This window comes from Microcaecilia unicolor, chromosome 1, assembly GCF_901765095.1.
Source record: "Microcaecilia unicolor chromosome 1, aMicUni1.1, whole genome shotgun sequence".
NCBI lineage: Eukaryota > Metazoa > Chordata > Amphibia > Gymnophiona > Siphonopidae > Microcaecilia > Microcaecilia unicolor.
Window position 1 is genome coordinate 66,479,215 of NC_044031.1, and position 1,153,433 is coordinate 67,632,647.

The 1,153,433-nt window shown below is 42.6% G+C and overlaps 1 protein-coding gene across 3 annotated transcripts; it reads left to right on the top strand.

The window, feature by feature from the left end:
* Positions 1-18,228: 18,228 nt before the first annotated feature.
* On the top strand, positions 18,229-876,718 carry LOC115466700 (sodium channel protein type 5 subunit alpha-like). Of its 3 annotated transcripts, XM_030198143.1 has the most exons (27): positions 18,229-18,526; positions 155,627-155,945; positions 163,260-163,378; positions 203,928-204,017; positions 206,873-207,001; positions 228,543-228,634; positions 240,107-240,340; positions 307,729-307,792; positions 339,540-339,681; positions 343,150-343,347; positions 350,320-350,502; positions 355,870-356,259; positions 466,384-466,519; positions 501,182-501,420; positions 548,383-548,556; positions 550,692-551,048; positions 592,562-593,008; positions 629,553-629,676; positions 685,982-686,136; positions 691,824-691,997; positions 746,082-746,204; positions 810,678-810,953; positions 818,486-818,539; positions 833,674-833,811; positions 845,026-845,130; positions 851,458-851,728; positions 875,066-876,718. In XM_030198143.1, exons 2-27 carry the CDS (start codon positions 155,679-155,681, stop codon positions 876,298-876,300), a joined length of 5,916 nt encoding a protein of 1,971 aa, XP_030054003.1. In that variant the 5' UTR covers positions 18,229-18,526; positions 155,627-155,678; the 3' UTR covers positions 876,301-876,718. The 3 variants fall into 3 exon arrangements, with proteins under 3 accessions (XP_030054003.1, XP_030053988.1, XP_030053995.1); XM_030198128.1 differs by lacking the exons at positions 18,229-18,526; positions 155,627-155,945; positions 163,260-163,378; positions 746,082-746,204 and having other exon boundaries at positions 203,956-204,017; XM_030198135.1 differs by lacking the exons at positions 18,229-18,526; positions 155,627-155,945; positions 163,260-163,378; positions 851,458-851,728 and having other exon boundaries at positions 203,956-204,017; positions 875,066-875,282.
* The last annotated feature ends 276,715 nt before the right edge of the window (positions 876,719-1,153,433 follow it).

Sequence of the window (1,153,433 nt, forward strand, 5' to 3'; positions counted from 1 at the left end):
CTCTGTTTCCTCCTCCCCTCCTGCTGCTTGCCAGTCCATATGCTCGTTCACTCACTCCCCCGGCAGGTGTACCTCATTCCCCTCATCAGACTTCATTTCCCAATCAGCCTCCTCCTCCCCCTTTCTCTGGGAAGGAAAGTCCTCCCCCTCCTGCTTTCTACTCAACTCAGGCTTCTGGGACTTGTAGTCTCTGTAGTCCCCCTCGCTCCTCTTGAGCTTCCTATATGGAAGAAGGGCCCCCCTTCTCCCTTTCCCCTTCTGTTTATCTACCCATTCCTCACATACCCCCCCCTTTAAGTGATTGCTAGCCCGCTGCCTCCTCCTACTTTCTCCGTCAGGGCTAGCAATCCTACTCAGAACATCTACATGGGGCAGCAACTTCCCTGCCCTGTGCTCAATGCGATACTGAAAGGGCTGTAATGCTAGATACCACCTCGTCAGTCTCGCATTGCTATCCTTCATTTGTGCTAACCACTTTAAAGGAGCATGATCAGTAAACAATTTGAATGGCCTCCCATCCAGGTAGAATTGACATTTCTGTATGGCCCATTTTACTGCCAGACATTCCCTCTCAATGGTTGCATACTTTGTTTCATGGGGGAGCAATTTTCTGCTTAAATATAACACCGGGTGTTCCTCCTCCCCATAAGCTTGCGAAAGCACCGCCCCCAACCCGGTACCCGAAGCATCAGTGTGCAGGATAAATTCCCTATCGAAATCCACTGCCCTAAGCACTGGTTCCTCACATAACGCTTGCCGAAGGGCCACAAATGCTCCCTGCTCTGCTTCTCCCCACCTTAACCGATGGGGCCTGTCTTTTTTTAACATTTCCGTCAAGGGAGCGGCCAAGGAAGCGAAGTGAGGAATGAATCTTCGATAATACCCCACTAGCCCCAAAAATCCCCTCAACAACTTCTTGGACTCGGGTCGCGGAAACAGTTGAATACTTTCCACTTTCCCCTGTAACGGCCTTATCTGTCCGTTCCCTACTTTATAGCCCAAATACTTCACCTCCCTCTGAGCAAAATGACATTTCTGGGGATTAAGAGTAAGCCCGGCTTCCCTGAAAGCCTTCAATACCTCCCCCACCTGAAACAGATGCGACTCCCAGTCCTGACTATGAATGATGACATCATCTAGATAGGCTGCTGCATAAGCTTGGTGCGGTCTCAACACCTGATCTAACAGGCGTTGGCAGGACGCTGCAGCCGAATTCAAACCAAATGGCATCCGTTTGAACTGAAACAGGCCGCGAGGAGTACAAAATGCTGTTTTCGGCCTGGCTTCAGCAGAGAGCGGAATTTGCCAATAGCCTTTTGTCATGTCAAGTGTTGACAAATACTGGGCTGACCCTAGTCTATCCAGCAATTCCTCTATTCTCGGCATCGGATACGCATCTGGCGCCGAGAGGGCATTAATTTGCCGGAAATCCATACAAAGGCGCCATGTTCCGTCAGTTTTGGGCACGAGCACGACCGGGCTTGCCCAGGGGCTATGTGACTCCTCAATCACTCCCAACTTCAACATCTCTCTGACTTGCCTATTCACCTCCTGCTGCTTTCTGGGAGACAACCTATGTGGCCTCTGCCTTATCACCTTCCCTTCCCCGGTAATGATATCATGTACAATCAAATGCGTTTCCCCTGGGCAAGGAGTCAGCACATCTGTAAATTCCCCCAAAAGAGCCTTTATTTGCTCCTTTTGGTGTCCGTCTAACTCCTCTCCTACTCGCACCTCCCCCTTGAAATTCATCTCAGATATCTGGGGACCTAGATCCTCCTCCACTAAGTCCTCTGCAGTGGCCCAACATACTTCTCTGGCATGCCAGGGTTTGATTAAATGGACATGATAAGTCTGTTTCCTACCCTGCTCATTCCTCACCTCATAAGTAACCGGCCCCAACCGTCTGATTACCGTCATCGGTCCTCTCCAGTTACCACTAAATTTGTGAGGATTATCCGAGACCATAATCAGCACTTTATCCCCTATTCCAACCTCCCTTTCTTGAGTTTTTTTGTCATATGAAGCTTTCTGATATTGCTGGGCCTCCTGCAATTTCTCTCTAGAGTAGGCCCACAACCGCCTCAGGCGCTCCTTTAGATCGTGTAGGTAAGCTACCACGGTGCTATCTTCTAGCTCCGGGGGTACCCACCTCTCCTTCACTATGTCTAAGACTCCCCGGGGAGCTCGCCCAAAGAACAACTCGAATGGGGACACCCCTAGAGAGGCCTGGACACACTCCCTCGTTACATAAAGGACAAACGGTAGTAACTGATCCCATTTCTCTAAGCTAGGGCCCAATCCCTTCCTAAGCAATGTCTTCAAGGTCTTATTAAATCTTTCTACCAGTCCATTTGTTTGAGGGTGATATGCAGAAGTGCAAATGTGGACAATGCCGAAGGCCTCCCATACCTGGGCTAGTGCCCGTGATCTAAAATTGGACCCCCTATCAGTAAGCACCTCCCGAGGAAACCCCACTTCACAAAAAATGTGAATCAGTTCTGCAGCAATAACTTTGGCTGATATGCTGCGTAAAGGAACCGCCCACGGGAATCGCGTAGCCATATCCATAATCACTAAAATGTAAGCAAAACCCCGGGTAGATTTTTGAATAGGTCCAATTATATCCATTGCAATCCGCCCCAGCGGAGTCCCTATCCGGGGCAATGGATGTAAAGGGACCCTCCCCGGCCCCTGTTCGGATACCTTCTGGCATAAAGGACATGACTCACAATAATTTCCCACTTCTTTATATATACCGGGCCAATAAAAGCGTCTTAACAACTGGGAGACAGTATTCTGGGCTCCCTTATGTCCCCCCAAAGGGTGATCATGAGCCAGCCGTAACAGTAGATCCCGAAACCCCCGGGGCACCACTAACTGTCTCCTTCCGTCCTCCCTTCCCTGCCCCGCATTTTCCCGGAAAAGAAGTCCCTTATCAATCACAAAACCCGGGCCCTGAGCTCCTCTGGCCCCCTCCCTTGCTCGCTCCCAGGCATACTGCAGAGTGGGGTCTGCCTGCTGCTCCCTCTCAAAAGAAGGGAATTGTTCCTTTAACTCCCCCGCCTCATCTGGGAAGTTAGTCTCCTGCTCCAGCTCCTTCATAGCCAGAGCTCTCTGCCGCTGAACTGCCTTCTTATGCCCCCCGGTATCTCTGGTTTTCCCTGGGTCCCCCAATACCTCCATCTGGAAAGGGAATATACCCGATAAAGTCTGCTCCTGCCCCTCCTCCCCCTTCTGCTGCGACCGAGTAACTACTAAACCTTCTCTCTCCCTTAAATATTGGGAGAATGGGGGCCAGTCCCTGCCCAAGATAAGGGTTTGAGGCAGCCTGGGCAGCACCGCCACCCAGACCCAATGAGCTCCCAACGGTCCTACTATCCTCACCTGCCGCAGCGGGTATCTACTCGAAGCCCCATGTACACACTGTATAGTGACCTCCTGTTGCCTCCTCCCCACCCTTCCCGCTCCTTTCACCCTGATCTGTTCCCACAAGGACTGGGCCATCATGGTTTGATCCGCGCCGGAGTCCAACAGGCCTACCACCTCCACCCCCATCACCTCCACTTGTTGGCAGAACTCCTGCCTGACCCCCCTCCTCCCTCCGGCCACCAATTGCAATTTAACCACACAGTCCCTCCGCACATGGCCCTTCCTCCCACACCGATAACACATTCTCTCATCCCCCTTACCCCCCTCCCAACTCCTCATAGCCTTTCCTTCCGGAGCCTTGCTCCCCTTAGGACTACCCAGACCACCCCCCGGCTGGGTCCCTTTGCGAGCACAATGCTGCGATTCTAGGAAGCACTCCATGCTCTGAATTGCTTCCTCCAGGGTTCCGCAGCCCCGTTTAATCAAATCTACTTGCAGCCCCCTTGGCAAGGACTCCAAGAACTGTTCCAGAACTAGATCTTCCATTATTTGTTGTATTGCCCTTCGTTCTGGCTCTAGCCATTTCCCAGCCAAATCACTTAATTTCTGAGCCAGCACCCTAGGCGTTTCCCCTTCTACCCACTTGAACTCCCGAAACCTCCTCCTGTATGCATGTTTACTTAGTCCAAACCTGTCCAAAATAGCTGCTTTCAGCCTGGTATAGTCGGTTATGTGTCCCGTAGGTAGGGCTCGAAAGGCCGCTAAAGCCTCCCCAGACAGAGCAGGAGCTAGTCTTATCGTCCATTGCTCCTGTGGCCACCCCGCTGCTACCGCCACCCTCTCAAAGGCTCCCAGATAATCTTCAATGTTATCTGCTTCAGTCAACTTTCCCCACGGAAGCCAGTTCACCCCCACATGCCCTACCAGTCCAGGAGGTCCCTCGACCCGTCCAGTAGCAGCGCCCTCGCCCGGCACCTGCCCTCTGCCGCCGCCTCGTAGGAGTTCCTGAAATAGGTCCAACAGGGGTTGTTGCTGAGCTCTGGAAGACGCCAACGACTCCTCCATAAGCTTATGTGCCATTTCTTGCTGCTTTTGGAATTGATGTGTCATAAAGGCGAACATCTCCTTCGGATCCATCCCGACTACCTGGACCATCCACCTACAAGAAAAAAGGAGAGAAAAACACCAAGTGTGGCCTTTTCACAACACTCTTACTTCTCCCTCCAACCCCTCCCAGCTCCCGATATGCTCACCAGAAGCTGGAGGGTTTTCCGCCTGCGGGTTTCAGCTCCCCAGCTTTCCGGCTTGGATCTCTCCTCCACGTCCGCCTTCGGCTCACTGGAACATGGGGCTCGATTCAAAATCCCACCACTGCCACCATTTGTCAGCTTGCACCTCTCCGTGCTGTCCGCTCTCCTTTAGACACCCCTCCGTGCTGTCCTTCTTCGCCCGCCCAATTGGGGCTAATCCTCCTACTTCTATTATTGCTGCAAGCTCCTTCTTGTCAGTACTCCACCACAACTCCTGCTTCCTCGAGTAAGTTCACTCTAGTCGACAGTTAGCCAATTAGTTCCAGGCCCACCGGCCTACCAAACAGGATATTTCTCTTTGTGCAGCCCAGATTACTCCCTTCTGTCCCTGGGGCTTTCCCTTAGGGGTAGTCCTGCATCTACTTAGAGCAGACCCCGTACCCAGCCCAGGTGAGGAGGCCAAATGCTTCTCTACTCGTACTGTCCTGAGCCCAGGCCCCTTCAGTCTCTTTCCCTTCCCCCCCTCCTGTAGAATTCTAATACAAAGTTCCACTTGCCAGTTCAAATGTTCTTCAGATCAAAGCTTTTTCTCTACTATATGAATCCACTCCTTGGGCTAGCAATTCCTACTTGCTACCCTAGGGACCCACCTCCCTCATTTGTCAGCACTGCTTCCTGACAACCACCCACCAGGTCTGGAATTCATACAGTTTTCCCCAGGACTTACTTTTCCTTAGCCCCTTTCCTCTTACGAGCAAAAGCTGTCAAGTCCATCTCCTCTGTTTCCTCCTCCCCTCCTGCTGCTTGCCAGTCCATATGCTCGTTCACTCCCTCCCCCGGCAGGTGTACCTCATTCCCCTCATCAGACTTCATTTCCCAATCAGCCTCCTCCTCCCCCTTTCTCTGGGAAGGAAAGTCCTCCCCCTCCTGCTTTCTACTCAACTCAGGCTTCTGGGACTTGTAGTCTCTGTAGTCCCCCTCGCTCCTCTTGAGCTTCCTATATGGAAGAAGGGCCCCCCTTCTCCCTTTCCCCTTCTGTTTATCTACCCATTCCTCACAATATATATATATATATATATATATATATATATATATATATATATATATAGTGCATGATTGTTAGTTTGGGTATCTCTCCCTCTGATAGTATTATCTAGTTGACCCTAGCTGTTGACCAAGGTTGAAAGATTTATGTCCTCATGGCTATAAAATAGCCAATTTACCTATATCTCAAAAACATGGAGGGGATTATTAATTACATATAAGGCTTTCTTTGACCTTATGATCCAGGATGCAATAAGTTCTCCTGAGTTAGAAATTTTGGCATGCGAAATTAAGGATGATGTTTTAAAGAATAAATTGTGATGTATTTTAGTATATTGCCCCCTGGGAAATGGTTATCCTCAAGGGACAATTTTATAGATTTTATATCTAGAAATATGGTGAATTATGATTCAGTTTTAATGTTAAGGGATATAAACTTATATTTGGATTTAATTAATGATTCAAAAACTGAAGATTTTTTCAATATTTTAGATTGGTATGGTTTTGAATTATCAGATATGATCAAATCTCCTGAGAAGAGGCATTTGTAGGATTTTTTTGGATTTTTTTTAAATTCTCAGGATTGCAATTTTCAGTTTAACTCATGTAACCCTGTCCCATGGTCAGATCATTACTTAACAGAGCTTACTGTGAGATGGAAGGAGGTTGGGGAGATAAAAGGCAGTAATCTTCCTAACTGTATAAGTTTGACTGGGGAAAGATGGATCACTCAGGAAAAGTTTTGGAGTAGAATAGATACATTGATTCTTTCAGGGGAACTAGAGGATAATTTCATTTATGTATGGGATACTCTGAGTAAATCTTTGTTAGATGAGATTGCCCCTTGAAAAATCAGAAAAGGGGAATCAAATGGTTTGATGATGAGTTGAGGTTGTTAAAACGGGTTGCTAGAAAACAGGAGTGAAGTTGGAGGAAAAATCAAACAGATGAAAATTAGAGAATTTGGAGACAGGCGATAGTAAAAGGAAGGAGTATTATTCAAAGGTAAGGACAGAGCAGACCCTAAACAAATCTTTAAGATTGTATATGATATATTGGATTTAGATCCAGTGATCAGATTAGAAGATTCTTGTTTACCCTCCTCCAATATATTAGCTTGTTTTTTTTTTAGGGATAAAGTGTTATTATTGAGATCACAGCTTACAGCTTACTTTTACAGACCTCCCCAATTTGAATCAAGAGATAGAAATCGTGGGGGATAGAATCTGGAGTACATTCAGTTGCATAGATGTTAATATAGCTAAACATATGTTGAAAGATTATGAGAAGTCTACTTGTTGTTTGGATGTTTGCCCATCCAACTGGATAAAAAATTGCTTCCCCAAGTTTTTTTTGTTTTGTTATCAGACTGGATAAATTTTTGTTTAGTTAAGGGGGATTTTCCAAAAGTGTGTGTGTGGGGGGGGGGGGGGGGGGGGGGGGGGCTTGACGTGGTGTTCACTCCTATACCATAGGATCCAAAGGGGAGTCTACAAGAAGTAACAAACTTTAGACCAGTAGCATCAATACCGCTGTTTATTAAGGTAATGGAGGGTTGGGTTGTGGTACAGTTAGAGGGATATTTGACTAATTTAACTTATTGCATTATTCACAATCAGGGTTTCGTAAGACATATAGTACTGAAACTATTTTAGGGGCATTGTTATGCCAAGGAAGGCAATTGTTAAGTCATGATCAGAATTCAATAATTATTCAATTTGATTTATTGAGTGCCTTTGATCTGGTGGACCATGCAGTTGTAATGTATCTGTTGGATAGTATTGGACTTACAAGTGGTTTAGAGATTTTTTATCAGATGCTTGGGCTCTGGAGTGTGGGGTGCCGCAGGGGTCCCCTCTCTTGTCGCTATTATTTAATGTTTTGTTACAGCCCTTATATTTCTGCAGATGACATTATTATTTTATTGCCAGCTCCCACAGATTATAAAGATATTTTTAAAAGGATTCAAGAATGTTTCAGTGTTGGTCAACAGCTTTCCAATTAAAACTTAGTCAGGAAAAAACTAAATTTTTACGGCTGGGTTCTCTTAGAGATATTTGGGGAAAGGAAAATGTTTTCTATTGGTAACACACAGTTTAAATTTGATTTTTCAGCTCGAGTTTTAGGAATAGAGGTAGATAGTCAATTGACTATGATTAATCAGCTAAATAAGGTGATGAAACATTCTTTTTTATTGAAAAAGTTAAGATCTGTACAAAAGTTTTTTGAACTGTCTGTTTTTCTCGATTGATAGTGCAGTCATTGTTGCTTTCAAAGATGGATTATTGTAACATCCTGTATGTGGGCAGCATCAGATCAATACAGAAAAGGTTACAAACAGTACAAAATTTGGCTATTAGAATTATTTATGCTCTGAGTAAGGATGAATCTGTTATACCTTATTTTTATAAGTTGCATTGGTTGCCAGTGATTCCATGATCTCATTTTAAATCAAGTATATTGGTCTTCAGGTCTATGCAGGAGAATGTACCATCTTAATTGATAGGTTTCTTTCCTTTATTGGGCAGACAGTTGTTGAAAGCGCAAGTTTCTTTACAATTTTCATCAATTAAGCTGCTTAAGTATTTTAAACAGCTTTCTGCTTTGATTCCTTATCAGGCTGCTTCATTCTGGAATTCTATTCCAGTAAATGTTTGTTCGATATCTATTTGCTGTTTCGTAAGCAACTTAAGGCAAAGCTTTTTAAGAAAACTGTGGGTTGGCGGCAGCACCAGCAGTACGCGTCAGCAACTAGTCCAACGCTGCTAGAACGTTACGATTTTTCTTAGTGATTTCTTCTTGGAAAACTTACCTCAAACCTTCTGGAAATGCCACATACTAAGAGAAAAGGGACCGTTAGGGTGCGTGCCCAGTCGTCCCTAACTTCAACGCCCGACCAGCAGACGATGGAACGGTTTCTCACGCGACATTCCACTATGCAAGCTTCGGGAGGTCCCGCTGATCTATCGGCGCTGGGAGACGCCGATAGCCAGGGAATTGACATATCGTTGTCTCCCCCGATACTCTTCCCACCTTTGCAGCCAGCAGTACTCGATTTTGAGGGTGGAATGCTGACCCCGGAAGTCGGGGAAACAGATCAACCACTGGGCCAGAAAATCGGGATTTCTGCTGGAGCTCCCCGGACAACGGAGTTGAAAAGCATTGTAGCCCAGCAAGAGAGGCCTATGATATCTAAGGCCCCAACTGCGAAGGTGACACTGGAGGCGATATGGGAAGCACTCCAGCGTTTGGACAACACTGTGAAAACTTCATCAGGCAAGATTGACACACTTTCAGAAAATGTTCAGAACTTAAATGTTGCATTTACTACTATGTGTACTGAGACAAATGAAAAAATAAATCTTCTAAATGATGATTCTAGGAAAATGAAAGAAATAACTACAAAATTGATTCAGGATAATCTTCAGATTCATAATAGACTTGAATATTTTGAAAATTACAATCGAAGATTAAACCTTCGATTGTTAAATTTTCCTCGTACTCCAGTATACTCTCCTTTGGATATATTTAAAAGGTATCTGATGGAAAATTTAAAATTTACCTCTGACAATATTCCACCTCTGAATAAAGTCTATTATTTACCTGTAAAAAAAGTAAGTGAAGATTTACCGCTTGCTCAACAACCTCAAAGAGATATGAATGTTTCAGAACTCTTAGAAACTTCTTTATCTTCAACAATGGATAGACAAACACTTCTGGTCTCATTCGTATTTCAGCAAGATCTGGATTTGGTCAGAAAATTGGCTCTGAGAAACTTACAAGTTCCTTTCTATGGAGAGAAAATCTGGGTATTCCCAGATGTTACTAAATCTACACAGACTAGAAGAAAGGACTTTTTAGCATTAAGATCAGCTACTTTGGCGTTGGGAGCCACATTTAACTTAAACTATCCATGCAAATGCAACATAAAATATTTGGATGTTAAATATGTTTTCCTTAATCCTGTTCACTTGAAACAATTTATAGATCAGAAGAAATTGTCATGATGTAGATTGAATTCTAACAGTGTTGTTTTTAGGACGAGGATTTATTAATAATACAGTGGATAATCTGCTAAGTCTTTCTTTAATGTTTTCCTATTTTTCTTTCTCCTGAGTATATATCGGCTCCTGCCCCTCCTAAATGGTGGACTAAATAAGAGAAATTATTTTTGCTTCATGTTTATGCTTATGCTTATGAAGTAACTTTTTTTTTTTTCCTTTTTCTCTTATATCTGAATTTCCTATTCAAGTATGAAAATGGCTTGTAAATTTATTTAAAATGATAAATAAAGAAAAAAAAAAAAAAAAAAAAGAAAACTGTGGGTTAACGTACAGATTAATGTGCTATGTAAACTTACCAACCACTTTATTATAGCACAAACAGTAAAGACCCGACATGGGTCTGTGTTTCGTCAGGCAAGCCATCTGCTTCAGGGGTCACGTACAAACATTGTATGTAAAACAAACATTAAAAATATAAATATGGATTTGCGGACAGAGGGGCGTTTCCAAGATGGCGGATTTGACTTGATGGTGGTCGGAGCGTGTTTGAAATCCTTTCGCTTTTCCTGTATTTTAGAACGGTGATTTTATTTGATAAAATGCCACATACTAAAAGAAAGGGCGTTGTGAAAAGCTTACCGCCAGCAGCTCCAGGTACAACGCAGATTCAAACAACGCTGGACCGATACGCCACAAGCACCCCACGTTTGACCGGCGAAAGTGTACCCGCAGTATGGGCAGGTGAAGGAGCATCTAGCCCACTGGGTTTGGAAACATCGTTGTCCTCGCCGGAAGTGAATCCTCCGCCGTGCCCCGCTGTAGCCTGGGCGTGTTCGGAGACCCAGGAGCACTCGGAAGTCGTTGTTCCAGGTTCTCCGGTCGGCGGGGACACCCCCAGAGAAGCGGGAAGTAACAACAAGGGAGAAGCTGTAACTCCACCGGCGTCAACACTAGAATCTATTAGCTTCGCGATTCAGTCTTTAACATCTATGGTCTCACAAACTGCCCAGGAGACAACGCTAATAGTGAGTAAACTGGATTTGCTAACAAACGCGTTTGAATCATTGAAACAGGAGTTTGCATTAAATAAAGTACAGGTTCAACAGGATATTTCTTCTTTGTCTAAAAAAACAGACTCATTGATTAAAGATAAAATGATAATTCATCAAAAATTGGAAAATTTCGAAAATTATAATAGACGTTTGAACCTACGGATTCTTAATTTTCCCCATTCTTCGGAAATAAATGCAACTGAGATGTTCAAAAAATACCTAATTGAAAACCTATCTGTTTCTTCAAATTTAATACCTCCGATCAACAAAATATTCTATATACCTATTCCTAAAAAGAAAACAGATGGGAATCAGCAATTCCAGGATTTAACTGATTTTTTGGAAAATTCTAATGATGGGATATTTGAGAGACGAACTCTCCTGGTCTCAATGGTTTTCGAACAAGATGTGAATATGATTAAAAAACTTTACTTTCGTAATTTTGCAAAACCATTTTATGGTGAAAAACTTTGGATTTTTTCAGACGTTGCAAAGATCACCCAGGAGAGACGTCGGTCTTTTCTGGCAATGAGAGATGAAGTTAAAGCCTTAGGAGCCAGTTTCATACTGTCTTATCCTTGTAAATGTCAGTTAAAATATTTGGACAACAAATATCACTTTTTTGATCCTGGACAATTGAGAAGTTTTATAGACATGAAAAAAGTGAACAGATAGATCTGGTGTTAGTTGAAGATCAGTAATTCACAATGTGTATGTTTGATGAGGTGATCCAGGCCATATTCTTTGTTAAAAATTTATTTTGATGTAACTCCTTTTAAAATTTTAGCCCCCTTGTCTCAATTTAGTGGTCTAAGAAAGAAGTTTAATTGAAATGGGGGACTATATATATTGAAGTAGAACTTTTTCCGTTTCTGTTTTTCCTAAACAAGATGTAATGCTTGTGTTTTGTTTAAAAAACTTACAAATAAATAAAATAAAAAAAAAATATATATAAATATGTAATAGAAACAAATTTAAAGCCATCTATATATATAAATATATAAATAATGTATAACATAGTAAAGATTACATATATGATGATATATCAGCATGAAGTTTTAATTATGCCATCCTCCACAGCAATGGTAATATGCAATTTATGCAGAATTATCATTAATTAATGTTGGCAGTCCTCCCATGTATTTTGCAAAATCATATATGGAATCTTTAATATGTTATACATTATTTATATAATTTATATATAGATAGATGGTTTTACTACAATTCCTAGCCTGTGAGTCGTGTATCATCCTCTGCTCTTTGGCTAACCATCTTGTCCTCATCTATATATCTGCACTTGGCCCCTCAGCTACTTAGAAAAACATTAGCATCATATCTATATTATTTGAGTGTTCTGTTGCATTGCTTATTAGGTGTTTCATTGGTATTATGCTGACATGATATAATATCTATGTTGTTTGAATATTCTTACATGCTGTCTATTATGGTATTGTTTGGCACCATATTTCCAAGTTTACCTCATTTATTGTATTTATGTTTATATTTAGTCATTTTATATTGTTATATTGGTTTTTTTTTTCTAGTTTATAAAGCTTTGCTTTTAAAGAAAATTCATACTATCAGTAGAAATACACTCTGGCTCCCCCCCCTCTGGGTACGTGTCAAAGGTCAAACTCGGTCTGATCTTGAGCGCCAGCACAGTTTCAGCAGAACCATAAACTGTTGTTCCTCGACTTTTTTTTTTAACCCTTTTGCTATGACTCCTGAGCCAGTGAGGGTCCCGTGCACTACCTAGAAACTTTGATCACTGGGTTGTGTTTGCCTTGCTGTCCGCTGCTCTCAGTCAGTGGCTTCCCCTGTATCAATTCAAGCTTCTGCTACTAACCTACAAATGTACTCGATCTGCAGCCCCTCCTTACCTCTCAACCCTCATCTCCCCTTACGTTCCTACCCGTAACCTCCGCTCTCAAGACAAATCCCTCCTTTCAGTACCCTTCTCCACCACCGCCAACTCCAGGCTCCGCCCTTTCTGCCTCGCCTCACCCCACGCGTGGAACAAACTCCCCGAGCCCATAAGCCAGGCCCCCTCCCTGCCAATCTTCAAATTTCTGCTTAAAGCCCACCTGTTCAATGTCGCCTTCGACACCTAACCTCTACACCTCTACCCAGGAAATCTAGACTGCCCCAACTTGACATTTCGTTCTTTGGATTGTAAGCTCCTTTGAGCAGGGACCGTCCTTCCTTATTTATTTTGTACAGCGCTGCGTAACCCTAGTAGCGCTCTAGAAATGTTAAGTAGTAGTAGTATCTCTGTTGTCATTCCTCCTCTGGCTCTCACTCAGGTTCACCACTGTCCTGCCTCTCTATCTGGTCCCTCACTGTCCCACACCTCCCCTTCAGTAGGGTTACCATATGGCTCCAGAAAAAGGAGGACACATTGATTCAGTCTGGGTTTTGCTTCCATTGAAAGCAATGGAAGTAAAACCCAGACTGGCTCAATCTGTCTTCCTTTCTCTGGAGCCATATGGTAACCCTACTCTTCAGGTCTCTCATTCTCTGGTCCTTCCCGGTCCCTCTTTTTTCTTGAAGCAATCTCTGCAGTCTCTACCAAGCCCAATTTATGCTGCTTTATATTTGCTGAACTGTAAAATGAACAGCTCTCCTTGCCTCACCTGATCAGAACTGAGAGGCATAATTTCCTCCAGATCTCAGTGTTCCTGTTCGATCCTTGTTCATCTGAGTAATTCCTGTGTGGCCTGCACACTAATTTGGAGTCCTTTTTCAAAGGGCTTTATATGTTTATAGAAATTACTTTCTACTGGCAATTTTACATATTTATTAATTGGGATTAACTATCTTTATGAAGAGATTCACCCAGGGAGGTGTACAGCAGATACAACTTCACATAAAGCTTACAATTTTTTTAAACAGCACAACAATAGTAAAATGATGAAATATTAGCATAAATATGGTCAATGATGTAAACTTGGAGATGGTAACTTGAAACCTAGTGATAGAACTAACATGAAACAGTCTCAGAAATCTACACATTTAATAGCACTGTAGGACAATCCTATAGCACTGATATTCATCCATTAATCTCTCTAATTCTATAATCTTACGTACACATTTTCGTGTTTAGCACAAAAAATTTTGTGCACGCAGGTTATGGAATAATACCAGTTACGTGTGTAACTTAATTGCTAAATTAGGCACTGATTGGCATTAACTACCAATAATGGGGTATAATCAGAAGTAACAGGTGCATTACTGCCCTTAGTCATAATTTTCTAACCTTTATGATGTAATTCCTTTAGCATGCAACTACTAGCATGCACTTAGTTATGGAATTGCCCTTATAGGACTAGATTCTATATATCACGCCTAAAAAATCACGCCGAAATGAAATATGTCTAGGCGCATTCTATAAAGTATGCCTAAATTTCTGTGCCATTTATAGAATTCACTGAGCGCCCTTTCACGTAACTAAATTTAGTCGCAGGCAGTTACGCCAAGTAAAACTAAATTACGCATGGACCGGGTGTGTTCTATAACAGTGCGCATAGATTTTAGAAACTCCCGCTCAGAAGGCCCGACCATGGGCGGTATATCAAGATGTAAATAAACTTGAAACTTGACCTGCCCATGGCCATGCCCCCTTTTCAACTATGTAACTTAGAATTTACGCACATCACGTTATAGCATATGCTTAGACTGTTCTACATGTAAATTCTAATTAATACTAATTACTGTCAATAATTGCTTGTTAAGCGACAATTATCGGTGCTTCATTGCAAGTTAACTAATTAAGTTGTGCATGCAAATCCAGAATCCAACTGGATTTGCGGGCACAACTTAAGTAGTGCTATATAGAATCTGGGGATAATGCCCAAATATCACAGCTTTATGTACAGTTGTCAGCAACAAGCAATTTTTAAGAATATTCAGTACCACGTATCTGTATAGCAGCACTGAGGGATCCTTTTACTCAGGTGTGCTGAAAAATGAGGTAGACGCGTGTGTTGGATATGCATAGGTCCATTTTTCAGCACACCTGCAAAAAGGCTTTTTTTTTTTGGCCAAAAATGGACGTGTGGCAAAATAAAAATTGGCATGCGTCCATTTTGGGCCGGAGACCTTACCGCCACCCATTGACTTAGCAATAAAGTCTCACGTGTTAACTGGGTGGTAATTGTCAGCGCACGTACACTGCCGATTACCGTCCGGTTAGCGCCACATGCTGGAAATGTTCTGGCGTGCATAGTGGATGCGCATAAAAAATGAAATTACTGCCCCGGCCACACAGTAGCCGGGTGGTAGTTCCCAAATTGGTGCATGTTGGGTGCGCATAGGCGCCTATGCGGCTTAGTAAGGGGACGTTTGAATATATACACTGCTGAGCAGGGTTTAATTTTGTAGAAAAAATGGAATGGGAACTGTGGGCCATGAGGGGTGTAGGCTGCCCAGGGGCAGAAATAGCAAAGGCATTGCTTTCTTCTGCTCTGGACTCATCCCCCTTCTGTTCCCTGCAGGCTTCCTGAAAGGGAGATACTGGAGCAGAGCACTCCTGCTGCTCTGAAATGTGAAAACTACTATTGCTACTACTTACATATAGAGTAACATAGTAAATGACGGCAGATAAAGACCTGAACGGTCCATCCAGTCTGCCCAACAAGATAAACTCATTTTACATGGTATGTGATACTTTATATGTATACCCTAGTTTGATTTGTCCCTACATTTCTCAGGGCACAGACCGTAGAAGTCTGCCCTGCACCGTTTTTATTCTCCAAATACCGGCGTCGCCACCCAATCTCTGCTAAGATTCCATGGAACCATTCCTTCTAAACAGTGTTTATCCCACGCATGTTTGAATTCCATTACCGTTTTCATCTCCACTACCTCCCACGGGATACTTATCCTGTCTGTAGTGCTACTACCCGTACACAGCGCTGTACACGGAACATGTAAGAGACAGTCCCTGCTCGACAGAGCTTACAATCTAATCAAGATGTGACAGAACTGTTCCAGGCTATTCCCCCTGCTGGGTCTGATTATCAGTGCTGTACCAAACGCTGTGTGAGTATAGTCCTGCTGAACATTGAGCTGTTAATGTTTTTCCTTTATTAGACTATTAATCGTATCAGAAACCATCCCTTCAGTTCTTCCAGGTTGTTGCAGTTTTAATATTGCCTCAGAGACCTCTGGGATCCTTCTAGTCACATCTGGATGAGATGGGAGGTGGGGGATCGCTTTCTATTGAAGCCCTTTCTGTTCTGTGCTGCAGGAAAATTAAAAAAATAATTTTTGTCTCAGTATATCATCCATGTAATTGATATTAGTCATTAATGGGGGGGGGGGGGAATTATTAATGTGGACTACTGTTAACATAGGTTATGTTACCACAAGTCGTGTTAAAATAGCACCATGTGTGGTTAAAAAAAACCCTGTTTTTTAATGGTAACCCAGGTTGATAACTTCCTCCCTTAAAATGTTATTATTTTCCTCCTGAGAAAGGATGAGCTAAAAACTGAATTGTGATGGCAAACTGATATTCAGAAAATCAAAATAGGAAAGAGCAACCCAATTGCTTTTGACGTTACACTGGCTCCCAGTCAAGGCCAGACTGTTCTTCAAAACTAGCACTCCCATTTCCAAGATACTATTAGGCATGTCCCCTGACTACATGCTAGACTTTATTGAACTATCGCGGAGGAACACAAGCAGAGAGACTAGAAGCTATCTACTATTCCATCTGCCTAACTGTAGAAACATAATCTATAAATCCATCTACATGGCTGGATTCAGCTACCTGGGCTCTACATGGTGGAACTCGATCCCCAAGACGCTAAGAAGCATCACTGAGTACCTTCAGTTCAGAAAAGGCCTGAAAACCTACCTCTTCAAGAAATATTAAGATTAACAACTCACCACCCATGACACATTTCGTCCCACACTGAATGTAATGTACAGAAGAAAACACAACGACTGTAATGCAGGGTTGTAGCTATTGGGGGGGGGCATGGGGGCCTGAGCCCCTGCAAATGTCATCTGGGCCCCTGTTTTGGCTGGCGGGGGGTCCCCAACCCCCGCCAGCCGAAGCCTTCTTCAGTGCGGTCTCCCACGTAGCCGCGTTTGCTGCCTGCCCCTGCTCTTCTTTCTTCTTGCTCCTCTTGTGCACGCTGACGCTTGTGAGGGGGCGAGGCGAGGCAGTGTGTGTGTGAGGGGGCAGTGCAGCACTCAAAATGTGCCCCCAACCTTGGGCTCTGGCCCCCTCCCACCGTGAGGTCTGGCTACACCCCTGCTGTAATGTAATACTAAATAGAAAAGAATGTAACATCTACTACAAGAAAAAACTGTAAGCCACATTTATTTATTTATATTTTTGCTCACACCTTTTTCAGTAGTAGCTCAAGGTGACATTCAGGTACTCTGGATATTTCTCTGTCCCAGGAGGGCTCACAATCTAAGTTTGTACCTGAGGCAATGGAGGGTTAAGTGACTTGCCCAAGATCACAAGGAACAGCAGTGGGATTTGAACTGGCCACCTCTGGATTGCAAGACCAGTGTGCTAACCACACTAGGCCACTCCTCCACTGAAACCTGTTTTTGGATAATTGTGGGATATAAGAACGAACAACTAAATAAAAAGTTGAATCCAGTCCACTTACAGTAAATGAGCTGAGCGAGGCTAATTCCCCACTAGAGGGTGCAAGAGCTTAAGGATTGAGTGCAAGGCATCTGAGTTGGAGGGAGGTCCTGAAAAGGGAGGGACTGGCTGGAGAATTTTCTAGTTTGCCAGCGGCTCTCCTCTCCCGTGTAGCTCTGCTAATAACAGATCCGCCCCTCTCTCCAAGCTCACACCTGACGTCGGTGCTTCTCTGACAGGTGGAGAAAACAGTCAGACTCACTGCAGCTGCCGGACTAAAACTCTGCTGCTCTTTGTGCCCGGCCACACTGGGACTTGTCAGGAGCTCTGAAACTACAGGCTGAGCTTAGGGGTCAACGCTTTACCGGGATAACCCAGTACCAAACCGTGACACTTGGAAAGTTAAAGTTAACACGATGCCCCATTCATTGGCAAGTTGGGTTGGAAGAGATCTCTGGAAATGGGATCCGGAGATGGACTCCGAGGAATTGGAGAAGATGGTGTTCTGATTTCTCTTTTTTTGATTGTGGGGACTGTGTTACTCCCTGTGATTTTATTTAGATGTAAAGCATCAAAGCTTTCAGCCTGAAGGACTCTTTTTTTTTTGTTTTTGTTTTTTTTTAATGCTATTAACCCAAAAATTTAGGAAGACAGCCTTTGCTTTTTTTTGTTTCTTCTTCGAAGTAGGCGTTTACTGACATAAACACTTGATCCCCCAGAAGTCACCTTTCTGGGAAAAAGGTACCGAAGTGTCCCAACCTCAGGTCTCAAGAACCCCCCCCCCCCCCCAAGACAGCCTTGCCAGGTTTTCTTTCATTTCTTTTTCTTTTGAACACAATCTGTTAAATACATTTTGTTTGTGCTGCCTTAGCGCTTTACCGTGGCAGTGATTGCCACGCCGGGATCGGCTTAGAAATCACCCCAACCCCATCACTTTTTTTTTTTAGGGGAGGGGGCAGTCATTTCTCTACTTTATAAGACTGTATTCCAGCACCTAAAAATGAAAGTGCCCGTGCCGGGCCCGACCAATTGCTCTCCTCTCTGCTATCAGTTCTGAGCGCTGCCAGGGTGGGAGATTTCCAGGGCAGCTGTTCCGGGCTTCATTTGCTGGGAGTGGTTTACCTTGCGAGCAGATCTGTGCACTGAAGCGGACAGAAGAGCCTCTCTTAGCAGTTGTACGCATACAGTCGCCAGGTAATTACTGCAACTTCTTTGGTGCTTCCTCCCTACGCCACCCTACATGACTTCAGGTATTTTTTTTTTAAATTATTATTTCATCCATGCAGGAATGAAGGAGCTACATAGAGGGTTTTTTTCTGATCGGTGTCAGTTCTAAAAAAGTAGCCTTTCCCTTCCCTGCCTTAGAGGATTGAGCCCCCGGTGGCATTAAATCCTTCCCATTGCCTGGGCTTCACTTCCGAGCTCGCATTCTGTCCGTGTGATGCAGGGCAGAATCTGTCAGCGTGACTTCCGCGCACAGCTGAGCTTGGCATGGAGGGTGCAGTGAACTCCTTTCCAAGTAGTTTTTACTTCCAAACCGAATCCTAAAGCGGGGACACTGGTAATTGTTTGCTAAAAAAAATTAGGAGGTTTTATTTTTCCTTTCAAGGAGGAGTCTTGTTTTGATAAAAAAAAACAAAACAAATGCATAAAGAATTTTATGGGGGAGGGGGGCATTATTATAAGATCCCAAATCTAAAAAAAAAAAAAATCCAGACAATGGTTGGCAGATATGAGCTTTTTCTCAATATCCATTTTTCCCTTTCTGTTGTATGTGGCACGAATCCGATCTGGAGTTCACCTTCATTTCCCCATCCCATCCTCCCTTAAATCCTGATTCTTCTGCCTCCACTGACAGGCTTTTCCATGCATTCACTTGGAATAAATATTTCTCAGTGTTCCGCTTTATAGCTCGATATCTGGTTTTACAACTTCTTTTCTGCTGAAAACTGTTTGCATGCTTTATACCTCTGAAGTATATAAAAATGTCTGTATGATGTCTTCCCCCCCCCCTCGCTATTTGTATGATATAATGGGATATGCTACATTTTAATGCTATTTTTTTTACATGTGACCAAAATCAGCTGATTGGAGATAATTTAGGAATTTAAAACAAACCTTTAGAAATGTCTTTTTTTGTTTTTTTTTTTTAGAGTTCTCTGAAACACTATGCATTTCTTTTCTTCTGTACTAAGCCACGCTCAGAAGTGGCCAGCGCTATTTGTAGCGTGTGGGGTTTTCTGTGCGCTGCGGCCTCTTTTGGCATGGCAGTAAAATGGCTGCATTTGTCTAATTTCCTGTAATGGCCATGTGCTAATTTCCCAATTAGCACGTGGCCATTACCGCTGGAGCCTTTACTGATATCTGTCTACTAGCTGGTAAGGGCTCTCTTGCTACACTCGTGCTATTCGGGCAGCACACGGCACTGTACCCGCATTACCCGAATAGCACTGGGCATGCCTACTCTCCACCCCCAGACAAGCCTGCTGCACCTAGGTCCGCCTCACACACCAAAAACCCCCTATTTTTTATTGCAGGAATAGCACTCACTGATCGGCGCACTACCATGGGATGCTTCAGCGCATCCCAGGGCAGTGCTTTCTGGTGTGTGGTCAGCACAACGCTAGTACCTACCTACTGTGACTTAGCAAAAGGACCCCTAAGTCTTTGAATCATGTAAAGAAAAATGTGATTTTAATAGTCTTTAGGAAGAAATCAGTGCAATCATAGGAGGCAGGTAGGTGTTTGGGTGCTGAGCACCCTTAGTATTCGGTCTGTTTCTTCATTGTATCCAGGGAGGGTAATTGTGCTGGGCACCCCAATCATTTTGAAATGTGAGTGAGAACAGATGCAATTTTACAGTAGCCGCCTTGAGTTGAAATTAGTGATTCATATACCGGAAAGTGGTCCAGAATGCACACATACCTAGAAGCTTTTGATTTTCTGTCAGGTCTTATAAATGATATATTGTAAGCGTAATTGATCATTTAATTCTATTGTGGTGAGATAAGGAATTTAGACAGGTCTCCCTGTAGTGGAAAACTGCCATGCAAGGAGTCTCTCACATACTGGAGATGTGGTAAGGGGTGGCACTAGAAGAAGGACGTTAGCATTTTATGTTGTGCTAGAATTTGGTTCAGGCCGAGTTGAAACACTTTGGTGATGAATTAGAGGTCGGATGGTATAGAGTAATTTGTTAATCCAGAATGTGACTTTTTTTTTTTTTTAAGTTTGATGAAGTTACATTGCACCCTCTGAATTGCAGCCAGCCTTATTATTTGTGCTTTCAGCAACTGTCCTGTCCCAGCAGATTTCCTTAAAATCTTAAGTCTGAGCACAGGGAGGTTTAAGTGACAAACTGAAGGTCGCAGAACAAATGAGAGACAGTCATCAAGGCTTGGTCTCCAAGGTGCAGAGTTGTAACCATCTCGCTGCTTGCCACAGGCACGACTGCAGCTGGCGTGATTTCATGACATTGGGAATCCCCAACTTTACAGGCGACAGAAAGTTGTTTTCATGACAAAACTCTATACCACCACCTTCTACCTGGTTTGTAGAAAATAGAGTTCGTTTTGTTTCACTGTTTTATCTGAATTTTTTTCCTACTTGTATTTCTACAAGCAGGAATTTTAGCAGGAATTGTTTTTCTACAAGGATGCATGAGAATGAGATAAAATGCATTATTGCCCACCAGGAAAGAGACTAGCAAGAGGACAACTGTGCTTATAGCAAAAGCAACGTTGATTTCACAGGAAATAGTGAGAATAGTGGGAAATGTACCCATAACCCACGTTCTAGCTTGTGACCTGGATTGGCCACTGTTGGAAGCGGGATACTGGGCTAGTTGGACCATTGGTCTGACCCGGTATGGCTAGTCTTATGTTCTAAAAACATTCACTGCACTGAACCACAGGAGGGTTTAATGGTTATTTGGAATCCCGAAAGGGAAAAGTAGGAATATGGTTGGCCATTGAAGTACTCTGAGCAGTGGAAGCAGGTGGTAGAGTAAAAGAATGTGTTTTTCTCTGTCCAGTGATACTTTTGCAGGTGACACGTGGGGCAGTGGAAATAAATTCAGCAACACAATGAACCTGTAGTAGTTGGGGGAGGGGGGTGAGCAGACACACTTTATGGAGACTGTGTTGTACTCCCCCCCCCCCCCCCCCCCTCACCGAGCAAGCCGCGACCCAAGAAAAAACAAACGCTAATATATTGGATCTTTGGGCAGAGGCAGTGTTTGAGCAGTAACTAAGGAACACATTGTTACTGGTAGTTTTCTCTTTCTAGACCACATTTCCAGTTTTCACTTAAGGCAATTTTTATTTATTATTTATTTATTAGGATTTATTTACCGCCTTTTTGAAGGAATTCACTCAAGGCGGTGTACAGGAAGAATAGATCAAACATGAGCAATAGGCAATTACAGCAGTACAAATATTCAAATAATACAAAGTATGGCATGGTATACTACTTACAATGTCAACACAATACGTAATAGAACATTTTAATTGATAGTGAAGGGTATAAGCAAAGATAGAACATATAGATAGGTGGGAGAGTAAGAAGAGTTAGAAAGTAAGGTGACTGATTTAAAGAAAGTTGTACATGAGGTCAGAGAGATGGTTACAAATGATCTCAGCTAGGGTAGGAGTGGATAAACATTTGCAGCACCTTTCAGGTCTCATAGGTCTATATCTCAAAGAGGTTTATATTCTAAGGGGTTCGTGGACCAACCAATAATGTGCGATTAATAGGGGGTCGATATTTGAAGCAATTTAACCGACAAGGAGAGGCTCCTCCTGGCTGGTTAAATTGCTTGTTCTGGACTGTTTGCTGATATTCAGAGGCACTTAACCAATTAGTGCTGAAATTTAGCAGCACTGACTGCTAGAGCTGTAGCTGGCTATTTTGTGGGTAGTCTGGAGGTGGAGTTGCCACTTATGCAGTTAAGACAAATTGGACCACATAAAACTCAAGTCCTGTCTTTATCTGGTTTTACTTAGGTAGTTACGTGCCGAATATCACACTTAAGCGGATATGGATAGCCAGCCGCATAAACCCTAATATCCAAAGCCAGTGCCCGGACCTGACCCAGCACTGGATATTGGGGCATAAAGCTGGCGCCGGCCAAAAAAGACGCTGACTGCCTCCAGCTCAGTATTTACCCCAGTGATGTTAGCCATTAGGAAATGATCTGGTGTAGGTAGGCCCCTGGGGTACTGGGCGATAAACTGCTACTACTGCTTATCATTTCTATTTTGCTACTAGACATACGCAGCGCAAGTGATCTGCCCACGGTCACAAGCAATGTCAGTAAGAGAGCGGGACCAGAACGCATTTGCAGCCCATTGTTCTAACTACCAGGACACAGGTGTTGAATAGGAAAGGAAAGGTACTTTAAAGGGAGAGGGTCCTGAGAGACACAGGCAAGCATCCTGCTGCTAATTGCAATGACTGGTATCCATCTTGTAGAAGATATGAAGTTATGGTAGGTCAGTATCTCGGTACACATTTCCCCAGTTTCAAGAATTTTATTTATAAACTATATATTGTTATGTTTTTTCTTTTTTTAAAGAAAAGCAACAGAAATATTGAAAGTGTGAGCCGAAAGCTGCATGCTTACGTAGAAGTACATTAAACATGGCAGAATGTGTAATCACAGTAGCTGAGCATGTTGTTTTGAATCACTTTTTTTTCCAGATTATTATTTTTTTTAAAGAATAAATGTCTGCTTATATTCACTGTAAAATATCTAAGCTAGATTCACTTTCAGGTTGCCTAGAATGATTCTTTTTGTGTGTTTTTTTTTTTTAACCATAGTATATTTTCACACCATGTATAGAGAAGTACTGCTTTAAATCGATTTTCTGCATTTAAGGGTAGGCGTTTCAACAATGTAAAAGGTCTGTGATGTCTCTTTGGTTGTTTATTGATTCTTTAATGCACTGGATCCTCCTCATTGCAGGCTTAAGTTTTTTTTTTTTTTTCTTCAAAGTCAGCTAAAGTTACACACACAGGAGGTGGGAAACTAGTTCCCCTGGGTGAATCAGCTGTCACTCAGGCCGGCAGAAAAATCTGGCAGATGCACTTTCTGTGGAGTAAGATGCAGGCATTTCTAAATCTGTGTTTCTCTGCCCTTGCAAACTGCACTACATTCTTTACATATAAGTACATAAGTAATGCCATACTGGGAAAGGACCAAGGGTCCATCGAGCCCAGCATCCTGTCCACGACAGCGGCCAATCCAGGCCAAGGGCACCTGGCAAGCTTCCCAAACGTACAAATATATCATTAGAGTGGTGAAAATTTTGCCATTAAAACGATCCATGCTAGAATGCTGTGCTTTTAGATAGTAACGTAGTAAATGACGGCAGATAAAGACCCGTACGGTCCATCCAGTCTGCCCAACAAGATAAACTCATTTTACATGGTATGTGATACTCTATATGTATACCAGAGTTTGATTTGTCCTTGCCTTTCTCAGGGCACAGACCACAGAAGTCTGCCCAGCACAGTTCTTGTACTAAGTTCTGAAGCTAACCTTGAAGCTCCTTAGAATTTACACTCCAGCCCATCCCAGCCTATTCAGTCACGATCAGGGCGTAGACCATAGAAGTCTGCCCAGCACCGGTTTTGTTTCTCAATTACCGGCGGCGTCCCCTAATCTCCACTAAGATTCCGCAGATCCATTCCTTTAAAACAGGATTCCTTTGTGTTTATCCCGTGCATGTTTGAGTTCCATTACCGATTTACTACTACTACTACTTAGCACCGATTTGCCGAATGCGTTGTCTCAGGACTTACAGTTTGTACTGCCACACATGCAAAGCTGTAGGAAAGCGGGTGCAAGACACATTTACCCAAGCCACAGTCTAGATTAGTAAAAATGAAAAATTAAAAAAATAAAATTAGTAAGCTTTTAGGTTGGCAGTAGCTGAGTGAGAGAGAGGCATATTTTCAAAGCACTTAGCCTTCCAAAGTTCCATAGAAACCTATGGAACTTTGGAAGGCTGAGTGCTTTGAAAATATGCCTCATAGTGAAATACCTGACACAGCTTAATCTTTTTTTTTTTTTCATCTCTAATATTTTAAACCTTTTATTATCATACAGCAGTTATAGTACATTATTACTGCATGCAAATTTCTATGCATACAGAGAAATGAAAGAAGCCCCTTTCCGATACAACATTCTCCTTAGTTGTTGGAGCTGGTGAGGATTTATCAATTATCATATTAGATTTTAATTATAATGTTGGCAACTGCAAGCAACTTTATGGCTGTACAAACAAGGATATTCATAGAGAAGAAAATAAGATGATACCTTTTTTATTGGCCATAACTTAATACATTTCTTGATTAGCTTTCGAAGGTTGCCCTTCTTCGTCAGATCGGAAATAAGCAAGTGTTGGTAGATGACAGTATATATAAGTGCAACATCAAAGCAGACCAATCATATCGGGTATTGGCACACTCACGGAAGAAATATCTGGGCTCATAGAGGGAATTCTGAAACCTCTTGTGCACAAAACAAACAGCTTCATGCAAGACACCACAGACTTTCTGAATAAATTGAAAAATATCAAGCAATTACCACCAAGCACCCTTCTGGTCACGATGGATGTAGAATCACTATACAGCAACATTCCCCATGCGGATGGCATAGCTGCATGTGGGAGGCTCCTAAATACATCCACACTGGACCATCAATACTCACCAGAAACTATTACAAAATCAAATTTATTTTAACTCACAACTACTTCCGCTTTAACAATGATATCTATCTACAAATGATGGGCACCAGGACAGCACCCCAATATGCCAACCTTTTTATGGCTGAGCTGGAAGAGACATTTCTGAATACATACCAGACCAAACCCCTAAAATACTACCGGTTCATTGATTACATTTTTATGATTTGGACTGAGGGGGAAGAAACTCTGAAACAATTTTACAATTCGTTCAATACATACCACCCTACAATCAGATTCAAAATTGACTACTCCCTAGAAAAAGTCAATTTTTTGCACACCACGGTCTCAATCAGCGATGCCTATATACAAACATCTATATACAAAAAACCCACAGACAGATGCAGCTACCTCCACAACTCCAGCTTCCACCCTTCACATACAAACCAGCTTATAATCGAAAGAGAAAAACGCCTATATTGCGACCCAAATCGGGAGATGGGCATCTTTCTCCCGTGGGCGCCCAAATCGGTATAATCGAAAGCCAATTATGGGCGTTTCCAACTGCAGTCCGTTGCGGAAACGGGTAAAGTTGACGGGGGCGTGTTGGAGGTGTGGTGAAGGCGGAACTGGGGCGTGGTTATCGGCCGAGGAGAGATGGGCGTCTTTCGAAAAAAAAGGCGTTTTTACCGCGATTTTGGGTCACTTTTTGTGGACCCTTTTTTTTTCACGAACAGATCCCCAAAAAGTGCCCCAACTGACTGGATGACCACTGGAGGGAATCGGGGATGACCTCCCCGGACTCCCCCAGTGGTCACTAACCCCCTCCCACCAAAAAAAAAACACTTTAAAAACTTTTTTTCCAGCCTGTGTGCCAGCCTCAAATGCCATACCCACCTCCATGACAGCAGAATGTGTTCTATCCTGTGACAGCCTTTCCCTGGTTCTGATGTGGCTCTCGGGTGAGTGTGACACCTTTTCTGTTATGCGCACTGCAGAGTCACATCAGCAATGCATTGTGGTGGGTGTAGGGTATTGGGTTCCGTGATTCCAGTAGCTTGTGGCAAATGCTCACGATCTTGGTAGTTGGTAGGCTCTACTCCCATGATGCTTTCCCCCTGCTTACTGGTCAGAGTGTGCTCTGTTTTGTTTCCGGTAGTCCATGAGGTAGTGGCCATTTTTGTAAGCCAGTTTTAGATCCCTTTCACATGTTAGCCACGCTACAGAACTTAGTTCTTACCTTGAATGTGGCTGAAAGAGGGCATTGTACAGCATTCTGCCAGCTCTGACCTACTGCTCATCTCAGTACCAGGGAGACTCGTTGCCAGTGGGGCACAACCTCTGCAGTTAACTGTGAGTAAGCGTGCTTATTCCAATAAAGGACGTTTTCGGAGAGATAGTCTTCAGGTGTCAACTGGTGTGCCAATGTTATATAGCAGCAACAAGTCCTAGAGGCCTGCGTGTATGCAGGTCCCTGGAGCACTTTTAGTGGGTACCGCAGTGCACTTCCAGGTGGACCCAGGCCCATCCCCCCCTACCTGTAACACTTGTGCTGGTAAATGGGAGGTCTCCAAAACCCACTGTATCCACATGTAGGTGCCCCCTTCATCCCTAAGAGCTATGGTAGTGTTGTACATTTGTGGGTAGTGGGTTTTGGGGAGGGGGCTTGGGGGCTCAGCACCCGTGGTAAGGGAGCTATGCATGTGGGAGCGTTGTCTGAAGTCCACCGCACTGACCTCTAGGGTGCCCAGTTGGTGTCCTGGCATGTCAGGGGGGCGAGTGTACTACGAATCGTGGCCCCTCCCATGACCAAATGGCTCGGATTAGGACGTTTTTGAGCTGGGTGTTTTTAGTTTCCATTATCGCTTAAAAAAACCAAACGCCCAGCTGAAAAACGTCCATTTTTTCAAAAATACGGTCTGTCCTGCCTCTTCATGTACCCGTTTTCGGACATAGACGCCCATGGAGATAGGCGTTCGATTATGCCCCTCAAAGAGATCCATTATTTACAGCCAAGCCACAAGATACCACTGTATCTGCTCTGACCCAAGGGACAGAGACAGACACCTTGAAATCCTGACTGCATCCTTCGAACAGAAAGGCTACAACCCCAAAATAATCTCCAAGAATATTGTCTCCTCCCTCAAAACACCCAGGGAAAATCTGCTACAGTACAAAGAAAAAAAATCCACAGACAGAATCCCCCTTATAGTGACATACAACCCAGAGCTGGAAAAATTAAGAAAAATCATGAAAGATCTGCAGCCTCTAATCCAGGAGGATGAATTACTGAAAGAGATATTCCCATCCTCACGAGTGCTGGCTTTCCGACAGCCACCCAACTTAAAACACAAGCTAGTGAGAAGCAAGCTCCAGATAGAGACTCAAAAAGAAGAGAGTGGCACACATCCTTGCAAAATATATCCAGCTGCAAACTATGCCAAAACATTTCACAGGACCCCACAGTCATTCATGAAGGAAAAATATTAAAAATAAAGGAATCATTTACATGCTCATCTTCCAATGTGGTATACATCATTCAGTGTAAAAAATGTGACGAAGGATGCTATATTGGAGAAACAAGCCAGATGCTAAAGACAAGATTTAATTTACATAGACATCATGAAAAATGACAGTGCCAGCCAGGATGCCAAGCTTGTGGGCCAGCACTTTACAAACCCAGAACACTGTACCAGTGATTTCATAGTAAGCATCCTGAAAGGTAACTTTGAAACAATACAGGAACGTAAGACTTTTGAAGTCAGAATGATTAAATATTTTGACACTCAACAGAAAGGACTTAACAAAGATCTGGATTTTCTAGCCCATTATAAACCATAAAGTTGTATTGCTCTGTGTGTCACCCTTCTCTCCATGCATATCTCACCTATCCACCCCCATCCTGTTAGACTGTCACTGAAATGCTTTGATGTTTCACTGTTATCTACCAACACTTGCTTATTTCTGATCTGACGAAGAAAGGCAACCTTTGAAAGCTAATCAAGAAATGTATTAAGTTATGTCCAGTAAAAAAGGTATCATCTTATTTTCTTTTCCATGTTTTATTTCTATTGATTACCTTTAAAAGTGAACTAACACGGCTACCACACCTCTCTACTCAAGGATATTCACGAGATTTAAAAAAAAAAAAAAATGAGAATTAAAGCTAACACATTTATTTATCCCAATTTGATGGCTTTTGTCTCTCCATCAACACATCAAAGTCAAGTACGATGTTACTTAAAGCAAAACCATTCACATCCCTAATACATGAAAGAACCTGAAAAAATTCTCTGTAGCAGTTCCTCCCACACAAGCAATTAAACACTATGCTTCCCTCCTAAAGCTGACTAAAAACCAAACCTTTAAATTGCTGAGAGAGCCATGCTTTGGCTTTGTTTTTCTAAATGTCCAGTAATTTGGCTCCGTCCACAAATGAAGTGAGAGAGAATTCCAGAGTCTGAGTGTGTGTGAACCATGAGACATCTCTGTTGCAAGTCACTGAGGATGCCCTATTCCGAATGGTAGGTAATTTTTCTTTATACCACAGTAATTATAAGAGTAAAAGGGGGTTTCTTTTTACAATACAGAAACCAACTTTTTAAAAGCATTTTACCACTGTGTAGAGAGAGAGTGGTGATTGTGAACCCCATAGCTTTGCATTTTGGCTTTAAGTGTGTTCTGATGTACCTTGTGGAAATGAAATGTATTTTGTTCTCATTCAACTTCGAGCTGCATTATTATGGGAAATCTAGAGTGAAACATCAAGTGTGCATAAGCCTAGCTCTTTTGACTTTGCAGGGCACTTTACCCCCAGCTGCTGTACGATAACATTGCAGAGTGTAGGATAGAAGAAACTGTTTTGTATTGGATTCCTACCATTCAGCTTTCCTGGTAGAAGCTTGCATGTTTTATAAAAGCTTTCCATTTCTCCTCTGGTCCTGGAGGAAGATTACATTTGTAGTGCCAGGCACAGCCTGAGCAGGGAGCAGGTCACTGCTTGCAGAAGGGGGCTGACAGCAGGGCCCCCAAAGGAAAATCTGTCAATTTGCAATTTCTAGTGCTATAATAATAGCAATTTTATATTGCATTTGGAAATGGCACTATACTTTTTAACTGGGTTAATTTACGGTGGTCAGTGCAGCATGTTGCTATGTCTGGAATCTTTTTTTTTCCCCAACATGGGACCTCCTTCAACACATTGATGCACTATTACAGCAGCCGGGAATGAGTATCCTGAACCAGTCCCTCATGACAAGAGCTTAGTTCACCAGCTAACCTGGACTACATAGTAGGGTACCACAATAATCTAATAGGTGGGGGGTCCAGCCAGGCACTTACCATTTCTCTTTCAAAGACCTGTTTGAGAACCGAGCCTGTTCAGACATGCGCCGTTCAGTGAAAGTGAACGAGACGTCCATCAGATGCAAAGGATAAGCCATGGGCTCGGGAGGAAGAAGAGCAAATGTACAACAGGTACAGATTATAACTTACATGGAAACAAAGTGGAGAGAACTGAGGAATACGCTGTCGAAGGGGGATGAGCTGTTGAGCGTTTTAGATTATAGCTATTCACCTCTGTTAGCAAACAGTATTCCAAATATAGGAAAATACAAGCAAGATCAATGGTGAATTGATTTCAGGTTGTCACACAGTGTTGAAGTGTGTGTGACTAATGTTCCTTGGAAGGGTGCAGTACTGTAATATGGAAAGATTAGTTTTTTAAAAAGTGATGGCAGAAGTACTGGAAAATGGTCTTTGGCTGGAATAAATGAGGCCATGTCTGTAGGTACATATTAAGGCTGCAGCCATGCCTGACAGAGACCAGACAGTGAGATTTAGGAATGAAAGTGCAATTGTCCAGTGGAGCTCAAAGGAACAGTAGTCGGGTCGTGAAATAGCTTTTTTTTTTTTTTTTCCTGATTAGATTTTTCCTTCATAGGTGGTATTGAACCACAAATGTGCCTCATTTAGCATTAGGAGACGCTTTGCTGACAAGTGCTGTTGTTCAAATGAGATTTTAAACTGAACTCCTCTTTGCCCTTTGGACCTAGCATTTTCACGAGAATATGTCTCTAAGCTTCCTGAATAAATCCTATTTTCCAAAGGGTTTGGGGATGGCCATAGGCTAGGGGAAACTTGTTGAAAATTAGAGGCAGTTACATGGTATAGTCATAATTTTCTCACCATTATTGAAGTTTGATGTACCTGTACCTTTCGTAGAGTTGGGTATACTCCAGCCCTCCATGCAGGCATGGTTTAAGGATAGTTATTATTTGCATTTAGCTTGTCCAGTTTGAGCTGGTTTACTTACCTGGGTTATCCCAAAAAAAACCAGGCTTCGCGGTGGCACTCAAAGGCTAGACTTTGCTGTCTCTGTTGAACCGACTTCCAAATTCTCATATATCTGTAACTGTGGACCCACAGAACTGGCAAATGAATCATGCTAATACAATCAGCAAAGGCTTTTTGAAACAGGTATGTTTTAAAAGTGAGTTTGAACCTTTGATGGGTTGTTTCCAAACATAATGAAAGAGGAAGACTGTTTTCACAGAATGGGACCAGGAATACTAAAACAGAGTCCCAAAAAATGTCTAGAAAGACATCGGAAAGAAGGGATAACTGGAGCAGAATGGAGGGAGTGTGAGGCAGAGTGTGGGATCAGATAATGCGACAAGATGAGTGTTAGTCCAGAATGAGTTTATATAGTAGTCGATGTTCAATGGGCAACCAGTGCACTACATTTAAAAGTGGAGTCGTGTTCACAGTTTTAGGCATCTGAAACTAACTTGACTGAAATATTTTGCAAAAGCATTAGACTAGTTCCAAATTTGTAACATGGATTGTGGACTTATTTTTATTTTTTGTTACATTTGTACCCCGCGCTTTCCCACTCATGGCAGGCTCAATGCAGCTTGCATGGGGCAATGGAGGGTTAAGTGACTTGCCCAGAGTCACAAGGAGCTGCCTGTGCCTGAAGTGGGAATCAAACTCAGTTCCTCAGTTCCCCAGGACCAAAGTCCACCACCCTAACCACTAGGCCACAAGTTACAGGTATTGTGCGGCTTTTTAGAAAGGACATACACATCGGTATGGGACATTTCAAGTTCCACTAATGTTTTAGAACAGGGTCTTCTGACAAAGAGCCAGTTCATTAATACATAGAGAAATGGACATATATGTACCGGTTACATGCGGCAGGAGCATCGGTTTTAGAAACAGAAATATCTGAAACAACAATTGAGCCGCAACAGACACACAAACATATATCTTCTGAAGTTTCAGCATGACACGTTTATGTGGTAGTATATAAATGTTTATGGAGGGAAGTTATTAAGTTGGGCTACCAATAAGACGGGTTATTTTACCACAAGGGAATTTAAAGGGGGTTTGGACAGATTCCTGAGGGAAAAGTCCATTGAACATTATTAATTTTTTTTTTTTGGGGGGGGGGGGGGGGGGGGGGTTGCCGGGTTCTTGAAGCCTGGGTTGGCTGCTGTCAGAGACAGGATGCTGGGCTTGATGGACCCTTGGTCTTTTCCCAGTATGGCGGTGCTTATGTACTTATGTAAGTTGTGCTATTTTAGCACAGGGTCTCATTGCATAAAATGGGACCCTGTGCTAAAATAGCACAACTTGTAGTAAAATAACCCGTCTTAATGGTAGCCCACCTTGATAACTCCCCCCCCCCCCCCATGTTAGCCATTTTAGAAATATAAATGTTTACTGTAAGCTGTCATGGTATGATTGCTCTTGCCAGAGTCACATTTAGAGAGACAACATACCCTGGGGGATTAAAGGGGGAACTTTCCCTAATCCCTCCAGTGGAGTGCTGCTCAGAAGAAACACATTCATCAATCATTTTGGACATAGTCTTGCATTCTGTTTCTGAAATGTGGAATACTGTAGTTGTGTGTGTTCATTTTTTTTTTTAGCCCTAATCCCGTCCTGACCATGTCCCCTTGCTGTATACACATTTTTCAGTTTTAGGGGTAAGGGAAAGGGGACAGGATATCTGTAGTTACAGTTTAGGTATTATATACAGGTACTTATTTTGCACCTGGGGCAATGGAGGGTTAAGTGACTTGCCCATAATCACAAGGAGCTGCAGCGGGAATCAAATTTGGTTCCACTGGTTTTTAGTTTGCTGCAGTAAGCAAAAGGCTATTCCTTCACTCCGATATGTATATTCCAGCTTTGGAAAAGGTAACAATATGGGCTACCTTTAAAACATTTTATTTCGTAAAATAGCTCATCTTAACAGTAGCTTACATTGATAACTACACCCCTAAATACTGGTTTATGAATGTCTAAAAGTGAATAGTGCTTTTAAAATAATCACCAATACCTGTGCTTTTCTGTTGAAAATGCAAACTTTATTAGACAAGCATCAGGAAAGGACCTGACACGGGACCATGTTTCAGCACATAAGACTGCCTGGCTCAGGGGTCACAAACACTTTAGATTGTAAAACATATGGTGCATACTAGAGAAGTTGTACTGTCAAACATGCAATGGTCAACTCACATGCAATATGAGTTCAGAGTGAGTTCAGAAAAAGGCGCTTTTTGAACGCCCTCTGTATGCAGCAGCTGTTTTGCTCACATGTTGGATGCGTTTGACCAGTGGTGTTCCTTGGCCGACTGGCACCCAGGTTGGACCGCTGCGGTGCCCTCCCCCCTTCAAGGGTGCAATGTCATTCCCCCCCCCTCCCGGGTGGATTGCCTTTTCCCTTCTGGGGTGCAGGGAGCAGCCGCATGACTGTCGGCTCTATTGGTTCCCAGCTCTCTGCCCCTGAACAGGAAGTAGCAGGGATCTGGCGGAGCTGAAATCTCTGCGGCTGCTCCCTGCACCCCCCCCCCTACAGTGTGCACCTGGGGCGTTTGACAGTACATCTTCTCTAGTATGCACCACATGTTTTACACTCTAAAGCATTTGTGAACTTTGAGGCAGGCGGTCTTATCCGCTGAAACACGGTCCTGTGTCGGGTCCTTTCCTGGTACTTGTCTAATAAAGTTTGCATTTTCATCTACCCGCTGACTGGAAGTCTTTGAGGCATCCTGTAGTCCTCCTTGTGCATCTGGGCTTTTTCGTAGGGGTTCTTTTCCTGCATTTGGTTTTTGTTTCGGTTGGGTCAGCATCCTTTTGTTACATACATTTTTCCTATTTACCGGCATGTCGTGCTCTTAGTATCGAAAGGGTTCATATGTTTGTGACTGGCAGTCTAGAGTTGCACTCTCTTGGGCAAGTCAGCATAAAATGAAGGAAGCATGAAGTTGTCTGAATTTGCAGGAAAATGATAGGTTGTATTACAATGCTAGTAAAGTGGTGTTTGATTTGGAAACGGAAAGGGTTTTCCAAAGAATGAAGGTAGAGCGGGTGTTGGTTATAAGGACAGAGAAATGGGCATTTATGAACCAGACCGAGCAGACTGCCATCATTTACTGTTACTATGGGGCTCATTTTCAAAGCACTAAGACTTACAAAATTCCATACGTCGTTACTGTGTAACCTTGTAAGTCTAATTGCTTTGAAAATACGATGAAAAAAAGAAGGGACGCAAATAGCTAAATTTCTAATGAGGTGGGCACAGTGATTTCCTGTAATTGTTGTCTCTCTGCTGTTGCTGGCTTTAGCAGTGTTAAAGCTTATGGCAGAAATAAAATTCTGCCACCCTGCACCCCCATTTAAAAAAATGGGCAGATGAGCAGAATTATTTTTCTTGCTACGGTAGTGGGTGAAGAAACTACACATAATCTTCCCGTAGCGGGAAATCCCGTTGATTTGCATTAAATGAGTCCAGTGAACAAAGACTGCCCATCAATGGCTTGTTTAGTCTTTTGTATTCACATAAACACATCAATCATACTTGTGTTCTAACTTTGATAATTTGGCCTAAGAAGTGTTGCAGTTCAAGGGCAGGAGCACAGGTCAAGGATGGAGTTCTCCTTTTAATAGTATCTGCAGAGGGAGCCCCTGCGGCAGCACTTAAAAGCCACGGGCATGTGATTAACCTAGGGCAGAGGACGGAGCTGAGAAGATGTGAAAGGAATTGACAGGAGAGATGGAGAGTAGTTGTGGCAGTACAGTAGGGGTCAGGTGGGTGGTCAGTGGATTTGTTCAGGGAGGGTCAAAAGCTGGTTTCATACCTCTACACATTAAGGATCAAATTCAGTAAATGGTGCCCAGATTTAGATGTTGGAATGATCCACATAAACTCATTGTATAGAGGGTGTTCCGTTCCAAGTACTCCTGAATAGAATAGTGCTTAGCGTTGATTCCTGTGCCCAGTGAACTATACTGGTGTAAATCCTGGCTTGCAAGTTGAGCGCAAACCAAGAATTCTATAACGTGCGTAAATATTTGGAATGCCCCTCCCATGATGCCGCACCTCCTTTTGGGTTGCACACAAGACACTTTAAGCATGCATCGTTCTAGAATAGCATGTGGGAAGATGTACATGCAAGTCCCAGTTGGTCTCGATTAATTACCAATAATGGATTGTTAACAGGTTAATTAATTTGCCTGCGCATCAGCCCTGCCCAAATTTGGGTGACCCTTATAGAATCTGGAGGTAATTTGTGAAAGACTTAACCCCCCCCCCCACCCAATTTACTGTGTCGGCATTGCCGCGCAGCAGCCGCTAGCATGATTTAGTAAACAGGGGGGTTAATCTTGGCGGTCCTGGCCTATGGATTGTATGTGAACACAGGGCTGAACATAAGTGAAAATGAGTTTATTTATTTATTTATTGCACTTGTATCCCACATTTTCCCACCTATTTGCAGGCTCAATGTGACTTACAAAAACCTGTAATGGCATCGCCATTTCAGGGAGCATAAATACATTTGGTACTACAAAGATATAGTAATAACAAGGCTAGCATTTCCGTAACCCAAACTGCACCTTAAGTTAGTTTTGTGGAACAAGGGAAGAGAGAGAGTCTTTGCAATCCAGACACTGTTTGAATATAGACACACATTGGTATTATCTAATTTCTCCTAATCTAGCATGTTATGGAATGAGTTATTAGTATTTTACTTAATAGCGCTTCACCACGATTTATTTTTGTTTTGCTGCATTTTCCTAGTTGTATGACTTTTACAGCAGGTTTTGGTTACCAGGGATCAAAATGATGGAATTATAGCCCTAAAAATATCAAGCATAGTAGCAACTACTTGCCATTTCATAAAGGATTAAAAAAAAACCTTTCTTTTTAGAAAATGTTTTAATAACTGAGGATTTTTAAAAACTTTATCTTTATTGAATTTTTACAACAATATATCCCAAAAATTCGAGAGAAATAAGAAATCGTGAAATAAATCAGGTTAAGCGCCCTGTTTACTAAGCAGCATTATAGGTGTGTTAAAGTTTTTAACACGCGTTAACCACCTATGCGCATTAACCATGTACGTGCCTACAATACCCCTATAGGTGCCTACATGGTTAGCATGCACGCTAAGTGTAGGTTTCGCTAAAAACACTAACGCAGCTTGGTAAACAGGGCCCATAAGAAAATGTGACTATACATTCGTCCACTAACAAAATGCAAACAAGATCTAAGGAATAAGAAATGGGTAAGTACATATATATTGCCATACAGGGACAGACCAAAGGTCCATCAAGCCCAGCATCCTGTTTATAACAGTGGCCAATTCAGGTCAGAAATACCTAGCAAGATCCCCCCAAAAAGTACAAAACGTTTTATGTTGACAGAGAAATTACAGAAATAGAACCCATAAGCTGTCATCTACCCATAAAGCCCCCACCCCAGCTTGCCTCAGTGTGCTAATGAAACTATACAACAACATTTATTTCCTCTTTATCCATAAGAAATTCTTCTAGCTGCTTGGGGGTCAAAAATTGAAATTATTTACCCTGAAAAATCACAAAACATAGTCAAGGAAATTTAAGCACAAAATTGACCCACAAAGCCTATATCCTAGGCCTCATCTGTGTCTCTTGAAAGATCAGGAAAAACTCAAACTTTAGGACCCAAAAACTGCATCTCTGTATGTCTAAAAGAAAGCGCTTAGGTATCTTTTATGTAGAGGCAGGCTCTTTTTAATGTAACTAAACTGTGATATCATCTATAAGTCCCATTGAATTATAAAATGTAATGAAATTGTGCTGTTATCTGTAAGCCACATTGAACTGGAAATATTTTTCAGATAATGTGGGATATAAGTATGAATAAATGTAAATAAAAAAAACACCTTTTTTATATTTCAAGTGTTGGTACCTATATGGTGCCCTAACAGTGCAGAACGCATTGGGCATTAACAGACCAGGCGTTATTCTTAATAATATGTGGCAACTGCCATAAATTGGGCCCTCTCTTTTTCTTTTTTTTCCCCCCCTACTGAAAGATTTGGAAGGACAAAAAATAAAGGTCAACAAACTGTAGGTGGCTCCTTTCATGGAGATCTGTGCCTCCTTGACGAGGTCAATGCAGAATGTGCTCTGGATGAAGTCATCTGATCATGTAAGTCAGTTAGAGGATGCATTCCAGCACGGGAATGATGCTGCTTATCAAGACAGATGCGATCTTTTATAGGGTAATATTACCCTATAAAATGAAATATGAATGCCCGGTTTAGATGTTCTAACAATCAGTCTCAACAATTGGCAAGTTCAAACTTAGGGTATGTTTTCTAAGGTGCGTTAGCGTTTCAAACACGCCTATACATTTCCATGGGTGCGTTAGCGTTTAACGTGCGTAAGCCATTTATGTTCGCTAAAAAATGCTAACGTGCCTGTAGCGCTCCTTAGTAAACATAGGCGTTAATACAATAACGTAACATATTTACCACATTCAAGAAGACCAGTCTTAAAGTTCAATAAAGGAAACCTGGATAAAATTCACAGCATTTGAGTGGTTAAAAACCGCGCTGCTGTTTCTGTCACTAGTTCAGTCACAGAAACCCCCTTTTTTTTTTTTTTACATTTGTGTAAACTGTGTACTTAAAATTTTTAGCAGTTCCGAAATAATAATCAAAATACTCCCTTGGTTTAGCTGCAGTGCTGCCTGCAAAATCAGGGGACTATTTTGCTTATTTTGGAACTACTAAAGGTTTTAGATGTACAGCTAAAACAATATGTAGAAAGTATTTCTATAAAGCTTTTTGGACTGAACCAGTGACAAAACCAGCACCACAGAACTTGCTCTCTTGCCTTCTATGTCACATGTCATAATATCACACACTCCAAACAGTTAATTGGTACAAAAAAAACCAAAAGAAAACCCTTCAAATGAGAAGGGGCCACAAAAGGAGAACTATGTGATGCCATTAATATTGAAGATAAATAACACAGTTTTGGTGTTTTTTTATTTGCATTCAAAAATAGAAAAAAATGCATTTTTGACTTTGTGGGGCCCTTTAAGCTGTGCTACTGATTAGTGGCGTACTAATGCGAAGAAACCCATTCAGTTCCCATGGGCTGCTTCGCATTCAGCGCACACTAATTGGTAACGTCACTTTGTAAAAGGAGCCTTGTATGAGGATCAATGATTGTACGGGAATTTGAAGTACTAATGGTTAAGGTGACCTGTGACATGCACCTCTCATTACTGCAATTGTCCTTCTGTTCTGATGTTCTTTTATATAGAAATGTGATTGCAGTTTTTTTTTTTATTGCAAACTCTCAGTGCTGTGCTTTTGCTAAATTCCATTGCCTGTTCAGTAAGAAAATCATTTGCTACAATTTTTTTGGGTATCACATGTCATAGTATAGCGTAACACTTTTTTAAATTTTCTAATGGGCTCTGACTTCCCTCCTCGATGCAGAGCATGGGCCACTCAACCCTTCTCCTGAATTTGCATATTGCTCTTTTAGGACACATACAGGCCGAAGCACCAGAGACCACAGATCCTCATAAGTACAGACGTATTGCCACAGCATCCTGTTTCCAACAGTGGCCAATCCAGATCACAAAATCCTGGCAAGATCCTGAAAAAGTACAAAACATTTTATGCTGCTTATCCCTGAAATAAGCAGTGGATTTCTCCCAAGCCAATTTAATAATGGTCTATGGGCTTTTCCTTTAGGAAGCTGTCCAGACCTTTTCTAAACCCTGCTAAGCTAACCGCTTTTACCACATTCTCTGGCAACGAATTCCAGAGTTCAATTACATGTTGAGTGAAGAAACATTTTCTCCGATTTGTATTAAATTTACTACTTTGTAGCTTCATCGCATGCCCCCTAGTCCTGGTATTTTTTTGAAAGAGTAAACAAACTATTCATGTCTACCCGTTCCACTCCTTTCATTATTTTATAGACCTCTATCATATCTCCCCTTAGCCGTCTTTTCTCCAAGCTGAAAAGCCCTAGCCGCTTCAGCCTTTCCTCATAGGGAAGTCATCCTATTCCCTTTATCATTTTCCTCGCCCTTTTTTGAACCGTTTCTCATTCCACTATATCTTTTTTGAGATACAGTGATCAGAATTGAACACAGTATCCTCGGAACCCCAGCATGTTCACATGCTGAGTTCCTACAGATCCTTCTTGGAAACCCAGCATTCGCACATCTTGAATCCCTACAAGAACCCCCCTCAGAAACCTAGCATGTGCACATTGTGAATCCCTACAAGAACCCCCCTCAGAAACCTAGCATGTGCACATTCTGAATCCCTACAGAACCCCCCTCGGAAACCTAGCATGTGCACATTCTGAATCCCTACAGAACCCCCCTCGGAAACCTAGCATGTGAACATCCTCAATCCCCACAGATCCCCTTTGGAAACCCAGCTTATGTACATCCTGAATCTCCTCCACAGATTCCCCCCCCCCCCCTTGTAAACCCAGCATGTGTTTATCCTGAATCCCTCAGGCAGGGGGCATTGTATCCAGTTACTTGAATTTCCTTCTTCTCTCCTTGCCTCCATTCAGGTATTGAGGACACTGCTTGTTCCGGGCCAGCAGCCCATCCTGGGCTGAGTCCAAGGACTGAGCCACTAATTCAGTGGTTTCTCAGACTGACCCAGAAGCATCACACCGTTTCTGTCTCTCACTTCTTGTTCAATACTGATGAGCAGCATAAATTTTTTTATTGTTACATTTGTAGCCCGCGCTTTCCCACTCATGGCAGGCTCAATGCGGCTTACATGGAGCAATGGAGGGTTAAGTGACTTGCCCAGAGTCACACGGAGCTGCCTGTGCCTGAGGTGGGAATTGAACTCAGTTCCTCAGTTCCCCAGGACCAAAGTCCACCACCCTAACCACTAGGCCATTCACTGTCCCCACACAAGTCATAACAAGAATGACCAGAACAAGTTAGTAAGCACTTTTCACAAGGCCTCTCCAAACTGCAGACATGCTAGGTATGCAGAGATGGTTATGATTGTGGAACCATGACACAAAACAGCCATAACAATGTTTTTCTTGTATTTTTGTTCTAACTTGGTTATTTTAACAGAAAAAGAAAACCCAAGTTGTTTTCCCTGCTCTGAATCACTTTTGTAAGGGTTTTAGAACACATGATCTTGCCATTTACATATTTCCATTTTTTATTCTGTACTATGTTCCTGGTTTTTAGTTTGAGGTGGGTAGAAACAGAATGGAGGCAGCAGTAGTTTACTACTACTACTATTTAACATTTCTAGAGCGCTACAAAGTGTACGCAGCGCTGTACAAACACAGAAGAAAGACAGTCCCTGCTCAAAGAGCTTACAATCTAAATAGACAAAAAGTAAAGCATTTAATATTTAAGCAGTCAAGTACAAGAGAACAGTCACAGAAGGACTGAAGATGTTGAAGGGTGGTCAGTGTGATTAGGTGTAACTCTGGTTGGAGTAGTGGGAGACAGGGTTGCCAGGTGGAAAATTTTTTTTCCACCCAATCGAGGCCAAATCCAGCCCAAAAGCCGCTCAAAGTCAAACCCCGCCCCTGCCGTCATCGGCCCCGCCTCCCCATCATAGGCCCCGCCTAAAATGTCACTAACCCCGCCCCCGTGGCCGAAAAAACCGCTTTTAAAACCGCCCAAAAGACCCAAAAAGAGCCCAAAAAACCGCAACCCGCCGCGGGCAAAAATTTCCTGCGGCGGGTCGCGGAAAACCGCCCAATTGGGCGGTAAAACCGCCCACCTGGCAACACTGGTGGGAGAAGGTGATAGCAGAATAGAAATGGGTGAGGTAAAAGTAATGAGTGGGTTGATAGGGAGGTTATATAAGACATGTCACTCTAGGGGTGGGTGGGTAGAGGGGTAGGGTGGGCGGGACTAAGTCTAAAGCAGGAGAAGGTATTCTCTGCAGCCTATCTGTGAGATGGAAAATGCTCTCTGAAGCTGCTGCTGCTATAAGTTGTTAGTTTTCTCTCCCTGAAAGAGATCCAAGCCACACCCACGAAGTTCAAACTGTCAGTGGGGAGGGGGAGGGGAGGAAATGGCAGTGCTTGATGAAAAAGAGAGCTCAGTTTGATAGGAGATATACTATAGGATGTCATTCTGAGGCCAGGCTAAGTCTAAAGCAGGAGAAGGTATTCTCTGCAGCCTATCTGTGAGATGGAAAATGCTCTCTGAAGCTGCTGCTGCTATAAGTTGTTAGTTTTCTCTCCCTGAAAGAGATCCAAGCCACACCTACAAGAGCTGCTTCATGCTGTTGGTGGACGTAGCCTTGGTCTCATCAGCTTTGCACCCCCCCCACCCCCATGTTAGGCGTGTCCAGGAAGATGTATAGAATGCTTTTTCTTATTTTCATAGTTTTGATAACTTCATCTTGTGCTGTTGTAGTCCAACAGAGTTGTGTTGGTTAATAACATTTAAATGCAAATTTTAGATAGAACATACAAATCAGAATGGAGATGTGCAGGTTGGGACATGTCAGATGTCAGTAATATTTTAAATTAGAATCTGGTGATGTAGAGCCTTTTATATTTAAATGCTGTTTATTAAAAAAAAAAAAAAAAGCAGAAAACAACATGCCAAACAGTACCACTTTATAAAATACAGTTCTCGGTGTCTAAAACTGCATATGTGTTGCAGTGCAGCAACATACACATCAAAGTGGTGACACGTGGGTATTTCAGAACATACTACTACTACTACTTAACATTTCTAGAGTGCTACTAGGGTTACGCAGCGCTGTACAGTTTAACAAAGAAGTACAGTCCCTGCTCAAAGGAGCTTACAATCTAAAGGACGAAATGTCAAGTTGGGGCAGTCTAGATTTCCTGAATAGAGGTATAGTGGTTATTTCAGAACATACATTTGTGTGTACTGATACTTAGACATAAATGTCTGCCATTTCGGATTTCTCAGTGGGTTTATTTATTTTATTTTAGTTACATTTGTACCCCGCGCTTTCCCACTCGTGGCGGGCAATGGAGGGTTAAGTGACTTGCCCAGACTCACAAGGAGCTGCCTGTGCCGGGAATCGAACTCAGTTCCTCAGTTCCCCAGGACCAAAGTCCACCACCCTAACCACTAGGCCACCCCTCCACTCCAGAATCAGCAATTGTTTGTCACTATCAGTTCGAAGAGGAACAACAAAAAGAAAAAAACACTGGGGGGGGGGGGGGGGGATCCCTGTTTTGGAGTGCTGCCCCAAACAAGGACCTATAGAAAATCTAGCTGTCCCTGAGAGCAAGTGGAAATCACAGACATGCATTCCCCTAAGAAATGAGGAATGCATGTGTATATTTCAGCCCCACTCTAGTCCCAACAACAGCATGTCCAGACCATCCCTTGAAAATGTTCTTGAGTAATTACCTTCTTTATGTGCTTTAACTGTCTCAGCTTGACAAAAACCCTTTTAGCGAGTTGCTTAATTTGATTCTTCATAGTCTGTTGATTATGTAAAATAATCCCCAGTACCCTCAAAGAAGATTCCAATTCAATATGGGAGTCCAAAATTGTTAATGATGTAATGTCTGGTTCTATCGAGGTGGGGGGAGAAAAGCATTGAATGTTTGTCTTATTGGTGTTTAATTTCAATTTATACCAAGTGGCCCACTTGCAATCTCTTTAATATCTGCATCAACAGAGCTCGGTAACTGAAAAAAATATTGTAATATCATCCACATAAAAGTACAGATTGTCCTTACCCAAATCAAAAAATGTCCCAAGAGTTGTCGTTAAAACATTAAAAAGTATGGGGGATAAAGGGGACCCCTGAGGCACTCCAACTGGAGACGTCCCGGGGACAGATTCTTTCCCTCCCATATCAACCTGATGAACCCTCCTTCTAAGAAAACCATCAAACCACTGAAAGACCAGACCCGTTACTCCAAAGCTATCCAGAACGTTTATCAGGATAGAATGGTCCACCAGGTCAAATGCTGCAGATAGATCAAACTGTAGTAAAATGACCCAGTGGCCACCAGACATTACTGACCTACTTTGAGCCATATCGAAGGGTTACTAAGAGAAGAAGCTGTTACTGCTTCTGGGTAACAGCTATTGTTAGTTTTCCTTTTGGGAAATTCTGGTTTGAAACCTGCATAGAGAGAAATAGTGTGGATTGAACTGTTAAATGCCAGTGTGTTTGAATACTTAAAAGCCGGATTCCTGTGTATTTGTCAAGTAAAAGACTGGTAAAGTGTGACAGAAATGATACTCAATTCAATATGTGTTAATGACAGGATTGTTAGGAATGGACAATAGCCAAGAGGGTCAATGTCAAACTAATTGAAGTGTAAATCTTCATAAGGAGTTTGCTAGAAGTAAGTTGCCTTTGAAGCACAGATATATAGCAAAGCAGGAGCTGGGTTACCTCCATCCTGTGTGAGTGACTGAGCAGATGCTGCCTCTGCTGCAGAATGAACACAGATAGGAACTTTCTGTTTAGGAACTTGAGACTAAAGCCTGTGTGGTGACAGAGACTGTTGAACTATTAAATGTATGTGTGTGTGTGTGTGAATATTTAAGCTATACCCCTGATATTTAAAAGCGTTTAACTGGCCAGGATAGACATCTGGCCAGTTAAGTGCCCCATTATTGGCTATCTGTGAATTTTCAGAGGGACATGGCTGGTCATGACCCGCTGAAAATTAGTGGATAGTCAGTTATATTGCACAATATAACGGGCTATCTGCCGATTTTCAGTGGTTCGCCGGCTAATATTTGGCCATGTGAACAACAGGCCTCGTTTTGGCCGGTTCCAAATTAACTGGCTAGTGCTTAATATTGGCTTGGAAGGTTAAATTTGAACTGGCCAAAAATAAACCGGATATTCAGTGCCGGTCATCGGAAACAGCCCGGCATTGAATACCCAGGCTCAGCGCCAACTGCGGGAGTTAGCTGGGCTAACTCCCGCGGTCTGAATATTGGGCCCATGGAGTTATTACTCCTTTGTGTTTGTTCCAGGGGCGTATCTGGAATCCGGCGGTAGGGGGGGCCAGAGCCAGAGAGGGGGGCACATTTTTGCCTCCCTTCCCCCCCCCCCCGCCGCCGCCACCTCTCTCCACCCCCTCCCCGCCGTCAACCCTCCCCCGCTGCTTACTTTTGCTGGCGGGGGGCCCCAACCCCCACCAGCCGAGGTCCGACCCGAAGTCTTCACATTTCGTCTTCCTCCGTGGCCATGCTGCAAGGAAGTAACGCTGCAGTGCTGATTCGTTGAATCCAGTTCGGAGTCTGACGTCGCAGCACGTTGTACGTGCGTACAACGTGCTGCGACGTCAGACTCTGAACTGGATTCAACGAATCAGCACTGCAGCGTTACTTCCTTGCAGCATGGCCACGGAGGAAGACGAAATGTGAAGACTTCGGGTCGGACCTCGGCTGGCGGAGGTTGGGGCCCCCCGCCAGCAAAAGTAAGCAGTGGGGGAGGGTTGACGGCGGGGAGGGGGCAAGGGCGAAATCTGCGGGGGCCCAGGCCCCTGTGGCCCCACGCAGATACGCCCCTGGTTTGTTCCCTCCCTCCTTTCCCGACTCCTCACCCATCCCAAGCAAATCCTTGGATGTATAAACTACCCCTGATAAAACAATGAGAAGTAAAACGTTTTCACAAGAGTGAGTTAGGGATTAGTTAAAGAAGGAAACAATTCTGGCCTAATAATTAGGGGGCCCTTTTACACGCATGCTATTTTATTTTTTTTTGGGGAGGGGGGCATCATGAGAGGGGAATGGGTGTGGAAGAATTATCCTGCTAGTATATTTGTATTAGCATGCACTAACTGGTTAACATAGAGTTAATGCAGACAGTAGGCGCTCCTGCGGTAACATTTCTGCAGGTCTCATGCACTAATGGAACTAAGAGTAGGTTTTATCATTTGTAAAACTTTACCCACTACCCTCTCAATTACAACAGAGAAATAATCCAAAAGAAACAGACTGTGAGCAACCAGAATGTAACTTGCCTAGAACTACAACTCAAAACCAGCCACCTCACTAGAAGGAGAATTCTTCTGCATTTCTGAATCCACAAATGAAAGTGGAGCTTGAATGAGCTCAGTCTTCCAAGAAAAAGAATTGCTAAGGCTGAGCATGGTTAACCTTGACTTGGTGCTAAAATCATAAAAAACAAAATCATTGGAAATCTTGCCAGGTGTTTGTGACTGAAATGGGCTGTTGTTGGAAACGGGACATTGGGTTTGATGGACTGTTGACCTGACATAATTTGCCAGGTTTTTTTTTTCTTTACAGATTTTGTGCGCGCGCGCGCGCACACACACAAATATGAAAAGAGTTGTCATGGAACAGTGCAGAAAGAGACTGATTAGAAGCCCCCAAAATAGGCCTTGGCCAGAATGAAAAAATCCCCAAACTTTAGTATGCTGTGGGATGCGTGTAAGTTCCAATCATTGTCAGCACCGAATTATTGGTGCTAATTGCCTTGTTAAGCAATTAAATTGTGCACCCAATTTTATGTGCACAATTTTGAGTAGTATATATAGAATTAGGGAGTTGGTGAATGCAGCATAAACATTCATTTTAGAAAAATAAATATATATATATAATATTGACAGGTTTAAAGCCAGCACAAAACCAATTATCTTTGCGACCTTAGGAACATAACTGTGTATTATCTTGACACTGTTACAATGACCAGTTTCCTTTGCCAGTTTGGCATTGATCCCAGGATTCTATATATCATGCTGAGATTTCTGCGTGGAAATTGATGCGTAGTCCATAACGTGTATAACTTTATTAGTTAACAAGCTAATCAGCGCTGATAATTGGATGTTAATTATCAGCACTAATTGGCATGAATTAGAATTTAAGTGCACTACTTGCTAAGCGTGTTCCATAACGTATAGTTGAAAAGTGGGCAAAGTTGTGGGCGTGGAAAGGGTGAGTCACGGGCTTTTTTAATATCTATGCGCATTGTTTTAGAATACACCTGTTGGCATTGGGATTTACACCTGGTTTTAGTTGGCGTTATTGAATGTGACTAAATTTAGTTGCAGAGACCACTGCTTGGCGTATTCTAAATTAAAGTGTACATTACAGAATATGCTTTGATTTCCGCACAGAAATCTTGGCACAATATATATTGAATCTAGCCTTGTGGGGACAAAACCTATTGGGGAATTAAGGAGACAACTCCTCCTAATCACAAAGTAGTAAATTTAAAATGAATCAGAGAAAATATTTCTTCATTCAACATGTAATTAAACTCTAGAATTTATTGCCAGAGAATGTGGTACAGGCAGTTAGCAGGGTTTAAAAAAAACGGGAGGGATCTCAAGAGATATCTTTATTCCCATTCTTGTAACGTTTGGAGATCATCTTTATTCCCGACGTGGAGCCACGTTTCACCATGTTGGCATTCTCAAGGGAATATATCTCTCAGCTGTAAACAAAACGGGAGGGTTCTCTCCCTCCCGTTTTGTTTACAGCTGAGAGATATATTCCCTTGAGAATGCCAACATGGTGAAACGTGGCTCCATGTCAGGAATAAAGATGATCTTTTAATTTTAAGTCACTACAGCACTAGGGTGACGGCCCGGCAACAACCGCATGAGTTACCACGGTGGCATCCACTGACCGCTTACAGATAAGTGTTCCAGATTATATTTAAGTAACACTGTATCTAGATCTTTCATATAACTTTGGAGATGCTGGGTTGTTGCGGGCCGACTCCATTTTTATGGTATAAAGGCACCTGAAGCAAAATTCTGAGCACTGCATTATAAAAAAACAAACAAAAAATTATAATATTACAACACATTGTACAATATATGTAGTATACTGGTGGAAAAGTTATTTATTACCCACACCAGTTTGAATTGTATAGAACCCTAAGTTTAGCATTAAATTTTAACTGCCAGACCCTCGACCATTCTTCTAACGTTCGGAGATCCCTTCTCGTCATTTCTACGCCCTCTATGGTATCCACTCTATTGGCTATTTTCGTGTCATCGGCAAAAAGGCAAACCTTTCCTTCCAACCCTTCAGCAAAACAGAATAGGCCCCAGCACCGACCCCCGAGGAACTCCACCGCTCAACTTCCTTTCCTCCAAGCGCCTGGGCCATGCAGTAGCCGGGAGGTAGTTCAAAACTGACTAATCAACTAGATTTATTTCTTTTGGCAAGATCAGATCAGCTGTTTGAATCTAGGACAGAGGTGGGCAAATGCGCCACTTAATTCACTGCCAGCAAAACTCAACGGGCTCTTTTTATTAAGCTGCAGGAAGCACTTAGCACATGCTTACTGCAGCTTAAAAGGGTTTACTGTGGGATGTGCCGAGGCGTTTTGCAATGTGTGAGCGCAAACCACGCTCTAAAAAATCATTAAAATTTTTCCGCATGTCTGGGGGCGGAGAGTGGGCGTTTTTTTTCACTAATTGGTTAGCACGTTGGCAAATTGATTAGTGCAGTATTAGTGCGTGAGCCCTTACTGCCTGCTAAATAGGTGTTGGTTAGTGTTCACATGCTAATTTTTGTTAGTGGCCGTGCACGAATGGCCATTAATTCGGAAAGTGGAAAAGCAGCCATTTTCTGGCTGTGCTAAAAATTGCCTTAGCACGCGGGAAAGAACTGTGTAAGGGTGCACTAAGGGCCTCTTTTACCAAACTGTGCTAGCAATTCTTGACATAGTAATGCCGACAAAGCCCATTCACTTCAAATGAGCTTTGTCGGCATTGCCGAGCAGGAATCGCTAGCTTGATTTGTTAAGAGGCCCCAAGGCCACTTTTTTGGTGCAGCTTTGTAAAAGAAGCCCAATGTGATGACTGAGTGAAAATAAATTATTACCTGAATGGTCTGTTACCGTATACTTCTGTCATTACTTTTCAAGTTTAATGAGATCTCTGCCGCTACTCTAAAAATATTTTCAAAATACAATACTAAAAATCTCCAAAATCTCTGGTTAATAACATTTATGCAGGCTATTTTCTATGTATACGTTCCACATAAAATTTGGTGGTAGGCTGCTTGTGGCCTGTGGGCCACAGGTTATCCACCCCCCTGTGGCCTGTGGGCCACAGGTTGCCCACACCCTGATCTAGGATTTTGTTTTCCTTTTCCAATGAATTTCCTCAGCAAGAGTGGTGGGAGGCGGGGCTGGTGGTTGGGAGGTGGGGATAGTGCTGGGCAGACTTATACGGTCTGTGCCAGAGCCGGTGGGAGGCGGGGCTAGTGGTTGGGAGGCGGGGATAGTGCTGGGCAGACTTATATGGTCTGTGCCCTGAAGAACACAGGTACAAATCAAAGTAGGGTATACACAAAATTTAGCACATAAGAGTTACCTTGTTGGGCAGACTGGATGGACCGTGCAGGTCTTTTTCTGCCGTCATCTACTGTGTTACTATGTTACTTTTAACAGGATAATGGCTTATAGGGCACATTATCACTGGAATGTGCTTTCGGCTGTTATAAAAACTATTGATAATTATCCTGTGTTTGGTAGAGCTTTAAAAACATGGCTATTCAAGTTTCTTCAGTTATCTAGTTCAATCTTGCAATATTATACTTTATTAAGGAGTGATTGCGTTGCTAAGAAAGTTGATTCTTTTGTTCTTTATACATTTTAATGCGCATTTTTGTTTTATTTTAAAAATTATTTGTAAGATGAAATGTGCTAAGATTGGATTTGCTTTTATTGTGTTAAACCCACCTTGAACTCAAATTAAATCTATACCAGATACCAAATAGGGAAATGCTCCTATAGAAAAGGAACCCCTGGCTATGCTTTTTGGTGCAATTACTATCTGTTCACTTTTGCATAAGTGGTGAAGTTCAGTTTTATTGCAGGCCATTAGAAAGTATCAGGGAGAAACCACTTTTAAATGCTTTGAAGAGATTGCAGTGCTCGCCCTGAGGTCCCAGAGTTAGGAGTATTAAGAATTATTATTTATGCAAGAGAGATTTAATATATGTGTGTATTAGGGAAAAGCAATAACCTTCATTGAAAACCTGCCCTGTAAAATATTTACGTAAAATACACTCAGAAAGTTAAGAAAGGGCTAGATTTTTATTCTTTATTTGCAGGGCAGTTTATTTATAGATACTTACAAGCTAGTCATTCATTACAGCACTCATCTTTGGGTTCTTATACAAGGAGAATATGCATCAAGAAAAATATTGATCTCAACCCTGAATTATTAATTAACTCTGGCTCAGTGTGAACTCAATGTGATTGGTAAGTGTGGCCAGACTCTGGGTCCAGTTGTCTTTTTTTTTTTTTTCTGCTGTTTAGTGTGGTTTATATGTCTGGAATTTCTGACCATGGTTCTGCGGTGAACCTCTCTTGTTTGCAGAGGTAACGTCGTCGATGGTGATTCTGGAAGCTTGTAGAGGAGGGTTTTGTATTTGCAGCATGGATGGAAGTGAAGATGGAGAAGTCTGGCCCTCTTGGTGGGTGGAAAGAGGGAAGAGAGTGAGATAAAGTGAAGTCTTCCAAATGCTGGGGATGAATCCTTGTAATTGTGAACTCAGTTCCTAAAGGTTAACAAGACATGTGTGGTAATCTAATCACACGGCAGGAAAAGTTGAGACCAGTTCATTGAGGCTCTTGAGATAAAAAGTTAATCTGTTCTGGTTCGGCTGTTCACTTGTTTCCTGACCAGCCAGTACTCAGATACAATTTCAGGAATTTTCAGATCCTTCACATAAAAAACTAATGATGCTTGATAAGATTCTGCCCTGTACTTGAGGGCTGTTACTTAGGACCCTCAGAATAGACTGTCTGTCCTTGGGAGCACCCAGGCTTTTTGGTTTACTGTTAATATGCAGAGAGCTGGGAATGGTTGTAATTTTGTCATAAGCAAAAAACAGATAGTCTGAACCAGCATAGTGTTTAAAAACTTTTATTCATATAAAGAGACACAAAATTCTTCACAGTATCCAAATGGCACACTGACAGTAGCTTGTCACAGGTCCAGTCCTATAGTCACCAGCCCAGTTTGTCAAAAAAAAAAGTTCAGTGTGAGAGCCAAGACCATCACTGGACAAAATGGAAGAGACCATGTTAACCTCCACCATCCTGTCTCAATTCTCATTCTCTCATGCTGGCTCCCCCCTCCCATAAGAACATAAGAGTAGCCATACTGGGTCAGACCAATGGTCCATCTAGCCTAGTATCCTATTTTCCAAACAGTGGCCAAGTCAGGTCACAAGTACCTGGCAGAAACCCAGTGTTTAATCTGCCGCCCCTCCCCCCATAGCTTGGTCCAGACGTTTATCTGAAGCATTCGCTTTACCTTGGTTAGTTGCTTGAATAATGGTCACATTCGTTCGACTCTCTCTTTTTCTATGTACTATTTCGATTTCTGCCAGGTACTTGTTAACTTGCTTGGCCACTGTTGGAAACAGGATACTGGGCTAGATGGACCATTGTTCTGACCCAGTATGGCTATTCTTATGTTCTTATGGTTGGTGTAAATGTTAGTGCTGTACAGGGGCATAGCCGGACCTCACGGTGGGGAGGGGGGGCACATTTTGGACTGCCCTCGCCGCTCCACCAATTGGTAACTGAAGCCTTCTCTAGTGCCGGTCTCCTTTTAGTGAAACTGAGCATGCTCAATTTCACGAAAAGGAGCATGTAGGATGTGAGGGGGAAGAAGAGAGCAGGGCAGGCAACTCGGCGGTGCTGGAGATTGGCACTGGGCAAGGCTTCAGCTGGCAGGGGTTGGGGACCCCTGCCAGTAAAACCAGGGGCCTGGTGGATATTTTTTGGGGGGGCCAGGCCCCCGTGGCCCCACATAGCTATGCCATTGGTGCTGAAATGTTAAGTGTGTAAATAACTGGTTAGGCTAGTATTCTATAAAGCAAAGTAGGTGCCTATGTTCCTTAGTAGAATAGGCTCCTACCAAGCTCCCTGTTAGAGTTGTTCTCGAAACGCATGAAGTGGCTGTTTAAGTTTGTATCATTGTATCAGGTATCCAAGAAAGAACTGCGCTAAATCTTCATGAAGTAGTAGTCACAATTTTAAACAGAAGATTGGGCAATTTGCATGGAGGATTATGGGGATTTCCACGAGATTTGGTAATTGGAAGGCAGCCATGGTGTTGACTTAGGTATTGGTTTTGTGGGAAGAAAAAGTTGAAAATAGCAGGGCTTGAAATGGTGGACTAGTTGAAGAGGTGATCATCATGTTGGCAAATTTTGGTCATGCGTAAAGATAGATGTAAAAGATTAGAGAAGGGGGACCGGATTTTGGGTTGCTTAAAGGATTTGGTGTATATATATATATATATATATATACAGTATATATATATATATTTGCTCGCACCTTTTTCAGTAGTAGCTCAAGGTGAGTTACATTCAGGTTCTCTGGATATTTCTCTGTCCCAGGAGGGCTCACAATCTAAGGTTGTACCTGAGGCAATGGAGGGTTAAGTGACTTGCCCAAGATCACAAGGAGCAGCAGCAGGATTTGAACCGGCTACCTCTGGATTGCAAGACCGGAGCTCTAACCACTAGGCCACTCCTCCACTCATATGCCTGAATAGAATGAATCTTGATCTCATAGTAGACTGGATGATTCATTCTGGTCTTCATCTATCACAATTTACTGTGTTTCTCTGTTTCTCTCCCATTTTGTGATATAGAGATAACAACCACTTCGTAAATAGGTTCTACCTGGAGACTGTTGCATTAATACTCTCTCCAGATAGAAAAGGCAACACTTCATTTAATCAGTTCAAAATTTGTTTAGTGCTGCATAACTGGAATTTGCATCTAGTGAAATACTGAAAATTCTTTGGTATACCATAGTGGCAGTGGAGACAAGTGTAACCACCTAGTCACTTCACAGGGGATTCACAAATGCTGTTCCTGAGGAGTCATCAGGAGGTCATTGGGATGGAATTACCAACATGCTTTTGAACATACCTCCCTACTAGCAGAATGGCTTTCTGATTCCAAAGCCTTGATAGATTATGGATCATCCAATCAAATGCTGTGCCACTTCCCCTATGATTAAACCCAGCGCCAGAAAAGAGATGCCATTCATCAAAACTTCTCCTTGCAAAAACGATGCTGTGAAAGACTGTCAGTAGTTTTAGTCATTCGGAAAATAAGAACTGGATAGAATGTCAAGGCTCATAAAGAATATTTAAATAGATTTCATGTTGAGAGTTTGAAATGTTACAACACTGAAACAAAATTGAAATTAAACAAGCTGCTGGTTTTGGATTGCGTGTTTCCGTCAGTGTGTTTCATAATGCTTTTCACTACTGTACGTCTAGTAGCGCTCTAGAAATTAGTAGTAGTAGTAAAAGCAGCTGACTTTGTGACATTACAGTTACAGAGTTGGATTGGGTTGGACGAGTGACTAGAAGTGCATTGAATCTACCCTTTTTCCTGTTTGCTTATGAGTTCTCTTGTAACCCAAGGAAACACTAAAAATACTGGGCAATTCTGCTACAAAGAAAAAATTGTTTTCCAACTTGCACATATGGTGATCTTCCCAGAATTATTGATGAACACAAAAACCTTATTTGTTCAGTAAATAGCAACTGATCAATGAGAATCCCAAGGTATTTAAAATAATCTGAAACCTGCATTGATTCACCCAATAACTTAAGTTGTAAAGTGAGATGAGCCAAATGCCCCGAGAGCCAACATACTTCCATCTTGGCAGTTTTCAGTACCAGTCTGTTATCAAATGACCCATCTTGACACCGCTTTTAAGCACTTCTGCAAGTCAGATAGATCAGGGTTTGTAGCTGAAGTTTCCTCTAGCAGAAGTAAATCATCTGCATAGCATAAACAGTAATGCCAAAATCCTGACTGACATCTAATAAAGGACTCAAAAAGATGTTAAAAAGAGAAGGAGACAACACCGAGCCCTGAGGCACCCCACATTTCGAAGAAAACGCCTTTCACATTACTAAAGAGGCTATTACCATACAGGAATGATGAGATAAGAAGGAAGCAAACCACCTTAATATTGAACCACCAACACCTAGAGATTCCAAATGTCCAAGAAGCAGCCCTTGATTAAAACAAGTTAAAGGCCGAAGCCAAATCCAGCAAAACAGCCAAGATGATTCTGCCTCTCTCCAATGTCCTACATACATTGTTCAGTAAGGATGTTATGACTGTATCCATACTATGATTCGTTCGAAAGCCAGATTGCTAGCAATGTAACATGTTATGGTAATCAGTGAAAGTAATCAATTGTTTGGACACAACTTTTTCCAATACCTTCGACACAAAACACACATTTGAGACGGGCCTGTAATTTGATGGAATAAGTGGATCAAGGCAGGTAGATTTCAAAACTGGTCAAATGACTGCATGCTTCCAGCAAAAGGGTACCAAACCTCCAGGGGTACCAAACTGCCGTTATTAATATTAATAATAATAAATAATAATGGCAGTAGGCCATGCTGGGAAATAACACAACTCGGGCATTCGGCACACACTCAGACGTATCAACCCCCGCCCCCTTCAATACCACACTACAAGCCGTATCTTCGATAGAATTGGATTTATTTTGGCCGCAGCCAGGAACATCAAAATTGTTACAACTTAAACAAATTACATTACATCTTCTACTAATCATTATGCCAGCATGCGTTTCTACCCGGGTACACAGCTTCTACACGTAGTTGCATATTCTGGGCCACAGGCCAAGCCGTACCAAGCCCCTGTGGCCCCCTGTGCTGTTTTCCAAGCACCCGATGTCACTTGGTGTCTCCCGTTGAAGGAGGCACCTACCACATTTACAAAATGACGTTCTAGGCCTCCCGGCCGCCCAAGCCAGGAGACAAGCTGTATACACGTTGTTTCCCGTTGAAGGAGGCACCTACCACATTTACAAAATGACGTTCTAGGCCTCCCGGCCGCCCAAGCCAGGAGACAAGCTGTATACACGTTGTTTCCTTATAACAAGGCTGCTCACATGCAAGCCTACCATTTGCATCAACTTGATAATTTTCCACACAACTCTTTCTGCAGCAGTAGTTACCCCAAACTTGTAACTGTTATGTGTCAAGCTGCTGTGTACCCATTGCTGGCTATGCGTAAACATTGTAGTCTAACGCCTCGCTGCGACAAATCTTGCCTCTCAAGTGGGTGGGCGGGTGGGCGTTGCTCTTCTCCTGCTTCCAAATTCAAAAGGACTTCCTGTGCAGTTCAAATTCCTCTCTCCTCCTCCCTTGCTCCTCCCCTTTTTTCCTGCCCCCTCCCCTTGCTACCCCTTGTTTCCCTCCCACTACTACCTCTGCTCTCTAGCTAGGCCCTCCCTGTACCCTCCCCCACACTTCTGTCTTTGCTGGCCTTCAGCCCGGTTGTGGTCGGCCCCCCTTTAATGGGTGTGCCTGGTTCTATCCTTCTAAAAGGAAGGGGATGAAGCAAGCAGTAAGTCAAATTCATAGACGTCAAGATTTTAGATAAAGATGTTAAAGAGTAGGGTTGAAACAAATGGTATAACACCATGGGTGCTTTCTGACCAGATACGCTTTCACCAATACTGTGGTCCACCAAACCCTTTTGGATGGCACAAGATGCCAAACAAGGCAGCGAAGAATTGCCATCACATAGGGATGATCTAAGAGAAGAAACCTTAGAAACAAAATAATCCCCAGATCATCAGCAGAGGGCATAGCCGATGATTTTTTGTCTATAACTATCAAATCTGAAACAGCAGAAAGAATTTCCGCACTGGGGGCCCTTTTACTAAGGTGCAGTAGGGCTAACATGGGTAGCGCATGCTAAATCGACACTACTGCCAGGGTAGCATGGGAGCCATGCAGTAGTTTTGAAGTTTAGCATGTGCTATTTACTACTACTACTACTTATCATTTCTATAGCGCTACTAGATGTAAGCAGCACTGTACACTTGAATATAAATTTCATACGAATTGGAGAAAAAGTTTCTTCACGCAACGTAGAGGAGTGTGGTAGCCGTGTTAGGCCACTCTTAAGGTTATCAATAGAAATCAAACAAAATAAAACATGGAAAAGAAAATAAGATGATACCTTTTTTATTGGACATAACTTAATACATTTCTTGATTAGCTTTCGAAGGTTGCCCTTCTTCGTCAGATCGGAAATAAGCAAGCTTATTTCCGATCTGACGAAGAAGGGCAACCTTCGAAAGCTAATCAAGAAATGTATTAAGTTATGTCCAATAAAAAAGGTATCATCTTATTTTCTTTTCCATGTTTTATTTTGTTTGATTTCTATTGATAACCTTCACGCAACGTGTAATTCTGGAATTCGTTGCCAGAGAATGTGGTAAAGGTGGTTTACGGGGTTTAAAAAATGTCTGGACGGCTTCCTAAAGGAAAAGCCCATAAACCATTATTAAAATTGACTTGGGGGAAATCCACTGCTGTTTCTGGGATAAGCAGCATAAAATGTATTGAACTTTTTCAGGATCTTGCCAGGTATTTGTGAAATGGATTGGCCACTGTTGGAAACAGGATTCTGAGCTTGATGGACCTTTGGTCTATCCCAGTATGGCAATACTTATGTAAGTGCTTGTTGTAGAGCTTACAATCTAATTAGGACAGACAACAGGACAAATAAGGGATAAAGGAATTACTAAGGAGGGAATGATAAAACATAGGTAATGAACAAGTGAGCATTTACTACCATTTGGGTCAGGGTAATGGGATTTGGTATACTGTCTTTCTGTGGTACAATCAAAAGTGTCTTGCATTTTGTTATATGCAGGTACATTCTCTGTCTCTAGTGGGCTCACAATCTAAGTTTTTGTACCTGGAGCAATGGAGGATTAAGTGACTTGGCCAGAGTCGCAAGGAGCTGCAGTGTGAATCAAACCCAGTTCCCCAGGTTCTCAGACCACTGTATTAATCACTAGGCTACTCCTCCACTCTGACACATATAACTATTAGTAAATAATCCCTATAATTTAACAAGGACCTTCTTAGAATCTCTTATAGCCCAATCCAAAATATATCATTAGCTATAGAGCTTGAAATTCTTAATAATGAATACTAAAATCCATGCAGTATGCTTACTATTACTACTACTATAAATCATTTCTATAGCGCTACCAGTCGTACACAGCGCTTCACAATTGAACATGAAGAAAAGACAGTCCCTGCTCAAAAGAGCTTACAATCTAAATCAGGACAGACAGGACCAATAAGGATAAGGGTCAGACAGACAGAAGGACACATAGGGAAAGGGACTATAGAAGAGAGGAAGACAAGATAAAGGTTACAAGCAAGTGACAAGTTAGGAGTCAAAAGCAGCATCAAACAGGTAGGCCTTTAGCCCGGATTTGAAGGCGGCCAGAGATGGAGCTAGTCGTAAAGGCCCAGGAAGCCCATTCCAGGCATAAGGTGCGGCGAGACAAAAGGAATGGAGTCTGGAGTTAGCGATGGAGGAGTGGGGGGAAATTAGGAGAGATTTGCCTAGTGAACGGAGTTCCTGGGAGGGAGTGTAGGGAGAGATGAGGGTGGAGAGGTAGTGAGGGGCTGCAGAGTGAATGCACTTATAAGTCAATAAGAGGAGCTTGAATTTTATATGAAAACGGATAGGGAGCCAGTGAAGTGACTTCAGGAGAGGACTGATATGGGCATAACGACTTTGGCGAAATATTAGTCGTGCAGCAGAATTTTGAACAGATTGAAGAGGAGAGAGGTGGGTGAGTGGAAGACCTGTGAGAAGCAAGTTTCAGTAATCTAAGCGAGACGTGATGAGAGTGTGGATGAGGGTTCTGATAGCGTGTTCAGAAAGGAAAGGGCGAATTTTGGTGATATTATAAAGGAAGAAACTTCAGATATATTTAAGACAGGTACTTCCTGGTACTTGCATACACCATGTGACAGCTATTAAGTTGACATAAATATTTCAGAGGCAACAGAAACTGTGTTGGTTGTAAGCCTTATATTTAACAATACAATTATCTTTTCATTTCACCTGTCTCAGATATTTACACATCACTGTAGGGGAGGTCAATGAGCGATGCTCAGGAGTTGTTAGAAGTCTGGCTTAATCAGAATGCCTGAGAGGCATTTGATGGGATAGGCAAGAAAAGGAAGCCTTAATGACTGCTGAATTAGCTGGCTCCTCTCTGATGCTGTTTCCAGACCAGAGCAATTTTCAGATCGTCTTATTGACAGCCATGAATCAAAGTGCCTTTTGCTTTTCATAAATTATGCTGTTTTGTGTTAATAGAGAAACAGAAGCAGATAAGTATGAGCAAAATTCTAACAAGTATTGACATAACTCTCAAGAACAAGTGACGAGAGGAACAGGGAATGTTATTAAACTCCAATTTCCTAAACTGTGTGAGATCTTGGGAAATCTGCAAAGCTTTCCAACACATTATTAAAAAAAAAAAAAAATCACATTTCAGCTTATCAGGACAGAAGGATATAAATATTGAAAATTGGAGTTATGAAATTCTTTCCACTTCAGGACAGTCCATTTATTTTAATTTAGGTTATTATCTAAAGAGTGGAGGGCCTATAAGAACAAATACTCTGTAAACAGCCATAAACACAAACACTACCTCACAAAATCTTCAAATTTAGCCACAAAGAAATTTAATCATAGAATCAGAAATATCTCTACCCTCCCCCCCCTCCCTGTTGAAGAGTCCAATGATAACCACCTCACCCTCATCCTGCTTCCTTTTGAGCTTTCAACAAAAATCAGTACTATGGTCAGATTCAAAAAATATTCTGTGAATAATTTCTTTTGTGGTGGATATTTTAAAGTAAAAACAGTCCCCAGATAAATAAATACCTGAAAAATGGTCAAACCCCATTTCTCCTGGACTTACCTGGCTTGAGATTTTGATATAAGAATACGAAACCCCTTCCTGCCTGGATCAGGTTTAGATGAATTATTGTACTTGAAATATATTAATGTTCTTGGTGGGTCCAGGTCGGGACCAGTAATCACTGGAGGGGCAAATGGAAAAAACGATTTACACGCTCCACTAGCACTCAATTTTGGGCCCAAATTGGGGTTCTGAACCAAAAGGGTTTACTCAAGCAAAATGGACAAAATTCTCAGCAATACGAATAATACAGGCATAGGCAGAAAGCAAAAACAGCATTTATTTCTTACAGCCACTTATTTGTTTCTGCTGGGCTTCCAACTCCAGTGAAACTCCTTTTTATTTCATTTACTGCTGTACACCTTCAGGATTGGCTTACCCCAGATAGGAAGTCCAGTGTTTATTTTTTCTCTTTGCAGATCCCAGGGACATCCTCTGAATCACATAGTGCTTCTCAGGACCAAGATCCTGGTTTCTACTGTATTTGAAACTGCTGAACCCTTTTCTTCTAATTGGTGATGGCAATGGGCTGGTTCCCCATTCCAATTTACACCTCTGAGTAAGTGCAGAAGCCTTAGCAACCCTGCTGCTACTAGGAGTAGCCTAGTGGTTAGTGCAGTGGACTTTGATCCTGGGGAACTGAGTTCGATTCCCACTGCAGCTCCTTGTGACTCTGGGCAAGTCACTTAACCCTCTGTTGCCCCTGGTACAAAATAAGTACCTGAATATATGTAAACCGCTTTGAATGTAGTTGCAAAAACCTCAGAAAGGTGGTATATCAAGTCCCATTTCCCTTTCTCTCCCCCCCCCCCCCCCTTTACTCCTTCTGGTACTATGACTAGACTAGCCAAAGTCTTGATCACCTTGGTACAGTGGCTGAGGTGTTGGAGCTGAACACCATTCCCTTAGCCCATTAATGCCCAACATTCCCATATGGGATTTTATTATGGGAACATTGGGCACTAATGGGTTAACTCTGCTGTATGATGACCAGGGAAGCAGAAACCAAAGACAAAATTCAAACAGGGCTGAAGTTTTATACCATTCACAGTTTCCCTCTTACCATTACTATTGCAAGTATTTGGGTTTCTGCTGGATTGGCCACTGTTGGAAACAGTATACTGGGCTATATGAACCATTGGTCTGACCCAGTATGGCTATTCTTATGTTCTTATCTCACCGTGTTCTGGAAGCTTCAGGGGTATTTACAAGTCAAAGTGCAGTATTTTACTAGAGTTGCTAGCAATTTCTGCTGTACACCAGAGCCCTAGAGATCTCTACAACTACTAGCCATTGAGCCTGTAAAAACGGGCTTGTATAGGACGGGGGGGGGGGGGGGTTGAAAGGCCCCTTCTCGCCGCTGCAAGGCCCCCCCCCGGAGTCGCCGGCACCCCTCCACCTGGGCCGGGCCCTCGCTTCGCTATAGAAACAGCGCGGGAACGCAGCACACAGCTCAGATGAGCTGTGTGCTGTGTTGACGCTGTTTCTATAGCAAAGCGAGAGCCCGGCCCGGGTGGAGGGTGGGTGGCGGCGGCGACTCCGGGTGGGGAGAGTGGTGGCGGCGACCTTGGGGGGGGGGGGGGAAGCGGTAGCGGCCGCGGTTTTGTCCCTCCCCTTGCGCAGTAGAGGCTCTCTCTGTCCCGCCCCTGTCATCACGTATTGACGCGGGGGCGGGACAGAGAGGGTCTTTACTGCGCATTTGCGAGTGAGTTCGGTCACTAGCCGTTTATATGTTTGATATCTGCATTTTGCTCATGGCTTATTTAAACATGATGATATACTTCACTTCCTGGACAAGCAGAGCAGTGTATAATAAAATTAATATTAAAATTATTTATTAAAGGAATGAACTCTATTAAAAATATAGAACAGGAGAAGAAAGAAAAGGGAAAAAGAAAACAGGAGGGTTGCAGAAGTTACTTCATCCCCTGCCATCCATTAATCTCCTAGATACCGTAGAAGTTCTCGAACATGTAGGTTGTTAATGCTGAGTGAAATTTTATGAAAAATTGTACCATATATAAAATTTATGGAATGGAATTCCAAAGAAATGTAGCTGTACTTGACAGGTGGATTCAAGATGTGTCTGACAGGGTGAAGGAATATGTAAGCAACTATCATGTAGGGAACAGAAAGCCCTGCGAGGTGTGTAGGATTATTGCTGAGGAAAGATAAGAGGATTGGTCAGAATAAGAACTTTGTGAGTTAAAGTTAAAATATTAAACTGGATATGAAACTGAACTGGAAGCCTGTGGTATAATTCGAGCAATGGGATAATAGGGTCCTGATGCCAGCAGAACCTAAAATTCTAACTGCCAGTTTCTGAATTGTTTGTAAACATTTTATAAGGTACTGGGGGAGACCCGAATAAACAGTATTACAGTAATCTGTAAGGGAATTACTTAAAGTATAAAGAACAGTTTTCTAGGATGGCTTGTCAAGGTAGAAACAAATGACAAGATTGTCTTAATGCCCAGAAAGATTTCTTACAGAGCGGAAGTTTGTGCTTCAAAAGAGAGATAACTCCCAAGTTCTTTAATTGTGAAACTATTGTAATACGGACCGAATCTAGCCATGGGGCAAGTAAAGAGGCGACTTAGCCATTTATGATCCAGATCACAACTGTTTTCTGCGGATTCAGAATTAAACAGTTTTCAGATAGCCAACGAGTTTCGGAATCCAGACATGTTTGTGCTTTATTTTAATTTTGGATATAGTGGATCAAAAGAGTCAAGAAGGAGGATGTCATTTAAAATGCTTAAATTCTGTGTTCTTGAACCAGCAAAGCTGGAGGGTTCAAAGATGTTAAACGAGGGATGCTAGTACTGACCCCTGTGGAACTCCAAAGGGGAGAGGGTACTGGGCTGAAACAGAGGTTGAACAGGTATCCGTAAATGTTCTTCCAGAGAGAAAGGAGTGAAACCATTGTAGTACAGTTCCTTCGATACATTGGACAAAAGAGTAAGATTATATGATCCACCAGGTCAAAGGCGGTTGTTAGATCCAAGAAACGGCCAATATAATCTCACCTTTTTCAAAAGTTGTATGAACTGCATTCAGTAGTGCTGCCTAAACAGTTTCGGTACTGTGATGGGGCAGAAAAATGAACTGTAAAGATTGTAGAACATTGAGCTTCTTGACATGATGCAAAAGCTGTTGAAAGATTATTCTTTCCAACAATTTGGACATATAACACAAATTGGAAATAGGGCGATAATTAACAACATATAGAGGGTCAGCTTTGATTTTAATATCGGTCTAGTAAGTGCCTGCTTCCAGTGAGAAGTGACTTGTCTGGAAACCAAACTGTTATGAAGAAGAATTGGAGAAAGAGGGATTAAGCAAAGCAGATGGAATAGGATTCAGGGTACAGGTAGTAGATCAAGTTGACCGTAGGTGTGTAAGGGCCAAGGATGCACTATTAGAGTTGAAATGAAAAGAGACTGGTCAAATGATCTGGATCAAAATGTGACAGTGATTGTTTGAGACGGGGCAATGTTAATTGCAGTTGGGAAAATTTGGGTCCTTTTTACCAAACTGCAATAAAAAGAGGCCTTAGAGCGCCCTTACACAGGTCATTCCCGTGTGCTATTGCAGAGATAAAATGGCCAATTTTTTTCTATTTCCCTTATTAATGACCATATACTAATTTTCCTATTAGCGCATGCCTGTGAGATCCTACCACCATCCATTATGTAGGGCATAAGGGCTCACACACTAAGCATATGTTAATTGGGTTAGCGTGTGGCAGTGTAGCTGTGCTAACCGATTCGCATAGAACACACTCATACTCTGTCTGCCTCCAGACTCGCCCCCAGTGCTAAAAAATTTATTTTTTAGCGCATGGGTAGCATACACCAGTCTCAAAATTACCATGGGACGCCCATGGTAAGGCTTTTTTTTTTTTTTTTTTTTTTTTTTGCTGCAGTAAGCACAGCTTGGTAAAAGGGCTCCTGTATCAAGGAAAAAATGTGCAAGATCTTCAGCACGAGTGTCCGGATTTAGGGATGGGATGGCAGTGGTTGTCTGTTTCAGATATGACTGGACAAAGCTTCAAGTTGGATAATGCATGGGTACAACTTCAGAGGTAGATAGGAATACCTTGAGACTTTCTTCAGAAATTCATTTGCCTCAACACAGGTTCCTGCCTGCTTTAAATTGCATGGAGTTGGCTTACTAGCCAATACTCAGCTGCACTTAACCAGTCAGTGTCATCGAATATTGTTGCTAACCGGCCATTTTGGAGCTGAGCTCTAGAGGGGCATTATGGTGCAGAGTTGGGGAGGAGCCAGGAGTTATGTGGTTGCCAGCAATATTCAGTGCCAGCAACTGCATACCTAACCGGGCATGTAGGACAGCATAATACGCAGTCCTAAATTTGCCCAGTTAACTATGTGGCTGCTGGCACTGAATATCAGCTGGCATGCACATAACTTCCAGTACTGGCCAGCACGTTTTCAAAGTCCTTCCCTTTCTCCTGTCCCTGGCAAGGTCCAGACTCCCTCTCCCACACTTCTGACAAGGCAAGACCCCTTCCGTCCCTCCGTCCATCAAAATAAACCCCACTTGCTGCTGCCCCTAGTGGCTCCATGTTGAAAATTACTGCTGTGACTTCTGGTGGTAGTGGGGTTTACTCCTGCCCCCACTGCCCTGCTAGACCACCAGGGAGTTCAGGTAGGTCCAGGGGACCCTATTCTGAATGGAGGTGGTGGCCTTGGACCTGTGCCGGGGGCTGGGAGAGGGTCAGGAGGGGGACACAGGATTTATACGGGTTACAGACAATATTCAGCCGGGACCCACATAAGGACCTGCAGCCTGTCACACACTGGTCAGTTGCTGTTGTTCAGTGCTGGTGCCTGGACATGGTCTAGCATGGGGCCTAATTTATCAGGTAACAGAGGTTAAAGAAAGACTGACCACTGCCAGCTGAATATTGACAAATAAGTAGTTTTGTATTAAGAAATGATTCAAGTGTGTTCTGGTAAATGAAAATCATTGTAGAAGCCATACCCTATTCTTGTTGAGTCCCTGAAGGTGCTCCTGCAAAGAGGGAAGTATCAGATACCCTCAAGGTCTTAGCCAGGTAAGATGAAGCTCCTTTCTGTGAAGTTTAAAAGACAGCAGGTTAACAGCCTGGGATGGAGAGTCTAGCTGTTTGGTATAGATCTGCTTTTAATAGCCACAGGAGAGAAAAACTCCTTTGCCCTGGGCTTCATAGAAAGCAGGAGGATGGTTGGAAGATGAACTGAGGAAACTGACAGCAAGTGCTGATAAAAGCTAAGCAATCTCTCACAGCTTGTTTCCAGACTGCTAACAGAAATGAACCGCTGTATGTGCAGACTATGAAGGTGGTGAATGGATCGTCTGCAAAGAGAGGAACTGAAATAGTTCAAATCCAATGCTGGCTTGAAGGGCAGCGGCCTGCTGTACACAGAAATGGGTCAGGAGAGAAGCGGTCCGTTATTCTATGAACTTTCTTATAAATGTGCTAGGAAGAGATTTAAAATGCAGTACTACAGCTGGTCTCCTGTTTAAGAACCTTCATTTTCAAGGTCGTTACACATTTAATAGATTCCTTTAAATCTTCATCATTTCTGTGGGTTTTCAAAACTCTTACTAATTTAATCTAATCTATGTACTTTTATTTCAACTGCCCAATGTGGATCACAGAAAAAGAAAAGCAGCACAGTATCAACCCATTTAAAAAAGTTACTCAAACTAAGAGGCAGATGCAGCAACCAAACGTAAAAAAATCTAAATCGTTAAAGTCCCTAACGATTTTAAAATAACGAAAAATGCACCAAAAAAAAAAGTCACACATGCTGAGATCGGTAGTGAAACGTACAATGTATCAAAGAATCACAATACACATCGTTAATCGGCCCCCAAATCATGCGCAGAGCAGCCAAGCGTTATGTTAGCTGCTCTGCGCATGCCACAAACAGTCACAACACAGTCAAATCGCAAGCACATGGCTCCCAAATAAAAACAAAAATAAAAAAAAAGGGTCGGGAGGGGGCAAGGGCGCTCATCAGGAGCGTCCTGTACAGACGGCCTTGCCCCCCCCCCCGCTGCTCCCCACTTTCCGCCGCTCCCCCCACCCCGAAAAAGCAAAATTCTAGAAGCCCCTGCCCCCCTCCCTTTCTCAGTACTCTGTCACCTGTGCTCCGCCTCCCGACATCCTCCGTCCGTGCCCCGCCCCCTTTTGGGGTCGTCGCCGCCATTCCCCTCCTCCATCGGGCCCCCCTTCCTCTTACCGGGCCCGTGCAGCGCCTCTCTCCTCTGTCCGAAGGCGCTGCACGGGCAAGAAGAACGCTGAATCAGCTGATGCCTGCCTTCGCGATGGCGTGTCTTTCTCCGGGGCGGGCCCAGGAGGAGAAAGACGCGCCATTGCGAAGGCAGGCATCAGCTGATTCAGCGTTCTTCTTGCCCATGCAGCGCCTTCGGACAGAGGAGAGAGGCGCTGCACGGGCCCGGTAAGAGGAAGGGGGGCCCGATGGAGGAGGGGAATGGCGGCGACGACCCCAAAAGGGGGCGGGGCACGGACGGAGGATGTCGGGAGGCGGAGCACAGGTGACAGAGTACTGAGGAAGGGAGGGGGGCAGGGGCTTCTAGAAGTTTGCTTTTTCGGGGTGGGGGGAGCGGCGGAAAGTGGGGAGCAGCGGGGGGGGGCAAGGCCGTCCGTACAGGACGCTCCTGATGAGCGCCCTTGCCCCCTCCCGATCCTTTTTTTATTTTTATTTTTTTATGTGTTTTCTGAGGTCCTTTGGACCAATCACAGCGCTTTTAGCTCTGCTAATGCGCTGGGATTGGCTCAAAGTTTGTTTATTTTTTCAATTAACACTTTTTCCTGGCACAGAGCTGTCCTAACGAGAGGTCCAGACCTCTCGTTAGTTTTCCTGCCTTTTTCCTGCGTAAAGGCAATCGGAAAAGGTTAGTGCATGTCGTTTCAATGGGGTTTTCACACTAATTGCTCATCTCCATTCCGTTTTCGTTAGCTGCTACTGTCGTCGGAAAATAGGCTTAAGTGCATGGAAAGGATAGGAAATTCTTCCCTGAGGGCTCATTTAACGATGAAAAACGTTTAGTGCATCTGCCTCTTAAATGGCATCACAAACTGAAAGGTGCTAACTTAATTTTCACATATTTAAACAAATAACAAGGTTTTCAAATGTTGATGAAAATCAAAATAAGAAGCCCGTATTCTAATAAAAGGTGGGAGACTGTTGCTTTCCAGTTGCTTGAAAACTAAATGAGCTATTCTGGGTTCAATGTAGAAAGGCACATACCCTGTTTCCCCGAAAGTAAGACCTAGTAGAGGTTTTCCTGAATTGGTAGATATAAGGCCTCCCCCGAAAGTAAGACCTAGCAAATTTTAGTTTGAAAGCAGGGCCGCCGAGAGCCGGACAAGGCCGCCCCCGGGCCACCCCCTCACCCGAGGTCGCCGGGCCCCCCCCTCCACCCTTCCTCCGTCACTCCCGGAACTAACCTTAAACGCCTCCTTTCACCTTCGCAGCAAGCAGCAGCAGGGCAGACCTCTCCTTCCTTCTGTGCCACGCCCTTGCGGACGTTACGTCAGGCGAGGGCGAGACACGGAAGGAAGGAGTGGCCTGCCCTGCTGCTGCTTGCTGCGAAGGTGAAAGGAGGCGCTTAAGGTTAGTTCCGGGAGCGAAGGAGGGCGGGCAGGCCAACCCCGATGTTTCCCTGAAAATTAAGACAGTCTCTGAAAATAAGACCTAGCGCATTTTGGGGGCAAAAATTAATATAAGACAGTGTCTTATTTTCGGGGAAACACGGTATTAGAACCACAGACTACAACAGCTTTTAACTGGAGGTTCCAGCATGCAAATTATTGCGTGATAACATTGCAGCAGTAATCTGCAGCTCATTGCCAAATGTCCCCCCTTTGTTTCAGTGTATGAATGTTGATTGGCTCATGCACTGACAGGAAGGAGGGATGGTTAAACAATGAAAAAAAGCTGCGGGTGGTCTGCATGGACCCGGGAACATCCCTGGTAGTCTAGTAGCCCCCACACCCCCACTTGAACTGACTGGACCTGACGACATGAGCTCCCCCTACCCCCAACTCAAACATAAAATTCCCTGTTGTCTAGCACACCCACCCAACTAATCTCCTGTAACCAAATTTGAAATAAAAGCCTTGGTATTCTAGTGGCCCCCTTTCTCCCCTAACCCTCCTCTAGAGTGTACCTTAAAAGAGGCAGGAGTGTTGCCCAATTATACTTGCCTGTGACGCCCATCCAATGCATCCTGGGATGCACTGAGAGTGGTTAGTCTGCCAAATAAGGGAATCTTTCCCTTAGTTGGTATTCACGGACCCCGTCTTACATCCCAGGATGCTGCACAGGATCAGGTGCCACTAGTTTCCAAGACTGCAGCACTAGATGCAGGAGCAAGTGGGCATCACGCCTACCTCTTTTAAGGTATGCCCTAAAAGGGCTTCTGAGGGAGGTGAGGCCGCTAGACACCAGGGAAAATGTTTTTTTTTTTTTTTTACATTCAGGGGTGGAGGAGTTCAGGTTGATGGACAGAATACCAGGTCTTTAATTTCAGTGTTTGAAGGTGGTGGTGGGGGTTGTTGGTTTAGGTCAGGAGGAAGGTGGAGAATCACTAGACAACCAGAGCTTTCTATTTTTGAGTTGGGGGAGGGGATGCCACTGCCACTGGATATGGACCACTGCAGAAAGCTTGTTCTAAAAAGTTAAAACAGTTGTTTTTAAGACTGACATCCTCTCAACCAACCCTTCTATGCTGCCCTGGACCTGGTGAAGAATTTCTCACATTTTGTTTGCATTAGAAGCCACTGTTTCTGTCCCTGCCTTGCAGAAGAATTCATAATGACCTCATTATCATTTATTTTAATGCAGTTTATGGCCATGTGTTACCATGCAAGTTAACTCCCGCGCTCAACCGCTTTCTGCAATGTGTGACCATTTACATGTGCAACAACCTCACGGTAATTCTGCATTAGCCCCTCTCTTATAGTGAATACCCTTTACAGAAGGGGAACAATGATTATCCATATGATGAGATAGTTTCTTGGATACCAAAACAGAAATTAAGTGTGACATATAGTCTGGATCAACACCTGATAACATTTTGAAAACCATACAGGAAATCTTGAATGGAATACATTCTTGAATAGGCATCCAATGGAGTTGAACCCATAAAGTGTAATACTGTCACATTACTGAGCCTTAAATATTAACCTTGCCATAGTATTCTGTAGCAACTCTAATTTCTTAAGAGATTTTACAGAAATTCCAGTCAGATGGCCTGTTGGTCTGTGTAAGTCTGTAGCTTAGAAATGGATCATGGCTTTCTCTATAATCTTCAGTTGGCAGTTGACAATTTTCTACTTTGCTCCAGCTAAATGATATCTGCTGGGCCTGATTCCTGTAAACTGGACATTTGATCTATACCTATTACTAGTTATATGACTCTGACAGATCCTATGGTCTTTAGTGGTACTACAATTGATCTTGATACCAATCCAACATTAATAACAGACATAAATGGAAGCAGCAGCAGTCTATCTCCACTTTGAGCCAGTGAACCAGCTGCTGTTACTGGGGCAGTATCTTTTGCAATTACTTTTCAACTGAGAAAAGAAGTGTAATTTTGTAGATAGTTATGTAACCGTTGGGGACCCTTATGTACCCTGCTGCTGCTTCTGCCCTACAGAAGGAAGCCCCGGTATACTTTCAGGTTTCTAGAGTTTGGCTTTTGGGAATGAGCTCCCAAGTATGTGGAATAAAGGGTTCTGGGACTTGTGCTTGCTTAGTTGTGGATGGCTGGTATCAAAAGAGATAGTAGCTCCATGAGCTTTGTGACAAGTCTCCTTGCGCCCCAGAATTTACCAAAGAACAGATAGTGTTCAGCAACAAACTGAGGAACAGAAGGAATTCTCGGTGAACCTGGACGACTAGCTAAGTGATTCAAATCGATAAATTTAAAGACTAGTAAATCACCTGGACCAGATCATATGCACCCAAGGGTACTGAGAAAGCTCAAACATGAAATTGCTGATCTGCTGTTAGTCAGCTGTAGTCTATCGTTAAAATCGTCTATAGTACGTAAAGATTGGAGGCTGGCCAATGTAATGCCGATTTTTAAAAAGGGTTCCAGGAATGATCCGGAAAATTATAGACTGGTAAGTCTGACTTCTGTGCTGGGCAAAGTAGTGGAAACTATTTATAAAGAATAAAATTACAGAACACAAGGGAAATCTTGCCTCAGCAATTTGCCTCATTTCTTTGAAGGCTTGAACAGTGGTGTTCCTAGGGGGGCTGACACCGGGGGCAGATCGCCGATGTGCCCCGCCCCCCCGGGTGCAGCGCCCCCCCCCCCGGCGAAAGGACACACACCCCCATCCCGGCGAAAGAACCCCTCCTGGGTGCACACCGCTGGGGGGGGGGGGGGGATGCCGTGCGCCGCTCAGCTTCGTTCGTTTCCATGCTCCCTCTGCCCCGGAACAGGTTACTTCCTGTTCCGGGGCAGAGGGAGCATGGAAACGAACGAAGCTGACCGACGCGCGGCACCCCCCCAGCGGCGTGCACCCGGGGCGGACCGCCCCCCCCCCCCTTGGTACGCCACTGAGCTTGAATTAACATGTTGATAAAGGTGAACTAGTTGAAGTAGTGTATCTAGATTTTCAGAATGCTTTTAACAAAATTACTCAGGAGAGACTCCTGAAAAAATTAAAGAGTCATAGAATAGGAGGCAATGTTCTGTTGTGGATTAGGAATTGTTTATTGGACAGAAAACAGAGGGTAGGATTAAATGGCAATTTCTCTCAATGGCGTGCTGCAGAGATCTGTACTGGGACTGGTGCTATTTAACATATTTATAAAAGATCTGGAAATTGGAACGACGAGGTGATTAAATTTGCAGATGACACAAAACTATACAAAGCTGTCAAAATACAAGCGGATTGTGAAAAATTGCAGGAAGACCTTAGGAAACTGGAAGATTGGGCAGATGAAATTTAAGGTAGAGAAATGCAAAGTGATGCACATTGGGAAGAATAATCCAAATCATAGTTATCTGATGCTAGAGTCCATCTTGGGGGTCAGCACCCAAGAAAAAGATCTAGATGTCATTGTATACAATACACTGAACTCTTTTGTCCAGTGTGTGACGGCAGCCAAAGAACCATGCAGGATTCTAGAAATCATTAGGAAAGGGATGTTAAGTAAGACAGAGAATACTATAGTGCCTCTGTATCACTCCATAGTGCAACTTTACCTTGAGTATTGCATTCAGTTCTGATCACGATATCACAAAAAATATATAGCGGAATTAGAAAAGGTTCAAAGAGAGCAACCAAGATGATAAAGAAGATGGAACTCCTCTCATATGAGGAAAGGTTAAAGAGGCTAGGGCTCTTTAACTTGGAAAAGAGTCGGCTGAGGGGAGATATGATTGAGGTCTAAAAAATCCTGAGTGGTGTTGAACGAGTAGAAGTGAATCAACATTTTTTTTTTTACTCTTTCAAAAAAGAAATGCAAAGACTGGGGGACACTCAATGAAGTTTCATGGAAATAATTTTAAGATTTAACAATTTTTTATTGATGAATGCACATATTAAACATTTCCATATCTAGCAATATAACTGTGTATAATCAAGGTAAATCTCTACTAATACAGCTGAACATCTATCATCAACATTTTCCTTATCGTTTATTCCTCCCCCCCTTCCTTCCTTAGTAATGGGTATATGAGCAGTGCCCCTTGTATGAAAAGGTTATATGCATAATCAGTACCCAGAAAATAGCCTGTGTATTGCTCAACAAAAGTTATAATAAAAGTTAAGCCACTGGCCATGGAAATAATTTTAAAACAAATAGGAAAATATTTTTTCACTCAATGAATAGTTAAGCTCCGGAACTCGTTGCCAGAGGGTATGGTAACAGCAGTTAGCATATCTGGATTAAAAAAAAAAGGTTTGGACAAGTTCTTGGAGGAAAGGGCCATAGTCTGCTGTTGAGAAAGACATGGGGAAGCCGCTGCTTGCCCTGGGATTGATAGCACGGATTGTTGCTACTATTTGGATTTCTACTAGGTACTTGTGACCAGGATTGGCCACTGTTGGAAGCAGGATACTGGGAGAGATGGACCATTGCTCTGACCCAGTATGGCTACTCTTACGTTCAGATGTTTTACTGGCATACACTTAGTAACTGCACTGTAGCATACAAAGGTGTTTACAAGAATATAAGCAACATGAAATATTAATGCTAGTTTCAACAAAAGGGAACACTGACCTTGCAGCACTAGTAAAGGACTGCAGTGTTGCCCTAGACCAGACACACAGTTGCAAGAGCAGGTAGCCAAAATCACAGGATTGGAAAAAACAAACCAGAAAATGAATAAACACTCTGCAGGGTGTGCACACAGTATAGATGCGTTCATTGTGATATGGTGGAGATGTTAGTCTTCTAGGCACATCTCAAGAACTCTAATATTGAGTAAACCTTTACTTGAGGTGAGAACTTCTCAACATAGTAACGTACATAGTAACATAGTAGATGACGGCAGAAAAAGACCTGCACGGTCCATCCAGTCTGCCCAACAAGATAAACTCACATGTGCTACTTTTTGTGTATACCTTACCTTGATTTGTATCTGCCATTTTCAGGGCACAGACCGTATAAGTCTGCCCAGCACTAGCCCTGCCTCCCAACTACCAGCCCCGCCTCCTACCACCAGTTCTGGCACAGACCGTATAAGTCTGCCCAGCACTAGCCCTGCCTCCCAACTACCAGCCCCGCCTCCTACCACCAGTTCTGGCACAGACCGTATAAGTCTGCCCAGCACTAGCCCCGCCTCCCAACCACCAGCCCCGCCTCCTACCACCGGTTCTGGCACAGATATAATATAAGTCTGCCCAGCACTATCCCCGCCTCCCAACCACCAGCCCCACCTTGTGGTCACTGTACAACATATATTGAAACAAAAAAAAACAACAACCCTTTTTATAGTCTCATCCTGGGCTGAATGGCTTCAGGTGAATTTCCTTCTTACTCTCAATTCTGGGTGAGATGTGTACAGTTACCTTCTATTATTGGAGGAGGGGGGGATTCTATGGAAGTCTCTCTATGTTCTGGCTTCAAGCTGAGGGAGGGACTCAACTGTTTCCAGAGGAGCCTTTCTATTGCAAAGCAGGCAAATACCTTTCTATTTTGATGGACAAAATGAACATAGGAATTGAATGGGCTTCCTCTTATTTGCCATGCTGGGAATCACTAGCGTGGCTTAGTAAAAAAAAAAAAAAAAGGCCCTTAAATAGAGAAGGAGTGAGAAGCAGGGGTTTAGCTATGGGGGGCCATGGGGGCCTGGGCCCCCGCAAATTTTATCCGGGCCCCTGGTTAGGTTGGCGGGAGTCCCCAACCCTTGCCAGCCAAGCCTTCTTCAGCACCGGTCTTCTGTGCAGCCGTGTTCACTGCCCTACTTGTCTTTCTTCTTGCTCTTCCTGTGCATGCTGATGCTGGGCGTCAGCGTACACAGGAGGAGCAAGAAGAAAGACTAGCAGGGCAGCGAATGCGGCTGCGCTGGAGACCGGCGCTGAAGAAGGCTTCGGTTGACGAGGGTTGGGGACCCCCGCCAGCAAAGGTACTTGTTTGTGAGGTGGTGGTGGGGTGGCGCGGCGAGGCATGGCAGTGGGGGGGGGGCAGCGGAGTGTCACTCAAATTGTGCCCCCAACCTCGGGCTCTGGCCCTCTCCCACTGTGAGGTCTGTCTACACCCCTGGTGAGAAGCAGTGATTATTCAAAGGGAATAGAAGTGCTGTCTGGTATGGGTAGGGGATAAGGGTGTATATAAGAAAAAAAAAAAGTTTGGTTAATTCTCATTTTAAGTTTTCACCCCAAGTTTTGAGCATTTTTTTCCCCTGTTCATTCCACCTATTTGTTCTTTGTGTGCACTTTGTATGAGCCCTGGATCTTTCTTCAGCACACACCTTAATTGTGGGTTAATTTGTAGGTATGTGTGTGTATAAGTGATTTGCACACACTTGAAATATTTAGGCACCCCCAACAAACCAAATGCATGCTCATGAATGTACACTCCTAGTAAGGGAGACGGTTGTTGTTGGAGGTTTTTGAATGGTTTTGGATAATGAGAAATACTTCCCATATGAGATCAACCACTGACACTTTGCTATTCTGATGTGTAGAGAGTATAATATGATAGCGTGCTCTCCTTTTGCTTCCGCTGGGGCTTCCTAAAATTAGCTTCTTTGGCTCACTTTTCCCTTGTAGTTTCCACTCAATTGCATCCTGAAAGCAGACTGTCATTTTCAGATCTGTCCTAGCTGTCTGGTCTTTGCAATGTAATTCTCTAGTACAGTTGACGTGCTGGCGATGTACTAGTCACCCGTTAATACAGCAGCAAAACTGCAGTTCATAAGCCATTTATTTTCTTTTGAGGCTGCTAGTAGCAGCCCATATTCCTCCTGTGCTTTGAGCCCTCATTCCTTTTAACACATACAAAGGCTTGGATGTGATATCAAGCAATAGCATTGTTTGGCAGGGGCTGTAGTTCACATGTCAGTTGGAAACTGGAGCTTTGAAAGCCGGACAAGATCATCTGCCCTTTTAAGCATTAACACTTGGGATTGTTTTTGGAAAAGCATTTGGCCCGGTGGGACTTCGGTTTATCAGAGTCAGGCAGGGAATCACAATTTTTATTTCATTATGCTATTTACACGTACACAAAAGAACAGTATATGCACGGAGCTGATTTGAGAATGTAATTGCATGGGATTTGTGCTTTCACAGCAGCAGAACGTGGGAGATGTTTAGGTGGTGAAAGTAGAACCTTGAATAATTAGAAGGAGACTTTTTTGGGGGGAGGGGGAAACAAAGGTTTGATTTCTTCTGCACAACTGGAAATCGTGTTTGATTTACTGTCTCTAGAAGGTGGTTGGTTTTTTTTTTTCGTTTTTTTTTTTTCCTCTCCCAGTAGCAGCTCAAGTGCTTTTATTCACAGATGGGATTTAGAATATCAGCTATTCCCCAGTTCTGTCATCTACATTGCCAAATATCCACTGCCTCTCCCTTCACATGCAAATGCTGGGTTGATTTGTAGACCACAATGAAAGCAGAGAGGAGGTTCGAAATTATATTCCATTGTGTTGCCACTTGTTTATTGTTCCCAACTTGAGCACTTGTGTGGAAAGGTAGGCTACCAATTCAAATTAATTAATTAAAATGTATTGCATTGTACAGCTTGTCAGCAAAATGTTTTCTGGTTTTAAGAGAATAATGTGTGGAGTTTTTGTCGATATTCAGCTATGTGTGTGTGTGTTTTTTTTTTTTTTTTTTTTTTAGCCACCACAGGCATTATTCCCCGTGTATTCAATGCAGGGTCATGTCCAGGCGCCAGCATTGAATAACCAGGTTTATGCGGCCGGCTATTGCTTATGTGGTCAAGTGATATTCAGCACTTAAGTGATTCCTTATAATGATAGGCTGAACTTTTATGCAGTCCGATTTAACCGCTACCCTTAGGTGGTTAAGTGCCGACTCCACTCCAGACTGTTTAAAAAGTAGCTGGCTCTGAGTTTAGCGCTCTGTGGTGATCTTTAGCGGCACTAACCAATTAAAAGTTGCTGAATAACAGCGGATAGGTCATCAATAGAAATAAAATTAAATAAAACATGGAAAAGAAAGTAAGGTGATACCTATTGGACTAACTTAATGCATTTTTTGATTAGTGTTCAAAGGTAGCCCTTCTTCATCAGATCAGAAGTGATAGGCCAGAACAATTTAACAGACCAAGTACCATTTCTGGCCGATTAAATCAGTTTGAATATCAACTCCGTTAATTTTAACATTGTCGGCAGAGATACAGCAGAATAACGACTCGTTTTTTAAAAAAACCAAAACAGAATCCTGAGGAACTGAGAGCTATGAGCCATACCCAGAAGGCCTACGCCCATCACTTCCACTAATGACGCATCTAGGCCTCAGTGGCTAAACCTGAGCTCAGTTCTCCTACTCAGTAGAATGTGCACAGCAGGCTCGCCAAGCAGCAAGGACTCTAGATAGAATTTCACTTCCTCCAACTATTAGAAAGGGAAAATGTTCTTCCATGATATTTCATTGGATTTAATCTGCAAAAAGCATTGTGGAACTTTAGCCTTTAAATGCTACATTTTAACTGTGCACAAGTAGTATTATTGCTAAAGGAAAGCCCACCAATAAATGATGTGAAAACTTAAGTTAGTACACCCAGTCTACTGTTCATTCCCCTCCCCCAGAATCTCTCTATGGAAGCCCCTATGCACTGCATAGCACTACCTTTAATGACAGAGGCTTTCTTCATTCCCACCTGGAACTTAGAGGCTGGTAGGACTGAATTGGTGGATGGTGTTTGTGGGTATGTGAATGGAAAGGTAATTCCCCTCCTCCCCCTTTTTTGCACTTTCCTACCTGTAACCTGGGTCTCACCTGGTTCTATCTCCGGACCCGGGCCAGAAAAGAATTTCGCTATCTCTCTCACTTCAAATCTCACAGTCTTCATTTACATGTGGGCCACTCTTACCCCGCACCTCATTTCAGTCCACTTACAGTCGAACTGGGGTGGGTCAAAGGTCCAGAATAGCGATCCGGGGGTTCGGGAGACACTTTACCATTCAGCTCTTGAGTCCAGGAACCACTGTGCACTCCGAAGCTTAACAGCAGCTCAACCTTTATTGAACCTCTGGTAACGCAATTGACTGAAGTATCAAACATATAAATGGCGAGTGTCGTACTCACTCGCAAATGCGCAGTAGATACCCTCTCTGCCCCGCCCCCGCGTCAATACGTGATGATGGGGGCGGAACAGAGAGGGTCTCTATTGCGCATTTGCGAGGGACGAAACCACTGTCGCTAACGCTCCCCCCACCCTCCACCCGGCCGGGCCCTCGCTCCGCTATTGAAACAGCGAGGGAACGCAGCACACAACTCTGCTGAGCTGCCGTTCTTCCTTCTTCTTCTCTGCCTGTGTCCTGCCCTTGACGACGTTACATCACACGAGGGCGGGACACAGGCAGAGAAGAAGAAGGAAGGCCGACGGCAGCTCAGCAGAGCAGAGCTGTGTGCTGCGTTCCCTCGCTGTTTCAATAGTGGAGCGAGGGCCCGGGCCGCATGGAGGGGTGGCGGCGGTGGGGGGGAGGGGGGGCCTTGCAGCGGTGACTGGAAGGGGCTTTCAACCCCCCCTTTCCTATACTAGCCCGTTTTTTTTTTTTTTTTATTTATAGTTTTAAATTACATTATTCAAGGATAACCTTGTGCAGAAATACAGGAAGAAATAAAATAATATCCAGTCATTCATATTTCTCAAGCATTATAATAACTAGCCCGTTTTTATGGGCTCAATGGCTAGTTCTTGAATAACTTAGTCAACTTTTTTGTTCCATGGGGAACACCAATACCACTTAACTTCACAGGTATATTTACAGGGATATACCACAACTATTTACATATACAGGGATATGCCAGAACTATTTACATAGAGACAATTGGTCCTGCCCAGGCCTATCCTGGGAGGCAGTGCTAAATCCCAAATGCTGTTTTCTCCTCTCTCAATCAGTTTCTCCAGCAGGCTCAGACCCCTCAGTGTCTGACCCTTCTCCAGCGGTGATCCCTGTCTAGATCCACCCTGGACTGGGACTGAGCTCTCCCTGGCCTCAATCCTACTGCTCCTGGGCTTCTCTGCCCACCTGTAGCACTTGTAATTCACTGGTTGCCACTTTGTGGAGTAGCCCCTTCCTTGTCATCCAAAGGTTGCACTCCTTCCAACGGAACTCCCCTCTGTCCTCCAGATCTATTGGCAGGGGATTTTCAGGCAGCAAAAAAACGTTTGCGGGTAACCAAAAGACCATGTGCTTTCACATGCAACTACTTTCATTAACTCCTAACTCCTCCCAAATCTGTCACTCACCTAAACATGGGCACTATCTTTCTGCTCCGCCGGTTCCTGGATTTGTCAGCGGATATGACGTACTTACTTAAAAAAGGCCCATTCAACCTTCTTATTAAGTCCCCACAGTTCTGTACTGTTCCATTTAAAGATAAATCTCTGTTCCCTTCTTGTCAATATAGATGATGTATCCCTGCCTTGTTTAAATTTAATTTGCTGCAACACCACAAATTGAAAGTCTTTAATATCATGATGTGCCTGACGCCAATGGCTAGCAAGGGGAGCTTCCTCTCTGTCTACCCTAAGATTATTTAAATGTTTTCCTCTGTTTTGTGGTCCTTTTTTTCTGAACCAAATCCAATTTTTGGCATGGGCATTTGATACCATATATAACTTGCTTAGATGTATAATGAGTATAATTCAACAATTTAAATACCTTGCTAGTACTGGGAATAATGACAGAACTCTGTGACTATTGCAAATTTGCAATATTCACAGTCCCCCAAATTCTATGTATCGTGCCTTAATTTCTGCGTGGAAATCAAAGCGCATTCTATAACAATGCATATGCCTTAATTTCTGCGTGGAAATCAAAGCGCATTCTATAACAATGCATATACCTTAATTGGTTAGCTAGTTAATCAGCTCTGTTATTTGGATGTTAACAAGCAATTATCAGCACTAATTGGCATTAATTAAGATTTTTTTCACACAACTCGCTAAGTGTCTTCTGTAACATGGTGTGCGTAAATTCTCAGTCGCATAGTTGAAAGGGGACATGGGCATTTCTAAAACCTATTGATTGTTACAGAATACACCTGCTCTGCACCTAATTTAGGCAGTGGGATTTACGCTAAGTAAAACATGGTCTAAATGGACATGACTAAATTTGGTCATGTAGAGAGGCGCTCAGTGTATTCTATATACCAGGAGTGTAGGCAGACTTCGGCAGGAGGGGGGTCCAGAGCCCGAGGTGAGGGGACACGTTTTAGCCCCCCCTGGTGCTGCCGCCGCCCCCTCCGTTGTACGTGCAGGACGTCAGACTCATAGAAACAGAGCGACGCCTTGCAGATCAGCCAGCAACGCGACCGCTGGCTGATCTGCAAGGCTTCATTCTGTTTCTGTGAGTCTGACGTCCTGCACATTGTACGTGCAGGACGTCAGACTCAGAGAAACAGAATGAAGCCTTGCACCAGAAGAAGAGGACCTCGGCTGGCGGGGGTTGGGGTCCCCCACCAGCAAAGGTAGCGGACGGCAGCGGGGGAGGGTTGGCGGCGGGAGGGGGGTTGAGAGGATCATCAGCAGGGGGGGTCTAGAGCCAAATCTATGGGGGCCCAGGCCCCCGTGGCCCACATAGCTACATCACTGCTATATACTACATGGAAATGTAAGCCTATTCTATAAAATGTAGGCGCACTGTAGAGAATACGACTAGGCATATCGTGTGGCTTTTTCTGGAGCCATATATAGAATCTAGCCATGTGGCCACATATGAAGTGACCCTGTGTGCCTTGACATTCAATCTCCTTATTGTAAACTTTCATCAACTCACCCAAATTCTTTCCCCTGGTATATGCAATCTAGGAACCTTATCAAAACCTGGATGTAAAGACAGTATAGCCCAGTGTTTGTATATCATCTATATTGACAAGCAGGGAACAGAGATTTATCTTTAAATTGAACAGTATAGAAAGAACCATGGGGACTTAAATGGGCTTTCACATGTGTGCCCATTCAACCTCCTTTTTAAGTAAGTGCATCATATCCACTCACAAATTCAGGAACTGGCAGAGAAGGTTCAGTGGTTTGAATGTTCTGTGGATTAGATAACCACCCTAGGGGTGTCTGGGCAGGAATTTTCTTGAGCTGTGTATGGTAAGTGGTTTAGAAATTATATTATTGTACGGTGATGTATGGGATGCAAACGTAATTTGTTAGTTGTCTGTAGTTTAGTCTCATGAAGACAGATGCTAGAGCAGTGGAACATGATTTAGAGTCTAAGTCCAGCGAATAATGTAAAGGAGCACTGGAAGGTTCATCTGTTTCATCGAGGAAGTCCCGATTCTTGATCAAGGGTTAGAGATTGTATTTGCTTGGAGACATCATTGTGGAAGCATTTTGAAGGACAATATCTAATAAAGACAATGTGCCTGCAGCAACCTTATATAAAGCCCTAAGCAAGTGTGTATCTGGGTTCTGCACGTTCTGAAGCTGAATTGTTAGTATTGAGGATTTTGTTCTGTAACGAGTTTTGTTGGACATTAGGGAAGGTTTTTTCATCCAATGGTGAGGAACAGATCATGTTGATCGCTTTTAGCTCTATAGACCGGTTGGTCTGGAGCTCTTTGAGGTTTTTTCCTTCCCTTTAATATAATGTGCTTTACCTTCACATGTTTTTTGCCTTTTGAGTGGGTCAAATTTGGTTATTTGTATTCAATATTTGTGATTTGATGGATTCCACATCCACCTGAGTTGTTTTGTAGTGGATTCTAACAACCTTATATTATTCATAGATTGTGAGCATTATAAGAATTATACATTTGAAGTGACTGTCAGGAATGGCAGGCAGCAGGACACTAATTAGTCTTTGAAACAATTTTTAGAAAAGAAGTTATAAGTTGGGACAAGTATACAGCATATTTCATCAGTAGTATTGATATTAGGACAAACAGATGATCACAGGTGACTGTATGTTTAGAGGTTTTAGTAAATTTGTATAAGCAATAAATAATTTATTACTTAAATTGTATAAATGAAAACTAATCTTTTTGGAAGAACTATTGTTTTGAAGGTCATTTTTCATAGATCGATTAGCTCATGTTTCATATTTATTGAATGCCTTTTCATTGTAGATATCCGGAAAGGGGATGGGATTTGCTATACTGTCTTTCTGTGGCTACAATCTAAGCATAGGAGCCAACTTTTCAGAATTATTGGGGGTGCTAAGGCCAGTGGAAATAACCCCTCCCTGGACACATGCAAGGAAGTTTCTCAATATTGGGGGTGCTGAAGCACCCACAGAGTCGGCTCCTATGAAACTAAGCAGTTTACATATTATAAAAGGGTGCTTATTTTGTACCTGGGGCAATGGAGGGTTAAGCAATTTGTATAGGGTCACAATGAGCTGCAGTGGGAACTAATCCCGGTTCCGCTGGTTCTTATACCAATGTAGTAACCATTAGGCTACTCCTCCAGTCCTGACTGGCTGGTTATGTTCTGACAACTGGGTTGAGAACCTCAGGTTTTGGGTAATGATAACTTATGTGAAAATTAATTGATAGGACCCAAACTTGAGGGGAAAGGGGAACTTTTCCTAACACCTTTCCTACTGGAAACAATTTTAGCTAATATGTATGAGATCATTTCTAATAGGGCCATAACTGGAAATTGCTAGCAAATGCATGCATAAAACTGGTTTTATTTTGTTTTTTTGTTCTACTCTTGCCTATAAACTAAAGTAATCGTTTAGAGGGTAATTTTAGTGCATTGCCACATTTTGCTGCCACACATCTTCTTTATAACATGTTTGCTAGCTCCCAAGCCTGTTTGTTATAAGTAGAGACTGTGGTTGGAAAGACTTGCCTTTATTCACACTTTACAGATACAATGAAATTTTATGTTGAAAACCTAAATACATGGCAGCCTTATAAAAGCAGCTGCACAAAACAGTCAGTGAGTCAGACAGTTTTAGTGAGTACCTGCAGAGCAGGAAAATATATGATTCTGTCTGAAAAAGCGAGTGGATGTGTTTTGGAAGTTGTAAAGTAAAAGCAGAATTGGAATGAACTCGAGCATTTGAATTTTAATAAGTAACTCCCAGCAGTGTAAAGCTGCTTTAATGCCTACAAAGAAAGTTCTGGAAATAACATTGACATTAAGCAGAAATTCCTGACATACATTTGTGAGCGTTTAAGAAAAATGTTCTGAAAAGCAGCATTTGCATTTAGGTAGGTGGAGCCTGCATGTCTTCGTTCTGATTCTTGTTGTAGTCATCGGAGGCTAGGAGTAGGAAAGGATTTGTGATTTGGTGGAAATCATTAAACCCGTCCCCCCCCCCCCCCCACATACACACTGACTTGAAAACTAGAAATGTCTGCAGTTTATAAACCACTGACCACTGTGGGCAAAACTGAGCCCGTATATTCAATGCCAGGCCACAGCCCTCTATAATTACCTCATTCAAGCTCTACGCATCCATGCATTTGTTATCAACCGACCTGGCGACTGCCTTGACAGCACTATGTAAGCCTCATTGAGCCTGCAAATAGGTGGGAAAATGTGGGGTACAAATGCAATAAATAAATAAATAAATCCGAGCTCCAGCATTGTGTATCCGGGTATGTGTGGTCATCTGGAAGTTAACTTGGCACCAGCCAATATTTAGACCGGTGCCTGGCTAGCTCATTGGATAAAATTAGGACAGCCAACTTTGAGGCCCTTTTACCAACCGGCAGTAGGGCTACTGCCGGGGTAGCATACAACAAATCAGCCTTACCGCCGGGCTCTCCCAAGAGCCCAGCAGTAGTTCCGGTTCTGCCGTGCGCTGTTTCCGGTGCTAGAAAATAGCTTTTAGGTTCTAGCGCCGGTGGGCAGGGAGTAGGCATGTCTGGCAGTAATCAGGCAGATTACCGCTGGAGCCCTCACTTCCTCCTAAATAGGAGGTGGTAAGGGCTCCGGCAGTAAATGGCTATGTGCCAGTATTGCATGGCCATGTGGTAAAAGGTGGCCTCAGCGCACGGCAATCCCACGCACTGATTCCACTGCGGGCCATCTTTTACTGCCACTTAGTAAAAGGGCTCCTTTATCTCCTTACTTAGCTGGTTAGCAGACTGAATATTGTTGCTAGCTGGTTAAGTACCAGCTCCTCCCAATCTTTGCCCACAGATCACTCCAGCACAAACTGCATAGTGCAGGGTTAGTTAATGCTGATAGTCAGTGGCACTGTACAGTTAAGTATCATTGAATATCAGTAGGTAGGCAGGCAGAAGTTCTCCTGCCCAGTAAAATTGCTTTGAATATTGATCCCAGTATTCCTGCAAGCTTCCACAAAAACCCAGCCTCTATAGCAAACCTTCTAGTAGCAATATCTTGACTGGTACTTCCTTGTGCCTGGAGTCAATATGCAACACCAAACAAACATCCAGTAAAGAAATTGTATGTTCCTGCTGAAAATGCTGGGTCAGACCATGAGTGGGCATAGTTGGCAGACAAAACACAGATCCGAAATAATGAAGAAGCAACATTGCAAATCTTGTCTTTGTTCTTCCAAAGATCTGCATCAGGGGTGGGCAAACATTTTGGCTAGAGGGCCACATTTGGAGCCATGAATAGATTGGGGGGGCCATCAATATCTGGTGGCTAAAGTGGACTTTGTGTGCTGTATGAATAAGTTGACGGTGCTTCGAAGGAACAGACTGCATTCTTTTGTTCGTGCTTGGGATCCCTTTATACAGTGGCGGGGTGGGGTGGCAGTCTAGTAGCCTGGTGACTGAGACTCTCCAAGGAGCACCCAACTGTCCTCTGGGGGGGCGTTGGGGGTGGGGGGGATTAGTCGTTAGGGTGGGTATTAGGGTTTTGCCTCAAGATTTAAGTTGGCATAGTACCGAAGAATCATGGTATGACTATTGTAATTGTAGACAATTTGGTTTGTATGATGTTATCTTGTTCTTTGGCTGTATTTCATAAAACCGTAATAACCAACCCCCCAAATAAATAATTAAATAGGAGGAAATATTTTTTAACTCAACGAATAGTTAAGCTCTGGAACTCGTTGTCGGAAGATGTGATAACGGCAGTTAGCATATTTGGGTTTAAAAAAGGTTTGGACAAGTTCCTGGAGGAATGGTCCATAGTCTGCTATTGAGACTATTGTTACTGGGAGGCAACCAGTGGGAAAGTGCCTGCCCTTTATTACCAGATCTTCATTGGCTGTCCATTCATGAAAGGTGCTTATATATGGTAGTTTTAGTCTTCAAGTCAATTAACACTAGTAAACCAGAGTATTAAAAAATTGGCTTGTATTTTATATCCCTAGTTAGCCATTACAGTCGTTGCATGGAACATTGCTTGTGGTCCCAAGCTGTAATGCAATTAAGAAAGTCTCTTGGCATTCAATGAAATGTAATGAATTACTGTTAAGTTTGAGAAATAAGGTAAATCTATTATCGTTTCAAAAGAGCCTGAAGACGTTTTCTCAGCTCTATTTAATCACTGATTGAAAGCTGAGAGATAAGAGTGGGGTAGCCTAACTGATGGGGTGGTGATGCCAACTATTGTAAGATCTTGTTGAAAATTTGACACCACTGTGGAAGATAAGGACATGATTTTCTGTGTGCTGGGAAATTTGGGTTTTGTATCTTTGTTCTTTAATTCTGTGCTTATATCTGTTCAAATTAATGAAATGAAACTAGCGCTATCTTTCACGATTTTACGGGTCAGGTGCAACAATGTATTGTTAAGGCCAAATAATTTTTCCCACGACCGGCAATGTAAAAGTCAAGCGGCATGGTTTCTGATAAGGCTGATAAAGTTGGTATTTCCACATAAATGCTTTTTTCGATACTGGATTGAATGGGTAACAATTGAAAGTGGACCAAGTGTAATTTAGTGCATTCTTCTGAACCACCATGCACAGAGCTTACATTCTAATCAAGATAGACAAACAGGACAAATAAAGGATTAGGGAATTATTTATAGTGGGAGTGATTAAAACAGACATGGGTACTGAGCAAATGAGTAGGAGTTAAAAGCAGCCTCAAAAAGGTGGGCTTTTAGCCCAGATTTGAATATGGCTAGAGATAGAGCTTGATATATGAACTTAGGAAGTCTATTCCAGGCATACAGTGCAGCAAGATAAAAGGAATGGAATTTTGAGTTGGCAGTGGAGGAGAAGGGTACAGATATGAGAGATTTACCTGATGAATGGAGTTTCCAGGGAGGAGTAGGCAGAGATAGGAGTGGAGAGGTACTGAGGAGCTGCAGAGTGAATGCACTTGTAAGTCAATAAGAGGAATGTGAATTGTATGTGGAAATGGATAGGGAGCCAATGAAGTGGCTAATGTGGGCATAGTGACACTGGCAGAATATAAGTTGTGCAGCAGAATTTTGAACAGATTGAAAGGGAGAGAGATGATTTAGTGGAAGTTGCAGTAATCTAAGTGTGAGGTGACAAGTGGCTTTTGGCAGTATGCTCAGAAAGGAAGGGACGGATTTTGGTGACATTATAGAGAAAGAACTGACAGGTTTTAGCAGTCTGTTGGCTTTGTGCAGAGAAAGAGAGCAGAGTTTTCTTATAGTGAACTGACTTAAATGGCGGAAAGACCAACAAATAACAGCCTCTTGACCTCGAAGGACACCTACTAGAATGGAAAGCCACTAATACATTTTCAGGAACCATACCATTTAAAATTAAAAAAAACAAAACAATCCAGTTTAAAATGACCCACGTTTAAAAGGGGAGCCAATGAAACTCAATCAACAGGGGGATAGACATGATCAAACATTTTTTTTCTTTTTGAAGATTAATCTAGCTGCAGTGTTTTGTAGAAGTTGAAGTCTTTTTCAAAAGGGAATCTGTAATTCTGATATATAAAGAGTTACAGTAGTCTGGTATGCTTATGTAAACTATTTTGAATGACTATTATTATTATTCCGTATGATGGTATATAAAACCTGTTAAATATTGGCATCATGTAATATTAATAATTTTTCCCCGATATAAAGCTATCCCTGCTGTTTCAGTGTTCGGACTTGAATGCATAAGTTATGAATTTTGCCATTCTACATCTTGGCACTCTTGATCTCGTCACACTTTGAATGGATACATTTTGGCTGTAATTTATAGAACCCAAATTTATCTGTTTTCCATGCAGGCAGTTTTTAAAAACCGTTACACAGTCAGCTGCTGATGCCGGTCTTGCTTTACCCAGTCTCTCTTTCCATTTGTCTATCAGGCTATGACCTTAGCTATCTGGGCTGCATTTTGCCACCTCCTTTGATGCAGTGCCCCATATGGCATTGCCGTTCATTACTTCTCTATGGTCCCGCGTTTGTCTGGTCATAGCTTCAGCTGCACTACGCTCTCATGCATCAACACACTGGAGTTGGATTTGAGAATGAAGCTTTTTTTTTTTTTTCATTTGCACAAAGAATGCATAAAACATGAAATAAAAATTAAAGCATGAATTAACAAAAAATAAAAAGGAAGTGAAACAAATTGAAAAGGTATTTGTATCCTGTTACTCAGAAAAATTCTTGTTGTTTCTGTTCTCTAAGCTGTACTCCACCTCTCTTTCCTATCATCAACACAGATCATTCCATTAAATGTAACTCTGTTTGGTTTGTTAGCCACATTGAAACGTCAATTGGAAAATGTGGGCCATAAATGCAGAAATAGATAAATATTAGGCAACCATCAGAACTGACTGACTAGTTTCTGGGGAGTTATGCCTGTTGGTTGCAATATCTCCTGGCCTACTGTGTCACTACTGTGACACATCTCTTCCAAAAGGCCTCCAAAGAAAATACATAGCCTACAAAACTACCTCAACAATCCACACAGTTATCACAGTTCACCTCTATCCTACCTAACACCTTCCGTCTATCTTCCCTTACCTAATTTTCAAACATTAATAATTGTACCTGTTATCATGAAATGATTATGTCATAACCACACTCTGTAAGCCACATTGAGCCTGCAAATAGGTGGGAAAATGTGGGATACAAATGCAATAAATAAATAAATACTAGTCTATAAATAATGTAGTGTCAAGTCATATGTTTTTAGGAGGACAAGCCTCAAACCTAGGCACTTACTCCTTTTGTTGAATCCAACTATAGGGAGCACTGCCTGATCATCACTGGCTGAAAAACCTCCTCTGTCAGTGTAGTCCTCAAATACCTTTTGCTGTAGGTTTTGTAATACATTTTTAAAATAATTTTTATGAGGGTTACTTATCTTGCTGCCGTCTATCTTTCTGAAATTTGATTTCAGAGAGATCAAATCTGGGTTTGATTTGAGTTATTTTGCAACTGTAGACTCTCTACGAGCTCCTGTCTATATCTAGAGGGTTATCTACTGTGTCACTAGGTCATGCTTCCTTTATTTGCCCCTTGTTCTCTCCTTTTCACCTGTCCTCTTGACTCTGCTATCAATGGAATGAAGGGTGAGTTGCTTGCAATACTGCAGTCTCCCAACCTTGTTCCTACCACTGGCCTCCATATTAGTGCTAGGCATCTTCAATCTCTGTCAAAGTACTGGTTCCTACTACCTGTTCTGGATAGCTGAATATTTCAATCACACCCATTTCCCTTCTTTCTTCCTGCATGCACATTTTGCGTACAACCTGTTTCTTCAAATATAGTCAAATTTCAAACAGAACGTGTTTCCTATGATCATGAAACCTGCTCTAGCTAATGGGGAAATCAGCACATGGCCATTAAAAGAAAAAATTGAATATGGGGCCATTTTACTGCTATGCTAAGTGGCTGAGGAAGCATTGGCCACTTTTTAGTGCTGCATAGTAAAGGGGCTCCTCAGGGCCTTGATTGTAAGGTTTTGAAAGGAGCCCTGGTGCGCTGGCCTTGACTAAGAAATTGTGCTTTAATAATAGGCTAAGTATATACTACTACTACGTATCATTTCTATAGCGCTACAAGGCATACACAGCGCTGTACATCATACATAAAAAGACAGTCCCTGCTCAAAGAGCTCACAATCTAAGTAGGACAGACAAACAGATAGACAGAACAGCTAAGAGGTAAGGGAATTAAAGAGGGGATAAAAGGGGTACAGGGCAAGTGAGTAGTGGTTAGGAGTCAAAAGCAGCGTTAAAGTGGAGTGGAGGAGTGGCCCTGTGGTTAGGGTGGTGGACTTTGGTCCTGGGGAACTGAGGAACTGAGTTCGATTCCCAGCACAGGCAGCTCCTTGTGACTCTAGGCAAGTCACTTAACCCTCCATTGCCCCATGTAAGCCGCATTGAGCCTGCCATGAGTGGGAAAGCGCGGGGTACAAATGTAACAAAATAAATAAAGAGGTGGGCTTTTAGCCTGGATTTGAAAACGGCCAAGGACGGAGCTAGACGTACAAGGTCGGGAGGCTATTCCAGGTAAAATTATTGGATACCTGTCAATGAAGACCTCATACGGGTTACATCTCATTGATCTGAGCATGCAAAGAAGCTAATGGGCAAAAATAAGTAGGGATGTTTAGCTGTAGGAAGTACTTGGTATTTTTTAAAAAACCTAGTAGCTTCCTGCAGCTGAATCAGAACTACAGCTGAGATCCTTATGCCATAAGCCTTTATTTCCTTCCTATTTTATGTTACTACTACTACTATTTAGCATTTCTATAGCGCTACAAGGCATACGCAGCGCTGCACAAACATAGAAGAAAGACAGTCTCTGCTCAAAGAGCTTACAATCTAATAGACAAAAAATAAAAAATAAGCAAATTAAATCAATTAATTAAGAGAGGAGGGTAGGTGGAGGTGAGTGGTTACGAGTCAAAAGCAATGTTAAAGAGGTGGGCTTTCAGTCTAGATTTAAAGGTGGCCAAGGATGGGGCAAGACGTAGGGGCTCAGGAAGTTTATTCCAGGCGTAGGGTGCAGCGAGACAGAAGGCGCGAAGTCTGGAGTTGGCAGTAGTGGAGAAGGGAACAGATAAGAAGGATTTATCCATGGAGCGGCGTGCACGGGAAGGGGTGTAGGGAAGGACGAGTGTGGAGAGATACTGGGGAGCAGCAGAGTGAATACATTTATAGGTTAGTAGAAGAAGTTTGAACAGGATGCGAAAACGGATAGGGAGCCAGTGAAGGGTCTTGAGGAGAGGGGTAGTATGAGTAAAGCGACCCTGGCAGAAGATGAGACGGGCAGCAGAGTTTTGAACCGACTGGAGAGGGGAGAGGTGACTAAGTGGGAGGCCAGCAAGAAGCAGATTGCAGTAGTCTAAACGAGAGGTGACAAGGGTGTGGATGAGGGTTTTGGTAGAGTGCTCGGAAAGAAAGGGGCGGATTTTACGGATGTTGTAAAGAAAGAAACGACAGGTCTTGGCGGTCTGCTGGATATGAGCAGAGAAGGAGAGAGAAGAGTCAAAGATGACCCCAAGGTTTCGAGCTGAGGAGACAGGGAGAATGAGAGAACCATCAACAGAAATAGAAAACGGGGGGAGCGGGGAGGTGGGTTTGGGGGGGAAAATGAGAAGCTCGGTTTTGGTCATATTTAATTTCAGGTGGCGTTGAGACATCCAGGCAGCAATGTCAGACAAGCACGCTGAAACTTTGGTTTTGATGCAAGGTGAGATATCAGGGGTAGAAAGGTAGATTTGGGAGTCACCAGCATAGAGATGGTAGGAAAAGCCATGGGATGAGATTAATGAACCAAGGGAAGAAGTGTAGATAGAAAAGAGGAGGGGACCAAGAACAGAACCCTGATGTTCCCCGCTCTCTCGCCCCCAGCACAGCAATGTACCCTAACCTGCCATTATAGTGATGGTCCAGGATCCACACACCAAAGTTTCTTCTGAAACCCTGCAATCCTGAGCCTTAACTCTAGCTGCTGGATGTTACCCATAAACAATAACTATGACTTCTTCCCTTTCTTGGCCCTGTGAATGCTACTTACTACTACTACTACTACTATTTAGCATTTCTATAGCGCTACAAGGCGTACGCAGCGCTGCACAAACATAGAAGAAAGACAGTCCCTGCTCAAAGAGCTTACAATCTAATAGACAAAAAGTAAGCAAATCAAATCAATTAATGTGAACGGGAAAGAAGAAAGGAGGGTAGGTGGAGGCGAGTGGTTACGAGTCAAAAGCAATGTTAAAGAGGTGGGCTTTCAGTCTAGATTTAAAGGTGGCCAAGGATGGGGCAAGACGTAGGGGCTCAGGAAGTTTATTCCAGGCGTAGGGTGCAGCGAGACAGAAGGCGCGAAGTCTGGAGTTAGCAGTAGTGGAGAAGGGAACAGATAAGAAGGATTTATCCATGGAGCGGAGTGCACGGGAAGGGGTTTAGGGAAGGACGAGTGTGGAGAGATACTGGGGAGCAGCAGAGTGAGTACATTTATAGGTTAGTAGAAGAAGTTTGAACAGGATGCGAAAACTTCTGCAACATTGCTAGTCCCTACTTACCCAGAGAGAAGAAGACCTGAGTTGGACATAAAAATGAAGACTTCCTTCATGGTGGTTCACAGCAGTTCCACTGAGACAATGGATTAGCCCAGGACGGACCTATTCAGGTGTGATGGATTTTTCCAGTTACTCCACTGTACAGTTACTCCCTTTCAGTGTGCAGAAGGATAGTCATCATTTGTTAGCTTTGCTTCCACAAACCTATCACATTTGGCAGTTCTGTATTTTCAGCTCTGCCATTGCCTCTGTTTTGTGAATGACCCTACCCATCATCAGAGATTTAGCTTAGAGAAAAACTACGATTCTTTTGGAAACAGCTGTCTGAATTATGATTATGTTTAGTGAAGAGGGCATGTTTTGAAATCTGTTGTCGTGTGGTGGTTTCAATTTGACTCAAGTAGGTAAATTAATTATTGTGTCTTGTCATATTTTAAACTGATATTTGGCAGCTGTTTAAAATCATAAGTTCATATTCTGTAATTGCATCACCAGAGCTCCTTGATGGAATTAGAAGATTGTACTAGTCAGCTGCCCTTCTGGTTTTCAGTTTCTTTGTCCTGTGTTTCGGCTGATGAAAAACAGGAGCCTCAACAGTTACCGCGTCATTTAATTACAGTTTCCTTCTCTTATTTAGATTCTCAAGAACTTGAGAAAATATCCAAAACTGCATATATGTGGCTTTATGTTGTAGTATCATTTCAGGGCAGTTCTATAACTTGATGCCTGCACTTATGTACAGCAGCTATGCATTATTCTATAAGGTAGCATGTAAGTGCCGTAGAGTAACTGCAAAGGGGTACACACATGGGTGGAGCATGGGAGGGGCATGGGTGTGGCTCCAATTTACATGTGTAATTTATAGAATACTATTATGGGCAGAATTGAAAGAGAAGGGCGCCCATCTTTCGACACAAATCGGGAGATGGGCATCCTTCTCTCAGGGGCGCCCAAATTGGCATAATCGTAAGCCGATTTTGGGTGTCCTCAACTGCTTTCCAACACGGGGACGACCAAAGTTCCCGGGGGTGTGTTGGCAGCGTACCAAAGGCGGGGCGGGGGCATGCTTAAGAGATGGGCATCCTCGGCCGATAATGGAGAAAAGAAGGGCGTCCCCGACGAGCATTTGGCCGACTTTGTCCATTTTTTTCACTACCAAGCCTTGAAAAGGTGCCCGAACTGACCAGATGACCACTAGAGGGAATTGGGGATGACATCCCCTTACCTCCCCTTACCTCCCCCAGTGGTCACCAACCCCCTCCCACCCAAAAAAATTAAAAAATATTTTTTCCAGCCTCTATGCCAGCTTCAAATGTCATACCCAGCTCCATCACAGCAGTATGCAGGTCCCTGAAGCAGTTTTAGTGGGTACTGCAGTGCACTTCAGGCAGGCAGACCCAGGCCCATCCCATCCTACCTGTTAAACTTGTGGTGGTAAATGTGAGCCCTCCAAAACCCACTACAAACCCACTGTACCCACATCTAGGTGCCCCCCTTCATCCCTAAGGGCTATGGTAGTGGTGTACAGTTGTGGGGAGTGGGTTTTGGGCGGGGGGGTTGGGGGGATCAGCACCCAAGGTAAGGGAGCTATGCACCTGGGAGCAATTTCTGAAGTCCACTGCAGTGCCCCCTAGGGTGCCCGGTTGGTGTCCTGGCATATGAGGGGGACCAGTGCACTATGAATGCTGGCTCCTCCCATGACCAAATGCCTTGGATTTGGTCTTTTTTGAGATGGGTGTCCTCGGTTTCCATTATCGGTGAAAACCAAGGTCACCCATCTCTAAGGTCGACGATCTCAACATTTAGGTCTACCATCTCTTAGGTTGACCTAAATGTTGAGATTTGGGCGTCCATGACCATATTATCGAAACGAAAGATAGATGCCCATCTTGTTTCGATAATACGGGATGCCTGCTCCTTCGCGACGATGTCCTTGGAGATGGGCGCCCTTAGAGATGGTCATCCTCGTTCGATTATACCCCTCCACGGGTTACTCATGGCATACAGTGCAGCTAGATGCACCCGTTTATACCTGCCGTTGAACTGGTATAAATGTTTACACCAGAATTTAGGAGATGAATTGAGGTTGAAGGGGGGCAGTAGTGTCAGGAAGTATTTTTTCACAGAAAGGGTGGTGGATACATGGAATGCCTTCCAGTAGGAGGTGTTGGAGATGAAAATGGTAATGGAATTCAAACATGCGTAGGATAAACACAAAGGAATCCTGTTTAGAAGGAATTGATGAATGGAATCTTAGCGGAGATTGGGTGGCAACGCCGGTAATTGGGAAGCAAAACCAGTGCTGGGCAGACTTCTACGGTCTGTGCCCTGATTGTGACTGAGTAGATATGGATGGGCTGGAGTGTAAATTTTAAGGGGCTTCGACGTTAACTTCAGAAATTTTAGCACAAGAACAGTGCTGGGCAGACTTCTATGGTCTGTGCCCTGAAAATGGCAAGGACAAATCAAACTCGGGTATGCATATAAAGTATCACATACCATGTAAAATGAGTTTATCTTGTTGGGCAGACTGACTGGACCATACAGGTCTTTATCTGCTGTCATTTACTATGTTACTATATTACTCTAGGGCCTGATATTCAGCCAGTGACGCTCAGGGGCCGATGATCAAAAGTAAACGTGGGAGCTAGAGGCCATTAGTGCCATACTTGTGCCCGCTTTTACCAGCGCTGAATGATCAGAGGGGTCTAGCACAGCAAACAATGAGCACATCAGGCCTTAGCATAGAAAGCATGCAAATGCAATCAAGCCCATTTAAATGGAGTATTTCGTATCGCTCCCCAATAATCAGAAAAGAGTGCCCCAAACAAAGGTGTCATACTGCTGTAAAAAATAATGCCATATCCAAGCAGGCATTACAGTGTTGGAAGAGAGGATTTCCCATGATTCTCATGCCTCTCTCATGCTTCTTTCTGCAAATTCTACCGGTTTTGATTGCTTTTGAAAGCAGAGGAAGTCCATGCAAGCCCCTGAGCGCTGGTTGTGAGAAACATCAGACCTGAACATGAAGCACACATTGGCATTCTTCTTCTGTGTCTAAATTTAAAGTGGCCATGCTTAAAAAAAAAAAAAAATCCAACCCAAAGCAGTCATTGACGTCTTTTACTTGCATCAAAATTTTTGTACCCAGACTAGAGAGCAGGGGTAGAACATGCAAATTTCTGACTTTTCCTGCTGTGAGGAAAATCACATACCACTATTATTTATACACATATAAATATAAGCATCCAGAAAAAAAAATTAAAAACGCTTATATTTAGGCTGCAGAAAAAAAGACGCCGATGTGTGCTTCACGTTCAGGTTTTACCAGGCGCATGTGCACAGGAGCTGAGCTTACCACTGAACTGTCTGCATTTGTGCCAAACACAATCCTCCCACTGAATTCCCTAATGCTGAAAGCTATGAGAGCGCCTATATTTGCATTGCATTAGCTTTGAGCATTAGGGCGTTATTTACCTGAACTGTTCCGGTGGTATTTTTATGCGCCAGAGTTTTGATCATCGGCTCATCAGTTTTGCGGACTGCTGCTGCTGTTATGCTGTAAATTCAGTGCTGGGCCATATCCGGGCTTTGGTATTGAATTTCTGAGTTTCCAGAGCCAGCTAAACCATAGACGGTTAAGTGCAATATTCAGCACTTACCTGGCTAGAGGTTACTGCATAAAGGTAGGACTGACTTTTTCTGTGGCTTTATTTATGTGGTTAACCTGGTTAGTTCTAAATATTGGCACTTAATTGGCCAAGTGCCGACTCTGCCCCCAGAACGCCCCTAAAATAGCCAGGTTTTCTTTTGGCACTAACTGGATATTTTCAGCAGCACTAACCGGTTAAGGGCTGCTGAAAATTAGTAGTTCGCCCCAAACAGGTGATTTAATCGGCCAGGAGCCGTTTCTGGCCTGTTAAATCGCTTTGATTATTGACCCGTTGTATTTTATAATAACATCTCGGTGCACAGTTGCCATTATAGAATTGAAACACATAGAAAAGGAGAAAAATGTAAGCAGATGAAGACTATATGACTTAACCAGTCTGCCCATCCCTGCCATCTACTCTCCCTATCACTCCCTTAGAGATCCTATGTACTTGTCCCAAGCTCTCCATCGCTTCCACTGGAAGGTAATTTACTACTACTACTTAACATTTCTAGAGCGCTACTAGGGTTACGCAGCGCTGTACAGTTTAACAAAGAAGGACAGTCTCTGCTCGAAGGAGCTTACAATCTAAAGGACGAAATGTCAAGTTGGGGCAGTCAAGGTTTCCTGAATAGAGGTGTAGTGGTTAGGTGCCGAAGGCGACATTGAAAAGGTGGGCTTTGAGCAAGGATTTGAAGATGGGCAGGGAGGGGGCCCGGCGTATGGGCTCAGGGAGTTTATTCTTTCCGTGAAGAAGTATTTCCTCAGGTTAATTCTGAGTCTTCCCCTTTCACCTTCATCCTATACCCCCTCATTCCAGAGCTTCTTTTCAGTTGAAAGAGACTCACCTCCTGTGCATTTATGCCGTATTGGTATTTAAATGTCTCGATCACATGTCCCCTCTCCTGCCTTTCTTCCAAAGTGTACGTATTGAGATCTTTAAGTCTGTCCCCATACGCTTTGTGAAGAAGACCACTGACCATTTTAGTAGCTGCCCTCTGGACCGACTGCATCCTGTTTATATCTTTTTGAAGGTGTGGTCTCTAGAATTGTACACAATATTCTAAATGAGGTCTCACCAGAGTCTTATGCAGGGACATCATCGCTTCCTTTATCCTACTGGCCATTCCTCTCCCTATGCACCTAAGCATCCTTTTAGCTTTTGCTGTCACCTTTTCTTCTACCTGTTTGGCTGCCTTAAGATCATCACATATGATCACACCCAAGTCACGCTTCTCTTTTGTACACAGTTCTTCACCCCCCTAAACTTTTACCATTCCATTGGGTTTTTGCAGCCAAAATGCATGACCCTGTATTTTTTAGCATTAAATCTTAGCTGCCAAATTCCAGACTGTTCCTCTAGCTTCGCTAAATCCTTCCTTGTGTTATCCACACCATCAGGGGTGTCTACCCTATTGCAGATTTCGGTATCATCCACAAAGAGGCAAATCTTACCAGACAGCTCTTCAACAATATAACTTACAAAAATGTTAAAAAGAATCGGCCCAAGAACCGAACCTTGCAGCACACCACTGATAACATCCTTTTCCTCAGAGTGAGATCCATTTTCCACTACTCTCTGTCATCCAGGGCTGCCGGGGGGGGGGGGATGGGGGAAAAATTCTCTATGCCCAAGGAGGGGCCCAGCGCCAGGGTCTGTCTGTCTCCTGCTCCTGTCAGGATCTGGGTGAATGTGTTAATTAGATAACCCGGTCCCGGCACACAGGAGCAGGAAAGAGACATATCTCGGCTTCTGGCCCCACCTTGGAAGATGGGGAGGAGCAGATGCACTGACGTAGGAAGGTAGGGGGCAGTGGCAGCCTCAGTGAGTTGGGGGTGATTGCGGCTGTGTCCCAAGTGGGAGGGGGGCAGTCCTGCCCCGGGCCCGGCTTTGTGTCTCGGCAGCCCTGCTGTCATCTTCCACTCAACCAGTTCCTAACCCAGTTGCTCACTTTAGGGCAGCCAGCATTGGTTCACCTAACTGGAGGTGCCAAATTATAAAACTGCCCCTATGTGTTTGCATTTTGTATTATGATAAAACTTGGGGAACTATTTGTTTCAAAGCACATAAAATTGATTAACTTCTTGTTAGTTGGCTAAGATTGAATTCTTTGGAAATGTTAGCACCATTGAGAGACGCGGAGCAGAATTTTAGAAAGGACGTTTAAATCAGAAATCAGATATCCAAGTCAGGACGTCTGAAGTTCCAGCAGTATTTTACAGGGCTATGGAGTCCGAGTCAAAAGCTGTAAAAAAATGTACCTACTCCAACTCCAGCTTCAAAATAAAAACGTATACGGTAAATTTAACAATTTATACTTGTATATCTTTGTCCTGGACCTATAGATCCAGAACAATAAATGTAAAGCCTAATATCAGTAGGAGTCGGAGTCAGAGTTGGACAGTAGAAAAATAGAGGAGTTGAAGTCAGAGTCAGAAGTCTGCTGTATTGACTCTACAGCCCTGGTATTTTAGAACAGGATCTGCTGATGTAGAGCCTGATCTAAAATTCAGTGTGAAATGGAGTCCATGACCAGCTACATGCAGCATGACAATCCATTTTAGGGGAAAAAAAAACACATCCAAAATGTAGCTGGCCAAAATGTAGGCACATAGATGTTCCTTTCACAGCGTATGGACATCTATGTGATAAAATAACAACATGGGTGACAGCTTGGGGCATTATGAACATCTAACTCTCCCCCACAACAGTGTCTGACCCTTCTTTGCTTCCGATCACCAATTTGATTCTAGAGCCATCCTATGCCACACAAGAGGAGGACTGCTGTGGCTAGGACCACTGAGATCCCTGACCTACATCTCCAGTAGGTCCCGAATGGGTAGGTGTTAGGTGAGGGTATGACTTGGGGATGCCAAGCTTTTTATTTTCTGGGGCTGTGTTTAGTGTTGGAGGATTGAGATTCAATTGAGGGGTCAAGAAGGGGCATCAGCACTGGGGTGGGGGAGGGTTCGGGGGGATCAGAACTTGGGAGGAGGCTGGAACACTGGAAAGATGGTTGGGAGAGGGTTCAGAAATTTTGATGTGGAGGTGGGACGAGACTTTGCAAACTCTGTGCAAGGCAAACGCTGGGCACATTCCTGCATGTACCACACAGGCTTTGCACTTAATCTGTGTTCTGTTTTACAGATAACACAGGGTAAATACAAACAGTTACTGACCTTTCCAACAAGGGTTCCCTGGATTTTCCAGGTGGCAAGTCGCAATCTAGATGTTCACCTTTGTAGACATGATCATTCCTTTTTGCAGTGGAGGATGAATGTCCATGTTTTAAGTCTAAAAACAAATGGGTAGGCAATCTACAAGGTCCAATGCAGGCAGCAAAACAAGCATCATTGCTAGTAAAAGGTTCACATTTATTCACCACATAAAAGCGTAAATACTTAAAAGCCCGACACAACCATGCTACACCCTCTCAAGGGCTGCGTCTGTGGCTGATAAGAACTGTTAATGGACACATAAAAAGCAAGTTAGTGTAAATCAGGAGTACAAATAATTACATAAATAATTAAAAAGCATAGACCACAGACTTTAGCAAAAGTTTATAAAACTTAAAAACATAACCTACTAAAAATATACAAATAGATAAAAAGAGGTGCTATAAAATACGGACCCATGAGTTGTAATCCAATTGTATCCCTTGACGGTTAAAATCTAAGGGCAAATAATAACTAATGTGTATAAAAATCATTCCACATTAAAAATCATTATGGCAACAAAACTAGCTAATACTTCATCTATTAGCTCAAAAAGAAAATAATACACACAAACCTCTCTACAATGCAGCAGCAGCAGCTCGTGGTGAATCTACCACAGCTGTGTGAGTGCTTACTCTTTGAGTACTTTGTGTGGGGGTCAAAGGTCACTGCTGTTCCTATTAATACCTACAAAAATTCTCTAAGAAGCCACAGAATAAGTAAATAAAATCAATTAGCGCATAATGCCTCACTTAAAAATTGTGGCTTAATATAAAATGAATTTTATTCTATAAGGTTGAGGCATGTTTTAAGCCTGCCTAAGTCCTGCCCCAAAAGGCTTCAACAAAAATCTAGACAAGAGATGGAGCAGATGTGACGTCATAAGAGCGACCTGGCGTTTTTTAGCCACATAAAAAAGCGCTTTGGAAGAGCTGTGCAAGTGCACCACAGAGCCTATGGTGACTTGGTCTCAGTTGACAGTAATCGACCATCCTGAAAGAAAGGTTGGCATGATGTTTAACCTGAGTCCCTGAAGAAATCATTGAAACCCGCGGTGTCGGGCGAGATTAAGGGAAGCGTGATGGATTTATGTTTGTGAGACCGGGAGTTGAATAAAATGAAGGTGCTCTATTTGCGTGAGTGAAGAAAGGAAAAAAAGAAAAAACAAGTAACTACAGAGAGACAAAGCAGCAAGGAATCGTCTTAAAGATAAGTTCACGTTTTGTATGAGCACTGTTTATAAGTATATGTTTAGCACTTGGGTATTGTGGCAATAGCACGTACACATACACACAAGAGGTGCTATCCCACCAGGCAAAAACAAATGATATTGCCTTAAAAGTGGTGGTTTATTCTGAGGGTCTTCTTCTAATTACATTTATAGTGAGTGGACCTTTATGGTATGCATTCAAATAAACAACTATTGTATTTTTATGTGTGTTTAGATTTCTGCGGTGCTATCGGCCCGTACCATTAGCACTAAGTTTTTGGTTTTGTATTTTTGATTTGAAGTCCTGCCACAAGCACGCACAGACCATGCCCTTTGCCATATGGATGTACAGAAGATTCAGATAGCCGTATCCTAGCTTTATAAAATCAGCATTTGGACGCCCATGCAATATGGATGTCTAAATGCCAATTTTCAGACATCCAAAACATGAATAGGGCTTCTAAAATGTGAACCTGTATCTTCTTGAAAGCAGTCATTCCCAGGGGCGTAAATGGAGTGGAAAAATACTGTAGCCAGCTATACTGTATTTTTATAGCCAGTTGGCCAAGTTTAATAATCATTCATATCTTTTTGGGGAAATAAAAGCTATAACTATAACCAAGTATCTTTAGGAAGCTAAAGGGATCATTTTAGAAAGCATATAGTGTTTGGATTACTTCACATCTTTCTCACTAGTTCAAGGGAAGTTACATTCAGGCAGAGTAGAAATTTTCCTATTCTTGGAGGGATTACAGTCTAAGTTTGTACCCAAGGCAGTGGAGGATTAAGAGACTTTTCCAAGGTCACCAGGAGTGACTGTGGGGTTTAAACTTGGCTTTGTGGTTCTCAGGCTACTCTACTGCTCTAACCATTAGGCCACTCCTCCACTTTGAGGCATCTATATGTGTAAGAAATGGCATTTACATGTGTAGATTTCATACACATGTAAATGGAAATTTCAGAAAGCTGCTGTTCATACTTGTAGATAGCTGAGACAAACATTTCAGGTGAGCACGGATTGACCCGGGTGCAAAAGTATGTTTATTTTCCATTGGTAATAGACATAGAGGGGCATTTTTGAAAGAAACGTCTAAGTCGGAATTTGGATCTCTTTGTAAAAGTCCAAATTCGGAGGCGGGAAAAAGGTAATTTTTGAAAAAAGATGGACGTCCATCTTTCATTTTGAAAATACCAAGGACGTCGTTGGATTTGGACGTCGTCAATTTTCAGCAATTTTCGAAACCAAAGACGTCCAAGTCCAAAACATCCAAATGCAAGTCATTTGGACGTGGGAAGAGCCAGCATTTGTGTAGTACACTGGTCCCCCTGACATGCCAGGACAGCATTCGGGCACCCTAGGGGGCACTGCAGTGGACTTCATAAAATGCTCCCAGGAACATAGCTCTCTTACCTTGTGTGCTGAGCCCCCACAAAACCCACTATCCCAACTGTACACCACTACCATAGCCCTTACAGGTGAATGGAGGCACCTCTATGTGGGTACAGAGGGTTTCTGGTGGCTTTTGGAGGGCTCGCTCTTTCCTCCACAAATGTAACAGGTGGGGGGGGGGGGGGGGTATGAGCCTGGGTCCACCTGTCTGATGTGCACTGCACCCACTAAAACTGCTCTAGGGACCTGCATGCGCTGTCATGGACCTGAGTATGACATCTGAGGCTGGCTTAGAGGCTGGCAATCAATATTTTTATAGATGTTTTTTGAGGGTAGGAGGGGGTTAGTGACCACTGGGGGAGTAAGGGGAGGTCATCTGGTCATTTTGGGCACCTTTTTGTGCCTTATTCGCAATAAAAACATGTCCGGGTGAAAAAGTACAACTTTTGGGACGTCTCTGCTTTTTTCCATTATGGCTCAAAGACTATTTCTAAGTCTTAGAAATGCCCCAAGTCTCGCCTTCACCATGCCTCCGATATGTCCCCCCCCTTAGATTTGGACGTCCTTGCGACAGACTTTCGCTAGAGACGTCCAAAATCGGGTTTTGATTATTATTTTTATTTATTTAGATTTGCTCACACCTTTTTCAGTAGTAGCTCAAGGTGAGTTACATTCAGGTACTCTGGATATTTCTCTGTCCCAGGAGGGCTCACAATCTAAGTTTGTACCTGAGGCAATGGAGGGTTAAGTGACTTGCCCAAGATCACAAGGAGCAGCAGTGGGATTTGAACCAGCCACCTCTGGATTGCAAGACCAGTGCTCTAACCACTAGGCCACTCCTCCACAATATTTAGCAGTGTTTCTCACCAGATTAGATCCATTTTTATCTTACTTTTTATTTAGAAAACAGCAGAATACTTTTCTATTTTCAGATATAGTTTCAGTTTAATTTTTAGACTGTATTACTTTTAATGGTGCTTTTTATAATTTCGTCTGATTGAGAGAGTTTTTTTCTTGGGCACTCCAACATAATAGCCTGGACAAAATAGTCTTGTAATAAAATAGCAAATGTCCCTTGACAAAATATCCCCTTGATAAAATAGCCCCTATAAAAAAAATAGCCAGTAGCCCTTCACAAAAATGAGAAGTATAGTAAAAACACTGTCTCCCTCCCTCTTGGGGTTCAGCCTCTCTTCTCCCCATCTCCCTCATCTGACCTCTCTCTCCCTTCAGTTCCCTCTCCAGTGCAGCATCTTTCTCTCCCCAACCCCGTGTACTGTTATCTCTGCCCTTCTACCCCCTTTCCTCATTCTGACATCTCTCTTCCGTCCTCCCCTTCCCATGGTCTGGAACTGCATCTCTAACCCTTCCTTCACACCTACCTCCCAACATAGTACAGCATGTCTCCCTCTTCCTCCTGCATGCCCTCTGTGGTCTGGTATCTCACTCTCTCCCCCCCCCCCCCCCCCCCGGGCAATCCTCCAATGTTCCTGTGGGCCACCGGCAGCATCAGCAAGCTGCTTCGGCTGGCCCCGGAAGTGTTCTCTCTGTTGTGTCCTGCCTACATGGACATAGGAGGTTGCATCAGATGAGGCGGGACACAACAGAGGGAACGCTTCCGAGGCCAGCCGAAGCAGCTTGTTTATCTTGTTGACGCTGCTGGTGGCCCACAGGAATGTTGGAGGATTGCTGAGGGGGGTGGGAGGGCAACAGAGATAATAGACCTTATAAGGCAGGCAGGAGGAAGAGGGAGACATTCCGGACAGTGAGCATTGAAACTGGGAAGGGGAGACATACCTTCACTCAAAGCAGCAGCGGGACTCAGAAAGACACACAATTGTAGCAGCAGGAGCAGAACAAGTAAAATACTCAGGGGGCAGGCCCTTTTGTTGGGGGGTGGGGGCTCATTTGTCAGCCCAACAAAAGGACCTGCCAATTTGTGGGCAGGCCCTTTTGTCAGGCTGATTTGCCAGAGGCTATTTTGTCGGGGGAGGGGGCTATTTTGTGTTTGGGCCTTTTTGTTAGGGCTATTTTGATCAGGTTCCCTTTTCTTGTAATCCGCAATGAATCCTTTGGAGATATAGCGGAATATAAGTTGGGTTTTTTTTTAAATTTGTACCCCGCGCTTTCCCACTCATGGCAGGCTCAATGCGGCTTAGGTACTTATTTGTACCTGGGGCAATGGAGGGTTAAGTGGCTTGCCCAGAGTCACAAGGAGCTGCCTGTGCCTGCAGTGGGAATCGAACCCAGACCCCCAGGACCAAAGTCCACCACTCTAACCACTAGGCCAAATGGAATAGTAAAACAAGTGTCCCATTGATGATTATCTTTCCTCTGGGTCTCTGAAATGGCTATATAATAGTCTCTCAATCAGTAGGAAAGATTGATATGGGGTTGACAAATCAACTTCACAAACAGGTGTAACCCCCAGTTCATTTCAAATGAAATGAGAGGGAAAGACATAACTTCCAGGGCCAAAATATCACACTTCTCCAGCAAGTAAAATCTTGACTTAATATTCAGCTTCTTCAGTGGCAAGGATCTGACATGTTGCACAGGAGATGCATCCATGGTAACAAACTGCTGTAATGCACGCATTGTCTTTCAGTGTCTTCAAGTGTGATTTTCTTAAGTTCTCTTAGGAATAACTGTGCAAGCTTCCTATCTCTTAGTACACCCCGGTACTAGAGAATGACAAGGGGACAATGTTTGTCCCCAACCCCGCGAGCTCTGTCTGGTCCATCTGCAGAAACCTCGAACAGTTAGGATTTTATATTTAAATAATTTTATTAAAGTATAAAAAGAAACCATATTCTGTACAACTGTAGAATATTTCTGACCCATTCTTTTAGCCAGAGAGACTAGAAGTCTCACTGGCTAAAAGCATGGGTCAGAAATATTGTGGAATGATGCATTAAAGAAGTTTTTCACGGGGAGGGGGGAGGGGGAAGGAGGATACTGAACGGGGGAGGATGTTTGTGCAGCGCTGCGTACGCCTTGTAGCGCTATAGAAATGCTAAGTAGTAGTAGTACCGTTATTAATGATATCAAACTGTTCATATTAAATTTTTATGTTTTATAGACAAAGGAACTTTAAAAGTATTAAATGGCATGATGTTTCTTAATAAAATGCGTTCAGGAAGAGAGGGGAACAGGTGGTGAATAAAAGCTCTATATTAAGTTGTAGATTTAATGGGATTTGTTTTTTTGGTTCCATGATGTTCACAACGAAAACAAATCCTTTATGAAAGTGATGCAGAAAATAGATTTCTACTTTAGTATTGATTATCATAATTTTACTGCTTGACCTCTACAACCGACATTATTTACACTTCTACATTGGGTGATATTACCCACAAGCCATGCCCTAAATGGTAGTCAGAAAGAATCTCACAATCGTTTGCCCTCACAGCTAAGCCTGTTATGCTCACCCAAACTCTGCTTCCGTTCTTCTAAAAGCATCTTCCATTGCAAAACAGAGTACTCTTGACTTTTGGAAAGAGAAAAAAGAGCCTATATTCTGTGCCTGCTCTTCCCTCCCTTCCCTTCCCTTCCTCCCCGTCAGGATGCTAAGGAGATTCCCCATAGACCTGCTCTGGGGCTTTCCCTCCTCTGGCTCCTGCCTTCTGCTGTAACTTCCTGTTTCTCAAGCGTCTCAGCGTTTAGTACCAGCTGATTTTTAGTGTGGGCTAAAAACATTACTGCACCTTAGTAAAAGACCCCCATAGAGTGCAATTCAAAAGGGGGTGTGGCCATGGGAGGAGCATGGACAGGATACGGGCATTCACTAAAGATGTGCACAGTATTACTGAATACCAGGGATCTGCGCCTAAATTACGTGCCAAGATTTACAGGGTTTCAGTTGATATAAATCCTCCCACCCAAATTTTGGCACGGAAATCAGTTCTAAACACCATTCTATAAACGGCAGACAACTTGGAGCGCTGTTTATAGAATAGCTTTCTGCATGGATTTTTTTTTTGGCACGGTTCACCAAATCTAGTGTAAAATGTGCATATTTATAAAATAAGCCCAGTAATGCAGATTGAATGCACACAAATTCACACTAGCTCTGAAGCTAGTGTAAACGTCTACAGCTTCAGTCTAGCTGCAGTTTCTGATGTTTTTACCTCTAGTAGAAACAGGGGTGACATGATACAGATGTTCAAATATTTGAAAGGTATTAATCCGCAAACAAACCTTTTCCGGGGACGGGAAGGTGGTAGAACTAGAGGACATGAATTGAGGTTGAAGGGGGGCAGACTCAGGAGTAATGTCAGGAAGTATTTTTTCACGGAAAAGGTGGTAGATAACATGAAATGCCCTCCCGTGGGAGGTGGTGGAGATGAAAACGGTAATGGAATTCAAGCATGCATGGGACAAACACAAAGGAATCCTGTTTAGAAGGAATGGATCTACAGAATCTTAGCGGAGATTGGGTGGCAATGCCGGTAATTGGGAAGCAAAACCGGTGCTGGGCAGACTTCTATGGTCTATGCCCTGATCGTAACTGAATGGATATGGAAAGTTCAAGAACAGTGCTGGGCAGACGTCTAGGGTCTGTACCCTGAGAAAAGCAAGGAAAAATCAAACTCGGGTATACATTTAAAGTATCAAACTCATTTTACACGGTATGTATCTTGTTGAGCAGACTTGATGGACCGTACAGGTCTTTATCTGTCGTCATTTACTATGTTACTATGCTAAAAAATAGGCATCTTTCTTACCTTTTTAAACTAGGTACCCTGTTATAAAATTACTCCCTTTATGGCACTTTAAAATCTGCAAACAACACAGGACTGTTTAGTAGCTGGGTCACACAAAACTGTCTTAGTCATGCCTTGGGAGGAGCCAGGTACCTTATAAAGCAGAATCCTCTGTTGATAGTACTCAATCAGCCTTCAGCAACTTTGGCTCAATTGTGATTAAACCAAAAAAAAAAAAGGCATTCACTTTAAAGGTGACCTTAACATACTGCCTTGTGTTAGAAATGCTGGCTTTATGACTTCAATGGAGGTCAAGATGCAATCCAAGTCGAAGTATCTTCCTTGTAGTAAAAACCTTCTATGACTATGCCAGTGTTCTTGCCACTTGTGGGGGCTCTTCAGCAATGAAGTGTGCTTGACATGCAAGCAATCTTCTCCATCTCCCAGCAATAGTGCAAGGCAATGAAAAGGAGAAGCACTTGAAGTGTATTCTGCAACTTATCTGTGGAAGCTAATGCACTTCCTGGGGGGAACCTAAATGGTGCTGTGCTATCGGGCTTTGTTAAACTATTACATTGATGGGAGCTGTCAGGAAACTGCCAGCCTGCTGCAGAACGCATACACACTGCAGCAGCAGTGCTGCTGATATACAGAGTGAATGTTTTTCTTCATATTTATTTATGTATTTAGATTTTGCTCACACCTTTTTCAGTAGTAGCTCAAGGTGAGTTACATTCAGGTACACTGGATATTTGTCTGTCCCAGGAGGGCTCACAATCTAAGTTTGTACCTGAGGCAACGGAGGGTTAAGTGACTTGCCCAAGATCACAAGGAGCAGCAGTGGGATTTGAACCAGCCACCTCTGGATGTCAAGCCTGGTGCTCTAACCACTCGGCCACTCCTCCACTAGTAGCAGCATTCCATGTAGAATCTCCAATAGTAGCAACATTCCATGTTCCACTGCACTAACCACTAGGCTACTCCTCCACTGGCAACATTCCATGTAGAAGTCTGCCCTTGCAGATGAGCAATTCTGTGAGTCTGACGTCCTGCACGTATGTGCAGGACGTCAGACTCACAGAAACAGAAGCCTGCGCAGCCGTGTTGCTGATCTGCAAGGACAGGCTTCTACATGGAATGTTGCTAGTGGAATAGCAACATTAACATTCCATCTAGAATCTCCAATAGTAGCAACATTCCATTTATTTTATTTATATTTTGCTCACACCTTTTTCAGTAGTAGCTCAAGGTGAGTTATAGTCAGGTACTCTGGATATTTCTCTGTCCCAGGAGGGCTCACAATCTAAGTTTGTACCTGAGGCAATGGAGGATATTGTAATGTGTTGACCACCATCTAGTCAGACTTGGGGAATCGTGGCGTATAAGCTACCATTATTCTAGAACTACATGTCATGATTTGAGTCTCTGAGGGGAAAGCTGAGGATCAATATCAGGAAATATGTTTTTAGAGGAAAAATGGGGTTGGTGCGTGAAACATTCTCCTAAAGAGAGTGATATAAGTTATGCAAGTAACAAACTTTGAGTCATGGGATGCGATTCCTGAGTAGGGGATATTTTGCTGCAAAAATAATGACCTAGTGGTATGCATCTGAGTGCTTTAAAGTAATATTTCTCAACTTCTTCATGCCAAGTACCTCCTAAATCAAATAAATTTCAAATGCTTACCGCAGAACTCTGATCAGCTCTGGGAAATGTACGTTCCAAAAATGGACATATCCTAATCACAAAATTAAATTACGTTACATTACATTTCTAGACCGCATAACCCATAAGTTATAGACAGTTTACAATAGATTAAAAACAATGTATCAAGATAAACCTCGGGAATTACAATTATACCATCTAGTTAAATAGAAACAAAGTTAACTGACAAATCTGTTAAAGAGAGTAGTCTTCAAATGTTTCTGAAAATGTTCATAGCTATTCAAGTCTTCTAATGTTAAGGCAAAACAAAATTACTTTTTCTACCTTTGTTGTCTGGTCATTTTATTTTTTCTAATTGTGTTGGTCCCAGCATCTGGTTTGTGTTTTCCCCTATGTTCTCTTGACATGGTCTCCTGTCCATTTGACATTTCTTTTCTCACCATGGCCATCTTCTTTTTCTGTGTCCCTATTCTCCCCACATTCAATATCATCCTGTCCAGGGCCGCCGAGAGCCGGGCCCGGGACAAAGCTGCCCCCAGGCCCCCCCCCACCCGAGGTTGCCGGGCCCTGCCCACCTTAGATCGCCGGGCCCCCCCGCCGCCCACCCACCCGAGGTCATCGGGCCCCCTCCACCCGCTATCGGGCTGGGCCCTCGGAACTAACCTTAAGCTTCCTTTCACTTCGCAGCAAGCAGCGGCAGGGCAGACCTCTTCTCCTTCCTTCCATGCCCTGCCCTCGCGGACGTTACGTCAGGCGAGGGCGGGACATGGAAGGAAAGAGTGGCCTGACCTGCTGCTGGTTGCTGCGAAGTGAAAGGAAGCTTAAGGTTAGTTCTGGGAGTGACGGAGGGTGGGCCAGGCGGCGGCAGCGCCGGGCCCCGGGACTTTTGTCCCCCCCCCCCGTCCCCCCCTCTCGGCGGCCCTGATCCTGTCTTTCCCCATGCCCAATATCTCCCCTCTTTCTATGTATTTCTCTCTTCCAGCTATACAGTATCTCCTCTGGGTGTGAGCTATCGAGTGAGTAGTTGGCAATTAGTGGGGTGCCCCAAGGGTCCCTGGGTCCCTGCTTTTGCCAATGTTATTTAATGTACTGATGTCTACGTTGGTTTTTTTTTAATGGAAGGGAAAGGTATCAATTGTCTGTCATACGCAGATGTTACATTGTACTTCCCTTTTGATAAGGATGATGCTAATTCATTTATTAGTCATAGTATCGCCCTAGCAAAAAGATGGGCAACTTGTTTACATCTTAAACAGAGATAAAGCAAACTTTTTATTTATTATATCACCTCACATTGATATCTCTGAATTACAGTTGAGGTTAAGTGGTATTCCTTTAAAAATAGAATCGGAATTGAAAATATTGGGCATTGTGATGGATAAACATCTACACTTGAAAAGGCATTCACAAATAGCGATTAACAGGATATTTGGTGTACTGAAAAAGTTGAGGCAAATTCATCATTGCTTTAATAAGGACAATTTTAGATTGTTGGTGCAATCTTTGGTTTAATCTCAGTTAGATTATTGTAATGTCTTGTATATAGGTTGCACAACTATGGTAAAGAAGAGGTTACAAACGGTTCAGAATGTAGCAGCTAGATTGATTTTATCTAGATCTAAGTATGAAAGAGGTAGCTCTCTGTATATTGAGTTAGATTGGCTTCTGGTTGAAGCAAGGGGAATTTTTGAGTTATGCACTTTGGCTTACTTGTTGTTGCATGGAATAGTACCTGAATATCTGATTAGCCGGGTTTTACTTCCTAATTTTAGGAATAGAAAGTTAGTAGGAAATTACTTGGATCTGACATTTCCTTCTTTAAGAGGGGTTAGATATAAGATGTTACATGTTGCTACTCTGTCATATAATGGCAAGAAATAGCATTTGTATCAATAGACTATTCTGTAGAGTGCATCGACTTTTAAGGGGGAAAAATTAAGGGAAAAAGCCTCTGAATCTAACCCAACCTCCAACCCAAGTAGTCATTTAGTAATAACAAGGGTTGGGGGAATTTTTGCTGGGAGTATTATCATCGGCAAAAAAAACCCTTTAATTCCAAATATATGTGAAAAAGATGCTAAAACTCTACAGAATCAGCTATGGATCCAAACGGCATGTGAAAGTCAAAATCATAACTTAGCTTTCAGGCGCAGATACAAAGCAACTTGTGAATAATCGGTCCAACACACCGACTTTGGCCAAGGTTTCGCTAATAACGCTGTGTCAAGGCGTGAGTAACCTTGAAAGAAAAAATATCATGTGGTTCAAAAAGTGAAAACCATGAAAACATAAACAAAAAAGTGTATAAGTAGGACCCATAAACATAAACTTTAAAGCTCATAATAATCATAGTTCAAATATGAATACTTGCCAAAAAAGTTCAAAACACCAGCTTGATTCCTCTTGCTGGTCCCTAACAAAATGGCTGCGGTATCTTCTCTTTGAGTGTGTTATCTAGGATGTATGATGTCATATCCTTAATCACCTCAGCTGTCATGTATTTGTGATCATCTAGAGAGAGCCCTACGGGTCCTAAAGGGGGAAGATCTTGTATGACCAGTAATTTAGTCTGTATTTTATGTTTATTTAACAGAACAGATCCTCAGAATTTTTCAGGAGGATTTCTCTTGAAAAGTTTATTTATTATTATTTGTCAAAGAAAACTTCTCCAATCCAATCTTAAATTTAGCCCCATAGGTTCCTCTGTTTTGAGTGTAAAAATCCAGAATTGTTCTCGTTGTAATTATCGTGTCAATCTGTCAGGAAATTTCATAGGAATGTGATCAATCGCACAAATGCTTAGTGAAGAAAATTCATGTCCTAGATTTAAACAATGGGATACAATCAGGGAGCTTCCTCCCTCCGTTGTTTTAAGCAGCTTTTATGTTCAGAAATATGCTTTTTTAAGGGGCGGGTGGTTTCACCCACATAAATCTTGGGGCATGGACAGATGATTAGATATACTATGTAATCCGATGTACAGGTTGTTGAGAAGTTTAAGAAGAACCCTTGTTATTACTAAATGACTACTTGGGTTGGAGGTTGGGTTATATTCAGAGGCTTTTTCCCTTAATTTTTCCCCCCTTAAAAGTCGATTAATAGTTTATTGATAAAAAAAATACTATTTCTTGCCATTATATGAGAGGTTTTTCTTTGTTTGAACTTTATATGCAATACTCTCTTCTTGCTTCATCTCCTCCCTCCCCCCAGCCATGCCGCATCTCCTCTCTCTCCCCCTCTCCCCTCCAGCCATGCCGCATCTCCTCTGTCCCCCCAGCCATGCCTTCTCCTTCATGCTTGTGTTTCTCGATCTCCATGCAACATCTCCTTTCTGTCTTCCCCCCCAAGACATCCAACATCGCTCAGTGTGTGTTTCACTCCCCCTCCAAGCCATCCAGGATGTCCTGACTCTCTCTTTCTCTGCCCCCTACCATGTTGGATTATGCTCTGTGGTGTATCCATATTTGACCCCTGATGCAGGCATCTGCCAAAACACGGGCCATGTCGGGTCCTTCAATAAAGTCGGCTTCCTTCTATTGTTTGGCCTTTTTGTCCCATTTGTGGCCTACTTGCTTATTAGAATAGCTGCAGCTGTACTAATCAGCAATGTAAATTACCACAGCAGGGTGCTGATTGATAAAAGCTCCCACCTCTCCCTTCAAACCCCCTTGACAAGCTGTACCAAATTTCCTATTCACTTTTAACTGCATTAAAAAGGACCATTCCAGGAGAGTATAACTTGGATAGAGGAAACAAATTCTTTGGGGTGAATTCTATATATGGCACCAAAAACAATTGGTGCTGAAAAACGCTTATTCTATAAGCCGCGCTTACAATTTGGTGCGGTTTATAGAACAGCGCTTAGGTACTGGGGCCACATGTAAATTTAGGCACCACCATTTGCGCTAACAAAAATGTGGTGCAAATACCTGTACCTAAGTTTACGCACGGTGCCCCACTTACAAAACCATGCCTATGCTCCATCCAGACACCCAGAGCTCTCCCATTTCTTTGCCCCCTTTTTTGGGCTGCTTTTAAAATGAAGGTGCGGATCCCGCACCTAACTTTACAAATCTAATTAGTGCCTATAATTCACCGGGTAAATCTCTCTTATCTGCACCCTTCTCCTCCACTGCTAACTCCAGACTCCGTTCCTTTTATCTTGCTGCACCATATGCCTGGGATAGACTTCCTGAGCCGGTACATCAAGCTCCATCTCTGGCTGTCTTCAAATCTAAGCTAAAAGCCCACCTTTTTGATGCTGCTTTTAACTCCTAACCCTTATTCACTTGTTCAGAACCCTTATTTTATCATCCTCACTTTAATAGTCCCTTATCTCTTATTTGTTCTGTATGTGTGTCCTAATTAGATTGTAAGCTCTGTCGAGCAGGGACTGTCTCTTCATGTTCAAGTGTACAGCGCTGCGTACGTCTAGTAGCGCTATAGAAATTATTAGTAGTAGTAGTCTTTGGGATTCCGGAATCTTGCTACCCTTTGTCCTTATCCCTTATTTGTCCTGTTTGTCTGTCCTAATTAGATTGTAAGCTCTGTGGAGCAGGGACGGTCTCTTCATATTCAAGTGAACAGCGCTGAGTATGTCTAGTAGCACTATAGAAATGATTAGTAGTAATTGTTTGTTAAAAAGCCAATTATTGGCACTAATTGGCCCGTTCAATTAAATTGCCCATGTAAATTGGGCCAATTAAATTACATGCACAACTTTTGGCAACTTTTATAGAATTAGGAGGCTTATGTACATTTAGGCAGCAAATTTATTTATGGTGCCTTTATGGGACTCAAGGGGTGGTACAATAAAAATCTTGAAAAACAATATAAACAGCACCAGCACAAACCCCATCCAATCTAATTCTTACAAAAAAAATGAGCACGACCCCCATCACCCCACAATTCCCAGCACAGACTTCAGAATGGTAAATGTCAAGCACCCCTAACACCTATTTAAAACGCTAAAATTTCACTCATTTCTGAAATTGATCATAGTGATACTCAGAGTGAATCCATAAAGTTCATTCCACAATTTAGGGTCCATATGTGTAAAAACTTGTAACCTAGAATATTGTAAATTTTGTGAAGAAAGTAAGCTCAACAATAATTGCTGAGAGGACTGAAGGGTTCTCAAAGGACTGTAGAGAGAGAGAACTAGGTCTGTCCAAATGAGTTACCTTAAACATAGGGGCCCTTTTACTAAGCTGCAGTAAAAAGTGACCTGCGGTAGTGTAGGTGCGTGTATTGGAGATGTGCCAGGCCAGTTTTTACTGCATCTAAAAAAATTGACTTTTTTTTTTTTAATGGGACGGAAAAAGTGCCTGAGGTAAAACTGAAACCAGTGCATACCCAAAACCAGCCTGAGCCCTTAACACCACTCATTGATTTACCAGTAAAGGCTCATGCACTACGTATGCGGTGACCAGTCGGCACATGCCAAGTGCCAATTACTGCCAGAACAAGCACATGTAGGAGAAAATAAATAAATCATCCATGATGGCGCACTGGCCTGGTGGTAGTCTCATTTGGTCATGCCTTGCATGTGCATAGAGCCTACCGTGACTTAGCAAAAGGGCCCCATACAGAGAATCTCAAACTTCAACGTAGCAGAAATAGGCAGCCAGTGTAGTGAGTACGGAATAGGAATAATGTGTTCGAGAACAATCTTATGGGCCTTATTCTGGATTAGTTATAAGCGATGGAGTTTGTTAGGCAAATACAAAACTTACTATGCATCCAACTTCTCCGTTATAGGCAGCCAACTTTGGAACGCCATACCAAGATTCATCTGAACAACAAACAAACATCTACGGTTCCGAAAGCTGCTGAAAACATACCTCCTCAAACAAACCTATCCAAATGACCCAACTTAATTTACGACCCTAATCCACACCACTAACATTAAACATGCCTCAACCCTCCCCACATCTCTTCCTCTTGTCCTTCTCTATACAATTGTACTATCTTTGTGATACTTTGTACCCATACATTGTGTTATTTCTGTGATACTTTGTACCCATACCTTGTAAGCCGCACTGAACCTGCTATTGAGCGGGAAAGAGCGGGGTATAAATGCTGTAAATAAATAAATCTAAGTATAAAAGTCATGGCTCATAGTATCCAGATCAAGCTGAGAAAAGAAAGGCATTGACTGCCATAATAAGCGTAAACTAGCCAGAGTGAACCGTTTTGGAAATTTATTTTCAGAATTTATAACGTTAGTTATGTATGTTTATTTGTTTATTAGGATTTATTTACTGCCTTTTTGAAGGAATTCACTCAAGGTGGTGTACAGCAAGAATAAGTCAAACATTAGCAATAGACAATTATAGCAGTAAAAATATTCAAACAACAATGCAAAGTATGGCATGGTATGCTACCTCAGAATGTCAAAACAGTTCACAAAAATCCCAGAGCTATTAAACTGCTTGTCAAAATTCCTATCAAAATTTTTATTAAATCAACCAGAGAAAAAAAAACTTTTTTTTTGACCAGTCAGAAGTGGGCACATTCCTTAAACTCGTATTGCAAACACCTTAAGTAGCCCAAGAAAATTGTTGTTGGTCCTTATTTTCTAATATTTTTAAACATGAAACTTCAAGCTTTGCTTAGTTCAATAGACATTCATTTAAACATGAAACTTCAGATGTTAATAATTAATTTCATTTCAATAATAAAGAGTAAATTCATTTATCTTGTTGTCAATTGGTCATATAACATAGGAAAGCCACAGCCGACATAGCTAAGTTTTGGTGCCTTCATCAGGGCATCAAGTCTCCTAAAAAAATATAAATGAAACAAAGCAGGTAATAACATCCACTATTTAAAAAAAACCCCAAAATGTCATACCTTCACAGCCAACTGTCCACTAAATGGTGGCCGTGTTTTTTTGTATATGTGTAGTATTTCTGGCTCAGCCTCCCAGTATCCCAGCCAATCAAATTAAGCTGCTACATGATCAACATCCACTCTACTTCAATATTTAACCCATACCACCATACCACTAGGTACCACTACAGTTAAATCAAAAATCCAGCGTTGTTCCTTGTAGGTTAATAGAGCTTCAGTGTCACCACCCTCTCTCCCCATCTCAATAGCATCCGATATACATCACTGAATATCCTGAATAGAATGCCCTTTAGCTAACCAATGTTGTGCAAAGGGTGCAGTTTGAATATGATTCAAAATTCTGGATTTATATTCAGTCAATTGTAATTTAATAGGTCTAGTCGTTCGACCAATATACACTAGCTGACATGGAAGGGGCATAATCAAATGGCGCCGGCGAAATCGATCGCCGGCAATCTATTTTGGCGGCGCCGCAACAGCTGGCTGGAACCGTATTATCGAAAAAGATGGCCGGCCAACTTTTGTTTCAGTAATACGGTTGGGGCCGGCCAAATGCCACAGATCGCCGGGTTTGAGATGGCCGACTTTGTTTTTCAGCGATAATGGAAACTGGAACCGGCCATCTCAAACCTGGCATTTGGCGGTGGGAGGGGCCAGCATTTGTAGTGCACTGGTACTTCTGGATGTTTAGATCTTGCTGATCAGTTATGTTATGACTTACTTGTTCAGGAGTGCTGTATTTTGTGATACTGTTTTGAGAAATGTTCAAGAAAGACTTCATACAAATGAAAAAAGTCCCTGCCGTGCATTTTCCCTTGATGGCTGTCCCTGACGTGCACTTCCCTTAATAGCCGTCTTTCTCTTGATGGCCGTCTTTCTCCCTGAACAGAGAAATCAAAAGTTTTTGCACACTGCTTTTTTTGTAGTAACAGTGGGATTTGAACCAGCCACCTCTGCATTACAAGACCAGTGATGTAACCACTTGGCCACAGCTCCACTTACTTGGGTGTCCCTCCCTTTTGATTATACCCCTCCAGGTCTCTCTCAGCCACTCACAGACAGCTTAACGCACTGTGATTGGCTGAGAGAGACCTGAAGGAGTATAATTAAAAGGGAGGGACAGCCAAGTAAGTGGAGCTGTGGCCAAGTGGTTACATCATGGCTCTTGTAATGTAGAGGTGGCTGGTTCAAATCCCACTGTTACTACTAAAAAAACTATGAGCAAAAACTGTGTTGATTTGCCTGTTTGGGGAGAAAGCCGGCCATTAAGAGAAGTGCACTTTCGGAGAGAAAGATGGTCATCAAGAGAAAGACGGCTATTAAGGGAAGTGCACATCAGGGACAGCCATCAAGGGAAAATGAACGGCAGGGACTTTTTTAATTTGTATGAAGTCTTTCTTGAACATTTCTCAAAACAGTATCACAAAATACAGCACTCCAGAACAAGTAAGTCATAACATAACTGATCAGCAAGATCCCTTTTTTTTTTTTTTAACGAGCTGGCCGACTGGCTTCCCCTCCTAGGAAGGAAATGTTTTAAAGTTGTTTTTTTTTGGGTGGGAGGGGGTTGGTGACCACTGGAGGAGTATGGGGAGGTCATCCCCGATTCCTTCCGGTGGTCATCTGGTCAGTTTGGGCATCTTTTTGAGACTTGGTCGTGAACATAAATAGACCAAGTAAAACCGGCCAAATGCTCGTCATCGCCGGTTTTCGTTTTTCCATTATCAGCTGAAGCCGGCCATCTCATAAGCAAGCCCACATCCCGCCTTCACTACCCTGCCAACACGCCCCCTTGAAGTTTAGCCGCCTCCGCGACGGAATGCCGGCGAGTGTGTCCAAAAATCGGCTTTCGATTATACCGATTTGGCCGGTTTTAGAAGATGGCCGGCCATCTCCCGATTTGTGTCGGAAGATCGCCGGCGATCTCTTTCGAAAATAAGCCTGATGGGCACATAATGCCGTAAATAAAATATTTAGAATTACAGTCTGTATGAGATTGAGAGTGTATGATATAAGACCTTTGAGGATCAGTCCAGTCAGTGCCATCAATGATTCTAGAACACCATTGGCAGGATCCACAGGAAACACATATAGAAATCACCATTTAAAACATTTCTATAATCAATCCCCTTGTAGGAAAGAATCTCCCTCAAATTATTGGCTCATCGAAAACAGATATTGGCAATTCTGAAAAAGATGAATATAAAGACAAATTTGACCAATGACTTGCAATAATAATCTGAAACAAGAAATCCACTCATGGAATGGAAAAATAGTGATTTAATTTAATTTCACCTTTTTTTCTCCAGATAAAGGAGAAATCATTTACTCTGGGTTTATTTAGCATGCAAGTAGGCCTTATGAATAACAGAGAATATTCTCTGTTCAAAAATGACTTGTCAATTGCGTAGATAGTTCTTTAAAGTCCTGTGGAAAAGAGCATAATCTTTCAATATGAAGAAACTGACTAACTGGAATACTAGATTTCAATTTATAAGGATGAAAACTTTAAGTGTAAAAATGCATTCCTTTCAACTGGTTTACAGTAGAGGGTAGTGTATAATTGCTATCCTCCCTCTATTATTGTTTAATGTGAACAAATGCAAAGTGATGCACATTGGGAAGAATAATCCGAATCATAGTTACCTGATGCTAGGGGACCACTTTAGGAGTCAGCACTCAAGAAAAAGATCTAGGTGTCATTATAGACAATACGCTGAAATCTTCCTCCCAGTGTGCGGCAGTGGCCAAAAAAAGCAAACAGGATTCTAGAAATTATTAGGAAAGGGATGCAAAATAAGACTAAGAGTATTATAATGCCTCTGTATTGCTCCATGGTGCTACCTCACCTAGAGTATTGTGTTCAATTTTGATTTCCGTATCTCAAAAGAGATATAGCAGAATTTAAAAAAAGTTCAAGGAAGAGCGACCAAAAATGATAAAGGGGATGGAATGCCTCTCATATGAGGAAAGGCTAAAGAGATTAGGGCTCTTCAGCTTGGAAAAGAGACGGCTGAGGGGAGATATGATTGAGGTCTATGAAATCCTGAGTGGTATAGAACAGGTAGAAGTGAATCGATTTTTCACTCTTTCAAAAAGTACAAAGACCAGGGGACACTAAATGAAATTACACGGAACTACTTTTAAAACAAATAAGAGGAAATGCTTTCACTCGAAGAATAGTTAAGTTCTGGAACTTGCTGCCGGAGAATGTAGTAACAACAGTTAACGTATCTGGGTTTAAAAAAAAGGTTTGGGCAAGTTCCTGGAGGAAAAGCCACAGTCTGTTATTGAGATGGACATAGGGGAAGCCACTACTTGCCGTGGGATTGGTAGCATGGAATGTTGCTATTAATTGGGTTTCTGCCAGGTACTTATAACCTGCATTGGCCACTGTTGGAAGCAGGATACTGGGGTAGATGGACCATTGGTCTGACCCAGTATGGCTATTATTGTTTTCTAATGGCACCCAGCACAGAGCACTGTTTTTAGAATAGTGCTCATTTTTTGGCACCCAAATTTGGGTGACATTTACTGGATCCAATTCATAATGTACCTTTATAATTGTTGACTTATGTTGGGTAAAGACATGTGTGGAGTGGAGGAATAGCCTAGTGGTTTGGGTAGCGGCCTTTGGAACTGGGTTCAATTCCCACTGCAGCTCCTTGTGACTCTGTCATTTAACCCCCCCATTGCCCCAGGTACAAATAAGTACCTTTATATATACTATGTAAACCGCTTTGAATGTAGTTGAAAAACCACAGAAAGGTGGTATATCAAGTCTCATTTCCCTTTCCCATATATGAACCCTCTGTTTGATTAGATTAGGCATGTGTCCTCCTCTTTATTTTTTCAATAGTTAAAAATGTTTTGTAGAAGTCCCCCTTATTTACTTAGGGCCTCTTTTACGAAACCGCACTAGCGATTCCCACGCAGCAAATACAATGTAGCCCATCGCTGGGAATCGCTAGTGCGGTTTCGTAAAAGAGGCTGTTAGCTAATTCTTGTTCCCTCTTTTTACTCGTGGACATGAGAAATAGCTTATCATTTCCTTTTTATTTTTATAGTGAATGAAAGTCATTACTTATTTGTGGGGGTCTACTACTAAGTGACGGTTAGTCCAATGCGGGCTGACCACTCACTAAACTGGAAGTCCCGCCCGGCTACTGCAGCACCCAGCGGTAGTTTCTACCCCCCAGCATTCACCATTTCCGGTGCTAGAAAAATATTTTAATTTTTGTGTTTACCCGGTGGTAATCGGGCAGTGCCATCTGCTGCCTGGTTACCACTAGGTTAGTGGTAACTGAGCAGCAGAAAAATTTTCATCAAAAACATACATAAATTATATACACTTGAATAGAAACAAGAAATACAGGGGTCCTTTTGCTAAACTGCGGCAAAAGGGGGCCTGTACTGGCATTAGTGCTTGTTTTTGACACATGCATTGAGGCCCCCTTTTACCACAGTGGGTAAAAGGAATTTTTTTTAAAGGTAATCAATAGAAATAAAACAAAATAAAACATGGAAAAGAAAATAAGATGATACCTTTATTATTGGATGTAACTTAATTCATTTCTTGATTAGCTTTCGAAGGTTGCCCTTCTTCGTCAGATCGGAAATAAGCAAATGTTGGTAGATGACAGTGAGGGGAATAATCGAACGTCGCCGGCGAAATAGGTCGCCGGCGATCTATTTTGGCGGCGGCGCAACAGCTGGCCGGAACCGTATTTTCAAAAAAGATGGCCGGCCATCTTTTTTTTCGATAATACGGTGTGGGCCGGCCAAATGCCTTGGATTTCGCCGGGTTTGAGATCGCCACTTTTGTTTTTCCGCAATAATGGAAAAAACTGCTGGCGATCTCAAACCCGGCGAAATCCAAGGCATTTGGCCGTGGGAGGAGCCAGCATTTGTAGTGCAATGGTCCCCCTCACATGCCAGGACACCAACCGGGCACCCTAGGGGGCACTTCAAACATCTTTTATAAACAACCAAATTAGCTTCCAGGTGCATAGCACCCTTCCCTTGTGTGCTGAGTCCCCCAGATCCCCCCCAAAACCCACTGCCCACAAGTGTGCACCATTACCCTAGCCCTAAGGGCTGAAGGGGGGCACCTACATGTGGGTACAGTGGGTTTTGGGGGGGTTTGGGAGGGCTCAACATTACCCACCACAAGTGGAACAGGTAGGGGGGGGGATGGGCCTGGCTCTGCCTTTCTGCAGTCCACTGCAACCAACAACAACTGTTCCAGGGACCTGCATACGGCTGTCAGGGTGCTGGGTATGACATTTGAGGCTGGCATACAGGCTGGCAAAAAAGGTTTGTATTTTAATAATTTTAGTGTGGGAGGGGGAGTAAGGGGAGGTCATCCCCCATTCCCTCCGGTGGTCATCTGGTCAGTTGGGGCACCTTTTTGAGGCTTGGTCGTGAAAGTAAAAGGACCAAGTAAACCCGGCGAAATACTGCTTATCGCCGGGTTTTATTTTTCCATTATCCGCGAAAGCCGGCCATCTGGTAGCCACGCCCAAGCCTGCCCATGTCCCGCCTTCGCTTCGCCGCCAACACGCCCCTTTGAACTTTCGCCGGCGAGGCGAAGGGAAAGCGGCGAATCTATCACAAATGTAGCTTTCGAATATATGCTTTTCGCCGCTTTTGCGAAATCGCCGGCCATATCCCGATTTGTGTCGGGAAATAGCCGGCGATTACTTTCGATTATAAGCTGGAGTATACATATAAGTGAAACATCAAAGCATTTCAGTGACAGTCTAACAGGATGGGGATGGATAGGTGAGAGACAGGAAGAGTCGGGTGGATGAGGGACAGGGAGATATGCATGGAGACAGGAGGGTGACAAAGCAGTACAATTTTATGGTTTATAATGGGCTAGAAAACCCAGATTTAAAAAAAAAAAGAAATGGCCATGTGGCAAGTGACGCCCTTTCCCAGTGCGTGTTTTTTAGCAAAACAGGTGCCGGTACTCAAATGCCAGACCACCCTTCAGGGGTGGGGTGATCACTGAGGGACCCACCCCACAATAGCCAGGCCCCCTGCAACCAGTCACAGAATCTATGAAAAGGCAGAATTGGTGCGTAGAGCCTGAGCTCTTTTATTATAACTTGGGGACCATGAGTCAATTTTAGCAGACAATGAAAAAGGTGCCGGTACTCAGTACCCCCAAGTACCCCGTCAAAAAAAGCCCTGCCCTTACCACCACCTCAGTGGGTGGCAATAAGTGCTCCCCGCCAAAAAGGCTCCGCGACAAGTGCTTCACGGCCATTTCTTAAAAACAAACGAGCATCCTTTTACCCAGTGTGGTAAAAGGCCTCAGTGCGTGTCAAAAACAAGCACTAATACTAGCGCAGGCCCCCTTGTGCCGCAGCTCAGTAAAAGGACACCTGTATTCCTTGTTTCTATTCACGTGTATATACTTGATGTATGTTTTTTGCTGAAAAAAATTTTGTAAAAAAATTTAAAAAGATTGGTTCTGCTGTTCATGCAGGCCACATATGTACTTCTTTGTGATTGGTCTTGCTGCAGATTTTCTAGGGAGTCTAGCCTGCAAAGATCTTTTAAGAAACCCCCTTGGCTTAGATATGTCAATTTAATGCAGAGATTTCATGAGCAGGTATCTATTTCTATCAGTCTTGCGTGCTGCCAGGAGATTAAAACACTGTGTGGGAGGCTGAATATTTCACTTGATGTGTGCAAAAAAGCAAGAAACCCACTTCGCTGTTATAAGTGAACAGCTGGATGCCTACAGGAGCAGCCGTTCTGGTGCGAGCGGCTATTGTGTTCCGGCACACTTCGGCACGTGAAACCATATGCTCAGGGCATTCTTTGAAGAAAATAGTGCCCACTACCCAGGCAATAATCACTCGTGCTGCTGAAGTCAATAATACAAATGTGCAATCAGCATTCAATTATTTCCCATTTTCCAAGTGTTACTTGCAATCCATAATTTGAAAGGTCTTATTTTCAAAGGTGCATTACCCAGATAAACACTTTACACTTGTAAAATATGTCCTATGATGGCGAGTCTGCGATCTGTTATATGTCCCTTCATTAGAAACCCAGGGAAATGACAGGACTTTATTCCTCCGTTTTTTGTGTTGCTTCTTTGGAGGGAATCAGCTAGGTACTGCAGCAAAGGCGACCAAAATGCTGCTGTTCTTTCAATAAGCTTGTCTTGAAATACATATTTTAGGTGCTTTAACTATTTATCATGGAATAATCTTTTTACACAGAGCGACGTTTTAGAAAGGAAGTACAAATCAGAATTAACAGGATGTCACAAGTTCTGCTAATATTAACGGAAAGAAACAGCAGATCAGACAGAGGATCTTTTCTCCAAGGTTTATTCGCTTAAACGGAAAAAAAAACCACACAGAAAAGCCCGACACTGGCCTTGTTTTGCCTACGCAAGGGTTGAGTCAGAGTCTCTAAAATAGCTAATAACAAAAACAATATAAACAAATGTTAGTTTAAGTAATAAAATTAATTAATAAAAAGGAGAAATAAACTTTGCAAAATTAAAATCAGAACATGTGCTTAAATATTCACTATTTATTTATTAGTATTTATTTACTGCCTTTTTGAAGGAAGTTGAGATGCTTATGATTGTTCTGTGTTCAAATTCTTGATTGGGCAGGTAGGGGCCTAGACATCAACTGAAGGGGGCACAAAGCTCAAAGTTCAGAGGGCAACTGATACCTTTGCACTGGCCTTACTTAAATGGATAATACCACAACAAAAAAATCTGGATTACTTCGACAGTGTGGTGTGCCCAGATAGCCCAAACAAGCCAGCCTGTTAAATATTCTTAAGATGAGCAGTAGTAAACTGCTTTAGAGAACATGGGCAGACAAAAATAATGCTTGTAGCTAAAAGCCAAACCAGGATATGCTTTGGCTTATACCTGGAGAGCAGACTTTTAAATTGCGTCACGATGACATTTCTAGGGATGTACCTAGCACAATGCTTCTGCTGAGCCCCTTGACGTTCTCTGCCGTCACTGTCTATTCGTATCACAGCTTGCACATGGACTAAGCGATCTGCCATTCTGAGCCTACCAACATTTCACAGATTATATCTGCAATTAGTGTCTTTGCATATAAATGCCATCTTCTTCTGCTTACTTCATACCTTTCCTGGTACACTGTGTCTCCTTTACCCCCATCTATGGTACATAGGAGAAATGCACCTGGGATCGAAACATAAACCACAAGTGAGATTGATCTGAAAGTGAACTGAATCCCTCCCCAAATTTGTATGGATATGAGTCAGTCCCATCTCTGAAGCTTTGGATAAGAGAATGGCTCTCCCTTTAAACAATACCTCCTTCATCTCCTCTTGCACCTTATTGAGTCCAAAAAGGAAGGCATTATTTTCGAAAAATTCATATAAGGCAGTTAGGACTTGAGCATAATTTAGATAGTTTATTGAGAGGTTTGGCCTTTTTTCTAAATTTTAGATTTTTTTTTTTCAGTTCATTGCACACATTCAGGGCCAATTTTCAGACCACAGGAGGGAGCCGGTTAACTCCCGCGGTTAGCGGTGAACCCGGAAATTCAATGCTGGGGCCGTATCCGGTGACTGGCTTTGAATTTCTTGTTTTTTGTGGGTATTTTTGCTACTAAAAACATAGTGGCCCTTTTACAAAGGCGCAGTAGGCTCTATGCACGTGGAGTGTGCGCCAAAATGAGATAATTAGATTGTAAGCTGTGTCGAGCAGGGACTGTTTCTTCATGTTCAAGTGTACAGCGCTGCGTACGTCTAGTAGCGCTTTAGAAATGATAAGTAGTAGTAGCACACCCTCTGGCAGTAATTTCAGATATGGCATGCGCCCATACTGCCGGGAAAAATGATTATGCGTGCAGCATTTCTGCTGTTAATCAGCAGTTGGTATGCGTCGCCTGGTCACTGCGCATGTAGTGTATTAACCAATGGGTGATGTTAAGGGTTCAGGCCGTAAATAGGCATGCGCTGGTTTCAGTTTTACTGCAGGCCCTTTTCCCGGCACATTGAAAAAAAGCCCTTTTTCACAGACGCAGTAAAAACTGGCCCGGCATGCCAAAAACACTTGCCCACACTCCCACGGGTCGCGGCTTAGTAAACGAACCCCATAGCCAATTAAGCGGATATTCATTGGCTGACAGGCTAAGATAGTGGCCAAAGATAGACCTGCGTAAACAGCAGGTCTATCTGGCCGTTATTAGCCATTCAGCCAATGAATATTGGCACTAACCAGCTATGTTGCGCAATACAGCCGGTGACTAGGCCAATATAGCTGACTATTGCACTAAATACTAGCACTTAGCTGGCTTAAGGCTATTTAACCGACTAGGAGCTGTTCCTGGCCAGTTAATTAGTTGAAAATATCGGGCATATTCATGTTTTGTTTATTTATTGTTAACATGTGCAAATTGACTTTACCTGTGTTAATTCAGAGGCTAACAGATTGTTGGACCGTTGAATATCATGAATTCCTTGATGAAAAGTATTGTTACTGTTACTTGGTTCACGCACATTAAAAACGCTAACGCTGCTTAGTAAACAGGGCCCTTAGATTATTGTAATGCTTTATATCTAGGGTTATCGTCCAAACTGATGAATACATTGCAACTTATTGAAAATACCGCTGCTTGGTTAATATTTAAGATTAAGAAGTGTCAGTGTTTCTACAAGCTTGATAGCATTACACTGGTTCCCATACTGGGACAGACCAAAGATCCATCAAGCCCAGCATCCTGTTGCCAAAAGTGGCCAATCCAGGTCACAAATACCTGGCAAGATCCCAAAAAAGTACAAAACATTTTCTACTACGTATCCCAGAAATAGTGGATTTTTCCCAAGTCCAATTTAATAATGGTCTATGGACTTTTCCTTTAGGAAGCCATCCAAACCTTTTTTAAACTCTGCTAAGCTAACCGCCTTTACCACATTCTCTGGCAATGAATTCCAGAGTTTAATTACACGTTGAGTGAAGAAACATTTTCTCTGATTCGTTTTAAATTTACTACGTTGTAACTTCATTGCATGCCCCCTAGTCCTAGTATTTTTGGAAAGCGTAAACAGACACTTCACATCTACCCATTCCACTCCACTTATTATTTTATAGACCTCTATCATATCTCCCCTCAGTTGCTTTTTCTCCAAGCTGAAGAGCACTAGCCGCTTTAGCTTTTTCTCATAGGGAAGTCGTCCCATCCCCTTTATCATTTTTGTCGCCCTTCTCTGCACCTTTTCTAATTCCACTATCTCTTTTTTGAGATGTGGCTACCAGAATTGAACACAATATTTGAGGTGTGGTCGCACCATGGAGCGATACAAAGGTTTACCATTCATTTCCTAATAATACCTAACATTCTATTTGCTTAGCCGCAGCAGCACACTGAGCAGAAGGTTTCAACGTATCATCAACAACGACACCTTTCTTGGTCTGTGACTCCTAACGTGGAACCTTGCATGACGTGGCTGCACTGCCTGCTTACCGCAGGGTTAGCACAGGAGCCCTTACCTCCACCTCAGTGGGTAGCAGTACATGTTCCTCCGTCTTGCATGGCCACACGGTAAGTACAGTCTTACCACATGGTACTACTACTACTACTATTTAGCATTTCTATAGCGCTACAAGGTGTACGCAGCGCTGCACAAACATAGAAGAAAGACAGTCCCTGCTCAAAGAGCTTACAATCTAATAGACAAGAAATAAAGTAAGCAAATCAAATCAATCAATGTGTACAGGAAGGAGGAGAGGAGGGTAGGTGGAGGCGAGTGGTTACAAGTGGTTACGAGTCAAAAGCAATATTAAAGAGGTGGGCTTTCAGTCTAGATTTAAAGGTGGCCAAGGATGGGGCAAGACGTAGGGGCTCAGGAAGTTTATTCCAGGCGTAGGGTGCAGCGAGACAGAAGGCGCGAAGTCTAGAGTTGGCAGTAGTGGAGAAGCGTCATTTCTTTTTCCTTGTGCGTTAAAAAGGGCCTCAGTGTGTGTGGCAAAAATGGCCACTGCCGCTAGTGCAGGGCCCGTTTACCACAGCTTAGTAAAAGGGCCTCCTAGTGAATTACAACTGATAGCAATTTGAAAAAAATATTTAAAAAAAACCATTTTGAAATACCCCAATTTATAGACAAATTTTTTTCATGTTGTGAATGGAGAGGGGAAAATGGGAAGAAGTTAGAAAATTGGGAAATAACTGTACTTGAGTGGCACTAAAAATCAGCACTTGCAGTCAGCAGGGTTCAGAAAAAGGCTCAGGGGCCCTTTTACTAAGCCACGTAGGCACATACCCACGCCCAACGCGCATCAGTTTTGAGTTACCACCCGGCTACTGCATGGCCCTTGCGGTAATTTCATTTTTGATGCGTGTCTGCTAGGCGCACCGGAAAATATTTTTATTTTCTGGCGCGCGGGCGGTAATCGGCATTTTATGTGCGTAGACCATTACCGGCCGGTTACCGCATGAGACATTACCGCTAGGTCAGTTGCTGGCGGTAAGATCTCGGACCCAAAATGGATGTACGGCAATTTTCATTTTGCCGCATGTCCATTTTTGGCAGAAGTTCAACAGTGGAATGACTACCCTCCAGTGAGTCCGAAACGAACTTGGCTAAGTGTGGTTTCCTGAAGAAGCTGATGCGAAACGGGTCCATAGGGACCGCAGAGTTCTAAGCCAGTCTGCTGGGGTGGAACCACTGATCACACAAACTGCACTACTCAGATAAGTTTCTAATTTTGATATTTTTTTTGTGCGCACATGAAATGAGATTGAAGGGGGGTAGACTCAAGAAAAATGTCAGGAAGTATTTTTTCACGGAGAGTGTGGTGGATTCTTGGAATGCCCTCCCGTGGGAGGTGTTGGAGATGAAAAAGGTAACGGAATTCAGACATGTGTGGGATAAACATAAAGGAATCCTGTTCAGAAGGAATGGATCCCCAGAAGCTTAGCCGAGATTGGGTGGCAGAGCTGGTGGTGGGGCGGGGCTAGTGGTTGGGAGGCGGAGCTAGTGCTGGGCAAGACTTCTACGGTCTGTGCCCTGAAAATGGCAGATACAAATTAAGGTCAGGTATACACAAGAAGTAGCACATATGAGTTTATCTTGTTGAGCAGACTGGATGGACGTTACAGGTCTTTTTCTGCCGTATCTACTATGTTACTATTGTTAGCACTGGAAGCAATGTGGCAGTGTTGAGTAGTGCTTGTTAGGTGCCATTGAAAAATACAACATAATATACAAATTCAAAAATTTAATTATATAAAAATTTTTTTTTGCTCTGATTACTTGTTGTACTGTGGACAGAAGAACCGCTAAAAAGAGCGTTTTTTTTCATTTGATTGCCACAGCTTTATGAGATCTTTTTTTCCTCCTTGAAACATTAGTTCTTCACTGTTTTTTTTTGGAAAAATTTTAAAAAGTCATTTTTTTACGGGTGTGCTGAAAAATGATTCTGCGCGCGCCCAAAACATGTGTCTACACTACCGCAGGCCATTTTTCAGTGTGCCTTTGTAAAAGGCGCCCTCAGAGAACAAGAGGATAGGTGCTCATGCAGAAGACCAAGGCCTGCAAGATAAGACTGCTGTTGCCACAGATGCCAGTTGCATGAGTACGTGAGCACCCCGAATATCAGACTGCTGTGATCAGACAAGAGGTTATGATCACCTGGTATACCCCCATCCCAAGCAACAAAAAGGTGCATGCAAGGAAACCAGACAAAGTGATAAAATAGAAACACACCAGAACAGCATGGATCATAGAGGTGTCGGTCCCAAGCTATTGTTTTGTGCATCATGTGGAGAGAAAAAAAGATCCACAAGGTACGAGAAATGCAGTCAATGGCCAAGAAAATGTGGCAGAAAGATATCGATATATTTCTCGATCATTTTGGGTGCCATAGTCTTGATTAAAAAGAATTTTTAAGCACACCCTGGATAAGCTGCCTATACATGTTACATTTTATGAACTCCAGAAGAAAGAGCTCACTCCAGCTGACATTAGACTAAATTAAGAGATTGAGAACATACTCCTCATACCCTGGCATAGGAGTAAGGTGCATTACTGTCATGTTATGCGCAATACTGACCCATTTGGAGATATTGCCCCTCTCCCTTAAATGTCTGTTGTAGCACCTTTAATCTCTCCTCTTCTCCAAGCTGTTGGGAGACAGATCTGATATGGGGTGGGAGGGGGGCACCAAAGCATTGCTGAAGCTGGTACATATAGCTGCTGCTGTAGTTGGATTGGAAAGAGAGGCCGTAAATCAGAACTGCTGGACCAAGTAGAAGCAAAGAGTGACTAGAGATGGGGGGAGGAGGTAGATGAGGGCAGGAAGCTGGTGGGGGAGGTGAAAGTAGAAGGGAAGGAAGAGAGTGTGATGAGGGGTAAGGAGAGAGCAGCTGGAGGAGCTAAAGGGAAAGAGGCTGACGGGAAAGAAGTAACTGGGGGAGGGAGAGCTGACTGACATGAAAAAGGAAGTTGGAAATAGAGGCTAAAGAGAGGGGGAAGAAGAAAGAAGGTGAAGGAAAGGAGAATCCCCCCTCCCCTCTCACCAAGAAGTAAAAAAATAGTAGGAGAAAAGCAAAATATCTGTTTTGGGGAAAATTCTGCACAAAATGTTTGAAAATTCTACACACAATATTTTTAAATTCTGCATTATTTCCTGTGTTTTTTTTACAGAATTCCCCCATCATATGACCTGAAATCCCCTCCTATGCTCCAGCCTCCTCAGATTCTCTCTCTCACACCAGCTGCAGTTCTCTCTCCCTCTAACTCGCAGCAAGACCCTAATTTTGTCTACCTGAAAAGTCTTCGCCCACATGCAGTACCCCTACCTCTCATGCTCCCTTCCCCCCAGCACACCCCCTCAGCTCTCATTCTTTGTCCTCCCCATCTATCATTGTGTCTCTCCCCACCCTCCCCCATGGCACACCCTCAAGCTTGATTTCCCCTCACACCACTAATACACTCTCAGCGTGTTTTGCTCCCACCCCCACGGCACACTTAGCTTTCTCTGCCCCCCCCCCCCATCTCCATGGCAAATACTCACCTTGGTGCTCCTCCAATCCCCGTGGCACACTCTCAGCCAGCATCGGATCTCTTTGCTATCTCTCCCCTTCCCCTGCAGAGATTGTGCAAGAGGAAGAGGAGGAGGAGGAAGCAGTGGCATAACTACGTGGAACCACGGGGTCCTGACCCCCCCCCCCCAAACTTCCTCTGGGCCCCTGGTTTTGTTTGGCAGGGGTCCCCAACCCCCACCAGCTGAAGCGTTGTCCAGCGACAGTCTCCGGCGCTGTACATTGCTTGCCCTGCTGTCTTCTCCTCACGTCCGGCACGCTCCTTTTAGTGAAACAGCAAAACCAGGGGCATAGAGGACATTTTTTTGGGGGGGCCAGGCCCCCGTGGCCCCACGTAGCTATGCCACTGCTTCCTCCTCCTCCTCCTCCTCTTGCATGATCTCTGCAGGGGAAGGGGAGAGAGAGTATTTATTTTTTTCAAACATGAATTGAAGAAATAATAATAGTTTAGGTCAAAAGAACCATTCATATGCAAACATACCAGTGGCGTAGCCACAGGTGGGCCTGGGTGGGCCAGGGCCCATCCACTTAGGGCTCAGGCCCACCCAACAGCAGCACATATTTAATGCTAGCTAGTGGGGATCCCAAGCTCCGCCAGCTGAAGACCTCCCCCCTGATGGTGCTGAAAACACTGCTCTCCACTTCAGCAGTCTAAGCTTCCTAAGCTGCTGATACTGGCCTCATCGCATTGGGGGGAGGGGGGAGGAGAACACTTAGTGCCCACCCACTTCTTGACTAGGCTCACCCAAAATCTGCTGTCTGGCTACGCCCCTGAAACATACTTGGCCTTTACTACAAACTGTTTCTAACAAATAGTTTTCAGTGGCTTTGCAGCTCATAAGAAACCTGAAAGTGTGTGTTCATCCAGTTCAGACATCATCATACAAGGTTTTCTGGAGACACTTTGCAAAATAGGTCACCCAGGTGGAAAGACTGCAGTCGGCTTTGTCCAGATTTTCAAAGTAAACGTCATGCATAGTTTTCCTTTGAAAACTGTCTAGACTAGAGGTACAACTGACCCATGGACCTTCCATCAGCTGCATTTAATGTATTTTTTTTTTGGGGGGGGGGGCTATATTTGACTGGGAAATAACATATATATGAAAAATCAAATGTATGCACACACTTTCCTAATCCTGCTAAGAACACATCCCTGGAAACCCCTTCCTTTAACTTGGCTAAAAGCGGAACCATACGTACAATTAACCTAGTTAAGGCACAGTTTTCAAAATAGTGCTTTTGCCTGGGTAAGTTTGTATTTACCTGGGTAAAGGGCTTTTCAAAATTGTCCTCTACATCATAGGATCCAACTTTTCAGAAAAACGGAGGATGCTAAACCCATCTCAAATCACCCCTTCTTCCACATAGTAAAGGCATTCGCTCAATATTGGGGGTGCTCAAAACCCCAAGCTGGCACCTATGCTCTATATCACTCTACTTTGACTTCCCCAAGTTGTTTCTTGCTTTCTAAGCCTCCCACACCTATGTTTTGTCCGACTGCAGCTCAATTTCTGTGATATCTGCTTAATGGTCACCTGTTTTGTGAAGAATCCTGCAATCTTACTTGTGTTTAATGTCAGGGCACTGTATATCCTTTTTTGGAAAACAAACCAGAGCAGTAAACGTGGTGATCTGAGCAAACTCATTCTTTTGATCTGAACGTTCTGACATAGATCAGGCAGGGGAATCTGGTTTATCAAAGGTTTTCTTTTCTCTCCTTCTGTACCCACAGAGCTGGTGCTGTACAATTGACAATGTACAGCGACCTCAGGGTGCCCCCGAGGCTCTTTACTTCAGTGAAGCTACAGCATTAGTCACTGGCAGTTTTAAACTGTTCAATTTTTGTAAACCCTTTTACAAAAGGCTTGTATTTTTTTTATGTTTGCTGGCTTCTCCGTCGTTCAACAGGACTTTATTTGTGTGTATTAAGTACAGAATCCACCGAATGACACATTTGGCATCCATAGAATCAGACATCTGTAAAACAGATCTTGTCTTTGCGGAATCTACATTCAGCTAACGTGAAGTTAACTGATGTGGTAGTCATGTTAACCCACTTTAAGGGTTAATAAAAACAACAAAAGAAATTGGAAAATAAGTTGGTACCTTTTATTAGACTAACATTAACATGTTTTTTTTGACTAGCTTTCGGAGGCCAAAACCTACTTTCAGGTCAGGACAGCTGCATTTTGGATACTGTAGCAAGGAAAGATGGTTCAGCTGCAAACAGGGCCGGTCAAACCCAGTAAGCGGGGTAAGCGCCGCAGGGGGGCGCCTGCCTTCAAGGGCACCGCCATACCGCAATGCCCTTGGTGCTTTAAATCTTTAATTTACCTCAGTTCCAGCAGCCGCATCATTTGAAAGCCCTGCCCCGTCTCTAGCCTTCCCTCCCTTCGTGAGTTTGTTACGCAGTCCCGCCTTCTGACGTCATTTCCTCGAGGGTGGGACTGCAGAACGAACTCACGAAGGGAGGGATGGCTAGAGACGGGGCAAGGCTTTCAAATGATGTGGCTGCTGGAACGGAGGTAAATTAAAGATTTAAAGCACCAAGGGCGGCGGGGGATGGGGCGAAGGAGAATCGCTGGACAGGGGCAGGGTGGGAGAAGAGAGAAAGGAGATGCTGGGGGGGGGGGCAGGGGCGCGCGGGTGCCGGAGGGGGGGGGGGGCGCGGGCACCAACTCATAGTCTGCAGGGGGGTGCCAGAGACCCTAGGACCGGCCCTGGCTGCAAACCTTGAGGAATAGATTGCAGTAGCACAAGTGAAAGGTGACAGGAGAGTGGATAAGGTCCTGGTGGTGTGCAGAAAGGAAATGTCAGCTTTTGATGATATATAAATGTATTTATTGTGTGAAGCAAAATGCCCTCAGTTGGACATCCATTGTTCTACAGAGAATAGGTTGTCTTACTAGTGAGGCCAAGCATGCTTCCAGAATTGCAGTTTTGAAGTTGAAGCACTGAACAAATTTTTGCCTGATTTCTAATATGAAAGGATATGCCCTGAAAATGGCAGATACAAATCAAGGTAAGGTATTCACAAAAAGTAGCACGTAGCAGATATGAGTTTATCTTGTTGGGCAGACTGGATGGGACCGTGCAGGTCTTTTTCTGCCATCATCTACTATGTTACTATCCAGCTTATTTTCAAAAGAGAAGGGCGCCCATCTTCCGACACAAATCGGGAGATGGGCGTCAGTGGCGTACCAAGGGGGGGGGGGCGGTGGGGGCGGTCCGCCCCAGGTGCACGCTGCTGGGGGGGGGGGGGTGTGCCGCGCGCCTGTTGGCTCAGAGTCCACTCGTTCCCTCCCTGCTGCTCCCTCTGCGCGGAACAGGTTATCTCCCCCAACTCCACCTTCATTATCTCCTCAGACCCTTGCTGAATTCTTTCACAACAAGGTTCAAAAGATAAACCTTGCTTTCTCTACCTCACCAGCTCTCCCTCCACTAGTCCGTTCCCCTCTCTCTCCTTCCCCTCATTCCCTTTCCTCCTTTCCTGAAGTTACTATTGAGGAAACTACACTTCTCCTTTCTTCCTCAAAATGTACCACCTGTTCCTCTGATCCCATTCCCACCCACCTTCTTAATGCCATCTCTCCTACTCTTATTCCTTTTATCTGTCACATTCTCAACCTCTCACTTTCCACTGAGACTGTCCCTGCTGCCTTTAAACATGCTGTGGTCACACCTCTCCTTAAGAAGCCTTCACTTGACCCTACTTGTCCCTCTAATTACCGACCCATCTCCCTCCTTCCTTTTCTCTCCAAATTACTTGAGCGTGCTGTTCACCGCCGCTGCCTTGATTTTCTCTCCTCACATGCTATTCTTGACCCATTACAATCTGGTTTTCGCCCTCTCCACTCAACCGAAACTGCGCTTACTAAAGTCTCCAATGACCTATTACTGGCTAAATCCAGAGGTCAATATTCCATCCTCATTCTTCTTGATCTTTCCGCTGCTTTTGACACTGTCGATCACAGCATACTTCTCGATACCCTGTCCTCACTTGGATTCCAGGGCTCTGTCCTTTCCTGGTTCTCTTCCTACCTCTCCCTCCGCACCTTTAGTGTTCACTCTGGTGGATCCTCTTCTACTTCTATCCCTCTGCCTGTCGGCGTACCTCAGGGTTCTGTTCTTGGTCCCCTCCTCTTTTCTATCTACACTTCTTCCCTTGGTTCATTAATCTCATCCCATGGCTTTTCCTACCATCTCTATGCTGGTGACTCCCAAATCTACCTTTCTACCCCTGATATCTCACCTTGCATCAAAACCAAAGTTTCAGCGTGCTTGTCTGACATTGCTGCCTGGATGTCTCAACGCCACCTGAAATTAAATATGACCAAAACCGAGCTTCTCATTTTCCCCCCCAAACCCACCTCCCCGCTCCCCCCGTTTTCTATTTCTGTTGATGGCTCTCTCATTCTCCCTGTCTCCTCAGCTCGAAACCTTGGGGTCATCTTTGACTCTTCTCTCTCCTTCTCTGCTCATATCCAGCAGACCGCCAAGACCTGTCGTTTCTTTCTTTACAACATCCGTAAAATCCGCCCCTTTCTTTCCGAGCACTCTACCAAAACCCTCATCCACACCCTTGTCACCTCTCGTTTAGACTACTGCAATCTGCTTCTTGCTGGCCTCCCACTTAGTCACCTCTCCCCTCTCCAGTCGGTTCAAAACTCTGCTGCCCGTCTCATCTTCCGCCAGGGTCGCTTTACTCATACTACCCCTCTCCTCAAGACCCTTCACTGGCTCCCTATCCGTTTTCGCATCCTGTTCAAACTTCTTCTACTAACCTATAAATGTATTCACTCTGCTGCTCCCCAGTATCTCTCCACACTCGTCCTTCCCTACACCCCTTCCCGTGCACTCCGCTCCATGGATAAATCCTTCTTATCTGTTCCCTTCTCCACTACTGCCAACTCCAGACTTCGCGCCTTCTGTCTCGCTGCACCCTACGCCTGGAATAAACTTCCTGAGCCCCTACGTCTTGCCCCATCCTTGGCCACCTTTAAATCTAGACTGAAAACCCACCTCTTTAACATTGCTTTTGACTCGTAACCACTCGCCTCCACCTACCCTCCTCTCTTCCTTCCCGTTCACATTAATTGATTTGATTTGCTTACTTTATTTATTTTTTGTCTATTAGATTGTAAGCTCTTTGAGCAGGGACTGTCTTTCTTCTATGTTTGTACAGCGCTGCGTATGCCTTGTAGCGCTATAGAAATGCTAAATAGTAGTAGTAGTAGTAGGCAGAGGGAGCAGCAGGGAGCGAGCGGACTCGGAGCCGACAGGCGTGCGGCACCCCCCCCCCCCAGCAGGTAAAAAGGCATGGGGGGGGGGAGTCGCGCTGCACCCTGGGGGGGGGGTGTAATTTCGCCGGGGGGGGGGGGGGCGCATCGGCGATCCGCCCCGGGTGTCAGCCAGCCTAGGAACGCCACTGATGGGCGTCATCCTAAGGGCGCCCAAATCGGCATAATCAAAAGCCGATTTTGGGCGTCCTCAACTGCTTTTCGTCGCAAGGACAATCAAAGTTCAAGGGGGCATGTCGGCAGTGTACCAAAGGCGGGATGAGGGCATGGTTAAGAGATGGGCGTCCTCGGCCGATAATGGAAAAAAGAAGGGCATCCCCGACGAGCATTTGGCCGACTTTACTTGGTCGTTTTATTTTCACATCCAAGCCTCAAAAAGGTGTCCGAACTAACCAGATGACCACTGGAGGGAATCGGGGATCATCTCCCCTTACTCCCCCAGTGGTTACTAACCCCCTCCCACCATTAAAAAAAAACTTTAAAACTACTTTTTTGCCAGCCTCAAATGCCATACTCTGGTCCATCTCAGCAGTATATACTTAAGCTTAGATCACAACTGACACATACAAAATGAAAAGAGTTGTACTAGCGTACACTGCCAAATGCCTGCATAAAAACAAAAATCCTTAAGGAGCAGTTGTGTCTAAAGTTTGGCGCCAATAATGCGCACATATGTGCAGAATAGTAGCAGTTATGCACGTGCTTTTTGCCAATAATTGGCAGTTACACTCATTGGAGGAGTAGCCTAGTGATTAGAGCGTCAAAATTGGTCTTATGCTCTTTTCTTTTTCCTGTTGTTTTTTTTCCTCCTACTTTCTTTTTCAATGTCTCCTTTCCATGCCTCAGAGAGAAAGGGGATGGGATATGAAATATTGCCTTTCTGAGGTTACGCTCAGAGCAGTTTACATATTATATACAGGTACTTATTTTGTACCTGGAGCAATGGAGGGTTAAGTGACTTGCCCAGAGTCACAAAGATCTCAAACCCAGTTCCCCTGGTTTTCAGGCCACTGCACTAGATTAGTCTGCTGTTCCATCTCTCTTTCTGACATGTAACTTTCCTTTTATCTTTTTTCTCAATATCTGTCTTCTCTACCTCTCTACCCACTCAGAGCTAAATTTTACTCTTGTTTCCTCCCTCTCAAAAGTCTTCAGGCTTCATCTTTTTCAGCTCAGACCTAACTACCAGGTTCCCATCTCCTACTAACTATCTCCCAAGCCCACTCCACTCTCTGCCATTCCTTTCCCACCCACACTCCTCTTCCTTCTGTTTTTCATCCTCACACTTCCACTTTCTGTACTCACCACCTAGCCCTCATCCCTTCGTCATTACTCTTTTGTAAACCATCTTGACCCAGACCAGGGAATGGTGTTATAGTAAGGAACTGAATTAAAACAGAACTATCAACCTTAGTTCTTTCCCTGTTACCCCATTCCCTCCCCTGCCTCTAGCCCCTTTCTTCTGCCTTTTACCCCTTATCCAGCCTCATATAATCCCTCTCATTTCCTCCTCAGGTTCCCATTTCCATCCTGTGTTACTCTTTCAGAATCTCATCTCTTTTCTCTGTCTCTCAGTGCTTCTCCATGTACCTCTCCATACCCTTCTGCACCCCACATAAATGCCCCAGTTAAATCTCCAGTCAATGTAATACACCTCAGTCATGCCCTCTCCACCCTATCCTCGAGTCCCTGCTCTGTTCCTTTTGGAGCCTAGACGATCTTCCTTACCTCTTCTCTCTCTAGTCCAGATTCATCTGATAGATGAATGGTGCTAGCAGCCCAACACTTTTAACCTAAGCTTCACCTGTGAGATTCAAACTACAGAAATCAGTGATATGAATTATGTGATGCTTTATAAATCTATGGAAAATGTGTGGTTCAGTTACATGATCTGTGAATCTCATGGAGGGAGAGACAATGGAAAAAGTTAGAACAAAGCAGAACCACCAAGTAGACCATATAACTAGGCAGGGGGAGGAAAAGGGGAAAGCCATATTTTTTGGTGGGGCCCATGGTGCTAGTGGAAGGGAGGCAGAGAGCTCTTAAGATAATTTTTTTATTAATGAATTTTTCAATTACTACATTCACCAACATGTTGAATGAATTAGGAATTAGATATTAGAACAAGGAAATTTAATCCACCAAATAAGGAAATACATCGTAACAATTTTGGGCCATAATTTTGGAGTCAAGATAAGGAAATTGAATCAGAAGGAAATACTTTATTATACTTTCTTTACCACTTGACTTACAAAAACAAGGTCACAGCGGTGTACATCATAAAATCATAACAAACTGGAAAAGATCGCCATTTCAAAGATAGGAAAGGCTCATCCACACAAGACCATCCAAAGCATAAAAATGAATTATAATCAGTTCAAATCAAAATAAAACAGATCAAACCAGATCATATCAGATCGCAGACTAAGAAACTCCCCCCTGGAGTACCAAAAGAAAGATAGACGGCATGCTTAGAACTGCTGGTTAAAGAGAACAATGTGCTAATGCTTATTTAAAGACAACAGGGTTTTCCCTATCATTCAAAAATCAACAAGCTGATTCAGTACAAAGAGCAAAAAAGTATTACCACCACAGGTCACAAAGCAACAACATGGAAATTTTAACATAGAAGTCTCTGCCAAGGTTGGAACTCTTGGTTTGAAAGCCAGAAAGCTCCTCCTCCTCCTGGCTTGAGTCAAATGAGATAAATCTGGAAATATATGTATTGTTGAGCTGAAAAACAACTCATTCATATGTCTAAAGTAATGCTTAAGAATCAAAATCATAGTCAGATTCCAACAGAAAGGTAACCCAAGAGTTGATTTTCCAGAAGTAAGTTCCACAGAAGTTTCAGGGAACTCAGTAAAATTACATAAGTATTGCCACACTGGGACAGACCAAAGGTCTATCGAGCCCAGCATCCTGTTTCCAACAGTGACCAATCCAGGTCACAAATACCTGGCAAGATCCCAGAAAACCTCAGTACATTTTACGCATTTTCCAGAAATAAGCAGTGGATTTTCCCAAGTCAATTTAATAATGGTCTGTGGACTTTTCCTTTAGGAATCGGTCCAGACCCTTTTAAAACCCCGCTAAGCTAACCGCCTTTACCACAATTTCTGTCAATGAATTCCATTTGTTGAGAACCAGCTTGATTATTTACTTATAGTAACATCTGTCCCATGGATGTTATTAAATAAACAGCTCTTGAAACGGGGGAGATTATCAGATGGCAAACCAAGCACTTCCCTCATATAACACTTAACCACTTCTGTTGCAGATATAATTGGCAATTTATAATGTTAACAAATCTAAGATTGTTACTCCTTGCTTGGTTATCTAAATATTTCAAATGACGCTTCAACAAATTCTTTTCTTTTATCTGGGCTACATCACAGTTTATTTTTTTTTAATTCACCCACTTGGTTCTTAAACTGTTCTAGTCTTGAAGAATTTTGACCCTGGGTTTGAGCCTGAAGCACAGATTGGAAGGAAACGTCCTCTCAGTTTTAAAAGTGCACTGATGATAATACCTGAAGAGATTCATCAAGTCCTTGCGAAGCTTCTCAGACTGTGTGTATATCTATGACGGCCAGTTTCAACAATCCCCAAGATATTCCAGAAGGTGTCTGTGATGTTCCTGCCTAAAAAAATCCTTGCAGGAAAAAAATTATGCTTAGGTGTATTCTGTAAAGTACGTCTAAATTTTATAGAATAGACTTAAATTTCCGTGAGTTATATAGAATTCGCCATGTGGCTTGCCACGCAATAGGCCACGTTTTACTTGGTGTAGATCCTGATGCCTAAATTAGGCAAAGATCGGGTGTATTTTATAATAATGCACGTAAATTTTAGAAAAGCTCATGCCCATGGCCATGCCCCCTTTTCAACTATGCAACTTAGAATTTAGGCACATCACATTACAGAATATACTTAGCAAGTTGCACACACAAATCTCAATGCCAATTAGTGCTAATTGCTTGTTAACATCTAATTAACAGCGCTAGGTAACCAATTAAGTTATGTGCATTGTTATAGAATATGCTTCGGTTTCCATGCGGATTTTTAGGCGCCATATATAGAATCCAAGGGATTTGAAAATGAGCCTCCACATGTACATAAGAGGTTGTACCATGGAATGATACAGAGGTGTTACAATATTCTTGGTTTTATTTACCACCCCTTTCCTCATAATTCCTAGAATCCTGTAATTCATAACATGCTTTTTTGGCCGCTGCTGCACATTGGGCAGAAGATTTCAGTGCATTGTCTACAATAATACCTAGTTCTTTTCTTGAGTGCTAACTCCTAAGGTGGACCCTAGCATGAGGTAACTATGATTTGGATTCTTCTTCCCAATGTGCATCACTTTGCATTTGTCCATGTTAAATTTCACCTGCCATTTTCCTAAGGTCATCCTACAATTTTTCACAGTCTGCATATGTTTTAATAACTTTGAATAGTTTTGTGTCATCTGCAAATTAATCACATCACTTGTTGTTCTAATTTCCAGATCATTTATAAATATATTAGTAGCACCTGTCCCAGTACAGATCTTTGTGGCACTCCACTATTCACCCTCCTCCATTGAGAAAAATGGTCATTTAACTCTAACCTCTGTTTTCTGTCCAATAACCAATTCCTAATCCACAACAGAATATTGCCTCCTATCCCATGACTTTTTAATTTTCTCAGGAGTCTCTCATGAGGAGTTTTGTCAAAAGCTTTCTGAAAATCTAGATATATTACATCAACTGGCTCACCTTTATCCACATGTTTATTCACGCTTTCAAATAAATGAATCAAATTGGTGAGGTAAGATTTCCCCTGGCTGAATCCATACTGTCTTTGTCCCATTAAACCATGTTTCTCTATGTGTTCCTTAATTTTGTTCTTTATAATAGTTTCCACTATTTTGCCCGGCACTGAAGTCAAGCTTACCAGTCTGTATTTTCCCAGATCACCCCTGGAACCTTTTAAAAAATGGTTCTACATCAGCCACCCTCCAGTCTTCGGGTACTACAGATGATTTTAACGACATGCTACACAATACTAACAGCAGATCAGCAATTTTATGTTTGAGTTCATTCAGTACCCTAGGGTGCAAGCCATCTGGTCCAGGTAATTAACTGCTCTTTAATTTCTCGATTTGGCTCAGTATGTCTTCCAGGTTCACCGAGATTTCTTTCAGTTCCTCTGTATTATCACCCTCTGATACAAGTAGATCTCATACATTTTCTTCCATAAAGACTGAAAGAAAGAACTCAGTCTCTCCACTATAACCTTGTCCTCACTGAGTGTCCCTTTTGCCCCTTGATGATCTAACGATACCACAGATTCCCTCACAGGCTTTCTGCTTCCGATGTATCTGAAAAAGTTATTACTATGAGTTTTTGCCTCTGTGGCAAATTTCTCACCATATTCTCATCTAGCCTTCTTTATCAATGCTTTCCATCTAACTTGCCAGTGCTTATGTTGCTTTTTATTTTCTTCATCATTTGGATCCTTTTTCCATTCTTTGAAGGATGTTCTTTTGCCTCTAATAGCCTCTTTCACTTCACCTTTTAACCATGCTGGCTGTTGTTTGTTCTTCTTTCCACCTTTGTTAATACGTGAAATATATCTGGTCTGGGCTTCCAAGATGCCATTTTTTAACATCTTCCATGCCTGATTTATCCCCTTGTTCACTAAGCCGCGTGGCAATGCCGACACAGACCATTGAAAGTGAATGGGCTGTGTTGGCATTAGTGCATGGCAGCCCTTTTCCTCATTTTATCATAGTCACCCTTTTGAAAATTAAATGCTTCTACAACAGATATCCTTAGTGATTTCACACCAGATATTAGCTCAGATTTAATCATGTTATGTGATCACTGTTTCCTGGTGAACCCAACACCATTATCTCTCATACTATGCCAGGTGTTCTAATAGATCTAAATTAGCTCCCCTCTTGTCAGTTCCTGGACCACTTGCTCCATGAAGCAGTCGTTTATTACATCTAGGAAATTTACCATTTTAGCACTCCATGATGTAACATTTATCCAGTCAATATTGAGGTAACTGAAATCACCCATTATTATACTGTTGTTCAGTTTGCCAACTTTCTTAATTTCTGCAAACATTCTTCATCTGTCTGTTCGTTCTACCCTGGAGGACGGTACGTGACAAAGCAACAGATTGATAATAATAAAAATCCAAAGCTGTTCCACATATAAAAGGTCTGACAAATCTCTGGGCTTAGCACTCCTCAGGCCTCCGGGTAGCGCCAGTACTCTCAGCTTAGCATATTTCATAACTCTATGTCATGGCCACAAACTGATCCAATCCGGGTTTTCTCTCTTATTTCAACCAACATGCTGCAATACTTTTAGGTAACAACACAAGAGACCAAACCAAAGGTGAATCTTCTCCACCAGCTGCTTTTCCAGGTACCTCATTGTTCTCCCATAGTAAGCTGTTTCTTTTCCTGGCCCAGCATCAAGTATGGGGACCTCATTTCCCCAGGTTGGGTAGCCCGCTTTCTCCAGCTGGCTAGCTCTGAGGGAGCTCCTTTGTCCTTCCTCCTCTTTTGGGCTTCTCTCTGCCCTTCTGAGGCTCTCCCTCGGTTGCTCAGCTCAGCATGCTTTCAGCTGGCTGGGAATGGCCACGCCCCACCCCTCTTCAGTGAGGTGGCCTTCAGTATGGTTTTCCTCCTATGGGAACTATGGGAACTAGCCTATGTCCCTAGGACTCGCCCTGGCTGCTAAAATGCGTAGCTTTCCCCTATCTACCTTCTCCTTGGTGGGCAGTCTTATTCCTAAGGGCTGTTCCACTGGATCCCTGCCCTCTAGAGGAACTCTTTGGAAGTGCAGGCTCCTATTCCATTAAGGTAGCACCACTTCGAGTTTAGAGCTGGTACTCGCAATGCCTTCTGGGATATCTAGTAGGCTTTTTTTCCCCACTCTTGTGACAAGCCCTGGCTACTACCTTGCCACAAAGTCCAAATTTATTCACACATAAGAATATATAATGCATAAATAATGAAAACCCGACACCCATTTTTTGTCCTCTCAAGGGCTGTCATGGTCTTACAAGACCTAACAAAAAATATGTTAGTATAAATCATAAATACATCCAAATAATAAAAAAATGTGGATAATATATAATTAATCAATAACCAAACCATAAACCACAAACGTCAGTCAGAAAATATGTATAAAACAAAGTAATCTCAGAGTCTTAATATCACGTACTAAAAAAACATGCATATAAGTAGAAAGAGGTGTAATAAAACACAGATACATAAATAATTAAATGCCAAACTGTAGTGCTAATGTATCACCTAATGGTCAAAAGCTATAAGTAAATGAAAAACACATTGTTAAAGATATCCCCCTTAAAAATCAATTGAACAGCAAAATAGGTTAAAAAGATTGAATCAACACACATACCTTCTCTTCATGCAGCAGAGAATCTACTATAGCTGTGATGAGGCTTGTTATTTGAGTTGGCTGTTTAGGTCATAGTACAGTAAAATGTTACAAAAAAAAAAACCCACATCATTGAGTTTAAAAATTAAAAAACAGAATGCCTCACTTAAGAAGATGCAGCATGGCTAAAAAAAAGTTAAAAATATCATTCTTGCAAGCTCTAAATACCTTGGATCATTCAAAATGGCAAAAATCTTAAACCTCTTCAAAATCAAAAAATGATTACATAATCTGAAAGAGCTTGTTAGATTTAGCAAAAATGTACAGTTTTATAACCTATGCACCTTAAAAACACTTAAAAAATAAAAAGCTTTCCACGAGAGTCATGGATTCCAGTTCATGCGTGCCAATGATGTCATCACATGGCAACGACATCACTGGACATGAAAACATCGAGGGATGATCAAAGGAAGCTTTAAGTTGCTTAATATTGCATAAAACCTCCTAATTAGAATAACTGACTATAAATTAAGACTGTAGATGAAGAGATGTACTAAGGGTGGGTGGGAGTTTGTGGGATGGACAGGAAATAAGACTGAACTAGGCCCAGACAGTTAAGTTTCTACCTCTGGAAGAAGTTTAAGTTTAAAACTAAGGGGAAAAAGGGCTATACAAGCTTGAAGTATATTTTAGCGTACACAGGGAGCCAATGTAGAGAGACTAGTGCAGGAGTCACTCTGTTGAACTTTTCATATGAAAAATGAGTTTAGCAGCTGTATTTTGAAGAATCTGAAGTCTGGAATGTAATTTAACTGTAATAGAATACAGACTATTACAGTAGTCTAGGGTAGTGTGAGCATTTGAATCAAAATAGAAAAATGTTTATTATCAAAATAATGACATACATTATGCAGTTGTTGAAGCTTACAAAACACTGTCTAAAAAATGTAATTAACTTGGGGTTCCAAAGATAGAGTAACAGTACACAATTTGAGCCGTATTAGCAGTAGATAACCCGAGAATCTCGTTAAGGTATTTCCTTAGGAGAATCTTGGGGGACAAAAGGTAAATACTAGGAAAATTTAAAAAAAATGGAGGTTGCTACTCCTACTGGCATTCTCCATCATTTCTAATTTTAAATGTAAATTTAAAGAATCTTTAATCGATGAAAGAGAGAGAGCCTGTAGAGTGGCAACCTGAGTCTCTACATTCACACATCGTCTATCCAAAGTTTGAATATTTGAATCCACATTAGTTAATTTTTCTACAACTTCTTGAGAAAAACTAACACGATGAGACATTACAGCTGTAAGCAGACCCTCCATCTGGCAATTAAGGCCCCATAAATCTTTCAAGGAAATAATCTGTTTAGCTCCCATTGGTTGTAAATCTTGGCACACCTCGATAGACTGAAATGTTATAGGTAACTTCAAATAGGTAAGTATAGGTTTAGCAGTAGGTAGATTTATAACTGGAGCAGGGGAACCCCTTGGGATGCCTCTTCTATACAGGATACAAGTGTGTTGGGGGGGGGGGGGTACATTCGTGAGAGCTCAAAAAGTCTCCTAGCGGAGACAGATTTGTAATAGTACCTGTTCAGATGATATCCCAGGAACTACATGCCTTTCCTTTGGGCCCACCAGTTAGGTGTGGAAATCTTCAGTTTGTCTTTTTTGGTATTTGCATTTTCTTTAAATGGGAAAGCGAAAAGTTAAACTCACAGAGTTCTCCGTGGTACTTGGTGCTTCCAAGGGGCACGCCCCTTTGGCCATGTCCTATGGCCGCACACCACAGACAGAGCTGGCTCTATGAAGACAAACTCAAGGCAATGATGTCAACAGGTGTTCCAAAGATACCTGATGGAAATGGCCAGAAGCACTCCTCACTGGGAGCCTCTTCTCTCCTGCTAGCTGGCAATGCAGGAGGATGTTTCTTACAAACTGTGTGCCAAGGAGACACTCACTCCCAAGGAAACTTCAGACTGAACCGGCTCTGAGAAGACAAACTCAAGGCTCCAATGACATCAACAAGTGTTCCGAAGATGCCTGATGGAAATGGCCACGAGTGCTTCTCACCGGGAGTCTCTTCTCTCCTGCTAGCTGGCAATGCAGGAGGATGCTTCTCACATGCCATGTGCCAGAGAGACATGTCCCGATTTTTGGTCTGTGTCGCCTCCAGATAGGTCTAGAGCAGGACACGTTCATTTATTGTTACATGGGGTTGCTCCATTTGCAAGCCTATATTAGTAGATACAGCCAGGAAAATTGCCCTACACTCCCTTCATACCACATGGAGGCCCAAACATACTCAATGCTGAAGGAGCACAGCCTGATAGCGGAATTTGGGGCGCTCTCCCATATTTCTGCTGTGGGCCCCAGCATATCTAACACTGGCACTGCTCTCACTGTTATCACCTCACTCTCTTTCCTTCGTAATCTGGCCACAGGTTGGTAAGGGGCCACATATCACAACTCCCTGGGAATATGTACCTTGAATCCCATCCCTCAGAGTTGCTATTGTACATATTTGGGATTCTCTACATTCCCCACAACCCAGCAGTCCCCTGCCCTTTCTCCTATTTTTGGGATAGGGATGAATGCATATTAGAGGAAGGGCAGTGATAGACTTGGACTACAAATTGACCTGGACATTTATAATACACTGGCCCAAATCCAGACTGTAAGCTTTATGAACAGACCTGTTTGGCCCATAAAACCCAAAATTGGACCAGCCCTACTGAAACTGGGCGAGGGAGGATTGCAAACCATGCTTCTGCAGCATTCCCAAATTATCTTTCGTAAATTAATTTAACAAGTTTGGCACCCTCAAGAAACTTGTGCTCTCTGCTTTTAGCTCTTGCCCCATGGTTTCTGACATATCTGTGCCCTAATCGGATCTGGGAAGAACCAGTAGCATTTTCTTTAAAGTAGGTTCTGATTTACATCAAAAAGAGAAATGTTGACCAACAACAACTAATACTTCTATATTTTCTCTTCAGTCCATACTTTTAGTCAGCTGTAGACTTTTGGTAGCAAATACAAAGGTAGAAAAGTTAATTAAAATGAAAGATGCACCGGGTTTTCTGAGCAAACCTGCATGCTGATTTCTAACAATCAAAATTAAGAGTCTGACACATTAAATTGCAGTTGTGGTATGTCTCTGAAGGTCACCTCTCCTTGTATGACTGGATTGCATAATAACCAGTGACTTGAGAGGTTAGATGTGGCACTCATTGATTGTGAACATAAGACCACAATAACAATTTACATTCACACAGTGCATATTACACGTTGGTGATGGTGCAATGCAATGTGTCCCAAATATCTGACAGTGTCTGGTTTACTTTGTAAGGAAAACACCTTTGAGACATTTTCCAAAGGGAGGTTTCATACATAGCCAGCAGTACATCTAGCAATTTGAGGACTGAGATGTCAGTGGATAGGCATCCATTGACTCTGCAGCTCTATGTGAAGCATGCACAAAAGCTGGCAGGGGGTTGTATAAAAGTCATCCAACAGGAAAGTGGTTTATTAGAGAGAAGGTGTCTCATAGCTTTTATGAAGTTCCTTGGATTTCAGAGAAACGGTAATGACAGTTGGGAGGAAGCCATTGCCGATGTATGGGGAACACAAGGGGCTCCTGTGGATACACAACATGCACAATTTTCAATAATGAGACATTTCTGTGTGCCTGTGCATGTCGAGGGCAGGATGACCCAAGCTCACCATATGCATGCGGCTAATCTTTTTTCCTGTGTTTATGCTTTGGTTATGTAAAAAAACAAAAATAAAAGATGTTCTTTCTAAGGTTTTTAAATCAAACTTTTCTTCCTCAACTTGAAAAGACGCGTCGAACACACAGCAGCCTATGGTGCTCGTTTTCAAAGCAAATAGACTTACAAAGTTGCATAGTAACCTGTGGAACTTCATACGTCTATGTGCTTTGAAAATGAAGGCGCTGTAAGTCTCCATAACGCTGTTAGAGGAGCTGTTTTATTACATTATCTTAAATGATTAAGAATCAGATCAGGAACTGATTAAAGCTGTGCCTTTAGGTGAACAGTATTCCATTTCCCCCCTTTCTTATTCTGAAGGAAGGGGAGAGAGGAAGACAGGTAAGTTTTGTGTTAGAAATTTGATACATGGAAGGGATTACAGGGCCGATATTTAAAACCATTTTGATTTTTCCGCACGTTCATTTTTGGCAAAAAAAGGCCTTTTTTTTTTACAGGCGTGCTAAAAAATGGATCAACGCATGCCCAAAACCCGCGCCTACACTACTGCAAGCCATTTTTTAGAGCGCCTTTGTAAAAGGACCTCACAGATTGGTAAGAGGAGTTAGAAAATAAGGTGACTAATTTAAAGAAAGGTGCACATGAGGTCAGAGAGATAGTTAAATATTATTTCCGCTAGGGTAGGAGCGGATAAACATGTCCTGCTACAGTATGTGCAGCCCATGTCACTCCTTGTGTGTGTGAGACTAAGAGGTTAGTTACTTTTTCCATTAAAGGCCTGGTTGAAGAGCCAAGTTTTCACGTGCGTAAAAGTATATATTAAAAAAAAGTCTTAAGATTTTTTTTCTGTGTTTTCAATGTCTTCTGCAGATTAATCACAGTAGCCGCACTGTCAATCAGATCATGTTTCGATATGATCTGCATCAGGGATTCAGCTGGAAAAGAATCAAAATCTCATAAACTTTCATATGTAGTCTGGTCCCATAAAATATAACATTTTCTCAGGGAGTCCCCTGGCAGTTGAGTGGAAATCCCTTGAAAAGGCACGAACAACCCACTATTGAAAACAAAAGGGGAAGCTGGTATGAATTTATGTAGAAATATCCATATACGGGGGAATTCTATATTCTAAAATCAGCACTAAGCACTATTCTGTTAAGGGTGCTGAATTTAATTGTGACAAAACTTTCCTGCTTCAAAAATTAAGCATCAGTATTTACGCCAGCTGAAAAGTGGTGTAAATGCTGACACCTAACTTGTGGCATTTTGGCATATAAATGGTGCTGTTTTATAATACTGTGCACAACTGTTTGGCATGCCTCTTCCATCAGGACTGAAATGTCCCACCCTCCCACATATAATACCCATACCTCTCAATCTTTCTTCCTCCTGGCACATACTCCCACCCTGCAGACCTTCTCCCTTTCTGGCACACACAAATCCCCACCTCTTCTTCTTTCTTCCTAGGCCCATATCCAGCCTTATCTTCCTTCTGTCTCTGACCTCCCAAAGGAACACCTTCAAGCAGGCTCCCAGCACCCCCCCCCCCCCCATAGCATACTGTGAGTCTTGCTACAACCCCACATCCCCGCCCTCACTTTCGCCTAACTCCCCGTACCCCAAGCTTTTTATGTCCCACACCAACATTATGTACCCTGTAAGCATGCTCGTCTCCATCCAGCCTTTTCCAGAACTCCTCTTCCCCCGGTATCTGCACCTTGACGCTTACTCAGCCTGATCTATCTTCCCTCCCTCCCTTGATCATGTGACAAGAGGTGGAGAAGGTGAACAGCTGCCCACTGGGCCGCTGTCTCCTCTACCATCGTAGACCAATTGCTTATTTGAATTGCAGGGCTGAACAGAGGCCCACATGGTTCAAATAATCTTTCAGGCCTAGAAGAGCAGAGGAGGACACGTTGCTCGATGTGCCATAAAATAGGAAGAGAGAGAGGGAAAAGAAATAGCTGCTAGTGCCAAAGCCTGCACAGAATTATGCATAGCAAGTGCAAAATTCTGAGGAGTAACATAAAGTTGTAAACCCTCTATGTCCTTTTAGAAGGAGGACAGTATAAAATACAAAATACCATGCAATTTAGTGCCATTTTTTTTGGTTCCATTTGACTGTATATGTTCACTTTTGTGTTAGAATGAGGTGTGATGATCCGGGTGTTCGTGTTAGTGGAAGCAGTAGAAGTGAGGAATTGAAACAATTGAGTCTTCTACCTTACCCCACTTTCTAGCTTTCTGGTTGTTGAAATTGCACAGGTCTTTGCATTTGCATGTATTGGTATGAAACACCACAGACGCCTCACCTGTCTGGAGGACACGCTCGCACTTTTCATTTCCTGCACAGGCCTGAAGACCTGCATTAAATTTATGATCTGATATTTTTGCTTTGACGCACTGTGGAGCAAATTAAAGTAGGTGTAGTGACAGAAAAGATCAGGTTTTGATCTTGCTACAGCCCATTAGCATTGTGAATCATAGTAATAAACTCAGTTCCTCTAAATCTGTGGAATGGAGGAGTAGCCTGGTGGTTAGTGCAGTGGACTTTGATCCTGGAGAACTGGGATCAATTCCCATTGCAGCTTCTTGTGACTCTGGGCAAGTCATTTAACCCTCCATTGCCCCTGGTACAAAATAAATACCTGAATATATGTAAACCACTTTGAATGTAGTTGCAAAAACCTCAGAAAGGCGGTATATCAAGTCCCATTTCCCTTTCCCTATTGGAGATTCTACATGGAATGTTGCTACTATTTGAGATTCTACATGGAATGTTGCTATTCCACTAGCAACATTCCATGTAGAAGCCTGCCCTTGCAGATCAGCAACACGGCTGCGCAGGCTTCTGTTTCTGTGAGTCTGCCGTCCTGCATGTACGTGCAGGACGTCAGACTCGCAGAAGCAGAAGCCTGCGCGGCCGCATTGCTGATCTGCAAGGGGAGGCTTCTACATGGAATGTTGCTAGTGGAGGAGTAGCCTAGTGGTTAGTGCAGCGGACTTTGATCTTGGGGAACTGGGTTCAATTCCCAGTGCAGCTCCTTGTGACTGTGGGCAAGTCACTTAACCCTCCATTGCCCCAGGTACAAAATAAGTACCTGTATATATGTAAACCACTTTGAATGTAGTTGCAAAAACCTCAGAAAGGCGGTATATGAAGTCCCATTTCCCTTTCCCTATTTGAGATTCTACATGGAATGTTGCTGCTATTGGAGATTCTACATGGAATGTTAAAATTCTGTGGCTACTATTGGAGATTCTACATGGAATGTTGCTATTCCACTAGCAACATTCCATGTAGAAGCCTGCCCTTGCAGATCAGCAACACGGCTGCGCAGGCTTCTGTTTCTGTGAGTCTGCCGTCCTGCACGTACGTGCAGGACGTCAGACTCATAGAAGCAGAAGCCAGCGTGGCCGCATTGCTGATCTGCAAGGGGAGGCTTCTACATGGAATGTTGCTAGTGGAGGAGTAGCCTAGTGATTAGTGCAGTGGTCTTTGATCCTGGGGAACTGGGATAAATTCCAACTGCAGCTTCTTGTGACTCTGGGCAAGTCACTTAACCCTTCATTACCGCAGGTACAAATAAGTACCTCTATATACTATGTAAACTGCTTTGAATGTAGTTGCAAAAACCACAGAAAGGTGGTATATCAATCCCCTTCCCTTTCCTTGTTTTGATCTCTGAGGAGGGAATAGAGAGAAAAACCTTAAAATCTTGCTATTTAGGAGACAATTTAGCAAGGAAAGATGTTATTTATCATAACCCATAAAGATTATTTGGAAAGTAACCTAATATTTATTTTGTTGCATTTGTATCCCACATTTTCCCACCTATTTGCAGGCTCAATGTGGCTTACATTATGCCATAATGGCGATCGCCATTTCCGGAATGAGAAACACAAAGTGGTATTGCATTAAAGTTCATTAGTGACAAAGTATATAAGCATTCAAGTATAGAGCGTTCGGTTTTGTTAAGTTCTGGTGTAAAATAATGTAGCATGTCGGGAGCAATTGGCCCTTTCAATCGATGCTGGCCATTTTCTCATTGCTGTTCTACTGAAGAATGTATACCAGTTGTTAGCCATACAGTTTGACCACCTACATGATAGAGCTCCTTTATTTAAGCCAGTTTTCCCATTTTTGTCCTCTACCTCAGTCCTCAGGGCCAGTGGCGTACCAAGGGGGGGTTGGGGCGGTCCGCCCCGGGTGCACGCCGCTGGGGGGTGCCGCGGCGCGCGCCTGTTGGCTCCGAGTTCGCTAACTTCGCTCCTTCGCTGCAGCTCCCTCTGCCCCGGAACAAGTTACTTCCTGTTCCGGGGCAGAGGGAGCTGCGACGAACGAGTGAAGTTAGCGAACTCGGAGCCGATAGGCGCGCGCCGCGGCACTCCCCTCCGGCAGCGTGCACCTGGGGGGGGTGTCATTTCATGGGGGGGGGGGAGGGGGCGGCGCGCATCGGCGATCCGCCCCGGGTGTCATCCAGGCTAGGAACGCCACTGCTCAGGGCACACCCAGCCTGTCAGATTTTCACGATTTTCACAATGAATACACATGAAATAGATCTACATGCTAAAGGAACAGTGCATGCTAATCTATTTCATACATATTCCTTGTGGATATCCTGAAAACCTGACTGGCTGGATGTGCCCCAAGAATTAGGTTGAGAACTCCTGCTCTCTACCTGCTCTGGGTAAATGAACATATGTGTTTCCATACTTAAGCCTGTACTGGTTTCCCCTACCATTGTCTCCTACCTGCATTCTTAATTCTGTTATTTCCATACCCCTGTAACTCTGTCCAACATACGCTTACAATCTACCATTATACTGGCCTTCACAACCCCTCTTGATAAGTTATTTTAGGCATTGATCACCCTCTCTGTCAAGGTTTGGGGCTATTATATCAGGACAGCACATCCATTTCTTATTGACTGCCTCCGGCTCTCTCACAGTCATTCAAAACGGCCACCCCTTTTCACAGGTGACATTAGGGTTACCATTTTGTGGCCTCTGAAAAAGAGGACACATGTCACGCCCCCCTGCCCCGCCCCACCATGCCCCTTTTGGGTCCTCGTTCCGCCCCCTATTCCCCTCCCCCATCACATAGTCCTCTCCCCCGCCCCTGTCACATACCCCCCCTCTTTCCTGCCCGGAGCGCTGCCTGCCCTTGCCTGCATCCGCCTCGGTCTTGGCTGGGGATTCAAAATGGCCGCCGAGAGTTGAAGCAGCCTCGCGAGACTTCAACTCTCGGCGGCCATGTTGAATCCCCAGCCGACCGAGAAGGATGATGGACAAAGGAGGCAGCGCTCCGGGCAGGAAAGAGGGGGCTCTTTCCTGCCCCGAAGAACATCACTAGACCACCAGGGAACATGGTAGGAAAGGGGAGGGGAGACGAGACCAGACCCATGGCGCCGATTGCCCGCCCGCATGCATGCATGCACGCACGCCTGCCCGCGCCCTCATTTGCCCAGAAATCTGGACAAATGTGCGTATGGGCAAAATCCGCCGGACGCCCCGGACATGCCCTCAAAAAGAGGACATGTCCAGGGAAATCCGGACGAATGGTAACCCTAGGTGACGTGATACACGTTTACTCAATTTCTCCAATCAGCAATTCAGGAAAAAATGACACCACTCTATACATGAATTCAAATCTGTAGGTTCCAAGGATTTCAATGCCAAAATCCACTTCTATTCCTGTTGAAGCAATATCCTATGTCTGCCTCCTCCTCTGCGTTTTTGTGTTGAGCTCTTTGAGGCTTTTTCCTTCCTTTTATGATATAAATCTCTAGTCTCTATTTTTGAGTGGATTATTTTGTTTAGAAGTCGTATTGAGTTTTGTGATTCCACACCCATGTTGGATTAAATTGATTTTGCATACACTAAAAGTTTTAAAAGACGTTAACAACCTCAGTGCATGTTAGTGAATTCAAAGTCCTTCCTACCAGCCATGAACACATGCCTACTAACGGAGAGCAAATAATTTCATTCATGCAACCAGATACACACACATGGCCCATCCCATGAGTGCCCAAGGGGTTAAGAAAAGTATCTGCTCAAAAAGTAGATGCAAATATGTGAGAGCACTGTTTGGTAGATAATAGGATATACATACTTCACCTTTGCTAATCACAGCAAACTCTGTCAGTGAAAAGGACACACTTGTGGATTTTTGCCAATCTGCTTCAATGAGCCTATGCTGCTCCCTGAAGAAAGGTACTGCCCTGCAGCCTTCAAACACACCCACTATCCCAGTGGTCCTAGGACCAGTATCTTGGAGACCAGGAGCCAAATGAGTCCCAGACTTGCCCTAGGATTGGTAGCATGGAATGTTGTTACTATTTGGGTTTTTGCCAGGTACTTGTGACCTGGATTGGCCACTGTTAGAAGCAGGATACTGGACTAGATGGACCATTGGTTTGACCCAGTAGGCTAGTCTTATGTACTCTCCATCATCATCTTAGAAATGTAGAGTAAGGAATTCTATGCCATACAACTTTATGTACATTGTATTAGTTTAACTGTAAGCCTCGGCTGTCAGACCAAACAGGAACAGGTCGGTCACCTTAATTATATGTACCAGGGGCGTATCTGAGGTTCGGCGGTAGGGGGGCAGGGGCTAGAGTGAGGGGGCACATTATAACACCCTCCCCCACCGCCGTTAACCCTCCCCCGCCTACCGCCAACCCTTTCCCCGCCTACCGCGGTCACCTACCCCCCGAGGTCCTCTCCTGCCGGTTTTTTAAAATATTACTTCAGCTGGCGGGGGACCCCAACCCCCGCCAGCCCAGCCGAGGTCTTCTTTAACTTCTTCATCCTCGTGCTGTTCCTGCAATGCATCCTTCCAGTTGGACGGAGTTTGACGTCGCAGCACGTTGATGTCCCGCACGTACAACGTGCTGCGACGTCAAACTCCATCCAACTGGAAGGATGCATTGCAGGAACAGCACGAGGATGAAGAAGTTAAAGACCTCGGCTGGGCTGGCGGGGGTTGGGGTCCCCCGCCCGCTGAAGTAATATTTTAAAAAACCGGCAGGAGCGGACCTCGGGGGTAGGTGACCGCGGTAGGCGGGGAAAGGGTTGGCGGTAGGCGGGGGAGGGTTAACGGCGGTAGGGGGGTCCAGGGCGAAATCTGCGGGGGCCCAGGCCCCTGTGGCCCCACGCAGATACGCCCCTGATATGTACCACACCTGCTATAAATAAATGTGATACAAGAGCTGGGAGAGAACCCTTTGAGATACTTTCTATGGATCAGCAGCTAAAGAAGGGGTTGGGGGTATTGACCCCTTGTTTATCAGCATAGCAGGTATTGTTGAAGTCGTGTTTATGAATGATGAAATGTAAGGGACAATGGCAGTGAAACAATGCTATTATTGTCACAAGGGTAGCACTGCATAGCAATTTAGAGGACCCATATAAGTTCATAGAGGATATACAGTTAGAATAAACAATTTCTATAAAGGATAAGAGAGGAAGGCGTGATCTGACATTCTGCCCTCATCTAGGGAAGATGAATTTATTTGATGTGTAGCTCTGTGAGTAATTCTTCTGTTTTATCACCATTGCAGGAGACTGGGAGCCTCAAGCTGTTGTTTTCTTGGTTCCAAACTAGTTCTAGAAAAATGTAATTAGACAGATTGCCAGTTCATTTTTCAGAGTCCAAGTTTTTTTCCTCTTATTCCAGTACAACCATAAATACCCAAGCCAAAATTTACCAGTTGTCAGTTTGCTAATGGCAACAGGAAATTGAAACTTGGTGATAGACTTGCCAGTGCTTTGGCAATGCTCCAGCACAAGTGGGACACGAGGGCGTACAGGAAGCTTCCCCTTTCAATTGCTAATGCTTCTGCCTCTTCTCTCAGGATTTCTCAAGCAATAGACTAGAAAATAAATGAAAGCATTAAGCACTTGAAGGAAGCATTTCCTGGTTACCCATTAATCACTCAGTCCCCTCACCAAAGTCCTTTTCACTACAGTGGTGATAGTGTGCTATTGAATGACACATGAGAGGGGGATAGAGCACAAGTAGATGTAGAAAGAGAGGTACAGAGGGGTGAGAGAGGGCAAATGGAGGAGAGATGATCAAAGGGGAGGAAGAGATAGAGCAAAGGGGGATAAAACAAATGAGAGAGAGAGAGAGGTGGAAGAGGAACCGAGAGGAGGACCTCGGATATAGAGCTTAACAGAGGAAAGAGGAACAGACTGACCCGAGGAAAGTAAGAAATGGCATAGAGTGGAAGGAGGTGGAGAGGGAAAGGAAATGGGATGGGGCTGGAGGGAGGGGAAAATATCTTTCTTAAAGCTTCGTTCACATGTCCTCTAAGCTAGGGGGATCTTTCTGGCTTAATTTCCCCTGTAAGTGTAGGAGTGTGGTAGCCGTGTTAGTCCACTCTTAAGGTTATCAATAGAAATCAAACAAAATAAAACATGGAAAAGAAAATAAGATGATACCTTTTTTATTGGACATAACTTAATACATTTCTTGATTAGCTTCGAAGGTTGCCCTTCTTCGTCAGATTGGAAATAAGCAAATGTGCTAGCTGACAGTATATATGCTTTGATGTCCCCATGCATACCTCCCACCCACCCCCATCCTCCCACCCTGTCAGACTGTCATAGTAATGCTTGAATGTTTTCACTTATGTACACTGTGTCAGCTAGCACATTTGCTTATTTCCGATCTGACAAAGAAGGGCAACCTTCGAAAGCTAATCAAGAAAAGGGCAACCTTCGAAAGCTAATCAAGAAATGTATTAAGTTATGTCCAATAAAAAAGGTATCATCTTATTTACTTTTCCATGTTTTATTTTGTTTTTCTATTGATAACCCTGTAAGTGTGATATTACAGTCAGTTAAATATGTTTTTTTTTTTAAAGTGATCATTTGTTGTCTTTTCTGGACTCTAAACAAAGCCCGGTCTTACCTCCTGTTATCGGCTCCTGTAATATCTACTCCGTAAAATGAATTATATAACCTGGGGGGGGGGGGGGGGTTCCTCCTACACTTCTCCTTACTTATATCATTTAGATATGACTCCTTGAATTGTGCCTTGCCTCCGTTAATTTGTGGACTCAAGAAACAATTGATACTTATGAGAAAATATTAACTATAATAATTTTCCTCTAAAGATTTGTAACATTGTTCTTTTTGTTCAAGAAATATTCTTTCTTGTGTAATGTATTGAAATTAGTAAAAAAAAGAAAGAAAATAGGCTCATACAGTGATCCTAGCAGAGCCTAAATCCTGCTGTACAAATTTACACTAGCTCCAGAAAATGTGAAGATATGTTCATGTATCCATGTGGGTATTTTATAAAATATGCATGTACGTTGCAACTGCATCCCATGTGCATATCATGTAAAATTAGGTGTCATCTTGTATGCATGTATGTTGCAAATGTATCCCATGTGCATATCATGTAAAATTAGTTGCCATCTTGTGATATGCATATTATTTACATATGTACACCCACCTAAAATTGTATAATAGCATGAAAGCAGTGCAGTACCCCATGGCAGCACGTACTGACATGAGTACATGTACACTTCCCCTCCCCTGACCACTTTTCCTCTAACTTGACTGGGAATCCTCCAACTGTATTGCTGCCAGGGGGGGGGGGGGGGGCTTCAATATTTTGTTTAAATTTCTAGTGTCAGGCAGACCGTGCCTGCCCTTCACTATTGAAAATGCAATAGTGAAACAGCGCCCCCCAACTGGCAGGACTATAGGTGGAGGACTCGCGCTTAGCTTAGAGGGAACAGTGCCCTTGATATAATCTCACTCCTTTTTTTCTGCAACAAAAAGTATGCCTGCTTTTTCCACAGTGCACAAACTTTTATCCACAGCTGGGTGGGGGGTGAGCCATTTTCAAACAATATTGCTGGACAGTTAAACACAATTGCTCACGTGAAGCCTTTTGAATATTGTCAGCAATTCATTAGAAAACTGAACTGCTAAATATATTTATGCCATTATCACTGTTAAAATAGTCATCCTTTTTCTTATTGGCTTCCAAACTTAAACACAAGATGACTTTCAAATAAGAGACAAAAGAGTCCCCTGTGAATAAGCATCATATAAGTATTTTCATTTGAGAAATCACTAAATTAACTTCCAGGAAACCTTATGGATAGTTATTTATTTGTTTATAGAAATGTAAGCACTGGATGGTATTGGAATACATTAATGCTAAAGCTTGACTGACCGATCATTTCTGTTCCATGTCGTAACAGCAGCAATTCAGAAGACCATAATCAATGACCTTAAAAAGGCCCTGTAAGAATTAACAGTTCCTGGAATGTTTGGCATGGCTACGTTAGCAGTTAGTTTACAGTCATTTTGAAAAACAAGAAAATGAAATGCTATTCATATATGTCACACAAAAAAAAAATGTATAGCAGTTGTCAGTAGGACTGGGTTGGCTGTTCTGTATAGAATTCCAAACCCATTAGACGGACAGGTTGAGTAAATTAGGACTTTTAACACCAAGAAGTCTGAATCTGCAACCTGTGCTTTAAAATAAATCATAAGAGAAAGACAAGTTAGTGTCAGAGTGTGCCTTTACTAAATAGAAAGGCTTTTCCAGCTACTTGTCTCCTTTTGTGTTATTCAATTTGAAGGTGAGAGTTCTAGAATACATGTAAAGTCAAGAGAACCTTCCATGTTATCTGCAGGTGCTCCTTTCATCATGATGGTACCGGGGAAAGAAAACAAATTGCATGTGCTTCCATTTCCTGGGAAAGAGGGATGAAAGGGCACAGCCTGTCAGGACAAGAAAGACACAACTGCAGTGGCAATCATTCTGTTTGAGAAAATAAATGTGCACAATACCAGTTACTCACCCATTTCCTCCTTGGCCAGAGGAGAGGAAAAATGACTTAGGGCCCAATGATCAAAATTCCAGCCCCGCCACAGCAGCACCCTGACCTAACTCCCTCATGATCGAAGCTAATAGTATGGAAATTATATGCATGCAAATAAAAAGAACCAACCTGGTGGGGGTGGGGATGGAGTGAGGACAGGGGTCCCACTGGACCACCAGGGTGGTGGTTTTTATTTGCATCCGGGGGTCCAGCACAACACCGATTGGGAGGTGGGAGGGTCCGGAAGTCCACTGTTGGGGCTGCCTTGCTAGAGCAGGGGGAGGCTTTTTTCCAGCTGGAGTAGGGTTAAGGCAGTAGGAGCATAGGAGGATCAGAACACAGTTCTCTGATCATGAGGGGGAAATATCAGTGATCTAATTTAAATGTAATTTAATTGAGCTCTGCAGTGTTCACTAACATGCTCGTTTGCTGTGCTAGAGCCCTCTGATCATTCTGCGCAGGTAAATGCGGGCGCTAGTTTGGTGCCAGTGGCCTCTAACATCCACATTAACCTTTGATCATCTGGCTGTTAGTGCTTTCCTGAAAAAAGAATAGGGAGTAATGCTGTCATGATGAAAGCTTGGGCAGATACCAGAGAGAGAACATCATGGGATAATAGGATGGGAAAAAGGTAGGGGAGTGGAATGAAAAATCCTGCTCAAACCCAGGGAGACAGAAAATCGAAGAGAACAAGAAAAAGAAAAGAGAGAGAACCCCAGGTTCTGGCGATCATCCAGGTAACTGCCTAGTGTGTGGCTTGAGTGGTGGGAACCAGGTACACCAGTGGAGTAGCTATGGGGGGCCTGAGCCCCCCCAAACTGGATCTGTGCCCCTGATTTGGCTGGGGGGGGGCCCCAACCCCAGCCAGCTGAAGTGTTTTTTCCAGCGCTGATCTCCGGCGCCGCCGCATTTCCTCCCCTGTGCTCTCTTCCCCCTCACATCCAGCACACTCATTTTAGTGAAATTGAGCATGCGTGCATGCACAATTTAATTAAAACGAGCAAGCTGGCGGGGGGGGGGGGGGTGGCGGAGTGGTGGCGGAGTGGTGGGAAGGTGGACCAAAATGTGCCCCCTCACTTTGGGCTCTGGCCCCCACCCAGCTTGAGGTCTGGCAACGCTCCTGGGGCACACAAACAAATTTCAGAGGTGGGACAAGACCAGGAGGTTGAATAACTCTCCTCAATAATTCAGTCGACTTCAAATATGTTGTTCTGAAACAACATAAGAACATAAGAGTAGCCATACTGGGTCACACCAATGTTCCATCTAGCCCAGTATCCTGTTTTCCAAACTTTAGCCAAGGCATGTCCTTCTTTGTTAAACTGTACAGCGCTGCGTAACCCTAGTAGCGCTCTAGAAAATTTAAGTAGTAGTATTAAGTAGTACCTGGCAGAAACCCAAATCGTGGCAAACCTCTATACTACAAATCCCAGGGCAAGCAGTTGTTTCCCATGTCTGTGTCAATAGCAGACTATGGACTTTTCTTCCAGGAATTTGTCCAAACGTTTTATAAACTCAGATACACTTATAAATGCATATAACAATGTCCAGTGTGGCAGAGGCAACAGAATAACTATAGCCAAAGGATTTACATTGTCTCTCCAGGATTTCATTCCTATTTAGCAGTAATGCTTCGCTTTCCATACCTCGTAATATGGAAGTGGCAGTGGTTAAACACAGTTTTCGGTATCTTCTTCTCCTGCTGTAGAAGCAGACAGGAGGATTATGTCTCTGATTAGAAAGTAATGCGAAGCTCCAGAGTGTCTGATGTTCTGGTGTTGTAGCACTGATTTAGTATCCTTTTAGTGGTGATAGGGATCCTCAGAATCTTACAGAGGTGACAAATCATGTTATCCTTCAGCCTTAAGATGTTCTTAGAGTTTGTGGCCAGGGTGCCTCTAAGAAATTCACAAATATTCCCCAGATTTCCCTTTCTTCTTTGTGTGATTAGAAGTAGGGTTACCATATGTCCGGATTTACCCGGACATGTCCTCGTTTTGAGGACATGTCCGGGTGTCCGGACGGGTTTTGCCAGTCCGCCCGTTTGTCCGGATTTCTGGACAAACAGGTGGGCGGGCGGCGGGCCTATCCTAGCCTCCCCTTTCCTTACTTACTATCTACTGCCCTGGTGGTCTAGTGACCTCTTCGGGGCAGGAAAGAGCCCCCTCTTTTCTGGCCGGAGCGCTGCCCTTGCCCTGCATCCTGTTGCTGTGATGGTCTCGGGATTCAAAATGGCCACCGAGAGTTGAAGCGGCCTCGCGAGACTTCAACTCTCGGCGGCCATTTTGAATCCCGAGACCGTCACAGCAACAGGATGCAGGGCAAGAACAGAGCTCCGGGCAGGAAAGGGCTCCAGGCTCTTTCCTGGCCCGAAGAGGTCACTAGACCTCCAGGGCAGTAGATAGTAAGTAAGGGGAGGGGAGGTGATGAGGGGACAGGGATGGGGAATATGTGACAGGGGGCGGGGCATATGTGACAGGGGGTGGGGCAAGGAGGGGCAGGGCAGTGGGCGGGACATGTGTCCTCTTTTTGAGAGGACAAAATATGGGTCACTAGACTATTAATATATAGATTTAACATGAGGTATTTTAGTTGCATTACAATGAACAGAGACACATTATATTATACAGCTGTTTGAAACCAAATAGAATTGTGGCTTGGATGGAAGTGCTGAATGAATGTGATTGAAGAAATGGTTATAAATTTGTCTTTGGCAACAGTTTGGCAGTTGTCCAGCTCCAGTCCTTTACCCGCATCAACATGTCAAGGGTGATGCCATGTATTCAGTTCTTCCATTTTCACAGTTTTGCATTTGTGTTTTAGGCCAGTGGTTCCCAAACCTTTTTGGTTCATGGCATCCTTATTGTCTGAGCAATTTTTGGTGACTCCACCCCCCCCCCCGCCCACACATCATGTCCAATATTTCTCCCTTTCTCCCCCATGCACCATCTCCCCCCTCCAACCTGTGCCCCCTTGTAATCCATTAGAATCCATTTTTTACCTTGTTTCTGGGGAAAGAAGGATGAAGATCCCAGACCTGAGCACAGGAGGGAGGCAACATAATGTCCCACAGCCCCAGCCTCCCTTCCTGACAGCTGAGTAGTGAGCAGCCAGGGTCCCCGGGCAGGAGCAGGCCTCCAAACTTCCAGGCTGCGGGCAGTGTTTATGTGCTGCCTTCATGCCCCGAAAGCCTTTGTACAACCACTTTCTGTTCCTGTGTAGGCGGGATGCTGTACAAGGAAGGCTTCAGGTTAGGCCAAAGGTAATGCTTAAATCGCTACCAGCAGCCCGCAGCAAGTAGGTGGGTGGGCAGTGGAGAGAGGAAGGTGAACGATGATGCCACACCAATTATTGTTCTGGCGCTCTGTGTGTGAACTCCCATTTGCCTTGCGGCACCCCTGTGAGTTCACCGCAGTGCACTAGGGCGCTGCGGCGCACAGTTTGGGAAACGCTGTTTTAGGCAATAGTGGATACCCAAATTTATTTCCTCTATCTGCATTTTGTAATTTATAGCAGTGGTTTTGCTAGAATCTTCCAACTGTCAACCATCTTGCTGACTGATCCTATTGCTTTTTGCCTTTAATCATGTACCTTGATCTTCCATTTACTTTCACCCATTTATAAAATTATAAGTAATAATGCACATGTTCTCTGTTGTGTTTTAATTACTTCTTCTGCCAAAGTTCACCTTTATGTTAATCCTATTTTATCAAAATGATCGCTGAGGTACCAATTTATTTAGGGTTTTAGTAGTAGATGTGGCTCAGTTGAAGGGGCCACCAAACACTGTGCGCAGTATTATAGTTTGACTTAAATTTGCCAAGATACCACACGATTAGTTTTTATTTAGCCTGAAGTGAATCTACACAATCTGCAGTGTGACTTCAGCCATTTTGTTACATTCTCTGCTTTTTCTCTCTCCTCTCCCAAGTTCTACTTCCACCTTTCCTGCCTTTTCTCACCCACCCTCCTTTTTCTCCCACTCTCAGCACGAGATCCCTGTGTTATTTGATTCCTGTAAACCGCCTAGTCGCCCATTTGGGCTCAATTCACGGTATATCAAGTTCTGAATAAATAAATAACTCCTATAGTTTGTGTTGCTTGGTGTTTTCACAGTCAGTCACGTGCACATGGAAACATGAATCCGAATTCTGAATCATATTTTTAAGTCAGACAGAAAAGCAGCTTACTTGAACCTTTTCTTTCTGAGCTATTGTACGGTTTGCAGGGTGTTTGCTCAGTGGTCTCTCTACCATTGTTCGATACTTCTGAGTCATGGAAAGCACCTACACTAGCTGAGCAGATAGGGAATGTAGACTAGAAGAACACTGCTGCATTCTCTATTGCTGTGCTTGCTTGTGTCACCCACATTTATCATTTCAACTTTTTTTTTTTCAGTTGTTTCCACTACTAGAAATAACAACTAGTACAGAAGAAGCAGGATGAGAAGATGGCAACCATTCTGTTACCACCGGGTCCTGACAGCTTCCGCCGGTTCACCCATGAATCTCTGGCTGCCATCGAGAAGCGTATCGAGGAGGAAGAGGCGAGAAATGCCAAGGAAGAAAATAAAGAGCAGGTGCCTGAAGAAGAGAAGCCTCGCCCTCACCCCGACCTGGAGGCTGGCAAACAGCTGCCCCGGATTTACGGAGAATTCCCATCACAGCTTGTCGGCCAGCCCTTGGAGGATATCGACCCTTTCTACAAAAATCATAAGGTTTGACGCCCCAAAAGCATGATACTTAACTTTTGTTTTTTGAATGTAGCGTTTGAAAGTAGCAGAAAAGGGTGCGACTGCAGTGGGGAAAAGAGAATGGCTCTTATGACAAGTGATATTATTGAATAAAGGGAAATTCAAGTTATGATTTGATGATGTCGTGTCAAATAAACCCATCCTAAATTTCATAATCTGTATTTAAAATGCAGTAATTGAACTGTTTTAATGACCTTTCTTTTAAAAATAAGCAAACTTTCAAGTTGAAAAATGGCCTGAAATGCAAGGACTTAATAAATACATGGAAATTGTTATCAACAGTAGGTCACTGTCTGATGCTTAAGCCTAATTATACATTGACAACATGCAGAAAGAACAGTAGGCATGAATCAGCACTAATGAGGACTAAATGGGCACATGCTGGTATTGTGCATATATGCTTATTAGGAAAGCAAAGTGGGTGACCACTTGGAGTACTTTATAAATAGGCTGTTAAACTGATCCTTAGGTGGTGGCACATGAACTTTCTTCTGGCTGCTGAAATACATTGTTTGCCAACTGGTTCCATGGTTTCAGGGCAGATTGGCACTATCTCTTTGCATAGTCCCAATTTCCTTAAAAAAAAAAAAAAAAAAAAAAGGATTACAAGTCCATGAACATGTTGGACCTGAAAGAGTGGGGCCAGTTGGCAATCCTAACACAGATTAGTGAGAAAATGAAGAGTCCAGAACAAGGTTTAAAATGGTAGGTATAATAATTTTATTAGCATATCTGTGAGCATAGTCCAAAATTAACCAGATAGGAAAAAATACCCCACATGTACTCTGCAAACCGAGATCACAAGAACCTTCCGTCACTGTAGGCAGTTGGAGTCAATCCTGGAGGGAACCTTAAGGACCTAATTTACTCAGGGCATGTTGACTAAAGGGTGCTAAGCAAGTAGCAGTTCTCTCAATGGAGAATTCTCTCAACAAAGGAAAGTGAATAGTGGAGTACTGGGGCCAGTGCATTTTAAAATAGTAGCATAGTAACATAGTAGATGACTGCAGAAAAAGACCTGCACGGTCCATCCAGTCTGCCCAACAAGATAACTCATATACGGTCTGTGCCCTGAAGAGCACAGGTACAAATCAAAGTAGGGTATACACAAAAAGTAGCACATAAGTCTGCCTACCACTATCCCCGCCTCCCAACCATTGGCTCTGCCACAGACCCTATAAGTCTGCCCAGCACTATCCCTGCCTCTCAACCACCAGCCCCGCCTCCCACCACCGGCTCTGCCACCCGATCTCGACTAATCTCCTGAGGATCCATTCCTTCTGTACAGGATTCCTTTATGCTTATCCCACGCATGTTTGAATTCCGTTACCGTTTTCATTTCCACCACCTCCCGCGGGCGGGCATTCCAAGCATCCACCACTCTCTCTGTGAAAAAATACTTCCTGACATTTTTCTTGCGTAAGCCCCCCTTCAATCTCATTTCATGTCCTCTCATTCTACCGCCTTCGCATCTCCGGAAAAGGTTCGTTTGCGGATTAATACCTTTCAAATATTTGAACGTCTGTATCATATCACCCCTGTTTCTCCTTTCCTCCAGAGTATACATGTTTAGTTCAGCAAGTCTCTCCTTATACGTCTTGTAACGCAAATCCCATACCATTTTTGTAGCTTTTCTTTGCACCGCTTCAATTCTTTTTACATCCTTAGCTAGATACGGCCTCCAAAACTGAACACAATACTCCAGGTGGGGCCTCACCAATGACTTATACAGGGGCATCAACACCCCCTTTCTTCTGCCGGTCACACCTCTCTCTATACAGCCTAACAACCTTCTAGCTACGGTTACCGCCTTGTCACACTGTTTCGTCGCCTTCAAATCTTCAGATACTATCACCCCAAGATCCCTCTCCTTGCCTAACACACACGTCTCCCGTGGATATCTATTCCCTAAGTGCATCACTTTGCATTTCTTCGCATTGAATTTTAATTGCCAAACTTTAGACCATTCTTCTAGCTTCCTCAGATCCTTCTTCATGTTTTCCACTCCCTCCCGGGTGTCCACTCTGTTACAGATCTTAGTATCATCCGCAAATAGGCAAACTTTACCTTATAACTCTTCGGCAATGTCACTCACAAATATATTGAACAGAATCGGCCCCAGCACCGATCCCTGAGGCACTCCACTACTCAGCTTTCCCTCGTCCGAGCGAATTCCATTCACCACCACCCTCTGGCTTCCGTCCGTCAACCAGTTCCTAATCCAGTTCACCAGTTCAGGTCCTATCTTCAGCCCATCCAGTTTATTTAAGAGCCTCTTGTGGGGAACCGTGTCAAAAGCTTTGCTGAAATCTAAGTAGATTACGTCCATAGCTCGTCCCTGATTCAATTCTCCTGTCACCCAATCAAAGAACTCAATGAGATTCGTTTGGTACGATTTCCCTTTGGTAAAACCATGTTGTCTCGGATCTTGCAACTTATTGGCTTCCAAGAAATTCATTATCCTTTCCTTCAGTGACATGATCATATTTGCAAATGGCACAAAACTATTTAAAGTTGTTCAATCGCATGTGGACTGTTAGAAATTGCAACAGGGAGACTGGACATCCAACTGGCAGATGAAATGTAAAGTAGATAAATGCAAAGTGATACACATTGTGAAGAATAAGTCAAATTGTAACCACAATGCCTGGTACCACATTAGGAAGACACCACTCAGGAAAAAGATTTTGGTGTTATAGTGGATAATACATTTGAAATCTTCTACTTAGTGTGTAGTGATGTCCAAAAAGGCAAATAGAATTTTATAAAAGCAATAGAGAATAAAGCAAAGAATATCACAGTGGCTTTGTATGCTCCATGGTGAGATCTTATCTTATAGTTGAATTAGAAATAGTAAAAAGAAAGGTGACCAAAATGATTAAGGGGATGGGACTCCCCTCATATGAGGAAAGGCTAAAGAAGTTAAAGATCTTCAGCTTCGAGAAAAACTGGCTGAGGGGCGCTAATGATAGAGGTCTATAGAATCCTGAGCGAAGTGGAACAGGTAAACGCAAATTGATTGTTTACTGTTTCAGAAAGTATAAAGACTAGATGACATGAAGTTACATAGTAGTAAACTTGAAAAAAATGATCAATATTTTTTTCACTCAACACATAAAACTCTGGAATTCATGGCTGGAACATGTGGTAAAAGCAGTATGGCTGCTCTTAAAAAAAGGTTTGAATAAATTCTTGGAGGAAATAAAATCCATAAACCATTATTGAGATAGACCTGAGGAAAGCCACTGCTGATCCCTAAGGTTTAGTAGTGTGGGATGTTGCTACTTTTTGGGTTTTTGCTAGGAACTTGTGACCTGGACAGGCAACTGTTGGAAATAAGATACTGGACTAGGTGAACCTTTGCTCTGATCCAGTAGGGCTACTCTTATGGCATAAGAACATAAGAATGGCCATACTGGGTCAGACCAATTGTCCATTCAGTCCAGTATCCTGTTTCCAACAATGGCCAATTCAGGTCACAAGTACCTGACAGAATACCAAAAAGTAGTAACATTCCATGCTACGAATCCCAGGGCAAGCAGTGGCTTCCTCATGTTTGTTTCAGTAGCAGACTTTTCCTGAAGGAACTTGTCCAAACCTTTTTTTAAACCCAGATACGCTAACTACGGTTACCACGTCCTCTGGCAACGAATTAAAGTTTTAACTATTCATTGAGTGAAAAGAATATTTCCTCCTATTTGTTTTAAGTGTTTCCATGTAATTTCATTGAGTGTCCCCTAGTCTTTGTACTTTTGGAAAGAGTGAAAAATTGATTCACTTTTTCCTGTTCTACTCAGGATTTTGTAGACTTCAATCATATCTCCCCTCAGCGTCTCTTTTCATAAGAACATAAGAATAGCCATTCTTGGTCAGACCAATGGTCAATCTAGTCCAGTATCCTGCCTCTAGCAGTGGCCAATCCAGGTTACAAGTACCTGGCAGAAACCCAATTAATAGCACCATGCCATGCTACCAATCCAAGGGCAAGCAGTGGCTTCTCCCATGTCCATCTCAATAACAGACTTTACTTCCAGGAACTTGTCCAAACCTTTTTGAAACCCAGATACGCTAATCACTATTACCACATACTTCAGTAATTAGTTCCAGAGCTTAACTATTCTTTGAATGAAAAAATATTTCCTCCTATTTGTATTAAAAATATTTCCATGCAATTTCATTGAGTATCCTATCCCCCTGGTCTTTGTACGTTTTGAATGCGGGAAAAATCGATTCACCTCCACCCATTTCACACCACTCAAGATTTTGTAGACCTTAATCATATCCTCCTTCAGCTGTCTCTTTTCCAAGCTAAAGAAGCCTAACCTGTTTAACCTTTACTCATATGGGAGCAGTTCAATCCCTTTTATCATTTTGGTCACTTTTCTTTGAACCTTTTCTAATTCCGCTATATCTTTTTTGAGACACGGCAAACAGAAATGAATACAATACTCAAGGTGAGGTCGCACCAAGGAGTGATACAGAGGCCTTATAATATTTTTGGTCTTGTTTTGCATTCCTTTCTTAATTATTCCTAGCATCCTGTTTGCATTTTTGGCTGCTGCCGCACACTAGGCAAAAGATTTCAGCCCATTGTGCCCTTAGATTATGGCTGGGGATTGGGCATAGACTGCACATTGCAGTTAGCATGTTACTTTATTACACACCATCAGTTGTGCATTTCTTTAAAAAGTTTTTTATATCCCACCTATCTACAAATCTAGGTAGCTCACAGAGTTGTGTGTACATAATAAAACAGGTCTATAATAATCGACAAAAAACACTTTACAAATTAAAATAACCATGATTCAAAACTATAAAGTCAGGAAAAAGCCTGTTGAAAGAGCAAAGTTTTCAGCTGTTTTTGAAAAATGAGCAAAAATTCACTAAAATTTAAATTTGATGGCTACAGTTGACTGCCTCCCAAGAGTAAATACATGTGGAGGGTTAATTTTATAACAGGGTACCATGGATAGGTGTCTATAGGTGAAGGAATAGCCCAAGAGTGGAGGTGTAGCCCAATGGCTAGTGCAATGGCCTGAGAACCTGGGGAACTGGGTTCAATCCCACTGCAGCTCCTTGTGACTCTGGGCAAGTCATCTAACCCTCCATTGCCCCACGTACAAAATAAGTACCTGAATATAATATGTAAACTGCCTCAGTAAGGGGATGCGATTTGATATACTGCCTTTCTGTGGTTACAATCAAAGCAATTATGTTGTCGCCATTGTATAAAGACATTAGCGTATGTGACACAGAATGTAATTGTGATCACTTATACCTGCTTGAGAGCTGATGTAAATGAAAGTGCATACCTTATGTACGCATGCATTTGAAGTATTTTATGATCTTTACAAGGACGTGCAAAATCTGCCCCTGTGCACACCCACTGGCAGTGTATGTGCTATTCTGACAAACCGTATACCTTTACACAGGTTGGTATTTTCTAATAAGTCATTTATGTACTTATGTGGCCACAACAGTGCAGGAATGATTTTATATACACAGTTACACAGTAAATGAAGGCAGATAAAGACCCTCATGGTCTATCAAGTCTGCCCAACAAAATGGCCAGAGCTATGCCCGCCACTCTGTGCAGGCCCCAGCCACCCATGCTTAAACATTGGTTGTCAAGTCTCCACCATGCCAACCATATAGGCAGCCAAACATGATGGGAGTCTTGGTTATAACCATATATCACCCCCAGGTATTGCTGATGGTATTCAACATACTAGCCAAGACGTCTTCCCCCCTCCTCTGAGCTGCACAGCACCCTCACTTGCACCACATGACAATAATGTGATCTACAGACCTGGAGTTGCCAAAGCTTCACCTGTCTTTTGCCATTTGTGGGGCACAGACAGTAGAAGTCTGCTCGTCATTGGCCTCGGTTCCCCAATGCTGGAGTTGCCAAACCTTCTTCAGTCTTTTGCCATTTGTGGGACACAGACCGTAGAAGTCTGTCCAGTATCGGCCTTGGTTCTCTTCGTTCCTTTAATGCACGGAAAAGTGCTTTTCTGTGTCATAATGGTATTGGAATATCCTGGGAGCATTCCGAAGAATTAGAGGGCAGCTGTAAAGCAGGATGCTTGGTAGGAGCCTTTGCGATAAAGCAATGTAGGATTTTATAACACCAGCCAACCAGACATACACTTAAATTAGATGTGAAACTTTATGCTAAAGATAAAGCTGGTGTAAGTGTTACAGATATACATGTAGTGTTCTTTAAGTTACACATATAAGTTTGAGTCTTGCCCAAGCTCAGGCCAGGTATACACCTAGTATGTACAGAAAAGTGCTTAGGCAAAATTTTGGCATTTATGTACATATATGCACACAATACCTTCCAGTGCCAAATACCCAGATCTTCAGCACCAGTATCTTGGTATGGGCCAGTGTTGAATATCCAGGTATTGAAAAACCCATGGTGGTCGGTATTTAAAAAAACAAACAAACAAAACAACCCAACAACATCGACTGTTGTGGGCTTAATATTACTCCCTCTACATAACACATATGCATCCCAGTGAAACAGACTGATTTATGCTCATGTTACATGTTTTGATCTCTTTGATAAATAATGATTTGCCTATTTAGAATCAGTCATTGCTTTGTTGTATTCATCCTGTAATAAACTGGAGCTGATCATGAATTTTAAAAGGAGTTAAGTATCTGAAAGGTGTGTGCTTATCAATTTTACCAACTTGTCAAGGGCCTCACAAAACATAGCTTAGTGTCATAGCCTTGGCCATGCTGAACACTTGAAAGTATATTTACACCCCTATTTATTAAGCTGTGTTTTTGCTGTTGAACACAGAAATTATTGCATGCCGTCACCATATGTGAACTGCTAATGTGTCAAATGCAGAGCACTTAATGCCACCTCAAGAAGTGTAGCTTACTGCGTCATGTGTAATTGGCTATGTCATTAGTGTTTTATACAGCATTTTTTCTTAGCATTAATTGCATGTTTGCCTTCCTGAAAGTGCTGGGAATACCCCAGTTAACTGTAAAACCTTGGCACAGCTTAATAAATAGAGGGGCCTTAATGAATGGGCAGCCCAGTTTCTGGCAGGTCTCTCATACTTTTAAATAATGCGGGTTAGAAAATTAAATGTGAGATTTCAGGAAAGGCTTTCAGTGTTGGTAGATATCATTTTGACTAGAAAGCGATGCCATCAATATCTCAGAAAATCTAATAAAAATGTTTTATTAATGCTTTTGAAAGAATAAAATGTTTTGCTAACTCGCTGTTATTTCTACTGTAATTGTTTTTCCTAGACATTTATAGTACTGAACAGAGGGAAGATGATCTTCCGATTTAGTGCCACACCTGCCTTGTACATATTTAGTCCTTTTCATCTTGTCAGAAGAATTGCAATCAAAATTTTGGTACATGCATATCCTTTCAAGTGATTTTTGTTTACCACATCAAATTTCTTTACACAGGATGCCGACCAACTGATAATGTTATTATGACCTTCCTCCTCCAGCAAGCTAGAGCATCGCCTTTCTAATGAGGGTGTCGGGGTGGCTTTTCAGTAAAGATACTATCATGGTTGTTCTCCCCAGATATATTACAATGTATGGAGAGAAAAAGCCTCCCTGCAATCCTACCCTCCTGCCACAAGGCAGTAGTGGGATGGAGACAAAACAAATTCAATTTTATTTGAAATGTCTTCAACCAGAATAGAAAAACGGATTGTGTTTAAATCAGCAATCTCAAATAGAAATTTTACATAAATGTCTTCACTAACTCTTGGTGCTGGAATAGCACAATAACATGTTTCTCATGCATAGTAGAAACTCATCCAGGTACTTTTGAATCAAAGAAACTGTGTTCAGTAAGGACAGAGTTACCCTTTGAACTACTATCTTTAACTCCCAAAACACTTTTCAAAATGTTGACTTTTCCAAGATTCCTTTTCACCTGTGTCCTCTCAGAAATATCAGGACCATTCTGATAGTGTAAGTGTGCCGAGTTGTCCTTGCCACCAGAGCTCTGGAATTTAATACCAAAAGAAGGCTAAATTGGGTACCCCACAGCGTATGTAATTGTGGGTCCAAATGGTGAGCTTAATAATGCATTGGCTCCTTCCAACTTGGTACTGCACCAAAGAGGATTCCTCTGAATGTGGAACCCACACAGCAGCCTTTCACAAGCCTCTTGATTCATGAAGGAGGAAAAATTTAACTACTTTCAATGTTACGGAATCTTTTGTTTAACCTTGTCAGTGTTCTTTCACTTGAACAGGAACCTGAGTGAACTGTGTGAGACTAACTATAAAAATAAATCAACATTAACTGGCGCTAACCCTTGAATTCTATATATGGCTCCCAAGTTAAGAAAACAAAATTTCTGCTTGGATTGAAGATGTGTATGCAAATAAATTAGCTAGCAAGCCATTAACTAGCAATAAATTGATGTTAATCAATTATTGCAGTTAATTGGCATAAAATAGATTTTGGACGCTCATCATCTTGCATGGTATTCTATAACTTCGCGTGCCTAAATCCCCTAGTGCACAAATCAAAGGGGGCATGGCCAGGGGTGTGGTTGGAGCATTCAAAAAACTTTTGCAGGTGGAGTTATAGAATACTGCCATTCCTGCATTAAAATGGCAAGAGGTGAGTGCTGGCATGTATATCAGGCTTCAGCCGACGTAAATATGGGCACCCAAATTTGGGCATGGGAATGAGCTCTAAGCACTATTCTGTGAAGAGCACTCAACTTAGAGAATACTGCTCCATGCTGATTTTTTTTTTTTCAGCAGCAAAATTTGGGCACCATTCACTGAATCCAGGCCTAAGTGTAATGAGAGGGTAGAAACTATAGCTCATAGTCACTCTTGCTTACTCACACAAAGGCAGCTCAGGGGTCTTGACATGTTCACTTCCTTCAGCTCTTGTGCATACCAGCTTCTCACTCAGGAGCTTTCCTATGTGTACAGCGGCTCTGACTGTAGCTGAACTCATTGAACATTTAGATAAACAAGGTTTAATGGGATAGAGTCAACATGGATTTAGCTAGGGGAAGTCTTGCCTCACAAGGTGTGAGTAAACATGTGTATAAAAGGTGAGTCAGTTGATGTAGTGTATTTAGATTTTCAGAAAGCTTTTGACAAAGTCCCTCATGAGAGACTCCTAGGGAAATTAAAAAGTCATAGGATAGGAGGCAAGTTCTATTGTAGCTTGAAAACTGGTTAAAAGATAGGAAACAGAGAGTAGAGTTAAATGGCCAATTCTCCCAGTGGTGGAAGGTAGATAGTAGAGTACTACAGGGATTTGTACTTGGCTGGTGCTTTATAACATATTTATAAATGAAATGGAAATGAGTGAGGTGATAGTTTTGCATCATCTGCAAATTCTATGCCAAAATGTTAAATAGTATGTGGACTGAGAGAAATTTCAGGAGGGTCTTAAATGCCGGAAGACAGGGCATCCAAATGGCAGATGGAATTTAATGTGGACTAGTGCAAAGTGATATATATTGGGAAGAATAACCCAAATTATAGCTATATAATGCTAGGAGTCACCACCCAGGAAAAAGATTTAGGAGTTATCATCGACAATATGTTCAGATCTTTTTACTGTGTGATGGCTGCCAAATAAAAGCTGTGGCTGTCTTCTTCTGCAGCACTCTTCTCTGCTACTGCTCACTTCTCTTGTATATGTGCAGATCTATTATGAGTGATCTGGTAGAAGAAGAAATACAATAAATATACACATCGGATATGAGTGGTTTACCAAGCAAAATACTCAATTCTCCACTCTCTTCCAATGTGATGCTGAGATTGCTGAACTTTCAAAAGTAGTGTAGACAAAAGGCCTTATTCAACAGGGAGCCATACCACAGCAACTTATAATAGTCCAAATAGGTATGCTCACCAATAATCATAGGTCAGAAAAAAAATCTCCACTTAAACAATTGAGAAGAAGCAATCATAGTAACATAGTAAATGACGGCAGATAAAGACCTGTATGGTCCATCCAGTCTGCCCAACAAGATGAACTCATTTACATGGTATGTGATTCTGTATATGTATACCAGAGTTTGATTTGTCCTTGCCTTTCTCAGGGCACAGACCGTAGAAGTCTACCCAGCACTGTTCTTGTACTAAGTTCTGGAGCTAACGTCGAAGCCCCTTAAAATTTACACTCCAGCCCATCCCTATCTATTCAGTCACAATCAGGGCATACACTGTAGAAGTCTGCCCAGTTCCCATTTTGTTTACAAATTACCGGCGTCGCCACCCAATCTCTGCTAAGATTCCACGGAACCATTCCTTCTAAATAGGATTCCTTTGTGTTTATCCCATGCATGTTTGAATTCCATTACTATTTTCATCTCCATCACCTCCCACGGGAGGGCATTCCACAATCCAACATCATATTGGATCAATGTTCATACCGCTTGAATAGATAGCAACGTAAACCATGTAGCTTATATAATAACATGAAGGAAAAGACCTCAAAGCAACCTGGAGAACTCAGTGATGGTATGGCAGAATTCTTAGGACTGACCAGAATAGTTGAATACTGGATTTAAAATATTTGCATGGAGGATTTTTGACAGTGATGATACAATGTTTTATTTTTTTATAATTATTCCTGTATTTCTTTCTTCCTTAAAGTCTAGTACTCAAAATGCATCTTGTGCCACTTTTGGCAAATATCAAAAAGGAAATTACAAATGGAAAAATATTCTTCTACTACAATTTGACACGTCAAGTGCTTTCGACATGGTTGACCACCAAATCCTCAAAAAAGTACTTGATAAAATCGGCATCGGTGGGAAAGTCCTTGACTGGTTCCTAGGCTTCCTGACTACCAGGTCCTATCAAGTGAAGACAAATTCCTCTCTCTCCCCACCATGAAAAGCAGAATGCGGGGTCCCCATGGCTTGCCACTTTCATCAACGCTATTCAACCTGATGATGGACCCTCTTGCCAGAATACTATCCAAACAAGGATTCATCCATCTCATATACGCTGATAATATATCAATCTACATCCCTTTCAAAAAAGTCTGCACGAAATAACGACCAGGATAATGGATGGCATAAACATAATGGAATCATGGGCAGTGACGTTCAAACTCAACCTGAACAAAGAAAAAAAAACATTGCCTGATACTCACATCACCACACAATACTGATCACTTCTAAAACGTTCAACATTGGGCACATCCTTTCCAATAACTGACAATCTAAAAATCTTAGGAGTAACCTTTGACCGCAACCTTTGCTTCCATAAACAAATCTCAAATACCACAAAGAAATTGTTCCAAACCATGTGGAAACTAAAATGCACTTCCCATGAAATATATTCCACTCACTCAATCCATGGTCCTTTCACATACCGATTATTGCAACAGAATTTATGCTGGCTGCAGGGAACAATTATTAAAGAAAATGCAAACAGCACAAAACACAACTGCAAGACTAACATTCAGAACAAATTGTTTTGAAAGCGCTAAACCAATTCTCCAAAACCTACACTGGCTACCCATTTAATCACATATAACCTTCAAGGAGTGCTCGTTGGCCTACAGAATAATTTCCAGCCTAACACCAGAATTCATGTCAAACGTAATAGAATTACCTATATGTAACACACTCAAGGGAGCAAGAACCTACCTTACTCTACATTTTCCTAAGTGCTAAGGATTAAAATACAAATCCTCATACTCAACCAGCTTCACATACATATGTCTCAAGATTTGGAATACAGTACCAAAAGTTCGAAAGAGCAAGAATGACTACATAACCTTCTGGAAACACCTGAAAGCTCACTTGTTCAGAAACTTTGTCTTCAACGAACCCACATAGTCAACCTGAACAACAACCAACACACCATGTTGCCAGACAATAACACTTTCTGATCAAAGCTCTTGTCTATTCCAAACAGCACTGTAACTGTCTACCCAAAGTAAAATGTAAGCCACATTGAACCAACAACTTGATTGGAAAATGTGGGGTACAAATGAAGAAATAAATCGAAAGAGAGAACTGATCCTGTAAAATTCTGGGCTGGAATCTTTGATAATCCACAACTTCCAGATGCAGACAGCAAGGATTTCTTGTGTAACTGGGATGAGTTATGTAGTTCTGCCCTTGATAGTATAGCTCCCATCGAAGTTTTGCCCAGCCTCACCCATAGAGTGTCTCCCTGGTGCAATCAGATTATTCTCCTCCTGAAGAGGCAGTGTAGAAAATTAGAGACAAAGTGGTCCAGACATAAATCTGATGACAATAAAATGCTTTGGAGGAAAGCTATCAGGGATTATAAGAAAAAGATTGAAGAAGCTAAAACACTATAGCAAATTGGTCACAACCACTTAAACACTCATAAGCTCTTTAACCTTATTAATAAACTTGTATAGACTGAAAATTTAACATCAGTAACTGTATCCATTCCCTCTGCTAATCCAATTAGCTACATATTTCAAACAAAAAGTAACTAACATTAGGGGGGCTGTGTTGCAGCTTAAGGTCATTAACGTTCAATCTTGCTTCAAGCAGCCTAGTCTGAATGCTGGTATTGCAGCTGACCAGTTGTTGTCCTCCTTTCTGTTACCTACTCATGAGACTGTCAAATCCTTTATCACAAAGTATTCTTCCTCACTTTCTCTTCTGGATGCTTGTACAAGTTATTTATTAAAATCTACACCAGCAGGATTAATTGACCTTCGTCAACCTCATATCTCATGTATGCTAACTCAAGGGGCTTTTCCTCAACGGAAAGGTTCCATAATACTTGCCCCAATCCCTAAGAGCACCTCGGCTTCATTGGGAGACATTACTAATTACAGGCCTTTCGCTTCTATCCCATTGTTGACTAAGGTAATGGAGGGAATAGTTGGAGTGGAGGAGTTGCCTAGTGGTTAGTGCAGTGGACTTTGATCCTGGGGAACTGAGTTTGATTCTTTGATCCAACAGGCCTAAAAGCAACTCATTATCTACAAGATCAGTTTGGATTGTATGGCAAGGTCCACCAATGATTCCTTGGTGTCCTAAAATCTAGATCGTATCAGTTGAAGTTGTCAGGTTCTCTCTCATCTTCCTGGTCTCCTGACTGGAGTGCCACAGGGCTCACCACTTTCTCCAGTCCTATTCAATGTTATGATGGCTCCATTAGGTGAAAGGCTAGAGGCAGTGGAGTTCTGCACTTACTTATGTGGTTGATGTCACAATCTATATCCCTTTCAAGACTGGTCTTCCAGACATTGGCCCTAAGATTAGGCTTGATCTGGATTTGTTGGAATCCTGGGCTTCTGAATTTCAGTTTAAGTTAAATAGAGATAAGACTAAATTTCTGGTAACCAACCCCTTTGACCGTACCACATATAACAATTTTACTATTGACAATATGTCATACCCCCCTAGATTCTATGCTTAGGGTACTGGGTGCATTAATTGACAGTCACCTCACGTTTGAGCCTCATGTTTCCATGGTAGTGAAAATAATCCTTCAGGTCTCTTTGGAAGCTGAGGAGAGTCAGATCATATTTCTCACCAGACATGTTTAGACTTGCTAGATTAATCCTTAGTTTTACCTCAGTTAAATTACTGCAATTCCATCTATGCTGGATAAAAGGAGGGTGTCCTAAGAAGGCTACAGATGGCCCACAATACTGCAGCTAGGCTTATCATCAAGGTGTCGCGTTTTGATAGTGCAGCTTGCATAATAATGGAGTGGCTCTGTTTGCCCATTAAAGCCAGGATTATTTTTAAATTATGCGTTTTTGTCTTTCAAATATTATATGGCATGACACTGGATTATATGCAACCCTTAATAACCTTCTACACAATATAACCTCTAGTTCGAGAGACTACCTTACATTTCATCTTCCAGATTGCAAGAGAGTGCTTTACAAGTCAGTTCACTCTGCTGACTTTAGATACCAAGGTGCTAAGTGGTGGAATTCTCTGCCAATAGCAATCAAGGGTCAGCCTGATTAGTTAGTATTTCTAAAAGTCTGAAAACTCTCCTCTTTGAGAGGTTTTATCTATTTATGGAGTGTCTTAGGGGTCCTTTTACTAAGGTGCACTGAAAAATGGCCTGCGGTAGTGTAGGTACGTGTTTTGGGCGCGCGCAGAATCATTTTTCAGCACACCTGTAAAAATTGCCTTTTAAAATTTTTGCCAAAAATGAACATGTGGCAAAATGAAAATTGCCGCGCATCCATTTTGGGTCTGAGACCTTACCGCCAGCTATTGACTTAGTGGTAAAGTCTCACATGATAACTGGGCAGTAATGACCTACATGCATCAAATGCCACTTGGCACATGTCCAATACTCGCGTCCAAAAATAAAATCACAAGAGCCACATGGTAGCTGGGCAGTAACTTCATTTTGGCGCGCATTGGGCGTGCGTAGACACTTATGCAGCTTAGTAAAAGGGCTCTTTAGATTGCAACTGGCCATCAATTGTCTATATTTGACATTTTGTTTATTTATTTAATTAATTTATTTTATTTATTTGTTACATTTGTATCCCACATTTTCCCACCTATTTGCAGGCTCAATGTGGCTTACATAGTGCTGGAGATGCGTTCGCAGACTACGGTGTGAACAAATACAAAGTGGTGTTATGGTAACAAAAGTTCGTGTGGAGCAGTCAACGGAAGAGTTGTGTTATGTCCATTACGTACTTTACTTTGTTGTGTGCAGAGATCAGGCTTTTAGGTTGGATCGGTAGGGTATGCCTTTTTAAACAGGTTGGTCTTTAGTGATTTCCGGAAATTTAGGTGGTCGTATGTTGTTTTCAAGGCTTTCGGTAGTGCGTTCCACAGTTGTGTACTTATGTAGGAAAAGCTGGATGTGTACGTTGATTTGTAATTGAGGCCTTTGCAGCTAGGGTAGTGCAGATTTAGATATGTTCATGATGATTTAGATGTGTTTCTGGTTGGTAGGTCGATGAGGTCTGTCATGTATCCTGGGGCTTCTCCATAGAGAATTTTGTGAACCATGGCACAGATTTTGAAGGCAATACGTTCTTTGATTGGGAGCCAGTGTAGTTTTTCACTGAGGAGTTTTGCGCTTTCAAATTGTATTTTGCCAAATATCAGCCTGGCTGCTGTGTTTTGGGCAGTCTGAAGCTTCTTTAGGATTGCTTCTTTGCATCCTGCATAAATCCTGTTGCAGTAGTCTACGTGACTTAGTACCATTAATTGTATCAGGTTGCGAAATATTTCCCTCGGGAAGAATGGTTTCACGTGTTTTGAGTTTCCACATTGCGTGGAACATTTTTTTGTTGTGGATTTCACTTGGCTCTCTAATGTTATGTTGCGGTCTAATGTAACGCCGAGGATTTTCAGGCTGTCTGAGATAGGGAGGGTGTGGTCTGGGGTGTTGAAACTTGTGGAGTTATCTGCGCTGTATTGGGAGGAGAGGATGAGACTGTGTGGTTTTTCTTTGTTGAGTTTTAGTTGAAATGCATTTGCCCATGAGTCCATGATGTTGAAGCTGAGCTTGATTTCGTTGGCGATTTCTGTCAGATCATGTTTGTAGGGAATGTATATTGTGACATCGTCTGCATAGATGAATGGGTTGAGGCTTTGTAAACCTTGTCTATTGCTTATTTACTGTTAGCCACATTGAACTCAAGTATGTTCGGGATAATATGGGGTATAAATGTCAAAAATAAATAAATTGGAAACTTTCTCGAAAATTGGGTCTTGAGGGTCCTAACCATAAAAATTTTGTTTCCTCACAGTTTAGTTTCAGGTGATTATTAGTAATCCAATGATTTATTAATCCAACACAACCAGTCAAGCTATCCAAAGTGGAAGACCAATCACTAAAGATCGGTAGTAACAAAGTAATGTCATATATATATAGATATATAGATAGATGACATTACTTTGGTATTTTCAAGTACCTGACCCAGAGGTTGAAGTAAAATATTAATCAAAGATGGAGATAATGCCAACCCCTTCGGAACCCCACAACCCGGCATCGATAATTACTAACAGCCTGTAGATTGCTTCTAGAGTTCTTAGGATTTGAAGTGAGGACAATTTCCCCCCCAAGATGCTGGAAAACGACCACTAGCTAATCTATTATTCAACAAGTAAAAGTGGAGATATATTCTTCATAACAAAAGTAGGACAGGAATCTAAACTGCAGTGAGATCTAACACATTTAGAGAGCAATGATTTTGTATCACAAAGTTTCATAGGGTTGAAAGCAGGGGCGTATCTGCGTGGGGCCACAGGGGCTGGGCCCCCGCAGATTTCGCCCTTGCCCCCTCCCCGCCGTCAACCCTCCCCCACTGCTTACTTTTGCTGGCGGGGGGCCCCAACCTCCGCCAGCCGAGGTCCGACCCGAAGTCTTCACATTTCGTCTTCCTCCGTGGCCATGCTGCAAGGAAGTAACGCTGCAGTGCTGATTCGTTGAATCCAGTTCAGAGTCTGACGTCGCAGCACGTTGTACGCACGTACAACGTGCTGCGACGTCAGACTCCGAACTGGATTCAACGAATCAGCACTGCAGCGTTACTTCCTTGCAGCATGGCCACGGAGGAAGACGAAATGTGAAGACTTCGGGTCGGACCTCGGCTGGTGGGGGTTGGGGCCCCCCGCCAGCAAAAGTAAGCAGCGGGGGAGGGTTGACGGCGGGGAGGGGGTGGAGAGAGGTGGTGGCGGCGGGGGGGGGGGGGGAAGGGAGGCAAAAATGTGCCCCCCCTCTCTGGCTCTGGCCCCCCCTACCGCCGGATTCCAGATACGCCCCTGGTTGAAAGTATTCCACAGGTGATCTCCAGGAATCCCAACAAACCGACCCAACTCCAACATATCTATATTAGCCTCAAAGTTACCAAATTTTTCATATTAGCCTCAAACATGCTAGTACATTTCAACTGTAACTGAGACCTTATGTTTACAACCTTATCTCTAAATAACAAAGCCAAATCTTTCACAGAGGGCATAATATCAGTGTGTTCTGACATGAGATCATCAATACATGTCAAATTCTCATCTAAATTGAACAGCTTATGCACATTCATGGTAGACTCATTCACCAATTTAGAATATAATTATTTTTTCTTTTTAGTTAAGGTAGATTTATATAGCAATATCATCGATCTCCCAAATTGCCTGGCTTCAGAAGAATGGACTTTCTCCAAATTCTTTCTCTCTTTCTACTTTCTTGTTCTTAGCTAATAATTCAGAATCAAACCACTTTTCAGATTTCCTAAAAATTTAGATTTTAACCTTGACCGGTGCTGTTTCAGCCAATATAGTTTTAACATAAATGTTCTAATTTGAAAATATTTCTTGTTTTGGACATGAATTACAAAAATTCCTCAATTTTTCCCAGAAAACCATTATCCTGCCATAAAATAGTAAAATCCAATAAAAAATGCACAGTCCACCGGATCCGTCTACTTGTATTAAAATTTAAATTAGAAAAAGAAACATTAGAGCTTGAGTTCAATTTCACTAGCAGTATCAATAACAAATGACCCTTATTGTGTGAGCATTGAATATTAGGCCACCTAAAGACTCCAAGAATTCCAAAAAAGTCATTTGAATTATTATCCTGTCTTTTCTCAAGATGTAAATTAAAATCTCCTACTAATAAATTATTTTGATGGTATATTTGGTAACAAATGCTGACTAACATTGATACCCCGGAATCTGGAAGCCTTGAGAAAAAGTATCTCACTGCTCTGCATCATAAACTCTACCCAGTATAGATCTCTGTAGAACCATTCAACCTGTCATATCACCACCGCCTCCTTTTAGCACAGCTTCCCATCATCCCAGTTAAGCCCTACTGTGGTTCACTGCTTGATAGGAGTCTCACCAGCTGTGATAGTAACTTACCTGTCTTGTTCCCCCATCTTTGCAGCTTATATTTGTACATATTTACACTCTTTGATTCAAAATTTCATCAATTCTTTTCTGGATCTCAGAGCAACGAATCCTAGCTGCCTCAGTCTGAATAATTATATGGATCTCCCCCTGCTTGTAATTCTCGAGTTTATTCTAATAATTCCCCAACACTCTTCTTTCTGTGTCCTATTACATATGCATTTATTTGGCCTTCAGGATGGCCTTTGCAGCCTCCCAGAAGATAACACCGTCTATTGTCCTGTGCATAGGCCTCCCAACTCTTCCATAAGTTAATTTTGAATTTCTTTTCCAAGTGCAGAGATGGGTTCAGAGCTGGGGTTTTTTCTCTTCCACCTTCTCTTGGCAGCACAAGTCAACCCATATAGACAAGTGAACTGAGATTAGGTCAGCTCCAATATGTGCTTTCTGCACCCTTCCAGAACTTCTCTGACACCGAGATATAGTGTAAACAAGAGTATGATGCATGTTTGGCTGAGTAACATGTGAAGTCTATGGCCCAATTCTCTTATCAAAAATGTATTCCCTTTCTGCCCCCCCCCCCCCTCTTTCAGGAATAGCTCTGGGCAGTTTGCAGTCTATAGAGGGTTCCAAAGTGATGTTACATTCCCCTCCCACTACTAATTAATACCCTTCAAACATCACTAGTTGGACCAGAAGGTTTAAAACAGAAGATTGTAGTTGTTAAGGGCATATACACTACAGATCAGCACCTTGGTCCCCTGAAGGTCATCTGCCATAAGAACATATCTCCCCTGCGTGTCCTGTGTAATTTTATGCATGTCAAATGATTTCCACCTATTGATCAATATGGTCATTCCTCATTTTTGACTATTGTAGACCGAGAAGGCTAGACTGGAGGAGTAGTCTAATGGTTAGTGCAGCAAGCTTTGAACCCTGGGAAGTCAGTTAACCCTCCATTACCTCAGATACAAAAAACATCTTAGATTGGGAACCCACTAGGGACAAAATACCTGCATATAATGTGTACAGTGCTGCATAGGTCTAGTAGTGCTGTAGAAACAAAAAGTAGTAGTAGGTCACCTACTCACCCCTTTGTGACTTCCTGTGTTCCCCTCCCCTCAAATAGGTCTCTTGCAGAAGTTCCAATCTGCCCCATCCTTCTGCAAGTTCCAAGCAGTTTCTTGTGATTAACTGGAGAGTGGATCCCTCCCATATATAAGGTGAACAGTTTGAAGGTAACCAGTCACCCGTTTCCTTAAATGTTACTGTCCTCAGTTACTTTCTGGGTTACCATGCCTCTTTGAGGCCTCCCAACCAAGCCTCTTGGGGATCCTTATTGCTTGAGATGAATCTAGCTTCTCTCTTGTCCCCCCTGGATCTTTTTTTCTGTCCTTCCAGCCCCTGCCCACTCCCATATTTTTCACTGTCTTACTGCTCCCCTATCCTGCCCTCTAACCTTTCTTGTTCCCACTCACTCCACTCACAGTTCCATATACCCACTCACACTTCCCAGCCAATCATTCTCTCTCGGTTCTCTCTTTCCAATCCCAATAACAAATCTTATCTCTAATAACCCAAAAAACCAAAAATCCAAAAAAGACCTACTCTGCTTCCAACCTCTGCTATTATTGACACACATGCATAAGTAACAATGATGAAACATCATCCATAGCAGACCCCACTATGAATTCCCTACCCCCTCCCCAGAACTATCAAAGCACGGAGGCACTTAACTATTGCATGCAGCTCTGATTCAATGCTGGCATCTCCACTTCCTCCCTTACATAACAACATAAGTACATAAATATTGCCATACTGGGACAGACCGGAGGTCAATCAAGCCCAGCATCCTGTTGAACAGTGGCCAATCCAGTTCACAAGTACCTGGCAAGATCCCAAAACAGTACTATACATTTTATGCTGCTTATCCTAGAAATAAGCAGTTTATTTTCCCCAAGTCATTTTAATAATGGCTTATGGACTTTTCTTTTAGGAAGCTATCCAAACCTTTTTTAAACCCTGCTAGGTTAACTGCTTTTTACTACTTTCTCTGGCAATGAAGTCGAGTTTAATTACATGTTGTATGCCCTCTAATCCTAGTATTTTTGGAAAGAGTAAACAAGGAAATCACGTCTACCCGTTCCATTCCACTCATGATTTTATAGACCTCTATCATTTCTCTCCTCAGCCCTCTCTTCTCCAAGCTGAAGAGCCCTAGCCAATTTAGCCTTCCCTCATAGGGAAGTCGTCCATCCCCTTTATCATAATTTTCATCGCCCTTCCACTATATCATTTTTGAGATGCGGTGACCAGAATTGCATACAATATTTGAGGTGCAGTCGCACCATGGAGCAATACAAAGGCATTATAGCATCCTCATTTTTGTTTTCCATTCCTTTCCTAATAACACCTAACATTCTATTTGCTTTCTTAGCTGCTTCTGCAACCTGAGCAGAGGGTTTCAGCCTATCATCAATGATGACACCTAAATCCCTTTCCTGGTTGGTGACTCCTAATGTGGAACTTTGTATTACGTAGCTATAGTTTGGGTTCCTCTTTCCCACATGCATCACTTTGCACTTGCTCACATTAAATGTCATCTGCCATTTGGATGCCCAATCTCCCAGTTTTCTGTCCTCTTGTGATTTAACTTTGAATAACTTTGTGTTATCAGCAAATTTAATTACCTCACTAATTACTCCCATCTCTAGCTCATTTATAAGTATGTTAAAAAGCAAATATCCCAGGACAGACCCCTGGGGAACCCCACTATCTACCATTCTCCATTGAGAATACTGACCATTTAACCCTACTCTCTGTTTTATATCTTTTAACCAGTTTTTAATCCACAATAGGACACTACCTCCTATCCCATGACTCTCCAAGTTCCTCTGGAATCTTTCAAGAGGCACTTTGTCAAATGCCTTTTAAAAATTCAGATACACAATATCAACCAGCTCACCTTTATCAACATGTTTGTTCACCCCTTCAAACAAATGTAATAGATTGGTGAGGCAACATTTACCTTCACTAAATCCTTTTTGACTTTGTCTCATTAATCCATGCATTTGAATATGCTCTGTAAATTTTGTTCTCTAGAAAAGTCTCTATCATTTTGCCTGGCGCAGACGTCAAGCTCACCGGTCTATAATTTTCTGGATCCCCTCTGGAACCTTTTAAAAAAATCGGCATTATTTTGGCCACCTTCCAATCTTCCGATACCATGCTCGATTTTAAAGATAAATTACATATTACTAACAATAGTTCCGCAAGTTCATTTTTCAATTATATCAGTACTCTGGGATGAATACCATCCGGTTCAGGTGATTTGTTTGTCTTCTCATTTTTTAAAATTGCGCCATTACACCCTCCAAGTTTATAGAGATTTCACTTAGTTTCTCTGACTCGTCAGCTTTTAAAATCTTTTCTGGCATTGGTATCTCTCCCAAATCTTCCTCGGTCAAGACCAAAGCAAAGAATTCATTTAATCTCTCTGCTATGGCTTTGTCTTCCCTGAGTGCCCCTTTTACCCCTCGATCATCTAGCCGTCTAGCCAGTTCTTTTGCCAGTTTCTTGCTTTTAATATACCTAAAAAAAATGTTTACTATGTATTTTTGCCTTCAATGCAATCTTTTTTTTCAAAGTTCCTCTTTGCCTTCCTTATCAGCGCTTTGCATTTGACTTTGCCATTCCTTATGCTGTTTCTTATTATTTTCAGTCAGATCCTTCTTCCATTTTCTGAAGGATTTTCGCTCTTAATAGCTTCCTTCACCTCACTTTTTAACCATTCCGGCTGTCATTTGGCCTTCCTTCTTCCTTTTTTTAATACACGGAATATATTTGGCCTGGGCTTCCAGGATGGTATTTTTGAACAGTTCTGTTACACTGCTGACTACCACATAACCAACTATCCCACCGTGAATCAGGGCCTTGCGTTGGAACAAGTTATAGCACTCAGTCACTGCAGCAGTTAACTCCTTGCCGTTGCAGCCACAATTCCAGTGTCATGAAAGCAGGACCCCACTGAGCCATTCATGAAACACTTAGACCACAGCAGCCCAGGAGCTACACTTCACACTACAATATAAAGAATCATGAACTGGAAGAAGCTAAAAACAAATTGGAAACTACGAAGTGAAGGCTTCGTCCATATATTGATCCCCTTAGGTTAGGTTAGTCAGAGGGCAATTCTCCACTATTCACTCTCTCACCTAACACAGTTTAAACCAGTGCTTCTCAAACCAGTCCCTGGGGCACACTCAGCCAGTCGGGTTTTTAGGATATCCACAATGAATATACGCGTGAGAGATTTGCATACTGATGAGGTAGTTCATGCAAATGTCTCTCATACATATTCATTGAGGATATCCTGAAAACCCAGCTGGCTAGGTGAGTCCTGAGGACTGGGTTGAGAAGCACTGGTTTAAACAACCTAAGTACTCCCCTGTCATTGTCTTGGAAATCTCTCTACAATTGCCATTATGTCGGCCAGCGTTTCATAAACAGTTACCTGGTTGTCATACAAAACATGTACGTTTGCTGGATACTGCACCTCAAACCGATTGCATTTACAGTATTTATTGGGATTTATTAACTGCCTTTTTGAAGAAGTTATGCAGATGCCAGCCAATATTCACTATCGGCACCTGCATAGGTAAGCGACCAAAGATACGACAGCTTTTTGTGTGGTCATATCTGGTCACCTAGCTATGTGGGACCAGCACTGAATATCTTCGGTACCCACATAACTCCTGGTTCCTTCCCCACTGCCTGGATTTTGAATGGGTGGTTAGAGCTAATATTCCATGATTAGCCCTAGTTGGAAAAACGAGATTAGAAAGCGCCAAACCCCTACGAGAAAAACTGCACTGGCTCCCAATCAAAGAACGAATTGCGTTCAAAATCTGCACTCTGGTTCATAAAATTATCTACGGCGAAGCCCCGGGATACATGATAAACCTCATAGACCTACCAACCAGAAACACAACAAGATCAACACGCTATTACCTAAACCTTCACCACCCAAGCTGCAAAAGACTCAAGTACAAATCAACCTATGCATCCAGCTTCTCCTATATAAGCATGCAACTATGAAACTCATTACCAAACGCCGTGAAAACAACGTATGACCTACCAAACTTCTGGAAATCACTAAAAACTAACTTGTTCAAAAAGGCATACCCTAATGATCCAACTTAAACGCCTGAATCCTGCAACACAACGAAACTAATACTTGAAATGGACATAACTTAACTCTTCCTCCTTTTGATTCCCTAATGTGTCTGTTTACACATGAACTTTACTATACTATAATATCACTCTGTATTTGTCATACCGGAATGGCGATCGCCTCATGGTACTATGTAAGCCACATTGAGCCTGCAAATAGGTGGGAAAATGTGGGATACAAATGCAATAAATAAATAAATAAACTTCACCCAAGGTGGTGTACAGTAGGTACAGTCTAACATCAAACTTACAATTTTGTTAACAGTATAACAATAGTGAAATAAACAAGTAATGACATAGAATAAAAGAGGAAAACTTGAAAGCAGCAAATTGAGACCTAATAATAGGACTGCCCTGAAACAGTATCAAAAATGCACACTTTTAAAAGCATTGAAATTCAAACAGAAATTTGATATGATGTAAGCATAATAGTGATGGAATATCATGTAAGCACACAATTAGAGCATTGTATTAAAAGATTGTAAGATTGTATATTGCAGAGCTATGTGGTGCTAATGCCCTCCACCACATATGTTGAAAAATCATTAACAAGCATCATCATTCACTCCCTTTGATACTCCAGTTACTCTTTCCCCTTCTAAAGGCTCCTCAGTTTATCCACGACTGTATACTTCAAAATGTGTGCTTAACACTGGGCTGGGCTTCCGATCTCTTCCTTTCCTCACACCTGTTCTGTGGATCTGATCGAGTTTTATAGGCATGTGATCTGCACTGAGGCCCATGGTCTCTGGGATCTGCTTTGCCACAAAGGACCTTTTTTTAAACCCTATTCCGTGATGCTTTCAGGTAGCCTCACTCTTTTCATATTGTTTTGGCATCCTCTTTTTTTTCTTGATCATCTTTGCAGTCTTCTAACTTCTTACAGTAGGCTTCCATGTCATGTATCCACCCTACTGTTGTCTCTTGTCTTGTCCTTTTGTTGAGCTCATTGCTGCCCTGCTTGCTGCAGTCTTGCCCCTAATGTCTTCAGTGGAGGCTTGCAGCTTAGCCTGCAATCCAAAACTGTGGATAAATTCCACACGAGTTTGTGTCATTCCTGGAATGTTCATTTTATTTGCGGGGGGTGGGGGGGGGGGGGGGGGGGGGGGGGGGTGGGGGGGGGTGGGGAGGGTTCATTATGTCATGGGAGCAATATCGTTAAGAGTGCCATACTGAGGAGTGGCCAAGATGGTGGTGGTGGCGTAAAGCTGTCTTGCGAGTTGGCCATCTGTTACCTGCTGCTTCTAAGTTTTTCCTCCAAGCTATGCTGCATAATAAGAGGAAGGAGGTCATTTGGGAAGTCTCCTCAGCCACCCAAACTTCCTCTCCTGTGCAGCAGTTGATTATGTGGTACGCAGCCAGGATTCCTGCCTCTTCTACCAGAGGAATGAGCCCGGTAATTGCGATGAACGAAGAACCCTCAGCTATTGGGCTGGATGTCACTTTATCCCCTCTGGAGCTTGCTCAGCCGCCACACCCTGCTGAACTGGCAGTGCAATGGAGGTTCCCCCCTACAGAAGTTGTTCGAGTGGGACCCCATGCTGGGGGGAATTCAACTACTGGAGTTGGCATGGAGGGAAGTAACATCAGTAACTGGCTGCCAGTGCAGGCAGTGTCTGAGTCAGTTGTGATGCCTTCGCAGGAGAACATATGGAAGGTTCTTTAGAAAATGGACATTACTGTGGAGAATCCTCAAAGGAAGTAACAACTCTAGTGAGTAAAATAGATGTTTTGACAAAAGAATTTAGAAGATGCAAGGAATGAGTTTTCTGAGCAGATATATACTATTAAGACTGATGTTAAATCATTGCAAGAGTTATCTTCAGCTTTAATTGAGGATGACTCTGATTCACAGAAAGACTGAGCAGATAGAAAATTTAATAGGAGGTTGAACTTAGGTCTCTTGAATTTTACCAAAGCCCTTGAGATTTCTCCCGCAGATTGCTTCAGAAAATATTTGGTGGAAGTTCTGAAATTTTCCTCTGATACTATACCTCATTTGAACAAAATATGCCATATTCCTGCTAACCCTCTGGGAGGCCCAAGTGAGGCCTTGGCACAAGATGCTTCACCAGAAGATTTGAATGAAAACTCAGATGACGATGATTACATCTTTTGTTTTTGAGAAAGCCTTGAATGCCATTGAGACTGTATTTTAGGAACTCTCAGACTCTCTTTTGTGGAAGGAAAGTCTGGATTTATCTGGATGTAACTAATGGATTGAGTGCATCAAAAATGTCAGTGAAAAACCGTATCTGAGAGTACATCAGAAAAACATACCAGAGGAAAGCCGTTTTTGTGTACCGAGTGTGATTTTAGGCAGCAAAGGATCTACACCAGACACTGATTGGGAGGGAGGGAGAGTAATATTTCTTTTGCCAAGTCTGTATTATATCAAGACAAAATCTCAACAAGGCAACCTGTTTATCCACTCCTACCTTATCTGAGATAACATTTAATCATCTCTCTGACCTCATGTGCAACTTTCTTTAGTCACCTTATTTTCTAACTCCTCTTACTCTCTTACCTATCTGTATGTTCCATCTTTACTTAAACCCTACGCTGTCTATTAAAATATTCTATTACATATTGTGCTGTAATTGTCTATTGCTTATGTTTGATTTATTTTTACTGAATACCGCCTTGAGTGAATTATTTCAAAAAGGCGGTAAATGAATCCTATTAAAAAAAAATAAACAGAATCAGAATGGAAGGAAGGCCCTTGTAAATGCTTGGTGAAGTTTATGGGTGTGACATACATTTTTTCAGCCTCAACAGTTAAAAACATTTCTGGACTTTAAGACGATGACAAACAGAATGTCCTATGCTTGTTAGGTTAAGGTTGTAAGGATGGGATTAATGTCATGTTAATGGCCTTTCTTTTCATATTTTTTTGCTTCTTTTAATTTCCTGGTCTTACTGCTACTCGCCCTACTTAATTGTGGTCTAAGAAGGAAGGTTTGTACTGCCTTGAAAAGTTGATTTCTTCTTTATTGTTCATTATTCCATTTTTCCTAAACTACTGGTTTAACTTGTTTTGTTATTTGGAAATGATAAATGAAACTGGCGCTAGCAAGGCTATCTTGTAATGGTGATTATGTTTTTAAGGCTCTCGTCGAAGCAATTTCTTTTCTTTCCCCTGCCCTCCCCTCCATGTCCAGTGATTCTTCTCTGCCCTCCCCTCAGTATCCCAGGATTCTGGCCTACCCTCCATGTCCAGCAATTCTCCTCTGCCCTGCCGTCTCGGTGTCCCGCGATTCTGCCCTCCCCTCGGTGTCCCACGATTCTCCTCTGCCCTGCCCCCTCAGTGTCCTGCGATTCTGCCCTCCCCTCCATGTCCAGCGATTCTCCTCTGCCCTACCCTCCCCTCCGTATCCTGCGATTCTGCCCTCCCCTCTGTCCTGCGATTCTGCCCTCCCCTCGGTGTCCCACGATTCTCCTCTGCCCTGCCCCCTCGGTGTCCTGCGATTCTCCTCTGCCCTGCCCCCTCAGTGTCCCGCGATTCTGCCCTCCCCTCCATGTCCAGCGATTCTCCTCTGCTCTGCCCACCCCTCCGTGTCCGATTCTCCTCTGCCCTCTCATCTGTGTCCCGCGATTCTCTCCTCTTCTCCCATCCCATGCATGTCCATTGATTCTCTTCTGCCTTGCCCTCCCATCTGTGTCCCATGATTCTCTCCTCTTCTCCCATCCCATCCATGTCCATCGATTCTCCTCTGCCCTGCCCTCCCATCCATGTCCATCGATTCTCTCTTCTCCTCCCATCCCATCCATGTCCATCGATTCTCTCCTCTCCTCCCATCCCATCCATGTCCATCGATTCTCCCCTGCCCTCTCCTTCCATCCCATCCATGTCCATCGATTCTCCCCTGCCCTCTCCTCCCCTTGATGTCCTGCAATTCTGTCCTCCCCTCCATGTCTAGCCATTGCCTTGTGCCCTGCCCTCCCATCTGTGTCCCGCAATTCTGCCCTCCCCAGTGATTCTCCTCTGCTCTGCCCTCCCCTCCCCCACAATTCTGTCTTCCCCTTCATGTCCTCTGCCCTGCCCTGCCATCCGTGTCCCATGATTTGCCCTCCCTGGCGATTCTCCTGTGTCCTGCCCTGCCATCCAGCATTCCTTACAGGCAGGTTGGGCTCACGTCCCCTCTCCTCCAGCGTTCTGTTGCTTTCACTTGCTTGCATTCGTAACATCCTGATGTCAGCTCGCCTCCAGCGTTCCCTTCCCTCTCACTGTTCCGCCCTCTTCTGACATCTTTTCGTCTTTACGCGAGGGCGGGACAGTGAGAGGGAAGGGTATGCTGGAGGCTTGCTGACGTCAGGATGTTATGAACCCAGCCAGTCATAGATAGAACGATGACGGTACAAATTATTATGTTATATAATTGCAAAAAAAGAATGCCCACTCTTTCAAAATAGTACACATTCTTTCCCGATACTGTGCACATGAATCATGGTTTGTATATGTATGCACTATCTGGAAAGTGTGCACACACTTCTGTGAACAGTGTGCACTATTTATAAATAGTGCACATTATTGAAGGTACATGAAAAAAATTAGCACTGCAAGCTAATCACAGTTAACTCTGAGATTAATGCATTAATTATGATTAAAAAAATAATAATCACATTGCAACATCTCCTGTCTCCTCCAAACATCTCTTTTGTTCTTTTTCACTCCCAATCCCGGTCCTCGCTGCAATCTGGCATCTTTATCCCACCTTCAATTCAACATCCCCACCAGCAAACCAGTCTACCATAAAGATGGTACATAAATATTGCCATACTGGGACAGACCCAAGGTCCATCAAGCCCAGCATCCTGTTTCCAACAGTGGCCAATCCAGGTCACAAATTCCTGGCAAGATCCCTAAAAGTACAAAACATTTTATGGTGCTTATCCCAGAAATAAGCAGTGGATTTTCCCCAAGTCTATTTTAATAATGGTCTATGGACTTTTCCTTTAGGAAGCCATCCAAACCTTGTTTTGAACCCTTCTGAGCAAACCGCCTTTACCACATTCTCTGGTAATAAATTCCAGAGTTCAATTACACATTGAGTGAAGAAACTTTTTCTCCGATTCATTTTAAATTTACTACTTTGTAGCTACATTGCATGCCCCCTAGTCCTAGTATTTTTGGAAAGAGTAAACAGATGCTTCACGTCTACCTGTTCTACTCCACTCATTATTTTATAGACCTCTATCATATCTCCCCTCAGCCGTCTTTTCTCCAAGCTGATGGTCTTTTGGTCTCTAGAAGTGGCAGCACTGCACATACACTGCCTACAGCCTGGTCTGAAATTTTCCCTCTGACCTGTGTTGCCTGTGAACAAACAGGAAGTGATATCAGAAGAGGCGCAACAGGCCAGATAGCAAGCTTTTGAACAGGCAGCATATGCAAAACTGTCAATGCAGGGGACCAACAGAAGACCACTTTTAAGGTAGACCAGCAGGGGAAAGGGGATGAGAGTGAGCCGCTGACCCATAAGCAGAACTAGAGGGGCCACCGTTGGAAGCTATGGCAGAGCTGGTAAGCTTCAGCAGCGACAGAAGAGCTTGTGTCACTCCTCATGGGGACGGAGGAGGGGGAAGGATAGGTGCTGGACAATGGAAAGGAGGAAGAAAGGGAAAAAGAGAGACAGAGAGAAAATGGACCTAAGGAAAAAAAGAAAGGTCATGGACCTGGATGGAAGAGGAAAGGAAGAGAAGGGAGATAGATCTGGTGGTAGGATGGAGGGAGATTATCAGTCTTTCAGGGCAGGGAAGGAAGAAGGGCTTTGATATATTGCCTTTCTGTGGTTACAATCAAAGTGGTTTACATATTATATACAGGTACTTATTTTGTACGTGGGGCAATGGAGGGTTAAGTGACTTGCCCACAGTCACAAGGAGCTGCAGTGGGAAATAAAATACCTTTAATTGTGCAATTAATCATTATTCAAAAACTTTAATTGAAATGCAGCCATACAAAAAGCACAAAATTACATGGGTTTTTTTCTGCTGCTTTTTATTTTCCAACTATTTGAAATGACGTTGGATATATCACTGACATTTCATTTCCCCTGTCATTTCAGACGAATGCACATGCCTAATCTCTTCTCTGTTGCTATATTTGCTAAATGAAAACTTGTTCAAACCTGGCTGTATGTTTGACAGAGAACAAGTATATTTTTTTTTGTTAAGAAAATCCATCCAGGCTGATCAGGATACATTTCTTCTGGAAGCCCAGAGCAGAGAATAATCCCAGTTGTATTCATTCTGATCCTCACGTAGCCTATTTATAGGCAGAGAATGTTTTCATGTGCATCTCAGTGAATGATATAATCATACCAGAGTGTGCTTATTAACATATCTCCTGTACCTGGGAGAGCAGGTCTTCATAAGTCAAAAATATTATTAGGAAATTGCTACTGTTAAAATGAAGATTAATAGTGTAAAACATTAATAATAATGATAATAACATGATTAGGACAGGAATACAATGAATAGGTAGTTCCTGCAAAAGATCTTCTCTGATTATATTTTTGGATTACCGTTATTTGGATGTCCTGAGAGCACTTTAGCTGCTATACTATAAATACATCAAAAAATATATATACCAAAGAGTCAAATATATATCACTTGCCTGCATGTTAGCATTACCATGAGGCTATGGCACTGTGCAAGAGGACTTGTCAGTAGGTCACTTGCATACTGCACTCATGACCTGTGTTCAAATCCAGTAAACTCCAAGATGACAAGCCATAGTCTGGTATGAGAATCAGTTCAGAAGTTGAGAGGAAACAGCTGGGATGGTACATTGCAGGGGGTTGGTTATCACTGAGGAGAGAATCCAGAAGGGGGGATTTTTAAAAACACATTGTCTCATCCTCTCGTCCACGCACGCTCACGTAACTGATACAATGCTTCCAGTCCTGGGCTCTGCCCTCCCGATTGCAAACAGCCTGAGCCTTTTAGGAGTGCATCTGGATTCACATCTCCAGCTGGTTGATCATGTACACTTGGTCTCCAAAAAAATGTTCCAGGCCATGTGGGGGATTCGACGCATCAGATACCTCCTTCCCAGAGACTTGTTTCGTACCCTTGTCCATTGGCTCGTCCTATCCCACCTGGATTATTGTAGTGGTATTTATGTGGGCTGCCAGGCCTCCTTATTGAAAACTTTCCAAACGGCTCAGAACACTGCGGCGAGGCTCATCCTAAACGAAAGGAGATTCGCACACGCCGACCCCCTGCGATTTAAACTTCATTGGCTGCCTGTACAGGAGCGCATTGCTTTTAAGATCTGCTCCCTAACACATAAAATCGTCTATGGGGCTGCTCCGGAATACATGCTTCCCTTGATCGATCTTCCGCCTAGAAATGCCAACCCTGCTGCTCGGTCCTATCTCCACCTCCATTTTCCGAATTGTAAGGGAGTTAAGTATAAGAAAATCTTCGCCTCGTCTTTCCGTTATTGGAGTCCCAAATACTGGAACACGTTACCTCGTCACCTTAAAACTCAAGTGGACCATGCCCTTTTTAAGAAGTTGTTAAAGACATTCCTCTTTGCTAAGACTTACCCCTCAATTTACCATGTTGATTAAAGCATCCCTTGTTCCTTACCCTATCTAGTTCACTTTGTTAGTTTCTTCCCTCCTACTCACTTCTTTATGCTTGCCTAAACTGTTAAGTTTGTACTCTTATTTAATTCTCTGTAAGCCACATTGCGCCTGCATGTGTGGGAAAATGTGGGATATAAGTCACAAATAAATAAATAAATAAATAAATAAGGGGGGATTTTTATGGGGAGTGGGAGAGTTATGGAGAACTCGGAATTACACAGTAAATGAAATGGTGGCAGATAAAGACCTGCACGGTCCATCCAGTCTGCCCAACAAGGTGGCCTGATCCACGCCCACCGCTCTGTGGGCTCCAGTCGCCCATGCTTAAATGCTGATTGTCAAGTCTCCACCATGCCAACCATATAGGCAGCCAAACATAATGGAGTCTTGGTTATAACCACATATCATTCCCAAGTATTGCTGACAGTATTCAACTTACCAATCAAAATATCTTCCCCTCCCCTCCTGAACTGCACAGCACCCTCAATGTTACATTGTTATGTCCACAATTGCATCAGTGTAGTCAATTTAGGTCCACTGTCATCTGTGTGTGTGATTAGCTTAGTCACGTCTGTAGCTAAAGCCTATTTTAATGTGCATATGTTAAATTTGGAAGACTGCATGCGCTCTCCTTTTAGTGCAGCATACTGGATAGGACCTTAAGCGAACCAGATGCACTAAGAAACTGTATGGTTGATATGGGCTCAAGGCATTTTACTTTGAAGAAAATTACCTTGATCAGCAAAATTCACTTTGGGCTATTAAGAAATCTTAATTGGATCTTTTCAGATAGGCAGATCAGCCTTGGATGATTTGAACGTGTACCTCAGTTATCAGATTTGTATTAGACTTTTTGTCTTAGCTTTTTTCTTTTCCTAGATTTATTGTGGTAAATCAAATGGATTTCCCTGGATGAATTTAGGGAGAAGCTCAAAACATTTCAGGAAAGGTGAGCCCTTGGGCTTCAGCCGAGTTGGTGCTTACCCGGTCAGCCCAAGGATTACCCGGGCCCCGACTGGTGGCAGGCAAGGCACCCACGCTAGGCATAGGACTAGGCAAAGTAGCAACCAGAGTCTGGGTTAACAGAAATCCAGGTTGGGACTGAAGACTCTGCAAGGTCTCAAGGCAAGGCAGGACTCGAGGCAAAAGCTGGAACCACAGCATTGTCTGAGGCAAGGCTGGAACCAAGGCAGGGTCTGAGGCTAGGTGAGGCAAGACAAGCAGGTCTGGAGTCAAGGCAAGGCAGACTCAAGAGACCCCTTATGACGGAAGTAAGAGGCAGGGCCTTTTCACCTTAAATGAGCCCGGGGGCAGGAGCGCCCGGCCTGTTGCCTCTCCGTGGGACCCTTAAAGGACGTTCTGGGGCACGCACACACCTAGAAACACTGTCGGCAAGAGAGGCCGGGCAGGAGCGGTGCTCTGGAGTGCCAAAGGCTGTGCCACTGGTGGCCCAACCAACCTTGGGAGCCCCTTTGCGAGGCTGTGGTCCTGACTCTGCTCCTTCCGCTAAGGCCTGCAGGTGAGGTGGGGCATGGCCCGGGGCCATGACACTGACCAGCTTGAAACAGTTGAAATCTATATGGTTCAGTTTCATCCTTTTCTTCATGTGCTGTAAGTTGAAATGCTGTGGAACCGTTGGCCTTAATCTTTCATCTATCAGTCACTGTATATGTGGAATACCCAATTTCCTCAGCAACTTGTATACAAAGAGGGCACACTTTATAAATTAATGTAGAAGGTCTTCTTGTTTCCGTAGCTGCTGTTGGAGTACACAATAGCTCTCAATTTATGCATGCTGTTTACAAAGTGCATGGAAGTTCCCAGAGATGGGATCATTATTTTTTTTTAAGTACTTAAGTTAAAAGAAAAAGTACTGTAAAAGTGTAAAGTCTTATAAAAAATACTCAAAAGTAATAAAGTACTTAAAACTACTTTTTTATTATAAAGTAAAAAGTATTCTTAACAAGTTGGACCACAGAATCTAGAATGTTTGCAAGCTAACTTTGTGTCCTTCCTAGAAAAAAACAACACCCTGGACATTGCAGTGAGTAGAAGAACATTAATATACCTATTGGAAAACAAAACAAGCTGGATTAGTTCAGATTACTCCTACAGATACAGTTGATGCTAACAGAATACCTGACCTTTTTCACGCATGAACAGAAGTAGCTCCTCATAAAGTACAGAATAAGTAACCATAAACTAAAAATAGCAATATAGTAGACAAAAATTAAACTGAACCCACAAGAAGCCATACTCTGCATACAGTGAAAAACCAGAGAAACATCCCTTTGTACTGTGCAAAATATAAAGAGAGCAGATTTAAATTTCAAAAACATAATATTCCAATTGCTACATTAAAAATTAACAAAACAAGAACAGAAAATAAGGTTAGTCCTTTTTATCGGACTAACTTATTGCATTTAACTAGTTTTTGGAGGCGAAAACATCCTTCCTTAAGTCAGGACACACATACTATTACAGCAGTATATTGTCCCTACCTGAAGAAGTAGGTTTTGGTCTCTGAAAGTTAGTCAAAAATGTATATAGTCCAATATAAATGTGTCACTTTATTTTCTGTTTTTTAATAGATATTTATTAACTTTTAAAGGACCCTGTTTACTAAGCCGCACTATAGGCGTGTTAATGTTTTAGCGTGTGCTAAAAATTAGCACACGCTAATGCTAAAGACACCCATAGGAATATATGAGTGTTTGTAGCAATATTGCACACTAAAAAGTTAGCATGCCTACAGCGCGGCTTAGTAAACAGGGCCCAAAGTGGACTAACATGGCTACTGACCATTTAATTTTTCTAATTGTGTTGGCCCCTCTTTCTGGTTACTGCTTTCCTGTCTTGGAAAATTGTAGAGGCCTAGAAAATACTTAAAAAAAAAAAAAAACCTTTCTAAACTTGTACTTCGCTAATAAGGGCCCCGTTTACTAAGCCGCGCTGTAGGCACGCTAACATTTTTCTGTGCACTAAAAATTAGCATGCGTTAATACTAGAGACACCCATAGGAATATATGGGTTTCTCTAGCATTAGTGCGCATTAACGCTAGCGTGCCTTATGGGCTGATTTTCAAAAGAGAAGGACGCCCATCTTTCGACATAAATCGGAAGATGGGCGTCCTTCTCACAGGGTCATCAAAATTGGTATAATCGAAAGCCGATTTTGGACGTCCCCAACTACACTCCATCGCAGGGACAGCTTAAAGGGGGTGTATCAGAGGCGTAGCGAAGGCGGGACTTGGGCGTGCCTAACACTAGGATGTCCTCGACCCATAATCTAAAGAAACAAGGACATCCCTGACGAACACTTGGACGACTTTACCTGGTCATGTTTTTCTTACGACCAAGGCACAAAAAGGTGCCCAAAATGACCAGATGACCACCGGAGAGAATCGAGGATGACCTCCCGTTACTCCCCCAGTGGTCACTAACCCCCTCCCACCCTCAAAAATATCTTTAAAAATATTTATTGCCAGCCTCAGATGTCATACTCAGGTCCATCACAGCAGTATGCAGGTATCTGGAGCAGTTTTAGTGGGTGCAGTGCACTTCAGGCAGGTGGACCCAGGCCCCCCCCCCCCTGTTTGTGTAGGAAACAGCGAGCCCTCCAAAACCCACCACAAACCTACTGTACCCACATTTAGATGCCCCCATTCACCCATAAGGGCTATTGTAGTGGTGTACAGTTGTGGGTCGTGGGTTTGGGGTGGGGGGCTTTGGGGGGCTCAGCAGACAAGGTAAGGGAGCTATGTACCTGGGAGCAATTTATGAAGTCCACTGCAGTGCCCCCTAGGGTGCCCGGTTGCTGTCCTGGCATGTCAGGGGGACCAGTGCACTACAAGTACTGGCTCCTCCCACGACCAAATGGTTTGCATTTGGTCATAACTGAGATGGACGTCCTTGGTTTCCATTATCGCCGAAAATCAGAAACGACCAAGTCTAGGGACGACCAAATTTCAGGATTTGGGCGTCCCTGGCCGTATTATCGAAACAAAAGATGGACTTCCATCTTGTTTTGAAAATACGGGTTTCCCTGCCCCTGGATGGGGGTCGTTTTGCGAGGACGTCCAAATCAAAACGAGGATGTCCCTTTCGATTATGCCTCTCTTAGTAAACAGGCCCTAAGTTCAAAAGTACAGCTTACTTGAAACGAGTTAGAGGTAAAAAGTATGACAAAAAAAGTAACTTTTACCTAAGTACTGTAATAAAGTACAAGTACTTCGTTACTATCCATATCTGCAAGTTCCCTCTCTGTGTACTGCAAAACATATGCATTTTTTTTCATTTGTATTTTACTAAAGGCCCTGCATTCAGCAATCTTTTTGCAAAGCACATTGTGAAAGTTGGCAAAGGGCAGTCATAATTGGCAATCTATGGAAAATTGGCTTTTTAAGCTGCTGGCAAATAAATGGAGAAGCTCTACAGCTTTATCAACAAGTAACTTTTTCGTATCTTCTAAATATGCTCACCATGGACACAACACAGAGTTAAAAGAAAGACTCAAAAGTCTGAAACTGAGCACTGTGAACATTTGTTTTTTCTGCAGAACTATGAACTTTTGTTTTTCTGTAGAAATAGCACTCCGTTTTCAGTACTTCACAATTAATGGGATTGCCTACTTGAGAGGACATTATCAAGCTTTTGTAAGGTAGTATTTCCACTAGAAAGATATCTCTCGATATTCAGCAGGAGGCGGGCAGCGCTTTGACTGCCCGCTGCTGATGTCTCATCCGGATATTCAAAGTTGGGCCGTATCAGGCAACCGACATTGAATATCCGGGGTTTTCAATGCCGGCTAGTGCATAACTGCATAAGTCAGTATTCAAACATAACTGGCCATGGCTTAGCTGGCAAAGATAGGCCTGCTTTTTATGTGGCCTTATCTGGCCGTTACGCCTGGCCATTTAAGTTCCAAATATCGGGACTTAACTGGTCATGCCCCCAACATTGCTGGCTTTATTATCAACACCAGGCATTTTCAGCAACAATAACTGGTTAAATGCTGCTGAAAATCACCCGTTATCTGCTGAGACGCAAGTTAACTGGTCAGCGGCCATTCCCAGCTGGTTAACATGCACTGAATATCAGGCCCATAGAGATTAGTCGTCCAAATGACAAGAAATTTAGGACCAGATTTTATGTATGGCGCCTAGAAAAATCCATGCGGAAATAATTTTTGACTAAGTGTATTCTATAAGTGGCGCCTCGATTTAGGTAGAGTATATAGAATACACTTAGTCGATATCCCAGCACTTAAAACTATGCATCTCCATTCACACCAACGAAAATGTGGCACTACACCTCAAATTCTGTGTGCAATTCTGATTCCCACATCTCAAAAAAAAGATAATAGCAGAATTAGAAAAGGAACAGAGAAGGGTGACGAAAAGGGGTTGGACACCTTCCCTATGAGGAAAGGCTAAAATGGCTAGGACTCTTCAGCGTGGAGAGGAGACAGCTGAGGGGAGATATGATAGAGGTCTATAAAATACTGAGTGGATTTTATAGACGTGAATTGCCTGTTCACTCTTTCTAAAAATACAAGGACTAGGGGACACACAATGAAGCTACTAAGTAGTAAATTTATAATGAATCAGTAAAGGTACCAAAAATGGGGTTACAAATAACAAAGATAAAAGCTATAAAAGTCTGGAGGATCAACTTTTATTTTTGAAAGTTTTGTTTACTATAGGGTCAGTAGAATTGGATTACAGAGAACGGCAATGAAAATAATAAAGGAGATGGGGACGACTTCCCTATGAGGAAGGGCTAAAGTGGCTAGGGCTGTTTAGCTTGGAGAAAAGACAGCTGAGGGGAGTTATGATAGAGGTCTATAAAATAATGAGTGGAGTGGAATGGGTCGAAGTGAATCGCTTGTTTACTCTTTCCAAAAATACCAAGACTAGGGGGCGTGCAATGAAGCTACAAAATAATAAATTTAAAACAAACCAGAGAAAATATTTCTTCGCTCAACGTGTAATTAAACTCTGGAATTCTTTGCCAGAGAACGTGGTAAAAGCAGTTAGCTTAGCAGAGTTTAAAAAAAGGTTTAGATAGCTTCCTAAAGGAAAAGTCCATAAGCCATTATTAAAATGGACTTGGGGAAAATCCACTGCTTATTTCTAGGATAAGGAGCATAAAATGTATTGTACTGTTTTGGGATCTTGCCAGATACTTGTAACCTGGATTGGCCATTGTTGGAAACAGGATGCTGGGCTTGATGGACCTTTGGTCTGTCCCGGTATGGCAATACGTATGTTCTGAGGGGTCCTTTTACTAAGCTTCATAAGCGTCTACGCATTCCCAACATGTGCCAAAATGGAGTTACCGCCCCACTACTGCATGGCTATTGCGGTAATTTCATTTTTGGCATGCGTCCGATACGTGCGTCTGAAATTTTTTTTTTCGGGTGCACGTAACAGACACGTGCCAAGTTGCATTTGGCGCGCGTAGGTTATTACCACCTGGTTACCACGTGAGTCTTGACCACCAGGTCAATGGCTGGCGGTAAGGTCTCTATCTGACATGGATATCTCCGTTTAAGCAGTGAATTTCTGAAATCAGTATTTACATTGTTATGCATTATACACACATAAATGACTATTTACACAGTGATGCATTTATTAAAAAAAATAAATGGCCTATGCACTTAGGAAAACATTTAGGTGCCCTTTTACTAAGCTGTGCTAAAAAGTGGCCAGTGTTATCCCCAGCGCAGGTCTTTTTCACTCGTATTCATCACCCCTTCTTAGTAAAGAATTCACCAGCAAAACTTTCTTTGTGGCAAAGCCGGTCGCAGCTTTATTGTTCAACTTATTCATTCAGCACTGAATAGTAATTGAACATTTTGCAATTCTCATTGTGTTAGACTGTATCGAACTAACAATGTTTCACTGACAAATCAAAACATCCCTCAATGAAAGGATCTGCGGTGAGACAAGACCCTTCCTTTCACCTTCTCCTCCTTCAGGCTCCATGATAGTGAAATACCTGCACCAAACCCTCGTCTCTTATCCTGTTCTGTCTCTTCACTCACATCATTTCTTTACTCAATTTTTCCTGCTGTGACAAACTAAACCCCAAACTGTAACCCATCACCTCTAACCCAAGGGTGGATGGGTGGAGGAATGACCCTCACCATCCTGCTTCCAATCTCCTCAATAACTTTGTGCCCAAATCCTCCTTTCCACACAGCAACCCCAAATCCCATTGGCTACCGCCCCCCCCCCCCCCAAAACCAATCATTTTCCATTCCTTCCTAACATTCCACTAACCTCTCACTCCCTTTAACCTCTTGGCTTACCCAATTACACCTTTCTCTTCCTTTCCTTTTCCACCCTCCCCCATTCCATCTCTCAGGAGTGAAAGCTTGGCCAGGTTATGGTACCACCTGCCATATTGGCAGGATGGCACAAACATTAGCATCTGAGCAGTTACTGACGCCTATTTTCTAGGTGGTATGAGCTGATACACAAACCACGTGCTAATCAACGTTCGATGATGCACCTGTGCTAACTGATTAAAGCAGTACATGCCTACTCTCCACTATCAAACATGCCCTCAGCACTGAAAAATAAAATCTATTTTTTAGTGCATGGGTAGCGTGCGCTGATCCCAAAACTGCTGGGGGAGTGCCTGAGTACACCCTGTGGTAGCGGTTTTTAACCTGCAGCAAGCATGCTTTAGTGCTTACTGCAGCTTAGTACAAGGGCCTCTTAGTTAGGAAAAGGGATTTTTTCCCATCAGAGAGGACAAGAAATTAGGAAATGTACCTTTGAAGTTTTGTGAGGTAAAGTGAGCCTGAAACTTTGGGGAGGAAAAAACATTATCCCCAAAATGAAGTTCTGCATGGGACATTCCAGTATTGCTTCTGGTTTTCATTATTTATTTTATTTGTATACCGCCTACAACTAAGCGGTATCCAGTAAAACATACACAGTAAAAATCGTCACTTAAAATATAACACAGTTAACATTTTAACTATGTATTAAAAAAACAAACAGAGAATGAAAGCACTATCAAGCCAGTCCACTACCTTAGAGAAAACATCTACAAATAACTGAATCATAAGGAGTTTTTTTTAATTGCGATGCTACATGACATAGATGCAACTGTCCCACTAGTGCATTCCACCTTTGGATTCCTGCTATCGAAAAAGCAGCAGCTTTTGTATCACAATAATGCACTTGCAGAATTGGATCCAAGGATAGCCTCATTGCAGATCTGTGTGAGACCCCGGCCCAGGGGTATGGGGTGGGCCCCAGAAATAACTCAGCCAGACAAGGTATATAAACATCAAATTAATGTTTTATTTACTTAAATCTGGGCTTGTTGCTTCACTGGCAGGATAAAAGGTGTATTTTCAAAGCACTTAGACTTACAAAGTTACACAGTAACCTATGCTTTGAAAATGAGCCCCGAAACATTCTTAGCGTGGGCCTGAGGCCAAAAGGACCCAAAGCACAGTCCATAGCCTGTGGCTGTCATGCCCCAAACACAGTTTATAACTTCTCTCTCTTTTTTTGGAATTCCAGGTCTGGTCCTAGCCAGATCTCAGAACATGACTCAAAATCCTCAAATAAAAGATTGACATACCTCAGCCAAGTCACAGCCGCTAGAAACATTCAGTAAAGGGTGTATGCTGGGGCTTCAGTTCATCCTTTCCTGGGCCTCTGTATCGGGGTCTGTCTCCTTCTGAGACCTCTGTATCTGGGCCTCCCTGTTCTGGAGGGCATTTACTTTTTGTTCCCTGTCAAGCCCCACCCTCCTGGCCAGCCAGCCCAACATCTCTCTGCACATTTGCCTCTGCAGTTCAGTTTCTGGCACGGCAGGTTTAGCGCCCCCTGCCGTGAAGCGGCTGAACTGCAGTCTCAGTGAGGGAGCGTTTCCAGTTATGCCTAGCCTTATGTGCCTTACTCTCTCACGCTCTGATCTTAACTTTCTTCCTGGGCGGTACATAGAAACCACGTCCTTCAAATATTTTGGTGTGCAATAATTTAAAGCCCGGTGCACAGAATACAGGACTTTAAATTTCACTCTGTATTTCGCTGGCAACCAATGGAAGCACTTCAAAATTGTCCCCATCCACGAGACACCCACCACAAGCCTTGCAGTAGCATGTTGTACTGTTTGCAATGCCTTAAACCTGGTCCCAGATAAGCCATGATACAAGGCATTACAATAGTCTAATCTAGACAAAAGTACACTACAAATTACCCCTCGAAAATCAGATAATATGAGCATAGACTTTAGTCTCTACAGCAAACGAAGATGTGAAAAACATGATTGAATCACCATAATAACTTGATCTTTGATAGGAATATTCTTTCATTTTTCCTGTCCATTTTAACTCCCTTTACTGCTGCCATCCCAAACTTTATATGATGCAGGACAAGGAATCACATCCTTCTCCCATTTTGTTTTTCCACAAAAAACAGCATTATTTCCTACTTTAACAGATTTAGTCCTGGATGATAGGTTAAAAAAAAAAAAGAGAGAAGTTAACAACAGCACCAAACTCGTAATACTAGTGCTGATCTTTGCTAAAGGTGTCTCTTCATGTTTTTTTTTTTCTTTGATTGTGTGCGGTGAGCAGCTGAGTGTGCACAACTTGAACACGTGGATCATCTCTCATTTCCCTAATTGCTCAATTTTCCTCAGATCACCCACTGGCTAAAAACAAGATTGACGATCATATTGTGTTTCCACTGCTTGCTTGCTTTCATTATAGAGTAATTCCTTTTATTCTCGCCTTCCTATGGCACCTAAATCATATCTATAACCCTAGCAAAAAAAACCTAGCGGTGGAGAATGTTTTTTTCTGTGGTCCCTGGGTAACAGGTCCCTTTGAGTACAATTATTTCTCAGTTTGTATAGCGGAATTACAATTTCTATGGACTGTTTAATACAAATGCAGTCTTTCATGTGTGTCATCCTCGGGCTGTCTTCTACCTTCATTTTAGGTGTAGCTTTTATGTACTGTTTTTTGAGATTAGAAAACATTAGTGTATAACTTAAATTAAAGACAATGAGGAATCTGACCCCAGCTGTACGTGGTATAGGATCTTTGGGTGCATCAGTCCCTAAGAAGACAAAATGTGAGGAAAGTGGGAGCAAAAGACAAAGAAACACACATTTTTCAAAAGAAGGTGGCAGATATAGCAAAATTTGTTCCCATGCAAAAATAAAAATGTTTTTGTCCCAGCATTTTTCCTTTCTGTAATTCAGTGTTGTTATCACTGATAAATCCTGAGCCATATTTTACACAGGAGCATAGGTCCTGTATTTAAATTTCCTTTAGACCAGTGTTCTTCGAGGCCTGTGAACCAGTGGAAGAGTAGCCTAATGGCTACTGCAGTGAGCATTGATCCTGGTGACCTAGGTTTAATTCCCATTACAGCTCCTTGTGACCTTGGGCAAGTCATCTAACCCTCTGTTGTAGCAGGTACAAAAACTTAGATTGTGAGCCTTCTAGGGATAGAGAAAGTACCTCCATATAATGTGTACAGCACTGCATACATCTAATAGTGTGGGACACTTGAGGAAGTACTTTTAAAACAAATAGGAAATATTTTTTCACTCAATGAATAGTTAAGCTCTGGAACTCTTTGCCGGAGGATTTGATAACAGTGGTCAACGTCTCTGGGTTTAAAAAAGGTTTGGACAAATTCCTGGAGGAAAAGTCCACAGTCTGCTATTGAGAAGCAACTTCTTGCCCTGGGATTTGTAATATGCAGTGTTGCCGCAATTTGGGTTTCTGCCAGGTACTTGTGACCTGGCTTGGCCACTGTTGGTAAAACAGGATACTGGGCTAGATGGACCACTGATCTGACCCAGTTTGGCTACTCTTGCTTCTTTTTCTTTCTCTCTGATGTTGCCATCCATGTCTGGAGGCACCAGAACTGTACACTATTCCTGTAACAAGAGCTCAGAACACAGAGGTAGCAGTGCTGGTAGGATTCTTCAAGCTTGAAGAACTGAAGATGAGACCGAGACACACGCAATAGATGATGGTGGTGGGGGGTAGTGGGGGGGGGGTTCTATGCAAGTGGGGCAGGAAAAAAAAGAGGGAGATATGGTGATAGGAGAAGGAGGGGGAAAGAAATGTGGGAGAGGAAGTAGAAGAGGGTAGGGATGGATTAGAGGTTTGTGGGAGAGAATATGGAGACGATGTGAGTGTGTTTACGGAGGGAGGAACAGAATGTGGGATATGATGTGAGAGGCTGAAAGTGTCCTCTCCACCTCAGCACATCTGCCACACATCTACCCCACTCTCACTCACAGACACACTTCTGGAGCAACTGGAATAAACACTTGTTAGAATTAATCCTTCCTCTCCAGAGCTAGACCGCATCAGTCTGGGCTCTCTTCTGTTCTATTGGATCCAAAATGGCCCCTGCTTAAAAAAATAAACTCCACTTTTTTGGGCAGTGAAGGTAGGGTCCTGGATGCAATCACTGTGATAATACTGGAGCTGTATTACAATAATGCAAAGGTGTTATTCTGTGTGAATGTTCAAGGCCTCATTACACAGGTCTCTGGAGGAGTTTCAAACATTGCCAAGCATTCAGTTTTCTCCAGGGTTAGGATTGCCACGTGAAGTAAATAATAGGCTGTCAGCACAACTACCTACCACATAAGTACTACTGAACATGGACCTCTCTGTATGTGGAAGCTTAAGGAGCTTTCGTTTTGAAAAATCTGTGGCACTCGGACAGATAATTTTTGATTCCGGTGGTGGGACCACTTAGATTTATAACTTGTGGTAATATTCATCTGCTAAGGGGATAATTCTGTAAACTGGATGTTAACATTTATGTGCCAGTTACGTATGGAAATGTTTAGAATGATGGCATATATACATGTATGTGTGTGTACATGCCAAAATGCCACCAAAGTTTTACTCTGTAAATACATGTATACCTTACACAGTGCAAAGTCTGCAGGAGGTAGTCGGGCTGCCTCCCGTAGTCGGTGCTGAGCCTGGATATTCAATGCTGAGCCATTTCCGGTCACCGACATTGAATATCCGGTTTATTTTTAGCCAGTTTCAGTTTAACTAGCCAAGCTGATATTCAGCACTAGCAAGTTAACTTGAAACCAGCCAAAGATAGCCCTGATAAGACACGGCCAGATTTGGCCACTAAACTTAGCCAGCAATGCGCTGAAAATCAGTAGATAGCTGGTTATATTGCGAAATATATCTATATCTATCCACTAAGCACTAACCTTCAATATTCAGTGAGACACAGCCAGCTATCTCGCACTGAATATCGCTGCATAGCCAGCTAAGTGCCATTTAAATGGTTTTGAATAATAAGGGGATAGAATCTGGGCCAGTAGCATAGACAGATCAGATTTTGTGTGAGTCTAAGGGGGAAATGAGTGGGTATTAACTGTACTCTCCTAGGGTTACTATATGTCCGGTTTTACCCAGACATGGCCGGGCAACCAGGCTGGTTTTGCCAGCCTGCCCGTTAGTCCGGATTTCTGGACAAACGGGATGGCGGGTGGGTGGGCCTAGTGGTGTCCTATCCTCCACTCCCCTTACTTTACTATACTTCCCTGGTGATTTAGTGACTTATTTGGGGCAGGAAAGAGCCCCCTCTTTCCTGCCCGGAGTGCCTGCATACTACTTTCTTGCTGACGGTCCCAGCGCCGTTTCAAAATGGCTGCTGAGAGTTGAAGTTTCACAAGGCCGCTTCAACTCTCGGCGGCCATTTTGGATCGTGCCGAGTCCAGAGTCAGCAAGGAGAAGTATGCAGGCGCACCAGGCAGGAAAGAGGGGGCTCTTTCCTGCCCCGAAGAGGTTACTAGACCACCAGGGCAGTATAATAAGGGGAGGGGAGGATAGGGTTGACGGGAGGCGGTGAAAGGGGTGGGGGTGGTATGTGACATGGGACGGGGTGGGGTGTGTGGCAGAGGGCATGGCCGGGTGGGGCATGTGTCCTCTTTTTGGGGGGAGCAAATATGGTAATCCTATCCTCTCAGCCCCCCTCCCCACACTCAATCTTTAAAAGAAAATATACGTACCTGAGCTGGCAGAGATTCCCAAGCCCCATCAACTAAAGATCTCCCTGAAGGCGCCCAAAAACTCCTGCGCACAGCTCAGCAGTCGGCAGCTGCTTCCTAACTACTGGTGCCTCTCTACGCATGCACAAAAACTGAGCATTTGCAGAGTACCTGCATTGACAGCTCTGGAAGCAGCTGCTGACTGCTGAGCTGTGCAAAGGAGTTTCTGGGCACCTATGGGGAGATTTGACTAGCCAAGTTAAAAAAAAAAATAGAATTTATTCTCTTGTGGTCAGTTCAATGTGGCTAAAAACCATACAATATGCATCAAGAGGCTTGCCAAAAAAGGCTCAACACAGGTCCATGTTGTAGCACTGGTGCCTGCGTCAGGAGTCACAACATCTAAAATCACAAAACAACACACACACACACAAAAGAATCAAAATTCCAAATACAAAACTTTAAAAAGTTTAAATATAAGGATTAAATATAAAATCATACTAACAGAAAATTAGGGAGTATCACCTCCATTTAAGTATCTAAACGTAAGAAATGTGTCCAAACTTAAATAAACATTTTAAAATGTAGAAATAAAACTATAGTGCTTCTCCTAAACACTTAGTGATATAATTCACATTGGGGCTCATTTTCAAAGCACTTAAACTTACAAAGTTATTTTATTTATTGAGATTTATTAACTGCCTTTATGAAGAGATTCATCCAAGGCAGTGTACAGCAGGTACAGTCTAACATAACACAATTTTAACAACATAAATACAATAAATGAGGTAAACTTGAAAACAGTATATTGAAACCTAGTAATATGTCTAAATGCTTTGAAAATATGCTTCACTATGTACAATGATATCTATATACTTCAAAATCTCAGGCTTAGTAATGAAATTAAAACTACGGATTTAGCAATAATATATTTTTTTAAATTAAGTATTTGCATATACCCCCAGATTCTGTATTGCACACCAAGCATTCCACGCTGAAATCCAAGCGTTATTCTGTAACAATGCATGTAACTTATTTGGCTTAACAAGCTAATCAGCATTGATAACAGCACTTAACAAGCAATAATGAGCACTAGTTTGCAATAATTAAAAGCATGTATAATTTACGCTAAACATATTCTGTAATGAAGTTTGTCTAAATTCTAATGCATGCAGTTCAAAAGGGCAGGGAAATGGACATTTTGAAGGTATTCCAAAATTTACATGCATAGTTACAGAATATGGCCCAGTGCATGTAAATCTATGTGCAGGGACTTATGCCATGTTTTCATTGGTGGAAATGGATGTGTGTAGTTTTAGGTACTGGGATATCAACTAAGTGTATTCTATATACTGCGCCTAAATCTAGGCGCCGCTTATAGAATATGCTTTGTCAGAAATGTTTACTGTGCAGATTTTTAGGCACCATATATAGAATATGGCCCATATTGTGCATATGGGGACCCTTTTTCAAATGCAAGATGGGCCTACTGCCGGATTGCCGCACAGTGATTTGGATCTTCCGTCGGGCTCCCATGGAAGCCTGGTGTAGTTCCAGCTCTCACTCTGCACCATTTCTGATGCTAGAAATTAGTTTTCTATTTTAGCGCTGGGCACGTGTCTGGTAGTAATCGGGCAGCTCTGCACACTGCCCAGTTACTGCCGGCACACCGCTGGAGTCCTTATCGCCTCCTAAAGAGAAGGCAATAAGGGCTTCCCCAGTAAGTGGCCGCATGCCAATGCCTTTGTGTAGTGCATGGTCATTTTCTTCACCCTTCTAAAAAAAAAAAAAAAAAGTTTTACCCCTGGCAGTAAAAGGTGGTGCCGATGCCACCAGAGGGGCCCCTTTTACTATCACTTGGTAAAAGGAGCTCATAATGAATGTGAAAACGTGTGTATACACAATAATAGTTAATTAATTATTATCTGACCAAATGGTTTGCATAAAATCTTAGCGGGAGGACAAGTAGCTAAGGGCTTCTTTTACAAAGCCGTGCAGTTGATGCCCACGCGGCAAGTGAGAAGAAGCCCATAGGAATTGAATGGGCTTCTTCTCATTTGCCGCACCAAGAATCGGTAGCGTAGCTTTGTAAAAGAGGCCCTAAATACATAATGGAGAACAATTCTGCACCTTAAGGTATAAGTTCTAGGAACTTTCAGTTGGAGAATTAAGAACCACCACCCCCAACCAGAAACATTTTGGGCTTAATTCTAAACATTCAAGAACAAATTAAAGAAAATGCTAATTAAGCAACATAGAGGGGCATAATCGAACGCGAACGCCTATGTGTAAGAACGTCCATCTCCGAGAACGGGTCCATGAAGGGGCGGGCCGAACCGTATTTTCGAAAAAAATGGACGTCTATCTTTTTTTGCGAAAATACAGTTTGTGCCAGGCAAATGCATTGGATTTGGTCGTTTTTTGAGCTGGGCGTTTTCGTTTTTTAGCGATAATCGAAACCGAAGCAGCCCAGCTCAAAAATGACCAAATCCAAGGCATTTGTTCGTGGGAGGGGCCAGGATTCATAGTGCACTAGTCCCCCTCACATGCCAGGACACCAACCGGGCACCCTAGGGGGCACTTTTACAAAAAAAAAAAAAAAAAAAAAAGTAAAAGAGCTCCCAGGTGCATAGCATCCTTCCCTTGTGTGTTGAGCCCCCCAAATCCCCCCAAAACCCACTGCCCACAAGTCTACACTATTACCATAGCCCTAAGGGGTGAAGGGGGTCACCTACATGTGGGTACAGTGGGTTTTGGGGGGGGGGGTGGAGGACTCAGCATTAAGCAGCACAAGTGTAACAGGTAGGGGGGGATGGGCCTGGGTCCACCTGCCTGAAGTCCACTGCACCCCCTAACAACTGCTCCAGTGACCTGCATACTGCTGTCAGGGAGCTGGGTATGACATTTGAGGGTGAAAATAAAAAGTTGTGAAACTTCATTTTTTGTGGTGGGAGAGGGTTAGTGACCACTGGGGGAGTCAGGGGAGGTCATCCCCGATTCCCTCCGGTGGTCACCTGGTCATTTAGGGCACTTTTTGGGGCCTTATTCGTGAAAAAACAGGGTCCAGGAAAAGTGTCCTAAATTCTAGCTAAAAACGCATACTTTTTTTCCATTATCGGTGAAATGCGCCCATCTCTGTTCGGCCGATAACCATGCCCCAGTTCCACCTTCACCACACCTCTGACACGCCCCCATCAACTTTGTCCGCATCCGCGACGGAGTGCAGGTGAAACTTCTAGCACACCTTAGTAAAAGACCTCCACAGTTTTGAAAGCCTTTTTGATGTTTTCAGCACGGCTTTTTTTGAGGGGGTACTTGGGGGTATTGAGTACCGGCACCTTTTTTATTGTCTGCTAAATTGACTCATGGTCCCCAAGTTTTAATGAAGGAACTCGGGTTCTACACAATAATTCTGCCTTGTCATAGATTCTTTGACTGTTTGCAGGGGGCCTGGCTATTGTGGGGTGGGTCCCTCAGTGAACACCCCACCCCTGAGGGTGGTCCAGTATTTGAGTACCGGCACCTTTTTCACTAGAAAAAATGTACTGGTTTTCAGACTTCTTAAGGATCTCGCAGGAGACTTCTAGAGTTTTGGTCCTGCTATGTGGAAAATAGAAGACTTGTATTCTTCCAAATGAACTAAATGGTAAGAGGGAACATCTATCTAATAAACTTACAGAACGTAATCCTCTTGATGGCTGATTCAAATGTACAAGGAGATCATCAATTAAATACTATTAGTCAACACCTTGAAAACGAACAATAAAATTTTATATCAAATTCTATATTCAATTGTCAGTCAGTATAATTGCATCAGAGTAGGAGAAATAAGGACAGATTTCAATAGACCACATAAAATCCACATTGTATCTTTTCATGCAAGTCATAATATTTTAACACAGGGTCTCATTGCATAACATGGAGCCCTGACTTGTGGTAAAATAACCTGTTTTAACAGTAGCCCATGTTGACAACTTCTTCCCTTAAATGCTCTATAATAAGATATACAATATATATTTATTCTATGCATGTGTATGCAGATTTTAGAGAGACTAGAATATGTCCTATCTTAGTACTAATAACATTAGAAGGTGATGTGTTTGTACCGTCCCAGCACCTTGTATGAAACATTGAATTATTTCTTTTTGTATATCTGCATAAAATGTGAAATAAGTATACATCACTACGGGAAATAAACCTTTAAGGGGAAATCTTTTACTGTCTAATTATTATCTTTTGACATTACATATCCTTTCCTTAACTCATTGTCATTACATTGTTCAGTATATTTATTATGTTCACTATTTTAACCAACTGCGTGTTCATGGCTATGTCTGACTCAGAAGTATGGTCCAAGTATGTAGAGTAAGTATCTAGCCACTACTTTTTTTATTGACTTGTTTCTTTATATGTTTTCTGTGTGTACTTTATTTCTGTTTGTTCTTTGTCGTTGCTTAATTTTCAATGGTATTGACTCTTGAATTGTGCACTGTCTGTCCCGATAAACTGCTTTGCCAGGTGTTTCTTGCCTTGTGAGCCACTCTTGGAATGTAAGTTAACACTTTTAAGTCTTCGCAGCTCATAACCTTATTTTTGCTAAATGCGCCTGCTCTGCATCATTGGAATGAAGTCATGGTATGATATGAATAATGTATCTTCATTTGAGACTCCTTGAGGTTTCATGGAAGGGATGCAAAGTTTATAGAAACCATAGGCTGGGCCATTGGCATCTGGTTGCTAGCTGATTTCATGAAGAAAGTCTGACATCATGTTGTACTATCCAAAATGAAAAGGGATGTATTCATGCTATATCCAACCCCTGCAATATGACCATTCTCTGTGGAGAAAGGGCATAATTTACAATCCTTATCGAGTTTATAAAATATTTTGTTCTGTAAACATTGGAAGCTAATGACTAGTTTACTGGAACAGGTATAATTAGCATTCCTTGTGGGAAAAAAAAGAGAGAGAATAGATATTAGAAACCAAAGATCTAGTCTGATAGCAGAGATTCAGTGCATCAAACACTGATATGGCGTACTGGCCTGATTTGGACTGGCTTCATTGGTACATACAGGATGTAGCATGGTGGCTGGTCTAGTCATAGTTTCTAGATAAGAAAAATTGTGCCCCAGGTTATTTCAATCTTCATGAAACACACAGAGCCCATCTGCTGTCAAAATCAACATCACAGTTAGACATAATCAACTGAAAGGCAGAAGGGCACCAATGTTTGATTTAACGTGAATGCTGTGACTTAATATTATCCTAAAGGGATCTCTTTTTACTCTGATGTTACCCTTTTCATATTGGAAATGGTTACAAGGTGCTCACTGTGTACCATGATGAAAGGTGTATCGCATGCTGGGGATCACTCTTCAGATCTTACATTTCTGTAGATAAATGTTTAGAGGAGATGCGCTAAAGTGTTCCTCTTTTTATTACCATAACAAAATGGTTATGAATAATGAACATTACATTCACTTAAGACATCTTCAAATAAAATGTTTTTTTGTAACATCAGGGTTCATGGCATGAAATTAATTCTGGTCTTCATTTGTCTTTCCTGTAAACCAAAAAGCATGCCTCTCATGTCCCTACCCTCAAGCAGACCAGAACACCAGCTACAGTTACTATTTGCTCTTCCTGTGCAGGCTCCACAAACTAAACGTGGCAAATTTATTTTAAAATTGAGTGACTGTAGCCAGATTACCAGCTTGGAAAGGGAACTGGTAGACATGTAAAATAATGCAGGTTGATCTATGCCAGGAAATTAGTACTGGGTATCTACATTGGTTCTTGGGTGTCAGTAGACTGGAGATCTGAGCCCAGAAGTTTGCTGTCAGTGTCCCTCTAGGAGACAATATTAGCCGTGTAACTAAAGACTGAAGGCAAAAAGATGATAACAGGAAGTTAATGGAAACCGCATGCATTCCAAAGAACTGAATTCTTGAAAGACTTATCCCTCGGGGAAACAAGAAAACACACATATACAGTAACATGTACAGGTTCTGGAAAACCTTTTAACGTTTCCTCAAAGCACTTGAGGACCTATGAGATATATATAAAGGGCCCATAACAATTCATTCATTTTGGCTATTTTTGATCAGTAGGGTCTGAGAAAAGAAAGAACCATAAAATATGAATAAATTCAGGTATAATTGCTATTCATGTTCATTGTGTACACAGGTTTCCAAATTTATTGCTATGGAACTGTTCTTTATTAATAACATTTCTCAAATCATTCAATATATATCTTAAAAATCTAGATACTATGTGCCTTGCTAGATAGGATGCATGTCTATGAGCTTTAGTTCAATAATAAAGCGTCTGTTTACGCTTTCCAAAAATACTAGGAGTAGGGGGCATGCGATGAAGCTACAATGTAGTAAATTTAAAACGAATCAGAGAAAATTTTTCTTCACTCAACATGTAATTAAACTCTGGAATTTGTTGCCAGGGAATGTGGTAAAGGCGGTTAGCATAGCGGAGTTTAAAAAAGGTTTGGACAGCTTCCTAAAGGAAAAGTCCATAGATCATTATTAAATGGACTTGGGCAAAAATCCACTATTTCTGGGATAAGCAGTATAAAATGTTTTGTACTTTTTTGGGATCTTGCCAGGTATTTGTGACCTGGATTGGCCACTGTTGGAAACAGGATGCTGGGCTTGATGGACCTTTGGTCTTTCCCAGTATGGCAATACTTATGTACTTATGTAAAACAAAAAAAACATTGCCCCACTGAAATCTACTTGACTAAAATGAGGAGAGAATTGGTACACACATTAAGCAGTGACTGCTTTGCCAAGGACTTGTTGTGAAAGGACAGTGGAAAAATCTGAATAATCATCTATAAACCATTAACTTGTTACATCAACATGGGTGGAAAGAATTGAGAGAGATGTTTAATCAACTACATCCATAATTCATTCTTTTTCTACTTATTTGTCTGGGATATGTTGTCAAGTTAAGGTTTAGATGATTTGCTAGGTTGTTTTTATGTATGGATGATTGCAAGGTCATCAAGAAATGCTTCCTTGAAGCTTGTACTCGCCGAAAAATGACAGCCATACATGATCCCTCATTTACTATATGTTGTCCCCTAGTCATCAAGAGGCTGCTCACATTGTGAGTGGGCTGAATGTGCCTCGACCCCTCCACCTTTCCATCCCCTCCATTAACTGCTAATGCTCTTTACTTTTCTTAAATGCTTTACTCAGGTACACTTTCACTGGCATTTATACTTTTGAATCCCTGATAAAAATACTGGCGAGAGGATTCTGCCTGAAACCGTTCACCTTCCTCCGAGATCCATGGAACTGGTTGGATTTCAGTGTTATTGTTATGGCGTAAGTACCATCTCAAGTTATCTGTACTGGAAATATTTCTCTCTTGAGATTGTGTCTTTTTTTTTTTTTGGAGTTTCATTGCTTTATTCATTTCAGGCAGGTTATGTCAGTTAACCCCTTTGGTGCCTCTGTAAGTAATTTATCCACAAGCTGATTGATTCATTTTTTTCATAAGCATTCTGGTTAAAGGATTAAAATACTCACCTTTTTAATTTCTTTCTTTAGTTTTCAGCATCAGGATATTTTATTGATTTTATAAATTAAAATATAAAGGAGCCCTTTTTACTAAGGTGTGCTAAAAAGGGACCAGCGCTATCCCCAGCATAAGTCTTTCCCGCAGCTGAGGCCACTTATAGCGTGGTAGTAAAATGGCCCCATTTTCCATTATTCCTATTAATGGCCACATGTTAATTTCCGCATTAGCATGTGAGCACTTACCGGCACCTATTTTCTAGGCAGTAAGGGCTCGCGTGCTAATCACATGCTAATCAGTTAACACACGGCGATGCAGCTGCACTAACTGATTAGCACAGAACACGCCTATTCTCTGTCCCTAGACCCGCCCCTAGCGCTAAAAAAGAAATTCTACTTTTTAGCGTGTGAGAAACGCACACCAGACTCAAAACTACCATGGCAAATCTGGGTGTGCCCTGCTGTAGTGCTTTTTAACCTGTAGTAACCATGTGCTAGTGCTTACCACAGGCTAGTAAAAGGACTTCAAAATCAGATGCCTTATTTGTAAAATTATGGCCATAGTATTCAGTATGTACATAGAACGCTAAAGCTACCAATTTAACAGATTGATTTACAATTTATACATTACTGTACCTCAAGTAAACCTGTAAAGTGGAGGAGTGGCCTAGTGGTTAGGGTGGTGGACTTTGGTCCTGGGGAACTGAGGAACTGAGTTCGATCCCCACTTCAGACACAGGCAGCTCCTTGTGATTCTGGGCAAGTCACTTAACCCTCCATTGCCCCATGTAAGCCGCATTGAGCCTGCCATGAGTGGGAAAGCGTGGGGTACAAATGAAACAAAAAAATAATAAATACGTTTTTTTTCTTCATTTCAAAGATTAAAATATGAGGTCAATATTCAAATGCATGACCACTGTAAAATTTTAAATACATAAGAAATACATTTAAAATTATATGTGGAGGAGTGGCCTAGTGGTTAGAGCACTGGTCTTGACATTCAGAGGGGGCTAGTTCAAATCCCACTGCTGCTCCTTGTGAGCTTGGGTAATTCACTTAACACTCCATTGCCTCAGGTACAAAATTAGATTGTGAGCCCTCTACAGACAGAGAAATACCCAGTATACCTGAACGTAGCTCACCTTGAGCTACTACTGAAAAAGGTGTGAGCAAATCCAAATAAATAAATGTATTTCAGGGAGTAAGAAACAGTGGGAAATAGACTCCAGAGACAGACAAAGCAACTTTGGAAGCTTTGAGTTTATTGCTAGAAGACTTGACACAACAAGTTGTTGGTTTTCACTTAAAGGTCTTTTTCAAGACCAGCAACTTGTTGTTTCAATCCCTTTTGGAATTATAATTGGATATTTTTAGATGCAAGATTGCTTAGTAAGACTCCTGAAGCAGACCTGCGGCTGAAACACAGTACTGTTTCGAATCTTCTAGCAATAAACTCTATTTAAGCTTCCAATGTTGCTTTGTCTATTCCTGGAGTACATGGTCTATTTCCTACGGTTTGTTCCTGTGTATCTGTCATGGGATTTCAGTGTTCCTCCACCTAGGTAGACTTCCAATGTTTTCACTGAGTAAAACATGTGTAGGACAATTCTATAAAGCGACACCTACATTTAGTGCCGAGAGGGTATCTATTTGGAGCTCATTCTATAAAGGCATGTAGACACCTACTATCCTTAGTAGAGGGGTATTTTCGAAAGGACAACCAAATCAGAATTGGGATGTCCTGTTCATAACGGTAGAATAAAACCATCCATCTCACAGCCATTTTTGAACAGGAAATACGTTGGGGTTTCCTGTTCAAAAATACGTGAGAAAGTCCAAAATGAACAGCCGTTTTACATACTGAAACGTCCAAATTAGGAATGCCAAAAATCCAGGGACAAGGATGTTTGGCAGCATTTTTACAGAAATGGCCACACAGACGTCCCTGCAGAGCAGAGGGGCAGCCTAGTGTTCAATGCAGGGGACTGTAATACAGGGCACCCAGGTTCATATCCCCCCTATAACTCTTATTTTAAATGGTGAACCCTCCAGGAACAGAGAAATACCTACTGTACTAAACTGTACACCACCTCAGTAGCCTTCAGGCTTGCAGATGTCAAAAATATTTAGGTACAGTAACTACATATCTGTCTCTGGAGGGCTAACAATTTAAAGGAAAAAAAAAAGGAGAGCTAAAGTGGGAATTGAACCTGGATCCCCCTGGTTTACAGTTCACTGCACTGACCACTAGGCGTCTCCTCAGACCTGCTTTCTGCTTTTATCAGAATACCCATAGTACCTGATTTTATTTTTGTTACATTTGTACCTCGGGCTTTCCCACTCATGGCAGGCTCAATGCGGCTTACATGGGGCAATGGAGGGTTAAGTGACTTGCCTTGTCATACAGCCTGGTATTCCTTTCAAGTTTCACTTTCAGGTGAGAGGGAGGGGGACAGCAAGCACAGGGGGGGGGGGGGGGGAGGGATTCATGCCTTAATCCCTCCAGTGGTCAGCTGCTCAATCAGAGCTCTTTTTTGTACCCTGGACATGACTGAAATAGGGTCTAAATAATAGTGTCCTCCTTTTTAGACTTGGACTTTTCTTCCCATTCTATTATTGCTGTAGGACATCCTCATTTTGGGCTCTCCTTGGTTCCACCCAAAATATGCCCACAACATACCTCCATGCTATTTGGACAAACTGCAGTGTAGGGGACATTTTTAGTTCATGGACTTTTTTCTGCCATTTTGAGATGTCCATGTGCTTTGAAAATGACCACCTGATGAATCAGTAACACCGGCTGGGATGTCAATAAGCTCTTCATCTGACACGTTTGCAACAGCTGCATCTGTTTCGTCCCTCTCCACATCCTTAACAAAGCTTGCCCGCTTGTAGCAGTTCACAATGGTTGCCTGCGTAACATGATTCCAGGCTTCTTCCTGCGTATGTAGGGAATCCAACAGTGATAGATTACGAGCCAGTTCAACAGCACATTTATCCTTGCCAGTCTGGTCATCCATAACGCTCATCAGACAACGCAGCACAAGAGCCCGATAATGTTGTTTGAAATTGGCTATTATGCCCTGATCCATAGGTTGGATCAGAGAGGTAGTGTTTGGTGGCAGGAAGACCACCTTGACGTTAGACAGCCTGACGTCATCCCTGTGTGCAGCACAATTATCACAAAGCAACAAAATCTGATGCTTTTGTGCCCGCATTCTAGTGTCTAACTTCTTTAGCCACTGCTTCCAAATTTCCCCAGTCATCCATGAATATGCATTAGCCTTGTATGACACAGGAAGTCGCTTAACTTTCTTGAAGCAACGGGGGGCTGTTTGCTCTTTCCAATGACGAGGGGTTCCAATTTCTCACTCCCATCCATATTGCAGCAAAGGAGGATCGTCAGTCGGTCCTTCGACGTTTTACCTCCAGTACTTTCATCATGTTTGAATGCAAGTGTTCCATCAGGAATCGCTCGCCAGTAGAGACCGTTTTCGTCAGCATTGAAAATGTCACGAGGTTGCAAACTCGTTCAAGATGGTAGGAAGAGCTGAAACAACCCAATTTTCAGCACCAAAGTCATCAGCGTCTTGTTTCTCACCATGCTGTTTCTTGAATTTTATGCTGTTCCTCTCCTTCCATCTTTCCAACCATCCAACAGTGGCTTTGAATTCAGTTAGTCCAAGACTTTCAGCTAGCTGGTTAGCTTTCTCCATAAGCAGTGGACCACTGACAGGAAACTATCTGCTCCTGACTCGAGAAAACCACCGAAGAAGAGCATCTTCTACCTCCCTAGCTTTTCCCGCCTGTTTTCGTTTCTGTTGTGGATTTGTATTGTTTTGCCAGTCTTCCAGAAGCTGGTCTTTCTGCTTCAAGACATGTGAAATTTGACTGGGATTGACACCATATTCTTTAGCAATAGATGCTTGACTGTTTGTTTTCTCATTTTTTAAGAACTTCTATTCGTTCAGCCGGTGTTAGTCTTACAGTTCCGCCGGGACGACGACAGCGATCCCGGAGTATGCTCTAACAACATTCTTTTGCTTATTCTGCCTGTGGCAGTTAAAGAGGCAGTAAATTTGAAATTTTGTTGGTTGTCATGCGCCAATTGGCTTCCATATTCCATGCGCGCTCTTATGCGGAGTCTTTCCTGCAGTGGAACGGTCTTGAACCATGCATATAAGCGAATCTTGCACTTATCAGTGGTGTGCTAAACCGAAGTTTGTCCCAACAGAAATTGATGGTGCCAAAAACGGGACCGAAGTATGGCATGCAGTTAAACAGAGCATGCACTTATCCGACGTGCACTTAAATGGAGTGCACTGTATGTGTATGTATATGTGTATATATATATATATATATATATATATATATAATATGTGTATATGTTTATGTGTATATATTTATATATAGATATATGTGTATATATATATAATATAATATTGGTGCGAGCAGAATGCCAGCCATAGAGCTGGTGTACATGTTTGAATTTAGATTCAGGAGATATGTGACTTAATTTGTTGCATTGCATAAGTGTGGGCTCAACTCGGATTCTGCCCAGTGTGAAGTGTTCAATGCAATGTATGTGCTATTAAAAATCTGTGCATTCTAACAGAATGCGCATAGCTGGATTATTGTCATTTACATGTGTATATATTCACATGCACAACGGGGTGAATTCTACATACGGCGCCAAAAAGATCAGCACCAAAAAAGCGCATTTCTGTGAATCGCACTTAAAGTATATAGAATAGCGTTTATGCCCGGGAATCACAGCTAACGTTAGGCGTGGCCATTTGCACCAACTGAAAAGTGGTACAAATGTACATGACTAAATTAGGCACGTATCCATCTCATTCTATAACAACATGCGTAAATGTTAGGAATGCCCCCATTCCGCCCATGACCACCCCCTTTTTCATCTCGCACGTAAAATTTAGGCAATGTAATTGCACTGACTGGTAGCGCAGAACACGCCTACTCTCTGCCCCCAGACACACCCCCAGCACTAAAAAATAAATTCTACTTGTACGGGGGCATCAACATCTCCTTTCTTCTGTCGGTTATACCCCTCTCTATGCAGTCTAACATCTTTCTGGCCGTGGCCACCGCCTTGTTGTATTGTTTTTTCACCTTGAGATCCTTAGACACCATCACCTAAATTACAGCGTACTTTATAGAATACGCTTAGGCGTATTTAATTTCAGTGCTGATTTTTTTTTTTATTTAGGCGTGATATATAGAATCTAGTCCTTAGGGCCTAAGCCGAAACCAGCTACTTTGTGGTCGTTCCAGGGACAGAGTCAGCACTTATCTGGTTAAGAGCTGAATATTGGCACTGGACTAGCTAAGATAATCACATAAATAGGTCCTATCTTTATGTTGTTCATAGTAGCCAGTTAAGTGCTGAATATTGCACTTAACCAACTATGTTTACCTGGTACCCATGTGTGCCTGGATATTCAATGCTGGTGCCCAGAGAGGACCCGGCATTGAAAATCCAAGAATAAATCCGGCAGCGGTCAGCCAAGTGCTGATTGTCGTCAGCTGAATACCGACCCCTTACTTTCCTTTATAGACTAGGCTCCTACCAGGTGCCTTGCAAAAAGCCTAATTATAAGAGCTCTGTTACAGAATTTCTCTTCAACTGTCTAAAAGCCACTTTTCCTAAAATTTGAGTTAAAACAGATCGAATAGAAAGAGGGTAGAATTCTGAGAACTGATTTCTGTGAGTATTTCGTTTTTCACGTTTGGGGTAATAACTGCTAGTTAGCATCAGGAATGACACCTTCCTGCAATTAAAAGAGCAGAAAATTTCAGCGGAGGCTTAAGACATGACACTGGTAACCCATCAAGCTGAATGGCTGAAGATTTAATTTCCATCATAGTTGATTCTATTTCATGATATCTCACAGGGTAAAAAGACTCCCTCTTTGGCCCAGCAGATTCCATAGCAATTGGACTTGACTGATCATCCATAGACAAACTCAAAGCCCCGTCTTTTTTTTTTTTTTGTCCTTGGCATGTACAGTTTGCTCTGCATTTTCCTCTTTTAGAGCACACTATCAACGCTAGGCACATCTATAGACAACTCATCCCTCTCAGAGGGCACATTGAAGATACCTGATGTTCAAAAAAACTCTACAAACTGATCACCATTAAGCAAGAAATCATTGAGAAGTTCTGCAGAAGAGCTGCCAGTCGATTCCTGCACCAGATGAAATACGCACTTTGGCTGATTCCAGACACAATCTTAATTTGTGGGTTTTTTTCTTTTTTTTTTTACATAGAGGGGCATAATAGAACGCGAACGCCCATCTCCATGGGCGTCTGTGTCTGAGAACGGGTAGGTGAAGGGGTGGGACAGACCGTATTTTTGAAAAAAATGGGCGTCCATCTTCCGCTTCGAAAATACGGTTTGTATGGACCAAAATGCCATGGATTTAGTTGTTTCCGAGCTGGGCGTTTGTTATTTTTTTTTGCGATAATGGAAACTAAAAACGCCCAGCTCAAAAACGTCCTAATCCGAGCCATTTGGTTGTGGGTGGGGCCAGGATTCGTAGTACACTCGCCCCCCTGACATGCCAGGACACCAACTGGACACCCTAGAGGTCAGTGCGGTGGATTTCAGACAACACTTCCACATGCATAGGTCCCTTACCACGGGTGCTGAGCCTCCAACCCCCTCCCCCAAAACCCACTACCCACAAATGTACAACACTACCATAGCTCTTAGGGGTAAAGGGGGCACCTACATGTGGGTACAGTGGGTTTTGGAGGCCTCCCATTTACCAGCACAAGTGTTACAGGTAGGGGGGATGGGCCTGGGTCCGCCTGCCTGAAGTGCACTGCGGTACCCACTAAAAGTGCACCAGGGACATGCATACATGCAGGCCTCTAGGACTTGTTGCTGCTGTATAATCTTGGCACACCAGTTGACACCTGAAGACTAATGTCTCTGAAAACGTCCTTTATTGGAATAAGCACGTTTACTCACAGTTAACTGCAGATCAGAGGTTGTTCCCCACTGGCAAAGAGTCTCCCTGGTACTGAGATTAGCAGTAGGTCAGAGCTGGCAGAATGGTGTACAGTGCCCTCTTTCAGCAACATTCAAGGTAAGAACTAAGTTCTGTAACGTGGCTAACACATGAAAAGGATCTAAAACTGTGTTACAGAAATGGCCACTACCTCATGGACTGCTGGAAACAAAACAGGGCACACTCTGACCCAGTAAGCATAGGGAAAAGCACCATGGGAATAGAGCCTACCAACTACCAACATTGTGAGCATGTAACACAAGCTAGTGGAATCACGGAGCCCAATACCCTACACCCACCACAATGCATTGCTGATGTGACTCTGCAGTGCCCTTAACAGAAAAGGTACCAAACAAACAAACGCATACAAAAGCAACCAAACAAACAAAGCATACAAAAGCAACCTTAACAGAAAAGGTGTCACACTCACCTGAGACCTGCATCAGAACCAGGGAAAGGCTGTCAGAGGATAGAACGCATTCTGCTGTCATGGAGGTGGGTACAGCATTTGAGGCTGGCATACAGGCTGGGAAAAAAGTTTTTAAAGTGGGTTTTTTTTGGTGGGAGGGGGTTAGTGACCACTGGGGGAGTCAGGGGAGGTGATTCGTGATTCCCTCCGGTGGTCATCTGGTCAGTTGGGGCACTTTTTTGGGACTTGGACCTGAAAAAAAAGGGTCCAAATAAAGCGGACCAAATTCTCGTTAAAAACGCCCTTCTTGTTTCGATTATCAGCTAAAGACGCCCATCTCTCCTCGGCCGATAACCACGCCCAGTCCCGCCTTCGCCACGCCTCCAACACGCCCCCATCAACTTCATTCCTGCGACGGAGTGCAGTTGAAGACAACCAAAATCGGCTTTCGATTATACCGATTTGTTCGCCCACGGGAGAAAGACGCCCATCTCCCGATTTGGGTCGAAATATGGGCGTCTTACTCTTTCGAAAATAAGCTGGATAGTATCACCTTTTGTTGATAGAAAGCTTGATGTTGTTTATGTAATATGTTAATCACTTGAAGGGCAGCTCTATAAAGGGCCTGTAAATGTATGCGCTGATTGCATGCACAAATTTAGAATAGGCACACTTGCATGTGTGAATGATGTCACACATTGGCATTTACACACGTATGTCCTAGGTGCTATTCTATGAGAAGAAACAAGAAAAAGCAAAACTTGGGCCTTCAGGTTGGAGTTAATTACAGTTCTTATTTGAGAAGTGACCCGACACAGGCCGTGTTTCTGCACAAAAGCTCCTGCCTCAGGGATCAAAGTGTTCTTATGGATATGATCAAAAAATGTTGGAATAAACCAGGAAATAAGGGTATTTTGTCCCGAGCGTGGCAACTGTCAGTGTAGTTTTTAAGCAAAAGCTGTCGGTGAAAAAAGTGCCAGTATAGTTTTTGTGTCATGGGTGTCCTGCCTAGCAATGCATGCCTCTTACAGAACAGTGTCAGATGCGTACATTGCAAGGTGCACTAAGGCGTGCTAGCCACTGCTCCCTATAAGCTGAGCAAGAGTCCTCCACCTAAAGCCCTGCCAGTGGGTGGTGCTGTTTTACTATCACACTTTCAATAGTGAGGGACAGGCAAGTTGTGCAGGGCTCCAGGAACCTACCTTTTCCTAATGATTGAAAATGCAGTTTGGGGTCGCCCACTCAGCTTAGAGGGAACAGTGGCACTAGTTTATGCCTGCTGCTTACTTGGAATAAGTGGCTTTGCTCCACTATTCTATAATGGTTTAGGCCAGAAGTGTAGCCAGGTTGGGGGGGGGGGGGGGGGGAGCAGAGAACGGACTGCCGACAGTGCCGGCGCCTATATTTCACACGATAGATGGCGTGAAAAATAGGCACCGGTGCCATTGGAAATCTGGGGGAGCTGTTGCTCCCCTAGCAACCCACCTAGCTAAGCCTCTGGTTTAGGCGTGCCTTGATGCCATTATACAATTGGTACTAAGATGGTACCTAAAGTTAGGTGCTACTCTGTAGAGTTGCCCCCTTTTAACTTTCACCGTTTATAGTCTAAGTGCAGTTGGCGGTGGAGCACTTGGAGCCCCTCATGAAATCACATGCAACCCTCACCTTCAGCTGCCATAACTACGTCTGAGATTTTATCAGCTATAGACTGTAGTAGAACCTGCCGGATAGCGACACTGACTATAATTGTTTGCTTAAAATGCTGTGGTTGAGGTTTTAAACATATGCTCACTACAGATTTTTATATATTGACCCAATAAGTTCCACCACTGAAAATATAAATGTGACTTTAACCAGATTTCATATCCATTTAAAGTTACAGTGCTTTGTAAGAGTCTCCAGACTCCACCTTTGTATGTTAATCAAATTTTATTGTCTGAAAAATACATTTCAGAAGTCCATTAAAATGCTCTACACTTTCAACATGAAAGAACAATTATTGAAATATTCAAAAATTAATTAAGAATGAAAAGAATGGTCTGAATTATATAAGTCTTTACTGTAGTTGTCATAGCAAACCCAAATTAATTCTGTTTCCAAACATTGCCTTAACAAGGCCCATAATAAGTTAAATAGAGCCCACCTGTTTCAAATCAGCATAGTTAAGCTGATTTAAATACTCTCAGATGAAAAATCAAACTGTTTCTGTTGTATGAAATACATTTGAAGTAATTGTCTAAACATGCCAAACATGGAGCAAACAACAGAAGTCTGTAGTAAAGTGGTACAAAGATACAAATGGTGGGAAGTTTATAGTGCAAATATGTTCAGATATTCGTGAGTATTTTCAGCTTCTTCATTTTAAACTGAATACAGTTTGGCACCATCGAAACACTGTCAGTCAGGCTGGCCATCCTTAGAAGCCATAGATTAAGGCATGGGTTTTCAATACTTCAAGGGGTACGTGATAACTCAGTAGAGGGTACATGACATCCAGTAAAAGATCTTCCTCACCTCCCTTCCACACATCCCTCCCCCCCCCCCCCACTCCAAAGCAGCAGCGGTGGCAAAACAACATAATCACATGGGTGCAGTCTTCATGCCATGTTGTCAGCTCTGCTGGTCCCTGCCCCCTCTGACATTTTTCTGTTCCAGGGCAGGGCCCAGGGGACCAGCAGAGCCGACAGTGTGTGCACAAAGACTGCAGCCCAGGGACTGTTCTGTATTTTGAGGCTGCTGCTACTATTTTAGAGAAGCAGCAGCAGCAACCCAGGGGAACAGAACATGTGAGGGAGAGAAGAGACACTGGATGGAGAATAGGGAGAGAAAGAGGGAAGATGCTGGATGGAAGAGGGAAGAGAAAGAGGGGAGACAATGGAAGAAAGATTGGGGAAAGAAAGAGGAGAAATGCTGGATGGAAAGGGAAAGAGGACAGAGTTAGTGAAAGACTGGGGATTAACAGGAAAGGGGGAAAAAAGAGCCAGGCTGAGGGAGATGGAAAGCTTTCGGTAAAGCTTTAGGTAGACACAGTAAAAAAAAGAGGAAAATTGAAGTCTAGGTAATAAGAATGAATTAAAATTTGGAGAGAGAGAAGTAGAAAAATAAATTGAAGAAATTCAAAATGAAAAGGAGGACAGAGAAAAATAACAAGAGTTAAGATGAGATGGAGGAAAGGGGTGGAATTTGATACACTTTCTTTCTGTGGTTACAGTCAAAGCAGTTTATTATTTATGGGTATTTAATTTTGTACCTGGGGCAATGGAGGGTTAAGTGACTTACCCAGAGTCACAAGGAGCTGCAGTGGGAATTGAACGCAGTTCCCTTGCAACTCAGGCCACTACACTAGCCATTAGGTTACTCCTCCACTAATTGTGTTGACTTGAGCAGAAACCAGAGCTCGAACTGAACCAAAAGTTAGACACCTGGTATTTACATCAGCTGAAACCTGGGGTAAATGCTGGTGTCCAACTCTGGACATTTTGCCATAGAAATGGGGCTATTCTATAACTGAATAACCCCAAAGGGATAGTAGAATATAATCAACACTTTATTCAACGTAAATTCTATAACCCCACATGCAACTTTTGGGAATGCCCCTTCCACTTCTTTGGCCTCATCCCCTTTTGAGTTGTGCACTAGGGAATTTAGGCATGAAGGGTTATAGAATAGGGCGCGGGGAGATGCACATGCATATTTCAATTATTGGCAATTAACAGCAATAATAGATCACATCAATTAGTTTCAATTAGTTGGCTCATAAGCTAGTTAATTTGTGTGTGAATCTTTCATCTGTGCGCAAATATATAGAATTCGGGGTATTAGTGTAAATAGACACTTATGCTACTATTCTATAATGGCAGTTTCGTGTATAATTGCCGTTATAGAGTTCATGCTTTCTGCTTCCACTGATGATCTTGAAACAGCATCATCTATTCTGCTAAGAGGAATGGGTAAAAACTGCAGCATCCCACTGTGAAAAGCTGGTAAATATTTCTACTCTATGACTTATGACTAATTGCTGTGCAAGGGGCTTTCACCAAGAAATGAGTCAAGGAGTATGAAAAATTATGCAAACAGGACTGAATCAAGACACAAGTGGGTGATATCAATTCATGGCACTAGGACAGAGCTGCTCTTCTTGAGCTCAGAGTGTAGTGTAACGTTCTGAGCATGTGTGCAGTGATCACCCCTTCTCATACGCAGTGGGTGTCCTCTGCGCCTCAGTTTTGTGTCTTCTGCTCTGCCGAACGTATGTGTGACAAAGCTCTTCCAATAACATGTATAATTTGTCAATGTTATCATATTTTCTCTGTTCAGCTTTGAAGATTTATGGTTTAAGCTCTTTCCTGTTTATCAGTACTTTGAGTATTGTGACCAAATGTGAGAGCTGAAAGATCTTAATGAGAGACTTCAGCATTGCTTAATCAAAGGATCTGTCCTGTGCTAGAGTTTGGTCCAAACAACAAAGTGCAGTGAAAGCATAAACAAGGAAATATGTAGTTGCACTGCAGATAGTATTCCCACTCCCGGAGAGCCACTACAGAAACAGCAGCTGCAATCTAATAGGACTTGGCCTTGGAGCTGGGAGAAATAGTGCCTTGGTCATAGCAGAACTGTATACAATAAATAGTTAAGTTCCTATTAAGCAGCAGAAAAGAGTCCATTTACAGTCTAGAGTATGAAGGGCTTTCCCAGGAATATCTGAATGGGGCTTCTGAAAGAAATCAAGAAATGTATTATGTCCAATAAAAAAAAGGTATCATCTTATTTTCTTTTCCATTTTATTTTGTTTGATTTCTATTGATTACCTTTGAAAGAAGGTAGAAAGCACTGTTTCTTCAAGTAGTTAAAGAATCTTTGAGAACATTTGACTGTGTGGGTTGATTAAAGGGCCTAAGAAAATTTAACACTGAGCAGCCCTAAGCTTGGAAGTTGCCCACTTGTGTGCTTGACTCATTCTTGCTTGTTAATAGAAAAAAAAAAAAAACCCCAATGTTACCTGTAACAGGTGTTTTCCATAGACAGCAGGACTGGTAAGGCTCACAGTTTCTCCCACCTTCCTGAGAGTTGCGTGAAGGCTGAGCTTTGGGAACTGAATAGCTGAATAGAGTGTTGTTTGTGCTCAGAACTTTACAATAAGCTCTAAGCTCTGGGAGATCATTGTTGGATGACATCACCCACTTGTATGCCTTATCAATCGTACTGTCTATAGAAAACACTTGTCACAGGTAAACAACATTTCTTCCCCCCCCCCCCCCTTTAATATTATTAATTTTTTTTTTTTTATATTTCTATAATTGTTTTACATAATATACTCTACTTTTTCAATGTGGAATAACAATTCTTCCGCATTGAAAGAGTATATTGTGTAAAACAGTGAAATAAACTCTGACTTTAGGTCATTTTGAGTTGTGGTTTTTTTTACAGCAGAATGTGAAAAATGTACAAGGATGCAAAGACCTTTAGAAGATGTATTTAGGGGCAGAGTTTAGGTGGAACATGGGTGGTCATGATTTATATGCATATTTTGTTAAAAAGAAATGCAATCTTAAGTATTTGAAAGTATGTACATTTACCCTTGCTTTTGAGCAGGCATAATGCCCGTGTCCACAGTCTAGGCGCAATTTCTTGCAGGATTTGTGCTAGTATTTTATAAAGACACATATAGGCATCTATACATCTTTATTAAATAGATTGTCTCTGGGAAAACACGACTAACGTCACAAGACTTTAGTTGTGTTTTCCCAGAGACAGTCACAAAGGGCTAGACTCTGTATATGGTGCCTGAAAAATGGAGAAAAAAATATGCCTAGGTGTAAGTACTCCTAAACGTTATAGAATAGGCTTAAAGTTCCACATGGTATATTGAATAATGACGATCGCCTCTCTAGGCGACCAAATTTGGTCACGTTCATTTAGGCCAGGTTTTACTTGGCATAAATACCAATGCCTAAGTTAGGTGCAGAGCGGGTGTATTCTATAATAATGCGCATAGATTTTTGAAATGCCCATGACATGCCCATAACCACACTCCCTTTTCAACTGTTCAAGTTGGAATTTACACGCAGCACGTTATGGTTAGCGGGTTGTGTGGATAAATTGTAATTAATGCCAATTAGTGCTGATAATTGCTTGTTAGCATCCAGTGAACAGCACTGATTAGCTAGTTAACCAGTTAAGTTAAGCGCATTGCTATAAAGTACGCTTGGCTTTCTGTGCAGAAATTAAGGCGCAATATATAGAATCTTGGGGGAAAAGGCTAAAAATTGTTGCCTTCCTGTCCTATTCATCTGGTCTTATGAAATTTCTTATGAAATTTCTTCCTAGAAAGTAATTTTATAACAGTTTACCCACAGTGATAGGCTTAAAATAGGCGCTTGCTTCTTATTTTATAAAGATGCATAGCCACCTATGTTTGCATTTATAAAATTGCTACACAAAAGCTACAAAACCCACAGTTATAATGAGGCCACATAAGTTTACACCTGCTGGGAAATTGTTGTAAGTGTATGTATGTGTAAAACACATGTGCTGATCTGTATTGTGTAAAGACCATGCATAAAATTGTGACTCTCCTCACACTCTGCCCAAAATCTACCCAAACACTACATGTCACTACATGTATTTATATATGAGGGGTCATTTTGTAAGTTGTATTTAACACATGCATACTTTGGAGGAAAGGCAAGAAAGGGAAGATATAATGGAGATATTTAAATATCTCCTTGGCATTAATGCACAGGAGGTGTCTCCTTTAATTGAAAGGAAGCTCTGGAATGAGGGGGCATAGGATGAAGGTGAAAAGGTACAGACTCAGGAGTAACTAGAGAAAATACTTTTTCACGGAAACTGTGTTGAACACGTGGAATGGGGGAGGTGGAGACGAAGGCTGTATCTGAACTCAAGAAATTATGGGACATTGGATCTGTAAGGAAGAGGAAGAGATAGTAGATGATAGTCGAGATCGGGAGGCGGGGCTGGTGGTTGGGAGGCGGGGATAGTGCTGGGCAAACTTATACGGTCTGTGCCAGAGCCGGTGGTGGGAGGCGGGGCTGGTGGTTGGGAGGCAGGGATAGTGCTGGGCAGACTTATACGGTCTGTGCCAGAGCCAGTGGTTGGGAGGCGGGGATAGTGCTGGGCAGACTCATATGGTCTGTGCCCTGAAGAGCACAGGTACAAATCAAAGTAGGGTATACACAAAAAGTAGCATATATGAGTTGTCTTGTTGGGCAGACTGGATGGACCGTGCAGGTCTTTCTCTGCCGTCATCTACTATGTTACTATGATATGGATGGGCAAACTGGATAGGCCTTATGGTCTTTATTTGCCATCATTTTCTATGTTTTTTTTAATATGCGCAAAAAAGCCATTACAGTATTATCCCTTAATAAATTATAAGGTTTTTGCCCTCCCTCACTCTTCCCTAAAACCACTGCCCTTTTATAGACATATAAAAGTTTAGCCATATTTTGAGTAAAATGTCAGTTATAATTAAAAGTGGCCGCATAAAAAAAGCAGCACTTATGTAGTCAGCAGTACTGTTGACTGCGTAATTGCTTTTGAATATTGGCCTGGTATATGCATCCATCTATATCTATCCATCTGTACCTAGCTATTGCTATATTTAGATATATAGAATCTCACTGAACAGTGCTGCCTTCTAGACATTCAAGAGAAGCTGTTGTATTATTGCATGTGTCAGACTGAATTGGGAGGCTTGCTTTGTTCAGCTTTTAATTTGTAATCTATGTATGTGTTTTCTTGATTGAAGATACATTCTGTGCCAAAAAAAAAAATCATGTTTGGTTTATAGTGCTTTGAAAGAGAATCATTTCCAAGCGTGCTTTATTCAAATGAAGCACTCACATTTTTCACAGGGCTATATTTTGGTTGCTGGAATTCAGACAGAAATACTTTTAATTTTTCCTGTCACAGCGTTAAAACCACAGTGCTTCCAAGAAATGCCACCCCCCCCCCCCCCCCCCAATACAAAGAAAAAATCAAATCTGTGTTTCACCAAAATTTCTTTTCATTTTTAAAGACTTTTTTTTATGGCCAGTTCTACTAAAGGCCCGTTTCTATTTTTTTTTCTGTTCTTGCCCTAGGAATCTGCTGTACCTGAGACCTCTCACTTTGATTTTTCTATTCAATCTCTCATAATTCAGAAGCAGAGAAAGGGCTATAAGGAGGGAATAAATCTAAGAAGGAAGCTGGCAGCCATGTTTGAATTAAGGACAATTTCCTGGTGTGTTAGCATTCACCAGTGCAGTTAATGTGCATTGTTAGTCATGTTAGTGCTTGGCAATATAGTGGCACCTCAAGGTCTAAATCTCCCAAAATAATTCCTATATATGTACATTTACAGATCCCTAAGAAACATGGAAACAAAAAGTTGGTTGAATTACTTGAGAGGTAGATGATCCATTGGTCAGTGACTTGTCATGTAAATTTGACTACAGTTAAAGAAATGAAGGGAAAAGAAGAATGCATATTATAGGCAACACCCTTTCCCCTTTGGCCCTACACATTTACATAACTTCACATCAGGGTGGCTAAAATATATAGGGATCGGTTTTCAGCTGGCGGCAGAAAGAGTTTTTGTTAGCCACTGCTGGCATTTATCCCCAGATGTTCAATGCTGGACCATGTCCAGGCACCGGCATTGCATATCCTCAGAAGCTTAGCGGTGATTGGGTGGCAACACCGGTGGTTGGGAGGCAGGGCAAGTACTGGGCAGACTTCTACGGTCTATGCCCCGAAAATGGCAATGATAATCAAGGTCAGGTATACTTATAAGTTTATCTTTTTGGGCAGCCTGGATGGACCGTACAGGTCTTTATCTGCCGTCATCTACTATGTTACTATCCAGCTTATAATCGAAAGACAAAAACGCCTATATTGCGACCTAAATCGGGAGATAGGCGTTTATCTCCCAAAAACGAATAACGCGGTATAATCGAAAGCCGAACTTGGACGTTTTCAACTGCACTCCATCGCGGAAGCGTACAAAGTTGACGGGGGCGTGTCGAAGGCATGGTGAAGGCGGAACTGGGGCGTGGTTATCGGCCGATCAGAGATGGGTGCCTTTTGCCGATAATGGAAAAAAAAATATGCGTTTTTAGCGAGAATTTAGGGCACTTTTTCTGGACCCTGTTTTTCCACGAATAAGGCCTCAAAAAGTGCCCTAAATGACCAGATAACCACTGGAGGGAATCGAGGATGACCTCCCCTGACTCCCCCAGTGGTCACAAACCCCCTCCCACCACAAAATATGCCGTTTCACAACTGTTTATTTTCACCCTCAAATGTCATACCCACCTCCCTGGCAGCAGTATGCAGGTCACTGGAGCAGTTATTAGGGGGTGCAGTGGACTTCAGGCAGGTGAACCCAGGCCCATCCCTCCCCTACCTGTTACAATTGTGCTGCTTAATGCTTATTAGTCGTCCAACCCCCCAAACCCACTGTACCCACATGTAGGTGCCCCTCTTCACCCCTTAGGGCTATAGTAATGTTGTAGACTTGTGGGCAGTGGGTTTTGAGGGGGATTTGGGGGGCTCAACACACAAGGGAAGGGTGCTATGCACCTGGGAGCTGTTTTACCTTTTTTTTTGTTTTTGTAAAAGTGCCCCCTAGGGTGCCCGGTTGATGTCCTGGCATGTGAGGGGGGACAGTGCACTACGAATCCTGGCCCCTCCCATGAACAAATGCCTTGGATTTATTCGTTTTTGAGCTGGGCGCTTTCATTTTCCATTATCGCTGAAAAACAAAAACGCCCAGCTCACAAATTGTCGAATAAAACACGGACGTCTATTTTTTTCGAAAATACGGTTCGGTCCGCCCCTTCACGGACCCGTTCTCGGAGATAAACGCCCATGGAGATAGACGTTGTCGTTCAATTATGCCCCTCCACGTATATGGCCAGCTATCTCTTATGCAGTTAAGGGCCCTGTTTACTAATCCACACTAGAGGCGCGCTAGTGTTTTTACCATGTGCTAAGCATTAGTGTGCACTAACTGTGTAGATGCTCATAAGTTTCCCAAAAACGCTAGCGCACCTTAGTAAACAGAGCCCTATGGGCCTCTTTTACAAAGCCGCGCTACCGATTCCCAGTGCAGCAAATGAGAGGAAACTCATTCAATTCCTATGGGCTTTCTCTCATTTGCTGCACGGGAATCAGTAGCGCGGCTTTGTAAAAGAAGCCCTGATATTCAGCACTTAATTGCCTAAGCGACATTGCATAAAGGTACAGCTGACTTCACTGCATAAATGCTGACTCATCCCTCAGACCGACCACAAAATAGCCAGCTTTGAGTTTAGTGATCAAGGATGATATTCAACAGCACTAACCAGTTAAGTGCCACTGAACATCCGTGGATAGCCCCCAAACAAGTGATTTAACCAGTCAGGAGCCGTTTCTGGCCAGTTAAACTGCTTTGAATATCGACCTCCTAACTTTTACTAAAGAGCAAAATGGGGCCCAATATTCAAAGGGAATTATTTGGATCACAGCGACGGTATCTGTGGTTTTCCAGTGGCATTGTATAAATAGTGTCACTGCCAATCCTTAAAGAGCACCTCTAGTGCAGGGATGGAGCAATGGTAGAGCTGATGATATTCGGTCTGCTCTCTATATAGTTAGCCAGATAAAATGCTACCCTAAATTTATCTGTTTAGTTTTGTCCAGAGAGTGGACTGAATATCGCCATTCTCCAGATGGCAGTAGTGCAGTCCACTCTTCCTGAATATTCAGCACTGCTCATTGAATATCCATGATTAATTTAAAAACTGTGACCAGTGTTTAAAAGAAACGCTGACAGTGATGTTTAAATATTAACCCGATGATGTTTTATTTATTTCTCTTAAACTGCATAATGGCTTTTAATTGAACATGCTTTTAGTAAAAGCAGCCAGAAAACAAAAATCTTGCCCACTGCAGGCATCTGACCAAACTTTGGATTATAGAACCCCCAGTAGTCCTAACAGTAGGGATGAAATGGCTTCCTTTTAACATTCAAACATGGACAGCCTTGCTGGGGAAAATACAGAATTCAAAATATGGACCTTTCTCTCCTTTAGAATCATTTTTCTTCATCTTTTCAGGGCCTGGGTCTTTCTCCAGAAGTCAGATAAATTTATGCTGACTACTTGTAGCAAAGCTTTTTGTCTTCACTATTGTAATTTGATGAATATTTGTCGATTTTTCCAGGGAAAATGTGGCCTGTATGAAAAATGATCAAAGCAAATGCACGTATGTTGTTTTTTTTAGAAAGCGCCGGTAAGAATGGGCCTTAGCACATCCTTACATGGGTCTTTCTCATGTGCTAAGGCCATTTTTACTATGGCCATAAAAAGCGCCTTTTTTTACTTTGTTTCATTTATGGCTGTGCACTAATTTTATAATAATTAGAGGGAAGAGATACCCAATCATCACATCATACAAAATACAGAGGGTTCTGTTCTAAATAGTAAGCAATCGTGGAGAGTGTTCAAGGAGGAAAAGCCTCGAGAAGCTCCTAGATGTACAATACAATTTTACAGGAGCCAGGACTTCATCATCATCAGCAAAAACCTCCTTAATTTACAAAAACAGCCCGCTAAATGAATACAACCCAAAATCAATTCACGGAGCTTAGCTTTGGCTGCCAGGTCTCTTCTCTTCCTTTTGACAATCTATTCAAACCGACCGTGATCAACGGTGGCAAGCGTTTCGAATGACTGCATCAGGATCACAGGTCAGAAGAATTTCAATTCCATTCAAACAAGTCGACGGAGGCCTGTGCTGTGATCCTTATGCAGTTATTTGAAACTCTGGCCACCGTTGATCACGGTCGGCTCGAACAGATTGTCTGAGGGAAGAGAAGAGACCTGGCAGCGAGAAGCTAAGTTCTGTGAATTGATTTTGGGTTGCGTTCATTTACCGGCTGTTTTTTGTAAATGAAGGAGGTTTTTGCCGATGATGAAGAAGTCTTGCTCCTGTAAGATTGTATTGTACATCTAGGAGCTTCTCGAGGCTTTTCCTCCTTGAACACTCTCCATGTTTGCTTACAATTTAGAAGAGAGCCCTCTGTATTTTGTATGATGTGCACCAATTTTACCATTATTAGTAGGTGAAGAAAAAAAAGGGGTGGGAATGACCATTGCAATGAGCCAGGATAAAATTCAAATCCTTTATTCATTCACATATATAGATATAGTTATATATCAGCATTTGCTTCAAGACACAACATTGGAGGAAAGCGTCAAACTGGACCTAGGGCTGGGCTCAGCATGGTTTGTGTTTCGGCCTATGCCTTTATCAGGAGTCCAAAACTAGCTGAAAAATGCTAAAATGATACAAGCAATGCTAGAGTCTATTTTCAAAATCCTAGGTTGTGCAGACAATCACAGTCACTTTCCTCCAATGTGCTGCCATCAAGCAAATTCTGATCGATATCTAGATCTATCTATCTATCTGTGAATAAAGGATTTGAACTTTTATCCATACTTATTGCATTGGTCATTCCCACCCCTTTTTTTCTTCATTCTGATATCTGTGGGATTGTTTGGTTTTCGGGTTTTTGTTGGACTTCTTTTTTTTTTTTTTTTTTGAAGACCATTAGTAGGTGGCCATTTAAAAAAATATTACCATAGTAGCACTTAACACCACCTATTTAGGAGGCATTAATCGTGCGCTAACCAGTTAGTGTACAGTAATGTAGATCTGCTAGCTGATTTGTGCAGGAGCGCCCACTGTCCACCCCCGACACGCCCCTCAAAAAATAATCACAAAAATGATTAAAGCGAGAGTATCGCATGCAGACATCAAAATTGCTGTAGGATGCTTTAGTGCATCCTGCATTCATTTCTTTTCTGTGCACTATACCCATGTTAGGGCTTAGCACACCTTAGTAAAAGGGCCCCTTAATTTGCAACTTTCCAATTGCTCAAGGTAGGATACCCACAGTTAAAACATAGTGTAAATGTAGATGAATAAATTAATCAAAAATAACCAAAGAACACTGCACTTAGTGTCAAAACAATGGAATCCACTGAATATAGCAATAAAACATTAAAAGCAATCCAATAAAAGGGAATAAAAATATTTTTGAACTAAAACCATAATAAATTCAGTTAATAAACAGGTAAAAGTCTTGTTCCTTTGCATATACCTTTCAGAAAGCGAAGGACATCAACCTAAAAAGGCCAAACTGGTCAATCGGATTAGCTAGCACTGTCCCTTCTGCACCCTTCTGCTCCCCTGCATGGGAAGTATACACCCCAGTGGCAAAATATGGATGACGTCCAAAGATGAATTTGGCACTGATCTCTTCCTGCCCAGCACACACTGAATGTTGGTTGTGTTATGCAAGTACAGTAATACTTGCTTTCTAACAGGCAGTAAAATTATTCAGGTAAGAACCAAAGGGAAGTAGAGGGTGACAGAAGACTCTCAAGCCGGGAGAATTCCAATGCAAACCTTTTATTAAACACCAAAAGATAAAAGACCCGACACTGTGATTTTCACTCCATTGCGCAGGTTCTTTTCAGGCATTCCTTTGAAGGTACCTGTATTGATTTTTTATCTCCAGAGGGTTTATTGCAGCTTACTGTTTGAACATTAGATAGATTCAAGGCTGCACACTCAGACTTGTGACCCCTGAGGCAGGCGGCCTTCCACTGAAACACAGGCCCGTATTGGGTCTTTTGGTGCCTAATAAAGTGTTTGCATTGGAATTCTCCCAGATTGAGAGTCTTGCGCTTTTTGTAGCGGGCATCCCTCTGTTTCTGTATGTGCCATGACTTGCTCCAGTAAAATTATTCAGACAGCCCTAATAGTTCTGTAAGAGAAACTTTGTTAACACTGTTCAGCCAATAGCAAGCTTTGTTTTATGATTCCAAATAACTGTGGTTTGATTCTACAGGTTTGTAACAGAATTTGTAAACCTAGGCAATGTTTCAGCTCTTCGAACTTTCAGAGTCCTGAGAGCTTTGAAAACTATTTCAGTAATACCAGGTAAGAAGCCCTGATTACTACCAGCTTTGTCTGTCAATTGCAAGTGACGCTTTCTCTTTCTCTCTCTCCCTCTGTTCTCTTGTTGTCGGATGGTGTTTTCGTCATTGTTCGTGTGCGACTTTCCCTTGTTACAGATATGCAACTGAATTTGTGGACCTGGGCAATGTCTCAGCCTTAAGAACGTTCAGAGTTCTTCGAGCATTGAAAACAATCTCAGTCATTCCAGGTGAGAATCAGGTTAAACACTAAGGCTGCTGCTAAAGCCTGCATACCATTTCCTAATAGATGGATGTAACAGTAGGTAATGTACGAACTGGGAATGGGCTAATGTAGGGAATAAGACCTGTCAACAGAATACATTTTTTTTTTAAATTTATGAAACGTCAAAATAATTACAAGATAACATATTGAAAAGAACTTGAGAATGAATAACAATACAATTAACCAAAATAGGTAACATACTTAATGGACAAGTACTAAAGGAAATTACATGACTTCATTACCCATCTTAAAGTCCACATATAGTAGTGGGAAGATGGGAAGAGAAGCATAATATTAAGCCTTATAATAAAGAAAAAGAAAAACTAGCCACTTTTCTTTCCTTCAATTACATAAACAGGGCTAACTAAAGCCAGAACTCCGAAGTGCAAAGTGATCCCCAGCTAGCCCACTATTGAAGTCTCAACAGGAAACTTATCAGCAAGAAAAAAAGCCAGTTGCGATGACTCAAAAAATACATATTTCATATCTTTAAACTTGACCACACATCTACAAGGGTACTTGAAGATAAATGTAGCTCCTATCTGAAGTACAGAATACATTTTTAATCATTTTTATACTGCTGTTGTATTTTGGCTAGAAATTCTTAGAACATTCATAAATTTGTGGATCAATCATGAATATATATAAATTCTTAAAACTTTAAGTACACATTTGAAACTCTGTTTTATGCACCTGTAAACCCCAAATCACTTTCCATGACTTGAGATGTCTATCTGGGCTGTTCCCTTAGGGCCATGTTCAAACCGTCCTTCACATTATTCCAGAGTAATTATTTCCTATGTGGGGAAAAAGATAATACTTTGATGAAATATATTATCTGGGAATGTAGGGAGCCCCGGGCAGGGAGGCAGACTTGCAATCACCAGCCTACAATATGCATGTGTATTTTTCCCCGTTTCACTTATTTTGTTGTGCCTTTTATTTATTTATTTATTTATTTTTTTGTTATTGTAGTTTTATCATTGATTATATATATTTAATTTTTACCTGGCTTGGGCCAGGCAGGTTATAAATAAACAAAAATTTAAGCCTGGTATACAGGGGCGTAGCCACGGGTGGGCCTGGACGGGCCCAGGCCCACCCCTTTTCCCTCCAGGCCCGCCCATCCGCATTGCTGTCTCTATCCCTTTTGTCCCACGGAGGCAGCGCTTCCTTCCTGCCCTGTCTTCTCCCGAAGCTCCACTGCATCGGTCTCTCCCTGCAAGTGGAATCCTCCTTCGCCGGTCGTGCTGCGCTGCCATGCACATGCAGCTTCGCTCCTCCCCCTGCTGCGTCTATCTGGCCCTCTGTGATGCACTTCCTGTTTAGGGCCGGATGAACGCGGCAGGGGGAGGAGCGAAGCTGCATGTGCATGGCAGCGCAGTGCGACCGGCGAAGGAGGATTCCACTTGCAGGGAGAGACCGATGCAGCGGAGTTTGGGGAGAAGACAGGGCAGGAAGGAAGCGCTGCCTCCGTGGGACAAAAGGGATAGAGACAGCGCGAAGGATGCAGACCTGGAGGAAAAATGGCTGAGCTGCTGGGACATGGGAGGGAGAGGAGGAAGGGGCTGGAGGGAAGGGAGAGAGTTGCTGGATATGGGAGGGAGAGGAAGAAGGGACTGGAGGGAAGGGAGTGAGCCGCTGGGACATGGGAGGGAGAGGAAGAAGGGACTGGAGGAAGGGAGAGAGCCGTTGGGACATGGGAGGGAGAAGAAGAAGGGACTGGAGGGAAGGGAGAGAGCCGTTGGGACATGGGAGGGAGAGGAAGAAGGGACTGGAGGGAAGGGAGAGAGCTGCTGGACATGGGGGGGAGAGGAAGAAGGGACTGGAGGGAAGGGAGAGAGCCGCTGGGACATGGGAGGGAGAGGAAGAAGGGACTGGAGGGAAGGGAGAGAGCCGTTGGGACATGGGAGGGAGAGGAAGAAGGGACTGGAGGGAAGGGAGAGAGCCGCTGGGACATGGGAGGCAGAGGAAGAAGGGACTGGAGAGAAGGGAGAGAGCCGTTGGGACATGGGAGGGAGAGGAGGAAGGGAGAGAGCCGCTGGACATGGGAGGATAGGGAGAGAAAGAGGGGTGATGGATGGAAGGATGCAGAGAGAAAGGGGAGAGACTGGAAGGATGTGGAGAGAGAGAGAGGGGAGACTGAACAGAAAAGGGTAGAGAGATAGAGACACTAGATGGAAGGATCAGGAGAGAGGGTAGATGGGTGGAAGGATGAGGAGAGAAAGAGGGAAGACACTGGATGGAAGGGTAGGGAGAAAAAGGAGACGCTGGATGCAAAAGAAAGAGGGGAGCTGCTGGATGGAAAGAGGGAGAGGACAGAGTAGGGAAAGACTGGAGAATAAGAGGAAGGGGCATGTGGAGAACAAGGGTGAGGAAAAGATGAAAAGCCATAGGTGGTGAATGGACAGGAAATCCTGGCAAGAGAAAGACGAAGGAAAGTAGAATCTAGAGACTGGGAGCAACACAATGAGAAAAAGTAAATGGCCATACAACAAAGGTAAAGAAAATTTTATTTTAATTTAGGATAAAGTAATATGGTACCTGTGTTAATAAAGTTTCAGAGACCAATACTTCCTTCCTTAGGTCAGGAGAGGATACCATAACAGCGTTATGCTGACCTGAGGCAGGAGGTTTTGGCCTCTGAAAGCTCATTGAAAAGGGTGTTAGGCTTTTAAATAAATTTTCTGAAACCTGATGCACTGAAAAGCAGCACTTTACCCCTATGTGACAAATGCATCTGATTAGTGTGACTAAATTTTGCTGGGGGAGGGGGATAGAGAGAAAATTTTGTGCCCACTCACTTTAGGTTCAGGCCCATCCAAAATTGGCAGTCTGGCTACGCCACTGCTGGTATATGGATTAGGCAGGGTAAGAGGAAGAGGAGTCGTATAAGAACCTTAAAAAAGCTATCTTGCCTGTGCATTGACTGTTGGATTTGCATGAAACTTAAGTTTCATTGAAACAGTACAGCAGTTTCCACAATTTTTAAGCCGTGCAAGCTTCACTTAAAGTGTAAGTTTGGTGCTAAGCAAAACTGTAGAGAAAAAAAATGTGTATTTTCGAGAGCATAATAGCATTATGATGACTGCAAAAAAAGATCAATTGACCCAGCTAGTCTTTCTGGTTATTCTTGTCTGCCCTGCAAGGGTGTATCTCAGCTGCCAGTCATATAGTGTGGTGGCCTTTAGGATACCAGTGTTTATTCCACTCAGTTCATGTTTTACCATCTTGGGTACATAAGTATTTAAGAATAGCCACACTGGGTCACAAGTACCTGGCAGAAACCCAAATAGTAGCAACATTCCATGCTACCAATCCCAGGGCAAACAGTGGCTTCCCATGTCTGTCTCAATAGCAGACTATGGACTTTTCCTCCAGGAACCTGTCCAAACCTTTTTAAAATCCAGAAACACTAACTGCTGTAACCTCAACCTCCGGCAGTGAGTTCCAGAGCTTAACTATTCATTAAGTGAAAAAAATATTTCTTCCTATTTATGTATACCCCTAGTCTTTGTACTTTTTGGAAGAGTAAGGGGGTCTTTTACTAAGGCACGCTCTAAAATTGGGCGTGTGCTAAACGTTAGCAATGCCCATAGGAATGCGACGTCTTAACGTTTAGCGCTCACCCAATTTTAGCGTGCGCTAAAAACGTGAGCGCGCCTTAATAAAAGGGGGTGTAAATGAGTATAGAAGATCAAGATCTCGTACATCATCCTACACCCAGCCGCCCTTCTCATATATTTTACTCAACAGCTCTATAAACAATTTAAAACAGCCACCAAAACTAGTAAGATTGTTAAGTGAACATCCAGCCTCGTCCCCGTGGACTTACTGGAGAGTGCTTGGTCGCCATTAAGCTACTGGCAGCAAACCAGTTGGTTTCTGGAAAATGATGGTTTTCTGGTAAATAACTGGTGTCCCCTTGTCATGCTGTATCACCAGGTCATATGTCCAATAAGCCTATTCCATGTGCTTAATTTGACCTTAAATCCAGCTCAATCTTTGGTTTTACCCTCACATTCCATCCAAAACAAATGTAAGAAGCAAACAGAATTTTATAATCTTTAAGTCTGGTTTTACGATCTTCAGTGATAAGAGCTCGATTTTGAATTTATTTCCAGTAGATCTAATGTCTATCCCGCAATTTTAAGCTTTTACAGGACATAGCTAGCACCAGGGCGGACTGACCATTAGAACAATAAGGGCAGTGCCTGAGGGCCCCACCCAGCCTCCATCTTGTTTAATCACTTATTATAGGTGGTTAGAGGTCCATGGTCCTTATTGCCCAGATCACTGTCAGTCCACCCCTGGCCAGTACATTTCTGTTGAGGCATCAAGATGAGCGGAACTTATACTCAGAAATTCCAATGAATTATTCTTTGAGTGCCCGTTTCTCCTTGACATCAAAATTGGATTTGCATAATCTAGCCAGGAGAGCTGGTGTTTTGATACAGTGACTGAAGGGAAAATGACCTACCTTTTGCATTCATGCTTTAGACTGTCAACCTACTGTTAGCTAGTGAGCAATTATATAATCACAATGATTGTTTCTTCGTAAGCACTTATGATGAGATAATGAGGATTACTGAACAGAATTATTCCAAACTGAACTCGGGTTGGAACCACCAATGGAAAATAAAAATATATTCTGACAAAACCGTGGTGCATATTCTGTGGACAGGTCTTGTTCAGCCTTAGTGTTTAACATATCTGACCTGCATGGCAAGGTAAAAGAATTGGGAAGCATTGCATGGTAAATATTGTAGATGATTATCTTGAACAGATGTTGGCAATTACATGTTAAATATGGTATAAACACTAAGCAGCTTGCTCAGAATGTCAACCATGACCATCTAGGGGCTAAAAGATTTTTCACTTACATTATAAACACTTGCATTATTGCATTTGATGCGGAACAAATGCCCTGTGGTGCATCAGGGGTGTTTGAAAATGAATAGCATAAAATCCCATTTAACAGTCACAGATGTGGTGCTCAGTTGATGTAGCTGGAGAGAAATCCTAGGGGTTCTTTAAAGATCCATATTTCATTCTTTTAGAGGTTTCGCTTTCCAAAGAAATTAAAAAAAAAACAGGTGCTGCATTTTCTTATAAAAATTACCTTGAAACATTATGGACAACGTATTGAGTAGGTCAGTTATCTGCAACGTAACAGACTTGTCAACGGCTTTGTCTTCTCCCCTCTGAAAATTAGAAAATAGTAACAACTTAAAAGTGTCATCTTGATCCAAACTTTCAGGTTTTCGCATATGATTGAAAAAATGGCTTTTCTCAGTCATTATGGGATAACCTCCCCCGCCCCTGGTTCTTTAGCAAATCTGGTTCTCATGGAATGCATATGGATCTAAAAGAAGCTGGTATGGTATGGCCCTAGAACCTTAAACAAGAGCTTCTAAACAAACTAAAGGCATTCATGAGTTCAGTGTTAATGACACCGAATGAAACTTGTCCATTTCTAAACCATGAGATGCTTTTGTTGTGTTTTTAGATCTAGTAGGGTGTGAAGTCCAAATCCGAAGCTTTCTTTTTTTATTTTGGGGGGGGGGGGGGGTCATTTACTAACAGCATGTGCTAATACCATTGGCATGTTCTGTACACTTCTTTGCTGACCAATGAAATAGCAGTCTATCAAATTCAGATAAATAAATTTATCGCAGAGTCTATTGCATAAAATGAGCCCAGGAACCTTCTTTAAATCAGTCACCTTAGTTTCCAACTCGTCTTACTCTTATTACCTATCTGTATGTTACATCTTTGCTTTACCCTCCACTATCAATTAAAAATGTTCTATCACGTATTGTGTTGACTTTGTAAGTACTATACTGTGCCATACTTTGTATTGTTGTTTGAATATTTTTACTGCTGTAATTGCCTATTGCTCATGATTGATCTATTCTTACTGTACACCGCCTTGAGCGAATTCCTTCAAAAAGGCGGTAAATAAATTGTAAAAAATAACATACTGATGGCATTAGCATGCGCTGTTGGTAAATGACTTAAAAGAAGAACTTCTGATTTGGACTTCACAACCTAATCTGAAACCTGGCTTGCCTGGTTGTTAGCCCACTGCTCTATCTACTAGAGTACTCCTCCATTTCTGGAGATCTTTATATGTCTAGAGCAGTTCTTCTCAACCCATTCCTTGAGGCACACCCAGCCAGTCAGGTTTTCAGGATGTCCACAGTGAATATGCATGAAAGAAAACTGTGCTGGGTAAGCCCTGAGGACATGGTTGAGAAGCACTGCTGGAGCACCTCCTCATTGATGATCTCCATGCTGGAGAGTATACCCAGCTTTCTCATTGGAGATTCCACTCAATACAAAAAGATCTCATTGTGCTGGAGACTGAAGAGCATATCCTCCATGCTGGAAACAGCATATTTCTGCTAAAGATCTCTTTCACACTATTCCACCCCCGTCCCCCACTCTGTAGAATCTCAGTGAAGACATTCTAGCCCTGAATCGCCAACAAAAGCAACCCCCGCCCCACCACAAATCTCTGACAAAGACAGACCCTTACTGTCCAACAATGAAGACAGATTCTCCTTCCGTTCACACTCCTAATAAAGTGGGGTCCCCATTAAATTCCTGATGAAGGTAAACCCTGTCATGAAATCGTATGAATGCATTTTTCCCTGAATCCCAAAGAAGACAGACCATTTCATCAAAAAACCCTGACAAAGGTAGGTCCTCTATTAATTCCTGTTTGACTTGGATGCTCCCCTTCTTGGGTCATTCCAAATATCATCTTACAATTCAAGAAGATCTCATCTTCACTGGCAGAAGGGACATGAGAGCTCCATGCCACCACCATAAAACTCACTGAATGGTACACGCCTCCTGTCATGCAGGGATACCCGAAGCTGATCAATTTTGCGCATTATGAAAATCCTTAGAAACAAGCCTTTCTTTTGAGAAGTATGATGTATGTGGCCTTATGGTCATCAAACAGACATTCCTAGGGAAAAGGAGTTAGAGTTTTAGCTCTTTAAGCCAATGCATTTCCATTGCTGACACACAAAACCCTCTGTATTCAAGATGCAGTTGTCAGCGGTGATTGATTGCCAACATCTGGTGAAGATGATCCATATCAAACTCTTAGCAGAGTTTGTAATGCAATAGCAATTAAAATCTATTAGAAGGAATGAAGACTGGTAATTGGGATTTTTCTTTTTCAGTGGGTGAGGTTGCATGCATTTTTATGTTCACTTGTTTGAAACAGAATAATCCTATTTTTCTCCACTACAGGTATGTCATACTAACCTTTGCTAAGATGAAACTAAGTACAATTAGTGTTGGATACATGTAATAAGTGAATTTTAATGTTAGGAAGAGGTAACCCAATAGTCATAACTTGTACATTTTATTATTCAAGCGAGTCTACCCTATATAAATAGATATATACCCCATATAAATATTATCTCTCTCTCTCTCTCTCTCTCTATCTCTAGATAGATAGGTAGATACCTTTACTGAGGCAGGAAGAAGAAGTGGGTTAAATGTTTCTGCTAGTACAGAAGAGTTAGAGAAGAATTTTTTCTGTGGAAGTTATCAATGCAAACTACCGTTAAGACATGTTATTTTACTGTTAACCTCAGTTATTAGTAACTAGATCTCATCGCATAAAATGGGACCTGTGCTAAAATATCACAAGTTGAAGGGAAGTTATCAATGTGGGTTACCATTAAAATAGGTTATTTTACATTTATCAATATGGGTGACTATTAAGATGGATTATTGTACTACTAACTCCTGGTATTTTAGCACAGGTCCCATTTTATGCGATGAGATCTTGTTACTAATAACTGGGGGTTAACAGTAAAATAACATACCTTAATGGTAGTGTACATTGATAACTTCCACAGAATAAATTCTTCTCTAACTCTTCTGTAGTAGCAGAAACATTTAACCCACTTTTCTTCCTGCTTCAGTAATGGTATATATATATATATATATATATATATATATATATATATATATATATATATATATATATATATATATATAGTTTCCCACATTGATAACTATGCACTACATTTTTTTTTTACCTTACTATTGCACTCTGTAATTATCAAAAGCATGTTTCAATTTTGTCACTGTCCAAGCTACTCCCTCCTCTGCTGGAATACGATTCCAGACCTTCATGGCTCCTTTCCTAATGTAGCATATTCTCTGAACTGCCTTCATATACCTCACTTTCTTACACTTAACAAGGCTTCCTAGGTATTTAACCGTTTCTTTTGTATGCCTCTTAAGCTTTTTTTTCCCCCTAGAGAGTATATTTTGAGTCTGTGAATGTCCCTAGGTGGTGATTGCATTGCAGACGCCTTCCTTTCTGGAGGTCAAATTTTTGGAAGGATATTAATAGAAAAGCTGACTCCATTTTATAATGGGTCCCTTTTACTAAGCCGCATCCTACTCGCGTCAATATTGAAATACTGCCTGGCTACCATGTGGCCTGGGCGGTAATTTCATTTTCATGCGTGTCCAGTAAGCACGCTGGAAATTTGCCGGTGCATGGCGCTAACCGGGCAATGATTGGCATTGTACGCGCGTAGACCATCACCGCCTAGTTAACGCGTGAGACTTTACCACTAGGTCTTGGGCCAAAAATGGATGCGTGTCAATTTTTATTTTGCCGCATGTACATTTTCGCCTAAAAAAAAAAGGCCTTTTATGTAGGTGCGCTGAAAAATGGACCTACGCGCATACAATACATGTGTCTACACAGTGCAGGCCATTTTTCAGGTCACCTTAGTAAAAGGACCCCAATGATGCCCTATTCAGCACTATTTAACCAGCCAGGAATGGGTCATAGCTGGTTAAATAACGCTTAACTGGCTATCTGTGAATATTCAGCAGGAGATAGCTGGTTACATCCCACTGAATATTCACGGTCAGCACTTAGCAAATAACTGACTATATCATGTGATAGAGTTGGCTATCCGCTAATATTCAGGGCATCGCCGGCTATGTTTGGTGGCCAAATTTGGCCATCAAAATAGTAGGCCTATCTTTGACCGGTTTCAGCTTAACTGGCCAGCGCTGAATATTGACTTGGCTGATTAAGTTGAAACTGACCAAAAAATAAACTGCTTATTCAGTGCCGGTGACCAGAAATGGCCCGGCATTGAATATCCAGGCTCAGCACCGACCACGGGAGTTAGCTCGGCTAACTCCTGCGGTCTGGATATCGAGCCCATTGTACACAGACCATACTAACCCACATATGACCTTGGATTATTATAAGATGTACAAATGCATTTTATTAGATGGAGACATTGGTTTCAGTATATACAATATTATAACGTATCAACTTTAATCTTAATTCTATTGCCCATGCAATAGCAATAAAAAAAATAATCTAGCCCATGAGCAAAATATTGAGGTATAATCCACCTGGGTCAGTGTCAGGTGATCAGTTAAATAAAATAATTATATACTAAGAAGATTCTACCATGAAGAAGAGAGAATCTATGAAAAACATAAGGCCATCACATCATGAAGTGCCCATAGAATATAGCACCAGAGGACTGTTATTCCCTCTCAAACTTAGATTGCTATGACAGAAATGCACAGATGCTCGAAGAACAATTTTTGGTGCCAGACATGGTAAAAATAGGATAGTCACAGACATCAATTCATACAAAAAAAAAGGGAATACCCAGATGGTGAAAGATATTTTCTACTACCTACGTTGCCTGTCTGAACCAATATCCTATGAAATTCAAAGGCATGCTAAAAACAAATCATACATTGGCGTTACTCTTCATTGGGCAAGTCTTCTGAGCTAGGCTGACTACTTTTCTTTGCAGTCCAAGAAACAAATCTGCTTTTAAATGGTAGCTGGAAGGAGTTGTTATATTTTTGTTTACATTTGATTGCTGGAAGGATGCTATCCCACTATGAGTGAACCATGTTGTAATATTGTGCTGATACAGTAGAACTTAAATGTTATAATCCAGTTTGAGCTTTGATGGTTTCAGTGGAATATAAAAACTGAAATTTTATTAAATTAGCTCCTATTTGTGGGACTCCAGAATTCTGGAAAACTGAGACCAAACAGAGCAGAAAATGGTGCTTAGCTTCATTTCATTATTTTCAAGTTGAAAACAAATTGAAAGGTTCTTATTTCTGGATTTTAAGACGCCCTTTTACTAAAAGGCCTTAGAATCTGGGCTTAGCACATCTTAACGTGGGACTTTCCCGCATGCTAAACCCAGATTCAATGTGGCACAGTTAAAGGCATTTAAAAATATTTTTTGTTAGATCATGCGCACACGTTAGCTGTAAAAAAAATTAGGGGGTCTTTTACAAAGGCGTGGTAGCTTTTTAGCACGCGCTAAACACTAGAGACGCCCATATGAATATATGGGCGTCTCTAGTGTTTAGTGCATGCTTATTTTTAGTGCATGCTAAACGCACTGGAGTGGAGGAGTAGCCAAGTGGTTAGTGCAGTGGAATTTGATCCTGGGGAACTGAGTTCGATTCCCACTGTAGCTCCTTGTGAATCTGGGCAAGTCACGTAACCCTCCATTGCCCCTGGTACAAAGTAAGTACCTGAATATATGTAAACCGCTTTGAATGTAGTTGCAAAAACCTCAGAAAGGCGGTATATCAAGTCCCATTTCCCTTCCCGTTGCCTTTGTAAAAGGCCCACTTAATGCGGGATCACTTACCGCTTCTTATTTTGGAAGCGCTAAGTGCTCCCACGTTAACTCTGTGTTAACCAATTAGCATGCGGCAATTTGAACACGCTAGCTAGGGTAACACTCCCAGTTCATTCTCCACCCATGACATGCCCCTCCAAAAATATTTTAAAAAGGGCGTTTTGCAGTAGCCTGTTCTTGCCTCATGAAATGCACTTTAGGGCTTAATGCCCTTTAGTGAAAGGACACCCTTAAAGCTGTGCAAAGCAAATAAAATTGAGTGAGGCATGCATAAATTATGAGCAAAACCATCTTTAAATTGAGTGGATAGCACCTTTCCAGTTAGAAAAAGCAGCTTTATTTGGAACTGCGTTCATAGTTAAATGCTACCTCTGCAATTGCTGAGCCCTTGGGCAAAGACTTAATTGGCAGTGCATAAAACCCCTATACTTTGGGAACTTATTTCTTGCTCTTTAGGGTAGATGAATAAATTGGAATTTAAGAGTATTGGCCTATAACCTCCTAACTTTTGTCTTCCCAGGACTGAAGACCATTGTAGGTGCACTTATCCAGTCTGTTAAGAAACTTGCTGATGTGATGATCCTGACCGTTTTCTGCTTGAGTGTCTTTGCCCTCATAGGCCTTCAGCTCTTCATGGGCCATTTGCGACAGAAATGTGTCAGGGATTTTGTCGCTCTGAACTTCACCAATGGTAGTGACTTCTACATGGACAATGATACCTCGAGTTACTACGAAACATTCATCAATAGAGAAGGTAGGTGCCTCGCCTGTTCTTCTGTACCTATGCTGAAAACAATTGTTAAAGGAATCTGGTAGAGTAAAAGACAAGGATTTACGTAGCTAGGCTGCTGTTCTTGAAAACTAATGCCATCAAGAGTGCATTCGTTTCCCAATGTGGATACGTTTTAGCCATATTGAGGGGAGACAGAGGAAAGGTGAGTGTGTAGGAAAATGTGTAGGTATGATTTTTACATCTGTATGTTTTCCAGCCAAAATTTGCAGGCAGAAAAAGCATGTACAAAAGGGCCTGGGTGCTTTGTGCTCAGACCTGGCCGGTTAGATGCTCCATAACTGACTATCCACGAATTTTCAGTGGGACATGGCCGGCCATGACCCACTGAAAATTTGTGGTTAGTGGCCAGCGGGTTATATCGAGCAATATAACCGACTATCCACCGATTGTCAGCACAAGCTTGGCAGCTGTATTTGGCTGCATGAATACCAGGCCTATCTTTTTGGCTGGTTCAAACTTAATTGGCCAGTGCTGAATATCAGCTTTGTGAGTCAAGTTTGAACTGGCCGAAAACAAACTGGATATTCAATGTCTGCCACAGAAAGGGCACACGCGAGGTAAATGGTTAGAGATGCTGTAAATCACATATCTGAAAGCAGCTGAATACTGAGGGATAACTGACACCACCAACATTCTATTCTGTACTCCTTTTAGTGATTAGCGTAAGAAACCTTCTTCTTACTAAGAACATCTTTTAAAGCATTATGAAGATAAGATGAAAGTAAATAAGTTTAGGATTCTTCGGCTTAGAAAAAGAGACATCTGAGAGGAGAGAGAGCAGAGTGAGACAAATAAATGATTATGGATAGTTACCCTTTCAAATAGTAGTAAGACTAAGGGACACTCCATGAAAATATTATGGAGCACATTTGAAACAAATAGGAGAGAGTATTTTTTCTCTAAATGCACAATTAAGCTGTGGAATTTGTTACTGGAGGATTTGATCAAGGTAGTTATGTAGAGCAGGGGATTATAACCTCAGCCTTCAAGGGCCATAATAAAGTCAGATTTTCAGGATTTCTAAAATACATATGCATGAGATCTATTTGCATACAATGGAGGCGGAGTGGAGGAGTGGTTAGGGTGGTGGACTTTGGTCCTGGAGAACTGAGGAACTGAGTTCAATTCCCGGCATAGGCAGCTCCTTCTGACTCTGGGCAAGTCACTTAACCCTCCATTGCCTTCCGCATTGAGCCTGCCATGAGTGGGAAAGCGCAGGGTACAAATGTAACAAAAATAAATAAATAAAATATATTCATTGGGGAAATCCTGAAAACCCGACTGGGTTGTGGCCTTCGAGGAGCAAGGTAGCCTACCCCTGATGTAGAAATTGGAACTGAGGTGTTTAGGTCAGGATCTGCACCTGCATTTCTCAGCACATACTGCAAGAGCAGCCATTTTAGATAAATGAATGGAATAGACCTGATGACTACATATGGAAGTGGCAATTTCACACCTTCACATATGTGTCCCATTTTACAAACATACACATATAAGTGTCACTAATTAAGTAGTGAGACTTTAATTTTATTTTGGTTTCGTTTTGGAGGTTTGATTTGATATACCACTTTTGATAATTAGTATTAAAGTGGATTACAACTAAATATAATACAGTTTAAATGTACAATACATCTTACATGTAGACATTTTTTTGATTGCTTTTTAGATTATATCTGAAAACTATAATAAAACACTTCCTAATCTAAATCCTCAAGATATTAAAATACTGAGAAATCTCTGAAGGCATTTTCAAAAATCCAAGGTGTCAATATTCAGCCATCGGGTAGTGAGCGTTTTGCTCACCGCCAATGGCATAACATTGACACTCACACATCATCCAGTCCTCACCTTACAATCTATTAATTTACAAATAATAATACCACAGCTCATCATCTCCCCAAACACTGAATAAATGCAGCAGAACCGCCCTCCTTAGCTGCATGAGAAGCTCGCACTATCACAGACAACTTTTTACCACAGCTTAGTAAAAAGACCGCATAGTGCCTAAATGCAAGGAGTACATATGCGTGGATGGGGCTCCCATCTCCCACATAGGTTATGCATGTCCCTGGATTGAATCGTTTTGAACATATCTCTCCAATATTGATGAAGCCGCATTGGTTGCCTATAGAATTTTGGATGTAACCTACTGTTACTAGTATTTAAATTTAGCATCTAATACTGTGCCGTCTGATATTTCTTCTGGTCTGCATCTGTATCAGCCAGTTAGATCTTTCAGAGCTGTTGCAGCAAATTTATTTGATGTGCTTACTTTATGGGTGGTGCGTTTGCAACAATATAGAGCCTCAAGTTTCTATATCTTGGGACCTTTTTTGCAAAATAAGTTACCTCCAACAATGTGAATGATTAAATCTTTGGACCAGTTTAGACGGATGTTAAAAAATATCTGTTTAATTTTGTGCGTTTTCAGGTTCTCTAAGTAATTAGGCTGTAGATTATGCCATTTTGTTGAAAGTCAGGTGGGTGATGCGAGATTTAGACCTATAATAAGAAGAGAGCAATTTTCTGTTTTATGTATGATTTTATGTGGCTTTGTTGTGTACAATGATTGTATGTTTTATTGTATACGCCAAGAATGGTAGATTGTGAGGTATAGAAATTTATCCAAAGATCACATGCACAGAAGAACAATCCTCCACAGATATGGTACAGCAAACACACAACAGTGGAGGAGACCAAACTAAAGGTCCTTACAGCAGTGATATTAAAAAAATTTGATATTTTATTGGAATCTTCCCAAATAACCCGACACGGCTCGTGTTTCAGCCATAAAGGCCTGCCTCAGGGTCTAAACGGTGAATTGTGCAGTGATGAAGCCTTGCCAAACCTACATCAGTAAAATCCTACGAAAAAGCTGCGTAAGCGATATTACTGCTCCACCAGCAGTGCAGCACAAGAAGAAAAAACTCCACTCCTCAGCGAAACAAGTCACTACCATCAGATAAAATATTTGTTTTTGAGCATCATTGCTGTAAGGAAATAACAGAATAAAAATTCAGTAGGAAACAGATAGTAATGTGGGTTCCTTATGGATAGAAATTCCATGCTTGAAGGGAAACAGAATACTGGTGGGACTATACTACCATCTGCCTGGCCAGAATGAATAAATGATGAAAAATTTACAAAATGTCCCCCTTCCTGTCAATGTGTCAGTGGTGAATGGGGACATTTAAAAAAAAAAAGTCATTGGTGGTGTGCATCAACCCAACATCCTTTGTAGTCTAGCAAACCCCTCCCTCCCTCCCCCAACCCAACCCCTAGCCCTGACAAAAAAAAATGTCTAGTGGCATCCCCCCCTCCAACATGGCCTTCCCAGCTTTTAAAAAACAATTCCCTGGTGTAGTGGCACTCCTCCCTCTCCCCAAACCAAACCCCCTTCTTCCCACTTTCCTGGTGTCTAACAGCAACCTCCACCCACTCTGCTGACTCCCTCCCCCCCCCCCCCCACAGTTTTAACATAAAAATTACCTGGTGTCTAGCAATAGTGCCACTCTCTGATCTTATCACTCTTGCCCTGGATTTTAAAATAAAAAGTCCCTGTTTTTTAATGGCACACCCCACCCACAGGTTCCCCAGACCTTCCTCAGGGTGTACAGGAAGAGGTAGGAATGATGCTCACTCGCTCCTGCCCCTGGTGCCGCCATCTTTGAAAATGGCGGTACCTGAGTATGCACCCAACCAGGTCAGTTTGCCAAATGGGAAAATTTTTCCTTATTTGGTAATGTCTGCCCAGACTACCAAATAAGGGAAAATGTTCTTATTTGGCAGATTGATCCTTTTTAATGCATTTTCCAAGATAGTGGTACCAGAAGCAGGAGCAAGTGGGCATTACTCCTACCTCTTCAAAGTGTCCCCAGGGGAGGGGGGAGTTGAAGGGCATGGAGGAATAGATTGGGGACTGACACTAGATACCAGAGAATTTTTATTTTAAATTGGAGGGAAGGGGGGAGAGGACAGGTGAGGTGTGTGTGTGGTGGGGGGGGGGGGGGGGGGGAATGTTGCTAGACACCACAGGATTTTTGCTTTTAAAATTAGGAGAAAGGGGAGTTTGGATCAAGGGTGTGAGGTGCCATTAGACACCAAGAAGTTTTTATTTTTAAATTGGGATTGGAAGGAAGGAGGGGGCCACTAGGCTACCAGGTATGCGGGACCAATGCAAAAAAACTATATGTTGGGGGTTTGGGTCAGGGGTCCCCTTAGTCTTCTGTGCCACCTCAGACCTGGTGGTACAATTTTTGCGTGGTAAACCTAGCACACTGCTTTAAAATAATATCTCTGCATTGCTGTGGATTAGCTAGTAGCTTCCTTGCCGTATATTTTTATATGCTGTACATTGATGTCTATCGCATGTGTTAACTCCAGTTTAGAAAAGAACTAAAAACATAAATTTTTAAGAAATTCTATGGTTAATCTAATGCGCACTAAATGTTTCTCTTAAGGAAGTGTATGGGAAACTCACACGCTCAAAAGTTCCATAATGCATGCAACTGAACACTAACACTGTAATCCTTCTAATCGACTGTTAGCCACATTGAACCGAAACTTGGTTTTGGATAATTGTGGGATATAAGAAAGAATAAATAAACTACAACATTGAAACCCTCTCAGCATCATGTGACCTGTAACAAGTGCATTGACCCCTTGTTAGCCTCACAGTGCTGCCCCTGGTAGCTTTTTGCATCAGTCCCTGAGACTTGGGTTCTATGCTGAAAGACATCATTTATATCAATATATTGAAAGAGATATATGAACAATTAGAGGCTGAAGTTCAATTGAATATTCAGATTATCCCTAGAGGCACTGGGAAAGGATTTTTCATAGCTGAATTAGGTCTGCATGACATAGTTCCCATCTTGGCTCTTCTATAGATGTTCTCTCCTGCCCACTGCACACTTATACTGCTGTATCCTATCCCACCAGCACACAAGAGAGAATGGGCTGGTCACCTCAGCAGGAGTAAGGGAGGAAGCCAAAATCTGCATATCAGCAGGGGGTGAAAGGAGGGAAGGGCATTAGCAAGGGTTGATGGCATCACAGGTATGGGAAGGACTGGGCAGCATTAGCAGGGGATGGAGCAGATATAGGAGGGTAGGACTGGGAGGAGTCCTGGGAGCTAGGAAGAAGCAGCTTAACAGGAATGAAGAAGGGTGGAAAAGATAGAGAACAGAGTTTGCTGGGAGGGTTGTTTTTTTTTAAAGTGCATTAAAACCATTTCAGAGAATCTTTTTAGTTTTTCTCAGGTTCATCAAAATATACATACATTGCTTCAAGAAGATTGTGCATCTCAGATTAATTATATCAACAGTGTGATTCTCTCTAACCGTCTTAGAGCCTTTTTTACTAAATCATGTTAGCGATTCCCGATGCGGCAAAGGCACCATTTTGAATGTGCTGCGTCGCATATGCTGCGCAGGAATTGCTGGTGCAGTTTAGTAAAAGTGGCCCTTAAAGTGATAATTAATTTTTGTAAATAGAAAAATGTTTGTGTTTTATAGCCACTGTACACATACATACAGTACACTCTGAATCAGGAGTGGATTTCCTTTAACCAAGTATTTTCAAATAGACAATGAGATGCCTTGAGTTCCTAATGCCATTACAAAAATGTAGGATCAGACTATTTAGTTACACAACTGGTCTGCACCACCTTGAAATAGGCAGTTATCAGTAATACCTTCACCTTAAAGTATCCAATAACTTAAACGAGAAACCTAATCTATACTAATATAATAACCAGGACGCATCAGTGAGAGGGGACCAATTTTAGCTCTAATTCTAATGTTTTTAAAAGCTCTATTGCATACAGCAAACAAAAGATTATGCAGTCTTATAACAACACACACACACACATTTCTAGTCTCTAGTCTCTTTTGACTATAAAATGTATCCCTTTTTCTTTTTTAGTTTCAAATAATTTATTAAACTTTTCTTTTTGAAATGTACAAAGAAAACCAACAAACAGCAGAACAGCAGGGGATAATATAATAAGGGGCCTGTTTACTATACCTCAGTGGGTGGCAGTAAGTTCTCCCCTCCAAAATGACAGTGCAGAAAGTGGGTTCACTTGCTGCACGGCTGTTTCTTTAAGAAAAAAAAGAGCCTTTTACCCGCTGCAGTAGAAGGTGGTTTCAGCGTGCATCAGAAACGTGCTGACGCTAGTGCAGGCCCCCTTTTACCACAGCTTAGTAAAAGGACCCCTTAGTGCCTCACTAAAAAGGGGTGTGGCCATGGGAGTGGCATGGGCAGATCAGAGGCGTTCACTAAAGATGCACAAGGATTTACAGCAGATTTCAGTTGGTGTAAATCCTTGTTCCAGAAGTTGGGCGTGGGCCCCACTGCTATGTACTGTTCTATAAACAGTGCCCAACTCGGAATGCTGTTTATGGAATAACGTTTAGTGCACATTTTTTTTTGGTGCTCAAATTTTGGTGCCATTTATTGAATCTAGTCCTATTTATTTATTAGGATTTAGTTACCACCTTTTTGAAGGAATTCACTCAAGGCAGTGTACAGGCAGAATAAGTCAAACATAAGCACTAGACAATTACAGCAGTAAAAATATTCAAATTATAATAAAAAATGTGACGTAGTATACTACATTACAACGTCAACACAATACACAATAAAACATTTTAGCAGCATAGAGTGTAAGAAAAAAGATGCAACACATAGATAAGATAGTGTAACAGGACTACAAAAATAAGGGACTAGTTTAAAGAAGGTTGCAAATGAGGTCAGAAAGGTGCTTGAACATTATGGGCCCTGTTTACTAAAGGTAGCTAGCATTTTTAGCGCACACTAATTGGGTATCTCTACCATTAGCGCTTGCTAATTTTTACCATGTACTAAAAACGCTATTGCACCTACAGCATGGCTTAGTAAACAGGACCCTATGGGGCCCTTTTACAAAGGCGCGTTAGATGCTACGTGTCTGCAGCATGCACCACAACGAGACTACCGTCAGGCTACCGAGGCCCCTCGTGGTAATTTCAGGTTTGGCACGCGCCCATGCCGCTTAGATGATTTATTTATTTATTTCCTCCCATGCACATCGTTTCCGGCGGTAATCTGCACTTCGTGCACGCTGACCAGTTACTGCGCATGTAGCGTGTGAACCCTTACCACTAGATCAATGGATAGCATTAAGGGCTCGGGCTGGTTTCAGTTTTATCGCATGCCCTTTTCCCGTCCCGTTCTGTCCCACCGCTCGCCCAATACACATGCCTACACTACCACAGGCCACTTTTTTCCGTGGCTTAGTAAAAAGGACCCTCTATGTTAGCTAAGGGGTCCTCTTACTAAGGTGCGCTGAAAAATGGCCTGTGCTGGTGTAGACGCATGTATTGGATGCACACAGGTCCGTTTTTCAGCGCACCTGCAAAAAAGGCCTTTTTTGGGGGCGCTGAAAATGGGCGTGTAGCAAAATAAAAATTGGAATGCATCCATTTTGGGCCTGAGGCCTTACTGCCACCCATTGATTTAGCGATAAGGTCTCACGCGTTAACTGGGAGGTAATCGTCAGTGTGTGCACACTGCCGATTACTGCCCTGGTTAGCGATGTGCACCAGAACTTTTCTGGCGAGCATACTGGACACGCATAAAAAATGAAATTACCGCCCAGGCCACGCGGTAGCCGGGTGGTAGTTCTGAATTAGTGTATATTGGACAGGCGTCGGCACCTACGCAGCTTAATAAAAGGACCCCTAAGGTACGAGTGGATAAACTATTTAAATATTGAAAGCACATACCGCGGCGTGATATTATTTTTTTTATTTTTATTTGTTGCATTTGTATCCCACATTTTCCCACCTCTTTGCAGGCTCAACGTGGCTTACAATACATCATGAATAACAGAAATATATGAAAAAGTATACATTTAGTGATAACGGAAGGATTTTGGGTAGCATGATAGTGATAAAACATGATAGTATTTTAACAAGCAAACATATTGAGAAATATTTAAGAAATATATAAGAATTATATAAGAAAATATACATTTAGTAGTATCTAAAGGATCTTGGGTACCATGATAGTGAAAAAACATGGTAGTGTTTTGGCAGGTTGACATAGTAGAGGCAGTTTTGGATATGCGTATAGGAGTTTATATTTGTTGATCATTGTTGTATGCCTTATTAAAGAGATGAGTCTTCAGTAGAACTCGGAAGTTAGCCAATTCATTTCATATTTCATATTGCCCTGTTTACTAAGTGTGCTAGAGGTTCGCTAGCATTTTTAGTGCACGCTAAGCATTAGCATGCACTAACTGTGTAGATGTACTATGGGCACGGTTAGTGCACGCTAAGTTTTAGCACGCACTTAAAATTCTAGCACACCATAGTAAACAGGGCCCCTTTTCTTGGGGTGCTCACTATCCCTATCATATATTTTTCTTTTCTGTACTCGGAGACATAGGTGCCGTTCGGATACTCTCCTTATTGTTGCTTTTATCCCTATCCAAAAAATATTCATTATAAATCTGTGTTTAATGGGCTCTTTTCCTATCAAGCTACAAAACGCTGGAGTGCTCTGCCAGTTAGTTTACGAAGAATGGATAACTACAGGGCTTTTAGGAAAGCTCTGTAAACCTACCTTTTCAAACAGTCGTATGATGCTTGAGCTATGTTTTTTATACTAATTATTTGTACATCTCTGGAAATTGTCCAGTCTTTTAACTTTGTAAACCGTATAGAACTCTAGTGGTTAACTGTGGGGTATAAGCCTTATTGTATCATTTTATTCTAAATTCTAAAATACACACTCTGTTGAAGTACAGCATAGTAAAGTGTGTTTACTGTGCATTTGGGAGACATTATTTTGATTTCATTTTAGATTACTCACTGCTGAGCAATGGGGTGAAAGATAGTGTGTCTTGCTCTCTGCATCTGTGATGAGTGATAGGGGCTCAAGCAGTTGAGTTTCATGGGAAGGGTAGAATTTTAATAAAGGTTTGGGAGTTTGAGGGGGAGGGGGATTTGTTCTATCATGGACTCATGACCTGCTATCTTTGTATTTCTACACCCAGAAATAATATTTTTAGCTGCAGCAATGCAAAAAAAGAGGAGATTTTATGAACTGTTTTTCACTTCTAATAAAATTACCTCATGTGAAAAAGTATGTGCAGGACAATTAGGTGTGTTCTTGTATGCGACGTTAAAGTTGGCATGTTCAGGAGGAGTTAGTGTGGCGTGTGAACGGAATTGCAGTGCACTAGCATTTAGTCTTGTTTCCAGGCAGGTATAAATGTTAGTGACATCAATCTAGGCCAGGGGGCCTCTCAACCCAGACCTCCTGACACACCTAGCCAGTCAGGTTTTTGGACTATCCACAATGAATATGTGTGAAGGAGATTTGAATACAATGAAGGTAGTCGATGCAAATCTGTCTTATTCATATTGGGTTAGATTCTGTACATGGCACCTTAAAAATCGTTGGCGGAATAAATTTCCTCCTAAGCGTATTCTGTAAGTGGTGCCTAGATTTAGGCACTGTATATAGAATTCGCTTAGCTGGCATCCATTTATACCAAGGGAAATGTGGCGTAAATTCCGGCGCATAGATTTAGGTGCAGAGGGACATATTCTATAGCAGTGCATGTAAATTTTGGAACACCCACAAAACGTCCATTTCGCTGCCCATAATCACATCCCTTTTTTGCTCCACACATTTGAATTTAGGCGCCTTGCGTTACAGAATATGCTTAGCGAGTTATGTGCGTAAATTCTAATTATTGTCAATTAGTGCTCATTATTGCTTAAGTGCCATTAAAAACGCTGTTTGGCTTGTTAAGCCAATTAAGTTACATGCGTTGTTATAGAATATGGTTGGATTTTGGAGTGGAATGCTAGGTGCGATGTATAGAATCTGACGGATTGCCTTGTTGTGGTCATATTAGTAGCAAGCCTGGACTACACTATCCCATCCTCTTGTGTGTTCCTCCCCCACTCTTTACTTTTAGGTATTGTTGGTCTACTCCCTTCCTTCTCTGTTGTATGATTTTGTATGATCAGCTTGGAAAAGAGAGGGCTGAGGAGGATATGATTGAGGTCTACAAAATTCCGAGTGGTATAGAACGGGTAAAAGTGAATCAATTTTTCACCCTTTCAAAAAGTACAAAGACCGGGGGACACGATGAAATTACATGGAAATACTTTAAAAACAAATAGGAGGAAATATTTTTTCACTCAAAGAATAGTTAAGCTCTGGAACTCGCTGCCAGAGGATGTGGTACCAGTGGTTAGCGTATCTAGGTTTTTAAGTCTGCTATTGAGATGGATATGTGGGAAGCCACTGCTTGCCCTGGGATTGGTAGCACGGAATGTTGCTAATATTTGGTTTCTGCCAGGTACTTGTGACTTGGATTGGCCACTGCTGGAAACAGGATACTGGGCTAGATGGACCATTAGTCTGACCTAATATGGCTATTTTTATGTTCTTATTGGTTGAGAAACCCTGGGTTAGAGAGTGCAACAACGTGCCATTGTACTGTGGCTTAGTAAACATGACTCTTAATTTGGACTCAGAATTTCAGAACCTGTGGCATATTAAAAAAAAAAAAATTAACTCCCCACACTCATACAGCTGCAACTCTCCCTAGGAAAACACAGCATTCAGACTGTAGGACATGAATACACTTACCGTTCGGAAAACAGAACAAGCCAAAATGTTATAAACACCTCCACAGAAACTTCACACAGCATCCCTCACCACAGTCACTCATAGAGAATATGGACAGACCCTTGTCAAATTCAGAATAAGTGACCACAAATTAGAAATAGAAACGTGCGGACAGAAATTGAAGTCAGAGATTGCTTGAAGTGCAACACTGGAAAAAGGGAAACAGAAATGCATTTCCTCCTGTACTGAGCATATTACAAAGACAAAACATAATGTTTCTGTTCATTTTACAATGCTCACACAAGAAGCCCCGATTTAAGGAAGCAAAATTGCTCTCCCCTTGCTGCCCATCAGCGCTGTTCCTTAAGACTCTAAATTGGGTTTCTTCACTTGCTTTTCATCTTCAGTGTGAGGCATGGATTACCATCATGAAATCTATCAGTACATAGAGCCCTCAAGCAATGGTAGCCATCCCAAGCAGCCCTTCATCATTATCGTACCCAGTGGCTCAGAATTGATTCTGCGATGGGAAGAACAACAAGGGTTTGCTAGGATTAATCTGGAGTTCCTGCAAACCTTGATGTTGCTCTGTGGAAATAAAAGTATTTACGGGAATAGAAACTGCTGTTGTGACTCAAGTGTTAGTTATTATTTATTTATTTGTTACATTTGTACCCTACGTCTTTCCTATAATTTCCTCAACTCACCCCTACCTGCAGTAAGAAGCTGGCACAAGTTTTTTTTTTATACCTCACCCTCGCCTCACCCTATGCTTGGAACAACCTTCCTGAACCCTTACGCCAAGCCCCCTCCCTGCCCGTCTTCAAGTCTTTGCTTAAAGCCCACCTCTTCAATGCTGCGTTCGGCACCTAACCCTTACCGTTCAGTGAATCCAGACTGCCCCAATTTGACTGCCCCTATCGGACCGACCGTTCACTTGTCTATTAGATTGTAAGCTCTTTGAGCAGGGACTGTCTCTCTTTGTTAAATTGTACAGCGCTGCGTAACCCTAGTAGCGCTCTAGAAATGTTAAGTAGTAGTAGTAGTATACTGCGCTGGCTGTTTTAACACATGGTAGCTGTTACTGCAGGTCTGCGCTGCTGGCTACTATATGGTAAAACCCATATTAGCTACATAATGCAACTCAATAAAAGGGCCCCGTAGTATGTTTTGAACTGATTATGCTTTGGATTGGGCAGTCACTAAAAAGTGATTAAAGTATATGACTGACTAAACCTCCCGCTGCATTCCATAGGTTATGCATCCTTGTAAGGAGGCAGATCAGCTGTCGGTGCTTGGCTGAAATTGTTCTGTGCTATGATTGTGGCTTGTAGACATCCTCCTGCCAATGGCTGACTCTACAGATACAGCAGGTAGAAACAGCTAGAAGCAGGGGCAGCAGAACTTTTTGGTTGGAGGGGCCAAACAAACCAATCTCCAGTCTCACCCCCAAGCTCACTAGTTGCTGATGTACAAAATATTGGTGGGGCTTGAGTTCAACACCGAAGTATAAGATTAAAATGAACATAGATGTGCACAGAAACAAATTGCTCCCTGATGAAGCCAGAGGGTGAAATGGTGGCCCTCGTTGGGATTGGGACTGTTTTCTATTTTGTTTTTTTTCACATGTTTGCATTTAGAGCCATTCACACAAATATAAAGAAAAATTTAAAGCAAAAAGAGTGATAGAAATAAAAGAAAGAAGGGTTGGGTTTTTTTTGACCTATGAAAGAAAATGGAGTCTGAAAAGTGGCAACAAGTTATTTTACTAAGGGCTTTTTTTTCAAGTCAAACCAAGGTTTTGCAGTGTATTATTTTCCATAAAAATTCTGTTGTAAAATTGTGTGCAAAAGTGCATGGGACTTTTGTACGTAGGACAATAGGTTAAAAAATTACCCCTGAACTTTTCACCAAATCAGACACTGAAAACTCTCCCCTTCGCTTGTGATTAGCTTAAACCAGTGGGTCCTAAACCGGATCCTGGAGGCACCCTGCCAGTCAGGTTTTTGGGATATCCACAGTGAATATTCATGAGAGAGATTTGCATGCAGTGGAGGCAGTGCATGCAAATATCTCTCATGAATATTCATTGTGGATATCCCAAAAGGCTGACCGGCTGGGGTGCCTCCAGAGCTAGGTTTGGGAACTACTGGCCTAAACCATTGTACATGCTGTTACTGTTAGCCTACTTTTTTTTCCTGATTAAAGGTTTCCAATGAGTACAATTCATTTGCTACTATATGCTACTATATATTCGTCCCAGAGTTGTATTCTCTTTTCCTGAACCTTATCAGCTTCCTTGCACCTACTTTTACTCTATATTTCACTCTGTATATATTCCCGTAGTTGGTACTTTCCTCTCCGGAACCTGTAAACCACATTGAGCCTACTGCTATGCGGGAAAATGTGTAATACAAATGTAATAAATAATTCACATTTAACATTTTTTGAGCCTAACTACCAATGAGGTTCTGGAACCTCTGCAGATTAATAGTGTGATTACTGGATACTATTTTAGCACTCTAGGAATTAGATAATGAAGCAGAACCACATTACTCTTTGGCACAATCTCAAACTCAAATAGGGAGAACCACAATTTCCTGGTGTTTGTGGCAAACTGATGGTATCTTGACCATTGATCACGCAGTAGATAATGATAATTTATTATCGTTTCAGAGGTTAGCACAGAAATATTTGCTTCCAACTAACTAATTTTATTGGTTACAGTTGGTTCATTGCATTATCAAAAGTTCTATCATACAGAGACCTGGTGGAAAAAATCAATATAAGAAAAGGCAAAACAAGCGGAAGAGTAGTGTTAAAGGAAATCAGTCAATTTAAAATTTTAGAGTAATTGTGTTTGACAGAAGGGAGAGTTGTGACTCTGTTCTTAAGATTCTGAGAAGTGCCACCCCAAGTGTTAAGATGGGATTAATGTGGGGTTGGGAAATGGATATTAAACAACAAACGTAGAGAGAGATTAGAAGCTCTTTTGGAAGAGTGCAAATTGGTCTACTCTAGTAGATTGATGCAATCTCTCTACTTCTTGGCACATCATGGCCTATGGATGCAATGGAGAAAATCAAAAGCCGTCTTGTCTATGACCAATACTTTGCCCCATATCTTATATGAATGTTCCGTGCTGCAACTATTTTGGCAGGATGTTTGGAAGTGCTTGCAAGATACTAATTTGTAAGGTAGATTTATCCATTGATGTTATATTTCTATGCTCATTACATTCAAACTTATTATTAAAAAGTGTACAGAGATCTCTTTGTGATATCAATCATAATTCAGTTAATATTGTTCAACTGGAAGCACATCTCCTATCTTGAGTAAGATTAACATAAGTATGAATTGAAAGCCCCGGAGACAATACATAGTTATAAGAAAATCTAGCAAATATGATAACTTATTGAAATTTGTCTGGCAAAGGATGTCAACTGTTGACCTTCTGGGACAGTACTACTATAACTGTACCTTTCCCTCTTAACAAAATGTAAGTCTTTCCAATAGACTATGGGGGGGGGGGGGGGGGGGGGGGGAAAGTAATCAGCATAGGCTATCCTTAAGATGAGTTTATTTTCCCACTAACTCATTCTGTTTTAGCACAGGGTCTTCATTGTAATGGTAGCCCATGTTGATAACTTCTCCCCCAAAGTATTTTGTTTAGCTGGTTTTGTTTATATTAATAAAAGTTTTGATACAGTTTGTTAACTAACACACACACACACACACACATACACACACAACACACGTATATTCATTTTGGAAGATGTTGAGAAAAATTGCATGATGCTACAGCTTCCTCCATTTCTGATACTTGTCAAATGTGTTATGACAACCCACGAATCCCTGGAAGGTCCTTCCTTACACAACAGGTTAATATCTGTCATCACTTGCCTGTCAAGCAGTTCTTTCTATATACATTAGGCCTCTCTTAGTTTTGTCTGATCTCGGTTGGGCTTATGGAATAACTAATGACTTCACCCTCCCTTTCTTGTCACCTACTAAAATAAACAAGGGGGGAAATTGTGACATGTTTTATCATGTTCTACTCAGTGTGACGTGCTGGTGGTCCCTGTTTAACCTTTGGAAGAGCAGGCTAGACACAGGCACATACCCCTATATTCCCTTATCTGGTCATTCCTACACACTTCAGCAACATTCCCCGTATTGGAAAAAGTTGGGAAATTGAAGGGTGCTGGCCACATGAGTCTTTTTATATTTATAGTAACATTCTGTTTCTTCTCACACATGCTCTTACAAGGCTTTCTCTGGATCATGGGTCCTATTGTAAGTTGGAACGTGCGTATCACTTTTGTCACGTTGCTAGCCTCTGAATTAACAGTTTGGGCTCTGTTTCTCCACACGAGGAACACACGTACTCCAGCTGTAGTTGGCTGATAATGAACTTGTCTCCATCATTGGTACATGTGATTTATTTCTTTTTGCTGGGTGTGTAATCTCACTAATGTGCCTACCTCGGCATTTGGGTAGCTCTTTCGAAAACAGAGGCCACCACAGAACACCTTTAACATACTAATAATATAAAACAAAATATGAAAAGGAGCGATTAAATTAACTGGAATTCCTGTAATACTAATTCACTACTTTACAATATCTGAGTACCGCAAAACGTCCTTTCATTGGTTTTTAAGCTGGGAAACATGCAGTATATGTGCAGGGTAATGGTATGTGTGGAGGTCATGCACGTGTCTATTTTTAGGCTATTTTATGTCCGTGTGTCTTTATAAAATACAAGGTGTGAACTGGCTGATGTTTACACCTGTTTGGGAGGTGTGTGTTTTATAAGTGATGCACATAAATTTTAACTCCTCCAATGCCCAGCCCCTGAACACACCTACACATGGGTCACCTAAAAGTAGGTGCCTTAGAGGCATATTTTCAAAGCACTTAGCCTTCCAAAGTTCCATAGAAACCTATGGAACTTTGGAACGCTAAGTGCTTTGAAAATATGCCTCTTATTGTCTTTGTTCATATTTTTATGCGCATAGAGCCAGATTCTATATATGTCACTTAAAATCGGCATGGAAAACATTTCCACTTAAACATATTCTATAAGCAGCACCTAGATTTAAGCATGCTATATAGAATTTGCTTAGTTGATAGCCCAGTGCCTAAAACTACGTGGCATAAATCCCTGCATTTAGATTTATGCATACTGGGCCATATTCTGTAACTACATGCATACATTTTGGAATGCCCACAAAATGCCCATTTCCCTGCCCATAACCATTGCCCCCTTTTGCCTGCGCACATTAAAATGTAAGCACAGTGCATTACAGAATATGCTGAGCAAGTTGTGTGCATAAATTCTAATTATTGCCAATTAATGCTCATTAATACGCTTGGATTTTGAGGTGGAATGCTAGGCGCTTGGATTTCAGTGCAGAATGCTAGGTGCGCTGTATAGAATCTGGGGAACAACTTCCAGGATAGCTTTTAGGGATGGGCATTCATTTGAAATGAATGCTATTCACCGTCAAGAACGCATACACCCTCTGGATTCAATATATGGCGTCCAAAGTTGCGTGGCCAATTTTGTCACACTTACAAGATGCGTGCACAAATCAATTAGATAGCTCTGAACCTTCAATAATTGGGTGCTACAACCAATTATTGATGTTAATTGGGACTCATAAAAATTTGCAAACGCGTTCTATTCTGTAAGGCACAGTGCCTTACTCCTGTGCATATTTGAAAAAGGGGCATAGCCGTGGGTATGTCAGGGGCATTCCAAAAAGTTGCACATGGAATTACAGAAGAATGCGTAAGCGTGCCTAAGTTGGGTCCCAGCACTTATACCAGATTTCAGCATGCGTAAAGTCCAGCGTCCAAAAGTTAGGCACAGGATCCGTGCTAAGCACTCTTCAATATAAGGCATATGCCCTTTATAGAATGAGTAGCACTGAATTTTTCTGTGCCCAAATTTGAGTGCCATTTATAGAATTCCCTCCACTCTGTGCATATATACCCTAATTCTATACAAGTCGCCAAAAACTGTGCACGCACCCGATTTGCGTGCACAGTTTAATTGAATAAACAGCCATTTAGTGCCCATAATTGGCATTGTAACAAGCAATTATTTTTATTTATTTATTTATATATTTATTTGTAGCATTTGTATCCCACATTTTCCCACCAATTTGCAGGCTCAATGTGGCTTACATTTGCCGTAGTGGCGATTGCCATTTCCGGTTAACAGAATTACAATTGATATTGCATTCAAGTGCGTATATACATGGTAAAAGAATACATTATGGTATTGCATATAGATTCCTGCGTGATGGATTGGACTGTAACTTATGTTATGTCATCAATTATAGAGAGATCTTATTCGACATAGGGTTAAAGTGGTACTGCATTAAGGTGCGTACATACATGGTAGAAAAAAATACGTTATGGTATTGCATATAAGTTCCTGAGTAATAGATTGGATTGTAACATATGTTGGGTTGTCATTTATAAATTATCAGCACAAATTAGATTTAATTGGAACTTATATGCATAAATGTATCCGCAGTATCTGCGCCTAAATTTTATATGCGAGTAAAAAAAAAAGGGGTGCAGAAATGAGGTCATGGGTGGAATGGGGGTGTTCCTAGCATTTATGCATGTTCTTATAGAATAATGGGGGATAGGCACCTAATTTAGGCACGTACGTTTGTGCCAAGTTTCAGTTGGTGCAAATGGCTACACCTAAAGTTATGCTTAAAGTTAGGTACAGTTTAAACAATAGAACTTATGCCTGGGACTCACGCCTAATTGCCCCCTATTTGCATATAGTGAGCTTTCTTTCCTGATAGCATATGCATGCATAATACTTTGTGCATGTGTACTGGTATATGCATGCACCAGGAAAGAGCGTGCACTTTGTGTAAATAGTGTGCACTTTTTAAGGAGAGCACATGCTATAGGTGCATAGTGCATGCTCTTGATGACTTTGAATAGTTTTTGAGTGCCTCTCCCTAGTAATTGTACAGAAGCCCTTTTACACAGGTAAAAAGACCCATACACATGATAACCTCTTTATACAATTACCCTATAATATGGACTATAAACTGAGCTGGAATTTGGTCTTGACAATCTGCTATTGATTCTTCTTTTCCTCTTTGGTCTTGCAGCCATCCCAGGCTTTTGCTAATAAAGCTTGGAGGGAGCTAAATTAGGGGCCTGAAAGTTAATTGAGAGGGCTAAGGCTGAAGGTTCGTCTAGGGTACCCAGTACTTTTGTACTGTCCCTGCTCCACAACACTATGCACAGATAGGCAAATTGCATGAGTACTTACTAACATAGTAGGTGACGGCAGAAAGACCTGTACGGTCCATCCAGTTTGCTCAACAAGATAAACTCTTATGTGCTACTTTATATGTACACCTGACCTTGATTTGTATCTTCCACTTTTTAGGGCACAGACCGTAAAAGTCTGCCCAGCACTAGCCCTGCCTCCTAACCACCGTGCTGCCACCCAATCTCTGCTAAGCTTCTGAGAATCTGAATAGGATTCCTTTGTTTATCCCATGCATTTTTGAATTCTGTTACCGTTTTCATCTCCACCACCTCCCTCGGGAGGGCATTCCAAGTATCCTCCACCATCTACTGTGTCATAAGAACATAAGCATTGCCATACTGGGGCAGACCAAAGGTCCATCAAGCCCAGTATCCTGTTTTCAACAGTGGCCAATCCAGGTCACAAGTACCTGGCAAAACTCCAAAACAGTAAAACAGATTTTATGCTGCTTATCCTAGAAATAAGCAGTGGATTTTCTCCAAGTCCATCTTAATAATGGCTTATGGACTTTTCTTTCAGGAAATTATCCAAACCTTTTTTTAAACCCTGCTAAGCTAATTACTTTTAACACATTTTCTAGCAATGAATTCCAGAGTTTAATTACACATTGAAGGAAGAAATATTTTCTCCAGTTTATTTTAAATGTACTACTTAGTAGCTTCATTGCATGCTCTCTAGTCCTAGTGTTTTTGGAAAGAGTAACAACCTGTTCCATTCCTCTCAGTATTTTATAGACCTTTATCATATCTTCCCTCAGCTATCTCTTCTCCAGCCTTTCCTCGTAGGGAAGTTGTCCTATCCACTGTACACAGTTGGCTTCTGGTATATTGTACAATATTGGTGGGAGGCGGGGCTAGTGCTGGGCAGACTTCTACGGTCTGTGCCCTGAAAATGGCAGATATACATCAAGGTAAGGTATACTCAAAAAGTAGCACATATGAGTTTATCTTGCTGGGCAGACTGGATGGACCGTGCAGGTCTTTTTCTGCCGTCATCTACTATGTTATGCTACTATGTTACATTCAAAGTAAAACACACAGTATTGGTTATGTAATACTGCATACATGAGTTAGCAGTTTATTTTAGGCAGGAAAAATCTGGTGCTATATATAAATCAAATCATTTGTCATTGTGATACATGTTGGTTCTACTTTCACTGTGATCCAGTCTTGAAGACTTCAGGTGTTATGAGCTACATGCATGCATTATCCGAAAGCCCCACAGTGTTGCTTGCACACTTTGTGGTGCATAAATTTCTTTTTACTTTTGCAAGACTTGCACTAATTCAGGATGCCACTAATGAAATAACTTGTGGCATATTTGAGAATGTATTAATGAATGCTTATTTTGGTGGGTATTTTTTGTGTGTTATAAATTGGCAGCAATACAAGATGAATTGTGAATGCAAAATGTTTGCAGCTCTGCTTTTTGGGGAGGGCAGTCCTTGTGTTTACACCATCCTTAACTCTCTTCCTAAGTAATATTAAAGCCTGTCATAAAGATAATCTCCTCATTCTTTCCTTCTGCACTGCACATGAATATAGCACAGATTGCAGACCATTAGATCTTCTGTGACAGGAAGGGAGAGCCTTAATGCAGTATAAGGTTGCATCATGGGATTGGGGTCCACTCCAGTTAGCATGAACTGCAGATATAATATATTATGTGATTACTGAGAACTTCTCCATGAGGTTTGTGTTGCTTTTCCAAACCTTTCTTGCCTTCTCTTTTCTTGAGTTTGCATATTATAGATGGGGCAAGATATGCACTTGGTTAACTGTCACTGGAAATAATATTCTCACCTAGTGTCTCTGGGAGATAAGCTGTTTTATTAAGAATGACGCAAACTCTACAGACAGTGTTTGTTGTCTCTCACTGGCCTGCACTTCCCAATATATTGCAGGAAATTAAGCCTTATGGCATAGTTTCAGGATTTAAAGTGAATGTCAATAACACAGAAGCCTTGAGTGTTAATCCGGACAATTAAAATCTTGAGAGGATGCACAGTTATTTTCCTTTAAAATGAGAGGAAAAACATCTTAAATATCTAGCTGTCATTCAGATTGGAAATCTAAAGGGACCTTTTACTAAATTGTATTAACTACTAACACGTGCTTAACACAGGAAAAATGACCTAACGTAGGACACGGTAAAGCATTTTGAGTTTGTTTTGTCATTTGTCTGTGTGCTAACCAAGCGGCATTTATTTTTTAAAATTTGTTTTGTAGGGGTTGAGTCAGGGTTTAGAAACATTATTTTGCTAGCCACTAACTGAACAATGTTGCCCTAACACAGCAGCTCTTAGTACCCCCTAAACAGGACACAGTAAGTGATCCTGTATTATTATTTTTTTCAGTGACCACTCTCATAAAGCCCCTAATCTTCAGTGCTTCTGGTAAGCAGTTTAAGTGCCTGCCTCCCTTGGCTTAGAGGACAGGTCTGATCACTGGCTTTTCAGTGCCAAGCATAGTCTACTTGTTCAGTGCCTAGCTCACTCAGGGCAACTTCCCAAGTTACTTCAACTTCACTTTTGTCATGTTGAATAGCCTACTTTCTGTGAGTCAGAACCAAAACCTACTACTCTATACTCAAGAGAAGGAGTAAGAAACAAATACTTAGAGTTCTGAGTATATGCAAATTAGACTCTCATGCTACCTTCAAGCTCTGGCACTCTCCTCTAACAAAGTCTGTAGGGGATTTTCTCTTCTTTTTCTTGTCTTCCAAACAAGTTGCAAAAACACACGAAATGGCCGTACTCCATTAAGAATATTGAGCCTTAGTCCAACAGCCTTCTCACTCTAGGTAGCATGAACTTCACCACGGCTTTACAGTGTCTCCACCCTGGGCAGCAGTGGCGTAGCCAAGGGTGGGACCGGGTGGGCCCAGGCCCACCCACTTTGGGCTCAGGCCCACCCAGTAGCAACACACCTATGATGTGGCTGGCAGGGATTCCCAAGCCCCACCAACCGAAAACTTCCAACAACTGCCCCTCCTGCATACCTTGTAAATAGCAGATCTTCACCTGCAGCGAGCAGCAACTGATACATACTGCTCGTACTGGCTCCACAGCCTTCTCTTTGATGTATTCCTGCCTATGCGGAAACAGGAAGTTGCATCAGAGGGAAGGCTTAAAAGGAATGTGGGGGAGGGGAGATGTTTGAGAGACCATATGGCATGCAGACGAGAGAGGGAGAAACCAAATCACTTGTGGGACAGAGTGGAGTTCTGCCCACCCATCTTGAGCCCAGGTCCATCCAAAATTGGGTGTCTGGCTATGCCCCTGCCTCGGCTATTATTTTCAGTCAAAAATAAAACTTCAAAAACTCCATGGTTCATTCAAGTAAAGGTAAATACCTTGCCTTTCTCAGTCTATCTTTAGCTGTCTTTGGCCAGTTTTTCTTTTCAGAGATTCATTGGTCAGGCTTTCTTCCAGCTACATGGCTGTGGGTGCTTGCTTTCCTCACCTTCCTAATGGTTTCTGGGAGACCTTTTTAAGGGACTTTGGGATCTAAACCCCTCCCTTCTTAGGAAGTCCTCCACCTACCCATGGACTTGTCTTGTCCTATAGTTAAGCAATGAAACTGCTCACAGATTCAGCAAACTCTGAGCTGTTTTTACCATAAGGTTTGCTGGAATAATTAAAGAGAATTACATGCATAGTTTTGCTACTATTTGTGCGCGAGTACATTTTGCTGGGGCAGTAATCAAATGTGTGTCCACTTTTGTGGAAGAGTTTTTTTTTAAGGTAAAAGTATATGGTGGTTTAAATCCAAATAAAGAGAAAGAGGATGGGATATTCCGCCTATCTGTGGTCACAATCAAAGTGGTTTACATATTATATACAAATACTTACTTTGTTCTAAGGCAATGGAGGCTTAAGTGACTTTCCTGAAGTCACAAGGGAATCGAAGCTGGTTTCCCTGGTTCTCAGGCCACTGCACTGGCCATTAGGCTACATCCCTGCTACCACTTATCATTTCTACAGTGCTACTAGACTTAACGTAGTGCTGTACACATTATGGACTAGATTCTATACACCATGCCTAAAAAAACAGCGCAAAAATGAAATACACCTAGGTGTATTCTATAAAGTACGCCTACATTTTGTTGTGGGCAATTGCGCAAAGTAAAACTTGGTGTAAATGCTGATGCCTACATTACATGTGGACTGGGTGTGTTCGATAACAGCGCACATAGATTTTAGAAACACCCATGACCTGCCCATTCCACACATATGGCCAAGCCCCCTTTTCAACTGTGCGACTTAGAATTTACGTATATCACATTATAGAATATGCTTAGACAGTTCTGCGTGTAAATTCTAATTAATACCAATTAGTGTCAGTGATTGCTCGCTAAGAGCTGACTGGCTTGTTAACTAATTCAGTTGATGAACAAAAAAAAAAGTGAGGACAGCCCAAGGAGGATGACAGGAAGTCTTTAATGTAACAGCTAAAAAACGACCCAACACGGCTATGTTTCGGCTCCAAGACCTGCATCAGGGGTCTGTTAAATCTCTTGTGTTTGGCTGATAGCTTAACAAAGAGGAGTGTAGCTGTTTTGCTTTCGTAAACTGAGAAAATACTGTACTGCTGTACACCGTGGTGGTAGAGCACGTCTATGACATCAACACCGTAAACGGAGTTTCCGCCTCCTTTTTGTTTTAACTAATTCCGTTGCACATGCAAATCCAGAATATGACTGAATTTGCATGGGCAACTTAAGTCACGCTATGTAGAATCCAGTGGTATATGCAGGTACGTTCTCTGTGCCTAGTGCCTCACAATCTAAGGTGTTTTTTGTACCTGGGTAATGAAGGATTAAGTGAAGCAGTGGGAATTGAACTTGGTTCCCCAGAATCCCAGCTCATTGCACTAACCATTAGGTTACTCCTCCAAATAAATATGAATGCCTGTGAAATTCAGTAGTAGCCCAAAGGAGGCACATGCAGATTGATCAAAGAGCCTACGGAAAAAGCTTTCATTCTTGCCCTCCTTATCTATTAAAACAGACCTTTCTTTTGGACCAGACGTAGTTCTGCACTAATTCCCAACAACCTCAGATGCCTATGCTATCTCTTGGAGGCTTGGCAGAATGGAGGTTTTTAACTTCATTCATATCACTGACCCCTGGTCATTCCCAGTGGAAAAAAACAAAACAGTGGTGTATCGAGGGCTGGTTGATAGGAGCAGTCTGCCCCGGGTGCATGCTGCGGGCGGGGAGGGGGGGGGGGGTTATGGGAGCAGCTGTCAGCTCTGCTGGTTCCCTGCTTCCTCTGATGTTACTTCCTGTTCCGGGGGCAGAGGGAGCAGGGAACTGGCGGAGCTGACAGCCCCATGGCTGCTACCAGCACTCCAGGAGGTAAGAGCAATGGGGGGGGGGCAGTGTTTGGAGGTGATGCACCGGGGAGGGGGTTCATGCTGCACCTTGGGGGGGGGGGTGCGCAGCGGCAATTCGCCCCGGGTGGCAGCTGACCAAGGAATACCACTGCAATAAAATATAGAAACAGACCATCAGGAACGGCTACATTAGTCTTAGCAAAGTAACAGTAGTGAAGGCACTGTCCTTCTCATTGTATAATCTTGCATTCACATTTCTATGTAGCGCACCTAGAGTTCTGCACGGTTCTACACGTAAATCTAGGCGTATTATATCACTACACGCATAGATTAATTGTTTTAACAAGTGTTAAGCATTGTTAACAGCTCTTAACAAGCAATAGCGAGCACTAATTCGCAAAAATTAGAATTTGTGTGTACATTGCTAAGTGTATTGTGTAACGTACTACACCTAAATTCTAACGCGTGCAGGCAAAAAGGGGCATGGAAATGGGCGTTTTGTGGGTTGTTATAAAATATGGGCAAGTGCGCACAAATCTACGTGCAGGGATTTTTGTTGGCATAAATGGACGCTTGTAGATTTAGTTGCATGAACTACACCTAAGCGTATTTACGTATGGTATTTAAAATACACGTAGGCGTGATTGCCTACTTCACGCTAAAGTTAGGCGCCATATGTAGAATCGGGCCCTTTAGTGCACAAAATTACATGCACAAATTATACCAAATTACCTACTAATTGACACAATTGATAAATCCTAATGATTGGATTTAATTGGTTCTGTTGCAGCCATACGCATGACTGCACTTAGTCACTATTCTAGGAACTTAGCACCAAATATCTATAGACCATACCTGCAAGGGGGCATGGATATGAGAGGGGGGGAATAGGTGTTTCAAAAGCATGCCCAGTACTTACATGCTAAGATTTTAGAATACGTTTAGCAGAAGTCCAAGAGGTAGGGGTGGACCAAAAAATCTTCACAGAGGAAGATAAAACAACTTTATTCAGCACCACAGAAATGTATGACGGGATCAACGGCGTCCGACTTGTTTCCGCTGCACTTTAGCAGTAGGTGTTACTTTCTGTTATAGTGGCTTATTGATCATCAGCTGTACTATTCTGCACTCCTGTTTTGTGATTTTCAACAGTAAGTATCAGACCCTTGAAGCGGACGGTTGTTCTGGCGAAACGCGGCCCCTTGTCGGGTCATGCAATTGTCTGGTGCTGAATAAAGTTGCTTTTGTCTACCTCTGGCTGTGATGAGTTTTTGGCCCACCCCTTCTTCTTGGACTTCCGTTTGGATTATACGTAGGGTTTCTTTTACCTTGATCTTTGGGTTTTGTTTAGAATACTGTTAGCTACATTATATTACATCTGAGTCTTCTAGCCTACATATGCCCATACAGTTCAGTGCAGGTAACAAAAGAGAACTAGACCACACTCTAGAAATCGCAGTGCAATAAAAGCCAAGAATATCCACCTAAGTCAGGTTACAAACCTCACAAATAATAACGTCTTAAGTTGTCTCCTAAACTGACAATAATTTCTAACTTTTTCATGCTTTCATGTTGGAGGCTTCTGTGCGCTGCAAAGTATGAAAAAGTTTTGATGAAGGATTGACTGTGTCTAGGGAAGGGTAATTTCCATTGAAATTAGCACCCCTAATCATTTTGAAAAGTTGGCTCCTATGAAACCTGGTGAGGGTGTGTGGAAATCAAACTCTAAACAGCCTTCTTTTACCTATTATACTGTGGTCTAACTGCTCTTTAATCAAACTCTAAACAGAGACTTTAAATATTAATCAATGCTATAAAGTACCTTTGTTCAATAAACAAAATAATATAGACACTGAAATTATCTATTGAACTCCAATTCTACCTTTCCCAAGTTTGAACATGATTTCCCAGCAGGGCAATAGCCCACCTTGAGAATTTGGCAATTAAACTGAATAATCATGATTGCCCCAATACCACTCCTCCGAGGACAGTTTTGTACAAATGGAAAATTGGCTATCTTTTAAATATTAAACTATCGCAGGGGTTTACTGAGCCACTTGCACGGCTGGCCATGCACTAGTGTCGACACAGCCCATTCACTTTGCCTTACACCCTATTCTATAGCATATGCACCTTTATTTCATAGTGCACAACTCCTAATTACAGGCCATTAATATATGAGTAATATTTATATACTGTTATAACCATAAAGTTCTAAGCGGGTCACACATTCATCAAGAGACCAGGACAACCTCCCAGGAATTACAATAGTAGAGTTAAATAACAATGCAATGACTCCACTTATTTAGCCAAAACTAATTTCTAAAAAAGGTAAACTTTGAGATTCCTCCTAAATGGAGCATAGTTATCATAGTTATCTGTTTAGGTATAGTAACATAGTAGATGATGGCAAAGAAAGACCTGTATGGTCCATCCAGTCTGCCCAACAAGATACTCATATGTGCTACTTTATGTGTATACCTGACCTTGATTTGCATCTGCCATTTTCAGGGCACAGACCGTAGAAGTCTGCCCAGCACTAGCCCCGCCTCCCAACCACCAGCCCCGCCTCCCACCACCGGCTCTGCCACCCAATCTCCGCTAAGCTTCTGAGGATCCATTCCTTCTGAACAGGATTCCTTTATGTTTCTCCCACGCATTTTTGAACTCAGTTACCTTTTCATCTCCACCACCTCCCGCGGGAGGGCATTCCAAGTATCCACCACTCTCTCCGTGAAAAAATACTTCCTGACATTTTTCTTGCGCCTGCCCCCCTTCAATCTCATTTCATGTCCTCTAGTTCTACCGCCTTCCCGTCTCCGGAAAAGGTTCTTTTGCGAATTAATATGTTTCAAATATTTGAACGTCTGTATCATATCACCCCTGTTAGTCCTTTCCTTCAGGGTATGCATGTTCCGGTCAGCAAGTCTCTCCTCATACGTCTTGTAACGCAAATCCAAGACCATTTTTGTAGCTTTTCTTTGCACTGCTTCAATTCTTTTTACATCCTTAGCAAGATACAACCTCCAAAACTGAACACAATACTCCAGGTGGGGCCTCACCAACGACTTATACTTTTTTCTGCTGGTCACACCTCTCTCTATACAGCCTAGCAACTTCTAGCTACGGCCACCGACTTGTCACACTGTTTCGTCGCCTTCAGATCCTCAGATACTATCACTCCAAGATCTCTCTCCCTGTTCGTACATATCAGACTCTCATCACCTAACACATACGTCTCCTGTGGATTTCTACTCCCTAAGTGCATCACTTTGCATTTCTTCGCATTGAATTTTAATTACCAAACCTTAGTCCATTCTTCTAGCTTCTGCGGATCCTTTTTCATGTTTTCCACTCCCTCCCGGGTGTCCACTCTGCTACAAATCTTAGTATCATCCGCAAAAAGGCAAACTTTACCTTCTAACCCTTCGGCAATGTCACTCACAAATATATTGAACAGAATCGACCCTAGCACCGATCCCTGAGGCACTCCACTACTCGCCTTGCCCTCATCCGAGCGAATTCCATTAACCACCACCCGCTGGTGTCTGTCAGTCAACCAGTTCCTAATCCAGTTCACCATGTATAGATTGAGTAAAATATATTGAAAATTATTGCCAAAATTTAGTGGCTTGATATGCTAATAGCATTTCATGAATTTTCAATCTCTTACAACCTTTAACAGAAGGTTAACACCAATAATTGATTATCACCTAATTAGCTAAAAGTTTATACCCGGAACTTTGATCCACGTCCAATGGTGACCTATACAGAATCTGGCAATTAATGTCTAAGATCAATATATGGAAGGGGGGAAGTTATAAATTAATATCTTCTAAACAGCAGCAGTAGTTTGAAGTTGCGTTCCAGTTACTGTAGGATGCAGGACGCAGCTTGCTTCATTCAATGAGTTCTTTTTAATTTTCCGCAAGAAAAAGAAAAAAAACCACTGAAAAGATTACTCAGTTCAGTAATATAAACCAACAAAGCGAAGTGTACCATGGCAAACTGCTTTGAAAATTGACTCTTTGTGGATTTTATTTTTCTGGTTTCCATATAGGGCTGCCAGTTATTACTCCCCATGGTCCTTTCTTTGTATATTCAATAGGCAGCAGCAGTAGCTGGGAATGGCAAACACAACATGCATTCAGCCCTGAATTCAAGAAGAAATCATCAGCTGAGATGTAATTATTTTTGTTATAATAACAGGGTAACCATGTCGCTCATAACAAGGATGTAGAAATAAAAATCAGCAAGTAGAGTATATGTGATACCCTTCTATCGGACTTGCCTCTGAGTATGCATTTCAGAAGAGTTTTCAGTGGCATGTCAGCAGGAAGTGAAAACTATTAATACAGAGTAGCTCAATTAAATTGGGCTCCCCCCCCCCCCCAGAACTTCAAGCATCCTAATTCTTTTTATACTGCTTTTTTAAAACTTTCTAGCTGACAGCATAGCTCCGTGTTCATAGAGGCATTCCATAGATTTTAGGAGCAGGTTTTGCTCATGGGCAAAAGTTTCCTTGATGAAAATCATTAATACTACCCCTTCTTTCCAGTACTTGGCATGAATCCGTTGGGTTGGGAGTGCGTGCAAGCTTTCTGTACTCTCCTCGTTCCCAGATTGGCATGGACTAAAGGGTCATGGACTTGCTCTCTTACCCTGTTTCACATGCTCACTCTCTCCTCCTTCCTCCCCAGCAATCTCTTTTGAGTCTGAATCTGCACGCTAGAGGCATACTATTGGTGAGAGAGGTATTTAGGAGACAAGCTAGGTATAAAAGGGAACAAGTCAAAGTAGCATTTCTAATTATCATGCCTACCCCAATAGCTTGGGGTCCACTGACAGTGATCTGGGCCCCTAACAACCTATCAAAGTGATTAAAGTAGATGGAAGCTAGGGGAGAGTGGCTACCCAACTGTTGTGGGCCTTTGGGCACTGCCCTGGTGTCCCAATGGTCGGTCTGCCTCTGCTCATAGCACAACTTTGTCATTGTCTTTCAAAATGATAGACAAGACATTGCAAGAAAAAGTTGAAAAGGGCTTGTATGCATAAACCCCTGACCAGTTTCAACCGCCTGGTAAAAGTACCATAAGAATTATTCTGATAGCATCATGTAACCATTTCTTCTATATGAGTTGAGTCTGGAATCTGTGCAGGATAGGGCAGAATGTCAGTATAAAACCTGCACTCCTCTCTGTAAAACATACACCACATTTAATTACCGTAGAACCAGGACATTTCACCTTACAACTCGCAATACAGAACAAGTCTAGAATTGCATGGCAACTCTAACAAGCACGTTTTATGATGACATGACCTGTATATTTGTCTTGCCGTTGCTTGTGCATGGGTTGCAGTGTATGCAAAGAGCAAGCTGTGGGTAGGTGAGGTGTGGGAGGGTGTATGGGCAGGTGTATTGTGCAGGGGAGTGGAGGGGATGTGGGTGTAGAGGAGTATGCTGAGGAATAAGCATTAAAAGGACATGCTTACTCTCTTGCACCTTTCCCACCCCACTCCACCTCACCCCATGATATGTCCCACGGTCCCACATATTCTCTTCTCTATCATTACCTTCCACACTTGCTGATCTTGTCTTTCAGCCACCTGCCTTCTACCTCCCACAATCTTCTACTCATTTCCTTGCATTCTTCCCTATCCAGTTTCACCTCCCCATTCTCCCTCCCACCTTATTTCTATCACTTACCTCCCCCCACCCCCACCCTGTGCTTGCTTCTTCCTATGTCTGCTGCTGACCAGATAATGCATTTAGCAGCTGTAGGGTGGTTTTAGAACAGACAAACATGTTCGCTAAGGTCCACATAGCATAGAAAGTTGCAGCTTCTCTGGGTTTTTTCCAGGAGAGCTATAGGGATCCCTGTAGACACTTTTCTTTTTTTTTTTGTCTAGGGCTTTCCTTCTTTGGCTGGTGACATTTATTCTCCCTGCCAGCATCACATTTTCTCTATCACCAGGTTCCTTCTTGGCCTTCAGGGCTCAGGCTTCTCACAGATTTTTCATTTTCTGTAGTGTCTCAGCTCAAGTGAATGGGATACTGCCTAGCATGCGCTACACAAAGGCTTGTACTGTTCAGGTAACACCTCTGTTCTCTGTAGTTTAGGAAGGCTATTGAAGTTAAATGACCCTTGTTTTGAAGGAAAATAAAAAAAAAAAAACCTACTTTGATCCAAGGAGGATACAATGTAAACGTTGCAAGTGAGGCAGAAGTGCAAACAGGGAATCGTAAGCATGGATATTTGTGGTTCTAAATGCTTATGACAGTGGGGCTTGGACTAGTTGTCAGGCCTTCCATTAGTCCTTAGGAATTTTAGGATGTCATAAATGAATAATCTTGAGATATATTTTGATATAACGTAGTAACATAGTAGATGACAGCAGAAAAAGACCTGCACGGTCCATCCAGTCTGCCCAACAAGGTCTTTTTCTGCCGTCGTCTTTTTCAGGGCACAGATCGTATAAGTCTGGCCAGCACTATCCCCTCCTCCCAACCACCAGCCCCGCCTCCCACCACCGGCTCTGGCACAGACCATATAAGTCTGCCCAGCACTATCCCCGCCCCCCAACCACCCGCCCGCCTCCCGCCACCGGCTCTGGCACAGACCGTATAAGTCTGCCCAGCACTATCCCCGCCTCCCAACCACCAGCCCCGCCTCCCACCACCGGCTCTGGCACAGACCGTATAAGTCTGGCCAGCACTATCCCCGCCTCCCAACCACCAGCCCCGCCTCCCACCACCGGCTCTGGCACAGACCATATAAGTCTGCCCAGCACTATCCCCGCCCCCCAAAAACCCACCCGCCTCCCGCCACCGGCTCTGGCACAGACCGTATAAGTCTGCCCAGCACTATCCCCGCCCTCCAACCACCTGCCCGCCTCCCACCACCGGCTCTGGCACAGACCATATAAGTCTGCCCAGCACTATCCCCGCCCCCCAACCACCCGCCCGCCTCCCGCCACCGGCTCTGGCACAGACCGTGTAAGTCTGCCCAGCACTATCCCCGCCTCCCAACCACCAGCCCCGCCTCCCACACCGGCTCTGGCACAGACCGTATAAGTCTGGCCAGCACTATCCCCGCCTCCCACCACCGGCTCTGGCACAGACCGTATAAGTCTGCCCAGCACTATCCCCGCCTCCCAACCACCAGCCCTGGCTTTATATAGATAGCTGTATCTCATATCCTGAAATCCTGATTTTCCCCATCAGTTATTAGACAAGAGCCACCAGCTCTACCCAGTCCACCACTACCAGGTATTTGCAGCAGTAGTTGCTGCTCAGAAGGAAGTAACCATTAGGCCTTAGTAGTTAGGTCTAACTGCCAGCCTGTACTACAGATCCAAAGCTATCAAGGGTGGACCATTCCAAAGACTTGAGACTAAAGGCAAAAGAGTAAGTTTTTCTTTTTTTTTTTCAGGTGGTATTTCCAGATTATAAATCTAGAAAGGTCTAAGTGTCATATTGCTTTGTAAATGTGTAAAAAAATAAAAAAAAGCAACATAAAATATTTGCTTCTCTTTGACGCCCATGAAAGCAGCTTGGCTAGCAAGAGACTAAGGAAACTGTGACACTGGACTTGGGGGAGGGGGCATCCTCAAAATTTACCCAGGGCCCTGTAGGTGGTTATAGCAGTTCTGCATTCATTTAAACGTGAGTGAAGAAATGGCAGAGATAACATTATATGCATAAGTTGTCTGTGTAAAGTTATGCAGCATTTTCATTGTTCAGGGCTAAACACATTACCTGGCTGAAAAATCCACATACATTGCGCGTTGAGCGGCCAGTTGTATATTGCGCTCCATTGTTTTTATTCTCTTTAGCACCGTGGGTAATTTTAAAATGAAGAGGTTACCAACAGGACGTGATACTTGTGAAAGACATTGTTTAGAGTCAGGCAGGGGATTTTCCTATTGCAGGACATCTTTGCCAATCTGAGTGGGTTGTTGTTCTCTGGCAGTAGTATAGTTATCATGCCTGGTTTGATCCTGAAGTGGAACTGAACTGCTGGTTTCCTAGCAATGCCTGAAGGGGAGGGGATTTTATAGTAGTTTTTATTTTATTTTTTTTGTTACATTTGTACCCCCCGCGCTTTCCCACTCATGGCAGGCTCAATGCGGCTTACATGGGGCAATGGAGGGTTAAGTGACTTGCCCAGAGTCACAAGGAGCTGCCTGTGTCTGAAGTGGGAATCAAACTCAGTTCCTCAGTTCCCCAGGACCAAAGTCCACCACCCTAACCACTAGGCTACTCCTCCACTAGCAACATTCCATGTAGAAGCCTGCCCTTGCAGCCGCGCAGGCTTCTGTACGTGCAGGACATCAGACTCACAGAAACAGAAGCCTGCGCGGCTGCAAGGGCAGGCTTCTACATGGAATGTTGCTAGTGGAATAGCAACATTAACATTCCATGTAGAATCTCAAATAATAGCAACAGAATCTCAATAGTAGCAACATTCCATCTAGAATCTCCAATAGGGAAAGGGAACTGGGACTTGATATGCTGCCTTTCTGTGGGGTTTACATAGTATATACAGGTACTTATTTGTACCTTCAATGGAGGGTTAAGTGACTTGCCCAGAGTCACAAGGAGCTGCCTGTGCCTGAAGTGGGAATCAAACTCAGTTCCTCAGTTCCCCAGGACCAAAGTCCACCACCCTAACCACTAGGCCACTCCTCCACTTCCCTGGTTTGATCCTGGAGTGGAACTGAACTGGGTCTTATTTTTGGTTGCTGCATGGAATCCTTCTCTTTGGTTTCCTATGTACCTACAACACACTATCCAGGGTCTCATTCACTTATCTTAATCTGCTCTAACAAAACAGACAAATGAATTCACTTCAGATAAAAGTTGGATTCTCTTCTGAGGGAGTCTTTGAGCAAGATTTATCCTCCTTGACAGTGGCTAACCCCAAGGACCTGGGGAGACAAACTAACTCACAAGAGTGGAACGTTTTTGACTTGTTCTCCTTTATTAGAAGCAACAAAAAGTTTACATGGGACTACAGTAAGCCAGCAACTGCAGCCTTTGTATGGGTAGCTCCCACCCTGCCTATAACAGTTTCTCTGCTCTCTCTGGTTTCTGCTGCTCAGTATGTGAGAGGGGGAGTTGTTCCCTATCCTCCCTCTAACCTCACTTTTCTAGGGGGTCTTTAAACCAGTGTTTACATCAATGCTTGCTGTCTTCTTCCAATACACACTCTCCCCTCACCTCCAGAAAAGTTATGGATTATTTGGACCCGGTCTTACATAATAAATCATGCTGTTGGCAACCTATGAGGGTACTGAGATTGCAGGTTACATGTTTAATTAGGACTCTGTTGCTCAAAAGAGGTTGTTCCTTCTTCAGCAGGCTCCCATGTATGGAATCAGCTCCCTCTTCAGATCAGGGGCCTTACAAAGATAAGCATTTCTGGCTGGATCCCATGTGGACCCCATTTGAAGCATTTTTTTCTGGAGCTACAGAGAAAATGTATTTGTTTTGATTAGTGCGTTTTTTCTAGCGAAAAAGGTGCCAGTACTCAAATGCTTGGCCACCCTTCAGGGGTGGGATGATCACAGAGGGGACCCACCCCATAATAGCCAGGCCCTCTGCAACCAGTCACAAAATCTATGACAAGGCAGAATTGGTGTGTAGAGCCTGAGCTCTTTCATTAAAACTTGGGGACCCTGGGTCAATTTTTGCAGACAATGGAAAAGTTGCTGGTACTCAGTACCCCCTCAAAAAAAGCCTTGGTTTTGATCCTGAAAAGCAGGGGAACTTTGGTCCTATGTGGAGCTATCACTCTATGCCTTCATCCTTTTACTTCCTGGATACAAATCCCATTTCTGCTCAGGGCCTCTATTTATATTTTCCACAGCTGTTCCACTCCCTCACACACTTCTACCTTTTAACTACACTTTAGAGGATGTTGTTTCAAATTTGCTGGATGAAACAAATCAATCTGTACAGTTCATTTGTTACTTCACAGCAAAAGGCCTCCTCAAAAATATGGTGGAAGGTGTTTTGATGAAGCTAGTAATATTGGTCTTCCTCAGGATTCTCTTCTCCTGCAATGTCTTCCCTTCCGAGGCTGGCTTTAGCTCTCGCCTCGTGCCTGGAACTTCTCTTCTGCTCCTCACTTGTCTGTTCTATTCATCTTCATGTGTTTCTATGGCACTTCTTGTTCACTTCCTTTACAAGGCTTTGGGTTCCGTTATTTGCTCTATCTTGTATGATATGGTGTTACTTTCACTCTGTTTTACTCTGTAAACCACTTTGCTGCGTCTTTTACAAAAGGTGATGTGGAGGGGCATAATCGAATGGGGCGCCCAAGTTTTCCTGAGGACATCCTCGCAGGACGTCCCGGTGAAGGGGCAGGGAAACCCGTATTATCGAAACAAGATGGGCGCCCATTTTTCGTTTTGATAATACAGTCGGGGACGCCCAAATCTCAACATTTAGGTCGACCTTAGAGATGGTCGTCCCTGGTTTTCGGCCATAATGGAAACCGAGGACGCCCATCTCAGAAACAACCAAATGCAAGCCCTTTGGTCATGGGAGGATCTAGCATTCATAGTGCACTGGTCCCCCTGACATGCCAGGATACCAACCGGGCACCCTAGGGGGCACTGCAGTGGACTTCAGAAATTGCTCCCAGGTGCATAGCTCCCTTTCCTTGTGTGCTGAGCCCCCCAAAACCCACAACTGTACAACACTACCATAACCCTAAGGGGTAAAGGGGGGCACCTACATGTGGGTACAGTGGGTTTTCGGGTGGGTTTTGAAGGGCTCACATTTACCAGGACAAGTGTAACAGGCAGGGGTGGTTGGGCCTGGGTCCGCCTGCCTGAAGTGCACTGCACCCACTAAAACTGCTCCAGGGACCTGCATACTGTTGTCAGGGAGCTGGGTATGACATTTGAAGCTGGCATAGAGGCTGACAAAAAATATTTTTAACGTTTTTTTTTTTAGGGCGGGAGGGGGTTAGTGACCAGGGGAGGTCATCCTCGATTCCCTCCAGTGGTCATCTGGTCAGTTCGGGCACCTTTTTGAGGCTTGATCACAAGAAAAAATGGACCAAGTAAAGTCGTCCAAGTGCTCGTCAGGGACACCCTTCTTTTTTCCATTATCGGCTGAGGACGCCCATGTGTTAAGCACGCCTCATTCCCGCCTTTGCTATGCTTCTGACACGCCCCCCCCTGTGAACTTTGGTCATCCCTGCGACAGAAAGCAATTGAGGGTGCCCAAAATCGACTTTCGATTATGCCGATTTGGGCGACCCTGGGAGAAGGACGTCCATCTCCCGATTTATGTCGAAAGATGGGCACCCTTCTCTTTCGAAAATAAGCCTGATAGTAAGTCTTAAGTAAACAGGCGCTCTAACTTGGGTTAAGGATAATTTCCTCTCGGGTTCTTTATCTCTGGTCTAATACCTCATGAAGCTGCACAAGGCACTCTCCTACATACACTCAAACACATCTCACAACTTTCTACCTCACACTTTAGATTAGGGTCGTGGTCCTTTCTGGATGATTCCTTCAATGAATAATTTAGGGCAGGCATGTCAAACATGCAACCCGTAGGTCACATGTAGCCCATGTGGCGGTTCTGTGCAACATATGTTGTAGTATCTAATGTTCATTGTAAATGTAAAATCTGGTTTACATATTGTAAATTTGGCTCCTAATGTAATGGGGAGAATAGGGAGGACAAATATTTTAGTGTGGCCCATCAATGAATGCACAGTAGTGGCCCATCATTAGTTGTGAGTTTGACATACAGTGGGGGAAATAAGTATTTGATCCCTTGCTGATTTTGTAAGTTTGCCCACTGACAAAGACATGAGCAGCCCATAATTGAAGGGTAGGTTATTGGTAACAGTGAGAGATAGCACATCACAAATTAAATCCGGAAAATCACATTGTGGAAAGTATATGAATTTATTTGCATTCTGCAGAGGGAAATAAGTATTTAATCCCTCTGGCAAACAAGACCTAATACTTGGTGGCAAAACCCTTGTTGGCAAGCACAGCGGTCAGACGTCTTCTGTAGTTGATGATGAGGTTTGCACACATGTCAGGAGGAATTTTGGTCCACTCCTCTTTGCAGATCATCTCTAAATCATTAAGAGTTCTGGGCTGTCGCTTGGCAACTCGCAGCTTCAGCTCCCTCCATAAGTTTTCAATGGGATTAAGGTCTGGTGACTGGCTAGGCCACTCCATGACCCTAATGTGCTTCTTCCTGAGCCACTCCTTTGTTGCCTTGGCTGTATGTTTTGGGTCATTGTCGTGCTGGAAGACCCAGCCACGACCCATTTTTAAGGCCCTGGTGGAGGGAAGGAGGTTGTCACTCAGAATTGTACGGTACATGGCCCCATCCATTCTCCCATTGATGCGGTGAAGTAGTCCTGTGCCCTTAGCAGAGAAACACCCCCAAAACATAACATTTCCACCTCCATGCTTGACAGTGGGGACGGTGTTCTTTGGGTCATAGGCAGCATTTCTCTTCCTCCAAACACGGCGAGTTGAGTTCATGCCAAAGAGCTCAATTTTTGTCTCATCTGACCACAGCACCTTCTCCCAATCACTCTCGGCATCATCTAGGTGTTCACTGGCAAACTTCAGACGGGCCGTCACATGTGCCTTCCGGAGCAGGGGGACCTTGCGGGCACTGCAGGATTGCAATCCGTTATGTCGTAATGTGTTACCAATGGTTTTCGTGGTGACAGTGGTCCCAGCTGCCTTGAGATCATTGACAAGTTCCCCCCTTGTAGTTGTAGGCTGATTTCTAACCTTCCTCATGATCAAGGATACCCCACGAGGTGAGATTTTGCGTGGAGCCCCAGATCTTTGTCGATTGACAGTCATTTTGTACTTCTTCCATTTTCTTACTATGGCACCAACAGTTGTCTCCTTCTCGCCCAGCGTCTTACTGATGGTTTTGTAGCCCATTCCAGCCTTGTGCAGGTGTATGATCTTGTCCCTGACATCCTTAGACAGCTCCTTGCTCTTGGCCATTTTGTAGAGGTTAGAGTCTGACTGATTCACTGAGTCTGTGGACAGGTGTCTTTCATACAGGTGACCATTGCCGACAGCTGTCTGTCATGCAGGTAACGAGTTGATTTGGAGCATCTACCTGGTCTGTAGGGGCCAGATCTCTTACTGGTTGGTGGGGGATCAAATACTTATTTCCCTCTGCAGAATGCAAATAAATTCATATACTTTCCACAATGTGATTTTCCGGATTTAATTTGTGATGTGCTATCTCTCACTGTTACCAATAACCTACCCTTCAATTATGGGCTGCTCATGTCTTTGTCAGTGGGCAAACTTACAAAATCAGCAAGGGATCAAATACTTATTTCCCCCACTGTACATGGTTTAGTTTCCTTAGTCTCTTCCCAGCAGTGATCTCCTTCCTCTTCTCTCTTGCCTCTTCCCAGGTCTTACTCCACCAGCCTTGACCTGATATCAAGAGCAGCTTGGGTTACCACTTCCTTTAGTACACTGAGGCTAGGCAGCACCCAATTCTCTGCTCTTTGTAGTGGTGTGGGTCTAATTCAGCACCCAACTCCGCTAACACTGGAGCTCTTCCTCCCAGTTCTTAGACTGCAAGAAAGGAAAGGGAAGAAAGACACTCTTCACTCCAAAACACTGTCCTATATACATTTAGGAACTCCTCTAGCTCCTCCTCCAGGCCCTACAATTATTTTTAGTTATATGAGATGCAGAGCCCTGCTGTTGTTGTAGTTATATCTTAATTTGTATTATATGTCATAATGAATGATTTTGTAATATTGCTTTTGTTATTTATTGTTATATTTTATTATGATTGTATTTTATACCCCGTTTAGACTGTCCTAGATACAGCGGGTTAGAAATAGTTTTATTATTATTATTATTATTACAGGGTATCCAGCTGAAAATTTATAGACTTGTATAGTTTGGAAACATACTTTTCTCAAAGACTATTGAGGGAAGGGCCTGTGTACAGCAGAGAACGGAGACTCGCCTTTAGTTTCTAATATTGATTTCTTTCTCTCCTACTGATTTAGTTTTATGTTTTTTAATGTGTAATATTTGTCATATTTTATAATTGTTCTTACTCCCTCCGATATTAGGCCCGCAACGGTCAGCGTATTTCTGAAAGCTGCCTAAGGCAAAAAAGTCCAGATATTCAACGGTAATATCTGCATAGTGGCTGTCATTGAATATCCAGATATTGTGGTGAGTGACTGTCATTACTATAGGGGCCCTTTTACTAAGCTGCATAAGCATATTGGCACACCCAGTGCGAGCCAAAATGGAGTTACCGCCCGGTTACCACTTGGCTCTTGCAGTAATTTCACTTTTGGTGCGTGTCTTATATGCGCAGCCGTAAAATAATTTTTATTTTCAGATTCGCGCAGGTCATTACCGCCTGGTTACTGTGTGAGATTTTACCGCTAGGTCAATGGCTGGCGGTAAGGTAGCAGACCCAAAATGGACATGCGGCAATTTTGATTTTGCCGCACGTCCATTTTTGACAAAAATGTTAAAAAAGGCTTAGTAAAAAGGACCCCATTGTGACAACACTTGGCCACTTTCTCGATATTATGTCCAGATGCACTTGAGACAACCTTTTTGCTCTGAAAATCATCACTACCCCGCCACTATCCAGATATTGCCTCTGAATATCTATCTTGGGGAGATGTATCTGGGTAGCGTTATTGTTATTGTACTGTAAACCATTTATACATTGTGAAGAATGGTATATAAAGTTTTTAGTAAAGGTAAACATATATCTTCATGGGAAGGCCAAGGTATTTATTTATTTACACCTTATTGATATACTGCAAAGGCTATTACTGCCTTCTATGCGGTTTAGAAAATAATTAGAGAAAAAGGATAGGAAAGTAGAGAGGCGGGAGGGTGGAGAGAGGGTTATGCTATAAGGAAAGCTTGAGTAAAAAGATGATCAATGAACGGAAAAAACTCCCACACCCTTTATCTGATAGTACTCATAGGGAGAGATTCTATATATGGTGCCTAAAGTATCAGCACAGAAAACATTTCCGCCTAAGGGTATTCTATAAGTGGCACCTAGATTTAGGCACGGTATATAGAATACACTTAGTTGATATTCCAGTGCCTAAAACTATGTGTGTCGATTTACACCAACAAAAACATGGCATAAATCCCGGCGTAGATTTAGGTGCACTGAGCCATATTCTATAACTACGTGCATAAATTTTAGAACACCCATGAAATGTCCATAACCACACCCCTTTTTGCCTGTGTGCATTAAAATTTAGGTCCTCCTCATTACAGAATATGCGTAGCGATTTATGTGCATAAATTCTAGTTATTGTCAAATAGTGCTCATTATTGCTCGTTAAATGCTGTTAATAATGCTGATTGGCTTGTTAAGCCGGTTGGGTTACATGCAATTTTATAGATTCTGCTTGGATTTGGGCACGGAACGCTAGGTGTGCTATATAGAATCTGGGGAATTGGGGGCAATTCTAAGGCTAAGTGTTTCCTTTTAGATGCCCTGATGCTGTGCAGTGAGAGCTTTTTCTACAGTGGAATAGGGGGCCCAGAATTTTGTTATAGAATAGTAATCTAAATGGCATCGGCACGGCTTCTATTTACACACCTGCAGTAACACCAACCACATAGCTGGGGTCACTATGGGCGCCTCAAACGGGAAATATGCCAGTTTCAAGTTTATTTAAAGTTTTGTTACACCACCGCATTGGGGAAACCATCTGAGTGGCATCCAATATGTTAAAATAAAGAGAAAAGAAAGGAGGAAATCAGGAGCAGAAAACAATTACTGACTGGAGAGGGAAGGAAAGAAGAACAAAGAATGTACAGACTGCGCGTTATGCTCTGCAAAAGAACACCAAGCGCAGAACCACATGAATAAGGGTTAAAACTCAGGCTCAATTAGCCAAAAACAACTGCAAAAGATGAGTCTCATTTCCCACCCATGTGCCAAAAGAAAACAGAGCACCTGATCCAGAGGTTGTGTATGCAGGAAGCTTCTAGAGATGGGGATGAGGAGGGGGAGTTGACTTGAAGGGAATGGTAGAGACTGATTGATGAGCAGGGCCGCCGAGAGAGGGGGCAAAATTCCCCAGGGCCCGGCATCCAAGGGGGGCCCGCCCGGCACTAGCATTACTTTCCTGTTCCTGTGCACGGCAGTGCCGCAGAGCAGAGTACTTCCTTCTGCGTCCAAACAGCCTCTTTGGTTGCAGCAGGAAGGAAATACTCTGCTCTGTGACCCTGCCACACAAAGGAACAGGAGAGCGATGCTAGCGTCGGGCCCTGGGTAAGTTTGCTGTGTACAGTGACAGGAGCAGGACAAGTAAGCGGGGCGGTGGTGGGGCGGGGGAGGCAGAGGGGGCGGGCCCGGGGAGGGGGGTGTTTGCCCTGGGCCCGGCTTTGTCTCTCGGCAGCCCTGTTGATGAGAGAGAGAGATGGGTGGGAAGTGAGGAATGGGATATATGGTGTATGGAGGAAGAGCTGGGGAGAGAATGTGAGGGATAGAAGTTGAGTAAGGGGGACAGAGAGAGAATAGAAGAGTGTGAGTGAGTTGAAGAATAGAGACAAATGACGTTTGCTCCTCCTATAGTCCCTCTCCTACTTTCTCCAAGTTACACATATTGGAAATTGAATGGCGGTATATCAAGATGAACAAACAGAAACATAAACATCACTCTTGAGTATGTCATTGGGGAGTGACCACTGATTCCCCAGGACACTGGTCACTTTGTCTAGTAACGGCTCTAGCTAAGTCATTGAAGTTTTTTTGGCCAGGATAGTCCTGCTTTAAAAATAGTGAAGCTCGCAGCTCTGCAAGGATCTCAGCGCAGTTAATTCTGGCATCTCTCCAGGGATTCTGTTCCAAACGAACATACCCCTCTATTATATGTCCTTGTTCAAATAAGGAAACTCAGGGATCCTTACATCAGTGTTACTAGACTTTTCTAATTTCAGTTATAAATCAAACACTGGTCAGTATAACAGTCCTTGGCAGTTTTAATTGAGACAGTGGCAGATTTCATGCAAGTGATAATTATAGCCTGTCATTTATTTCCATAACTGCTTTAGAGAAAGACAAGAATATGAGTCAGATATTGAAGCTCTGCATTTTGAAATCCACATGTAACCCTGCGTAGGGAGTGTTAGATCTGAATGTGGGTTTAGGAAACTTTAGGAGTGGAGGAATAGCCTAGTGTTTAGTGCAGTGGCCTGAAAAACAGGGGAACTGCAGTTCATTGTGATTCTTCTAACCCTTAATTGCTCCAGGTAGAAAATAAGTACCTATATATAATATGTAAACTGCTTTGATTGTAACCACAGAAAGGTGATATATAAATTCCCATTCCCTTTCTTTATACTTAGTGGTCAAAGTCAGTGCAATGGAACAGCAGGTTGCTTTACTCAATGAGTAAGGCTAATTGGGCCTCTCTCTGCGTGGATTTTCACCATGCTCTTGAACTGTGGCTAGAAACTGACCTTAGGGACATCAGACAGGATTTTTCAAGATGGTGCAACAAATTCCAGTCTGTGATCTCTCTCTCTCACAACCCCTACAGGTTAAGTTGCCAGAATTCTCTGCCTCCTCTCCAGTGTAGATACCCCCACAGTTTTCTTTCTCACACAACCCCCCCCCCTCCCCCAAGCAACCCTCCATTCCCCAGTTCTCTCCTTCCATCCCTCTGTTTATCAATTTGCTTCCCTGGGGAGTTTTGTGTCAGCCTCTCTTCCCTTTCTATAAAGATACTCATAGCTTCCTTTCTAAAATCCCTCTTTCCCCTCTCTCCAGCACAAATACCCCATAGCTCTCTTTTGAAACCATTCCTCCCCTCCAGCATACACACACATCCATAGCTCTCTTTTAAACCCTCTCCTCTCACTCACTCAATCAATCACACACACACACAGCTCTCCAATCCCTTAGGGCATACACTCCATCAAAGTTCTTTCTCAAACCCAGCATAGACCCTCCCATATCTGTGAGCTCTCTTTCTCTCCCATCCCTTGGTATTGATTGGCTCAAGTGGTGGAGGAGGAGGAGAGCAGTTGTGCATTGGGCCGCATCTTTCTCTTCACCTGCTGTCTGGTGCTCAATGCAGAATTTGGACTGTAGGGCTCCACAGTGTTTTGTGTGGTTCAGATTCTACATTCCGTGCCAAAGTGGCAGAGGAGAAGGGCGTGACCCAATGTACAACACCTGTCCTCTGCTTGTTCCAATCAGCATTGGGGGTGGGGCAAAATGTGAGCAAGCAGTGTGGTGTGGATGCCTGGAGTGCCATGAGGAGGAGGAGGGGGGGAGAGACTGCAGTTGCTGGGCAGGATAAGTGTGTGTGTTTCAGGGGTGCTATGGGTGGCGATGAGGGGATGAACAATGTGCAGCAATGCAAGTCATCAGAGCCACCTGGTTCCTGTGCAGAATTTTGTACAAAGTTTGCAACACTCAGCAGTAAACTATGAGTCAATCACACTGACACCTACAATGTAGGGTTTCACAAGCTGCTAAGCAGGGATATGTGGGAACATATACAGTATGGTCTTGATTATCTGACCTTTGCTAATCCAACCATCTGGCATAGCTGACAGACCCCCCCCCCCCCCCCCCATCCCAGTGCCATCATTGTGTCTCTTTCCGTTTTCTGGCATAGCACAGGGGGAAGTTTTGCATCTGAGACAATTTGTTTCAGACCCAGGACCCTGATTTTAGGGCAGAACAGCACCATTGTGACCTAGGTCCCTGCTTTTACAGCCTTTGTTTATGCATCGTTTGAGGGATTGCCATTGTTTTTTGTACTGTCTGACAATGGGTTGGTCCTGTGTGTATCAGATAATCTAGATTTTACTGTATATTGTTTCAAAGCATTTCAAGAACAAAATAGGAGAATCATGTCCCACTCTGCCTCACACACCCAGTAGTGAAAGGGTTGTCCGCCTTAAACTTCTTTACTGGGCTAATTTCTTGCCGTTGTTGACTTTCAGAGGAAGACACAAACTCAATTAATGTTTAATAACCAATTATAAATGAGACTTTTCTCTCACAAAAAAAGTGAGTCAGAGATTCAGAAGGTTGCACAGTTCATGGCTAACCATGTTTAGCTTGGGTGCGTTGCTGATTTTTCCACTGGTTCCACTAGATGCATGAAAGTAAATTAAGCTATTAACATATCAACCTTTGAAAACTGCATAGGGCTCCCACCTGGCTCCACTTCTGCTGGTCAGGAATGATTCTCAGTGCTAGTTTTATCCTATTGCATTAGTTCTGATTAGGTAAGGTTTGATACTCTTCCAGGCAAGGGGACATTGCTGTGTCTCTGCAGAGCACTATTTCACAGGGGTTGGGGGATGCCATGGTCTCGCAGTGTCTTCGGAGCCCCATCTCAAAACAGACCTCTCCCTAAATTCGGCAATAAAATAAATATATAGAAAAATTTAGCTGCGTATCAAATTTTTTTTTTTTTTTTGTTACATTTGTACCCCGTGCTTTCCCATTCATGGCAGACTCAATGCGGCTTACATGGGGCAATGGAGGGTTAAGTGACTTGCCCAGAGTCACAAGGAGCTGCCTGTGCCTGAAGTGGGAATTGAACTCTGTTCCTCAGTTCCCCAGGATCAAAGTCCACCACCCTAACCACTAGGCCACTCCTCCACTCCAAAAATATGTTTGTTTGTTACATTTGTACCCCGCGCTTTCCCACTCATGGCAGGCTCAATGCAGCTTACATGGGGCAATGGAGAGTTAAGTGACTTGCCCAGAGTCACAAGGAGCTGCCTGTGCCGGGAATCGAACTCAGTTCCTCAGGACCAAAGTCCACCACCCTAACCACTAGGCCACTCCTCCACCTCATCAAATCAGTACATAAGTGTTTATGGTAAAACCATCATATCAGGAATAAAAGGAATCTAAAAGCATTTAACATTCCCACAGTAAAATCCAGTTGCATATTAAATGTGCATTATTGTGTATACATATACTAGCCGCTGAGCCCGTTAAAACGGGCTACTATTGGAATGGGGGTTTTCCAAGGCCCCCCCCCACGAGGTCGGCGCTACCGGTACCCCTCCCCCGGATTCGCCGCCACCCCTCCACCCGGCCCGGGCCCTCTGTTCGCTATTAATTCAACTTACATCGCTGCAGCATGCAGATCAGCTGAGCTCCCGTTGGCCTGGCCTTCCTTCTCTGCCTGTGTCCCGCCCTCATGTGACGTACCGTCGGCGAGGGCGGGACACAGGCAGGGAAGGAAGGCCGACCGGAGCTCAGCTGATCTGCATGCTGTGGTAATGTAAGTGGAAATAATTGCGATCAGAGGGCCTGGGCCGGGTGGAGGGGTGGCGGCGGCGGCGACTCGGGGGGGTGGGGGTACTGGTAGCGGTGACCTCGGGGGGGGGGGGAGCGCAGTTTCCCTCTCTGTCCCACCCCCATCATCACGTATTGACGCGGGGGCGGGACAGAGAGGGAAGTCTCTACTGCGCATTTGCGAGTGAGTTCGGTCACTCACCGTTTATATGTTTGATGTTAACTTTTTTTTTTTAATGAATTTATGGTGAGTTCTGTTGCACTGAATGATGTGCTCTGTTCACCCCATAAGCACCGGTTTAAGGATTGTATTTAAACATCTACAGCAACCTGCTTCATGTTTGTTTCATGCATGAATTTGTACTTCAGAACTTGTGCTTTCTTTTTTTTCTGTAAAACTGCTATTTTCTTACGTCACTTCTGGCCAATATTTTTCAATAACCTGATTTAAATAGATACTCCATTCATTCATCCTTTAGCATTTTGTCTTTTCACATTAAAATCAGCAGCTTGCTGACATAGGTCTTGTCCCCACAGCTAGCCGTCTCTAACAGCCTGTAATGACAATTGTGACTCATTGTACAGTTTTTAGCTAATCCAAGCTCTGCTTTGTTGATTAGCCTCTCTAAAAGCTGCCAATCTTCAACTGATACAGAAACTAGATAGAGAGCATGTGCTAGACATACATAGGCTAAGCAGTTGTGCAAGCAACTCAAGGAGCCCCCAGACCCATTAGAAACTTATTATTCTCTGCATCACAGAGCTCTGCTCCTTCTTCTCCCTGACATGAAACGCCACTGACAAATTTCACAGTATGAAAGAAAGGAGTCTAACATCTACTGCACTAGGTTCATAATTTTATATATTTTTATCTCTTCATGTTGGTAAGCAACTCACCATTTGCCCTGTATGACAGATGTGGGAGAGGGGTCTAAAGAGGTGAAAAGAAGGGGCACCATTAAAGGGTAATGCTTAAAAAAATAACCTTGTATGCTTGTACTTAAGGTAAAGATGAAATAAGGAGGGCCATAAATAGCTTGGAATAGAAAAAATGATTGAAAAATGTTACTTTAGTAATGTTAAAATGACTGTGCATTTCAGCACTGTATGTGCCAAGCCTATGTACATGGAAAGAAAGAAATAGACAATGAGGGCAGACATATACCATATGGTCATCCAGTCTGCCCACCCATGCCACCTACTATCTTTTCCTCTCTCTTGGGGATCCTATGTGCTTGACCCAAGCTTGCTTGAATTCAGATACAGTCTCCGTCTCCTCCAGTACCTCCACTAGAAGGCTGGTCCGTGCATTTACCACCCTTTCTATAAGAACATAAGAATTGCTATACTGCGTGAGATCAATGGTCCATCTGCCCAGTATCCTGTTTCCAACAGTGGCCATTCCAGGTCACAAGTACCTGGCAGAAACCCAATTAGTAGTAAAATTCAATGATACCAATCCCAGGGTAAGCAGTGGCTTCCCCCATCTCAATAGCAGACAGTGGACTTTTCCTCCAAGACCTTGTCCAAATATTTTTAAATCCAGATATGCTAACCAAAGTTACCACATACTCTGGCAATGAATTCCAGAGCTTATCTATTTGCCGAATGAAAAAAACATTTCCTCCTATTTATTTCAAAAGTATTTCCATGTAACTTCAGTTGGTGGCAGTCAGTGTTTTTTAGGTGACCATAGCTGCCTAAATCAATCCAGAATATTCTGTGTTGGGCCATGAGGAGTGTAGTCGTACCCCCAAGTGGAGATTTCCTCTTGACCTATATACCAACAAACGTTTCTTGGCCTATATTAGGGAAAAATGGGCGGATTATAGACCTTTAATAATATTAATAGTACTGATGCAGTATTGTTCTGGGATATAGCCAAGGCTGTTTTACGAGGGGATATTATAGTGTATTATGCTGCTAGATGGAAAGCTAGGGATGGAGCCATACTTAGGCTCAAGAGGAAACTAATGAGCCTTTGTCGACTGGCAGAGCCTTCTTGCACTCCAGATTCTTAGACACAAATGTTGGCGGTTCAGGCAGCACTTAATGAGCTTCTTCATCAGAAGGCTAAGAAATCTGTGGTTTACTATATCAATTATACAAGCAAGGGGATAACAGTGGGAGGCTGTTAGCATAGTTAGCAATGCCCCTAGCAGCTTCGTCTAAAAATTTTAACTCTCAGTGGAAGTGGGGGATGTATGATCTATGATACTCTGAGTGTAGCTTATGTTTTTATTAGTTATCAGACCTTATATAGAGGAGATCTTGATCAGGGTTTAGACCTGGAAACTTATCTATCCAGTGTTGACCTACCAACTCTGATGCAATCTCAAATTACCCTCTTAATAGACCGGTTGGAGAGGATGAGGTATCCTGGGCCATAAACCATAGCTCTCGGTTTAAGACACCAGGCCCAGATGGCTATCGAGCTGAGTTTTACAAACTTTTATCTCCAGATATTGTTCCACCTCTTACAGTCATGTTTCATGAGTTTATCAACACTAAATGGTTATCTGGTTCTCTGACTTTGGCTCATATTATAGTTCTTCCTAAACCCCATAAGGACCCCACTCTGCCCACCTCATATAGGCCTATCTCTCTGTTATGTCTTGAGGCCAAAATTCTCATGCCCAGACACTAGGGTTACTTCAGCCTTTGCTTGTACCCTCATATCCATGGACCCGCATCACTATGGATTTTATCATTGTGTCAGGCTTTCAAGGCAGAAACTAGGTTCGTGAGCCCTTGGACCACTGCCGTGGAGCAGCAGTGGCAGGCAAAGCCACCCCACACCAAAGACAAGGCAGAACTCTGACAGAAACAGCTAGACTTCACCTGCGCTTGACTGCCCTTCCCCAGGAGTTGAGCCCCTGGGTGCAGGCGACTGGCAGGACTTACCGGACAAGGCAGGCACTGGATACCAACTAGGCTGAACAGGGACTGAGGGCCAGAGGGAAAAGGAATATACATGGGCAGCAAGGCAGGAAACTGGGCTAGGACTCACAGACAGACAATACTACACAAAGCAGGGAATGGACAAGCTAAAGGGCAGGAACTGAAAACTGCCACGCAGCCACTGAAACAGGGTACAAATACTGACAGACAAGAGACAGGACTGAAAGCTGCAGAGCAGCCACTAAAACAGGGTACAAATACTGACAGACAAGAGACAATATTTGTACCCTGTTTTAGTGGCTGCTTTGCAGCTTTCAGTCCTGTCTCTTGTCTGTCAGTATTTGTACCCTGTTTTAGTGGCTGCTTTGCAGCTTTCAGTCCTGACAGACAAGAGACAGGACTGAAAGCTGCAGTGCAGCCACTAAGCAAGAGACACAGACAAACAGAAACTAGACAAAGAATACAGACCAGAAACAAGACTAGGGAAGTATGCAAATAAATCTAAGCTAAACTTCACACAGATAACTAGAAACAGACAAGGAACTAAACAAGAAACCAGACTAGGCAGAAGAGCAACAAAGCACCAACAAACCAGGGACCTTAGATGATGCAAAGGCAAACTCAGAAGGTTCCAGGTGGTATTAAACCCAACAGCAGCTGAAACTCAGCTGCAGGAATCATGAGGCAGCTACGGGTGAGGCGATTCCCTCCGGTGGTCATCTGGTCAGTTTGGGCACCTTTTTGAGGCTTGGTCGTAAGAAAAAATGGACCAAGTCGCCAAAGTGCTCGTCAGGGACACCCTTCTTTTTTCCATTATCAGTCGAGGATGCCCATGTGTTAGGCATACCCCAGTTCAGCTTCACTACGCCTCCAACACGCCCCCCATGAACTTTGGTCATCCCCGCGACAGAAAGCAGTTGAGGGTGCCCAAAATCGGCTTTCGATTATGCCAATTTGGGTGACCCTGGGAGAAGGACACCCATCTCCCGATTTGTGTCAAAAGATGGGCACCCTTCTCTTTTGAAAATAAGCCTGATAATGTATTGTACTATGTGATAATGCTTATTATATGTAAATAGGTTTCATGGCATTGGCATAGGGAATTCTTCAAATAAACATAATCTTGAACCTTGAGCTGGCCTTGGTTTCCATACTCCTAATATTTTCTTTGCATTTTAAGGTGTTTCACAGGTCTCTGGTCAGATCTTTTCTTCCTAAAAATCATCTTAGCTGCGGTACTTCGTAAAACCTGCAATCTGAAGATTAATTGAGCTGATAGTAAACAATAAATGCCATTGCAATAATCTAAAGATGACAAAATAATTGATTGAACCAAAATGGGCAAAATGTTTCTCTGTCAGCAGTTCACTGATGTAATTTGAAAAACAACAGACTTCACCACCGAATTAACCTGAGGCTTCAGCAACAAAGCGGTATCCAAGGTGCTCGTTTTCAAAGCACATACACTTAGAAAGTTATATGGAGGGTCATTTTTAATAGTGCATCCAAGTCGTACTTTGGATGTTTTGGGCTAATATACCCATTTTCGAAAAAAAAAGAGAAATATATTTTTTTAAATACTGTTTCGAACAAGGTTTTGTACTTTACATTTATCTTTTTAGGCTGTTAAAAAAAAAACTTTACACAAGTTAAAAATACACAAGATTGAAGGAGGAAGTGACGTCACCAAACAGCATGGTTGCTTAAGAGCAGAGCTCCTGGTACCCCACAAGAATTAATAGTGATAATATCGAGCTGGAAGCATTTGGTGAAAAACAAAATGCAGGGTTGTGGCTTCCCATTCATCAGGAGCAGTGGTGAAAATGAGTCAAAAAGCGGCGGGGGTGGACCTCTCCCGCTTCGCCTTCCCGAGAGGAGAAGAAGCACAAGGGGGCAATATGGCGGAGGCCTGGAAAACATAGCTCACCCAAGCAGCACGACTTAGAGAGATCAGATGTGGAGTTCCCCTCAGTGCTCAAAAATTGGTTGCAAGAGATTAGCGGGGATTTGAAAGCTTTGCGAGCAGTTGTGGCGATGCTCGAAGCGGATCTGAGGGGAGAGATCCACGAACTGGGATCACGTCTGGAGGAAATAGAAATGCATGTGGAGGGCCACAGTGAAGCCATAGGAATGCTGGAACAGCAATTGATGGGACTACAAAAAGAACAGCAGCAACTGTTGGTCAAATTAGAAGACCTGGAAAATAGAGGCCGACGAAATAACCTAAGATTCTGAGGTCTGCCAGAGATGTCCCCATACCAGGATAGTGAAGTGGAGTGGAGGAGTGGCCTAGTGGTTAGGGTGGTGGACTTTGGTCCTGGGGAACTGAGGAACTGAGTTCGATTCCTGGCACAGGCAGCTCCCTGTGACTCTGGGCAAGTCACTTAACCCTCCATTGCCCCATGTAAGCCGCATTGAGCCTGCCATGAGTGGGAAAAGTGCGGGGTACAAATGTAACAAAAAAAAAAAAGGTGGTCCAAAAGTTGGTGGGAGAACTGTTGGCAGCGAGTGGTATAGCTATAGAGGCTGAAGCCATCCAGCTAGAAAGAGCCTATAGAGCACTTGGACCAGGACGGGTTCAGGAGTTCAAATGGGATTCCTATAGAATTGAAATATATCAGGACCTGGCAGCAGCGACCCTAAAGCGGAGAGGTGAATTGAAGCCGTTTACAAGGAGACTGTGGGACCTGAACATTCAGTATAGATGGAGATATCCTTTTGCCTTGGTCTTCTATAAAGACGGGAAGATGCACCAGGTGAAATCCCTGGAGGAGACCAGCGAGATATGTCCGGAAGCTGATGTGGAAATAGAATCAGCTGACCCAAGGGGGGAGAAAAGTTGTGCCTCACAAAATGCCCCGCCAAAATGGAGGAGAGTGGGCAAGGGCCCACGAAGACTGCAACGGCAGCTGTCCGCTGCGAAGATCACTTGATGGCCACACTCGTAGAGGCCAGGAATGAGTGGATAATCATGGCACTGAAGGCAAGCAAAATGACTAAAAGGGGACATGTTCTTGGGTCAAAAAGTAACAGTTTGGTTAAGACATGTTGGAAGTTTATCAGTGGGGTATGCGGTAAGTGATGGGTCACTGTATCTCTAACTAGATGCTTAGTGGTATATCATGAGGCGCCAAAATTTTGAAAAGGGGAATAGGGGAGGGGGGAGGAGGTCTACAGCAGAGGGAGTATGGGGTGGAGGAGGGGTTTTTTGAAAGGGGACGTTGGGAGAGAGGGAAATGGTGTGCTATAGAGATAAGAGGGTGCAGGGTAGGGGGAAACTATGATAAGATAAAATGGTTGATATTGAATGTAAAAGGGCTAAACATCCCTAGGAAGCGACAGTTGTTGTTTTGGGAGTTACGCCGCCTTCAGATAGATGTAGCCCTAATTCAAGAAACCCACCTAAAACCAAGATATGAAAGGCTATGCTCTCATAGACAGTAGTCTTTTCTATATATTTTGCCTCTAATTCTGATAACACAAAAAGTAAGGGGGTGTTAATAGCATTTAGAAACTCTAAGCCGTGGGAGGTACGAAAAGTAATAAGAGACAAGGGGGGAAGATACCTATTAAGTGATTATGGAGCTGGCTGGTAAAGTCTACACGTTAATAAATGTGTATGGGCCTAATATAAACCAGGGGCAATTCTTCCTTGAACTAGATTGCCAAATCACACAGCATGTCGAGGGATCTGTACTAATAGGGGTTGATTTTAATATCACCCTGCACCCATACTTAGATAATTCATCAGTTAAAGTAAATTATGCTAAGCAAAGTAGACGCCAGCTCCAGGAGTTCCTAATGCGCTGGCAGTTAATTGATTTGTGGAGAAGGGACAATCCCACCTTACGTAGCTACACATTTTTCTTGCCAGTTCATCAGACATTTTCTAGGATAGATATGTGGCTGGGAGATGCTACAGTGCTGGGACTGACTGCTACCCACCAGATCTTGCCTCGCACGTGGTCGGATCACTCCCCAGTGCTGCTACGTCTTAACAGTTTGAGGACAATAAAGAAGGAGCTTACTTGGCGTCTGGATGATGCACTATTAGCCGACCCAGACAATGTACTCCAGATAGAAAAGCATATTAAAGATTATATACACTTTAATGATAATGGGGAGGTGTCCCCGGTCAATCTCTGGGAGGGCTTCAAGGCAGTATTACGTGGCCAGCTAATAGCACTAAGATCACACTGCTGGAAAAAGAGATCTGCATAGGAGCATAGATTGAGGGAGGAGCTAGCAAAAATGGAGGAGCGACTATAGCGGGGGGGGGGGGGGGGGGCGCGCCCAGCCGCCCAGCCGCCCAGCCAGCATCAGATTTACTGACTTGGGCTCAGGGATTACATAACCAAATTCATGAACTTGAACTAGCAGACTTATCGGAACAACTACAGAGGGCACGGCAGACACATTTTGAATTTGACAATAAATCTAGTCGGCTCCTAGCATATAAACTTAAACAACAGGCCACTAGAAATGGGGTAGGGGGTCTTCTAGACGAAAGTGGAGAGCTATATTCAGACTCAGAGTTTTTGAAATCTGCCTTTAGAACCTTCTACAATAATCTATATACACCAGAGACTGCCCATAACCAGGAGACCATAATACGATATTTAGAGGAAATTGAGCTCCCACAATTATCTCATAGCGACAGACAGGCTTTATCAAGTCCTATCAATCTAGAAGAGATTGAACAATCAATCAAAGAATTGGCCCCAAATAAAGCGCCGGGTCCCGATGGATATATGAACAGGTTCTGTAAAGTTTTTGGAAAGTTGTTGGCCCCCTTATTGTTAAAGGTTTTTAACTCACTAGACAAGGAGACTAAACTCCTGCCGACCTGGGATATGGCTACTATAATAGTTATACCTAAACCAGGCAAAGACCTGCGGTGCTGTAGCTTATACAGACCTATCTCTCTACTGGAAGTGGACTATAAAATATTTACAAAGATCTTGGCGACTAGGCTGCAGAGGTATCTCCCAGGGTTAATCCATGAGGACCAAGCTGGTTTTGTGCAGGTTAGGCAGACCTTTGACAATTATCAGGAGAGCCCTCTATATGGTACAAAACATACACATTAGCAAGACACAACTATGTCTTTTATTGTTAGACGCGGAAAAGGCATTCGACCGGGTGAGCTGGCCCTTTCTTTTTGCAGTAACGGAGCAGGCTGGTATCACAGGGGCGGTTTGGGACATGGTTGCACCTGATTTATAAGTCGCCAAAAGCTGCAGTGCTTGTCAATGGCCACCTCTCTCAATCTTTTCAGCTGCATAGAGGCACTAGGCAGGGATGCGCACTATCCCCACTATTGTTTGCCCTAGTAATGGAACCCCTAGCTATACAAATAAGAGCACAGACAGAGATTAGAAGCTTGAGATGGGGGGGGGGGGGGGGTATAGAGACCAAGGTTCTCTTGTTCGCCGATGATATTCTACTTACGCTGAAGGAGCCTTTGGTCTCTTTCCCAAAAATTAATGAGGTGACCCAAAGGTATGGGGAGGTCTCTGGTTTTAAGATCAATTTTGATAAATCAGAAGCACTAGAGGTGAATATACCCAGCGAACAACTAGAGCAACTGCAAAGTCAATTCCCATACAGATGGGCAACAAAATACATTCGATACCTGGGAGTTAACATCCCGCCCAGACTAGATGAAATCTTTAAGTATAACTACCCAGATAAAGTACGTGACCTTTTTGTGGAGCTGGAAAGGTGGGAGGAATTGACCCTGTTGTGGATGAGTAGGATTAGCGCTGTGAAAATGATAATTCTTCCAAAGCTTTTGTACTTCTTCATGGCGCTACCTATTGCTCTGCCAGATGGATTCCTGAGAAATTTGCAGAGGAAAATATTTGTGTTTATATGGAAAAAAAAAGACCCCCTCGGGTGCGCAGAGAGGTGATGTACCAGTCAAGGGAGAGATGGGGGGATGGGGGTCCCTTCTTTTCAGGCATATTATCAGGCAGCCCATTTAAAGATCCTAGCAACATGGCTACAAAAGACAGAAAAGATTGGAGCAGAGATGGATGGAACCAATCCCACTGAAGGCGGTGCCATGGCTGCCGAAACATAGGCTGGGGTGAGATAATTAAGGAAAGTCCCCCATTACTGCAGTGGCCCCTTACGATTTGGAGCAAGGTGAGAGAACAATTTTTTCCAGGGAGAACATATTTCATTCATACGTTTCTTAGATTTGCTCCTCAGTTTGGGCCGGGCCAGATAGATTGCGCATATCATGAGTGGGGAAAAAATGGACCTCTGCGAGCTAGGCCAGATGTATGAACAAGGAGGAATGGCCACATATGCAGAATTATGCCAAGAACACGGGCTCTCCTCCCTTCAGGCCTTTCAGTACTACCAGATGCATGAATTTATTAAGCACCAGGCGGAGGAAGAACTCAGTCTAACTGAGACAGTACTGGAGCAGGGATTGATGGAGGGAGGAGGAAGAGGAGGGATAACTAGAATCTACAAGGCCTTGTTATCGTGTGACACTCCAGTGGAGTACTATACATCTAAGTGGGAGACAGTACTGGGATCAACGTATGAGTTCCCTCAGTGGGCTCAGGCCTTTAGGTCATTATTACGGGTATCAATTTTGAGTGGGATGATAGAAAATGGATATAAGATTCTATACTGTTGGTATTATACGCCTAGCCACTTGGTAAAAATGTATAAAACAGGGTTCGATCTGTGTTGGCGATAATGTGGGTTACAGGGGGATATGTTCCATATATGGTGGACTTGCAGTCATGCACAACAAGTTTGGACAGAAGTGGTGAAACTATTGAACGAAGTAGCAGAAACCGTGTATCCCATGAAAATGGACAGTTGTTTGCTGCATTTTAAACCAGTTGGAGTCAAACGATCCACTCACCAATTTGCTACTCAGCTATTTCTGGCGAGTAAGTTGGCTATAGCGTCTGCATGGAAAAAACCAAGCCTGCCAGGGATACAAACAGTCCTGGGAAAACTGGACAATAGTCTGCTGTTGTTAAAGCTTACAGCTAAAAGAAAAGGACAGATTGCTCAATATTATAGAATTTGGGATGTATATGATAAGTGGAAAGGGGCTAATAAAGTAAAGGTCTCCCAGCACACCTAGATCTGTTAGGGGGAGGGAGGGGTAAGACGGGAGGAGATAAAGATTAGAATGAGGCTGGAGTAGGATGTTTATATTTCAGTTCTCTGTTTCTGCATGTTGATTTATTGACATTATGCAGTACTTTATTAGGCAGAAATAATGCGCTGTTTTGTTGTTGTACTTAAGTGAAAATTTCATAAATAAACAATTGAAAAGAAAATACACAAGATCAAGCCATTGGGATGTAGGGGGGGAACAGCGTTTTTAGCAGACTGGTCCCCCAGACATCCCAGGAAAGCAATAGTGGTTTCACGGGGGGGAGGGGGGGGGGGGTTAAAAGGGGTCTTTTTTGGGGGGAGGGGTTAAAATTATAACTTCGACAGTACAGGTTCAGGATGGGTTAACTTAATTTTTAATATTTGTTTTAATTTAATTTAATTCAGGATTTTAAAAGGGGTTTTCTGGGAGATAAATGTGGGGCGGTCATTAAAAATAATTAAATTCAAAAAGTAAAGCCATAGCATGGCGGGTATGCCAGAGCAGATTTGATTTAGTGAATTTGGTATGTTTTAGTATAAATTTGGCTTTAAAAATTCAGTAAATAGTTTTTTTTTTTTCATTAATTCCTATGGGAAAGGAATAAATAAAATGGGAGTTTGTTGGGTAAGGTAAAATTCCATGATGAAGTGGAAGAAAAATAGGGATCTAAAGAAGCATTTTCATTGGATAAGAGAGGGTCAGGTGTCCAAGTGGAGGGACGGTTGGCTTGGCAACGGCTGGAAAGACAGTTGCTGAGAGGAGTTGAAGTTGCTGGGGTGAGCGAGTGAACAGGGCTGAATGGCAGTGATCAAATAGGGAGAAGTAAGATTAAAATCTATTGGATGAAAGTATTGGGGGTTGGAAGGAATGTGTGACTTTAATCTAAAGGTAGCATTCTGAAAAAAAAAAAGGGAAGAGTAACTTATTGCATGGTGTGAGGAAGTTAGTGTGTCTTGGTGGAACTTAACTGAAAGGGAAACAGTGACAAACATAGATTCAGACTTGTTACTGAAACAATTGTGAAAAAAAATAGATACTGTAATTTCAGTGTTAGAGAGGAAACTGTATGCCTGCTAATATTAAAGAGGATAGGGCATAGATCATATGGGGGTTCTGTGAGACGGAATGTTGGGTGAAGTGCTGTTTGTGAAAAACTGAGTGAGAAACAGTGCAGCAGAGTGATGTCCTGTTAACTCCTGTGAAGATAGGGAAACTAAAGTAAGTGCAGGCCTGGAAGATAAGAAAATTTTAATTAATTTTTTTTTTTAAATAGTTGACTCGCCCACAGTTTTTCTATTGATTAATTTTAAATGTCATATAGAATAATTTATTCTATACAAATAGGGAGATAGGGTGTTGCCTCCTGTTTTATTTTGTTAAGTGAGGTGTAGGGCGAAGACGAAAATCCTGAGGAGCAGGCTTCAGAGAAGTTTCCCGGGCTCCCACGCAAGAAAGGCTTTGTTCTTCGCTGTCTAAGGGACCGAATAAAATCTTCCACAGCTAAGTGATTTTTGATTAACAGGAAAGATACACTAATCTGATGAGTCAGATTAGTACAGTGTACAGATCCTGTACAGTGAAGATCCTGTAAGAACACGATTAACAAAGAGTCAGTTTTTTTAGAACATAAAGGTTAAAAGTTCGAGAATATAATTATAGGTTGTTGCTAAGGAGAAATATACTTATCTGATGCCAGTTACCCGTTATTGAAATTATCCTGTAAAAACATGGTATGAAAGTAATTCTGTTGATTCCAAGGTGGTATACTTATACACTGATTATTAGGAGAAAAGTGGTTAATGCATTAATATGCTAGCTGTTTAAAACATTTATCTTAATGAATAAAAATAATTTATGAACATTGGTGTCGGTGATGTAGGAAGGGCGGGACGGTGGGGGCGGTCCGCCCCGGGTGCATGCTGCTGGAGGGTGCAGAGAGCAGCCGTGTGCCTCTCGGCTCCACTGGTGCCCTGCTCCCTCTGCCCCAGAACAGGTTACTTCCTGTTCCGGGGCAAAGGGAGCATGGAGCCAGTGGAGCCGACAGATGCGAGGCTGCTCTCTGCAACTTCCAGCAGCCAAGAATGCACCCGGGGGGGTCATGTTGCACCCTGGGGGGATGGACGCCACTGCACCCGGGGGGGGGGGGGGGTGCGCAGTGGCGATCCGCTTCGGGTGGCAGCCGCCCTTCCTACGCCACTGATTGGTGTCTGATTTTACCAAGTAAAGAAAAATAAGCTAACTGAAATTGATTCAATTTTTCCCCTCGTACGTCATGTGTGGGGGTGGAATTTGAGTTTAAATGTGCACCGTCCCTCTGCTCTCGGCAGCATGGTCCTAAGCACTCGGTTTGACTACAACTTAACACCAGGCATTCTGGGATCCACTTCGTTATGCCGAGAGTCTCAGAGGGCGGGGGTTATAATATGAATGCTCCCAGGTACAAATCTCAATGTTGCTACCTTATCTTGTTTTCTGAGCACTCTAAAACCCACCCAAACCCGACTACCCCCAACTGTACACCACTACAATAACCCTTATGGGTGAAAGGGGCACCAATATGTGAGTACAGTGGGTTTCCGGTGAGTTTTGAAGGGCTCACAGTTTCCATCAGAAGTGCAACAGGTAGGGGGAGGTATGGGCCTGGGTCCACCTGTCTGCAGTTCACTGCACCCATCACTTCAGTGCTCCAGGCCTGCTGCTCTAATGCACCTGGTTATGACATCTGAGGCTGTCATAGAGGCTGGTGAGTGCTATTTTTATTCACATGTTTTGGTGGTGGGAGGGAGTCAGTGACCACTGTGGGGGGAGTAAGGGGGTCATCCCTGATTTCCTCCTGTGGTGATCTGCTCATTTAGGGCACCTTTTTGTGTCTTCTTCGTTCTGAAAACAGGTCTAGACCAAAACTTTGAAGTTTTTGCCCTAGACATTTTGGTAGTGTTCCATTATGGCTGTAAAATGTCCAAGTGTTAGGCATGCCTAATCCCACCTTCGAAACTCCCCCAGCACACTCCCTTGTGATTTGGATGCACTTCAGACAAAATGCATAGATGTCTGCAAAACCGGGTTAAAAAATACCGATTTGGACGTTTCGAGAAGAAATCAATCCAAATGGTGCTTTATGATACTTTTTGGATATTTTTCTCTTTCTAAAATGAGTCCAATAGTAACCTATGTAATTTTGTAAGTCTTTGTGTTTTGAAAATGATCCTTCAGGTATCTTAAGAGAGGTTTTCAATTTTCAAAGTCAACTCTGTGGGGATAATATTCTCCCTGTGGCTGAACCAAAGGAGCTTCATTTTATCTTTATTTAGTTTGAACTAATGTGAAACACTTGTTTTTCAATTCTATTTTTACACATTGAAACCTAAGATAAAGTAGAGGACAAATCCTCCTTAACCAGTATTAGTACAAACATGTTGTCTGCATAAGAAAAAAATTGAGACTTCAAGGAAGAGAAACCATGGCACAAAGGTCATTTAGATGTTAAATAATGTTGGAGATAGTGGAAAACCTTGAGGAACACTGCAAGGTGGTTTCCACTCTGCCGAGAGCTTGTTTGCCATTTTAACTCTATAAAATGTTTTGTCAGAAATTCTTGCATCCAATTTTGTGGTTAATGACTGTTCATCTGTAATAATAAGAAAGGCTTTGGGTGATTTAAATGCTCTTAAATGTGTCCTGAAAGTATTTTGTTTTGAGTTAATGATATGAGGATATGAATCCCACCTGCCATGCCAGATGTTTTTCTCTGTGAGAATATAGGTATATGACTGATCTGCCAAAGCTTCCAGATTTATTGATTTGGTGTAGCAGTAGAAGATGCCACTGGAAGGATGGATCATCATGAGACATTATGTTTGATGTCCCAATATGTTTTTCCAGTTGTTTCACATAGTCTTGTGTGGAAAGAAATGGTACGAAGCAACATTGTTGGGCTATTAGAAATGACCCATTGCAAATTTGGAAAACATTTGCAGGAAAATTGTGGCAATTTTTTTTAATGTCAGTTTACTGTGAAAATATGTTGAACTTCAATAAAACAGACAGCTGATATGTTTCTTGATTTTCTTCACTCTACCGTATTGATCATGTGAAAGATTAACATCACAGAACTGATCTTTTCAGAAATATATTAAACTCATTATACTGAACAAGAATAATGCTTGATATAGAAGGAATGATAATTTGATTCAGTGCTGACATTTTTTGCCTTAATGAGGTGATAATTTCCTCTCCATTCAATAGAAATTCTCTTTGCTCCCATGCCTCCATTAATTCCTAATGATCTTTTATTCCACAGTAAATATCCCTCTCCTGCTATTCTCTAATATGTTAACACCTCTTATTGAAGAAATATTTTTTCCTCCTTAAGAATACTTCTGAAACTTAGAAGAATTTTTTTAACTTAAAATTATTTTCCTGGGAATTTGGAGACAGAGAATTAGATAAACGTGAATTTGTTTATCCTGAAACATACTGTTACAAACCCCAGAATGTAGAAACTGAGAAAATGTGAGCCAGGAATTTACTACTACAGCATGAAATAAAATACAAACACAGATGGGAGAAATCACCAAGCCTTGACACATTCTGCCTTGAAGGTATCTCTCATTAAAGTGCACTTTTCTTATAAAGAATATATAGCAACCCCTTAGGAAAGTATTCCACTCTTCCGATTAGGAATATAGATTTGTAATACATAGTTGAGCCTGTCACAGATCAGGTGGAGGGGCATAATCGAACGGGGAGCCCAAGTTTTCCTGAGGGCGTCCTTGCAGGTCGTCCCGGCGAAGGAGCGGGGAAACCTGTATTATCGAAACAAGATGGGTGGCCATCTTTCATTTTGATAATACAGTCAGGGATGCCCAAATCTCAACATTTAGGTCGACCTTAGAGATGGTTGGCCTTAGAGATGGTCGTCCCTGGTTTTCGGCGATAATTGAAACCGAGGACTCCCATCTCAAGAACGACCAAATCCAACTCATTTGGTCGTGGGAGGAGCCATCATTCGTAGTGCACTGGTCCCCCTGACATGCCAGGATACCAACCGAACACCCTAGGGGGCATTGCAGTAACTTATGCACTAACCGAACGGAAAAAGCCCTTCCCTTACCGATCCCTTAGCGATTCGGAAAGGAACGGGCATGCATGAAGGAAATCGCATGCAAATGAGCTGCTCGCTGTTAGCTCATTTGCACATGATTTCCTTCCTAAGGTGGGGAAGCCAGTGCAGAGCAGCTAAGCATTATGTGTGGCTGCTCTGCGCATGCCAAACACTGCTTCATACAAGCAGACAAGCTGTGTGTATAATAGCCGTCTACAACCTTAAAAAAAACACAAGTCCAGGTGAAAACGTCCACGTGCTCATCAGAGACGTCTTTTTTTTTTTTTTTTTGAGTATGGGTGAAGGATGTCCACGTGCGATGGGCAGTAGAGCACGTCCAAAATGTGGATGTTTCTGTGAGAAGGATGTCCATGCCTTTGCTATGCCTCCGACACCCCCTTTATTTATTTGTTTGGATTTTGGATCACAAGTAGCAGCAGTGGGATTTGAACCACCTGTTGATTGCAAAACCAGTGCTCTAACCATTAGGCCACTCTTCCACTCCACTCCCTTGAAATTTGGCCGTTCCTGTGGGGGGGGGGGGCAGTTCAGGACGTCCAAAATGTTTGAAAGAAGGACGTCCATGCCTTCGCTATGCCTCTGCTGACACACACACCTTCCCCCCCCCCCCCCCCCCCCAGGGACCTGCATACTGCTGCCATGGGCCTGAGTCTGATATTTGAGGCTGGCAAAAAAAGTTTTTAAAGTTTTTTTCAGGGTGGGAGGGAGTTAGTCACCACTGGGGGAGTCAGGGGAGGTCATCCCTGATTCTCTCCAGTGGTCATCTGGTCAGTTCGGGCACCTTTTTGAGGCTTGGTCGTAAGAAGAAATGGACCAAGTAAAGTCAGCCAAGTGTTCGTCAGGGATGCCCTTCTTTTTTCCATTATCGCTCGAGGACGCCAATCTGTAGGCATGCCCCAGTCCTGCCTTCACTACACCTCCAACACGCCCCCGGGAACTTTGGTCATCCCCGCGACGGGAAGCAGTTGGGGACGCCCAAAATCGGCTTTCGATTATGCCGATTTGGACGACCCTGAGAGAAGGACGCCCATCTCCCGATTTGTGTGGAAAGATGGGCGCCCTTCTCTTTCGAAAATAAGCCTGTTAGGGAACTACCACTGCCTTTTTCACTCCACTCAACAAATGTAAGTAAGAATAAAACTTTTTTTAAAATGATCAGTCATTACCTTTTTTGTTTTGCCCTATGGTAAATGGAATTTTAAGTTGTACAGTTCGTATTTCAGCCCGTTTTGCTTAGAATAAGACTACTGGTATGTTCAAGGTTTATAGAGCACTATAAAGACTTTTGATTGGGCGAATGAGAAGTCAAGATTTGACTGGCCAGTGATGACTTGTTGCATCACTGCATTTTAAATCTAGAATGACACTTACAAAAGAATGAGAAGAGAGAGTGGAAAAAAAAAAGCAATTTATTCTGGAGTGTTGTGTAATGGCTGGATGTATTCTTAATGGTTGTTGAAATAAATGAGTAAGTAGTTGTTATTGATGCCAGATGTATAATACCTATTAAGGATGGGCAGCCAAATATTTTTCATTTAATGGTTTTCTATTTTGTTTCATTTCAAAACGATTGTCATTAATAGTGTACACTATTTGCATACAGGAATAGATTTAGTACACGACACTCAAATTTGGGGGCCAAAATAATGTGCACTGAGTGCTATTCTATAAATGGCTCTCTGAATTGGGCACTGTTTATAGGATAGCACGTAGTGCTCGGATCCACGCCCAATTTTGAAACCTGGTGTAAATCCCTATGTGTAAATTAGGTGCGGATCCCCTGAATTCTATAATAATGTGTGCATCTTTAATGAATGCTTTTGACCTGTCCATGGCCCTCCCATGACTGGATCATTATAGAATATCGGGGGAAACACGCCTAATTTAGGAGTGAGGATTTGCACCACATTTCAGTAGCTGCAGATGGCAGAACCTAGGCGTGAATCCCAGATGTAGGCGCTATTCTTTAACCCGCACTTTGTGTGGTTTATAGAATAATGTTTTTGTCGGTTCCGATGTTTTTAGGCACCATATATAGAATGTAGATCTTTAGCACCCAAATGTTTGGTGCCTACTTTTAGGTGACCTTGAATTTACTGTAATATAGGGTTAGGAAAGGAAAGAATAATAATAAATACTTACCTGGAATCATCTGGGTGCTTTCAGTGCCGTTTTTACCTGGAGGGGGCTCAGGGCCGATTTAGCTGGCCTGAGAGGGTCTGGGGAGCGCAGGGAGAAGTTTTAGCACTGCAGGAGCGAGCCGGCAGCGCTGTTTGGGGGGTCCGAGGCTCAGGTGTTGGGAGACTTCAGTCGTTTTGGGGCAGGAGGCGGCTGAGGGAAAGGTGGTGAAAAGCGGGGGTCCAGGGATGATTGGGCACATCCCTGGACATTGCGGGATGATTAGGGTTCATTTTAGGTCCAGTGGGGCGCGCTGATGGTCGCTGGGGTGAGGGGAAAAAGGTTCGGAGTCTGAGGGGAAGACGCTTAGGGAGCTCGGGTTGTTGTCGAGCCTAGTTTAGGGCCAGTTTTGAAGGGGGCTGGCGGTTCGAGTAGAGATGAGGCCAAAAGGAGGAGGAGAAATGGCGCTGAGGTTTTCGGGCGTCCAGGACAGGCCAGGAGAACATTGCTAAGTTCCGGGTCTCCGGTGGGGGCAGCGTCATGGGCGTCATCTGCGATAGAGCGGGGATGCCGAAGACGAGCTGGGCCCAGGGCTGAGAAGAGGGAGAAGAGCCGGCGAAGAAGAAAACGTGTGGGCGTGGTCCTGTGAGGCGCACGCCTCATGCACTAATCGGGAGCGTGGAAAAATCCATTTTACTGGAGCTCTGGTGAGGTCTAGAAGCCTGGGCCTCGATTTTGAACCCGGAGCTCCAGGAAAATGGCGATTTTCGGGGTGTTTTTTGTTTTTAATCCATTTTGGCGCCAGGACCAGCGGGACCGGAACGGATGTCAGTCTACACGTGAAGGAAAAATCAGGAACGAGGTAAGGGGTCATTTGGCTCAGAATTTTAATTAGTTTGTTTTTAAAATCTGAATTTTGGGTTTTTAATTTTTAAAAATGCAGGGATTTATCGGATTTGAATGGGGTTTTCAGATTTGTGTTCGAGGGATTTTATTTAATTTTTCTGGTAGGTTAGTTTTTGATTTTTAATATTTTTAGGGGGTCTTTTGGAGGGGGGTTGATTTGAAGGGGTTAATTAAGGGTTAAATTGTTTTATTCGACGGGGTAGGTTCATAGGGCGGTGTTTGAATTTTTGAGGTACTTTTAAAGTAAATTTGGAATTTTTAAAGGGAGTTTTTTGGAAGTTTATTGTGGGACGGACATAAAAAATAGGTAAATTTGAAAAATAAAATTATAGGTCAACGGGGAAAGTAGCGCTTAGGGGTTGGGGTGATTTTGGGACAATTTAGGTGAATTGTGTTTTTTTAAATTTGGTTTTTAGTAATTTTCCTATTATAGTCTATGGGAAAAATAAAAGTAAAATGGAGATTTCAGTTGGGCTGTACAGAATTCCATCACTTAGAAAAAAAAATTGGAATTTTGAGGGGGATCACCAATTGGCTGGGGGTCTCTGGAATTCCAGCCGAGGTTCCGTAGCGTAGGATACGGAGTGGCTTGGGTCTGGTCAGAGAGGTTATAGCACTGCAGGAGACAGGTTGTGTGCAAGGTTGCCAGATGGGCGGTTTTCCATGACCGCTGCGGGAAATTTCTGACCGCTGTGGGTTGCGGTTTTTTGGGCTGCTTTTTTTTTTGCCGAGCGGTTTTTTTCTCCACTGGCTGCGGTTTTTCGCCCCACGGGGGCGTGGTTAGTGACATTGGGGGCGGGGCTGGTGATGTCGGGGGCCGGGCTGGTGACGGCGGGGGTGGAGCTGATGACGGCGGGGCGGGGTGTGAAATTTTGGGCAGGTTTTGGAACTGGTTAATTGGCAACACTGGGTTGTGTGTCCTGTGGGCTCTGTGCAGGAGAGTGTGGAAAAAAGGTTAATGGTATTTTGAAAGGTTTGGGGTGAAAGTGGTTGAATGAGGATTACTTTAAGGGTGATTTGGGAGTGAGTATGATTAAGGGATGTCACTGTGAGGGAAGGGTTTGAAGAAAGAAAGGAGAGTGTCTGAGGTAAGAGGGAAATAGAATTGTGGATGATTTTGGGAAAAGGGTAATAGTGGGTTTAAATGGGAAAACGGCTACTAATCCTGGTGATGAGCTGAATGTGGGATATATAGCTGCTGAGTGAGTAACAGAGGGATAGAATGTGGTGAGAGACTGATTCAGACCGGATGATTGGTAAATTCAGCGCAGACACTCTCTCTCCTGCTCTCCAGAATAGGGACCCCTCAGTGAGAAGTAGGTTGGGAAGAATAGAAATATTCTAATTAATTTGGTTTTTACTAGCTAGCTGATCCCAGTATAATGTAACATTCCTAAAGTTTCCCAACCAGGACTGGAGAGAGATAGGAAGTTAGGATTTTTCCTCCCTATTTGGTTGATTATTAGGGAGGTTTAGGAGGAACAGAAGTTCTGAAATAAGGAACCTTAGAGGAATTGGTGAAAACTTCGGACCAGCAATCAAAGGGCCTCGACGCAAGAAAGACCAGTTGCCAAATCTGTTTCCAACGAGAGGAGAAGCTGAACTCAGCTGAGTGTGCGGAAAGCAAGTATATTCTGAAACAGAATGAGTAGAAAATAAACAAAGAGACAGAGAAAGGAAAATACTTACCTGAAAGTTGGTTGGTGGCTCCTGGAAAGGGGTAACCTGTAAGACAAGAAGTCGAAACAAAGAATCAAATCCTTTATAGAGGAGTTAAGTGTGAAACAAAACCTTAGTAAAAGTAAACAAATGACTCATTTAGTAAGACCATATGAAAACGTAAACCACAAATAGAATACTTATCTGACAGAGGTTCGGGGTGAAGTTTTGTCCTGTGGGGAGAAAAACAAACAAAAGTAAACATGGGTTTTTGCAATTTGAAATGTTTACGAAGTTATACTGTGTAGTGTTGTGCATGAATGTTTAGTTATTAGTACAGTTTAGAAAAAAACTATTATTACTTGTTGCATGAAGTAAATTACTTACAATTAAATGCTTTTTATTTAACTGGAAAGGAGTCTACTGAGTCTTCTCAAAATCAGGGGAAATCCCTACAATTAGTTTAGTTTCCTCTCATGTCCTTTGAGGGCATGAGACGTGGTTAGTATATTTGTTCTCCTTCCACTTCTGGGAGCTGGGTTCAGAGCCACGACTACATACAAAGGCAAGCAGAATCCAGCGTTTACCACACATTTCAACTAGAAGTGAGGGGGAGATACATTACTCCTATGTGCATATAGGGGGAAATTCTATATATGGTGCCTGGAAAATCTGAGTGGAAATCATTTTCGTCTAAGCATATTCTATAAGATTTAGGTGCGGTGTGTAGAATACACTTAGTTGATATCCCAGTGCCTAAAACTACGCGCATCCATTTACACCAACGAAAATTTGGCACAATCCATAGATTTATGCGGACTGGTCAATATTCTATAACAACATGTGTAAATTTGGGAATGCCAACAAAACAGCCATTTCCCCATCCGTAGCCACACCCCTTATGAACTGTGCGCTTTAGAATTTAGGCACAGTTCATTACAGCATACGCTTAGTGAGTTATGTGCATAAATTCTAATTATTGCCAATTAGTGCTCATTATTGCTTGTTAAGTGCTGTGAACGCTGATTGGCTTATTAAGCCAATTAAGTCACTTACATTGTTATGGAATACTCTTAGATTTAGGCACAGAATGCTAGGTGATATATAGAATCCAGCAGATAGTGCGTAGTCTTTAAGAAAAGTGTACACTGTGGGGGGTAATTCTGTACAGGTCACCTAAAGTTAGGCACCCAAAGTATGGGCCCCTTTTACCAAGCTGCGGCAAAAGGGGGCCTGTACTGGCATTGGCATGTTTTTGACGTGCGCCAAGGCCCTGTTTCACCGCAGTGGGTAAAATGTAGGTCTTTTTTTTTTCATGAAATGGCTGTGTAGCAAGTAAAGCACTGCTCGATTACTGCCAGGTACACACCGGTGCTACAAATAAAAGTATTTTTGTAGCGCTGGATTTGATGCACGCTGGGGGTGGGAACTAGCACCAGGCTGCTGCGGTAGCCCAGCAGTACTTCCTTTTTAGCAGACGGTAAGCCCATGTTGGGTTACCGTCGCTTTGTAAAAGGGGCCCTATGTGCGCTAAGCGTAAATTTTATAATGGCAATTATACACATAATTGTCCTTTATAGAATACTAGCGTAAGTTCACATTTATATGATTAACTTTAGGCGTGACCACTTACACCATGTCATAAACTGGTGTAAATGCAAATGAACGCCAATGTTTACTAAGGCGCTATAGGCACGTCAGCGTTTGTAACGCACGTAAATGGTTTACACGTGTTAAACTAACGCACCCATAGAAATGTGTAGGCACATTAGCTTTTAATGCGCCTTAACTTTAAAGGCGCATTAGAAACGCTAACACACTTTAGTAAACATACCCCGAAAAGCAGCATAAAATGATCTTTTCTTTGGTTCCTCTGAAAGGGTGTAGATGGAGTGGAGGTAATATGAGAATTTTCAGAGAAATTTGCCCAAGCAACTAAACAATTAGCAGGGTAAATTCTGAGAGCTGAAAACTACCGTCCAGTCTGGAGCTAAAAGTATATGTACAGATTCCACTGCACCTGTCCTTTTAGGTGCAAAGAAAAGGAAGTGGAAGGGTAGTGTGCTCAGATTTATTCCTACCGGACTGGGCGTTGTTTTCTGTTCCTAGGCTTGCTGCTCATGACAGGAGTGATTAGAATCGGTGCACTGGTGTTCAGTCTGTAATGAGTGAGGGAAGGGGTTCAAAAAATGCAGAATGAGAGACCCTTCAAATGAGTGTGGCACAATGCTAACGAAAGTGACTTGGCATAGTTTATGAACTAACTGGTCAATATTCAAAATGATTGAACCACTGACCGCTTAAGTTGCTTGTTCGGAGCTACTCGCTAATTTTCAATGGCACTTATCCGGTTACCTCTGTTGAAAATAAGAGGTTAGCATGTAAACGAAAGTCAGCTATTTTGGAGGTGGAGTCGGCACATGGCCGATTAAGATCTTTTATTAAGCGATGGTAAGCCCAACGCGGGCTTACCGCTCGCTATACAGGAAGTACCACTGGGTTACCACAGCAGCCTGGCAGTACTTCCCAACCTCCAGCTCGCCGTTATTTCTGGAACTACAAAAATGTATTTATTTTTGTAGAACCGGAGAGTATCTAGCAGTAATTGATAATTGCCGGTTACTGCCGGGCTAACACGGGAGCCCTTACCGCCACCTCAGTGGGTGGCGATAAGGGCTCCCCCACGAAATGGCCATGTGGCAAGTGCTTTATTTGCCACCTGGCCATTTCCTGCAGAAACAGAAACTTCCCTTTTAACAGCTGCGTTAAAAAGGGGCCTCGACATGCGTGTAAAACACGAGTTGACACCAGCAGCGGCCCCCTTTTGCCGCAGCTTGGAGAAAGGGGCCCTAAGTGCCTATATTCAGCACTTAACTTCCCAGGGTAATCACATAAATGGTACCGCATTAAACACAGTCCTCTGTGTTTTATACAGCAACCCATGGCTGTTTAAATTGTGAGTATCGACTTAACTGGCTGTTTGTTAGCCAGCACCACATGAACCGGATATTCAGTGCTGAAGTCCAGACATGGCCCAGCATTGGATATCCAGTAATAACATCAGCGGCGAACAGCAAAACACTCACCGCCGCTGTCTGAATATTTATATCTGAATATTTAAGGACTGAAACAGGAACATAGACCAAAAGTGAAGAGGCATGCCTTAAGTCTTTGGCTTTAGACATTGCAACCTTTCCATTGTTAGTTTTGTGTTATAGAAGGATATGAATTTGTAGCTCAGTCTATAAATACATATATTACAGAATCCCTACGCATAACCCTCCATGTACCATGATAAGCCTATATAAATTGGCAGTAAATTACAGTGTTCAGATGCTATAAATAGCTCTGTAGGTAAAGATGTCTTATTACCACACAGCAGAACTACAGACCAGGGCACACACTGTTGTCTTAAAATTACGCACCTCATGTGTCATAAGATGTAAGGATGAAGACTAAAGTGAGTCCAACCACCTGAGCAATGTAATTACATGCCACCAGTATATATGCTAAATTGGAAATTATTGGAGATATACAGCACAGCAGCCCAGTTTAAAATGATTTCGTGTCTCATTTTCTGTCTGTAGGCTGACATGTAGGTGAATTGAAAATGGGTGTACTGAATTGAAGAGTGCAATTATACACGGTGCTGTATATGCAGTCATAAAGCACTGTAAACCGGGCTTTTAACACCAATTAAAGCACAAACTGCAGAGCTTCCCGGTGTCCTGGGGCTTTGAAAATAATGCATGCTAGATGCCAGCAGAACTGATTGTAAATGCCTGCTGTTCCTTGTTTAGTGTGCATTATAATCATCTGGGTAGGCGGCGATTACACGGAAGATGCCGGTTGCAGAATATTTTTGCTTCCTCGTTTTTTATTATTATTATTATTTTTTTTTGCAGACAACCATTTCAAAGAACCAGGTACCAAGGTTGTTCGACTCTGTGGAAACAGTACGGATGCCAGGTAAGCATATTGCAAATCCATTTTGATGCCGCTTTTTTTTTTCTCCCCAGCTTTTTTCCGTTTTAGTGAGCATCAATGTTTGTTGCTAAGAACTTGTGAATAACTAGTTATGTGATTTACTAATAAGCTGTTGAATTGGAAATTGAATGGAAATCGGATTGGCCATAAAATAATAATCAGAACAGAGAGAGTTTATTTCATATAATACATATATGGTATAACACAAATTTCTCTCTATGATAAAGGCAAATTTTGTACTTAAAGAAGACTAAAGTTCTGTGAACTTTAGTCTTCTTTAAGTACAAAATTTGCCTTTATCATAGAGAGAAATTTTGTGTGATACCAATTTGTATACTCTCTCCTCCTTGTTGGGATATAATACATATATGCCACAATATCCAAATTGTCAGACTCGCTTCATACAAATTGAGACGGAAGCTGAGAATGAGAGGGTTATCGGCTCCTTGTGATCTTGGGCTATTTACTTTGAGGATAATTCTATAAAATAGTATTCTAAACATTTGCATGGATAATTGGTTCTAACACATGTATATGCCAGATATACACCTAAGTGTCATTCTATAACTACAGCTTTCCCTTCATAGCGGATCCAGTTTCTCCACTTTTGTGGCTGTCTTTTGTTTGGTTTCCGAAACGACAACATGACCTTCCAACCTTGGGACGATGTCTTAACTTACAGTTGTTTCTGCACATCTATAACTACACACATATCTCCAGTAGCGTGCAATATTTATTTATTTTAAATACTATTAAACGGTTTCCGTAAAAACATACATATTAAAATACAAAATAAAAACAACAAAGATATATCTTTATTAACATATATAACATAAAGTGCTACCATCACAAACTCTCCAACTCTACATTACCTATCAGAAAAACGCTTGAACAAAATGCTGTGGGGTCCTTTTCCTAAGTCACGCTAAGATTTTTAGCGCTCACTAAAAAATAAGCATGTGCTAAACATTAAAGACCCCCATATATTTTTATGGGTGTTTCTAGCATTTAGCATGCGCTAAAAGGCCCCCTGTGTATTTAATATTTTCTTAAATTGCTGAAAACTAGTAGTTATATGCAGCTGACCAGGCAAAGCATTCCACATAAGCGTTCCTTCAATTGAAAAGGCTGATGCTTGGGTAGTAGCATAATGCACAGAAGATACTAAATGCAGATTCAAACATTTAGGGACCCTTTTACAAAGGTGTGTCAAGTGCTATGTGCATACAGCATGCACCTAAACGAGACTACCACACCCCCTGGCAGTAATTTTAGATTTGTGGTATTCCCATAACACCTGGATGATTTATTTATTTCCTCCCATGTGGGTCTTTTCCGGTGGTAATCGACAGTTGACGTGCGCCGACTGGTCACCGCGCATATAGCACGTGAGCCCTTACTGCTAGATCAGTGGGTGGTGTTAAGGGCTCAGGCTGGTTTTGGACGTGCACCAGTTTCAGTTTTACCGCATGCCCTTTTCCCGTCCCATTAAAAAAAAAAAGTCCTTTTTTTTTGCAGACATGATAAAAACTGGCCCGGCATGCACCCAATACATACGCCTACACTACCGCAGGCCACTTTTTACTGCGGCTTAGTAAAAGGACTTCTTTGTGAAATCAGATCTTAAAGACTTTCTGGATGAGAATAGAGTGAAAACCTTACCAAAATACCATGGTATTTTATCATGAAGCACTTGGTAAATAAGAGTCAAAACTTCATACTGCACTTTATATTTCACAGGTGAGTTGGGTGTACACATGGGTAAAGTCTGGGTTGAGGGGATGGTGCAAAGTTACAAGTGAACTTACAGACCTCTACTCATGTATCTGTGCCCACAATTTTGCCAGCACTAAGTCTGGCATAAGTGCTTTCACCTAGGCGCACGTGCACATGTAGGGGTGAATTCTATATATGGTGCCGAAAAAAAATGGTGCCAGAAAAAGCGCTATTCTATAAGCTGAGCTTAAAGTTAGGTGCGATTTATAGAATAGTGCTTACACCCGGGAATCTTGCCTAACTTTAGGCATGGCCATTTGCACCAACTGAAATATGGTGCAAATGTAAACACCAAACTTAAGCACATATCTCCCCTTTTTTTTTACTCACATGTAAAATTTAGGCGAGGATCAGCAGCAGCAGCAGCTGACCAGCAGGCAGGCTGGCTGGCATACGTACAGATGCTGCAGCCTGCCTGCGTCGGCCCACGCCGCGTGCGTGCATACTATAGGTCAGGAGGAGTCTGGACAAATCCAGGAAATTCAGAAACCCGCCCGGACTCCCGATGGTGCCGTCAAAAAGAGGACATGTCCGGGGAAACACGGACATATGGTGCTAACTTTGGATATTAGCCGGCCAAACCTCTTGCTGTTTTAAATAAGCCCGCTAATTTTGGCCACATAGAGCTTAGAAAAAAAAAGGGGCATTATTATGAACAGCAGGTTAAAACTTGGTTGCCTAGTTAGTGTGTGTGTGTATAAAAAGACTGACTTGAGGGCCCATGTCTCTTCCTCCTTCCTGCCAGCTCAATGACTAAACTAAGAAGATTGTCGGACAGTGCTCCCTTCCTCCCTCCACCTCTCCCTCATGGCCAATTCTAAATTTCAAAGTTTGTCTGTGCTCCACCACTAATTTTTAAAGCCCTACAGAATGCCTACACTTTCTTTCAATTCCTCCTTATTATCTCTTTAAAAGGGGGGGGGGGGGGGGGGGGGGGGAAGTAACCGCAGCTGCTCTTCTTCCTGATGGCTGAAAATAGAGCGGTCTATGTTTAGCGTGGTTATAGTGGGCAAAAGTGGAGGAGTGGCCTAGTGGTTAGGGTGGTGGACTTTGGTCCTTGGGAACTGAGGAGCTGAGTTCGATTCCCACTTCAGGCACAGGCAGCTCCTTCTGGGCAAGTCACTTAACCCTCCTTTGCACCATGTAAGCCACATTGAGCCTGCCATGAGTGGGAAAGCGCGGGGTACAAATGTAACAAAAATAAAATAAATAAGAGGCTCCGGCTTGCTTAAACTATGCTGAGCTGGCTGGCCAGGCAGTACCACTGAATATTGGCTCTAACTACTTAGGTACGCCTCGTTAGTGCAGGGGTGGTCCAGAGGCAGAGTTGAGGAAGAGCTGGCACTTATGTGATCATGGGCCATACTCAGTGCAGGTGGTCACGTAGCTAAATGGCCAGATAGGATCATATAAAAGGCAGTCTTAGGCCATTTAACTGTGCAGGCGCTGGCACTGAATATTGACCGGTACCTACATAATTTCCAAGTAGCAGCCTGGGGTCTCGTTTTCTTCTCCCCTGCTCATCCCCACTCCCCTGAGAGGTTTTCTCCCTTCCCAATCTCCTGAAGAGCAGATCCCCATTCTGAAGATACCTCCTTTACCCACTTCACTTGTACACCTACTTTCATGTTCCTAGGTCTAGTGGGTCATCAGGGCAGAAGAGAACCACATCTACTCCTGTCTCTGCCAGCTTCGGAGGTGAAATTTCATCTGCAACCATATAAGAGTCTGGGAGGGGGGCCTTGAAGGGAACGTCCAGGGCTATTTTTTTTTTTAATTTAGCTATTTGGTGGGTGGGAGTATAGGCACCAACATTTCAAAATGATTTGGGGTGCCAAACACGATACAAATTACTTTTCCCCAGATGGAGCTTGCTCAATTTTGGGGTTTGCCATACCCACTGGTTCCTGCAGAGTTGCCTCCTAAGTGTTAGAGAGAGCAAAGGCGCATTGACATCTAGAAAAGCTTTTATGGAGTGGAGGAGTAGCCTAGTGGTTAGTGCAGTGGGCTTTGATCCTGGGGAACTGAGTTCCATTCCCACTGCAGCTCCTTGTGACTCTGGGCAAGTCACTTAACCCTCCATTGCCCCTGGTACAAAATAAGTACCTGAATATATGTAAACCGCTTTGAATGTAGTTGCAAAAACCTCAGAAAGGCGGTATATCAAGTCCCATTCTCATTTCACATATTTTGCTGCTGGGCAGCAGGGAGAGAGGGAGGGAGGAAACATTAGTCCAGACATTATTTTAAATTTGGTCATTAGCCGGATGAGTTGTTGGGAGAAAGGAAGGAACATAGCAAGTCATACTTTCTTTTTTTCTTTTTTAACTATCATTTTACTATCAGACACCAGTACTCATGGGGGTGAGTTTTTCAACTATTGCCATCGGGTGAAGGAGGGAGGGAAGGAGCTATCCTTAAGGGAGGGAGCCCTTGGATGGTGGACTTTTTTTAAAGGGAATTCTTAGCACATGACTGGCAAAGTTTAACTGAGAATTTCAGCCTCATTAATCAAGCTGGTCAAATATGGACTGGCTAGGGTTAGATGAATTTAGGTGAATGTTGACTCTGCAGTAGACTGGAAAGAAACCATGAGAAGGAAGGGAAGGGATTTTAAATTGAGTTTATACCTTTTTCAGTTGTAGTTGAAAGCGAGTTACATTCAGGTACAGTAGATATTTTCTTGTCCCCTGAATGTGAGGGCCAGCTGAAAAATTTCCTAAAATTAGCTGGCCAAAATTAACCGGTTATCTTGTTTGCACAGCAGGTCTGTGCAAATGAGCCTCCCCATTCCTTATAATTGTACTGTATATGCCACATGATGCTTTGAGCTGGAGGAAGAAGACACAGAAGGGTAGCAATGAAATAATTCACCAGAATTATCATCATCTTTCCTTCTACCCCTTCTCCTCCCCCCCCCCCCCCCCCCCACCAATTCTTAAGGGATTTCAGTGTTCCAGCTCAGAAACTGCTCCAGAAAATTGGAGAGTTGAGTTAAAATGCTGATTTTTCATAGACGTTTTCCCTTATGGCCTAACTGGAATCTTACAGTTCCAGGTGTTGTCAGTCAGAAGCATGGACCCATCTGGTATGAGCTGCTCTTCCCTTGATGAGTTGTGGCAAGCCAAAAGGGACATTTTGACTGGGCAGGTGCACATCCCCTGGGTTATGACATGTCATCCAGGCCAGTTTGAGCAAGTCCTGGTTTCATACTATCAGCTTTATTTATTAAGATTTATTTACCGCCTTTTTGAAGAAATTCACCCAAGACAGCAAGAATGATCTGGACGTAGGCAATAAGCAATTAGCATAGCAAAAAGCATTCAAATAACAGTATACATTGTAGTATAGTCTGTTACATGCCAGACAACACACACTCCTACAACTTAATGGCAGAGGAGGTAAGTGAAAGTGGAGTTTATATAGAAGATAAGTGACTAACAAGTTAATATTGCACGTGGAGTCAGAAAGACTCTGTCATAAGAAAGACTGCAGAAAACTTTGGAGCCTGTTTACTGAAGTGTGGTAAAGTTTAGCACTTGCTGCTGTTACCACAAGGTAAGTGCAAAGATTGTGTGCTCACTGCTGGTGCAGTTACTGCACAGAAAATGTCTTTACTTTGCCGCTAAGTACATTTTCAGTGGGTGCACTTATGTTTATTCCAGAGCTTGATATACCATCGCTACTTAAAACAAGGTAAAAGCAGTTTACATAAAGCAATATTTAAGAAGGAAAATCTGAAAAGAACTCCATTAAAACAGGAAATAACCCATTCACACAGACTATACAGCTAGAAAATCATCACTCCAAGGACAAATGGACTTACCATGTCTGATAGTACCGGGCAGTCCATACCTATTCTGTGCTCAGAATGTGGCACACAGTTATAAGTACATAAGTATTGCCATACTGGGACAGACCGAAGATCCATCAAGCCCAGAATCCTGTTTCCAACAGTGGCCAATCTAGGTCACAAGTTCCTGGCAAGATCCCAAAACAGTACAATACATTTTATGCTGCTCATCCTAGTTAGCGTGTCAATTAGCACATGGAAACTTAACACACCAAAATTTGCAGAAACAATACCGAGGCATGTTTGCCAAATGTGAAGTCCTGGCAAATGTGTCCCAGTGTTTTAGGCACTCGTTTATTCCTTAAATATTGTTTCTTTGAAGTACTTTCCCTGCAAACACTAAAAGGGATTAAAGAGTTGGTGACAAGATATGTAGTGTTTCAAAATTCTGCCAGAGATTTGATTTCTGGGCTTTGTTCTTTTTGCCCAAATTATTGCTCAGTTCTGAAATCTGGCCCTGGGCATCTCCATTGTGATAATCTCTGCAGCCAGACAAAACAATATCTTTATTCCTACTGAGGATAATTTTCCAAGCCATCCTATGAGTGGAAACAAGCTGTTTTAAAATTATCCTCCCAGGGTACGGATAAAAGTAATCAAATTTTTTCACAGTGTGCTTACCTTACTTGTAGTGAGTACAGGTATTCTTAGGGTGTGGCTTTTACATGCATACTTTTGGATTTTCAACTCAGAAAAAAAAATCTGCAGAAATCAGTGAGTAAATGTGTGAGGTTATTCTTCCTGAGAGAGTTTTCAAAGTGAGAGTGCGTGCACAATTTTACTCTGAAATATCAGCAAAGTCCACAGAGTATAAAGGGTGCCTGGATTTTTCACCTGTGTGGCCAGTTATAGAATGTCTTCCTCTTCAATAGAGGGCCTCCATCTCCTAAAATTGCTTACTGAATAGCTTTGGAACAAGCCAACCCAAGTAGACAATTGTACAGTATGGGTGTAGGTCCTGTGTGTCTCTAACTTTATAAAAACAAGACAGCAGTTATAGCTCAGAGTGGTATTAGACCATTCTAGTTTTGTAATGTGAAATGTCCTCTATGTTCTACTCTTTAGAAACAGAAGTCTAATGGCAGTTAAATAATGTCAATGCCTTTACTTTGCACTCTGTCGGCATTGAAGTTAATGGACAGACCAGGGAAACAGAAGGGAGGCAACATCTAAAGTACTCTAGAGATATGGCAGGAAGTCACCGTTGGTAACAGCATCCTAGTAACTGTTGTTATAGAAACTTTAGGCACCTTTATCGTCACTGTAGCCTTGGTTTCTCTGAGCAAGCAACACAAAAATAAGGTAACTTGCCCATACCAAATCAGAGTTTCCCGTGCAGGTACTTTATACATCGTGGATTGTATTTAGCTTTCCGTATCCACTACATGCAAAATGTAGGCTGCTTGTAAGTTTTGCCAGGCTTCTGAAACATCACGTGAAAATTTGGGAAGCAACTGGAAAGTGCAGTAAAGAAATGAAAAATTGTAAAACAAATCTGTAGTGTGTTCAGTCCTTCTACAGACAGTTCAATACTGTGGCCTGACTTCATATGGCCTTAGTTTTACCTGTAAGGCCTGTTTGTTAGTTCACTTGATTTTATAATTGGCATCACTGCAGAGATGGTGGTGTATTAAAGTGATGGCTTATTTGCATTGCTGTTGTATGGACATGACATAGGTAGGTAAATGCATAAAATTTAAAATGTACTGTCTGAGGGTGTTGCAGGCCACAGTGTCAGAAAGCAGTTTTCAAGATCTACAATACTATCTAGCACAACAGGAGAAGGTCAACAATCAGTACGTGTGTTTTACCGTTTTATCAATTAAAATAGCAAAGAAACTGCTGGTACCTTATAGACTAACAATTTATTGAGGCATGAGCTTTCAAGGCCAAGAGCCCACTTCATCAGATCGCCTTGAACGCTTTTGTCTCAAAAAATCAGTTAGTCTAGGAAATACCACCAGCCTCTTTGTCATTTGAGAACAACTACTCTGGAAGTTTAATTTACATTCTGTAAACTGATCTGACCTGCTCAAAATTGCTTTGAGGAAAACTAGGCAAATGAAGTGTCTACCCAAATCCATCATCACTTGGTTGAAAAATGGTAGCGTATAGAATAAAATCAACAAAGTCAGGGCCCTGTTTACTAAGCTGTGCTAGTTATTTATTTATTTATTGCATTTGTATCCCACATTTTCCCACCTATTTGCAAGCTCAATGCGGCTTACATAGTTTTATTAACCTTGTCATTCTAGGTTATCAGATACAGTTAGTATTGTTCCGAGATTAAGTAGGGAAGAGAGAAGAGGAAGGGAGTGATTAGGGTAGTTATAGAAGGTGGGTTTTCATAACTGAGTAGGTTGGTGAGGTGGATTAGTGAGGTTATTGGTTATCGGTTCTCGTTGTAGGCTTTGTTGAAGAAGTATGTCTTCAGGGCTTTGCAAAAGATGGTTATTTCGTTGATTGTTTTCAGGTCTGTAGGTAGTGCATTCCATAACTGCGTGCTCATGTAAGTAGTGGCATGCATCAGCTTGTATTTTAGTCCTTTACAGCTGGGGAAGTGCAGGTTGAGAAATTTGCGGGATGATCTTGTGGCGTTTCTGGGAGGTAGGTCCACGAGGTTTAGCATGTATATTGGGGCATCTGCATGAATGATTTTGTGTACAATCGTGCAGATCTTGAATGCAATTCGTTCCTTAAGTGGGAGCCAGTGAACATAGTAACATAGTAGATGACGGCAGAAAAAGACCTGCACGGTCCATCCAGTCTGCCCAACAAGATGAACACGTGTATACCTTACCTTGATTTGTACCTGTCTTTTTTAGGGCACACACCGTATAAGTCTGCCCAGCACTATCACTTCCTCCCAACCACCAGCCCCACCTCCCACCACTGGCTCTGGCACAGACCGTATAAGTCTGCCCAGCACTATTCCCCGCCTTCCAACCACCAGTCCCGCCTCCCACCACCGGATCTGGCACAGACCATATAAGTCTGCCCACCACTATCTTTGCTTCCCAACCACCAACCCCTCTTCCCCCCACCAGCTCCGTCACCCAATTTCGGCTAAAATTCTGAGGATCCATTCCTTCTGCACAGGATTCCTTTATGTATATCCCATGCATGTTTGAATTCCGTTACCGTTTTCATCTCCACCACCTCCCGCGGGAGGGCATTACAAGCATCCACCATTCTCTCTGTGAAAAAATACTTCCTGACGTCTTTTTTGAGTCAGCCCCCCTTCAATCTCATTTAATGTCCTCTCGTTCTACCGCCTTCCCATCTCCGGAAAAGATTTGTTTGCAGATTAATACTTTTCAAATATTTGAACGTCTGTATCATATCACCCCTGTTCCTCCTTTCCTCCAGGGTATACATGTTCAGGTCAGCAAGTCTCTCCTCATACGTCTTGGAATTCAAATCCCATACCATTCTCGTAGCTTTTCTTTGCACCGCTTCAATTTTTTTTACATCCTTAGCAAGGTACGGCCTCCAAAACTGAACACAATACTCCAGGTGGGGCCTCACCAACGACTTGTACAGGGGCATCAACACTTCCTTTCTTCTGCTGGTCACACCTCTCTCTATACAGCCTAGCAACCTTCTCGCTACGGCCACCGCCTTGTCACACTGTTTCGTCACCTTCAGATCCTCGGATACTATCACCCCAAGATCCCTCTCCCCCTCAGTACATATCAGACTCTCACCGCCTAACACATAAGTCTCTCGTGGGTTTCTACTCCGTAAGTACATCATTTTGCATTTCTTCGCATTGAATTTTAATTGCCAAACCTTAGTCCATTCTTTTAGCTTCTGCAGATCTTTTTTCATGTTTTCCACTCCCTCCTGGGTGTCCACTCTGTTACAAATCTTAGTATCATCTGCAAATAGGCAAACTTTACCTTCTAACCCTTCGGCAATGTCACTCATAAATATATTGAACAGAATCGGCCCCAGCACCGATCCCTGAGGCACTCCACTACTCACCTTTCCCTCCTCCGAGCGAACTCCATTTACCACCACTCTCTGTCGTCTGTCAGTCAACCAGTTCCAAATCCAGTTCACCACTTCGGGACCTATCTTCAGCCCATCGAGTTTATTTAAGAGCCTCCTGTGGGGAACTGTGTCAAAAGCTTTGCTGAAATCTAAGTCGATGATTCAATTCTGCAGTTACCCAATCAAAGAATTCAATGAGATTCGTTTGGCACGATTTCCCTCTGGTAAAACCATGTTGTCTTGGATCTTGCATCTTATTGGTTTCCAGGAAATTCACTATCCTTTCCTTCAGCATCGCTTCCATTACTTTTCCAATAACCGAGGTGAGGCTTACCGGCCTGTAGTTTCCAGCTTCTTCCCTATCGCCACTTTTGTGAAGAGGGACCACATCCGCCGTTCTCCAATCCCTCAGAACCTCTCCCGTCTCCAAGGATTCTCTCTTAAGGGTTTTGCACTTTCATATTTAGTTTTTCCAAACATGAGTCTGACGGCAGTATTCTGGGCATTTTGGAGTTTTTTGATAGTCTGTTCTTTACAGTCAGCGTACAGTGCGTTGCAGTAGTCCAGATGACTTATTACCATTGACTGTACCAGGGTGCGGAAGATGTGTCTCGGGAAGAACGGTTTTACTCTTTTGAGTTTCCACATGGAGTAGAACAACTTTTTCATCGTGTTTTTCACGTGGGCATCAAGAGTGAGGTTTCGATCAATGGTGACTCCAAGAATTTTCAAGTTTTGTGAGACAGGAAGAGAACAGTATGGTGTGATTATGGTGGAGAAATTTTTTGTGTTATATTGTGAGGTGAGCACAAGACATTGTGTTTTTTTCTGCGTTGAGTTTTAGTTGGAATGCATCTGCCCATGTGTGCATTGTTTGGAGGCTTTGGTTGATCTCGTTGGTAACATAGTAACATAGTAGATGACTGCAGAAAAAGACGTGCACGGTCCATCCAGTCTGCCCAACAAGACAACTCATGTGTGCTACTTTTTGTGTATACCGTACTTTGATTCGTACCTATGCTCTTCAGGGCACAGACCGTATAAGTCTGCCCAGCACTATCCCCGCCTCCCAACCACCAGCCCCGCCTCCCAACCACCGGCTCTGGCACAGACCGTATAAGTCTGCCCACCACTATCCCCGCCTCCCAACCTCCAGCCCCGCCTCCCACTACCGGATATAGATTGTGACGTCATTTGCATATATGTCAGGGTTGAGGTTTTGGTTGGCTAGAAGTTTGGCTAAAGGTATCATCATTAGGTTGAATAAGGTTGGTGAGAGGGGGGATCCTTGGGGAACTCCACATTCAGGTGTCCATGGGAGTGATCTGTCTGCGTTCGTTGTTACTTGGTATGATCTTGTGGTCAGGAATCCTTTGAACCATTTGAGAACTGTGCCTCCTACTCTGAAGTATTCTAGTATATGTAATAGTATTTCATGATTAACCATGTCAAAGGCACTGGACATGTCGAATTGTAGGAGGAGTATGTTGTTACCAGTTGCAGTTGCTTGTTTGAATTAGTTCATTGCGGTCACTAGAACATTTTCGGTGCTATGATTTGACCGAAATCCAGATTGAGATTCGTGCAGAATTGAGTGTTTATTTAGGTATTCAGTGAGTTGTTTCGTCACTATGCCTTCCATGAGTTTGGTTATAAGTGGAATAGATGCTACTGGGCGATAGTTGGTTAGGTCCATTGTGCTTTTCTTCGCATCTTTCAGTAGCGAAGTAGGATGTTTCCTTTATCCGTGGGAAAGAGCCCATTTTTGAAGCCTGTGATTTACGTGGTTCGTGAGGTCTGTTTTGACTTGTTTGGGTGCAGCTCTTATTAGATTATTAGAGCAAATGTCTAATTTGCATTGCGATTTGGCATATTTTCCGAGCCAATGTGAGATTTCATTTGATGAGAGCGTGTCGAAGTTAGTCCATGATCGATCTGCTGGGTCCCCAGGTTTTGGGTCTAGACATTCAAGTATGTTTGTGTAGTCCGTTATATTGGTAGTTATCATGAGTCTGAGCTTTATGATTTTTTCCTTGAAGTAATTAGCAAGATTGGTTGCTGATGGGGTATCTGTGTTGTTGGAGGTAGCCGTAGTAGTGTTTAGGAGACTGTTTATGAGTGAGAAGAGTTTGTGTGTATCCTTGTAGTTTGGTCCTATTTTGGTTTTGTAATATGCCCTTTTAGTTTGTCTGATATTGTATTTGTATTTTCTTTGTAATTGTTTCCAGTCTTTGAGTCTGTTTTCGTCTTTTTGCTTGTTCCATGCTCTTTCTAGTCTTCTTACCTGTGATTTTAGTTCTTTCAGTTCTTCGTTAAACCATGGTATTGAGTTTTTTCTATGTGAGGTTCTGATTTGAAGTGGTGCTATATTGTCTAGTATTGTTCTGCATCTGTTATCCCATTCTTGAAGAAATTGGGGTGAGTCTGTAGGTGTTGTCCATTCGTTGGTGTTTAAATGTTGCCAGAATATTAGTGGGTCAATTTTGCCTCTCATAGTATAGGTTGTTTGTTTTTGTTGCGTTAGCATTTTTAGCATGCGTGCACAATCCTACGGGTGTCTACATGGTTAGTATCTGCTAATTTTTAGCACACGCTAAAAATGCTAGTGCACCTTAGTAAACAGGGCCCTTAGATTTTATGATAGACTGTTTTTGTGGACTTATTAGGAGTTCATTTTTATTTTAATATATTGAGAAAATCAGTGGAAGACAAAATCAGAAAAGTATATTCTCATTTTGTAGACTGTACGTACTTGGTTGGAGGAATAGCCTAGTGGTTACAGAAAGGTTAAAACACAGGGAAACCAAGGTTTAAATCCTGCTGCCATTAGGAATGTACATCCTTTTAAAATAATAAGGGAAATGTCAATGATATGTTTCATAACTTTTTCAAACACAACCAACAAATCTCCTTCAGAAAATTCCAAGTTTTTGTCATAGTGCGCACACTTTGTGAAGAATCTTTCAAAAGAGGAGAAAGAAGTGACATTACCAGATGCATTGGCTGTGTGACTCGATAGCTCCAAGCAGCCCCCTCTTAGAGTAATATATCTGCACCATTTGGTGATCTGGTGATCTTTTTTTTATAAAATCTGGTGTATTGAACCTACCTTGTATCGTTGAAGTAGAAGAGATGAGTATTTACAACCTGGCAAGTCAAAAAGTACAAAGTCTAAGGGACACTCAATGAAGTTACGTGGAAAAAAAACTTTTAAAACAAATAGGAGGAAATATTTTTTTACTCAAGGAATAGTTAAGCTCTGGAACTCGTTGCCAGAGGATGTGGTAACAACAAAGCACTGGGTCACTGCTATGTCCTTTCAAAATTGGTCAGACATTAGCACATTTCCAAGCTGAGGGAAGTATTCAAATTGAAGACAATTCTGGATCATAAGAAATAATATAGCAGTAAGGCCATAAATAGAGACAGTGTTAGAACAAAATCTGCATTGCAATAGATATACTTATGTGAACAAGTAACTTTGCTAGTACATGAGAGAGAAGTTTGCGACCTGAACCTGTTTTCTACTATTCAGAATTCTTGGGAGACCAGTAACTACTACTACTACTTAGCATTTCTATAGCGCTGCCAGGGTTACGCAGCGCTGTACAAGTTTAGACAAGGGGAAGGACAGTCCCTGCTCAAGAGAGCTTACAATCTAAAGGTTATAAGCTATGTAGTCAGTGTAGGTATCAGGAATGGGGAAGGTGGTTAGGCGTCAAAAGCAAGGGAGAAGAGATGGGCCTTGAGTAAGGACTTGAAAATGGGCAGGGAGGGTGCACGGCGTATGGGCTCAGGAAGTCTGTTCCAGGCATAAGCTGAAGCCAGGCAGAAGGGGCGGAGTCTGGAGTTAGCGGTGGTGGAGAAGGGTACAGATAGGAGTGATTTGTCCTGAGAGCGGAGGTTACGAGTGGGAACATACGGGGAGAGGAGGGTAGCCAAATTTGGGGTAAATACTTAGCAGCATGAGCAGTAACTGTGGTGTATGGTCAAAGATTGTCACCACGACGGGGAAAGGGAAAATACCCAGGTAGTTGGAAATGATGGCTTGTAAAACCCCAGTAGGGCCAAAAGCCCAAAGGAGTAGCAGGAAATTGCCAGGTCATTCCAAATAGGTAGATGGAAACAAGATTTTACCATCTTAAATAAAGTACTTATGGCAGAATTTTGTGGAAAGGGTTTAAGTGTGGAAACACAGATTCTCCCTCATAATGCAGCCTAGTGTTGTGGGTCATGAAGAATCCCATCTCATAGTGCTGACGTACACATATAGGCTTGTTAGTGAAGATGTCTTTTGTACACGGCAGGCTTTTACCCTGTGATGCTGCAAGATTCTACAAATCACTCTTCTCTGTTTCTGAGTTCAGCCTTTAACCAAGGGTTTATTTTTGAACTTGTGTTTCTTTGACAAGTCACATGTCCAGACATACTGTACCTACACTTAGAGCTCTGAAATGAGGGGGCATACGACAAAGTTGAGAGGGGGGATAGGCTTAGGAGCAACCTGAGGAAGTATTATTTCACAGAAAGGGTGGTGGAGGTGTGGAATAGCCTCCCGGTGGAGGTGGTGGAGTCGAGGACTGTTCCAGAGTTTAAAAAGGCATGGGATAAGCATGAGGGATCGCTTAGGAACAGGAAGAATTAGTGGTTACAGAGGATGGGCAGACTGGATGGGTCATATGGCCTTTATCTGCCGTCATGTTTCTATGTTTCTAAGGCCGTGATGGGGCATTTTAAGCCATCGTGAAGGAAAAACCCAAGGGGCAAGTAGTAAAGTTCATAATGGAAAGAGTGGCAAAGTGAATTGAGACCATGAACCAGATTCAGGAAGAGTTAAGAGAGTTGATGATACTGTGGGAGAAGAAATAAAGGACAAAAGAAGGGGTTGTGAAGCCACTGTAAGGGCAGTGGTAGAAGAAGGGAGAAGTAGTTGTGAGGACACTGACATTATTGATTGCAAATATATGATTACATCACTTGCACAGCTCAAGGGGAACTAGGCCTCGAGGAGACACTGCTTAAGCGGGCACTGAGGGGTAGCGGCAGGGGCTATACTTCTCAAATTTATAATACATTATTATTGTACCACAGATGGATAGATTATTATATTTAGAGATTTAGAGGCAACATATGAGAGGAAATGAGTTTTAAATAGTTGTAGAAAATTTCTATGGCAAGTGACTTGGAAGAAAATGTGCATAACATTCTATATCAATGGTATTACACGCCATTGAGACTTTTAAAAATGTTTAAACATGGATCTGGACATTGTTGGAGGGACTGTGGTATGGTTGGAGATATACACCACATCTGGTAGGCATGTCCCAAAGTGCAATCATATTGGACTGATATACTGTCTGTACAACAAGTTACTGGGATGAAATATCTGCCTAAAGCTGAGCAGTGTTTGTTGCACTTCAAAACCTTTGGTATAAAGCCTGATCTGCACAAAATGGCATCTAACCTATTTACAGCGGCTAAAATAGCGCTAGTGGCAGTTTGGAAACAACCATTTATATCTCCTACTAGCCGTTAAGCCCGTAAAAACGGGCGAGATTTCCAGCAACCCTCCTCGCCGCCGCTGCTCCCTTCCCCCTCCGTGCCAGGCCCCCTGCAGTGACCTGACAGCGCCTCTCACCTCTGTGTGAAAGCGCTGCAGGCAGCAGCAGATCGCTCTGCTGCTGCCTGCAGCGCTTCCACACAGAGGTGAGAGGCGCTGTCAGGTCAGTGCAGGGGGCCCGATACGGAGGGGGGCGGGAGCGGGGATGGGGGGGAGGGTGGAGGTGTTTCATGCGATGTTCCTTTCCAGGCGGCAGCGTCAGCGTCTGACAATTCGACTCCGTTTCCCTCTCTGTTCCGCCCTCTGACGTCTTGATGCGAGGGCGGGACAGAGAGGGAAGTCTGTACTGCGCATTTGCAAGTGAGTACGGTCACTTGCCGTTTATATGTTTGATGACAGTGGTGCTTCATAAAACTGGATTATGTTTATTTGATGGCAAAATTGACCGCACTGTGGAATGGACAGTTAGTAGCGTTTCACAAAGTGTGGGATATCTATCAGAGGATGTGGTAACAGTGGTTAGCGTATCTGGGTTAAAAAAAGGTTTGGACAAATTCCTGGATGAAAAATCCATAATCTGCTATTGAGACAGACATGGGAAGCAAAGCCTTGGGATTTGTAGTATGGAGTGTTGCCACAATTTGGGTTTCTGCCAGGTACTTGTGACCTGGCTTGGCCACTGTTTGGAAAACAGGATACTGGGCTAGATGGACCATTGGTCTGACCCAGTATGGCTACTCTTATATTTTACATTTTAAGTAAGAATACCATTACTGTAGAAGTATAGGCGCACCACCATTGAAGGACTAACCTTAATAGCAGACTGCCTTGGGTGCGCAAAAGGATATATAATATTTGTACTCCATCACATATTAGGGCAGGTTGGGAGAGGAGAGGGGGTTGGGGTTTACTTGTGTCAAATGTGGAACTATGCTATGTTTGACTAGTTGCATGTTGATCACAGTTTTTCTATTTACATGTATTACAATAAAACTCTTAAAAAAAAAAAAAAAAAAAATCTTTTATTTATTTATTTATAATTTTAAGTTACAATAATCAAGGATTCCCCTTGTACAGAAATACAGGTAGAAATAATATAGTAACACTCCAAGCAACCATATTTAGACATTTAAGAAACTATATATAAAAAAATTCTGAAATTAGAGTGTATTTATACAAGCATTGTAAAACCTTTCTTAGACCCCCAATAAAAAGTAAGGGGGAAAAATGAATTAGAGAAGTAATACAAGTAGGTAATTAAGCTAAAGGTAAAGGCTGCATTCTCTCCAGGTTATACATTACTTCAGTTGTTTCAATTCTATAAACGATTTAAGTTGTTCCGGTGAAAAGAAAGTATATTTAGTTTGACCTAATTTAACTACACACTTACAAGGATATGCAAGAAAAAAGGAAGCACCTATATTTTGTTTTAAAGTAAGAAACGCCTTCCTTTTTTGTTGTGTTGATTTAGTGACATCCGGATATATCCAAACTTTGGAACCACAAAATTGAGCTTTGGAATTTCTAAAATAAAGTCTTAGAATAGTATTATAGTCTTGCTCAAACACCATAGATATAATCATTGTAGCTCTGTCCATTATTATATCAGAGGATTGCTCCAAAATGTCTGAAGTATTTTGTAAATCAGGAATATCTTTTTCAGGACCTCATGCTCCTCTAGGTTTAGGAATATAATATATCTTATTTAGCGGGGGTATTGCCTCAGAGGGGATATTCAAAATTTCTGTCAAATACCTTCGAAGAGTATCTATCGGCGTTACCCCCGCTATTATTGGAAAATTCGGAAGATGGAGGTTAAGGCACCTGTTGAAGTTTTCAATCTGCTCAATTTTCCGTCTAATATCCATGGAATCTTTGCTAACCACATTTTTAAAGTCATTTAATGTATCAACTTCTTTTTGTAAAGATTGCACTTGTGTTGTTAGTTCACCTTTAACAGAGTATACAGTTGTTTTCAAATCCTCAAATTTAGCGTTAAGATTAAGCACATCACCTAGAATCTTTCTGAAGAGTTCATGCTTTTTTAGAAGAGCATGCACTTTGTTGTTAGAAGTGTCTGCTCTTTCAAAAAGAATATGTGCTCTTTTAGAAATTGTTCCCAGACTGAATGAATCTGTTTTTGGAAACTGATGAGCAAGTATCTAGTAAGAGAACTATTCATTCAGGGGGTCTTTTACAAAAGGCACGCTAGCATTTTTAGCACACGCTAAACACTAGAGATGCCCATAGGAATATATGAATACTAACTAGAATCCCCATGGAGAGACAACTAAAAATGTCAAACAAAAAAGTCAATCTCGTGAAACAATATATCAGATATCTACCGAAAAACACATGTAATAATTAAGGTGCCTTCTAATAAACTGCCAAAAGAGAGTTCAGTATAGGCAGTAGCCACAGCCGAGCATGAATTTCAGTGAATCTTGCCGCAAGAGCGGCTCACTAAAAAGCTCTATACATCATATGGTACTCTCTATAAATACAATTGTATATGTGAAAAAATCACCAAATTAAGTGACGTGTAATCAAACATAGTAACATAGTAAATGACGGCAGAAAAAGACCTGCATGGTCCATCCAGTCTGCCCAACAAGACAAACTCATATGCGCTACTTTTTGTGTATACCCTACTTTGATTTGTACCTGTCCTCTTCAGGGCACAGACCGTATAAGTCTGTCCAGCACTATCCTCGCCTCCCACCACTGGCTGGCTCTGCCACCCAATCTCGGCTAAGCTCCTTAGGATCCATTCCTTCTGAATAGGATTCCTTTATGTTTATCCCACGCGTGTTTGAATTCTGTTACCGTTTTCATTTCCACCACCTCCCGCGGGAGGGCATTCCAAGCATCCACTACTCTCTCTGTGAAAAAATACTTCCTGACATTTTTCTTGAGTCTGCCCCCCTTCAATCTCATTTCATGTCCTCTCGTTCTACTGCCTTCGCACCTCCGGAAAAGGTTCGTTTGCGGATTAATACTTTTCAAATATTTGAACGTCTGTATCATATCACCCCTGTTTCTCCTTTCTTCCAGAGTATACATGTTCAGGTCATCAAGTCTCTCCTCATACGTCTTGTAACGCAAATCCCTTACCATTCTCGTAGCTTTTCTTTGCACCGCTTCAATTCTTTTTACATCCTTCGCAAGGTACGGCCTCCAAAACTGAACACAGTACTCTAGATGGGGCCTCACCAACGACTTATACAGGGGCATCAACACCTCCTTTCTTCAAATTCAGTGAAAATACATATATTATTCAATAGGTAACCATATACAACTAGGACCCCCTAATCCATAGGGTACAAACTTTTCCCCATGGTGGAATGTAAACCATCTGCTACTACCATACAAAATGGCAATAATAGCAAGTTCAAAGCACTGGAAAATATGAAGCTAACAGGAGCAGACTTATGTGGATTTTCAGCTTAGTCGCTAATTCACTGAAAGTTTTCAATGTCCTACAGAAATTTCTGTTTTATTTATTTATTTATTTATTGCATTTGCATCCCACATTTTCCCACCTATTTGCAGACTCAATGTGGCTTACAGAGTTTTGTTATGACATTGTCATTCTTCCTGAGGGACACCAGTGCTGTTTTCACAAAAGATCCTCCATTTTGGATACATGCAATGGGATTGAAGCATCTCTTGAAAGGGAACAAGCTGATGTTTGATATGTGCTGACATCACCAACATAATCCAACTACATGTAATCAAATGGTGGCATTCCATTCTATAAAGTCATTCAATCCCTGAGGGGCCACAGAACTTAATTAAAAAATCCTACATTGCTCACGTAAAGCTAAATAAGTATCCCGATCACCTTGAAAGTGTGAAGACGCTCAATTATCAACCACTGCATTACTGCGAAGTCATATTCTATGCAGTGGTTGACCATAGGAGCTGACACTACTCTATTTTTTACCATGTGTTTTTTGGTAGATATCTGATATATTCTTTCACGGGATTGACTTTTTTGTTTGACATAGGAGTATATGGGCATCTCTAAAGTTTAGCATATGCATATTTTTAGTGCACACTAAAAACGCTAGTGTGCCTTTATAAAAGGTGACCTCACTGAGCAAGTAACAGAACAATGGGATGCCCGCTGATTAGAAATGCGTAGATGTTGTCACTGAGGGTATTTAAGGTGTAGAATATGGTTTCAGGAGACCATCCCAGTTTCTTTAAGAGAACATTTTCTAAGTTCACAAATTTTTTTTTATCCTTTGGTTATCAATAGAAATCAAACAAAATAAAACATGGAAAAGAAAATAAGATGATACCTTTTTTATTGGACGTAACTTAATACATTTCTTGATTAGCTTTCGAAGGTTGCCCTTCTTCGTCAGATCGGAAATAAGCAAATGTGCTAGCTGACAGTGTATATAAGTGAAAACATTAAAGCATTACTATGACAGTCTGACAGGGTGGGAGGGTGGGGGTGGGTAGGAGGTATGCATGGGGACATCAAAGCATATCATTGATATTCTAACAGGATGGGTTTGGATAGGTGAGGGGAGGGGTTAAGGCTTTGGGTGGATAAGGCCTTGGCTAATGGGACCATCATGAAAAGGATCGGTGATAGTGGTGATCCTTGCCGTACTCCGCAATCTGGTTTCCAGGGTGGCGATATGTTTGTGCTTGATTTTACTTGGTATGTTCTGGTGATTAGAAAACCCTTGATCCAATTAAGAATGTTTCCACTGATTCCGAAGTAATCTAGAAGTCTTAGCAATATGTTATGGTTAACCATGTCGAACGCACTGGACATGTCAAATTGGAGGAAGAGAATGCTTTTTCCTATTGCTATCTCCCACTTGAATTTAGTTAGGATTCCAACCTAAACACAGCACCGAAACAGTACTACTCACTTTCCTGATTGTGACCCATGTAGTAAAGTGAATTTGTTTATGTAGTCATTGAGTTGTTTTGTCACCAGTCCTTCCATACGTTTGACTACTAATGGGATAGATGCTACTGGGTGGTAATTGGTGATATCGAACATTGACCTCTTTTCTAAGTATGTGCTGCAACTTCAATATAACTCAATTATGTGGCGTAAAAGAGGAATACATACCACTACACCTTCAGTTCGGGCTAAACAGGGTACCAATGGCTTAATCAAGTAAGAGAATTTTAAACAACTTAATATAACTTGTTTAAAAGATTATTCCAGCAATAGAAAAGAGGAACTTATCTCAGCAAAATTAGATTTTTTAGTGATGGGTCTTGAAGCCAGAGCTCAAATAAAATGGTACATCAAACTGTAAAGAATCAAAAGCAAAATTTTCAACTTAATTGGAAACCAGCGGTGGGGAACTCGTGTTCATAAGGGCCCCAATCCAGATGGGTTTTGAATGAGATTGATTTGCATGTACCTACCTCTTCCATTGTGTACCAAATAGATCTTATGCATATTCATTGTGGAAATCTTAAAAACCCAGGGGCCCTTTCACTAAACCACGTAAGCACCTAGGTGCACCCAACGCGTGCTAATTCTGAGTTACCACCTGGCTACCGTGTGCCCTGGGCGGTAAAAGGCATTTGACACATGTAGACCATTACCGCCTGGTTAATGCGTGAGACCTTACTGCTAAGTCAGCAGCTGGCGGTAAGGTCTCAGACCCAAAATGGACAGGCGTCAATTTTAATTTTGCTGCATGTCCATTTTCGGTCAAAAATTTAAAAAGGCATTTTTACAGGTGTGCTGAAAAATGGATCTACATGCGCAACTTAGTAAAAGGACCCCCCCCCCCCCCCCAACTGGGTTGTCAAGAACCATGGTTGCCCACTCCTGTTCTAAATGATACAGGCAGGGCTTTTTTTGAGGGGGTACTTGGGGGTGCTGAGTACCGGCACCTTTTCCATTGTGTGCTGAAATTGGCCCAGGGTCCTCAAGTTTTAATGAAAGAGCTCAGGCTCTACACACCAATTCTGCCTTGTCATATATTCTGTGACTGGTTGCAGGGGTCCTGGCTATTGTGGGGTGAGTCCCTCAGTGATCACCTCATCCCTGAAGGGTGGCCTGACATTTGAGTACCGGCACCTTTTTTGCTAGAAGAAACACACTGGATACAGGTAACCATTGTAAGGAAACATGTTGTGGAGAAATACAACTAAAATGAAACAAACCAGTCCATTCTTGATAAGCTGGAGGGCTTTAATGATCCCCTAAAGCAAATCAATACAATAATCAAGCTTCATAAAACTAAGCTCTGCAATATGGTCCTAAAGTCATCAGAAACTAAAAGAGGCTTCAGCCATCTAGGCAAACAGTTTTAAAAAGGCAATCTTTTAACAATCTCTTTCACACGAGGTACCATAGGTAAGGTGGAATCTAAGATGATGTCTAGACTCCAGACTTGCTGAGAAACCTGAATCTGGCAGTCATTGAAAACAAATAATATAGCCTACTAAAGACTAGAATTTCAGTCTTCTTGATGTTCAAAATGAGCTTATTAGAGAACAAAAGTCAAAAAATGCCAAAAATCATAAGTGCAGTGATATACATTTTTTAAAATAGGTAATTCCTTTAGGCCCCTCTTTACAAAGCCGAATTAGAGGCAACCGGTGCGGTAATGCCGTCACAGCCCATTCAGTTTGAATGGGCTGTGTTGGCATTGCTGCAAGGCAGCTGTTAGCTTGGCTTTGTAAACAGGGAGATTAGTATGCATTAAATGGGTATTTTTTATTTATTTATTGCATTTGTATCCCACATTCCCCCACCTATTTGCAGGCTCAATGTGGCTTATATAGATTTGATAACATTGTCATAACAGGATATCGGATACAATTAGTAATGTGTAGCGCTTAGGAAGGGGTGAGGGAAGAGAGTTGTTAGGGTAATTATAGGAGGTGTGCGCTCATAGTTGAGTGGACTTAGTGAGGTTATAAGTTCTCATTGTAGGCCTTGTTGAAGAAGAATGTTTTCAGAGATTTCCAAAAGATAGATGTTTCTTTTATTGCTTTCAGGTCTGTAGGTAATGCATTCCATATCTGCATGCTCTTGTAAGAGAAGGTAGTGGCATGCATCTTGTATTTAATTCCTTTGCAGGTGGGGTAGTGCAGGTTGAGAAATTTATGGGATGATCTTGTGGCGTTTCTGGGAGGTAGGTCTACGAGGTTTAGCATGTAGATTGGGGCGTCTGTATGAATAATTTTGCGTACCAACGTGCAGATCTTGAACGCAATGCGTTCCTTCAGTGGAAGCCAGTGAAGTTTCTCTCTTAGTGGTTTTGCGCTTTCATATTTGGCTTTTCCAAATATGAGTCTGGCGGCTGTATTCTAGGCAGTTTGAAGTTTTTTGATTGTCTGTTCTTTGCACCCGGCGTATAGTGCATTGCAGTAGTCCAGATGGCTTATTACCATTGACTGTAACCGGGTACGGAAGATGTATCTCGGGAAGAAAGGTTTTACTGTTTTAAGTTTCCACATGGTGTGGAACATCTTTTTCGTCGTGTTTTTCACATGGGTATCAAGAGTGAGGTTTCGGTCAATGGTGACTCCTAGAATTTTCAAGTTTTGTGAGACCAGAAGAGGAACAGTATGGTGTGGTTATGGCGTTGAAGTTTTTTCTGTTATGTTGTGAAGTGAGTACAAGACATTGTGTTTTTTCTACGTTAAGTTTTAGTTGGAATGCATCTGCCCAGGTGTGCATTATTTGGAGGCTTTGGTTGATCTCGTTGGTGATTTCAATTAGATCTTGTTTGAATGGGATGTAGATTGTGATGTCATCTGCTTAAATGTAGGGGTTGAGGTTTTGATTGACTAATAGTTAGTATTACTGTTGACATGCTTCTGTTAATGTTAACACAAATACCCTTAAAAACGAATATATAAATATCAAACTATAACACCAAACCCTCAATGAAATGTTTTTTTCTCTACATAAATAGTCATGTGAATAAAACTGGACATCAAACACAATGAGCCCCGATATTCAATACGAGTTAATCAGCTGGTGACCAGTTAACACATGTCTCAGCAGATAGCTGGTCATTTAAATGCCATTTTCAGTGGCATTTAACCAGTTATCACCACTGAAAATTCCCAGTTAGTAGTGAAAATAAATCCGGCGATGTTGGAGGAGTTCCAGGGGTATGACTATTCAGAACTTAATTGGCCAGGCTTAGCGGTCAAATAAGGCTGCATAAAAAGTAGGCCTATCTTTGCCTGCTAAGCTATGGCCAGTTCAGTCTGAACATTGACTTAACCCGTCTTGCACTAGCTGGCATTGAAAAACCCGGGTATTCAATGCTGGTCACTGGAAACGGTTATCCAGGTTGAACACTGACAGTGGGCAGTCAAAATGCTGCCCACTGCCGGCTGAATATTGGGGGGAATACACCCAGAAATGGCAAATTCAATGCTCTTTGGTTGCTAAGCTGGTGCTAAATTCATCACCTGTCCCATATTTTATAACAAAGCCTGTATAGTATTATCCCCCTCCCCACCAAATGTGTCCAAATCAAAACAATATCCGAAAACAATCATTATCTACAGTACTGAGCTTAGTTAAAGGTGCAACATTCAATGCCCTGACACTAGTATTTCAGTGAACTGTCTGTGTAGGGGTTTTGTGCTGCACAAATCTCCCAGCAGACTCTCAGATTTCAAAACAAACTGTCACAGAGAAAACATCTCTTTAGGATTGATCCTATGGGTTGTACAGTCCATGATAAAATATTGGACAAAAGATGAGACTAGCATCAGTTTGGCATTTGGGGGTGCATTGTGTTTGATGTCCCATTTTATTTACATAGTCAATATGGCATGTATATATGTAGATAAAAACATTTCTTTGAGGGGCTTGTGTTTAGTGTTTGGATTATATTAGGAATTCTGCCACTATTTTGATTTTTTGTTTAACACAAAAGCTCTTGGCATAATGCTGAGTATTTAAATGAGGTATCTATCATGTAAATACATACTGTACTTACAGCTGATGAATATTCATATGTAATTAGTGCAGATGGCATTGACAAATGTAATTTGCATTAACCCATTGGCCAAGACAAAATGAATTATACCTGTAGATGTGATTACATTTTGTTTGTCTCACCAGGTTAACATGTTTTCATGGTAGCTGCCTCCACCATCCTAAGGAAGCAGTGTGCTCCACTGGCCTGATTCCTGGTGTCTTTCCCACCTCCCAATTCAAAAGTTTAGTTAGGCTTATCAGTTATATCCCTATTCAGAAAATGTATATGTAAAAGCAAAAATGCCCACTCAAAAAATGTTTTTTTTTGTTGTTGCTAGAAACCGTTTGAGGAGATGTAGCAAGATTACTCCTCCTGACACAGCTTTGCAAAAGAAGGGGGCTCTAGTCCCTTGTCGCAGATGAACAATTGATTATTGGAAGAAATTTAGTTAAAATTTAAAACCATGGTTGTGAAGCAAATAATCAACCTGTCAGATAAGTGAAAAAAAATTATGCACAGTAGCATGGAATGGTTGTTCAGATTACAAATTCAACTTTAAAGAACCAGTTTGAGGATATGTTATATGTTTAAACACTGTTTATATTTAAAGACCATCTTTTTTCCCCCCATGGGGAATTGTTTCCCACTGCTGTTTTTCCGGCATATAAGAGAAGCCAGTGATAAATAGTTAACTATATGGTTTGTTGAAAAGTCTATGGCTTCTCCCTGGACAGTTGAGGCTTCATATTTTTTTACATTTGTAACATCTCCTCAAGTGGTTTCCAGCAAAAACAAAAATTGAGTGTGCATCAGCTATATCCCTGTCAGTCACAAACAAAAGGAAAAATACTCTACTGAAAAGAGGGCACAAAAAAATATAGAAGAGTAGAGCAACAAAACTTCTCACAGCTGATGTTCAAACCAAAAATTTATTTAGAGTTCTTCTAAAAACATGGAACACGACCCGACTCGTGTTTTGGCCCAATCGGCCTGCATCAGGGGTCGTCCCAACTGATTACTCAACAGATATAGTTCATCACCATACCCGTTTTGAGTAATCAGTTGGAACGACCCCTGATGCAGGCCGATTGGGCCGAAACACGAGTCGTGTCTGGTCGTGTTCCATGTTTTTGGCAGAATTCTGAATAAATTTTTGGTTTGAACATCAGCTGTGAGAAGTTTCGTTGCTCTACTCTTCTATATTTTTCAGTTGTATCCCTGCCATATTTGAAGTAATATACAACTATATCATTGCATATAGAACATATTCAATAAAAACCACCCCCACTATAAACATACAAATCCATTAAAAAAAATTCCCCACCTTCCCGAAACAATTTAATCAATCCACTTTTAGGTGCAACCCCATTTTCTGAAAACCAACTCTGTATCTACTTAAAGGATAGTTTTCTACACACCAAATTTTTACTTCTTTCCTTAAAGTTAAATAATCCATCTGAAGCCATATCTCCTGTGGTAAAGAGTGCCACAAAGAGAGGGCTGCAGCTGAGAAGGTGCTCATCCAAGCTTATTCAAATTGAACAACAACATGTTGGAATTACTAAAAGGCCCTTTTAAGTGGGCTGTACGGAGTAAACAGGCACATCCCAAATTCTGCTTAATTCGTCAGTCTGGTAGGCTATCTAGAAGTGAATTGCAGCAATCTAAGGGCCCTGTTTATTAAGGTGTGCTAACATTTTTAGCGCATGCTGTGTAGATTATGGGCATCTACACGATTAGCGTGTGCTAAAAATGCTAACGCGCTGCTAGCACAGCTTAGAAAATAGAGCCCTAATTTTTGTGACAAAATTTTCCATGCTACTTTCCTCAGATTAGAAAGTTGAATATGACAGGTATGAATATGTAGCATACTAGAAGCTGATCTGAGTGTAAATGAAACCTTTGATTTTAGTTCCAGCTTAAACTGTAGTAGGACACCCAATCCTGAATGTCTTGTTTTGTAGGAAGGATGATTCCAGCTATCTTAATGTAAAGTAACTCCAGAGGGTGTCGTATGTACCTGAAGAACCCCTCCGCCTGATATTGAAAAGGATTTAACTGAGTAAAAGAGGCTCCTGCTTAGTTAAATCCATTGTAGCTGCTTAAGCACTGATATTCAGTGGCACTTTAGTGGGAAGAGCTAGGATTTAGCCAGATAGCAGCCGTATTCAGACCACTAACCAGTTATGTAAACGGCTAAAATCAGGACAGCAAAAAAGTTGTCCTAACTTTAGCTGGCAAACTAACCGGGCACTGGTCTGAATATTGGCTGGTGTTTGGTTAACTAGCAATAGCGACACTATGACTTCCCGATCCCCCTCCTTCCCCTCCGAAGGAAAACAATTCCTGCTTTGAAGCCCCTACACCCCCACCCTACCACATAGACCTCACCAAACCTACTTAAAGTCTTCATAGGCCCCCCTCCAGGCCTACCTCAAAGTCCGTGGTGATCCAGTGGGGAAGCTACAGGCAGGAGCGATGACTACTCACATCTGCCCATTGCAGATCCGGCCACAAAATGGCTGCCACAAACCCTAGCAGCAATCTCACTGTACTCATTAGTACTGTGAAACTGTCGCTAGGTGTTGCGATGGACATTTTGTGGCCGGAACCACAATGGGCAGGAGTGTTTGGCATTGATCCTTCTCATAGGACCCCCCACTGGATCACTATGGACTAGTTAGCCTAGAGGGGGCCTATGAGGGTAGGGGGCTCGGATCAGGATTTTTTTCCATCAGGGAAAGGGGAGAATCAGGATAGGGAAGAAGCTCTTTAAAGATGCATGCAACCTCATGGTGAAAACAAAGCTGGTGTTAAGACAGACTGGCAGCATTGTTATAAAAGCTGTTGATAAAGTGGCAGCAAAACAGCAGCACACTGTTGAGCTCATAAGAAAATTGATGTGTCAGTTAAGTTTCTTCATTTCCAGTCCATGTGATATATTGCACAGAAAGAAGTATGAGTATCATTCAAAGTTTATATGCATGCTGAAATAGATTTGAAAAATAGAAATACTATAAAAATTAGTATTGATTAGGATAGGAAGGAGGTTTTTCTGACCAGTGGAGACTCAACTTGATACAAGGCAGTCATGACAGTGCTGCAAGCTAGTGATAACATATGTTGAGCATCAGAGGTCTTTTCCTCCTTCTAGTTAATTATTTTTTGACTAGATCAATAGATCCTCTTGTAGTGTGCTGTTAAGATTATTTGATTTCAACAAGAGGGATGCCTAATAATTTATTTGTTACATTTATATCTCACATTTTCCCACCTATTTGCAGGCTCAATGTGGCTTACAAAGTACCGTAAAGGCGTTGGCCATTTCAGTTGATAACAAATACAAGATTGTGTTGAGGTCAGATGAGGTAGAAGTGAATCAGGTGTCATGGGGTTGAGGGGAAAGAGGAAAGTAAATTGACCAGTACGAACATTGATTATGTTGTGTTGCTGGATGTGAGGATTTATGTTGCTAAGGATGTAAAAAGAATTGAAGCGGTGCAAAGAAAAGCTACGAGGATGGTATGGGATTTGCATTACAAGACGTATGAGGAGAGACTTGCGGACCTGAACATTTTCACCCTGGAGGAAAGAAGGAACGGGGGTGCTATGATACAGACGTTCAAATATTTGAAAGGTATTAATCCGCAAACAAACCTTTTCCGGAGATGGGAAGGCGGTAGAACGAGAGGGCATGAAATGAGATTGAAGGGGGGCAGACTCAAGAAGAATGTCAGGAAGTATTTTTTCATGGAGAGGGTGGTGGATGCTTGTAATGCCCTCCTGCGGGAGGTGGTGGAGATGAAAACGGTAACTGAATTCAAACATGCGTGGGATAAACATAAAGGAATCCTGTGCAGAAGGAAGGGATCTTCAGGAGCTTAGCCTAGAATGGGTGGCAGAGCTGGTGGTTGGGAGGCGGGGCTAGTGCTGGGCAGACTTATACGGTCTGTGCCGGGGCTGGTGGTTGGGAGGCGGGGCTAGTGCTGGGCAGACTTATACAGTCTGTGCCGGGGCTGGTGGTTGGGCGGCGGGGATAGTGCTGGGCAGACTGATACGGTCTGTGCTAGAGCCGGTGGTGGGAGGCGGGACTAGTGGTTGGGAGGCGGGAATAGGGCTGGCCAGACTTATACGGTCTGTGCCCTGAAGAGGACAGTACAAATAAAAAAAGTAGCGCATATGAATTTATCTTCTTGGGCAGACTGGATAGACCGTGCAGGTCTTTTTCTGCCGTCATCTACTATGTTACTATGTTGGATCGGTGGGATAAGCTTTTTTGAAGAGGTGGGTTTTTAATGATTTCCTGAAGTTTAGGTGGTCATTTATTGTTTTCACCGCATATGGGAGTCCATTCCATAGTTGTGCGCTTATGTAGGAGAAGCAAGATGCATAAGTTGTTTTGTATTTTAGCACTCTACAGTTTGGGTAATGTAGGTTTAGGTATGATCATGCTGATCCAAGTCTGTTTCTTGTTGGTAGATCTATAAGGTCTGTCATGTATCCTTGGACTATGCCGTAGATGATTTTGTGGACCAAAGTGCAGATTTTGAAGATGATCTGTTCTTTGACTGGGAGCCAGTGCAGCTTTTCTCAAAGGGATTTAGCGCTTTCCAATTACTACTACTACTACTACTATTTAGCATTTCTATAGCGCTACAAGGCATACGCAGCGCTGCACAAACATAGAAGAAAGACAGTCCCTGCTCAAAGAGCTTACAATCTAATAGACAAAAAATAAATAAAGTAAGCAAATCAAATCAATTAATGTGAACGGGAAGGAAGAGAGGAGGGTAGGTGGAGGCGAGTGGTTACAAGTGGTTACTAGTCAAAAGCAATGTTAAAGAGGTGGGCTTTCAGTCTAGATTTAAAGGTGGCCAAGGATGGGGCAAGACGTAGGGGCTCAGGAAGTTTATTCCAGGCGTAGGGTGCAGCGAGACAGAAGGCGCGAAGTCTGGAGTTGGCAGTAGTGGAGAAGGGAACAGATAAGAAGGATTTATCCATGGAGCGGAGTGCACGGGAAGGGGTGTAGGGAAGGACGAGTGTGGAGAGATACTGGGGAGCAGCAGAGTGAATACATTTATAGGTTAGTAGAAGAAGTTTGAACAGGATGCGAAAACGGATAGGGAGCCAGTGAAGGGTCTTGAGGAGAGGGGTAGTATGAGTAAAGCGACCCTGGCGGAAGATTGTGTTAGTTTACAAAAGGTATCTCTCGGTAACAAAGGTTTTATTCATTTGAGTTTCCACATTGAATGGAACATTTTCTTTATTATGGTTTTTACTTGGTTCTCGAGAGTGAGGTTGCGGTCGATTGTTTCTCCAAGTATTTTTAGGCTGTCTGAAATAGAGAGTGTGTGTCCTGGGGTGTTTATGGTTGCGGGTTTGTAGTTATGTTGAGATGAGAGGATAAGGCAGTGTGTTTTTTCAGTGAGCCAAATCTAAATGTCATTGTCAAGCATGCTGATCGAATGATCTGACACAATGACTGAATATACAGATAAAAATGGAGATAATACATAGCCCTGTGGGTATCCACATGTAAATACACAAGGGTCTGAATGGAAATCATCCAGTATCACTCTTCACAAAAGAAGTAAACCAGTTCAACACTGTCCCATGCATCCCTACCTTCTCCTTCCGCTGTAATAATTCACAATTTACCAAATGAAATGCAGATGAGAGATCCAGCAGCTCAATAAAACATTCTCCCTATGATCTAGATACAGAAAAATATAATCACACAAGGACCCCTGCCAATGGGGTTATGCACACAGCTGACATTATTCTATAACTTGCGCACATGACTTTGCATGCAAGGCATAAAATTGAGCGGGTAAGTGTATAGAATTAGGGACCAGTTCACAGTTTCACACCCTGGTTGCAATAATTCCTCAAGTTCACCCCACATTCCAGTTTTTCACACCTGTTTCTTCATCCCCCACTTGCCCATTCCCCAGTTTGTCTCCCTATCCATTCCCACCAAATGTCCCAGTCTCTTCCCCCCGCCACCACCAAATCTTTCAGTCCCTACTCATACCCTCCCACCTAATCTCTCAGACCTAACTCCCCCCCCCCCCCACTCATTGTTCCAGATGTTGTTTCCACCTAAATTCCTCATTCTCTGCTCAGCCTACTTACCCATGCCCAGTTTTCATTTTCTCCACTCATGATTTCCCCAGTCTCCAGTTACTGCATTCTCCACCCATTCCAATTTCAAGGTCATGCAAATCTATCTCATACATATACATTGTGGCTATCCTGAAAACCTGACTGGCTAGGTGTGTTCTGAGGACCAGGTTAAGATCCCCTCCTTTAAAATGAGGAGGACTTTGTGTTACTAGGTCTTTAATTAGATGAAATGTAAAAGTTTATTTTTGTTCCCAAATGATTGAAAAACAAAACCTATTTGCTAAACTTTGGAATATTCTACAATTTCTATACACTTTGGCTGCTATTTACTAATGAGTATTAAAGTTTTGCAGTCACCATGTATTAATTGCCAAAATTAGCATACATTAGCCACAAAGCCTCTGTGTTAACTGTTGGGAGTTGTGTGTAAAATTTTCTCATACAGGGAACCTGAGGAAACAGAACAAACCAACCTTCACCTCAGCTCCCTCAGTTCTAATTCTGTGAGGGGCAAAAGGTTGTTCGGATTGTGGCCTTCATGGCCTATGCTGTTCTGCCTAGCCAGTTAACACAAAGACAACATACTTAACCACTGGATGCAGTTAGCTCCACGTATTGAGGTGGCATTAACTGATCTGTATTATTTGGTGTGTTAACAGGTAACACACAGAAACTACCTCTGCGATTCAGGCCCACCCAAAATTGACCAGCTGAAGATCTCCTGGGGCAGCCAGTGCTCTTTCAAGCAGCAGCTGGCAGCATTTGCCTGAAGCTGATGCCTACTCCAGTTCCTCTGAGCATGTTCAGTTTTCACACATGCACAAGCACTGAGGATGTATAGCTTGCCGGCAGTGGCGACAGCCTGGTTACATTGCAGCCGACTGCTGCTTGGAAGTGCGCTGGTCGCTTGAGAAGGAAGAGGTCTTCAGCTGGCGGGGTTTATGGATCCCCGCCAGCTGAAGACCAATATTTAGGGTTTGTAGGGTGTGTGTGTGTGTGGTTAGGGGGAGGGGAAGCAGATAGCGGGGAAGGGACAGAGAGTGGGCCGGTGGAGAGGGAACAATTCGATGCCCATCCACTTTGGGCTGAAAACTGAAGTTTGGTTACACAACTGCTGTAAAGTTACAGTTTCTATCCATTCCCCACCCAGTTAAGGCTGGAATTGGCCCATGATAACTATCAAGCCACTGCTTTAACAGCACACACTTATTCCTTCTTAGCACAGCTTAGGAAATAGGCTCCTTGATTTCTCAGCATATTATGCAATGGAAACACAAAACTAAAGTAAGAGAAGGCAGCTTCATATATAGGAAATGCCAACAGAGCGAGCATGAGGGAAAGAGATGCACAGCCTACATTCCAGGCCAGTTTGTGCCATGAATATGTTTAGTCTCATTTTGAACTTTTAAACAACCTTAGCGAGATCACCAATGAATTTGCGTTATTAGAGCTTGCTTGTATTTCTTTTCTCAGCTCATGTCCGCCAGGATACGTTTGTCTGAAGGCTGGGGACAACCCCAATTACGGCTACACAAGTTTTGATACATTTGGCTGGGCCTTTCTCTCACTGTTTCGTCTGATGACGCAGGATTCCTGGGAAACTCTCTACCAACAGGTATCACGTGAACTGTGTTAAGATGCTGAAGAATAACCTTTTGGAACTGCTTTTCTGTTCAAGACTGGATGGCCAGATTGAATTTGGTTAGTGCACATACATTTAACAGGTCTAATCAGTTTCTTTAAAAATCCATCCAAAAAAACTGGAATTCTTTTAAATTCAGAACTGTTTCTAAGGGGCCTTTTTACTAAGCAGTGCTAAAAAGTGGCCTGCACGATTCTCAGCGTGGGTCTTTCCACACGCTAAGGCCACTTTTAGTACTGCCAGTAAATGGCCGAATTTTCTATTCTGCAGTAATCACCATATGCTAATTTTTCCACTAGCTTGTGCCCATTGCCACATGAGTCCTACCAACACCTCTTTTGTAGGTGATAAGGGCTCATGTGCTAAGACTGTGCTAATCAAGCACAGGCTTAGTTAATCATGCCAATCATGCACAGTTCACAGCAGTGCCCACGTGGTAACAGATTATCGTAGCTGTGCTCACTCTCCACCCCCCCCCCCCCACCCACCCCCCCCCCACCCCCATGTGGTTAAGGCGCACCTTCAAAAACTACTGCAGGATGCCTGAGCGCTGGTGATGGTACGGGGGCCTGGGCCCCCCAAATTGGATCCGAGGCCCCTGGTTTGAATGGCAGGATTTCCCAACTCCTGCCAGCTGAAGCCTTTCTCCGGTGCTGTTCTCTGCGCATTGTCTGCCCTTTCTCCCCACACATCGTGTGCATGCTCGGTTTTAGTGAAAGTGAGCATGCATGTGACGTGAGGGGAAGCAGGGCAGGCAATGCGCAGAGCACAGAACTGGAGAAAGGCTTCGGTATGTGGAGTTGGGGCAGGATTTGCAGTAGGGAGGTGGGCCAAACTGTGCCCTCCCCCCACAAACTTTGGGCTCTGGATCCCCCAGAGGTCTGGCTATGCCCCTGCTGAGTGCGCCCATGGTAGTGCATTTTAACCTGCAGTAGCACGCTTTAGTAAGCAGCTTAGTAAAAGGGTCCCTAAGTAACACAGAAATTAATAAAATTTATCTCTGAAAATTTGGTAGCAGTCGATTAAGTAGTAGCTTTCTATAATAGGCATGATTCTACACACAGGCCGCAGCTGATCAGTACAGATTGTTCTTCTGTTATATAGCACAATGAGCAAAAGAAACTATGTCAATGACTTTAACAAAAGCATTTAAATTGGTGGCATAGCTAGGACTCAGTGGGCCCCGAGTGGAAAAATTAAGATGGGTCCCTATAACACAGTCTCTTAGATTGGGGAAAGTTATAGTTCCAGTCAGGGAGTTGGAGACGTGAAAATTGAGGGGCATGATGGGTAGTGCATATTAGTGGATTCTATTCTATACATCTTATTTATAGCTGCTTAGGATATAAGCAGGGTATAATGTTTTAAAATAAATTAGTTGTTAATCTCTAAAATTAGGTTATAAATAATATACAATTTTTAAATAGATTAGCTAATAAGCTGTTCAAAATAATCTAAAACACAAATTACATTCATACCAACAGAATCATGTATCAAAAATATAATGCTTTGTAAATTAAAATGTTTTAAAAACTCGATAAAAATGTAAATAAGAGGTCTGGCAAATTTTCATTAGTAAATTATTCCAAAGCTTAACTGCTTGAAATAGGAAAGAAGATTCAAAGATTCAGGATTCCTGCTTGTAATGAACGCTTCTGATGGATGGAAATTCAAAAAGACAATGATGCCAGCCTCTAGAGGATTTTGGCCTAAGAATAACTAAGGAACGTAAAATGTTCTCCGTACTCATGTTATACAAGCCACCTAAAAATGAATCTATGCCTGGAAAGGAAACCGGTGTGGTTGCAACATCAAAGGAGAAACTCTATCATATTAATATGCTCCAGAAATCAAACATGCAGCCATATTCTGCAATAACTGAAGTTGATGAACCAGTCTAAGAGACATTCCCAAATACAGAGCATTACAAAAATGTTTGGTAAAACCATTAACTGAACCAGAAATTAAAAAAAAAATCAGCTGAAAAATAAGATCTGATTGCATGAAGCTGTCTTAATTTGAAGATTATAGTCCCAACTGATCTTTTAACCTGCAGTTCCCATAATAACTGTAGATTCCAATATTACCACCATGACCGTTGAAGTCTTATCCAGAGGAAGTGATGTTCCTGAGTAAAGGGCAATGCTGTATGCATTGAATCTAAAATGTTGCTAAGCCAAAGAATTTTAGTCTTCTGCTTGTTCAATTTAAAAAAAAATAGCTATACACCATAGTTCAGTAGTGAATATACAATCATTCACAAATTTCACTGTATTAGTCAAAATTTGCTGGACAAGACCTAAAAATAAATGTCATCTGCATGCATAAATATTTGACAACCAGGCACCTTAAATATTGTGCTTATAGTACTCGTACATTAAATTAAACAACATAGGAAACAATGAAGAGACCTGATTAACAGACTTCCAGTTATCAGATTGAATACCATTTTTATAGACACTGTAAGGAAGATGCTAAGAAGGGGATAGAGAAGGAGAAGTGCAATGCAGAAGAGTGTCCAGAAGGAAACCGACAAGGGGCGATGCTGGACATGGAAAGGGGGGGGGGGGGGAATTTTAGATCTTCAAGCCACCAATGGAGCATGGAAGGGTAGACCACTGAAGGGTAGTCAAAGGTGTCAGATACCCTTGGGCCAACTCCATCCTTTGAAATCTAGTGCAAAGTCATTTTCTAATATGTACCTGTGGGTTTGGTAGCAAAGATAACTCTGAATTCAATTAAAAGGATTTAAGAGGACAATTTTCATTCTGCAAAAAATAAAGTATTTGAAAGATAAGCCTAGATTTTGCTGTTAGTAGTCAGCTGTCTAAAATCTAGTTAGTGTGGTGTGTTAAGTTAGTGATGTTGACTTACAGTTAGAGTGCCTAGAGTGTGCTATCGTATTCACATGTACTAATGCAGTTAATGCATGTTATTTTACCACAGGTCCTATTTTATGCAATGGGACCTACTGCACATTAGTAATTCTAGCTGTTAATTGGATCTGAGTAGCTAGATATCTTATTCGGTTAACCTAGTTTAGCCATTTATGCATCTCAACTTAAGCAGTTATTTTAAATCATTGCAAGTTAACAATACCATGGGCTTAACGTGCCTCTTGCCCCTCCTGTATTAAACCAGTTAGTGGACCCTTCAGCTTTGAGGTAATTTGTGAAATTTCTGAATTTGGTAATCTTGTAGTCATACACATTAATTCTAGCAGTGGTGTCCTTCCTGTAATGTTGCACTAAAAGAGTGGTTTTATCCAGACGCAGTGTATACTTTTAATATTGTTGCTGTAATAGTGCACTCAGATGTCTTTTTAGATTGTCAGGTGGGGAGGACATATTCTGTAATTAAGGTTGTTTAAGCTGTTTCAGTATACTCACTGTTTGAAGTTTGGGGTAAACTGTTTCTTGGCACTGTTGGCCATGCTTGCAGACTCTTCGAACAGCGGGAAAGACCTACATGCTTTTTTTCGTGGTGGTCATCTTCTTGGGATCCTTTTACTTGGTGAACTTGATTCTGGCTGTCGTTGCAATGGCCTATGAAGAACAGAACCAAGCAACCATTGTAGAAGCTGAGACCAAGGAGAAGGAGTTTCAGCAAACCATGGAACAACTCAAAAAAGAACAAGAGGTTAGTTACTGCAATGAGTTTTGATGTGATGAGTGTGAACTGTTGGTTTTGAATAATTTTAAACATAGCATTCAATAGGGGAAAACCTTCAGAAGTTAAGTGGAGGAGTGGCCTAGTGGTTAGAGCACCGGTCTTGCAATCCAGAGGTGGCCGGTTCAAATCCCACTGCTGCTTCTTGTGATCTTGGGCAAGTCACTTAACCCTTCATTGCCTCAGGTACAAACTTAGATTGTGAGCCCTCCTGGGACAGAGAAATATCCAGTGTACCTGAATGTAACTCACCTTGAGCTACTACTGAAAAAGGTGTGAGCAAAATCTAAATAAATAAAATATTGAAAGACCCACCAAACAAAATTTGTGATCTACTAAGAGTAAATTATATAAAAAAAATCACCTATGTGTGAATGACAGAAAGGTTCCTGTTTGTAGCCTAATTTATAAAGACACTTAGGTGCTTATTGGGCTCATTTTTGAAACAGAAAAACGTCCAAAAAGTGTCATAAAGCACCATTTGGACGGATTTCTTCTCAAAACGTCCAAATCAGTGTTTTCAAAACCTATTTTGCAGACGTCTGTCTATGCATTTTGTCTGTGCAATGGGTCCAAATCACAAGGGGGCATGTCTGGGGCGATCCCGAAGGTGGGGTTAGGGTGGGTTTAGGGCGTACCTAACACTGATATTTTACAGCCATAATGGAACAAAACCAAAATGTCTAGGGTAAAAACTTCAATTTTTTGGTCTAGACCTGTTTTTCTAATGAATAAGAAACAAAAAGGTTACCTAAATGACCAGATGACCACTGGAGGGATTCAGGGATGACCCCCTTATTCCCCCAGTGGTCCCTTGTCCCTCCCCCCCCCCCAAAAAAAAAAGTGAATAAAAATAGTACTCACCAAGCTCTATGACAGCCTCAGATGTTAAAGCCAGGTCCATTAGAGCAGCATACAGCTCCCTAGAGTAGTGTAGTGGTGGGTGCAGTGCACTGTAGACAGGTGGACCCAGGCCCATACCTCCTCCTACCTGCTACACTTGTGGTGGAAACTATGAGCCCTCCAAAACTCAACAGAAACTTACTGTACCCATATATAGGTACCCCCTTCATCCATATGAAAGTGCGAAACCCTTAAGAGAGAAACTTCACTGGCTCCCACTCAAGGAACGTATTGAGTTCAAGATCTGCACGACCGTACACAAAATCATTCACACAGATGCCCCACTCTACATGCTAAACCTAGAGGACCTACCTCCCAGAAACGCCAAAAGATTAGCCCGCAAATTCCTCAACTTGCACTTCCCCAGCTGTAAAGGACTTAAATACAAGCAGGCATACGCCACTACCTTCTCGTACAGGAGTACACAGCTATGGAACGCACTACCCACAGCCCTGAAAACCATGAATGATCTAATTAACTTTCGCAAATCTTTGAAGACACATCTCTTCAACAAAGCCTACAAAGAGAACCCTTAACGACACAAAATCACCACACCAACCCCCCCAGATATCAAAATACACCTTTTACACTACCCTAACACCTTCTTCTCTAATTCCTCATCCAATCTCTGCTTATTACCGATGGTATCTAAGATCCTGTCATGACTATGTCATAACAACACTCTGTAAGCCACATTGAGCCTGCAAATAGGTGGGAAAATGTGGGGTACAAATGCAATAAATAATAATAATAATAATGGCTATTGTAGTGGTATACATTTGGGGGCAGTGAGTTTTGGGTGGGTTTTGGAGAGCTCAGCAGAAAAGATAAAGGAGCAATGGTGAGATGTGTACTTGAGAGCATTTATATGAAGTTCACAGCAGTGCTCCTTAGGTTGCCTCATTGCCCTCTTGGGATGTCTGGGGAACCAGTCGGCTAAAAATGCTGACCCCTCCTACATCCCAATGGCTTGAGTTTGTGTATTTTTAACTTATGCATTTTTTTTGAAAATGGCCTAAAAAAGATAAATGCAGAAAGCACAAAACCTTGTTCAAAACCGTATTTTTGAAAAAAAAAAGGTTTTCTTTTTTCGGAAATGTGTATATTTCCATTTAGCGCAAAATGTTTGAAGTCTGACGTAGACAACACTGTTGAAAATGCACCTCCACGTAACTGGGCGTAGACTGGGGGGGCATTGCCCCCCAAATGACGATGACTTAATGTTCTTGCCCGTAGCGGCGAACTGGCGAGCGGGGCGCCACTCCAGTAGTAAAAGCACCAAGCAGCCAGGCTCAACTCCGTCTTTCACTTCCTGCCCTCTCAGCGTCCCGCCCACCCAAAAGGAAATGACATCAGAGGAAAGCGGGATGCAGAGAGGGCAGGAAGCGAAGGACTGAGTCGAGCCTGGCTGCTTGGTGCTTTTACGTCCGCCTGCCCGTTCGCCGCTGCAACTTCGGGAATGGAGTGGAAGTGAGCCAGCCTGTCTAGTCCACTGTAAGGCAGAAAGCCATTTGGTAAATCTGTTTCCACTCCCCCGCGCAGCTGTCACCGTTCACTCAAAACATAGCAAGCAAACCTGTGAGCTGCTGCATCCACGTTGTCATTCTTTATTGAGAGAGAGAGAGAGGGGAGATGCTGCAGAGGGGGGGGGGGGGGGAGGGAGACGCTGGGTAGAATGGGGAAGGGGGTGGAAAGAAACAGGATGGGCAGGGGAGAGAGGAGAATTGCTGGACAACAGGGATTGAAGGAGGGGACAGGGGAGAGAGGAAATTTGCTAGAGATGGATGGAGAAGGCAGGGGAGAATGGAGAGTTGCTGGACATGGAGCGGAGGGCAGGGGAAGGAGGAAAATTGCTGGACATGAATGGATGGAGGGGAAAGGAGAGAGAGGAAATTTGCTGGATATGGATGGATGGATGGAGGAGAGGGCAGGGGGGAATGGAGAGTTGCTGGACGGATGGGTGGAGGAAAGGGAGAGAAGTCAGGGAGGAGATGCATGCACATGGATGGAGGGGAGGGAAGAGAGGAGAAATGCTGGACATGGATGGAGTGTAGGGCAGGGAAGAAAGGAGAAATGTTGGACAAGGATGGAGGGAAAGAAAGACAAAGGAAGGAGGTGCACATGGATGGAGGGGAAGGGAGAGAGGAGAAATGCTGGACATGGATGGAGGAGAGGGAAGACAGGAAGTAGATGCACCTGGATGGAGGGGAGTGAGGAGAAATGCTGGATATGGATGGAGGGGAAACTGCTGAGTTTAAGGGCTGGTTTGGAACACGTTGAGGGCAGATACTGAAAATCTAGGAAGGATAGGGACAGGTCTACAGATGGTAGACAGGACGCATAAGGATACAGGAGGATGGTGGACATGGTGAGAGAAAAAATATCAAGACACTCGGACCAAAGCGAATAGAAAAACTAAATGATCAGACAACAAAGGTAGAAAAAAGTATTTTATTCAGAATTTATTAATTGGAATATGTCAGCTTTTGGAAATGTGCATCTGTGATATTTTGCATGTAAGTTTCAATTTTTCTGTTATTGCTGCATGCTGAGTCTGACTTCTTGAGTTAACTTTTCAGTTCAGTATTTTGCCTTCATATTTTTTGATTTCTAGTTCCTTGTGTCATGCCTGTTGTCATGTGTTTTTCATGTGTGATCAAAGTGCAGTATTCTGCTAGCATGTAGTATTTGCAGCCCTTTTTGGTTTGCTTTTTTTTCACGAGGTAGTGTATTGGTGTTTTAGAGCCTGGTGTAATTACAGTTCTGCCATTTCACTCATAAGGTTGTAGCTCGTCCTGTCATTGGAATTAGTGCTGTTATGGTTTAGTAAGGATATCAATGTGTTTTTGCACAAGCTTGTGTATAGCGTTTTGCAGTGGAGAGATTGTGTGTTGGCCTTACTGAGGTGGCACCAAAACATCAGAAAGGGTGTAGAGCCTAAATCAAGACACACTACCTCTTGAAGGATCTACATATAGAGCCTATGCATTTCTAAGGTCAACACTGGCATGGTATGGGAAAGGGGGTGGGGAAATACTCCTGGAGGGGAAGAGGGAGTGCTGGGTAAGGAGGAAAGAAGGAAGGAAGGAAGAAAGAGCTGGCTTGATATCTCATACATATTCATTATGGTTATTCCCAAAAAAAGCAAGCTCTTTTTCCCTTCCTTCCTCCATATTAGCATATTCATTTGAATATATATATATATATATATATATATATATATATATATGCAAATGAAATGCTAATATGCTCTGCCCCATCCTTTGCCCCCCCCCCAAATGAAACAGTCAAACTACGCCCATGAATACACCTATAGGGGGTGCATAATAAAATTACTAGGTAGTATATTTATCTCTTCACTCAATTTACAATTAAGCTCTGTAATTTGTTGCTAGAGAATATGGTAAAGGCAGTTAGTAGCAGTGTTTTTAAAAAGTTTGGAAAGATTACTACAAGAAACGTCTCCATTATTAAGCTGGACTTGGGGAAAATCCACTGATTATGCCAGAGATAAGCAGCATGGAATCTATTTACTCTTTTGGAATCTTGTCAGATACTTATGAACTGGAATGGCCACTGTTGGAAACAGGATACTGGGTTTGATGGACCTTTGGTCTGTCCCAGTATGGCGCTACTTATCCTACATAATAATTTCCACCTCCAACGTTCTGAAACTGGCTCCCATGGCACTGAAGGGTTTGTAGGGTCCGTGCGGTTCGTGGGGTTCGTGCTGCCTGTAACCATCTGTCTCACTGTCCTGCCCTTGCGTCATAACGTTATGACGTCAAGGGCTGAACACTGAGAGGGAAGGGGACGCAGCATAGTTGCCAGGCAAAGCAACGCAACGTCAAACATGAGGGTGTCGTCATCCCTCCCTCCCTCCATTCCAGTTCCAGGCCCCCCTCCCTCCGATGTTTAAAAGTCATCTTCACTTACCAAGTCAGGGTTATGGCAGCCGCCAGCAGTGGTAAAACACGTGCAGCCTTGGCCCTTTTCTCTCTCTTAGCTCTGGTCCCGCACACACACTCTTTCAAACATACACACTCCGAGGAAAACCTTGCTAGCGCCCGTTTCATTTCTTTCAGAAACGGGCCTTTTTTACTAGTGTACTTATAATCATGTGTGTTTTATAGGCCTCTGGATTCTATGTATGGCATCGATTCAAGATGTACACCCAACTAAGGTGCCCTTTTACTAAGGTGCGGTAAAAAAATGGCCTGCAGTTGTGTGAGCGCATCTTTTGGGCATCCATTGGGCCATTTTTTTACTGCGTCTAGGAAAAAGAGCCTTTTTATAAGGGACCAGAAAATGGACATGTGCTAAAATTAACTCCAGCATGCATACATTTTTGGCCTGAGACCTTACTGCTGCCCATTCACCTAGCGGTAAGGTCTCATGCACTACCTGGGCTGTAAGCATTCAGCATGCGTCAACTGCCATTCACTGCTGGGTAGGTGCCCTGTTTTCAGCGCACGCCAAATTTGTAATTACCACTCGGCGCATGCAGTATCTGAGTGGTAATTCTGATTTGGCATTCGTTGGATGTGCATAGGCCCTTATGCATCTTTGTAAAATGGCCCCTCAATTAGTTAATGAGCCAATTCGTGTTGATAATTGGGTGCTGATTGGCACTAATTAGCGCCAATTTGGATTTGGGCATTTATCTTGCTACATGCTATTCTATAACAGTATGCACCCAAATCCCATAGTGTGCAACACAAAAGGGAGCATGTCTATGGGAGGTACATGGGCGGATCAGGGGCGTTCCGGAATGTGCGCCCAAATTGGGTGCCAGGAATTACACCTTTGAGTGCCTAATATAGAATAACATTGAGCGCTAATTTTTGACACACGGATTTTTGAGCGCCATTTACTGAATCTAGCCTTAGTATGTACATGCCTCCGCCTGTGCTTTACCCCAAAACATGTCTACACTATATCACAGTTTATCCACAATGAATATTCATGAGAGAGATTTGCATGCAGTGCAGGCAGGGCATTCAAATTTCTCTCATGAATATTCATTGTGGGTATCCTGAAAACCTGACTGGCTGAGGTACCTCCAGGACCAGGTTTGTGAACCACTGGCCTAGCGTCTTACAATAGCCCACAATAAATATGAGAAGACCAAAGACGCAAAATAGAGCTAATAACAAATATCAGACAAAAATAGATCAAATAAAGTCATATCCCGACAACTTATTACATTCCTAAAGTATGCACAACAGCCATCTATACTACTTGTCCCTCTAACTCTAGTTTAACACAAGACTCAAAACTTCTAAGCTGTTGAAGGTCATAAAAATATATCTATCACCCCCACATTTAATTAAAAAATGTAAATGAGTAATACAAGAAAAATTCAGCCCCAAGGGTAACTTAATTCTGCTGCATAGCCAAACTGGCATCTTCTGTTAGAAGTAGCCTTAGAAAGATCCAGAAAGACCCATATCTTATGGTTCACTAAAAGTTTCTCCCAGTTCTTAATCATTTTTTCTTGTGTGTTTTTGCTGCTTACTGTAAACTGCATTGAGCAGCCTTGTTTCTGGGTGTACAATGTATAAGAAAGAAAAGACATGAACTACTTTGTCCAGATCTGGTTCTGTAACCAACAAGACACACCATTTAGCATTCTTTCCTTAGGAACCTTCTGAAACCTGGGTCAAATTTAAACTGTCCAGGATGGAAGATGGTCTATCTTATTTATAGGAGGTAGCACCTCTGATGAAATCCCCAAAATATCTGGGTAGTCTCTCTTTAAGATCTCTCTGACAGAGATATTAGGATTCTTTGGAAAATTATACAATCTGAGGTTCAAGTGCTTGAAATAATTCTCTCATTTCTCCAGTGCAGCATGTATAACTGAATTATCTTTGGTCACTGTCTCTTGAAAGGTTCGCTGGCTCCAATTATCGTGAATCAGGTGATTTGAGCTTGATCAGAGCCACATGAAGAGAGAAGCTGATACAATGCAGAGCGAAGGCTCTTCTATCTCTATTTTCCATTCAAATTTATTTGCAGGATTTTTTTTTTCTCTAGGCAGCAGCTGCTAAAGGAAATGACACAATGTCCTACAGCTCCGCAGAAATGTCACCATTTACCTCCAAAAACGCCAAAGAACAAAAAAATAGAAGAACGAAAAATAAATCTTCGGAAGGGGAAGAATGTGGGCAAGACCCAAAGATTCCAAAATCTGAATCTGATGACAGTCTACGGAAGATGGTAATTTCTCGCCTTATCTCAGATGTTTCACAATTTTAATAATAGACTTTCCTTGGGACAGAGAGAGATTTACTGCAGAATGCAAGTAGTTTGTTAGTGGGTGTCATTTCTAGTCTTTTAATCCGTGAGATTACTGCTAGAGGTCGTGGCAGCCATTATATGGAGTTGGGGGCGCCACAGGCAGGAGTGAGTGGGCATAACTCCTGTCACTCTGACACCACTGGACCAGCAGGACATATCCAGGCAGGTCTATGGGAATGGAAAGGGTTTGGTGGGCCCGGTCAGCCCTTCTATCCTTTGGGTGTGGGGGGGGGGGCTTGGGAGGGGGATCAGATGAGGCGCTTCTTCTAAGGGAGTTGGGAAGGAGGGAGAGGATTGAAAGGGGGGGGGGGTGGCGTTATTCTGTGCTTCCATGAGTGGGAGGGTGTGGGAACACATTGGCCAGTACCCAGAAATTAACTGGGCATTGGCTGATATGCAGGCCGGAGCCCAGCTGGCTTTTGCTGTATAAAATGGAGGAGTGGCCTAGTGGTTAGGGTGGTGGACTTTGGTCCTGGGGAACTGAGGAACTGAGTTCAATTCCCGGCACAGCAGCTCCTTGTGACTCTGAGCAAGTCACTTAACCCTCCATTGCCTGCCGCATTGAGCCTGCCATGAGTGGGAAAGCACGGGGTACAAATGTAACAAAAAAAAAAAAAAAGTTAGGACAGTCTTTTTTTTCTGTGCTGTCTTTATGCGGTTGCTCAACTGGTTAGCAGACTGAAAATCTCTGCTATCCGGCTAGGTTTCTGTAGTGCCCTAACTGCCCTCATATTGCCTACAAGCTAGCCAGTTTCATCATGGGTGGTAAGGGGAGATATTCAGCGGCAGTGGCGTTCCTAGGGGGGCGGACACCCGGGGCGGCACCCCGCCCCCCCCCCCCCCCGGGTGCAGCACCCCCCTCCCCCGATGCAGCGTGGACCCCCCGGGTGCAGCACCCCCCCGATGCAGCGCGGAACCCCCCCCCCGGTGCACGCCGCTGGGGGGGGGGGGTGCCGCAGCGCGTGCCTGCTCAGAGTTCCCTGACTTCGCGCATTCGCTGGAGCTCCCTCTGACCCGGAACAGGAAGTAACCTGATCCAGGGCAGAGGGAGCTGCAGCGAACGTGCAAAGTCTGCGAACTCAGAGCAGGCGCGCGCCGCGGCACCCCCCAGCAGCGTGCACCCGGGGCGGACCGCCCCCACCGCCCCCCCTTGGTACGCCACTGTTCAGCAGCATTGTCCAGTTAAGTACCACTGAATTTCTCCGGACAGTCACGAATAAGTGATTTAACCAGCCAGGAGCCTTTTCTGGCCAGTTAAATGAATTTGAATATCAATCCCATAATTTTATCTGGATAATGGCTGAATTTTGTCACTCTTTGGATAATTTTTTGGCCTGCCCTCTTTCTGTCCCTTCCTTATACAGATAGACCTAGATTCTATATACGGAACCTGAAAAATCCACAGCTGTGCATATTCTCTAAGCAGCGCCTAGATTTAGGCGTGGTATATAGAATATGCTTAGTTGATATCCCAGTGCCTAGAAATATGCACATACATCTTTTACCAAGGGAAAAGTGGTGTAAATACCGGCACGTAGATTTAGGCGCAGAGGAGCATATTCTATAACAGTGCGCATACATTTTGGAATGCCTATGAAATGCCCATTTCCCCACCCTTAACCATGCCCCTTTTTGGCTCCACGCATTGGAATTTAGGTGCTCTGCGTTACAGAATACGCTTAGTGACTTATGCACATAAATTCTGCTGATTGGCTTGTTAAGCCAATTAAATTACATGCGTTGTTATAGAAAACACTTGGATTTCAGCACAGAGCGCTAGGCCCGATATATAGCATTTGTAAATTTTGAAAATATATAGGTAGCAGTTACATTCAGCAGTGACTGGTGAACAAATATCAACCTGATAATCTCTGTCCTTGGTTCAGCCTATTTTGCAAAAAAGCTGCAGTAGGCTCAGTCAATCATGACTAGAAAGAAGGGAGATGAACTGATTTACATTTTTTGATTATTTATTTTTATTTTTTAGAAAATATCTGAGCTAGGCTCATAGCCCTATATTTGCCACTATAATTAGATAGTAATACTAACAGAGCACACATGTGTGGCATTAGAGTGTAACTACAGTTGCAGCTTCATCCTTGCAACCTTTCTGGTAGATCAATGACTTTCTTGTTTCATAATCCTATGTAATATACACAAGTTATTCTAATGTTTGAGCACATTTATTTGAAATGTGATTATACTAACAGGTTTATATCACTCATATGTCACCTGATGTCTCATTAATGCTCTTCCCTACTGCCTCACATGGTTTCTAACTCTCTCGTGACATGTCCCTCCTCTCCCCCTTGTTGATTCCTTATGACTCCCCTCTCCTGGTGGCTGTCTTCCTCTTGCAACTGCAACATTCAGTATATTTTGTTAAATATCCTATAGTAACATAATACTTGTTGATAGATAAGGACCTCGCAGCCTACTAGGTCTGTTCAATTGGGATCCTACATAGTAACATAGTAGATGACGGCAGAAAAAGACATGCGCAGTCCATCCAGTCTGCCCAACAAGATAAACTCACATGTGCTACTTTTTCTGTATACCTTACCTTGATTTGTACCTGTCCTTTTCCGGGCACAGACCGTATAAGTCTGCCCAGCACTATCCCCGCCTCCAAACCACCAGTCCCGCCTCCCACCATCGGCTCTGGCACAGACCGTATAAGTCTGCCCAGCACCATCTCCGTCTCCCGCCACCGGCTTTGCCACCTAATCTGGTCTAAGCTCCTTTGGATTCATTCCTTCTGAGCAGGATTCGTTTATGTTTATCCCACGCATGTTTGAATTCCGTTACCATTTTCGTTTCCACCACCTCTTGCGGGAGGGCATTCCAAGCATCCACTACTCTCTCCGTGAAAAAATACTTCCTGACATGTTTCCTGATCATTTCCTTGCTATTACTACTTTCTTCTGTTTCTCTTCAAGGCATATTTAATTATGTCACTTGTTTTGCTTATTAGTATTTATTTATTTGTGTATTTAAAAAATGTGTGGAGGCACATTTTAGATAGAATGTCTAAATCAAAATTGAGACAGCCAGGTTGGGGTTTGTCAAGTTCTGCTTGTAGTTTAGGACAGGATCTGTTGACGTAGAGCCTGTCCAAAATTACATGCAGGAATGGACATATATGCGCCAGTCATAGGAGCCAACTTTTCAAAATTATTGAGGGTGCTAAGCCCAATGGAAATAACCCCTCCCTGGACACATACAAGGAATTTTCTCAATATTGGGGGTGCTCAAGCACCCACAGAGTCTGCTCCAGTGGCGCCAGTTACATGTGCAGAGTGCTTCCATTTTACAAGCATCAATTTTTAAAGTCAACACAGCAACATAAACATTTATGTGTTGGCACATACATGTGTATATTGGTATTTCTGAACATACACGTTAATGTCAGCTGTTTTGTTAATATACACATCTATATTTTCTAAAGCTGTCATGGGCAGAGAGGAAGAGAGGAACAAAAAAACACAGGGGGATTAAGGAGATGACCACCCCTAATCTGTCCAATGGAGCACTGCAAAAAACAAGCAGCTTTCTCTAACCTAGACATCGCAGAGAGCAGTTGTAAATCCCGTTTATGTCAGCAGCCATAAATATGGATTGCCCTTCTGAAATGCAGCATGTATATTTTTTTTGCCCTGTCCTATTCCCATTCAAAATAAGCCCTGACCATGTATTTGCATTTTGAACATGTATATTCCAGTTTTCTAAAACCTGTATTTTTACGTGTGTGCAATATACACATTTAAATGCCAGTTTCTGAACATTCAAAATGAAAAAAGAGTTTCTAAAATGACTGCCATAATCCACCAATCTAGGAGAAGATACACCTACCCTCAGCAGATTACATAGCAACGTGAAACATGATATAAAACATAAAACATATACCAAAATCAATCAGACACGGTACCTCTTCTGGCCAGCCATTCCAGACTACACTGTCGGGTTCTTTTGTTTGTAGTCAGTCATTCCATGCATTCATTATTTTTTTCAGCAAAGAAGTATTTCTTCACATTTCTCAGTGACTCTATTCTTCTAATGTGACATCACAATCACTTGTCTTTGAGCATATTTATTATTAGTAGTAGTATTATTGGCATTTGTATAGTGCTACCAGACACATGCAGCGCTGAACACCTTTCTGCTCTTGGTGGTCTGGGCAACAGGCAATGCAGATGGAGCTAACACATCTTTTAAGTTCCTTTGTCTCTTGTAAGCCTACTTTTCTTTATAGAATAGGTTCAATATAGGCACCATAACCAGTGCCTGTAGTAGGCATCCTGTTAGTTACCCTCATAGAACTAAATTCTATAAATGGCACTGAAAAATGGGTGCGGAAAAAAATTCATTTAGCACTATTCTATAACCCACACCTAACATTAGATATAGTTTATAGAATATGCGGAGCACCCAGACCTGCAACTAAATTTAGGTGCAACCACTTATGCCAAGTAAAACCTGGTGTAAATGCCCACACCCAACTTTGGGCCCCTTTTACCGCAGCTAGTAAAAGGGAAGTCTCGTCTTCCTACAGGAAATGGTCAGGCGGCAAGTAAAGCACTTGCCGTACGGCCATTTCGTGGGGGAGCCCTTACCGCCACCCATTGAGGTGACGGTAAGGGATTCCACGTTAACCAGACAGTAACCGGGCAGCGGTACTTCTTGTACCACTGCTTAGTAAAAGGAGCCCTTAGGCACTTGTCAGGCGTATTTCTATAACAGTCTGCACAATTTCTAGAAATGCCCATGACTCGCTCATGCCCCTCCCATTGCCATGCCACTTTTGAGATCCATGCATATGCCTAGAAAGTTGTGCGCATAAATTCTAATTAGTGCCAATTATTGCTTATAATTGCTTGTTATTGGCCAATTATTGGCACTGATTGGCTTCTTAAACAATTAAGTTGTGTGCGCAATTTGGCTGCACTACCAAATTTGTGCACACAACTTTAGTCGCCATATATAGAATCCGAGGACTACTGTATGAGTGCACTCACATACAGAATATACTCAGATTTGCACCTCCATCCCTGATCTTCCCAAACTGCACCCCTGGGAGTGTCTGCAAGTGGTGCAAGAATAATTATGCACCATCCTGTTGATGTGCATAAAACATGTTGCACATGTGGAAAATGCTTTATGAAATCGTCCCAAAATGCATAGAGATCCTTTGTGGGCAAGTATATTGTATATAAATCCAATAAGTTAATATTATTTGGTATAGTAATACATAGAACATTACTTTAGCTTTTTCTTTTGGATTTCCAGTCACTTCTTGGTGTCAACTATGGTCCCAATTCCAGTTTTCCTAAGCGAAGGATCAGCCATGGAAGCATATTCAGTTTTAGAATTCGTGGAAGAGACATTGGCTCTGAGACTGATTTTGCAGATGATGAGATCAGCAATGCAGGGGAAAGTGAAAGCCATCGAGGGTCCCTGCTTTTTCCTCGGATGGGAAGACGTCACAGCATACAAAGTCAAACAAGTCACTTCTCTCAGCCAGCTACTCCAAACTTAACTCAGAATGGCAAGAGGAATAGCTCAGTGGACTGCAATGGAGTTGTTTCCCTGGTTGGTGGGCTCGGGATACACTCAAACCCAGCTTCTCCTCCAGGGTTAATGCTGCCATCAGTTATGGAAAAATCCATTAAAGATCATGTAAGTATATATTTATATCAAATCCATATGTAATTGTTTTCAAAAAAAGAACTGTGTCTGTCTTAAGAATCAAATAATTTTTCAATGCATAATGATCACTCAGCGCTCAGTCTGACCATTAGACAAAGATACTCAATGCAGCAGATACATGATACCACCTTTGTTTTCAGTTGGATGTTTTGTGCTATTTGATTCAGAGAAAGAAGTGTGTCACTATGGACAGGGTCAGAGAGGTGTTTGGTGAGTTATCAACTAATGATTTTATTGAATAATGGAACATCTCAAGGTCACAGGACAGCATTGAATATGAGTCATAAGAATTGCTTGCAAGCTAATTGGTTTGTTGTATCTTTGTCTAACTCGGCTTCGTCACTGAAAAGAGCTGTTTCAAGAAAAGCACTCCCTTGAGGTGTGTAATCAAAATCCCTGCTATCAAAGTTTCAAGGACAGCTAAGCACATTGCCGTTGCTCTATAAGGTTCTTGTGCTTTGATCGTTTTTGCTTTCACAGTAGGCAACATGTGATGATTAGTTTTCCCAGGAAGGGCTTTAAGATGTGAAAAGCAGGGATCAAAAATGACATTTTGTCATGAGTCTGGTCTTATTCCTGATGCAGTCTCAACTACGATAAAACCCTGCTGCCTTTCTGATTTGCAGCACCTTCTCCACCAGTTTGGATTTATGTTCTGTATTTCCATCTTAGTCTCCAGGTAGATTCTGAATCAAAGGGCCTGATATTCAAAAGGATTTAACCAGGCAGGAGAGGCTCAGGCCTGGTTAAACTGTGATGAGTGGGCCAACTGCCGATATTCAGGTGCACCTAACTGAGCAGTACCACTGAATATTGACTCTAAGGGGGTAGATGCATCAACAAAATGTAGAAGAACCGAAAACGTAAAAGTCACGTAGTAAACTTACCGATTTATAAAAAATGATGGATGCTCTAAATGATAGTGTATCGCAACGCGTCCACATTATTATAGTAGATAGCTCATATGCATTCCGTTTTCGTTAGTTGCTACCGTGATAGGAAAATGGCTCAGAGAACCCTTTTGTGCATGTCACGGTTTACTACTTGCTCGTTGAACTGACTAGAACCAGTTTGAAAACCATGTTGTTGGCTCGTTAAGTTTAGTGCATCTACCCCTAAATGGGCAGTGGAGGGGCAGTCCAGGGTGGAGTTGGGGAACAGCTGGAACTGTTGCAGGCACTGGCCATATTTGTGCCAGTGCCCGCATACCTACATGGATAAAAAGGGCTGCACAAAAGGCTGTCCTATCTTCAGCCATCTATCCGTGTGGGTGCCGGCACTGAACATTGGCTGGCACCCTGACAACATTTGGGTTACAGATGCTGGGTTGCCAAGCCGAATCCGTCTACCCACCCCAATGGCCCCAATGCTCCCATTCTGATCCCCTCCATCCAACTGCCAAATCCCCCGTGGTCCAATGGAAGGCTGACCCCTAACGATAATATCACAAGACTACAGCCAGATGTCGGCGTGTGCCATTTTGCACATGAAGCCAGACAAAGCAGGAGCAGATGGGGAACATCATGGAGGGCTCTGGGACAAATCTGGGGGACATTGGGGAGGGGTTAGGTGGGTGAGAGGAATATTGGGGGGAGGGGTTGGCAGTTGGGTAGCTGGAGCAGATAGGGAAATACTCAGGTTAAAGGGTATCAAAATGGGGGGGGGGGGGGGTGAGGTTGGAGGCAATTGCAGCTAAGGGAAGAGATCAGAAATAGGAGTGGGGATTAGAGAACCTCACCAATCTTTAGCCAGGGCCCACATAAGTGCTGGCAGCTAGCATATGCCCAGTCATACGTGATATTCAATGCCAGTGCCCAGACATGCCCAGCATTGAATATCTGTGTCTAATTTAGCTGGTGGCAGTCAGCAATTAAAAATATATTGACTGCCACCAGCTGAGTAATGACTGGAAAATTCCTAAATAGGCTGAAAGAAGTCTGGTCACCAAATACTGGCAACAGAGTATTACAGAGTATGGCGGGGAGTGAATAGTGACCAACCTGAAATTGTGGCAAGGAGCAAATGCCTCCGTTTTTTTCTTTCATCACAATTTATGAATGAAAATCAGATAAACATTCATTAATATGCTTTGTTGGATTTTTTTTTTGTCTTACACATTTCTTGTTGCTTTATGATCTATAGCAGTGGTCTTTACTAATTTATAAGTCAGGGTTGCTTTGGGTTCGAAGAGCTGAAGGAGAGTGGACAAATATTTTCCCATGCAGGTCATGACACAAACTTTCCCCACTCCTCTACCCTGTATCTCAAACATAATCTCTCTATTTTTTCCTCCTCCTCCCAGCACATTTTCCCTTACCTGGCACACTCTGCCCCTCTAACCAAGTTCTAACATTTTCCCCCTTCCCCTCCCACAAGGTTCATCATCTGTCATTACCCTCCCCTCCACCAGATCCAGCTCTCTCCTTGTCTCTCCCCTTCCTGTTCGCCACCAGGTCTAGCATTTCTCTTCTCCATCCCCCATATTCAGCAATTTTACTTCTTCCTCCCTTCCCCCTCCCCCACAACCAATCCATCATTTCTGTCTCCCTTCCAGGCCCCCCCCACTGGACACTCACCTAACCTCAACTTCCTAACTCTCACCCACCTCTAAAGGCAACAATTCCTAATTGCTCCCGCTTTCATCACCAGCATCTTTCAGAATGGTGGTGCCTGACCTCCCCCCCCCCCCCCCTCAATTGGTGCATTCAGATTCACTGCTAGGGGTCAGGTGCCATTGTTCTGAAAGATGGCAGTGTTAGAGGTAGAATGATTGGGCATCTTTCCTGCCTTCAGAGGGGTTTGGGGACATGAAGTCCAGGGAACCCCAGGGAGTTGAAGAAGTATCTGGGATGGAATAAGGAGCTAGGGAAATGTCCATAGTGGGGAGGGGGTTTTGAGCAAATTATCCAGGATTACACATTTATGAGTGCCTGCTTGAATTATGTTTGTTTGTTTATTCATTCTTCAGGTACTGCCTTTGCACACTAGAAGGTGCAGAAAATTATGCGTGTCCATAATAATGTAATTCCTCAGGGGGTAACTGACCTCTAGCCCTCGTTTGCCCTCTCGTGTTCCTTCCTTCCTTCTCACCCAGTACTTCCCTCATCCTTAACTGTCTTGTCTGTCTGTGTTATTTTGAGCAGGGACTGTCTCTTTGTGTCAGGTGTTCAGCGCTGCGTGTGTCTGGTAGTGCTATACAAATGCTAATAATAATAATAGCCCCACCAAGCCCTGGAAGTACTTCCATGAGGACAGTGGCTCTGAAAAGGAGAGGGAGGAGGGATTTGAAGCTCTTTGTCCTGGCACTAAATAATCTGCTGACCAAAAACCCTTAGTATGATAGGGGCTGGGGACCACCAATGGCATGTGTCATACTGCTGCCTCCTCTTTGGTTCACTAATGACTCACCAAGGAGCACGCAGCAGAAAGGTCCTTTTCCCCCTGAGGCATCAGTATGATACTACAAATGCTGGCCAACACTGGGGACATCCGATCTGCTCATAAACTAAGTGCCTTAAGTTATTTTAATATAAAGTAAAAATATATATATTTGAAACATGTTGCTATAAAATTGAGAGGTAGAAGGTTTATCAGCCAGTGATGGAAGTTTACACAGGTGGAATATATGATCTTCCTTTGATAGAACTGAGGCTTTTCCTTCCTGTCAGAATAGAGGTTTTGAGAACTATTGAAATATTGATATTGATACACTTCACTCCTTCTACATAGAGCATGTGCAGTACAGTTTCTATTGCATCACTTCCTTGTTGCCAGTATTGTAATTAGAATTTCTTTACAAGGCTTCCAAAAACAGAGATTATAAAGATGATGATTTGGAAGAAGAGGGTATTTGGGGGGGGGGGGGGGGGGGGGAGATGAGGAGGAGGAGCAGGGAGGTTAGAAAGTTACACTGGTCTTTTCAGTTTATACTTCTTCTTTAGGCATGCCACTGTAGCAACCTGAGGGTAAATTTTGTGCAAGTATCATACAAATCTGTGGTCAAAAATGTGAAATTCTATGGCAGATCTGCAGCAAAGCTGTAATGCAAAGCTTTGCCTTTAAAAAGTAAAACATAATTACTCATGGAAACAAACTGCATGTCTTTTATTCCTAGGGGGAAATAATGTTATTATAGCTACATGACTATTTATAGGTAATGCAATCACTGAAGCTCATTGAGTTTTCTTAAAAACTCTCTCTGTTAAGATACATAGTTTTTCCCTCAACAAAACATTAAATTGCAATTCCTTTTGAAAAACATTTTATTTATAACTTTTCAGGAAAACAGTTCTAGAAACAATACCTCGTAAAGAAAACATTAACAATGGCTATGACTCAAAAGTACGCTGAAAGAAAAAATAATTACCAAAGAAGTATTAAATCAAAATCAAATGTCAACTCAAGCCCTCAAATACGGAAAAGAAGAGATCCCACACAAATATTCTTAATACAAGAAATAAAACCGATGACCTTTGCATACTGTCTTCCAGCATTTTAAACATTTTCAGTTGGATCTAGACCATGAGTTATCATAAATACCCAAAACTTTCCCAGTGACTCAGAACTCGGGGACTGTTAAAAAGGAATGGTCTGGTCAGAACAAAACATTCAGATGCCTTTTTATTAAAGTGCATAAACCTTTTGAATTTACTGTATAGTACCAGGAAAAGTTAATATGTGGTAAGCACAAAGCCTGCATAGTAACTTTTGGTAATATGGCCATCATCTGACCTAAACGTTTCTGTGCAAGACAGAACCTAGATTAGAGAATTGCCTTTTTAATATGTGTTTAGGGCAGGATTCAGTAAATGGCGCTCAAAATTCAGCACTGGAAAAAGAAATTGACACTAAATGTGATTCTGTAAAGGGTGCATTCCCGTTATAGAATCTCACCTAGCACCGATTCCTATATCTAACTTTAGGTACCAAATTTATACCTACTGAAACCAAGCGTAAACGATGGCACCCAAGTTAGGCATGTAGAAGCTGTATTCTATAAATACATGTGCAATGTGCAGAATACCCCTGACATGCCCATGGCCACACCCCCCTTTTGAGTTACATACTATTAGAGTAGGCACCATGCCTTGTACAATAGTTTGTGACCAGATGTGCTTGCAAATTTTAATGAGTGCCAATTAACATCAGTAATTGCTTGTTAGCACCCAGTTATTTATTTATTTAGATTTTGCTCACACCTTTTTCAGTAGTAGCTCAAGGTGAGTTATATTCAGGTACTCTGGATATTTCTCTGTCCCAGGAGGGCTCACAATCTAAGTTTGTACCTGAGGCAATGGAGGGTTAAGTGACTTGCCCAAGATCACAAGGAGCAGCAGTGGGATTTGAACCGGCCACCTCTAGATTGCAAGACCAGTGCTCTAACCACTAGTCCACTCCTGGGGGCTACTTCTGAGAAGGCTTACGGGCAGGTGTCACATTGCATGATGTTCTTGGGAGGAGGTGTGGTTACGGATACTCCTTGGGAGGATCTTAGAGACCTGGAAGATGCATGGGGGGACAGGCTTGTTACTCAATTTGTATGCACTTCTTGAACAGGCCCAAATTTGGGCGAGCAAATCTGGGCAATATGTATAGAGTCCAGGGGTTAATGTCTAACATTTACACATCCGTTGCACATGTAAATGTTTAGAATATGAGCTTTTATGCGCATATCTGCACACACAAATAGATATTTGCAGAATTGCACTTAATTGCAATACTGGCATATACATGCATAACTTACATAGTGGGTCTTTGCAAGGGGGCATAGATAAAGGCAGAGCATTTGTGGGATATAGGCAGATCTCCTACTTATGTTCATAACTTATAGAATACTGTAAGTTGTAGTGCATCTCTGCCACAATTAGGTGCCCACACTTATACCAGCTCTATGGTTGATGTAAGTGCAGCCATCTAAATGATAGGTATGCTGATACTGGGTTAAGTTAGTATTCTATAATGGATTCTAAACCCCCCCCCCCCCCCCCCCCCCCCCCGATACTCAAAAATATTTAACTGGCCATGAATGGCTCCTGGCTGGTTAAATAGGGTTTAAGTGCCTAACCGAGGATATTCAGCGGGAGATAACCGTTTATCTCCTGCTGAATATCTCAATTAGCGTCTAGCAAGTAACCGACAATTTTGAGCCGTTAAACAGTTAGCGCTGAATATCAGCATAGCCGGTGAATTTTTTAGTGACCAAAATAAACATAGATATTCAATGATGGTCACTGGTATGGCCCTGTATTGCATATCCTGGTTTAATGCTAGCAGCGGACAGCAAATGCGCTGCCTGGTGCTAGCTGAATATCAAGCCCTATGTGTCTAGGTTCTAGATGATAAGGGCAATTAACTTGAGGAAAATATTCATGTCTAGTTAGGAAAGGTGCATATAACTGATCTCAGCTTGAGTACGTACGGTGAACAAGTCCTGCCACAGTTATGTGCAACCAATGTTAGTCCTTGTGTGTACAGCTAGCTAGTTAGTTTCCTTTTCTATTAAAGGTTTGAGACAACAGCCAGGCTTTCATCTACTTCCTGAAGCAGGGGCGTAGCCAGACACCCAATTTTGGGTGGGCCTGAGCCCAAGATGGGTGGGCAGAAGAACCATGCCCCATCCCACAGGTGATTTGGTCTCTCCTTCTCTCACCTGCATGCAATATGGTCTCTCAAACACCCCCCCTCACCTTTTAAATAGCAGATGTTCACCGGCAGCGGGCAGCAACTAAAACACACTGCTCATATTGGCCCCACAGCCTTCCCCCTGTTGCAACTTCCTGTTTCCGCATAGGCGGAAATACATCAGAGAAAAGGCTATGGAGCCGGTGCGAGTAGGGTTACCATATTTTGGCCCCCCAAAAGGAGGACACATGCCCCACCCCTTTTCACACCCCATCCCACCCCCTTTCTCGCCCACACCCCGCCCACTGTCACATTTCCCCTCCCCCCGTCACACACCCCGTCACTCCCCCTCCCTGTCACCCCCCCTCCCTTACCTTACTACTGCCCTGGTGGTCTAGTGACCTCTTCGGGGCAGGAAAGAGGCCCCTCTTTCCTGCCCAGAGCACTGCCCTGCATGCATCCTTCCTGTTCGTGATCTCGGCGCCGATTCAGAATGGCCGCCGAGAGTTGAATCAGAGTTGAATCAGAGCCGAGATCACAAACAAGAAGGATGCATGCAGGGCAGCGCTCCGGGCAGGAAAGAGGGGGCTCTTTCCTGCCCCAAAGGCGGAAGAGGTCACTAGACCACCAGGGCAGTAGTAAGTAAGGGGAGGGGAGGCTAGCAATCTGCCCATTTGTCTGGATTTCTGGACATACGGGCAGGCCCGCCCACCAGCCTGCCCATTTGTCCAGAAATCCGGACAAACAGGCAGATTGGCAAAACCCACCCGGTTGCCCAGACATGTTCTCAAAAAGAGGACATGTCCGGGTAAATCTAGACATATGGTAACCCTAGGTGTGAGCAGTATGTATCAGTCGCTGCTCACTGCAGGTGAAGATCTGCTATTTACAAGGTATACAGGAGGGACAGTTGTTGGGAGTTTTCGGATGTTGGGACTTTGGTATCCCTGCCAGCCACATCATTGATGTGCTGCTACTGGGTGGGCCTGAGCCTAAAGTGGGTGGGCCTGGGCCCACCTTTGGCTAAGCCACTGTCCTGAAGTAGAGATAGTTGTGTTTTAGACTAAGCCTGGGCTGCTTTGAAGAAGGCTTGCTGGCAAGTGTTACATCAAATGAATTCCTTTGGAGAGTACTGTGGCCTGTTTCCTTTTAGGAACTTGACAATCAGGGATAGAGTTTTAAATTTAGCCCTGTCTTGTACTGGTGACTAGAGAAGATTTTGCAGAAATGCTGTAATGTGATCATGTCACATACAACCTTCTATTAGTCATGCTGCAACATTCTGAATCAGTTGGATCTTGTATAAATCCTTTACAATCAGACTAGTACAAATTACATTACAGTAATCCAGCCTTGATTGAGAACTATGAGATATAAATTTCAGTTTGGATTTTGGCCGTATCTTAACGTTTGTTTATTAGATTCTTGACATGCTGCATTTCTCTGGTACAACCAAACTGGTTTACGTATTCCATACAGGTATTTTATCTGAGATGAGATACTTTGTGATTTTGAATATGATCCTATGCTTGATATTTCAGAAGCATTTGATACTATCAATCATAATATTTTGATTCAAAGATTCAGTTTTAGGGATAGGAGGTACAGTATTGTCACATCTGTGGCCGTGACAACCCTCAGCCTTACCTTCTTTCTGGGGGTCAGCAGTTCTGCTGGCTTCTGTCTGTCTTTGTGTTAGTCTTGTCTCTGGCTCTGTGTGCTGATTACTTCACTAAACCTCACCTGTGTGTGCTATGCCTCTCTGGGGAGCCAGCATCTAAGATGGGTGCCACCGGCTCTGTGCCAGCTTCCAAGATGGCTCCTGCTTGTCTTTCCTGTGGGCTCACTTCCTATGTGTGTCAAGCGTCTCTTTGGGGTCAGTGTACTTCCTGCTTCTGTCCTACTGCTGGGGACTCATCAGTGAGAGCCTTCATAAGGAAGTGCTGTGCTTGCAGTCAGGGCCTTTGCATAAAGTGTTATGCTCTTAGGCCAGGTCAGGTTAGTAAGTGTCTGCTGCACTACTGCTTAGCCTCTCTCTGGGTTCCAGCCCAGCTTCTTTCTGTGTCTGTGTCTCTGTTGTCCTTCCGTGGGGGGTCTTCCCTGCCACTGTCTGTCTGTGGACTGCGGGTCCTTCCTGGCTTACCCTGTGTTTGGGGTGAAGCCTCTGTTCCTGGCTTACCCTGTGTTTGGGGTGAAGCCTCTGTTCCTGGCTTACCCTGTGTTTGGGGTGAAGCCTCTGCTCCAGGCTTACCCTGTGTTGGGGTGAAGCCTCTGCTCCTGGCTTACTTTGGGTTGGGGTGAAGTCTTTGTCCGGGTTTGTTCTCTGTCTGTATGCGAAGCCTCAGCCTTTGTGGGTTCCCCCAGTCAGTGTGTGGAACGGCTGTGGCTTCAGACCCTTGGTCTGTTCTTCCTGGTAGTTACTCTGTTTGCTGTGCTGCCTGCCCAAGACCCTTGGCCTGTTATTCCTGGTTTGCTCTCTTTACCCTGAGTCCTGCCTTGCCTAGCCTGTGTGCCTACCCTGCTTGTATATCCTGAATAATGTATCTGTCTAGCTAGTGTGTATTTCCTGGGTGATTATTCCTGTATCCTGTCTCCTCCTAGCTAGAGGGTTTTCCCTGTGGGTATTCCTGGATTCCTGTTCTGCCTAGTGTGTATGCTGCCCTAGTCCTTGCTCCTGCTAAGCTTCTGTACGCCTTGTGTTCCTTGGTCTGTCTTCTGGGTCTTGCTAGTGGCTGTGCAGCAGCACACTGTCTGTGTTTAGTTCCTAGTCTAGTCTCCCTCGTGTTTCCTAGACCCAGGGTGGTCTTCCGTTCCTGCCTTATCCTGCAAGTCCTGCCGGCCACCTGCACTTCGGAGCTCAACTCCGGAGGAACGGTGGCTAAGTGCAGGTGAAGCTGTTCCTGTTTCGTCTGTTCTAGTTGCCTGCCTTGTACTACTCTAGTCCAGAGTTCCACTACTGCTCTTCTGTGTTTCCAGTCCCGAGGTGGTCTTGCCTGCCGCTGCCGCTCCGCGGCAGTGGCCCAAGGGCTCACGAACTCCAGTCCTGCCTCGAGGACCTGACAGAATGCCAAGGCCCTCGAGAATGCAACAAGTATTGAATTGGTTAACATAATTTTTGATGGATGTTATCAACAGGATTTTGTAGACAGTAATATATCTTCTTATATACTGCTATTTACAGGAATTCCTCAGAGGGTCTTCTCCATAGGCGTTATTTAATATATATCTTCAGCCTATATGCTGGTTATTAGCAGGTCTAGGAACAGCTTACAAAATGTGGACAAATGCAAAGTGATGCACATTTGAAAGACTAATATGAATCATAATTGCCTGATACTAGGACCCACCATGGGGGTCAGCACCCAAGAAAGAGATCTAGATGTTGTATATAATACGTTGAAATCAATATTTTACTCATTCCAAAAGCACAAAGACTAGGGAGCACTCAAGGAAGGTACATGGAAATACTTTTAAACAAATAGGAGAAAATATTTTTTTCACTCAGTGAATAGTTAAACTCTGGAACTCTTTGTCGGATGATATGATAACAGCAGTGGGCGTATCTAGGTTTAAAAAAGGTTCCTGGAGGAAAAGTCCATAGTCTGCTATTGAGACAGACATGGGGAAGCCACTGCTTGCCCTGCGATTGGCAGTGTGGAATGTTGCTACTATTTGGGTTTTTGCCAAAAAAACAAACAGGGTGCTAGGAATTATTAGGAAAGGGATGGTGAATAAGACCAAAAGTACTATAATGCACTTTGAGTATTGCGTTCAGTTCTGGTCGCCATATCTCAAAAAATATATAGTGGGATTAGAAAATGTTCAAAGAAGAGCAACCAAAATGATAAAGGGGATGGAACTCCTCTCATTTGAGGAAAGGCTAAGAGGTTAGGACTCTTTAGCTTGGAAAAGAGACGGATGAGGGGAGATATGATTGAGATCTACAAAATCCTGAGTGGTGTAGAAGTAAACAAATTTTTTTACTTGTTCGAAAAGTACAAAGACTAGGGGACACTCAAGGTTTGGACAAATACCTGTAGGAAAAGTCCATAGTCTGCTATTAAGACAGACAGGGGGAAGCAACTGCTTACCCTGGGTTTTGTAGTATAGAATGTTGCCACAATTTGGGTTTCTGCCAGGTAGTTGTGACCTGGCTTGGCCACTGTTGGAAACAGGATACTGGGCTAGATGGACCATTGGTCTGACCCAGTATGGTTATTCTTATGCTCTTATCTATGCTGACAACGTTCAATTTGTAGGATTGTATCTTCATAATTATGGTGTTGATATTCCAAAGAGTTTAACCTGCTGGGTAAACCCCACTAATCTAGCCGTCTACCGATATTCTGTGGTACATAATTTGGTAGTACTGCTAAATATCTTTGATAACTTGCCAACACCAAATCGGCTAGGTTAGGGGCAGGCCAGGGCAAAGTTAGGGTACAGCACCAACCAGTTAGCAGCAATATTCAATCAGCTAACTGGCTATGTAAGTGCATAAAGTTAGGACAGCATAGCATCTGTTCTAACTTTATGGCCAAATTAACCAAGTACAGGTCAGGAGCAGCCCTGGATTCTGGGTCTGACCTGGCAAGAGTCCCCTGGCCCAGCTGTGTCAGTCCCTTACCTGATGCCTCCACCTGAGGTAAGGTTTTTAGCGGGTAAGATTTCCTTCCCTTTTTCCCAGGAAAACTCCCACAAACACGACTGAGAGTTTAACTGTCTTAGGATTTGTCACTCCTTTATTATCTGTGACCTGCACTCCTGACAAGTTTTAAAGAACTCACCTTGAGCAGAGAAGTCCCTCTCCTCATGAAAGCTTCTCCCCCGCATCCCAAGCATAGGTTGCTACTGAGAAGAAAAAAAGACGTATTTCACTAACAGCCTGTCTTTAGCACATAGACCAAAATGCCAGTCTGTATAACACACAAGCCATGTTCTATTGAAAACTTCTTTATAGAGGGGTTTCATGTGCACGTCCCAGCATTGAATATTTGGGGTTAGGTCTAGGTCAGCCTGTGGCTGAAGCTGTTTGCAAGCCACTTACTGCCGCAGGCTGAATATTACTCCCTGGTGTTCTTTTGGAGTTTACTGATTTTTCACCTCCAGAAACACATTAATAATCTTTGTATAAATTTTGCAGTTATAAAATTTAGGAGTTATGATAGATTCATTGTTATCTTTGAAGGACCAAATTGCTATATGACAGAAGAAAAATGGCTAAAGATGTAAAGAGAGGCGACAAGACCTTTTTCAGATATATTGGAGAAAGGAGAACAGATAGGAATGGAATTGTGAGACTGAAAGATGAAGAGAATGGCTATGTGGAGAGTGATGAAGAGAAAGCGAAAGTGCTAAACAATTACTTCTCTTCGGTGTTCACGGAGGAAAATCCTGGTGAAGGACCGCGGTCGGCTGCTGAGGGAACATTTGGGAATGGAGTGAATACTGCGCTATTTACGGAAGACAGAGTTTATAAACAGCTGGAGAATCTGAAGGTGAACAAAGCTATGGGGCCAGATGGGATACATCCCAGGATACTGAAGGAGCTCAGAGAGGTACTGGCAGGACTTCTTAAAGATCTATTTAATAGATCTTTAGAGACGGGAGGGGTTCCGCGGGATTGGAGACAAGCGGATGTGGTCTCTCTTAGCAAAAGTGGGGATGGAAGAAGTGAGAAATTACAGACCGGTAAGTCTTACGTCGGTGGTAGGAAAAATAATGGTGTCACTGCTGAAAGAAAGGATAGTTAACTTTCTAGAAACCAAGGACCTGAGGCAACATGGCTTTACCAAAGGAAAATCCTGCCAAACGAATCTTACTGAGTTCTTTGACTGGGTGACCAAAGAACTGGATGAAGGACGTGCGCTAGATGTAATGTAGTTGGATTTCAGAAAAGCCTTTGATATGGTCCCCCACAGAAGACTCGTGAATAAGCTGAAAGGGCCGAACTTAGGACTGAAAGTGATGAACTGGATAGAAAACTGGTTGACCGACAGGTGGCAGAGGGTGGCGGTAAATGTAATTCGCTTGGAGGAAAGGAAGGTGAGCAGTGGAGTTCCTCAGGGGTCGGTTCTGGGGCCTATTCTGTTTAATATATTTGTGGGCTAGATTGCTGAAGGGTTGGAAGGAAAGGTTTGCTTTTTTGCAGATGACATGAAAATAGCCAATAGAGTGGATACCCTGGAGGGAGTAGAAACGATGAGAAGGGATCTCCGAACGTTAGAAGAATGGTCGAGGGTCTGGCAGTTAAAATGTAATAATAACAAACAGTACTCCTGTTCTATATAAATTACAAAATCTTTATTAGTGAAAACAAATCAGTGCATTAAAAAATTACAAAATAATATGCCTGCAACTCACTCGCACTGCCATCCACACCACACTTATACCCTGATCACATATGCAAGTCCCACAGAGAGCATTAAACATAAACCCTGAATTGGTTTCTTCAGTCTCTGTATATCATCAGAGCACAGGCTCAATAAAGATCAGTCAATAAGCCATAGATGACAATGGCATACCAGACCCAGTTCTTAGTAGTAGTAGTGGATATCGCTATCCTTGTATCCAACAAATTCTCAGGTGAAGAGAGGAAAAAACCTCACTGCAATATAAAGCCACTGTTCTTATTCCTGTGATAAAAAAGCACCCAGAGAAACACTGGGGATTGCAAAGTCACACAAATCTTCTGTGATCCTACACACAGTCAAACCAACGGTGTGGGTTTAATTAATTTATCCCTGAAAGCCTCCCACTTGCCTGAAGCACTTCATGGCTGCCTTTAAATTAAAGGTTTGACTGTGTGTAGGATCACAGAAGATTTGTGTGACTTTGCAATCCCCAGTGTTTCTCTGGGTGCTTTTTTATCACAGGGATAAGAACAGTGGCTTTATATTGCAGTGAGTTTTTTTCCTACTACTAAGAACTGGGTCCGGTATGCCATTGTCATCTATGTCTTATTGGCTGATCTTTATTGAGCCTGTGCATATGTGATCAGGGTATAAGTGTGGTGTGGATGGCAGTGCGAGTGAGTTGCAGGGATATTATTTTGTAATTTTTTAATGCACTAATAAAGTTTTTGTAATTTATATAGAAGAGGAGTACTGTTTGTTATTAATGTTTTAGGTACTTCCTATTATATGTATATCCCCTATTAGGACTAAGAGTTAAAATTTAATGCCAAGAAGTGTAGAGTGATGCACTTGGGGTGCGGAAACCCAAAAGAGAGATACCGGATAGGAAAGGAGAGATTAGTAAACTCAACTCAGGAGAGAGACCTTGGGGTGTTGGTGACGGTATCCAAGGATCTGAAGGTGAAGAAACAATGTGACAAGGCGATGGCCGTGGTCATAAGGATTCTAGGCTGCATAGAAAGGGGTATAACTAGCAGAAAAAAGGAGGTGTTGATGCCCATCTACAAGTCATTGGTGAGTCCCCACTTGGAGTATTGTGTTCAGTTTTGGAGGCCATATCTAGCTAAGGATGAAAAAGATTGGAAGCAGTGCAAAGAAAAGCTACGGAAATGGTTTCTGATTTACGTTGCAAACCGTACAAGGAGAGACTTGCTGATCTGAACATGTATACTTTGGAGGAAAGGAGAAACAGGGGTGACGTTATACAGACATTCAAATATTTGAAAGGTATTAATCTGCAAACAAACCTTTTCTGGAGACGGGAAGGTGGTAGGAATAGAGGACATGAATTGAGGTTGAAGGGGGGCAGACTCAGGACTATTGTCAGGAAGTATTTTTTTTCACGGAGAGGGTGGTGGATATGTGGAATGCCCTCCTGCGGGGGGTGGTGGAGATGAAAATGGTAATGGAATTCAAACATGCGTGGGATAAACACAAAGGAATCCTGTTTAGAATGAATGGATCCATGGAATTTTAGCGGAGATTGGGTTGCGATGCTGGTAATTGGGAAGCAAAACCGGTGCTGGGAAGACTTCTACGATCTACACCCTGATTGTAACTGAATAGATAGGGATGGGCTTGAGTGTAAATTTTAAGGGGCTTCGACGTTAGCTTCAGAACTTTTAGTACAAGAAGAGTGCTGGGCAGACTTATACGGTCTGTGCCCTGAGAATGGCAAGGACAAATCAAACTCTGGTATATATATAAAGTATCTCATATCAAGTAAAATGAGTTTATCTAGTTAAGCAGACTGGATGGACCGTACAAGTCTTTATCTGCCGTCACTTACTATGTAAGTTAAAAAGGTGTTTTATAAGCTTTTGATGTTACATTGATTAAAACCCTACTTCAGCTTTAAAAATTTATGTACAGTGTTTCACACTTTGGTCATCTCCGACTTTGTTGATGGGAGGAAATTGTTTTGAATCTGCATCATGTTAGGTTTAAGGTCTAGTTGTTAGTGCATAAAGCACTTGGGGCCCTGTTTACTAAGGTGCACTAACATTTTAACGCACGCTAAATGCAAGAGACACCCATATATTCCTATGGGTGTCTCTAGCATTAGCGCACGCTAATTTTTAGCATACATTTAAAAAGCTAGCGTACCTATAGCACGGCATAGTAAACAGGTCCCTTAGTAATGAATCTTCTGAAGTTATAGTTCCTCTTTAAGAGTCTATTGATTATCTCGGACACTACAATCAAAAAAATCAATGTCTATTAGATGTACCTAGTCAGAAACAGTTACGACTTTATGAGACCCATGAGTAGGGATTTTCGGTTGTTGTCCGGTACTGTGGAATGCATTACTAACACAACAGAATTCAGGAAACCTCTTAAAACAGATTTATATTTGCTTGCCTTTCTAGCTCTTCAAATAATATAATATAATACCACAAAAAACTGTTTAGGGGTCCTTTTACTAAGCTGTAGTATAAAGTGGCCTTAGTGCGCCATTAACATGGGTTTACATTAAGGCCATTTTTACCACAGGAATAAAGTAGATGTTTTCCCGATTTTTGTATTGATGGCCATGTGCTAACGTTGCTATTACCACATGGTCATTAAAAAAAAGTAGCACTTACTGACACATATTTTGTTGTCGGTAAGGGATCACATGCCAGTTGTTAGCACGCAGTAATGTAACTGCGCTGAGTAATGCAGGAGTGCTCACTCTTTGCCCCCTTCAGTAAAACATTTAAAAATAAATTTTGCGAATGGTTAGTGTGCGCCAATGTCAGACTTGTATATCTACAGGCTTTTGTATATCTGGGCTGTGTTCAAATCGGGCTCCCACATTTCAGGCTAAAAAACACACTATTTGTTTATTTACTGCTCAAATTCTTACATACTTCTGCTCAGTATATGTCGGGTCACCGGCCCTAAGTTTATTTTGAGATTTCTTTCCTTCACTTAGTTCAATCTCATTGTTTTGATTGGATAAAAGCAACTTTGTCTCCCTGCACTCTACAAGCAAGCAACCTCTCTGTTTCCTGTGATGAGATGGATCTACAACAACAAAAGAAAAAGTCTCTAGTGAATCTGCATCAACTGGATCATCAAACACCAGGATTCAGGAACCGCATAATGATGAAACCATAACTGCAATTCCCAAACAAAGGAAATTGTCAAATCAGACAGAGAACGCCATTACAACCTGTCCGGAGGAACCTAGGAGCAAAATTAGCAGGAAAGCCATCCTAATCCCGCGGACCAACTAGACCATGTGGCTCGACAGAGCAGTCCAGTGTCAGCGGATCAGAGCAGGCAGACGCGGATTGGCAGTGCAATCAAACATCAACACACCGCACCGCACTCCAGCCCAGAAGGACAGCGTAGTCTCACCCTCACGACGCTTGCTGACAATCAGCCGAAGAGTCAGGACAGCGGTGCACCCTGACGCTGCGGGAACACTGGATGCAGATGAATTGTGAAACATGAGCTGCTAATTGGGGTCGGGGTCTGCGCCCTGCGAGAGCCCAGTTCTGGATGATCTGCCACCCATACTGCAGACATCCTACACGAAGTTACAGCCACCCTATTCGAAGCTGCATGACCTATCATTGAAGAATGGTAGCCCAGAACCAAAACCTCTCACCTGGGGGTGATGTGGCAAGTATGTGCCCTCTACGCTGCTTCTCTTGGCTGCCATGATTAGCCATAGTGTCCTCCACTCTCTCAGCAAGAACTTCCACTGCTTCATTTATCTTTTAGACATGACTGTCACTGAAGGACATTTTCACTACTGTGGGTATTGTTTTTATCTACTAGCTACATCTCTTCTATCTGATCATTCTCACTGATGCAGGCAAACCTCCAACCAAGGTAAAAGAAAAAAAGAACAGCACCATGCAACACACAAACACAAGCACCTCAGAGCCCAAACACACACATTTTAATTCGCAAACACCCCCAAGCCAGAAATAACCTCCCAAAAATGACCAACCTAAGGGCATGGATCTTCTACTATACAATAACAATGTGGATAATCGGGATACCAGCAACAACTCCAACTGAATGGAACAAAATACCAGTACGCATCACAGGAAGAAGATGCCCACTCCAGCAGCTGGAAGAGCCCAACAACCTAAACAACAATGCAGTGGCCAAACAAACAACCAGCAACATGAAACCAAACATGAACAACACCCAACAAAACCACAACAGCAAAACAGGCAGACCACACAGACAACTGCAAACTATTAAAAATACCAACATTACACAAGACACGTATGTCCTAATACAAATAGGTTACATAAATGCGAGATCGGCAATAAGTAAGACAAGACTATTAAGAGACTGGATAAAAGCGGAACTACTTGGACTACTGCTCATAACTGAAACACGGCTGCACCTTGAAGACGACCCTGCACTATTAGACCTATGCCCACCAGGATACAAAATAATACATATTAACAGAACCAAAAAAAGAGGAGGAGGAATTGCAATAATATACAAATCCTTTTTCATAGCAGAACCTGTTGCTAAACACACATCCTCAACAATCGAAATCCTGGCATGCAAAATCACCGACAAAACACTAACTGACCAACTATGCATCACATTATTCTACTGACCTCCAGGAAGCTGGACAAACACTCAAGATGATTTCACGGCCTTCGTATCAAATATCTGCACCAATCACCCAAATGTCCTACTAATAGTTGACATAAACCTGCACCTAGAAAAACAAAATGACACAAACACCAGAACACCAATGTACATCATAAACCAATGGAACTTCACAACAGCACAAGGAGTCTCATCGCACAAAAAAAAGGACACCAATTATGCATTGAGAATCTGTGGGCTAGTATGTCTAACAACCATGTATTCACAAACCACACACGGGAAGAGGTACCATGGTCAGACCACAGCAAGCTCACTTTCACACTACAATGGAAAGAAACTGGCAAGAAAAGAGAGCCAAGAACTCAATACACATTCACAACCAGAGGAAAAGTAGACAGCCATACATTTTGGACAACAACAATAAATGAACTCAATGACATACCACCTGAGGATAAACACTTCATAAGAAATTGAGACAAAACAAGTGAAAACATACTGAAAAAAAATAGCACCACTCAAAACAAAAATCACAAAACAATCACATCCTTGGTTTAATGACAAACTACTACACATGAAAAAAACTCTTTAGGAAACTCGAAAGAGCATGGGACAAAAACAAAACAGATGCAAACAAAACCATATGGAGAAAAAACATAAGAACATAAACGGCATAAAGAAAGCGAAAGTAGAACACTACAGCACATATAGGAACCTTGACCAGACCAATATGAAAAAAATATTCGAACTTATGAACAAACTACTGAAAACCTGGAACATATTGGTGACAACTGAAACGCCACCAACTGCAGACGAGCTTTCACAATACTTCAAAAACAAAATAACAAACAGAAGATCAAACCTTGCAAAAGCACAAATAAAAAGTATAGACTACCTACAGGATTGCAAAACACATGACAACCACACCGCAGCAGACAGAATATGGACCATGTTCAAACCACCCCAACTAGACACAGTAAAGACTCTATTGACAAAATATGTGCTTGCATACTGCCTACTTGACAAATGCCCCAACTACATGATGAAAAATTTGAGTACCTCATCAAGCACATCACATATATGTTTGGAAGAGGTCAATTTTCAACAGATAAAGGTGACACTCACACCTATCCCCAAAAACACTACCAGCAAGATCAGTGATATCACAAATTACAGACCAGTAGCTTCAATACCACTACTGACCAAAATGATGGAAGGTCTAGTAACACAACAACTAACGGAATACTTGACAAAATTCACAATTCTTCATAAATCCCAATCAGGTTTCAGACCACAACACAACATTGAAATGGTCATAACCATCCTGATAACAAAATTCAGAAGCATAATATGCCAAGGACAAAATGTATTACTACTATAATTCGACATGTCAAGTGTGTTCAACCTAGTAGAGCACACCACAGTAATGACACTGCTCAACAACGTAGGAATCAGTGGTGCAGTGGCAACATGGTTCAATGGCTTCCTAAAGACCAGATCCTACATTGTAAAGATGTCCAATCAAACATCAGCCTCATGGATCTCTGAGAGTGTGGTACCACAGGGATTGCCAATATCACCAATACTGTTTAATGTAATGATAGCACTACTCGGAAAATAACTGGAATTAACGGGTTTCAACCCATTTATATATGCAGACAATGTCACCATCTTCATACCTTTCCAAAACAACACCACAAATATACAGGACAAAATAAAAAAAGGGTTGGACCTCATGGAAGAATGGACAACAACTTTCAAACTCAAACTGAACAAAGACAAAACCAAATTCCTAGTACTATCCAGCCCACACAACCCCACATTCTACCAAAAATTCACAAGCAACCAACAAACATACCACATCGAAACACAACTTAAAATACTAGGAATCATTCTCGACAAACACCTAATACTGGGCAATCAAATATCAGCAGTAACATCAAAATGCTTCAGAACACTATGGAAACTGTGAAAAATAAGAGACTATTTCCAAATGGTGGAACTCGATACCAAAAACCATAAGAAGCATCATAAATCTCCTCCAATTCAGAAAAGAAATGAAAACCTACCTCTTCAAAAAAAATTCTACAGCTAATCACAAAGATATTGTTGCCTTCCTTTCAAATCTACCTCTTCAAAAACTATAAGAATAAATATCACTAAAATTGAACACAAAAGCTACCACTACCTTTTCCACTTCAAATCTATCTCTTCAGAAACTCTATGAATAACCTCACACTATTGTAAGTCCGCCAAAATGTAAATTGTAAACCACGTTGAACCAAAACTTTTTTTTATAATAGTGGGATACAAGAATTCATAAACAAATAAAAAATAAAGACTTACTGCAGGATACCTGAGTGCATTCTGCAGTAAGCCATTTAAGTTGTGGTAACCGCATGCTAGAACTTAGTGCAGCTTAGTAAACGGGCCCTTTAGATTGCTTGTCTGTTTTTTTTTTTAATAATTTGGAGTATTTATTTTTTATTTTGTTTGATTTTTGTGTTTTCTGATATACTGTGTTTTTATTATTATATATGGTTGGTTGTAACTTGCTGTAACCATTGGTTATACATTTTTATTATTAATAATAATAATCATCATCATCATAATAATACTTCCCATCTTGATGTATGACGAGAGACAGCTTAGTCACTGCAGATGATAGAGGCAGCTCCAGAAGGTTGCTTGGATTTGGGGATCCATTTGTGTTGAGTCCAGCAGTACCCCAAGGTTCCTGATCTGTGATTTAAGGAGAGTTTTGTAGCTTCCAAAAGGGATTTTGATGTCAGATTTGTGACTGCTTGTGTTAAAGATCCACAGGAGCTCTGTTTTACTTGGATTCAGTGAAAGTTTGTTGTTTTCAGCCCATTCTTGATTTGCTGGACTGTAAGTATACCCGTTAAACAAGTAAGTCTAGTTTAATGGGTATGAGTAGCTGCACATCATCCACATGGATAGCAGATCAGCTAATGGCTTGAAGTAGATATTAAACAAAATATTTTCCAAGTGTAAATACTGTTTCCATTTTTGTTTCTGTTGTTTCCATATATCTATCACCATTCCTGTGAAGATATTTCCTAATGTTACTTGTCTCGTATCATGATAAACTTAACATGGTGCAAAATGCCTTTTAGGAATAAACTTGACTGAAAGAAAATTAATATCATCAGGAAAACTTTGGAAGGAATCATAATTTCAAATGATGAATTGCTCAGTGTTGGATAGTGTACAGTATTCTATCACTTTTCCCCTCAATTGTTCCATTTAAGCTTTCTGTCTTGCTTTCTTGTTTTAGTGGAAATGTATAGTCCACTAATCTGAGGGAAATCTCTCACCCTCACTAAAGTACAACTAAACATGTTATCAGTCATATAAAGCAGAAACCACTATGCTTAAACACCTTTGACACACATAACCACTCCAATCTACTCATACTGCCATAAAGCTAGTCATAGGCATCAGAAAACAATAGAGTCTTAATTAGTTTAGAAAAAAATCTGCAGATCCTATTCCTGTTTAAGAGGCTAGAAGAGAGATTTTCTTAAAATAAACCTGTTTACAGAGAATCTCAGGCCCACAAGGAAACCAAATTGACCTCAGAGGATTCAGTAACCACCAGGAGGTGCTTATATGCTGAGTGCAACGTCCGTACTGGAACATGATTTCTAATCAAATCTTTTAGGTACTGAGGAGCGTCAGCTTAAATTAATGTGATCTAACAGTGGTGGCCAGTAATCAGTTGAACAGCTGAGTTTCTGACTCATTTGCAGAACTTGCAGGGTGACCTGAGGCAATCCCATATACACTGTATTACAATAGTTGAAGCTAGACCACTAACCTTAGGTCCTCCCTAGAAGGACAATACTGCAATGAATAACCACACCACAATTTAAATAGGCCAACTGGACAACTTTAGAGGCTTGGGCCTTCAGATAAAGTAGTATCTAACTGGACACCCAAACGATTGACCTGACCCTTAAACTTCCATTCTTCTGATCTCCCATTTTCCAAAAGCAGGACATTAATCCTCTGTCTAGTTCCTTCCTAGAAGACAAAAGTATTGTTACTATTGACTTGCCTGCTCAGTAAGTTCTATGTGAAGGAGTTTCTAAAATGCAAAACTTGGATTTGTAGAAGAATCCATTAGATTTTCAGCAGTGTTTATTCTGAGTAGTAATTTTCAATTTTAAGAACAGAAAAGAAATTCTGCCAGAAGATAGAATCTGTGTTACTAAGAAAATCACTAAGATGAAAATATTAGGGGTAATTATTTTAAAACAGCAAATGAAACATATACACATCTGTCAATGGCACCCAGCAATGATAACAAGACTATACTCTCTGACAGCCCCAGATGAATTTTGGATGGAAAGGGCTGTATGATTTCTTTAAGTGGCAGAATAATTGATATATTTTAATGTTGATTTATTTTATTTATTGTATTTTTTTAAATATTATATGTTTTATCTGAACCCCACCTAGATTTTTTTTTAGGTAGTGTGGGCTATAAATTTTAAAATAAAAATAAATAAATGATGTCTATAAGCAGATAGGCTTCTGTAGACATTTTGACAACCACAAATCTCAAGATGGGCACTAATCAAAATAATAACATTTAATTAAATTACACATTTTGCCATCGGATGCTCAAATCATGGTACAAGTTAATGTGTTTAAGAATAAACAAAATATATTGGGTCCTGTTTACTAAGCCTTTTCAATCTGTAATTCAATGGACTGGTCTTAAAAAAGTCCTTTCAAGCAAAACATGCAAGTCTTTGATTCTGATTGTAAGAATGTCTTTAATCTGGGCGTTGACATTCTTACAATCAGAATCAAAGACTTGCATGTTTTGCTTGAAAGGTTTGAAAAGGATTGACATGGTTTATTTCTGGAGATCTTGAAGTCCGTTTGTTAAAGAAGACTCCTGAGGCAGGCCTTTTGGCTGCAACACAGTTCTGTGATGAGTCTTTGAATAAACCATATCAAGCGTCAAGATTGTCCACTTTGTCTTTGGAATCCGTGGTCATTCTCCCACTATCCTCCTTTTATCTGTTTTATTCTATGGTTCTACAGAGGTTTCCGCCCAGGTGGATTTCTGCTGGATGAAAATCAGGCCTTGACAAAATTTATTTGGATATAGGAGCCAGCAGCAGAGACCTCAGCCTCCCTCCACCCAGTCTCTTTTTTAGCCTCTTGCTCACCACCAGTCTTTCTCTAATCCCATTATCTCTCTCGCTCTCTCCTCCCTTAAATTGGCCACTACTCTAGCCTCTACCCCTCCTATCCCAGCTAACCTTCATCACCTAGAAAGCTGGTCCCACCTCCCCTGAAGCATCCTTCACAACCCAAGAAACCAGTCAGTCCTTCCTCCCATCCCAAATAGTCCTCACACATCAAGGCAGCCAGCCCACTTCCAGCCCCTATTGCCACCTCTACCCCTGCAAGCCAGTCAACCCCTTTCCAGCCTATACCCCATAAAACCAGTCCACCTTTTCAGCTAAAATCCCTCCTGTAAGTCAGTCAGTGATCCCCAAGCCCTTACCTCCTGCAAGCCAGTCAGCCCATCCCCCAGCCCCTATCCCCCTCCATTTAATCCCTTCAAATCATTAAACAAGCCAGATCACCCCTAGCCCCCCTATCCTTTCCCACCTACACAAGCCAGTCAGCCTCCCTCCTTCCCCTGGCTAGTTTTCACCCTCCTGCTGACCCAGTAGAAACTTCCTCTTCTCAGCACCATGCAGCTGTGTGTGAGTTTGAACCTTGTGGTGCAGAAACTGTAGTGTTCGTCTTGGGTTCCTAAGTCTTTTGAGACCAGCGTGAGAGTTTCTTTATCACACAGCTCACTCAGAGCCACATTGTGCAGGAAGAAAGAAGCCCTGCTCCAGGTGCAGCAATGGCTGCAACAAAACACCACCTTTTTTGTAAGGGCAATGAAAATCCCAGGTGTCAGAAGGAAATTTCTAGTTGCCATGGTGATCTGGCATTGTGGATTTGTTGAGCTCTGTTCTATAGAAACCAAAACCTAAACCTATTTAGCAAGTTGCAGAAATGAATTTTACAAATTACAGTGGGAATTTATAAACCTGCTTAGACTGTTCTTGGAGCATCTCCATATTTTTACATTTATATAAATTGCATATTCATACATGTGTTCTACTATGGTGGCAGTATTGTAAAATGATGCAGACTTGGTGATAAATCCAAAGTGAGTCAAAAAGACCAATGGAGACATGAAGGAGGCAAGGAAAAGCAATGGACCCAGCTGTCCATTTTCTCTGAAATCTTATGTAGGGTTGAACGCTTAATGGAAAAACCATGTTTTTATGGCAGACTTAAAAGATAATTCCGCACAGATGTTCAGGGGGAGGGAATTCCAATAGAAGGGAGCCTCAAAGAAAAAAGCAAGATGTCTGGTAGATTCCAGCTGAACAGAGCAGAGAATATGGAATGGTAAGGGTTGCAAAGTAAGAAGGAAGGGATATAAAATATCTGTTTATTTTACATGGATTTTTAATGCACACCATCCAAGCATGTACTTTTTTTTAGGCATAGAGCATCTAAAAACATACCAGTCAATACATGGAAGACAGACCTCTAGTGGTAGTACTGCAAGACTACCACTAGAGCTTGTGGCAGCCATTTTTGCCGCTGGAGTTGCTAGGGGCAGCAGCAAGTATGGATCGCTTCTGCTCCAGATACCCCACTAGACCTCCAGGGATATAAGATAGACCTAGGAGGGTTCTGATAACAGTGGGGAATCTATTCACAGGGGAGGGTGGAGGGACCTGTTCAAGGGGGAGTGGCTAGACCATGTTGGGTGGGGGGAGTGAGGGGAGCGCATCTAATTACCTTGATCACTACCTGAAAGCTATATGGGTGCCTGCAGCAACACAGATAAGTGACCAAAGTTAAGACCGCTATTTATGCAGTCCTAATTGGTTGCTTAGCTATGTGGCCACTGGCACTGAATATTGCTGGCATCCACACAGTAGTAGTATTAAAGTCACCCCTAACAAAGTACCATTTATGAAACGGTTCAAACGATTCACTATAGTGGTAAAAATCCCCCCTGGCCATCATTGGAGGCATATATATTTACTAAGGTAGAGGTAACACCCTTTTTCTACCTGCACTGGGAGATCCCTAGCAAATAGCATAGCTACACCCCTCAAAAACTGCATACCACAGAAACTGCCTTACTTGGACTTAACACCTATATTTATATGTACCTTGATCAGGATCATACTTATATTCTTATCACTTGATCTCTCAGTTGTATTTATTTATTTATTTATTTATTACATTTGTATCCCACATTTTCCCACATAGCAGTAGGCTCAATGTGGCTTACAGATTCTGGAGAGGAGAGTACCAACTCCGGGAATATATACAGAGTGGAAAATAGAGTAACAGTAGGTGCAAGGATTTAGTAAACCATGATCTACTCCTTAATAGACTACAGGATATGGGTATCACTGGGACAGTGTTGGACTGGTTCATGTCTTACCCTTTGAACAGAACCTATACAGCCCTCTGGGAAAACACTCAGTCTAATCTCTATCAGCTCACTTGTGAAGTACTGCAGGCAGGGGCGGACTAACAGTGGTCGGGGCCCCTGGGCAGTAAAGGCCATTTTACCCCCCCTCCCAGCCACTGCCCGCCACTCCACCAATGCACCACTGCCCCCCTCCCACACATTGTAGCCCTCCTGCCACAGTTGCTGCCCCCCCTCCCACACACTACAGACCCCTGCCTGAACCAAAAGTGGGTCCTACCTTGAAGGGCCCTGGTGGTCTAGTGGCTTCTTCTGGGGCAATAAATAATCCCACTCTTTCCTGGCCACTGTCACTACTGTGCCTGGGGCTGGTGTCACTGTGTTTTCAAAATGGCTGCTGAAAATTCCTGAAGTAGTCTCGTGGGTCTTGGCAGTCTCACAAGACTGCTGCAGGACGTCTTGGCAACCATTTTTAAAACACAGCGGCACCAAGCAGAGTAGTGATAGCAGGCAAGAAAGAGTGGGATTGTTTGCTGCCTACACAGAGGTTGCTAGACCACCAGGACCCTTCAAGATAGGACCACTCGGGAGGGCTGTAGTATGTGTCGGCGGTGGGCAATCAAGCAGAGCCACTGGGCCCCCTAGAACCTCTGGGCTCTTGGCCACTGCCCGGTTGCCCAAATGGACAGTCCTCCTCTGACTGTAGTGCTCAATTCTGGCCCCAGCTATTTAAACATATTTATGCCCCTTATTGGTTCTTATTCAGTTGCTTGAACTCACAGTTTTTGCATATGCAGATGACATCCAGATCCTAACAACCCTAGTCTAGTTGACAATCTATAATTACCCTTAACTCCAAACTGACCACCATTGCAGATTGGCCACTTAATAATAAATTAAAACTTTCTGGAAAAAACGTAATAAATTCAAGGAATAACCAGTGCACCCCAGCACTTCCCATCAGTATTTATTTAACTCTTCGATAAGAATATTAGGAGGAGTTATTGATTCAGAGCTCTCATTCCAGGAACACATTTCCTATATGTCCCAAAAATGCTTTCAGAAATAATGACCATCCATTCTGTACAATCAATTCTAACACAAAAAGCATTATGGACATTAACACATTCATTGGTTCTTAAACATCTAGACTACTGTAACTCTCCATTTAAAGGCATTTGATTTTCAGACATCAAATGTCTACCTGTAGCTAATTCAAAATACTACCATCAAAATCAATCATTGATATCAACACCAAACCGGGCACTACTAAAACATATATTTAGAGGACGTATATCAGAGAATCCTTATTATCATTTAATAGCTGACAAAAAAATCAAATATTAATTGAACATATAATCCTCATAGAAAAACACATTTAATATGGACAATTAAGATTTTTTAGAGGGGGATCCTCAGATTCATAGCTCACTCAAGCAGGGATACCAACTTTCATAGGTCCATACCCTAGAGGATGGATATGTTTCTCAATCATTGAATTCCTCTTATTTTTCCAATTATAAGCAGACCTTGTGCCCCATTAATCACAAATTAATCACTATGCTCCATAAGTGTAACAAAATTTACTCAATATGTTAATTTCAGCACAAATACAATGTATCCTATCTTTCATATACTCATAACTACCTAATCTTTCAATATTTCAATGTTTCCATGATATGTTCCCCATAAATTTTATAAAATACACACATTATTTTATACACACTTCTCTAAATCAACATTTGTGTGAAAAATAAGGAAGCAAGACTTATCTCAGGGCTGTCGAGTGAGTTTACCCCACACGGCAGTCACTGCAATACAACTGTAATTTTTTCAAACCACCGGTTACCTCCACTGGCATTGTCCCTCCTGACGTCTGACACCATGGGGTGGTTTTGATAAACTCTGCCTCAGGGACTTGGGTTCAGTCTGCCACAATGTATGAAAAAAAAAAACAATAAGGGCCCTGTTTACTAAGGTGTGCTAGCATTTTTAGCGTTTTCACAAAATTAGCGTGTGCTGAGTAGGCGCCCATAGGAATATTGTGGGCGCCTACACAGTTAGCATGTGCTAAAATGCTAATGTGCTTCTAGCACGGCTTAGTAAACAGGGCCTAAGTGTGCCAGCATCTCTAGCATATGTGCATGACAACTAACAACCTCTGGCAGGAAATAATTAGATTGTAAGCTCTGTCGAGCAGGGACAGTCTCTTCATGTTCAAGTGTACAGCGCTGCGTACATAGCGCTATAGAAATGATAAGTAGTACTAGTAGTAAATGATGTAAGTGATGTACTGAAATGTCCAATAGCAAGGAATTTTCTAACAAACTTCAAAACAAGTCCCAAAAGGAACACATTTTAACCTGCAAATGTAACCAAAAAGCCCGCCAACCCACCCAAGATTTATCACATGATGTTCACTTTAGCTAATACTAAAACACAGCTCTCAATAGAATAAAAGTTCATCATAGGCATTTCCATTTAAATGAGTGTTCCATTCTATAAAGTTAAGTCCCCATGGAATAAGTGCATTCAGCTCAAAAATCCAAAACTGTTCCTTCTTAGCCAATATCGTTCCTTCTTAGGAACATCATTTATATCATTTCCTGTCAAAGGAGTGCTATATAGGGTATTAGTTGGCATGCACATATATTACAGATGCTGGCACACATATTGCTTTCTTATTTTTCATACAAATGGTGTGTACAAAATAATGTATGTGTTTTATAAAATTTGTAGGAAATGTCATGGAAACATTGAAATATTGAAAGATTTGGTAGTTATGCGTATATGAAAGATAGGATACATTCCAGCTTATTTTCAAAGGAGATCGCCGGCCATCTTCAGACACAAATCGGGAGATGGCCCGGCCATCTCCTGAACCCGGCCAAATCAGTATAATCGAAAGCCGATTTTGGCCACCTTCTTTGACTCCAATAGTACAGATTTTTCCAAGTATAACCATGCATCTACTTTTTCTTACTTTGATCCGCCCCCCAATTACTACGTTGGTTACACTTCCCCCCCTAGCCAATTCCCCCACTTCCCCTTCTCCCCCTCCCTCTCATACCTTTAGTAGATACATCTTAGTTAGAAATTCAACAAGAAACTTTGGCCTGCTGAGGGCAGAGTATTCCATACTGGTTCCCACTGGGCCCGGAATTCAAGGCCCGAACCACCCTCCATGTCGCCTATTCCACATCGGTGCACCTGCATCTGCTGGATCAGCAGTGATCTCCAGACTTGCAGCAATGCTTTTTGTGTGGACCGCCAGGCGTGCAGGATGGGGGTAATCTCAAAAAGTATAGCTAGCTTAATGAAAGCCTTGAATCCTTTTGGAGGGTCAGATGAAAATTTGTAATTATTAAAAAGCATTAAGGGGTCCCTTATTAGAGTGCAGGTCCACATCCAGTCTATCGTACTCAGTATCTCCCCCCAAAATATTTGTACCAAAGGGCACTGCCAAAACATGTGACCCAGTGTGGCCATATGTCCCCCACATTTGGGACAGTTCCCATTGCTTGTGAATTTCGCCAGAAAGGCCCTACGTGGAAATACGTGTAATCTCAAGAGCCATTTATACAGCCTCTCCCTCTGTGGTATGGATAGCCTCCGGGTATATAAGGACTTCAAGTAGGTCCTACACAATTCAGGAGACACCTCGCATTCAAGCTCTCCCGACCAACCCAGAGCCAGGCGCACATAATCGATCTCTGAGGTGGAGTCTTTCAATTGTTGGTGATGAAATCTCAACGGGATAGACTGTTGAGCGCCCAACGAAAAGGTCTCCGCTAAAACCTCTGTCACATCTTCTGTCAGGTCTGTCCATGTCAGGGTAGCTGTCGGGTTCTCGAGGCAGAACCGGAATTCATGAGCCCTTGGACCACTGCCGAGGAGCGGCAGAGGTAGGCATGACCACCCTGGAACTGGATACAAGGAAGGGTAGGACTGGAACTCTGGACTGGAATAGAACTGAGGCAGGCAACTAGAACAGGCAGAACAGGAACAGCTTCACCTGCGCTTGACCACCGTTCCTCAGGAGTGAGCTCCCAAGTGCAGGTGGCCGGCAGGACTTGCAGGACAAAGCAGGAACTGAAGATCCAGAGGACCCACCCTGGGTCTGGGATACATGAGGAAAGCTAGGCTAGATACTAGACTAGGACTGAAAGCTGCTACGCAGCCACTAAGCAAGAACCACAAGACAGACTGAGCAGACAGGATGTGCACAAAGACTTGGCAGGAGCAGGGGCTAGGATATACATACAAGCTTGGCAAAGCAGAGGCTAGGAGGCACAAGCAGAGGTCAGGGCAATGGCTGAAGATCAGGAGCAAACAACCACCAACAGGGAACAAACAAAGGCTAGAAGCTAAATAGCTCCAAACACAGACAGGGATCAAACACAGGCTGAAGCTTCAGCAGCTCCCATCACAGACAGGGAACCCACAAGGCTGAAGCTTCAGTGGCTCCAAACACAGAGTGGAGCACCAGAAGGACTAGCAGTCCACAGACACATAAACAGAAGGGCAAGAGCCCACACAGAAGGACTAGCAGTCCACAGACACAAAAGCAGATGGGCAAGAGCTCCAGAGACAGGCTATGTGGCAGCACAACAGTACACTCACTAACCTGACGACCTTTTGGCATAACACATGCAAAGGCCCTGAATGCCAGTACAGCACTTCCTTATGAAGGCTGTCACTGATGATGTCACCTACAGCAGGGCAGAAGCAGGAAACACACAGACACCAAATAGAGGCTTGACGCACATAGGAAGTGAACACACAGGAAGGACAGACAGGAGCCATCTTGGAAGCTGGAACAGACCAGGCAAAAGCCATCTTAGATGCTGGCTCCCCAGAGAGGCATAGCCCACAAAGGTGAGGTCTAGTGAAGTAATCAGCACACAGAGACAAAACTAACACAGAAACAGACAGAAGCCAGCACAGATGCTGACCCCCAGAAATAAGGTTTTAAGTCTGAGGGTGGTCACGGCCACAGACGTGACAGTAGCAATGTAGTGTTTTAATTGAAAATACTCAAACATGTGCCTCTGGGGAATACCATATAGTTTCTGTAATTCGGAGTATGTGCACATTTAGCCCACGTAGTTACAGATGAGGGTCACATGTACCATACCTTTCTTTGCCTAGTTGCTGAAGATATTCTTCCCCTGCCCCGGGGGAAACCTGGGTTATTGCATATTGAAAGCCAAGGGGAAGTGACAGCAGAAAAAAGGTGCCTTCTGCACACCCATCGCCAAGAGGCCCTTAAGGATTGCAGCAGTGGGTGTCTCCTAAAGGCATGGGGCGGTATCCTCCCTCCTGTGTGTAGAAGGTGGCTGAAGTGGACCTCTGGAAATACGTTCGTTTCTATCGGCGTCAAAGAAAAGTATCGCTTCGAGGCCCTGTGCAGTGTTCTTGTGGGTCCATCAATGCGTTCATATCTCCCACGACAACTAACCCCTTACCTTGGATTGGAGTAAGAGCTCTCAACAATCCTGGAAAAAACTGTCCATCAAAGGGAGTGGGGGCATATACATTAAGTAAAAAGACCTCTCTACCCTGTAGCCATAGTTTAATCAATATATAGCGCCCCTGTGGGTCCTTTATGACTGTTTCTGCACTACAGGCCAGATTCTTGTGTATCAGAACTGCCACACCTCCTTTTCACCCATCTGAGGAAGCGTACAGAATTTGTCCCACCCATCCCTGCTTAAGCTTCTCATGTTCCTGATCTGTAAGCCTAGATTCCTGTATGCATGCTATGTCTGTCTTCAAGCGTTTTAAATGTGCTAAGATTTTTTTCCTTTTAATTGGAAAGGAAATCCCTCCCACATTCCAGGTAATTATCTTACAATGTGGTAGATCTGATTGTTCACCATAGTGTTAGACTCAGAAGTCCAAACCTCCGGGTCCCAGCCCTGCCCCAGAGGTCGAATGTCTCCCCTGCACAGTTGCCGAAGTTTATCACTACCAGTACCTACTTGATTTGGTTGATATTCTATTCTCTTTAAATCTAGATATGCCTCAGTTCTTAACAAGTCGAATTCCTGATCCCAATCCTCTACCCCCCCCCCCCCCCCCGCTCCTCCCCATCCCCCCCCCTTTAACCTCTCTTATGACTAACTTCCCCCTCTCCCTTAATGACTATTCCCCCTTGGGAAGCCTGATGAGTGGATACCCATCAGTTAGGTCACGATCATGCAGGGACCCCCGCCCCCCCCCCCCTTGTAACTGCTCTTTACCAACATTTATAACAGATCCCCATATCAACATCATAAGCTTTAAACCAACTTAACAGCATCAAACTTGTGTATTGCTGCATTTACTCGAGTCTGTCCAACAGATTCCAATGAAGTTCATGCAGCATCTAAGGTTTCGCGGCTTCTTGTTCCAGCTAAGGTCCGAACATACCGCTTCGTGTACGGGTCTCTCTTCTGTTTTGTCTACTTTGCAATGTGCCCATTCGCCCTTCCTCATAGTGTCAAGTCATGGTCAATTGCAGCTCCTTTCCCAGAAATTTTTGTGCTTCCAGTAACGAGTCAAATGATCTCCATTTCCCCTCGTGTTGTATCTTCAATATCGCTGGGTACAGTAACATGAAACAAATTTTCTTTTCCACCAGCAGTGTGCACACGGGGTGAAATCTCCATCTCTTCTCTTGTATGCCTGCCGAGTAGTCTTGGAAGAGTCTAACCTGAGCACCTTCAAACATTAAAGTGTCCCGTTTCAATCTGTATCCTCTCAAGATTTCCTCCTTATGGAGGAAGTTGTGCACTTTGATTATAATCACCCTGGGTTTTTGTTTTTCTGGATACGGCTTTCAGACTCTGTGGGCGCGCTCTATACAAAGGGCCCTGTAGCTGTCCGATAAAGCCAGTTCTTTGCAAAGCCATTGTTCTAGCAGGGGCCCCAGCGACTTTTCCTGCACTTTTTCATGGATTCCCACTATTCTTAAATTGCATCTCCTCGTACGATTTCCGATGTCTTCCAGCTTATCTTGCTGTATTTTAAGCTGTTCTTTTAGGCGCAAAATTTCTGGGTCACAACGGGCCCATGTATCTTCGAGTGTGGAAATCCTCTGTTCTGCCTCGGTCGTGTGCTTTATCGTTTCAGTCAGCACCCCATATAGCTTGTCTAGTTGTCCCGTCAGCAAGTCGAATCGAGGTGACAAGGCTGCACTGACCGCACCAGTAATTTGAGCCAGCTGCTTGTCCGTAAATTCTCCTCCGCTTTCACGTTTCACCTCCGCCATCTTGGAAGGTGAAGTGGGTGACGCAGACTTTTCAGTTTTGGCTCCTGGACGCGCTGTTCCAGCCGGCATCGGGATTAGATATTGTTCCATAAACTAGCGCAAAGGCTCTTAGGAGAAAGCAGCCTTCCGAGGGGATCCTAGTTTTCAGTAGGGATGGCGATTCGGAGTGGGGGGGTCCTGGAGCACTGCTGAACACAGCCGCTACTTACACCTTATCACGTGATCTCCTTTGGTACATTTTATTTACGCATTCTTTTATCCCACTGTTATCCAAAAACAAGTTCCAGTTCAAAGTGGCTTACAAATTATATTCTGGTTTACAATTGCAGTATTGGTTTACATTTTACAGTTCAGTTGAGCCTTAAGGTGGTGCTTACTGATATAGTTTACCTTGTGGTTGGGGCTTATAAGGATAGTTTGTGATTAATAATTGGAATGGACATTGATAGCTAGTTTATTTGTTGTAGAATTTTTTTTTTAAAGAGGTGTGTTATAAGTTCTTTTCTGAATAAAAGATAGTTTGTGATACTTCTTGTGATCTTTGATATTGAGTTCCACCATTTAGAGCCCAGGTAGTTAAATCTGGCCATCTAGATAGACTTGTATATTATTTTTCTACAGTTGGGTAGTGAAGAAGTAGGTACCTTCTGGTTTCTGGGCTTACATTTCTTTGGGATAGTTGTACCATGTCAGCCATGTAGTCGAGACAAACCAAATAATATTTTATAAATGACTAGTAAAAAAGGCCCGTTTCTGTTTTAAAGGAAACGGGTGCTAGTAAGGTTTTCCTCGGAGTGTGTATGTTTGAGAGAGTGTGTGTGAGAGTGAGTGTGTGTGTAAGAGAGAGAGTGAGACTGGTTGTGAGTGTGTGTGTTTGAGAATTAGAGTACGTGCCAGGGTCCCCCCTCCTTCCCAGTTTCAGGGTTGTCCGTCCCCCCCCAGTCTGTGTCCCAGTTGCAGGGGGGTCCCCCCTCCCAGTTGCAGGGCCTCCCGGTCTCCCTCCCTCCAGTTGCAGGGTCTCCCTCCCTCCCTCCTTCCTTTTTGTCCTCCACGTTTTAAGGCACTGTCTTTCCAGTTGAAACAGCTTTAGACTTCTTTTAGATGGAACAACAATTTAAAAATGCCAATGTGAAGCAGCAACTCCAAAGGTTTCCTGTTTTTTTTAGTGTATACCAATGACGGCTGCGTAGGGTAGTGGAAACAGAGATTAACCAATGGGCTTCCTTTCTTACCGTAAACTTGCTTTGCTCACTTCCACTCCTGTGTATGAAACGTCCTGCAGCGTCTCATAGGTTTGCTTGCTTTGTGTTGAGTGAACGGGGATGACGGCTGCGCTGGATTTGGGACGGCTGCGCTGGATTCGGAGCCGCTGCCCTTTCCCTCCCCCTTCTTCCAAGTTGGCACTGGACCCCGAGCCCTCACCCACCTCGTCCACATTGTACAGTCGCCGCAGCCGCTCGCTCGCCGTCCTCCCTCTTCGTCGTCTCCAACAGTCCGAATCCACACTTGGAGGGGAGAGGGAGCGTGGTGGTGGTGTTTTGACGGCGGTTGGAGGTTGGCAGCCAGTCTCGAGTGATTCCTAGGCGGGGGGAGGAGTAGGGAAACACGCTCCGCGTGTTTCCCTACTCCTCTCCCTGCCTGGGTCGCTGTTTGCTGCTGGCTGGGTCGTGATTTGTTGGTGTGCGTCGGGCTGGTGACTTCACCTGAGGCGCAGCCAATCAGTGGGATTCCTGACGTCATCGATCTACAGCACCTAGCAGACCACGGCGGAAGCCGGATCCCAGGCAGCTTCCGAACATTGGAGGTGGGAATTATTATATAGGATGGTACTTCTTTGAAGAACAGTCTTGCCTTGATTGGCAGCCAGTGTAGTGTTTCGAGTAGTAAGGTGGCTCTTTCATATTTTGATTTTTTGAAAGTTAACCTTGCCACAACATTTTAAATGGTTTGCAGCGATTTCAGTGCACTTTCCTTGCAACCGACGTATACTGCATTACAGTAGTCTAATTGTGAAAGTATCGTCGATTGTACTACCATCCGGAATAATTGTCTAGGAAAGTAGTCTCTGATCTTTCTTGGTTTCCATAGTGTTCCGAAGCATTATGTTATTACTGCTTATATTTGATCTATTTGATCTAGTGTTAGGTGTTTGAAAAGAATGATTTCCAGTATTTTTGTGTTTCAATTTGGTATGTTTGGTGGTTTGTTGTGAAATTGTGGTGGACTGTGAGGTTATGCGGGCTTGACAGTACCAGGAATTTGATTTTGTCTCTGTTTAATTTGAGTTTGAAAGCTTCTGCCAAGTTTTCCATAAGGTCCTGACCTGTTTTGACTTTGTCCATTATTTCTGTAATAATGTTGTTGAAAGGTATGTAAATGGTGACATCATCTGTGTAGATGAATGGGTTAAAACCCATGATCTCTAGTTTTTTTCCCGCGTAGAGCCATCAATACATTGATCAGTATTGATGATATTGGTGTGCCCTATGGTACCCCACATTTGGATATCCAGGATGTTTATAGCTGGTTGGACACCTTTACAATCTATGATCTAGTCTTTAGGAAGCTGTTGAGCCATGCAGCCAGTGTGCCGCTGACTCCAATGTAATTGAGCAGGGTCTTCAGTTTTGTGTGGTCTACTAGATCAAACGCGCTTGACATGTCAGATTGCATTAGTTGTGTATTCCGACCTTGGCTTATTAAACTTTTGAACTTCATTATCAGAGTGGTTAGGACCATTTCAGTGCTGTGTTGTGGTCTGAAACCTGATTGAGATTTATTTAGGATTGAGAATTTTGTTAAGTATTCCATCAGTTGTGTTACCAATCCCTCCACCATTTTGGTCAGTAGTGGTATTGAGGCCACTGGTCTATAATTTGTGAGATCGCTGATCTTGTTGGTTGTGTTCTTGGGGGTTGGAGTGAGAATGATTTTGCCTTTGTCTTTTGGGAATTGTCCTTCTGCTAAGATGTATTTGATGCATTCGGTGAATCAATGTGGTGGGTTTTTCATCATGTGGTTGGGGCATTTGTCTAGCAGAGATGTGCGTATTTAGTCAGTAGTGTTTTTACTATGCTCATTTTGGGCAAATTCTGTCTGCCGTGGTGTGAGTGTTGTTGGTTTCGCAGCCTTGTAGGTAGTCTATGAAGGAAGTTTGTGGTATCATGAGGTTGGATCTTGTCTTTGCTATTTTTTGTTCAAAGTGTTGCGCTAGCTTGTTTGCTGTAGGTGGTGTGTCAGTTGATGCCAGTGTGTCCTGTGTTTTCAGTAAGTTGTTCATGAGTTTGAATATTTTTTTTTGTATTGTTCTGTTCTGGGTTTGTGTATGTATTGTAGCGTTCCGCTTTGGCTTTCTTTATATTGTGTTTGTATGTTCATATAGCTTTTCTTCATGTGTCTTTGTTTATTCTGTTTTATTTTTGACCCATTTTCTTTCTAGTCTTCTGCACAGTTTTTTCACGTACCGTAGCTCATCGTTCATCTAGGGTCTAGGGTGCTTTTTATTTCTTGTTTTTGTTTTAAGTGGTGCTATTTTGTCCAGTGTTATTTTTTGCATATTTTACCCAGTTCCTCATAAAATGAATGTCTTTTGGTTCTAGATTGCTATGTTCAGTCAACACTGTTATCCAGAAGGTATTGTGTCCACCTTCCTTCTGGTTGTGAGTGTATGTGGTGAGCATTCGTTTTTTGTTCGTTCCGTTCGATTTCCATTGTAGTGTAAAAGTGAGCTTGCTGTGACCTGATCATGGTACCTCTTCCCAGTGGCGTTCCTGGCCTGGATGACACCCGGGGCGGAGCGACAATGCGCCCCCCCAGGTGCAGCGCCCCCCACCCCCGCTAAATGACACCTTCCCCCCCCCTCCGGCGAAATGACACCCCCCCCCCCCCGGGTGCACGCCGCTGGGGGGGGGGGGGGGTGCCGCGGCGCACGCCTGCTCCGAATTTGCTAAACTTCACTTCGCTGCAGCTCCCTCTGCCCCGGAACAGGAAGTAACCTGTTCCGGGGCAGAGGGAGCTGCAGCGAATGAGCGACGAAGTTTAGCGAACTCGGAGCAGGCACGCGCCGCAGCACCCCCCAGCGGCGTGCACCCGGGGCGGACCGCCCCCCCCCTTGGTACGCCACTGCCTCTTCCCATTTGTTATTTTCTATTGTGTGATTGTTTTTTGCTGGTAACCTGTAGGCTAGCAAGTCAAATATATGTGGCCTTTTGTGTGGGATGTGCTGCCTTGTGCTGTTGTGAAGTTCCACTGGTTTAGGAAGTTCGTTAAGGTGTTTTGGTGTTTGTGTCGTTCTGTTTGTCTAGATGCAGATTGATGTCACCAATTAGTAGGACATTTTGTTGATTTGTGCAGGTGATTGATACAAAGTCCATGATATCGTCTTGAGCATTTGTCTAGCTGCCTGGGGGTCGGTAGAACAGTATGATACATAGTTGACCTGCTAGTGTTGTGTCAGTGATTTTGCATGCCAGAATTTCGATCGCTGAGTATAAATGTTTAGCAACAGGCTCGACAGTAAGTTGACTTGTATATTATTGCAACTCTCCCTTCTTTCTTTTTGTTCCTGTTTATGTGCATTGTTTTGTATCCTGGTTGCATAGGTCCATTAGTCCACACTATACACTACAGTGGTTTACCAGTCTTTCAATCACAACTATTAATCCCTTATTTCGCCCTACCACCAAATGCTGCATTCCTCACAAACAAATTATATAGTAATTCCCTCTTTTAGATATGTCTGTTTAAGCGTCTACCTTAAATGTTACAGGCCCAACTCTCTGGAACTCCCTTCCACTTCAATTGCGGTTGGACGTTTCATTCCAGACCTTCAAAAATGACCATAAAACATTTTTGTTCACTGATGCATTTGGAAACTAGTTACTACTGGTATTAAAATTAGGATACAATGCTGCAGCCATGGCGGTTGACCCATGGGCTTTGGTCTGAAGCATTGCAGACATATTTTCTTTTTCTCTTTGGATTACAATGCAACTGTTGATTTCCTTCTGTTACAATTAAATAAGTGAACATTTAACTAAAAATGATGAAAATAAATTGCTAGAGTGGCTATTCTGAAAATATTTGTGGAGTACAGTATTTAAAATCACCAAAACTCTGGCTGCATAAAATGTAGTGGTGGGCTGCAGGTTGCCTATCCCTGTTGTTAGTGATATTGCGGAGGTGCTGTTGGGAGAAGTTTGCAAGTTTGTGGATGATACCAATATCTGCAACAGGGTAGACAGTCTGGAAGGTGTGGAAAACATAAGAAGGGTCTAGCAAAGCTAGAATTTGACAGCTAAGATTTAATGCTAGAAAATCCAGGATCATGCACTTGGGTAGCAAAAACCCAAGGGAGTGATCCAGTATGCAGGTGAAGTTGTTATGTGCACAAAAGAAGATTAGGGCCTGAGGGTGATCTTATGTGGTGATCTTTAAAGTGACAGAATAGATAGAGAAGGCCACAGGAAAAGCCAATGCACTAGGGTACACTAGAAAAAGAATGATAGGGAAAAAAGGTCCAATGCTTCCCCCTCTAGATACCCTTTATCCGGAAATTCTGATTATTAAGCTATCTTTCTTCTGCCCTCTTATACTGTTAGCTTGCTGTAGCCCCCCATATTCCTTAAAACAGTTCTGGGATTCCTTTGTCCAGACATTAGCGGATGCTTCTACACGTTAGCTTGATCTTATTGTAGTCAGTGATTTTAATATTCATATAGATGATCCACATGCCTCTAGATCAGGTGTTTTCCAAGTCCAGTCCTGGACTACCCCTTGCCAGTAGATTTTCATGATATCCACAATGAATATGCATGAAAGAGATTTGCATATAATGGAGGCAGTGTATGCAAATCAACTTCATGCATATTCATTATGGATATCCAGAAAACCTGACTGGCAATGAGTACTCCAGGACTGGACTTAGGAAACTTTCTCTAGATCATCTATGTTATACTCATTTCTACAGGATCTTCACCTCACCCAACTGGTGAACACCGCCACCCATGTTGCTGGACACACTTTGGACCTTATTCTCATATAGAATGACCTGTTCTCTTCTCTCTCGCTTTCCACGCTGTAAGCACTTACCCTTCCTTGAAGTGATCATTTCCTCATTACTACCTCCTCTAAAGTGATTGCTCCATTCCAATTGCCCTCTAATGTCAGGCACACACCAGATTGTTTTATGATCAAACATGACCCTGTGACATTTTTTTTTGTTTTCTTTTTTTTGTTACATTTGTACCCCTCGCCTTCCCACTCATGGCAAGCTCAATGCGGCTTACATGGGACAATGGAGGGTTAAGTGACTTGCCCAGAGTCACAAGGAGCTGCCTGTGTCTGAAGTGGGAATCGAACTCAGTTCCTCAGTTCCCCAGGACCAAAGTCCACCACCCTAACCACTAGGCCACTCCTCCACACTATTTTCTCACTTTCCTGCCAATTTCCTAAATCTTCCACTCGATGAAGTTGCTAATTGCTGGAATTCATCCCTTGCCCCTCTATTTCATTCTCCAGATGTATCTTTATCTGATGGTACTACTCTGAGATCCCGTCCTTGTAAAAGAACCCTGTGGTTCCATCATGGTCTTCTATTATTGATGCAGCTATGTAAGGCTGAGTGTTTTTGGCACACCACTACAATAACAAAGTAAAAAATGCTAAAAAGAATTATTATGGTAAAACCATTGACAACTCTTTGAATTCTTCTAGGACCCTTTTCCCAAGTTATTTCTGAACTTACACACTATAAGCCAGTACTTTATACTGAAGTATCCCCTTCAACAAATTCCTTGGCTCTCTTTTTCCAGTCTAAAGTCCAGACCCTTCTGCAGTAACTTACTCCTTGTTTCACCCCTACCGTAACCTCTCCACTTTGCCTTCCAGTTACTTCTACACCCCTACTCACAAGCTCTTGGAACATATTTTCAATCCCTGCTCTGTTTTCGAAAACACCATTAAGCACACTTGTCTCACAACATCATTAATAGACCCATTTCCATCAGGCTGATTGCGGATTTAGCGTCAAGGTCTTTCACCGCTATGTCTCCACATGATTTTGCTGAGTCTCTCCAAGGGTATTGTACCCTGATGTTGAAAACATGCTATAGTCAAATCTGCGTTTAACGATCTTTCTTTAGATCACTCTACTCCTTCCATTTACCATCCAATTTTGAATCTCTGTATAGCTTCAAAACTTACAAAGTTGTCTTCGATCAACTCTTAGGCTATGTCAACCATCATAGGATTCTACATCCAAGGCAAACCCGATTTAGAGAAAACCTTACCACAGAAGCTACCATCAAAAAGACACTGACTAGTGAACTCCATTTTAGATAATGGACGAATTGCACTCCTTATATCCCTTCACCTGTCCGCAGCACTATCTCATTGACTGTCTTCCCATAGACTTGTTTTGATCCCCAGTAAAACCATTGCCTGTTGGATTTCTGAATTATTAATGGTAATCAATAGAAATCAAACAAAATAAAACATGGAAAAGAAAATAAGATGATACCTTTTTTATTGGACATAACTTAATACATTTCTTGATTAGCTTTTGAAGGTTGCCCTTCTTTGTGAGATTGGATTTTTCTGCTTTTATAGAATACTAGCCCAAATCAGCATCTGTGCATCTATAATAAAGCATGCACATTTATAAGGTCAGACAGTAGAGAAAAGCCACAAAGGATGGTGTGTAAAATCATAAAAGTCCTGTATTAAATTAATCCAGGATCCGACATGGGAAGTTTTTCAGCCTAAAAGCCTGCATTGGGGATCCAACAGTCTCTGAAGATGATACTCTGCATCTAGAAAGAATGTAGAGCCAACCAAATGTTGCTTGCCACATATTAGCTCCAATGCAAACTCCAAAATCCACTCGTGATCCAAAATCGAAGGACCACAGTGGTGCCAAATAAAATATTGAGTGCACACTTTTGCCATGTTAATAGTTTGCATATTTGCACATGCCTAAATGCACATTCAAATATTCTGTAAGTTAAGCATGTAAATGTTAGCCCAGCCTGTGTTGTGCTCCTCCCCCTCTGCACAATCCTTACATTACGCACTAAGGGGTTGTGTGCATATGTTAGAAAATACTGCTAAATGTGCTGTTTAATCAGTCAGAATGGCTGCTGACCAGTTAAATAGCAGTTAGGGGCCCTTTTACTAAGCTGCAAAAGCATCCACACACGCCCAATGCGCGCCAACATGGAGTTACTGCCTGGCTACAGCGTGGCTCTTGTGGTAATTTCATTTTCGGCATGTGTCCAATATGCGCGTCCAAAAAATAATTTTTATTTTCGGATGCACGTATCGGATGTGCGCCAAGTGGCATTTTTCATGCGTAGGTCATTACCGCCTGGTTATCGTATGAGACTTTACCACTAGGTCAGTGGCTGGCAGTAAGGCCGCAGACCCAAAATGGATGCGTGGCAGTTTTGATTTTGCCACATGTCCATTTTCGGCAAAAATGAAAAAAAGGCCTTTTTTACAGGTGCGCTGAAAATGGATTGGTGCGCACCCAAAACCCTCGCCTACACTACCGCAAGCCATTTTCAGCACACCTTAGTAAAAGGACCCCCTCAATCAGCTATCCATCAATATTCAGTGGGAGATAACCAGTTATCCCTCGCTGAATATCCCCAGTTAACAGCTAGCAGATAGCCATTCATATCAGCCGACATAACTGGCTATCCGCCAATTTTTAAACCGGGTTTCACAGCCATATTTGGCCACATGAAAACCTAGTATATCTTTGGCCGATTTAAAGATAAATGGCTGTCTGAATATTGTCTTAGCCGGTTATCTTCAAACCAGCCAAAAATAAACCAGATATTCAATGCTGGTCACCGAAAATGGCCTGGCACTGAATATCTGGGCTTAGCGCCAACCTCTGGAGTTAGCTGTCTAACTACTATGGTCTGAATATCGGCCCTCTGGATTCTATATAGGTTGCCCAAGTTTGGGTGTGCACATTTGTGTATTGATAAGTACATAAATAGTGCCATACTGGGACAGACCAATGGTCCATCAATCCCAGCATCCTGTTTCCAACAGTGGCCAATCCAGGTCACAAATACCTGGCAAGATCCCAAAAAAGTACAAAACATTTTATGCTGCTTATCCCAGAAATAAGCAGTAGATTTTAATAATGGTCTATGGATCTTTCCTTCATCGCATGCCGCCTCCTAGTCCTAGTATTTTTGGAAAGAGTAAACAGACGCTTCATGTCTATTCGTTCCACTCCACTCATTATTTTATAGACCTCTATCATATCTCCCCTCAGCCATCTTTTCTCCAAGCTGAAGAGCCCTAGCCGCTCTAGCCTTTCCTCAGGGAAGTCGTCTCATCCCCTTTATCATTTTCGTCGCCCTTCTCTGGACCTTTTCTAATTCCACTATATCTTTTTTGAGATACGGTGACCAGAATTGAACATAGTATTCGAGGTGCGAACCCACCATGGAGCGATACAAAGATATTATAATGTTCTGATTTTTGTTTTCCATTCCTTTCCTAATAATACCTAACATTCTGTTTGTTTTCTTAGCTGCTGCAGCACACTGAGCAGAAAGTTTCAACGTACCGTCAACGACAACACCTAGATCTCTTTCTTGGTCTGTGACTCCTAACGTGGAGCCTTGCAGATCCACAGTTCTATTAAATGTGGCCTAAATTTTATAGCATGCAACTGAAAAGGGGGAATGGGCAGGTCAGGGGCATTCCCAAAATTTAGACATGATTTATTTTATTTATAACACCTCTGCTACTCCCCTGACTATGTCCCCCTTTGAACTGTACACTAAGGGATTTAGGCATGGGGTTATAGAATAGGACATGGAAAGATGTGTGATCAAATTTCAGTTATTGCCAATTAACTGCAAACATTACATAAGTATGTAAGTATTGCCATACTGGGAAAGACCAAAGGTTCATCAAGCCCAGCATCCTGTTTCCAACAGTGGCCAATCCAGGTCACAAATACCTGGCAAGCTCCCAAAAAAGTACAAAACATTCTATACTGCTTATTCCAGAAATAGTGGATTTTCTCTAAGTCCATTTAATAATGGTCTGTGGACTTTTTCTTTAGAAAGCCATCCAAACCTTTTTAAAACTCTGCTAAGCTAACTGCCTTTACCACATCCTCTGGCAACAAATTCCAGAGTTTAATTACATGTTGAGTGAAGAAAGATTTTCTCCCATTCGTTTAAAATTTACTACATTGTAGCTTCATCTCTCAAATGAGCAGGCTTGGGGCTCAGCCTTGTTATTGTCTCCTTGCCTACTACTCATGTGGAGAGGCATTTTTGTTATGACATCTAAGTCCGTCTTTGGACGTTTTGCAAAAAACGTCCAAAATCTAAATAGGAAAGGTCATTTTCAAAAGAAAAATGTCTATCTTTTTTTTTTTCGAAAATACTGTTTTGAACAAGGTTTTGTGATTTGGACGTTTTGTTTTTTGGTCCATTTTCAAGCAAATAATATCCAAGTGCAAAATGCACAAAATAAAGCCATTAGGATGTAGGCAGAGCCAGCATTTTTAGTAGACTGGTCCCCATGACATCCCAGGAAAGCAATAGGGCACCCTAGGGGCCACTGCAGTGGACTTCATAAAATGCTTCCTGGTACACATCTCACAATTGCTCCCTTTCCTTGTCTGCTGAGCCCCTCAAAAAAGCCCATTACCCCTAACTGTACACCACTACCATAGCTCTTGTGGGTGAATGGGGCACCTATATGTTGATACAGTGGGTTTCTGGTGAGTTTTGGAGGGATCACAGTTTCCTCCATAGGTGTAACAGGTAGGGGGTGGTATGGGCCTGGGTCCACCTATCTGCAGTGCACTGCACCCACCACTAGACTACTCCAGGGACCACATGCTGTTCTAATGGACCTGAGTATAACATCTGAGGCTGGCATAGAGGCCGCCAAGTAATGTTTTTAATCACATTTTTTGGGGGAGGGGGTTAGTGACCACTGGGGGAAGTAAGTGGAGGTCATCACTGATTCCCTTCAGTGGTCATGTGTTCATTTAGGGCACCTTTTTGTGCCTTTTTCTTTATAAAAACATGTCTAGTTCTAAATGTCTTAGTTTTAGTCCTGGATGGTTTTGTTTTGTTCCATTATGGCTGAAAAAGTCCAAGTGTTAGGAACACCCAGATCCCGCCCTTAACGCACCCCTGACACACACCCTTGTGATTTGAATGCACTTCTGACAGACTTGATAGAAAAACATCTAAAAATTGGTTATGAAAATACCGATTTGGACGTTTTTCTCTTTTGAAAATGAGCCCCTTAACCACATAGGAGTTATGATTTTAAGACTAAATGATATTTATGAACATTATCACATTGCACTCATTTTTAATATTAAGATCAATAATATTTTGCAGGTAGTATGCATATCGTTTGCCTCTGATGTAGTAACAATAAGCCGGTGGTGACATGGGGGGGGGGGGGGGGGGGGGGGGGGTTGGGAGAACGACTGTTAGGTATTTTGACTTAAAGGTACCATGAAGAAATGACTGACACATTAAGGGCGCCTTGAGCCAACAAAGTTTGGGAACCACTGTGATAGCCTATAGCAGTTTCCTAGATGTAGACTGGTTATTTATATTTTGTCTTATTATTATTTTATTGTGGTCTTTGAATTATTCTTGATGTTTCTCTACTTTGTATGGTAAAATTGTGAATAAGCAATTAAAAAAGAAAAAAAAATCTAAACAAAATGCTTAAAAGGACACGGCAAATGAATCAAACGAAAATGTTTGGGCTGCTCATCCCTACTGATTTGCAGAGTTATGACCTTAGGGAGACAGTGACTCTGCTTCCACTCTAAGTGCTTCAATTTTTTGGGCCAGTGTGGCACTCTGCTTGCATCCAGCTGGTCAGATTTTACAAATGCTAAGCTTGGTCTTTTGTTTAAAAAAAAAAACATACATATTGTGTACGTGACATCATCTAATTAGATTAAGTGGTCCAATCTATTAAAGGCTGGAATGGAGAGGATGGGCTCAGACTAATTTGCCTTGTCTTATCTCTTTTATTTGAGTCCTCTTTCCCTGTGGATTTGCTTTAACTGACTTCAAAGAGCACTGCAGAGCTTCTGGTGGTTTGTGCTATGCTGGTATAAAAACTGAGCTGCAAGGCCTCTGCTAGTCTGACAGCAGCACCACTTGTTTGACTGATTGTGTGAACTCGGGAGTTAGGCAAGGTGTAAGCTTATCATCACCACTGGATGCAAATTGGCAAATTTTGCCTGATGCTAGCAAAATGTAATAAAAATAAGCCTGGAAACCAAGAGCTGCAGCATTTTACTGAAAATTATGTGAACCAAGGTGGTAAATAAATATTTATTCATTATAATGCACTTTTAGGGGCAGGGGGAAGGGAAGGCACAACAGAATGAATTATAGTTCTAAATAAAAGGAGAAAACAAAATAAAACCAGCAGGAGAAGTAAAATAAGTATTTTTATGACTACAAGGGGGGGGGGGGGGGGGGGGGATCTCAGTTAATGTAAGATGACCATTTTGTTCCTTGAAAAAGTGGCCTGAATGTAGCAGAGTCTGTGTGAATTACAGCATGTACACACTTTCTCTACGCAACGTGACACCTTTTGAAAAAACAGAATCACAAAAAGCAAAGCAGCAAAGGAAACTGTATTCATAACTGATAGTAAGTTTTATATTTTTGAAAGCAAGTCACTGAGCAGTCGACAGTTCTTTGGTGCCAGTGAATCTGGTTGTATTTCTCTCTCTTCTTAATTTTTGTAGCCAACTTTTTATCTTTACTTAACATGAGTAATGTAGTCATAGGGTGAGGATTAAAAGTAGGACACTCCCAGCAGCTTTCTTGTTGTCTTGGTAATATATCCCAGGTACCACAGCAACTGGTGCTCATGCGATGATGCAATGAGGAGGAAATGCTATGAACCGGGCTTGGGATCTGTTATGCTTTGAAAATGTGAACTGCAGCTCAAAGCTAGAGCCCGTGACCGCACACATTAAAAGAAAGAAAACAAATTCCTGAATCCTATAGAACAGATTAGAATAAAATGATACCTGACAGGCTTATTTTCGTCCTTGTCCGATAATGGAAAAAAGAAGGGCGTCCCTGACAAGCACTTGACCGACTTTACTTGGTCCATTTTTTTCTTGCAACCAAGCCTCAAAAAGGTACCAGAACTGACCAGATGACCACCGGAGGGAATGGGGGATGACCTCCTCTTACTCCCCCAGTGGTCACTAACCCCCTCCCACCCTGAAAAAAAACTTTTAAAATATTTTTTGCCAGCCTCAAATGTCATACCCAGCTCCCTTACAGCAGTACGTGGGTCCCTGGAGCAGTTTTAGTGAGTGCAGTGCACTTCAGGCAGGCGGACCCAGGCCCATTCCCCCCCTACCTGTTACACTTGTGGTGGTAAATGTGAGCCCTTCAAAACCCACCAGAAATCCACTGTACCCACATGTAGGTGCCCCCCTTCACCCCTTAGGGCTATGGTAGTGTTGTACAGTTGTGGGGAGTGGGTTTTTGGGGGCTCAGCACACAAGGTAAGGGAACTATGCACCTGGGAGCAACTTGTGAAGTCCACTGCAGTGCCCCTTAGGGTGCCTGGTTGGTGTCCTGGTATGTGAGGGGGACCCAGTGCACTGTGAATGCTGGCCCCTCCCATGACCAAATGACTTGGATTTGGTCATTTCTGAGATGGGCATCCTCGGTTTCCATTATCGCTGAAAATTGGGGACGACCATCTCTAAGGTCGACCTAAATGTTGAGATTTGGGCGTCCCCGACCGTATTATCGAAACGAAAGATGGATGCCCATCTTGTTTCAATAATACGGGTTTCCCCGCCCCTTCACAAGGACATCCCTGAGGGCGCCCCTTTCGATTATGCCCCTCAGTGTCTCCAAGGAGAAAATGTTGCCCTCACTTCATAGCCCATTGCACTGTTGAGTAGTAATAGCTGGAGTATGGCTTTCTATCATGATGAAAATATGTTGACTCGTCTGTTTTCAAGTACTAATGATACAAATGCTAACCTTGAGCTATGAGAGGTGTGAGAGGGGATTGCATATTTAGTTAAAAGTTCTAGATCAGTTAATGATCTTCTGAAACTGTTAGTAGTCCAAAAAGGAGGCAAAGGGAAAAATCAATTGTAGTCAACGGAGAAGAATGATGATAATAACCCACTAGTTTGGCAAATAACATTCTATTGACTAACAGAAACCTGATATGGCCATGTTTCGGCAGCATCCTACTTCAAGGGTATTATTTTAATTGTCAAAGAAACAAAGCTTGCCAAGATATGATGATGAAAGAAAAGCGTTGTATCTTCTATCTCATCTGGAACTGAATGTAACCAGTGGTGAAACCGCCTGCTGGCAGTGAGAGCAAATCTTGGCAAGCTTTATTTCTTTGGCAACTGAAATAATACCTCTGATGTAGGCAACATGTCTGTATTGATTTTCCCTCTAGTCAATACACTTTTATATAGTAACATAGTAAGTGATGGCAGATAAAGACCTGAATGGTTCATCCAGTGTGCCCAACAGTCACATTCATTATCAATTCAAGATTAAATCAACAATAAATTTGATATTATATACTTGATCGTGGTCTTTCTTTGGTGGTTCTGGGACATAAACAGTAGAAGTGTGCACGGCTCTGTCCTTATGTTCCAACTACTGGAGTTGCCATCAAAGCCCACTCCAGCCTATCCAAATCTGTCTTGTCATTTGTGGGACACAGACTGTAAAATTCTGCCTGGCACTGTCCTAGTGTTCCAAATTGCTGGCGTTTCCATTGAAGCTCTCTCCAGCCCATTCTACAACCAGATCTAGTAGATCGTGCAACACTAATGGCCCTTCTAGACCACATGGGAGTTAGCGGTTCAGTGGCTTCCTAAAGAACAGATCCTACATTGTAAAGATGTCCAACCAGCTATCAATCTCGTGGATCTCTGAGATTGGGGTACCATAGGGTTCTCCAATATCACCAACACTGTTCAATGTAATGTTGGCTCCACTCGGGAAACAAAACTGGAGATAATGGGTTTTAACCCATTCATATATACAGATGATGTTACTATCTACATACCTTTTAACAACAGTGTCACAGGAATACTGGACAAAGTCAAAATAGGTTTGGACCTTATGGAAAACTGGGCAGCAACATTCAAACTCAAACTAAACAGAGACAAAACCAAATTCCTTGTACTGTCAAACCCACACAGCCCCACAGCTCACCAAAACTTCACAATCTACCACCAAACATCCCAAATCAAATCACAACTAAAAATCCTGGGAATTATTCTTGATAAACATTTAACAATAGACTGTCAAATATCAGTAGTAACGACAAAATGCAGGATCAGAGACTATTTTCCTAGACAATCATTCTGAATAATAGTACAGTCGACGATACTATCACAACTAGACTACTGTAATGCAGTATATGTAGGATGCAAGGAAAACACACTGTGAAATCATTGCAAACCATACAAAACATGGCAGCAAGGCTAATATTAAAGAAGTCAAAATATGAAAGAGTTACTCCACTGTTCAAAATACTACACTTGCTGCCAATCAAGGCAAGACTAATCTTCAAAGCTAGTACCATCATATACAAAATACTATTTGATATGTCTCCAGAATACATGCTAGACATGATTAAACTATCCCCAAGGAACTCAAGCCCAGAAACCAGGAGCTACCTACATCTTCACCTACCCAACTGCAGAAACATAATCTACAAATCTGTCTACATTGCTGGATTTAGCTAGCTGGGTTACAAGTGGTGGAACTCTATACCAAAGATCACAAGAAGCATCACCAACTATCTCCAGTTCAGGAAAGAACTAAAAACTTACCTGTTAAAAAAAATACAATTAAAAATTAGCTATCGATGACCACTTCAAGTCTTATTACATCTTTAGGAAGATACGGCCTCCAAAACATATTGGTGGGTTGTTGTCATTGTTCTTCACCTTCTGAAACTTTTATACAGAATTCTTTTAAACTTTCAATTAATTGTAATTGTTTTCCTTTGGGAATGAAACATTTCAGGTTTCTTAATTTAATTTTTCTACAGTGATTCCTGTGGATTTGGTTTATCTAAGTAGTTCTGAGTATATTTAAGTGGATAAGCATTGCGACTTTAGTGTAGCTAAGTGTTTTCTAGCCTATACTCTCCAGGAGAGGGAATACAAAGGATCAAATCTCTTGTTGACCTAAAAGAGTGAACTGGTACATATGGCTTCAATTTATTTGCCAGTAGCACAGACTCATATCATGTAGAGCCCTTAAGATTGAACAAAGAACCTTAAACTGAGATGTGTACCATAGGGTGTGGAATGGAGTGGGCCACTGGGGCCATGGCCCCTACCAGTAGCTTGCCTAACACAGTATCAACTATAGAGTTTAGAGCAAGGCTGGAGATTGGTTTGTTTAGCTCCAGCCCCAGCAACCACAAGGGTGTTTCTTTGCCCCAATCTGCACAATCTGGGGAACTAAACGGAGACTGGCAAACACTGGAGTAATAGCATCCAGAAGAAGGGTGAGGTACTACTCGTCCTGGAGAATTTTGAAGAACCTGCAGTTTATGTAAGCTTTGTGCAGAAAGACCAAGGAGAAAGGAGTTGCAATAATTGATCTTGGAAAGCACTAATGCTTGTAAGAATGCCCCTAAGCTGAGAAATGGTTCAAGATCTGCACGATTGTACACAAAATCATTCACGCAGACGCCCCAATCTACATGCTAAACCTCGTGGACCTGCCTCCCAGAAACTCCATAAGATCAGCTCGCAAATTTCTCAATTTGCACTTTCCCAGCTGTAAAGGACTAAAATATAAGCTGATTCACGCCACCACCTTCTCTTACATGAGCACGCAGTTGTGGAATGCATAACCTACTGCCCTGAAAACTATTGACGAAATAACTAACTTTCGCAAATCTTTGAAAACACATCTCTTCAACAAGGCCTACAAAAAGAAACCAAAACCTTACAAAACTACCTACCAGCTCACCCAGCTATTAAAGTCCACCTTCTATACTAACCTGCCTAATACCTGCTTTCTCACTACCCTTTCTCAGTCTTTGTACATTACGAATTGTATCTGACATCCCTGAATGACTATCCACCTTATAATTGAAAGAGAAAAACGCCTAGATTTCGACCCAAATCGGGAGATAGACGTTTATCTCACAAAAACGAATAAATCGGTATAATGGAAAACCGATTTTGGACGTTTTCAACTGCACTCCATCACGGAAGCATACAAAGTTGACGGGGGGGCGTGTCAGAGGCGTGGCGAAGGTGGAACTGGGGCGTGGTTATCGGCCGAGGAGAGATGGACGCCTTTCGCCGATAATGGAAAAAAAAGTATGCGTTTGTAGCTAGAATTTAGGGCACTTTTCCTGGACCCTGTTTTTTCCACGAATAAGGCCCCAAAAAGTGCCCTAAATGACCAGATTACCCCAGAGGGAATCTGGGATGACCTCCCCTGACTCCCCCAGTGGTCACTAACCCCCTCCCACCACAAAAAATGATGTTTCACAACTTTTTATTTTCACCCTCAAATGTCATACCCACCTCCCTGGCAGCAGTATGCAGGTCCCTGGAGCAGTTGTTAGGGGGTGCAGTGGACTTCAGGCAGGTGGACCCAGGCCCATCCCCCCCTACCTGTTACAATTGTGCTGCTTAATGCTTAGTCGTCCAACCCCCCCAAACCCACTGTACCCACATGTAGGTGCCCCCCTTCACCCCTTAGGGCTATTGTAATGGTGTAGACTTGTGGGCAGTGGGTTTTGAGGGGGATTTGGGGGGCTCAACACACAAGGGAAGGGTGCTATGCACCTGGGAGCTCTTTTACCTTTTTTTTTGTTTTTGTAAAAGTGCCCCCTAGGGTGCCCGGTTGGTGTCCTGGCATGTGAGGGGGACCAGTGCACTACGAATCCTGGCCCCTCCCACGAACAAATGCCTTGGATTTATTCGTTTTTGAGCTGGGCGCTTTCATTTTCCATTATCACTGAAAAACAAAAACGCCCAGCTCACAAATTGTCGAATAAAACATGGACGTCTATTTTTTTTCGAACATACGGTTCGGTCCGCCCCTTCACGGACCCGTTCTCGGAGATAAACGCCCATGGAGATAGACGTTTTCGTTCAATTATGCCCCTCAATGTCATAACAAAACTCTGTAAGCCACATTGAGCCTGCAAATAGGTGGGAAAATGTGGGATATATATAAATAAATAAATAAATAAAAAGGGTGGTGGATCAAATGAAGACAATGCCAGGCATTCTTAGAAGTGGCTTGAATGTGCTTTTCAGGATTTAGGATTTTTTGAATGTTAAAATGGTCCTAGACTCTTAAAGGGCTTGATAACGAATAGTGTTTCATGTAAACCAAACTGGGAATCCAGAACTACTGAATGCAGTTTGCCAACCCACAAAATCTCAGTCTTAGCTGGATTAACAGCAAGTTTATTACAATACATCCAGTTTGAGATCACTGACAGACATCCTAAAATGATCAGTTAGAGCAATAAATCTGCAAATCATGAGAATAATGTGCACTTTAGCCATGTTCAAAATCTGGTTAGTGGATGTTAACCTGTGATGCTCATAACGTCCCAAAAACAGGGGCGGGGAAACCCATATTTTTCAAACAAGATGGACGTCCATCTTTCATTTTGATAATATGGTCAGGGACGTCCCAATCCTGAAATTTGGTCATCCCTTGACTTGGTTGTTTCTGATTTTCGGCGATAATCGAAACCAAGGACATCCATCTCAGAAATGACCAAATGCAAGCCATTTGGTCATGGGAGGAGCCAGCATTTGTAGTGTACTGGTCCCCCTGACATGCCAGGACACCAACCGGGCACCCTAGGGGGCACTGCAGTGGACTTCATAATTTGCTCCCCGGTACATAGCTCCCCTTACCTTGTGTGCCGAGCTCCCCAAACCCCACTACCCCCAGCTGTACACCACTACAATAGCCCTTATGGGTGAAGGGGGGCACCTAGATGTGGATACAGTGGGTTTGTGGTAGATTTTGGAGGGCTCGCTGTTTCCTCCACAAACGTAACAGGTAGGGGGTATGGGCCTGCGTCCACCTACCTGAAGTGCACTGCACCCACTAAAACTGCTCCTGGGACCTGCATACTGCTGTCATGGACCTGACATCTGATGCTAGCATAGAGGCTGGCAATCAGTATTTTTAAAGATATTTTTTGAGGGTGGAAGGGGGTTAGTGACCACTGGAGGAGTAAGGGGAGGTCATCCCCGATTCTCAATAGGTTAATTTATGGTACAGAGCCTTCATTTTGGAAGCAGGCCATAGTTCGCCCTTTGTTAAAAAAAATCCTTCAAAGCAGCTCTTTATGAATATTACCCATCACTCTACTCAACCTGCTTCCTCATCTATTATAGGTCCCCCCCCCCCCCCCCCCCCCCCGACTCTTTAGCTCAGTTTGTTTCTAAGATTGACTCCTTTTGTGGCTCTATTCCTTGCCCCCATTCCCTGCTTCACTCACCTGTTTCTTCTCTCAATGCTCTTTTAAACTCTACCTCCAAGGTTATTTCTTGTTCTTCTTGGTATTCTTTTTCACTTACAGAACTCTCTAAAGTACTTTCCTCAATGAATACCTCCCCATGTCAACTGGATCCTTTACCTTCTTCTTGGCTGAAATCTGATTCTTAAGGGCTACTTTCCCTGGCTCTTATTGGTCATTTTGGGCACCGTTTTGTGCCTTGGTCATAGCAGGTAAAGTCGTCCAAGTGTTCGTCAGGGACGTCCTTGGTTCTTTTGATTATAAGTCGAGGACGTCCAAGTGTTAGGCACGCCCAAGTCCCAACTTCGCTATGCCTCCGACACGCCCCCCTTGAACTTTGGCTGTCCCTGCGATGGAAAGCAGTTGGGGACGTCCAAAAATGGCTTTCAGTTATACCGATTTGGACAACCCTGTGAGAAGGACACCCATCTTCCGATTTATGTCCTTCTCTTTTGAAAATGAGCCCGATAGCAGAACATCATCTGCAAAAGCAGAGACTTGTACTGTAATATGTTTAATTTCAATACCTGTGATATTGTCTTGTTGCCTTATAGACATCAGGAGCTGGCTCCAAGGCGATACTGAACAATAGAGGGGAAAGAGGGCAACCTGACAGGTACCCTGCATAAGAGTAAAAGAAGACAATAGGTGCCCCTCCACATTCAACCTCTCCATTGGACAATGATAAAGAATTCGTGCCATGTTTATGAAATTTTCCCCTAGATTGAACTAATATAGGATCTCAAAAAGATATTGCCACTCCACGTATTCGAATGCTTTTTCTGCATCAAGCGAAATCATGCACATAGGCATGCTGGCTGCCCTCACAACTTTTTTTTTTGTTATATTTGTACCCCACGCTTTCCCACTCATGGCAGGCTCAATGCGGCTTACATGGGGCAATGGAGGGTTAAGTGACTTGCCCAGAGTCACAAGGAGCTGCCTGTGCCTGAAGTGGGAATCAAATTCAGTTCCTCAGTTCCCCAGGACCAAAGTCCACCACCCTAACCACTAGGCCACTCCTCCACTCCACTTTTAGAATATTATCTAAGGTCATTCTACCTTTTACAAAGCCACATTGGGAGGGGTAAATTAATTGTGGCAATAATTTAGCAAGTCTGTCAGCCAACATTTTTGCATAAATTTTGCAATCACAGTTGAGCAGTAAAATGAGCCTGTAAATTTTTTGTATAGAGAGGGTCTCTCTCGACCAGGCTTTGGGAAAATTATAATCAGGGCCTCAGTAAAAGAGCCTGCGCTGGATTTTGTATTGCTAAAAGAGTGATACAACGTAATCAACTCAGGGATTAATATGTTTTGAAACATATAATAAAACTCATTAGTTAGCCCCTCTGTACCTAGAGCTTTACCTGTTTTAAGAGCTTTTATTTCCACCTGAGAATATTGTAAGCCAGGAGGAATATGGCGGCCTGGATGCTCATGAATTTGATCTAATGTTGGGGAAGTACCAGATGTATAGATCTGTTGATAGAACTGCTTACACCAAGATGCAGTCTCACTGGTTTTAGTATATGTAGTGTTATCAACTCTAATAGCATGGATCTGTTTAGCTTTACATTTATTTTGCAGATAATTTGCTAACAGTCTACCTGGTGTTGTATGTTCTCTAGTAGTGTTAAAAAGTTTAGGTGATGTCATTGTTCCACTTTTGTTAGAAATTGTAAATCAGTTTTTGAGGGCTGGTTTTGTTCCTGAAGAGCTTAAGATATGTACGATATGCTCTGTGATGAAAGATTCTAAAGTGGGACATTATGAATTGTTTATCATCCGATTTCTGCCTTATATGTACTAGCTAAAGTGCTTGATCAATCTGTTTATGTTCAATTCGATGATTTTTTTTTTTTTTTTTTTAACAAGAAACTCAATGTTAGGGTTCCGCAGGGCACATAGCACTGAGGCACTGGTGGCTGCAACTATATATGAGATTCATTTGGGATTGGATCATCAAACAATTATCTCTTTGCATTAATGGATATATCAGAGATGTTCGATACAATATATCATAACATTTTGTTGCAGTGCCTCAATGCTTGTGGTCTGGAGCGGACTGTTCTTTATAGTTTCAATCATATTTGTGAGATAGAACACAGAGAGTTCACGTAGGTGATAAATAGGTGTATTTTCAAAGCACTTAGACTTACAAGGTTCCACAGTAACCTATGGAACTTTGTAAGTCTAAGTGCTTTGAAAATGAACCCCAAAGTTTCTTCCCTGTGTTCTTTTGACACAGGGGTACCGCAGGATTCTGCTCTACTGGCGGGTACTATTCAACATTTCCTGTGTCCACTAGGGCATTTGCTATGTTTGTTGGGAGTATAATTCCACATTTATGTGGACGATATTCAGGTTTTTTCCTGTGATTGCTAGCGTTGCTGATGCTATTTTGAAAATGCAGAAGGTACTTGAAGAAGTGCTCTTGTGGCTGCACTGAAATCTGCTAAAAATTGAATGTAAATAAGACAGAATTACTTTGTGAGCACAGATACCTCTCTGTTGTTCCCAGAGTCTGTTTCTTTGTCAGTTAGTTCTGTGACGGTATCGACTCAGGTGCGGAATTTGGGGTGCTGTTTGACTCTGGTCTTTCTTTTATGCCCCAGATTCAGCAGCTGATTAAAAAATAATTTTTCAAATTGTATCTGTTAAGTCAGTTGCAGTGACTGCTTCCAATAGTAGATTTTGTGAGAGTGGTGGAGGCCACGGTATTAAATGGCGTGGACTACTACAACATTATCTATTGGGGCTGCAGGTTTACGAAATTTGGCAGTATGCACAATTTTTGGTCTGTTGGTTAGATCACATTTCAGTTTATTTGAAAAGATTGTTATGGCTCTCTATTGCATTTTGGGCAAAGTTCCAGCTCTTACTGTTAGTTCACTGTGCATTGTTTCATGATTCTCCCGTTTTATTTGAACAATGTTGTCCAACAATATGTGCCGTCACAACAGTTACATTCTATGGTTGCTGGAAACCTGGTTGTACCTGCTCTGAATCACTTTCAACTGGAAGTGACCAGAAAATGGACCTTTTCAATTACTGGGCCCTCTGAATGGAACCTGTTGCCATCTGGTTTGAAACACGAGTCTCGCTGGCATTTAAATGCCACCTGAAGATACATTTGCATTGTTTGGCCTATTATGTCACTGCTGATATGTAACTTAATGCCTAAGACATATTTTCCCTTAGTGAGTTGTTATGAAGATCAACTGTTTGATTTGTTTTCTTTCTATGTTTATGATGCTTGTATATTTTGTAACTCTTTTTTATTCAAATTCAAATCAATTCTTGTATATCGCTAATATCCCCTTTTCAGGGTTAAGTGTGACTTACAAACTGGTTGAGGCAAAGTAGAACCTGTCAGAGTGTAGACATGACAAATGTTTCTTTTGTACCTTGCCCTGGATAAGGGTGGGTTATAAGTAATAAATCTAAATCTATAAATAGTACATAGTATTTTCTCTGTGGATCTGTATCCCTGCTGGTTATGATAATAAATAATTATACTGAAATTTCAATTTGTGAATTTGAGAATACAATGTAGATGAGGGCCTATCATTGAATTGAGATTATAGGTCCTTTAGTTGAGCCTCCATTATGCCTCTCCCTAGCCTTTGTGGAAGAATAGCCAATTATCTCATCTCATATATACACCTTGTAGGCATCCCATATCATATGGTATGGGAGGAGGTCATTTTCATTATAGGCAAAAAAAGTTCTGTGATCCAGCACTCAAAGCACTGCACAAATTCCGCATCATCTTTCAAACTGTTTTAAATGCCACATTCTTGGTGAATCTCTACAATCATCCATCGTGGTACTAGTGATACCAGCATAATCAGATACTTGAATTGGCTCAATAGTTGCCTTAGAAACAGTATTTACCAGAGTTTTGGAAATGAGAAAATAATCCAGCCTCATGCAAGATCCGTGTGGGGTGGACTAGAAAGTAAAATCAATCAAAGTACAGTGCACAAGCCGCCAAATATCAGATAATGCATGAGTCTGTAGCATGTGCAATAAGGGTGAAATTTAGACGTTTTGTAGCTAGCTGTGGATTGTCTGTCTAAGATTACATCTAACACCATATTTCAGTCTCCCCCAGCAATGATGTGATCAGCCTGGATCAGCCTTGTTAGCGAGAGAAAAAAGAGACATCATCTAGATTGGGTCCACAAACATTAACAGATGCGAAAGCTTGTTTCCTTAAGCATATGGAAAGGATAACCCAATAACCCTGTGTGTCAGAGCAGTGAGAAAGGATGGCATAATCTAATTTTTTACCTAATAAAATTTCTACACAACATTTCCCTGACACTGCTGCAGAAAAATAACAATCTTGCACCCATTCTTTTCTAAGTTTAAGAGATTTAACTTCTGTCAGTCTAGTTTCCTGTGAAAAGACAATTTATGCTTTAAGTTGCTTAAAATAGAGTAACAGCTTCTTGTGTTTTATATGCCTTAACATTTAGTAATATATTAATGCCTTAACATTTAGTGAAACCAGTATACAGTCACCCATTACTTAAACAATAAGAATCATATGTGTCACAGGGCATTGTTAGCATAAAAGTAGACATGTACAACATCAATACCAAACCAAATGATCCAAGGGAATTCACATAAAAGATTCAGTCCTATAGCAAAGTATCAAAGACACATTCAGACACATGCAACCATCCTTCCCAATAGTCACACAGAACTCCACCCCCAGTAGCAACAAGCTACCAACCCATTCCTAGAAATGAAAGTACAAACTTTCATAGGAGGAGAGAGATCCCATGTAGGATGCTAAAAGAGCAGGGATCCCGAGCCCCAAATGTAACCATTCAGTGACATACGTCGGTTGTCTAGAAGTAGCTTAATAACCTTAACTAACATAACTTTATATCCTGAGAGAACATACATACATATTATTGTCTTCTGATAATAAAGTGAATGTACAAATATGAGAACCAGTATTGAGCTAGAAACATACAAACTAATAAGTCAAATAGACATTTGGATAAATGCTTCTTGTTCTCATCTCATGGTTTCCAATATCATCTTTATGCTGACGACACCCAGCTTTATCTCTCCACACCAGACATCACTGCCGAAACCCAGGCCAAAGTTTTGGCTTGCTTATCCGACATTGCTGCCTGGATGTCCAACCGCCACCTGAAACTGAACATGGCCAAGACCGAGCTTATTGTCTTCCCACCCAAACCCACTTCTCCTCTCCCTCCACTCTCTATCTCAGTTGATAACACCCTCATCGTCCCCGTCTCATCTGCCCGCAACCTCGGAGTCATCTTCGACTCCTCCCTCTCCTTCTCTGCGCATATCCAGCAGATAGCCGAGACCTGTCGCTTCTTCCTCTATAACATTAGCAAAATTCGCCCTTTCCTCTCTGAGCACATCACCCAAACTCTCGTCCACTCTCTCATTACCTCTCGCCTTGATTACTGCAACCTACTCCTCACTGGCCTCCCACTTAGCCATCTATCCCCCCTTCAGTCCGTTCAGAACTCGGCTGCACGTCTTATCTTCCGCCTGGACCGATATACTCATATCACCCCTCTCCTCAAGTCACTTCACTGGCTTCCGATCAGGTACCGCATACAGTTCAAGCTTCTCTTACTAACCTACAAATGCACTCGATCTGCAGCCCCACCTTATCTCTCTACCCTCATCTCCCCTTACGTTCCTACCCATAACCTCCGCTCTCAAGACAGATCCTCCTCTCAGTACCCTTCTCCACCACCGCCAACTCCAGTCTCCACCCTTTCTGCCTCGCCTCACCCCATGCTTGGAATAAACTCCCTGAGCCCATACGCCAGGCTCCCTCCCTGCCCATCTTCAAATCCTTGCTCAAAGCCCACCTCTTTAATGTCGCCTTCGGCACCTAACCACTACACCTCTATTCAAGAAAACTTGACTGCCCCAACTTGATATTTTGTCCTTTAGATTGTAAGCTCCTTTGAGCAGGGACTGTCCTTCTTTGTTAAACTGTACAGCGCTGCGTAACCCTAGTAGTGCTCTAGAAATGTTAAGTAGTAGTTAAGAAATGAAAGATTCCAGCTTCATTGGTTTAACATATGTTTTAGTGCAGTTATTGTAGGTAACTTCCATTCTTGTGGGCGGTGGCAGGCCATACCTGGATTCAGTAGTTTTCAGTCGTGACTGCAGCACTAAAAAGCATTGGCACATATCTGCAGTTGTTTTAGTGTAATCCGCCAAGATGTACATGGCTCGACTTTGCCATTGTAGCTTTTGCAAAGATTTCATTTTTGCCAGTATTGCCGTGACTTGTGGAAATTGTAGTAACTTGAGTATCAGTGGGCACGGCCTAGTGTTGCCTGACGCATCTTGGGTATTCAAAATTTATATTAAGTACTTTGGGGAGCCAATCTTCTAAAAATTTTATTGGATCCTGATCTTCTAATCCCTCATGAAACTCCAGGATGCTCAAATTGTTTTGATGATTTTGGTTAGCGAAGTCTTCCAGTGCAGACTCTATTGAGCGCATGGCCTTATGATCCATACGTTGATTTGAGGCATCTTCGGCAACTTGCAAGCATTGATTTCCAGCGAGCAGAGCCATACATCCATCACCAGTATCTTGGTGGTAAGGTTAGTGATTTCAGTTTTAATATCCTTTATATTTCTTTTACTTTCGGTAAGCAGGGTGGAGATATGCTTCAGCTGAACCACTACTTTGGCCATGCTATCTGCATTGGACATCTCTGCATCGGATTTAGTTGGTGATGGGGGGTCTGTCTTAGGTCTTTTAGTGCTTGACTTCAGGGCAAATGCTACTTCTATTTTCCCCACCTTAGGTTGTGGCATGGCTAAGAGGTATGTATGTCCACAAAATGAGTGGATAACTATGTTTTAAGCTACAATAAAAGTTTAAGCTTGGGAGTAGCTCCACACCTCCATCTGCATCGGGCTGTTGAGCTCCCCTCCCCCCAACCAAATAATTGCTTTTGAATATTGAGGCGTTGATGTTGTACAATTAGTCTGCTTTTTATTTGTTCTTATAAATCACCTTATTGGTTTTTAGTGAGGAGGAACATCTCTGATTAACTTTAATACACAGCATAAAGATCATCTTAGTGGGGTCTGTTATTGTGTTAAAAATACAGTAGAGTTGGTGAGGAAGAACTTTGTTTTCCCTGTGTTGAAGTGCTCAAAATATGCATTTTCCATTTTCTACCTCTGTGCAGAGTTAGATAATGAAAGGTTATAGAATGGTAGTTTCAGTTTTGGAGCCTCTTCCTATTTTTTCAAGACCCTTAACTTCCTTGGGGATGTTTCGAATCATTGTTTTTCTTCTTTGGGATGTTCTTTGCAATTTTCATATATTTATTCAAGTTGCACTATGAGATATGACTGAATATGTAATCAAAGGTATGATGGTGTTGGGTAAATATGCAGACTGTTGCTTTTCTACTCTTGGATTTGAACGAGAAAAGACCACAAGTTGTTGTCATCGTTACTCAGGCTCTGCCTATCACCTTCTGTCACAATTGCACTCATTGGCTAGGAAACTACTACTTTTCTGGCATTGTGCATCAAACTGTGTATGCAATGTCTCCCTGTGCTGTTCTGATCCCTCCTTCCCCCTATCAGTGAATCCACATCAAATTCCTATTGATGCTGGCAGACTCTATCATGTTTATGTGATAAGATTTGTGGCAGAAACATTTGTTCTATATTTAAAGCAGGAAAAATAAAGGCATTTTTGGACAACTCATACATGCATCTGTTGCCTCATTTGAAATGCCTTTCATCTGCTTGTTTTACGTAAATGTTTTGTGTAACTGATTTGATGATTATTTTATGATTCTTCATTTTGCTTTTGTTTGATTGAGAGCTTCCTCTTTTCAGCACATTTTTAAAAAAACACTTCTATTTTGTTTCATGTTCATCCACACTTAGTTTTAGTCTTTCCAAAATTTCATCTTGATTCATTCAACACAAACTGATCCTTAACCTACAAAAATCTGAAGCTGTTTGGTTTTCTAGTTGTTTACATGCCTCCCCCATTTCAACCAGTGATATGGGGGGGGGGGGGGGGGATTCTTTATAGTCAATTCTTCATCCTTCAGTCCATATATTCCCCAAAACATTCATAATACTTTCGGCACTCTTAGGAAAACGAGATCATTGAAGACATACCTGGATGAAAAAGCAGTAAAGATATTGCAATTTGCACCTGGCCAACTGTCCCCTTTATTGAATCTGTCAAATTTGACTAGTCCAAAACACTGCCGTGAAATTGATTTATGGGGCAAAAGGTAGGACCTTAGGACTCTGTTTTTTTCATGCACAGTATTAGTTGCTATCTTACACATAAGGTATTCTTCACTGGACAGCCTCCCTGCCTTTCCTTGATGCTTATTCCTTATGCACCTATTCATTCCCTTCATTCCTCTAATACTAAACTTCTAATACTGCTTCTGTGATACACCTGAAGTCTTGTTCTTTGTCCTTCCAATGTTTAGACCCTTCCTTGTGGAACTAACTGCCCTTTACCCTCTGTCTTGAGACATCAGTACAGAAATTCAGATCTGCATCGAAGATGTTCTTTAATAAGGTCTACTCCTACTCCCTAATTCTAGAAATTTGTGTGCCCAAATTTCTGACTAGCACACAAATTTGCATGCACAACTTATAAAGGTCAGTTGCATGCCTGACTTAATGGATTAATTAGCTGCTAATTGGTCATAACCAGTTATCGGCTATAGTTAGTGTTAATTTATGCTAATTGGCAGTTGCACACATTGCCTTAGTCAGTATTCTATAAGTTGTGGGTTCCAGTTCCAGAGAGCGCAACTCCGAGGAGTTCTTGGAGTGGGTCAGGGGCATGTATGTATGTAGGCTCTAGAATACTAGAATTATCATACCTGTCTGCCTACAGTTAGGCACGAGCTATTGTAAGTGCTTGCGACTAAAGTTAGGCATGTAAATGCCCACTTGTGCTGCTATTTTATAATAGCATTTGCGTGCAAAACTGCTACTGCCGTTACAGAATTCATACTTAGTGCACATCATCCTGGCACCTAACTTTAGGTGATCTATAGAGAATTACGCTCTTACCCCAGATTCTCTGTAGTGCGACTTAAGTTGCGTGTGCAAATACAGTCGTATCTGTATTTGCGCGCACAACTTGGTTAACAAGCCAATCAGCGCTGATAATTGCCAATTAGCAAGCAATTATTGAGACTAATTGGCAATAATTAGAATTCATGAGTACAGCTAAGTGTATTCTATCATTTGATGCGCGTAAATTCTAAGTTGCATAGTTGAGAAGGGGACATGGCCAGGGGCATGGAATGGGTGGGTCATGGGCATTTCTAAAATCTATGTGTGCTGTTATAGAATACACCTGGTCTGCACGTAATTTAGACATCGGCATTTACACCAAGTAAAACGTGGCATAAATGGCTGCGACTAAATTTAGTCACATCGAAGGGCACTCAGTGTGTTCTATAAACCGTTCAGAATTTTAGGCATATTCTATAAAGTATACCTAAACTAAGGCGTACTTTATAGAATAGGGTTTTTAATTTTGGCTCCAATTTTTTAGGCGTGATATACAGAATCTAGCCCTTAGTGCTTAGGATCCTTATTTTGACAAATCTACAGTTTCACTCTCCTCTTTTCCTTTGAACCAACTTTAGTATTGCCCTTTTTTGTGTTCAGCCACCTAACTGTCTTTGAAAAATGTTGTTGTGCTGCTCATCCTCTTTGTCTCTTGTGTGTTCTGTCCTTATTTTTCAGCTCCTCTATAGCTGTTTAATTATGATTTGTACGCTGCCCTAATGCTCTCACCAATGGCAGTATATGAAATGCCAAATTAATAAATCAAAATAAACAAATGTTATCTCTATATAAAAGGCAACCCCAACGTTCTGAAGCCTCCACGGAAGTTGAGGCGCCCGAGATATCCGGTGTGCCCTGGAGTGTGTGCACCGCCCTCGCGTCAAAATGTCATGACGTCGAGGGCGGAGCTATAACACTCGAGGGCCAAAACGCGAGGCGAACGCGAACCCTGAACAAGTAACGCAAGTAGCTCCGAGAGACAGAGGGAGGGGGCCCCTTGCTAGTGCCCGTTTCATTGCACTCAGAAACGGGCATTTTTTCCTAGTTACTTAATATTTCAGTCTTCCACAGAGAGGCCTCCTTAGGATGTGGTCTGCTTCACCTGCCATCATGTCAGAGGATATATTTTCTTATGTTTTAGTATGGATTTATTTCCAAAACAAATCTAATGAATTATTTTTATTATTTATTTATTTATTTTATTTATGTTAATTTATATACCGTATCTAATTGCATCTGCAAAACAGAACGGTTTACATATATATAAAAAAATTGGTATATACAAATAAACAGACATAGGAATTCCATTCATGACAGGAAAGCACAGCAATCAAGATAAACTACATAATAAATCAATACAAGTTAAAAATCTAATATCCAGTTAAGCTATCCCATTTTTCTTTGTCTTTTTGACCTTATCTCATTATGCTAAGTTCTGTTCTACGTAGCTTATAAAGAGAAAGGTTTTCGGTAATGGAGATAAGATTTCTCTAATCTGATCTCCTTTGGAAGGCTATTCCAAAGGGAGGGTGACAGGTAGAAAAAAGCCGATCTCCGTGTAGATTCCCACCTAGCCTTAGTAAGAGGGGGAATGACTAACCTGTTATCTGTTAGGGATCTGAGAGTTCGCATAGCGGTGTAGGGGATTGTTAAATTCGACAAGTAGCTAGGGTTTAATGTGTGAAAGGCTTTGTGTGTCAGGACAAGAGCCTTAAACTTTATTCTTGCTTCGACCGGGAGCCAGTGCAGATGATGCAATAAAGGTGTTGCTCGATCATCCCTCCGGGCCCTACAGATCATACGTGCTGCTGTATTTTGAATTCTTTGTAATCGCTTTAAGTTTGCTTGAGTAATCCCAGCATATATAATGTTACAGTAGTCTAAACGTGAAGTAATATATGCCGATGTCAGCGTTTTGAGAGAGTCCTTACTTATTGAATTTCTGACTGACCGAAGCCGTCTCAGATGAAAGAAAGATTTTTTCACTACATCGGATACTTGTTCCTCAAAGGTCAATGCGGAATCAATAATGACCCCGAGATATCTAAAAGACTTAACTGTTGGAATATTCTGACCAAATAGCACAGGTACCACAGAGGGATATGTGCCTTGCCCTACTATCCAAGATGTAGTAGTCTTATCCGGGTTCAGTACCAGCTGATGTGTTGTCAACCAGTCTGCTACTTTATCCAAGCATATTTGAATGGGTGTAAGATCTATGTTCGATGGTCTAACATACAGCAGGTCCAGTGCGGCTTACATAGTAAAAGAAAGCATCTTAATGATTCTAAAGCTTATCTTATGTAAAAAATGTGTGTGCTAGTGTCATAAAAGTTTCACATAAGTTTTTATTTTGAAAGGGGATGGGATTTGATATACTGCCTTCCTGTAGTTACAATCAAAGTGGTCTATGTATGTTATACATGTACTTATTTTGTACCTGAGGCGTTGGAGGGTTAAGGGGGAGATTCTATATATAGTGCCTAAAACAATTGACGCTGAAATCGGTGCCAACTAAGCATATTCTATAAACGGCACCTAGATTTAGTCACGGTATATAGAATATGCTCAGTTGATATCTCAGCGCTGAAAACTATGCACATCCATGTACATCAATGAAAATGTGGCATAATTCCTGGCGCATAGATTTACGCGCACTGGGCCATATTCTATAACTACGTATGTAAATTTCAGAACACCCACAAATGTCCATTTCCCTGCACCTGTATTAGAAGTTTGGCGCACTTCGTTACAGAATATGCTTAGTAATTAGTGACAATTACTGCTCATTATTGCTTGTTAAGTACTGTTATCAGTGCTCATTAGCTTGTTAAGCTACGCATGTTATAGAATCTGCTTAGATTTTGGAGCTGATCTCTAGGAATGCTATATAAAATCTGAGGGTAAGTAACTTACCCAGAGTCACAAGGAGTGGCAGTGGTGGGGATTGAACCCAGCTCTTTGTTCTTAGGTCAGTGCACTAACCAATAGATACTTCTCCAGTCCAATGTGCTCAATTCAGTGGAATTTTAAAGCCCTGAGTCATATTTTCAGGGTTTTTTTCATTATTAATCAGCTTAATGATACTATGATGATTTTATTCATTTTGCAGCTTATGTTGATTGGATAAACTACTCGTGGTCCTGCTTGTGAACTTGGCTATTCTGTTAACAGGTTTCTATCTATGGTTACTTTCTCCTGACATGTGGTCCCCTCTTCTCCAGCACCAGAGCCTTTGGATAAAATCTTCCCTAATAGGTTAATTAAGTGTATTACTAGCACATAACAGAATTAAATGAAAGCCAAGACGGGTGGTTTTACTGTTGACTATTTTTATCTTCTGTTTCAACTGTGACCTACCTTGCTGCTAGCTCTTTTCTTTACTAGACATGTTTTCACAGACTTTTTTCTAATGCTAGTCTTTTAATAATTCCTAAACCTTTTAACTGCGAGATAAAGAACTGAAAAGGACCTACTCAGTCTGAATGCAAATTTTCTCCTTGTGTATATCTGCTCTGTGAATAGTGTCATGAACAGGTTTTATGTAGTGTAAGTTATCTTACCTAGAGGAGGCTTTAATTCTCCTGCAATAATTCTTATTGTATTTCAAATGTTGTTTTGCCTACATATAAGTTTAAATTTTTTTTTTTTGCAAATTTTTCAAAAATGCAATTCATTAAGAGCCCCTTTTACAAAGGTGCGGTAGAGCTACGCACAGGTAGCATGTGCCAAATTGGCCCTATTGTCAGGGTAGCATGGGAGCTCGGCTGTAGTTCTGAATTTGGCATGTGCAGTTTCCTGCGTTAGAAAATAATTTTCTCTTTTCTGCTGCACAGGGTGTTCCCGATGGTAATCGGCAGAGCGACCACATTGTCACATGCTGCACAAAAACATTTCAGATACACAGTGGCGTACCGAGGGTGGGGCGGTGGGGGCAGTCCACCCTGGGTGTTCGCTGCTGGAGGGGTGCAGAGAGCAGCCACGCGCCTATTGGCTCTGCTGGTTCCCTGCTCCCTCTGCCCCGGAACAGGTTACTTCCTGTTCTGGGGTAGAGGGAGCAGGGAACCAGCGGAGCCGACAGCCACACGGCTGATCCCAGCAGCTAAGAATGCACCCGGGGGGGGGGGGGGGGGGGGCTGGACTGATGCGCCAGGGGGGGGTGTTGTGCTGCACCCGGGGGGGGGGGGGGAACAGACGCCGCTGCACCTGGGTGAGGGGGGTGCGCAACGGCGATCTGCCCCGGGTGGCAGCCGACCTAGGATCGTCACTGCAGGTACACATCACAAATCAAGACAATTTTAAGCTTGGAAGCAAACTCAGCCCTCAAACAGGGCAGCGGCACCTTGGCCCTCTCCTTTCTTCCCCTACCACATACTCCAGTACCAACAAATGCCAGCTTATCCAATAAGAAAGTGGGATTTATTATGGTCACAGCATTCTGCTATTTACATTTGTAAAGACATACGGTTTCTTTCGTTTACATTCATAGAAGCAGTTTACAATATCAAGGGCAGAAGCTGCAAAAGCAGAAGACTGTGGTCCACTACGTGTAAGAATCCTTGTCAAAAGAGTAATGAGACCAGCAGGTTTCTTCCAAGAACAACAGTAAGACGATAAGTTAAATGGTAAAACTTTATCAGGTAAAGCCCGACACGGCACCGTGTTTTGGCGAAGTGCCTACTTCAGGGGGTCTATAATAAGTACAAAACATGTAAATAAGAGGTTACAAACAGTGGCACACATACTATTTCCTTGTCCTGATTCTTGTTGATTTATTCCTCTTCAGTAGCATGCTATTCTCCTGGTTTTTGTTTTTCAAATTACATTTTTTTCACATTGCCCCTAAATTTTAGATTTTAGCAGCTTCTATTTTATTTAATTTTGTCTTTTAATTGATTATTTCACTTCATTACATATACTTCATATTTATTCTCCTTTTTACTCTCTTTCCACATTACAGACAAAGTGTTTTAACATAGAAGCCTATACATTTGGCTTTTAAAAATCAAGGTATGTTTTTCCTCCCCTTTTTTAATATTCATGATTATTTTTTTAATATTCATGATTATTTTCAATTTGATTTTACCGCTGTCCAGATATATTTGTTCGTCTTGCAAATGCATGAGCATAATCTGTTAATCCACAACACATATACATATATATGCATATATAAATGTCACAACTAAAAAATGAATATTTTATTTTTATTCATGTGTTTGTAACCTCTTATTTACATGTTTTGTATTATTTATTATAGACCCCTGAAGCAGTCACTTCGCCGAAACACGGTGCCGTGTCAGGTTTTACCTAGTAAAGTTTTTCCATCTAACTTATTGTCTTCCTGTTGTTCTTGGAAAAGCCCTGCTGGTCTCACTACTCTTTTGGTGAGGTTTACAATATCAAACAATTAAATACATTAATTGATCTAACTAGAACAGGTTGCCTAGCCTCTTGAGTCACACATCGCCACTACTTCTGCCTTACCTGCAGAGCACATTTCCTGCTCCGTCTGTGGCATATACCGTAGAAATGCGAAAGTGCTACCATCACTTCTTTGATGAGGGGTTGCTGTACAAGCACATCCCCTTACTTAATTGTTGACTTTTTTTTGACCATTGACTCTCTTTCTTACAAGAGGGGTACTGACCCTGGTTGACATCATCCATGCACTGTTAGCATGTGCCAAAACACTTCACATTTGACCACTGTTTAAACTCAATTGGGTTTGCAATATACTGCTGTGTGCACTTTTAGGCTAGGATCCACTGCCAATAGACCACTACAGCGACTCCTCGCTTGTCGTGGTCTCCCCATCTCCCCTACTCCTAGCTGTGGCCATTACTCAACATATGCCCACATGAAGTCCGTAGCTCAAAACACAAAACTGCAACCTGCCGATATGTTGGCTGCACTGTACTGGATTGAAGTGGCTGCCTACTATACCAATGTGAATGCCCAGAACCACTTCACAAGACGGGATGTGGAGTATGACGTCAAGTGGCTTCATGGAGAATAGCAGAGTTCCGCCTGGTACTCTTTGATGCCAACATTACTGCCATAAAATAAGCTGTAATTAAAGTACTCTGTCATATATATCTAATCTTGATTGTTGGAAATGAATGCAAGTTAAAACCTGCTGTCCTGATGTAAACCATCCATTGTAAAGCAATAAAACTCCTATGTATAGCTTTCACTGCCATAAGGTTCACAGAGATAACCTGATAAGGAAAATTGTCCTGGTGTGCTTGAATAAAACTACTTCATCAAATAGAGGCTGTCGAGCTCCCTTGAGTTGTAGCCTGATGTCCCGAGGCTATACTGTCAACAACTGCGATGTGCACTCTCTCTATAAAGACACAAGCGGCAGCAGTTGTGTTAAGAAACTAAACAGCCATTGCTGTTATGCGGTACTAAGGATAACTGAGGATCCCACTCGGCGCATGCCTTGGAGCACCACCGTGCATAGTCGCAGTCGACTTTGCAGGGGTACCTCAGATTCAGGGGATTGCTTGACCAGGATGGAAATAACCAGCTTCCAAGAACAGCTGTCTTCCAGGTAATAAAGGCACATACCATCAGGCTTGTAAGAACTGGAAGACCATCATGCGGGAGTTTTTGTGCTCGTGCCAATGTCCCTGAGCGCCTCGCTGAAGCTGCTGTCATGTCTGCAAAACAACACTAAAGAAAAACAGCATTATCTATATATATAAAACTCACCCTCAACGTTCTATTGTCTGCTGACGTCAGTGAAGCCAAGGTTCGTATGTTCGAAGCTCTGAAGCCACGAAAATCACAGTCTCTGGGCCCCGCCCTCGCGTCAAACGTTATGACGTTGAGGGCGGAGCAGATTCTCACCTCCAATGTTCTACTCAGGCCACAAACTCCGGATTTCCACACTGTAGCTGTGCTCCGCCCTTGCATCAAAACGCGATGACGTCGAGGGCGTGGCACGAAAACCGCCACCCACACAGAGCTACAATGGAAACAACAGCGGTGCACGCCACGAACCAGGTAAAACCGCGACGAGCCATGCATGGATAACAAACCGTGTTGCTCCTGCCCCTCACCACAAATGAGCCACCTGCCGCCAGAACCACGTCGGACCTCCCCCCCCAAGGAACAACAGCGGCGCAGATGATGGTCCTGCCCCCTCCCCCCCTCCACACACGACACTCACAAACAACATCACCCCGCTCCTGCAAAAAACAAACACATCTTCCCCCTCAAACGGAGACATCCAAAAGGTCAGAGGGAGGCAGGCGAGCAGGCAGCCAGCCTCAACTTCTCAGGGAGCCAGCCAGCCAGCCTCAACGTGGTGCAAGGGAAGAAGGGAGGGAGCCAGATGCATCATGCCGGCAGTGCCAGCAGGGAGGGAGCCAGATTGAACAACACAAGGCGACGGATGACCCTGAAAGGCTGAGGGAATGGGACTCACCACCCTCAGGCAGGGAAGGGGGGAGGGGAGAAAAGGGGGGGGGAATGACAGGGGTGGGGAGGGAACACAGGGGGGAAAAGGAAAGAGGGGGAACCCTGCCACACACTCTCATTCTCACACACACACTACTGCATTCACGCTGTCTGTCTCTCTCTCACACAGTCACTCACACACCCACTCTCCCAAACATACACACTACCATGAAACCCTTGCTAGCGCCCGTTTCATTGCTCTCAGAAACGGGCCTTTGTTTACTAGTAAGTACATAATGTTACTGGCAGCTAAAATAGATCTTATCTGTGTGTATTTTATCGTTATGCTAGGGCTGGTATCATAGGTCACCTAAAGACCAACTATAGACTGCATTGTACAGTACTAGTGCATATTTTATTTGCTTTCACTTTAAATATTTTGTGAACATTCAGATCAAGTAATTACACTCTAAGTCATGACCCATAATAACCACTGTGCCCTTGGATAAACTGGCTGCCTGCACACGCCACATGCAAGGTCCTTTATTGGTTGCTTCTTTCCTTGCCACGTTCTATGTGAGAGGGCACATGTTTCTTTATGCAGCATCTTACAGCAGATCAACCAAATGTGTGCCTATAGCCCCTTCTAGATAATGCTTTCAACCCACTATGCGGGCCCTCTCCCACCCAGCCTAAGCAGCAAGATGGCCGAGGTCCAGCAACTATTTTACTGCTCTTCACTGCAGGAAATAAAGCTCTGAGTCAATGATTCCACAAGGCTTGCTCAGCAAGAAGCTCTGTTACCAAACCTGAACACAGAGAATGGGCTATAGCGGCCCAGCTGAGCAGAATAAGATCACAACTGGGCAGTGGCAATTAACGCTGTTTCAGTGTCGCTCTGCAAGATCGTGTCGTGACACTGTAGAAGCCATATGCCTTTATTAACCCAGCTGAATGCTAACAACCTGGAAAAATGCATGTGAACACTCCCCAAATGGTCTCTGCTCATGGCTTCTGCTTCGCTCCACCAGTTTTTTAAAATTGGCTTGGCTTTGGTCGCTTATTTTTGGCCTTTTGATTCTCTCCAGTATGAATATTCATAATCCTGCATCCTTTTCTACACATTCCTTGGCTTCATGTGAATTTCCTGTTCTGTACTCTGGAAAAAAAATTAAAATCTACACGAGGTTTTAGAACTCTAATTGACTGTCTACAGGTGATATCATATTGAAGTAATAACTGGCAATAGACCATCTTGCCGAAAACAATTACAGAGATCTCAGAGAAGTTATTTGAAAAGAAATAACTATAATGATGATTCACAAAACGTTTTTACTTTACCTATTCTACAACTACTACTACTTATCATTTCTGTAGCACTACTAGATGTGTGCAGCGCTGTACACTGTACATGAAGAGACAGTCCCTGCTCAACAGAGCTTATAATCTAGTTAGGATAGGCAAACAGGACAAATAAGGGATAAGGTGGGGATGATAAAACATGGGTACTGAACAAGTGAGTAAGGGTTAGGAGTTAAAAGCTGCATCAACAAGGTGGGCTTTTAGCCTAGAGTTGAAGACGGCCAGAGACAGAGCTTGACGTACTGGCTCGGGAAGTCTATTCCAGGCATAAGATGCAGCAAGATAACAGGAATGGAGTCTAGAGTTAGCAGTGAAGGAGAAGGGTGCAGATAAGAGAGATTTACTCAGTGAACGGAGTTCCTGGGGAGGAGTGTAGGGAGACATAAGAGTGGAGAGGTACTGATGAGCTGCAGAGTGAAGGCACTTGTAAATAAATAAGAGGAGTTTGAACTGTTTGTGAAATGGATAGGGAGCCAATGAAGTGACTTGAGGAAAGGGCTAGTATGAGCATAGTGACACTGACGAAATATAAGTCGTGTAGCAGAATTGTGAACAGATCGAAGGGGAGAGAGATGGCTTAGTGGGAGACCTGTGAGAAGCAATTGCAATAGTCTAAGCAAGAGGTGATAAGAGTGTGGATAAGGGTTCTGGTATTGTGCTCAGAAAGGAAAGGATGAATTTTGGTGAGAGAAAGAAATGACAGGTTTTAGCAGTCTGTTGGATATGTGCGGAGTAGGAGAGAGAGAGGAGTCAAGGATGACCCCAAGGTTACGAGCTGATGAGATGGAGGATGAGAGTATTAGCCACAGAGATAGAGAATAGGGGAAGAGGAGAGGTTGGTTTAGGGGGGAAGATAAGAAGTACAGGTCATGGTCATGTTTAGTTTCAGATGGCAGTGAGACATCCAGACAGCAATGTCAGATAAGGCAGTCTGCTATTTTGGCCTGGATTCCTGCTGAGATTTCTGGTGTGGAGAGATAGATATGGGAGTCATCAGCATAAAGGTGATACTGAAAACCATGGGATGAGATCAGAGTTCCAAGGAAAGAAGTATAGATGGAGAAAAGAAGAGGTCCCAGGACAGATCCCTGATGTACACCAACTGATAGTGGGATAGAAATGGAGAGGATCCACCAGAGTATACACTAAAAGTATGATGGGAGAGATAAGAAGAAAACCAGATAGAACATAGCGCTGAAATCCAAGTGAGGACAGAGTATCAGGGAGTAGATGCTGATTGACAGTGTCAAACGCAGCAGATAGATCGAGAAGGATAAGGATAGAATAGAGACCTTTGGATTTGGTCAGGAGCAGGTCATTGGAGACTTTAGCAAGCGCTGTTTGAGTTGAATGAAGAGGCCAAAAGCCAGATTGAAGGTGATCAAGAAGAGCTTGAGATGAAAGAAAGTCAAGACAATGGTGGTGAAAAGTATGTTCAAGTATTTTGGATAGGAAAGGGGGGAGGGAGTTGGGGCGATAGTTGGAGGGACAGGTAGGGTCCAATGAAGGTTTTCTGAGGAGTGGTATAACTACAGCATGTTTAAAGGCATCAGAAACATTCACAGTAGAAAGTGAAAGATTGAGAATGACAGATAAAAGGGATGGCAGTAGAATAGTGCTAAGTAGATGGGTGGGAATAGGATCTGGGGAACAGGTAGTTAGTTTCAAGGAGGAAAGAAAATGTGCAGATTCCTCCAGTAATTTCAGAAAAGAAAGAAGAGGAGGCAGGGGTTGAAGGAGGGTTGAGAGAATGAACTAAGGGAAGGAGAGGTGGAGGTGGCTTGGTTGAGAATTCAAGTTTAATGTTGTGAACCTTATCATGAAAGTAAAGAAAGTGAAGGGGTGGGGGGTGAAAGTAGTAACCTGACACCACCTCCACAGCCAACCGGGCAAAGAATGGGGGAGATGTGGAGGGGCATAATCGAAAGGGGCGCCCAAGTTTTCCTGAGGATGTCCTCGCAGGACGTCCCGGCGAAGGGGTGGGGAAACCCGTATTATTAAAACAAGATGGGCATCCATCTTTCATTTCAATAATATGGTCGGGGACACCCAAATCGCAAAATTTAGGTCGACCTTAGAGATGGTCGTCTCTGATTTTCGGCCATAATGGAAACCCAGGACACCCATCCCAGAAACGACCAAATCCAAGCCATTTGGTCATGGGCAGAGCCAGCATTCGTAGTACACTGGTCCCCCTGACATGCCAGGACACCAACCGGGCACCCTAGGGGGCACTGCAGTGGACTTAGCAAATTGCTCCCAGGTGCATAGCTCCTTTACTTTATGTGCTTAGCCCCCCAAAACCCACTCCCCACAACTGTACACCACTACCATAGCCCTAAGGGGTGAAGGGGGCACCTACACGTGGGTACAGTGGGTTTCTGGTGGGTTTTGAAGGGCTCACATTTACCACCACAAGTGTAACAGGTGGTGGGGGGGGGGGGGTGGGCCTGGGTCTGCCTGCCTGAAGTGCACTGCACCCACTAAAACTGCTCCAGGGACCTGCATACTGCTGTGATGGAGCTGGGTGTGACATTTGAGGCTGGCATAGAGGCTGGCAAAAAATATTTAAAAAGGTTTTTTTATGGTGGGAGGGGGTTGGTGACCACTGGGGGAGAGTAAGGGGAGGTCATCCCTGATTCCCTCCGATGGTCATCTGGTCAGTTCAGGCACCTTTTTGAGGCTTGGTCGTAAAAAAAAAATGGACCAAGTAAAGTTGCCCAAGTGCTCGTCAGGGACGCCCTTCTTTTTTCTATTATCGGTCGAGGATGCCCATGTGTTAGGCATGCCCCAGTCCCGCCTTCGCTACGTTTCCAACACGCCCCTGTGAACTTTGGTCATCCCCGCGATGGAAAGCAGTTGAGGACGCCCAAAATCGGCTTTCAATTATGCCGATTTGGGTGACCCTGGGAGACGGACACTCATCTCCCAATTTGTGTTGAAAGATGGATGTCCTTCTCTTTCGAAAATAAGCCTGAAAGTAACCTCCATAACATAGGGCCATGGCTGAAGCAGATTCTTCAGGGCAAATCCAAGTCTCAGAGCAAGCAGATGAAAAGTGTGGCCACCGTGTGGCTCTTGTCATTTCATTTTTGGTGTGCATCCGCTACGTGCATCTGAAAAATATTTTTTATTTTCTGGCACGCATAGTGGATGTGTGCCAAGTGACATCTAATGCGCGTAGGTCATTACCGCACAAATTCTTTACCGTTAGGTCTATGGTTGGCGGTAAGGTCTGAGACCCAAAATGGAAGTGCGGCAATTTTGATTTTGCCGCACGTCCATTTTCAGGGAAAAAAGGTCTTTTTTATATAGACGTGCTGAAAAATAATTCTGCGCGCGCCCATAACCCGCGCCTACACTACCGCAGGCCACTTTTTACCACAGCTTAGTAAAAGGACCCCAAAGTGTCATAGTCTAGAATGCAGTTGGAGAAAAACAAAATATGAAACTATAAAACCCTAATTGGAAACAGTTGTATAATTTATATAGATGTGGTCTACAGAAGGCTAAAAGAACATTATACTCAACCATAGTGGGAATTGAAAAAACTAATCTTAAGAAGCTATTTGAACTAGCAAATTTTAATTTATCATCTTCAATTGCTATGATTCAACCTACTGCTGAAGAATTAGCAGTATATTTTGATGAAAAAGTGAATTCAATTTATTATGCATTTGATAATGATCTAATTTCTGATATGTCTAATTTATATTCATACATAGATGTTGTACCAGTAGATAGATTCGGGGCTCTTTTCAATCAGTACCAGCTTCTAAATTGACTCATTTAATCAATAGCATGGGAAAGATTGTATTAACACTATTCCTAAACAAACTAATGGGGATTTGTCTAAGGTTTTTAACTTTAGACCGACTGCAAGTATGCCATTTTTTGACTAAAATGGTAGAATTTGTGGTAAGTTCCCAGCTTGCAGATTACATTGATAAATTTAATTTACTTCATGCCTCTCAACATGGGTTTAGACCTTTTCATAGTACCGAGACCTTATTGCTATCATTAACCTCTGAGGTGAAAAAGATTTGTAGTTATGGTAGCAGTGCAGTACTTCTATAATTTGATACATCAGCAGCTTTTGATTCAATAAATCTTACTATTCTCCTGAACATATTGTCTGAATTAAGTATAGTTGATCAGGTTTTTTATTGGTTCAAGGCTTTTCTGACACTGAGGCAATATATACTATATACTATAATGAAGGACGGTTCTTTTTCAGCTACTTAGCAACCACCTTGTTGTGTGCCACAGGGTTCACCCATTTCTCCTTTATTATATAGCCTTTACATGAGTATGTTCAAAGGTAATTTATCTTTTGATCCTGATGTGAGAATATGGTCTAATGCTGATGACATCTTTCTCCTGGCTCTGGTAGATTCTGTTATTGAAGTCTTCTGTTCTATATTAAACCTCTATATCAAAAAGATTAGTACATGAGTACATAAATATTGCCACACTGGGACAGGCTGAAAGTCCATCCAGCCCAGTATCCTGTTTCCAACAGTGACCAATCCAGGTCACACATACCTGGCAAGATCCCAAAAACGTTCAATACAATATTATGCTGCTTATCCCAGAAATAAGCAGTGGATTTTCCCCAAGTCATTTTAATAATGGTCAATGGACTTTTCCTTTAGGAAGCAGTCCAAACCTTTTTTAAACCCCTCTAAGCTAACCGCCTTTACCACATTCTCTGGCAACAAATTCCAGAGTTTAATTACACGTTGAGTTGAAGACAAATTTTCTCTGATTCGTTTTAAATTCATTGCCCCCCTAGTCCTAGTATTTTTGGAAAGAGTAAACAAACGATTCACGTCTACCGTTCCACTACACTCATTATTTTATAGACCTCTATCGTATCTCCCCTCGGCCGTCTTTTCTCCAAGCTGGTCTAGTGTTATGTGGTTAAAACTAAACATACACAAAACAAAGGTTTTATGGTTTGATAAGGATATGATGAATATTCCAAAGTTCATTATAGTAGAAAATGGACAACATCTTAGAGTTGATTGGGAGTCTAAAGTTTTAGGTATAGTTCTTGATTCTTTCTCTTTCCATGCTGCCACAGATTTAAAAAAAAATGTAATTCGAAAGGCCTATTTTAAACTTAATCAGTTGTGCTTGGTGCGGTCTTACTTTTTAGTAGATCATTTCAGAGTAATTGTCCAAATGTCAATTTTATCATTATTAGATCATGGAAATTCCTTATATTTAGGAATAGCTGTTAAACATCTTGGCAAACTTCAGATGATTCAAAATTCTGCTGCCAGATTGATTTTCTGTAGTTCTAAACATGAAAAGGTCCTTTGTTGGCAAAATTGCATTGGCTGCTGGTCCAGCCTAGAATTGACTTCAATGTGCTATGTTTGGTCTTTAAATCCTTATATGGTGTCTGTCCTGTTGATCTTTCATGTGTTTTTAGGATTTTACAAAAAAATATTATATCTCGTTCATGTAGTAATCTATTGCTGGTATTTCCAGCAGTGTTTTCTACTTCTTTTCAGTTTTATGCTGTTCGTCTTTGGAATGATCTACCAGTGCAGATTTGTTCTTTGAGGAATTTATTTGCTTTTATGAAGGTGTTAAAAACATATTTGTTCTCTTATTAGTTTTGTTGTTTGTTTTATTTTTTTTTTGTTTTATTGAATTTTGTTAACATCCTGATGAATGTTTCAGTTCATCTTGTTGTTATCTCACCTTGAATTCCTTTGGGGAGAGTTGGTGGGTTATAAGAACTGATAACATAACACATCACCCACGCTGGGAATTAGGGGGGGGGGGAATCCAAAGGGGGTCTGCGACACTGAAGTGCATCCCTCACCACTATGCATGCAGCTGCAACGGCCGCACTGTGACCCCTGCACCATATCCCACCTCTGTACCAGACTCAAAATGCTTCCTATTTCTGACTGGTAAAGTGGAGAGGCGTGGTAGCAGCAGAGGGAACAGTGGAGAGGCATGTTATCAGCAACGGGGACCGGAGGCAGCCAGTGTCCTATGAGGTGAAACCACGAAGAGGGAAGATCCAGGACTGTGGAAGAAAAGCAATGCCCGGAAATTGCCAGCAACCATCAGCATACTCTTCCCACACCGTACTTCCCTAACTGACACCACCAGTTGGTCGCAAAAACTGCCCAAATGCTGAGAACATGCACAGATCGGGACCCTGATGGTGCTCCACAACAATCAGCCCGTGAGACTCTCCCCGAGTCTGTCCCAGCACTGGGTCTCACCGCAGGCAACACCCAGTAAGGGAAGAGTTCAACTCTGCGTGCCCCCCCCCCCCCCCCACTGCCCACTGCAACCTCTGCAACGGTATCCCCACTTGTAGCGCCCTATTCAGTCTACAAGATTAGGAACACTTACTGAGTCCTATTCCAGGATAAAAACACCATGAGCACACGTGGTACCCAATGCCAGCCAAATGCCATCCTACTAAATAGCAGACTGCACTCAGAAGCCACCAAGGTAAATGACAAAATTGCTACAATGTACAAGAACAGGGAGCAGCCAAATGAGACACTGGAACAGCAAACAAAATGGTGACTTCATTCTCACAAATGCCTCTCTTACTGCCTCCTTCTTCCCACCTCTAGATCTCCCCACTTAATCTCTGCCTCCCCTATCTCTCCCCTACCCACTACCCTCTCCCCTTTATCTCTGATCTTAACTGCCCAATCTCTACCTGCGAGACCTTCCCTATTCCTCTCCCCTCTCACTCCCACCCTCTTTCCTAGCTGAGCTGGGCTGCCACCCGTTTGTGTGCCCGACATGCCTAAGCATCTAGGTCAGCTTCCTTTTCCACAATAGACATAACACATACGTTGAGGGTGATAGTATAAGGTACCTGAGCATACAGAGCAACATTTTTTGTTCTGAAGAAGGGTTTTATAAAATTACCCTGGGGTAAATGCATGTTAAAAGTAGATCCACAGAATCATCATTCAATTTTATCCAATAGGGGCTTAAGAGTTCCCAGTGATAGAGAATAGGCAGACTGGGGATGAGATTGACACTTACGCCCACATTTTGAAAAATATGTGCATATAACCTACTGTACACCATCTTTGGTGAATCTCTTCATAAGGTGGTTAATAAATCCAAATAAACTTCTAGTGAAGCCCGCACAAGATGGCTACTTGGAGGTGCGGCTACAGACCTAGAAATCAGGAATTAGGTCCAACCTACATTCTCAAAATATTTTTACACATGCTACTGGTCTCACAAGCTATTGGAGAAGGTGACAAGCAGAATAAAATAGAAACCTCTTTCATTTCATCAGCGGAATTCAAATGACCAAAACAGTAACCACTGATCCCTGTCAAAATAGTGGTGGTGCTGTTGAACCCAAAAGAGTTGCTGATGCCAATCCTGGCAGAGCTTCTGGCTTTAAAAGATATGTTGTAAATCACAAATGATGCTACTCTAGAAATAAAGCATAGCAAGTCTTGCTGAAACAACGGTTTGCAGAATTTTTTTATTTTATTGTTACATTTGTACCCCGCGCTTTCCCACTCATAGCAGGCTCAATGCGGCAGGCAATGGAGGGTTAAGTGACTTGCCCAGAGTCACAAGGAGCTGCCTGTGCTGGGAATCGAACTCAGTTCCTCAGTTCTCCAGGACTAAAGTCCACCACCCTAACCACTAGACCACTCCTCCACTCCTAGTACCAGAGTAGCACTGCTAGAGAGACTGGTGGCTTGTGTGGAATCTGAGGCCTCCAAAAATGAGCTCTGACATCACCTTTCTGCACAGAGAATTGGAAGATGTGAACAGACAGAACAAGTTAAGTTTACTTGTCTCGGCCTGCTGGAAGGTTCTAAGGGTACCAGCCAGGTCAAGCTTATTCTTTATTACTTTCAGTTTGATGTGCCATTTCAAATGGACAAGGTGCATCTGATCTTAGTCCATTGCACTGACGCACCAAAGGCCTTTTCTTTTTTTACAGTGTTTAGATACCAATAAGCCCTGACCGTTTTGGCCTGTGCTAGTTCAGTCTGTCCTTACTTGGTAAGGCCATCACCTTACTGTTGTGACAGATCTGTCTTAAATGACTGCTACCATACCATACCATACTGGGTATGAGACTGTGATTGAAAGCCTTTGGGACATAATAAAGACTATTTTATCCTGCTCATTTATGTAACTAAAGATTTCACAGAATCCTAGAGCCTGATAAATTTCATAAAGTCATTTGAAAGCTGACAAGTGGATAATCATTGAATCCTTCACCCTTGTTGTTATGCATCGTCATCTTTTCATTTCTACTAGTGAATGAGTTTGGATTCTACTGTGCCAGATTATTGGGTAAAATATGAGTATTTTGCTCAACTCATCCCATAGTCAGCATGAATGGCAATGAAATATATAAAAGCAGGTCTTGCTATGCACTGTTTCTTCTCTCTTGGCTATTTTTCCATGTGGAAGCATATGAGATGTGGAGGCTGGGACCATGGGTGATCTCATGACATTCCAAGTCCAGTACAGCAAGGACTAGAGGTGCAGGTACTATTCAATATACCAACCTCCCATAATGGCTTCTAACTTGCAAATTATGCCCCTAAATGTGAATGGCCCAACATCAAATTAAAAGGAAAAGTGTTCTACAATACATATGTAAATGTAAATCTATGTTTTCTTCAAGAGATGCCTTATCACTGAAGGAATCTCAGATGTTAATGGGGGGTTGGATTGGTAATGATATTTTCTCTCCTGCAGTGAAGCATAAAGTTAGAGTTGCACTATTGTTTAGCACATAACTCAATGTGCAACTTCAGTCTCAGAAAAGATGTGGAAGGCTGCCTGGTGGGATAGAATGGACATAATAAAGGTGGTTATCACCCCCAATGGTGCTATATGTTGGTTGAATCCTTCCAATACCTTATAATTTTCAATTCTTATCTGTCTTTCGAACCCCAGGTGGCTTCAGTAGAAAGATCAGGCTTCTAATCCCTTCATCATGTCAGCACTGTACGTCCTCATTTGAACTCTCATGTGAGATTCTATTCCCTGGTGGCATCCCAACTGGATTATTGTAGCATTGTCTATGCTGGTCTCCTCCTGTCTGAGTCTCCTCTTCACAGACTTAGTACAGAACACATCCATCATGGTTCTTACACATATGTTCCACTACAGCCATGCTACTCCCCTCTTGGCACAATACCACTGACTCCCTATTTCCTTTAAGATCAAATATAAGATCCTGACCCTTTCTTTTAAAGTTATTTGCTTGGGGTCCCCTTCTTACCTGTTCTTTCTACTTATCCTGTATTTGCCCACTCAGTCTTTGTGATCTTCTAACAAATGTTGTCTTGCACTCCCCACAATTTGTGTCTAGAATCAACCTAACATTCAGCTTCTTTCTTCTGCCTAGCTCCCTTCTTGTGAAACTTCTTCCTTTTCCCTCAGAGCAAAACAATCTTATCTCAGGTTTAGGGCCACTTTAAAGGCTCATCTTTTGTTTCTTAGTCTGGCAGGGTGGGGGGGAAGAAAGAGACATACCCGGTGGCACCAATTGTCAGACTGGTAGAATATGTGTGTGTGTGTGTTGGGGGGGGGGGAGGGGTTCTCTCTTCTCCTTTCCTATGAATACAGTTCATTTTTCCTTTTCCATTGTATTTTGATTTGAATTTGTGAACCGCTTTGATTGCCCTGTTAGCAAGGGCAGTATATCAAGTACTTAATAAACATAAACATGGCTTGGTTATGCTTCCAGTATAATTTTATTTTAGATTCTATAAAGACTTTGAAGAATTTTACTGTGATTCCTCTCAGTATTCAGTTGTCATAGAACTGCCAGATTTCTTTCACTATGATCAGGCATTTATTTTGTAGCAAGGCTGTAAACGTCTCTTACATCCTTTCTCTATAGCACCTTTACTAGGAACCAATTTCTCCCTGATGAGGCAAAATCTAATTGTTATGAGTACATATAAAGCACTTTTCAAGTAGCCCAAAGAATGGAAGTGAAATGGAATCAGTCCTGCTTAGTTTCCATTTGGACTAATCCAATATTTAAAATTTACGGCAAACCTATTTATTGGTCTGTGTGTGTGTCCTGCAGTCATCTAATGCCCTTTGTAGATCTTTAAGAGAAATGCTAATTTCATTTTTCTCAATGCTTTGATTGGATACACTCCCACTCCCTCCCTCAAATCTCTGGATATCCAACACTGTGTCCTTCCACCTCCTAGTCAAGGATGTTATGAATCTAATAGACACTACAGGGTCCTTTTACTTGTGTGCATCAAAAAATGGTCTGCGCTGGTGTAGACGTGTGTTTTGGATGCGCCCAGGTTCATTTTTTCAGGGCGCCTGTAATAAAAGGCCTTTTTTTGGCTGAAAATGGACATGCGGCAAGATAAAAATTGGTGCTCATCCATTTTGGGTCTGAGACTTTACCACCACCCATTGACTTAGCGTAAGGTCTCACGCGTTAACTATGCAGTAATTGTCTACGCACGTGGAATGAGGATTACCGCACGGTTTCTGCCGCGTGCCAGAAAATAAAAATTATTTTCCAGTGCACAGAGTGGACGCTCATCAAAAATGAAATTACTGCACAGGCCACATGGTAGCCAGGCGGTAACTGAATTGACGTGCATTGGGCGTGCATAGGCACCTACGTGGCTTAAGAAAAGGGCCCCTGCATTTTTCTTCCGTCCTCCAAAATTGTGGAATGATTTACCACCCCACCTCCGCTGTAAACAATTTTTCTCCAAATCCAAAGCCTTGCTTAAAACTTATTATTTTGAAGTGACTTTTGGGCATCTACTTTCAGCTTCCAGTGTTTAGGCATGGCACCTGCATGCATTCACTAATCCCTGGTCCCTCTTCCTTTTTTTGCTATCCTATTCATTTGGTGGTATTCCTTTCTAGCTTTGATTTGTCATTTCAGTTTGTAAACCGCATTGACCGGTGCACCAAATAAGGCAGATACCAAATAAGAAAAATTCTGAAATGCATGTAGTACGGAGGTAGAAACAGGCAGATGGGGCACTGAAGATAATTGGGAAGAATTTTGGAACAGTACAGTCTGATGCTTACTCTCTATCTTGATCCCTCAACTGATGTTTTTTTTGTGGTTCATTGAGCTTATTGGACACCATTTAAGTTGAAGAAGTTGAATGCTTCTGTCTCTTAGCAGCTAACAATGTGGAAAGCAAATAGGGACTTTAGAGAACATTATTTCTGCAATGCGATTCAAGTGTTTTGGGTTGGGGTGTGGGAGTACATCTCCAAAACTTACACATTTCATACTCCACTGTCATCCGCTATTATTATTATATGGACAGCTAGTGTCTTTTCAGATCTTGTAAACAAATCTCAGCAATGATAATTAAATATTTTGTTATTGATTGCTTGTCAAAATGCCTTATCTGTATGAAGGGATAATTCCTTATTGAATGTAATTTTTTTTTGGGGGGGGGGGAGAACTCTGCTTGTTTAATAGCTAAATATGAGTCCATGGCAGCGGAAAGAACACAGCGTATAAAGGACAAGTGGCTGTGTCTTTATTGCATGAGTTTGAAACATCTCAATGCTTCCTCACTCTCATTTTGTTTTCCCTGGAATAATTTTATAAATGCCCATAACTGCATATATTGACTATATGAAATAGATGTAGCATATTGTCGCCTGCAAGGAAAAGTGTTGTATGTGCAATTTTTGCATGAAAGGAGATAAAAAATATATTTCAGTACGCTGCTGATGCACTTGATGACCATTGCCATAACTGCAGCCTTAAAAACAGCCTTTTTTCTATTTTCTGTATTAATGGCCACCCGGGATAATTCCTTTATGAGATTTTGTAAACTTTGGCACAGCAACATACTGTTTTACTAACATTCATAATGGTCAGCATGGCTATGTAAGAGAAGCTTTAAAAAAATGTGAAATATTTATCTTGTCAGAAGTCACATGAGAAAAAAAAAAATCTAAGAACAAAAACACTCCCTGCTTATTAAAGGGTCCTTTTATTAAGCTGCGGTTAAAAAAAAAATTGGGCGTCTAGCACATTCCTTCTTTTAAGGAGTCTCTTCCAGCCTTCCTCCCATGTCATCATAATTTCTCTTTTCTCCATTCTATTTGTCTCTCCATGGTTTCTCTCTACAGCTTCTCTCATCTCACTTTTTTCTAGTCTTACTCCCTCCTCCACTTCTCACCTTCATTTCTGCTCTCCCTCAGGTGCTCTTCACTCTTACATTTTTTTTTCATTTCTGAATGTCTGTTTCCTTTGTCATGTCTGTCTGCTACATTTCCCTTCCCCTCTGGCAACTTCTAGGCTACAGCAACTCCCTCCAGTCTATTGGACAGGCACAACTAGCTGCAGGGGAAAGAGGCCTGGAGATTGCTGCCGTAGATCTACAGACTTACAGGGAAAAAATATTGAGGGTGCCAGACACCCACATCATCCATAGAGCTGATGCCTATGCTATCATGTGCTTACCATAGCTTAAAAAGGCTCACTGCAGGGCGTGCTCAGGCATCCTGCAGTAAGTTCAAGGTTAACGTGGGCATACCATGCGCTAAAAAATTATTTTAATTTTTACTGTGGAGGGGGCATGTCTGTGGTAATCAGTGCAGCTGCATTGCCACGCACTAACTGATTAGTGTGTGAGCTCTTACCACCTACAAAATCTTTGTGAATGGTCACATGCTAATGGCCAAAACAGCGTGACAATAATTTTCTTTTTTATTATGGAGGAAAAAGCCTCTGTAGCCCCGGACTCAAGTTTGTTTTATTCTAGTCTACGGGGTGAAATCGTCATTGGCAAAAAACCTCCTATCCTGTTACTAAGGTTCGCTGAAAAATGGCCTGCGTTAGTGTAAGACACATGTTTTGGGTGCGCACAGAATTATTTTTAAGCGCACCTACAAAAATTGCCTTTAAAAAATTTTTGCCATCCATTTTGGGTCTGAAAACCTTAGCGCAAGCCATTGACCTAGCGGTAAGGTCTCACACGGTAATCGGGTGGTGGTAATGGTCTATACGCGTAGCTGCCACGTGTCAGAAAATAAAAAATGTTTTTCAGATGCCGCATAGCGGAGGAGCGCCAAAATTGAAATTACCACAAGGGCCGGGTGGTAACTCCAATTTGGCACATGTTGGGCGCACACAGGCGCCTACACAGCTTAGTAAAAGGGCCTCCAGGTGCTAATCAGCATGCGGAGATATAGCTGTACTAACTGATTAGCGTAGTAGACGCCCACTCTCCGTCCCCAGTGCTAAAAAAAAATCTATTTTATTTAGCACTTGGGAAGTGTGCACTGATACCAAAATTACTGCAGGACACCTGAGTGCGCAATGCAGTAAAGCATTTTAAGCTATGGTAAGCATGCATTAGGGCTTTTACCGCAGCTTAGTAAAAGGATCCCATAATTTCCTAGCTGAAAAAGGAAATGGACTGGATGAGCTGTCTTTTTTTCTTAAATCTGGTAGCTGGTAGTCACTTGTTATTTCAGGTGGAGCCGTGAGAAGCTTGAATATTTTCGATGATTAGAGATTCATAATGTGTTCGCCAAGGGATTTTGTGGGTTGGATCCAGTACCTTCATGTCTTTTAAAAGAGTACAAGAAGATGTTGCAGCAGTTGATGATATAGTTAATGTTTCTTTGGAGAAGGAGTAATTAACATTTCAAATTAAAAAAAAAAATCTATTATTACCCCAGTGCTGAAAAGGCTGTGCTTGATTGGGCAGTGCTGATTATTGAGGAGGCAGCTGTATTCCAGATTGGGGATTATTTGGCGTCTAATAATACACTGGATATTGACTGGCTTTGGCTTCAGAATGGATCAGCAGTGAATCTGAACTGGTGGCGTTAATGGATAGGATTTATTACTGGATAGGGATGAGCAAATCCTGAGTGTCCAATTGGAGTTGTCCTGTGCATTTGACCTTGTAGACCATGATATCTTGTATACAGGGATGGCTGGCCTAGTTCTACTGCAGACTGGCTCTTTATTACCTGGAAGACAACAGGGGATCCAAATGAATGGGATGATATAGAGTTTCAGACAGTGGCTCCCAAACCTGGTCCTGGAGGCACCCTGCCAGTCAGGTTTTCAAGGTACCCCCAATGAATATTCATGAGAGAGAATTGCATCCACTGCCTTCACTGCATGCAGATCTATCTCATGAATTTTCATTGTGGATATACTGAAAACCTGACTGGCTGGGGTGCCACCACGACCAGGTTTGGGAGCCATTGGCTTGAGATATGGCTTGCAAGGTTCTGCAGGTTTGCTCATTCTCTCTGCTTTTGTTAGTTTCCAAGTTTTATTCAGATTTGATATACCACACTCAGGATGTGGTTTATGTGTAAAGATTATAATAAAAGATTGAAAATAACTGCAAAATTAATTGGACAGAGAGAGCAGATGGGAAAAAGAGGGTGGTGGAAAATTGTAGGTCATGGGGAGGAGGAAGAGAGGATAACTGGGGTAGCAGATTTAATCAAATTAATTAATTAACAAAATCTTGATATGCCGCAAACCACATTAAAAACAAATGCAGCAGAGCAGTTAACGCATAAGAACACAAGAAGGGGATAGGTTGAAAAAACAAAAAAGGAGAGGGAAAGAGAAAAACGGAGATAAAAATGGAAAACATAAGCTTTGTTTTGTGTGTAGAAAGATTGATTAAAAAGCCAGGTACATGAAGGTTCTGTTTTAAGAACTCTTGGTAAAGCATTCCAAATTTTTGGAGCAGCATAAGCAAAAGCAGGTTTCCTGGTGATATCCAAATGAAGAGAGGAAGGAGAAGGGAGACATAAGAGAGCATTCTGAGATGATCGAAGGGTCCGAATAAGAGTGGATGGGGTTGACAAATCTGAGATATAATCAAAGGTCAAGGGAAGAAGACCTTTGTGTACCAGGATCAGAAGTTTACACTGTTCATGAGCAGAGACTGGAAGCCAGTGTTCCTGCATTAACAGCGATGTAGCACAATCAAATCGTCAAGCCTTGTGGAAAGGTTTAACCACTGTAGATTGTATAAGTTGTAAACATTTTAAGAAAGAGAGTGGAAGTCCTGAAAAAAGGAAGCTACAATAATCTAAGTGCATAATACCAAAGGACAAAATAGGCATTTGAATACATGCTAAAGGCAGATCTCTACTATAATAAAAGGCACCTTCAACGTTCTGAAGTTGACTCCATGGCTTCAAGTGAAGGGTTCGTTAGGATCGTTAGGTTTGTCGCTCTGTCGGCCACACCCTTGCGCCTCTGATAGGTCTGCCGCCCTCGATGTCATCACGTTTTCACGTCGAGGGCGGCGGACCTATCAGAGGCACGAGGGTGGGGCCGACAGAGATGGTGACAGAGTGACAAACCTAACGATCCTAACAACAGAGATGGTGACAGAGCGACGAACATAAAGAAAAAAAAAATTTCACTTCAGCCACAGAGTCAGCTTCACCACATTGCAGGTGGGTGGCTGGAGGGGAGGGAAAGAGAGGGAGCAAGTACCCTGGAACAGGGAGGAAGGGAGAGAGGGGCGGCAACGATGCTGGAACTAACTTGGAGGGGGGCCAGACGGACACAGAAACTGGGAGGGAGGGGGACCCAGAAACTGGGAGGGAGGGGGAGGGGGGAAACGACCCTGGAACAGGGTGGGTGGGAGGGAGGGAGGGACAGCGGACCCTGGAACTTGGAGGGGGGCCGACCCTGGAACTTGGAGGGGGGCCAGGCGGACCCAGAAACTGGGATGGAGGGAGGGGGGACCCTGGAACTGGGGGGGGGGGGAAATGACCCTGGAACTGGGTGACTGGGTAGGAGGGAGGGAGAGCGGACACTGGACTTTGCAGGGGGGCCGGACCCTGAATTTGGAGGGAGGGGGCCCCTGGCACACACTCTCATTCTTACATACACACACACTCTCGCACACAGTCTCACTCTCTCTGTCACACACACTCACACATTCACTCTCGCTCTGTCACACACACTCACACATTCACTCTTTCTGTGTCACACACTCACTCTCACACACACTCTGTAAAACACACACACTCCAAGGAAAACCTTGCTAGCGCCCGTTTCATTTCTGTCAGAAATGGGCCTTTTTTCCTAGTAGAATATAATTGAACGAATGCATTGCATAGCAAAGAAAGAAAGAAGACTGTACAACTTTGTGCCAATCTGAAGGTTAATTTTTTGTCAATAATGACACGTAGAATCCTAACTCTCTCAGAATAATTTAGGGTATGTTCGGTTACAGTAGGAACTGGTGGTATAACACAGAATGAGCTAGGAAAATGAATAGATGCACATTTGAGTACATTGAGAAGTAACTTATTTTCATGAAGCTAAGAAGATAACTGCTCCAGGAAGGAACTGAGATGTGTTGTATCTGTAGAATCAGAAGTGAAGCTATGAATAATTTGAATATTTATGGCATAGCAGTAGGAACTGCAGCCGCAGGATTGAATGAGGATAGTCAATGGAGAAATTAAAATATTAAATAACATCGGTGCAAGAATGGAGCCTTGAGGGACTCCACATTCTGAGAGATGTTTAGTTGAAAGATTGTTACGGATTGCAATTTGAAAAGACTGGTGAGAAAAATAAGATTTGAACCATGAAAGGACATTACCTGTGATGCTTATTACAGCTAGATGATCAAGCAACAAATCACGATTGACTAGATCGAAAGTGAGGTCAAGTAAAACCACTGCAGCCAATGGTTTCTGATCTAAAGTGGTACAAATCTTATTATGAAAGGCAACTAGCAATGTTTCTGTGCTATGTTTTTTGCTGAACCCAGCTTGCCTAGGATGAAGTGCAAATATTGTCTCTGTAATAGTGGTAAATTGAATCAAAATTAACTTTTCCAGTCACTTGAGAAAGAGCGGTAAATTTGAAATAGGACAGAAGTTTAGGGGGTCATTTGAATCCAAATTAGATTTTTTGAGAATGGGAATCACTATAGCATGTTTCCAATGATTTGGAACCACATTCTGTGTTAGTGATCCCTAAATCAGTGGAAGAAGAAGGGGAAGTAAAGTCAAGCTAAAATGCTTGATTAAGTGGAGTGGCCAAGGATCTAAGAAAGAGGAAGTTGGAGAGAGTCTGAAGGTGTCCAAAGTATCATGGAGAGATTGTAGATTACAGGAATGCCATTGGCTAGTGAGTGATCGGGAAGCAACACTGTGAGAAGATGATAAAAGAACATTAATGCTGCATGCCGGCTTGGTGCAGATGTCCCTATCACATTTCTAAAGCCAAGGATTTTGTTTTGCCACATAGAGGTAAGAATGTCTAATGATGGAAAATGATCAGGTCCTGGAGAAGTAACATTGGAGACAGGAGAGATATTATTGTGTAGTTTACCGATGTATGGTTTAATGAAAATGTTCAATAAAAATTTAAACATTACAAAAAATACAAAACAGTTTCTGGGATTTAACAACGTACGTTAATGCTTCACAATAATAAGATCTCTTTGAAAGTTTCAAAACTGTATGATAGTCCTTATATTCAACCTTAAAGCAGGAATAAACTGATAAAAAGTGAAGTTTATACCATTTCCTTTCTTCGCTGCGGACCTGCCTTTTAAGAAGATGGAGTCCAGGATGGTACCAAGAGGAGAAATGTTGAGTAAGGGCTGAGATAGTTTTGAGAGTAGCAACATCATTCATAATACTCTGTTTAATATTCTTAACATCATTAAGAATATTAAAGAGTATTATGAAGTTGAGTACACAGGAATAATGGATAGGGATTTCAGAGCATTGTGGAGCTTCTCGTGATCCTACTCACCCAGTGTTCATGCATGTAGAGAGGGGAGGGGCTAAGGGAGCAGAGCAGAAAGGAAATAGATCAAAGGTAATGAGGAAATGATCCAACAGGGGACTGAATAGTGAGAAAGGTTAATGGAAAGGAGGGACGATTCCGTTTCCTCCTTTCCTGAAGTTACTATTGAGGAAACTACACTTCTCCTTTCTTCCTAAAATGTACCACCTGTTCCTCTGATCCCATTCCCACCCACCTTCTTAATGCCATCTCTCCTGCTCTTATTCCTTTTATCTGTCACATTCTCAACCTCTCACTTTCCACTGCGACTGTCCCTGCTGCCTTTAAACATGCTGAGGTCACACCTCTCCTTAAGAAGCCTTCACTCGACCCTACTTGTCCCTCTAATTACCGACCCATCTCCCTCCTTCCCTTTCTCTCCAAATTACTTGAGCGTGCTGTTCACCGCCGCTGCCTTGATTTTCTGTCCTCACATGCTATTCTTGACCCACTACAATCTGGTTTTCGCCCTCTCCACTCAACCGAAACTGCGCTTACTAAAGTCTCCAATGACCTATTACTGGCTAAATCCAGAGGTCTCTATTCCATCCTCATTCTTCTTGATCTTTCTGCTGCTTTTGACACTGTCGATCACAGCATACTCCTCGATACCCTGTCCTCACTTGGATTCCAGGGCTCTGTCCTTTCCTGGTTCTCTTCCTACCTCTCCCTCCGCACCTTCAGTGTTCACTCTGGTGGATCCTCTTCTACTTCTATCCCTCTGCCTGTCGGCATACCTCAGGGTTCTGTTCTTGGTCCCCTCCTCTTTTCTATCTACACTTCTTCCCTTGGTTCATTAATCTCATCCCATGGCTTTTCCTACCATCTCTAAGCTGATGACTCCCAAATCTACCTTTCTACCCCTGATATCTCACCTTGCATCCAAACCAAAGTTTCAGCGTGCTTGTCTGACATTGCTGTCTGGATGTCTCAACGCCACCTGAAATTAAACATGACCAAAACTGAGCTTCTCATTTTCCCCCCAAACCCACCTCCCCACTCCCCCCATTTTCTATTTCTGTTGATGGCTCTCTCATTCTCCCTGTCTCCTCAGCTCGAAACCTTGGGGTCATCTTTGACTCTTCTCTCTCCTTCTCTGATCATATCCAGCAGATCGCCAAGACCTGTCGTTTCTTTCTTTACAACATCCGTAAAATCCGCCCCTTTCTTTCCGAGCACTCTACCAAAACCCTCATCCACACCCTTGTCACCTCTCGTTTAGACTACTGCAATCTGCTTCTTGCTGGCCTCCCACTTAGTCACCTCTCCCCTCTCCAATCGGTTCAAAACTCTGCTGCCCGTCTCGTCTTCTGCCAGGGTCGCTTTACTCATACTACCCCTTTCCTCAAGTCGCTTCACTGGCTCCCTATCCATTTTCGTATCCTGTTCAAACTTCTTCTACTAACCTATAAATGTACTCACTCTGCTGCTCCCCAGTATCTCTCCACACTCGTCCTTCCCTACACTCGTTCCCGTGCACTCCGCTCCATGGATAAATCCTTCTTATCTGTTCCCTTCTCCACTACTGCCAACTCCAGACTTCGCGCCTTCTGTCTCGCTGCACCCTACGCCTGGAATAAACTTCCCTGAGCCCCTACATCTTGCCCCATCCTTGGCCACCTTTAAACGAGTAATCAGAACCTATAGGTCCGATAAAATGCAGCATGAACCAATTTAAACAACTTGAACTTAATTTGCTGTCAAATGGGGAGCCAATGGTAATGTTTAAACAACATGTAACTTTCCCAGCATTCTGATTGCAGTATTTTGCTCAGACTGTAACCGCTTTAAATTAAATTGAAATAAGCCTCAATAAATGATATTCCCATAATCCAGCTGAGAAATCAATGCATGCGTAATATGTGCAATGTACACTCATTTAAAAAAAATGCTTTATTGATCTCATTTGTCTAAGCATAAACAATCCTCTCAACAGTCAAGACCTACTGATCAAAATTAAGTTGAGAATCAATAAGGACTCCCAAATACTTACAAACCTTAACTATGGGCATTACTTGTGGCTTCAATGTTGCTTGTTGCCGTCCAGTTGGTCAGCATTCAAGACCAACCGATGGTCCTCCAACCACACAGCAACCAACCTTTGTTAAACATTGTTGTATACTATTCAAATTTGGTTGCAAGGGATGGACTTTGTCCACAATAAGTATATCATCTGCATAACAGTATACATTGAGGCCCAATGCTTAAATCAGTGTAATAAGAGGACTAAGAAATATATTGAACAGCACTGGAGAAAATGCAGAGCCCTGTGGTAACCCAGCATTTTAATGAATGTGTGAGTTGTACTGGTAGGCCCCAGAAGGCCTATGATTGATAGTATGGTGACCCACTTCGAAAAATTTGGAGGTAAGGCTGAATTGTGTGGGTTCCTTTGAATTTCAAATTTCTGCAGTTTTGAAAGGAACCTATCAGAAATTACAGTTAGTGAAATAGCTTAAACCTTTTGTTGATCTAATAGCTTGGTAATGTATGCTGTGGTCATTGCCTCCCCAGACTTATGCAAAGCATTTTTTTGATTAGCCATGGAAAGTAGTAAAGACTTAGTATTTCATAACCTAAGACAGAAGAGAAGGTTTAATTATTGGGACAGGAGAGAAGGTTTACTTGGTGGTACAGACCTGCCAGGGAATTACTATGTAGCCCTACAGTGCTGTGTGAAACTACCTATGATACAGGCTATGAGGTAAGTTTATTGGTATGCTAAATCCTTCTCATTTGTGGTGCCAGAACGGTTGAACAGTTTGCCTTTGAAGAGCATCAGGAAACTATGGGATTGATATTCAGTGTGGTTTCAGAGAACAGGAGAGGCTCCTGCCCACTTAAACTATGCCGAGCGGGCCAGGAGCCAATATTCTGCAGCAATTGCCCAAACAGTGTTAACTAAATGTCAAATGTGACTACTGCTGCAGTCTCTGGTTAATGCCAGGACAGTCCAAGGTGGAATCAGGGTGGGGCTGGGAGTCGGGACTGGCACTGAATATTGTCAGTGCCCACATCTCTTAGCTAACTAGATATGTAGGACTGCACAAAAGGCAGTCCTAATTTTGCCCAGTTAGCTATGCAGGTAAAGCTCTGCGTATTGGCTGTACCTGTTTGTGACTTTGGGGCACTTTCTTTCCGAGCACTCTACCAAAACCCTCATCCACACCCTTGTCACCTCTCGTTTAGACTACTGCAATCTGCTTCTTGCGGCCTCCCACTTAGTTACCTCTCCCCTCTCCAGTCGGTTCAAAACTCTGCTGCCCGTCTCGTCTTCCGCCAGGGTCGCTTTACTCATACTACCCCTCTCCTCAAGTCACTTCACTGGCTCCCTATCCGTTTTCGCATCCTGTTCAAACTTCTTCTACTAACCTATAAATGTACTCACTCTGCTGCTCCCCAGTATCTCTCCACACTCGTCCTTCCCTACACTCGTTCCCGTGCACTCCGCTCCATGGATAAATCCTTCTTATCTGTTCCCTTCTCCACTACTGCCAACTCCAGACTTCGCGCCTTCTGTCTCGCTGCACCCTACGCCTGGAATAAACTTCCCTGAGCCCCTACGTCTTGCCCCATCCTTGGCCACCTTTAAACGAGTAATCAGAACCTATAGGTCCGATAAAATGCAGCATGAACCAATTTAAACAACTTGAACTTAATTTGCTGTCAAATGGGGAGCCAATGGTAATGTTTAAACAACATGTAACTTTCCCAGCATTCTGATTGCAGTATTTTGCTCAGACTGTAACCGCTTTAAATTAAATTGAAATAAGCCTCAATAAATGATATTCCCATAATCCAGCTGAGAAATCAATGCATGCGTAATATGTGCAATGTACACTCATTTAAAAAAAATGCTTTATTGATCTCATTTGTCTAAGCATAAACAATCCTCTCAACAGTCAAGACCTACTGATCAAAATTAAGTTGAGAATCAATAAGGACTCCCAAATACTTACAAACCTTAACTATGGGCATTACTTGTGGCTTCAATGTTGCTTGTTGCCGTCCAGTTGGTCAGCATTCAAGACCAACCGATGGTCCTCCAACCACACAGCAACCAACCTTTGTTAAACATTGTTGTATACTATTCAAATTTGGTTGCAAGGGATGGACTTTGTCCACAATAAGTATATCATCTGCATAACAGTATACATTGAGGCCCAATGCTTAAATCAGTGTAATAAGAGGACTAAGAAATATATTGAACAGCACTGGAGAAAATGCAGAGCCCTGTGGTAACCCAGCATTTTAATGAATGTGTGAGTTGTACTGGTAGGCCCCAGAAGGCCTATGATTGATAGTATGGTGACCCACTTCGAAAAATTTGGAGGTAAGGCTGAATTGTGTGGGTTCCTTTGAATTTCAAATTTCTGCAGTTTTGAAAGGAACCTATCAGAAATTACAGTTAGTGAAATAGCTTAAACCTTTTGTTGATCTAATAGCTTGGTAATGTATGCTGTGGTCATTGCCTCCCCAGACTTATGCAAAGCATTTTTTTGATTAGCCATGGAAAGTAGTAAAGACTTAGTATTTCATAACCTAAGACAGAAGAGAAGGTTTAATTATTGGGACAGGAGAGAAGGTTTACTTGGTGGTACAGACCTGCCAGGGAATTACTATGTAGCCCTACAGTGCTGTGTGAAACTACCTATGATACAGGCTATGAGGTAAGTTTATTGGTATGCTAAATCCTTCTCATTTGTGGTGCCAGAACGGTTGAACAGTTTGCCTTTGAAGAGCATCAGGAAACTATGGGATTGATATTCAGTGTGGTTTCAGAGAACAGGAGAGGCTCCTGCCCACTTAAACTATGCCGAGCGGGCCAGGAGCCAATATTCTGCAGCAATTGCCCAAACAGTGTTAACTAAATGTCAAATGTGACTACTGCTGCAGTCTCTGGTTAATGCCAGGACAGTCCAAGGTGGAATCAGGGTGGGGCTGGGAGTCGGGACTGGCACTGAATATTGTCAGTGCCCACATCTCTTAGCTAACTAGATATGTAGGACTGCACAAAAGGCAGTCCTAATTTTGCCCAGTTAGCTATGCAGGTAAAGCTCTGCGTATTGGCTGTACCTGTTTGTGACTTTGGGGCACTTTCTTTCCGAGCACTCTACCAAAACCCTCATCCACACCCTTGTCACCTCTCGTTTAGACTACTGCAATCTGCTTCTTGCGGCCTCCCACTTAGTTACCTCTCCCCTCTCCAGTCGGTTCAAAACTCTGCTGCCCGTCTCATCTTCCGCCAGGGTCGCTTTACTCATACTACCCCTCTCCTCAAGTCACTTCACTGGCTCCCTATCCGTTTTCGCATCCTGTTCAAACTTCTTCTACTAACCTATAAATGTACTCACTCTGCTGCTCCCCAGTATCTCTCCACACTCGTCCTTCCCTACACTCGTTCCCGTGCACTCCGCTCCATGGATAAATCCTTCTTATCTGTTCCCTTCTCCACTACTGCCAACTCCAGACTTCGCGCCTTCTGTCTCGCTGCACCCTACGCCTGGAATAAACTTCCCTGAGCCCCTACGTCTTGCCCCATCCTTGGCCACCTTTAAATCTAGACTGAAAGCCCACCTCTTTAACATTGCTTTTGACTCGTAACCACTTGTAACCACTCGCCTCCACCAACCCTCCTCTCTTCCTTCCCGTACACATTAATTGATTTGATTACTTTATTTTTTGTCTATTAGATTGTAAGCTCTTTGAGCAGGGACTGTCTTTCTTCTATGTTTGTGCAGCGCTGCGGACGCCTTGTAGCGCTATAGAAATGCTAAATAGTAGTAGTAGTAAAAAGTAGTAGTAGTACTGCTGATGAATGGAATATTCAATGCCAGTGTCCAGATCTAATTGAGCCAATGGTGGTCAGCATTTAAAGAAACACTAATTGATCCCAAATGGATGTTGACCTGTAAGTTTTTAGGGGGTAATATTCAGCCCATGTCAGTCAACAGTTTTTAAATATCAGCTACTCTGTTTATACACCCAGACAATTCAGTTCTGGGCTGAACCAGAGATAATGCTGCTGACAATTACCAACTAGCCTAGAGTAACAGTACCTGTTCCTGGATAAATAGCTTTAAATATTGGATCTTTAGTTTTCAGAAAAGCCTTGTAATTTCCTAAGTATATCATGAAAATGGGTGTGTGGAATTGTGCGTCTGGTTTTGTCAGTTGAGGGGTTCAATGACTGTTGCAGTTCTTGTTTTCTGTTGTCTTTTAAAATTGTTTTATGCTGTGTTTATTTTTGTATGTGCCTTTGAATGGTTTCTGATCTTGATGGCACAGTGTGTGCATTTTTATACAAAATTGCTCAAAGTTAGAAGAAATAGTTTTTAGGACTTCATGTCATTTTTGGTGAATTGGATGGCAATTAACCATGGTCTTTCAGTATACTGGTTTGGTGTCCAGCAAATTGATAGTATCCTAGACTAGATAGTATTACAAAAGAAAAATGTGGTTTGTTAGGAAAGCGATAATACCTCTGAAGCTTGCTGAAGGATTGACATCACTGTTTCTGCTACTGGGCATGAGATGAATTTACTCAGCAGCAGTAAGTGGATTTTAATGCTGCTTGAGCGCCATTGATATATGTTCCATTTACTTACAGATTTTCATTTGAAGGCTTTTGCTTTCTTGGATTAAAATAAAATGTGATGATCTTTCAATAAGGTATCTTCATTATCTAATTTGAGCCATTGCCATACTCTTGAATTGAATTTATACTTGGTGGCATCTCAAAAATATGAGACCAGTTTTAGAAAGGATGTGGAAGTGGGAATTGAAACATCCCAGGCACAATTCCCCCTGGATTTTACACACAAGCTTTGCCAAGTTCAGAGTTTCTTATAAAATGCATGTAAGGACATAAAGGACTGTACATTAACGCCTCTCCATGTCCAGAATAAGCAGCAATTTTACAAAGCTGCACATGGGGGAAGACATGCAGCCTTATTCCAAATGTGCATGGAAGCAGTTTTCAAAAAATGGCTGCTACTAATAGCCGCCACTTCTTTATCCCTCAACACCCCCAGGGATCATGTCCCACTTCCCTCTCCCTTCCCTCAACATCAAGGCCCACTCTCTGACCCCACTCCTAATATCAAGGCTCACTCCTTGATAGCACCCCCAGTTCAAGTTCTGTTCCCCAATTTCCCCATGATCAAGCCCCCTCCTCCTGTTGCCCCCCAAACAGACCCGCCCACCCATGGCTCTTACCAGTATCCCTAGTAGTCCAGTAAAAGCATGAGCAATCCATGCTCCCTCTTCGTGCTGGCTCCAAGTTAAAAATGGCGCCCATTCCCTTAGCAGTAATCTCATGGTACCATTGCTAGGGGCAAGGGTGCCAAATAAAGGGGGGTGCCAAATATCTGGAGGGGAGTCTTGATCCTGGGGAAAGGCTGTGGGGAAAGACTGTCAGAGAGTAGGCCTTAGTATTGGATGAGTAATCGGAGTTTGGGACTTGATGTTGGGAGGAGTTAATTACATAAGTAATACCACACTGGGAGCAAGGGTCCATCGAGCCCAGCATCCTGTCCACGACAGTAGAAAGGTAATTTGGGAATGGGATTTAAACCCAGGGCAGAGGGACTATCGGACTACTTCACTATCCACTCCCTAACCATTCTCCCTCGCCATCTAGGCAGGGCATAGATCACCACATGTAAATAGTGAATTTCTAAAATTGCATTCACATGTGTGTGCGAATCTACACATATATATGCTGATATTTTTTCTTACAAAATGTATTTTATAAAGTTCCTTCACAGAAGCAGTAAAGGCAATCAATTGTATATAAAACAGGAAACAGTAAATGCTGCTATTTACACATGGGGATGATTCTAAAACAATGACTATAATGCACTAAGTGATTGATATGATTGTGAATTATGCTCTTTTCAGTTTTGATCATGACAGATGTCTCTTTTCATAAGACTACTGTGGTAGTTTTCCACTTAGTAGTTCAGCCTGGACAGTGGTAATCATTCATGTGTGATAAATAAATATGAATGGAAATGAAAAGCCTTATTTACTTACAGAAATAGAGAAAAAGATAGCAGATAAAGACCATATGCCCTGACCAATCTGCCCATCCATATTAATTACTAATCGTTATTATCCCTTCTTCCATTCTTTCTTGAATTCAGATACAGTCTTTGTCTACACCACTTAACACTGGGAGTTCGTTCCATGCATCAACTATCCTTTCCATAAAGAATGTTTCCTTGGGCTAGTTCTGAGTTTTTCCCCTTTCACCTTCATCCTCTGCCCCCTTATTCCAGACCTTCCTTTCTATTGAAAGAGGCCCGCCTCCTCTGTGTTTATGCCATGGAGGTATTTAAATGTCTCTATGATGTTTCCCACCTTTCTTTCAAAGTATAAGTATTGAGATCTTTAAGTCTATTCTCATGTGCTTTGTGACAAAGACCACTGACCACTTTAATAGCTGTTCTCTGAACCAACTCCATCTTGTTTGTCTTTTTGAAATTGTGGCCTCCACAATTGTACACCATACTCTAAATGAGGGCTCACCAGAGACTTATGCTGAGGCACTATCACCTTCTTTTCATGGTGGCCATTCCTCTTCCCATGCACCCAAGTATACTTCTGGTTTTTGCTGTTGCATTTCCTACTTGTTTGACCAACTTAAGATCATCAGATATGACCACACCCAAGCCCCACACTTCTTTCATGCACAGGAATACTTCACCCTCTATTCAGTACTGCTTCCATTAGGTTTTGCAGTTCAAATGCATGACTCTGCATTTTTTAGCATTATATCTTGGCTGCCAAATTCTAGACCATTTCTCAAGCTTTGCTAGATCCCTCCCTTTGTTTTCTATACCATGAAGGGTATCTACACTGTTGCAAATTTTGGTAGTATCTGCAAAGAGGCAAACCTTACCAACCATCCCTTCTGCAATATCGCTTACAAAAATATGAAAAAGAACAGAGCCAAGAACTGATCCCAGCAGCACACCACTGGTGATGCTCTTTTTTTGTTGTGTGAACTCCATTTATCACTGCTCTTTGTCAGCTTCTACCAGGGCCCACCCAACCATTAGGGAAGACTATGCAGTCACATAAGGCAGCGGCTTCTGGACGGGCATCGACAAGCAGCTGCATTCCAAGCAAAAGAATAGATCCTTGACAACTACACAAAGTAAAAAAGTAATAGTGGTTACTTTACCTGCAGGGAGGGTGAGCTATTTTCAAACTGCCCATTTATTTGTTACATTTGTATCCCACATTTTCCCACCTATTTTTAAGCTCAATGTGGCTTACATAGTACCGGAGAGGTGTTTGCAGACTCCGATGTAAACAAATACAAAGTGATATTGTGGTAAGATAAAGTTCATGTGGCACAGCCACATTAGGGAGTCGTACAACAGAAGAGTTGTGTTATGCCCATCACATACTTTAGTTTTGTTGTGTTGCAGAGATCAGGCATTTATGTTGGATTGGTAGAGTATGCCTTTTTAAACAGGTTAGTTTTTAGTTTTTTTCCGGAAGTTTAAGTGGTCATACATAGTTTTCAAGGCTTTTGGTAATTGTTCTACTGTTGTGTGCTTATGTAGGAGAAACTGGATGCGTAAGTTGATTTGTACTTGAGTCCTTTGCAGCTTGGGTAGTGCAGATTTAGGTATGTTCAAGTTGATTCGGATGTGTTTCTAGTTGGTAGGTCGATCAGGTCTGTCATGTATCCCGGGGCATCACCGTAGATAATTTTGTGAACCAGAGTGCAGATTTACCCAGAATGTTCTGGCGTAATCATGATTCTTGGGAGGGCCAAGTTAAGTCCTGGGAAGGGGGTGTGATGTTGAAAGTTTGCCTTGGGCTTCCAATACCTTTGCACCAGTTCTGCTTTCCACTCAACCAACTTATAATGCAATAATTTTAGGGCCCATACCAAAAATGCTCAGGTTATTTACAAGTTGGCTATGTAGAAATCTGTCAAAGATGTTTTCTGAAATCTAAATACACCACATCTAGCTCTCTTCTGTGATCTAAATCTCTGGTCATCCAGTCAACAAAAATAATCAGATTCATCTGACAAGACCTGTCTCTAGTTAAACCATTCTGCCTTGGGTCCTGTTATCCATTACATTCTAGAAACTGCATTATCTTCTGTTTTGGAAACATTTCCATTAATTTATTTACCACAGAAATAAGAATTACTGGCCTATAATCTACGTACTTTTGCCTTTTTGGAGAGGGACCACATCCATCCTTCAGGACCACTCTTGACTCAGGGAAGTTCTGGCAGTTTTATCATCTGACCTTTTTGAATGCTTTTTCAAAGTCCATTCAGTATTCTTGGATTTATCCTATCCAGTCCCATTACGTTGTCTATTTTTAGTTTAGCTAGTTCCTTAAAAACACCATCTTCTGAAAGTGTGCTTATTAGATGTTTCATTAGTATTATGCTGACATCGCATTATATCTCTGGTATTTGAATTTCAGTGCTGTTAAATGTGTATCTCTTCATAAAGGCGGTTAATAAATCCCAATAAATAAAAACATAAGTAAGGTTTGCCACGCTGCCATTCCTACTTTTGTTTTTCTTTTGTGGCCTTATTCTCAGCACTTAATCTTTGAACACAGAAAATAAACATTTCTTAAGCAATTCCACTTTATCCTCATCAGCTTTTACATATTCCACCCATTCACCCTTGAGTCTCACAATGCTACTTTTGCACTTCCTCCTATCATTAACATATCTAAAAAATAAAATAAAATCATGTTTACTGTATTGGACTTTCATTTATATCTTTGGCTTTCCTGACTACCAGCTTCTCTTAGCTTTTCCAGATATTATCACCTGTCTTCCTCTTTCTGTGATCGCTTGTAGTTTATTTACTTATTGGGATTTATTAACCATCTTTATGAAGAGATTCACCAAAGGAGGTGTACTGTAGGTACAGTTATTTTATTTATTGCATTTGTATCCCACATTATCCCAACTTTTTGCAGGCTCAATGTGGCTTACAATTCATCGTGGATATGGGAAATAGAGGGGAACATACATTTATTATAACAGAGAGTTTTGGATTAAATGATAGTAATAAAGCAAAAGATAGTATAAAACATTTCATCAAACTTACAATTTTGTTAGCAACATATTGTAACCTGGTGGTTAGAACCAGGCACACCCATTAAAGGGGGGCCGACCACAACCGGGCTGAAGGCCAGCGAAGACAGAAGTGTGGGGGAGGGTACAGGGAGGGCCTAGCTAGAGAGCAGAGGTAGTAGTGGGAGGGAAACAAGGGGTAGCAAGGGGAGGGGGCAGGAAAGAAGGGGAGGAGCAAGGGAGGAGGAGAGAGGAATTTGAACTGCACAGGAAGTCCTTTTGAATTTGGAAGCAGGAGAAGAGCAACGCCCACCCGCCCACCCACTTGAGAGGCAAGATTTGTCGCAGCGAGGCGTTAGACTACAATGTTTACGCACAGCCAGCAATGGGTACACAGCAGCTTGACACATAACAGTTACAAGTTTGGGGTAACTACTGCTGCAGAAAGAGTTGTGTGGAAAATTATCAAGTTGATGCAAATGGTAGGCTTGCATGTGAGCAGCCTTGTTATAAGGAAACAACGTGTATACAGCTTGTCTCCTGGCTTGGGCGGCCGGGAGGCCTAGAACGTCATTTTGTAAATGTGGTAGGTGCCTCCTTCAACGGGAAACAACGTGTATACAGCTTGTCTCCTGGCTTGGGCGGCCGGGAGGCCTAGAACGTCATTTTGTAAATGTGGTAGGTGCCTCCTTCAACGGGAGACACCAAGTGACGTCGGGTGCTTGGAAAACAGCACAGGGGGCCACAGGGGCTTGGTACGGCTTGGCCTGTGGCCCAGAATATGCAACTACGTGTAGAAGCTGTGTACCCGGGTAGAAATGCATGCTGGCATAATGATTAGTAGAAGATGTAATGTAATTTGTTTAAGTTGTAACAATTTTGATGTTCCTGGCTGCGGCCAAAATAAATCCAATTCTATCGAAGATACGGCTTGTAGTGTGGTATTGAAGGGGGGGGGTGGGGGTTGATACGTATGAGTGTGTGCCGAATGCACGAGTTGAAATTTTTGTTTACCTGTGATCTGGGGGGGGGGGGGGGGGCTCCGTGCTTCCTGTGGGCATTGGTGGTCTGTGCTGTGGCTCTGGAGGCAGTTCTGGACTTCCGGAGGGAAGCTGTGCTTTCCCTCATCTTCTCCAACGCTGCCAGGCCAAGAAGTGATGTTTCCTGGCTGACCATGACTATGAAATGGCTGGATTTGACCTTTGGAGAGGAGGTTCCGAGCATGTGTGACTTCTTGCACACGTGTAATAGCACTTCAGGGCTGGCACGGCCCAAAGTGAAGCCAGGACATAGATTTTTGAGGCGCCCTGGCTGGGTACCGTACCGTGGTAAATCGTGCTGTTTTGCCGCTGCCGCAAAGGGACCTCCTGGACCCAGATTGGAGGTGGAAGTCAAGTGAAGACCCTTCTGGGGACCAGGTAAGGGGTATGGTGGCCTGGAATAAGGGTTTGTTTTTAAATGCGTTTTTTTGTGTCAGGTATGCTGGCATGTAAGGGTTTTTTTTTTGTTTTATTTGTAGTTATTGGTTCCACTTCCTGAGAACATCTTTAGGTGTATTAGTGGGGTGTTTTTTTTTTTTTTAAATATTTTAAGTGAAGAAAACCTGAAGTTGGAATTTGGAGTGATTTTAGGGTCTAGGATGGGTCTTTTTGGAAAATACTCACTGGGGGACATGTAGAGAAATTATTAATTTTCTTGAGTGGTTTCATTGGAATTTGTGAAATTTAAATTAATTTTATTAAGAAAATTTGGGAGACATCCTTGAATAAAAGTTCTTTCTAAAAAACTAAAAGCATAGGTCGGTGAGTAAAGATGTGCTTGGGTGGCACCGTAAATTTGAACTTGTTTGACTTTGATTTACCTAAACATTTTGTAAAAAATGTCATTTTATCATTATTTCCTATGGTAAGTTTTAAAAATGGAGATTGGAAGGTTTCAGCAGGGTTCCACGAGGAACAGGAGAAAAAAAAGCCTTCTAGCTCTATAAGCTATCTGATTGGTTAATGTTGGTCAGGTGGTGCAGCCAAGCCAGGGTTTCCATAGCAGTGTTATCTGTGAGTGACTCAGCAAGGTTGCCAGATGGGCGGTTTTCCCACCAAATTGGGCGGCTTTCCGCGACCCGGTGCGGGAAATTTTTGGCCGCTGCGGGTTGTGGTTTTTTGGGCGGCTTTTATTTGGCCGGGCGGGGGTTTTTTTTTCCACCGTCTGCAGTTTTTCGCCCTGTGGGGGCGTGGTTAGTGACATTGGGGGAGGGGTTGATGACGGTGGAGGCGGAGCTGATGATGGCGGGGCGGAGCTGATGATGGTGGGGGCGGGGTTGATGGGGGCGGGTGTGAAATTTTGGGCGGGTTTCAACTGGTTTAATCTGGCAACACTGTGACTCAGAAGAGCCCTGGAAGTTGAAAGATGTATACATACTGAAGGGTGTCTGATTCTTCAGTGTGTGTAAGGCTTTGAATTGGTGGCTGTGGGTAAACAAATTAGTCTTAAGTAGTATGGTGTGATGGGATTAATGGTGGGAGAGTGCTTTTGCATGGTATTTGACAGAAGTGGATGAGAATATCAGGTCTGTGTGGGAAAACAGAGATATAGCTTATATAAGAGTAATTTAAATTTTTTATACTGTGTATGATATTGGCTGTACAGGCTGTATGGAGTCCAAGTATAGGTATGCTATTTATGTTGGTTTTTTGAAAATAAGTGGAGTTTAAAGTTTGTGTGGGTTCCAGAGGAAGCCAGGAAAAGAACATATACGGCTCTTCATTAGTGATAGGGAAAAGTATCAACAGGATAGGTCCTGGAAGTTTAGGGCTATACAAATTATTATTTTGTTTGTAATTATATAGGCCACAGTTATTTTAATTGTAACTCCCTATGAGGTATCCTGCTGAAATAGGTGAGACAGGATTTTGTTCCTTTTGAGTCATTTAAGTCAGTTGAGCTCTTCAGCCCAGCAAGGTGAAAGAATCGTCAGTGCTGTGCCAAGATCTTCACTGCTGATTCTGAGCTCCAAAGAAAGACCAAAATTCCCCAGCCAAGAAAGATTATAGCTAAGTGAATCATGCACCAACACAAGTACTAGGAACACGTTTAAAACAAGAGATGGACAATAGAATGATATACTTACCTGCTGCATAGTAGGAAGTACAGGAACCTAAAAGAAAATACATTTACACAAAGGATCAATTCTTATAACCAAGGGAGAGTTTGAATTCTAGTACAAATTTGGTTAAAATTGAAAGTTATAGAGAACTACATAGCAATACTTATTTGATATTCTGCTGAGTTCAAGGGTGCAAATTTCTGTAAATGAGAAAAAAATGTGTAAAGTTCAGCTGAACTAGCACTGCATTTTTACTTTTATCAAAGTTTTGGGTGTTTAAATTTGGAGAAAAATTGTATTCAAAAGAAATTGCTACGTTCCAAGTACAGCTATGAATAAAAATATTATTTATTGACAACTTACCTTTTTTGGCTACCTTTCCCACCTAAAGGCAAATCCTAAACTTTAGGGTTTCTTTTTCCCTCCTTGCAGCTTTGAGCTGTAAGGATGTGGTTAGTTTATATTGCTTACTCTTTTTCTGAAACTCAGCTTGAGGTGTCAGCCACAACTACTAACATCAGGTATAGTAGAGCTGAGCTCCCTCAGGAACGGGGTAACGGCAATAACAACAATAGTAAAATGAACAAGTATAAACATAAATGCAATGAAAGAGGAAAACTTGAAAACAGCAAATTGAAACCTAATAATAGAACTACCATGAAACAGGATCAAAAATATACACAGTTAACAGCACTGAAATTCAAGTAACAGAGATACAGTACAATGTAAGCATAGTAGTGATGGAATATCTAATAAGCACACAATTAGAACATTCAACCAACATTGCTATGATTCTAACGCTTTTCTACAATACAGCTTACCATATAGCTGAGGGTCCAAATGCAGATATATAGGTGGGGACAAGATGCATGGTACAGAGTCAGTTGGGATAAATGGGTGCCTAAACTAAAGGCAATTTCTTTGTACAGCTAATCAAGATGTAAGGAACTGGTCTAAGTTACAGTTTGTGTAGCAAGCTAGTCCAGGTACAGAATGGGTGTATAGTCAGCCACCCTATGTAATAAAGGCTTGGGAGAACAGCCAGGCTTTTACCTGCTCCCTGAAGTAGAGGTACTCTCGCGTTATAAATAGTCCCTCTGGGAGTAAATTCCAGAGTGCAGGGACTACTACTGAGAAGGCTCGCTGGCAGGTATCACATCGTACAACTTCTTTTGACTAGAGTACAGATAGTGATGATCCTTGAGAGGACCTTAGAGGTCTCAGAGGTGTGTAAAGGAATTAGAAAAGGTACAGAGAGGGGTGACAAAAATGATAAAGGGGATGGGACAATTTCCCTATGAGGAAAGGCTGAAATGGCTTGAGCTCTTCAGCTTGGAGAAAAGACGGCTGAGCGGAGATATGATAGAGGTATATAAAATACTGAGTGGAGTGGAATGGGTAGACGTGAATCACTTGTTAAAAATACTAGGACTAGGGGGCACACAATAAAGTAACAAAGTAGTAAATGTAAAACGAATTGGAGAAAATATTTCTTCACTCAGCGTGTAAGTAAACTCTGGAATTCGTTGCCAGAGAATGTGGTAAAAGCAGTTAGCTTAGCAGGGTTTAAAAAAGTTTTGGATAGCTTCCTAAAAGAAAAGGCCATAAGCCATTATTAAAATGGACTTGGTCAAATCCACTGCTTATTTCTGGGATGAGCAGCATAAAATGTATTGTACTGTTTTGGGATCTTGCCAGGTAACGTGTGACCTGGATTTGCCACTGTTGGAAAGAAGATGCTGGGCTTGATGGACCTTTGGTCTGTCCCAGTATGGCAACACTAATGTACTTATGTACCTGAATCCAAGCATTTGTAGAGTTCCTAAACAAGTGGACAGGTACATTATTTCAACATCGTATTTGGGAAGTATGAACTCCCCTTATAATCTCAGGATTTATGTCACAAATTTAGGGGAAGTCTGATCACTATGATTCATGCTATGATAATGTCAGTCCTAGACTACTATAATGCAAAGTGTATTGGCCAGAATACAAAGAATTGGCACCAGCTCCAACTAAGAGGGTTACAAGCAGTGTGCCCACATCACACTTTTCCTTAAAAAAAAAAAAAAAACACGGAAGTGGCATCAGTACCCTACAGGCCCAAATTTAAAACTCTCACTCTGATTTTAAAGGCCTCAGAAATAAAATGGGCCAGAGTACCTAAAGAATAAATTAGTCTTCTACATACCTTTGAGGCCTCTAATTCCTCCCAAAGAAATTCTCTAACTGTGACACCTGCCAGCAAGCCTTTTTAGGAGCAGCCCCCACACTCTGGAAGCAGGTGAAATCCTGGCTCTTCTCCCTGCCTTTAATGGCTTTGGCTTTCAGTCTTTCCTCTTCTGGACTAGCTTGATGCATACCCTGTAACTGGGACTTGTTCAAATTCCTTATTCAACCGTATTTTTAATGTGCCTGTGTAACCCTTGATTTGTTTTGGATTTATGGTAGAGTGAGTCCTGGGTAGTTAAGTCACTAGGGGAGGAGTTGAGAGGTTATAAAAGGAGACAGCATGGGCAGAATTGACCTTGGTTGCCTGAAGTCTTAAACTATCTACAGCCTCCTGCCAAGTGACCCACTGCAGTAAAAAAAATGGGGGGGGGGGGGCTTGCAATTCCGACTCCAGTTTGGTAATTAAGGGACAGTAAACTGTTAAGTGCACACTAGCTATTAGAGGAGTTCAAACCTTGAGCAGAATTGGGGAGTCCGTCCCGTAACTGGGACTTGGGTAGGATGCAGTCCACCCATAGCTGAAGTGGTGCCTTTGGGGTACTACCCCGAAGAGGAAGACAGTTATAAGAAGTCCAGTCCTGATGGTAATGAGGTACACCAGAAGTAAGAATCCGCTCTGGTGCTACATCAGCCTACAGGACGGGTACAAGGGTTTTGCATATGTGTAGAGCCCAGTGAAGAATTACTTCCTTTACCATCTTAAGAAGTAAATGTGGAATTACAATACTTGACTGTGTAATATCTTTACAGCAATCGTTAAAAGTTACCAAGTTCAATAAACATTACAGTTCTTCTTAATTCTTCAGAGTCTATGTGGTCCCTGAACTGTAGAGCTTATGGAAACCCAGAACTAAAGTCTCTCGAGCTCTCCAACCTGGGCTAGTAGGCTCGGGTTACACCTATAATCTAGTCACCCATTTATTTATCCCATTGCCTTTGTCTTACCCATCTTGTTTGTCTTTGCCCAAGAAACATATAATTTTAGAAACATATCCAGGTGTAAACAACAGCATTTACATGTGTATATTACCCACTCATGTAAATACCAATTTCAGAAAGCCTCCCACCCGGAGATTTACACCATGCAGAGATTTCGAGGGACTTGGGTTGGGCATTGCTAAAATCTACATATTTATTAGAGACAGGAGCTGTCTCTTACATGTTTTTGTACAGTGTTGCATATGTCTAGTAGTTCTACAGAAATGATGCATAGTAGTAGTAGTAGGGTGTATGCTTATATGTGGAAAAACATCTATACCAGGTTTTACATGAGGGATTGGGGGAGTCATTCTCCTTAATCCCATGTAGGCCATGTCCACCTCCGAAATGAAACCAAGTAAAATATGTGGTTCCACTTCCACATGTAAGTGCTGACACCTCCACACAGTAGCTGCCACATCTCAATCATTATTTTTTTTTCAAAGTGTATCAGTAGGAAATGGCTGCTCCCACTGCACATACCAGCACGCATGTGTGCGTTCCTGCAGGTATTTGTAGGAAAGGCTCTGCACAGGCAGATTCATTTCTAAAATATTGGAACTGAGCACAGCCCAACCTGGACATCTTTTTCCACTGCACATGTCCCATTTGTTTCTTATTAAGATGCTACATTGTATTGTGTTGACTTTGTGAGTATCATATCTATGTTATTTAAATATTGTACTACACTGCTTATTATAGGATGTCATGTATTCTGCTGACATATATCATATTTATGTTATATGAACGCTCTACTGAGCTGTTTGTGTATATTTCTGATACGGTATCATATTATTGTTATTGCAAGGATCTAATCTGCCTATCTTCAAGTTTACCTTATTGTTTTCACTCAGTTTTATGCTGACATTTGACCATTTTGCTATTGTTAAACTGCGAGTACAATGTAAGTTGTTTATCAGTCTATACTTGTTGTGATCACCCTGGGTGAATCTCTTCGTAAAGGTGGTTAATAAATCCTAATAAATAAATAAAAATAAATCCAGATGTTTAGGTACTTTCCATAATATCAATGTCTATCCTCTGTCTAGCCATGCCTATACTTGCATCCTTCTCTGTAGCCTAGCTGTCTACTTATTGTCACATTCAATAAGGCTCAGAGTTGTGCTACAAGAAGTCAAGGTCCTCACAGAACTTGAATCTTATGAGTTTATATTACAAAGAACAGTCCGTATTGAAAACCACAAAGATTAAAGGATAGTGTGCTCTTGTTTCCTTGCCTCTGTTGGTTTTGCTGTTGTTATTTGTAATACTGTGAGCAAGGTGGGTTGGGGGCCTAGATAAAGTGACACCACTTTATCTAGGCCGTGACACCATGGATTTTCAAAAGGCGTTTGACAAGGTACCTCATGAAAGGCTACAGAGGAAATTGGAGGGTCATGGGATAGGAGGAAATGTCCTATTGTGGATTAAAAACTGGTTGAAGGATAGGAAACAGAGAGTGGGGTTAAATGGGCAGTATTCAGAATGGAGAAGGGTAGTTAGTGGGGTTCCTCAGGGGTCTGTGCTAGGACCGCTGCTTTTTAATATATTTATAAATGATTTAGAGATGGGAGTAACTAGTGAGGTAATTAAATTTGCTGATGACACAAAGTTATTCAAAGTCGTTAACTTGCGACAGGATTGTGAAAAATTACAGAAGGACCTTACGAGACTGGGAGACTGGGCAGCTAGATGGCAGATGACGTTTAATGTGAGCAAGTGCAAGGTGATGCATGTGGGAAAAAAGAACCCGAATTATAGCTACGTCATGCAAGGTTCCACGTTAGGAGTTACGGACCAAGAAAGGGATCTGGGTGTCGTCATCGATAATACACTGAAACCTTCTGCTCAGTGTGCTGCTGCGGCTCAGAAAGCGAATAGAATGTTGGGTATTATTAGGAAAGGTATGGAAAACAGGTGTGAGGATGTTATAATTCCATTATATCGCTCCATGGTATGACCGCACCTTGAATATTGTGTTCAATTCTGGTCGCCGCATCTCAAGAAAGATATAGTGGAATTGAAAAAGGTGCAGCGAAGGGCGACTAGAATGATAGCGGGGATGGGACGACTTCCCTATGAAGAAAGACTAAGGAGGCTAGGGATTTTCAGCTTGGAGAAGAGATGGCTGAGGGGAGACATGATAGAGGTATATAAAATAATGAGTGGAGTGGAACAGGTGGATGTGAAGCGTCTGTTCACACTTTCCAAAAATACTAGGAGTAGGGGGCATGCGATGAAACTACAGAGTTTAAAAAGGGGTTAGACGGTTTCCTAAAGGACAAGTCCATAGACCACTACTAAATGGACTTGGGAAAAATCCATAATTCTAGGAATAACATGTATAGAATGTTTGTACATTTGGGAAGCTTGCCAGGTGCCCTTGGCCTGGGTTGGCCGCTATTGTGGACAGGATGCTGGGCTCGATGGACCCTTGGTCTTTTCCCAGTGTGGCATTACTTATATACTTATGAACTTAGTTTAATTATTTATTAAAGGTGATGGGAAAGGGGGTCCTGTTGAGTTCACAGGGGAAGGAGAAGTCCAGTGCAAAACTGGTCTTTGAACAGAAGAATGTCCTCTGTGGCCTTCTTCTGCAGGACTACTGAATGCACTACAGTCTCTTGGGAAAGCAGTACTTCTTCTTGGCTCTGGGCAGGCTTCCCAGAGTTATCAGTACAGTTCTTAACATTTCACCAGCCAACCTGCATCAGGCTGGTGGATCCAACATACAAAACTACAAGGTCCAAGTTAAACTTGGCCTACTTGGCTATTGTGGTTCCAGTTCATAGGTATGTAGTGAAGGTATATGCAGTATATTTTGCTCTTTCCCTCTGGGGCCTGTTAACCCCACTCTGGCCCTGCCTTTTATAGTTCCTGGTTTTAACTCCACTCCTTCCATCTCACTTTCTCCCTGGGCAGGGCTAAGGGTTTTAAGGTGGCTCACAGTACCTGAGGAATCCTTCTTAAGAGTGAGGGGGCAGTGTTCTGTATACCCTCTCACATTGTTGTTGTTAACATTTTATATTTTATGCCACCACTGACCAAGCAGGCTTTTCTCTTGGGTACATTCAGAGCATGGAAATATACAGATCTAGAGATCAGAAACTGGAAGCAAAGTCTCTTTGATTTGGAGTTGAGTCTGCACCAATAGCTATTATAGAAATTCATGCAGGGGGCAGCAAATGATGGCAGCAGCTGTGTGAAGGGTGAGAGGTTGACTGAAAGGCAGATTTAACAGAAAGGAGTCACACGATTACTCTCCATTGACTCAGACACAAGGCGCACCTTAAATTGTAAGTCCAACTAGGTGGGGAAGTACCTTCTATATCTGAATTGTAACTGAGGCTCTGATTCAAAAGATAAGTAATTAAACCTGACTATGCAACCTGGTTGTACAGTGTTTCAGGAATGAAATTATGTTTTTAGGAGAGTTTGTGTACAACAGAAGGTTTCATCCATTGTGAATCTCCAACACTTTATTTCACTGTAAAGGTCCACAGGTAATGAATGAATGCCTTTCAGGCTTATTTTCGAAAGAGAAGGGCGCCCATCTTTTGACAAAAATCGGGAGATGGGCATCCTTCTCTCAGGGTCGCCCAAATCGGCATAATCAAAAGCCAATTATAGGCGTCCCCAACTGCTTCCCGTCGCAGGGATGACCAAAGTTCCCAGGGGGCGTGTCGGAGGTGTAGCGAAGGCGGGACTGGGGGGCGTGCCTAACAGATGGGTGTCCTTGAGCGATAATGGAAAAAAGAAGGGCGTCCCTGACGAGCACTTGGCCGACTTTACTTGGTCCATTTTTTCTTGCAACCAAGCCTCAAAAAGGTGCCCAAACTGACCAGATGACCACTGGAGGGAATCGGGGATGACCTCCCCTGACTCCCCCAGTGGTCACTAACCCCCTCCCACCCTGAAAAAAAAACTTTAAAAACTTTTTTTGCCAGCCTCAATTATCATACTCAGGTCCATTGCAGCAGTATGCAGGTCCCTGGTGGGGGGGGAGAGGTGTGTGTGTGTCAGCGGAGGCATAGCGAAGGCGTGGACGTCCTTCTTTCAAACATTTTGGATGTCCTGAACTGCCACCCCCCCCCCCCCCCCACAGGGACTGCCAAATTTCAAGGGAGTGGAGTGGAGGAGTGGCCTAGTGGTTAGAGCACTGGTCTTGCAATCTAGAGGTGGCCGGTTCAAATCCCACTGCTGCTACTTGGGATCCAAAATCCAAATAAATCAATAAAGGGGGTGTCAGAGGCATAGCAAAGGCATGGATGTCCTTCTCACAGAAACATCCACATTTTGGACGTCCTCAACTGCCCGTGGCAGGGACAGAGGCATAGCCAAGGCGTCTAACACTTGGACGTCCTTCACCCATACTCAAAAAAAAAAAAAAGACGTCCCTGACGAGCACTTGGACGTTTTCACCTGGACTTGTGTTTTTTTAAGGTTGTAGACAGCTATTATACACACAGCTTGTCTGCGTGTATGAAGCCGTCTTTGGCATGCACAGAGCAGCCACGCATAACGCCTGGCTGCTCTGTACTGGCTTCCCCTACTTAGGAAGGAAATCGTGTGCAAGTGAGCTAACAGCGAGCAGCTCATTTGCATGCAATTTCTTTCATGCATGCCCATTCCTTCCGAATCGCTAAGGCATCGGTAAGGGAAGGACTTTTTCTGTTCAGTTAATGCATCAGTTAGTCCACTGCAGTGCCCCCTAAGGTGCCCAATTGGTGTCCTGGCATGTCAGGGGGACCAGTGCACTACGAATGCTGGTTCCTCCCACGACCAAATGAGTTGGATTTGGTCATTTTTGAGATGGGCGTGCTCTGTTTCCATTATCGCCGAAAACCGGGGACGACCTTCTCTAAGGTCGACCTAAATGTTGAGATTTGGGCGTCCCCGACCGTATATTATCGAAATGAAAGATGGACACCCATCTTGTTTCGATAATACAGGTTTCCCCGCCCCTTTACGGAGCCGTCCTGCGAGGACGGCCCTAGGAAAACGTGGGCGCCCCATTTGATTGTGCCCCTCTTTGTGTACCTTTTGTTTCTGTTTACATTTCTGAAGTGTTTATTTCTTTTTTTTTTTCATTTAAACAGACTTCCCCAACAGACCACGAAACCAGCAAGCAACATCTGTTGACACCAAATCATCTATCGATTGAATACATTGATCAACCGTTCCAAAGACAAAGGGCAGTTAGTGCGGCCAGTGTCCTCACCAATGCGATGGAAGGTAAGACACCCTTTTCTGCTCTGTAGTTCAGACTAGATATGTGTAGTCAAGATGGGGATGTATTAGAGACACTCCTTTCCTAAACAACAAATACTGGTTCTAGCCATTTTTTTTTGCTTTTATTACATCACACTTTTATACCGCTAATTCCACAAGTTCTAAGTGGTTTACAAAATCAAGAAATCAAGGTATAGTCCTCAGGAATTACATATCATTCACAGTGCCATAAAATCATCAATCTCAATAGATTTAACCAAATCTAAAAAGTACAGTCTTAAGACTTTTTCTAAAATGTAAATAATCAGCCAATAGTTTTTCTAAGAGATTAGGAGATGGTGATAAGAAAGGTTGATAATTATGGGGTCTTTTGCTAAGCCACGGTAGCATTTTTAGCTCAGAGTATAAATCAGCTGGCAGTAAACGCCAAGATGCCCATTCTATTCCTTTGGGAGTCTCAGTGTTTACCACCAGCTGATTTCTAGCACAAACTAAAAACGCTACCATAGCTTAGTAAAAGACCCCCTATGTAATCTATGTTCTAAAAGAGGTGGTAAAAACAAATGGGCCAGAAGATATCCAGGGCATTCTCCATCCAAATCCTTATATAATACACAGGAAAATTTATTTAACACCCTGGCCTCAATAGGCAACCAGTGAAGCTCTTCATATTTTGAAACTTGATTAAATTTATGTAAAGAAAAAATTAACCTTACAGCGGTATTAACAGACTGCAGCTTTTGCAAAGTTTGTTTAGAAGCTCCTAAAAATAGAAGACTGCAATGATCTAATTTAGATAATAGTAATGATTGTACCAAAAGTCTAAATTGAACAGTTTCGAAAAACTGTCTGATTCTTCTGAGATTCCACGGCAGGAAGTGTAGCATGTGAGCCCTTACCGCTAGATCAATAGGTGCCAGTAAGGGCTCAGACACTAAATAGCCGTGCGCTGCTTTTAATTCTAGTGCATGGTCATTTACAGCCCCCATTGAAAAAAGCCCTTTTTTCCCAACCATGGTAAAATATGGCCTAGCACTTGCCAAAAACAAGTGTCCACACTACCGCAGGTCACTTTTTACCGCAGCTTAGTAAATGGACCACTTATTTTTTAACCCTGATCAGATAAAAAAAGAAATGGCTACCCTAACACGTGACCATCCAATCCAAGTGCATGTAAGCAAGACAGCAAGGGGGGTCAACAGTGTCAAATATTAGTGACACACTGACAAATAAGCTACCCTCTCTGGTGCAATTGATGTCTTATCATCTACTACTAAGACTAACAAAGTCTCACTGTTATGATGGTTACAAAAACCACACTGATGGTCATCTAAAGATCTTGTATTTTGTGATGCATGTGGGAAAGATGAACACGAATTATAGCTACGTAATGCAAGGTTCCACATTAGGAGTCACCGACCAGGAAAGGGATCTAGGCGTCATTGTTGATATCATCTTGAAACCCTCTGTCTCAGTGTGCGGTGGCGGCAAAGAAAGCAAATAGAATATTAGGTATTATTGGGAAAGGAATGGAAAACAAAAATGAGGATGTTATAATTCCTTTGTATTGCTCCATGGTGCAACCGCACCTCGAATATTGTGTTCATTTCTGGTCACCGCATCTTAAAAAAGATATCTTGGAATTAGAAAAGGTATTAGCCTTTCCTCATAGGGAAGTTGTCCCATCCCCTTTATCATTTTCGTTGCCGTTCTAAGGCGGCTAGGGCTCTTGGAGAAAATATGGCTGAGGGGAGATATGATAGAGGTCTATAAAATAATGAGTGAAATGGAACGGGTAGATGTGAATCGCTTGTTTACGCTTTCGAAAAATACTAGGACTAGGGGGGCATGCAATGAATCTACAAAGTAGTAAATTTAAAACAAATCAGAGAAAACCTTTCTTCACTCAATGTGTAATTAATCTCTGGAACTTGTTGCCAGAGAATGAAGTAAAAGCAGTTAGCTTAGCGGAGTTTTAAAAAGTTTGGATGGCTTCCTAAAGGAAAAGTCCATAGACCATTATTAAAATGGACTTGGAGAAAATTCACTGCTTATTTCAAGGATAAGCAGAATAAAATGTATTGTACTTTTTCTGAGATCTTGTCAGGTACTTGTGACTTGAATTGGCCACTGCTGGAAACAGGATGCTAGGCTTGATGGACCTTCGATCTGTCCCAGTATGGCAATACTTATGTACTTATGTAATTATATAATATTCCAGTTGCCATGCACACATTTTTTAAAGTATTTTAGCCAACAATGACAGATTAGAAACAGGTCAATAATTAGATATTAAGAGTGGGTTGAATTTCTTATTTCTTACAATTGGACAAACCACTGCCCTTTCCAGTTTGCCCTTTCCTTACCCTGCATTAAAAGTTGATTGACCACATTACTAACTTAAATTCTACAGCCTTATTAGCCATGGTCAACATATGTGACTGGCATGGATCCAAATCACAGACTTGATGCTTCACCAAAGGAAACAGTCCTAGCAATCTCAGATTTGTGAACTCAGAAATAGATTGAAATGTAATCTATCCTTCTATCATTGGTTCCTTATCAAATCATCCATTTGATAAAAAATTTATATATATGTGTGTGTGTGTGTGTGTGTGTGTGTGTGAGCTCATTCCACATCGACCCGAGTCACAGGGACAATCTCTGCCTCCATTATACCACACTCTCGCTCACTCTGCACTCTCCATTCAGCTTAGTTCACTAGTTCGAGCTTAGGAGTGGGTTAAGGTCCGGAAAAGAGATCCAGGGCTTTTGGAAAAATTAAGTGGGGCTTTGTCCTCACTTCTGCTGCCAAGAACCACACAACTGTCCAAGAATGTTGATTCAATGCAAACTCAACTTTACTGAACTTTCTGCAACCAGCAAGTAAATCAATGCCTTTTAAATCCATATGTACAGTGGAACTACTCCTGTCCATTCAAGACTGTGTATTACAACCTCAACCCTCTTTTCTAAACTTGATCTTCTTAGCAATTTCAGTATTTACACATTTACAGATACTCCTGTCCTTTACCCATCCCAGAGGCTGGCAATAATCCAAGGCTGCTCCTGTATTTCCTTGATCACAATCCACTTCCCTCAGGCACAGACACTTTAAGCTGTCCTCCTTCCAGCGATACATTTCTGGAGCTGCACCCTGGCCATGAACTGTCTTCCCCTGTCCAGGTTCCTGCTTTTGGGCTGGGTTCCCCTTACCTACCCCCAGTTCTGACACCTAATGGGGCAGCAACCACTTCTGAGTTCGCCTACGTTTAGTTAGCCACTTTGGGATCCCACTGTCCACCAAGGGTCCCGGCAGGGGTACAGACAACCAAAGACCACTCTCCACCTCCCTGGTCAATCAAACTTTTTCTCCACTTTCTCTTTGCAGCTTGTTTCTACAAGACACCTCTTGGGTTGGGCTTCCTTCCCAACCAGTGACATCCCACAGTCTCCCCCCAGTACCTCTAGGGAAAAGCTGTCTTCACTCAGTAATCCCCATATAATGGGGGACTACATATATATGGGGTAAATATTCAGTCCTCAGCGATGAGTGTTTGCTCACCGCTGACAGCGTTATTCCTGGATATTCAAAGCTGGGACCTGTGCGGGCTTCAGCTTTGAAAATCCAAATATTTTTAAGCCAGCTAACACGTAGCCACTTAAGTCAATATTCATCACTTAAGTGGCCATGAGTTACAGTCCTATTTTTATGTGGTAAACCTGGCTGCTCAAGTGGCCAAGTGCTTAATCTATCCCAGTAACATCCCCAACATATTCGACTTTGAATTCAGCACCAACTACAATCAGTGGCGTAGCCACAGGTGGGCCTGGGTGGGCCAGGGCCCACCCACTTAGAGCTGAAGCCCACCCAACAGTAGCACACATTTAGCGGTAGTTGGTGGGGATCTCAAGTTCTGCCAGCTGAAGACTTGGTAACGAAAATGCTACTCTCCACGATACTGGCACCTGCGCATGCTGAGTTTTCAGCGCATGCCTGCTGCAGACTGCCAAGGTGGAAAGATGCATTTTCCTGCCAGCTGAGATATATTTTTGGTGGTGGTTGGGTGGGGGAGAGAACTCTTGGTGCCCACCCACTTCTTGCCTAGGCCCACCCAAAATCTGTTGTCTGGCTACGCCCCTGACTACAATATTCAGTGGCACTTGTTGGTTAAGTGCCACTGAATATTAGCAGCTAGACCCAATCAAGGGACCGTTTTACTAAGCCGCGTGGCCCGGGCGGTAATTTTATTTTATTTTTACACGCATCCACTATTTTATTTTCTGGCACGTGGCGCTAACTGGTCGGTAATCGGCATTGTATGCACACTGACGATTACCGCCCAGTTAACACATGAGACCTTACTGCTAAGTGAATGGGTGGCAGTAAGGTCTCAGGCCCAAAACGGACGCGCGCCAATTTTCATTTTGCTGCACGTCCAATTTAGGACAAAAAAAATAAAAAGGCCTTTTTTACAGGCGCGCTGAAAATGGATCTGTGTGCATCTAAAACGCATGCCTACACTAGCGCAGGCCATTTTTCAGTGCACCTTATTAAAAGGACCCCCAATTGATTTAATTGGTCAGCAGCCGGCTAAATCGCTTTGAATATCAGGCCCATATATTTCAGCCAGGTCATCTGCTAAAGGAACATGCATTGATTGTTTGCACCAAAGTGGCCAAGGTCAACCTCTTTACCCATGAGAATAATTCACAAGGCTGTTTAGAGTGACCATCAATTTCTGCAGTATTAAATCTCACTTACTATTTTGTATTAATATGTCATAATCAGGCTGTGTTCTTCTATATTTTTCCTTAAGCACTAAAGGATTATGTTGTCTCTAGTGGGGCTCCAGATCTGGAATACCATCCTCTTAACCTCTTACAATGGGCAGGCACAGTAACAGTTAAAAGAAGAGCTAACTTGGCAACCAACCTTTGATGAATCCCACATTTCAACTTGTGAATCAACATCTTCCAGCTCACTGATTACATTCTGGGGTCCTTTTACTAAACTGCGATAAAAAAGGGCCTCACAGAACCCTTACGCGGGTCTTTCCTGCGTGTTTAGGCCATGTATTTCTGTGGCTGTAAAAAAGGGCTAATTTCCATTATTTTCCGGCGCGCATAGCGGACGTGTGTAAAAAATGAAATTACTGCCCGGGTCACTCAGTAGCCGGTCGGTTACTCAAAATTGATGCGTGTTGGGAGCGCGTAGGCACCTACATGGCTTAGTAAAAGGGCCCCCAAATGTGGAGCTCTTTAGAATGTCCCACATTAGGCCATTTTGTCTGTGTTAGACGTACATTAGCACTTATCACAGCTTCTTAAAACCTTTGCTTCCTCCACTCTCTTATAAACATTTCTGTATTCACTTTCGGTCAAAAAGAAACAGACATATATTCTCTAATACAATGTGACAGATCTTCACCTGTTATAAAGTCCACCCCTGAGTTAAACCAGACAATAAAAACACCTGATCTAACAAGCTTCTATTCTGTCGCTGGAAAGCGTTTTCAAAAAGTTGACTATTGTTGTTTGATGTCCCAATTAACAGCATGGAAGTATGGACGCCTTCTTCAGTTATCACAAAACCTGGGATGTTTATAATAATTGGCATGATAGAACTGCATCACTATTATAGTTCATGCAGGAGGTTTTTTCTTTTTTGACAGGCTCTGGTCATATGACGTACAACTGCCTGGACCCCCGGGGGGAGGGGGGGAATGTTTTGTTTTTATGTTGCTAGAAGTTTGCTGCTAATTCCCATTGCAGTTTGATATGGCGCAAGTACTTGTGATTTGGCTGTTTTGAAAAAATAAAAATTGCACTATAAAAAAAAAAATCTGATTTAACTAATGTCCTGCTGAGTAAGTGCCACTAGATACTACTGGATAAAAAACAATTTCAATTAAACCTAAAGTGCAATTTCTAAATGAAGGTTAAAATCCTCAATAATGGTCACTGAACCTGACTGTAAGAATGCAGAAACAGCCTAATCCACAGCCTACAAGGGATCTATTGTGTCCTCATTCAAAAGGCGATAAAACAGTCCTAAGGCAAATTGTGACTACTAACAAAATGCCTTCATATTCTGGGTCATAAGTACTGTAAAAACTCTGTAATCTACTATAATAAAACTCACCCTCAACGTTCTGCGGACACTGACGTCAGTGAAGCCAAGCCACTGACAACAGTTCCTTCAGGTTCGAAGGTTCGTGGTGGTGAAGCCACCAGGCCCCGCCCTCGAGTCAAACGTCATGACAACGAGGGCGGAGCAAACGTTGAGGGTGAGTTTTATTACTGTACCTGTGCTCTGCCCTCGCGTCAAAACGCGATGACGTTGAGGGCGGCACAGGAAAATCGACACCCACACAGAGCAACGCTAACAACAGCGGCGGTAAACGAACCACCTACAACCGCGACGAGCCACGGGGCGGCCCAGGAAAATCGCCACTGATCACCGTATGTGAGTCACCCCCCCCCCCCCAAAAAAAGCTAGCGCCCGTTTCATTGCTCAGAGAAACGGGCCTTCTTTCCTAGTTGTGTAATAAATCTCTAACAAGTACCGAACCCCCACCTTCCCTTCTAAAGACATATGGTTGCTGCTCATACAAGTAACTCTTAGTGCACAGCTCTTTCAAAATACATAAAACAGCACTAGAATGCCATGTCTCCATAATGGAACAATGTCAGGCCTAACATAAAATCATAAATTAAATAACTGTTTATTAATGTACTTGCTGACTATTAGCTTCCTGCTGTTCCTTAAATGGAAGTAGTAACTAGCTTGCTAGTCACACAAACACAAGGAGTGACACCGGCTGCAAATACTGTAGCAGGACATATTTATCTACTCCTACCCTAACTGAGACAATACTCTGACTTCACATGCAACTTTCTTTAAATTAGTCCCCTTATTTTCTAACTCCTGTTACACTCTCTTATGTATCTACTAGTATAAAAGGCCCTTTTCGGAAAGAAATGAAACGGGCGCTAGGCTGGTTTTCCTCGTAGTGTGTATGTTTGAGTGAGTGTGTGTGTGAGAGTGACTGTGAGAGAGAGAGAGAGAGTGACTGTGCTATTGTGTGTCACATAGAGATTGAGACGGGGTGCTTGTGTATCTGTGAGTGAGTGTGTATGTTTCATACTGACTGTGTGCGAGTGCGTATGTTGGACAGAGTGAGTGAGAGAGACAGAGTTTTCTCAGAGATACAATTTGTTTGACAGAGAGTCTGGTTTTCCCCCTTCTCCCTTCCCTCCCCATCCTACCTTTCCCTTCCGTTGGCCTCCCCCCCCCTCCTTTTCCTTCCTCCCTCCCTCTACTGAGTGAGTGAGTGTGAGCCCCTCCCCTCTCGCAGGGTCCCCACCTCCATCTCTCTGGTGTGAGGACAGGGCCGGTCTGGCGCCCCCCTGCAGACTATCAGTTGGCGCCCCCCCCATCTCCTTTCTCTCTTCTCCCACCCTGCCCTTGTCCAGCGATTCTCCTTCACCCCCATCCCCCTCCCATTTATGGCCACCTGCCCGCCCTCTTCTCCCCCCAACATCCCCCTTTATCTTCTTGCTACCCTGTATGGTTTAAGTCTTTTTTAATTTACCTCCGTCCCAGAGTCCGCGTCATTTCAAAGCCCTGCCCATCTCCAGCCTTCCCTCCCTTCGTGAGTTCGTTCCCGTAGAGTCCCGCCCTCGAGGAAATGACGTCAGAAGGCGGGACTCTGCAGGAACGAACTCACGAAGGGAGGGAAGGCTAGAGACGGGCAGGGCTTTGAAATGACATGGATGCTGGGACGGAGGTAAATAAAAGATTTAAACCCCCAAGGGCGGCGTGGTATGGCGGCGCAGCGGCACCCTTGCAGGCAGGCGCCCCCCTGCGGTGCTTACCCCGCTTACTGGGTTTGACCGGCCCTGTGTGAGGACCCCCTCCCCGCCTCTTTTTCCCTCTGTTGAACGTTTCTGTCTTTCTTCCCTGACTTCCTCCTCCTCCATGCCTGCGTTATTGCAAGAGATCGGGTAGGCTTTCCATTGCGAAATACCGAGGGGGGTTCCGGGATCTCCTCCAAGTCCTCTGTCGTTGCCGCTGTGTGTACCGCCACGCCTTCGAGGGCGGAGCTACATTTCTCTTTCTTTCTTTTTTTTTTTTTTGTTGTTGCCTCACCGGTACTCCTCCGTTGGGAGTTTAGACCTCCGTTTGTTTCTGTTTTTTGAAGCACGATTCTTTTATGGCGATTGACCCGCCCTCGACATCATAACGTTTAGAAGTGCTGGACGTCATGACGTTTGGACGCGAGGGTGGAGCTTACAGAGATGGAGCCTGAGCTTCAGAGGTTACAAACCTTTCACTGAAGCCACAGAGTCAGCTTCAGAACGTTGAGGTTGGTTTTTATTATATAGGATATATTCCATTTTGCTTATACCTGATGCTGTATATTAAAATGTTTTATTGTGCATTGCGTTGGCATTGTAATGTAGCAAACTAAGTCATACCTTGTGGTGGTGTTTGAAAATTTTTACTGCTGTGTCTATTGCCCATGTTTGACTTGTTCTTGCTGTACACCGCGTTCAGTGAACTCCTTCAAAAAGGCGGTAAATAAATCCTAATTATATTTAGCCAGTCTATATTTCTGCTGTTTTAGTCTGCCTTGGGTGTTCTGGGGAGGCATATTTTCAAAGCACTTAGCCTTCCAAAGTTCCATAAAAACCTACGGAACTTTGGAAGGCTAAGTGCTTTGAAAATGAGCTCCGAGTTGGGCTCCTGCAGCCAATTCTGCTTCCCGTTTGACCTATTCTTGCTGTGTTTGGGGCCTTCATTACAGTAGATCCTCTGTGCTTGATCCAAATCCTTCACAATCTCATAGCAAGCACTCCACAAAATATTCCCCCAGCCCATGGGAATCTTCTTCACCTAAAGTTAGGCATGAGAATCGGCACTAAGCTTGGTTCTATAAAAGGCACTCATCCTTTAAAGAATAGTGTGTAGCACCAATTATTTCTAGTGCCCGTTTTATAGAATTCCCCTCTAAGTCTGTATATACCAGGTTATACTAGTATTCTATAAAGGCAAGTTGTTGCTATAGGATAGGTTCTTAACCCTGTGTCCTCTGGACACTTAATTCTAGGTGCCATAACCTCCTTTAAATACTCACCCAAATATAGGGCCTTGTTACTAAGGTGCGTTAGTGTTTTTAGCGCACCTCCACTTAGCGTGCATGCTAACAATATAGGCGCCTATAGGGATAGTGTAGACACGTGCATGGTTAACACACATACGTGGTTAATGCGCGTACATGGTTAACGTACGTTAAAAATTTTAACGCGCCTATAACGCTGCTCAGTAAACAGGGCCCATAGTTACAGTGATTAAAACATATGAGAGTTTTGGTTCCTGATTTACAAAATAAGAAATCTGAATAGCAAGCTTTCTAATGAAGAAAGAAGCTAAGCTTGATACATCACTTCCTTAATATTAAGAGAAATACGCTGAGCAATCCCTATCTTTGGATAATCACTCAATCTCTTACGATCTCTTTTCGACAGTCGTAGAATTCTCACTGTTTCGTTACTTCTTCGGGATAGGTTATGCAAAAAAAAAACGCGAACATCAGCCGCAGTGCATATATTATAAATCAAAATGGCAACTACTTTTAAAGGCAATCAAGTGGATACAGACTTCCTTCAGACGACTCATAAAGATCAATCAGTTCATGTTAAATTGCTAATTAATAGAAGATGGAAAATATTAGCAAGAAAAAAAAACGGGTCAGATTATGAATATATCAGTAAAAAGCTTCCCATTCCACCCCTCTGAAGGGACACCACCTTGTAGTGGTGGAGGGGCTTCTGTGTTTCAATGACTCAGAGGGCTATGCTGAAGGGTTACCCAAATCAGACAGGCCTCTGAGGTGAAACCAGACAAAGAGTATCCCAAACTAGGGAGAGTGGAAAGATGGTGACCTGAAGCTCGTACGCTCAACGGCCCAGCTGTCCTCTGAAGTTCTGCCTTTGTTTACTTGAAATTTCCTCTCTGCATTTGTAGTTTCCTTAACTGAGAGGAAGGGGACAATGGGGGGGGGGGGGGGGTCAGCCGCCGATGACCAGCGTTTTGTCCCCTGCGCAGCAAGTGTGGGACCGCTGCGCGACGAGCTGCCCACAGATGACCGGGTTGATGAGTCCTTTGATTAGCGGCGGCGAAGGAGCGTCGATGCTCTTGGACCTGAAAACAACTTCATTGCTCCTGAGTCATTTAACCAACATGTCCAAAGGAGTGGAGGAGTGAGTTAGGAGTGTATGCTGAAACGGAAGTTGTTTACAGCTGAATCTGTGTCGGCGGTGCCACTCCTAATCCCGTAAGAGCTATCAGCTTGGAGTTTTTGGCTCCCGTGGAGGTTACATTGAATATCATCTGGAAGGCGCTCCAGGACCTAACGGTAGTAGTAAATAATTTTGCTTCAGATATAATCTTATTAGTGAGCCACATGGATAATCGAATCAAATCCTTTGAGAATGAAAAATTAATACAGCAAATTAAGTTCTACAGGAGTAGGAAACGGTTAAGATTTTGAAAATGATAATAGACCAGAAAAATTTGAACAAAATGAATATTATTACAGATGATTAATATCGAGATTGTTGTTCTCCCAGAGTTCCGGGTATGGCTCCTAAAGTTTTTTCCTCTGAAATGATGCTTCTTAGTATATTAATTCAAAAGGAGTGAAGCCTGTGAAACTGGGATTACCTTAATCAGTGGGAATTGGATTAGAGATTCAAGTGTTTGTATTGTTAAATACTTTCTGGTTTTAAAAGAGGAGAAAATGAAATCAGGTGTATTATTTCCACTAATATTGGACAATAAGTATGTTTCCAACGAAATTAATTGACTATACACCGTCTTGGGTTTGAAGAAGCCAACCTGACGATCAATGTGAAATAATGATTCAGATAATTGATAACTGGGGATAATCAGGTTAATACCACGTTTTCTTTGTTTACTGTTTGCAAGTGACCCTTGTAAAATGAAAAATTATAAATAAATGATTTAATAAAAAAAAAGCTTCCCATTCCATAGGGCCATTAAGGCCATTAGGAATTACCATGTGTAGATGGTATATCCATCTCTGTTCTTTTTGGTGGAAGGATCTGGAGGTATCGCCACGTCTACTATTATCTTTTATTTGTTCAGTTACGGTACAGCGTAATTGATCGAACGTGTGTTTTTCATGGACGCACTGTTTGACCAGAAGCATATGTAATTTTTCATTTTGAATGCATGATTTATGCTCTTTGAGCCGTGTTTTTAACATTTGTTTGGTCTGTCCAATATATCTTAGCCCACATGGGCATGTAATCAGGTAAATTACCCCTTTAGAGGTGCAGTCAGTGGTACAGTTCAGCTGAATATATCTGTTCTTGATGTTGTCCCAGATCTGATTGGTCTCATGCATGATATTGCACATAATGCATTTCCCACATTTCTTATGTCCCAAGATATCAGAGGTTTTTTTTCTTGTCCATACATCAAAACGGCACAACACATCTGATAAATTGGCACCTCTAGAGTAAGATACCATGCATTTTTGATTAGAAAAAACAGAGTGGGTTGATAAGATATTTCAATGTTTATAAATAATTGCAAGCATGTGGGTGCTGCTTTTCTGTGCACATAGGTGAACAAGACATTTGTAACTGCACTGCATCCAGTTATGGAATTATCTTTTTAACTTGTAAGACCTCTGGGGATTGAGAACTACCTTCTGTACTTGGATGTAACTCATTTTGAACTACTGTTGAAATAGGTAGGAGCCAAATGCAAATGTATACCAACGAGGGAAACATGATTGTGCAAATATTCCAAGCACACAGGGTCCAGGCTTCTGCTGTAGGAAAATATTTTACAACCACTGGCTCATTTATTTATTTCATTTTCTCTGTCTACTGTGATATCTTTTTTTTTTTTTTTGCTTATGTATTTTGGATATAGCTCATGCTTTTTCACTAGTAGCTCAGGGTGAGTTATACTCAGGTACTTTAGGTAATTCCCTGTGTTCAGAGAGCTTACAATCTAAAAGGCCAATTCTATAACTGTATGGAGATAATTGGCACTTATGTACATATATGTACTAATAATGGATCACATAACTGAAAGGGGGATGTAATGTAGGAGGGGCATGGACGTATCTATTCTAGAATACTATCAGTTATGCACATTGCATGGCACACTTAGCACTGCCCATTTATGCCTGCCTGCCCTAGCTGGTGTAAGTGGTAATGCCTAAACTTATGTGTGCCAATGCGGGTTTACACTAGTATTCTATAATGGAATTGGTATGCCCAGATGCCTTTATAGAATAAACATAGTAACATAGTAGATGACGGCAGAAAAAGACCTGCACGGTCCATCCAGTCTGCCCAAGAAGATAAATTCATATGTGCTACTTTTTTTATTTGTACTGTCCTCTTCAGTGCACAGACCGTATAAGTCTGGCCAGCCCTATCCCCGCCTCCCAACCACCAGCTCTGGCACAGACCGTATAAGTCTGCCCAGCACTATCCCTGCCACCCACCACCGGCTCTGGCACAGACCGTATAAGTCTGCCCAGCACTATCCCCGCCTCCCAACCACCAACCCCGCCTCCCAACCTCCAGCTCTGGCACAGACCGTATAAGTCTACCCAGCACTATCCTCGCCGCCCAGCCCCGGCACAGACCGTATAAGTCTGCCCAGCACTAGTCCCCCCTCCCAACCACCAGCCCCAGCACAGACCGTATATGTCTGCCCACACTAGCCCCGCCTCCCAACCACCAGCTCTGCCACCCATTCTAGGCTAAGCTCCTGAGGATCCCTTTCTTCTGCACAGGATTCCTTTATGTTTATCCCACGCATGTTTGAATTCCGTTACCGTTTTCATCTCCACCACCTCCCGCAGGAGGGCATTCCAAGCATCCACCATCCTCTCCATGAAAAAATACTTCCTGACATTCTTCTTGAGTCTGCCCCCCTTCAATCTCATTTCATGCCCTCTCGTTCTACCGCCTTCCCATCTCCGGAAAAGGTTTGTTTGCGGATTAATACCTTTCAAATATTTGAACGTCTGTATCATATCACCCCTGTTCCTCCTTTCCTCCAGGGTATACATGTTCAGGTCCGCAAGTCTCTCCTCATACGTCTTGTAGCGCAAATCCCATACCATCCTCGTAGCTTTTCTTTGCACCACTTCAATTCTTTTTACATCCTTAGCAAGATACGGCTTCCAAAATAAACAATTCTTGTAATGCATTTGGGTACCTTAAACAGGGTTCTCGGTTATAGAATTTCCCCCTAAGTTTGTACTTGAGACAGTGGAGGGTAAAGTGAGTTGCCCAAGGTTATAAGAAGCATTGGCGAGATTTGAAGCCTTGTTTCTTTGGTTTTCAGCCTGCTGTTGTAACACTAAGTTACTCCTCCACTGCTGTTATAGACCTTTTGTCTTCCTACTCCTAGAGCAAGAGTTCTCAAACCCATCCTTGGGACACACCCAGCCAGGTTTTCACGATATTCACAATGAATACGGACAAGATAAATCTGCATGCACTAACTCCATTGTATGCAAATCTATCTCGTGCATATTCATTATGGGTATCCTGAAAACCTGACTGACTAGGTGTGTCCCGAGGACTGGATTGAGAACCCCTGCCCTATAGAATGGTATATTTTATCCAGTGCAATTTTTCTAGCAAAAAAGGTGCCGGTACTCAAATGCCAGGCCACCCTTCAGGGGTGGGATGATCACTGAGGGACCCACTCCACAATAGCCAGGCCCCCTGCAACCAGTCACAGAATCTATGACAAGGCAGAATTGGTGTCTTGAGCCTGAGCTCTTTCATTAAAACTTGAGGCCCATGGGTCAATTTTAGAAGACACTGGAAAAGGTGCCGGTACTCAGTACCCCCGAATACCCACCTCAAAGAAAGCCCTGATTTTATCATACCAGTTGAAATTATCTGAAGATGATTATGCACATAAGTTTTTCACATATGACCACTCATGTGCTCTCTGTTTAAAGATTCCTTTTTCTTCAGAGCACTGTCACTAGCTTAGTGTGTTTCAAGGTTTTATCTTACCTGGCACACCTGACACTCGACTTATTTAAAGATCTTTCCTTAGGGAGGAAGGAAAGGATTTCAAATTATTGTGTGGCATGTAGTCCCTTGCAAGTTCTTTCAGATTATTGGTAGGTATGCTGAAAACAAACACACGTCATATGCCTGTCAAACTAAGGACTGTACTTTATGGCATCTGTTCTTTCACAGGCACAGCAAGGTTTTGATAATTTTTCTTCTGAGGCAGCACAAGTAAATCAACCGACTCAAGGATACACATATCAAAATCCTTCCCCTGTGATTATGAAATGTTAGTAATGTTAATTTTAATTGAGAAAAGAGTCCTTGTAACTAGTAGGTATTATTCTGCTTGGAACAAAACGTAACTCCCAATTGTTAGCTTGCTTCTCCTCATGCAAGAACCTGCCTGGGAATGTTGTCCCTATAGAATTTCTTGTAATTTCATCTAATGTACAAGGTAAGGCAAATGAAATTTTATAGCTCTGTTTGTTGATACTATCGACATTTATGTGCTGAGTGGAATGAGATTACCTTTAAACATGGCAAAGTTACAGACTTTTTCACGTAACCACCCAGCAATTTTGCGTGTGTTCAAAAATGTTCGCACTGTAAAACTACCATTATTTGAGCATGAAAATGGGGTACCAGCTTACTGTTAATGATGTCACAGTGATGTAGAATTTTGTCTGGGGAGCAATGTTGGAGGCCTATCATAAGCTCCATCCAAAGCCGCTAACAATCGCTGAACTCAGGGAAGTGCTGCGGATGATCTAGGACAGCCTGCCAGAGGGACCGATCAACATGGCTGTTAAGAACTTAATGCCTATGTTAAAGCTTTACCAAATCATTTTCCTATCACTAAAATGGCGGAAAAAGGGCTCACTCTGCACACAAGGACACACAACCTACAGTACCAGAGGCCAAATAGACCCGGAAACATTCTGGCTACAGATATACAATAACGAATGGACAGCACAAACAGACTCCACACACTATCTCACAGAATGGGCTAAAAGATGCAGAAATATACTAGACGAAATAGCGTCCTTACAAACAAGAACCTCACGTAGGCATAACTCTATACCATGGTTTAACAATGAACTGCAAAAACTAAAAACACAATCCAGGAAACTCGAACGAGCATGGAAAAAAATAAAAGATGAACACACACTCAATGCATGTAACATACATAGAGGGGCATAATTGAACGAAAACGCCTATCTCCATGGGCGTTTATCTCCGAGAACGGGTCCGTGAAGGGGTGGACCGAACCGTATTTTGGGAAAAAATAGATGCCCATGTTTTATTCAACAATGTGTGAGCTGGGCGTTTTTGTTTTTCAGCGATAATGGAAAATGAAAGCGCCCAGCTCAAAAACGAATAAATCCAAGACATTTATTCGTGGGAGGGGCCAGGATTCGTAGTGCACTGGTCCCCCTCACATGCCAGGACATCAACCGGGCACCCTAGGGGGCACTTTTACAAAACCAAAAAAACAGGTAAAAGAGCTCCAAGGTGCATAGCACCCTTCCCTTGTGTGTTGAGCCCCCCAAATCCCCCTCAAAACCCACTGCCCACAAGTCTACACCATTACTATAGCCCTAAGGGGTGAAGGGGGGCACCTACATGTGGGTACAGTGGGTTTGGGGGGGTTGGACGACTAATAAGCATTAAGCAGCACAATTGTAACAGGTAGGGGGGATGGGCCTGGGTCCACCTGCCTGAAGTCCACTGCACCCCCTAACAACTCCTCCAGTGACCGGCATACTGCTGCCAGGGAGCTGGGTATGACATTTGAGGGTGAAAATAAAAAGTTGTGAAACATCATTTTTTTTGTGGTGGGAGGGGGTTAGTGACCACTGGGGGAGTCAGGGGAGGTCATCCCCGATTCCCTCCAGTGGTCATCTGGTCATTTAGGGCACTTTTTGGGGCCTTATTCGTGAAAAAACAGGGTCCAGGAAAAGTGTCCTAAATTCTAGCTAAAAACGCATACTTTTTTCCCATTATCGGTGAAATGCGCCCATCTTTGTTCGGCAGATAACCACGCCCCAGTTCCGCCTTCGCCACACCTCTGACACGCCCCCATCAACTTTGTCCGCATCCGCGACGGAGTGCAGTTGAAAACATCCAAAAATCGGCTTTCGATTATACCGCTTTATTCGTTTTTGTGAGATAAACGTCCATCTCCCGATTTAGGTCGGAACTTGGGCGTTTTTCTCGTTCGATTATAAGCAGGATAGTAACATAGTAACATAGTAGATGACGGCAGAAAAAGACCTGCACGGTCCATCCAGTCTGCCCAACAAGATAAATTCATATGTGCTAGTTTTTTGTGTATACCTTACCTTGATTTGTACCTGTCTTTTTCAGGGCACAGACCGTATAAGTCCGCCCAGTACTATCCCCGCCTCCCAACCACCAGCCCCACCTCCCACCACCGGCTCTGGCACAGACTGTATAAGTCTGCCCAGCACTAGCCCCGCCTCCCAACCGTCTCTGCCACCCATTCAAGGCTAAGCTCCTGAGGATCCCTTCCTTCTGAACAGGATTCCTTTATATTTATCCCACGCATGTTTGAATTCCGTTACCGTTTTCCTCTCCACCACCTCCCGCGGGAGGGCATTCCAAGCATCCACCACCCTCTCCGTGAAAAAATACTTCCTGGCATTTTTCTTAAGTCTGCCCCCCTTCAATCTCATTTCATGCCCTCTCGTTCTACCGCCTTCCCATCTCCGGAAAAGGTTCGTTTGCGGATTAATACCTTTCAAATATTTGAACGTCTGTATCATATCACCCCTGTTTCTCCTTTCCTCCAGGGTATACATGTCCAGGTCAGCAAGTCTCTCCTCATACGTCTTGTAACGTAAATCCCATACCATCCTCGTAGCTTTTCTTTGCACTGCTTCAATTCTTTTTACATCCTTAGCAAGATACGGCCTCCAAAACTGAACACAATACTCCAGGTGGGGCCTCACCAACGACTTGTACAGGGGCATCAACACCTCTTTTCTTCTGCTGGTCACGCCTCTCCCTATACAGCCTAGCAACCTTCTAGCTACGGCCACCGCCTTGTCACACTGTTTCGTCGCCTTCAGATCCTCAGATACTATCACCCCAAGATCTCTTTCCCCGTCCGTACCTAGCAGACTCTCCCCGCCTAACACATACGCCTCCCGTGGTTTTCTACTCCCTAAGTGCATCACTTTTCATTTCTTCGCATTGAATTTTAATTGCCAAACCTTAGACCATTCTTCTAGCTTTTTCAGATCCTTTTTCATGTTTTCCACTCCCTCCGGGGTGTCCACTGTGTTACAAATCTTAGTATCATCCGCAAATAGGCATGGAAACAGACACAAAGAAAATACGAATACGCAATAAGATAAACCAAAAGGACATACTATAAAACTAAAATATGGCCTGACTACAAAGACACGAAGAAACTATACCAACTCATGAACAAACTATTAGACACTACAGCGGTCACTGCAACCAATACAGTCATTCCATCTGCAGACAAACTCGCTAAATACTTCAATGAAAAAAATTACAAACCTACGCAAAATGCTGCCTCAGGACAATACTGATACTGAAAACTTCAATAGTAGTTTGGATCCAAACCCCGGAGAATACCCAGCTGACCGAACTTGGTGAAACTTAACGCTCCTCACCATCGAAACAGTCACCAAGGCGATCAAAAGGTTCTCCAGCACCCACTGCAAACTGGATACCTGCCCCAGCTACCTACTTAAATCCGCCCCTGACTGCTTCATAACAGACCTCACATCCCACCTAAACTACATGCTCCAACATGGTCTTTTCCCTGAGGAATATGGCAACATCCTACTCACCCCAATCCCAAAAGATACCAAGAAAAAAAGCAACAACCGAACTCGCCAATTATCGCCCAGTTGCATCTATCCCACTCGCAGTCAAACTGATGAAGAGCATGGTGACCAAACAGATTACTGACTACATGGACAAGTTCTCATTACTACATGAATCACAATCTGGTTTTCACCCCCTCCATAGTACCAAAACTGTGTTAGTCACTCTCCTGGCCAAATTCAAGCAGGAAATAGTTACAGGCGAAGCATACTTCTTCAATTCGATATGTCGAGCGCATTCGACATGGTAAACCACAATATACTACTAAGACTCTTAGACTACTTCGGGATTGGTGGAAGTATACTTAGCTGGATCAAGGGTTTTCTAACCACCAGAACATACCAAGTGAAATCAAACTTAAACATATCACCACCTTGGAAAGCAGACTGTGGAGTACCTCAAGGATCACCACTATCACCAATACTTTTCAACATAATGATGATCCCACTGGCCAAGTCCTTATCAAAGCAAGGCCTCAACCCGTTCATCTACGCAGACGATGTCACAATATACATTCCCTTCAGAAATGATCTAACAGAAATCACCAACGAAATCAAACCCGTTTTGAACACCATGGACTCATGGGCAAACTCTTTTCAACTGAAACCGAACACTGAAAAAACACACTGCCTCATCCTCTCATTTTAACACAATACGTACAAACCCACAACCTTAATCACCCCAGACCACACCCTCCCTATCTCAGACAGTCTGAGTGGAACCTTTTCTTTGTTGTGGAGTTCACTTGGCTCTCGAGTGTGAGGTTGCGGTCGATTGTAACGCCAAGTAGTTTCAATGTGGAAACTTAAACACATACAGCCTTTCTTCCCGAGGGAAATATTTCACAACCTAATACAATCAATGGTACTAAGCCACGCAGACTACTGCAACAGAATCTATGCGGGATGCAAAGAACAACTCACAAAGAAACTCCAGACCGCTCAGAACACAGCAGCCAGGCTGATATTTGGTAAATCGCGATTTGAAAGTGCCAAACCCCTCCGAGAAAAACATATTACCTTCAAAATCTGCACCCTGGTCCACAAAATTATCTACGGCCAAGTCCCAGGATACATGAGAAACCTCATAGACCTACCAATCAGAAACATAAGCAGATCATCTCAAACATACCTAAACCTCCACTACCCAAACTGCAAAGGGCTTAAATACAAAGCAACCTATGCATCCAGCTTCTCCTTTATAAACACACAACTATGGAACGCATTGCTAAAAGCTGTGAAAACAACCTACGACCACCTAAACTTCAGGAAATCACTAAAAAACAACCTATTCAAAAAGGCATACCCCACCGACCCAACATAAACACCTACACTTTGCAACACAGCAAAACCAAAGCTCGTAATGGACACTTTATAACCTTTCCTCTCCTTGATCTCCATTGTACCTGAAACACATGTACCTCTATTCGACCACAACATCACCTTGTATTTGTTTCTCTACCAGACTTGGCGAATGCCTTTACAGTACTATGTAAACCACATTGAGCCTGAAAATAGGTGGGAAAATGTGGGATACAAATGTAACAAATAAATAAACAAATAAAAAATAGTTCTCAGTTTGTCCTAGCTGGTCATTGTTTCTCTAGAGCATCCTCCTATCTCCAACTTCCCAGAAAGGCCACAAGAGGAAAAGTTCTTGCTCACTAAGGGGGATCTTTTACTAAGGCGCCCAAGGGTTGGACCTTTTCACTGCTGCTTTTTAGCTCCCATTACTTCCCTCACCAGTAACTGTCTTGTCTGTCTGTATTATTTAGATTGTAAGCTCTTTTGAGCAGGGACTGTCTCTTTGTATCAAGTGTTCAGCGCTGCGTGCGTCTGGTAGTGCTATACAAATGCTAATAATAATAATATAAGGTGCGCTGGCGTTTTTAGTGTGCACTAAAAATGCTAAAGACGTCAATGTATTCCTATGGGTGTCTTTAGCATTTAGCGCGTGCTTATTTTTAACGCGTGATAAAAACACGAGTGCGCCTTAGTAAAAGACCCCCTAAATAGAACCTGTGGAGAACAATTCTGTAAGAGGGTGTCTATATTTAAGTGCCTAGAAGGTGCCTATGTGAAGCTTATTCTATAAAGGAAATCTGGTTTATATCACTGTATAGAATACTAACAAAACAAGGTAATTACACTTGTATGTCGTTTACATAGTAACATAGTAGATGACGGCAGAAAAAGACGTGCATGGTCCATCCAGTCTGCCCAACAAGATAAACTCGTATGTGCTACTTTCTTTATATACCTTTCCTTGATTTGTATCTGTCATTTTCAGGGCACAGACCGTAGAAGTCTGCCCAGCACTACCCCCGCCTCCCAACCACCAGCCCCGCCTCCCACCATCGGCTCTGCCACTCAGTCTCGGCTAAGATTCTGAGGATCCGTTCCTTCTGAACAGGATTCCTCTGTGTTTATCCTATGCATGTTTGAACTCCGTTACCATTTTCATCTCCACCACCTCCCGCGGGAGGGCATTCCAAGCATCCACCACCCTCTCCGTGAAAAAATACTTCCTAACATTTTTCTTGAGTCTGCCCCCCTTCAATCTCATTTCATGACCTCTAGTTCTACCGCCTTCCCATCTCCGGAAAAGGTTCGTTTGCGGATTAATACCTTTCAAATATTTGAACGTCTGTATCATATCACCCCTGTTTCTCTTTTCCTCCAGGGTATACATGTTCAAGTCAGCAAGTCTCTCCTCATAAGTCTTGTAATGCAAATCCCATACCATTCTCATAGCTTTTCTTTGCACCGCCTCAATTCTTTTTACATTCTTAGCAAGATACGGCCTCCAAAACTGAACACAATACTCCAGGTGGGGCCTCAACACCTCCTTTCTTCTGCTGGTCACACCTCTCTCTATACAGCCTAGCAACCTTCTAGCTACGGCCACTGCCTTGTCACACTGTTTCATCGCCTTCAGATCCTCAGATACTATCCCCCCAAGACCCCTCTCCCCGTCCGTACCTATCAGACTCTCACCGCCTAACACATACGTCTCCCGTGGATTTCTATTCCCTAAGTGCATCACTTTGCATTTCTTCGCATTGAATTTTAATTGCCAAACCTTAGACCATTCTTCTAGCTTCTGCAGATCCTTTTTCATGTTTTCCACTCCCTCCTGGGTGTCCACTCCGTTACAAATCTTAGTATCATCTGCAAACAGGCAAACTTTACCTTCTAACCCTTCGGCAACATCACTCACAAATATATTGAACAGAATCGGCCGCAGCACCGATCCCTGAGGCACTCCACTACTCACCTTTCCCTCACCCGAGCGAATTCCATTAACCACCACCCTCTGGCGTCTGTCCGTCAACCAGTTCCTAATCTAGTTTCCCACTTTTGGTCCTATCTTCTGCCTGGCCAGTTTATTTAGGAGCCTCCTGTGGGGAACCGTGTCAAAAGCTTTGCTGAAATCTAAGTAGATTACATCTATAGCACGTCCCTGATTCAATTCTCCGGTCACCCAATCAAAGAATTCAATGAGTTTCGTTTGGCACGACTTACCTTTGGTAAAACTATGTTGTCTCGGATCTTGCAACTTATTGGCGTCCAGGAAATTCACTATCTTTTCCATCAGCATCGCTTCCATTACTTTTCCAATAACCGAAGTGAGGCTTACCGGTCTGTAGTTTCCAGCTTCTTCCCTATCACCACTTTTGTGAAGAGGGACCACATCCGCCATTCTCCAATCCCTCGGAACCTCTCCCGTTTCCAAGGATTTATTAAACAAATCTTTAAGAGGACCCGCCAGAACCTCTCTGAGCTCCTTCAATATCCTGGGGTGGATCCCGTCTGGTCCCATGGCTTTGTCCACCTTTAGCTTTTCAAGTTGTTAATACACACTCTCTTCCGTGAACGGTGCTATATCCACTCCATCCTCAAATGTACTTTTGCCAGTCCATCGTGGTCCTTCTCCAGGATTTTCTTCTGTGAAAATAGAACAAAAGTATCTATTTAGCAAATTTGCTTTTTCTTTATCATCATCTATATAGCGGTTCGCAATATCTTTTAGTCTCACAATTCCGTTTTTAGTCATTTTCCTTTCATTAATATACCTGAAGAAATTTTTGTCACCCCTCCTTACCTTTCTAGCCATTTGTTCTTCCGCTTGCGCTTTTGCCAGACGTATTTCTCTCTTGGCTTCTTTCAGTTTCATCCGGTATTCCTCCCCATGTTCCTCTTCTTGAGTTTTTTTGTATTTCAGGAACACCAAATCTTTAGCCTTTATTTTCTCAGCCACTTGCTTGGAGAACCATATCAGTTTCCTTTTTCTCTTGCTTTTATTTACTCTCCTTACATAAAGGTTTGTGGCCCTATTTATAGCTTCTTTCAGCCTGGACCATTGTCCTTCCACTTCTCGTATGTCCTCCCAGCCCATCTGCTCCTTTTTCAGGTATTCTCCTATTTTACTAAGGTCAGCTTGCTTGAAATCCAGGAGTTTGAGTTTTGAGTGGCCACCCTCCACTTCAGCTCTCATATCAAACCAAACCGTTTAATGGTCACTGCTGCCCAGGTGGGCACCCACTCGGACATTTGACACACTATCCCCATTTGTGAGCACCAGATCCAGCGTCGCTCCCTCCCTCATGGATTCCGTCACCATTTGTCTGAGCAGAGCACTTTGGAAAGCATCCACGATCTCTCTACTTCTTTCCAATTCCGCTGACGGAACCTTCCAATCTACATCCGGCAGATTGAAATCTCTCTGCAACAGCACCTCTCTCTTTTTTTCCCAACTTTTAAATATCTGCTATCAGATGCTTATCTAATTCCTCCAATTGTGTCGGAGGTCTGTAGACAACACCCACGTGGACAAAGGTTCTATCATCTCTTTTTAAGGTGATCCATATCGCTTCTTCCTTTTTTTTTGTTACATTTGTACCCCGCGCTTTCCCACTCATGGCAGGCTCAATGCGGCTTACATGGGGCAATGGAGGGTTAAGTGACTTGCCCAGAGTCACAAGGAGCTGCCTGTGCCTGAAGTGGGAATCAAACTCAGTTCCTCAGTTCCCCAGGACCAAAGTCCACCACCCTAACCACTAGGCCACTCCTCCACTTCCACTTTCCCCAGGTCTCTGTCATTGCAGTTGCTGCAATATCATTTCTCACATATAGAGCTACTCTTCCACCTTTACGACCTTCTCTATCCTTCCTAAATAGATTATAGCCTGGTATGTTTGCATCCCATTCATGTGAACCATTGAGCCACGTCTCCGTGATTGCAACAATGTCTAAGTCTGCCTCCAACATCAGGGCTTGAAGGTCATGAACTTTATTGCTTAGACAGCGAGCATTTGTGGTCATCACTTTCCATCTACATTTCCTGGTATGTGTTTCAACATTAGTGATTTGAGGGTGTCTTTTCTCTTTGGGTACCTTCATATCTTTTTGTTCTAACTTCATTGCTTTTTCTTCTGCCTCAGTTCTATTTTCAGGAACATCACAGTGCTGTAATGGAGCAAAAGAATTCTGTAGGGGGCAACACTTGTGAGAGCGGATGCTTCTGTGTCACATAACGAAGGTGCCTGAGCCTACTGTGAACCATCTATTCTTAGGTGGTTTTATTCTCTGAGGCAGTGGTGAGAAGTTGGTATGATTCTGTGCAGTCCTAGAAGCTGCTTTAAGTGCATCCAATTCCTGCTTGACTTTACTGAGCTCCTGTTTTAAACTAGATAGTTGAAGACGATAGGACAAGCCTTAAGTCTCCAGATGATTAGCCTTGAAACCAAAGCACCACAATTATTACAGAGAATAAAAGTCATCCTGATTGGTTGAAATGGGTAGGAACAGGTGTACTATGTTGGGGTTAACAGTCTACAAGATTGCCTGTGTGTGACTGAGGAGTAAAGTTAATGAGTGTTTTGCCTATAAATGGGTGGAAAACCCTGGGGTGGATGGGGTGTGGGGAGGGTGGGTGGGAAAATAAGTCCCAGTGAGTCAGCTTAGTGCTGTATCAAGAAAGTTCTGTAGGTATGACCAGAATGGTATAGTCTGATCAAGGAATTTTCAGTTTAGGTGTGAGCAATTAACACCAACCTACATTCCAGAGCAGGGGAAGGATCACACACATGTAACTTATAGAATATTATAAGTTGAGTGTATATCTCTGGAACAGGGGTTTTCAACCCAGTCCTCGGGTCATACCCAGCCAGTAAGAGTTTTCATGGGGATATCCTGAAAACCCCGACTGGCTCAGTGTGCCCTGAGGACTGGGTTGAAAACCTCTGTTCCAGAGATATACACTCAACTTATAATATTCTATAAGTTACGTGTGTGTGATCCCTGCCCATGCTCTGTTCAGACTCCATCCATATGAGAACCACCCGCTATCAAAGTTACGCACATAATTACAGAATACTGTATACCTGGATTACTGGCCTTCATGTATGTATGTTCACACATACTTGTGTATATATGTCAGTAGTCTGGCCATTTTCACACACATGTGGCACCTACATGTTAGCACCTGTTTTATAGAATCCTCTCATAAACAGTGGTGTAGCCATGGGATCCTCTACCACTTTGGGCTCAGGCCCCCTCCAAGCATGCAGCTCCCATGAAATGGCTGATAGGGGTGCTGAAGCCCCACCAACCAAAGAAATTTGTTGCCAATCTGCTCCCCTCCTCCTTGCACTGCTGCAGTGAAGAAGAAGTTGGTGGCATGTCTCCAGCTGCTGATACCAGAATTCCTCATACATGCTTAGTTCACGCAAGAACTGAGCATGCTCAGGGATTCCCAACATCATTGACTTGAGACATGCTGCCGACATCTTCTGTGCTACAGCAGCACGAGGACGAGGCTTGGCTGGTGGGGCTTCAACATCCCCAGCAAGAAAGGTATTATTTTTGACACACCAGGAGGTGGGGGGAAAGGGAATTCAATACCTGCTTCATTCCCATTTCTGGGTCCCCCCTCCTAAAATTGAAGGACTAGCTCCTGTAAATGCTGCAATTAAAAATGCCCAGTCATCTATTCTTTGTAGTTAGCTTAGTGCAGAAATGAAAGATGTTGATACTGTCCTGCCTATTCCATGTGTGAATTTGTCCATTCCATGATAAATGGATTATGAAATTCTGCCGTTAGAAAGGTCTGCCTGGAACTCTGTATTCTGTTTTTCAGTTTGTCATCCAGCCAGTTAACAAATGGAACATGAGCAGTGCAACTGTTTATTTTTGTTGATGTGAATCTTGTACCATCTTAAAAATGAGCTGCCTGTGTCCAGAAATACCCATCATGTATCTGCTTAAACAATAATGCTTGGCAATGCGATGGTTTCATGTGACAGGTCTTAAATTTCATTTTGAGATCGATAAGTCCTTCCTGATGTCATGTGGATAGATTCATTATCTGCAATTTGGCACACATTAGGTTGAAATCCCCTGGGCTTTGCCATTAGACAAAATACAAAATTGTGTTAAAAATATTAGCAGTTTTTTACTTTCTTGTTAGTTTTATGTATTTGATACAGCAGAAGGTTTGAATAATGATGACTCCACTAGCCAAGACCCTATCCACCCAAGGCCTCAACCTATTTATCTACACTGATGACGTTACATTATATATTCCATACAAACATGATCTGGCGGAAATCACCAACGAAATCAAACTAAGCTTAAACATCATGAACTCATGGGCAAATGCATTCCAACTAAAACTCAACACAGAAAAAACACACTGTCTCATTATTTCATCTCAATACAAAACATACAAACCCACAAACATTAACACCCCAGAACACACCCTCCCTGTCTCAGACAGCCTGAAACTTCTCGGAGTAGCAATCGACCGTAACCTATCACTAGAGACCCAAGTGAAGTCCACCATAAAAAAAATGTTTTTCTCAATGTGGAAACTCAAACGCGTAAAACCATTCTTCCCGAGAGAAATATTTCATAACTATTAAGCCACGCAGATTACTGTAATGGAATCTATGCGGGATGCAAGGATCAAATCGTAAAGAAACTTCAGACCGCCCAAAATACAGCAGCCAGGCTTATATTTGGAAAAACATGTTTCGACAGCATCAAACCACTCAGAGAAAAATTGCACTGGCTACCAATCAAAGAACGCATCACTTTCAAAATTTGCATGACTGTTAACAGAATTATTTACAGCGAGGCACCGGGCTACATGACAGACCTCATCGACCTGCCAACCAGAAACTCTACAAAATCTGCACGATTATATCTAAACCTCCACTACCCAAGCAGCAAAGGACTCAAATACAAATCCACCTATGCAACCAGGTTTTCCTACCTGAGCACACAACTATGGAATTCATTGCCAAAAGCAGTAAAAACTACGCTCGACCACCTAAATTTTCGGAACGCACTAAAGACAGACCTGTTCAGAAGAGCATACCCCACTGACCCAACATAAAAATACCGACACAACATAACCAAAGACTGCAACGGACATTACATGATTCTTCTTCCCCCTTTCCCTCTCTAAGCTCCCCCCAACTGTTTCCTACCATACATATACCACATTATCACTTTGTGTTCATTCATACTATGTATTTGTTCAAACCGTAATCTGCTAACACCATTAACGGTTATATGTAAGCCACATTGAGCCTGCAAAAGGTGGGAAAATGTGGGATTCAAATATAACAAAATAAATTACCTCACAGAATATTATTATTACTATTTTGCATTGACATAATCTGTATTTCTCTCATAGCCAAGAAACAATAAAGAAACCAAAAATCATTGCCCTCCTTAAGGAGATAGAAGAGGAAAGAAAACATAAATCAGAAACTTTATTTATTTAATGCATTTATATCCCACATTTTCCCACTAATTGCAGGCTCAATGTGGTTTACAGTAATCTGTAGGAAGGCTACAGTACAAGTACAATTATACAGTAGATAGTAAGATAGTAAATATCCTTTAAAACAGCAATATGTAAAAAGATAATAAAGTTAATTAGTGACCTTAAACCTTGTTAATACTAAAAGTTAAACAAAATTATGTTGAACCTGGAGAATAAGCTTTTTTAAACAGTACGGACTTCAATAATTTTCTGAAATTTAGATAGATCTGGGTAGATTTTACTGATTTGGGTAAGGCATTCCACAATTGTGTGCCTATAAAAGTAAAGTTGGAGGCATACATAGATTTGTACTTAAGACCATTACAATCTGGGTAGTGTAAATTCAAGTAGGATCGTGAGAGACTGGATCTATTTCTAGGTGGTAAATCGATCAGTTCAAGCATATATTCTGGAACTTCTCCGTAGATTATTCAGTGAATTAAGGTGCAAACCTTGAAGGCAACTCGTTCCTTAATGGGAAGCCAGTGCAGTATTTCACGAAGGGGCTTGGCGGGTTCGAATTTAGATTTGCCAAAGATCAGTCTTGCTGCCATGTTCAGAGCAGTCTTATCAATTTAACAGCCCACATTATGTGAGAGAGTGAGATGAATCACAGGGAAAACGAAACAAGAAATTCTGACAACAAATCTTAAATATAATGAGATTAATAGAGTTCCATGGTATTGATCCAATCAACCAAACAATATATACTGTTTACATGTTATATGATCAGGATTTTGTGTTATGCTGTTATTAGTAATTTTGTATGTATGTATATATAAATATAAGGCATTCAGATTAAATAGAACAAAGTATATATATATATATATATATATTTTTTTTTTTTTTTTTGTTCTATTTAATCTGAACGCCTTATATTGCCAGCCACATTGAACTTGAATCCTATTTGAGGTAATGTGGGATATAAATGTATTAAATAAATAAATATTTACCTCATAGAATATTATATACAACTAGTAAAAGAGGCCCGTTTCCAACAGAAAGGAAATGGGCGCTAGCAAGGTTCCAGGGCTCCTCCCCCCTTTTCCTCTTCCCCCCTAACCCCTTGTCCCCCCTCTCCCTCCTCCCCCCTCTTCCCTTCTAACCCCCCCAAACCACCCTCTCTCATCTGAGGACCCCCCCACCACCCTTGTTTCCTGTTTGCGGAAGGGCAGGACCAGAGGAACAGCTCAAACAGAAGGGAAACCACAGCCTGTCTGAAGCCGCGTCTGTACTTCCTGCACTTCAGTGTTGCAGGCCGAGCAGGAGGTAAAACTTTTTAAACAGCAGCTGCCACTTAGGAAGGGCTGAGGCACCCGCACACATCCTCCTTCCACTCAGAGGCCACAGAGACAGAGGGAGGGAGGCGCTGGGCGGCGGAAATGGGTGGAGAGGGGGGCGTGGAAACTGGAGGAGGGGGGCATAGACCTCGAATGGGAGTGAGGCCGTCGCGGGCCGTGCAACTGGGACAGACGGGAGTGGAAGGAGGGAGGGAGGTATGGGATCATGGAACTCACACTTTCTAATTACCTTTTCCGCAGCCTTTCTCATCTACAATAATAGTTTGCACCTCCAACGTTCTGAAGACGCGTCGCGGTTTCCCAGGCAACACGGTGATGTCACCGGAAGGCTTCATACATTACGATCCGGGCTTCAACTTCCTGGCAGTCAGCTTCAGAACCTTGGAGGTGCAAATTATTATAGTAGATATTACTGTTGCAATGTGGGGCTAATTTCAAAATAGGAAGCCTAAGTTAATGCTGATAATGGATGCCTATTTTGAGCCTATTTTATGACACAACAGGTGCCTGTGAGCCTTTGTATAATAGGCAAGCAGAAGCAGCCCCAATGCCATACAAATCATCATGCACAAATTTACACCTTCTCCAAATGTAAATGTGTATATGTACTCTATGAGGGCAATTCTGTAACAAAGTGCTTCCAGTTAAGTGCGCTGATGCTGCTTGCTGAGTGCCTATTCTGTAACAGCATCTGTGTGCCAAGATAATGTTATAGAGCAGTGGCTCTCAATTTTTCTTCTGTTGTGGCACACCTGATGGACAATATTCATGTATGTGACAGACCAAGCACTAAAATTCAAAGCTGAACAAAGCACGCCTAAACTGCATTGTTTAGCTGTAATTTTAGTATAAATATGCCTATCCCATATCAAAAGGCTGTATGGAATACATCAGTCCCAGATATCTCACCTGTCATGCAATAAATACATATTCAAATTCTAGTGTCACCTCAGTAACATCAACACAAAATCCCTCCACTGCCAGATACTGTGAAGCAACACAAAAATTCCTGCAAATATGCTACTCAGAAACTATGCTTTATGTTATGTTACACCGAGGGGCATTTTTGATATGACATCTAAGTCCAAATTAGGACGTTTTGCTAAAAAAAAAGCCAAAATTCAAGTGAGGAATATAGCCATTTTCAAAACAGAAAAACATCTATATTAAAATGGGTATTTGCTAGATGTTTTGTACTCTGTGTGTTTATCATTTTGGTCCATTTTTGAAAAAAAAAAAAAAAAGTCCAAGTGAAAAACACACAAAATCAAGCCATTGGGATATAGTAGAAGCCAGCATTCTTAGTAGATTGGCCACACAGACATCCCAGGACAGTAGTGGGGCACCCTAGGGGTAAGCCATTTTTCAGCGCACCTTAGTAAAAGGACACCTTAATGTTCTCCATTTGTCTTTCCTGACCATGTAACATGACTCATTCGAAAACCCTGTAACCAAGCTAGAGCCTTGTTTTGAATTCCATGTTGAAAACACATATTAGTTAATATCTGCCAATCCACCAGATCACAGGCACTAGAGAGGTCAAATTGTAGAATGATAGCACACTGACCCCTTACAAAGTGTTCTTTTACCTGACTGAGTAGCATAGAGAAGCTCATGGTGAGTCAAATAATATTGTTCAGAAACACGTCCTTCCATTATTTTGACAAGTAAAGCGATAGATGCTACAGGTTGATAATTACTGACCTCAAAAAGACTGGCTTTAGGATTCTTTGAGACTGGAACAAGAAGAATATCCCCTCCAAAGAAAGGAAACATTTCTCTCTCCAAATGGTTATCAATAGAAATTAAACAAAATAAAACATGGAAAAGAAAATAAGATGATACCTTTTTTATTGGACATAACTTAATACATTTCTTGATTAGCTTTCGAAGGTTGCAAAATTTCATTTGATCTAATTAACTGTGGATAAAAAAATGTTCTTGTTATTCGTTACTATAAAAATGTTTTTTTTAATGTCAAATTATGGCATTTCTCTTAATGCTTTGAAGACATTGTTAAAGGCGGTATAGAAGTATCAATATACTATAGTATAGTACCTGCATACATTGTAAAATGCTTTAATATATGCATATTCTTTAACAATGTAGGCGTGAGCATTTATACCAGCTCTACGGCTGGAATAAGAACTTGCGCTTAACATATTGGCACATTTTTGGCTTGTTACAGAATAGGCTCAAAATAGGCGCATTGAGAGAATTATCCTCTGTGTGGGTAGTTCTGGGGACGGAGTGTAGGTGAAGCCAGGATAGTCCTGCATCTTATCTGGACACCAGCAATGCTCAGTTCACTGTCCCAATGACAACACAGAAGGATGTCCTAATTTATCTGAATATTGCAACTGACTGGATATGTGCCAAAACCACTGAATATCTGGATAATGCAGTGTGAAATGTATCCGAATAGCAGTGCAGAATATCCGGATATTTTAAACCATCACATCCTGCTTTTAAATAAAACACTGACCATGGCAGCTCATTATTGACCCATTCTTTAAACAAAATTCTACCTCGTGCAGTCTGAGATTATAGCAGAAGTAGTACTTCTAAGTCCTGAAAAGACATCTGAACTAAATAGCTCTGTATTTTTCTAATGATAGTGACAATTGCACATTGCCTGGAAGTAAGTATAAAGGGAATGCTATCTAATTTGCTCTCTATAATATTCATCCTCTTTTTTGAAATATGAGAAAAATGGTAGATTACGGCATATCAAGCTTATCAATAATACATGGACAAGGAGTAAGGAAAGGCATCTTCAGTAGGGAGCTGGGCGTGGTTTTTAATGATTGTAAAATGTTAAAATAGAGTTCAGTGGCGTAGCCAGACCTGACATTTTCGATGGGCCAAGAGCTAATAAGGGTGGGCACTACGTATACAGGTATGAGTAGTGTTTCATGGGGGTATTACAAAACAATGCCTTAGAATGCATTTGATGAAGGATTTCTAAGTAAATAATCTGCCCAACAGTTGTCCTGTGTCAACATAAACCGCATACATACTTTATGGAACACCACCATTTAAATATTTATTTTAAAAATTTCTATCCTGCACTATCCCACAATTCTTGGCAATTACTAGACAAACAGCAGTTAAACCTGACCAGACACAAGTCTACTATAATGGCAAACATCTCATCTCAACACACATCACAGTATCCTGCAAAACAATTATAGCAATGGAACTTATCTGTCAAACTTTGCCTTATAACAGATGTAAATGCCTGATTAAACTGTGTTAAAACCACCTTTTCTAAAACTTTAGACAAAAATGGCAAACTGGACACCGGCCTAAAAATATTTGGCAGATCTGTCATAGTCCACAGCTAAGATGTTTCCTCTTACAGTTTTCCATTGAAAAAAAAGTGTATTCAAATTCTGGTAGGACCTCAGTAATAGTAACATTGTCAAAATCTCTTCCCTGCCAGATTATTTGTGAAGTAATATTAAATCTTATGAAGCTTTTTAGAGCCTATGTAGCAAACCTTAACACCACCAATTCTGAACACAAAAAAGGCAGCAGTGAATATACACAACAGCAATATATGTCCCATTGTAAAAGCCAGATAAGTCAGATTGATATAGGTCCCCACACAAAGCACATGCCAGAACACAGAACAACTCTCACCAATTACAAAATAAAGGATCAAAAATTAGGAATTGTCCTGTAGCCCAGCATCAGCCCCAGAGATGCCAAGTTACCCAGTTCCAGGCTGGATTTCTGCCCACTCCATGCTGTTGCATTATGGGACTCGAAGCACTTAATGGGCACTACAAATCCCACACTGTTTTGGGATATAAGTTCAAAACCAGGATTGCCCCAAAATCTCCAGCCTGGAACTGGATAACTTGGCATCTCTGCAGCCCTGCCCTTCCCTACCCTTCATACCCCAGCATCAGCCCTGCCCTTGCCTACCCCTTTCCCCATCCTTCCTTGTAGCTCGACATCAGTCCTGTCTTTCCCTTCCCCATCCCCCCATAGCTCAGCATCAGCCCTCCTCTACCTACTCCTCATAGTCTGGGAACAGTCCTGCCCTTCACTCCCCAATCCCCCATAGTCTAACATCTCCTCTTCCTTTCCCAATCACCCACCCCCACCCAGAAGCCTCTCTCTCTCTCTCCATACCCCCCGGTCCAGCACTGCTGTTTCCCCTCTCTCCAACCCTCCCCCCCCCTAGTCCAGCACTGCTGTTTCCCCTCTCTCCAACCCCCCCCCCCAGTCCAGCACTGCTGTTTCCCCTCTCTCCAACCCCCCCCCCAGTCCAGCACTGCTGTTTCCCCTCTCTCCAACCCCCCAGTCCAGCATCGCTGTTTCCCCTCTCTCTCTCCAACCCCCCCCCCAGTCCAGCATCGCTATTTCCCTTCTCTCTCTCCAAACCGCCCCAGTCCAGCATCGCTTTGTTTCCCTCCTCCCTCCCCGAGTCCAGCACTGCTGTTTCCACTCTTTCTCCAACCGCCCCGCGAGTACAGCATCACCTTTTCCCCTCTTTCTCTCCCCCGAGTCCAGCACCATTTTGTTTCCCCCCCTCTCTCCACCTGTGTCCAGCTCCCCTTTTGTCACTCCTCCCTCCACGGACCATCAAACCTTTTAGCAGTGACGATAGCACACTGCCACAGCTGGTGTCACATCCTTCCCTTGCTCTAACGCATCTCGCTCCTCCTCCTCTCACTCAGACATTTCCTGTTTGCGCGAGGGTGGGACTCGTGAGTGACATAAGCAGAGGGAAGGATCCGATGCCGGCCGGGCTCAAATCAATCAGCTTGTTATTGCTGCAAAGTAAGTAAGCTTGACAGTCAGGGCCCGGGGGTGGGAGGATGAGAGGGAGAACAGAAAGTGGTTGGTGGTAGACTTGGGAAGGGACTGGGAGGCGGGTCGTGGAACGGTGGGGTGGGAGGAATGGGAGGGGAGAAAGCACAAATTAAAAAAAAATGTGCCTGCATTTGAAAAATCCGTTTGGGGGAGCGACTGCTCCCCCTAGCTACGCCACTGGCCGGCGGGGAGGATATGCGAGGGGATGTTGGGTGGGCGGGCCTGGAGGGAAAGTGGCTGGGCCTGGGCCTGTCCAGGCCCGCCCGTGGCTACACCCCTGATAGAGATATGGGTGTTATCTAATTATTCCGCTGACTGTTAATGTTCACATTGTATTATAAACTATCCGGGCGATATTCAGCTGGTGATGGACAGCGTTTTTTTTGTCCGCTGCTGGAGCTAAACCCAGAAATTCAGTGCCAGACCCTGTGCAGGCTTCAGCATTGAATTTCCAGGTTTTTAAAAAGCCAGCTAGCGCATGCTCGGTTAAGTCAATATTCAGACTTAACTGGCCATGGGCTACCGCATAAAGATAGGACAAGTATTTATATGGTCCTATTTATGTGCTAAACATGGCCAGTTAGCTCTGAATATTGGGAGCCAACTGGACTCCACCTCTGAAATGCCCCCAGAACGCCCCCGGCATAGCCAGTTCCTACTTCAGTGCTAACCAGTCATTTTCAGTGCCACATGCTGTAGAGCATGGTTTTATCTAGATTGGACTATTGTAATGCACAGTATCTTGGACTATCGAGTGCAAGATGCAGAGCATTGCAGTTGGTCCAGAAGGCAGCGGTGAGACTTATAGTTGGGGTCTCCAGGTCTGCACACATTACACCAGTGTTTTATAGAATACAGTATGAAGTGCTTTCTTTGATACAAGAGGTGTTATGTCTGGTGGCCCCATTTTATTTTACTCAAATTGTGCATGTTTTGTCACCAAAAATGATCTTTTAGGTCAGAGAATGTTATGCGTCTCTCATTAGACTCTACAGTGCATGTGCGATATGCACACACTAGATCTTCTGCCTTTTCTGTAGCTTGAGTACAATTGCGGAATACTCTTCCTGGGCAAATTTGCTTATGCCAGAATGTGGCTCAGTTTAAAAAATTGTTGAAAACACATCTGTTTGTTGATGAATTCAGATAGGAGCAACTAGTTTTTGATGTTGTAAAAGGGAAAGCAGTAGCAGTTGTTTTATAATTTTGAATGTGTGGGTTGTGTGATTTAATTAATTTCACATTTCTGTTCCGCACAATCCTATGTTCTTGGTGGATTACAAAGTTGCATACACAGTAATAAAATAAATCACACACCTCAGATCAAAAACAAAACAAATAACAAATAATGTTTCCATAGCCATGAACTTGCCCCTCTACCTCACAAACCCGTGAAACCTCCCACCTTCTCAAATGCTTTTGAAAATAAAAATGTTTATTATGTATGTCCTTTTGTAAACCACTTAGGAGTTAGGCAGTGTATACATTTTTAAAATAAGTAAATAATAAATGCCACTGAAAATCACCGGATAACCTCATACAAGCAAGTTAAACGGTTGGCGGCCATCTTAACTCACTTTGACTATCAACCAGTATGTTTTGTATCAGTTCTTGCTGCTATGTTATTATCCAGTTAATCCCTTAATAAACCTCTGAGGGTTTTTTTAAGGAAGAAATGTAAAGCAATAATGTGGTTTAATGGGTGTTACACATTTTTTTCTAGAACTGGAAGAATCCCATCGGAAATGCCATCCATGTTGGACAAACTTTGCAGAGGTGTATTTTATTTGGGACTGTTGTTCACTGTGGATAGAAATCAAGAATAAAGTCAAGTTTGTTATCATGGATCCATTTATTGACTTGGCCATCACCATCTGCATTGTGTTGAACACCCTCTTCATGTCCTTGGAATACCACAAAATGTCAGAAGAGTTTTCCAATATGCTTACAGTAGGCAACCAGGTAAGTGACACTTGCTAAAATGCAGTACTGTTAAAGTTGGGAATTACTATGTATTACAAAGAACATTCTAGCTATAGATCCTTCAAATATGTTAGTTTCTCAAAAGAAGAAAAATTTACATTTATTATACATTGCGACTGCATCGGGGAATAGGTCCAGGGCCTTGCTTGATAATTGCATTTCCTCTCACAGAAACATCCCCACTGTCATTTTTAAGGAATTGGTCTTATAACATGAGGGATATGCAAATGTTTGGATATTGTAGTACCAACTGGTCCCCAACAGCACACACTTTTGATTTGGAATGCTGAATGCATAATAGCTAAACTTGGATTGATTCCGAGATTCTAAACAGTTCTTATCTGTATGTTCTTCTCTCTTAATATCTTCTTGATTAATCTGCAGACTTTACCTCCATATATCCTATAAAGAAAAAATAAATAATAAGAACCCCCACCCCCTTTCCTTTCACTTGCAGAGGTTCTGGCATCTTTAAGTAGCTATATTTCTTCCTCCTGACTTCTTCCTTCCCTGCTGACCCCTCTCCCATCCACCCCTAAGCTAGCTCTCCCTATATAGGAGAATCAAGAGACAATTATCTTCAATAAACCCTACACTTGTCAATCCTGCTTATTGATATCCCTTAACATAGTGCACTTTTTCACACTTGTTAATCACATCAACATCACTTTCATTCAGTAGTGGAGGAGTGGAGGAATAGCCTAGTGGTTAGTGCAGTGGACTTTGATCCTGGAGAACTGGGTTTGATTCCCACTGCAGCTCATTGTGACTCTGGGCAAGTCACTTAACCCTCCATAGCCCCAGGTACAAAAAACTACTTGTATATACTATGTAAACCCCTTTGAATGTAGTTGCAAAAAAACCACAGAAAGGCGGTATATCAAGTCCCTTTCCTTTCCCTTTCCCTACAATACATGTTCTACCTTATACCTAAGGCAACCCATCTGGAACCTCAGAGTTTGCTGCAAAGGAATTGGCTGCAATTAAGGATGCATCCAGGATTACCCAATTCTCAAGGCATTAACTTAAGAGCACAAGGGTTGAATATGGCAGTGGGAAGGGCAGTGGCGACCTCTGGAGGGGAGAAAGATGTCTTTACAACAAGTAAACATGGGGGAGGGGAGGGCTTAGCTGCCGAACCACAAGCAGGTGTGAGAGAGGGATACAGTCTCTCTTCCTCTCTCCTGCTGGCTATGGCAAGGTGACTTGCTGCACAAAAGGTCACTAATCACTTCCTGCTCCTGCGCTCAGAGATGCCAAAGATGGCCCATCCCAGTGCTGGAGGTTTACCACCACGTTGCTGGAGATTGAAGGCCAAATGAGTGAGGTCTCCTCGGGCAATTCACCACTGAAGAGCTTATGCAAAGCCAGGCCACATTCATCTGTAGAGTCTGTTAGGTTTTCACTCTAGGGCAACCCCACTGCTGGATTATGACTAGCTTCCTATGGAGACTTGCTCTGTGGATTGAAATAGTTTTAATTCTTCTTCTTTTTGAATAGCTGCTGTCAACATAGATAAAATTACTGCTGAATTGAAAATGGTAGATACTTTAGAGGCCTGGATGCTTGGGATAGGATACCGCGAATATAGTCCTATGTTTACGAATGGTTGCAGGTCAGCCACTCCTAGGTTCACCTCATCATCTGATAGGGAGGTCAGTTCTCTTCTAGATTTGAATTGGGCTTCTTTAAATAGTGGTATCTTACTAGATACCATCTGGTCCTGTCTATATGTCTCATTTGTACTTGCCTCCTCTCAGCTGTCGGGTTATTTGAATGTTCTAATGCGTGCATATTAAGTTTTTTATTTGTATTGTGCTGACATTATGAGGATCATATGATGTTATATGAATGCTCCTCCATGCTGCCTATTATGGTATCATTCATTTTTGAAGATTTAATATTTGGTACAGAGGAAAAATGTATTTTCCCAGCTATACTGAATCATTCATATTGTCCCAACAGTTATCACACTTCTGATACATGATTGCTTTACAGTGTTGTTAACCCCCTGATACTATAAAACCTGCCAAAAATTCTGCATGCAAATTTAGGTGCACTCCCAATTTGCATGCAGAATTTAATTGAATAATGAGTGGGAAAGCGCGGGGTACAAATGTAACAAAATAAAATAAATTAGTGCCAATAATTGGCTTTTTATTGGCACTAATTAGATTTAATTATTGTGTATGCATGTAAATTTAGGTGTGGGATCCATACCTACATTTTACACGTGTCTCAAAAATGGGAGGATCATAGGCATTTTGGGATGGAGCATAGGCATGGTTTTGAATTATATGCGTAATTGGGGCTCCGCATGTAAGCTTAGGTGCAGTCATTTACACCACATTTCCGTTGGTGCAAATGGCTGTACCTAACTTTACGTATGGCCCCAGCATTTAAGCGCAATTCTACAAACCGTGCCTGCCCTTATAGAATAGTGATTTTTTTTTCAGCGCTGATTTTTATATAGAAGTCCCCTACTACTGTATCATGTCAGCTCTATTGCAAGAATTCAATTTGCTATCTCCACGTTCACCTTGTTAACTGTATGTATGCTTATATTTGGTCATTTTGCTATTGTTATGCTGTTAAAGTTTTATGTTGAGCTGTACACTGCCTTGGGTGAATCTCTTCATAATGGCAATTACTACATCCCAATAAATAAATAACAATTTGCTTCAGTCAGCCCATTCTAAAAAGAGATTACTTTGCCTTAAAATGATTGTGCTTTGTTTCATCCTATTTTGAATATTTCTGTATTAGGGAAATTTATTGAACAAGTAGTGTGGTGCCAGTTGGACAGATTTGATGACTATGTTTTGGATGTGTATGAGCATGGCTTTAGAAAAGATTGTAGTCCTGAAACACTAATCAATTCATCGATGGATACGTTGTTGAAAGGGATTGAACGGGCAACAAAAAGCGGGGTGGAAAATCCTCACGCAAATCAAAGACAATGGAAATGAAAAAGTGAGGACAAATATGGAGGAAATTCAATAAACTTTATTGATAATCAAAAAACGACCTGACACAGCCGTGTTTCAGCATCAAAGCCTGCATCAGGGGTCAAACAAAATGAAATACAATGAGTAGACGATTGAAGATAAGAAATAAAAAATTGAATTAAAATATTCATAATGGAACATATATGAAACACAGTGACATATGTACAGAGAACAATTCTTGATATTATATGGATTGAACATAAAACATATCTATAAATGAAAAAAATAAATTTGTTTAAAATCTATGATTGTTGAAAAATCAATTGATCAGGACAACTTTAAATCAAAACATACTTAAAAATGTAATTTGTTTTGTGGTAACCAGACTATGAATTTTGGAGTGTTTGAGTGAGTTAAAAAAATTCAGTAAAAATTAAATTAAATGGAAAATGAGTAATTAAGAAAAAGTATATATATATATATATATATATTGAAAAAATAATAATAATGAATGTGCAGGATATATATGATGAACAGAAATTCAAAATAAAAAGTAATAAATAATCTTTGGTAATTCATATGGAACATTTTTTATATAAAATTGATATTTTCAAAATTTAATAAGAAGTTTATAAATAATGTGACTTTGTGTATTTTGCTTAAGAGCAAGCAACATAAAAGTTTGTTAATAAACATTTTAAAAATGATGAATATATGCATACAAGGAGTACCTTCTTCGGTTGTCACTTGATCGGAAACCAAAGATAAATGTGATTAAGGAACTTCTGAAAAAAAATAGATGAAATACTAAGAAAACATTTAAGACCAAAAATCTAAAAAAGCCTACCATGATGTGATAGAGTATTGTCATATTGTTAAAGAGTATGTTAATAGAATGCTATCTTGATGGTAGAAAAAATGTGGTAAGTGCTAGTTATGAATATTGATCTCATTGATGGATAGCTAATGGACCATATTTCAAAAATATGAAAAATTATTGGATGGATATTAGACCGTATTTACAAACTGTGAAAAATTATGTGACCAGTTGTGTTTGTGCAATTAAAAATACTTTGTTTTTATAACCCAAGAGAATTATATATAATATAAATCAAATGAAGTGTTTTACATAAAAATTGATCCTGCTCAAAAGTGTTTGGTAGTGCGTCCGGATTGGTGATAGTTAGAGAGTGTATGATTGTGCAGAACGATTGAGTTGCTGACATGTGCCTTGCTAAATATGATTATGAATGATGAAATGCAACAATTCAAAATTGAGTACTAATAGTATAAGACAGAGTGTCTGTTCCAATAGAGCTAACGGTCCTTACTATTCTATAATTAGCTAATGTTGCACCTGAGGTCAACTTTATTGCTAAATAAAAGCGATAAAAGTGTAAACAGTATACTTAGATTTCTAATATGACACATGTGCCAAAAATATACTTAAAAATAGATGAAAACATGAGGAACGGATTGCCTAAGTGTTTAATCAAAAGATGTAATCAGAGTGTGTTTTTTGAAAAAGGCGCCAAACGAAATGTACATATATACATTGTATAACGGAAAAAAACATTGTATAACAGCTACAAGCTGGCTGCTAGTATCGAAAATGGCAGTTTCAGAACGTTATCCTAAATACTTCTTGATGTATAAAAAATGTATATTACCCTTCAAGCTAAAGAATTAAGGAGTCAGCTATCGAGTGCCACGACGGCAATGCGCTGAAATGACGTCAATAGTACAAACCGAATGTTTGAAGTAGCTGTCATTTAAAGGGGTTGGAGGAGGAAATGACGTCAGTATGAATATTTGAATGGCATTGCATATATACAACATGCGGGTGCCTCCAAATGAAATGGAGTTGTAGATGAAAAGCTACAATTGAAAATAATGACCAAATCTTTCTACGGAAATGAATTGTGTTTTAAACTCTGATTATGATGAATTATATAAGTGTGATGTAACAAAATTCGACATTATTGGGTGATTGCCAATTTACAAAAAGATGAAATCAGAGCATATATTTGAACATAGTGAAAATATGTAATGTAATGACATGTTGGAAAAATGTTTTGGTAAACAAAAGGATAAATAATGAATACTTGGAGAATAATGGGTAAACATTGTCAAATGATGGTCAAATTAAAAAGTTTTTTTTTTAATTTGTGAATAAAAAAATAAATAATTGAATAAGCATATTATGGTCTTAAGTAATAATATATTATAGTCTTATGTGTGATATGAAAAAAGAATTTTGGAAAGTGAACAAACTAAATAGCACTCTGCATATTGGAAAGAATTTTTTTAATAAGTACCTACAAAAATGTTGAGTAAACATAATAGAAATAATGATCAAATAAAAAATGTTTTTGTTGAAAAATAAATAATTGGATAAATACATTATGATCTAAATGAGTAATATGAAATAGAACTATAAAAAAAAATTTAAGAGGTAAATGAACTACGTAATACTCCAAATTACATGAATTACGATGGTCAAATTTTAAGTAATAGAAATCAGAACTTAAATTCATAAAAATATGTAAAAAGTACTAAAAAAGAAAACAATAAATGTACCGAATATAATAGAAATTAGACATGCTCATGATCATATTTATGGAGACATACAAAAAACATTTAAAGTGTCTGGTTACATTTAAAGGAAAAATATTCCTTATGTCATTCCAAAATTGCTAAATAATAGTAATAAAAAATGTATGTAAACTATACATTTCAACTAAAACATCAACTTATCAATACTGAAGTACTGAATAATGAAATAGAATATGGTTAATCTTGTTAGAAACATAATAATACCATGAAAATACATGAATGATCAATAATCATATAATTGATACTAAATGTTAAATTAGAATGTCATAAATTTTACTAAGAACTTAAATGTCATAAAAATGCATAAACGTTCTGATAATGATAAAAATGCAATATCGCATGGAAAACAGAGGATCTGTGGAAGAGTCCTACTGACTGAGTGGCATAATATGCTAATTGGCTATTGTGTTTTCAGAGAAAGACACTATAATCAATTTCCAAATTTTTTCCATTTGGTGTTAAGCTGTTAAAATAGAAAATAAATCTCTGCTCCTCTCTGTTCAGTAAAGTGTTTAAGTCCCCTTGGCGCCATCTTTTATTGAAATGCTTAACTACAAAAAACTTTGTCTTCGATAGTGTGATTTTTCAATCATCCAGTGTTCTGTCAGTGGTGCTGATTGAACTTGGTGTTTGATACAGCTTCTGTGTTCAATTATCCTAGTTTTCACTAGTCTGGTGGTTTTGCCAATATATATTTTATTGCATGAGCAGATAATTGCATAAATTACATTACTGGAGTTGCAGGAGGAAGAATGCCGCAGAATAAATCTCTTGCCAGTTCTTTGGTCTGTGAATTCACTGATGTCAAGGGAGTGCTTGCAAACTGTACACTTTTTGTAAACTTCGTTGAGGAATGCAGATTAATTTTAAGATTTTTGCAGATGACATTTTGGCACCCCAGTGCTAATTCTCTAATGGTATCATGGCACCAAGGTGACATACTAGTGTAAGTCAGCATTGGCAGACTCAGAAACAGAACGAAGGAAGAAGAGGACCTCGGCTGGCGGGGGTTTGGGTCCACCACCAGCAAAGGGAGGCGATGGCGGGGGAGGGTTGGCGGAGGGAGGGGGGTCGAGAGGGTTGTCGGCAGGGGGGGGTCAAAGTTGGTGGTGGTGTCGGCGGTGGGGGGGGGGGTTCGGCAATGGCGGGGGGGGGGGGGGGGGGGGGGTCGGCGGCACGGGGGGGCTAAAATGTGCCCCCTCTCCTCGGGCTCTGGACCCCCCCTTCCGCTGAAGTCTGGCTACGCCCCTGCTTGACATATCAAATTGCATAAGGATGATCTTCCTGTCTAGGCTGATTTCTTTCCTGAAATTAGTAATTAATCTGGTTAGGACTGTTCCCATACTGAAATTGGGTCTGAAGCCAGATTGTGTATAGTGAAGAAGGAAAAAGGAGGACAGACAATTTATGAGTTGGTGAGAGACTATGCCCTCAATCACCTTTACTAGTAAAGAGATAAGTGGCACTGGCCTGTAATTTGTTACATCGTTTATTTTTGCCAGGCAATTTTTAGGGATGGGGTTATTATTATGGATCCTTTTTCTGCAGGGAAATGACCTAAGGATAGCAAAACAGAGATATGCGATCTTAGGGATTCTGGGGCCCTTTTACTAAGCTGCATAGGCGCCTACGTGCTCCCAACGCACATCAATTTGGAGTTACCGCCCGGCTACCATGAGGCATATTTTCAAAGCACTTTGGGAGGCTAAGTTCCATAGGTTTCTATGGAACTTTGGGAGGCTAAGTGCTTTGAAAATGAGCCCCCATATGGCCCAAGTGGTAATTTCATTTACGACACGCATCCGCTACGTGCACCAGAAAATATATTTTATTTTCTGGCATACGGTGAAAATCAGGCGGTAACTCTGACTTGGGCATGCGTAGGTGATTACCGCATGGTTAACGCGAGAGATCTTACCACTAAGTCAATGGCTGGGCGGTAAGATCTGAGACCCAAAATGGATGCACGCCAATTTTTATTTTGCTGCAAATCTTTTTTCGGCAAAAATTTTAAAAAGGCCTTTTTTACAGGTGTGCTGAAAAATGGATCCGTGTGCATCCATATAATGCGCCTACACTACCGCAGCCCATTTTCAGCGCACTTTAGTAAAAGTACCCCTCTATAAACAGGTCAGGTGCAGCTTTTAATAGAAAAACTAGGGCAGGAATCCAGTACACAGATGAATATTTCAATAGAAAAGATTTCATCACAGAAAATGAAGGGGGGGAGAATATCAGTTTTGATACCACTGAGGTTGTGTGTCAGTTCAGTCATGAATATCATAGGGTCTCCTTTAAACATTATAATGTTATCTCTAATTTTGTGATTTTCTGCTCAAAATATTTAGCTAATTGGGCAGCAAATGGAGCAGATTTGTTGGAGGTAGTAATAGCCTGGGTATCTAAGAGGGTGTTGTCTATATTGAAAATACGTTTGATATCGAAAAGATCAGTTGATATTAGATTTCCATAGTAGTTATTTTAGTCTTTTTATTGTATATTTCTAGAGTCTTAGCTTGAAAGAAAATTTAGAAAATAAATTACATTGGAAATCATCTCTACTTATATTTTTGTCTGTTCCATAGGATGTGTTTATTGAACTAGATGGATTGAGGGGCATAATCGAAAGGGGCGCCAAATTTTTCCTGAGGACATCCTCGCAGGACATCCCGACGAAGGGGCGGGGAAACCCACATTATCGAAACAAGATGAGCGTCCATCTTTCATTTCGATAATACGGTCGGGGACGCCCAAATCGTGAAATTTAGGTCGACCTTAGAGATAGCCGTCCCCGATTTTCGGCCCTAATGGAAACCGAGGACGCCCATCTCAGAAACGAACAAAATCCAAGCCATTTGGTCGTGGGAGGAGCCAGCATTCGTAGTGCACTGGTCCCCCTGACATGCCAGGACACCAACCGGGCACCCTAGGGGGCACTGCAGTGGACTTCACAAATTGCTCCCAGGTGCATAGCTTCCTTGCCTTGTGTGCTGACCCCCCAAAACCCACTCCCCACAACTGTTAAGAACTACCATAGCCTTTGGATGAAGGGGGCACCTACATGTGGCTACAGTGGGTTTCTGGTGGGTTTTGAAGGGCTCACATTTACCACCACAAGTGTAACAGGTGGGGGGGGGGGGGATGTGCTTGGGTCTGCCTGCCTGAAGTGCACTGCACCCACTAAAACTGCTCCAGGGACCTGCATACTGCTGTCATGGAGCTGGGTATGATATTTGAGGCTGGAAAAATATTTTTTTTTTATTTTTTTGAGGGTGGGAGGGGGTTAGTGACCACTGGGGGAGTAAGGGGAGGTCATCCCTGATTCCGTCCGGTGGTCATCTGGTCATTTAGGGCACCTTTTTGTGGCTTGGTCGTAAGAAAAAAAGGACCAGGTAAAGTCATCCAAGTGTTCATCAGGGACGCCATTCTTTTTTCCATTATTGGTCGAGGACGCCTATGTGTTAGGCATGCCCCAGTCCCGCCTTCGCTACACCTCCAAAACGCCCCCTTGAACTTTGGTTGACTCCGCAATGGAAAGCAGTTGAGGATGCCCAAAATCACTTTTGACTATGCCAATTTGGGTGACCCAGTGAGAAGGACGCCCATCTTGCGATTTGTGTTGAAAGATGGGTGCCCTTCTCTTTCAAAAATAAGCCTGATAGGCTCTTTTTTTATTTAGATTTCATTTTTACTGGTGCCATGGAATCTTGTATTAATTTACTTAATACATCCCAATCTTTTATGAATGTTAATGAATTAGACATGTCTAATAATATAAGAACTTACAATTTGTGATTTTGTCACTTTTCCAACAATGCCAAATCAATTTTTAATTATGCGCAAATTGGGTGTGCGCCCAAATTTGCATGTGCAATTTTAAGTGCCATTCATAGAATTTTGGGGTTAATATGTACAGCACTGCATATGTCTAGTAGTGCTGTAGAAATGATAAGTAGCAGTAGCATATTAAAATCAGCGGTAATGTGGCTATTAGCTATTCTGCCCAGATGTAGAGAAGTACACAGAAGACATTGGGGAAGTAAGGGGAGGTGATCCCCGATTCCCTCCGGTGGTCATCTGGTCAATTGGGGCACTTTTTTGTGACTTGGTCCTAAAAAGATATGGACCAAGTGCAGCCGGCGAAATGCTCGTCTGATCCGGCCATCTTTTTTCCATTATGGGGTGAAGGTGGCCATCTTGTAACCACGCTCCCTCCCCGTCCCATCCCGCCTTCTGTACCCTGCCTTGAAGGTTGGCCGGCTCTGCAACGAAAAGCAGTTGGCGCCAGCCAAAATCGGCTTTCGATTATACCGATTTGGCCGGGATCAGGAGATCGCCGGACATCTCCCGATTTGTGTCGGAAGATGGCCAGCGATCTCCTTCGAAAATGAGCTCAAAAGATTGCTAAAGGGGAGATGTGCTTATTGTTCTGCAGTCACACGGCTCTGCTTTAACAGCAGCTTGAGCTGTGTACAGATCTGAGCACCTATTTTGCTTTACAGAATACTAGCGTAGCATGGCAAATACACAGACATATTTTAGATATGACCACTTAAAACAGCCATAGCGGTCTTTTTACAAAGGAGCGCTGGAAAATGGCCTGCGATAGTATAGGCATGGGTTTTGGCCGCGCGCAGAATAATTTTTAAGCGCACCTGTAAAAAAAGTTCTTTTTTTGTTGAAAATGGACATGCGGCAAAATCAAAATTGCCGCATGTCCATTTTTGGTCTGAAACCTTACCGCCAACCATAGACCTAATGGTAATGACCTACGCATGTCAGATGCCACTTGGCGCGCGTCCGCTATGCGCACCAGAAAATAAAAAATATTTTTCAGAAGCTAGCGGACGTGTGTCAAAATTGAAATTACCACAAGGGCCACACGGTAACCAGGCAGTAACTCCAATTTGGCGCAAGTTGGGCGCATGTAGGCACCTACACAGCTTAGTAAAAGGGGCCCACAGATCAGTTGTAAATGCTTGTGTCTCGGTTGCTAAAGATACACACACAAATTATGGTATTCTATAATATTTATTTAGTTATTGGGATTTATTAACCACCTTTAAGAAAGAAATTCACCCAAGGCGGTATACAGTAGGTACAGTTTAACATCAAACACAATTTTTTTTAATAGCATAACAATAGTAAAATGTACAAGTATAAACCTAATAAGCAAATTGAAACCTAATAAGACTACCATGAAACAGGATCAAAAATATACACATTTAACAGCACTGAAATTCAAATAACGGAGATATAGTACAATGTAAGTATAATAGTGATTCCTGACCTGTGATTTTATGGGGAGTTCATACTTCCCAAAGGCATTTTGAAGTCCAGTATTTGTCCACTTGTGTTAGGTACCTAAAAAAATCTCTGTTTTGCTTGGGTTCAGGCAGAGTTTGTTGTTGTTTGCCCATTCCTGTGTTGCAGGTAGGCAGACAGACAGTTTACTCAGAGCTGTGGGTAGATCTGGCTCAGTGGGTATGAGTAGTTGCATATCATCAGCATAGATGTAGAATTTTGTGTTCAGTTTTGGAGGCCGTATCTTGCTAAGAAAGTAAATAAATTGAAGCGGTGCAAATAAAAGCTACAAAAATGGTATGGGATTTGCGTTACAAGACGTATGAGGAGAGACTTGCTGACCTGATCATGTATACCCTGGAGGAAAGGAGAAACAGGGGTGATATGATACAGATGTTCATATATTTGAAAGGTATTAATCCGCAAACGAACCTTTTCCGGAGATGCGAAGGCGATAGAACGAGAGGACATGAAATGAGATTGAAGGGGGGGCAGACTCAAGAAAAATGTCAGGAAGTATTTTTTCACAGAGAGAGTAGTGGATGCTTGGAATGCCCTCCCGCAGGAGGTGGTGGAAATGAAAACGGTAATGGAATTCAAACATGCGTGGGATAAACATAAAGGAATCCTGTTCAGAAGGAATGGATCCTAAGGAGTTTAGCGGAGATTGGGTTGCAGAGCCGGTGGCGGGAGGCGGGGATGGTACTGGGCAGACTTATACGGTCTGTGCCAGAGCCGGTGGTGGGAGGCGGGACTGGTGGTTAGGAGGCGGGGATAGTGCTGGGCAGACTTATACGGTCTGTGCCAGTACCGGTGGTGGGAGGCGGGGCTAGTGGTTAGGAGGCGGGGATAGTGCTGGGCAGACTTATACGGTCTGTGCCCTGAAAAGGACAGGTACAAATCAAGGTAAGGTATACACAAAAAGTAGCCCATATGAGTTTATCTTGTTGGGCAGACTGGATGGACTGTGCAGGTCTTTTTCTGCCATCATCTACTATGTTACTGTGTTACTCAGAGCTGTGGGTAGATCTGGCTCAGTGGGTATGAGTAGTTGCACATCATCAGCATAGATGTAGAATTTTGTGTCCCATCGACCAAAGCAGCTCAGCCAGAGGCTTGAGGTGGATATTAAATAAAATGGGAGACAGTATGGATACCTGTGGCAGTCCACAGTTTAGTGTCCAAGGCAATAGTGTGCTGTTGCTGAACAGAACTGATTGTTGTCTGTCTGGCAAACAGGATTTGAACCATGTAAGTACTGTGCCACTGATACCTGTTTCTGCCAGTCTTGTAAGCATGATATTATGATCCACAGTGTTGAAGGTGGCTGCGAAATCCAGCAACACTAGTATCAAGGCAGATCCCTTGTCATGATTTCTGTGCAGTTCATCAAGAAGGGATGCAAGACTGTCTCTGTTCCATACCCAGGTCTGAAGCCAGATTGACATGGGTCTAGCCAGTTACTTTCAACTAGCCAGTCGTTAACTTGAATGCACACTGTCTTTTCTATAAGTTTGCTAGGAAAGGAATGTTAGAGATTGGTTGGTAGTTTTTGAGCTTGTCCTGGTCGAGTGAGCTCTTTTTCAGTAGGGGGCGCACCACAGCTCTTTTTATTGTTGTTGGCAGCTGCCCTTCCACAAGAGAGGTGTTAACAATTTTTGTGGCCCCTTTGATAAGGCCTATGCTCGTTCGTTGTACTATCTTTGCTGGGAAGGGATCAAGAGGACAGGTTCTAGGCCATAGGCCTTTCAGAATTTTTTCAACAACTTCCTCTGTGACCTGGTTGAATGAGTCCCAGATTGATGTACATGTTGAGGAAGAGGGAGTATTCTCTTCATTAGCTGATGGGACTATCTGTAGGTCTTGATGGAGACATTTAATTTTGTGACTGGCAAGGCTGGTTCTGTTTTGGGGGTTGCTGTTTTAAATAGTTGCTTGGTTGAATTTGCAGGTTCCACATTAGGAGTCAGAGACCATGAAAGGGATCTAGGTGTCATCATAGATGATACGTTCAAACCCTTTGCTCAGTGTGCAAGGGTAGCTAAGAAGCAAATAGAATGTTATGTATTATTAGGAAAGGAATGGAAAACAAAAATGAGGACATTATAATGCCTTTGTATTGCTCCATGGTGTGGCCTTTCCTCGAATACTGTGTGCAATTCTGGTTACCGCATCTCAAAATATATATAGTGGAATTAGAAAAGGTGCAGAGAAGGGTGACAAAAATGATAAAGGAGATGGGACGACTTTCCTATGAGGAAAGGCTAAACTGGCTAGAGTTCTTCAGCTTGGAGAAAAGACGCCTGAGCGGAGATATGATAGAGGTCTATAAAATGAGTGTAGTGGAATGGGTAGAAGTGAATTGCTTGTTTGCTATTTTCAAAAATACTAGGACTAGGGGGCATGCGATGAATCTACAAAGTAGTACATTTAAAACAAATCTGAGAAAATATTTCTTCACTCAATGTGTAATTAAACTCTGGAATTAGTTGCTAGAGAACGTGGTAAAAGCAGTTATCTTAGTGGAGTTTCTTTTTTTTTTTACTTTTTTTTTTATTAATAAACATTACAATTTACATCACGAAAATTTTGGAAAAGAACAAGACATAATTACCGAAAGAAACAAAAAGTTCAATAAACTTGGAACACACACACAAAAAAAAGAGGAAAAATTAAATAATTAGGGTAGATTAGACCATACCTGAGAGGAGATCCAAATGAATTGGTTATTAAAAGGAAAAAGAGAGAGAGAGAGAGAGAGAGAGATCCAACTGAAACTACCAAGGGAGTTGTTTATTAAAAGGAGGATAAATGGGCTGACAAAGAAATCCCTCTACCTTCTAATAAAAATTGCAGTTGAACAGAAAAATTATACATTTACAGGGAAATCTCAATTGGAACCTAACGCCTAAAGAAATAACATAGGATTTAAGTGTATAAACTTCTTCCTATGTTGTTGTGTCTATATAGAAATATCAGGAAAAACACTTTCCCTCCAAGAAAGGTAGAATCTGAGAGCCTGAAGAAAAGACGTAGCAAGGCCTCTTTATCTTGATGGAGTACAAATGTCACCAGTAAAGTTGATCTTGCAACCACTTCCTGAGTAGAACGCTCTAATATTTGTGTGATATTCAAGCTATCATCTACAATTGAGGCAGCATCTGGGGAGCTTGAACATTGTCTAGGGTACAGGTAAATAGTAAATCTTATGCTGAGGTGGAAAACCAGTCTCACAATAATTTAAGTTTTTCTTCAAAAATCTGTAAAACAGATCTTTTGGAGACATAGTTAGGAGTTTAGGAAAATTGGCTATCCTAGTGACAAATGTCACCTTCTCATCTCTCCCTTTCCCTTCTATGCTATTTCTCTTTCCCTTTCACAACTCTGAATATTGTATTTTGAATTAATGTTTGCTTAATTAATGTACGCCATTTAAGTTTGCTTAAGTAATGTACGCCACATTGAGCCTGCCTCTGGGTGGGAATACTGTGGGATATAAATGCCATAAATAAATAAATAAAATATGCAAATTTAAGTGTCTAACATAGTTATAAAAGTTTTCCAACCTACGATGAACCAACAGCTTGTCCTGAGTCATACTTAATTGTAAGGCTTGGGACTGCTGAATCTTATTTTCCAATGCAGTAACCTTCTGAGAATGAGTATGTAAGATTTTCTCTCATTTGCCAACTCTTTGTGTGTATTGATGTCCCAGCACCTACCCAATAGAGTCCAAGGCTGTCCAAATGTTCTCCAGAGTCACTTCTGCCAGCTTTTTCAAGGAAGGAACAGATGAAACTGGGCAAAATGCCCCTCCAAAATTACTTCTCTGTTGCTCCTCAACACTAGGTCTCAGATCCAGCATACCATTCACTGGATCCTGCCATGAAGAGTCTGCTGCATGCCCTTGGGTCCTTCCACTGTTGCCGCTTCCGTCAGTTGCTGTGACCCCGCCGACGCCAAGTCTCACAGCTGTTGAGGAGGCACCTGCCCTTGTGTGCTGAGTGAAACTTCATTCCCATTGTCCAAGCTCTCCCTAGTGTTGTGGCCTGAGAGGTCAATATGAAGCCCGTAATAACAGCTTTCCATGATTCAGAGGTTGAAGGCTGTCAGGCAGCTGCAGGAATCTTCCCCTTTCTCTTAGGCATCATTAAAGGTAGAAAAGCGGCAAGAACCTTGCCGACATAAAAAAGAAATACGGGATCTAGAATCACGAGCATCTAACTGCTATGCCATCTTGGATCCCCTCAACTTAGCGAGGTTTAAAAAAGGTTTCAGTAACTTCCTAAAAGAAAAGTCCATAAGCTGTTATTAAGATGGACTTGGGGAAAATTCACTGCTTATTTCTAGGATCTTGGGATCTTGCCAGGTACTTGTAACCTGGATTGGCCACTATTGGAAATGGGATGCTGGGCTTCATGGATCTGGAGTGGAGGAGTAGCCTATTGGTTAGAGTAGTGGACTTTGATCCTGGGGAATTGGGTTAACTTCCCACTGCAGCTGCTTGTGACTCTGGGCAAGTCACTTAACCCTCCATTGCCAAATAAGTACCTGTATGTACTATGTAAACCACTTTGAATGTAGTATCAAAAACCACAGAAAGGCAGTATATCAAATCCCATTTCCCTTTCCCCTTCAGTCTGTCCCAGTATGGCAACTCTTATGAATGTATTTCAGTATTTCATACTGTTTTGTTGCTACTGTTTTTCAAAACGTTTACAGTGCTATATTCTGGGCCATTGTTCTCAGGATGTGTTCCCTGCCCCAGGAACACAATTTGCTCTGAATATAAACTCCAAAAAATACTAAAAATTATTTAGCAATGATCCAAGTGGGTTGGGGAAGGGTGGAGGTACATGTAGGACAGAGCTGTCCTTCTTTGTTAAACTGTACAGCGCTGCATAACCCTAGTAGCGCTTTAGAAATGTTAAGTAGTAGTAGTAGTAGCTGTGAAAGAACACACTAAGTAATAGTAACATAATAGGTGACGGCAGAAAAAGACCTGTACGGTCCATCCAGTCTGCCCAACAAGATAAACTCATATGCACTACTTTATACACAGACCGTAGAAGTATGCCCAGTACTAGCCTCGCCTCCCAACTACCAGTGCTGCCACCCAATCTCCACTAAACTTCTGAGGATCCATTCCTTCCGAATAGGATTATTTTATGTTTATCCCACGCATTTTTGAATTCCGTTACTGTTTTCATCTCTATCACTTCCCGCAGGAGGGCATTCCAAGTATCCACCACTCTCTCCGTGAAAAAATACTTTCTGACATTTTTCTTGATCTGCGCCCCCCTTCAACCTCATTTCATGTCCTCTAGTTCTACCACCTTCCCATCTCTGGAACAGGTTCATTTGCAGATTAATACCTTTCAAATATTTGAACGACTATATCTTATCACCCCTGTTTCTCCTTTCCTCCAGGGTGGACATGTTCAAGTTAGCAAGTCTCTCCTCATACATTTTGTAACGCAAATCCCATACCATATTTGTAGCTTTTCTTTGCACCACTTCAATTTTTTTAACATCCTTAGGAAGATACGGCCTCCAAAACTGAACTCATTACTCCAGGTGGGGCCTCACCAATGACTTGTACAGGGGCATCAACACCTCCTTTCTTCTGCTGGTCACACCTCTGTCTATAAAACCTAGCAACTTTCTGGCTACGGCCACCACCTTGTCACACTGTTTTGTCGCCTTCAGATCCTCAGATACTATCACCTTAAGATCCTTCTCCCTGTCTGTACATATCAGACTCTCACCTCCTAACACATATGTCTCCCATGGATTTCTACTCCTTAAGTGCATCACTTTGCATTTCTTTGCATTTCAATTTTAATTGCCAAACATTAGACCATTCTTCTAGCTTCTGCAGATCCTTTTTCATGTTTTCCACTCCCTCCGGGGTGTCCACTCTGTTACAAATCTTGGTGTCAGCCGCAAAAAGCCAAACTTTACCTTCTAACCCTTCGGCAATGTCACTCACAAATATATTGAACAGAATCGGCCCCAGCACCAATCCCTGAGGCACTCCACTACTCACCTTTCCCTCATCCGAGTGAATTCCATTTACCATCACCCTCTGGCGTCTGTCCATCAACCAGTTCCTAATCCAATTCACCATGTTCAGTCCTATCTCCAGCCTGTCAAGTTTATTCAAGAGCCTCCTGTGGGGAACCACGTCAAAAGCTTTGCTGAAATCTAAGTAAATTACATCTATAGCATGTTCCTGATTCAATTCTCCGGTCACCTAGTCAAAGGAGTGGAGTGGAGTGGAGTGGAGGAGTGGCCTAGTGGTTAGGGTGGTGGACTTTGGTCCTGGGGAACTGAGGAACTGAGTTCAATTCCCAGCACAGGCAGCTCCTTGTGACTGGGCAAGTCACTTAACCCTCCATTGCCTGCCGCATTGAGCCTGCCATGAGTGGGAAAGTGCGGGGTACAAATGTAATTAAAAAAAAAAAAAGGATTCAGTGAGATTTGTTTGGCACAATTTACCTTTGGTAAAACCATGTTGTCTTGGATCTTACAACTTATTGGCTTCCAGGAAATTCACTATCCTTTCCTTTAGCATCGCTTTCATTACTTTTCCAATAACCGAAGTGAGGCTTACCGGCCTGTAGTTTCCAGCTTCTTCCCTATCACCACTTTTGTGAAGAGGGACCACATCCGCTGTTCTCCAATCCCACGGAACCTCTCCCGTCTCCAAGAATTTATTAAACAAATCATTTAGAGGACCCGCCAGAACCTCTCTGAGCTCCCACAGTATCCTGGGGTGGATCCCGTCCGGTCCCATGGCTTTATCCACCTTTAGATTTTCAAGTTGTTGATACACACTCGCTTCCGTGAACGGTGCTATATCCGCTCCATTCTCATATGTACTTTTGCCAATCAATCGTGGTCCTTTTCCAGGATTTTCTTCAGTGAAAGTAGAACAAATGTACTTGTTTAGCAAATTTGCTTTTCCTTCATCATTATCCACATAGCGGTTCGCAGCATCTTTCAGTCTCACAATTCCATTTTTAGTCTTCCTCCTTTCACTAATATACCTGAAGAAATTTTTTCACCCCTCTTTACATTTCTAGCCATTTGTTCTTGCGCTTTTGCCAGACGTATCTCTCTTTTGGCTTCTTTCAGTTTCATCCGGTATTCCTCTCCGTGTTCCTCTTCTTGAGTTTTTCTGTATTTCATGAACGCGAACTGTTTAGCCTTTATTTTCTCAGCCACTTGCTTGGAGAACCATATCGATTTCCTTTTTCTCTTGCTTTTATTTACTCTCCTTACATAAAGGTTTGTGGCTATATTTATAGCTTCTTTCAGCCTGGACCACTGCCCTTCCACTTCTCGTATGTTCCCCCAGCCCATCAGCTCCTTCCTCAGGTATTCCCCCAGTTTGCTAAAGTCAGCATGGTTGAAGTCCAGGACTTTGAGTTTTGACTGGCTGCCCCCACCTTCAGCTGTTACATCAAACCAAACTGTTTGATGGTCACTGCTGCCCAGGTGGGCACCCACTCGGACATTTGACACACTATTCCCATTTGTGAGCACCAGATCCAGTGTTGCTTCCTCTCTCATGGCTTCCATCACCATTTGTCTGAGCAGAGCACTTTGAAAAGCATCCACGATCTTTCTACTTTTTTCTGATTCCACAGATGGAACGTTCCAATCCACATCTGGCAGATTGAAATCTCCCAGCAACTGCACCTCTCTTTTCTTTCCCAACTTATGGATATCTGTCACCAGATCTTTATCTAGTTCCTCTGATTGTTTCGGAGGTCTGTAGACAACACCCATGTGGACAGAGGTTCCATCATCTCTTTTTAAGGTGATCCATATCGCTTTTTCCTTTCCCCAGGCCCCTGTCATTTCAGTCGCTGTGATATCATTTCTTACATACAGAGCTACTCCTCCAGCTTTATGACCATCTCTGTCCTTCCTAAATAGATTATAGCCCGGTATGTTTGCATCCCATTCATGGGAATCCTTGAGCCATGTCTCCGTGATTGCAACAAGGTCTAAGTCTTCCTCTAACATCAGGTCTTGCAGGTCATGAACTTTGTTGCTTAGACTGCGAGCATTTGTGGTCATCGCTTTCCATCTACATTTCAGTGGCATTTTTGTCTTCTGTTTAGTTTTTTGTTTAGTCTCACTTACTGCTGTGTTGATAAGAAGTGATTTACTAAGATTGTTGTTTTCATTGTTTTCTTTTCTAGTGTCACATCTTGTCTTTAGCTTTAGCTGGGGGTGATCACTTGAAGTGACCTGACTCCACATGCCACCCCCGCCATCTAGTTTAAATGCCTACAAGCATATTGTCTAAATTTCTCCCCAAAGACTTCTTTTCCTGCCACAGTGAGTTGCAGCCCGTGGAGGAATAGCCTAGTAGTTAGAGCACTGGTCTTGCAATCCAGAGGTGGCTGGTTCAAATCCCACTGCTGCTCCTTGTGATCTTGGGCAAGTCTCTTAACCCTCCATTGCCTCAGGTACAAACTTAGATTGTGAGCCCTCCTGGGACAGAGAAATATCCAGTGTACCTGAATGTAACTCACCTTGAGCTACTACTGAAAAAGGTGTGAGCAAAATCTAAATAAATAAATAATTACAATATAGTCTTTTATTTTTGCATGTATTGCCCCATCCTCTGATTACCTAAAACCTTCTTTGTGACACCAGGTTTTGAGCTAGCTATTGAAATTTTCAGTACTTTGCAATCTTTTCTCTCCCTTTCCAAAGGTAGGTAGTACTTCAGAGAAAGCTATTGTTTGTATCAAAGGTTTTAACCCCTCTCCCAGCTCCTGAAAAGCTCTCTGCACGGCAAGTGGGGTATTACTGGACAAGTCGTTTGTTCACAGGTGAATAACAACATCAGTGTTTGACTCCTTAGTTTCTTCTCTGATTATAGAGATTATTTGCTTGGTACTTCTAGTAGCTGAGGAGCCTGGAAGGCATTTCACTTTGCATGGCCCCTTGAACTGTGGTTCAAAGTTAATGCCTCTGATAATGGAATCCCCTAGTAGCAACAGTTTCCTGGTATGAGTTTCAACATTAGTGCTTTGGGGGTGCCTTTACTCTTTGGGCACCTTCATATCTTTTCGTTCCATCTTCACTGCTTTTTCTTCCGCCTCAGTTCTATTTTCAGGGACATCACAGTGCTGTAATGGAGCAAAAGAATTCTGTAGGGGCAATACTTGTGAGGGCAGATGCTTCTGTGCCACATAATGTAGTCTGCCTGAGCCTACCGTGAACCATCTATTCTTAGGTGGTTTTATCCTTTGAGGCAGTGGTGAGAAGTTGGTATGATTCTGAAGCTGCTTTAAGTGCATCCAGATCCTGCTTTAATTTGCTGAGCTCCTGTTTTAAACTAGCAAGCTGAAGACAGATAGGACAAGCCTTAAGTCTCAGATGGTTTGCCTTGGAACTAAAGCACCACAATTATTACAGAGAATAAAAGTCATCTTTATTGGTTGAAATGGGTATGAACAGGTGTACTATGATAGGGTTAACAGTCTGCAAGATTGCCTGTGTGTGACTGAGGAGTAAAGTTAATGATTTTTGGGTTGTCTATATATGACTGGTTAAACCCTGGGGTGGGTGGGGTGAAGGGTGCTAGTCTCAAAAGAACAGGTAACGACAATTTGTTGAATAAAAGAAAAATGTTTGCTTTATGTGTATGAAAACATTACTTAAACATGCTGAAACCTATTAGATCAGATTTTTACTGCAAAAGGATATACATTGTTCTTTGCTGCAGAGTTAGGGATGAACACATACAAAGCTTTTCTAGTTTCAACTCTTCAATATGCTATAGCTATATAAAAATGGCCATGAGGAAAGAAATACCTGCCATGTTTAAGCAACTGCCCTAGGGGCCCTTTTACTAAGGTGCGCTGAAAAATGGCCTGCGGTAATGTAGACACATGTTTTGAGCGCACACAGAATTATTTTTCAGCACACCTACAAAAAATGCCTTTCTTATATTTTTGCCGAAAATGGACATTTGGCAAAATGAAAATTGACACATGTCCATTTTGGGTCTAAGACCTTACTGCCAACCATTGACCTAGCAGCAATTGTTACACATGCCAAATGCCACTTGGTGTGCGTCCGATACACACGGCAGAAAATAAAAATTATTTTTCAGCTGCGCATAGCAGATGTGCGCCAAAAATTAAATTACCACAAGAGCCATGTGGTAGCTGTGCGGTAACTCCATTTAGGCATGCGTAGTAAAAGGGCCCCTTAGAGCTTGATTGATGGAGAGTCAGAATGATAGTATGTATTTCTCAGAAAGAGATTGTTTGTGTTTCTTTGGGAGGGGGGATGTATTTCCAGAAAGAGAGGAAAAAAGCGGGGAAGGGGGAACGGTGTGTTTATATATTCCCAGAAAGAGGGAGACAGAGTGTGTTTCTCACAGAGAAATGGGCTATGGGCTAGATTCTATATATAGTGCCTGAAAATTCCATGCAGAAAAAAATATGCCTAGGCGTATTCTCTAAAGTACGCCTTCATTTTATACAAAAGGCTTAAATTTCCACATGGGGGCTACTCCTGAGAAAGTTCATTGGCAGGTATCACATCGTACAATTTCTTTTGACGAGGGTACAGATGTAGTGATGATCCTTGCGAGGACCTTAGAGGTTTCAAAGGTGTGTAAAGGGCTAACATTCTTTAATTACTCTGGTTCACTTTGTCTGAGGAACTTGAAAATCAAACAGAGTTTAAAATTTAGTCCTGAAAGGTACTGGTAGCCAGTGTAGCTTTTGCAGGAAGGGTGTGAGGTGGTCATGCCACTTGCAACCTTCTATCAGTCGTGCTGCAGCATTCTGAATTAGTTGGAGCTGATACAAACTCTTTTTGGTTTGGCCAGTGTACAGGGCATTGCAGTAGTCTAGTCATGATGTTATCATGGCTTAGACCACTGTGGTCAGACTTATCTTTTCAATATATGGAGAGAGATTTCGTAGCTGCCGTAAATAATAGTGACAATTTTTGAAGGTATTTGAATTTGTAGGATCAGAGTGAGTGATGAGTCTAGGAGTATACCAAGATTCCTGACCTGTGATTTTTAGTGGGAGTTCATACTTACCAAACACAAGTGGACAAATACCCAACTTCAAAATACCTTTTGGAATGTGTGATATGTGTGCAGCGCATACTAAGGGATGTGCGAGTGATACAGTACACAGGGCACAAGTATGAAGGGGCACAAAAATAGATCCCAATCCACCACATCTTCTCATTGGTGGAGTTAAGCAGGTGGGGCAAGGGGGTGCAACTATAACTTGGTATGGTACAATTATTATTTAGGATTTAATGTAGCCCTCAGTTTGTTGCATCCTTAGATAGGAGTGGGTGGGCAAACACAATCCTGAAGGGCCACAATTCCATTGGGATTTCAAGGTTTCCACAGTGAATATGCATAAGATTGATTTGAATGTACTACTTCCATTGTATGCAAGTAGATCTCATGCATATTTATTGTGGAAATCTTGAAAACCCAACTGGGTTGTGGCCCTCAAGGACCATGGTTGTCCATCCCTTGTCCTTAGACCTTCAGTTATTAGACCTGCAGCACACGCCCCAGTTCTTATTCTGGATGTTGGGCCGGATGGACTTTCTGACCTGATCCAGTTGCAGAATTCCTATGTTATGATCTTATAACTTCACTTTGGTTACCAATGTCCCAGTGCTGTGCATAAATGATCAAAGTGCTATGCCTATTTTTACTGTTATAGCAGCTTCACAGGATGAGATTTCTTTAAGCTTTATCTTATCTCCGTCTAGCTAATGCAGTTGCAGAAAGAGCGACAGAACTTCGATCTGCTGCTTTAAATGCTGTTTACAATTACTGTAAACAAACAAGTTTTGGGAAAGAGCAGCCTCAAGGGAGGTACAGCCTCTCTTCCATCCCTATCACTCATATCTTGTCTTGTGTCTGTCTGCCTCTGCTTTCTGGTCTGCCTCTTGTGGCACACTGTAAGCAATCAACACAGTCCCTCAGTAACAAAATAACAATGCACATTTCTCTGTAAAGATTAGGCATATATATTCTGCTTTAAACAGAAACATTAGGTAAAAAAGTAAGAAAAGTGCCTTTTAAATATAGCACTATTATCTTCCTCTTCAGACTCTCTTTTCTTTGTAAAGTCACACAGTAGGGGAGTTGTTAGCTATTACCATTGTGACTAACTGCTTATTAATATAGGCAACCGAGACCCCTCGGGCATATAGGTTATCTGATATTTACAGTAATGACACAATAATAATCACCCGACACATGGTATTTTCTTAAAAATGGCACAACTTGGCCGCAGCTTTATTTAGATACAACACATCTTAAAACCTTAGGTATACCCAAGCCGAACTCAGCCTTTGGCTCATTATCCAACATTCAGCCCTTGGCTCATTAACCAACTGAGTCCGCCGCATTAGCAAGACTGACCAATCGTAAACATTGCTCCCCGCCACACACAGGGGAGCTCAACCGTAAGCGTAGCTATCCTAGCTGCCTAGCTTATACCCTCAGGCTTGGGTACCCCGCCAAAGCTGTGACAAGATATATACAGGTACAATTCACAGTAAACTGGGGAGGGGGGGCTGGGTGTATGCTGGTGCCCGGACGCCTGAAGAGGCCGTCCGGGCTCCACTCAGGGGCTTTTAAACCCCTTTGTAGCTCTTCCCCCTTTTCAGCGGGGTGCCCTTTGGGCAGCGGGAACGTGCTCATCACGCCTCCCTTGCACCCCGCTGGCCCGGTGCGCAAGCCCATCGGGGCACGGCGCCATATTATAGGCAGCTCCGGGCACCCGTGGGGGCACTGCGCCTTGCTTATTGCTCTTCTATGAGTATTACATGTTAATTAAGGGCTTCTTTTACAAAGCACCAATTCCTGTGTGGCAAATGAGAGGAAGCCCATAGGAATTGAATGGGCTGCTTTGTAAAAGAGGCCCTAAGTGTTACTAAAGCCAGCCACAGTATATAAGCTAAGCAGACACTCACAAAATACTTGCTGTGCCCCTCATTCTTTCCCACCCTTTGATACACTGGGGCCGATATTCAGCCGGCAGCACGGTTAAAGCCTGCTGCCAGCGCTAAACCCGGAAATTCGATGCCATGCTGTATCCGGCGATCGGCACTGAATTTCTGGTTTCATTTTTGGTCACTGGAACTTAACTAGTTAAGCCTATATTCAATGCTAACCGGTTAAGGGCTACTTTTACTAAGCAGCGGTAAGCCCAATGCGGGCTTACCACTTGCTGTACAGGAAGTACCGCCAGGCTACTGCAGCAGCCCGGCGGTACTTCCCACCCCTAGCATGCTGTCATTTCCGGGGCTACAAAAATGTATTTATTTTTTGTAGCACCAGAGTGTACCCGGTGGTAATCCGGTTACCACCAGGTTAATGCGGGAGCCCTTACCGCCACCTCAATGGGTGGCGGTAAGGGCTCCCCCCCCACCACCTGAAATGGCCACACGGCAAGTGCTTTACTTGACGCCCAGCCATTTCCTGTAGGAAGATGAGACTTCCTTTTTACCAGATGTAGTAAAAGGGGGCCTCGGCGCACGTGTAAAATATGCACCAATGCCGGCACTGGCCCTCTTTGCCGCAGCTTGGTAAAAGGGGTCCTAAGTTCCTAATGGTTAAAGATAAGACTGCTATTTATGCGGCCCTATTTAACCACTAAACCCAGCACTAAATATTGGCGCTAACTGGTTATACTGCGCAATATAGCCAGTTAGCAGCTATCCCCCAGATTCTATTTAGTGAGACTTTGTATTGCATGCGCAACTTAAATAAGTGAAAAATAAAAGAGAAAAAAGGGAAAAAATTACTAAGTGGCAATAAATATTTACTGGAAGGGTTTTCTGACTAATGAGGAAGCTGTTCAGTGAATGAATAAACATCCAAAAACATTGACATACTCAGACTGAGCTTCTGAAGTCTTTTCCTTTCATATTTATAGAAATCTCAAAGTGGTATTTGTGACAGTGACACTAATAATAAAGGGGCCCTTTAATTAAGCTGCAGTAAAAGGGGGCAAGCGCTAGAATCAGCGTGTGTTTTTTGACACGCGCTGAGGTCCCCTTTTACCGCAGTAGGTAAAAGGCTGCCCTATTTGGGGAAAAAGAAATGGCCATGTGGTAAGTGTACTGCTTACTGCACAGCCATTTCAGTGGGGAGCCCTTACCGCCACCCATTCAGATGGCGGTAAGGGCTCCCACAATAAACCCAGCAGTAACCGGGCAGCATGCGGTGCTGCCCTATTACTGCTGGTTAAGTTCTGGTGCTACAAAAATCGAACATATTTTGGTAGCACCAGAAATGCCGTACGCCAATCCGGAACTACTGCTGGACTATTGCAGGAGCCTGGCGGTAGTTCCAGATTGGCGTGTGGCAAGCCCATGGTGGTCTTACCACTGCTTGGTAAAAGGGCCCCAAAGTGATTTATACAGCTTGCTTTAGATAATGTTTAGATTAATGGCACAATCTCTACTTTTATCGCAGATGGATTACTGCCATGCAGTATTTGTGAGCTTATCTAAAGGTCTGTTAAGAATTACAAACATTTCAGAATTTAGTGGCAAGACTCAGGGGCGTAGCCAGACAACAGATTTTGGGTGGGCCTAGGCAAGAATTGGGTGGGCACCAAGTGTTCTTACCCCCCCCCCCCCCCCCAAAAAAAAAAAAAAAAATTATCTCAGCTGGTGGGAAAACGCTTCTTTCTACCTTGGCAGCAGGCATGCACTGAAAACTGAGCATGCGCAGGTGCCGGTGTCATGGAGAGTAGCGTTTTCATTACCATCAGGGGAAAATCTTCAGCTGGCGGAGCTTGGGATTCCCACCAGTTACCACTAAACATGTGCTACTGTTGGGTGGGCCTGAGCCATAAATGGGTGGGCCCTGGCCACCCAAGCCAACCTGTGGCTACGACACTGGCAAGACTTATTTGTCTTTCATCTAAATATGTAACAGCTTTCCCATTGCTTCCAAATCTTCTCTGGCTCCCTGTTAGGGCACAAATTATTTTAAAATTATGTGTTATGACCTTTCTTATTCTGTATGGATCTGCTCCAGAATGCTTACCTGATCTTGTAAATCTTACATGAAAAAATAGAGCCTTCCTTAGCGTCCCTCCGGACCGACCCAAAATATGACTGATGGGTTGTGCACGCCTTCCAGTAGGTGGAGACTGAGAAAAAAACTGTGACTCTAGAGAGAGCCAATAAGAACCCTTGGCAAAAGAGAAAGATCCAGTAATCTCAGTCTCCAGCAGGTGGAAAGTGGTGAGCCCTTCAGTCTCATTCTTGTACTTCTCTATTTTTTATGTATTTCCTGTATTTTTTCTATATTTTCTCTTATTGGCTTTATTCTCTGTGCACCTTTTTATTTCTGACAAGCAGAAAGCCTGTTATGTGGAGGCAAAGGTCCGCGGGGGCCTTTTTAGTGCCTCGGGGGTGCTAAACTCGGGTGGCCGGGTCCCTCCCCCCTTGTCTTCCCTGATAATATTTCTGAGCTTTGTTTAAAAAAGTCCCCATATGTTTGATTTAGGGACTGAAGTTTAATTGGCACTGCTTCAGCCCCTTCTCAGAAAGGTGTCCTGTAAGCCAGGAGAGACAGCCTCACTGATTCTGTATTGAAAGTAAATAATGAGGTTCTGTGCGATTGGAGAACGGCGGAGGTGGTCCCTCTTCACAAAAGTGGTGATAGGGAAGAAGCTGGAAACTACAGGCCGGTAAGCCTCACTTCGGTTATTGGAAAAGTAATGGAAGCGATGCTAAAGGACAGGATAGTGAATTTCCTGGAAGCCAATAAGTTGCAAGATCCGAAACAACATGGTTTTACCAAAAGGAAATCGTGTCAAACGAATTTCATTGAATTCTTTGACTGGGTGACTGGAGAATTGAATCAAGGACGTGCTATGGACGTAATCTACTAAGATTTCAGCAAAGCTTTTGACGCTGTTCCCCACAGGAGGCTCTTGAATAAACTTGACAGGCTGAAGATAGGACCTGAAGTGGTGAACTGGTTGACGGACAGAAACCAGAGGGTGGTGGTGAATGGAATTCGCTCGGAGGAGGGGAAGGTGAGTAGTGGAGTGCCTCAGGGATTGGTTCTGGGGCCGATTCTGTTCAATATATTTGTGAGTGACATTGCCGAAGGGTTAGAAGGTAAAGTTTGCCTTTTTGCGGACGATACTAAGATTTGTAACAGAGTGGACACCGGGGAGGGAGTGGAAAACATGAAAAAGGATCTGCGGAAACTAGAAGAATGGTCTAAGATTTGGCAATTAAAATTCAATGCGAAGAAATGCAAAGTGAAGCACTTATATAGTACATAAGTACATAAGTAGTGCCATACTGGGAAAGACCAAAGGTCCATCTAGCCCAGCATCCTGTCACCGACAGTGGCCAATCCAGGTCAAGGGCACCTGGCACGCTCCCCAAACGTAAAAACATTCCAGACAAGTTATACCTAAAAATGCGGAATTTTTCCAAGTCCATTTAATAGCGGTCTATGGACTTGTCCTTTAGGAATCTATCTAACCCCTTTTTAAACTCCGTCAAGCTAACCGCCCGTACCACGTTCTCCGGCAACGAATTCCAGAGTCTAATTACACGTTGGGTGAAGAAAAATTGTCTCTGATTCGTTTTAAATTTACCACACTGTAGCTTCAACTCATGCCCTCTAGTCCTAGTATTTTTGGATAGCGTGAACAGTCGCTTCACATCCACCCGATCCATTCCACTCATTATTTTATACACTTCTATCATATCTCCCCTCAGCCGTCTCTTCTCCAAGCTGAAAAGCCCTAGCCTTCTCAGCCTCTCTTCATAGGAAAGTCGTCCCATCCCCACTATCATTTTCGTCGCCCTTCGCTGTACCTTTTCCAATTCTACTATATCTTTTTTGAGATACGGAGACCAGTACTGAACACAATACTCCAGGTGCGGTCGCACCATGGAGCGATACAACGGAGTAGAAATCCACGGGAGAAGTATGTGTTAGGCGGGGAGAGTCTGATAATTACGGACGGGGAGATGGATCTTGGGGTGATAGTATCTGAGGATCTGAAGGCGACAAACAGTGTGACAAGGTGGTGGCCGTAGCCAGAAGGTTGCTAGGCTGTATAGAGAGAGTGTGACCAGCAGAAGAAAACAGGTGTTGATGCCCCTGTATAAGTCATTGGTGAGGCCCCACCTGGAGTATTGTGTTCAGTTCTGGAGGCCATACTTTGCTAAGGATGTAAAAAAAATGGAAGCGGTGCAAAGAAAAGCTACGAGAATGGTATGGGATTTGCGTTACAAGACGTATGAGGAGAGACTTGCGGACCTGAACATGTATACCCTGGAGGAAAGGAGAAACGGGTGATATGATACAGACGTTCAAATATTTGAAAGGTATTAATCCGCAAACGAACCTTTTCCGGAGATGGGAGGGCGGTAGAACGAGAGGACATGATATGAGAGTGAAGGGGGGCAGGCTCAAGAAAAATGTCAGGAAGTATTTTTTCACGGAGAGAGTGGTAGATACTTGGAATGCCCTCCCACTGGAGGTGGTGGAGATGAAAACAGTAGCGGAATTCAAGCATGCGTGGGATAAACATAAAGGAATCCTGTGCAGAAGGAATGAATCCTCAGAAGCTTAGCCGAGATTGGAGGCGGGGCTGGTGTTTGGGTTGTGGGGCTAGTTCTGGGCAAGACTTCTACGGTCTGTGTCCTGAAAATGGCAGATACAAATCAAGGTAAGGTATACACAAGAAGTAGCACATATGAGTTTATTTTGTTGGGCAGACTAGATGGACCGTGCAGGTCTTTTTCTGCCGTCATCTACTATGTTACTATGTAATAATAATAATAATAATAATTAATTATAGCTCAGTTAATTTTTCTGTACAGTCAGTCTATTCTGTACATTATCAGCTTCCTCGGGCTCCTCAGGGGAAGAGCCTTAGAGGCAGCCACAAGTAAAAAAATAAAATAAAAAATCCTAAGGTCAGAGCTCTGATCATTTTGTTTCCTTGCAGTATCGGGCATTACAGCTCCCGTTTTGATTTTCCCTGCATTTTGCCTCTGCTGTGCTGGACTGTGTGTACCGCTTTAAAGAAATATAAATATTTTAATACTGATGGCTGAGTAACTCCGCCGCTGTTTAGTCAGCGGCAGGGTATTGTAAATTCTGCACCGCTGTGGAAGCTTCTTTGGGGGAAGGGGTAGGGACGTTGTCTTCATCCTCAGCGGTGGCAGGGGGGTCCATTTCCGCTGATTCTGTAGCGGCAGGCTCAGCTCCATCGGCGGCTCCGATTTTGTCGGGAACCGCCGCCATCGTGTCTCCCTCCGCCTGCGGTGCTGGTTGTGGTCCCTCCCCCCAGTCCTCCCTGCTCTTGGCTGGCTCACTATGTGGGTCCTGCAATGGCTCAGATTCTTCGGGGGAAGAGTCTCTGAATTTGGGAGAGGCAGTAACATTTCTTTCTAGTCTTGGAAGACTTCTCGCTCTGCCGATTTGGCGGTTCTCTTTGAAATGCCGCTGGGAACGCTTTGACAGCTGTGGTTTTCAGTGTCGGCGGGAAACGCCACCATTTTTACAGAAGGTCCTGCCGAGGCAGAGCGGCCGGTTTCTTTCACGGTTGTATTGTTCAAAGTTTTTTCTTCTCAGCCCTTATTTTCTCCAGTAGCACCGACTGGAGGCATGAATTCCTTATTACTAATTATTTCTTTAGCGTTATAGGATGTGGGCAGCACTCTACATGTGTACTAGCCATATTATCCCTGCTCCCTCTACTTTATTTTCACTCAGGGTTTTTTTCTCTGTGCGTTTCATGGTTCTCTCGAATCTGGTGGGTGACCCTGTGTCTGATTCACACCCTGTTATCTTGCTAAAGGCCCTGTTAGGTCTTTTCTATGACTTGATAATTGTTCGCAAATCAAAGATTTTTCTGGGAATGCTGAGTCCATGGTTTTGATTCAGAATGGTTGGCTGCAGGGCCGGTCTTAGGGCGAGGCGTCTGAGGCGACCGCAGAGGCCCTGTGGTCAAGGGGGCCCCGCGCGGCGCACCTGAAGTCACCCGCCCCGACCGCCCAAGCTCCAGTCCCCCCGCCCTCTGAATTTTAAGTTACCTCGTCGTCGACGTCGGAGCTGCCAGCAGGTAACAGCAGCCGTGAAAAGCGTGTGAGCTGCTGGGCGGCGCTTCGGGGGAGCCTTCCTTTCCCTTCCCTCGTTCAGCTCTGGTCCCGCCCTCGTTTTGAGGGCCATGGAGCTCAGAGGGGAGGGGTGGCCAGCCCTGGAGGTAGGGTGGGGGCGGGGCTAGGATGGGGCCCCATTAGATTGGTCTGCATAGGGCCCCGCACTTGCTAAGACTGGCCCTGGTTGGCTGCCAGGAGAAGTTTCTTCCATAGGCAGTTTCCATATCTTCTAGCTGTTTGTTTATGCATGGCTGTTCTGGAAATTCAGTCTCTTGGACTCAGAACATAGAATTCCACAAAACTTTGTTTTTTCCCTCCTTTTCTGCCTCTGAGGTAAACTTTTATTAATTTCTGTCACTAGTGAGGAAGGTTGTTTAAAAAAAAAAAAAAGAAGAAGAAACTTTGTTTTCCCCTCCTTTCTCTTGCCTGTTACCTGATTTATTTTCCCGCCTTTGGCGATGTATTCTAGGGGGCTGCTTGCGAAGTTTCTTTGAATTTCGCTGGCCGGCATCTGATTCTGATCTTGGACCCTTCTGAGCTGGGATATGGCTCGTGTCTGGATCACAAAACTCGGTTGTTTTTTTCCTCTTCACGGTCCTAGATGGCGGCTGGTTCAGAGGGCAGCCCCGTTGCTGGAACTTGTACCTTTGCGGTTCGGAGGTCTTAGTCTGCCATTTCCAAAGTGGGGGAAGTCTCTCGCTGGCTACGTTTGGCTGCAGGCTCAGTCTTTTTAGTCCAGGGCTATTTTTTCATTCCTGTCAGCCTTATGCGGCTCTTGGTCAGTTCTTTTTCAGATCGTCTGGTCTCTGCTGCTTCTGGCATCTTGCTTGAGATGCCCCTGCTATTTGACTCTTGTTTTGGCAGCAGTTTTTCCTCCCTTCCGTAGGGAGGTTCTGGTTCTCTCGGCCCCGTGGATCCCTCCTGTCTGCTCTGGTTTGTCTGCAGGGTACTTTCCTTCTGATAGGGGTCCGAGTTGCCCTTGGTGTGCAACTGCTAGCTCAAATCCCTCTTCTGAGTACCCTCGGGAGCGCCATTCTTGCCAGTCTTTTGCTTGGACTTAGTTCAGTGTCTCTTTATGGGAATGTGCCTTTTTAGGACTAGTTTGCCACAGGTCTTCCTTCCTTCCCTTGCTTTCAGGCGGGAGTTTTAGCCTGGCACAGGCGGATTTTGTCTTTTCTAGTTTCAGGCACCTCTCTCCTGGCACATTTGGCACTCCTTCCTTTTTCTGTAAGGGACACAGTCCTTTCCTGCTTAGCAGATCTATTGCTGTGCATCTGGATTATCGCCTCTTAGCTGTGCGCTTTTCTCTACTTTTCTGCAGGGAAGTGGATCTGTTCTAGGTCTGGAGTTTGACTCTCCCTTAGCTGTTTTTTTCTCAGTTTGGTGTTAGTGGCCAGCATCCTCTTTGTTGCTAGCCTGGCAAGAGTTGTTTCTTCCTCACTGCCTTATGGCTGCATTTTGCTCCCTATGGTCTGAGGAATCCAGCTCCGTGATGCTTACCTCTTGGCGGGAGTTCTTTTTCTATGTTGACTGCTGCTCCATATCGGTTGCCTAGGAAGGGCGGTCATTGTGGCTCAGAGACCACTTGAGGGCCGAGAGTGTCTCTTGGGGCATGGGGCTTTCTCTTGTAGTTTTAGTCCCTCTGGGCCAGGGGAGTGCAGCACCAGGTCTGCATTTCCACAAGTTGTGCTCTTTTCCTGTTGGCCTCCTGGCAGCACCTTCTTCTCTGGCTGTTCCCTGGTACTCCATCTATGCATTTTGCTTGATGAGCACAGCTCCATCGCTGCATGTTGAGCACGGCTCCATCACTGCATATTGAGTGCTGCATGTTGAGCGCGGCTCCATCACTGCATGTTGAGCGCTGCTCCATCGCTGCATGTTGAGCGCTGCTCCATCGCTGCATGTTGAGCACAGCTTCATTATTCCATGCAGTTCCACCGTTCCATGTTGGGCACGGCTCCATCGCTGCATTCTGGGCACAGTTCCACAGTTCCAGGTTGGCTTTAGCTCCTTCGCTGCATTCTGGGCACAGTTCCACAGTTCCTGGTTGGCTTTAGCTCCTTCGCTGCATTCTGGGCACAGTTCCACAGTTCCTGGTTGGCTTTAGCTGCATCGCTGTATGTTGAGGACATATCTATCATGGCATGTTGAGTGAAGTTCCTTCTCTGCTTATTCTGCAACCTTTCAGCTCTGCATGTTGAACGTAGCTCCATTCTCACATGTTGAGTGTAGTTCTTTCTCTGCAGGTCTGAGCGTGGGGCACAGTCCTGTGTCTGCATGTAGAACACAGCTCTGTGTCTGCCTGTGGAACGCAACTCCTTGTCTGTGTGTGGCAGACTAATTCTTACAAACCCATTTACCCAACACATACCTAGACGACGAAATTGACCCAGACTATCACATCTCCCATCTTTCTCACTTCTCCATTACCTAGCTGTACTTACTTATCCCTTTTATTATTCTGCTATTCTTAATTTATACTTTCTCTAACAATATGCTGTATTCCCTATTAAAATGTAAGCCGCATTGAACCTGCTTTAAGTGGGAAAGCGCGGGATACAAATGTAATAAATAATAATAATAATAATGCAGCTCTCTCTTTGCGTATGCAACGCAGCTTCCTGTCTGCGTGTAGAGCGCAGCTCCACCACCTGTTGAGTGTAGTTCCATCTCTGTATGTTTAGCACAACTCTTCTCTGCAAATTGGGTGAAGTGGAGCACAGCTCTGTGACTGCAGGTGCTACACAGTGCTGGGCAGACTTATACGGTCTGTGCCAGAGCCGGTGGTGGGAGGCAGGGATAGTGCTGGGCAGACTTATACGGTCTGTGCCAGAGCCGGTGGTGGGAGGCAGGACTGGAGGTTGGGAGGCAGGGATAGTGCTGGGCAGACTTATACGGTCTGTGCCAGAGCCGGTGGTTGGGAGGCGGGGATAGTGCTGGGCAGACTTATATGGTCTGTGCCCTGAAGAGCACAGGTACAAATCAAAGTAGGGTATACACAAAAAGTAGCACACATGAGTTGTCTTGTTGGGCAGACTGGATGGACCGTGCAGGTCTTTTTTTCTGCCATCATCTACTATGTTCATGTCTGTGTAGGAAGCATAGCTCCTTGTTGGCGTGTGGAGCACTGCTCCTTTCTGGTGTCTGGAGCGCAGTTCCTTGTTTGCTTGTGGAAAGCAGCTCCTTGTCTGCGTTATATACACAGTTCCATCGCTACCGCAGCTTCAGTTCTGCAGGTACCTCTAGCATCCAGCTCTTTCAGTGGGGCACTGCTCATCCTCTGTCTGTTACTCTACTTGTTCAGTGCATTTCTATCTTTGCCAGAGGTGTGCAACTCTTTCTTTGCCCTTGGTGTGTGGCTCAGTTTGTGTGCTTTGAGTGCAAATCCGTTTGTTCTCGTTGAGCATGGATCCTACTCTGCCTGATGAGCGCAGCTTCTTTTCTGTCCCTTGAGCACAGTTCAGTCTCTGACTGTGGAGCATATTTTCACCTTTGCCTGTAGGGTACTGTTTCATCTTGTCGGTCAACCCCAGTTTTTTTCTGCAGGTTGGATACAGTAACTTCTCAGCAGCTGTGGCATACCGCAGTTTAGACTGCTAGACTAGGCTGTCTTCTCTCCTATTAGCTACCATTCCTGTGGCCCCTTTTCTTGCTGTAGCCTCTTGGTGGCTGGCGAGAAGCTTCTCCATTGCTGGAGTTTGAATTAGTCTCTGCTCCTTTTGTGGCCTCTTGGCACCTTGGGGGTCTTTTCTCCACAGTGTGGTTCTTGACTCTCTTTTTTTTTTGTCTCCTTTTGTTCTCTTGGCTCTGTTCTTTCATCCCTAAGTCCAGAGCGAGCTGGTCAAGGAGTACTCTTTCTACGGTTGTACCCTGGTATGCTGCTGCCCTTTTTCTTCATGGTTCTGGAGAGACTAGAACTCCAGTTAGTTGGTTCTCTCGACTCTGAAGTCTCTTCTTGTTCTGTGGAGTTTGATTCTCTCCCTAGGCGTGGGTCTGGGTGGTTCCTGGGCCTTGCTTCCTTTCTTCTATGAAGTGTGGTGCACTGTTTGGGGTTGCGTACGACTAGTACTTGTTAGGGTCACTTCATCCGACCATCTTGCACTCAAGGCAGACCGGCAGGTTTGGGAGTTAATCTTTGTCCTGCCAGGGTTCGGAGAAGTGGATCCTGGTCTAGGAGAGACAGTTCTCCTTGTTGCTCGGATACGACTGTTGCCTTCCTTCCAAGGGGGGTCCTTTAGCATGAGTATCTTTTGCTGCTTGTTTTACTACTCTCAGGACAGGGGTATGTAATTTTTCTTCTGCTCAGGACATTTGTTTTACGTCCTATGGCTTCAGTTCCTTTTCTAGTGTCTAACTCTGTTCCATTTTGGTAGCCTGGTGGTTCGGATATTCAAATACTTTTTTGCTGATCAGTTTTTTGCTGTGTGTATAGCTTTGTTGATTTTTCAACCTTCTGCATTCTTCTTTCCTCCCCCCCCCCCCCCCCCCCTTTGGGAAACTGCTTTGCTACATCCCATTAGTCTGGACTGGTCTGGTATAGATGACAAGGAAGAAAAAATTATGTTCTTACTTGATAATTTTCTTTCCTTTAATCATACCAGACCAGTCCAGATGCCCTCCCTGGCTAATGTCTGTCAGAGTGTTGTTTCCTTTAGGTATCCCTGGCTGTTCCACGACGATTCAATACGCTGGGATGTCCTACAGCACTGCCTACTTCATCTTTTCTATTCAATCTCCTGCCACTTGTTGTTGTGCCAGCTCTGTATGACTCCTGTTACTTGGCATCACGGAGTTCTTTCCCCAGATTCAGGGATAGATCTCTATATGCTTGAGCAAGCTCAGTATGGACCATTCCCTCCCGCTTACTTTACTGTGAGGGGAGATTGCAGTTGCCTTTGGCCAAGCAGAACAGTGAGGTTCTGCATATTGGCTCCAAGAGTTTGCCAGTTTAGTATTAACTGTGTTTTCTTCTAGACTTCAGAGCACCATTCCTTGGCTATTCGAAATACTGAACATTCCAGGCTGCATGATACCCTTAAGGGGTGGTTTACTTGGAACTATTTTCTCTGTCTCCTTCCGCTGGTAGATGGACATAACCATTAGTCTGGACTGGTCTGGTATGATTAAAGGAAAGATAATTATCAGTTAAGAACATAATTTTTCCATATGTAAACCGTTTTGGATGTAGTTGCAAAAAACCACAGAAAGGCGGTATATTAAGTCCCATTTCCCTTTCTCTTTCCCCTATATAACTTTATATGGATTCCTGAGTTTGGTTTGTCTTTGTCATTCTCAGGCCATGTCCATGGTCTCCCGGTGCTCCTCCTATATATTTCGCATATTTTCTTTTAGAAAATGTCAATTGAAGCACCTTTCTTAGGCTTGCATGTGGCACGCTCTAGGCATAAGTCTATAGCGCTGGGCAAGGCCATAGTTAGTACCATTTCTATAGCTGATTTCACAGTTCTTCCCCTTTTCTTATGATTTGCAATTCGTCTTCCTTCCTGCATGTCACTGACTTTCAAAGCCCTTTGGATTCTCCATAGTCTTCATATAAACAGTCAAGGTCTCTCTCCTGTAATGCTTAATCCTGTTGACACTCACTTCATACTAGTCTTTGCTGTCATTAGTGTTTCCAGTTTTGTTTTGTCAGCTCTACTGGTTTGGAGAAGACAGAAGCAAAGTGCACTTGATTTTTCGAGGAAGTTGCCATTTACTCTCCTGGAGTCTCCCTGTCATCCGTGTCTCAGAGCAGAAGCTGTCAAGTCTGTTTGCCACAGGCTTCTCATCCTTTAATGGTTGACACAGTACTTCTGGTAGCTGTACCTGTATTACTGCCTGTACCTGGATTCACTTTCTTGCTTGTTGCCTGTCTGGCTGTCACATTCATCACCCCACTTCCTGCTCCTTCTCGTAAGCCCTGCAGGCCGCCCGCACCTAGGGACTCAACCTCTGGGGAACGGCGGTCAGCGCAGGTGACACCCGGGGTTGTCCGGCCGCTAGGCAGAGCCTGGTCCGAGTTCTGTGCTCGGCAGCACTCTATTTAGTATGAGAACTTGCAGGTCTGACATCGACCTTTCTCAAACTTCATGGTGGTAGCGGCTGCAACTTTCAGGTTGGAGGGTATTCTAGTTCACTTTTACCGAGAGGATTGGTTGGTCGTCGCTAAGTCACTCCTAAAGAGGCTACAAGGTACTTTGCCAGTTACCCAGTTTTTTTTTTTTTTGTCTGCTGTCCTCGGTTACGTAGTAAGCCCTGTTGAAAGGCGATTTGGAGCTCTCTCAGTTCCTCCTTATCTTCTTCGATTTGGAGCCCTCTCAGTACCTCCTTATCTTCATCTTCCCAGGGGAAGGCCGCTGGATGCTCCACAGTGGCCAATGGTTACGACGGATGTCAGTCTGAAGGACCGGGGAGCACATTGTCTGGGACAATTTGCTCAAAGTCTCTGGGTTCCAGAGGAGGCAAATAGCTCCATCAACCTCTTAGAGTCAAGGACAATACACTTGGCATTTTGAGCCTTTTGTCCATTGCTAGAAAGCAGGTCAGTCTACGTCCTGTCTGAGAATGCCACGGTGGTGGCCTATCTCAATCGCCAAGAAGAAACAAAGTTCTTCAGTTTGAGCTAGAGGCCGCTTCTTCTTCTAGGCTGGGTGGAGAGTCATCTGCTAGATCTGTCGGTGGTCCTTATGGCAGGGGTGGAACACGTGCAGACGGACTTTCTCAGTCGCCTACCTCTCGTGATTATCAGGGAGTGGACTTTTAGCGATGATGCGTTCCAGAGTCTCGTGCTTCGCTAGGGATTCCCGTCAGTAGATCTGTTTGTCTCGGCGGCCAACACAAAAGTGCCGGCATACTTCAGTCGCCGAGGAGACCCCCTGGGTTAAAGGATTCGAGACGCTGCTTCAACTGTGGCCAGAGGGTCTCCTCTATGCGTTCTCGCCATGGTCTCTTTTAGGTCATATGATCTAGAATATAATAGCTCAGGGGTACAATGATTTTGTTAGCCCTGGATTGGCCTTTCAGTCCCTGGTACACTGATCTTCGGAATCTGTTGGCTGGTTCCCCTCTCAGGTTCATAGTCCTTCCAGGTTTATTAGTTGCAAGAACTGGTTCTTCATTCAGACCCCGGTCGACTTTGTCATACAGCTTGGCTCTTGAGCGGGCGAGGTTAGTTAACAGACGTTTCTCGGCGGGAGTCATTTCTGCTATGCTGAGGGGTAGGCGTCGTTCCACTTCTCTTTCTTGTAGATCATCGTTCTTGGAGTTCAGCTCGGATCGGGTGTTCCTGCGCCCGGTCCCCTCTTTTCCGCCTAGGGTGTTGTTTCGTTTTCATGTTTCTCAGCTGGTGGTACTGCCTGTGCTAAGTTCTTCTTCTGGAACGGAGGAGCAGCATTGCCTGAAATGTTTGGATATCAAGAGGGTTCTGAAGCATTAAGTCAAGTCTTCCGATGGTTTGCGTCGTTCCGATTAGTTGTTTATTTTGCTGGGTGGTTTGCACTAGATCCTTATAGCTTCTAAGTCCACTATTTCCCGAAGGCTTAAGGAAATGGTTGCTTCAGCTTACCTTCCTTCTGAAAAATCCATTCCGGAGGGCGTGGTGGCGCATTCTACCAGAGGACAAGCGACTTCGTGGGCGGAGCGGTGTCTCATGCCTCCTGAAGACATTTGTAGGGTGGCAACTTGGTCTTCTTTGCATTACTTTAAGAAGCATTATTGTTTGGATATATTCAGACATCAGCAAGCTGGTTTTGGGGTGCAGGTTTTGATGGCGGGGCTGCTAGGGTCTCTCCCATGATCGTACTGCTTTGTTACTTCCCATCAGTCACATTCTGGGCCGGTCCAGAGGGACGCTAAGGAAGGAGAAATTAGGCCTTACCTGCTAATTTGCTTTCCTTTAGTCCCTCCAGACCGGCCCAGATCCCTCCCTTCAGATATTCAGATTTATTCGGTGATAGTTTGTGGTTATTTCTTGGGAGCTGTGTTGCTTGTTTACAATTTTTTACAAAAAAAAAAAAGATATATATAAATATATATATATATATATAATGAATAACAGAATTGGAAGAAATTTCTAGTCTCTCAGGTCAAGCCATATTTCTGTGGTTATGGGGACATTATTTTCTCCTGTGGCACGTATCCTGTGTTGGCAAGGTGCCGGTGGCTGCTCAGGCTTTTGGGTGCACAGACGGTTCTTTAGCTTCTTTCTGCTTTGGTACTTAGTTACTGGATCTTTCTCTGGTTGTCAAGGGCTCTTATTGGCTCTCTCTAGAGTCACAGTTTTTTTCTCAGTCTCCACCTACTGGAAGGCGTGCACAACCCATCAGTCACATTCAGGGCCGGTCCGGAGGGACTAGAGGAAAGCAAATTAGCGGGTAAGGCCTAATTTCTCCTTGTCTGACAGGCTTCCATTATTGCTGTAATACCCTAGTCCCAAAGGAGTAATTCATAGAACTGTGTGTAACAGTTTATGTTCTTTCCAGTCAGTAAAATGGTGGAATACTCTTCCTTTGAAAATGAGAACAATTACTCAATATAGATTATTTAGGAAAGCTCTTAAAAACATATCTCTTTCAGATATATAACAAGTAATGTTTGTTGTTTGGCTGAATTTTATATTGTAACTTTCTGGGAATGCCCAGTTTTGTTTTTCTTTTTTTTTTTCTTATTGTGAACAGCATGGATCTCTCTTGGGACTTTGCAGGTCATATGAGTCCCATTGTATTGTAATAGTAAAACAGTAAGATAAAGTTATATACACATAGATGAAATTTACCACCTCTGTGAGGTTTTTTTTTGCACTGCATTCAAGGTATACATTTGGTTCAGTGGTGGAGACACTGAAGCCTGAAGAAGGGCTGCTGGATTCTCTTTTTGACAAGCAGTAACTTCAGTGCACTTGAAATCATGGGTAACACTTTACGTATTTTAGAGAAAGAGAGACAGGAGAGGGGATGGTAGCTGGCAGGGGGAGAGAGAGAGAGAGATGAAAGGTGATGGTTGTGGGAGAGAGAGAGACAGCGAAAATGCCGGATGGCAGGGGTAGAGAGGAAAGAGTTACTGAAAAACTGGGGAATTAGAGAAAGGTGAATGGGAGGGTCAGAGTGAGGGAAAGAGATGGAAAACTGATGGAAGAGGTAATAAAGACAGGGAGAAAAAATGACATATGGACAGGAAAGAGAGTTAAAAGACAGGTAAGCATTAGGAAGAGACTGGGACCAATACAATTAGAAAATCTAAATGGACAGACAGCAAAAGTAGGAAAAAATTTTTTTACGGCCAATATTCAGCGCTATTCAACCGGCCAGGAATGGCTCCTGGCCAGTTAAATAGCATATGGCTAGCTAAGTGCTAATATTCAGCACAGGATAGCAGGTTATTTCCGCTGAATATCAGCACTTAGCGCATTCCCTGGGATTCTATATATCATGCCTAGTGTTCCGCACCAAAATCCAAGTGTATTCTGAAACAATGTGCGTAACTTAATTGACTTAACAAGCCAATCAGCGTTAACAGCACTTAACAAGCAATAATGAGCACTAATTGGCAGTAATTAGAATTTATGCTCACAACTCGCTAAGCATATTCTGCAATGGACAGCGCCTAAGTTCTAATGTTCACAGCCAAAAAGGGGCAGAGAAATGGGTGTTACATAGGTATTCCAAAATTAACACTCACTGTTATACAATATGCCCCTCTGTGTAAATACGTGCCGGTATTCACACCACATTTTCCTTGATATAAATGGATGCGCATAGTTCTAGGCACTGGGATATCAACTAAGCGAATTCTATATACCGTGTCTAAATCTAAGCGCTGCTTATAGAATACACTTAGGTTGAAATTTGTTCCATGTGGAGTTTTCAGGTGCCATATAGAATCTAGCTCATAGTGGCTAATTGACCATATCACACGCTATAACTGGCTAGCCATGAATATTCAGGTCCTCGCCAGCTAAATTTAGCTGCCAAATCAGACTGCCTAAATAGCAGTCCTATCTTTGGCCACTGTAAACTTAACCAGCCAGAGTATTAACTTGGCCGATTAAGTTTAAGCCAGCGGGAAAAAAAATAGATATTCAATGCTGGTAATTAGAAACGTCCTGGTATTATATATACGGGCTCAGTGCTAATTGTGGCACTTAGCCGGCCTGCTTTCCATGGGCTGAATATTGGTAGGATGAAGTACAGCAGTAGTTGTGTTAATCCACTTTCAAAGTTAATAAATATAGTTTATGGCTTATCCAGTGTGGCCATCCATACTATCTATTCTCCCCATCACTCCCTTAGAGATCTTATGTACTTGTCCCAAGCTCTCTTGAATTCAGAATGATACTCTTCTCATTTTCACCACTTCCACCAGGAGGCCATTCCACAAATTCACTACCTTTTCCATGAAAAAGTGTTTCCCCAGGTTACTTCTGAATCTATCCCCTTTCACCTTCATCCTATGCCCCCTCAGTCCAGAGCTTCCTTTCAGTTGGAAGAGACTCACTTCCTGTGCATTTATGCCGCATAGGTATTTAAATGTCTCTATCATATCTCCCCTCGCTTGCCTTTCTTACATAGTATACATATTGAGATCTATGAGTCTGTCCACATACACCTTATAACAGACTACTGATCAATTTAGTAGCCACCCACTGGACCAGCTCCATCCTGTTTCTTTTTGAAGGTGCAGTCTCCAGAATTGTACACAATATGTTAAATAAGGTCTCACCGGAGTCTTATACAGAGACATCATTACCTCCGTTTTCCTACTGGCCATTTCTCTCCCTGTGCACCCAAGCATTCTTCTTGTTTTTGTCGTCACCTTTTCTGTTTGGCCACCTTAAGATTATCACGTACGAACACTCTGAAGCCCCACTCCTCTTTCATGCACAAAAGTTCTTCACCCCCTTAACTGTACCATTCTCTTGGTTTTTTGCAGCCCAAATGCATGATCCTACATTCTTTAGCGTTAATTCTATGTTGCCAAATTCCAGACCATTCTTCTAGCTTTGCCAAGTCCTTCCTCATGTTATCCACACCATCAGGGGTGTTTACTCTATTGCAGATTTTGGTATAATCTGCAAAGAGGCAAACCTTACCAGACAGCCATTCAGCAATATCGCTTACAAAAATATTAAAAAGAACTGGTCCAAGAACCAGTGGCGTAGCCAGACAGCCAATTTTGGGTGGGCCTGAACCCAAAGTGGGTGGGCACAAAATTTTCTCTCTACCCCCCCCCCCCCCCCCCCCCCCCCCAGCAAAATGTAGTCACACTCAGATGCATTTGTCACACAGGGTAAAGTGCTGCTTTTCAGTGCATCCGATTTCAGACAATTTATTTAATAGCCTAATCCTTTTCAGTGAGCTTTCAGAGGCCAAAACCTCCTGCCTCAGGTCAGTATAATGCTGTTACGGTATCCTCGCCTGACCTAAGGAAGGAAGTATTGGTCTCTGAAACTTTATTAACACCATATTACTTTATCCTAAATTAAAAATAAAATTATTTTCTTTACCTTTGTTGTATGGCCATTTACTTTTTCTCATTGTGTTGCTCCCAGTCTCTAGATTCTGCTTTCCTTCGTTTTCGCTTAACTCTTCTGCCATGGTTTCCTGGCCATTTGTCATTTTTCTCTCCTTTTTCTTTGCTTTCTTCAATATTTTTCTGCCTCTCTCTGTGTCCAGATTTAATTCATTTTTACTATCCATTCTTTAATTTCCTTCATCTACTTATGGCTTTTCATCTTTTTCTCACCCTTGTTCTCCCCATGCCCCTTCCTCTTATTCTCCAATCTTTCACTACTCCCCCTTTCCATGCAGCCTCTCCTCTTTCTCTCCCCATCCTTCCAGTGTCTCCCCTCTCTCTCCCCATCCTTCCAATAGTCTCCCCTCTTTCTTTCTGCATCCTTCCATCCAGTGTCACCTCTTTCTCCCTACCCTTCCATCCAGCGTCTTCCCTCTTTCTCTCCACATCCTTCCGTTTTCCCTCTTTCTCTGACATCCTCCCATCTGTTTTCCCTCTTTCTCTCCCCATCCTTCCGTTTTCCCTCTTTCTCTGCCATCCTCCCATCTGTTTTCCCTCTTTCTCTCGCTATCCTTCCATTTTCCCTCTTTCTCCCCATCCTGCCATCTGTTTTCCCTCTTTCTCTCCCCATCCATCCGTTTCCCCTCTCTCTGCCATCCTCCCATCTGTTTTCCCTCTTTCTCTCCCCATCCTTCCGTTTCCCCTCTTTCTCTGCCATCCTCCCATCTGTTTTCCCTCTTTCTCTCCCCATCCTTCCGTTTCCCCTCTTTCTCTGCCATCCTCCCATCTGTTTTCCCTCTTTCTCTCCCCATCCTTCTGTTTCCCCTCTTTCTCTGCCATCCTCCGTTTTCCCTCTTTCTCTCCCCATCCTCCGTTTTCCCTCTTTCTCTGCCATCCTCCCATCTGTTTTCCCTCTTTCTCTCCCCATCCTTCCGTTTTCCCTCTTTCTCTGCCATCCTCCCATCTGTTTTCCCTCTTTCTCTCCCCATCCTTCCGTTTTCCCTCTTTCTCTGCCATCCTCCCATCTGTTTTCCCTCTTTCTCTCCCCATCCTTCCGTTTCCCCTCTTTCTCTGCCATCCTCCCATCTGTTTTCCCTCTTTCTCTCCCCATCCTTCTGTTTTCCCTCTTTCTCTGCCATCCTCCCATCTGTTTTCCCTCTTTCTCTCCCCATCCTTCCATTTTCCCTCTTTCTCCCCCCATCCTGCCATCCATTTTCCCTCTCCCATTCAGGCCCACCAGCCCCAGCTCCCATTGCCGGCCACTGCTGCTTTTCCTGAAGGAAAAGCATGTGTGGAACCCCTGAAGTATAAGACTCCTGAAGAAGATGGTTGTTCCATCAAAACATGGCCTCGTGTTGGGTCAAGCACATGAGTGGTGCTGAATAAAGTTTGCTCATAACTCACATCTGGCTGCAAATATTTTTTGGTCCACCCCTACTATTTGGATTTTTTTCCATGGATAATATCATGCCATTTAAATTGCTGGATGGCCAGGTACTATCCATATAACTATGGGGCAGGGTACAGGTGGCCTTAAAAAATTATTGGCCCATTATTCAGAGCTGTTTGTGTGGGTGGTAGCTTCTGCTGTCCAGAGAACTAGCACTGACTGGGGCCCTATCCAGATTTTCAACTCATTGTCTGGATAATACCTTTGAAAATCCTTGCAGATTCCCCAGTGCTATCTGGATAATGTTGGGGCGGACCCTGTGCAGAGCATGAGTTTACAGTGGGGGAAATAAGTATTTGATCCCTTGCTGATTTTGTAAGTTTGCCCACTGACAAAGACATGAGCAGCCCATAATTGAAGGGTAGGTTATTGGTAACAGTGAGAGATAGCACATCACAAATTAAATCCGGAAAATCACATTGTGGAAAGTATATGAATTTATTTGCATTCTGCAGAGGGAAATAAGTATTTGATCCCCCACCAACCAGTAAGAGATCTGGCCCCTACAGACCAGGTAGATGCTCCAAATCAACTCGTTACCTGCATGACAGACAGCTGTCGGCAATGGTCACCTGTATGAAAGACACCTGTCCACAGACTCAGTGAATCAGTCAGACTCTAACCTCTACAAAATGGCCAAGAGCAAGGAGCTGTCTAAGGATGTCAGGGACAAGATCATACACCTGCACAAGGCTGGAATGGGCTACAAAACCATCAGTAAGACGCTGGGCGAGAAGGAGACAACTGTTGGTGCCATAGTAAGAAAATGGAAGAAGTACAAAATGACTGTCAATCGACAAAGATCTGAGGCTCCACGCAAAATCTCACCTCGTGGGGTATCCTTGATCATGAGGAAGGTTAGAAATCAGCCTACAACTACAAGGGGGGAACTTATCAATGATCTCAAGGCAGCTGGGACCACTGTCACCACGAAAACCATTGGTAACACATTACGACATAACGGATTGCAATCCTGCAGTGCCCGCAAGGTCCCCCTGCTCCGGAAGGCACATGTGACGGCCCGTCTGAAGTTTGCCAGTGAACACCTGGATGATGCCGAGAGTGATTGGGAGAAGGTGCTGTGGTCAGATGAGACAAAAATTGAGCTCTTTGGCATGAACTCAACTCGCCGTGTTTGGAGGAAGAGAAATGCTGCCTATGACCCAAAGAACACCGTCCCCACTGTCAAGCATGGAGGTGGAAATGTTATGTTTTGGGGGTGTTTCTCTGCTAAGGGCACAGGACTACTTCACCGCATCAATGGGAGAATGGATGGGGCCATGTACCGTACAATTCTGAGTGACAACCTCCTTCCCTCCGCCAGGGCCTTAAAAATGGGTCGTGGCTGGGTCTTCCAGCACGACAATGACCCAAAACATACAGCCAAGGCAACAAAGGAGTGGCTCAGGAAGAAGCACATTAGGGTCATGGAGTGGCCTAGCCAGTCACCAGACCTTAATCCCATTGAAAACTTATGGAGGGAGCTGAAGCTGCGAGTTGCCAAGCGACAGCCCAGAACTCTTAATGATTTAGAGATGATCTGCAAAGAGGAGTGGACCAAAATTCCTCCTGACATGTGTGCAAACCTCATCATCAACTACAGAAGACGTCTGACCGCTGTGCTTGCCAACAAGGGTTTTGCCACCAAGTATTAGGTCTTGTTTGCCAGAGGGATTAAATACTTATTTCCCTCTGCAGAATGCAAATAAATTCATATACTTTCCACAATGTGATTTTCCGGATTTAATTTGTGATGTGCTATCTCTCACTGTTACCAATAACCTACCCTTCAATTATGGGCTGCTCATGTCTTTGTCAGTGGGCAAACTTACAAAATCAGCAAGGGATCAAATACTTATTTCCCCCACTGTATCTGGGAACTGGTGATATTCAATGGCAGTGTCCATAGCTTTCTGGGCAACTTAGGACAGCACAGAAGCTGTCCTACATTGCCAGTATAGCTGGATACCGGCTCTGAATATCGCCAGAATCCAGATAATGCCGACGGCCACCGCTATCTTCAGATATTCAGTAACGATATTCTGGTATAACTTTATTTTTTAAATTTTATTTTTATTACAATATATATATACAATAATTATCAAGAACAATCTTAGGAAAGCAAAGGTTCATTAAACGGGGAAATTATCAACATGGGCAGGTTAATTTACCATAATTTGTGCTATTTTGGCAGAGGGTCCCATTTTATGCAGTGAAATCCTGTGCTAAAATATCACAACTTGTGGTAAAATAACCCACCTTAACTATAGCCCTCATCGATAACTGCCCCCTTTAGTCATTAGACAAGGGTAACTTATAGCTGAAAATAAAAGAATGGAAGTCCATGAACTAAGAACAAAAACTTGGTGAATTCACGCTCAAAGGAAAAACAAAGGCAAAAGAAAGCAGGGAGACTTCTTTAAGTATCTGAAGACTTTTTAATGATCATATCAAAGAGTACAGCTAAAGAGGACCTAAATCAACCTTTTTATGGTAGCGTTTTATTACTCAGAAACATGGAGAGCTGTGATGGTTCAAAAAAACCACAGGTATACATTTAAGCACCAACTATGGTGTTTAGATATGGATCCACATCGGTGTAAGCTGGTGATATTCAGCTGCTAAATGGATGTTTTCTGTTTAGCAGGCATAAACTAAATGGATAGTGCCAGTGTGGTCACCACATTACACATACAGTATACCCTTGAATTCTATATATGGCACCCAAAATTGCGCACCGAAATTTAGAACTCACCGGGCATATTCCATAATCGCATGTGCAAAACTTGACAAATGAGCAGTTAATTGGCAATAACTGGGCACTAACAATGGAAGTATTGGTGATATTTGGCACCAGTTTGGGTTTACATGTGCATCTTGCTAAGCGCTAATCTATAAAGATGTGCGTGTCAGTCTTTTAGCGCGCAACTGGAAAGGAGGTGTGGCCATGGGAGGAGCATGGGCGGGTCAGGGGCGTTCACTAAAGATGCGTGCAGTATTATAGGATTTGGGGGATCTGTGCCTAATTTATGGGTGAGGATTTACACCAGGTTTCATCTGGTGTAAATCCTCTTACCTAAAAGTTGGCGTGGATCCTGGCACTATTCTATAAATGGTGCCCAACATTGAGCGCTGTTTATAGAATAGCACTTAAGACCAGATTCTATATATGGCACTTAAAAAATCTGCACAGAAAACATTTCCACCTAAGCGTGTTCTATAAGCAGTGCCTAGATTTAGGTGCAGTATATAGAATACTCTAGCGCCAAAAACTACATGTATCCATTTACACCAATGAAAATGTGGAGTAAATCCCAGGACGTAGATTTAGGCACAGAGTGCCATATTCTATAACAACATGCATAAATTTTGGAACGTCCATGAAACGCCCATAGCCACACTCCTTTTTGCCTGCACGCATTAAAATGTAGGCGTAGTGTGTTACAGAATACACTTAGGAAGTTGTGCATGTAAGTTCTAATTATTGCCAATTAGTACTATTATTGCTTGTAAAGTGCTGTCAACACTGATTGGTTTCTTAAGCCAATTAAGTTTCGCACGTTGTTATAAAATACACTTGGATTTCGACGTGGAACGCTAGGCGCACTATACACAAAACAGGGGTTATCGCACAAATTTGGGCACCTTTATAAAATTTCGTCCACATTTAGCATTGTTACCGAATATGGGCAGCAGAGCTGAATATGCATATTAATTGAATAGCTGAAGACTGCACTGGCTGAATATTGACCCCTAGAGTTCTAATGAAAGGAACATCTGATTGGAGTACTTTGAGAAAAAGCATTGGTATGCAGAATGATGTATTTAACAATGGTTTAATTGTGTCTTTCAACATATACACTAATGGATTTAACAGGATGGTGTATGTATGTTTATCTTTGCATTAACATAGCTTCATTTCTCCTTCTACAGGTCTTCACAGGGATTTTCACAGCAGAAATGATCTTCAAAATTATTGCCCTAGATCCATATTACTACTTCCAGCAGGGCTGGAATATTTTTGACAGCATAATAGTCTGCCTCAGCCTTATGGAACTAGGTTTATCTAGCATGGGGAATCTTTCAGTTTTACGTTCCTTCAGACTGGTAACTAACTTATTCTCCTTCACTCTTTTCTCACATGGTTAACCTCTTGCTTGAAGTTAAGATTAACCAACATTGTCTTCAGTAAAAATATTGTTGCTACTAAATTTCTCCTGCAAAGAATAAATGAACTCTTTTTATTAGTTGAATATTGTGCAGATTATAGGAGTTTTTCTCTAAATGTGTACCTATATTTCAACACCTTTTCTGTACATGTCTACTTTCCTTTATGGTTCTCTAGTGTAATGAGGTATATATGTGCACATGCTATTAGAACTGATGGAAGTTTTTATCACTAATTGCAGGAGATAAACACGACCGCCAGCTCCAATACTCTACCTTCAATAAAAACCTAGACATATACAACCACCATTTCTCACGAACACACAAATAACATATTCTACTCTCTACTACAGAAACAGATCATTTCACCAAATATAACAATTCGATTTTGTTTGCAAGACACATTGAAACACTGTAAATTGGAAAATGTGGCACATAAATGCCAAAAATAAAAAAATAAATAAACTTATAGTATTCGATGAGTTATGCATGTATGAGCCTTGCCCTTACTCTACCCACACTCCTCTGGATTCTATATGTCACCCAAAGTTGAGCACCCAAATTTGGGTACGGAGCCCAGATGTGTGTTCAAACTAATTAGCCAGTTGGGTTCTAAATAATCAAATATTGGCGTGAATTGGAGTTAATTGGCACTAATTTGGATTTGCGTGCATCTGCCTACATACTATTCCAGTGGTTTCCAAACCTGGTCCTAGAGGCACCCTAGTCAGTGAGGATTTCAGGATACCCACAATGAATATTTATGGAAGAAATTTGCATGCACTACCTACCTCCACTGCATGCAAATCTCTTTCATGAATATTCACTGTGGGTATCCTGAAAACCTGACTGGCTGGGGTGCCTTCAGGATCAGGTTTGGGAACCACTGCACTATTCTATAGTGCTGACTGCCCAAAATGTGTTGTGCATAACCCAAAAGAGGGCATGGTCGCAGGAGGGACATGGGTGAATCAGGGACATTCCAAATATTTAGGTGCAGTGTTACAGAATACCAAGATTAAATGCCCAACTTGTGTGCCAGGATTTACATCAGGGTGCAGGAATCAACTCTAAGCACTAAAGGACACTCAGCCCTGAGCACCTTTATAGAATAAGACTTGGCTTGTATTTTCCCTGACCCCTAAATTTGAGCACCATTCACTAAATCTGGCCCATTCTGCTTATGGGTATTAGAAGAATAAAGTTTTTTTTACCATATTGCTCGTCTCCTGGTGTTTCCTGGAAGGGCCTTGCTGGTCACACTACTTCTTCTCACATGTAGCCTAACATTAGGTGCTACTTCTGTGCCGAATTTTCAGCATGGAAAAGCGTTCTAATGGATGCAAAGTGCAAAACAGGGCAGAAATGGCAGATCCGTGTGAATTCACATTTACATGCTCATTTATAGAAAAGCGCGTAAGTGGGCCTTTTACTAAGCTGCGGTAGCATTTTTGGCACGCACTAACAATAAGTGTACACTAAACGCTAGAGACACCCATATATTCCTATGGGCTTCTCTAGCATTTAGCGTGCACTAAAATGCTACCATGGCTTAGTAACGATAGGAGGGACATGAGTGGGTCAGGAGTCCCTTAAGATGCACGCATTGTTACAGAATAGTGCGGATCCACATCCATCTGGCACGCCGGGATTTACAGCTGGTTTCAGTTAGTGTACATACTTGCACCCAAAGTTGAGTGTGGATTCTGGTGCTACACACTATTCTATAAAGGGCATCCATCCTGGAGCGCCCATTATAGAATTTTTTTCAGCGCTCAATTTTCGGTGTCACTTGCTGAATCTGGCTCTAAATTTTAGCAAGAACAAAAGCCTCTTAGGGGGTCTTTTACTAAGACATGCTGGTGGTTTTAGCACATGCTAAACTCTAGAGACGCCCATAGGAATACATTGGTGTCTCTAGCATTTAGTGCACGCCTGTTTTAGCACATGCTAAAAATTCTAGCGCACCTTAGTAAAAGACCCCTTTATGTAGCACATTAAGTTGTATTGTACAAACCTCTAAGCAATGTGGTATTATTTTGCCTGCCTCTGATATTTTTATGTTTTCTTCACAGCTAAGAGTTTTCAAATTGGCAAAATCATGGCCAACGTTAAATACGCTTATTAAAATTATTGGAAATTCGGTTGGAGCTCTGGGGAACCTCACTCTGATTTTGGCAATTATAGTCTTCATATTTGCTGTGGTGGGAATGCAGCTGTTTGGCAAAAGCTACCAAGAGTGTGTCTGCAAAATAAGTGAAGATTGCGAATTGCCACGCTGGCACATGAAAGATTTTTTCCACTCCTTTCTTATCGTCTTCCGTGTTCTCTGTGGAGAATGGATTGAGACTATGTGGGACTGTATGGAAGTTGCTGGGCAGCCTCTGTGCATTCTGGTCTTCATGCTGGTCATGGTGATAGGAAACCTAGTGGTAAGTGTTGAAGATATTTTTCTCCTTGTGTTAAATATTTGTAGTACATCATTGTTTTCTAACTGTTTTTTTCTCTTTCATTTGCTAAAAAATATGGGGTCGATATTCAAAGTGATTTAACAGGCCAGAAACAGCTCCTGGCCAGTTAAATTGCTTGTTCGGTTAACACTAAACTCGTCCGGGGCCGGCTTCACCACTTGGCTGGTTAAGTGCCAATATTCAGAACTTAACCAGCCAAGATAACAGTGTAAATAGGACAGCTTAAGTCAGTCCTGTCCTTATGCAGTTCGCCATAGCCAGTTTTTGCAAGCTCCGTATACCTGGAAATTCAATGCCAGAGCCCAGACATTGCCAGGCATAGAATTCCTGGGGATAACACTGCTGTTGGTCAGCAAAATATCAGGCCTTGTAGCTGTCATATTTTAAAAAATACAAAATTTGCAAAGTAGAAGTTGAATGGAGAGCCCAAAAGATTTCAGTTTAGTTTGAGGGCGGTGGCCTTGTCAACAGGAAGCAAAGATTTAAATCTCTTGTTTATAGTGTTTGTAAACTACTTTGAAGGTATTTACCCTTTAGCGGTATATCAAGCAATAAAGAAACTTGATTTCTGCAATCTGGCAGCTCTGCAGGTTTGCTTTCTCCACCCATATTCCCAAGTAGAAAGTATGACACATAGACAAAGGATACAGTAGCCAGGACAAAGGCATATAGGCAGGGCAAGCTTAACTATTAAGCAGACCCGGGTGGTTACCTAAGGTGGTAGCTTCTGGGGAGGCAGCAAAGAGCATCTGCAGGCAAGGTAAAACAATAGGTCCTAACATTCCCACAAACTCAAAGAACATTACATTGGATTTCTGGACCACCTGACCCGTTTCTAGATGATTTACACTAAAATATAGAGCCAAACGCCAAGACAAAACTTTGGGAATTACTAATGTACCATAAAATTAGATAAAAGAAATTAACAAATCTTTTAAAAAGAATGGTATTCAGAGGTTTCTGAAAACTATCATAACTATTCAAATCCTCCAATTTTAAAGCAAGTGAGTTCCAAATATTGGGTGCCTGAGACATCATCAACTGCTTAAAAAAAGCCAAATCTTTTTATGTCCTTAGGAACGGGAACTGCAAAGGGAGAAGAATAGTATGATCTTCTACTTTTCCTAAGATCTATAAACTTCACTTGCTCTGTCAAGTAGTTTGGAGAGTCTCCAGTTAGAATTTTAAACAAAATGCTTGCAAATTTGAATACAATTCTTGCTTCAGTTGGCAACCAGTGTAATTGTAAATAGAACTGAGTAATATGATCATGCTTTCTTAAGGAGAAAATTAATCTCACTGCTGTATTTTGTACAGATTGCAATCTATGCAATTGATATTTAGGATGACCCAAAAGCATAAGATAGCAATAATCCAGCTTAGATAAAGCTAAAGACTAAAGGAACTATCAGTGCATACTGTATCGTGGCAGGGAGGGTGGGTAATTTTCAAATAGTCTATTTTCCTTAATTATTCTGAGAAGGGGTAGAGTTCATAAACATGATTACGTCTGATTATCAAAATCTCAAGGGTGGAGCTCTAGAAGCCTGAAGGTCAGTTGAGGGGCAAGCAAGACTGAAGTTTTGACTACAGGGCCTAATATTCTTGCACCAGCACTGCATGCGTGAGTGATCTGTTAACCAATCCTCAGACCTATCTGTAGTACTTTCCTATCAGAGCACATTAATCCATTCCATCTTCTATTTTCACTCACTCACTATCGAAGACAGCCCTTAAATCTTAAATGGCTTTCAAAAACACATTTACTGTTTGCTTTATTAAGGATCATGAGCAAGAATTCCAGTGTTAGATTATGATCTAATGAACAAGAGAGTTTTATTGTTGGGTTTTAGGTTTGTTTAATGCACTTTAAAGCATTCTGTTCCTTTTCTGTGCACACTCGAGAAGTAGTGTCCTCAGGTGACCTGATAGCAGTCAGTGTGATCAAGCAGCCACGGGGAAAAGTGCTTGGGTTATAAAGAGATATCACCAGAAGGAAAAGGAGGTAATTTTACTGTGCAAATCACTGGCAAGATCCCGCCTGCAGTGTTGTGTTCATTTCTGAGGGCACACCAATACAAGGACATTGGACAAATAGAGGCACTGCATAGGACAATACTTGTTCCCTTTAACTGTTTGTGGGTCTTGCAGCTTCTACTGCATACATTTAAATTTATCCAGATAAAATAGGAACCAGGTTGGAGACATTCTTTGGCTGGTTTTTCAAATTTAGCAGATTAACATAAGTAACCCTGCGTAATTGTCGGTATTCTATAACCTTAGCACATAGGTTATGGACATGCCTCTGCCCCACCCATGCCCATACCCCCCTTGCAGTTACATGCTATAGAATTAGTATGCTAAGGTTATAGAACACTGGCTAAGTGCTGCAAATTAGTGTCAATTAGCACCAATTAACACCAAAAATTGGTTGTTAGTGCCAATTAGCAACTAATTTGTCAATTAACTTACACATGTAAAATCGATAAAACACTTTTTTGGTCTTCCACTATTAACTGATTCTCAATTCAATTCAGAAACAATGCTCTCAGCATGGAATGCTGTGACTACATCTGTTGAGACTTCATTGCTCCAGTAAAGGAAGTAAAGATTACCAGAAGATCTAAATCTCCATGGTTTACTGAAGAATTATTAGGAAAGGGATGGAAAACAAAAATGAGGATATTATAATGCCACTGTATCGGTCCATGGTGCGACCGCACCTAGAGTATTGTGTTCAATTCTGGTCGCCGCACCTCAAAAAAGATATAGTGGAATTAGAAAAAGTGCAGAGAAGGGCAACAAAGATGATTAAGGGGATGGGACGAATTTCCTATTAGGAAAGGCTAAAGCGGCTGGGGCTCTTCAGCTTGGAGAAAAGGCGGCTGAGGGGTGATATGATAAGAGGTATATAAAATGAGTGGAGTGGAAAAGATAGATATGGAGCGTCTGTTTACGCTTTCCAAAAATACTAGGACAAGGGGGCATGCGATGAAGCTGGAGTGCAGTAAGTTTAAAACAAATAAGAGAAATTTTTTCTTTACTCAGTGCGTAATTCGACTCTGGAATTCGTTGCCAGAGAATGTGGTTAAGGCGGTTAGCTTAGCAGAGTTTAAGAAAGGTTTGGACGGCTTCCTGAAGGAAGATAGTCACAGGGATAAGTAGTTCTTGGCTTTTTGTCTGAGACACATAGGTTTATGTCAGGACTTCTGGTCTTGTCATTCAGCTGCTAACTGTGTATTTGCCTAAGATGTGTGGAATCTGTTCTTACTATAATCCTTAGGATCAGGATTGTGATTGTTTATGTAATCACTCATTTAGTTAGTCCATTAGGATACTCATATTGTATCTATATTTTGGTGATAACTCTATTTTTATAACAAGTATTTTGTATTTGCCTGACATCTTGCTTCAGAACTGTTCATATATATATTTTTTTCTTTACATAATAAATAATAATATATTCCATCTGCGGCAGAGTTTCTTTTTCCAGTACGGCTAGTTTGTCAGTGGGATAAAGAGGTACGCCCCTAGACACGAGTTCAGTATATTTCTATTTAGTGGTATTCTGTCAGCTAGTACCTCTATATACCTACAACTCCAAGCATGGGTTTAGAACTTTTCATAGCACTGAAACCTTGCTGTTACCTTTAACTTCAGAAGTTAAAAAATCTTTGTGTTGGTGGAAATATGATTCTGTTGCAGTTCGATATTCCGGCTGCATTTGATACTGTGAATCATATTCTACTACTAAATCTACTCTCTCTCTCTTTGGATTAACGAATACTGTTCTTCTGTGGTTTTAATAATTTCTTACTCGTAAATCTTACTCAGTAATAAAAGATAATTCTTTATTAACTTTTTGGCATTCACCTTGTGGAGTCCCTCAGGGTTCTCCCTTGTCTCGTATACTATACAACTTATTTATCAGTACACTGGGTCAAAACTTTGATCATATGCTGATGACATCTTTATATTTTTATTGATAAGGTTAATGATAACATGCTATTCTAAAGTTAATACTTACATGTCAAAAATAATTAATTGGTCCAGAGCCGCTAGATTAAAATTGAATGAAGATAAAACAAAAGTGTTATGGTTTGGATTGGACCCTTCAATTATTCTCCAATTTATCAAAGTTAATAATGAACTTTCAATTCATGTTGATCGAGAATCTAAAGTGTTGGGTGTTATTCTTGACCATTCACTATCTATGGAAGCTCAGGTAAATAATGTTATATGTAAAGCCTACTATAAGCTTAAGCAACTTCGCTTGACACGTTCTTATTTTTCAAGCAAATATTTTAGGATTATAGTGCAGCTAATGCAAAGTCCTCTGCTAGAATTTGGTAATTCTTTGTATATAGGACTTATGGCTAAACAGATTTCAAGATTGCAGATGATTCAGAACTCGGCGGCAAGGTTGATAGTTCGATGTTCAAAGTACGATAGTGTTTCTCCATTGCTGGCCAGACTACACTGGTTGCCAGTTCTGACTAGAATTAAATTTAAGGTGTTATGTTTTGTATTAAAGTGTCTTCATGGCTTCTGCTCTGCTGATCTCATGAACAGCTTTAAGCTGTTAAGAGGTTCAACACTAGTAAGGACATATAATTTTCTAATGCTGGCTTTTCCATCCATTAAAGGAATTCGTTTTAAGACTTTATTTTCTAGATCCTTTTTTTCCCTCTGCAGTTTGTCTAGGGAATGATTTACCTTCTGAGTTTATCAAACATAGTTGCTTTTAGAAAGATTTTAAAAACATACCTTTTTTCTAATAATAATTATTTGCATTAGTTTTTTTTTTCTTAAGTCTATTGTAACATCCTGGTGATTTGCATCAGTAGTTCTTAATGTTATCCCGCCTTGAATTCTGTAAAGAAGATTTGGCGGGCTATAAGTCCTATATAATATAATATAACATAACATGTAAGTGTAGGTTCTCTATAATCTGCGTACACAATTTTGGAAGCTACTCATTAAACGGTACATGCAAGATGAGAGGGTTAATGTGTATAAAATAGCTTGCATGCACTAACAAGACTTTTAAGTGATGTTTTAATCCTTGTAATACTGTTAATGCTCTTTGGTACATAGGCCCCTAAATGCTCAGGATATGACAAGTGCACTCTGATGGGGATAATTTTTGAATCCATCCATATCCACATTCACACACGTGTCTAGTAAAGCAGATTGCTTCAGTTCTGATTATTAAAGAAATGGTTACTGGAGTTAATTATCAAGACAGGCAGTAATACTGTGTCCCAGCTTCCTATTCTTGAGGGCTGAAAGGTTTTGGCACGTCACTGTGATAATATCTATGGACCCCTGCATAGAACATGAGTCAGACAAGGGAAGATCTTTTTAAGGAAACTAAATATTACCGTACTAGCTAGATTTGACTACAGCACATGACAGTCTTAGCACACATTAATTCAGTTACCTCTAATTCTATAAACTTGGTTGCACAATTTTGTGACTAGCCTGCAAAATTGCACATGCAAGGTATTGAATAGATACTACTAATCATTTCTATAGTGCTACCAGACATATGCAGTGCTGTATACATTATATGCCACTACTTTTTCTGTCCCTAGAAGACTCACAATCTAATTTTTTTGTACCTGGGGCAATAGAGGGCTAAGTGACTTACCCAAGGTCACAAGGCGCTGCAGTGGGAATTGAGCCCAGGTTGGCAGGATCAAAGCCCACAGCACTAACCATTAGGCCACTCCTCCACCCCATAGTGCTTAACAATTTAGTAGGGTGCTAATTGGCTTTATCTGCCACTAATGACCCTTAAGTGACATTAATTTGCACTAATTTGCAGTCACTCCTGACACAGTGTAACTGCACTTAGGGGCTATTCTATAAACAGCATCTAAGTTCTATAGCACATACCTGCAAAGGAGGTGTTAACATGGAAAGGGCATAGGTGGGTTGGGGTTTGTCAGGCACATATGTGCTAATTTTTTTAAATTATGTCAGTTATACATGCAACTGACAATATTTAGGGACAAGCATTTACACCAGCCTTTGACATGGCATAATTGTTCAAGTCTAAATTTGGGTACTTAAATGCTGACTTAATGCTAGGTATTCTATAATGGCTTCAGAACCCAACTTTGCCATTATAGAATATTTGCTTTTACTCAATTTGTTTGTGCCTAACTTTAGGCATCCTTTCTTGAATTTTACCCCTTAATGTATAGTGTGGGGGCCTTTTACTAAAATGCGCTAAGCAGTTGACACAGGCCAATTCTACAAGCTACCACATGCTAAAACAGCCAGTGCAGTAAAAATCATACGCTAACTGGTCAGGTTATGGGTGGAGATTGGGCATGGACTGCACATTGTAGCTAGTTCATGGTAATTAACACGAGCTGTCAAATGTGCAGTTAATGGGGTGCACTTAACATCACAGAAAGATATGCTGTTAGGTGCATCCAAACTGATCACATTTGACATTAACAGACAATTGGCAACTTATCTGTGTAGTAACTGCAGGGAGAATGCTAAATACCTACAAAAATTCCACTTACTATGCCTTCATTCTGGCTGTTAAATTGCAAAAAAATTGCCTCACTTTAGTAAAAATGGACCTAATATTAATAACTAAAACCCATTGCATAAAATGGGACCTGAGGTAAGTAGTGCATATTAATACTACTACTACTTCTTAGCATTTCTTTAGCGCTGCCAGGGTTACGCAGCGCTGTACAAGTTTAGCATGGGGAAGGACAGTCCCTGCTCAAGAGAGCTTACAATCTAAAGGTTACAAATTATGTAGTCAGTGTAGGTAACTTACAACTTATGTGGTCAGTGTAAATAGCTTACAATCTAAAGGTTACAAACTATGTAGTCAGTGTAGGTAACATGAATGGGGAAGGTGGTTAGGCGCCAAAAGCAAGGGAGAAGAGATGGGCTTTGAGTAAGGACTTGAAGATGGGCAGGGAGGGCGCATGGCGTATGGGCTCGGGAAGTCTGTTCCAGGCATAAGGTGATGCGAGGCAGAAGGGGCGGAGTCTGGAGTTAGTGGTGGTAGAGAAGGGTACAGATAGAAGTGATTTGTCCTGAGAGCGGAGGTTACGGGTGGGAACATACGGGGAGAGGAGGGTAGAGAGGTAAAGGGGGGCTGCAGATTGAGTGCACTTGAAAGTCAATAGGAGAAGCTTGAACTGTATACGGTAGCGGATCGGGAGCCAGTGAAGCAACTTGAGGAGAGGGGTGATACGAGAGTATCGGTTCACGTGGTAGATAAGACGTGCAGCGGAATTTTGGACAGATTGAAGGAGGGATAGATGGCTAAGCGGGAGGCCAGCGAGAAGAAGGTTGCAATAGTCAAGACGAGAGGTAACGAGCGAGTGGACGAGGGTTTGTGTGGTCTGTTCAGAGAGGAATGGGTGAATTTTGCTAATATTATAGAGGAAGAAGCGACAGGTCTTAGCTGTCTGCTGGATATGGGCAGAGAAGGAGAGGGAGGAGTTGACGATGACTCCGAGATTGCAGGCTGAAGAGACGGGGAGGATGAGGGCGTTGTCAACAGAAACGGAAAGTGGGGGTAGAGGAGAAGAGGGTTTGGGTGGAAAGACAAGGAGCTCGGTCTTTGCCATGTTCAGTTTCAGATGCCGGTTGGACATCCAGGCAGCGATGTCTGAGAGGCAAGCCGAAACTTTGGCCTGGGTTTCGACTGTGATGTCGGGAGTGGAGAGATAAAGCTGGGTGTCATCAGCATAGAGATGGTACTGGAAACCATGTGATGAGATCAGCGAGCCCAGGGAGGAGGTGTAGATCGAGAAAAGAAGCGGTCCAAGGACAGATCCTTGAGGAACCCCAACAGAGAGCGGGATGGGGGTGGAAGAAGAGCCATTAGAAAATACTCTAAAGGTGCGTTGGGAAAGGTACGAAGAGAACCAGGAGAGGACGGAGCCCTGGAACCCGAATGAGGACAGTGTGTAAAGAAGTAAATTATGATTAACGGTGTCAAAGGCGGCCGATAGGTCGAGGAGGATGAGGATGGAATAGTGACCTTTGGATTTTGCAAGGAACAGGTCATTGCAGACTTTAGAGAGTGCTGTTTCTGTCGAGTGTAGTGGGCGAAAGCCGGATTGAAGTGGATCGAGGACGGCCTGAGAGGAGAGGAAATCAAGGCAGCAGCTGTGGACAGCGCGTTCAAGTAATTTGGAGAGGAAGGGTAGAAGAGAGATGGGGTGGTAGTTGGAGGGACAGGTGGGGTCAAGTGAAGGTTTTTTGAGAAGTGGTGTGTAAGCAGACAGTTACATGGTAGAGCTATTTAGTAAATCTATTCCATACTTTGAATTAATACACTTATACAAGAAAGAGGAGGTATAATATCTAAGACATCTATTACAGATCATTGATTAATCTGTTCACAAAGTTTTACTGAAAAAGGTTTCATAATACAAAACATATGATCAAAATGTAGATTTCATCTGTGATTCAGCTCATTATATTAATATAGGGATCTCCTCAGTTTCCTTCTAAATCAATGACTCCAGAACAGAGATTATATATTCAGGTTTAAAGGTAACACCTTGCGTGATCGTACAATGATCTGTTTTTTGAGAGGAATAGAGAAGTTTAATGTAAGAGGTAGAGCGATTTTTAGTTGAAAGTCTTAAGGGAGGAAGTGCGAGCCCGAGAGAGAGAGTCTTTATTCTATAGGAAGAAGAAGAGAATGTTTTCATTGTTAATAGAGGGCTTCACTATAGATTCTCCTGAGGTCAACTCTGTAATGAACTAGTGAAGAAGAAAGTGTTACATGCAGTGTCCGGTATGAGATTCAGTTCATGAACTAGGATCTTCATATATTGGGATGTATGAATGAATTGTGTTGGTTTATCCTATGAGAGTCGTCCATCTAAGAAATGACTAGTGGAGAATAGCTGGGTATACAGGCCTTCCAGCAGCATCCCCGGGACCTTGGATATTAGGAGAGAGTTACTTACCAGCCTCTATGCCAACCTCAGATGTAATACTCAGGTTCATTAGAGCAGCATGCAGGTCTCTGGAGTAGTCTAGTGCACTGCAGACAGATGGACCCAGGCCCATACCTCCCCCTACCTGTTATACTTGTGGTGGAAATTGTGAGCCTTCTAAAACTCACCAGAAACCCACTGTACCCTTATATAGGTGCCCCCTTCACCCATAAGGGCTATTGTAATGGTGCATAGTTGAAGGTAGTGGGATTTGGGGGCTCAACAGACAAGAAAAGGGAGCAGTGGTAAGATGTGTACCTGAGAGCATTTATTTGAAGTCCACTACAGTGCTCCATTGCTCTCCTGGGATCTCTGTGTGGCCAGTCTACTAAGAATGCTGGCTCCTCCTACATCCCAATGGCTTGATTTTGTGCATTTTTCACTTGGACATTTTTTTTTCAAAAATGAACCAAAAAGATAAACGCACAGAGCACAAAAACATTTAGCAAATAGCCTTGAAAATGCCTCTCTAAGTGTCTTTATATTATACCAGTACTGAACTTGCTGAAATTATTACTATAATTTTATTTATTTATTTTACACATTTATAGACTGCTTAAATCAAAGCAGTTTACAAAAAACACACAAAGCAAAATATATGCAGCACCATAAAGCTGTCCTTGATTTCATCAAGGAATTTTACCTCCCTAGCGTGTCTCGGTATTATATTTACCCAGTCAATATCGAGGTAATTGAAATCACTCATTATTAGTGTGTTGCCCAGTTTGTTTGCATCCCTAATTTACTTTAACATTTCTGCATCCGTCTGTTCATCCTGGCCAGGCAGACGGTAGTACACTCCTATCATTATCCTTTTCCCCTTTACACATGGAATTTCAATCCACAGTGATTCCAAGAAGTGTTTTGTTTCCTGCAGAATTTTCAATCTATTTGATTCAAGGCTCTCATTAATATGCAATTATTCCCCTCCACCAATTCGATCCACCCTATCAGTACGATATAATTTGTACCCCGGTATGACAGTGTCCCACTGGTTATCCTCCTTCCACCAGGTCTCATAGATGCCAATTATATCTAATTTTTCATTTAGTGCAATATATTCTAACTCTCCCATCTTATTTCTTAGGCTCCTGGCATTCGCATATAGACATTTCAAACTGTGTTTGTTGCTCCTATTTACATCATGCTTAGTACTTGACAGTACTAATTTGCAATCTTTTGTCTGATATTTATTTTTATTTAGGGCCACCTGATCTACTACGGACTCTTTTGCAACCTCACTATCAGGATACCCGATCTTCTCTGTTTTGGTGATATCTTTGAAAGATACCTTATCGCGAGCCATGCACTTTTGAGCGACTGTCGGCCTGTCCCCCATTTCTAGTTTAAAAGCTGCTTGGCCTTGCTGATGGAATAAAGCTATTTTAAGCATATTTTTGGAGTCTGCTTCTAGGAGTGCTGTGTTCAGGGAAGGGCCCTTCCAGGGTCAGCCAAATTCGTACCTGCAGGAAGGCCGGAAGGTGGTGGCCTGTTGACAACATCATCGAGATAGTCGCAATTCTTAAGCAAATCTTCTTTAATGTAATAACTTGAACAGTTTGGTAGCAGAGGCTACATACTTTTTAAGCAACAGAGTCTACTCTTAACCAGTGTACCCCAGACTCAGGGAATGGGAGAGTGATTTCAGCACACACTGAGAGATAATGCTGCATAGTAGAAGTGGTTGTAGAGGTTAAACGACTTGATAGAATTACAGTGATTTTTGGAGGCACGCACTGCTTACTAAGTCAGAGGGCTTCTTGTTCCATGCTCTAAGTTGGAAAGAAGAGAGAAAGAAGGGGGGTATTTAAGCCCAGCAAGCAACCAGTAGGAAGCCTCCAAACCACAGGAGCTATACATGTGCTCTGAAGGAGCCCATCAGAGAGAGAGAGCTACAAAATTACATAGATTTGTAGTCCAAGGACTGACTACTCTATGCAAGCTATATGCAACTTGCCTCCATGAATGTGGGGGCAGAACAGAGAGTATTGTGCTGTGACCTGTGTATAACTTCGCAATTTCCAGAAAAAGGGGCGGGCTCTCCAGACCAGTGAAGTAATGATAGAAGACCTCCCCCCTCCACACACACACACACGCTTTGGATGGAAACTGGGACTGGTATAAAACTCACTCTTATTTTTGTCTTTGACTCCCTCTGCCATTGCACTACCTAGAAGGAGGAAGGAGTCTCTGGCTGGCCAAGCCATTGTACCATTGCTAGCAGAGGAGTGAAAGAGTAAGAAAGAAAAACCCATCTCTGGAGTACTAAAGAAAAGCATGGAGTCACTAATCCTGGAAAAGGGAGACAGGATACACTAGATATTCCCTGGATTTGGGAAAGGAAGTTTCCAGAAAATAAACAGGCAGGCAGTCCACTTGATCTAGTAGGAAAATGTGAAAGAGGACTCGGTTAATACAAGGGAAATATTTTATTAGTGATGAAAGTAAAAAGAGGAGGACGGGCAGGGTCTATGAACCATGTACAATATATACCAATCAAAGGAAGCTAATGTCATAGTCAATATTTCAAAAAGACCACTTAATGAGACTGAGTATAAGGGTATTAAAAAAAGGATTATCCTTCATCCTTACCAAAATAATGTGCTCACTACTCAAGTTGAATTACACAAATTCACTAGGAAATGAAAAACAATAGACTATTTTTCCACCCAGACAGCGTGCAATAACGATTTATCTATTGTCAAAAGAAATAGTAGATAGCAACCACCTGCAAAAACTAATCCTGCCATATTTACATTTGAATCACTAGTTTAAAAAGATGTAGAGAGACTTGAACAGCAGAGAAAGAGAGTCTTTCATAACATAACCAAGGAAGAAAAGAAAGCTGTCAAACCCTTAAGCAAAGATGATAATATGGAGGGGCATAATAGAACGGCGCCGGCCATCTACATGGGCGGCCATCTATATGGCTGGCACCGCAAAGAGCGGCCAAGAACCATATTATCGAAAAAGATGGCCAGCCATCTTCCGTTTCGATAATACGGTTGGGGCCAGCCAAATCATGGGCGGCCAAAGTATAGGAAAATGGGCGGCTTTAGAAATTCCATTATCGCAGTTGAAAACGGCCAAATCAGGGGCGGGCAAAGTATATGAAAAATACGGCAGTTATGTGGGGCTCTAACGGCTTGAATATATCTGAAATTTGGGGCCCCAACTCCTCCTGTTGCTCTTCCACCCCCTCGGCAACCAAAACCTCTCTTTCCCGCCAAGGTTTCATGACATTAACATGGTATGCTTGAGTCCTTCCTCTCCCATTACTTATCTCATAGGTAGTGGGCCCCAACTTCCTTTGCACTGTCCAAGGTCCCCTCCACCTACTGGTAAATTTATGCGGGGAATCTGGTATCATAATGAGGACCTTGTCCCCTATTTGGAATTCCCTCCTCTTAGCTCCTCGATCATAATAGGGTCCTTTGATTTTCCTGGCTATCTTTGAGCTGCTCCCGGGAATATTTCCCCAACCTTCGTTGAACTGGAACCCAGCACAAATTCCCATAGAATTAAACCTGCAAGCCAGTGTTGCTTCCCTGAAGTTGGGCCTCTAGTCTGCCATACAGCCGAATACAGCTGCTGTAAGGGGCCCCCAGCCCTGTAGGATTACACTAGGATCTCCTACCTGTCTGTTTTTGTTCACAGGTCATGTTATAATAAAGGTTAGTCTATATTATGGGTTTCTTTTCTTCCCTGATACGATTTCAGACATTTCAGCTAGCTTTTGTTCTTGAGAACGGTTTGTTGGATGAGATCTAATGCACCTCTGATCTTCATCTGGTGCATCTGTGTTTTTAGAGCAATTGATTTGGAGATGGATGCTGCTGGACAGAATGTTTGTCCTCTAAGTTCATACACTAATTCTCAGTTGTAGCTTCCTTAGTAAGGATGAAGAGGAAATAGTACTTTAAAAGAAAGAGGCCAAGCACCTTTAAGATGAGGACTTCACCTCAGTGAATAATACAGAGCCAGACTGTAGGCAACTCTGCTGCAGGGCAAAATAGATTTGAAGTGTTGTCTTTTGAAAGAACAGTGAAAGATATAACAGGAAATAACATAAGTTGTGTAAGACCTTCCATTGTATTGGCTTGCATTTGATTACATAAACTATTAGATTGTGGGATGAAAGAGCTTTTGTAGAGGTTTGACAGTTTACAGTGTAAACTGCTCAAAAGCTGCCCAGTTGTGTGGGCAGTAATTGACTAGCTGTAGGCACAGTGTTTCTCAGCCCTCCCATCCTCAGGATCCGCTCAGTCAGTGTTTTTGAAAATATCTAACAATGAGTGAGTGCGCCTGAGATACTAGAATGCACTGCTTTCATTGTATGCAAATCTATTTCATGTAGGAGTGTGCACATATAGAGGTATTGCTTTATTTCAGTTTGTTTACTGCTTTATCGTTTTGTTTTTCAGCTTTGGTTTTCTTTTTTTTTTTTCTTTCATTATTCATTTGTGCTACTTCTAGATATGTAGAGTTCTCAGATAGCATGTACTGTAAATGATATGAAACAAAATGAATTTTGCTGTGGTGTTTTATTTTCTTTTTCATTTTGGCATGAAACAAAACAAAATTAAACAAGCCTATTTTGCTTTTTCACTAGTTAAAAAAAAAATCCCAAATTTCAAGCAGTAATTTAGAAAGCACGATGTCAATTTTCTGACAAAACCTCTCTCTGGGAAACTCATTCTAAACATTTCGACCTCTTGGCTAATTTGAAAGACTGGGGATGCTTTCACATAGGGATGTGCATTTGGTAGAAATAACATTTCCCATATCATTTTGTATCACTTTTGAGTGAAAATGACAGGAAAAAATGTGGGTCTTTTCCTGTGTCATCAGTGGAAGAGTACCCCCTTTTGTCAAAATATTGTGCTCTTTTGCTGTAATAGGGTGCTCTTTTTTAGCAAAAGGGTACACTACTTAATTGAGAGGATGCACTCTTACAAAATTGTGCGTCCTTGTGACGCTGCTCCTAAAAATGGAAAAATAAACCAAAACAAAACAAAAAAGCCCTTAAATTACATGGAAACTAAACACAACTAATATTTTTGGGCTGAACACCTCAACCGCCATATCCGCAGACCTTCAAGCTAATTTGCATGTACTTACATAAGTACATAAGTAATGCCACACTGGGAAAAGACCAAGGGTCCATCGAGCCCAGCATCCTGTCCACGACAGCGGCCAATCCAGGCCAAGGGCACCTGGCAAGCTTCCCAAACATACAAACATTCTATACATGTTATTCCTGGAATTGTGGATTTTTCCCAAGTCCATTTAGTAGTGGTTTATGGACTTGTTGTTTAGGAAACCGTCCAACCCCTTTTTAAACTCTGCTAAGCTAACTGCCTTCACCACGTTCTCTGGCAACGAATTCCAGAGTTTAATTATGCGTTGGGTGAAGAAACATTTTCTCCGATTTGTTTTAAATTTACTACACTGTAGTTTCATCGCATGCCCCCTAGTCCTAATATTTCTGGAAAGCGTGAACAGACGCTTCACATCCACCTGTTCCACTCCACTCATTATTTTATATACCTCTATCATGTCTCCCCTCAGCCGTCTCTTCTCCAAGCTGAAAAGCCCTAGCCTCCTTAGTCTTTCTTCATAGGGAAGTCGTCCCATCCCTGCTATCATTTTAGTCGCCCTTCGCTGCACCTTTTCCAATTTACTATATCTTTCTTGAGATGTGGCGACTAGAATTGAACACAATACTCAAGGTGCGGTCGCACCATGGAGCGATACAACGGCATTATAACATCCTCACACCTGTTTTTCATACCTTTCCTAATAATACCCAACATTCTATTCGCTTTCCTAGCCGCAGCAGCACACTGAGCAGAAGGTTTCAGTGTATTATCGATGATGACACCCAGATCCCTTTCTTGGTCTGTAACTCCTAACGTGGAACCTTGCATGACGTAGCTATAATTTGGGTTCTTTTTTCCCCTCATACTTAAATCAATTGTGCGTGTGTTAAGTCTTAGGTTAATGTGTGTTAAATTGATTTTACGTGCCCTACATATTTTAATGCATACTATTGAACTGACTGTGCTCTAATGCATACAATTACTTCTGTGAAATAAATCCAGTATTATTCATGATCTGATTCCGGAGGTTTTAAGAGAATTAAAAAGTAGCCATAACCCAATCATATCACCTAGATTATGTTTTGCATCAACCTAGACTGGGAAAAAGAAAGGAGGGATGTTGGTTTATCATTAATTGTAGATAAAGTAAAGTTGGCATTGCTACAGGAATGTGTTTTGGTGAAGAGTGGTTGGGAGGGGCTTCTTGCTGATTACATTTTAGCACTCTGGAAGGCCTATCTGGGATAATCATAGAGGTTTGTTTGGCTGTCTCCAATTTTGGGATAGTAGGATACTTTAACTTACAGATGGATCTTGTAATAAGGCCTAGTGGTTTACTTCTGCTGTGTCTAAAGGTAGACTGAACCTTACTGTTGGAGGCCCTCTACTCACATCTGTTCAGTGTGATCAGGATTTGGTGACTAGTAGAAGGGATAAGAGATAGTATTATTATTACATAGTTTTTAAGTTGGATAGCCAGCTATCTACTGTTGCTTTAAAAGAGGGTCAAGGCTTTGTGAGCCAAGGTAAGAGTCATCATATATCCTTTCAGGCACACATATTTATCATTTATTTATTAAACTTACCCTTATGCAAAATGGTCAGGATAGGTAAAAGTAAAAAAAAAAATAAAATCAATCAATCGATAAATTAATTAATTAATGCAGAGAGAAATACAGTACAAACTACATTGGCAAAAAGGCAGCTTTTCAAAGTCATCATATCAACTGTTTGGACATATTAAAAATTTCCAGTTCCCACAATAGGAAAAAGCAACACAAAAAAGTGATGGTGACCACACAGAGAACAAAGAACTAAGGGATCCTTGTACTAAGGTGCGCTGAAAAATGGCCTGTGTTTTGGGCAGGTGCAGAATTATTTTTTAGCACACCTGCACAAAAATGCCTTTTTTTCTGAAGATGGACATGCGGCAAAATGAAAATTGCTGTGTGTCCATTTTGGGTCTGAGACCTTACCGCAAGCCATTGACCTAGCGGTAAAGTTTCATGCGGTAACTGGGCGGTAATGGTCTATGTGCCTCAAATGCCACTTGATGCACGTAGCTGCAGCGAGCCAGAAAATAAAAAATATTTTTTAAATGTACGTAGTGGATGCACGCCAAAATTGAAATTACCGCAAGAGCCACGTGGTAACCGGGCAGTAACTCCAATTTGGTGTGTGTTGGGTGCGCATAGGTGCCTTTGTGCCTTAGTAAAAGGGCCCCTAAGAAATCTACTGTAGTTGTGAGTAATGCATTGCAATACATTCCTCACAACTACTGTGCATTCCTGAGTCTGTGATCTATACCTGGTTACCACCACATGGTTCTTTGAAAATTTTCTAATACACACTAAAAACATTTTTTTTAATTAAAGAGCTCTTTTACCAAGTTGAATTTAGCAGCTAACGCAGTGTTATCAGCGAGTTAGACAGCACAGCCCCCGCTACTGTCTACTACGCTAAAACTGGGACATGTGCAATAGCTGTGTTAGCTGCCTAATACGAGAATGGACCGGGTTGGATGTGACAGGAGTAGGAGAAGGTATGGTATGTACCAAAGCCTTCAGTACTAACTGTCCAATACCTCCATTGTGGCAGCCATCCCCCCCTTGACACACTCCGAAATACCCTAAAGTGGCACCCAGCCCCACTGGCACACCAGTGGCATAGCTGCAGGTGGGCCTGGGTGGTGCCTCTTCCTCTTTCTCATGGTGGCTCCCTGTCTCTCTCTGAACTCCACCCCCCCCCCCCCCGCCTACCTTTGAGCCATCTCTGGCAGTGATTTCTGTAAGCAACCTGAGCCAGCCTTGCAAGCTTCCCTCTACCGCATCCCAGTAGAGGGAAGCCTGCAGGGCTGGTGCAAGTTGCTTACTGGAATTGGAGGTAGACCAGGGAGGGAGAGAAGATCAGATGCCACGTTGGGGGGGGGGAGGGAGAGAAGCCGATGCTGGGTGGAGGGAGAGAAAGAGGACAATGGTAGGGGCAGAGGGAAAGTTAAAAAAAAACTGTATGTATGTATGTATATACGGGGATGAGAAGGGCCGCCCGGGTTAACTTGGAGCCCACCCAAAATGGCAGGTCTGGCTACGTTTCTGTGACACACTCCCAACTACTCTGATATTACACCCAGCCCAAAGTGGCACCTGGTCCCCCAACACACAACCAACCCCCTCCATGACAAGCCTGACTCCCCAATCAACATCTGGGTGCCAGCACAGCCAGGCCCCTCTCTTTCACCAAATCCCACCCCTTAGACCTTATCATCCTGCCCCCTGCTAGAGCCTTACCCTTCCCCACCTCTCAGTCCTCTCCTGGGATTTACCCAGGGATCAGCTTTGGTGGTTGAGTGGTCTTAGGCGGCCAACCAAGGATCGCCACTGGCCACCCCAGACATTGTAACAGCACTGGCCTAAGCATGCCATGCAGTGCCGATAAGCTATGCCCCTGTGTAACAGATGCAGGACATACTCCCTGCTTTTGAGTATCAATTCTGTGCTTACTGTGAGCATCAGACTGATTTTCATCCCATTTCAATAATAATCCTGTGAGCATAGCTCTACATGCAATCAATTCTACTGTGCTAGAATTGATACTGGTGCTCTGAGGCTGATCCCAGTTATTGCCACATCAAAGGGAGACTGTAACAGAGTTTTGTAGACTTACTGGAACTCTCTCCCAAAATATTGAACTGTGTAACTGCTGAGGAATTGAAGGTTCATGTTTGAATTCCTTGTGTTAGGAAATCACTGTTTGGATAGGCTGAGATGACTCTACACAAAGAACATCCTATATTTGTTTTGTGTTTTATACCTATATAATTTTCCTTTTCTTGGACCCTTGTTTTCTTGAATAGTGGCTAATTGTTTTACTAGTTTTCCTGAATTTATGGTTTCTTTATGTCATATTACTTTATTCCCTGTATCACCGGAGTTGGAAGTGATTGTAATTTTGAAATTTATAAAATTAAACATTAAAAATAACTGCTGAAAACCATATTTCACAAATTAGTTGGACGTGTAGGCATATTTTCAAAGCACTTAGACTTACAAAGTTACAAAGTTGTTTACAATAATATTAATAATAATAATAATAAAGTAAATAGGGGTAGGGTAGGGAAAAGACAGAGTAGGAGAGACACGCAGGTATCATCAGGTGAAGGAAGAACCAAAGGTTTCAGTGAATAGGATAGTTTTAAGTGTTCTCTTGAACAGGAGGGTGGAAGGTTGATTTTTGACCTGACGAGGCAAGGAGTTCCATAATTTAGGCCCAAGGTAGCAAATAGCTGTTTCTTTGGAGACAGTGAGTTGAAGAGCCGAAGGAGAAGATTGTGATTCACAGAGCGGAAACTATGTGAGGAGGCATTGGGAATAAGGAGGCGACTGATATATAATGGGGCTAAAGAAAGTCTTCCTTTGATGATGTTCGGTTCTTTGGGTCACCACCTGCCTGCTTGGAATGAGATGAGCCAAGATTTGTATATTCGTTCTTGTGAGGTAGGTGCTAGGGATAAGTAGAACATAGTTACTGCATTTCTTTGATGAAGAAGTTGAGTGTAGACCATGCTGAATGATTTTTGAAGCTCTTTTTGTACAGAGGACCCTCTTAGAATCAATCTCACAATGAAGTTAAAGATAGAAATATAGGGGTAAGTTATTCAGCCTGCGGCACTGATCATTTTGTTGACTGCTACTGGCATTGTTCCTGGATTTTGAATGCCAGGCCATGTCCAGGCTTCGGCATTGAATATCCAGTTAATGCAACACCAGACAACACATGGACGGTTAAGATGATATTCAGAAATTAAGCGGCCATGAGTTGCTGCATAAAGATAGGACTGTGTTTTATGTAGTCCCATTTATGCAGTTACCCTGGCCAGTTAAGTGCTATATATTGGCATGTAACCGGCCAATGCCAACTTCGTTCCAAATGTCGACCAGAATAGCTGGCTTTTCATAGGCACTAACCACTAAAGTTTAGTGGCAATAACTGGTTAAGTGCCACTGAAAATTAGTGAATAGCCCCAAAGAAGCAATTTAACCAGTCAGAGGCTGTTTTCTGGACAGTTAATTCATTTTGAATATTGACCAGATAGAAAATAGCGGCAGATAAAGACCATCCCCTCAATATTTAGCGCTATTGAATGGGTCAGTAACAGCTCCTGGCCAGTTAAATGGTGTATAGCCAACTCATTGCTGACATTCAGTGTGAGATAGCTGGTTATCAGATTAATGTCCAAATACAGTATGAGCTGTTAATCTCAATAAGGTAATCTAATACAGCACAAACTGATTAACAGCTGTTAATCAGTTTGTGCCATATTAGATAGCTGGTTATCTCTGCTGAATATTTGCAGTTAGCTCTTACCCCCAGATTCTATATAGCACGCCTAGTGTTCTACGCCAAAATCCAAGCGTATTCTATAACAACGCATGTAACTGAATAGGCCAGTATTGTTAACAGCATTTAACAAGCAATAATGAGCACTAATTGGCATAATTAGAATTTCCATTCACAACTCCCTAAGCGTATTCTGTAATGCACTGCACCTAAATTTTAATATGCACAGGCAAAAAGGGGTATGGTTATGGCCAGAGAAATGGGCATTCCAAAATTTATGTGCATTGTTATAGAATATGGCTCTTTGTGCCTAAATCTGCCCACTGGGATTTACGCCATGTTTTCGTTGGTATAAATGGATGCTGTGACAGATCAGTGTGCTTTAAGCCTGTGACAATTCTTTTGATATTTTTCTGCAGTATATTTCTCTAGTTTGACCAGCAGGTAGTGCATGTGTACGTTTAAAGCTGTTACAAAGACCTGACCTTTCCTTCTTTAGTTAGCACAGAGAAGAAGTAACCTGCAGTGATGTAGCCAGCTATTTTTCAAATGTTATTCTGAGCTCTGATTGGCCTGGAGTTTGAAGTCATCCAAGGACTACTGGCTTTTGCTCCAGTCTTAGCCAGGAAGGAAAAAGAGTAGGATCTCTTTGCTGAGGCTCTGTGAATAGTTATGTGTTCTGATCTACCCAGGTACTACTTCAATAGTATACAAGTGTTTAGATAGTGTTATAATTGATCCATATTTCAGTTACCTGGTATTGTTTTGCTGATTGCACTTTTCCTGTTTCACTGTTCAGCTTTTCAGACAATAAACATTCCTTTTAGTTTATTGCCTCTGCTTGTCTAGACTGAAAGAATTCTGGAGGTTTGTGTATTGGGTCTGTGAGTGCTTTCTGGGAACTGTGGGACCACTGGGAGTGTGACCTCCAGTAACCTAGAAATCACTGTGTTATAATTTGAGAGCAGGAGACTTGCCCAGTGGCGGTTGGGACCCAGTCGGTGGGAGGAGGGTGCTAGTGTAGAGCAGAAGCGGAAGATGCAGGCAGACCTGAGCTGTGCTGAGGATAGACCTAATTGGCCACAGGGAAACCCCAGGTGGGTGACTAGGCATTTCAGGACAGACCTTTTGTTCTTCTTTTTGTTGTCACTGTGGTGGTACTGTCAGACTCAGTGCATGGAGTCATGGTCACCATCCACTGAGTGGTTCAGATTTTTTTCATTTGTAACTTCCAGACACAGAGCACAGTGAACAAGTGCAGCAATAACAGGGGCCCTTCCCAGTTCAGTTTTTTTTGGTAGGAGATTAGCAGTGTGCTAATGGTGACTAGCAGCGGCCATCAGACACTGGAGATGTCTGACCTAACACAAGAGCTACCGAATGGCCTCAGCAAGGAGAAGATGCAGGACCGGCCTGCGCTGAGTTCTCCTGAAGAGAGACCGGACTCCTTGTGGAAAACGGCCTATACATTGGCAGGGCCAGGTACAATACCAGCTGAAATCCACTTATAGAATATACTTAGGCGGGAATGTTTTCTGCGCAGATCTTTTAAGCGTCATATATAGAATCTGGCCCATAGTGGCTAACCGGCTATATCATGAGATATATAGCCAGTTATTACCCATATACAGCGCTGAGTTAACTGGTTAAATAGACTGCATGAATAGCAGTCCTATCGTTAACCACTAGGAACTTAACCGGTTAGCGCTGAATATCGGCTTACCCGGTTAAATTCTGGCAGCCAAAAATGAAACCAGTATTAAATATCCGGGGTCAGCACTGACCGAGCCACTTATGCGGACTACCTCCTGCCGGCTAATTATCAGGCCTCATATGGTTTATCCAGTCTGCCCATCCATACCATACCATTATTACTCGTTCCTCTGCCTTAGAGATCCTATGTGCTTTTCCCGTGCTTTCTTGAACTCGGATACAGTCTTTGTCTCTATCACCTCCACCGGGAGATCATTCATCACATCAACCACCCTTTCCGCAAAGAGGTATTTCTGAATCCATCTTCATCACCTTCATCCTATGCCCCCTTATTCCAGGGATTCTTTCAGTTAAAAGAGACTCGCCTCCTGTACATTTATGCAACAGAGATATTTATATGTCTCTATCATATCTCCTTTCTCCCACCTTTCTTCTAGTGTATATATATTGAGATCTTTGTCCTCATACACTTTATGCTGAAGACCTCTGTCCAGTGGTGTGCTGGTAAATTTTTAACAACAGGCTGTCTCCCTGGGTTTAGCCAGCCCTGTGCCCCCCCCCCCCCCCAAATTGCAGAGCTGGCTATACCCAGGGAGAGAGCCTTGGGGGGGGGGGGGGCAATGCATTACTCTTTGCAGAAAAAAAAAAGATTTTAAATGCTCCCAGGTTCCAATCTAATTCATGTTTAATGTGGGATAAAATGCCATAAATAAGTAAATAAATAGATAGAAACTTTGAATGTTGAGCACCTGATTCTCATAACATGATGTCTGTTTTAGAAGCCCTTTACCAGGAGAAAAAAAATCTCTGCACCAATATAACAGTGTTAGGGTGTCCCTATATTAACCAGCCCCTCCAAATGACACACCGATTATGATTTATAACAAATTACTATTCTACCTATGAAACTTTATTCCCTTATTATACTTTCTCTGTGTACATCTGTATGCACAAGCCGGCATGTTTGAAAATACATCTGTTTTTGTTACTGTATCCTCCCCACGTTCCTCACACCGATTCCAGACCTCCTCCCCGCGCCCCCAAACTGCAGGGTCCCAGCACATATCTGAAGGCAGCCACCCTGGTGATCTAGTGGATTTTTTTCTGGGCAGGAAAGATCCCCAGTCTTTCCTACCTGCTGCTGCCGCTGACCATCCCGCTGCCGCATTGCTCTTTAAAATGTTTGCCGAGACTTACAAGGGCAGCCTCTCAAGACTCCAGCCAATGAAGAAATAGGAAGTGATGTCATCGAGGGTGGGACACAGTAGAGGGAAGCCTGCTGGACTGACACAGGTTGCTTACAGGAATCACTGCTGGCAACAGCTCAACGGTAGATAAGTGGGCAGGAGTTTCAGAGAGAGATGGGCAGCTGCCGTGAGACAGAGGGAGAGGAGTGAGGCACAGCCATTGAGGTGCTTTGGGGACCACTAGACTGGGTGAGCCTGAGGCAAGAATAGATGACTAGCACACAAAATTGCGCAAGCAAGTTATAGAACAGTGCCTAACTTATCTAAGTGGACACTAATTGGCTTTAACTGTCAATAAAGACCCTCATGTGGCGTTGTCACCAATTTACAGTTAGACCTGAAGGTGCACTTAGGTTCTATTCTCCAAACTTAGTGCCTAAGTTCTAGAGCGTGCAATTGGGAAGGGCACGTGCGGGTCAGGGGCATGTCAGGCACTTACGTTAGGTTTATAGAATACTGTCAGTTACATCGTTTGATGTATTTAAAAAAGAATATTTTAACTAGTTAAGGTCTGACATATTTAAAACTGGTTAAGGGCTGACTTATGGCATATATCTGCTGAGTTTGTTGGCTGATGATGAACAGCAATTGATGTTTATTTGTGCTGATGATTGCTTTGTATTAATAGTTTTTATTGGTTTTGGCCTGAAATGATGCCCAGTAAAGAAGGGAGAGCACACAGATTTTCCCAGAGATAAATGCAGTTTATTTACAGCTTGTACCACGTTTTTAAAAGCAAATGCAATATATTTATAGCTGGTACTACTACTACATCACCACAACAAATGATGACATCCTGGCTCAGTCACGTCATTCAACTTAGGCTGGAAAAGTCACTCTGACCAATAGGCAAAGTCAAGAGTGATACTATGAGAATTCTCTGACAGTTCATGAACCCTGGAGATGAGCTTTTGACTTCTAGAACTTTGCAGCCTAGTTAAACCATGGTGTTTCTTCATGATTCACATCCTGCTTGTCTGGGTCAGCTGGCAATGATCCAGATGATCATGCTTTTCTTAATTCCTTTTATGGGTTTTCTTCTCAATGAGCATATAGTAATCACACGTATACTGTGTGATCTGAACAAAACAACTTATATAACTTAAAGCAACAGAGCATGTGCAAAATACAAGGGTCAATTAGAGGACAACAGATGTTCTAAGTGTCAGCTGACATGTTTACATAAACTAGAGGGTGATGGACAATAACCTAGATTATTACTGCTACGGGATATAAATGTTATAAATAAATAAATACATGCTCAACTTATAGTGTGTGTAGGTGCAAGCACTTACACAGCCTTTGATATGGTGTAAATGCGCACACCCAAAGTTTGGTTCTCAAATACTGACTTACGCTAGTATTCTATAATGGTTTCAGAGCCCAACTTTGCCATTATAGACTACTTGCACAGCGCTCAGTTTTTTGTGTCTAACTTTTGGTGCCCTGTCTTTAATGTGCCCTTATATGTTCCGCTGTGCCTAGACTATGTTATAAAATTATCATCTCATTATCAATAACAACATGGGCAGATGGAAGTAGTTTCTTATTGCCAAAGAATTTTTTTTCATTTAAAAATATCACAGTGTATTGGAGGAATTTCAGCATAGCTCATGTAATACAAATAAATAAGGCAGAGCTGATGTTTACCACCATGCCCTGTATTAGAATCCAACAGTACAGGAGTCTGGGAAATGCTGTTTTTGTCAACTACTTTCTGTCTTATTCTGGTAATGGTGTATTTCTCTGAGGATCTGTAGACAATGAAACATTCCTTTTTTACCTAATCCATATTTTATTTATTTTTAATCTCCATGTTTGAGCAGTGGTGCAAAAAAGTCTGTCTAGGCACGATTTTATTGTTTTCTAATTTTGGTTTTAACTGTGTTTTGAAATGTACTATTGAAGGAAGTAATGATTCAAGTAAAAATAAAACCTAAGCAAAAATCCCCCAATCGTCTCCAGTTTATGTTTCCAAGGAACTGGCGTGCCTTGTGCAAATTAGAATAAGATTCATTGAATTTGTTCAAGTGTACTGAATGAGTCACTATCTCAATAATCTAATCTTATTCATATTTGGGGAGAGGAAGAGGTTCACATTAATGTTGCAATCTGAAAATACAGTGCAGCCATGACCAGCAAATTATAATGAAATTCAATTAAAAAAACAATTAAGCAGAAAATTAACAAGATTTGATTATAACTGGTTGAATATAGAGATTTATGACTCATCTAAGGAGTGTTCGATCACAGACAGTAGCATTGGCAAAACAGTATGATGAATTGTGTGTTAAATTTTGCTACTGCTGATGTCTAGCGTAGCTTAGCAGCTTTAACCCTTCAGTGTCCAATGTTCCCATCAATCTGTTCTCATATGGCTTATTACGGGAACATTGGATACTAAAGGATTAAAGACTTGCGATGAGAACCCCCCCCCACCCCCCAAAAAAAAAAAAAAAAAATTTGATGGTGGTTATGCAATTGCTTTGTGTTCACAAACTACAGATTCACAGAAAGGAGCAGATAAAGCAAGGAAGGAGAAATGAGCGTCACCTCTTGAAGATATATAAAGTAGGGATTGGCACAGAGCAAATATTTTCAGTCAGTTGGGCTTTTTTCCCCCAATGGTCAGATTTGTTTTTCAGTTCTTTTCATGCATTTGTTTTAATAACGCTTTTAACAGGTATTAATTAAATTAACTTCACATTATGGGGGCCTTTTACTAAGCTGCGGTAAGTACTAAGGCTTGCTTACTGCAGCAAAAAATGTTTACCGCTGCATGCTCTCAGGGTCCCACAGTAATTTTCACATGTGCACGCACTACCTTTTACCAGCGATAAAAAATAAAATGTATTTGTTTAGTGCTGGGGCTAGTTGGGAGGCGAAGAGAAGATATGTTCTGCGCTAATTGGTTAACACAACTACATCGCCACACCAACTGATTAGCACATGGATAACATTTGAGCCCTTATTGCCTAGAAAATAGGTGGCAGTAGGGGCGCACATACTAATGGCCATGTGCTAATGAGAAAATTAGTACATGGTGATCAATTTAAAAAAATAGAAAAATCGGCTATCTTACCCAAGTGCTGAAAATGGTCTTAACTTATGGGAATGACACATGTAAGCACGGGCTAAGGCCACTTTTCACCACAGTTTGGTAAACATGCCCCATATACAAGGAGGTCTTGAATTGAGTGTTATATGCTGTCAGTAGAAACGTCTGGGGGCTATTTTCATTAAGACCTTGGACGTGTGGCAAAATTAAAATAAGCATGTGTGCATTTACAGCCTGAGATCTTACCGCCACCTACTGACTTAGTGGTAAGGTCTCACACGCTAACTGAACAGTAAGGGTTCAACACACATAACCTGCCGATTACCACTGGGTAAGCACCACGCTGTAGAAACAGAAAATATTTTCTACCACGTGTTTTGGGCATGTGCCAAAAATGGAATTACTGCCCAGGGCACGTGGTAGCTGGGCGGTAGTGCCAATTTGATGCATGTTGGACATGCGTAGGCGCCTACATGCCTTAGTAAAAGTGCCCCTAAGTATTATTCGATAGTGTCATCTGGGCACCCAGGTGCTGTTATAGAGTAGAGCACAAGTCAGCGTTATGTTGTTATGTTATCAGGTGCTTGTAACCTGTGAACTCTCCCGCTAGGGATTCAAGGCGAGGTAACACAATGTAAAAACTGAACATACAACAGCAATTTACAAATAAAAATAAAAGAATTACATAACTTCAATAGACATCATTCAAGAAAACAACTAAGTTTCCAAAGCCTTCTGAAAAACAAAAAAAATCTTCAAAAGGCGAATCGCAATAGGAAGGCTATTCTAAAGGTCAATAGCTGAAAACCAAAAAGAACGTGTAAAAATAGCTTTAAACCGAACAGATGGAAAAACCAATATTAAATAGTTACATAACCGAGATGTGGAACTATTATTTAAAATCTTAAATTTATCTGATAAATCTCCAGGACAAATACTATATAAAGATTTAGGGGGGGCTTTTACTAAAGCTTAGCTTGAGTTATCTGCAGCAGAGCCCATTTTATTCCTATGGGCCCTGCTGCAGATAACTCGAGCTAAGCTTTAGTAGGAGACTCCTTAAAAACTAAGCAAATCATTAGTACTTACTCCTGGTCTATAGCGGGTGTAATCGCGTGCATCTAAATGTTCCATTTTAGTATGTAACTTATAGTATTCTATAAGTTACGTGCATAAATGTGGGATCCATCTATGCCCCATGCAAGCTCTGCCCACGTCAACACCCCTTTTGCAGATATGTACTATGCACATTACTTAGTGCGTTCATAGCACATGTACATCTGCTAGTGTTCCATAATCTTCATGTACAAATAGCACTTACATTTATGCGCTAAGTTTATAGAATGAGGGGGTTAGGGTCCTTTTTACCAAACTGCGATAAAAGGAGGCCTACAGTGGTGTTGGCACGTGTTTTTGTCGCACACTGAGGCCTCATTTTACCACAGCATAAAAGGCTGAGTTTTTATTGAAAAGAAATGACCGTGCAGTAAGTGAACCACTCGCCGCATGGCCATTTGCAGGGGGAGCTCTTATCGCCATACGTACATAAGTAATGCCACTATTTAGGTGACGGTATGGGCTACCGATCTAACCTGGTGGTAACCGGGCAGCGATTACCACTAGGTAAGCCCCAGTGCTAGAAAAATACGAAATATTTATGTAGCGCTGGAAACGGCGCACACTGGGGTAAGAACTACCCCCAGGCTCCTGTAATAGCCCAGCAGTAGTTCTGGATTGGCACACAGCAAGTCCATTGCCTCACGCCAACCCTTACTAAACTGTGATAAAACGTGGCATTTTTACAAAGGTTTATCACATGCTATCCCAGAGCTATTGCCAGCCTAATGTGTGCCATTTATTTTTAAATTTAATAACATGCCTGTAACCTGGCAGTAATTGGGCATCACTGCATACTGCCCAGTTACTGGTTACTGATAGGTTATGCGGGAGTCCTTACCACCACCTCAATGGGTGTCGGTAAGTGCTCCTCCCCCCCCCCCCCCCCATGGCCACGCAACAAGAGTATTCTTAATGTATGGCCATTTTTTTTAGAGGCTTTTTACTTGCTGCAGTAAAAAGGGCCCTGGCGCGCAGGAAAGAAATGGCTCCCAACGCTACCACAGGGCCCTTTTATCCGCAGCTTAATAAAAGGACCCCTAAGCATATTCTGTAATGAACTGTGCCTAAATTCTAATATGTGCAGTTCAAAAGGGGTGTGGCTATTAGCAGGGAAATGGGCATCTGCGGGCGTTCCCAAATTTATGCGCGTTGTTATAGAATATGGCCCAGTGTGCTTAAATCTACTGTCAGGGATTTATGCCACATTTTCATTGGTGTAAATGGAGGTGCATAGTTTTAGGCGCTGGGACATCAACTAATCGTATTCTATATACCATGCCTAAATCTAGGCGCCACTTATAAGGAATGCCAAGCCAAATGCAAAGCGGAGATAAGGAGGGCAAAAAAGGACTTTGAGAAGAAATTAGCGTTGGAAGCAAAAATACATAGTAAAAATTTTTTTAGATACATTAAAAGCAGGAAACCGGCCAAAGAGTCGGTTGGGCCGCTGGACGAAAATGGTGTTAAAGGGGCGATCAAGGAGGACAAAGCCGTAGCGGAGAAATTAAATGAATTCTTTGCTTCGGTCTTCACCGAGGAGGATTTGGGGGGGACACCGGTGCCGGAAAGAATATTTGAAGCGGGGGAGTCGGAGAAACTAAACAAATTCTCTGTAACCTTGGAGGATGTAATGGGTCAGTTCAGCAAGCTGAAGAGTAGTAAATCACCGGGACCTGATGGTATTCATCCCAGAGTATTAATAGAACTAAAAAATGAACTTGCGGAGCTACTGTTAGAAATATGCAATCTGTCCCTAAAATCGAGTGTAGTACCGGAAGACTGGAGGGTAGCCAATGTTACTCCGATTTTTAAGAAGGGTTCCAGAGGAGATCCGGGAAATTATAGACCGGTGAGTCTGACGTCGGTGCCGGGCAAGATGGTGGAGGCTATTATTAAGAATAAAATTGCAGAGCATATACAAAAACATGGACTGATGAGACAAAGTCAGCACGGATTTAGTGAAGGGAAGTCTTGCCTCACCAATCTAATGCATTTTTTTGAGGGGGTAAGCAAACATGTGGACAATGGGGAGCCGGTTGATATTGTATATCTGGATTTTCAGAAGGCGTTTGACAAAGTGCCGCACGAAAGACTCCTGAAGAAATTGCAGAGTCATGGAATCGGAGGTAGGGTATTATTATGGATTAAGAACTGGTTGAAAGATAGGAAGCAGAGAGTAGGATTGCGTGGCCAGTATTCTCAGTGGAGGAGGGTAGTTAGTGGGGTCCCGCAGGGGTCTGTGCTGGGTCCGTTGCTTTTTAATGTATTTATAAATGACCTAGAGATGGGAATAACTAGTGAGGTAATTAAATTCGCCGATGACACAAAATTATTCAGGGTCGTCAAGTCGCAGGAGGAATGTGAACGATTACAGGAGGACCTTGCGAGACTGGGAGAATGGGCGTGCAAGTGGCAGATGAAGTTCAATGTTGACAAGTGCAAAGTGATGCATGTGGGTAAGAGGAACCCGAATTATAGCTACGTCTTGCAAGGTTCCGCGTTAGGAGTTACGGATCAAGAAAGGGATCTGGGTGTCGTCGTCGATGATACGCTGAAACCTTCTGCTCAGTGTGCTGCTGCGGCTAGGAAAGCGAATAGAATGTTGGGTGTTATTAGGAAGGGTATGGAGTCCAGGTGTGCGGATGTTATAATGCCGTTGTATCGCTCCATGGTGCGACCGCACCTGGAGTATTGTGTTCAGTACTGGTCTCCGTATCTCAAAAAAGATATAGTAGAATTGGAAAAGGTACAGCGAAGGGCGACGAAAATGATAGTGGGGATGGGACGACTTTCCTATGAAGAGAGGCTGAGAAGGCTAGGGCTTTTCAGCTTGGAGAAGAGACGGCTGAGGGGAGATATGATAGAAGTGTATAAAATAATGAGTGGAATGGATCGGGTGGATGTGAAGCGACTGTTCACGCTATCCAAAAATACTAGGACTAGAGGGCATGAGTTGAAGCTACAGTGTGGTAAATTTAAAACGAATCGGAGAAAATTTTTCTTCACCCAACGTGTAATTAGACTCTGGAATTCGTTGCCGGAGAACGTGGTACGGGCGGTTAGCTTGACGGAGTTTAAAAAGGGGTTAGATAGATTCCTAAAGGACAAGTCCATAGACCGCTATTAAATGGACTTGGAAAAATTCCGCATTTTTAGGTATAACTTGTCTGGAATGTTTTTACGTTTGGGGAGCGTGCCAGGTGCCCTTGACCTGGATTGGCCACTGTCGGTGACAGGATGCTGGGCTAGATGGACCTTTGGTCTTTCCCAGTATGGCACTACTTATGTACTTATGTACTTATGTAGAATACGCTTAGGTGGAAATGCTTACCGCACAGATTTTTTTTAGATGCCTTTTATAGAATCTGGCCCATAATATCTTGCATTTTTCCTGTAATTTATATCAGTCTATTCCTGCTAATTTATGTTAGCTACCAAAATTAAGAGGCTTGGGGTTAAAATCTCTATGATAACTGAGGAGAATGTTCTCAGCATTTCTAGAAGTCCTTCTATACAGGTACGGGGGGATTTTATATATGGTGCCTAATGCTAGGCTCTACTTCCATGCCAAGTTTTAGGCATGGAAAAGCATTTTAATGGATGCAAGGCACCAAAAAGGGACAGAAACGGCAGATCCGCTTGAAAATGTATTTATTCATCTAAGTGGTTCTATGCAGATCTGTAAAGGGAGCGTAACGATGTGAAGGACAGGGGCAGGCAACAATGTTCCCTTAACATGCGCTCAGTGTCACAGAATAGTGTGAATCCATGCCCAACTTGCTTAACTGTTCGCACCCAAAGTTGATTGTGGATCCCGGTGTGGCACTGTGTTACGTTCCTCACCTGGTTCCAGGTCTGTGCGGCCGATTCGCTGGTGAGGCGTGGTCCGGCAGAGATAGCCGGCTATTTTGGTAATGGTTTTCCAGGATAGGTCAGCCATCTTGGGTTGGGCATCTCAGATTATGGCAGCCATCTTGGGGTTGACCGGCTGCAGGAAGGAAGCCCGTATTTGGGCGTTGGGTTTCTCTGCTGATGGAGGCAGCCATCTTGTTTCAGCTGCACATGTTTTAGCCTGATTCCTTCACTATTTAAAGCACTGCCTCCAGGCCTTCATTGCTTCGGCCTCAATTGTTCTGAGGAGTTTGTTGTCGGAGTGCTGTTCGCCGACCATGTTCTGCTCCTGTTTTCCTGTGTACCGGACCTTGGCTAGTTTTCTCGGATTACGCTTGTTTGCTGCCTGCCTTGACCCTGGACTGATTTTGACTATTCTTGCCTATCGGAGTACTGATTCTGGACTGTGTCTGTTCCTTGCCATCCTGATCAGCGGCTGGGCAACCCCGCCGGTTCCAGAAGTCCTGGTGGCCACCTGCAGCTGGGAGCTCAACTCTCGGTGAACGGTGGTCGCTTCCCAGGTGAAGCTAGGGGTTGTCTGGCTGCCTGACCGAGTGTGGCATCACTCCATCTCAGCTGTGCTCAGTCGGGGCACAGGGGCTCACTACTACCGGGTCATAACACACTGTCTGTTACTTTATAAAAAGCGCCCATCCCACAACTCCCATTATAGAATACCATTCAGCACCAATTTTTTTCTGGCTCCGAGTTTTGAATGCCATTTATTTATTTGTTACATTTGTATCCCACATTTTCCAACCTATTTGCAGGCTCAGTGTGGCTTACATTGTACCGTAGGGGCGTTCGCCATCTCCAGTAGAGAAACAAATAAAATGAGTTCTTGAGGTCGGGTAAGGTTCATGTGTTATAGGCACATTGGGGAATCGAAGAGAGGAAGAGTTGTACAGAGTCTATTACGTGCTTTGGTTTTGTTGTGTTGCAAGGTTTAGGCACTTAGGTTGTGTCTATACAGTATGCCTTTTGGAACAGGTTGGTTTTTAGAGATATCCGGAAGTTCAGGTGGTCGTATGTTGTTTTCGCTGCTTTTGGTAGTGCGTTCCACAGTTGTGTGCTTTATGTAGGAGAAGCTGGATGCATAGGCTAATTTGTGTTTAAGTCCTTTGCAGCTTGGGTAGTGGAGGTTTAGGTATGTTCGTGTTGATCTGATTGTGTTTCTTATTGGTAGGTCTATGAGGTCTGTCTTTTATCCCAGGCTTCGCCATAGATGATTTTATGGACCAGGGTGCAGATTTTGAAAGAAATATGTTCTTTGATTGGTAGAATGTGTTTTTCTGCTCCTTAGCCCCTCTCACAGGGCGAGAAAACACTACAACCTCATAGGCTGTAAAAAATAAGAAAGAGAACTTAGACTCCATTAGGCGCAGCCAATTACCTTTATTACTATGTCACAGAGCCAAAAAATACAAATCATAGTCCTCTCCCTGAAGCAGGTTGTCAGTCAGCAAATGCGCATCCTGAAAGACAAGGACTGCTTAGCTCACACCTCTCAGACCTTACATAAATACTGTTACAAGTTCTGCTTTCCCAGAAATCATGTGACTTTTCCCAAACTAGAATCAAAAAGTAGCTTATACCATATATGGATATTCCTGTATTATATCACTCTCTCCTGAGGTGGGTCCACGTGCAAAGTCGGTGACCATTGGCTAATTAGCTACCAGTTCTGCGTGAACAATCAGAACAATACCCTTGTGCTTTCTCTCTGTCTATCTCCCCAAATGAAACACTCTGGACATCTTAGGCTCACACTGAAACTAGTATGTCAGCAACTGCCAAGGTTACCTTATATGAAAGGCATGATTTCAGCTCTTGAGAAAAACACTGTATGTTGCAAAGATGCTAACTTGCTAGGCCAAGTTCCCAGAACCAAACTGAGCAAAGCACAGGCCTTAGGCCTAGCCCTTAGTAACAGGCCTATAGTACAGGCCTCAGGCCCAGCTCCCAGCAGCAAGCCTATTATGGGAAAGAATATACATTTTCCTCTTGAAAGGCTGAAAATAGCGAAGAGCATGAAGCCTTTCACACACTCAGAGCATACACAGAGGTGGTAAATAGGACTGAGTTCTTCAGAGCCAGTGTTGCAGAGAGAAAAGGTCACAAGGGATGATTATGCTAAAAAGCTAATGATTAAAAATGAAAAAATAAAATTTAAGAGGTCAAAAATGGGGTGCACGAGAGAATGATATGTCTAAGGGGAAACATAAAGCAATGGCATGGTATCATGAGTAAAAGTAGGCTAGGAACAATTAAAACTATGGTGGCATATTTCTTACACAAGGACAGAAACCTGAAAAACAAGCATCAACAGAAACAATAACAGAATGTGCAGATATACACTAAATTAATAAATTGTAACATGTAATATCAAAATTTCTTGAAGCCACTCAGCAGTAGTAGTGGCCTGCAAATCAGGAGTAAAGAAAGAAACTGTAGCAAGGTCAGTGCTAGAAAATAAGCATAATTCAGTAGGAATAGAAAATCAAGTGTACAGGTGTACAGATACTAGAAGCATTACCAAGAAGATATGAGTGTAAATAAGTGGAACAAGGCCAGAAAATATCCATAGAAGGAAAAAAAGCATGAATAAAAATGGAAAGAATAGTTTACTTGCACAGCAGCAGACATCAGATGAGACCAAGCATTAGAAGACTAGGCAACAGAAGCTGCAGAAATATTAAGAGTAGTATTAGTGGTAAAAAGAGAAACAGAGGGTGGAGATTGAGCAACAAGAATAGGAGAAAAACAAAGAGTTGTAAGAACAAAAAACAAATTAATCATTATGGCAAAGGTCCAAAATGCAAAGTCCTTTTCAAGTTCCAGACAAAACAGTAGGTGAAGGGTGAAGATTGATTAGATGGGTCCAGGAAGAATCTCCTTCAAAGAAAGATGATGAGTCCAAATGCAAAAGTGTCCTGATTAGACAGGAGCAGTGTCATGGGGATCAGATGGTAAGGCCTCCATTTTGTCCCTAAATTCTCGCTTGAGTTGTTGTTTTCTTCACCGGGTTTGAGACGAGGGTTCCTACTGAAGCAGCTCCCCTTTGCAGCTGGGCTTACCTTTGCAAGAAGGTGGTCTACTCTGGTTACCAAATTTTTCCCTCTTGATGACCTGAATTAGGACACAGTCTCATGTTTGGACCTTGCCGAGCTCAAGAGGTTCAGGATCTGTGGACACTAGTGACCAACAACAGAAAATAAAAAACAGGATGGAGGCAGTAAAACAGCTCAAAAGAATCTCCCCTTTGCCTAAAGAAGAACCAAGGGCGCCAATTGCTATCTAGGATCTTATAGGAGATCAGCTAAAAGTGTACCAATTCTCCAATGTTAGGTTGCTTCTCTGTTCAAGTTTAAGTAGACCAATCCCATAGAGGTCAATTATGTCTAAAATAAAAGTCCTTGGGCCTGTGGTCCAACTGTCAAGTAAAGGTTCACACAATATAGAAAACCTGAGGTAAGGACTCCAGGCAGCATGATCATCTTGACCAGGATCCTAACTCAAAACAGACATGAGAGGATTAAAATGTTATAGCAATTCTTTCACAAATAGTGAAGTAATACAAAATGTAAATTCTCTTTTTATCAACAAAAGTGTTGTTAGCAAGGCAGTGAGAATAATGACAAAAAATGAAATACATGAAAAATCTAGAATCATAAGTCCCCAGTTATACAGTATGAAGTATGGCTTTGCAGCTTCACAGCAGCAGCTGACAAGGCCTCAATTTGATTCCAAGTTATGTGTGTGTAGGATCTTTAAGCTGATCTGGAATGACATTAGACAGAAAAACTTCTTTAATTTACAGTATTGGGAAAACTCATATGCTGTGAATATTCTTGTTACCATCCCTCTTGTGGAGTGCCAGATCCATCTCTACCTGTTTTCAAATCTATGCTGAAAACCCACCTTTTCACTGCTGCTTTTGGCTCCTAGCCACTACTCATCTGCCTCCCCCCCTTGTTCCTTCTCACCCAGTACTTCCCTCACCCTTAATTGTCTTGTCTGTCTGTATTATTTTAGATTGTAAGCTCTATCGAGCAGGGACTGTCTCTCTGTGTCAGGTGTTCAGTGCTGCGTGCATCTGGTAGTGCTATACAAATGCTAATAATAATAATAATGTAAGTTAGTGCCAACAAAAGTGTTTTGGTGCTGTGGGCAGGTCTAAATCCAAATTGAGAAGGGTCCAAACAAAAAACCTATCCATTGTTAGTAAATGGTTCAATTCAGTTGTCAAACATTGAAGAACTGTATAAGGAATAGTTGAAAATAAAGAAATTGAATAGGAGTCCAAAGCACATTGAGAATGAGAACATTTTTTTCAATAATGAAGCAGTAATATTAGGCGTCAAAGAGGAAAAGAATTCCAAATTTGATCCGTGCATATCCCTTCTGTTTACAACACAGAAGGATCAGATTTATAATCTGTGTTTTTCTTCATTGAGTTTATTAAATCTGAATGAATTTGAATTACTTTATTAGCAAAATAATTGGCAAAGTCTTGTGCACTAGGTAGTTGAATGTGACAACCTGAATCATGGAAGCCAACTTTTCAGAATGATTGGGGGGTGCTACTCCCAGTGGAAATAACCCCTTCTTGGAAATATACAAGGAATTTTTTTCAATAATAGGGGCGCTCAAGCACCCACAGTACCCACAGAGCTGGCCCATGACCTGAATGAGTATTTGTTGTTGCAGTAAAAGTTTTCACTAAAGTAAATAGCTTGTTACTATTAATAGTACCACCAGAAATCAGTTTGCTATAATAATTTCTACATAATCTCTACCTTTTTCTTATATTGCTTAAAAACAGACTTCCGTGTCAATTTATCATCTAAATTATTTGTTCTTTGCCATTGTCTTTCATACCTGAGACATTCTTGTTTCAAAATATTTAGGTCTGAATTGTACCAAGGTGAATTTCTATTAACAGGTACCTTCTTGGTTTTCAGAGGGAAAAATGTATCTAAAACATGAGAGGAAGCTGAGTCCCATTGTAATTTTAGTGACATGGAATCCACACATGTGTTTAAACAGGTAGACATCTCTGACCAATGTTGATTACTATTTTCCCTCTTGAGGAAATTATTTTTAGATTAGATGATTTTTTGGATTTACACAGACATTAATTCAATATGAAATCCAGTTGGAAATGGTCCGACCGTGGAATTGCTGATCGTGCACTTTTCAAACAAGATAGACTATTTGCTAAGAAATCAAGAGTATGTCCCTTCTCATGAGTAGGACCATTTACTTTTAAAATCAATCCTGAATTTTGTAAAAAAAGAGCTTTACAATTGGTAACAACGGAATCATTCATATCATCTAACTGTAAATTTAGATAACCCAGAATTATCAGCCTTGAAAGCTTGAACAATAATGTCTAACAATTCTTGTTCGGATTTACTCCAAGAGACCGGGGGGTCGATATCAAAAGTATGCTCACGGTATTGGAATTTCTTTCTCTTGAATAATCATAAAAATCATCCTGAAAACTGTATAACATGAATTCAAAACCTTGAGAAATACCAGATGATATTAATGGCAGTGAGTGGTTGGGGGATAAGAACAGGCGGAGAGGGGGGTGAAAGAGTAAATAGATGGGAATATTATAACTGGTGGTGACTGAGTGGAGAGGGTTTTATTACTGGGTGGAACGGCTGAGCAAGTGAGTGAGTGCATACTTTATAGTAAGTAAGACTTACTATACTGCTCTGACACGGCAGTGTGAAAGAAATGTTACATACCAGCCTTTATAACAGATGATATGGCCAGGCCTATTAGAGCAGCAACCAGGTCCCTGGAGTCACCTGGGGTCAGTGCAGTGCACTGTGGATAAGTAAACCCAAGCCCTTATCCCACTCTGTTCCACTTGTGGTGGAAAGTGTGAGCCCTCCAAAACCCACCAAAAACCCACTGTACCCACATATAGATGACACCTGCAGCCATAAGGGCTACTGTAGTGGTGTACAGTTGGGTTTTGGAGGGCTAACAATACAATATAAGGGAGTAATGGTGAGATATGAACCTGGGACCTTTTATGTGAAGTCCACTGCAGTGATCCCTAGGTGCCCCACTGCTCTGCTGGGACGTCTGTGTGGCCAGTGTACTAAGAATGCTCCCCCCCCCCCACCCAAATACATCCCAATGGCTTGTTTTTGTGCATTTTTTTTCTTGAACTTTTTTTTTCAAAAATGGTCCAAAATGATGGAGGCACTGGGCACAAAAACATCTAGCAAATGGCTATTTCCAAAACAAAATAGGCATTTTTCTGGTTCACCCCTTGATTTTTGGACGTTTTCAGCAACATGTCCAAAATTGGATTTAGATGTCATATTGAAAAGGCCCTCCACATCAACCCCTGATGCAGCCTGATGGCGAAACATGTTCGCTTATTTAATGTATGAATAAGGAACATCTTATGCATGGATAAAGGGTTTTTAAATCAGAACCACATCTTTTGTCTTTTTTGGTGTCCAAAGTAGAGCACAGTATTTTAGTGAAAGATTGCTTCAGTAACAGAGGTTGGTTTATGGAGAACGGGCAAGAAGAAGAAGTAAAAATAAGTATGCTGATATCAATAGCTTGGATGTTCGTAAGGAAGGGCTGGAGGAAGTTGAGTAGAGTAGTTAAGTGTGATGGACATGAGGTGGGGATGGGTCAAATAAGGGAGAAGCATTGGATGTTCGTAAGGAAGGGCTGGAGGAAGTTGAGTAGTGTAGTTAAGTGTGGCGGACATGAGGTGGGGATGGGTCAAATAAGGGAGAAGCATTGGATGTTCATAAGGAAGGGCTGGAGGAAGTTGAGTAGTATAGTTAAGTGTGACGGACATGAGGTGGGGTCATATAAGGGAGAAGCAATGGTGGAGAAGCATTAAAGGGAGAAGCTAGAAGAAAGGACTATTGGGACAGTGGCTAAGCTAGTTGGTGGGGGCAATACAGTAGAGCCTCATTGAAGATCAAATGAAGAATGTATATAAAAAGCTGTGAAATCTCAGTGCTTATTAATTGGTAACATTTCACAGGCTTCACTTGTTTTATAATGTACAGCATGAAGGAGTATATATACAGTATCGCTTAGTTAATGAGCCAAGGGATATGGTAAACATTTGAATACTATCTCTGTGTGTTTTATTGGGATATGTGGTATTTATAGTGAGGATAGCAGCGTAATAGGATGTCTTCCCCCCCCCCCCCCCCCCCATTGTTTGAAATATATTTGTTATTATACAAAGTCAATAATGTAGATACGCAAATATATGTTGCACTGCCTGCTTACTGTAAAAACATTCGGTGTATTTGAGCCCCAAAACAATAGGTCACCAAGGAAACATCATAAAGGAGGTAGATGGTGATATTTGATCAGACTGAAATGTTTATTTTTCATGTAAAGGATGAACTCTTGTGCAAAATGCCAGCTCTTTTTTAGAAGAGGAAATGATTATAGGTTGGTACTGACACTGGAGAGCAATACTAACAGGTATAGCGGTACCAAAGCAGGTGTGCTTGTACAGAGTGATGCATTAAAAGCCACTATTCAACAGTGTAGTGTTTGTTCTTAAGTGCTCGTCAGTCTAATTTTTATGATGAATACACAGAAAGGTTTCCATATAATCTAATATTAAACCTTACAGCTATGAGAGTAGCCACTGAATTTAATGAGTCAAAGTTGAACAATTCTGCTTAGCAGCCTTTTTGAACCCTTCCCTACTGCAGTATCAACAGGAGTGGATTTTCAAAAGGTTTATTCAGCTAACTATTTTATTGGTATTAGCAGCCTAAAAATGAGCTAACTGTAATTTTGAGGGCCTTTTACTAAGCGGTGGTAAAAAAAAAAAAAACCTGCAGCCATAAAAATGGCTTTTTTGTAATCTTTGTATTAATGGCTGTATGGTAGTGTTTAATTTATTTATTTATTGGGATTTATTTACTGTCTTTATGAAGAAATACACCCAAGGTGCATTGACGCCTAATGCAGCTTAATAAAAGGTCCCCTTTGGGAGTTATCTAATTAAACATTTAACGATTGGCCCCCTCTGACCAGCCAACTTTAACTGCTAAATACACAAGGGATGAATTCTATATATGGTCTTGAAAAACATTATTGCTGAAAAAGAGCTATTCTATAAGCTGCTGTTAAAGTTAGGCGCAGTTTTATAGAATAGTGTTTACACCTAGGACTCACACCTAACTTTAGGTTCAGCCATTTCTCTCAGCTGAAACGTGGTTCAAATGTGCTGGCCTAAATTGGGTGCATATCCTCAATATTCTGTAGCAACGCACGTAAATGCTAGGAACACCCCTGTTGTACCCATGACCCTCCCATTTCCGTGCCTCTTTTTCTTTTTTTCTTGCGTGTAAAATTTAGGCATGGGTCCTGTGCCTAATTTTACACATGTAAGTTCCAATTAAATCTAATTAGTGCCAATAATTGCTTGTTAAGCCAGTTATTTGTGCTAATTAGCTTGTTATTCAATTACATTGCACGTGCAAATTGGGCATGTGCCCATATTTGTACCCCCAATTGGTGGCAACTTTTATGGAATTAAGGAGAAGGTGCGCAAATGTTTTCAGTTAAAGCCGGCCCCTGGGATAGGATTAGCTCAGAGGGTATAAAGTTAAGCAGCTAGTTCTGATTTTAAGCACTTACCACCTAATCTGCCAGGGGCAATGTAGGTGCTGCAATAGCAGGCTTATACGGTGGCAATTCTAAACTGGGCACCCCCCCCCCCCCCCCCCCATTAGGTGCTCCAGTGCTGTGCGAGGAATACTTATTCTATATTGGCACTGTTATAGAATACTGGCATAAACCCACATTGGCGTGCCCACTTATGCCAGAACAATAGCAGGTGAAAATGGGCATGGCTAAGTGCAACTTAAATGTATGTAACTTTCAGTATTGTGCAATGTACGTATATAAACGGGAGCCATGCCCACATCCCACTCATGGCACACCCACATGTATGTCTCATGCAGTGCTTATGAGCTTCCGTATAAAATAATGCATAGTGCACTTTGTAAGTGCAGCTTTCTATCTACTTACACACAGCTACAGAATTGTCTTTCTAATGGCTGCGAAGAGCTCTGTAACTCTCCCCTAAGTCTTGAAACATATAATGTGACCCAAGCCCCTTCTCCATACCTTTCTTGATTCAGTATTTTTTATTTTATTTTTGTTACATTTGTACCCTGCGCTTTCCCACTCATGGCAGGCTCAATGCGGCAGGCAATGGAGGGTTAAGTGACTTGCCCAGAATCACAAGGAGCTGCCTGTGCCGGGAATCGAACTCAGTTCCTCAGTTCCCCAGGACCAAAGTCCACCACCCTAACCACTAGGCCACTCCTCCACTTAAAATGTGTCCCCTAAGCACCAGACATCCTCTTTATCAGCATCCCATCTGTACAGTGAAAATGCCCCTTCCCCCACTGTAACTCTCACTTTTGGCATGATTAAGGCATAGGCCAGCAAGACATGCTGCTAGGGCCCACGTGTTTGTGAAAGATTCTCATAGATATGTACATTCAGTAGCTATGTAGGCAGATTTTGGCCCTGGTAAATCAGTTTCTGGCATAAAGAGAAGAACCAGAGCTACTGTCACCCATAAAGGTTTGTCCATTCTCCCCATCCTCAGTTGATTGATTTCTAGTCAACAGAAGTCAACTAGCAGTTTTAACCACCTGCTACCTCTTCGTTTGCCAGCTCCCCTCTGCTGTCAGAGCCACATGGTGACCCATTTGTGGGAGTGTTAAAATGTGTGTGTATTATTACTGGGTGCCCAATGCGCTTGTTTCTCTAGGGATCACAAAAGGGTTAATCCTGCACGCAACAACCTATGAAACTCTAAGTGGGAAACCCCTAGATCCCATTCCTGAGTCCCTGTCCCACCCCCTACTGACAAGAATCAGCAATTACAATGCTGAAGAGTCTACTGCATCAAAAGGATGGGCACTGTGGTTCACAGCTGAATGACTTCTCCTACTTTCACGTGTTAAAGCAAGAGTAAAAAGTGCCATTCAACTACAAGCCTATTGCAGTAGTGATCAGAAATAGGTGAGACTATATAAGAGTTATGTGCCATTGGCACATTTAAAAAGCTAGTTTACACATATATGTCTCTACTTATACACGTATATCAACAACACACACAGATATCAAGGAGGCATGCTATGTGTGGATTTCCAAAATATATGCTTATATCTCATTTTAGAAGAGGAATTCATATGTATTTCAAATACTTTCCTCATTGGTATTAAACTTCTACCAAATCATTAGTGAGCAAACCTCTTGTTAACTGGGATTTTAAGGAGAAAGTGAGAGGCAATTGTGCATATCCCTCTGATGTTAAAAACCACCTACTAAAGCCAAAAATTCAAAGTATAGAACTCTGCTCCTTAATTGGTTCCTATTGTACATGTAATTTTATTTTAAAAAGCCGTCACTTACATGTGTAAGTTTTGAAATCAGCACTTACCTGTGTAACACCCCATATGAAGCAGCTCCTTTTTTGGGCATGTATTTAAAAAAAACAAACGTACTGTTATTTATCTATTTATCAAATTTATATCCTGCCTATCCAAAACATCTAGGCGGATTACAACTTCCAGTCATAAAAAAATGTATACATAACTCTAAATTAAAACATACTGTACAATAAAACAAACAGCATAAAACATACAATCCCTAAAGAAACACTGTGTTCAGCACAAAATTAACTTACATAATATGTTTAAAAATAAACTTGCTATTCCCACTGTATGCATCGGCAAATACATGTATACTCTTGCATATCCTTCTACGTATTTTACAAAAGGCTCTGTGTTTGGCAAACTTTTTCTAACATACCCAGGAAATCTTGAACATCATAACTTGTAATTCTGTTTTCTAACCGAGATGTGTGTGTGTGAAATGTGTCATCGTGTGTATTAAATCTACTTAATACTTCAAATGCCATAAACAATGAAACTGTTAATTTTGTATTCCTTTGTATTGTTTTCAGGTGCTCAACCTCTTCCTTGCCTTGCTATTGAGCTCCTTTAGTGCAGATAATCTGTCTGCCCCAGATGAAGATGGAGAGATGAACAATCTTCAGATTGCCTTTGCTCGAATTCAACGTGGCATGTGGTTTTTGAAAAACATGATCATGGACTTCTTTCGTAACTCCATCACAAGGCATCCAACACAGGACATGGGTGTTGCCAACAAATGTGTGAGTCGCACCAGTATGGTGGATACTGAGAGAGAACCTGCAGAATGCAAGGAAGGGAATGGTACAAATGGTGGACTTCCAAAGAATGAGGGGAAATATCGATCTAGTGAGACTGAGGATTATATGACCAACCCCAACTTGTCGGTCTGTGTTCCTATTGCTGTGGGAGAGTCGGATGGGGAATACCATGAGGACGATGAGCAGAGCATATTCACTGATGTAGAATTTACCAAAGAGGTATGCTTGCATGCTTAATGTATTTATCACAGGGGAAACTGCTTTCACATTGAGTTAATGAAGTATTCCTAAAATTGAAAATGTGTTTTATTTCATCAGTAACTTCCTCTGTGAAGTGAAGTGTGTTAGTGTTCATGTCTTTAATAAATTGCCCAGAAAATATTAACAGAAGGTGTTGCTTTGTACCTAGGTGAAGCAAAATAGCATCTTAACCCTTAAGGTTAACTAAATTGAGAGCATTTCATGCATACTTACTGCCCTTTTCTATAATGCTTTGGTTTTTTACCTTTTTAACTGACATCTGAGTCAAACTGTTGTTCTACATTGTCAACTTTGCTATCTCACCCGGTAAGAGACTATTAAAATCAGACACCTATCCCATTCTGACAGCCTTGCCACTTCTCCTGGCACTTTTAATTACCGTCTTCTTCAGGATAACAACAAAGGCAACTGATGTACTAGGCTACTTTATTCTTGTAAGCTAAATCAATGAGCATGCCCACTCATTAGGAGCTAGAGGCATCAAAGAACCACTCAACCTTGGATGAAAACACAAAACTAGGCTGTTTAAAGAGCTAAAAAAAAGTGGAGGAGTGGCCTAGTGGTTAGGGTGGTGGACTTTGGTCCTGGGGAACTGAGGAACTGAGTTCAATTCCCGGCACAGGCAGCTCCTTGTGACTCTGGGCAAGTCACTTAACCCTCCATTGCCCGCCACATTGAGCCTGCCATGAGTGGGAAAAAGTGTGGGGTACAAATGTAACAAAAATAAATAAATAAAAAATAAAATACTATTGTGAAATGGAGTTTAAGGAAGAATTTGCTTCACTATAAATTCAGTCAACTTTCTAGGATAACTGTGTAAATGCATGTTTTGCATTAGGAAGCTAATTTTATAACAGGGCACCTGGTTTAGGAAGGCAAGTTTGTGCCTGCTATGGGAGGAATTCGGTAAATGGCACCCAAAGTTAGGCATCGGGATGTTCCACGCTACGATAGTATCCTGCAAAGAATGTTCTCTGCAGAACGCCTTTTGCAGAATACTATCATTGAGCCCCTTTTACAAAAGCGGTGATAAGCCCATCGCGGGCTTACCACTTGCTAAAAAGGAACTACCGCTAGGCTACCGCAGCAGGCCGGCAGTAGCTCCCACCCCCAGCACACCGTCATATCCGGTGCTACAAAAATTAATGGGTGGCGGTAAGGGCTCCCCCCCCCCAAAGTGGCTGTGAGGCAAGTGTTTCGCTTGTTGCATGGCCATTTCTTTAAAAAAAAAAGAAAGACTTCCTTTTACCCACTGCAGTAAAAGGGGGGCCTTGGCGCACGTCAAGAACACACGCCGACACCAGCGCAGTCCCCCTTTTGCTGCAGCTTGGTAAAGGGGGCCCTTAGTGCACATTTCATGCCAAAACTTCAGGCACCAGCATTTACACCTTCCAAAGGCTGGTGTAAATGCTGGCGCTCAACTAATGACAGCTAGGCATGCAAATGCAAGTATTTTATATCATTGCACCTAAATTCTGGGAACACCCCTGACCTGTCCCATGCCCCTCTCATGGCCACACCCCATTGGGAGTTATGCATCATAAAATTTAGGCATGCATGTTATAGATTAAGGTGTGGGGCAGATCCGCACATAACCCCTAATGAGTGACAACGCAAATTGTTGATTGTTAGAGTCTGGTTAGCTCATTGGTTTATGTGCTCCTCTGGGAGTTTTGGGTGACCTGTTCAGAATCGGGTGGTGTGAGAACAAATAGGTGTCTATCCAGCTTATTTTCGAAGGAGATCACCGGCCATCTTCCGACACAAATCGGGAGATGGCCGGCAATCTCCTGAACCCGACCAAATTGGTATAATCGAAAGCTCATTTTGGCCGGCACCAACTGCTTTCCGTCGCGGAGCCGGCCAAACTTCAAGGCAAGGTACAGAAGGCGGGGCAGAGGCAGGGCGAGGGCGTGGTTTGAGATGGCCAGCTTCACCCGATAGTGGAAAAAAGATGGCTGGCTCTGACAAGCATTTCGCCAGCTGCACTTATTCCATTTATTTTTAAGACCAAGTCTTAAAAATGTGCCCCAATTGACCAGATGACCACCGGAGGGAATCGGGGATGACCTCCCCTTACTCCCCCAGTGGTCACCAACACCCTCCCACCCAAAAAAAAAAAATTGCCAGCCTCTATGCCAGTCTGCAATGTCATACCCAGCTCCCTGACAACAGTATGCAGGTCCCTGGAGCAGTATTTAGTGGGTGCAGTGCACTTCAGGCAGGTGGACCCAGGCCCATCCCCCCTACCTGTTACACTGTCTTTATATAAAACTAGTAAATAAGGCCCGTTTCTGACACAAATGAAATGGGCGCTAGCAAGGTTTTCTTGGGAGTGTGTATGTTTGAGAGAATTTGTGTGAGAGTGACTGTGTGAAAAAGAGAGTGAATGTGCAAGTGTGTGTGTGTGACAGAGAGAGAGAGTGGGTCAGGGTGCGAGTGTGTCTGTGAGACAGAGAGAGTGTGTGTGATTGTCCTCTCTCCCCTGCCCCCCTCCAGCCACTCAGCAATTCTCCTCTATCACCTGCCCCCCTTCCAGCCATCCAGCGATTCTGCCCTCTCCCCCTGCCCGCCCCTGCAGCCACCCAGCGATTCTGCTCTCTCCCCTGCGTATGTGAGAAACAGTGACTGTGAGAGAGAGTGTGTGTAAGAGAGAGTGTGTGTGAGACAGAGTGTGAGAGAGTATGTGTGCAATACACAGATTCTCTGTGAGTCCAAGTGTATGAGAGCGAGCGTGTGAGACCGAGAGTGTGTGTGAGACCGACTGTGTGACACATAGAGTGTGAGACACATAGGCATATTTTCAAAGCACTTTGGGAGGCTAAGTTCCATAGGTTTCTATGGAACTTTGGGAGGCTAAGTGCTTTGAAAATATGCCTCATAGTGTGAGAGACTGAGAGAGAGAGAAAGACACTGACTGTGAGAGAGTGTGTGTGTGTGTGACAGAGATACCTCCCCCTTCCCTCTGTGGTCTCAGGACCCCCTCCTGGGGTCTCAGGACTCCCTGCCTCTCTTCCCCCTCTGCATGGTTGAAAGCACCGTGCGAGTGTGTGTGACTGAGAGTGAGACTGTGTGCGAGTGTGTGTGTGTGAGAGAGAGAGTGTGTGTGATTGCCCTCTCTCCCCTGCCCCCCTCCAGCCACTCAGCAATTCTCCTCTATCACCTGCCCCCCTTCCAGCCATCCAGCGATTCTGCCCTCTCCCCCTGCAGCCCCTGCAGCCACCCAGCGATTCTGCTCTCTCCCCTGCCCCCCCTTCAGCCACCCAGCGATTCTGCTGTCTCCCCTGCCCCCCCTGCAGCCACCCAGCGATTCTGCTGTCTCCCCTGCAGCCACCCAGCGAATCTGCTCTGCCCTCTGCCCCCCCCTGCAGCCACCCAGCTTTAAGCACCTCCAATGTTCCGAAGCAGCTGATTCCGTGGCTTCCTTGAAGGTTTCGTTGGTTCATAACGGTGTTTTACCCACTCTCGATGTCATGACGTTTTGACACGAGGGCGGGATGTCATGACGTTTAGATGCGAGGGTGGGGCAGAGAGACATGGGCAGAGAGCGATCTACACCGTTATGAACCCACGAACCCTTGAGTGAAGCCACAGAGTCAGCTTCAGAACGTTGGAGGTGCCTTTTATTATAGTAGATACCTACGTTATACAAATTCTCCCTAATAGAAATATTCTGTTCTGTTCTATTCTGGTGCTTATATCACACTTATTTCTACTCAGGAATCAAAGTGGTATATAAAGCAGCTACCAAAGCAGTTAATTCTCCATTAAAAAAATACATCAAAATTAAAATTCACTAATTAAAATTATAAAATTTACTACAAACAAAGGCCTTTAAATCCTTACAAGATTGAAAATAATTAGACAAAGATCTGGGGCCCTGTTTTATTAGTTAGCTTTGTGTGCAGTGTCTCCATTGCATGCAGATCTAAATAATGAATACTCATTGTGGTTATCCTGAAAACCTGACTGGCTGAGGTTCCCCCAGGACAGGTTTGGGAACCACCGGGTTAGAGATTTGGTGGTGGATTTTTCTAGAGCTTTTGATTTGGAAAGTCTTGTTTCAGTGGTGGTCCAGAGGTCCTATTTGAATTCGAGATTGGGTAGAGGTATAAAACCATTTCTAACTTGATTTAAAGTAACTTGGCCTTGGATCCTATTCATTTAGGTTTTTGTATCTGGGTTTAAATAAAAGGTTTGGACAAGTTCCTGGAGGAAAAGTCCATAGTCTGTTATTTCACACACACCAAAACTTGCAACATTGGCCCGACATGCTCTCTCTGCAACTTACTTTACCATACTGGATGCAGCATTTTGTATCAAATGAATCTTAATCACCAATAAGAACGTAAGAATAGTCATACTGGGACAGACCAATGGTCCATCCAGCCCAGTATCCTGTTTCAACAGTGGCCAATCCAGGTAACAAGTACCTGGAAGAGACCTAAATAGTAGTAACATTCTATGTTAACAATCCCGGGGTAAGCAGTGGCTTCCAACACGTCTATCTCAATAACAAACTATGGACTTTTCCTCCAGGAACTTGTCCAAACCTTTTTTTAAACCCAGATACACTGACTGCTGATACCATATCCTCTGGCAATGAGTTCCAGAGCATAACTATTTGTTGAGTGAAAAAACATTGCCTCTTTTTTGAAAAGAGTAAAAAATCGATTTACGTTTACCCATTGTACACCACTCAGGATTTTGTAAACCTGTATCATATTCCCCCTTAGCCGTTTCTTTTCCAAGCTTAAGAGTAATAACCTTTTAAGCCTATCCTCATATGAGAAGAGCTCCATCCCCTTAATTCTGCTATATCTTTTTAAGATACGATGATCAGAATTGCACACAATACTCAAGGCGTGGTCGCATCATGGAGCAATACAGAGACATTATAATATTTTTTGTCTTATTTTCTATCCCTTTCCTAATAATTCCTAGCATTCTGTTTGCTTTTTTTGGTCACTGCTACACACTGGGCAGAAGATTTCAGTGTATTGTTCACGATGACATCTAGATCCTTTACTTGGGTGCTAAGGTGGACCCTAGCATCAGGTAACTATGATTTGGATTATTCTTCCTAATGTGCATCACTTTGTACTTGTCCACATTAAATCTCATCTGCCATTTAGAAGCCCAGTCTTCCAACTTCCTAAGGTTTTTCTGCAATTTTTCGCAATCCATGTTCGTTTTAACAATTTTGAATAGTTTTGTGTCATCTATAAATTTAAGCACCTCATTCGTAATTTCCATTTCCAGAACATTAATAAATATGTTAAATAGCACTGGTCCCAGTACAGATCCCTAGGGCACGCCACTATTCATCCTCCTCCAATGAGAGAATTGGCCATTTAATCCTACCCTCTGTTTCCTATCCATCAATCAATTCCTTATCCACAACAGAACATTGCCTCTTATCCCATGAGTTTTTAATTTTCTCAGGAGTGACTCATAAGGGACTTTGTCAAACCCTTTCTGAAAATCTAGATACACTACATCAACCAGCTCACCTTCTTCTATATATTTATTCACGCATTCAAAAAATGAAGCCGTACATAGTATAGCATAGTATGCTACTTACAACTTACAATTATTCAGTGGTCTGTCTTGCAGGGAGCCTGGGCAGGATTAAGAGATAGGTAAAAGTATGCACAGAATGAATTCAGATAAAGACCACATGGCCCATCAAGTCTGTCCATCCATATGGTCTACTCCCTTCCTCTCTTTTACTGATCCTATATGCTTGTCCCAGGATTATATTGTGTATATGAGTTTCGGGACAGGTCAAGTTTTGGAGAGACCAAGAGAAGAGAGCTAGATCTTGTAAGTGTGAGGAGGTGACAAGAGTTTGCATGTTTGGGAAAGGGCAAGAAAGGAGATGCAAAATTGTGTGGGGCTAGTGTGTGGAGATAGCATGAAAATGAGTGAGATTGGGGGTACAGAGAGGAGAAAGAAAGAGATTGTGTGGGAGTAAGGGGTAGGTCAAGAATGGAAGGCACAAAGAAAAGAGAACAAAAAAAGAGAGTGTGTGTATAGGAGCACAGTGAGGAAAGAGAGCATGAGTGTGTTTGTGTTAGCAAGGGGACGACCTAGAGGACAGGGAACTTGGAAACTGTGGGAGGGAAAAGAGGGGGTGATAATGAGCATACAGTGAAGAAGGTAGGAGATTTTCAGGCTCATTTTCAAAGCACTTAGCCTCCCAAAGTTCCATAGAAACCTATGGAACTTAGCCTCCCAAAGTGCTTTGAAAATATGCCTCATTTGTATATTTAAGGTAGATATCAAAAGTGGTTGTGAACTAGAGTGTGAAGGTGTTAGAAGCAGAGAAAAGAGAGAGAGCAAAAGCATGTGGTAGGGACCAGTGAGAGGGGAGAAAAAGAGAGAGTATGTATGAGTATGAGAGAGGGATAGTAAGGATGGGAAGAGAGAGGGGAGGGAGCAAGAATGGGAAGAGAGGGATTTGGTCAAGAGTGAGAGAAACAGCAAGAGTTGGGGGGGTGAGATTAACTCTCAAGAAAGCTCATTCTTGGTACCACCTGGAACTTTGTCTTCTAAGAAGACAGGCTCGCCAGGCTGTGCGTCAGAGAAAGAGTAATTGAACATTGAATATAGCCGTATGTAAAGAGTATTGTTGCTTTTAGGTGTCCGTATAACTCAAGCTAAAAAGTCTTACTTGTGTTTCTTTTGTGACTGTGATTCTTAACCTAGAATGATTCTCAAAGTCTTTGTGAAAATGACACATTTGATTTACCCAACGCATTACCAGCATCCTTGGATATTTCTTTTACACCAGATGACTTTGCAGACCATTCGCTGACCAAAGTTTCCAATTTTAGACCCTAGTTTTAGGTAACAGCAGCAAAGTTTCACCTCTTTCCTAAGATATATGATAGCTGCCTGTAGAAGTCTTTGAAAAGTTGCTGTCTACATTGTAGTAGATTTTCACTTTTCTAGATGCTTGATGAACAGTGGTTCAATGCTGGCTAAGGTGGCACAGCAATTATTCTCAGTTATCTAATTGTCCCTGATGCAGGTGGACAAGCCAAAACATGTCGGGCTATGTGTTATTGGCTGTTGTCACCATGCTATTTGAATATTGTGAATAATTTCATGTTTTAATGTGAATAAAAGTTTTTAAAGCTTCAACCTAGTTTGAAATATCTACTACTTTTTGTGAGGGTTTTCTTGGATTTCATTATTTGCAGTGGTTCTATCTCTCTGTTGATACTCCAGGAAAGAAAAGCTAATGTCTGATGTTGACATTTTCAGGGCAATTCTATAAACGGGCACTTGCAGTTACATGCACTTGCATGAAAGTGGCGCCTTAATTGGCACTTAAGCGTGCAAGTGCACTATCTGCTATTCTGTAAGGTAGCGCGTAAGTAGGCGGAGCAATGGGAAGGGCATGAGCATGTCGCCAACTTACGCATGTAACTTATAGAATGATATCAGTTATGTACATAGTGCGGCGACCTAAGGCACAGCCATTTACTCCTTCCATTGATCTGGTGTAAAGTTCATGCCTAAATGTAGGTGGCCCAGTGCCAGTTTATACAAAAGAAGGAAGTGGAAAACACAACTTCAAGAGATCAATCGGATTGATCTCTTGAAGTTGTGTTTTCCACTTCCTTCTTTTGTTGAATTTTTGTGGAAACTGCGAACCCCTTTTGTTTCTCCAGTGCCAGTTTATGGCAGTATTCTATAAAGGCATCTTGGAGCACAAATACCATTATAGAACTGGTGCTCAGAATGCGGCCTCTGGAAGACTACCTTGAAGGCACCAAGTTATAGAATTGCCCCTGTTTTGTCCTAGTTGAATCTCAGTGGTAAACTAGAGGCTCCCCCCACCACCACCACTTTATTCCTGTTCCTTTGATCTAATCCCTCCGTTACATTCCCTCTATTCATTATTATTATTCTGGCAAGCGTTTTTTTTTTTTGTTTTGTTACATTTGTACCCCGTGCTTTCCCACTCATGGCAGGTAGCAAGCAACAAGGAAAGGGGGGCTAACACCATGTAAATGAGTGTTTCCCAATCCTTTTGTGCCTTTGACCCCATAATAGTAGCTACATTAAACTGAGTGACCCCCTGGAGGTGCAGAATAATGATGCACTAATGGAGATCCCACCCAAGTTGTGACCCAAAATGCTAGTTTTATAACCTCATGACCCAGAGTTTGGGACGCTCTGATATACACAGCACTCTTTCTTTACTGTTTTATAGTGCACATGTATTTGACTAAACAGATGCTTGAGAATGGGTTTGCGGTTGGGCTGTTGAGTACCAGGAAGCATGTATGGTGGGTACCTCCTGCTAGATCCTACAAATGTCTTTCTTCAAACTGTGCTGAATATATTTTACCTCGTCAGTATCTTTATCTTGTACCCCTTGAAAATCTAGATTTTGTAATAGTTGCTGGTCAGGCATGTTCCCCTTCCAAATTCCAGAAAGATTTCATATGGAGAGAATCTGAGAAAAAAACCATCATTAAAGCTGCAATCTAAGTGTGTATCTGGATATTAAACAAATATAAATAATGGAAAAATGTTTTAAAGTATTCTAAAGCTGATTCTCTGTTAGTTTTCTTTCCTGGGGCTCAGGCATTGATAAGTAAACCAACAGTTCTCACCAACATGTCCCAGAATATCAAATTCTGCATTAAGTGTTAAAATTCATTTTTAAGTTCTGTGTATTTTTCTTATATTGCTAACAGCAGGTGTGTTATTTCATACCTGCCAAAGCCTGTCAGCTACTCTACTTTGTACATCTATAATAAAGGAGAGTTAAACATGCAAAAATATGCAGATATGATAGCTGTGAAATCAACCATGCCCGTTGATAATATGCATGCATGGAGAGAGCTTCAATAACACCACGGGTTCACCACAGAACCAATGTACTACACGGTTGTTGAAGCTCTCTGTGCACTTTTATCAAAGATCTCTCCCCGGCAAGACTGGATTAAGTGTTGCACATTTATTTATCCTTGGTATAAGCCTCCCTGGGGAAGCTGTGGCAAAGCTTGTTACCTGGTTAGAGTGCTGTAAACTCTTTTTGAGAAGCATTTATACCTGTCAGTAGAAGTGTGGTGTGCTGTCTTTTTCAATAGATTAAGTACTGCACAATTAAACATTTCTTATGATATGAATGTTGCTATGCAGAGGTAACTTATGAACATGCCTTTCATTTCTTCAATATATAATTTTTTGTTTTTAAAATTTAGAAGTGAAGTTCTTGCTTTTTGTTAAAATACCTTGAGGCTGATATTGAATGGCAGTGACAAATTGCTGAATTTAAATACTGATGCCTGTATTTAATGCATCACTATACTGGGCTAGATTCAGTAAATGGCACGGAAAACTGTGCTTAATCCGATCCTAGAATATAGAATAGAATTGAGTGCCAATTTTGCCACCCACATTTGAGCGCCATGACTTAACTAGGTCTAATTCCCATTGCCTGATTTGGGCACATATCCCCAGTATTCTGTGACACTGTGCACAAATTTTAGGAACACCCCTGACCTGCTCATGCACCTCCCATGGCCATACCCCCTTGGGCTGTGCATTATGGGATTTGGGTGCACATTTTTATGGAATAACGCATAGCATGATGTGCACACAAATTCAAATTGGTGCCAATTAGCACCCAATTATTGGCCCTAATTGGCTTGTTAGCCAATTTACTTGAGTGCACATTTTAAATTGGCACCCAAATATCAGGGCACCATATATAGAATCTGGGGAATTGTTAGTAATGCTGAAAATACCATATGAAGAATTAATTCTGTTAACCTGCCACACACATTTGCTTGCATGTACGCACATATGTACCTAAATCCCAATATTTTACCTAAGTGCTATTCTGCAACAACACCCATTCAATGTATATGGCAGGTATTTGCAAGGGGGGGGGGGACATATACATGGGTGGGGCATGGGCAGGACATGGGTGGGGCTCCCACCTATGTATTTTACTTACAGAATACTGTCAGTTATGCGGATTTCCAGTACATTTAGACGCTTGCATTTACACCAGCCCTAAGGGTGGCTTCACTGCGGGTGTCTGCCTATGAGGTGCACCACTGCTGGGTTATGCTAGTATTCTATAATAGAACCTAGGTGCCTTGGTTGCTTTATAAAATAGCTCCTACTTAGCGGCCTTGTGGTGCCTAAATGGAGGCACCCAATTATAGAATTACCCCATAGAGGGTAATTTTATAACTAGGTGCCTAGATGGAGAGATCAAGAAGCAATTTTCCATATTAGCTATTTAAGACTAGATGAAGTAAATGACACCCAAATTTGGGCACCCCAAAAAATGAGCACTGAACAGTATTTTCTAAATGGTGCTGCAAGTTGGGCACTGTTTAAAGAATAGCGCACATAGCAGTGGGATGCGCACTCAACTTTGGGCTTGAGGATTTGCACTGACTGAAACCAGGTGTAAATCCTTGTGCCCAAATGCATAAATTAGGCACAGATCCCCCCAAATCTATAATATTTTGTGCATTTTTAGTGAATGCCTCTGACCTGCCCGTGCCCATGCCCCTTTTTCAGTTTCACACCAAATAATTTACATATTCATCTTAATGGAATAGCGCATAGCAAGATGCATGTGTAATTCCAAATGGTTGCCAATTAATGCCAATAATTGATTGCTAGAGCCCGATTATTGCGCTAATTGGCTCATTACTCAATTAAATTGCATGTGCAAATTAGGCATGTGCCCAAATTTATGTGTGCAATTTTGAGCTCCATTTATAGAATTCGGAGGTTAATGCGGAAATTAGTGCTAATTCCAATGTTAAACAGAAACACTGCTTTTTTATTTAAAATACTTAGAGAAAGCCTTCCTTGTCCCCAAGGGTCGTCCAAAGCAGTTCACAGACATAAAACATTAAACTGCAAAGCGATTTCGTGAAAGGGGCTAATCAAAAAACTATTTGGGCCTATTGATTGCAAGAAGAAGAGACGTTTATATTTGTAAACAAATTTGCACAAGATCCACCTTTAGCTTAAGACTTCAACGTTAGCATTAAAATTAATTTAAACCATTTGGCTAGATGTACATGTACTACTCAGGGCTGTATACACATTGAAAGTTTGAAGATGTATAGTAGAATAAATTGTTCTTATCCTTAATGTAAAGGGTAATTGAGTTGAATTTAGTGATCTTTCTTTGATCTTCAATGATCTGTTTTACAAACCTCGTGCATATAATTTATCTTAATTTGGCTGATTGTCAGATTGTTGAATGACTTGCTTATGGGAGTAGAATTCATTGTTGCCTTCTAGAAGGAAGGTAGAGGGAATTCATGAAATTAATCACCATTGTAATTAATATTCCTGTCAGACATCAATTATGGGGAAGCCCTTAGCTCTGCCCACTTTTTTTTTTCACCAAGGGCTCACAGTAATGAAGAAAACTGTCTACAGTAACCGTCCTTGGGGATAAATCAGAGGAGCACTAAAAGCAGTCTTGATACGTTTTTCATAAAATGTCCCTGACAAAAATAAGACTCCTACTGTATCTGCAGATTAGCTCTGTTGAAGTGTGCTCTCTCTGAGGCTTACAGCATTGTCTGTGATTCAGTTACTGTGATTCAGTGGTGTATGGTCAGGGTGGGCTTTCGAGGGATTCAGTGAATCTCAAGCCCTACTACTACTACTTGACATTTCTAAAGCGCTACTAGGGTTATGCAGCGCTGTACAATTTAACATAGAAGGACAGTCCCTGCTCAAAGGAGCTTACAATCTAAAGGACAAATGTACAGTCAGTCAAATAGGGACAGTCTAGATTTCCTGAAAGGTATAAAGGTTAGGTGCCGAAAGCAACATTGAAGAGGTGGGCTTTGAGCAAGGATTTGAAGATGGGTAGGGAGGGGGCTTGGCGTAAGGGCTCAGGAAGTTGATTCCAAGCATAGGGTGAGGCGAGGCAGAATGAGCGGAGCCTGGAGTTGGCGGTGGTGGAGAAGGGTACTGAGAGGAGGATTTGTCCTGTGAGCGGAGGTTACGGGCGGGAACGTAAGGGGAAATGAGGGTAGAGAGGTAATGAGGGGCTGCAGACTGAGTGCATTTGTAGGTAGCCCTGCTGTGATGCCATCTGGGATTTTTTTTTTTGGTGGGGTTAATGGGGTTTGGGTTTTTTTTTGGCAAACGTTGGCAGTAGTGGCCTGATGTCTCAAGTGGCAACCTTGTCTCTGAAAAGCAGCAGGAGGTCTTGCTTCTCCCCCCTCACCCTCCCTGCTTCTGTCACCACTGCTACAACAACCACTACCATTGCAGCAATTAAAATAAATAAATTATATTCCCTACCATTGCACAGTTCTAGGTGGATTACATAAAAACATACATAATAAAATACACAGGGGCTGATATTCAGACTGTGGGAGGGAGTCCGGCTAACTCCTGCGGTCAACGGTCAGCCTTGGATATTCAATGCCAGGCCATTTCTGGTGACCGACATTGAAAATCCAGTTTACTTTTAGCCAGTTTAAACTTAATCAGCTAAGTCGATATTCAAAGATAGCCAGTTAACTTTAAACCGGCTAAAGATATACCAATTATTTAATCTGCCCAATATGGTCATTTACAATAGCCGGATACGAGTTGAATATTCAGGAATAGCCGGCTATATCGCACGATATAGTCTGTTATCTCTAAGGGACTAACCGGGATTATTCAGTGGAGGATAACTGGCTATCCCTTGCTGATGACACAAAGTTATTCAAAGTCGTTAACTCGCGAGAGGATTGTGAAAAATTACAGAAGGACCTTACGAGACTGGGCGGCTAAATGGCAGATGACGTTTAATGTGAGCAAGTGCAAGGTGATGCATGTGGGAAAAAAGAACCTGAATTATAGCTACGTCATGCAAGGTTCCACGTTAGGAGTTACGGACCAAGAAAGGGATCTGGGTGTCGTCGTCGATAATACACTGAAACCTTCTGCTCAGTGTGCTGCTGCGGCTCAGAAAGCGAATAGAATGTTGGGTATTATTAGGAAAGGTATGGAAAACAGGTGTGAGGCTGTTATAATGCCATTACATCCCTCCATGGTGCGACCGCACCTTGAGTATTGTGTTCAATTCTGGTCGCCGCATCTCAAGAAAGATACAGTGGAATTGGAAAAGGTGCAGCGAAGGGCGACTAAAATGATAATGGGGATGGGACGACTTCCCTATGAAGAAAGACTAAGGAGGCTAGGGCTTTTCAGCTTGGAGAAGAGACGGCTGAGGGGAAACATGATACATGTATATAAAATAATGAGTGGAGTTGAACAGGTGGATGTGAAGCGTCTGTTCACGCTTTCCAAAAATACTAGGACTAGGGGACATGCAATGAAACTACAGTGTAGTAAATTTAAAACAAATCGGAGAAAAGGTTTCTTCACCCAACGTGTAATTAAACTCTGGAATTCGTTGCCAGAGAACGTGGTGAAGGCAGTTAGCTTAGCAGAGTTTAAAAAGGGGTTAGACGGTTTCCTAAAGGACAAGTCCATAAACCGCTACTAAATGGACTTGGGAAAAATCCACAATTCCGGGAATAACATGTATAGAATGTTTGTACGTTTGGGAAGCTTGCCAGGTGCCCTTGGCCTGGATTGGCCGCTGTTGTGGATAGGATGCTGGGCTCAATGGACCCTTGGTCTTTTCCAGTGTGGCATTACTTATGTACTTATGAATATCACTAGATAGCCACTTAAGTGCCATTTTTAACTAGCCAGGTGCCGTTGCTGGCAGAATAAATGGTTTTGAATATCGGGGGGACAAACTTTACATAAAACAATTCATCTATATTTCCCAATAAAAACAAAATCCTTAAAACTTATTAAAACAAATGAGGGATTGGGCCTTATCATACGAGAGAAGAACTGTGAGGCAAAAAGGGATAAAGATGGAATGATGAGTGTAGGAAAGTGTTGGGGGAACAGAGGGGAGAGTGTAGGATGTCAGGAGGGGAAGTGAGAAGGATACAGGGTGGGGGAAAGAGAGAAGGAAGTGGAGGGTTAACGGAAAAGGAGGAGGAGTAGTGGGCAAAAAGGGGGAAATAAAAGCACAAGAAAGGAAGTGTGAAGGAATGGAGTAGAGAAGGAAGTGTGAGAATGGGTCCGGATAGGAAATGTAAAGGAAGGGTGGGGAGCAGATAGAGGAGGTAAAGGGACAGTAGAATCAGGAGCAAGGGAGTGTAGGGTGAAAGGGTGGGGGGCAATAGTGGAGAGAAGTGCAAAGGGTAAGAGAGAGACAGAGAAGAAGAAGCTCTTGGGTACAGTTTGTAGGGGGGGGGGGAGATTAGGAAGGAGTACGAGTGTGTTTTGTGGAAGGTAGTTTGTCTTTATTCGAGCTTGGAAATGTTATATTGGGGCTGCTAAGCCACTCTTGCTATTTTTGCTGGCATGGGAGGTATAGTGTTTGTTGTTTTTGTTGGAGTAGGTGGTGCTGTGTTGGAGCTGCCAAGCTATTCTTGTTCCAGTGAGGGTGGAAAGTGCTGTGTAGGGGCCATTGAGCCCCTCTTCTTGTTTCTGTGGAGGTGGGAAGTGCTATGTTGGTGTCACTAAGCCCCTGTTGTTCTTTGGAACATTTACTGAATCCTTACCTGTAGGTGTCACTCAAGCCACTGTATGTGGTCTCTGTGAAACTGTCTTCTTCCTTTCTGGGCTTCATAATGGTTATAGACTGTATATGTTAAGGAATGTACGGTACTATCATTTTCCCTGTCTGTTTCTCCTTGCTTTTGTCCTCTACAATTCACCACACTTCTCTTTTCCTTCCCTTTCACATTATATCCATTTCCTGCTCATGTAATTTTGCTTTTGTTCCTTCTGCCTCTTCTCTCCTGACATACATAAAACAAAAACAAAAAAATAAATTCCCACTTGCTGAGTTTTATGGTTCTCTCTGCAACTGTAACCTTGGATACCAGAGGAATTGAGTAGTCTCTTAAAATTGGTTAATTTTTGTATCAAGGGCAAAATCTGAACATTCCATTTTGTAGTTGTGTTACCAGTTAATGCATTCATAAGTCACTGGATATGGGTGTCTGTATTCCCTTCATTGGAGGCTGTAAACAATATATAATAACCAGAATGAATTCATTTATAGTTCTGTTATATATAATTAGTTAAATCTTGCTTTTTCTTTAATGAAAATATACTGCCTATATAAATAGAAAAGAAATCTCTCTCTCTCTCTGTATATATAGTCACTGGATATGGGTGTCTGTAGTCCCTTCGTTGCTTTCATCATTTCCTGTTTAGCGGGATCCCAGCCAATGGAAGCCTGCAGGCAGCAATAATTAAATCACTACTGGTGCCAGGGATGCCTGTAAGGTACACCAGGAAGGGACAGGGTTCAACGATGGGTGGGCAGATGCCATGATGCTGCGCAGGAGGAAAGATGTTGATGTGGGGCACCGCCGCTGGGTGGCCATGAGCCAAGAATGGGCCACCTGTAGGTATGCCACTGTTTGACTCACTACCTGGGGAATTCTATATATGGTGCCAAACGTTAGGCACTTCTTCCATGCCGGATTTTTGGTGCGGAAAAGCATTCTAATGTATGCAAGGTGCCAAAACAGGGCAGAAATGGCAGAGCCGCATGAAAACACACATGCCCATTTATAGAGCAGCGCCTAAGTGGTTCCATGTGGACTGGCAAAGGGGGCGTGGCCATAAAAGGGGAATAGGCCTGTCAGGTGTTCCCTTCAAATGCATGCAGTTTTGTAGAACAGCGCAGATCTGTGCCCAAATTGCGTGCTGGGATTTACACCTGGTTTCAGTTCGTGTAACTCCTCGCGTCCAAAGTTGGGTAAAGATCCTGGTGCTACGCCCTATTCTGTAAAGGGCAGCGATCCTGAATTGCCTGTTATAGTATACCAGTGAGTGTTGATTTTGTTTTTGGGAGGGGCACCGAATATTGAGCACCATTTACTGAATCCAGCCCTAAAAGTGTAATTCTATAAAGGAGTGAGGGGTGCTTTTACTAAGCTGTGGCAAAAGGGGGTGTTTTTGACATGCGCTGAAGCCCCCTTTTACCGCAGCGGGTAAAAGGCTGTTTTTTATTTTTTTTATTTAAGGAATTAGCTGTGTGGCAAGTGAAGCACTTGCCACACTGCTATTTCAGGGGGGAGCACTTACTGCCACCCATTGCGGTGGTGGTAAGGGCTCCCACGGTAAACTGGCGGTAACTGGGCAGCGTGCAGCACTGCCTGATTACCTTCGGGTAAACACCGGTGCTACAAAAATTAAAATATTTTTGTAGCACAGGAAACGGCACGCGCTGGAGGTGGGAACTACCACCGGACTGCTGCAATTACTGCCACTTAGTAAAAGACCCCCTGAATATTGTAAGCAGTAAACTACGCACCGACTTTGAAGTATTTTCGTCATTTACGTCTGGATATGACCACATAAATGACCTCTTATAGCGTCTAGTTGAAATGCATGTTTTGTGATGGCGCTGCACCCTTCTCCTCCACTGCTAACTTCAGATTCCGTTTCTTTTATCTTGCTGCACCAAATGCCTAGCATAGACTTCCTGAGCCGGTACATCAAGCTCCATCTCTGGCTGTCTTCAAATCTAGGCTAAAAGCCTACCTTTTTGATGTTGCTTTTAACTCCTAACCCTTACTCACTTGTCCAGCATCCATTTTTATCATTCCCACCTTTGTAATTCCCTTATCCCTGGGACTGTCTCTTTATGTTCAGTGTACAGCACTGTGTACGTCTAGTAGTGCTATAGAAATGATAAGTAGTAGTTACATGGCTAGTGGCATACACAAGGGAGGAGTTTGGTCAGAGTGTGCAAGTACACGTTCAGATTATAAAACATTATATTTTCTGTATGTGCTTGACAATTATTAGTGTAAAGATTTACACAAGTTCCTTGCCTGCCACTTATGCTAGTATTTTGTAAAGACAATTACTGTCAACTGCTGCATTGGTTGGACACATTAATTTCCATACTAACTGTTTAATACAGTTTAATAAAAGACCCCCAGATGTTATGTGGGCTCTGCTACCTTTTCAAGCCCCAACAAAAAAGATATTTCCCTCGATATTCAAAAGCATTTAACCGGTCAGGATCGGCACCTAGTTGGTTAAATGCCCCATAACTGGCAATCCGGCAATATTCAACAGGAGATAGCCAGCTGTCTCCTGAATATCACCGGCTACCAGATAGCCGGTTATATCGGCCCACATAACCGGCTATCTGCCAATTTTCTGCCCCACTTTAGCAGCTATATTTGGCCGCATGAATATGTGGGATATCTTTGGCCGGTTAGAAGGTAACCGGCTAAGTCTGAATATCAACACAGCCAGTTATCTTCTAACTGGCCCAAAATAAACCAGAAATTCAATGCTGGTCACCGGAAACAGTCCGGTATTGAATATCCGAGTTTAGTGGTAATTGCAGGAGTTAGCCAGGCTAACTGCCGCGGACTGAATATTGGCCCCCATTGTGAATGAGGTTTTTCAGTCACAAGATTCTTCTACATATAGCAAATGCTAATAAAACATCTGGCTTTCTGGGCTGATATGTTCTTTGTCTATACTGTGGTATTTTCCTATACCGTTGTCAGCTCATTGTACCTTTCAACTTTGTTGAAGTCTGGTGTGTAGTTTTGGTGTTTTCTTTGCAGTCCTTTCTCAGGGAGTCCTTCCCAGCAGCTTCTGTTATTTCCCTGCTCTTTAACACATTCCTATCTGTTGCCTTTGTGACACTGCTGTGGGGAATGAGTGATTTGGTGATGTCTTTTGACAGTGTTGACAGGCCCCTTTGCATCACCTCTCTCATTGTACCACTCTAATCCCACATTCCCAGATGACTTCATCCCACCTAATAGTATATCTTGTACTTGCCTCATTCACACTCACTATGATTTTGTCTTTTTTTTTATGTAGCCTTCTGACATTCAGTTTATTTTCCCTTATTTAAAAACTAGGAAAAAATGCCCGTTTCTGATCGGAATGAAACGGGCGCTAGCAAGGGGCCCCCTCCCTCCGTCCGTCGAAGCTACTTGCCTTGTTCGCTGTGGGCCGTTTCGGCCCTCGAGTGTCAATAGCTCCGCCCTCGACGTCATGACGTTTTGACGCGTCATGACGTTTTGACGCGAGGGCGGTGCAGACACTCCAGGGCACACCGGATATCTCGGACGCCTCAACTTCCGTGGACGCTTCAGAACGTTGGGGTTGCCTTTTATATATATAGATGACTGCCAATCCTTTTTTTTTTTTTAACCTGTGGTACCATTTGCCACTCAGTGTAGTCCCTCCCATTTCTGTGTGACACAAGGATACCATTGGGACTGAGTTTTTCACTTTTAACTTATGATATCATTCAATTGTCTTTACATTTAATAAGTGAATCTTAGAGTGTTTTGAGAGTATTGTGCACTTCACATGTCCCTGAGAGGTAAATGTGGTTATCATCTTGATTGATGATCACTGCCACAGTCAGTCCTACAGGCTTCAGATGAGTAGCAGCTACAATTAAAAGTAGACTACCTGCTTTATATGTGTGCTTTATTGTGCATTTATTTGTAATTTGTCTTGAATAATTTTTCTTGTGTTATAACAAAGTACTCAAAATTCAACCGTGAAGATTCAACAACACTCTTCATTCAAGGGAGGAAAGGGATCTCATCCTACTGTGGCCAACGAGACATAAATTTCTTAGACGCACACAGTGAAAAAGTAATCACTGATCCCAAAAAAATTCCCAATGAGGATTTTCTTGTATTTTTTAAAGTGAAAAAAAAATTTTTTTTAATTTTTTACATGCAAATCAGTTATATACTGTTTCATAATAAATCCTTTCTTCAAATACAGTATGTACAATCTAAAACCCATCTTTGAGTTGTCTCTTTGCGTTATAACAACATGCCTTATACCCCTGAAGTGACATTGATAGATATGAAGTAGCATTTCAGAAAGCATGTTTAAAATGGCATTTAGATGTTCAGGTGGGGACATCTGAAGTTCCACTAGTATCTTAGACAAGGATCTGCCGATGTAAAGCCTGTTCTAAAATGCATGGTGAAATGGATATTCATGTGCTGGTGACATGTAGCATGGACATCCATTTTAGAAAAGTAGGGATCTAAAATGCGAGGGAGGGGGGCAACACAAGAGCATAATTGTCTCTGCGGCAGCATGTGAACATTTATAATATGAAACGGCAACAGACATTTATGTGCTGGAACCTAAAAGGTGATGCCAGCCGTTTTAGAAACGTAGGGGTCCTTTTACTAAGGCATGCTAGCGTTTTAAGCATGCGTTAAAAAATAAACATGCACTAAATGATAGAGACGCCCATATATTCCTATCAGCATCTCTAGCATTTAGTGCACACTAAAAACACTGCTGCACCTATATAAAAGACTCCCGGAGACATCTATTTCTCCCAAAGCTATCATAGACCCCAGTATCCCTTGCCAGTTATGCTTTTGGGGGAGGGAGGCACCAACCACTGAGGGATGGAAAGGTGACTTCTCCTAATCCCTCCAGTGCAGTGCTGTTCAATGGGAGCACTTTTCGGAAACCTGGACACCACAGGTAGCAGGACTAACTCTCAACATCCATCTTTTTTTATATAAATGTCCATTCACCTTTTAAAATGGGCAATAAACATTTTTTTTAGCCCTTCCTAGTCCTGCTGAAAACATACCTAGACCATTCCCCCTTGCCGTTTAAACATTCCTTAGTTGTAGACAACCATGTCCCAGGTACAAAAACAGATTTTGAGCCTACTAGAGAAGAGAAAGTACCTGTCTATAATATGTAAACTGCTTTGGTTGTACAGCAGGAAGGCAGTAGTATATTTTATTTTATTTGTTTATTTGTTACATTTGTATCCCACCTTTTCCCACTTATGAGTAGGCTCAAAGTGGCTTACATAGTTCCGGAGAGGTGGTTACAGACTCTGGTGTGAACAAATACAGTATAGGGGTACTATTAGGAAGTATTTCTTCACGGAGAGAGTGGTGGATGCTTGGAATGCCCTCCCGCGGGAGGTGGTGGAGAGGAAAACGGTAACGGAATTCAAACATGCGTGGGATAAACATAAAGGAATCCTGCTCAGAAGGAAGGAATCCCCAGAAGCTTAGCTGGTGGTGGGAGGCAGGGCTGGTGGTTGGGAGGTGGGGATAGTGCTGGGCAGACTTATACGGTCTGTGCCAGAGCCGGTGGTTGGGAGGCGGGGCTGGTGGTTGGGAGGCGGGGATAGTGCTGGGCAGACTTATACGGTCTGTGCCAGAGCCGGTGGTTGGGAGGCGGGGCTGGTGGTTGGGAGGCGGGGATAGTGCTGGGCAGACTTATACGGTCTGTGCCAGAGTTGGTGGTTGGGAGGCGGGGCTGGTGGTTGGGAGGCAGGGATAGTGCTAGGCAGACTTATACGGTGTGTGCCCTGAAAAAGACAGGTACAAATCAAGGTAAGGTATACACAAAAAATGGCACATGTGAGTTTATCTTGTTGGGCAGACTGGGTGGACCATGCAGGTCTTTTTCTGTCGTCATCTACTATGTTACTATGTTATTACAGTGACAAGTACAGTAAAGAAGTATCGGTAAATAGGTTGGGGTGATTCGGACAAAATGTTAGGGTGTGATCATGGATTGGCTTGAAAACTGTCCATTTCCTGATTAAAATGCCATATTTAATTATTCGGTGTTTATGTCAGATACTGTGGGGGTATGCCTTCTTAAGCAGATGAGTTTTTAGTTTTTTTTCGGAATTCTAGATGATTATTCGTAGATTTCAGGTGTTTTGGTAGAGAATTCCAGAGCTGTGTTCATATATAAGAGAAACGACGCATATGTTGATTTATACTTCAGGCTTTTACAACTTGGGAAGTGAAGAGTTAAGTACGTTCTGGCTGTTTCAATTGTGTTTCTAATTGGTGTTTCTAATTGGTAAGTCGATTAGTTCAGACATTAAATGCATTACCCTTACCTTTAACCTCAGCTTATAAACTCGGAACTTCGAGGTCTATGTATAATAGACTTGTAAATCCTGGCTTATGAATGCCCAAAACATGAATGGCACTTCTAAAATAAGCACACATATATAGCAAGAATCAAAGGAGGCAGATGACTGTTACAAGTGAAGCAAACTGTGGAAGAAGAAAAGCATAGCCTGAATGACTATGGGGCTCATTTTCAAAGCACTTAGACTTACAAAGTTCCATAGGTTACTACGGGGTTCATTTTCAAAAGAGAAAAACGTCCAAAAAATGGCATAAATCTGCATTTGGACATTTTTCTTACAAAAACATGTTGGGGAGTCCCACAGCCGCAGCTTAGGTGTCCAGGCGGGGGCACACACTTTGTGAGATTGCCCCTTTGGATGGTCAGCTGTCCCAGAAATTGCATCAGCGTATTTTGAGAGGCAAGTGCATAGATTTATTTTCTTTACTGGAACGGGAGAGGGATGGGGTGGAGTGCAAGGAGGGAGAGGATATTAAAAAGAATGGCAGGAAGAAGAAAGGGCGAGTTTCTCAATCAATTTTTAACTGGTTTCTGGGGTTCAGTATTTATCCCGGTAGTTTCGGTGAAGCAAAGTCTGCCCTTTATCTGGGTTTATGTTATTCGGGTTTAATTTTTTGTGTGTATAGGACTAATGAGGATTGGGTTTGGCATAATTATGATGGGTATTTTCAGAGGAGTTTGGCAAAAGATAAGTCCGAAGTCCTGAGGATTGCTTGATGTAGTTGTTGGAGATGACGGTGCTGCATGTGTCATTTTTTTGGACAGGAGACTCCTCAGAGGTTCCCATATTCTGGAGGGGGGATCAGGGCCACTGAGAGATAAAGTTGGGGCCAGGGCAAACAATCTTAAGGGCCCCGCCCCATGGTCTACTATCTCTGTCCCTCTCCTCCTTGCCTGCTTACTGGCATCTCTCTCCCTCCCTGCACACACACTGGTATCTTTTACTCCTCCCCACCCCTCACCCCCGCGGTCTGGTATTGCTGTCGTCCTTCCCTTCTCCACTTCAGTGGTCCTCCATCATTTCTGCAGGCTGCCGGCAGCATCGATAAAGAGAACAAGCTGTCTCTGGCTGGTCCTGGAAGCATTTCATCTGTTGTGTCTCACCTATGCAGACACAGGAAGTTGTGTCAGAGGAGGCAGGACACTACAGAGGGAGCACTTCCAGGACCAAACAGAGGTAGCTTGCTTTCCTTATTGACACTGCCAGCAGCTTGCAGAAACGATGGAAGACCACTGAAGGGGAGATGGGAAGGACAACAGCGATATCAGACCATGACTATGGGGCTGATATCTAGGTTTTTATGGCCACTGCCGGGCCCTCCTTGGAGGCCAGGCTAGGGAAATTTTGATCCCCCTGCCCCCCCCCTTCTTGGTGGTCCTGGGGAGGATCCTCTTCCTTGGGATTGGGACATCAAGGGAAAATTGAAGATGGAAAATTGATAGGTAGCTAAAAATTGAAAACAAGGAGAAGGGTGAGAAAGAGGGTGAAATTTGAGTCGGCAAGAGGCAGAAAAGAGAAAAAAAGGAAGAAAGAACTGAAAGGGAAAAATCAATGTGTTAGAGACAGGCATAATGAGGGAATGGAATAAGAGAGAAGAGAGGAGAAAAGAAAAATGGACAGCAGACACTGGAAAGAGAATTAGCAGGAGAGAGGCATGAAAGCAGAAAAGAGAAACTGGGACCAAGATGATGGAAAAACAAAATGTGCAGACAACAAAGGTAGAAAAAAGTGTTTTATTTTGATTTTAACAACTGGAATATGTTAGCTTTGGGATATTTGAGTGACCAAAATGATAAAGGGGATGGAACTCCTCTCGTATGAGGAAAAGCTAAAGAGGTTAGGGCTCTTCAGCTTGGAAAAGAGACTGATGAGGGGAGATGTGATTGAGGTCTACAAAATCCTGTGTGGTGTAGAACGAGTAGAAGTAAAAAGTACAGACTAGGGGACACTCGAGGAAGTTACAAGGAACTACTTTTAAAACAAATAGGAGGAAATATTTTTTTCACTCAACGAATAGTTCTCTGTAACTCTTTGCTCTAGGATGCGCTAAATTCAGTTAGCATATCTGGGTTTGAAAAAGGATTAGACAAGTTCCTGTGGGAAAAGTTCATACTCTGCTATTGAGACAGACATGGGAAACAACTGCTTGCCCTGGGATTTGTAGTATGAAGTGCTGCCACGATTTGGGTTTCTGCCAGGTACTTGTGACCTGGCTTGGCCACTGTTTGGAAAACAGGATACTGGGCTAGATGGACCATTGTTCTGACCCAGTATGGCTACTCTTATGTTCTTATGGCAAAATGGGATTTGGTTTTAAGGACTTGCCTTTCAAAGACTGTGCTCAAAGCAAGCTACCATTCAGGCACAAAAGATGACCTCCTACTCCAGAGGGCTTTTACAGGGAGGTACTTCTATACAGTACATGCTCCCAGTTACATGCCACTTACAGGTGTAAGAATTATGGTACATACATGTGCATGTGTGTGCAAAAATTCTACCTAAGAGTTATTCTCTAAATATGCACATGTCTCACATAGCGTGCATTTAACAGGTGGGCATATATGTAGGTGGAGTCTGAGCGGAGCATGGGCAAGGTACAAAGTTACATGCATAACTTAAACAGTACTATGAGATTGTAAGTTCTGACAAGCAAGGATGATCTCTTACATGTTTAGTGTACAGTGCTACGTACATCTAGTAGTGCTATAGAAATAAGTAGTAGAAGTTATCCCCTGAATTCTATAATAGTTACTAAAAATTGCGTGTGCAAATTTAGGCATGTGCCCAATTGGATAACAAGCTAATTAGCACTGATAATTTGAATGTTAAGTGATTATTAGTTCCGAACTGGGGTGTTCCTAAAATTTATGCCGAAAGGCTAAAGAATTTAGAGCTCTTCAGCTTGAAAAAGAGATGACTGAGGGGGGATATGATTGAGGTCTACAAAATCTAAGTGGTGTGGAGTGGGTGGAGGTGAATCAATTTTTCACTCATTCAAAAAGTACAAAGACCAGGGGACTCTCTAAGAAATTGCATAGAAATACTTTTAAAACAAATAGGAGGAAATAGGAAAGAATAGTTAAGCTCTGGAACTCGTTCTCGGAGGATGCGATAACGGGGGTTAGCGTATCTGGGTTTTAAAAGGTTTGGACATGTTCCTGGCGGAAAACATAGTCTGTTATTGAGATGAACATGGGGAAAACCATTGCTTGCCCCGGGATTGGTAGTATGGAATGTTACTACTAATTGCGTTTCTGCCAGGTACTTATGACATGGATTGGCCACTGTTGGATTCAGGATACTGGGCTAGATGGACCTCTAGTCTGACCAGTATGGCTACTCTTATATTCTTATAGTTATAGAATAATGGGAATATGTGCCTAATTTGGGTGTGAAGATTTGCATTACATTTAAGTTAGGCATGATTCCTGGGCTCAAGCGCTATTGTATAGACTGTGCCTAACTTTAAGCGCGGTTTATAGAATAGCACATTTATGGGTGCAGATTTTTTTTGGCATCATATATTTATTGGGATTATGAAGAGAATCACCCAAGGCGGGGATAAAATTCACCTTTATGAGCTTATCTCCAATTCTTAGGTGTGATCATTTATACTAACTCTACGGCTGGCATAAGTGATCACACCTAAATTAGAGGTGTATATTTGCACTTTTCCTCTAATATTCTGTAAATGAAAGTTCACATCTATGTTCCATTATAGAAAAGGCTCTTACAAGATGCCCTGTTATAGAATTGCTCCCTAAGAGGGTAATTCTATAAGAGGATTCCTATATTCAGACACCATGAATGTGCTTATTTAGTGCCTATTCTACAAAGAAAAATAGGTGCCTACATTTCTTTTTAGAATATTAGCATAACCAGGTAAATGTACTCACGCTAAATTGTTCACATATGCGCATAAATAATAGAATATCAGCATTTGCATGTGTATTTGCTATATAACTCTAAATTACTTCTTATGCAAATGCCGCCCCCCCCCCCCCCCCCATGTGTGCTGGTACATGAGACGGTGAAAGTGACTTGCCTGAGCTTTTGAGGAGTATCTGTGGGAGATGTGGAGTTTGAACCCTGATTCTCATCCTGGTGTTCTAACCACTGGGCTAGTCCATTCCCATAGACTGGGGACCCCCCCCCCCCACCCCCATTCCTGCATATGTTAGTGAGAGCCTTTGTTTTCAAAACATTTTTTGTTTTGGATGAATGTGTACAATAATGAATTGATATATTTGCAGGAACTTTAAATCCAGTGTAGATTTCACTTTTGCATGGTGGAGAGTGATGAGGATAAAGCGAACATGCTAAACAAATATTTCTCTTCGATGTTCATGAAGAAAATCCTGGAGAAGGATCACAGGTGCCAAGGGTATATCTGAGAATGGAGTGGATATTGCATCTTTCACAGAAGAAAGTGTTTACATCCCATGATACTGAGGAAGCTCAGAGAAATCCTGGTGGGACCTCTTAAGGATTTATTTAATAGGTTTTTAGAGATGGGAGAGAGTCTAGGAGATTGGAAATGAACTGATATGGTCCCTGTTCTCAAATGCGGGAAGAAGTGGGACACAACAGGCTAGTAAGCCTCTCGTCGATGGTAGGAAAAATAATGGAGTCACTGCTAAAAGAAAATATAGATAACTTCTCGAATCCAACGGGTTGCAGTATCCAATCCTGCCAAATGAATCTGATTGATTTCTTTGACTGGGTGACCAAAGAACTGGATAAAGGACATGCACTAGATGTAATCTACTTGGATTTAAGCAAAGCCTTTGATATGTTTCCTCACAGAAGACTCATGAATATACTGAGAAGGCTTGAATGTAGGACTCAAAGTGGTAAAATAGATTGGAAACTGGTTAACAGGTGACAGAGGGTGGTGATAAATGGAATCCGCTTAGAGGAAAGGAAGGTGAGTAGTGGAGTGCTTCAGGGGTTGGAACTGGGGCTGATTCTATTTAATATATTTGTGAGAGACATTGCTGAAGTTTAGAAAGAAAAGTTTGTTTTTTTATGGATGACACGAAGATAGCCAATAGAGTGGATACCGCGGAGGGAGTAGAAACCATTAAAAAAAGAAATCTTCAAAAATTAGAAGAATGCCAAGAAGTGCAGAGTGACGCACTTGGGGTGCAAAAATCCAAAGGAGATGTACCAGAGGAGAGAGATTGATAAGCACAGCTCAGGAAGAGGACTTTGGGTGATGCTATTTGAAGATCTCAAGGTGATGAAACAATGTGATAAATCGGTGGCCATGGCCAGAAGGATGTCAGGTTACATAGAAGAAGAAATGAGGTGGTGATGCCCCTTTACAAGTTGTTGGTGAAGCCCCACTTGGAGTATTGTGTTCAGTTTTGGAGGCCGTGTCTTGCTAAGGATATAAAAAGACTTGAAGCAGTTCAGAGAAAAGTGATGAAAGTGGTATGGAGTTTGCATCAGAAGATGTATGAGGAGAGACATGAGGACCTGAACATGTATACCCTGGAGGAAAGGAGAGACAGGGGTGATATGATTCAGATGTTCAAATATTTGAAAGGTATTAATCTACAAACAGACCTTTTCCAGAGATGGGAAGGTGGTAGAACTAGAGGACATGAATTGAAGTTGCAGGGGAGCTGATTCAGAAATAATGTCAGGAAATACTTTTTCACGGAGAGGGTGGTAGATACCTGGAATGCCCTCCCGCTGGAGATGGTGGAGATGAAAATGGTAATGGAATTCAAAAACATGTGGAATAAACACAAAGGAATCCTATTTAGAAATAAAAATATTTTCTGACGCACGTAGGGGATGCACGTCAAAAATGAAATTACTGCCCAGGCCACGCAGCACCTGGGTGGTAACTCGGAATTGACAGGCGTTGGGTGTGCGTAAGGGCTCACGCAGCATAGTAAAAGGACCCCTTAAAGCATTATTTGGCACAAAGCCCATTGTATAAAATGAGCCTTGTGGCAAATAATCCAGCTTATTTTCGAAAGAGAAAAACGCCTATAGTGCGACCTAAATCGGGAGATAGACGTTTGTCTCGCAAAGGTGCCCAAATCGGTATAATCGAAAGCCGATTTTGGGCATTTCCAACTGCACTCTGTCGCGGAAACGAATAAAGTTGACGGGGGCGTGTCGGAGTCGTGGTGGAGGCGGAACTGGGGCGTGGTTATCAGCCGAGGAGAGATGGGCGTCTTTAGCTGATAATCGAAAAAAAGGCGTTTTTACCGCGTTTTTGGGTCACTTTTTTTGGACCCTTTTTTTTCACGAACAAGTCCCAAAAAAGTGCTCCAACTGCCCAGATGACCACTGGAGGGAATCGGGGATGACCTCCCCTGACTCCCCCAGTGGTCACTAACCCCCCTCCCACCAAAAAATCCCCACTTTAAAAACTTTTTTTCCAGCCTGTATGCCAGCCTCAAATGCCGTACCCACCTCCATGACAGCAGAATGTGTTTGATCCTGTCACAGCCTTTCCCTGGGTCAGATGTGGCTCTCGGGTGCAGTACAGGGTCACATCAGCATTGCATTGTGGTGGGTGTAGGGTATTGGGCTCCGTGATTTCATTAGCTTGTGTTACAGTCTCACGATGTTGGTAGTTGGTAGGCTCTTCTCGCATGGTGCTTTTCCCCCTGCCTACTGGGTCAGAGTGTGCCCTGTTGTGTTTCCTGTTGTAGTCCATGCGGTAGTGGCCATTTTTGTAAGCCAGTTTTAGCTCCCTTTCCTGTGGTAGTCACGTTAGACAACTTAGTTCTTCCCTTGAATGTGGCTGAAAGAGGGCATTGTACAGCATTCTGCCAGCTCTGACCTACTGCTCAACTCAGTACCAGGGAGACTCGTTGCCAGTGGGGCACAACCTCTGATCTGCAGTTAACTGTGAGTAAAGGCGGTTATTCCAATAAAGGACGTTTTCGGAGAGATTAGTCTTCAGGTATCAACTGGTGTGCCAATGTTATATAGCAGCAACCAGGTCCCTTGGTCACTTTTAGTGGGTACCGCAGTGCACTTCAGCCAGGTGGCCCCAGGCCCATCCCCCCCCCCCCCCACCTGTAACACTTGTGCTGGTAAATGGGAGGCCTCCAAAACCCACTGTACCCACATGTAGGTGCCCCCTTCACCCCTAAGAGCTATGGTAGTGTTGTACATTTGTGGGTAGTGGGTTTTGGGGAAGGGGGGTTGGGAGCTCAGCACCCATGGTAAGGGAGCTATGCATGTGAGAGCTTTTTCTGAAGTCCACCGCACTGACCTAGGGTGCCCACTTGGTGTCCTGGCTTATCAGGGGGGCGAGTGTACTACGAATCGTGGCCCCCTCCCACGACCAAATGGCTCAGATTAGGACGTTTTTGAGCTGGGCGTTTTTAGTTTCCATTATCACTAAAAAAAACAAACGCCCAGCTCAAAAACGTCCATTTTTTCAAAAATACGGTTCGGCCCGCCCCTTCACGGACCCGTTCTCGGAGATAAACGCCCATGGAGATAGGCGTTTCCATTTGATTATGCCCCTCCACGTGTACCAAATGAGACTTCATGAATCGGGGGGGCTGCTTGGAGTGTAAAAGTAAATGCAGGTCAGTTTACTTTATGCATGGGACAAGGAGCACCATCATTACTAGGTCAAGGGGACAAGAATGGTTAGGAGGCTGTTTTTAAGTCTATAGCTAATTTCAATCAAAAAAAGGGTGAGGCTGTAGAATGTACTTTCTACAAGGTGACCTTATAGTGACAGAAATAGCAGAGGATTTTGCTTAAACAAGAGACAAAATAGAATTTGGTTATTTTGAAATTAGTATAGCTGTCTGCACCAGGATATTTTGTTTTGCAAAGTATTTTGCAGGCTAATTATAATTAAATATTGTTTTAGTATTTGGCTTTGTTTTAATTCTGTAATTCCTAGTGTATGTCACCTAGAACCTAATATTAAAGACTAGCCGTTAAGCCCGTAAAAATGGGTGAGTCTTGCAGCCCTCCTCTCTCCCCTGGCCTCACCCCGTCCACCGATCCTCCCCCCCCCCCCCCCATATCCAGCGACCCTCCTCTTTCCCTTGGCCTCCCCCCTCCCCCCATGTCCAGCTCCCTCCTCTGTGCCCTGCTCTCACCCCAAGTCCAGCGACCATGGCCCCTCCCCCCATGTCCAGCTACCCTCATCGCCGCCGCTCCCTCCCCCCTCCGTGCCGGGCCCCCTGCACTGACCTGACAGCGCCTCTCACCTCCGTGTGGAAGCACTGCAGGCAGCAGCAGATCGCTCTGCTGCTGCCTGCAGCGCTTCCACACGGAGGTGAAAGGCGCTGTCAGGTCAGTGCAGGGGGCCCGATACGAAGGGGGGGCGGGAGCGGGGATGGGGGGAGGTGGAAGTTGTTTCGTGTGATGTTCCTTTCCAGGCGGCAGCGGTGGCGGCGTCCGACAATTCGACTCCATTTCCCTCTCTGTTCCGCCCTCTGACGTCATGACGTCTTGACGCAAGGGCGTGACAGAGAGGGAAGTCTGTATTGCGCATTTGCAAGTGAGTACGGTCACTTGCCGTTTATATGTTTGATTGGGTGACTAACAAATATTGAGAATAGAATAGGAATGCAAGCTACAGCAAACAAGTACAAATAAAACTTGCAGCTTATGTGAGTACCTAAATCAGTGAAAGCTAGTGGTCTGCCCAAGATCCTCAAGAGAGTCAGTAGAAAAAGCAGAACTCTAACCCAGTGCTTCCCAACCCTCTCCTGGAGGCACACCTAGCCAGCCAACTTTGCAGGATTACCACAGTGAGTATACGTGAGATAGACGTTGGAGACCAGTTGTAAGCAGATGTATCTTATGCATATTCATTGTGGTAATCCTGAAAACCTGACCGGCTGGGCATGCCTTCAGGGGAAAGTTGAGAGATACAGTTCTGACTACTCTCTCTCTGCTTTTGGACCACCTGCTGTCTAGGACTGGGGCAAATGTGAAAGCACCAGGGCTTCTTGGCAGTTGTGGGTAGGGGAGAAAGAAGTGGGGCAACCAAGAGGAGACTATGGCAGAGTGGCCACCACATGTGCCTCCCTATGCATCATGCTTGCATTCTAGTACCTTCTGCCCATGGCGTACTGATCCCACTTGATTTTTCATCCAAAGCAGTAAGAACAGGTTCACCTTGAGCACAGGGTCAAAGATGGTCACACCATTTGCTACACCCTCCCAAGGGCACCTCGGTTGACCCTTTTGTTCATCTCCACTTGCTGTCCAACTATTTTTTGGCCAATACTGAATCTACCAATAGGGTTGGGCATTGGTTTGCAATGATGGGGAAAATGTCAGCAACATATTCCATGTCATTATCAAATAAAAATGAGCAGAAAATATGTATTTCATTTGTTGATAATAACGTGCACTCTTTTGAGAGGCTTCACACTATTTGGAAAGAGGGTGCCCATTGCACATGTGTGAACTATGGTACGTACGTATACCACTGTGCATGCATAGTGCACACTTTCAGAGTGGATTGTCTTTGCACAGTACACCCTTTTTCTAAAGAGTGTGCACTCAACAACTCTGCTCTCGTGACGAAAAAAAATGAATTGAAAATGAATAAAATGAACTTTCTCAGCAATGACATGGGAAACAACATAAAACAAATATTTTCTGTCTTTCCATCCCCACTGTATGGCAGTCTGCAGCATCTGGCTCAGAAAATGATTGACTGACAGTTACTAGAGTTCCTTGACACTGGCTTTTCTGTTAAAGGCCAGTGATATTTAACACACCAATGGAAATAAAGGTTAATAAACAAACTAGCAGGTGATTTATTTTTATTGGACTAAATTCAGTAACACTGCAAAAATGATGCAATACCATAAAACCACTTATAGAATGCAAGTCTCGGGGGGGGGGGGGGGGGGTCCCAATTGTAGGGTAATCCATCAACAGATTCACAGCCCAGGGCCCTCAAAGAACATGTCTTCCCAATCCTCTCCCTTCTTCACTTACAGCAACACACTCTTACCCAAAGGAACAAATTCTCCCCAGGGGAAGGAATCTCCTTCAAGGCTCTGGAGTAGAGATCCTTCTACACAGTCACTCAGCAACAGAAATGGGGTGTTCCAACTCTCTTTGCTGAAGATATGTACAAAACCATTCCTGCTTTGAGGTACTCTTTCTGTTCTGAGGCTATACAACATTTAGGGGCCCTTTTACAAAGCTGCGCTAAAACGTGGCCTGTGCTATTTTTAGCATGTGGGTTTCCCACTCACTGAGGCCACTTTTAGCGCGGCAGTAAAATAGCCACATTTTCTACTTTCCCATTAATGGCCATGTACTAATTTTCCAATTAACATGTGGCCATTAGCGCACAAGCCCTTACCGCCACCTATTTACTAGGTGGTAAGGGCTCCTGCGCTAACCCCCCGCTAATTGGGCAGCACATGGTTTACTTGCACTACCCAATTAGCGTAGGGTATGCCTACTTGCCGCCTCCAAACATGCCCTTGTGTGAAAAAATAAAACCTATTTTTTAGCGCATGGGTAGTACATGCCGAATCCAAAACTAGTGTCTTTTTTACCTGCTGTAAGCACATGTTAGTTCTTACCACAGCTTCTTAAAAGGGCCCCTAAATAAACACAGCAATGCTCCACACTCTTCCCTGTCAATAATAGGTAATGGGTCTTCTTTGCTTCTGGAGTAAACCTATTCCCTTCTGAATCACACTCCTTTCTGGGACCCACTCCACAGAGATTCTTCTAAGTTGGAATAATCTTGTACACAGTACGTCCTCTAGTGGTCCCGAGTGGAGCTTGTCTCTTTGGCTTGAAGGCCAATCAGCTATTCTACCCCATTATTAACGAATAGGCCGAGGGGTGGGTAGAACCTCTGTCTGAGAGATTCACTTCACTAGGGTTACCAAATTTGAGGAGACAAAAAAAGAGGAAACAAAAAAAATGGTTGCTTCATTTGCTAAAGAAATATTTAATCATAGCAAATGTGTAAATGGCTTTTAGTTAATGAACATACATCATCACACAGTGACTTTTCACAAAACTTCCAGATTTGAGCTTGACAGAGTCTGAGCCCAAGCGTACTTATCAGAAGAGTGGATATCCCTCAACAACTTTGGCTGGCTTCTCTGAGATATTTGTGAAAGCCTTTGCATGATATATGATTAAAGTCGTGCTGCACAAACAAAATTCCTATGACAGATTCAACCAGCAGGGAAACAGAGAGGAGATCAGCAATGCTTTTCTCTTTCTGGCCTCTCAGACTGGTCAGCAGTGCTTTTCTTTCTCAGGCCTATTAGTCAGTCTGGTCCAGACTGACTAATAGGCCAGAAATGCTTTCTCTCATTGTGTGGGTAGGTGTGTTGGTCATAGGCACATAAAAGAAAAAGATGATGTTTTCCTATAAATTAAAAAACCTGGAGGCCATATCTGAAGAAGAACATATGGTATCCCAACACGTCGCTGAAAACCAACCCAAAAGTCAGAAGAGGCTTCACACAAGGCACAAACTAAGTAGGCCCAAAGGCTTGAGCCTTAGACACTTAATAAATCCACCACACATTTTCTAGGAGTTTCTGAATTATTTAAGGACAAGAACCACTTTGGTTGTACCACAGAAAGGCAGTATATAAAATTCATGACCTTTGACATTTGACCCTACCATTGCAGTCATCCCAGAAGAGGGGATGCTATAACCAAATGGTATACACCTCTTCTCTACTCTAACTTGATATGGTCCTGAATTCAGAGCAAACTGAGCAGTGAGAGTTCTGAAAGGATCCTATTAATATATGGTAATGCCTGGAGTACTTTTATGCTGACAGTGTACATTATTACTTCTTTCACAGTGCTCTCAGTACATACTATGATACTCTTGTACAGAGAGAGCAGCATATTTCAGCCCAGATGAACTTGCAGTACGTATAACACACTATTATCAGTTCTAGGCCCAGATCTGTAAACACTCTGTTGATTTATTAGATAACCAGTCTTTTTTTAACCCTGATCTCAAACTGGCATTGAAAAATGAAGATTAATCTAAATTGACCTGCGCTCATTCAGTTTGCATAGCTGCAAATGTTTGACTCTGGAAAGGGACAAAAAGATTAAAACCTAGCAAATATTTATTTTCAAGCTATTGTATAGGGCTCAGATGTAATACACTTCCTTTATGTGCCCCCAGCTGTGATTCTGACCCTCCCCTAGGTCTGCATGAGGTTTACTGTGCACTTATGATAGTATTCTAGAACAGATTTGGTGTGCAAGTCTGTAATTACAGAATACTAACTTAGCACCCAGGGTTTTGTTTTTTTTTTGGGGGGGGGGGGGGGCGTCTAACTTTCAAAAACAACATATATTGAATTTCCCTGAAATGTCTGCTTCTAGGTTCACCATGAGGTATATATGTTAAAATAAGATGAAAAGACCTCAGAGAAATTCTGAAACTCGGCACAAAACTGCCCACTGGCTTAGTTGTCAATTATTAATTAATGTATGTATGTAAGCATTTATTTATTGGGATTTATTAACCGCCTTTATAAAGAGATTCACCAATTATAGGTCTACGGCTTTGTGCTGTGTTTCACGCTTTGCCTGAGCTCTTTTGCTCCTACATTAGAAAATCTAAATATGACACTGCAGGCGCTATCTGAACTTCTCTGAGAGAGAAAGTAAGTAGGTATTCCAGATCAGATGAAATTTCCCATCATTTTAGCATCAGTTTCGTTAGCTGACATTGAGGGGCATTTTCAATATGACGTCTAAGTCAGACTTTAGACATTTTGCAAAAAATGTCCAAAATCTGAACAAGAAAGAAGTTCATTCTATCTTTTGTTTTTGAAAATACTGTTTCTAGCAAGGTTTTGTGCTTTTGATGCTTTATTTATTTGTCCATTAAAAAAAAAAAGCCCAAGTGAAAATCTGAGAAAATCAAGCCATTGGGATGTAGGAGGGCTAGCATTTTTAGTAGACTGGTCTCCCAGACATCCCAGGAGAGCAATGGGGCATCCTAGGGGGCACTGCTGTGGACTTCAAAAACATGCTCCCAGGTACACATCTCACCATTGCTCCCTTATTTTGTCTGCTGAGTCCCCCAAAACCCACTGCCCACAGCTGTACCCAATAGCCCTTATGGGTGAAGGGGACACCTATATGTGGGTACAGTGGGTTTCTAGTGTGTTTTGGATGGCTCACATTTTTCACCACAAATGTGACAGGTAGAGGGAGATAGGGGCCAGAGTTCCCCCACCCCAATGATGCACTGTACTGACCACTACACTACTCAAGGGACCTGCATGCTGCTCTAATTGACCTGGCTCTAACATCTGAGGTAGTCATAGAGGTTGCTAAATCATATTTGTATTCACATTGGTGGGGGGTAGGAGGGGGTCAGTGACCACTGGAGGGGGGTATTGGGGGGGTCACCCCTGATTTCTTCCAGTGGTCAACTGGTCATTTAGGGCACCCTTTTTATGCCTTATTCGTTATAAAAACAGGTCTAGCTCAAAACGTCTTAGTTTTAGTCCTGGACAGTTTTGTTTTGTTCCATTATGGCTGAAAATGTCCAAGTGTTAGGAACGCCCAGATCCCACCTTTAACATGCCCCTGACGTGTCCCCTTGTGATTTGAACGGATTTCATAGAAAAACGTCTTAACAATTGGTTTTGAAAAAACCAATTTGGACATTTTTGTGAGAAAAACGTCCAAAATGCAGATTTATGCCACTTTTTGGACGTTTTTCTCTTTTGAAAATGAGCTCCATTGTCATATTACCATCAATTGGTGCAACAGATTTTTCCAGCCTTAGTTCATGCCGGGGGGGGGGGGGGGGGGGGCCAGAGCCCGAGGTGGGGGCACTGTTTAGCCGCCTCCCCCCCCCGCGCCCACTGCCGCCACTGCCGCCACTTTGGACCCCCCTGCTGATGACCCTCTTGAACCCCCCTCCCGCCACCAACCTTCCTCTGCCATCGCCGCCCAGCAGTTTCTGACGCCTTACGTCCTGCACGGTGCATGTAGCCCCGTGCAGGACGTAAGACTTCAGAAACAGCTGATCACACAACGAACTTCGTTGACCGAAGGCGCTGGAGTCTACTCTGGTGCTGAAGAAGACTCTTCGGCGGGTAGGGTTTGGGGCCCCCCGCCAGCAAACAAGGTACCTGATGCGGGGGCGGGCGGCGACAGCGGGGGAGGGTTGGTGGCAGGAGGGGGGTTCAAGAGGGTCGTCGGCAGGGGGCCAGGACCGAATCTACGGGGCAGGAGCATAGCCACGGTCGGGCCTGGATGGGCCCAGGTCCAGCCACTTTCCCTCTAGGCCCGCGCATCCAACATCCTGCTGCTGTCGCTGCCTTTTCTCCCGTGGCTCCGCCGGGTCCGGGAAGCAGCGTTCAGTAGCATTGCCTGCCTGCCTGCCTTTTAAAATAATTCGTCTCCCCAGGTTTCGCTGCGTTTACTTCGTTGCCCATCGCAAAGCGCTGCTGTTTGCACAGGCAGCTCCACTCCCCTTTGCCGCGTCCATCTAGCCTACGTATCCACTACAGGAAGTGGATCAGAGAGGGCCAGATGGACGCGACAAAGGGGAGCGGAGCTGCCTGTGCGAACGGCAGCGTTTTGCGATGGGCGAAGAAATAAATGCAGCGGAGCCTGGGGAGACGAATTCCTGCCACGCTGGTGACTGGCGCAGGGATGAGACTTCTCAAACCTTGGGGGCCTCCAGAAGATTCTTTGCTGGCAGGGCCCGGAGATCCCCGCCAGCCCAGGTATTTATCTTTACGGGAGGGGGATGGACAGAGAGGAAATATGTGGGTCATGCCCACCCAGTCCAACCCCAGGCCCACCCAGAAATTGAGGTCTGGCTATGCTACTGCTACGGGGGCCCAGGCCAGACGTAGCTACGCCACTGGTTCATGCAGGGTCTAGAAATCTGAACGTGATCTAAAAATAAGCCAAAAAATTGTTCCATGCACATCCCTAATAAATATTAGTAAGGGGGTCAATATTCAAAGCAATTTGACTGGCCAGAAACTGCTCCTGGCTGGTTAAATCACCTGTTAACAGGTTAGTGCTGTTGAAAATGTCCAGTTAGTGCCTATTTCAAAACCTGGTATTTTGGGGGCATACCAAGGTTGGAGTCGGCACAACACCAGCCAGGGTCACCACATAAATTGGACCACATAAAAGTCAGTCCGATCTTTATGCGTGCCTCATAGCCGGTTAAGTGCCGAATTTCACACTTAACCAGTCATGGTTGTTCCATAAACCCAGAAATTCAATGCCACAGCCCAGACATGGCCCAGCAGTGAAGTTTTGGGCATAACACCAGCGATCGTCAGCAAAATGCTGAGTGTTGCATACTAAATTTTGAGTCCAAGATGTTTATTCCTAGTGCTGTGAATAAGAATAAAAATGGAGAACTTTCTCCTTTGAGATAGGACAGTGTCTTCTGATGTGAATGTGGAAGCTTATAGATTATTTTTTTCAGTATATTTCACACACCAAGAGCAAGTAAAAGAAAAAGGCTGAGCTGTTCTTCTTTGTGCTTTGGTTATACAGAAGAAAGATGACGGTAGCTGCTCGGAAGGAAGCACCGTGGATCTGAGGAGATCTGGGGAGCTGATTGAGAAGATGTCAGTGCAGTCTGAGCAGTTACTGGAACCTGAAGAATGTTTCACAGAAGGTAAGAGTGTCTCCTCACCTCACTATCAGTGGCGTAGCTACATGTGGGCATGTGCCCACCCTTTTTTTAGTTCATGCCCGCCCAGCGTTGGCACCCACATCAACATCTCTCCTCCTCTGCAGCATCCCAGTATCTGCCCGCCTGTCGCTGAACCCCGTCCCTCCCTGGTGTAGCTTACAGTAATCCCCAGCACCTACAGTGATTCAATTATTGCTGCCTGTGTTGGCCCTGCAGGCTTCCATTGGCCGGGTCCCGCCCTCGCTTTCATCATTTCCTGTCTGGCAGGACCCAGTCAGTGGAAGCCTCCAGGGTAGCGCAGGCAGCAATAATTGAATCACTGCAGGTGCCAGGGACGCCTGTAAAGTACACCAGGGAGGGACGGGGTTCAGCAATGGGCAGGCAGATGGCGGTATGCCATGGAGGAGGAGAGATGTTGATGTGGGGTAGGTGAAAAAATCTATAATTTTTTAAATATCTCCGGGGGGGGGGGGGGGGGGGGGGGGGGGGCGGCTGTGGAGTGCAGTGCCGTTCCATGGAAGGGCCCATCTAAGTTAGCTCTGGGTCCATCCAAAATACTGGGTCTGGCTATGCCACTGCTCACTGTGATTATGGAGAGAGTCAAGAAGTCCCTAGGCCTCTGTTCTCCCTATCAGACATGTCTCCACATTAACACGAAGACACTCTGGTGACTTGCATTTGTGTTTTCACTGGTACACTTCAGTTTGCAGATAATGCTGCAAACTCATACGCAATAGGCATTGGGGACTTGTTAACATTTGCTTTTGAATTTCAAATGTGTGATAAGGCCCGGAGCCCTCTTCAGCCTGCTGCAGCTTTTAGGTTGATAAGCTTCTCTTACACCACCTCTCCTGCTGTGCTGCTTATTGAAACAAGTTGACTTCAAGCCTGGCTAGTGGAACTCTCTGCCTCTCAAGTGGAATGTGAATTCCGAAATAACACCAAAATAAACCAGGCAAAGGATGCCAGCTGCTGGAAAGCAGCCAGTTATTGGAAACCAGCCAGTGCCTTTTATCTAAAGAGCTTGTCACCCTTCCCTCTATTTCATTTCCATGAATGTGCTTCTGTATGCACTTTTCTTGCAATCTCAACCCCATGCTGACCTATTTGGGTTCTTTTCACTTAAAGAGTGGGGAGAAATGAGACTTCAGAGTGATTTGTCATTGTCAAAAGCACAGTATCCCAGTTCTTTGGCCAAACATCTAAGTGGGTTGAAGTACTCCTTTGAAGGTAAAAATTGCTTCAAATAGAACACTTATTTCGGTAATTCTCAGAGGGGGTCTTTTACTAAAGATTAGCGCAAGTTATCTGCAACAGGGCCCACAGGAATAAAATGGACTTTGTGGCAGATAGCAGGCACTAGTAAAAGACCCCCAAAGTGAATTCCAGTTTCTGCATCTCTGGCTACATGATAGGCCTTGTTAGGTCCTACCATGGAGGAGGTTATGCAGTCTGAGGTCTCTAAGATTGTTAAAAGTACTGCCAGAGAAATGAAGAAAGATCTTTGTAGCATTAAAAATTAGAGACATGAAAATATGTTTGATTAAAAGTTATCTACACACTATTTCAATGCTGAGGACAAAGGGGCCAATATTTAGCCGGCTGGAGGCAGCCCACATAAGTGAGGTGGTTGGGCAGACCCCATATATTCAATGTTGGGCTGTTTCTGGTGACCGACATTGAATATTTGGTTTCATTTTTGGCCGCCAGAACATAATCAGTTAAGCCAATATTTAGCGCTAACCGGAAAAGTTCCTAGCAGTTAAAGAGAGGACTGCTATTTATGCGATCCTACCTAACCGCTTAACCGAGCACTGAGTATAGCCACTGTCCCACGGATTAGAGATCTGCGCCAAAATCCAGGAGGATTCTGTAACAACGCGCATAACATAAGCTTAACAAGCTAATTAGTGTTGATAACAGCACTTAATAAGCAATAATGAGCACTAACTGGCAATATTCAGAACGTATACATAGTAACGTAGTAGATGACATCAGAAAAAGACCTGCACGGTCCATCCAGTCTGCCCAACAAGTTAAACTCATATGTGCTACTTTTTGTGTATACCTTACCTTGATTTGTATCTGCCATTTTTAGGGCACAGACCGTAGAAGTCTGCCCAGCACTAGCCCCGCCTCCTAACCACCGGCTCTACCACCCAATCTCGGCTAAGCTTCTGAGGATCCATTCCTTCTGAACAGGATTCCTTTATGTTTATCCCACGCATGTTTGAATTCCGTTACCGTTTTCATCTCCACCACCTCCCGCGGGAGGGCATTCCAAGTATTCACCACTCTCTCCGTGAAAAAATGCTTCCTGACATTTTTCTTGAGTCTAAGCCCGTTCAATCTCATTTCATGTCCTCTAGTTCTACCGCCTTCCCATCTACAGAAAAGGTTAGTTTGCGGATTAATACCTTTCAAATATTTGAACGTCTATATCATATCACCCCTGTTTGTCCTTTACTCCAGGGTATACATGTTCAGGTCCGCAAGTCTCTCCTCATACGTCTTGTAACGCAAATCCCATACCATTCTCGTAGCTTTTCTTTGCACCGCTTCAATTCTTTTTATATCCTTAGCAAGAAACGGCCTCCAAAACTGAACACAATACTCAGGTGGATATGCACGACTCACTAAGCATATTCTATAACACACAGCGCCAAACTTCTAATGCGTACAGACAAAAAAGAGTGTGGGAATGGGTGTTTCGTGGGTATTCTGAAATTTACATTCATAGTTATAGAATATGGCCCTCTGCGCCTAAATCTACATGCCAGGATTTACACCATGTTTTTGTTGATGTAAATGGATGCACTTAGGTTTAAGCGCTGGGATATCAACTAAGCGTATTCTGTATACCATGTGTAAATCTAGGCGCCGCTTATAGAATACGCTTAGGCATAGATGTTTTTAGGCACCATATATATAGAATCTGGCCCTATGCACTAACCACAAATATTCTGTAGAGTTAACCAGTTATCACCCATTGAATATTTGTGGCTAGCCTGTTAAACGCTATTTAAACGATCAGACACCATTGCTGACCGGTTAAATAGTGCTGAATATCGGGGAGAAAGTATTTAACTCAAGAAAACTAACAGTTATGTTCAATACTTTTGTCCTCACCACTGTAATGGAGACATGTTAAATTCCAAAACAGTAATAAAAATAAAGGGGCCCTTTTCTAAGCCACGTAAGTTACCGTCTGGCTTCTGTGTGGCTCTTGCGGTAATTTCATTTTTGGCACGTGCCAGATACGTGCGTCTGAAAAATAATTTATTTTCAGACGCACCTAGTGGACATCTGCAGGTTATTATCGCCCGGTTACCGCATGAGACTTTACCACTAGGTCAATGGCTGGCGGAAAGGTCTGAGACCCAAAATGGACACGCAGCAATTTTCATTTTGCCACGCATCTTTTTTCGGCAAAAATTTTTAAAAAGGCATTTTTTCTAGGTGCGCTAAAAAATTATTCTGCACACGCCCACAATACACGTTTACACTACCGCAGGCCATTTTTTTAGCATGCCTTTGTAAAAGGGCCCCAAAGTTAGAAAAAAAGATTATCTTTACTACTTAATTCCCATGTGTCTGTTTTGAGTTGTTGTTTTTTTGTTTGCTTTTTTTAATAAACATTATTTAAAGTAAAAAAAAAAAAAGCCAACGTACAGAGTTAGTTACAAATATTGAATATGGGAATCAATAAAATACAAATGAAAACAGATTTACATCTCAGCATCTCAGCACGAAACAGTCCAAAACCAATTAACTCACCCAAGTTGTCACATCCCACCCCCAACATTGTAAAATTAACTCACAGGAGAATACAGAAAAAAGAATTATAATGTGTAGGAAACAAAATGACATATTGTGACACTTAACAAAAAAAAAATTAAGAAAGGGGTTCCATAAGGCATAAAAACATCCAGCTCTTTTCTTCAGGATCCAAATTGATTTCTCCATCCCAGCTACCATCCATGCTGTAACCAAGCATCTTTAGAAGGTAAAAGTGCAGTGTTCCAACTGCTTTAGGGGCCCTTTTAGTAAGCCGAATAAGCGCTTACGTGCAGCCAATGCTTGTCAGTTTTGGTACCGCATGGCCTTTGCGGTAATTTCTGATGCACGTCCGCTAGGCATCCTGTAAAATATTTTTATTGTCTGGCGCGCAGGTGGAAATCAGGTGATAATCGCCATTCTACATGCGTAGACCATTATCACCCGGTTACCGCGTGAGACCTTACCACTAGGTCAGTGGCTGGCAGTAAGGTCTTAGACCCAAAATGAACATGTGGCAATTTTCATTTTGCTGCATGTCCATTTTCGGCAAAAATTTAAAAAAGGTATTTTTTTACAGGTGTACTGAAAAACGATTCTGCGCGCACCCAAAACACACGTCTACACTACCGCAGGACATTTTTCAGCGCACCTTAGTAAAAGGGCACCTCAGAGAATATGTGGATAGGGAGGGAATACTGAGAAGTACTTAGTCTGCAGCCCCTCATTACCTCTCTACCCTCGTTTCCCCTTACGTTCCCGCCCGTAACCTCCGCTCACAGGACAAATCCCTCCTCTCAGTACCCTTCTCCACCACCGCCAACTCCAGGCTCCGCTCATTCTGCCTCGCCTCACCCTATGCTTGGAATCAACTTCCTGAGCCCTTACGCCAAGCCCCCTCCCTACCCATCTTCAAATCCTTGCTCAAAGCCCACCTCTTCAATGTTACTTTCGGCACCTAACCTTTATACCTTTCAGGAAATCTAGACTGCCCCTATTTGACTGACTGTACATTTGTCCTTTAGATTGTAAGCTCCTTTGAGCAGGGACTGTCCTTCTATGTTAAATTGTACAGCGCTGCGTAACCCTAGTAGCGCTTTAGAAATGTCAAGTAGTAGTAGTAGTAGTATCAGAGAAGGGTCCCTTCAAAATCAGTTCCCCAAGCATATTTCTAATATAATCCAACATCGTAGTTTTCATTTTGAATTTTTTTTTATATCTTTATATTTATTGGAAAATAATTTTGAAAAGTACAAAACATTCACCAATGCACAACGTTACAGGAAAATCATATTCAGAAAAGTAAAACTAATACAAAAACGAACTCTAAACTAAGAACACTAAACTCACAAGTGTGGCAAGAACTTAAATTTCAGCAAGTCTGGTGCATTGTGGATTTGGAGATGGCGACTGCAGAATTTCAACCACATGTTTCATCGTAGCGGTGTGGGGGGTGTTTCTTTCTGGTATCCTCCATTGGGCTTGTTGTACATCCCATGTCATCTCTACTCTTTTGATTTTGAAATTTTAAAGTGCATTTTTGTAGTTAGCACTATCCCACATAATTACAACTGCTGACAGTTTTGCATTGTAGATAAAATTTAAGGCAGCTTGGAAGACAATTTCTTGTTATATTCTAATTCTGATTGAAAACCTGTAATTTTGGGAACATCCTAGAGATTTTTGCCTTGCTTTTTAAGCCTCATCTGTTAGTTGGGAGAATGCATGGTTGGATTAGGTCATGAGATGTAGAGCAAGCATCCCTGCTTATACATATTTTAAACTACAAGGCTGTAGCGAGGAAGGATGAGTCTTGAGATTCTTGAGATTGAATGTTTAGAAATTCCTCACACACCTGGTATTCAGGGGACCTTTTACTAATCCGTGTAGGCGTCTACGCACACCCAACGCGCACCAAATTAGTTACCATCAGGTTACTGCATGGCTCTTGCGGTAATTTCAATTTTGGTGCACGTCTTCTATGCACGTCTGAAAAATATTTTTTATTTTCTGACGTGCTGCGGCTACGTGCGTCAAGTGGAGACCATTTCCGCCCGGTTACCATGTGAGACCTTACCGCTAGGTTATTGGCTGGCGGTAAGTTCTCAGACCTAAAATAGATGTGCAGCAATTTCCATTTTGCCGCGCATCCATTTTCAGCAAAAAAAAAGGCATTTTTTGTAGGTGCGCTAAAAAATAATTCTGCGCATGCCCAAAACACGTCTCTACACTACCGCAGGCCATTTTTCAGCGCACCTTAGTAAAGGGACCCCTCAGTGTTTTAATCCTGTTAGACTTTGTTTATATTTTACTGAGAAAAAAAGTTGAAGAATGTGGATAAAGTTGGGATCAGGTTTTTTAGTGGAAAATAAATGGATGCACTTGGTTTTTTTCCTTAATTTATTTCAGTATCCAACAGACTAATTCCTATAATATGCTCTCCAGGGGCGTAGCTATGGGTGGGCCTGGGTGGGCCTAGGCCCACCCACTTTGGGCTCGGGCTCACCCAGCAACGGTGCACCTAGACGCCCAAACCGCCGGCGCACCACAAGTTTTGTTACCTCCCTGCTCCCTCCTTCCTCCCCTGTCATCCCTGTCCGGACTCCGGCAGTGGTGCCATCCGCTACGAGTGCTTCCTCTGCGCTGGCCCCGCCTCATCAGAAAGAGTATCGGAGGTGAGGCCAGCCGGAAGGAAGTAGTCGTCATGTAGCAGCTTGCTGGTGATGGATGCGGCACCGTTGCAGACGTGCAGAAGAGCTGGGCTGGCTGGCTGGTGAGAGAGGGGAAAAAGGTGCATACAGCATGGCGGGGGCAGGGGAAAAAGGTGCAGCATGGCGGCGGCGGTGGCAGGGGTAAAAAGGTGCAGCATGGCGGGGCCAGGGGGGGAGGAGAGAGGGGGAAAAGGTGCAGGCTCCTGAGTGGAATTCTTTAAGGGGGCTAATTCAGTCAAAGACTTTGAAGCAATGTATTCCAGGTGAGATCCTGATTGTCTAGCCACACTGTCGTGAAATGGTCATTAGATAAATCAAGGAGTGCACAAAGGCAAGCCCTTCAGTGATAATCAAAAGATTTCTACTCGCTGTACAGCCGGCCTGCTTTTTTTGGACGGGGGTTGAGGGGGCAGTTGATCTCAAACATAATAAGGGAATGGTCCTTAAATGGCAGTGGGTCAATGGCTGTGGGGCAAGAAAGAATAGCAGGGCACAAATTGGAAAGCACCGTATCAATGTATGGCCTGAAGGCAGGTCCTCTTTGAACAGCTAAGGATCTCCCCAAAGAGGGCCAGAACTCCCTTCTACCAAGCTCTGCAGTTGGCAACAGCATCCTTGAACCATTGACAAGCTTGGTAAAAGAGAGTTCTGGCCATCTTCAGAGAAAGTCTTCAGCTGACATTAGCTAAAGTATTTATATTTTGAGTTGGGGGTAGGACGGGGCAGAGAAAATTTTGTGTCCACCCACTTTGGGCTCAGGCCCACCCAAAACTGACTGTCTGGCTAAGCCACTGATGCTCTCAGTTGTAACAATAAAATGTGACATCACAAATGGTGTTCAGCAGTGTTAACAAAATATATAAGGGATAGTATTCACAGTGATTCAAGTGGGCAGGAGAGGCAGGGGGAAGACTTCAGTTGACAGAAAATGAAAGCGCATGGACAATCCAGCATCAGGGGTCACCTCTAATTGGGGATCTATGGTGAGGGAGCAGCGATTTTAGAATTCTGCTCCCATGCCTATGGGGGGGGGGGGGGGTAATACGCATTTCTCCCTGCCTTCAGCTTTCAAAAATCATTGCTTCCTCTGGACATGGAGGTGTTGGGATGAGCAGCCCTGCTCCTGTTTTACAAGAGGCTCTGTGGGGCCCCTTTACTAAGCCGCATAAGCGCCTACTCGCTCCCAATCTGCACCCGTTCTAAGATACTGCCCGGCTACCACGTGGCCCTTGTGGTAATTTTGGTGCGCATCCGTAACGCGTGTCAAAAAGATATTTTTTATTTTCTGGCACGCATCAGTTACGCGCGCCAAGTGGCATTTGGCGTGTGTAGGTCAATGGCTGGCGGTAAGGTCTCAGACCCAAAATGGACATGCGGCAATTTTCATTTTGCCGCACGCCCATTTTCAGCAAAATTTTAAAAAAGGTCTTTTTTACAGGTGCACTGAAAAATGATTCTGTGCACACCCAAAATCCACATCTACAGTACCGCAGACCATTTTTCAGCGCATCTTAGTAAAAGGACCCCTGTGCTTAGCAGAGCCTCCTGTAAATTAAGACATGGAGGGGAGAATTCACACGTCCAAGTCACAATGTGTGGAATTCTCACTCTGTCCAAAATCTGCTTCTTAATTCTTGTTTCCATGCCTTGATTTAAGCTGCAGAGTAGCTAATAATTACACCTCTCAGTGTTTCTTTGAAAGCATTCCATTTAATTATTGCTGGTACCTGAGATGTATTAATCTTAAGGAGAAAACACTCATCAATTGCAAGCTTTACTAGGATTTAAATGCTTCGTCTGCTACAAGACCTGGCTTGAGATGCCAAAGAGGCGTATTGGTAGGCTGGAGTCCAAGAAATGCAACACGGAGTTTTCAGTGTGATCTGAAATCATAATATTATGTATGTCTGCTCTCACTACTTTGGGTACTAAACTTTTAGAAACAAGAAAATAATTAAAATGCGAGTATAAGTTAAATCCTCCATTCAGTGGAACAGTCTCCAAGAATCTACAAATCCTTCCTTCTGCAATATTGAGAGAAGACCGTTATCCCCAGATTCTATATTTGGCACCCCATATTGGGCGCTGATATTTAGCACTCATCCAAGATGTGCACCCAACTAAATTGGCTGCCGAGCCAATAAGTGCTAATAATTGAGTGCTAATTGGCACTAATTTGAATTTGTGCACATATCTCACTACTTGCTATTCTATAACAATGTGTGCCCAAATTCCATAGGGGATCCTTTTACAAATGCGTGTTAGCATTTTTAGCATGCACTAAAAATAAGCACATGCTAAATGTTAGAAATTCCCATATATTTCTGTGGGCATCTCTGGTGTTTAGCGTTCACTACAAATGCTAATGCATCTTTGTAAAATACCCCCATAGTGCACTACCCTAATGGGTGTAGCCATGGGAGGTGCATGGGCGAGTCAGGGGCATTTGACAATCATTAGCATTTATGTGATATCTGATTCTATATTAGTGCTGATGATTATCTCCCAGTTATCAGCACTGATTAGCTTGTTCAATTAAGTTATGCGCACTCTTTATAGAATCACACTAAGCGTGTCTTTAATCGATTCCAGATTTTCAGGCACAATATATAGAATTTGTCCCTAAGTGCACAGTAACTATCTAAAAATATATATTTTTGGAGGGGGCGTGTCATGGATGGAGACTAAGCATTCCTACGCTATCTGGCTAGTGCGTTATGATTAGCATGTACTAACCGGATAACGCAGGAGCACCTAGCACCTCTTAAACAGAGGCAGTGAATGCTCCCTTGTTAACCCCAGCAGGTAGCACGTGACCTGCATAAAACTATTTTGTAAAAAATCTAAAACGTGATGCCTAAAACCTGAGTTTAGTGCACGGAAAAATCAAGCGTTAAAATGCATTAAGCCCAAATTTCAGCACACTTTAGTAAAAGAGCCCCTTAGTAAAGAAAAGGTGGTCAGGTAAGTTATTTTTGAACATTTGGATAGATCTAGTGCAGATTTAAGAGACTGTATTTGTTTTGGGGCTAATTATGTGATAGGAAGTAGTATTTAATTCATTTTGAAGTTCCTATTCACACTCCTCATTTTGCTTTTGTTTTGTGGGTATGTTATTATGTTATTCTGTTTCATTATGTATTAGGGGTTCTCCTTTTCTTGCAATTGATCGTAATTGTTCTTGCTTGGCATTCATGAAAAATTCAATAAATATTAAAGTTTAAATAAAAAAGTTAGCATTCTACTTGAGCTACTACTGAAACAGGTGCAAGTTAAATCCAAACAAGTAAATAAAGGTTTTACATTATCGCATTCCAAGAACACATGTAATGATAGCCTAAATAAGCATTTGGGGCTGGCATTATGCCCGGAAATTCAATGCTGGGCACTGAATTTATGGGTTTCCAGAACCAGCTAAATCATAGCCGGTTAAGTGCTAGAAATGGGGGGAAGGCCAACAGTCGCTCAAAAGCGCATGGTTCGGGAAAAGGTATCTTGCAAAGATACCTCACAAACAGGGAAGATAGGGTTTCTGGATAGTGAGGTTGCACAACAGACCGTGGTAGACCAGGTGCCCTTAATTACAACTAAAGATCAGACAAAAGATGTCAAATCAATAATGTCAGGTACTAAGCATCATGCAAATAAGAACAACAAACAGACTCCTAGCATTTGCATATAGACATTTCAGAGTATAAGAAATAAGATGGGAGAGTTGCAATATATTGCACTAAACGAAAAATTGGATATAATAGGCATTACTGAGACCTGGTGGAAGGAGGATAACCAGTGGGACACTGTCATACCGGGGTACAAAGTATATCGTAGTGATAGGGTGGACCGGACTGGTGGAGGGGTAGCATTGTATATTAACGAGAGCCTTGACTCAGATAGATTACAAATTCAGCAGGACACAAATCACACCTTTGAATCATTGTGGGTTGAAATTCTATGTATAAAAGGGAAAAAAACGGTGATAGGAGTGTACTACCGTCCACCTCGCCAGGATGAGCAGGTAGACACAGAAATGATAAAAGAAATCAGAGACGCGAACAAAATGGGCAATGTGATAATAATGGGTGACTTCAATTATCCAAATATAGACTGGGTAAATGTAACATCAGGACACGCTACAGAGATAAAATTCCTTGATGAAATCAAGGACAGCTTTATGGAGCAACTGGTGCAGGAGCCGACGAGAGAAGGAAAAATTCTAGACTTGATCCTTAGTGGAGCGCATGATCTGGTGAGGGACATTATGGTACTGGGGCCGCTTGATAACAGTGACCATAATATGATCAGTTTTGATATCGACCTTGAAGTAACTGTACACAGAAAGTCAAATACATTAGCGTTTAACTTTAAAAAAGGAGACTATGATAAAATGAGAAGAACGGTAAAAAAAAAAACTTAGGGGGGCAACTGAGAGAGTAAAAACTGTACAACAGGCGTGGACGCTGTTCAAAAATATCATCCTGGAGGCCCAGGCCATACATATTCCGCGAATTAGAAAAGAAAGACGGAACTCCAAAAGACAGCCGGCCTGGTTGAAAAGTGAGGTGAAGGAAGCTATTAGGGCTAAAAGAAACGCCTTCAGAAAATGGAAGAAGGAACCGTCTAAAATAACAAGAAGCAGCATAAGGAGTGTCAAAGCAAATGCAAGGCGCAGATAAAGAAGGCCAAGAGGGATTACGAAAAAAAGATAGCATTAGAGGCAAAAAAACACAGTAAAAAATTTTTTCGGTATATTAAAAGCAGGAAGCCGGCAAAAGAATCGGTTGGGCCGCTGGATGACCGAGGGGTAAAAGGGGCGATCAAGGAAGACAAAGACGTAGTGGAGAGACTGAATGAATTCTTTGCTTTGGTCTTCACCGAGGAAGATTTGGGTGGGATACCGGTGTCGGAAATGGTATTTCAAGCGAACGAGTCGGAGAAACTTACTGACTTCATGGTAAACCTGGAGGACGTAATGGAGCAGTTCGGCAAACTGAAGAGTAGCAAATCTCCTGGACCGGATGGTATTCATCCTAGAGTACTGATAGAACTGAAAAATGAGCTTGCGGAGCTACTGCTAGTGATATGCAACTTATCCTTAAAATCGAGCATGGTACCGGAAGATTGGAGGGTGGCCAATGTAACGCCCATTTTTAAAAAAGGCTCCAGGGGAGATCCGGGAAATTATAGACCGGTGAGTCTGACGTCGGTGCCGGGGAAAATGGTAGAGGCTATTATTAAAAACAAAATTACAGAGCACATCCGAGGACATGGATTACTGAGACCGAGTCAGCACGGCTTTTGTGTGGGGAAATCTTGCCTGACCAATTTACTTCAATTCTTTCAAGGAGTAAACAAACATGTGGACAAAGGGGAGCCGGTTGATATTGTGTATCTGGATTTTCAAAAGGCGTTTGACAAGGTAACTCATGAAAGGCTACAGAGGAAATTGGAGGGTCATGGGATAGGAGGAAATGTCCTATTGTGGATTAAAAACTGGTTGAAGGATAGGAAACAGAGAGTGGGGTTAAATGGGCAGTATTCAGAATGGAGAAGGGTAGTTAGTGGGGTTCCTCAGGGGTCTGTGCTAGGACCGCTGCTTTTTAATATATTTATAAATGTTTTAGAGATGGGAGTAACTAGCGAGGTAATTAAATTTGCTGATGACACAAAGTTATTCAAAGTCGTTAACTCGCGACAGGATTGTGAAAAATTACAAGAGATCCTTACGAGACTGGGAGACTGGGCGGCTAAATGGCAGATGACGTTTAATGTGAGCAAGTGCAAGGTGATGCATGTGGGAAAAAAGAACCCGAATTATAGCTACGTCATGCAAGGTTCGACGTTAGGAGTTACGGACCAAGAAAGGGATCTGGGTGTCGTCGTCGATAACACACTGAAACCTTCTGCTCAGTGTGCTGCTGCGGCTAGGAAAGCGAATAGAATGTTGGGTATTATTAGGAAAGGTATGGAAAACAGGTGTGAGGATGTTATAATGCCGTTGTATCGCTCCATGGTGCGACCGCACCTTGAGTATTGTGTTCAATTCTAGTCGCCGCATCTCAAGAAAGATATAGTAGAATTGGAAAAGGTGCAGCGAAGGGCGACTAAAATGATAGCGGGGATGGGACGACTTCCCTATGAAGAAAGACTAAGGAGGCTAGGGCTATTCAGCTTGGAGAAGAGACGGCTGAGGGGAGACATGATAGAGGTATATAAAATAATGAGTGGAGTGGAACAGGTGGATCTGAAGCGTCTGTTCACGTTTTCCAAAAATACTAGGACTAGGGGGCATGCGATTAAACTACAGTGTAGTAAATTTAAAACAAATCGGAGAAAAGGTTTCTTCACCCAACGTGTAATTAAACTCTGGAATTCATTGCCAGAAAATGTGGTGTAGGCGGTTAGCTTAGCAGAGTTTAAAAAGGGGTTGGACGGTTTCCTAAAGGACAAGTCCATAAACCGCTACTAAATGGACTTGGAAAAATCCAAAATCCCAGGAATAACATGTATAGAATGTTTGTACGTTTGGGAAGCTTGCCAGGTGCCCTTGGCCTGGATTGGCCGCTGTCGTGGACAAGATGCTGGGCTCGATGGACCCTTGGTCTTTTCCCAGTATGGCATTACTTATGTACTTATATTTAGCATTTAACTGGCTATGGGACAGTGCATAAAAGGGTCCTTTTACTAAGCCACAGCAAAACGTGGCCTGTGGCAGTGTGAGCACATCTTTTGGGTGCGCGCCGGGCCAGTTTTTGCCAAGTCCTGGAAAAAGGGCCTTTTTTAAGGGGCTGGAAAATGGACATATAGCAAAATAAAAACCAGCACGCACGTCCATTTTCGGCCTGAGACCTTACTGCCGTCCATTGACTTAGCAGTAAGGTCTCACGCGATACCTAGGTGGTAGGTATGCAGCGCGTGTCCACTGCTATTTACCGCCAAGTAAGAAAATAGAAAATATTTTCAACCGCATGTTTTCAGCGTGCGCCAAATTCAGAATTACCACCTGGGGCAAGCGGTAGCCAAGCGATAATGCCGATTTGGCACATGCTGGAAGCAACACAGGCCCTTATACACCTTTATAAAAGGGTCCCAAAGATAGGACTGATTTTTATGTTGTCCTATTTATGTCGTTACCCTGGTTGGTTAAATGTTCAATAGTGGCTCTTAACTGGCTAAATACTGAATGTGCCCCCGGAAAGCTCCCAAAATAACCGGTTTTCAGTTTGTCAGTAACTAGACATTTTCAGTAGCACTAACTGGTTGAATATGACCTGTTAACATAAGAATAGCCATACTGAGTCAGACCAGTGGTCCATCTAACCCATATCCTGCTTCCAACAGTGACCAATCCAGGTCACAAGTACCTGGCAGAAACCCAAATTGGAGCAACATTTCATGCTACCAATCCTGGGGCAAGCGGAGGCTTCCCCATGTCCCTCTCAATAGGAGACTATGGGCTTTTCCTCCACAAACTTGGTCCAAACCTTTTTTAAACCCAGATACACTAACTGCTGTTACCACCTCCTCTGTGAATGAGTTCCAGAGCTTCACTCTGCGTTGAGTGAAAAAATATTTCCTCCTGTTTGTTTTAAAAGTGTTTCCATATAACTTCCGTGAATGGCCCCTAGTCTTCATACTTTTGGAACGAGTAAAAAAAATCGATTCACGTCTACTCATTCTGTACCACTCAGGATTTTGTAGACCTCGATCATTTCTCCCCTCATCCATCTGTTCTCCAAGCTGAAGAACCATTTCTGGCTGGTTAAATCACTTTGAATATTGACTCGATTAATTCTACAAAAAAAAAAAAAGAAAACCCCACCTCAGTTGTATTTGTTTTCTTGAGTTGAATGAGCCCTTCCAAATTCATCCTTAATGAAATCTTTATAAGAATCTTACATGACAAACAGACATAATGTTGCTGTTTGACTCCAGCTGAATGTGTAAATGTCTTACCAATTTCAGAAACACTGGCATATGGATTAATCACCAGGCTCACTTGCAGCAGATGCACAGTCAGTAAGAATTAGCTGAAGCTTTGGGTCTTTTTTTTTTCATTATTGGAATCAAATCCTTCAAGTTTTATGAAATCAAATAGTCAAGATACAACCAACAGCACATTACAGTGCCAGCACAGCAACCGATGCCAGAGAGTCACAAGGACACAAATTCCATTTATAACAACATCAATTTCAAATCTCTGTAGGGCAGTAATTCTCAAAGTGTTGATCTGAGTCCATTAGTCTGTTGTATCGGATTTTCAAGCGGACTTTGGGCTTTTGCAAAGTAAATATTAGCAGCATAGTAGCAACTGGTGAATAGCAATTAGGTCTGATTTATGAAGGTTTTCTCCTAGACTCGTAAGAAGATCATGTGATAATATCAGACCTTTGTCTAACACTAGCAGCTTAAGAAGTTTTGACGTTTTTTTTAACTTTTTTTGTTGGTTCCCTTGTTTTAAGTGGTTTGCAAATGGAAAGTCCAGGATTGGTTTTAATTTAAGGTTGCTCTGTGTCGTGTGGCAACTGTAGCTTTCCTGCAAATCCACTTTAATTGAAATTGTAAGTTATTACTAGTTTTCACATCTTCCCAATTATATAGTTTGTGAAAGCAGTCAAACTGCACTTTTTTTTAAAAGAGACAATTCAACAAGTTTCCTTTCAAAGGCAGGGGGGGGAGATAATGTAATCTGGCTATTAAATCAATCTGGGAACTATCCCACAGCAGTTCCTTGCGACCTTAGGCAAGTCATATCACACTCCACTGCCTTGGGCCCAGTGTTGGGCAAGTTCTGGCAGCAACACCAGTCCAGTTTACGCCCCGCCCCCCTCATTTCGGGCGGCAACAACCCAGTGGTATCTCACACTGTGCAGAAAAGGCAATTGCAAAACCACTCTTGTACCATGCCAAAAAAAAAAAAAAAACACAAGTGGGGGAGGGGGTCACTCGTGTGGTTATCAGGTGTCAGTTTGACTTAAAGGCACTTCTGTTATTTGGATAGACCATATATGAATTCACAGTATGCGTTACAGAATGATATATAGAGCATTAAAAATTAAGAGGCCAATATTTGAAGCACGTGAAACAATCAGGGGAGGCTTTTGCCCACTTAAATCGTGCTCAGGAAGACAGCCACTAATATTCAGTGGTACTCCTCTAGGAGGAGGTCCTTTTCTTGGCGGAGGGTGCTGCTTTGGTGGCAGGAGCCAGGAGAGGGGCCTACACTAGCAGGGGTGAGGTCCAAAACTGCGGAGAGTTTGAAATTAGTGATTTCCCCTTATGTGGCTACCAGCTGATATTCAGCTGACACCTACAATCTCATCTGAGTCCTGATTGAATATCAGGTGGGACCCACATAAATAGGGTGGCATTAAATACCAAGGTCTAATTTATCCAGCCATGGTCAGCGCTTACAAAAAATGCTGACAACCCCTGGCTAAAGGGCCATATTTACATTAGACCCAAGTAAAACCTTCAGAAGTGGCTTATATCATCAGCATGTAGGGGGGTTAAATTTCATTATAGACAAATTGGCCATCCTAATTGACTGACAGTCTTTATGGTGTGACCCTACATGCAGAGGAAATGCATTTGTGACTGTAAGGGTGTTCCTTCTCTTGTGCACATTAGTAAATTGATTGAACACAGCTCCAGAGGAGGTCACATTGTCCCTCTATTACAAAAGGATAACACCGAATCTTTTTATAGAAGAGCATGTCATCTAAAATGGTTTATTTCTCCTTCTGTGCAGCATAGTTGGACACCATAGCTCAAAACCTACGCAGGTAAAAGCGAGAATTGCTTTTCCTTGACAAGTACCATATCATAGTAACATAGTAAATGATGGCAGTTAAAGTGTTAGCATGGCCCTTCTAGTCTGCCCACCAAGGTGGCTGGAGTTGCACCTGCTGCTTTGTGAAAGTGACATCTCTCTATGCATCTGTTTATGGTTGTGTCTTCCTCAGTGGCGTACCAAAGGGGGGCGGTGGGGGCGGTCCGCCCCGGGTGCACGCCGCTGGGGTGGGTGCCGCGGGGTGCGCCTGTTGCCCTGTCTCAGTCCGAGAAAGTTCGCAATTCGCATGTGTTCACTGCTCCCTCTGAGTCTGCCCCGGAACAGGTTACTTCCTGTTCCGAGGCAGACTCAGAGGGAGCAGTGAACACATGCGAATTGTGAACTTACTCGGAGACAGGGCAACAGGCGTGCGACGCAGCCCCCCCCCCCAGCGGCGTGCACCCGGGGGGGGTGTCATTTCGCCGGGGGGGGGGGGGGGCACATCGGCGATCCGCCCCGGGTGTCAGCTAGGGTCGGAACGCCACTGGCCTTCCTCTCAAGTTGAAGCCACTTAGGTTAGTCTATGTTTCCCCTTCCCCGCGCAACCGTCGTTCTGTGTCCCTTCAAAAATAAAGCAAACAAACCTATGAGCTGCTGCATCCACATCGTTCTTTATTGTTGTAGCATTTTTATTTAATCTCACTTATATTTTCAAACATGCCAACTTGTGCAGTATACGGATGTACACAGAGGAAGTATAATAATGGAATAACTTTATATAGAGTAGTAATTTTGTTATAAATCGTAATCAGTGTGTGACATTTGGAGGGGCTGGTATAGGGACACCCTAGCATGTGTTATATTCGTGCAGAGATTATTTTCTCCTGGTAGAGGGGCCACTAAAACAGACATCACGTTAAGAGAATCAGGTGCTCAACATTCAGATTTTCTATCTATTTTTTTATTTACTTATTTATGGCAGTTATATCCCACATTAAACATGAATTAAGTTGAAACCTTGGCAGCATTTAAAATCTTTTTTTTTCCTGTGCCTAGATCAAAAGAAAAAGATAGTTTGTGGGAACTTGCTCCTTTTGTTTTCTAGAATGCAGTGGTATATTATAAAAATGCACTTAATATTGTTTATTACTGCTATTTAAAAGAAACAGATAATTTTGCTCTAATTGTTAGATCTTAGTTCTGCACTTGAAACATGAATGTTATTTAATTATTAACAAATAGCCTCATAAGCCCAGGGTACCTTTTAAATTAGGACACCAACTGTAATGGCTATCATCATTGGCTCCACCCCTAGCCAAAAATAACAGAGAAAAACTGTCAAACTGAAAAATGTAGCTGAGAGAAAAGTCTGCAGTAAAAAAAAAGGCCAGCAGGGTTTGATTATATCATTTTAATAAATAATTTTGAATCAAGTGCTAAAACTATATCTAACTGTGACCGCTGAAATTCTAAAGCTGGTAAGATAAGAAGTCAAAAAGATAAATATTACAAATTGTCAAAACTCGGAATTGAAAAATACTTAGCTTCACCGCGTGGTATCAAACCACATCTCTAGTTTTATTCTCAATATGTCCGTCAGTTCCAATTTTGTAGTATATTCAGTCAGAATCAACTTTCACTCCGACTTCAGTAAGATTCAACATCCCAATCCTATATTTCTCAACAGTTATAGGACTCCCACTGTTTCGCTGCTTCATCAGGAGAAAAACAAGAAAGAAAGTAACCAAATTTTCCTTCTTATCGATGTGAACCAAGAAAAATATTAAATAAGAGAGGACGGGAGGGAAGGGAAATGGGACTTGATATACCGCCTTTCTGAGGTTTTTGCAACTACATTCAAAGTGGTTTACATATATTCAGGTACTTATTTTGTACCAGGGGCAATGGAGGGTTAAGTGACTTGCCCAGAGTCACAAGGAGCTGCAGTGGGAATTAAACTCAGTTCCCCAGGATCAAAGTCCACTGCACTAACCACTAGGCTACTCCTTCATGCAGAAGCCCCAGAGGGGCTGAGCCTACTTTCAAATAGGGCCAGACACATTGTGAAATAACACAAAACCCTGCAAAAAGACACCCAAAACATATACTGAAAACTTACCACACCATAACAGCCCTAACCCACCTATGAAAAGATGGTGCTACAAATATTACACTGAGCCCTAGAGAAGTGTTTCCCTATGTGGTCCTGGAGTACCCCCTTGCCATTCAGGTTTTCAGGCTATCCATAATGAATCTGCATGAAATAGATTTGCATGTAATAGAGGCAGTATATGCAAATCAATTTCATGCATATTCATTGTGGCTGTCTTGAAAACCTGACTGGCAAGGGAGTACTCCAGGACCAACTTGGGAATCGCTGCCCTAGAACACCAAACTTACCACACCATAACAGCCCAAACCCACCTATGAAAAGACAGTGCTATGTATATATTACACTGGGCTTTAGAGCACCAATATACCTATTATTAGGAAACTGGAACAAGCTGCATACACATTCCTACACAGAAACTAAATGCTAGCAGAATCCTTCATCTCAGCTTCACATGCAGAACATGGACAGACCCTCATCTATATAACATAAGAGTAGTCATACCAGGCCAGACCAATGATCAATCTAGCCCAGTATCCAGGTTACAACTGACAGAAACCCAAATCGTGGCAACATTCCATGCTACCAATCTAATACAGAATAAGGAGCCACAAAAAAAAACCAAAACATACAGACAAAAGTTGAAATAGAGACCCCCCCCCCCTCCTCTGCGCAAGAAAGCCAGACTCTATAAACAGTGCAATACTGGTAAAAGAGAAACAGAAATGTATTTTCTGTACTTTGCAAAATAAAAATAGAAAAAATGTACATTTTACAAAGCAGGTACATCTCAGTCCTTACAAAGTATTAAATAAAAATAACTTTTTCTTTTCTACCTTTGATTTTCTAATTGGGCTGGTCCCAGTCTTTTTTTCCCCACGTTCCATGAGTCAGCCTTCAAAATTCTTTTTCCAGGTTGGCCTTTCTATTTCTTTGTTCTCCTGTTGTCTTCTTTCTTTCATTCTCTACATCTGTCTGGCACTGATCTTTCATTTTATGTTCCCACTATCAAATAGCTGTGTACAGAGCTGCCAATTGATTCCGTTCCAGGAGTGAGATTTTTCAGACAGTCCTAGTGTGAACTCAGATCCCAAATTCATGTGGGATTTGCAGTCCCTGATCTACACATCCAGATCTGTGCTGCAGGTTCCATAATGCACCAGGATAGGGCTATCAAAAATCCAGGACTGGTCTAAAGTCACCCTCATGAAACTGAATAATTTGGAAACTTCTGTGTGGAGGTTTCATACAATATTACACCGTACAAAGGCAACACTTGGTAAGTGGATTTAGGGTCCCTGATTTCAAGGTGATAGAAGGAGCAGTGGCATATAATGGCACTGTGACTTAACTGAGGCCTGCAGTATGTAAATTTTTTTGTGGGGGCATGATATGAAATAGGGCATGGTTATAAATGAAGGCTCCAGATTCCAGTCCAGGATCCAAATGAGCCCAAAGAAAGGAGAAGGAAACGAGCCAAATTTTAAAAAAAGAACCAGAAAAGAGGGGTTAGGGAAAGGTACTGTAAGGGAAAGGATTCCTGATGAGAACCTGATAGAATTAAAGACAGTGGATCTACTACGTGTGGAGGATCCCTAAAGGGAGGCTGGGAGGGAAGGAACATGATACTCCTTTAGTGGAAAGAATGAGCCTCTCCCTCTAACAATAGGCCTCCAAGAAAAATCTGCTAGCCCTAGTCTTCCCATATTAGGCAAAATCCTCTGATCTGACCTCTGTATTATTTTTTCCTGAACAGATGACTGGAAGCCTGGTGTTGTAAAGATGGAATATATTGAATTTAAATGGAGATGAGGTTAAATTAAACTCTCCTTTCATTGGGGCACATGGAATCACATCTTCACTTCATCAGTTTTGTAGAAGTTTACATTTGAGATACACAAATGGATTATTCTGTTCTGAGGCATGTTTCATGGACAAATTATTATTATTTAATACATTTATACCCCACATTTCCCCACTAGTTGTAGGCTCAATGTAACTTACACAGAACTGTAGGGTAGGCTACAGTTCAAAAAAGCACAAACTATGTAATAATAAGATAATAGACATATATTTATCATATAAACAACAAAGAATAACAAGGTTTTATACATCAAAATAAAAATAGATATTTTGTTTCATGCAGATCTCTTTTTTTAAAACATAATTAACAGGTTATAAGCTCCTAATATAGTCCATTGGTTTTCTTATATTTTGTTCTTATGATAACTTATACTGTGCCAAAACTGAAAACTCCTTTCTCTCTCTCTCTCTCCTTTCTGTTCAATAATGTATGTTTGTGGCCCTAGTCATGCATCCAAAGTTTATATAATTCTTTGAAGAAAGCTAGTTAATTGTTTAACTTATTAGTAGAACATAACCACAGAGGCATGATATGACCACATTTTCAGTATGGTAATACAAGAGCCCAACAAAGGAACAGGTTATTTCACTGATCCAAACTTGCTTTCTTTGTGCCATCATCATCCAGCTGGATAGGCAGTGTTTTAAAAAGGTGGAGGATACAGGATTTTTTTTTTTTACATTTATATCACACATTATCTCAAGCAAACACGCGTTCAATGTGGCTTACATTTGAAAATACAGTGAGACAGAATAATAGAATTCAGTTACATCATGAGAGCAAGTACATGGATATGTCTAAAATATTTGACAAAGTTGAGATTAGCATTTATACCCAACTGGGCATTTAAAACTCTGTCCTTTAATGATGCCGCATGTTCAGAAATCATAGCCATCAGTATAGACAGTCATTCAAATATTATCATATGCACACACCAGAACAGGCATCCGTACACACATTGCAAAAGTAAACAACAACTTCTACAGAGTACATCCAAAATTTAATTTTTATTCTCTCATTTTCATATTCTAAAATACTAGACAGCAGATGTACAGATAAGCCGGATCCAAAGCAGTCCAAAACAAGTAGTCAGAAACAACACAGTTTATACCTAATTGTTCAATCACCCTTAGGATTCACCCTTGGATTTAAAAAGCAAAACCTTGTGCATGTAAGTACTGGATAAATGAACTAAAACAAAGTTTAAAGCAAACTCCCTTAATATGTAATACTTGGTAGCAATAATTGAACAGTGATAGGAATATTCACATAGTAAGCAGCCTGAGCCAACAGATTTATTTTCTATTGAACGAACCTAATAGGGTGCTGAACTAGTGGCACATTTAGACTGACTGGACAGAATGTCTGAATGAAGGATGCCCTTCCCTCATTATTCAGTAGCTCTCGGAGAAATAGTAGTAATAAAAAAGGCAAGTGTGTTTTTATAATGTACCACTGCAATCCACAAAACAAAAGGAGCAAGTTCTCACATGCCATCTTTTTCTTTTGATGTAAGCACAGGAAAAAAAATATGTTAAATGCTCCCAGATTTCAGCATAATAAATGTGTTTTTAAAAGTTGTGCTGATAAATAGTAAGTTTGATTGTTGGCCACCAAAACAGACATCATGTTATGAGAATCAGGTGCTTCTTTACTAGGTGACAAAAAACATTCTGCATTAATACAGGGAGTCCCTATAACCAGCCCCTCCAAAAGACACAATGATTTAAAATGTAGAAAAAAATTAGTACTCTAACCGATCAAACCAATTCTTCCTCTGTGTACATTTGTGCGCTGCACAAACTGGCATGTTTAAAAATATGCTACCAACAATTGAAAAAATGACAGCTTGGATAGAGCAGCTCCTAGATTTGTTTACTTTGTTTTGGGTAAACGAGGATAATGGTTGCTTGGAGAAGAGGAAAAGGGAGACCTACCTAAAGGCTTCGACTTTTTGATTTCAAACTCCTTGTTCACACCGCTGCCTCCCCAACTTGGCTGCAACAAAAATGAAGCCATGCTTGGGGCCATACCCTATGTGCACCACTGGCGTCTCTGCTGATTTCTTTCCTCCGCTCCCTCCTAACAGGAAGTTACATCTTGGGGGGAGGGGGAGGAGAGTGGAGGAGGGACAGCAATGGTGCACATAGGACTATGGTCAAGTGCATAGCTTCATTTTGTTACAGCCAAGTCGGGGAGGCAGTGGCGCGAGTCTGTCAGCGAAGGGAAGGGAAGCTTGTGGTTCCTCCAGGTTGCCACGGACTGAAGATGGCAGCAGCCGGGAGGAAAGGTTAGTGGCATACGCACCACTTTCTCCTAAAATCTGTTTGGGAGAGCGACTGCTCACCCTGCATCCCCACCCCCCAGCTATGCCACTGCATTTACTGCTCTGGGCAGATTACCCTCCTCTATGCCTCTTTTGAAGTGTGAGTTATTGGTTTTACTTTGATTCCAACTTCATGCTATATAGGGATCTTCTCTACGTATTATGTCCACACTTTAGACCAAAAAGGTTTAAAAAATGTATTTCAATTTGGACATGTTTTGGTACCAAGCATTACTCCTAGCAATCATCCACATAGCAGTCAAGATAAACAGGAAATGAATCTTTCTCATTCTGCAGCAGCAAAGATTTAGCACACTGATAGCTGCAGTCATACACTCCACTAGCAATATTCTATTAGTGCTGCTACTGAAAGCTTGTGGTTTCTTAACTGAGGGCCCACAAATGAAGAAAAGCATTGGGGTCATTGTAAATTGGATTTATCATGTTTTGGCGCCGCACTTGCATTTTAGACTGTACTGTAATAAGATAATTTGTTACTACTCAGATGTCTGTAATGGAGAGCCATGCAGCAGGACAGGAGACTGTAATGTGATTTTCTATGGTAGCTCATTGATGTAGGAAGTATGAGTGAAGACTGAAAGATAAGATGTGCTCTGAAATTACAATCACTAATAAGTATAATACCTTTATTTTAAGACAACTGCATACAGTTGTTGGCATTGCTGACTTTGTTCACGCTATCATTAAAACCGTTATCAGCCTCAATGACTGCCTCTGCAGTAACAGACGGCATTACATTCGCATAAATAACAACAAGAAAACACCTGTTGTTATAGGAAATGCCAAAGGGAATTGGAGGCCATCTGTTACATTGGTGTGTGCAGTTACGTGTGCCTTGGGCACCCAAGTGTCACCGTAATTGGCAGATATGCACCAAAATGCACAGTAGGCCAGATTCTATAAATTGTACTCAAAAATGGGTGCTGGAAAAGACCAGCACTAAGGGCTAGTTTCTATATATGGTGCCTTTGCATGGAAATGAGCGTATTCTATAAAATTAAGGTACAGTATATAGAATATGCGTAATCAATACTGCAGTGCCTAAAGTTACATGCTTTCCGTTTACGCCAATAAAAACCTGGTGTAAATTCATGTGTGTAGATGTAGGCGCACTGAGGCATATTCTGTATTGCATGCAAAACTGTTGGAACGCCCACGGAATGCCCATAAACATGCCCCTTTTCAGCTAGGCGCGTTTATTTTTAACTGTGCACTTTGCAATTTAGGCGCAGTTCTTTATACAATATGCTTACCAATTTCTGTACATAAATTGTAATTATTGCCAATTAGTGCTCGTTATTGCTTAAGTGCCATGAAAAATGCTAATTTATCTTGTTCTGACAATTAAGTTACGTGCTTATCACCACATGAATCTAGGTGCCATATATAGAATCCGGGGCTAAGTATGATTCTATAAAGATCTTGCACCCTTTATAGAATCACGCTTAGCGCTGATTCCTGTGGCCAAACATTAGGCACCAGGCTAAGGCCTGCTGAAACCTGGTGGAAATACTGGTGCCCAAGTTGGATGTGCTGAACCAATATTCTATAACTACGTGTGTAACTTTTTGGAATGCCCCTCCTATGTCCCTTTTCAGATGCACACTATCCACCCCCCCCCCCCCCCAATTCTATAAATAGTACCTTAACTTTTGTGTGTTGATTTGGCCACATGTCCAGATTGCACACACAACTTAATTGATTAACAAGCCAATCAGCACTGATAATTGTTACTTAACAACCAATTAGTAGCACTACTTGGCTTTAATTAGAATTTACACGTACAACTTTTTAGGCATATTCTATAAGGTGGTGTGTGTAAATTCTATTGCGTGCAGCTAAAAAGGGGTTGTGTCATGGGTGGGTCATGGACATTTCAAAAAACTGTGCACACTACTATGGAATATGCCGATCTGTGCTTAACTTAGGCGCAGGTATTTAGGCCTGGAGTTTGGTAGCCTAAATGGGTGTGCCTACATTTTAGTTGCAAAGAACGGTACATGAGAATATTCTGTAAACTACTTCTAACTATAGGCACAGTTATAGAATCGTGCTAACCTTGTGGTTTTTCGGCGCCAATTACAATATACAATCTTTATTCCTTTCGACCCTCATGGTGCCTGATTCACACCTACCTCCTTCTTCCACTGTATAACCTTGTATTTGTTATCAACTGACTTGGCGAACACCTTTACGGTACTATGTAAGCCACATTGAGCCTGCAAATAGGTGGGAAAATGTGGGGTACAAATGCAACAAATAAATTTTTAAGGCGCCATTTATAGAATTTGGCTCTATGGGAGTTAGGCACACTGCCCCTGATCAGAGCTCATTATTTAATTAATTTGCACACACATTTTGGGATCACACCCAAATTTTGGTGCGGAAATCTGGGCGCCATATATGGAATCCATGGACATCTGCTATTGTGTACATGGCATGGCACACATAGATGCACCCACCTATACTCAGGGGCATAGCTACTATGGGGCCACAGGGGCCTGGGCCACCGTAGATTTGGCCCTGGACCCCCCTGCCGAGGACCCTCTCAACCCCCTCCCGCCGCCACCCCGCCGTTGCCATCTGCTACCTTTGCTGGCGGGGGACCCCAACCCCCGCCAGCCGAAGTCTTCTTCCTTCGTTAGGTTTCCGAGTCTGACGTCAGACTTGGAAACCTAACAAAGGAAGAAGACCGGCTGGCGGGGGTTGGGGTCCCCCGCCAGCAAAGGTAGGCAACGGCGGGGGGGCGGGGGTTTGAGAGGGTCGTCAGCAGGGGGGGGTCAAAGTTGTTTGTGGTGGCGGTGGCGGAGGGTGTCGGCAATGGCGGCAAGGGAGGGTTGGCAGCGCCGGGGGGGCTAAAATGTGCCCCCTCACCTCAGGCTCTGGACCCCCCTCCCGCCGAAGTCTGGCTACGCCCCTGCTTATACTACCCATTGACCTGGCATAATGATCATGCTTAACTTTTGGTGTGCCAAAGCGGGTATACGTGATAATTCTTTAACGTCCTAGGCACACCTAAGTGTCATTATAGAGCTGGTATTCATTGAGCCCCATTATGGCACCTAATTTGAGGCACTAAGTTGCAGAATTACCTCCATGATGAATGCTGTTTGTATATAACTGAGTGGTTAATAGCTTTCAGTTCATCTTATCTTCTAAGATAGTCCAGTACAAAATCTTGATTGAGTTTCATTTATTTGTTATCATAGTAGATGATGACAGATAAAGACCTGTACGATCCATTCAGTCTGTCCAACAAGATAAACTCATCGTATAAAGTATATTGTGATACTACTTATGTATACCTGATCTTGATTTGCCCTTGCCATTTTCAGGGCAGAGACCATAGAAGTCTGCCTAGCACTGGCCTTGTTATCCAGTTACGGAAGCTGAGTCTTTCCCGCCATGATCAGGGCACAGACCATAGAAGTCTCCTTATCACTGGCTTTGCTTCCCAATTACTGGTGTTGCCATCTAATCACTGCTAAGCTTGTTTGGTTCCATGCCTTCTATACAGGATTCCTTTGTGTTTATCCCACACATTTTTGAATTCTGTTACTGTTTTCATTTCCACCACCTCCCACATGAGGGCATTCCAGGTATCTACCATCCTCTCCATGTAAAAGTACTTCCTGCCATTTCTGAGTCAGCCCCCCTTCTACCTGAATTCATGTCCTCTAGGTCTACCACCTTCCAGTCTCTAGAAAAGATTTATTTGTAGATGAATACTTTTCAAATATTTGATCATCTATATCATATCACCCATGTCTCGTCTGTCCTCCAGGATATATACATGTTCAGGTCCTCAAGTCTCTTCTCATAAGTCTTGCAACGCAAACACCATACCTTTTGGTCACTTTTCTCTGAACTGCAGCAAGTCTTTTTATGTTCTTAGCAAGATACAGCCTCCAAAACTTAACACAATACTCCAAGAGGGGCCTCCACAACTTGTACAGGGGCATCAACATCTCCTTTCTTCTGTTGATTATACCCCTGTCTATGCAGCCTAGCATCCTTCTGTCAGTGGCCACTATCTTGTCGCGTTGATTTGTCACCTTGAGATCCTTGGACATCATCACCCCAAGATCCTCCTGTTCTTATCAATCTCTCTCCTCCTATCTGGTACATCTCCTTTGGATTTCTGCATCCCAAGTGCATCATTCTGCACTTCTTGGCATTACAGTTTAACAGCAAGGCCTTTGACCATTCTTCTAATTTTTTGAGATCTGTTCACATGGTTTCTACGCCCTCTGGGGTATCTACTCTATTGATAATCTTTGTGTCATCTGCAAAAAGGCAATTTTTTCCCTCTAATCCTTCAGCAATGTCTCTCATAAATATATTAATTAGAATCTGCCTCAGTACCGACCCTGAGGCAATCCAGTACTCACCTTCCTTTCCTCCAAGCAGGTTCCATTTACCACCACTCTCTGTTGGCTGTTGGTCAACCAGTTTCTAATCCAGTTCATCACTTTGGATCCTGAGTTCAGCCCTCTCAGCTTATTCAGAAGTCTTCTGTGAGGAACCGTATCAAAGGCTTTGCTGAAATCCAGTTACATCTAGCGCATGTCCCTCATCCAGTTCATTGGTCACCCAGTCAAAGAAATCAATCAGATTCATTTGGCAGGATTTTCCTTTGGTAAAGCCATGTTGCCTCGGATTCTGCAACCCGTTGGATTCTAGAAAGCTAATTATCTTTTGCTTCAGCAGCAACTCTGTCATTTTTCCTACCACCAACATTAAGTGTACCAGCCTGTTGTTTCCCACTTTTTCTCTGTCCCTTCATTTGTGAAGAGGGACCGCATCTTCTCATTGCCAATCCTGCGGAAACCTCTCCTGTCTCTAGAGATCTATTAAATAAATCCTTAAGAGGCCCAATCTGAGTTTCTGAGTTGCCTCAGTATCCTGGGATGTATCCCATCAGGCCCCATAGCTTTGTCCACTTTCAGATTTTCCAGTTTTTATAAATGCTTTCTTCTGTGAATGATGCAATATCCACTCCATCCCCAGATACATCCTCAGTGCTTTTTTTGTGCCGGTACGCAACGGTATGGCATACCGGTACCTTTTTCCTCCCCCCTCCGGCGAGTCCTGACCCTTCTTTCACTTCCCTACTTACTTTGACGTCAACTCGGCAGCGTGAACGGTGCAGGCAATGATTGAGAAAGGCTGTCAGCATCAGAGCTTCCCTCTGCGAGTCCCGCCTACGTTGTTACAACTTCCTGTTTCCGCATAGGCGGGACTTGCAGAGGGAAGCTCCGACGCTGACAGCCTCTCTCAATCGCTGCCTGCACCGTTTGCTTACGAGTCCGACGCTGGCAGCCTGTGGAAAAGGAAGGGCTGGGAGGAGGATGGGCTGTGGGAAGAAGAATCATTGGACATGGGAGACGGGAGGGCAGGGGAGAGAGGAGAATCACTGGACATCATGGGAGGGGAGGGCAGGGCAGGGAAGAGAGAATCGCTGGACATCATGGGAGGGGAGGGCAGGGAAGATAGAATTGCTGGACATCGATGAGAGGAGAGGACAGGGAAGAGAGAAACGCTGGACATCGAGGGGAGGGGAGGACAGGGAAGAGAGAATTGCTGGACATCGATGGGAGGGGAGGACAGGGAAGAGAGAATTGCTGGACATCGATGGGAGAGCAGGGCAGGGGAGAGAGAATTGCTGGACATCGATGGCAGAGCAGGGGAGAGAGGAGAATCGCTGGACATCGATGGCAGGGGGAGAGAGGAGAATTTCTGGACATCGATGGCAGGAGAGAGAGGTGAATCGCTGGACATGGATGGGAGGGGAAGGCTGGGAAGAGAAAATTGCTGGACATGGATGGGAGGGGAGGCCAGGGGAGAGAGGATAATCACTGGACATGGATGGGAGGGGAGGGCTGGGAAGAGAAAATTGCTGGACATGGATGGGAGGAGAGGGGAGGGCAGGGGAGAGAGGATAATCACTGGACATGGATGGCAGGGGAAGACAGGGGCAGAGAAGAATTGCTGTACATGGATGGCAGGGGAGGACAGGGGGCAGAGAAGAATCACTGGACATGGATGGGAAGGGAGGTCAGGGAAGAGAGATTCGCTGGACATGGATGGAAGGGGAGGGCAGGGGGGAGGAGAATCATTGGATATGGATGAGAGGAGAGGGAAGGGGAGCGAGGAGAATTGCTGGACATGGATGGCAGGGAAGGACAGGGGACAGAGGAGAATCGCTGGACATGGATGGCAGGGGAGGACGGGACAGAGGAGAATCACTGGATATGGGAGAGGAGGGCAGGGGAGAGAGGAGACATGCTGGGCATGGATGGAGGGGAGGAAGGAGATGCACATGGATGGGAGGGCAGGGGAGAGAGGAGAAATGCTGGAAATGGATGGAGAGGAGAGCAGGAGATAGAGGAGAATTGCTGGACATGGATGGATGGAGGGGTTGGCGGGGAGAGAGGAGAAATGCTGGACTTGGATGCAGGAGAGGGGAGAGAGAATTATTGCTTTATATGGATACAGGGGAGGGAAGAGAGAGGAGAAATGCTGGACATAGATGGAGGGGAGGAGAGCAGAGAAGTGCTGGACGTGGATGGAGGGGAGGAAAGAAAAAAGAACAAGATGCACATGGATGGAGATGAGGGAAAGGGAAGAGAGGAGAAAAACTGCACATGGATGGAGAAAATAGGCAAAAGCTGGATCCACGTTGTACCTCCTCTAGTCAGTTCCACGGAGGAGGACCCAGCTTTTACTTATGGATGTAGGGCAAGAAATGAAGAAGAAAGGAGGAAAGTAAAGAAATAAATGGAAAGGAAGCCCTGGAAACGGTGTTAAGAGAACAGATAGCAGCAGAATCAGAGACTGGGACCAATATGGATAGAAAAAGGAAGTCACCAGACAACAAAGGTAGAAAAAAAATCATTTTATTTTCATTTTAGTGTTTGGAATATGTCCAATTTGAGAATTTACATCTGCTGTCTTATTTTGCACTAGGTATACTGGAGCTGTAACAGCTTACAGAAATTATTTATAATGAAAAAAAATCACGTTATTTTTTTCTCCTATACTAGTATTTTATTTTATTGCATTTGTATCCCACATTATCCCACCTATTTGCAGGCTCAATGTGGCTTACATAGTTTTATAAACAAAAAAACAGCACCACGGGCCTTTAAAAATGGAACACAGTTCTTTAATGAATGATACAGAAAGTGAAAGTGCCTTGGTGCTTTGTAGCTTTTACTACATGAGACGTGGGGACCCCTGACGCAGGTGCTAGTCATCGAAACACGGCCTGTGTCGGGTCTTTTTGTCAAGGCTCATTCATTAAAGAACTGTGTTCCATTTTTAAAGGCCCGTGGTGCTGTTTTTTTTGTTTGGACTTTAGTTTGTACTTCGTTCCCTCTCTTTTGTTATATTACATAGTTTTATAAACATTGTCATTACAGGATAGCAGATACATTTAATGTTGTGCAGAAATTAAGTGAGGGAAGAAAGAAGAAGGAAGGGAGTGATTAGGGTAATTATAGAAGGTGAGCTTTCTTACCTGAGTGGGTTGGTGAGGTGTATTGGTGTGGCTATCGGTTCACATTGTAGGCCTTGCTGAAGAGATATGTCTTCAGAGATTTGCGGAAGACAGTTGTTTCGTCGATTGTTCTCAGGTCTGTAGGCAATGCATTCCATAATTGCGTGCTTATGTAAGTGAAGGTGGTGGCGTGCATCTGCTTGTATTTTAGTCCTTTACAGCTGGGGAAGTGTAGGTTGAGAAATTTGCGGGATGATCTTGTGGCGTTTCTTGGCGGTAGGTCCACGAGGTTTAGCATGTAGATTGGGGCGTCCGCGTGAATGATTTTGTGTACAGTCATGCAGATCTTGAACGTAATGCATTTCCTGAGTGGGAGCCAGTGGAGTTTCTCTCTTAAGGGTTTTGCACTTTCATATTTAGTTTTTCCAAATATGAGTCTGGCGGCAGTATTCTGGGCAGTTTGGAGTTTTTTGATAGTCTGTTCTTTGCAGCCCGCGAATAGTGCGTTGCAGTAGTCCAGATGACTTATTACCATTGACTGTACCAGGGTACGGAAGATGTATCTCGGGAAGAAAGGTTTTACTCTTAAGTTTCCACATGGAGTAGAACATCTTTTTTGTCGTGTTTTTCACGTGGGCATCCAGAGTGAGGTTTCGGTCAATGGTGACTCCAAGAATTTTCAAGTTTTGTTAGATAGGAAGAGAACAATATGGTGTGATTATGGTGGAGAAGTATAATATTTTCAATGATGTCTGTTTATATGCGCCATGGCTAGTATAAGGGGTGTGGCCAATGCCGGTGTGGCTATAATAGGGGTGGAGCCATATGTGGTGACCCCCGCCCATAATGAGTACCAGCACCTTTTTTTCTACAAAAAAAAAAGCACTGTACATCCTCAACAGCCGACTTTGGTCATAAGTACATAAGTACATAAGTAGTGCCATACTGGGAAAGACCAAAGGTCCATCTAGCCCAGCATCCTGTCACCGACAGTGGCCAATCCAGGTCAAGGGCACCTGGCACGCTCCCCAAACGTAAAAACATTCCAGACAAGTTATACCTAAAAATGCGGAATTTTTCCAAGTCCATTTAATAGCGGTCTATGGACTTGTCCTTTAGGAATCTATCTAACCCCTTTTTAAACTCCGTCAAGCTAACCGCCCGTACCACGTTCTCCGGCAACGAATTCCAGAGTCTAATTACACATTGGGTGAAGAAAAAGTTTCTCCGATTCGTTTTAAATTTACCACACTGTAGCTTCAACTCATGCCCTCTAGTCCTAGTATTTTTGGATAGCGTGAACAGTCGCTTCACATCCACCCGATCCATTCCACTCATTATTTTATACACTTCTATCATATCTCCCCTCAGCCGTCTCTTCTCCAAGCTAAAAAGCCCTAGCCTTCTCAGCCTCTCTTCATAGGAAAGTCGTCCCATCCCCACTATCATTTTCGTCGCCCTTCGCTGTACCTTTTCCAATTCTACTATATCTTTTTTGAGATACGGAGACCAGTACTGAACACAATACTCCAGGTGCGGTCGCACCATGGAGCGATACAACGGCATTATAACATCCGCACACCTGGACTCCATACCCTTCCTAATAACACCCAACATTCTATTCGCTTTCCTAGCCGCAGCAGCACACTGAGCAGAAGGTTTCAGCGTATCATCGACGACGACACCCAGATCCCTTTCTTGATCCGTAACTCCTAACGCGGAACCTTGCAAGACGTAGCTATAATTCGGGTTCCTCTTACCCACATGCATCACTTTGCACTTGTCAACATTGAACTTCATCTGCCACTTGCACGCCCAATCTCCCAGTCTCGCAAGGTCCTCCTGTAATCGTTCACATTCCTCCTGCAACTTGACGACCCTGAATAATTTTGTGTCATCGGCGAATTTAATTACCTCACTAGTTATTCCCATCTCTAGGTCATTTATAAATACATTAAAAAGCAACGGACCCAGCACAGACCCCTGCGGGACCCCACTAACTACCCTCCTCCACTGAGAATACTGGCCACGCAATCCTACTCTCTGCTTCCTATCTTTCAACCAGTTCTTAATCCATAATAATACCCTACCTCCGATTCCATGACTCTGCAATTTCTTCAGGAGTCTTTCGTGCGGCACTTTGTCAAACGCCTTCTGAAAATCCAGATATACAATATCTGTTGGATTATTTGTAGTAAATAATTAGCAGATTTTAGTACACACAGCTTCAGCTTTAGAAATGTTAATTTCTTTCTTCATCTCTCTCTCATGCACCCCTGAATAATTCACTGCTGAGTCACTTTAAAGTTGAAGTAACAAAACATCTGTTTACTCACAGTTTGTAGTTAGATTATAATCAGACAGGCTTATATATACATATTACTATACATTTGTATTATCAGCTCCTTCCATGTGCTTAGATGGTAATGGATGCTCACACCACCATAGATCCTCTCAGGTTAGGAGAGATCATGAGCTCCATGTGCTCCATGTGCTGCATGTGCTGCATCTATCCCCCACAGGAAGTTGCATAGCTGTGTGACCTCTCTAAGTAATTCACATCAGAGGTCACAGAGTAATCACAGAGAAATAATAGGTGACAGTCAATGCATGTAAAATACAATTACATTCCAACAAACCCCTTCTCATGCATAACTGTCATGCAATTATTTATTCATACAAAGTCCAAGCTTTATACGCAGATTCACAAAATGTTCTCTGGGTAACGGTTTGGTCATGATGTCAGCTGTCATCTCACTGGTGTGACAATAGTGTAGACTGATGACCCCTTCTTTCGCCAACTCTCGCACGTTGTGGTATTTCGTTGCGATGTGCTTGGTGCGTGACTGAACCTTGTCATTCTGTGACAGTCGGATGCAGCTCTGATTATCTTCCATTATCTGGATTGGTCTCTGTTCAGCTATTCCGAAATCCAGCAAAAGTTTTTCAATCCACATCAGTTCTCTGCACGCTTCCGATACGGCCACATATTCAGCTTCTGTAGAAGACAGACTCACAATACTTTGTTTATGACTGGCCCATGAAATTTGTACATTTCCATACATAAACACATGTCCACTTGTGGATTTATAATCAGAATGATCCCCTGCCCAATCTGAATCACAGTAACATATTAGTTTTGGATTACTATTGGCTGAAATCTTTAATTTACAATCAATGGTACCCTTTAAATACCTTACCATCCTTTTAACTGCAGTCCAATCTGATTTGGTAGGTGAGCTGACCCTTCTGCTCAAAATTCCTACTGCATTTGCTATATCAGCCCTGTATGTGGTAGCTAGATATAAAAGCTTACCTATGGCTGATCTATATTGGATGTTATCTGGTAAAGGTTCTCTTACTGTTTCATCCTTCAGAAAATCAGTGATCATGGGAGTGCTTACAACTTGGGCATCTTGCATACCTAAACTTTCAATAAGCTCATTTATTTTCTGCTTCTGGCTTAGAAGATAAGAACCATCATTTTGTTTCTCAATTTCTATACCAAGATAGTATGACACATTACCAAGTTCTTTTATCTCAACATTGAGGTTTAAACATTTTACAATGTCCTTGTACTCTTGCTCACTTTTGCTTGCAATGAGCAGATCATCAACAAAAGCTAAAATGTATGCATATTGTCCATTTGTGCACCTAGTGTACAAACATTTATCTGCTTCACCTTGCTTAAATCCTAAATTTGTCAATATTTCATGCAATTTATCATCCCAACATTCTGCACTTTGCTTTAATCCATAAAGACCTTTGTTTAATTTACACACTAGCTGTCTTTGTTTTGTATTTATGAAACCTGTTGGCTGTTCCATGTACAAGTCTTCAGTTATTTCTCCATGAAGAAACGCTGTTTTCACATCAATGTGTTTGACTTGCATGCCTTTTGAGACTGCAATGCTCAGAAGTGTTCTAATTGTCGTGTGTTTCACTACAGGTGCAAACACTTCATCAAAATCTTCTCCATATTTTTGAAGATATCCCTTTGCCACTAATCTGGCTTTATACCTTTCCACTTTTCCTTGTGCATTCCTTTTTAACTTGAATACCCATTTGCATCCTATAGCTTTCTTGCCAGGAGGTAATTTTGTAAGAATCCAAGTATTATTTTTATCCAATGCATCAATTTCTTCTTGTGCAGCTTTATGCCATTCAGCAGCTTCTTCTGCTGGCATTTTCTCAATCTCATCCCATGTTAAGGGCTCTTGAGCTTCTGCTGACTTTGTTAGGTAAGACAGTCTTGGGGGTGGAACACCTTTGTTTTCCCTGGATGAGCGTCTGACAACAGGTTTGTCTGACCTTTCCGCATCCTCTAAATCTGAGAGTCCTTCTCCAATTGATTCCCCTTCTCCAACTGTACTGTCTTCTTCAATGATCCTTTCTGTGTCTGCTTCCTCTGCCTGTTCCTCGTTAGATACAGGTGAGTTGCTTTCAGACATCTGCCTTGGTATGGCATTTATATACACTGGCATGTCTATTATGGTTCTAGTTTCATATTCTGGATGATAAGGCTCATCTGGGATAATCCAGCCTTTATCAACCCTTTTGTTTTCATCAAAATATGTAACATGTCTTATGCCAACAATGCCAGTTTTCAGATTCAAAATTCTATATCCTTTGTGCCCTGGAGCATAGCCAACTAAAATGCCCCTTTCTGTTGTGGAATCCAGCTTATGCCTTCTTTGCTTTGGTACATGAGCATATGCTGTACTTCCAAATGTTCTTATGTGTGACAGGTTTGGCTTCCTACCATGCCATGTCTCATGTGGTGTGCGCTCAGCGCCTTTAGTTGGCATTCTGTTTTGTAGGTACACTGCTGTGAGAATGGCTTCCCCCCATAGTCTTTTAGGGAGATTGCTATCTGACAGCATACATCTGGTCATTTCCACAAGTGACCTAAATTTTCTCTCTGCAACAGAATTTTGCTCTGGTGTATAAGCTACTGTTGTGATATGTTGAATGCCTTCTTGTTCTAGAAATGTGCGCATGCTTTGTGAAGTGAACTCACCACCATTGTCGGTCTGAAGAACCTTTGGTTTTCTTTCAAATTTATTGCTCACCATGGCTACGTATTTCTTCAGCATGTCTGTGACTTGACTTTTTTCTTTCAGCAAATAGGCCACACAATATCTAGAGAAATCATCCAAGAATATTAGCACAAATCTGTTATTTCCCAATGATGGGATATTAAACGGTCCACATAAGTCACTGTGTATTAAGTCCAGCACTTTATTACTCCTATTTCCTGTGTATGCAGGAAATGAGGGTCTCACACCTTTTTGAGTAACACAGTCTATGCATTTCTCCATTTTACCAGCATCTGCACTTATCTGAATGCCAGTGGCCAGTTGCTTACTGTAAAGATCCTGGATCACCTTAAAATCACGATGTCCCAGGCGGCGGTGCCTGATTTCCAGACTACATTTACCATCATTCTTCCTTACTTGCGCCATATGTGAGGCTTCACCTGAAATGCTCAGTTTATAAACATCATTATGCATAAAAGCTTCAGCATACACTTCATCATTTTTAGAGATTGTGCACTTACTGTTTTCAAAATGAATCACAAATCCCTTCTTATCTAATGTAGATACACTAAGCATATTACAAACTGCTTGGGGAATATACAAGACATCACTTACAGGAATTTCTTTAACTTCATTAGACACTTTGCATTTTAAGAATCCAATACCTTTTGCTTGGATCTTAGCAGTCCCTGCGTTTGCAGTTTTAAGAATACCTTCCTCTGGACACATTTCCTGAAAGAAATCCTTACAATTGGTTAAATGGCATGTGCTCCCCGAATCCAAAATCCAAGTACTTTCATTTGAATTATTATTTACCATAGTCAAAGATTTTTCTGCCATTAGAAAGCCCTTGTGTTTATCTTTGTCCTTCATACATTTCCTGGTTTGAAAATTCTTTAGTTCCATTGGCTTAGGTGAGCTAGAGGGAGTGTTTTGTGTTTCCTTACACCATTTAGATACATGTCCCTCCTTTCCACATGAGTAGCAAATCAGCTTGCCCTTGGGTGGAGTTTTCCCATAGCTCCGCCTTCCTCTGTTCTTTGCCAAGAAATTTGTTTCATTTCTCTCTGACTTGCTTTGAGAACACATCTCCTCAGAATCATTTATTATGCATTCCTGCCTTAGTTTTGATGTTGCCTGTTCAAAAGATTGCCCTTCAATGGCCTCATTTACAGACCTAAAAACATCAAACTTCTTTGATAGTGAGGTAAAAAGAAATGCTCTTTTCAATGCATCACACATGGGAATTCCAGAAAGTTCTAGCTTTTGAAATGAAGACATAAGATGCATAATGTGATCATTACATTTACTTTTATCCCTTAATTTGGTTTCATTCAACTCTGCTAACCAAATTTGTTGCTGCTTTGCATATGTAGTTGCATACATAGTTCTCAGTTTATATAAAATGTCCTTTGGTGTATCTTTTTCCTCCACTAATATGGCTTGTTTCTCTGAGAGAGCTTCCAAAAGCATGCACTTCACATAATAGTTTGCACTGTCCCATTCAGCCATATTTTCAGCTGTTCTGTCTTGGTCTAAGAATATATTTAATCCTTTTGCTCGAAGGAGACATATGAATCTTAGTTCCCATTGCTGATAATTAAACTCAGTTAATTTAGGCACCTTGAGAGAATAGAAAAATGGTGAATTTCTTCCCTCAGCCATTTTCTTAGCCTTCTGTCTGCTGTGTGGGGGGAGAGAGAGACAGACTGAATCTTTCCTTTAAAACTTAAGAGAAAAATGTGGCTTTTTTTTCTGCCTGGTAATATTTCTCTTCTTTTTCAATTCCTGGACCCTGGGCCCATAACCCTTTTGTTGGATTATTTGTAGTAAATAATTAGCAGATTTTAGTACACACAGCTTCAGCTTTAGAAATGTTAATTTCTTTCTTCATCTCTCTCTCATGCACCCCTGAATAATTCACTGCTGAGTCACTTTAAAGTTGAAGTAACAAAACATCTGTTTACTCACAGTTTGTAGTTAGATTATAATCAGACAGGCTTATATATACATATTACTATACATTTGTATTATCAGCTCCTTCCATGTGCTTAGATGGTAATGGATGCTCACACCACCATAGATCCTCTCAGGTTAGGAGAGATCATGAGCTCCATGTGCTCCATGTGCTGCATGTGCTGCATCTATCCCCCACAGGAAGTTGCATAGCTGTGTGACCTCTCTAAGTAATTCACATCAGAGGTCACAGAGTAATCACAGAGAAATAATAGGTGACAGTCAATGCATGTAAAATACAATTACATTCCAACAATATCAACCGGCTCCCCATTGTCCACATGTTTGCTTACCCCCTCAAAAAAATGCATTAGATTGGTGAGGCAAGACTTCCCTTCACTAAATCCGTGCTGACTTTGTCTCATCAGTCCATGTTTTTGTATATGCTCTGCAATTTTATTCTTAATAATAGCCTCCACCATCTTGCCCGGCACCGACGTCAGACTCACCGGTCTATAATTTCCCGGATCTCCTCTGGAACCCTTCTTAAAAATCGGAGTAACATTGGCTACCCTCCAGTCTTCCGGTACTACACTCGATTTTAGGGACAGATTGCATATTTCTAACAGTAGCTCCGCAAGTTCATTTTTTAGTTCTATTAATACTCTGGGATGAATACCATCAGGTCCCGGTGATTTACTACTCTTCAGCTTGCTGAACTGACCCATTACATCCTCCAAGGTTACAGAGAATTCATTTAGTTTCTCCGACTCCCCTGCTTCAAATATTCTTTCCGGCACCGGTGTCCCCCCCAAATCCTCCTCGGTGAAGACCGAAGCAAAGAATTCATTTAATTTCTCCGCTACGGCTTTGTCCTCCCTGATCGCCCCTTTAACACCATTTTCGTCCAGCGGCCCAACCGACTCTTTGGCCGGTTTCCTGCTTTTAATGTATCTAAAAAAATTTTTACTATGTATTTTTGCTTCCAACGCTAATTTCTTCTCAAAGTCCTTTTTTGCCCTCCTTATCTCCGCTTTGCATTTGGCTTGGCATTCCTTATGATCTATCCTGTTACTTTCAGTTGGTTCTCTTCTCCACTTTCTGAAGGATTGTTTTTTGGCTCTAATGACTTCCTTTATCTTACTGTTTAGCCACGCCGGCTGACGTTTAGTCTTTTTTCCCTTTTTTCTAATACGTGGAATATATTTGTCCTGAACCTCCAGGATGGTGTTTTTAAACAGCATCCACGCCTGACGCAAGTTTTTTACTCTGCGAGCTGCTCCTTTCAGTCTTTTTTTCACCATTTTTCTCATTTTGTCGTAATCACCTTTTCTATAGTTAAACGCTAGCGTACTTGATTTCCTAGTTTCACTTCCTTCAATGCCAATATCAAAACCGATCATATTATGATCACTGTTATCAAGCGGCCCTCGTACCGTTACCCCCTGCACTAGTTCATGAGCACCACTAAGGACTAAGTCTAGTATTTTTCCTTCTCTTGTCGGCTCCTGAACTAGCTGTTCCATGAAGCTGTCCTTGATTTCATCAAGAAATCTTATGTCCCTTGCGTGTACAGATGTTACATTAACCCAGTCTATATGCGGGTAATTGAAATCCCCCATTATTATTGTGTTGCCCAGTTTGTTTGCGTCCCTGATTTCCTTTAACATTTCCGCATCCGTCTGTTCGTCCTGGCCAGGCGGACGGTAGTACACTCCTATCACTATCCTTTTCCCCTTTGCACACGGAATTTCAATCCACAGTGATTCCAAGGAGTGTTTTGTTTCCTCCAGGATTCTTTTCTGTGAGCACCGAAGAGAAGTATTTGTTTAGCAAGTTCACTTTATCTTCATCACTTTCCACATAGGTATTCTCAGCATCTTTCTGTCTACCATTCCTAGCTTTTTTCCTTTTCCCAATATATCTGAAAAAGGTCTTGTCAGTTCTCTTTACATCTTTAGCCATTTTTTCTTCCACCTGCGCTTTTGCAAGCCACATTTCCCTCTTATCTTTTTTTAGTTTATTCTGGTAATCCTTTCGTATCATAATGCAGCCATCCTCTTCCTAGTTTTGGTAGGATCAAGAGAATAAATCTTCATTACAGGATCATGCAATTGTTGCATCAGATCCACATCGCAGAGGAATCCAGATTAGGCACCACAATTCACTTCACATGCCAGTTTGGAGATCTCGTGTACTTTATTTTAGTAATTTAATAAAATATTATTGAATCTATTGTTCTAGTAGGTAAAGTAAATTATTTGCTGTTGGTAAAGTGAATTATTTGCTGTTGACTGTCCTATTCCCAAGTTATTTCAGTCAATTGGGCACATTCCTGTTTTTCTTTGTCATGGCAGTTTGTCACTTTGATGCTCTACACAAATGTCAAACTCACTCAATATTTCAGAATTTACTCACAATATTCCATGAGAAAATCTATTGATAGATAAGGCAAAAAGACCTCAGAGAATTCATCAACACCTTGTAATCACTAGTCTGAACAACCTTCTGACACAGTTCAATTCATAAGACCTGATTTGAAAAATACTTCAAAATATTTCAAAAAGGCATCCAGTCGTTAGATAAACTTGTGAACAGGCTTTTAAGCTATTACCCTGATCAAATGAAAGTAGCAATGCACTGCAGTCTGAGTTGTGTAGCATTTTGCCTCATGGCCATACTGTGGAACCATGGTTAAAATACCGCAGTTTATGTGACACACACGTCTACCAGTGCCCTTTTGTAAAATGCACAAAAATCAGCTCAACACCTTTTTAATAATAATGCCTTATGTACTAGCCAATCAATGAACATTCAGTTACTAAACATCTCAACCTGTTAATGGGCAGGAGGCATAGCCTAATAGTACAGTGGAATAAGAACTTAGGGAACTAGGTTCAATTCCCACTGCAGCTGCATGTATCCATTGCCCCAGGTACAAGAACTTAAGATTGTGAGCCCACTTGGGACGGAAGAAATATCTGTATATAATATATGTAAATAACTGGTTGTACCATAGAAAGGTGGTATATCAAATCTATAACCCTTTACAACAAGACCCTGTGCAATGGTTGAAAATAAAAGGGAAATCGATTCTGCAGTTCACTAACAAAAAGAGTTCCCATTTTATCACAATATGTAAACCTTGTGGCTCCAAGTATCACAAATGGGGGGGGGGGGGGGGGGAATCCCCCTCCTAGTTCATTGTAAGTAAGTTATGACATTTTGGGGGTTATTTCAGAAGTCTTATTTTCAATTTCCACATGGAAGTGCCAGAATTTACACATAGAAAAGACATCTATGAATAAGTGATGATTTTAGAAAGGACTCAGTTTACACAGATATTCATAATGGACCAAATTCTCTATATAGGACTAGATTCTATATATGGCACACGAAAAATTGGCACCAAAAATATTTCTGCCTAGGCGTATTCTGTAAGCCATACCTAGATTTAGGCATGGTTTATAGAATAGGCCTAGCCAGTTTATAGAATATGCCTAGCAGCCATGATTGCGCCTAACTCTAGGCGCGTCCATTTATGCCAAGTAAAACTTGGTGTAACTACAAGCACCTAAGTTAGGCACAGAGCAGGTGTATTCCAGAACCGTGTGCATAGATTTTCAGAACGCCCACAGCCTACCCATTCTAAGCCCGTGGCCATGCCACCTTTTTGGCAGCACGCATTAGAATTTACGAGCACCTCTTTACAGAATATGTCTAGCAAGTTGGGCACGTAAATTCTAATTAATGTCAATTAGTATCAGTAATTGCTTGTTAAGTGGCAATTTTAGGCACTGATTGGCTTGTTAAGTAATTAAATTGTGCACACAAATCCAGAATATGACAAGATTTGCATGGTCAATTTTGGTCATGCTATGTAGAATCCGGGGGGTAATGCCTAAGGAATCAATGCCAAAACAAAGATGTGCTTAGTGGTATTCTTTAAAGTCTGCCTAAGTTATGCGCGGGTTATAGAATACGCTCAGTGGCCATACCTGCGACTACATTTAGTCATGGCCATTTACACCAAACAAAACCTGGTGTAAATGCCCACACCCAATTTAAGCACATATCGGGCATATGCTATAACACTGTGCGTAAATTTTTGGAACGCCCATGGCTCGCCCATGCTCCTCCCATGCCCATGCCCCCTTTTGAGATCTGCGTGGTAGAATGTACATAGAATACGCTTAGCGAGTAGTGCAAATTCTGATTAGTTCCAGTTAGTGTCGATAATTAACATCCAATTGTTGGCGCTGATGGGCTCGGTATTCAATTAAGTTACACATACAGATTGTCTACGCGTTCCGATTTGCTCATGTATCTCTAGTCGCCTTACATAGAATCGGAGTGATTATGTACAAATTGCAAGAAGGCACAGTTTGGGCATGACAAGGACAGGTAAAAAAAAAAATCTACATATATATGGCCTAATATTTACACATAGGAATATATGGTTTTTTAAAAATTGTTCACCAGCCCTCAGGAAGGATTAAAAAAAGGTATCCTCCTCAGTCTCCTGTTGTTTATTTCCACCTACAAATTTAAAAGAAAAACAACAAAAAAAACATTTCAGCTTCTTTACTTAATTAGCAGTATTTATGCAGTTTTCCCTCTAAGCTACTTGGCTGCATGGCTGCCACCCTTTCTTAAGTAATCAAGCAACAGGGACAGTGAGACCTTCCCCACCTCCCTCTTGCCACCACCTCTGCTGCTGCCACTTCTCCAGACCAGCAGCAGCAAATCAAGCTACAGCCATCAGTGGGCTGCGCTCTCTATCTATCCACACTGTTTGCATGCATCTTTCCCACATTCTGCAGACCAGAATCTCTGTCTGGAGATTTGAGTTCTGTGTAAGTTCAGCCTTTGAAGCAGGGCCGCCAAGAGGAGGGACAATATTCCTCGGGCCCGGCCTCCTAGGGGGGCCCAGCGCTGCTGCTGCTGTGTCGGTATTTGGCAAGGCTTCTCAGCAGTCAGGGGGTGGTACTGGCAGCCGAGCCAAGCAGACAGAAGAAAGAAGGCTGCAATGCATTCATTAGTTTCCTGGGTTATCATGTTAACGTGTAGTGCGTCACGTCGCGTTGTCTTTTCTGCCACAGTGCCTCTGCAGGTCCTTGTCCTTCTTACTCCTGCCTTGATCTTCCTGCCTCCTCCTGACTGTTACTTCCTATTTCCACACCGTGGGGCGCAGCAGAAATGATCTGCGGGTTGTGGTGGCAGAGAGACTCAGGGTTAACATGTTAATCCTTGTTGGCACACAGCGTGAGCGGTAGCGCAGCAGGAGATAGACAACTAGCCCGGTCCGACTCCAAGTAAACTCTGCCTTGGAGTGCACAGGAAGACTAGCTAGGAGGGGCCAGAGAAGTGCAGCAGAGTGTGTTTGGGGCTGTTGTGCAAGCCACACCTAGCCAGTAGCGTGGTAAGGTGGAAGAAAAAGAAAAGAAAAAGTTAAAAATGGGGAAAGCAGAAAACCCTGGAAGCTGTTCTCTCCTTGAAGGGTAGCGGAAGAGTGTGTTGTGTCTTCAGAGTGAGCTACAAACCGCTGAGTTCTAGAAGCTTGATTGAGCTGCAGTGTGTACCTGGTTAAGAGGAAGCACAGTGTGTAAGAGAAAGTATTTAGTAAGCTGGAAGGCTTCCTTAATCAAGCAGAGTGTGCACCTGAAAGTAATCAGCAGAGAAGCTGCGTATGTCTAGTAGCGCTTTAGAATTGATAAGTAGTAGTATAATGAAGACCTCACCAGGGAGTTGGGTGAGACACAACAGAAGTGCCAGGCACTGCAGGGAGAGAATAAAGTTCTTCAAGTGCAGCTGGAAAAGGTGCAGGATCTGAAAAGAGAGAAAGGGGAGCTGCTAGGAGCTCTCACACAGCAAGCTGGGAAGTATGTGGAGGAGGTATGACAATTGAGTGCCAAGTCCAAGGAAGGACACTATAAAAGCAGCATTTCAGTTGAAACTAGAGGAGCTACAGTCCTGGTAAATTTTATTAGTCCACCGAGAGGAGCAGTTGGACCAAGAAAGACACTGGTCACAGCAGTGGCATAGCCAAGGGTGCAGCACACCTATGATGTGGCTGGCAGGGATTCCCAAGCTACACCAGCTGAAAACTCTCAACAACTGTCCCTCCTGCGTACTTTGTAAATAGCAGATTTTCGCCTGCAGCAAGTAGCGACTAATACATATTACTCGTACCAGCCCCACAGCCTTCCCTCAGACATATTTCCACCTATGCAGAAACAGGAAGATGTGTCAGTGGGAAGGCTATGGGGCCAGCATGAGCAGTGTGTATTAGTTGCTGTTCGCTGCTGGTGAAAATCTACTATTTAAAAGGTATGCGGGAGAGGGGGGATGTTTGAGAGACCATATGGCATGCAGGTGAGAGAAGGAGAGACCAAATCACCTGTGGGATGGGGTGGGGTTCTTCTGCCCACCCATCTTGTGCCCAGGCCCACCCAAAATTGGATGTCTGGCTATGCCCCTGGGTCACAGGCCCAGAATGCCTAGTTAAATGCCCAGGTGAAAGCTTAAACCCAGAACTCCTGTGCCTGGCTAGGGAAAGAGAACAGGAGGTCACAGCATTGAAAAACAGCCTGGAGATCAGGTCAAATAGGTAATCTGTGTGAGGGAGCAGATGACCCTGATGGAATCCTCCATGAAGAGGCTACAGAGTCAGGTAGATTATCTTCTCTGTGAATTACAAGAGGCAAGAGAGCATACATAGATTTCAGAAGTGTGACGTGAGAGTGACTTGGCTGAGCTTAAGTCAGTCATGTGACCAGCTCAAGTGGCAAAATGTCATAGAAGACCTGCAGATGGAAAGGGGACAGCTCAAAAGGAGCTGCCAGGAACTCACAGAGGAGAAAGATTATGAAAGAGAGAGAGAGATAAGAGAATTGGCTCAGGAGTACCAAAGAGAACAGATGGCTCACGTTTTTGAACAAGTAACTGTCCTAAAAGCTTTAAATGAAACTCTGCAGGAACAGACAAGTGAACGCCACAAGGACTAGAAGGAAGCAATCTTGTTGATAGAAAAGCTGTCTGAGGAAAAGGCAAAAGTAAAACACACGCTTCAGGAACTACAGGGACTGCTGAAAGAGAGCATCCCAACTGAGCAGGTTGAACAGATAAGAAGCGTTTGGATTCAGAGTGCAAAGGAGAAAGCCAAGTGTCTATCAGCGGCAGAAGAGGAGCTGATGCAGCAGCAAGACAAGGCTAGGGGGCTCCAGTCGCAGATCTTCCAGCTGACAAACCAGAACCAGGTCTATCAGATCCAAATTAAAACTACCCAAGCAGAAGTTATGTGACTGCAACAAGAACTGACCAGAGCAGTGTCAATGGAGCAATATCTTAAGCTGAAGGGACAGCTGTCTAATCTCCTGCAGGAAAGTCAGGAGGAATAAATGATGGAGTGCTAGAGAGCAAGATTGCTGAACTCTAAGCCCAAGAGAGGCGCCTCTGGGAGAAGGAAGTGTCTAAGAGAGAGGTGTAAACACAGCAAGAGTGTACTCGGCTATTGGAGGAGAATAACGTATTATCCCAGAAACTCGTGGAGATACGGTATCAGCTTGATACTGAGTTTGTTGGAATGTGGGGAGCACCAGAAGAAAGTGTCTGAGCTGGACATTGAGATACGAGTACTACAGGAGCAGCTGATGCAGAAGCCTGCCCAGCTGGCTGAAGTAGAGCTGTCTAAGAGTGAGACTTGGAAGCAAATAGAGGAAATTTTCTAGCCAGCTCAGGGAGACTTCACAAGCAAGGGATCCCATGAAGAAATGAGCCAGAGATTTAGAGGGGCAGGAGGAAAAGCAACTGCTACTTGACATAGTAACATAGTAGATGACGGCAGAAAAAGACCTGCACGGTCCATCCAGTCTGCCCAACAAGACAACTCATGTGTGCTACTTTTGTGTATACCCTACTTTGATTTGTACCTGTGCTCTTCAGGGCACAGACCGTATAAGTCTGCCCAGCACTAGCCCCGCCTCCCAACCACCAGTCTCGCCTCCCACCACCGGCTCTGGCACAGACCGTATAAGTCTGCCCAGCACTATCCCCGCCTCCCAACATGGATCGAGCAGGAAGAATTGACCTGTCAAGTGGAAAGCTTAAAGAGGATCCTAGAGGAAGAACTCTCAGTCCAGAGTGGCTTAGCAGGTGATTTACAGAATGCTAGCAAGGAGCTTGAGCTGCTTTAACAGCACTGCAAAGGGGAAGCAAGACGCAAACTCCTGAAGACTCTGGCCTGGGCACCTAATGGAATAGTGCTGGAGAGAAGCAAAGAGGAGCCAGGTGTGAGACACGGGCTGAAAGAGGCAGGCTGGGAAGAGACTGGCCGATACTGAAGAGGGTGATTCATTTGGGCACCTCAGAGTTATAGAAGGATTTAGTGCAGGAATATAATGCTGGCACTGAGAGGCTGGCGAAGAGCACCACAAAGGGAATTCTCAAGGAGTGGCTGCCCACTAAGTTTTGTGGTTCAGTTTTACCCTGCACCTAAGAACCCGGATGCATGTACACTGGTCGAAGATGAGAATGAGTCCATGTCTAGGGACCATGGAAGTAATTCCCGGCCGGAGGAATGTGAAGTCTCCCAAGGAGGAGCTAGTAGCCTGAAAGAAAGTACTGAAGAAGGAATGAGGTACAAGGATGAGGAAATGGGAACCTATCCACCAGCCCTACAGAGGAGCTATCGGGTACGGTTCCCATCTCATGGGGACGGTAACTTAAAACAGTTGGTTGACCCGCCAAGGCCTTTCCCTTAGGAATATGGAGAGTGCATTGCGTAAGGGAGGCCCAGCATGTAGAGAAGTCAGTCAAAGGAAGAAACTTAAAGCCAGGAGAGGAGTGCTGTGGATATGGAAGGTGTCTAGACGGCGATGCCTCGAAGGGAAGCGTGGCTATCCAAGAGGATCCTGTGTGGGCTTGCGTTATTTTTCCTATTCCTAGTTGTGGATGTGTCAAGAGATCAGGGGATCCCAAAGTCCAGCCCAGTCGCTTGGGAGGACCCAGTTGTGGTGGTTGTCAGAGACCTAGGAGGGAAGAGTATCAGCCTGTTACAGAGGGGGAAGACTCAAGTAATGACAAATGGTCCAGTGGGTGATGTGGAGAAGGCGGATACCTACGTCTGGAGAGATGCTGTCTTCTGGTGATGACAGCTGGTTTCAAGATGAGTACTGTTGGCTGCTGGATGAGAAGATTGTGGTGCTGCCTATGGATGGAGTTCCAGTCTAGCTGTTTTCTACTGGACTGAATTCTTTGTATTGGGGATTTGGACAGGTTGTGACCATTGGTGTAAAGTGGCCCAATGGTTGCTGTGGCTACTTTACCCTGTTCACATGCGGGTGCTAAAGGCATCACTAGTTCAGAGGGGAGTTTTGACTGTGGCCCAGGGGCAGTCCAAAGGCGTTCTACTAGTAATGGGGGTCCTGGGTGCCTTATGGTATGGTAACCCTCAGCCCTTAGGGGTGTTGGCCCTGGTAGTGGCAGTCACTCAAACCATAGGGATTGAGCTGAAGGGGAGGGTATATGAGGGCGTGAGTGGCATAGAGGCAGGTTCTCCAGGGAACACTCCCTCACTGGTGTTGAAGCTGAACCACCTTTTGCTGAGTCCGGTGGGTGGGGCTTAGGCAAAGAGGTGGCTAAATGCTCTGGGGCATAACAGTTCAGGATGCCCCAAGGAAGGAAACCTCCGGGGGGAGAGGTCCATAAGAGGTGTCCAGACGAGAAGCTTCAAGGGAAGGAGTTCTTCCAAAGTGGTGGCTGGGCTACAGTACTTGTGGGGGAGTCCCAGGGAAGCAAGGAGTGGCCCTATCTCAGAGGTTTGCACCCTGTAGATGCCCAGGGATTGCATGAGAAAGAACAGAAGACTGCAAAGGTAAAAGAGTGCTTTTATTTTCTGTGAAGACCCGGGTCCAGAATGTCCTAGTTGGAGCCAGGCTTTGGACTTATGTTTGAGTAACTGGAATTGTACTGAAGAAGACAAAACTGCTAAGAAAGAAGAAAATGAATATTATTGGGCTTGTATACCATGGTTGGAAAGAGTCTGTGACAGAAGAACAGATTTATTGCTTTAATTGTTTTCTATCAACACAGTTTTCCTTTGACTTTGCACTGCAAACTGCCTGTGTCTATGAAGTCCTGTAGCCAACTGCCAGTAACATTATCACAAACGTCCATCTCATAGCCAATCGCCAGTCACACTATCACAAACGTCCATCTCATAGCCATAATTGAACAGGAAATCTAGACATCTTTCCTGTTTGATTATCGCTGTGAGGTGGCCATTTTTTTGGACTTTATGAGCTGGACAGGGGTTTTTTTGGACTTAGACATTTTTGTGAAAATGCCCCTTCACATAAATAGGGGAAACTTTGGGGGTCCTTTAAGTTATGTTCACCTAAAGTAAATTTAAAAGCTACGTGGTAGGCTTATATATGGCCTTGTTTTTGTTTTTATTAGCTTGCATTGCTGTGGGAGATAGCTGTTTCTGGTTTTTCTTTTGTGAGGAGAGGAAGTGGAGCTTTAGGGTTAAAAAGTGGAGTGGAGGAGTGGCCTAGTGGTTAGAGCACTGGTCTTGCAATCCAGAGGTGGCCAGTTCAAATCCCACTGCTTCTCCTTGTGATCTTGGGCAAGTTACTTAACCCTCCATTTCCTCAGGTACAAACTTAGATTGTGAGCCCTCCTGGGACAGAGATATATCCAGAGTACCTGAATGTAACTCACCTTGAGCTACCACTGAAAAAGGTGTGAGCAAAATCTAAATAACTAAAATAAATCTATATAAATAATTCCCACCTCCAACGTTCTGAAGCTCACTCCATGGCAGTGAAGCCCTGTAGTGTTCGTAACCACCACTCATACAGCCGCCCTCAGCCCCGCCCCCCGCACAATATGTCACTCACCCACTCACACCACCCTCTCACTCCCGCTCCAGCTCCAGCCAACCTGCCAGCAGTCAGCCCCCCACTCCCGGCGCCGCAGATCCCCCCATTGCCAACCCCCCCCCCTTCGCGTTTCAGGACCCCTTCCCGCCGCCAACCCGCCATCGCCTACCTTTGCTGGCGGGCCACCTCCCACCAGCTGAGATCATTTTCTTCCTTTCAAAGGCTTCCTCCTTCTGTTTGTGACGTCGTCAGACTCACAGAATGAAGCCTTGCTGAGCTCATCTGCAAAGCTTCGTTTTGTGAGTCTCGACGTGTACATGCAGGACGTCACAAACAAAAGGAGGAAGCCTTTGAAAGGAAGAAAACGACCTCGGCTGGCGGGGGTTGAGGGTCCCCTGCCAGCAAAGGTAGGCGACAGCGGGAGGGTCGTCAGCAGGGGGAGGGGGTCCTGAAACGCGAAGGGGAGAGGTGGTCCTGAAACATGAAGGGGAGGTGGAGGGGGTCCTGAAATGCGAAGGGGAGGAGGGAGGGAGCCCTGCAACTCAGAGCACAGGGAGGGAGGCGGGGTGCTCTGCAACTCGGACCACAGGGAGGGAGGACTTAGGGAGGGGGCCATCGAACCTTGCTAGCGCCCGCTTCATTCCTAACAGAAACGGGCCTTTTCCTCTAGTAAATAAATAAAAAGTAAAAATGAGAGATATATCTTGAAGTCTCTGTTGGCACCTGTAGGTGGACTTTGTTAACAATTTCACTTTATACAACAAACAAGGCCTTATTTGCTCTGTCCTGTTGTGTTTTTCCAAATTTGTGAATGCTATTATGTTTTCTTATTGTATATATGCTGTTGGTCTAATAAAGGACTTCAAAAGGTTAAAAAAAATTATATTCTTACCTTCTTATGAAACTGGAAATAATTGTGAGGACTATGGAGTTCCAAAGGCAATTTGGTATCAGCGTGTGAGTGGGTTTCTAGATGTATTGGTTATCATTATGGAGCAAACATTTTGATTTTCTGGCAAGACTTTCACTAGTCTTTTTTTACTCAGGTAGCATTTATCTGAAGGATTGATTCTGGGAAAGGAGTGGCATAATGCCAGCTTTCAGCCTTTGTTGGCTGAGCTGTACATCCTGCTAGTTACATGATACGCATAGCTCACTTCTACTACAAACATTTTTTTATATAGCATTGTACAAACACAGGTGAGAAACAGACCCTAACCCATGATGCTCACAGTCTAGTCAAGGTGCAGAAGAGAAGCCTTGTTGTTTAGTATTTTCCAGAATAGTTACATTATAAAACAAATTATCTGCGAGAACTGGGGGTTTAAAGCAGCCTTGAAAAGGTGGGGGTTTTGGCAGGTTTTGAATATGGTAGCACAGAGAGGAGGAGGAGGAGGGGACACACCACCTCCGAAGCTATTACAACCACATTTGGTGCAGTGAGGTGGAAAGCATGCAGTTTTGGCGATGGAGGAAAAGACTACAAATGAAAGCATCTTGTCTGATGCACTGAGTTTGGAAAAAAAGAGTATTAGGGTAAATAGTAGTGTACTTGTCCTCAAGAAAAATGTGTTTTGGTTTTTTTTTGCAGAAAAGTGCTTTTAGTACTAAGAGAAAGTATTTTATGTGTGGGCAATTTTGCCAGTGCATCCTAACTCATTCACATATGTAAAAGTATCAGAGAACAACAATACAGATTTTTCCAGCATTTTGAAAATCGGATATATTTTCTAAGTTGTTTGCCATAGCTGAATCCTCCATCTCTGGATGAGTACCAAACTTTAAAAAAAGCAGGCAGATCAATCTGTTGCAGCCTCTAGTGGCAACAAGCCCAAACAACAAGTGTGAAAATTGAGCTATTTTTTGAGACCCCATAGTTTGCTGTTTAGCAGGGACGTACTGACTATTCGGGCAACCGGGCAGTGCCCGAGGGCCCAAAGGCTCTGCCCGGTTGCCCTTGCCTGCTGCCTCACGCTACAGCCCCCCGGGGCCCTGGTGGTCTAGTGGCCACTATTCTCCAAGTTCCCGGCACCGTCATGTTTTAAAAATGGCTGCTGAGACTCCCTGCAGCAGTCTTGCGAGACTGTTGAGACCCGCAAGAAGTCTCGGCAACCATTTTGAAAACATGGAGCTGGGGAGGCGCGAGTTGCCTTGATTGTAACGCTCTGTGACAGCGTGGCTGGTCGGATGGCAGGGGGATGGAAGTTGCTCCAGGTATACTGCGAGCTGAGGTGGATGCGGAGGAGGCTACAAGGCAGCAGCAGCAGTGCGCAGAATTCACCTCCATCATGGCTGTGACCTAGCTGTAGTTCAGAGTTACTTGGTCAACAACAGTTGAGACATGGAAGCATGGCTGTCCCTTCTGTTTCTTTATTTTATGCTAATGTTTTTGTGTGTGATTTTCTATGTCTGTATCAGGCTTAAGGTTGAATGCGAATGGAACAGCAATTCAAGTTACTTTTTTTTTTTTTTTTTACAAAGTCTGAGGTACTGTATATTCTGAAAAGTTTGGAAAGAAAAAAATATATAAACTAAAAGTTTGAAAGAAAACAAACAACCAGTGAAGAACTTTTTCGTGATTCTTAAATTTAGCTTTTGAGGAACAGTGTTGTACTGCCCTTTATTTTGTTTCTGTAGTTTTTACCCCTTTCAAAAATTGTAGAAGTGTAAATTGGCGGCATGATTGCCTGAAGCTTAAATCTGGTCTTAAGTGAGATAGGCCCAGGGAGAAGGAGAGAGAGTGACAAGGTGGCAGTGCAGTGGCTGTACCATAGGCTGGCATAATGTACACGTGGATGCTTGTCAACCGGGGCAAATTAAAACACAAATCCTACGGATTGACCCTTGTCAACCTCTTTTCGCTGAGAAGGGTTATAAGGTATGGGATAGACAAATATGGCTCTACTGGGCACCTGAGTTATGTGGAAAGAAAGTGACTTGCCCATTTAGGGCCAAATCAGATGTAGAATATATTTTCAAGCATGCTTTTATCAGTGAAAAATACATGTTACCATGATTGTCCTTAGGCATGGTGAGGCTTTTTCCACAGAAAGATTGGTAGAGATTTGAAAGGCAAGCCTCTTACTGAGGTTCCAGTGCTTCTGCCAAATGTTAACTAAAGCTGATAAATGTGGAAGAGTAGGGCAACTGGAGTTATAAAATTCCTTTAGAAAATACATCTTGTTTTGGAGCTGTACACTTTTCCAAGCTGCTCTTTTAATAACATAGTAAATGATGGCAGATAGACCAGTGCAATCAATCCAGTCTGCCCATCTATTCGGTAAGGCGAAATATGAAAGTGTTAGTCCCCTTAGAGCAAAGCTACACTGGCTTCCATTGAAAGATCGTATTGCATTCAAGATATGCACCTTGGTTCATAAAATTATTTATGGAGATGCCCCATCTTTTATGTCAGACCTAATAGATTTGCCAGAGAGAAATAACAAAAGTTCATCCCGCACCTTCTTAAACCTCCACTATCCCAACTGCAGAGGACTTAAATACAAATCAGTACATGCATCTAGCTTTTCATACATCTGCACACAACTATGGAATGAACTACCGACCACCATAAGAACAACACACGACCTGATGACCTTCCGGAAGCTACTAAAGACTTACCTGTTTAAAAAGACGTACAAAAAAGATCCCCCATAAGGAACTGACATCTAAGCTTCACCAGATTATATTGGAACTTTTCTAATTTGTCTCTTTTAATTTACACCATAATTTACTGAACATTTATTTTGTCATGATATCATTGTTATGTTACGACTATTTATCCTTATTTACATAATTTTACTATGCAACTTAATAGCAACAATTCTGAAATTCTTCTTCGTTAATATGACTGCCATGATATTCTTATGCACCTTAACTGTTATCTATATTTTGACTTCTTATTCCATCAATGTGATTGTTGTTGTATTATATTGTAAGCCACATTGAACCTGCAAATAGGTGGGAAAATGTGGGATATAAATGCAGCAAATAATAATAATCTATGTTGCTAGAGCCTGCACCCGCTGCTGATGCAGCAGGTGTAACCCGGGTCTTGCCTGTGCACTAGCTCCAGCCCCAGGCCACAAAGCAGAGTTCAGTTTATTTCAGTTTAACATTCAGGGCCACTCTCACCTGACTCGTGCAGAGATGTTTTCACCTAGTAAAGGGCCACAAAAACAGACATCATGTTATGAGAATCAGGTGCTTAATAATCAGACTTACTATTTATAAGTACAATTTTTAAAAAAAACCCATTAATTAGGTTGAAACCTGGGAGTATTCAACATCTTTTTTTTCTTCCCCTCTGTCTACATCAAAAGAAAAAAGATGCCATGTGGGAACATTTTCCTTTTTGTGGAATGCAGTTGTACATTATAACAACACACTTGCCTTTTTTTTTAATTACTGTTTTACAGAGCGAAATTGAATAATGCCACTGTCTGGATAAGTTCCAGTGTAGGCTGCTATCCAGGTAGTGGTTCTGAATTTCCATTTTTTTTTTTTTTACCACAAAGGCTGGATATTGACCTGTACATTCGTTTGGACCCTGGAAATTTGGAGGCCTTTTACTAAGTAGTGCTAAAAAGTGGCCAGCGCTATCCCCAATGGGGGTCTTTCCCATGCACTGAGGCCACTTTTAATGTGGTGGTAAAATGGCCCCATTTACCATTATTCCTATTAATAGCCATGCGCCAATTTCCCCAACACCTATTTTCTAGGTGGTAAGGGCTCATGTGCCAACCATGAACTAATCAGTTAGCATGTGGTGATGTTGCAGTGCTGTGGAAGGGGGTGGTCCATCAATCGCTTGGAACTGAGAGCGATGTTCCAGGCTCTTATGGCCTTTCAAAAGACTCTGAAGGGGCTTGCTGTCCGGGTTCTGTCAGACAACACGACAGCAGTGGCATACATAAATCGTCAGGGAGGCGCACTCAGTGCAGGACCCTGGCCGCGGAGGCCGCCCAGATTTGCCACTGGGCTGAGCTACACCTGCAGCTTCTGTCTACAGCTCACATAGCAGGTCAGAGCAACGTGCAAGCCGATTTTCTCAGCAGGCATCAAATCGACCCAGCGGAATGGGAACTGGCAGAAGAAGTTTTTCTTCAGATTTGTGCCAAATGGGGGACTCCCGGAATGGATCTTATGGCGTCAAGTGCAAACGCCAAAGTACCTCGATTTTCAGCAGAAGGAGAGATCCTCTCTCGGCGGGGTTGGATGCTCTGACTCAACCCTGGCCCTCTGAGCTCCTGTATGTGTTCCCTCCTTGGCCCCTGATAGGGTGAGTCCTACTGCGGATTCGACAGCACCAAGGTCTGGTGATTCTCATCGCTCCAGATTGGCCAAGGCGTCCGTGGTATGCGGATCTCCGCTGGATGTTGGTGGACACTCCGGTGCATTTGCCCCTGGTGCCAAACCTGTTGGTTCAGGTTCCAGTGTCTATGGAGGACCCCTGCTGATTTGGTCTTACAGCCTGGCTATTGAGAGGGCGCAATTGAGAGACAAGGGCTACTCTAACAAGGTCATCTCCACTCTCTTGCAGGCCCACAAGCGGTCCACCTCCACAGCTTATGCTCGGATCTGGCGCAAATTTGAGGTGTGGGGTGTTTCAAAGGCGATCACACCCACGCGAGCTACAGTCTCGACAGTGCTGGACTTTTTGCAGGAGGGCTTACCAAAAGTCCTGGCTTAAAATTCCCTGCGGGTGCAAATGGCAGCATTATCCTGCTATCGAGGGAAAGTCGCTGGCTTATCCCTTGCTGCTCATCCAGACATTGCCCGATTGCTCAGAGGGGTGCTTAGGCTCCATCCTCCCGTCCGGTTGCCCTGTTCGGCCTGGAACCTAGGGCTGGTGTTGAAGGCTCTTCAGTGTTCGCCCTTCAAGCCGCTTAAGTGAGCTTCGGAGAAGGATGTGACTCTCAAGACAGTCTTTTTGGTGGCCATGACATCGGCTAGACGTGTGTCTGAGCTGCAGGTGCTGTCCTGTTGGGACCCTTTTCTGCAGTTCTCGGAGTCCGGAGTAACAGTACATACAGTGCCTTCCTTCTTGCCTAAGGTGGTTTCAGCGTTTCACCTGAACCAGCCCATTTTTCTTCCTTCCTTTTCTAGGGAAGAGTTTCCGGACTCCTTTGGGCAGTTACATCTTCTGGATGTCCGCAGGGCGCTGTTGCAGTATCTACAGATGTCAAATGACTTCAGGACTTCTGATCACCTTTTTGTCTTGTTATCAGGTCCTCGGCGTGGAGGCCCAGTGTCTAAGGCCACTATAGCTCATTGGCTCTAGGAAATCATTTTCGCTGCGTATCTGCTTTCAGGTCGGTCTCCACCTGAAGCGTTTAAGGCACATTCCACGAGAGTGATTTCCTCCTAGTGGGCTGAAACGGGTGCACTCTCTCTTCAAGAGATCTGTAGTGCGGCTACTTGGGCTTCTCAGCTCTCATTTGTCCAGCATTATAAGGCTGGATGTTGCAGCGAAGCAGGACGCTATTTTTGGAGCACAAGTGCTTGCTCGCGGTGTGGCCTGTTCCCACCCTAAGTAGGGATTGCTTTTTTACATCCCATCAGTTAATGGAGTCATCTGCTGCTGATGACAAGGAAGGGAAAATTAGGTTCTTACCTTGGTAATTTTCTTTCCTTTAGTCACAGCAGATGAATCCATGATCCTTCCCTGTCTGACTTGTTTTTGTTCAGATCTTTCATGCAGATATAGATCTCACTGGGAGAAGTTGGATACCAGTTCTAAAAATTTCTACATGATGTTCTACTACAGGAGGTTGAGTTCATCCCTCCTTTGTATGGTTATTGCTCCTGTTCTGGGGTGTTTGTTCGCTGTGAGGAAAGTTTATTTATACCTTTATGGTTTATTCTGCTTTGGAAATCTCAAATACTGAAGGCAGTTGGGGCTAGCCGTCCAAGAGGCACTATGGTTTTTCAGTGTTCTCTATCTCCACCTGCTGGTAGGCGGATACAACCCATCAGTTAATGGATTCATCTGCTGTGACTAAAGGAAAGAAAATTACCAAGGTAAGACCCTAATTTTCCCTTACTTGGTTTGAAAATGTTGTGCCTTGAAAAAACCCTCTTTCACCAAACTAATTAATTTGGACTGTTTTATTTTATTTCTGTATTTAAAAGAATTAATAAACCACCTTTCTGAACAAACCATTCAAACAATATAATCTCTGTTTTTATTTCTAAAAATGGCCTGAAAAAAAATTAACGCACACATTTTTTTTCTTATAATTATAATACAATTTTCAAAGCTGTCTGGCTTAAGGGGATAATTCCATAACCAGGTGTCTGCATTTGCCACTTGAAGCTGCACAGTAGAACCAGTTCCATAATGAAACCTATGTGGCCAGGTTCTGTCAGAGAATACTAGTCTAACTCAGTATTGACACACATAAAATCTAGGCGCTTGCACTTATGCCAGCCATAGAGCTGGTATAAGTGCAGATATCTAAATTAGAGAATGACATAGGGGCAAAGTTTGTCCCCGCCCTGTCCCTATGGGCTCTGTCCTCATCTGCAAAAGCCTCCAACAATGCTGATTTTATAGTTAAATCTTTTTATTAAAGTATAAAAAGGAACAGTATGCTGTGCGACTATTGTGTATAAATTACAAATAGAAAACAATAACGAGCAGCTATAATAATCCCACCACCACCCCCTACCTTTCCAACACCAACAATAGCTGATTTCTACTACCCCAATGAATCCTAATCCACCCTGTTAAAATGTCCAGAGGTACAAAACACAACCCGTTCTGTATGCCGTAGAGAGGAGAAATATGCCCTTTGAAGCACTGCTATGATTTTTAAATCTGTGAATGGATAAGAAGTCATCACAAATCTCAGGATTCAGTCTAGTTTGTGCCCACCCCCATGGGATCTGTCTCCACCCCGTCCCTGCAAGCTCTGTCCCCGTCCCCTTCCCCACAGTTACTGTGGATCCTTGTCACCGTGTCATTCTCTAACCTAAATGCAGTAAGGATTGCTGTAAATGGGAGCTTTGCCTATTCTTTGCCCATGCTCTGCCTCCTTGCAAATGTGTTCTATATTGTTTAAGCGGGTATTTCCAGAATAGTGCTTAGGCACCATGCTAGCATTTAAGCAAGTGTGCACTTACGCATAAGTGTTAGTATTCTAAACATTTATGCGTGTAATCTGTGTAGAAATGTGCGCACCTAGATGACAGAACTGCTGCTGACATGTCCTCCCTTTTTAGCTTTTACACTCGGGGCATGACATGCCCAAAATGTCTGATCATGGAGGACTATCGATTACTTGTTATGGAATACTATTGATTAACTGCATACACCTTCCTTTCAGGTTGTGTCCGACACATCTCTTGCTGTGACGTGGATACCACACAGGGTTCTGGCAAATTCTGGTGGAAAGTAAGGAAAACCTGCTACAGAGTAGTTGAACACAGCTGGTTTGAAAGTTTTATCATCTTCATGATTCTGCTTAGCAGCGGTGCCCTGGTGAGTGTGATCTACCTGACATTGTGCTAAAACTTAAACCACTGCAGGGTTCAGACAATAGGAAAAAAAGTTAGCATTGGGGAATGTAGATGTTATCAATAGAAATCAAACAAAAGAAAACATGGAAAAGAAAATAAGATGATACCTTTTTTATTGGACATAACTTAATAGCATGTTTTATTTTGTTTGATTTCTATTGATAACCTTTAAGAGTGGACTAACACGGCTACCACATCTCTCTACTGGGAATGTAGATGGACGTCCTTTCTGATGATTCCTTCAGCAAAACAAGAATATTGATGCCAGTCGGGGTTTCCTTCTGTTCTTTACCCAGTATTTATGTCTAAGTTTACCTTAATGTCTGTAGTATATGACATCTAAATTTACTGTCATGCTTATGGACTAGGCTGGCTCAATGACTCAGTAGTAGCACTTCGACATTTATTTTTTTATTAATTTATGTGTTAAATTTGTATCCCACATATTTGCAGGCTCAGTGTAGCTTACATAATACCGTGAAGGCATTCACCAAGTCCGGTACGGGATAAGTACAAAATGTTGTAGTGGGATAGGGAAGATAAGATTCAATCAAGTTGCCCTTTAAAGATTCAGTATGCCCTTTGAAGCACTGTTATGATTTTTGAATCTGTGAATGAATAAGTCATCAAAAATCTCAGGATTCAGTCTAGTTTGTCCCTGCCCCCATGGGCTCTGTCCCCATGCCCGCCCCCGTGGGATCTGTCTCCGCCCCGTCCCTGCAAGCTCTGTCCCCGTCCCCTTCCCCACTGTTACTGCGGATCCTTGTCCCCGTGTCGTTCTGTAACCTAAATGCAGTAAGGATGTCTGTAATGTCTGCATTAGGGGCGTGCAGCCAGAGAGTTTTTATTTTGTATTGTTTCCGCAAATGTTCATTTTGTTTGGGTTTTTTCCCCTTTATGTTGTCGTAGGAGTAGTGTTGTTAAGAATGTGTGCTCTTTTAAGAGTGCATACTATGTGGAAAGGGTATGCAGTATTCACAGAGGGGGAATTTCTATAAATGGGGCTCAAAATTCAGTGCTGGAAAAAAATCGCTTCTAAGCTCAGTCCTGTAGCAGGTGCACATCCTTTATAGAATCACACTTAGTGCTGGTTCCTGTGCCTAACTTTGGGCAAAAATGCTGGAGCCCAGGTTAGTCGCCCTGAGGCAGCATTCTGTAACTTCCTATGTTAAATTTCGGAATGCCCCAACATGGCCATGGCCACTCCTCTTCAATTCCACGCTAGAAGAGTTAGGCGCAGTGCCTTATAGATTAGTGCGCAGCTAGATGCATGTGCTAATTTTAATGGGTGTTAATCAACTGCAATAATTGGTTGTTAGCGCCTGTGACAGTGTGAGTGAGGGATGAGGGCAGGCCTTCAAAATAACACAGCCGGACAAGGTTGTAAAATAAGGCAAGCACTTTATTCAGTTAATCCTGCATCCTGTCACTTCACAAGGTCAGGTATATATGAAAAGTCTCAACATGTGCCTATGGCTGACAGGGCCCAAACCACAGTTTGTGGCATGTGACTGCCACACCGCAAACACAGGCCCCAAACTGCCACGCCCCAAGTTCTCTTTCTAGGTTTCCAAGCCTGGCTCTAGACAGACTTCAGAACAGGGCTTCCAAGTCTTCAAATCAAAAGGTTGGCTTATCTCAGGCAGGTCATAGTAGCTAAATATTTGTCGTAAGGTGTATTCTGGGGCGTCAGTTCTTCCTTCCCTGGGTCTCCTTAACCCCGCTAGCCATACCTTTTATACTTCCTGGTTCCCATCCTTTTGGTTCCACCCCTCCCGTCTCACTTCCTCCCTCGGCGGTACTAGTGGTTTTAAGCTGGCTCAGACTATCTGAGGGACTGTTCTTAAGGGCAAGGGGCAGTGTTCTATAAAACCCCTCACAGTGCCATTGATGTTAATCTGTTTGTTAGCCAGCTACCGCATCCAATTCAAGCTTCTCCTCCTTACTTACAAATGCACTCACTCTGCTGCTCCACCCTACCTCTCTACCCTCATCTCCCCCTACGTTCCTGCCCGTAACCTCCGCTCACATGACAAATCCCTCCTCTCAGTACCCTTCTCCACCATTGCCAATTCCAGGCTCCGCTCATTTTCCCTTGCCTCACCCTATGCCTGGAACAGTCTTCCTGAATCCCTACACCAAGCCCCCTCCCTACCCATCTTCAAATCCTTGCTTAAAGCTCACCTCTTCAATGCTGCATTCGGAACCTAACCTTTCAAACATATAGGTTGCCCCAATCTGTCTGAACTATCTGATTAACTGTACATTTGTCTTTTTAGATTGTAAGCTCTTCGAGCAGGGACTGTCCTTCCATGTTAAATTGTACAGCGCTGCGTAACCCTAGTAGCGCTTTAGAAATGTTAAGTAGTAGTAGTAGTACTAATTTGTGCACACATCTCAGGAGCATGCCCAACTCTAGGCATCATATATAGAATCAGGGGGAATGTGCACACCCTTTCAGAGGAGTGTGCATTCTTTTTCGATAGTGTGTGCTTGCGCGATTGTTCGCACATGCGCACCCTATTGTGAAATAGATCACACTGTTTCAAAAAGGCACACATTATTGATGGCAAATGAAAAAACACAAAATGTTGTGCTTTTTTCCCCACTCATTTTCATTTTCTAACAACATGAAACGACATAGGATTGTTGCCATTTCCTTTGTTGTTTCAAATGAATGCACATTCCTATTCTGCATGCAGGTAGGCAGGAGACTGATTTGGTTCCCAAGTCCAAATTCTGCTTTTTGACTCAGCTAGCAAAGGGTATTTTGCGAAGGCAGTGATTAGGCCCTGGGAAGAGGGTGCCTCAGCCATTGCTCAACAGTGACACTTAGTGATCAGACTCAGGTGTACGGATACCAGATTCTAGGAGAAATCACAGTCTGTGGTTCCTAACTGGCAGCACAACTAGGGAAGGATGACCTGTAAGTTGCCTCAGGTACAGCTCGGAAGGAGGTGCAGAATATGGCACAGTGTGGTGCCTTTGGCAAGTTTCATGAGTTCTGCCCACATGCCGGTGTTTCTGTACCAAACTGTCTAGTTAATAACATTGCCCACGGTTGAGGACTGTCCGATATCTGAGCTAGATGAAAGGCAGGGTTTAAAATTCGGGAAGATCCTGAGTAGCTGCAGATAAAGGCTTTATAGAGCTATAAGCATACAGAATATAGATTTCAATTGACTGGAAGCCCAATGGAGCGAAAGGAAACCACTGAGCCGAAATCCAAAAATGTCTTTCAAGTAATAAAAGCAGTAAAAAGCCAGGCTTATCTGACCTTAACACAAAAGTGTCCTTAACAAGAAGGATGGTGTCTTAAGTGATTCAATTACAGTGTCAGCTGCTCCAAATCTGCAGTGGAAATCAGAGAGCTGGTGGACAGCCACAGAAAATCTATGATTGGATCTGTTTAGAATAGAAAAGGAGGCATGGGATATCCACAGCTATCTGCAGATCACATATGAAAATACATAGCTTTATAGCAGTCAGCACTGCCATCTTCTAAAAACAGACAACAAAATCTTCTCATATACCACATACTGTGGTAACACAGTGAAAAGTTAAAAAGGACAGGCCAGTGAAATGCGTGGAACTGAAGTGTTTCTTTTGCAGCATTCGTCATCTCATCTACTGTCAGCACATATCAGCTAGGCGACTCTCTTGATACACTGGCTCTGAGACAAACAGGATCAACTGTAAATAAATTCATATCACTACATGTGGGAGAGAACAAGATAATTTTTTTTCAACCAGCTGCTGTAGCTTGTTGAACACAATGCTAAACCTAGTCATAAGTAAAAACCTGCACTTTTTAGCTGACATTCAGAAACTGCTTTCAGTCTTTAGCCTTTCAGGGAGTTCTGCTGACTATTTCACACTCTAGCAAGACGGACTTGAGGTGCTCTGTGTATTACTGTGAATATGTTAACCTAAAACCCAGAAGCAGAATCACATGCCCAGCTTTAACTGTTGCCAGAGTTCTCCTGTCACTTTTAAGCAGGGCTTTTTTTGAGGGGGTACTCGGGGGTACTGAGTACCGGCACCTTTTCCAGTGTCTGCTAAAATTGACCCATGGACCACAAGTTTTAATGAAAGAGCTCAGGCTCAAGACACCAATTCTGCCTTGTCATAGGTTCTGTGACTGGTTGCAGGGGACCTGCCTATTGTGGAGTGATCACCCTCAGTGATCACCCCACCCCTGAAGGGTGGTCTGGCATTTGAGTACCAGCACCTGTTTTGCTAGAAAACACGCACTGGGTAAGGGCGTCACTTGCCACATGGCCATTTCTTTTTTTTTTTAAATCTGGGTTTTCTAGCCCATTATAAACCATAAAATTGTACTGCTTTGTCACCCTCCTGTCTCCATGCATATCTCCCTGTCCCTCATCCACCCGACTCTTCCTGTCTCTCACCTATCCACCCCCATCCTGTTAGACTGTCACTGAAATGCTTTGATGTTTCACTTATATGTACCGTATTTTTCGAACTATAAGACGCACTTTTTCCCCCAAAATTTGGGAGGAAAATGGGGGGTGCGTCTTATAGTCCGAAGGTAGCGATTTCCCTCCCTCCCGCCCTCCCCCCGAGTGTGTTTCCCTAGGAATTTTTTTTTTTTCAAAAATGGTGCTAAAAGAAAGATGCACTAAGAAAAATAACAGCTATGTTCACCACTCAATTTTTTTTAAATATCTTTATTGAATGACGATGCACTTCATATAACAACAGACCAATGTTATAATTATCACATAAACCACAAATTACAGTATTTGCAACAAAACAACCCATGTGTATCCACCATGTAACTGCACTTCCCAGCACTTTATCCTCCTCTTTTCCATTTTTCTCCTCCCATCCCTCCCACCCCCCTTCCCCCCCTTCCAGGTATATAACAGAACCCTGAACCTACTAATTCCTAAGCAGTGGTATTCACATCTTCTGGGAGGTTCCCCACCCATATATGCCTGGTTGAAGAACAAGTATAAATGCTGAGATCTGTCCCCCTGACAACCCCCCTCCCAAGGCACCCTGCCCTCTAGCCCCCCAAAGTGAATATCCCCACTCCCCTGAGCTATTCAGTTCCTTCCCCCCGCCTGTTATAAAATCAGGTCCTTAAACTGCAATATAGAAATATAAACAGAGAAAAAAGACCATATAGCCTATCCAGTCTGCCCATCCATATCAACTGCTATCCCTTCCTCTCCTTTAGCAATCCTATGTGCTTGTCCCAAGCTCTCTTGAATTTAGATACAGACTTTGTCTCCACAACCTCCACCAGGAGGCCATTCCACGCATTCACTACCCTTTCTGAAGAGTTATGAAGGTGAAAGGGCATAGACTCGGGGTTAATCTAAGAAAATACCTAAAGGGTAGTATATCTGTGGAATGGCTTCCTGATGGAGGTGGTGGAGAGATGCAGTGTCATGCACAGCAGAAATAGTAAGAACTTGGACCTGGAACTACATTTTCCCAATTTGAGGTATACATGGGGTTGAGCACCTGCTGTTGTTGGTTTAAAAAAATTACTATATATTGTACAGCCAAAACTACTATTTAGTAAGAAAGCACAATAATACTAAGTCAAGAAATACACAATGAAAAAAATATTTGATTAGCAGGCCACAACTCTAACCACATGTTTTTGAATTCTAGGCATTTGAAGATATTCATATTGAAAGCAGGCAGACCTTAAAACTCATTTTGGAGTACGCCGACAAAGTGTTCACTTATGTCTTTGTCCTTGAGATGCTTCTGAAATGGGTGGCGTATGGCTTCAAGAAGTATTTCACCAATGCTTGGTGTTGGCTAGATTTCTTGATTGTGGCTGTAAGTATTTTATTTTTCATTATTCAACATTATGTGCTAGATAAAGAAACTATCAATCAACCTCACTTCACTCGGTAAAACCATGTTCTGGCCTTTGTGAAAAAACATCCTACAGCAGGACTGTTTGGCCTACCTATATACATCTTTCAACTTTAACTAAATAGCACTTGACACAGCTAATTGTGGACCAGTGTTTCCACTAATATTCCACTGGCTTATGATATAACAGGTCATATTTTATGGAAAGTAAATTTAATAATGGAAGTATTAGACTCCATTGCGATGAGATATAATAAGGAAGAGTAGCTCACTCTATATGTTAAGACCCAGTAATACTTATCCCATTTTTTCATAAAAGCAAAGAGTGTAGATATATATGTCTCCGAAGATACTGGCCCTCTATAAAAAAAACAATGCAGTAAAGTGTCAGCAATGGACCTTCTATAGCTCTTTACTTTGTTAGCATGAATTGACAGCCATGCATTCATGTTATACTACTTGGATTCCCTCTCACCCCTTAACAGTCTACATGTAAGGTGACTGACATCAGATTCTACCCATATCTGGTTTGCTGATGGTGTTTCATTCTGCACTTTAAGCTGCCTTCAGGTCTTGTTTCCCACAAAAAAAGTAAGCCAGGCTGCATTTGACCTTTTGGCTCAAGAGCCTTTGGAGAATGGAAAAGCATAGTCCTTGGGAATGGCATGCTGCCAGGGAGATGTGCATCTATATAGTGCCATCTGTTGAAATGTTTAAAAGACAAAAAGAAAACAATATCCTGGAACGGGTCAGGTTTCCAGTGTAAAACATTCTGGAAGGTTTAATCATCCCAGAGAAACAATGGAGATAGTTTATTGGGGCTGAAGCAGTAATGGAACTTCAGTTGACCAAAGGGCTTCCCGGTTACTAGTCTATAAGGTAAATTTTTGCAAAATTCAAATTTAAGCATTGAAAAAGGAGTGCAACAATATAGACCTTTGATAAATGAGCCCTGTCCAGTTGCTGGTGATACACATAAGTCTTCTTTTAAAATACACACGTCCTATTTTGACTTTTTTGTCCAGTAACATTGGACTCAGTTTAGAGCTTACTGTCGGTGCCATGGACAGTATGCTTCCAGGCACTCTCATCCTTGCCAAAACAGTGATGAAAAAACAACTCAGAACTGAAATCAACAATAACTTAACAGGTGATGTGAAGTGAGCAAAAAAGCAAAATCTTTACTAGAATGTGCCTAAAAGAAAGCATGAAGGACTTTATTTAAATAGGACTTTTCCTAGCTCTTTCCCCCTGGGTTGAATAAGACCCTAAATTTAAACCGTTCTCTCTCCTCTAATTCTTCCTTCTGAACAACTCTGTTGTATATTTAAGAGCAGACCTGTAAAAGCAATTCTATAAAACCAGTTGAGTCAGATTTGCAGATGGAATGACCTACACTCTTTTTTCCCATTCTCTCTTATTTTGCATAGTTGCATCACTGCTTCAAGGGTCAATGGTAGAGTCCATTTCACCATATCTACAATTAAATAAGAGTCCTCTATTAATTCACATGCCTAATGAGCATGATATTTTGACATTAAACTTAAGATTTGCATTGTTTATTATTTCATGAAAACGTTGGACCCGATATTCAAAGGGTTTATGCTCATGACTTTTTAGAGTTATGCTCTTAAATTGGCCTCTTTGATAATTCACTAGGTCTGAGTATATAACGTTATACTCAAACTTTTTACTAAACTCCAAAATTTAGGAGCATAAAAAATGGGTGGCACCAGGGGCAGATTTAGGATGGAGAAAAAATTTATGACCTTAGCAGCTCATAAATCTAGACAAATTTACGCAGGAGTATTTTCGATGACATTTCGCAAAAAACGACTACAAAATCCAGTGCCAAACATTGTCATTTTCAAAAAATGTCTATCTTTTTGGTTCATAAATCACCCTATTTTAGACATTTTCCTGCGTAGTACATCTTTCTTTAAGGGGAAAACGCATGGAAACAAGCCATTGGGAAGTCTAGGGGCCAGGATTCTTAGTAGACTGGCCACACAGACATCCCAGCAGAGTAGTGAGGCAGCCTAAGAGGCACTGAAGTGAACTTCACACAAAATGTCCCAGGTACACATCTCACCCTTACCCCCGTATATTATATGGTGAGCCCTCCAGGAACAGCAAAAAAATGTACTGTACATAATGGTACAGCACTACAATAAATAGCCCTTAAGCCAGGTGTCACCCATATGTGGGTTAATGGCCATTATATCTGCAGCTTTCATGTACTGTCACTTTTATCTCTTAGGGGAGTGGGAGGGGTCACTGACCCCTGGAGAATTAAGGGATATCATGCCTTTATCTCTCCAGTAGTCATCTGGTCAGTTTGGGTACCTTTTTGGTACTTAATCTTTATTGAAACAGGTCTAGCCAAGAACATCCTATTTTTTTGCCCTGGGCAGAAACATCCATATGGTAAACCCGTCTTAGTCTAACCCAAAACATGCTTCCTTGAGATTTAGATGAACTGCATAGAAAAACTTCTTAAAACTAAGTTTAGAAAATAACAATTTGGATGTTTTTGTGAAGACAAAATGTCCATCTGCCACTTTATGCTTTAAAAAAAAAAAACGTTTTCCTGTTTCGAAAAAGAACCCCGTAATTTTTAAGCTGTTAATTTAAGATTAATTTTTATCTGAAAACTTATGCTCATATATTATGAAGAAAATAGGACACAAATTTAAGAGCATAAATTTAGAAGCTCAGTCTTTTTTTAATGTTGGGCCCTATACATTATAAAGTGTGACACAGAGAGCAGAGCTAAAGAAGAAACATTAAGCACATGTATTGCCTGCTGTTTGGATAAAGATTAGACTAATTGAAAATTTCCACTTCAGGCAGTTTTGATATTATCAAATGTGATGGTTCTCTTCATTGACTACAGCTATTTTACAGCAAATTTGCCTTTGAATGTTTCTGAGACACTCTGGGTCACATAAATCATTTAACAGTGCGGAAACAAACGCATCAGGTGTTTAATTTAATTCATTTATGAACTAGGTATATTGCAGCGTCCTTCAGTTCACAAGATACTGTATGGTTTAACTGCATCTTCACACAAGAGAGATGTTCTCTATTGCCAGCATATTTTACAGTTTATAAATTCCTGAAGGGAGCCTCTCTAGCTTGTGAAAGTGCTAAGAGCATCAGCAGTAAATTTGAGAGATTACAGGCATATTTAAATTACTCTGGCTTAAGAGTGAGCTTCCTTCCTGTTGTGCAATGTGCCAAACAAACCCATTTGAAGACACTATTTCATGAAATATGTCACCTTTATCAAAACAGCTGAAATGGAGATCTTTCACTATAGCAACTAGTCTTGTCCTCCCAAAGACTAGTGATTATAAAAGGGCCTTGTATTAATTGGGTAAGCATATAATATGCATATGTATAATGTAATTTTGACTATAAATCTACTTTTTTGAAATGTCCTGTTATGTCTAGCAATCTGTGAGCCCTAGTTAGCTGACATTTGAAAGAATACCTCCTTTACAGCTGAATCCTTATTGCAAGCACCTTTAAGGTGTCCATTCTTCCGCCCTCCCCTTGGAATAGTGTATCAGCTTCACAGCATCCTCGACCCTGTTACCCCCACAGTGAAAGGGATAACTAAAATACATTCTGCTTTGCTACAGTCCAACTGCCAGAGGACTGCCTCGCTTCTCTTAACAAGAAAACTCATCAACTTTGTAGTATCCTGTTTGTAATATTCAGCTTGTAACGGACCAATTTGCTCTTCAGTTTTATTTCATGGAACTTTAACAAAATAAATTGTTTTGTGGACTTTCCATAAAAATAAGCTTGATTGTTGTTTAAATACATTTTGTACTCTTCATTTTTTTTTTTTGGCAAAATTCTGTTTTTATTTCACTTTCACTTTTAAATTTTGAATATTACAGGAAAAGATGAGTGAACTGGACCACATAAAATCTGAGCTGCCTCTGAACCGGCAGACTCTGGGTTGACTCAGATTATCTGAGATGCTGTCACCTATGTTCTGACATGGTTTATTCACACTGAGTCTGAGCTGGCTTGGCCTGACTTCCCAAATTTGGAGCTAACCCAACTTTAGTCCTGTTCATAATTTTGGATCTGGCTTTCACATTTCCCTTACAGTGACTCACCAGCTGGAAGTGCACAGGTGTATCCGACAGCTGCAAAATTGCTTCACGAAACTGTACAAAAGTTTAGGTAGACAAATCTTCCTTCCCAGTCCCTACCAGGGTAAGCTGGGCAATTCTGTGCCAGTTTATGTTGGAAAGCTCAGGAAATTCATGATTGAGATCATAGTTTATGATGCTTAGTAAAATTTTAGCAATCTGTAAGTTAGACAGCATGTCCCCACCATAACACTGGAAATAACAACAGAATAAGAGCAATTGTCCAGTCCAGTTTTCCTACAGGTGATATTCTGACCACTTTGCAAAGATGCTAGCTACAGAGGGTGATCACCTTCAAGGTCTCTTTCCTTAACCTGAATAGGCTTTTTCTGTCATCTTCATTTGCATTTAACTGTCTTAGATAGGTGAGATTATGAGGTCACCTTTCACATATTGAATTACAAAACTCCACAATAATCTATAGAGGGATTCCAGTAAAAAAAAAAAAAAAAATGAACAAAGAAAACCTGTTAAAAAAAACTGCTGGGGATTATCACTGGTTAGACATTTTTGGGGTTAATTTCAAGGCCATGGTAGGTAAAGATCATATGGCCTACTAGTCTGCCCATCCACACCAACTACTAAGCTCTACAAAGCCTTCCTCACGCTGTGAAATCCTCGGTGCTTGTTCTCTGTTTTTTTTAATTCAGATACTAAATTTGTTTCGCCATCACCTCACCTGGGAGGCTGTTGTAAGCATTTACAACTCTTTCTATAAACAAAGTTTTCCTTAGATTACTTCTGTCTACCCACTTTCACCCTTATCATATGGCCCCTTGTTTCATAGCTTCCTTTCCATTGAAAAAGGCCCATCTCCTGTTCATTTACACCTTGGAGATATTTAAATGTGTGCATTATCCTGCTTTTCTTTCATGATAAACAAATTTATGTCTGTCCCCTTATGCTTTGTGATGAGGACCACTTGATCATTTTGTAACCGCCTCTGGACTGGTTCCCTTGAAATATTATTTTGTCGGACTACCTCGTTGTTTTCCTGAGGCAGTGCCTCATAAAACATTTCCAAAGTGCATGACTTGGATATAAGAATTCCTTGATGGTTCTGAGGCAGTTATTGGAAATTTGTCCTTGCAATAGTTGCATAGGAGAATTTGTAATATCTCTCTTTTTGCCCAAGTTTATTTAATCAACATTTTCATACAATATATGAAAAATGTAACAGAAACAGCAAAATGGATGCTTATACGTAAGGGAAAATCTTGTAATACATTGCATTATAAAAAGAAAAACTAAATTATAGTAGGTTATGTTAAGCCCTCAATAAAGCTTTGTAACTGAATGCCTAAAAAAATATAAAATGAAAAAATAATAATAACATTTCTGACAAATTACTGACAAGCTAATTTCAAATATTTCTCTAAACTGGACCATAATTTTATTTTAAAAGTTGTAGTGACAAGTTCTTCTGCGAAGGAAAGTTAAAATGTATGTATTTGTAAAACAGATTGCCACCATGCTTATGAAGAAAGTAATAATTGCATAGGAGAATTTATAATATCTCTCAACTGGAAAGCTGAATCACACTCCTTTAAGCAAAAGTTAAATTATTAGCAGTAAGAGCTCATTCACAAACTACAGGGAGACCCAATTTTTTATTTAATGCTTTCAAATGATTGTTAAAATGTACAAAATAATTATTTTTAAAAATCATCATAAATAAAAATGCAGTTGAAATTCACAAAGCAAGGAAGGAAGTTTATGAAGGCCAATTCTAGGTGCCTACCTTCCTTTATAGAAGACAAGCTTAGCCACAAAAATGTGCACTTCTAAATTAGGAACAAGCATTTATATCTGCCATAGAGGTAGTATGTGTGTGTCTAATTGCCAGCAGTACAAATATAACTCACAGCATTCTGGGGGTCTTTTACTTAGGCGCGTTGGCGTTTTTAACATACGCTAAAAATAGGCGCGCTCTAAAAGCTAAAGATGCCAATGTATTCCTATGGGCGTCTTTAGCATTTAGCGCATGCCTATTTTTAATGCGTGCTAAAAACACCAGCACGCCTAAGTAAAAGACCCCCTCTATAAGTTAGTTGTGTGAATCCCACCCATATTCTGCCATGTGTATGCTTACCTGTAAAATAGACAAGGGTCAACATTCAGCCAACGGCGCTCAGCATTTTGCTAGCCACCACTGTTGTTATACCTGCATATTCAGTGCTGGACCATATCCGGTCTTCGGAATTGAATTTCCAGATTTGTGGAGCCGGCTAATGCATAGCTGGTTTTGTGCAATGTTCAGCACTTATCCAGCTATGGGTTACTGCAAAAAGATATATATGATACCCCGGGCGAAGGTTGTGAGGTGGCCCTATGAATAACATAGCCAGACAGGTATGTAAATGTGAAATAAATAGTTTATTTAGCTAAGCCCTGAGGCCTGTTGCTTCACAGGCTAGGAACATCTAGTGCAAAAGTCTCTATGGTTCCTTAAACAAGTCTTGAGCAGTCCTCTGGCTGACAAGCCAAACAGTATGTAGCCCATAAGTTTCAGTTTCTTTGAGAACCAGGTCTGGCTGAAGCCAGACCTCAAAGCAAGGCTTGCAAGTCTTAAACAGTAAAGTTGGCTTACTTCAGTCAATTAGTACACAGGAACTGCAGCAGCATCTGCTGGGTTTCTAGTCTTCCTTCCCTGGGCCTCTGTATTGGGGCCCTCTTAACCTCACTCAGGCCCTGTCTTATATACTTCCTGGTTCTGGCTCCACCCCTCCTCCCAGCTCACTTCCTCTTGGGCAGAATAGGAGCATCTCCACCTCACTTTATTCAACAGACCCGACACAGTCTGTATTTCAACATTTGGTAGCATATGATGTGTGTTTAGTGCGGGAAGTACTCTTCTAGTTCAGTTTTGTCATTGCGCCTTTCAGGTTGGCGATATTTTTATCAAGACCCCTGATGCAGTCCATAGTTGTCGAAACATGGGTCTGTTGAATAAAGTGAAGTGGAGACGCTCCCATTCTTGAAGGCTCCTTGTGCTTTTTGTTTGTCTGCATCGACAATAGTGCATGGCCATTAAGACCGAAAATAAAAAATTGGCTATTGTACTATTGCGATACAAATGGCCTTAATGTGCAGGAAAAGCCCATGTAAGGGCGCCCTAAGGTCTCTTTCTTCCATAGCATTTAAAAGGAGTTTAGTGAGTAATTGCATAATAGCACTTAGGTAGCATACTAGCATTTAAGTGTAGATGGGCACATATGCATATCAATGCAAATTTGAAAATATTTACATGCATAATGTGCATTCAAATGCAGACACCTGGTTAATAGAATTACCTTTCAAATACATAAATCCTAACTTTGTCTATATTTCACCCAAGCTCTGCTCCAGAAACCGTTTGCATGTACCTCACGTAAAAGTACATGCCTTCTTGTCACCATGTGAACATTTATGTGTGTAACTGCTGTATTATAAAAAGCCATTTACACATGTAAAAGGGCCTTTATGTGTGAAAAATCATTTATACAATTATTTCTAAAGAGTCAGGTGGAGTATGGTATCGAAATCTGGAGTTTGTTCCTATGAAAGAGTTAGACAGAATAGAGGCAAGTTGAAGGAGAGTTTCCAAAATGGTGCCAAGTCTATTCCATAAATCTTATAAATTGAGACTTAAGGACTTAAATTTGTAAATTTATGTAATTGTTTTCCTGGGTTTTCTCTTTTTAAACATAAAACACTAATGTCCCATTTTACTTATCAGTACCCAGTCATAGTCGTAAGACCTCCAATCATCCAGTACTCCAATGGTTTCAATGAACTTTAATAGTTTTGTTTAAGGTTGTTTTTTCTTTAGATGACAAATTATTCCTCGTCAAGTTTTTTTCTTTTTTTTAAATGGGGGTGTTAAGTTTTGTGTTGGCCAAAAACAATCTTCCAAGTTAGGGGTGATATTATCAAGCTGCATTAGGGCTTTAAGTTGCGCTATTTGTCCCTTAAGGTAACTTAAAGGGCTGTAACACAGCTTGTCTTGCCCTACTGTAGGTTACTTAGTAATGACATGCAAAACATGTAAGTATATGTAAAGCAGCTCATTACTATGTAAAAGCCAGACTGTGACTTGCAGTGTGCACCCTTACTGTGCCAGGTGCATCGGGCCTCAAAGCTGCAGCCTAATTCTCCCAGGCTAGAGCCTAAAAGGATTGGTGCCACATCCCGATCATATCCCCCTACCCCCACAATCAAACATATAATACTAATCATTTCTATAGTGCTACTAGATGTATGCAGCAATGTACACATTATAAGCAGGTACTTTCTCTGTCCATAGAGGGTTCACAATCTAAGTTTTTGTACCTGGGGCAATGGAGGGGTAAGTGACTTGCACTAACCATTAGACCTCCACTAAGGAAGCATGACCCCCTAGAGGTAGTAGTGTGATGGAGAAGGTGCTGACAGGGCCAAGAGTGACTGGGGATTGCTTCTGCCTGAAGATCATTGGAGCACCAAGTACAGTGCTGATAGGCTCACTTAGAGTGTGGGAGGCCCTTTGGGAGTGGGGGTTGGGGAGGGATGGCACCATTGGTCTCTCTAAACTGTGCAAGGGACCTCCAACTGCATTGCTGCCAGTGTGGGGGGGTGGTGCTTCAATATTGTGTTTTCAATCATTAGGGATAGGCAGGTTCCCTGGAGTCCTGCAGAGTTGCTTATCCCTCACTATTGAAAGTGTGATAGTGAAGCAGCACAACCCACTGGAAGGATTGTAGGGGGAGGACTCCCACACAGCTTAGAGGGAATAATGGATGGCACCGGCCCTTTAATGCTCCAGGCCAGGTGCAGTGGGCCATGGCTTTGAGACCCGATTCTCCCGGGCCACTGGAATAACGCTGCTTGCAAGGTGGTTCCTAAGCAGCATTATTCATTTGCAATGGTAGTCAACGCGGTAAAAGCTCCCCTTTTATCCTTGATAACTGTCTCCCTTAAATGGATTAGGCTGGATGCTAGCAGCAAAGTTGTAGAAGTAAAATAATAGCAGTAGAATGTAGTCTAAATTTTAAAGTGATGACTTGTAGATAGAATTAAGAATGTAAGTTAAGGACTATGTATGTGAATAGTGTTACCCGCCGTGGATAAAGGCGGGATATAAATTTAGTAAATAAATAAAAATAAATAAATTAGATAAGATGTGGAGGGGCATAATCGAACAGGGCCGGCCAAATCCCTTAGAGATCACCGGCATTGGTTTTCTCCGATAATGGAAACTAATGCCGGCCATCTCAAACCCGGCCAAATCCAAGCCATTTGGTCGTGGGAGGAGCCAACATTCATAGTGCACTGGTCCCACTAACTGAATGGAAAAAGCCCTTCCCTTACTAATCTGGAAAGGAACGGGCATGCATGAAGGAAATTGCATGCAAATGAGCTGCTTGCTGTTAGCTCATCTGCACCGTCTTCCTTCCTAAGGAGGGTGCCCGAACTACCCAGATGACCACTGGAGGGAATCGGAGATAACCTCCCCTGACTTCCCCAGTGGTGATTAACCACCTCCCACCCTGAAAAAAAACAACTTTTCAACCTTTTTTTTTTTTTTTTTTGCATATGTCCTTTGCTATGCCTCCGTCCCTGTGACGGCAGTTGGACGTCCTTCCCTGCAAGACTGAACATTTATAGCCCTGGATTATATATATGTGGAACGCACTGCCACATGTGGTAAAACAACTTAGAATCACCTAAAATTCAGAAAATTATTAAAGACTCACCTATTCGGAAAGGCATATCCGACTGCCCAACTTAAATGCCTCAACCCTGCAACACTTCACTATCAAAGATCGTACTGGACATTAACAAACCCTTTTACCTCAAACCCAACTTGATTGAATCTTATCTTCCCTATCCCACTATAACATTTTTGTACTTATCCCGTACTGGATTTGGGGACTGCCTTTACAGTATTATGTAAGCCACATTGAGCCTGCAAATATGTGGGAAAATGTGGGATACAAATGTAACAAATAAATAAATATAGCTCACTAATGCTAAATAGTAGTAGTAGTTGTAGTACAATTTGGGTGCCCAAATTTGAGCGCAGATCCCAGATCTGCTCAAAAAACTAATTAGTTAAATAGCCATTATCAATCAATAGTTGGTGTTAATTAGTACTCATTTGGGTTTATATGTGGATTTGCCCTGCACCCTATTCTATAAAATGGGTGCCTAAATTTTATAGCACACAACTTACAAGGGGTGTGGCCACGGGAGGGGCATGTGTGGGTCAGGAGTGTTCCCAGAAATTAGTCGTGATATTATAGAATAGAGTCATTTATACCAAGTTTTAGCCCAAACTAATATTCTATAAAGTGTAGCATGGATTTCCCCAGTGTCTAACTTTGGACACCATTTATAGAATTTCTCCCTTGGCCCTACTTTGTTCTTATCCTTTAACTAATTATCAATCCATGATAGGCACTGCTTCCTATCCCATGACTTTTTAATTTCCTAAGAAATCTCTCATGAGAGACTTTCTCAGATGTCTTCTGAAAATCCAAACATATTATTGGCTCACACTTATCTTCGTTTGTATCGTCAAAAAACTTTTAATAAATTGTTAAGATGAAACTTCCCTCTGCTAAACCCATTCCAGTTAAGCTTTGTCTGTTCATATGGATGAGTAATTTTGATCCCAGTGTCAGGCTTGCCTATTTATTCATTTCTGGATTGTCCCAGAGCTGTTTTAAAACTTGACATAACATTAAGGCATACAATGAAAACTAACAGTCACACTAATCCAGCCAACAACCCACTCAGTCAGGATAGCCCACCTACTATAACTACCTTAATCACCCTTTTCCTTCTTCCTTCTACCCTTACTTAACCTCGGCACAATATTAAATGCATCTGTCACCCTGCAATGACTATGTTAACAAAACTATGTAAGCCACATTGAGCCTGCAAATAGGTGGGATAATGTGGGATACAAATGCAATAAATAAATAATAAATTAACCATCCTCCAGTCCTTAAGTGCCGTAGTTGTTGTATATGATAGTAACTGGGTTAATGGATAAGTACTGAACCTATAGGGTGTTGTATAGATGAGAGCAGCTCCTAAAAATGTGACCCTACAAAGGAGAAGCAATTAATACTTTGTAATTAGATGCTAGATAGAAGATGAGCTGCCCCCAGAAGAAGATAAAAGGAGGGCATGCTCCTCGTCACCCGGGCAGGACAGGGTTGGATGAGGTGGGTCTTGGACAGTTGATTGGGGGCAGGGATGGGAGGGAGGTTAGGGAAAGTGAGATATGTAGGACTTGACATGTTTGAATGAGCCTTGCTGGATGGGATTATGCATAGGTGAGTGGGGCTTTGGCAGGAGTTTGAAGAGCTGCATTGTGTGCTGTTTATGTGGCCTTTGAGTTATGGACAGCGCTTGGGATTACTGTGGTTTGAATTGGTTCTAATTGGCATGGAGAGGTGGGATGGTGGGGGTGAAGGTGCGGCTGGGAGTTAAGATGCTAAATTGTAATGATTGTCAGAGATTTTGTTGTTGATTCTTAGGACCATAAGAAACAAATGTGCACTGAGTGTCACTTTTGTTACAATTTGAACTTAAATGATAGTAACTGGTTAGCAGTTGTTAGCAATTACAAAACTGGGGCGAATATCATCTGGTCTTAATAGTTTTTCACTTTAATGTGTCAATATTGCTCTGTTATAGCCTCAAGATTTACAATGATTGCTTTAGTTGTTCTGAATCATCAGGGTCAAAGAATATCTCCAATTTGAGTGTGATGATCCCCAAGATCCTCTATAGTAAAGACTGAAGCAATTAACATTTTGATGTCAATTTTTTTAAATTAAAGAATATATGCATTATAAACAAAACTCACCATCCAACAATTGAACCTAACAGGTAAAAACTAGAACCAACCTCCCCCAACCCCCCATGTAAATCCCCCTCACTGTCATCCAAGCATACAGAAGGAAGGACCTACCGGTGTGTCACTGGTCATCCCCCCGATAGAGGGCCAGATTCTATATATGGTGCCTGAAAAATCCATGCAGTAAAAAAATACACCTAGGCGTATTCTCTAAAGTACGCCTAAATTTTATAGAATGGGCTTAAATTTCCACATGGTATACAGAATATGCCGATCACCTCATCATTTGACCAAATTTGGTTGCGTCCATTTAGGCCAAGTTTTACTTGGCGTAAATACCGGCACATAGATTTAGGCGCAGAGGGCCATATTCTATAAAAGTGAGTGTAAATTTTGGAATGGCCATGAAATGCCCATTTCCCCACTCATAACCACGTTTGGCTGCACGCATTAGAATTTAGGCATTCTGCATTACAGAATACACTTAGCGAGTTGTGCATGTAAATTCTAATTATTGCCAATTAGTGGTCATTATTGCTTGTTAAGTGCTGTTATCAATGTTGATTAGCTTCTTAAACCAATTAAGTTGCGCCCATTGTTATAGTATATACTTGGATTTTGGCGCAGAACACTAGGCACGATACTTAGAATCCTGGGGAGAATGTACAAGGGTTAATTGGTTTTGGAATTAACATCTGCTTGCACTTAGCTAATTTTGGAAACAAATCTTATTTTAATTTGTCTGCAGGTGAATGACAAAACACACTTCTCATCTCAACAATTAATTACACGGGTAGATAACCATATCCTTTGTCCATATGAAACTATAGCTCATTTTTCGCCGAAAGTGGACTTAGTGGGTTTTCAAAATAAGCCCTTCAATTCTTCTCCCAATAACCTTAATTTATCGGGGAATAACAACCCTTTGAAAGTCCTGACTGACCATGATGATTGTCACAGAACTTTTGCTTAATCTTTGGGCCAGTATTTTTATCCTTCAGTGTTAATTAAGGAGACAAGCTTCTAAATCAGTGCTTCTCAACCCAGTCCTCGAGGCACGCCCAGCTAGTCAGGTTTCCAGGATATCCAAAATGACTGTGAATGAGATAGATTTGCATGCACTGACCTTGTGGTATGCAAATTTATCCCATGCATAGTCATTGTAGATAACTTGAAACACGGACTGGCTGGGTGTGCCCTGCTCTAAATTTGACTGTCTGTAACTCCCCAGTACTCTAAGTACGACCTTAACTAAAGCCATATTTCTCAGGTTTTATGCTATCACCCTAGGATAAAACATCTTCAGGCCCCCTTCTTCACTTCCAGTTGCTGATCTAATACAGGTGGAAAGCAGGAGTGTGGGAGGGCAGGTAAAAGATGATCACTCATACTGTCATTGGCTGAATGCACTCTGTTGCCCTGTAGTTGCTTGAACAAGATTTGGGCTAGTGATAGATCAGGAAGCTAAGTAATTGATCTATGGGCGGAATTTTGTTTAGATCGCCTTAAAGTAATATACAGGAGAAATTATTGTATAATTATATTTCCATTGGTATTTCCTGTATCTTCCCTGCCTCCCGAGATGTGGGCTAATGATTTCTTGTAAGTGCTGTTTTGTGCTATTTTTGAAATTTTTTTCAATTAAAAGACAGAAAAACAAGATTTGGGCTGATGCTGTTATCTGGAAATGCTTTAGTCCTGTTTTTTTCTATTTTTCATATTTCAGTAGCTATCAGCATCACCTTACAAAATAGGGTGACAAAGCTAGAGAGCAGGTTCAAGCTTATCATTACAATTTGGAAACCTAGCCATATGTCAACAAGATAACAAAAAACAAAACAAAAAATCCTTTGGTAATGACAAGCTGGAAATCACAAGACAATGTGGGTGTTCATTGGAGGCACCTTTCAAGCATGATTTTCTTAAAAGCCAAATTAAACAGCTGATGCAGTCAGCTTCGTGCATAGTTATAGAGGGTTTAACACTGTTTTATTGTGGGTTAGCAATGCAGAAAGGATTTCAGGGCGGGTGTTATCACACGTGGAAACTCTGACCACACATTGCATTAAAATGCGGTGTTTAGCCATTCCAAAGGATGCAGAATGTTTTTAAAATAATATTTTTTCTGTGTGGCTAAAGAAAGAGAAATTTTACCAGGTCCTGGGAAGCATAGGTGGGTTGGTTGAGAAGAGTCTCCTGGCATGAACCCAGGGCAGACATTCCCTTCCTGGTGCATCCCATGATGCACTGCAAGGAGAAGTGCAATGCCATTTTTCAAGATGGTGGCACCGGAGACAGGAGCGCGTGGGCATTGCTTCTACCTCTAGAATATATGACGGGCAGAGATTCTTTTTTTGAGTCTGAGAGGAGAAGGGGGTACTGCTAGACTTGTGTGTGTTTTGTTTTTAGTTAGGGAGGGGCCAGATGGGTATACTAAGGATTTTTATTTATTTTTAGTTAGGGAGGGAGACTGGGCATCTAAATGGTAGATGATGTTTAATGTGGGCAAATGCAAAGTGATGCATGTGGGAAAGAGGAATCTGAACAATAGCTAGGTGATGCAAGGTTCCCCATTAGGAGTCACCAACTAGGAAAGAGATCTAGGTGTCATCATTGATGATACATTGAAACCCTTTGTTCAGTGTGCAGTGGCAGCCAAGAAAGCAAATAGAATGTTAGGTATTATTAGGAAAGGAATGGAAAACAAAAATGAAAATGTTATTATGCCTTTGTATCGCTCTGTGGTGCAACTGCACCTCGAATACTGTGTGCAATTCTGGTCATCGCATCTCAAAAAAGATATAGTGCAATTAGAAAAGGTACAGAGAAGGGCGACAAAAATGATAAAGGGGATGGGATGACTTCCCTATGAGCAAAGGCTAAAGCAGCTAGGGCTCTTCAGCTTGGAAAAAAAGATGGCTGAAGGGAGATATGATAGAAGTCTATAAAATAATGAGTGGAATGGAATGGGTTGATGTGAATCGCTTGTTTACTCTTTCCAAAAATACTAGGACAAGGGGGGCACACAATGAAGCTACTAAGTAGTAAATTTAAAACAAATCCAAGAAAATATTTATTCACTCAATGTGTAATTAAACTCTGGAATTCATTGCCAGAAAATACAGTAAAGCAGCTTAGCAGGGTTTAAATGGCTCCACTGGGAGTATTGTGTTCAGTTCTGGAGGCCGTATCTTGCTAAAGATGTAAAAAGACTGGAAGCGGTGCAAAGAAAAGCTACAAAAATGGTATGGGATTTGCTTTTTAAACCTTACGAGGAGAGACTTCCTGGCCGGAACATGTATACCTTGGAGAAAAGGAGAAATAGGGGTGACATGATACAAACATTCAAATATTTGAAAGGTATTAAACGCAAACGAACCTTTTCCAGAGATAGGAAAGTGGTAGAACTAGAGGACATGAATTGAGGTTGAAGGGGGGCAGACTCAGGAGTAATGTCAGGAAGTATTTTTTCACAGAAAGGGTGGTAGATACATGGAATGCCCTCCCGCGGGAGGTGGTGGAGATGAAAATGGTAATGGAATTCAAACATGCATGGGATAAACACAAAGGAATCCTGTTAGAAGGAATGGATCTACGGAATCTTAGCAGAGATTGGGTGGTGACACTGGTATTTGGAGAGTAAAACCGGTGCAGGGTGGACTTCTACGGTCTGTGCCCCGATCATGACTGAATAGATAAATGGATGGACTGGAGTGTAAATTTTAAGGGGCTTTGACGTTAGCTTCAGAACCTTTAGTACAGGAACAGTACTGGGCAGACTTTTACGATCTGTGCCCTGAGAAAGGAAGGGACAAATCAAACTCGGGTATACATATAGAGTATCACATACCATGTAAAATGAGTTTATCTTGTTGGGCAGACTGGATGGACCATTCAGGTCTTTATCTACTGTAATTTACTATGTTACTATGTAAAAAGGTTTTGATAACATCCCAAAAGAAAAGTCCATAAGCCATTATTAAGATGAACTTGAGGAAAATCCACTGCTTATTTCTAGGATAAGCAGCATAAAATGTATTGTACTATTTTGGGATCTTGCCAGGTATTTGTAACCTGGATTGACCATTGTTGGAAACAGGGTGCTAAGCTTGATGGACCTTTTGTCTGTCCCAGTATGGCAACACTTATGTTCTTATGTTATGTTATGAGGGGAGTTTGGGTCTGGAGCCAAAGAAGATACTGGTGGCTTGGCACTAGTTTGTTTTTAAAATGTCACCTTTTCTGTCAGAGCCAGTGGTGTGCTGGAGCAGGCTCTCACAGGTTCGCAAGAGCCGGTTGTTAAGTTTTTAAGAATTTTGGGAGCCGGTTGTTAAAGTAGGGCCCTCCATGGCTACTTTAACAACTGGCTCCCAAAATGTGGGCTTGGGCCCCCTGCTGAATTCTCTTTTACTTTGCTGGTGGGGATGCTGAGCCCTGCCAGCCAAGTACATAGACTGCTGCTGCTCCCAGCTCCTTGTTTCCAGCTCTGAGCAGCAGGCTGGGACTTCTCCAGCATGTGTGAGAAGTTTCAGCATGCTGCTTAGAGCAAGACGTTGGGAGTGGTGGCAGTCCATTTATTGGTTGCCAGCAAAGGTATGCCTAGCGTACCCGCATGAAGGGAGGGAGGAGAGACAGGCAAGTGTTGCTCCCCCCCCCCCCCCCCCCCCACCCGGCCACCCCTGGCCCTTCCAACTGCAGAGCTGGCTACGTCCGGAGAAAGAGCCTGTTGTTAAAAATTTACCAGCACACCCCTGGTCAGAGCCCAAGGCAATCACTGCTCAGGCACTGATAGGAAGGGTGGCATTTTACAATGAACTATTAGTTACTGCTGTGATACTTTGCACAGCAGTAATTTCCATGCTTATTGATCATAGCATGATGCAGTAAATTTTCAGTGATAACTTTGCGGTATAGCTGCAGCTCTACTGTGAGGCTTTCTGTATTGTCCCCTAGGCATGCAATCTTCTAAACTTGACGACTTAACTTCTCTGTCCAAGGCCCACTTCACTGGAATAAATTACTCCAATCACTTTGTCACCTGACTTACTACTACTACTTGTCATTTCTATAGCGCTACTGGACATACACAGCATTGTACACTGGACATGAAAAGTCAGTCCCTGCTTGACAGAGCTTGCAATCTAATTAGGACAGACAAACAGGACAAATAAGGGATAAGGGAATTACTAAGGTGAGAATGACTTTATTAGAAAGTTTTAAAACAGAACTTAAAACTTTCCTGTTTGCAGATGCCTATGGCTCTGCTGCCTGAGAGCTATCTAGTCCCAAGATTAGTCTGAACAATTTATTTCCCTCCTTATGTATGATCCCATTCTATTCTATCCTATCAGCATTGTAGTTCATCCCTCTTCCCCTTATTTCATATCCAGTCCCCCCTCCTAAGCCACCTAGAAATCATGGCATGATGGGCGGGATAGTAAATTCATAATAAACTTGGAATCTTGGACTGCTGTAACCATCCCTCACCCATAATCTTAATAACCAGTTAAGATACGGTAGGAATTCTCCAGTGTTCAGCTGTCTGAGATTTTTTCTGTCAAGAGACATAGTCTTGCCTGTTAAAATCATGAGGAGAATTTCCCACCTCCTAAATTCTCACAGACTATCTTGGAAATTAGCTGAGGTGGTTAGAATGCTTTAGCAGTTCCCACAAGAGGTTTCTGGCTATGTGGCACAGATTAAGGGAACAGCGAGATGTGAACCCCACCTCCACCTTCCTTTCTGAAACAGCTGGAAGCAATTATGAAGTAGGGATGATTAATTTAAAACCATTTAAACCAGCACACACTGCTTAGAATCAGGCTGGCTCTGAAGAACTTGAGTATATTTGATGAAAAGCATTAAAATGCTCAGTAAGAACGGGACTCAGATGAATCAAAATCTTACTCTCATTGTTAGGAGACGTTCTGAGCCGAAATAGAATGTTTGGTGCAACCCACACTTCCTGATTGGTTGATGGCGTTGGCATTTCCCCCCTAGGGAACACTCACCCTGGTAGTTTGTCATGTTAGCTCATTCATTTTGCAAAGTTTCAGATTTCAATACCACCCCCCACACACACTAGGGGAACAAAATACAAAATTCTTCCACTTCTCTAACCAGGGCACTGATGCCCTCCCACTGATCTTTATTATATACTACTACTAATCATTTTCTATAGCGCTACTAGACATACACATTATATGCAGGTACTTTCTCTGTCCCTAGAGGGTTTATCATCTTAAGCTTTTTGTACCTGTGGCAATGTTGGGTTAAGTGACTTGCCTAAGGTCACAAGGAGCTGCAGTAGGAATCAAACCCAGGTTTCCAGGATCAAAGTCCACTGCACTAACCATTAGGCTACTCCACTCCATATAGTAGCTTTAGGCACTGGGGGCTAGATTCTATTTTCACGCAGAAATCAAAACGTATTCTATAAAATATGCTTTAATTTAGGTGTACTTTATAAAATACGCTGAATTCTGCTCTGCACCACTAAACTTAGTCGCGGTCAATTATGCCAACTAAAACCTGGTGTAAACTCCGACTCCTAAATTAGGCGTGGAGTGGGTGTATTCTATAATAACACGTATAGATTTTAGAAATTCTCATGACCCACCCATTCCACTCCCATAACCATGCCCACTTTTCAATTATGAGACAGAGAATTTACGCACACCACGTTACAGAATACACTTAGCGACTAGTGCACATAAATTCTATTTAATGCCAATTAGTGCTTATAATTGCTTGTTAAAATCCAATTACCAGTGCTGATTAGCTTGTTAACTAATTAAGTTATGCACATTGTTATGGAATACGTTTAGATTTCCGCACAGAAATCTCAGCGCCATATATAGAATCCTGGGGTAAATCTGGAAAATTGAGCTGCCTTCAACATTTGCCACATAGCTTTTCCTCCAAATGTTTTTTTAAACCTTCAGACAAAAAGAACAAGGAGGGAAGTAGTGCAACCACAAAAATAATCAGCATATAAGGAAAGCAGTGATCAGACCTCTATAGAAAACAACCCCTTAGTGTCTGGGAAGGCTCATCTCTGTGCAAAGTCTGTGCTCCATAAAGCTTTATTGTCAGATTGAAGTAAACATTTCACATCAAGCCCACCAGCTTCTTTTCCCCACCCCAAATCTTTCAAAGGATCACAAGAGAGAATGATAATGAAACAAAGTGGGCAGTTCACTGGAAACCATTTGAGGATTTGGATTTAGGATTCAGCTCACATCTTTTCAGTAGTAGCTCAAAGCAAATTACATTCAAGTACCTCTGTGCGAATGGGAAGTGTTTCAAACACTCTAAACGCTGTTGTTAATTGAACCCTATGGATGAACGATGCTTTTCATTTCTAGTTACTTCAAGTAGACAGAATGCACAAAGTATTTTTATTACAGGTGTTTCCCAAGAAGATGAGAACACAGTGACATGATGTGTCTTGGTTTCAAGGAAAACACAGTTCACTTTAGAAGTCACTGTCCCCTTCATTTCATAGCAGATTTCTTAAATCTACATGGCTACCGCATATCTAAATTTATAGACTACTGCCGTTCTCACAGATCTGTACCATTATCTGTGTAAATACCAGCATCACAGCTAATATGTGCTTAATGGCATAGCATGTACATTTTAGAGGGGTGTTCACAGGGGAAGAGCATGGACGGGGCGTAGGCAGGGCTAACATTCATGTTGGTAGCTTGTAGAACACTGTAAGTTGCACACATTCCAGACACATGTAGGCATGAACATTTACACAAGCCATAGCCTTGTCATAAATATTCATGTCTAGAGTTTGGCATGCTGATGCTGGATTACAACTAGTATTCTATAATGACACTTGTGTGTGCAAGAGTCTTTACAGAATACACTCACTACCCATGATATTAGGCCACCTAAATGGAAGCAATGTACTCTATAATTGTTTCCTATATAGCTAAATAGTAATTTTTTCCCAGCAATTTTCTCCTACTCATACTAGAGAGCTGAATGGAAAAGGGGATAGCAGGAATCCCACGGGGATCCCCTCCATGTCCATGGGGATCCCGAGGGGGTGGATCGAGGTCCACAGGGATCCTACGGGGATGGACCAGGATCCTGTGGGGTTCCCACAGAATACATAAGTACATAAGTATTGCCATACTGGGACAGACCAAAGGTCCATCAAGCCCAACAGTGGCCAATCCAAGTCACAAATACCTTGCAAGATCCAAAACAAAGTACAAAACATTTTATGCTGCTTATCCCAGAAATATTTTTCCCAAGTCCAATTTAATAATGGCCTATGGACTTCTCCTTTAGGAAGCCATCCAAACCTTTCTTAAACTCTGCTAAGCTAATCACCTTTTCCACATTTACTGGCAACGAATTCCAGAATTGAATTACACGTTGAGTGAAGAAAACTTTTCTCCAATTCGTTTTAAATGTACTACTTTGTAGCATTATCGCATGCCCCCTAGTCCTAGTATTTTTGGAAAGCGTAAACAGACGCTTCACCTCTACCTATTCCACTCCATTCATTATTTTATAGACCTCTATCGTATCTCCCCTCAGCCGTCTTTTCTCCAAGCTGAAGATCCCCAACTGCTTTAGCCTTTCCTCATAGGGAAGTCGTCCCATCCCCTTTATCATTTTCGTCGCCCTTCTCTGCACCTTTTCTAATTCCACTATATCTTTTTTGAGATGCGGCGACCAGAATTAAACACAATATTCGAGGTGCGGTCGCACCATGGAGCGATACAAAGGCATTATAACGTCCTCATTTTTGTTTTCCATTCCTCTCCTAATAATACCTAACATTCTATTTGCTTTCTTAGCTGCAGCAGCACACTGAGCAGAAGGTTTCAACGTATCATCAACGACAACACCTAGATCCCTTTCTTGGTCAGTGACTCCTAACGTGGAACCTTGCATGACATAGCTATAATTCGGGTTCCTCTTTCCCTCATGCATCACTTTGCACTTGCTCACATTAAACGTCATCTGCCATTTAGACGCCCAGTCTCTTAAGGTCCTCTTGTAATTTTTCACATTCCTCCCGTGATATAACTACTTTGAATAACTTTGTGTTGTCAGCAAATTTAATTACCTCACTAGTTACCCCCATCTCTAGGTCACTTATAAATATGTAAAAAAGCAGCGGTCCCAGCACAGACTCCTGGGGAACCCCACTATCTACCCTTCTCCATTGAGAATACTGACCATTTAACCCTACTCTCTGTTTTCTTTCTTTTAACCAATTTTTAATCCACAATAAGACACTACCTCTTGTCCCATAACTCTCCAATTTCCTCTGCAGTCTTTCATGAGGTACTTTGTCAAACACCTTCTGAAAATCCAGATACACAATATCAACTGGCTCACCTTTATCCACCCCTTCAAAGAAATTTAATATATTGGTGAGGCAAGATTTCCCTTCATTAAATCCATTTTGGCTTTATCTCGTTAATCCATGCTTTTGAATACTCTGTAATTTTGTTCTTTATTATAATAGTCTCTATCATTTTGCCCAGCACCAACGTAAGACGCACCAGTCTATAATTTCCTGGATCTCCTCTGGAACCTTTTTTACAAATCTCTGTTACATTGGCCACCCTCGAATCTTCTGCTACCATGCTCCATTTTAAGGATAGTTCCGCAAGTTCATTTTTCAGTTCTGTCAGTACTCTGGGATGAATACCATCCAGTCCAGGAGATTTGCTACTCTTCAATTTGTCAAATTGCCCCATTACATCCTCTAGCTCTATAGAGATTTCATTCAGTTTCTCTGACTCGTCAGCTTTGAATACCATTTCCGGCACCTGTATCTCTCCCAAATCCTCCTCGGTGAAGACTAAAGCAAAGAATTCATTTAATTTCTCCGCTACGGCTTTGTCTTCCCTGATCGCCCCTTTTACCCCTCCGTCATCCAGCGGTCCAACCAATTATTTTGCCAGCTTCCTGCTTTTAATATACCTAAAAAAATTTTACTATGTGTTTTTGCCTCCAAAGCAATCTTTTTTTCAAAGTCCCTCTTTGCCTTCCTTATCAGCGCTTTGCATTTGGCTTGACATTCCTTATGCTGTTTCTTATTATTTTCAGTCGGTCCCTTCTTCCATTTTCTGAAGGATTTTCTTTTAGCTATAATAGCTTCCTTCACCTCACTTTTTAACCATGCCGACTTTCTTTTGGTCTTCTGTCCTCCTTTTTTAATAAGCGGAATATATTTGGCCTGGGCTTCCAGGATGGTGTTTTTGAACAGCATCCACGCCTGATGTAAATTTTTGACCCTTGCAGTGGCTCCTATAAGTTTTTTTTTTCACCGTTCTTCTCATTTTATCATAGTCTCCTTTTTTAAAGTTAAACACTAACGTATTGGATTTCCTGTGTATACTTCAAAGCTAATATCAAATTTGATGATATTATGATCACTGTTATCAAGCGGCCCCAGTACCATTACATCCTACACCAGATCATGTGCTCCACTAAGGACTAGGTCTAGAATTTTTCCTTCTCTCGTCGGCTCCTGTACCTGCTGCTCCATAAAGCAGTCCTTGATTTCGTCAAGGAATTTTACCTCCCTAGCATGCCCCGATATTACATTTACCCAGTCAATATCGGGGTAATTGAAATCACCCATTATCATTATGTTGCCCACTTTGTTAGCCTCCCTAATTTCCAATAACATTTCTACATCCATCTGTTCATCCTGGCCAGGCGGACGGTTGTACACTCCTATCACTATCCTTTTCCCCTTTACACATGGAATTTCAATCCATAGGGATTCCAAGATGTGTTTTGTTTCCTGCAGAATTTTCAATCTATTTGATTCAAGGCTCTCCTTAACATATAATGCTACCCCTCCACCAATTCGATCCACCCTATCACTACGATATAATTTGTACCCCATTATGACAGTGTCCCACTGGTTATCCTCCTTCCACCAGGTCTCAGAGATGCCTAATTTTTCATTTAGTACAATATATTCTAACGCTCCCATCTTATTTCTTAGGCTTCTGGCATTCGCATATAGACATTTCAAACTATGTTTGTTGTGCCTATTTACATCATGCTCAGTACTTGACAGTATTAATTTGCAATCTTTTGTCTGACTTTTATTTTTATTTAAGGACACCTGATCTACTACGGTCTCTTTTGCAACCTCACTATCGGAATACCCTATCTTCCCTTGTAAAACAAACTGAGCTTTGCTTTCGCTCTCCGCACATACCACAGATCACCCTGATGGTCTAGTGGCTTGCTTTGGGGCAGGAAAGATCCCCAATCTTTCTTGTCCACTGTCGTCAATCTTCTCGCTGCCGCCGCTTGTTTAAAATGGCTGCCGAGACTTCAAGCTGCAGTCTCGTGAGATTTCAGTGGAAGTCTTGCGAGGCCGCCGCTTGAAGTCTCGGCAGCCAAGCAAACCTATGAGCTGCTGCATCCACGTTGTCATTCTTTATTATTGGTAGCATTTTTATTTAATCTCACTTATATTTTCATGGCGGCTTGTGCAGCATACAGATGTACACAGAGGAAGTATAATAACGGAATAACCTTTCATAGGTAGGGTAGTCATTTGTTTTAAATCATAATCAGTGTGTCATTTGGAGGGGCTGGTTATAGGGACATTCTAGCACTGTTATATTTATGCAGAGATATTTTTCTCCTGGTAATTGGCCACTAAAACAAACATTGTGTTATGAGAATCAGGTGCTCAACATTCAGAGTTTCTAACTATGTATTTACTTATTTATAACATTTATATCCCACATTAAACATGGATTAGCTTGAAATTGGGAGAATTTAAAATCTTTTATTTTTTCCTGTACCTACATCAAAAGAAAAAGATGGCATGTGGGAATTTGCTCCTTTTGTTTGTTTGTGGTTTTCTTTTAGCATATTTGACAGCTTTTGAATTTATTTGAAAGCTTCCCATATGTAAATATAAATATCATATCAACCTATCAAAAGGAGTTTACTTATAAAGTAATATATAGAGATGGTGTGAAGGTGTCCCTTTGGATTGATAAATAGTATTAACAAAATGAACCTCAAACCTCCTAACAGGGAATCATACAAAGTTATTGCTAAACCTCTGCTTCAATAGGAGTAGAGTACTATCATGGGTTCTATTTAAGAGAGTCAAGAGAGAAAAAATCCCAACGTAAAAACTCATAAAACATGAGAAAACCGATGGGATAAAAAACTCAATTCCTCTCTCAAAAATTCTATATCAATCTTACAAATGGACACCCATCATCTAACCACCCTAAAAAACTGACAATAGCCAGTAAAGGACTGTCTAAGGAGAACCCTAAAAACAAGGATACACCCTGAAATATACTGAGGTACTATCTGTTGCACACTCTTTAACATTTTAAACCTTCATAAAACTTTGCTTATACATTTTGCAACAGTCAGAAACCCACTCAGGCTTGACCCCAGATATAACAAGTGTGAAATACTTAGCTTAAACCAGGTGAAACACCCTCAGAAAAGAGACTGTGACCAAATATCCCACACTAAGGGACTCCGGAGTCCTATAAAGTTGCTGCAGCGGCGAAAAAACGCCAGCCCCTCGACAAAAGCGCCTTGTTTCGCCAACCTCGTGGCTGCCTCAGGAAGAGCGCTACAAAACCATCTGGATAAACCAAATTAACACTGAAAACTAAATCGTCAGCTGTATGGAACCTCAAAGATGGTGCAGGAACGAGAACTCTGAGAAGAATGACGCTTTTAATACACCCCGCGAGTAAAAACGGGGTGACGTCACAACGTGACGTATCTAAACGTAATGACGTCACAGCGTACATACATAGGATACGTCATGACGTCACGACGTAACCAATCATAATGCTCAAATAACGAAGAGAATCACACCCCCCTAAAAATACACTCGATATCAATAAAAAGCATTCCATTCAATATTTCTATTTAACCCACGAGGGGCTACTGTATCAAGTGTATAGATCCAGTGTTGTTCTCTACGCCACAGGATTGTTTTTAAATCCCCCCCTCTCTTACCCATATATATTTGATCAATGATCATGCATTGAAGCTGATTGAACTGATGTTGAGCCTGCTCACAGTGTCTGGTCATGGGAGCTTCCATTTTAAAGTTGGTAATGCAATGTCTATGTTCAATAACCCTGGTTTTAAATTGACGAGTAGTATATCCCACATACAGCAGGTTACATGGGCATCTAAAGAGATACACGACATTTTTAGATTCACACGAAGTTGTATGTCTTAACTTAAAAGACTTTCCATTTGTAGATTTAAATTCTGAACATTCACATGTAATGGAGCAGATAGAACAGTGCCCACATTTTTTGTGTTGACCCTCCATTTGTCTGGTATCAGACCATACATCTGCAAAACTCAGTTGGTCTTGTAGATTTTGATTGCGAACATAAGTGAGTCTAAGATGATGATCCTGCAACGCTTCCTGGGTAAGCATAACATTCCAATGTTTTCTAAGTATGGCTGAAATTTGAGAAGATCTGTTTGTAAATTTCAAAACACACGACATGATCTTGTCATTGTTCTTAGATCCACCTGGTCGGTCATCTTGAATTAAGAGATCCCTATGCTGACATAAGGCTCTTTTATATGATTGTTTAACAAGTTTACTTGGGTATCCTCTCTCCTGAAACCTGCCACGAAGTTTCTCTGCTGATTCTCTAAATGTTTGTGTAGTGTCACAAATTCTGCGATACCGCAAAAACTGCGAATAAGGTAAACTGCGTTTTAAATGGTAGGGGTGCATACTGTCAAATCTTAATAGAGAGTTCCTGTCTGTTGGTTTTACAAAGACATCTGTCTTCAACATGCCACCCTCTTTCCTGACTAGAACATCCAAGAAGTTAATACTTTTAACATGAAAATTACTTTCAAACTTGATGGTAGCATGGCATGTATTAAGATTAGTAACAAAATTTTGCAATTGTTGTTCAGAGCCCTGCCATATTAGAAACACATCATCAATATATCGCCCCCAGTATTGTACCAGAGCAAACCCTGGGTTAGAATATATATACTGATCTTCAAACTGCCCCATAAAGATGTTAGCAACAGAGGGGGCAAACGACGCTCCCATGGCTATCCCAGATGTTTGTAGATACAACTCATTTTCAAAAATAAAATGATTATTGTAAAGAGCCAGTTGAGTGAGATGGATCAGAAAATCCGTGGGAACCACATGCGGACGAGAGCGTTCTTCAAGTGCTTTCCTTACTGCCTCCAGGGCTTCCCTTTGTGGTATAGAAGTATACAAAGAGCAAACGTCAAGAGTCACCAACAGACTATCATGATTGATGTTCAATCCACTCACCACTTGTAGAAAATGAGAGGTATCTCTGATATATGCCGGTATATTTTGCACAAGAGGCCGCAAAAAGTAGTCCACATACTTGCAGGCACGTTCAAGTAAAGAATTTCTAGAGGATACAATAGGTCTTCCAGGAGGAGCTTGCAACCTTTTGTGGATCTTTGGAACTGTGTAGAAAATAGGAATAACCGGATGAACAGGACACAAAAATAGACTTTCTCTCTTAGTAAGGAAACCTTGTTGTACAGCTTCCTTAGTTATTGTCTGTATGTTCTTTATTAAACCATAAGTAGGGTCCTCCATAAGCTTACTGTAAATATTGCCATCCGATAGTTGTTGCCGAATTTCTACCAAATAGTCCATCTTATCTTGAACTACTATCGCACCCCCTTTGTCTGCTTTACGTATCACAATTGATTGTTCACTCTTCAGTTTGTGCAAAGCACAAAATTCTTGACGTGACATATTACCTCTACCATAGAACTGAGTGTCCTCAAGTCTTTGTATATCCTGGAGAACCAATTGTTTAAATATCACCAAGGCAGAATTCAGTGGACCAGGAGGGATCCAAGTACTTCTTGCCAAACAATCTGAATATGATCCCTTAGAATCTTGACTATTGTGGAAGAATAATTTCAACTGTAATGCTCTTAAAAATTTTTCAAAATCCACTCTAAATTGAAATGGAACATGTCGGTTAGTAGGGACAAAAGATAACACAAGGGACAAAAGATAACCCACGAGCTAAGACATTCTCTTCTATTGGAGTCAAAGAATAACTTGAAAGATTGATTATAGCGAGTCGTCTCTCCGTCGGGATCTCGTTCCTCTGTAACTCGATTCTCCTCGATTGCGGGCTCTCCAACTGTTCCGTCCTCGTTGGTTTCCACGTCTGGTAGAGATTCCCCGATGTGGTTCCCCATCCGTTTTTTCTTCTCTATCTTCCTCACCACTAGAGGTATTTGATGACAATTGAAATCCTACATGTTTACCTTTCTCAAGAGTCTTATTAATATTTGTTGGTTTCTGCCAGCTATAAACATATCCCTCGCTATAATCTTTCTGGTCCCTTTGTATTTTTTTGATTTTAACAGATTTAATTTCTTTTTTAAATTTGTCAAGTTTAATATCAAAGTCCTCTTTAAATCTATCATAGTCCGCAAGGGATTTGAGATGTTCCATCTTTTCCTCCAAATCAGGTTTATTTTGTGATACTTTAACCTGAATATTCTGAATGAGCAATAACATCAGATCCAGTGAGCACTGGTTCAAAATACTGTTCCACTGTGTGACAAAGTCCAGATCGTCTGGAAACAATTTCGGGGCTTTTGTCATTCTCAAGCCCCTAGGAATAATCTCTTTTTTACAATAATCAACCAGGGTAGCACTGTGAAGTTCCAATCTAACTAAATCTTTAAACTCTAATAGTATCTGTGACCACTCTGTTTCAAACCCCACATCAGACCCCATCTGGGAGAGGGTGGGAGCTTGTAAAATAGCTGATCTTTCATCCTCAGAAAATCTCTTCCCACTCTGCCAACTTTGTGCCATTTCCCCACTTATTAATAGATATACCTCTAAATAATACAGGAGAAAATAAACTCAAAAATACAATATCAACCTATCAAAAGGAGTTTACTTATAAAGTAATATATAGAGATGGTGTGAAGGTGTCCCTTTGGATTGATAAATAGTATTAACAAAATGAACCTCAAACCTCCTAACAGGGAATCATACAAAGTTATTGCTAAACCTCTGCTTCAATAGGAGTAGAGTACTATCATGGGTTCTATTTAAGAGAGTCAAGAGAGAAAAAATCCCAACGTAAAATAAAACATGAGAAAACCGATGGGATAAAAAACTCAATTCCTCTCTCAAAAATTCTATATCAATCTTACAAATGGACACCCATCATCTAACCACCCTAAAAGACTGACAATAGCCAGTAAAGGACTGTCTAAGGAGAACCCTAAAAACAAGGATACACCCTGAAATATACTGAGGTGTAGTTTTTTAGAACTGTGTGGGCCTACCTAGCAATACTGACCAAGGTTGGTGTTGTAAAACATCTTTATTGTTGTCATATTATTCAGCTCAGGGATGAGGGTTTAACTAAAGCTCTGTCCAGAGACACTGAAAAGGTGAAACATGCGAGATGAATAACCATAAACCCTGGGTTTAGGGAGCATTGAACACTAAATTGCCTTATCAGCATGAAAGGAACAAAGATTCAGTGGGTGACTGTGGAGTAATAGGATGAGAGAGGGGCCTCCAAGCCCCAACATGTTTTTATTTGAAGCCCTTGAGACCGCTGTATATGAACTGAGACTCTCAACACTATCTTTCCATATGGCAAAAAGAAAGAAGTCTTTAATGGCATACTGGCCAGCTGCTGCTCTGAGGCAGACAGATATTGTCGGGGGTGAAAGGCCATGCTAGCACACATATCCTGTTCCACTTAAAATAAGTAGGCATGAAATCCCTCACAGAAAACATCAAGAACATATTAGTAATGTTTGCAGCTAATGAGAGAAGTTAGGGCAGACAGAGAGAAATGGGAGAAAGACCAAGTTTCCAAATGTATTACATTTGATATACTGCATAATGAGAACACATCTATTCAGTTTACAATTCAAATATAATGAGAGTGAAAGGAACATCAAAAATAAAAAGTATAGAACCATAGGAGATGCTGTTTGTCGGATAGTGGACAACACACACAAGAAACAGAGGAACATGTGTGGCATGGAGCGAGGGAAGGTTGCAAGAGAACAGTACTTTGGTTATGAGGAGGATCAAGGAGCTATTGAAAAGATTTCAAAATCAGAGACAAGATGGCCGCAGAGAGAACATGTACCTTAATGCTCTGTGTGATAGCTGAGTACTTACTGGTATAAGAACAATTTAATTTAGCAGTTTTCATCAGTATAAGGTTGATAGTACTGGAAATGGCCATGTACCCGAGGCAAAGCCCATCAGGAGGGGGGAGACTGTCCCATAACTAACATAGAAGGGAAGATCAAGTATTTAGGAACTTATATTCCGCAGGATTTAACCAAGCTATATCAAGAAAATGTGGAGCCACTTTTAGAGACAACTCGTTTAAAGCTTAGAATGTGGGAAAACTATCCACTATCCCTCACCGGACGAATTGCCATATTTAATATGATGATAGCACCAAAGTGGATTTACAAATTCCAAACTCTTCCGTTATTTTTAAAAACAGAAGATGAAAACCGTCTAAACCGACACATACAAAGATTTCTATGGAAGGGACGAAAAGCACGTATCCCGATAAAAACTTTACAAATACCACGAGAGTATGTAGGCATGGGCCTACTCAGCATTAGATGTCTCACGGTTGCCGGCGGTATGCGCCATATCTCTGACTGGTTTAGGTCCACCTCAGATTTCTCCGCAACCAATTTGGAACTCACCCTGACTCAGGGAGTGCACTTCAGCCACTTACTACACACAGGAGGAGGACCCATTCCAAAAGCTTTACAGCAATCACATATACTACCCACAGCGAAGGCGATTTGGCAGTGGGTGTGTCGATACCACCGATTTTCCGGACGAGTTACACCTTTCCTATCAATATGTGACAATCCACAGTTTACACCGGGAACCCTGCACCGCAGATTTCGACAGTGGCAGCAGAGTGGAGTGGTGTATATTCTTCAGGTGCTGACGGCAGAAGGACGCATAAAACCTTTTGTTGAACTTTAGGCCCAATATGCATTTAAGTCCGAAGACAAGTTTTATTATTGGCAATTAAAACATTACATAAATAGTCTATCCTGGGTATGCCTTACAGAGGATGTACAAGAAGAACTTTCATCAGCTTACGCTTTGCAATCACAGGGCAGAGTGTCATCAACCATGCATCACAGACATTTAAGAGATATGACAGAAGAGCTTGACTACTCTACACTGACAAAGTCCTGGCATGAGGAATTACATACAGAAATGACCCCTCAGGCATTGCAAGAGTACATTTATTCGATTCATAAATCCTCCAAGATAGCTTTGTACAGTGAAATGGAATACAAATTTGCTTTACGAACTTACATTCCACCTCGGAGAGCCTTCCATATGGGGGTCTCCCCGGACAAAGCATGTCCCAGATGTGGGACACAGGGAGCAACGTTGGGACATATGTTCTGGACATGTAGAAAAGTTAAAAGATTTTGGAATAAAATAACGCAAATGACTTCAAGCCTGTGGGGCGCAACATGGAGAAAGGGTCCAATGCAGTTGTTCGGCCGGCCAATAATAGTTCGCCCTACGCAGCCAGGCTTCCGGAGCTTCACTCTCAGATCCATAATGATGGTGAAAAAATTAATTCTCACAGAGTGGATTACAAATAAAGAGCCAACACTGCAACACTGGCGATGCCTGCTTATAGAGTATATGAGGTTTGAAAAGAAAATGGCAGAGTATAAAGGGGATCGAAAAATTTACAGACAAAGACTTCTGTGAGCTTTAAATTCCTGAATACAGGTGAAGAGAGTTGAAGGTGAAAAGTGTTGGATTTGAGCAGAGAAAGAAAGTTCTAAAACTGATGGTTTTTTTTGTGTACTGTTTAAGTATCTGAAAGGGAATTTCTCTGCCAGTGTTTAGTGCTGAAACCCTGGATGCAGGTGAAGTGTGCTGAAGGTGAAAGGTGTTGGATTTGAACAAGAGAAAGAAAGAACTAAACTGTTGTTGGTTTTTTTTTGTTTTTTTTTGTGTGCTGTTAAATGTTTTACAGTTAAGACTGTGGTGGAGAGACCCTGTGCAAGGTTGTGTAAGACAGGTTTATGCAAGTGGATTAATCCCAGTTAAGCCACTAGGAAAACTGGTCTTCAAGCTTAAGGTTGGGCTTGCAGTTTATTTGTTCACATGCTGGTGCAGTAGAGTGGAAGACTGCATGAATTTGGAGAGACAAAGATGCTGAGAGCTGTGTGACTGCAAGATCCAATAAAGAGTGCCCTTCCTTAGTTAGGGAACTCAGTACAAGAACAGAGAAACTATTTAAGGTTATACAATTATTATTTATTTTGTTAATTAGCTAGCTACAGTTATCCCTGAATCCCAGCTGGTGCTGTTCCTGCTGTTAGGAAGAAAGGTGTTTTTTTTTGTTGTTGATTTCATTTAAAGGGTGAGGCAGTAGGTTCCTGTACTGAAAGAGAAGATCCTGAGCTCCAACATACAAGGGGGAAGAATCCAAGAAGGGCCAAAGATAAGTCTTCATTCCTATGCAAAAGGACACTGAAAGGTCACAGTTTAATCTGACTTACCTGTTGTAGAGACTGAAACTGGGTGTTCACACCTAAAAGACAAAGTAATTCAAAATAATTGATTCTTGAGACACATAATATAAAGGAAATTTATAGATTGAGAGAGAACAAATAAGATACTTTGGTTAATACTTGTCTGTTGGTTTCACTGTTGTTCTACTGCTGCACCTGTAAGAAAACAATTCTGTTATTAGTTTATGTATAAATGTATTTTTATGTTACAAAAGAACCTAATGTATTTAGAACATCATTTTTTCCATACCCCCAAATTGGGTTTAAATAAACAACTACTAACTTGTACTTACCATCTGTCTGGTTACTGGGTCTTAAAATCCTTTTAGTTTTCTTTCCCTTCCATGGTCTAGGACTTTGGAGGCGAGGTTAGTTTAATTGTCTCCGAGCTCAGAGGTGAACTGCAGGCTTGAGGTATTCAGCCACGGGTAATAGTAGAGCTTGCAGGGCCTTCTGGGATGAGGAAGCCGCATTATGTAGATACTCATTCTTCCTCTACAGATCAGAGAGTATACCCTTCAACAGAAGAACTAGTGACTTTTTAATATCTCTACTTTGGGCTTCATAGTAGATTCTTTGGAACCACATCATTTACATCCTGTTCCTGCAGATAGAAACTGTGATTCTTTTCAGCCTGTAGATGCTGCTCAATTACATTTGGCATTTAATAAATTATCTCATTCTTTCAGTCTATTAGACAGTTGTCCTTAATATCCTCCACAGCAATTTATGGAGTGGTCCACTAGGGTTATCAATAATATATTGAGTAGAAGTTGTTTTCCAAGAAAATCATGTGGAATAATTTTGACACTGATTCTGTAACAACTTAAGTCAGATTTGACTTTACCAGCAAGTTTTAGACTAGTATTGAGAATACCTCTATTAGCAAAAGCATGTGAAGCTATTGCAGCTGATTTTTAATGAGGCTGTTGATTAACATAATTGCTTCAGCCCCATAATTGCTTCAGCCCTACACAATTTGGTTTTAGATCATATTAGTAAAGAGGCTTTATTGGTTTCTTTGGTCTCAGAGGCCAAAAGTTCTTTAACCAGAGGCAGGGTTATGATCCTTCTCCAGTTTAAGTGCAGCATTTGATACAGCGGATTATGAAATTTTACTGTATAAACTAAGTAGTTTAGGAATCCTAGGATCTGTCTTAAATTGGTTTAAGGACTTTCTGTTGAAAACAAAGTACAAAGTCAAGATGAGAAATGTATTACCTTCAAGCTGGGCACATTAGGAGTCACCGACCTGGAAAAGGATCTAGGAATCATCGTTGACGATACTTTCAAACCCTCTGATCAGTGTGCTGCAGTGGCAAAGAAAACAAATAGAATGTTTGGTATTATTAGGAAAGGAATGGAAAACAAAAATGAGGATGTTATAATGCCTTTGTATAGGTCCATGGTGCGACCACACCTTGAATATTGTGTTCAATTTTGGTCACCGCATCTCAAAAAAGATATAATGGAGTTAGAAAAGGTACAGAGAAGGGCAATGAAAATGAAAGAGGGTGGGACAACTTCCCTATGAGGAAAGGCTGAAGCGTCTAGGGCTCTTCAGCTTGGAGAAGAGATGGCTAAGGGGAGATATGATAGAGGTCTATAAAATAATGAGTGGAGTGGGATGGGTAGACATGAATCATTTGTTTACTCTTTCTAAAAATACTAGGACTAGGGGGCATGCAATGAAGCTACAAAGTAGTAAATTTAATACAAATCAGAGAAAAGTTTTTTTCACTCAACGTGTAATTAAACTCTGAAATTCATTGCCAGAGAATGTGGTAAAGGCGGTTAGCTTAGCGGAGTTTAAAAAGGGTCTTGACGGCTTCCTAAAGGAAAAGTCCATAGACCATTATTAAATTGACTTGGGGGAAATCCGCTGCTTATTTCTGGGATAAGCGTCCTGAAATGTATTGAGCTTTTTTGGGATCTTGCCAGGTATTTGTGACCTGAATTAGCCACTGTTGGAAACAGGATGCTGGGCTTGATGGACCTTTGGTCTGTACCAGTGTGGCAATACTTATGTACTTATGAGTTCCTTAGGGATCACCATTATCACCCATTCTGTTTAACATATGAGCACTTTTGAACAGGTGTTTTCTACAATGCACATTGAATTTTATTCTTATGCTGATGATATGGTGATTCTTGTGCCAGTGGAAGAAAATTTGATAAATCTGCTTCTAAGGTCTGGGATATTATTGGCTTATTAAAAACGTATAGTAGAGTACATGGTCTTTATTTGAGCAAAGTGAAGACAAAGGTATTATGGTTCAGCCACAGTATAAATGGAATTAGCCAAGGGAGGTCTTACCTCACCAATGTGCTTCATTTCTTTGAATGTTTGAATAAACATGTGGATAAAAGTGAGCCGGTTGATGCAGTGCGTCTAGATTTTCAGAAAGCTTTTGGCAAAGTCCCTTATGAGAGACTTCTGAAAAAATTAAAAAGCCATGGGGTAGGAAGCAATGTTCTGTTGTGGATTGGGAACAGGATAAAAGATAGAAAACAGAGAGTAGAGTTAAATGGCCAAATCTCTGAATGGAGGAAGGTGAATATTGGAGTACTGCAAAGATCTGTACTGGAACTGGTGTTATTAACATATTTATAAATGATCAGGAGATGGGAGTAACTAGTGAGGTAATTAAATTTGTGTATTTTTATACAGATATTTTTTGCTATCACATCAAAAGCACATAGTAAAATTTTTTTAGGTATATTAAAAGCAGGAAGCCAACAAAAGAATCAGTTGGACTGCTAGATGACCAAGGGGTGGGTAAAAGGGGCAATCAGGGCACACAAAGCCATAGCGGAGAGATTAAATGAATTCTTTGCTTCAGTCTTCAACAAGGAAGATTTGGGAGTGATACCGGTGCCAGAAATGGTATTCAAAGCTGATGAGTTGGAGAAACTGAATGAAATCTCTATAAACCTGAAGGATGTAATGGAGCAGTTTGACAAATTGAAGAGTAGCAAATCTCCTGGACCAGATGGTATTCATTCCAGAGTACTGATAGAATTGAAAAATGAACTTGCGCAACTATTGTTAGTAATATACTACTACTTATAATTTCTATAGTGCTACTAGACGTACACAGCGCTGTTATTTATCTTTAAAATCAAGCGTGGTACTGGAAGATTGGAGGGTGGCCAATGTAACACCGATTTTTAAAGAGGTTCTAGAGGAGATCCAGGAAATTATAGACTGGTGAGTCTGACGTTGTTGCCGGGCAAAATGATAGAGACTATTATAAAGAACAAAATTACAAAGCATATTCAAAATCATGGATTTAGTGAAGGGAAATCTTGCCTTACCAATCTATTACATTTCTTAGAAGGGGTGAACAAACATGTAGATAAAGATGAGCCGGTTGATATTGTGTATCTGGATTTTCAGAAGGCGTTTGACAAAGTACCTCATGAAAGACTTCAGTGGAAATTGGAGAGTCATGGGATAGGAGGTAGTGTTCTATTGTGGATTAAAAACTGGTTAAAAGATAGAAAACAGAGAGTATGGTTAAATGGTTAGTATTCATAATGGAGAAGGGAGGTTAGTGGGGTTCCACAGGGGGTCTGTGTACAAGTCTCCTAAGACCTGTTACCTGAAAGTCTCAGTATCTTGCAGTTAACCTTAACATACCAGCACACCTGAAGTCTCTTTCTTTTCTGATATTTTCTTTATTGAATAACACAACAATGTACTCACAGTCAGTAGCTCAGAAGGATTGCCTCATGGCACAGAGACTTTGTGATTCTGACAGTTGCTTCAGTGGATGAAGACAGAAATCTAAGAAACCCATCTTTTCTGAACAGGTGAAAAAACACAGCTGGGTTTACAGGAAAGGATCAGAGCTGGTCTGCTGGAAGTGTTGTATCTTAACATAAAGATATGTCCAAGGTAAAAAAAACTAAGTTCTCTTCAGAGCATTTATCAGGACATGAGCTGACTGAAAGTAAAATGGAGACAGAGAGAGGGTCAGAAAGTAGGGCACATACAAGCCCAAAGGAGAAGAAGAAGGTAACAACCAATAGAAACAGAGCTTGTCAATGAGGGAGCAAGAGTGGTTGCATTAACATTAGTTACACTACACACAATGCCTAGCTCACATGACCTAGCAGTGAAATAATAACAAACATTAACCCATTCCAGGGTTCCACTATAACTTAGGCAAGGCTGTCAAAAGACAGAACAGTCTATGCTGGGACCGCTGCTTTTTATAACATATTTATAAATGACCTAGAGATGGGAGTAACTAGTGAGGTAATTAAATTTACTGACGACACAAAGTTATTCAAAGCCGTTAAATCACAAGAGGATTGTGGAAAATTACAAGAGGACATTGGGAGACTGGGAGGCATATTTTCAAAGTACTTAGACGTTAAAATGCCTTTGTATTGCTCCATGATTCGACCGCACATTGAATATTGTGTTCAATTCTGGATACCGCATCTCAAAAAGCATATAGTGGAATTACAAAAGTTGCAGAGAAGGGCGATGAAAATGATAAAGGGGATGGGTCAACTTCCCTATGAGGAAAGGCTAAAGTGGCTAGGGCTCTTCAGCTTGGAGAAAAGATGGCTGAAGGGAGATATGATAGAGGTCTATAAAATAATGAGTGGAGTGGAACGGGTAGATGTGAAGTGTCTGATTACTCTTTCCAAAAATACTAGGACTAGGGGGCATGTGATGATCCTACAAAGTAGTAAATTTAAAATGAATCAGAGAAAATATGGTAAGTAGTAGTAGTAATTAAACTCTTGAATTTGTTACCAGAGAATGTTGTAAAGGCAGTTAGCTTAGCGGAGTTTAAAAAAAAGGTTTGGCTGGCTTCCTAAAGGAAAAGTCTATAAATCATTATTAAAATGGACGGGGAAGATCCACTGCTTATTTCTGGGATAAGCAGCATAAAATGTGTTGTACGTTTTAAGGATCTTGCCAGGTATTTGTGATCTGGATTGGCCACTGTTGGAAACAGGATGCTGGGCTTGAAGGACCCTTGGTCTGTCCCAGTATGGCAATACTTATGTACTTATGTAACCACTTCTAGCTCTTTCTCACAGATCTACAGAAGTCTGTTGTACCAGTTTTTTCTACATTTGCTGTGAACCATCTCATGTGCATTTCACCGTCCTGGGCTGCCGCTATCAACCTCTCAACTTTGGGTTTCAATTTACTTCTTCTTATCCATTCTCATGTCAGGCTTTGATCCATATATGGTTTTGGAGTAACACTTTGTGTTTCTCACTGTAGTTGTGCATTTACCACTTATTTTTCCTTGTGTTTTTTCTGATCTTTTTCCTTGAAGAGCTTTTTCTACTACTTTGCATATTCTGTTGGTTTCATTCCTGTGAATACAAGTGGATTCTCACTCATTGCTTCCACTCATCAGAATAGCTGTCCACGTTTAATGGTAGAACTGGATTCTGGATGCTTACTTTCATATTTCAACACTTTTTGTGCATCTGGGTACATTAATTCTGTTGAATAGACTAGGAAGCCTTTAATAGTAGCTCTGTAAGTGCATTGAACAATTGCCATATTGGTATTATGTAGTCTATAAAATGTTAATAAAGATGTTTTTGGACCTCTAAATCTCACCCAGAGTGCTCCCCCCCCCCCCCCCCCCCCTTTGACTCTGCATTTCCTGAGGCATTTACTTATGTAAATAGCTGCATTGTAAAATTGGCATTCACACATGCATGTCATTTGTGGTTATAAATTCAATGCAAGGCTTCTAAATGATGTAGTAAGTCTGGCAGTGAGCACCACAATAAAAATTGCTCCACCCCCCACCTTTCTTGGAGATTTCAGGTAAATTGTGTAACATGGCACACCTGTGAAGTTTAATACCCTATTCAAATCTGTTAGGGTAGTCTTTCAGGGTGACCTTTAGTCAAGTACAGATGCTTTGGTTACCTTTTTTTTTCTTAAGTTTGTTCCTATAGGGCATACACACTTTTGAGTCAATATTCATTTACCATCGTCCTAATACTTGGATAAGACAGTCAGTACTGGAACTTGTCTGGATACTGGCAATATTTAGTCTGCTATTTGGTTAACTTATCTGGATAACTTAGATAGAAGGATAAGTTACCCGAATAGCAGCCTGAATATTGCCGTTGTCCAAATACGTTCCAAGACTATCCTGTTCCTCCCATGCCCCACACTGGCACTTTCTGCATAGTGCAGAGGCAACCTGTAAAGGATATTCAGGGGCACTAACCAAATAATGCCTCTGAATATAGTAACATAGTAAATGACAGCAGATAAAGACCTGTACGGTCCATCCAGTCTGCCCAACAAGATAAACTCATTTTACATGGTATGTGTTACTTTATATGTATACCCGAGTTTGATTTGTCCTTTCCTTTCTCAGGGCACAGACTGTAAAAGTCTGCCCAGTGCTGTTCTTGTACTAAGTTCTGAAGCTAATGTCGAAACCCCCTAAAATTTACACTCCAGCCCATCCCTATCTATTCAGTCACAATCAGGGCGTAGACCGTAGAAGTCTGCCCAGCTCCCGTTTCCACAATTACTGGCATCGCCACCCAATCTCCACTAAGATTCCATGGAACCATTCCTTCTAAACCGGATTCCTTTGTACTTATCCCACGCATGTTTGAATTCTGTTACCGTTTTCATCTCCACCACCTCCCGCGGGAGGGCATTTCACATATCCACCACCCTCTCCGTGAAAAAATACTTCCTGACATTAGTCCTGAGTCTGCCCCCCTTCAACCTCAATTCATGTCCTCTAGTTCTACCGCCTTCCCGTCTCCGGAAAAGGTTCGTTTGCGGATTAATACCTTTCAAATATTTGAACGTCTGTATCATGTCACCTCTGTTTCTCCTTTCCCCCAACGTATACATGTTCAGGTAAACAAGTCTCTCCTCGTACGGTTTGCAACGCAAATCCGATACCATTTTCATAGCTTTTCTTTGCACCCAGGGGCGTATCTGCATGGGGCCACAGGGGCCTAGGCCCCCGCAGATTTCGCCCTGGACCCCCCCTACCGCCGCCAACACCTACCTTTGCTGGCGGGGGACCCCAACCCCCGCCAGCCGAGGTCCGCTTCCTCTAAAAATATTCGTTGAGCTGAGGTCTTTTAAGTTGTTCGTCCTCGCTCCCACTCCTCCGTGCTGCTGTTGAAACTCTCCGGAATCCAGTTTCGGAGTCTGTCTGACGTCGCTCCACGTTGTGGAGGTGGTGGCAATGGCGGCAGCGGCAGGGGAGTGGCAATGGCGGTGGCGGGGGGGCTATAATGTGCCCTCCCCCACTCTGGCTCTGGCCCCCCTACCGCCGAATCCCAGATACGCCCCTGTTTGCACCGCTTCCAGTCCTTTTACATCTTTAGCAAGATACGGCGCGTTGAAAAATGGACCTGTGCGCATCCAATACACATGCCTACACCAGCACAGGCCATTTTTCAGCTCGCCTTAGTAAAAGGACCCCTAAAGGAAGAAAAAGATGGAGGTTCCAACAACAGGAACTCAACGAAAAAGAACCAAAATAAATAGCCGGAAAGCAGAAAAATAGCTCTCTTAGTCCGAGTGACATGAGGAGATAAGAAAAACACCTTCTCACGTGGAAAAAGAAGAACTGAGGAGACCGCGTTATTGCGGCGGGCAGGAAGGCACTCGAGCATGCGAGATAAAGCTCTCATTTAGCTATGGTAAATGCCAGACCAGGCGATGCAGATCAGTGTAACCCACTTGTGAGAATTATAAGCCTGCTTGTCCTCTGAGAAATATTGCTTCCTCCTAAGATTGTCTCCACTTTGTTCTTCCATCTGCAGCCGACTTCACTGTTTTGTTGCATAGGTGTTTTTCTGCCACTTGTATTTGTAAATGTACCCCTACCTACGATTGTATCACAGTATTCTATACAAGTGGGCATAAATGTGAGTGCCCTGTTTAGAATTACCCTTTAATATGCTGGCTTTATTTTGCATTCTTTGCAGTGTTTTTTGGGCATAGCAATAATGGAAGCCTTTTTCCTCCTTTAAAAAGGAGTGGAGGAGTGGCCTAGTGGTTAGGGTGGTGGACTTTGGTCCTGGGGAACTGAGGAACTGAGTTCGATTCCCGGCACAGACAGCTCCTTGTGACTCTGGGCAAGTCACTTAACCCTCCATTGCCCCATGTAAGCCACATTGAGCCTGCCATGAGTGGGAAAGCGCGGGGTACAAAATGTAACAAAATAAAAAAAATCTTTTTAAGTGGAGTGATTGCTACAATAACTAAAGCCTTTCTCACAGTAATATTTCTAGCCCTAAAAACATTTTTTTTTCAAAAACATTTCTTGATGTGAATATTAATCTTTAAAAAATGTTCTTCTTGGATTGTCTGACATTTATCACTCTTTCGCTGTCATTTTAAAATGTCAGCATATCCCTGTTAGATAAACTGTGTTGCTCAGTGTAATCATATTGGCCCTAAAGTTCAGTTAATGGAAAGTCATATAAATTCTTCTTGTGAACTTGGTAAAAATATATGAACACAGCATAGCTTGGGCAGACAGTGGCAAACATCATTTTCATCTAGGAGGAGTTGTTTCACCTCTACGAAATTAAATAGTGTTTTCAGGCAATTTCTCACTAGACAGTATTCCCATTGCTGAAATAACTAACTAAGGGGCCCTTTTACTCGAGTGCAGTATATTTTGTACTTACACATTAAATGCCAAACTAGCAGTAAGGACAAAATCTGTGTGCGGTAAATGCAGGGGGCAGGCCCAGCATCTGCTCTGTATTTACTGGACAGGGCAGAGGAATACCACATAGGCACTGTGTTACATGCAGTACCAGATAGCTCTGAGAGCACCTGCACTATCAGGTACTAAGTGTAACATGGTGCGGTTCCAGGAAAAATAACTGTCATTGCAGAGGAGCCCCCCCCCCCCCCCAATACACACACATACATATCTAATTTCACTCTACCGACACTGTCCTGGCCTCTCTGACCCCCCTCCTGTCACTGACTCGGCTATTCCAGCTTCCTGATCCCCTTCCTGATACTGTCCTGGCCCATCTAATTCCCCTCCCAATGCTGTTCCAACCCCTCTGATCCCCTTCCTAATACTGCATCCCCTCACAATACAGCTCCAACCCCCCCCCCAATCCCCCCTCCTAATACTGTCCCAGCTGTTCCAACCCCTCCGAGCCTCCTCCCAATACTGTCCCAGCTGTCCTAGATTTCCCGATCCCCCTTCTTGATACTGTTCCAGCACCTCCAAGCCCCATCCAGATACTGTTCTAGCCCCAGTAAAGAACTCCACCCCCTGGACCCAAGCCTTCCCACCAATCTATTTTCCCTAGCCCTCCTCTGGACCTACCTGGGGTTATCCATAGTGGGTTTATGATAGTCAGGTGGCACATTAGGCCCCTTGCTGCTGCTCAGAGCTGCACTGGGATCCAAAATGGCTGCTGTGATTACTAGTGGTTGTCATGTGGTACTGCAGTAGTACTGTGAGATGACAGCTAAGATGATCATCTTTTCCATAATTCATTATCTTTGCATCTCAGTAACTTATGTATGAAGCCCTAGTTTATAGCACCATACAAATACCAGATATATATATTTTTAATGAAATGATGATGACATGAATCCTGCCCTATTATGGTGTCATAAAGAGAGCATTCTTTATATTTTGCCTCCAGATTTTGGAGCACTGTTTAAAGTATTACAGTTCTTTGTTTCCCCAGCATTACAGTAGCACGGACTAAGCTTGAATATCTTCTGGAAGTGCAGGTGTCTGAATATCCTCATGAGAACATTTCCAGACTGCCACTGAGCACAATGACTAGTACCCTACGTTTTCTTTTCAGTGGCCCCCATTTTACAAGCCCTATTTGCGTTTGATTCATGCATAAACCAGCAGAGAGAGAGAGAGCTTTCAGAGCTTTATAGTTTTACATGTGAAGTTCCTTAAGATTCTCTATTGGCTCCTATTCAACATTTTATGACCTCTCTTGATTCAGTCATTAGATCATTGTGTATGCAGATAACATCCACATTTTATCAACTCTTGATCCTGAAGTTCTAAGTGATATCTCTTTGCTCAATTCAAAGCTTGATAAAATTGCAGAAAGGTTAGCAGAATACAAAATGAAGTTAAACCCTGACCAAATGAAAGGCATGATTTTGCCATTAATTACAATTTTAATAGCAGGCTTCCCAATTGTCTGGGTTCCCTCCATGAAGATCCTAGAGTTTTTCTCAATCTTTTAAATAAGTCGTTTCCCATATTGTCAAAAAAAAGCTATTGCAAGCTTCACGTGATCAATCAAACATCTATTCACTAATTAAGCTTTAAAAATGATAGATTTATCCACAATTATTAGGAACCTTGATTTCTATAATCCACTGCTAAAAGGTATTCAGATGATTGAGATCAGACACTGATTCAAAATACTGCCATTAGATTCATCAAAGGTGCTAAAATTGGGACCATATAATTTTGCTATTGAAAGAACAACACTGGGTACCAATTCTCTTTAGAATTACTTTTAAGATCCTAATTATGGTCTATAAGATCTATAACTCAGAAATCACAATTTAGCTATAATTTTATTAATGTATTTTGAGCATTTGTTATACCGCCAAATGATCCTAAGATATTAAGGTTGTTTACAATAGTAGATAAAATTAACAGGGCACACACACACACACACACACACACACACACACACACACACAAAAATGTGCGCTATCACTATGTTCTCAGCAAAACCTGTTAACTGTGCCTTCACTTATATATAACCATTTAGATACCATTAGAGACTCCATTTTTATCCATTTAGATACCATTAGAGACTCCATTTTTAGCATTACAGGCCCTACTCTCTGGAATCACCTCCATAGTTATGTATGATTAGAATCATCCTATTTGCGTTTTAGGAAAAATTTGAAAACATTTTTGTTTAAGGATGCCTTTGAAGAATAATATTAGATGGCAGCTTTGATTTTTCCCAGAACAGTTGAAGTATGAGACTGAATAACACAGTGGCATTCCCTCTCTATCCTTTAAAATGGTATAATTTTCTTCTATATTTTAGCTCTTATATTGCTGTTTTTAATTTTATTTAATTTTATCTATAATACTACTTGAATTTGTAAACTGCTGTGTGGTACTATGTAGGGTGAGATAAATAATACCTAGGGCAACAGGTACCCACAGATTACTTATACCAAGATTCCCTGATGCATAAGTCTGCCTAACAGACTCACTAGCTCTGTCTAGGGCAGTGATGGGCAACCTTTTGAGCTTGGTGTGTCAAAATTCGCCAAAAAAACCGAGCATAACTCGGGTGGTGTGTCACTTTGAGAAAAAAAAACATAATTTCGCGATATTTATAGTTTAAATAACAAAAATGTATAATTGTAATATATAACTGTATTTAATAAACCAAAAACTAATTATTTAACTTACCTGCTTAGTGACTTCTTTGTTCATCTGTCAGTCGGTTTCTTTTGTTGGTCTTGATATTATTTAACTTGTGTGGAGTGCCGTGAACTAAGATAAGTGAGGGGGAGGGGGAATTCTTTAACTAATCTGCCTATTAGTGACTTTTTTGTTGCTGAATTTCATTGGCTAAATCTTCAATTGATATTTCTACTGAGTGGTAACTCAGATATTCTCTTAATAATTGCATCTTTATTCTGCATATCGTGAAATAGAACTGGTGCACATCTTAGGAGAGTTTCTTTAATAAATTCTTCCTCACTGAGTGCTTTTCCATGCTGAGCTATGGAGTGAGCAATGCTCAAACTTGCAGATGTTAAATTTGTAGAACCTTTTACAAATTTAAGGATGGAATTAGATTGGCTCTTATAAAAGTGTAGCTGCCTGGAAATGTATTTCTTCCTTTCATCCTCACTTTTTTTCAAGAGCTGGGAATGATTAGTTTCAAAATGTCTATTTATATTCCACGTTCTGCTTACTACCGTTTCAGTACATAGAACGCAAAATGATCTGCCATTTTTTTCTATAATGCCATACATCTCGGTCCATGTCTCTTGAAAGGGTCGGCTACTGCTACTACCACTTCCTTTACTTAACCTTGGTTTTTTATTTTTTGGGTTCTCCATCAGGGGGGCAGTGACAGAAGATAGAATTATAGATAGCCTGTTAGCTCTGCAGGCAATTAGGGGTTAACTAGCCTAACTGACCACCTTATGTAAATTAAGATGGCTGCCGCTATTTCTAATGGCGGGAAACGGCACCCATAGCACATGCCCTCGCCTCTCCCAGCCTCCCCCTCACCTATCTCAGTAATGATGGTCAATTAGAAATCCACGACACCCCAGAACAGTAGATTGGATGATGGTTGCTGTGGTTATGTGGTTGCTGGTAATGGCGATCACAGAGATGCGTCCCCCACGGCATTCCGCTGCTCTCTGCTCCGCCGGCCGGAAGTGAGGTCAAAGATCCCCTAACGGCTGTGCAGGAGGCGGGGCAGAGGGAGCAGCAGGGAGGGAACGAGCAGAGGACTCGGAGGGAGCCAATAGAAGCGCACATGGCACCCCCTCCAGCGGGTAAACATGCACCGGGGGGTGTGATTTCACTGGGGGGGGGGGAAGGTTGCGCGATCCGCCCCTGGTGTCAGCAAGGAACGCCGCTGCTTCTCTGTATGAGGCCACATGCGGCCGCGTGTCACCGAAAATGGCTACGCGTGTCAGTACTGACACACGTGTCATAGGTTCGCCATCAGGGGTGTAGGGTGAGATACAGGAATCTTGCTTCTGGCACCTCTCCAGGTGTTTTGGTGTGTAGAGCAGTGCTTTTTTTGTGCCGGTACGCAACGGTACGGCGTACCGGCACCTTTTTAATTTTGCTCCCCCCGCCCCGTGACGGACGCAGTGCCAGCCCCCATTTCCGGCCGCTGCTGCTTCTCCTGTTGAGCAGCAGCGGCCGCTACACAAAGAAAAAGATTTTAAAAAAAACTTCAAACCTGGCTGAAACGCGGCACCCCGGCACTGTAGACAGTCATTAGGCATTGGCTGTTGTCCCGCAGCTGCTCCTCCTCTTGCCTCTACGTCACTGCGCTCCTCCGGGGTCTTCCTCCAGGGGCAGTGACGTAGAGGCAAGAGGAGGAGCGGCTGTGGGGCAACAGCCAATGCCTAATGACTGTCTACAGTGCCGGGGTGCCGCGTTTCAGCCAGGTTTCAAATTTTTTTTTAATCTTCTTTTTCTTTGTGTAGCGGCCGCTGCTGCTCAACAGGAGAAGCAGCAGCGGCCGGAAATAGGGGCTGGTGCCGCGTGCGTCGCGACTTCGCGCCGTTCGCGGGAAACTTGGCAGGGAGAGGGAAACCAACAGAGGGAAGGATTGGGGAGAGAGAGAAAGAGGGAAAACAACAGAGGGAAGGATTGGGGAGAGAGAGAAAGAGGGAAACCAACACAGGGAAGGATTGGGGGGGGGGGGAGAGAGAAAGAGGGAAACCAACAGAGCAAGGATTGGGGGGAGAGAGAGAAAGAGGGAAACCAAAACAGGGAAGGATTGGGGGAGAGAGAGAAAGAGGGAAACCAAAACAGGGAAGGATTGGGGGGGAGAGAGAAAGAGGGAAACCAACAGAGGAAGGATTGGGGGGAGAGAGAGAAAGGGAAACCAACAGAGGAAGGATTGGGGAGAGAGAGAAAGAGGGAAAACAACAGAGGGAAGGATTGGGGAGAGAGAGAAAGAGGGAAACCAACACAGGGAAGGATTGGGGAGAGAGAGAAAGAGGGAAACCAACAGAGGAAGGATTGGGGGGAGAGAGAGAAAGAGGGAAACCAACAGAGGAAGGATTGGGGAGAGAGAGAGAAAGAGGGAAACCAACAGAGGGAAGGATTGGGGAGAGAGAGAAAGAGGGAAACCAACAGAGGGAAGGATTGGGGAGAGAGAGAAAGAGGGAAACCAACAGAGGAAGGATTGGGGGGAGAGAGAGAAAGAGGGAAACCAACAGAGGAAGGATTGGGGGGAGAGAGAGAAAGAGGGAAACCAACAGAGGAAGGATTGGGGGGAGAGAGAGAAAGAGGGAAACCAACAGAGGAAGGATTGGGGAGAGAGAGAAAGAGGGAAACCAACAGAGGGAAGGATTGGGGAGAGAGAGAAAGAGGGAAACCAACAGAGGGAAGGATTGGGGAGAGAGAGAGAGAGAGAGGGAAAACAACAGAGGGAAGGATTGGGGAGAGAGAGAGAGGGAAACCAACAGAGGGAAGGGTTGGGGAGAGAGAGAGAGGGAAACCAACAGAGGGAAGGATTGGGGAGAGAGAGAAAGAGGGAAAACAACAGAGGGAAGGATTGGGGAGAGAGAGAAAGAGGAAAACATCAGAGGGAAGGATTGGGGAGAGAGGGAAAACAACAGAGGGAAGGATTGGGGAGAGAGAGAGAGGGAAAACAACAGAGGGAAGGATTGGGGAGAGATAGAAAGAGGGAAACCAACAGAGGGAAGGATTGGGGAGTTAGAGAAAGAGGGAAAACAACAGAGGGAAGGATTGGGGAGAGAGAGAGAGGGAAAACAACAGAGGGAAGAATTGGGGAGAGATAGAAAGAGGGAAAACAACAGAGGGAAGGATTGGGGAGAGAGAGAGAAAGAGGGAAACCAACAGAGGGAAGGATTGGGGAGAGAGAGAGGGAAACCAACAGAGGGAAGGATTGGGGAGAGAGAGAGAGGGAAAACAACAGAGGGAAGGATTGGGGAGAGAGAGAAAGAGGAAAACAACAGGGAAGGATTGGGGAGAGAGAGAAAGAGGGAAAACAACAGAGGGAAGGATTGGGGAGAGAGAGAGAGGGAAAACAACAGAGGGAAGGATTGGGGAGAGAGAAAGAGGGAAAACAACAGAGGGAAGGATTGGGGAGAGAGAGGGAAAAACAGATGGAAGGATGGGGAGAGAGAGGGAAAAACAGATGGAAGGATTGGGGAGAGAGGGGAAAAACAGATGGAAGGATTGGGGAGAGAGGTGAAAACAGATGGAAGGATTGGGGAGAGAGAGAAAGAGGGAAAACAACAGAGGGAAGGATTGGGGAGAGAGAAAAAGAGGGAAAAACAGAGGGAAGGATTGGGGAGAGAGAGGGGAAAACAGATGGAAGGATGGGGAGAGAGAGGGAAAAAGAGATGGGAGTATTGGGGAGAGGGGAAAAACAGATGGAAGGATGGGGAGAGAGAGGGAAAAACACAGATGGAAGGATTGGGGAGAGAGAGAAAAACAGATGGAAGGATGGGGAAAGAGAGAGGGAAAACAGATGGAAGGATGGGGAGAGAGAGGGGGAAAACAGATGGAAGGATGGGGAGAGAGAGAGAGGGAAAAACGGAAGGATGGGGAGAGAGAGAGGGAAAACGGAAGGATAGGGAGAGAAAGAGGGAAGACGCTGGATGGAAGAATGCAGAAAGAAATAGGGGAGACACTGGAAGGATGGGGAGAGAAAACAGAGCTGCTGGATGGAAAAGGGGAATAGAGAAAGATTGGAGAATAAGAGGAAGGGGCATGGGGAGAACAAGGGTGAGGAAAAGATGAAAAGCCACGGGTAGATGAAGGAAATTAAAGAATGGATAGTAAGAATGAATTAAATCTGGACAGAGAGAGAGCCTGAAAAATATTGAAGAAAGCAAAGAAAAAGGAGACAAAAAATGACAAATGGCACAGAAGAGTTAAGCGAAAACAAAGGAAAGGAGAATCACAGACTGGGACCAATATGGAAAGAAAAACAGTCACCAGACAACAAAGGTAGAAAAAAATCATTTTATTTTCATTTTAGTGTTTGTAATATGTCCAATTTGAGAATTTACATTGGCTGTCTTATTTACTGCTACTACTTAGCAAATCACGTTATTTTTTTCTCCTATAGTACTGTAATATTTTCAATGATGTCTGTTTATATGCGCCATGGCTGGTATAGGGGGTGTGGTTAATGTGGGTGTGGCTATCATAGGGGTGGAGCCATATGTGGTGACCCCGCCCATAATGAGTACCGGCACCTTTTTTTCTACAAAAAAAGCACTGGTGTAGAGTGAAAAAGAAAGACACAGCTGATAGATAGATATATATTAGCTTTATTATGGATAAGAAAATAGAAATACTCTGCGCTAGCTTATGCAATAAAAATATCCCTTACTGATATGAGCACTACCGAAAATATATTGTCTAAACTACACTCTGATTATCCTGAGACTAAGTACGGTAATGATTAGAACAGTACAAATGATAACCTAATAATCCTTATGAAACTTATCACATCTTATGCAAAATACACATTAGCTGCTGTCCCTGACCAAGAGCTGACATAAACCAGTCGTACTTAGATAAAACCACTGCCTAACCCCAGACCAGGAAATATATCACTGTGATCTTACCACGCTGTCGTGATGACGGCTTCAGATAAGACCGGAGCAGAATCTCCCCAGACGCTATTTTAGCTGTCTGCGTCTTATGTAGTGCAGGTCTTTATCAGCCCACGTAGGTTCCCGTCACTCCTTTGGTTATCAGAACCAATATCTCTGCAACAGGTATTTGCACCAGGATGCAGGTCACGAGGTTGGTATCATACAAAGTCTCTGGCTCCCCCGAGCCTTGCTGGATTTCTCAGGTCCTCTTACCAGTTGCCCCTCTTCCAAGGGTCTCCGACTCACTAACTTACTTCTGTTCCCGCTTTCCCCGTACCTCTCGGTCAGGTGACAGTAGGAACCAATCATGATCTTGTCCTGTTCAGTACATGGCAAGAAGAGTTCTTTGTTTTGTGACCTTGGAGAATGGTAACTTCTGGAGCCATGTCTGCCTCCCTACTCCGTTCTCAGGGTGATAGAAGGGGGTGTTTAGAACACAGACTGTCCTTGGCTTTAGCAAGCCTGTCAGTGATTTTCCACAAGCTGAAGCTGGATCTTGCTGACACAGAGATGTTGCAGCAGCCATCTTATTATACCAAGATGTCATAGGCTTGTATAGGCCAAGACCAGCTTAGGCTAGATCACAGGGAAATACCCCTACAACTACCAGACAGCAGTATATCAAATATAATAAACTACTAAACTAAACTGAACATGAGGGTGAAGGAGAAGGCAGTCACACTCTATAGACAGTTCAAATCTTACTGACATGATTGAGACTAGACACGGGGGAGTTGGTGAATACTCGTTCCATTTTACTAGTTAAGCTGCATTATAGGTGCATTAGCATTTTTAATGCACGTTAACCATGTAGTTGTGCTAACTGTGTACAAGCCTGCAATATCCCTATAGGCGCCTATACGGTTATCATGCACGCTTGTCACGTTCTCAAAGCAGGAACTAGGTGTGTGAGCCCTTGGGCCACTGCCGAGGAGCGGAGCGGCAGGCAAATCACCCAAGCAGAAAGCAGTGCTGAACACAACAGGCAGGAACCACAGAATATAACTAGAAGAGGCTTTAATAGTAGACAGTAAACATTATCCAGTAGCACAGCAAGGTCAAAGGGCAGGCAGCAAACACGGGTAATCCATAAACTAACCAGAGTCTTTTAGGCAGGTGGAAAGCAAAGACAAAGTCCAGGTCCAGGCAAAGGTTCAAAGGCAGGCAGCAGTCAAAGTCCAGGTCCAGGAACAGGCAGGGTCAAACACACAGAAAACTTTCAGAGCAAGAACTCCAATAAACCAACAGGAACTCATGGATGACCTTTGATACCAAGGCAAGCAAGGCTCACAGAAGCTAATAAGCCCATCAGCAGCTGACCCTCAGCTGCAGTAATCACCAGCCAAGTAAGGTTGCTGTTCAAGGACGAACCAGCAGAGCAAGTCTGGCAACCCTGAAAATCCGGACTGGACTCACTGAAGTCTGGAACATGGAAGACAGCAGAATACAGTCCATAGCAGCCACCAGTTCTGGCCACCAGAGGGCAAGGAGAGCACCCACATGGAAAGCAGTCACAAACGTGACAGTGCTAATTGTAGGTGTGATAAAAACACTAAAGCATCTTAGTAAACAGGGCCCTTAGGGCGTCTTTTACTAAGGTGCGCTCACATTTTTAGTGCGCGCTAAAATTGTGGGTGCACTAAATGTTAGTAAAAGAGCCTCTTAGTTTGCTGTTGAGTATGGCCAGAGTTGGTTATTCAAATTGTACTTCTGTTACAATTTTTTTTTCCCATGGGAAAAATGTGGATTTTTTTCCAGATTTAAGTAGAAGTACACAAAGAAGTTCTAAGGGAAAGAATTAGAGCCTCTTTTATCAAGCTGCACTAGCAGTTCCTGTGCGGCAGTGCTGACGAAGCCCATTCAGAGTGAAAGGGCCTTGTCGGCATTGCCACACTGGGGACTACTAGTGCAGTTTGATAAAAGAGGCCTTTCGTGCTTTGGGCATCAACTTTACTTTGAGATTTCCTTGTTTGTTTTCAGGTTTCAGAATAACTCTGAGCCTGAGCATTCAAAATGATTTCTTGAATCTAAGTCTCAGTGTACTATTACAGATATCCAGTTGGGCACAAGTTAGTTATATTAGAGCATGCTGTATTTAGGTTTCATATCACTTTTGTACGCTGGCTTATACGCTTTAAGAATTTTTCCCTTATTGGTTTATTTGTATTTTTTTATTATTATTATTTCTGCTCTTGAGTCTTTCATATTTCCTTTTATCAAGTACTTGGTAGTACTTGATTTCTTTATTGTAAATTTTCTTAAATTTCTATCTACTGTTTCAAGAGCTGTTGAGATTGTAATTTTGATGGAAAAAAATATCTTTCAGGGTCATCTGGATGGCTCATTAGCAAGGGATAGTATGGACAATCCATGTTTAATGTGTAAAAATGGCTTCTGAGGATGCTGTGGAAGTATTGAGGAAAGATTGGGGTCGTTTTACTAAGCTGCGCTAAAACGTGGCCGGCACTGTTTGTAGCGTGTGGGTTTACTATGCGCTGTAGCCACTTTTAGTATGGCAATAAAATGGCTGCATTTGTATTTTATTCTGTAATGGCCACGTGCTAATTTCCCAATTCACTCTGAAGCCCTTACCGACACCTATTTACTAACTAGGCAGTAAGGGCTGTTGTGCTAATCCTGCACTAATAGAGCAGTGCATGGCAACGTGCCCATGCTACCCGATTAGCGCATGGCATGCCTACCCTCTGCCTGCAGCGCTAAGTTACAGAAACTATTTTTTAGCATGGGAATAGCACATGTAGATCGACACACTTCTGCGGGATGCCTCAGCATGTCCCATGACAGTGCTTTTTGGCATGTAGTAGGCATATGCTAGTACCTACGGCGGCTTAGTAAAAGGGCCTCATAGAGAAGAAAGACTGAATACCAGTATTACTCAACAGTGACACCTACTGGCAGCTTCATGTGTACCATAGTGTTTATTATTATTATTATTATTATTTATCTCATTCCTTTTCATTGGTAACTCAAGGTGAGTTACATTCAGCTATAGTGGGCATTTCACTGTCCTTAGAGGGCTTACAATCTAAGAGGTCCTTTTACAAAGGCAGACTAACATTTTTAGCGCGTGCTAACAATAAACGTGCTAAATGCTAGAGACACCCATATATTCCTATGGGTGTCTCTAGCGTTTAGTGCATGCTAATCATTAGTGTGCACTAAAAGTGCCACAGTGTCTTTGTAAAAGACCCCGTAACTTTGTACCTGAGGCAGTGGAAGGTAAAGTGATTTGCCCACAGTTTCAAGGAGCAATACCAGAATGTAAACTCTAGCTTCTGTAGTTCTCTAGGCTACTTCTCCACTCTGTGCTTGTGTTATAGTTTTAGGATTGCTTGTCTTAGGGCTCCTTTTACTAAGCTGCGTTGAAAGGGGGCCTACGCTAGCATCAGCATGTGCTTTTTGACATGCACTGAAGCCCCCTTTTACCACAGCGGGTAAAAGGCTGGCCATTTTGGGGGAAAAGAAATGGCCATGCAGTAAGTGAGCCACTTACCGCATGGCCATTTCGGTGGGGAGCTCTTACCGCCACCCATTGAGATGGTAGTAAGGGCTCCCACGCTAACCAGGCAGCATATGGTGCTACCCAATTACCACTGGTTAAGTTCCGGAGGTACAAAAATCTAAAAAATTACTGTAGCACTGGAAATGGCACATGCTGGGGGTGAGAACTACAGCCAGGCTCCTGCGGTACCCCAGTGATAGTTCCGGATTGGTGCGCGGCGAGCCTGTTTCTGGGCACCAACCCTTTAGTAAAAGGTCTCCTTAGATCTTTTTCTTTTTGTTATATCATAACCAACAATGTCTTAAATGTTATGCATTAATTGAATTCTATTCTCCAACAACCTTTCAATTTTCTTAACCCTGTCTAATTTTATTACTCCTTTTATATACTAATCCTCCAGAAGTGCTGTAAACTGCTATAATGCCGTTTCGAATGGGAAATTGCAAGTCATGTTTTAAGACCTTGATTCCTCTGTTGGACTTATTTCGTTGTACACCAAAAAGAAATGTTCTGATTCAGTCTTTCCCCAACAGTGAAAAGCCGTATGCTAGTATGGAATGATCAAAATGATTCCACAGACTTCTCATTCTTCAGTCTGATTGACCATGAACAAATTAGACCCTGGATTTAAAGCTTCAGCAAAGTAGGGCAATAAGGCACAAAAGTCTATCTTTCAGGTCCCACCTGTGGTGGCTTGTCCCCTATCCTTGTCGCTATGTCTGTCCCCAGCTCTTACAGCTCTGTCATCTGTGTAAGGCCACCATTATTACTAGCTTCCAAACACACTCCATTGGAACAGCTTGGGTTCCCTGCCAGCTATGCCAAAGTCGCTCTCTTCTCTCTCTCCCCTCAGCTGCTTCACGGTGACCATGTGATCCATTATCACTCATATTCCGCTGCCGCACTGTGTTTCAATAGTATAGTAATAGGTACTGCCCACACATGAACACGCAGGCACTGCGGAAGAGACAAAAGGATACAAACAAGCCACCTGGCTACTCTATTTAATCAGACTTTCTGTGGTCATTTTTCCCTTTCAGAAGTTAGGTTAGATTTGGTGGAATATGCAATCAAACCAACCTGTAAACTTTTCACGCTTTCCCCCTATAAGTCCCTAAATGCAGCCTTTAGCACATTATCGCAACCTACTTCCACCTTTTTATATTTCTTTCCTGGGCCCTTAAAGAATGCTGGCATGGTCAGAGATAGGTGACAGCAGGTCCTGTTCAAAATGCATTAGGACAAAAGTCACTACAAACAAAAAAACGAAACCCTCATTTTTGAAAACAAAGCAATGTCAAAAAGAGAAGCCATTTCTTAGGCTTCGGGATCAGTAAGTATGAAGTGTTTCTTTGGGGAATGTCACCATGCTATGAGATTCAGCCTATGGATATCATTTCTGTTGTGTTCAGGACCCAGTGTGCTCCTTGCCTCCTCTTATTTCAACTAGATGGTAATACTGAATTCCATTTGATCTGCACAGATTTCAGTTGTTTGCTTGATGGCATCAGCTCTTGGTTATGACCAACTGAGCTCCATGAAATCTCTCAGAACACTGAGGGCATTGAGGCCTCTTCGAGCCTTGTCCAGATTTGAAGGCATGAGGGTAAGGGTAACTTTTAGTGTATGTGAAGTGTATGTGTCTCTCCTAATGCCCATTTTATTTATGCAGGTGACTAATCAATGTCAATTTCTCCTTTTGTAGGTGACCTCTGGATCTCTCTGGATATCCCCTGAAAACTAAAAAAAAAAGAAAGAGTCATAAGCTTAAGCCGTATGCATAATTCGTTCAAAAACATTTTATAATTCAAAAATATCATCAAAGACATGTCCTTATTAAAAACCAGAAATCAAAATAGTATTAGCACTTGTTCTTAAATTGTAAAACCTTCAAAAGTATTGCAGTATTAATCTGAAGAAAAATTTCAACTGAAAAATATCTACATTTCCATTTAAACAGCTTTTATTTAAAAACAAATGTGAAATTAAAACCGTGGAGCTGAGCTAACACAAAATACAGACCATCCATGGAGCAATGGTCAGTAGAGCAACGCATATCGGGAACAGCAGACAGCAGCCAAAATATTAAGTTTTTATTTCTGGGAAAAGAAAATAAACAATTAAAAAATGAAATACATGTTTTAAAAAAAGATCAAAATTTAATAAAATACTACAGATGTTCAAAGCGGGAACAACAGATTTTCAGAGCTACAGACACTGCCTCTCCTCATTTAGTTCATTGCTCCAAGGATAGACTATATTAATATTTGATCTCAGCTTCCATATGATGGTATCTATGTTGGTAAATTAGTTATATCATTCATGTATCAATTTTTCATATTAAATTAGAATTATGTATACCAAAACTAAGACTCTTTATTTTTTCCTGTCCTGCTGCTATACTAATTATTTTTGTCCTAAGCAAACAGCTTTTTTTTTCTCATTTTGGTAATCTGTTTTCTTTTGTTTCAGGAATAAGGCATAAGAGAAGACACTGGTAGGACAGTGCTAATTGATTGGACTCTTGCTTTGTATCTCCATTCAGGTGTCTTTAATAAGCCTCATAGCTAATATATTCCAGATGTCCGAACTGGGTCCCATTAAATCTCTTAGAACCCTCAGGGCTCTGAGACCATTAAGAGCACTGTCACGATTTGAAGGGATGAGGGTAAGAAAAAATGAAACAACGAGTCAGGACCACATTTCATTTGTTTCCTTTATACCTGCAAATGAAATGGATGAACTTGCTGTATGAACGAGCAAATCATGTTGGTCTTGTTGCACACCCTGGTTGCTTCCTCTTTGTTGTGGGATTTCTGTCCTCACTTAATCTCACACCACAGAGTGGAGCGGTAAGCAATAAAAACATTTCAGATGGGGGTAGAATCAGATTTGCAATCTACACTTGCTATAGAGTACAATGAGAAAACTGACTGGTGCCTCCAGTTTCATGTGCCCAGTCGTCAAAATTTTGTACTACCTGTCTAAAACATGTCCTTTCTATTAGAAAGGAATCAAAAACCATATGAAAGCAATGGATACTTTCCTCTGAAATATTAAAGTTTTAAGTCAGCATGCCAGGGTTAGTTACACAATGCTAGATCTTTTGTGCTTGTGGTCCTCACCTGCATGGCTTCCTGGTCCTGCCCCTCCCTCACTTTCCCCGACCATATTCGTTCTCATCCACGCATGCACTTACCTGTGGGTTTTTGCTGATTAGAAAAAGTGGGTTGCTAGCATGATTTTCTTGTAAATATTTTTAAAGAACCATAAAAGATGTTTTGGAGCAGAAAGTTAATCCACTGCGCAGTGAAAGTTGTGCACAGAACCGAAATGATAGTGCGTCACCTTTCAAAGTGCAAGGAATAATATGAGAGTGAAGATTTTCAAATGTCATTGCTACTAAAATGCAGGGTCCGACCCAAGATAAAAATCAAGTAAAAGGAAAAAGGGGAAGGACTTCTTGTTAAGTTTATGGTTATCATAGAGGTCAATGAAGAAAGGTTTGTTAACATTTAACACATTAATGCATATTAATTAGCTTCTGTAAACAGCCCATGGTAATGACATACAAATGAGTTGTTCCTTAATCTAGTAGCATTAAAGATAGCATCTTAAAATGGGTGTGGTTGCAGATAGATCATGTGTACCTCTTAGAGGTATAATTACGCTTTATTTATTTATTTATTTACAATGTTTTATACCCCGCTCCATCTCAGTGATTCTCACCAGCTTACAAGAAACATATATATTAATCCTAATGACAAACATTTATATAAAAAATTCATGAAACAAGACCAATAATCTCATACATTAAAAATATTTAAAAAAATTAAATCTAAACAACCCAATATGTTTTATCCATTAATGCATCTCTGTTCACTTAGGAGGTCTTTTACAAAGACGCTGTAGTGTTTTTAGCATGTGCTAAATGTTAGAGGCACCCAAAGGACTATATGGGCATCTCTAGCATTTAGCGCATGCATATTTAACGCACTCACTACAAACACTAGCATGCCTTTATAAAAGGACCCCTTACAGTAGTTTATATTTTCTGTGTGTAAGCAGGTAATGAGCTGTTTTGCATCCAAATTTGTATGTTAAAACATGTGAGCTAATAAACATGCGTGTTAAAACTGCTGTTAATTGACCTTAACTAACAGCGTCTTTAATGCGTGTTAACGCTTGTGAAAACATTAGTGCACTTTAATGCACTGGCCTCATATCCACAGAACCCCACATTCTTCCAAATATTCCTTTTTAGTTAGTGTTCTATTGTTGTGCCGTACCCCTTTTTTATTGTTATATGCAAAGTTGTTCAGTGCTATAATCATACATTATATTAGAACTAGTGAAAAAAAAAAAACTGAACAGAGTTCAGATTTGGAATTCTATAGGTTGTTCGATCCAGTGATAATCCCATGATCAATGCTTTACCAAATGTGTCTATAATAATGGAGGACCTCCTTTGCCCTTTAAAATAAAAGGGACAGTGAGGCATATAGGGGATAATGTTAAAGAGTAATTTCTGTGCATATATGTCAATATATAGGCATATAGGGGTGAATTCTATATATGACACTAAAAAAGTGCTATTCTATAAACCATGCTTAAAGTTAGGCATGGTTTATAAAATAGCACTTATGCTCAGGGATCATGCCTAACTTTAGGTGCAGCCATGTGCACCAACTGAAATGTGGTACAAATCTTTGCATCTAAATTAGCCATTTTCCCCCTTTATTCTGTAACGTGTTAATTTTAGGAACACCTCCCCCCCCCCCCTCCATTTCACCCATGACTTTCTCATTTTTGTGCTCCCTTTTTCAACTTGCGCATGAAACTTAAGCACAAATCCCATGCCTAAACTGAAGTGTATATATTCCAATTAAATCTAATTAGTGCCAATAATTGCTTGTTAGGTCAATCAGTGCTAAATAGCTCGTTATTCAATTAGGGACCCTTTTGCTAAAGGGTTGCTGTGTGTCAGCCCAGAACTACCGTCAGCCCAATAGGGCTGCCGGCAGTAGTTCTGCCTCCAGCGCATGCCTCCCCCCCCCCCCCCCCCGGCATGGCCACACAATAAGGGGGTCTTCTACAAAGCGTCAGTAAGTCCACCGCGGGCTTACCACACACTAAAATGGAACTACTGTTGGCCTAGCGGTAGTTCTGGCTGGAATGCACATGGCCACGTGGTAAGGGGTTATCTTATGGCATGGCTTTTTTTTAGGGAGGGGGCTTTTTACCTGCTATGGTAAAAAGGGCCCTGGCACACAGGAAAAATGGCTGCTACCGCAGGACCCTTTGTACTGCAGCTTGGTAAAAGAACCCCTTAAATTGTGCATACAATTTTTGGTGAGTTTTATAGAATTAGGGGGATAATGCCCTTTCTAGACTGACCCTACACTTGAAAGAATGTGTAGCTGTTATAGGGAAAGGGAAATGGGACTTGATATACTGCCTTTCTGAGGTTTTTGCAACTACATTCAAAGTGGTTTACATATATTCAGGTACTTATTTTGTACCAGGGGCAATAGAGGGTTAGGTGACTTGCCCAGAGTCACAAGGAGCTGCAGTGGGATCGAACTCCGTTCCCCAGGATCAAAGTCCATTGCACTAACCACTAGGCTACTCCTCCACTAGCGACATTCCATGTAGAAGCCTGCCCTTGCAGATCGGCAACGCGGCCGCGCAGGCTTCTGTTTCTGTGAGTCTGACGTCCTGCACGTACGTGCAGGACGTCAGACTCACAGAAACAGAAGCCTGCGCGGCCGCATTGCTAATCTGCAAGGGCAGGCTTCTACATGGAATGTTGCTAGTGGAATAGCAACATTAACATTCCATGTAGAATCTCAAATAGTAGCAACAGATTCTCAATAGTAGCAACATTCCATCTAGAATCTACAAATAGTTTCAACATTCCATGTAGAACCCAAATAGGGAAAGGGAAATGGGACTTGATATACTGCCTTTCTGAGGTTTTTGCAACTACATTCAAAGCGGTTTACATATATTCAAGTACTTATTTTGTACCAGGGGCAATGGAGGGTTAAGTGACTTATAGGCATGTTCTAGGGTAGAATTTGGATGGAGCATGGCTAGAGGCACAATGTACACATATAAGCTGGCAGTTTTATAAGCTGATGCCTCATTTCAGGCACCACAAACAGCACGCTTAGTACCAATTCTATAATGGCTTAAGGGTGCACCTAAGGTGTTATAGAATATTAGTACAAAACCATATTGAGGGGCATAATCGAACGGCGCCGGCCATCTATATGACCAGCGCCGTAAAGTGATGGCAGAACCGTATTATTGAAAAAGATATCCGGCTATCTTTTGTTTCGATAATACGGTTGGAGCCAGCCAAATGTTGGCATTTGGGCCAGCTTTAGAGATGGCCGGCATCGGTTTCCGGCGATAATGGAAACTAATGCCGGAGATCTCAAACCCAGCCAAATGCAAGGCATTTGGTCGTGGGAGGAGCCAGCATTTGTAGTACACTGGCCCCCCCTGATATGTCAGGACACCAACCGGGCACCCTAGGGGGCACTGCAGTGGACTTCAAAAATTATTCCCAGATCCATACCTCCCTTACCTTGTGTGCTGAGCCCCCCAAATCCCTCCCAAAACCCACTCTCCACAACTCTACACCACTATCATAGCCCTTAGGGATGAAGGGGGGCCACCTACTTGTGGGTACAGTGGGTTTTGGGGGGCTCAACATTTACCACCACAAATATAACAGGTAGGGGGGATGGGCTTGGGTCCACCTGCCTGAAGTGCACTGCACCCACTAAATACTGCTCCAGGGACCTGCATACTGCTCGAGAGAATAAACTAGAAATGTCATTAGTGTTGCTAGAGTTGGAGCAATGTAACCTAATACTGAAATCAAAAGAACCTCTAGCTACAAATGTGACTGGTGCTTATTTGGTGCTGTGGAGAAAAACCCTCAGAAACCGGAGGCAAACTGCCTGAGGTTTTGAGCGTGGTTATCGGCTGTGAGCTTGAATTGTAACACATGCTCAGGTTCTATCATAGGGTAAAAAAAACTCCACAAGCTCCGGCATTAAACTCAAGCCTCAAATCAATTTAAATTTCAAATGAATCAATAACTCTTGGGGTCTCCTTCTGAAACCAACCCTTTAAATCAACAGCACGATAAGGAAATTAACACTTAGCTTTACTCAAAGCTTGTGGAGTTTTTTACCCTATGATAGAACCTGAGCGTGTGTTACAATTCAAGCTCACAGCCAATAACCACGCTCAAAACCTCAGGCAGTTTGCCTCCGGTTTCTGAGGGTTTTTCTCCACAGCACCAAATAAGCACCAGCCACATTTGTACCTGCATACTGCTGTCAGGGAGCTGGGTATGACATTTGAGGTTGGCAAAAAAATTTTTTTTTTTTAGTTTTTTTGGGGTGGGAGGGTTGGTGACTACTGGGGGGGGAGTAAGGGGAGGTGATCCCCGATTCCCTCCGGTGGTCATCTGGTCAATTGGGGCACTTTTTTGAGACTTGGTCCTAAAAATAAATGGACCAAGTATAGGTGGCGAAATGCTCGTCAGAGCCGGCCATCTTTTTTCCATTATCGGGTGAAGCCGGCCATCTCATAACCACGCCCCTGCCCCGCCTTCTGTAACCTGCCTTGAAGTCTGGCTGGCTCCGCGACGGAAAGCAGTTGGCGCCAGCCAAAATCGGCTTTCGATTATACCGATTTGGACGGGTTCAGGAGATTGCCGGCCATCTCCCGATTTGTGTCGATTTGTGTCGGAAGATGGCCGACGATCTTCTTCGAAAATAAGCTGGATTGTCACATCAATATTAGGCATGCCTACTTTCAACAGGTCAATGGCTGAGGTGAGTGGGCATGCCTAAATGTGCCATGCAATGCACGCAGCTAGTAGTATTCGATAAATTGCACAAGTTACTTGGTAACATGTCCATGCTCTGCCCACATGTCAGTCCCCCTGCTAAGTGATTTAGGTGCACTGTTTATAGAATAGCGTGTAGCACTTAAGCATTTAACTGCCAATTATTGGTTCCAATCATGCGTGTAACACTACTATTGTATAACACAGATGCATTATTACCCTCTGATTCTATAAAAGTTGTCAAACATTGCACACACAAATTTAAGCGCCCCCCCCCCCCCCCCCCAATTTCCACATGCAACTTAATAGAATAACCAGCCAATTAGTGCCTATAATTGGCTTTTTAATTGGGATGTATGCATGTAAGTTTAGCTGCAGTATCTGCGCCTAAAACTTACATGTGGTCCGAAAAAGGGGGCATGGAAATGGGAGAATTATGGGTTTGGGGCAGATTGGGAACATGGTTTTGAGTTACTCACATAATTATAGAATATAGGTGCTCCACACATAAATGTAGGCATGGACATTTGCACCACTTTTTCGTTGGTGCAATTGGTAGCGCCTAAATTTATGCATGCCCTCTCCACTTACACATTATTCTATAAGGAATACCGCTTAAGCGTTTTTTTCGACACCAGTTTTTAAGTGCCATATATATACAATTCACCCCTTGATGCCTAAATTTAGGTGCTAGCATATAGAACTGCCTTTTCTAGTTTATAAAATATGCAAAATTATGCATATTGCATGCAAGTATACCTGAGCAGGTATAAGTGTACATCAGTGCATTGTACCTGTAATTTCTGCAGAATTTGTGTTAATATTTTATAAATTCACATAGGTGTGTATATGAGTTTATAAAATAGGTGCCTTTTACTCTCTTAATCTAGGCAATGTTTTATAAAATTACCCTCTTGCTTATGACTAATGTTCATGGTACTCTTGGCAGATGTTTTGCAATTTACTGAGGGGCCCTTTTACAAAGCCATGTGAAGGCTAACATGCGGGTAGCATGAACCAAATCAGCACTGCTGCCGAGGTAGCGTGTGTGCCTGGTGTTAATTCTGAGATTGACGCGTGCCGAATCCAGTGGTAGAAAATATTTTTCTATTTTCTACCATGGGAGGCGTGCCTGGTGGAAATTGGCAGCGTGGCCATGTTGGCGCATGCTGCATGGTTACCACATGGGTAGCACATGAGCCCTTACTGCTAGACCAATGGCTGGTGGTGGTACTTTTAATTTTCACACACGCCTATTTCCTGGCCCATTAAAAAAATGGGCTTTTTCCCAGTCATAGTAAAACGTGGCTCTGTACACACCAAAAAGACATGCCTACACTACCTCAGGCCACTTTTTACCACGACTTTGTAAAAGGATCCCTGAAAGAAGTCATCCCTATAACTGTGGTTCTCAACCTCGTCTTTGAGGTACACCCAGCCAGTCTGGTTTTCAGGAGTTTAATAATGAATACACATGTGAGAGATCTACCTACATTGGCATCAGTGCATACAAATCTACCTCATGTATATTCATTGTGGAACCTTGAAAACCTGATTAGCAGCCCTAGAGCATCATGGGATGATTTCCTGTAGGAACCTTGTATATCCTTGTTGAAGCACAAGGATTGTGTATGTTCTGCTAATGGATTGTAATAAGAGCCACTTGAAGAACTCAAATGGGAAAAAATATTACATTTTGATAACTAGATTCCTCAGATTGCTCTATGCCTCTTTACCTTATCTTTAAAGGGGGATGAAGGTCTCCTGGTGGAGTAGGAATTCTTTATATTTCTGGGTTCGAAACACTTGAAAAAGAAAGGTAAAGAACAAGTAAAAACATCCTCTAAATTATTTTCATATTCTAGATTGCATGGTAAATACAAATGGGCAGGAGAAATGTCAGTATGCAGTGCTTGTATATGGACAAAGATAATTGTGCCATGTCCTGAAACAGTAAAGTAGGATGCAATCTGACAGAAATTCTATGACCTAGTTGCCTGTGCTAGCCGTGGAAATAGAACTTATTTTAGTCTTTGGTTTTTAAACCAGTTGGTTGCTGAAAGACCATTAAACTTGAGTGGGATTTCAACTGCTGTTGCTGGCTGAATTGCATAGGGGGTTATGATCTTACAATGAATTTCAGCCAGATATGCTGGTGTAACCCTCAGTACAGAGTATGGGTTATGCAGTTCTAGTCTGGATGTGTCTGTTTTGGTGGTTCCCCAAAGTATGTTTGGGTTCTATACATATATGTTGGCAGTGTCTTTGTGAAATGTCTTGTCTTCAGCTGTAAAATTCCTTATTTTCAATGTGGAAAATAATTTAATTGCTTCTGCTGATGGCTCTTGGTGATAATTACCCATCAAGCTACTGAACTTAAAGTAATAGTCAAGAGGATAGACTACTACTGCTACTACTACTTATCATTTCTATAGCGCTACTAGACGTACGCAGCGCAGTGATAAATTAATAAAATCTTTAGAAATATAGATAGGTGAGTTAGGGGCATACCCCTGGATTCTGCATATAAGGCCTAAAGTTGTGCATGCTTCCGAGATGCACGTATAAATAATGAACTGAACCATCAATAATTGGGTGCTAACAATGACTTATTGGTGTTAATTGACATTCTTTAAACTTTGCACATGCATCTGGCTGCACACTTTTCTATGATGCATGGTTCCTAACGTCCATGATGTGTATCTCAAAAGAGGATGTGGCCATGGACATATCAGGGGCATTCCGAAAACTTGCATACGGAATAACAGACTACTGCTTGACCGCGCCTAACTTGGTATCCAGCATTTACACTGAGTTTTTGCAGGCATAAGTCTGGCACCCAAAAGTTAAGCGTAGGATCCTTGCTAAACACTATTCTGTATGTCACGTACCCTTTATAGAATAGCACTAAGGGTCAGATTCCATATAGCACGCCTAGAGATCCACGCCAAAATCCAGGCGTATTCTATAACAACTCGCTTAACTTAATTGGCTTAAGTCAATCAGCGTATTTAACATCACGTAACAAGCAATAATGAGCACTAGTTGACAATAAATATAATTTATGCACATAACTCGGATTCTGTAATGAACTGCGCCTAAATTCTACAGCACGCAGCTCAATGGGGCATGGCTATGGGCAGGGAAATGGGTGTTTCATGGGCATTCCAAAATTTATGCCCATTGTTGAAGAATGTGGCCCAGTATGCGTAAATCTACTTGCAGGGATTTACACCATGCTTTCATTTGATGTAAATGGACATGCATAGTTTTAAGCGCTGAGATATCAACTAAGTGTAATATATACACTGTGCCTAAATCTAGGCATCCCTTGTAGAATATGCTTAGGCAGAAATGTTTACCATGTGGATTTTTTTAGGCACCATGTATAGAATCTGACCCTAAGTGCTGAATTTGTTGGCACCTTCGTTTTGGCATCATTTACTGAATCCAGCCCATTCTTGATCACTATGGTCTATCTCTAAGATATATTCTTTTACCAGTAACTTATGCTGTTTTAGCACAGGTCCCATTTTATGTAATATGACCTACAGACTCATTTTCGAAAGAGATGGATGTCCAAAAAGTGAAATAAATTGGCACTTGGAAGTCCATTTCACAGAAACATCCAAATTGTTATAATTGAAACTGCATTTTGGATGTCTTTCTCAGAAGTCTTTCGGAAGGACATCCAAATCTCAAGGGGTTGTATCAGGGGGGATGTTCAAGGTGGTACTTGGGTGTTCCTAAGACTTTTTTTTTTTGTTACATTTGTACCCTGCGCTTTCTCACTTATGGCAGGCTCAATGCGGCTTACATGGGGCAATGGAGGGTTAAGTGACTTGCCCAGAGTCACAAGGAGCTGCCTGTGCCTGAAGTGGGAATTGAACTCAGTTCCTCAGGACCAAAGTCCACCACCCTAACCACTAGGCCACTCCTCCTCTCTTTGAGCCATGGATGTCTTTGAGCCATAATGGAACAAAGCAAAAATGTCCAGTACTAGGACGTTTTGAGCTAGACCTGTTTTTCTTATGAATAAGGCACAAAAAGGTGCCCCAAATGGTCAGATGACCACTGCAAGGAATCAGGAATGACCTCCCCTTACTCCCCCAGTGGTCACTAACCCCCTCCCACCCCCCCCCCCCAAAGGTTGTGTTGAAGAACATTACTTGCCAGCCTCAGATGCCATACTCAGGTCCATGACAGCAGCATGCAGGTCCCTGGAGTAGTTTAGTGCACTTCAGACAGGTGGACCCAGGCCCATACCTCCACTACCTGTTACACTTGTGAGAAAAACGTCACTTGGGAACTGTCAAATAAAATTTCCAAAATTATACCTAGTCTTTAGAGAAAAGTTTGATGCTTAAATAGTCAGTGGTCTTCATCACAAAGGATATGGGAAGAGCCTTAAAAATCTAAATATGTATATCCTGTGAGGTGGAGGAGTGGCCTAGTGGTTAGGGTGGTGGACTTTGGTCCTGGGGAACTGAGGAACAGAGTTCAATTCCCACCTCAGGCACAGGCAGCTCCTTGTGACTCTGGGCAAGTCACTTAACCTTCCATTGCCCCAGGTACAAATAAGTACCTAAGCCGCATTGAGCCTGCCATGAGTGGGAAAGCGCAGGGTACAAATAAAAAAAAACTGCATCTAAATTCTAATGCACACAGTTCAAAAGAGGCATTGTTATGGATGTGGAAATGGGCATTTCATGGATGTTCCAAAATTTACACCCGTAGTTATAGAATGTGGCCCAGTGCACATAAATCTATGCGCAGAGATTTATTCCACATTTTCGTTGGTGTAAATGGAGGTACGTAGTTTTCGGGATATCAACTAATCATATTCTATATACTGTGCTTAAATCTAGGTGCCGCTTATAGAATACACTAAGACAGAAATGTTTACCACGCGGATTTTGTAGGTGCCTTATATAGAATCTAGCCCGTAGGACTGAATTTAGTAAATGGCACCCAAAGTTAGGTATCAAGTGACCTTAATAGAATAGTGCTTAGAATAGATTCCCATGCCCAACTTTGGGCATGAGGACTTACCCTTCTGAAATCTGGTGTAAAATCCTCATGCCCAACTGATGGTGGTTGGGTATTCAAATCCAAGGATTCTACAACATTGCACCTAATTTCTGGGAATGTGCCTGACTTGCTTATGTTCCTCCCATGTCCACACTCCCTTTTGAGTTGTTTGCAGATGTTGAAGAATAGCTTCTAGGCCAGGTGCATGTGCAAATCCAAATTGATGCCAGTTAACTCCAATTAACACACCTTACCGGTTACCTCAACTAATACAGATACCCCATCAGCAAATGATCTAGCCACTTACTTCAATGAGAAAATTATTAAATTACGATCTACATTACCTACTAACTCTACTGAATATGAAGAATTCATTAACTGTTTGGACCCAACTATTGATGAATATCCAGCAGACCGAATATGGACAAATTTCAACTTACTGAAGGAGGAAACAGTCACCCAAGTGATCAACAAATTCACCAAGTCCCATTGCAAATTAGACGCATGCCCCAGTTACTTAATAAAATCAGCTCCTCAACGTTTCATAACAGATCTCACCTCCTACTTAAATTACATGCTTCAACATGGATTTTTCTCAGGATAAAGGCAATATACTACTTACACCAATTCCCAAAGACCTAAAGAAAAAAAATTAAATGATACAACCAATTATCGCCCAGTTGCATCCATCCCCCTTGTAGTTAAGTTAATGGAACGTCTAGTTACTAAACAACTCACCGACTATTTGAACAATTTCTCAGTCCTACATTCATCCCAGTCTGGATTCCGAGCTAATCATAGTACCGAAACAGTACTTATAACACTCCTAACCAAATTCAAACAAATAATTGCAGCTGGCAATAATGTTCTCCTCTTACAATTTGACATGTCCAGCACGTTTGACATGGTTAGCCATGATATTTTACTGAACATTCTAGAATACTTCGAAATCGGAGAAAATGTACTGAATTGGCTTTGAAGCTTCCTAACTGCAAGAACATACCAAGTGATATCAAAGTCGATTATATCATCACCATGGAGACTTGAATGTGGAGTGCCTCAGGGATCGCCGCTTTCACCGATTCTATTTAACTTAATGATGCTACCATTAGCCAAGTCACTATCCAACCAAGCCCTAAACCCATATATCTATGCTGATGATGTTACGATATATATCCCGTTTAAAAATGATTTATCAGAAATCACAGATAAAACCAACCAAAGCTTCCAAATAATGAACTCATGGGCGGATGCATTCCAACTAAAGCTCAATGCAGAAAAGACACAATGCCTTATCCTTTCATCGCAGTATAATAAAACCAATTATACCAATATAAAAACACTAAACCACAGTCTTCCTGTTGCGGACACACTGAAACTCCTAGGAGTTACAATTGACTGAAACCTTACCCTAGACAGCCACGTGAAAAATGTAACAAAGAAGATGTTCCATGCAATGTGGAAACTTAAGAGTGAAACCTTTCTTCCCAAGAGAGGTATTCCGCACTTTGGTGCAATCACTGGTATTAAGCCATCTGGACTATTGTAATTCCATCTATGCCGGATGCAAAGCACAAACTATTAAGAGACTCCAGACAGCTCAAAGCAGTGCAGCTAGACTCATATTTGGAAAAGCGAAATATGAAAGCGCCAAACCCCTCAGAGAAAAATTACACTGGCTCCCACTAAAAGATCGAATTACATTCACACTGGCTCCCACTAAAAGATCGAATTACATTCAAGATCTGCATCCTGGTTCATAGAGTCATACATGGAGAGGCCCTGTCATATATGTCAGACCTCATAGATCTACCAGAAAGAAATACAAAAAGTTCATCTCGAACTTTCTTAAACCTCCATTACCCCAATCGCAGAGGACATAAATACAAATCAATATATGCGTCTAGTTTTTCCTACCTCTGCACGCAGCTGTGGAACACACTACCGAATGCCATAAAGACAACGCATGATCTACTAACCTTCCGGAAGTTATTAAAGACAAACTTATTCAAAGAGACTTAAACAAGAATCCTTCATAAAAGACTTGACATCAAAAATGCACCAGAACAAACCAGCATTGATTCCTTTAATCTGGTTACTTTAATTACATTGACATTATTGAACGTTTTACCTTGTCCTTGCTCTTATATACCTGTTATGAATTATTTATTTATTTATTTACTTCTAATTCACTTGATATTTTATCTTTAACATTTAATTTGCTTGATATTCTTGTATACCTTAATTGTAACTCTTCTCTGTACTTATCATTCCGTTAATGGTTATCGCCATGGTGGCATAATGTAAGCCACATTGAGCCTACAAATGTGTGGGAAAATGTGGGATACAAATGCAGCAAATAAATAAATTATTGATTGTTGACACCACATTAACTCATTAATTTGCACCTGCAGCTGCCCTGCATGCTCAAAAATCTGGGAGATAACGCTTGAATTTTTGCTAGTGGGAACAAACAGCTGAAGGTGTTATAAGGAAATTTCAGATTTACTACTTCACTACAGCACAAAAGTGCATGCTGGATAAGCCTTGGCTAAAACTTATGCTTCAATGTTAGTAAACAAGCAAGTCAAGCTGCTATTTCTAAACTTGGATTCATGCCTATTCTTATCCAATGCCGTAAACAGTCATTACCAAAAATGGTAATCAAATGCTGTTAAAAAAAAGCAGATTTGCCCCGCTTTCCTTCTAGTAACTTTAATTACTAATTGCTTAGTTTGATAAAGACCATCTACATGAAGGAACACAATTGTGTGCATGGTGTCTCTATAATTAGCAGAAGTAAGCAAATTCCAGTCTTTGTGCATGCCAATCCACTTGGGTTTCAGGATATCTCTATTACACATGCATGAGATGGATTTGTATGCTTGCTGCTTTACTCATGTGTATTCATTAGGACAATCCTGAAAAGTGAATTGGAATCCACAGGAACTGAAGTGTGCCTACTGTCACCCTCCACACACAAATTCAAACTTTTACATTTTACATTAGGTCTGTTCCTGTAAGATTATTTGATGTAGAAGTTTGATGTGATAGTTAAACAGCACTCCTCACTGGCAGGACTGTAGGTGGAGGACTCCCACTCAGCTTAGAGGGAACAGTGACTGGAATTTATTTATTTTTTTATCAAAGTATTTATACCCCACATTACCCCCATAAACATGCAGGCTCAATGTGGCTTACAAAACCAGAGAGAGATCTCTGCGTGGTATCAAAGACAAATTAGAATTGAAGAGCAAGAGTGCAAGAAAGAAAGAAAATACACTTTACATAGAACATTACAGAAGAATGGGTCCAACCAGATTCCACGATTGTATATTTGCAGGGGTTGTAGTCCTACATAGTTCTTGTAGAGAATGATTTTGTAAACAGATGCATTTTTAAAGCCCTGCGGAAGAGAAGGTAGTCACTCAGACTGGTTACATCAACAAAATTCGCCCTTTCCTCTCTGAGCACACCACACGCACCCTCATCCACACTCTTATTACCTCTCGCCTAGATTACTGCAACCTGCTCCTCACTGGCCTCCCACTTAGCCATCTGTCCCCCCTTCAATCTGTTCAGAATTCCGCGGCACGTCTCATTTTCCGCCAGAGCCGATATGCTCACATCAGCCCTCTCCTGAAGTCACTTCACTGGCTTCCGATCCCTTTCTGCATACAGTTCAAACTCCTCTTATTGACCTATAAGTGCATCCACTCTGCAGCTCCTCAGTACCTCTCCACTCTCATCTTTTCCTACATTCCTCCCCGGGAACTCCGTTCACTGGGTAAATCTCTCTTATCTGCACCCTTCTCCTCCACTGCTAACTCCAGACTCCGTTCCTTTTATCTTGCTGCACCATATGCCTGGAATAGACTTCCTGAGCTGGTACGTCAAGCTCCATCTCTGGCCATCTTCAAATCTAAGCTAAAAGCCCACCTTTTTGAAGCTGCTTTTAACTCCTAACCCTCATTCACTTGTTCAGAGCCCTTATTTTATCATCCTCACTTTAATATTCCCTTGTCTCTTGTTTGTCCTGTTTGTCTGTCCTAATTAGATTGTAAGTTCTGTCGAGCAGGGACTGTCTCTTCATGTTCAAGTGTACAGCGCTGCATACGTCTAGTAACGCTTTAGAAATGATAAGTAGTAGTTATGGGAATAGGGATGACTGGAATAGGGGGAAAGCAGCATAAATGTTGGCAGAAAGACCCTGAAGCACCAGGAGAGGGGTAAAGTAGCACTAACATTGGCAGTGGTTTTTTTTTTCGTTTTCATTAGAACATAAGAGTAGCCATACTGTGTCAGACCAATGGTCCATCTAGCCCAGTATCCTGTTTTCCAAACATTGGCCAAGCCAGGTCACAAGTACCTGGCAGAAACCCAAATCGTGGCAACATTTGGCAAATTCCAGAGCAAGCAGTTGCTTCCCATGTCTGTCTCTATAGCAGACTATGGACTTTCCCTCCAGCAATTTGTCCAAACCTTTTTAAAACCCAGATACACTAACCGCTGTTACAACATCCTTCGGCAAAGAGTTCCAGAGCTTAACTGTTCGTCGAGTGAAAAAATATTTCCTCCTATTTGTTTTAAAAGTATTTCCATGTAACTTCCTTGAGTGTGCCCTAGTCTTTGTACGTTTGGAACGAGTAAAAAATTGATTTACTTCTACTCATTCTACACCATTCAGGATTTTGCAGATCTCAATCATATCTCCTCTCATTTTTTTTTGTTACATTTGTACCCCGCGCTTTCCCACTCATGGCAGGCTCAATGCGGCAGGCAATGGAGGGTTAAGTGACTTGCCCAGAGTCACAAGGAGCTGCCTGTGCTGGAAATTGAACTCAGTTCCTCAGGACCAAAGTCCACCACCCTAACCACTAGGCCACTTCATCAGTCTCTTTTCCAAGCTGAAGAACCCTAACCTCTTTAGCCTTTCCTCATACTAGACAGCCTAACTTTATTCTGACTCACGAGCTCAGTCAATGCATAACCCCTCTGTATATGAGTCTTGTGTGTGCTATTTGTTTTCTCTCTTTCTCTAAGTCTAATAATTTTTACTCCTTTTCCCTCTGAAGTCTACGCTTTCCTAAATCCAGCCTGTTTCCTTCTGAAATCCAGTGTGCTGTGGCGGCGACTAAGAAAGCAAATAGAATGTTAGGTATTATTAGGAAAGGAATGGAAAACAAAATTGAGGACATTATAATGCCTTTGTATTGGTCCATTTTGCAACCGTACCTCGAATATCGTGTTCAGTTCTGGTCACCGCATCTCAAAAAAGATAGTGGAATTAGAAAAGGTACAGAGAAGGGTGACGAAAATGATAAAGGGAATGGGACGACTTCCCTATGAGGAAAGACTGAAGTGGCTAGGGCTCTTCAGCTTGTAGAAAAGACAGCTGAAGGGAGATATGATAGAGGTCTATGAAATAATGAGTGGAGTGGAACAGGTAGATGTGAATCGTTTGTTTACTCTTTCAAAAAATGCTAGGACTAGGGAGCATGCGATGAAGCTACAAAGTAGTAAATGTAATACGAATCGGAGAAAATATTTCTTCACTGAACTTGTAATTAAACTCTGGAATTCGTTGCCAGAGAAGGTGGTTAGCTTAGCGGGGTTTTAAAAAGGCCTGGACAGCTTCTTAAAGGAAAAGTCCACAGACCATTATTAAATTGACTTGGGGAAAATACACTGCTTATTTCTGGGATAAGCCACATAAAATGTATTGAACGTTTTTGGGATCTTGCCAGGTATTTGTGACCTGGATTGGCCACTGTTGGAAACAGGATGCTGGGCTTGATGGACCTTTGGTCATTCCCAGTATGGCAATACTTATGTCTCTGTTTTTATTATTGTCTGTGTATTGTAAACTCTGTTGGAAAGCTGGGATATAAAATGAAGTACATGAAATAATAATGAAGGAAATGCCATAGGACCTTCACATGCAGATAAAGACAACTCGCTCTCCCTTTTTTGATATATGATCAATTCAGCTTTTTTTTTCTGCCATCAAGGGAATTTGTGCAGGCATTCTTTTCCACAAAGTCTAAGGGCATTCAGTAAACCTGTGTGAGACAACATCTGAGGGACCTTGCACTAGCTGAGGCACCAGACTGACTCTCAAGTCTTCAAGCAACAACAACAACAACAACAATCATTTGTAAAGCGCTACTAGGGTTACGCAGCGCTGTACAATTCAAACATAGAAGGACAGTCCCTGCTCAAAGAGCTTACAATCTAAAAGACAAGAGAACAAATTAAGGAAAAGTGAACAATCTAGAGGACGAGTGAACAGTTAATCTGATAGGGTGGATAGATTGGGGTATTTTATAGTTCTCGAGCGGTTAGGCGCCGAAGGCAGCATTGAAGAGGTGAGTTTTAAGCATAGATTTGAAGATGGGTAGGGAGGGGGCCTGGCGTATGGGTAAAGGAAGATTATTCCAGGCATAGGGTGAGGCAAGGCAGAATGAGCGGAGCCTGGAGTTGGCAGTAGTGGAGAAGGGTACTGAGAGAAGGGCTTTGTCCTGTGAGCGGAGGTTGCGGGCAGGAACATAGGGGAAGATGAGGGTGGAGAGGTAGTGAGGAGCCGCGGCCTGAGTGCATTTGTAGGTAAGGAGGAGGAGCTTGAATTGTATGCGATATCTGATCGGAAGCCAATGAAGTGATTTGAGGAGAGGGGTGGTGTGAGTATAACGGTTTTGGCGGAATATAAGACGTGCAGCAGCGTTCTGAACGGATTGAAGGGGGGATAGATGGCAGAGTGGGAAGCCGGTGAGGAGTAAGTTGCAGTAATCGAGGCGAGAGGTAATGAGAGCGTGGACGAGAGTTCTGGTGGTATGCTCAGAGAGGAAAGGGCGAATTTTGCTGATATTGAGGAGGAAGAAGCGACAGGTCTTGGCAGTCTGTTGGATATGCGCAGAGAAGGAGAGGGAGGAGTCGAAGGTGACTCCGAGGTTGCGGGCAGATGGGACGGGGAGGATGAGGGTGTTATCAACAGAGAAAGAGAGTGGAGGAAGAGGAGAAGTGGGTTTAGGAGGAAAGACAAGGAGCTCGGTCTTGGACATGTTCAGCTTCAGGTGGCGGTTGGACATCCATGCCGCAATGTCGGATAAACAGGCCGATACCTTGGCCTGAGTCTCCGCAGTGATGTCAGGTGTGGAGAGGTATAGCTGGGTGTCATCAGCATAAAGATGATACTGAAAACCATGAGACGAGATCAGCGAGCCCAGGGAAGAGGTGTAGATTGAGAAGAGAAGGGGTCCAAGGACAGAACCCTGGGGAACTCCAACAGATAGTGGGATGGGAGTGGAGGAAGATCCATGGGAGTGTACCCTGAAGGTGCGGTGGGAGAGATAAGAGGAGAACCATGAGAGGACAGGGCCTTGGAACCCAAAAGAGGACAGCGTGGCAAGAAGTAAGTCATGATTGACAGTGTCAAACACGGCGGAAAGATCGAGGAGGATGAGGATGGAGTAGTGACCTCTGGATTTGGCCAGGAGCAGGTCATTGCAAACTTTAGAGAGTGCCATTTCAGTCGAGTGCAGAGGGCGAAAACCGTATTGAAGTGGATCGAGGATGGTGTGAGAGGAGAGAAAATCAAGGCAGCGGCTATGAACGGCGCGCTCAAGCCAGATGAAATGCCAGTCTGGAATGCAAAGGCTAACTGAAACCTTAAATAAATATGTTCAATTATGTTGTTTTGCCTTTCAGGTACTTTACGGATTGGCCCCACAATATATGCTATCACTTATAATAATGCATGATTTAAAACTGTTCAAATAGTTCTAGGCATTTTCTAAAAATTCAATATGCATCGCCCTAGGTGGTTGTGTATAAGAAAGAGCTGGAATTGGCATTTCCCTATCAGATAACTAAGTGGTGGAATGAGCTGCCCACATATAGATCAGACCAATTTTGTTGTTTAAAAATATTTAAGAAGCATAGTTATTTTGTAGATTTATCTAATGATTCTAGGCTTTATCATTGATGTTAGCTCTGAATGTATCTTCAAGGGTTTTCCCAAATCTATTTTGCATTGTAAGACGCTCTGATCTAGTTTGTGGTATAAGCGGCATTTAAGCTGTGATTGTAATGTAATATTTTTGTGGTGTTAACAATAATTTTGTATGGAGGATATCTTCAGGGTTGGTGTGATGACCCTGTGATTCTGAGCTCACATTCACTGCAGCATGGAAATGCAGAACTTGAATTATCTGCCTCCTGTAGCAGAATTTGGATAGTTAGTTGACACTATCAGCTATGGGAGAAGCATTTTTGAAAGATTCTCATGGCGCCATGCCATCTTATGCGGAATAGAGAAGGGAGGGGGAAGAGAGGACATTTTTTTAAATCTCTCTTCTAATTGCTCTTTGTATTTTAGTGAATGCTACTCATTCTTGAATAGCCTGTCCACTGATGTTCAAAGTAAACAGTTTGCAGATGTTATTAGAATACAGGCATATAACAAATAACAGAGTGGATCAATTTCAGCAGTGTTGCATTAAAAAAGCCCAGGAGGTTAGAGTATGGTGTGCTTGAGGAACTGCAAACACAGGCAAAATCCCTTTTACCTTTAATTTATGGGTTAACATCAAGGCCATCTGCAGACTTCACAAGCAGGATATATACCACAGCATACTTTTTCTTGATTGACTTTTTGTCATGGCTTTGAATCAGTTGACTCTTTAATCTTCTCTGAGCAGCCCAGAGAAGTCTCGGAGTCCTTTTCTGCCATAATATTCTATGTTTCTGTAGCCTTACATGCGAAATACATTTCCATCTTGGGATGTGCTAAACCAAAGCTAAAGAAGTGATAGTAGGAGCAGTATCATTCCATATTTTTCATCCAAAACTGATCACAGAAATAGAGCAAAGTTTTAGAAAAGGTGTAGAATTGGGAATGGAAATGTCTAGGTCAGGATGTGCATAATTTCCCCTGTGTTTTATTAAGACTGTGCCAAATACAGAGCCTTTTGTAAAATATGCGTAAGGGCATGCAGGAGAGAGCAGTGACTTTTAAAAAGCTGCACATAGGGGGAAAAATATGCTACATGTACATGAGAGAATCTTGTTAAAATACTGCTCTGTTTCTACACACCCACCCTAATCCCACCCCGCCAGCTGCACCAGCCCACAGTTCCACTCCCTGAGCATTAGATATCCCATATAACCCCCCCTTTATATCCACCCCATACCACACAGAGCATGAATAACCCCCCCCAAACAAACTGCCTAGACATACCCCCTCCAAACAACCAATACTTTTTATCAGCCCACCTGAAAATCATCATTCCAGTAGCCCTCTTGAAAATCAATAACCCCCATGGCAGCCCCCTCTCCAAATTGGCTGCCACTCTATCAGACCCTACCCAATCCCACCTCTGGCTTTACCAAGGTCCCTGGTGTTTAGTGGCAGCTGGAGCGGTTCCCACTTGCTCCTGCTTCTTCGGTTCTGAATTCCAAAATGATACCCTTGCCCTTAGGGTTTATGTCACTGTGGGCCCCTTTTACCAAGCTGCAGCAAAAGGGGGCCAGTGCTGGCATCGGCGCGTGTTTTACATGCGCACTGAGGCTTCCTTTTACCGCAGCTGGAAAAAGGGAAGTCTCGCTTTCCTATAGAAAATGGCCATGCGCCAAGTAATAGTAAAGCACTTGCTGCGCAGCCATTTCGTGGGGGAGCCCTTACTACCACCTGGCGGTAACCTGGCAGCGTACAGCATTGCCCGATTACTGCTGGCTACACTCAGGCGGTACAAAAATAAATACATTTTTGTAGTGCCAGAAATGACGGAGCGCTAGGGGTGGGAAGTACCACCAGGCTGCTGCAGTAGCCTGGCGGTACATCCTGTATAGCGTTGGGCTTACCATCACTTTATAAAAGGAGCCCTGTACTACTGCTAGGCGGCACACCATTAAATAAGGGCAAAGAATGGCCTGACCCCTAGTGGTAGTATTGTGAGAGTACCACTAAAGGTTATAAGCAACATTATGGAATCCAGAACCAAAGAAGCAGGAACAAGTGGGAATCACTTCTGCTCCCATTAGACACAAAGGACACAGGTAAAGCCAGGGATGGAATCATGGAGGGGTCTACTGTGGGGGGAAGGGATGGACAATTAGGGGTCATTGATTTTCAGGGCAGGGTATATCATAGGGGATAATATAAGAACATAAGAATAGCCATACTGGTTCAGAGCGATTGCCCATCTAGCCCAGTCTCCTGCTTCCAGCAGTGGCCAATCTAGGTCACAAGTACCTGGCAGATTCCCAAATAGTAGCAACATTCCATGTTACTGATCCCAGGGACAAGCAGTGGTTTCTCCCATGTCTATCTCAATAGCAGACTATGGACATTTCCTCCAGGAACTTGTCCAAATCTTTTTTAAACCCATATACACTAATTGCTGTTACCACATCCTCTGGTAACGAGCTCCAGTGTTTAACTATTCATTGAGTGAAAAATTATTTCCTTCTATTTGTTTTAAAAGTATTACCATGTAATGATTTTCAGGCTTATGGCTATGGGGGGGGGGGGGGCTGTTAAAGGGAGGTATTGGTTGTCATAAGGGGGGGGGGGGGTTCTTAAAGGGGGAATTGGTTGTTGGAGGGATGGCTGTGATGTTGGGGGTATGTTCAGGGCGGGGGGGGGGGGGGGTCAGACCTTGGCCTTTACACCTGCCTCTTCAGGCAGGGTGTTATACCTACCTCATGGCAAGTATAAATGCCAACATCCAACACTTTTGCTTGCAGCATGTATTCCCAATATAAAATGGGAAACACTTGTCGCTATTGTAGGCCCACCCAAACCACTCCCTGCCTTTCTCCCACTCCTTCTCCCTTCCCTAATCATACACCATAGCCATCTAGGCTTGGTATGGATTCCCATGTGTAAATGGCAGCTTTGAGAGGATCCTTCTAATATAAGGACCATAGTGTTATATATTAGGATGGGGGATGCACTCCGCTCCATGGATAAATCCTTCTTATCTGTTCCCTTCTCCACTACTGCCAACTCCAGACTTCGCGCCTTCTGTCTCGCTGCACCCTACGCCTGGAATAAACTTCCTGAGCCCCTACGTCTTGCCCCATCCTTGGCCACCTTTAAATCTAGACTGAAAGCCCACCTCTTTAACATTGCTTTTGACTCGTAACCACTTGTAACCACTCGCCTCCACCTACCCTCCTCTCTTCCTTCCCGTCCACATTAATTGATTTGATTTGCTTACTTTATTTATTTTTTGTCTATTAGATTGTAAGCTCTTTGAGCAGGGACTGTCTTTCTTCTGTGTTTGTGCAGCGCTGCGTATGCCTTGTAGCGCTATAGAAATGCTAAATAGTAGTAGTAGTAGTAGTAGGGATGGAAAATGTGACAAGATGGAGAAAGAGTAAGGGGGCAAAAAAAGAGCAAGAAAAAGGAGAGTGTTTGTTTGTTACATTTGTACCCTGCGCTTTCCCACTCATGGCAGGCTCAATGCGGCTTACATAGGGCAATGGAGGGTTAAGTGACTTGCCCAGAGTCACAAGGAGCTGCCTAAGCCTGAAGTGGGATTACCAGTACAGGGAGGAGGGAGGGTCTCAGAAAGATTTAAAGGGTATTTAATTCAGAGGAAATACATTCTTATTGAGTAAGAACCAAGAAAGGTGAAAAGTTGCATAAGGTGAAAAGAAAGAAGGGGGAGATGGGGGTGAGGGAGGGAGGAAGGGCTGAGATGCTCTGGTATGTATGCATGATGGAGCCAGATGTTGTCACATGGGTGGCAATGTACCTTTCCTGCAGTAGGGCCACCAGCAAGGCAATCTCTTTTGTTCCCCTATTACTTACACTGTTGGTAGTCCCTACCTGCAGAAAAGGTGCATCATGGTTGGGTTCTAGAAAATTTTATATGTAAATTCTTTCCACCCCTCTAGTCTCCCTGCTGCTAATGCAGTAATATAAGGTGAGCAAACTTCAAAGTTCTCAGGTAAGGCCCTGTGTCTGGCTTGAAGGCAGCGATTGCATGTTTATGAAGCAGTACAAACAGGTCAAGTTTACTGTCTCATAAACTGACTTCTATCTGCTTCTGGGGCCAAAAGCTTAAATTTGTAGCTATAAGTGCCACCTGCTCCATGACTTGCACAGATACAAAATTAGCTTGCAGATTTTAAACAGATTGAATTTGGACTGTGCGCAATAGGAGACTTGAATCATTTGATTTCAGCACTTCCAGACATGGTTACAATTACAGAGGACAGCAAAGCTTTTCATTATTAATGAATCACATCCTGCAGCAGTGCGTCGTCGTGTAAACTAAAACAAACCAGCATTAAAATAATGCTGAGGTGGAGAGCTAAACCGGTAGAAGTAAAGACAGCAATGCATTACACGTCTCTAAGGGATGCTTATACACTTTGATCTGTTTATGCATTACAGCACACACTCCTGTAGTAAGGAAATGCAGAGATTTGAGTGACTTGAGATGCTCTTTGCAGCTATTATGCTACAGTTCAGACTTCTGAAATTACTTCAAAATAACCATACATAATCCAACAAGTGGGGAAAGCATGCAGAACATGGCTCATGGAATTCTATCTGCTCTGTATGCTTTCTCCACTTGTTAGACTATGTACGGTTATTTTGAAGTATGCTTATGCTTGTGTGTTATGTCTGTGTGTGTGTACATGCATATCTGTGTATATTTCTATTTTGTATTGTTGATCTGTTTTGTGTGTGTTTTTTTTCTTTGTGGGCTGGTATGCCTGTATATGTTCATATATATGCATGTGTTTGTATGTCAGTGTACGTACATATGTGTTCATGCTTGCATGTGTGTATCTGTGTGTGAGTGGGCATGTTTGTATGTGTTTGCATATTCATATCTGGTTCTTTCTGTTTCTATAATTGGAGAAGAGAGGGGAGGATTGTTTGAAAGATTTACTTCCGTAATTGATGTTCCTATGAATCACTGTTTGTATGCTGCAGCAGTTGGAACTGCTTTTCCCATTTGGAGAATGTTTCATTACTCTTCCACCTCTTCTAATGTGGCAGAAACTTCATTTCTACAGCACAGTTGTAGGCATCTGTCTGGTTTGCCAGTGCCTTAATCTAGCCCAGCCAGGGCCAGTCTTAGGCCGAGGCGACCAAGGCGGCCGCATAGGGCCTCGCGCTTAAGGGGGCCCCGTGTGGCGAGCCTCAGTCAGCCTCCTCCGTTCCATCCCGGCACTCCGGCGGTATTTAAATTTACCTGGCTTCAGCCTCCGATGTTACAACAGCTGCGCAGTGTCAGTGAAAACGCTGCTTGACATCTCTAACCTTCCCTTCGCTCGTTCGTTCCCTCTCAGTGTCCCGCCCTCGAGGAAATGACGTCAGAAGAAGGCGGGACACTGAGGGAACGAACGAGCAAAGGGAAGGCTGGTGGAGAGATGTCAGACAGCGCTTTCACTGACGCTGCGCAGCTGCAACGGAGGTAAATTTAAATATTACTTAGAAGATTTGAAACAGAACAGAGAAGAGGGCGGAGAGGTGGACATGGGAGTGGGAGAGATGGGGAGAGTTGATCGATGGACATGGATGGGAGGACAGGGCTCAGGGAGAGAGGATTAATTGCTGGACATGGAGGGGAGGGAGGAGAATTGCTGGATATGGATAGATGGAGGAGGGAAGGAGAGAGAGGAGCATCGATGGACATGGATGGGAGAGCAGGGCCCAGGGAGAGAGGATTAATTGCTGGACATGGAGGGGAAAGAGGAGAATTGATGGATATGGATAGATGGAGGAGGGAAGGGGAGAGAGGAGCATCGATGGACAAGGATGGATATGGATGGGAGGACAGGGCCCAGGGAGAGAGGAGAAATTGCTGGACATGGAGGGGAGGGCAGGGGAGAGAGGAGAAATGTTAGGCAGGAATGGAGGGAAGGAAACACAAAGGAAGGAGATGCACATGGATGGAGGGGAAGGGAGAGAGGAGTAATACTGGACATGGATGTAGGGGAGGGGAGGAGAGTAGATGCACATGGATGGAGGGAAGTGAGGAGAAATGCTGGAAATGGATGGAGGGAAAATTGCTGAATTTAAGGGCTGGATTTGGAACACTTTGAAGGCAGATGCTGAAACTGGAGAAAGGATAGGGACAGGGCTACAGATGGTTGACAGGACACATAAGGACACAGGAGGATGGTGGACATGGTGAGAGGAAAAAATATCAAATGGAAAGAAGACACTGCATAAAACAGAAGACACTGGGACCAAAGTGAATAGAAAAACTAAATGATCAGACAACAAAGGTAGAAAAAAGTATTTTATTCAGAATTTATTAATTGGAATATGTCAGCTTTTGGAAATGTGCATCTGTGGTATTTTGCATGTAAGTTTCAATTTTTCTAGTATTGCTGCATGCTGAGTCTGACTTCTTGAGGTAACTTTCCAGTTCAATATTTTGCCTTCATATCTGTTGTGTCATGTGTTTTTCATGTGTGATCAAGGTGCAGTATCCTGCTAGTGTGTAGTATTTGCAGCCCTTTTTGTCTTGTTTTTTTTACGAGGTAGTGTACTGGTGTTTTAGAGCCCGGTGTAATTACAGTTCTGACTTTCCACGCATAAGGTTGTGCTCGTCCTGTCCTTGGAATTAGTGCTGTTATGGTTTGGTAAGGTTATGAGTGTGTTTTTGCACAAGTTTGGGTATAGTGTTTTGCAGTGGAGAGATTGTGTATCCGCACCTATGAACTACTAATTGTAGTGGACTTGAACTGAATAATTTCTGGGGAGGGGGGGGTTCATGATAGCATTGTGCTTATTATTTCAATCAGTTTTTCTGTACAAGTTTAGCTTCATTTGTTTTTATTTGACATTTCATAAATAAAAAATTTTCTAAAAATTGAATAATCTTATCAATGGGGTAGGGGCGGGGGTGGGGCTAGGATGAGGCCCCACCAAATTGGTCTGCACAGGGCCCCGCACTTGCTAAAACCGGCTCTGAGCCTAGCCCATGGCAACAGATGTTAACTGACAATACACATAGAAACCAATAAGAAAGCTGTACAATTCAGTCAGAAAGTTCACAGTAGAAATAACAAAGAAAATGACGTTATCAGAATAACTTCAATTGCAGTACATCACAGCTAGGAAATTATTTTTAATCCCTCTGTATGTAGGAAGGGGGTAGATTTTGTGGGTGGGGCAGTTTGCAGGATGGTGGGAGAGTTGGGGTAGTTTTGGGACATGAGGCAGTTTGAGGGGCTGGGGCAGGTGCAGGTATAGTTTTAGAGGGTGGGTAGTCTGCACAGAGTGTTGGAGCAGTTGGGGGAGGGGTTGTTTCTGGGGTGGGGCAGTTTGTGGGGTAGTTGAGCAGTTGCACATTTTTTGGAAGTAGGGTAACTTGCAGGATGATAAGGAAGTAGCAGAGGGGATGATTTATGAAGCTGGAGTAGTTGTTGGGATGGTGAAGCTGTTGCTAGTAGCTTTTAGAAGGGGGCAGTTGGGGTTGGGTTAGTTTTAGGGAGTGAGGTAGTTACAGTGTAGTTTCTGGAGATGGGACAGTTTGTGCAGTGGTGGTAGGGTAGGTGTTAGGGGTTGGGGCAGTTTGCAAGGTGGTAGGGCAGTTGCAAGCAGGCCTGGTGCAAGAATATTAGGTGCCCTTGGCAAATATTTATTGTTGTGCCCCTCCCCCCACCCCCCACATTCAGTATCTCCTTTCCAACCCATACCCTCACCTCCACCGCTGCCTCAACTTGAACCTGGGAGTCACATAGTGTGAATGGCCATAAAAGAGAAAAGAAGTTGCAATAGACCAGGACTGGGTTTGTCTTTCCCTTATGAGATGGAGCTTTTTGGAAAATGGAGCAAAAAGTATTCTCTATTGTTAAACTCATCAGTACCACTTGTAGGCCTCCCTTTGCTGCTCAAAATGGCTGTTTCCCTGTCAGACCTGCCACCTCTGTAAAGCACCTGCCACAGGCTGGCCTGTATTTCATTAACTGTTGAAGGCTATTTAGTTAGACTTGATTAGGCTTCCTCTTAATTAGGAAGTAGCATATATGGGCAGCAATCCATTAGCCAATAAATGTTAATCTAAAATATATGAACACAGATAGCTTGCTTCTGCCAGATAATAATGCAGAGAGAGAGAGAGAGAGAGAGAGAGAGAGATTACTCAGTATTTGCATGATTGAACCTGTAAGACTCTTCCTTCCTGCACTGCCTTGGCTGTCATGTTGTATTAATATCTCCTCGATGGATTTTCTTTAGTGGGCCCTGGCTTCCCTGCTTGCTAGAGTACCAAGTCAGCAGAGGGTTTTTCTTGTTTTTAGTGTCTGAGACAATTAGGCCGAATCCACACAACAACCAATTAAAAAAATTATTCACCCAGCTTAAAGGTGTCAAAACTCATTTACATCCTCATTATACAGCATGTAAAAATGCTTTTGAAAATTTCCCTAAACTGCTTTGAGGGATAATATTTATATATTTATATGTATATATATTATTGATTTTAAAGACCTATTTTAACTAAAGGAGTTCAAAATAAAGTGGGCAAGGCACTATCACTATTGACCTGGTTAACTGCTGCCTTCATGTTTTTTTCTTAATTAAACCAGTAATTTTCCACTGATCTTTGGGCTTCCAGCTCAGTGCACCACAATCCTTCAGTTGCATCTGCACAGGGATTTTCCACATTAATATAAATCGTCACCCACTCCCCCCCCCCCCCAACTCATGCAATTAAGTCCAGCTGTTGCAACAACAGTTGATTGGTCAGCCTTTGGAATCCGGGGGGGGGGGGGGTTGTATAATTTCATACAGGGGCAGAGTTTGGGTAGAGTGTGGGTTAAATTCACAAATATGCATATGGATGATAAATGGGTTTATTTTCAAAGTAAAACAAAAAATGTCCAAAAAACATCAAAAGGTGGCAGAAGGACGTGTTTCTCTCAAAAACGTCCAAGTTGCAATTTTTGACACCCCGATTTTAGACATTTTGCTCTACAGTTTGTCCAGATTTTAAGGGGGCGTGTTGGGGCGGGACATGAGCAGCACCAAAAGATAGATGGTTTTTTGCAATAATGGAATAAAATGAAAATATCTAGGGCCAAAATTAACACGTTTTTGGCTATACCTGTTTCAATCACGAGTAAGTAACCAAACGTTGCCCTAGGTGACCAAATAATCACTGGAGGAATTAAGCCATAACCCCCCCCCCCCCCCCCTTTACTTCCCTAATGGTCACGGATCCCTTCCCACCCTCCAAAGATGAGAAAGAACCACAATATACCAGCCTCTATGATAGCTTCAGATGTTGTGGCCAGTCCTATTAGAGTAGCAAGCAGGTCCCTGGTGCAGTTAACTATAGAGAAGGGGGCCCAGGCTCATATCCCACTCTAACTGATACATTTGTGGTGGAAAGTGTGAGCCCTCCAAAACCCACCAAAAATCTACTATACCTACATATAGATGACACCTTCAGGCATAAGGGCCATTATAGTGGTATATTGTTGGGTACAGTAGGTTTTTGGTGGGTTTTGGAGGGCTCATCATACAATATAAGGGGGTGACGGTGACCACTGGAGGGAATAAGGCATGACCTCTCCTTAATCCCCCCCAGTGATTGCTGTCCCCCTCCCTCTCCCCTGAAACTGAAATTGGAAAGGAAAACCAGGATCAGTGTCAGTCTTCTGGTATTATGGCCATTCTGAACAAAGCAGCACGCAGCTCAGAGGAGTAGCCTAGCATTTAGTGCAGTGGACTGTAAACCAAGGAAAACAGGTTCAAGTCCCACTGTAACTCTTATTATATTTTTTTCCTGGGGCTCCCTCCAGGAACAGAGAAATGCTTACTGTACCTAAAGATATAAGACACTTGCAAGCCGTAAGGGTATTGATGTAATGTACATTCAGGTACAGAAGGTATTTTTCAGGTTAGGAGGAATGGTAATGGTAAGCCGGTCTTCTATCCGATTAATACCTTGCAGTTCAAAGCGGGTTACAACTCATTAGAAGCCAGTTTCATTTAACTGGGTTAGAGAGTAATAAGTCAGTAGTTTAACAGTTAGAATGAGATACATATTTCTGGAACAAAAAAGGTTTTCATCTTTTTCCTGAAAAAATAAGATTGAGAGGAGTGGAAAATAGTGGCAGCCTTTTTCCACGCCATTGCTGCTTGAAAAGCCAAACATAATTCAAATAAACATAATCTCTTTTTCCCTTTGGCTGAGGGAAAAGTGTAACCTACTGTAGCAGTGCATCTTGTTCTCTGAACAATAGTAAATAAAAAAATGTGAGTATAAGTAATCTGGTGCCAAACCATGCAGAAGCTTAAAAAGAAAACTAACTTAAAATGTATTCTGGCTTCAATAGGTAGCCAGTGTAGCTTTAAACAACAAGGAGAAATGCTATCAAATTTGGACAGTCCAAAAATTAAATGAACTGCCGTATTCTGAATCGTTTGCAGTCTCCTAATAAGATCCCTATTATATCCTAAGTACACAAGGTTACAATAATCCAACCGAGAGATTAAAAGTGATTGAACTAGAAATCTAAATTGGTCTGGTTCAAAGAAACTGCGTACACACCGCAACCTTTTCATTAAGAAGGAACATTTCTTCACTAATGATGAAACCTGTTTTTCCAAGGATAAAGCACTATTAATGAACACATCCCAAATTTTGATGACTGTAGAAAATTCAAAAGTAACTTGATTAATGGTAATTGATTTTGGAATATTCTCTGGATATATGTCAAAACACATACATTTTGTTTTATCGGTATTCAATTTCAACGTATGGAAGAACATCAAATCATTTATTAATGACATACATTGTTGAATTAATATGGGTGCAATTCCTAAAACAGAATTAAATGAAATCAAAACTGAAATGTCATCTGCATACATATAATGTGAAACTTTATTATTATGCAGCAAAAAACCTAGGGCTCTTTTTACAAAGACGTGGTAGTGATTCCCATGTGGCAAATGCGACAAAACTGATAGGAATTGAATGGGCTTTGTTGCATTTGCTGTGCTGGGAATTGCTATTGTAGCTTCGTAAAAGGAGCCCCTAGAGATCTTAAAAAGACATTAAAAAGCAATGGTGACAGTGGAGAACTTTGAGGGACTTCACATGTATTATTCCAAGGGGAGGACAAACCATCCTTTGTTTTAACTGTTTAAGACCGGATCAAAAAGGTCCCAAACCAGTACAATACCTTTCCAACAATTTCAATATTTTCAAGCGATTGTAACAAAATTCTATGATCTACTAGGTCAAATGCTACCGAAAGGTCAAATTGTAGCAACACCGCCCATTTCCCTTCACTTAATCAACATCTGACCTCGTCTATCACAGAACTAACAACCATTTCCGTACTGTGGAAAGACTGAAATCCCGATTGGGAAGAACATAAGATTGAATTTTTCTCCAGATAGTGTATTAGCTGTCAAGTTACAAGACCCTCTGTCAATTTTGCAAAAAATACAATTGAAGCTATAGGTCTGTAATTCAAAGTAATTTCAAGTCTTTCCGTATTAGAGTGATGATAATTTCACGTAATACTTTAGGAAAAATACCCAAGGACAGTTGCTTTTGAATCCAATCATATAAAGCTACTTGGAAAAATGGTGGATGTGTTTTCATTAGGTAAGGATAACAATTATTCCCCCCCCCCCAAAAAAAAGGAAGCATTATATTTATTATATAAGCTAACAAAATCATCCCAACATATTGAAAGGAAATCACTCCACATTCTATCACCTGGAATCCCTTCAGTAATAGAAAGTGCTAGTCCATTTCCTCAACGCGCCAGGAAAAAAGGCTTTTTTTGTGCTGGAAAATGGACGTGTGGCAAAATTAAAACCAGCATGCATCCATTTTTGGCCTGAGACCTTACCACCTCCCCATTGCCTCAGCGGTAAGGCCTCACGTACTAACCGGGCAGAAAGGGTTCAATGTGTGTAAACTGATGATTACCGCCGGCTAAGTGCCACGCGGTAGAACATATTTTCTACCACATATTTTGGGCACACACCAAAAATGGAATAACCGTAACAATGGAGTAGCTGAGCAGTAGTGCCAATTTGACACACATTGGATGCACATAGGTGCCTATGCGCCTTAGTAAAAGAGCCCCTGAAGTTGGTAATCAGGGAATCCAGCTCCTAGCTTTATAATCTTGTTATGGAAATAATCAGTTAATTGATTTACTGGTGGTAATTGATCAGTATCAGTCAATTAAAGACCAGTGGTCACCAACCAGAGAACTCAGTGAAAAATGCACCCTCAAAACAATTAGCGAAAATAATGGCATATGAATAACAGAGAGGAAAAGATCTCATAGAACACCCAGTCTCTTCTCCATTAATTCTGCTTAGGACTCTCAGAGACTATAGGTTATAAATGTAATCACTGACCGAAAAAACCTTCCCCATCCAAAATCATATGCTGTGCACATAATTTGAATTTCAACAAATTTCAAACTGTGCAGGGGTAGGGTAACTAGCAGTACTATAATGAATAAGGCAATGTGGTACTTATCTCAAGCTCCACTATTCCCTACGGACATCGGTTTCGCCGTCACTTTGTCAAGGGAAGGAGCTTAACAGTAACTTCACAGTGATTACATTTATCACCCCTATTTGTGTAGAATTTATTCCCATGCATTAAACAGTGATGCATTAATCGTGATCAACACAATAACATGGTTTGAGGAAACTTTAGGAACAGCAGAAGGATACAACAACAAACAAAATGCCAGTAAAACTGGAAAGTAAAAAAAAGAGTAAAATATCCAAGGATAGACCTTACTCTATGAAAAGATAAATTATTCTTTGAGGCAGCACAGACCAAACTTGGTCAGCAACTACATAAAAGGCAAGCATAGAGGGGAGGCAGAGATGTAGCTAGGTCGGGTGCCAGGGAAGCGACTGTTCCTCCAAACGGATTTCCAACAGTACCGACGCCTATTTTTCAGCAGTCCGTCGTGCCTACGTAGTGTGCGCATATACCTACGCAGTCATCTCTCCGCTCCCCTTGGCGTCACAACCTGGCTACGCTTCTGAGTGGAGGAGTAGTCTAATGATTAGGGCAGTGGCCTAAGAACCAGAGAAAATGGGTTTGACCCTCCCCCTGCAGTTCCTTGAGACTCTGGGCAAATCATTTAGGTGCCCTTTTACTAAGCTGTGTAAGCGCCTATTCTCGCCCAACGCACGCCAATTCCGAGTTACCGGCTGGCTACTGCGTGGCCCTTGCATTAATTTCATTTTTGGCACATGTCCGTTATGCGTGTCCAAGAAATATTTTTTATTTTCTGGCACACGTCAGCTACGCACATCAAGTGGCATTTGACACACATAGGTCATTACTGCCCGGTTACCGTGTGAGACCTTACCGTTAAGTCAATGGCTGGTGGTAAAGTCTCAGACCCAAAATGGACACGTGACAATTTTCATTTTGCCGCATGTCCATTTTCAGCAAAAATAAACAAAAGGCATTTTTTACAAGTGCACTAAAAATTATTCTGTGCGTGCCCAAAACACTCATCTACACTTCCGCAGGCCATTTTTCTGTGCACCTTAGTAAAAGGACCCCTTAACCCTCCATTACCCCAGGTACAAAAGAAGTACCTGTATATAATATTTAAACCGTTCTGATTGTAACCACAGAAGGATGGTACATTTATTTTATTTATTTATTTAGATTTTGCTCACACCTTTTTCAGTAGTAGCTCAAGGTGAGTTGCATTCAGGTACACTGGATATTTCTCTGTCCCAGGAGGGCTCACAATCTAAGTTTGTACCTGAGGCAATGGAGGGTTAAGTGACTTGCCCAAGATCACAAGGAGCAGCATCCCCTGATGCAGGTATTTGTCAAAACATGGCCATGTCGGTACTGTCCAATAAACTTCCTTTTGTGCTCCATACTAGGGTTTTTGGATTTAAACATTTATTTTGGCATGAATGTGTGAAAGAGCTGAAAAGCGTAATGAAAATCAGGGGGGGGAAACACATTTTCTGAAAATGAACCAAATCTTTTTGCCTGTTCACATCCCTAATGACCTATTAAATTCCATTTTTTTGTTGTTCTGATACATTGTTTTTGTTCATATGGTTTGAAATTGCAATCTGCTTAACCCCTTTCACCATTAGAAATGTAAACAGGAGCAGCAGCTGGAGCACCTGTAGATAATCCCATTGATCCATACACAGCATGAATACAACATGAACAATAGAAGGGAGATCACAGGAAAAGCCATTTACTCCCAAGAGGAAGGGAGCCATAACAAAAGGTGCACTGCTTATATGTTAAAAAGAGTGACACAAATAAAACAAAACAACAACAAAAAAAGGAAACATAGGAGTAAAACCATTTCATTAGTCTTGAGAAACATGTTTGAAAAAAAGATTTAAGTTCAAATGTATTTTATAAAATGTGTGTGGAAATTGTTATCCTACCTAAATTTCGGCCAAACTCCTCCCCTGAGTGCCTACTCTACACCACAGATACTTTTAAGCATGTCCTAATTTTATGAGGCCTTTTATGCTGGTTTGCACTCATAAAAGATTTATAACATTACTCTCCACATGCTTAGAACACGGTTTTCATTTCTTTAATACTGAGTCTGATTCATATGTTCGTGAAAGTGAGGAGGAGGGGAGTGTACAGGCATGTAGTGTCTTATCTAAGTGTACAGAAGAACAAACAACCTCGCAGAAAAATAACCACAGTGAAACCAGCAAAGGTGACTCAAAAGGACGATGATTCTGTGTGTGGTGTAGAAAGTTTATTGATAGACAATAATGACTCTCTAGGGTCAACACGATCGACAAAGCCGTATTTTGGCCCAACTGCCTGCCTAAGGAGTCTTCCTGTGTTGTGCAGATGAGTGGGTAGATGTCGTTAGCTGTATATATTTCTCAAGCTAAATCGCTATGGATCTGCTCCAAACCATTTCCTATGAGTTTGGAGCAGATCGATAGCGATTTTGAGTCACCTTCACTGTTCTCACCGTGTCTTATCAAAGCCAGTGCAGTATTGCAGCGCTTTCAGAGGAGCCATGCAGGTAACCGTTGTATATACAGCCTTATGCAGGGTAAAAAAGGAGTGACTATCATGCAAAATGGAACTTCTTTGAGATATTCTACATGCTCCACAAGTCCTGAGATAGATGATAGCCTACATAATTTTTTAAAATTTGTGCCTAACCTGTTTTTGATATGCTAGTCTTCCCTTGTTTTGAGCTCTTTCTGCTTTCTCGTTTGAATGATTGATTGATTAATTCACACTCAAGCCCTTTCAAATCCTGTTTGTACTCTAGATGAGAGGAAAGAGGGAGGGGACAAGTTATAGAGGTATTCAAATATAAGCAATGCACAGAAAACCAAAATTTTGCAGTGCAAAGTCTAGAGACCAGATCTGAGGTTCAAAGGAGGGAGACTCAGAAGTAACAGAAAATATTTCTCCAAGGAACAGATAGTGGAGTCATAGGACAACCTCCCAGTGGAAGAGGTGCAAGTAAATCCAGTGATTGACCTCAAAGGCACAAGATGATCACAGATGATCCTTAGTTGCAAAGAAGTAGAAGAATGACATGAATTGAATGTATTGCATTGCAAAAAGCAGCAAATTGGATAGATTCGAGATGAGTTTTATCAACCTCACAGAAACATAGACTATGATGGTAGATTAGACCAAGAGCTATGGTCATGGCCTTAAAGCTTAATTTGTTACTTTACCTTCATTCCACAGTGGGCTAGATGCTATATATGGTGCCAAAAAAAAGCACTATTCAATAAGTTTGTCATAGTTTATAGATTAGAGCTTACGCCTGGGAGCTGCACCTAACTTTAGGTGTGGCCATTTGCACCAACTGAAACGTGGTGCAAATGTACACACCTACATTAGGCGTGTATCCCTCCTTATTCTATAGCAACATGCATAAATTCTAAGAATGCCCCTGTTCCGTCATACTCCTCCCATTTCATTGCGCCCTTTTTCTGATCGTGCATAAAGTCCAATTAAATTTAATTAGTGCCAATAATTGCTTGTTACAAAAGATAATTATTGGCCCTAATGGGCTTGATATTCAATTAAATTGCATGTGCAAGTTTTGACAGCTTTTATAGAATTAGGGGGAGTATGTCAAACCTCAAGGAACAGAATCCCCCTCCAACAGATCAACACTCATTCGCCAGCAGAGAATCCCTTTGTTCACATAAGCATGAAGTCTTTATGTACGTCCATGGGAATCAGATCTGTGGGTGCTGAGCACCCCCAGTATTAATGAACACCTTCACGTGTGTCCAGGAAGGGGTAATTTGTATTGTGTTTGGCACCCCCAATCATTTTGAAGTGTTGACACCAATGTTTACGTCTAAGACAGAAAAGAGGATAAAAGTGGAAAAACGACCACAGACTCCAAAGTTTTAACCTTGATACTTTAGAAAATGTTACTTAAAGGTTATCCCTCTCATCTTTGGAGTCTGTGGTCGTTTTCCCACTTTTGTCCCCTTTTCTGGGATTTCAGAGTTCTCCACCGTGGTGGATTTTTACATCTAAGACAGAACAACCTGCAGGAACCTTGAGGAATCAAAACATAGGTAGCCTATCTATTATGGAATAGAGCTAACTTGTAAACAGTTTTGGGAGGGAAAAATGAATTTGAAAAGGATGAATGCAGAGCTTTGAATCAATCCCAATATAATTAGTAAAAATCCAAGTTCTGATGCATTAATTTGGTTTGCATTGAATTATGTGCTGTGGCATAAATTACAACATTTGGGGGGAGATTATATATATGGCGCCTAAAAACTCTGTGCAGAAAACGGTGCCAACTAAGCGTATTCTACAAGCGGAGCCTAGATTTATGAGCGTCATGTAGAATACGCTTAGTTGATATTACAGCGCCTAAAACTAGGTGCATCTGTTTACACCAATGAAAATGTGGCATAAATCCTGGCGCATAGATTTAATTGCACTGGGCCATATTCTTAACTGCATGCATAAATTTTGGAATGCCCTTTTCCCCGCCCATAACCATGCATTAAAATTTAGGTGCTCTTCATTATAGAATACACTTTGCGATTTGTGCACATATATTCTAATTATTATCAATCAGTGAGCATTATTGCTTAAGTGCTATTAACAATACTGATTGGCTTGTTAAGCCAATTAAGTTATGCTCACCATTATAGAATCCGCTTGGATTTCAGCGCAGAATTTTAGGTGTGCTATATAGAATCCAGGGGTTAGCATGCACCTAACGCATTATAGAATACCAGTGCAAAGCCTCATTGGCATGCCTAAATGTAGACATATCCACTTAATGACAGCTCAATGGCTGGTGTAAGTTGGTTGCCTAAGTGCACCATACAACATGCACAACTGATGATATTCTATAAGTTGTGTGTGTCACTTGACAACATGCCCATGCCCCATCCATGCTCTGCCCATGTGTACACCCCCTTGCATATATATAGAAGCAACTTTGGTATGAACTTTATAGAATAGTGCCTAGCGCCTATACTTCTAAATGGCAGTTATTGGTGTCTCTGAGGCACGTAAGTACTAGAATTCTATAGACCAGTGGTTCCCAAACCTGGTCCTGGAGGCACCTCAGCCAGTCAGGTTTTCAGGATATCCACAGTGAACATTCAAGAGAGAGGTGGCATGCACTGACTACTGCAAGCAAATCTCTTACATGAATATTCATTGTGGATATCCTGAAAACCTGACTGGCTGGGGTGTCTTCAGGACCAGGTTTGGGAACCACTGCTGTAGACTGTGTGTACATGTGGTGCCTAGTACTAGGCCCAAAGTTATAGCATGAGGGGGTTTAACTATGGTGGGTGGCATCACTGTAAATAAAGTTACAGAAACCGTGATTATTTTTTTGCATGCTGTCTAATGATTTGTATGATTTTTCATGATGTCTACACATGTTTGGTTTTGTTCTCTGAATCTGTGTCAGTTGCTGTTGCCCTGAAGTTCATTTTCAGGTGTCTTGTGTGTAATTAAAGTTAACAAAATTAAAAGTCTCCATCAGGATTTACAGGCAATCCCACCCAGTGCCCAACCAGTCAACCAGGGGTGCACAAACTCACCCCTTCCTAACAGAGACAGATGGAACACTTTTAACCTAATGACAAAGGAGAACCTTGACAAAATCCTAAGAGACCTTTGACCTTTGACCAACTACCTGTTCCCTCGATCCCTGCCCATCAAAGATACTGCATCAGACAAGTATGGGCCTTATAGAAGGCGCCACAAAAATTGTGAACACCTCTCTTTCTAATGGGCAACTACCAACAGCATTAAAAAGGGCAGTGGTTCGCCCTCAGCTGAAGAAAAGCAACCTTAACCAGGACAAACTTGAAAGTTACAGGCCAGTATCCAACATCCCGTTTCTAGGGAAACTCATAGAACAAACAGTCAGTGTTCAACTTAATTTTAAGGCTAGAAAAGAGTAACTGGCTAGATCCATGTCAATCTGGATTCAGACCCGGTTATGGAACAGAAACGGTCCTCGTATCCCTGCTAGGTGATCTTCACAGAAACCGAGACAAGGGGTTCGCCTCGATGTTAGTACTACTAGATTTCTCAGCAGCTTTTGACACTGTGGATCATGATAATCTTGCTAGCACAACTGACAGAAACAGGTATCAATGAAACAGTACTTGCCTGGTTCAGATCCTATCTATCAGACAGACAACAATCCATAATGTTTGGCAGCAACTTATCACCACCATGGACACTGACTTGCGGGGTACCACAAGGATCGATACTGTCACCTATTCTGTTCAATATCTACCTCAAGCCACTAGCTGAGCTGATTCGGTCAATGGACACTCAGGTCTACATCTATGTGGATGATGTGCAGCTATTCATACCCATTGAACCTGACTTACCTACAGCCTTGAATAAACTGATTACTTGTGTAACATCAATTCAAGAATGGGCTAAACACAACAAACTTTGCCTGAACCCAAGTAAACCGAGCTTCTCTGGGTCCCTAACACAAGTGGATACATACCTGACATCAAAATCCCTTTTGGGAAGTATGAACTTCCCCTCAAATCACAAGTCAGGAACCTTGGAATACTGTTAGATTCAACACTTACTCTGATTCCCCAAATCCGAGCAACCTTTAAGAGCTGCTTCTACTATTTGCAACAGCTATGCTGCCTCTCTCCTTACATCGAGAAGGTAAATCTTATCCCAGTTGTGAATGCCACAGTAACATCAAGACTGGATTACTGCAATGCACTATACAATGGTCTGACTACAAAGGGCCTGCACCAGCTCCAGTTGATTCAGAATGCAGCAGCAAGACTCATAGAAGTTTGCAAGCAACGTGACCACATCACACCATTGTTAAAAAACTTCATTGGCTACCAGTACAATATAGGGCTAAACTTAAAACTCTATGTCTGATCTTCAAGGCCCTGAAAGAAAATGGCCCTGAGTATCTGAAGAATAGGATGATCCTCCACACACCGCCAAGGACACTAAGGTCCTCCCAAGGACTTTCACTAACTACACCCTCTCCAAAAGACATTACACAATGTGATACCCGCAAACAAACCTTCTCCGGAGTAGCCCCCACACTCTGGAATGCATTGCCTGAAAGACTCTGCTTAACACAAGACTATCTCTATTTCAGGAAGCAGGTGAAAGCTTGGCTCTTCAACCAAGCCTTTAATGGAAGAAATAACTACGTATTTTTCGGACTATAAGACGCACTTTTTTCCCCCCAAATTTGGGAGGAAAATGGGGGGTGCGTCTTATAGTCCGAAGGTAGAGATTTAGCAGGCCGCCCGCCCTCCCTCCGAGTTCGGGATCGCCCTCCCTAGGGTTACCTCCCCTCCCCCCGGCCCTGTCACCACCTCTCCCCATACTCACGCGATCTTCCCTGGTGGTCTAGTGACATCGGGGCAGGAAAGAGCCCCCTCTTTCCTGCCCAGCGCGCTGCTCTGCATCCTGTATGCTGCCTGTGATGACGGTCTCGGCGAGATTCAAAATGGCCGCCGAGAATTAGTTCTCGGCGGCCATTTTGTATCTCGCCGAGACCGTTATCACAGGCAGCATACAGGAGGATGCAGAGCAGCGCGCTGGGCAGGAAAGAGGGGGCTCTTTCCTGCCCCAATGTCACTAGACCACCAGGGAAGATCGCGTGAGTAAGGGGAGAGGTGGTGACAGGGCCGGGGGGAGGGGAGGTAACCCTAGGGAGGGCGATCCCGAACTTGGAGGGAGGGATTCGGACAAGACGCACCGGAGCACCTAGGTTTTAGAGGAGGGAAAAAGTGTGTCTTATAGTCCAAATTTTTTTTTTCCTATTTCCCTCCTCTAAAACCTAGGTGCGTCTTATGGTCCGGTGCATCTTATAGTCCGAAAAATACGGTAACTTGTTAATCTCACTCACACACACAAGGATTGACTCGGGCTGCACATACTGCAGTGGGACATGTTTATCCACTCCTACCCTAGCTGAGATGATATTTAATCATCTCTCTGACCTCATGTGCAACTTTCTTCAAATCAGTCACCTTACTTCCTAATTCTTCCTACTTGCTTACTCATCTATATGTTACAACTTTGCCTTACCCTTCACTACCAGTTATAATGTTCTATTATGTATTGTGTAGTCATTGCAAGTAGTATACCATTTTACTTATTGTATTTACCATGTGGTATTCAAACTCTCTTGCTCCTTGCATGTGAGTCAATTTGCATGCACACTCTGTATTGTTGTTTGTATTACATGGACCACAGAGCTCCCCAGCCTGGCTGTTCTATTCAGAACACACTTTGCACTCTATTTTCATAAGCGCGCACAAGCTGTTTTGTGGAGATAGTTTTATCACTGGTCCAGTTTTTACTAACTCAATTTATTCAGGCTCAATAATTCTCTCGTGTATTGGAAAAAACTCCCTCAGGAGAAAAACTAAAAACGTCTCACTCCTGAAGGTTAATGTTTCACATGTCACAGAGCAAGAAGTAAAATAAGAAACCAGTGGCCCTTAATTTAAATACATACTTTGGTTAAAGTAGTATACCATGCCATACTTTGTATTGTTACTTGAATATTTTTACTGCTGTAATTGCCTATTGCTTATGTTTGATCTATTCTTACTGTACACCGCCTTGAGTGAGTTCCTTCAAAAAGGCGATAAATAAATCCTAATAAATAAATAATATAAAGTCCCATTTCTATAATGTGCTGGCGTGTTCAGATGCTGATTTTAAGGATGCTTTTAATACAAATGAAGTAGGCTGTGTTGTACATTTCTCTTTTTGATGTTGCAGGATATTTATCCTGCTGTCTGTGACTTTTGGTGATTTTGCCACCCTACCATTTCTCTAATGCTATTAGCTATATGCATTGTTAGCAAAACCACAATTTTCCCTAAGAGTTTTCCTAATACAATTATTGACTTAACCATGTATAGTAGTGCTACTGATAAGATGTGTACTGTTCTTTGTATACCATCATTTTATGACTGACAAACATTAAAGGTACATTTTTTTTTCAAAGGCGTAATAGGGGAAATTTAGAGTTAACCTTCCGAAATCAGCGATACTTGGGTGAATTTTTACTCACTGGAAAGTATGCCTCGTACTTTTGGCCACATAGAGTAAAGATGTTACATGGGGGGAGGTGGAGAAGGATATTTGTAACATATGCTTTGTTTTTCAAATTGTTCTTTGGCTAAAAGCATGCATTCATCATTACATGCAGTGTGCCTACTATGAAATATATGAATATAATACACATGGACACCTTGTATTTTAAAACTATCTGTGCTTGTATGGGCTGAAAAGAAGCACGCTCCTACACTGCCAGTTAGATACCCACTGATTTGCACTGACGCCCTGTGTACTAAGGCAGCCATTTTAGAAGTCCTCTTTGTGTTTTGGACATCCAGAAATTGGCATATAGATAAGTATATCCTTGTGACTCTGGGCAAGTCACTTAACCCTCCATTGCCCCATGTAAGCCGCATTGAGCCTGCCATGAGTGGGAAAGTGCGGGGTACAAATGTAACAAAAATAAAATAGATACTATTGGAGATTCTTCATGGAATGTTGCTACTATTGGAGATTCTAGATGGAATGTTGCTACTATTTGAGATTCTACATGGAATATTGCTACTATTGGAGATTCTAGATGGAATGTTGCTATTATTTGAGATTCTAAGTGGAATGTTAATGTTGCTATTCCACTAGCAACATTCCATGTAGAAGCCTGCCCTTGCAGCCGCGCAGGCTTCTGTTTCTGTGAGTCTGACGTCCTGCACATACGTGCAGGACGTCAGACTCACAGAAACAGAAGCCTGCGCGGCTGCAAGGGCAGGCTTCTACATGGAATGTTGCTAGTTGAGGAGTGGCCTAGTGGTTAGGGTGGTGGACTTTGGTCCTGAGAAACTGAGTTTGATTCCCACTTCAGGCACAGGCAGCTCCTTGTGACTCTGGGCAAGTCACTTAACCCTCCATTGCCCCAGGTACAAATAAGTACCTGTATATACTATGTAAACCCCACAGAAAGGCAGCATATCAAGTCCCAGTTCCCTTTCCCTATTTGAGATTCTGCATGGAATGTTGCTACTATTGGAGATTCTAGATGGAATGTTGCTACTATTTGAGATTCTGCATGGAATGTTAATGTTGCTATTCCACTAGCAACATTCCATGTAGAAGCCTGCCCTTGTAGCCGCGCAGGCTTCTGTTTCAAATTAGTAAAACATACAAATTATACCAAAATAAATATAATTGTCAAATTACTATTTGTGTCTGGTCAGTAAGCATGTACAGGAGCAGAGTTGCAAATACATGTGTAGATTATAAAATACAGTAATCAAAGCATGTATGTGAATAATCTAGATGTGGCCATTAATTACAAGTGCTTTTGAAAATTAGTTATGATCAGAATTAATTTTTTTTGTAATAAGCATTGCTGAATCATACTTACAATTCGAGATTCATTCTTAGAGGCATGATGTTCATAATAGCATAGAGATGGAATCGAACATAATGTCCAACACATCCATCCACATAGACTTGGGCACACAATTTGGTGCTTTGTGTGCAAAGTTGCATGCACAAGTTATAAAATAGTCCGAGTTGTATGCGTAACTTAAGTGTTAAATTAGCTGCTAAGTGGTTTTAACAACCAATATTTGGCTCTAATTGGTGTTAATTGGTACTAATTTGCAATTATGTGCGTAATTGCCCTTAATCGGTATTCTACACATTGAGCATGCAAAATTCATAGTGAGCAACTGCAAGGGGGTGTGGACATGTGATGGGCATGGGCGGGTCAACGGCATGCCTAGTACTTATGCACATGGGTTATAGAATACTATCAGTTATGCACCTAACTGCTGTCAGGCATGAACATTTACACCAACCATTGAATTACAATAAGTGCTTACACCTTAGTTAGGTGTGTAACTGTGGATTTACACTAGTATTTTAGAACAGCAATTATTCATGTAATTGTCAATGTAAAATTCAGGCTTAGCGCCCATCATCTCAGAGCCAAACTGTAGGCAACCTATGGAGAATTACCCCTTATCCCCTGGATTCTATATAACATGCCTAGAGATCTGTGCCGAAATCGAAGCATATTCTATAACAACATGCGTAACTTAATTGGCTTAACAAGCTAATTAGTGTTTATAACAGCACTCAAGCAATGATGAGCAATAATTAGCATTTACGCGCACAACTTGATAAGCGTATTCTGTAATGCAGTGCACGTAATTTCTAATGTACATATGAACATGAGTAGCCCTACTGGGTCAGACCAGTGGTCCATCTAGCCCAGCACCCTCTTTTGCAAACAGTGGCCAAGCCAGGTCACAAGTACTTGGCAGAAACCCAAATTGTGGCAACATTCCATATTACAAATCCCATGGCAAGCAGTTGCTTCCCATTTCTGTCTCAATAGCAGACTATGGACTTTTCCTCCAGGAATTTGTCCAAACTTTTTTAAAACCCAGATACACTAACCACTGTTATCACATCCTTTGGCAGAGTTCCAGAGCTTAACTATTTAAGTGAAAAAATATTTCCTCCTATTATTTTTAAAAGTATTTCCGTGTAACTTCCTTGAGTGTCCCCTAGTCTTTGTACTTTTGGAATGAGAAAAAAATCGATTTACTTCTACTTGTTCTGCACCACTCAGAATTTTGTAGACCTCAATCATATGTCCCCTCATCCGTTTGTTTTCCAAGCTGAAGAGCCCTAACCTATTTAGTCTTTCCTCATACGAAAGGAGTTACCCTTTATTATTTTGGTTGCTCTTTTTTGAACCTTTTCTAATTCCACTATATCTTTTTTGAGATACGGTGACCAGAACTGAACGCAGTACTGAAGGTGCAGATGTGCTCAGTTTAAAAGGAGCATGGGCAAGGAAATTGGCATTTCATGAGCATTCAGAAATTTAAATGCATACTTATAGACTATGCCCCAGTGCATGTATACCTATGCTCAGGGATTTAGGCCACATTTCCATTGTTGCAAATGGAGGCACATAGCTTTAGGCAGTAAGCATAGGCGCAGCTTATAGAATGCGCTTAGCATTGATTTCCATGCCGCTTTTTTTAGGTGCCATATATAGAATCTCCCCCCATGTGTTGAGCTGGGCTAGACTTTTATGAGATACATATCTGGCATACAAAACTATAATGGAGGATTTTAGGGCAAGATACACCACCGATGACAGGAATCTCCAGGTGCCCCAAGCTACTTGTTTCCTTCTAGGCATTTTGCCAGATTGATGTTAGGCTAAATGACCTTTTTACCCTTCCTCTGAAGACATTTGTCCAACCTCATGTTCTCTGTTTCCTTCTGTCATTCCCTCTGGCAGCTAGTTGTATTGATTTACTGCTCTGTTGGAGGTTACATTTTCACTTCTAGCATCTAAATGCAGAGCCTTCTTAGGGTTTGTTTTCCATGAAACCAAAGAGCTTCTTCATTACAAATATTGCCATAATTCTTGTTTCTCACAAATCAATAATGCACACCATCAGCAGTTATACCATCGTACTATGCTGTAGTTCAAAAATACATATCAACAACAGTAAAACTATTCTCAATCAGTTAAAAATGATACTGCCACATCGTAATTTTTTTAAATTTACTTTATAGAGAGATCAGTAATTCACCTGAGCCCCTGGTGCTTGGTGTAGTGAAATGGTATTGCACAGAATAATATCTGTTTGGTTCATGGTTTTAGGAGGGATTTCAGCTGTGAAGCCTAGTAGGTAACAGCTTTCTGGGTGCAGAGGCTGCATGAGCTCTCTCAATACTGACCTAATTCCTTTAAGGTGCACGTGGAGGGGTAGCTGGTGCTGAGTTTAACACCCACAGTCATGTTAGGAAAGTGACTTCTAGGATGTGAGGTGATTGTCTTACAAACATGATTTCTCCCAAGAAATTATGAGCAGCAACACACAGATCTGTTAAACGTGTAAAGGGGAAAATGTTATTTAACATAAGAACATAAGCACTGCCATACTGGGAAAAGACCAAGGGTCCATCAAGCCCAGCATCCTGTCTCCGACAGTGGCCAATCTAGGCCTCAAGAACCCGGCAAAAACCCAAAAACAAAAATTTAAATGTGATCAAGTCAAGAATGTGAGAACAGCAAACCCAGGCTGAATTGATCTGACTCCAAATATGGGAAGTAAACCCACTTTTGTATTACAGAATGGAGGAATAGCCTAGTGGTTAGACGAGCAGGCTGGGAAGCAGTCTAAACCAGGGTTCAAATCCCACTGCCACCCCCTGTGGCATTGGGAAGTCACCTAGGGGTCCTTTTATCAAAAAAGGACATGCCAAGGTCTCCTTTTACTGCAGCCAGTAAAAAGCCTTTTGTTTTTAAATAGAAATGGTGGTGCAGTAAGTATAACTGCATGCCACTTTGCACTTGTCAACATTGAACTTCATCTGCCACTTGCACGCCCAATCCCCCAGTCTCGCGAGGTCCTCCTGTAATCTTTCACACTCCTCCTGCGACTTGACGACCCTGAATAATTTTGTGTCATCTGCGAATTTAATTACCTCACTAGTTACTCCCATCTCTAGGTCATTTATAAATATGTTAAAAAGCAGCGGTCCCAACACAGACCCCTGCGGGACCCCCACTAACTACCCTTCTCCACTGAGAATACTGACCATTCAACCCTACCCTTTGCTTCCTATCTTTCAACCAGCTCTTAATCCATAGTAATACCCTACCTCCGATCCCATGACTCTCCAGTTTCCTCAGGAGTCTTTCATGAGGCACTTTGTCAAACGCCTTTTGAAAATCCAGATACACAATATCCACTGGCTCCCCATTGTCCACATGTTTGTTCACCCCCTCAAAAAAAATGCAGTAGATTGGTGAGGCAAGACTTCGCTTCACTAAATCCGTGCTGACTTTGTCTCATCAGCCCATGTTTTTGTACGTGCTCTGTAATTTTATTCTTGATAATAGCCTCTACCATTTTGCCCGGTACCAACATCAGACTCACCGGTCTATAATTTCCCGGATCTCCTCTGGAACCTTTTTTACAAATCGGCGTTACATTGGCTACCCTCCAGTCTTCCGGTACCACACTCAATTTTAGGGATAGATTGCATATTACTAACAGTAGCTCTACAAGTTCATTTTTCAGTTCTGTTAATACTCTGGGATGAATACCATCAGGTCCTGGTGATTTACTACTCTTCAGTTTGCAGAACTGACCCATTACATCCTCCAAGTTTACAGAGAATTCGTTTAGTTTCTCCGACTCGCCTGCTTCAAATATGCTTTCCGGCACCGGTGTCGCTACCAAATCCTCCCAAATGGAGTTTATTTTATGTAATATAAGTAATATAAGTTCTGATATTTCATCTGAGCAGTTACAAAACAGTTAACTGCCAGCACCAGTGCTTAACTTACATATATTTAGTAGCTCTTACTGTTTAATTAGCACTATTGAATTTATATAAAAGCAGTGCTCGATGAGCCATTGTGCAGACCTAAAACTAAACAGATATGTTATCCATTCTTGCATTTGAATATGGCCACTAAACAGTGTTGGCTCTGTCCTTGGTCCTCCCCCCAGCCAGACCATTACAACATTGAGCGATTTAGACATCCTAATATTATACATACATTTAAAAAAAAACCCACAGATTTTAAACAACACAGAAAAATGAGATATGTGTTTGCCACCTGCTAGCAAATATATAACTCTCTTTGAATATCAGTTCCTTAGGCATCTATGTGGCTTTATGTTTATTCATAAATCTGATATACCTCCTTATTAGAATTTGATCAAAGCAATTTAAAATTATAAAATCAGAAAATAATGCTGTTAAAATTGGTAGGAAAGTAAATGCCCTCAAATAGGATAAAGTACATAAGTACATAAGTAGTGCCATACTGGGAAAGACCAAAGGTCCATCTAGCCCAGCATCCTGTCACCGACAGTGGCCAATCCAGGTCAAGGGCACCTGGCACGCTCCCCAAACGTAAAAACATTCCAGACAAGTTATACCTAAAAATGAGGAATTTTTCCAGTCCATTTAATAGCGGTCTATGGACTTGTCCTTTAGGAATCTATCTAACCCCTTTTTAAACTCCGTCAAGCTAACCGCCCGTACCACGTTCTCCGGCAATGAATTCCAGAGTCTAATTACACGTTGGGTGAAGAAAAATTTTCTCCGATTCGTTTTAAATTTACCACACTGTAGCTTCAACTCATGCCCTCTAGTCCTAGTATTTTTGGATAGCGTGAACAGTCGCTTCACATCCACCCGATCCATTCCACTCATTATTTTATACACTTCTATCATATCTCCCCTCAGCCGTCTCTTCTCCAAGCTGAAAAGCCCTAGCCTTCTCAGCCTCTCTTCATAGGAAAGTCGTCCCATCCCCACTATCATTTTCGTCGGAAAGGGCAAAACATGGAGAAAGGGGGTAAGGGGAAAAGAGATTGTTCACAAATCCTTCAGACACAGCAAAACTGAAATGGGAGAGGAAAAAATAAAAAATAAAACAGCTGGTTCAAAGTAATTTGTTTTCAAGTAGGGTTTAAATTTTGAAAAGGAGAGTTCTGATCTGATATAAGTAGGTACTTCATTCCATAATTTTGGAGCTAAATAAAAGAATGCAGATGTTATAGTATTTTCATAGTGTGTCTTCTTTGGAGCAGGAAGAGTGAGACAGTGACCATCCAGAGAACATAAAGAGTGTGACAGGGTATAGGGAATAATCATGCTTGACAAGAAGGAGTACACAAATGGTAGGCCTTAAAGACCAAACTACAGATCTTATATTGGGCACAAAAATTAATTGGTAGCTAATGTAAAGACCGTAATAAGGGAGTAACATGATCATATTTGTTTTTTTTTAGCACAACACAGGAAGTGAGCACCAGTTTTATGTCAGGTTTGTAAACATTGCAAATGCTGTATGGTACTACCTGCATAAACTACTACTACTACTACTACTATTTAGCATTTCTATAGCACTACAAGGCATACGCAGCGCTGCACAAACATAAAAGAAAGACAGTCCCTGCTCAAAGAGCTTACAATCTAGTAGTCCAATCGTGAAATTGAAGAATGCCTGTATAAGAGTATGCACAGTAGAGAAGTTTAAGAGACTACGTAAAGAATGATGGCGATGAAGTGTCAGAAAACCAAGTTGCACCAGTTGAGAAATTTGTGGTTTGAAGGTAAAATGGGTGTTGAATAATATACCTAGATAACAAAATGACTGTATAGGTGGTATGTCCATGTCAAATAAATGTGGAACCAAAGATGGGTGCAGGTAATTGTCTTTTCTGGATTTAAGACTAATTTATGTTTCTGTAACCAGTAAGATAAGGCTAACAGGCAATCTTGCAGTGGTTTAAGATCTAGTGTAAGAGGCAAGGTTGGGTAAAATAAAAGCATAACATCAGCATAATAAAAAGCTATAATATTATAGTCTAGGACTAACGTTGCCAGCGGACTGAAGAAAATGTTGAATAGTAATGGAGAGAGAATTGAGCCTTGGGGAACAACACAGGTGAGTTGTAGCAGTATGAACTGATAAAGAGCGATTAGACAAATAAGATGTAAATCAATCTAAAATAGTGTCGTCGTCCCCAAGCCAATATTGGAGAGCCACAATAGTAGTAAAGATTGTATTCTTGAGTCAGGTAATCAGTTCTTGTGGTGATTTGTCCACTGCTTTCAATGAATCTCACTGAGAAAGGCAGTGATCACATTTTTTGTGCTATGATTTGATCGGAATCAAGATTAGCAAGGATGAAAAACAGAACAGTGTTCGACATGTGTAAGAAGTTGATTGAAAACAATTTCTCTTAAAGTTTGGAAATAAAGCAGAGTTTGGAGAAAGGAATGATAGTGTGCAGGAAGAGAGGGAGCAAGAGTATTATTTTTCAAGATTGGACATATTACTGCCTTCTTCCAAGAGGATGGGACACGGCCAGTAGATAGACTCTGAGTTACCATCTCCAAGATTAGGGGAAGGAGACTATGTTCAGTGGATTTTAACCAGGTAGAAGGAATGGAATCTAAAATTGTCACGGTCATCGACGTCCCTGCCTTGCTCGTTAGTGCCCTGCTCCATCTAGACCCATTAGATTTACCTGCAGTTCTGGCCAGTGGGGTACTGGAAGCTAAGCTGGTGATATCATCAGTTCTGAGCCCTTCTTAAGCTGGCCTTGGTGTGCACTCAGTGTTCTGGCAATAATTCCTGATTGAGCTCAGGCCTGCCTGAAGCTCTGCTAGTTCCATCTGCTGTTTCTTTGTCAGGCCTTGGCCTGAAGCATTGCTGCTGCAGCATCCTCCTTCCTGCTCTTTTCCAGTGAAGCCTGCTTCCAAGCCTTGGAGTCCTGAGAGCATCTTGCCCTTCAGCTGATTCCCCAGTCATCCACTGTGAGTCCCTGGTCGCTGGCTGCAGTGAGTAGTATCCGTGTGGGCTGTTCTGTTTGCTGCATTGTGCCTGTGTGTGTCTTTTGCCCTGGGAGCATTTGGCTTGGGTGTTTCAGAGACTATTACTGACCTGCCTGCCCTTGGAGCATTGGCTCGGGCATTGCTTTGCTAAAACCTGGTTTCCCTGGGAGCATTTGGCTCGGGTGCCTCTGTGACTGTTTGTTTTCTTCCTTGCCTTCAACGAGCAGAGTGGACCGCTCAAGTTCCCTACCCGCGATGTGGGTCTACAAGAGACTATTTTTCCTTTGCCCTGCTGCTGCTCATCTCCTGCTTCTGAGAAAGCTTGCCATGGAGGTCCCACGGCTTACATGAGAGTCCTGACAGAATGAACCTTTATCTGACTGCCAGTGGTCTCACTGCTTCCAGCTAAGTGTTACTGCTTTCCATTGCCATCAGGGAGGGCCTTAGACTAGTCTCTTGTGCTCTTGTGTTTGCTTTTCTTGTACAGCTAGGCTAGGCTGTCTTACTATTTGCCAGTATTGTATGCTAATGTTTTGCTTTGCTTCAGCTAGTGTTAGGATGTGCAGCTAGGCTGCTTTTTGTCCTCTCTTCTCTTTCATTATTGCTGAGCCGTTTGTTTGCCTTTTGCCTTGTGTTTCTTGTTGCTGCCATTAAAGCTAATTTAGTTCACCATCATTTGCAATCCAGTCCAGTTCTTTAGGATACTGTTGTCTCTTTGGGACTCCATGTACCCAGAGGTGGTTAAGTGATTCTCATGCAGCCACCCCTGGGCCAAGGGCTCACAAACGTCACAAAAATAGGGACACAGAACCAGCCCCTGTACAAATCCTTATGCACAAATTTAGACCTGCTCTGAAGAAGCGGTAACTGTGTGCATGTACACTATCCCCCGCCTACAGGCTGCCTAAATTTAAGCACCTTTTGTACATTTAAATCTATAGAATATTGTCATCCATGCAGGTAAGTATATACTTCAGAAATGGTAGTAGTGTGCCTGTGCTGTTCTAGACTAGGTGAGGTGACAAAGCTTTACCACCCAGCTAAACCATTCCCAAGCATAATCTTTACCAGTAGACTCTCAAATCTCAATCCAACTCTTCTTTAATGTAGCAATCATAGCAAACAAAATCAACTTACAGTTCAGTTGCTTGGACAGAAGTGTTCCCTTCTGCACATAGAGTCCATATCTAGCCACCTCAGAGGCAAGGAGCTGGCCAGAACCTCAGCCCAGCTGAGAGGTAAAGCTGTAATACTCAAAGTGGAAAATGACCTGGGAAATGTGGACTTGGGCAAACGGTGAAGAATGTTGACGGAATCACAGTAGATTAAGGAGGGATCAGCCCCTAGAACAGCTGCTGATCACAAAGGCATGCCAGGAAGACTGGAACTCTCTCACACAGCCCCTAGGGCAGAGAAGGAGGGCTGGCCCTGGCCCTGAACTAAGAGCCAATAGGGAAAGCTCTCAAGAAGTCAGTCACATGATACTGTAAACTTATAGGCATAGCAGCTCTAATACTCAGTGCTATCCATTACATGGACAATGCAATTGAATACAAATAATACTCATACTAAACATCCATAACAATGCACCCCTGCCACCATGCATATGGGGCAGAACAGTGCCTAAGCACTATTCTATAATTAGGCGCTAAAATGACATAGGAGGGAATTCTATAAATGGTGCTCAAAATTTGACACCGGAAAAAATCAGCACTTAGCACGCCCTTTATAGAATCAAGCTTGGTGCCAGACTTACGCTGCTGAAACATAGTAAAAATGCTGGCGCCCAAGTTACGCATTCAGAGACCGTATTCTATAACTATGCATGCAGTGTTTCGGGGAATGCTTCTGACATGCCCATGGCCAAACCTCTTTTCAATTAACACGCTAGTAGAGTTAGGCACAAATAGCGCACAACCAGATGCTCACACAAATTTTAATGAGTGCCAATTAACTTCAATAATTGGTTGTTATTAGGCTTGTTACACAGTTAACTAGTGTGCACACAATTTTGGGCATGCAATCTGGGCACCATATATAGAATCTGGGGATAGTGTGTAGAGGTGCATTTACGGGGGGGGGGGGGGGGGGGGGGTGACAGGTCTGACATGTACACACACAACCAACAAAATATTGTAAGTTATGTGTGTAAATATCACATTTAAGTGCTAACATTTATGAGAGCCATAGAACTGTCATAAATGTGTATGCCAAACTTTTGGTGCATTGATGTGGCTTTACACTTGTGTTCTATCACAGTGTTTTCCAAGTCCAGTCCTGGAGTACCCCTTGGCAGTCAGGTTTTCAGGATATCCACAATGAATATGCATGAACTTGATTTGTATACACTTCCTCCATTATATGCAAATCTCTTTCATGCATATTCATCATTGTGGAGGTGGTCCAGACTTCCAAGGCCCCACCATGGCTACACAACTGGTAAAAGAGCCCAAAGTATGTATGTATATGAATATAATTTGTGACTCTGCCCACACTCTACACAAATTCCACCCAAGAGCAGGCCTACATTCTAAATGGTTTAGTTTAGGCATGCAATAAAGCATAGCCTTTGATGGTGACTGCATTCTACATATATTCAACACTGCTGATTCTATGTATTTTTAAAAACATTGTGGCTGGCATTTTAAAAAAATGCGGTAATTGTTGCTGCCTAAAATTGATCTGAGTAATTATAGCCTAGGTAGTTTTTAATTTTATGCTGCTTTTCATTGCATCCACCTTTTAAGCAATAGGGAGTTCATTTCACAAAGGACCACAAGTGGAGGAGTGGCCTTGTAGTTGGAGCATCCGTCTTGACATCCAGAGGTGGCTGGTTCAAATTCCGCTGCTGCTCCCTTAACCCTCCATTGCTTTAGGTACAAATGTAGATTGTGATCCCACCAGGGACAGAGAAATACCCAGTGTACCTGAATGTAACTCACCTTGAGCTACTACTGAAAAAATGTGACCAAAATCTAAATAATAAAATAATAATAATAAAAAAATAGACCTTAGGTGCTGATGTGTATGTTATATAGAGGTGTGTTTTCAAAGCCTATGGAACTTTGTAAGTCTAAGGGGGAGATGCATCAAACTTACAGGGCCAGCAACGTGGTTTAGCAAGCACATTATTCAGTGGGAGATTCACAAAGGGCTTCTGTGGTCTGTTTTCCGTTAAGGGCAGCAGACAACAGGAATGGTATTCTAATATATTTAACTGAGCTGATCAGTATTCAAATGTGAATTCCGAGGGATACACAGCCATTTACGAGAGATGCACAGAGAGGCTCGCCTACCTTTACCGGGAGAAATTTTACGGAAGGTCTGGAGCAGCCCGTAGCATTGACAGTAGTTTCTCGGTGGAGCAGTCTGCTGCACAGCATCATAGAGGCAGAGGCAAACAAGGTGTGAAAGGCAGCAGGGACTAGAGAGGAAAGCAAAGCTAACAAAAAAGCCAGGGGGGGTTTAAAACTCCAGAGAGCAGAGGACTTGGGAGCCACAAATGAGGGGGGCTTCAGCCCGGCTTCTGGAGGGCATTACCCTGGCAGGAGCTCTGCAGCAAGCTGGCACACTGGCAAGAGCCGTGTGTGTGTGTGAAATGCTGAGGAGGCGCATTCAGGGCATGTGCAGAGCAGCCACACTAATGATTGCTCTGCCCATACCCTGGCAGCCTTCCCTACCGAGCTGCATGGCAAAAATCTGTGCAGCTCATTTGCATTTGCTCTCTTTAGTGAATCACCCACTGGAATGGAATGGAAATAGCGGGCAGTTACTACCAGGGATTTGTGCATCGGCCCCTAAATGCTTTGAAAATTAGCACAATAGTGTGGCAAGTGCTAGGTCAGTAAACAGTGTAGATCAGGGATTCTCAGTCCGGTCTTCAGGGTTGGGTTTCCAGGATATTTATTTATTGCATTTGTATCCCACGTTTTCCCACCGTATGGCAGGTTCAATGTGGCTTATATATTGCTAAAAAGGCGGTTATAAAATTTAGATTTGTAGAAGTCTAGTACATAATACAGAAGTACAATAAACGCTTAGGTTGATATATTAGCATATTGTGAGAGAGGTTAATATTATTGTTTTCCATTTCTGAACTTTTCGTGATGTATGGTGATGTGGGATTAGACAGATCCAGGGGGGAAAGACTTCTTGAAAAGATGTGTTTTCAGGTTTTTTCTGAATTGTAGGTAGTTTTCTGTGAGTTTCAGGTCTTTGGGTAGTGAGTTCCAAATGTTTGTGCCTATAAAGGAGAGGCTGGTGGCATGTGAAGATTTGTATTTTATACCTTTGCAGTTGGAGTAGTGAATGGTTAGGTAGGTTCTTGCTGTTCTCGTCACGTTTCTTAATGGTAGATCGATAAGTTCCGTCGTAATCTGGTGCAAGTCCGTAGATGATTTTTTGTATTGTGCATATTTTGAGTGTTATGCAAGTGTTAATAGGAAGCCAATGTAAGCTTCTTAGGAGGGGTTTCGCTCTTTCGAAACGTGTTTTTCCGAAGATGAGCCTTGCAGCCGTGTTTTGTGCTGTCTGTAGTTTTCTTATGATTTGATCTTTGCAGCCTACGTAAATACTATTGTAGTAGTCTACACGGGTTAGCACCATGGTTTGGATCATGTTGTGGAATGAATCCCTGGGAAAATAAGGTTTTATACGTTTGAGCTTCCACATAGTGTGGAACATTTTCTTGGTCGTGTTCTTAGCTTAACTTTCTATAGTTAGGTTGCGGTCAATTGCTATGCCTAAGATTTTCACGTGATCTGAGATTGGGAGGGTTAATTGATGAGGGGGGAACATTATTGTATTGGGACGAGAGAATGAGACATTGGGTTTTATCTCTATTGAGTTTTAACTTGAATGCCGAAGCCCAGGATTCCATGATCATTCTGTTTGTTATTTCCTTGGTGATTTCTGTGGGGTTCTGTTTGAAGGGAATATAGATGGTGATGTCATCTGTGTAGAGAAATGGATTGAGGCCTTGTTTAGAGATTTAGCCAGTGGTGCCATCATTAGGTTCAATAATATAGGTGAGAGTGGTGATCCTACAATGATATAGCTTTGACTGGTTTATGCACAATGGGTGCAAATCAATCTCATGCGTATTCAGAGTGGATATCCTAAAAAATATAATTGGTAGGGTGCTTCCTGAGGACTGGATTGACACCCACTGGTAAATTGTCAGTTGGGTGAACTGGCAAAGTACGTTCATACTTGTGAGCCTGCCCAAACCCAGATGATTTTCAGATGCAAGGTACTCATGTATTCTTTGTTTGAATGTTGATTAAAAGTATGCATTCACGTACTGGTGTTTATTTATTGGGAATTATCAACCGCCTTTATGAAGAGATTCACCCAAGGCAGTGTACAGCAGGAACAATTTAATATCAACCTTACAAGTTTGTTAACATCATAACAATAGTAAATGGACCAAATATAAGCATAAATTAAAAAATATAAGCATAAATTAAATCAGTGATTGAAACTTTGAAATGGTAAACTGAATTCTAGTAATAGGATTAACATAGTAATGTGGAGGGGGATAATCGAATGGGGGCGCCATCTCTACGGGCGGCCCCCCGTAAAGGGGCGGGGCAACCTGTATTATCGAAACAAGATGGACATCCATCTTTCGTTTCGATAATACGGTCGGGGATACCCAAATCATGAAATTTAGGTCGACCATAGAGATGGTCATTCCCGGTTTTCGGTGATAATGGAAAGTGAGGACGCCCATCTCAGAAACGACCAAATCCAAGCCATTTTGTCATGAGAGGAGCCAGCATTTGTAGTGCACTGGTCCTACTAACTGAATGGAAAAAGCCTTTCCCTTACTGATCCGGAAAGGAATGGGCATGCATGAAGGAAATTGCATGCAAATGAGCTGCTCGCTGTTAGCTCATTTGCACACGATTTCCTTCATAAGGAGGGGAAGCAACGGCAGTTGAGGTGAGGACATCCTTCCCTGTGACAGCAGTTGAGGACGTCCTTCCCTGTGACAGCAGTTGAGGACATCCAAAATGTGGATGTTTCTGTGAGAAGGACATCCATGCCCTTGCTATGCCTCCAACACCCTCTTTATTTATTTATTTGGATTTCCCGGCCATCTCTAGATTGCAAGACCAGTGCTCTAACCACTCTGCCACTCCTCCACTCCCTTGAAATTTGGCCATCCCTGTGGGGGGCAGTTGAGGACATCCAAAATGTTTGCAAGAAGGACGTCCATGCCTTCGTTGTGCCTCCACTGACCCACACATACCTCCTCCCCCCCAGGGACCTGCATACTGCCCCCCATAGGCGTAGTTTGACTGTTTCATTTGGGGGGGGGGGAAGGATGGGCAGAGCATATTAGCATATGGGTGGAGCATATTAGCATATTCATTTGCATATATACTGTGAGAATCAGAGAAGCCACAGAGCCCAGAATGCAGGGGGGAAGAGAGAAAAGCCCGAGTGGAAAAACTACAGATCCCAGAATGCATTGCGGGAGGGGAGGAGGCAGGAGCGTAGAGAACACAGATTGGAGACTGCCTGGAAGAATAGGAGAGAGGAGGACAAACGAGGACCTGAGCCACATGAGAGGAAAGGAGAGGGGGCTGATTGGGAGATGGAATCAGCTGAGGAGAGGGTGGAACACCTGAGGGAGGGGGTGGAGAATGGGGGGATGGAATGGGAGGAGTTGGAGCAGATAGGAGGAGAAGGTGTGGAAGAGGAAATGGAGGTGGGAGAGGAAGTGGCTGGAGAAGAGGAGTGACTTCTAGAGAAGAGCCCAAAGTATCAAGAAAGGAATAATAGGAGAGATCCAGTGGGTGGTTGTCAAGAGGTAAAGTGTTGACAAGTGAGGGTGGTGGATCTTTAAAAGCCTAGCTAAGCTGAACGGCTTTGAGGCCTTGCTGAAGAGGGCGGGGTGGGGAAGCCTGGCTAGCAGAACTGTGGTTAAAGCCTGTCTAGCTGAACTTTGTGGGAAGTCTGGCTAGCCGAGCTGGATTTGAAGCCTGGCTAGCAGAACTGTGTTCGAAGCCTGGCTAGCAGAACTGTGTTCAAAGCCTGACTAGCTGAACTTTGTGGGAAGTCTGGCTAGCCGAGCGGGGTTTGAAGCCTGGCTAGCGGAACTGTGTTCAAAGCCTGACTAGCTGAACTTTGTGGGAAGTCTGGCTAGCCGAGCGGGGTTTGAAGCCTGGCTAGCAGAACTGTGTTCAAAGCCTGACTAGCTGAACTTTGTGGGAAGTCTGGCTAGCCGAGCTGGGTTGGAAGCCCGGCTAGCAGAACTGAGTTTAAAGTCTAACTAGCTGAACTTTGTTTAAAAGACTGGCAAGTGGTACTGTGTTGCACCGCCTTGCTAGCGGAACTGTGTGGCAGTGAGAGCGAACTGCACGGACGAGTGTGGAATCGGAAGCGGACAGCACGGATAAGTGAGAGAGACAACTACGCAGCCGGGAGGAGCGGCTGACATATGGTGGCAGTGGTGGGATTACAGTGAACCTTCACGGAGGAGGAGGAGAGGCCCCTGGAAGGCCGAGGGAGTGCCAGACCTGACCCATCGAGTAACCAGAGCGAGGTGGTGGTGGCCGGGAGATTCCTGAAGCCCGTCGAGGGGGCCAACGCTGACAAAGGCGCATTACTCGCCTACCCAGGTAAAGGGTACCTAGGGAGGAGGCGAGGGAGGATATAATAAACGGGGAGGCACAGGGCCTGTGAACTATAAAAGATTTTTGTGAAAGTCCGCACTTGGGTGGCTGTTTTTTTTTGTTTCCCCGCAGATACCCTGGAGCCGGTGGACAAGATGGATCCCAAAGAACTGTTTGCGTTTATGACACACCAATTTCAGAAGCAGCAGGAAATGGCTCATCAACTTTTGGAGGACTCGTTAGCTGCTTCCCGAGCCCAGCAACAGCCACTTTTGGATTTATTTCAAGAATTGCTGCGCAGTGGAGGCGGACTGCAGGGAGCAGGACTGAACTTGAGGCCCATCCGTGTGGAGGAAGGAGCGGGGACTGCTGTGCTTCCTGGGGTAAACTGGGTGCCTTGGGGTAAGCTAACTGACTCAGACAATATTGAGGATTACTTGGGAGCGTTTGAAAGGGTGGCTACGGCAGCCGGCTGGCCCCAAGAGCAATGGACCATTAGGTTGGCACCCGCCCTATCTGGGAGGGCTCTGGCTGCTTTTCGGGCGCTCCCTACCCCGGAAATAGCTGATTATGCGAAACTGAAAGAAGCTATTCTGGATAGGTATGGGCTAAATCGTCAGACTTATAGGAGGCGATTTCGAGGTGGAGGTGGACAGAGGGGGAGACACCTAGAGCACTGCTGCAAAAACTTTTAGATTTAGCGGGCAAGTGGCTAGAACCAGAGAAGAGATCTGTTAATCAAGTGTTCCAGGATGTAGTACTGGAGCAATTTTTAGAAGCTTTGCCTAATGCTCTTAGGGTGGATCTAGTGAGGAAGGGGTGTGGGACCCTGGATGAAGCAGTCAGGAGTATGGAGAATTTCTTAGAGTCCCAGCATTGTGGTGAAAAGGGAGGTCAGTTAGGTGAAAGGAGGCAGTTAAGCTTGGGGTTTAAGCCTTCATCTACTGAGGAGAGGGTGTGTTATAGGTGTGGATGCAAAGGGCACTTGAGAAGGGACTGTGCTTCGAAGTTAGGGCTTACCTCTTATTCTCAGGGTGCAGTGGCTGAGCAGCTTAAGCAGACGGTAGAGATCTTGGGGGTCAAGGTCACTGGCTTGTTAGATTCAGGAGCTGATCAAACGATGCTGTCCCAGGGTTTGTGGGAGAGAATAAAAGGAAAGGGGAAAGGGTGTTTGAACAAGAAGAGGCAAGAGGTAGGCATTCAGTGTGTGCATGGAGAAGTAACTAAGTACCCTTTGCAGCGAGTTAGTATAACAGGGCCTTTGGGTAGACACTGGATCTGGGTGGCTATCTTACCCTGTCTTCCTCAGGATCTTATTTTAGGAAGAGACTGGCCTGCTTTTTCTCACTGTTTAAGGGAGAAGGAGGGGTTGGTGGTTACAAGGGCTCAGGAGAGGGAGCAGAAGGATAGAGGGAAGGCATTAGCACAGATATTTCCCTTTCGTGATGATGTGTTAGAGAGGCCCGGAAAGACGCGGGGGGAAGGAAGGGTAAAAAAACTAGCGCGTAGGGGGAGAGCGCAGATGTTGGAAGGAATGAGGCACACGGAGGACTTCCCTAAAAGGCCCGGGGAGTTGTTGGAGCAGTTTCCTTCTTTTCTTAAGGAACAGGAATCGGACCCTACACTGCAGTATGCATGGGAGAGGGCCAGGGAAGAAGGGAGAAGGACACAGGGACCAGCTTTTATTATTGAGAAGGGCTTATTGTTTAGGGTAACAAAAGCCAGAGAAGGGGAGCCGTTGGTGAAGCAGTTATTAGTCCCTCGTGGGTTTCGGGAGGTGATAATACGAGTAGCCCATGATCACCCATTGGGAGGACATAAAGGGACTCAGAACACCTTAAAACAACTGCTAGGTCGGTTTTATTGGCCTGGGGTGTATAAGGAGGTGGAGGCTTACTGTGATTCCTGTGGGTTATGTCAGAAGGTGGCGGAAAGAGGGCCAGGGCCAGTACCCTTACATCCGCTTCCTCGGATTGGGGTTCCATTAGGGCGAATTGCTATGGATATTATAGGCCCACTTATTAGGTCCACAAGAGGGTTTATGTATATTCTGGTGATCATGGATATGGCTACGCGGTTCCCATGGGCAGTGCCTCTGCGTACTCTATCAGCCAAGGTTATTGCAGCAGAGCTTATTAGGCTGTTTTGTGAGGTGGGGTTTCCTAGGGAGGTATTGACTGACCGAGGAACGAATTTCAGGTCGGGCACACTTACCCAAGTATGGGAAGCTTTTGGTATTGTTCATATTAACACCTCGGCATACCATCCCCAAACTAATGGGCTAGTGGAAAGGTTTAATAAAACCTTGAAGGCCTTGTTGAGGAAAGGATTAGGCTCTCACTATGGAAATTGGGACCAACTCCTGCCGTTTGCTCTATATGTGAGCCGAGAATGTGTTCAGTCCTCTCTTGGGGTTTCGCCCTTTAAGCTGATGTATGGGCGAGCTCCGAGGGGGGTGCTTGACATGGTAAAAGAACAGTGGGTCCCACCGGGGCAGGAAGATAAGACAGTGGTCTCATATCTGTATGACTTAAAGGGGCGGTTACAGAGATTAGGGGCGTTATCTAGGGAAAATCTCAGGAGAGCCCAGGAGTATCAGAAAGAGAGGTATGATAAAGGGACTCAGGAAAGGTCATTTGAAGAAGGGGATAAAGTTCTGGTCAGGATCCCGGATGGTCCTCATAAATTTACTAGTAGATGGAGGGGACCCTGTACAGTGAAGAGGCAGTTGGGGCCCGTGACATATGAAGTGAGGAATGAACGGGGGAAAAATCAAACCTATCATGTTAATTTGTTGAAACCTTGGATAGAGAGGAAGGTCTTTGTGGGGAAGGTATGGGAGGAAGAGGAGGAAGACTTAGGGCCTCAAATTTCGGAAATCTTTAGCCCCAAAGAGCCAGTGGTGGGGGAAGGGCTAGAGAAGCAACAGAAGGAACAGATTCAGGCTCTTTTGAGAGAGTTTCAAGATGTGCTTACGTCTTGCCCTGGTGAGACACATCTGATAACTCATAATGTGATTACAGAAAAAAGGAGGGTGGTGCGACAGAAACCGTATAGGTTATCACCAGTTAAACAGCAGGAAATAATCAAGCAGGTGAGGGAAATGCTGGATTTTGGGGTGATAGAGGAGTCAGGGAGTCCCTGGTCTAGTCCGGTGGTGCTGGTGCCAAAGTCGGATGGGACGTGGCGCTTTTGTATTGACTTTCGTCAAGTTAATGCCCTGTCCCATCCTGATGCTTATCCTATGCCCCGTATTGAGGAGCTGATAGACAGGCTGGGGCCTGCACAGTTCTTGTCTACCTTAGATCTAACAAAGGGATATTGGCAGATTCCCCTTTCATTGGAGTCTCGTCAGAAGACAGCATTTTGTACTCCGGTTGGGCTGTTTCAGTTCAAGAGGATGCCTTTTGGATTGAATTCAGCAGCGGCATCCTGCCAGCGTCTGCTGGATAGGGTTTTGAGGCCGCATCAGGAGTATGCGGCTGCATACTTAGATGATGTTATCATTCATAGTACTGATTGGAAAACTCATCTAGTACAGCTGAGGAAGGTACTACAGTCTTTTAGGGAAGCAGGACTAACTCTGAATCCCCAAAAATGTCATTTTGCAAAAAGGGAGGTTAAGTATCTTGGATATAAAGTGGGGAATGGACAGGTGAGACCCTTGTGTGACAAGGTGAAGAGTATCCGCCAATTTCTATTGCCCACCACCAAGAAAAGTTTGAGAGGGTTTCTGGGGTTAATAGGATACTACAGAAGGTTCATTCCTCACTTTGCCTCTCTGGCAGCTCCATTGACAGACATGTTGAAAGGGAATAGACCTAATCAGCTTAGATGGGGAGAGAGAGAGAAGCAAGCCTTTTCGGCTTTACGGTTAGCATTGTGTGAGGAACCCCTGCTTAGAACGGTGGACTTTGAGAAACCTTTTGTGTTGCATACAGATGCTTCAGGTGTGGGGTTAGGTGCTGTATTATCCCAGGTACATGAGGGGGAGGAACACCCAATTTTATATTTAAGCCGGAAGCTGCTGCCTCATGAAACTCGGTATGCCACCATTGAGAGGGAGTGTCTGGCCATTAAGTGGGCTATTCAAGAGTGTCAGTATTATTTGGAGGGACGCCCTTTTAAACTGATTACTGACCACGCTCCGTTAAAATGGTTAGGGCAAATGAAGAACAATAATGCTAGACTCATGAGGTGGTATTTGGCATTACAGCCCTTCCAGTATTATATTGAGCATCGGGCGGGGAAGTTATTGCAACATGTGGATGTGTTGTCCAGGATTGCTAGTCTGGATGGGGAAAGTGGTAAAAGGGAAAGGACTAGCAATATTTTGAGCAGGGGGGTATGTGAGAATCAGAGAAGCCACAGAGCCCAGAATGCAGGGGGGAAGAGAGAAAAGCCCGAGTGGAAAAACTACAGATCCCAGAATGCATTGCGGGAGGGGAGGAGGCAGGAGCGTAGAGAACACAGATTGGAGACTGCCTGGAAGAATAGGAGAGAGGAGGACAAACGAGGACCTGAGCCACATGAGAGGAAAGGAGAGGGGGCTGATTGGGAGATGGAATCAGCTGAGGAGAGGGTGGAACACCTGAGGGAGGGGGTGGAGAATGGGGGGATGGAATGGGAGGAGTTGGAGCAGATAGGAGGAGAAGGTGTGGAAGAGGAAATGGAGGTGGGAGAGGAAGTGGCTGGAGAAGAGGAGTGACTTCTAGAGAAGAGCCCAAAGTATCAAGAAAGGAATAATAGTCAGGAGAGATCCAGTGGGTGGTTGTCAAGAGGTAAAGTGTTGACAAGTGAGGGTGGTGGATCTTTAAAAGCCTAGCTAAGCTGAACGGCTTTGAGGCCTTGCTGAAGAGGGCGGGGTGGGGAAGCCTGGCTAGCAGAACTGTGGTTAAAGCCTGTCTAGCTGAACTTTGTGGGAAGTCTGGCTAGCCGAGCTGGATTTGAAGCCTGGCTAGCAGAACTGTGTTCGAAGCCTGGCTAGCAGAACTGTGTTCAAAGCCTGACTAGCTGAACTTTGTGGGAAGTCTGGCTAGCCGAGCGGGGTTTGAAGCCTGGCTAGCGGAACTGTGTTCAAAGCCTGACTAGCTGAACTTTGTGGGAAGTCTGGCTAGCCGAGCGGGGTTTGAAGCCTGGCTAGCAGAACTGTGTTCAAAGCCTGACTAGCTGAACTTTGTGGGAAGTCTGGCTAGCCGAGCTGGGTTGGAAGCCTGGCTAGCAGAACTGAGTTTAAAGTCTAACTAGCTGAACTTTGTTTAAAAGACTGGCAAGTGGTACTGTGTTGCACCGCCTTGCTAGCGGAACTGTGTGGCAGTGAGAGCGAACTGCACGGACGAGTGTGGAATCGGAAGCGGACAGCACGGATAAGTGAGAGAGACAACTACGCAGCCGGGAGGAGCGGCTGACAATACATATGCAAATGAATATGCTAATATGGAGGAAGGAATTGATATTTACAGGCAAAATATCACAGATGCACATTTCAAAAAGCTGACATATTTCAATTAATAAATTCTGAATAAAATACTTGTATCTACCTTTGTTGTCTGATCATTTAGTTTTTCTATTCGCTTTGGTCCCAGTGTTTTCTGTTTTATGCAGTGTCTTTCTTCCAGTAGGCTTCCCTCTGCTCCCCACCCTCCGAGTCCCATCCATCTCTTGCTCCTTCCCTTTGCTCCCCACCCCTCCCAGTCCCATCCATCTTCTGTTCCTTCCCTCTGCTCACCATCCCTCCGTCCCATCCATCTTCTGCTCCTTCCCTCTGCTGTGCCTGACCTGTCCCAATCCCATCCATCTCCTGGTCCTTCCCTCTGCTCCCCACCCCTCCCAGTCCAATCCATCTCCTGGTCCTTCCCTCTGCTCCCAACGCTCCCAGTCCCATCCATCTCTTGCTCCTTCCCTCTGCTCCCCACCCCTCCCAGTCCAATCTATCTCCTGGTCCTTCCCTCTGCTCCCCACCCCTCCCAACCATCTGTTGTTCCTTCCCTCTGCTCCCCACCCCTGCCATCCATCTTCTGCCCCCCCCCCCCGCGAGGTCCAAGATCGTGACTCCGTCTACCCCCTCTCTTCCTCCCTCCGGCGCAGGCAGCAGTCTTTTCCAGCGTTCCTGGCAGCGGTAGCGATGTACACGCTGCCTTCGGTCTGCCCCAGAAGCCTTCTCTTCAAGTTCCTGTTCCCACCTATGCGGGAACAGGAACTTGAAGAGAAGGCTTCGGGGCTGCGCCGGAGGAAGGGAGGAAGAGAGAGGGGTAGACGGACACGCTCCTCTCCGTCCGCTTGGCTTCCCTGCCCTCTCTGCGTCCAGCCTGAAAGGAAATTACGTCAGAGGAAGGCGGGACGCAGACAGAAAGGGCAGGGAAGCCAAGCAGACGGAGAGGAGTGCGTGCCTGCTTGATTTTTTTTTTAACTACTGGCGCGGCGGCGCCTTGTCGTCGTTTGGGGGGGCATTGCCCCCCTCGCCCCCCCCCAGTCTACGCCCATGCTGCCCCCCCCCCCCCCCCCACAGGGATGGCCAAATTTCAAGGGAGTGGAGTGGAGGAGTGGCCTAGTGGGTAGAGCACTGGCCTTGCAATCCAGAGGTGGCCAGTTCAAATCCCACTGCTGCTTCTTGTGATCCAAAATCCAAATAAATAAATAAAGAGGATGTCGGAGGCATAGCAAAGGCATGGATGTCCTTCTCACAGGAACATCTGCATTTTGGACATCCCTCAACTGCCGTCGCAGGGACGGAGGCATAGTGAAGGACATACTCTAAAAAAAGAAAAAAGTTTTTGAAGTTGTTTTTTTCGGAGTGGGAGCTGGTTAGTGACCACTGGGGAAGTCAGGGGAGGTCATCCCCAATTCCCTCCAGTGGTCATCTGGTCAGTTCGGGCACCTTTTGATGCTTGGTTGTGAAAAAAAATGGACCAAGTAAAGTCGGCCAAATGCTCGTGAGGGACGCCCTTCTTTTTTCCATTATCTGCCGAGGACGCCCATCTGTTAACCATGCCCCCATCCTGCCTTTGGTACACTGCCGACACGCCCCCTTGAACTTTGGTTGTCCCCGCCACGGAAAGCAGTTGAGGACGCCCAAAATCGGCTTTCGATTATGCCGATTTGGGAGACCTTAGGAGAAGGACACCCATCTCCCGATTTGTGTCGGAAGATGGGCGCCCTTCTTCGAAAATAAGCAGGATAGTAACATAGTAGATGATGGCAGAAAAAGACCTGCATGGTCCATCCAGTCTGCCCAACAAGTATCATGGTACATGAAACAGCATCAGAAATAAACACAATTGATAGCACTGCAAATCAACCATGTAACAAAAATATGATAAATGTCAGTACAATACAAACAATACCATAACAGCATGAAAGAACATTGAAATAATATAGCTGTGATGCGATGTCAGCATACTAGCAATGCTAGTAATAAGCATTCTTTAGAACATTTGTATAACATAGATATGATGCTAATGTCATTCCTACAACACAATGAGACATTCTACTATGTAGCCTGGGGCCAAGTGCAGATAAGTAGAATGAGGGCAATATAACAGAAATATGATAAATGTCAGTACAATGCAAACAGGGTTAAACTCTGGCACCAAGTATACAGGTTAGTGTCATGCCATTGATGCATGTATCTACTTCAAAATGAAAAATAAGCATGCATTTTCGAAACACACCTCTGAAATACTGCTATGCTGCCAAAAGTGTGTGTATTATGAAGGTTTGTACATACTTGTAGCTGGCAAAAAAAACTTGCTTTCCCAGGATTGGCTGGCTTTGCAGGTTAACTCTGTTTTTACCCTGTACTGAGCCTAATTTAGGCCAGCCCAGAATGTTCAGGGCTTAAAGGTTAGTCTCATGCATTTGGGAAGAGAAGCCCACTTCGTTAGTAATTGTGCATGAGAATATCTTCTGAGGAAACAAAGCTAGGCAAATTACAGCATGCTTCACATTTGGAGAAATACCGCAGCTTTGCCACAGCTCTCCACAAAACGTTCTATGGTGTTTCTCTTAAAAACACAACAGCTAGCAGCGATATCTGCCAAGACTGGCTGGAGATTTGTCTTAGATTTGGTCACATGGGCAAGCTGGCAATTTCACAGCTGATTTGTACATCTTTGCATTGCACTTACCGTGGAAGACAACAGCTGTAATTTTAAACAGGTTTGCGGCACAGTTGTCTGCTTGAAATCGGTCAACAGTTGTGAGTTTGAGATCAGTCTAGCTCTGGGGTGGGCAACCTTTTATATACAGAGGGCCACTTGAATGCCAGTACTGTCTCTAGCGGGCCTAAACATTAGTTTAATGTTGAACAGGAAATGATCAGAACTCCAAAAACTTTCTGTGATACATAAATAAGTAAAAATTTAACTAAAAATGATGGAAACAAACTGCTTCTATAGTGGCTATTATGAAAATAATGGCAAATTTTAAATCACCAAAACTCTGGCTAATGTCATTTTCAGTGTGTACTTTCCACGGGCTCGCAGGCCGCATAAAATTCACTGGCAAGTGGCAGGTTGCCCACCTCTGGTCTAGCTTGATCATTCATATAGTCCTTTCACTGCTGGACATAAATCTAGTTACCAAATATCTTTGTCTTTCACAGCATGCTCTCAGTTGTAGAAATGAAATGGATCTTTCTTCCTCCATGGTGATCTGGTCTTATTGGTGAACACATCTACTAACTGTATTTTTCTTTTTTTAATTTTTCAAAGGTGGTTGTGAATGCCCTGATTGGCGCTATCCCTTCCATCATGAATGTGCTGCTGGTCTGCCTCATTTTCTGGCTCATTTTTAGCATCATGGGAGTGAACTTGTTTGCAGGGAAATTTGGAAGATGCGTCAACTTCACTTCTAAAGTGCCATTCCCATGTAACGAGATCAATAACAAAACAGAGTGTGTGGCAATGAATCAAACAGAATTCCACTGGACAAAAGTTAAAGTCAACTTTGATAACGTTGGTGCTGGATATCTTGCCCTTTTACAAGTGGTAAGTTGTAAAGAATGTAACAGAGATGTTTATAGAGTTTACAGATCATTATAGATGGTACAGCACAAATGAAATCCCACAGCTATGTGCTACCTTTCTCAAAGAGTTTGAAGTGTGACTGCACATAGCTTAGTAACCTGCTGAAAGCCACCTACTGAAACTGAATGGCAGGCATAAGCTGGCACGCCTAGGGGTATATGATACAGACGTTTAAATACTTGAAAGGTATTAATATAGAAACAAATATTTTCCAAAGAAGGGACATGAATTGAGGTTGCGGGGTGGTAAGGAGAAATGTCAGAAAATGCTTTTACATGGAGAGGGTGATTGATGCCCTACCGAGGGAGATGGTGGGAAAATAAACAGTGGCGGAATTCAAAGATGGCAACTCTGGCCGCACCAACTAAGGCCGGTTCTGGGCTGGCTTGTATGATCTGAGTCCTGTATAAATCAATCCAGTTTAGGGTGGGCAGGAGATCAATGGAAACTCTAGTAATTTGGAACGTGAGGGTAGTGCCGGGCAGACTTTTTCAGTCTGTGTCCCACAAATGACAAGGCAAATTCAGATAGGCTGGATTGGGTTTTGACAGCAACTCCAATAGTTGGAACATAAAGACTTCTCTGGTGTATGTCCCAGAAACACCAAAGAAAAACCACGATCAAGTATATAATATTACATTCATTTTTTATTTAAATCTTGAATTGATAATGAATGTGACTGTTGGGCAGACTGGATGGATCATTCAGGTCTTTATCTGCCACCACTAACTATGTTACTATGTAGAGGTGCCTTGCAATATACACATCTGATACTATTTTATAAGGTACACGCATGGCTAGGTGGAACCCAAGCTCCACCCACTGGTACAGCCCATTTGCCGTTATGCACACCCCCCCCCCCCCCCGGTTTTTATATATGGCAACTAAAGTTGTGCATGCAAATCAGCATGCATTGCCAATTTATATGCATAGCTTAATTGATGAGCCAATCAGTGCCAATAATTGACTGCTAACCACCGATTATTGGTGCTAATTGGCCTTAATTGGGAGTTATGCGCACATCGTTTCAAGGATGCATGGACAGAGGCATTCCATGGGCAGTTCTAGAATTCATGTGCATTGTTATAGAATAGACTTGATCAGCGCCTAACTTAGGCACAATTTATATGCTTAGTGCTATCCTGTAAAGGATGCAGATCCCTTATAGAATAGTGCTCAATGTTTAAATTTTTCAGCGTTGATTTTTCGGCACTATTTATAATCTAGTCCCATGTGACTAGTGCACCAATTTTATAGAATAGTTCCTAGCACATATGCACATAAATGCCTATTTGTGACATCACTCACATGTGTAAGTGTGCCTGTTCTACAAAGTAGTGGGCACAATTGGCAGCCTTTATAGAAGTACCCTTAATGGCATTTATTTTGGAACCACTATTCGTGTTTTAGATGTGCATAAACTGGAATTTAGACATGCATATTGCTTACCTGTCTAAATCCCAAAGCCAAATTCCTTTTTGGGTGTCCCTTGGGTTTTCTATCTTTTTAAGGTTTCTCCTGGAAAATTGCTCCTTTGCCCTGAGACCAGGGTGTTATTTCAGATCCCAACCCTCACAAGGTTGGAGATTACTGACTGTTGCTCCCCTTGTTTCTAGGTGGCACAAAAGAGGTAAAGCACTACTACTACTACTATCTAGCATTTCTATAGCGCTACAAGGCGTACGCAGCGCTGCACAAACATAGAAGAAAGACAGTCCCTGCTCAAAGAACTTACAATCTAATAGACAAAAAAAAAGTAATCAAATCAATTAATGTGTACAGGAAGGAGGAGAGGAGGGTAGGTGGAGGCGAGAGGTTACAAGTGGTTCCGAGTCAAAAGCAATGTTAAATAGGTGGGCTTTCAGTCTAGATTTAAAGGTGGCCAAGGATGGGGCAAGCCGTAGGGGCTCAGGAAGTTTATTCCAGGCGTAGGGTGCAGCGAGACAGAAGGCACGAAGTCTGGAGTTGGCAGTAGTGGAGAAGGGAACAGATAAGAAGGATTTATCCATGGAGCGGAGTGCACGGGAAGGGGTGTAGGGAAGGACGAGTGTGGAGAGATACTGGGGAGCAGCAGAGTGAGTACATTTATAGGTTAGTAGAAGAAGTTTGAACAGGATGCGAAAACGGATAGGGAGCCAGTGAAGCGACTTGAGGAGAGGGGTAGTATGAGTAAAGCGACCCTGGCAGAAGACGAGACAGGCAGCAGAGTTTTGAACCGATTGGAGAGGAGAGAGGTGACTAAGTGGGAGGCCAGCAAGAAGCAGATTGCAGTAGTCTAAACGAGAGGTGACAAGGGTGTGGATGAGGGTTTTGGTAGAGTGCTCAGAAAGAAAGGGGCAGATTTTACGGATGTTGTAAAGAAAGAAACGACAGGTCTTGGCGGTCTGCTGGATATGAGCAGGGAAGGAGAGCAAAGAGTCAAAGATAACCCCAAGGTTTCGAGCTGAGGAGACAGGGAGAATGAGAGAGCCATCAACAGAAATAGAAAACGGGGGGAGTGGGGAGGTGGGTTTGGGGGGAAAAATGAGAAGCTCGGTTTTGGTCATGTTTAATTTCAGGTGGCGTTGAGACATCCAGACAGCAATGTCAGACAAGCACGCTGAAACTTTGGTTTGGATGCAAGGTGAGATATCAGGGGTAGAAAGGAAGATTTGGGAGTCATCAGCATAGAGATGGTAGGAAAAGCCATGGGATGAGATTAATGAACCAAGTGAAGAAGTGTAGATAGAAAAGAGGAGGGGACCAAGAACAGAACCCTGAGGTACGCCGACAGGCAGAGGGATAGAAGTAGAAGAGGATCCACCAGAGTGAACACTAAAGGTGCGGAGGGAGAGGTAGGAAGAGAACCAGGAAAGGACAGAGCCCTGGTATCCAAGTGAGGACAGGGTATCGAGGAGTATGCTGTGATCGACAGTGTCAAAAGCAGCGGAAAGATCAAGAAGAATGAGGATGGAATAGAGACCTCTGGATTTAGCCAGTAATAGGTCATTGGAGACTTTAGTAAGCACAGTTTCGGTTGAGTAGAGAGGGCAAAAACCAGATTGTAGTGGGTCAAGAATAGCATGTGAGGAGAGAAAATCAAGGCAGCGGTGGTGAGCAGCATGCTCAAGTAATTTGGAGAGAAAAGGGAGGAGGGAGATGGGTCGGTAATTAGAGGGACAAGTAGGGTCGAGTGAAGGCTTCTTAAGGAGAGGTGTGACCACAGCATGTTTAAAGACAGTAGGGACAGTTGCAGTGGAAAGTGAGAGGTTGAGAATGTGACAGATAAACGGAATAAGAGCAGGTGAGATGGCATTAAGAAGGTGGGTGGGAATGGAATCAGAGGAACAGGTGGTACATTTTGAGGAAGAAAGGAGAAGTGTAGTTTCCTCTATAATAACTTCAGGAAAGGAGGAAAAAGAATGAGGGGAAGGAGAGAGAGGGGAACGGACTAGTGGAGGGAGAGGTGGCGAGGTAGAGAATTCAAGGTTTATCTTTTGAACCTTGTCGTGAAAGAATTCAGCAAGGGTCTGAGGAGATAATGAAGGGGGAGTTGGGGGAGGGGGCACCTTCAGGAGAGGGTTCAATGTGGTGAAGAGAAGTCGAGGGTTAGAGCCAAGAGAGTTGGTCAGCACCCCTTTCCCTCCTAAACTCTGTCTTATATGAGCTCCAAGACCTCCTGGCTTGTCTCTTTTAGGAGATCAGCCAGAGAATTCCTGGAAATATACATCTATGCATCTGTTAGAGCATGTAGTACCCCAGAATGGGTAGCACATTAAAAAAAAATATGTTGGGGTAAACATTGGTGCTACAAAATGAAAGATTTTGTAGCACTGGAAATGGCATGCACTGGGTGTGGGAACTACTGCTGGGCTGTTGCAATACATCCGGTTTAGTAAGCCCACGTTGCGCTTACCGTCATTTAGTAAAAGACCCCCTGTTACAGGTACTCATCAGATACTACAGTAGTTTTCTTTATTGCAAGGCCTGGAAGCCAGTGGCAGCCCCCACTATCTCTAAAAGTGGCCCCCTGACTCTTTCTCCTATATTCAGTCTCCCTCCATCTTTTCCTCAGACTTGCTGCTGGCATATCTCCATAATGGTTATTCTGTTTAATACCTGAACCATGCAGCTCTCTGTGCAATTGAGTTGTGCCGACCCAATTCCACTCTATTCTTGCACAACAGTTCACGTAGTTCAAACTGACAGTGAACTGTGATGCTGAAAGAAAACAGAATTTCTGCTCAAATGGTGACACCACAAGCAAGCCTCTTGAGAAAGTATAGAGGGGAGATTAAAAACTGGAAGGAAGGGGGAAGAGCCAGCTTAAAAGGGATAAAGGTTGGAGACAAGATGGTGGAGGTTAGCAGGGTGTCTGCCACTTTATCCATAGATGGTCTTGGGTCTCTAACTGAACTTTTTTTTTTTTTTTGACAAACTGGCCCCTGCTTGAAAAATAGTGAAGATCTCTGTACTACGTGCTCACTTATTTCTGAGTCTCAAACTCTACAACCCTTTGGAAAACCTGGCATGGATCCAAACAGGGAAGAGACCCAAAGCACACTTTTGTTAATTAAAGGAGACACTTCAGACAATATAGGGCCATTCCAAAATAAATCTTCACTGAATACATTGATTCAAAATAAAGAGCCACTGGCAACACATTGTAATTCACCTTCACAGTACAGCAGAGCAGAATAGAGTTTAGTTCCCATCTTCAAAACTCTAATCCTTTATAAACACTTGTTCCATTACATTTTGTAGGCTAGTTTGCTTGCTTTTTGCCAGTGACTGTAGCTTATCTGTCAAGACCATTTTAAAACAGATGCCAAAACAGCAAATCACAGAAATTAAAGAGCAGAATGTTCCAGTTTATTCACCACATAAAACAACAAATAAATAATTAAAAGCCTGACACTGCCATGTTTCACCCTTTCAAGGGCTACATCAGGGGCTGTTAAAATATGGTCAATAAATACATGAAAATATGTTAGTATAAATCATAAGACCAATCAAAATTACATATTCAGATTTACATAAAAATAGATATAAATCAAAACGATGAATGATAACAGATTTCAGCCACAGAACATGCATCATGACAATAAATAATAGCCTGGTATGCAAGTTTGGTGTGCAACCCCCAAATTCAGTAACAGTGCGCATAATGCCCTTGACATGTTCATGCTCCTCCCATGGCCATGCCCCTTTTGGGTTGCACATGAGAAGATTTAGGCACGGTTCTTAATAGAATTTTGCATAGGCAGTTATGAATGCAAATCCAAATTAGTTCCAATTAATGCCAATAATTGTTAACAGCCAATTATCAAGTGTTAATTGCTCAATAACTAAAGGGCCCTTTTACTAAGCTGCATTATAAAGTGGCCAGCACTATCACTAGCATGGGACTTTCCTGCGCACTGAGGCCACTTTTATTGTGGCTGTAAAATGGCCACATTTTCCATTTACTCTATTAATGGCCACGCGTTAATTTCCACATTAGCACATGGCGATTAGCGTGTGAGCCCTTACTGACACCTATTTTCTAAGCAATAAAGGCTCCTGCGCTAACCACGTGCTAATCAGTTAACACATGGCGAATTTGCTGCACAAACCGATTAGCACAAAACACGCCTACCCTAAGTTTCAGCACTGAAAAATAAAAAGTATATTTTAGCACATGGGAAGTGTGTGCTGATTCCAAAACTGCCATGAAACACCTGAATGCACCCCGCGGTAGTGCTATTTACCCTGTGGTAAGCACATGTTAGTAAAAGGGGCCCTAATTAAGTTGTGTGTGCAATTAAGATCATGCCTACATTTGGGCATCCAAATTTGAGTGACCTTTATAGAATCTTGGGGCATATCTCATGTTTATTATTTTCATTTATTCAAAATATTAGTAATTTCTTTTTTGTGCAGTATGGTGCGATCTGTTTATAATATTTTTTTTTTGTCATAATATTTAGGAGTCCCTTTACGAAGCAGTGGCAAAAGGGGACCTGCGCTGGCGTTAGGAACGTGTTTTTGACGCATTCCAAGGCCCCCCCTTTACCACTGCAGGTAAAAGGCAGGTTTACCTTTTCTTATAGCAATGGCCATGCAGCAAGTAAACCACTTGCCAAATGGCCATTTCAGGGGGGATTACTTACCACCACCCATTAAGGGGCTGTCGTTCTAACCCGGCGGTAACCAGACAGCGCGTCACTGCCCGATTACCGCCGGGTACACACTGGTGCTACAAAAATTGAAATATTTTTTTAGTGACAGAATTGGAGCGCACTGGGGGAGGGAACTAACGCCAGGCTGCTGCGGCACACCGGCCGTGCTTCCCTTTTAGCGAGTGGTAAGCCAACATTGGGCTTACCGCCGCTTTGCAAAAGGGCCCCTTAGATTTGTAATATATTTTTTACATGTGAATTCATGCCGCTGATGCAGTCATATGCTGAAATCTGGCTAGATCAGGTGGTGCTAAACATCCTAAGTCTGTTTATATTTCCAGTAAAGCAACTATCACCATTCTGCTGCTATCTGTGGTATATATCCATCTTACTGGTCTTCTGTGATAGGAATAACAGAATAAACTGTTTGTTTCCTGGGGCCCGATATTCAGCCGGCAATTAGCATTTTGCTAACTACTGCCGGTGTTACCCTTGGTAATTTGACGCCGGGCCATGTCCAAGGTCTGCACTAACCGCTAAAGTCATAGCCGGCTATTTTGTGGGTGGAGTCAGCACTTATGTGGTTAAGCACCAATATTCAGCACTAAACCACCTAAATTAACCGGACAAATTAGACCGCATAAAACTCAATTCTATATCTGGTTTCACTTAGGTGGTTCAGTCCTTTATATCGTACTTAGGGGCCCTTTTACAAAGCGGTGATTGAGCTACTGTCACTTTGCCACATACCAAATGGGGACTGCCGCCGGGCTACCACAGGAGCCCGGTGCTAGTTTCCATCCCTAACGTCAAAAAAAATATTTTACATTTTTTTTAGTGCTGGGGCTTACCCGGTTACCACCGGGTTAACGCAAGAGCCCTTACTGTCACCTAAATAAATGGTGGTAAGGGCTCCCCCCCCCCCCCCCCCCCCCCCCGGGAAATGGCTATGTACCAATCCGTGTGATTAGCACAGGGCCATTTCTTTTTTGGGGCTGAAAACAGCCTTTTACCCGCTGTAGTAAAAGGGGGCCTCGGTGTGCGGCAAATCCATGCACTGACACCACCGCAGGTGTCCTTATACCGCAGTTTGGTAAAAGGGCCTTAAATTGGATAAGGGGCAGCCGGCTGCACAAACTCGGACGTGGCCGGGTATTGGAAATCCAGGTACAACTGCTGGCAGCAGCCAAATAATGCTGACCATCAGTTTTATGATTATTACAGGAGGATGGTATCATTTCTTAGATTACTGGGGAACATATCAATTATTTTAATATAAAAAGAAAATATAGAATGTAAAGCTGAAGAAGCTTTTGATCTACAGTTTGCTCAATTATATTTTTTCTCTTTCAGGCTACATTCAAAGGATGGATGGATATCATGTACGCAGCAGTAGATTCACGTGATGTATGTCAGTACAGTAAATTCTGCATTGTGTATATAATACCCATCTTTGATTTGCATTTTTTGCTCCCTGCTGGCTAATATCACCAGCTGTGAAAGTGTAAGCTCAATGGTCTGTTTGGCAGCTCTGCTATACTGCCCAAATCTATCACTTTGTTTATTTGATATTCATGTTTCACCAATAGCCTACTATGAAAATTATAATAGTTGTCCTGCATTACAGTATTCTTTTGTTAATGGTTTTTATACACATAATTATGATGTGTAGCTTTTAGCAAACAAATTACTCATGCCAAAGAGCTCATAATAGGTTTCAGGCTGACAGCATTAGAAAGTGTTGAGTACAGATAGTGGCAGGGGCAGCTTTCCTGCACTGCTGTGTTAATATGCCTCACCTCTGCTCTTAGAGGTCATCTTTAATGGGAGAAATGATAGATATACCCATTTATGAACTATTTAATCTTTGGCTTCCCTTTTGAGATTACCAAGTAGCATTCAATTAACGTCAATAACAATGATGCTTTTAGTGTTGTAGGAAACTATCCATTGGAAATTGAGTTCAGGCATTAAGTCATTGCATGTAGTACATTGAAGAGCCCTACGATATCAGTGACATCCAGTTGCTAATAACTTGGCTTGGATTTAAAATGTAACACAGAACTATGAACAAACCCAACCTTGTAGTCATTGGCTAAGCCATTTGTTTCCTAAATGTGAACTCTTCAATGGCTTACACAAGAACATCTTTAATAATCATAAATATTTCATACATGTGTATGAAGCCATTTGTTACATTATCAGATCTTCTAAAATATGTACATTTGGCCCGATATTCAGCTGGTGGCGGGCAGCACATTAGCTGTCCGCTGCCAGGGTTAAACCCGGACATTCAGTGCCTGTCGGTATCTGGCAACCGATGTTGAATATCCAGATTTATTTTGGCCACTAAAAAGTTAACCGACTGAATATCCATGCCTAATCTATGTTGTGTGATTTAGCCAGTTAATGGCTGGCTGCTAACCGGGATATACAGCGGGAGATAACTGGTTAACTCCCACTGAATTTTCACGGTTCTGCATTTAAATGATAATTAACCAGCCAGGAGTCATTCATGGCTGGTTAAATAGTTTTGAATATCGCGAGGATAGTGTTAAAAAAAAAAAACTACACAAAGCTTGATTTCTGCGTAATTCTGTCAAAACTTAACCATTTTTAAAAAATTTTTTATTGAGATTTACTTATATAATGTAGCCACAATCGTATGCATTTTGACAACAGAAATATCACAATAACTCAAATCCAGTAATATAACAACAAGAAATAAAGAAAACAAAATTGTCTACAATAATATGGGATCCAAGAAAGAAAAGAAAAAGAAAAATATTCATTAGCTAAAAACACAGTATCAATGTGCAGTCTGCTTTACTGACTTCAGTGGTTCGTTGTGGAACAGATATTTGGACTCTTAATTACTTGGACTTCAGCAGAGCCTTTGATACGGTCCCCCACAGAAGACTCATGAATAAGCTGAAAGGGTTGAACTTAGGACCGAAAGTGGTGAACTGGATAAGAAACTGGTTGACCGACAGGTGGCAGAGGGTGGTGGTAAATGGAATCCACTCAGAGGAAAGGAAGGTGAGCAGTGGAGTTCCTCAGGGGTCGGTGCTGGGGCCTATTCTGTTTAATATATTTGTGGGAGATATTGCTGAAGGGTTGGAAGGAAAGGTGTGCCTTTTTGCGGATGACACGAAAATAGCCAATAGAGTGGATAACCCTGGAGGGAGTAGAAACGATGAGAAGGGATCTCCGAACGTTAGAAGAATGGTCGAGGGCCTGGCAGTTAAAATGTAATAATAGTGCAAAAATAGAGGTAAAAGTCTATTATCGGAGTACAAACTCAACAAAAGTACAGACCCTTAAAGTACTCCAAACTTAAATAGTATGTATTTTATTCTAGGTATTACAAATACATGTGCACAAATTTGATAAAAAAACACAATGGTATTCCTCGGAACTCACTTCTGCTCGCCAATCATCTGCTCTCATTCAAACAACCTGCTCTTACACACTCATACCTTATGCATTTATCTCACAGTAAAGATAATTAACTTAGTATTCAAAGTCCAATCAGATGTTCTCGCTTAGTTCTCTTCTTGAGTAAAATACTCTCTGAAAGCTGTGAATCATGTCACACATTAGACCTTATTGTTTTCATAGTCCCATGTCCAATGCTTCAAGTGTCCCAAGCAGTTAGCAGATATTGAAATAGCAAACCATAAAACTTCCCTCACAAACTATGTGGCTGTTTGCTACTGATGAGGCAATGCCAGGCAAGGAGAAGGCTACCGAAGAAACCAACCAAATTCATTCAGCAGTTTGCCTTTAAATCATCCAGGCCCTCAATGCGAGACTGCATTTTGTAGTGCTGGCCATCAAATCTGCCTGAAGTGGGTCTCTTTAATAGTTCTCCCAGATTTGTCTTACGGCGATACGCAACCTTGGGGTGCTCCTTGTGGTAGATGTGTTTATTGTAAACATGCCATTGTGACAAAATGTATTTAGTGTTGATAAAAAATGTATAAAGAGTTAAGTGATACACAATATGATGTGCCAAGGTTTGCATTTGGTTTATGTTTAATTGCAGAGTGTATGACATGGTTCCTCCTGATGAAGGAAACTACGAAATGCGGTCTCACATTGAGGGCCTGGATGATTTAAAGGCAAACTGCTGAATGAATTTGGTTGGTTTCTTCGGTAGCCTTCTCCTTGGAGTACTTTAAGGGTTTGTACTTTAGTTAAAATTTAATGCCAAGAAGTGTAGAATGATGCACTTGGGGTGCGGAAACCCAAAAGAGAGATACCGGATAGGAGGGGAGAGATTAGTAAGCTCGACTCAGGAGAGAGACCTTGGGGTGTTGGTGTCAGAGGATCTGAAGGTGAAGAAGCAATGCGACAAGGCAACAGCCGTGGCTAGAAGGATGCTAGGCTGCATAGAGAGGGACATAACCATCAGACGAAAGGAGGTGTTGATGCCCCTCTACAAGTCATTGGTGAGGCCCCACTTGGAGTATTGTGTTCAGTTTTGGAGGCTGTATCTTGCTAAAGATGTAAAAAGACTGGAAGCGATGCAAAGAAAAGCTACGAAAATGGTATGGGATTTGCGTTGCAAACCATACGAGGAGAGACTTGCTGACCTGAACATGTATACCTTGGAGGAAAGGAGAAACAGGGGTGATATGATACAGACGTTCAAATATTTGAAAGGTATTAATCCGCAAACGAACCTTTTCCGGAGACGGGAAGGCGTTAGAACTAGAGGACATGAATTGAGGTTGAAGGGGGGCAGACTCAGGACTAATGTCAGGAAGTATGTTTTCACGGAGAGGATGGTGGATATGTGGAATGCCGTCCCGCGGGAGGTGGTGGAGATGAAAACGGTAATGGAATTCAAACATGCGTGGGATAAACACAAAGGAATCCTGTTTAGAAGGAATGGTTCTGTGGAATCTTAGCGGAGATTGGGTGGAGACACCGGTAATTGAAAACAAAACGGGAGCTGGGCAGACTTCTACGGGCTATGCCCTGATCATTAATGAATAGATAGGGATGGTCTGGAGTGTAAATTTTAAGGGGCTTCGATGTTAGCTTCAGAACTTAGTACAAGAACAGTACTGGGCAGACTTCTGTGGTCTTTGCCCTGAGAAAGGCAAGGTCAAATCAAACTCGGGTATACATATAAAGGATCACATACCATGTAAAATGAGTTTATCTTGTTGGGCAGACTAGATGGACCATAAAGGTCTTTATCTGCTGTCATTTACTATGTTATTTACTATGTTAATTCTTCTTTAGACACTAAAAATTCAGAAAATTGATTAGGCTCAAAAAACATGTCTTATTTTCAAAAGAAATGACACAAGAATAAGGAAATCACATTATAGACTTTAGGCCAACTCCTGGAACGTAATGCTAGAAACTCGCATTATTTCAGTGTAATTGTAGTTCTCCGAGGACAAGCAGGCTGCTTGTTCTCACATGTGGGTCGACGTCCGCGTCGGCCCAGGAAACGGTAAATTTTTCTAGCAAAAATAAAAAGTTTTGCCCAGAGTCTTGTGGCGCGTAAATCACACACACCGCGCATGCGCAGACAACTTCCCACCCATCGCACAAGCGTGCTCCTTACTTCTTTTTTTGTCCATGACGAGGTGACAGGATTTTTTTCTGCTCTCCTCATTTTTTGGCCCAGGAACGAGAGTCTGATGACTATTTTTTCGATTTCTTTTAATATTTCTTTTATTTTTGTCATTTTCCTAAAAAAAAAAAAATTATCTATACTCCCGTACTGTTTTTTGTCTATTTTTAAGTTTACTTTCTTTTTGACGCAGCCGGTTGGGTTTCTCCCTTTTTGTGCCCTTCACTTTTTTGGCACAATCACGTCATTTGATTTTACCGAAGTCGCTTTTCCTTCCATGTCATCGAGGACACTCAGCGGCTACAAACATTGTACTCAGTGCAACTGGACCATCTCAGGTACCGATACCCACGCCTGGTGTATCCAGTGCCTTGGGCCAGACCATAGCCCAGTCGCTTGTAGTCTGTGTCTTCGTATGAAGAAACGGACCCAAGCGTCTCAAGAAGCCCAACGAGAAAAGCTTTTTGGGGCTCGGTCAGGTCCTTCGACGTTGACGTTGGTACCGAGGGCGTCGACATCGGAAGGAGCATCAACGTCGGGAGCAGAGGTAATGGCTGCTGATAGACCAATTCGCGCTGGAAGCAGTGAGGCATCGAGTGGGTCTCCATGTGCCTCGAGGCCTCCTGTTATACAGGCCCCCCGTGACCGACCTTTGTCGGATCTGGCCCCGAGGAGATGTGAGGATTCCACGTCCTCCTCATCGGTACCAAGGAGTCTCAATGACAGGCGTCGAGCAAAGGCGAAGAAGCACCATCATCATTCTCTGACACACAGTGCCGAGAGCTCCATGGCGTCGAGGGAATCGGCACCCAAGAAGTGTCGGCGCTGAGAGGATCGCGCTCCCTCTATACAGGAGGTGCCGATGCATCGGTCTTCTAGTAGCCCAGTACCTGCTCCCGAGCCTCCACGGATTTTGACACCATCTGTTCCACCGATTCCTCAGCCTTCTCCGATGGCAGCTCTCGATGAGCGGATTCAGAACTTCTGAAGGACTACTATGTCAGTCAGCTTTGGTGTTGGGGGTGTTTGCGGCTTCCGCGCCGTCTACTGCAGCGGTGTCTGGCCCTTCTCCTGCGGTGAGGTCCTGGACAGCAGTGCCACCTACGACATCAGCGTCGGCTGCCACCCAGGTCGACTCCCCTTCGACGTCAGTGGAGGAAGCTTCGCTGCAGTCCGAGCGGGCGTCGGCCTCTCTACATCGCCATCGAGGACATCGTTCCTCGGCGTCGAGACAGGTTCAGTGTCGAAGTACCTTAAAGGAGGTCTTATCCGATACTGAGCAGGAGTGTTCGTGGGAGTCAGAGGAAGATCCCAAGTACTTTTCTTCCGTTGAGTCCTATGGGATACCCTCTGAACCTTCCCCTCCACCAGAGAGGAGACTATCTCCACTGGAGAGTCTTTCCTTTTCCTCTTTTGTCCAGTAAATGGCTACGGCTACATTCACTTCCCTGTGGAAGTTGAGGATGAGCCCAGGACTGAGATGATCGAAGTCCTGGACTATTCTTCTCCACCTAAAGAGGCTGTAACAGTTCCTTTGCATAAGGTACTGAAGGAAGTCCTTATGCGAAACTGGTCGGCCCTTTGTCTGGCCCTGTGGTCCAGAAGAAAGCTGAATCCCAGTATCGGATCCACGGTGAACCTGGATCGATGAGGTCTCAGTTACCCCACAATTCTATGGTGGTGGACTTCGCCCTCAAAAGAGCTAGGAGTACTAAAGACTATGCTTCGGTGCCCCCAGGCAGAGAAGTTAGGACTCTTGATTCTTTTGGGAGGAAGACGTATCAGGCCACTAGGCTCGCCGCCAAGATTCAGTCATACCAGCTCTTCACGAGCGTTCACTTGTGGGACTCGATAAGGCAACCGTCTAGCTTGGTTGATGCACTCCCTCGGAGCTGACCAAGCCCTTTCGCCAAGTGGTCAGGCAGCAGAAGGCGTGTAGAAATTTCCTGGCCAGGGGTACGTTCGACAGGGTGCCTTCTGCTACAACTTCTTCATCTAGGAGGTATTTTGGGGGGAAGAGGAGTGCTCCCTATTCCTATCCTAGGCATAGGTACACTCCTGCTTCTCGGCAACCTGCCAAGGCTCAGCCCCAGTGTGCTCGTTCTCGTCAACAGCGTGCATCTAAGGCCCATACTGCTCGCCAGCAAAAGCAGGTGGCGGGCTTTTGACGGGCTCCAGTTAAGCATAGCCTCAATAAAAGTGTCTGTACCGGACAACTTACTGATTGGAGGGAGGTTAATATTTTTTCACCAAAGGTGGCCTCTTATAACCTCTGACCTGTAGGTTCTTCAAATAGTCCAGTTAGGATACACCCTCAATCTGGAATCCAAACCTCCAAATTGCCCACTGGGAGCTCATTCGTACAGTTCCCAGCACAAACAGGTACTTGCAGAGGAACTCTCCGCCCTTCTAAAGGCCCAAGCAGTCGAACCCGTTCCACCAGGGGAAGAAGGGCTGGGATGCTATTCCAGGTACTTCCTTGTGCAAAAGAAAACAGGGGGGATGCGTCCCATCCTAGACCTAAGGGCCCTGAACAAATTCATAATTCCGGGAAAAGTTCAGGATGGTTTCCCTGTGCACCCTTCTTCCCATGATTCAAGAGAATGATTGGCTATGCTCTGTGGTTATACACACATCTCGATACTTCCAGCTCACAGGAAGTATCTTCGGTTTCGGCGGGGAACTCAGCACTTTCAGTACCGTGTATTGCCTTTTGGTCTGGCGTCTGTGCCCAGAGTGTTTACAAAGTGTCTAGCGGTAGTCGCATCGTTACTACACAGACTGAGAGTGCATGTGATCAATTACTCCAAGTCCCATCTCACCCCAGTACAAAAGTTGGAATTCATTGGAGCTCTGTTGAACACAAGGACAGCTTGAGCTTATCTTCCCGAGGCAAGGACAGACAACCTCCTGTCCCTGGTGTCCATGGTTCGAGCGTCTCAACAGATCACGGCTCGGCAGATGTTGAGATTTCTGGGGTACATGGCCTCCACAGTTCATGTAATTCCCATGGCACGTCTACACATGAGATCAGCTCAATGGACCCTAGCTTCCCAGTGGTATCAAGCTGCAGGGGATCTAGAGGATGTAATTCAACTGCCCACCGACTTTCAGAATTCCCTTCAGTGGTGGACGATTTGATCCAATTTGACCTTGGGACGTCCATTTCAAATTCCTCAGCCACAAAAAGTGCTGACGACAGATGCATCCCTCCTGGGGTGGGGATCTCATGTAGATGGGCTTCACACTCAAGGAGCCTGGTCCTTTCAGGAAAAAGGTCTTCAGATCAATCTCCTGGAATTGCAAGCTATCTGGAATGCTCTAAAGGCTTTCAGAGATCAGCTGTCCAACCAAATCATTTTGATTCAAACAGACAATCAGGTTGCCATGTATTACACCAACAAGCAGGGGGGCACCGGATCTCGCCCTCTGTGTCAGGAAGCTGTCCAGATGTGGCTTTGGGCTCACCATCACGGCATGTTTCTTCAGGCCACTTATCTGGCAGGCATAAACAACAGTCTGGCCGACAGGCTGAGCAGGATAATGCAACCTCACAAGTGGTCACTGAACATGGGTGTTGTCTGCAAGATCTTCCGAGCGTGGGGCACCCCCTCGGTTGATCTTTTTGCCACTCAGATCAATCACAAGGTCCCTCAGTTCTGTTCCAGGCTTCAGGCCCACGACAGACTAGCATCAGATGCCTTTCTCCTGCATTGGGGAACAGGCCTTCTATATGCCTATCCTCCCATACCTCTAGTAGGAAAGACTTTGCTGAAACTCAAGCAAGACCGGAGAACAATGATTCTCATTGCTTCCTTCTGGCCACAGCAGATTTGTTTCCCTCTTCTTCTGGAGTTGTCCTCCAAGGAACCGTGGAGATTGGAGTGTTTTCCGACCCTCATCACCCAGAACGAGGGGTTGCTTCTACATCCCAACCTCCAGTCTCTGGCTCTCATGGCTTGAATGTTGAGAGCTTAGAATTTGCCTCCTTGGGTCTTTCAGAGGGTGTCTCCCGAGTATTACTTGCTTCCAGGAAAGATTCCACGAAAAAGTGTTACTCTTTCAAATGGAGGAGGTTTGCCCTCTGGTGTGACAGCAAGGCCCTAGATCCTCTTTCTTGTCCTACACAGACCCTGCTTGAATACCTTCTACACTTATCAGAGTCTGGACTCAAGACCAAATCTGTAAGAGTTCACCTTAGTGCGATTAGTGCTTATCATTGCCTTGATGAGGGTAAGCATATCTCTGGAAAGCCTTTAGTTGTTCGCTTTATGAGAAGTTTGCTTTTGTCAAAGCCCCCGGTTAAACCTCCACCAGTGTCATGGGATCTCAACGTTGTCCTCACCCAGCTGATGAAAGCTCCTTTTGAGCCACTGAATTCCTGCCATGTGAAGTACTTGACCTGGAAGGTCATTTTCTTGGTGGCTGTTACTTCAGCTCATAGGGTCAGTGAGCTTCAGACCCTAGTAGTGCATGCACCTTGTATTAAGTTTCATCACAACAGAGTAGTCCTCTGCATACACTCTAAGTTCCTGCCAAAGGTGGTGTCGGAGTTCCATCTGAACCAGTCAATTGTCTTGCCAACATTTTTTCCCCGTCCTCATACCCAGCCTCGTGAAAGCAGTTTGCATACCTTGGACTGCAAGAGAGTATTGGCCTTTTACGTGGAGCGGACGAAGCCCTTCAGACAGTCCACCCAGTTGTTTGTTTCTTTCGACCCCAACAGGAGAGGGGTCGCCATCGGAAAACGAATAATCTCCAATTGGCTAGCAGATTGCATTTCCTTCACTTAAGCCCAAGCTGGGCTGACTCTAGATGGCCATGTCATGGCTCATAATGTTAGAGCCATAGCTGCGTCAGTGGTTCACTTAAAGTCAGCCTCCATTGAAGAGATTTGCAAGGCTGCAACGTGGTCATCAGTCCACACATTCCCATCTCACTACTGCCTTCAGCAGGATACCCAACGCGACAGTCGGTTTGGGCAGTCAGTGCTGCAGAATCTGTTCGGGGTTTAGAATCCAACTCCATCCCCCTAGACCCATTGTTCTGTTCCAGGCTGCACTCTCAGTTAGTTGTTTATGGTTTCAAGTCAATCTATGTTATGTCCTCGCCGTTGCGAGGCCCAGTTGACCAATTCTCATTGTTTTGAGTGAGCCTAGTTGCTAGGGATACCCCACATGTGAGAACAAGCAGCCTGCTTGTCCTCGGAGAAAGTGAAGATACTTATCTGTAGCAGGTATTCTCCAAGGACAGCAGGCTGATTGTTCTCACAAACCCGCCCACCCCCCCCCCCCTTTGGAGTTGTTACTAGTTTGTTGTATGCTTTTTGATTTAACTAAGGGGTACGCTCGCGCGATGGGCAGGAAGTCATCCACACATGCGCGGTGTGCATGATTCACGCGCCAAAAGACTCTGGGCAAAACTTTTTATTTTTGCCGTTTCTTGGGCCGACGCGGATATCGACCCACATGTGAGAACAATCAGCCTGCTGTCCTCGGAGAATACCTGCTACAGGTAAGTATCTTCGCTATCTGGAAACGCTCTAATTTTTGAGCCAAAAAAACGTTCTCATCCATATCATTGAAATAAGTTTTAAGAACCATGGTTCGATCCTTCTGAAGAACAAAAGTTGCTCAAAGAGTAGTCCTTTGGGTCAGCACCTCCAACGAGGACTCCAGGAATTCAGTGATGTTCAATACCAGTTGATCTTTCCCTTGAACAAATTCAGCGTCAGATTGAGAAGACTGCGTCAAATATTGAGCCCTTACTATTGGTGGTAAATGCTCTGTTGGTATTTTCAATATCTCAGGCATATATTTGTGCAGCATATCTGCTGGAGCTATTAAAGGAGACTGAAAAAAAACATTAAGGTGTTCTGGTTTTGATTTTCCGGATAATCCATTTCTTTCCATTAAAAACTTTATCCTTTAATAGAACAGCATTAGTTTCCTGCAGTTGTACCACTTTGGTGTCCAAAGAATTTATCCTATCAGCTTGTTGATCCAACACCTGAGAATGTCTTTCCAAGGTTCCTTTAGAACCGGACATATCTCCCACAAATCTTGCCACAGACAATAAGATTTAAGAAGCTGCACATTGTCCTACAAATTGTTCAATGTGACTACCGGGGGCCTTTGCAACCATTACACAGCAAGAATAGGAGCTCCCTTCTCTTCCCCTGAAGTGGGTCTACTCACAGTTGATTGCAGTTGATCCTCAAACATCATGTCCTCACTGACCAGCTAGGGAGAAACAACTGCAAGTGAATATCCCTCTGACAGGGATTCCTCTTGCAGGAATACCCTCCACTTACCTCTCCCACTCCAACTCAGGAGGCAGCTTTAGGTTTCTGCAGAACTAGCCCCTGCAGGGGTCTCAATGAAACTCTACTTCCACTGCTGCCTTAAGTGTTCATTATTGGCACGGTCGAAGGAGCAGCCACTACAATGCCAGCAGGGGCATGACAACTTTCCAATATAGTTTGCCTCGGCGTCAGATTAGGCACTGGGGTCGGAGGAACCTTCCGGATCACTCACTTTCTCTTCTGTATAGCTGCAGCCACACCAGGCTCATGAGGGGCATCTAGAGATTCACATCGTGTAAAACAGTAAGGAGGTAAAGAGCTCCCACTGCTGCATCTATTCACAATGCCGTCATGGATCCCCAAAACTATCATCCTGGATAAATTTGCAATAAGCCTACACTCACACCAGCCACTTCACCTAAACAACATTACTTCTCTACCAAGCTCTTCAACTATCACAATGTTGTCTGTAGTGTGAACTGATCGGGCCCTGCTGCTTCCTGACTGGCAATTAGTTGAGTTCGTTTCTCATAATTTCTTCAAAACATATTCTGTGCTTACCCTATTTCACCTCTTTTTGTGGAAACTCTTGCACCAATCTATGAGAACCATAACCTTTCTCCAAATACAAAATTTTTATTAAGGATTAGATGGTGCCAGCATGTATTATGACGATAATCACTATGTGGTGGTGACATCATTTAGGTGAGGTGGCCAGCATGAGTGTATTCTTATTGCAAATTTATTCAGGTTGATATATCCCAAATTTTATTTAAATTGATTTCATTTTGACAGAGTTATGCAGAAAACAAGCATATAGGTTTTTCTTTTTTTTGTGAAACAGTGCAGCATCTGCTGTTGGCTTCACCGTTTTTAAAAATAATTCTTATTTATTTATAATTTCAAAAATATACGCACACAGTTACTGTTATTGTGTGGCCCTTGCGTGCCCATATGTGCCTGCTTCAGGAGTCTTGTTAGATATGTTTGACAATCACATATATTTTTGATGATGTATCTTTAGAATGTAATCAAACTGGTCTTTAAAAAGACCATTAATGGATTTAAGGAGTAATGTCACTTTTTTTTCTTGCCTTTCAGTTGTGTCTACAAGCGACACTACTTGTTAAATCCATTAACAGTCTCTTTAAAAACCAGTTTGATCACATTCTAAAGATAAATCACCAAAATTATTTGTGATTGTCAAACATATCTAACAAGACTCCTGATACAGGCATGTATGTGCTGAAACATGGTACCATGTCAAGCCATCATCGAATTAAAGTTTCAAACTACATATCAAGAGTCCCTAGTCTGTTTTGAAGAGCCTGATCCTGTTCCCACTCCCTTTTTGACTGTCTCTCATACATGGGACTCTGGTGTTCTTTCCACTTCTGTTGCCCAAAGTTAGGTGCCAGGATGATCCGCTTGAAGGGGGTCTTTTACAAAGGCACGCTAGCGTTTTTAGCAGGAGCTAAAAATTCACATGCGCTAAACACTAAGATGCCCATAGGAATATAATGCAGCTGTTCAATCTTTAAGTCTGTTTAATACATCACTCAGATTCAAACTTCTTTTGTATTCCAACCATCTTGAACTTTATTCTTATCAAATATTTTTCAACTTGTATCAAAATGCTTTAAAACACTTTTCATCTTTCACATAAAATCTTTCCCATACTTTTCTATCTTGTTCCTCAAAATGTTGGTCTCTTGAGCAGATCCTTCTAGCGGTTACCCCTTTAAAGCAATTAAGAAAGCATATCTAAGGGCTAAGTATGCCCAACGTGAATTGTTGCAATATTCCAATAAAGATCTGCTCAGAGTATCCTTTTTAGAATACCAGTTTAGCATACATTTCCCCTTGGCTTCTGTATATTGCGCCCAACTTTGTGGATGCATTGGAGAGATATACATGCAAATAAATTGACTTATTCATTCAAAAATAAACAGCAGTTATTGTAGGAGTAACTCATATACAATAATACACACTCAAAGACTCCCACTCTTGCAAACTGAAGGAGCAAAAATCAGAAACCAGGTTGCTCTAAGATGTACTTGCCACTCTGCTGTGGTTGACAAATATGGGGGGGGAAGCCTCAAGGTGCTTCAGGATTGAAACTTGATCTCACGCACATCGAATGATCCCTGTGACCAATTCCTTGGACATAAGGGGGTCAAAACCTCATCATAGGCAAAAAAAAAAAACACCCCAGACTTCTTAATATTTCTGTAAACACAATGGAACATGTGTGTCAATGTGGGTTTTACCTACATAACTACCACTACCAAGTTTCAAGCAATAATGACTTAGCTTCTTGATCCACATTCCATTCTAGTAGTTGCCTCGCCCTCCTCTTCCTTGGTCGACGTTGGCCAGCATTTCGCTATCTTATGCTGAATAAAGCTGCGTCAGGGTCTTCAAAGGAAGAAGGGTATTGCAACTGGAATAGAAGACAAAAACATCATTCAAAAACATAAATAATTGGGTGTTAGCCAATTATTGATAATTGGGAATCTTAACTATTTCCGTGCACATCTTGCTGTCCACTATTCCATACAGCATGGCACCTAACTTAAATTGTACATATTTGAAAAGGGGGCATTTCGGGCATTCTAAAAGTTGCATGTGGATTTACAGAATTCACCCAAAGTACGCTCAGCCTTTACACCGCCTGCATTTAGCACGTGTAAGTATGACTCCCAAAAGTTAGGTGCTGCATCTACGCCGAATGCTATACTATAAAGGCACACTCTCTTTATAGACTAGTGCTTAGCACGCAATTTTTTTGGCACCATTTATAGAATTCCTTCCTTTGTGCCTAACTTTGGGTATGAGCATATTCATCTACCAAAGGCTGATGGCAAATAGATGCAGATATGCAGGTATTCTATAATTCTGGGAATGCCCCTGCCACATCCTGCCCCTCCAATGGCCACATCCTCTTTGGAGTTGTGTGCTATGAAATTTAGGTGTGCATGTTATAGAATAGGACATAGGGCAGATCTGTGCATAACTCCAAATTACTGCCAATTAAGTGCTTGTTAATCCAGTAATTGATAGTGCCTAATTGACTAATTAGTTTATCTGCAGATCTGGGATCCATATCCAAATTTGGGTAACCTATAAAAAATCCGAGGGATAATGTATGCACTGGAAGACAGTGGGACATAATGAGGTGAATTCTATATATGGTGATGAAAAGAGCACTACTGTATAAGCTGTGCTTATAGTTAGGGAATTGCACCTAACTTTAGACACAGCCATTTGCACCAACTGAAACATAGTGGAAATGTACTTGCCTAAATTAGGTGTTTTTCCCATTATTTTATAACTACATACACTAATTTTAGGAATGCCCCTGTTATGCTCATGAGCATTCCATTGCTGCACCCCTGTTTTGAACTCACGTGTAATTGTTAACAAGCCAGTTATTAGTTCATGCAATTTTTAGTGACTTTTATAGAATTAGAGGGAATGTCCACAAGAAGTATTTCAAGCTTCTCCACCAAGCAATTAACTTCCATCTCTGATTACATAAGAACAGCCATACTGGGTCAGACTAATGGTCCATCTAGCCCAGTATCCTGTTTCCAACAGTGGCCAATCTAGGTCACAAGTACCTGGTAGAAACCCACATAGTAGCAACATTCCATGCTACCAATCCCAGGGCAAGCAATGGCTTCCCTAATGTTCATCTCAATAACAGACTATGGACTTTTTCTCCAGGAACTTGTCCAAACCTTTTTTATTCCCAGATATGCTAATCACTGTTACCACATCCTTCAGCAAAAGTTCCAGAGCTTGACTATTCTTCGAGTGAAAAAATATTTCCTCCTATTTGTTTTAAAAGTATCTCCATGTAATTTCATTGAGAGTCCCCTAGTCTTTGTTCTTTTTGAAAGAGTAAAAAATTGATTCCCTTCTACTCGTTCTACACCACTCAGGACTTTGTGCACCTCAATCATATCCCCCCCCCCCCCCCCCCATCAGCCGTCTCTTTTCCAAACTGAAGAGCCCTAACCTCTTTAGCCTTTCCTCATATGGGAGGAGTTCCATCCCCTTTATCATTTTGGTTGCTCTTCTTTGAACCTTTCCTAATTCCATTATATGTTTTTTGAGATACGGCAACCAGAACTAAATGCAATACTTAAGGTGAGGTCATATGATGAAGCGATACAGAGGCATTATAGTATTCTTGGTCTTGGGCCTTTCCAAATAATTCCTAACATCCTGTTTGCTTTTTTGGCTGCCCCCGCACACGTAGCAGAAGATTTTAGCATACTGTCTACATGTATTCACATTTCTTGTGTTGCCCATTATAATAACACACCACCACAAGATATTAATCAATTCCTGGATTTTTTACTTCAAAGATTGTATTGGATAAAAATGGGTTTAATTGTAGAAATGAGTTAGGAAAACAGAACTGAATGAAAATCACACAACAACATGTGATTAAATCAACAAAATAATATTTTTCAACAAGTCACCAGGCCATTACTAGCATCTTCACAGTGGAGTTAAGGCAACATATAGCATCTTTATACATTCTAGCAGTAGAATTTCATTTGTATTTGACGGGAAATGGGGAATGTTTAGTCCTTTGTGTAAAGATGTGTCTCTTTCTTTGTTCAATAGGTAGAGCAACAGCCAGAGTATGAAATAAACAAGTATATGTATCTCTACTTTGTGATTTTTATCATCTTCGGATCTTTCTTCACATTGAACCTTTTCATTGGTGTCATTATTGATAATTTCAACCAACAAAAGAAAAAGATAAGTATCTCTTTGTTTGCTATGCACATGCAACAGGTGAAAACCAGCATGGCAGCTGCATGTTAGAAAGAGGTTCCGAGCTTACCCCCATGGATTAATGCCAACATGTGCTGAGCACATTTATCAAAACACCCCAGCACATTAAAACATCCTATGTTTCATTGTTATCTTTTCCAATTGTATAACCATTACAACTCTTAGCAAGAATGGAGCAAGTACAGTACAAGCATATAGAAAAAAAAACGGTCATTTTCCAGTACAAAGAAATATGAAACCCTGCTGTGATGCCTGTTTGTACGTATTTTGGGGTCTTTTACAAAGCTGTGCTACTGATTCTCAGTGTGGCAAATGAGAGGATGCCCATTCAAATCCTATGGGCTTCCTCTCCTTTGCCGCGTGGGAATCGCTAGAGCGGCTTTGTAAAAGAAGCCCTTTATTTGCAGAGACTGAGTGTACACTAGTCTTCTCTATTTACTGCATATATAGATAGATAGATACAGATACGTAGACAGTATCTGCAGCTATATCTATCTATCTATGCATCTATAGATAGATGGCATCAATATTCAGCTAGTGTTGATGATTAAATTCATACATATATTCAGTACAGCTATATATTTAAGAAGCAACGCCGAACGTATGTATAATATAGCTACTGTGCAGCAATTGCTTTGCCTGTATTCAGCAGACATAAACTAAATGGATAGGTTATCCAGATAGAACCAAATATTACTTCTATATGGATAATTTTAAAACTTGCCCTCACTCCATCCCAAACCTTTCCTCATGTCCTTACGGATAGTATTGGGCTATTCAGTTAGATTTTTGGCCCAAAACCATCTATAAAATTTATATATAGGTATATATTCATTAGCTGACCCACACCTAAAACTGCCACCTCAGAAACAGCTCCCCAGCCACCACTGCACCCCAAAACTACCCCCTATGCTTAATTTCATATTCCTGAAAACCATCCCACCTCATCCTACCAACTAACCCCTGTCCTCCCAAACTAGTCCCCAATGAAACCCACCCCCCAACACTACCTTCATCCCCAACTGCTTCCTCCCCTCTCTCCTCTAAGTCATAGACTCGTACAGAGACAACACAACTACACACATGCATGTGGAAAGAATTCCATGAGCCATGCTTTTTGCCACCTGTAAGAACTATATATTTTCTTCCTTTTCCTATTAATTGTTTAGGGGCACGTTTACTAAAGGGTGTTAAGCCCTTAACATGCAGTTAATTTGTGGTATAGGCTACCAAGCTACTGCGTTAAGGTGTTTTGCTGTAGGTTCCCTGTTTCCTCAAGTTAAACTGCACATTAATTAATTTTTCCAAATTTTTCATTCAGGGGGTGTGGCATGGGCGGAGAATGGGTATGGAAGCATTAGCCAACTAGCATGTTATACCCTGTTTCCCCGAAAGTAAGACATCCCCTGAAAATAAGACCTAGTAGAGGTTTTCCTGAATTGGTAGATATAAGGCCTCCCCCGAAAGTAAGACCTAGCAAATTTTTGTTTGAAAGCAGGGCCGCCAAGAGCCGGACAAGGCCGCCCCCCCCCCCACCCGAGGCCACCGGGCCCCCCCTCCACCCACCCTCCGTCGCTCCCGGAACTAACCTTAAACGCCTCCTTTCACCTTCGTAGCAAGCAGCAGCAGGCAGACCTCTCCTTCCTTCCATGCCCCGCCCTTGCGGACGTTACGTCAGGCGAGGGCGGGACACGGAAGGAAGGAGTGGCCTGCCCTGCTGCTGCTTGCTGCGAAGGTGAAAGGAGGCATTTAAGGTTAGTTCCGGGAGCGACGGCGGGCGGGCCAACCCCGATCCAATCCCGATGTTTCCCCGAAAAATAAGACAGCCCCTGAAAATAAGACCTAGCGCATTTTTGGGGGCAAAAATTAATATAAGACAGTGTCTTATTTTCGGGGAAACACGGTACTTACTACTCGCTAAGGGGTGAATTCTATATATAGTGCTGAAAAACGCGTTATTCTATAAGCTGCACTCAAAGTTAGGTGCAGTTTATAGAATTGAGCTTATGCAAGGGAATCGTGCCTAACTTTAGGTGCAACCATTTGCACCAACTGGTGCAGATCTTCATGCCTAAATTAGGTGCATTTCCCTCTTATTCTGTAGGCTAATTTTAGGACTACCCCCATTCCGCCCATGACCCTCCAGTTTCCATGCCCCCTTTTTGAACTTGCACCTAAATGTATGTGCATATTTTCCAATTAAATCTAATTAGTGCTAATTGTCAGCAAGCCAATTATAGGTGCTAAGTAGCTTGTTATTCAATTAAATTCCATGTGCAAATTGGGTGCTCGCCCAAATTTGCATTCATAATTTTTAGCAACTTTTGCAGAATTAGCAACTTTTACAGATTTTTAACACACTGTTAACGTGGGGGCACTTAGCGCCTTCTAAATAGGAGGCGTAAGTTTTCCCACTTTAACTCTCTGTTAATGCTAATGCCTCATGTTAATGCTAACATTATTGTACGAGCTGCATTAAAAAATAGAGGGAATGCCTCCAAAAGGTGCAGTGCTTTAAAATCCTACATTAAGCCCAGATTCTAGCACAATTAAGTAAAAGGTCCCCTAAATCTTTAGTGCCATTGCATCATTAAGAGTTTGTGTGTTTACATCCTATGCTATTAATTAGATATGTCAACAAAGCATGATATAATATTCTATTTGTATATGTGAATTTATATATGAGGGCATATGATTTTATGGTTTTAATTTCTTGAATAAGCAGAGTGAGCAGCAATTTAAATGTATTCAGTGTCATCATGACCAAAAAGTAACACTGTGGTGTAGAAAACAGCTGCAAGTTAAGTAGTGTCAATTGCACTAAAAAAGCTTTCAATATTTTTGGACTGTTTAAGAAAATTCAATAAAAAGCTAACTATAAAGTGTGCTGCTGCGGCTAGGAAAGCGAATAGAATGTTGGGTATTATTAGGAAAGGTATAGAAAACAGGTGTGAGGATGTTATAATGCCGTTGTATCGTTCCATGGTGCGACCGCACCTTGAGTATTGTGTCCAATTCTGGTTGCCGCATCTCAAGAAAGATATAGTGGAATTGGAAAAGGTGCAGCGAAGGGTGACGAAAATGATAGCGGGGATGGGACGACTTCCCTATGAAGAAAGACTAAGGAGGCTAGGGCTTTTCAGCTTGGAGAAGAGACGGCTGAGGGGAGACATGATAGAGGTATATAAAATAATGAGGGGAGTGGAACAGGTGGATGTGAAGCGTCTGTTCACGCTTTCCAAAAATACTAGGACTAGGGGGCATGCGATGAAACTACAGTGCAGTACATTTAAAACAAATCGGAGAAAATGTTTCTTCACCCAACGCGTAATTAAACTCTGGAATTCGTTGCCGGAGAACATGGTGAAGGCGGTTAGCTTGGCAGCGTTTAAAAAGGGTTTGGACGGTTTCCTAAAGGACAAGTCCATAAACCACTACTAAATGGACTTGGGAAAAATCCACAATTTCGGGAATAATATGTATAGAATGTTTATACGTTTGGGAAGCTGCCTGGTGCCCTTGACTGGATTGGTCATCGACGGAAAAATAGCTGCGGCGAAATAAAAACTCGCGATGATGCCAAAAGAAGGGCACAAAAAAGGGAGAAAACCCGTACGGGTTGCCAAAAAGGCCGCACATGCAAACGAAACGAAACTTAGGGGAAAAACTAAGAAAATAAAGGAAACTTTTTTTTTTAACGGAACAGCTCAAACGCGAGCTGCACACGTGAACACGAAGAAAATCGGTGAAAAAGCCGGCAAAGTGAAGGCTCTTCTCCTGAGGCAACAGAACCACTGTAAAACAGCCGCTCTTCACCGCGGAAAAAAGAAGACTGAAGCGGGACTCTTGCGCGACAGGCAGGAAGATGGCCGTGCATGCACGGTGCGTGCATCCGCGCACTCGAAGGCTCTAGCAAGCTTTGTTGCTAGGAAGATTTTCCGGACCTGGGGTTGCCATGGACATCACCCACGTGTGAGAACAAGCAGCCTGCTTGTCCTTGGAGAATTATTAGCACCGTTTATATGTCCCCGCACATTGGATAAGTTAGTCCTATTTATTGAATTTATCAAAAAATAACTAAAGCATTGAAATGATAGGTGCTAATTGAAAAATTTAAGAAAGTAGAACAGATGAGAGAAACAGAAATTGGGACAGTTGGATCCAGAGCCTTGATATGGGAATTTTAAGGGTAGTTAAAAGAATTCCAGAGAATTTGTGTAGTATGATTTTTTAAGTATTATAGTACTGGCCAGATAGAGCAAATTAAAATATAAAATGCTACTTTGATGCTAAGAGGATATTTACTTTTCACCCCTGATCCACTAAAACATATTTCAGGGCTTCTGCCATTTAAAAGGCAATTTCTAACTGTGTTCATACAGTTACACATGCCTTTTGTTCATAAATGCACTATACACTATTCTATAAGGGGGCATGTAAGTGCTTTTAGTGCATAACTGCACAGCAGCATTGGGTGGGACATGGATGTGTCTTCCACTTATGTGCGTAACTTACAAAATATTGTAAGTTTTGCATGTTGCAAGTAGGCATGCCTAGTTATGCCTGCCATTGACCTAGCGTAAGTAGTCACATCAGTGCAGGATTGTGTGTCAGTATTCTATAATGGGATCTAGGTGCCAAGGTGTTCTTACAGAATAGATGTTTTCCACACAGCATTGACATAAGTTGGAGTGAAGGAGTGGCTTAGTAGTTATTGCAGCAGACTCTGATCCTGGGGAATTGGGTTCAATTCCCACTGCAGCTCCTTGTGACTCTGGGCAAGTCACTTAACCCTCCATTGCCCTTGGTACAAATAAGTACCTGAATATACTATGTAAACCGCTTTGAATGTAGTTACAAAAAAAAAAAAAAACACAGAAAGGCGGTATATCAAGTCCCATTTCCCTTTCCCCTTTCCCTTAAAAAAAAAAACAAAATTAACGGGGGTCACCCAGTTACACAGTTGACCCCTTAACCTTTCTCCTGCCTATTTCCTGACCTTTTCACATACTGTCCCAAATTCTATAAGGGGATGCAGGGGCTCATTTACATCAGGGGCGTATCTGCGTGGGGCCACAGGGGCCTGGGCCCCCGCAGATTTCGGCCTGGCCCCCCTCCCCGCCGTCAACCCTCCCCCGCTGCTTACTTTTGCTGGCGGGGGGCCCCAACCCCCGCCAGCCGAGGTCCGACCCGCAATCTCCATATTTCGTCTTCCTCCGTGGCCATGTGCTTCAAGGAAGTAACGCTGCAGTGGTGATTCGTTGAATCCAGTTCGGCGTCTGACGTCGCTGCGACGTCAGACGCCGAACTGGATTCAATGAATCAGCACTGCAGCGTTACTTCCTTGAAGCACATGGCCACGGAGGAAGACAAAATATGGAGATTGCGGGTCGGACCTCGGCTGGCGGAGGTTGGGGCCCCCCGCCAGCAAAAGTAAGCAACGGGGGAGGGTTGACGGCGGGGAGGGGGTGGAGAGAGGCGGCGGGGGGGAGGGAGGCAAAAATGTGCCCCCCCTCTCTGGCTCTGGCCCCCCCCCCTACCGCCGGATTCCAGATACGCCCCTGATTTACATACATAACTAAATTAGCGAATTGGTGCTAAAGTGGCGTTAAATAACAATAATTGAGGTCAACAAGCACTAATGGGCTGTAATTTCATTTTTTACCGGCGCCCACTAAGCATGCTGGAAAATTTCCGGTGTGCTGTGCTAACTAGGCGGTAATTGGCATTGTATGTGTGTTGATGATTACCGCCCAATTAACGCATGAGATCTTACCGCTAAGTCAATGGGTGGTGGTAAGGTCTCGGGCCCAAAATGGACGTGCACCAATTTTAATTCGCCGCACATCCATTTTCAGCTTAAAAAAAAAAGGCTGCTTCCCTGGGATCCAAGATGGCTGCCACACCTTGAAATGCTGAGAACCTCACTCTTTAGCACGTAAAACTATGTCAAAAAGATGGGGAAAAGCAGCAGCCCGGGCTTCACTGCTGCCTTCCCCCTTACCTCTTGGTCCGATGGATCGTATTGTGAGGTCTTCAGGGCAGGGCGACGTGGTCGGGAGCGGACCCATGAGAGACGCCGGCGTTTTGGAGGAATCGGCGACCTCAGGGCAGAGTGTTTCATTGAGCCACGACCAGAGAACTCCGCCCCCGCAGCCGCGGTTTACCAGCTCTCCCTCTACAGGATTAATGGGGCCTCCGACGTTGAGCGGAGGGGCAAGCCCTGCGAATGCAGCTGTGTTTCAACTTGAATGAGAGACAGAGGGGCAGTTAGTGATCCCTGAGATGACCAATGCTGGGGCCTCAGCTACGGGATTTGGAGAAGATGGAGCAATGAGAACGCTGAGCATTCCCTTACACCTTCTCTTAAAGTTCTTGAGAAACCATCTGAGGTAACATTAGATTCCTTATGGGATTTAATTTCCCAAGCAGTTCAGTCTTTTACTAATCAATCTAATGCTATAACTGAGAAAGTAAATTTGGTTGAACAGATGGTGGTTAAGAATGAGTTAGATAATAAAGTATTAAACGAAAAAGAATAAAAAATGGATAGAAAGTTTTTGGAAGTTGAAAAAGTGCAACAAGTAATGGTGAAAGATGTTGTAAATTTGAGAAGAAGGATGGAAACCTATGCAGTGGCGTTCAGACCCTAGCTGACACCTGGGGCGGATCGCTGATGCGCCCCCCCCCCCCCCGGCCAAATGACACCTCTTCCCCCCCCCCCCCCCCCGGCGAAATGACCCCCCCCCCCCGGATGCACGCCGCTGGGGGGGGGGGGGTGCCGCGGCGCACGCCTGTTGCCCTGTTTCAGTCCGATTTCGCAATTCGCATGTGTTCACTGCTCCCTCTGAGTCTGCCCTGGAACAGGTTACTTCCTGTTCCGGAGCAGACTCAGAGGGAGTCAGAGGGAGCAGTGAACACATGCGAATTGTGAAATCGGACTGAAACAGGGCAACAGGCGCGCGCTGCGGCACCCCCCCAGCGGCGTGCACCCGGGGCGGACCGCCCCCACTGCCCCCCCCCCCTTGGTATGCCACTGAACCTATGATAATTATATGAGGTATAACAACCTCAGATTTATAAATTTTCCAAAGGTTAAAATGGTAAAGCCAGTAGATATGCTAAAAAGATATCTTCAAGAAATTCTACAAATTCCTCAAGAAAATCTACCACCTTTTAACCAAGTATACTAGGAGCGGCCTAGTGGTTAGGGTGGTGGACTTTGGTCCTGGGGAACTGAGGGACTGAGTTTGATTCCCACTTCAGGCACAGGCAGCTCCTTGTGACTCTGGGCAAGTCACTTAACCCTACATTGCCCCATGTAAGCCGCATTGAGCCTGCCATGAGTGGGAAAGCGCGGGGTACAAATGTAACAAAAAAAAAGAAATATCTCAGCAAGAACAGCTGTATGGACCCTTACCGTTTCCATCCTTTAGATGTGTCAGTACTTTTGGAACCCTCTGAAACAGAACAAGCTATACCAGCGACTTTGATTGCCACTTTAGTACTATCACCAGCATAGGCGGTCGGTGGCCCAACTGTTTAGGGAGGCTAAATGGGTGGGGTTAGGGGTGGAGCCGGGGGTGGAGCTTATATCCATAATTGTCTGACAACACACAGAAAAAAAAAAGTAAAAATAAAATAGCTCGCAGCCTAACGATCTGTAACCACAGAAAGACGGTATATCAAGTCCCAGTCCCTTTCCATTTAACATAACATCTACAAAATAATACTCCATCATTTTACTTCTGTTTATCTTTTTTTTTTTGTTTTGTTTTGTTCTCAAATGACATCACAACTTAATGGTATTTCTGCAAGTTGTTTATAGTTAAAAATGAAGATGTAACTATACCACTGACATTATCCGCCCTATACTTTCACGATAACCTATTGTTTGATTACTAATTCGAGTTAATATGATCTTTATGGCAACATAACAGCGGATAATATGCCCTTTTTTTGAGCAATATAAAATCACAATCGCTTTATTATTTAATAACGTCAAACGCTTCCTTGGATTGGCTCCGACAGAGAAGATCTTTTCTTTCTAGGCTGTGTTGTTAAGGAACAATGCGATCTAATTGTGGAGATTTCAGGAGTTGGCTTCCTGGAAGTGAACAGCTGAGATATGGAAGTTCCAGCAGATGTCTGCACTTCTCCCTGTGTCCTGCTCTAACCCCTCCCCCACCAGCCCCTCGCACAAACACACACACCAGGACTTATTGGAAGTTGTTTTTGTTCTCAGATCCTAGCAACAACCTAAATCTTCCAGGAGCAAATATACCCCCTATTCCTCGTATTTTATGTTGCAGACTTAAATAGTAAAGTATTCATATGCACACACTAAATTAGTGCATTTTGCAGGATGCATATAGCTTTTTCAAAAATGTTTGTTATACATTTCTGACACGCACAGAAAGTCCATTAGCATGCCTTTACAGGGGAAGGGTTTTTTTTTTTTAAACACAGTTTGGTTAGTTTGCAAATTGCGGGTTTCATTAGTATGCAAGTCTAGTCCTTAAGTTTTCCATTTTCAAAAATTCGCAAAGAGTTCCGTTTCACGTATAATATTACTTTCCAGCGCCCGTGAATGCTAAAAATAGGAAACAGTCCCCTTCATTATTTAGTTTTTGAAAGCTATTCTGCAATTCTTGTGAAAAATGAACGGCAAGACTCCCTAAATATAAACTCTATAAACTGCAGGTCTGATTGAGAGTTCAGGAAATCCAGAGGTTGGTATAGGACACTTAAGATATAACAATGGATTTCTGATTATATAAAATATAGGTAAAGTTAACTTATTAGGGGTTTTTGTTTGTTCTTTTCTGAATTTATGACCGTCGGCTTTCAGAAGTTAAAGGACTGTCGTATTCTCCTCAGTACTTCTAGTCTACTCCCTTCCAAAAACAAAGCAGATGCATTTCTACAGATCTATATCTGATAAAGATGAAGAATAAACAAAATTTAAAAAAAAACCTAGATATAGTGGAAAAAGTGGTTCTTACACGGTACTGGTAAGCAAGGAGAGCGTTAACTAGTGTAAAGGCACGTTTTGTCTTAAAAAGCTTATTTTATTCCAAGTCAAATGCCCAAACATAATCTGATCGACACACTTTGTAACAGCTGTATGGACCCTTACCGTTTCCACTTTCCTCTGGGCCTCTTTACAGCACCTCTGACAAGAACAAAAAGAAGCACGGGGCCGCAGCAGCCTTCAGGCATGTGCTGTCGGCTCTGCCGGTCCTCTGCTCCCGGAACGGGAAAGTGAGGGCAGAGTCGAGAGCGCATGCCTGAAGGCTGCTGCGGCCCCGCGCTTCTGTCGAGAGAAGCAGCGGCCTAGCGCTGTGCTTGTTCCTACCACTGCTCAACAGAAGCAGAGGCAGAATTTAGCGGGACGGGAGTCTCGGGACATTTGGAGGAGGACGAGGCAGGTGGAGAAGGTCACGACTGAGCTAGCCTCTTATACGGGGCGCCTATGATCACCAGATAAAGCATGGCTATTTAAACTGGGGGTTTTTTTTAAAACAGCGATAAATTGTTTCTTGGACTAAAAGTAAATTTATTCCCAGGTGTTTTGAAAGAAACTCAAAAGAGAAGAAGACAATTTCTTTTGTTAAAATTAGCAGTTCTTCAATTAGCAGCTGTATTTTATTTAAGATTTCCTTGCAAGTGTTTGATTCAACATAATTTGGTAAAATATGTTTTTTTAGAACCCTCACAATTAACATCTTTTATAGCCTTTAAAAATACAACAGGAGTAAAATAAGATAATTAATTTCTTGGTGCTAATTAAATTGTTTAATAATTCTTCTGGATACCTCCTGAGATATGTTTCTTGGATCCTCACTCTAGTGGACTTGAATAATATATTTCATATTATCTTCTTTTTTTTTCTTTCATATTATATTGTAAAATGTTTTTTCTTTCGAAATATTTACTTTTCTTATTCAAGTGTATAATCTTGAAATATCTTGTAAATTGAATATAAAATAAATAATTTTTAAAAAAGGCCTTTTTTGCAGGTGCACTGAAAAATGAACCTGCGCACGTCCAATACATGTGTCTACACCAGCGCAGGCCACTTTTTGGCGCACCTTAGTAAAAGGACCCCTTAATTTCTATGGTGTTCAACTTCAAGATGGGTGTGGATATGGAAGGGGCATGGGTAGGGTCAGGAGTGTGCCAAGCAATTAGGTGCTAAGTTATATAATACTCTGTTACCTGCTTAACTACCAGTACTTGGGCACAAGCATTTACACCGGCCACTGGCATGGCTTAAGCGCTCGGGCCTGGAGTTAGTTGCCATTTCAGAATACTAGAGTGAGACCACATTTTGGCGCCAATGTGAAATATTGCCAGATTCTGTATATGGAATCTGAAATTCTGTGCAGAAATTGAGGTGTATTCTATAACAATGTGCATAATATAATTGGTTAACTAGCTAATTGTAACCGGATATTAGCAAGTAAATCAAGAGGCTGGAGGCAACGGATCCAAATCAAGAGAACTTTATTGCTAGCAGTGACGCAGCTGAAATGTTTCAGTAACAATGCAGCTAATCAGCACTGTTAACTGAATGTTAAGCAATTAGCACTAATTGGCATTACTTGCAATTTATGCACACAGGTCACTAAGTGTATTCTAGAACGTGGTGCACCCAAATTCTAAGTCGCATAGTTGGAAAAGGGGAATGGCCATGGGTGTTTCTAAGATCTCTGTACATTATTATAGAATACACCCGCTCTGCGTAATTTAGGTGTTGGGATTTATACCAAGTAAAACTTGGCCTAAATGGACATGACCAAATTTGGTTGCATGGTGAGCCTCTCGGCGTATTTTATATACTGCATGGAAATTTAAGCCTATTCTGTAAAACTTAGTCGTACTTTAGAAAATACGCATAGGTGCATTTTTTTTCAGCGTGGATTTTTCAGGCACCTTATGTAGAATCTCCCGTTTTGGCATCTAAGTTTTAGCGCCCTTTACTGAATAGCTTATTTCACTATTCTTTTTTACATCTTGATTAGCTGTCATGATAAAGCCTGTAAGGCACAGGAATGAAACTGTGAGCAAAAAGAGAATAAGAAGCAAAAGCAAAAAAACCAGTCTTTTACTAGAAACTTCCCCCCATTGATATTCTGGGCCTGTGAAAATAACTGCTCTGTCATTTCCTTATACTTAGGTGGACAAGATATCTTTATGACCGAAGAGCAGAAAAAATATTACAATGCAATGAAAAAGCTTGGAACCAAGAAACCCCAAAAACCTATTCCAAGACCATTGGTAAGACCAGCTGAATTATTTGTATAACAGTGATTGGTTTCTGAATGCTCCCAGTACAATCAACCTGATGGTTTATTTCCATCTATATATAGTAGTCAAACACACTCATATATCTAACACCTACAGCTAGTCTTTCCTATATTAAGGGCATTGTAGAATTGTTATATTTATTATTCAACTAATGAAAATGTTGTATATAGAAATAAGATATTAATGGGGTAGTTATTAAGGTGAAGGAGAAGAAGGTGGCTGGGGTTGCGTTTTGCAGCTCCCAGGGACCACAGTCGTGTGGCTCAGGGAATACCCAGAAAGTTGGCAGAAAGTGCATTTCATGGAAACAGTAGATGGGCCTTCTGAAAGCAGTGGCAGAAAAGGGTTCAAAGATCAGTTCATGTGAATTTGTTGTGCATGGATGCACAAGATTATGAAAATCATACAAGTTCATAGATTTGAGAGACGTTTTTCAGAGGAAACTCTTAAGTAGAGGAAGCCTCACTGGATTTCTCAGGAGTCTTAACAGGACTGGTTTCTGCCAATGTGCTGGCATGTGAAGAATGTGGCATACTTTTTTTCTGGGTTTGATCTTTTACCTGTGTAGTGGTTCTGTGTTGTACATAATCATAGGCTATATCGAAAGTTGATCAAATTCCTGATACAGGCCTTAGAGCTGAAACACGGCCCATGTTGAGTCTTTTGAAGATTGCTCGGCAAAGGTTTTGAAGTAACAAGCTGTCCCTTGTCATCTCCACTGTCTTTGCTTGGATTGTAGTTATTAAGGTATCTTACTGCATTAATGTGCATTTCTTAAGAACATGAGTGTTGCCATACTGGGACAAGCCGAAGGTTCATCAAGCCCAGTATCCTGTTATAACAGTGGCCAATCCAGGTCACAAGTACCTGGCAAGATCCCAAAACAGTAAAATAGATTTTATGTTGCTTATCCTAGAAATATGCAGTGGATTTCCCCAAGTCCATCTTAACCCATTAGTGCCCGATGTTCCCATAATAATGGTTTATTATGGGAACATTGGGCACTAATGGGTTAGGCTTATGGACTTTTCTTTTAGGAAGTTATCCAAATCTTTTTTAAACCCTGCTAAGATAAATGCTTTTACTACATTCTCTGGCAACGAATTCCAGAGTTTAATTACACGATGAGTGAAGAAATATTTTCTCTTATTTGTTTTAAATTTACTACTTAATAGATTCATTGCATGCTCCCTAGGCTTAGTATTTTTTTTTTTAAGAGTAAACAAGCAATTTACATCCACCCATTCAATTTCATTCATTATTGTATATGCCTCTATCATATCTCCCCTCAGCCATCTGTTCTCCAAGCTGAAGTGCCCTAGCCACTTTAACCTTTCCTCATAGGGAAGTCACCCCATCACCTTTTTCATTTTCATCGTCCTTTTCTGTACTGCTACTACTACTTATCATTTCTATAGCGCTACAAAGCAGACGCAGCCTTTTCTAATTCTACTATATCTTTTTTGAGATTCAGTGACTAGAATTGCACACAGTATTCAAGGTGCGGTCACACCATGGAGTGATACAAAATCATTATAACATTCTCATTTTTGCTTTCTATTCCTTTCCTAATAATACCTAACATTCTATTTGCCTTCTTAGCCACCACTGCACACTGAGCAGAGGGTTTCAAAGTATGACACGTAGATCCTTTTCCTGATTGGTGACTCCTAATGTGGAACCTTGAATCATGTAGCTTTAGTTTGGGTTCCTTGTTCCCACATGCATCACTTTGCACTTGCTCATATTAAACGTCATCTGCCATTTGGATGCCCAGTCTCCCAGTCTCATAAAGTCCTCTTGCAAATTTTCACAGTCCTCTTGCAAATTTAATTACCTCATTTGTTATTCTCATCTCTAAATCATTTATAGATATGTTAAAAAGCAGCAGTTCCAGCATAGACTCCTTTGGAACCCCACTAGCTGTTTTTTCCATTGAAAATACTGACCATTTAATCCTACTCTCTGTTTTCTATCCTTTAAACAATTTTTAATCCACAATACGATTTTCTTCTGTGGATACAGAAGAAAAGTACTTGTTTAGCATGTTCACGTTTTCTTCATTGTTCTCCACATAGCCATACACAGCATCTTTCAGTCTCACAATTCAATTTCTATCCTTCCTTCTTTCACTAATATACCTGAAAAAAAGTTTGTCTCCCTTCCTTGCATTTCTAGCCATTTGCTCATCCACCTCTGCTTTCGCTAGATGTAGCTCCCTCTTGGCTTCTTTCAGTTTTTCCTGATATACTCTTCTCTGTATTTCATGAATGCCACCTCTTTTGCCTTTATTTTCTCAGCCACTGATTTGGAGAACCATATCGGTTTCCTTATGTAAATGTCAGTAGCCATTTTAATAGCTCCTTTCAGCCTGGACCACTGTCTTTCTACTTCTATGACTTCCCATCCCGTCAGCTCTTTCTTCAGGTACACCCCCATTTTGTTAAAGTCAGTATGTTTGAAATCCAGGACTTTGAGTTTTGAGTGGCTGCCTTCTGCTCTAGCTGTTATATCAAACCAAACTGTTTGATGATCACTACTACCCAGGTGGGCACCTACTCTGACATTAGACACACTTTCCCCATTTGTGAGTACCAGATCCAGTGTCGCTCCTTCTCTCGTTGGATCCATCACCGTTTGTCTGAGCTAAGCACTTTGAAAAGCATCCCCTATTTCCCTACTTCTTTTCAGTTCTGCAGATGGAACTTTCCAGTCTACATCCAGCATGTTGAAATCACCCTGTAACAGCACTTCCTACTACTACTACTACTACTATTTAGCATTTCTATAGCGCTACAAGGCATACGCAGCGCTGCACAAACATAGAAGAAAGACAGTCCCTGCTCAAAGAGCTTACAATCTAATAGACAAAAAATAAATAAACTAAGCAAATCAAATCAATTAATGTGAACGGGAAGGAAGAGAGGAGGGTAGTTCTTTCCCAACTTTAGGACATCTGAAACCAGATCTTTATCAAGCTGCTCCGATTGTGTTGGAGGTCTGAAGACAACACCCATGTGGATAGAGGTTCCGTCTTCTCTTTTCAAGGAAATCCATATTGCTTCTTCCTTTCCCCAACCCCCTGTGTTTCAGTCGCTTTAATATTGTTTCTGACATACAGAGCTACTCTTCCACCTTTTCTACCATCTCTATCCTTCCTAAATAAATTATAGCCTGGTATGTTTGCATCCCATTCATGGGAGTCATTGAACCATGTCTCTGTGATAGTGACCACATATACTTGGCACTACTAACTATCTCTCTCTCTTTAAGAGTCCTTTAATCACGACCATTCAACCTAACAAGGCTCTTATATATTGTAAACTCCACCTTAACAATATACTATATTAATAGCCTTCATATATTATTTATCGCCTCGGCGGTGCTCATGACCAACTTCAATTTTCTGTTGGGCACTCAAACAGCACCTAAATCGTCACCGGCGATTCAATTTAATAAACTTCTTCTTTATTTCTTTACTGTTTAATTTATTTGTTCATACCTTAATCACTTGTGATAAAAATTTAGCTCAAGTAATACTTAACTTGCACTAAACGATCGGACCAAGGGCTCAAGGGTTCAACAATGCAAGTTAAGTATTACTTGAGCTGAATTTTTATCACAAGTGATTAAGATATGAACAAATAAATTAAACAGTAAAGAAATAAAGAAGAAGTTTATTAAATTGAATCGCCGGTGACGATTTAGGTGCTGTTTGAGTGCCCAACAGAAAATTGAAGTTGGTCATGAGCACCGCCGAGGCGATAAATAATATATGAAGGCTATTAATATAGTATATTGTTAAGGTGGAGTTTACAATATTGTTAGGTTGAATGGTCTGTGATAGTGACTACATATAAATCTGCTCTGCCATCAGGGCTTGCAGATCATGAACTTTGTTGCTTAGACTGCGAGCATTTGTGGTCATTGCTTTCCAGCTACATTTCAGTGGTAGTCTCATCTTCTGTGTAGTTTTTTTGTTTAGCCTCACCTACTGTGGAGTTGCTAAGATTGTTGTTTTCATTGCTTTCTTTACTACTGTTGTAGCTTGTTTTTTGCTGGGAGTGACTATCTGAATTGACCTGCTTCCAACTGCTACCCCCAGCTTCTAGTTTAAATGCTTCGACACATATTGTCTGAATCTCTATCCAAGAATTCTTTTCCTGCCACATTGAGATGCAACCCATCATTGCAATATAGTCTTTTGTTTTTCCATGTATTGCCCCATCCTCCAATGTATTTAAAACCTTCTTGGTAACACCAGGCTTTGAGCCACTTATTGAAGTTATCAGTATTTTGTAGTCTTTCCTCTCCCTTTCCTTAAGTAGGTAGCACTTCAGATAAAGCTACAGTCTGTACCAAAGGTTTTAACTCCCCCCCACCCCCAATTCCTGGAAAGCTCTCTGTGCTACAAGCAGGGTATTATTGGCTACATCATTTGTGCCCAGGTGGATAACAACATCAGTGTTAGAACCCTTAGTCTCTTCTCTAATCATAGTCAGTATTTGCCTGATACTCCTGCTAGCTGAGAATCCAGGAAGGCATTTTACTTTGCTGGGCCCCTTGAACTGTATTCCAAAGTTAATGCCTCTAATAATGGAATCCCCTAACAGTAACAATTTTCTGGTTTAAGTTTTATTTGTGCTTTGGGAGTGTCTTTTCCCTTGAGCTACCTTCATTGGTTCTTGTTCCTTCTCAGTTGTATTTTCTTGTTCCTCACAGTGCTCTACTGCAGTAAAATAATTATGTAGGGGCAGCAGTTGTGAGGGCGGATGCTTCTTTGTCACATGTCTTAATCTGCCTGAGTTTACTGTGACCCATCTATTCCTGTGTTGTTTTTTTCTTTGAGAGAGGGATGCGGCTGAAAATCTGGATATGATCTGGTGAGTGGAACGTATTCAGGTGGAAGCTGCTCTTGCCTAGAAATGTCCCACTGAATACCGGGCCCTTGTTCTTTTGGAATGCTGAGAGTTGAGTAAATCCAATTTAAGAGACCTTGATTTTATCGATGTGGGGATAATCACATATAGATCACAATTGTTTCCCAAACATCCACTCTTTTCTATTATATAAATATATGAACTTTACTTTCAAATGTATGTAGAAGAACATTTCTTTATGGGGATCATCAGAATCTTCAACAGCAATCCCTTGCGGGTACAGCGTCCCTCATTTTTAGGGTGCCATATAACTCCTCATAGATCAACCCAATATTATACGTTTTTTTTCTTTTTTTCTTTAAATTTTATCTTTCTTTAAATCTTCATATTTTCATTTAACAATTTAAATAAGTATTAAACTCTTCAGTTTGAAGCAACAGAGTACTTAGCTTTTTCGCAGCAATTTTTGTAAAAGCCAAACCTCCACCAACTTGGCCAGGTTTTGAATTCCTTCATCAGGGTAGAGGTTTGCATTTCACCATCTGCTCTGCAGCTACAAAAAATGGCCACCAGGGATTGCTTTTGAAGATTATGACGATCCCCATAAAGAAATGTTCTTCTACATACATTTGAGAGTTGAGTAAAGGCAGTTGCTTGAGTGTAGAGAATAAGAGTTAAAAATTGCATTGTTATTTTCTGCAATTTCATGTTTTAATTGAATTTTAGGGTCCTTTTACCAAGCTGTGGTAGAAGGTGGCCTTAGTGCACCCTTACATAGTTTTTTCCCCATGCACTAAGGCCATTTTTATCGCAGCCAACAAATAGCTAATTTTCCATTTTCCTTATTAATGGCCATGCATTTCTTCCTTCTTTGTTTTTGCCATACACTAATGTTGCCATTAGCGTGCCACCATCACAAAAATTAGCACGTGAGCTCTTACTGACATCTATTTTGTAAGTGGTAAGGGCTCACACGCTAATCCTATGCTAATCAGTTGCACACGGTAATGAAGCTGTACTAACGGATTAGCACAGAAACACTCAATCGGCTTCAAAATATCCCCTCTGTGGAAAAAATAAAAAATATTTTTTAGCACGTGGTTTGCGTGGGCAGATTAGGATCTGACCGCTGGACTTCTGAGCATCTCCCGCGATAAGCCCTTTTAAGCTGTGGTAAACACACACTAGCACTTATCACAGCTTAGTAAAAGGATCCCTTTGTGATTTATTATAATTTCTTTCTGTTTTAATTTTGTTTCTGGAGTAATCTACCATGTATATTCTGTCAAATTGAAAAGACAGAATATGTCTATAATTAAATTAAAAATGAAATGGAATATCACTGTAAAATTTCCACTATAATATGCCTTTTTTTTTTAGCTATACCAACAACTCCTGTTTCTCTTTTAATTTGCAGAACAGATTCCAAGGTTTTATTTTTGATATTGTAACAAAGCAAGTGTTTGACATTGTCATCATGATCCTTATCTGCCTTAACATGGTTGCCATGATGGTGGAAACAGATGGACAAAACAATGAGATTGAAAACTTGCTGTTCAAGATCAATGTGGTCTTCATTGTCATTTTCAGTGGTGAATGCTTACTCAAGATTTTCGCTTTGAGATACTACTACTTCACCATTGGCTGGAACATCTTTGATTTTGTTGTAGTGATCCTCTCAATAGTCGGTAGGTTGAACAAATGTATGTAAAATATGACCAATGATTTGACTGGTGTTACTTTGAATTGGGGTTATGAATAGTGTAAGTGGTAGCCAGGCATGTAGTCTTCATAGATACCGTCAGCAGACTAGGTCAGTCAGAGCAAAAGTCTTTATTATGAGCAAAAAGATACCAAACATCTGTTATTACCATAGATCTGGTAAGCAAACATTCAAATGAAATTTAGTATCACACCAAAAAAAAACTTTACTCTCTCAGGTTCCTTGAAGCCCAGCTTCACTAAATTCACTCTCATTAACAGCCGTGGTGACCAGCTACAAGAAGGCCCAGCATTAGTATTCTCACTTGTACATTTATAGGCTTCCCACCGTGGCCCATCTTCAAACATTAGGAACTAACCTGGAGGACCCCTTTATCCTGTTCTGGGCCCATCTTCAGACACTACAGCCCTGGCTTGAAAACTTCCTTGAAGGACCTTTCTTCCTGTTCTAGGCCTTCCTGTTCTATTCCCCCTCTGCCCTGGTCTGGGCCCCACCCTCCTGACTCAACAGAGTAGCTGTGTGTGCTTGAACCACCCCTTCTGTACTATACACTGCAGTCTCTAGCCTCCTAAGGTGACCCTGTGAGGCAGTGTTATTAAGGGAGACTGGTAACGTTTTACACACTCCCTTATATGGGGTTATTTAATGGTTTCAAATTATAAGAATGAGTGATCTATTTCTGGTTTGACCTCATTGCCTATATGGACTTTTATTTCTGATTTTCTTAATAAAACCAGGATTGCAAGTCCATGCATGAAGAAGGATGAAACCAGGAGTGGGTCAGCCTGCTCTCTCCTCCCCTAATAATGGAACCAGTTGGTAGCCAGATCCTGTCCTGTGGGGTACCACAGGGTTCCATATTGGCCACACTTATTCAGAGTTAAGATATGAGTATTTACCTATATACGAATGATGATTCAGATCATTATAGTGACAACTGGAACTCAGCTGTCATAAATTCCTACTTATCACACACTGATGAATGGTTAATTGCTCTTAAACTGAAGCTAAACCCCTTAAAATCTCAGGGTATGTGACTCAAGAAAAAAAAAACAAGGGTTCTCCCTTTATTCAGTCCATGGATTAGTGACAAATTTGTGAAAAGCATATGGACTATACTTTCTTTGATTGCAATTTGACCTTTGTGCACCAAATTTCAGCACTAGTGAAAAAACATATTCTGGCATTAATGAAAATTCATTCCCTTGGGGCTTTCAAGAAACTATAGAAGCCTTAATTCATGACTTCATCATGATTAGATTGGATTTCAGTAATTCTTTGCTGGTGAGCATCCCCTTTGTTCACTTAAATTGTCTTCAGCTCTTAACAAAACATTTGATCACTTTATCCCTCTGTTAGCTGAGCAACATTAATTGTTAGTTACCAACAGGATAAAATTAATATATTATTTCTGACACATCATATGCTCTTCTGGTATAACTCTCTATTTGGGTTCTCTGTTTCCATATATACCTGTATGTTCTTTGAGATCTGCCAAGGAAATTTCTTATCTATTCTATCCCTAAGGTTACCACATTTTGATTTTTTCCACACTTGTCTTTTAGTATTATTATTATTAAAATGTACTATACCGCTTTAAGGGGTCCTTTTACTAAGGTGCGCTGAAAAATGGCCTGCAGTAGTGTAGGCGTGTGTTTTGGGTGCACACAGAATTATTTTTCAGGACACTTGCAAAAAATGTCTTTTAAAAATTTTTTGCCAAAAATGAACGTGCGGCAAAATGAAAATTGCCACGCATCCATTTTGGGTCTGAGACCTTACCACCAGCCATGACCTAGCAGTAAAGTCTCATGTGGTAACTGGGCAGTAAAGACTTACGCACGTCAAATACCACTTGGTGCACGTCCAAAAAGCGTGTCCGAAAATAAAAATTATTTTTCAGCCGCGCATATTGGACGTGCACCAAAAATGAAATTACTGCAAGAGCCACACGGCAACCGGGTGGTAACTCCATTTTGGTGCACGTTGGGTGCACATAGACATTTACGTGGCTTAGTAAAAGTGCCCCTAACTTACAGGCAGGACAGAGTGGTGTACAGGCTATATTAAAATTGGAAAGGAACTAAAAAAAAAGTTAGGGAAGGATTCAATCAATCATTGCAGAAAAAAAATAAATCAAGTAAAAATTGCAGGACAATGGTGATCAAAGACTACCAGATCCCATCCGAAGTATATACCATAAGTATGTTGAAATAGCCAAGTCTTAGCATTTTAGTGATAATTTGCTATAAATTTCTCATGGTTGGGCCATTCCAGAGGGCAGGAGCTATAAAGATAAAAGCACTATGCCTGATTGTTTCCAGTTATGCAGCCCAAGGTCCATGAAGGACCAATCTGTGATCATTTAGTAATCTAAGAATAAGAGCAGGGGAATAAGGAATAGTTGAGGTAGCCAAATGAAATGGGTTGCCCATTCGGAACACTTTAAAAGTGAGAAGTAAAATTTTAAACTTAACTTGGGATTCAACAGGGAGCCAGTGTTGCTGCTTAAGTACAGGGGTAACATGACCCCTTACATTAAAAAGATCTTATAACCCACACATCTTGAAAGTAAACAGCTGCCTCCTTTGCAGCCTTTTACAAGACTTTGAGCTGATTCAGCATGACCTGGGTACTGATACTGTCCATTTGGTTCTCCTGAAGTAGTGCCTTCACAGTAAAGAGGAACAGAGTGCAGGAGCTTCTGTTGCCTACTTCCTGTGCCATGCTAAATTAATTATGCTTATGAAAGAGGACTTCAGTTTCCAGCCTGATGTCTTCTACATTCACTATAATTTTTTAAAATTTCACTCTAGCCATAAAACTTCATTTCACGGGGGGGGGGGGGGGGGGGGGGGGGAGGGAGGGGGAGGGGGAGGGGGAATACAAACTTTCATTTTGTCTGTTTAGTTCGCCTAAAGTTTTAACCTAAAAATATATTACATAGCATGTGACAAGAGACGGTCAGAGCTCTGGAGTCTCAATGCATGGATGGTGCAGGGAGGAGGGTTTTAGATTTGTTAGGAACTGGGCATCATTCTGGGGAAGGGGGAGCCTATTCCGGAATGATGGGCTCCACCTTAACTAGGGTGGGATTATGCTGCTGTCATCGGCATTTAAAAAGGAGGTAGAACAGCTTTTAAACTAGAAACAGGGAGGATGCTGACAGCTGTTCAAAAGCGCATGGTTCGGAACAAGTTATCTTTCAAAGATCTCACCAAAATAGGGAAGGTAGGGTATCCTGATAGCGAGGTTGCAACAGAGATCATAGTAGACAGGGAAGGGCATTTTCGATTTGGCATCTAAATCCGACGTCCAAAATCTGAATAACAAAGAAGGTCATTTTTGAAAAAGAAAGCATCTATTTTTTTTCCAAAATACTGTTTCGAACAAGGTTTTGTACTTTGGATGTTTTATTTTTTTGGTCCATTTTCAAAATAAAACAAAAAACAAAACGAATAAGTGCAAAATGTAAAGATTCATGCCCTTGGGATGTAGGAGGAGCCAGCATGTTTAGTAGGCTGGTCTCCTAGATATCCCAGGAGAGCAATGCGGCACCCTGGATGACACTTCTTTGCACTTCATAAAAATGCTCCCAGGTACACATCTCACCTATGTTTCCTTATCTTGTCCTCTGAACCCTCCAAAACACACTATCCCCACTGTACACCTCCACAATAGCCCTTATGGGTGAAAGGGGCACCTATATGTGGGTACAGTAGGGTTTTGGTGACTTTGGGAGGGATCACCGTTTCCACCACAACTGTGACAGGTAGAGGGGTATAGGGACTAGGGTCCCCCACTGTGTACTGCACCAACCAGTACACTACTCCAGGGATCTGCATGCTGCTTTAATAGACCTGCCTTTAACATTAGAGGCTGGTAAGCCATATTTCATTTACATTTTGGGGGGTTGAAGGGGGGGGGGGGTCAGTGACCACTTGGGGGGTTATTGGCTGATTCCCTCCAGTGGTCAATTAGGGCACCTTTTTTGTGCCTTATTCATTCTGAAAACAGGTCTAGACCAAAACGTCTTGGTTTTAGTCCTGGACGTTTTTGTTTTGTTCCATTATAGCTGTAGAAACATCCAAGTGTTAGGCACACCCTAATCCCGCCTTTGAAATGCCCCCAACACGCCCCCTTGTGATTTGGATGCACTGCAGACCAATTGCATAGATAAATGTCTTAAGTAAATATATACAAAATAGCAAGTCTCTTATAACTTTTTATTCTTATTTTAAGCCATTTTCTAAGGAGGAAAAGACCTCAGATGTTTGGCTCTTTCATGTGATCTTTTATACACAGAACTGCCGATAGAATCTCTTCACTGGTCTTAAAAATCTCCAAGTTAATTTATAAGTATTTTTTCTTGGCTTACAAAGAATATTTTCTTTAATATATTTTTGTAATTTTTTAATATATATTAGCATTTGCTTATTATGAAAGGCTTTTCACTAGAAGGACATCTCCTGATAAGTGAGAGAGAACGAATAAACACATATCATAGTGCAAAGATTTTTTCAGCGGTTATCTCAACAGAGCGTCTCCTTTCACAAACAGCTTCTTTCAGGAGACAACCAACTCTATATGAATCATTGTAGTGCAAACTCTCTGGCTCACATGTCCTATCGAAAAAGTAATACAAAGCACAGATTAACTTGTCTTAAAATTTAAAGAACATAGTTTGTTATGGCTGTTACCTGCTTACTGACTTGCGGAAGGATTTTTGGCAGGTCTGATTTAAAGATGGTGTCTACTTCTTTTGAAGTGGCACTGAGTCAGAGTAACCCATCAGCTGAGTATTAATATTAGGTAGCTGTCATTACTGCTTCAGTGTGCTTGATTGCTTTTCCTTATATAGATTGGCTAGCATGCACCTGAAGGTTTCTAAAGGAATGCTTTTCAATCCACTTTATTATTTAACCCCTTCAGAGATAAAGATTCTAATTGGTATATCCAGCGTTGTTCTGCTTGTAATAGTTTTCGATCTCTATTACCAACTCTAATGGAACGTGGTTGTTGATCAGTCGCTATACATTGATAGTCTTGGAATTGACATTTATAATCACAACTATGCACCACAATGGGAGCTTCCATTTTTTGGCATTCTCACACACAGATTTTTTTTTTGATGTATTAGTGAAACATACTTCTAATAGTTTTGTAATGGAAGTATACATCAAAAAAACAGACTGCAATTCATTGCTTCACTACCATAGTAATAATCCAATATCTACAAAGTAAAGTCTAGCATTCTCACAATATTTGAGACTATCAGCTAAGATTAGCCTATTCATGAAAAATGAACATCAGAGAAATACTACAAAACAATGAAGATTATACAGTAGTGGAGGAAAGCAATAGGGGTCATGCCAGTTGTGGTAAATGTATTTTCTGTCCAATGATGATAATCTCCAAGGGATTTATCAATTCTATTAATCATAAAAAATGTGTTTTGAAAAATGTGACAGACTGCAACAGCACACACATTGTTTACATGTTGATATGCCCATATCAGAAAATATATGTGGGCAAAACTACAAGATATTTAAAACAAAGATTGAGTGAGCACAAACATAATATTATAGACCAAAAAATGGACGCTCCTATTGTGGTGCATAGTTGTGATTATAAACATCAATTCCAAGACTATCAATGTATAACGATTGATCAACAGCCACATTCCATTAGAGATGGTAATAGAGATCTAAAACTGTTACAAGCCAGTGGCATAGCTATGGGGGGGCCTGGGCCCCCGCAAATTTCGTCCAGGCCCCTGGTTTGGCTGGCGGGGGTCCCCAACCCCTGCCAGCCGAAGCCTTCTTCAGCACCGGTCTCTGGCACAGCCGTGTTCGCTGCCCAGCTCTTCTTTCTTCTTGCTCCTCATGTGCATGTTGACGCTCCTTTATGTGAAACTGAGTAAAAGAGCATCAGCGTGCACAGGAGGAGCAAAGAAGAAAGAAGAGCAGGGCAGCGAACGCGGCTGCGCCGGAGACCGGTGCTGAAGAAGGCTTTGGCTGGTGGGGGTTGGGGATCCCCGCCAGCAAAGGTATTTGTTTTTGCGGGGAGAGCAATGAGGCGGTGAGGGGACGCGGCAAGGAGGTGAGGGGGAGCGACGAGGAGGTGTGGCGGGTGGGGGTGGGTGGGTGAGGAGGTGAGGCATGGCGGTAGAGGGGTGGTGGGGTGGCACTAAAAATGTGCCCCCAACCTCGGGCTCTGGCCCCCTCCCGGCGTGAGGTCTGGCTATGCCCCTGTTACAAGCAGAAAAACGCTGGATATACCAATTAGAATCTATATCTCCGAAGGAGTTAAATAATAAAGTGGATTGGAAAGCATTCCTTTAGAAACCTTCAGGTGCATGCTAGCCAATCTATAAGGAAAAGCACACTGAAGCAGTAATGACAGCTACCTAATATTAATAAACAGCTGATTGGTTACTCTGACTCAGCGTCACTTTAAAAGAAGTAGATGCCATCTTTAAATCAGACCCGCCAAAAACACTTCCGCGAGTCAGTAAACAGGTAACAGCCACAGCAAACCATGAAGGATTTTCTTTAAATGTTAAGTCGAGTTAATCCATGCTTTTTAATATTTTTTTTTTGATAGGACATGTGAACCGGAGAGTTTGCACTACAATGATTCATATAGAGTTGGTTGTCTCCTGAAAAAAGCTGTTTGTGAAAGGAGACACTCTGTTGAGATAACTGCTGAGAAAATCTTTGCACTAAGATAAGTGTTTATTCATTCTCTCCCATATATCATGAGATGTCCTTCTAGTGAACAGCCTTACATAATAAGCAAATGATAATATATATAAAAAAATTACAAAAATATAAAATATTCTTTCTAAGCCAAGAAAAAATACTTATAAATTAACTTGGAGGTTTTTAAGACTATTGAAAAGGTTCCATTGGCAGTTCTGTGTATAAAAACTCGTATAAAAGAGCTGAACATCTGAGGTCTTTTCCTCCTGAGAAAATGGCTTAGAATAAGAATAAAAAGTTATGAGACTTGCTATTTTGTATATTTTACTATTTGGCTATGCTCTCTGGACTTAAAGGATGCTTATACTCACATCCCAATACTTCCAGCTCACAGGCAGTATCTTCAATTCTGTCTGGGAATGCAGCACTTCCAGTATTGTGTGCTGCCCTTTGGTCTCGCGTCTGCGCCCAGGGTGTTTACAAAATGCCTGGCAGTGGTCGCAGCATTGCTACGCAGACTGGGGGTGCAGGTGTTCCCTTACCTCGATTATTGACTGGTTAAGAACACTTCAGAGGCAGGAGCTCTAAAGTCCATGCAGATGACTATTCAGCTCCTGGAGCTACTAGGGTTTCTTCTAAATTATCCAAAGTCCCATCTTCTTCCAGTTCAAAAACTAGAATTCATAAGAGCTCTGCTGGACTCACAGGCGGCTCATGCCTATCTCCCCGAGGCGAGGGCAGATAACCTTCTGTCTCTTGTTTCCATGGCCAGAGCGTCTCAGCAGATCACAGCTCGGCAGATGTTGAGGCTTCTAGGTCACATGGTTTCCACAGTTCATGTACAGTGGGGGAAATAAGTATTTGATCCCTTGCTGATTTTGTAAGTTTGCCCACTGACAAAGACATGAGCAGCCCATAATTGAAGGGTAGGTTATTGGTAACAGTGAGAGATAGCACATCACAAATTAAATCCGGAAAATCACATTGTGGAAAGTATATGAATTTATTTGCATTCTGCAGAGGGAAATAAGTATTTGATCCCCCACCAACCAGTAAGAGATCTGGCCCCTACAGACCAGGTAGATGCTCCAAATCAACTCGTTACCTGCATGACAGACAGCTGTCGGCAATGGTCACCTGTATGAAAGACACCTGTCCACAGACTCAGTGAATCAGTCAGACTCTAACCTCTACAAAATGGCCAAGAGCAAGGAGCTGTCTAAGGATGCCAGGGACAAGATCATACACCTGCACAAGGCTGGAATGGGCTACAAAACCATCAGTAAGACGCTGGGCGAGAAGGAGACAACTGTTGGTGCCATAGTAAGAAAATGGAAGAAGTACAAAATGACTGTCAATCGACAAAGATCTGGGGCTCCACGCAAAATCTCACCTCGTGGGGTATCCTTGATCATGAGGAAGGTTAGAAATCAGCCTACAACTACAAGGGGGGAACTTGTCAATGATCTCAAGGCAGCTGGGACCACTGTCACCACGAAAACCATTGGTAACACATTACGACATAACGGATTGCAATCCTGCAGTGCCCGCAAGGTCCCCCTGCTCCGGAAGGCACATGTGACGGCCCGTCTGAAGTTTGCCAGTGAACACCTGGATGATGCCGAGAGTGATTGGGAGAAGGTGCTGTGGTCAGATGAGACAAAAATTGAGCTCTTTGGCATGAACTCAATTCGCCGTGTTTGGAGGAAGAGAAATGCTGCCTATGACCCAAAGAACACCGTCCCCACTGTCAAGCATGGAGGTGGAAATGTTATGTTTTGGGGGTGTTTCTCTGCTAAGGGCACAGGACTACTTCACCGCATCAATGGGAGAATGGATGGGGCCATGTACCGTACAATTCTGAGTGACAACCTCCTTCCCTCCGCCAGGGCCTTAAAAATGGGTCGTGGCTGGGTCTTCCAGCACGACAATGACCCAAAACATACAGCCAAGGCAACAAAGGAGTGGCTCAGGAAGAAGCACATTAGGGTCATGGAGTGGCCTAGCCAGTCACCAGACCTTAATCCCATTGAAAACTTATGGAGGGAGCTGAAGCTGCGAGTTGCCAAGCGACAGCCCAGAACTCTTAATGATTTAGAGATGATCTGCAAAGAGGAGTGGACCAAAATTCCTCCTGACATGTGTGCAAACCTCATCATCAACTACAGAAGACGTCTGACCGCTGTGCTTGCCAACAAGGGTTTTGCCACCAAGTATTAGGTCTTGTTTGCCAGAGGGATTAAATACTTATTTCCCTCTGCAGAATGCAAATAAATTCATATACTTTCCACAATGTGATTTTCCGGATTTAATTTGTGATGTGCTATCTCTCACTGTTACCAATAACCTACCCTTCAATTATGGGCTGCTCATGTCTTTGTCAGTGGGCAAACTTACAAAATCAGCAAGGGATCAAATACTTATTTCCCCCACTGTAACTCTCATGGCTCATCTTCATATGAGATCAGCTCAATGGACCCTAGCTTCCCAGTGGTATCAAGCTGCAGGGAATCTAGAGGATGTGATCCAGCTGTCCAACGACTTTCATAGTTCCCTTCGGTGGTGGACGATTCGATCCAATTTGACCTTGGGACGTCTTTTTCAAATTCCTCAGCCACAAAAAGTGCTGACAACGGATGCATCCCTCCTGGGGTGGGGAGCACATGTAGATGGGCTTCACACCCAGGGAGCTGGGTCCCTCCAGGAATCGGGTCTTCAGATTAATCTCCTGGAGTTGCGAGCAGTCTGGAACGCTTTAAAGGCTTTCAGAGATCAGCTGTCCAATCAACTTATTCAAATTCGAACAATCAGGTTGCCATGTACTACATCAACAAGCAGGGGGCACTGGATCTCGCCCCCTGTGTTGAGAAGCCATCCAGATGTGGCTTTGAGTGCGCCAGTACGGTATGCTTCTCCAAGCCACGTATCTGGCAGGCGTAAACAACAGTCTGGCCGACAGATTGAACAGGATAATGCAACCTCACAAGTGGTCGCTCTACTCGAGCGTAGTCCGCAAGATCTTCTGAGCGTGGGGCACCCCCTCGGTGGATCTTTTTGCCACTCAGCTCAATCACTAGGTCCCTCAGTTCTGTTCCAGACTTCAGGCCCACGACAGACTAACGTCAGATGCCTTATTCCTGCATTGGGGGAAGGGCCTTCTGTATGCGTATCCTCCCATACCTCTGGTGGGGAAGACTTTGCTGAAACTCAAGCAAGACTGCGGGACCATGATTCTGATTGCGCTCTTTTGGCCGCGTCAGATTTGGTTCCCTCTTCTTCTGGAGTTGTCCTCCGAAGAACCGTGGAGATTGGAGTGTTTTCCAACCCTCATCACTCAGATCGAGGGGGCGCTTCTGCATCACAACCTCCAGTCTCTGGCTCTCATGGCCTGGATGTTGAGGGCATAGACTTCACCTCCTTTGGTCTTTCTGAGGGTGTCTCCCGAGTCTTGCTTCCAGGAAAGATTCCACAAAGAGGTGTTACTCTCTTAAATGGAGGAGGTTTGCTGTCTGGTGTGACAGCAAGGCCCTAGATTCTCGCTCCTGTCCTACACAGACCCTGCTTGAATACCTTCTACACTTGTCTGGTCTTAAGACCAACTCCGTAAGAGTTCATCTTAGTGTAATTAGTGCTTTTCATTATCATGTAGAGGGTAAGCCTATCTCTGGACAGCCTTTAGTTGTTCGCGTCATAAGAGGTTTGCTTTTATCAAAGCCCCCTGTCAAACCTCCACCAGTCGCAGAAACAAATGGGGTTCGCAGTTTCCACAAAAATTCAACAGCAAAAGGAAGTGGAAAGCACAACTTCAAGAGATCAATCCGAGACAGTGTCATGGGATCTCAACGTCATTCTCACCCAGCTGATGAAACCTCCTTTTGAGCCACTGAATTCCTGCTATCTGAAGTATTTGACCTGGAAGGTCATTTTCTTGGTGGCTGTTACTTCAGCTCGTAGAGTCAGTGAGCTTCAAACCTTGGTAGCCCATGCTCCCTATACTAAGTTTTATCATAATAGAGTAGTCCTCCGCACGCACCCTAAGTTCTTGCCGAAGGTGGTGTCGGAGTTCCATCTGAACCAGTCAGTTGTCTTGACAACATTTTTTCCCCGTCCTCATACCCACCCTGCTGAACGTCAGTTGCACACATTGGACTGCAAGACAGCATTGGCCTTCTATGTGGAGCGGACAAGCTCCTTCAGACTGGCCTCCCAAATGTTTGTTTCTTTCGATCCCAACAGAAGGGGAGTTGCTGTCAGGAAACGCACCATTTCCAGTTGACTAGCAGATTGCATTTCCTTCACTTATGCCCAAGCTGGGCTGACTCTTGAGGGTCATGTCACGGCTCATAGTGTTAGAGCCATGGCAGCGTCAGTGGCCCACTTGAAGTCAGCAACTATAGAAGAGATTTGCAAGGCTGCAACGTGGTCTTCAATCCACACATTCACATCTCACTACTGCCTTCAGCAGGATACCCGACGCGACAGTCGGTTTGGGCAGTTGGTGCTGCAGATCCTGTTTTGGGTTTAGAATCCAACTCCTCCCCCCTAGGCCCATTTGTATTCTGTTCCAGGCTGCAATCCTAGTTAGATGTTCTTCGTAGGTCAATCCTTGTTATGTCTTTGCCATTGCAAGGCCCAATTGACCTTCCTTTGTTGTTCTTGAGTGAGCCTGGGGGCTAGGGATACCCCAGTTCTGAGAACAAGCAGCCTGCTTGTCTTCGGAGTAATAGAAGATACATACCTGTAGCAAGTATTCTCCGAGGACAGCAGGCTGATTGTTCTCACATACCCGCCCACCTCCCCTTTGGAGTTGTCTTTGTCCTTGTTTGTTTTATATCGAACTGTCGGGACTCTCGTGCGACGGACAGGAAGATGGCCGCACATGCGCACGCTCAAAGGCTCTTGCAAGCTTTGTTGCTAGGAAGATTTCTATTGGGGGGGGGGGAATGCCGTGGACGTCACCCAGTAATGAGAACAATCAGCCTGCTGTCCTTGGAGAATACCTGCTACAGGTATGTATCTTCATTTTACAAACTAGCAACCATTCTGGACTCATGTCTAGGGGGCGTACCTCTTTATCCCAATGACAAGCTAGCTGTTGGAAAAGAAACAATGCCACAGGTGGAATATATTATATTTATTAGGTAAAAAATATATATATAAATAGTTCACCAGCAAAATGCCAAGCAAAGTACATAATAACTTGATATAAAAAATTCTCACCAGATATAGATAATACAATATGATTATCCTAATGGACTAACTAAATGAATGATTATACAACAATCACGACTGATATCCTAATGATTAGCATTAGAGGTTACACCACATGTCTTATGCAAAATACGGTTAGCAGCTGAATACACAGACCAGAAGTCCTGACATAAACCTATCTGTCTCAGACAAAAACTAAGAGCTAATTATCTCCATGACCATAGGTACTATTTCCTGTTATCTCACCTTGCCGTCTGTCACAGATTCCCAATGGTAGAGAAGCGGATTTCCTTAGAGTCTCGAGCTGGAAACCTCAGCGAGCCTCCCAGTCCAGGAATAGGTCCAAGATTTGTATATCTGAATGTAGGTTACACAGGCTTCAGTAGGGCCTTGTGTTAGCTGAGCTAACCTTGAGTTTGTTACAAGGTATGCAGTTCACTGGTGTTTAGGAAAAACAGTCTTTTGATCTTTCGAGCGTTCTGTTCACCTGCAAATCCTCCGGTGTTTCTCTCTTCTGGTGTTCTCTCTCCAACTATCTTTCTTCAGTCCAAACCTTTGGTATCCAAGGGTCAGATGATACCTGTGGACCAATCACAGACGGTGACATAATGTCCAGCCAGCTTCATGGTCAAGAAGCGAGCCTTTGTTCAATGGCATGCAAACTCCCTGTCTGAGGCCATACTCCTGGAGCCATCTCTCTCTCTCCTCCATTCTTCCCAGGAGATAACTGGGCTAGTTTGCAACAAAGAATATGTCCTTGGATGAAGTAATCATGCAAGGCTCAGCAGTAATTTTCCTTTGCAAGAAAGCTGGATTCTGATGGTTACAGATGTATTCATGTCCAGCGATTCTCTCTTCCCTACTACTACTACAAATCATTTCTATAGCGCTACCAGTCGTATAGAAATAATGCCCTCTCCTCCATGTCCAGCATGTCTCCTCTCTCCTCTGCCCTCCCCTCCCCTCCATGTCTAGTATGTCTCCTCTCTCTGCCCTCCCCTCCCATCCATGTACAGCATGTCTCCTCTCTCCTCTGCCCTCCCCTCCCATCCATGTACAGCATGTCTCCTCTTTCCTCTGCCCTCCCCTCCCATCCATGCCCAGCATGTCTTCTCTCTCTCCTCTGCCCTCCCCTCCCATCCATGTCCAGCATGTCTCTTCTCTCCTCTGCCCTCCCCTCCCATCCATGTCCAGCATGTCTCCTCTCTCCTCTGCCCTCCCCTCTCCTCCATGTCCAGCATGTCTCCTCTCTCCTCTGCCCTCCCCTCTCCTCCATGTCCAGCAATTCTCCTCTCTCCCCTGGCCGCCCCTCCCCTCCATGTCCAGCGATTTGTTCAAACCCCAGCGCCGCACCACCACCCCGCCACCCCCAGCCCTCCCTCCCCCACCTGACTTTCCGTTCGTGCACCCTCCGTTCATGCACCCGTGCTCCCTGCCTTGAAACCTTTAGTTTACCCGAAGTCGCGGCGAACTGGCAGTAAAAGCAGCAGCAGGCAGGCTCGCCTCCTCATTGCTTCCTTTCCCTCTCAGCGCGTCCTGCCCTCGCGGAAAGGAAATTACATCAGAGGAAGGCAGGACGCGCTGAGAAGGAAGGGAAGCGACGAGGAGGCGAGCCTGCCTGCTGCTGCTTTTACTGCTGGTTCGCCACGACTTTGGGTAAATTTAAGATTTCAAAGCAGGGAGCATGGGTGCACGAATGGAAGGGAGCAACCAGGTGAGCCGGACCTCACAAAAAAGGTGCCGGTACGCAGTACCGTCGCGTACCGGCACAAAAAGAGCACTGAAGTACACACACACGGTTAGAGCTGTTCAGCTAGGAGAAAAGACAGCTGAGGGAAGATATGATAGATGTCTATAAACTAATGAGTGGAGAGGAACGAGTAGACGCGAGTCGCTTGTTTACTCTTTCCAAAAATACTAGAATTAAGGACCACACAATGAAGCTACAAAGTAGTAAATTTAAAACAAATCGGAGAAAATATTTCTTCACTCAGTGTGTAATTAAACTCTGGAATTCATTGCCAGAGAATGTGGTAAAAGCAGTTACCTTAGTGGGGTTTTAAAAAGGTTTGGATAACTTCCTAAAAGAAAAGTCCATAAACCATTATTAAAATGGACTTGGGAAAATCCACTGCTTACTTCTAGGATAAGCAGCATAAAATGTATTGTACTGTTTTGGGTTCTCGCCATATACTTTTAACTTGGATTGGCCATTGTTGGAAACAGGATGCTAGGCTTGATGGACTTTCGGTCTGTCTCAGTATGGCAACGCTTATGTTCTTATATTAAATGTTGCTATTATTTTATAGCACAGAAACTAATAATGCCATTAATCTCTATGCTTTGTAAATCTTTTCTAAAACTTGGAATATATTTCCCTAATTAAAAGAAAACCCCACATATCTCAGTAAGATGTGATTTCCCTTTGTACAACTAACAAAGAGCAGGAATATAATTATTTCAAAGGTACTCAGTTTCAGCTTCATGACTGTGGTACATTTATGTCAGATAATTAGTATTGCCCAGGTAACTGTAGTATGGTGTATATTTTTATCCACATGTCTAAGTTATATAGGCTTGATGTTCAAAATCACTTATTTGCGTAGCAGGTGGCACTACTCAGATCGGTAGAACTGACTAGGGCCAGTCATTCATTTTCCACTGAAAATGATTTCAGACTGCCCTGGCACTATCTGGATTGCACTGGGACAGTGACGTAGCTAGGGGTGGGTCTGGGTGGGCTCAGGCCCACACAGTGGCGGCACCCCACATCAATATCTCTCCTCCTCTACGGCGTCCCAGCATCTGCCCACCCATCACTGAACCTTCTCCCTCCCTGGTGTACGTTACAGGCGTCCCTGGTACCTGCAGTGATTCAAGTATTGCTACTTGTGCCGGCCCTGCAGGCTTCCATCGGCTGAGTCTTGCCCTCGCTTTCATCATTTACTGGTGGGACCTGGCCAATGGAAGCCTGCAGGTCCACACAGGCAGCAATAATTGAATCACTGCAGGTGCCAGGGACGCCTGTAACGTACACCAGGGAGAGACAGGCTTCATTGACGGGCGGACAGATGCCGGGATACCGTGGAGGAGAGATGTTGCTGTGGGGTGCCGTGCCATGGGAGGGCCCATCAAAATACTGGGTCTGGCTACGCCACTGCACTAGGATAGCCTGAGGTGGAGCCGGGCAGAATGGCAGATTGCCAAAATTATCTGAAGAACCATTCAGATACCGGCGCTAAATATCTTCACCATTCTGACAAAGTTGGAGACTGTTATTTTAATGTTTGTTTTGATCTATTGATTCTTATGTGGAGACGTTTTGTTATTGTTTGGATTATGTGTATGTATAATTTGGTATTGTGTATGTAATATTTGTAATCCACCCAGAACATTTTAATAGTGAGGAATGTAAAGTTTTAAAAAATAAACTATATAGCTGGGCTAAGTTATCTGAATAGCTAACCAGATGAGCCGTTCTCCAGATAACATCAGTTGATACCTGAATATTTAGCATTAATATCCAGCTATTGGCTGCCACTAAATACTGGGATCAGTGATGTTTGAAAATGCCGGCCACTGTTTTAAAATCATCCCTATATATATTTGCTGCCACTAAGGGGGCAATTCCACAGCTGGGTGCCTCCATTTCTGTGCCCGAGGACATGCGGTAGGATCCTGTTCTATAATGGAACCAGGCATCTAGATTCTGTTGTAGAATACAAGCATAATCTGCTTTCAGCACATCTAACATTTAGGTGTCCACAGTCATAGAACTGGCATATGGGCAGGTGCTTAAATCCAGCATGGATGCATATACAGAACAGTCTTGATTATCCGATGTAAACAGGATAGATCTGTTCTTGGATAGGTGAAAAGTTGGATAATACAGAAAACAATGGTAACCCCTTACAAATGCACAGAATACATACTTTATGCATAAAGAACAGGCATAGGGTATTTAAAATACAGTATTGTTTATTAACATTAACCATCAGGGTGAAGCCAGAAAACAGGAAGAGAACTTGCATGCTTGTTAACGGCAACACGATGACGTCACTGGAGGGGTCGGTCAGATATTCCGGATGGTCAGATTATTATTTATTTATTTATGATTCATTTCTACCCCACATTTTCCCATATATGCAGGCACAATGTGGCTTCCATGAATTACAAAAGTCAAGAGATACAACACAAGAATGTTACAGTAGAATAAGGATAAAACACTAGCAGCAATTAGCGAAGGTTGGATAATCGAGACTGTACTGTAACTTACAATATTGCTGTATATCAATAAAATTTGTCAGAATGCCCAAGCTCTACTCTTACTCTGCCCTAGTATGGGGGTGGGGGCAGTGGTAGAAAGTGTTGAAAGTAGGGCTGCACATTAATCGTGATTAACGTTTCAATTAACGTGTTAAATATTAATTGCAATTTAATTTATCGCAATTACCAATTAATAGTGTCACACTGCATTTCCCTCCCTTCTCCCTCCCAACCCCCCCCCCCCCCCCCCCCTCATTTATAGTCTGGCATCTCTCCCTTCCCTTCCTAGCCCCACAAACCTCCTGCTCCCCCGTATCTTAAAATCACCTCCAGTCTTTGCCTCCAGATTGCTTTAGATAGGTCCAGCAAAATTCATAATGTCATTGACAAGCTCAATGTGTGCTAATAGTTTCCATCGATTTGTCTGCAGCTTTTGACTTGGTCAAACACAAACTCTTATTAGCTCGTCTGAGTGATGGGCATCTGTGACATTGTGTGGAAGTGGTTGCAGGTCTTTCTCTTGCATTGTTCCTTCCTGGTTCCATTCAATTCTTCACAGTGGAGGAGTGGCCTAGTGGTTAGGGTGGTGAACTTTGGTCCTGGGGAGCTGAGGAACTGAGTTCAATTCCCAGCACAGGCAGCTCCTTGTGACTCTGGGCAAGTCACTTAACCCTCCATTGCCCCATGTAAGCTGCGTTGAGCCTGCCATGAGTGGGAAAGCACAGGGTACAAATGTAACAACAACAATCACAGGAATTTCCTCTTTTATGTGGTGTTCCATAAGGCTCAGTATTATCTCTGCTCCTATTCAATCTGTTTAGGTCCCCTTTTACCCTTCTTTTCAATCTTTTGGCATTAGTGAGCATTTTTTCGTAGATGATATTCAATTACTATCCTCTTTGAACCCTGATTCCCCAGATCTGATCAATGTTAATGCCTGGCTACTGGGGGTGGTTGACTAGCTATTGACTCAAGATGTGATAAAAGTTGGGCTTTTACTGCAAGTTAATTTACTGAGGGAGTCACCATCTAGCAGTGGTGCAGTACCAGAGCTTATTTGACTCCTGTGGTATCTGAATAATGCTACTTGTGAGCAAGCTCCTTGCTAGTACCTTAAAGGGCCTGCCTGTGCCATCCCAGTCCCCCTCCTCTAATCAAGGCACCCCTGATCAAAGCCTCCTCCAATCCAGACACCATACACCTCTGTTCAATGCACACCCTGATTGAACAAGCACCCCCAGAGAAAGACCCACCAATCATGGCACATCCTCAATCAAGGTACTCCCTCAAGGCACCCTCCAATCAAGGCTTCCCCTGATCAGCCCCCACCCCCACCCCAAAGTAATCTCCCCATTGTCCCTCTTCTCACTCTCTGGGGCTACCTCAGTCATCTCTGGTAGGCCAGCTTTTATGGCAACTTGACCCCTAGTGATAATACCGTAAGACTCCAGTCACTGGTTCCATTTGGAACCACATGCCAGCAAGTGCCAGAATGATTCAGGATTGTTCTTGCCCTGAGACCCACTGGACCGTCAGGGACACCTGAGGAAGGCCTAGGGGGGCCAGAAGGGAGACAAGTGAGGGATTACTGGGGGGGGGGGCTGATTGGAAGGGGCTGGGGTTCTGTTGGGGGGCACTGGAAGGGAGGACTTTGATCATGGGGGAGGTACTTAACAGGAGGTGCCTCTTGATCAGGGAGAGTCTAGATTCGGGGACCAGGACGGCACAGGCAGGCCCTTAAAGATGCCAGCTGGAAGCATTGTGCTGTGGCTTTAAGATCTGATGTGCCATAATGGTTAAATAATCCCAGCTTTTAGTTTGTATTCTTATATTTACATATTAATGAACTGTTTTACATATATTTACATGATTTGCACTCATTAGCTTGCAACCCCATAGTAACTTAACTAACTGTGATATGGCAACACAACCTGCACTACTGCCCACTAAGATGTGTTAAAGGTCAAATAGCATGTGATATAGCCCTAAGCAGCTTGATAACTACCCTCTTAAACATCTTAAGGTGAATACCACTAAATCTAAAGCTATGAGAATATCTATGCAGTTAACCAATCCCTCTGTTGCTCCAGTCCTGGGATACACAGTTCTTATTTGATCATCAAATCTCATCTGTAGTGTGCTTTTGTTTTGTTGCCCTAAACAAACCTACACTAACTTTTTAGTTTTTGCTCAACTTATCAGCCAGTTAAACTACTGTAATTCCCTGTATAATGGCCTTCCAGGCTCATTGCTGCATTGCCTCCAGCTCATACAGAATACAGCTATTAAATTGATTGTAGGAGCATGCAGATTCGACCATGTTTCCCCTCTGATCAGGGAAGCTCACTGATTTTATATCACCTATTGTATTAAATTTGTTTCAACATTTTTATTGATGACAGTACAACTGAGACACAATTACAAAGAATTCAAACATTCCATCAAAGAAAAGGACAGAATGCACAAAATACTAACCCAGAACATAATCTGCCATCAAACTTTTATCCATTTATCCCCACCCTCCACTATGTGTTAGAATACAACAAGTGCTATAATGGTAATATATTGAAACCCATAGATGAATAGTCAATAACAAAGTATGTGTACAAAGCCTGACCCCTAAACCCACCCCAACCCTCCATCCACATCCCCAAACCACAGAAAGTAACATCGGTGCATCCCACAATTACCTGATTCATAACTCCCCGCTCACCTAAACTCATATAAAAAAAAAAAGAAAGAAAAGGCAAGAGCAAGAAACCTAACCAACTAACCAAGCTCAGGCAGTAGGTATGCACTGACTGTAAATGGGACAAAGCCGTCAATAAACCCTTCCCTTCCCCTCACCCTTTCCCCTCAACCCCTCCCACCCCACCCAAAAGAAAGATACATTTGTATAAAGGCAACTCTATGTAATCGCAACCTGAACTGGAAGACAACGAAACCCCACCTCCCCAGAGGCATTTAAAAAGAATTAACTACTAAGCTTCTTCCCCGAGTGTGCAAAGATTGTATATAGGGTCCCCAAATATCAAGAAACTGTTTCTGTCTCTTAGGAGACCAATGGACTCCTCGACGTTCAATTAACATAAGCCCATGGAATTTATTCCTCCAGTGCCATTAGTCTGGAGGGGAGTCACTGGTCCACAGACTCAAAATGAGTCGCTTACCAATCAAACAAGCCTTACAGATCAGTTGTCTGGCAGGGCTGCTCTGCAATGCAAAAAGCTCATATTTTTCTAAAAGAATTCCAGAAGGGGTACACGGAATTCTGGAACCCAGCGGGAACATCAAGTATCGAAGAATGGAGGCCCAAAAGTTCTGTACCAAGAAGCAATCCCATAAAGAGTGATAAAAAGAGCCCGGAGCATGTCCACATTTCCCACATAAAGGAGTATCCCCCCCCCCCCCATTTTAAAAATCTGAACTTTTGTGAGATATGGTTTATGTAGGATGCGATATTGATACTCCTGCAAGTCAGCATTACTAGTCAGCATAGGAATCCTAGAGGTGAAAACATTGAAATCTAAGGAAAGGTTGGGCCTAGACAAGTCTGGAGCCCATCGCTGCCTAATCAACTCCTTTTCCTTATGACATGGCAAAGTTACTAAAGCCCTGTAAAGGCCCAAGACCGAAAACCGATCCCCCCCATACCAACTGAAAAAACTGCCTCACTCGATGGCTACGTCTAGAATGTAAAGCGACGGCACATAAAGAATTGACATAATGTGCAAGCTGATTATAAGCAAAAATATTATTGATTTCATATCCAATCCCCAAGGCTTATTGTATTAAATTTAAAGTTCTTACCTTAGCCTATGGTGCTTTTCACTATGGTTTGCTGCAACATTTTTTTAACTTCCTGATACCTTACCAACATACTAGGTCCCTCAGATCACAATCTCAACATTGGTTGGTTCTTCCAGGCCCATTTCTCACCAGACATGAAAGTACTAAGAACATAAGAATAGCCATAGTGGGTCAGACCAATAATAACATAACATAACATAGTAAAGATAAAGACCTGTATGGTCTGTCCAGTCTACCCAATAAGGTAAACTCATAGTATAAGGTATGATGTGATACTACATCTGCATACTTCATCTTGATTTGTCCTTGCCATTTTCAGGGCACATAGTGTAGAAGTCTACCCTGCACTATGGTCCTTCTAGCCCAGTTTCCTGTATCATAATAGGCAGCATGGTAGAACATTCATCTAACATAGATATGATATGCATGATATCAGCAATACAAATGAAACACCTCAATAGGCACACATTAGAATATTCAAATAACATGGATTTGATGCTCACAATGTCAGTACAACACAATGAAATATCTTAATAGGCAACCAAGGGGATGAGTGCAGTTAAGACATTTTGAGATAGACAAGATGGGTAGGACAAAGGCACAGGGATGAATAAATTAGTGGCTGCACTTGACCCATTTATTTTTAGGTCCAAGTAACAAAAAAAGTGCCCCAATTGACCAGATGACGTCCCCTACTCTCCCAGTGGTCACCAACCCCCTCCTACCCAAAAGAAATGAAAAAAAAGTTTTTTGCCAGCCTGAAATGTCATAACCAGCTCCCTGACAGCAGTATGCAGGTCCCTGGAGCAGTATTTAGTGGGTGCAGTGCACTTCAGGCAGGTGGACCCAGGCCCATCCCCCCTACCTGTTCCACTTGTGGTGGTTAAAGTTGAGCCCTCCAAAAACCCCCAAACCCACTGTACCCACATGTAGGTGCCCCCCTTCAACCCTTAGGGCTATGGTAATGGTGTAGAGTTGTGGGGAGTGGGGTTTGGCAAGGATTTGGGGGGCTCAGTACCCAAGGTAAGGGAGCTATGCACCTGGGAGCTTTTTTATTTTAAATTTCTAGAAGTGCCCCCTAGGATGCCCGGTTGGTGACTTGACATGTGAGGGGGGCCCAGTGCACTACAAATGCTGGCTCCTCCCACGACCAAATGCCTTGCATTTTGCCGGGTTTGAGATGGCCGGGCCCGGATTCCATTATGGCTGAAAAATGAAGCCGGCCATCTCCTCTAAACCTGGCAATCGATTTAGCCGGCCCCAACTGTATTTCGAAAATATGGTTGTACCCTGCGCTTTTCCACTCATGGCAGGCTCAATGTGGCTTACATATACAGGTACTTATTTGTACTTGGGGCAATGGAGGGTTAAGTGACTTGCCCAGAGTAACAAGGAGCTGCCTGTGCCTGAAGTGGGAATCGAACTCAGTTCCCCAGGACCAGAGTCCACCACCCTAACCACTAGGCCACTCCTCCACTCCATTTTAATAATGGCTTATGGACTTTTTTTTAGGAAGCTATCTGAAACTTTTTAAAACCTCGCTAAGCTAACTGCTTTTACCACATTCTCTGGCAATGAATTCCAGAGTTTAATTACACATTGAGTGAAAAAATATTTTCTCTGATTTGTTTTAAATTTACTACTTTGTAGCTTCATTGCGTGCCTCCTAGTTCTAGTATTTTTGAAAAGAGTGAACAAGCGATTCATGTCTACACGTTCCACTCCACTCATTATTTTATATACCTCTATCATGTCTCCCCTCAGCAATCTTTTCTCCAAGCAGAAAATCCCTAGCCATTTCAGCCTTTTCTCACAGGGAAGATGTCCCATCCCCTTTATCATTTTCATCGCCCATCTCTGTACCTTTTCTAATTCCACTATGTCTTAGTAAAAGACCCCCATAGTACGACGCATGTGGAAATTAAGTGGCACCTAATAAAATGGGGACAGTTTCTGTGTCTGTCTGCCATTTGTATTGATCTCCGATAGCATTTATTGGTACTTGAGGTCTTCTCTTTCTCCATAAGGAGTACAGAATAGTCACCTGGTGCTGTTGTACTGTTCTTGTCTTTTTTTCTCTCTCTTTTACCACAATGTCCAGTTTCTTTTATCTATGCCAGGTAATCACAACTTCACCATTCTCCCAGTGTTTTTTTTAGCTCAGCAATGTTGCAGTGCTTACCATTTTTGCCATTTATTTATTTTACAGTTTATATACCGTTCTATCAAACATTCTAGGCAGTTTACAACTAGTACATACATATTTAAACGTAAACAGATACTTCTCAACATATGCTCTTCCAGCAAAACAAACATTCTATATACAATTTTTCTAACATTGGCACATCATACCCAGTAATGAAACGTGATTGTTTCCAGTTCTGTGCTACAAAATCTGCATTTTTCAGTTTTACTAGTTTTCTTCTGTGCCGGCTGTGGAACCCTCTTTTTTGCTTCCTCATTCCTGACTGTTGGTCAGCCATATGCTACAACACGAACTTCAGAATCTCTTTATTCTTCAAACTATGGAATTTTTTTTCTATTCCTGCTATCTGTGGATCTTTGTAGGCTTTTTTTTGACCATTTAAATTTTCCTTCAGAGGCCCTGCTTTTGACCCGTGGAAGTAAGGTTATTCTGTTCTTATAGGACATTTTGACTGTTTTTCAGGTTTTCATGTATAGTCAGTGTTTTCTTTCAACTATTTACCAATTTAGATATTTTTTCTATAGTGTCATTTATTTATGATGTCATGAAAGCATCAAGTGTGTGTGCAAACTGAGGGATGGGGCTATTTCAGTATTTCTTACAAATATGTGTTATTCTTTAAAAAAAAAAGATTATTATGTAGACTTAAGTCTTTATAATTTTAGGAGGATGAAGATCAGGATGTTTGTGTAAATGCAAAAATCTTCTTTGTATTACTTTGTCTGCATTCTCCTGCTGCTTTGGTTTACGAGCTGAGTCAGAACCAGCTGCTATTGAGCCTATGGTCCTATAAGTTTTCATGTGCAACCTTACGATTTGTTGCACATTTAGCCACCCTGTCATAATAGTGATAATCCTTAGTCTTGCTCTGCTGTTTGAAAACTACTACAAATGTGCCCTGATCAGTAGATGATGCTGTAGTGCAATGGCTGCAACGTTTTCCTTTCAGTATCTGTAATTACTACCTCTGTAACACTCCCAGTCTCAAGAAACCCAAGGAGCAGAAGCATGGCTCAGGAATCAAACTAGAATATCTCACTTGACAGCATAAATTGTTATTTCTTCTCTTATTTTGTTACTAATTTATTTATTTCTTTTTCTGAAGGAGTTGTACTTTCGGACATCATTGAAAAATATTTTGTTTCTCCTACGCTCTTCAGAGTCATTCGCTTGGCACGGATTGGCCGAGTCCTTCGCCTTATACGAGGTGCCAAAGGAATCAGAACTCTCCTTTTTGCCTTAATGATGTCACTTCCTGCTTTGTTCAACATTGGACTTCTGCTTTTCCTTGTCATGTTTATTTATGCCATTTTTGGTATGGCGAACTTTGCCTATGTAAAGAAGGAAAGCGGGATTGATACTATGTTCAACTTTGAAACCTTTGGCAATAGCATGATTTGTCTCTTCCAAATTACAACATCAGCTGGCTGGGATGGTCTCCTGAATCCAATATTAAACAGTGGTCCTCCAGATTGTGATCCAAATAAGACTGTTGGACCTTCTGGGAGAGGGGATTGTGGAAACCCCTCAGTAGGGATTTTCTTTTTTGTCAGCTATATTATTATATCATTTCTTATTGTTGTAAACATGTACATAGCCATTATTTTAGAAAACTTTAGTGTTGCAACGGAGGAAAGTACAGAACCCCTCGGTGAGGATGATTTTGAAATGTTTTATGAAGTCTGGGAAAAGTTTGATCCTGAAGCTACTCAGTTCATTCAGTATGCAGTGCTTTCAGAATTTGCAGACTCCTTGGCAGAACCTTTGCGCATACCAAAACCAAACAAGATTAAACTCATAGCAATGGACCTTCCCATGGTCAGTGGAGACAGAATCCACTGCCTGGATATTTTATTTGCTTTCACCACAAGGGTTCTAGGAGAATCTCAGGAAATGGATTCCCTTAAAATACAGATGGAGGAAAAGTTTATGGCTGCTAATCCCTCCAAGATTTCTTATGAACCAATTACAACCACCCTTAGACGGAAACAAGAACACGTTTCTGCTGCTGTAATCCAGAGGGCCTACAGGAGGCATTTACTTCATCGTTCCATGAAACAGGCCTCCTTCCTGTATCGTCACAGAACTTGTGATTGTAACATCATTGAAGAGGAAGCACCAGAAAAGGAAGGACTTATTGCATTTATGATGCATGAACACTATGGTAGGCATTTAGATAAGGCAGAATCAATTTCCTCCACCTCTTTTCCTCCATCTTATGACAGTGTCACGAGAGCCACAAGTGACATTACCGAGAATAGGATGGCAGACTCTAGCAAAAGTGATGAACTTACAGACTATAAGCTATATCCTGACAGAGATAAGGAATCTATTGTGTAAACTGTCTTTCAGAATGCTTTAAAATATGTTTACAGAATGCAGTGATGATATTACACCTCAATCAAATCAGCTTTCTGATTAAACATTAGTTACAAAACCAACTATGGAGTTTTCCACTGTTAACTACTAGAAACTGATACCTTATAATCTTTGATCCTGCCTATGTCAACTTGGATATATATTTATATATGAAGATTTTATGCAGGATAACAGCAGTTATGACAATGGTGTACTGTTTATATGCTGAGCTATAAAACAGTAAATGCAATGTATCTCTCTCTGAAGCTAAAACCTGATTGTATAAATTTATTTAAGGTCTTACACCTAATAATGTGTTTAGTTATGGTAATGTATGACCTTGTATTCAAGACAAAAGAAAAGAAATATCACAGCTGCTATAGAAAAATGTTACCCTTGTATATGCTATGAACTGTCTTTCATAAATTTATTATATTTGACATTTTTACTTAAGGAAATGGTTGTCTTTTTCCATGGTATGGAGGTAACCAATACTTATTCAGTCCTTAGAAAAATGTTGTTCAAACTAATGGAAATCAGAGGGCCTACTATCCTCCACACACCAAGGGAGGAAGTTATCAATGTGGGCTACCATTAAGATATGCTATTTTACTGTTAACCCTAGTTATTAGTAACTAGGGTGCTTATTCAGAAGCTCTATTTGTGTTTTGGACATCTGAAAATTGGCATTTAGATACCCATATTAAATGGAGGTCCAAATACCATTTTATAAATTTTTTTTTTTATTTACAGAAGCTTGATATGCCGCCTTGTGCCAAAAATGGTTTCAAAGCGGTTTACAATAGAAATCAATATGCATTTAAAGATTACTAAAGAATCAGGAATGAGAAGGGTAGATAGTAGAAAAAAGTGAGTTTTTAAATAAGTTTTGAATTTAGCATATGAGGGTTCTAAGCATAGGTTGGTAGGTAAACCATTCCATAGTCTAGGTCCAATATAGTTAAAACCTGTAGCACATGTAGTGTCTAGTCTAATAACAGGGGTGGTAATTGGAGCAATTTAGCATTTGTTGAACGGAGCGAGCCATCAAACACTACAGCATGTCCATATGGCAAGGGGGCATGGTCTGGTTGTGTTTCGGGCGGGCTTAGGGAGGAGCCAAAAGATGGATGTCCAGCTTCGATTGCAGAAGGGGGGAGGGATGTCCATGTTCAAAAAGATAAGATACCCATATTTATGGTATTTGGCATATCCAAGTTACAGAATGGAGCTCTGATTGAGGAGTTCTTCACTGAATGGAGATAAAGGAGGTCACAGTAGGTATTTATCTGTCTCTGGAATGATCGTAATTAAAAAAAAAAAAAGAAGAAGTAAAAGAAACACAAATTTTAAAAAAGCTGTAATGGAACTTGAACCAGCAATCTCTGTATCTCTGCTCTGGCTCTTATCTAGATGCTATTCCTCCATTTAGACATCTGTGTGGCCATTTTATAATATGGGCATTTCTCTGCTGCCACAAAGACATCAATGTCCCTTATTCTGCCACCATTCATAATTTGGACATGCCAGTTTGTAAAATGAATGTCCATGCTGGACGTTTCCAGCACATGGATGTCCATCTCACATGTATTTTAAAGTAGGCTGTAGCCTACCTTTTGTGATGTACTGACCGGGACGGCCACATTCTGAGTTGGATGTCGTTTCCTAAAATGCCCCTCCATATCTCATTTTATAAAATGGGATCTGTGCTAAAATAACACAAGTTAGTGGTAAAATAACAAGTCTTAACAGCAGCCCATATTGGTTACTACACCTCCAAATCTGTTACAAAACAGTTTCATAATTTTTTATTGTCATACCCTGTTTCCCCGAAAGTAAGACCTAGTAGAGGTTTTCCTGAATTGGTAGATATAAGGTCTCCCCCGAAAGTAAGACCTAGCAAATTTTTGTTTGAAAGCAGGGCCGCCGAGAGCCGGACAAGGCCGCCCCCACCCACACTCCGTCGCTCCCGGAACTAACCTTAAACGCCTCCTTTCACCTTCGCAGGAAGCAGCAGCAGGGCAGACCTCTCCTTCCTTCCATGCCCTGCCCTCACGGACGTTACATCAGGCGAGGGCGGGACACGGAAGGAAGCAGTGGCCTGCCGTGCAGCTGCTTGCTGCGAAGGTGAAAGGAGGCGTTTAAGGTTAGTTCCGAGAGCGACGGAGGGCGGGCGGGCCAACCCCGATGTTTTCCCGAAAAATAAGACAGTCCCTGAAAATAAGACCTAGTGCATTTTTGGGGGCAAAAATTAATATAAGACAGTGTCTTATTTTCGTGGAAACACGGTATGCCATTTGGGAAATGCTGTTTCTTTGACACGGGCATCACAAGGAAAATAGAGGGTCTCAATAAGGGATCCAACTGACAATCTCCTAAAGGAAATGATACAGTCAAAGACACTTCTTATACAATCTGCTATGTATTTCATAATGATCGCATCATGGAATCAAGTTGCCCTATACCTTTATATACAGTTTTCTCTGGGGAAACACAGTCTAATAGAATAGTGGCATGAGGACACTAATAATTGAACCTGGGTTTTCATGATCTTTGTTGAGCATTGATACTGCTTTATGTTGACAAGGCATGATTCAATGGTGTTGGACAGTTGGTTGCCATAATGATAGTGCTACGGTTGGGGAATGTGTTAATGCATCAGGGTTTGAGTCAGCATGTGCATGGGAAGAAGGTAATGGAAGTATAAGGTATGCACAAAAAACTCCTTAGCAGTCCAACCATGCTGCCTTGCTTTACATTCATTTGATATTTGAATATGTAGCACATTGGCTCCTGCTAGTGATACAAGTTTCTGGTTGCCTGAGCACTGAATTATTTTTCCCTTACAGGAGCTGCAGGGAATTAAATTCTTCAGCAAAAGATGTGCTCTTTCCATATCATCCAAGAAAACTCACCTCCAGTTGTCTGAAACTTGCATCAGCCCCAGGATGCTTAGGATGATTTTGTGTAGGAACTGATGGGGAAAATATTCAACTGGCAATGGTCGGCATTCCTTTAAATACTGACCAGTGGGCCCTCTATGAGACCCAGATATTCAGTGCCTGCCCCTGTCTAGGTACCAGCATTGAATATCCAGGTCTGGGGTGGCCACCAAGAATCACTCGGGTACCACCCGAAGATAGCTACCTGGTTAACTTAAGAGACCATTTTTGCTATCCTAAGTTACCTGAATAGCTATTCAGGTACAACGGTTGAATATCAGTAGTTCATGGGTTAACTGCTGGCTCCACCCTGACTCTGCCCCCAGATTGCCCTGACATTAACTGGATAGTGCTGTGGCAGTCCGCCTGAATATTCAGGGGCACTATCTGGGTACGTACCACTGAATATCTGGGGGAGTCCTTTTACTAAGCTGCGTAAGCGCCTATGCGTGTTCAACACGCACCTGTTCAGAACTACCGCCCGGCTACTGTGTGGCCTGGGCGGTAATTTCATTTTTTATGTGTGTCCACTATGTGCATCGGAAAATATATTTCATTTTCCAGCATGCGGTGCTAACTGGGTGGTAATCAATATGTACGTGCTCTGAGGGTTACCACCCGGTTAACATATGAGACCTTACTGCTAAGTGAATGGGTGACAGTAAGGTCTCAGTTAGATTTATCCACTCTAATACTGAGTGGCCCCAGAGGTGGGTTTTTTTATGGAATCAAAATATATATTTGTGCACATTTTAGGGCAAATCTAGCCAATTAGCTTTGCTTGAATATTTGCTTAGTTGGGCCAACCAAAATCTGGTCACTTATGTCAAGCACGCTTCTGCATGCTAAAAACACTCACAATGACACCAACTTGTAAGTCGCCCCTTAGCTGAACTGGAGCAATAACTGGGTGGGCTAGTGTGTGACATTATCATAGTCATTTTAGAAGGACTGTTTACTTTTAAGATAAGCATAAATCGGCATATAAACATTTACATTGCATACATGATGTTGCCATTTTACAAAGCTGAGACATGTATATCAAAAGCCTAAGTGTGTACAAATGACAAGGGGGTGTGGTATGCTCATGTTTTGGGTGGGACTACAGCATGCCTAGAAAATACATATTAAGTCCCCATTTTAGAAGAGGAATTAATGTAGATGTCCTAACAAATTAAGTCATGATTTAACACCTGTTTAGGCATCTTTAGGTTTTGGCAAACTATTCCTGTTGAGCAGCATTCTACTAGAGGGATTAGGGGAGATTGCCTCCTTTATCCCCCAGTGGTTTTTGTCCCCCCCCCCCCCCCCCCCAAAAAAAAATGCTAGCACAAAAATCCATTTCAAAAGTATATAAGTATATTGAAACATACATAAACCAGAATTTAATTCAAACTAATAGTAATTTTTTAACAAAAATGATGAGTAAAATGTAATGTATGTAGCACATACTCAGAAAGAATAAGAAGAATGTACTTCCTTCCAGTAACTGTAATGAATTGAGTGAATCTGAAAAATAAACAATATCAGTGGATAGTGATAGCTTCAGACTAAATTGACTAAAGTCTATAAATAAGACTCACCAGAAGTATCTCCTCATCCTACACAGCATTTTTGTAGGGATGCCTGCTAGTGCATTAATCAAGTTTATTTGCACCCATCTAAGATCAAAGGTATTTGCAACAAAAAATTTTAAAAATAAGAAGTAAAAAAAAAAAAAAAGGTTGCATATAAAAAACTTTATATAAAAACATGACCTAAAAGTCTCAATGAGTTATATATATGATCACTCAAAAATATCAACATTACACTTAGGAAAATGCTGATTTTGTAAAAAATTGAAAAAACTGAAATAACCTTAAAAAATGGTGTAAGAATAGGAACACACACGGTAATAAAAATGCATCAAAATTGCTATTAAAGCACATGTGAAAACTGCTGAAAATGCTAAGGAGCCCTTTTACTAAACAGCGGTAAAAAATAGTCTTAGTACAACCTTACATGGTTCATTCCCGCTTGCTAAGGCCATTTTTACTCCTAGGGTAAAATAGCTAATTTTTCTATGGGGCCCTTTTACCAAGTTGTACTAAAAGGGGCCCTGCACTAGCAGCAGCGGCTGTTTTTGTTGTGCGCCATGGACGTTTTTACCGCGACTAGTAAAAAGCCTGAAAAAACACATGGTCATGCAGTAAGCTTGTACTTAATATGGCCATGCAGGGGGAAGCACGTATCGCCACTCATTGAGGTGGCGGTAAGATTTCCCGTGTTAACCCGCTGCTGTGTATCTTTTTTTTTAAAAATCCAGCAGCGCCAGAAATGGTGCATGCTGGAGGCAGAACTACCACCTGCGGCCAAGTTGGGGCAGCAGTAGTTCAGGATTGCCGTGCAGCAACCCTTTAGTAAAAGGGCCCCTATGTTTTTTTTTTTTACTAATGACCACATGTTAATTTTCCAATTAGCACGTGACCATTAGTGCAAGAGCCCCTACCTCCACCTATTTTGTAGGCAGTAAGGATTCAAGTACTAAACCTGTGCTAATTGGTTAGCACGTGGCAATGCCCACATGGTAACTGATTAGGGCAAAACACGCTATTCTCCACCACAGACCCCTAGCCTGAGGGTAGCATGCGCACATCCCCAAATTACTATGGGATGCTTTAGTACGCCGCATAGTATGCTATTTTTTGCTGCAGTAGTCACGTGCCAGTGCTTTCTGCAGCTTTGCAAAATGGCTCCTATATTTTCTATTTTCCAATGACACAGTTCTGCATTCCATTGGATATGCATGCATTCAAATTAAGTCATTCTCATCATAGACATAAGTACAACTACTTCAATGCATACAGATATGAAAATCCAGTCAAATACATTGAAAAAAAGAATTGAAGACAAATCATTTTAACCAGTTCTGTCTATATGCTGCATATCATAAGCCATTCATGTTTAATAAATAAAGATAAATAAGTAAAACAATATAAGATATATAAAACACACATGTACATACATAAAGCTGTGCAGTAAATATATAAATAACTAAAATGATGATAATTAAATTATATATACATATATAAAAATACATAAGTTTAAAAATAGATATATTAGTGATAACATAAATTAAAGTGGCTGCAAATGATTGGGAAAAAAATGGCCTACTAGCATCTTCACAAAACTTATTTAAAGAAAACCTGAAAGATCCATCTTCCGATTGAGATCATGTGGTTGGAAAGTAATAAACTTAAAAATGGACCTTCGTTCTTCCTTCAAGAACAGTAAATCAACATCTCCTCCTCTCCAACAAGGGTGCAATAGAGAGTACAAAAAAACTTTGTTTCAAAACTATTTTTCTTTAAACTAGAAGTGCTATTAAAAGGGGTATATTAGAGAAACCATTGGTAGAGCATGCTGTGTTCAATCAACCTTATTTTAAAATGTTTTTTGGTCTTTCTTGCATACAAAAGCTTGCAAGAGCACCTCCCTAACTACACTATCTGCTCTGTTTTGCAGTTGGGGAATTGTCTTAGTTCATTTCTTTGTCCAATTACTGGGTGGGTAAATAACCTGGTTTTCAGATTTACATGGCATACAGAGCAGGAGCCACATATGACCCACTAGTAATTTTCTCATAGATCCCTTCACTGGGTAATGCAAATGGTACTACCATGTGTTTGATATTCCCATCTCTTTTATATGTTAATAAAAAATTATTTTCAGAAAAATGTTATATACTTTGTACAATGTGCCATTTTTTTTTTAGTATATCGACTATGAGGTCAATATTCAGCCAGGAGGGCTCAGCATGTTTCTGATCACTGCTGGCGTTATACCCAGAAATTCATTGCTGAGCCATGTCTGGTCTCTGGTAGTGAATTTCCGCATTTACGGAGCCGGCAAAACCATAGTACGATATTCAAATTTTAACCTGTATGGGACACACGTAAAGATAGGGCTGACTTTTTTGCAGTCTTGTTTGTGCAGTTACCTTGGCCGGTTAAATGAGTATCGGTACTTAAATGGACAAATGTTGACTCCACCCCTGGAACATGGTTTTGAGTTGGGCACTTACCAAACATTTTTTGGGGCACTAACCGGTTAAGTGCTGCTGAATATGTCCAGATAGCCCCGAACAAAAGATTTATCTGACCGGATACCATTTCTGGCCCATTAAATCATTTTGAATTTCAACCCCTAAATCTTTAGATAGATGATAAAAGGGCAGGGTACAAACAACTCTATTTATTTTGTTACATTTGTACCCCACGCTTTCCCACTCACGGCAGGCTCAATGCGGCAGGCAATGGAGGGTTAAGTGACTTGCCCAGAGTCACAAGGAGCTGCCTGTGCCAGGAATTGAACTCAGTTCCTCAGGACCAAAGTCCACCACCCTAACCACTAGGCCACTCCTTCACTCCACTATCTCCTTGGTCTTATGGTTGAGTACTTAAATCTTCATCTGAGTAGATACTTCTCATTCTTAAAAATTAATTATATGGTAAATACTTTTTTCAATGCCCTATTGTACAACTAGTTATATCGACTGAAGCCTATTCTGTCATTTTCTGATTTTCGCACTGCAAAGTATGGTGATATCGAGGTTAGATTATTGTAATTCTTTGTATCTGGGGATGCCAGTTGCGAAAATTAAAGCACTGCACATGGTGCAGAATGCTGCCGTGAGGATTGTTATGGGGCTCTCACGATGTGAGCATATTACTCCTGTTTTGAAGCGTCTCCATTGGCTGCCTGTGCAATATAGGATTCATTTTAAGATCTTGTATTTTCTCCATCAAGTTGTGTATGGCATGATTGCATGGTACTCTCGCTCTGTGATTAAGGTGTATCTGCAAGGGGGTTGAAATCTGACTTTACAAAAAAAAAAAGTCAACTGACATTGATAAGCAGCAATAATTAGGAATTGTTTTTGCTCTCTCTGCATCTTTTATACATTACACCACCAAAAATTGATGTTGCATATCAGGTTTTTTGATGGGGAAAGCTACGGAGCAGGAATTTGACAATAGACAATCCAGCACTTGTAGGGAAAAATAAGGTCACACACAGAGGAAGAGGGAAAGGGTAAGGGAGATGGGGTGTGACCTGATTTCAGAACAGATATCAAGTTCTGACATAGATTATAAACTCTGCCTAAGACGTAACCTATCTGACAGAACACTTAAAGATGAGATTTCTGTTCTCAATAAAGGTATAACCTTTGTGCCAAGGCCACATTATAATGCCTTCAATACTAGAGTTATTTAAATTTACAAGAAAATTAAAAATCCTTGATCACTTTTCAAATAGCATGCAACACAGGCAGCAAAGGTGATCCAAGGAATGAAGAGCAAACAGGAGTTCACCAAAGCAAGCTTTATTGAAGAAGGACTCAACTAGGCTAAGCTTCAGCTTCATCAAATGTCACCAGATTCTTCAAGAGAAAACTTAAAAGAATTCACTTGCACAGAAAAACGTTGTCAATCTATGTTTTGGTTTCCATTTTTCATATAAGACAGCAAGTTCAGTTGATCTATCAATAGTAAAAAGAGATAGTAAATGGAATCTTCCTGGTAATGTTCATCCATTCATTCAAACCTATGAAAGTTTGGTGCTTCACTAAATCGGTGCCTTAGAGAAACAAAAGAAATGGATATGTCACTGCAAAGAGACTGAATAGCTGATTTCTCTTCATTGGTTAAGTTATTGAAAAAAAAAAAAGCTTGATCAATGAAGAGAAATCAGCTATTCAGACTCTTCTCAGTGACACATCTATTGTAACAGCAGATAAAGGAGGTGCAACAGTAGTTATAAACAGAAAGGACTGTGTTGCTGAGATTAGGAGACAGCTTGAAGATACAACCTTTTATAAGACAGTCTGATGTGATCCCACACCTGAATTACAGCAAGCAATTGGTTCCTTACTAGGGATAGCAAGGGGAGGCAATTTTTGAACAAATACATAATTGGGTTTTCTCAGAATGACTTCCATTCACACTTACCATTAACTTTCTTCCCAAAATGGAGTGGCCTAGTGGTTAGGGTGGTGGACTTTGGTCCTGGGGAACTGAGCAACTGAGTTTGATTCCTGGCACAGGCAGCTCCTTGTGACTCCGGGCAAGTCACTTAACCCTCCATTGCCTGCCGCATTGAGCCTGCCATGAGTGGGAAAGCGCGGGGTACAAATGTAACAAAAAAAAAAAATACATAAATCTCCCACCTCATCACATGGTGGAACAATTATATCTGCCATTGGATCTATATTAGAGCCTTTGTTGAAGGATTCCATCTTATTCAAAAATTGTACCCATATGATTAATATTTTGAAAGACTTGAGGGACTTTGGAAGTATTTTGTTGGTAACTCTGATGTCAACCTCGCTATACCAACATCTGAGGGAGTGAATGACGTGGAGGGGCATAATTGAAAGGGATGTCCTCGTTTCGATATGTGGAAACTGTACAAAGCAGATCGTTGATAAACTGAGATGTATTTTATTAATGTAACAGAATTAAAATATGTATACAGAAACTCATATACATATACATATCATAGCCCGACACAGGCCGTGTTTCACCCTACTGGGCTGCTTCAGGGGCTAGAAAATAATAAATAAATAATAAATTATGCATCTTAACATCTAAATAAAAAACATGGAATGATAACATAGAAATTGCATAATTCGAACATAAATAATATTATTAAAAATATTTAAAAAAAGGAAGGTGTAACATAAAAAGATCAAGTGACATAAAATATATGTGTATATACATCTATAATTACATATAAATTAATACCATTAAAATCTATAGCATCAAAATCCCACAGACTCTTTGTTCATAATGAACTATCAGAAATCAACGATCTGCTTTGTACAGTTTCCACTTTGGAGTTTGCAGATCGTCTGCCTTTTTGTTTTCTTGGACCCTCGTTTCGATATGGACATCCTCGCAAAACATCCCCATCCAGGGGCGGGGAAACCCATATTTTCAAAACAAGATGGATGTCCATCTTTCATTTTGATAAAACGGTCAGGGACATCCAAATCCTGAAATTTGGTCATCCTTAGAGATGGTCGACCCTAGACTTGGTTGTTTCTGATTTTCGGTGATAATGGAAACCAAGGACGTCCATCTCAGAAACAACCAAATGAAAGCCATTTGGTCATGGGAGGAGCCAGCATTTTTAGTGCACTGGTCCCCCTGACATGCCAGGACACCAACCGGACACCCTAGGGGGCACTGCAGTGGACTTCATAAATTGCTCCCAGGTACATAGCTCCCTTACCTTGTGTGCTGAGCCCCCCAAAATCCACTACCCCCAACTGTACACCACTACCATAGCCCTTATGGGTGGAGGGCACCTAGATGTGGGCACAGTGGGTTTGTGGTGGGCTCACTGTTTCCTCCACAAACGTAACAGGTGGGGGGGGGGGGGGTGGGCCTGGGTCCTTTTCCAGGGACCTGCATACTGCTGTGATGGACCTGAGTATGACATCTGACGCTGCCATAGAGGCTGGCAATCAATATTTTTAAAGATGTTTTTTGAGGATGGGAGGGGTTAGTGATTACTGGGGGAGTAAGGGGAGGTCATCCCCGATTCTCTCCGGTGGTCATCTGGTCATTTCGGGCACCTTTTTGTGCCTTGGTTGTAAGAAAAACATGACCAGGTAAAGTGATCCAAGTGTTTGTCAGGGACGTCCTTGTTTCTTTCGATTATGGGTCGAGGACGTCCTAGTGAGAGAGAGAGAGAGACCTGAGTGTAGAGGACTCCCAGAATCCTGTAACTGACAGCAGGTCAAGCTTCAGTGAGCTAGGAGAAGTTTCCTGGAACCTCAGAGCTAAAAGAGTGAATTTTAACGAACCCTGTGGAGTGTATTTGAGAGAGACTGTAAGAGCCTAAGTTAAGAAGTGACTGCATTCCCTGTGAAGCCTGTGTTTGGGACAAGGTGCAGGAACCCTGAACCAAGAGGAAAAATTAGTTCTTATTGAAACTTGGAACCTGTCAGGGGCAAAGTTCCAGGATTATGTTTAGGGGACTTTATTGAGAGTGAAAAGCCTGCGAGGAAACAGGCCTATTTCTTTCCTGTTTTGTACAGAATAAAGCCTTTCCTTTTGACATTGCATTGCCCTTTCGTCTGTATTTTTTGAGGACTGCCTGCCTTGCTGGCGCTCATATTACCACAAAACATACCATAGATGGAGGCTATACATATTAGATGAGATGCACTTAAAGACAGACTGGTCATTTTTCAAAGCAATTTAACCAGACAAAAGAACCTCCTGCCTGGTTAAATCTCTTGCTCCTGCCTAACTGCTGATATTTAGTGGCACTCAACCAGATAGTGCTGCTGAATATCATCTCTCACTGCCCTTGCACGGTCTGCTTCTTATTGGGGTGGTCCAAGATCAATGCCTGGGTAGAGCCAGTACTTAACTGGTTAATAGTGATATTCGGACCACTAACTCTTTAAGAGAGCAGATAAAGTTAGCATAGCAAAAAATCTGTCCTAACTTTAGCCCCTGAGCTAACCGGACATATTTATTTTTGTTACATTTGTACCCCACGCTTTCCCACTCATGGCAGGCTCAATGCGGCTTACATATACAGGTACTTATTTGTACCTGGGGCAATGGAGGGTTAAGTGACTTGCCCAGAGTCACAAGGAGCTGCCCATGCCTGAAGTGGGAATTGAACTCTGTTCTCCAGGACCAGAGTCCACCACCCTAACCACTAGGCCACTCCTCCACTCTGGGGCTGAATATTGACCAATGCCCATTTAACTTCTGGGTAGTGTAGTGGCTTCAGGCTTACTGGTGTCCCTTATTTATTTATTTAGGGTTATTTAATATACCAGCTTTCAGTAACAATATTAAAGCGTTTTACCATCAGGTTCAAAAAAGGGATAACAGAGCTAGTGTGACAACAAACAAACTCAATTAGCATAGCAGCGACAGAAATACGTGGGGAAGGAACAGCATGACAATTTGTCTTCCTTTAGACATTTGAACCAAAATAGGACACAGAAGGAGTAAAACTACAGTTCAGATATCTGTCCCTAACCAATCCACCCTACTAAAATTCTTAAACTTCAGATGTTTATGTTTATTACAACCATTTGATATACCGCTTGTCTTGTCCAGGACTAAGAGGTTTACAAAAGATAAACTTGACAGGACAGAAATCAATCATACAAAGGCATTCTCAACTACATAAACCAAAGATGTTGGACTGCTCTTTTTCTCATCTCACTTAGAGCCCAACTGAAATTAATTTTTGGTTTTGTTTCTGGTGACGAGCCCAACCTGGCAAGCTGTTTTCTGCAGGTTTTGGTTCACTGACAATGGCTGTCCTGAGTTTCTGTGGTTCGTCAGAAAATGAGCCCCCGTTTTCAGTGGTTACTGAATCCCTGAGCTAACCATGTCCTCTTTTCTAAATTTTTGATTTTATTTCTGAGTTTCTGGCAGTGCAGGTGTGGTAAAGGTCACAGTGGTAGGCACACACCATAGTAGAGGTCACCTGATGTACTGGCACATGCATGTGAGTCCTCCAGCACCAGCAAAAAGATCCCTTTCCTGTCTCGTGCAGTGCATGCATTGCGTTTCATCACAGCCAGCAAGGTGAGGGAGAGAGGAGCTGGCAAGGTCCAGAGAGAGGACATGCATGTGTGTGTGAGAGAGGCCAGGACCAGGACTTGTTGCTGTTTGAGCTCTACCTGCAGCTCACAGCCATCCACCGCTGCCTACTGCAGGATTCGTTGAAGGTCCAGTCCAATAGAGAGAGGCCGGTACTTGTGCTCAGCAGCTCACTGCTGCTGCCTAAATTGCCAGGCTGCAGGCAGGCAGGTTCAGCCAAGACAGAGCGCAGGAAGCTGTGGCCGGCCCAGGTGCATCCCCCTTCTGCAGACTGGAGAGACAAGCTTGAAGTTGCTGACTGCCCCCCCCCCCCCCCCCCCCCCCCAGCGACACCATTGTGACCCAGGAGTTCAGGCACAGCCATCTCAATTTAGAGAGACTGTGTTCCTGAGCTGAGGAATTGGAAGATTTCTGGGGGCTGGAGCCTAGGCTAGGGATGGTGTTTGGGGGGGGGGGGGCAGGATGGAGAGAGGGAATTTTGTGCCCTTTTTTGTCTCTGCAAATATGGTACCTTACCCATGGCACCCTTTGGTCCCGGAAGAGCAGACCTGCCATGTCACATGCATTGGGCCCTTTTCGCCAGCATTGATGATTTCTTTCTCCTTCCCCTCACAGTAAGGCAGCAATCTCCCTTCCCGGTGGCAACACACTCTCTCTCTCAGGTCCTTTAAGTGTCTCAGGCAGTAGCAGCAGTGCTGAAAACAGGCAGTGTTTATGCATTAGGGGTCATTAAGCATCAGTAATATGAAATCAGAAGTACTATATGTCAGCTCATTGTGGTGATTCAAAGAATCACTTATTTTTTTCTAGACAATCCAATTTCACTGGAACTTGGAAGGCACTACAGATGACAGCTATTATTATTATTATTATGTTAATCAGCATCATTGGCATCAGCCAGAAAAAAAAAACATTTTTGATACCGTGCTATAGAACCAGCTAAAATTAAAAAGAAAATAAATCCAATGTTGGAAACAAGATACTGGGCTAGATGGACAATTGGTCTGACCCAGTATGGCTATTCTCATGTTCTTAAGGTGAGATACTTAAAGGAATGGGGGTGGGGGTAGAGCAAGAGAGAGAGAGTGAGTGTTGCTGAACTGGGAAAGGAAGAGTGCTGTCTTACTGCACTGGAGGGGAGGGGAGGGGAGGGAAAGGACTTACCAGTCATACTATACCATGAGGGTAAGGGAGTAGAACGAAGGGAAAGAATTGAACTACCAATGCCATGCTCAGCGTGTAGTCAGACTCTGGAACTCGTTGCCGGAAAATGTATTGACAGCAGCTGGCCTTAGAGAATTTAAAGGGGGTTTGGACAGATTCCTGAGGGAAATGTCCACTGAACATTATTAAGAATTAAGTTGGGTTTTTTTTGGGTGGAGGGGTTGCCAGGTTCTTGAAGCCTGGATAGGCCACTGTCGGAGACAGGATGCTGGGCTTGATGGACCCTTGGTCTTTTCCTAGTATGGCTGTGCTTATGTACTTATGTACTTATACCACAAGGGGAGGGAAAGGAGGGCAAGGAAGGGAGAGAGCTGCCATACCATACCAATACCATACTATACCCACCACAAGTGGGGGAGGGGGAGAGCAAATAGATGACAGGGGGATCTGCAGGGAAGAAGGATAAATAACTGGACCCATGTGGTGGGACTCAGAGAAGACCAGAGACTGGGACCAACATGATTAGAAAAGTAAAATTACCAGACAACAAAGGTACAAAAAGGTTTTTCTTTTTTTTTTTTCTTTTCTATTTATTGATTAGAATATTTTGGAATGTACATATGCTAGAGCTGGTTTAAGACTTGGCAGAGGCCAATGAGAGAAATCTCACTCATTGGCCTTAAAACTCTAACATTCGAGCTTTGGGATAGGCCAACCTTGGCATCTCTGGAAGAGGAGCTCAACTCCGGCAGCAAAAAAAAAAAAAGTTTCAACATAGGATAAAATATCTTGCTAGGAGAGAAACCCTGTTTGCCTTCTTAGGTTCCACTGCTTCTCCATCTGATTTACAAACATTTCTGTATACGTGGGTAGATAAAAATATGAAGTCAGGAATAGGTCCCTATTCTAAATTCCAGCACACCTTAGCCTCCCCGTTCTGTCTCCCTGACTCCTGTCTCCCAGGCCAGCAAGATGGGGGCTACTCTGCTAATATATATATATATATATATATAATTTAAATAGTAGCAAATGTGTTTTCTGTTTATTTTTAAATTATAGCATTCTGTTTGAAGTGTGAAGCATTTAGCACATCATTAACCCAATATATATACCGTCTATTTTTATCTACCCATGCATACACAAATGTTTATAAGTGAGATGGAGCAGTGGTGCCTACTACTACTACTATAAATCACTTCTATAGTGCTACCAGTCATACGCAGCGCTTTACAATTGTACATGAAGAAGACAGTCCCTGCTCTAAAGAGCTTACAATCTAAATCTACTATGGGGGAGTGACAAGTGAATTAGCAAACCTCAGCATTGATCTTGTGTCACTTAGATTGGAATAGAGGCTGACCCCCCCCCCCCCAAATCCGGCAGCTTTGGACATGGAGACTCTTTCCTGAGTGGTTGGTGAGCACCGTAACCAAGAAGGGGTAGCCATGCAGGAGTCCTTCAGGATTATGTTGACTGAAGGAAGATCTATGCCACAGGTTGTTGGAGTGGAGGTTGCTACTTCTGGAGGTAATACCTCTCTGTTGAGGGGCTTTAGAACATAAGAGTAGCCATACTGGGTCAGGCCAATGGTCTATCTAGCCCAGCATTCTATTTTCCAAACAGTGGCCAAGCCAGGTCACAAGTACCTGGCAGAAACCCAAATCGTGGCAACACTCCTTACATAAGTACATAAGTAATGCCACACTGGGAAAAGACCAAGGGTCCATCGAGCCCAGCATCCTGTCCACGACAGCGGCCAATCCAGGCCAAGGGCACCTGGCAAGCTTCCAAAACGTACAAACATTCTATACATGTTATTCCTGGAATTGTGGATTTTTCCCAAGTCCATTTAGTAGTGGTTTATGGACTTGTCCTGTAGGAAACCGTCTAACCCCTTTTTAAACTCTGCCAAGCTAACCGCCTTCACCACGTTCTCCGGCAACGAATTCCAGAGTTTAATTATGCGTTGGGTGAAGAAACATTTCTCTGATTTGTTTTAAATTTACTACACTAGTTTCATCGCATGCCCCCTAGTCCTAGTATTTTTGGAAAGCGTGAACAGACGCTTCACATCCACCTGTTCCACTCCACTCATTATTTTATATACCTCTATCATGTCTCCCCTCAGCCTTCTCTTCTCCAAGCTGAAAAGCCCTAGCCTCCTTAATCTTTCTTCATAGGGAAGTCGTCCCATCCCCACTATCATTTTAGTCGCCCTTCGCTGCACCTTTTCCAATTCTACTATATCTTTCTTGAGATGCGGCGACCAGAATTGAACACAATACTCAAGGTGCGGTCACATCATGGAGCGATACAACGGCATTATAACATCCTCACACCTGTTTTCCATAACTTTCCTAATAATACCCAACATTCTATTCGCTTTCCTAGCCGCAGCAGCACACTGAGCAGAAGGTTTCAGTGTATTAACGACGAAGACACCCAGATCCCTTTCTTGGTCCTTAACTCCTAACGTGGAACCTTGCATGACGTAGCTATAATTTGGGTTCTTTTTTCCCACATGCATCACCTTGCACTTGCTCACTACAAAGCCCCAGGACAAGCAGTTGCTTCCCTTGTCTGTCTCAATAGCAGACTATAGACTTTTCTTCCAGGAATTTGTCCAAACCATTTTTAAATCCAGATATGATAACCACTGTTACCACTTCTTCTGGCAAAGAGTTCCAGAGCTTAGCTATTCATTGAGTGAGTGAAAAAATATTTTCTCTTATTTGTTTTAAAAGTATTTCCATTTAACTTCCTCGAGTGTCCCCTAGTATTTGTACTTTTAGAATGAGTAAAAAATCAATTTACTTCTGCTCGTCCTACACCACTCAGGATTTTGTAGACCTCGATCATATCTCCCCTCAGCCATCTCTGTTCCAAGCTGAAGAGCCCTAACCTCTTTAGCCTTTCCTCATACGAGAGGAGTTCCATCCCCTTTATCATTTTAGTTGCTCTTCTTTGAACCTTTTCTAATTCTGCTATATCTTTTTTGAGATATAGCGACCAGAACTGAATGCAATATTCATGGTGTGGACGCACCATGGAGCGATTGAAAGGCATTATAGTATTTTCGGTCTTATTCACCATCCCTTTCCTAATAATTCCTAGCATCCTGTTTGCTCTTTTGGCTGTCACTGCACACTGAGCAAATAGACTCCCAAAACTGTAATTGTAGAGCAAAGAGAATATTTAATTTAGTTAATAAAAAATATAATCCAAATGAATTTTATCGGTGTTGAGTTTAAGTTTAAATTTATTCATCCAACAGCTAATTAAATCTAAGCAGTCCTGCACCTTAGATAATTTTTGTGTTAAAGTGGAAGTTACTGGTATAATGACCAAAATGTCATCAATGTAACTGTAGATTAAAAAAACAGCATCAGTGAGGGCAATGCCCAAACTATAAAGATAGACATTAAATAAAACCGGAGACAATGGAGAACCCTGTGGAACGCTATAATGGTTAATCTCTCTGTTTTGAAGATCTCCATTCTTTCATACCTTATATGACTTTTTTGTCAAGAATCCTTTAAAACATGTCAAAACATTGCAATCAATTCCAGTCTTATTAAGTTCTACAATCAATAGTTCATGAGTACTTATTACAATTAGATTTATCATCAGATTTCAACTTAGTAGCACTTATTCATGGCTCATCATTGAATATCTTGGGTTAATTCTGCCATTGGCCGTTACGTTTAAAAAAATCACTGCCATGGGATATTGACCGGAGAGACATCCATCAACATATTACAAATGAATTCATTATGGAATTAGCCACCATAAAGAAGGTTTTTTGTTTTGAAGGACAGTACTATAAGCAGATAAAGGGTACTGCCATGGGGGAAACTATAGCCTCCTCTATTGCAAATTTATACGTTGCTAAATATGAACATATTCATTTTAAAGATCATTATTTTAAATGCAATATATTGTTGTGGCAAAGGTATATTGATGATATCTTTATTTGGTGATGAGGTAGTGAAGAGGAACTGAGTTTTACAGTTGGTTGAATACCAGAAATTCTAATCTCAGATTCTAGATTAATTATTATAGGAAAGAAATATCCTGCTCTTTATGCCATGTAAATCTGAAAACCAGGTTATTAGCCACCCGGTAACTGGAGAAGCAGATGAATTGAGACAATTCTCCAACTGCAAAACAGAATAGGCAGTATATTTAGGGATCTGCCCTGCAAACTTATGTTCAGAAAACTTTCTTTCCTACATGCAAAAGGCTGATTTAACACAAAGAACAGAAGTGCTATTGAAAAGGGGTATTTTAGAGAAACCGTTGGTAGAACATGCAATTTTGTAGAAATATAGTTTTGATGACTTCACGTTTTTTGTACTCTCTATGCTGCATCATTGTTGGAGAAGAGAAGATGTTGATTTACCATTATTGAGCAAAGGTTCATTTTTAAGTTCAATACTTTCCAAGCTTATGGTGTCTATCAGGAGCAGGATCTCTCTATAGAGGTCTATTACAAAGGTGTGCTAGCGTTTTTAGTGCATGTTAAGCACTAGAGACGCCCATAGGAATATATGGGCTTCTCTAACATTTAATGCACACTTACTTTTAGCAAGTGCTAAAAACACTAGCATGCCTTTGTAAAAGGGGCCCTGTGTTTCTTAAAATGAGTTTTGTGAAGATGCTATTGGCATTTTTCGCCACTTTTATTTGTTATCACTAATGTATAAGGGCCCTGTTTAGTAAGCTGCACTATAGGCTTGCTAACTTTTTAGCACATGCTAATGCTAGAGGCACCCATATATTTCTATGGGTGTCTCTAGCATTAGCGCACGCTAATTTTTAGTGTGCGCAAAAAAGTTAGCATGCCTACAGCGTGGCTTAGTAAACAGGGTTCTATGTTTTTTTAAACTTATTTATCTATGTATCTATTTATTTAATTACTTATGATTATCATGATTTTAAATATTTATGTGTTTACGTAGAACCATAGAAACATAAAAAATGAAGGCACATAAAAACTATTTAGCCTATCCAGTCTTCCTATCCATATCCCTTTCTTTCCCATAGAGATGCTAAGCACTTGTCCCTAGTTTTCTTTGAATTCAGATATTTATGTGTCTTATGTATATTCTATTGTTTTACTTATTTACCTTTTTTAAAATATGAATATCAGTGATATGCAGCATACATTGGGGGAAATAAGTATTTGATCCCTTGCTGATTTTGTAAGTTTGCCCACTGACAAAGACATGAGCAGCCCATAATTGAAGGGTAGGTTATTGGTAACAGTGAGAGATAGCACATCACAAATTAAATCCGGAAAATCACATTGTGGAAAGTATATGAATTTATTTGCATTCTGCAGAGGGAAATAAGTATTTGATCCCCCACCAACCAGTAAGAGATCTAGCCCCTACAGACCAGGTAGATGCTCCAAATCAACTCGTTACCTGCATGACAGACAGCTGTCGGCAATGGTCACCTGTATGAAAGACACCTGTCCACAGACTCAGTGAATCAGTCAGACTCTAACCTCTACAAAATGGCCAAGAGCAAGGAGCTGTCTAAGGATGTCAGGGACAAGATCATACACCTGCACAAGGCTGGAATGGGCTACAAAACCATCAGTAAGACGCTGGGCGAGAAGGAGACAACTGTTGGTGCCATAGTAAGAAAATGGAAGAAGTACAAAATGACTGTCAATCGACAAAGATCTGGGGCTCCACGCAAAATCTCACCTCGTGGGGTATCCTTGATCATGAGGAAGGTTAGAAATCAGCCTACAACTACAAGGGGGGAACTTGTCAATGATCTCAAGGCAGCTGGGACCACTGTCACCACGAAAACCATTGTTAACACATTACGACATAACGGATTGCAATCCTGCAGTGCCCGCAAGGTCCCCCTGCTCCGGAAGGCACATGTGACGGCCCGTCTGAAGTTTGCCAGTGAACACCTGGATGATGCCGAGAGTGATTGGGAGAAGGTGCTGTGGTCAGATGAGACAAAAATTGAGCTCTTTGGCATGAACTCAACTCGCCGTGTTTGGAGGAAGAGAAATGCTGCCTATGACCCAAAGAACACCGTCCCCACTGTCAAGCATGGAGGTGGAAATGTTATGTTTTGGGGGTGTTTCTCTGCTAAGGGCACAGGACTACTTCACCGCATCAATGGGAGAATGGATGGGGCCATGTACCGTACAATTCTGAGTGACAACCTCCTTCCCTCCGCCAGGGCCTTAAAAATGGGTCGTGGCTGGGTCTTCCAGCACGACAATGACCCAAAACATACAGCCAAGGCAACAAAGGAGTGGCTCAGGAAGAAGCACATTAGGGTCATGGAGTGGCCTAGCCAGTCACCAGACCTTAATCCCATTGAAAACTTATGGAGGGAGCTGAAGCTGCGAGTTGCCAAGCGACAGCTCAGAACTCTTAATGATTTAGAGATGATCTGCAAAGAGGAGTGGACCAAAATTCCTCCTGACATGTGTGCAAACCTCATCATCAACTACAGAAGACGTCTGACCGCTGTGCTTGCCAACAAGGGTTTTGCCACCAAGTATTAGGTCTTGTTTGCCAGAGGGATTAAATACTTATTTCCCTCTGCAGAATGCAAATAAATTCATATACTTTCCACAATGTGATTTTCCGGATTTAATTTGTGATGTGCTATCTCTCACTGTTACCAATAACCTACCCTTCAATTATGGGCTGCTCATGTCTTTGTCAGTGGGCAAACTTACAAAATCAGCAAGGGATCAAATACTTATTTCCCCCACTGTATAGTCTGAACTGGCCAAAAACAACTAGTTTTCAATGCTTTTTCAAGTGCTATAGTAGACCTAATATCCTGGCCACTGGTTAATATCTGATGCCACCGATCTCTTTTTTTCCTCTTTTTATAAAAGAAGATAAAAAATTAAGAGAGAATAAAAAAAGAAAGGATAAAAGTCCACATCACAGTCTCTTTTTTTGTTCCCCTTTTTGATAGAATATTCAGAACGATGCCTGCATAGCTAAGTGGATAAACGTTAGGACAGTCTTTTTGCTATGCATTTACCTGGTTAATGGACTGAATATTGCTGTTAACAGGGTAAATTCCTGGCTCCACCCTGGCAATGCTCAGACAGTCCTATGACAGTCAGCGGAGATATTCAGTGGCACTCTCCAGATAAGTGCTGCTGAATGTTCCCTCAGCTCACTTAGGTCCCCTTTTACAAAGGCATGCTAGCGTTTATAGCATGTGATAAATGTAATAGATTGGTGAGGCAAGATTTCCCTTCACTAAATCCATGTTGGCTTTGTCTCATTAATCCATGCTTTTGAATATGCTCTGTAATTTTGTTCTTTGTAATAGTCTCTACCATTTTGTCTGCCACCAATGTCAGACTCACGGGTCTATAATTTCCCGGATCTCCTCTGGAACCTTTTAAAAACATCAGCGTTACATTGGCCACCCTCCAATCTTCTGCTACCACGCTCGATTTTAAGGATAAATTACATATTACTAACAATAGCTCCGCAAGTTCATTTTTCAGTTCTATCAGTACTCTGGGATGAATACCATCTGGTCCAGGAGATTTGCTACTCTTCAATTTGTAGAACTGCCCCATTACATCCTCCAGGTTTATAGAGATTTCATGTAGTTTCTCTGAATCGTCAGCTTTGAGTAGCATTTCTGGCACCAGTATCTCTCCAAATCTTCCTCAGTGAAGACCGAAGCAAAGAATTCATTTAATCTCTCCGCTATGGCTTTGTCTTCCCTGATCGCCCCTTTTACCCCTTGGTCATCTTACAGTTCCTTCTTCCATTTTCTGAAGGATTTTCTTTTAACTCTAATAGCTTCCTTCACCTCACTTTTTAACCGTGCCGGTTGTTCTTTGGTCTTCCGTCCTCCTTTTTTAATACGCGGAATATATTTGGCCTGGGCTTCCAGGATGGTGTTTTTGAACAGCATCCACGCCTGATGTAAATTTTTGACCCTCGCAGCCGCTCCTCTAAGTTTTATCTTCACCGTTCTTCTCATTTTATCATAGTCTCCTTTTTTAAAGTTAAACGCTACCGTATTGGATTTCCTATGTATACTTACTTGAAAGCTAATATCAAATCTGATCATATTATGATCACTGTTATCAAGCAGCCCCAGCACCATTACCTCCCGCACCAGATTATGCGCTCCACTAAGGACTAGGTCTATCATTTTTCCTTCTCTCATCGGCTCCTGTACCAGCTGCTCCATAAAGCAGTCCTTGATTTCGTCAAGTAATTTTACCTCCCTAGTATGCCCTGATGTTACATTTACCCAGTCAATATCGGGGTAATTGAAATCACCCATTATTATTATGTTGCCCAGTTTATTTGTGTCCCTAATTTCCTTTAACATTTCTGCATCCGTCTGTTCATCCTGGCCAGCTGGACGGTAGTGCACTCCTATCACTATCCTTTTCCCCTTTACACATGGAATTTCAATCCATAGGGATTCCAAGAAGTGTTTTGTTTCCTGCAGAATTTTCAATCTATTTGATTCAAGGCTCTCCTTAACATACAATGCTACCCCTCCACCAATTCGATCCACCCTATAATACGATATAATTTGTACGCCGGTATGACAGTATCCCACTGGTTATCCTCCTTCCACCAGGTCTCAGAGATGCCTATTATATTTAATTTTTCATTTAGTGCAATATATTCTAGCTCTCCCATCTTATTTCTTACTTCAGTACGCATTTACCAATGTGCCTGTCCTTCTGGAACCTTCTTTCTCAATTCCATTCCAGAGGATCTTAGCCAATTCAGGAGTGGAGGAGTGGCCTTGTGGTTAGAGCACCAGTCTTTACATCCAGGGGACCCCAGTTCTAATCCCACTGCTACTTCTTGTGATCTTGGGCAAGTCACTTAACCCTCCATTTCCTCAGGTACAGACTTAGATTGTGAGCCCTCCAGGGAGAGGGAAATTCCCAGTGTATCTGAATGCAACTCACCTTGAGCTACTACTGGAAACGGTGTGAGCAAAATCCAAATAAAAATAAATATCAGTATTTATTCCAACTGTATGCAGCCATACTGGAATTCTGATCACTCTGGTTTGCTTTTCCCATGCTTTCAAGAGTGGAATGTAGATTTTCTCTTATGTTGGGTGACCTGTCTGCCGGGTCTGTACTTCTCCGGGCACCCAACAATTGTGTGGTAGAGCGTGTTTATAGTGGAGTCAGGGGCTATATGGTCAGATGGGGCAATAGAGGTTTTGCCTCCTTACACCCATCCCCAAGATACAGTGGATCAGCCACCCCCAGGATATGGGGTGACAATGAAGACAGAGGCTATGTTCCTTCCAAGAAGAAAGTCTTTATTCCTTACCAATTTGGATAATAATAAAGCAATCAGATAATAACAAATAGCAATTTGTTATGAGAGGAGGAGAGAGAGATCACTGCTGTAAAAAGTTACTCACTGTTGATCATGGCACCCCGACATAATAGACCATACAAAAAAAAACAACAACAAAAAAAACCCAACAAAACAGACTAAAACCAAAACAGACCATGACAAAAAAACCCTCCCAAACAAAAACCTATACAAAAAAAACCCACAACAAAACAACCCAAGACAAAATAGACTACACAAAACAGACCCCTTAACAAAACAACCCCCTAAGAAAAAAATAGCTCATCACAAAAAAATATAATAAACTACAACTGAAATCTTCACTGATGTGAAGGGGCATTTTCGAAACGGACGTCCAAGTTTCAATTTGGACATCCTTGCAAAACGTCCAAATTCAGGGGCAGGGAAACCTCCTTAATCAAGCTGGATTATGTTTTCAAGCAGATTTATGATTCTCACTAGATACTAAGTGTGGATAGTGAAGTCAAGCCATAGGCAGGTGCCAGGACTTTCAAGTGACAAGCCATGGACTTTCTCAGTAATTTATGGCTCCTCCATTTCTTTGTACCCTTCAAATTCGTACCATTCAAAAATAAATCTATTTCATCAGGACCTTTTGTCAGGAGTCTATTTTGTCAGGGACTTTTATGTTGGGAACTTTTTTTATTTGGAGCTTTTTTGTCTGGTTTCTTTTGACCGGGTGCCGTTGATCATATCTCACCCTCTGACTAAATATAATACAACAGCCACTTATATACTCTTTTGTACAATGCATTGGTCATCAATTCCCTCCCAAAAATCATGCAGTTTGCAATTTCAGCTAATTTCTGTGTTACATCAGCTAATTTCTGTCTTACTTTATTGTTTACATAAAATGGAAAACACTATCTGAATGTGATGGAATACAGAACATAATATCTAAATGTTTATGAAACACAGAAGTCCAAGGTTTCTTTTATAGGAGATTATAATCACCATTTTGCTACAGGAATCTTTCCAAGACCCAGGTCTTTATCATTATTTTGTCTAATAACCTCCACACAGCTTCTCTTTCAAACTGTTTACATATTCTTTGTGTCCTTGCTAAGCTAGAGTCAGTGACACCAATTCTGTCAGGGAGGGGATGAGCACTCCTTACTGGTTCAGCATGAGCTCGGCACAGAAAGATGCAGCTTTCAGGCATTTTAAGTTTGAGCCTTTAGCTTATGCAGTTCATGGGTCATAACTGACTTGTCAGTGGTCAGAAAAGTGCAAATTATAGTAGCATAGTAACATAGTAGATGATGGCAGAAAAAGACCTGCATGGTCCACCCAGTCTGCCCAACAAGATAAACTCATATGTGCTACTTTTTGTGTATTCATTCTCCTCTTGATGATTGTGAAATCATCACCTGTACAGATAATAATCCGCAGGGTGTCCAATCGATGTCCATCGATGAAGGGTACAACAGTTTGAAAAGGAAGGGACCCAAACTAAACCTATCTATGCCTGGGGAGCTGAAATAAGCTCTAGAAGGATAAACCCATGTAACAAATAAGCTGCTAAACCAAGAAAAGTGCAAATGATAAATTTAAACATAAAATTCAATTTCATAAAGACAAGATTCAAAATGGGTGAAACAGGTACAAAAACAAACAAAAACAAAAAAGGCAAAATCTATGTATAAAAGAAGAATATATAATATTTCAACTAAAAGCAGTATGAGCAGAATAAATGTCTTCCTGAAGGAGGTACACTTGCGTTACAGGCAGTAAATGTTCTAATAATAATAAAATGAATAAAGTCAACAGCAGCAGGCTTACACAACATTCATGACGGAAGTACATTTTGTCTTGTACCGAGATTAGTAGCAAGAAGTTTGAAAACAAGCCCACGAGCACAGGGAATATTGCAACAGAAAATTAAAGGAAAAACTAAAATGACAAACAAAAGGGAGGTAAAAATAGACATGAAAAATGTTTTCCAGTTACCAAAGGTTGTATCCCACCAGGATAGCGTATGCCATATATGGGTATATCAGTCTCTCCTGATGTTGTGTGTACATGCACACTTGGTGGCCATTGGCTAATTTAAAGGACAAAAATGGGGTGCAGGAGAAAATGATATGTCTGTCACGTCTGTGGCTGTGACCACCCTCAGCCTTACCTTCTTTCTGGGGGTCAGGAGATCTGCTGGCTTCTGTCTGTGTTTGTGTTTGTTGTGTCTCTAGTCTCTGTGCTGATTGCTTCACTAGACCTCACCTGTGTGGGCTATGCCTCTCTAGGGAGCCAGCATCTAAGATGGCTGCCACCGGCTCTGTGCCAGCTTCCAAGATGGCTCCTGCTTGTCTTTCCTGTGGGCTCACTTCCTATGTGTGTCAAGCCTCTCTTTGGGGTCTGTGTACTTCCTGCTTCTGCTCTACTGCTGGTGACTCATCAGTGAGAGCCTTCATAAAGAAGTGCTGTGCTTGCAGTCAGGGCCTTTGCATAAGTGTTATGCTCTTAGGCCAGGTCAGGTTAGTAAGTGTCTGCTGCACTACTGCTTAGCCTCTCTCTGGGTTCCAGCCCAGTTTCTTTCTGTGTCTGTGTCTCTGTTGTCCTTCCGTGGGGGGTCTTCCCTGCCACTGTCTGTCTGTGGACTGCAGGTCCTTCCTGGCTTACCCTGTGTTTGGAGTGAAGCCTCTGTTCCTGGCTTACCCTGTGTTGGGGTGAAGCCTCTGTTCCTGGCTTACCCTGGGTTGGGGTGAAGCCTTTGCCCGGGTTTGTTCTCTGTCTGTATGCGAAGCCTCAGCCTTTGTGAGTTCCCCAGTCAGTGTGTGGAATGGCTGTGGCTTCAGACCCTTGGCCTGTTATTCCTGGTTTGCTCTCTTTACCCTGAACCCTGCCTTGCCTAGCCTGTGTGCCTTCCCTGCTTGTATATCCTGAGGGTATATCCTGAATCCTGTATCTGTCTGGCTAGTGTGTTTTCCTGGGTGATTATTCCTATATCCTGTCTCCACCTAGCTAGAGGGTTTACCCTGTGGGTATTCCCAGATCCCCGTTCTGCCTAGTGTGTTGCTGCCCTAGTCCTTGCTCCTGCTAGCTTCTGTACGCCTGGTGTTCCTTGGTCTGTCTTCTGGGTCTTGCTAGTGGCTGTGCAGCAGCACACTGTCTGAGTCTAGTTCCGTGCCCTGTCGCCCTCATGTATCCCAGACCCAGGGTGGGTCCTCTGGCTCTTCAGTTCCTGCCTTATCCTGCAAGTCCTGCCGGCCGCCTGCACTTCGGAGCTCAACTCCGGAGGAACGGTGGCTAGGTGCAGGTGAAGCTGTTCCTGTCTCATCTGTTCTAGTTGCCTGCCTTGTACTACTCCAGTCTAGAGTTCCAGTACTGCTCTTCTTTGTTTCCAGTCCCGAGGTGGTCTTGCCTGCCGCTGTCGCTCTTCGGCAGTGGCCCAAGGGCTCATGAACTCCAGTCCTGCCTCGAGGACCTGACAGAATGCCAAGGCCCTCGAGAACGCAACAATGTCTAAGGGGAAACATAAAGCAATGGTATGGTAACATGAGTAAAAGTGGGTGCATGAACTTTTAAAACTATGGTGGCATATGTCTTACACAAGGACACAAACCTGTAAAACAATTTGTGACACAATAACAGAAACCTGAAAACCAAGCATCAACAGAAAAAACAACTGGAAGAGCAGAAGTTAGCATACTGAATAGTAAATTAAGAAATTGCAACATGTCATATTGAATTTTCTGAAGCCACTTAGCATTAGTTGCAGCCTGCAAACCAGGAGTAAAGAAAGAAACTGCACCAAGTTCAGTGAAATTCAGCAGGAATAGAAAATCAAGCGTACAGGTGTACAGGAACCAGAAGTATTCCCAAGAAGATATGGGTGTAAATGAGTGGAACAATGCCAGAAAATATCCATAGAAGGAAAAACAGCACGAATAGAATTAAAAGTAATAGTGGTCACATAAGACAATACTTGATCTAAATTTTGACATGTACCAGAAAAGGAAATACATAAAAGAGCTGAAATAAGAGGATAAACTGCAAAGACAGGAGAAAGAGATAGGGGACAATTAATACGACTAATAAAGAATTCAGTTTAGTTAACCACAATACAAAAAGAGTTAATCAGTATAGCAGCAGACAGCATATGATACGAAACGTTAGAAAACTAGGCAACAGAAGCTATAGACATAGTATGAGTAGTATTAATGCTAAGAAGAGAAACAGAGGGTGGAGAGTGAGCAACAAGAATAGGAGAAAAACAAAAAGTTGTAAGAATAAAAAAACAAATTCATCATTATGGCAATTACTTCATTATGGCAAAAGTGCAGAATGCAAAGTCCAAAATGCAAAGTACAAAACAGTAGGTGAAGGGTGAAGATCAGATAGATAGTTACAGGAAGAATGTCCTTGAAGGAAAGATGATGTTGAGGTAAGAGTCCAAATGAAAAAAGTGTCCAGATTAGACAGGAGCAGTGTCATCTGGATCAGATGTTAAGGCCTCCATTTCGACCCTAAATTCTCACTTGGGTTGTTGCTTTCTTCACCGGGTTTGAGACGAGGGTTCCTACTGAAGCACCTCCCCTTTGCAGCGGGGCTTATCCTTGCGAGAAGTTGGTCTACTCTGGTTGCCTAATCTCAGCTCCTGGTTAATGGCTCCTCTTGATGACCTTGATTAGGACCCAGTCTCCTGCTTAGACCTTTCTGAGCTCAATAGATTCAGGATCTGTGGACACTACTGACCAACAACAGAAAATGAAAAACAGTCAGAATGAAAGTGGTAAAGGGATTGCAAAGTAAGAGTCCCTTGGTCTGTGGTCCACCTGTGAAGTAAAGGTTCACACAAAATACTAAACCTGATATAAGGACTCCAGGCGGTGTTATCATCAGGACCAGGAACCCAACTCAAAGCAGACATGAAAGGGTTAAAAGGATATAGCTGCTCGATACCCATGGGTGCCTTAGGTCTCCATTCTACTGCCCTCGGATAGTAAGGTGGCACATATTCTACTGCTTTGCATGACTAGTTCCAGCAATCTATGGACGGATGCCCGGCTATTCTGAGCTTTTAATGCAGTCTAGTCCCTCTCCTTTATTCATGCTGACACGGGCTTACTTCATAGCCTGATTTGCCTCTGTACCACAACTGTGGAAAACAAATACCACCTTCTTGCTCACTTCCAATATCTAATGTGTCATATCAGGTGTGTGAGGCTAACCAGCAACTCCCTCTTTCCAGTTTTGTCTACAGCATGGCTCCACTCCAGATGTGGCTGAGCTTATCTGGAATTCCATGCTCCGTTGATTGAAAATTTATCTGAATGCCCATGCAACGCATGAACTTGGAGTGCACAACCGCATTGCAGATGCTCTCTCATAATTCAATTTCACTCTTGCGGCAGACAAAGAGCTCACCCCAGTCCATGAAGACCTGTGGCAACTGGGGAACTTAGCTCACTATACATTGTGGTTGTATTGGAATGCCTCTGACCATGTTCGTGCCTATTTGCTGTGACATGGCTGGGAATGTGGAGCAGTTTCTGATCCTCTTATTGTTCACAACAGGGGGTCCCTCAGTAAGAGGTCGTACCTGCTTCTCTATTATGTCCAGACACTGCAGAATGCCGCACTCCTGCAGACATATTGCTCATTCACTTAGGGGACAATAACATCGGCCAGATGCCCTGCAGGCACCTCATCGCCATGGCAAGGCTCAATCTCATCAAGTTGTACGTCCGCCCTGGACAGTACCGTGCTCTCTGGTCTGACAACACCCCTTGCAGAAAGGGGCCGATTCCAAGTTGAAGGCACAATTGTGTAAATTGGTGGTGTAAAGATCTGGCACAATTGGGACACGATGGAGTAACTCGGCAGAATACAGATTTGCCACAATTGGGCATCTCACCTCACAATACTTCTGGCAGGATGCAGCTCAACTTTCAGATGTTACAGAAGATCTCCTCTTTAGTGACTTCCAGGAGGCCCTGGAGAGACTTTGCTATTGGGGAGACAATGGGGAGATATGGGGGGGGGGGGGGGGGCACGGGAACTACTTTGCAGCCCTGGGTTGTGGCAGAGACACCCGAGCCTAGAAACTGCCAGAGGTGCTGGAACAGCAAGTGAAAGGGAGTTTGGTCGCTTTAGGCGAGGACAGGAACACCCACTGACGACGGACTGATCACCCATCTGGCTGTAATTGTGGGTGGAATGCTAGACAGGGGTGGAGTCAAAAGCAAACACTGCAGCAATGCTGGAGAAGGAGATATGGCTGGCCGCCACATTGACCAGTGATTCATGCTCCTTAGCTGGAAAGCCAAGGCGGGGAGAAGCCATCTACAACATAAAACCCAAGGCTCGGGTGTTTCCTAGGAGTAGGATAATGCATATTAATAAAGCTGTGGCCATTTATTCCCAAAGCCTGTCTCTTGCCCAGTCATTGTGTGCCTTCTGTATGTGGGTCGGGATGAGAGTATGTGCAGCCTGCCTATGTTAACTGTAAAAAAAGGTTTGTTGGGTCAGTTGGGAAGGAAATGTGAGTGATTGAGGATGCATGTGGTGAAGCCTGTTTGAGAAAATGGAGTTAAAATTTGAGCAGGATTAGTTTATTTAAGGAATGAGTGAGTGACTAATTGGATAAAAGAATGCATTTGTCAGTATTGTTGGTGATATTTTTATTTATTTATTTATTGCATTTGTATCCCACATTTTCCCACCTCTTTGCAGGCTCAATGTGGCTTACAATACATCATGAATAATGGAAATACATGATAAGATAGATATTTAGTATTACAGACAGATCTTGGGTGACATGATAAGACAAGATAGTAGTCTAACAAGCAGATATACTAAGTCTTTTCTGGATACTTGTGGAGAGATTTACATTTGTTAGTAAATGAAAACGTGTCCAACAGAAATAGCTGGTAGAAAGCTGATATGGGGTTAGAAGGGATTGGATTTAAGTGAATGAGTGAAAACTGTGTGCTAAGTTAAAAACTATTGTATTTTCTGTTTAATAGTTGAACTGTTGTGCAGAAGCGCTGTGTTGTCAGACGGAGACAGTGCAGATCAGAGCTGGTTTTCTGATGCTTGTAACAGGACAGTGATTGAAATTTAAAAAAAACAATGCTTAAGTGCCATTATAACTGTTGAAGATCGACAAGCAGGAGAATTACTTTGAAGTTCCCTGTGATTAGAAAACTTTTTGCTAAAAAAAAAATCTAGCAATATGGAGCAGGCAAATCAATATTGTAAATGATGCTGTAGTGGTGACTATGAAAAAGAGATACTACTGAACTGAGATGCTAAGAAAACTTATGGATCAATTAATGAGGTCAAAAATATCATGAAATGCAGGGGAATATCAATGAAATGCCTCAAAATCCCAATACATATTGTTTTGATCCAAAGCACGCTACTTAACTTCAAATGTGACATGCAATATATTATTTTCTAAGGGACCCTTTTACTAACAGCTTGCTGCGCGGCAACCTGAAACTACCGCCGGCCCAACAGAGCGGCAGTAGTTCTGCTTCGAGCGCATGCCATTTCTGGTGCTACAGAAGTTTGTTCCATAATTAATAGTGTGCGTGCTGTCTGGTTACTGCTGGATTACCGCGGGAACTCTTACCACCACCTCAGTGGGTTTCGGCAAGTGCTCACCCCAGGAATTTTACCGCATGGCCATGTCAATTTTCAGCTTTTTTTACCTACTGCTGTAAAAGGGAACCTAGCAAGTGGGAAAAATGGCTACCACAGGGCCTTTTTTACCACAGTTTGGTAAAAGGGCCTCCTAAGTCACTACTATAAAGGACCCCCAGTGGTGACTCATTTCACATGAGCTTAAATTACTCTCTGCTCATGACTTATCATGCTTTTCATTGGTCCATTGTTTAATATCTCAAAAGCAAACTCATCATAAAGCTTGTACTGTTTCACTTTAAATAAATCCAACGTTCAGGGACCAGCAGCCAACATGATCCATATTTCATCAAAACTGCTTCAGGAAATTGGTCCACTGAACAAAATATTTAAAAATTCAAATTAAATAAATATTTTCCCTCAGTGTACAAATACTTTATCACTTTCCTCAACATATTCTGCATAGTTCTGCTGACTACGCCATCCAAAATGGCGGCCATGTTTATTTAAGCAGTTTTAAAAATCACATGACCAACTTGAACTAATCAGCTGATCACTTTCAAAAATAGTGACGTCCAATCAATTTCTAAATTTAGGCCAAATGGAGTGATAGAATTTAAAGTGTAAATTCAATGTTCTTTATAGTTGAAAAATATTCAGAATTATAACCCCCCCCCCCCAACCCATCTCTAACACATCTAAATTTCTCCAGTGTAACTCTTCAATCAAGTGTCCTTTCTCAATTTAATGTTGTACTAGTGGAGGTGTGGTAACCTGGCTGTTAGTACATGATTTATGTTCATTCAGGTCATGCAATTAGTACCCACAGTCATAGCCAGAGCTTACTTGCAGATGCTGGGATGCATGCCTGCAACCCAACTGCCCATGCTGTTCTCTTAGATCACTTCACAATGTGACAGCCTCGGTGGGATCTCAAGTTCCAGTGGAATCAACACTCTCAACTTCTTTCTACTATCTTTTATCACCATCTTGCCTTTGTCTCCTGTTATGGTTGTGGATGCACACATCCATCCTAACCGTGAGGTTACACTTTGTCAGCTTCAGTTAATCCTAAGTATGGATGTCTTGACTCAAGGGTAGAGAACTCATCTAGGCAATCAACACTTACAAGTAATGTGGTCCAGATATGAGACAACTTTCCACATCAATCACTTAGAGATTAGGGCAATCTTGTATGCCCTGCACTGTCTTCACAGTTCCTCTATATTGATTAAAAAAGACAATCAAGTGATGATGTTTTTATGGGAACAAGCAAGGAGGTTAAAGGTTTCCTGCCAAGATCTGGGACTTTGTGATTGCCAACTCGATCCAGATATAGCCACTTACATACCCAGACTGCAGAATCAACTAGCTGATAAGCTCAATAGGGTATTTCATAAGAGCATAAGAAAAGCCATACTGGGTCAGACCAATGGCCCATCTACCCAGTGTCCTGTTTCCAACAGTGGCCAATCCAGGTCACAAGTACCTGGCAGAAACCCAATTAGTAGCAACAATGCATGCTATCTATCCCAGGGCAAGCAGTGGCTTCCCCTATGTCCATCTCAATAATAGACTATGGACTTTTCTTCCAGGAACTTGTCCAAGCTTTTTAAAACCAAGATACACTAATTACTGTTACCATATCCTCCAGCAACAAGTTCCAGAGTTTAACTATTCTTTGAGTGAAAAAATATTTCCTCCTATTTGTGTCAAAAGTATTTCCATGTAACTTCATTGTGTGTCCCTTGGTATTTGTACTTTTTGAAAAAGCGAAAAATCAATTCACTTTTACCTATTTTACTCCACTCAGGATTTTGTTGCCCTCAATCATATCTCCCCTCAGCCATCTCTTTTCCAGGAAATAATACTGCTATGGTAGGTCCTGACCCCAGCTGTGTAGAACTGGGTGAACAGGGAGGGCATGCTTCCATAGCAGTGGACAATTTGAATTTTGGACAGGAGATAATACAGAATGCAGCACAAACTTTACCTCAACAAACTGTGAGTACTCTTTACCAGATATCTAATTTGGTTACACCTGATGTAACTATCTGGGTTTTTGTGAAACCTACCATTGTGACATTGGTGTCACTTTGGGACCGTATCTGATATGCATACTTCTTTACAAATCTGTGCTGAAATCAATGCTGACTAAGAGTACTCTATAACCTCTGCCTACATTTATGTGCTGATTGTAGAAGATGCTTAGTTGATATTTCAGTGCCTAAATCTGTACACATCCATTTACACAAGCAAAAACTTGTTGTAAATCCTGGCGCATAGATTTAGGTGCACTGGACCACATTCTATAACTAGGTGCCTACATTTTGGAATGCCCATTTCCCTGCCCATATTCACACCCCTTTTTGCCTGTGTGTGTTAGACGTTCAGTGCACATCATTACAGAATACACTTAGCGACTTGTGCACCTAAATTCTAATCAATGTCAATTAGTGCTCAATATTGCTTGTTAAGCGCTGATATCAGCACTCATTAGCTTGTTAATCTAATTAAGTTATGTGCGGTGTTATAGAATCTGCACCGATTTCAGCGCCTAAATCTAAGCGCACTATATAGAATCTGGGGCTGATGCAGAAAACTTCCCGTGCGGTTACTGTTGACACCCTTTTACCGCGGGTTTGCAATGCAGAAAAGGTTTCAGTGTGAGTGTTCACTCGCACAGAAAATATGATGGCACACCACATTAAAATGGAGGCAAATGCGATGATTAGCCAACCTGTGGCATGAAAAATAGAAAGCCAAAATGGTTTTGCACATGTGGCAAACACAGATGTTAAATGCTGAAGGGGCAGGGGATTTGAAGGTAGGGAGGGGGAGGCAGGGAGATCGGGCTGTTGCAGAATATTGGTGCTTTTTTTTTTTAATTTAAATATCACTCTTCCTATCAGTGCCTGAGCTAATCACTGCTCAGGCATTGACAGGAAGGGTGACATTTCACAATGAGCTGCAGATTACTCCTACGTTTTTAATGCAGTACTCATTTGCATGCTCATTGTTTATAGAATACTAGCAGGAATTTTTTGCTTTAATTGTTTGGTAGAACCAGTGTGCTGAGCTGGCTCTACCACGTGTCTTTCTGCATCAACCCCTCTATATTTAAACCAATAGAGTATATCATCAGAGTTTGCCAAAAGCTGGAGGAAAGAGGAATTTTGCTACAGGAAAAGCTGCACAAAGCAACTAATGCATATTTCAGATCCCTAATTTAACAGATCAAAGGAAAGTACATGAGTGATAACATCTTAACAATCCTGAGGGCCCCTTCCATAGAAAATAAAATGGAGAGAGATAGAGAAGATCTAGGCAGGAGCATCAAAGGGAAAGTGTATGCAGAAAAGAAACAGGAGAGTCAGAAGGGAACAGCAGAAAAGCTGTTACTGTGAGAGAAAGAAAGGGTTTGAAAAAAAGCTTCAGAAGTAAGGCTGACATGGAGGGAAAAGAGGAGGTTCCAGAAAGGAACACAAGTAGAAGGGCTGATGCAGAGAGAGAAAGAAGAGATCTAGAAAGAAACATCAGAAGCAAAGAAGGAGGAGGCTCAGAACATAAACAAAAAGTGATAGAGATCCAGAACCACAAGAAAGTGAACCTGAACTCTCGTCGACGCTCTCGTTACCTCTCGCCTTGACTACTGCAACCTACTCCTCACTGGCCTCCCACTTAGCCACCTATCCCCCCTTCAATCCATTCAGAACTCTGCTGCGTGTCTTATCTTCCACCTAGACCGATAAACTATCAACCCTCTCTTCAAGTCACTTCACTGGCTTCCAATCAGGTACCACATACAGTTCAAGCTTCTCCTACTAACCTACAAATGCACTCAATCTGCAGCCCCTCACTACCTCTCTACCCTTATCTCCCCGTACGCTCCTACCCGAAACCTCCGCTCACAGGACAAATCCCTCCTCTCTGTTCCCTTCTCCATCATCACCAACTCCAGGCTCCTACCTTTCTGCCTTACCTCTCCCTATGCTTGGAATAAACTTTCTCAGCCCATACGCCAAGCCCCCTCCCTGCCCATCTTCAAATCCTTGCTCAAAGCCCATCTCTTCAATGTCACCTTCAGCACCTAACCATTTCACCTCTACCCAGGAATCTAGACTGTCCCAATTTGACTGTCCGCACATACTGTCCCTTAGATTGTAAACTGACTTCACATGTTGTCCATTAGATTGTAAGCTCCTTTGAGCAGGGACTGTCCTTCTTTGTTAACTGTACAGCGCTGCGTAACCCTAGTAGCACTTTAGAAATGTTAAATAGTAGTAGTAGTGAAATAAATGAAAAACAAGCTAAGATGTCAACTGAAGGGGAAAAAAGGAAGAAAAGAGAAAGAACTAGAGGTAGAGGAACTAACAACTGCGTATTTACAAGTAAATAAATATGCTGGGCTCCAGGAGAGGGAAGGATTAACCAAATTGAATTTAACACCTAGAGTAACAAGTATGATAAGTAAGATGAATAAGGTCATAAACTGTAAAAAAGGACAGTCCAGTAATATCACAGAAATGAAACAAATATAATACTGTAAAGCAAAAATTATTAGTCTGAGAAAGAATCAAGATCTGTAAAGATAATGAGAAAGATCCAAAATATCAAACTGAAACATGCTGCATTAACAGATAAACTCTAAAAAAAACATTTGATCACTGTATTGCTTATGTTTGATTTATTCTTACTGTACACTGTCAAGTGAATTCATTCAAAAAGTCAGTAAATAAATCCTAATAAATAAATAAACAACTTAACTTTATCAAGAGTATTGGTTACCCATTAGTCATAAAATTATATACAAAATCACTATGTTGGTCTACAAGGTTCAGTATTCAGGTTTTTTACAATATTTGTCTAGATCTTTTTATTTTTTAATTTAGAATTTTACAAATAGTACACAAGTATACGCTTATTTCCAGAAGCATGAAGCGATATTATCAATATTATGTCATAAAATAAGAATCATATCAGCAAACAAGCAAAAAGAAATTAGATAATAATCACCCCTTCTTAGACCCCAAAACATTAGGGGAGTGGTATATTAAGGTTAAGGAGTTCCTAAAGAGAGAGAGAAAAAGGCAAAAGCCCAGCACAAATAAACCTAACCAAAGTAACCCCCATATTTTGTAAGCCGCGCTAGTGGCTGCCATGCGCTAATGATGACATAGCGCATTCGCTTTGTCAGCATTGCCGCATTGCTTAGTAAACAAAGGGGGTAATGTTCCAGCCTAAGATCTAAAGGGAGGGTATTCCAAAGCATTGGATATGTCACACTAAATATTCAGGACCTAATTGTTTCCAAACAGATGACTACTACTACTACTACTACTACTATAAATCATTTCTGTAGCGCTACCAGTTGTACGCAGCGCTTAGTAACCTGTTTCATGTTCAAATAAGACTTTAGCTGATCTGATACAAAAAAGATATATTTAACACCCAGATAACACAAAAACTAAACCTCCAGAGCTCTGGTTTCTGGTAAGAGTAAAAATTCCTTTTTTCTGTCCTGCGTAGAATTTGCAACATCAGGAGACATCCAAATCTTTTGTCCACAGAACAACAGTTGCGAATTCTTAAAGTCTCAAAGCAGCATTTAAATGCCGCTTAAATACAAATGAGACCAATAAATTTGCACTTGTAGATATCTCTGAGAGTGAATGTTCCAAAATTGCTGATAATATACAGTATTTAACTATATGAAATTTAATAAGTAACCAATAATTTGCTGTGAAAAATACGAGGAAAAAAGAACTTCAGTGGCTCAGGTCACATTTAAAGTATAACTTGGACTAATGACCCACCTACTTCTTCATTAGTTCTTTAAAATCCTAGAATATTTAGTTGAACATTGATGGACTTTATGAAAAAAGAAAAAAGAAAAAGTAATTTTAAAAAATACAAAAAAATGATGTAAATTCTCCTAGGTACTTATCTGAGACAAAGCTCTATTTCACCCCAGCTTTGTCAGGAGCATTTTTATTATGCATCTCTTTTAGTACCCGTCCCTTTGAATATGAATAATCTGCTCTTTGCCTCGGGATTTGTAGCATGGAATGTTACTACTAATTGGGTTTCTGCCAGGTACTTGTGACCTGGATTGTCCACTGTTGGAAGCAGATAGATCATAAGTCTGACCCTGTATAACTATTCTTATGTTCTTAAAGGTTACTTAAGGAATCATTTGTTGACTAAAGCTCCAGTAGAGGACAGGGCTCTTTTTAAACTTCACTGTTTTATCTATATTAGAGGGAGTAGCCCCTTGCTATATGTACTCTATGTTGAATGTATTGACTTTAAAGTATGGCACTAGTAATAATCTAAATTTATCATTCCCCACTTTTAGTCTATCAAGCTTCTCAAACTTGGAATTCTTTGCTAATCTTGGTGAAATCTCAGTCACATTATTTACCTTTTTACAAGCTTCTAAAGATGAATCGGTTTAGAAAATACGTGCTTTCTAATTAGTTGTTGATGCTATGTTTTTCTTTACAACAATTTAATTATTATATTGTGAGCTCCCAGTTTTGTAGACAGGTTTTATTTTGAATAGTACTTCACTCTGAACCTCTTTTTAGGTGTTGAGGGGAATATAACATTAACATTAATATTAACATTAAAACTGGGCATGTAAATGGTTAAGGAGAGGTGAATTGAAGCCTAAGGATAACAATTGATAGTTGCAGAACAGGGATGAGTTGGTTTATAGCAAGCATAGATAAAACTGGTAAAACAGACATCTGTAGATTCTGGAAGAAAGAGCTGGAAATGGTCACTCATCTCATAAGTGACTGCACATTTCTGATGGCAGAAAATTTCTATACAGAAAGGTACAATAGGGTAGTAGGTCTCATCCATCAGAAACTTTGTAAATATTACAACATTGCTGTATTGTAAAAGCACTGGGATCATGATCCTAAGAGAATTATGCAGAATGAAGAGATTATGATCACCTGGGATATCCCCATTCTGGCTGATAACCCAGATGCAAAGAAACTGGACATAGTGATAAAAGAGAAAAACACCAAAATGGCATTGATCATAGAGGTGTCCAGTTCAAAGCAATTACTCAGAATTGTGTAGAGAGAGAAAAGATCTTCAAATACCAAGAAATGGGGAAAGTGTGTCAAATGTCCGAGTAGGTGCCCACTTGGGCAGCAGTGACCATCATACAGTTTGGTTTGATATAACAGGTGAAGTGGAGGGCAGCCACTCAAAACTCAAAGTCCTGGATTTCAAACATGCTGACTTTAGTAAAATGGGGGAATACCTGAAGAAAGAGCTGATGGGCTGGGAGGACATATGAGAAGTAGAAAGGCAGTGGTCCAGGCTGAAAGAAGCTATAAACACGATTACAAACCTTTATGTAAGGAGAGTAAATAAAAGCAAGAGAAAAAGGAAACTGATATGGTTCTCCAAGCAAGTGACTGAGAAAATAAAGGTTAAAGAGTTGGCGTTCATGAAATACAGAAAAACTCAAGAAGAGGAATACAGAGAGGAATACCAGGTAAAACTGAAAGAAGCCAACAGAGATATACGTCTGGTGAAAGTGCAAGCAGAAGAACAAATGGCTAGAAATGTAAGGAGGGGCAACACAAATTTTTTCAGATATATTAGTGAAAGGAGGAAGACTAAAAATGGAATTGTGAGACTGAAAGATGCTGCGAACCGCTATACAGAAAATGATGAAGAAAAAGCAAATGTGCTAAACAAATGCTTCTGTTCTGTTTTCACGGAAGAAAATCCTGGAGAAGGCCCATGACTGACTGGCAAAAAGTTACAACCTGATTACTGAGTTATCTTGAAAGAGCCTGTTTTGAAAAAGTCCCCTTAGATTCAAAACTATATAAAGAGGAAAGCAGATCCAAGATCGCGCTGTGACGATTTACCGCACCGGCAGCTCCCAGATCTTATCGTGAGTCACTTGTTGAAGTGGCTCCTTGTACCTCAGTCATGGGGAAGAGGAGAGGGAAGGTGCGGGAGTACCCCCTGACTCCCACTGCAACCCAGGCTCTGACGCAGATGACCCTTGAAAGATTTGGAAACCCTGCTGGACCCATTCAGGCGTCCTCTCCTTCTGTCGGAACTGACGCCTTGGCATCAGTAAGCAGCAGGGCCGGTCAAACCCAGTAAGCGGGGTAAGCACCGCAGGGGGGCACCTGCCTTCAAGGGCACCACAGCGGCACTGCGCCGCCATACCGCGCCACCCTTGGGAGTTTAAATCTTTTATTTACCTCCGTCCCAGCGGCCGCGTCATTTCAAAGCCCTGCCTGTCTCTAGCCTTCCCTCCCTTCGTGAGTTCGTTCCCTCAGAGTCCCGTCTTCTGACGTCATTTCCTCTTTCCTCGAGGGAGGGACTCTGAGGGAATGGGGTGATAGTATCTGAGGATCTGAAGGCGACGAAACAGTGTGACAAGGCAATGGCCGTAGCTAGAAGGTTGTTAGGCTGTATAGAGAGAGGTGTGACCAGCAGAAGAAAGGAGGTGTTGATGTCCCTGTATAAGTCATTGGTGAGGCCCCACCTAGAGTATTGTGTTCAGTTTTGGAGGCCGTACCTTGCGAAGGATGTAAAAAGAATTGAAGCGGTGCAAAGAAAAGCTACGAGAATGGTAAGGGATTTGCGTTACAAGATGTATGAGGAGAGACTTGATGACCTGAACATGTATACTCTGGAAGGAAGGAGAAACAGGGGTGATATGATACAGACGTTCGAATATTTGAAATGTATTAATCCGCAAACGAACCTTTTCCGGAGGTGCGAAGGCAGTAGAACGAGAGGACATGAAATGAGATTGAAGGGGGGCAGACTCAAGAAAAATGTCAGGAAGTATTTTTTCACGGAGAGAGTAGTGGATGCTTGGAATGCCCTCCCAGGGGAGGTGGTGGAAATGAAAACGGTAACAGAATTCAAACACGTGTGGGATAAACATAAAGGAATCCTATTCAGAAGGAATGGATCCTAAGGAGCTTAGCCAAGATTGGGTGGCAGAGCCAGCCGGTGGTGGGAGGCTAGGATAGTGCTGGACAGACTTATACGGTCTGTGCCCTGAAGAGGACAGGTACAAATCAAAGTAGGGTATACACAAAAAGTAGCACATATGAGTTTGTCTTGTTGGGCAGACTGGATGGACCATGCAGGTCTTTTTCTGCCGTCATTTACTATGTTACTATGAATGAACTCACGAAGGGAGGAAAGGCTAGAGACGGGCAGGGGGTGAGTGGGCTTCTTTGCCTGTGAAAGGAAGTTGGGTTGATTTACAATACGGTGGCCTACAGGAGCCGAAGAGAGGTAAACAGAGGAGCCGGGAGGATGACCTGCCGTCACTGAAAAGACAAATCTCTGTGTCTGTGAGTCGGATTCCCGCCTCTGAGGCTTGGAGTCGTGTTAACCATGAGGTAACTGGGCTCCCGCAGGGACTGCGGTACTCATGTGGAAGACAGGCTCAAACTGTATGTGTCTAAAAACCCTGAGTAAGCGAATCGAGCGAAAGAGAGAGAAGAGGTTGTGTGAGGGACAGTGCGGAGAGCAGAGGGATGGATTCTGAGGTGTGAGAAAGAGCAGGGGATATGTGGGGGAGAGAAGGGGCGAGAGCGGGAGGATGAGCAGGGGATTTATGGAAGACAGCACCGAGATGTGTCAAGGAAGAGCGAGAGATAGTGCAGGGAGGAGGGACGGGATGAGATGAGGAGAGAATTGATGGTTGACAGGCGGGAAATACAGAAAAGGGAGTGAGGAGAAAGAGTGAGCAACTGAAAGAGGGAGGCTAGGATTCCCAGAAGTCTTGGTTTCCTTGGATATTTATTTATTTATTTATTACATTTGTATCCCGCACTTTCCCACTAAAAGCAGGCTCAATACGGCTTACATAGTAATAGGTAACACAGAATTTTGTTATGTAAAGTATGAAATTAAGTATAACATAGTAAATAGATGGATGGGTAGTAATAGGATGGATGGGTAGGTAGAGACAAGTGATAGAGAGGAAGGTAAGGATATGCTTTCTTATTAAGGGCCTCAGTCTGGAGAAGTCTGAGCAAGGTTTTCAGGGCTGCCTGAGGTTGGACAGTAAAGAAATAAATGGAAAAGAAGCCCTGGAAACGGAGTTAAGAGGACAGATAGCAGCAGAATCAGGTACTGGGCCAGCATGATCAGAAAAACAGTCACCAGACAACAAAGGTAGAAAAAAATCATTTTATTTTCATTGTAGTGTTTGGAATACGTCCACTTTAGAGAATCAGGTGCTCAACGTTAAAAGTTTATATTTATTTACTTATTTATGGCATTTTATCCCACATTAAACATGAATTAGTTTGGAACCTGCCTGCAGTTCTTCAACTTATTCTTCACCTTTTAAGGCACTGGGCTGAAAAAGAGGGCAGGGTGGGAGAAGAGGGAGGGAGAAGAGAGAAAAGAGATGCTAGACGGGGGGGGGGGGGGCAACTGATAGTCTGCAGGGGGGCACCAGAGACCCTAGGACCGGCCTTGGTAAGCAGTGTAGACGGGGCTTCTCTAAGCCCCATTTTGCGAGCGGCACCACTACAACCAGGAAATAATGCTGCTATGGTAGGTCCTGACCCCAGCTGTGAAGAACCGGGTGAACAGGGAGGGCACGCTTCCATAGCAGTGGAGAATTTGATTTTTGGACAGGAGATAATACAGAATGCAGCACAAACTTTACCTCAACAAACTGTGAGTACTCTTTACCAGATATCTAGTTTGGTTACTCCTGATGTAACTACCCGGGTTTTTGTGAAACCTACCGTTGTGACATTGGAGTCACTTTGGGACTTTACATCTGATATGCATACTTCTTTAAAAAATTTGACTTTGAAAAATACTAAGGATATAAATTTTTTGTCTGAAGCTGCTCTTCTCCAAGCACAGGAAACTGCCCAGCAGTCTTCTAAAATAAGTTCTTTAGAAACTAAAATTCAGACTTTGGAATCGTTGGGTAAAGTTTCAATTAAGGAAAAGAATTTTACACATCATCGATTGGAGTATTTGGAAAATCAAGTTAGGAGACATAATTTGAGACTGCTCAACTTTCCCAGGTTGCCTTTAATTTCACCCATAGACATGGTTAAGAAATATCTAATTGAAGTCCTGGGGATGTCAGGTGATTCATTACCACCTATAACGCGAGCCTAGTATTTACTGGTCTCGGGGAAATTTTCTGGTAAGACCCTTCAAGATCAAGTTGGAGATGGCACGAACCTCACATCCTTTTTGGAATCATCGTTGGAAGTAATTACACAAAGAACTACTATGGTGGTAACTTTTGTGTTGGAGATGGATCGTAATGCTGTTTTGAAACCTTAATTTAGACATTTAGATACGCTGTTCCTTGGTTCTAAAGTAAGAATATTTCCTGATTTTTCAAAAGAAACACAGAAAAGGTGTAAGGCCTTTTTGGCCTTTCGACCAAGGATTTTGGCCTTGGGCGCCAATTTTGTGTTGAAATTTCCTTGCTTATGTTTTGTGTTATTTCAGGCTAAACAGTTTCAATTTTTTGAACCCAAGTAACTGGAGGACTTTCTTGTAGCTAAAGAAGGAATAAATGTCATTGTATAGTCTCATGCGCACACTGTAGTGACAGGCTGGGGAGTACTGTATGGGTATATCTTTTTCTTTGTTTTCTTTTTCTTAAATTCTTGGATCTTACAAACTATATTGTGGACGAAAATGTATTTCTTTTTTCTTTCTTATATTATTATATGCAATTGTATTGTATTTATTGCCAATTTCTGTTTTATCTCATTCTTTTGGGATATATTGGTTAAAAATTAATAAAAATAAAATTTGAAAAAAAAGAGGAACAGTCCCACTGAACTTTCTTTCTGAGAAGTTCTGAGAGAAGAGGACATTTCTCTGGTAAGTGAACACTATTTTGCTTTATGTTTTGGGCACTTATGGGGTTTAAAGGAGGAATTGTAGGTTAGTGATAGGCAGAATAAAAATATAAAAAAGCAAATTTTATTAACTAATCTCCATAGTCTTTTCCCCTTAGTTTTAAAACTTGAACTTTGTACCACAGCATTAACAGGCAGGCACTGCAGGATCTAGTTTAGTATTAAGGCGAGAATAAAGAGGAGAGAGAGAGAGGGAAAAGCAAGCAGGACCTATTAAGGGGGGAATAAAAATAAAAGAGAGAGAGAGAAAAGCAAGCATTATTGACTAGTTGCCGTGGAGGGGCATAATCGAAAGGTCGGCCAAATCTGAATTTGGGTGCCCTCACGAAGTCGGCCAAAATCAGGTAGGTATAATCGAAAAACAATATGGGCGGCCTTAGACATTCCATTATCGTGGTTGAAAACGGCCAAATCAGGGGCGCCCAAACTATAGGAAAAAGGACGCCCTTAGACATTCCATTATTGCAGTTGAAAATGGCCAAATCATGGGTGCCCAAAGTATATGAAAAATATGGCAGTTATGTGAGAAACACGTTCTCAATGTTCCTTATGTTTTCCCTGTACCTGGATGTCCGTAACTACATGCACTGTACTTGCGGAACATGCAGCTATGGGAAATATAAGGAACATACATATTTTATTATGTATATATGAAGTTCGCACACTTTTCCATATAAGGAAAACTCTGCATGTAGGCCCCGCACACATGACAACAGTCCATGAACATCCATGCGTCACGGCCATCCATGTGTGGAGCCATTATAGATGCCAAGACGTGCACGTACTGACCTGTCCATATATGGGATGGTCGTCCATATATGGAGCTGTACATGTAAAGACGTTCATCATGCATGGGCGTCCATATAAGACGATGCATGTTTTCCAACGGTTATTCACTGAGAAACTTGGCTCTCAGATGGGAGCCAAACTTTAGTGAGCAAGAAAGTTTGTGACTTGTGCACCTCTGCTTGAAGCACAGGTGTGTTCTTTTTTTGCCACCACCTGCCCCCCAGGACTCTCTCCATCCAAGCCTGGGGTGAGATAAGGGACAGGTTGGAGAGGTAAGTGTTTGCCCCCCTCCTCCTGGGCTATCAGGGCCCCCTCCTGTAGCTACACATATAAGAGCTCCCTCAGCAGTGTAAGCACAAACTGTATTCTGCATTCAAGGGTAATCAGTGATATGTGCTCATGCAAATTAATAGAATCTATGTACTAGAAAGGAAAAACACTCCCACATCCCTACAATACTGCACACAAACAGTACTCTCTGTCCTCACGTCCACCTCAATGTCATCATCTGTACCAATGTAATGCCCCCCCCCCCAATCTGTGTTGTGAGTCTCTCCTATTTGATTTACAAATGAATCTGTGTGCTGAAGGCAAGAAGGGCCATCCCCTGACTCCTGGTGTACAAACTTGTATCTTGCAGAAGATTTGGCATTTGGAGGGACCTTGAGACCCTCCGGTGGAGGTTCCGCCGCATGAAGAGGCACAGCCCTGACATGATCAGGGCAGTGAGACGGCGCCTCAGGGCTTGATGTAAGTATTATAAACAGGGCACCTGTAAGTGGCCTAGTGGTTAGGGTAGTGGACTTTGTTCCTGGGGAACTGAGGAACTGAGTTCGATTCCCAGCACAGGCAGCTCCTTGTGACTCTGGGCAAGTCACTTAACCCTCCATTGCCTGCCGCTTTGAGCCTGCCATGAGTGGGAAAGCACGGGGTACAAATGTAACAAAAAATAAATAAAAAATTTGTTTAATAATGCAAATGTCCTGTACAATATCAGTTTCCATGTGGCTAATAGGCAACTAGTAAGTCATAACACCTCTGTCCCAGATCAAGGCCTGAGTTTGCAGCTACCCTCCCGTGAGTGTGGCTGCAACTTCCAACTAACCTCCTCTGAGATGAATGAGATGACATGCCTCACTTCTTTATCCCCCTTTCTGGGGTGGATACTCTTTCATGGTATTGCTGCCTGAGGTCTTACTCTTAGTGGATGTCATTGCCTCATATTAAAATGTGCTTCCCCCTCCCAAAAAAAACAAAAAAACAAAATGGTCAGCCAACCATAGTCACAAATCATAATGCTAGCATGCTGCTGAGCAATGAGTGTGGTCTGTGTCAGACCAGCATCCAGGGTTCCATGTCATGTCATCTCATGCATCTCACACCCCATGGGTATAGCCCAGGGCTCACCACACTTTTCCCCATCCCCCAGCTCAGACCAGCCAGCTCCTGCACAATGCAAGCCATGTTGGATATGCTGATCTCAAAGACAATCCTGTTACATACACAGGGCGGGAGCGTCGGCAGGAGGAGGCCGAGGTGGAGGCAGAGGAGGAGGAAGGCAAGGCCGAGGCGGAGGAGGCCGATCCATGGGCAGACATGCCTCCCCTTGAGGGGAATGATGAGGGCCCAACACCCCCCACCCTCTCCACCCTATCCCCAGCCCCACCCCATCCCCAGTCGCAGCCCCACCCCAGCCCCACCCCCAATCCCAACCCCCAGCACTGCGCCTCCTGCAGCAACTGGTCAATACCCAAAACCAGTTGCTGCAGGAGGTGCCAGCGATGCGGCAGGCTAACGAGTAGCACTTCAGGGTGCAGAGGCTGCTCCTGGTGCTGCTCATTAGCCTGCTGCAGGGGGCCATTCAAAGAGACTAACGCCTCCCTTGAGAGACTTTTTTGTAAATACGTCACTTTAGTTTGTTGTTAAATACACTTTTGATATTTTTGTATATAACAGGGTTTGTGTCTCTACTTTGTGCACTACATATTATCAAATGCTGGGGTTGATTTGAGAGGAGGCAGCAATCTGGGTTGCATGACAGGTGACCTGTGACAGAAAAACTTTGGTATATATGTGTGATAAGTGTGGCCATACAGAAGGCCACCTGTTCCTTCCAAACTGCATGGCTGTATGTTAAGGGGGAGTTGGCTGGGTGGGCATTTCTGTTGAGGAACACAAATGCCCATCCAGCCTCTCCCCCCTTACCATACAGCCCCATAGCACAGAGTTGTGTAAATAATAGGTATGTTGTCTAGCACTGGTGATCTGCCAAGTAGAAACTTGCAGATAACCATAGGTAGCGCATAGACGATGTTTGCTCTCTGATCGCCAGACACCCTTACCCACAACCAAACCTCATTGGTGAGGGCCAGGAAGGAGCTACAAACAGCTGGGTCATCTTTTCACATTGAATGTATCAGCAATGGTATACAGTGCTGAGGAGAAAAGGGAAAACAACGGTAAAAGCATTAGATGAATGTTTACTTCATCACAATTGCAATATAATACATCAGGTATAGAAGGGCACAGGCTAGGGGAATTATATAGGCACCGGACTGTAGCCACCTGCAGGTAATTTAGAATAGGAACTGTAACCAGAACCCCTCTCCCTCACCATGACTTAAGGGCTCAAGGCCGTGGTAGGAAGGAAAAATTCTAGACCTAGTCCTTCAATACTGTCCTTAGTGGAGCGTATGATCTGGTGCAGGAGGTCATGATTCTGATGCCGCTTGAGAACAGTGATCATAATATGATCAGATCTGATATTAGCTTTGAAGTAAGTATGCACAGGAAATCCAATATGTTAGCGTTTAACTTGAAAAAAGGAGACTATGATAAAATGAGAGGAACGGTGAAAAAAAAATTAAAGGAGCAGCTGCAAGGGTCAATCATTTACATCAGGCGTGGATACTGTTCAAAAACACCATCCTGAAAACCTAGGCTAAATATATTCCGCGTATTAAAAAAGGTGGACAGAAGACCAAAAGACAGCCAGCATGAATAAAAAGTGAGGTGAAGGGAAGCTATTAGAGCTAAAAGAAAATCCTTCAGAAAATGAAAGCAGGAACCGACTGAAAATAATAAGAAACAGCATAAGGAATGGCAAGTGAAATGCAAAGCACTGATAAGGAAGGCAAAGAGGGACTTTGAAAAAAGATTGCGTTGGAGGCAAACACACATAGAGGGGCATAATCGAACGGGGACGACCAACTCTAAGGGTGCTCATCTCTAGGAACATCCCGGTGAAGGGGCGGGGAAACCGCTATTATCGAAACAAGATGAGCGTCCATCTTTCATTTCGCTGGATACATAGGAGTCAACTCTGTGTGGTGCTGTGGGTGCTTGAGCACCCCCAATATCGAGAAAATTCCTTGCATGTGTCCAGGGAGGGATTATTTTCATTGGGCTTAGCACCCCCAACAATTTTGAAAAGTTGGCTCCTATGGCTGGACGGTTACCGTGCAGGTAACACGTGAGCCCCTAACGCTAAGTCAATGGGTGGCATTAAGAGCTCAGGCTATAAAGAGACATTCGCTGGTTTTAATTTTGTCACTCATCCATTTCCCAGCCCAAACCCTCCCTTTTTTCCAGATGCGGTGGAAAAATGATCCAGCGCGCGTCCAATCTACGTGCCCACACTACCGTAGGCCACTTTTGTAAAAGGGCCCCATGATGTTTTGTTTGCAAGGTATCAAAAGATGAGAATCAAGCACTAGCAGAACATTGAAATAACAGTGATACTGTCATAAAACCAGCAGGTAATGGTGGAGCAGTGGTGGGAATGAATAAAACGGATTATGTTGCAGAAGTAAGATGTCAGCTGGCTGACAAATCTTTTATATTTCTCTTCCTATGCACCCCACACCATCCTTACAAGCCAAAATAGCTGCATTACTTAAAATCAAGGAATATTAAAAAGATAGTTTTAAAAAAATTATTATTATTATTATTTATTTTGCTTTAATATTTTCCAGGTGTTGCGTGTGCTTAGTAGAAATTCCAGTGTGGAATTTGAACTCAGGTCATGGGTGCAGTGAGCAAGTGTGCTGATTTGCACCACAACATTAGTAAAATGATGGAAGCTATACAAAAAATGCAAGTTGTAATCAAAGCTCATACAATTTTAGAGTCAGTGAGTCACAATAATAATGACTAGTGGCAGAAAAATGCTTCAGAAACTCAGCCCAATTGCTTAAATCATTTGGATTTCTATCCACACGCTGAGCTGCTTACTGACCTTATCAATAGACGCAGCTTAATAGAAATGAGTCAGCACGGGTTCAGCAAAAGCAAGTTTTGCCTTACCAAATTATTAGATTTTTTTTTTGAGGATGGAAACAAACAAGCTAAGCGTGCTCTCTTACTGCACTTTCTATCGGTAGGGGGCCTGCGCTGGCATCAGCGTGTGTTTTTCACTCGTACTGAGCCCCCCCCCCTTTTACCGCAGTGGAAGTGAAGTCTTTTGGTACAGCCATTTCAGGTGGGGGGAGCCCTTACTGATACCCACTAAAGTAGCGGTAAGGGCTAACACAGCGGTAGCCAGACAGCGCGCAGCACTGCCTGATTACTGCCGGATACATCTATATTTATTTTTGTAGCGCTGGATATGATGGCCCACTAGGGGTAGGAAGTACCCCCAGGCTGCTGCGGTAACCCGGCGGTACTTCCTGTTTAGCAAACAGTAAGCCCGTGTTGGGTTTACTGCCGCTTAGTAAAAGGGGACCTCAGTTTTCAAGCAACGTGAACCTAGAATAGTCTGCCTAGAAATATTAGGACAGCTCCTTCTCAGCTACTTTTAGAAGTTGGCTGAAAGTTTTTTTATTTGATAATTTTTTGAGTGCTTAACATATATTTTTTAAAAAGTTTTCTATGTTACAATTATATTATGTATTGCTCTGATTACTTATTTTTCGTGTTGTTCTCTGGTGAATGGCTGGTTTTCTATGGGACTCATTTTCAAAAGAGAAAAACTCCCAAAAAGTGGCATAAATCTGCATTTGGACAATGTTTCTCACAAAAATGTACAAATTGGTATTTTCAAAACCACTTTTTCCTATACAGCCCATCAGAAGTGTGTTCACATCACAACGGGGCATGTCAGGGGCATGTTAAGGTTGGAATCTGGGCGTTCCTAACACTTGGATGTTTTTCTGCTATAATGGAACAAAGAAAAAAGAAAAAAATCCAGGGGTTTAAGTTAGACCAGATGACCACTTGAAGAATCAGGATGACCTCCAGTGGTCACTAACCCCCTCCCACCCCCAAAAATGCCAGCCTTAGAAGTTATACTCAGGTCCATTAGAGAAGCATTTAGGTCCCTGGAGTAGTCTAATGGTAGGTGTAGCAGACAGGTAGACTCAGGTCCATACCTCCCCCTACCTGTTACACTTGTGGTGAAAACTGTGAGCCCTCCAAAGCTGTCCAGAAACCCACTGTAGACCACATAAAATCACCCATAAGGGCTATTCTAGTGGTGCACAGTTGGGAGTAGTGGGTTTTGGGTGGGTTTGGCGGTGCTCAGCAGACAAGCTAAGGGAGGAACACTGAGAAGTGTTACTGGGAGCATTTATTTGAAGTCCACTGCAGTGCCCCCTAAGGTGCACCATTGCTCTCATGGGATCTCTATGCAGCTAGTCTACTAAGAATGCTGGCTCCTCCTACATCCCAATGGCTTGATTTTGTGTGTTTTTCACATGGATGTTTAAGGGGGTTTTTTTTGTCGAAAATGGAACAAAAAGATAAATGTACAGAGCACAAAAATATCTAGCAAATAGCCATTTAAAAATAAAAAGATAGACATTTTTGAATATAGCTATATTCCCCACTTGAATTTTGGACTTTTTAGCAAAACATCCAAAGTTGGACTTAGGCATCCAACAAAAATGCCCCTCCATATTATCTGGGATCTACTTTGATCCATGATTTTGGGGAAGTTGGCACAATATAAATACACTGATTGTATTTGATATCGTATGCATTTGAATATAATAGGGATAGGGCTCTTCAGCTGGAAAAAAATGAGAAAGTATGACAGAAATTTTTTAAATCACAATTGGGGTTGAATAGTTAAATAGGAAACAGTTATTTAACCTTTCAAATAATATAAAGACAATCCTTGAAACTAACGTGCAAAAAATTGAAAACAAATCATAGAAGGCTTTTTTTTTTTAATTCCAGGTAGTATATAATTGAGCTGCAGAGGATGTGGTCAAAACCAACTAGCATAACAGGTTAAAAACAGAAGTGGACAAGCTCCTGAAAGGAAAATGATTGGCCAGTTAGCCTTGGAAAGCCATTGCTCATTCCTGGATATGAGCTATGAGAAACAGATCTACATTTTGGCATTTGTCAATACTTGTGTCCCAGCCTGGCAACTGTCAGAGACAGGATGGTGAGCTCATGGTCCTTGATCTGTCTCAGCATGGCTTTTCTTACAGTTTTGTATTTTCACAGTTGATATGCGTATCATCATTTATAGCAATAATCCATAAGGAAGATGTTTTCCATTTAGACAGGTTAACCTGTCATGAGCTTAGAGACCTTTTTATTAAAGTGTGCAAGATTTTGCACTTACACATTAATGTAAGAAATTAACTTGCAAAGATATTGCTTTTTCTGGCCAAAATGTGGCTAGGTCAATGCAGCTCAGGAGAAAGTCATTTCTTCAGCTGAAACCAAAAGTTACTCAAATTGGAGGAACGTTTTTTTTTTTTTAAAGGTTCCCTTGTAAATGTTTAATCTCCTGGTAAGGGAAACAATATATCTTTTTTGACCCTCTCCAATTGGAGAATGTTTTGAGTGATAAAGTTTCCTCATAAGGTGGGCCTTTTACAAAGGAGCGCTAGCATTTTTAGCGTGTGCTAAAAATAAGTGTACGCTAAATGCTAGAGACGCCCATATATTCGAATGGGCATCTTTAGCGTTTAGCGTACACTGATCATAACACACTAAAAATGCTCCCACGCCTTTGTAAAAGACCCCCGATATTATTTCTTTGTGGGTAGGAGTAGGATGTGGGTCTAAGTGAATAGGATTTGAAGATAAATCAAATTTCTTTCCTGCTATATTCTTATAATGTTTTTCAGGTTTCCCTTTGATGTGGGTTATATGCAGGGCCTTTTTTGAGGGGGTACTGAGTACCGGCACCTTTTCCATTGTTTATTAAAATTGACCCATGGTCCCCAAGTTTTAATGAACGAGCTCAGGCTCTACACACCCATTCTGCCTTGTCATAGATTCTGTGACTGGTTGCAGGGGGCCTGGCTATTGTGGGGTGGGTCCTTCAGTGATCACCCCACCCCTGAAGGGTGGCCTGGCATTTGAATACTGGCACCTTTTTCACTAGAAAAAAACACGCTGGTTGTATGCACTAATTTAAAAGATTTTTATTTCCAGCTGTTTAATTGGTTGTTTTCCTTTTATAGTGCAATTTTTCTTTTTTGTATTCTTGACATAATGCAATATCAATTTCAAATTAAAAAAAACAAGAAACAAATTAACTTGCAGCAAGTGCAAAACTAATGATGAACCTCTTGGAGTGTTACATCTATATTTTAATTACAGATTGTGTGTTAACGTTTGAATTAACACACAGTACCTGCTCCAGGTTAACGGTAAGTGCAGTACCTTAGCTGTAAAAATGCTTTCTATACCCACTTTCTGCCCACACCCTCTGACACAAAAAGCACTTAAGACCTGGTTTACTGCACATTAACTTCAAAAATACTGAAATCCTGTGTTAAATGCTTAACATGGTTTGGTAAAAGGGGCCCCCTTAGAAATCTTGTGTAATTTAATGCTGTCAGTGCTGGGGTATATATTGCTTTGAGATTAAGGAGTGGGAAAAATTAGAAGTCGGTTGTCTTGTACAATTTTGATGTGCAAAAGATGCTCTAAAGGCCTCTTGTGCTGCAATGTGTAGAAAGGATATAAGAAATTTGTTAAGGAAGTGTTGTGGGCCTTTTGTCCAATCCTTATATTTAGATAGGCCGGCGAGGGGCATGCCTAGCAGCCGCACATAACATGGCGGCTGCTGCCCGGCAGCTCCTACGTCAGAGCGACCCTTCCTTTCCGGCTTCCCCATCAGCGATTGAGATGAAGTGGCAGGAGACCCCCTTCCTGTTGGTTGGGAAGCCGGAAGGGGCAGGGCTACAGGGGAAAGCATAAAAGTTGCCAACGAGGGCTAGGGAGCCTCTTGTTGGCAGCGAGCGGCGCGGGAGTTTCAATCGTGGTATTAGCTGGCTATCAGATCAGCTGATTTCCCTCCCTTTTTTATTTTCTCAGTTTCTCACAAAAGCCGGCCATTTCCCTTTCCTTGTTCGCGATCGCGATGTAGCGGTGTCGCGCCTTTTTTAAAATTTTGCTTTTTCCACAAGGTTGCTGCAGAAATCCTACTTTGCAGTTGAAAGAAACTTTTTCTGGCATATTTTCTCTGTAGATTTTTTTTTGTTGTTGTTGTATTTGTTTTGCCATCCATTAGCTTCAGGATCCCAGAGCACAATGAAGAATCCGAATCATGATGAAAGGGAGAATAAGTGGCTTTTGCGAGGTGGCAGAGTTAGAAGAAGGAAAATAGGCTGGCATTTCCAGGGTTCACAACCCCATCCTTTTCTCTTCTGTGAAGGAAACTGATTCCTCTTTTATCCTACCTTCAAAGTTAAAGGGAAGAATACTCAAAAGGAAATACAAAATAAAATAGAGTACAAACAGACTGACTCATAGTTGGGCAGATGGTAAATACGATTGCATTCTCTTTGCATGTGTGATCATGCACAACCCTAACGCCTTACTTTCAAACTTCTAAAAGCCCCCAGGTTTCATGTACCGTTCCATAGGTATCTCAGATCAGCACTGATAAAGCAATTTGTTCTAACAATACATTTTCTTGTTTTGAAAAGAGGTAAAAGGAACAGAATTGCTATTAAAACAGACTTCCAAAGGATAAGTACCTGGGAAGTTATTTGTTGGCACATCGCCATGGCAAAGAAAATAAATGCATTCACATCCAGTAGCTCTGTGGGCTGCCTTTTCAGTTTCTTATATTCTTTTCTTTGTGATCTGGTTCACTAACATGAGCATGCGAAATTGTGCCTGTCCACACAGGCAAATGAAGGGATGTGTTATGCAAATTTTCCGAGTGCTCACTAACTAGGGAGTCTTAGAAATGGATGATACTGACAAAGATGTGCATGAAGTGGTTCAAAAGAAAAAGAACAAAACTTTTGCAAAATGTTTGAATACCAGTTGTACATAATTCCTGATTTGAGTGTATTTACTGCTGCTGTCTAGTTGGTGATTAGCTGTTTTCAAATGAGATGGTTACAGGGCTACCAAACGGCAGTAAAAGGGGCCCTGCAGTGGTGCCAGTACCTGGATTTGTTGTGTGCCAAGGCCCCCTTTTACTCCTTTTCCATTTAAAAAAAAGGGAATGCTACTACTGCTACTTATTTCTAAAGCGCTACTAGACGTAAGCAGCGCTGTACACTTGAACATGAAGAGACAGTCCCTGCTCGACAGAGCTTACAATCTAATTAGGACAGACAAACAGGACAAACAAGAGATAAGGGAATATTAAAGTGAGGATGATAAAAAGGGGGTTCTGAACAAGTGAACAAGGGTTAGGAGTTAAAAGCAGCATCAAAAAGGTGGGCTTTTAGCTCAGATTTGAAGACGTTCAGAGATGGAGCTTGACGTACCGGCTCAGGAAGTCTATTCCAGGCATATGGTGCAGCAAGATAAAAGGAACGGAGTCTGGAGTTAGCGGTGGAGGAGAAGGGTGCAGATAAGAGAGATTTACCCAGTGAATGGAGTTCCCGGAGAGGAATGTAGGGAGAGATGAGAGTGGAGAGGTACTGAGGAGCTGCAGAGTGAATGCACTTATAGGTCAATAAGAGGAGTTTGAACTATATGCGGAAACAGATGGGAAGCCAGTGAAGTGACTTGAGGAGAGGGCTAATATGAGCATAATGACACTGGCAGAATATTAGTGGCCATGCAGTAAGTTAAACACTTGCCACATAGCCATTTCCTGAGGGAACCTACTACTACTACTACTTATCATTTCTATAGCGCTACTAGACGTACACAGCGCTGTACACTTGAACATGAAGAGACAGTCCTTGCTCGACAGAGCTTACAATCTAATTAGGCCCTTACTGCCTCCAATTTAGGAGGCAGTAGGGGCTTTGGAGGTAGCCCAGCAGTAACCGGGCAGTGTGTGGTGCTGCCCAATTATCACTGGACACTCCCCCTGCGCTAGAAAACACAAAAGTATTATTTACTGCCCTAATTGTCACAGCCCGGAAGCTGGAACTACCACCAGGCTCCTGAGTAAGCCTGGCGGTAGGGCTGATTTGGCACATGGCAATGTGGAAGTACGGCTACCACCACTTTGTAAAAGGGACCCTCAATGATTTGAAGTCTCCCAGGAAAAGAGGTGTTACATAAAATTCTGGAGGCTCCACTAGGATGGAAAGGGTGTGAAAATAACACTTTTTTCACGCTGGCATTTGGAAGAGTTGGAAAAGTACTTAATTTTGGCTTTGGGAGAGACTGGCATCAAGTTAGCGAGCTGCCTTTTGTGGATTACAGATATCAGAGGGCCATCACGTAGGCCTGGGATTTACAAATTGAATTTTTACTGGGTTGGTTCCAAAAGTCTTTCTGGTATGGGTAACCAAAGTTCCCGCCTGACTAAAACCTGCACTAATGGACATAGAAAGGATGCCAAGAACTTGCTGAGTCATCATGGTGGCAGTTCCAGCGCCAGCCGGGAAAGAGGAGGATAGAGCACTTCCTTGATAGCATGCTGCAGAGACTGTTAGCTGCCATTGGACAGTGGAGGGTGACATCACTTGTATATCCTGAAAGGATGGAGGACAGGTATGTACAGCAAATGTGCATGCTTGCTCTACAAAAGGAGAGAAGGTGTGGCCTAGCACCGTGATAAGTTGGTGAACATGGGAAAGATAGCTAGAGATCTGCGACTGGGCCCCCTGCATTGAAATCACAGTGCCTCACCTCTGTGTGAAAGCGCAGCAGGCAGTGGCAGATCGCCTACCTTCGGGCCTTCACTCCCTGTGTCCCACCCTTGCGGAAGTTACGTCAGACGAGGGCGGGACACAGGGAGAGAAGGAGGCCCGAAGGAAAGCGATCTGCTGCTGCCTGCTACGCTTTCACACGGCGATGAGATGCTATGATTTCAATGCATGGGGCCCGGCCTGGTGGCAGATGGTCGACAACGGAGCTGCGGGCGGGTGGGACTGCAGCGCCAGGCCCCCCTTGGAGGCCCGGGCCCGGGGAATTTTGTCCCCCCTGCCCCCCCTCTCGGCGGCCCTACTCCAGAGTCCCCAGAGGACGACAAACAAGAGAGATTAGATGATGTGGAGGAATTAGGAGAGGTGACTCAGACCCTGAGAGCTGAACCCAGACTGGCCCCTGATGACATGGAAGTGGAAACCCGCATTGAGCAAGCCTGGTCACTGGACAGCCATTGACAGAACAAAATGGTATTCCTATTGGTGTCTTATCATTTTAGCGTGTGCTAAATCTGTTAGGGGACCTTAGTAAAAGGATTCCTAAGTATAGTAAGCTAAATGATAGAGATGTGCATTTGTTAGATTAATGAAGAATGGAATGAGATCATAAATCAGGATTAATAAAATTCATTTCATCACATGATAAACAGAACAATGCTCAGTGACTAACATTAGAAGAACGGAATAATTCTACACTACAACAAGCAACCCCTCCCCCTCCAACATATTTAAGCCCTAAACCAGCCATCATGTTTTTCCCCTCTACCAGTACAGCCTATGACTCAGAAGGACTGATTGCCAAGATGTTACTTATTAAAGTTCAGCTTTTAAAAAATTGGTGACTGCACTTAAGATGCCATTCACAATTGCTGAGTGCCAGCAGCAGTGATTGCAGTAAATCAAACCTCATGAACAATTGATGAGCTCCTTTACAATGTTATTATTGGCATTAAAAGAAACTGGTAGAAATGCAGTGATTAGATAACAGTTTTCTGGAAACTTAGCAGAATAATAATTTATCTATAATTGTAGATTGAAAAGATTCCTAACTTACTTTTATATCATATTTTATCCTTCACTGCTCTTGAAATTTTCTGTATTTATTAAAATGATTCCATTTTTTTAGGAGGAAGAATGTAAGACTCTAATTATTGTGTAATTAAGAAAATGGCTATATATATTGTAGCTGCAAGAAAGCATAGATGAGGACCACTGTTCCCTATGTTTCTCCCTTGAGAAAAGGATAATGGATCTTTTTACATCATTGGATTTTCTAAGCACCTCTCTACCTAAGCTGCATGCCTCCAGTTTGGCCTTAAGGTACTTGGACACATTTGTAGATTATAAATAGACAGCCTTGAAGAAACATTGGGCTCCTTTTACAAAGCTCCGTTAGCTTTTTTATCCTGCGGTAAAAATCAGCTAGCAGTAAACGCTGAGATGCCCATGGGCGTCTCAGTATTTACCACCAACTGATTTTTACCACGAGCTAAAAACGCTAGTGCAGCTTTGTAAAAAGATCCCAATCTTTTTTGGTAAAACGTGGCAATAATGACAGGCAAGATGGCAATATACTTGGCCAATTTGGTTTGAAGGGGGTTACACATGGAGTAGAGGAGTACCCTAGTGGAGTGGAGTAGTCTAGTAGTTAGAGCACCACACTTAATATCCAGAGATACCCGTTCAAATCCCACTGTTGCTTCTTGTGATCTTATGCAAGCCACTTACCTCTCCATTGCCACAGGTACAAAATTAGATTGTGAGCCCTCCAGGGATAGGGAAATACCCAATGTAACTCTCCTCAAAATACTACTGAAAAGGTGTGAGCAAAATCCAAATAAAATAAATAAAACATGATTGGTGACATTATGGAAGGGAGCAAGCTCTCCGCATTTGAACTGTTAGCTGCTAAATTTATAGTGTCCCCATCTCAAGTATTCAAATGGCTGCAACTGAAGCTTTCATTGGTAGAAAGTAATATATATTTTTAACCAGTCTGGAGGATTCCTCCCCTCTATATTGGAAATTAGCAAATGGCCAGTCTTGAAGAATGATCTCCCTCTGTCCCTGAGGAGTCACAAAAAGGAAGTATAAAGATGGCTTCCTTCCACCCTCTGTAGAGCTTGCAGCTGCCCAATATATGGTCTTCTAAGGGATTGGTTACATTAAGAATCCTGGCTGGAGTAAGGCGGATGGACTGAATGACATCTAGAGGTCCCCTCCAAATCTATCTTTCTGTAAGTCTGTGAAGAGAACAGCCAATATATTAATAATGAACAGTCCTGGCATACAGTTAAGAAGTCTGATATCCTAGGAGAATGCTATTTAAAGGAGCATGTAAATAAATAAATATATATATATATATATATATATATATATATATATATATATATATATATATATATATATATATATATATATATATATAAACCCTTCTCTTTGCCTTAGGTCTCCTGTATATTTAATTTTCTGATGTCTCATTTGACATAATTACAGCATCAGAGAAAAATTAAGCGCTGACAGAAAAGTGGTCATTTCATTTTATATCTACTATGATCTATTATGTAAATGATGAAAAACTCTGGGTAGTTGTGGATGAAGGCTTGTGATACCAGATCCCAGCCCTGATTCTGATTGAGCTAGAAGTATAAATGAGTAGAAAAAACCCTTGCTACCTCCTCAGAGTCAATGAAGGTGTAAAATATAAGAATAGAAGATGTCCCATGCTATAATTCAAGCACTGCAACAATAAACCATATAAACCATAAGTACATAAGTATTGTCATTCTGAGACAGACCAAAGGTCCATCAAGCCCAGCATCCTGTTTCCAACAGTGGCCAAGCCAGGTCACAAATACCTGGCAAGATCCCAAAAAAGTACAAAACATTTAATACTGCTTATCCCAGAAACAGTGGATTTTCCCCAAGTCCAATGTAATAATAGTCTATGAACTTTTCCTTTAGGAAGCCGTCTAGACCTTTGTAAAACTCTGCTAAGCTAACCGCCTTTATCACATTCTCCGGCAATGAATTCCAGAGTTGGATTACATGTTGAGTGAAGAAATATTTTCTCAGATTCGTTTTAAAATTACTACTTTGTAGCTTCATTGCATGCCCCATAGTCCTAGTATTTTTGGAAAGCATAAACAGATGCTTCACATCTACCCTTTCAACACCACTCATTATAGACCTCTATCATATCTTCCCTCAGCCTCCTTTTCTCCAAGCTGAAGAGCCCTAGCCGCTTTAGCCTTTCCTCATAGGGAACTTGTCCCATCCCCTTTATCATTTTCGTTGCCCTTCTCTGCACCATGGTTGGTTGCAGTGGCATACCTAGCTTGGTTACCATCCGAGGAGGAGGAACACCCCCTCCTCCAGGTGCATCCCTCCCCCATTCCCACCCTCCCTCTGATCCCTTGCCCCATCTGATGTCTTGTGCAGCAGGGGACTGGCAGAGCCGATAGCCGCACAACTGCTCACAAACCTTCTTTCTGCCTGCAACCAGGGTGGACAGCCCCCACCACCTTGCTCTTGGTACAGCACCAAGGGCCATATTCTATATAAGACACCTAAAAAATCTCTGTGGTAAACATTTCCACTAAGCGTATTCTATAAGCGGTGCCTAGATTTAGACACTGGTGTAGAATATGCTTAGTTGATATCCCAGGGCCAAAACTACGTGCCTGTATTTCCACCAATGAAAACGTGGTTAAATCCCCATGCATAGATTTACACGCCCTGGACCATATTCTTTAACTATGCATGTAAGTTTGGAAACACCCACGGAATGCACATTTTCCTACCCATAGCCATGTCCCTTTGAACTGCGTACATTACAATTTAGACACAGTTCTCTTAGCGAGTTGTGTGCATAAATTCTAATTATTGCTAACCAGTGCTCATTATAGCTTAAGTGCTGTTATCAATGCTCATTAGCTTGTTAAGCCAATTAAGTTATGCACGTTGTTACAGAATGTGTTTGGACTTTTGCGCGGATCTCTAGGCACACTATATAGAATCTGGTGGCAAGTCTCCATCCAGAGCATTCCAGTCAAGGGTCAAAAAAACTGACCCTTAAGGGGGAAATTTTATATCAGGGCAGTACCTGTTTTATAAAGGGAAAGGGAAATGGGACTTGATATACCGCCTTTCTGAGGTTTTTGCCAACTACAATCAAAGCGGTTTACATATATTCAGGTACTTATTTTGTACCAGGGGCAATGGAGGGTTAAGTGACTTGCCCAGAGTCACAAGGAGCTGCAGTGGGAATTAAACTCAGTTCCCCAGGATCAAAGTCCACTGCACTAACCACTAGGCTACTCCTCCACTAGCGACATTCCATGTAGAAGCCTCCCCTTGCAGATCAGCAATGCGGCCGCGCAGGCTTCTGTTTCTGTAGTGGAATAGCAACATTCCATGTAGAATCTCAAATAATAGCAACAGAATCTCAATAGTAGCAACATTCCATCCTGGCTCTCTGGGGCAGGTTTTTCCAACTCCCTTCTCTTGCCCTTCTCCTGACCTCCTCTGGGGGCTGTTGGAGATTGAAGTCCCTCTTTCTACCATGGGACCTACTCAGGGGCTGCTGGGAATTGTAGTCGTTTCCTTTTCTCTAATCCCCCAGGGGAAAAGACTCCTTCCTTTCTCTACCCAGTCTCCCTCCCTCTCGAGCCTCCTCGTTCCTCCATGAGCCTTCATTCTCCCTCTCACCCTCATATTCCTCACAGTATGCTTGTTTCCCTTGTTTAATATAATTGGAACCACTTTTGTAAATTTATAGGGCACACCCTCTGAGGGCTTTGTTTGGGATTTAGTGTGTTTGGGGGAATTTTTTGGAATTAGTTGGTTTTATCCAAGTATGGAGTTTTGTACACTGATTCCTTTTCCCCCCTGACATTTGGAAACCAATGATTGGATTGGCACTCCTTACAGTTGTCATTTCTTAAAGTTACCCCTATTGAGAGTTTTGAGGTTTCATTTTATTTAATATTAATAGTCCCTTGAGTCCTCAAGGGGTGTGTTCCTTATTTTCAAAACAAACATTTTTGGGGTATATTTGGTAGTGATACTAGTTTGTTTTCTCCTCTGTTTTTTGATTGTTAGCATTAGCGCTTGGCCATTAATGCAAAAAAAAAAAAAAAAAACAGAAAATCGGGCTTTTTGTGGCCACAGTAAAAAATAGTGCACTAAGGCCTATTTTTATCACAGCTTAGGGGTCCTTTTACTAAACTGCAGGAAAAAGGGCCCTGCGCTGGCGGTTTAGGCTGTTTTTCCCTCACGCCAAAGCCCTTTTACCTGCAGCCAGTAAAACCCGGGGAAAAAATGGCTACGCAGTGAGAAAATGGCCACTCATTGAGGCAGCGATAAGGGCTCCAGCGCTAACCTGGTGGTAACAGGGCAGAGCGTGATGATGCCCGATTACTGCCGGGTTACCGCTGCGCTAGCCATTTCCAGGAGTTTTCTTTTTCCCACGGAAATAGCATGCATTCGAGGTGGGACTACCACTGGTGGCCGCGTTGGGCCAGCCGTAGTCCCAAAAGAGCAAGCTGTAAGCCCGCATTAGGCTTACTGCTGTTCTGTAAAAGGGCCTCTTAGTAAAACAACTCCTTTGTGAACACTCGCCTGCAAAATATACATCATACTTACAGAATACTGCTTAGGAGGAGATTCTATATATGGGGCCTAAACAGTCAGCAAAGAAATCAATTCCAACTAAGTGTATTCTATAAGCTGCACCTAGATTTAGGCAGCGTATACAGAATACGTTTAGTTGATATCTCAGCACCTAAAAATACGTGCCTCTATTTACACCTATGAAAATGTGGCGTAAATCCCTGTTCCCAGATTTACACACTGGGCCATATTCTATAACTACGCGCGTAAATTTCAGAATGACATGAAACACCGATTTCCCCGCCCATAACCCTTTTGAACTGCATGCCTTAGAATTTAAGTGCAGTTCATTAAAGAATACACTTAATGTGTTCTGTGTGTAAATTCTAGTTATTGCCAATTAGTGCTCATTATTGCTTATGATGTTAATTAGCTTGCTAAGCCAATTAAGTTATACGTGTAGTTATAAAATATGATTGGATTTTGGCAAGGATCTCTAGGCGCACTGTACAGAATCCAGGTGTCATGTCCCCTACCTCAACGCAAGCGGCGTCCTCGGGCTGCGCACGGTCCCGTCAACATGCACACTTGACTGGCACAGCCCTGAGCCATGTGTGTGTGGTTCTTCTCTGGCTGCAGGCTCCTTGATTGCTTTGCTTCCATGCACCTGGCTCTGCTTTCTCTCTCTGTCTGGCTTCCAGGCTCCTTGATTGCTTTGCTTCCACCCACCTGGGTCTGCTTTTCCTCTGCCTGGCTTCCCTTGCTTCTCTCCTAGTGGTCTTTCGGTTCCTTGTTCCCCTTCTCTTGTTCTATGGCTGTGCCCCTTCTCCCTGCTGATGTCAGACGCCAGCACTTTATCAGCTGAGCTCTCCCTAGACTCCTTGCTTCGGCTTCTACTTTGGTAGGTGTTACTTGCTCAGTAGTGTGCTTCTCCTCTACTTTGTTCTTCGTTACTGACTCTGTCTGTACCTGGATTACTCTTGTGTCTGCTGCCTGCCTACTGACTCTGTCTGTACCTGGATTACTCTCGTGTCTGCTGCCTGCCTACTGACTCTGCCTGTACCTGGATCACTCTCTTGCATGCTGCCTGTCTGGCCGTTACGTTCATCACCCCGCTTCCTGCTCCATCTTGTAAGCCCTGCAGGCTGCCCGCACCTAGGGGCTCAACCTCTGGGGAACGGCGGTCAGCGCAGGTGAAACCTGGGGTTATCTGGCCGCCAAGCAGAACCTGGTTTGAGTACCGGACTTGGCAGTGCTCTACTTATTACAAGAATTCACAGGTCTGACACCAGGAGCCTATACACGAGCATATATTCACATATGCATATAAATGACAAGAATACTGGCATATATGGGAAAAATCCACAATTCCAGGAATAACATGTATAGAATGTTTGTACGTTTGGGAAGCTCGCCAGGTGCCGTTGGCCTGGATGGGCCGCTGTCGTGGACAGGATGCTGGGCTCAATGGACCCTTGGTCTTTTCCCAGTGTGGCATTACTTATGTACTTATATATGCATGTTTTTGCCACCGAAAACTAGGCAGTTCCTTATAGAATTATTGCTGGTGAATCACAGCTCCTGCACGGTCTTTCCTCAAACACATGCTGTCTATTCACTAGACTTCCCAAATACCTATTTGTCATGGCCTTCTTTCTGGCCTCAGATTTCATGAACAGACCTCAGCATGAGATCTCATTAGTTAAAGGAAAATCAGTTGTGTTGTAATATGGCTGATACTATTCTAACCCTATCATAATGAAAAAAGTGCTGGGCTTCCTCACACATTTAGAGTTTCTTTCAAATTTATCTAGTCATGCTTCAAATAGTGCTTTTCTTTAGAGGCAACTGTAGTATGTGATACATAAAAATAGCACTTGAGCAACGGATGTGAATCATCAGAAAGTGTCTGAAAAAAATAATACCATGCGTTGTGAATCCCGCACTCGTCTGGTACTTTGTGTGCTGCCTACTTAATGCTGTTTTATTTTTGGTATCAAAATGTGTTGCCAGAAACATTTTTGTGACATCATAGATGTTATTTTGCAAGGAAGGCATCAGAGTGGCTAAGAATCTAATTGAAGATAATGTGTGCTTAAAGGAAGACATCCCACCTTTGTGTTAGGAAAATTACTGTAAAGAAATACTGCAGTCACTTAGCCTAAGAAATTCTGGTCGGTTTCATCAATCTACACTTGGTGAAGCCAATATTCAGTCACATGGCCATTGGTTAAACATAAATGTCTAACTTAAATCTCTAAAGTTATACTTAATTCCATTGACACCTTCAGCATAAGTGGCAGCTTTGAAAATCCACACATAACTTTAAACATTTTAAGGTAGATATTTAATGTTATACTTGCTTGTTTCCCATCAGCTTACTGACTGGTAAGTTACATATTCAGCGGCTGAATTTTGCAGTTGAAAGCATAATATTGTTTATCACCATACCCCAACCCAAATTACAGCCCTTTCTCAGATGTGTAAATTTGTCTTTTCTACTTAAAAAATGGCCAAATTTATCCATAGAATCACTAGAGATTTTTTTAAAGCATTTTATTCTGTCAGAACTGCTGCCCTATCCAGCATATTGTAGTTCCTTTTTCTTCTTCTTTTCATGTTGTAAACTAATGTAAACTGCCTAGATCTGCTAGTTAGGCAGGGCGGTAGAGCAAATCTAAATAAACTATAAACTATTGTGGGAAGGACTGTGGAAGACAGGAAAGCTAGGCTGAATCCTGAGATTGCTGATGACTTATTAGTTATCCACAAAAGCCTTGGTTCGGAGAATCCTGGATGAAATAATAAGTAGGCATTCACATCACGGGAGAGGGAGGGGGGCTGAGGGCGGGTATGGGGGGGGTCCTCTGGGGGGGGGGGTTGTGGGAGTTAATGGCAAAAGACATGAGGGTCAGTGTTCTGTTGTTTATGGTGTTTTTGACCATGGTTGTATTGTTATTGATACCACATTGTTATTGAAATTACATGAGAAATGTTGGATGATGACTTCATGTACCAATAAAGAATTTTTTCAAAAAAAACAAAACAAAACTCATAACAGTGCTTGGTAGGGCATGTTTCTCCCCTGCTAGGGCATACAGAGTGGGTTGTATTTTCTACCCATGGGGGGATAAGGATTCCTTGGGGTAGTAGAAGACCGCTATTGTTGAGGCTAGAAGGGTAGAGGGTGTGTGGGTGGGGGGGGGGGGGGGGGGAGTGTTATTATAGTTGCTCATTGTTATTCTTCTATTCTGTTTGTGATTTATAAACAACAGCTGTACAGAATATTGTTTCTTTTTATACTTTAATAAAAAGATTTAAATATAAATTCATAAGTGTTTGAAGCTTGTGCAAATGAGATTAGAGCCCACGGGGACAGGGCGGGTGTGGGGACAAAGCTTGTTGGGACAGGACGGGGACAGAGCCCATGGGGAGAAGAAGGTGGGGACAGGGACACATTTTTCTCCATGTCAATCTCTAGGGAGAATCTCCTATGTCCCCAGGGTATTAAAGTACATGTTCTACTGCTGTCTATATCCTGTAAAAGAGAAACACCATTATGGCATCTGATTTTCTTTCATAAGGTATTGAAAACTTGTGTGCTGTGTATCTACTATAAAAATGTAAGTTAGAAAAGAGTGCAACTCAAACCTAAAAGAATTACCTTTAATAGGCATAAAGACTGATAAAAATTATAATTTGTTAGATAGTCATTCATACTTTTGCACTTACATTTGTTAGTACATGTTCGGTGCCTTCAAAACTGTAGGGCGGCCCTTTTTACTTAAAATGTGGTATAATTTGGCTTTAACATGTTCTAAAGTGGGACTTTCCTGCATGCTATGCCAGGATTTAGTGTGGCATTTTAGTAGGGCTTTTTCTTTTCTTTTGAAGATTATGCATTAATGCTCCCAACAAAACGGACCTGCAAAAAATCAATGTGGGAGCACTAATCACCTCCACCTTGCATTATCAAGTTAGCGTACACTAATTCTAATGTGCTAACACGTGAAAGTCCACTCTTTGCCCATGACATGTCCTCTCATAAACATATTTGTTAAAAATAGGTAATACACGGGTTACCGTGCACAAACAGGCAAAATACCGCAAAACACTTTAACATGTTCTGTGGTAGCCTGTTAGCATGTGCCAACTGTGCATTAAGGCCCCTCAGTGCATGCTAAATTGATTTAATGCATGTTGACTAAAATCTCGGCTTGGCTTAAAACAAATCTTCTCATTCTTAATGCTCTAAATATGAATCCAATAACCAACCTCTCTCTTTCAAAGAGGTTATCAAGATCTCAGGTTTCATCTTTGGCAATGAACTCACTTTCAAACCACAAATTGACAGTCATCCAAGCTTCAATCTTTTATCTTCACCCTATTCGTTCAGTATGTCTCTTCCTTTCAATCTCTCTTAATCACCCCCTCGTCCTGGCCTTGGTTATCTCTCATCTTGACTACTGTCTCTATATGCTGGTATCTCACTTCAGTCCTTTAAGCGCCTACAGCTTATTCAATCCAAACCAGTTATGATGCTCTACAATCCAAGCCATTTTGACCATGTTACCCCCTTCTTAAGCTTGAACATTGACTCCCAGTTACTTGCGTTACTTTCAAACTACGTACACTAGTTTACAAATCATGCCCACCTTCTGCCCCTGCCTATCCTCATAAACTCCTTATCCCCTACACTCCCCTCCATTTCCGCTGTTCTGCTAATCGTAACCTTTTCCGGCTGCCATCACCTTAAGAACTCCATCTCACTTCTTCATACTCCATTGCTTTTCGCCATGTTGGCCTAAAACTGTGGAATGAGCTTCCACTTCACATTAAGAACCTAGGAGCTCTTTCTGCATGTAAGAAATCACTTAATTCTCCCCTCTTCACTCAAGTCTTTGCTTCTGATTTTCACCAGGTTATTGTTTTTGTTTTCTTGTTTTATTTTTTTCTTCTTTTCTGTTTTCTCCTCTCTCGTTGTATTGTATTGTATTGTAAATCGCTTTGAAGCCTAGCAACATGCCATATGGTGGAACATCAAGCAGAACTAAATAAATGTTAACCTATGAAGTAACATGCATTTAGTGGATTAGAACATGTTAAAACATTCTAATGTATGTCAGCAAATCTTTCTTAAAATGAATGTGTGAAACACACCAAAATAAAGGCCACAGTGGGGAATAAAGGCCTAAATGAACCCAAAATGTCCACAAAATGTTGCCCCGTGTGCATCCCTATGCAGTTTCTGTGTAACTTCTTGTCAAACTAGTTTGAAGTTTATTTAATTTGCATTTTAAATGCTTTTGAGCTGAACTGTACAATGAGGTGTATAATCCACTTCTGCCTTATTCTACAATTAAACTCATGTGAAGATAAAATGCAAATGGATTCATTTAATTTGAGAGGAGTTGCACAATAACACCTTATCTCGTTGTTTGCCTCGAAAGCCTTTAGAACTTATACGAAATACCAATTCTTACTCAAATGAGATAAAGTTAAATAAAGACCAGGCACTGGATTTCAGTGCATTTTACAGGTAAAACACAGTTACCAAGGCAAGTGATGATCATTTTGCTATTATATATTGTCATCCACATAACAAACCATAAGAGCCTAGCTGCATTGGGAAGTCTTGCTTGTTTAAACATTTGTCCCCTCTCCCATCCTCGTTAAGATATAAATTTTGCATGCCAGTACATTCTCCAGTCATAGTAAGGATAAGCAGAATTCCTTCAGCTCCTGGAATCATAACTGATATCACCTGTTGCTGCCCATGAGAATTCAACTAGCGCAAACCACATCAACTACAAGGAATTATTGGAAGGCTCAGATCATGTCTGTCTTCAAAATTTCCGGAACAAAACAGTGTTGCAGAATGACTGTGTAGCTTTGCTCTTCCCTGGCTGGCTGCCTGGCTGCATACATCAGAAGCTTCTGTTAGTCATGCATGCCTGTCATAGCCATCCCTACCTTCACTTCTAATGTCCTAGCATCTGTTCAGGGTTGGTATTACACAACCACAAGTGCTTACAAAGAATGCTTCATTCTTGTATAGGAAGAAGTGTTACTGCCCACTGCGCTGTGTTTGGAGGGAATGCTTATATTTATATTTATCTTAGATTTTAGTTTAAACAATATTTTAAATTCTCCCTTAAAAAAGAAAACCAAATCTAATTTTGGGAGACCTGGATAGTGAGCATTTAGGCCAAATATGCCGGATAGGTTCCTCGGGATTTATTTACAAGCACAAACCGCAAACGTGTGAATGGCAGTTCCAAAAAGGATACCCATTGTCACAGTGTCGGGCCCAAATGCGCGTATGTATTCCTTTAAGGGAACACTAGCATTGGTGCCCCATACAGAATAGGCATGCCCAGTATCGCAAAATAAAATACCAATCTGCAACAAAGCACCCAGTGTTAAGAGCGCATTGTTGCACACGTGTGCCAGTGTTGACATGATTTACTCGCTGATGGTGCAGATGTGGGGCATTCACGAAATGGCATCCGTAATCCAAATGCCCCAATTTGGGTGCTTCAAACACCCTGCTGTTAGCCAGGCTCCTCATCCCAGGGGCCAGGAAGTTTATTCTGGATCCTGGCCACAAGAGGGACTTTGTTAAGATGTGCAAGGCCTGGCAGAGCCTGCTGAGGAGGTTTAGTGCAGAAGCTTTTCTTACATTGAGTTGACGCCTTTGGGTAGTTTGGATTTCCTCCTGAACGGAGTCCTTTGGATTTATTATTTCAAAACTTGCATGGACATTAATGTGACCCCCGATGCAGGCATTTGATTGCACTGAAACATGGACTGTGTCGGGTCCTTTTATCCAAGCAGCAAATAAAGCATCCTTTAAGCACTATTTCCTGTGTTGGAGTGTCTGTTGGCCAGCCTCTACTTCTGTTTGGTTGTACTTTCTATGTGGAGGTTTTCATGTTTGCTGTTAGTGCAGAAGCAGCCATCACTAGAGAGGTAAGTACATTCAAAGGGGCAGAGCAAAAAGAAGATTGAAAATGAGATATATGTAAGCAACCAGCACATTATTATATTCCAAGAGAGATTACAGTTGAGTAATCACAGGATGAGGGTGATGTGGAAGAGTTGTCATCGGAATAGGGTGTTCTCTGTCCAGTCTCCTTTGCTTTATGCTTCTCTGCTGAGATGAGGGGAAAAAAGTATTTGGGCAATTTTAGGAGAGCTTCTAAGTTCATCTTTTTAGATGTGCATACAACAGGAAATGTATTTAATAGGACACTGTTTTCCTGTGATGTTGTACAGATATAATTGTATTGCTGTGTTACCCTGTTGTTCACTACTTAGAGTGACTTCTGGATATGCAGGTTATACATGCAAGTTAAAATCTAATTAAAGAATTCTCAGATCTCATTTTGTGTATCAGAGAATAAATAATAATTTCATCCATATAGAGTTTAATAGATATCTTCCTCTCAACCTTCCACTCAATTTGCCCACATATATGCCAATGACATAACAACCTCCTACATGCTTTTTCTATCTGAAGCGAGTCATCATCAAACTAAGGGGCCATTTTGATCCTTGATGGAATAATCCACTTGAAAGGTGTGAAAATGTCAAGTCCAGCATACAAAGTCATATTCCAGGAAAAGTCATGTCAATTCCTATTGCCTCAATTTTATATCTGGCAACTGTGTTTCCACTCTATTTTCCACCCAGGAATTATAGCATTTGGGAGTTTCTTTCAGTTTTATGGGAAACCAAAGGCAGACCGAGACTTAATTTGCAGACAAAAAGGAAGCGGAACTATGGAACCATGGGAGGAGGTATGCAAAACCAGGGACAGGAGCAACTGGAGAAGGGTTAGATTGGGGAGCAGAGTAACTGTTCTCTGCTCAGCTACAGGTTCATGTCCTCCCCTCATTTTCAGGCTGGATGGAAGGGAGGGGCTGGAGCAGAACACACTTGCTGCTCTGAAGTCTGAAAAGTAATGGAGGAACGGCATTCCAGGCTGTTCTCCCAGAAAATAAGACCTGGGTTGATCCAGCTATTTGGTTCTGTTTTCAAATATTTGCAGTGCCAGGCTACTGTGGTCAAGGAACAAGAAATGTATGTAAGCTCAATATCCTGTTTCATTGCCTTTGTACAAATATGCTGAACTTCCTGAAACAGAAGCAAGAGGTTGAGCAATCGATTGGTTTGCATTTATTACAACTCTATTTTCTTTTAAATTGGAAACCCTCTATAGGTGTAAGGGTTAACAGTATCAGCTATTGCCAACCATGCACCTTGACCTCGTGCCATCTGTACTGTCTGACTAAGGAAATCATAAGACACAAATTGGGCCCTGTTTACTAAGCAGCGTTATAGGCACGTTAATGTTTTTAACGTGCGTTAACCATGCACACGCATTAACCATGTACATGCCTACAATAATCCTATAGGCGCCTTCATGGTTAGCATATACCCTAGCGCACCTTAGTAAACAGGGCCCAAAGCATATCAAGGATGCTAAAAATCAATTCATTGAACCACCCTCAGGAAATGCAAAATAAATAATATGTCATTGTGAACCCACTAAGATTTGTTTTTTTCTGGACCACATCAATAAGCAAAAAATTGAAATCCTTTAAGAATTTACCATTAGGAGTGGGGGGAGGGAGAGTTATTTTATAAAAGTTTTTCCATGTGTGACGCCTGTTTTCCATGCAGAAAAGGGTTTCTATTAAATTGTGCGACTACATACATGAACAGAAAATGCACCTACTTTTATCTGATCTGTGCATAGGATTTTCAAGGGGTGGAGTTTAAGTGGTGTAATGGCAGAGTTACGATGTACACGTGTTATAAAATATGCAGGTACTTGCGTAGGACATGCATACACACATTTACATCTCTTTCGGAACAGGTATAAATTTGTGCTTCCCCAGCATTTTTTGCACTATTGGACTTGAACCTGGGAGTCTATAAATGACCTAGAGATGGGAGTAACTAGTGAGGTAATTAAATTTGCTGACGACACAAAGTTAGTCAAGTTGTTAAGTCACGAGAGGATTGTGAAAAATAACAAGAGGACCTTACGGGACTGGGAGACTGGGCATCTAAATGGCAGATGATGTTTAATGTGAGCAAATGCAAAGTGATGCATGTGGGGAAAGAGGAACCCCAATTATAGATATGTAATGCAAGGTTCCACATTAGGAGTCACCGACTGGGAAAGGGATCTAGGCATCATTGTTGATGATATCCTGAAACCCTCTGCTCAGTGTGCAGCGGCAAATAGAATGTCAGGTATTATTAGGAAAGGAATGGAAAACAAAAATGAGGACATTTGTATCGCTCCATGTTGCAACTGAACCGCAAATATTGTGTGCAATTCTGGTCACCACATTTCAAGAAAGATTTATTTATTTATTTATTGCATTTGTATCCCACATTTTCCCACCTATTTGCAGGCTCAATGTGGCTTACATAGTCTTGTTATGACATTAACATTACAGGATATTAGATATCATTAGTGATGTATTAAGATTAAGTGAGGGTAAAGAAATGTGAGGGTATAGAAGAGAGTAAAGGTGGGTGAGTATAGAAGGTAAATTGTCTTAACTGGTTGGGTTGGCGAAGTGTTCAGTGGATTATGAGTTTTCTTTGTAGGCCTTATTGAAAAGATATGTCTTCAGAGATTTACGAAAGTTGGTTATTTCATCAATTGTTTTCAAATCCTTAGGTAGTACATTCCACAGTTGCATGCTCATGTAGGAGAAGGTAGTGGCATGTAACAGCTTGTATATATAGTGGAATTAGAAAAGGTACAGAGAAGGGTAATAAAAATGATAAAGGGGATGGGACAACTTCCTTATGAGGAAAGGCTGAAGTGTTCAGGGCTCTTCAGCTTGGAGAAAAGAATGGCTGAGGGGAGATATGATAAAGGTCTATAAAATACTGAGTGGAGTGAAACGGGTAGACGTGAATCGCTTGTTTACTCTTTCCAAAAATACGACTAGAGGGCATGCAATGAAGCCCTTATGGGTGAAGGAGGGCACCTACATGTGGGTACAGTGGGTTTCGGGTGGGTTTTGGAGGGCTCGCATTTACCACCACAAGTGTAACAGGTAGGGAGGGGATGGGCCTGGGTCCGCCTACCTGAAGTGCATACTGCTGTCATGGAGCTGGGTATGACATTTGAGGCTGGCATAGAGGCTGGCAAAAAAATTTTTTTTAATTTTTTTTAGGATGGGAGGGGGTTGATAACCACTGGGGGAGTACGGGGATGTCATCCCCGATTCCCTCAGTTGGTCATCTGGTCTATTCAGACACATTTTGAGACTTGGTCCTGAAAATAAATGGACCAAGTAAAGTCGGCCAAATGCTCGTCAGCGCCGCCCTTCTTTTTTCCATTATCAGCCGAAGATGGCCATCTCTTAACTACGCCCCGTCCCACCTTCGGTACACTGCCGACACGCCTCCTTGAACTTTGGCTGGCCCGGCGACGGAAAGCAGTTGAGGGCGGGAAAAATCAGCTTTCGATTATACTGATTTGGTTGCCCTTAGGAGAAGGACGCCTATCTCCTGATTTGTGTCGGAAGATGAGTGCCATTCTCCTTCGAAAATAAGCAGGATAGTCTTTTTTTTTTAAGTTAAACGCTAACGTATTTGATTTCTTATGGATACTTACTTCAAAGCTAATATCAAATTTGATCATATTATGATCACTGTTATCAAGCGGCCCCAGCACCATTACCTCCCACACCAGATCATGCGCTCCACAAAGAGCTAAGTCTATAATTCTTCCTTCTCTCGTCGGCTCCTGTACCAGCTGCTCCATAAAGCAGTCCTTGATTTCATCAAGGAACTTTACCTCCCTAGAATGCCCCAATGTTACATTTACCCAGTCAATATCGAGGTAATTGAAATCGCCCATTATTATTGTGTTGCCCACTTTGTTTGCGACCCTAATTTCCTTTAACATTTCTGCATCTGTCTGTTCATCCTGGCCAGGCAGACGGTAGTACACTCCTATCATTATCCTTTTCCCCTGTACACATGGAATTTCAATCCACAGTGATTCCAAGATGTGTCTTGTTTCCTGCAGAATTTTCAATCTATTTGATTCAAGGCTACCCCTCCACCAATTTGATCCACCCTATCACTACAATATAATTAGTACCCCTTTATGACAGTGTCCCACTGGTTATCCTCCTTCCACCAGGTCTCAGAGATGCCTATTATATCTATTTTTTTCATTTAGTGCTCTCCCATTTTATTTCTTAGGCTTCTGGCATTTGCATATAGACATTTCAAACTATGTTTGTTGTTCCTATTTCAGTGGCGTAGCCAGACCTGACATTTTGGGTGGGCCCAGAGCTAATATAGGTGGGCACTGTGCATATAGGTATGAATAGTGTTTCTTAAGAAACTACAAAATAATGCCTTAGAATGCACTTGATGATGAATTTCTAAGTAGTCTGCCCAACAGCTGCCCTGCATCGACATAAACCACAGACATACTTAAAGGAGAACCTGATATTTTTAAATATATTTACATTATGCCATATCAAATTTGACCAGACATAGATCTACTATAATGGCAAACATCTCAATGCACGTGACAGGATCCTGCAATATAATTACAGCAATGATGTACAGCAATGTATTCAAATTCTGATAGCACCTCAATAATAGCAACAAAATCCCTTCACTGCCAGGTACTTTGCAAAGCAACACTAAATCCTGCAAAGAGGCTTCTCAGATCCTATGTTGCAAACCTTAACACCAGTTCCAATAACAGTACCTTTACAAAGGCAGCAGTGAATATACACAACAGCCTACACATCCCATTGGAAAAGCCAGACAAGTCATACTCATAGATCCCCACACAAACCACATGGCAGCAGAATCTCTCACCTACTCGGACACATGCAGGACATACACAGACCAACCCTCATCAATTACAGAATAATGGAATAAAAATTAGAAATTGTTCTTTAACCCGACATCAGCTTTTCCCCTCCCTACCCCCCCCCCCCATCTACCTCCGTAGCCCAGAATCTGCCCTTCTTTTCCTTCCCTACTCCCCCCATCTATCCCAGTAGCCCAGCATCCATCCCATAGCTAGGCATCAGCCCTACCCTGCCCCCCACCTCTCCCTGTAGCCTAGTGACCTACCCTCATCTATCCCCCCCCCCAATGGTCTGGCATCTCCCCACCCTGAAGGACACAAGCATTAAATATAAGACCTTTTTTATTTTAATGTCCTGGGCACTGCAGAGTTCACCTCCACCCAGAAACCCACCCACATTAAATGTAAAACTTTTTTTAAAAAATTTAACCAAGGCACTGCACTGCAAAGACCAACCCCATCCAAAACCCCACAAAGGCACCAACCTATATCTTTTTTTGCCCTACGCAGTGAAGAGCCCACCCCCACCCAGAACCCCACCCCCAGCCAGCATTAGACTGTACACATTAAAATTTTAAAAATATATTTTACCTGGGTAACAGTGCTTCGGTGGTGGCAGGCTCTGGTGCAGATTCAGAAAACACTGTGCTCTGCTCCATGTGCGCTGTTGTGGGGCCTCAAAGTTTCCAGACATTATACTTACTTGTCCACGTTTAGGCAGACTGTCAGTTAAGTGAGTAAGTTTGAAGTAACTTCACCTCAAGGTTTTACACATGTGAGAGCAGTGAAAAAAAGCAGACTCGTGCTTTCCAAACCACCCTGGACAATTTTCAAAACACACACACACACAACAAAACACGAATTCCATTTATAGCACTATGTAGCACAAAACAGGGACAAAAACAATCTCCTCAGAAGGGAGTGAAACATCTGACAAATATTTTGTTTAGAGTTGGCATGGTCAGCTTTACATTTTCTCTGGCTCGCTGGCACAGATTCCGATGCCCTGGATCAAATTTGCACTTTCCCAAAGGTTTTTTTTTTCTTAATTAGAGTCTAATTGGTTTCACTATACCTCACTCGGACAGATCTCTGTTGTAGCACTGCGCTGCTGTAAAGCAAGCAGCAAATCGCTTCGCCGCGTCTGCCCTTCCTTCACTGTGTCCCGCCCTCTGATGTAACTTCCTATTTCCGCGAGGGCGGGACACAGTGAAGGAAGGGCAGTCGCGACGAAGCGATTTGCTGCTTGCTTTACAGCAGCGCACAGCAGGCGCAAGGCGTTTCTCTGTTGTTTTTTGAAGGCTCGGTGCCAGATGGAAGACGAGGGTCATCTGCTCATCGATCATGGAGCTGGTAGGCAGGTGGGGACTGCAGCGCCAGCAGAGTACCCCCTCACCTGCTGACACCCGGGACGGGGCGGACGTTGGCTGGGCGGGCCTGGAGGGAAAGTGGCTGGGCCTGGGCCCATCCAGGCCCACCCGTGGCTACGCCCCTGCCTATTTACATCCTGCTCAGTACTTGACAGTATTAATTTGCAATCTTTTGTCTGATTTTTATTTTTATTTGACACCTGATCTACTATGGTCTCTTTTGCAACCTCACTATCGGGATACCCTTTCTTCCCTGGTTTGGTGATATCTTTGAAAGATACCTTATCCTGAACCATGCGCTTTTGACCGATTGTCGGCCTTCCCCCAGTTTCTAGTTTAAAAGCTGCTCTATCTCCTTTTCAAATGCCGATGCCAGCAGCCTGGTCCCACCCAGGTTAATGTGGAGCCCATCCTTTCAGAATAGGCTCCCACTTCCCCAGAATGTTGCTCAGTTCCTAACAAATCTAAAACCCTCCTCCATGCACCATCCTCTCATCCACGCATTGAGACTGTGGAGCTCTACCTGTCTCTTGGGCCCTGCACGTGGACCGGGTAGCACTTCAGAAAATGCTACCCTAGAGGTTCTGGATTTGAGCTTTCTACCTAAGAGCCTAAATTTGGCTTCCAGTACCTCTCTTCCACATTTTATGTCATTGGTACCCACATGTACCAAGACAGCCGCCTCCTCCATAGCATTATCTAAAAATCCCATCTAGGTGACGCATGAGGTCCACCACCTTCACACCAGGCAGGTGTATTAATTATATTTTACATATTTGCATATTTTCTTTCAATTTTATGCATATGTTCTGATTGTAACATTTAAATGATTGAATAAAAAAAATAAGAGGAAAAGATACATGCAAGAGGTGTGTGTCAAAAATATGGAAAAAAGAGAAAGAAAAGGAAGGAAGGGACAAAGAACAAAGAAAAATGGAAAATAAAGGGAAAAAGAGAAGAAAAAGAGGGGATAGAGAATAAAATGGAAAATGGGTATAAGGGAAAGAGGAGAATGAGCAAGAGGAGGAAAACAGAAACTGAGTTCAAAGACTGTGAGTGCAGGGCCACCTAGTGCCAAGACCAATTTGATTATTAGAAGTAAAAAAGATTTGGCTTTTGTATTAGTCTGTCATATATGATTCCAAGGACAGCTTGGAAGGTACCAGATGTGATAAAGAATGGAAAATAGCAGGGAGAAGGTTATTGAGAAAGTGTAAGATTACATTGAGCCACTGCATGTCTGATCATGAAGGTATGTGAAATTATTATTTATTTTGGATTTATTTACCACATTTTTGAAGAAATTCACCCAAAGTGGAGTACAGCATGAACAATTTGAACATAGGCGATAGACATAGCAGAAAAAAAATATTAAAATAACTGTACACATCATGGCATAGGATGCTACTTAGAATGCCAACACAATATACAATTAAACATCTTAATAGATAGCAAAGAGGGTAAGAGGAGGTGGAACATATAGACAGGATAGAGTAACAAGAGTTAGACACAAAATAAGGAGACCAACTTAAAGAAAATTGCACTTCAAGGCAGAAAGGTAAATGAAAATGATCTCAGCTAGGTAGGAGTGGATAAGCAAGTCCTGCTATAGTATGTGTAGCCGGTGTTAGTTCTTGCAAACCACCCTGTCATGTGCTCGAATTGTGGAACCTTTGAGAATGCAGCACTGACATCCCTGAGATGGCACTGGAGTGAGGAAATAGAATTTTAAGGGGTCCTTTTACTAAGGTGCACTGAAAAATGGCCTGCGGTTTTGGATGCGTGCAGAATCATTTTTCAGCGTACCTGCAAAAAAATGTCTGAAAACGGACGTTTGGCAAAATGAAAATTGCCGTGCATCCATTTTGGATGGGAGACCTTACCGCCAGCCATTGACCTAACGGTAAAGTCTCACACGGTCCTACATGCATCAAATGCCACTTGGTGTGCATCCAATATGGGTGTCTGAAAATAAAAATGATTTTTTTTGCCAATGTGTATCGGATGCACGCCAAAAATGAAATTACCGCAAGAGCCACATGATAGCTGGGCGGTAACTCCATTTTGGCTTGTGTTGGGCGTGTGTAGAGCCTTACACGGCTTAGTAAAAGGACCCCTTAGTTAAGTTATCGCCCCTGTCTGTTGTTGTTTTTTTCAATTTGACTGGTGCTTGCCATTTTGAAGTGCACTTTGGCATTACATTTTTTTATTGTTTGATTGAACTTGCTTATAGGGTTCCTTAGTAGAGGGCTGAGTAGAAGATTGTAGAGATTTTCATTAAAGTTTTCCACACTTCTGTTCGAGGTTTTCAACACATTTTTGCGAGTTAATTATATAATAAAACATTTTTGAAGGGTTTCAGTAATAAGGAGTATTAATGATGTATAGAGCATGATGGTGAGCTGTTATTACCGCTAGACTCACTGAAAATTAGGCTCAGCTGAAGGATCAGTCTATACTGAATTCTTCTTTTGTCTCCCTTCTTTAATCTATTGGGGCTGAAGATATATAGTTCGGAGTGTGGAATCCTGTTCCGAGTGTCCTATATACCCATATAGGGATTGACTATTGTGTAATTGGTATACGGCGGAGTGCCTCTCCCTTGGGATTTTACAATTGGTATGTGCTCAGGAAGGGCAGTATATGAAGCTTCTTCCATTAAAGGCTTGGAAGAAGATCCAAGCTTTCACCTACTTCCTGAAGCAGAGATAGTCTTGTATTGAGCAAAGCCTTTCAACGAGTGCATTCTAGAGTGTGGGGCTACCCTGGAGAAAGCTCATTGATGGGAGTCGCAGTCTTTGATGTTCTTTGGAGAGGGTGTGGTTAGGGATACTCCTTGGGAGGACCTAGTGACTTTGAAGCAGTATAGAGAGAGATCCTATTCTTCAGGTACTCTGGCTCATTTCCTTTAAGAACCTTGAAGATCAGACACAAAGTTTTAAATTTAGCCTTGTATTCTACTGGTACCCAGTTAACTTTTTGCAGAAATGGTGTGATGTGATCACATCGCTTACAGCTTTCTATCAGCCTTGCTGCAGCATTCAGGTTCAACTGGAGCTGGTGCAAATCCTTTGTAGTCACACCAACATAGAGTGCATTATAATATTCTTGTCTTGTTATGTCCACTGGTCTCCCCAAATTAAAACTGCTACTTGGCAACCTTATCCTGACCCCAAGTGTTGTATATCTTTCAGAAGTTTATCATCCTACTGTAATGGGTTGTTAGTAGGGTTGTCAAAATATACTTTGCAGGCATTACAAGTGGCACAAAATTCAGTGGCTAGAGTGATTATATGTTGCTCACGTTATGAGCATATTTCACCTATTTTCCAGCAGTTACATTGGTGCTCATAGAGCATAGACTTATGTATAAGGTAGTTTTATCTGAGGCGATTTCTAACTTAGGGCCCTGTTTACTAAGACATGGTAGAGGCACGCTAGGGTTTTTAGTGTGCGCTAAGCATTAGGGCGTGCTAACCATAATATTCCTATGGACATCTACACTATTAGCGGGTGCTAATTTTTAGCACGCACTAAAAACACTAGAGTACCTTAGTAAACAGGGCCCTTATTCTCACCCCAGATATCTACTATGCTGAAAATCTATAATCCAGTGAGTGGTTTAAGATCTTCCTCCAAAGTTTTGTTTGACACTACTGTATGTGAAATAAGGTTAGAGGAATATCATTAAAATATTTTTAGTGTAATGGGTCCAACTTGGTGGAACTGCTTATCCGTATCTTTAAGATCTGTTCAGGGCATTGCCCTTTTTAAGAAAGGACTTAAGACATTTTTAATTCTACAAGCTTTTGATCATTAATGTTTAGTAACTATTTATTTTGGAGGTTTATTGGTTGATATTTTGATTACTTTTATGTCAGAAGTTTGTTTATGTTTTTAACTATGTATGTTACTAGTGTAACCCGCCCAAAACTTTCTGGATTGTGTGGGTTGTAAATAAATAAATAAATCCTCAAATGGAAGACTTGACAGCTCTGCAGGCTCTCGCTTGAATTTGGGCCATGGCCATATGCTGGTAGCTAATTATTTCATCACTCTCAATCACCCATCACATCTAGAAGAAGTTATTAATACCTCTGGATCTCTAGAGGCCTGACAGTCTAACTAAGGACTATCCAGGTTTGACTTGGGCAGAGATCATATTGGGTTGGCACATATTTCTTTTATTGATACAAAAAGCTATTGAATACTTATTGGAGCCTGTTGGCTGTGAGTGAGTCAGAACCAAGTAAACATTTACTGGTCCCTCTTGTCACAGCACATCACTGCCAGATAAAAATGGGATAACTTGAATGAATTTTTTCAAGCACCAATAGATAGGGGGAGCCTGGGCGAGTTTGAACTAGTGCTAGATTTTGGGCTTACTCTCGTGTAGCAGATTGGCATCTAGGCGAGTTATCAGAAAATGTGGAGGACAACATGGGATGGCTGTTCCTGCATGCATTAGTAGTGTCATCCACGCAGAGAGATGATGCCAAGTAACCCCTCACTTGACTTAATTCTTAATTAAAAAGGTTAAATAATAAAATAATTTTTATTTCTCTTCCTGCTAATTGGTTACCCGCTTGCTAAACACCCCTCCCCCCCATGTTTCACAACTTTGTACTGCCTATTCCTTTGAAAAGCAGAAAAACATTTGAGAACTGATCCTCCAATTCCCATTTCACTCAACCTGACCAACAATAGGCCATGAGCCAGAGCATCAAAAGCCACCGAATGTCAAATTGTAGAAGATATACTTCTCTGACCATGGCTAAGATTTTTCTAATCTCAGTTGTTACATAAGAACATAAGAGTAGCCATACTGGGTCAGACCAGTGGTTCATCTGGCCCAGTATCCTATTTTCCAAACAGTGACCAAGCCAGGTCACAAGTACTTGGCAGAAACCCAAATTGTGGCAACACTCCATACTACAAATCCCAGGGCAAGCAGTTGCTTCCCATGTCTGTCTCAATAGCAGACTATGGACTTTTCCTCCGGGAATTTGTCCAAACCTTTTTTAAACCCAGATATGTTAACCAGTGATCCAGAGCTTAACTATTCGTTGAGTGAAAAAATATTTCCTCCTATTTGTTTTAAAAGTATTTTCATGTAACTTCCTCGAGTGTCCCCTAGTCTTTGTACTTTTGGAACGAGTAAAAAAATCGATTTACTTCTACTACACCACTCGGGATTTTGTAGATCTCAATCATATCTCCCCTCATCCGTCTCTTTTCCAGGCTGAATAGCCCTAACCTTTTTAGCTTTTCCTCATATGAGAGGAGTTCCATCCCCTTTATTATTTTGGTTGCTCTTCTTTGAACCTTTTATAACTGCATATTGGACGGAATCCATTCTGCAAAGTATGCAAATACATGGATTCTTCCAGGTATTCTGAAAATTGGGAATTGATAACAAACAACAAATTCTAAAAGCTTCGCTACCCAGGGGATACTAACCACTGGTCTAAAGTTATCAACTTGAGTAAGATTGCCTTCTACATTTTGAGGTATTGGTGTTAATACAACCGAAGCTATTTCCTCAGGATAAATATCTTCTGATAAGACAGTATTAATAAAATCCATAAGCCAACCTAAAATATTAGTTGGTGGGTATAGTTTCTAAATAAAAAGATGGGCATAGATATCCCTTCTTTCCCAACCTCCTCAGAATTTGTAAGATTGTTATTGATGTAACAGGAGAAAAATTATTCCAAATTCAGCTGGCATTCCTGTTGGCTGATCAAATATCTTATCAATTAATACTGCATCATTATTTGAAGGATTTAGCAAAAAAAAATTTTGAATATCATTAACTTTAGATTGAAAATAAGTTGCAAGCTCCTCAGCAGAAGGCTGAACTGATTCTAAGATATTCATAGTCCTATCTGTACAAGTCAACTCCTTTAAAACATTAAGGGCCCTTTTATTAAGCTGTATAGGCGCCTATGCACGCACAACATGCATTAATTTGGAATTACTACCTGGCTACCGCATGCCCGGGTGTCCACTACGTGCGCTGGAAAATAATTTTTATTTTCTGGTGTGTGGCGCTAACCAGGTGGTAAAAGCCATTCTACGTGCATAGACCATTACCGCCTGGTTAACATGTGAGACCTTACCGCTATGTCAATGGGTGGCATGCCAATTTTCATTTTACCACACGTCCATTTTCGGCCCAAAGTTTTTTTTTTAAAGGCATTTTTTACAGGTGCGCAGAAAAATGGATCTGCGCACATCTAAAACACGCGCCTACACCAGCGCAGGCCATTTTTTGGTGCAGCTTAGTAAAAGGGCTCCTTAATGTTTTAGAGGAATTATCAGCTTCCTGTATCTTTTTATCATAAAACTGAACTTTTGCCTCCTTCGCTGCTTTTTCTACTGTCTAATACTGCTCCTCCAAGCCTGATATAGACAAACATTTCTTCATTTTCTCCATTGTTGCTCAATAGATCTACACTTCCTTTTTAGTGCCTGTAAAACATCAGTGAAACAAGGATTGGTGGCTTTCCTATTCTTCTTCTTATACGGGGAGGGGAAATTATTTAACATTGTTCATGTAACATAGTTCCATAAGTGTGTTTTTTTCGGCACTGATTTTTTTGGTGCCATATACAGAATTCAGCCCTTTGTGTGCTGGGAAATTGATAAAAACCTGTTTGATCTGGTTTTACATTAGCTGCATTTTTCTAAGTGAGGCATCATGATTTAATTGATTTTATTTATTAATTTTGTGAGAATTCTGAAAGTATAATTAAGTAGAGCAGTGACCTATGACCCCTACACAAACAGGTCAAAGAGCAACTACTAGCACAGCTGTGGCAGATTCACCAGGAGCTGATGCTGCATAGAAGAAAGATATAACATAGTAACATAGTAGATGACGGCAGAAAAAGACCTGGACGGTCCATCCAGTCTGCCCAAGAAGATAAATTCATGTGCTACTTTTTTATTTGTACTGTCCTCTTCAGGGCACAGACCATATAAGTCTGGCCAACCCTATCCCCGCCTCCCACCACCAGCTCTGGCACAGACCGTATAAGTCTGCCCAGCACTATCCCTGCCTCCCAACTACCAGTCCCGCCTCCCACCACCGGCTCTGGCACAGACCGTATAAGTCTGCCCAGCACTATCCCCGCCGCCCAACCACCAGCCCCGGCACAGACCGTATAAGTCTGCCTAGCACTAATCCCGCCTCCCAACCACCAGCCCCGGCACAGACCGTATAAGTCTGCCCAGCACTAGCCCCGCCTCCCAACCACCATCTCTGCCACCCATTCTAGGCTAAGCTCCTGAGGATCCCTTCCTTCTGCACAGGATTCCTTTATGTTTATCCCACGCATGTTTGAATTCCGTTACCATTTTCATCTCCACCACCTCCTGCGGGAGGGCATTCCAAGCATCCACCACTCTCTCCGTGAAAAAAGTACTCTCTTTTTGAGCAGATAGATTTTTATTGGGGGGGGGAGGGGGGGGGGTTGCAAGCTTATAACAATGGGTTTTATTTGCCCCTTGGTTTTAACCATTAGGTGATATAATTGGATTACACCTCTCGGGTATGTGAGGTTTTTTTTAAATTGTACCTCCTTTTATTTATATGTATGTTTTTACTAGTTTATACTATGTTTTCAAGTTTGGGTTTTTTTTTAATACATGTTTTTGGCTGAAGTCTGTGGCTTATGAGTTTGCTGTTTATTTGTACTCATGAGTTTTTTTGATTTACACTATCATGTTTTGTATGTGTTTATTAGCAGTTCTTATCAGCCCCTGATGCAGCCCTTGAGAAGGCGAAACATGGCCATTTTGGGCTTTTAAGTGTTTATGTATTTATGTGCTGAATAAGCTTTGGACTTGTATTATCATCAGTCTGCTGGTTTGCTGCCTATCTTGGATCATTTAGCTCACCTGCCCGTTTGTTTCCTACAACATATACACAGTACAGTTACACACCACTCACAGGTCATTAGTAATTTCTGTGGCTTCACTGACCTAGAGCACTTTTTCTGACTTTCCATCCTCTTGTAAAGTTCTAACAACGAAAGGGCAATTTGCAGATATTATTCTATTAAAAACAATTTGAGATTTAAAGTCAGGATTTCAGAGGGGATTAAAAACCACCCACAATGACACACCATGCTAATATTAGCTGGGTATGTAGAAAAAAGGGCTGCATTTACTTTTCATGCAACGAATCCTTTTAAGCACCAACCCAAGGACCACTACTGAATTAGTGTTCTCTCTGGTAATTTATTGACACTGCCCCCTCTTCCTCCCACCAAACTCACTTGGAATTATTGGCCAGCATGTTTGGCAAGGTATCTTACTGTTAGCAGATGTAAAAGGTTATTCAATATCTAGGCATTCTGTGAGATGAAAAGTAACTGGTGTTATGTGTCACGCACCCAGCAGCACACATTGCCAATCCTACCAGCACGATTCCTAATCAATACCCTTTAACAACTGCCTAGTACAATACCTCAGTCTTGCTGTGAACCTTTTCTCAGCATCCTGAGAAATTAAATTGGATAGGTAGCATATGGTACACTTTTAATTTCATACAGGAGGCCAGAACATTTCTGAGTAGGAAATCCTTTTATTACAAAGTTTTTGTTCTTGTATGAAAGGTAAAATAAAATGATCTGAGCTTCGGCCAAGAGTCAGCCTTCGCAGCTCCAGTATGTTGCCTACTTAACTGCCACAACCTGAAAATGAAAAACAACTACCCTACGCTTTATCAGAGAAAGGGCCATAGTCAACAACGTTTTCTTTCCTGGAGTCCAGTGGCCTGGCAGCTTGAAAAGCCAAAGAAAATAAAAAATATAGGAAATAAAGATGACAAGTGTGGGAATGGAGTGGGGGGCATGAGAATAAAAGAGAATTGATCATCAAAAGCTTTAACGTCTCCATTGCAACAGCCCATGCTGAAAAGCAACCACCTATATTTATTAAGATTTATTTACCGCCTTTTTGAACAAATTTGCTCAAGGCAGTGTACAGTAAGAATAGATCAAACATGAGCAAAAGGCAATTACAGCAGTAAAAATATTCAAATAACAATGCATAGTATGGCATAGTATACTACTTTTCTTATGTAGTATACATAAGTATAGTATACATAAGTATAGTACTTTTCTTATGCAGTACAAAGCAATGCACGCATCAACCTTTTCTTACATAAGCACGCAATTCTGGAATATACTACCACGCAACTTGAAAACGATCCACGAACTAATCAACTTCCGCAAACTACTGAAGACTCATCTCTTTGATAAAATCTATTAAGGATCAATACAAGTGAAACCCACACTCACTGTTTCAGAAATACACCAATACATTCTCTTCTGAACACCCATCCCCCATAATCTTATCACATTTATACCTTCACTCACAGAAAATGTTATACCGAATGTTCTTTTGCTAATGTTCTATTACCCTATCAATTTCCCGTTGTCTCTTTCCACTGTTCCATTGTTCTTTTCCTTGTCCTATTCCCCAATGATACTTTGACTTAGTCTTCGCTTAACTTCTCACAATGTAATCCATAACTAATTTGTAACAAATTGTATTTCCATTATTCACAATGTATTGTAAGCCACACTGAGCCCGCAAATAGGTGGGAAAATGTGGGATACAAATGCAATAAAATAAATAAATAAATAGCTCTGTACTGCTCTGTTTTATTTATGGGGTCCCTTGGTTCCAAATCTATCTCTTTAACGTTATGCCAAGAGGAACTCAAATGTTGTTCTCCAGCGTGTGGTTGCTTTAATGTTTAAATTTCATTTAACTGGACCTCAATGCATCCATCCTTGGCATTTCACCTTCAGGTGAATAAGCCCTTTCATTACAAAAGAACGCCAACGTTATCAATGGAGCTTATCCTATCACTGGTCCTTTTTTTTAATACTTTTTTATCTAGACAGATAGTTCAGATACACATGTAAAAAAACCTCCTAATCAGAGAAAAAGCATTGGATATCCCTCTATCAGTCTCTGTGCAAATAACCACTTACTGTGAGAACAACACATGTTAATGATTGTGAATTCTATCTTAAACTATTCTTCAAATACACCAACAGTGACAACTTCCCTGAGGATCCCTGCACTTCAACTGCCCACCCTCGGCCCTGTACTGATCTCTTGCTCTGCTTAAATTTGCACTGCTCTGTCCTACGTTGTCCTTTGCAGTCTGTTTAGCGTCTCCCAGCCTGCTGGTGCATTCCTAGCAGTCTCCCAGTGCTGATTCCTCCTTCGGTAGTTATATACACTGTTATTGTTGCTTCTCATGAAGAAGGAGCAGATGTGCCAGCCTCTATGCCAGCCTCATAGACCCAGGCCCAGGCCCATCCCCCCCCTACCTGTTACACTTGTGGTGGTAAATGTGAGCCCTTCAATACACCAGAAACCCACTGTACCCACATCTAGGTGCCTCCTACAACCGTAAGGCCTATGGTAGTGGTGTACAGTGGTGGGTAGTGGGTTTGGGGGGGTTTGGGGGGCTCAGCACACAAGGAAAGGGAGCTATGTTCCTGGGAGCAATTTCTGAAGTCCACTGCAGTGCCCCCTAGGGTGCCCGGTTGGTGTCCTGGCATGTGAGGGGAACCAGTGAAGTACAAATGCTGGCTCCTCCCATGACCAAAGGGCTTGGATTTGGTCATTTCTGAGATGGGCGTCCTTAGTTTCCATTATCGCCGAAAATCAGAAATGACCAAGTCTTGGGACGACCATCTCTAAGGATGACCTAAATGTCAAGATTTGGGCGTCCCCGACCGTATTATTGAAACGAAAGATGGACGTCCATCTTGTTTCGATTATACGGGTTTCCCCGCACCTCCACCGGGACGTTTTGCGAGGACGTCCTCAGCAAAACTTGGGCGTCCCCTTTGATTATGCCCCTCTATATGGTTGATCTAGTCTGCCCATCTATGCCATCTACTATACCTTAAAGGTCCTATGTTCTTGTCCCAAGCATTCTTGAATTCAGATTAAGTCTCTCTACCACCTCCTCTGGGAAGCCATTCCACAAATTCACCACCATTTCCGTGAAGAAGTATTTCCATAAGTTGTTCCTGAGTCTGTTCCCTTTTACTTTTATCCTATGCCGCCTCATTCCAGAGCTTCCTTCAATTGAAAGACACTCACCTCCCATGTAGCTATGTCAAGTAGGTATTTAAACATCTTTATCATCTCCCTTTCCTGTATAAAGAATACATATTGAGATGTTTAAGTGTGTCTCCATATGCTTTATAATGAAGACCACTGACTATTTTAGTAGCCGCCTTCTGGATTGACTCTATCCTATTTATATCTTATTGAAGGTGTGATCATAAGTATATAAATCGATAAGTACATATGTATTGCCATAGTGGAAAAGACCAAAGGTCCATTGAGCCCAGCATCCTGTTTCCAACAGTGGCCAATCCAGGACACAAATACATGGCAAGATCCCAAAAAAGTACAAACATTCTATACTACTTATCCCAGAAATAGTGGATTTTCCCCAAGTCCATTTAATAATGGTATATGGACTTTTTCTTTAGGAAGCCGTCCAAACCTTTTTTAAACTCCGCTAAGCTAACCGCCTTTACCAAGTTCTCTGGCAACGAATTCCAGAGTTTAATTACACTTTGAGTGAAGAAATCCTTTCTCCAATTTGTTTTAAATTTACTACATTGTAGCTTCATCGCATGCCCCCTAGTCCTAGTATTTTTGGAAAGCATAAACAGACACTTCACATCTACCTGTTCCACTCCACTCATTATTATATAGACCTGTATCATATCTCCCCTCAGCCGCCTTTTCTCCAAGCTGATGATCCCTAGCTGCTTTAGCCTTTCCTCATAGGGAAGTCATCCCATCCTCTTTATCATTTTCGTCGCCCTTCTCTGCACCTTTTTTAATTCCACTATATGTTTTTCGAAACACGGTGACCAGAATCGAACACAATATTCGAGGTGTGGTCGCACCATGGTGCGATACAAAGGCATTATAACATCCCCATTTTTGTTTTCCATTCCTTTCCTAATAATACCTAACATTCTATTTGCTTTCTTAGCCGCAGCAGCACACTGAGCAGAAGGTTTCAACGTATCATCAACGACGACACATAGATCCCTTTCTTGGTCCGTGACTCCTAACGAGGAACCTTGCATGTCGTAGCTATAATTCGGGTTCCTCTTTCCCACATGCATCAACTTACACTTGCTCACATTAAACGTCATCCATTTAGACTCCCAGTCTCGTAAGGTCCTCTTGTAATTTTTAACAACCCTCCCGCGATTTAACGACTTTGAATAACTTTGTGTCATCAGCAAATTTAATTACCTCACTAGTTACTCCCATCTCTAGGTCATTTATAAATATGTTTAAAAACAGCGGTCCCAGCACAGACCCCTGGGGAACCTCACTAACTACCCTTCTCCATTGAGAATACTGACCATTTAACCCTACTCTCTGATTTCTATCTTTTAACCAGTTTTTAATCCACAATAGAACACTGCCTCCTATCCCATGACTCTCCAATTTCCTCTGGAGTCTTTCATTAGGTACTTTGTCAAACACCTTTTGAAAATACAGATACACAATATCAACTGGCTCACCTTTATCCATATGTTTGTTCACCCCTTCAAAGAAATGTAGTAGATTGGTGAGGCAAGATTTCCCTTCACTAAATCCATGTTGACAATTTGTCTCATTAATCCATGCTTTTGAATATGCTCTGTAATTTTGTTCTTTATAATAGTCTCTACCATTTTGCCCGGCACCGATGTCAGACTCACTGGTCTATAATTTCCCAGATCTCCTCTGGAACCTTTCTTAAAAATCGGTGTTGCATTAGCCACCCTCCAATCTTCCGGTACCACGCTCGATTTTAAGGACAAATTACATATTACTAACAATAACTCCGCAATTCATTTTTCAGTATGATCAGTACTCTGGGATGAATACCATCCGGTCCAGGAGATTTGCTACTCTTCAGTTTGTAGAACTGCCCCATTATATCCTCCAGGTTTACAGAGAATTCATTAAGTTTCTCTAACTTGTCAGCTTCGAATACCATTTCTTGCACTGGTATCCCACCCAAATCTTCCTCGGTGAAGACCAAAGCAAAGAATTCATTTAATCTCTCCGCTACGGCTTTGTCTCCCTGATCGCCCCTCTTACTCCTCAGTCATCTAGCGGTCCAACTGATTATTTTGCCGGCTTCCTGCTCTTAATATACCTAAACAAATTTTTACTTTGTGTTTTTGCCTCCAATGCAATCTTTTTTTTGAAGTCCCTCTTAGCCTTCCTTTTCAGCGCTTTGCATTTGACTTGACATTCCTTATGCTGTTTTCTTATTATTTTCAGTCGGTTCCTTCTTCCATTTCTGAAGGATTTTCTTTTAGCTCTAATAGCTTCCTTCACCTCACTTTTTAACCATGCTGGCTGTCGTTTGGTCTTCCGTCCTCCTTTTTTAATAAGTGGAATATATTTGGCCTGGGCTTCCAGGATGGTATTTTTGAACAGCATCCGTGCCTGATGTACATTTTTGACCCTTGTAGTCGCTTCTCTACATTTATTTTCACCGTTCTTCTCATTTTATCATAGTCTCTTTTTTTAAAGTTAAACACTAATGTATTTGATTTCCTATCCTGCTTATTTTCGAAAGGAGAAAAACGCCCATGTTCGGGAGATGGGCGTCCGTTTCCTGTGGGCGGCCAAATCGGTATAATCGAAAGCCGATTTTGGGCGTTTCCAACTGCACTCTGTCGCGGAAACGAATAAAGTTGATGGGGCGTTTCGGAGGCGTGGTGGAAACGGGACTGGGGCGTGGCTATCAGCTGAGGAAAGATGGCTGTCTTTAGCTGATAATCGAAAAAAAAAGGCATTTTGACTGCGATTTTGGGTCACTTTTTTTGGACCCTTTTTTCTCACGAACAAGTCCCAAAAAAGTGCCCCAACTGACCAGATGGCCACTGGAGGGAATCGGGGATGACCTCCCCGGACTTCCCCAGTGGTCACTAACCCCCTCCCACCAAAAAAAAACCCACTTAAAAAACTTTTTTTCCAGCCTGTATGCCAGCCTCAAATGCCGTACCCACCTCCATGACAGCAGAATGTGTTCGATCCTCTCACAGCCTTTCCCTGGGTCAGATGTGGCTCTCGGGTGCACTACAGGGTCACATCAGCATTGCATTGTGGTGGGTGTAGGGTAATGGGCTCCTTGATTTCATTAGCTTGTGTTACAGTCTCACGATGTTGGTAGTTGGTAGGCTCTTCTCCCATGGTGCTTTTCCCCCTGCCTACTGGGTCAGAGTGTGCCCTGTTGTGTTTCCTGTTGTAGTCCATGCGATAGTGGCCATTTTTGTAAGCCAGTTTTAGATCCCTTTCACATGTTAGCAATGCTACAGAACTTAGTTCTTACCTTGAATGTGGCTGAAAGCGGCCATTGTACAGCATTCTGTGAGCTCTGACCTACTGCTAATCTCAGTACCAGGGAGACTCGTTGCCAGTGGGGCACAACCTCAATTCTGCAGTTAACTGTGAGTAAACACGGTTATTCCAATAAAGAACGTTTTCGGAGAGATTAGTCTTCAGGTGTCAACTGGTGTGCCAATGTTATACAGCAGCAACCAGTCCTAGAGGCCTGCGTGTATGCAGGTCCCTGGAGCACTTTTAGTGGGTACCGCAGTGCACTTCAGCCAGGTGGCCCCAGGCCCATCCCCCCCACCTGTAACACTTGTGCTGGTAAATGGGAGGTCTCCAAAATCCACTGTACCCACATGTAGGTGCCCCCTTCACCCCTAAGAGCTATGGTAGTGTTGTACATTTGTGGGTAATGGGTTTTGGGGGAGGGGGTTGGGTGCTTAGCACCCATGGTAAGGGAGCTATGCATGTGGGAGCGTTGTCTGAAGTCCACCGCACTGACCTCTAGGGTGCCCAGTTGGTGTCCTGGCATGTCAGGGGGGCGAGTGTACTACGAATCGTGGCCCCTCCCATGATCAAATTTCTCAGATTAGGACGTTTTTGAGCTGGGCGTTTTTAGTTTCCATTATTGCTAAAAAAAACAAATGCCTAGCTAAAAAACGTCCATTTTTTCGAAAATGTGGTTCGCCCGCCCCTTCATGGACCCGTTCTCGGAGATAAACGCCCATGGAGATAGGCGTTTGCGTTCGATTATGCCCCTCCACGTATACTTACTTCAAAGCTAATATCAAATCTGATCATATTATGATCACTGTTATCAAGCGGCCCCAGCACCATTACCTCCCGTACCAGATCATGTGCTCCACTAAGGACTAGGTCTAGAATTTTTCCTTCTCTTGTCGGCTCCTGTACCAGCTGCTCCATAAAGCAGTCCTTGCTTTCATCAGTGAATTTTACCTCCTTAGCGTGCCCCGATGTTACATTTACCCAGTCAATATCGGGAGAATTGAAATCACCCATTATTATTGTGTTGCCCAGTTTTTTTGCGTCCCTAATTTCCTTTAACATTTCTGCATCCTTCTGTTCATCCTGGCCAGGTGGACGGTGGTACACTCCTATCACTATCCTTTTCCTCTTTACACATGGAATTTCAATCCATAGTTATTCCAAGAAGTGTTTTGTTCCCTGCAGAATTTCAATCTATTTGATTCAAGGCTCTCGTTAATATACTAAATGTATACTTTCCTACAAATTTCCACAATTCGTGATGTATTGTAAGCCACATTGAGCCTGCAAAGAGGTGGGAAAATGTGGGATATAAATGCAATAAATAAATAAATAAAATAAATATACAATGTTACCCCTCCACCAATTCACTACGATATAATTTTACCCCAGTATGACAGTGTCCTACTGGTTATCCTCCTTCCACCAGGTCTCAGAGATGCCTATTATATCTAATTTTTAATTTAATGTAATATATTCTAACTCTCCCATCTTATTTCTTAGGCTCCTGGCATTCGCATATAGGCATTTCAAACTATGTTTGTTGTTCCTATTTACATCATGCTCAGTACTTGACAGTATTAATTTGCAATCTTTTGTCTGTTTTTTATTTTTATTTAAGGACACCTGATCTACTACGGTCTGTTTTGCAACCTCACTATCAGGATACCCTATCTTCCCTGTTTTGGTGATATCTTTGAAAGATACCTTATCCCGAAACCTGCACCTTTGAGCGACTGTCGGCCTTCCCCCAGTTCCTAGTTTAAAAGCTGCTCTATCTCCTTTTTAAATGCTGATGCCAGCAGCCTGGTCCCACCCTGGTTAAGGTGGAGCCCATCCTTTCGGAATAGGCTCCCCCTTCCCCAGAATGTTGCCCTGTTCCTAAAAAAAATCTAAAACCCTCCTCCCTGCACCTTCGTCTCATCCACGTATTGAGACTACGGAGCTCTGCCTATCTCTTGGGCCCTGAACGTGGAACGTGTAGCATTTCAGAAAATGCTACCCTAGAGGTTCTAGATTTGAGCTTCTACCTAAGAGTCTAAATTTGGCTTCCAGAACTTCTGTCCCACATTTTCCTATGTCATTGGTACCTACATGTACCAAGACAGCCGACTCCTCCCCAGCACTAAAATCCTATCTAGGTGACGCGTGAGGTCCAGCACCATCACACCAAGCAGGCAAGTCACCAGGCGATCCTCAGGTCCACCAGCAACCCAGCTATCTATATGTCTAATGATCGAATCACTAACTACAACAGCTGTTCTATCCCTTCCCTCCTGGGTAGCACTTGGAGACATATCCTCGGTGCGAGAGGATAGTACATTCCCTGGTGGGCAGGTCCTGGCTACAGGAGTACTTCCTACTTCACCAGGGTGATGCTCTCCTTCTAGGAGACCTCCCTCCTCCAAGGTAGCACAGGGGCTACCAGACTGGAGGTGGGACTTCTCTACAACATCCCTGTAGGTCTCCTCTATGTACCTCTCTGTCTCCCTCAGCTCCACCAAGTCTGCTGCTCTAAAAAAAAAAAGACTCACAAAAACAGAAACCTTGCTTGCAGATCAGTAACGCGGCTGCGCAGGAGAAGAGGACTTCGGCTGGTGGGGGTTGGGGACTCCCGCCAGCAAAAGTAGCCGACGGTGGTGGGGGAGGGTTGGCGGCAGGAGGGGGGGTCGAGAGGGTTGGCGGCGGCGGGGGGGGGGCCAGGGCCAAATCTACGGGGGCCCATGCTCCTATGGCCCCACATAGCTACATCCCTGTAACTGGGTGGTAATGACCTATGTGCGCCAAATGCCACTTGGTGCGCATCTGTTACGTGCACCCAAAAATAAAAAATATTTTTCAGATGCGCGTATTGGACGTGCACCAAAAATGAAATTACCGCAAGACCCACACGGTAGTTGTGCAGTAACTCCATTTTGGCGCACGTTGGGTGCACGTAGTCGCTTATGTGGCATAGTAAAAGTGTCCTTTTATTCTATAACAGAAACTGGGTGCTTAAATCCCATTTTAGAATTCATGCTTGGCACCCAAATTTGGGAAAATGTTTAGATTTGCTCCCTTTAGTTTCTTCCTTCTAGCAATGACAAATTTTATTGCACTGTGATCACTATTGCCTAGTGACCACCATTACTCCTTGCACCAGATCTTGTGTATCAGTTAGGACTAGGGTCATAGATTTGATAAATATTGTGTTTTTTGTGGTACAACCAAAGCGGTTTACATGTATTTTATACAGATATTTTCTCTGTCCTTAGTGGGCGCAAAGGCTAATTTTTTTGTACCTGGGACAATGGAGAGTTAAGGGGCCCTTTTATTAAGTGGCAGCAAGCCCAATGTGGGCTTACCACTCGCTAAAAGGGAAGTACCACCAGGCTACCACAGCAGCCTGGCAGTAGTTCCCTCCCCCAGTACATGCCATTTCTGGAACTGCAAAAATATTTCACTTTTTGTAGCGCCGGTGTGTACCTGATAGTAATTGGGCAGTGCCATGTGCTGCCCAGTTATGCCAAGTTAGTACAGGAGCCCTTACTGCCACCTCAACGGGTGGCGGTAAGTGCTCCCCCTGAAATGGCCATACGGCAAATGCTTCACTTGCCGTGCGGCCAATTCTTAAAAAAAACAAACACCAGCCTTTTTCCCACTGTGGTAAAAGGGGGCCTCGGCACGCATCAAAAACATGTGCCGATGCCAGTGCAGGCCCCCTTTTGTCACAGCTTTGTAAAAGGACCCCTAAGTGACTTGCCCAGCTCACAAGGAACCACAGTAGGAATTAAGCCTAGTTCCTCAGGTTCTCAGCCCCTGTACTAACCATTAGGTTACTTCTGTACTCCATGTCTCATCACATTCAATCCTCCCTGATCCTATAACATCCTGTTTCCTAAGATTTCAGACCAGGCAGCCAATTGTGCAATTCTACTGACGATGACTGAGTGGAAATTCTTGGCTGCTATGCTGTAAGAAGATTGTTGTTCTGTACTTGTTATATGTTGCTGCCACATTCCCTACATGCTTATCAAATGTCTGTCATACATTTCCCTCATGACTGTCAAATGTTTCTTCACACATATTGAGGGTAATTTTGAAAAAGGCATTTCTATGGGTAAATCTGTATTTTAAGTACAGAAATGGCATTTAAAAAGATTCCCAGATTATACACACACCCTTTATGTTCATAAGTTTATCCAAATTTAAGAGGAGGCAATCCTGGGAGTGGGCCTTTGCCAGGGTTTGGAGTTATGTGTATAATTATAAAATCTACTCATATATGCATAAAAGTACAAGGTCATTTGTGTGCCAAGGAGCAGGTATAAATATATTCATAAATAGTACTTTATTTGGGGTAATTTTTCAAAGGATAGTAGTGCTTACTTTTCCTTGGAAAATTTGTGTAACTTAAGCAAACACCTGCCTCACAAGTCAATGTTAATAGAATTCTTATTAACCGCTATTTTCCCAGTTGACTCCAATGCGGTATACAGTACTGAATTATCAATAAAATTTAAAAATCAAGAAAACAACGTCATGCATACAAAAACAAAAATAATGACAATACATAACAAAAAAAATTATAAAACTCTTTAACATCAAAAGAATATAAAAATATTAAGCAAAATGTTTTACCCTTACTAGGAAACATTAAATAATTTGTTAAACAGAAAGGTTTTAACTTGTTTACAGAATGTTAGATAGGTCCTTTCTATTCTTAGATAAAAAAGGAAAGGACTTCCAGAGAGAGATGCCACTATATAAAAAAAAAGAGTTTTGGTCATGCTAAAAAAAAAGTATGTTTTTAAATGATGGAGATGGAAGAATTAATTTATCTTGTAATTAAGAGGAAAATCTAAACAGAGGAATCAAAACTATATCAGAAGGTCAGAAGTCATACCATAAAGACAGTTTTGAGGAACTTCCTTTTCACTTTCCCTTCAGATATATTCAGAATATGCATGAAGAGAAGACTGCGATCAGGACATTGACCCCTGGATTCTATAAATGTGTCTTGTCCACAAGGAAGGTGAGCCCTTAGGTCCCGCAAGGCCCCAAAGGACCTCAAAGGACAGCCGTGCAACCCCAAGTCTTCACCCGCGGCGACCGCCATTCACCAAGGGTTGAGCCCCCAGCTGCAGGCGGTCAACGGGACTTCTGGAACCGCAGGGTTGACAAACTGACCCAGACTGGAACCAGGAGAGAAGAGGGCAGATGGAAATGGAGACGTCCAAGAACAGGCAACAGTTCAGGGCAGGCAGCTAACAGCGTAGTCAGAATCAGGCAAAAGGTCAAGGCAGGCGGCTAGCAGCGAAAACCAGGAACAGTCCAAAAGTCAAAACCAGAAGTACAAGGAAACCAACTGAGCACAGGAACAAGCGGAGACTGGCCTCGGGAAACAGAACCTGAAGCAATGTCCTATCTCAGGCCCGCTCCTTAAATACTGCCAGCATTCAACCGCCCAGCCCCCGTAGACATAGCCGGCCAAACGGAACCTGGTTATCGACAGAACCCTTCTGATTGGCTCTGTCCGACCTCCCAGGCGGGACCACAGTACTGGCCTCCCAATCTAACTCCTCTGAGGCGGAGCTTCGGGTTCCCGCACCCGAGAGTGAAGGAGACGTCGGCCATCGCGCCTCGGCGCCATTTCCCCTACTGGCGCAAGCACAGCCCCCATAGCCGGCGATCGAGAGTCCGGCAGCCGCGATCGCCGGCCCCCGGCCTCGGCCCCGGACTGGGTGGCCATCACCGCGGCGAGCCCCGGCTCCCCGCTGCGGCCTCAAGAAAGCCGGTCTTCGCCGTGGCGGACGCCGGCTCTTGCTTCCTGTGGAGGAGCAGCCGGAGGGAGCGACGGATGTGACAAAATGCCGCACAAATTTCCAGATGCAAAATTACGTGTGATCCTGAGATGCGCGTTCAACAAAATTGGCTGAGTCAATTAGCGCCTATAATTAGTTTTTAACAATCAATTATTGGCATTAACTGGCAACATTTTGAATTTGCCCATGCATCTTGCTATGTGCTATTCTATAAAGATCCACGTGCAAATCTTATAGCATGCAACTGAAAATGGGACATGGCCATGGGCGGGTCAGGGGAATTCACTAAAGATGTACACAGTATTACTGAATACCGGGGATCTGCGCCTAACTTATCCATCAGGATTTACACCAGATTTCAGTTGGTATAAATCATCGCACCCAAAGTTTGGGATAGAAATCTGCTCCAAGCGCTATTCTACTCAGAGCACCATTTATAGACTAGCATTCTACACTTTTACTAAGCCATGTAGGCGTCTACGCGCGCCAAGTTGAAGTTATCGCCTGGTTATTGTGTGGTCCTTGTGGTAATTTCAATTTTGCCGCGTGTCCACTTCGTACGTCTGAAAAATATTTTTTATTTTCTGGCGGGCATAGCGGATACAGGCCAAGTGGCATCTGATGTCCCAAATTCTTCACCACTAGGTCTATGGCTGGTGGTAAGGTCTCAGACCCAAAATGGACACACAGCAATTTCGATTTTGCCACACGTCCATTTTCAACAGAATAAAAATACCTTTTTTACAGGTGCGCTGAAAAATGATTCTGCGTTTGCCCAAAACCCGCGCCTACACTACCGCAAGCCATTTTTCAGCACGCCTTTGTAAAAGGACCCCTGATTTTTTTTTCAGCACTATTTTTTGAGCGCCACTTACTGAACCTAGTCTTCAGGGTGTTTTTCATTCAACAATGACCTGTGATGGTGCTGTTTCCTCTTTCAATAGCAATGATGTTGAAGGCATTCTACTTTGGACTCACATCTCTAACGCCCTCCTTGGTTACCTGGAGAATGAAGGAAGACAAAATTCTACCCAGGGGATAGTGTTTGTGTTGTAATGGTGGCTGAATAGGAAGCGATTGGAAAATCATCAGAATTCCTTTCTCAACTATATTGACGTATCCAGTGACTATCCATTCCTGTGCAGCAAACCCATCTAGGTGAATGATTTAGATTTCAGTGTGATTCAGAAAGTAACAATACAACTTAGGCATGTCTCAGCATTTTCAGGGCATATCAAACAAATAAATGGCAAGTGACCGACTCACCTGCAAATGCGCAGTAGAGACTTCCCTCTCTGTCCCGCCCTTGCGTCAAGACATGATGACGTCAGAGGGCGGAACAGAGAGGGAAACGGAGTCAGACTGTCAGACGCTGCCGCTGGAGCCTGGAAACAAACATTGCGTGCACCAACCTCCACCCTCCCCCCATCCCCACCACCGCTCCTGCCCCCTCCGTATTGGGCCCCCTGCACTGACCTGACAGCGCCTCTCACCTCCGTGTGGAAGCGCTGCAGGCAGCAGCAGAGCGATCTGCTGCTGCCTGCAGCGCTTTCACACGGAGGTGAGAGGCGCTGTCAGGTCAGTGCAGGGGGCTGGGTACGGAGGGGGGAGGGAGCGGCGGTGAGGAGGGTAGCTGGAAATCTCGCCCGTTTTAACGGGCTTAATGGCTAGTATAATGATAAGGTACAATAGCACTCCATGTACTCAAAATGTTGTTAACCCCTGGATTCTATATAGTGCGACTTAAACTGTGCAAGAATATCTGGTTGTATTCTAGATTTGCGTGCGCAACTTAATTAGTTAACAAGCCAATCAGTACTGGTAATTGCCAGTAATTGTAATTATTGATACTAATTGGCATTAATTAGAATTTATGCTCAGAATTGTATAAGCGTATTCTGTAACGTGATGCACATAAATTCTAATTCTTATAGTTGAAAAGGGAGCATGGCCATGGGCATAGATTGAGCATGCTGTGGACATTTCTAAAATCTATGCACATTGTTATAGAATACACCCGATCTGCACCTAATTTACAAGTTGGCATTTACACCAAGTTTTACTTGACATAACTGCCTGTGACTAAATTTAATCACATGGACAAGCACTTGGCATATGCTATGAAATGCACTGTAATTTATTTATTTAGATTTTGCTCACACCTTTTTCAGTAGCAGCTCAAGGTGAGTTACATTCAGGTACTCTGGATATTTCTCTGTCCCAGAAGGGCTCACAATCTAAGTTTGTACCTGAGGCAATGGAGGGTTAAGTGACTTGTCCAACATCACAAGGAGCAGCAGTGGGATTTGAACCAGCCACCTCTGGATTGCAAGACTTGTGCTCTAATCAGTAGGCCACTCCTCCACTCCAATTTAGGCCTATTCTATAAAGTACGCCTAAATTTAAGCATACTTTATAGAATACGCCTAGGTGTATTTTTTCGGCGCCAATTTTTTAGGTGTGATATGTAAAATCTAGCCCTAAATCCTAAATTTAGGAGCATAAAAAGTAGTGGCACAGGGACAGATTTATAAGGCAAGTGAATGGCAGGCATAAATTTAAAAGCATAATATGTTAACTTCTAAATTAAGATGAATTATCAGCTGAAAACTAATGCTCCTACATTTGGCTGAAAATAGGGCACAAATGTAGGAGCATAATATAGAAGCTTATCTTCTTTTGAAAATCAAGCTCAATGTGTTTATTGCTTAAAAGTGCCATTCTTGTAACAGAGAAAGGAAAATATACCCGGGATGTGGGATTTACAGTTGATATCAATTCTGGGAGGGGCCATTTTTCAGCATTAGTAAGGCTGTGCGGGATTGCTGGTTAGTTCTGTTTTTATAATCTAGTTTAGGAAAACCTTGCTGCTTGTTACGAATTGTCTGCCTGTGTTTTGGAGAAAGAACAGTTATTCCAACTGTGAAAATTTCATTTAACAAAAGATACATCCAAGGGTAACTTTGTTTAACTTCTGTGCTTCTAAAAGCAATTACTACCAAGGCTGACAGTCTTTTTTTCATTTCAATTGTTTATATCTCAGTGTTAGATTAGTGGCAAACAAGCATTGCTTATTCATGATTGCCTGTTTTATCGAGATCTACATTTGGTGTTTGTTGCTAAAATGTGGTTGACAGAAATGAAAGGACCAGTATTGTCCCATCTGCTCTTTTCCAGGTTTTAGTATTTCCCTCTCCAACCTTGGGTGGGGAAATAAGGGAGTGGTGGTGCTATTATTTTATGAAGTATTTTGGGGTCTTTTTTATTGCTCTAACAAATGGGTACTCTTTAAATTCAGTTTCTTATATATCAATATGTGCAAAACCAGAAACTATATTAAATCCAATACAATCAAAGTCAAAATCATGTACAAAAATATAAATAAATTATATAATTATTGTGTGCTCAGTTTTTTTTGGTGTATATAGAGAGACTCAGGAATTGAGATGTAAAACACCTTGTATACATCATTGCACGCCCTGCCTCCTCCTAATAAAAAACTAAGTAGGGTCTTGCTTTTAAGTGCAGCAGTTACATGCACGTATTATACTATTACTTAGCTTAAGCAGTAGATTTCAGTCCAATTGTTTGACGTGCATGCAATATCCAATCTTGCTGCCTGGTCAGTGCAATACTCTTCTAGTGTAGCTTGTTTCACATCAGAAAATTAAAACAAAAAACAAAAGAATCAAAAAAAGTCTCTCAAGTTCCCTAGTTTTTTTTTTTTTTGGTGTATATTACCAATGAACCAACTCCAACTGCTGACCAACTAGTGAAATAAATAAATAAATAAATAATATCATCAATCAATCCATAAATAAATAAAATGTCATAAATACATATATAAATAAATAAGTATCATAAATAAATTAAAGTGTGGTAACGTTTTACATTTACTAAATTACTACATGGGTGGGATTATTCTATAAAAAGCTACCTAGTTTTAAGACCATCATCTTTAATTGGATAACAAAACATTGTGGGGCCCTATTACCAAGGCGCATAGGCGACTACACGGGTCAAATGTCAGTTTGGAACTACCGCCCAGCTACCGCGTGCCCTGGGTGATAATTCCATTTTTTATGCGTTTCTCATATGTGTGTTTGAAAATATTTGTTATTTTCTACCGTGTGGCGGTAACCAGGCAGTAATCCGCAGTGTACACGCGCTGACAATTACTGCCTGGTTAACGCGTGAGACCTTACCGCTAAGTCAATGGGTGGTGGTAAGGTCTCAGGCCCAAAATGGACTTGCGGTAAAAAATAAAAATTGGCGCATGTCCATTTTTGCCCCCCCCCCATAAAGGCCTTATTTGCAAGCGCGTTGAAAAATGGACCTGCAAGCGTCCAATACACATGTCTACAACAGCGCAGGTCATTTTTTGGTGCACCTTAGTAAAAGCAGCCCTGTGTGAATTCTGGCTGTTTGAAACATATTAAGACTGCTCCTGAGGAAGAGTACATCGAAGAGGAGGTCTCTGTCAAGCAGGGGTCCTTTTACTAAGCCACGGTAAAAAGTGGCCTGCGGTAGTATAGGTACATGTTTTGGGCGCATGTCGGGCCAGTATTTACTGTGTCTGCAAAAAAGGCCTTTTTTAATGGGACGGGAAAAGGACATGTGGTAAAACTGAAACCAGCGCATGCCTAAAACTGGCCCGAGCCCTTAATGCCACCCACTGATCTAGTGGTAAGGGCTCACACGCTACATGCGCAGTGACTGGTTGGCGTGCATCAACCTGCCAATTACCGCCAGAAATGCTGCGTGAGGGAGGAAATAAATAAATAAATAAGTCATCCAGGCATTATGGGCATGCGGCAAATCTGAAATTACCGCCAGAGGGGGTGCGGTAGCCTGGTGGTAGTCTCATTTTGGCATGCACTTTACGCGCGTAGAGCCTAACGCACCTTTGTAAAAGGGCCCCTAAATTTTAATGGAAATTATTGATGCCATTCATATTATAAACATTAAATAACATGGAAATGTATCCCCCAATATGGATTGGTGTGCATTATAGATTTCATGATATATGAACTGTTTGACTTTATAGAGGATATGTATTTTGAATCACATTTTCGTTTCATGCACCAGCAGGGAAGGAATATGATGTATGGAGAACTGTTATGAGTAGCCTATGGGAAAGGCAATTTCATACCTATGGCTCTCAGACTTGGGTGAGTCCTTATTGAAAACCTTTCCTATTTATCACTGTTAGTTTTGTTACATGTGACGGGCTTTCTGTACTTAGCCTTCCTTTGACTAGGGTAGGTTCTTTGAGTGTAGTTTTAAGCAGCAAGAAGGCACATAAGTGAGATATTCTAATCATTTATGTACATACGTAAGTATTTCTGATAGAATATCAACTAGTGGAAGATTACATGCCATGCTTTGATGGTGGGCAAGTACATGGGTGGAATTTGGGCACAGCACACGTTCATGTATAAATTGTAGAATGCTATAATTTATGTATATTCATACATACATCTAGACATGGGCATTTGTACCAGCTTTAGGTGGTGTAAGTGGTCATGCTTCAATATAGAAGTGTTCTTTGCCACTTGCACTAGTATTCTATCAAAAAAATTAATGCCTACTTTCTTTATAGAATAGGCTTAAAATAGGTGCCATAACCAGTGGGGATGGGCAATAGAGACGGCTTGTCTGAATATTGTCCTTTTCTGCCAATTTCTTTACGTAAGCTACTCTTTACCAGGGTAAATGGCTTTGAAAATTGCCCTCCACATGCAGGGGTGGCCCAAGGCAATCTGCCGCCTGAGGCAGGGATGAGATGCCGCCCATGCCTGTGCCCGCTCCCACACCCAATCTGGCATCGTCTCCCTTCCCTCCTCAACCCTCTTCCCCGCACTGTTTACCTTATTTTCCTCTTGTCCAAAAGGTGGCAGGCAGCGACAGCGTTTCCCATAGGCTACCCTACCACCTACACCAGCCTCTTCACTCTACTGCATATTCCCCCCTCTGAGGAAACAGGAAGTTGCATCAAGAGGTGGGCCGCAGTAGGGAGAAGAGGCCAGTGCCGGTGGCAGGGCAGCCTATGGGAACTGCTGCTGCTGCCTGCCACCTTTTTTGAAACAAAAGAAATAAGGTAAATGTGGGGAAGAGAGGAGGGAAGGAGAAAGTGCTACTCCCTGGAGTGTGCTGCCAGAAGCCCCCACCTCAGGTAGCCTAACAGTAGGGCCATCACTGTCCACATGATTCTTCATACATCTGTACAAGTTACAACTGTGTTACAGAATTGTCTAAAGTTGTGGAAAAGCTAGAAAGGAAAAGACTTTTCACCCAGGACCAAACTGATGTCCATCACAAAGCCAGCTCTGTACCCTTGATTCTTTGTTGATGAGAATGCATACTGCCTGGCATGCCAGCCACCATCCACACAATGCAATGTGGTGACTCAGCTGCCTGGTGTGAAGCGTGTGTGCAGAATGTGTCTCAAGTACTTTTGATAAGATGGGGACAGCAGAATCTGTAATGCCAAGAATGCCTGCTGTGCTTTATCTATGACTTGGTAGAGAAAAAAAAAAACTTTCCAGAGACTCCAAACCATCAGCTCTATGACACAATCGCTCAGATCAGATGATGACAGGCCCCTGTGATATCAAATAGTTTATAGCCTCAGGGTGACACCTACATGATTCAAAAATAAAATGCCAAACTTGTTTCTCTATTTACATTTTTTGACAAGAGGATTGCAATCATCTTTTTGCTGCTGTTAGCCTATTGCTTGTATTGAAAATATAATTTAACACACACACACACAAAAGAAATAAGGGGCTGATGAAGAAAACTAATGCAGGCAGAAGCGCAAGTGCCCAATCCACACAAGGGTTTTGCACAGAAGTATAACCTCACGTTAGATACCAGCGCAAAGCATATTAAAATGGAGGCTATTAGGTATTCCATTCCAATGCAGAGAACTGCAGCAGAAGACTTTTTAAGGCAAGTATAATGCAGGAACCTGAATACCAGATCTGAGAAAGCCTAGAAGGTTGGGCTTGCTCTTCTGCATTAGTTCCACTGGGGCACAAAAATGCATGAAATGTTTTCAGGAAAAGCAAATACAAATAAACAAAATTAAAAACATAATTAAAAACAAACAAAACCAAATAAGATGTGGCGTTGCAGATGAAAACGTAAATTCCTAAAATGCGCAGAGAGGCAGGAATGACACATCAATATCATACATAAACTCTAAGCAAGGAATTTTTTAAAGAAACAGAAAAACTATAAATGAACACAGTGACATGGTTAACACATTTGTAAAATGAAGCACAAAATGGTGCAAACATTTATCCACTGTAGGCAGTGTGCATATACTTCTAATGATGTGGAACAACGAGAAAATGCATATATGTAAGTAAAAGATATGACACTTTTTGTATAAACAATGGAACAAATGTTGTGGCGCAAGATGTGTTGAGTCGACCTGTTATAATAAACATTATACCTTTTTCAAATATATGTCTCCCTTATTGATTGGAAAAAGCCTATCTTCCCCCACTCTTCTTTTTTTCTTCCTGTATTGTTTCGTGGGGATTAAGGGCACCTCCACACTTTGTGTGGCTTCCTTTTTTAGATATGATTCAATCAGAACAACCATCTTTAGTGTCAATGGCCCAACTCTGTGGAATGCCATTGTCTTTCTTTGTCTCCAAGACTATTTAGTTTTTATAATGTAAGCTGCCTAGAAGGTCCTACCTCTTAAGCGGGATATTTATTTATTGCATTTGTGTCCCACATTTTCTCATCTATTTGCAGGCTCAATGTGGCTTACATAGTACCGTGATGGAGAACGCAAATTTCGGTGTCAGAAATACAGAGTGGTAATTGCGTTAAAGTTCATGAGTAACAAAGTATCATTAGGTAATTGAGGAGGGAGAATTAAGTGTCCTGTTCTGGTACAAGTTTCGTTGTGTTGCAGGGTTCGGGTGTTTAGGTTGGATCGTTGTGGTAGGTCTTCTTGAACAGATTGGTCTTTAATGATTTCTGAAAGGTTGTTAGGTCATGCATTGCTTTCGTGATGTTTGGTAGTGCATTCCATATTTGTGTGCTTATATAGGAGAAGCTGGATGCATATGTTGATTTGTATTTTAGTCCTTTGCAGCTTGGGTAGTGGAGATTTAGGAATGTGCGTGCTGACCTGTTTGTGTTTCTGGTTGGTAAGTCTATGAGGTCTGCCATGTAGATCGGGGCTTCGCCGTGAATAGTTTTGTGAACCAGGGTGCAGACTTTGAACGTGATTTGTTCTTTAATTGGAAGCCAATGCAGTTTTTCACGTAGGGGTTTGGTGCTTTCATATCTCGTTTTTCCAAATATGAGTCTGACTGCGGTGTTTTGGGCAGTTTGAAGTTTCTTCATAACTTGTTCTTTACATCTGGCATAGATTGCATTGCAGTAGTCAAGGTGACTTAGCACTACACCCCTACATTATTAAATAAGAAACTTGAAAAGCATATATATGAAGTTGAGCAAGTAAAACATAATTATTTAAAAACACATATAAATATGAACTGCACACAGGAAATAAAATTGTATATACATTCAGAGACGTATATACTTCCCATACCAAAGTAACTAAAACCACACATATAATTGTAAACTGCAAACAAAGTAAAACCTAAATGGTAAAATCTGTGTCATAAATATCCTGTAAGGTCAAGTTCTTGGTTCAAACCACAAGGTGCTATTGTATCAAATTCAAAAATAAATCTCTGTTCTGATCTTTGTAATGTGATGTCCACATGTCCTCCTCTCCCTGAGCATTTAGGTTGTAACAGAGCACAAAATACATCAACTTCGAATGAATGTCTCATTTCAAGTGAGAGGTCAACTAAAGGTTTACCTTCTGCTTTTAATCTTATGACACTTTTATGCTCTATAATTCTCTTATTAAACTGATGTGTAGTCTTGTCAGTATATAGGAGCCCACAAAGGCATATTGCCACATATACAACCCCTACACTTTTATAGTTCGAGAATTGTTTTAGCTTAAAAATCTTGCCTATCTTTGGATGTAGAAATGAACTAGCCTTCGTGTTGACAGGACAGACTGAGCAATTACCATATTTAAAATGTGCTATCTGCCTTTTGGAGTTCTGGCAGGGCTGGTAGGACCAAAAGGTCTCTTAAATTACTTTCTCTTTTGTGTGCAATCATTAATCTCTTATCAGGAAAGTCTTCAACACTCTGAATTCTGTGCCAGTGTTTTTTTTAAGAACCTTAGTGATATCTTTTGATAAGTGATTAAACGGTAGTGCATAAACAATTTTATCATCCTGCTGCTTATTCTTGAGTATCAAAACAGACTCTCTTTCAATATTTGCTGCACGTCTATAACCTTCATTAATACAATTGGATGGGTAACCTTTTTCTTTGAATCTATTCTTCATTTCCTTGGACCTTTCCTCAAAAGTCAGAGGGTCAGAACATAACTTCTTTACTCTCAAAATTGACTATACAACAGATTGGTTTTCAATGATTTGTTGTGACAGCTCTTGTAGTCAAGGAATTTATTGATATCAGTTGGCTTACTCTTTAAGGATTAGAAAGTTTGAGATTGGTGTTAGTTTATGGTATTTAAGTTTTATTTTAATTCATTGGTTTCAGACTGGGTTTATTTTATATCTGACATGATTTGTAATTTGAGGGATCATTGTTATAGTTCTTCTTTTTATGCTTTTTTCTGTAATCTCCATGAACTGACAGGTGGAGATATATAAGTGTATTAAATTAAATCTGTGGAGAATTGTTTCTTACCATTTCTAGATAGTCTGATTACTTATTTTATTATCTGACTGAATTTGAATCTACAAGTTGGTGTCCAAATTGTTTAGCTACTGATGGAAGGAATATAATTCTTGTAGTGTACCTTGCCATATCATTGATCTCTTTGTATGGATGTTCAGAAAGGAATTTATCCTCAAGCCCCTGGATTCTATATATGGTGCTCAAAATCGTATGTGGAAATTTGGTTGTGCGCCCAATTTCCATATACAATTTAATTGAATAAGGAACTAATTAGTACTGATAATTGGGTGCTAATCAATTATCAGCACTAATTGGTAACAATTAGAAGTTAATTGTGTATTATGCTAGGCATATTCTATAAAGATGTGTGTATAAACTCTAGTGCATGGATCTGAAAAGGGCATGGCCATAGGAGGAGTAAGGGTGGCCATGTGCATTCCAAGAATTTGCATGCACTGTTATGGACTATTCCTGATCCACTCCTAATTTAGGTGCAGGGATTTATACTAAGTTTCAGTTGTTGTAAATTCTTACACCTAAAAGTTACACTCTGATCCCGGCGCTAGGCGGTATTCTATAAATGGCACCCAACTCGGAGCACCATATGTATAATAGCTCTTAGCACTTATTTTTTTCAATGCTGATTCTGTGGCACCATTTATAGAATTTGGTCAAGTGTGCAACATATAAATTGGCTACTGAAGGTGTCATGGTGGCACCCATAGTGGTTCCCTTAATATGTTGGTAGAAAGTATTCTGGAATGCAAAATAGTTTTCTGTAATAGCTTGAGTGACTAGCTCAACAATCAATTCCATTGGGATTCTAAGATGAAAGTCTCTTTTAATGAAAGTGTCTCTAATGATTTCTATTGCCTCTTTTCTGTAGTACATTTATATAGATTGACTCAGCATCTAAGGTTACCAAGAGAATCTCCTGTTCACATACAATATTGTTCAGAGTATTGATTATATCCGCTGAGTCTCAAGTGTATGATAGAATCTTGCAAATGAATGGCCTCAGGAATATATCTACAAAAATAAGAGGTTCAAGCAAAGAACCTATAGCCAATATGATAGGTCTGCCTGGTAGTGCTTGTAAGCTTTTATGTATTTTTGGTAAAATATATTATTGATGGAGTCATGGGATGCGACACTGTCAGAAAGTCTATTTGTTTTTCTGTTAAAAAACCTGCTGTCTTAGTGATGTTAATAAGAACACCGTCTTGGGTGAATCTGCTTCTAAAGGCAGTTAATAAATCCGAATAAATAAATAAGAAGTAATTTTCCATTTTAGATGTGGATTCAAATCTATTGTTAGCTAGGAACGCCATTTTGAAGCTGACGCAGGACCGGGCAGGAGTGACTGGGCATTGCTTCTTCCAAAGACCCCCTGGACCCCCAGGTGACCCCCTCCCCAGACCCCTGAAGACCCACCTGGACCCCCTGGACCACCAATGATTTTTAAAGGTAACCTTGTGGGGGGGGGGGGTAGGGGAGGGGCTTAAGTCAAGGGGTCTGGAAGCCTGGGAGGACACAGATCTGCAGGTCTAGGAACATCGGGTTGCATCTTTGTAGCCTGATACTCCTGAATGGTAAAATATCCAAGATTTTGAGCCCTAATGTGACTTGCGGTGTATCACCATAAGTCATATTATGGTTTTTGCATAGTAATGAGATGCAAAACATACATTTGCATAATTTCATCTCATTACTGTTTAACCCATGGCAACTTAAATATGGCCGTGGTATTTTTAGTCAAGTAGTGTTTGGGCTGTTTAAGTCACATTAAAGGCCAATTAACAAAACTTAGAGCCCTAACATCACTTGATGAATTCCCTAATCAAAATATTCATTTAATCCAATAGGGGTCACTTAATGCAATCTAAAAATCAAAAAATGCTCTAAATAATTTTACCGAGCATCACAATCACCCCCCACAACAGAGACATGATCAATAACTCTCCAGTAAAGATCCTTTTCAATAATGGTTCTTTGCAATCCAGTGAGAAATTAGTGGCAGTTACTATTAAAAGAATGTACATTAAAAGCATATCAGTGTAGTCAAAACATAGAACTATTGATGGTTAAAAAAGAAGTCATGTGGAGAATTTTCGATATGATGTCTAAATCCAATTTTGGATGATTTGCTAAAAACATCCAAAATCAGCGATTTTCATGCCAGAAAAATGTCTGTTTTTGTTTCAAAAATGGCCATTTGCTAGATGTTTTCTAGACATTTTGTGCTCAATGCGTCTTTCTTTTGTGACCATTAAAAAAAAAAGTCCACGAGAAAAACGCACAAAAACAAGCCATTGGGACAACCCAGCAGAGCAGCGGGGCACCCTAGGTGGTGCTGCAGTAGACTTCGCATCAAGATTCCAGGTACTCATGTCACCATTATATTGTATGGGGAGACCTCCAAATCCCACCAAAAACCTACTATATCCAACTGTTCACCACTACAATAGCTCTTATGGCTGCAGGTGTCAACTATATGTGGGTACAGTAGACTTTGATAGGTTTTGGAGGGCTCACGTTTTCCACCACAAGTGTAACAGTTAGAGTGGGAAGTGGTCCTGGGTCTCCTTCTCTACAATGTGCTGCATTGACCACTAAGCTACTCCAGGGACCTGCTGGCTGCTCTAATAGGCCTGGCCATACTATTTGAATCTGTCATAGAGGCTGGTATGTACTATTTCTTTCACATCTTTGGAGGGTGAGGGGGTCAGTGACCACTGGGGGAGGAAGGGGGTCTCGCCTTAATCTCTCCAGTGGTTATAAGGTCATTTACCCTCAGATTCTATATAGTGTGTTTAGATTTAGGCGCCAAAATCGGCACAGATTCTATAATACTGCTTGTTATCAACTAAGCTTATTCTATAATCAGTGTCTAAATCTAGGTGCCGATTATAGAATACACTTAGTTGGCATTGATTTCAGTGTCGATTTTTTAGGCGTATATATAGAATCTCCTCCTTAGGGTCATGAAACAGGTCTAGACCAAACCATCTAACTTTTAGCCCTGGATGTTTCTGCTTTTTTTTTTTCCATTGTGGCAGAAAAATGTCAAGTTTTGAGAATGCCCAAATCCCATCCCCAGCACACTCCCTTGTGATTTGGATGCACTGCAGACAAATTGTATAGAAAAATGTATTTAGAATGGTTTCAAAAATAGTAATTTGGACATTTTGGACCAAAAAAAAGTCCAACTGCTGCTTTATGCTGCTTTTTAGACGTTTTTCTGTTTTGAAAACGAGCCCCTTAATGATTCCTCTCATGAAGATTGTGGAGGCTGCGCCTGGTGTTCTTGTACTATATCTGGTCCTGTATGAATTGTTCCTGTCAATAATATGACACTTACAGCACTATTTAAGAAAAAAATTGTTCTACTACTTATGTGATATATGTCATCATTATCCCTCTACTTTACTTTATGTACATCATACTAAGAGGAATATGCATCTGCATTTGAATGAACATAACAGTAGAATTCCAGTGGGAGTAGTATCGGTGCACTATTAAACGTTGCTTTTGGCACGTCTTCCTGGATTTTGATTGTATTGTGTAATGCAACCCATTTTCCTCTTGCTTCTGATTTTTGCCTTTATGTTTTATTTTCCATTTTTATTCTGTGTTTATAAATTTGTATCAGTGTCTTGAACGCAAAAAATAGAGGGACAGGTTTATGAACCGCAACATGTATACGCTGGAAGAGAGGCGGGAGAGAGGAGACATGATAGAGATGTTTAAATATCTCAAGGGCATTTATGTACAGGAAGTGAGCCTTTTTCTACTGAAGGAGAGCTCTGGAACAAGGGGCCATATGATGAAGTTAAGAGGGAACAGGTTTAGGAGTAATCTAAGAAAGTATTATTTCATGGGAAGGGTGGTGGAGGCATTTTAAAAGATGTGGGATAAGCCTGTGGGATCGCTTAGGAAAAGGAAGAGTTAGGGGTTAAAGAGGATGGGCAGACTGGATGGGCCATTTGGCCTTTATCTGCTGTCATGCTTCTATGATGGTTTTACAAATGACACTATAACAAATGGTCAAATGAATAAACATTGGCTGCAAGCCAAAACCACAATGAGAAGAGTGAAGCAGCATTGATAGTGGTAGAAAGACATCATAACACATGGAGAATGGTAAAGACAGTCCTGCTTTATGCCTCCAAGTCATTCTGCTTCAGCATATGAATCAATAGCGAGGAGCCCTTGAGCTGGAGTAACATGATAGATTAGTGTCCTGCAAGGCTAAGATCCTCTGGGATTTTGCATACAGAGCAGATGATGCCTACACAAGTTGTGGTCTTCTCTAGTGTGGTCTCTCTTAGCAAGAAATAGTCCTTGGACTCTCTGCTTTCTTCTCTGTCCTGAAGAATATTTGACTGCTGAGAGGGAGAGGGAGTTTGCAGGTCAGGCTTACATGATGCACTGTATTCACTTAGTAGCAACCCTCTCCTAATGGGCCAACAAATAGTGGATAGTAGAGGGGCGGGCAGAGGGGGCAAAGAGTACAAGGCCTGAGAGACTAGCAGAATTCCAGACTGCAAGAGAGCAACCAGTACTCCCTGGGTGCTATTTTAATGAGATGCAGCCTTCACTTCCTCTGAGTCTCACACACTGTAATTGTGTGACCATGTCACACACATCCTATTGCTCTCTCCAGCTGAATGACTTGTATTATTTCAGCTTTTTGGATACTGTGTTGTCTTCCAGAGGCTTGCAAGCAACAGCCTCAAGATACCCTGCTTTTCACAAGCCTCTATTCACTGTGTTTTATCTCTGTTGGTTTTGGAGGTAATGAAGATCAAAGCAGGATGGATCCAATGAGGGAGACTGAAGCAGCAACTGTGTCTTTTTGGTGTGAACTCTCACAGACATCTTCCTTTAAAGTTCCAAATCCTGGACCTTTACACTCTGCTTATTAGAAATACAGTTATTTTTAATATCAGTAGGATCATCATAGCCTCCCCCAACTGCTCCTCAAGAAAGAGCTTTTCCTTATCTGTATTTTTTTACTGCCTAGCTTCCCTTGCAGCTCCAAATCTGTGTTGCCATGCAATGTATAGTTTAGCAATACATTCTTAACCACCTCTCAACAGTGATGTGCAATAATGACAAATTTCAGAACATACAAGGATAAGTAATAGAATAAAAGTTAAATGAATATAAGGAAGTGTATCTTATCTCACAACAGACCATTTGGTACCACTTGCCACAAAGGCCCTTCAAACGGTAAATGTTATCCTCGTGTTTCCTTATCTTCACTCAGCACATTCAACTTTTCTCTAAGAGAGTAGGTTCTTTTCAGGGAAAAAGGATTTCCCTTAAAGGACCAGGTATAGATTTCTCTCTTCACCATAAACAAATTCTGATATGGGGTGCTCCAATGAATGTTACTGGTGACTTCAACAAAACAATTACTGCATTGAGGTAGTTTTTCTTTCCTGAGGTTGCATAGAATTAGGTAAACATTGTATGGTCATGCGTCATACATCTCCTTCATTTGGGTCTGTGATCCCTTTCACTGCTATTCAATTCTTTTGGATTAGTGGTTTCCTGAGCACTAGACACCAATCCCCTTCTGAGTGAACTTCACAAGGCTGTAACCTCCTCCATGGGATCCTCTTCCACACATACTTTCTGCAAAGGGGAATCTTTTTTCCCAGAATACCTTCTCCTGTAGTTAAGCTCCTTTTCAATGCTTCCTCTACTTCCTGTAGCACTGTGGTTCAAGCGCTTGAGTTCATTCCTTGCTACTGCAGTCAGACAGAGGGATAAGTAAAACTTCTGACTTTCACATTATTTATGGGTTTGTTTGTAAATGTATTTATAGTATTTGCTATACCACCCTTCGAATAGGATACAGTCAGAGCCATTTACGTAATTGCGAGTTACAAAAGTATAAAATCAAACGCATAAAATCACAAATCAGAACCATTAAAACATCAAACAGCATCATAATAAAACAACAATAATCTAATTTCATGTATCATTTGTATTCCGCCAACTCCCAATAAGGTCCAAAGAGGATTATATACATCCACCAGAACAATAAAAGAAATAATACCCCATAATAATAATAATAACCATCTTAAATATGTTCTGCTCTCCCTAGTGTGTAGCTGCGTATATCCCCCAATTGCTTATGATTCTAGAAAAGCCAATGTGAAGAAGTAAGTCTAAGACCCTTTAGAAAGGGGTTAAGGGAGGCTTCACTATAGACTTACACTAACTAGACCCAAAGGCTGAGACTTAAATGTACAGAGCTTCTTTCAGCAAGCCCACACAAATCCACCACACATAAGGGCCTCCGGCTTATATAAGGGCAGGCAAAACCATTGCAGCCATCCTAGCAGGGGATGGTGTTGCAGAATGGTATGCAAACACCCACAGAAGGTGAGCTCTCCACAGGAAAACCAACGAAAGGCAAAACACACAGTGGATCCAAAAAAGTCCTCTCACAATGAGTGTCTTCCTGAACAAGGTCTTTATTAACAGTAGCAGAATTGACCCGACACGTGACGTGTTTCGGCCGTGAGGCCTGCGTCAGGGGTCTATAAAATAATATAATATACAAAAACATGCATAAAAATACAAATATATTTGTATTTTTATGCATGTTTTTGTATATTATATTATTTTATAGACCCCTGACGCAGGCCTCACGGCCGAAACACGTCACGTGTCGGGTCAATTCTGCTACTGTTAATAAAGACCTTGTTCAGGAAGACACTCATTGTGAGAGGACTTTTTTGGATCCACTGTGTGTTTTGCCTGCAGAATGGTATGCACCTCCTTACTACACTAAGATGGTATTTTCCTGAAACAGGGAATATAGTGGACTAATAAGGGCCCTAAAAGAATCCTTACATTAATATTACATAAACTATTAATAAAACAAACAGCAGTATCTGTCCTCTGGTGCCATCATCTGGATTGGCGTCTGGGCAATGGTCTTCTCTTTGGTGGGACAGATAGCACACTCTGCTTGTCTTTATCTGCTATTGTAGGGTCTCAAACAACATGTTCAAGCCTTATCCATTATATACCAGTCAAGTCTTCTGCCTTTTGCCACTCATACTGGCATCACCCACAGGAAAATCTTATAATCAGATTGTGACATGCTCACAGCCTTCCAGAGATTTAAATCCTTTGACAGTGGTGGATTAGAGACCTTAATCAGAAACAGCCATCTCCTGAAAGACAATTGGGGGCACTACTAGCAATGCTGATCCTGCCGACAGAAAAAATGTGGAAAGTCTATCGGTGAGTGACTTCTTCACATCAAGATGGCACTTCCTGGATGACTGAGGTTGATTGGTAGGCCTCAAAAGTATGTCAGTGAACCAGCCCATGGCAGGTTGCTCAGAAGAAGTAACAAGGCTTAACATAGCAGACTGGTAACAGATGACTAGTAACTCAACAACCACAGTGGAAATAGAAATTGTTTCAACAATAGATAAACGTTATAAACAGTAGAGTAAGAGGTAAGATGAGCTCAGAGAATGAATAAAGTTGAGCAGTTATTAAGTCTAAATAAACAAATAAAATTATATCAGTTAATCTAAAGTAACCAAACCTTTGATCATGCCAAAAAAAAAAAAAAAAAAAGAAGCTGTGACCATTATAACTCCAGTACAATCTGGTTAGAACCAGGACACATGATGGGAACAGAAGATGGATTCTGGATAGGTATGGCATTTGTTTATCTGTTTGAACACAATGGGGGCAATTGTACAACCAGCCGCCTCCATTGAGGTGCCACAGGGATGCATGGAGGAAGCCGGTTACATAACATCACCTGGATGCCCGGGTTGCAAGTTCCATTATATAACACTGGTATAACTGGTTTCAGTGCGGCCAACATGTACACACCTTCCGATACACCAGCCATAGACCTGGAGCAACTGTGGGTGCCTACATGTGGCATGGATGTCATTCATGCAAGTCCCTCCCACATGTTTGTCCGTCTTGTATCTATATGCAATGTAAGTTAGGCAAGCTCTTACAGACTAGTGCTTGGATGCCCTGCTGGCACTTTCACGGGTAAGTGTACACTTATGTGTATATGTGCTAGTATTTTATTCTAATCTAATTAGGTCTTAAATATCACTAAACGCCCATTTTCAGGGCTCAAAGTGGTTTACATCAGTGATATACAAAGTGTAGGGCAAAGATTGCCATTTGCCCCATAGAACAGTGCAAGAGACTGGCGGAATGGTCAGAGGGAAAGAGAAGGCAGGCCAGCAAATGTATGGGTCATACTCTGGTGGTTAATCACATGGTGGGGTTAGGGGAAAAAAAAAGGTTTTTTTTTAATTTATTCTCTACATTTATGGGCACCTAGATTATAGAATTGCCCATCATGTGCTCTTTCCCTAGTTGATGAATAACATTAGTTGGAAATCACATATCATTTCCTTTCTCTATGAGCTGAATTTTTAAAGATTTTCTTTCAACTAGTCAGAGTAGCAGAATCATTCTTAGTGTTAACATTCCATAAAAATTACAGGACTTTGAATATTTCAGGTAAACTGTAAAAAAGAAAAAGAAAATTCATCTCTGCTGGATGCAGAAGAATAATACTTGTGCGAGAAATTAGCAGCACTATGACCATACCAACCACGTCAGGTTGCTGTAGTAACTCTGTTAGGGTTGGACTGAATCGTGCTGATTAAGTCCCAGAGCAGCAAACAACTAAGTGAACCCTCCCTTGGGCTTTTAACACAGCTGTGACTTCCAAACAAATGGTTACTGTATGTTCCTGTAAGTTATTTTCTGTGATATTTAAAAGGCCTAACCACATACCCACTTCCAGAACATCTACATTAGCAGAATATTTACGAAACCATTTTTGCATGAGTAGTACATACTGCATATCAGCACATGCCAAATCTTAAGTGATTCTACCTAAGCATCTAAGAGAATAGTAGAAATTGTTTTCCTTTCTGGTGGTACTGATCATCCCTGTTGTTCTATTACATGTAATAATTCATAGCTTTTGTTCTCCAAGGTGGAGAGAATTAGTTTGAAAGGTTGATTCACCCACATCACTTTGGCCTTCTACTTGGCAAACAGCAGTAGATCTTAGTCTGTTGAATATCCATTGATCTAAGGGGTTTAATGGGGAGGCAGACTTTGGGCAGACACTTATTCACTATGGTTTTGAAATGAAATCTGGAGTCCGCAGGAAGCAATACCACTATAGATATCCCTTTGGGGGTAATTTTTTATTGATAGGGTAGGAAGAAGTGCATTCACCTGAGAAAAGGGCTGTCTCAATGTGCACCTGCTTTTTATAAAGTACACGGAAGGGGCCATACAGTTTATGAAAAGAAACACCATCTGGCAAAACGTACATTCATATATCTGTATGTGAACATTGAATGTACTTTTATATGATGTGAAACGTGCTAGTGGCTTGTCCATTGGCCAATACAAGAACACAGCAGCCTGGAAGGGCTAGAGTGGGAGGTAGCACTGCTGTGAATGTATAGAGAAAAGTTAAAATTGTTTGGAAAGGGTAATAAGGGACTTTCTAGGGTTCCTGAGGTATATTTTTTCTGCTTAACATGACTCACAGAAAACTGGGCAAGGATACACCAGACACATATATGTTAACAAGGAAAGCCATATGCATATGAATCCTGGATGCTTATTCAGAAGAGTAGTTGGTCAATGGATTCTTGTTTCACTTAAAGCAATCTCTATCTATCTCCTTACTTGTCTCTAGATTGAAGACCTGATGAAGTGGACCCCATTAATTATGGCTGCATCATCAAGCCTGGCTGCATGAGATGGACAGGAGAGAGGTGAGCACACCAGTCATGAGACACTGACATCTATTACCCACTCTGCTGATTCTTTTACCTTCCTGAAATATTCAGCCTGAATTCAACAACTCTGCCAATGCCATTATCTGTTGGCCAAACTCCATATCAGTTTATAGGTTCTCATGGCATCTACTCTTGAGCATGAGAGCCTCTTTTCCATGCCCTCTCTCCATTTCCCATGAATACACCTCACCTCAGTGGATCTTTCCTCCTTCTCTCCCAGGAGCTGGTGCATTTCTCCCCCCCCCCCCTTTTTTATCCATATTGTGCATACTTTTCCCCACACTCATCTCCCCCCTTTTCAATTCAAAATTTGGTCCTACAATCACACCCTAGCAACTGTCTAGTCCATCATTAGAACCCAGGATTACACAGTTTCAAAGAGGCAGCTACTCCAAGGATCAAACAACTCCATCCTTGTGTGTATACTAAGATTTTCATATTTGGCTAATTGTTCATTGTTCATTTTTATTTGATGTAGTGCCCACCATGTGTATCTAAGCAATTCTAGTGATTAAAGAAGATATTACGGAAACATTGGCACACACTGGGGGGGGGGGGGGGGGGGGGGTGTTGATATTCAAAACAATTTAACGGGACAGGAATGGCTCCTGGCTGATTAAATTTATTTATTTATTTATTTATTGCATTTGTATCTCACATTTTCCCACCTCTTTGCAGGCTCAATGTGGCTTACAATACACCATGAATGGTGGAAATGTATAAGAAAATAGACATTTAGTGTTACAGAAGGATCTTGGGTAACATGGTAATGATAAAGCATAATAGTAGTATAACAAGCAAATGTTGTAAGTCAATTCTGGATATATATGAAGGAGTTCACATTTGTTGTTTTTTTTTTGGTATGCCTTGTTAAAGAGATGGGTCTTCAGTACTTTGCGGAAGTCAGTTAGTTCACAGATCGTTTTTAAGTTGCTCGGCAGCGCGTTCCAGAATTGTGTGCTCAAGTAGGAAAAGGTAGACGCATGCGTTAGTTTGTATTTTAGACCTTTACAGTTGGGGAAGTGAAGATTAAGGAATGTGCGGGATGATTTTTTAGCATTCTTGGGTGATAAGTCTATCAGGTCTGAAATGTAGGCTGGGGCATCTCCGTGAATGATTTTGTGAACTAGGGTACATATTTTGAACGTGATGCGTTCTTTGAGTGGGAGCCAGTGTAGCTTTTCTCATAGGGGTTTAGCACTTTCATATTTTGATTTACCGAATATGAGTCTAGCTGCAGTGTTCTGGGCTGTCTGAACTTTCCTGATTATTTGCTCTTTGCAGCCAGCGTAGATGCGTTGCAGTAGTCTAGATGACTGAGTACCATTGATTGTACCAGGTTACGGAAGACGGTCCTTGGGAAGAAAGGTCTTACTCTTTTTAATTTCCAGATTGAGTGGAACATCTTCTTGGTTGTGTTTTTCGCGTGACTCTCAAGTGTTAGGTGTTGATCAATGGTAACTCCAAGAATTTTTAGGGTGTCCGAAATTGGAAGATTCAGTTTTGGTGTGTTAATGGTGGTGAATTTGTTCATGTTATGTTGAGAGGTGAGTATTAGGCATTGGGTTTTTTCTGCATTGAGTTTTAGTTGAAATGCATCCGCCCATGAATGCATGATATGTAGACTTTGGTTGATGTCATTGGAAATTTCCTTTAAATCTTGTTTAAATGGGATGTAGATCGTTACGTCGTCTGCGTATACAGTATGTATGGGTTGCGGTTTTGGTTTGATAGTAGTTTGGCCAAGGGTATCATCATTAAGTTGAATAAGGTCGGTGAGAGGGGGGATCCCTGTGGAACTCCGCATTCAGGTATCCATGTAGCTGATGTAGTCAAATTAGATGTCACTTGGTATGATCGTGTGGTTAGGAACCCCTTGAACCAATTGAGAATGTTGCCTCCAATTCCGAAGTACACCTGTTCGGTGCTAGCCAGTAATTTTCAGTGTCACTTAACCAGTTCATACTGCTGAAAATGACCAGTTAGCATTCTGGGTGTGGAGTCAGCACCTTGTCAGTTAAGTGCTGATATTCAGTGTCGATAATCAGTCCTATCTTTATGCTGTTCCTCATAGCCGGTTAAGTGCAGAATATCGCCCTTAACCGGCTATTTATTTATTTGTTACATTTGTACACCACATTTTCCCATCTTTTTGCAGGCTCAATGTGGCTTACATAGTACTGTGAGGCGTTAGCCACCTCCGGTGATGAAACAAATACAAAGTGATGTTATGGTCAAATTAGATTCATGTGTTACAGACACATTAGGAAATTGTTGAGAAAAAGAGTTATATACTGTTCATTACGTGCTTTGGTTTCATTGTGTTGCAAGGTTCACGCACTTAAGTCGGGTCAGTAGGGTATGCCTTTTCGAACAGGTTGATCTTTAGTGATTTCCGGAAGTTAAGGTGGTCGTACGTTGTTTTCACGGCTTTTGGTAGTGCATTCCACAGTTGTGTGCTTATATAGGAGAAGCTGGATGCATAAATTGATTTGTAGTTGAGAGCTTTGCAGCTAAGGTAGTGAAGATTTAAGTATGTTCGTGATGATCTGATTGTGTTTCTGATTGGCAGGTCTATGAGGTCAGTCATATATCCTGGGGCTTCGCCATAGATAATTTTGTGGACCTGAGTGCAGATTTTTTAAAGCAATACGTTCTTTGATTGGGAGCCAATACAGTTTTTCTCGAAGGGGTTTGGCGCTTTCATATCGCGATTTTCCAAATATAAGCCTGGCTGCTCTGTTTTGAGTGGTCTGTAGTTTCTTTATGAGTTGCTCTTTGCATCCCGCATAAATTCCATTGCAATAGTCAGCATGGCTTAGTACCATTGATTGTATCAGGTTGCGGAACGTTGCCCTCGGGAAGAATGGTTTCACGTATTGTAACGTTGTCTGCATAGATGAATAGGTTGAGGCCTTGGGTGGATAAGGACTTGGCTAGTGGAGTCATCATTAAGTTGAAAAGGATCGGTGATAGTGGTGATCCTTGAGGTACTCCGCAGTCTGCTTTCCATGGTGATGATATATTTGAGTTTGATTTCACTTGGTATGTTCTGGTGGTTAGGAAACCCTTGATCCAACTGAGTATATTTCCACTAATCCCGAAGTAGTCTAGGAGTCTTAGTAGTATATTGTGTTTCACCATGTCGAATGCACTAGACATGTCGAATTGGAGGAGAAGTATGCTTTTACCTGTTGCTATTTACTGCTTGAATTTGGCCAGTAGGGTGGTTAGCACTGTTTCAATGCTGTGGCAGGGGCAAAATCCTGATTGTGATTCATGTAGTACTGAGAATTTGTGTATGTAATCGGTGAGTTGCTTGGTTATCATGCTTTCCATCAGTTTGATTGCTAGTGGGATAGATGCTACTGGGCGGTAATTGGTGAGTTTGTTTGTTTTTTTCATGGTATCTTTTGGTATGGGGGTGAGTATGATGTTGCCATTTTCCTTAGGGAAGAGACCTTGTTGAAGCATGAAGTTTAGGTGGGCTGTGAGATCTGTTGTGAAGCGATTGGGGGCGGATTTTATTAGGTAGTTGGGGCAGGTGTCCAATTTTCAATGAGTGTCAGAGGCTCTATTAATCGCATGGGCCATTGTTTCAGTGGTGAGGAGAGCGAATTTTGACCAGGTTCTGCCCACTGGGTATTCTCCTGGGGTTGGGTCCAGGCCATTGATGAAGTTTTCAATGGTGTAGCCAGCTCTGGAAACCCGGAAATTCAATGCCAAAGCCCGGACATGGCTCGGCATTGAATTTCTGAACATATGACCGACAGCAGTCAGCAAAACGTTGAGCACCACCTCCCAATTGTCAAGCCCTACAAGACCACAGCTGTTTGATGATCAAGATTTCATGTAACCTATGTATCTATACACGGGTATTTTCATCAAAATGTGAGTCCTGGCAATGTCTATACACTAAGAAGGTACCTATCTGAAAACTATTCTATAAAGGAAAGTAGGTGCCAACACCATTGATGTTCACATATGCATATAAATGACTAGAATACCGGTATTTACGTGTATATTTACATTTACCATCTAATTCTAGGTGGCTCCTTTTAGAAGTTTGTCCTTTAGCAGTTATCGCAAAAACATATAAACCCTTTAGACAGAGGCATAGCTAGTTGGGGTGCAAGGGGAGCGGTTGCTCTCCCAAACAGACTTCCAATGAAAATGGCGCCTATGTGAGTTTATAAATCTACTCACGCTGGCACCTAGTTTGTGACACCGTCCACTCTTCCAGTGCCAACACCTGGCTATGCTTCTGCCTTTAGAATACCAACCTGATTAAATCTATATAGCAAAGTTCATATAAGCAGTATCACAATGCACTGCTCAAGCACAGCTATTTCAGCATTGAATAGTCAGATGATTTTCAATAAGAATATGGGAAAACATATTTAAATGTTTAAAAAAGCTCTAATTAGATCTATGAAGGCATTTCATGCTCTTGTATAAATTTTCTCCAGCTATGGTTGATTTTGGGTTGGTATCTGGGGTTGAATCTCTGCTATCAATAGCCATTTTTCTTTTCTGCAGAGCTGTATTTGAACTCCAAAGCATTTAAACTTTTAATGTAATGTTGTTGTCATTATTGTCTTTTGGGTTACTTCCTAACAAATAACTCAGTCTCAGCTCAGAAATGGAAACAGCCATGCGTGCTGATTCTGCACATTCGAACTTGGTACCAGTTTTTGTTATGTGATGTCGCATTCATATAACCTTGCTGTCTTCAACATACAACAGCCAAACATAAATGGCAATGATATGTTCTGATCATGCCGAGTTCTTTGGATTTGGAAGGAAATGTATTTCAAGCTTGTCTTTTTACCTTGACTCTCTTAAAACCTTACACGTATCACTGGTGAAAAATCTACTGGTCATTATTTTGAGAGCGGAACAAGAATGTCAGCTTTTCCAAACCTTGTTCTCAAAGGTTTTGTAAAGGAAAATTCAAGTTCTTATCTCATGGCATGCAGAAGTAAGAATACAGCATTTGCTGAGAAGACAATATTTCCTGAGGCTACAGCATTGTACTAGGCACCATTCTATGCATTCTTCACTTTTACACATCTTAATTCATTTTTCTTATCAGAAGACCCTGTGGGAACAAGTCTGTAATTGAAATCCATATTTGTTTTAATTGCCTTCTGTCTTTCTGTGCCAACTGGTGCATGCAGAAATGGAATTTAAGGGCTTTCCCTGAGATGAATGTACAGTCAGATTCTCTAATGAACAGCCTACACGGAAACAAACCGCCAGCATTGATGGGGACGGGGAGGACGGAAGAAAGAAAGCTGTTTTCTCCAATTCTTTTTTTGTTCACCAGTGTTATTTCATAACAAATATCACCATTCTTTATTAAATCCTTTTGTCTCTGTCCTTTCCCCAATTGTTATCGGTTCTCTAATATTACAGTCTTCTTCTTCACAGAATCCATGTGCGGAAGTTAATTCCAAGGACATATTGTCATTGCACAGCAGCATTGTACTTAAAGCTGTTGCATAGTTTTCAAGATAAAAAAAAATACAGGTAAAGCGAGAGAAGTTTAATTTAGATATTGGGATTAGCAAAAGGTTATATATATATATATATATATATATATATATATATATATATATATATATATATATATATATATATATATATATAGTTGGTTTGTCTTAAATATTTTTCTTCACTGTGATATATTTACTTCAAAATGTCTATACATATATGGTGAAGGATAGTTAGGGATTTTGATTTTTGATTGGAACTGTGTCACAGTTATGGCTGTGCCCTTATGTTCAGACCTACTGTTTCTCTGTGACCTCTCCAGTCTGCCTTTTTTCCTATTGTTGTTCTTCCTGTAAACCAAGCCTCACTTTGGTCTCCCTGCTTCTGTTTCATTTCCAGTTGTTGTTCTTCCTGTTAGCCAAGCCTTGCGTTGGTGTCCCTGAAGCCAAGCTTCGCATTGGTCTCCCTGCTTCTGCTTCATTTTCTACTTGTGACATCATCAGCCTACTCCTTTATAAGGACCCAGGGAGCTTTCCTGTGTTGCCTTTGCAAGAGATCTCTTAATCTTGTGTTACCTGTTTAGATCACATCCATGCTTGGCTTTGTTCTTGAGTGTTTTACTCCTGAAGGTCTGTGCTGTGTTTCTCTGAGTCTTGTGTTTCAATGCTTTCCTTTGTTTCTGTGAGTTTGCTTTTGAATCTTGTTTCCTGAAAGCCTGGCTGTAGAATCACACCCTGCCCTTGGTGTCTGTATCTATTTGATCCTACCCTTGGCTCCTGTTTTTAGTCTAGCCCTGCTTTTGACTCTTGCTATAGTTAAGTGCTGTGTTTAAGCCGACCTCTGTGTTTAGCCAAGCTCTGTTTCTGTATTCCCTGTTCTGTTTCCTGTGTATGTGGTTCTTGTCTGTTTATTCTGAGTCTGTAGAACCCAGCATCATACCTGATTATTTCACTGCTATCCAGCTGTGGGTGCTGGTAAGCATATTGCTTCTTTGTTTGTTTGTTTGTTTGTTTGTCTTCCTTTAGTCTGCTTAATCCTTTGCCTGCCATGTTTGCTTCCTGGCTCTTGAGCTCTGTTTCTGTCAAGTTCTATTCCTATGTGTGTTTGAGCCAGGTTCTGCTCCTGCTCTGTGTTTAAGCTAGTTCTGTCCCAGTTCCCTGCTAAGCCAAGTCCCTTTTAGACTCCTGTTCCAGTGAAGCCAAGTCCCTTTCAGACTCCGATTCCAGTCACACCAAGCCAAGCCCATTCCAGAATCCGTTTCCAGTCAAGCCCGTTCCAGAATCTGGTTCCAGCCAAGCCAAGTCTGTTCCAGCATCCTGTTCCAGTCAAGCCTATCCTGAATCCTGTTCCAGCCAAGCCTGAATCCTGTTCCAGCCAAGCCTGTTTGAGAATCCTGAATCCTGTTCCAGCCAAGCCTGTTCGAGTATCCTGAATCCTGTTCCTGCCTTGTGTATTGTCTTGCTTCTGTTATTCTATTGCCTAGCTCCTGCCTTGTCTTGCCTGTCTAGGTGTGCTTTGTCTTGTCTCTTTCAGTCTAGTCCTGTCCAGATCCAGTCCTTGCCTTGTCTTGCCCTTTTCTGGACCCAGTTTTAATCTACTTCTGTGTTTTGCCTTGTCTTGCATTTCTGGGTCCCAGTCCCAGTTTTAATCCAGTTCCAAGTCATGCCTTGTCCTGTCTGGGTTCCAGTTCTGGCCCTTTGCCTTTTTTTCCTTGCCTCGTCTGGATCCAGTTCTTGTGTTGTCCATTGTGTTTAGTTACCTCTGTGCTGCCTTGTTGAGTCTGTTTATCCTAGTTCAGTCTGTTCTGATTCCTGCCTGTGCCAGCCCCAGTGATTTGTCTGCCAAAGCTCCGGCTTTGGTCCAAGGGCTCACCATTCCTGACAGTTGTGACAAACTGAATGTCCTGATAAAATGAAGAAATTGGTGATTTGGTTTCTAACTGGAAAACTCCCAAAACTGACCTGCCTTGCTGATGATGTCCTTCAGCTCCAGCCACAGCAAGAGCAGTGTCCCAAGTCCTTCATGATGTGTCATCACTATGCTGCAACCTGCACCTTAAGATCATCAGATATGATCACCCCCAAGTCCCACTCTTCTTTCATGCACAGAAGTACTTCACCCCATACTGTAATGCTCCCTTGGTTTTTGGAGCCCAAATGCTGGACTCTGCATTTTTTAACATTAAATCTTAGCCAACAAATTCTAGACCAGAGGTTTTCAACCCAGTTCTCTGGGATATCCTGAAAACTCTGACTGGCTGGCTGTACTCCAAGGACTGGATTGAAAACCCCTTTTCTAGAACATTGTTCAAGCTTCACTAGATCCCTCCTCTTGCTATAAACCTTACTAGACACCCCTTCCACAATATCACTTACGAAAATGTTAAGAACTGATCCCTGTGGCACGCCACTATTAATGCCCTTTTCCTTAGAATGAATTCCATTTATTACTCCCCTTTACTGCCTTCCACTTAACCAGTTTCTAACCCAGTCAGTCACTTTAGAGCCTATGCTGAGGATGTTTAGTTTATTTATGTCACCTATGTGGAACCATGTTAAGGGCTTTACTGAATCTCCTGCCCTAAAAATCAAAGTATGGCACATCTAGCAATCTCCCTCAATATAACTCTCTAGTCACCTGTTAAAGTAAGTGATCAGATTGTCTGGGTATGGGTGGCTGGAGGGGGGGCAGGGGAGAGAAGGGAATCGCTGGGTATGGGTGGCTGGAGGGGCAGGGGAGCGAGGAGAATCGCTGGGTATGGGTGGCTGGAGGGGGAGCAGGGGAGTGGAGAATTTCTGGGTATGGGTGGCTGGAGGGGGCAGGAGAGTGAGGAGAATTGCTGGGTATAGGTGGCTGGAGGGGGGGCAGAGGAGAGAAGAGAATTGCTGGGTATGGGTGGCTGGAGGGGGGGCAGAGGAGAGAAGAGAATCGCTGGGTATGGGTGGCTGGAGGGGGCAGGGGAGAGAAGAGAATTGATGGGTATGGCTGAATAGAGGGGGCAGGGAAGAGAAGAGATTTGCTGATATGGATGGAGGGAGGGAGGGCAGGGGAGAGGAGAGGAGAGTTGCTGGACATGGGTGGATGGAGGGTAGAGTAGGGGAGAGGAGAGTTGCTGGACATGGGTGGATGGAGGGAAGGGAAGGGAGAGGAGAGTTGCTAGACATGGGTGGATGGAGGGGAGGGCAGGGGGGAGAAGAGGGTTGCTAGACATGGGTGGATGGAGGGGGGCAGGGAAGTGAGGAGAATCACTGGGTATGGGTGGCTGGAGGGGGCAGGGAAGAGGAGAATTGCTGGGTATGGGTGGCTGGAGGGGGGCAGGGGAGAGAAGAGAATCGCTGGGTATGGGTGGCTGTATGGGGGCAGGAGAGCAAGGAGAATCGCTGTGTATGAGTGGCTGGAGGGGGGCAGGGGAGAGAAGAGAATTGTTGGGTATGGGTGGCTGGAGGGGAGAAGAGGAGAGAAGAGAATTGGTGGGTATGGGTGGCTGGAGGGGGAGCAGGGGAGAGAAGAGAATTGATGGGTATGGCTGAATAGAGGGGGCATGGAAGAGAAGAGATTTGCTGATATGGATGGATGGAGGGAGGGCAGGGGAGAGGAGAGTTGCTGGATATGGGTGGATGGAGGGTAGGGCAAGGGAGAGAAGAGAATCGCTGGGTATGGGTGGCTGGAGGGGGAGAAGGGGAGAGAAGAGAATTGATGGGTATGGCTGGATAGAGGGGGGCAGGGGAGAGAAGAGAATTGCTGATATGGATGGATGGAGGGAGGGAGGGCAGGGGAGAGAGGAGGGTTGCTGGACATGGGTGGATGGAGGGGAGGGCAGGGGAGAGGATGGTTGCTGGACATGGGTGGATGGAGGGGAGGTCAGGGGCGAGAGGAGGGTTGCTGGACATGAGTGGATAGAGGAGAGGGCAGGGGGGAGAGGAGGGTTGCTAGACATGGTTGGATGGAGGGGGCAGGGGAGAGAAGAGAATCACTGGGTATGGGTGGCTGGAGGGGGGCAGGGGAGCAAGAAGAATCACTGGGTATGAGTGGCTTGGGGGGGCAAGGGAGAGAAGAGAATCGCTGGGTATGGGTGGTTGGAGGGGGGCAGGGAAGAGAAGAGAATCGATGGGTATGGCTGGATAGAGGGGGCAGGGGAGAGAAGAGATTTGCTGATATGGATGGATGGAGGGAGGGCAGGGGAGAGGAGAGTTGCTGGACATGGGTTGATGGAGGGTAAAGTAGAATAGAGGAGAGTTGCTGGACATAGGTAGATGGAGGGGAGGGCAGGGAGAGAGGAGGGTTGCTGGACATGGGTAGATGGAGGGGAGGGCAGGGGAGAGGAGTGTTGCTGGACATGGGTGGATGGAGGGGAGGGCAGGGGAGAGGAGAGTTGCTGGACATGGGTGGATGGAGGGGAGGGCAGAGGGAGAGGAGGGCTGCTGGACATGGGTGGATGGAGGGGAGGGCAGGGGAGAGAATTGTTGCTGGACATGGGTGGATGGAAGGGAGGGCAGGGGAGAGGAGGGTTGCTGGATATGGATGGATGGAGGGGAGGGCAGGGGAGAGGAGAGGAGTGTTGCTGGACATGGGTAGATGGAGGGTAGGGTAGGGGAGAGGAGAGTTGCTGGACATGGGTAGATGGAGGGGAGGGCAGGGAGAGAGGAGGGTTGCTGGACATGGGTAGATGGAGGGGAGGGCAGGGGAGAGGAGTGTTGCTGGTCATGGGTGGATGGAGGGGAGGGCAGGGGCGAGAGGAGGGTTGCTGGACATGGGTGGATGGAGGAGAGGGCAGGGGGGGAGGAGGGTTGCTGTACATGGGTGGACGGAGGGGAGGACAGGACAGGGGGAGAGGAGGGTTGCTGGACATGGGGTGGATGGAGGGGAGGGCAGAGGGAGAGGAGGGTTGCTGGACATGGGTGGATGGAGGGGAGGGCAGGGGAGAGGAGTGTTGCTGGACATGGGTGGATGGAAGGGAGGGCAGGGGAGAGGAGGGTTGCTGGATATGGATGGATGGAGGGGAGGGCAGGGGAGAGGAGGGTTGCTGGACATGGATGGAGGAGAGGGAGGGGTTAGAGAAGAAATGTTGGATATGGATGGAGGGAGGAAAGAGTGAGGAAGGAGATGAGATGAGGGAAAAAGAAGAGAGGAGAAAACTGCACATGGATGAAGAAAATAGGCAGAAGCTGGATCCACTGGACAGTCAAGTCTAGATAGATAGATAGATAGATAGATAGATAGATAGATAGATAGATAGATAGATAGATAGATAGATAGATAGAAATGAGAAGGAAAGGAAAAAAAGAGAACTCCATTGCAATATATAGTACATTTAAAAGGTATTCCTCTGCCCAATTCCTAGATATCTCTGCAGTTTAGGGTGCAATTATAGATTATGGCCTATAGATTGTGGGCTATAGGCATCTCGAAAGAGAAAAGGTTTTAGAGAAGAGCAAACATTTGTATAAGAGCTCTCCAGATGAAACTGGAGAGGCAAAGCATTCCATAAAGTTGGATCACCAATACTGAAAGTCTTAGATCTAGTAAAGCTGAAGCATATTTGATGAAATGTAGGAATTGTTAAAGTACTGGATTGGGAAGATCTCAGTGTTCTGGATGGAACATAAGGTATTAGATATCGAGAGAGATGTGGAAGGGCATTTTCGATATAACGTCTAAGTCTGACTTTGAACGTTGTGCAAGAAACATCCAAAATCTGAATAGGAAAGGTCATTTTCAAAAACGAAAAATGTCTATTTTGTCATTTGGTCATTTTTGAGGCGTCCTTGGTTTCCATTATCGGTGAAAACCGAGGTCGCCCATCTCAACATTTAGGTCGACCATCTCTTAGGTCGACCTAAATATTGAGATTTGGGCATCCCCAACTGTATTATTGAAACGAAAGATGGACGCCCATCTTGTTTCGATAATAGCTGTTTCCCCGCCCCTTCGCCGGGACGTCCTTAGAGATGGGCGCCCTTAGAGATGGTCATACCTATTCGATTATGCCCCTCCACATGGATTCAAAAGTTGGACAGTGAAGAAGAAAGACAGAAAGAAAACTGAGGCCTTTGAATTATGGTGCTGGTAAAGAATAATGCATATACCATGGATTACCTGAAGAACAAATCTATTAGCGACCTCAAAGTCCTGGATTTCAAGCGAGCTGACTTCAATAAAATGGGGGAATACCTGAGGAAGGAGCTGATGGGCTGGGAGGACGTACGAGAAGTGGAAGGACAGTGGTCCAGGCTGAAAGAAGTAATAAATAGGGCCACAGACCGTTATGTAAGGAGAGTAAATAAAAGCAAGAGAAAAAGGAAACCGATATGGTTCTCCAAGCAAGTGGCTGAGAAAATAAAGATTAAAGAGTTAGCGTTCCAGAAATATAGAAAATCTCAAGAAGAGGAACACGGGGAGGAATACCGGATGAAACTGAAAGAAGCCAAGAGAGAGGTACGTCTAGCGAAGGCACAAGCGGAAGAACAAATGGCTAGAAATGTAAGAAGGGGAGACAAAAACTTCTTCAGGTATATTAGTGAAAGGAGAAAGACAAAAAAGGGAATTGTAAGACTAAAAGATACAGCGAAACGCTATGTAGATAATGATGAAGAAAAAGCCAATTTGCTAAATAGATACTTTTGTTCTGTTTTCACTGAAGAAAATCCTGGAGAAGGACCGCGAGGGACTGGCAAAAGTACACCTGAGAATGGAGTGGATAAAGCACCGTTCACGGAAGAGAGTGTGTATCAACAACTTGGAAAGCTAAAGGTGGACAAAGCCATGGGACCGGACGGGATCCACCCCAGAATACTGAGGGAGCTCAGAGAGGTTCTGGCGGGTCCTCTTAAAGATTTGTTTAATAAATCCTTGGAGATGGGAGACGGGAGAGGTTCCGAGGGATTGGAGAACGGCGGAGGTGGTCCCTCTTCACAAAAGTGGTGATAGGGAAGAAGCTGGAAACTACAGGCCGGTAAGCCTCACTTCGGTTATTGGAAAAGTAATGGAAACGATGCTGAAGGAAAGGATAGTGAATTTCCTGGAAGCCAATAAGTTGCAAGATCCGAGACAACATGGTTTCACCAAAGGGAAATCATGCCAAACGAATCTCATTGAATTCTTTGACTGGGTGACAGGAGAATTAAATCAAGGACGTGCTATGGACTTAATCTACTTAGATTTCAGCAAGGCTTTTGACACGGTTCCCCACAGGAGGCTCTTGAATAAACTAGATGGGCTGAAGATAGGACCCGAAGTGGTAAACTGGATTAGGAACTGGTTGACAGGCAGACGCCAGAGGGTGGTGGTGAATGGAGTTCGCTCGGAGGAGGGAAAGGTGAGTAGTGGAGTGCCTCAGGCATCGGTGCTGGGGCCGATTCTGTTCAATATATTTGTGAGTGACATTACCGAAGGGTTACAAAGTAAAGTTTGCCTTTTTGCGGATGACACCAAGATTTGCAACAGAGTGGACACCCCGGAGGGAGTGGAAAACATGAAAAAAGATCTGAAGAAGCTGGAAGAATGGTCTAACGTTTGGCAATTAAAATTCAATGCGAAGAAATGCAAAGTGATGCACTTAGGGAGTAGAAATCCAAGGGAGACGTATGTGTTAGGCGGGGAGAGTCTGATAGGCACGGACAGGGAGAGGGATCTTGGGGTGATAGTATCTGAGGACCTGAAGGCGACGAAACAGTGAGACAAGGCAGTGGCCGTAGCTAGAAGATTGCTAGGCTGTATAGAGAGAGGTGTGACCAGCAGAAAAAAGGAGGTTTTAATGCCCCTGTATAAGACGTTGGTGAGGCCCCACCTGGAGTATTGTGTTCAGTTTTGGAGGCCGTACCTTGCGAAGGATGTTAAAAAAATGGAAGCGGTGCAAAGAAAAGCTACGAGAATGGTATGGGATTTGCGTTCCAAGACGTATGAAGAGAGACTTGCTGACCTGAACATGTATACCCCGGAGGAAAGGAGGAACAGGGGTGATATGATACAGACATTCAAATATTTGAAAGGTATTAATCTACAAACGAATCTTTTCCGGAGATGGGAAGGCGGTAAAACGAGAGGACATGAAATGAGATTGAAGGGGGGCAGACTCAGGAAAGATGTCAGGAAGTATTTTTTCACGGAGAGGGTGGTGGATGCTTGGAATGCCCTCCCGCGGGAGGTGGTGGAGATGAAAACGGTAACGGAATTCAAACATGCGTGGGATATGCATAAAGGAATCCTGTGCAGAAAGAATGGATCCTCAGAACCTTAGCTAAAATTGGGTGACAGAGCAGGTGGGGGGAAGAGGGGTTGGTGGTTGTTAGGTGTGGATAGTGGAGGGCAGACTTATACGGTCTGTGCCAGAGCCGGTGATGGGAGACGGGACTGGTGGTTGGGAGGCGGGGAATATTGCTGGGCAGACTTATACGGTCTGTGCCCTGAAAAAGACAGGTACAAATCAAGGTAAGGTAGACACATATGAGTTTATCTTGGGCAGACTGGATGGACCGTGTAGGTCTTTTTCTGCCATCATCTACTATGTTACCATGTATACGTTGGACATGTCATGTGAACAGAAGGATCATTAGAGAAAGACATCATGCTTGGCAAGGTTGAAGGTCAATGCAAAACAGGAAGTCTGGCAATGTGATGGATCACAATAAAACTAGTTATGAGCATCCCTCTATCAACAATTAGCTCAGGATAACTATTTGTGGGATCACCACTGATTTGAAGCATGTGACAACATCCTATATAATAAAACTCACCCTCAACGTTCTGAGGACACTGACGTCACTGTCAGTTCCTGCAGGCACTTCCTTCCGGTTCGAAGGGTTCGTGGTGGTGAAGCCACCGAAATCACTGTGTTGGGGCCCTGCCCTCGCGTCAAATGTGATGACGTCGAGGGCGGAGCAATGGCGTCAGTGGCTTCACAACCAACGACTCAGCACATTGAAGGTGGCATTGGCGTGCGTTGACGAGGTCCGCAACAATGGCGGTCAGTGCCTTCACAACGCCGAAGGGGTGAGCAGGGAGGGGGGGGGGGTTCGGGAGGAAACCCTTGCTAGCCCCGTTTCATTTGCGCCTGAAACGGGCATGTTTTACTAGTTATCTATAAAGGAGCCGATATTTGAAGCAATTCAACCAGCCATAAATGGCCCCTGACCGGTTAAATAGCTTGTGAATGTCTATCATTGATATTCAATGGTACTTAACTGATTAGTGCCGCTGAATATTACCACAGACCATGAAAGTGAAAAATGGTTAATTTGCAGGCTGTCCGGGGGTGGAATCGGAACTTATCAGTTTGGACAGTGCATTATCCCTATTTATTACTCAGTCTAAACATTAGGGATAGCATGTGGAGAAGCTGTAATCTATGCAGTCAACAGCTTCTTGAATCACATCATCACGGAAGCTGTGAGTAGGACTGACATGGTTTGGTATCCTTGATCAAGCAGTCATCATGGTGCTATGGGGAGGAAAGAAATGAATCTCATGTTTCAGGATGCTGGCCCAGTAATAATCAGCTACTAAACTTAGCTGCATGTGATGAATATTGTTGGAATGTGTTATGTGCTAATCAGAGAATTATTCCTACATCCTAAACTCAAACTGAATCCATGTGAAGAGGCTGCCCCTCTGCTATAGAGATGCATGGTATAGAGAAGCAAAATACAGACATTGTTGGAATAAAATGCACTGTTTGGCTATAAGCTTTTAGAAATATATGTACTTCTAAAGTACAAGTCTATGTAAATACTACACTACAGTGTAGAATTGTATTTTGTTGAAAAAAAAACATTTTGCTTTCACTCCCCTCCCCCAAGGTCCATTGGAAATCTAATTTTCTCTCTTTTTGGCCCTAGCAAATAGAACTTACGCACCTCTACACAGGGTCTGGAACAAACACTGGCTACACTTAAATATTCTGCCATTAGTTTTATAATGGCAGGGATGATAAAAGATATTCCTAAATGTAATCCAAAAGCTTTATTTACAGAAATCCTAAAATGATAAAATTGGACGACCTCTATGGCTAGCACTGCCATGCAGAGGACCAAATTCAAAAATGTGTGGGATAGACACTGGGGATGCCTAAATAGAAAGAGGATGGAAACACAACATGGCCATTGAGATGTTATCAAGGACAAGAGTAGTGGGAATTGAGGCCAATGGCAAGTTCAGCATTGGAGGAACTGGGGCTGATGCCAGACGCACTTCTACAGTCTGTGTCCCACAAATGGCATAAGACTGAAAGAAGATTAGCCAAATCCAGCATGGAGGAACTGAGGCCAATGCCAGACAGACTTCTAAGGTCTATATCCCACAAATGGTAAAAGACTGAAAGAAGATTAGCCAAATCCAGCATGGAGGAACTGAGGCCAATGCTGGACAGACTTCTACAGTCTGTGACCTGCAATTGGCAAAAGAAAAGTGAAGCTTTGGCAACTCCACTGTTGTAGATCACTTTCTTGTCACATGCTGTGAGTTAGGGTGCTGTGAAGCTCAGGGTGGAGGGGAAGACATCTTGACTTGTAAGATGAATACTGTCAGCAATGCTTGGAGTCTTGCTTATAACCACACATTATCCCTATCATATTTGGCTGCCTATATGGTCGGCATCATGGAGACTTGACAACCAACATTTAAGGATAGGTGACTGGGGATCACTGCTGTTATTATAATCCACACAAGAAGGTAACATCGGACCATCAGAGGCGGTACTCCACAATATAGTGGTTCAATGATGATATCCACCTTGGTGTTGGTGTAAGGGGTGAAGAATTGAGTAATTCAGTTGAAACGAAAAGGGGCTTGCCTTGAGAAAACCTTGAGAAACATGTGTCAGCACACTGCCCCCTAAGATTTACATATTTGTAGGTTTTAAGTCCCCTGAAACCACAAGCTCAGATAAGTACATGTATCTTGTTATTTCAAGAAATGTTGAAGTTTTTTCAAGTACATTTATAAAAAAATTGGACCAATGACGATAAAAGGTGGATCTCGTCATTGAACCACTAAGTATTTTGTGGAGTACCGCCTCTAATGGTTCGAAGTTAACTTCTTGTGTGAATTATAACAGAAGTGATTGAGTGTGGTGTGTTATTCACATCTGCTGTATTTAATTTTGAGTATTATTGGCCTTTTGGTTCACTCGTTAAAGTTACCATTAGCACACGGCCATTAAAACAAATTAGCGTGGGAGTAGTTACCGACACATATTATGAAAGCAATAAGGGTTCAGGTGCTAATCATGTGCTAATCAATTAGCACATGGTGCTCTAACTGATCAGTGTTGGTACGTCCACTCTTCTCCCCCACGTGCTCTGCCATAAAAATGCAAATATTCTTTAGTGTGCAGTTTGCATGCGCTAATTTCAGACTTACCGCAGGACCTCCCGCAGCTTAGTAAAAGGACCCCTAAACTGGATACAGAATAGCTGGCTGCACAAACCCAGATATTCAATGCCAGTGACCGGACATGGTCTGGCATTGAATATCCAAACATTACTCTGGTGGCAGCTAAAAAAACTACTGACAGTCGCTGGCTGAATAATTTATAGTTTATTAAAACTTACTATACCGCCCCCACTGATCGGAGCGGTTTACAGTCTAAAATATCATAAAAAGATTCAAGCACTCAATGATAAAACCAGAGAATTAGTAAAGACAGAGAAAGACAAACTAGCCAAGAAAAAAGGATAGAAGGAATGATTTGTGGTATTTGAAGCAAAACACCCCCATCCCTTGGTCCATTTAGACCCGACTAAATGCTTGCTCAAATAACCAGGTTTTTAATGATTTCTTAAACTTTTAAAAGATGATTCTGAGTGGATGGTAAGTGGGAAAGAATTCCAGCGAAAGGGTGCCTGGAAATAAAAAGCGTCATCATCTAACTGTACTTACATGCTTAAGTGGACTTTGAAAATCACCCCAGCAATTACATGATTGCACCTGAATTTCATGCAGGTGGTTTTGATGCAAACATTCACATGCATACTTTTTAAACTTTAAAAGTCTGTGCATAAATGAGTATCTGCCAAGATCCCACTCCTGGAATACCTCTCCTGATTGTGGGTAAAAGCAGTGGCGTAGGAAGGGGGGGCGGGAGGGGCGGTCTGCCCCAGGTGCACACGCTCGGGGGGTGCCGGCCCCGCTGGTGCCCTGCTCTCTCTGCTTCGGAACAGGTTACTTCCTGTTCCGGGGCAGAGAGAGCAGGGAACCAGCGGGGCCGACGCAGCTCCGAGTGACGTGCACTCGGGGCGGATCAGCCCTCCCGCAGGTAAGAATGTGGTCTGGGGGGGGGTGCGCTCCGGGAGGGGGGGGGGTCGCGCCGTGCTGCACCCAGGTGGGGGGTGCGCAGCGGTGACCCGCCCCGGGTGCCATTAGCCCTCGCTACGGCACTGGGTAAAAGGATGCACATATGAGGCGTATGCACACACTTCCATCTGCACAGTGAGAGAAGACAATTTTATAGTGGATATTTCCACACTGCTTCACCCACGGAAATGACTTTAAAAATTACGCTCCAAGCTATGAAAAAAGGAATAAAGGTGAAGGTAGGAAAAGGATATAAGTACATAAGTATTGCCATACTGGAACAGACCGAAGGTCCATCAAGCCCCACATCCTGTTTCCAACAGTGGCCAATCCAGGTCACAAGTACATGGCAAGATACCAAAAAAGTACAATACATTTTATGCTGATTATCCTAGAAATAAGCAGTAGATTTTTCCCAAGTCCTTTTTAATAATGGTCTATGGACTTTTCCTTTAGGAATCCATCCAAACCTTTTTTAAACCCCACTAATCTATTTGCTTTTACTACATTCTTACATTCTCTTGCAACAAATTCCAGAGTTTAATTACACAATGAGGGAAGAAATATTTTCTCCGATTCTTTTTAAATTTACTACTCTGTAGCTTCATTGTGTGCCCCCTAGTCCTAGTATTTTTGGTAAAAGTAAGCAAGCAATTCACATCTACCCATTCCACTCCACTCATTATTTTATAGACCTCTGTCATTCACCCCTCAGCTGTCTTTTCTCCAAGCTGAAGAGCCCTAGCCACTTTAGCCTTTCCTCGTAGGGAAGTTGTCCCATCTCCTTTATCATTTTCATCGCTCTTTTCTGTACCTTTTCTAATTCTACTATATACTTTTTTAAGATGCGGTGACTAGAATTCAAAAAGGCATGGGGTGAACACAGAGGATCTCTAATTAGAAAATGAATGATATAAAAAACAAAACTTAAAGGATTGCATATGTGTTTGCATGTCAAGTGGTGCTTAGATGGCAACTCTGGCTGCACCAACTAAGGCCGGTGCTGGGCTGGCTTGTACAGTCTGAGCAATACAGTTTAGGATGGGCTGGAGAGAACTTTGACGGAAACTCAAATGTGAGGACAGTACCAGGCACACTTGTACAGTCTTTGTCCCACAAATTACAAGACAGATTTGGATAGGCTGGAGTGGACTTTGACAGCAACTCCAGTAGTTGTAACATAAGGACAGAGCCTGGAAGACCTCTATGGTCTATGTCCCAGAAACACCAAAGAAAGACTATGATCAAGTATATAATACCACGTTCATTGTTGATTTGAATCTTGAATTGAAAATGAATGTGACTGTTGGGCAGACTGAATGGACCAGTCAGATCTTTATGTGCCATCACTTACTAAGTTACTATTGGGCTCATTTTCGAAAGAGAAGGCCGCCCATCTTTCGACACAAATCGGGAGATGGGCGTCCTTCTCCCAGGGTCGCCCAAATTGGCATAATCGAAAGCCAATTTTGGGCACCCTCAACTGCTTTCCATCGCGGGGTTGACCAAAATTCCTGGGGGTGTGTCTGAAGCATAGTGAAGGCGGGACTGGGGTGTGCTTAACACATGGGCATCCTCTGGCAATAATGGAAAAAAGAAGGGCGTCTCTGACAAACACTTGGACGACTTTACTTGGTCCTTTTTTTTTTTATGACCAAGCCACAAAAATGTGCCCTAAATCACCAGATGACCACCAGAGGGAATTGGGATTACCTTCTCTTACTCCCCCAGTGGTCACTAACCCCCTCCCACCCTAAAAGAAATGTTAGAATATTTTTTCCAGCCTCTATGCCAGCCTCAAATATCATACCCAGCTCCATGACAGCAGGATGCAGGTACCTGGAGCAGTTTTAGTGGGTACTGCAATGCACTTCAGGCAGGTGGACCCAGGCCCATCCCCCCTACCTGTTATACTTGTGGTGGTAAATGTGAGCCCTCCAAAACCCACCACAAACTCACTGTACCCACATCTAGGTGCCCCCCTTCATCCCTAAGGGCTATGGTAGCGGTATACAGTTGTGGGGAGTGGGTTTTGGGGGGTGGGTTGGGGGCTCAGCACACAAGGTAAGGGAGCTATGCACCTGGGAGTTTTTTCTGAAGTCCACTGCAGTGCCCCCTAGGGTGCCCGGTTGGTGTCCTTGCATGTGAGTGGGACCAGTGCACTACGAATGCTGGCTCCTCCCATGACCAAATGGCTTGGATTTGGTCATTTCTGAGATGGGTGTCCTCGGTTTCCATTATCGCTGAAAATCGGGGACGATCATCTCTAGGGATGACCCTCTGTAAGGTCGACCTAAATTTGGAGATTTGGGCGTCCCCGACCGTATTATCGAAACGAAAGATGGCCGCCCATCTTGTTTCGATAATACGGGTTTTCCCGCCCCTTCGCGGGGATGTCCTGCGAGGACGCCCTCAGGAAACCTTGGGTACCCCGTTTGATTATGCCCCTCCACGTGAAGTATAATGGGATGGATGTTGATGAGTTGCTCTTGCCCACACCCCCAACTCCTGCCAGTCCACTTGGCCATCAGTTCAACTTTAGTCCTAAGAAAACTACAGCAGTAGGAAGAGGGAAGAAAGGAAGGTCCACAAAAACATCATTCCTTCCAAACAATAGGTCTTATAATTACTCCCCAGGGCCAGATTAAAGCCAACTGATGCCCTATGCATAGGCCAACAATGGTGCTCCTCAGCCCTTCCATTGCTTAACTGACAAGACATTAAGACTCAATCAGAGCTGAGAAATATCATTATTATATGAAACACAACATCATATATGTTTATAATGATTAGAAAAACACTGAAATGTATGTAGGACAATGGGTGTGGCAAATGGCAGTGAAAACATTTAGGGCATGATAGCTAGGGTAAAAAAAAAACTCTGTGGTGTCCCTTTCCCTTGGTGCCCTAAGCACGTGTTTGTTTTGCTTAATGGTTAATCCAGGGCTGTTTCTTCCCTTAGGACCAGTGAGCATCTAAATCATTCCTGCATCTCATCTCCCATTCCTGAAAGGTGCTTGTCCAGACAATCTCTTGCTGCCCCGAAAGTGGTAAACACACTCCATTATGATGTACCCTGAGTCTTTTTATTTTTCATATAATCTGGTGCAAATGGAAGAGAATTAGTTTTATTTAACTGCCAACTGGTTTGAATAATAAATCCTGAAGTATTAGTGTACACTGACCCTCATGCTCCAGTTGATTAGTTCAACAGGATTCCATTAGCACAGTATCTTTCTGGGTGTAGTTTAAGAACTGGGTTATTACCACGTGTGGCCTAGAGTCCCCATCCCTGTGAGAGTCCCACAAGAATAGGGTTACCATATGGCTCCAAAAAAGGAGGACAGATTGAGCCAGTCTGGGTTTTACTTCCTTTGCTTTCAATGGAAGCAAAACCCGGACTGGATCAATGTGTCCTCCTTTTTCTGGAGCCATATGGTAACCCTACACAAGAAGGGCTCTGTCAATTGTAGCTGGGTTTCTAAAATACCCCGCAGCTCCACATCTTGGATCAATTCTGAGATACCAAGAATTCTCACATTATCGCAGTTTTCAAGATCATCTAACTTGTCATCGCAGTGCATTCTGCAGTTTAGCCAGCTCACCTGAGACATATGGTTTTAGTGTCCTCCAGCTCCAAGATGTGTTCCTTTGCTTCTGTGATCTGGCCCGGAAATGTTTCCACCACTTGGGTCACTTCCTTCATCTTCGTAGAAAGACAATCGAATCGGTCCTCCAAGGCCTGCACCACTGCCTCCAATACCTCTTCCACCAGCCCTACTTGTGCTAGAGCACTCGGGCCTGCACATGGAGACCCCACCATTTTTGGTTCCGCTGATTTCACCCTTTCCTTTTCTTTCTGTTTTAATTTTACCAGTTTGAGAGAGATGCCATTTAGAAATCAGGTCACCAGGCACCCCGATATCAGTACCCAGTTTGTTTAGGTATATTGTAGAGCACCAAGTCTAAAATTTGTCTGACTATATGGGGAGGACACCAGAGCATAGAGAAAACACATCTTCCTCCTGATCGGGACATCACATGACTCCCTGCTCCACTCTGAATATTCCAGTGTATTTGTGGTGAACTATCAACCTTTGCTCCTCTTTTATCAAGCTGCTCTAGCTGCTCCCAGTGTGGTAATGCCAACAAAGCTCATTCGCTTTGAATGAGGTCCGTTGACATTGCTCCATGGGAACCGCTAGCATGGCTTGATAAAAGAGGCTCTTTATTTGTTTACTTTTAATATTATATGATTATATTTTTAGCATGCTTGTTGCAGCAGCTGTATTTTGAAATGTGAATAAAAATAATTTTAAAAAAATCTAAAACCAGCACTTCATTCAGGTTACCTAGAATCGCTCCTCTGCTGAGTACTGTTGCTCTGAAATACTAGAGGGGATAAGACATAGGAGTCTCAGAATTGCTTAAATACCACACAAACAATCAGAAAAGATCATTTCTATAGTATTTCAGTATTAGCCAGAACTAGAAATAACCTGACCTAGGTTCTGATTGGCCTAGTGGTTAGGGTGGTGGACTTTGGTCCTGAGGAACTGAGTTTGATTCCCACTTCAGGCACAGGCAGCTCCTTGTGACTCTGGGCAAGTCACTTAACCTTCCATTGCCCCAGGTACAAATAAGTACCTGTATATACTATGTAAACCCCACAGAAAGGCAGCATATCAAGTCCCAGTTCTCTTTCCCTATTTGAGATTCTACGTGGAATGTTAATGTTGCTATTCCACTAGCAACATTCCATGTGTGTAGAAGCCTGCCCTTGCAGCCGCGCAGGCTTCTGTTTCTGTGAGTCTGACGTCCTGCACGTACATGCAGGACGTCAGACTCACAGAAACAGAAGCTTGTGTGGCTGCAAGGGCAGACTTCTACATGGAATGTTGCTAGTGGAGGAGTAGCCTAGTGGTTAGGGTGGTGGACTTTGGTCCTGAGGAACTGAGTTCAATTCCCACTTCAGGCACAAGCAGCTCCTTGTGACTCTGGGCAAGTCACTTAACCCTCCATTGCCCCATGTAAACTGCATTGAGCCTGCCATGAGTGGGAAAGTGCAGCATACAAATGTAACAAAAATAAATTGAATTTTCATTGGCCTATCATGTTTGGTTTTGAATTCACAAAAGTCCAGAGAACTAAAGTTTTTTTTCCCCTAAATTGCACCCATCTCAAATCTGAGTACACTTTCTGTATTTATTGAATGAGTCATATACTGTAAAAATTGCAATGCTGTATTTGTGAATAGCACTTATGTTAAAGTGGCAAGGGCTTTAGCTTTAAACTGTTTTGATCATCTTAGTATGAAAAATGTAGGCTTTGCACTATGTATGTTAAAAATAGCCTTCACAATTGTACCTTACTCAGGTTAAGAAGGAAAAAAAAATATCTGAATTATTGATTGTACCGAGAAGGAGCCATTTATTCTGAAAGGTTAAGGCTGCAAGCACTATAGGTTATATCAAACTTCAAAACAAAGGAAAATACGATCTTTACATTTGGAACTGGTGAACAACTGTGACTTTGCCTCTGTTCCAAACCAAGTTAAAATTGAACCAAGAAATTAGCATTATAGGTTCCTAGTCTTACAGAAAAGGTACCAATTGTTATGCTATTCATTTCTATTGCAGGATTTACATGGCATTTGTGTCCAAAGTGCTTAGCAGTTAAAGGTCAGTACAGAAAGATGAAAGCTGAAGAGAGGGAAACAGATGGAAAATTTAGATGGGGGCATTATTCAACAAGTAGTGGTCAGCATTATTTTAAATACTGATCATTACTAACTGAATTAGACTTGGATATTCAGTGCTAGCCCCTCCTTGGCTATCAGCACTGACTATCCATCTTGTCCAGTATCAGTAAAGCTATCTGGTTAACACAGGATAGGGCTCATCCCCATCTCTCCTACTGCTTAATGTTAATCTACAACCGTATTTTTCTGTGGGGGAAGGGAAAGGAAGGGAAACACTTATATTATCCCAACTAGATTACTGTAATGGTTTATATACAGGCTGCAAGAACTTGAGTCTAAAAAAATTAGACTATTCAAAATACAGCGGCACGACTGATTTTGAGGTCCCCTCGATATGACAGGGCCCTCCCCCTGCTACAAGCACTCCATTGGCTTCCCATAAAAGCCAGAATTATTTTCAAGATTACAGCCCTTGTCTTCACAATCCTACAAGGTCTATCTCCAGAATACCTCACAACACTAATCTAACTTTCCCTGAGAAACGCTATAGCGAGTAGCCAAACATTTCTGATTTTTCACCATCAACACCACAAGGGAATATGGTACAAACCTATATACGCTACCTGCTTCTCCTACCTCCATCAATAACTTAGATCACAAAAGGAAAAAAATCTTCCAATCAAAGGAAAGCCTTCCACTCAAGTGGAAAATTTAAACCTCTTGGGGAGACTGTTTGTAGGAGAAAAATCCACGTTTGTTCTCTTTGTTGCAGCCAATGGTGGCTATCACCGTGGCACTCTCTCAACTTGATCTGCTCTAATACAACACAACGGAATGAATACTGCCGTGTAGTATTTGCTGTTGCCTGGAAGAACCTATTTTGCCTGTTTTGAGTTTGAGATCGTCTTATTGCCTTAAAAATGAAGTGGAGTTTTTATCTTTGACCGATCATTATTATGAGCTATTTACTGATTGCAGCTGCGTGCTGTGTGTTTCTAGCTCTGTGCTCTCTGAGGTCTTTGTTCTCCACTTTTTAAAATAATGGCTGGTCAATCTTGAGCTCAAAGCAGAACAGAGTAGATTTTGTTTAATATTTGGTAATTGAAATCACTCATTATTATACTGTTGCCCAATTTGCCAGCTTTTCTAATTTCTGTGAACATTTCTTCATCCATCTGTTTGTTCTGTCCTGGCAACTTGTAGAACAGCCCTACCAGTATACTCCTTTCCTTCGCACGTGGAATTTCTATCCATAAGGATTCCATGCTGTTATCTGTTTCATGTAGAATGTTTATTTTGTTTGACTCAATTTGGTTCCTCCTCAGCACTATCTAAATTCCTATCTAGATGGCATGTGAGGTCCTCTACCTTCACACCAGGTGAGCAAGTGACCAGGCATCCCTCATGCCCACCACCAACACCCAGCTATCTACATGCCTCATGATCGAATCACCAACTACAACAGCTGTCCTAACCCTTCCCTCCTGGGAAGTGTAAGGATAAGTATAAGTGCTAGGGATGCCCTGACCCCCTCCCCCTCCTCCCGATGACCATCCTAGGTCCATGTCCTCTTGCAGTTGCATGCTATGGATTTTGTGGAAACCATTTGTAGAATCCTGACTAAGGATAGTTCCAAATCGAACTGCTAATTAGTTCCAATTAGTGCACTTAATACCAATAAAGCCAATAATTAGTTGTCAATGTCAATTAGCAGCTAATTATTAAATTGTTATGCTTGTAACTGACCCTTTTCTATAACTTGCAGTTGTGTGCATTTATCTTCAGATGGACATGTAGCAGCTAAATTATACAAATATTATCAAAGTCAATACTATACAACCTTTATTGGTATCCAAAAGGTATGGGGAAAGGATGTTGTCCAACCCCTGGCTGAGAAGCAAATGGATAGATATTGAAGTAAAGCACTCTGCTTTTCCTTGTCTGCTTCTCATTCTCACGTGTTATTGTTTATAGCTGATAAGGCTATTTAAACCCCAGTCATGATATGGAAAATTGGGAAAAGGATACAAAAAACTACTGGTTTTGGCAATTTGGAAGCAGGTTTCCCAGTGCATATGATATGAATGTGCATATGTACGGCAATACTGGTAACCAGTCTGGTGGAGAATCAAAGCTATTCTCATCTTACCTGATGAGAAGTAGCCTAGTGGTTAGTGCAGCAGACTTTGATCCTGGGGAACTGCATTCAATTCCCACTTCAGCTCCTTGTGACTCTGGGTAAGTCACTTAACCCTCCATTGCCCTTGGTACAAAAATAAGTACCTGAATATATGTATACCGCTTTGAATGTAGTTGCAAAAACCTCAGAAAGGCGGTATATCAAGTCCCATTTCCCTTTCCCTATTGGAGATTCTAGATGGAATGTTGCTACTATTGAGATTCTGTTGCTGTTATTTGAGATTCTACATGGAATGTTGCTATTCCACTAGCAATGTTCCATGTAGAAGCCTGCCCTTGCAGATCAGCAACGCGGCCGCGCAGGCTTCTGTTTCTGTGAGTCTGACGTCCTGCACGTACGTGCAGGACGTCAGACTCACAGAAGCAGAAGCCTGCGCGGCCACATTGCTGATCTGCAAGGGCAGGCTTCTACATGGAATGTCACTAGTGGAGGAGTAGCCTAGTGGTTAGTGCAGCGGACTTTGATCCTGGGGAACTGCATTCAATTCCCACTGCTGCTCCTTGTGACTCTGGGCAAGTCACTTAATCCTCTGTTGCCCCTGGTACAAAAATAAGTACCTGAATATATGTATACCACTTTGAATGTAGTTGCAAAAACCTCAGAAAGGCGGTATATCAAGTCCCATTTCCCTTTCCCTATTTGAGATTCTACATGGAATGTTGCTACTATTGAGATTCAGTTGCTGTTATTTGAAAATCTACATGGAATGGTGCTATTCCACTAGCAACGTTCCATGTAGAAGCCTGCCCTTGCAGATCAGCAACGTGGCTGCGCAGGCTTCTGTTTCTGTGAGTCTGATGTCCTGCACATACGTGCAGGACATCAGACTCACAGAAACAGAAGCCTGCGCGGCCGCTTTGCCGATCTGCAAGGGCAGGCTTCTACATGAAATGTCACTAGTGGAGGAGTAGCCTAGTGGTTAGTGCAGCAGACTTTGATCCTGGGGAACTGCATTCAATTCCCACTGCAGCTTCTTGTGACTATGGACAAGTCACTTAACCCTCCATTGCCCCCAGGTATAACGTAAGTACCTATATATAGTATGTAAACCACTTTGATTGCAACCACAGAAAGGCATAATATCAATTCCCTTTCCCTTATGGATCGTTATAGTTTGGAGAGCTAATGAACTGATTCACCAGATCCCTGACCAATACACTCATTGATTTGTAATGAGCATTAGCGCTTAATATTATTTTATCAAATTGGAAATCCTGTGATAATATCTAGTTTAATGTCTGGTGGAATACAGTGTGTTTGACTCGCAAGTCTGAGGCAATAAATGAAGAGAGATGCAGAAGGACGTTGGCATCACTTAGGCTTTGGCAGCCAGTGGGGAAGTTCGTGGAACAAATGTAGTTCCACAAGCAGGATGTAGATTTTATGATATGTGTCACTCAGTTTTGTTTGTCCCCCATTCTATTTTCAATCTGTTACTGCTAGAATGTTTTGTACTTATCATTTTGTCTAATAATTGTTTAGAAAAAAAATATGCAAAACTAAAAAGAAAAAAAGGAAAGGAACCCCCCTCCCCCAAAACTTCCAAAGAAAGTCTGCAGGCAGATTAAATGAACTTGGTGATGTAAGGTAATGAAGAAGAAAGTTATGGGGTGGTAGAACGTAGAAGTGTAAACAAGAGATCACAGATGCCAAAAAGCCTCATTATACTGCTTTGATAGTATAAGGGGAAAAAGTGTACTAGGCAACATTTTCTCATTCCCAATCACTTTCTCAAGGATCCCAGTGTGAAGCCAAACACTTCTTATACAGTCTCCAGCTGTGAACAGTTAGAACAATACTTCAATATGAAAGTCAGCCTAATCAGAACATCCCTGGAGCTCCAAAATGTTATTCCACAGGCTAATTTGGATACTATTCAACAAACAGAGAAGAGTTCCTGCATATCTGTTCTCTCTTTCTCAGTGCTTTCTGGAATGAATCTCATGTGTCTTGGCCCACATTATCTGACATCTTACTTACTGAGGTAAAAGCTATGGTCTTAAAGTTTAGTAAGGGTACCTGTGACCTTGACCTTGGATCTGCAACACTTTTATCCAATGCAAGTGGCTTACCATCTTTATCAATGTCTCTTAATAGAGCCTGTGTTACTTTTTTCTTGCCACATTCTTGAAAAAGTTGACATTATATTACATTGGATACTTACATCCAGGGCCGTGCCGATGCGGTAAGCGGGGTAAGCGCCGCAGGGGGGCGCCCACCTCTGGAGGGCGCCGCCGCGGTGTTTACTCTCGCCCCGCGCCGCCGAGGCCTTTAAATCTTTTACCTGGTCGCAGCAGCGTCAGTGAAAGCGCTGCCGACGTCTCCCTTCCCTTGCACTCATTGGTTCCCTCAGTGTCCCGCCTTCTTCTGACGTCAGAAGAAGGCGGACACTGAGGGAACCAAGAGCGCGAAGGGAAGGTAGACGTCGGCAGTGCTCCGCTTTCACTGACGCTGCTATGACCTCTTCGTTGCAGTCGCGTCGTCCCACCTCCCACTTCACGCGATTCGCGAACCGCGCTGCCGCTTAGCACTCCTTAAAAAAAAATTTACACGTCAGCAGGAACAGGCTACTTCAGCCAATCCCAGGAGCCTTCCTTCAGCCCTCAGGGGCAGAACACGCTGAAGGAAGGCCCCTGGGATTGGCTGAAGCAGCCTGTTCCTGCTGACGTGTACTTTTTTTTTTTAAGCAGTACTAAGCGGTTCACGAATCGCGTGAAGGGAGAAGACAATTTGCTGGAAATGGAGGGGAGGGGAGAGAGAGGAGGATTGCTGGCTATGGATGGAGGAGGGAAGGGCAGAGAGGGACAAGGATGGACATGGGGGCCCAGGGAGAGGACAATTTGCTGGAAATGGAGGGGAAGGGAGAGAGAGGAGGATTGCTGGCTATGGATGGAGGAGGGTAGGGCAGAGAGGGACAAGGATGGACGTGGATGGGAGGACAGGACCCAGGGAGAGAGAAGAAATTGCTGGAAATGGATATAGAGCAAGAAATGAAGAAGAAAGGAGGAAAGTAAAGAAATAAATGGAAAGGAAGCCCTGGAAATGGAGTTAAGAGGACAGATAGCAGCAGACTCAGATACTGGCCAGCATGATCGGAAAAAGAAAGTCACCAGACAACAAAGGTAGAAAAAAAATCATTTTATTTTCATTTTAGCATTTGGAATATGTCTACTTTGAGAATTTACATCTGCTATCTTATTTTGCAATGTATAGCAATTTGTTTCTAAGAATATTGCTGACAATTCCTGTCAGTGTAGCAAGTGGTGAGCGATCATTTTCACCGGGGGGGGGGGGGGCCTGATCATTTTCACCGGGGGGGGGGCACCAACTGATAGTCTGCAGGGGGGCGCCAGAGACCCTAGGCACGGCCCTGCTTACATCCCACACTATTTTACTTATTTAGTAGGATTTATTTACCGCCTTTTGAAGGAATTCATTCAATCACTGTACAGTAAGAATAAATCAAACACGAGCAATAAGCAATTACAGCAGTAAAAATATTCAAATAACAATACAAAGTATGGGATAGTATACTACTTACATTGTCAACACAATACATAATGTTATACAGTGCGGGGTATAAGCAAAGATGGAATCTATAGATAGGTAAGAGAGTAAGAGGAGTTAGAAAGTAAGGTGACTAATTTTAAGAAAGGAGCACATGAGGTCAGAGAAATGGTTAGATATTATCTCAGCTAGGGTAGGAGTGGATAAACATGTCCTGCTGCAGTATGTGCACTAGCCTCATGAGTTCAGTGCGCTAAACAATCTAAGAAGCCAGACCAATCCTGAGACAATGTACAAATTTAGTTCAGACTAGCATTTAACAATCTATGAATTTATGAAACAGAAATGTCTTTAATAATTTTTGGAATACTCTATAATTAGTCACCGACCTTATATGTTTAGGTAAAGAATTCCACCACTTTGCTGATTGATATGGAAACAATTTTGATAGACTAAACTTACATACTCCCTGGCCAATATTCAAATTAAAAATGATTTATCCAGCTGGAAACGGCCACGAACCGGCTAAATCGCTTGTTGATGGCTATTGGGTAATTTCCAGTGGCACTTAACTGGTTATCTCCACTGAAAATGACTGATAAGAGCTGAATTCAAAAGCAGCTAACTCGTGGGTATTCCAGATGTGGAATTGGGTTAAGTGCCAATATTCAGCTGTTTAAGTGGGTTGGCTTATGTGGTGAGGGGATGAATATTGACATAACTATCCTGCTTATAATCGAAAGAGAAAAACGCCTATATTGCGACCCAAATCGGGAGATGGGCGTCTTTCTCGCCCAAATCGGTATAATCGAAAGCCGATTTTGGGCGTTTCCAACTGCAATCTGTCGCAGAAACGGGTAAAGTTGATGGGGGCGTGTCGGAGGCATGGTGAAGGCGGAACTGGGGCGTGGTTATTGGCCGAGGAGAGATGGGCGTCTTTAGCTGATAATCGAAAAAAAAAGGTGTTTTTACCGCGATTTTGGGTCACTTTTTTGGACCCTTTTTTTTCACGAACAAGTCCCAAAAAAGTGCCCCAACTGACCAGATGACCACTGAAGGGAATTGGGGATAACCTCCCCGGACTTCCCCAGTGGTCACTAACCCCCTCCCACCAAAAAATCCCTACTTTACAAACTTTTTTTCCAGCCTGTATGCCAGCCTCAAATGCCGTACCCACTTCCATGACAGCAGAATGTGTTCTATCCTCTGACAGCCTTTCCCTGGTTCTGATGTGGCTCTCGGGTGAGTGTGACACCTTTTCTGTTAAGGGCACTGCAGAGTTACATCAGCAATGCATTGTGGTGGGTGTAGGGTATTGGGGTCCGTGATTCCACTAGCTTGTGCCACATGCTCACGATGTTGGTAGTTGGTAGGCTCTACTCCCATGGTGCTTTTCCCCCTGCTGACTGGGTCAGAGTGTGCCCTGTTTTGTTTCCAGTAGTCCATGAGGTAGTGGCCATTTTTGTAAGCCAGTTTTAGATCCCTTTCACGTGTTAGCCACGTTAGGGAACTTAGTTCTTACCTTGAATGTGGCTGAAAGAGGGCATTGTACAGCATTCTGCCAGCTCTGACCTACTGCTCATCTCAGTACCAGGGAGACTCATTGCCAGTGGGGCACAACCTCTGATCTGCAGTTAACTGTGAGTAAGCGTGCTTATTCCAATAAAGGATGTTTTCAGAGAGATTAGTCTTCAGGTGTCAACTGGTGTGCCAATGTTATATAGCAGCAACAAGTCTTAGAGGCCTGCGTGTATGCAGGTCCCTGGAGCACTTTTAGTGGGTACCGCAGTGCACTTCAGCCAGGTGGCCCCAGGCCCATCCCCCCCTACCTGTAACACTTGTGCTGATAAATGGGAGGCCTCCAAAACCCACTGTACCCACATATAGGTGCCCCCTTCACCCCTAAGAGCTATGGTAGTGTTGTACATTTGTGGGTAGTGGGTTTTGGGGGAGGGGGTTGGGTGCTCAGCACCCATGGTAAGGGAGCTATGCATGTGGGAGCATTGTCCGAAGTCCACCACACTGACCTCTAGGGTGTCCAGTTGGTGTGCTGGCATGTCAGGGGGGCGAGTGTACTACGAATCGTGGCCCCTCCCATGACCAAATGGCTCGGATTAGGACGTTTTTGAGCTGGGCGTTTTTAGTTTCCATTATCGCTAAAAAAAAAAAGCCCAGCTGAAAAACGTCCATTTTTTCGAAAATACGGTCTGTCCCGCCTCTTCACGTACCCATTTTCGGACATAGACGCCCATGGAGATAGGCGTTCGCGTTCGATTATGCCCCTCCACGTGTTAGCCAGCTCAAAAAAACTCTGGATATTCAATGCCGAAGGCCGGACAGAGCCTGGCATTGAAAATCTAGTAGTAACACCGGTGACGGTCAGCAAAATGCTCACTGCTGCTGGGAAAGTGCAGATATTTTCAGATTTTAAGATATATGAGAGTTATATATATGAGAGTTATAGCATGCTGCTGAACTGAGCATGTGCAAGAGTCCCAGTGTTGGTGGCTGAAGCACACCGCCAACTTCCTCGCTTGCGGGAACCCCTGAAAAGAGCTCACAGAACTCAATTTGGAAATCACAGATATACAGGATATATGTAAAGAGAGGTAGAAATGGGTTTTATGTAGAATATCTTTGTAGTTATCTGTTTTTAACTATGAATGATCTGTGATATTGGAACAATACTGAGATAGCCAGAATATAAACAGTAAGTAATTAAACCATAAATCAGTAAGACCTATAAGAAATAATCAAGAAAGGAGACCTTTCAGATCATTGCCTGCATTGGGAGTATAAATTGTTACTGAAGATTTTATACAATGTGTCAGTGAGCAAAAATAGTAAATAAAATATTGTAATTTTAAGCAAGGGGTATGTACTCATGCCTAGGTAATGTATGCTACATTCACAATCCTGAAAACCATGGGCGTAGTTTGGTGGGCAAGCTCTAAAAAGAAAAAAAGTTGCTGGTACAGAGCTGCGTGTTGCAACACTCACAGCCAGGCTTTGCTGGAACCTTCCCCTGTAACGGCATTTCCTACTGCCATCGGGGAAGTTCCGGCAGAGCCTGGCTGAGAGTGTTGAAGCATGTGACTCTGTATGGGTAACTCTTTTTTCTTTTTACAGCTCAGAACCACTGCAGGTTTGAAGCAGGGGTGAAAGAGGCTATTAGAGCCAAAAGAACATCCTTCAAAAAATGGAAAAAGGACCCAAATGAAGAAAATAAGAAACGACATAAGCACTGTCAAGCCAGATGCAAAGCACTTATAAAGATGGCTAAAAGAGAATATGAAGAAAAACTTGTCGCCGAGATGGAAACTCATAGTAACACTTTTTTCAGGTATAACAGATGCAGGAAGCCTGCGAGGGAATCTGTGGGACCGTTAGATTTGGAAAGCGTAAAAGGAGCACAAGGCCATAGCAGAGAGATTGAATGAATTCTTTGGTTCAGTCTTTATGGAAGAAGATGTAAGAGATCTACCTTTCTGAGAAGTTCTGAGAGAAGAGGACATTTCTCTGGTAAGTGAACACTATTTTGCTTTGTGCTTTGGGAACTTAAAGACTGGGGTTTAAAGGAGGAATTGTAGGTTAGTGAAAGGCAGAAAAAAAATATAAAAAAGCAAATTTTATCAACTAATCTCCATAGTCTTTTCCCCTTAGTTTTAAAACTTGAATTTTGTACCACAGCATTAACAGATAGCCTCTAGCAGGCACTGCAGGATCTAGTTTAGTCTTCCCACCCACCCCTAGGACAACTCTTCAATTATAATCAGTTATTGTAATTAGGATAACAAGCAAGGAGTGCCCTTAGAGAGTTTTAAGTACATTTCATTACCATCTAAGAAGGAAACGCTAAATAAATCACACAATATATCATATATACTAAAAGACAGTTTTATATTAGGCTAATATCCTTAATACTTTAGCAAGTTTTAAATTATTGAAAAACTCAAAAGTACTAAGACGGAGTCAGCAATCCAGCAGCGAGAGGGGTGCTATCCAGTCTTTTGCATTGAGTGTCACATATATGATTATCTCCCAGTTGTTGAGATGTCATATGTGTGTGCCCAATGCAAAGAGCTCCTAGCTCTCACAGAACGTGTCCGTTCTCTTGAGGCTAGAGTAGCAGACTTGGTGGAGCTGAGGGAGTCAGAGAGGTACATAGAGGAGACCTACAGGGATGTTGTAGAGAAGTCCCACCTCCAGTCTGGTAGCCCCTGTGCTACCTTGTAGGAGGGAGGTCTCCTAGAAGGAGAGCATCACCCTGGTGAAGTAGGAAGTACTCCTGTAGCCAGGACCTGCTCACCAGGGGATGTACTATCCTCTCTCACTGAGGATATGTCTCCAAGTGCTGCCCAGGAGGGAAGGGTTAGGACAGCTGTTGTAGTTGGTGATTCGATAATTAGGCATATAAATAGCTGGGTGGCTGGTGGATGTGAGGTTTGCCTGGTGACTTGACTGCCTCCTGCAAAAGTGGCGGACCTCATGCGTCACCTAGATAGGATTTTAGATAGTGATGGGGAGGAGTTGGCTGTCTTATTTATTGCATTTGTATCCCACATTTTCCCACCTATTTGCAGGTTCAATGTGGCTTACAGAGTTTTGTTATGATATAGTCATTCCAGGATGTCAGTTACAATTCGTAATGTACAGAGATTAAGAAAGGGTCTTGGTAGATGTGAGTACCAATGACATAGGAAAATGTGGGAGCGATGTTCTGGAAGCCAAATTTAGGCTTTTAGGTAGAAAGCTCAAATCTAGAACCTCTAGGGTAACATTTTCTGGAGTGCTACACGTTTCACGCTCAGGGCCCAAGAGACAGACAGAGCTCTGGAGTCTCAATGCGTGGATGACACGATGGTGCAGGGAGGAGGGTTTTAGATTTGTTAGGAACTGGGTAACATTCTGGGGAAGGGGAGCCTATTCTGAAAGATGGGCTCCACCTTAACCAGGGTGGGACCAGGCTGCTGGCATCAGCATTTAAAAAGGAGCTAGAGCAGCTTTTAAACTAGAAACTGGGGAAAGGTCAACAGTTGCTCAAAAGCGCATGGTTTGGGATAAGGTATCATTCAAAGATATCACCAAAACAGGGAAGATAGGGTATCCTGATAGAAAGGTTGCAAAAGAGACCGTAGTAGATCAGGTGTCCTTAAATAAAAATCAGACGAAGGATTGCAAATTAATACTGTCAAGTACTGAGCATGATGTAAATAGGAGCAACAAACACAGTTTGAAATGTCTATATGCGAATGCCAGAAGCCTAAGAAATAAGATGGGAGAATTAGAATATATTACACTAAATTAAAAATTAGATATAATAGGCATCTCTGAGACCTGGTGCAAAGGGGAAAAGGATAGTGATAGGAGTGTACTACTGTCCGCCTGGCCAGGATGAACAGATGGATGTAGAAATGTTAAAGGAAATTAGGGAAGCAAACAAACTGGACAACACAATAATAATGGGTGATTTCAATTCCCCCTGATATTGACTGGGTAAATGTAACATCGGGGCATGCTAGGAAGGTAAAATTCCTTGACGAAATCAAGGACTGCTTTATGGAGCAGCTGGTACAGGAGCCGACGAAAGAAGGAAAAATTCTAGACCTAATCCTTAGTGGAGCACATGATCTGGTACGGGAGGTAATGGTGATGGGGCCACTTGATAACAGTGATCATAATATGATCAAATTTGATATTAGCTTTGAAGTAAGTATACATAGGAAATCCAATACTCTAGAGTTTAACTTTAAAATAAGAGGCTATGATAAAATGAGAAGAACTGTGAAAAAAAACTTAGAGGAGTGGCTTTGAGGGTCAAAAATTTACATCAAGCATTGATGCTGTTCAAAAACACCATCCTGGAAGCCCAGGCCAAATATATTCCGCGTATTAAAAAAGGAGGACAGAAGACCAAACAACAGCCAGTGTGGTTAAAAAGTGAGGTGAAGGAAGCTATTAGAGCTAAAAGAAAATCCTTCAGAAAATGGAAGAAGGAACCGACTGAAAATAATAAGAAACAGCATAAGGAATGTCAGGTCATATGCAAAGCGCTGATAAGGAAGGCAAACAGAGACTCTGAAAAAAAGATTGCGTTAGAGGCAAAAACACATAGTAAAAATTATTTTAGGTATATTAAAAGCAGGAAGCTGGCAAAAAAAATTGGTTGGACCGCTAGATGATGGAGGGGTAAAAGGGACAATCGGGGAAGACGAAGCCATAGCGGAGAGATTAAATGAATTCTTTGCTTCAGTCTTCACTGAGGATGCTTTGGGAGAGATACCGGTGCCAGAAATGGTATTCAAAGCTGACGAGACAGAGAAACTGAATGAAATTTCTATAGAACTAGAGGATGTAATGGGGCAATTTGACAAATTGAAGAGTAGCAAATCTCCTGGACTGGATGGTATTCATCCCAGAGTACTGATAGAACTGAAAAATGAACTTGCGGAACTATTGTTAGTAAAATGTAATTTATCCTTAAAATCCAGCATGGTACTGGAAGATTAGAGGGTGGCCAATGTAACGCCAATTTTTAAAAATGGTTCCAGGGCAGATCCGGGAAATTATAGACCGGTGAGTCTGATGTCGGTGCTGGGCAAAATTGTAGATACTATTATAAAGAACAAAATTATACAGCATATTCAAAAGCATGGATTAATGAGACAAAGCCAACATGGATTTAGTGAAGGGAAATCTTGCTTCACCAATCTATTACATTTCTTTGGTGGATAAAGGTGGATAAAGGTGAGCCGGTTGATATTGTGTATCTGAATTTTCAGAAGGCGTTTGACAAAGTACCTCATGAAAGACTCCAGAGGAGATTGGAGAGTCATGGGATAGGAGGTAGTGTCCTATTGTGGATTAAAAACTGGTTAAAAGATAGAAAACAGTGAGTAAGGTTAAATGGTCAGTATTCTCAATGGAGAAGGGTAGTTAGTGGGGTTCCACAGGGGTCTGTGCTGGGACTGCTGCTTTTTAACATACTTATAAATGACCTAGAGATGAGGGTAACTAGTGAGGTAATTAAATTCACTGACAACACAAAGTTATTCAAAGTTGTTAAATCGCGGGAGGATTGTGAAAAATTACAAGAGGACCTTACGAGACTGGGAGACTGGGCGTCTAAATGGCAGACATTTAATGTGAGCAAGTGCAAGGTGATGCATGTGAGAAAGAGGGACCCGAATTATAGCTACGTCATGCAAGGTTCCACGTTAGGAGTCACTGACCAAGAAAGGGATCTAGGTGTCATCATTGATGATATGTTGAAACCTTCTGCTCAGTGTGCTGCTGCGGCTAAGAAAGCAAATAGAATGTTAGGTATTATTAGGAAAGGAATGGAATACAAAAATGAGGATGTTATAATGCCTTTGTATCGCTCCATGGTGTGACCGCACTTCGAATATTGTGTTCAATTCTGGTTGCCGCATCTCAAAATAGATATAGTGGAATTGGAAAAGGTGCAGAGAAGGGTGACGAAAATGATAAAGGGGATGGAACGACTTGCCTATGAGGAAAGGCTAAAGCGACTGGGGCTCTTCAGCTTGGAGAAAAGATAGCTGAGGGGAGATATGATAGAGGTCTATAAAATAATGAGTGGAGTGGAACGGGTAGACGTGAAGCATCTGTTTACGCTTTCCAAAAATACTAGGACTAGGGGGCATGCGATGAAGCTACAAAATAGTAAATTTAAAACTAATCAGAGAAAAGTTTTTTTCACTCAACGTGGAATTTGTTGCCAGAAAATGTGCTAAAGGCCGTTAGCTTAGCCTAGTTTAAAAAAGGTTTGGATGGCTTCCTAAAGGAAAAGTCCATAAACTATTATTAAATTGGACTTGGGGAAAATATTTCTGGGATAAGCAGCATAAAGTGTTTAGTACTTTTTGGATCTTGCCAGGTATTTGTGACCTGGATTGGTCTGTCCCAGTATGGCAATACTTATGTAGTTATGTACCTGTACTGGAAATGGTTTTCAGGGGTTACGATGCAGAGGAACTGAAAGAAATCTGAGTGAACTTGGAAGATGAAATGAGCCAAATTAACAAGTTATAGAATGATAAATATCCTGGACCAGATGGTATACACCCCAGAGTGCTGCAAGAACTCAAACATGAAATTGCTGATCTGCTGCTAGTGATCTTTAAAAGTTATCTGTAGTACCTGAGGAATGGAAGATGGCCAATGTGATGCCGATTTTTAAATAGAGTTCCGGGGGTGATCTGAGTAATTACAGACTGGTAAGCTTGACTTTAGTGCCAGGCAAAATAGTGGAAACTATTATAAACTAGTAAAAAAGCCCTGTTTCTGATGCAAATGAAACAGGGGGGGGGGGGGGGGGGGCTAGCAAGGTTTTCTTCTGTGTGCATGTGGGAGTGTGTGTGTCCCTGCTCTCTGGCCTCTCTCCCCTCCCCACCTCTGAGTCCTTCACTGTTACAGAGCCAGCGATTTGATTTCGTGCTCTGCTGTTTTCCTTCACTGACTGTTTGTGTTACAGAGAGGGCGGGGCAGACACTCATAGCGAAACTGGATATCTCGCCCCCTTCACACTTCCGGCTGGAGGCTTCATAGAACGTTGGTGTTGCCTTTTATATAGAGAGATAATAAAATTATGGAACACATAGACAAACATGGTTTAGTGGGACAGAGTCAGCATAGATTCAGCCATGGGAGGTTTTGCCTCACCAATTTGCTTCATTTCTTTGAAGGAGTAAATAAATATGTATATAAAGGTGAGCCGGTTGATGTAGCTTATCTAGATTTTAAGACAGCTCGTGAGTTAGATGGCAGCAGTGGATGTGAGAGCACAAAAATTCACATCCACTGCTGCCATCTAACTCACCCAAGCAAGGGCAAATTGGGAAGAAGAGCCTGACTCTCCTACTAAATGTTTGTATGAGACCCTGATGCAGGTGGACTGACAGCCGAAACATGACCCCGTGTTGGGTCTTGATTTGGTGCTTCAATAAAAAGTTTCTGTTCTCCATTCACATGTGGAAGCCATGAGACATTCTCTACATCAAAAATATTGGCAATCACCGAATCTATAAAAACGCTCATGTTTTTGACTGGTTTAGAAGTTGTTGGTGCACAATAGAAACATAGACATTAACAGCCTTTATTAAATGACACGACCAGAAAGTTCATGTCTGTTTACAAACTTTTCATTGATTCTTTTTCTCTGTGACTAAGACAGACGATTAATGTGTCTGTTTTTTTTCTGTAGCACCAATCAATATTATCCTTGTGATCCTTATTACGTGGTATACTTTCAGTCTGATCGTGTGGAATTTATTTTTCTGTCTCCCTGTTCACTGTTATGTCCTTGTGTTCTTCTACTCTAAGTTTTGCAAATTTGCAATAAATATATTGAGGTCAATATTCAAAGTGATTTAACCTGGCAGGAGAGTCTCCTGCTGGTTAAATCGCTTGTGCCTGCCTATCCGCTGATATTCAAATACAATCTTGCATCCCAGTGCTTGCAATCGCAAAGAAAATATTCCACAAGTACTCAGTCTCCATTTGTCTCTTGACCTTTAGATTGTAAGCTCCTTTGAGCAGGGACTGTCCTTCTTTGTTAAACTGTACAGCGCTGTGTAAACCTAGCAGCGCTCTAGAAATGTTAAGTAGTAGTAGTACTTTTAATGAAAAATGTATCAAACTTGCACAAGTTTACTTTGTATCAATGGCATTCAGGACCTATGTGAACATGGCCACGTTTCTTTGCAGACCTGCTTTAATTCAGAATCATTTGTAGGCTTTCATAAATGGATTGCTCATTTCAGGTCTTGCCATAGCATCTCTACTGAGTTGAAAAATCAGGTTTTTGACTAAAAGCCAGTCCAAATTTTTAGTTTTTTTTGTATCATTGTTTTGCTGCATAACCCAATTATACTTAAGCTTAGTTCACAGACAGATGACTGGACAGTCTCCTTAGGAATTTTCTGGTACAGTGCAGAATTCATGGTTCCTTCAATAATGGCACATTTTCCAAGACCTGAGGCATCACAGCGTCCTCACACCATCACACTACCACTACAATGGTTACTGGTATAATGTTCTTATTGTGGAATTCTGTATTTGCTTTACACCAGACATGACTTTGTCTATAGAACATTATCCCAAATGGCTTGGAGATCATTCAGGTATGTTTTTGCATATGTGAGACAAGCACTGATGTTGTTCTTGAATACCAGTGGTTTGCACCTTGCCACTCTCCCATAAATCCCATTTTTGCCCAGTCTCTTTCTTGTCGTGGAGTCCTTAGCTGAGGCTAGAGAGACCTGCAGCTCTTTGGATGTTCTTTTGGGATGTTTTGTGAATTCCTGTTTGAGTTGTCACTGTAATTTTGGCAGGCTGTCCACTCCTGTGAAAATTCACCACCAGGGCCGCCAAGAGACTTAACAGGGCTGCTGCCACCAGGCCCGGGGCAGGGCTGCCACTGCCGCCCCCCCCCCAGATCACGGCCGCCTCCCAGATTGCTAACGAAATACCTTGTTGGCTGGTGGGGATCCTGAGACCCCGCCAGCTGAAGATGTCTTCCTCCAGCGCTGCTGTTCTGATAATTGCCTGCCCCTGCATGCAGTGGCGTACCTAGGGGGGGGGGGGGGGCGGGGGGCGGTCCGCCCTGGGTGCATGCCGCTGGGGGGGTGCCGCGGGCCTGTTGGCTGAGTCCGCTCGTTCCCTCCCTGCTGCTCCCTCTGCGCGGAACAGGTTACTTCCTGTTCCGGGGCAGAGAAGAAGCATGGAACAATGGAGGACAGGCGCGCGCGGCACCCCCCCCCAGCGGCGTGCACCCGGGGGGTTCCTTCGCGGGGGGGGGGGTGTCCTTTTGCCAGAGGGGTCCGCGCTGCATCAGGGGGTGCTGCACCTGGGGGGCGGGGCGCATCGGCGATCCGCCTCTGGTGTCAGCCCCCCTAGGAACGCCACTGCCCTTACAAGACTGATATATTTCCACAACTTTTCTGATTTCTTCTGCAATTTCTTTTAGTCGTGTCACAGTGTTCTTATAGAAACTTTGTGGTGACTACTTCACTCTCATAGTAAGGCTCAATATATACTTGAATAACTTGAATAAGGGTCAAAAATATAATTGAACAACCTTAATTTCGGTAACCTCCTGTAAAACTGCAAATTGTATTCTATTCAGAACATTTTGTCTTTCCACCTTCATCATTTTTAAAAAAGAATAGATAAATGTATATGTTTTTTGCTTTGTTCAGCTTTCGATTGTACTTTTCAGTGTGTCACGTACATGAGCATTGTCTGTATGGTCAGTCACAGCAGAAGAAAGGCTGAGAACCACTGATTTACAGTAATATTCTACAAAATAAATCCATAGTAGCTTTCTTTTAAAATCCAGAATGTGAACATTTTTTTTAATGCCAAAAATGTTCCTGAGTCATAAATTTGGCCACTGTCTCTTATAATGTCCTCTCTTTTTCTCAAATTCTTTATCTCTGAGGCCTGGATGCTCAGAAGCAAGTGTGGGCGTTACAGGACATTAGTGCGGGCCTAGCTCCCACGTTTGCCAGCACGTAATACTCAAAGGCCATTACTGTGGGAAACAAGGAGCTTGCCAGCAATCAGCACTAATCGCATGCTAATGTAGTCAAAATGATTATAATGAGGTCATTTCGTATTCCCTCTTGATGTTCAGTGTACAGCGTAGTGAAGAAGGACGTCCTTGCTGCCAGAAACCCTACACCAGCTCAGATCTGGCATTAGGGTGTTTGTGAAGCAGCCTTGCTGGCCTTTGCCCTCATCTCTTTGCTGCTTGTTGTTTCACAGCTGCAAATTGTTTCTTCACGCACTCCGCGATCAGGGCAGCCCCCAAATCAGAGACACTAGGGTGGAGCGACTTCAAAAAACCTGCATTAGACTGGGGAAGCATGTTGGGTACTTCTGTATGGGCAAGCCTCCTGCTGAAGGACAGGAAGCAAGGCTGGAAACATTTCTTTTGATGGACTCGAGTCATTGGGAAAAATCCTCTCCTATAGAAATTAGGGCTTAATGGGAGCCACGGCCTTAAAGTCTGCAGCCGGGCAACTGGCACCTCTTTCTCCTCCTTCCCTCCTCTCCTCTCTGATATTCTCATTTGACTAGGCATGCACTCAAGAGCTGTGCTTAATATAACCCTATGGGTTAAAATATATATATTTTAAATTGAAGTACCTGGTGGGGGCTGCATGTTGGCTCGGAGTGTGGGGGTAGCCAGCTGTGGTTGAAGGCGGGGCTGTAATTGTGCCAGTTCTCAGCAGGAGCTGGAGGGAGCAGGTTGGTGGTGGGAGCAGGGCTGCAGTTCTGCCTGGGTTCAGGAGGAAGTTGGAGGTAGCAGGTGAGAAGGTTGGAGGCTTGGGAGTCCCATGTGCATGGTGGTGAAATCATCAGTTACGCATATGCGGCAGACGTCACAGGCCTGGTGCCTTGCTGAGTGCAGAGGCAGTATTGGGAGTGCCTAGAGCATTGGGGATGTGTGAGGCAGTGTCAGAAGGAGCCAGAAAAGGAAGAGTTTTGAACTTTAGAAGAGCATGGGGCTGGATTGTTGTGCGCACATGTGCCAGAGGTATGACAGTGACAGCGGGAACCCGCAAAAGGAAAATGTTCGTGCCTGGAATTGGCTCGTGAGCAGAGCCATGCAGGGTTGCGTGTTGGTCCAATTTAAAGATGCAACTTCAAAATGTGAAGTAAAGATATGTGGAAAAGAAAAAAATGTTTACATTTAGTTCATTTTGGAAAGTTCTTGTAGTAATGCAAGGGTGAGCTGCTGTTTTTTGCTGCTGACACTGTCCTATGGCTCTGTCAGTGTGTAGCTCACGTGGAGGTTCTGGGTTCTAAACTGAAAACTTAGGCAGTTGGGAGGGGAATCTGGTAAAGGACAGACGCTGGTGTGTGAGAGCACGCCTGTTGAAATGTTCTAATGGGTAAATTTGTGTAGAAATTGAGTGTGAGTTACACGAAAACTCTGGGCCTCGCGGTGTTTTGGGGTTCAAGGTTGGGGGTTGAATGAGTGAGAGCTGAGTAACTGAGAAAGGAATTTCAAAACTTGTATTGTTTTGTGTGAAATTTAGAGTGCTTTAGGGCTTAACAGCTGAAACTTACATTCCACCATGCCTAGTAAGAAAATAACAACAGTTTTTGTTGAAACTTTAATCATATGTGGAGCTGCTGCCAGAGTTCCCTAAACCATATGTACTACTAGTAAAAAAGGCCCGTTTCTGTAGGCAAGGAAACGGGCCTTAGGCAGGCAATTCCCCCCCCCCCCGTGCTACGGCCCCCTCGAACCCACCCCCTCCCGCGAACCTGTCAATCCCCCCCCCCCCGGAACGCCGAAAACTGCCGCCACCACCGCTGTCGCCGCCGTTGTTGTGCTACCTTCCCTTCCCGTAGGTTGTTCAATCATCTTCTTAGAAAGTTTAACTCCGTGCGTGACGCACGGAGTTAAACTTTCTAAGAAGATGATTGAACAACCTACGGGAAGGGAAGGGAAGGTAGCACAACAACGGCGGCGGCAGTTTTCGGCGTTCCAGGGGGGGGGATCGACAGGTTCACAGGAGGGGTGGGTTTCGAGGGGGCCATAGCGCGGGGGGGTGACAGCTGATTCCTAGGCAGTAGGAGGAGTAGGGAAACACGCTGCGCGTGTTTCCCTACTCCTCCCCTTGCCTTGGAATCAGCTGTGTTGACGTCAGTGACGTCCGTGCGTGTCTGCCTCGCAGACCACTTGCAGCCAGGGAGCCACGGTCCCAAGCATAGAACGTTGGAGGTGAGAATTATTATATAGGATAGTGAACTGTCAATGGAACTGAGTGATGTAAAAGGAGTTAGTTAGTTGACAGAGTTGATTGAATGCGAGGTCCTCTAGTTTGTGTTCAGATACTGAGAATAAACTTACATATAGCAGAAGCTAGAGACTGAAGAATGACTGAGTGAGATTGCAAAGTCCTTTGAATTGCTGTGGGAGAGCTAGTTTAGAGCTACTAAATTAGTTTTTCTTTTTGGATAGCTAGTTAGGGAATCTCTGAATACTCAGTTAAGAAAATAGGTTTCTGGTTTTGTAAAGAAAGGCTTGAAGGGTTTGAAGAGAGAGCCTGGAACTGACCTGTGGCATCTTCGTGGAAGTGCATGAAGAGCTGACCAATGACAAGAATATCCCTGGAAAGGAAGAAAAGAGTGTGCACACAAAAACTACTACTACTACTTAACATTTCTAAAGCGCTACTAGGGTTACGCAGCGCTGTACAATTTAACATAGAGGGACAGTCCCTGCTCAAGGAGCTTACAATCTAAGAGACAAGAAAGGAATACAAAGGAAAAGGGTCCTTTTACTAAGCTGCGGGGAAAAGGGCCCTGCAGTAGCAGCGGAGGCCATTTTTCCAGCGTGCCAGGGCCCTTTTTACCGCAGCCAGTAAAATGCCCCCTCCCCCAAATGGCCACACAGTAAGAAAACTCTTACCGCAAGACCATGTGGTGGAGAGCTGTTACCACCACCCATAAAGGTGGTGGTAAGGGCTCCCACAGTAGCCTAGCGGTAACTGGGCAGCGTGCAGTGATGCCCGATTACTGCCAGGTTAGCACTGAACTAGGGAAAAAATTTCCTAGAGCACCAGAAATGGTGTGCGCTCCCGCTGGAACTACCACAGGCAGCCACGTTGGTCCAGCAGTAGTTCCATTTTAGCATGCGGTAAGCCCATGTTGGGCTTACTGCCACTTTGTAAAGACCTCCATAGATAGGAGAAAGAGATACAGAGAGGAAATGAGAATGAGAACAAAACTTACCTGAAGTGAAGTCTCTGAAGACGTTTGTGGTGTGAAACCTGTGAAAAAAGATACATTTTAAAGTATATAATATTGTATATAATGAATTTACCCAAAGAGTCTGAGTCAATGGTTTATGTAAATATTATTTATACTTATCTGATGTTATTGATGTTCTGGAAGAAAAGACGTTCGATCTTGCAACTCTGTAATTGGATCAAATGTTTGTTATCTGCTAGTTTTGGAATTCAACTGAATTATTTGATATCTCATGATTAATAGTAAATTAACATTTATTTTTGTTGTTAAACTCCTTGGTTTGGCATAGAGTTTATTTGGGGAAACGGTGACAAATTTTGTAACATCATTGCAATACCTTACTCCACCACCAGGGGGCTTACATTAATGCACAACTCTTGAGCACATGCCCCAATTCCCATCCTCCCCCTTTACTTCCAAACAACTTCCTAATGTTCAATGCTAACAGGACGCCTATATTTCCATATCAATTAGCATAGTTCTCCTGCGGTGTTCTGGTGGTATTTCTCCGGTACTGTTCTGTACAGTGCCTGAGCTTTGAGCATCGGGTTTGAATGAGACGGCAGGCTAAATTACTTCAATGATGCCCTTTCTGTCCACTTGCTAAATCAGTTCAGGTGCCAGTTTTCCCCAATCATAATGGTCAGTATATATCTCAGGCTTGGATTTAGACATAGGCAACATAGGTAACTGCCTAGAGTGCCAATGTTGAAGGTAAAGTGCCCAAAAGGAACCTTCAACCATTAACTATAGGACTGTCAACTGGTACTACTTCAAAGATGTACCACCGTGACATTATGGGTCTCTGCCCTCACCCTCCAATCCTGCCTATGGGTGCCAAGATCTTAAATCCAGCCCTGAAAGCACTTCTCACTTCTTCAAAAAGACTGCTAAAATGGTCATCAAAGAAGTTGTTAAACCTTATCTTAGTGATAAGATAATGCATCAAAGTGAGTGACTCATGATGTCTTGTCAGCATGAGTACAAGGCAACATGGAAAATGAAAGTTTGGTTCCCTGGCTGTTTCAATATTTTCATTGCTGAGGGAGAAGTAATTTTGAATTCATAAAGTGTCACATTTTAATTACTGGTAAGATGATGGTTATTTTATGCCCATCTTTCAGTCATCTCATTGTTCACAACAAGCACTTTGGGGAACCAGGAGGCTTTCCACCTCAGTACGCTAAGCAAATGAAAAATGCAGGGGAAAAAAAGCATGTGCAGCTCATTTGCAATAGCAATGCCCCTGACAATCCCTTAGTGAAGCACTTTGTCAGCCCAGTGCTAAAAAAACACAGTGTTACTTCTAGCGGCTTGTTCTGTTAAAAGAATGAGTGTTGCACTTGTCTATAAATATGCATTCTTTCAGAAGAAAAAGGTGGCAAAGACCATTCAGTCTGGCAATGTGCTACACTACTGATAGCTAAGGACCTGTCCCCAGAGACCAATGTTGATGCCTGGAATTTCACAACTCATCTCCTGCATACATGAGTTGGACCTATCTATCATCTCCTTAGAACACATCATATATTCCTTTTATTGTAATTAAAATAGCAGTGTCCTATGTGAGAACCATTTTCAAAGCATTCTATGTGCATTAAAATGGATTAAAATGCATAGGGCCAGGTTTACTGAAAGGCGCTACCACATTACATGGGTAAAAACTGAATGCTAAAATTTAGCATGCATTACAATGCATTGTGAATTAAAAAAAAGGCATACATAAAAATGTGCACAAAACATGAATAAAAAAGCTCACTAAAGTTTAATGCACCTTTTCTACATCAGAACAACTAACAATGGTACTGAAGCCCCTAACTTTACATTTTTGCAGGCTGCTTTTAGCTCTTAATCTGTAGTCACCTGTTTAATACCCATGTGTTTAATTATTCCCATAATAGATGAAACCTCCTTATTTCTTGTTGGCCCTGTTTTTCTTGAATAGATTGCAAGCTCTGTCGAGCAGGGACTGTCTCTTACATGTTTATGTACAGTGCTGTGTACATGCAATACTGCATTTCTGTACATGCACAGAAATGATAAGTAGTTCTAATAGTTGAGAGACCACTCGTGCAGTTGAATAACCCTGCTCAGTCTGTCGGCCAGGCCTTTGTGTTTGCCCAAAGATACATGCCATGCCATCAAGCCCAACACCATATCCAGATGGCCTCCTGACACAGACAGCATGATCCGGTGCCCCCCTGCTTGTTGGTGTAATACATGGCAACCTAATTGTCCATTTGAATGAGTACAATTTGGTAAGACAGCTGATCTCTGAAGGCCCTTAGATTGTTCCAGATCGACCGAAGCTCCAGGAGATTGATCTGGATATCCATTTCCTGGGTAGATCAAGCACCTTGAGTGTGAAGCCCACCTTCATGAGCTCTCCAACCCTTTTTACGGCTGAGGAATTTGGAATGGAAGTCTCAGAGTCAAATTGGATCAAATGGTCCACTACAACAGAGAGCAATCAGAGGCCAGGGTTTATTAGGCTGATCTCATGTGCAGGCATGTCATGGGTGTCACATGAACTGTGGATGCCATGTGGCCCAACAACTTCAACATCTGCCGAGCCATGACCTGCTGGGTTAGTTGAACCTGAGAAACCAGTGCGACTAGAGTGTCTGCTCTTGGCTCCAGGAGAAAGGCACGAACCTTCTGCATACTGATTAGGGCTCCAATAAATTCCAGTTGATTGGGCTTCACACCATTTTCCTGGGGGTCTATAGAATGTGATGCACTAGAGGTGATTGAGTAAGGATTTGACTTTTACCCTGATTGCTGCTATTTTGAGGCTTGGTGTTATGGATTCAACAATTGTTTCTGTTTTGAAGCGGGCACTGTGAATAATTGCGATGCCTCCTCCATTTTTTCCATGTCTGGGTCAATGTAGAATTTTGTAGCCTGGTGGACAGAGGTCGAGGATTAAGGGGTCATCGTCATTGATGAAGAGTAGCTCTAGGATATCCTCTTTGATCCAGTCTTTTATGATATCTGCTTTGTTTACAGCTGATCTTGCATTGATGTAACCCACTTGGATTGGCTGATGGATTTCTACACTTGTCGTGAGTTTGAGGACTTGGAGTATTTGTCGTATGTAGGGAAAAGAAACAACCCACTGCCGTTGTTATAGAGTAGGCCGTGAAGCTCTCTGCGGGAGCACTGCCTTGATTTTGGGCTCTGGTACTGACCCTGCTCCGAAGTCATGGCTCTGCGAGGTCCTGTGCAGCGGTTATCCTGCACCAGTATGCCTTGGAGCTGGAGCAGTCACAGGTCAGCTGGAGTCTCCTTGGTTTTGGGCTCTAGGGCACTGTTCTGACTCCAGTGCCCTTGTTAACATATGAATTTCATTTCTATTAATAGTGAAGTGATTAAGATCATCAGTTAACATATGAATTGTTAACTGATGATCTTAATCACTTCACTATTAACAGAAATTAAATTATTGCAATTTTCTCAAACATAACGTGGAGGGGCATTTTCCAAAAAAACCATCAGAATTAGGATGTCCCGCTCATTATGTCCAAAAAAACCTATCTATCTCACAGCTAATTTTGAAGAGGAAAAATGTCAGGATTTCCTGTTTGAAAAGACATAAGAAGGACATTCTTTCACTGAAAACGTCCAAAATGAAAAGCCATTTTCCAAATTGAAGTGTCCAAAATATGCAGGGCCGGTCTTAGCAAGTGCGGGGCCCTATGCAGACCAATTTGGTGGGGCCCCATCATAGCCCCGCCCCATCCTAGTCCCGCCCCCACTCCAGCTCCACCCCATTGATAATATTATTCAATTTTTAGAAAATTTTTTATTTATGAAATTTCAAATAAAGACAAATGAACCTAAACTTGTACAGAAAAACTGATTGAAATAATAAGCACAATGCTATCATGCCCCCCCCCCCGAAATTATTCAGTTCAAGTCCACTACAATTAGTTCCAATTCTCATAACCCCTGGGAGGAGGGGGGGGGGGGGGTCAGAGGTGCGGAGCACCATTGGACTACCTATACTCTTTCTGACTGTGCGTTTTGCATACATAGAGGATTTTTCTCCTTTTTTTCTGGTTTTATGCTTCAGAAATGAGCACCGTAGTGTCTGGTTCTTTATTGATAATCACAGATTCAGAGAAAGAGCGGCAATAACCAACTGCAAAGCAATTAAAGAGAACAAAAGCAGCAGTAGGGCAGCTCAAAAAGACTCAAACCAAATGTAATTAAAAGTCTTTCAAGATAAAAGGTGGTTTCAGTTATATATATCCAGACTTCAACAACAGTTATTACAACAACTCACATGTTTTTGGCATCACAGTACCTGCATCAGAGGTAAATGTCACATTTCTTTGTGAGTCAGATATTCATATCATATATATCCACATTTTAAAAATACTGAGTTTAACTTCCATGAAGATGCTTCTGCTGCCGAGCAGGGCGTAGGAGGATCTGCTGGGGGTCACTATGATGATGGGAGCTAGCAGAGCTGCCTAAGGTGGGTGGCGATGGAGGAAGCCCAGCCCAAGGGGGCAAGTAGTGTTATAGAAATGATAAGTAGTAGTAGAATCAGTTTATTTATTTTCCATACATTTGATATACCGCGATTTGAGACTACACAGGCAACTTCGTGGTTTACAACAATAAAAATAAATTCTTTCTGAAACTGAGGGGGGGAGGGAGAAAAAAGTATCGAAGGGCGTATGTAGGAGTGTAAGGAACCAGAAGTTTATACAAATAGGAAGGAGCAGAGGGATTTCAGCACTTAAAAGCAAGCATGAGAAGCTTATATTTAATATTGTAGGATACTGGGAGCCCGTGTTCGAAATGGAGGAGAGGAGTAGCAAAGTCAAAGCGGTGCACGCGGTGTATGAGTTTAACAGAAGTTGATTGAATTCATTGAAGTCGCTTTAAACAGCGAAGTGGGAGGCCAGCATACAGTGAGCTGTAGTAATCCAACCTGGTGATTACCAACGCCAAGATCAGAGAACATATTAATTTCAGTGATAAAGGACGAACTGAATGAATACGCAAGAGTGCAAAAAAGAATGATTTGATCATGATATCAATCTGCTCTTTAAAAGTTAGTTTGGAATCAAAAATTACCCCTAAGATTCTAACAGATTCACTATAGACAAGTGATGTACCATCGAAGACCAGGGGAAAAGGGGTTGGCAAATTTAGATTGGAGAATACTATAGCTTCACATTTGGTTTTGTTAAAAAAAAAGCCCATTATCTTTCAACCAAGTTGACACAGCAGCGAGGCAGGTGTTTAAGGTATCTGGTATGGAAGAGGGACAAGCAGTGAGGAAAAGAATTTGTATATCATCTGCATAGCAATATGGCTGATAACCTTGTTCCTGGATGGGAGTCATTATATTAGCCAAGACCTTAAAGAAAACAGCACCACTAAAAAATGTCTTATGCCCCACTGACAAACGCTCACCTTGGTTTTCTCCAGAAGTTTGGATCCTTAAACATGAAGGATGAAAACTGGAAAGGAGATGGCGCGAATCTCACCTGGATAAAGACAGACTAAACTGCAGGAAGCACATGGCAAAGTACTGCCAAGCCTTAACAGCAACCAAAAAACAGTATTTCTCTCAATGCATTGCACAAGCTGCCAATTCAACCAAGCAGCAGTTCAGTAAACAGTCTACTGCAACCCCCACAACAAAACTAGCCTGCCCAGTCTAAACTGAACTGCAATGATTTTGCTGCATACTTTGCCAACAAAATTAAGTCTCCACCAGGATTTACAGGCAATCCCACCCAGTGCCCAACCAGTCAACCAGGGGTGCACAAACTCACCCCCTCCTAACAGAGACAGATGGAACACTTTTAACCTAATGACAGAGGAGAGTCTTGACAAAATCCTACGAGACCATTGACCAACTACCTGCTCCCTCGATCCCTGCCCATCAAAGATAGTGCAGCAGGCAAGTATTTCCAGTCCAAATTCATTGGTAATTCAAACGTCCCTCTCTCAATTCCAAGGAGACTTGTCTGGGGAAGAGCGATGCGGCCAGAGAATGGCTACTGAAAAAACTTGTTCGTGTAGGTTCAGTTCAGCTGATTGCCCTTAAATCATCCTGGTCCTCAATGCGAGACCGCATTTTGAAACTTTCCTTCATCTTAGAAGGCGCCACAAAAATTGTGAACACCTCTCTTTCTAATGGGCAACTACCAACAGCATTAAAAAGGGCAGTGGTTTGCCCTCTGCTGAAGAAAAACAACCTTGACCAGGAGAAACTTGAAAGTTACAGGCCAGTATCCAATATCCCGTTTCTAGGGAAACTCATAGAACAAACAGTCTGTGTTCAACTTAATGTTGTGAGGAGTAGACAAGGTCTAAAGTATTTCCAGCAGAGTGAGTGGGAAAAGTGACATGTTGGATGAGGCTACAAGTGAGAACATTGAAAGCGTCTAGTGCATGTTTGGTCCACCAGGATCTTGGAATGATTGAGGGATCCAGTTGGGAGGGTACAGTTGGCAACTTAAGGGGATTTCCTTGAAACAGCCTGGTGGGCAAAACATGTCAGATATATTCCCCTGACTGACTGAGAAATATGTTAGAACTCTTCATGATAAGTTGAGTATTCTTTGTTGTTTTATATAAAGGAGAAATATCAAGTAAAAGTTTTGCTATGAAAAGTTCTAGTGGAGATAAGAAATAATGAACAATTAAGGGACATAGGGGACCTGTGATGAGGTGGATGTATAAAGCTTAAGGGCAATGAAGTACTGAGCCTCTGAGTGACACCGCTGAGGTCCATGATAAAGTAAGTGAGACAAGAGTTGATTATATATAGAATGGACCATTATATCAAAACCACTGACTCAGATCACATGATACATAAAACCAATTGGTGTACTGACTCAGTAAAGCTCTTCCCATTTCAGTCAAAAGAAACAGTATCATTCAATCTGAATTTTTAGTCCTGCTGGTTGTATACAGTTCAACTTTAAAGATCCATTTTACTCTCTGGCTCAACTAGAGCCTCATTACCACCTGTATGTGATAGAAGAAAATGATCAATCGTTCAGCATTGCAAAACAGATGTGACAAAGTAACATACTGTGCAAACAATGGAGATTTACTGTTACAAACTGAATTTAAATTCCACAATTCATCGTCTGAACATCTGAGTTGTCTTGACTACATAAAATTTATTGCTTGGGCATTTGATGAATACACGTCAAAGTTAGAAGAGCATGTTGCAAACTGTCTCAATATTTATTTATTTATTAGGATTTATTTACTGCCTTTTTGAAGGAATTCATTCAAGGTAATGTACAGTAAGAATAAATTAAACATGAGCAATAGACAATCACAGCAGTAAAAATACTCAAATAACAATACGTGGAGGGGCATTTTCGAAAGAAACGTCAAAGTCAGAATTTGGATGTTTTACAAAGATGTCCAAATTCCGAAGCGGGGAGAAGGTCATTTTCAAAAAATATGGACATCCATCGTTTGTGTTCGAAAATACCATGGACATTCTTGGATTTGGACGTTTTGTGATTTTGATGTCTTTGATTTTTGGCCATGTTCGGAAAAAAAAACACGTTCAAGTCTAAAACATCCAAATTCAAGCATTTGGACATGGGAGGAGCCAGCATTTTTAGTAGATTGGTCCCCCTGGGATCCCAGGACTGCAATTGGGCACCCTAGGAGGCACTGCAGTGGACGTCATAAAATGCTTTCAGGTACACAGCTCCCTTCCCTTACCTTGTGTGCTGAGCCCCCCAACCACCCCCAAAACCCACTACCCCCAACTGTACACCACTACCATAGCCCTTATGGGTGAAGGGGGCAACTATATGTGGGTATAGTGGGTTTCTGGTGGGTTTTGAGGCCTCACAGTGTCCTGCACAAGTGTAACAGTTAGTGGGGGTATGGGCCTGGGTCCAGCTGTCTGAAGTCCACTAAACTACTCCAGGGACCTGCATGCTGCTGTCATGGACCTGATTATGATATATGAGGCTGGCAAGTAATGTTCTTCAACACAGTTTTGGGGGTGGGGGTTAGTGACCACTGGGGGAGTAAAGGGAGGTCATCTGGTCATTTGGGGCACCTTTTTGTGCCTTATTCGTAATAAAAACAGGCCCAGCTCAAAATGTCGAAGTTTTAGGCCTGGACATTTTTGCTTTGTTCCATTATGGTTCAAAGACGTCCAAGTATTAGGAACGCCCGTCCCACCTTAAACACGCCTCCGATATGACCCCTTGAGATTCGGATGTCCTTCTGATGGACTTCTGAGAAAGACATCCAAAATGCGGTTTTGATTATACCGATTTGGACGTTTCTGTGAGATGGACGTCCAAATGTCGATTTATGTCTCTTTTTGGACGTCCATCTTTTTCAAAAATGAGCCCATTAGTATACTACTATGTTCTATCTATTGGATTATCAAATCATTTCATTTCTGGGATAACATGACTTGTCAAACATCTACCACACTTGTAATGTCAGGCTCAATGTAAAGTATTTTGCACAGTCTACTGTTCAATATATAGATCTGAGAACATAAGTGTCCAATTCAGGTCACAAGTACCTGGCAAGATCCCAGAACAGTAAAACAGATTTTATTCTGCTTATCCTAGAAATGAGCAGTGAATTTTCTCAAGTCCATCTTAATAATGACTTATGGACTTTTTGTTTTAGGAAATTATCCAAACCTTTTTTAATCCCTGCTAAGCTAACTACTTTACCACATTCTCTGGCAACGAATTCCAGAGTTTAATTACATATTGAGTGAAGAAATATTTTCTCCAGTTTGTTTTAAATTGACTACTTAGTAGCATCATTGCATGCCTCCTAGTCCTAGTATTTTTAGAAAGAATAAACAAGCAATAAACCTCTACCCATTCCACTCCACTCCACTCAGTATTTTATAGACCTCTAACATATCTCTCCTCAGCTGTCTCTTCTCCAAGCTGAAGAGCCCTAGCCACTTTATCTTTTCCTCATAGGGAAGTCATCTGACTCCCTTTATCATTTTTGTCGCCCTTCTCTGTACCCTTTCTAATTCCACTATATCTTTTTTGAGATTTGCACACAGTGTTCAAGGTGCAGTTGCACCATGGACACAAAGGTATTATAACATTCTTGGTTTTGTTTTCCATTCCTTTCCTAATAATTCCTAACATTCTATTTTCTTTCTTAGCCACCGCTGCACACTGAGCAGAGCGTTTCAACATATCATCAATGATGACACCTAGATCCTTTTCCTGGGTGGTGATTCCTAATGTGGAACCTTGCATTACATGCCTATAGTTTAGGTTCCTCTTTCCCACATAAGGGGCATAACTTTTCTTTCAAGGATGTCATAGTATATCTGAATAACTTCAGATAACTGGATTAATCTGTGGTTTACTTTAAAACAAATGTATGAACTTCATCAACATCTGCCCTATCGGTATTTGTATTAAGAACCACGACCCTGTTGGTACTAATATATGGTTCACTGCATAGCTGTTCAAATCACAACTCTGTTTGTTAAGTCCTCCTCCCAGGCTCTTGGCAAAACAGCTGTCACCTTAAAACAAGAACCCTCACAAAGGTTCAGTCCTTTTATTTTTCCTGGCTGTAGCAATAGGCCCCCAAATCTTTCTTACAATCTTCAGCCTCCAGTGCAACTGCACAGTCCTTTAAATCACAACCAAAAACAAAAACAAATACAAGGTATCATGGCAAGAGAGAGAGAGGGAGAGTGAGAGAGAGAGAGAGAGAGAGAGAGAGAGAGAGAGAAACTAGCACATAGAGGGGCATAATTGAAAGAAAACGCCTATCTCCAGCGATAATAGAAAATGAAAGCGCCCAGCTCAAAAACGAATAAATCCAAGACATTTATTCGTGGGAGGGGCCAGGATTCGTAGTGCACTGGTCCCCCTCACATGCCAGGACATCAACCGGGCACCCTAGGGGGCACTTTTACAAAAACAAAAAAAAAGGTCAAAGAGCTCCCAGGTGCATAGCACCCTTCCCTTGTGTGTTGAGCCCCCCAAATCCCCCTCAAAACCCACTGCCCACAAGTCTACACCATTACTATAGCCCTAAGGGGTGAAGGGGGGCACCTACATGTGGGTACAGTGGGTTTGGGGGGTTGGACGACTAATAAGCATTAAGCAGCACAATTGTAACAGGTAGGGGGGGATGGGCCTGGGTCCACCTGCCTGAAGTCCACTGCACCCCCTAACAACTCCTCCAGTGACCTGCATACTGCTGCCAGGGAGCTGGGTATGACATTTGAGGGTGAAAATAAAAATGTGTGAAACATCATTTTTTTGTGGTGGGAGGGGGTTAGGTACCACTGGGGGAGTCAGGGGAGGTCATCCCCGATTCCCTCCAGTGGTCATCTGGTCATTTAGGGCACTTTTTGGGGCCTTATTCGTGAAAAAACAGGGTCCAGGAAAAGTGTCCTAAATTCTAGCTAAAAACGCATACTTTCTTCCCATTATCGCTGAAATGCGCCCATCTTTGTTCGGCAGATAACCACGCCCCAGTTCCGCCTTCGCCACACCTCTGACACGCCCCCATAAACTTTGTCCGCATCCGCGACGGAGTGCAGTTGAAAACGCCCAAAACTCGGCTTTCGATTATACCGCTTTATTCGTTTTTGTGAGATAAACGTCCATCTCCCGATTTAGGTCGGAACTTGGGCGTTTTTCTCGTTCGATTATAAGCTGGATAGTCTCTGGTGTAACATCACCCACATTACTCCTTAATCTTGCTTCAACAGTGCACCGCTGCCCTCTTATAGACCTAAGTAGCATACATCCATTTTATCTCCAAGGGCTTATCCCATACTGACAGCAAAAAGTTTTCTTTAACCCAAATTAAAACCCTGAGAGCAAAAACTCAACCTATCCATAGACAATTCCTTTACTATCCTCACCGATGTTGCCTCCTCCTTCTTTAGTCTACTGGGTAAGACTAAACTCTGTTTTCCTCTTCAGTTTTTATATTGCTGGGCTCAGTCCCTTTTGAGCCCTACCCTTCTTGATTGCCTTGGAAATCAGTCTTTTTCTGTGGCCTAGACTGTTAGCGAAAACTCTGCAGTTGCTATTCCTTCCCTTGTGCTCTAGAGAGTTGGGGAAAATTCTGTTTTTTTAAATTTTTTAATTTTTGCTGGTTTGTTTTTTTACTTTTGATAATAGCAAATGCGCATCACATTGAGCGCCAATGACTGAAAGATTTCTGCTGCTGTATTTATGCTATGGCCAGTAGATCAAGAAGATACAGTTCTGTTGGGACCACTAACCGATGCCTGAGGCTGTCAATTTGCTAGAACACAGGCCTTGTTGAGTTCAGATTTTCCATAAAGTTTGTCAAACTTAAATGACCACAGAACTGGAGTGAGCTTTGATGGCAGCTTCAGAGGTTGGGATTTAAGACCAATGCCCGGCAGACTTCTATAGTCTGGGTCCCGAAAATGACAAAAAACAGATCAGGATAAAGGCTGGAGTGGGCTTCGCCAGCAGCTCCGATAGTACCTATTTGGACATTTTGGCGAGAAAAACTTCTAGCTGCCAGTTTATGCCACTTTTTAAATGTTTTTCTCTTTCAAAAATGAGCCCCAAAGTTATTCAAAGTTGTTAAATTGCAAGAGGATTATGAAAAATTGCAAGAGAACTTTACAAGGCTAGGAAACTGGGCATCCAAATTACAGATGACATTCAATATGAACAAGTGCAAAGCGATGCATGTGGGAAAGAGCAACCCAAACTATAGCTACGTGATGCAAGGTTCTACATTAGGAATCAGAGCCCAGGAAAAGGATCTAGGTGCCATCATTGATGATATGTTGAAACCCTCTGCTCAGTGTCAAGTAGCGGCTAAGAAAGCAAATAGAATGTTAGGAAATATTAGGAAAGGAATGGAAAACAAAAATGAGAATGTTATAATGCCTTTGTATCGCTACTGGACCTCAAATACAGTGTGCAATTCTGGTTGCATCTCAATGATATAGCAGAATTAGAAAGGTACAGAGAAGTTGATGGAATGACTTCCCTACGAGGAAAGACTAAATTGGCTAGGGTTCTTCAGCTTGGAGAAGAGAATGCTAAGGGGAGATATGATAGAGGTGTATAAAATACTGAGTGGAGTAGAACAGGTAGAGGTGAATTGCTTGTTTACTCTTTTCAAAAATACTAGGACTAGGGAATATGCGATGAAGGTGCTAAGTAGTAAATTTAAACAAACTGGAGAAAATATTTCTTCTTTCAACGTATAATTAAACTCTGGAATTCATTGCCAGAGAATGTACTAAAAGCAGTTAGCTTAGATGGGTTTAAAAAAGGTTTGGATAATTTCCTAAAAGGACAGTCCATAAGCTATTATTAAGATGGACTTGGGGAAAATCCACTGCGCCTTTCTAAGATAAGCAGCATAAAATCTGTTTTACTGTTCTGGGATCTTGCCAGGTACTTGTGACCTGGATTGGCCACCGTTGGAAACAGGATGCTGGGTTTGATGGATCTTCGGTCTGTCCCAGTATGACAACACTGATGTTCTTATGACTCAGTTGTCCTGGATTCAGGTAGCATAAGGCCTCAGTCTTCTGATTCTAAAGAAGTTTCTTCCACTAACTCCTACCTACTAACTCATGGCTTAATCAGATTGACATGGTTCTCTCTTAGGCTACTTCATAATCCAGTAGTCTGATCCTCCTCTTAATCACATAAAGCTCCTTCCAATGTCTTCTAAGTTGTTGAAGAAAGTCAGAACTAGCAATAAAACATTATTCAGAGGCTGGAATTCTTCCCTCCAAGCTCCTCCATCATAGTAGGCTTTTTTCAGTCACTGCACCTATTCTAAATTCTATTTGGTCATCCATGTCACCTATTGTATCCTCTTCTCCAGCTGTTGAACATATTTAATAATCAAAAGAGGCTCTCTACTTCCACATAGATCTTCTTTTCCATATCCAGCAGCACCAGGGGCTGTTGTCTACATGGAGGGGCATAATTGAATGGGGACCCCCCATCTATAAGGGCGCCCATCTCCGGGGACGGCCCCGGGAAGGGGCAGAGCCAACCATATTATTGAACAAGATGGACGGCCATCTTTCATTTCGATAATACGGTCGGGGTCGGCCAAAGCTCAACATTTAGGTCACCCTTAGAGATGATTGACCTAAATGTTGAGATAGCTGGACTTAGAATGGCTGGCCTTGGTTTTCGCCGATAATGGAAACCGAAGCCGGCCATCTCAAAACCGGCCAAATCCAAGTCATTTGGTCGTGGAAGGAGCCAGCATTTATAGTGCACTGGTCCCCCTCACATGCCAGGACACGAACCGGGCACCCAGGGGGGCATTGCAGTGGACTTCAGAAATTGCTTCTAGGTGCATAGCTTCCTTACCTTGGGTGCTGAGCCCCCCAAACCCCACTACCCACAACTGTACAACACTACCATAGCCTTTAAAGGGTAAAGGGGGGCACCTACATGTGGGTACAGTAGGTTTCTGGTGGGTTTTGGAGGGCTCCCATTTACCACCACAAGTTTAACAGGTAGGGGGATGGGCCTGGGTCCGCCTGCCTGAAGTGCACTGCAGTACCCACTAAAAACTGCTCCAGGGACCTGCGTAGTGCTGTGATGGAGCTGGGTATGACATTTGAGGCTGGCATAGAGGCTGGAAAAAAATGTTTGTAAATTTTTTTGGGGGTGGGAGGGGGTTAGTGACCACTGGGGGAGTAAGGGGAGGTGATCCCTGATTCCGTCCGATGGTCATCTGGTCAGTTCAGGCACCTTTTCAAGGCTTGGTCGTGAACAAAAAGGGACCAAGTAAAGTTGGTTAAATGCTCATCAGGGCTGCCCTTCTTTTTTCCATTATAGGCCGAGGACGGCCATCTCTTAGCCATGCCCCTGTCCTACCTTCGGTACACTGCCGACATGCCCCCTTGAACTTTGGCCATCCCCGCGATGGAAAGCAGTTGTGGCTGGCCAAAATTGGCTTTCGATTATACCGATTTGGCAGCCCTTAGGAGAATGGCGCCCATCTTCCTCTTTGTGTCGGAAGATGGCCGCCCTTCTCCTTCGAAAATAAGCTGGATAGTAACTCAAAGGTAAAAATCCTAGAAAGGTCTGGCGAGTCTCCCAAGCTGCAAACATGATCAATAATAAATTACCATCATGTAACATTCTAATCATGTGTGGTTAAAGTATTCAACAAGTCCATCAGTAAGCAACCATCTTGAGGTGTTTGATGCCACACATCCTACAGGCTCCTGCTAATAACTGGGGCATAAAATGTGTTGCTCTGTTTGTCTAGACTCCTTTAAGGAACCCTAGCTTGCAGTAATTTCCTGGTGATCACCCATGCCAAGGTAGTCCTAAGGAAGATCAGCCATGGAATTCAGGTGGCATAATTCTTTCATGATCAAGATGTATTGGTATACTGCTCCGCTTCTGTCTTAGGACCCCACCATTTCTATCACAACTCAGCACATCCGGGTCCACTAGGTAAGAGGACTAGAAGAACCTTCTCAGATAAGCAGAGGGGATCATTCTGACAGTATAAGCAGGATAGACAAAAGTTCTTTGCTTCTTGGTACAGTATCAGCCAATAAAGTGCTAGGTTCCTCTAAATGTCCAGCTAGCAGCTGGGAGTGTGTCAATGTAAATGACGCTGTCCAAATATTTGGGGAACCGTAAGTTGCTTTCCATTCATTAGTGCACCTTAAAATGTTAGTGTAAGCTAAATCAATTTAATGCTTGTTAACCTACAAATTAACACAATTAGTACATGTTAATGAATTTATGAAAAGAACCAAAAAGTCCAAAAAATCAGGAAAATGTCTTAAAAAATAATTAAAAAAAAAAAAAAACTAAAAATGTTTTATCCTGTGTATTTGCCTACTAAGAATTCTTATTATGTTGACAAATGTCCAATTTGAAGAAATAATAAAACTGGATAAGTAAATATTCAGCCAGTGGTGGTCAGCATTTTTTTGGCAGCCACCAGCATTATCCCCAGATATTCAATGCCGGGCAATATCTGGACACCAGCATTGAATATTCAGACATACTTAGCTGGCTAACACATATGCTGTTCGTCACTGAACTGCATAAAGATAGGACTGTGTTTTATACAGTCCTATTTATGTGGTTACCTTATCTGGTTAACTGTTGAGTATTGACACGTAATGCATAAGTGCTGACTCCACTCCCAGACTATCCATAGTTTTAGCATAGGCAATAAAGGGGAGATTCTATATATATGGCGCCTGGAAAATCCATGTGGAAATTATTTTCATCTAAGCGTATTCTATAAGATTTAGGTGCGGTATATAGAATACAATGAGTTGATATCTCAGTGCCTAAAACTATGTGCCTCCATTTACAACAATAAAAAAGTGCCATAAATCCCTGTGCGTAGATTTACTCGAACTGGGCCATATTCTATAACAATGAGCATAAATTTGGGAACGCCCATGAAATGCCCATTTCCCTATCCATAGCTATGCCCTTTTTGACTGCATGCTTTAGAATTTAGGGGCAGTTCATTACAGCATACACTTAGTGAGTTATGTGCGAAAATTTTAATTATTGCCAATTAGTGCTCTTTATTGCTTGTTAAGTGCTGTTAACAACGCTGATTGGCTTATTAAGCCAATTAAGTTACGCACATTGTTATGGACAATGCTTAGATTTAGGTGCGGAACACTAGGCGTAATATATAGAATCCGGCAGTAACTGTAAATATTCAGTAGTACAATCCAGTTAAGTGCCACTGAATAAGATCATAAGAGTAGCCATACTGGGTCAGACCAATGGTCCATCTACCCCAGTATCCTGCTTCAAGCAGTAGCCAATCCAGGCCACAAGTACCTGACAGAATCCCAAATAATAGCAAGATTCATGCTTCTAATCCCAGGGGCAAGCAATTTAAATAGTCAGAAACCTCTTCTATTCGTTTAAATCATGTTGAATATCGATCCCATAAATTAAATGTTTTCATGTCACTATTTGAACACTTATTTTAACAACAGAACTGAGTTCTAGTGTTAATCTAGTTTTGGATCCAAAGTTTATGAGCATGAGCAGAACTCTTGGGCAGCTGGGGGAGAACTCTATAAATGGCACCCAACGTTAGGCACTACAAAGATCCACGCTAAACACGTTTTCTGCGTGGAGTGCCCTTTATTGAATACTAGCCTAGGGGCCTTTTTTACTAAGTGGCGGTAAGCTAAATCAATTTAGTGTGAGCACTGGAGGTAGTTCCATCCCCAGTACGCAGTATTTCCGGCGGTAATTGGGCAGGGCCGTATGGTACCTAGTTACTGCCAGTTTAGCTTGGGACCCTTACTGCTACCCCCCCCCCCATAGGGCCACTTGGTAAGAACACTCTTATCACATGACCATGTCTTTTTTCGATCTTTTTACCGCAGCTTAGTAAAAGGGCCCCTTAGTGTGCATCTTGTGCCTAGTTTTGGGCGTAGCAGCTACGTCTGTTGAAACTTGGTGTAAATTCTGGTGTGCAACTAATAGGTGTTGGGCGTGCAAATGACCCTATTCTATAACATTATATCTAATTTCTGGGAACACGCCTGACCCACGCATGCCCCTCCCTTGACCACACCCCCTTTTGAGTTGTACACTATAAAATTTAGGTGCACATTTTGTAGAAGAGGGTACAATGCAGATCTACATATAAATACAAATTAGTGTATGGCTCATTAATTTGTTTCTGTGTGGATTTGAGATCTGCGCCCAAATTTTGACACTCAAATTTTGGTGACCTATATAGAATCCGAGAGTTGGTGAACATACAGAACATTATGAAGATGGCCTTGAGCTGGATACTGAAAAGTAGGTTGTATTGAGTAATGGACTTTGGTCCTTAATGTCGGAACTTTTCTCTTTTTCTTTGTGCCAGGATTCAGTTGGCCTCACCCTTGGTAGCATCCCAGGGTTTGACTAGGCCAAACTCAAGTAGCAGTGATGTGGTTTAGTTTCACTGGGCTGAGATGAACAGGCACTATGGGAAATGTAAATCAATTATTCATTATGTTCAGTCTTTTTTCCAGATTTCCCAGACACCAATTTGTTGATTCTTTTTCTCACCGTTCTCCAGTCATGCAATTATCAGCTAAGAATATGCCTAATTTATTTTAAATAGTCCTTCAGAAGATGCCTTAAATAAATCTGAAGGTAGACAGGTCTAGTGCCTCATCTCTCAGTCCTGTAAAATCCATTTCTTTTGATTTTAGCTTACATCTATTCTTGATCATTTTAACCTAATCCCTAAGGCTCCTTTTACGTTGAACAATCCTCTGAATAAAAACATACAAAGACATCTACATTTTTCTTTATAAAAAATTATCATATATTCTTTAATCCTCATGTTGCCACATCCCATCGTAAGTGTCTCACATGGGGCGGTGAAGATGTAGGGTTTACATCTCTTCACAGTAAAAGACAAATTAGAAAGCTTTATAAAGCTCAGAGAAAGTGGGCGATGAAATGCTACAGCTGAATATGAGGAAATGAAGCCTCACAAATGGTAAGATGTTCAAAGGTGGGGAACAGAAACAAAGTGGAGACGTGGCCTAGTGGTTAGAGCACAGGTCTTGATGTCCAGCTATGCCTGGTTCAAATCCCACTGCTGCTCTTTGCGATCTTGGGCAAGTCACTTAACCCTCCATTGCCTCAGGTACAAACTTAGGGCCCTGTTTACTAAGCCACGTTATAGGTGCGTTGGCATTGTTAACCATGTACACGCCTACAATATCCCTATAGGTGCCTACACGGTTAGTGCACGCGCTAATTGTAGGCATGTTAAAAATGCTAATGCTCCTTAGTAAACAGGGCCCTTAGATTCTGAACACTAGGAAAATATCCACCAAAATTGAATGTGTCTCATCTTTGAGCTACTACTGGAAAAGGTGTGAGCAAAATCTAAATAAATAATAAAGAAGAGGGAAGAAAGAGTAAAATAGGAGATAGGATGGTCAGATAAGAGAATTCAGAGGCATGTGGGGGAAAGTGGCAAGAAGGAAGGTGTAAATTGATCAGAGTAGGAAGATAGGGTCAAAAGGGGTTCAATGCTAGGTGATGTCCAGGAACTGGCATTGAATATCCGGGTAATGCAGCTGGCTATCTCCTATCTGGTTAATTTCAATATTCACACTTAACCGCCTAAGTGAAACCGGATAAAGATAGAACTGTGATTTATGCATTCCTATTTGTTCTTTTAACTTAGGCAGATGAGTGCTGAGTATTACTATTACTAATCATTTCTATAGCGCTACTAGACATACGCAGTTCTATACACATTATATACAGGCAGTGACGTAGGAAGGGGGGGCGGTGGGGCGGTCTGCCCCGGGTGCACGCGCTGGGGGGGTGTCGGCTCGCTGGTTCCCTGCTCTTTCTGCCCCGGAACAGGTTACACCTAAATTTTGGAGTGGTTTATAGAAGATGCTGAGTGGCCGTCCATGTGACTTGGTGTAAATGCCTGCGACTACATTAGGTGTGCACCGGGTGTATTCTATAACAATGCTCATAGATTTTTGAAACGCCCATGATCTGCCTATTCTATGCTCATGGCCGTGCTCCCTTTCCAGCTATGCACATTAGAATTTACATGCATCACTTTACAGAATACGCTTAGATAGTTGTGCACATAAATTCTAATTGATGCCAATTAGTGTCAATAATTGCTTGTTAATTGGCAATTATCGGCACTGATTGACTTGTTAGCTAATAAAGATGCCTTTTTCCTAAGGTGCATAAGTGCCTATGCGTGGCCAATGTGTGACAATCCTGAGTTACTGCCTGGCTACCGCATGGCCTGTGCAGTAATTTCATTTTTCACACGTGCCCACTACGCGCGCTGGAAAATATTTTTATTTTCTGTTGCATGGGCGGTAATTGGCATTTTACGCGCATAGACCATTATCACCCGGTTACCATATGAAAACTTACCGCTAGGTCAATGGCTGACAGTAAGGTCTCAGACCCAAATTGGATGCGTGGCAATTTTCATTTTGCCACATATCCATTTTTGGCAAAAATTTTAAAAAGGCATTTTTTACAGGTGCGTTGAAAAATGATTCTGCGTGCGCCCAAAACATGCGTCTACACTACCACAGGCCATTTTTCATACGACTGGATTTGCAAGCACAACTTAAGTCGTGCCATACAGAATCCGGAGGATAGCATTGATATTTACAGGCATTAACCAGTTAAGTGCCGCTGAATATCAGCAGATAGCCCTGCACAAGTGATTTAACCAGGCAGGAGCCTCTCCTCAGTTTTATATTTACATTTGTTTTGATTCAGTCGTAAAGCATACTGTTTACAAATAACATGTACCGAAACAAAAATGCAATGAAATTAATAAAAATCTCCCACTTCCTAAATGAAGTGAAACGAAAGCCCGACAATGCACACCCAAATGGGTTCCGAGAGTTCCATGGAAGGGTATAAAAGGAAGGGTGGATGAAGAATAGTAATCTAAGATTTAGGAAGGAGAAAGTAAAACAAAGGGCCTGATATTCAGCCAGCAGCGATCAGCGTTTTCCTGAATGTCACTGGCAATATAGCTGGAAATTCAATATTGGGCCATGTCTGGGCTCTGGCATTGAATTTCTCGGTATATGGAGACAGCCAAAATAAAGTTGGCTGTGGAGCCCTTTTACTAAGCCATATAGGCACCTACGTGTGCCCAATGCATGCCAATTCAGAACTACCGCCCAGCTACCTCCTGGCCCAAGTGGTAATTTCATTTTTTAAGCGTGCCTGCTACACGCCCGAGAAATTTTCTGGTGCACAGAGCTCACCGGATGGTAATCGGCATTGTATGCACACTCATGATTACTGCCTGGTTAACACGTGAGACCTTACCACTAAGTGAATGGGTGGTGGTAAAGTCTCAGGCCCAAAAAGGACGCGCCAATTTTCATTCTGCTGCACGTCCATTTTCAGCCAAAAAAAGGCCTTTTTTGCATTTGCGCTGAAAAATGGACCTGCGTAGGCCCAATACATGCATCTACATCGGCGCAGGCTACTTTTCAGCGCGCTTTAGTAAAAGGACCCCTAAATGTGATATTTGGCACTTAACCAGCTATAAAGAACCAGATAAAGATATGACTGCCTTTTATGATGTCCTATTTATGTGGTTAACTTTAACCAGTTAAGGGACCCTTTTACTAAGAGGCGGTAAGCCCACTGCGGGCTTACCGCTTGCCAATCTGGAGCTATCATGGACCAACGTGTGCACCGGCGATAGTTCCACCCCCAGCATGTGGCATTTCCGGTGCTAGCGGAAATATTTGAAAAATATTTCCGCAGGGGGTTACCCGGCAGTAATCGGGCAATGTTGCGCGCTATCAGGTTACTGTCAAGTTAGCGCAGAAGCCCTTACTGCGAACTCAGTGGGTGATGGTAAGTGTCCCCTCCCTGCATGGCCACACGGTATGAGCAATCTTACTGCATGGCCATGTCTTTTTTTTTTGGCCTTTTTACCCGCTGCTGTAAAAAGGCCCCCAGCACGTGGCAATAATGGCCCCCGCTGCTAGCGCAGGGCCCTTTTTACTGCAGTTTAGTAAGTGACAAATGTTTAAGTGCCAACAGCACCCCTGGAACACTCAAAACTAGCTGGTTTCATCTAGAGGGGGTAACTGGGCATTTTCAGTGGCACTGTCTAGTTAATTGCCTCTGAAAATGCACAGTTAGCCCCAGATATGCAATTTAAATAGCCAGGCGCAAAGAAAACAAAGGTTTCACCGAAAGATCATGAGACAGGAAAAAAACAAGAAAAGAAAGGATAGACAAAAGGACAGGATGTGGAAAAAAGTGAATATTTTTTAAAAGGAGAGAAAAAGGCAGTAGTGAAAAGAGAGAGAAAAAAATAATGATGAGTAGAAAATGCAAGATTTTTAGTGAATCACCATCAATGTCACTTCCATGCCTTTCCAACTAAAGAGCTCAAAGAATGTTACAACAAGGTGGGTCCATAACCCACAAATATACAATACAAAAAGACATTTAAAAAAGAATGGAATTACAATGTCACAAACAACAATTGTGTTCAGGACTTCTTGGTCAGAAAACAGGCATTTATATCTATGCATGCAAAACTACAATAGTGTCTCATAAAATATTTGCTGAATGCTGAACCTTTTATAAAGTAGAATAGTACAGCAAAAAAGTACATTTGCTGAGGTTCACATTAGAAGAACCCATTTAACAAAAGAAGACACTAAAAAAAGAGCAGCCATCTCTCAGACCTGTAAGCTGCACTACTTAAGGTAATTTTATAACAGGGTGCAGAGCTTGATTGTGGAGAAAGGTACCCATTTTTAGCCTGCTTTAAAAATAGAAGTACAAATCCTGCAGAAATGGTGCCTAGATTGGCAGAGCAGTCATTACACTTGCTCAAGTACAGGCATAAATGTTAGTGCATGTTTTATGTACGCAAGCATGTACTCCATAAAATATGAGCACAAATTACTACTAATAATCATTTCTGTAGTGCTACTAGACATATGCAGTGCTGTACACATTATATGCAGGTACTTTCTCTGTCCCTAGAGGGCTCACAATCGAAGTTTTTTTGTACCTGGAACAACAGAGGGTTAAGGAACCCTTTCACTATGCTGCGTAAGTGCCTCTGCGGGCCTAATGTGCACCAATTCTGAGTTACTGCCCGGCTACCGCATGGCCTTTATGGTAATTTCATTTTTGGTGTGCATCCGCTATGCCAGTGGCGTAGCTACGTGGGGCCATGGGAGCCTGGGACCCTGTAGATTTGGCTCTGGGCGCCCCTGCCGACGCCCCTCTCGACCCCCCTCCCACCGCCAACCCTGCCCCGCCGCCATGGGCTACCTTTGCTGGTGGGGGACCCCAACCCCAGCCAGCCGAGGCCCTCTTCTTCCTGTGCAAGGCTTCGTTCTGTTTCTGTGAGTCTGACATCCTGCATGTACAGCGTGCAGGACGTCAGAAACAGAACGAAGCCTTGCGCGGAAAAACCTCGGCTGGCGGGGATTGGGGTCCCCTGCCAGCAAAGGTAGGCGACGATGGCGGCGGCGGGGGAGGGTTGGCTGCGGGAGGGGGGTTGAGAGGGTCGTCGGCAAGGGGGGTCAAAGTTGTTGGTGGTGGTGTTGGCGGGGGGGTCGACAATGGCAGCAGTGGGGGGGGGGGGGGGGGGGTCGGCAGCACCAGGGAGGAGCTAAAATGTGCCTTCTCACCTCGGGCGCTGGACCCCCCTCCCGCCGAAGTCTGGCTACGCCCCTGCTCTATGCGCATTCAAAAAATATTTTTTTATTTTCTGGCATGCGTCAGCTACGCACGCCAAGTGGCATTTGACGCGCGCAGGTCATTACCGCCCGGTTACCATGTGAGATTTTTGTCACATGTCCATTTTTGTTAAAAATTTAAAAAGGCCTTTTTTACAGGTGCACTGAAAAATGATTCTGCACATGTCCAAAACCCATGTCTACACTACTGGAAGCCATTTTTCAGCGCACCTTAGTAAAAGGACCCCTAAGTGACTTGCCCAAGGTCATAAGGAGCAGCAACAGGACTCAAACCCAGGTTGCCAGTCTGAAGACCTGCTGCACTAATCATTAGGTTACTCCTCCATTCCACACAAATTGGGATCCATCCATATTGGGGTGAATTCTATATATGGTGCCAAAAAAATGCTATTCTATAAACCATGTTTGAACTTAGGTGTGTTTTATAGAAGAGCACTTATGTCCTAGAATTACGCCTAACTTTAGGTGCAGCCATTTGTACCAACTGAACCATGGCACAAATGTACGCACCTAAATTAGATGCATACCCCCCCTTGTTCTATAACAATGTGCGCAATTGCTAGGAACAATGCTGTTGTGACAATTCCAGAAAGACAACACATTTGTATGCTGATCTGAAAGGTATATGTATGCTGTATTATATAGGTTTGTAATTCGTCCCATTTTTGTCTGTATATCCTGCTTATAATCGAACGAGAAAAACGCCCAAGTTCCGACCTAAATCGGGAGATGGACATTTATCTCACAAAAACGAATATCACGGTTTAATCGAAAGCCGAACTTGGACGTTTTCAACTGCACTCCATCGCGGAAGCGTACAAAGTTGACGGGGGCGTGTCGGAGGCGTGGTGAAGGCGGGACTGGGGCATGGTTATCACCCGAACAGAGATGGGCGCCTTTCGCCGATAATGGAAAAAAGTATGCATTTTTAGCTAGAATTTAGGGCACTTTTCCTGGACCCTGTTTTTTCACGAATAAGGCCCCAAAAAGTGCCCTAAATGACCAGATTACCACCAGAGGGAATCGGGGATGACCTCCCCTGATTCCCCCAGTGGTCACTAACCCCCTCCCACCACAAAAAATTATGTTTCACAACTTTTTATTTTCACCCTCAAATGTCATACCCACCTCCCTGGCAGCAGTATGCAGGTCCCAGGAGCAGCTGTTAGGGGGTGCAGTGGACTTCAGGCAGGTGGACCCAGGCCCATCCCCCCCTACCTGTTACAATTGTGCTGCTTAATGCTTAGTCGTCCAACCCCCCCAAACCCACTGTACCCACATGTAGGTGCCCCCTTCACCCCTTAGGGCTATAGTAATGGTGTAGACTTGTGGGCAGTGGGTTTTGAGGGGGATTTGGGGGGCTCAACACACAAGGGAAGGGTGCTATGCACCTGGGAACTCTTTTACCTTTTTTTTTGTTTTTGTAGAAGTGCCCCCTAGGGTGCCCGGTTGGTGTCCTGGCATGTGAGGGGGACCAGTGCACTACGAATCCTGGCCCCTCCCACGAACAAATGCCTTGGATTTATTCGTTTTTGAGCTAGGCGCTTTCATTTTCCATTATCGCTGAAAAATAAAAACACCCAGCTCACAAATTGTCGAATAAAACATGGACGTCTATTTTTTGCGAAAATACGGTTCGGTCCGCCCCTTCACGGACCCATTCTCGGAGATAAACGCCCATGGAGATAGACGTTTTCGTTCGATTATGCCCCTCTATGTGTGTTAGAGATTTTTTATTGACTAAGATCTCATTTCAAGTCTGTTGGATTATTATTCTATTTGCATTTATTTGTATCATTTTATTTATTTGTATTTATTAAGGTACCTCTGACGAAGACTGTGTTTGTCGAAACATGGCCCGTGTTGGGTTGTTTTATCAGCAATTCTTTTGGAGAATAAACTTTGGTCATCCTGGACATTCTGGCTGGCTTTTTCCACTTCTTTAGTTTTGTTTTGTGAAACTGTGTGGAACTCATTGGTGCCCTTTGGTGTCACACCCCCATTCCGCCTATGACCCTCCCATTTTTGCACATTTAAATTTTACGTATGTATATTCTAATTAAATCTTAGTGCCAATAATTGCTTGTTAAAAAGCCAATGATTGGCACTAATGAACTCATCATTTAGGGGCCCTTTTACCTGTGCTAGCAATAATGCGTGGTTTTGCCACTTGCTGAGGCCCCTTTTACTGCAGAGGTTAAAAAGGCAGAACAAAGAAATGGCCTTGCAGTAAGTTTGCGTTTGCCACGTGGCCATTTCAGGGGAGGAGTACTTACTGCTTGAAGTGGCGGTAAGGGCTCCTGCGCTAACCTGGCAGTAAAAATACGGAAATACATTTCTGTAGCGCGTGCTGGGGACAGAATTACCGCTGTGGTACTTCAGCGATAGTTACAGATTTGCATGCAGCAAGCCTATTGCCGTGCATCAACCCTTTAGTAAAAGGGCCCCTTAATTAATTTCTGTGCACAATTTTTGGCCACTTTTATAGAATTAAGGGGATTATGCTCAAAACCTTTCCTGAACACACCTAAGGGGGTAATTCTATAGCACAGGCATTAACATTTTTGTGGATGTAAATGTTTAGAATAATAGCATTTAAATGTGTATGCATGTATGTACGCATGTAACTGTCAGCATGCCACCTAAGCGTTGTTCTATAAATACATGCTTAGTTTGCATAGGGCGAATTTGCAAGGGAGTGGGACTCACACTTCTGCGTGGAAATGAAAGAATACTCTTAAGTTGCATACATATCTCTGGCAATTAGGCATTAACAATTACACCAGCTCTATGGTGGGTAGAAGTGCTAGCAACTAACTTTAATGCACACTTTCAAGCAGTTATGCTAGTATTCTGTCAAATGGATACCTACATTCCTTTATAGAATAGGCTTCTATTGAACAAGTATGCACAACCTTGCACTGCACATACTTTTGGGAATGATCTAATTTTATAGCAGGCCTTTTCCACAGGTATATCAGCATGAGGTTTATAAAATTACCTTCATAAAGCCTGATTTTGCATAGGCAATAGAGGTAGGAAATGGGACGTCCAAGTCTGGAAAGGCCGTTTCCCCAAGTGTTTTATAAAAGGCTTACTAAACACAGAGCCTTCTGTAAAATACATATAAGTATGCAAGAAAAACAAGATTGCTAACCTCCATGGGTCCATCATCTCTCCTCCTTTGTCCCCTCATTTGGTCTGTCTCTTCCCTCCAGTTCCCCATCCCCTGGTCCAGCATCTCTCTTCCCCTACCCAGTCCAGTTGCTCTCTCTCCCCACTTGTCTCCCCCTTCCTAGTGAGTCCAGCACATCCTATCTCCCTCCCCCAATCCAGGTCCAGTACATCTCTATTTCCTTCCCATACAATCTAGGTCCAGTACATCTCCATCTCCCTTCCACCATCCAGCATATCTCCATCCCCCCTCCAGGTCCAGCTCTCCCTCAAACTCATCTAACTCCCTCCCAAGTCTAGCATATCTAAATTACCCCCACCCCCGATTCTCCAAAAAAGTTTTGAGCACTGGCAGTGGCAACGATTAAAGCAGACTGCCTCTGGCCAGCATTGGGGCTTTTTCACTATGGTGTTCTACCCATGTGGAAATAGGAACTTGCATCAAAGGAGGTGGGACAAGATAAAGGAAAAGCTACAAAGCTTGCCAGAGGCAATCTGCTTTAATCACTGCCACTACTGATGATTGAGGCACATTAAGTGGACTCAAGAGGAGGGGGAGGTGAGGAAGAGAAATGCTAGACTTGTGGGGGGGGGGGGGGGCGAGAAACTACATTCATAGGGGGAAGGTGAAGGAAAGAAATGCTTTGCATGTTGCAGATACTATGTACCTTGTCAGCACTTCATAACAGTTTTTTTTTCAAGACCAGGCTATTCTATTATTACTAGAAGCACATTGTACATTGGATTTTTTGGTATACCAGACCAAGCTAAGAAGACTCCTGAAGCAGACCTGTGCCTGAAACACAGTACTGTGTCAAGTCTCTGACTAATAAAACCCTTTTGAGAAGTTCTATACTGCTGTCCTTGTCTCTTGAGTTCATGGTCAACTTCCCACTGTCTTTCACCTTTAATAGAAATGGTTCCATTCAATGCAAGAGTTCAAACCTCTTGGTTATAAAGCATTTAATTTAAAATTCCACCACTGTTCCTTATGTAGCAGCTGATATCCCCCTGAAACAGTGGTTTCTGATGCCATGAAACAGTGACCAGTGTTGGGGTGACCTAAGCAGAAATATAAAGCTAAGTAATAGATTTTATTAAAAAATTGATGAAAAATGAACAGTGAAAAGTGCAAAAATGAAATAAAATTGGGCATTTTTTTTTAATAAGCCATTGTTTGTTAAGGACAGATCTTGTTACAACAAGCTGCAAAAAAAAAATAAAACATTATCATCAGCAACGAACATCAAATTAATCTTCTACAGAAGCTGAAAAAGTTACTCACTGCTTTCAGGTTCAAGTATCATATACCTGCACATAACTGAGGCTTTTTCCTGCAAGAATAATTTAAGTATTATCATTCAGTGGACATATGTTTTTCAAGAATTACAACAGATTGCTTAAGAAGGTCTGTTAAAATATTGACCACTGGTATAGTTAAGTTGTTTGTGTGGTGATTATATTTACATCACTCCTCTTTGGAGATATTGAGGGTATAAGTTATATAAATTAAGCATTCTTTTATTCCCACCATGTAACTTTTTCTATTAATATGAAATCTATAAATGGCATGCTGGGTATTGATTTTTTTAATAGCATATTTCATTTTAGCATTATTTTCATTAATGTTTCATCAAATGTAGGGATCCTGTAAATACTGCAATAATTTCAATTTGATGCAATCAAAGTATATTTTGAATTTAATAACTTTTCCCAGTTAGTGTTGGCAATTCATCAGGCATTTGGAGGATAATTCTATAACAGGGTGCCTAGGATTAGAGGGTAAGCAGGCACCTATTTGACGCATATTCTATAAGAAAAAAAAGGTGCCTATTTTTCTTTATAGAATACTAATGCAAGTGGCAGAAACATGCATACATTTATATGAAGTGGAGGAGTAGCCTACTGGTTAGTGCAGTGGACTGAGAACCTGGGGATTTGGGTTAGATCTCCATTGCAGATCTCTGTGACCCTGAGCAAGTCACTTAAAACCCTTCATTGTCCTAGATACAATATTTAGATTGTGAGCCCATTCAGGACAGAGAAAGTACCTGCATATCCTATTTAATAAAACGCACCTCCAACATTCTGAAGCTGACTGCATGGCTGAGGCATTCCTGCTCTCTGTATCCATCTCCTGAATTGACATCACGTACTTCCGGGTTCGTCACAAGCAGAAGTGACCAACCACACGAGGTTTCTCGGCTTCAGAATGTTGGAGGTGCATTCTATTAAATAGGATTGGTCAGTTCCTTGAAGCACAGCCAGAGCTCAGCGTCCTGCACAGTAACTCTCAGACACCAGAGAGGGGGGGGGGGGGGGGGGGGGGCTGACACCAGAGAGGGGGGGGGGAAGTATCTCTGTCACACACACACACTCTCTCTCTCACACACACTCTCTCTCTCTCTCTTACAGTCATTGTCTTTCTCTCTCTCACTCTCACACACTCAATGTCTCACACTGTATCACATTCACTCAGTCACTCACACACTCTCTTGGTCTCATACACTCAGTCTCACAGAGTGTCTGTGTCTCACACACACTCTCTCTTGCACACACTGTATCTATGTGAAACACACTCTCTCTCTTACACTGTGTCTCACATACGCACTTGTACACACTCTCATTCTCACACACACACACACTCTCTCTCACACAGACACACTCACACCCATTCTCACTTTCTCTCTCATACACACATACTCGCACATTCACTCTCTCTCTCACACACAGTCACTCTCACATATGCTCTCTCAAACATACACATTCCGAGGAAAACCTTGCTAGCGCCTGTTTCATTTGTGTCAGAAATGGGCCTTTTTTACTAGTAATAATTATAAACTGCTTCAATTGTACCACAGAAAAGTAGTACATCAAATCCCATTATGCTTACCCATGATCACTTACATCAGCCCTATAACTGGTATAAATGCCCGTGCCTAGATGTGATAAACTATAGAAACAAAATAGGAACCAAACAAATTGCAATCAACCACAAGAAGAAGATCTGGAACAGGGGTGTCCAACCTCAGCATTTGCCAGGTCATGTTTTCAGTATTTCCCAATGAATATCCCTGAAGACTTACCTCTTTAACAAAGTCTACCACGAGAACCCTTAACTAACTATAACACAACACCTATCCAACATCATTCAGAATTATCTTTCTACAACTACCTGAACAAATCCTCTTGTCTTCTTTTAACCTCTTTATAACACCAATTGTATTATTTAACCTGGTATGGCGATGCCATAACAGATCTTTGTAAGCCACATTGAGCCTGCAAATAGGTGGGAAAATGTGGGATACAAGTGCAATAAATGAATATGTATGTATGAGATCTATTTGCATACAATGGAGGCACTGCATGCAAATAGATCTCGTGCATATTCATTGGGGAAATTCTGAAAACCCGACTGGGTTGTGGCCCTCGAGGACCGAGGTTAGACAACCCTGATCTAGAAGCACTATTTTATTAGGACCTGACATGGCCCAGTGAGTGAAGTCTTTGTTTTGTTCTTAAGCTGCACAAACCGCTAAAAAGCAGCACAGCTATTAAGTGATGCGGTGGACACTCTGGATGCATTCTGAGACAATGTCAGGTCCTAATAAAATAGTGCTTCTACCCCTCCGAAGGGACACCACCTTGTAGGGGTGGAGGGGCTTCCGTGTTTCAATTACTCAGAGGGCTATGCTGAAGGGTTACCCATATCAGACAGGCCTCTGAGTGTCCCAAACTGGAGGATCCAAGATGGCATTGAGGGAGGACATACGTTAGTTGAGTTCCCGTTTTACACCAGAATACCTGAAGAAGTAGGCGCGCTCCCCAGAGAATGGGGAAGAGAAAAGGCAAAGCCGTGGTGTTGTCCTCCTCGAACACGGCTGGGGTTCCCATCACTTCTCAGCCTACTTTGGAGAGATTCGGGGTCATAACGTCGGAGATATTGGTTCCTGCTTCGAGGAACAGCAAGGCTTTATTGCCGAATCTCAGTGGAGAGGGAGTGACTTTGAGTCCCTTCTGGCACGACCCCTTCAAGACCCGGAAACAGTAACGCTTCGCTATGGAGGTCGACAGTGGAAACGCCCGAAGTGGGTTAGGATTTTCACGCGACCCAAGGAGGTCCTGGCGCAGCATCGACTCCGGATAATAAACCAACTGGGGGATTGGAGAGTGAGCTCTTCCCCCCGAAGATATCTGGAGTGGTTTCTGTGGAGAAATTGGATCTGGTGAAGCCAATAATGTCTCAATGGACGTACTATGGGAAGTGCTGCAGAGTGTGAATAACTCTCTTCTTCAGATGTTTAAAATTTTTCAGGAATAAACATGTGATAAAGAATTTATATTAATACTTATCTAACAAAATGGAAGTCCAAGATATAAAAATAGAGACTTTGACTATGGAAAACATTTCTCTACGAAAATCAGTTAATTTGGTAATGAAGGACAGCCATGTTTCTTGTAAAAATTGGAATTTCTGGAGAACCAATTAAGGAAAAATAACTTGAGAATGATAAATTTTCCTATAACATCCTATTTATCAGCTACTGAACTGTTGAAGAAATATTTCTCTGATATTTTGCAAATACCTTCTGATAGCCACCCTCTGGTGTCTAAAGTGGTTTATATTTCCCTTAAAATTTTCTTTATCAGAGAAAAGAGATGTGAACTTAACTGACATTTTGGAAAATTCAGAAATTACAGATAGAGTTATATTATTAGTGACTTTCGCCTTTGATTTAGATAGGAACAATGTTTTGAAATTGTATTTCCGACACATGGCTGATAGTTTTTTGGGTTCAAAGATGAATATATTTCCTGACATATCAAGGGAATCACAGACTAGGAGGTGTGAATTCTTGGCTTTTAAGCCAGGAATCATTGCCCTAGGTGGGACCTTCCTAGTGCGATTCCCTTGTAAGTGTTTTATTTCCTTATTACTTATTTGTTGAACCTAAGAAATTACAAGAGTTTGTGGAGTTGAAAGAACAGATGAAGAACCCTCTGCAGCAACTTCCTTTAGTTACCACTGTACCGGCTGCAATTACCGATTAACCTTCCTCCCTCAGAAAATGTGAATTGTAAGATTAACCATTTTGAGTTTTTCTTATTTTATTGTTTTCCTGATCTTGGATCTCCCAATTGTGGACAATTATATAATATATATTGATGAGAGAAAATGTTTTCTTTTTCCTTTATATTAATTTCTGTTTTTCCTTACATTTATGTGTTAAATGTAAATGTAATTAAGTAAAATGATAAATAAAAAAAAATATATATATAGTGCTTCTAGATCCGCTTCTTGTGGTCGACTTCACTTTGTTTGGTTTGTGCCCAGATGTTAGCCAGAACATATGCAAATTATAGAATACTATAGAGTAATTTATGTGTGTATTTGTATGCACTGCCCAAACTCCACCTATTTGCACACCCCTTAGCACAGTACATGCTATCACAACATGCCGCTGAATTCTGTAGTTTTTTTTTTTCCAAACATTTTATTAATTTCCAAGAATACAAATAACAGGAAAACAATGATGGAAAAACATAGGAAGCAAGAAACACAACAGGTGGGAAAGGAAAAAAAAAGAGAAAGGAAAGAAGAGAAAAAAGGAGGGGAAAGCATCCAGGTGTTTAACAAATAAGTCCTTTGTACTGGTTTAAGGTGTGGCCTGAATAGTTTGGAGGTAGTTGTCCAAAATAGACCAAATTTTTTTCTTAGATACTATCATCTGACTTTTCGCAGCCATGGCGAGCTCAAACTTCTGATGCTGCAGGACTGTATTCCACCAGAAATGAATATTCAGCAACTGTGCGTTTTTCCAGTGTTGCAAAATATGCCGTTGAGCAATAGTGAGGAGAATGTCCAATAGTTTTGATTGCGGGGAGGTCAAATCAAAAGTCTGTAGTTTAGTTAGTTTAGTTTATTAGGCACTTGCTTTACCTCCTTTCAAAGGAAAAGAAACAGAGAAGAACTCCATTAACCAAAGCAGGTTACATCATAACATACAGTACATAAAATCAGTACATATAATACATCATAACATTTGCCCCATCAATATTGTTATGGTGATAGTGCAATCTTTGGACACAAATCCAAAGTCATTCTTCAAGGAAGGCCTTCATAAAGCAATAAGATTTCAAATACAGGGCCATAGCGAGGGTGGCTGACACCCGGGGCGGGTCGCCACTGCGCACCCCCCCCCCCCGGGTGCAGCACGGCACGTACCCCCCTCTTTGGCGCACCCCCCCTCTGTGGCGCACCCCCCATCCGGAGCGAATTCTTACTTGCGGGGGACGCGTGGGAGGGCCGATCCGCCCTGAGTGCACGTCGCTCGGAGCTGCGTCGGCTCCGCTGGTTCACTGCTCTCTCTGCCCCGGAACAGGAAGTAACCTGTTCCGGGGCAGAGGGAGCAGGGAACCAGAGGGGCCGACACCCCCCAGCGTGTGCACCCGGGGCGGACCGCCTCTCCCGTCCCCCCTTCCTACGCCACTGTTCAAATATTTCTTTAATTGTTGCTTACTTGCACAAAGTCTCAAATGACCAGGTAGAGGATTCCACAAACTTGTGCCAGTGATTGAAAAATGATATGTTGGACTTGCAGGAACACACAATTACTTTGCTACTTCAGGGGCAATTTTACAGAGCAGAGGTAAGCCCAATGCGGGCTGACTGCTTGATCGTCCAGGTTCATGCCATTTCCGGGGGAAAAAGAAAACCCCTGGAATGGCTTGCGAAGTGATAACCTGGTAGTAATCAGGCATCACTGCTCACTGCCCGGTAACTTCCGGGTTAGCGCGGGTGGTGGTAAGGGCTCCCCACCGCATGGCCATACAGGAAGAGTTCTCTTAACGCATAGCCATATGTGTCTGGGGGCTTTTTTACACATTGTGGTATAAAGGGCCCTGGCACGTGGGAAAAACAGCCCCCGCTGCTAGCACAGGGCTCTTTTTCCCACAGCTTTGTAAAACGACCCCTTAGAGCATAAAGCTCGCCTTTGTTGATACATAGGTAATGCATTCACAAAGTATATTGGACCCATAGAATGAATCTGTTGATGAATCAGAAATAGCACTTTAAAAACCACCCATTATGTTACTGGCAACCAATGAGGCATCTTTTTATAGAATTAGGGGTGCTAGAGGGCTACTATGTGCCTCTTTTCTTTATAGCAGGACATCAGAAACAGGAGGAAGCCTTTTGTGGGAAGAATAGGACCTCGGCTGGCGGGGGTTGGGGTCCCCCGCCAACAAAGGCAGGCGACGGCGGGAGGGGGGTTGAGAGGATCTTCGGCAGGGAGGTCCAGGGCCAAATCTAAGGGGGGCCCAGGTCCCCCTGGCCCCACGTAGCTACGCCACTGCTTTATAGAATACCAGCATAACAAGTAAAATATGTGCCTATAACAAGTATGAGCACTTGTGCCAGGCATAGACCTGGTGTAAATGCTTATGCCTAAATTGCTCAAATGTGCATAACAATTATAATATTCTACAATTTCCACATGTAACTGTGTGCCCTGGCCATGCTCTGTCTTAACACTGCCTAAGTATACTCCCATTTGCCAACTACATACTATTATATTTAGGTACTTTAGATACAATAGTGTGTAAATGGAATTTTGGCATTGTGCACATATACACACATAAGCCAATATTCCAATTATTTTCATGCATATTGAACATGTAGATGTTAATGCACACTTTATAGAATTGCCTTCATAGTGACAAATTACCCATGGTTCTAGGGATAAACAGATGTTTAAAAATATAAGTAGAATGAGTCAGGATAACAGATAAGGGCACATGTGCTTGTAATCTATATTTTTCTTAGTCTTAGTATCACTTCAAGTAAATGGAATGAGGTATAATCACATAAAATATAAGAGTTCAGTTAGTCTTTCTTATTGATTTTTTAAAGATAGGAAGTAGGTGTCTCAAGTTACAGTTCCTGAAAAGGTTATTGCCAGCAGAAGAGGTCATCTGTTCTAGGAGAAAATAAGTATTCACGCTGTGCACTTAAGCATCAAAATATCCTTGTGAGAGAAAAACCTCAGTAAATAGAAAAAAATATGTATTTACCATGAAAAGAAGGTTATTCCACTGGGATCATCTTTACTGGCACAGGGAGCAAGTGGTGCTCTTTCAAAAGAGGGGTGATGTGGTCATAACATCTGGCACGAGAGAGAATACGAACGGCTATATTTTGTACTGTCTGAAGTCATTCATTCCTGTTGTAGAGGCCACATGGTTTCTGCCAAACATCGTTAGAGATTTTGCACAGCTATGTTGGAAACGTAATATCAGTATTAGATATTATATTTTGTACTGGCTGAAGTTGACGAAGAGAAATAGCGGGAAGGCCCACAAAAATGATGTTACAGTAGCTGAGTTTTGTTGTGATCAAAGCATAGAGGAATGTGGCACAGCTTTCATCGGAGAGATATGGACGGAGGGAACATATAAAACGGAGAGAACTAAAGCAATTCCCAACAGTGGAGAAAATATGTGCAGTCTTTAGTTTTGATGCCTGATTATACCTTTCCCCATTCATATTTCTCACCTCATAATGATCTAAGCCTTATCTGCATTGAGGGGGGGATCTTTCTTTGCCACTACTCTTTGGGGTATAGCTCCGCTCAGGGTTTTGTTTCAGTGGTGTGAGTCAGTCAGCAACTGTATTAAGTAGGTCATCCTGGAACTGGCTTACAAGTTGTATTCTTTATTATTTGTAGAGCTGACAATCAAATCTTTCTTCTAATTTTCCTTTAGGAATGCAAATTCTGACATCCCTTTTCAGCATCTGGATATTAGGCTATCAGATAAATACAGATCCTTTACTTAATATTTTTTTGAAACATTTTGTTATTAAAAACTAAGAACCTTTGTTTTAAAATATCTCTAATATATACTCCAAAGGTTCCTAGTTTTTAACAGCAAAATGTTTCAAAAAATGTTAAGTAAAGGATCTGTATTTATCTGATAGCCTAATATCCAGATGCCCATCTCAGAAACGACCAAATCCAAGCCATTTGGTCGTGGGAGGAGCCAGAATTCATAATGCACTGGACTCCTGACATGCCAGGACACCAACCGGGCACCCTAAGGGGAACTGCAGTGGACTTCACAAATTGCTCTCAGGGTGCACTGCAGTGGACTTCAGAAAAAGCTCCCAGGTGCATAGCTCCCTTACTTTTTGTGCTGAGCCCCCCAACCCCCCCAACCACACTCCCCCCAACTTTAGACCACTACCATAGCCCTTAGGGATGAAGGGGACACCTAGATGTGGGTACAGTGGGTTTGTGGTGGGTTTTGGAGGGCTCACATTTACCACTACAAGTATAACAGGTAGGGGGTGATGGGCCTGGGTCTGCCTGCCTGAAGTGCTGCAGTACCCACTAAAACTGCTCCAGGAACCTGCATACTGCTGTCATGGAGCTGGGTATGATATTTGAGGCTGGAAAAATATTTTACATTTTTTTATGGTGGGAGGGGGTTAGTGACCACTGGGGGAGTAAGGGGAGGTTATCCCCGATTCGTTCCGGTGGTCATCTGATTTAGGGCATATTTTTGTGGCTTGGTTGTAAAAAAAAAGGACCAAGTAAAGTCGGCCAAGTGTTCGTCAGGGACGCCCTTCTTTTTTCCATTATTGGCCGAGGATGCCCATGTGTTAAGCACACCCCAGTCCCGCCTTCGCTATGCTTCCAATATGCCCCTGTGAACTTTGGTCATCCCCGCGACAGAAAGCAGTTGAGGACGCCCAAAATCGTCTTTCGATTATGCCGATTTGGGCGACCCTGGGAGAAGGATGCCCATCTCCCGATTTCTGTCGAAAGATGGGCGCTCTTCTCTTTCGAAAATAAGCCTGCAAGTGTCCTAATAAACATAAATCCTCAATACATGTGCAAGGACAATAGCCTAACCCGCTGTAGCACGGATCATTATTTGATCCCATGCTGTGAACTGGAATTAGAAGAGCTACCTAATCACTATTAACAATGCGCTTGCCCAATACCAATGCCAGCAAAAGCACAGGTGTTCTTTATGGTGCAATTGAACTGCTTGCTTGCCTGCCTGCTTGAGATGTTGTCATAGAGGCTCTGCAGTGGTACAAGAGTACAGCACAATCAGTGTTGGGAAACTATTGAAGGCACACGTGAAGAAAATGTAGGTTTATAGAGATATTGTAAATTGCCCTCTGGAATTTATGAATAAACAAATGCAAATATTTGAACCAAGTGGAGTATGATTTTTGAATAATCAAAAATGGAGGAAAGTCTAAAAAGGAACAGATATACAAGTATGCATCAGAGAAAAGTTATATTTTATTGGGACTTTTAAATATTTCTGTGTTTTGCAGCTTAGCCCCAGAATTTGCTATGCTGGAAATAACTCTGCTGGTCAAGCTGTTTTGCACCATACCTAATTTGTTTAATCCCACATGGAGTCCAAACATAGCTAAGCAAAAACCCTAATGATGTTTGCAAGAAACCATGTGGACTCTGCAACATGAATGAATAACTTAGCTAAACCATGAGAGACAGATGTATCAACGGTTGGTTCCTTCAATAAGACAGAGCAGATAACCGCCCTTTACATTCTAATTATTATCACAATTGTTGGTAATTCTATTGTACTGTTCTTAATCTGGAAAGAAAAACAGAGGAAGTCTCACATGACCTTCTTTGTTACCAAGTTGGCAATCACAGGAGTTTTTGTGCTGACATCTTTATTCATTGTATATTGAAGTATTTGATGACCCCTGGTGCAGACAACTGCTGAAACTTGGCCAAGTTGGGTCTGGGTTTGTTTTAATTGGACTCACTACTGGCTGGCCAATAATGATATACCAATCACTAAAGCGGGCTTCTTAAAATTGCTGAACCAGATTAAGCTTTCAGTTGTTGATGTGAGATCCAAATTAAAAGCCTTGGATAGACAAGTAACCTAAAATCAAATAGCTATAGATGAGCAGATTGATGCTGTAACCTTAATTCAGAACTTGGAAAAGCATGGAAAAATTAGACTAGAAGACCAGAAACAAACAGCATAACATGGAAAACAGGCAGCATATATTGAACATCTGCATTTTAGGTTTTTCAGAACAGGAGACTCTAGAAGATGGAATGATAGACGGGTGAGGGGAGATATGATTGAGGTTTACACAATTTAAAACATGTAGAAGTAAATCAATTTTTCACTCTTTCCAAAAGGACAAAGACTAGGGGACACTCAAGGAACTTTCATGGAAATACCTTTAAAACAAATAAGAGGAAATATTTTTTCACTCAATGAATATTTAAGCTCTAGAACTGTTTGCTGGAGGATGTGGTAATAGCAGTTAGCGTATCTGGGTTTAAAAAAGGTTTGGACAAGTTCCTAAAGAAAAAGTCTATAGTCTGTTATTGAGACAGACATGAGGAAGCCACTGCTTGCCCTGGGATTTGTAGCATGGAATGTTGCCACAATTTTGGTTTCAGCCAGGTACTTGTGACCTGGCTTGGCAACTGTTGGAAACAGGATACTGGGCTAGATGGACCATTGGTCTGACCCAGTATCCTGCTTATAATCGAAATAGAAAAACGCCTATATTGTGACCCAAATCGGGAGATAGACGTTTATCTCACAAAAACGAATAAAGCGGTATAATCGAAAGCCGAATTTGGACGTTTTCAACTGCACTCCGTCGCGGATGCGGACAAAGTTGATGGGGGCGTGTCGAAGGCGTGGTGAAGCTGGAACTGGGGCGTGGTTATCGGCCGATCAGAGATGGGCGCCTTTCGCCGATAATGGAAAAAAAATATGCGTTTGTAGCGAGAATTTAGGGCACTTTTCCTGGACCCTGTTTTTCCACGAATAAGGCCCCAATTAGTGCCCTAAATGACCAAATGACCACTGGAGGGAATCGGGGATGACCTCCCCTGACTCCCCCAGTGGTCACAAACCCCCTCCCACCACAAAATATGCCGTTTCACAACTTTTTATTTTCACCCTCAAATGTCATACCCACCTCCCTGGCAGCAGTATGCAGGTCACTGGAGCAGTTATTAGGGGGTGCAGTGGACTTCAGGCAGGTGGACCCAGGCCCATCCCCCCCCCCACCTGTTACACTTGTGCTGGTAAATGGGAGCCCTCCAAACCGCCCCCCCAAACCCACTGTACCCACATGTAGGTGCCCCCCTTCACCCCTTAGGGCTATAGTAATGGTGTAGACTTCTGGGCAGTGGGTTTTGAGGGGGATTTGGGGGGCTCAACACACAAGGGAAGGGTGCTATGCACCTGGGAGCTCTTTTACCTTTTTTTTTGTTTTTGTAGAAGTGCCCCCTAGGGTGCCCGGTTGGTGTCCTGGCATGTGAGGGGGACCAGTGCACTACGAATCCTGGCCCCTCCCACAAATAAATGTCTTGGAGTTATTCGTTTTTGAGGGCGCTTTCATTTCCGTTATCGCTGAAAAACAAAAACGCCCACCTCACAAATTGTCGAATAAAACATGGACGTCTATTTTTTGCGAAAATACAGTTCGGTCCGCCCCTTCACGGACCCGTTCTCGGAGATAAACGCCCTTGGAGATAGACGTTTCTGTTCGATTATGCCCCTTTATGTATACCAAATTGTGCAGCAGATCTACAGCATGTGCATGCCAGAGAATGAAGAAAATAAAGTGCATTTGGGCAGAGCCCACAGAGTTTTCCAGCATTTAGACACAGGGAGCAATAAGTGAGCTCTCATAGTGGCTTGTTTTCACTTTTAAGAAGAAATGCGTAAACTAATATGATATATACAACAGATGAACTTGATCAGATTCAATGGAGTTGACATATAGAACTTTGCAGATAGAAACTAATATATTCTACAGAAAAGGGAAAGCTTTTGACTTGTCACACAGATTCTAAGGAACAAGAATATACAGCATAGAAGGAAGTTTCAGTTGCTCTGCTGTTTCAAAATCAAGGAAAGATGCATCATGTCTCTGAGCTTGAATTTTTAGGATGGATGGAGAGATTATCAGATGAAGGCTGCTGATCCTCAAGGAAAGTCAATCAGAGAGACTGGATGAAGGTTGAACACTCCTAAGAGGTGGAAGGTTTCCATTGGAAGATGTTTCTTTCGGGTCTGCTTGACTCCATCTCAGCTGGAAATGGAAACTGGAACAAGACATTAACCTTCATCTCCAATACAAGTATGAGACACGCCTCTCTCAGGATGGGAGTTGGTAATGATATCGATGCATCTAACAACTCTATCGCTTATTGAAAAGCATGCATTGTGGCCTATTATATATATATACTGATAAACTACAGAAGAACAGAAGCCCTCTCAGTCACAAAGACTAAAAGAATGATCGGACGATGTTCCAAAGGTCTAATGGTTTATTGGTCAACATCCAAGACTTGACATGAGCCTTGTTTCTGCCAATCATTGTCTCTTTTCACTGTTTGTATATTACAAGTATAGGGCCAGATTCTATATAAGGCACCTAAAAAATCCACATGGTAAACATTTTCACCTAAGTGTATTCTATAAGCAGTGCCTAGATTTAGGCGCAATATATAGTATATATGTGCCTACATTTACACCAGCAAAAAATGTGGTGTAAATCCCTGCATGTAGATTTACATGTACTGGGTCATATTCTATAACTACAAGTGCAAATTTTGGAACTCCCATGAAATGACCAGTTCCCTGCCTATAGCCATGCCCCTTTTGAACTGCACGCATTAGAATTTTATGTGCAGTTCATTACAGAATACACTTAGCGAGTTGTGTGCATAAATTCTATTGTCAATCAGTGCTCATTATTGATTGTTAAGTGCTGTTATCAACATGATTAGCTTGTTAAGCCAATTAAGTTATGCACATTGTTATAGAAAAATGCCTGGATTTTGGCGCAGATCTCTAGACGCACTATATAGAATCCAGCAGATAGCATTTAGCAGCTTCATTCCTTCTTATCTATTATAAGCTTTATTGGCTAACTTTGGGTGCTAGAGGTTTTAAAGCATCCTACACCAGGTATTTTTATTAATTGTATTAGCTGATGTTGACTGTGTAGATATCAATATAGATTGTATTTAGATTTTTGTTAACTTATTTTTTAAGTTCTAGCTGTTCTTTTTTGTTCTGATTATCATTTTTATATGTTTGTTATTATTATTTGTAAACAGTATAATTGCAAATTTAAATGATTATATATAGTCTTTTTATCAGTGTTACATTTATGATTTTCCTCTGATACATTTTTATATATGCATACTTAGATGATTCTATATAGTCCTTTTATGTTGTATTTATATTTATGATTTTCTTCTGATACATTACAATAAAAGTTATGTTTCATTCCCTCTTGTCTTTCCGTGTCATTTGGTTTTATTTAATTTTATATGTTCTAATTATTAGACTCCCGCTGCAGGCCACATTGGCCGAAACATGACATGTCGAGTCTTGGATATGTTTGAATAAAGTTTTTACTCCAGTGAACATCGTCTAGATTGCACTTATGTGGCAACAGTTTTCTACTGGGTTTGTTATAAAGTTTTAGTCTTTAGCATTGTTATTCAATATGGATGGACAGGGAAACGTGAATGGATTGGGAAGCTGTTATATAGAATTGAATTATGTTTTTTCTTTTTTGTTCATGATATAACCCAAACTAACATGGAACTAGTGCCAAGACATAATTGCAAATCTACAAAATTTATCACATGGAATATTCATGGGCCTAATGGCCCAGTAAAAAAGGAAAAGAATATTGAATCACCTTAAAAAGATGCAACCTACTGTCATGCTTTTGCAGAAAGCTCATCTTTTATCTGTAGAATATAAAACGTTAAAATGAGGGTGGATTGATTAGGTAATATGTTCCTATCACAGAAAAACAAAAAGGTGAATGGTGATACTCATTTCTAAATTTTGTTCTTGATAAAGTTCACATAGCCCATATTGGAAGATTTGTTATAGTTCAGGATCTGATGAATGGATCTTGGGATACCTGGGTTAATATATATGCCCCAGTTGAAGATCTTGTATCTTTCTTTCAAAACAGAGGCCCAGAAGGTGATGACATTAGGTGTGGATTTTAATTGTGTCTTATCTCATGATAGATCACATAGAGGGGCATAATCGAACGGGGGTGCCCATCTCTAAGGACGTCCTGGTGAAGGGGCGGGGAAACTGCTATTATCGAAACAAGATGGGAGTCCATCTTTCGTTTCGATAATACGGCTGGGGATGCCCAAATCTCAACATTTAGGTCGACCTTAGAGATGGTCGACCTAAATATTGAGATGGTCGACCTTAGAGATGGTCGTCCCCGGTTTTCGGCGATAATGGAAACCAAGGATGCCCATCTCAAAAACGACCAAATCCAAGCCATTTGGTCATAGGAGGAGCCAGCATTCGTAGTGCACTGGTCCCCCTCACATGCCAGGACATCAACTGGGCACCCTAGGGGGCACTGCAGTAGACTTCACAAATTGCTCCCTGGTGTATAGCTCCCTTACCTTTGGTGCTGAGCCCCCCAACCCCCCCAAAACCCACTGTACCCAGATGTAGGTGCCCCCTTCACTACTACTACTACTACCACTTATCATTTCTAAAGCGCTACTAGACGTATGCAGCGCTGTACACTTAGGGTTATGGTAGTGGTGTACAGTTGTGGGGAGTGGGTTTTGGGTGGGTTTTGAAGGGCTCACATTTACCAGGACAAGTGTAACAGGTAGGGGGGGATGGGCCTGGGTCCGCCTGCACCCACTAAAACTGCTCCAGGGACCTGCATACTGCTGTCATGGAGCTGGGTATGACATTTGAGGCTGGCATAGAGGCTGGCAAAAAATTTTAATTTTTTTTAGGGCGGGAGGGGGTTGGTGACCACTGGGGGAGTAAGGGGAGGTCATCCCCAATTCCCTCCGATGGTCATATGGTCAGTTTGGGCACCTTTTTGAGGCTTGCTCATGAAAAAAAATGGACCAAGTAAAGTTGACCAAATGCTCGTCAGGGACGCCCTTCTTTTTTCCATTATTGGCCGAGAACGCCCATCTCTTAAGCACGCCCCAGTCCCGCCTTTGCTACATCTCCGACATGCCCCCATGAACTTTGGTTGTCCCCGCAACGGACTTCAGTTGAGGACGCCCAAAATCGGCTTTCGATTATGCCGATTTGGGCGACCCTGAGAGAAGGACGCCCATCTCTCGATTTGCATCAGAAGATGGGCACCCTTCTCTTTCGAAAATGCCCCTGATAGTATTTCCATTTTATCAAGAGCTGCTAAGCTCCTTAAGGCACAGTTTGGGTTACATGATGCCTGGCAATAGTTTCATAGAAGCAAACAGGATTATACCTTTTACTCCGCATCACATAACTCATATTCCTATATAGAGAATTGGTTTCCGTCACAAGAGCAACAGGGGATGGTTACTTGATGTTACATTGGGAGCACTGTAATCTTGGACCATGCCCCTGTTAGTCTGACATTAGTATATTTGGGAAACTTGAGGCCATGGCATTCGGCTATGAATAGACAAATGGTTTCTAATGCACAATTTGTAGGTTACGTTGTTATGGAAAGAATATTTAGCTTTAATTTTATACTTGATAAGTCTGTCATCATGATATGGGAAGTGGGTAAAACAATTTTATTATTATTATTGAAGTAAATTTTAAGGATAACAAACATCCAAATACAATACTAAATAACAATGTTTTGTAGCTTCCATTCCATAAGAGAAACTATATGATAATAGATAGTTCTTATAAATGTATCAATAATGTAAAACAAGACATGTAACTGGACAAAAATTGAATAATGTTATAGTATTTGAACTGAGTGACTACACAATCTGTGTGTGTGTGTGTGTGTGTGTGTGTGTGTGTGTGTGTGAGGGTGCGGTGTGTGTGCAGGTTGTTGATGTGTGTCTTTTTTTGTTTTGTTTTTTCCAGCGGTGGTTCTGTGCTCTCCGTGCTGCACAGATAATGAGCCATTCTGCTGGGGAATGCTCCTCCCTTATTGTCACGTAGTTTCCTCTGATTGGTCCGTCTTACGTTGCCTAGTGTTGCCTGGGAACGGTGTTGTGATGGTCCTTTGTGTTTCAGAATGTTGAGGGTGTTTTTTCTGATTGGTCCGTCATGCGAGGGCGGGGCAGAGAGACATGGTCAGTGTTGTGGCTTCACCACCATGAATCCATGAACCCTTCAGGGAGTGACTGAGTGACTTCAGAACGTTGTCTTCAGAACGTTGAGGGTGAGTTTTATTATAGTAGATATCTGAAAATTACCAGTATTGGCTGTACAATATCTGTGGATTTGTAAGAAATTATTCCACCAAAAATGTATATTAAGTCGTGAATTATCCTTCCAATTCGATAGTACACATTTAAAGATAATTATTATCAATGTGTCAAAAAGTATAGATTTGTGAACATCTAAAGAATGATCTAATGTCAATGAACCAAAGATAATCTTTTTAGGAGTCATAATTTCAATAAAGTTGAACATGGATGAAACAATTTGCCATCACCCAAAACACAGCATGCCTAATGATCATACTGGACAACACACAATCTTCATCCCTTCCGACCCTGCACACATACCTCATTCGATCACTGTACAATCTTGTATTTGTTAACAACCGACTGGGCAAACGCCTTAACGATTCTATGTAAGCCACATTGAGCCTGCAAATAGGTGGGAAAATGTGGGATACAAATGCAACAAATAAATAAATACTTTGGTCCAAAATAAATTTTAAGAGGCCATATTACATCTCGTTCATATATTAAAAGACATAGAATGGGGAAAATGTTGGAACTGCAACAGTAGATTAAGCTTCAAACCCAAAATTAGCTATTTATGAAGAGCTAGCTGATTAGAAAAAAAAGGAGAACGTAATATATTAGAATCTTCACAGGTGACTTACTATAAATCTACCTCATGAAGCGATCCTATTTTGAACACCTAGATAAAGCCAATAAAATGTTTATGTGGTAATTAAAGAAAATAAAGGCTAAACATAAAATTGTGGAGATCAAAACATGATCTGGCTAATTAACCTGGGACTAAGTCCAAATGGCAAATTGCTTTGCAAAATTTTATCAAGAATATTTCTCTCTTTCCTTTGTACCTCTACAAAATATTGAGGAATGGATGGATTAATTAAAACTTTCTAAATTAGATTTAGACTTAAGATAAATTGACAATAAACCTCTTACACTGGAGGAGGTGAGACAATCAATGGCGTCCTTGAAAATTAAAAAGGCAGCAAGCCTCCTGGCATAGCTTTGTAAGAGTCTAGAGGAGCATATGGCACTGCTTTTAATGGCAACGTATAATGAGGTCACTACAGCAGGGGAAATACCTCCTATCTTTTATAAGGCAATTATTACAATTATTTCAAAAGAAAGTAGAGATGTTATGGCTTGCTCTAATTACAGACCAATTTCATTACTGAGTATTGATTATAAGAGTTTTTGGATTGAAAATTAAATGGAACAGGTAATTCATCCAGATCAAACTGCGTTTATAAAAAAATAGGCATGGTGCAGACAATATCAGGCACCTTATTAATGTAGAGGCAGATTTTAGAAAAATATATACAAATCTGAATTGAGATGTCCAAGTGAGGAAATCTCAAGTTCCGCTAGTATTTTAAAAGAGAATCTGCTGACATAGAGCCTGTTCTAAATTACATGAACATTTATGTGCTGGTTATGTGTGGCCTTCACCCAGCAGGGCTGTTGTAGTAGTGTAGAGTTGCGGGTAGTGGGTTTTGGAGGGGTTGAGGGGGGGGGGGGCTCAGCAGACAAGATAAGAGTGCAATGGTGAGATGTGTACCTGGGAGCATTCATATTAAATCCACAGCAGTGCCCCTTAGGTTGCCCCACTGCTCTCCTGGGAAGTCTGGGGGACCAGTATACTAAGAATGCTGGCTCCTCCTATATCCCAATAGCCACTTGTGGTTGGGCCATTAATAGTTTCCGAGACAGGATTCCACAGGTCTCTTCTGCATAAAAGGGGGTAGGGGGAGGGGAGCTGGACATTGGTTTTTACAGTCTGGTTTGAGGATAACGATTTGATAATAAACTTATTTACATAACACCTCTATTTATTTATTTATTTATTAGGATTTACTTACCACCTTTTTGGTTGCCTGTAGAATTTCATATCCACTTTATATTCCTAGTTTGACCTACAAGGGATCACACATAGGCATACCTTCCTATCTTGCCACTTTGATCATCCCCAATGCTCCCGTACAATTACTACACCCACTAGCATCCACTGTATACATATTCCATCAGTCCACCAAGTTAGACTTGATTCAACAACACATTCAGCTTTTTTCTATGCTGCTCCTGCATTATGGAATGCACTACCATGCACACTTCGCCCTGAAGAATCTTTTCATGGATTTAAAAATGCCCTAAAGACATACCTACTCACGGATGCCTTTGGTGAAAGACTGTGGGGGTTGGCTTCCACCAGAAAGTAACAAGTACTGAGATTATTACCATAGTAACACAGTAAATGATGACATATAAAAACCTGACCTGGATTCAATATAGGTCACTCAGATTTGGGCATAGAGCCTAGATGCCTGCATAAACTAATTAATCATTTAGGTGTTAACAACCAGTTGTTGGCATTGATTAGAGCTAATTGGCACAAATTTGGATTTCCTTAGCATCCCTCCAGACCGGCCTAGATGGATGGGTTATGCATTCTTACCAGCAGGTGGGTGGAGACTGAGATCTACAGACTTCTGGTGGAGCCTATAAATTAGCTGTGCAGTCCCTCCCATAGTTAGTATTTCATAGTCTCCCAGCAGCTGGTATAGCTGTGAGTCTGTGCAGTCTCAACTGGTCTGGTATGCCTGGGGGTTCCTAGCCCTGGGAAGAAAAAAAAAATGTTACTGGGGCCAGCAGCGTTTGTAAATCAACCTGGCTCCTAATTTCTCTGCTTCTCTCCTAGGGCTCCTTCTTGGCTGCTGGCTTCCTGGTTTCTTGGCCTTGATGGGTTCCTCTTTGTTTCTGGAGATATTTTATGTGCCTTGGCCCCTGGTGTTGTCTAGGGACCTTGAGTACTTGGGAGTTCAGCGTTTTCACTTTCTATGGTATTTATTTAACTGGATTGTTGTTTCTGTACTTGATTTTTGATTTATTTCTATTTCACACCGCACGTGTCTACATAGAACTTGAATTTACACCAAAATGAGGCTTGATTTTTCACTGCTTCATACAACGAGGCTTGTTTCACATCATAATGAGGCTTGTTTTTCCATTTCTTTCCACTGCTTCACACCATAACGAGGCCTGATTTTTCACTGCTTCAGTCAATAATGAGACTTGTTTCACACCACAATGAGATTTGATTTCCACTGCTTCACACCACAATGAGGCTTGTTTTTTCATTATTTCAGTTGGTATGCTGCCACCTTCCATGTTCTTATGCTGTCTTTTTTGACGTATAAACGTTCTCATTTCTACACATTCATAAATGTCTGTATTCATTTTTTATTTCTGAGATTACTTTTGAGGATCACTGTTGTAAGTAGCTGAGAGTTAGGGGAGTGGCCTAATGGTTAGAGCACCAATCTTAACATCCAGGGGTGCTTGGTTCAAATCCCACTGCTACTCTTTGTGATCTTTCAAGTCACCAACTTAGATTGTGAGGGAAGGGAAATGGGACTTGATATACCACCTTTCTGAGGTTTTTGCAATTACATTCAAAGCGGTTTACATATATTCAGGTACTTATTTTGTACTAGGGGCAATGGAGGGTTAAGTGACTTGCCCAGAGTCACAAGGAGCTGCAGTGGGAATCGAACTCAGTTTCCCAGGATCAAAGTCCACCGCACTAACCACGAGGCTACTCCTCCACTCCAGGGACAGGGAAATACCTAGTATACCTGAATGTAATTCACTTTGAGCTACTACTGAAAAAGGTGTGAGCAAAATCCAACTAAGTATACCTTTTTGGGTAATTTCCACTTTTACCTTACATCTGGCCACAGTATTTTTGGTAAATATTGTCCCCTAGTTGAAAACATTTGAATAAATTGAGCAAGTGAGGGTTTTGCATCCATTTTAGTTTATTAAGAGAAAGGTGTAGGAAGAAGACCTGCATAATAGAGGACAGACAAGTTCCAGAAGACGTCACGGGCCCCCACGCAAGAAAGTCTTCACGTCTCGCCAGAGGAAAACCTAACTTCAGTAGCTAAGTGACTTGGAGGGAAGCACGAAAAATTCTGGGAGCACAAGAGGCTAGGATTGGTTAGGAGAAACTAGGAAAAAGGGGATAATTACCAAGAAAAAGGGGTTACTTACCTTAAATTCCGGGAATGTTGATGAACTTGACAATATACCTGTATGAGAGAAACCCCCCCCCCCCCCCCCCCACAAAGAATCAAACTCTTAAGGGTTATAGAAAAGAAGGAAAAGAGAGATTCTACTTTAGTTAAAGAACTTGGTGAACCGAAGTTTATTACTTATCTGATAACTGTTTTACTGATGTAAGAGGTTCCTGTAAGGAAAGAAAGAAAATAAGAAATATTTAGAAACATAATATGAATTGATACATAATTAACTTTTGAGTAGTTTGTTGGGAAAAATAAAAATATCTTTGTCACTTTTACAACAAAGGGGAAAAATGTCTTTAAATAAACTTGTTATATTGTTTCAGGAAACCAAATTTTTCCTTATTGCCTCCTAGGAAATATGGAGAAATCCTGAATTTAGTTTATATTTCCTCACCTATCCTTCGAGGGTAGGTGATGAGGTTAGTTTTTGTGGTCCTCTCCCCATTCCTGGGTGCTGGGTTCCGGAAAAGCTGCCATGACTACTGACATCAGGCTAACCGGAATCCTGCTTCTACCTTACATCACACCCAGGCGTGAGGGGGGCGGAGCTACACAGGGACAGGGAAATACCCAGTAAACCTGAATGTAATTCACTTTGAGCTACTACTGAAAAAGGTGTGAGCAAAATCCAACTAAGCATACCTTTTTGGGTAATTTCCACTTGTATGTGAATTTCATACCTGTACGTGAACGTCAATTTAATGGACAAATCACGTAACCCTTAATTACATCATGTACAAACTTAGGGGGCATTTTACTAAGGCACGCTCACGTTTTTGGCACGTGCTAAAATTGGGCATGCGTTAAACGTTAGAGACGCCAATAGGAATGCATTGGTCTCTAATGTTTAGCACGCACCCAATTTTAGCATGCACCAAAAACGTGAGCATGCCTTACTAAAAGACCCCTTTAGATTGTGAGCTGTCTAGAGACAGAGAAATACCCAGTGTACCTGAATGTAATTCACCTTGAGCTACTACTGAAAAAGGTGTGATCAAAAGCCAAATAAGCATCAGTTTCATTGTGCTTCTTTAAATGGTTCACTGTGTGTAGGCAGACTATACTGGCACTGTTCATTTGAGTATACCATTTCCTGGCTATTGTTTTTGTTTTGCTTCTTATTTCATGTTTAATTATTTGGTTTTGTTTCCCTTTTTGTTTTTTGGTATTGACTATTTACATGTTTATGCTTTTATTTTTGACAGTTATTTTATCATTTTTGTATGTATTCCTTTTTCATTATCACTTACATATATGTATAGCCCAGTATCCTGTTTTCCAAACAGTGGCCAAGCCAGGTCACACATACCTAGCAGAAACCCAAATCATGGCAACACTCCATAGCAGACTATGGACTTTTCCTCCAGGCCTTTTTTAAACCCAGATAACGCTAACCGCTGTTACCACATCCTCCGGCAAACAGCTCCAGTGCTTAACCATTCGTTGAGTGAAAAAATATTTCCTCCTATTTGTTTTAAAAGTATTTCCATGTAACTTCCTCGAATGTCCCCTAGTCTTTGTATTTTAGAAGGAGTAAAAAATTGATTTGCTTCAACTCGTTCTACACCACTCAAGATTTTGTAAACCTCAATCATATCTCCCCTCATCCATCACTTTTCCAAGCGGAAGAGCCCTAACCTCTTTAGCCTTTCCTCATACAAGAGGAGTTCCATCCCCTTTATCATTTTGGTCGCTCTTCTTTGAACCTTTTCTAATTCCGCTATATCTTTTTTGAGATATGGTGACCAGAACTGAATGCAATACTCAAGATGTGGATGCACCATGGAGTGATACAAAGGCATTATAGTATTTTCGGTCTCATTCACTATCCCTTTCCTAATAATTCCTAGCATCCTGTTTGTTTTTTTGGCCACCGCCGCACACTAAGCAGAAGATTTCAGCGTATTATCTACAATGACAACCAGATCTTTTTCTTAAGCGCTGACCGATAAGGTGGACCCTAGCATCAGGTAACTATGATTTGGATTATTCTTTCCAATGTGCATCATCTTACATTTGTCCACATTAAATTTCATCTGCCATTCCAATTTCCTAAGGTCTTCCTGCAATATTTCATAGTCCGCACGTGTTTTAACAGCCATGAATAGTTTTGTATCATTTGCAAATTTGATCACCTCACTCATCGTTCTGATTTCCGTATCATTTATAAATATGTTAGATAGCACCAGTCCCAGTATAGATCCCTGCGGCACTCCATTGTTCACCCTCCTCCATTGAGAGAAATGACCATTTAACCCTACCCCCTGTTTTCTAATTCCAAATTCACACCAGAACGTTGCCTCCTATCCCATGACTCTTTAATTTTCTCATGAGTCTCAACTGGCTCACCTTTATCCACATGTCTATTCTTGCCTTCAAAGAAATGAAGCAGATTGGTGAAGCAAGACTTCCTCAGCTGAACCCATGCTGTCTCTGTCCCATTAAACCATACTTGTCTGTGTGTTCTATAATTTTATTCTTTAGAATAGTTTCCACTATTTTGCCTGGCCCCGACGTCAGGTTTACTGGTTTACAATTTCCGGGATCACTCCTAGGACCCTTTTATAAAAATTGGCGTCACATTGACCACTCTCCAAAGGGCCGTTTCCCTTCAGGCAGCCTGAGGGTATGGAGGCCTGGAAGTATTTTTTTTTATCCTTATTGAATTTTCATATCTTTGTGTAAAGAGGGGAGATGAATGGGGGAGTTAGGTGATTTTACAAAAAAGGTAAAATTTGTGTTTTTCTCCTGTTTTTTTTTAAGGTTGCAAAAAAAATGGGAGGAAGCTTGTGAGAATAGGATTATGACTAAGTGGGCATGGAAAGTATAAATTGAGAGGAGATGATAGACTGGGGTTTCGTGGCTGAGATACTTGATGGAATGCACAGATCGAAGAGATGGCTGATGGGGCCTTTTTTGTAGAAGGGATGAGGTGGAATAGAGAAAGTGGGAGCACTACGCATCATCAGTTGTTAGCAGGTCAGTGTGCATATTGGAATTCATACAGTCTAGGTCATAGATTAAGGAGTGAGGATATGTATTTGCAGATGGTGTTACAGCTTTATGCTATAGTGTAACTTATTGGCTGAAATCCCTGTTCTGCCATTCACTGGCTTATAATTTTCCATTGACATAGACTGGTATGTTTTTATTTTGGGGTTTTATCTTCTTTTATTATGCATTATTTATAGACACTTATTATACTTATTTTATGTATTTGTATTTAGATATGTGTTTTTATTGTAGGAATATCTCTGACTTCTGAGGCAGGCACTTGCGGTGCCAAAATGCAGGACTGTGTCGAGTCTATTCAGTGTTCTTGATATTTTGGATTTATCAGCCTTCGTATCTTACATATTTTTAGTATTATCAATAAATAGTTTCCCCTGGTTGGAATTACATTGCTCTCACCCAATTGTTTTTCTTTGTTCTTGTGTTGTGCTTTGGGGGTAGTCTTCTTCTTTTTTTCATTGCTATATTTTTGATGTACCTTGTCTCCTCCTGGGAGTGCCATTTCTTATGTGGCTCCTGCATTCACATAGTTCAATTGTCACTTACTTTCCTGAGCTGCTTTCATTCACCTGCTCCACTATTATTTCTTTTCCCTTTCTCATGGCTTTCATGAGCTCAAGACAGTTTAGCCTTGTGGCTTTGGCTAGTTTTACAGTCTTCTCGGCCTCAGCTCATTTGGTACTATTAGCTGGGCTTAACATCATAGGTTCTGCTGAATGTCTTCACAGCATAATTTCAGCTTTAATTCACCCAAGTTTAACAGCCAAGCTTGGCGGCCCGGATTCAGCTGAGCTTATCACCTGGAATTCACAAGCCTTAGACTTGCACGCTTGAGCGACTTTAGCCTCTTACACTGGTTCCACCTTATTGGCATATTCTAAGCAGGCTTTATACTCGTGGGCTGCATGGAACTCAATCTCACAGACTGAGTAGAGACTAGCCTCTTTGTTTCTCTATGTAATACAGTTGGCAGAGTGCTACGGTAATACACTGCCTTGAGTGAACTCCTTCAAAAGATAGTAAATAAATCCTAATACATAAATAAATACAGCTAGCTGGGTAAGCTAAATTTGGGTGCTAGAAGTTTTAAAACATCCTACAGCAGGTATTTTTTTTTTTTTTGTATTAGCCCATAGACTGTGTAGATATCAATATAGAATGCATTTAGGTTTATATTTACTTATTTTTTTAAGTTCTTGTTGTTCTTTTTGGTTCTGATTATTATTTTTATGTAAACTCAGTGGTGTACCAAGGGGAGGTGGTGGGGGCGGTCGCTAAACTTTGTTCGTTCGTCCATTCGCTGCAGCTCCCCCTGTTCCGGGGCAGAGGGAGCTGCAGCGAACGAACAAAGTTTAGCGAACTCGGAGGAGCAGGTGCGCGCCGCGGCACCCCCTCCCCAGCGGCATGCACCCAGGGGGGTGTCATTTCGCCGGAGGGGGGGGAGGTGTCATCTAGTGGGGGGGGCGTGCTGCACCTTGGGGGGGCGCATCGGCGCTCCGCCCCGGGTGCCATCCAGGCCAGGAACGCCACTGTGTAAACTTATACTATTATTATTTGTAAACTGTATAATTGCATATTTAAATGATTCTATAAAGCCTTTTTATCGGTGTTACATTTATGATTTTCCTCTGATACATTTTTATATATGCATATTTAAATGATTCTATATAGTCTCTTTATCAGTGTTGTATGCAATATTTATGATTTTCTTCTGATACATTACAATAATATTTATGTTTCATTCCCTCTTGTTTTTCCGTGTCAATTGGTTTTATTTAATTTTATATGTTTTCATTATTAGACTCCTGATGCAGGCCACATTGGCCGAAGCATGACTTGTGTCGATTCTTGGATGTATTTGAATAAAGTTTTTACTACTACTACTACTACTATTTAACATTTCTAAAGCGCTGCTAGGGTTATGCAGCGCTGTACAATTTAACAAAGAAGGACAGTCCCTGCTCAAAGGAGCTTACAATCTAAAGGACAAAAATGCAGTCAATCAAATTGGGGCAATCTGGTGAATATCATCTAGTTTGCACTTATGTGGCAACAGTTTTCCACTGGGTTTGTTATAGAGTTTTAGTTGTCTTTAGCATTTTAGTCTGTTTGTTTTGTTAGCTGGTCAGAGAAAGGACCTGGAGGCATCTCAGGTTATCATAGATTGTTTGATTAAGGAGTAGGGTTACCATATTTGCTCTAAAGAAAAAGAGAACACATGCCCCGCCCCTGTCACGTTGACCACCCCCCAAAGAAAGCCAGATTCTCTATCTCTCCCCCCCCCCCATGTAGATCCCCTCCCAATTTTTCAGCCTCCCTCCATCCACATGACTCCATTTACTTGCCCTTCCCTCCCCTCCTTTACCTTAGTGTGGTGCCCTGATGGTCTAGTGACCTCTTCGAGGCAGGAAAGAGTCCCCTCTTTCCTGCCCAGTGCATCTGTAAATTGTCTTGTTCCCAATGCTGATTCAAAATAGCTGCCGAGAGTTCAAGCAGTGACTTTGGAAGACTCCTGCGGAAGTCTCATGAGGCTGCCGCTTGAACTCTCTGCAGCCATTTTGAAGTAGCGCCTTGTGCCTCCACCTTGGGAACAAAGGTGTTAGCATGTTGGATTTCTCTCCCTTCTCCCTTCTCCCCAGGAAAATCTTAAAAAAAAATCACTATGAGCAAAGCTATCTATTAGTGTATTCAAAATGATATAGTTTATAGTAGAAGCTTCAAGAAACATATTCAGTAAACAAAATACTAAACATCTCTCAAACAGCATACTCTGCACTCTAAACTAACCAGTTAATTATGTAATCTACAAATTTAGGGAAATCTTCATTATATCCCTCTGCTCCTTCTCTAAGACTTCTCCCCATATCCAACCCCCTCCATATCCCAAATCTCACCCACTGAATGGTGTGCAGCTGCACTGGTTGCTGTTGTGCAGCCTGAGAGGGCCTGGTGATATTTGTCCTGCCAGCCTATGATGCCATACTACAGGTTCTAGAGTTCAGCCTTCCCAAAACTCTGCCTCCTTTGGTCCATAGATCCTATGGCCTAACCTCCAACCAAGAGGAGCTTCCTTGCTATCCTGGATCCTGCAGATCCTCCTTAGGTGCCTGAGGCCATCTGCCTGTAGCTACTACTGGGCTCTACAGCCTCGTCTATGCTGCCTGGAACCATTCACCTCCGCTGGGTCCTGCAACCTCTGCAAGACTTTCTCCCGATAGATCACCTCCTTCTTCCTTTGGGTGGGCCAGTTTTCTCTTTTGTCAGAAGGGTCCTCTGTCCATGGGTCACCTCCCTTCTTTTGTGAATCTAGCTCTTTATGAGTCCAACTCTTTGGAATCTGTGGTCTGCAATTCAGGTTTTCCTCTCTAAAGGGAGCCCTCCCCTCTCAGCCAAAAGACCAAAATACAGAAAGAGATGCTACTCAGAATCTTCTTTTCAACTTGCCAGAAACTCTGAGGCCCAGAAAATAACCTCCTTGGTTAGTTGTGGCCATGGTTGTGCATTAACCTCCAAAAATATTCTTTTCAGCTTTGTATTAAATGTGTACATCACAACACTTACAATTATCCACCAACTTTAGCAGATATTGGGGCTCATTTTTAAAACAGAAAAATATTCAAAAAGTGGCACAAAATGGCATATGGACTTTATTTTGACAAAATGTCCAAATCACTATTTTCAAAACTCATTTTTGAGATGTTTTCCTTTGCAGTTCATATGTAGTGCATCCAAATCACAAGGGGGCATGTTGGATTGGGATTTGGGTGTTCCCAAAACTTGGATGTTGTTCTGCCATAATGGAATAAAACAAAAATGCCCAAGGCTAAAAGTTAGACGTTTTGGGCTAGATTTGTTTCAATCACAACTAAGTCACAAAAAGATGCACTAAATGACCACTGGAGGGATTAAGGAATGGCCCCCTTACTCTCTCAATGGACACTGACCCCCTTCCATCCTCCAAAGATGTAAAAGAAAAGGTACATACCAGCCTCTATAACAGCTTCAGATGTTATGACCAGTTCTATTAGAACAGCAAGCGGGTTCCTGGAGTAGCCTGGTGGTCAATGCAGTACACTATAGAGAAGGGAACCCAGACCCATATCCCACTCTTAACTGTTATACTTGTGGTGGAAAGTGAACCCTCCAAACCCCATTTAACTGTTCCAATAAGTCTACTCATGTTTTAAGTTTTCAGCTCCAGAACTTGAGGATCTAATCTAGTGGTCAACCCAACAGTTTGAATACAAAAAGATGCAAGCTGGAAAGAAAAAAGGGGCCCTTTTACTAAGAACTAGTAAGCTCACTGTGGGCTTACAGCGAAGCAATCTGGAACTACTGCTGGCCCAATGTAGGCGCCAGTGGTAGTTCCACCCCCAGTGTGTAGGGAAAGTAGGTCCCTATTTTTTAGGGTAGCAGTTACCCTGCGGTAATCGGATGGCGTCACATGCTGCCTGGTTACCTCCGAAATAGCGTGGAAGCCCTTACCACCACCTCAGTGGGTGGTGGTAAGTGCTCCCCCCCCCCCCCCCCAGGCCATTCGGTAAGTGCAATCTTACTGCATGGCCATTTCTTTTTTTTGGCCTTTTTACCCATTGCAGTAAAAAGGGCCTCAGTGACCAGCAAAAATGGCCACCACCGCTAGTGCAGGGCCTCTTTTACCGCAGCTTAGTAAAAGGGCCCCACAGTCCTCTATTGCTGACCAGATAGAATCCAAAGACATTGTCACTGGATGCTGAAGAGAGAAAGTGAAACTTGGAGTTACTTCACATGAGCCAGCTCCATCCTCCATGGCTCCAAGAACATTCAAGGGGCACTCCTCAACAGAGGAGGCAAGACCTTTCTGCACTCCAGCCATTGCTGTTACTGCCACAAATGCTGCCAGCAGCATTTCTGCATGCGCACTCACAGATGGCAGTGATCGCTGTTCATGATGGCCCATTGGACCCAAATTCAGGGTTACAGTCAAAACCAGAACATGGGTCTGACTGCTACCCTTTCTTTTCTTTCCATATAGACAACCAGAAAAGAAGACTTCTCAAAGGAAAATGAGTTAACTCATTTGTTGCTGCATTTGTTTGCTGCATTTGTACCCCACATTTTCCCACCTACCCTGTTTCCCCGAAAGTAAGACCTAGTAGAGGTTTTCCTGAATTGGTAGATATAAGGCCTCCCCCGAAAGTAAGACCTAACAAATTTTTGTTTGAAAGCAGGGCCGCCGAGAGCTGGACAAGGCCGCCCCCCCCACCCGAGGTCGCTGGGCCCCCCCTCCACCCACCCTCCGTCGCTCCCGGAACTAACCTTAAACGCCTCCTTTCACCTTCGCAGCAAGCAGCAGCAGGGCAGACCTCTCCTTCCTTCTATGCCCCGCCCTCACGGACGTTACGTCAGGCATGGGCGGGACACGGAAGGAAGGAGTGGCCTGCCCTGCTGCTGCTTGCTGCGAAGGTGAAAGGAGGCATTTAAGGTTAGTTCCGGGAGCGACGGAGGGCGGGCGGGCCAACCCCAATGTTTCCCCGAAAAATAAGACAGTCCCTGAAAATAAGACCTAGCGCATTTTTGGGGGCAAAAATTAATATAAGACAGTGTCTTATTTTCGGGGAAACACGGTATTTGCAGGCTCAATGTGGCTTACAAAGTTGCAAAAGGTATAATCATAAACAGAGTAAGAGGTATGGTCTAATTTAGCATATTACTGTGTAAGAAATTAGGTAGATAGGTCAGTAGAATTATTTACATAATTCTACATACACTAACACATATATATTTATTTTATTATTGTGCCTAAGTGTGTCAGCTTTGCACTGGTCTATTTAGGGTGTTTAGAAATTACACAAGTGCAGAAAAGCCAAACTGTAGCCAGTTTAGTGAGTACAAATATCACTATGATAATCACTGCTATTGCCTGTAGAGAAAAAATAAATCTTCATAGAAAAAGTTCGTGAAGCACTAATGCATTTTAATTGTTACTTGCAATTGTACTATTATTCCTCATTGTTGATATTCATTAGTTTCTCCAATTTTGCATATTATCATTATTAGCTGAAAGTTCCAGAGTATATTTGTGTTTCACATAAAGTACATTTTTAGTGTCAGAAATGAAATTATTATCATTCATTACCAAGAGTAAAAGTCAGGGGATTAAAGACAATTATCCTTTTAATCCCTTGTTTAAAACCCTGGCCATAATAAGTACTTTTATAAAGTCTGTGTGCCTTGGAGCTAGTGCGAAAGCTGACAGGAACATTTTTTTAATGCACTGTAATGTCCTCATGCCCGCTCACCTTGTGGGAACGTCCCTAGGTCTGAGGCCAACCTACTGCTACACCTGCCCATATACAAAAAAGATAATCTATGAATCTATTTACATAGTGAGATTTGGCTATCTAGGATCTAAATAGTGGAATTCCATCCCCAAGGCCATAAGAAGCATCACAAAGTACCTTCAGTTTAGAAAGGACATAAAGACCTACCTCTTCAAGAAATTCTATGGATAACTATCCAGATTATTTTCAAACGAGAAGGCCGGCCATCTTCCGACACAAATCGGCCATCTCCTGAAGCTGGCGAAATCGGTAAAATTGAAAGCCGATTTTCGCCGGCTTCGGCTGCTTTCTGTCCCAGGGCCGGCCAAAGTTCAAGGGGGCGTTTCAGCAGGGTATGGAAGACGGGACTGGGACGTGGTTACGACATGGCTGGCTTCAGCCAATAATGGAAAAAAGAAGGCGGCTCTGAGGAGCATTTCACTGAGCAGATGACCACCGGAGGGAATTGGGGATGACCTCCCCTTACTCCCCCAGTGGTCACCAACCCACTCCCACCCCCCCCAAAAAATTAAAAATCATTTTTTGCCAGCCTGAAATGTCATACCCAGCGCCATGACAGCAGTATGCAGGTCCATGGAGCAGTTTTTAGTGGGTGCAGTGCACTTCAGGCATGTGGACCCAGGTTTGCCCCCCCCACCTGTTACACTTGTGGTGGTAAGTGTTGAGCCCTCCAAACCCCCCAAAACCCACTGTACCCACATGTAGATGCCCTCCTTCACCCCTAAGGGCTATGGTAGTGGTGTACAGTTGTGGGGAGTGGGTTTTGGGGGGGATTTGGGGGGCTCAGCACCCAAGGTAAGGGAGCTATGCACCTGGGAGCAATTTCTGAAGTCCACTGCAGTGCCCCCTAGGGTGCCCAGTTGGTGTCCTTGCATGTGAGGGGGACCAGTGCACTACAAATGCTGGCCCCTCCGACGACCAAATACCTTGGATTTGGCCGGGTTTGAGATGGCTGGCCTCGGTTTCCATTATCAGCGAAAACTGATTCCAGCCATCTCAAACCCGGCCACCTCTGACATTTGGCTGGCCCGAACCATATTATCAAAACGAAAGATGGCCGGCCATCTTTTTCGATAATACGGTTCGGGACCGCTATTTGTGGCGCCGGCCATATAGATGGTCGGCGCCGTTCGATTATGCCCCTCTACAACTACTAGTGTTGTTCCAAAACCATTTAGTAATGAAAACACAACCCTCAACTTTGTAACACTGAAGTACCAATGTATTTTCTATCAGCATTCTGAATGCAAGCCACTTTAAACTGAAATCTAGTTTTTGGATAATTGTGGGCTACAAGATTGAATAAATGAATAAATAAATAAATAAATAAATATTTTATTAATTTTTATTGCATTTGTATCCCACATTTTCCCATCTCTTTGCAGGCTCAATGTTGCTTACAGTGTGTCGTTATTAGTAGATAGTAGATTAAATAAACAAACAAACAAACAAAATAAACGTGACAGGAATAGTACCTGAGAACTTGGTGCCTGCGGCCTCCACTGGACAAAAAAGGGTATTTCCCTCCCTTCCACAAAGAAAAACCATCTGGACAAGATTCAAAATGATTTAACCAGCAAGAAATGGCCACTGACTAGTTAAATCGCTTGTTCGGGGCTATCCACTAATTTTCAGCGGAACTTAACCAGTTATCTCTGCTGGTTAGTGCCTAAGAAAAAGCTGGCTATTTTGGGGGTATTCCAGGGCAGAGTTAGCACTTGGCCAGTTAAGTGCCAATATTCAGCACTTAGTAGGCCAGGGTAGCCGCATAAGTGGAACCGCATAAAACACAGTCCTATCTTTATGCGGCAACTCGTGGCTGGTTACATTCTGAATATCAACTTAACTGGCAATGTGCCCAACTTTTGAGCACCAAGAGCTATTCTTTACAGCAGCGGTTCCTAAACTGCGCTCCGTTACATCCTGGTGCACCACAGCAAATTCTCAGGGGTACCACGGCACATCATAGTAACATAGTAGATGATGGCAGAAAAAGACCTGCACGGTCCATCTAGTCTGCCCAACAAGATAAACTCATATGTGCTACTTCTTGTGTATACCTTACCTTGATTTGTATCTGCCATTTTCAGGACACAGACCGTAGAAGTCTTGCCCAGAACTAGCCCCACCACCTAAACACCAGCTCCGCCTCCCAATCTCAGCTAAGCTTCTGAGGATCCATTCCTTCTGCACAGGATTCCTTTATGTTTATCCCACGCATGCTTGGATTCCGCTACCGTTTTCATCTCCACCACCTCCCGCAGGAGGGCATTCCAAGTATCTACCACTCTCTCCGTGAAATACTTCCTGACATCTTTTTTGAGTCTGCCCCCCTTCACTCTCATATCATGTCCTCTCGTTCTACCGCCCTCCCATCTCTGGAAAAGGTTCATTTGCGGATTAATACCTTTCAAATACAGTGGTGGAAATAAGTATTTGATCCCTTGCTGATTTTGTAAGTTTGCCCACTGACAAAGACATGAGCAGCCCATAATTGAAGGGTAGGTTATTGGTAACAGTGAGAGATAGCACATCACAAATTAAATCCGGAAAATCACATTGTGGAAAGTATATGAATTTATTTGCATTCTGCAGAGGGAAATAAGTATTTAATCCCTCTGGCAAACAAGACCTAATACTTGGTGGCAAAACCCTTGTTGGCAAGCACAGCGGTCAGACGTCTTCTGTAGTTGATGATGAGGTTTGCACACATGTCAGGAGGAATTTTGGTCCACTCCTCTTTGCAGATCATCTCTAAATCATTAAGAGTTCTGGGCTGTCGCTTGGCAACTCGCAGCTTCAGCTCCCTCCATAAGTTTTCAATGGGATTAAGGTCTGGTGACTGGCTAGGCCACTCCATGACCCTAATGTGCTTCTTCCTGAGCCACTCCTTTGTTGCCTTGGCTGTATGTTTTGGGTCATTGTCGTGCTGGAAGACCCAGCCACGACCCATTTTTAAGGCCCTGGCGGAGGGAAGGAGGTTGTCACTCAGAATTGTACGGTACATGGCCCCATCCATTCTCCCATTGATGCGGTGAAGTAGTCCTGTGCCCTTAGCAGAGAAACACCCCCAAAACATAACATTTCCACCTCCATGCTTGACAGTGGGGATGGTGTTCTTTGGGTCATAGGCAGCATTTCTCTTCCTCCAAACACGGCGAGTTGAGTTCATGCCAAAGAGCTCAATTTTTGTCTCATCTGACCACAGCACCTTCTCCCAATCACTCTCGGCATCATCCAGGTGTTCACTGGCAAACTTCAGACGGGCCGTCACATGTGCCTTCCGGAGCAGGGGGACCTTGCGGGCACTGCAGGATTGCAATCCGTTATGTCGTAATGTGTTACCAATGGTTTTCGTGGTGACAGTGGTCCCAGCTGCCTTGAGATCATTGACAAGTTCCCCCCTTGTAGTTGTAGGCTGATTTCTAACCTTCCTCATGATCAAGGATACCCCACGAGGTGAGATTTTGCGTGGAGCCCCAGATCTTTGTCGATTGACAGTCATTTTGTACTTCTTCCATTTTCTTACTATGGCACCAACAGTTGTCTCCTTCTCGCCCAGCGTCTTACTGATGGTTTTGTAGCCCATTCCAGCCTTGTGCAGGTGTATGATCTTGTCCCTGACATGCTTAGACAGCTCCTTGCTCTTGGCCATTTTGTAGAGGTTAGAGTCTGACTGATTCACTGAGTCTGTGGACAGGTGTCTTTCATACAGGTGACCATTGCCGACAGCTGTCTGTCATGCAGGTAACGAGTTGATTTGGAGCATCTACCTGGTCTGTAGGGGCCAGATCTCTTACTGGTTGGTGGGGGATCAAATACTTATTTCCCTCTGCAGAATGCAAATAAATTCATATACTTTCCACAATGTGATTTTCCGGATTTAATTTGTGATGTGCTATCTCTCACTGTTACCAATAACCTACCCTTCAATTATGGGCTGCTCATGTCTTTGTCAGTGGGCAAACTTACAAAATCAGCAAGGGATCAACTACTTATTTCCACCACTGTATTTGAACGTCTGTATCATATCACCCCTGTTTCTCCTTTCCTCCAGGGTATACATGTTCAGGTCTGCAAGTCTCTCCTCATACGTCTTGTAACGCAAATCCCATACCATTCTCGTAGCTTTTCTTTGCACCGCTTCCATTTTTTTTTACATCCTTAGCAAGATACGGCCTCCAGAACTGAACACAATACTCCAGGTGGGGCCTCACCAACGACTTATACAGGGGCATCAACACCTCTTTTCTTCTGCTGGTCACACCTCTCTCTATACAGCCTAGCAACCTTCTGGCTACGGCCACCGCCTTGTCACACTGTTTTGTCGCCTTCAGATCCTCAGATAGTATCACCCCAGGATCCCTCTCCCCGTCCGTAACTATCAGACTCTCCCCGCCTAACACATGCTTCTCCTGTGGATTTCTACTCCCTAAGTGCATCACTTTGCATTTCTTCGCATTGAATTTTAATTGCCAAACCTTAGACCATTCTTATAGTTTCCGCAGATCCTTTTTCATCTTTTCCACTCCCTACTTTCTCCTACTACAGGTCCAGCATCTGCTGCTCCCTGCTTCTTCCCCCGACACTGCTGCAGTGTTTGCAGCTTACATTTTTGGGCCGTCCGTGATTCACACAGGCACTGCGGGGACTTCCCTCTGACATATCCAGCTCTTGCAACAGAAAGTTGCATCAGAGAGGGCTGGATGCGGCAGACTGGGAAGGCCCTGGAGTGCCTGTGTGAATCGCAGACGTCCTGAAAATGTAAGCTGCAAGCACTGCAGCGGTGGTGGGAGAAGAAGAAGAAGGAAGTGGTAGCGATCCCGGACCTGCAGGAAGGAAGGTAGCAAGCAATGCTGGATTTAGGGACAGCAGAGGTGTGCTGGTGTGAGAGGAGGGGACTGCAGGGAAAGGGAGACCCATGTGGGGGGGGGGGGGTGCAGAGCCCATGTGGGGGGGGGGTGCAGAGATCCATGTGAAAGGGGGGAGTCACGGAGACCCATGTGGCCGGGGGGGGGGGGGGTACCGCAAACTGAAAATGTTTGGAAACCCCTGCTTTACTGAATAGTAGCCAGCGCAAATCTGGTGCCCAACGACAATTTTTTAAAAAGGTTCCAGAAGAGATCCGAGAAATTATAGACCGGTGAGTCTGAGGTCAGTGCCGGGCAAAAAAGTGGTAGAGACTATTATTAAGAACAAAATTACATAGCATATTCAAAAGCATGGATTAATGAGACAAAGTCAACATGGATTTAGTGAAGGGAAATCTTGCCTCACCAATCTACTACATTTCTTTGAAGGGGTGAACAAACGTGGATAAAGGTGAGCCGGTTGATATTGTGTATCTGGATTTTCAGAAGGCGTTTGACAAAGTACCTCATGAAAGACTCCAGAGGAAATTGGAGAGTCATGGGATAGGAGGTAGTGTTCTATTGTGGATTAAAAACTGGTTAAAAGGTAAAAAAACAGAGAGTAGGGTTAAATGGACAGTATTCTCAATGGAGAAGGGTAGTTAGTGAGGTTCCTCAGGGGTCTGTGCTGGGACCGCTGCTTTTTAACATATTTATAAATGACCTAGAGATGGGAGTAACTAATGAAGTAATTAAATTTGCTGATGATACAAAGTTATTCAAAGTCGTTAAATCGCGGGAAGATTGTGAAAAATTACAAGAGGACCTTACGAGACTGGGAGACTGGGCGTCTAAATGGCAGATGACGTTTAATGTGAGCAAGTGCAAAGTGTGATGCATGTGGGAAAGAGGAACCCGAAATATAGCTACATCATGCAAGGTTCCACGTTAGGAGTAACGGACCAAGAAAGGGATCTAGGTGTCATCATTGATGATAGGTTGAAACCTTCTGCTCAGTGTGCTGCTGCATCTAAGAAAGCAAATAGAATGTTAGGTATTATTAGAAAAGGAATGGAAAACAAAAATGAGGATGTTATAATGCCTTTGTATTGCTCCATGGTGCGACCGCACCTCGAATATTGTGTTCAATTCTGGTCGCCGCATCTCAAAAAAGATATAGTGGAATTAGAAAAGGTGCAGAGAAGGGCGACGAAAATGATAAAGGGGAGGGGACGACTTCCCTATGTGGAAAGGATAAAGCGGCTAGAGCTCTTCAGCTTGGAGAAAAAGCGGCTGAGGGGAGATATGATGGAGTCTATGAAATAATGAATGGAGTTGAACGTGTAGATGTGAAGCGTCTGTTTACGCTTTCCAACAATACTAGGACTAGGGGGCATGCGATGAAGCTACAATGTAGTAAATTTAAAACGAATCAGAGAAAATGTTTCTTCACTCAACGTGTAATTAAACTCTGGAATTCTTTGCCAGAGAATGTGGTAAAGGCGGTTAGCTTAGCAGAGTTTAAAAAAGGTTTGAACGGCTTCCTAAAGGAAAAGTCCATATACCATTATTAAATGGACTTGGGGAAAATCCACTATTTCTGGGATAAGCAGTATAAAATGTTTTGTACTTTTTTTGGATCTTGCCGGGTATTTGTGACCTGGTTTGGCCACTGTTGGAAACAGGATGCTGGGCTTGAAGGACCTTTGGTCTTTCCCAGTATGGCTATAATTGCTGGTGACCAACTTAGGCACGCTTCGAGCCTAGTCTGCAAATCTGTGTGCAACTTTTTGGAATGCCCCAACACACCTCCAATGTCAACAAACAAGCAGACCAACAGTTTTGAGGTGCTAAATTATTTATTAAAATGTTTCGCCCTCGGGCTGCATCAGGGGTAAGAACTATAGCGAATTAGAACAGCACATTCCCCATATAGTTAAACATGTTCCAGCTAGCAGACAGCACGGCTCAGCTCAGAATAAGAGAATTCCCACCACTCAAAATGAACTGAGAAAGAAGCACTGTTTGTTAATTGGAACATGTTTAACTATATGTATTTATTTATTTATTTTATTGCATTTGTATCCCACATTTTCCCACCTATTTGCAGGCTCAATGTGGCTTACAAAAACCTGTTATGGCATTGCCATTCCAGGGTAGCAAATACAATTGGTGTTACAACAAGATCAGGGGAATATACTATATGGGGAATATACTGTTCTAATCCCCTATAGTTCTTATCTCTGAGCAGCCTGAGAGCGAAATGTGGCCATGTCAGGTTACTGTTTTAATAAATAATGCAGCACCTCATAACTGTTGGTCTGCTTGATTGTTGATGTCTACATTTGATTGCGGGTCTTTGTCTCTTTTCTGTCTGTCCAACACACTCTCTGGGCATGCTCCCTTTTCAGATACACACAATTGAAAGAGTAAATAATCGATTCACATTTTACCAGTTCTACTCCACACACAGTATTTTATAGGCCTCTATTATATTTCCCATTAGCTGTCTGTTCTCCAAGCAATAATTGGCAATATTTAGGATTTACGTGCATATCATATTCTATAACGATATGCATGTAAATCCTAACACACTCCCATATTTTTATATAGAATTTAGCTCTGAGTGATAAAAATAATTTCTCCTATTTGTTGTAAATGTGTTACTATTATTTTTGTCACTCAGGGCCAAATTCTATATAATAATTTGTGCTTCACAATTTTAAGTTGCCCTACCAGGAGAATTTCTGGGGGCATTCCCAAATTTTATGGGGTCCTTTTACTAAGCTGTGATAAAAGTGACCTGCGGTAGTATGGGCGTGTGTTTTGGGTGCACGCCGGGCCATTTTTTTTACCGTGGCTAGAATAAAGGCTTTATTTAATGGACTGGGAAATGAGCGTGCGCTGAAATGAATACTAGTGTGCACCTATTTACGGCCTGAGCTCTTACCGGTACCCTTTGACCTAGTGGTAAGGGCTCACACGTTACCTGCATGGTAAACATGCAGCACGCGCCAACTGCTAATTACCACTAGGAATGTTCCCAAGGTAGAAAATTATTTTCTACCATGGGATTTGGTGCACGCCAAACTCAGAATTACCATCAGGCACACATGCTAGCCTGGCAGTAGTGCTAATTTAGTGCACGTTACCTGTGCGTTAGCCCTCCCGCACCTTTAGTAAAAGGGCCCCTGTGTGTGTTGATATAGATTATGGCCAACTGTGCCTAACTGTATGTGCCTGTATTTAAGTCTGCTCATATCAGGCCTAATTGCAGGTACCTACAGTTAGGCACAGTTTATGCCTAAGCGTGATTCTATAAAGGACGCATACTCTATAGAATTGCACTAAGCGCGTTCAATTTTTGATGCAAATTTTTAGGCGCTACTTATAGAATATACTCCTCAGTGTATAATTAAGCCCTGGAACTCATAGCAGGAACAAATTATAAAAGCAGTTAATGTAGTTGTATTTTAAAAAAGCTTGGACAAATTACTGGCTGAAAAGTCCATAAACCATTATTAATGCAGATCTGGGGGAAGCCACTGCTTATCGCTGGGTTTTTAGCAAGCATTAAATCTTGCTACTTTTTGGAACTCTGCTAGATACTTGTAACCTAGACTGATCCCTGCTGAAAACAGGATACTGGGTTAGATGGACCCTTGGTTTGACCCAGTATGGCAACTCTTACATCCCTATGTTCCTATGTTTTTAATACTAGTGTAACCAGATATACTGTAAAGGGTTTTAAAAAAACTTACTTGGAGGAAGACTGCTGGGTGGTCCTGGGTTGGTCTGGGACATTTTTGGGCCGATCTGGGGTTGGCCTGGACTTGCTCTGGGGCTGCTAGAACCTATTTTGGGGCTAGAGAGGCTAGAGGGCTGCAAGAACACAGCAGGTATGACTAGACAAGCTGTCATGAATGCTAGTGGGTCTTCAGCATCTCTCTCCTTCCCTCCCCTTCGACACCACATAGTCTCCAGCATCTCTCTACTCCCCTCCTCTTTTCAACATCTCTCTACTTCCCTCCTCCTTCAGCATCTCTCTCTTTCCCTTCTCCCCCCCTCCCCCGCCTGTGGTGTCCAGCATTCCACCACCCTCCATGGTCTCCAGCATCTCTCTCCTTCCTGACCTCTTAAACCCCATAGTCTTCAGGATATCTCCCCTCCCCTGCCCTCCCCTCCTCTCTTCAGCATCTGTCTCCTTCCCTCCCCCCTCTGCCTGTGGTGTACATTATTCAACCCTCCTGTGGTGTTCAACATTCCTCCACTCCTCATGGTCTCCAGCATCTGTCTCCTTCCTTCCCCCCTCTGCCTGTGGTGTACATTATTCAATCCTCCTGTGGTGTTCAACATTCCACCACTCCTCATGGTCTCCAGCATCTGTCTCCTTTCCTCCCTCTCTACCCCCATAGTCTTCAGCATCTCTCCCTTCCCTTCCCCTCCCCTCGTTTCACCCTCCACTCTTCAGCATCTCTCTCCTTTTCTTCTCCCCCCTCTGCCTGTGGTGTCCATCATTCAAACATCCCCCCCCCCCCCATCTTCAGCATTTCTCTTCCTGAAGTGTCTGTGAGGTATTTATTCTCTTACCACGCTCCCCTGGAGTGACAACTCTATAAGCTACGATGGAGACATCACACAGTCGGCGCGATGCAGGGCCTTCTGAAGCTCAAGATCTGCCAGCTCCCACCCCCTCCAAACTTCCTGTTTCGGAGGAGACGGAAGCCGGCCAGCCAGCCTTGAGTATGCACAGCTGCAAGGTAAGAGAAGCCTCATAGGGAGAGAGGAATGTAGCAAAACGTGGGGGGTGCCATGGTACCTGTGACTCCCCCTGTTCTGGGGCCTATGCTGGAGGGTCCCCTTCCATTCTCAACCAAAAGCCAAGAATTAGCCAGGAAGATATAGACAGAATATTTGAAAGCATTGTCTTCTGCTCTAGCATTTTGTTTGTTTTTTAGTATGAAGCCAAGCTAACCTATAATTTCACTCCTACCCTTTTTGGTTGGGGTGAAAATCTACCTTGCCGGTGAATATATTTCTGAAACCTTCTGACTTTTCCATATCTCCTCTCTCCCTCTGCCTCTCTCTCTCTTAGTGTTGTATTCATCTCTATATGTTTAAATAATAATGATATGTGATCTTTACCCATTAGTTAAGGTCATTACTTTGCATAGCCCCATCCTTATGCAGCTTCCTTTAGTCAGCGTACTGTAAGTGCCTGATCAACCACTGATAGCTTGCTTTATAAAACATCCTGCACTTTTATATTATAGGGTCTTTTCAGTTACAGAATAATCCTTTGTTCTCCCTCCAAAACCCATGGAGGAGGGGGAGGGGATTCATAAATAGCTATGTATTCCCACTGTGAAATGGAAAATACATATGTAATACCCCATGGAATGGGTGTTAATAGATTGATGGATTTTTGCAGAGCCTTTGGGGGAAGAAGGTCCCTGCCAAAGCGCTGGAGTAGTACAATGTCCCTGGGTGGGAGGAAGCCCAGCCCAGTGGGAGTAGTTTTGAAATAAAATGCAGAGAGATAGTGCCCTGGTACTAAAGAGAGATGGGGGGGGGGGGGGAGGAGGAGAAAAAGCTTTAGGGAGGTCTTTGGTTGCCTGATGGTTCCCTGCCAAAAGACCAGGAGGAGAAAAGGGGGATCCTAAGTAGGAATGTGCTCACTGACTGTAAAGGAGGGTTGTGATTTCTGAAAGTGGCAACAGGAGTTTGTGTGTGATCCAGGTGGGCAGAGGAGAGACCCAGCCTGGGAGCAGGGGATTGGAGCCAGGGAGAGCTCTGTCCCAAGACCAGGGTGGATCTAGAGAGGGATCACGACTGGAAGAGGGTCAGACCAGAGGAAGGTCTGAGCCTGCAGAGATTGAATTTGTGCTGAGAGGAGAAACAGCCACTGAAAATAGCAATGCCTTATAGGATAGGCATAGACAGTAGAAGCTGTAAATTCCTGTAACTATAATTCGTTGAAGATGGAAAAGGGAGTTGGGAATAACAACCAGGTATACTTTGGATTGATAATCTGCAAGTTGCTATTTGCCTGTTGCAAGAGTTCAAATAAAGGTTTTGCACTTGTTTGAGACTTTTTGATTGCTGACTGGTTTGTGGAAGAGAGAGAGAGAGAGAGAGCTGAGGGAACCGATCAGCTCCAGGGGATAAAGCATAGCCTCTCAAACACTCAGATCTCAATTCTGGACCACTAACCCACTCCCAAGCTCGACTGAATGTGTGCTGGAACTGATGAGTGAGGGGAGGTTGACCCTGAATGTGAAACTGAACTGAGATCTGCTTTGTGGCCTGGGACCAGAGCTAGAACATGGGTGAGACCTGGGTTACACATAGCTATATTTTCACCCTCTCAACCTATGCCCAAAATATGCTTTGAAATTTCTGTGTCCTGGCCATCACCAGTTGTAAAAATATGAACCATGACATGATTTTTAAGTTTATTTATTACACATTTGATATACCATCTCTCAATAAAACAATCACAGTGGCTACTAATCAAAACTGTGATCAAAGTGAAAAGAATTACAATTGTGGACAGGAAAGAGAGAAGAAAGAGAAAACAGAATAGGAAAGTAGGCAGAAATGGTAGCACAGAGAAAGAGGCTGCTCCCAGAGACAGCAGCTACCTTGCCAATTTGTCTCCATAGGCTAATGTAAAGAGATAGTCTAATGAACACCTCCAGAGCCAGCTGTTACTGTGTGAATTCCCAAAACCCGTTGGTTGTAGCCGTGCCAGACTCTTGAATCACACCGTGAGCACTGGAAATGTTGTAGGTTCACTATCCTCGTCCTCCGTCCTCAAAGGGCGGAAGAGGAAAATTAAACTAAATTAGGATTATAGATGTTGGTCTTCCCAGAATTTAATGGCACTGGACACTATTTATTAAATAATTCTCAGATATTTTATTTTTCTATAATCAATCACTTTAAAATAGACTAAACATTTAATCAATGCATTTAAAACAAAGATTTACTTGGAAAACTGCCCAAAAACCTTTAACACTACAAATTCTATTTTCTTCCTTTTGCAGATCAATACATTAACGACTATAAAACAACAATATCAGATAAGTATATTTCTTTCTTCCTTAACCCTATTGTTCTAACTAATATATTCTATTCAATCTATTATTCCTGTTATTTCTTTACACAAGAATTTGATTCTTTCTGCGTTGCTTTTGTGTTTTTTAGGATTCACCTTCATCCATGGAACTCAGGATCTCAGGTAAATATTTATGTTCTATTTGGTTTATATCCAAGTCACTTATCTGTTCTTTATCACCGCTGTTCTCTGAAGCGCAGGATCTTTCTTGCATTGGGGCCCAGCTTTTCACTCCATTCGGCGTCCAGACACTTGGCTCTTTACCCTAAACCTAACCTTAATTAACTTAAAGGGGAAGAAAACCCTTTCTCCTTAATAAAACTTTTAAATAGAATCTCTAAGTGTCAATTAAAAAGGGTTACACTTTGGCCAGGTTAATCTCCAAAAAAATAAAATAAATTAAATATCCCTATTCTACTAGACCTATTCTATTATTTATTTCTTCCCTGTACTAGAGGAGCACTCGCGTCATCCACTCATACACTGTCTCCCCACTAAAGCCAATTCACCCACTACAGCCAATTCACCTTGTTCCCTATTAACACCAATCAAACCCCTTTAAAATTTAACTCTAATGTTTAATTCACTCATCCGCCACACAATCCCTCTCTTCCACTACTAGCATTCAATTAGTTTTAATTTCCTTCCTCAATCACACCATTCAGTCACCTTTAATCCTTTTTCCCTCTCTCTCAATCCCTGACACACAGCCAGACACATCCACTCACTTCGGTGTCTTCAGCTCCTCTGACCAACTGCCCAAAGCTCCGTTGCCTAAGCAACGGAACTGCGGCCAGAGTTCTGGGAGCCCCTTAGCCAATCAGTTGCGCTTCCCAAAGGTTCCGCTTCCCTCTGCTGACCCACGGAACCCTGAGCAGCACAACTGATTCTCCATTTTATTTTTATTTTTTCCATAGAAAATAATGGGAAAAATATTCTAATCCAAATTAAAAAATCCCAATCCACCCAAATTTCACCAAAATCACACCCACATATTAAACATTACCTCCTCTATTGAACCCTGTTTTTAAAATTTAAATTTAACATTTTTTCCACGTCCACCCTCATTTTTCCCCAAAAACACCCCCTTAAAAATCCTAAAATTATTTAAAAAGTATCCCAAAAATTTACCCGTCTCCCTCCGAACCTACCCCGTCGAATTTAAAGAATTAACCCTTTCACAACCCCTTTAAACCATATCCTGCCCAAAACTCCCACTCAAAATATTGAAATTTAAAATCTGACTCACCACAAAAATCCCAAAAAATTCCCCGACCTCGAATCCGAAAACCAAATTTAAATTAAATAAATCCCTGATTTTAAAAAAATAAAAAAACAAATTTACACATTTTAAAATTACATATATTAAAATTCCGGGTCAAAAGACCCCTTACCTGGACCAGGATTTTCCCCTCACTCGACCTGTGTCCTTGTTTCTAGACTCCGGTGTCCTGGGGCCAAAACGGAGTACAAAATAAAAAAGCTCTGAAGCCGGCCTAAAATTTAGGCCCCGGCTTTGGCCTACACGGGAAAACCCGCGTTCCCGATATGTGCATGAGGCGCGCCACCTCATGCACACGCCCCCTCGACGTGTCGCCGGCCCTCTTCTTCGCCGGAACTGCTCTTCACTCCCGGGGCCTCGCTCCTTCGCCCCGGGAGCAAAAAAAAAAAACCTTCAACGTTGCTTTATGCAGCGTCTTCACTTCCGCACCAGCCCCCAAATGCGTCTTCACTCCCTGGGACGCTCAATCGTCCCCAGGAGCAGAAAAATCGCAGAGCTGCCTCTGGCAGCGTCACCATCAAGTCCCGGAACCACCGGAGAGCTTGAAACGGCCCAAAATACCGGCACCAACAAAAAAAAACCCCGTTAACACTGCTTCTTGCAGCGCAGGCCTCCTCCAGCGCTCCCAAAATGGTCCTGAAGCTCCCCCAAAAATCGCTGCTGCCTTCTGCAGCACCTCTCTTCTCTTCAGCCCCCAGGATCCAGCCAGGAGCCCCAACCAGGTAAGTATATATTTTTTTTATTTTTTTTTTCCTAACCCTTAACCCCTTGGTTACAATAGGTGTTCAGGACAGCTCTGAGCTTAAAGTATGATTGTTCAGAATGAAGTGTAAGCAGAAGAGAGTTCCAGAATGAGGAGACAATTCAGAAAAATGTGCATCATCATGTTGATTCAAGGTGAGAACACTGAAAAGATCGAATAGACAGTCGCAGTTCAGTTACGGAACGACCACGAGAAGGGGTGTAAGGAATAATCAGAGATGATAAGTAAGTCATGCTATATAGAATCCGGGTGTAAGTGTATTCTATAAACAGTGCCTAACTTTCAGTGCTGTTTATAGAATAGTGCTTAGCGTCTTATTTTTTCGAAAATGATTTTTCAGTGTTATTGATAGAAATTTGGTCCATGAAGGGTCAAAAAATGGCTTTGACAGCTGGGGTCACACTGATTGGTACCCAGGTCTAGGCGCAGCTCAAGGGATTGTGGCACCCTGAGCCAACCTTTGCTTCGGTGCCCCTCCCCCAACATCAGCCCCCCTTCTAGCGAGCCAGCCCACCTGCATAACCCCCGACTCAACTCAGAGGTCCCAGAGACAATGGAGGAGGACTGAACTCACTCACTCACTCACTCCAGCACTGGAGGCCGCCTTCTTCAAAATGGCACTGCTAGGTGGATCAAGCTGCCATATAAAAGAAAAAAACTTTCTATAGCAGCTTGAAACCCCTAGCCGTAACACTCCAAGAATGCTGCTAGAAGGTGGGGATAGGGCAGGATGGAATGAAGTGTGGCGGGCAAGTTAAAATCCTTAGGGTGAGGAGGCAGCACCTACCTCAGCAGTAAAGGAACAGTAGGGGCCTTTTTGAACACAGCTGGGAAGAATCCCTACTACTACTAATAGCGCTACCAGACGCACACAGCGCTGAACACCTCTCTGGTGCAGATACACCAGCTGTCCTTCCCCTATTTCTTCTGTTACTGATGATAACATGCATGCTGAATACTCTCCAGGGAATCATGTGCCAAAAAATAAAAATAATACTCCACATATTGTTCTGTTTAATATGTTTATATTTTGGAAATATATGCAGGCACTATAACACTTGGCTCCCAGTCAGTCCTAGCTCCCCAGTCCAGCATCTTCCTGTTGGCCACATGAACACTAGAGCTCAATAGCACTGTAAAAGAAATCCTGTGGTTACTGGCAGCCATAAAATGATTTGCTTATCAGTTTTTTGGGTAGGTTGCCAAATGGCCACCAGGCTTCAAATTTCCTGGCCTTTAGTTTACTGTTGAGTTAGCAAAGATATGTGGAATATGTATTATTTATTTATTTAAAACATTTATAGCCCACCTATTAACTAGGCAGGTTACAAAATAAACAAGCACAGTATTTTTAACAAATCGCATGCAAACACAGAATCAGCATATATATTATTCCATCATTTTCATAAAATAAATACATACTGAATTTAATCCCCAAATATGCCTGTGCAAATAAAAATGCCTTGAAATGTTTCTTAAAAATGTCAAGCCTCTGCAACAAATGAAGCCTCAAAGATAGTTCTTTATAACGCCAACATAAGATAATGCTGCCTTCGCTATAAGAGAAAAATGCAGGTACCTCAAAGATGGAACAAACACTGTATTTTCAGAACATAATGCTTGTGTGGGCCTATAACATTGCAACTCCTTCCTAAAATAGACAGGAACTCAATCATGCAAAGTCTTAAAAACCAATAAATGCAATTTAAAATGAACTCTAAAAGCAATTGGCAACCAGTGGAGAGCTTTCATTGCACCTGTAACAAACTGAAAATGTCCTAAACCAAAAATCATGCATACTACAGCATGCTGTACTACCTGCAGCGCATGAATTCTGGCTTCTGTATTCAGTAAAAGACTAATACAATAATCTATTTTTGTAAGCACTAAGGGGTCCTTTTACTAAGGTGTGCTGAAAAATGGCTTGCGGTAGTGTAGGCGCGGGTTTTGGGTGTGCGCCGATCCATTTTTCAGCGCGTTGTAAAAAAAGGCCTTTTTAAAATTTTTGGCTGAAAATGGATGTGCGGCAAAATCAAAATTGCCGCACATCCATTTTGAGTCTGTGACCTTACTGTCAGCCATTGACCTAGTGACACGGTAATCGGGCGGTAATGACTTACGCTGGCGCGTGTCCAATACTCGTGTCCAAAAATAAAAAGTATTTTTGGATGTGCATATCGGACGTGCACAAAAAATGAATTTACCACAAGAGGCACTTGGTAGCCGGGTGGTAACTCCATTTTGGCGCGCATTGGGCGTGTGCAGACACTTACGCGGCTTAGTAAAAGGGCCCCTAAGCTTTGAACCACTATCTGAAAATCATACTTTGGCAACAGCGGTTTCAACTTACTCAAACTTTTAACTTAAAATAACATGACTGTACCAATATAGAAACTTGTGCTTATGTTGGCATTAATAACACCTAAACTCATAGTCTGGTTTTTAATAGGGATCTGTATCCTCTCAAATACAACAGGGTTATTGTCTATATCATTAGCTGACCTTGTTAAGAGCATTGCTCTGGTCTTTGAAACATTCAGTGCTAAAAAATTTGCTTACCATAGCTTGATCTTGCTTAAGTTCACTGCCAATTTCTCCCTTCCTACAGAAAAGCTCTCATCTACAAGGGGGGAAAAAAACCCCCTGTATATCATCCGCATAAAGGTTAAACTCAACCTGAATTTCACATAATAACACACAGAGCAGTTAAATAATAATGCTGATAAGGCAAATCCTTGCGAAACTACTACATCCACTGCCAAAACCTATTATCTATATTAGCTGTATCTAATGGTTAGAGCAGCAGGCTGAGAACCAAGGAAGCCAACATTCAGATCCCACTGTTGCTCCTTGAGATCTTGAATAAGTCAGTTAGGGGCCCTTTTACTAAGCTGTGTAGGCACCTACGCGCACCCAACGTGCGTTCATTTTGAGTTACCGCTGGGCTACCACGTGGCCCTTGTGGTAATTTCATTTTTGACGCGCATCTGCTATGCACACCCGAAAATATTTTTATTTTCTGTCGTGCAGGCGGTAATCAGGCAGTAATCGGCATTTTACGCACATAGACCATTTCTGCAAGGTTACCGCGTGAGACCTTACTGCTAGGTCAATGGCAGTAAGGTCTCCAACCCAAAATGGACGCGTGGTAATTTTAATTTCGCTGCACATCCATTTTCGGCAAGAATTTTAAAAAGGACATTTTTTACAGGTGCCCTGAAAATGATTCTGCGCGCCCAAAACACGCGTCTACACTACCGCAGCCCATTTTTCAGCGCACCTCTGTAAAAGGGCCCCTAAATTTGTACCTAAAAGCAGTGGAGGGTTAAGGGGCCCTTTTACAAAGATGCGCTAGTGGCCTGTGCTACTTTTAGTGGGTGGTTTTCCCGCATGCTCAGGCCACCTCTTAGTGTTTCTGCCAAAAAGCCAAATTTCTATTTTTGGCAATAATGACCGGATACTAAGTCCAAAATTAGTGCCTGACCATTTACTTGGTGGTAAGGGCTCATGCACTAACCCTGCGGTAATCGGGTAGCATACGACAGTGTGGCCACGCTGCCGATTACCGCTGGGAATGCCCCCATGGTAGAAAATGTATTTTCTACCGTGGGAAACTGTGCACGCCAACTTCAGAACTACCGCTTGGCTCCTGCGCTTCCCCGGTGGTAGGGCTGATTTGCGGTAGCCCTACCTTGAGTTTGTAAAAGGGTCCCTTAGACTGTAGGCCCTTGAGGGACAGGAAAATAACTATTGTACTCGAATGTAACTCACCTTGAACTAGAGCTGAGAAAAGGTGTGAACTAAATTCAAATCCAAAATCTAGTACCACACATATTATAAAGTGATACAAAATGCTAAAAATGTCACTCAGGTCCAGTAGAGCAATTCTACCATACAATAGTAGCAGTAGCTTCCAGGAGTCATACAACAAGGGCCTAATCTAGGAAAAGAGTGTGGATTTAACAATGCAATGACTGAAAAAAACATCAATACACCCATTGAAAATTTAAACACGCTGGATTAGTACAAACTGATCCTACATAGATATTCAAAGCTAACAGAATATCTGGTCTCTTTCACGCACGCAGAACACAGACCCTCACTCAGTATAGAATTAGTAACTACAAACAAAACCAGAAATCTGCAGTTAAAAATACAAATACTTATATTCCACCCATACTTTAAAGGTTTGAGGTGGATTATGGCAAATTAACTAGCGATATACAATAAAATATAACTTATCCAAATCAAATTGTCTTCAATCCATATTCTTTTCTTCCATATATATATATATATATATATATATATATATATATATATATATATATATATATATATATATATATAAACAGTATTATGGTTGTAAGAACTTCTGAAGTTAAACTGAACCCCCAAGAAGCCAGACACTGCATACAATGCAATACTAAAGAAAGAGAAAACAGTGAGACATGGTCCCCTGTAGTGTGCAAAATATAAAGATAGCAGGTGTAAATTTTAAAAAAATGATGTATTCCAATCACATGATAAATTAACAAATAAAAATAAAACAACAAAATAGAAATTAAGGTAATATCTTTTTTTATTGGACTAATGTAAATACATTTTTCAATTACCTTTCAGTGACCAAAACCTCCTTCTTCAGAATATGCTGCTGTAATGATATACTGCCCTGACCTGAAGGAGGTTTTGGCCTCTAAAACTAGTTTTAAAAAATGCATGAAGTTAGTCCAATAAAAATGTATCATCTTATTTTCCATTTTTTGTTTATTTTTATTTGAGTTGACTAACATGGCTGCTACATTACTTTATCCTAAATTTAAAATATATTTTTCTGCCTTGGTTGTCTAGCCATTTAAGTTTTATAATTGTGTTGGTCCCAATCTTTGCTTTTTGCTTTTCTCTATCTTCTCTTAACTTGCATGCAAGGATTTTATGTTCATTTCTCTCTCTCCTCCTGTCTTCTTCATGTCCTCCACTATATCCATCTCTAATATCGATCTGTTCCTCTCAGCTTTCTTCCATTTACTTTTCTCCCTCTCTTCATTTATTCTTACTATCCAATCTTCAATTTCCCACCTTTTATTGTGTCCACCTACAATTTTCCATCTATTTTCCCTCACCTCAGCCTTCCCATTCCCTATCCTCTTGTTCCCCTGTCTTTTAAAAACTTTATTCTCTCCCCCTTCCATCCAGCATGTCCTCTCTAACCCCCTTCTATCTAGTTTCTCCACCTGTCTCCCCCTTCCATCCAGCTTCTCTCCTATCCAATCTTCTATCCAGTTTTTCCCTTTTGATCTCCATCCAGTATGTCCCCTCTCTCTCCCTCACAATCAACTTCTCCTATTTCTCTATCCCTCTTTCCATCCAGCTCCTCCCTTCTCTCTATCCCATCTTTCAAGTGACTCTCCTCTCTCTCCCATTTCCATCCAGTTTCCCCTCTCTTTCCCTTCCATTCAATGTCTCCCCCTCCCTCCCTTCCAACTAGCGTCTTCCCCTCTCTGTCTCCCTTGCGTACATCTCTTTCCCTCTTCAATCCATGTTTCCCCCTCTCTCTTTTCCCCTTTCATTCAATATCTCCCTACTCTATTCTTTTTCATCCAACATGTACCCTCTCTCTCTTTCTTCATGTCCATCCAGTGTCTGCCTTCTCTCCCTCCATCAAGCATGTCCCCTTCTCCCCCTAAGAAACAGATCCGTAAATGGTCTGCTAGGTCTCAAAGGAAGGAAATTTTGGAGACCGATACGATCAAAGGTGGGTAAAATCTTAAAAATCTTTATTATGGTAGATTAAAATATTGCCCTGCAAGGGATGCTTCAGGGGCTTAAACTTTACTGTAAAATAACAACAAAATATATCACTGCTTTATTTTTGTTACATTTGTACCCCATGCTTTCCCACTCATGGCAGGCTCAATGTGGCAATGGAGGGTGAAGTGACTTGCCCAGAGTCACAAGGAGCTGCATGTGCCTGAAGTGGGAATTGAACTCAGTTCCCCAGGACCAAAGTCCACCACCCTAACCACTAGACCACTCCTCCATTTCCTCTGTCTTCTCTTAACTCTCTTTCCAGGGTCTGCAGTCCATCTGATACTTCTCTTCCCATGTGTCTCCGTCACTTTCTCTCCTACATCCATTTAATTTTCTCTCTCTATCCACTAAAATCTCACTCCTCCTTATCATCCACGCCTCAGTCTCCCTCTTTTACTGTATCTTCCCACAGCTTTTCATTTTGTTCCATCATCTATGTTACTATCCTAGCCCCATTCTCTATCTCTCTCCTTTCAGTAACTTTGCCCTCCCCCTTATAGAAGACTAAGATAGGGGCTTTGTTACTGACACTTGTGATGTCCTCTTTGGGAAGCAAGCCTCCTGTAAATCTACATCTTTCCAAGCCAGCAACTGCGAAGTCAGTGGTAGTATATTAACTTTTGGAGAGTCCTAGGGCTATAGAAATCAGCTAAAAATAAGGGTGACCTGTACAGAATGACATAGGGACAAAGATTGTCCCCATCCCCACCCCATCCCTCAGGCCCTGTCTCCATCCCCACCCCTTCCCTGCAGGCTCTGTCTCTGCCCCCACCCCATCCCCATGGGAGGAAGACAACTGAACATTTGGGAAGCTTGTCAGGTGCCCTTGGCTTAGATTGGCCACTGTTGTGGACAGGATGCTGGTCTCGATGGATCCTTGGTCTTTTCCCAGTGTGGCATTACTTATGTACTTATGAACTGCATCAGACTTGCTGTAGTCAATAAATGGGACCAGAGCAGATCTGGATTCCAAGAAAGAACCAGCAGCAGAGGGGTCAGGTAAGTAAGAAGCTATATACTTCCACTTGGGTTGTTCAGAAGGAAACAACACAGTTCGGCTGATATTCAAAGTGAGTTAACCGTCCGGGAACAGATGCCAACCGGTTAACTTGCTTGTGTGTGGCTATCTGGTTGTTTTTAGCAGCACTTAACCCGATAGTAATGCTGAAAATTACTACTACTACTATTTAGCATTTTTATAGCGCTACAAGGCGTACGCAGCGCTGCACAAACATAGAAGAAAGACAGTCCCTGCTCAAAGAGCTTACAATCTAATAGACAAAAATAAAGTAAGCAAATCAAATCAATTAATGTGTACAGGAAGGAGGAGAGGAGGGTAAGTCGGTTAAGTCGGGGGCGGAGTAAGGTTAGCTTCCAATATTCACAGCTAACCGGCCTTATGTTTAGCGCATAAATATCTGTCCTATCTTTATATGCTAGACCATGGACAGTTAGGACTGAATAGTGACTTAACTGGGCATACGCTAGCTGGCTTTTAAAAAAAATGTAAATTCAATGCTGAAGCCTGCACAAGGCCCCAGCATTGAATTTCTGGTTTTAGCGCCGGTGGCAGACAAAAAAAAAAATGCTGTCCACTGCTGGCTGATTATCGGCTACAGTGTGTTGCCAGCTACTTTAGGGCTTCTGAGGTCAGTGGTACAAGGTTGCAAATATTCCATTTAAATCATTTCTATGATGTGCCATGTTTTCTTCTTTCTTTACTGCAAGAGTGAGGAATGCTTGCGCCCACGCTAGCTACTTAGCACAGCTTAGTAAAGATACATATTCATATATATTCATATTTTAAGCATTTAGCTCACACCTTTCTTGCAAGGCGATTTACATTCAGATACAGAAAGTATTTTCCCTGTCCCTAATGCCCCTAAATATTCATCAGCAGCTAGTGAATGTATAACTTCTATAAACATGAATTTCCACATCTTATGTGGATAGAAAAGGACTGAAAATCTGACTGAACGGACAAGGAGTATTCACATAAGGAGAGGGTAATGTGAGGAAGGAGAACCTAAATAGCAGATGTAAACTAAATAGATAGTGCCAGTATGGTGATCAGATGATCTTTATATTCAGTGCTGTTAACTATAGGGGTATACAGAATAAGTTAAATTTTGTGACCAGCATTTAACTTATTCCAGTAACTGCACTGATTGAATATCAGGTAAAATATATCCTAATAGATCCTAAGGAACTTAGCCGAGATTGGGTGGCAGAGCCGGTGGCGGGAGGCGGAGATGGTGCTGGGCAGACTTATACGGTCTGTGCCAGAACCGGTGGTGAGAGGCGGGGCTGGTGGTTGGGAGGCGGGGATGGTGCTGGGCAGACTTATACGGTCTGTGCCAGAACCGGTGGTGGGAAGCGGGACTGGTGGTTGGGAGGCGGGGATAGTGCTGGGCAGACTTATACGGTCTGTGCCAGAACCGGTGGTGAGAGGCGGGCTGCTGGTTGGGAGGCGGGGATGGTGCTGGGCAGACTTATACGGTCTGTGCTAGAACCGGTGGTGAGAGGCGGGGCTGGTGGTTGGGAGGCGGGGATAGTGCTGGGCAGACTTATACGGTCTGTGCCAGAACCGGTGGTGAGAAGCGGGGCTGGTGGTTGGGAGGCGGGGATGGTGCTGGGCAGACTTATACGGTCTGTGCCAGAACCGGTGGTGGGAGGCGGGGATGGTGCTGGGCAGACTTATACGGTCTGTGCCCTGAAAAGGACAGGTACAAATCAAGGTAAGGTGTACACAAAAGGTAGCACATGTGAGTTTATCTTGTTGGGCAGACTGGATGGACCGTGCAGGTCTTTTTCTGCCGTCATCTACTATGTTACTATCCAGCTTATAATCGAACGAGAAAAACGCCCAAGTTCCGACCTAAATCGGGAGATGGACGTTTATCTCACAAAAACGAATAAAGCGGTATAATCGAAAGCCGATTTTTGGGCGTTTTCAACTGCACTCCGTCGCGGATGCGGACAAAGTTTATGGGGGCGTGTCAGAGGTGTGGCGAAGGCGGAACTGGGGCGTGGTTATCTGCCAAACAAAGATGGGCGCATTTCACCGATAATGGGAAGAAAGTATGCGTTTTTAGCTAGAATTTAGGACACTTTTCCTGGACCCTGTTTTTTCACGAATAAGGCCCCAAAAAGTGCCCTAAATGACCAGATGACCACTGGAGGGAATCGGGGATGACCTCCCCTGACTCCCCCAGTGGTCACTAACCCCCTCCCACCACAAAAAAATGATGTTTCACACATTTTCATTTTCACCCTCAAATGTCATACCCAGCTCCCTGGCAGCAGTATGCAGGTCACTGGAGGAGTTGTTAGGGGGTGCAGTGGACTTCAGGCAGGTGGACCCAGGCCCATCCCCCCCTACCTGTTACAATTGTGCTGCTTAATGCTTATTAGTCGTCCAACCCCCCCAAACCCACTGTACCCACATGTAGGTGCCCCCCTTCACCCCTTAGGGCTATAGTAATGGTGTAGACTTGTGGGCAGTGGGTTTTGAGGGGGATTTGGGGGGCTCAACACACAAGGGAAGGGTGCTATGCACCTGGGAGCTCTTTGACCTTTTTTTTTGTTTTTGTAAAAGTGCCCCCTAGGGTGCCCGGTTGGTGTCCTGGCATGTGAGGGGGACCAGTGCACTACGAATCCTGGCCCCTCCCACGAATAAATGTCTTGGATTTATTCGTTTTTGAGCTGGGCGCTTTCATTTTCTATTATCGCTGAAAAACAAAAACGCCCAGCTCACACATTGTTGAATAAAACATGGGCGTCTATTTTTTTCGAAAATACGGTTCGGTCCGCCCCTTCACTGACCCGTTCTCGGAGATAAACGCCCATGGAGATAGGCGTTTTCGTTCAATTATGCCCCTCCATGTTACTATATGTAAAAACAAAACACATAAGTTAAAAAAAATTTCCTTTTAACTAATGGTGAGGGACAGCACTGACTCTTTTAGTTTACTTTAAACTGTTTAAAAATCAACTGCTTTCCAGACAGCAAACAGAGCACCATGCACCCCTCCCCCATTGTCCCCACTTTCCCGTCAGTCCCAGAATTTTAGTGACCTTTAGGGACATAGTTATAAATGTGGGCTACCATTATGACTTGTTATTTGACCACTAACTTCTGCTGTTTAAGCACAGGTCCCATCTTATGCAATGACACATGGAGACATATTTTCAAAGCACTTAGACATACACAATTACATAGTAAGCAGGTGGCCATGTCGTAAAAGGAGCCAGGAGCTGTGACTTTTAGCCAGGGACTCATATTGCGATGGCTGGATTAAGTCAGAGAGAGAAATAATAAAAATGAGGAAAACTCCTTGGGTAGTTGTAACAGAAGGTTTATCGCACTGTAACCCTAAAAGAGACCAGCTCTGAGTGAGTTGGAAGCCTAAAGGGGGGAGGGAGGTAAATTGCTGGCAGAAAATAAAGCCAATCTTGTAGATTTTATAACTTAACCCTTCTCTAGGGTGTTGGAAATATTTAAGGAAAGAAAGCTGCATGGGAAATTTCAGACAAGCGGACACCAAGCTAAGATTTCAAGTGCTTGCTGTGCCTGACGAACTAATAAAATAAACATGTATGCTTAGTCTATGGATATTTGTGTGCTCTGAGAATTTGTTTGATTGGGTTGGCACAGATGAACCATTTTAGCTTTTATATATAGAAACTGGAAAAACTGAATAATAAAAGCCATATGTCCTGTATTTTATGTGCTCAATCACCTTCTAGTTCCCTTGTACTGAGCTGTAGTATAATTCCTTTTACTTTATTCCACTTTAACATAGCTGTGGCCTCAGTTGGCGTCAACACAGGCCCATCTCCTGCACCACAGACAGTGCCAGGGGTTCTCTGTACTTGCACGTGCAGGGTATAAGATAATGCAGGCCTCAGATCAATTCAGGAGACCCATTTTGCTGCACAGATGCCATGTCATCCTGCCATACACCTACATATGCATGCAGTCAGGTATACTTTAGATGCCTCCAGAGAATAAGGCTGCCAACTAAATTCAGGGGCAGGATAAGTCGTTTTTAAACGGAATATATATTGTAACATCATCAGCATAGATATATGGGTTTAGGGATTGGTTGGATAATGACTTAGCTAATGGCAACATCATTAAGTTGAAGAGGATCTGTGAAAGCGGCAATCCCTGAGGCACTCCACATTCGGGTCTCCATTGTGATGATATAGTCGACTTTGATATCACTTGGTATGTTCTTACTGTTAGGAAGCTTCGAAACCAATTCAGTACGCTTCCTCCGCTTCCGAAGTATTCTAGAATATTCAGTAGAATATCGTAGCTGACCATGTCAAACGCGCTAGATATGTCGAATTGCAAGAGGAGCAAATACCTACAGAAGGTGATCTCTCCATAGGAGAAATGAGAGTCAAATAGACGAACAGTGGATCCAAAAAAGAAGTCCTCTCACAAACGGTGTTGAATTGATTTGAATAAAGACCTTGTTTAGGAAACACCATTTGTGAGAGGACTTCTTTTTTTTGAATTGCAAGAGGAGTACATTGTTGCCAGCTGCAATTATTTGTTTGAATTTGGTTAGGAGTGTTATAAGTACTGTTTCAGTACTATGATTAGCTCAGAATCCAGATTGGGATGCATGTAGTACTGAGAAATTATTCAAATAGTCGGTAAGTTGTCTAGTAACTAGACTTTCCATTAGTTTACATAGTAATGAACTGTTTTGCATGCTTTGCAGCTCATTACTATATATCCTGAGGTACCTCATATTAACATGCCCCCTGTAATCTAAAATGGACTATTGCCTTTTAAAAATAAGGGGCAAATAACATATGTTAGGGCCTTAATGCACTTTCATATTAGAACAGGTACAACATGTGATATAAGAATAGCCATATTGGATCAGACCAATGGTCCATCTAACCCAGTATCCTGTTTCCAACAGTGGCCAAGCCAAGTACCTGGCAGAAACCCAAATAGTGGTAAGATTCATGCAACCAATCCCGGGACAAGCAGTGGCTTCCCATGTCTGTCTCAATAGTAGACTATAAACTTTTCCTCCAGGAACTTGTCCAAACCTTTTTTTAAACCCAGATATGCTAACCGCTGTCACTACATCCTCCGGCAAAGAGTTCTACACCACTCAGCTCAGGATTTTGCAGACCTCAATCATATCTCCTCTCAACCAACTCTTTTCCAAGCTGAAGAGCCCTAACTTTAGCCTTTCTACATATGAGAGGCGTTCCATCCCTTTTATTATTTCAGTCGCTCTTCTTTGAACCTTTTCTAATATTGCGATATCTTTTTTCAGATATGGCAGCCAGAACTGAACACATAGCTGCCAAGAGACTGAGCCAGGACTGGGGCAAGGCCGCCGCTGGGCCCCTTCCCCAGGATCATTGCCGCTGCCGTGCCTCCCCCTAGGATCATTGTTGCCACCGCTGGGCCCCCCCCCCAGGATCATTGCTTCCGACGGGCTCCCCCAGGATCATTGCTGCTGCCAATCTCAAGGCCCCGCCAGCAGAAGAGTCCTCCAACACTGCCAATGGCGTAGGAAGGGGGGGCGGGGGGGCGGTCCGCCCCGGGTGCACGCCGCTGGGGGGGGTGTCAGCGCCTCGCTGGTTCCTTGCTCTCTCTGCCCCGGAACAGGTTACTTCCTGTTCCAGGGCAGAGAGAGCAAGGAACCAGCGAGGCGCCGACACCCCCCAGCGGCGTGCACTCGGCGGATTGGCCCTCCCGCCCCTCACTGCCTTCCAGGTATGTTCTCGCAGAGGGGGGTTGCACTACGGAGGGGGGAGGGTGTGTCGCACTGCACCCGGGGGGGGGGGGGGGGTGCGCAGCGGTGACCCGCCCCGGGTGTCAGCTGCCCTCGCGACGCCACTGAACACTGCTCTTCTTCCTTCTGCTGCGTGGCCTTCCCCTGCGACTGCTTTTTCTCTCAGGTCACGCAGGGGAAGGCAATGCGGCAGACTGTGAAGAAGAGCAGCCTGCTGTGTCTGTTCCTCCAGGTCCTCCCCAGCTTCCAAGGGGGACCCAGTGCCCCAGATTTCTCTCTCCTGCTCCTGTCGTGACACGATCTCCTGGGTCCCGTCAGGAGCAGGAGAGAGAGAGACACACACCCAGCACCGGGCCCCCCTTGGAGACCTTGGCGTTGGGAATTTTGCCCCCCACCCCCACCCCCTCTCAGCGGCCCTGACTGAACACAATACTCAGGGCGTGGTTTGGGGTGGCGTTTCAAAGTACTTGTCTAGTCTGTGTTCTAGAAAGGCACTATGTGAATGTTTCTAGAAGGTGGACCCTAGTTTTAGACATGAACAACAAACATTAATGTTGGTCTTTTAGAAGCCCTTTTACCAAACTGAGGTAAAAAGTGCCCTTACCGTATGCTTACGTGAGTCATTCCCAGTCGCTAAGGCCATTGTTACCGCATGAGTGAAATAGACAAATTTCAGATTTTTTTCTATTAATGGCCATGTGATAATTTCCCCTTTAGCATGTGAGCCCTTACTGCCACCTATTTTGTAGGTGGTAAGGACTTGTGTGCTAACCAGATGCCAGGACACCAACCGGGTACCCTAGGGGGCACTTCTAAAAATTAAAAATAAAAATAGCTCCCAGGTGCATAGCTCCCTTACCTTGGGTGCTGAGCCCCCCAAGTCCCCCCCAAACCTACTCCCCACAACTGTACACCATTACCATAGCCCTTATGGGTGAAGGGGGGCACCTACATGTGGGTATAGTGGGTTTGGGGGGGTGGAGGGCTCCCATTTACCACCACAAGTGTAACAGGTAGGGGGGGATGGGCCTGGGTCCGCCTGCCTGAAGTCCACTGCACCCACTAAAACTGCTCCAGGGACATGTATACTGCTGCGATGGTCCTGAGTATGACATTTGAGGCTGGCATAGAGGTTGGCAAAAAAAGTTTATAAAGTTGTTTTTTTGAGGGTGGGAGGGGGATAGAGACCACTGGGAGGCCATCCCCGATTCCCTCCGGTGGTCATCTGGTTAGTTCGGGCACCCATTCAGATTTCCTTCACTACAAATTCATGCTATCCTCCTTCCAGTCCTCACTATTCCTTGCCAAACAGGACTATTACACCCAATTGACTAATTCTCTCAGCTCTAACCCTCGTCGTCTCTTCGCCACCCTTAACTCCCTCCTCAAAGTGCCCTCCGCTCCCACCCCCCCCCCCCCCCGTCACTCTCTCCTCAATCACTGGCTGACTACTTCCGCGACAAGGTGCAAAAGATCAACCTTGAGTTCACTACCAAGCCACCTCCTCCTCTTCACCCTTCAACCCTCTCCCTCAACCAACCAACCCAGACCTCCTTCTCCTCCTTTCCTGATATCTCCGAGGAGGAAACCGCCCGCCTTCTTTCCTCCTCAAAATGCACCACTTGTTCCTCTGATCCCATCCCCACCAACTTACTTAACACCATCTCTCCTACTATCACCCCCTCCATCTGTCATATCCTCAACCTCTCTCTCTCCACTGCAACTGTCCCCGACACCTTCAAGCATGCTGTAGTCACGCCACTCCTCAAAAAACCATCACTAGACCCTACCTGTCCCTCCAACTACCGCCCCATCTCCCTCCTACCCTTCCTCTCCAAGACACTTGAGCGCGCAGTCCACAGCCGCTGCCTTGATTTTCTCTCCTCTCATGCCATCCTTGATCCGCTTCAATCCGGTTTTCGCCCTCTTCACTCGACAGAAACAGCACTTTCTAAAGTCTGTAATGACCTGTTCCTTGCCAAATCCAGAGGCCACTACTCCATCCTCATCCTCCTGGATCTATCTGCCGCTTTTGACACTGTCAATCATGACTTACTTCTTGCCACACTGTCCTCATTTGGGTTCCAGGGCTCTGTCCTCTCCTGGTTCTCCTCCTATCTCTCCCACCGCACCTTCAAAGTTCACTCTCATGGATCTTCCTCCACCCCCATCCCCTTATCTGTTGGTGTTCCCCAGGGATCGGTCCTTGGACCCCTTCTCTTCTCAATCTACACCTCTTCCCTGGGCTCCCTGATCTCATCTCATGGTTTCCAGTATCATCTCTATGCTGATGACACCCAACTGTATCTCTCCACACCAGACATCACCGCGGAGACCCAGGCAAAGGTATCGGCCTGCTTATCCGACATTGCTGCCTGGATGTCCAACCGCCACCTGAAACTGAACATGTCCAAGACCGAGCTTATCGTCTTTCCACCAAAACCCACTTCTCCTCTTCCTCCACTTTCTATCTCAGTTGATAACACCCTCATCCTCCCCGTCTCATCTGCCCGCAACCTCGGAGTCATCTTTGACTCCTCTCTCTCCTTCTCTGCACATATCCAGCAGATAGCCAAGACCTGTCGCTTCTTCCTCTTTAACATCAGCAAAATTCGCCCTTTCCTCTCTGAACACACCACCCGAACTCTCGTCCACGCTCTCATTACCTCTCGCCTGGACTACTGCAACTTACTCCTCACCGGCCTCCCACTTAGCCATCTATCCCCCCTTCAGTCTGTTCAGAACTCTGCTGCACGTCTCATATTCCGCCAGAACAGATATACTCATATCACCCCTCTCCTCAGGTCACTTCACTGGCTTCCGATCAGATACCGCATTCAATTCAAGCTTCTCCTTCTTACCTACAAATGCACTCAGTCTGCTGCCCCGCACTACCTCTCTACCCTCATCTCCCCTTACGTTCCCGCCCGTAACCTCCGTTCACAGGATAAATCCCTCCTCTCAGTACCCTTCTCCACCACCGCCAACTCCAGGCTCCGCTCATTCTGCCTCGCCTCACCCTATGCTTGGAACAACCTTCCTGAACCCTTACGCCAAGCCCCCTCCCTGCCCGTCTTCAAGTCTTTGCTTAAAGCCCACCTCTTCAATGCTGCGTTCGGCACCTAACCCTTACCGTTCAGTGAATCCAGACTGCCCCAATTTGACTGCCCCTATCGGACCGACCGTTCACTTGTCTATTAGATTGTAAGCTCTTTGAGCAGGGACTGTCTCTCTTTGTTAAATTGTACAGCGCTGCGTAACCCTAGTAGCGCTCTAGAAATGTTAAGTAGTAGTAGTAGTAGTTTTTTTGGACTTGGACCTGAAAAAAAGGGGACCAAATAAAGCGGACCAAATTCTCGCCAGGGACGCCCTTCTTTTTTCCATTATTGGGTGAAGCTGGCCATCTCAATGCACGCCCACATCCCGCCCCCATCCCGCCCCATCCTGCTTTCGCTACCGTGCCGATACGCCCCCTTGAAGTTTTGCCAGCCCCGCAACGGAATGCAGTTGAAGCCGGCCAAAATCGGCTTTCAATTATACCGATTTGGCCAGCTTCGGGAGATGGCCAGCCATCTCCCGATTTGTGTCGGAAGATGGCCGGCGATCTCCTTCAAAAATAAGCTGGATAATAGCCAAGTACCTTAAGTATAGGTTACAAAATTATAAGTAACTGTTTATGCAGAAGACAGGGAAGCAGAAAAGAGAAACTGGGACTAACATGATGGAAAAGTAAAATGCCCAGACACACAAAGGTAGAAAAAAGTGCTTTATTGTTAATTTATTAACTGGAATATGTAAGCTTTGGGTAATGTGAGTCACATATGTCTATGCATTGTGTTTAGTACAAAAGGAAATGCATTTATTTTTGTTTCTCCAGTGTTGCAATATATGCTGAGCTTAACTTCTTGGTGTTCCCAGTTCAATATTTGTCATCATATTTCTATCTCTAATTTGTGATCCTTTGTTCTTTATTTGGTGAGGGTCTGTCTGTGTTTTGCATGTGACTGAGGTGTGATATGTGTTTGTATATAGTTTCTGTGTTGAGGTGTGTAGCAGTCCCACTTGTTCAGTTTTACTTATGGTTGGTATTTTGGTATGTTAGGGCCCAGTGTAATATTTGTAACACTGTCTATTCATAGGTAACTCATGGGGGAATGGGGGAGTTCTGCACAGGGAACAGAAGGCAGAAAAATTGTCAGGTTTCTGATCTCCCTCCCCTTGCAGCACACACCCACAGACTGCTTGTACAAATCTCCCCTCCCTCACCCAGCTTACCCTGTCCTCAGGAGCATGTGGCATAAGGAAGAAACAAGCGGCTGCACATCAGATCACTTCCTCATCCTCTGATGGCCTGGGCCCAACTGCTGTACAGTCCCATGTGGTTCAAATAAGCAGTGAGCCTGGGCCAGCAGAGGAGGAAGAAGTGGTCTGATGCTCAGCCGCTTGTGTCTTCCTTATGCCACAGTATCTAGGAGGAAAACATGGTAATGTGGAGGCAAGGAAAGAAAGAAAGAATAAAGAAAGGTAGGGATAAAGGGGTGAAAAGAACTAGGGGACAGACAAACCTGGGGGAAAGGAAGGGTTCAAGGTAAATCAGGGTGGGATTTGAAGCTAAGTTGGAGTAAGAAAGAGCTGGACAGGCTGGATCCTGGAGAACGATATTACTGGTGAAGGAAGATGCTGGGGAGCAGTAGTTAGGCCTTATACTGTATATGGAGGAATTCTTGTATAAAAATTACAAAGATGTAGAATTTTAAAATACTGTGCAGAATTTTTCATTTTGTGCCAAATTCCCCCCGAAGTAATTGCTAAGGTTCTTGCTGTTTGAATCATAGCATTAGTGCTACTGTTGTATGACATATTTGCTAAATATATGTTGAGTTTGGATTTTTATTAAGTTTTGCATTTCACAATGTGCGTAGTAGAGAGATTTATGTTTCTATTACTCCAAAGACATGAAAGTCAGAATAATTGTATTGTGACTTCCATGGACAAATGTCCTAGTTATGATCTGCACTTATTGTGAGGGAGGTTGGACTTTTGTGGATGCTGAACTCATATGAACTGCTATATTGTGATGGACCAAAGGTCCCTGAGGGTCATATATGCAGTGTGCCACCTGCTCATATATGAGCAGCGTCCACCTGGTGTGTCCTAATCGAAAAAAGGTTGACAATCATTGCCAAAGAGTCTCTATAGCATTTAGAAAGCAAAACATGCAGATCGTTCCAAATGAGTACCCCAGATGCACTGGTAGAAAAATCTCACTCATTGCCTTCAATTGTCATTGTGGTGTTGAACGTCACTCTTTGGGATGGGCTGCCCTTTTCATATTATTGTGGTGCACCAGCCTCTTTTGGGTCCACCAAAATTGTGCCAGCTGTTTCTTTTTATTTACTTGGTTTGGCATCAAATCAGCTATAGAGTGGGAGTTCTCTCATCTGACACCTAGGTGGCTGATTTTTGAGGCCGCCGTGGTGCACCCTTGCCCTTTATATCTTTTGCCCTCTGCAGATTTGTATCCATATACCAAACACTTGCAGATGTTGAAGGCTGGTCTTGGGGTTGGTGCTACCTCCCTGGAGGATGTCTCCCTCTGGTATAACTCTGGTTTGCGATCTGTTCTCCTTCAGTCCCAAAAAGCTGAATGGTCACGTAAAGGTATATGGCTGTTATCTCACCTTTATATTGCAGGTACGTTGCTGTCACTGGATGCTTTAGCTGCACTATATGATGTTTCTTTACTGGCCTCTCCCGTGTGGAAGGATATCTCTACTTTTATCTCGACCTTTCAGGTCTCTAATTCCCTTCTCACTACTCCTTCAGATTTTGTTGCCTTCTGTCTCAAAATTGTAACTGGTAAAAAGAAAGCATCTGTCCTTTATAAAAAACTTCAGGATTCGTGTGTTGACGCAGTTGCTTCATTACGGCTGTCTTGGGAAAGGGATCTAAGTCTTGATGCGTCTGATTTTGACTGGTACACCTTTTGGGTCCAATCGATGCGTCCTACTAAATCAGCAGCGATATCCCAATCCTCTTATTTTCTTTTCCATAGAGCCTATTGGACACCTGCTAGAGTAGCCAGGATTACCAAGAGTCTTGACTACAAATGCTGGTCCTGTCAAGAATCAGATGGATCCCTTGCCCATATGGTTTTTTACTGTAAGAACGTAAGGGCATACTGGCGACTCATTTGGGCTAAGTTGTGCCTTATTTTTCATTTGCCTGCGTCAACAGTGCTCTCTTACGATGTTGTGCTTTTAAGGGCCTCTTCTCCTAACCTCTCTATCCTAGAATCCGATAAGAAATTGTTTGATATATTTTTGGCTGTTGCTTTACACTTAATTGTTTCAAACTGGAAAAATAATGTAAATCTAAATTATAATGAATTGTGGAGTTACGTGTGTGTGATTAGAAAATATGAAACTACTGTAGCCCATAAACACCGGTGTGTTCAATCTGTCTTGAAGACTTGGGCTCGTTTAGATTCATTTTGTCAGACTCTTTCATTTTTGTTTCTTTATTTGCCATGGATTATTGTTACTTTTGGTTTTTCCTTTTTGTTTTGTGTTCTGCTTGAAAAACCTTAATAAAAATATGAAACAAACAAAAAAAAAAAATCAGCTATAGAGTGGGGAGCTCCTTTCTTCACTCCAACTGCTCAAGCTGCCAGCACCACACAGCTGATAAAAATCAAAGAGAATCTACTTTTGGCTTCATGTGTGGTACAGGAAGTATTTGTTTTCCCACTTTTAATTCCTATATGGTGTTGGCAGCTAGAGTGGTTGGGCTAAGAAAGGAACTGCATTCTCTGCAGTGGATTTAGTGCTGCTGGGCAAAAAGGAGAAGGGGGATGATGAGACCAGTCAGATGTTGGGCTGGGTAAAGGGGGCTGGGGCTAACAAGGGAGCAGGTGTAAGTTGTCTGGTAGTGGATGGAGTTTGTGTTGCTGTCACTGATTTGACACTAGAGTTTTATGTTGAGTTGTAAAGTGATACATTCTACTTCAGCTTTGTACTTCTTGTTGGGAGAGTTTTATTGGTTGATCTGGAAATACTCTGTGAATTAATAATTATGCTCTATATTTCCTGTGAGTACTTGTACTCCTTACCCCAGGCCTCAGAAGTGTGCAGCTAGGTCCTGGCAGCCACCAGCACCAGAGGGCTCAACCCTAATGGAATGAATGAGATATTTTTCTTTTGTGTGTGGTTTGACTCTATTAGGCTGATCCAATTTAGTTTTATATGCATATAATATGTATTTTCATGATTTTGTAATGTAACCCGGGTGGCACCAGTGCACTAGCTCCGACCCTGGGCCACAAAATAAAACCTTTCCACAAACTTCACAGTCTTCGCTCACTCTCAGGCCACTCTTACCGCGCACCTTATTTCCAGTCCACTTACAGTCGAGCTGGGGTGGGTCTCAATTGTCCGGAATAGCATCCGGGGGTTTGAGGGACATCTCCAGGTCTGGGTTCCACTCAGCTCTTCAGTCCAGGAAACACACTAAGAAAGAATTTACTAACAAACTCAACTTTATTATAACGTCCACAACAGGCAGTTTGTAACTTCAGTGATACTCTTACATATACTCTTATTTAAATCAGTCTCATACTTCTGCCATTCCGGATGTATGCACATGAGATTCTTTTCTTTTTGTCAGGACTATTCACATATTCACAAACACCCATGTCCATGCCTATCCTGTTCACCAGATGTAACCCCAGGGCTGATCTCTCCTCCACCGACTCACTCCGTTACCACCAGGCACAGATCCTTATGGCTGTCCTCCTTCTGCGGGTGTACCTCACAGGCTGGCACCCTGGCCTTGAGCAAGCTACATCTTGCCCTGAACCCTGCTTATGGGCCGGACTCCCCAATCCACCCGAAGCTATGACTCCTTCACCAGTTATTGTGAGTGGGGCAACAACTGCTCCTCATTTCTAGCCCAATCTTAAGGTGGTGCTTCAGGATCCCCTTTCTCCTAATTAGGGTCACTTGTCAGGGACTTGCAGGGACCAAAAAACCCTCTAAAGGGCAAACTACCATTTTTATCTCCTTCTAATCTCCTCCCTCGTCACTCTTCAGTCTCATGGCACTATCCCTCTGCATTTTATTTCAAACTACTCCCTTTAGCTTGGGCTTCCTCCCACTCAGGGACCTCCCAGTCACTCACCCCAGTGACTCTCTACAGGGACTTACTCTTTTATTAATCCCCAACCTAACACGGGATTAGTAATAAACTTAATTGCTTGGTTCCTGTCAAGTTTGTAGTTTTCTATCACTCCCAACCACCTTACTCTCTATAGCTCTGAGGAGAGAGTTGGGGGGGGGGGGGGCAGGATGCCGAGGAGTGGGGCTGGGGCGCCATCTCATCCCTCACCTCAGCCAACAGATTGCCTTGGGCTGCCCCTGAATATGGCTAACTACTGTAAGCAACACATCTTTCTTTTTCTTATATGATAACTTAAATGAGCCCATCATGCCCAATCAAACAAACTCTACTTATAAAAAAATCAATTCTTGATCGTGTTTTCAGCATTATTCGCCTCTGGTAACTGTTGCTAGGCTACAGAGGTTTGGTTGCCCAGGAGGAAAAGCCAACCTCATCACCGTTCCTGCTCCGTGTGGGTGCCACAAAGAAAACAAGAGATGCAAAGGTTCAGCTGACATTTGCATCACTGCAACAAACATACAAATGAGTTTGTGTGAGAAGTGAAGCCTTGGCTTAAATAAACAGAACTCCTTGTTTAAGTTGCATTACAGCACAAGAAGATTCCCCACAAAGGAATTCAAAATACTCAGCTGGATCCACACGTATTTCAGAAAAAAACCTGCATGCATGGAAGAGCAAAATTTTTCACAGAATGAGTTATCTGTTTAATTGCACATTCAAAGAAGAAAATTGATCAATGCCATGCCAATGAAAATTGCTGTTCAAAGTTCACTGGATAGATTATCCAGTTAACTTTAGTACCGAGGCTTTTCTAGCCAGCTGGAGGACAATTCTATACCAGGGTGGCCACATTCATGTGCCTCTTCAGCATGTAAGTTACAGAATGCTGTCACTTTCATGGATAAGTGGACAATTTTATGTGAAAGACTTCAGCAAAACACCTAAGTGCTATTCTGCAGAGGTGTGCATAAGCGGCATATCATATAAATGCAAGAAGGCATTCACATGGGCAGGGCATGAATGGAGCTGCCCCTTATACACACACAGGGTCCTGAAATTTTAGCATTAGAAAAATTCAGCGTGAAGAGCTATTCAAAAACCCTACACACTAAAGTGGAGGGTATAACACTGGCTGAGCAGCAGAAAGCCACTATAATAGGGGGAAAGGGGGTTAATTTGTGTTGTTTTAGGAAATTTGAGGTTTTCTGGGAGTGATACTGAAATAATTAATGTAATGTAAATGCATTAAGGGTTGGTAAAGTTAGGACATTTGTGAAAAAAAGAAGCAATTGGGGGGAAAAATGTTTTGGAAGCAGGGATTGGAAAAATGTTCGTTGAGGGCGGGGTTAGTGTTAGCAGGAGAGAATGAGGGACACTGGGCAGGAAGGAAAAAGTTGCGTGAGGAGAGGAGAGGGAGAATATCTGTGTGGGTGAAATTCACCCATCTGGCCCACCCTGGTGAAAATTGTTTTTTTTGGGGGGGGGGGGGGGGGGCTGGTGTTTGGAATTGGGAAGGTTGTGGGGGTCACAACTTGCCATAATTTCAAATCACAGGTCCTAAGTTAGGCCTAGCAATGTTGGTCTTGTGTGTATCACCGCCACGGGATGGGGCACAACCTGTGGTACTGTGGGTCGTGGGGTGGGCAATAGAGAAGGTATGATAGGAGGAGATTAAATGGTGATGCTAGTACATTACCGTCTAGCTACATGGGTGGTGAAAAAAGTTTATGATAATATATTTGAAAAAGGTTGATATTTAGTAAATAAAGCTGCGGCCAATGTCTTGCCAAATTGAGAAATAAAATTGCCTCATGTGTGTCATGGATTTGGGTGTGTCTGTGAAGTAGAGAATGAAGCTTGCAAATGCCAGTGTTATATAATACTCAATTCCCACGTCCAAAGTTGGGCACCAGAACTTTTGTCAGTTGAAACCTGGTGAAAATGCAGGCGCTCAACTCCTGGTATTTAGGCACACATTATAGAATAGGCGTGGGCAGATGCGCATGCAAATTCCAAATAATGTCAATTTACTGCAATAATTGATTATTATCAATTGATTGCTAGTTAATAGCTTGTCAGGCAATTAAGATGCACACACATCTTGGTACCACACCCAAATTTTGATTCTGAAATCTCAGCCACATATATAATTCCAGGAGCAACTTACAGAATATGTCCATCCTTGCCATGTGTGGGTGCATGCAGTTACACCAGGTCTATGCAGGGTCACCGAGGGGGGGGGGGGGGGGCAAAATTTCCCAGGTCTGGCATCAGTGCCAGCAAGCTTATTCCTGCCTGCTTCCAGGTCTGTCCTCTCCTGCTCCTGTGTGCCGCCCAGGACCCAGATGACTACATTAACCCGATATCGTGTTAATGCAATCATCTGGGTCCCGACTCCCGGCATGGACAGGAGCAGCGCAGGAGAGGACAGAACGAGGGAGCAGACAGAAAGGTGCGGGGGCAGCAGGCTGAGTGTGGAGGGGCTGGGGAGTGGCACAGCAGCAGCCCATGTTCGGGATGGTGTGGGCACGGCAGTCCAGTCCTGCCCCGGGCCCTGTGTGTCTTTCGGCGGTCCTAGGTCTATGGCAAGTGTAACTGCAAGTACCTAAATATAAATAATCACAATAATCCCAGCACACAGAAAGTTAAATAACAGAGTGCTTAAGAGAACATAATTTTTTTAAAGACCTCATTGGAGACTCCTTTCACGTGAGATTACATTTCATGACTGCCAATTTTTAAATAAGTTTATCAATTTGGTATACTGCCTCTTTCGAAGCACGAATCAAGGCGATTTTATACATAACTATTCAGGTACTTGCACAGTCCCTGATGGGATCACAATCTAAGTATATTGTACCTGGGGCAATGGAGGGCTAAGTGACTTGCCCAGGGTCACATGGAGCTGCAGAGGGAATTGAAGCTGGTTCCCCATGATCTTAACCCACTGTTGATCGCACTGCTAGGCAGCAGTGAGAATCAGATCTGGTCAGCAACCCACTGCACTAACCATTAGGCCACTCCTCCACTCATAACTATTTAAACTGAAAAACTCAATACTTAGCTCTCACAAAACAGGACCAGAAAGCCTAAATGTAAGGCATGCTGATGCCGAGTGGGATCTTTTTTTGGAGAAAAACTATGCATTCCTCTCTTTCAGCTGCCCTCCTCCAGTCTACCTATTACATTGTTCATAAATCCTACTGGATGCCTGTAAAGCTTGCTAAAGTATACCCAAGTGTTTCAAATCTATGTTGTTGGTCTTGTCAGTCTGGAGTGGGCAGTGGCGTACCAAGGGGGGGCGGTGGGGGAGGTCCACCCTGGGTGCACGCCGCTGGAGGGGTGCCGTGCACCTGTCGGCTCTTCGTTTTCATGCTCCCTTTGCCCTGGAACAGGTTACTTCCTGTTCCGGGGCAGAGGAAGCATAAAAACGAAGAGCCGGCAGGCGCGCGGCACCCCCCCAGCGGCGTACACCCGGGGGGGTTCTTTCGCCGGGGGATCGGGGGTTCTTTCACTGGGGGGGTGTCACGCTGTTCCAGGGGGGCGCTGCACCCGGGGGGGTGGGGCGCATCGGCGATCCGCCCCGGATGTCAGCCCCCCTAGGAACGCCACTGGGAGTGGGTACCCTAGAACATTTGCTTCTCTCTTGTTGCAACCTTCAGTCATACTGGAGTTCGGTTTGGGACACTACCCAGAAAATATTTACAATCCAAGACTCTCTGTCTTTTAAAATATTAATCCTTAAGGCTTTGACTCCTGGCTTGTCCATTCCTCAAAAATATGCCAAACTGTTTAACGTAATGATTTCTCTCGCTCTTCATCTGATTGCATTGCACTGGAAAAATGATCAGCTTGTTTCCTTTCATGAATGTGTTCCTATAGGTGATATGAGGAAATGGCTGCCATGAGATTGGGTCACTTTTCATCTTTCCACAAAGCATGGTCACTGCTAGACGACTATGTATCTTGTGAAAAGGAATTAATTCTCTAAAGTATGTTGCATATACTGCTGTTCTGTTTTACTCATATCATCCCACTGACTTTTTTTTTTAATTTTATTCTATTCCATATTATATGTTGCTGTATGCTTTCATAAATACTATGTTGTTTTAAAATTAATAAATAAAGTTTAAATAGAAATGAAAAAAATATATATATAATCTTTTATTGCTAACTATGCAATTCTCCTGAACTTTCTGGATCAGTCATATTTGAACTCATGAACAAACTACTGAAAACCCAGAACATATTGGCAAGAACTGAAACACCACCAACTGCAGATGATCTTGCACAATACTTAAAAAAAAACAAACAAACAAACACATGATCAAACCTTGCAAAACCACAAATAAACATCACAGACTACGTACAGGACTGCGAAACACACAATCACACCGAAGCAGACAGAATATGGACCATGTTCAAACCACCCCAACTAGACACAGTAACGACACTATTGACAAAATACATGCATGCATACTGCCTACATGACAAATTCCCCAACTACATGATGAAAAACCCACCAGACTGGTTCATCGAATACCTCACCAAACACATCACATATATATTTGAAAGAGGTCAATTTCCAACAGACAAAGGCAACGTAGTACTCACACCTATCCCCTACCAGCAAGGTCAGTGATATCACAAATTATAGACCAGTAGCCTCAATATCACTACTGACCAAAACGATGGAAGGTCTAGTAACATAGCAACTAACGGAATACTTGACAAAATTTTCAATTCTTCATAAATCCCAAACAGGTCTCAGACCACAACACAGCACTAAGATGGTCATAACCACCCTGATAATGAAATTCAGAAGCATAATGTGCCAAGGACAAAACATATTACTACTACAATTTGACATGTCAAGTGCATTCGACCTGGTAGACCACACCACACTAATGATACTGCTCGACAACATAGGAATCAACGGTGCAGTGGCAACATGGTGTCACAATGTTAAGAGTAGAAGTGAGCCCTTGGGCTGATCAAAGGACCAGCAGTCAGAAACCCAATGCGTTACCTGCAGCGACCACCGTTCCCCAGCAGTTGAGCCCCTGGGTCCAGGTGGTCAACAGGACTTAGTGTCACCTGCTTCTATGAGCTTCACACAGTTTGTTCAATTAACCTTTTTATTTGTAGTCGTGTATGTAGCCGAGACCTAAACTGTATTTAGCCCACAGAATACAGGATGAACATACATCATCTTTAAAAATTGTTACCGGATGAAAATTATTAAGGTATGTTTTGATTTCTGTATAGAGAATCAATTTAAGTTACATATATTCAAAGAACAAACACTAGTAAATATAAATAAGTTATTTATTAAAGTGCAATTAATGAAAGTATTGATATCAAAGATCAATTGTATTGTCATAAGTAATTAAAATAATTTAACATTTCTTTTTTCTCTTTTTAGGTCCCACGTTTCTTAAGGTAAGTATGAGTAACTAATTTAAATGTAAAATGTCTCTCTCAGTTCCACGGTCCTGAAGAATTAATTTTTCTTCTTTACTTAGCTCAAATTCCAGCTTTCTTGGCTTTTGGATGTTTCATCTGTCTTGGTTGTCTTTGCCTTGCCTAAACGTATGCTTCAAAAGAAAATAAGAGGAAAGAAATTACCTTCCTGCAGAGTGTGTGTATCTGGAAGTAAGCCTGCCTATTACAGGAGCCTGGACTGGATATTCTAATATAAATAAAATAAATTTAATTTTCCCCTGAGTCTGATTTCCTGACTTTTTCTAATAGACTTTTAATTCCTAAGTCTGCCTATGGAGAGAGCAGGTCCTCTTCGTGGAATTTGCTGAATTCTTGAAGATCAACAAATGCTCATATCACTCACACGTGATAGCCACATTTGATTCATACAGCACTAAGAGGTTTGGTTTAAATTAAATCCTTTCTTTACTTTCCTAAGATCAGATAATTTAATTAACTGTCCAGTTCAGACTTCAAATATTAATCTATTTGTTTTCAATAAATTCTTTAAAAATAGGTTTAATATCTTTACATCTCAGAGGATATCTTTCAGGAATAATATCATATCAATTCCTATATTAATTACTTCGACCCAGTAATGACATTCAATGCTACCCAGCACTGTTCAGAACAAAATATTTTCTAAATAATATTTTAACTATTCTTTACATTAGCTACTGTCGGTTATTAAATATTAAACCTGTCCAATACAAGCTTTCTCTCTGAAGAGAAAAATTAAATTCTCTTAAATTTGTACAAGCCTCTTTATAAATGTAATTACTCTCAGTTATGACAGTTTCAGTCACTCTTATTATTTCACTCAAAACTTTTTCATCTATTCTTTCCTTTCAACCCCTCACACAGACACATCAGGATACAGGTCCTCTTTCTTCAAAGTCTTCCGTTGCTCTCTCATCTACTGTCACTAGCTAGGTTCCTAACAAGAGCAGTGCAGCCAATCAGGAAGCTCTCTTTGAGAACACATTTCCATACTGACATTCTATTATGCATTTTGAATTAAAAACACTATATAAAACCTTCGTTTTTGGATTTTAATTACACAACACAGATCAGAGCAATGCCCTAATGTCTATTCTAAGGAAAATTTCATTCAAATTGACCCCCAAATTTCCAAACTGGAGCTTCATAAAATTGGACTAATTTCCATATAATCTAAGCTTAATTAACCCCATAGCAAGCAAGTATAGGCTTCCTGCACCTAAATTCTACCATTAAAACTCATGCAAACACTTCTAAAATTTATTTTTAATACTTTTTAATTTTCAGTTGTCAGTGCAGGTCTCCTTTGACTTCACTGTGCCTGTGCCGAAATTTGCACCATTTCCATGTCACCATAGCCAAGGATGCCTCTAAACCCCTCCTGCACTTCCCAGCAGTCTCTGGGTCAAGTTTATAAAAAAATGCACCATATGCACACGCCTCGCGCATACGCGAATCACGCACAACACTGATTTCAGCTACCATTAATATTTTTATAATTGGACCCTTCCATGGATCAAAACTAACCCCCTTGCTATTTTTTATTTTCCACTTTATTATCATTTTCAACATATCCCAACAAATGAGATAATACAGAAATAGGAAATATACATATCCCTTAATATAACACTTTGGAAACCAAAAGAAGAAAAATAATATACTTTCGTCCTCTATAAATGCAATGTGATCCAAGAATTAGAAATTAATAAAATTAACTAAATATTCTTAGAAAAATAATCCTATCATATACCCGTAAAGCTCTCCCCAGCCTGCCCTTAACTGCGTGTGATATGAATCTATGCAGTGACTTTTATTTCCTCTTTAGCCACAAGAAATTCTTCTAATTGTTTAGGTTTACCCTGAAATATCACAAAACATAAGCAAGGAAATTTAACCACAAAGTTGGCTTCTAAAGCCAAGATTCTTGGCTGAAAGCTCAAGAAGGCCTTATGCCTCATCCGTGCCTCTCTTGAAAGGTTAGGAAATACATGAACTTTTGATCCCAAAAATTGTGTGTCCAAATGTCTAAAAAAAAGTTTCAGAACAGCATTCCGATCTAATTCAAAAGCAAAGGATACCACCATAGTAGTTCTCTGTGTAATTATTTCCGATGAGGATTCTAAAAAAGGATGTTAGATTCATATTTTCTTGATCTTGATCTTGACTTCGCAGGGCCTCTCCAACAGATTTCCCTGAGGCCAGTATATACTGGGTTTGCGTAATAGGAGGTAATGAATCTCCAGACATCCCCAGAGCCTCAATTAAATATTTCTTACCATATCAATAGGTGCTATAAGAGGAGACCTGGGAAAATTGAGTAACCTCAAGTTAAGTCTTCTAATCTGATTTTCTAGGTATTCCAATCGATGATGTATACAATTCTTATCTTTAACTGTGGTTAAACCCAAAGTTTCCAGTTTTTGAATTTTACTTTCCAAGGAATCCAATCTAGAGGACTGCTGAGCAGATGCCTGTGCTTGAAGAAGCGCAGCCACCGATAAAACTTTAATATCTTTAGTATTTTCCAATGTCAAAGTTTGTGAAGAGGAATGCATGTCAAATGCAAGGTCCCATAGTGAATCCAATGTCACGACAGCTGGTTTTAAAAAAACCTGCAAAGTTAAAGCAGGTGTAGGCAAGTTGGAAACTTGAGAAAGAGTATTCACAGTTTGCTGAGGCAAAATTGAGGCTGCATTTTGTAGCAAATCCTGAGATAAATGCAAGCTTTCCAATGATGTGGATATGTGCCCTCCATGAGCTCCCAGGTCATCACTCACAGCAGAACCGGGGCCAGGACAATCCAAAGCAGCACTGCTTACTGGCTGCGGGGGAGCTGTCCGCTCTACGGGACTCAAGGAAGCCCCGTCTACGCTGCTCAGTGATGACAATGCGCCGGCACCGGCAGAAGGGGAGGAAGACTGCACAGGTCCCACCAGGACTCTGAAGTCATCGAGAGTCTTCTGTTTCAGGACTGGAGCCGTAGCGGGAGTTGAGGGAATCGCCTGCACCTTTCCTCTTCTCTTTCCCATGCTCAGCTAGGGAAGAGCTGTCCGAAAAATGCCAGAGTCAAGACACACTCTCAGAGAGCTGTGGGCATGGTAAGTCTTCATGATGCCATCTTGGCTCACTTCCTCCCCCTTGCTATTTTTAATTAAAACGTTGGTGGTGCAATGGTCCCCGATGCTCCGGTTCAACACCGGAGCCATTGGACTCAAACGGGGCACTGCGCATGTGCTGCCAACATTATCATTGATGTCAGCACGCACACCAGGGACGTTTTAGAAATGCTGGAAGGGTTGGTGGGGCTGGAGATGCACCAGATCTCCAGCCCTCCCTGAACCTCTGTCGGGAGGGGTCGGGGGGGACCAGAGGTGGCTGGGGGGTCATCAGTTCCTGGGGGGGGGGGGTTGCTTCATTGGGGGAAATGGGGGCCTGCTAGCATGCAAATGCATGCTGGACAGGGCTCACCGTTCCTCCCCAATGGTCTGCAAACCCTAACGCCAGCTCTGAGCTGGCGTAGGGTTTGCCAAGGCCAGCAAGCCAATCTTTGTCGCGCTGGTCGCTGATCATTGAGGATGAATAGTTTTAGCATGCATTTGCATGCTATTTGCACTGAGAACTCTCTTTTGCATGCATGTGCATGCTAGTTGCGTTCAGAGCCCACGAGCATGTTGTTTCACGTGCTCGGGGACTTTGATCATGGAGCACGAGCAAACGCAGGCACTAGTATGGCGCTAACAGCCTCTAGCACCAGCGTTTACTTCTGATCATCTGTAAGTGAGTGCAAGGTACCACAGGGATCGGCAATATCACCAATACTGTTCAATGTATGAAGATGACGTCACTCAGAAAAAAAACAGAATTAATGGGCTTCAACCCATTTATATATGCAGACAACATCACCATCTTTACACCTTTCCAAAACAATATCACAAACATACAGGACAAAATTAAAAAAGGATTGGACCTCATGGAAGAATGGGCAACAACTTTCAAACTCAAACTGAACAGAGACAAAACCAAATTCCTAGTACTATCCAGCTCAAACAACCACACATCCCACCAAAAATTCACAATCAACCAACAAACATACCACATCGAAACACAACTTAAAATACTAGGAATCATTCTCGACAAACACCTAATACTGGACAATCAAATATCAGCAGTAACATCAAAATGCTTCAGAATACTATGGAAACTGAGAAAATAAGAGACTATTTCCCTAGACTATCTTTCCGGATACTGGTCCAATCAGCGATACTATCGCAACTAGACTACTGCAATGCAGCATACATAGGGTGCAAGTAAAACACACTAAAATTGTTGCAAGTAGTTCAAAACATGGCAGCAAAACTGATTTTCAAAGAAATCAAAATATGAAAGAGCAACCCCACTGCTTGAAACACTACATTGGCTACCAGTCAATGCAAGAATATTTTTCAAAGCGAGCACCCTAATCTTCAAGATATTATTTGGAATGGCACCTGAATATATTCTTAACATGATTGAACTATCCTCAAGAAATGCCAGCTCAGTAAACAGAAACTACCTACTACTACATCTATCCAACTGCAAAAACACCATCTACAAAACTATCCACATAGCAGGATTTAGCTACCAGGGTTCCAAATGGTGGACCTTGATACCAAAAACCATAAGAAGTATCACAAATTTCCTCCAATTCAGAAAAGAAATGAAAACCTACCTCTTCAAAAAAATTCTACAGCTAATCACAAAGATGTTGTCGCTTTCCTTTCAAGTCTACCTCTTCAAAATCTATATGAATAAACATCACCAAAACTCTACAGCTGAACACAAAAGCTACCACTACCTCTCCTCTTCAAATCTATCTCTTCAAAAACTCTATGAATAGCCACACAAACTACAGATACCCTCTCCACATTGCCCAACACTATTGTAACTCCACCAAAATGTAAATTATAAGCCAGTTTGAACCAAAATTTGTTTTTGGATAATAGTAGGATACAAGAATGCATAAATACATAAATACATAAATAAATATTTAACACAGTGTCACAAGTTACCTCATATGGAATAAGATATCATTGGTTCATGAAATGTGTTGGGATGACAACAGTAATAATATCATACAGGCTGATCTTCAAAGGATCCAAGTGCTTAACTTTAAAAGACAATTACCACAATTCGGCAAAATAAAAAACTGCCCTGGCTGAGCACTTAAATTTGTAGACCCGAACTCACAAGTTTAATAAGTGCTGTGCCTGAATAAAACCCATTTTGAACTATTAATGAAATATGTTAACATAGTAACGTGGACATAATCGAACGCGAACGCCCATCTCCATGGGTGTCTATGTCCGAGAACGGGTACGTGAAGGGGTGGGACAGACCGTATTTTCGAAAAAAATGGGTGTCCATCTTCCGCTTCGAAAATACGGTTTGTACAGACCAAAATGTCATGGATTTAGTCGTTTCGGAGCTGGGCGTTTGTTTGTTTTAGCGATAATGGAAACTAAAAATGCCCAACTCAAAAACGTCCCAATCCAAGCCATTTGGTCATGGGAGGGGCCAGGATTCGTAGTACACTCGCCCCCCTGACATGCCAGGACACCAACTGGACACCCTAGAGGTCAGTGCGGTGGACTTCAGACAACGCTCCCACATGCATAGGTCCCTTACCACGGGTGCTGAGCCCCCAACCCCCTCCCCCAAAACCCACTACCCACAAATGTACAACACTACCATAGCTCTTAGGGGTGAAGGGGGCACCTACATGTGGGTACAGTGGGTTTTGGAGGCCTCCCATTTACCAGCACAAGTGTTACAGGTAGGGAGAATGGGCCTGGGTCCGCCTGCCTGAAGTGCACTGCAGTACCCACTAAAAGTGCTCCAGGGACCTGCATACACGCAGGCCTCTAGGACTTGTTGCTGCTGTATAACCTTGGCACACCAGTTGACACCTGAAGACTAATGTCTCCGAAAACGTCCTTTATTGGAATAAGCACGTTTACTCACAGTTAACTGCAGATCAGAGGTTGTGCACCACTGGCAAAGAGTCTCCCTGGTACTGAGATTAGCAGCAGTAAGTCCCAGCTGGCAGAATGGTGTACAATGCCCTCTTTCAGCAACATTCAAGGTAAGAACTAAGTGCTAACGTGGCTAACACATGAAAGGGATCTAAAACTGGCTTACAAAAATGGCCACTACCTCATGGACTACCGGAAACAAAACAGGGCACACTCTGACCCAGTAAGCAGAGGGAAAAGCACCATGAGAGTAAAGCCTACCAACTACCAACATCGTGAGCATGTAACACAAGCTAGTGGAACCTCAGAGCCCAATACCCTACACCCACCACAATGCATTGCTGATGTGACTCTGCAGTGCGCATAACAGAAAAGGTGTCACACTCACCTGAGAGCCACATCAGAACCACGGGAAGGCTGTCAGAGGATAGCACACATTCTGCTGTCATGGAGGTGAGTACGGCATTTGAGGCTGGCATAGAGGCTGGAAAAAAAGTTTGTAAAGTGGGTTTTTTTTGGTGGGAGGGGGTTAGTGACCACTAGGGGAGTCAGGGAAGGTGATCCCCGATTCCCTCCAGTGGTCATCTGGTCATTTGGGGCACTTTTTTGGGACTTGGACCTGAAAAAAAAGGGTCCAAATAAAGCGGACTAAATTCTCGTCAAAAACGCCCTTCTTGTTTCGATTATCAGCTAAAGACGCCCATCTCTCCTCGGCTGATAACCACGCCCAATCCCACCTTCACCATGCCTCCAACACGCCCCCATCAACCTTCTTCGTTCCTGCGACGGAGTGCAGTTGAAGACGACCAAAATCGGCTTTCGATTATACCGATTTGTTCGCCCATGGGAGAAAGACGCCCACCTCTCGATTTGGGATGAAATATTGGCGTCTTTCTCTTTCGAAAATAAGCTGGTATAGTAACATAGTAGATGACGGCAGAAAAAGACCTGCACGGTCCATTCAGTCTGCCCAACAAGATAAACTCATATGTGCTACTTTTTGTGTATACCCTACCTTGATTTGTACCTGTCCTCTTCAGGGCACAGACCGTATAAGTCTGCCCAGCACTATCCCCGTCTCCCAACCACCAGCCCTGCCTCCCACCATCGGCTCTGGCACAGACCGTATAAGCTAAATCTTACTTACAAAAATAAGGACCAATAATGAAGAGCTGTACTGGATAGCATATTTTACTATTCGGCTGAATATGGATATTGAAAACTATTATTTGGCCAGATACGAATACTGAATAGAATAATGGCCATTGAGCTTTAACATAACAAACAATGCGAGTTGTGCATGTAAATTCTAATTATTGCCAATTAGTGCTCACTATTGCTTGCTAAGTACAATCAACACTGATTGGCTTGTTAAGCCAATGAAGTTACGAATAGTGTTACAAATACGTTTGGATTTTGGCATGGATCTCTAGGCGCGTTATATAGAATTCGGGGGATAATTTATAAAACACCCATGTTCATTGGACCTCACCCCAGTTCCACCCAGACCATGTCCCTGGGATTGCCTATGCACAAATTGCTTAAAACTAGACATAACCGTGTGCCCTTCTTACTGTTCAAAAATACATAACTCCACACGGTTTTGTAAAAGCCATTCTCCATATATTAAATATGCTTTCCATGTACAAAAAGCTTAATATAATATTACCCCTTTCCCCTGGATTCTATATAGCATTACCAAAATTGGGCACGCAAATCCTATCATATTCTAGATTTATATGTGCAATTTAATTACTTAAGCCAATCAGCGCTGATAATTGCCACTTAACAAGAAATTGGCATTAATTAGAATTTACGCACATAACTTGCTAGGCATACTCTGTAAAGTGGTGCATGTAAGGTCTAATGTGCACTGCCAAAAAGGGGGTGTGGAATGGGTGGGCAGACTCAAGAAAAATGTCAGGAAGTATTTTTTCACGGAGAGGGTGGTGGATGCTTGGAATGCCCTCCCGTGGGAGGTGGTGAGATGAAAACGGTAACGGAATTCAAACATGCGTGGGATAAACATAAAGGAATCCTGTTCAGAAGGAAGGGATCCTCAGGAGCTTAGCCTAGAATGAGTGGCAGAGCCGGTGGTTGGGAGGCAGGGCTAGTGCTGGGCAGACTTATACTGTCTGTGCCGGGACTGGTGTGTGGGAGGCGGGGATAATGCTGGGCAGACTTATACGGTCTGTGCCAGAGCCGGTGGTGGGAGGCGGGGCTGGTGGTTGGGAGGCGGGGATAGTACTGGGTGAACTTATACGGTTTGTGCCCTGAAAACGACAGGTACTAATCAAGGTAAGGTATACACAAAAACTAGCACATATGAGTTTATCTTGTTGGGCAGACTGGATGGACTGTGCAGGTCTTTTTCTGCCGTCATCTACTATGTTACTATGTGCACGGTTATAGAGGACACCTGCCTAACGTAGGCACCAGTATTTACACCAGCTTTTACTTGGCGTAAATGGACGCGCCTAGAGTTAGGCCAGGCATGGCCGCTAGGCATATTCTATAAACCCTCTACATATATTCTATAAACTGCGACTAGATTTAGACACAGCTTACAGAATAGGCCTAGGAGGAAATATTTTTCAGGCCCCATATATAGAATCTAGTCTTTTGTTGCTGCCTAACAGTCTGCTCCTACTGTAGAGTTATACTGCATTACTTAAAAAATGTAAATAAAAATAGCTATTTAGCAAAGATCTGGTCAGTATTCAAAAGCACTTATGCAGTGCTAACTACTTAAGTGCTTTTAAAAAAAAAACAATTCCCTCTAACAAATAGATCAATTGTGTCTATAAAGGTTGACATACAGCCAAAATTGATCCATTTAACTATAGGAAAAGCCAGAGACATTAGGACAGGGGTGAGGCAGTGCCAAATGCTATGAGAATAGCAGTGATATTCAGGCGCTATCTGGGTAACTATATACATCCTGGTGAACCACATAATGGCAAGTGCTAATTGTAATCAGATAGCCAGAAAACTCATCTGTTTAATTTTAGGACTGCATGCTGAAACAGAGAAGCAGACTGAAAATCCATTTAAAGCAAGGCGGACAGCTGTTTTAAAGAGGCTGCCTTGTGCCTCCCCACAGGTTATTAACCCTAGTGTTTTGAAATTGCTCGAAAATGCTACACATGGTCACATGCAATCTGTAATACTGCAGAATATATAGGAAGCACAAATTTCTAATAAAGAAAAGCAAAACATGGAAAACTGTACTCTAGGATGGGCACTTAAAATTTTTTTCACTTTGGTTCATTATCTGGTTGTTATTTTACTTTTTCATTGTCTAAGTTATGTCATTTATTTCAGTCTGTTGTTTATTTTGTTGGCTATGACAATAAAAGGGGAAGCAAGTCTTCCTATTTTTGACTTTTACAGTGCGGTGTTGCATTCAACTCTCAAGAAACTCGTAAACAGGCATCAGCAGCGGAGATGCTCCACCCCAATTCACCAAGCGTGGAGAACAACATGAATAAGCACATAAGAACATGTGTTGCCATACTGGGAAAGATCGAAGATCCATCAAGCCCAGTATCCTGTCTTCAACACTGGCCAATCCAGGTCACAAATACCTGGCAAGATCCGAACAGTCTGTAAAACAGATTTTATTTTATTTGTATATTTATTAGAATTTCTTTACCACCTTTGTGAAGAAATTCACTCAAGGCGATGTACTGCAAGATTAAATCAAACATAAGCATAAGACAATTACACTAGTAAAAATATTCAAATAACAATACAAAGTATGACATGGAGGGGCATTTTCGAAAGATACGTCTAAATCACAATTTGGACGTTTTTCAAAAACGTCCAAATTCCGAACAGGAAAGAAGGTCATTTTCGAAAAAGATGGACATCTATCTTTTGTGTTTGAAAATACTATGGATGTCCTGTGATTTGGACGTCTTTGTTTTTCGGTCATTTAAAAAAAAAAAAAAAAAATCCAAGTGTAAAACATCCAAAATCAAGCCATTGGGACGTAGGAGGAGGCAGCATTTTTAGTAGACTGGACCACCTGACATCCCAGGACAGCAATAGGGCACCCTAAGGGGCACTGCAGTGGACTTCATAAAATGCTCCCAGGTACACATCTGACCATTGCTCCCTTACCTTGTGTGCTAATTCCCCCCAAAACCCATCACCCCCAACTGTACACCACTACCATAGCCATTTCGGATGAAGGAGGCACCTATATGTGGGTACAGTGGGTTTCTGGTGAGTTTTGGAGGCCTCACAGTTTCCTCCACAAGTGAACAGGTACTGGGGGTATGGGCCTGGGTCCACCTATCTGAAGTGCACTGCACCTACTACTAAACTACTCCAGAGACCTGCATGCTGCTGTAATGGACCTGAGGGAGTAAGGGGAGGTCTTAAAAGAAAAATCCATAAGCCATTATTAAGATAGACTTGGGAAAATCTATTGCTTATTTCTAGAATAAGCAGTATAAAATCTGTTTTACTCTTTTAGGTTCTTGCCAGGTACTTGTGACCTGGATTGGCCACTGTAGGAAACAGGATACTGGGCTTGATGGACCTTCAGTCTGTCCCAGTATGGCAAACACTTACGTTCTTCAGCAGCTTGAGTATAGAGACGGCTTTGCACAGAGTGACTGTGGATGAAGTCAGGGTCTCTGTATCATCCTGGAAAAGTTTCAAGGTATACATTGCCTCAATCATGTATAACTAATTCTAATATCTCAAGACAATGCAGACCAGCCTCCCATGACAACTCATGAATGGGTGTCTGTTGTTCCACTAACCTCTGCATCATTAGGTAGGTAAAATTCCACTTGATGCCCACATCCTGAAAAAAGGTGGTTCAGAGGTGTCCCCTGCATCCTGTTTCTCTCATTGCTGCTGCCCACTCTTTATGTTGCAATTGAAATATCTCACTCTTTTCCTGCACCTCATCAGATCTCCAAAGACAGAGCTGCTATCTTCCTTGCACCCTAGCCTGGGGCCATGCCTTATTTCTAGATGTAACAAATGTGCTCATTGGATCCCATTGCAGCCCCCCTGCTCTTCTCACTCATTGCCCTGATCATATTGCTGCCATCATCTGTAATGAAAAATTTATGTATTGTATCTTATTTATTTATTAGATTCTTTACATACCACCTTTCTGTGGTACATTAAAAGCAGTTTACATATTGCATTCAAGCATTTTCTCTGCCCTAGTGGGCTCATTTCTTTCTCTCCTGCTGGTCTCCATTTGTTCAGGTGCTCTTTGATAGTATCTTTCCCACAGATCCATTATCCTTTCCCCCTCCCTCCATGATAGCAGCCATAGGTGCCAGCTTCGTGGGTGCTTGAGTTGACCCAATATTGAGCACACACCATTATTCTGAGTAGGGAGCATTCACTTTTGTTGAGGTTAGTGCTCCCAATCATAAAAGTCCTTTTCCTATCATGCTGTCCTCTCATTAACCCATTACACTTGACTGGAACAAGTGGAGAAGGTGGATTGCTCCATTCAATGTACTATGGCCACAGCAGGTGTTTGACAAGCCCAGGTGTGGCATGAGGCCTGACTGTCAGACAAGGACTTCAACTTGAATGTATTTATGTTAAGTTACGGACCCAGTAATTAGTTCACCATTAGAAAGCCCAAACAGCATTGCCCTGTTACTGAAGGTCCGGGGCCTGCACAGAATCTCCTCCTCTGTTCAAATCTCCTTCTGTCTACCCAGCTTAGGAGAAGCGCTGTGGTCTCTGACCCTTTCCCTCCTCCATTAGCTGCCTACTATCTTCACTTCTGTTGAACCTGCATATGGTCTGCCTTTTAAACCTGCTGGCCCAGTTTGTGCTAAGCAAAACTTTGAAATAAATTTGTCATGATAATTATCGTGGGTTGTTTTAGTTCAGTTTAGTGTATACCCTGGGAATGTCTAATTGGCTCATTATTCTTCATTTGCATGTTGATTTACATATTTAAATGTTAAAGCATGGCATTTATTGTAGCGGATCTTATTTATCAAGAGTTAACTGGCACAGAGTTGCCATGGTTACAACTCTAACAGCAGTAATATAGATGCACCGGGCTTGCAAAAAGGCTGAAGTAGCTTCATAAAAGAAGCAATTCTATAAGCGAGTGCTTCCTTTAGGTACCCCTTATACCATGCGGTGTGAGAACCCATTCTATAGTGGCATCTGGGCACCCAGATTCTGTTATAGAACCCTAGCATAACTTGGTGTCAATAGGCCTTACAGTTACAGCAACCATAAACCTGGTGTAACTGGAGGCGACTAGATGCAGCAAGGGCATGTATAACTTACACCAGGGATGGACAACTGTGGTCTGGTTTTCAAGATTTCCACAATGAATATGCATGAGATCGATTTGCACGTACTGCTTCTATTGTATGCAAATCAATCTCATGCATACTCATTGTGGAAATCTTGAAAACCCGACTGGGTCATGGCCCTCAAGGACCACGGTTGCCCATCCCTGACTTATGGTATTCTGTGGCAATCTCATGTGATTGCCTCCTCGCATTTATGCACTATTCCACTTAAGTGCATAAGTGCCTGTTTCCTGTACATTCTGGGCTGGATTCAGTAAATAGCGCTCAAAAATTGGCACCAGAAAAATATCAGCGCTTAGCATTATTCTATAAAGGTGGTTCCAGGCCAAGCACCCTTTATAGAATAGCACATAGGGCCAGATTCTATATATGGCACTTTAAAAAATCCGTGTGGAAAACATTTCTGCCTAAGCATATTCTATAGATTTGGGCACAGTATATAGAATATACTTAGTCGATGTCCTAGAGCCTAAAACTACGTGCATCCATTTGAACCAACAAAAATGTGACATAAATCCCGGCTCATAGATTTAGGCACAGAGGGCCATATTCTATAACAACACGCGCAAATTTTGGAATGCCCATTTCCCTGCCCATAACCACGCCCCTTTTTGCCTGCATGCATTAAAATTCAGGTACAGTGTGTTACAGAATATGCTTAGGGAGTTGTGAGCATAAATTCTAATTATTGCCAATTAGTGGTCATTATTGCTTGTTAAGTGCTGTTAACAATGCTGATTGGCTTGTTAAGCCAATTAAGTTACATGTGTTGTTATAGATTTCACTTGAAATGCCCTGACCTGCCCATGTCCCTCCCATGGGCCACACCCTCTTTTTTGGGTTGCACGCTATGGGATTTGGGTGTTCAGTGCTATAGCATAATGCACAGCAGGATGCACACACAAATCCTAATTAGTTCCAGTTAATGTCAATAATTGGCTTGTTAACCAATTAAGTTGCATGCATATCTCAGGATCATGCCCAAATTTTGTTATGCAAATTTGGACAATATTGAATCTGGGGGTTTATGTGTGCAAGTGGTGTCAACCGTAAGCTCCCTATTGTAGAATTGCTGTTAAAGTGGCCATGGTTATAATTCTAAGAATCAGTAAGCATGGGGTGGCTGCACATTTCATACCACTTGACTCATTGCTTTTGGGGACCGGGTGGATTATTATAAAACTTGCTGGTAAGACCTAGGGGTGTGCCTGGGTATGGAATAAACTATAGGTCCTGAAAGATCCAAAGTTGCAGAAAACAAGTCTTGGAATAACCTTCCAGTGGAAATAGTGGAGGCCAGCACTGCATGTTTGAGACAGAGAGGTCAATGATAGAAGTAGGGTTTTTTGGAGGTCAGATTTTGCACCAATTCTCAAAAAGAAAATTGCCAAGGAAAAGGTACCTGCAGAGATTCACTCCTTCTCTGTCTGCAAGTTTTTTTTCTAGCCAAATCAATGCTCAGAGCTTTCAAATTCCAAACCATGCATTGTTGCTTTCCCCTGGCCTAACCCAACCCTGGTAATACCTGTGAAAACGCTGGTAAAAGTTTTTGTGTTGTTCCGTAGAACACTGTCACCTGCATACAGGGTGACAAGTTAAGGGGGGGGGGGGTACAAGGGGAGCAGCTGTTCCCCCAAACAAATTTTGAATGAAATGGTGCCTATGCAGATTGGTCCTTCAGCCTCACATGAGTTTCTAGTACATAGTCATTTTTAAGGGTAAATGAATTTGCAAACTGACTTGCTCTGACTTTTCTAGGTTCCTGGCTCAGTTGTGTGGTTGTTGTTAATGCAGATTCCAGCAGCTGCCTCTGATTAGAGTTAACAGATGTTTGTTCACTGGAAAGAGTAGGTGCTTTTCAAAAACAAAGTTTTTATTGTTCTGAAACGTCTAGCAATAAAAAAAACACACAGCATCTACTCAAGGCAGGGAGCTGTTTCAAGTATTCCCCATTCTCTCTCTGTCTCTCCTTCTCTGGAAATTATTAATGAGATTTTGTCTGGCTTTATCCAGGAACTTGTTTCTCGGTACTTCCCCTCCAGAAACCTTTGGAGTAGGAACAATTACTGTCAGCAGCCCCTGCTACTTTAGCTGAGTTTGAACTGCATTACACTGAGGACTGTAGCATACTAAATCTCTCTTTGCTCTGCCTTGATCTCAGAGATTCGTCTGCTGCTCTGGGAACACCAGTGAAATACTAGTGAGGTATATTCTATCAACTTAATCCCCAAACTCCAGGCTGGGTGGTATCAATGTCAGATAAGGGAGCCAGATTGCACTTATCATAGCCAAATGAAATCTCACACCTCTTTCTCTCCCTTGGCCCTGCAAACCAGTTATTAATAGCATCAGTTTGGATGAATTTTCACCATCTTCCTCATCTTTGCCATCTGTCTCGGGATAGACGACCGTGCTTGCTGTGGATTCATTATAGTTCCTTGTCAGTCAGTATTTTCCTAGGTTTGCCTGGATCTCTTTCCTGTGGATTAAAACTTGAAGCTTATTTTGGGCAGGGCCAATGCAGAGCTTAGGAAACAATTCGTAACTTCGCACCAAGCTGTAGGTGCTACAATGGGTGCACTTAATATCAATTCTATAACAGCTTTTGGACGCATCTAATCTGGTATAGAAATGTTAGCACAAAGCCGCATTGGTTTGCCAACATTTAGGCATGCGCACTTACGACAGGCGTGCCCCTGTGTGTTCCATGCAGTGTGCATCGTTTGGCAAGACAGCGATTTGGTGGCAGCACCGGTGGTTGGGAGGCGGGGCTAGTGCTGGGCAGACTTCTATGGTCTGTGCCCTGAAAATGGCAGGGACAAATCAAGGTCAGGTATACATATAAAGTAGCCTATTCTACTCTAACAAGTTGTACTGCAGCACCATTTTGAATAAGAGAAAGTGAATGAGCTAGTAGATGTTTATATTATCCTTGTGGCACCATCACAGCACATCATTCCTGAAAAAGTCCGGTCAGGGGTGAAACGATTGGGCCCCGTAGAATTTTAAAAGCTGAGCGCTGTCTGAATCCAGCAAGCTGATTGCTATTTGAACTTTAAAATCTAAGTACTTCTATTTTGCTGCGGATCAGAGATTTATGAGCTAGTTTTGCATTGATTTCAATTCTTTGCAACTTCGTATTTTGTTTAGTGGTTTTGAATTTTTACACAGACATTTTTGTTCAACATGACATGGACTTAAAAGTATTGACACGGTTTAATAGCAGAAAAAAGACACTTAAAAGATTGTGGAATTAATTCTCAATGAAATGAATTGACTATACACCGTATTTGGTCTTGAAGAAGCCAACCAGATGATCAATGTGGAATAATGAATTAGATGAGTAATATCTGGGGATAATCAGGTTAATACCAAATGTTCTTTTTTTCTGTTTACTGTTTAATTGATCTCCTTGTCTTATCTCACTTTCCCTATTTTTCTTCACTTTGTGGTCTAAGAAAGAGAAAGATTGTATATAATCCATATATCTTGTTGGGATTGTTTTCTTCTTATCTTGTATTAATGTGCAGTCATCTCTGTATTACTGTTTGCAAGTGACCCTTGTAAAATGAAAAATTATAAATAAATGATTAAAAAAAAAAAAAAAAAAAAGATTGTGGAATTAGTAGCCCTGTGATAGAAATCAAACACTAACAAAATCTGCAAACACCGTTTTGTCACAGTGTTTAGGCCAAGGTATACCACTTTGGTTTCTGAGGGCTCTTTTCCATGAGCAAAAATCTACATTTCTAGCAGTACAACTGGTTAGAGTAGAATGGGCTATTGCCAAATTATAGTTAGTATTAGATTACCAGAAATTGGCTAATAGCCTTTACTGAAGTAAGTTATTTTTGTAAGTAATACATATAAAGTAGCACACATGAGTTTATCTTGTTGGGCAGACGGAATGGACCATACAGGCCTTTCTCTGCCATCATCTACTATGTTACTATCCTGCTTATTTTCCAAGGAGATCGCCGGCCATCTTCCAACACAAATCAGCAGATGGCCGGCGATCTCCTGAACCCAGCCAAATCAGTATAATCGAAAGCCGATTTTGGCTGGCGCCAACTGCTTTCCGTTGCGGAGCCGGCCAAACTTCAAGGGGGTGTTTCGGCAGCATACAGAAGGCGGGGCGGGGGCGTGGTTACGAGATGGCCAGCTTCACCCGATAATGGGAAAAACAAAGCCGGCTCTGACGAGCATTTCACCGGCTTCACTTGGTCCCTTTTTTTTCAGGACCAAGCTTCAAAAAGGTGCCCCAACTGACCACCGGAGGGAATCGGGGATAACCTCCCCTTACTCCCCCAGTGATCACCAACCCCCTCTCACCCCCCCAAAAATATATTTTTTTGCCAGCCTGAAATGTCATACCCAGGTCCCTGACAGCAGTATGCAGGTCCCTGGAGCAGTTTTTTGTGGGTGCAGTGCACTTCAGGCAGGTGGACCCAGGCCCATCCTCCCCTACCTGTTACACTTGTGGTGCTAAATGTTGAGCCCTCCAAACCTCCCCAAAACCCACTGTACCCACATGTAGGTGCCCCCCTTCACCCCGTAGGGCTATGGTAGTGGTGTAGAGTTGTGGAGAGTGGGTTTTGGGGGGGATTTGTGGGGGCTCAGCACCCAAGGTAAGGGAGCTAGGCACCTGGGAGCAATTTATGAAGTCCACTGCAGTGCCCCCTAGGGTGCCCGGTTGGTGTCCTGGCATGTGAGGGGGACCAGTGCACTACAAATGCTGGCTCCTCCCACGACCAAATGCCTTGGATTTGGCCGGGTTTGAGATCGCCGGCATTAGTTTCCATTATTGCCGGAAACCGATGCCGGCCATCTCTAAAGCCGGCCCAAATGCTGACATTTGGCCGGCTCCAACCATATTATCGAAACAAAAGATAGCTGACTATCTTATTTTGAAAATTGGGTTTGGCCGCCACTTTATGGCGCCGGTCATATAGATGGCCGGCGCTGTTCGATTATGCTCCTCCAGGTAAGATGCTCCCGGTCTGCCTATGTTCCACTCATGTATATACCCCCTCACAGTTATGCACTAAAGGGCCCTTTTACAGAGCGGCGGTAAGCCCAACACGGGCTTAATACTTGCTCTTCCGGGACTACTGCCAGCCCAACACAGCCACCGGAAGTAGTCCTGCCCCAAGCATGCACCATTTCCGGTAGAAAAAGAAAACCCCCAGAAATGGCTTGCGCAGTGATAACCCAGCGGTAATTGGACATCGCTGCGTGCTGCCCGGTTACCACGGGTTAGCTCAGAAGCCCTTATCGCCACTACAGTGGGTGGCGGTAAGGGCTCCACACCACAAGGCCATGCGGTAAGAGTTCTCTAACCACATGGCCATATGTGACTGGGGGCTTTTTTACCCACTGCGGTAAAAAAGGCTCTTGCACATGTGAAACACGGCCCACGCTTTTAGCATAGGGCCTTTTTTCCAGTAGCTTTGTAAAAGCCCTTAGGGCTGGATTCCGTAAATGGCACTCAAAATTTAACGCCAAACAGTATTCTATAATGGGTGTTCTGGAATGGGCGCCCTTTATTAAATAGCACTTAGCGACGGGATCTGCGTTCAATTTTGGGTGAGAGGAGTTACACCAACTGAAACCAGGTGTAAATGCTGGTGTGCAAGTTGGACGCAGATCTGCACTACTCTATAGTACTGTGTACGCTCCTGATCCGCCCATGCTCCTCCCATAGGCACTATTCCATAAATGGGGGGGGCCCTTTTACTAAAGGATTGGCGCAAGGCAACAGGCTTGTCATGCGCCAATCCGTAACTACGACCGGGCTAACGCAGGAGCCCAGCACTGTTCCCACCCCCAGCGCACTCCATTTCCGCTGCTACACAAATATTTTCTATTTTTTGTAGCGCAGCAATCAGGCAGCGCCACATGGCCCACGGTTACCACCAGGTTAGCATGGGAGCCTTTACCACCTCCTCAACAGATCCAGACCTGCCGGAAAATCTTGCAAGTTAAAGGTAGACGCTCTTTTCTGTGCATCACATGGAAACATCTGCGCATCGCATGGAATGCTCATTTTAATACTCATGAACTGATTATAATACATTTGCACTGGATTATCACTAGCAGCAACAGTAAACCCCTTTGTGTATGAGATGCAAATTAACATTTGTTTTAGAATGTTTGCTCTAACTGGTCTAAAGCAAATGTTGCAAGCATGATAATCGTTGTGCTTCGGGCCTTCAGTATCTGAGGCTTTTCCCCCCACTTTACATTGTGTAAATTTAAAAAACTTTAAAAAATCTATAGATTTTTTTTACTGTAAATAAAATATCACCTACATATAGATAACAGAGGTTTCTTCTTGCTTTCATTGCATTGAAGGTCCCAGGGGATATACAACAAAACTCCTTGTAGAACACTGTAGTCATGGGTCATGAATCTAGTCACATGGAGGGTAATATTGTAACAGTAACATAGTAACATAGTAGATGACGGCAGAAAAAGACCTGCACGGTCCATCTAGTCTGCCCATGATAAACTCATATGTGTATACCTTACCTTGATTTATGCCTGTCTTTTTCAGGGCACAGACCGTATAAGTCTGTCCAGCAGTATTTCCCGCCTCCCAACCACCAGTCCCGCCTCCCATCACCGGCTCTGGCACAGACCCCGTATAAGTCTGCCCTCCCCTATCCTAGCCTCTCAACCACCAACCCCTCTTCCCCCCGCCACCCAATTTCAGCTAAGCTTCTGTGGATCCATTCCTTCTGCACAGGATTCCTTTATGCCTATCCCACGCATGTTTGAATTCCGTTACCGTTTTCATGTCCACCACCTCCCGCGGGAGGGCATTCCAAGCGTTCACCACCCTCTCCGTGAAGAAATACTTCCTGACATCTTTCCTGAGTCTGCCCCCCTTCAATCTCATTTCATGTCCTCTCGTTCTACCGCCTTCCCATCTCCGGAAAAGATTCATTTGCGGATTAATAACAGGTTGGCTATGTGTGAGGGCCAAGTAGAGGTTTTTGTCCTTATATGGCAGCCTGACCCCAAGAGGTAGTACTATGAGACTACTAGTAAGAGGTCATAGATATTTTGAACATGGAGCCGGAATGGACATAAGCAACTGGGGATTACTCCTCCCTGCCCTACTCGAGAGCACCAAGAAGGTAACATGTAGGCCCAAGGGTCTACATTAGGATGGGAAGTCTTAGGAGGGGGTCTTCATAGTGAGGGGAATCCTTTGGGGGAAGTATTTGTATGGGGAGGTGGCCTCTATGGGAAGTCTATACATTCAGATGGCCTCTTTGGGAGATTCTTTCAGAGAGGCCTCTACAAGGGGGGAAAGGGAAATGGAAATGGGACTTGATATACCGCCTTTCTGAGGTTTTTTTGCAACTACATTCAAAGCGGTTTACATATATTCAGGTACTTATTTTGTACCAGGGGCACTGGAGGGTTAAGTGACTTGCCCAGAGTCACAAGGAGCTGCAGTGGGAATCAAACTCAGTTCCCCAGGATCAAAGTCCACTGCACTAACCACTAGGCTACTCCTCCGCTTTACAGGGGGTATAAGGGGTGTCTTTGGGGGAGGAAGGGGAAGCACCTTCTGATCTGGTCCTTTTAAGAAATGCTCCCAGGGAGCAGAATAATGTAGCTTGTGATTCCTGTACTGCAGGAGTTACTAACCTATGGTACTGCATTACTATACGTTAGTATCACCCATGGTAAACTAAAGTGTCGTACAAAGCCAACTTTTAATGTACCTTAGTAGCAAACTCCCTAACTTCCAAGCTAGGTTGTATTTATATTTAAAGCCAACCCAACTGAGAATATGTATTGACAGTAGGGGTCATTTCTCGCTAAGCACGAATCTTTTTCCTCACTTCTGGAAGTGTAATTTAATTATGGATTCATTATACCTGGTGGCAGGTATTTCCTTCTTATTTTATTGACTCTGTTTAATTCTGCCCCATGTTTAGAACTTTATAAGTGCAATTATTTTTGAATAACCCTTTATTTGCTTTTGTTGTTGTTGTTGTTTTGCTAGACATCTGGTTAACTTATCCAGTTACATGTTGATTCCAACCCCAGCCTACCCACAAAAACGCCAGCTTCAAGTTCCATGGTTAGTGCTAATATTCAGTAACACTGTCTGGTTTAGTGTGGCTGTTTATCAGTAGATAGCCCCATGCAAGCGATTTAACCGGGCAAAAGCATCTCCTGCCTGGTTAAATTTCTTTCAACATCGACCCCCCCTAGTTTTTAAACAAAAAACTTTAATACAAAGCTGCTTTCCTACTCTGAAGCACACATCTAGTTTATCAATTTACCCATAATCTCACTTCTTCCCAGGTTTTAATATACACCACTTCCCTCACTCCAAAGCTCAGAAGTCCAGCTTCCACAGCAGCAGAAGCAGGTTCTGTCTCAGCATTTCTCTGTTTTGTAAGTTAGTTGTTTCTTCAGTTTCTGTTCTCATTAATCTTTCGCAGAGGAGATTCTTCTGCCTCAAGCTGTCAAAAGATAAAAAGATCTATATACTAAATAAAGTCTTGCTTCAGACTTCTGTTACATCTCAGTAGATTAGAAAAAACTGAGGGGTAGATTCAGTAAATGGTGCCTCAAGATAGGTGCCAAGATGCGTGGACCTGCTGTTGTAAAATACTAGCTTAAGTCCGCATTGTCGCGGCTAACTTTAGGTGCAAGGATTTACACCAGGCTTGCTTGCACCTACCTACTGGCATTTGGCATGTAACATGTATTCTATAAAACGGTGCCTAAATTCTAGTCACACCCCTGACCCGCCCATGCCCCTCCCATGGCCATAGCCCTTTAGGAGATATGCGCCATAGAAATAAGGTGCACTGTTTATAGAATAGGGGCATAGATCAGTTACTCACTTAACTCCTAATTACTAGCAATTAGCAATTGTTAAGGCCAATTATTGGTAGTTATCATCAATTAAACACCAATTAAGCCAAGTAATTTGCACACGCAAGGGACCCAATTCTATAATCACATGCCCAAATGCGTTGCTAACTTTGGGCACCACTTAACGAGTCAGCTTTGTACTGTATCACACAGAATATCTAACTCAGGAATTAAGCTGGCTATCTTCCACTCAGCTGGTATAGCCTGGCCACTAAGCCATCTGGCTGATCTGCTATGTGCTTTAAACAATGGTAGTCTTTGTTTGCTTTCAAAATATTTTGAGATGCTGGCTATTTCCATGTGGAACTACAAGCATTTATCTGTGTATACATCATATATGTTTAAACACTGATCTCAAAAAGCCACTGTTTATACATGGAAACCCACACTGTGTAAAGATTTCAATAGAACGTGGCTTGGGAGGGACTAAAATCTATCCCTCTAATTATATAACCTTAGTGCCAAAAAATGCCATTGGTGCACCAAGATTATAGAATGCTAGCATTTAATCACGTGAATGTAACATTTAATTGCCTGAGTGCCAGTTGGGCACTAAGCAGTATTTTATAATCCTAGCACCAAACCCACATAGGGGTGAATTCTCTATATGATGCCGAAAAATATTCAGTGCTGAAAAAGTGATATTCTGTAAGCTGTGCTTAAAGTTAGGTATGGTTTATAGAATAAAACTTATGCCCAGGAATTGTACCTAAATTTAGGTGTGGCCATTTGCACCAACTGAAACGTGGTACAGATATATGCACCCAAATTAGGCGTGCACCCCCCCCCCCTTATTCTGTAACAATGTGTGAAAATGCGAGGAACGCCCCATTCCTCTTATGACTCTCCCATTTTTGCACCCCCCCCCTTTTTTTACGCATGCATAATTAAATCTATATAATGCTAATAACTGCCTGTTAAAAAGCCAATGATTGATGCTAATTAGCTCTTACAGAGTTTTAATTACATTTCATTACTTTCTACGAAGAAAACATTAAATAAATCATACAATACCATATAAGCTAAAGACTTTTTTTTATATATTAGACTAATATTCTTACTACCTTAGCAGGTTTTGAATTATTGAAAAGCTCAATAGAGCTCAATAGAGACAGCAGTCCAGCAGCGAGAGGGGTGTTAGCCAGTCTTGTGCATTGAGTGTCAAATGTTTGATTATCTCCCAGTGGTGAGCGGTTATATGTGTGTGTGTGCCCGATGCAAAGAGCTCCTAGCTCTCAGAGAATGGGTCCAAGTAACAGACATGGAGGAGCTAAGGGAAACAGAGAGGTACGTAGAGGAGACCCACAGGGATGTTGTAGAGAAGTCTCACCTCCAGTCTTGCAGCCCCTGTGCTGCCTTGGAGGAGGGAGGTCTTCTAGAAGGAGAGCATCACCCTGGTGAAGTAGGAAGTACTCCTGTAGCCAGGACCTGCCCACCAGGGGATACACTATCCTCTTGCACCGAGGATATATTTCCAAGAACTTCTGTACAGGCAGGAAGGGTTGGAACAGCTTTTGTAGTTGGTGAATCGATCATTAGGCATGGGGATAGCTGGGTGACTGGTGGACATGAGGATCACCTGGTCACTTGCCTGCCTGGTGCGAAGGTGGCTGACCTCACGCGTCACCAAGACAGGATCTTAGAAAGTGCAGGGGAGGAGCTGGCTGTCTTGGAACATGTGGGTACCAATGACATAAGAACATGTGGGAGGGAAATTCTGGAAGCAAAATGTAGGCTCTTAGGTAGAAAGCTGAAGTCCAGATCCTCTAGGGTAGTATTTTCAGAAATGCTCCCTGTTCCACGCGCAGAACCCAAAAGGCAGACAGAGCTCTGAAGTCTCAATTCGTGATTGAGATGATGGCGCAGGGATGAGGGATTGAGATTTATTAGGAACTGGGCAACATTCTGGGAAAGGGGGAAACTGTTCTGAAAGGATGGGCTCCACTTTAACTGGGATGGAACCAGGCTGCTGGCACTAACTTTTACAAAGAAGGTACATCAGCTTTTAAATTAGAATGGGAGGGAAAGCTGACAGTCACCCACGAGTGCATGGTTCAGTGTGGAGTATCCTTGAAGGATATTATTGAAACAGGATATTTAGGGAATCCCAGTAGAGAAGTTTCAACAATGCTGAAAGTAAGCCAGGTATGCTTAATGAGAGAGCAGGATAAAGGATGCAAATTATCCCTGTCAACTTCGAAGCAGTTTGAAGATGCAAGGAAAAAACACAATTTGAAGTGCCTGTATACAAATGCTAGAAGTCTAAAAAATAAGATGGAAGAGTTAGAGTATATAGCATTAAATGATGAGGTAGATATAATAGGCATCTCAGAGACTTGGTGGAAAGAGGACAATCAATGGGACACTGTGTTAACAGTGTACAAATTGTATTGCA

Coding starts and splice junctions, on each gene's coding strand:
- LOC115466700 (XM_030198143.1), top strand. CDS start 155,679: ATGGCAACCATTCTGTTACCACCGGGTCCTGACAGCTTCCGCCGGTTC. Junction 163,379..203,927: donor ATCAAAATTTTGGTACATGC/ATATCCTTTCAA, acceptor CATTGTCATTAC/ATTGTTCAGTATATTTATTA. Junction 207,002..228,542: donor TTCAGTGTTATTGTTATGGC/GTAAGTACCATC, acceptor TTGATTCTACAG/GTTTGTAACAGAATTTGTAA.